Source organism: Artibeus jamaicensis, unplaced genomic scaffold (assembly GCF_021234435.1).
Source record: "Artibeus jamaicensis isolate MK-2021 breed Jamaican fruit bat unplaced genomic scaffold, CSHL_Jam_final contig_464, whole genome shotgun sequence".
In the NCBI taxonomy this organism is placed as follows: Eukaryota; Metazoa; Chordata; class Mammalia; order Chiroptera; family Phyllostomidae; genus Artibeus; species Artibeus jamaicensis.
Window position 1 is genome coordinate 13,692,781 of NW_026521842.1, and position 1,125,597 is coordinate 14,818,377.

Consider the following 1,125,597-nt stretch of genomic DNA (forward strand, 5'->3'; position numbering starts at 1 on the left):
GTTAAAATGGCATGTAATGTACTTAATCTGGTATGTTAGTAGTTAGAAGATACATGTGATTTTAGCGTCCTTCAAAATAATTACCAGGGAAGGGCTCTCCTGATATTCCTGAAATGTCACTGTTCAAAATGTCTTTGGGACTCCTCTTTTGGAGGTGGCCATGGAGACTGTGGGAGGGATATTTCTGTGCACTCTCTCACCTGTGACAAATGTTGGCCAGTAGTGAAACTGGAAATTGTAGATTTAGAATACAAGATGAAATTGTTACAGACATCTTAACCCACCCATGGATTCCCAGGTGCAGTTCCTCAAAAAATAGTTGGATCAACAGAGTAACAACTCCAGTGAGCCAATGTGTGGGTGGTAGCTCAGTGTCGTAGACGACTGGCTGCTTCTCACCCCATAGGTGTGGCCAAGAACGCAGGCACTCCTGTTCCCACACAGACACTGGCTCCCAGGTACATCAGGAATAAGAACTAGGTTCTTGATATGAAGTCAGCTGTAAGACAGGATGTCAAATTCAGTGACGGTGACTTCAGGAGGAGACATGGAGGCACTCTCACCAGCCAGGCCACCAGTGACTGCACGGAGGGCAGTGTGATGCCCTGTCTGCTTTGCCTCAGTTTCCACATTCTGCTTACTTGGTAACACAGCAATCAACAGCTTTATGTGCAGTGTTTATCTTTTGCCATGGCAAACATAGACTTTCACAGACAAGGTAAGAGTATTTAAAATGTCTTTATTCATTTACAAACCTAGTAACACAAAAAGAAAATCTGAACTGAAATCTGCCCTGACAGAAATACAGCCCACAACGTTAATGCCATGTTCATGGAGGGCAGACGTGCTCGGTCACCCCGTGTGCCTAACGTCAGTCACCAGGGCTCTTGAGGAAAGGTCCCAGTTACCTAAGTGCCTCAGATGTCTTCAGGACCACCAGCTAACGCTGCACAGGGACAGAAAGGGCTGAACACAAGTGCACATTAACACATGCAAAGAATGCATCACAGCACTTTACAGTAACTACAGTGGCGCTTTGATACATCCCAAGAGTTGACCAGAGAGGAAAGTGTCAACTGTGCTGTTTAGAACACCCTGCACTGAGGCAGGCTTAGAACACCAGGGTGTTCAGGCAGCTTTTGTCCCCCCCACACACCTGTTCTGGGGAGGGAGGGGCTGAGCAAGGTGATGGGAACCCTCAGACTGAAACGGAGTTTCTTTTTTGGCCTTCCTCTCTCTGCCCACCATGTGACATTCTCACGTGTAAGGCACGAGAACCTGGCGTGGAGAAAAGATGTGCCCCAAGCCCCAGTTCTTGGTGTGCAATGGAATTCCTGGCTTAGCTCTTTTGAAACAGATGCTAAAAATATCCTTTCCACCTCTTGTAATTATTGTCCTTGAGAGAAAGAAAAACAAGAAGGTGGAGTGTTTGCAAAAGATAAAAGTAACTGCATCTAACTATGAGAATAATAGCCATGAGAAATGTGTAGTTTTCCAAGGAATACAGACATTCTGCTCAAAGAAGTCAATCATATTATACAAGGAACAACAGTATTTAATGGACAAAGAAGGCAAACATACAAAAATACTTAGTCCTCTGGAAAAATAGTGCATTTGTTAGTGATGGGGGACTGCAAATGGGAGCCCCACACTGAAAATGAAGGAGGCTTACAACTCAGCACCTGGAAGTGGAGGCTGTGGGGAGGTGCTGAGCGGTGGTCGCACAGCTGCTCAGTTACTGCTGGGCGTCGTCATTATGCCTAAACATCTCACTGCTTCACCTACCGTTGCTCAGCTCAACTGTGCTTCTGAATTCATGTGCCTAGAAATGCTGTTTGAGACAAAAATCCTCCCCTCACAAGAAACTTCCCGTGTCATGTTGGTATGTCTCTTAGGTCAAAGTTGGTGAGGGATTGGAAGGACGGGGGTTATTCTTCAGTATTAACCACTGCAACCGAACCCCTGCTGTAGATACTAATGAGGACCCTTGGGATCGCTGTTACCCAAGAAAAAACAAAGAGGAAAATGAACCCTGTAGGTACCCCCTGAAAACCAGCCAGTGCAACTACCAGGCCCAGCCTTCTAGCTCAGAACCGAGACCACAGGTCACAGAAGACGTCCTTTTATCAGGTCAGGTTCTAAAGGGTGGTGAAGGCTCAGGCAGACACCAGTGAGGGTCAGACGCCAGAGCCAGAAGTCCAGGCGGGGAGGCATCCCTTAGTGACGGTGCTCTACTGCCGGAATGGGGTAATCACTGAGCTAAATGGTCTTTGGGTCCCTAGTCTGAATGGCACTGCTCACATTTGGGGGTGCAGGGCCCCCCACCAGAAAAGCACTAGCACTACAGCGTGAGTTGCCCCCTGGTCTCCCCTGGAGTGTGCCGTGCCTCTGCAGCACATGTACCTGACTCTGCATGAGTTAAAGGACGCCAGACGGGCCACCCAAGCAAGTAGTTTGTCCCTTTTTGCTCAGAGGTTTTCTGACTTCAGTGACATCACAGGTGGGAAATCTTCCTGATGCTTCAATTTGTCAGATGACAGTGGCAGTGCCAAGAAACAGGATGTACGTGTGGCAGCCATGAGGAGGGGCTTAGAAGCTATGTCAAGGGAGGAAACGGCACAGGAGACTGGAAACCGTGGGGCTTCATCGGTTTGTGGCTAACACACTTTGCATCTCTAGGTTCAAAAATGTTCAGTTGAACATTCGGACAAGCTAGCTAGAAGAAGTGTGCAGAGCCCTCCCCAAGAGAGCACAAGAGGTGATGATCACTTCTGAGAAAAGCCCCTCGGAAGAATCCAGAACCACTTGCATCCCTAGAGAGAGGTGAGTTGTCACACAAGACAAACACAGGTGGCACCACTGCCCCAGAGATGGCAATGACACACAAATTAGATGTCTTGATTGTCAATTATGCTAGAGGTGGGAAAGTTGTCACTTCAGATTTAGAGAGAACTACCCGATTCACATTGCCAATGTTTAAACAAACAAAAAGACTTCAAGGAGGAATTTTAAAGTGCCAAACAATAATGTGCGCTTCGGGACACTTAGTACACAAGTGATGCCCTAGAAGAGCAGCAGCATCTTGCCAGTCTGTGACAAGATGAAGTTCGTGCATAACTCCAGAAAAGATTACTTTGGAATGGTGTGGAGCATGTGATATCTTTAGCTCTGTATCACCTATTTCGTCTTGGGCCAGTCACTGCCTGCTGGTCACATCTGCACTGGCCCAGCTCCTGGTCACTGCTCCCAAGCTGGGCAACGTCTTTCCTCTTCTTTGCATAGGAGCAGCATCTCTCAGCTAGTTACATACACATTTGCATCAAAATAGCACGGCCGTCCAAGCAATTCTATCACATGCTCCCTTAATAAATCATCTGAGACCTCCTAAAAAGCTGGACACTAATCAAGTAGATGTTGTCTGGCTGGGAAAATGGCAAGAAATGTCTGGACAAAGGCAGCCTGACCAGATGGGTAAAAGAAAACTCAGAGCTGGCCAGCACCTGAAAGCTGCTTCTCTACTAAACTTGGAGACCCATCAGAGCTAATGCTTCTCAGATGCCAAGAAAACAAAGGCTACAGTTTAATTAGTTACACCTCTAACAGTTTATACTAAAAGAAAATCAGATTATGGCAGCTTAGGAGCAAGGGAAAATTAAGTGCTGGGAGGGATAATACAGTCTGATGTCACTCACGTCCCACCCTTAGAAAAAGACACACTTAACTGTGCATGGCCCTCTTGGGGGCGCTCCAGGTCATTTTCTATTTGGAGGGGACAGAGAAATGGCTGGACAGGGAAAGAAAAGACGGAAAGCATTCTGCTAGGCTCACATGGCATGTACCCTGTACACTCTGAGCCCACATGGGTCATCTGTGGATCTGTCTCTTCTGTGCTGGAGGAAGCAGAAGAGCCAGCAAGGTTTAATTACCTACCGTGTTTTTTGGACTATAAGATGCACTTCCTCTTTCTCCACCCCCCCACCCAAATTTGGGAGGAATAATGGTGGTTAATGCTGCTGTTGTGTTTATATTTACCATGGTAAACATTGTTATTTATGTTATTAAATATTTTACCATTTTGCTTCAAAAATTTTTTTAAATTTTCCTATAAAAGCTAGGTGCATCTTGTCCAAAAATACGGTACACAACCAGGATGACAGGGCTTACTGTGCCCTCCCTTTAGGGGAGAGAAACAGTTGCTGAGCTAGTGGGCCCACTGCAGAAGGGACAGGGAAGGAAACCTATGAGGACAGTCAAGGTGGGGTGCCTGAACTTGGAATAGCTGAGAGAGCAAAAGCGCAGTTTTAGCAGCAGGAAACTCAGCATGGTTTGGTGTTGATGCTTTCTGAGGTTAAGACTTTCACCTGGAAATATCAAAGCACAAGGCAACATCGCTTTTCCCTTTCAGATACTGCGTCTTACTTGCTTACTCAGGTAAACAAACAGAGCCCCTAGTGATAGACATGATGAGAATTACAGGCAGGTGGCCCTGACCTTACAGTCTGGTAGGAGGCTGGGGACAGTGCCAGGCTATCTCTGCTGCAGCCCAGAAACAACCACACGACACCTCTTGTGAGGTAGATGGTCATCTTGCTAGAGGTGTCAGGGTGCCGACCCACAGCACAGAGGATCTGGGCTGTCACAAACACAGCAACCCCCCCCTCCGCTAACAGGCTACTTACTCCCTCGACACTTGGCCCCACAGCATTGGGTTCTTGCTCCAAGGCCAGCACACAGCAGCTTCCCAGCACAGCATTAGAAATCTGTCACCGTAACTCCCTCCCACAGATGGGGTCTGCTCCTGTCCTTCCTGTCACCATGGAAATCTGAGGGGGTGGGGGGACGGTCAAACAGCCCAGAGTGAGTGTTAGGAGATGGGGAACTGCACCTGGGAGGAGGAGAGGAAAGGTCAAGAGAGGGTTCAAAACAAAATATTTAAAATTGTATCAAGGAGATAGGAGGCAAAGGTTAAATCAAGAAGAGGATCAGAACGGGTTCCTACGAGAAGATGGGGAGGTGGTAGGACTGCCTGACATTATTACTTGCCCTGCAAGTCACTTAGCTCCACGTCATCTTTGCGGCGCTTATGTGTAAAGAGGGAGGCAACTGGGTAGAGCTTGGCCTTGGCCTGGAACCGGTGTCCCGCGATGTCAATCTCGTACTCGCCCCGGTTGATGAAATCTGCTGTCACCACCTGCTCCTCCCCAGTGTCCTCCGAGAAGTTGTGCACGAAGCCCAGGCAGACGTGGCGCTCCAGGGTGTAGCTGTAGGCACTGCTGGTGGTCTTGCCAACGTATTGCCCATTTCGGTAAATGGGCTCCCCCCACCAGGGCCAGAGGTCCAGGTCTGTGTCGTGGTCATCCAGGATGAACATAGTGAGGCGTTTATACACCCCATTCTGCCTCTGCTGCAGCAGGGCATCTCGACCAATGAAATCCATCCCCTAGGAAAGAAAGGCGACCCTGAGTTGTCATCTACACTCTGTCCCTTGGCCCGTGAGCAGCACAAGGGGAGCCAGTTGCTGTGGTGGGGTGCGATGCTTTTCCCCCACCCCTGGGTGGGCTTTGGGGAAATGTGTGTGCATTTCCCACCAGATGAAAAATTGCGTTCACAAACTGCCTTCATTTGCTAGAATTTTTAGAAAAACAGCATTTCTATATAATCTCAAGAAAGTTCCATGGGTATGTTGATATATGCATATGTACAAAAAGAAGAGCAAAACTGAGATAAAATAAACTCAATAGTGATTCTCACTCAGTAGATAAAATATGAGTGATACTAATTTTATATTTTCCAAAAAGAGTACCGACAGGGAATGCAGTGCTAAAACACAGCAACGGTGTAGGACCCATGTAGGTTGCGGGGAGCGGAAACTGCGCTGCTGTGTTGGCCCCACCGCTGCTTCTGGGAAAGGGAGCAGTAAGATGGTGGGGTTCAGGGGTGGGAAAGAGACTCACTGAACATCCTCTTGAATTATGATTTTTTAAAAAATTACTCCTATATTACTCTGAAAAAAAAGGCAGTTGAATGGAAGGTGACTAACTTATACAAGTTATCATGGCATGTGACTGTGTCACCATAACCCACTCAGAAAAACTTCCCCAGAAGGCAGGCAGTCTAAAAGAGCAAAGTCCTGAAACAAGTGCTGTCGGTTCAGCCCACAGATACATTTTTCATTCTAAGGACACCCTAATCGTCACCTGACGCTGTCACCGAGGTTTCAGCTTCGACACGTTCCTTCCACATCAGCTCCTCCACGTGCTCTAATTAATGCAGGTGTCCTGCACGAGGAGGTGAGTGACAGTGCAGTGTGCAGACACCATACCTTGTCTAATTTCACCCGGGACTCTCGTCCACATTCCAGGGGGGTGGTGAGTGTATTCAAATCCTGACCCCAGAAGGCAAAAAACTTTTCGATTCGGAGACTGCGGAGAGCATAATATCCAGCATTCCGGATTCCATATTTCTGTCCAACACTCATCACTTCATTGTAGACATGCAGGGCATACTACAGGGAGAGAAGAATACTTAGCAGCAGACCTTCAGATTTCAATAAGGCCTGTGAGCCTGGTGAGCCTGGTGGCCGTCGCTATTAACCTGAATGAGGGGGCGGGTTTGTAAAATTCCCACCATGTCTCATCCACAAACCAAAGTGCTATGACCCAGGAGTAATGAGCCAGGGTCACCCTTACCCTGGACTTAAGCTCCATGAAAACAGCCACCATGTCTCTTCACGTCTAGGGGAGTAACTCAGCAATTATTAAATAACTCAGACACATTCTCCCCACCCAGCAAATGACTAGTCTCAGAACTGCTTCACGGATAGCCCACTCACTCTTCACCGGCTTTTTGTTGCCCCAGTTCCCCTTTGCACTGGTCATGCTATGAAACGTGTTACATGTCAACTCCGGATGTGTGCACCTGACATTGGGTTTTTCATGCAGATTACGGCGGCTCGTAGACACCCCAGATGAGACACCGGGGAAGGAGCCAGGAGAGCCAAGCTCTCCCACCCGCACCCCACAACACCCTGCCTGTCACATTGCTCTTTTCTTGGTTCCAGAAACATGTTAAGTATCATAACTTAAATGAACGTAAGTTTTCCAAATTGAAAGTAAAATTTTCAATCCCTATCTACATATATTCTGTTAAGTCTAAAGCCCAATAACAGACTACACTGTTTACTTTAAAAACTAAAATAGAAGACAAAACAAGACACAATTAAGTCAGAGAAAGACAAACACTGTATGATCTCACTTATGTGTGGAATAAAAAACAAACTCAGAAGCAGCAATCAGACTAGTGATTACCAGTGGTGGGGAGTCAAGGGAGGGGGAATTGGAAGAAAGTGGTCAAAAGATACAAGCTTAGACTTCCGCCAAGGTGGAGGCATAGGTGGAGGCGCCGTGCCTTCTCACACAACCAAGTTTAGAGACAAATAAATATTAGCAACAGAAAACACAGCCAGAACACAGAAAATTGAACTTTTTGGAAGTCTGTTAACAAATTCTTCAGCCTGACTGGTAAGGGGCGAAACCAGCACCTGGCGGAGTGGGGTTGTACAGGAAAACTCAGTCAGACGGACTCGGGCGTGCGGAATCCAGGTGCAGGGTTGGACCTGGTGGGCAACTCAGCAAGCAATCGCGGGGAAACAGCGAGGGAGCAGGGCTGCGGGTTGACTGTGGTCCCGCATTTGTGCGCGGATAGACAAGCGAGGGAGTGGGCGATTGGACCAGGACCCAGACCCAGCGGGTCCCCACGCAGGGCAGCAGAGGGCGCCGCCATTTCCCTGCTCTGACCCCACCTCCACATACAGCGTCATAACCCAGCGACTCTGACTAGCCCGGCCCTGGTGAACCACCTACGGCTCTGCTCCTCACCCAGCGGCATGAAACAGCAGAGGGGGCCACCATTTTCTCACTCTGACCACGCCCCCACATACAGCGTCACAACCCAGCGACCTGGGAATCCAAGGTGCCGCTTCTCACACTTAAAGGGCCAGAACAGACCAAGAATGGCGCAGGAGGATCTCAGAGCCCCAGAGCCAATAGATCTAAGCGATGAAGAAATAGCAAAACTCACAGACACACAGTTTAAAACACTGGTGATCAGGATCCTCACAGAACTGGTTGATTATACCGACAAATTAGACAAACATATGAAGGCGAAACTAATTGAAATGAATGGAATTGCACAGGAAACCAATAGCAATGAAAAGGAAACTGGGACTCAAATCAATGGAGTGGACCAGAAGAAAGCAAATAATGGCCAAACAGAAAAGAGTCAAGGAGCAAGAACTCAAAGAAATGAGGAGAGTCTTAGGAACCTCCAGGACATCTTTAAACACTCCAACATCCGAATTATAGGGGTACCAGAAGGGGGAAAGGCACAGCCACCAGTTGAAAACTTATTTGAACAAATAATAAAGGAGAATTTCCCCAATCTGGCAAAGGAAATAGACTTCCAGGAAATCCAGGAAGCTCAGAGAGTCCCAAAGAAGTTGGACCCAAGAAGGAACACACCAAGGCACATCATCATTACATTAGCCAAGATTAAAATGAAGGAGAGAATCCTAGAAGCAGCAAGAGCTAAGGGGACAGTCACCTACAAAGGAGTCCCCATCAGACTGTCAGAGGATTTCTCAAAAGAGACCTTACAGGCAAGAAGGGGCTAGAAAGAGGTATTCCAAGTCATGAAATCTAAAGACCTACAACCAAGATTGCTCTATCCAGCAAAGCTTTCATTTAGAATGGAAGGACAGATAAAGTGCTTCTCAGATAAGATCAAATTCAAGGAGTTCATCATCACCAAGCCCTTATTATATGAAATGTTAAAGGGACTTATCTAAGAAAAAGAAGTTAAAGAAACATGAACAGTGAAAGGACAACAAACTCACAGTTATTAACAACCACACCTAAAACAAAAAGCAAACTAAAAGGACAGCTAGATCAGGAGTGGAAACATAGAAATGAAGATCTCAAGGAGGGTTAGCAACAGGGGGAGTGGGAGGAGGAGAAGGGGGGAGAAGGTACAGAAAATAAGTAGCATAGACAGTAGATAGAAAATAGATGGGGGGGGCAAGAATAGCATGGGAAATATAGAATCTAAAGGACTTGAGACACATGGTCATAAACTAAAGGGGGGGTAATGGTGGGGATGAGGGGTAGGGTGGAGGGGAATAAAGGGGGAATAGAACAACTGTAACAGCATAATCAATAAAAAAATAAAAATAAATTTAAAAAAAACACTGGTGATCGGGATACTCACAGAAATGGTTGAATATGAATACAAAATAGAGGAAGAAGTAAAGGCTATGAAAAGTGAAATAAAGGAAAATGTACAGGGAACATTTCCTTCCCAACAGTAATGGGAAGGAAACCGGGACTCAAATCAATAGTTTAGAACAGAAGGAAGAAGTAAACATTCAACCAGAACAGAATGAAGAAACAAGAATTCAAAAAAATGAGGAGAGGCTTAGGAACCTCCAGGACAACTTTAAATGTTTCATCATCCAAATCATAGGGGTGCCAGAAGCAGAAGAGGAGCAAGAAATGGAAAACTTATTTGAAAACATAATGAAGGAGAACTTCCCCAATCTGGCAAAGGAAACAGACTTCTAGGAAGTCCAGGAAGCTCACAGAGTCCAAAGAAGTTGGACCTAAGGAAGCACACACCAAGGCACATTGTAATTACATCACCCAACGTTAAAGATAAGGAGAGAATCCTAAAAGCAGCCAGAGAAAGAGTTACCGTAAGACTATCAGCTGGCTTCTCAAAAGAAAACTTACAGGCAAGAAGGGGCCAGAAAGAAGTAACTAAAGTCATGAAAGGCAAGGCCCTACATCCAAGGTGACTCTATCCAGCAAAGCTATCATTTAGAATGGAAGAGCAGATAAAGTGCTTCCCAGATAAAGGCAAGTTAAAGGAGTTCACCATCACCAAGCCCTTATTATATGAAATGTTATAGGGACTGACTTATCTAAAGAAAAGATGATAAAAAATACAAACAATAAAATAACAAACTCACAACTACCAACAATTGAACCTAACAAAAACAAGCTAAGCAAACAACTAAACAGGAACAGAATCACAGAAATGGAGATCACATGGAGGGTTACCAGTGGGGAGAGGGGGAGGAGTGGGGGAAAGGTACAGGGAATAAGTATAAATGGTAGGTACAAAACAGGGAGGTCAAGAGTAGTATGGGAAACAGAGAAGCTGAAGAACTGTGTACGACCCACAGACATGAACTAAGGTAGGGGAGTGCTGGTGACAGAGGGGTGCAGGGCAGAGGGGAATAAAGGGGAGAAAAGAAATGAGACAACTGTAATAGCATAACCAATAAAACATTTTTAAAAATGTACAACTCAATGGCAAGGACTGAGAGAATGCCTGAAAACTCATAAAAAGATCGGTAATTCTATACAGAAACACAGAATGGATAGGGCCAGAACATTCATTCGTACAACATGTGTTAAGCACTTCTCTATGCCAAGTACTTGTCTAATGTCCTGGGGATATAAAAGTTAAAACAGATAAATATCTCTGCCTTCAGGGAACTAACATTTAAATGTGTAACCCGAAGAACAAAATAAATCTTATTAGACAATGGTAAGCACAGTGGAGAAAAATAAAACACAGAATGTGAATAGGGAAAACTGGGTGTCAGGTTGCAAGTTTAAATAGTGTCATCAAGAAGGTGACATGAATACCACCTGAAGCAGGTCCGACTGTGAGGTTGGGAGTATGGGTCTGGAGGGAGAAAAGGATGTGCCAGGGGAAGGGGAACAGCACGTGGAGAGGGAGGCAGTCTAGCATGCTCAAAGACTAGCAGGAAGTGGGGGGCAGACAAGACAGGTCACGCAAGATCAGAAGAGAACAAGTGGAGGGTGGGCGGACAGAACTTCGGAGGCTCAGTAGATGGTGCCAGCCTACAAACCAAAGGGCCGTGGGTTTGATTCCCAGTCAGGGCACATGCCTGGGTTTGGGCCGGATCCTCAAGTGGGGGCACGTGAGAGACAACTGCACACTGACGTTCTTTCCCTCTCTCTCCCTCCTTTCCGCTCTCTCTATACCAATAAATAAATAAAATCTTAAAAACAAAAACCTCCACTGATACCCTGGCTGGTGTGGCTCAGTGGCTTGAGACCCGGCCTGTGGACCAAAAGTTTGCTGGTTTTATTCCCAGTCAGGGCATGTACCTGGGTTGCAAGCCAGGTCCCCATGTGGAGATGTGAGAGGCAACCAACTGATGGATCTCTCACACATCAATGTTTCTCTCTCCCTCTCTAAAAATAAAAACTTTTAAAAAACTGCACTGATGAACTATTTTGTACCTATCAGCCTAAAGTGTGGCATCTCCACATGTTGGTACATGCAATGAGGAAAAAGACATTTTTTTCCCCTCCCAGAGGACACACTTGATTTTAGAGAGAAGGGAAGGGAGGGGGGAGAGAGGGGAAGAAGCATTGACGTGAGAGAGAAACATCAGTTGGTTGCCTCTCATACCCACCCCAACCTCAGGGGCTAAAACCATATCCTAGGCATATGCCCTCACTGGGAATCAAACCTGTGACCCTTTGGTTCATGGGACAACACTCCAACCAAGTGAGCCACACTGGCCAGGGCAAAAAGACATTTGTACAGTGAACAATTTTTTAAAATAGCAAAGGACGAGAAACATCATAAATGTCTATTAGTACCAGACTGATGAAATAAATTGATTCAATTATGTGACAGAATACTATGTCACTTTTAAAAAGTACAGGAAAGAAAAAGGAGGAAGCTCTTTTTAGGTAGTCCTAGGGAAAGATCTCTAAGATAAATGGTTAAAGAAATAACAGTATGTTTCTGTTTCTGATTCTAAAAACAGGGTTAAAATATGTCTTGAACTTCCTTCGATATGCTCAAAAATCTCTGACATGACATAAAATCTAGATCACTGGTGGCAACTGGTGGGAACTGGTCAAGTAGAACGGAATATTTTGGATTTTTATTTTTAAACTATGTGAACGTATTATCTATTCAGAAAAAGTAACTTAGCCCTGGTTGTTGTGTATCAATGGATTGAGTGCAGGCCTGCAAACCAAAGGGTTGCCAGTTCAACTCCCAGTCAGGACACATGCCTGGGTTACAGGCCAGGTCCCCAGTAGGGGTGCACAAGAGGCAGCCACACATTGGTGTTTCTCTCCCTCTCTTTTCCTGTCTGAAAATATGTATTTTTTTAAAGTAAACAACTTTACAATGTTAAAATCTCTTTAGCGCAGCCCGTTCAATTACCAACGTGCAATCAGACACGGCTCTGCAGCCTGGCCAGTGCTCAGCAGGCTGTGGGCCGGCCGGCGCACCTTCCTTCTGTGCCGCTCACCTCTATGGGAATGTAAAGCATGAAGCCCGGCTCTCCCGTGTGGGTCATGCTCATCACCCGGATCCCATTGGCATAGCCCACGCTCATCTCCTGTGGAAACAAAGGGAGAGCCAGTGTCAAAACTGATGGAAGGGGGATGGATGCCTGAGGTAAACCCTTCTCTCAGCTCTGCACCCTTTGACCCTAAAGGAGAGACAGGTGAGTGAAAGAATTTCATCCTCAAGAGCGGTCTGTTTCCAGGGGGCCAGGTCTTTAGGGCTGGAGCACGGCCTCTACAAGATCTCTTCTACCCTCAATTTCAGGAGTGCTCGCCAAGCTGCTGGTAGGCAGCGGAGGCAAAGTCTTCGACAAGCATGAAATAGTACTTTTGCAAAGTCCTATTCAAGATTTTAGTCAGGTGTGTCAGGGGGCAAATGTCCCCTTGGCAGGTCTCAGCAAACAGTCCTGGGCACCTGCCCACAAAAGGTGACGCCTGATATGCACAGAACGCGGTTTGCCTACTGCTCTGGGGTCCGAGGCCAGGCTTCTGATGTTCATAACACGTTTACAGCAGCTCGGTTATCTCTGTCTCAGTTACTGTTCCCACAAAGGAACGAGCTAAGTCCCAGATGGCACGAAAGCAAACTGTTGCCACGGGACGCCCAACGTCACAGGGCCCTCTGCAGAACACACATGCAGATCGCTCCCCACAGAATCCACACGTGTGACATGAAGGAGTCACTAGTGGGTACCGGTGAGTTTCCTGTTGCTTTCGCTCTGCCATGGAGAAAAAGGAAAACTAAAATCCATTAGTAAGTGGATCCCAACTTTGGTCTGAATTGCAAAGAGCCTCTCTCAGTAACTGTGCCAAGCTGCTTGTGACAGATTGACAAAAACATCTGTCTGTTAGGACTTCAAATCAGCCACTGCCTAGAGAATATTCAGTTATTTCTCTCATTCGGTTACTATTTGTTCACTCAGCTACAGTTGCTGAGGGTAAGAAAGAAAATCAGGCGGGTTGTCTAGGGATCCACCTACACCATTAGTACCTGAGGACGCCACAAACATGGAAGCTCCTCCACCTGCAGGTGGGAGAAAGAGGAAGCCCTGCCCGGAGAGGAAGGAGGACCTGACCCGCACATCTTCAGTGTAACCCTGCAATTTCGAATTTTAATCTACTGCTATAGGAAGTAATAGACATATAGAACTGGTATTCGCAGAAGTTAAATCCACTTCAAATACATCCTAATGCTTACTAATAAGGAGACATGGAGGGGTAAAAAATAAAGGAATTTATTCTGTCATTTTATTTATTTAATAAAAGGCAACACACTTTGGGGGTGTTAACAACACAGTAAGAACGTGTGATTGCCATCTGTAAAAGACACCCATGACCCACTTAGAAACCAGAACTTCACTAGCACCTACCTTGCAAAAGAGACTCGGGAAGTGGTCTGGAGTCATAGGCGCATAGGACAGCTCGGAAAGCACATCCACGGCTCGAGGACCGATCAGATTGAGGGCTAAACAGAAAAGGGTTAGGGATGTCTGGCTGCTCCAGGTGAACAGCCAAGCTAATGAGAAAGGTCTGTTGTACACTTGCTCGCCTACGACCAGGCCTGGGTGGCAAGACCCCGAACACGTCCCACTGCTTAGGCAAGTCAAGGGGTACCTGATTCTGGCAGATACACCTCTCTCGACAGGCCTGCTTAAATGCTGACTGTGGGCATGAGAGGGTCTGCCCGACTAGAGTTTCCTCTTCCTGGGGACACAGGAAGGCCACATTCATTCCATAGCTTCCTTTGCAGTCAGATGGGATCATGAGACCAAGCCCTGGCCACTGGGACAGTAGCCCACTTACAGGGCCAGCATAACCGCCCTGCACAATTCCCATTCCCCGCACCTTCCCAGCGTGGCTACATGATGGACTAAGCCCAATCCCAAATCAGGACTGGGAGGAAAGCCCTGAGAGGAGCTGCCCAGTCTCTCTGGACCCTGTCACATTTGTGACAGCAGCTTGTGCTAACTGCACATCAGCTATCCTCCTACGGGCCTGAACACAGACAGCCTTAGCTCAAGAAGATTCTGTGGTTTGCCAATCTGGTAGCCAAGAGTTTATCATATTTGCTGATATGATGGGTTGAGAATGAGGGCCTGGTGGGGTGAGCGGCAAGAATAGATTAAGGACAGCAGATGAAGGGGGCCAGACATGGAATGGGGTGGGATTAGAGGAGGGCTGCTCCCCTAACAGAACAAATGAGATAGCAAATTTAAGTCATCCTTAAAAATTATTCACTAGAAAGCCCTGACTGGTGTGGCTCAGTGGATTGAGCGCCAGCCCATGAACCAAAGAGTCACCGGATCAATTCCTGGTCAGGGAACATGCCTGGCTTGCAGGCCAGATCAGACCCCTGGTAAGGGCGTGCACTGGAGGCAACCACACACTGATGTTTCTCTCCCTCTCTTTCTCCCTTCCCCTCTAAAATAAATAAATAAGATCTTAGAGGGGGGAAAAAAAAAGCAAAGCTGCCTTGGCTGGTGTGGCCCAGTTGGTTGGTACACTGTCCTGTAAACCGAAAGGTCACAGGTGTGACTCCCAGTCAGGGTACATGCTTAGGTTATGGATTTGGTCCCTGGTCAATGTTTCTCTCTCACATCAATGGTTTTTCTCCCTCCCTCTCTCAAGTCAATAAGCATGTCCTTGGGGGAGAATTAAAAAAAAAAAGCTAAGGGGAGATTTTGAAAAATATAATAGATTATATAAAAATGCTTTAAACTCTAAAAAACAAAACAATGAAGTAAAAAAGAAAAAGTAAAAATTATTTACACACCCATTCAATCAATATTTGCATTCCTACATGCTGTCTGTAGGGAACACAGTGGTAAACAAAACACTAATTAACGAACTCATCCCATGCTTCACTGGAAAGAGAAGGGGGAGTATTAGAGATCAACTTTCTGTGACCACAGAGCCTCCTCCCTGCTTCTAATTCTGACACAGCTGGATCACCTGGCCTGTCCTCACACAGCTGATCCTGGAGGGCCCCCAGAGGGAAATACCAGTATATTTCCAGGTAACGTCCTCCAGAAGCAGATTGCTGTCCTGTGGCATGTGCTTCTTAAGCCAGGCCCAACAGTGGACCTGCTGGTCAGTTGGAGAAATCATGAAGAAGCTGAAAGCAGACCCACAAGTAATCAAAACTAGGCAGCAGAAAAAGAGATCAGGAAGCAATTAAGTTCTCAGCTAGTTTCAAATCAGTAAGCAGAACACTGGCAAATGAGCTCTTCGCTTTCAGAGTGAGCCAGTAGCACAGAATCCTAGGATACCCACCACATAAGCAAAAACGGGAGACTGGCTTCTGTTACTATATAGCCCTACTAGTATAAGACAAGACATCTCCCAGTAGCGCAACTAATTTTTTGCTTTGAGTTTTACATAATCTGTTGAGGTTTTTTTTTCCCTAGTGATTTCTTTTTCTATTGGGCTGCTAATGAACTGGTCATGAGATAATAAAATATTTTTGTCTTTGGTTTACTTCTGGTTTCCTGGAAGAGTGAGCTGGGCGCTTGGCTCTGCCACGGCACCCTCAGGGAGCCAGTGCTGGAGGGCGCTGGCAGCAGCAGCTGACCTCACCTGCGCTTGTTCAGGCGTGCTATGCTGCAGTCGTTCTCATAGCCTCCACCCTCGTTGAGCATGCCAGTGTGCACGATGTGGCCCACGGGCACATCAAGGTCATTGGAGAAGAGGTACTGTAGAATTTCCAATGCCTGATCTCCGGTGGACTGTAAGGTGAAGAAACAAAGCAGAAAGAGTACAAGATCATTTAGCTGGTAACCTAGTCTGATGGGCAATGTGACTTACTAAGAAAATTCAATCAGCCCTGGCTGGTGTGCCTCAGTGAATTGCATGCCAGCCTGCAAATGGTCGCCAGTTCAATTCCCAGTCAGGGCACATGCCTGGGTTGCAGGCACACGAGAGGCAATCACACTGATGCTTCTCTACCTTGCTCTTCTTTCCCCTCTCTCTAAAAATAAATAAAATCTTTAAAAAAAAAAAAGACATTAAAATATATCGGAGTTCTTAAAGAACCAGTTTTGAGGAGACAGATGAAAAAAGAAGGCATTCAATAAATATGCACCGTTTCCTAGTCTGTTATATGGGTTCCCAAATACGTACTGTTATTTCAAACTTTGTGAAAGAGGACATGTCAATGACACACACGGCTTCCTTACAGCACTTGACTTCAGACTCCACAATGTCAAACCAGTCTGGCTTATAGAAAGTCTTGCTCTGCTCCAATGCCAGGAGGTCTACAGAACAGAAGAACAAAAGGGAGAGAGAAAAGGAGAGGACTTATACTGGTGGTGAGGGAGAGCTCCCTGTCTAGCTTAACAGGTTTTTATTATTTTTTCTTCCAGGAACACATTCTAGCTATATATATTTAAAAATAAGTTTTATTAATTCTCAGGGCAAAAAAAAAAGTAAGCAAAAATAAACATGTGCCTGGCTGGTATAGCTCAGTGGATTGAGAGCAGGCCTGCGAACCAAACAGTTGCAATTCAATTCCCAGTCAGGGCACATGCCTGGGTTGCAGGCCAGTTCCCAGCAGGGGACGCACGAGAGGCAACCATACATTGATATTGCTCTCCCTCTCTCCTTCCCTTCCCCTCTAAAGATAAATGAGTAAAATAAATAATTAAATAAAAACAAAAACGTGCTGTTTACCCTTGTCTGGTGGCACAAAGTACTTTGGCCTCTCAAATCCATGTTTTTCCATCCATCTGGCTCCTTGTGCGTCCAGTCGGTCATAGAGAGGAGATGTGCGTAACTGCCTCCCCGTCTGGAAGTCCCAACGGGGAACCTTCAAATCATACAGCAGAGCTAGAACAGATCGGAACAGTCTGTGAAAGCCCAACCACAGAGCTGAGCGCCCACTACCCACTAGTCTCGGGAGCTGGTCCTTTTCAACAGAGCATCTTTCCAGGCTAATGCAGCAAGATTTGCCAAACAGGACCCAGCCCCACCGGCATGCTCCAGAAGAAAAGAACGATACTGCAAGAGTCAGGGTCACCCTCTGCAGTTATACAGCTATGAGTCACACGACGACTCTCCATCTCTGTCCACAATTATGGTTCCAAATTAGTAGGGAGAAACAAGGGGAGAAAAGTCCTAGTTTTAAACTTTGCTAAGCTCCATAGGAGATGAAGGTGATACTGCGGGGGTCACAGATGTTTACAAGTGTAAAAAAATGGCACTTCCTTCTTTACAATGCTTATGTTGTCGGGATCTAAGACCCATACAGACATTTCCTCTCTAATGTTTAACCCATTTCTGAAGTGAAAGGGCACATAGCATACCTTGAATTGGTGGCTCTGAAATCTGACAGGTTGCATAGTATTGTCCCAGTGACATTATTCACATAACAAAGCTAGAGTCAGAATTCATTTCTCCTAATGTCCAATCTGTAACAGCAATGAGTAAAAACAGCCAGAAAGAGTATGATATCTAGTCCCTTCCAAAGAGAAGACCTGACCTCACCCATTCCACACAGGAGGTGCATCGGGGTCATGGGGGAGGCTGGGAGATTAAAAAACAGGACACCACACAGGTTTTCTGACGTTGTGGCAATTTGTCAATCTCTGGTATTTTTAGGTTCTGCTTTCCCCCTCCCCACTTTCTGTCGTGCCTGCAATTTCTATTTTATGAGAATCAGAGAATGCCACTACACATGTCATTATCAAGGAGAAACTCGAGCTCAGTTACAATTTGCACAGGTTCTACAGTAACTATGGATGGGGACATCTAGACTTACAACAGTTCAACATTTTAACTGTAGCATTTGCCAATAACTAAAGAAGCTCAGCAGTCACACACGCTGCTGCCAAGGCCTCTACCCCCACAGCAGGCGTTGCGACGTGGGCCACGCAGATGTTAAAGGTCAGCCGAGTGTCCGCCATGAAGGGAACCTCCAGCTACTAAACCAGCAGTTCATTCTTAATAAAGAACAGTGGTCACAGCCAATACAGAGACTTAGTCCTCAGCATAAATATGCATAAAATATTTAGACATTTTTTGGCAAAGTCTGAAAATAGTTCCTTAGTATAAGAAAAATGAAATGACGATCTGATTTGGCTCAATTCCTGATACAAAAGCTAGAAAGTAAATGAGAAACAAGGCAGAATAGCCAGTTAAAATGAAGAGACCGATCCTTCCAAGACAGAGGGAAGTAAGAAAAAGGAGAAAGACAGCAGGAATGTATGTTTTCTACATACATGAGAAGTGGTTTCCTATCTTACCAGCATATTATGGATTCATGACAAAAATCACTCAGAGAAGTTTGAAGCTTTGAGAATACTTTGGCAAGTTCTCTGCCTTGGAGAGCAAACCATGGTCCCAAAGACCCCGCGGGGACCGCAGGCACTCATGGTGGCAAAGGGAGTCCTCCCAGGCACAGTGGGAAGCAGGCAAGGCTGGGAACATGAAAGAAGCTGCTGCCGGAACCTGACGGGAATTCCCACCTGTAAGTCCCATTCTAGCTCCCTGCCCCCGGAAGTGCACAGCTGCCACACCCACAAGAGAAAATGGTCTGTGACTATCAGATGGAGCACAACGTGAAGCAATTATTAAGAACTGAGGCAAAACCTGTCCCTTTGAATGAGAACAGAACCAAGAACTGCACCTGCAGGCAGGTGTGACTGGGATAAAGCTTCACTTACGCATGACTTCCATGACGCGGTGGCGCAGAAAGGTGCGGCTGCTCTGCAGGGCTCCGAAACGCTTCAGGTCCAATTCCCAGACGCTTTCTGAGGGATAGCCGTGCACCATCCATTCGGCGAGGTACCTGTTTGGGGGGGCGGGGAATGACAGTTGTTGGGCCTCAAGTGTGATACTTTCAGCATTGAACCAGGAATCAAGAACCAACAAGGATCAAATGTCCTATCTTGTCAGGAGCTGATTCAGCGATTCTGGGTAACTTGCCCACCTGCTCTGGGAGAGACCAACCTGGACCCTTCTACCACCGCTCTCACAAGACCACTAGGAGGGTTTCAACCCTAATAATAAGGTTCCCTAGAAAATGTTTAAGACACAGGCACATCTAGGAAAACAGAAGACTAAAATACATACAAATGCATTCTTTTTCATAAGCCCAATGTGTTTTTTTCTGTGAAACAGTCTGCTCAGAAAGGCACACAGCTATCTGACTACACCTCCTCTGCACCACAGGTTTTCACAACTCCACTTTCGTAACTGTTTTCAGAGCCATTCTACAATTCGCTCCAAAAAAAAGGTCACATTAGTTTAAAAAACAAACTTTTAATTGTGGAAATATAAGAACATAAATTGACTGACTACCTTAACTACTTTCAGGTATAAAGTTCAATGGCATTAAGTACATTCACATTATTGTGCAACCCTCACCACTGCCCATCTCCAGGTTTCTTTTCATCTTCCCAGAATGAGCCTCTTCACCCATTAACCAATCACTGCCCAGTCCCTCCCTGCCCAGCTCCCGGCATCCGCCTTTCTACTGTCGGTCTCTGTGTGTTAGACTAGTGTAAGTCTCCCATACAAGTGAATCACACAGTATTTGTCTCTTCACGAGCCACTTAATTTTTATTAGTACCTGCTTTTTAAATTAAAACTTGTAATACTCAGCATGATCATCTATCTCACCTCACGTGGATATTTCTAAATTCAAATACACACTCAAAGGACCTGCATTTGTCACAGGTGAGAGAGTGCACAGAAATATCCCTCTCACAGTCTCCATGGCCACCTCCAAAAGAGGAGTCCCAAAGACATTTTGAACAGTGACATTTCAGGAATATCAGGAGAGCCCTTCCCTGGTAATTATTTTGAAGGACGCTAAAATCACATGTATCTTCTTACCACTAACATACCAGATTAAATATATTACATGCCATTTTAACAAGTGATTCCAGAAAGGGAGAAGCCCACTGGGCTCAGCGTGAGTGAGAAAGACTTACTTGCCAGCTCCCCCGCCAAATGAAAGGCCAGCGGAGTTCATTCCTGCCAGGACAAAGTAGCCCTGCACCAAAGGAGACTCGCCCATGATGCACCTCATGTCCGGTGTGAAGGTCTCGGGGCAGTTCACCAACTTCATGATCTCCAGGGTCTCCAACTCTGGCATCCTACGCAGGAGAGAACTCAGCAGGGGCTCTGAGCAATAAAAACAAAGCCAAACGAGTCCTCAGCTTCAGGGAATTCCAAAGTTCCAGCCCCCTCTCCTGCCACAGAATCTCTTGAAAGAGGTCTTCTGGAAGAGCCAGCTGGGCCATTGACCAGAAAGCAGAAACCTCGATGGGATTACGGAACACACCTACGAAGTGCTCGGCTTGGAGACTGAGAAGGGAGATACTCTCTGGAAAGGCAAGGTGCTGTGGCAGAGATGACGCACGTGGGCACAGATAAGGACCTCGAGGGGCTCGGTGCTGAGGCCCCCACGTGGCATCGAGAGAGATGCCATGAAGGGGCAGGGTCCCAAAGCGGGAACGTCTGAGACAGATGCTCAGCCCGTCCGCACTCCGTCACCTGGGAGCAGTCTGGTGGGGCAGTGACACAGGTGACACCAGACCAAAGCTGGCTGGTGGGGGGGGGTTCCTCACGCTGTGCTCTCCACTTGCAAAAGTTGGAAGTTTCCCACAGTAAAAAGATTATCTTGAAAAAAATCTATTAAGAGTGGGAAGGAAACTCTTCAGTATAGACCCTTTAATATCTTTTAAATCTGGAATCATGTGACTATATTAACTATTCAGTACATAAAATTAAAATTATAAAATTAAGTAAATATATTAATTTTTCTAAAAATATCTTTAATTTTATCAGAAACCCTATGAAAATGTTTCTTCCTAGCCTAAAATTTCAGCAGTTATTTTAGTTGAGTAAGTAATAAGCCAAAAAGCCCACTAACCAAGACTTAGTCTTCTGACTCTGCTACCCAGTGACTGTCCTGAGCCCCGGCAAACTCTGTGGCCTGCCCCCCGTAACCTCCACAGTGGGCTGTTATAAGGATCGAAGAGCGTGCTATTCTTGAAAACGCTTTGAAACATGTATCATCTTAGACGAGCACAGGGCATTACTAATGCTTATCTAGTTGACACACCAAAGTGATCCCAGTCCTCCTGCAGATTCTGAATCTCCAGCTGGTTCTTGCCCTCAGTGAAAATTGGTTTTGGGGTTTTCTCAAAGCCTCCAGACAAGATGCCACCCTGCCAGTTCCGAATATAAATTCTGCCATCAGCATCCATGATAGCTAAGAGAAATGACAAGGGAGTGGGAAGAAGAGAAAAACCGGGGTTAGAGGTAAGCCATCTTGCTAAATGGACAGAAAACAGTGAAGCTGAAACCCCCGCTATTGGCTTTACTAACCAAGCAGCACCCCGTGAGCACAGTGGACACTGCAGCTCTAAAACATCCTTCCAGGTCATCCAGGAGATTCTCCCTCTCAGACTGACAGTGTAAACCGTCTGACTACCCCTCACAGGTCAGGGGCTTAGAAGCTTTGCCTAGTCCTCACCACCAGACGACTAACGGCCCCTGCGCCACATAAAGCCTGAGACAGGGACTGCCAAGCTCATTCCAGGGACTCAGACCTCTGAAAGGAATCAAACCCTCTCCTCCACATGCAGGGTCACCAAATACCCTGAGTTTAGAGCTCACCCATGACATTCCTACAATGTCCAGCATTCAAGTCTAAAACTCTAGGTTAATTCCAAATATTAATCAATTTAGACTTCTGTCTGGGACTACAATTAAATTGCAGGGGAAAAAATTGCTTAAGTGGAATGCCCCTTTTGGCCATCCTTTCATAAAGAGTTCTTAAAGAAAAGTCAGAACTGGGCCACCTCCCCATGACAGGCTCCAGAAAAGACAAGACTCTTTCGGGCACGTTCCATCCTCAGCAGAAAGTCTTCCTTTTCCGAGGACAGAACAGGGGCGAGGAAAGGAGACTGAAAACAAAGCGCAGGTCCTCACTTGGCATGCTGCTGTGCAGAGGGGTCTCCCAGGGGCGAGTCAGGAGGTAGAAGTGTTCGCAGGCATGTAACGGGATACTAATCGGCTCCTCGTTGGCCAGACCCAGCTCGTATGCCCACTACAAATGGACAGATTGATTGTGGGTGGAAGAGGAACAATAAGACAAATGAGCAAGTTCAGCCGCTTGAAAAGAGTTTAATTTCAAGTGGCTCGTGTGTGCTCTTGCTACAATGTCAGGTGTGAGAAACAAGGAGTCAGCCTTTGGTAGTTTACTTATTTGGATGGGGAGCAATAGTAGACTTTTTAAACCATAAAACTTACTTTTAGCTCAAAGACAGACAGACTTACCAGCAAGTAACAGGAGCTCGTGGAGAACAAATGAGGCCTTTTAACAAAATGCCTGGCCTCAACTACAACCCCTAAGTACCAATCAGGAGGAACTTCCCAAGGCAGGAAGTATTCCTAGATCACTTTGAACTGAGTGAATGGAAAGGACCAATGTGTCTTAAAAGCAGAAGCAGCTTAGTGTTCTGGAAACTGAACCCATGCTCCTGACACAATAAAACAGCCTAACACTTTATTTGCTATGTTAAAGAATGAAATAAAACACCATGGAAAAACCCAACGCCAAAAATTTATGTCAACACCCAAGTGCTTCCCGGCCCTGCTGGCAGGAGAGCACCGCGCCCCCAGGGAGGAGGCAGAAGGTCGCACGCTCTGCTGCAGGGATGGTTCGGGTTTCTGATGGGGAGGATGGGGACCCCGAGGGTTCCAGCCCACGCTAGAAATGGTGTGGGCCCGACATCTGTTCAGTTTGTCACCAGAGAATCTTAAGTCTCTACGCCAAAAAAGTCCCGGAGATAAAAGGTAAGAAAACCAGAGACCCCCTCTCATTGCTAACCCACCTGACCAGCACAGTTGACAAAGTACTGGCATTCGATCTGCCCTTTATCTGTCTCCACGCCAGTAACTTCACCTTTTTTGACCATCACGTGAAGAACACTCGTCCGGTCGTAGATCTGAACCCCTGTTCGAAGGTAAAGAAAGAGTGGGGGCATCAAACTCGAACCTCTGATGTTCCAGAATCAAGGCATCCGCAGCCGATTCCCAACTCTCAGGAAACACTGAAAAGGCTGGGTCGATGCTTTAATTTCAGAAAACCAAGAACTCCCAGGAACCACATCCCGAGACTGTAAATGAGACTTTCCCAAGGTTAAAAACAGCAGGCAAGCTTAGTAACGACTTCAGTGCACAGTTACATTCCAGGAATGGTAAGAGGGGAGAAGTTGTTCAAATAGAGCCCCTTAAACCCCAATCTGCCCCATCATGAATCAATTCATTCAAAGTGCACACCACCACGGACACTGGTGTGTCTTCCCCTCATTCACTCCAAACCTGGATACAGTCTAAGCTGTGGGTTAAATCCCCAAGGTGTGTTCTAACCTTGGAGCTTCTCAAGTTCAGTGGCTGAAAAGAGTTCCCTAAGTCTGAAGTGCACTATATCAGTAGTAAGAGCCATTCCTTAGAACTTTAATAAGGAAAATGTGGCTCGAGGAAAAATATTAACAGATGGTATATTAAAACAAAAAAGCCAGCGTACAAAATGGTAGCTGAGTGGGCGTCGCTGCCTACTGTGAGTCACGCCCTTGCACAACCTCTGCCTCCTAATCCCAAACCTGCTTACCATTCTGGGAGGCAGCGCTCGCCAGGGCAAGAGCCACATCGGCAGAGGACACCACTGCATCCTCGGGGACGTGCATGGCCCCCACCAGGTCGTGCACATTGAGGAGAGGGTGGAGTTCAGCCACTTTCTTGAGGGAGATGATCTCGGAAGGGATGCCTATGACGCTGTCACAGAACACAAGGGGACAATGACATTCACTGGCCCTCTGGCAGAGGTCAGTGTGACAGTAAAGCCAGGACTGGCTTCTAGCCTCATACGTACTTCAGCCTTGAGTTGATACGCTTCAGGGAGATCAGGCGGTCCTGAGTCTGGGCCAGGAAGATGGAGCCGGTCCTTACGTAGCCTGCAGGAAAATCAGCCCAGACTCAGACAGACCAGGCAAAGGCAGGGTGAGGGAGAAGGCCTGTGATGGGTCCTGGGAGGCCACCCTCTAGACAGTCTCAGCTCAGAGTTGTGTGAGGATCAAACGAGACTTTAATGCAAATAAAATCATTCTTAAAAATAAATAAATAAAAGATGCCATTGCTCAAAAACTCTTGGGGAGGAAGGGAACCCAGGTTCCATTATATTCTTCACTCTTTTTAGATTTTCTCCCCCTAGTTTTGGTGGGCATGTAGCCCTTGGTGAAGACAGCTCATGACATCAGCCCCCAGGGTGTTGGAACCCTACCTCCTTCCCCAGGAGAGCCAGAAGGTATGTGACCGAAGCTCAGCCCATCAGATCCCTGGGATACTCAGCCTTGGGCAAGCAGGTAAATGGCTGGCGGTCACCTGAAATTTCAAGTGCAGACCACCCAGGCCAGAAGGCTCTGTTCCACTGAAGTGCCGCCTGCGGGGCCCTGGCCTCTACACTGCCTCCCGCTGGTTTGTGATCAACATACCTGACACAACTGTTATTGTACATGGGTCAATGACAATCCTCCTAAAATGCAATGACTCACTTCTTATGAAGAAAAAGTTGAATCAATCAGTTTCTTTTCAAAGGAAGTACAGTGAGAACAGCTTATTTTCTTAATTTCTATTGAAATCATCAGGTAAATATACCCTTCACTGACATGACAAGAATGTCTCAGTTTAGAAGACTAGAATTCCAGAGACCGGTGTTTAAAAACAGTCAATTTACCAGACTACCCTGATGATTTGTGGGCTACTCACACTCCGGATTTCACATTGAGAGAAAGGGTTCAGAGTTATTTTACACTCACTACTATAGACTAGATACAGGAAACTACCACTGTATATGTTCCTTTCAACCCACTAATTAATTTTTTAAAAACTGCATTATCACTGAGTTAAAAAATTGGCTCAATCTCCCTAAATCTAGGTTTCTTCAGCTGCAAAAGAATGACCCTCATTATAAGATGCAGCAATACATGAAATACTCCCAAAGATTATAAACTTTCAGACGGCTGCACTCACACCACAGCCCTGCAGACACCAACCTTCGTGGTCGGGATGAGGCCTCGGAGTCGCACTACGATCTGACGGGCAACTAACGTGCACCTCAAGCGAGTGGACCATCAGGGCCATCTAAGCAAGTGGCGCACGTGTCACCTCATCTGCATCAATGGCTCAATGGCTGCCTACTGAAGGAAGCGACCACAGCAGGGCACACCTGCACAAATGCCAGATGGGAGGCCTCTCCATGGAGGCCCCTGGCCACCTGTCGCTGTGCCACAGGTGAACGGCTAGGGGGCGAGAGCCAGAGGGCGATCCCCTACTCTGGCTCACTGGACTTCCTCACTGCCCCACAGGCATCAAGGAGCAGCCGGGGCAAATGAGGGCTCCAGATGGTGATCTAGAAAAAACACTAAGCTAACTTACCTTACAGAAAAGAAGCCTATGACCCTCATCCCTCCGGAAGCCAACCAGCTGAGTGATGCAAGGCTCAGCAACACACCAGTACCTGACCCAGTGAAGCGGGATTCAGCTGCCCCATCTCTGGGCCCATTACGTGGACCCTCTTCTGACTAAACCTTGGGTAATACCTGATTCAAGTACCTTGTTGCCATCATTAAATCCAACAAAAGGGACTGTTTCCTGCCTGTCCTGCCCATAGCAGGCATCTTCCCTAATAAAACGCCAGAGACAGCGAGGCAGCAGGAACTACTTTCACTGTGTTCACTTGCGAGCCCTGCCTTTCCGCAGGAGGCCTGGTCCGGTCCAATGACACCACGAGGTGCCAAGGCGCCCAGGTCACACCAGGTAAGGAGGCACTGGATCTCAGCGACATGCCGTGCAGGGTCACCCTCGGGTGCATGCTCTCCTCACCCCAGTCCCAGCCCTGTGACGTGCATAAGAATATACCACCTCTTCCTTCCAGGCCTCCTGTTCCTCTCCTGGCATCTCTTCTCTCCAACTTCATGGCTAGGAAACCCTAGTTACTAGGCAGATGGGCTTGCTCTAGTTTACAAATAAGGGTACACTTCATGAAAGTATGAACTGTATCAGTGGAAATGTTATAAACCCAAAACTTCAAAAAATTCAGACCTCTCTTCCCCTAATGAAAACACTGTCACACGTCATATAATTTCTAAATGGACCTCGAGGCACACCACACACTGAGCTCACACTCTGATCACACGGCAGAACCACTTCAGTTGGCAAAAAAAAAAAAGAAAGAAAGAAAGAAAGAAAAAAAGCAAAGCTATGATCCTTTGTTGGGATTAGTCTTGAATTACCCATGGTACGTGAATTACGCAAGGTCCTCAGAAGGTGAACCCTGACATACACGAGTGTCTGGAACCTCATTCACTGGATGTGGCTACCCACTGGGGACGAACAATGTGCTCCCCACATGGCTTAATTGGCTGTGGGAGCAAGCTCAGCTCCGGGCCTCCGGCTGATCCGTCCGTCACCACACAACAAACTGACCGCCTTCGATCAGTCTCCGGCCACCTTCCCCCTTTGACGGTATGGGGCCACAGCACGGGTCAGTCGTCCTCTTCTTAGGACAGCTCCTGCTCATTCCAGTGCTGGTTAGCTTACCACCCCCTGGCCCATCCACCCCTATCCCACAGGGAAGGGGAAATTTGGGAATGCTCTCAGTCAGGAACATTCTCACTAGCAGTTTTCTGAAGTTCAATAGGTTGAACCGTGACCATCAGCACCCCAACTTACGTTCCTCCGCCTCCTGCTGTCAGAGCCAGTGCTGCCACTTACCACACTTCAGTGAGTGAAATACACTGGAAATGGCTCAGAAATGGCTTTCGTATCATAATAAGAATTACATCGCCTGACAGGGATCTGGAATAATGACTGAATGCCCTCATTTTAAAAACAGAACGGAAGACAGCACAAAAGTGAAGAGACTTGCCTGGGCTAATGAACACTCTACCCAGTGGCAGCGCAGGGGCTGGAAGTCAGGTCTGAGTCACCAATCCCCAGGCCAGTTCACTGGGGACCAGACAGAGCACCAAGTGAGAGTCCAGGGCACAGAGGCCAGTAAAGGGCTGACTCCCTGCTCACCTGTTTGGATCCCTGTTTCTTGCTCTAACTGATGGTACAGTTTGTTTGAATAGTCTGCCATCTTCTGCTCGATGCTCAAGTGCCTGGCGGTGCTCACGATGCCAGCACAGAACCTCGTGGAGCCGGCAGCCAGCCTGCAGCATGGATCCAAAAAGCTGTTAGTTGGACTCATGTGTCTGTGAACGCAGCAAATTCAACTTCCACACTGCAGCACTGTTTTATCCTATCGAAGGATGGAAACAACCTACATGTCCGTCAACACGACACTGATTTCAAAATTAGAATTCACCCACACAATGGGATACTATACAGCCATAAAGAAGGAGTGAAAAAGCCTGTATGCAACAATGTGGAACAATCCTATTGAGAAAAGTAAAGTGAGGAACAGTGTTTAGGAAATGCTACCACTTGTATAAAACAGGGAAAAATAAATGAACGCCCATATACACCAATACACACTGATGAACATACATGTGCTCATGAATGGAGGGCATTGGCACTGATACAGCAGGAACCTGCCTGGCCTACAGCAAGGAGAACTTGAGGCCAGAGGTCAGGGGCAAGAGAGAGACTTTCCCTACACACTCTTCAACAACTTTCTATGCTGGCTCATGTGAATGTATTGCCTTTTAAGAAATAAATTTTAAATTTAAAAAAAATGTCCAGTTTGTATAGGCAACAGAACACAAAAGTCTTAAATAAAGAACATTAGGGAAAAATGAAAATATGCAAATAAACGATGAATCGTAGTTAATAATAATGTGACAGTGTTGTTAGTGAGACAGTAATGCTGATACAAGATATTAATAACAGCGTTGGCTGGTGCAGCTCAGTGGATTGAGCACAGACCTGCAAAGCAAAGGGTCACAGGTTTGATTCCCAGTCAGGGCACATGCTTAGGTTTGCAGGCCAGGTCCCTAGTGGGGGCCAGATGAGAGGCAACTGCACACTGATGCTTTTCTCCCTCCAAAAATAAATAAATAAAATATTTTTTTAAAAAGGCGTTCAGCCCTGGCTAGCAGAGCTCAGTGGATTGAGCTCAGGCCTGTGAACCAAAGGATTGCAGTTCCATACCCAGTCAGGGCACACACCTGGGTTGCAGGCCAGTTCCCAGCAGGGGACGCACGAGAGGCAACCATACACTGATGTTTCTCTCCCTCTCTCCTTCCCTTCCCCTCTAAAGATAAATAAATTTTAAAATATTAAAAAAAAAAAGGTGTTCATAACAAGTGAAACTGGGGGGTGAGTCTTATGGGAACTCCCTTCTACCTTCTCAATTATTCTGTAAATCTCAAACTGTTTCAAAATAAATTACTGAACTGAAAACAGAAATCGATCAGAGTGCAGGCAATCCAACCCCCAGAGGAGGCCTTGGCCCGCAGGGTTTACGCTGCTGCCTGACCACAGGAAGGGGAACAGAGCATCTTGCGAACCTGAAATAAATGCATGTTTCAGAGACTTGTTTTGTCATATTCTGCCTGCTCTCTGAAACAAGAAAACACGGCTTTCAGACATCGCCAAAATAAAAGAGTATAGTGTTCCCCCTGTGATTTTTCTCACGCTACTTAGCAACAGTGATTAGCTTCTGGTGGGGCAATGTCATGAAAAGGGGAGGGAAGGGGGGAACCCACATCTGGCTGAATCCTTACCTGCCCTGCTCCAAAAGGACAATGTCCTTCCATCCCATCTTGGACAGGTGATAGGCCACGGACGTGCCCATGATTCCCCCACCACAGATGACCACCTGCGCCTGAGCAGGCAGAGCGACAGAATGTGCCATGGACGCCGATGCACTGCTTCTGGCTGAGGACCAGTTCCGCCATCCTCGGCTGGCTCTGTGTCTTCGGACCACTGAGAGCCACCGGTAAAACATCACGTCAGTCGGCACCCAGAGACGTGCCCTCGCTCAGTTCAGGAGAGTCCAAGCATTCAAACTAGACAGAAAAAAACAAATGTATTTCATTCCACTGCACTGAGTGCACAGGATTCATGAGAAAAAGTTGCAACAAAAACAATCATCATTCATTCAGCTAACACATGAGGATTAACCGAGTCTCAGACCCTGTGCTAGGTTCGCTACACCAGCAGGCAATGATGAAGGGGCCCCTGCTTTTAGTAGCTTTGAGAGAAAGGAGAGCTGTGTGTGGGGGCGGAGGGGTTAGCAATACACATAAATGAGTCACAAGGAGTAACTAGGGACATGATTAATACCCCGGTCAGAAAACATGACATTTGATGGAGGAAATGGAACCAGCTGAATGCTCCCAACAGAGGTATGAGCATATCAAAGGCCCTGCAGTGAGACAGACCTTGGTGGACTCAAGCACAAAAATGAGGCCAGAGTGTCCTCAGCATGAGGAGTAAGGGAGAAACGATCTAAGATAAAGCTGGAGGCACAGGCAGAAAGCTTTTACACACTGTCCTTGAAAGTGGGGACTTTGTGTTCTAAGTGCCAAGGAAAATACTGAGGAGGAATGATACAATCTGATCTATTTTCCAAGAGCAGTCTGCTCCGTGGTGCAGACCGGGTTGTGGAATGAGAGGGGAGGCAGCGCTGGGTTAGGAAGCCACAGCAGCAGTCAGCGGGGACATCAGGGTAGCTTACACGAGGATGGTGGCAGTGCAGAGGCATGACTGGATAGTCTTAGAAGCAGAAGGCAGAAATAAGGATGATGGTTGTGTTTCTGGCTTAAGCAACTGGGGCCACTCACTGTAGCGTGAAGGAGAAGGAAAGAATAGGGAATGAGGCTGGAAGGCTGAAAGGCAGTGTGCGTGAGTGTGTGTGTATGCACTTGAATGTTCAACTTTTTTAAATTATGTTTTATTGATCATGCTATTACAGTTGTCCTGATTTTTCCCCCTTTGCCCCCTCTACCAGCACTCCCCACTCCCCTCAGGCAATTCCCCCATCATTGTTTATGTCCATGGGTCATGCTGTAAGTTCTCTGAATGTCCAACTTTTAGATGTTAAGTACAATACACCCATTCAGCATCCACGTGGAAAAACTATGCAGCAGCTGGATATGCACGCCTGCTATTGGGAAGGAGCTGTGGGTGTCATCGGCACACACCCAATATTTAAAGCCCTGATATTCTGAGGAACAAGAACTTTGAGGCTCTCCCAGCATTACAGATTGGGAGGGGAAAGAAAAAACTGGAGTCAGGACTGAATGCTGCAGCCAAAGCAGAGTGTACAGATAAAGACAAGTGGCTGAAGAGAAGGAGGAGGAGCAGATGGTATGTCAGTCAGAAAACCAGGCAGGGGTATCACAGAAGCCAAGAAGAAAGGATTCCAAGAGGTGGCTAAACTGCAGAGGGGCTGAGAGGCTGAGGGGCGGAGCTGGGCACTGCCTCCCTAATGCCCCCCCCCCCCGCCCCGTGTCCACCAGGATTTGATAGCACAGAGGTCCTGGTGTCCTCAAGAACAGATTCAAGGGAGAGGGAGGGATGAAATACAGGTGAGAGCAAACTGAAGATAAGTGAGACAAAGGGGTGCAGACAGCTCCATCACAGTCTGCTCTGATGGGGAGCAGAGAAGTGGGACGGAAGCAAGGGAAGAGTGCGGGGCAGAGCAAAGTTAGCTGGTTGTATTTAAAGGCGGAAGCCGATCAGAATATTTCACTACTGTTGCCCTGGCTGGTGTAGCTCAGTGGAATGAGCCCGGGCCTGGGAAGCAAAGGGTGGCTGGTTCGATTCCCGTCAGGGCACATGCCTGGGTTGCAGGCCAGGGACCCAGTAGGGGACACAGGAGAAGCAACCACATGTTAAGTTTCTCTCCCTCTCTTTCTCCTTTCCATCCCCTCTAAAAATAAATTTAAAAATAAATAAAAAAAAAGAGTATTTCACTGCCATGGGATCACCCAGTAAAGGGAAAGAGATGGGCGAGCAAGGAGAGGCGATTAACAAAGACGGGGGTCCCAGGGAAGGACAGAGACACAGGGTTACAGGCCTAAGTGAAGGATGGCCTCATGCGTCCAGAGGTCATGTGGGAGAGACGGAGGACACAAGGCGTTTCTTCTAGAAGAGCAGAGGAAGCTCTGGCTGATCACCTGCACACACGAGTCACAGGGTGTAACCAAGCACACATTTCTACAGAGTAATATGAGGTAGAGAAGGAAGAGCAAGGCCATGGGCATCGGGAGGTATCCCATAAGAAACAAACAAACAAAAAAGAAACAGGACTTACACTGAGCCTTGAAGAAGTAAAACTGGACAAAGAGAGATGGGAAACACACACACGGTAAAGTTACAGGCAAGTCCGACCACGCGTGTCTGTGGATGACAGTGAGGGGCTGCACTGGGAGGCCTCAGTGTCTCAGTGCCGGCCGCGGGAACTGCAGGAATGTGGAGCCAGACCACGGAGGGCTGTAAAGACTTGATCTGACTTGGGCCACTGTGCCGTAATGAATTACGACAGGCTGAGTGGGACAAGGGCAGGGTTTAAGCAAAACTAATCTAATAGTAAAACAGGACTGAAGTAAGAGCTGCTGGTGAACTACGCAGTCACTGCAGAGTAACATGAGAACATAAGACAACAGTGGGGGCAGACAAGTGGACAGCAGGGCAGCACATGGCTATAAGTCACCACTGCCATCTTCCATACCAGCCTCAGCACCCCCTCCCCCACTGGCTCCACAACAGCCTGAACTGTCGGAGGCCAAGGTGCCGACACCAGTCCATCTGAGATGACTCTCGGAACTGAGACCAATGCAGACACAGACAGTGTCCCAAGAGAAACCTCATCCAACTGGGGACTGATTATTTTGGCCAACTTGTGAGTGCCACCACAGCTCCCGTCCTTGGTGTCTATGGAACAGTCCCAGGATAGAAGCTTCCCCACAGAGCCAATCCCCCTGTCACCTGTAATCCGGGACGACCTCAAACATGCCAACCTTCACATCATGGGAGTACTGGAAGGAGGGGAGAGAGCAAGGAACCGAAAGCCTGTTTGAAAAATGATGAGAGAAAATGTTCCTTAACTTAGTGAAGGAAAAAGACATACAAGTCCAGGAAGTGCAAAGAGTTCCAAAAAAGATGAACCCAAAGAGGCCCACACTGAGACACATCATAATTAAAATGTCAAAGGCCTAAGACAAAAAAAAAAAATCTTAGAAAAGCAAGATTTGTACATATGCTGCCTAGAAGAGACCCACTTCAGACTGAAACACACAGACTGAAAGGGAAGGAAAAAGATATTTCATGAGAATAGAAAATGGGAAAAAAAGCTGAGTTAGCAATACTTATTTTGGACAACACAGACTTTCAAGCAAGGGATGTAACAACAGACAAAGGGCACTTCATAATGGTAAAGGGATCACTCCAATAAGAGGTTTCAACTCATAAACATCTACACACTCAATGTAAGAGCACTAAAATATATAAAGCAAATACTGACAGACATAAACAGAAAGAGCAACGATAATATAGTTATAACTGGGGATTTCAACACCCCATTGACATTAATGGATACATCACCCAGGCAGAAAATTAACAGGAAAACAATGGCCTTAAATGATATTTTAGACCAGATGGATATAATTGATATTTTTAGGGCATTTCACCCAAAAGCAACAGAATCAACATTCTTTTCAATGGAAACATTTTCCAGGCACACGTCAGCCCACAAAACCACATGTTAGCCCACAAAACAAGTCTCGCTAAATTTAAGATGACTGAAATCATGTCAAGCACCTTCTCCCACCACCATGGTGTGACCCTAGAAACCAACAACAAGAAGAAAACTGAAAAACACACAAACGCATGGAGGCTGACATGCTACCAGACAGTGAATGGGTCAGCAACAAGCTCAAAGAAGAAATCAAAAGCTACCTTCAGACAAATTTCCTCAACAAAATATCAGCAAACTGAATTCAGCAATACATTACAAAGATCATCCACCAAGATCGAGTGGGATTTATTCCCAGAGTACAAGGCAGGTTCGATATCTGCAAATCATTAACGTGACACACCACATAAAATGAGGGATAAAAATTATGATCACATCAATAGATGCAGAAAAAGCATCTGACACAATCCAACACCTATTTATGATTTTTTAAAAACCCTCTTGGAATAGAGGGAACATACTTCAACATAATAAAGGCCAAATATGACAAACCAACATGATGTTCAAGGGTGAAAAGCTGAAAGCTTTTTCTTTAAGATCAGGAATAAAACAAAGTTGTCCACTTTGACCATTTTTTTAAAAGATTTGATTTATTTATTTAGTTTTAGAAAGAAGGTAAGGCAGGGAGAGAAACATCAATGTGGGAGAGAAACATCAATCCGTTGCCTTTTGTACACACCCTGACTGGGGAATGGCCCAGAACCCAGGCATGTGCCCCGACCAGGAATTGAACTGGTGACCTTTCACTGTGCAGAACAATACCCAACCAAGCCACACCAGTCAGGGCCACTTTTCCACATGGTATTGGGAATTCTAGCCACAGCAATCAGACAAGAAAAAGAAACAGAAGGCATATGAATTGGAAAGAAGTGAAACTGTCATTATTTGCAGATAACATGATGTTATATAAACATAAGGAATCCACCAAAAAACTACTAGAATAAATTCAGTAAAGCAGCAAGATACAAAATTAATATTCAGAAACCATTTGCATTTTTATATACCAGTAATGAACTAAAGAAAAAGACATTAAGAAAACAATCCTATTTTACAATTGCATCAAGAAGACTAAAATACCTAGAAATATTTTAACCAAGGAGGTAAAAGACTTGTACTCAGAAAACTATAAAACAATGAAGAAAGAAGCTGAAGAAAATACAAATAAGTAGAAGGACACACCATGCTTGTGGATAGGAAGAGTTAACACTGTTAAAATGTCCACACTACCCAAAGCAATCGACAGATTCAATGCAGGTCCTATCCAAATGACAATAGCATTCTGCAGAGAACTACAAAATCCTAAAATTTACATGGAACTACAAAAGACAGTGAATAGCCAAAGCAATCTTGCAAAAGAAGAACAAAGTTGGAGGTATCACGCTACCTGATATCAAACTATACTATAAGGCTATAGCCATAAAATAGCCTAGTAATAGCATAAAACAGGCATACATATAGATCGATGGAACAGAATAGAGAACCCAGAAATAAACCCACACCTACATGGTCAATTGACCTATGACAAAGGGGTCAGAAATACACAGTGGAATAAACAGTCCCTTCAATAAATCATGTTAAAAAAACTGGACAGATTCATGAAAAAGAATGAAACTGGATCACCTTCTTATGGCATCTGTAAAAATCAACTCAAAACAAATTAAACACTTCAATGTAAGGCCCCAAATCATAAAACTCCAAGAAGAAACACAGGACATAAACTAATGGGACTACTTAAAACTGAAATGTTTTTGCACAGTGAAGGAAACCATCAGCAAAACGAAAAGACACTCTACTGACTGGGAAAAGATACCCACCAATGATGTCTCCAGTAAGGGGTTAATATCCAAAATATTTAAGGAACTTAAACAACTTAACACCAAAAAGGAAAAACAATCTGATTAAAAAATGGGCAGCGAACTTCAATAGACATTTCTCCAAAGAAGACATACGGATGGCCAATAAACATATAAAAAGATGCTCCATATCACTAATCATCAGCAAAATGCAAATTAAAGCCACAATGAGATATCACTTCCCACCTGTCAGAATGGCCATCATCAATAAATGAATAAACAACAAGTGTTGGCAAAGATGTGGAGAAAATGGAACCCTTGTGCACCATTGGTGGGATTGTAAACCGGTGCAGCCACTGTGGAAAACAGTACAGCGGTTCCTCAGAAAATTAAAAATGGATCTCTCGTACTGGCCCAGGAGTTGCACTTCAGGGTATTTATACACAGAAATCCAAAACACTAATTTGAAAAGATAACGAGTCCCTATGTTCACCGCAGCATTACTGAAAGAAGCCACGCAGGTACCCACTGACAGATGAGCGATAAAACACTGCAGTACACACATACACACACATACACACACACACACACACACACACACACAGGAATGTGACTCAGCCACAAAAAAAGAATGATACCTGGCCATTTGTGACAACATGGATGGACCTAGAGGGCATTATGCTGTGAAGTCAGTCAGTCTGTGAAGACAGACAAATACCAGTGATTTCACTTATATGTGGAATCTAAGAAACAAAATAAACAAACTAATAGAAACAAGTTCGTATATACAGAAAACAAATTGATGGCTGTCAGTGAGAGGGGCGTTTGGGGGATGGGTAACAAGAGGAAGGAATTAGGAAGTGCAAATTTCCAGTTATAAGACAGTCATGGGACTTCCGCCAAGATGGAGGCATAGGTGGATGTGCCGTGCCTTCTCACACAACCAAGTTTAGAGACAACTAAATATTAGCAACAGAAAACACAGCCAGAACACGGAAAATTGAACTTTTCGGAAGTCCGTTAACAACAAATTCTTCAGCCTGACCGGTAAGGGGCGACACCAGCGGCTGGTGAAGCGGGATTGCACAGGAGGTCTCGGTCAGCCGGACTCAGGCTCGGAATCCAGACGCGCAGAATCCAGGCGCAGGGTTGGACCTAGTGAGCGACTGAGCGAGCCCCCAGGCGAGCAACTGCGGGGGAGACAGCGGGGGAGCGGTGCTGCTGTTGACTGTGGTCGCGCATTTGTGCGCGGGCGCGGGCGGACAGGCGAGGGAGTGGGCGGTTGGACCGGAGCCTGGCGGGTCCCCGCGGCAAGTGGCAGTGGAGGGCGCGGCCATTTCCCCGCTCTGACCCCACCTCCACATACAGCGTCATAACCCAGCGACTCTGAGTGGCCCAGCCCAGGTGAACCACCTAAGACGCTAATCCTCACCCAGCTGTGAGAAACAGCAGAGGGGGCGCCATTTCCCCCGCTCTGACCACACCCCCACATATAGTGTCACAACCCAGCGACCTGGGAGTCCAAGGCACCGCTTCTCACACTTAAAGGGCCAGAACAGACCAAAAATGTCGCAAGATCTCAAAGCCCCAGAGCCCATAGATCTCTAAGCGATGAAGAAACAGCAAAACTCTCAGACGCACAGTTTAAAACACTGGTCATCAGGATCCTTACAGAACTGGTTGATTATACCAACAAATTAGACAAATATATGAAGGCGAAACTAATTGAAATGAATGGAATTGCACAGGACACCAATAGCAATGAAAAGGAAACTGGGACTCAAATCAATGGAGTGGACCAGAAGAAAGCAAATAATGGCCAAACAGAAAAGAGTCAAGAAGCAAGAATTCAAAAAAATGAGGAGAGGCTTAGGAACCTCCAGGACAGCTTTAAACGCTCCAACATCCGAATTATAGGGGTACCAGAAGGGGGAAAGGCACAGCCACCAGTGGAAAACTTATTTGAACAAATAATAAAGGAGAATTTCCCCAATCTGGCAAAGGAAATAGACTTCCAGGAAATACAGGAAGCTCAGAGAGTCCCAAAGAAGTTGGACCCAAGAAGGAACACACCAAGGCACATCATCATTACATTAGCCAAGATTAAAATGAAGGAGAGAATCCTAGAAGCAGCAAGAGCTAAGGGGACAGTCACCTACAAAGGAGTCCCCATCAGACTGTCAGTGGATTTCTCAAAAGAGACCTTACAGGCAAGAAGGGGCTGGAAAGAGGTATTCCAAGTCATGAAATCCAAAGACCTACAACCAAGATTGCTCTATCCAGCAAAACTTTCATTTAGAATGGAAGGACAGATAAAGTGCTTCTCAGATAAGATCAAATTCAAGGAGTTCATCATCACCAAGCCCTTATTATATGAAATGTTAAAGGGACTTATCTAAGAAAAAGAAGTTAAAGAAACATGAACAGTGAAAGGACAACAAACTCACAGTTATTAACAACCACACCTAAAACAAAAGCAAACTAAAAGGACAGCTAGATCAGGAGTGGAAACATAGAAATGAAGATCTCAAGGAGGGTTAGCAACAGGGGAGTGGGAGGAGGAGAAGGGGGGAGAAGGTACAGAAAATAAGTAGCACAGACAGTAGATAGAAAATAGATGGGGGGGCAAGAATAGCATGGGAAATATAGAATCTAAAGGACTTGAGACACATGGTCATAAACTAAATGGGGGGTAATGGGGGGTAGGGTGGAGGGGAATGAAGGGGGGGAATAGAACAACTGTAACAGCATAATCAATAAAAAAATTAAAAAAAAGACAGTCATGGGTATGTAAAATACCAAATAAGGAATACAATCAATAATATTGTAATAACTATGGTGACACATGAGTACTAGACTTACGAGGTGATCACTCCATAAGTTATATAAATGACTAATCACTATGTTGTACACCTTAAACTAATATTGTACGTCAACTGTAATTAAAAAATTATTTAATTTTAAAAAGGAATAAAATAAAACCAGATGAGTAAAGAAAGGGTTGCCAGAGGACAGAACCACAAGGTACATGCCCTAGCAGAGAAAAGAGAATTGCAAATGTGGCAGAAGAGACATAATAACAGATAAGTTTCAAGATGAAATAAACAATGCTAAATGATCAAGGTGTTAAAAACCAATAAAAGGCTTTGTGACTTGTGTTCATCATGACCTTCAACAGTCAGTGAAGTGTGAAGGGAGGGAGGGGAAGGGAGGAGCTAGACAGGATGGGGGAGGGAGGGGAAGAGGGGCAGAGAAAGAGAAACAATGTGATTGATTCAAACAACAGGCAAAATATGAAGGAAAGGAAGAAACCAGTCTATTCTAAGAGCCTTGGAATTGGGTTAGCCAAAAAAATCCATGATTTTTTCAGTAAAATAAGACATATTATCATTTTCACCAATAACTTGATTTATCTGGATATTTTGAGTATGTCAGCTATCTCCTGCTACTGGCTTCTAATGGGTAAAGTCCAGGGGTGCTGCTAAACATCTTCCAATGCATAAGACAGCCTCACAGAAAAGAATTATTTGGCCAAAATGTCAATAGTACCAAGAAACTTCACAAACCACTTTTGACACATTAGACCAGCCACAGCACCTTCTCCACACTGCATAAATTTATTCATTCATTTATTTACTTTTGCATTTTTACCTTTTTTTAAATAATAAAACATTGTCTTGGCTGGTGTGGATCAATGGATTGAGCACCAGCCTGCAAACCAAAGGTCCATTGGTTCCACTCCCAGTCAGGGCACATGCCTGGGTTGTAGGCCAGGTTCCCAGTAGGGGGCATGCAAGAGGCAACCACACATTGATGTTCCTCTCCCTCTCTCCTTCCTTTCCCCTCTCTAAAAATAAAATCTTTTTTTTAAAAAGTAATAAAGAATATGCCAAAAATGTTGCATATTTTCTTTCATCTTCAATATTGAAATGGCTGCACAAAAATCCTCCAACTGAGAAAAGTTTTTTTAATGCACACTGGTATGACAGTTGTCACAATACAATCTAACAAAATTGTTGCTAATGAAGTTGAAAACAACTTAGCACTACTTGACCCATTGTAGGGAAAAAACACTAAACAAACTTTTTGGCCAACCCAATAGCAAAAGCAAAGCAGTTTTGATAGCAAAGGTGGTGAAGCCAGTGGAGAAGACACTGAAGATGTCAAAGAAAGAAAACACATAACCTGGTTCAAAATAAATTGTATTCTTAATGAATAAAACGGCTGTGTAATATTCTCTGCCAAGAAGAATTTCTGCTAAAGAACCTCAATATTGCGGCTGGCAGTGCTCGGATCGGCTCACACCTACAAGAGCAAGAGGACAGCTCTAACCCCCTCTGAGCTGTTCCTCTAACTACACAGCGCTGTGTGCGCCTGCGCTGCCGACCCCAGGGAAGACTGGGCGACTACGGACAGATTAAGAGACCATTTCCCACACCTGCCTCAGCATAAGAACCACCTGGGACGCTTCTTAACAAACAAACAAAAGAAACAAAAAAACACTCCCAGGCTCCCTTCTCTGTAGATTCTGATCCTGCTGGTCCATGGCGCTTATTTTTCAACAAGTGGACCTGATGACCAGGCAAGTTTAAGAGATTATTATTATAAATCCCTAGCACCGAAAAACTGTGCCCTTGGGGGCCCGGCGTGTCCCCTCCACCGACCTCTGCCACCACCACCACCACGCTCGTCCTCCGCGGCCCCACCCGCATCACTGTGGTCAATAAATCCCTAGCACCGGAAAAGTGTGCCTCTGGACCCGCCTCACCCCGCCTCCCAGCCCCATCTCGCGTCCTCCTCCCGTGTCCAGCTTACACGCTTAGGCAAAATGCACTTCGAGATTCCTGAATCAAATCTGTTATTCGCATCGGATCCGAGGGGACAAACACTAAGACACCGCCCTAGCCTAGGTTTTTCCAGACAATTCACCGCCGGACTCTGCATCAGCCCCACTAGTTAGTAAAGCACAGGTGCAGCGCACGTTTCAACGCGGGAAACCGATCCCACCTGCAGAGGAGAAAAACAGGGCTAGACAAGCCTCATCGCGCTGCGGAGGTGAGCAAGCCCCAGGCGGGGAGCCAGAAGCCAGGTCACCCCGAACGCCTGAAGAGCCGCTGCGCGGCGGCCGGGCACCGGTCCCCACGGGTCCCGGAGTTCGGGACAACCCCCGCCCGGCGGGGCACGGCCGCGAGAGACCGAGGGAGGTCAGGCGGACCCACTCTCGGCCGGGCCGGCGGAGTCCGGAGGCCAGGACGCGCCTTCTCGGGACAACCAGGCAGAACCCACGGGAAACGAGGGCCGGTCGGAACCACCCATGAGCCTGACCCAAGCGGAAAGACGAGACACTGGGGGTCGCGGGGCACTACGGCCCGCGCGGACGGGGGCGTCAGAGCGACCCCGCAGCGGTCTCCTTACCTCATGGGCGCCCACGGGCTCCGCGCTCCTCCCCGGCCGGAGAAAGACCCGCAGCAGCAACTACAGTCACCAGGGTTTCGGGGTCGGGGTCCGGGGTCCGGAAAGGGGGTGGGGCAGGGACGAGGAAGGGACGAGTTGGAGGGAATAAAGAGTTCCGGGGAAGCGGGGACCGCGACCTTCCGCGCTTTACGATCCCCGGGAGCAAGGGTACGTCGGCGCGTGATCTCACTCGCGCAGGCGCGCTGCGGCGTCAGCGCTGCAGCCCCGCCCCTGCACGTGGGGCTTGTTGGGGTCTCGTTAGGTCTGTCTTTTGTCTCTGCCAAGGTGGAAGTCGTTTGGAGGGATTACCCCCCAAGGCCTCTTTAGAACTTCAGGCTCATAACCTGTTAATTTCTGCAAAGACAACGAGCCCATCCTGGCCGAGGTGGGCAGCAGCCCCGCTGGATTTGTGGCTTGTGTGGGGTTTCTCTTTACTGTGAAGGCGCTTTTCCCGGCCTGGCCCCACGAGGGCTCTCAGCCCCAAAGCCACCCTAGTCCGGGGCGTTAAAAGGCTGTTTGGACCGACAGTTGTTTGTTTCTTGAAGTAGTTCAAATCTTCCCGGGCGAGACTCTAGCAGAGCAGATTGGAAATCCAATTTGTAACCCTGCTGCACCTTGGAGGCAGGATCTTACTCTGCGCCTTTCTAACTAGGGAAAGACGAATTCCCTTCAGGCCATCACTTTTAGAAGTTCCCCCCTTCCACCCATCCCTTATTATCACGCGGACCTGTTTTCTTTCCTTTAAAAGACTCATCACTATGTAAAATACATGTTTGTTGACTGATTTTCCAACTAGTTATAAGCCCTGCCCTCTCACGACAGAACTTTGATCTACTGCATGGCTGTATTCGCAGCACTTAGAACAGTTTGGCACGTTGTCCAGTAAAACTTATTTTGAATGACAGCAATCTAATGGTATAGCCACCCCTGAGTTTTGGGCCGCACTCCTGTTCGTTCCCATTCTTCGGATTCAACCACATCTCACCACACAAACCAATCTTGTTTTATCCACAGCCTCTTGTGGCCAGGCACTCTGTTGGGCGATGAGCTTCAGCAGTGCACAAGAAACTTCTGCCTTTATGGAGTGTCACTAAAGTTCCAGGGACCCTGTGTCACCATGCCAGCCCATAATGTACATACACCACACACTAGCCAATGGACTCACACAAGGCAGCCCCCATGAGGTCTGGCTTCCTGAGAGAAGAAACTGCCTCTTGGTAACTGCTTCATGAAAAGTTCAAGGCATTCTGGGCTTCTCTCCTAGATAAATACTTCAGTATTTTAGCTAAATGCTTAAAGCTTGAGGTCACCTATGTGTCCCCTAAAAGAAGGGATAAACTAATGAACCTGGGGTATATATTCTTGAGGAAGCCTTCCCTGGTACCCAATCTGACTCTTTGTGGAGAAAAACTTCACAAGTTTTTTTGGTGAGTCAAATAGTTGGCCCATGCCATTTCAGTGCATAGGAATTTGGGAGAAACCTAGTTGTCTGTAGGAAATGGTGGATGGAATGAAGTGACATTTAATGTATTGATTTCATTCTGTTTACATGCAATAAGTTTTTTAAAAATTATTTTTAAACAGCAATGTGTGGTTGCTTCTCACATGCCCCCCACTCAGGACGTGGTCCACAACCCAGACATGTGCCCTCACAGGGAATGGAACCAGTGACCCTCTGGTTTACAGGGGGTACTCAATCCATTGAGCTACGCCTGCCAGATTGCATGCAGTAAGTTTTGAATGAGCTGTATAGATTTCCATATGTTACTCACCTGTCATCATTTTGGCCTCCACTTTATTTTATTTATTTATCTTAGAGGGGAAAGGAGAGAGGGAGAGAAACATCAATGTATGGTTGCCTCTCATTGTGTCCCTGGCTGGGAACTGGCCTGCAGGGAACTGGCTTGCAACCCAGGCATGTGCCCTGACTGGGAATTGAACCACAATCCTCTGGTTCGAAGGCCTGTGCTCAATCCGCTGAGCTACACCAGCCAGGGCTTTGGCCTCCACTTTAAAATGCTAAGTCCTAAAACTTATTTCATTGTCAATGTTAACTTATACTTCGTAGGCTCTCATAAGCACCAGTGCACTATTTTAAGAGCATGGAGTGTGTTACGTTTTTGGCTGTTCTTTTCCATAAAATGTCAGAGTTATTCCTTGTGAGATTCCAGACTTCTCAGAGCAAAGCATCCCTTGAAGAGTTATACATTTCTATGGGCCATTTTGTCATGCTATCTAGATGTGGCTATTTTTATCTCTTGTAAAACTTCTGCCTTCTCCTTTTTCTGTCCTTAAGGACAGTAAATACAAGAGGTGGGAAGGATATTTTTAGCATCTGTTTCAAAAGAGCTAAGCCAGGAATTCCTTTGCACACCAAGAACTGGGGCTTGGAGCACATCTTTTCTCCACACCAGGTTCTCGTGCCTTACACGTGAGAATGTCACATGGTGGGCAGAGAGAGGAAGGCCAAAAAAGAAACTCCGTTTCAGTCTGAGGGTTCCTATCACCTCACTCAGCCCCTCCCTCCCCAGAACAGGTGGGTGTGGGGGGACGAAAGCTGCCTGAACACCCCGGTGTTCTAAGCCTGTCTCAGTGAAGGGTGTTCTAAGCAGCACAGTTGACACTTTCCTCTCTGGTCAACTCTTGGGATGTATCAAAGCGCCACTGTAGTTACTGTAAAGTGCTGTGATGCATTCTTTGCATGTGTAAATGTGCACTTGTGTTCAGCCCTTTCTGTCCCTGTGCAGCGTTAGCTGGTGGTCCTGAAGACATCTGAGGCACTTAGGTAACTGGGACCTTTCCTCAAGAGCCCTGGTGACTGACGTTAGGCACACGGGGTGACCGAGCACGTCTGCCCTCCATGAACATGGCATTAACGTTGTGGGCTGTATTTCTGTCAGGGCAGATTTCAGTTCAGATTTTCTTTTTGTGTTACTAGGTTTGTGAATGAATAAACAGACACTTTAATTACTCTTGCCATGCCTGCCTGTGAAATATTCTTCATCTTCAGTAACTCAGTTTAGTACATGTCAACACAAAAGGAAAGCCTCATAAATAAAACTGTTGATTCCTGTGTTACCAAGTTTAAAACCGAGTTAAAGTAGACACTGGCATCACATTACTCTCCATGCAGTGATGGCCTGGCTAGAGAGAGCCTGCCTTCCTCCTTCCGAAGTTATTATCTGTCACTGCGTTCAACATCCTGCTTCACAGCAGACTTCCTGCTGAAAACCTGACAGTCACGTACCTGTGAGTCCAGGTTAATGTGGGAAACAGGATATATGTGCATACTTGGCCATACCCGTGGGAAGATTTCAAAACATTATCCATGAGAAGCAGCCCGTGCTCCTGCGACAGTCACCCTCATCCACAAATCATAGTGTGTGTATGTGGTAAGACACCTGCTGGGGGCTCAATACCAGGCTGGGTGCTGTAGAACTATTTCACACAGACCGGGTAAGACAGAGTAACACTGCAACAGCTACTGTGCCAGGCGTGTGCCGAATGCCCTGGCTGTACTACCTCACCGAAATGTCACGAAAATGGTGTAACAGATATGAGAATATCCCTGATTCACCGGTGAGGAAAATGAGGCTTAGAGAAATGCATTCTCAGGTTGCAAGTAATAAAAACCAGGACTCACATCTAAGTCTATAACACATGAAATAGTGAACTATTTGTGTTAGTGCTAAGTAGTGTGGTAGAGACTCTAATGCAATAGAATCACCTGGGAGATTGAAAAGAAGGCCCTCGGAATGGAGGGAAATCAACAAGGCTGAAGGACAGAGCAGTACTTCTGAGGACTTTCCAGGAACTTGTATCTCGAGACCACTGGATAACTGTTAAGAGTCTGAAGGAGAAATGAGAGTCATTTAAAGCTTTCCGGATGAGGGGCGACTTCAGCTGGTTCTCAAAGAGCGTGCTTTAGGCAGGACACGGGTTTCCCTCATACGGTGTCCCATCCCATCTTTACGACAGTCGTACCAGGTGAGGTTTTGGTAGATGATGCACACTCAGATGGAACATGACTTTCCCAAGATCACACAGCTCGTGGGAAGGTCTGGAAACGAAGCCAGGATGATATATCTGAATCCAACGCTCTTTTTGGTTTACCAGAGAACAGGTGGCCAGGAGGGCCTCTGAGGCTGAGCTGACCCAGTGACCGGAAACAGAGAGACAGAGAAGGACAGACAGTGGAAGGAGCTCGAACTAGCTGTGGTAGATTGATGTTGTTTTCAATTGCTCATTGCATCCGCTGTGTGACCTCACAGCAGTGCGTGGAAGGGCTGGAGTGTATTTTTGTCCTACTAAAATCAGTTGGCTTCAGCCATCTGTATGGCAATTTGTTTAATAACAATTTATTTATTTATTTTTAGAGAGAGGGGAAGGAAGGGAGAAAAAGAAGCCAAGAAACATCGACCAGATGCCTCTCAGACACGCCCTGACCGAGAACCAAATCCATAACCCAGGCAGGTGCCCTGACCTGGAATCAAACTGGCAACCTTTAACTTTGTGTCATGAAACCCCCACCAACTAAGCTACTATGACTTTTTTTTCTCCCAAATTTTATTTCTTTTCTTAGAGAGTGGGGAAGTAGGGAGAAAGAGAGGGAGAGAAACACCAGTCTCCTCTGATCCACCCCCAACCAGGGCCCCGGCCTGAATCCCAGGCATGTGCCCTGACTGGGAATCAAACTGGTAACCTTTTGGTTCAAAGGCTGGCACTCAACATACTGAACCACACCAGCCAAGACCGCTATGACTTTTTTCAAAGGTGGGCAAATGTGGAGCAAGGCCTTAAGAGGCATTGTGCATTTTCATTAGCCCTGTGGACTCTTGCCATCCGCCATGAGAAGATCAGGGCATCGTACTCAGAGCACTGTATCATGGAGGATGAGAGATGCATGAAACAGACCTGAAAATCTGCCTGCAGCTAAGCCCCGACCCACACCCTGAAAGAGAGCTGCCCAGCCAAACCACAGTCACCGGCCGGCGCGTGAGCATGAGACCAAATGGCTGTTGTAAGGCACTGTTTGGGCTGGTTTGTCATGCAGCCTTTGTGCACCTCACATACAGGGTCTTTCAATATGTCGTTATACAGGAATTATGAAACCAAGGCCTACATGTCCTTAAGGAATTCTTTCACCTACTGCAAACCTTGAAGTCAATGATCTTTATTCTGCTTGTCTACTAATATTTGAGCAGCTACCTGTGGGAGCCCCACAGGCTAACATGTCAAGAACGGCCTCGTCTTCCAAATCTACTCCTTTACTATTTCCAGTTGATGAAGAGCCCAGAATCCTGAGAGTCATCAGATCACCTCCGATGGCTTCTCCCTGCGCCTCCAGTTCCCCTGGCCTCCTCCACTTCCCTCCTCTCTCGGGACCTCTCTGCCCCCACGCCGCCCGGCACCTGGAGTTCAGAGTTAGCATCCCTTGCTGTGATGATCATCTCTTAAATGGTTTTCCCGGTGCTCACTCAGGTCACCCCATCCTCACTCTGCGGGCGTTTTCTAAAACAAGTCAGGTAATATACTGGCTCAGCGCCCTCACGGGACCCCTGGTGAGGAAGGCAGTGCTCAGAATCTTAATCAGGGCAGACACAGTGCGCTGCGCGGAGCTGGCGCCTGACGCGGGGGTCATCCTCTGCCCCCGGGGCAGCTAGACCCGCCTGTGCTCACCAGGATGCCCTGCTGGGTGCCTGTTGTGCTGCGCTGGTGGGATCATTCAGAGGCCCGCAGTCAATGACCCCACTCAACCCCTCCCGTCGGCCTGGCGGACGCCTCCAGAATTTTGAAGCCTCGGCCCAAGGCCACTACCTCCTCGTCAGTGAGGCTTTTCCTCCCAGAATACTGCTGGCCTCCTTTCCGTGTCCCCAGTGCACCATTTCCACGTCGTTTTTCTCCCCTACTGGTTTTGTAAATCCTTCTGATGAGGACTTGGCTTCTTTAAAACCCCAGCACCTAGCAAAATGCCTGGCATTTAATAGATGATGAAGCAAATTGGGAAAAGTGAAGAGCCAAAGCTCTGTTTGCCTGTCTGTGAAATGGGGCTAAGGCTCTAGTGGCCTCAAGGGATCAGGTTCATCTACGGCCTTTGGCCTTGTTAATTGACCTGTAGGTGGCGCTGTGTCATATGAATTGAGGTTTCCTGGGTTAGGGGGCCCCTCCTACGCAGTAGTGCACTATGCAGGATTAGTGAGAAACCTCCGTCTGACTTAATAAAATCCTCTCCCCTGAGAGGTGATGCTCAGTGTGGCCCCTGTGACAATGGAAGGACTGAAGGCAGCTCCTTTGGTGCAGCCTTGTAAAGAGGGATGTGACCTTTCCCTCCTACTGCCCTTCCCATGAGAGGCTCTGGAGCTAGGGACCCTCAGACACTTGGATGTGGGGCATCATTGGACGCAAACCCCTCAGAGTCCAAGACGAAGGGGATTGTTGCGGCGGCTCGAGAGCGTGACTTCGCAGCCGGTCCGGTCTGATTGGAATGCATTCAAGTGCTCAGATATTCTGTACTGAAGTGGAAGATGATTTCGCTCTCACACTACACACTCCCTCATTCCCCTCACTTGCCACCTATTTTTTAACTTTGTTTTTTCTTTTTGGATTACATCCTTATGGTTTACATTGTTTGACTTTATAAAAGTTACTCTCAACTGAACCATGCCATGCATTAGAATTACATTGTCTTTCTCCCATTTCATTTTTAATGATTTCAAATATACTGCAAAGTTGAAAGAATTTGATTCTACCATTTTACTAAACATCCTTTATCACAAATTTTTATTCATCTATTCATCCCCATGTCCATCTTTTAATCTCTCTTGGTTTGGGTTCATTTCAAAGTACATAGTAGACATCAATATACTTAATCCTATATATTTCTTATAATATTTTTGGTTTTCGTGTGAGTGCATTACTGGACTCATGAAATGAGTTGGCTAGTGTTTCCTACATTTGTTTGTATTGTAAACAGCTGCATTGGGATATATTTTACACGCCATGAAATTCACCCGTAGTCTATGTGCAGTTAAGTAATTGTTAATCAATTTACACCGTCGTGTGACCATCACCACAATTCAGGTTCAGAACATTTTTATCACTGCGAAAAGCTCTCTCATGCATTTTTATAGTCGGTCCCTACTCCCAGCCCCAGCCAAACACTGATCTGCTTTCTGCTCTAGAGGTGTGCCTTTCTAGAAATTTCCCATAAATGGGATGATACAGTGTGTCACCTTTTGTGTCTGACTTCATGCTCTTAGGCAAAGGCATTTGCAGTTCATTCACGATGCAGCACGGACGGAGTTTGTTCCTTTTCCTGCCAGCTGTATCTCAGTCAAGCTGGGGGAAGTTTTGTCCCTTTCCATTGCCGAATGATATTCCACGACATGGATCTACCACCATCTATCAGTTCCGGTGGACGGTGGGGATGTTTCCAGCCTTGGGCTGCTATGCAGGGTGCTGCCGTGGTCATATGTGCACGTCTGTGTGAACATGTGTGTCTACTTCTCCTGGGCAGGTAACTAAAAGTGGAGTTTCTGGGTTTTAGGGTAAGTATACATTTAACTTTTTAAAAAACTGCCAAGTTGTTTTCCAAAGTAGCTGTACAATTCCACATTGTCACCAGCAATATATGCAGGTTCCAACTGTACCACCTCTCACTAAAGCTTGGTGATGTCAGACTTGTGGACCACAGTCATTTCACGGGGCATATAATGGCGCCTCATTGTGGTTTCAATTTCCATTTCCTTAATGACTAATGACATATAGCACCTTTTCTTTTTTAATATATCTTATTAGTTATGCCATTATAGTTGTCCCATTTCCCCCCTCTTTCATTCCCCTCCACCCTGCACAACGCCTCCCCCCACACTCCCCCCTTTAGTTCATGCCCATGTGTCATAAGTTCTTTAGCTTCTACATTTCCCACACTACTCTTCTCCCCCCATCTATTTTCTCCCCACCATCTATGCTACTTATTTTCTGTACCTTCTCCCCCCTTCTCCTTCTCCCACTCCCCTGTTGCTAACCCTCCACGTGATCTTCATTTCTATGGTTCTGCTCCTGATCTAGCTGTCCTCTTAGTTTGCTTTTGTTTTAGGTGTGGTTGTTAGTAACTGTGAGTTTGCTGTTCTTTCGCTGTTCATATTTTTTATCTTCTTTTTCTTAGATAAGTTTCTTTAACATTCCATATAATAAGGGCTTGGTGATGGTGAACTCCTTGAATTTGATCTTATCTGAGAAGCACATTATCTGCCCTTCCATTCTAAATAAAAGCTTTGCTGGATAGAGCAATCTTGGATGTAGGTCCTTGCCTTTCATGACTTGGAATACTTCCTTCCATCCCCTTCTTGCCTGTAAGGTCTCTTTTGAGAAATCAGCTGACAGTCTGATAGGAACTCCTTTGTAGGTGACTGTCCCTTTATCTCTTGCTACTTCTAGAATTCTCTCCTTCATTTTAATCTTGGCTAATGTAATTATGATGTGCCTTGGTGTGTTCTTCCTTGGCTCCAACTTCTTTGGGACTCTCTGAGCTTCCTGGATTTCCTGGAAGTCTATTTCCTTTGCCAGATTGGGGAAGTTCTACCTTTTCACGCGCTTACATCTTTTTTTGTGAAATGTCTACTAAAATCTTTCACCTGTTTTTAACTGGTTGTTTGTCTTCTCATTATTTAGTTGAAAGAGTTCTGTGTGGTGTATGTAAATCCTTTTTCAGATATATGATCTGTAAATATTTTCTCTTAACGTGTGACTTACCTTTTCATTTTCATAGTGGTGTCTTTTTTTTAAAGATTTTATTTATTTATTTATCTTTAGAGGGGAAGGAGAAAGAGAGAGAGAAACATCAATGTATGGTTGCCTTTCATGCATCCCCTGCTGGGAACTGGCCTTCAGGGAACCAGCCTGCAACCCAAGCATGTGCCCTGACTGGGAATTGAACCGCGTTCCTCTGATTCGCAGGCCCGTGCTCAATCCACTGAGCTACACCAGCCAGGGATATAGTGGTGTCTTTTAACAGCCAAAAGTTTTTAATTTTTATGAAATCTATTTTATCAATTTTTTGTTTTGTGAATTGTGCTTTTGATGTCAGATCCAAAAAAAATCTTTGCCTAACCCAAGTTCACAAAGATTTTCTCCTATTATTTTCCCTGGATCTTTTATAGTTCTAGTTCTTATATGCATATCTGTGACCCACTTGAAATATGTTTTGTGGGTGGTATGAAGTAATATATCATCCGTAATATATAGCAATATATCACTGTGTAAATTCACGCTTTTTCATGTGGACATCCAATTGTCCCAGAGCTGTTTGTTGAAAAGATTATCCTTTCTCCATTGAGTTGTCTTGGAACCTTTGTCAAAAGTCAATTGATCATAAATTTAACCATTTATTTCTAGATGTCTATTCTGTTCCCTTAATCTATACATTTATCCTTTCTCCATACCATATGGTTGTGATTATTATATTTTCATGCAACCTTTGAAATCGGGTAGTATAAGTTTTCCAATTTTTTTTTCGAAATTGTTTTGGTTATTCTAATTCCTTTGCCTTTCTACAAACATTTTAGGATCCACTTCTTTTTTTTTTTTTTTAAGGCTGTGGGATTTTGATAGGAATTGCACTGAATTGGTAGATGAATCTGGGAATAATCGCCATCTTTACAATATTGAGTCTTCCAATCAGGAGTGTGGAATGTCTCTCCATTTATTTTGATCTTCTTTAATTTCTCTCAGTAATGTTTTATAGTCTTATGTGTTCATGTCTTATTTGTTTAATGTCATTTTGAATGAAATTGTTTTCTCAGTTTCATTTTTAGTTTGCTCATTACTAGTTTATAGAAAAACAATTTATTTTTGTACATATATTTTGTATCCTGAGTCCTTTGTTCTAGTAGGTTTTGAAAAAAAATTCCTTAGGATTTTCTGTATACAGGGCCATTTCATACTCAAATAAAGACAGTTCTACTTTTTCATTTCTAATCTGGGTGCCTTTAATTTTTCTTCGCTTGTTGCACTAATCGCACATTCTACGGTACAGTGTTGCGTGGAAGTGGGGAGAGTAGACACCCTCGCCCTGTTCCTAATCTTCATCTTTCACCATCAGGTGCGAGGTTAGCTGCAGAGTTTTAACAGGGGCTACGTTAGTTTTCTAGGGCCCCCGTAACAAGGCTACCACAGACGGGGTGGCTTCAACAACAGAATTCTATTTACTCACGGTTCTGGGGGCTGGATAGCCAAGATCGAGGTGTCAACAGGGTGGGTTTCTCCTGAGGGTCTTTATCTGAGGCTTATAGACGGCCACCCTCTCCCTGTGCCCCCACACGGACTTCTCTCTGCGTGTCTGTGTCCTAGCTCTTCTTCTTTCTTAGAAGGGCACCAGTCATGCTGGGTTAGAGCCCAACCCAATGGCTTTCTTTAACCTTGTTTACTTCTCTTTTTTAAATGAATTTACTTTATTTTTTAGAGAGAGGAGGAGGGAGGGAGAAAGGGAGGGAGAGAAACACCAATGTGCATGAAAAACATGGATCAGTTGCCTCTCACATGCCCCTGCCAGGGACCTGGCCAGCAATACAGGCGTGTGCCCTGACCAAAAATCAAACTGGTGACATTTTAGTTCACAGGCCAGCGCTCAATCCACTGAGCCACACAAGCCCGGGCCTTAGTTACCTCTTTAAAGACTCTATCTCCAAATGTAGTCACATTCTGAGACACTGGGACCAGTGCTTCAACCAAGAAACTGGGCAGGCGAGGCAACCGCAGTTCCGCCCATCACAGGGGCCCTCTATCAGGGTGAGGGTTTTCTTTTCTATTGCTAGTGTGTTGAGAATGTTCATAAGGAAAAGGTTCGCGATTTTATCAAATGCTTCTTTTGTGTCTTTGAGAAGATCACTTGTCCTTTGTTTTATGAATATAATACATTACATTCATTGATTTTTAAATGTTAAAACCAACCTTGCATTCCTGGGATAAATCCTACCTGGTCATGGTGTTTACTCCTCATTATATGTTGCCAGATTAGGTTTTATAGCATCACATTGAAGGTTTTCGTGTCTATATTCATGAGGGATGTTGATCTACAGATTTCTTTTCTTGTGATATCTTTGTCCAGTTTGGGGTCAGGACAATGCTGACCTTGTAGAACAGGTTGGTCAATACTCCTCCTCCTCTTCTGCTTTCCAAAAAGTTTATGTATGATTGGCATTATTCCTTCCTTAAATATTTGATAGAATTCACCAGGAAAGCCATTCACGCCTCAGTTTTTCTTTGTGGAAAAAATTTTAATCACTCATTTAATTTATTTTATCATGATATGTCTACTCGAATTTCCTATTTCTTCCTGAGTCAATTTTGGTCATTTATGTTTCTAGAAATTTGGCCATTGTGCTTATGTTGTTTGTTTTCTTGATATAAAGTTGTTCTTAATATTTCCTTACAACATTTTTGATGTCTGTATTATCAGTTGTGATGATGTCCCTCCTTTCTTCCTGATTTTGGGTAATTTTGTCTTTTCTTTTTTTTTAGGTGTTGATTAAAAAAATTTTTTTTAATTTTACAATCATAGTTATAGCAACTTTATTGATAATAAAAGCTTAAAGCCTGATGGGTGTGGCTCAATGGATTGAGTGCCAGCCTGTGAACTGAAAAGTTGCCAGTTCAATTCCCAGTCAGTATACCTGCCTGGGTTGGGGCCAGCTCCCCGGTTGGGGGCACATGAGAGTTCACATGTTTATCAATAGGAGAATGAAAATATGAAATACTACCAGCAATGGATGACAAACAAACAAAAAAAACAAAAACGGCCTGCTGATACAGGCAACAACATGCGTGAATCTCACCGACATCATGTGGAGCAAAGGCATCCAGGCCTGAAAGCATGTGGGTCTGTTTGTATGAAGTTCAGAACAAATAAAGCAAATCTGTGCTGACAAAAATAAGAAGAGAGGTTGCTTATCAGGGAAGTCTGCCTTGCAAGAAAGGGGACAACCACTCTCAAAACCCACCCCAACCACACTGCAGGCTCCTGTGAAAAGTCTGGGCCCGTGAGGAAACAGCATGAAAACTGGATGCAACATCCCAGGTGCCTGGTTAGGGAGCCCAGCAGGGGCTGTCACCCCTGCTACACCACTGGACACTGAGGCCCAGGGTGGGACACTTTCAGTGTCATGCAGATCCTGGGTCAGAACCTAGGCCCTCAGGTGTCTGGCCTGGTGTTTTATCCACTCAGCTGCTCCCCACGCTGAGCTCACCCTGACCCTCCTGCAGTGTGAGCCAGGGCCCCTCAAAAGTCGCTCCACTCCAGGTCCCAAAATACGTTTTCCTACTGCCTGTCTCAAGTGTCTGCATCGTGCTACGGAAGAACTAGCCACATTCACCACCAAAGCCCAGAGGCAGGGACTGGGTCTTTTGTTACCATGGAGCAGGGCTGTGGAAATGGGACTCAGGGGCCAAGACACGCAGTGCAGCGGTCAGCACCAGTGTCGGGGAGCATGGGGTCAGGGCCCTGTACCAGCTGGCACGCGCCATGTGCTTGTTGGATGGCCCTAGGCAGGTGCCTTAGACACACTGAGCTTTCTCATCTATAAAACAGGCACTACAACTGCACAGGCTTGTCATGGCAACTAACACGAACTCACACACCTAAACATGATGTGTAAGCTCCATAGAAAAAGGTGGCTATCATTAAGCAGTGCTGGGATCCAGATGGGATAAGTTAGAGGTTGTCTGTTAGAGGCTGCACACATTTGAGGGACTAGAAGCCCCTGAGGCCTGAGGTGGGGGGCTGGCAACCCAGGCTGGCTCAGGGGTCCTTGTGCCTGGCTCTGCTCCACTCCCCAGTACCCACAGTGACCTCTGTGTTCCATCAATGTTTTTTTCAAAAAGACAAGCAAGCCCATTTGCATCTCAGCAGAGCTTCCAGGAAGTTGACACTCAGCTCCAAGAGGGTGCCAGCCTAGGGGTCAGGGGACATACAAACCCCAAGGAAAAGCAGCCAGCTTGCCCAGCTGTCTTTTGACACAGCCAAGCAGTCTCTGATCTGCCCTGTGGGGAAGGTGGATGTTCACCTGTGGCCTGCAAGACAGCCTTGCATTCTCTAAGAAATATGAGCACAGATCTGCTTCAGCAGACTCTGGTGGGATTGCATAGGCCATGGCCAGGCCCAGAGCACCATGGCAATTCGAGGCCCCCAACTACGCCGCCTGTTTGTCTGGAGGCCGACCTGTTCCCAGCAGGACTGGAGTCAGTCAAGGGTGTCACATGCTCTCCTCCCGCTGGCCTAGCCCTCTCCTGGCCTGCAGTCTGGTGGGAGGGGGTGGGGGAGAACCAGTGGGGGGGCCCAGCCACCCACACGCCCGCCAGACTGTCCTACACCCTTTTCCTCCCACAGGTGCAGCCCCTGCCCACTTCCCTACAGCCTCGGCCCCTGTGCCCCCACCTACCGGTGGCACCTGTCTGGTGTGCAGTTACCTCCTGCCCATGTTTAATTCATGGCTGGGGGTTGGGTCCAGCTTCCCAAGAAAGGGAAGTGTTCCCCTGGGGTATTGCCCAGTTCCTGCCCGCCCACAGGGCACACGGCTGTGGCCCCCGCCTCCTGCCTGGGTTTGGGGCTGAGAGTCAAAGCCACTGACGGACCTGAAGGACACTGTCCCAGCCAGGGCATGGCCACCATTTGTTAATCCCCAGCCCTGGAATGTTTGTGGGCCAATCAGCAAGGTCTCCAAGGGCTCCCCGAGGGCTCTAATAATCCTGCAATGATTAGCAGGGGCCACGGGGTCAGTGCACACCACTTGGTTTGTAGGGCGGCTGTGGGGCGGGGCAGCCTGGATTGCAGCTATCGGTCTTTTTTCATGCCAGCCTGGATGGGAGGCTGTTTTGGACGCACTGCTTACTCACCAGCCTCCTCCTTTTGTCTGCCAGCCCAGCCTGACTCCTTGAGATTGTGAATAGCTCCCATCTAGCCTGTGAAGCTAGCTGGACGCTGGACGGCTGAGCCAGGCTGCTCCTGGATCATCCTACAGGCCCCATGCTACGGCTGGAGCCCTCCCCTGGGCTGGGGGGCCGCTGGCCTGGCCTCCTGCCTGTGCTCCTGGCTCTCCTTGGCGTGGCCTGGGCAGAGGTGCAGCCACCCCAGCTGTGGGAGGAGCAGGCCCCAATATCTGGAGGTAAGGGGTCCCGGGTCAGAAGAGGTGGAGGAGCTATGACCTCTGCAGAGGGGAGCAAGGGGGCTTCTGGAAGCTAGCTCTAGGCCTGAGCCCTGAACATGCTGGTGTGCTTTAAAGAGCGACCCTCGGACAGTCTCGGGGCTCAGACCCACTGGGGAGGCTGGGCTGGAAGGGGAGTGGGCCCAGGCTGGGAGGTCAAGAAGGAATACAGCCTGGAGTTTGCAGCTGGGGCCCCAGGAGGGACAAACTGGACGAGAGGAGCCCCTGGACTTCTGCAAGCCCAGGGCTGGCCCCCTCCTCACAGCCAACCCCCAGCCCCTATTCCCGGCTCTCTCTCGCCCACCCCAGCTCTCGCCCAAGCTCCTTTACACCTGTCCCTCTCCCAGCACGACTGACTTCTCCACCTCTTGGTCTCCCCCATCCCTCTGCTCCAGACCCTCCTGCACATGCACACCATCCTCCTGTCCCGCCTCAGATCTTGTTTCCTAAGGGCAGAATTGAATTCTCATCTTGACGTGGTGACCCCCGCTTCACCACCCAGGAGACGGGCCCAAGTCCCACTGCTCAGGCGGGCCTGACCTTGTCTCCCACCCCAGCCCTGAGCAGGAAGGAGAGTTTCCTGCTCCTCTCGCTGCACAACCGCCTGCGCAGCCGGGTGCACCCCCCTGCGGCCAACATGCGGAGAATGGTGAGTGCCCCAGCCAGGGTTCCAGAGGGGGCAGCTGGAGGGGCAGCCCTGAAGTGGACTCAGGAGGCTACATGGGCACCAGGTCACCTAGCCCACAGAGGGGACCCAGTCTGGTGGCTGGGGGGCTCCACAGTCTCCTGCTTCCCAGAAGGCAGTCCTTTGGCCTTTCCTCACATCCCATCCCCGTTGTCCTGGAGACCAGAGGCACAGAAGGAGCTTCACAAAGGATTCCCAGCAGGACAGAGGGGCTGGGACCAGGAGGGGCCTGTGTGGGACCAGGACCCGGTGTTTCTCCATGGGTTTGTGTGGGCGACTGGGAGGGGCTCCTCCAAATTCCCTGCTCATACGCTGGGGCCAGAGCAGGTGGGTTTCCCATCACCCCTGATTGAGGCTTTGCAACTGGAGGTCCCAGCATGGGGCCCAGAAACCCTGCCCCCATAGTATGGGACCCCAGCAGCCCCAAGCCATGTGAACAGCCCGGGAAAAAGGGAGGGACAGGCTGGGGCAGCAGGGTTCCCCATGGCTGCCTCCCACAAACTCCTCTGAGGCTGGCTGAGCGCTGACGACCTTGGGAGCTTCCAGGGCAGTTTCCCACGAGTGGGGGCAGGACAGGCTGACAGGAGGGGTCACTTCTCCCCCTCTTCCTGCTCTGCAGCAGCCCTGCCCCTCCTTCAGGCCCAGGTCCTGGCTCCCACTCTCCCTCCCCACATTCCCAGGCCCAGCCTCTGGTGCAGAGGAGCTCCCAATCAGCTGGTCAGCAAAAACCTTAGAAAACGGCATTCTATAAAAGGTGCAAATTAAGTCCCCGAAAATGAAGTCCCTGCTTGCCTCCCTCATGCCTGTGACTTTGGCCCTGGGCACCCCTGGAGGCTCCTTGGGCTTTTGTCCAGTGGGGCTGAAGCCCTGGGGTGGTTCAGGCTGCCAAGGGGCCCCAGCTCCAGGTTTCATCAGCGGTGAAGTCACTGTGGCCCCTGCCCAGGGCCTGACCCCAGGCACAGCACTTGCCTCCCTGTATCTGGTTTTTTTTTTTTTTTTTTTAATTTTAAGATTTTTTATTTATTTATCTTTAGAGGGGAAGGGAAGGAGAGAGGGAGAGAAACATCAATGTATGGTTGCCTTTCGTGCATCGCCTGCTGGGAAGTGGCCTGCAGGGAACCGGCCTGCAACCCCAGCATGTGCCCTGACTGGGAATCGAACTGCGATTGTCTGGTTGGCAGGCCCGTGCTCAATCCACTGAGCTACACCAGCCAGGGTCCCTGTATCTGTTGAAATCTCACGGCAATCTTAGCTTATTAGTACCTCGGTGTCCCCATTTTACAGATGAGGCCGTGCAGTCTCATGGATATTAGGGGACTGCTGGAGGTCACACAGCGTAATGAGGTGGCCAGGCTGGCCCAGGGCATGGAGGTGGGGCAATGCATGTTATCCTGACTACAGAGGGCTTTGTTTCCGAAGTGGGTGCTGCTGGGTGGGGCCAGGGGGAAGCCAGCTCATGCCTGGGAAGCGAGAGCAGATTAGACCTGCCCCCGGGGAACTCTGCTGTCCAGCACCAGGACACTGGAGCCCAGGACTTCTACCACCCTCGCCAGTCCTCCTTTCCTGTTGGCACCCTAATACCCCACGGCCGGGGTGGGGGGATGGGATACAGAAGCAGGGCTGCTGCAGCTTTTGGTATCAAAGGGAAGCGGAGGGGGAGCCGCTGGGCCTTTCTGACAATAGCCAGGACCAGGTGTAGTGGACAGCACACACAGAGCCCGTGTGGGAGGCTTGGGCACTGCCCAGGGCTCACACTACCAGGTGGGAAAATTACTGCAGAAACTCATCCCAATGCTGGGACTGGCACTGCACCCCCCAGAGCCCCTGTCCTGCTCAGGGGGGTGGTGCCACGGTCAGGGCCACAGGGTGCCCCCACAGGAGCCAGAAGGATGGAAGCTCGAAGCCAGGGTGGAGCAAGCCCTAGGCTGGGGGTCTAGACAGCACCCAGGGGTTTCCCAGTGCGCCTTGGAGAGCTTCATGCAGGTCCTGTCTGGCCTCCCCTGGCCCTGGCAAAGTGGGTAAACCCCCGCCCAGAGCAGCCAAGCAGGACACCTGGCCCAGGGCTCTCTTTGCAGAACTAGCCGTCCTGGGAACATGCGGGAGATGGCAGGAGAGGGCCCCGCTGATGCCTCTGTTTATATCTCCCCCAGGACTGGAGTGAGAACCTGGCCCAACAGGCTCAGGCCAGGGCTGCCCTCTGTGGCCGCCCAGCCCCAAACCTGGGGCCCACCCACCGAGCCAGTGCACACATGGGCTGGAATGTGCAGCTGCTGCCTGTGGGCTCCGCATCCTTTGTCCAGGTGGTGGGCCTGTGGTTTGAAGAGGGCCAGTGGTACAGCCATGCAGCAGCCGAGTGTGCCCACAATGCCACCTGTACCCACTACACCCAGGTGAGGCCGGGGTACCAGCTCTGAGGCTCCAGAGCTGTGGGGGTCAGCTCAGAGTGACTAGAGTTTGTCTTAAAATTAGCTGCTGTTTTTTCTTCGATTTGCATGGTTTTACTCTTTTCAGCTTTAAATATGACATATTTCAAACACAAATCAGGTAACAGCGCCCCTGATGGGCTGTTTCCAAGCACGCTTCTTTCGTTTTTCTTCCTCTATCTCTGGCATTGTTTAGGCGCTAAGAAAAACGATGAAAAACAGGCAAAACCCCCGGCGTGTTTTCATACCTTTACTGCATGTGACGGTGTTTTTCTACCCTTTCTACTTGTGCAGGCGGGTCGTTCATTACTAACTCTCACGTAGTGCTCTGTCTCCTCTTACATTTATGATTATCACTCCGGACCAGCTTATAGGACTGACTTACATGATCTAGATACCAAATGGGTGATGCACTACGAATACACTGAAATGTACAGGCATTTAGGTTATTTTTACTTGTTCACTATTACAAGTCTCGCAGAAATGCACATAATCTGGGTTCTGATCCCCTTGTGCACATGCGCCCCGCATCTCGCTCAGACACCAGTGGAAGGGGAGGGGCTGGGTCGTACAGATCCAGCGCCTGCAAGCCTCCTTGGCTCTGCCGGAGCGATTGCCCACCTGCACTCCCACTGCAAACCAGGGCCCCTCCCATATTGTTTTTAAACTAAGTTCATACACCATACAATTTTTTAAAAGATTTTTAAAATTCATTTTTAGAGGGGAAGGGAGAGAGACAGAGAGGGAGAGAAACATCAAGGCGTGGCTGCCTCTCACACTCCCACGCCGGGGACCTGGACCGCAATTCAGGCACGTGCCCTGACTGGGAGGGAACCTTGGGCTCGCAGGCCAGCACTCAATCCACTGAGCCACACCAGCCAGGGCAGTTTTATCTATAAATAAGTATACATATCTAAAAATGACTCTTTGCCGGGATGGGGTAGCTCAGTTGGTTAGAGCATCGTTCTGATACACCAAGGTTGCAGGTCCATTCCTGATCGGGGGCACACAAGACCAACCAATGAAGGCATAACTAAGTGAAACAAGTCCATGTTTCTCTCTCTCTTCCTCCCTTCCTCTCTGCTCCAGCCCAGCATCTGTTTTGATCACCTACTGTTTGTTAAATGCTTGGAGTATCTGCCCACTTTGCACATCATTTGATGTGGAATAATGTGATCGGTGTGTGTGCTGTTTTGGTTGTGTTCATTGCTGGATTTGGTTTGCTAAATATTACTTGATAATGAAATTGTCTTCTGATTTTCTTTTCCTATACTGCCCTTACCTGGGTGATGGCAGTGTGATCCTGACCTCATAAAATGGGTTGGAGCTTTGCCTCATTCTCTGTCGCTATCACTCTCCTTTAGAACTATTGTGTCTTCTTCTATTTTTTTGTTTGTTTTGTGTATGTATATGTAGGCATGGATTTTAATTACAGACCTAGCTTTTAGAAATGGTCATAGATCATTTCAGATCTTCTCTTTTCTTCCAGAGAGAGTTTTGCCAAATTCTATTTCCTAGGAAATTGTCCATTTTATGTTTTCCAATTTATTGGTTATAACTGTTCATTTTTTAAATTTTTGTTGCAAATTTTATTTTATGAGCTAGTTATAAACAGTAGTCATTTCTTATCTTGATGTTTAGAACTCTTAGTATTTCAGATTCTAAAAAAATGAATTGGTAATGGAAAAAATGAGTTGGTAGCTAGCTTTTCACTAACATTCATGTTTTTACTATTTTCTTTCTTTGATTTTATTCAATTTACTCTTATTCTCTTTTCTATTCTTCATTTGGGTTCTTAGCTCATCGGTTTTGTCTTTTTCATTTCTGCTTTATGCATTTAAAGCTGTAGATTTCTCCCTAAACTTTGCTACCTGCATCCCAAGAGCTTTGACACTTAGTGTTTCCATCATCATTCAGGATCCCAGTGTGTTCTGTTTTTCATCAGGATGTTTTCTTTGATTCTGAAATGTGTATTTAAACTTCCAAACTATGCTTTCTTCTTTACTCCCAAATTGCTTACTGTAGATTGTATTGCACAGAATTGGAACATGGCCTGCAGGACATTGGTTCTTTGGTACTGGATGAATCTTGCTCTGTGGTTTAGTGAGGGGTGAAGGTTTGCAAGGATGCCATGAATTCCTGCAAAGAATGTATATTCTTTAATTGCTGGGCACATATATATGACCACACGTTCACTTCTCCCTGCCTCATACTTACCATTTTTAGTGGCTACCGGAGTGTGCCGAGCTCTGCCTGTGTTTTGACCATTCATTCTCATTTCCAAGTTGTCACTGATTATAAGATTTTAGATCTAAGTTTTGAAAACTATTAAAGACCTGTATCCATTAGCTTTTGTTGCACAACACACACTACCCCCAAATTTAGCATCTCACCATTCTGTAGGGGCAGTTTGGGTTGGGAGCAGCTGGGAAGTTCTTCTGGTCTGGGCCGGGCCCAGTCACGCAGCCCCAGTCAGCTGCCGGGTTGGCCAGATGCTGGGCTGTCTAGCGTGGACCCAACGGGCTTGTCTCTGCCCTAGGAGGGCTCTCACCCACCAGGAGCCTTGCTCATGTGGTGGCTTGAGGGGTTTTATGAGGGTACAAATTGCAGGGTCTCCTGAAGCCTAGGTTCCAAACTAGCCCAATACACCTCTGCTGCAAGCCACAGGGCCAGCCAGACTCAGGGGTGAGGAAAGAGAGTCCTTCTGTTGATGCAAAGGACTGCATCTGTTGATGCAGTCCTTTTAAGGGGGGGGGGGGCTGAAGTGAAAAGTGTGGCTGAAGCGAGAAACGTGGCTGAAGCAAGGCATGGCTGTTTTTGCAATCTGTCACAAGGCCTCTCGTATTCGAGTCCTTCTTTTGCGACTCTCCTCCACCCACCCACAATTTCCCCTCCCTTCAGGTATCTGCACCCCGCTGCTCCTCACCTCACCCAGAAAGCCTTTCTAGACTATTTCCAACCATCCTGTAGCCCTGCCCATCACAGTGGCTACTCCTGAGGCCCCAAGGGAGGGGAGGGAGCTGTCTGCCCACCAGGTTTGGGGCCAAAACTATATCCTCCCTCCTCAGGTGACCATCACCTGTGCTGCTGGCCCAAGACTGGCAGTGGGAGTGGCCTGATAGGATCTCTGAGCCCCTATGTCTCCTGCAGCTTGTGTGGGCCACCTCCAGCCAGCTGGGCTGCGGGCGACACCCCTGCTCTGGGCACCAGGCTGAGATGGAAGCCTTTGTCTGCGCCTACTCCCCCGGGTAAGCCCCACCACACTGCCCTGTTGGGGCTGAGGTGGGCAGGGCACTTTCACCCTAGGGGAGATGCCCACACACTCACTCAGAAGGCCTTGACCTCTTGGTTCACACCCTGTGAGAGAGGGCAGAAGGGGGTCAGGAGTCAGGTGCAGAGGTGGCAGAATGTGGTCTCCTCAGATGCCTCTTTCTGGAAGCACTACCAGCTTCAGGGATTGACCCAGTCTTAGTTTGGAGGTCCTCTTTTCTTTCCTAGGAAACCCCCAGTCTCACCCAGCTCCCTGGCTCCCTGGCAGGGCCAGAAGGAGCTGCGGGGACAACTGGGGCAGGCAGCAAGGCCCACCCCTGCCTGGCCCAAGGCCAGGCCCTTCCAGCCCTCTGGTGCTTGTTCTCACAGAGGCAACTGGGAGGTCGACGGGAAGACGATTGTCCCCTATAAGAAGGGCGCCTGGTGTTCGCTCTGCACGGCCAGCGTCTCAGGTTGCTTCAAAGCCTGGGACCATGCAGGGGGGCTCTGTGGTAAGTGCCCACCTTGCCTGCCTCCTTCTGGGCAGTGGGTGTATGAGAACTTGATCTGGTGATGAGAGGAGGGTGGCCGCCTCCTGAGGGGCAGTCCCAGGAGCCCTGGGCCTCCGCACCCAGGAAGGGCCTGCCCGGAGGCCTCCTTCCAGAGTTCCCTCCTTATCTGGCCAGAGGTCCCCAGGAACCCCTGCCGCATGAGCTGCCGGAACCACGGGCATCTCAACATCAGCACCTGCCACTGCCACTGCCCTGCTGGCTACACGGGCAGGTACTGCCAAGGTGAGGCACACCTGGGGTTCCAGATCACAACAGCATGAGGGACCCAGTGAGGGGAGTCCAGGCCCCCACACATGCAGGCAGCCCCCCGGGGGTGCAGAGGGCCTGAGTGCAATGGGCACACTCCTGTGCACACACACACACACTTCTGTGGTGTGTCCAGGGGCTACACCGCACTCACTGAGTGAGTTTCCAGGGAGCATGGAGTGTGTGAGGGGCTCTGACCACGAACATGCCGGTCGGCACAGTGCATGTGGTTATGCGGCACGTGTGCACTGAGTGCTGCCGGGCAGCCGGACCCTGAGCTGTGCAGGGGACACAGAACGGAACCCCACCGGCCCCACAGGCTCTGGGCAGTGGGAGGAAGCCAGAATTAGGACTCAGAGGTGGATGCTTCTCCCACGGTCTCCCCTCCCCAGCTGTGACCACGGGCAGGTCACCTCCCAAACCCCAATTTGCTTCTCTCTACAACGAGGTCAAACGGAAGATGCCACGTGTGGTGGCGTCCCGCCCCTCAGAGGGGTGGTCTCTCTGTGGCCAGCCAGTCCCTGCACGTCCTCGGCCTGGGAGGGGCAGCATGGGGCCCAGGGGCTGTGCCGAGTGCGGTCTCTTCCTGGCCCTCCTGGCAGTGCGGTGCAGCGTGCAGTGCGTGCACGGCCGGTTCCGGGAAGAGGAGTGCTCCTGCGTCTGCGACGTGGGCTACGGGGGAGCCCAATGCGCCAGTGAGTCGTGACCTGAGAGCCCCAAAAGTCCGGCCCCTCCCGGGACCCCTCACTGGTGCGCCGGATCCGGCTCAGACCTGCTCATGGTTGCCTGTCCTGCACATCTCTTCCCAAGTCCATGTTCAATGACATTAGTAGCTTGAAATGAACCGTGGTGTGGGCATTTACACCACAGAAATTGGCAAGTGCTATAAATCAGAAATTTCACTCGAGGCAGAGAGCTGGTTGCTACACACTTACCAGCAGCACAACACTGCTCCGTGCCTGGCGCCTCGAGCTCCGCTCCCTGGCAGGGTGGGCGGGTTCACCTCGCTGACATGAGACCCCCCACACACACACACACTCAGGCTGCCCCCTCCCCAGCCAGGGTACACTTCCCCTTCCACTCCTGTGACTTGAGGATCGATGGGAACTGCTTCATGGTGTCTTCAGAGGCAGACACCTATTACGGAGCCAAGATGAAATGCCAGGTAACAGCTGACCCCTGCCTTCCCAGGGGTCCCCCTGGGGTCTCAAGCAAGAGTCTTAATGGAGGGATGCTGGACTATGAGATGGTTCCTTCGACATCTTCTGACCCGATTCTCATCATTAGCATAAAGCAGGGTCCATTCAGAGGCCCATAGAAACCACGAGGTCACTTAATGCACTGAGGGACCAGGGATGAGGCCCACCAACCTCCATCTAAAGAACTGTCCCGACTCAGCGCCACCTGCTGGTGGTGAGCAGGTTCGGGGAGGCCAGAACTTGAGCGTGTTTTAGGAAAACCAGAAATTCAGATTTTCATAGGCATCTCTAGACTTATGAATGCTGGCAGCCAAATCAAACATATTTAAGGCACTGCGCAGGTAAAACAAACCCTTCCAATGGCAGGGCGCTGTCAGTCTGGACCCCTGGGGTGGGGAGGGGGGCCCACTCTAAGAGGCAGGAGGCTGTGGTGGGGCAATGAGGACCCAGCACCCCCACCTGTTGTCTGTGGCCACCGTGGGGTGGCAGGAGGGCTGGCCTGAGACCTGGGACCCGGCCGGCATGACCCAGAGCGGGTGTTGCAGGCAAAGGGCGGGGTCCTCGCCCAGATTGAGAGCCAGAAAGTACAAGACATCCTCGCCTTCTACCTGGGCCGCTTGGAGACAACCAACGAGGTAACCGACAGCGACTTTGAGACCAGGAACTTCTGGATCGGTGAGTGTGGGGCTGGGATGCCCGTGGTGCTCCAGGAATCTGGGCCAGGGAAACCAGAGCCCCCCCAGCTGACAGTGAGGGTGTGGCAAGGGCTGGGAGTCAGGGCTGCAATCCCCTCCCTGGGGAGAGAGCCCAAGCAAGAGAAAACCACAAGGGGGGCCAGAAGAGCAGGGAAGGGGGTTTGGGGGCTGGGACCAGACAGGCCTTAGGCCGCGGGCTCAGGGCTCGGGTCCTCCTTTCCTGGGTTGTGGGGCCAACCTTGGCTGCCCTGGCCCAGGGCTCACCTACAAGGCCTCTAAGGACTCCTTCCGCTGGTCCACCGGGGAGCACCAGTCCTTCACCAGTTTTGCCTTTGGGCAGCCTGACAACCAGGGGTGAGTCTGGGGTGCCCCCCTCCCCTGGGCCCACCTTCTCCCCTGAGTCTGCTCGCTAAGCTTCTAGTCACCACCGAAGAACCTCCACCCGGCCTGCTGCCTGGCTGAGCCCTCCAGGGCCTGAGCCTCACCAGATAGCCAGGTGCCCAGGAAGTCAGGGCCCAGCTGGGTGCTGAGGTGGGGCCCATCCTGGGCCTCCAGGTGTTCACATAAAAAAGGAACCCAAGAAGGGAACCCACGGCCCCTCCATCTATTACCCATGCCCCCCGCACCCTTGGGTTTGTATCAGTGCACCGACTCCTGAGTTCTGGAGCTGTCCCCCTGCTCCCATTCACACAACATCCACCCACCCACCAGCCTGTGCTGAGGGCCTTCTGGTTACACGGCCCTGCCCTGGTCTTCAAAGTCACAGGAATGCCTAGGGCAGGGGTGATAGGGGTGGAGGTGGTCAGGCTGTGTGGCCACCAAGGACTCCAAATATCTCACCCAACCCTCCCTCGACCTCCTTGGCGGCAGCGAGACCTGTGCCCCTGGCCCACTTCCTCCAGGCAGTGAGACTGGTCTGGCGCTCAGGCACACCTCTCCCTGCTGGGTGGGAGGACCTGGGCATGTCTGTTCTGGGCTCTCCCCTCATTGGCTGGTGTGGCTGAGCACTGGCAGTGGGTGGGTGGAGTTGCAGCCCCAGGTAGGGTGTGTGCCAAGATCTCTGGGCTCCCCTGGGGAGAGCTGCAGTGGTCTGGGGAGCAGTGGAGGGAGCTTGGGTTGGGTCTGGCTCCCAGAAACCCCATACACAGGACAGAGGCACTGAGGCCTCTTAGACGAAGGGGCCTACTGCAATGGAGGAGTTAAGCCTCTCCCGCACTCCTGACATCTTGGCCCAGCAGGTTTGGCAACTGTGTGGAGCTGCAGGCCTCAGCCGCCTTCAACTGGAACGACCAGCGCTGTAAAACCCGAAACCGCTACATCTGCCAGTTTGGTGAGGGCCCTCCCACGGCCCTGTGGCCTTGTCCCCTGGGGTGGCTGCCAGCCCCATGCAGTCTGCCAGGACATCCGGACCGCAGGCCTGGAGAGTGCCCGGGCACACAGGGTCACTGAGAACGCCCTGCTCCAGGCGGGCACCTCAGAGGCCTGGAGAGAGGAGGCGAGCCCAGCCTCACCAAGTGTGGCCTTCACACAGTGGCCGGACTAAACGCACGGCCTGACCAGGCTTTCTCCAAGGGCCCTTCCTCCTGTCACTGCAATTGCTTCCTGGGAGGCCTGTTGGGCTCCTCAATGTCACCCGACTCTCTAGAGCCCAGTGAACTCTGGTGGGAGGCAGAGGGGAAGCCCAGCCCAGAGCTGGCTCCCAGTAGCACCCGCTGGGAGGGTCTGGAGCTACACGGGACCATAGCCAAAGGTGCTTCTGGACAAAGTGCAGCAGGGTCCCCACTGAGCCTCGCTCTGTTCTGCTTCCTTCCCAGCTCAGGAGCACATTTCTCGCTGGGGCCCAGGGCCCTGAAACTCTGCCACGCCTCTCCCTTGCCTCTCCCTGGGTGCACCAGCCCTGCTTGCCGATTTGCCCATGTCTCTGGAACAAGGGCCAGGCCAGGACCTCAAGCCCAACATCTGAAGAGGTCCCAGACCTTGCAGGAAGTGGGGAGGGGCCAGTAGGGAGGCTAGCAGAGGGGAAGGGGAGCCTGGGGCCCCTCAGCCTGCTTCTGATCAGGGAGATGGGCCTCAATTAGGTGGTGAAACAAGAGCCAAGGCCAGGGGCAGACTAGACCGAGACCGCTCTCCTCCATCTGGGCTGGACCCTCTGGGGCAGATGGAGGTTGCTCGCAGCTCAGGATGCAGCCCACAAAAGATTAAACTAAGTTATGGAACAAACTTGTGGATGCTCATTTCGAAGGGGAATTCAGATGAGCCAGGATGACCCTGGAGGACCAGAGAGAGCCTGAAGCTCAGTGCCTCCTGCCCACCAAGCCCCCTGCTCACCCACGGGAGACCCAGGCCGCCCTCTGGATGCTTCCTTGTGCCCTTCCTTCCTGAATAATGCATAGATACAGAAGCCTCATTTGCATCCCTGATGTCTTGCTCCAGCTCCTCTCATCACTGCCTCTGTGGGCTTGTGTTTCTGTTCGCACCCTCTCCCTTTGAGCTTTATGCCTGCTCCACGTGCTTCTTCTTTCTTTGTGATGATCTACACCAGGGTGTGTGCTGGCCCCGTCTCCCTCCGCTTCCTGCAGTGGTGAGAGGGTCCAGGCAGGCACTGTCACTACCATCCATAACGTGCCACAGCCCACTTACATGCTGCTGTGTACGCACCCTGAGTTGCTTTGCTGGTTGGAGGTAGAAGTGTGGCCTGGGGCCATGGTGGGGTGGGGTGGGGGGAAGAGTGCCAGTCACAGGTCTTAGCTGCAACTGATAAAAACAGCTCTGGCTAATCATGGCAGAAAAGTAACTGATCCTAAGGACGATGATTTTAAAATGGGCAAAAGCCCAGCTGGTGTGGTTCAGTTGACTGAGCATGGGCCTTTGAACCGAAGGGTCACCAGTCGGATTCCCGGTCAGGGCCTGTGCCTGGGTTGCAGGCCAGGTCCCCTGCGGTGGGTGTGTGAGAGGCAACCACACATTGATGTTTCTCTCCCTCCCTTCCCCTCTCTCTAGAAATAAATAAACATAACCTTAAAAAAACTCATCAAATTTTACAGTTGAAATAAATGCATCTTATTGTATGTAAACTATAAGAAAATAAATAAATAAAATAAAATGGGCAAAGGACTTCAATAGATATTCTCTAAAATGACATGCAAGTGGCCAACAAGCGCATGAAAAGTGATCGACATCACCAGTCACGAGGAAATCCGAACCAAACCACATGGGACACCACAGCCATCAGGACAGCAGTTTCGGAAGGAACAGACGGTAATTCTTAGGGAGGATGGGGACCGACCAGAGCCCCTGGGCACTGTTGGTGGGGGTGTACCATGGTGCCACCACTGCTAAAAACTGTTTGGCAATTCCACAAAAAGTTAAAAGCAACTACTGTGTGACCCAGTAATTCCGTTCACAGGCAGGCGCCCAAGAGAACTGAAAACAAGAACGCACACCAATTCCTATAGACAAAGTTCACAGCAGCAGCATCTACAACAGCCAAAGGTAGACACAAGCCAAATGTCGATGAATACGCAGGAAAGTCGTGGTCTGTACATGTAACATCACCCAGCCATGAAAAAGAATGAAGTGCTGACACACGCCCCAAGGTGGGCGAACCTTGAAAACGATATTTTAAGTGAAAAAAGCTGGTCACAAGAGGTCACATATTGTATGATTCCATTTATATGAAACATTCAGAACAGGAAAACTTGCTGAAATAAAACAGACTGGTGTTGGCAGGGGCAGCAGGAGAGGGTACAGGCTTTATCCTAGAATGATGGACATGTTGTAGAACTTAGACAAGTGTGGGACTTAGAGAAGTTGCAGCTGTGGATGGACTAAGTGCACCACACTGACTGATTCCATGTTATGAAAATTTCACCTCGGTTTAAAAACTGAAAAAGGGCAATGGTTGGTCACAAGATCCTGGGGAGACTCCGAGAGCCAGGCTGGGCACCTGTGTGGCCAGAAACGCCGGCCCGAATCCCACTGTGGAGCCAGTCTGGGCGGACCCCCGTACCCTGCCGCAGGCATGGGAACTGCGGCGTGCGCTCCAGCAGCCACCACACGGGAGCCACCCCTGTGACAGTGCCCCTCCACCAGACCGCCAGCGCTGGTAGCCAGGGCCCTTTGGAGCCTCTGGCGTCCCAGGCACTGGATCCGCCTTCGGCTGCAGCATCCCTGTCACCATTCCTGCCACTCCTGTTTGTCCCTCACCATGTATTTCTGGACACCGTGGCAAAGGGCACGCCTTTGGAGGCTCCTCGGGCTCGTGGGTGGAGTTGGCAGTGAGTGGGTCCTACCTGAACAGTCCACAGCAACCTCATCTGGAGTTAGCACAGTGCTGTGGTTCTCCTCGGACCGGTAGCATTGGCTTCACCTGGGAACATGTTAGAGAAGCAAATTCTCAGGGCCCCCAAGTTGGTTTTGTCCTGGGGAAACTCTGAAGGCGAGGTGGGTTATCTGGGCTTTAACAAGGCCTCCGGCTATTTGCAGGCTCTGGTTCTAGAACCGCAGGCAGAGAGAGGCAAAGAGCTTGGGTCTAAAGCCAGACCACATGACTTTGGGCAAGTTATTTAACACAGAGGGGGACCAGCTGTCCCAGTTTGCCTAGAACTGTCCCAGTTTCAGCCAAATCCCACGTGCTGGTGTTACAGGAGAAACTCGGTTGTTCTTGCTGTCCCAGTAAAGGATTACAGATCAGCAAGTCTGTTGGTGTGCAAGCAGGGTTTATCAGTGACAGCCTCTCCTGGAAGAGAACGGGCCTTGCCGAGGTGGGGGGAGAAAGGCATAGGTTCAGGGCAGGGCAAGGTAAGGGCAGCAGGACTTACATAATTGGCCAGATGGGGGTGAAGAAGTCACATATTGATCGACAGATAAAGGTGCTGCCAGCTTTCCTGGGGGGATGTGACGACCCAGACTTAGGTATGAGTGGGGGTCTGTTAGCCCGAAGCCTTATCTTGCTCCAGACCCCATTTGTTCATCTTGTAAAACACTTAAGTGACAGAAGGCAGTTAATTCAAGTTACCCAAAGTTATTTAAGGGCTCTTTCTGGAAGCATTAGGGACTCCCTCGCAAAACAGATAGTGACCAGAGGTAGGCAATTAACCAAAGTTGTTTTCTGGGCTTCTTCTTCGGGCATCGGGGACCCCTTCCACTTCCCCTTCTAAACCTTGGGGTGAACACACAGTTTCAAGGCTTTCTTTCCCAGACAGTAGAAGCTATGCGTAGACTTTCAGGGGCCCCTCCTCCCGTGCTAACATGGAGTTTCTCGTGGTGTTGGAACACCTGGCAGTGTCATCGGACCGGGCTCTGGATGCTGAGCTAGTGGGTGAGACACGTCTCCCTCCTCCTCCCTGCCTTGGTTTACTATCTGTCCTACCTAACACTGAGGAACCCCTCTGTCCCCAGCAAACCAGGACAACTGGTCACACTAAAACAGCGGCCCCCAACCTTTTTGGCTCCCAGGACCCAGTTTCCTAGAAGACGATTTTTCCATGGACCAGGGTGGTGGGAGATGGTTTCAGGACGGTTCAAGTGCATCACACTCAAGCTCACCTCCTGCTGTGCAGCCCGGGCCCCTCACACGTCTCTCTGCCTCATTTTCTTCTGTAAAATGAGGACAGTAAAACAAGTTAGGACATTAAAGTGTTTGGGACAGTGCCTCCGGAGACTGGTGAACACTGATGACTGTTAGCTCAGCTAACCTTTTTATTCCTTCACCAACATTATACCATCTGAGCCACATTTGTTAACTAAATAAAGTTTAAATAAGTACAATGCTTAAAACTGTGCCTGACAGACAGCAAATGCTCAGTAAGTCTTAGCTATTCTCATTCTTCTTATTATTAGCTCTTAGCTAATGTTTTTTGGCCACGATTGAGTCTGAGTTTTAAGTAACCATTAGAGCAAACAATTAGAACCATCCCAGCTACTCAGATAAGCCCCATAGAAGCCTAAATACCAAAATATTCAATCCCATGGACATTATTTTCTTCCTCCCCCACCCCCAGTCTCCACCTCAGAATCCACTCCTGGATCACTGTGCTAGGTCTTTGCCAACATAAATTAGCAAAATCTCTCTGTTCTTTTGGTGATTCAGTCCGCATCCCAGACTTGAAGTCATTGGCCCTCTGGGGCCTGCAGGGGTCTGCCTTGTCATTTCAGTCCGGAGAAAATAAAGGGAGGTGGGGAAGGGCACACACGGGGACTCCAAGGTCATTACGAGATCCTTACTTCAGGAAATGCTTGCTGCTGGCCAAGGCTGTACAGGTGCCCTGCGGGCACGGGGGAGCCAGGCTGAGGGAAGCCCTGCCAGCTGAGCGCCTGGCTTCCCAGCTCACCCAGGGCACTGGCCTGCAGGTGGCTCTCTCCGGGAGAGAGTGGACGCACACTGGGAGGCTACATGAGCCCGGGAGAGGTGCATACTCTGCCCACCCACAGCCACTGGCCACCCCTCGGCCACGCGGGGCACTGACTACCGTGGAGGTTGGGAAGCTCCAGCGGGATGTGTGCCCAGGAGGAGAGGGGTGTGGGTTTGACACAGAGCTCGTGAGTCTCTGCCACCACAACCTTCAGCATGACCCAGGGAGGCTCAGTGGGGGTAGACTGAGTCCTCCCCATCTTCCTACAGAGACCTGGCGAGGGTGTGAAGCCATCCGATGGTGTCTCTCTGATCTAACCACTGATCAAGCTTGACGTTTGGTCCGCTCTCTCAGCCTTGCAGTTGCTAGTCACGAAAATCCCCTGGCTTTCGAACCATGCCTTAAGCTGACCTTGAGCTGATTATTTGGACTTGGGCTTCAAGCTTGTCTTTTTTCCCTTGAACTGTGTGGTGCCACCAGCGCAGTGCCCTGCCCAGCAGCCCTTGACTCCAGGGTTCTCTTTATACTGATCTGTGGCAGGAGCCCTCAGGCCCCCAAAGCCTTGCCTCCGATGGGCACTTTGCTCTGGGTGACCGCAGCATTAACTGAGTCACCACTGCACACCCTGGGCCGCTGGCGTCCTCTCCCTTTTAATACTCGCAGGATTTTCACTCTCCTCTGACCTCCTGCCAGCCTAACACCACCCTGTTCCCCTCAGGGTCTCCTGCTGCATCCCCTCCCCACTCCTAGTTCTTTATTTTTTTAATCCTCACCCCAGGACATGCTTATTGATTTTAGAGAGAGGGGAAAGGAAGGAGAGAAAGAGGGAAAGAAACATTATGTGGGACTTCCGCCAAGATGGAGGCATAGGTGGAGACGCCGAGCTTCCTCACACAACCAAGTTTAGAGACAACTAAATAATAGCAACAGAAAACACAGCCAGAACACAGAAAATTGAACTTTTCAGAAGTCTGATAACAACAAATTCTTCAGCCCGACCGGTAAGAGGGGTGAAACCAGCAGCTGGCAGAGCGGGGTAGCATAGGAAAACTCGGTCAGACGGACTCAGGCGCGCAGAATCCAGGCGCAGGGTTGGACCTGGTGGGCAACTCAGCAAGCAATCTCGGGGAAACAGCGAGGGAGCAGGGCTGCGGGTTGACTGTGGTCACGCATTCGTGCGCGGATAGACAAGCGAGGGAGTGGGCGATTGGACGAGAGCCAGCAGCCCCAGCGGCAAACGGCGATGGAGGGTGCCACCAAGTCCCTGCTCTAACCCCACCTCCACATACAGCGTCATAATCCAGCGACTCTGACTGGCCCGGCCCCGGTGAACAACCTAAGGCTCTGCTCTTCACCCAGCCGCCCGAAACAGCAGAGGGGGCCACCATTTCCCTGCTCTGACCACGCCCCCACATACAGAGTCACAACCCAGCGACCTGGGAGTCCAAGACTCCGCTCCTCATACTTAAAGGGCGCAAACAGACCAAAAATGGCACAAGAAGATCTCAAAGCCCCAGAGCCTATAAATCTAAGCGATGAAGAAATAGCAAAACTCTCAGACACACAATTTAAAACACTGGTGATCAGGATCCTCACAGAACTGGTTAATTATAGCCACAAATTAGACGAACATATGAGGGCGAAACTAATTGAAATGAATGGAATTGCACAGGAAACCAATAGCAATGAAAAGGAAACTGGGACTCAAATCAATGGAGTGGACCAGAAGAAAGCAAATAATGGCCAAACAGAAAAGAGTCAAGAAGCAAGAATTCAAAGAAATGAGGAGAGTCTTAGGAACCTCCAGGACATCTTTAAACGCTCCAACATCCAAATTATAGAGGTACCAGAAGGGGAAAAGGAACAGCCACCAGTGGAAAACTTATTTGAACAAATAATAAAGGAGAATTTCCCCAATCTGGCAAAGGAAATAGTCTTCCAGGAAATCCAGGAAGCTCAGAGAGTCCCAAAGAAGTTGGACCCAAGAAGAAACACACCAAGGCACATCATAATTACATTAGCCAAGATTAAAATGAAGGAGAGAATCCTAGAAGCAGCAAGAGCTAAGGGAACAGTCACCTACAAAGGAGTCCCCATCAGACTGTCAGAGGATTTCTCAAAAGAGACCTTACAGGCAAGAAGGGGCTGGAAAGAGGTATTCCAAGTCATGAAATCCAAAGACCTACAACCAAGATTGTTCTATCCAGCAAAACTTTCATTTAGAATGGAAGGACAGATAAAGTGCTTCTCAGATAAGATCAAATTCAAGGAGTTCATCATCACCAAACCCTTATTATATGAAATGCTAAAGGGACTTATCTAAGAAAAAGAAGTTAAAGAAACATGAACAGTGAAAGGACAGCAAACTCACAGTTATTAACAACCACACCTAAAACGAAAGCAAACTAAAAGGACAGCTAGATCAGGAGTGGAAACATAGAATGAAGATCTCAAGGAGGGTTAGCAACAGGGGAGTGGGAGGAGGAGAAGGGGGGAGAAGGTACAGAAAATAAGTAGCATAGACAGTAGATAGAAAATAGATGGGGGGGCAAGAATAGCATGGGAAATATAGAACCTAAAGGACTTGAGACACATGGACATAAACTAAAGGGGGGTAATGGTGGAGATGGGGGGGTAGGGTGGAGGGGAATGAAGGGGGGAATAGAACAACTGTAACAGCATAATCAATAAAAAAAAAAAAAAGAAACATTATGTGGGAGGGAAACATCGATCAGTCGCCTCTCACACAGACCCTGACCAACCAGGAACCGAATCCACAACCTAGGCATGTGCCCTGACCAGGGATCAAACCTGGGACCTCTCCATTCACAGGATGATATTCCAGTCAGCTGAGCCACATTGGCTCCTAGTTCTATTTTTATATCAATCAAGGTTCTTAGTTCTAAGCAGTAGACGTTGATTCTGGTGACTCCAAGCAGAAAAGGAAAGTGTTGAAGAAACTGGTTATTCCCGAGAGATCCAGGACGTTGAAGGGTCAGATCTGAGAGAGACCTGCCGCCTCTGCTGGGCGTGGGCGCCACAGTCAGCACCCCCGATGTGGGGTGGATGTCCCATCACCTTTGAAAGCTGCATGTGGCAGCTGCCACCGTCACCATCGATTCCTGAGATGTGCTCCTTCCCATCAGCAGCTTTAATTTAAAGTTGGGCGTGTGACGCACTGGCTGGTGTAGCTCAGTGGATTGAGCTTGGGCCTACGAACCAGAAGGTTGAGGTTCGATTCCCAGTCAGGGCACGTGCCTGGGTTGCAGGCCAATTCCCAGCATGGGACACATGAGAGGCAACCACACATTGATATTTCTCTCCCTCTCTCCTTCCTTTCCCCTCTAAAGATAAATAAATAAAATGTTTTAAAAATAAATAAAGTTGGGCATGTGGGTCTGACTTGAGGAATCAAATAATGTACTCAGACCTTAGCTGCAAGGGAGGCTGGGAAAGGGACATTTTTAGCTTCTTTCATGGGAGGCAGTTTCTGTCCCAAAGCTGGGGATACCTCAGTTGTGGAGTGGCCAGAAGGATGACTCACATCTACTGCCAGACGCCACCTGGGGCACCCAGACTCCAGCCTACCGTGCTGGCCTCGTCAGCCCCATGCTCTACCCAGGGGTCTCACCAGCCACTGGGTTCTCTGCGGGGCAGAGCAGGTGATGGAGCAGCCCCACGCAATGGCAGCATGGCCCGGAGGCACAGGCAGAACCAGGCTCCGATGGAGCTAAGTATCCTTGAGTAAGTCCTCTAACTTCTGGGAACACTGTAGTGGTTGTGAGGCAGGGGATGGAGATGTCACTGTCCTCCCAATTTGCTGTTCGCGTGGCCTTTCTCTAGGATGGGGGCACTATAACATCTACTCTGGGAGGCTGTCCTGAGGATTAGATGAGATGACGGTAAAGCCTGTCACACAAGGCCTGGCAAATAGTCCCAGTTCAGGAACCGAGAGCTGCTGGTTGCAAACTCTAGTGCTGGGACTGAAAGGTCCCTTTCCTTTGTCCCTTGAAACTCTATGAAAAAAGTAAACTGCTCTGCGTCCGTCTGATGAATCCAGGGTGGGCATGTCTGGGAGTCAGCTCCAGGACTCTGGGGACCCATCACTCACTGTGTCCACCCACTTCTGCTTCTCTCCTGTTCTTTTTCTTTTTTAAAGATTGTATTTATTTATAGAGAGAGGGGAAGGAGGGAAGTAAGGGAAAGAAATATCAGTTGGTTGCCTCTTGCATGCCCCAACAGCACGCCCCCAACCGGGGAGCTGGCCCACAACCCAGGCGTGTGCCTCGACCGGGATCAGACTATGATGCAAATGTCGGGAGGCTAAAAGTTGTCCCAGAGGGCTCCTTCCACTGGGTTCCTTTTCCGGGGTTTGTTTGTTTGTTTTTGGATTCTTTTTTCTTCTTGTTGTTCTGATTGGTTTTCTGTTCCCATGCTTTCCATGTCATTGCTTTGATTCTCAGCTTCATCCACTCTACTACCGACTCCCTGTGAACTGGTCTTTATTTTCACTAGTACCTTCTCCACTATCTGCCTGGGCCCTTTTTACACTGTGGTGACACTCAGTTCCTCGAGCATCCTTATGACCAGTGCTTTGAATTGTGCCTCTGGTACATTGCTCATCTCCAGTCTGTTTAGTTTTCTTTCTGGAGTTTTGATCTGTTCCCTCATTTGGGCCATGTTTCTTTGTCTCCTCAGTTTGGCAGCCCCCATGTTGGTTTCTGTGTATTGGGTACAGCTGCTGTGACCCCTGTCTTGGTGGTGTGGCTGGTGTAGTGGGTGTCCGGCAGGGTCCAGTGGCACCGCCTTGCAAGAGCCAGAAGTGTGCAGATCCGTGTGCTTTCCCCCAGGGCCCCTTTGGGGTTTTTCTGAACGCGTCCCCAGAGGAGCAGTGCTGTGGCCCCTCTGAGTCCCAGTACAGTTTTGACAGCCAAGTGGGCCATGGATGTCGACCACAGATTCAGGAGGAAGAAAGGGGGGGACCCAGGAGGAACTTCAGAGTCACAGGTGAAACTCTGGGGTCTGATCCGAACCCACAAACAGAAACCAGAATTGATTTAATGGAGCTCCATTCACATATTCAGCAGGCGGAACCGAACACCCACCCATGGTGGCCCCGAGCCGGCTGCGGGGGTGTGGCAGCCTGTTCTCCACTCCATCTCTAGAGTGGAGAACACCGAAAAAACGCAGAAGTGAGACAGTCTGCCCATGGCTGGTGCACAGATGGCCACGGCCCTTGCCTTCTCAGCCCTCTCCTGGGTGGGTTCGGCTGACTTCGACTTCCCCACCGAGAGAGGGCAGTGGGGGTCAGCTCCCTGGCCCGGACTGGCTGCTCGCTTGGTTTCTCACGCTGGCCACTTCAGATGCAGCCAGCGCAAGGGCTTAGCCCAGAGGCAGCTGTGGGGTGTGGACCAGGCAGCAGGGCCAGCAAGGGGTGGGCAGACAGGCAGCTGGAGAACACTCAGGAGTTAGCCGGACAGGACTGCGTGTCTCCTCAGAGGACGCGAGAATCACAGACATCCCCACTCCTGCATTTTGACGGTGCCACTCCCGATTCCAGGGCCTGGGAGACGGGGTGATACCCATGGTGTGGGGTCTCTTCTGTAATTATTTGTATAATGGGAAGTAGGTGGTTCTCTCCCATGGCTGTCTCAAAGTGGCAGGGCGGGGTTCATTTCCTCTGACCATGAAGATGGCCCCTCTGGAGCTTGAGTCCAACCTGGGTGAGTGGATTCGGGGTCCACAGGAGGCCAGGTTGGGCTGCCAATTACTGCCTTTTGGAGTGCACTGCCCGCCTCAAGAGCTGAAGAGCAGGGAAGGACGGCCCAGGAAGCGAGCAGGGGCCCACGTGCACTTGGCCCTTCCTCCTGCACCTCCCCTCCCCCCTCCCTGCCCTCCTCTGTCCTCTCACGCTCTGCCCACTCTCTTGCGCTCTCTTCAGATTTAGACATGGCTCGAGAGCCCAGCCCCGGCCCTGTCCGGCCAGGCCAGAAGAGGCAGTGGGACACAGTCACCTCCTGGTGAGTCTGCCTGCTGAGGAGGGAGGCTTGTTTGGGGCTCTGGGTTCTCCTGGGTTGGGACAAGGACCCCAACGTAGGCTGCCTATCCCAGTAACTGGTGCCTGAGGTCCTTTCTTCCCGGACCTTGGGTTTTGTCTGTAAGACCCCATCTCGCTGATGTCACCCAGCCCCCTCCTGCAGGAGGCTGGGTGACCCTCCTCCCACCCGAAGCCTCACCCAGGGGGGTACTTGGGGGGCATTTTCCAGGTATAGGTGTTTGGGAAGTGACAAATGAGAAAATTTCTGGATGAAATCTTAACAGTAACTTGGGAAGCTTAAAAAATATCTTTAAGAAACCTTTAAGCATTTTCAGAAAGGAGGCGACCAACCTCTGCCAGCCAATGTGCCACTTTCACAGGCACCAGGCAGGTGTGCGAACACGGCGGGCCCCGGGCCCCTTGGTGGGCACATGTGACGGTCGGGCTGAGTGCCAGGCCCTCCGATGGGCACCCGGGGGTTCCTGTCTGGCCAGTGGGGGAGGCGGAAGGCGGTGAGCAGGTGGTCACTCAGGAACGACATGTGTGCAAACGCCCTAGTGCCAAAGGTGCCGGCTCTTTCGCGCTTTGCTCGGCTGTGTGTCCGGAAGTGGGACGCCAGGGCCGGGCGGGGGCCGCTCTGACAAGTCTCTGCACCTGCAGGCTGACCCGGAGAGAGGTCAGGCCCACCCTCTCCCTGCGGGCACAGCCTGAGGGTCCGTGGCACCCACTGAATGCCAGTGTGGGCGACTTTTCCCCGGCATTTGTTTCGAGCTATGAATAGATGTGCACTTGTGAGTAACCCAGTGCTTTCAACTTGCGTTTCTGCCATGATGCAGAACTGCACCTCCGGTGTGTTGGTCAGCTGTCTCCCGTGGTGAGAGACGCCTATCTAGGGAAGTCTGTCCATCTGGTTTTGTGAGTATCTGCCTGCTGGGAGGTGAGGGGCTCTGCCCCAAGTCCTCCCACATGTTTAAACCCAAACCCACTGGAGGCTGAGCAAACCCCTTAGTCAGTTCTTTAGCCCCAAGTACCACCTTCAGAATTCGTGCTCCTCCAGCACCGTGCCCTGGCCCAATGAGCTCGGAGCCAGCCCCGCTGGCCCTCTGAGAGGTGCGAGTCAGCAATGGGAGCAGCGGGGAGTGATGACAGTTGTCCCGCGGGGGCTCGGGCTTGACTCCACAGTCAAAGCCCGGCAGTGGTGACCTCCTTAAGAGCCGTGTGTCACCAGGGGACTCCAGTGGGCAGAATGAACACTTCCCTGGGGCTTGGGGGAGCAGTGGGTGGGCAGCTACAGCTCTGACCCCCTGGGATATTGCCCAGAGGAGGGGCAGATTCAGGGTGTGGTTTGGCGGCCACTGAGTGGCCAGATGAGGCCAGGAGTCCAGGGCACAGGCCTCAGCCCTGGCTGATGGCTGAGAGAAGGTGGGGGCAGGCAGAGCAGGGAGACCCCCGGCCAGAGAGAGACACCCCCCGTGTGTAGCAAGTGCTGCTGTGACAGTTCATGCGGCTGAGCCCCCAGCCCCCCAACCCCCCAACCCGCTCTGTCTGTTTCTGTTCGGGAGCACAGCTCCCAAGTCTGTGCTCAGTGGTCAGCGAAATACTATTTCTTTACCATCCAATTAGAATGTCACTTCAGAAAAAATGTAATAAAGGGGGGGGGAAGAATTCCTCTTTGCATTGGCCAGGAATTAGATCCAGGACTCCTGGGTGGCAGGCGAGCACTCTGTTACTGGGCCACCACCGATGCTACAGTGAGGAAAACTTCGCTGAGGCAGTTCAGGTGGTCCGCTCAGTCCGGGCGAGAGCGCTCCAACCAGCCCGAGGGGGCTCGGACAAGCGAGTGTTTTCTCGGAGAGACGGTGCTCTGCTGAAACTTGTCTCCTCCAGCCCGGTCCCAGCTGGCCGTTTCTAGCCACCACCTGGGACCCAGACCTGACCCTGCAGCCCTCCCCAGACTCCGCTGGCTCACTCTCCCTTCTCCAAGGACAGGCCTCCCACCCCCGGAATCAGCATCCCTGAGGTTTTCAGGCCGCCCGCCCAGCCTGCCTGATGCCAGAAATGGGGGGAGTGGTGTGGAGGGCAGGGTGGCCAGAAATCTCACTTGCAGGCCTGGAAACCCTGTGGGATAAAGGGGAAGGCACCCCCAGTGTCCTCCATTCTGCCTCAGTGGCCCCAATAGGCTTCGCCCCTCGTGGGCTGGGCCTGAGCTGGGTCATGGGCACTTAATACCATAAGTTGTTTCAGAAGCTGCTGCCCCCAGTTCCTCACATTTCCCCCTCAATTCAGCGCCTGAAGCTCCAGTAGCTGCGTCCCCACAGGGACCTTTTGCCCAGGCCAGGACCCAGCTGTCTCTCTGCATAGGTCTCCCCATCCCCCTGGGTACCAGGAGGTGGTGGTACATTGAGAAAAGTGGGTGAGGCCAGCAGTGAGAACCTGGGGCCTTCCAGGCTGGTCCTTTCTCCCAGGGCCTGGAGCAAAGGGCAAGCCGGCCTGGCCACACCCCCAGCCTGCCTGGATTGCTGGTGTGCTGGGCCCGGCATCCTGGTGATTTTTACCCAAGGATTAAAGGCTCTCACACTCCCACCATGGCTTTGGGCCCTGACTTAACTTTCTCCTTTCATCCCTTGCCAGAGTGAGATCCAGAATGTCAGCAGTGCCTGGGGCAGGCCGAGGAGCTTTGGGAGGGCCTGGCTCTGGCTGGCCAGAAGCCCGAGAGCGATTTCCCCTTCCTGCCGCCTGGAAGGTCCCCCTTATGAGGCCAGCCATGGGGAAGGTGATTTGCTATGGTCTCCCAAAGTGACCTTGGTCAAGTCCCTAGGGGCTCTTCCAGTGGAGAATCCTGGGATTCTAAGGAAAAGCTTCATACCTGTTTTCCCAAGTTAAGCTGTGGCTGGACATGGACTCTGGCCCAGGACAGTGATCCTCCCCCATTTGTCTCTGCTGCAGCAGCAGTAACTGTGACCTGGACTACAAGCTGTACCAGGAAGATGTTCCCCACAGGTGAGTGGGTCCTGCCTCCTTGGTCCTCTGGGTGAACAGGAGGGGTGGGTTGGCCTGACTCCCTGTCCTGTCCCATAGGGTGTATGAATACCAGTGGGTCCCTCCACTCATCAACCACGTGCCTGTCAAGATCGGGAGGACCCACAAAGGAATGGGGGTCAAGAGAAGCTTCAGTTCCCACAAGGCCCCCAGGAAGAGCCACGTGCCCCAAGGACACAAAAGCAGCGAGCGAAGGGGTGCAGCCCTCATCCGCATGGCTAGGGAGGGGCTGGGCCTCAAGGGCCTGGTGGAAAGCCCAGCTCCAGGCCCCCTAGCGGCAGGCCAGCCAGAGGCATTGCACTCTATTAGGGGGGAGCTGAGCCGGATCAAAGCCCAGGTGGACCGCCTGCTGGAGCGCCTGGAGCACATGGACCAGCTGCCAGGTCAGGCCCCCCACACCCTTAGTGGTGTCCAGCTCTGCCTACTCCTGAAGGAGCGAGGGGTACCTGCCCTCCCTATTGGCAGGGCCCCCCCAACTCTCCCCACCACCCATTCCTTCTGGCTGTTACTGTGGCTTGAGGATCCTTGTGGCTTCCTGGTGGTCCTATGACCCCCACCAACTCTGGAGACATCTGGAGCCAGAGGAGCATCCCAGCCCAAACCCATCTTGTCCCCTCAAGCCCTGGACACTCTCCATTAGTGCTGGGCAGCCAGTGGCCTCTCTGGGACCAGCTGGGGCCACCGAACCCAGCCATTAGCTGGTGACTCTCCCTGCACAGGAACAGAGGATGGTGAAGACAACAGGGGCCCTGGGGTTAAGGGTTCCTCGCACAGCACCACTGAACCCCAGCAAGAGCCCAGGGGCTGCAGAGCCCATCAAGAGGCAGGCAGCCCCCAGGACAGCAGGGACCCGGAGGAAGTAAGTGGCCTCGCACCTCCCACAACCTCACCCTCCTGTATTTGAGTCCTGAGGCCTCTCTGTGAGCAAGGGAGGGACCAGGCTTTGTGTGGGAGCCCAGAGAGGTGGATGGGGCATCACCCCCAACCAGCAATGCCCAGAATAGAGCCTGTGCCCTGCTTATCCCCTCGACTCAGGCTTGGCTGGTCAGCTGGGCCACTTGTGGGCTGAAATCCCATCTCCTCCTAGAAGAGGGGCACAGGCTTTGAGTATTGTAGAGGAAGTGTTGCAGGTATGCCTCACAGACCTGTCCTCTTGCCTTAGAACCACCTGGTAAGCTTGTTAAAACCCCAGCATCTGCCCTTTTCCTGCGCCTGTCCCCCACTTGCTGCTCCATCTAGGCTGTCTAGCATGCTCGCCAGGAAAGCTGTGGAAAAATACCTTCCTGGACGGAGAGTATCCCAACCTGATCTGGTAACAGCTCTCAGTGCAGCATTCAAGAGCCCAAATGTACCCTGCCCTATCGTGTCCTCCTCCGCACTGGTGGTCCCATGTGGGGAGCTGGGCCTACCCCCACTGCCACTTGGGCCACCTCAGTGAGCCTGGGCCCCGGGGGAGCTGGCAGTGCAGAGCTTCCCCGCTTCTCTGCCTCCACCTGCTGACTTGACCCCTGGCCTGCTGGGCTCCTGAGGGCCCCTTCCCCCTGCCCAGGCCTGAGGCACATCTGGGAAGGCTGGACTAGATGGAGAGAATGCTTTTTCTCTGGTGATTCTGGGACCCCAAGTCTCAGGAAGAACCTGGAGTAGCACTGAGCTGCCACAGCTGCCCAGAGTGGCAGGGGTGGGGAAGCCTGGGCTCTGCCAGCAGAGGGCACTCCCACCCTGCCTCTGCTTCTGTTTGTCCTACAGGTGAAGAATCGTGCCTGGGACCAGGAGAGCAGCCAGTAGGTTATCCCCCCGCTCCAAGCTCATCTGCTCCAGGCACCGAGGCAGCAACCTTCCTTGCTCTCTGTGGGTTTTTAAGGCCTCCCAGTGGCACCCGTGTGACTGGAGGTAGCTATTCTGAAGTGAGGACCGTGACGTGGAGGCACGGCTCAGCCAGACCAGCTGGGAAGCCTCCCCATAATGGTGGCTGTGGAGGTCAGATCCAGACAACAGTCCGGGAGCTAGCAGGCGCAATGCAGAGCAGCTGCCCAGGGCCCCTGGGAGCACCGTCAGCCCCCTCCGACTGCAGGTACTGCTCAGATGCGCCCCCCTCGAGGCCCCACCAATCCTCTCAGGGTTGGGGCCTTCAGGGCAGTGGGCGCAGACAGCTTTCTCCAGCCTCAGTGGTGTACAGGGAAAACCTGCCCGTGCTCCTTCCTCTGAAACCGAGCTTTAAGGTCCTCAGCCCGTGCCCCACATAACACCTTCTGGTTCCAAATACCCCATCTACCCTACAAATCCATCCTTCAGAATAATGGTATCATTTTTATGTCCTGTTTCTATCTTGTCTCTTGCTGGTGTGATATTTTATATTTCAGTCTGCTCTGGAAATATGCATGTCAGAAGGGGAAAATAAAATTCATGTTTCTTCTCCCCGGTGAGGAATTCTTAGTGTGGTCTCTGAGCCTTATTCTGACGCTTGGGCTGCTCCAGGCCAGCCCTTCCTAGAGAAGCTGAGCAGGCCCAATGCCCAAGTTCAGAAGCTCATACCAAACCAGGGCACAGAGGGGAACAGGCTGCCCTGCCCTTCTCCAGTCCAGACCTGAGCACAAACCTGTGGGGCTCAGGACCACCCAGGAAGGTCCAACCCCTCTGGTCAGTCAGCCAGGGGGCTCTGCCCCACGGAATGGCAGCACCAGCTCTCACTCCTGACAGTTTATCAGCCCCCTCCCAGGAGCCGAGACTGGATAAGAGACACCACATGGTGAAGCCCGTCAAGACTCCCACCTCCTACAGCAGTGGAGGAGGCCTCTGCTGTGCTGCTCTGCACAAGGTCAAGGAAGCAGGGGACCTGGCTTCCACGGAGACCCAAACCCTTTCCAGCTACCCAACCCTGAGCTGTGGTCTTTCCCAGCACCAAACCAGGAGCTGAGGGTGCAGCCAGAATGTACCTGGGGCCACAAACCCCTCCCCACTCTGTCACCCCTCAGCATTAGCCCTGACTCTGGGACTTGAGCAGCTTTTCTCACAAAGCACATTTCCCTGTATCAGCCCCTGTGGCTTTTGTCTCAGCCTGTCCCTTCCTATGTTACACTAAGGGACAGCAGGACAACAAGAACACACTGCCCAACTCAGCAGAGTTGCTCTTTTAAATTCTGTACCAAGAAGAACCACAATAGAAGGCTTTTTCAGGTACAAAAGGGTTTGTGTTTTGTTTTAACTCAGATGTAAGTGAGAGGCACAGCCCCCTTGTCCGTTCTCTCAAAAGCAGCCCAGTTACATAGAAGGAAGTTATGACCAGCCTGCATAAGGTTCATCCCTCACAAAACAGCAGTACCTTCAGGTCCCGTTTTCCAGGTAGGCCCAGCTGAAGTCCTTTTCAACTTGGGAGTCGGACTGCATTCGTAGGTTTCTTAATTAGCTGGGGGCCAGCTCAAGCAGAAAAGCATCTTTAAGAGAACAGTTTCCAAAAAATCGTTCCAACGCAGCGGCCCAGATCATCAGTTCTGTGCCCGCGTCCCCAAATCCTCCCTCTTGCTCTGAGTTCTCAAGGCAGTGCAGTCTGGAAGGCGACTGTGCAGGTCCTTTGGGGGAGGAGAAGCATCTGTCACTCCTTTGGCTTCTTGTTCAGGACGGGGCAGCGGCGCCCCTCCGGCGGGCAGCCCGCACCAGGCACTGCTGCAGTACAGGATAGAGGCGCTGGCAGCCCTCGAGACCCAGGCGCACGGCCTCTACCCAGCTCTCAGTCGGGCCCCCCTCCCCACTGCCCAGCAGCCCGGCCACCTGGTTGAGCACCGGCATGAGCGCCACAGTGAGGCCAGCAGCGGCGCGCTCCTCCTCGAGCCGCGTGGGATCTAGCAGCCAGGTGGGCGCGGGCCCCGGCGCGCGGCTCAGGCCGCAGCCCACTACCAGGTCATACATCTCAATGCCTGCATCAGCCAGGGCGAGCGCGGAGGCCGTGAGCGCGGCTGCCAGAGCCGAGCCACCGTCTTCCAGCAGCAGAGCTGACACCTCGAGCTGCGCACGTGGGTAGCGGCACAGGCGTACGGCCGGCTCCAGAGCCTCCTGCAGGGCCAACGCCAGCTCGCGTTCCTCGCCACCGCCTTGGGGAGGGCGGCGCCGGCGGCCCGCAAAGGGTGCGCGGCGGAAGTCGCAGATCAGGCGTCCCCTCAGTGCGGCTGGGGCCTCGCCTCCTGCCCCGGCCGGGCCACCGCCGCGCTCGCCTCCCTCGACTTGGCGCGGGCCGGACACGGCACACAGCACCTTAGTGCCTCCCGCCTCCAGGTAGGCCGAGCCCTTGGCCTGGCTCAGCAGCCCAGAGCGCGCGTACACGGGCCGCAGCCGAGTTGGGTCACGGGCGTCGGGCTCCTCGTCCTCATCCGCCGCGTACAGCTGCGGCGGTTGCGACTCTTCGGGCCCGCGGATGCGGCGGTGGTCCCCGGGCATGGCTGCGCTGGGCTAGCTAGCCGCTTCCGCCGAGCGCCCTCGCGAGGGCTGTCGGGATAGCGACAAACGGCGCCGCAGCGCCGCCTATCATCACGGAGGGAGAACGGCGGGCGCTGCACAGCTCCGGTGCTGCTGCAAAGGACGCCTGCGGCTCCGCGGATGGATTCACCTGGGCAGGTCTGCGTTAAGTAGGACCGGAGCTTGCCTGGAGACTTCTAGCTTCCCGGACCCGGGCCGACCTAGGGCGTACGTCTTTTTCCTTTCACTTGTGAAGACTGTAATTATTTTTATTTTAAAATTATTCGTGTGACTGTTTTATATTCCCCACTGCTTTGCCCAAGAGGGCAATGACGTTTTTGTCTTGGACACTCCTGTTTTCTCAGTACCCTCCCTGGCTGGCATAAACCCTCGTTGAATGATTAGAATGACGTCTCCCAGCCTGGAGTGCACGCTCTTGGTCCCCCGGCACTCCTCATTTGTCATGTGCTGGAATCCAGGGCTTCGGCCCCCTTCCTCTGCCTGTGACAGCTGGCCTCTGCTGCTTCTCTCAGCAGACCTGCTTTTCCCCGCGCGCCCTCCACGCCAGCTTGCCTGCTGTACCCAGGGGTCATATCAGCTGAAGCCAGCAGAGGTGCGCAGCACCTTTAGCCTCCCAGCACACTAATCTCCAAACCCAGGGGTCTTCACCAGGCTTGGGTGAACTGGTCCGGGGCCAGGTAGGGTCCCCATGCTCACTGTCCATCTTTGGGTCAAGAGCCATAGTATTTATTCTTCACCCAGGGACTCACCTGGGCTGTCACAAAGGGGGCACTGGGGGTGGGGGTAGGTAGGGTAGGAACAGAAATCACATAGCATCAAGCATTATTGCACATGGTCCTTTTATTTTCTGCAGCAAAAATGGTTCCTTCCTGCAGACCCAGAGCCTCGGGCTGGCAGAGGACTATTTACAGACATGAGCATGACGGTGATAGTGATCCTGGAACAGTGGTTCTACATTGATGGGGCAGAGGTGAAGGCTCCAGGCAAAAATGTAACGTGGGCATTGAGTCACAGGCTGGCACCCAACAGAGTTCCAGTTACTGCTGTGTTAGACAGACAGATGGGGCTATTTAAAGGTCCCAAGATTCAAATGTTCCTGTGGCAGATGGAGAGCTCCTGGCTGGACACATACATCCAGGTTTGGGGGAGACACTTCCCAGTGGAAGCCGCCTCTCCCCTTAATTCTTCACATCTCCTAGACGGAGCTGGGCAAAGGAAGTGGCCAGCTTCAGCGCCTCCTGCAGGCAGCCCACGTTCTTGCCTGTGGCCTGAGCAGACACATCTTTGCCACCACCTTTGCCATCCATCAGGCCTGACACCTGCTGCACCCACTCACTGGCTTTCAAGCCCCGGTTGGCTGCATTCTGGAAGACACGAAGGTGATGTGGGCATCAGGACAGAGGACGGGACTGAGGAAGGTATGGAGAGGGGAGGGAAAGAAAAAGGATGGAAGAACCACAGGCACCCACTCCTGCCCTGGGTGATGCTGCTGGAGGCTGAGACAGACCCTAAAGGGGTACCATGGTTAAGACAAGGCATCCTGAGTGACAAACCCAGGTATCAACCAGCATAGTTACACACCCACCAAGGAGAAGGCCTAAGGGGTGCTAGAGGTCACCAACAGGTGGGCAGGAGAAGGGCCATTTCTAACTGGGGTTGCGCAAACAACCCTAAGAGCCGAGCTCCCTCATTAAAGCTGCGGACACCACTTCCCCCTGGCATGGAGCTGCAGGGCCCGAGACATGGCGGCAGCCTGTTCTGACCTGAGGGACTTGGCACAAGCACGTGATCTTGCCAGCCTCATTATCCACTGTGAAGAGCATGGCAGCCGTCTGTGGAGAATGCATCTTAAAGAGCTTCAAGGCTTCATTCAGAGCCTGTGGGAGAACCTGGAATCAGACCATGGCCCTAGGGAAGGGGGCCACTCTCACCATAAGTGCAGCGAGTCTGCAGAGCTCAGGTCTCAGAGCACTTCCTGAACCCCACCCCTGGCCCCCTTCCTAGAGTAGGTGCTGGTCCTAGGAGCCTGCACGGAGAGGGACCCAAGCACAGGGCCTGGCCCACACTGACTCTCTAAGGTTTGCCTTCCATCCCAGGAGCCACTGCTCTCCAGCCACCATGGCTCAGCCTCACCCCACCCCCAGAGTGTGGGCCCTCAGGTGACCACTCCACTCAGAGCCACTAAGCTCAGACTTCAGCCACCAGAGGGCTAGTGAGAGGAGGAGACAAGCAGCAGAAGGGCACAGAGTAGTGCCTAGAGCCCCAGCCCCTGGGTTGCCTTGGCTGACGCGCCGCTCTCCATCTCCAGGATGACGAGGGGCTGGTTGGGGTTGCTGTCAATGAGCTGCTTTGTCTTCTCCAACACCTGTGAGGAAGGAAGTCCAGAAGAGAGGAGGTCTCAGGACCACAGCCCAGACTGCGACCCAGACAGCAGTCTGCACAGACTTTGCTGGTAAAGCCCCTGGGGTCCCTGCCGGCCACCAGCACTGCCAGGACTCACTCGCTTCTGGACATCAGCTTTGCTAGCCCGGTCCAGGTCATCCATGATCTTCTTCAGGGATTTAAGACTCTCCCGGAGTTCATCCTTCTGCCACTGGGGGATGACTGCGGTGGCCAGGGCCTGGAACCAGAACCAGAGGGCCACTCGGATAGAACCACAGGACCAGGACGTGAGGCTCCAGCCCAGTCCGGCCCACTCTTCGAGCTTTGAACACCAAAGTCCTCCCAATTAGTATCCAGAAGGAGAAAACAAAAAAAAAAGGTATCCTGGCACTGAGACCAGTCACTCTGCGAGTAATTACAGCAGTTTTAATGAACAGGGCTGGAGAGGAAGAGGCAGAATAAAGAGCTGGGAGCCCTGTAAGTCCTGGTCCTTTACCAGGCAGTGAACACAGCCCGTGAAGGGCTTACTGGAAATCCCAGAATATTAAGAAACACCAGAAGGCCTGGAATCTGGACGTCCACGGCACCTGCCCAACTTCCCCAACACCAGGGCCCACTCATGCTTGGGATGGGCTCCCCTCCTACTGGCAATGGGGGCAGCAGGCAGGTTCCAGGAGTCTGCAGGCCTGGATCCATGGACTCCCTATTGCAAGGCTGCAGGACAGCAGAAGTCCTACAGGACCAGTGCACCGAGCACCAAGACTTGGTTCTTTCAGAACAGGGTGCGTCCGATTCACCAGGCCCAGGACCCAGCACTGAGCAGGCCCTAAGGAAAGAGGGAAGCCACCGTACCTCACCGAGGTCCGCAACCTCCCTCTGCACGTCCTTGTTTGGCGCAGTCTGGGCCTTCACTTTGGCCTCCATGACACAGAGGGATTTCTTCAAACTCTCTGCTTTCCTGAGGGCCTGAGAGGGGGACAGTCAGGGTGAAAACTCCCGGTAACTTTCAGCTTCACTATTCTGTCTGTAGACAACTGTGGCCAACACTGATGAGAGGCTATGGAATAACACATCCCTAAGACACCAGAAGTTTCTCTTCCTTCAGGAAGCCGCTGTCCCAAGAAAGGAGCCCCTTCCTGCCATGCTGGCCAGCAGAAAGGCTACACTAACTCAGCTTCAGGGGGAAACTGAGAACTCATAAGTCAGGCGCCTTTCTCACCCCACCGGGCTGCAGCACACTTCAGGCACAAGCTACAGTCCCCGCCCCAAGCAGCTGTCCCCATCTGGAACTAGACGCACACGCTCGGGGAGCTGTGGCTGAGTGCTGGGGGCAGTAGAAGCCAAGACAAAACTACCACGTACCCTCCCAGGCACAATATGTTACTGGGTGGAAGGCAGGATTCATACATGCTTTGAAGATTAAACCCAAAATAGCTATAAAGTCTTCTGCACTGGTGGCTCTCTCCTGCCAGGTAGGGGTAACTGGAGGACATTTTGGGGGTAGCCCTATACTTCTGCTGCAGCAGCCACGTGACCATCTGCACTACACATCTGCAGATTAAGCTCCTCTTGTTCAAATTAAGCCGGGAACCAGCCTGATCTGCTCACCTTCTGGGCTTCAGCACCCGTGACCGCCACAATCCTCCGGATGCCCTTGGCAATAGCTTCTTCGCTCACAATCACAAAAGCTCCCGCATGACTTGAATTCTGCAGGTGCCTGATGGCGGAACACAAAGTCTGTGGTCACGAGGAAGTGTAGTTGCCGTGCTCCCCACTGCACCCCCCGGCTCTATGGCCCTGGGCCTCCCTCCCAGGTAGCTGCTTCCAGCAAAGCTCCCACGGGGGGCAGTGGGAAAAGGCCCTTCGTGTCTGAGGGAATTTCTACATCCAGCTCTGGCCCTGAAGGGGACGAGAAGGCCTGGGGTGACAGCGGTGACGCTGAGCAAGACACCACCTTTCTGAGCCTCCGCTTTCTCACATATGAATGGGTGTTATGCTCCCTCACCCACTTGATCTGTGGGATGTTGCAAAAATGAAATGAAATGAAACGAACGTGCATGCAGTCCCTAACACCCAACACATCACCACCACTGGTGGGCTCTACATTCATTCACGTTTTTGGCACTCTCTGGCAGAACATAAGTATATTCTTCTATCCCAGCTCACTAGCTGAGAATACTGGAGAGAACCCTTAAAATCTTACCACAACCCCTTGAACAAACAGGCTTTGTCCCCCAGTTGCTCTGAGAATCTCAAATGTTCGCCGCCTCCCAGCTGCTCGGTGAGGGTGGCACAGGGCCATCGGAGGCTGTGCTCCGGGCTCTGAAGAGTGTGTGCGTGGTGTGGAGGCAGCAGCGGGCCTGGAACTTGGCCCCCAGGTCCCCACCCCGCCCTCCACACGCCCTCCTGTTCCCTGCCTTCCCGAGACCTGCAGGAGGCCCTGGATGGGCTTGCCATGGCCCTAAGGTTTTTACCAGGCTTCTTTTGGAAGCAGGAATTTTCCAGGCCACCAGACTGTCCCAGAAGACTCCATGGAGGTTCCGAGTGCCATGGAGGAATTCAGGTTGGCAGAAATCAGTGGCTGTCCCAAGCCAAACTAAGCTGGGCCTACCATGGGGCCTGACCCAGGCTCTGGGACCAGGGCTCATCACTCAGATACTGTTCAACCTGGCAAAGTGAGTCAAGTGGGGCCCCGAGAAGGGAAAGGCACCAGGACCGGATCCAGAGTTTGACGAGCACTCTGTGGCCTTGCTGAATCCTGAATTCGCAGGCCAAGGATCCCAACGCTCGCTGGGACAAGCTCAGACACTTGTGTGGCGAGTGCTTCCTTCTCCCAGGAAGGTCGTCACAAGCCCAGGGCACGTTAATGTCAGACACGAGCACTAGGACGTGAGGGTTCCTCGGAATGCTGTTTGCCAACTGCATCTCTGAAGACTTCATTTCAACGTCAAGCCAAACAAGAGCTGGTCTAGGACCCACACGCCCCAGCGGTAATGCCAGTAACCCCTCTGCTGCACCCGAGGCACTCACGTTCCCCCGCAGAACTCGACAGAAGTGAGTGAGCCAGCAGGACCAGAGGGGTCGTCCAGCAGCTCCGACACCGGGACCCCGATGGAGACGACCCGCACGGGGTCCGGATAGGTTTCGTCGAACACGGCCCGCAGGCCCTGGATGGCCTTCGCTGCTGCCAGGGGACAGTCCTGGGCATAGACAGGCTGCAGGGAAAGGAGACGGAAACAAAAGTGGAACCATCTTCTCTGGAGGTGTGGCCGGAAGCACTAGGGAGAGTGTGGTCTTGCAGGCAGGCCTCTGGGCTGCTAAACCCCAGCGCTGCCGTCGGTGCCTGGGGCCCCCCAAAAGGCGGCTCCACGTGTAGTCGAGGGGGTCAAAATAGGATTTTCCACAAACGCTTTGTTAAACTGTGAACCAAGCCTCGTGTGGCTGTGCTGCACGTAAAACAGAGCTCACTGGAAGAGCACTGGTTGCCTGAGCAGGATGTAGAGCAAAGACGTTTCTCTGCCTGCTGCCCTGGGGCCCTAAGGCCCCTCCATGGGGCATCGCCACCGCCCCCGATGCAGTGTGGTTTGAGAACCACTGCTTCAGCAAACCTGTGTGCCAGACAGAGCTCGGTAGACGACGGAGTGAGAGCACGTGGCTGCTGAAGCTCCATGGGCAGAAAGTGAAGGTGCGGGAAGGAGTGAGGTTCAGGACCCCGGAGCTCACACATAATCCTACCTACCTTGGCTGCCTCGATCATCTCGTTAGCAATCTGCTCGGCCTTCTTGATCTGTTGCGTGGACATGGCTCCTTTGGCAGTGAAGTCAAATCGAAGGCGGTCAGGAGCAACCAGGGAGCCTCTCTGGTCAGCTTCCCCAAGCACAGAGCGCAGGGCGAAGTTCAGAATGTGCGTTGCTGTGTGGTTGCTCATGACTGGTCTCCGCCGGGGCTGCAAAGAGCAGAGCCGGCTGCTGGAGGGTCTGCCACAGACTGCTCGTTGTCCCCTGGTACTGGCTCTCCCCTTCTTCCCAAGGGCTGGCAGTGTTAGGTGGACACGCTGCTGCCCAGAATGAAGACCACGTTGCCTCGCTTCCTTGGCAGCTGAGTGTGACTCAGGCCTATTCAGTGTGCTGTAAGCACACCCTCAAAGGGAAGAGGTGTGCTTTCCCCTTCCTCCTCCTCTGCCTAGCACAGCAGCTGGCAAACTGTGGCCTATCAGCCAAATCTGGCCTGTCATCCGTTTTGGTGACTAGGTCACGTAGAACACGGCCATATGCACGTGTGTACACACTGTCTATGGTGCTCCTGGGCCACAACAGCAGAGCTGAGTGGTAGGGACAGAGACCACATGTTCCAAAATGCCCAAAATATTTACAATCTGACCCTTTCTGAAACAGTGCCAATCCCTGACCTAGCAAACAAATCTGGGAGTTACCTTCCTGGACCATGAAATCAAGGGCAGTACCCCAGGGACGATGGCAGAGCAATGAGCAGGGACGAGCTGGGCCTGACCACTCTGCCAGGCACAGCCTCCGTGTCAGCTTGGGCTTTCGGGGGAGAAGCACATGCCTAACTTGTTTCAAGCTACTGTTACTTTGGAGTCCTGTTAGACACAGTAGAAGCACTTTCTTAATTAATATAGGATCCGTGGCCCCTGAAGAAGTATTTGAGGTTAACCTGGAGAAAGGCAATCCACAGAAACCAGCCTGCAGGATCTCAGCTGAAATCACGGTGGACTGACACAAGAACAGAGAGCTCTGACTCTCAGATACATCCCTCACAAAACCGACTTGTAATAATCTACGTATAAATTTTACTTTGAGTGATAACAACCATGGACCCATTTCAAGCCAAGGAGGGGAATTCTCTTCATGACAAACAGTGAGTCCATCACACCACCAGGATGCACAGTCGCACGCCACATGGCGGCGTTCCCGTCGCAGACAGGCCGCGCAGGCAGCCCCACCGCCCGGGCTCTGTAAGCGGCTCTACGGCGTGTGCGCGACGGCGGACTCACCTAACGCCGCCCTTCCCAGAGTGCACCCCCCTCCGTTAGACGACGTGAGACTGCACTTTACATGCCACAGAAGTTTATGACGACTGTACCTCAATAAAGCTGAAATTAAAAAAAGAGAACGGGGTGCTTACTGCCGGACCCCAGGCCGACCGGCGTACTCCGACTCACCTCGTCGATGAACAGCCGGACCTGGTCCCCCACTCGCAGGCGGCCATACACGGTCCCTACGTGCAGCACGTACCCTCCTCGCACCTGCGTGTTCTTCACCGTGAATTCAGTTTTCTACAAGGAGTCCAGGAGACGGCCAATACATAAACCACGAAACACACGTGTAATAAATTCTCTTTACATATTCCAATTATACACACGCACACACCATTAACACCCTTGTGTGCATCATTCGTGCACGTGCACCACAATGTGCGCATTTACCATTACATACAGGCGCCACTTCAGACACGCTCACACACATTTGACTCGGCCGCTCATCCAGAGTCTCAGTGGTGGCAGAGCCGGAGGCTGAGACTCCGACAGGGACGTCCGCCCCTCCTTACCGCTGAGGACAGCGCGGAGGGACTGAGGGTCAACCTACACAGCCTGGCTGCGTGCAGGGCACCTAACGGCCGCGAAAGCAACGCGGCGCCACAAGCAGCTCCCGCAGCTTCAGAAATACGGCCCATGGAACACAACCCAGAGGTCAGGTGTGTCTGCTCCCCAAGGCCGAGAGTGCTGAGAAGCGAGCAAAGCCACCCTGGACCGGCCTGGCCCTTGGTCAGACCCCCTCCCTGGCTCACAATGAAGAATGCAGGCTCACGTCTTCGATGCTGTCGTCAACCTTCACCAGGTAGCCTTCGTCGAAGATCTGCCCTCCCTGCTCAGCGTAGAAGCAGGTCTTGTCCAGCACCACCCCACACTCCTGGCCCGTGGACACTTCTTCCACGAACCTCTTCTCCCTGCGCAGAGCCATCACTGTGGCCACTGTGCTCTCGAACGCTGCACGGGGGACACCCGGTCAGTGACTGCACACGCACTCTTCCTTCCCTGGCGTTTGCTGCATTCTGTTACTCAAACTCTCTTTAGGGCCTAATTTCGTTCCAGAAAGGACACACTAGAGTCCAGAAAAACGCTTAACATGCTGGCTTTCCACCAGAGAACGCAACACTCAACAGGGCATCCAAACTGCCCTGGTTCCCTCGGACCTGAGGGCTTCCTGGGATGCGAGACTCTCAGTGTCAAGACTGGGACAGATCTGGGAAAATGGGAGGGTCGGCCACCCTGACTCTGAGCTACCGAACAGAAACTGGTGAATCTGATCAGTAGTTCAAGAGTAGTAATAAAATCCCTACTTCAAGGTCAATTCACAAAGAAATATACTCTTGTGAGCTTGCTTGGATAGATGGAGGTATTTCTGCTGGAGCAAAAGAGCAAAAACATGTAGTGCCTGTTTCTTTCTTTTGATTCGTCATAACCTTAGAATGTTACCAACCCCAGTGCAAAATTCAACAGCCACTGTGACTCATATAAGGTCCGTTTCCTATAAGATGTTACAATAAGGGGCAACTGGGTGACAACTACAAGGAATCTCCCTGTAAACTTCAAACCAAACCTAAAAAACCCCTCCCTCTGAATTTATAATTATTTCAAAATAAAGAGTTAAGGACAATCAACCGCCAAGAGTTTCCATGAGTGGAAAACCTCACAGCGGGGCTGTGCAGCGCTACAGGAGAGGTCCCACCGGGGCCCGGGTGACGTACTGTAGCTCCCACCGGCGTCCGAAAGGTAGCTGTACTTCGGAGAGTCATCTGTGGCCTCCAGGCTCTTTTCCCGGAGCTCTTCGATAGCATAAATGTCCAGCATGATGTGGTCCTCACCGCCGGCTCCCTTGCCCTGTGATTTCAGCTGCCAGGAAGAGATCAAGCACAGTTACTCTAATGTAGAAGACAGAGAACCCTGAAGTGCCCAGAGCTGCTAAACTGTGCCCATTGTAAAGCTCAGCACTACGGATGTGTAGGGCCAGGTAATTCTTTGTTGTGGCGGCTGCCCTGTGCACTGCAGGGTGTGGAGCAGCATCCCTGGTCTCTGCCCACTAGATGTCAGTAGCATCGTGCTCCCAGACGTTGACAACCAAAAATATCTCCAGACATTATTGCCAAATGTCCCAAGGTGCCAAAATGCCCCTGTTGAGACCCACTGTCTAGGGAAAACCTAGACAGAATTTCAGACTTTAATGAAAGGAAACTCTTGCTTGCACTGCAGTCAAGTCCTGCCTTGGTAGGTGCTGTCTCCTGCTCACTCCCCGAATTCTTTACCTGGGCCAGTTTCCTCTCCTCTTCAAAGCCATCCATATCCACCACCAGGCCCTTCTCTTCAGCTATCAGCCCAGTGAGATCCACTGGAAAGCCATAGGTGTCATAGAGGAGCCAAGCAGTGTCCCCTACAGAGCACAAAGAAACTCTGTCAAGTAACATGGACAGCTCCCTTCTTTTTCACCCCAAGTCCTCCACAGGAGGACAGTGACAGTGATGGAAGGGATTAAAGACAAAAGGTCAGTGTTGGTTCTGTGCACTTGTCAAAAAATCCATCAAGCTCTGGCTATGAGCACCCTAGGTCCCTGCCCCTGGGAGGCAGAGCTGGGCAGTAAGGACTAAACCTCTAGCTCTCTAGACTCCCCTCTGCCTTGCTTGCCCTGCACCACCAATTCATTTATCCCACTCTCTGCTTCCTTTAAAAGTCCCCAGAGAGCCCTGGCTGGTGTGGCTCAGTGGACTGAGTGCCAGCCTGCAAGCCAAAATTCGCAGGTTCAATTCCCAGTCAGGGCACATGCCAGGGTTGTGAGCCGGGGCCCCGGGGGGGGTGGGGGGTGGGCACAAGAGGCAACTGATTGTACACTGATGTTTCTCTCCCTCTCTTTCTCCCTCCCTTCCCCCCTCTCTGAAATAAATAAATATTCTTTTAAAAAATCCACCAAATCTTAGGTAGAAAATAGATAGGGGGAGGGCAAGAATAATAGAGGAGACACAGAATCTAAATAACTTGAGACACATGGTCATAACCTAAAGGGGGGGAACGGTGGGGGAGGGGTGTGCAGGGTGGAGGGGAATGAATGGGGGGAATAGAACAACTGTAATGGCATAATCAATAAAATATATTTTTAAAAAATCCACCAAATCTTTTGGAAATCACTTGGAGGAGGCACGAGAGCTCCTAGTAAAGCTGTTTCTTAATTTAAACAAATGTGTTCAATTTGTGAAAATTTATCAGGTATTCCACTTGTACACTCTATTTCAGTAACAAAAAAACACATTCAGAAAACACAAAAATAAAAAGTAAAAAAAGGGAGCCCTGGCTGGTGTGGCCAGTGGATTGAGCACCAGCCTGCAAACCAAAGGGTCGCTGGTTTGATTCCCAGTCAGGGCGCATTCCTGGGTTACAGGCCAGGTCCCTAGTAGGGAGTGTGCGAGAGGCAACCACACATTGATCCTTCTCTCCCTCTCTTTCTACCTCCCTTCCCCTCTATCTAAAAATAAATAAGTAAAATCTTTTTAAAAAGAGGGGGATAAAAAAAATACTTTTAGAATTAATGTATCCAGTCTGGTAAAAATTAAAGCAAGTTTCAAAAACCAGTATATACTAGTAGCCCTGGCTGGTATAGCTCAGTGGATTGAGCACGGGCCTGCGAACCAAAAGATCGCGGTTCGATTCCCTGTCAGGGCACATGCCTGGGTTGTAGGCCAGTTCCCAGCAGGGGCCAGTTTCCAGCAGGGGATGCACCAGAACCAACCATTAATTGATATTTCTCTCCTTCTCTCCTTCCCTTCCCTTCTAAAAGATAAATAAATAAAATTTAAAAAAAAACAGTATATACTATATGTTCCCATTTTTGCTTGAACACACGCACACACGCACAAATTTGTGAACAAATAGAGAAAAGTCCTGAATACATCAAGCTCTTAAGAGCTGTTACCTCAACTGTAATGGCATAATCAATAAAATATAAATTTTTAAAAGCTGTTACCTCTGAGAAATCTACTTGGAAAAGAGGATTTTCCCTTTTACTTCTATGTTGTTGGAATACTTTCCCATAATAATGTATTTTGTAATTTTAATATAAACCCCATTTTACACGACAAGCAGTCTTACTAGCTATGCTCGGCCTCTGCAGATGCCAGAGTCCACTGTCAGTGTGGGGAAGGGGGTTTCCTCCTCCAGGAAGATGAAACAGCCTAGTAGAGAAAGGAAGCAACTGGTCCCTACCAGGAATGGTCTTGCTGTCTCCCAGGCTCTGAATTTTCCTGTCCAGGATGCGACGCCCTCTGCTGAGAGTCTTCAGAAATTGCACTTCTTCTTCATTAATGATGTCCTTCACCATATCTGGGTCCTTCTTTAGCTCAGGAAATGCATCTCCCTGGCAAAGGGGAAACAGATGTGGGCCCAGTGAAGCCAGGGACTACTCCAGGACCCCTTTAAAAATTCTCATTAACATCATGCTACCTCCTACCCTAGCCCTCTTAAGGTATATGCTTTAGTACAGAGGCAGCAAGCAAAGAAGAAGAAACCTACCAGGGACTGGACAACAACATCTACTAACGTAGCAAAGAAACCCTTGCTGGCACTGAGTTTTTCATGGGAGTATCGCACGGCCCGGCGGAGAATCCGTCTCAACACATACCTACAGGAGGCAGAACCCGGTGCCCAGTTAGCCATGTTTCCAGCCGAACGTTTTGTAGTTCTTTGGGACTGCACTCTCTTGCAAAGACTTTCTTTTATCCTATGATTGCTTCTTTTTGAGTTCCCCAAGGGCAATTACATGAATTCCAGCACAAAACTCACTAACATACCAAATACGCATCAAGGAAGACCTGGGGTAAGCCTGGTTTGTTTTCTTAACCCGACATGGAGGTAAGACATACAGACCAAATGGTGGACTCGATGTCCACGATCCCAGGCCCTGCCTGTCAGTAATGAAGTTTCCTGGAGCTGGTCAAGACCAGGCCCCACCCCTACCCCTGCTGCTGCCAATACTCTATCAATCCTCCCCACCTGTACTTGGCAGCACAGATGTAGGGACAACTTTTTAGTGTGGGCTGAAACTCCCTAAAGTAATAAAGCTCCCCTCCAACTAGCTAGAAGACAGAGAAACAATAGGGAAGTATCGCTGAAGTTCCACAGAGCCCCAACACTGCCCCGTGAGTAACATACTCACCCCCGCCCCGTGTTGTCAGGACGGCCGCCGTCGGCCAGGGCCACAGTGATGGTCCGAGCATGGTCAGCCAGCACCCGGTAGGCCATGTCGATCCCATCGGCATCGTCAGCACCAACCTTCCCAGTGTACGGCCGGGCACCTGTGCCCTACAGACAACACACAGGAGGCGGCGTATGAGGAAACAGCCTTTCTGGCCATTCCTTGTCCAAAAAGGTTCCAAGAGAACTGAGAGGCATTTGGAGAAAGAACGATCCTCCTGCCAGATCTCACGACCCCAGGAAAGGTGGGAGCAGTGGGAGAGCCTCCAGCCAGCCCCGCGCCCTCCACAAACTACGGTGCCTTGTGCCTAGAGCCTCGTGTTGGTTTAACAGTAAAGGTGGCAGAGAGTCACAGCTGCCCTCAGCTGGCAAAGCACCTGGTTCTACACCTGACAGGACTGCAATGAGTCCGACTTCCAAAGAAGCTGGCACTGTTTGCAAAGGGACTCGTACCTTCTGAATGGCTTCAAAGTAAGGCACAAAAAGGTCAGTGTCATAGTTGGACATCTTATTCTGCAGCACAGACACCAGTCGCTCCAGGCCCATCCCTGTGTCAATACTTTTCTTAGGAAGAGGTTTCAGAACTCCATCCACTTCCCTGCGTGACCCGGGGAGAAAGGAAGCTGAAATGGGGACTCAGGCTGCTGCCCCACCCTGCTGGTTAAAATGCATTTACACAGCAGTGTGTGGACTGGCTCCTTGCCATCTGTCCCTGCCTAGTTCGGTGGAAGGAGGGGCATAAAGGGAGGAAGGTAATGAGAAGTCCTCTAGGGTTTTTTTTTTTTAGGAGGGGGGCAAAGCTTCAGGGAAATAAACTTTAGCCCTGGCTGGTGTGGCTCAGTGGATTCAGCACTGGCCTGAGAACCACCAAAAGGTCTCTGGCTGAGTCCCTGTCAGGGCACATGCCTAGGTTGTGGGCCAGGTCCTCGGGCTGGGGCATGTGAAAGGCAAGTGATTGATGTCTCTCTCACACATCGATGTTTCTCTCCCTCTCTTTCTCCCTTCCTTCCCCTCTCTCTAAAGATAAATAAAATCTAAAAAAAAAAAGAAAAGGAAATAAACTTTAAAATAGTCCAAATCACAGCAAAAAATGACATTACAGAAATAACTCTTAAGCAGGTATCAAGGGGAATAAAACCAATTTGTAAAAGGATAAGCCCAGTCCTGACTGGTGTGACTCGGCTGGCTGGGGGTCATCCCACAAACAGAAGGGTTGCTGGTTTGATTCCTGGTCAAGGCATATGCCAGGGTTACGCGCCTGGGTTGCAGGTTCAGTCCATTGTTGGGGCATGTACAAGAGGCGAGTGGTCAATGTTTTTCCCTCTCTTTCTCCCTCCCTCCAAAAATAAATAAATGTGCCCTGGCCTGTGTGGCTCCTTTAGTTGGAGAGTCATCCCACAACTGAAAGGTTCAATTCCTGGTCAGGGCACATGCCTAGGTTGTGTGTTTGGTCTCCAGTCCAGGATCCCTGGTCCAGGCATGTACGCAGAGGCAACAATTCGATGCTCCTCTAGCACTGATGTTTCTCTGTCTCCCTTCCCCTCTCTCTCTAAATGTCCCCGAATGAGGAGAAATAAATAAATAATGTCTTTTAAAAAAAGGCCTAGCCCTGACCCAGAGACCAGAGGAAAACTTGAAAAACAAAATTTAAAGACTATGACATAAGATCCCATAATGCCTTCAGTGCCTGCTTCAGTACTGCTTCACTGTGGCCAAAGCCCAGGATGAGAAGACAGCTATGTGCTCTGAATTCCTCCTTCTCAATGTAGCTCAGGAACAGGCGCTGCTCTTAGCAGGAGTGGTTCAGGACCCCAAGGCCACCTGTTATACTGGATGAACACAAGGTTCCAGATCTCCAGCACGTTGGGGTCGTCCTGGTTGACAAGATGTGCAGCATCCCGGCCACCGATCCGGTCATAGTGGATCTCACTGCAGGGCCCACATGGGCCTGTGTCACCCATTTCCCAGAAGTTGTCCTTCATGCTGCCGGGGAGGATTCTGGAGTCATCCAGCCTGCGCACAGAGGGGACGATGAGCCCAGCTATAGCCACTGGCAGGAATTTAACACAGTCGTGCATCCACCACAAAAAGAGATCCTTATAAATTTCTACAAAGATGGACACTCTTTGGCCACTACTAATGCTAAGACTGCTTACAGATTCTGTTAAGGAGGCAGAACTAGATTCTTTGAGACTGATCGCAATAGAATTTCAAAATATCTATGTGCTCCAATCATAACTAAAAAAAGTATGCAAAGACATGGATAAAGCCTAGAAAAGAACACATAAAAATGAAATGTTTATGCTGAATAGAACCAGAATTAAAGCAAATTTTCTTGACAAATGGTCCTTCATTTTTAAAAAATGACTGTATAGTATGACAGTGTATGTGTTAAAAAACTGCTGATTCAAGTCACCCCCCAATACCCCAATTTAGTCATCTGTCCTTTAAGATGATACCAGAAAGAATTTAATAAGATTAAAACATATCAAAATAGTTGACTGCTAAAAGTTGCTAGATAATAAAGCACTCAAAAAACAAACAAACAAAAAAAACCCCTGTGCTTACATAATAAACAAAGCACAGATACAGATGAAGCCAAAAAAACAGGATTCAGAAAGTCGAGATTAGCCTTAGACCAGCCTGGCTCAGGGGGCTGGGCATTGTCCTACAAAGCAAAAGATCGCCACTTCGATTACCTGTCAGGGCACATGCCTGGGTTTCGGGCCAGGTCCCCAGTAGGGGGTGCATGAGAGGCAATTGATCAATGTTTTTCTCCCTCTCTAAAATAAATAAAAATACCCTTTAAAAAAGTCAAGATTAGTATTTAAGTTTCACACGTTACTGCACAATATGTCCAAGCACATTCAGGCTACAGAGTCTAACCAAGTAGGAGTTTCAGGCCAAGTACAAGGGGAAGCTGGGTTAGAATAATATACCTGAAGTAAAAGTGAAGAAAAAAAAGGCGGCACTGCTTACCTGGACTGAAAAGCTACGCACTAAAGGACTGAATGGAGTTCGGTGAAAGGAGCAGGAAAATGAGGCGCGGACATCATGGGCACATCGGCTGCCCACGGGGTACCTCACCCCACAGCCAGGGTCCCCCTGATGCAGCACTTCACAACCTCTCTTCAGTCCAAAGCACGGAACACATACAGCTCATCTAACATGTTACCTCTTATGCTACATGCATGATCCTGCTGTAGAATTATACTACATTTGGGAAAAAAAAAAACCCAAGTGGCTTTATATTATCCTCTCTCTCCTCCTCTGCCAGCTCATCCCCCAGGTAAAAAAAAAAAAAAAGACAAACACCCAAACTTCCTCTGTCCCCGACCTGTTTGAGGCCACTACATTTCCATTAGAGATGAGCTCTTTCATAGGAAGAATACCACTCTGTTTACAAAGATACACAGGGGGCTACAGAAATACAAAAAAGGCCTGTACGAGTACACAGAAGGTATCAAACTATTAACAATGATGAATCTTAGAGATCTTCAACTTCCTAGTTTTACATTTCTATGTAGTTTGAATTTTTACTGTATGCATCATATGCACAATTGCTAAAAATCTACAAAAATAAAAAAATACGACAGAGACTCATGTTGGCTTTCCACAACAGACACACCAATTAAACCTACTAAGAAACAATGTGTGTACCAAAGAACAGTTACTCCCAGTTACCCGCCTCCACTGCAGAACGGAAACGGCAATGTGCTCGGAGCCGTAAGAGCCCACTCTGGCACTAAGTTTAAACATCATTTACTCCTCCGTGCTCCCCAAATGGGAGTTGCATTCTTACCCCAAGTTTTGCCAGATCTGTTTGCACTCCAAGTCTGCTTCTAAGCCAGCTGCTTCATCCCCGCCAAAGTAAGTAACATAAAGTCTTTCAACCGGAATGCCAAACTCTCGGGTGAGGAGTTCCAGAGCCATCTTACAAGCCAATTCCTACAAAAAGGAATAAAAAGAAAGATCCGGAACATGGCTAAACCAGTGTTTGGTTTATTCTACTATTTAGCGTGAGGACAAAAAGTCCAGATCCTGGGAACAGGGATATAAAACTACAATCTCGGGAGGTGGGAAGCACGGGGTGGGGGTGGGGGGTGGGGCTGGGATGGGAGAACTAGAAAAAAACCTGTACTTGAAAAATAACTAAATAAAAAAAATAAATAAAGTGCAAAAAATAATAATTTTAAAAAATCAATCTAAAAAAAAGATAATAATAAAATAAAATAAACTACAATCTCTTCTAAACCCAGCAGAATTCAGGAGGGATTAGTAATTTATGCATGAAATCCACATGTGAACTGAAATCATCAAATTATAGGTACTGCTTCCAGGAAGTCTTAAAATACCATCATTTAGGAGATTCACTCCTATGGGATATTTCATACTTTAGAATTAGAACCTGCTTCCCTCAGTGGTAATGGCTGTTTCGCTCAAAACCCCATCAGCTTTCCTGCTTCGAGCTCACCTTGAAGTAATCCCCAAAAGACCAGGAGCCCAGCATCTCGAAGAAGGTGTGGTGATAGACGTCCTTGCCCACGTCGTCCAGGTCGTTGTGCTTCCCCCCAGCCCGGATGCACTTCTGGGTATTGGCAGCTCTCCTCAGCTTTGCCATCGGGTGAGATGGGTCAATGGTGTTCAGGAAGATGGGTTTGAACTGAAAAAGGAAGGGCACATTTCAACTTTTAAAGAGCTGCACATGTGTCAGTGGTCACACACTGTCAGGAAGAGACCACAAACTACTCGGTTTGTAATTTAATTAGCACGGCACACAGAGACTTCTCAAAGGCAGGTGGCCCCACAGGGCTGCAGCAGAGGCGACCTGTCTTGGAGCAGCTTCTCCCTGGTCCTAGTTCTCCAACAGGCCCCGCTGATGACACCACCTGCGCGGGGGCAGGGCCTGCCAGACCTAAGACAACAGCCAAAGGTGGATGTACTGAAAGATGTCCTTCCTCACAAATCTGACGGTCGGGGCTAATACCATCTTTCTGGGAGAACTGAATCTAATACTGATGTGCTGGCTTTGGTCAGAAAGATGAAAAGAAGGTAAAAATCTGAGACCTACGTTAACGGAGTAAAATCAGCATGACCGCACGTGTCAGGAAACTGTACTGCCTCGCTCTGATGCACCACTCCACAGGTGTAACTCTGCCTTACTTTTCCCACTAGACCCGTCCTGTTTGATAACCATGGGCCACTTATAAACATGAAAAATTAAATTAATTAAAATGTAATACTCAGTAATTATTCATAATTTTTTAAATAAAAAACTCTGTTCCTCAGTCAGTTCCCTAGTTGCACGTGGCTGGTGGCTGGCATACTGGGCAGCATGGATACAGAACATTTCCATCACCGCAGAAAGTTCTGTCACACAATCCCATGCTAGATCAAGAATTCCTTAAAAGCGCCCTGGCTGGCGTAGCTCAGTGGATTGAGCGCGGGCCTGTGAACCAGAGTATCGCGGTTCGATTCCCAGTCAGGGCACATGCCTGGGTTGCAGGCCAGTTCCCAGCGGGGGACGCATGAGAGGCAACCACACATTGATGTTTCTCTCCCACTCTTTCTCCTTTCCTTCCCCTCGCTCAAAAAATAAAGAAAGAAAATATTAAAAAAAAAAAAAAAAAGAATTCCTTAAAAGCAAAAGCTATCTTAAGTATCTCTGTATATCCAACACCTAGCATAGTATTAAAAAAAAGCTGATGCCTAATAAATACACTTTTTTAAAAAAGCAAACAAAACAAGTCAAAATATTTCTGATTAAGAGACAATACAGCAAAAAAGTTAAGCAAATGATGGCCTGGGTTCTAATCCACACTCTAGCATTTACCAGCTATGTGAGCTTGGGTAATGTACATGAGCTCTCAGTGTCTCAGCGGAAGTTACCGAGGGAGGATTAAATGACTTTACTGTATGTAAAAGACAGAGCAGTGCCTGGAACATAGCAAGTGCATGTTGAGTGATGGCTATCATTCGGAGAGTGTTTATAAACACCGGACTCCCATGGTTCTTCTACCAAGTATAGTCAGCACATACACCTAGGTACACCTAGGTACACCTATATGGAATACAACACTTCCAGTATTCAAAAAAACCTATCACCTCGAATGGGTCCACCTAAAATTAGCACCCCTCAATTCCGGCTGTACGCACAGGACTCACAAACCTAACAGAAAACATTTTCATTCTTTTTTTTTTTTTAACATTTTTTTATTGATTATGCCATTACATTTGTTCTATTCCCCCCTCCATTCCCCTCCACCCTGCACACCCCTCCCCCATCACTCCCCCCCTTTAGTTCATGAACATGTGTCTCAAGTTCTTTAGATTCTGTATTTCCCCTACTATTCTTGCCCCTCCCCCTATCTATTTTCTATCTACTGTCTATGCTACTTATTTTCCGTAACTTCTCCCCCCTTCTCCTTCTCCCACTCCCCTGTTGCTAATCCTCAACGTGATCTTCATTTCTATGGTTCACTCCTGATCTAGCTGTCCTCTTAATTTGCTTTTGTTTTAGGTGTGGTTGTTGATAACTGTGAGTTTGCTGTCCTTTCACTGTTCATCTTTTTTATCTTCTTTTTCTTAGGTAAGTCCCTTTAACATTTCATATAATAAGGGCTTGGTGATGATGAACTCCTTGAACTTGACCTTATCTGAGAAGCACTTTATCTGCCCTTCCATTCTAAATGAAAGCTTTGCTGGATACAGCAATCTTGGTTGTAGGTCTTTGGTTTTCATGACTTGGACATTTTCATTCTTATAATTTCACCTGCAAAATGGGAAACGTCCCCCTGCCTCTCATTTTCCATACCAGAAGAGAGACCTGAGGGAAAAAACAGCATCCACTTATCCCAGAGTAGGGTGCCCCCTGCAGGCTGCTGGGGCTGCTGGGCTTAAGCAGGGGTCCAAGATAACAAGCACAGCAAAGCCCTGAGGGCAGCCGCAAACCTGAATCCACTCCCAGTTGGGTACCAGTCTGGTAAATAGTTTTCACCGTCTCAGGCACAGCAAAAACTCTCATTATTCCAAGAAAAAACTGTTTTCTCTAACAATAAGACTTTCAAATATCTTTTATAGTTCAACCGCCCCAAACACAGATCCTACTTTTAATAAAGTTTCTTTAGCAGTGAATCCATGACCACACAGCATTGGCGGCAACAGCTTCAAGAAAGAAGCTGAAAAAAACACCCAAAACCCCATAGAACTACATGTCCTAGAATGAGAAAGAAAGCAAAGCTTTCAAAGAATCCTGAAGAACTGACTTGTTTTATAAAGAAAAAACAAAGATAGTGAAGATATGAAGGAGAATTGCAATAACTAAGTTAACAAATCTCTTCAGGACTCAGCAAGAGTCTAACAAAACACAGCTTTTTCCATGGGGAAAAAAATCTTTACTGACTAGACACAGGTTGTGTTTTTCTTGAGAGGCATACAGGTTTTGTCTGTGGATATCAAGGTCTCTCATTACAACCGAAAATAGCAATAGCTAATGTCTGAGGACCTACTCTGGTACTGTGTTAAACATCAATGCATTAACTTTATTTACTCCTCACTACAACCTAAAGCAAGCACTGTTATTATTCCTCAATTCACAGACAATGAAACAGAGGTTCAATGACATGAAGTGAGTTCCACACGACCACACAGTCAGGGACAGACCCAGGACTCTGACGCTGGGAGCTTTGCTCTTGTCACTGCTCTGCTGCCTCCTATGCGGACAAAGAGCCAACAGGAAGGGAGAAAGCCTTACCTGGTTCATGCCCGCGTTGGCAAAGAGCAAAGTGGGGTCATCCAATGGGATGGTAGCAGAGGAGTGAACATAGGTGTGCTCATTTTTCTTGAAGAAATCTATAAACCGCCGCCGGATTTCACTTGCTGTGAGGGTTGAGTCCATCTTGATAGTAACTCTACAGGACTAACTAAAGGGAAAAAATGAAGTAAAATTAGGGGAATTGAAACTAAGAGATAAGTAGACATTGTGCAATATTCTTGGCTTTTCAGGCCAAGTCAGAGCAGGACGTGGGTAAGCAGTTCGATCCAAAAACCTCTATGTTGTAATGCCCAAAGCGAAAATAACCATCAAAGCAAAACTTGCGGCACAAGCCCTGGCTGGAGTGGCTCAGTTGGTTGGGCATCATCCTGCAAACCAAAAGGTGACCGCTTCGATTCCCAGTCAGGGCACATATCCGGGTTGCGGGGTGGGTCCCCACTTGGGGCACTTGTAAAACCTGCTGTGCCAGCAGACAGCAGACCCATTGGTTCTTCCTTCCTATGCCAAGTTCACTAGAGTCAATACACCATCACACCAAGTAGAGCAGGAGGTGGTTTTTCTGCATGTATCCATTCATTCCAAAATATGTAAGGAGTATCCATTCTGTGCCAGGCCCTAGGCCAGGAATTAATGGGAAAAACACAATTTACAGTCCAGCAGAGATGCCCATTCCAGGGATGTGGGGAGGGGCGAGTTCGGGATACCTAGATCCAAGTCCTTGAGTTACTTCACTTCACCAACAAAGGAGGGGTCCATACTAGAATCACTTAGTCTAAGGACCTTTCCAGCTCTATGTTACTCTACGCGCTAATTCACATTCTGCGAAAAGTTCCATTACGTCCAAAGCCAACATCTCAGGGAGTCCTGACATCTTTGGGAGGCTGCTGTTAGTAGCAGTGGACCTGGGGAAGGGTTTATCAGGCATGAGCCGACCTCCACCCAACCTGAGCACCCCCAGAATCACAACTGGTAAACTGCTGTTTGTCCAGCTATCAGATTGCTAGGGAGTGAGGATGTTGCAGCCACACGAAGGGGGGAGAGCCCAGAGTCAGTGGAAGAGAAGGAATCAGAAGAGATGGAAATTAGGAAGTAAAACAACTTTACAATTTCAAAGCCCCTTCATACATATTACGATTTCTCTGGGGCAGGCTGGGGAGAAGTGACGGGCTTTGCTGGAGGATGCGGACCACCAGCACGGGGCTGCGGCACCACGCAGCACTGGGTGTCTCCACAAATGAGAACCATCTCATTCACAACATATTTAAAAGTCTCTAGAATTTCTGACCCAACTCTAAACCTTAAATAAGTCACTTTGTTCTTTGTTTCCTTTGTTATAGAAAAATAACATCTACTCTGCCCACTGCACCTGGATGGGGTATGAAGCTCAAAAGCCATCCTGTATTAGGACACAATTTGTAAACTGGAAAGCCCTAAAGAAACTGAATGGGTGTTAGTAAGTCACTTAGCTCCAAGTTTTCTTCCTTCTGAAGAGTGAAAAGAAAAAAAAGAAGTCTGAGTTGTTCTAACTCCAATCTATAGGAACTGCCCATGTTCCTGTGTGTATATTGGACCTTGGAATTAACTTCCAGGGGTGATTTCCGTGATTATCTAAGAGAATAGCCAGTTGCCATTGAAACTCCAGCAGTCTTTGCTTCTTGTTTACAAATGAACTCTCCGGACTGCTGTCTACCACCCATCCAAAGGAGTAAACACTTCCTTTCAGACTCTGCCCCTGTCCTAGAACTAGCCCTGCTTCCCCTTCTCCCACCCCCTCCACCTAGAACCAATGTAAACTCTTCCATAACAACTCACATCCTTCTCCCTCCACCTTTCCTCCCTCCCCAACTCCAGGACTGTAACATGTTGCTTTTTCCACCTGGTACAGCTACTGGCAGTTTAGACTTCATGTTTCAGGACCTGGTCTTCTTTTCTTGCTAGCAATGGCCCAACAAAACCTTCTTTTACAGACCTTCAGCCATGGATGTTAATTTTGTTGTTTAACATGAGGAAGATAAAAAAAGATGTACAATAAGTAGCATAGACAGTAGGTAGAAAATAGATAGGGGGAGGGCAAGAATAGTAGGGGAAATATAGAATCTAAAGAACTTGAGACACATGGTCATAAACTAAAGGGGGGATGGTGGGGGAGGGGTGTGCAGGGTGGAGGGGAATGGAGGGGAGAAATAGAACAACTGTAATGGCATAATCAGTAAGATATATTTTTTTAAAAAGATGTACACAGTGAACATGAAACTCTGACTCTCAGGTTTTTAAAAAATCCTCACTTAAGGATATGTTTATTGATTTGGGAGAGAGAGAGACCGATGTGAGAGAGAACTATCTCTGCCCCGCCTCTTGTATGCATCCAATCAGGGATGGAACACACAACCTAGATATGTGCCCTGATCAGGAATCAAACCCGCAACATTTTAATGTACAGGACAAAGCTCCAAGCAATTGAGCCACCTGGCCAGGTCTCAGATTTTGTTTCAACCAAAATTTCAATTGATTTACTCACAACTCAATCAACTTTTATTCAAACAAAAGCCTTTGGGCAAAAAGATGGTGAAACACTGGCTTATGGAGCCAGCTAGCTGACTGAAATTCCCACAGATGAGGACTTTGCGCCCGTGCTAAGGAGGCAAGAGTAGAGTTTTTAGAAACTCTGTCACACCACATTCTTCCTGACTCCTTCTCATCATGGCCCTCAATCTCAATGATGGTGACAAGAATGAATTTACAGTAGCAATTCTGAGCAGCACGATTTTAGCTGTTTTACAATGTTCACTGCTCCACCTCTACATGGACCACCTGAGGCAAACAAGCAGTTAAATTTGGAGACAACATGTACTTTCCATTGTTGCTTATTCATTCAACTTCCTGAATGCATACTATGGTACTAGGAACTAAGGTGAGAGAGTCGTTTACAGAAGTAACTGCAGTTATATCTTTTAAATCTTTTATATCATGTAAAAGCATCCAATATATTGACAATAATAAGCCAAATAAAGGCTGGGACTATTAAAAACTGTCACCACCACCACTGATTCACCTATTCCATACATGTGTAAATAAGCTGCAGGCTCTACAGGATTCAGAGGTAGCACAGAGGGCCTTCAGCAGAAGCTGTAAAAGTCTTGAGTACCTTTTGATTTAAGGACCATTCAACAAGCTCTTCATTGGCCAGGTAAGCTGTCTACCCTACTGCCACTCTTTCCCTTTTCCTAGTTAATTTCTCATTCCTGATACCTCAATTTCAGAGAATTATTAAAGGAAGCCTTCTCCTTCTTGATCAGGTTTTCCCTATTTTATTCTCCAAACCCCAGGTGTCTTCCCTCTTTGAAGGCTTGTTTAATGTCCATCTCTCCATCAGGCTGTAAGTTCCATAATAGTGGAACTTATGGCTGTTTTTTGCTCACCAGTACAGGTATGTTCTCAGCATCTAGTACACTGGTTGCTAACAAAGTATTTCTTCAGTAGGTATTAATATATTTTTAAGGGCAAACTCTGAATGAACTTAAAGCACAACAGGGAAACGCAAACTATTTGAGAAAGTAATAGTTGAACACAATGGGGCCTGGATCAGTTATGTAGCTAATTTTAAGAATTTAGAGAATGACTCACAGAGATTCCACCTTTGACCACCTCCGCCACGTTCCTCCCACCCCCAGGAGATCAAAACCCGGAGAAATAACACCTCAGTTTTCCGTGGGTAGCCAATGGCAACCGCGGTCCTCCCAAGATCGTAGTCCTCTGCAAGGCCACCCGAGGCCGTCCTACTCCCAGCGCTCCTCGGCTTCCCGGGAGCTGCCCTAGCCCCGGCTCCAGCCCAGAGACCGCTTCCAAAGGTATCGCGAGGCCTCGGCCAAGAACCCGCTGTGGCCGCTGCGCTTTCAACCCCCGGCCCAGCCACACTCGCCCTTTTCCGAGACCCGCCTACTTTTCCCCAAGGTCGCCTTCCCGCATTCCCAGGTCAGACCCCACAGCCAGAAGTCTGCGATTACCTGTTCCCGCAGACGCGCAGAGGTACCGGTTCCCAGCCACCACCGCCGCAACACACACCACCCAGTCCAACCAAAGAGCGCTCGGCGAAAGTGCCCCAAGGAGCCCTACCTCTACGTCTTTATTGGTCAATAAACATGCCAATCAATCCGAGCTTCTTAGTCGGGTTCTGGGTAGGCCGCTCTAAATTGGCTGATGCAATGGCGAAGTAAGAAGGGGGTACGTCACATGATAGGGTAGGATGCGGACTCCTGGAGGCTGACATTTTGGTTTCTATATGATAAGAACAAGCGGTGACATGTGTTGCTAGAAGTCACAGCTCTTGGTGTACAGTTCTGTTTATTTTAATTACAGGATGATATGCAGACCTGAAATATTCTGATATAATGAGCCCATGGATACACTTGTCCTTGTCAGACCTTATTGGATTTAGTGTAGAAGTAATTCAATTGCTGAAGGACAATTAATTTGGCATCTGGCCATCTATTTGCCTTTGAGAAACAATAGCTAATGTTTATATGCGAGGTATATTGAAAATTTCACAGAGATTATTTGATTTTTAAACTGTACGAGGCTGGTCAACTGGCATGCCCTTTTTTATCCATGAGGTTACTACCTTGTACAAGTTCACATTGAAGAGTAAGGTGCAGAGCCAGGATCCAAACCCACATCTAACTCCAAAACCCATACTCTAAAAGCTACATCATCTGATACATCGAAATACCTGGGTATGAAATGGTGCTACTGTTCATAACAGGGTTAAAGATATTAAGAATTTTTTTTACTTTTTTATGTAAAGTAGCATCCTATACAAATAGCTAAAGCTCAAAAGGAAGTAAAAATAAACCACCTTAACTTCCCAGTTCATAGCAACTCAATAATAATCATCACATCTAACATATGTTGAGTAATAGTATGCAGCATGCACTGATCTAATGAGTTACTATTAGTATCTGCTTTTAACAGTTGATACTAACAGGAAACTGAGGCACTATGAGCATAAGGCAGCAAAGCGCAAAACCAAGAGAAACAAGTGTTTGTCCTGAGCCAAATGGCCCAAAAAGATCAAGCATATTTAACCTAAATGATCTAGGTCAGAATTCCATGCCACCACAATTAATATGAAAACCAAAACTATACAAATTGCACTTTCGAAATAAGGTAATATAGGCTGTTGCCTCCATAACTTTGTTATGTTGCCAGAGTAGTTATTGTTAAGGTAGCACCTTCACTGATGAAAAAATTAGAGACAGGTTTTTAAAAAAATGTTCTTATTCATCTAATATAGGAGAGGGGCATGAGAACTATGTAAATTAATTAAAGTCAAACAAAGTTAAGACGGGCCTGCTACGGGCTGCCCGACATGGAACGTGGCTGACCCGCAAGGCGAGCAGATCACAAGGAGCCCCCATAACAAAGAAGATTCCTGCAAAGATTGATTAATAGCTACTCACCCATAACATAAAAGGAAAACGCAAGGATAAAAAAATATACCTTATAAAGGTTAAAGTTAATCCCAACTTTTTTCCCCACTCTGTTTCCCCATACCAGCAATTTTCCATAGAAACTACAAACCAATATAAGCTCAACCTCTAGAGACAGCTGGGGTCTCCCTTCTCTTGTGAGAAGCATCCACTACTCTTTCCCAGTGGCTTTCCTTGCTTATCTTCTCTGCGCAATGAACTTGCTTCTGCTCTAACCTCTTGTCTGGCTGCTTCTTGAATTCTCTCCTGCTCAAAGCAAAGAAACCTCCTGGCCAAGAATCTGACTCTCCCTTAGGGACCTGCTCCACACATCACATCCAGTGGCAACAAGGAGGAATTGCAACTGAGGCCCAAAAGTCACATTCTTCTAGACATGAATTTGTACATGAATTATTCAGATAATTACCCAGCTCTCTATGATACTTTTTTCTCTTGTAGATGGCAACTACCTAATAGAAGGAAAGCTACCTCAATACGATGTGTGTGTTTTAGGAAACTTCTTATTCTGGGCTGAGCAAATAGGCCTACTGGTGAGAGTGAGAGCTGTCTCTACTTGTGGCTCACTCTGCAGCAGAACATTGGTGGACCCTCGTCTTGGCGCATGAGGAAGACAGGGGCTTGAGACAGTTCGAGTAAAATACTTGGTTTTGTAAAGACTAGTCCTGGATTCTGACTCTCCCATGGCATCTAAGTTACGATTAGCATCTATAAAGTAGACTTAGAATGTCCATTTATTTGCTATCAGATCAAATGGGAGTGACTGAATAGTTGTTTTCAGGCCATAAGATGCTATAGGCATCAGCTGGAATCTTAAAATGTAGATCCTGATTTAGTAGGTCTGAAGTGGGCCTGAGATTCTATATTTCTAATAGGCTCCCAGGGGATACCTATGCTTCTGGGGTGGGGGTGGGGGGTCACACTTGGAATAGCGAGGGCCTAAACTCCAGAATGAAATTTTTCACCTTTTTGTTCAGAGACAAAGACGAAAAAGTTTGATCTACCCAGGGGGTGGGTGTTCCTAATCTATTTGTCAAAAGAGTTTCTATCATGTGTTAGTACCTAAAGATCAACATTAAGGAAAGCAGATACTGCCCTGCCCTCAGGGAGTGCCCAGTCTAGCCGGACAGCGATTTATCAAGCAGAAAGTGACACAACGGTGCCCCTGCTGGAGCCTGTTCGCTTTGCCCCACGGTACCTGGGTGCGCTGATTGGCTCCCACGCCTCAGCCAATGAGGGTCCGGAGGCCGTTGATGGAGGTAACCGCCATGCTGCCTGGTAATGGCTGGGGCTGCTGGCAGCGGAGGCCAAAGTCGTGTCCTGGGGTGCTTTCGGCTTCCCTGCCCGTGGGCGCCGTGAGTATCTCCGAGGGTAGAAACGCGAATTTTTTTCCCCACCTTTGGGTGTCTTTCTGGCATCACCACTATAATAATTGCTAATATTTATCGAGCCTTCGCCAGGCACTGGACGGATGGCCACAACCTTGTGATCTCGTTGAATCCGCGGACTGTGAGATGGGTACTTCCTATGATTTCTGAGGCGAAGAAACTGCCTAAAGTCATGTGGGATTATCTGAGGGAGGCTGAATTCAAATCTGATGCTCTTTATTCCCGAGTCCTGCCTCCATACTACAGCTTGGGGACCAGATTTCCCTTTAGTGGGAGTCTATACACTGTGCAGGTATAATGGATGGAAGTAGCAAAGTCTAGAATCCTGATGCTTATTTTTAAGGTTTTTTTTTAAAAAATTATTTATTTTTGGAGATGGGGGAAGGAATGGAGAAAGAGAGTGAGAGAAATACCGATTGGTTGCCTCTCATGTGCCTCCAACCAGAGACCTGTCCCTCAACCCAGCCATGTACCCTGACCGGGAATCAAACCGGCTACCAATTGGTTCACAGGCCAGTGGTCAGTCCACTGAGGTACACCAGCCAGGGCTAAGTTTTCTTTTTAAATAGAATAAGCAACATATGCTAAAATATTTATGGGAAGGATGAGCACCCAGTTCAGGAGAGCTGCGGTCTCTTGGGATGGCTATACACAGGGGACTTCAATCGAGTCTTGTTTTATTTTGTAAGCCTTGAAGTGGGAACCTGGATGTTTGTTATATTATTCCCTTTCTTGTCTGTCTGAAATACTCACAATTTTAAAAGGAAACCATGCACATGGAAAATAAATTTCAGAAGCTCAAGTGTAACATAAGGAAAAGGAAATCTCTCCCACCCCAGGTTTCTAGAGTCCCTACTAGAAGCAGCCACTCCTAATAGTTTTGTATCTTAAATATTTTGTATACTAGGTATTAGCAAATATGCAAGTTTGTTTTGTTTTGGGTTTTTTGCAGAAGTGTATCCTATTACAGTCAGCACCTTAGATGACTTAATTTTTAACCTCATTAAATTCTTTAAAGGTTTTTATTTATTTTTAGAGAGGAGTTAGGGAGGGAGAAAGAGGGAGGGAGACATCAATGTGAGAAAGATACATCAACAGGTTGTCTTTTGCAGGCCCCTAACTGGGGGCCCAGCCAGCAACCCAGGCATGTGCCCTGACTGGGAATTGAACCCGTGACCCATTGGTTCGTAGGCTGGCACTCAATCCACTGAGCCACATCAACCAGGGCATTAAACTTTAAAAAAAAAATTCCTTAGACTCCGTTAACCCTGTGATCAATATTCCTCTGAAAAATATTCCCAGGGTTGCTTCTGACATGATGAGATGTAGGCCATGGCTTCCCAGGCTGTGTGTCTGCCTTTTTTCTTTCTGTACATCCTCATCTGTAGAACCCCCAATTTCCCCCCCAATTAACCCTCTAAAGGGTGCAGGAGGAAAAGAATCGTGACAAGTAAAGGATTGCTGAAAACTGCTTTATCATTTCCCAAACATTTTAACTCATATTCTCCAGGTAAAATTCCCCACAGAGACCACTATTGCTTGAAATTAATTTATTGTAGTGGAATATTGGCAAAGTGGGAGAAGTGGGGATTCATTTTCTCAGGTTGCAGGAAAATGCCCAGCTTCTTTCTGTGAAGTAAAGAGAAGTTTTTATGACTCTAGTAAGCAGAAAGCATCTGTCACACTTAAACATTATTTTTCTAAAAGCACAAAGTATTTTTGCCTTTTAAAAAATTCTCCCAGTCAAAATCCTTACGTGGGAAAGCTGGGACTCTAACCTAGGCACAGTTAACTTCAAGTCATGCCAGATGGGAGAGGTTCTCAGGAGTGAAAACTCTTCTGCACCTTTCATCCACGTCTTACCAACCTCTTCTTCCCTGGCTCTCATCCATCCCCACAGAAGGTCTGTGTATGTTCAGCTCCACAAACACCCTTGCTCTTTCCTGTCTCCGATCCTCTATCTGGAACCCATTTCCCTAGCACTTCCCTTGAGTATTTTTCAAGGTGAAACTCCTCTAAGTGGTGTTGCCACGTAGTCTGTAGGACAAATTTTCAACCAAACGGAGTTTAAGAGGGCTGATTCCCAACACCCTGGCCTATACCTGGGCATGTGAAATTACCAACCTGAAGAGTGAGAAAAAAGATCTGCTTGTTTCAATATGCATTTTGATGACTATCTGTAATGGTTTTGTGTTTCATTATCTTCAATCTGTATGAACTGCTTCTGGCCCACTGTCTTGGGCGGGTTTACGGTTTTGCTCTGCGGTTGGAGAGCCAGTTGACAAAACTTAGACACTTTGAGATAACTACCTCAGTCTGCGGTTCTGGAAGTTACAAGAGAAAGAGTGAATTAAGCAGGGGTGAAGGGATTTGAAGGCGACAGAAGGCTCAGCCCCATGGTGTCCAGGACGACGCGGGGGGGGGGGGGGGGGGCTACGTCACTGCCGTGCGCCGTTTCCGGTCCCCCGGTGCCGGAGCGAATGACTTACCCCTCCGTGGGGCCGGACCGGGGCTCACGACGATCCCCGGGAGCCCACAATCGCGCGGCGTCAGCCAGCGAGCACACCAGCACCAGCACCCCACCCGCCCCCGGGACCATGGCCACTGACTCGTGGGCCCTGGCGGTGGATGAGCAGGAAGCGGCGGCCGAGTCGGTGAGTTGGTTTCAGCCTTAAAAGGCTCAGAGGGTCAGTTTTGGCCCTGAATCAGATCCCTGGGAATGAACACTCCCTGCATTGGTCCGGACGGTTGAGATGCGGGCGGGGATGGAGCCTGGACCCTGAGCTGGCTTTGTTTACTCACCCACCTCCCGTGTTACGTAAGCACAGGTGAGGGTTCCCATCTATGAAGAGCCCGGCCACCTGCCTGTGTTCCCGGAATCCGGTTTGATCGTAGATTGCACTCATGTACCCTGGAGTGGATCAGTTTTGTAGGTGACATTTTTCCACTCTCCGATTTTGAGCTTCTTGGGCTTAAGGACCATGGGTTACTCATATCTGTATGCTTCCTCAGCTTCCTTACATGATGATGAATGAGCCACCCAATAGGCCTGGCAGTCAAGTCAGTAAATCCTCTCCGGACCTGTTTTAACTTCGGTCTGGGCCTGACACCCAGTAAGCAAGATACGTGTTAAACATTATTATGCATAGAATTAATTCCTCTCACCTAAACACTCTTAAGTTCTGATACCGCTTTGAACCTGCTTCTTTCTGTCAGTACTTATTTCTGTGAATTCGAGAACAGGGGCTTTGTCTTATTTTTTATAACTAAGTAATAACACAAATAATTCAAAGAGTCAATTTTTAACTCTGGTTCCTACCACAACCATTTTTTTCCTCCCCAGAGATTCTTTCTCTTGAAACTGATTTAGTCCTGGCTGGTGTGGCTCACTGGACTGAATGCTGGCGTGAGAACCAAAGGTCAGGGCACATGCCTGGGTGTGGGCCAGGTCCCCGGCTGGGGGTGTGCAGGAAGCAACCTGCGGATGTATATTAATGTTTCTTTCCCTCTCTTTCTCCCTCACTCCCCTCTCTCTAAAAGACAAATAAATAAAAAATTAAAAAATAAATAAGACCTTGGCTGCTGTGGCTCAGTGAATTGAGTGCTGGCCTGCTAACCAAAGGGTCCCGGGTTGGTTTCCTAGTCCCGACACATTTCTTGGGCTCCGGACCAGGTCCCCAGTAGGGGTGCACAAGAGGCAACCACACATTGATGTTTCCCTCTGTTCCTCCCTCCCTCCCCCTCTCTCTAAAAACAAATAAAATCTTTTTTAAAAAAACTTGATTTAGCCCTGGCTGGCAAAGCTCAGTGGATTGAGCGCGGGCCTGCGAACCAGAGTATCGAGGTTCAATTCCCAGTCAGGGCACATGCCTGGGTCGCAGGCCAGTTCCCAGCAGGGGATGCATGAGAGGCAACCATACATTGGTGTTTCTCTCCCACTCTTTCTCCTTCCCTTCCCCTCTCTCGAAAAATAAATAAATAAAATATTTAAAAAAAAACCAAAACTTGATTTACCATATTGACTTCCTTATTCCCTAAATAACATGCTTGCTTTGCTACTTCTTGAATTTGCAGTTTTTAAGTATTTATTGATTTTGACTCTTTCCTCCATCTTCCCCTCTCCTTACCACATGTACACCTTGTCATTCCCTACCTTTTCATTATTACATTGTGATTTTCAGTTAGTTAGTTCATCAGTACTTCAAGTTTATATTAGTAACATGAACAGTTTTACTTAACTATAACAGTTTTTATTTTTCCTTGGCATTTATAATTGCTTTGTGTTTTTGCTTTATATTCTTTGTACTTCAGTTCAACCCTGAGTTCTTTGCTAGTTGTCTAAATTTATCTCAGGATGTGCAGACACATCAAGTAATTTATGAATTCCATTTTTCCCAGGTCTTTCGCCTGCTTCATACTAGACTCGTTCCCCTGTGTTCAGAGCACTACTGGGAATCCTGTCCTTTCTGTATCTCCACTCCATCTTTCTTGATTTAGTGGAGCTATCCATCAGCTTTCTGGAAGTATATGGGAAGTACATTTTTAAAACTGCATTAAAAATATATTATTTTGCCCTATCATTTGATTGACACTATGGCTAGATGTAGAATTGGGGTTGGAAATTATTTTCCTGCCCAATTTTAAAGGCATTTTTTCCTCTTGCCTTTTAGATTTCTGTATTTGTTGTTGAGATGTGGCAAACAGCTGACTATGATTCCTGATGTGACCTGTTTTTCCCTTTCTGAGCTCAAAGAGTCTTGTTTATCTCCAGTATTAGAAAATTCATTATAATATGCGTTGGTATGGCTCTATTTTCATCCATTTTACTGGGTACTGGGTGGGTCCCTTTCAATTTGGCAAATTCTTGTCCTTCAGTTATGGGAAATATTCTTGAAAACTTTCATTGTTGATTTCTCCCCTTTGTTTTTTCTTTATTCCCTTTAAGAATTCTTTTTAGTTGAATGGTGGATCTCTTGGACTGGCCCTCTGATTTTTTTTAAGTTAAGTTTATTGAGGTATACTCTATATATGATAAAACTTACCCTTATTCTGCGAATTTTGACAAAGGCATCCAGTTGTATAATCACCACCAGAGTCAAAATATGTAACATTTCCATCACCCCCAAAAAGTTCCCTCAGACTTTTTACATTTAGTCCCTCCTCCCTATCCTCCTCTGGTAACTACTCATTCGTTTTCTGTCATGATAGTTTTACCTTTTCCAAACATCATATAAATGGAATCATACAATATGTGACCTTTTGGAAAATCTGGTTTCTTTCACTTAGCAAATGCATTTTGGACTCAACCATGTTGTTTCATGTATCAGTATTTTGCTCCTTTTTATTGCTGAGTAATATTCCATTGTATGAATGCACAACAGTTTACTTAGTCTTCTATAAATGGATATTTGGGTGTTTTCCGGGTTTTGGCGATTCTGAATAAAGCTACTGTCTACATTAGGATACAGATAATTGTATGGACTTATGCTTACATGTCTCGTGGATAAATACCTAATAATGGGATTTGTTGGGTTATATGTTAAAAGTATTATTGACTTTGTAAATTAGTACATGCCAAACTGTTTTCCAAAGTGGCTGTACCATTTTGCATTCTCATCAGTGATGAATTGGAACTGTGGTTACTCCACACCCTCACCAGCACAGCATAACCAGTTTTTTCTCTGTTCTAATAGGTGTACTATGGTATCTCACTATGATTTTAATTTAAGTTTTCCCTAATGACTAATAATGTTTGGAATATTGTCATGTGCTTATTTGCCATCCATATTAATTTCTTTGAAGTGACTTTTCAAATCTTTTGTCCATTTAAAAAATCAGATTGTTTTCTTATTATTGAGTTGGGAGAGTTTGCCTTTAATAGACTTGTACTTTGCATATACAGTAGCTCCCCCTTATCCGAGGGGACCACTTACTAAGACCCCAGTGTCTTCGCCTGAAACCACAGACAGTACCAAACCTGGTGCACTGTTTTTTCCAATACATACGTACCTATGATGAAGTTTAATTTATGTGAGGCACAGTAAGAGATTAGCAACAATAACTAATAATAAAGTAGAACAATTATAACACTAATTGTAAGAAAAGGTATGTGAACCTCTTTCTCAAAATATCTTATTGTGCTGTGTATACACACTGGACAGAGGGATGTTTCTAGGGACAGAGCAGGGTGTTACAAGATTTCATCGTGCTACTCAGAATGGCACAGTTCAAAACTTACAATGTGTTTATTTCGGTAACTTTCCATTTAATATGTTCAGAGCACAGTTGACTATGGGTAACTGAATCCATGGAAAGCAAAACTGTGGATAAGGAGGGCTACCGTATATTCTTCCAGACTGCAACTTGCCCTTTTGTTTTCTTAACAGTACTTTTCAAAGAGTGGACATTTTCAATTTTGATTCATTCTAACTAGTCAATTTTTTAATGATTAGTACTTTTTGTGTTCTAAGAAATATACCTTGCCCAAGGCCACAAGCTTTTGACCTGTTTTTTTCTTAATAAAGATTCAGAGATTTAAAATTTACATTTATGCCTATGATCCATTTGAATTAATTTTTTATGTAGTAGGAAGTATGGATCAAGGTTCATTTTTTTCGCATATGTGTTCCAGTGTCATTTGTTGAAGAGAGTTCTTTATCTTTTTTCTTCTATTTTCCATCTTTGTCTTTTTTGTCATATTTCCTGGGAGATTTTTCTGAACTGCTTTCTGACCTATTTTGTGTTTCATTTCTACTGTCACATTTTTAATTACAAAAGCTAACTTTTCCCTCCTTACTCTTCCCTTTTTTTAAAAAAAATCCTTACCCAAGAATATGCTTATCAGTTTTAGAGAGAGGGGAAGAGAGGGAGAAAGATAGAGAAACATCAGTGGGACCGAACCCACAATGTAGGCATGTGTTGACCAGAATTGAACCTGGGACCTTTTGGTTTATGGGATGATGTGCTCCTACCAACTGAGCCACAACAGTCAGGGCAGTGTTCCTTTTCATAAACAGTATCTTGTGCTGCTTTCATGGCCATAATATCCTCTCATATTTTTGAGGATATTAATATTAGTTTTCCTTTGGTGCTTTTATCTGTTTGTTTCACTATTTTTTTCCATGACAGAGACTTTTCAGATGTCTGTAATTCTTATCTACTCATATTTAAGAGTGGGTGTCTAAAAAAAGAAGTGAAAACTCTAAATACGTGACTGGGCCTTACCGATTCTGACCTCTATCTCTGTAGTGTTTTCAGAACACTAAAGTGGGCTGGCAGAGAGCGGTCCTCACATTCCCTGCTGGAAGGGCAGGGGTCTGAGTCAGTGTCGGTGTCAGGGACAGGAGTGGGGGGCGGTCTCAGGACTCCGTGTACCTGGTTTCACTCAGTGCTCCCATTTGCATCCAGGCACCCACGTCCTCCGCTGTGGCCCTTAGCTCACTCATCGCAGTGTTTCTCGTGCAGAGCCTAGTGGGCACTGTCGAGTGACTGAGCTGTCTGGTCTGTTTTCCCGTTACCTGGCAGTGTCAGAAACTTTTGGGCGTGTGTTCTGAATATGTACATCTCTATTTAGAAACCGCATAGTATACTATTTTGCTAAATACATTATATACATTACAAAACACACAAAAGTAATAAAAGCTGAGATAAAGATAAAATAAACAATGTTTTAAAATGTTTTCCTGTGCTTCCTTTTGCTGGCTTTATACTTTAATATCTCAAGGTACAATATACACTTAGAAAAAACCTTAATAGTCACTGTAAATATGAATATATATTTCAAATAGTTTTGATGATTTTTTTTTTCACTAACTTCGTTAGGTCAGATTTGATTGTCATTCTCTTAACTCATTAATATGCCTAGAAGAGTTCATTAGGAGTTGGTAGCTTTGTCATTTTCTTATTTGCTTTTGCATTGTTAGAATTATATTTAAGATAGAATGGAAACTCATAATTCACCCTGAGATGATGAACATTCAGACGTAATACGATTAGCTCCTGTCATTTCTGGCAGATCTGTGCTAGCCATTTTATCTACCTTACAACAACAAAACCCCGAATTTTACAAAGCTGAATCTTGGCACCCTATTTTTAGAATATCATGGTGGGATTTTACCCTGTTATCTTTTTTTAATTAAAAGCTTTATTGAGGTATTTACATATCATATATTTTATCCATTTAAACACATAGTTCTCTGGTTTTTATTATATCCACAGACTTGTGCAGCCATTACCACAACTGTAGACCTTTTTGTCACCCCAGAAGGAGACTCTGTATGCCTTAGCGATCACTCCCTATCTCCCTCAACCTCTCAGCCCTATACAACCAGTAATCTACTTTCTGTCTGTTTAGGTTTGCCTATTCTGGACATGTCATATAAATGGAACCATACGTTTGTGGTCTTTCGTGTCTAGCTTCTTTCACTTAGTATAATGTTGTCGAGGTTCATTCATGTTGCAGTGGGTACTCAGTATGCATTCCTTTTTATTGTCATAATATTCCTGGGTATAGATATACCGATTTGTTTTTCCACTCATCATACCTACTGACGGTCATTTGGATTCTTTCTGCCTTTTGGCTATTATGAATAATGTTGCTATGATCATTTCATGTGCAAGTTTTTGTGTGACCATAACAGTATTTTCAATTCTCTTGGGTATATATATCTAGATGTGGCATTGCTGGGTTATATAGTAACTGTGTGTTTAATTTTTAAGGAACTGCCAGGCTGTTTTCCAAAGCAGCTACACCACTGTATCACTCTCACATTATTATTATTTTTTTCATATTATTATTTTCTTTGAGGTTACTACTGTCTGTGAGGTGCACTTTTGTGCAGAGATTAAGACCTCAGATTTTGTATCTAAACAGACCTGGATGGGTATTCTGGGTCCCTCACTTACTAGCTGTATGTCCTTGAGCAAACTGCTTAACTTTTCTGTGCCTCAGTTTCCACATTTGTAAATGGGGATAATCATAGTACCTACATCATTCAGTTATAGACACAACTGATAAAGGGCTATATAAGTGATAGCTATTATTATTGTTATTAACTGTAATTCACAGTTTCTTTGTAGGAATCTTAAATGACTTGTCTGTACTTTATGGATTAGTTGACAATAAGATTTATGAATCTGCTAACCATTCACAGGTAAATTACAACATCACAATATTCTAAAACTGAACAAGTGAGTAAAAACACCCCTGCCAGCCTCTGCCTTTATGGAACTCTCTCTGAGGACCCCCACAGGCACTGCATGACGTAGGGGACTCGCACATACACAGTGCTGGGTTACTGTATTTTAAATATCCATTAAGTTTCATTTCTTTGATGAGTAAGACTCCCACTTCACCATTCTGCCTATGGCCCTAATCACTATAGTTCACTTACCATGAAATCTTCCTTTTTATTAAGAATCTCAGGTAGCTTTTGAATATAATACAGTGTGTAACTATAGTTTTCAATTATCTTAATGTATCTTTAAAACTAAACTATTAAAGGCATTGAAAAATGTGGATATTAAAGGGTGGGTGTTTTTGCTGTTTTTCATTTTTGGTCCAAATAAATAGAGCAGAGTGAGGTGTCCGAACTAACTGCTTTCAACGTAAGTTTCAGTGTTTGGTCCACTCACACTGTGCAGTGGATAATACAAACTTTACTTCCATGTTGCTTTTGCCTTACAGGAGATCTTACAGCCAAATGAAGGCTGAGTTTGTTTTATAGATTCTGCTAGAACCTCTCAGAATTCTGATACACTGTATTAAAACAACATCTATTTGTTTCATTTACATTGTTGCTACCAACTTTTCCTACACATTGTGTTTTAGTTATGTAACTATTTACTCTTAACTTCAATTTGAACAATATCAACAAAAGAATGGTTTGTCTTCTTGCCATTGAATATTAAAATACTTTATGCCCTGGCTGGTGTAGCTCAGTGGATTGAGTGTGGGCCTGTGAACCAGACAATCGCGGTTTGTTTCCCAGTCTGGGCACACGCCTGGGTTGCAGGACAGTTCCCAGCAGGGGACTCACGAGAGGCAACCATACATTGATATTTCTCTCCTTCTCTCCTTCCTCTCTAAAAGATAAATAAATAAAATCTAAAATTTTTTTTTAAATTAAAAAGAAATAAAATACTTTACAGTAATGGATATTTCTAAGTGTTCTATACATCAACTTATTTAGACCTCAGCCCTAATAATTTATTTTAAGCAGCATTTATCACCCTAGGAGTGAGTGCTATTAACCTTACTCTTGTAAATATTGCCAATAAATCAGTCAGTCTGTCTCTTTTGTAACAGCCCTGACTACTACTGGCAGGATGTGGAGGAGGGATGCTTTAGTGAAGATTAAACGATACTGAACACCTAACGTACTTACACACCATGCACTGTGCTGTTTGCTTCATATTCATTATCTGTTAGGGTGCTATCTACTCTTCAGAATTAATGAAGATTTTTACTGCTTTCTGATGGGTTTTTTTTTTGCCATTTTCCTTTTTTGCCAGTCTTTCCGGTGTGTCCTCCCCTTCCCCCAAACACCAAAGCAAAGACACCAGAAACACCCTTTTCAGTTTCTGTAAGTAGAAGTTCCTCCATTCTAATTAACCAACCATTCAAACAAACGTTTGCCCTGACTAGTGTAACTCAACTGGTTGGGCATCATCCCGCAAAGTGGAAGGTCGTGGGTTTGATTCCTGGTCAGGGCATATGCCTGGATTGCAGGCTCAGTCCCTGGTTGAGGCATATATCGATAGGCAACCAATTGATATTTCTTTCCTACTCTTTCTCCCTCCCTCCCTAGAAATAAATAAATAAATAATTTTAAAAACCAGACAACTTTTCAATTTCTCCTTCGTCTTTCCCCATTCTTGAACTTAGACAAAAGACAGAAATGAACCTCAAGCTATAAAGAACCTGTGTGAGTGGGTGTTGTAAGAAATACACCCCCCCCCTTTTTTTCCCCTGGTTAGTGTGACTCAGTGGATTGAGCGCGGGCCTGTGAACCAAAGGGTTGCCAGTTCAATCCCCAGTCAGGGCACATGCCTGGGTTGTGGGCCAGATCCCCCCACAACTGGTAGGGGGTGCATGAGAGGCAACCACACACTGATGTTTCTCTCCCTCTCTTTCGCCTTCCTTTCCCCTCTCTAAAAATAAATAAATAAATAAAATATTAAAAAAAAAAAACCCGTTGTGACTTTTACCCTGCACTGAATTGTCACTGGCATCACTTATTACGTTAAAGATTATAGCACCTGCTTTATGCTACATCCAAAGATCAACTAAAAATAAAAATATCTCCTGTCTTTAAAATATTTTCTTTTTTGTGTCAGCTTAATGAGGTATGATTGAGAACTAAAAGAGTATTTTCATTCTACTAGGGGAGATAAGTCCTGGCAGGATATCTTTTTATTTTTTTAAAGATTTTTATTTATTTATCTTTAGAGGGAAAGGGAAGGAGGGAGAGATATCAATGTGTGGTTGCCTCTCGTGCATCCCTTGCTGGGAACTGGCCTGCAACCCAGGCATGTGCCCTGACTGGGAATTGAACCACAATCCTCTGGCTCACAAGCCCACACTCAATCCACTAAGCTACACCAGCCAGGGCAGGATATCTTTAATTTACAGTGTTTGATCCAAATCTTTGACAATTCTTTTTTGGAAATGTCTCTTCACTCTGTCCCTTCCTACTTATTCCCACTCAGCCTGCTGGGTATTTTGATTGCACATTGTGCCACGACCCTGCAAGCTGCTCCTCGTTTAAAATACCAGATCTCCAGCACAAGGTGGCCTCAGTGTGAGTGAGGCTGCACGTCTGTGGTCCTGTGGCTCCAACGTATGCTGCAACATCCCACTCACAGACACATTTTCCGTGATCTCTTTAAACTTCCTCTTGTTTGGAATATGAGAGCATGGCAACTCAAATGATATTCTATTGAGAGGTCCTGGTGTCAGAGAATTAGACAAACTCATAAATTATAATTCTCTCTAGGGGTTGTAATTAGGGATTACAAAAAGAGCCCTGCAGAACAATCTAATGAATAGGTCTTGAGCGGCTCATGTCTCCCCAGCATCACTGGGGAAGCTCTGTTGATTCAAAATCTTTTAAGTTATTTTTCTGACACTCTCCCCCGCCCCATATTCTCTATTTAGTTGAGCAACTTGCATCTTAAGGAAGAGAAAATCAAACCAGATGCCAATGGTGAGTAACCAAAAACTAATTTAAAAACAAATGTGATTTACTTCAGTATCTCTTCTGACATAACTGTCTGGAAAAATATTATATATGGAACCAGACAGGGGCTGGCAAATGTTAGCAGTTATTTGACTTGGAGATCACTAAACTGGGCTGTTTTGTTTTAATTGTGAGTAATATAAGCATGAGGTTGGCTACCTGACTTATATATTATTAAATGTATTACTAACCATGAAACTATAATGCCAAAGATTATTTCTTGTTTTTACAAATATTCCTGAATTTGAGATGAACTAGACAAAGTATGAGTAACCTGAGAGTTAACCTATTGTAATTATTCTGAAATCATTTACCAGAAATCTAAGATGTCTCTTGAATTTTTGTTTATAATATAGGAGGGAAATTGTAACATTTACCTCACTGAATTCACTTACAATTTGTGTTTTGTATATTTTTACATAACTACAACATTGTTTGAATATACATTTCTATTAATTATATACATAGACTCTTAATGACAGAGTTGTATTCATATATTGATGAAGTTTAATTTGCACAGGTATTCCTCTGTTGAGCATTAAGGTGATTTCTGATCATTGATTTCTGTAATCATCTTTATATAACATTTCATAAATATTAATGCTATGAGGGAAGTTAACATTTTGAAGTATGCAAAGAGGACTCAGAATAGGGAAGTATTAAAATATAAGCTATATTGTATCATTCCTTTATTTAGGAACAATAATATGTTTTTATATATGGCGTGGCTTCCTCATTGTTTGTTTGTTTGTTTTTTGCTTCTCAGGCTTACATTTCTAGTGTTGTAGAATTTGCATTGTCTCAGCTGTTGGGTATGGGATTTGATTTTGAATGACAGCCACTTTGTGTCTGATAAAGGTGCTGTTGTCAAGACCAATACTAATGCAGAGAAGACAGATGAAGAAGAGAAAGGTAACACAGCCTGACAGCTAGCAATACTACCAAGGTTCTACAGTCTAAGAGACTGGATTTTTAAAAAAGATTTCATTTATTTATTTTCAGAGGGGGGTGGAGAGAAAGGGAGTGATACGTCAATTCAGGAAAGAAACATCAACACACAAGAGAAAAATCAGTTGGTTGCCTCTCACATGCCCCCAACCAGGGACCTGGCCTACAACCCAGGCATGTGCCCCAACTGGGGATTGAACCAACGACCCTTCAGTCTAAAGGATGGCGCTCAATTCACTGAGCCACACCAGCCAGGGCTGAGAATGAATTTTTAAGAGGCTTCATTTTTACACCTAACTTGGCTTGACTTTAATGGGGATCACAGCGCTAATAAAAGTTCAACATGATCATTGGTGAAAGAATTCTAATTGTTTACATTTTAAAGAAATTTTACTTTGAACAACTGATAAACTTCAGCAGCAGCAGGAAATATTCCCTGAATGATTATTTTTTATAGGGCATTATAAAAGAAATTGTAAGTTGCATCCCCATTGTCTAGTAAATTAAACTTAATGATATTTCGTTACATTTAACATGGGTAACAAGATGCAAACAGCTTATATGATGCAAGACAGACTTGATTTCTGTGTTTTTTCATTGTTATGATATTTTTGTTAGGTTAACCATTTTAAGTTTATATTAAGTCCAAATTGGTGAGCAAATATTTGGGTCTAGAGGAACAGATAATTTCAGGAAAGGACTAGAGTTCTATTCCTAATTAGGAACAGAGTTCTAAGAAGAATATGAGACACAAATGGATGACATGAGTATCATAACCTTTCTCTTTTTAAAAAATATTTTATTTAATTATTTTTATAGAGGGGAGGAGAGAGAGAAAGGGAGGTGGACAGAAACATCAATGTGTGTGAGAGATACCTCTGTCGGTTGTCTCTCACATGCCCCCTACTGGAGACCTGGCCTGCAACCCAGGCACGTACCCTGACTGGGAATAAAACCAGCAACCTTTTGGTTTGCAGGCCGGCACTCAGTCCACTGAGCCACAGCAACTAGGGCCATAACCTTTCTCTTTAATAAGCAAATTAATTACATTTATAAATCAGTACTATGATACACCTTGAATTAGAAGTCCTAGTACAAATATTACTGCTTAAAGTACCAATGACAATTAAATTTAGACGAGCGTATGGTGGATTTCATAGATTTTTTAAATTCTTTGCTTTCTTTCTTCCTGACAGAGGACAGAGCTGCCCAGTCCTTACTCAACAAGCTGATCAGAAACAACCTGGTCGACAACAGAAACCAAGTGGAAGTCCTGCAGCGGGACCCAAACTCCCCGCTCTACTCGGTGAAGTCCTTTGAGGAGCTTCGGCTGTGAGTATTTGTTTGCTTTCTTACTCTCCCCTTTGTGTTTAGATAGAAATCCTAGGACTTCCGCCAAGATGGAAGCATAGGTGGAGACGCCGTGCCTTCTCACACAACCAAGTTCAGAGACAACTAAATATTAGCAACAGAAAACACAGCCAGAATACAGAAAATTGAACTTTTCGGAAGTCTGTTAACAACAAATTCTTCAGCCTGACCGGTAAGGGGCGAAACCAGCACCTGGCGGAGTGGGGTTGTACAGGAAAACTCGGTCAGACGGACTCGGGCGTGCGGAATCCAGGCGCAGGGTTGGACCTGGTGGGCAACTCAGCAAGCAATCGCGGGGAAACAGCGAGGGAGCAGGGCTGCGGGTTGACTGTGGTCGCGCATTTGTGCGCGGATAGACAAGCGAGGGAGTGGGCGATTGGACGGGGACCCAGACCCAGCGGGTCCCCACAGCAAGAGGCAGCAGAGGGCGCCGCCATTTCCCTGCTCTGACCCCACCTCCACATACAGCGTCATAACCCAGCGACTCTGACTGGCCCGGCCCTGGTGAACCACCTGAGGCTCTGCTCCTACCCAGCGGTGCAAAACAGCAGAGGGGGCCGCCATTTCCCCGCTCTGACCACGCCCCCACATAGAGTCACAACCCAGCGACCTGGGAGTCCAAGGCTTCACTCCTCACACTTAAAGGGCCCGAACAGACCAAAAATGGCTCAAGAAGATCTCAAAGCCCCAGAGCCTATAAATCTAAGTGATGAAGAAATAGCAAAACTCTCAGACGCACAGTTTAAAACACTGGTGATCAGGATCCTCACAGAACTGGTTGATTATAGCCACGAATTAGACAAACATATGAAGGTGAAACTAATTGAAATGAATGGAATTGCACAGGAAACCAATAGTGATGGAAAGGAAACTGGGACTCAAATCAATGGAGTGGACCAGAAGAAAGCAAATAATGGCCAAACAGAAAAGAGTCAAGAAGCAAGAATTCAAAGAAATGAGGAGAGTCTTAGGAACCTCCAGGACATCTTTAAACGCTCCAACATCCAAATTCTAGGGGTACCAGAAGGGGGAAAGGAACAGCCACCAGTGGAAAACTTATTTGAACAAATAATAAAGAATTTCCCCAATCTGGCAAAGGAAATAGACTTCCAGGAAATTCAGGAAGCTCAGAGAGTCCCAAAGAAGTTGGACCCAAGAAGAAACACACCAAGGCACATCATCATTACATTAGCCAAGATTAAAATGAAGGAGAGAATCCTAGAAGCAGCAAGAGCTAAGGGGACAGTCACCTACAAAGGAGTTCCCATCAGACTGTCAGCTGATTTCTCAAAAGAGACCTTACAGGCAAGAAGGGGCTGGAAGAGGTATTCCAAGTCATGAAATCCAAAGACCTACAACCAAGATTGCTCTATCCAGCAAAACTTTCATTTAGAATGGAAGGACAGATAAAGTGCTTCTCAGATAAGATCAAATTCAAGGAGTTCATCATCACCAAGCCCTTACTATATGAAATGGTAAAGGGACTTACCTAAGAAAAAGAAGATAAAAAAGATGAACAGTGAAAGGACAGCAAACTCACAGTTATTAACAAGCACACCTAAAACAAAAGCAAACTAAGGACAGCTAGATCAGGAGTGGAAACATAGAAATGAAGATCTCAAGGAGGGTTAGCAACAGGGGAGTGGGAGAAGGAGAAGGGGGGAGAAGGTACAGAAAATAAGTAGCATAGATGGTAGATAGAAAATAGATGGGGGGGGCAAGAATAGTATGGGAAATATAGAATCTAAAGAACTTGAAAAAAAAAAGAAAAAGAAATCCTAGGCCTGTTATATATATTTTTTCATCACAATAGAATATTTTTAGCTAACACAAGTTCAATCTTTTCAAAAATTTAGCTGCTTTGAGCAATTAAGTAAATTTTCAAGGTAATCAATAAAAATTTTATCTGCACTTAACCACTGGGCTCAGTTCAGCATAGTTTGAGTATTGTTAGTTATAAGTTGTGGGTAATGGCAGTTCAAAAGAGGAAATAATCCCCCACATACTTGGTTTCTTTCCTCAACCAAAGAGATTGACTTGCATCATTAACTGCGTTCCTAGGAAACCACAGCTGCTTCAGGGAGTCTATGCCATGGGCTTCAACCGTCCATCCAAGATACAAGAGAACGCACTGCCTTTGATGCTTGCTGAGCCGTATGTATCCTGACATACCCTATCTCATTTATAATTTTCTACTTTTGAAAACTTATTATTAGTAGTAATACATGTTCATTTTAGAAAAACATGTTATAAAATGAAAAATAAGAAAAAAATAATTTGTAATTTCCCTCCACCACATACTATTAATACTTAGAATAGAGCCTTCTAGACTCTTTTCTATATAGACTTACATATGTGTGTATATATAAAATACGTATTTTTATCTTAATTTTTTTTCATTTATTTAGTTTTAGAGGAGAAGGGAGGGAGAAAGAGAGGGAAACTCAGTATGTGGTTGCCTCTTGTGCACCTGCTACTGAGGTCTTGGCCCACAACCCAGGCATGTGCTCTGACTGGGAATTGAACCAGCGACCCTTTGGTTTGTAGGTCAGCACTCAAGCCACTGAGCCACACCACCCAGGGCTATAATATATTTTTTTGAATGGATATAAAAATTTTATATGCTTTTGAAAATTTTATAAGATCATCTTTCCATGTTGGTAAGTATACATTTATATAATTCATATACACCATAATTTTATTATATGGAAAGTAAATTTAGTGTGTTAGGCCTAGCTAGTGTGGCTGAGTTGGTTGGAGCATTGTCCTGTAAACCGAGAAGTCTTGGGTTCAATCCCTGGTTGAGGAACGTGCAGAAGAGGCAAGGCATCTGATCAATGTCTCTCTCTCTCACTTCCTCTCTCTCTAAAAATCAGTAAGCATATCCTTGAGTGAGGATTTAATAAAAAATTTAAAAAATTTTATTGTGTCAAATATACTAGGTAAAAGCAAACAGTGTTCTAGGAGACCAGATAGTACAATTACTAAGGTTGTTTTCTTTCTATACAAAGGTATAGTGCTTCTCACACTTTTCATAGCATATGATTCTCCTAGGAATTTATTAAAATGCAAAATTTCTCATTTCAGTAGACTTGAGGTGGGGATGGAGGTTCACCATTACTAATAAGCTTCCAGGTGTTGTTTTTAGAGAGAGAGAGAGATTGATTTGTTCTTCATCTTATTTCTGTATTCATTGGTTGCTTCTTATATGTGTCCTGACTGGGGATCAAACCCACAATCTTGGTGTATCGGGGACAACACTCTAACCAACTGAGCTACCTGGCCAGGAACACTGATAGCAGTTTTATTATGAAAATTTTCTACCATACAACAAAGTTGAAAACTTTTATAGTGAACACCCACATACCCATCACCTAGAATCTACCAATAACATTTTACTGCTATAATTCATAACATACCTTTCTACCAATATATCTTGTTTGTTAAGGTACGTTAAAGTAGGTTGCAGTTTTAAATCAGTGCATAGGGTAGGATCTCATCGAGTAGGCAATGCAAAGACTTGAGGAGAGGAAAGAGTTGACATGTTGTTGTCTAAAGACTATTGTCACAGCAGAGTATAGCTGATGCAGAAGCCCTAAGACAGGAGCATGGCTGGCTTGTTCTCAGAGCAGCACTGGGGCCACTGTGGCGGGGTGGAGCATGGGAAAGGGTAGTAGGAGGTAAGAGCAGAGAGGTAATGGGGAGCCAGGGCAGGACCTTGTAGGGTGAGAGGGACCAAAGTTTTGCCAGCTCAAAATATACCCTTTAGAGTATTAATTTTAAGCTGGTCATTAAGAAACAAAAGACTCAGAGCCCTGCCTGGTGTGGCTCAGAGGACTGGGTGCCAGCCTATGAAGTGAAAGGTCATCAGTTCGATTCCCAGTCAGGGCACATGCCTGGGTTGTAGGCCAGGTCCCTACTCAGGGAGCATGTGAGATGCGGCTGATTGATGTGTCTCTTGCACATCCAGGTTTCTCTCTCTCTTTGCCCTCTCTTCCCCTCTCTCTAAAGAAAGGAATAAAATCTTTTTTAAAAGATAAAAGAAATAAAAGACTCAGAAAGAACCTTTGACTCTCCCCACTTACTTGCCTGATGGATTTGAAATAGAACAACCTGCTTAGAGGAAGGACACACCACAGCTTCGGAATATAAACTAGGTGTGGCAGATGGGGAGGAACTTTAGCAAAGCCTGTTTGTTGAACCTCCTTCTGTGTCCCATTGTTTCTGGGTCGGGCAGCCAGAACGTTTACCATGTCTGCTGTTTCTCATCTTTCTATAGATTCCCAACTTTTTCTTTGAAATCCCAGACCCTTCCCCCACTTCCTTTGTTCAAAATGGCATGTAAACCTAAACTGCCCGGTGCATCTTCAGGTCCCATATTCTTATGACACCCCCAAATATACATCCATAAATGCATTTGGACATTCTCTCCTGTTAACCATAATCTTGCCTCGTATTAACTTGATTATCAGCCCAGCTAGCAGAACTTAGAAGGTGGAAGGCAAATTATTTTCTTTGCCCCCACAAGGGTATTATGATGATTTCAACTTTACTGAATGAAATCGGGACTGATTGGAAGGTTTACAAGGAGAGAACTGATGTGAGCCGACTCACATTTTAAAAGACTCTCTGGCTGCTGTCTCAAGGCTAGATAAAAGATAACACTTTACCCCTGGCTGGTGTAGCTCAGTGGATTGAGTGCTGGCCTGAGAACCAAAGGGTCACGAGTTTGATTCCCAGTCAGGGCACATGCCTGGGTTGCGGGCCAGGTCCCCAGTGGGGGCCACGTGAGAGGCAACCACACATTGATGTTTATCTCTTTCTCCCTCCCTTCCCCTCTCTCTGAAAATAGATAAATAAAATCTTTAACAGGCAAGAAGGGGCTGGAAAGAGTATTCCAAGTCATGAAAACCAAAGACCTACAACCAAGATTGCTCTATCCAGCAAAGTTTTCATTTAGAATGGAAGGACAGATAAAGTGCTTCTCAGATAAGACCAAATTCAAGGAGTTCATCATCACCAAGCCCTTATTATATGAAATGTTAAAGGGACTTACCTAAGAAAAAGAAGATAAAAAATATGAACAGTGAAAGGACAGCAAACTCACAGTTATTAGCAACCACACCTAAAACAAAAGCATACTAAGAGGACAGCTAGATCAGGAGTGGAACCATAGAAATGAAGATCTCAAGAAGGGTTAGTAACAGGGGAGTGGGAGGAGGAGAAGGGGGGAGAAGGTACAGAAAATAAGTAGCACAGACAGTAGATAGAAAATAGACGGGGGGAGGGCAAGAATAGTAGGGGAAATACAGAATCTAAAGAATTTGAGACACATGTTCATGAACTAAAGGGGGAAATGGTGGGGGAGGGGTATGCAGGGTGGAGGGGAATGGAGGGGGGAATAGAACAAATGTAATGGCATAATCAATAAAAAAAGTTTAAAAAAATCTTTAAAAAATAAAAAAGATATTTGTAAAAGTATTCCACCATAAAATCTTTTCTCTATAGTGCTCTGTATTTTTGAAGCTAGCACATATAACTGCTACAGAATCCAATTAATTTTGATTACTCAGTTTTTTTTCCTCTTTCTTTAAGGATTTTATGTACTTAATTTTAGAGAGAAGGGAAGGGAGGAAGAAAGTGACAGAAACATCAATGTGTGAGACCAGTTGCTTCTCGCATGGGGACCTTTTGGTTTGTAGGCTGGCACTCAGTACACTAGGCCACATCAGCCGGGGTTGATTATTCATTCTTTAATAAAGCTTTATTCTTTAAAAAAATCTTTATTATATTCTTCCATTACCATATAGTCCCCTTATACCTCTCTCCTGCCTATATTCTTCATTTTCTAAAAAAAAAAAAATTTTTGTTTTTTTTTAAAGATTTATTTAATTTATTTTTAGAGTGAGGGGAAGGAGAAAGAGAGTAAGAGAAACATCAGTGTGTGGTTGTCTCTTGCATGCCCCCAACTAGGGACCTGGCCTGCAACCCAGGCATGTGCCTTGACTGGGAATTGAACCAGCCACCCTTTGGTACGCAAGCCAGCACTCAATCCACTGAGCTATACCAGCTATTCTCAGTATTCTTCATTTTTATTAACTGAAAGGATAGTTGAGATTTGAGCCCCTAAACAGTTTGTTTTCTCGTGCAGCCCACAGAACTTAATTGCCCAGTCTCAATCTGGTACTGGTAAAACAGCTGCCTTTGTGTTGGCCATGCTCAGCCATGTAGAAGCTGCAAACAGATACCCACAGGTAAGGGTGTGGTGAATTTGGTTTTTCTGCTAACACACATCTAGAAGTAAAAGGCCATTTGATGGATTAAAAGCCATGTCTTGTATTACTTTTTACATAAACTAGGGCCCCTTAAGTTGGGCACAAACAACATAGTTGATTTAGTAACAAAAAAATCCTGTTACCTTCTGTGGTTTGCCAGTTCCAGGATACTGCTGGTATGCTTGGCTCCTTTACTTACAGGAAAAACCTCTTTCAACTACAACTATTCATTCATTAGAAAGTTGAGAACTTTATGAGAAAGTGAAAAGGAAGCTAGTCTCCAATTTGAGTATCAGATTCTTACTCACTTGTAGGTTTTGGAACTGCACTGGCCAGTAACTGTTTTCCAGTGTTTTTATCCAGCTGGAGTTCTACCCTCAGAGAATTCTAAAGTATGGTTTTACAGTTTAAAGAATCAAATAGTGTACGCTTTATATATATTTTTTCCTTTAGCCTTAGCTGGAAGACTAAACTCAATCCCCACTGCAAAAGAGCTACTGTCTTGCATTCTCACTCTGCCCTCTTCCTACCAGTGTCTGTGCCTCTCCCCGACGTATGAGCTTGCCCTCCAAACGGGAAAAGTAATTGAGCAGATGGGCAAATTTTACCCTGAACTGAAGCTAGCTTATGCTGTTCGAGGCAATAAATGTGAGTATGAATAGGTGATCCTAATTTATTTAAGCTAATAACTTCTATTTATTTTGAAAAATGTTATGCAGTGTTGAAATAGTACAACGAACACATGAGCTCTCCACCTAGATTTGAAAACTTAACATTTTGCCATATTCCTTTTTGTATACAGATAGATATGGATATAGATATTTCTGATGAGCCATTTGAAAGTAAATCCAGACATTGTGACTTTTTATTCCTAATACTTTAGTGTGCGATTCATTATGAGGACATTCTTCAGCATACCCACAATACTCTTACCACAACCAAGAAAACTAACAGATTCTCAAATAACAAACACTAGTCATTTTCATTTTTCCCCAATTATACACAAAGTGTTTCTTTATGGTTTTTTTTTGAACCATGATTGAGTCAATGTAGCACTGCATTTATTTGGTTATTCTATCTCCTTAATTTCTTTCAATCTAGGCTAGTCCCCTCACAGTCCCCCTACATTTGACTTTTTGAATACAACTTTTTGCTCATAAAATGTTCCAAATTCTGGATTTATCTAATTGCCTAATTTCTTTTTAATGTCATTAGAAGAACAAAAATGTTCTAGAATGTTCATGGCAATTAACTGAGAGCTTTTTTTTTTTTTAATGTATTGACTTCAGAGAGAGAGAGACAGGGGAAGGGATGAGAGAAAGAGAAATATCAGTTTGTTGTTCCACTTGTTTATGCATTCATTGGTTGCTTCTTGTATGTGCCCTGACTGAAGATTGAACCTATAACCTTGACGTATTTTATTCTTTTTTCTTTATCCATATTTTCTACTTTTGTTTTACAACTGATAATATTTAAGTAATTAAAATTTTATGTCCTGGCTGGTGTGGCTCAGTGTGTGTCGACTGCGAACCAATGGGTCGCCAGTTCGATTCCTAGTCAGGGCGCTTGCCTGGGTTGCAGGCCAGGTTCCCAGTAGGGGGTGTGTGAGAGGCAACCACACATTGATGTTTCTCTGCCTCTCTTTCTCTCTCCCTTCCCTCTGTATAAAAATAAATAAATAAAATATCTAAAACAACATTTTCTTTAAGGTTTAGTTGAGTCCTATGGATCTTTCACAGTAAACTGTGACTTTATGACTTGCAGAAATCTACTCTGCATACAATGTCCTACCATGAAAGTCAGTTCTGAGGAGAAACGTAAGATAAGACTTAGTGAAAAATTATCATAAGATCTTTAAAATACTGTACTTTGGATGAGTTCAAATGACAGAAAAATCGGAATACTATTTTATGGCGGGGGCAGCAACTTTTTTTTTCAATTTTATTTATTTATTATTTTTAGAGAGGTAAACAGGGAGAGAAACATCAATGTGTGGTTGCCTCTTGCACACCCACTACTAGGGGCCTGGCCTGTAACCCAGGCATGTGCCCTGACTGGGAATTGAACTAGGGACCCTTTGGTTGGCAGGCCAGTGCTCAATCCAGTGAGCCACACCAGCCAGGGCTGTTTGTTAACTGAAATAAGAAGAAAGCATTTGTTAGCTTTGAATTGACTCAGCATTCACATTTGTGTAAAATTTTGGCTGTGACTAGAGGAAACTTGTATATGTCTGGTCAAGAGTACAAATGAAATATTAAACTTTGAATCAATAAGTACAATCTAATTGAAAATGAAGAACCAAATTCTCGATTCCAGACTGTGCAGGACCAAGATCTGCCGTGGTCTGCCAGGCCTACTCTGTGAAGCACTTTAAGAGAGACAGATTGTGTTTGAAAAAACAAAGCCTTTTCTAAAGAACCCTATTTACTGACCCTGGCATGGGGTATGTAAAGGTGCCTGACTTATTTGGTACAGATACTGGGAGAGCTGAGGGGCAAAGTGCACTAGAGTGAGAAGAACTTTGAAAAAGTCTACTTGTGAGGAAATGCAATCATGGTGTAGGAATAACAATGTTCACAGAAAAAAAGTAAAGATAACAGAACTTAGAAAGAGAAGATAGAATGAAAAAGAACACCACTGAAGTTTTTTAATCTTCTCATTGTTTACATTCTTACTGTATCTTTCAAGCATTATGGTCTTTTTTAGTGTGTGTCCATAAAAATACTCTAATGATATGCTAACCTCTCCTTAAAATACTCATGCAAATGTCAAAACAGTTACATTAAAATATGTATATCATAGACCCTGCTTTGTGTGGCTCAGCGGGTTGGGAATCATCCCACAAACTGAAAGGTGACTGATTCAATTCGTGGTGAGAGCCATGCTTGGGTTGTGGGCCAGGTCCCTGACTACGGACATGCAAGAGGCAGTCATCAATGTTTCTCTCTCATATCATTTTTCTCTCCCTTTCTTTCTCCCTCCCTTCCCCTCTCTCTAAAAATCAATAAATAAAATATTTTAAAAAATACATCATAGCTTTAGAATTTCTCAGAGAGGAGAGCTAGGTTTGCCATGGACATACCCATGAAAAATACCTTATCTCTACAGTGGAAAGAGGTCAGAAGATCAGTGAGCAGATTGTCATTGGCACCCCTGGAACTGTTCTGGACTGGTGCGCCAAGCTCAAGTTCATTGACCCCAAGAAGATCAAGGTGTTTGTTCTGGATGAGGCCGATGTGATGATAGCTACTCAGGGCCATCAAGATCAGAGCATCCGCATCCAAAGGTAGGATTCTGGATCTGGGAGGAACTTCTCGGCCTCCTGATCCACGAGTAAAAATCTTCCTCTTTGTGTCTCGTCCTGTGATACCAGCCCCTCTTCAGTCTTCTGCTGGGTTCTTTGCTTCAGAAGCTTCAGAAGCACGTGCCTGATGGGCCCTGTCAGCACCGACCATTCTCCCAGCCTGGGCTGAGGGAAGGAAGGGACTTAGGGAATCTGACACCACTTTGTCCCTGCCCCACATCTGCTCCCGCCTCTGCCCCACAGTGCTTCTCCACCTCTACCATCTTCCTGGGGACGCAGACCACCCAAGCCTGGGGAGGCCGTGCTTGTGTGGGTTCCAGTGATAAACTCAGGGTCATGCCAAATACCTGGGCCTTGCCTTGCAGGATGCTGCCCAGGAACTGCCAGATGCTGCTTTTCTCTGCCACCTTCGAAGACTCTGTGTGGAACTTTGCCCAGAAAGTGGTCCCAGACCCCAACATTATCAAACTGAAGCGTGAGGAGGAGACACTGGACACCATCAAGCAGTACTACGTCCTGTGCAATAACAGAGATGAGAAGTTCCAGGCCTTGTGTAACCTCTACGGGGCCATCACCATTGCTCAAGCCATGATCTTCTGCCATGTGAGTAGCAGCAGAGGAGGAGCAGCGGGGGCTGGCCTGCCTGGGGAGGGGCTCCCTGGGGAGGTGTTGCCCAGGCCCTGTCTCTCGGCCAGCTCCACCTGAGTGTGGTGGGGGACCAGACTCCCTCTCTGGGACTACAAATGAAGTGAATCATTTCCTCATGCCCCAGGGCATATTATCCTCATCCTATGAGGAGTTAATTACAAGGGAAGACTAAAAATCTGAAGCTTCTTTGATCCTACTTCTTAGAGATAACTTGGAAAAGAAATTCCAAATAAAATCCAGTGCAATAGCCCTAGATGGTATGTCTCAGTGGTATGAGCTTGGCCAAAAGGTCAGTGTTTCAATTCTCTATCAAGGCTCATGCTTGGGTTGCAGGCCAGGTCCCCAGTTGGGTGCATGTGAGAGGCAACTGATTGTTTCTCTCCCTTTCATTTTTTCTCCTTCCCTTCCCCTCTTTCTAAAAATAAATAAGTAAACTCTTTTAAAAATTTGTTCTCTGCCCTGGCTGGTATGGCTCAGTGCATTGAGCACTGACCTGCAAACCAAAGGGTCGACAGTTTCGATTCTCAGTCAGAGCACATGCCTGGATTGCAGGCCAGGTCCCCAGTAGGGGGCGTGCAAGAGGCAACCACACACTGCTTCTTCTATCCCTCTCTCCCTCCCTTCCCCTTTCTAAAAATAAGTAAAATCTTTTTAAAAAATGATACTCTTATAGTCAGCATATATATAGTTGGACCTTACTTTTAAAATCTAGTGAAATCGTGTTAAAACAAAGAATATAGACATTTTAGGTGTGAAAACTTTTGGTTGAAACCACATTTTCCCTAGATGAACACTAAGATCATTTAAGTAATTCATCCAAAAACAATCATGTGGCTAAAGTTCTATTTGAAAAATTTAAGCCTAACGTGCTGGTGGAATGTAGAAGGGCCTTCATCTATATGAATGGGAAAAAGCCACTTTTCTGCAGGTTCTTTCATTTTTTTTTAAAGGTATCTCCATTTAAAACAATTCTTTTTACTCCAGACCCGCAAAACAGCCAGTTGGCTGGCAGCAGAGCTCTCAAAAGAAGGCCACCAGGTGGCTCTGCTGAGCGGTGAAATGATGGTGGAGCAGAGGGCTGCCGTGATCGAGCGCTTCCGAGAGGGCAAAGAGAAGGTGCTGGTGACCACCAACGTGTGTGCCCGCGGTGAGCAGAGACCTTGTCCTGTCCTGGTCTGCCACACTCGGGGCAGCGAGGGAAGTCCTCATAAGTGAAAATCTCAGATGGTTTGGAAAAGATCGGGTGGGTTGGTGGTGACTCTTTTTTCTGGGAGAGACTGGACTCCCTCAGCAGAAGAGAACTTGCACAGAAGCCCGGAGTCCTGGCCTGGTGGAAGGAAAGTGCAGGCATCTGACTGGTTTAGCACAACACCTGCTCCTGTTGGGGCAGCCACTGAGGTTTTAGCTGCATCTCTAGACACTTGCGTCCAGCAGAGACTCTCCCAGTGACTTCGTAATCTTGTCAGCCCCTGCCAGAGCCCTGTGGTTTCCTCTGGGTTCTGCTGCGAGCCCTTGTCCCCCGGATCCCAGAGCCGGCCCACCCAGACTCCTTCCACCCAACCTTGGTGTATGTGGCCCAACTGTGGGCAAATGACAGGGGCTTGTCCTCTCCCACCCTTAACAGTTCCCCACCTCTCCTTCGTGCAGGCATCGACGTTGAGCAGGTGTCTGTTGTCATCAACTTCGACCTTCCAGTGGACAAGGATGGGAACCCGGACAACGAGACCTACCTGCACCGCATCGGGCGCACTGGCCGCTTTGGCAAGAGGGGCCTGGCTGTGAACATGGTGGACAGCAAGCACAGCATGAACATCCTCAACAGAATCCAGGAGCATTTCAGTGAGTCCCTGGGAGTGTCCTCTGCCAGGGTCCTCTCCTTATAGGGGCACATGCGAGGGTGCGGGTCGGGTAGGTTTTCCTGTGACCCCCCAAAGAGGCTTTGCCCCCGTCCACATTCCCTTCCTTCCCTAGAATATGGATGTTCTCAGGGAGCACACCTGGGGAGTTCAGCATCAGGGACTAGAACGACAGTCCCCCCCCCCGTCCAGGCTGAGGGGCCTTGGGCTCTGACTGTTGCTGTCAGTACCTGTTCCTCAGGTACCAGAAGCCTTTTGGGTCAAAGGAAGGATGGTTGTGGCCAGAGGCAGGGCTGGCTCCTGGCCAGGGTGGAGACCTGTGTTTCTCTCCCTGCTGGCTCCCTCCCCTAGGTGTGTGTCTCCACAGTAACCCCTTATTGATTTCTCTTGGAATCTTTTTCCTCAGATAAGAAAATAGAAAAGTTGGACACAGACGATTTGGACGAGATTGAGAAAATAGCCAACTGAGAAGCTCCACCGGTCCCCGGTGCCCATCCTTGGCGCTCCCCCACATGGCAGACCAGTGCTTTCACATAGAGGCCTCAACCGTCACCGTGAAGACGAAGGCACATGTAGAGAGAAACTACCTACCTCATTTTAAATTACGTTTGGACTCAACAGAAATTGTGCAAATGATGGGGGAAGGTAGAAACAATTGTTGACGCAACTTTTGAAGATTAGGCGTGAATACACAGAAATTTACCTTTTGGAAATTGTCTTTTTTTTTTTGGCCAGTGTTTTCCCCACTGTTACACTAATCTAGATCCTGTGGCTAATCACTTGCTCAGGAGCTATCTGGCTGCCCCTGCCTGTCCTTGGGCCCTAGTGGAAGTGACAGAATAGAGGTGAAGAGGGAACACAGGCCCAACTAGGATAGGTGTGTAAGCCACCCACCGTGTTTGGAGTAAGGTGTGAGGCGGCAGAGACCTATGAGCTGCTGCCTTGGATTCTGAGTGGTGTTAGCGCACTCTGTCCTGATGCCCACAGCAGAAAGGGATCTGCTAAGCATGGACCAAATGCCAACCGGGGATCTTTAGCACACACAGGTTTGTGTCACAGGACCGTACCCCGTATAAGCAACCTGTGTGCAGTGCACATCTGATTACTGGTGGTTCCCTTGCTTGTGGGTGACAGAGTCCTATGAAGAAGTCATTGTGGAGAATTAGTGCTGGCTCTAGCTTGCCATAAAACCTGGTCTTGCAGGCACCTGCTCATCTTTTTTACATCCCTACCATCACCTTAACCTCTTTGTAGCCCCAACCAAATAAAAGGTGATCTGAGGTTTGGATCATCGTGAAAACTAGTTTCAAGTCACAAAGGGCCAGCTTCAAGGCAGCCTTGGAAGTAATCTGCAGTAGTCACAAGTGCTTGCTTTGTTTTCAGATCCCAGAAGGCAAGTTTTGTAAGAGCTGGGGAATGAGTTCCAATATTTGGCATCTTGACTGTAAAGGGATACTGACCATTTGTGGTTAGTGCTTGGAATACAAACAAGTGCAAGTGAGGGACTAGGTGGACTACCGCCACTCATCTGTGCAAGGCAGGAGTAACTGCCAAGACCTTTACTCCATCCTTCCTTACTCGGCATCTTTGTGCAGAGCAGTTAGAGCAAATAATAGCAATGGACATTCCTTCATACCTGGACAAGACTATTGGTATCCATGAGGTGACAGTGCAAAGATGAGACTGAGGTGCAAAAACAATATGCAACCCCAGCCAAAAGGAGTCCTGTTCTTAGACTTTGATACAGAATGGCCACTTCCCCTAGGACCAGGCTTGGAAGAGGGGTTTTCTGTGATGAGAACTACTACAGTCCCAGACCTTCCTTGTGTTTCTGTGTTTTAGGGTTAGATCTCTCCTAGGAAAGGAAGGGGCCACTACCAGCTTCCGGGCAGTTACCTTAATCTAACATTACAGATACCACAGAGACTGACCATCCGCCGGTCCTCCACTGGGCACTAGTCTCTATGCTTTTGGCCAACTCTGACCAACTTTGGGAATCTTAGAAGAAATTTAACTGCCCCACTCTCAAAGTCCTATGGACCTACCCTGAAATAAAGAGAAACGAAGGCAATAATTAAAGGACTATAAACTCCTCACAAGGCTGCAGGCCAAGCATACCCACACCTCACAACACATAAAACCCATCTACTGAGTAGCCCTAAAGCTGGGCAGGAAAATGGGAAGGCAGTGCCCCAGTCTTCTCAATAGTAGGAGGAAATGGGCATCTGGCAGAAATCTAGATCACCAGTTCTTAATCTGGGGGATTGGACCCCACAGAATTCACTGGGTGGGTTTTGTGGAGTCTGAAGCATAAGCAGTACTTTGAGTTTAAATGCATCTTCCTGGGGAGAAACTCCCAAAGGAGTGTGTGTGCTTTAGAAAGGTAAGACTCACTGTTATGCATGGCTCTGGAATGTGTCCGCAGTGTCGCTGCAGTCCATGTTCTTTGCCTCCAGTGCTGGCCCCTAGGGCTCAATGGACCTCAACGGCCTCTGACATGTCTAGTTCTGAGACGTCGGTGATGTAAAACGTATTGAGCGCTCGGTGAACTTCAGGCCCCAGAGTTTCTTCTGCTGTTTTTAGTAAGTTCCTATATATGCAATGAGAAACTGTGCCCTCGAACACAGAATTCACTTGGGAAAAGGAGATTTCAGTCCAAAGAAAGATTCTGGATATGTTTATTATCCATATACATAAACAATGGATTTTATTGGGTTTTTGAGTGTTCATTGGCTGTATGCATAATAACTAATCAACTGTTGATGTATTCTTTACTAACACTAACAATAGTGACCTATTCATGTTACTAAGATATTATTGACTATAAGAAGGAAACAGCATGTTTTGGTTGCTGATATTAGTAACCATATTACCAATATGATTATTACATAATATGAAGACTCACATATTATTCCATAAGCTACTCATCACCTTATATTACTGTTCCATGTCAAAGTTGACACTCCGACATGAATAGCTGGGATGGATGCATACGCCAAGGGCCCTAGTCAGTTGCCAGAGGGGTGTTCATATTTCCTTTTTCCTGCTGGTAAACCAGAGGATGCTGGCTAACTACCCTATTTTCCCATGTATAATGTGTACTTTTTGCCCAAATTTTTGAGGGAAAAATGATGTACGTTTTCCATGGGTAGAAGAACTATATAAATGTTTTAATCTATAAAAATAGATATCTATATAAATGGTTTTAATTATTTTGTTTATGCTTAAGCATTAAAAGTAACTCTAGAAGCAGTAATGATATCTGTATGTTCAAAAATAAATGATAAAATGTCTTTATAATACAACAAATATCTAAATATAAATAAATAAATAATCAAAAATTTAAACTGAAAAATTTTTTTTCTTGAAAGTTTGGGCCAAAAACATGGGTGTACATTATACATGGCAAAATATGGTAATGTGAGTCCTTACATTCTACTTTTCTAGTCCTCCTAGGAATAAAAATAGGACTCAGAAAGGTATTCTCCCTCTGTTGTCCACAGCTCTTGTTTATTATGTAACTTGAAGGCCATTTCATTCAAAGTGCCATTGATATTTAGAAGGTAAAGATGTTTGAGGTTAAAGAAGATTCATAAAGGAGTGGAGTTTGCTTATCAGAGAAAAGTGGGATTTCAAGTGACAAGACGAGTACTTTAGGCAGACTGACCCTACCAAGGCTTCCCCAGGATAAACACAGTATACAGGAAGGGCAATAAGGTGAGCAGTCTAGCCGTGTGGACAGAGAAAAGACTTGTTAGGTAGAAAATGGAGATATGATTGAACGGGACTTGGATTTATCAGTAAATTATCATAGATTCTTAAAAGACAGGACGTGATTACAGCGTTTTTTAGGGTGTGGGGGTAGGAAAATTGGTCTAGCAGAGGTCTACAGGATATACTGGAGCTGGAAAAGGCTGGTGTTTGAGAAACCAGTGAGAAGATGATTCCATCAGCCCCACCACACAGCAAGTGCCAGAATGTCACTGGTTGTATTCAGAATGCAGAAGAAATGGACTAGAAGGATATTATAGGGGAAGAATGGCAGGCTTTTCAGAAAATCTATTTATTATAATTCCAAAGAGAATCTGTCACTCAATAGTTACATGTACTATACAAAATAATTCTGAGGAGAAACCCAAAGGGAAAGTTTGGAAAGAACAGGTGACGTCATGACTGAGCTTCCTACACAGCCTGTATGATGTGTAAGAGACTCACTCATTCAGCAGGAAGGGACTGGCTCTGCTCCTTCATCACCCACCCAAGTTGTAGATTTCAGGGACCCTCTTCAGTTTCTCCTGGTCCCAGATACAGATATCAGGTTCTTAGGAACCCCTGCAGTTTTACCTGACTTTGCTTTTCTGATTGAGAATAAATGTTCCCTATTCTGTTGATGGACTCAGACTGCAGCATTCCAAAAAACGATATAATGAAGGATAAGGAACCCGAGGGGCTAATGCTGGAAGGCTCCAGTACCCTAACTCTGAACCTGGGACAGGGCTTCCCTGGATTAGCTTCAAACACCTAGTAGGAGCCCTGGCTGGCTAGCTCAGTTAGAACATTGTTCCAAAGTTGTGGGTTTGATCCCTGGTCAGGGCACATAACAAGAAACAACCAGCCCTGGCTGGTGTGGCTTAGTAAATTGAGCACTGACCCACGAACCAAAGGGTCCCTGGTTCAATTCCCAGTCAAAGCACAGGCCTGGTTTCAGGCCAGGTCCCCAGTAGGGGGTGTGTGAGAGGCAACCACACATTGATGTTTCCTTATTTCCCCTCTCTCTAAAAATAAATAAATAAAATCTTAAAAAATTTTTAAAATAGAAACTACCAATGAATACATAAGGGAACAACAAAGCAATGTTTCTCAAATCAATTTTTTTTAAATTATTATTTTAAAAACCCATCTAGTGGGAAGTGAGCGGTGGTGGGGGTCTGCTTGGAGGCTGTTTGTCACCTGCCTACCTTACGCCCTCTCTCTCCAGCTCCTGCTGTTGGATACTTCTGCCCTGCCTTAGAAACTGTTCTGATATTAGCACTCAGCACAGCAAGAAGATTCTCCATAGTAGTTCTAATCACACAGTAATTCTAAAAGTAAAATGGGGTACAGGAGTAGGTGAAGGAAGGAATATTAAACAAAGCCTGACAGTGGTGGCTGATGGCATGTCAGCTGCCCCGCTGAGATACTTCAGCCCCTGCTTTATCAATATCTAACGGGCAGATGTGGTTGGACGGCAGACCTTTAGCCTTACTGCCCAGCACTACAGCCATTTCTTTTTCCCAGAGGAAATGGGTGGGTGGGTGTGGGGGTGGGGTGTTTAGATGGAACTCTCCTGAAAGCACTAGCACACATTTTGCGAGTGTTTACAACTGTTCTGTTGTATCCTCATCCATATGCTTCCAGTCCTTGGAATTCTCCAGTTGAAGAAGAGCCAAGCAGTCTTAGGTTCTATCCCTGAAAGCAAATGACTCCAAATTTAGACCTGAAAGGACATGAGTTAGTCCCTGGTCAGGTTGTGTGGCTGTGCGCTAGGTGTATTGTTATCTGGCCTGTGTTCCTCTCGGATGCCGACACCTAACTGCACAGAAGTCGTCCTAATGAACCAATGCCATTTGAGCCCAGCTTAAGCAACAACACAGCTTTCAGTATTTCAGGACCACTTTGTTATTTCTGGAGCAAGCAGGGCTGTGCGAGAGGGACAAGTTAAATACCATTCTATTTATCTGATTTCATAGCTAGCATCAATGAAGGGGACAACTTCAGAAAAAGCTGCAGTCATGAATCATGGCTCCTTTCTGGTTAACTCCCCCACTCTGTCCAGGGACCATTTCAAGTCTTGCCTCCAACTTCCAGCCCTGTTATCTCCCTCAATTTTAAGCAAGGAATTTCCCAAATCCAAGTACAATCAACACAAGGCAACAGCCTCAACCTTCCACCACCAGACCTACCTCCAAGCACAGCTCTCCCCTCTCCGTGTGTTACAAATGGGAGAAGTATCCCTACCGTCTACATTTCTCTACGTGCACCAAATCTCCTCTCCTGTGGCTTTTGAGGATTTGCTCCATCGACTCTCCCTCTCCTGTTTCCAACCTTTACCACCCCATTAGCTGATCCTCCCAGCCCCCAATTTTTCCAGTTTTTTTTTTATCGTGGTATATATAAAATTTACCATCTTAACCATTTTTAAGCATAAAGTTCTATGGTATTAAATACATTCAGAACATAGTACAACCATCACTACCATCCATCACCATAATTCTTCATCTTGTAAAAGGGAAACCGCACCCAAGAACAACTCTGTGACCTCCCCAGCCCCACATCAACAACCATCATTTTACTTTCTGTCTCTATTCCTAAGTACTTCCTATAAGTACTTGTGTGTGTGTGACTGTTTTATTTCACTTAACTGCAATTTCTTCAAGGTTCACCCATTAATTTTCTTAGTGTATTTTAACGTAGCTCCTACTTAAAATCCAAACCTCCCTCCCTCTCCAGCCTTACATTTCTCATCAATGTGGACTCCCAGTCAACATGGAGGCAGAGGTAGATACGTATTGCCTCCTCACACGACCAAAAGAACAACAAATATAAAAGATAAATAAATAAGCAGAACTGCCAGAAAACCAAACTGTGTGGAAATCCAACGACCAAGGAGTTAAAGCAGAAACATTCATTCAGACTGGTAGGAGGGGCACAGATGGGCAGCCGGAGAGGACGCAGGCAAGGTAGGGGCTGGCAGACTGGGCAGTCCCACCTTTGGGTGTGGATAAACTGGGAGAAACAAGTAGGGAGACCAACCAACCACACAACCCAGGGTTCCAGTACAAAAAATAAAGCCTCAAAACCTCTGGCTGTAAAAACCTGTGGGAATTGCAGCAGCAAGAGAAATTCCCAGCTTCACAGGAGAGTTTGTTGGAGAGACCCACAGGGTCCTAGAACGTACACAAACCTACCCACCTGGGAATCAGCACCGGAAGGGCCCAATTTGCTTGTGGGCAGCAGGAGAAGTGACAGAAGGCTGGCCTAGAGCCAAGCAAGTGGCATTGTTCCCTCTTTGTTCCCTCCTCCACATATAGCACCACAACACAGCAATGTGGGTTGCCTTGCCCTGGCGGATACCTAAGGGTCCCCCCCTTACAACGTAACAGGTGCACCAAGACAAAGAAATATGGCCCAAATGAAAGAACAGATCAAAACTTCAAAAATAGGGACTTCCGCCAAGATGGAGGTTTAGCTGGATGTGCCTGCCTCCTCTCACAACCAAGTTTAGGGACAACTAAATATTAGCATCACAAAACACAACCAGAACACGGAAAACTGAACTTTTTGGAAGTCCGCTAACAACAAATTCTTCAGCCTGACCGGTAAGGGGCGAAACCGGCGTCGGGTGAGGACTTACAAAGGAGGGCTCGGTCGGACTGGGCGCGCGAATCCAGTCGCACGGGTCCCAAACCCAGGATTGGACCTGGTGAGCCGCCGAGCAGCCCACGGGGGAGCGACACAGTGGGGAGGCGGTGGCAACGAGTTGACTGTGGTTGCCTGGTTAAGCGCGAGTGAGGGAGTGAGCGGTTGGACCGGCCCGGCGGTTGGACCGGCCGGGCGGCGGAAGCGGCACCGGCAGCGCGCCATTTCCCGCTCTGACCACGCCCCCACATACAGCGTCACAACCCAGCGACCTGGGACTCCAAGGCGCCGCTTGTCCCACTTAAAGGGCCAGAACAGACCAAAAATGTCGCAGGCAGAACTCAAAGCCCCAGAGATAAATCTAAATGACGAAGAAATAGCAAAACTCTCAGACGCACAGTTTAAAACACTGGTCATCACCTTCCTCACAGATTTGGTGGATTACAGCCACAAATTAGAGAAACATATGGAGGCTAAATTAAGGGAAATGAATGGAATTCCACACGAATCCCATAGAGATGAAAAGGAAACTGGGACTCAAATCAATGCAGTGGACCAGAAGAAAGCAAATAATGGACAAACAGAAAAGAGTCAAGGAGCAAGAATTCAAAGAAATGAGGAGAGTCTTAGGAACCTCCAGGACATCTTTAAACGCTCCAATATCCGAATTATAGGGGTACCAGAAGGGGGAAAGACACAACCACCAGTGGAAAAACTATTTGAACAAATAATAAAAGAAAATTTCCCCAATCTGGCAAAGGAAATAGACTTCCAAGAAATCCAAGAAGCCCAGAGAGTACCAAAAAAGTTGGACTCAAGAAGAAACACACCAAGGCATATTATAATTACATTAGCCAAAATTAAAATGAAGGAAAGAATCCTGGAAGCAGCAAGAGCTAAGGGGACAATCACCTACAAAGGAGTCCCCATCAGGCTGTCAGCAGATTTCTCAAAAGAGACCTTACAGGCAAGAAGGGGCTGGAAAGAAATATTCCAAGTCATGAAATCTAAAGACCTACAACCAAGACTGCTCTACCCAGCAAAACTCTCATTTAGAACGGAAGGACAGATAAGGTGCTTCTCAGATAAGACCAAATTCAAGGAGTTCATCATCACCAAGCCCTTATTATATGAAATGTTAAAGGGACTTATCTAAGAAAAAGAAGATAAAGAAACATGAACAGTGAAAGGACAACAAACTCACAGTTATTAACAACCACACCTAAAACGAAAGCAAACTAAAAAGGACAGCTAGAGCAGGAGTGGAAACATAGAAATGAAGATCTCAAGGAGGGTTAGCAACAGGGGAATGGGAGGAGGAGATGGGGGGAGAAGGTACAGAAAACAGGTAGCATAGACAGTAGATAGAAAATAGATGGGGGGGGCGAGAATAGTTTGGGAAATATAGAACCTAAAGGACTTGAGACACATGGACATAAACTAAAGGGGGGGAATGGTGGGGTTGGGGGGCAGGGTGGAGGGGAATGGAGGGGGAATAGAACAACTGTAACAGCATAATCAATTCAAAAAAATAAATAAATTTAAATTAAAAAAAAAAAAAACTTCAAAAATAGAACTAAGCGGTGAAGAGAAATAGCCAACCTATCAGATGCAGAGTTCAAAACACTGGTAATCAGGATACTCACAAAATAGAGGAAAGAGTGAAGACTATACAAAGTGAAATAAAGAAAAATATACAGGGAACCAACAGTGAAAGAGAGGAAACCAGGACTCAAATCAAAGGTTTGGACCAGAAGGAAGAAATAAACATTCAACCAAAACAGAATGAAGAAACAAGAATTCAAAAAAATAAGGAAAGCCCTGGCTGGTGTAGCTCAATGGATTGAGCACGGGCCTGTGAAACAGGGGGTAACTGATTCAATTCCCAATCGGGGCAGGTGCCTGGGTTGCAGGCCGGGTCCCAGTAGGGGATGCATGAGGGGACGCGTGAGGGGCAGCCACACATTGATGTTTCTCTCCCACTCTTTCTTCTTCCCTTCCCCTCTCTCTAAAAATAAATAAAATATTAAAAATGAAATAAATAAAAATAAGGAGAGGCTTAGGAACCTCCAGGACTTTGAATGTTCCACCATCCAAATCATAGGGGTGCCAGGAGAACAGGAAGAGCAAGAAATGAAAAACTTATTTGAAAAAATAATGAAGGAGAACTTCCCCAATCTGTCAAAGGAAATAGACTTCCAGGAAATCCAGGAAGCTCAGAGAGTCCCAAAGAAGTTGGACCCAAGGAAGCACACACCAAGGCACATCATTATTAAGTTACCCAAGATTAAAGATAAGGAGAGAATCTTCAAAGCAGCAAGAGAAAAGAAGACAGCTATCTACAAAGGAGTTTCCATAAGACTATTAGCTGACATCTCAAAAGAAACCTTGCAGGCAAGAAGAGGCTGGAAAGAAGTATTCAAAATCAGGAAAAGCAAGGACCTACAACCAAGACGATCCAGCAAGGCTATCATTTAGAATGGAAGGGCAGATAAAGTGCTTTCCAGATAAGGTCAAGTTAAAGGAGTTCACCATTACCAAGCCTTTATTATAGGAAATGTAAGAGGGGCTTATCTAAGAAAAAGAAGACCAAAAATATGAACAGTAAAATGACAACAAACTCACAACTATTAACAACTGAACCTAAAAAAACCCACAAAAACAAAAACAAAGCAAACAACTAGAACCGAAACAGAGTCACAGAAATAGAGGTCACATGCAGGGTGTGGGAAGTGGGTAGGGAGGGGAAAAATGGGGAAAAAGGTACAGTGAATAAGAAACTTAAATGGTAGGTACAAAATAGACAGGGGGAGGTTAAGAATAGCATAGGAAATGGAGAAGCCAAAAAACTTGTATGTACAAACCATGAACATTAACTAAGGGGGAGGAATGTTGGTTGGAATGGGGGTGCTAGGTAAAGGGGAATAAAGGGAGAAAAAAATGGGACAACTGTAATAGCTTAATCAATAAAATACACTTAAAAAAAACACATTTCTCCTCAATGATAAAAAACCTTGTAAAATTGCTTCTATGCACTGAGTCCCACTCCCCATCCCTCTGCAGTCTGACTTCTCCCCACTGCTCCTCAGAAACAGCTTTCATCAAGGACACCAACAACCGGTATGTTACTAATAAAAGAAAAAAAAAACACTTTATCATATTCGACTCCTTGGCAGCATTTAGTGTTATAGATATGCCCACCTCTACCCCCTTTTCTAGTGACTAGAATGACACACTACATCTACTGGTCTTCCTTCTCTCTGGCCACTTCTCAGTCTCCTGGGCAGGCTCCTCTATTCACTTCTTAAATGTGACTGTTCCTTACAGCTGTTTTGGGCCATTTCTTCCTCTTCCTCTCCTGTGGACAAGCTTGTTCATTCTTGCTGGCAACTCCTGACTCTATGCCAAGACCCAATTCTTGAGCTGCAGGGTTACAGAAACACTGCCCACGTGACACTTGCACTTAGGATGACTTTCAGGAATTCTGCACTGGACATATGTAAAACTGAACTCATCATCTGTTACCACCACCACAAACCACCAATCTAAAAACTCCATGCCCTGTTCTTGGCTCCTCCCCTAACTTTAGTTCACAAAATGGCGTTTCAACTGCCTATTGCTCGTCCCAGAAACCTGGATTCATCATGAGTCTTACTTACTGGCCCCCCCAACCAATAATCACCAACTCCTTTTGTATCTCCTATCTATTGCAGTATAACAAATCACCCCAAAACAGTGACTTAACATGACTTTTTCACAATTCTGAGGGTTGTCTGGGTGGCTCTGGTGGTCTCTCACAGCCTCACTCACACATCTAACCCCCCCCAGCTGACGTCTGGCCTTAGCCAAGAACATAACAGGATCCCTCCTCATGGTTGTTCATCTTTACAGCACGGTAGACAGTCTCCAGCTTCTGAGAGAGAGTGGAAGGTGCAAGTTCTCATGAAGCTTTGACTCACAACTTCCCAAATATACTTTTGTTACATTATTTTGGTCATAACAAAGCATAAGAGCAGCCCAGATATCCTGGATGGGGAAATAAACTTCATCTCCTGATGGGAGGAGCTATGAAGTATCTGGTCATTTTTTAAAACTTATTTTCGAGAGAGTGAGGGAGAAGTGGTGTGAGTTCCTTGCACTCGTTCACATAGAATGAATGATGCTGTGACAGAATCCACTTGATGGTTAGTGATCTGCTGACTGCTAACTCATTTACTGATTTGTACTCCCTAATTCAACAGCTGTTTATTGCATCCTTTCTATGGAGGAGGTGTTGGAAAGCCAACAGTGAGCAAGATAGGTAAGGTCTCTGCCCACGGAACTCATAGTTGAATGAAGATGAAATCACTGTGTGATTAGGCAGTAAGATGCAGTTCGAGCTGCTCAGCTTCTCAGCAAGATTTCAGGCCCCAACGGCCAGTCAGAAAGTACCCTGCAAAGGCTAATGCCTCCAATTATTGGCTGGCTTGCTGGCCTCAGCCAGTTGGGTGCCAGCTAGGCTCCTGACCCAGGGTCCTGGGTCTCAAAAAAGCCAGTCTCTTATTCTGCCCTCAGTTTTTGGTTTTGTTGCTCACTGCTTTCTCGAATTGGGTTACCCTGAATTCAAATACCATATTTGCCACTTACTAGGCCATATCATCTTGGAACTCAACTTCTCTGAACCTCAATTTCCCTACTTGTAAAATGGAGATTAACAGGAAAGCTGTGAGAATTAAATGGGGTAATTCAAGTAAACTGAAAATGCATTTAAAAATATTAACTCATGAGTTCCATGAGTTTTGACAACTATAACTGCCCAGTCTAACCCAATCCAACTCACCGGAGGAGGCCGCCTAGGAAAACACACCCTTCCCATGAGTGGGATTCTCACTGGCTTCAGGCTCGATGCCCCCCACCCCCACTGCTTTTTTCTGGAATATAAATGCTAGCTGAGGGGAAGAAGTGATATCCCTGGCAGAGCTACTCCAAACAGGCTGGGTGGTTTCACTGTCCCAGTTGGAGCCTCAGATGTACTAAACAAAGGCCAGTCAGTCTCCTTATGGGTAAAGGAAGTGAAATAATAAAAATAAATGTCAGTAAACAAATCCAGTGCAATCAAAAATCCCACCCTCAGTCCTGGCTGGTGGGGCTCATTGGATTGAGCGCCAGCCTGTGAACTGAAAGGGTCACTGGTTCGATTTCCAGTCAGCATACATGACTGGGTTGCAGGCCGGGTCCCCAGTTGGGGGCGTGCAAGAGACAATTGATCGACGTATCTCACGCACATTGATGTTTCTCTCCCTCTCTTTCCCTCATTCTAAAAATAAATACAATTTTAAAAATCCTACCATCAATTGTGATGAATTAGCTCTAGGAATCGGGTTTCAGTGGAAACAATGTAGGAATCACTGTCAAAGTGCCAGAGTAGCTGCACTTTGTAATGAAATGTCAATGGAGAGAGGCCAGTGGCCACCCAGACTTCAATTTCTGCTCTATAGCCCTCTGCCACAAAGAATTTACAATTGAGTCTTTTAGTGTTGCTGAAAGCTTTGCTGTGTAGACATCTGAGACAAACAGTAAGAGGTAAAGGCACCTCAAAACCTAGTTTTTTGTCTTTTTATTTTTTATTTTATTTTTAGAGAGAGGGGAAAGGAGAGGAGAGAGGGAAGGAAACATCGATGTGTGAGAGATCCTCTCGCCCACCTAAACTGGCGACCCGGCCCATCAGTCAGACATGGGCTTTGACTGGGAATTGAACTGGCAACCTTTCAGTCCACAGGCTGGTGCTCAGTCCACTAAGCCACACCAGCCAGGGCTAGTTTTGTCTTTTTCTAAAAAGGAATCACTTCAATAACAGGACAGAAGGAGCATTATTCCTCAGAAAGCCAATTAGCAGTCTCCCCCAGGGTTGCTGCCCAACATGGACTGAGACTACAGTGCTGTCTCCTAGCAGTAGCTCACTGTTGGTGAAGGTGCTAAGAATCAGACTAGTCCTTTGGGAAGGTAACATGGTACATGGCATTCTCATTACTGTAGCACAGTGTGTGCATGCTCTGTGTTTTAATGAGTGGTTAAGAGCTAAGAAAACATTCTTAGCCCACACTACCTTTTCTACAGTACAAATACATTAAATTTATTACTACCAGTGTTTTTTAAATTTTGACCTTTCATTATAATGTTTTGTTTCATTTTTACTTGACATATACATACAACGTAATGGTAGATATTAGGTGGGAAGTTCTATGAGTTTTGACAATTGTACACACATGTAACCACCACTCCAATTAAGATACAGAACATTTCATCACCTCTGAAAGTCCCCTCACGGGCGTCCAATTAGTCACACTCACTGCAGCCATCCCGAAGCAAACACTGTTCTGGTTTCTATCACTATAGTTTAGATATGCCTGTTTTGAATTTATATCAGTGAAATAATGTACCATGTACTCTTTTTGAGTCTGCATTCTTTCACTCAACATAATGTATGACATAGCAAATCACTCACTTGTGTTGTTGCATGTATCAATAGTTCATTCCCACTTCCGGCTAAGATGGAGGCATAGGTGGAAACACTATGCCTCCTCGCACAACCAAATTTAAGGACAACAAAGATTTAGAAACAAAAACACAACCGGGACAGAAAATTGAACTGTATGGAAGTCCAACAATGAACCATTCAGCCAGACGGTAAGAGGGGTGGAAATAGGGGCGGAGTCGGCGGAGGGCTGAGACAGGTCCTGGCAGGAAGAGGTGGTGGTTGGCAGACCCGGACACAGGGAGGAAACGAGCAAACCCGGTGAGGAGTGCAAGGTGGCTGGCTGACTGTGGACTCACATTCACTGGCTGATAAACCAGGCAAAAAATGGGCAGTGAGACAGACTGTGCCACCCAGGACCCCAGCACTGGGAAATAAAGCCTAAAAGCACCAACTGAAAACACTTGTGGGGATCGAGGTGCTGGGAGAGGCCCCCAGCCTCACAGGAGAGTTCACTGGAGAGACCCACAAAGTCCTAGAATGTACACAAGCCCACCCATCAAGGAACCAGCACCAGAAAGGCCCAATTTGCTTGTGGGAAGCAGCAGAGGGGACCAAAATCCGAGAGAGTGGGGAATAAGTGCCATTGCTTCCTCCCTGACCCCGCCCCCACATACAGCATCACAACCCAGCGAACTGGGTGGCCCCACACTGGTGAACACCTAAGGCTCCGCCCCTCAATGTAACAGGTGCAACCAGACCGAAAAATTATGGCTCAAACAGAAGAATAAATCAAAGCCCCAGAGCCAATACTTTTAAGCAACCAAGAGATAGCCAACCTATCAGATGCACAGTTCAAAACACTGGTGATCAGGATGCTCACAGAACTGGTTGATTTTGGCCACAAATTAGATGAAAAAATGAAGGCTACACTAAGTGAAATGAAGCAAAATGCAGAGGGAACCGATAGAAAGGAACCGATGGAAAGGAAACTGGGACTCAAACCCATGGAGTGGACCAGAAGGAAGAAAGAAACAACCAAACAGAAAAGAATGAAGAAACAAGAATTCAAAAAAATGAGGAGAGGCTTAGGAAGCTTCAGGACATCTTTAAACGTTCCAACATCCAAATTATAGGGCTACCAGAAGGGGAAGAGGAAGAGCAACAAGTGGAAAACTTATTTGAACAAATAATAAAGGAGAACTTCCCCAACCTGGCAAAGGAAATAGACTTCCAAGAAGTCCAAGAAGCTCAGAGTCCCAAAGAAGGTGGACCCAAGGAGGAACACACCAAAGCACATCATAATTATATTAGCCATAAAAATGAGAGAATTCTAGAAGCAGCAAGCGATAAGGGGACAGTCACCTACAAAGGAGTTCCCATCAGACTGTCAGCTGATTTCTCAAAAGAGACCTTACAGGCAAGAAGGGGCTGGAAGGAAGTATTCCAAGTCATGAAAGACAAGGACCTACATCCAAGATTGCTCTATCCAGCAAAGCTTTCATTTAGAATGGAAGGGCAAATAAAGTGCATCTCAGATAAGGCCAAGCTCAAGGAGTTCATCATCACCAAGCCCTTATTATATAAATGTTAAAGGGATTATCTAAGAAAAAGAAGATAAAAAATATGAACAGTGAAAGGACAGCAAACTCACAGTTATTGAGTGAGTACCAACCACACCTAAAACAAAAGCAAACTAAGTGACAGCTAGATCAGGATCGAAGCCACAGAATTGGAGATCACATGCAGGGTTAGCAACAGGGGAGTGGGAGGAGGAGAAGGGGGGAGAAGGTACAGAGAATAAGTAGCATAGATGGTAGGTGGAAAATAGACAGGGGGAGGGCAAGAGTAGTGTGGGAAATGTAGAAGCTAAAGGACTTATGACACATGGACATGAACTAAAGGAGGGGAATGTGGGGGAGAGGGGGTGTGCAGGATAGAGGGGAATGAAGGGGGGAAATGTGGCAACTGTAACAGCATAACCAATAAAATATATTTAAAAAATAGTTCATTCCTTTTCTTTTGCTCTGTAACTCAATGTTATTGAAAGGTATAGTTTACATATAATAAAATGACATTTTACATACAGGCATACCTCAAAGATATTGTGCGTTTGGCTCCAGACCTCCATAGTAAAGCGGTTATGGCAATAAAGTGAGTTGTAATCTTTCTGCTGGTGGAGGGTCATGCCTTCAATTTGTAAAAACCCAACATCTGTGAAGGACAGTAAAGTGAAGTGCAATAAAATGAGGTATACAGTTCTAGGAGTTTTAACAAATTCATACATCTAATCCAAATTTGAGACCTAGATCCTGACCAGTGTTGTTCAATTGTTTTGGGTGTTGTCCAGCGAGGCAAAAGGCTGCCCGTTCAATTCCCAGTTGGGGTGCATGCCTGGGTTGCAGTTTGAGTCCCTGGTCAGTGTGCGTGCTAGAGGCAACTGATCTGTGTTTCTCTTCCTTTCTTTCTCCCTCCCTTCTCCTCTCTCTGAAACTAAATGAGATCTTTTGAAAAAATAAAGTCATTGGTTATTAAAAATTAAAGAGTTCATATTCTAGGCCCTGGTTGGTGTGGCTCAGTGGATTGAGTGCTAACTGGCGAACCAAAGCATCAGTCACCTGCTGGATTCCCAGTCAGAGCACATGCCTAGGCTGCGGGCCAGGTCCCCAGTAGGATGTGCTCCCTTCCCCTCTCTCTAAAAATAAATACATAAAATCTTTTTTCTCAAAAGTTCATATTCTAGTGGGGAGAGACAAAAAGTAAATTGGCAACAAGTAAGATGATTTTTGACGGTGTGGAAATGCTCACTTAAGTATTATCAATTAATGCTAACATCAGAAAGGAGTTAAGACAATTTATGTGACAGCAACTTGGACTATTATGCCATTACATTGATTTTAAAATGACATTTACAAATAGCCGTTTAATAAAAAGGTCCAACTTTAAATCATATGTACATGTTGTTTAGGACTATGTAAAATACCTGTGCTATGATGGGTATGACTAAAAACTGGAATGACCCAGAAGAAAAAGACACCACGGTTGTATTTTATGGAGTGGGGGGATTATGAGGCGGGGGCGGAGAGGGAGATTTATGGGCTTTTCTGTTTCGTCGTTTTTTGTCTTACCCGTTAACGCGTTCTTAACAGTAGAAACTGCCTTCCTCTAGTATTCTCACAGCACTTTCCCTATGTACGCCTTTAGAGTTCAGAGATTCATAAACTTAGTGAGACGAGGCAAGTCTGAAAACGAAACCTCAACTATCTCACTGTGAAGCAGAGCACGGAGAGAACACACCAGAGGAAACTACCCACCTGCTTGCGCGTGACGAGAAGAGTCGCGGCCCGAGGCCGGCCCGGCGCGGAGTGATGACGCCTCGCGCCGTACGGAAACTGACGTCACTTCTCAGCACCGCCGCTTCCGGTCCGCGTTAGTGTGGTTCTCGCGCCTGCTGCGGGTTAAGGAGTGGTGTTGGCGCGTAGTGCGGTAATTTTCTACGCGGGCCCGCCTCCCTCCTTCTGGACCATGGCTACCGACTCCTGGGCCCTGGCAGTGGACGAGCAGGAAGCGGCTGTCAAGTCGGTTAGTGGCTTCAGCTCCTGGGGAGAAGGAAGTAGGAGGGCCCAAGCGGACCCTGTTTCGAATACAGGGAGTCCCACGCGTGGGGCAGACCGGGGCCCACCGGGGAATCAGTACTGATTTGCGCCTGGAGAGATCAATATCGAGATTTTTCTGTTCATCTGCGCCATTAGAGACTTTTATCCTGTGTCAGATCTGCCCTCTCTACGTATGTTGTCTTTCGTCGATTGCATTGCAGTGGGGTTATTAAGGAAAGGGAAATTTAAATGCCTATTCTCTTTCTCACCAAGAGTAGAAAGAGTCTGCTACTCTTATTTTAACATAATGTTTTTTTAATTTATTTTTAGAGAAGGGAAGGGAGAAAGGGAGACAAACATCAATGTGCGGTTGCCTCTCACGGGCCCCCCAGTGGGGACCCCGCCTGCAACCTAGGCATGTGCCCTGATTGGGAATAGAACCAGTGAGGTTGTGGTTTGGGCGCTCAGTGCACTAAGCCACACCAGCCAAGGCTTAACATCTTTTTAGATCCATGTTTAAATTAACAAGGTTGGCAGTTTGTAGCTCAGCAGAATAACAGATGCAGGTTTTATGTGTTTCAGTCTACTGCAGATGTTGGTGGGAAGCACTGCAAATTGTTTCATTGATGTTTAAAGTGACATTTAGTTTCATATACTGGTTCTTCTTTGATTAATGAATATCCAGTCAACTGGAAGGTAATCATAGTGTAAACTGTGATTTTCTGTTATATCTAAATGTAGGTTTGTTTAGTGAGAGTGACGATTTTAGGAATATAGTTAAACTTTTTGGTTTTGGGAGGCAGCGGATGTTTTGTTTTTGCAGTGTGAAATGTTATAACTTTTTAATGCCTAAACTACATTTTTCTTCTCCAGTAACCCTTTAATTACTTGGGGAGTGTTGTCAGTTTATCAGCACATATTTGAAATGGGCCAAACTCAGTGGAGAATAGGAAGAAGCTTCAGAGCCTAGTTAGGAAGGCTGGAAGGTGGGAAGTGCTGTGAAAATGGTAAGAATAATGTGCTGGCTGAACTCTGAGTAGGAGGAGGACATTTATGAGTAAGGAAATCAGGGACGTTACTTCTCAAATCACTTACATTTGAGCAGGATATTAGAGATTGAGTCATTTTAAGAGAGATGGAGGTGACAAGCATTTTAGGAAAGTAGAATGTACATTTCCCTGGAGAGCAGGAATCAGAACTCATTTTTTTGCTGCAGCTTGAGGTTATTGAGTTGTAGTAGGAGCAATATAGAAAATATTGTAGGGAGTGTACTCTGGACCTTAACTAAGAACTTACAAAACTTGCTTTATTTGTTTAGTGTGGGGATGTTTAAGGATACCAACCACGTTAAATTGGGAGCTGGCGAGATTTATTGGACTGCAGAGAACAAAATCTATTAGAAAGAGTGATGTTTAAAGGAGAGGAGATTAGTTGGAAGTTACTCTAATAGCTCAGAGATGGAAGGTGTATGTTGGGGGTGAAAATGAAGATGAGGGAATAGATTCTAGAGGTAACTGTGGAGGTATAACTGGAGGATTTAGAGAAAAGGAGAAAATGGAGATAAAGGCAAAGATTACTGTTGGCAACCTAGACCCCACAGGTGGTATTAATGAAGTGCTAGTAATAGGACTAGAGAGTGGGAAGAAGGGCAGATTTGGTGTGGAGGGTGGCGAGTTCACTTCTGACTGCTCTGAATTTGAAGTAAGGAGGACATCTTGGTAAATACCTGTGTTGGGAGTTGGCAAGAGTTTTCCCAAGTTTGATGATTTCTTAGTAGGATTCACAGGATCCAGCCTATAATTCTACTCAGCAATGGGTTGTTACAATGAAAAGATACAAAGCAAAATTAGCAAAAAGCAAAGGTATATGGGGCCAAAGTCCAGGGAAGACCAAGCACAAACTTCTTTAAAAAATTTTTTAACTTTACTTATTTATTTTTAGAGAGTGGAAGGGAGGGAGAAAGAGAGGGAGAGAAACATTGGTGTGAGAGCAACATTGATCAGTTGCCTCTCACATGTTCCCTAACCTGGGACCGAATCCTCAATCCAGGCATGTGCCCTAATCGGTAATTGAACTGTTAACCATTAGGATGACATCCACCCCAGTGAGCCACACTAGTTAGGGCCAAGCACAAACTTCTAAGAATCCTCTCTAGTGGAGTCACACCAGGGGTGTCAAACTCATTTTCACCAGGAGCTACATCAGCCTCGCAGTTGCCTTCAAAGGGTCAAGTGTAACTTTAGGACTCTATAAATGTAACTACTCCATAACAGTTAAGGGAGAGCTTGGCGCTTCTGCCCAGTAGAAACAAAGTACCGGGCTGGATAAAACAAGGTGGAGAGCCAGCTTCAGCCTGAGGGCCTTGTGTTTGCCTCCTGTGAGTCACACGCTCCACATTTGTGCTTAATTACTTCTGTAATGGATTATAACAACACAGGTGAAGTGTTGTCAGGGAAACTCATTAGAGACATTGCTTAGAGTTTTTATTGGGCTGGGCTTGGGGGAGGGAGGCTGTCACCTAGTCATCCTCTGCCTAGCGTGTACCCATATTCCAGACTCCCAAAGGAAAGCAGGTGTTAGCATAAAGCACATGTTTTTACAAACATAGTCAGGGAAACCCTCAGCAGTTCTGGAAATGGTGGGAACCCTCCCAAAATCCATGTTTCCAGATGCCAGTGGCCAGCCTTGCTAGCTGGCTTTCCTAAGGATAGCAGTCATGCTTTTTAATGTTAGTGTTTTTATGTACAATGCCCATCAGGCATTTGGAAATGTGGCGCTAGAGTTCAGGAGAACAATCAGATTAGAGGTAAAACTAGCAGTTAGTTATCCAGGAAGAAATCAAAAAGTATGATATAGTATATGGTTCTGGTGCTCTCAATTTTACGATCTAGTGTTTCACATCAGATCTTCCCTAGAAGACAGAATTGGTTTCAAGTCTTTTTAAACCTAGAACCCTACTCTAGCTGTGATACTATGAATATCACATAGGCCTAAACATACTTGGTATCTGATTTCAACCAATGTGCTTATCAGGAGGCTGATGTAATTCAGTGTTTTAAAGCCTTGCTTCCTAATAGTTGGTAAAAACCCTCCCCTCTTTTTTATCTTACCACGTAGACTTGTGTACTTAGCTTAGTAAATAATTCTTGGTATTAGGCTATTCTGTGGCTCTGCTCTCAAGTGTTTTCTTTTACTTCCATTCAGATCAGTAATTTGCAGATCAAGGAAGAGAAAGTCAAACCAGATGCCAATGGTGAGTCACTGGTAACTAACTGTAAGCTGGATACAAGCTACAAATTTGCATCTGCTTTGTACTCATAGCTATATAACATGAAAAGAAGGGAGCTTTCATTTAGCATGTTGGGCAAATGTCAGCACTGGATTTGACAGCCAGTAAAATCACTTTCACACTGAAGGGGATACATTGTTCTTCCAGATTTGATTTCACCTCTGATGCCTTAAAATCAAGAATCACTATTGGATTGTACTGTCACTGTTAATAATATTTCTTTAAAGTTTTTTATTTCATTTTTTTAAAGGTTAGTCTCAGTTCAAAACTCAAAGTATAAACAGGTAAAAGGCCTTCTCACCCTGGCCCATCCACTATTTACCCAGTTCTAACTCTCCACCTATATTGGTTTGCTGGGGCTGCCACAACAAAGTATCACAAACTGAGTGGTTTAGACAACAGAAATGTATTGTCTCATAGTCCTGGAGGCCAAAGGTCCAAGGTCAAGGTGTTGGCAGGATTGCTTCTTTTTAAGAGCTTTGAGGAGGGATCTGTCAGTCTTTGGTGTTCTTTGGCTTGTGGAAGCATCCCCCTGCTCTGTCATTTATCTTTACATGGTGTTTTCCATGTGCACATATGTGTTCACATTTCCCTTCTTTATAAGGATATCAGTCATATTGGATTGGGGGCCACCCTGATGATCTCATCTTAACTAATTACATCTGCAGTGACCCTATCTCAAAATAATGTCATTTTCTGAGCTGCATTCTTAGGACTTAAACATGAATATGGGGGAGAGCAGGCCCTAACCCATAATACTACCCTATTCTATTATTTACCACTCTTGGATTATTAATATTCTTCCAAAGTTTCTTTAGGCAAAGCAACTACAAACACAATTTATTCAATCAATTCTCCCTTTCTCTCTCTCCTTTCTCTTTTCTCTTTCTCCCTTCCTCTCTCTTACTGACTCACCAAAAGATGGCATAGTATACACAGTATGTTTTTTTGCACATGTGTTCACAGGTATATACATTTATGCTTCCTGGTGAATGAACCCTTTTGTATCCCCCTTTATCTCTGGTGATGCATTTTTGTCTTGAAGTCTGGATTATGGGAGCCACTTCATCCTTTTGTACTTACTACCATATTTTGCTGTGTATAAGGCATACTCAAGTTTTTGGCTCAAACTTTCAGGGGAAAAGTCTTTCATTTTAATTTTTAAATTCATTCATTTGTTTATTACTATTTAGATACTTGTTTTTGTATTATAAAGGAATTTTAGCATTTATTTTGATCATAATATGGGACAATAAGTTTTATGTAACTAATAATTACAAAACACCAGGACAGTTACAAGGTATTTCAGGTACTACCTGTGTATAATGTGCATCATTATTTTTCCATTAAAAATTTGGGCAAAAAAGTGCATTACACATGGCAAAATGTGAGTAGTTGCATGAAATGTCTCTTTGCTTCCCCTGGTTCTCCACTTCTCTGTGTCTTTGTATTTAAAGTGTGCCTCTTGTAGACAGCTGGCAGTTGGGTCTTGCTTTTTTATCCATAATCTCTGTCTTTTAATTAGTAGTTTATCTATTTACATTTAGTGTAATTATGTATGTCACGGGTTTAGTTTAACAAATTTATTACTTGTTTTCTATTTGTCCCTTTTATTTATGGGCTTTTCAGCTGTACTTCTTTGCATTATTTTATGAGTGTTTTTAAGCTTTCTTCATCTGAGTCTTGCATATTTTTTATTTCTAGGTGCAGTACTTTATCTTTTTAGTTGCTATTATAAATAGGGTTTTTTGAATTATATTTCTATTTCTATTTATGTAAGTTACCAATTTCTGTTTATTAAGTTGCTGGATACTTAGTCCTGCAAGTTTACAGTTATATATTCTATAAAAAGTGACCACTTTACTTCTTTCTTTTAATTTTTAACACCTGCATTTTCTTTCTCATATTTAATTATGTTTGCTAATATAAAGCTATATTTTATATTAGGAAAAGTAAGTCAGGTGATATTCTGATCACTTTAAGTCTGCTGAAATCTCTGGGAATTTGACATTTTCTTACACACTTACAAACTTCCTAAGAATAAAATTATTAAACACAAAGAAATGCCAACTATTTACCTTTTGATCATTTAAAGAAGTTTTAGTATTTACATTGTCCCACCTTCTGAGTGGGTTTGACATTTGCCTTTCTGATTACAACTGTTTTCTTGCATAGGTGTGATAAAAACCAATGTCACTGCAGAAAAAGCAGATGAGGAAGACAAAGGTAACTACTCTTTGAAACCCTGTAGCAAGACATAAAGTGTGACCCAGGACTTGCCATTCTGGAGCCAGAGGCACTTGGATCGTAAGATGAAGAAGAGGAGGAGTCCACAAAGGAGGCTGACAAGACACAGTCAGTGAGATAGAAAGACCAAAGACAGTGGTGTCCCAGAAATCAGAAGAAAGTGTTTCCAAAGGAGGGAGTTAAATATAGGTAACAAGTTGATTAAGAGACATTGATTAAACATTGTCTATTGGATTGATTTGGCAGTGTAGATATCGTTGGCAGGCTGAAGTGAGGTGAAGAGGTTCAATAAAAAATTATGCAGTGTACATTCAACAGAAGGGGAGGAGAAGAAATGGAGATGAGTAAAGATTACCATTTTAGGGACTGTTCCATAAAGGGGAAGGGGGCGTGTCACAAGGGCGGGGTTTGTCAGGTGAGTATGAAGAAAATCTGTTGGTTTCTTCCTGACAGAGGACAGAGCTGCCCAGTCCTTACTCAACAAGCTGATCAGAAACAACCTGGTCGACAACAGAAACCAAGTGGAAGTCCTGCAGCGGGACCCAAAGTCCCCCCTCTACTCGGTGAAGTCCTTTGAGGAGCTTCGGCTGTGAGTATTTGTTCCTCTGAACTGCGTCTCACCTGTCCCTCTTTTATGAAACTTAGCCTCTCAGAGATTCTTCTGGGAATTTTACTTTTGACTCTTTAAAAAGATCCTAATGTATTTATTTCTTTGACTAGTTCATTCTTCACATGATTCAAAAGTCAAAAAGTATGAAAAAGGTTACAGTGATGGTCTCCCTTGCACCCTTGGCTGCCCATTTCTCCTCCTCCCGACAAGGATTTTTATATGCCACAGATTTATTCGTCATAGCTGAAAGTCTCTTTTCTTTTATGCTCTTAGAACTTTCAATAAAATATTGGCTGACAGGGGATTTCTGGATGTCAGGAACATTTCTTATTAGGTAAGCCCTTTTGTTAGACTACAGGGTTTATGTTCTTAAGAACAGTTTTTCTGCTTTTATAAAATCTGTAAAAAGAGCCTGCACAGGATTCCCAGGACCTACAGTGGGAAGCAGCCATCAACATTCTGGAATTTTTAAAAATCCAGAACCTAGAATTACGTCTTAGGGGAGCACATGTACGGCATTGCGCTAAGAATGACTTCTAAATGTGTCATTATTTTAAAGAGGTAAATATGGAAAGTCATACGACGTTTTTTGTTTCTTCAGTAAGTTAGTAAAGAGGTGTTTATGGATTGTTTTATGTACATGCCACTGTGCTGGGTGTTACGAGTGGCATGAGACATGACTGCCACTCTTGTTGCCTGCCAGGGCCCAAATCACAGACGGAAAATAGCTGGTGAATAAGAAAGTGGTGGAATAAATGGATTCTTGGCCTGTATTCAGCAAAACCTGTTGCATGTCCACTGTGAGCAAATAGGGGCCACATTTCTGCCAACTATTACCGCTGCTTTAGAGTAAGAGACACTTAAAACACTAGAGTCAACTAGAAACAAATCAAGTAATGAAGTTAATTGAGTAATAGCTAATGAAGTTAATGAAGTTATAGCTAATAACAGGGTTTGTTTTTTTTTAATGATTTTAGGAAATTATACTTCTCTGCGTTATTTCCTCTCAGGGGCTAAGTATCAGTGGTTTTCTTTTTCTTTCTTTCTTTTTTTTTTTTTTTTAAGTTCTTTTCATTTAAAAGATTGGAGCCCTTAGTTCAACCATTGGCAACCTGTCCTCTCTGAAATGGCGCATCCTCTCTGCCTCAGCCTTCGGCAGCCAAAGGAAACAAAGAATGAAACCCAGGTCACCTAACACACTTGGTCTGTTTTGTACTTGAAAGATTTGAGTTAATCTACAAAATAAAAGGAAAAATTTAGCCACTGGAAGCTCTTGGGTCACTTGAAAATCCTCATTGGTTAGTGACTTTGTTGCCTTGACAACCACATCAGAATCCGCCGGCATTAAAGCCTTTTCTTCCAAGTAGCAGCCATCAAAGGTTGTGTTTTCCAAGTTCTTCCTGTCTGACACCAGCGCAGGCCAGAGGGAGGCTTAGAGAACAGAAGTCCTGGCTCCGTGGGACTTTTCTTTGGAGATAATCTAGTATGATTTTTGTTAAACACCCTGTCAATTTAGAGGTAGCAGAAAGATTATTGTTAAGTGCAACATCGTAGCAACTTTCATTGGTATTTGTGGCGTAGCTGCTGACATAAGAGGTTGGTGCTTTTCTATTCTTGATTTTGACTAGATGTTGCCTCCTGATTTTTCCAAGCTGGTTTTGGGAGGACTGTTGAATACAAAATGACTGGCTCGATTTAATATCTGCACTGCGAAATTAAAACTGAAATCCCATTCTCCAGAGGGACTTCTGTGTCTTAGCAGCATAGTAAGCAGTGTTACATTTAAATAAGTCTTATTTGATTTATTCTATATCGAGAATTGATAAATGCCACTCTTGCAGTGCCCAGAGAACACTTGTCCTCCAAGGCCAGGCATACTCGTGGGTCTGCTGAGAGCGTGGATTTCTCCGAGAAAGGGAACTCGTCTGTATTTTGTGATTTGTATAATAGTTAGAGATTAAAATTCAGTAGGAAAAAGATGGTTTCACTTTATTTTAAACTGATAAGAGCAGATACTACACTTGATCTTAGCTGAAAGGCCGAGAAGCAATATTATTTTAGTATTTGTTTTTTGGTTGTTTTTTTTTTTTTAGATTTTATTTATTTATTTATTGGGGGGGGGGGAGGGAGGGAGCGAAACATCAATGTGCAGTTGCCTCTCACATGCCTCTCACTGGGGACCTGGCCTGCAACCCAGGCATGTGCCCTGACTGGGAATCGAACTGGTGACCCTTTAGTTTCACAGGCTGGCATTCAATCCACTGAGCCACACCAGCCAAGGCTATTTTAGCTAGTGTTTTTTTAAGGCATAGAAAAATATCCGACAAAGATAGGATGTATCATTCTTTGCCAAATATAAGGAAGGATAAAATTCTAGGCCTTTAAAACCATCTCAACAACTAGGAATCCATCTTTTGTCTCCCTGGCCTCCCAGGAAACCGCAGCTGCTTCAGGGAGTCTACGCCATGGGCTTCAACCGACCCTCTAAAATACAAGAGAATGCACTGCCTTTGATGCTTGCTGAGCCGTGAGTGCGCACTTCTTCCAAATTTGTTTGTTTTTTTAAATTTAATCTTTATCGTATTTTTTTCCATTACCCTTTAGTCCCCTTCCACCCCCTTCCACCAGCAGTCACCACACTGTCGTCCACGAGCCCTTTTTCCTTTTAGCTCAGTCCCTCTACCCCCTCCCCTCCCCCACATCTCTCATGGGGTTTGGTTGGTTTACTGTCACCTACCAGCAGCTGTTTCTGTCCTGAGACCGTGATGGGACATTTGAGGCAACATGTTTCATTAGGGGAGCACCTTGGGCAAGTGCAGAGAGAGAGTGAGATGGAGTTCAGTATAATTTCTGCCTTTCCTGCTGAGCAAGGAAGACTGACCAACAAAGTAGCACTGTTATTCTGTGCAATTTTTAAAAATTAGGTTTTTGAAAATTATTTGGAATTTTCAAGACCTGAGAAAAGGTATTAAGAGCAATACCAAGAATACCTGTAACTCTGTTCTGCCAAGAAATAACCCACCATTAACTAGCGACAGCTGAAGCCCCCGAATTTCTTTCTGTTTATGCCATCTCCCACCAGAGTGCGCGTAAGCCCGAGTAGGCCGTCGTTCTCCCACACTTCTTTGTACCTTTACTATGTACCTATGTGTCCCTGAGAACATAAGAGCAGTTTACATGTTTTTAAACCTTAGTAGATAAATGATATACTTTATGTAGCAACTTTTTTGTTCAACTCTATTATTATAATATTTTTATTTTTATTTTTAAAAAGGTTGTGTTTATTTTCAGAGAGAAGGGAAGGGAGGAAGAAAGGGGGAGAGAAACATCAACGTGCAGGAGACACATCGATTGGTTCCCTCTTGCAATGCTCCCAACCGGGGGCCTGCCCACAGCCCAGGCATGTGCTCTGACTGGGAATCAAACCGGCTGCCTTTCAGTTTGCAGACCAGCAACCCACTGAGCCACACCGGGCAGGACAATTATATTTTCTTTTTTAATGACCCAAATGCCACCTATTTCCATGATAGTAAGTTACATGAAGTGAAATGTGAAGGCTCCCCCTGAAGCATCTGACTGGCTATCTTACAGTTTCCATAAAGGTGGAAAAGGGAGCCCACGAGGGGGCCAGTCCTGGAGACACATTGTGCTCAGTGGGAAGCGTCCTCAGGGATCATCTCGGCACAGATCTTACCCTGCAGTGTTCATGTCCACGGGGCCCACAGAGCACAAAACTAGGGCACTAACTGTGCTAGAGTCTAGAGTGAGGCTCTCTCCGTGTGGACCCATCTAAAATTCATTTCCCATAATTTTAAAGCAGTTTTTAAACAATATATAAAATATTTACCATTGTGTTCAATGCAGAAAACCTGGACCAAAGAAAGGGAATCCATATTCTTAACACCCAGAAAGAACATTTTGACACCTTTTTTGGTGTTTAACCAGTATTTCCTCTCTCTTCTTCTCTGACCCAGCCCGCAGAACCTGATTGCCCAGTCTCAGTCTGGTACTGGTAAAACGGCCGCCTTTGTCCTGGCCATGCTCAGCCGAGTGGACCCAGCAGAGAGATACCCCCAGGTGAGGTGGGGAAGCCTGGGGTGCTGACTTTCCTGCCCTGGGAAGGGCAGCGCCATCTTGTGGGGGACTGATGAGGAAGCCCCTGGATGGTTCTGAACATTTCCTATGCCTCAAACTGTGGCTCCAGCAGAGCAGGTCCTGGGTGGAATTCATTTGGAAGCAGCTTTAAACAATAGATTTCGAAGGCATCCACCCAGCCAAGCTGGAAGGTTGGCCTGGTCGAGGAGGATGCCGTTCTCTGCACTGTTCTAGTGGTAATAACATCAGCACACTTGTTGCTTTAGAGCCTGTTGTCTGTTACTAAAAGGGTCTCCTAAACTCCTCCTTTATGATCTCCCTGTCAGTGCCTGTGCCTCTCCCCGACATACGAGTTGGCGCTTCAAACAGGAAAAGTGATTGAGCAGATGGGCAAATTTCACCCGGAACTAAAGCTCGCTTATGCTGTTCGAGGCAATAAGTGTGAGTATGAAGGGGTGAGACCTAAGCAGAGAGTATAGCAGGGTAGTTGGGTGTTTGAATGTTGAGGAGGCGAAGATGATTATCCAGCTCTCTGGTTCAGTCTGACCTTAGAGCCCAAATTAATGCTTTTAGCTAATGTATTTAAAAATAAGATTTTTGTATTGTTAGAAAATCTCTGGGCCCTGGAGTTCTTTGCTAAGAAAACAGGGTTTTGAATTCAGCATCCAGAGTCCTGGAAGCTGCTTACTAGAGGGATGGCAGCACTCGGGGTGCGAGGTAGAGGCCGGACACCTTTCTTAGGAGCGAGCACAGCTTTAGCAAGAGTGAACCAAGAGCATGTACCGCTGACTTGGTCCTACAAACTCAGAAATCTTCCAGCAGTTTGTTCTTCACGTGCTCAGCAGAGTGTAATGTGGAGAATATGGGTTAAAATGGGGCGTGGGCAGTTAGAGAGTGGGTCATCAGAAAGTTATTGGAATGTAAAAAGAACTACAAATCATTAAGAGAAAAGGAAGCAGTCTAATAAAAGATTAGGCAAAAGAGACCTAGTTGTAGACACTTCACGAAAGAAGGAATTCAGATGGCCAGTAAACATGAAGAGATGAGGTTCACTAGTCAGAACAATGTGAATTAAAACCAGTACACACCTTTCAGAGGGGCAAAAATGAAGAAATCAACAGTTACCAGCGTTGGTGAGGACGCGGAACAGGAAAGCGCGTGCTCCCGATGGGGAGTGCGCGCTGGTACCGCACTCAAGGACAGAGTTTGGCGTGGCCTGGGAAAGTGGAACAGAGACGTCCCTCTGACCCAGCAGTTCATAAGTGCCTAGAGCAGCGGTTCTCAAATTTTTTGGTCTCATATTAAAAAATTATTGAGGACCCCAAAGCATTTTTATTTACACAGGTTATATCTATTGATATTTGCTATATTAAAAGTTAAAATTGAGAGGTTTTTCAAGTACTTTTGAAGACTATATGAGGGAAATCTGGCCTTTCATATAATTTTAGATTTTTTTTTTTGATGTCCCTCCAAAATTTAACAACTGGTAGTTACTTGAAAGTTAGTTGAGTTCTGACCAGTGTGGCTCAGTTGGTTGGGCGTCGTTCCACAAAGCCAGAGGTGGCTGGTTTGATTCCTGGTCACAGCACATGCTTGGGTTGCGGGTTCAGTCCCCAGTTGGGGTACGTGCGAGGGGCAGCTGATCAGTATTTCTGTCTCACGTTGATGTTTCTCTTCCTCTTTCCCCTTCCCTTCCCTTCTCTTAAAAAAAAGTTGCAGTGTGATATTGGAATACATTAATGAACTTTTCACACTGTTACATTAAAATTCCTTGGTTTCTCTTACACTTCCAGTGCATCCTTAGCCCAGTCTTAACGAGTTATGCTGATCTTCCAAACGTTGACACACTTTATTACACAAAAATATTTTATTTCATGCATTAATGTCACCACCCATCAGAGGGTTTATGCACATTGAGAAACAAACTTACACTGGCACGTACAAGTTTTCCTAAATTCTAATTCTGATTTTCTTTTCAAAGCTTAAATATTATAACGGCAGTTAATACATTAGATTGTATTCATTGAAGAGACAGGCATTCTTTTCTTATTTTACTTATTTATTTTTAAAGATTTTATTTATTCCAAGAGAAAGGGGAAGGGAGGGAGGAAGAGGGAGAAACACAGTGCATGGTTGCCTCTCACGCGTCCCCATCCAGGGACCTGGCCTGCAACCCAGGTACGTGCCCCGACTGGGAATCACCTGGTGACCCTTTGGTTCGCAGGCTGGCATTCAATCTATTGAGCCACGCCAGCCAGGGCCTTTTCTTTCTTATTTTAAAGATTTTATTTATTTATTTATTTTAGAGAGGAAGGAGGGAGAAAAGGTGAGAAAAACATTAGTGTACAAGAGCAGCATTGACTGGTGGCCTTTTGCATGCCGCAAACTGGGGACCTGGCCCTCTGTCTAGGTATGTGTCCTGACCAGAAATCGAACCAGTGACCTTTTGGTTTTCAGGCCGATGCTCAATCCACTGAGTCACACCAGCCAAGGCCTTTTTTCATTTTCGAGAAAGTATATATCAGATTCCCAACTTGAATTCCTATATTTCGTCAGTCAGCACACAAAAATGGCTCGTTCAGCTTACCACACCACCACAGAGCAGCCTTTCCCGGAGAGGACCGTCCCGCTTTGGCGCGCAGTGGAAGCACCTTGTCCAGACCAGAGACGCCTGGCTTGGGCAGTTTGCGCAGGTTCATTTGATAGCTCCAGCTGATGCGTGCCCCTGAGTGGCAACATTGGTCTTCTCCACATTGTTTTGTAGTAACATGGGACTTCACTGAATGTGAAGGATTAAAACATTAACTGTGTTCTGTGTATCATTTTTTAAAGTTTCATTTTTGACTAATAGACAATGGATGCTGAGAACCACGATGTGTTTAAGAGTTCATTTAAATTTATTCTGATGGATAGTTGATGAATTTCTAGTGAAAGGCCTTTTCTCCTCAAATTTTCAAACTTTATTTTTTTTAAATGGTTAAGACATTCACACATTTCAAATTGAAAAGGAAATGTGATAGAAACTCTTCTTCATCCCGGCCACCTACTCCTTCCGAAAGGCACCCGGTGCTAGGCAGTTTCTCATGTGTCCTGCCAGGGATACTCTGCAGCTGCAGTTAAGTAGTAGTGTGTGTATATATTGTGTGTATGAGTGTGTAACTGTGTAATGTGTGTGTACTCACATGCATGCACATAAATTACATGTATTCTTTTTGCCTCTTTTGGTATACAAACTAAAGGGGTTTTTTTTGTACATTTAATAATGTATTTTTGAGATTGCTCTGTATCAGTTCTTAAATGACTTTATACTCCTATTGATGTTATCCATTGGGTGTATCGTAGTTTACTTAATTAGTAAACTTCCAGTATGTGCATATCCTTGTGTGGATGTAATTTCACACATATTAATACAAACCCAGGACGAATTCCTAATAATGGAAGCATTGGTCAAAGGCTGCATGCATTAATAATTTTGATAGGTGGTTATATCAGCTTCAGCTCCCATTGGCTACAGTTTGAGAGTGATGTGTTTTTTCAGTCAAGGAGATTTGTACTTAGGGAAATTGTTTACACAATTAGAGTACTTAACAAAGCAAAAAAATCACCGAGCCAGAATCCTGGGACTAACAATGACAAATTTTGGAATCAGTCAGTGAACTGTGAGTGAAGGAGTGCTATGAAAAGAATAAGAGTGATGCTGAAGAGGAAGAGTTGGGTGATGTCGAATGATAGGAGAAGGTAGGAACGGGGAACTGCCACTGAGGGTGCACTGTGTAAGATTCAGTTCTAACCACAAGAAGTAAAGTAGGTATGTGTATTTTAAAATCTGGAATTAACTTAGTCTACTAGCTCTAGATGGTGGCCAAGTCTTGATTTTCAAGGCTGATTTTGTCCTAGAAGTACCCACAGAGCACATCTTGTCCCCACAGTGGAAAGAGGTCAGAAGATCAGTGAGCACATTGTCATTGGCACCCCTGGAACTGTTCTGGACTGGTGCGCCAAGCTCAAGTTCATTGACCCCAAGAAGATCAAGGTGTTTGTTCTGGATGAGGCTGATGTGATGATAGCTACTCAGGGCCATCAAGATCAGAGCATCCGCATCCAAAGGTAGGATTCTGGATCTGGGAGGAACTTCTCGCCTCCTGATCCACGAGTAAAAATCTTCCTCTTTGTGTCTCGTCCTGTGATACCAGCCCCTCTTCAGTCTCCTGCTGGGTTCTTTGCTTCAGAAGCTTCAGAAGCACATGCCTGATGGGCCCTGTCAGCACCGACCATTCTCCCAGCCTGGGCTGAGGGAAGGGCGGGACTTAGGGAATCTGACACCACTTTGTCCCTGCCCCACATCTGCTCCCGCCTCTGCCCCACAGTGCTTCTCCACCTCTACCATCTTCCTGGGGACGCAGACCACCCAAGCCTGGGGAGGCCGTGCTTGTGTGGGTTCCAGTGATAAACTCAGGGTCATGCCAAATACCTGGGCCTTGCCTTGCAGGATGCTGCCCAGGAACTGCCAGATGCTGCTTTTCTCTGCCACCTTCGAAGACTCTGTGTGGAACTTTGCCCAGAAAGTGGTCCCAGACCCCAACATTATCAAACTGAAGCGTGAGGAGGAGACACTGGACACCATCAAGCAGTACTACGTCCTGTGCAATAACAGAGATGAGAAGTTCCAGGCCTTGTGTAACCTCTACGGGGCCATCACCATTGCTCAAGCCATGATCTTCTGCCATGTGAGTAGCAGCAGAGGAGGAGCAGCGGGGGCTGGCCTGCCTGGGGAGGGGCTCCCTGGGGAGGTGTTGCCCAGGCCCTGTCTCTCGGCCAGCTCCACCTGAGTGTGGTGGGGGACCAGGCTCCCTCTGTGGCCAGGAAGGAAACGGTTTGTGAAGACATAAGAGGCGATTTATTCTTCATGTCCTGAGGTATACGCGGCCTAAGCACAGAGCACCTCGAACTTTTTAGTACTTGTATAAGCTGTATTATTAGAAAACACGAGAGAGGCAGCTGGTATTTATAAGAAAAATAAGAAACTAAACAAAACAGTTGGTCCAACACTAATATAAAATAACTAGTTTTCTAGTCGTAAATGAGAATACGTAGAAAGTGGAAGGAGAGATCCCATTTATAATAGCAAAAAAATTTTTTCCAGAAGTCAGTATTTAAGATTTCTGAAGAAAACTTCAGAATAGTATTTAAAGTACGTAATGAGACAAATCTTACTCTGTTGTTGGAAGACAGCAGAGTGGGGTCCCTCTCCCAACTTCAGATGGAACTTGCCGACCTATAGAAACCAACACGTACGCCCTTCCCCTGTTGTCAGCATTAAGTGACATTTGCTTTATCCATATCCACGTGTGTGACATCTGTACCTTTTCTTTTTTGCTGAGTTATTTTAAACATAGTTGTAGACATGGCCATTCACAACCGAATACTTCCTAAATGACTGTAATATTACCACACTTTAACAATGATCCTGTGACAGCGATACTGTCCCCTGAACAGTTTATCCATAATCCGTTTCACCACTTGTCACCAGCAGGTTCGGGGTTCATCAGCAGCTTTTAGTTGCTGCTGTGAATGAAGCCTAAGAGCCATTCAAAGACTGTTGCTTTAGTTGTCCTGTCTCTTGAGAGTCCCTTAATCTAGGACAGTTTCTCCCCCTTTCCTGGCACGGATGTCTTGAAAGATTGCAGGCTAGTAAGTAGAATTACTGATTTTTTCCCCTTCTGATTATTGTCAGGTGAAATATTTTTGTAAGATTACTACCCAAGTCACATTGTTACTTTCTGCTACACCATCACGTTAACAGTTTTAGGAAATTTAACCCTTAGCTGCCAAGTTTCAGGTAGAGTTTTCTAGATCAAAAACACTTTCTTTAGGAAGCTTCGCTTCTCAAATGTTTTCTTCCTTCAGACCCGCAAAACAGCCAGTTGGCTGGCAGCAGAGCTCTCAAAAGAAGGCCACCAGGTGGCTCTGCTGAGCGGTGAAATGATGGTGGAGCAGAGGGCTGCCGTGATCGAGCGCTTCCGAGAGGGCAAAGAGAAGGTGCTGGTGACCACCAACGTGTGTGCCCGCGGTGAGCAGAGACCTTGTCCTGTCCTGGTCTGCCACACTCGGGGCAGCGAGGGAAGTCCTCATAAGTGAAAATCTCAGATGGTTTGGAAAAGATCGGGTGGGTTGGTGGTGACTCTTTTTTCTGGGAGAGACTGGACTCCCTCAGCAGAGGAGAACTTGCACAGAAGCCCGGAGTCCTGGCCTGGTGGAAGGAAAGTGCAGGCACCTGACTGGTTTAGCACAGCACCTGCTCCTCTTGGGGCAGCCACTGAGGTTTTAGCTGCATCTCTAGACACTTGCGTCCAGCAGAGACTCTCCCAGTGACTTCGTAATCTTGTCAGCCCCTGCCAGAGCCCTGTGGTTTCCTCTGGGTTCTGCTGCGAGCCCTTGTCCCCGGATCCCAGAGCCGGCCCACCCAGACTCCTTCCACCCAACCTTGGTGTATGTGGCCCAACTGTGGGCAAATGACAGGGGCTTGTCCTCTCCCACCCTTAACAGTTCCCCACCTCTCCTTCGTGCAGGCATCGACGTTGAGCAGGTGTCTGTTGTCATCAACTTCGACCTTCCAGTGGACAAGGATGGGAACCCGGACAACGAGACCTACCTGCACCGCATCGGGCGCACTGGCCGCTTTGGCAAGAGGGGCCTGGCTGTGAACATGGTGGACAGCAAGCACAGCATGAACATCCTCAACAGAATCCAGGAGCATTTCAGTGAGTCCCTGGGAGTGTCCTCTGCCAGGGTCCTCTCCTTATAGGGGCACATGCGAGGGTGCGGGTCGGGTAGGTTTTCCTGTGACCCCCAAAGAGGCTTTGCCCCCGTCCACATTCCCTTCCTTCCCTAGAATATGGATGTTCTCAGGGAGCACACCTGGGGAGTTCAGCATCAGGGACTAGAACGACAGTCCCCCACTGGCCAGCCTGAGGGGCCTTGGGCTCTGACTGTTGCTGTCAGTACCTGTTCCTCAGGGACCAGAAGCCTTTTGGGTCAAAGGAAGGATGGTTGTGGCCAGAGGCAGGGCTGGCTCCTGGCCAGGGTGGAGACCTGTGTTTCTGTCCCTGCTGGCTCCCTCCCCTAGGTGTGTGTCTCCACAGTAACCCCTTATTGATTTCTCTTGGAATCTTTTTCCTCAGATAAGAAAATAGAAAGGTTGGACACGGACGATTTGGACGAGATTGAGAAAATAGCCAACTGAGAAGCTCCACCGGTCCCTGCACAGGAAACTAGTTCTTTCACCGCACAGGCCTGGGCAGTCAGCGAAAGATAAAGGCATGCGCAGAAAGAAACTACCTACCTCACTTTAAATTACGTTTGGACTAGACAAAAATTATGCAAATGATTGGGGAAGGTAGAAGGAAAATTTTGCATTTTGGAATATTTAGTCCTATTTCCCCCATTTTTTAAAGCCATGGTTTCCGTGATCTTTATATCTGGTTGCTATTGGTAATCCCTGGTCCCAGATCCCCTTCCTTTTTTCGGGATAGGGGTGTTAGGACCGGCCTCCAGCCCCTGAAGAAAGTATCGAGTGTGGGAAAGGCCCAGTGCAGGGATGGAGCATGGATGGGACATGAGGGGGCGGCAGCAGAGAGGCCAGGGAGCTGCTCCTCTCCTGTGTCCCTGACTGAGATCAGTCACAAGTGTCTCCTGCCCTTGGGGCCACTTCCTTTTCCTAAAAATCCAGAGATGTTCCAGTCAACCCTCTTAATCTCTGTTCTCTGTGCCAGAGGACATCCCTGTTTCTCCCTGGGTGAGCATCATGGCTACTTTTGTAAACCTCAGATTGGGTGGAAACTTGGAAATCAGCAGATCCTCCAAAGGATTCGTCTGGCAAGGGCAGGTGACATCTTCAAGGATCTAGGCCTGACTTGGCCTCTTGCAGTTGTGCCTGGTCGTCAGTCGTGGGAGCCCGGAGACCCTGGGCAGTGTGTTCCGACCAGTGCCTGGCCAAGTGAGTTGGTTCTCACCTGTGGGTGTCACACTGCCTGCAGGTGAGCAGCGCAGCTTGGAAATGGAGTTGTGACCAAGTGAGAACTGGATTATGCTGTTCATCCCTGAGAGTGGATCTGTTGGTTACTTTAATTCATACGTGGTATGAATATGGACAAATAAATTAGAGCTATGCCCATCATTCATTATGTTAAAATTTTTAAAATAATTATGGAACATTTTACTAATCTTGATTTGTCTTTATTTGTATTTTTCTGGTTATTAGACTAATATATGATCATAAAAGATATACTTGGGTGTGTACTTACATAAATACAGTGCAAGTGCTCTCTATCCCCACCTCCCTGGGCTCACCATTGCTAGCAGCTTGGTGAACATTCAGTATATTTATTGCCTTCTGTTTGCATATACCAACCTGCTGTGCTTGTTAAAAATGTAAGCATTCTTGTGCAATCTGCCGTTTCAGTTACCAGCACACTTCGGCATCATTCCAGCATGTGGCTGCCCGGCATTTATCTCACGGCTTCTGCCGTGACGGGCACACCAGGGTTTCACTGTCGAGCCACGCAGCGCCCCACGGGGCCGCGCTCACCCTGTGCCCTGCGGAGACTCGCTCCGGGACGAGTTCCTCGAGTAGAGCTGTCAAGTCAGAGTGGGGGCATTCAAACTTTTAATGCGTTGCTAACTTGGTTTGCCAAAGATTTTTATCAGCTCATGTTACTGCAGTTATACAAAAATGCCGCCTATTTTCTTAACTGCTTGCGAACCCTGTACATTACTAATTTTTAAAACTTCGCCAAGCTGAACAGCAAAAATTGATCATATCATTGCTTTTTTGTTTTGTATTTAGTGAGGTTTGGCAAATTTTCCGTTTATTAGATACTTGTATTTTCTCGGGCTGCTGCCCCTTCTTGTCTCACCATTTTACTATTGGATTGTCAATCTTGAATAATTTTTAGCCACCTTTTCTATTTTAGGGAAATTAAACTTTGTCTTGAGTGGTACATGTTTCCTAGTCTGTCTTTACAAACTCATTTTTTCTTACTGCTACACAAAAGTCTGATTTTAATGTCAGTCACATTTCGTTGATACTTTAAGAAATCTGGATGTTATGTCACGGCTGGAAATGTTTTCCCTCTCCGTGTTGTAGCGTATTTGCCCCGTTTCCTGTAGTGGCGGTTCTTGGGCAGTAACTTGTCTCAATTCTTGTAGGTCCTAGAATGTTTGGCCCTGCCTATTGGCTGTGCATGGTCATGGGTACATTAGAATGGTGACAGGGCTGTGGTGTGTGGGCTAGAGCTGTGGGGACTGGGTGAATGGGGGGACACAGAGGGTCCAGGTGGGAGCGGACGTGAGGGCCAGTGCAGGTGTATGTATGAGAGGTAGGTGCAAGGCACAGCTGGAGATGGGGGAAGGGTTCTGAGAAGAAAGGTTGTGGTTGAAAAGGGAGCAAACTCCAGGAAGGCAGGGGACCAGGGGAGGGGGCGGGGTGCTCCCCAAGGACACAGGCAGGGCATGGGAAGGAGGCAGTGGGGGGAGGTGGAGTGCCATGGTTCTGGTTAAGTGATGCCCGTTCTGTCCCCCAAACAACAGTGGTACAGAAAAGCAGAAAACAGAAAAGACCGCCTGAGCCAAAAGCAAGATGAATATTTCTGTGGACCAGCAATGGGGCAGCACCGTGGTGAGCACGGCTGAGGCCAGAGGCTTTTTGGGCACTAGTCCAGAAATGGAGTGGCTACAGGCCTTTAGGTGCTGTGGAGTAGAGACTTGGAAGCTCTGTACACAAGGCCAGACCAAGGCCAGGCTCGCTGCAGGGAGGGAGCTGGACTGAACCTGGCCTGCGCCCTGGCCAGACATGAGAGTTACGTTAAAACTGCAGCCCGGAAAGGCAGCGGAAGGACTTGGATCTCCCACTCCCTTGCCACCAGTCACTGGCACACAGTTCTGTTAACTGACTGACTAGTCTGTGACAGCTCCAGGTCACTGACTGTCAACGGGCCTGATTCTAGAATAAGGGCCAAAGGAGTGGGGAGCTGGATGTAGTCAACTTGCTAAACCCATTTGTGGATGGTGGAGAGAAGAAATTCAATGCTAAGAAAGACTGCGAACAACATCAAAATAAACTCATCCCAGATAAATTAATTTCACGGAATGGCCTGAGAGTTTACATGTTTGGGTGCTCAAAGAGAAAGAGAAAATACATTTACTGACAAAGAGCAAGGAATTTTTATTTTTTAAAGATTTTACTTATTTTTAAAGAGAGGGGAACAGAGGGAGAAACAGAGAAACACGGATCTGTGTCTCTAGTGCACGCCCACCAGGGATGCAACCTGCAAGCCAAGCAGGTGCCCTGACCAGGAATCAAAGCGGCCACCTTTTGCTTTGCAGGTGATGCTTCACCAGCTGAGCCATACTGGGCAGGGCAAGGGCAAGAGCGAGAAATTTTTAGACAAAAGCAGCAGTGTGCTCAGGCCCACAAGTGCTAACTGTAAAATCACCGGTAGCTTAAAACTTACCATGCTGGGAATATTTACACACCACAGAAACCAGCAGGTGCTACTGATCAAGAGTCTAGGTTTTTGATAGGGCAGTTGACTAGCATACCCTTGGGCAGAAATAAAACAAGATTAGAAATTTTAGAAGTGACAAAGGTGCACCCTGACTAAGTGGCTTGGGTGGAGCGTCATCCCACACACCGAAAGGCTGCAGGCTCCATTCCTGGTCGGGGCACATAGGGAAGGCAACCAATCGATGGTTCTCATCGATGCTTATCGCTTCCTCTCTCTGAAATCAATGAATGTATCCTATTTTTTTTTAAAAAGAAATGACAAGGGTAGTCACTGAAATAAACTAAGTGAGAATCATAGATTCCAATCATAGTTATACCCTTGATTTAAGGACAAGAATGCAAACAACCTAAATTTCAGTAGATTCACACAATAAAACTAGTTCTTGCTCCCATAAAGTCTAAAGTGGATATTTGTTTCATTCGCTCTGCTGGACACTTCTCTCCCCAGCTCCTTCCGTTAGAAAAATGTTGTTTTAGACTTTATTTTTTAGGAAAGTCAAATTTACATTAAAAATTGAGATGATCGTACGGAGGGCTCCTGTATGTCCCCCGGCCCCGCACCCAGTCTCTCGTGGTGTTGATGTTTTAGTGCGATATGTTTATTATAATTAATGAGCTGGCGTTGATCCTCAGATTTCCCGTTTTCCCCTGGAGTCTTTTCTGTGTCAGGTTCTCATTCAGGACAAAATGGTACATTTAGTTGTCACGTAGGGACCTCCTCAGGTTCCTCTTAGTGGTGACAGTTTCTTGTGCTTTCCTGGTTATTGATGACCTTGACATTTTTGAAGAGCATGTGCCAGGTATTTCGAAGGATATTCCTCTCTTGGGATTTCTCTGTTGTTCTTCTCATGATTAGACTGGGGTTATAGGTTCTGGGGAGAAAGTCCATAGAAGTCAAGTTTTATTTTCACCACATCACATCAAAGGCACATACTCTCAGCATAACGTCAGTGTCATCAAGGTCAACATAACGAAGTTTCATCATGGTCATGGATGTTGACCTTGACGACCTGGTTGAGGTAGTGTTTGTCAGGTTTCTCTCTTATCCCCTCTCGTACTTGACTCTTCGGAGGGAAGTCACTGTGCACAGTGCACATCTAAGCCACGCGGCGCTGTTCCTCGTCCTTGAGGGTGGAGTAGCTGCAGAAGGCATTGGGAATTCTGCATGGAAAACTGGTCTCATAAGTATGGACTGGTGATGTTAACCTTAATCATTTGGTTAAGGTGACTGGTATTTTAAGTATGGCCAACTTTAAAAATTTAGTTATTTCATTTATAGCAAAGAAAGGAGATTCCAGACCATTCCCTTAAGTGGCCTTTAGCGTGGTGTTTCACGGAGACGGGTTTCACGGGAAGAGCTGTGGAGACACAGCCTGGGAGACGGGAGCATCGGTTCATGGGGAGCTGGCTTCTTTTGCCTTCTGTGGGGCCCCTTTGCCAATTTTATGACAAATTATAGTTAAAAAAAGAATTATTGCAGAAAGGCCTTCCATAACTTTACATTATAATGAATTCTTTGAATTATTTTTGTAATATATATATATTTTTAAGATTTTTAAAAATTATCTTTAGAGGGGAAGGGAAGGAGAGAGGGAGAGAAATATCAATGTATGGTTGCCTCTCGTGCATCCCCTAACGGGAACTGGCCTGCAACCCAGGCATGTGCCCTGACTGGGAATTGAACTGCGATCTTTTGGTTCACAGGCCCACGCTTAATCCACTGAGCTACACCAGCCAGGGGGTATATTCTTTTTAATTAAAAAAAAAGAAAGGCAAAGTTACGACATAGGGAGGACTGAACTCAGATCCACCTGAGTGCAGGCGGACACCATACGTTCTTCCTCCTTCACCAAGCCTCCCTGGAGAGAAGCAACCATGCCGCCAGAAAGAGTCTGTGTTACTCTCAAGAGCAGAGAGCATTGTCAGATGAAAACTGTGAGTTCTATGCTCTCAGAGGACCAAGCTGGTCCTAATACCCACGGTTCAGCACGCACTGGGGGAGGCAGCATTTTCTTGCATTTATGGGGGTTAGTCGTCACCTACACAAGACTTGCTGCAGAAGCTGTGATTTTTCTGGAAAGGGTAGTAGGAAAGAACATTGATTCCTAACTCACTCAGAAGGCAGTAATTTGATTCTTAAAAACATAGTAGCTTTAGGATTCTACCCTTCCCCTCACCTAGCAATGAATGATGTGTTTTTACCTTGCCAAACATGTCACAGGAAGCCTGCAGCTGTTCTGTGATGGGTGAAATACTCACCTCCTTCCCCTTCCCCTGGCCTCCAGCCAGCGTGCCCACCCGGTGTGCCTTCTCCCACGCCTGCCAAGGAGCCCTCTGTTGCAGACTGTATTACTGTAGACTGTGTCACCCACTACGGGGCCAGCCTGAGGCCTGGCCATGGGACTTCTTTGGCATCGAGAAATGTTCACTTCTTGACAGAAGCTTAATGGGCCAGCCTGTGGTTCACCAGATTCTCCTTCCCTGCTCCCAAGACCACAGATCCCCCAGAGATGGTGCCTCTGTCCACCTGGGTCCCTGAGTGACCACGATGAGCACAGCGCCTTGACGAAAACACGGCATGAGTGAAAAAATAAACTTTGTTGTTTTATGCCCCCGGCAGCTTGAGGGGCATTTATTACTGCAATATAACCTAGCTTATCGTTACCCTACCCCACCACACAGGCCATGGAGTGGCTGGTTTCCTGCCCAGCAACCCGAATGCCAGCCCAGATGGTAGGTAAGCCATGTTCCATACACGAACACACGATTTCCAAGCAGCTTCCCTATTCACTGTTTCAGAAAAGAGAACAGTCTTCAACTCTCAGAGATTTAAAAAGCTTCCTCATGACAGTGGTATGAAGTAAGCCACCACAGCCATTTTGTGTCTCCACAAAACTCCATGATGTGTGAAGAGAAACAGGAAATAAAACCAAAGCAGAAAAATTCTGTTCACCAGATGGTTTAACGTCACGCTTAACTTTCCTTCTCATGACCTCACTAAAGTTATAGGGAAGGAACAAAAAAGGTACAAACTCACCTGACACATAAAATGGGAACAGTTACATTAGAAGGGGAAATTTACTAAACTTTTTGAAACAAAAAAGGATGAAAAGGCTCCCATTTTTAGCAATATGGAGAACTATAGAGCATGAAAAAATGCAAACCCAAAAACCAACTACAAAGCTGACATGAGTATATATTTGATCTGTTAGAATGTGTCAAAGATCTACCATTTTTAGGATTTTCTTTCTTTCATTTAGTTTTTAGCGAACGGTTTAAGGTAGGCATCTGCCTTTTTCCAAATGGTTATCTGCTTATTTCAATAAAATTTATTTAAAACTCTGTCTTCTCTAAAGTGATGCAAGAGGCCATCTTTATTATATACCAAATTTCCATTAGGACTTGGGTCTAGGCAATCGGACTAATGAAACATGATGGAGTATCCAGAAATAGACTCAGGTGAATATGGAATGTGAGGGTAGTGGTTGCGTCCGGGGGGAGGAAGGGGTGGTGCCTGGCAAGGAAGATGCGGTGGGGAGGCCTCTGGGCTGCTCATACAACCTGAGTGTTGGTACAAGAGTGTTCGTACTAAAATAATTCACTAAGGAATCTTCATACTGTTTCCACAGGGCTGTACCAATTTGCTTTCCCCCTAATAATGCACAAGGGCTCCCCTTTCTCCACATTCTTGCCAGCACTTATCTTTTTCACCTTTTTATTTAAACTTAGAGGGGAAGGGAAGGAGAGAGAAGAAATTCAACTGTTCCCTTTTTCCCTCCATTAAGCACTTTTTTCACCTTTTTGATGATAGCCATCATAACAGGCATGAGGTGATACCTTACTGTGTTTTTGATTTGCATTTCCCTGATGATTAGTGATGCTGAACACATACTTGCTGGCCGTCTGAATATCTTCTCTGGAGAAATCAGATCCTCTGCCATTTTAAAGTAGTTTTTTTTTTTTGTTTTTTTTTGCTATTGAGTTGTAGGAGTTCCTTCTCACATAGTTTAGATATTAACCCTTTATCAGATGTGATTTGCAAATATTTCCTCTCATTCCATATGTTGCCTTTTCATTTTGTTGATTGTTTTGCTGTGCTTTTTAGTTTGATAGTCCCACTTGTTTATTTTTGCTTGTGCTTTACATGTCCCATCCATAAAGTCATTGCAGATCAATGCCAAGGGGCTTTTTCCCTGTGTTTTCTTCTAGGAGTTTTGTGGTTTCAAGTCTTACATTTACATCTTTAATCCATTTGCAGTTAATTTTTGTGAGTGATGTAAGGCAGCGGTCCAGCTTCATTCTTTTGCATGTTAATTTAGAATCACCATGTGATCCGACAGTTTCACTCGTGGTACATGTCCGAAAGAAATGAAATCACTGTCTGAAAGAGGTATTTGCACACCCGTGTCCATTACAGCATCATAACAAATAGATAAGACATGGAAACAACCTAAGTGTCCACCAAGGAATGAAGCAAGAAAATGTGGTGATACACACACACACACACACACACACACACACACAACGTGTATATATATTTCAACAAAAAAGAAGGAAATCCTGTCATTTGGATTGACCTTAAGGGCATTATGCTAAGCGAAGTAAATCACACAGAGAAAGACAAATACTGTGTGATCTCACTTACATGTGGAATCTAAAAAAACAAACCAACTCATAGAAACAGCTGACTGGGCTTGCCAGAGGCCGACACATTGCAGGGGGTGTGGGGAGGGAGTGAAGATGATCAAAAGGTACAAACTTCCAATGATAAGATAAATGACTACAGTTAACAGTGTCGTATCCTATATTTGAAAGTTACTCAGAGACATTTTATTTTTTATTGTTTATTCTATTGCAATTGTCCCTAATTGTTTCCCTTTTGCCCCCCTTCACTCACCCACCCCTCTCCCCCACAGGCAGTCCCCTCTTGATTATCCACATCCGTGAATCATTCCTACATGTTATTTTCTTTTAAAGATTTTATTTATTTATTTTTAGATAGAGGGGAAGGGAAGGAGAGAAACATCAGTGTATGGTTGACTCTTGAGTGCCTTCTACTGGGGAACCTAGTCCACAAGCCAGGCATGTGCCCTGACCAGAAATCAAACTGGTGACTCTTGGTTCACAGACTGGCATTCGATTCACAGAGCCACACCAACCCGGGCCATTCATACATGTTCTTTGACTAATCCCTTCCCCTTCCTTCCTCCATTCTCTGATCTACTCCTTCCCTTCTGTGGCTATCAGTCTGTTCCATGTTTCCATGTCTTTAGTTCTATTTTTCTTGTTGGTTTATTTTGTTCATTAGATTCCAGTTATAAGTCAGATCATGTGATATTTGTCTTTCGACAACTACCTTATTTCACTTAGCATAATAGTCTCCAGTTCCATCCATGATGTAACAAAAGGTAGGAATTTCTTCTTTGTTTCTGCTGCATAGTATTCCATTGTGTAAATGTACCAGTTTTTTAATCCACTCATCTACTGATGGGCACTCGGGCTGTTTTCAACGCTTGGCTATTGTAAATAGCACTGCTATGAACATAGTGGTGCATAAGTTCATTTGAATTGGTTTTTCAGGATTCTTAGGGTAAATTCCCAGAAGTGGGATTGCTGGGTCATAAGGCAGTTCCATTTTTAGTTTTTTGAGGAAACTCCATACTGTTTTCCACAGTGGCTGCACCCATCTGCATTCCCACCAACACTGCACTAGGGTTCCCTTTTCTCCACAACCGCACCAGCACTTGTTAATTGTTGATTTATTGATGATGGCCATTTTGGCAGGTGTAAGTTGATAGCTCATAGCAGTTTTAATTTGCATTTCTCTGATGGCTAGTGATGTGGAGCATCTTTTCATATGTCCATGAGCCATCAGTGTGCCCTCTTTGAAGAAGTGTCTGTTTAGGTCCTTTGTCCATTTTTTAATTGGTTGTTTGAGAGTAGATTTTAAAAGTCCTCACTACATGCAAAAATTTAACTATATGAGGTGATGGGAGTGTTAACTAACATTATAGTAACTATTCTGTAGTATATACACATATAAGATCACTACGTAGTATACTTTACACACTTACACAATGTTACATGTCAATTATATTTCAACAAAGATGAAAAAATAAATAAAATTCCAGGTTTTCTAATTCTCCCATATAACATGTGCAACCACCTCTTTTTTCATTTTCTTCAGTCCATTTTGGTGTCCAAATGGCAGTGGAAATTGTTTAGTTTTCCTTTACCACAGAAATTATATATATATATTCCCATCTATATCAATTATGTACATTATTCTATCTTTGCTGAATAAATTTCTAAAAAATAATAACTCATTAAGCTATATGCTTTTACTTATCCTCACCCAAGGACATTTTTAAAATTATTATTAGAGAGAAAGGGAGAGAGGGAGAGAAACATTGATGTGAGAGGGAAGCATCGATCGGTTACCTCTCATTTGCACCTGGATCAGGGATCAAACCTGCAACGTAGGCATGTGCCCTGACTGAGCGTCCAACCCACAATCTTTTGGTTTTGGGTGACACTCCAACCAAGCCGTATGGGGCAGGGCTAAGCTATATGTTATTGTATTTTGTATCTTAAAATTTCATTTTAATAATGCACTCATGACCAGGGCACCAATATTGTCGAACACCTCGGTAGTGCCTGTCATCTCTAAGTCAGGGGATAATGGGATCCCAGCAAAACAAAGGCCAGAGAGACATGCCTAAGTGCCTGAGATAGGCAGGCACATTTACTGCAACCACAGGATGGTGATTAGAGTTCTGACTTATGTGGACTTGGGACAGTACTTAATTGACCATGAGAGTCCTTAGAAATGAAATACTGAATAATGCTGGGCAGCCTACTAAGGTACCTAATGTATGTAGGAGGGACAATTTTAGTCGTGCTAAGCAACCTGAGTTGCAATAATGGGAATTCACAGCTTCTTACCCAGTTCCAGACCTAAATCAGGTCACATATCTGAAGACTGTTTTTCAAGGGAATTCCAAGGTCCTTAAGGAATGACCCTCTGACATAGCTCAGAGGTGCATCTTCTTCCCCTAAGCCTTTCCAGAAGGACCTATTTCCCAAAGTGACAGAGCACTGGAGAAAAGGGAAATACCAAGACTTTAAGGAGTTATCAGATAGTGGCTCTCAGACCCAAATGTCAGTGTGGCCCCCCAGTTGGAGTCAGAGCTCATTACGACAAGTGACAGCTGGAGCTCCGGTCTAAGTTCAACTAGTGGCAGGTCTGATGAGCCCACAGACCTATTCGAAGGTAATTTCCTCAGTTCCTAAAAAGGAAGAGAGGTATTTACTACCTGGAAAAATCCCCATACTGGCATCCTGACCCATGGAGTGAGGGCAGTGGTGACTGGATGGGCCAGAGGAGTCGCTGAAACCATCTCCAAGACAGTAAGTCTGAAGCCAACGCCACATCTCGCAGGGTCTGCAGAGACCAGTGCTGCTATCAAACCTGAATTATGCAGGGATGGGTGTTCTCTTCCTAGCCCCATCTACTCACCATCTAAGTCACGGAGAATGATGGTAGTCTACTGCAAATGTGATCAAGCTGGTAATGCCAACCTGTGGTCCCAGATGTGATATCTTTGCTGGATCAAGGCAACACAGTCCTTGGCCAACATAAAGGAGAAAAACAAAAGACATGATTTGGTGGAACTCTTGATTCCAGAGGCAACAGATACATTAGGGAGTGCTGCTGCAGCCAATTATATTCACAAGGCGGCCAACTTTGAGTAGGGGGGCCGGACAAGAAAAGGTTCTCAGTGGTCCAGGCTGCGCCCACCCCGTCCTGCCACCAGGCCTTATGACTCAGCCGACCAAATGTTACTGGAGTGTCTCTGACAACTCCAAACTGAATTACAGCTCAGAGTACTAGGGTTTTAAAGACCAGTGCCCTCCTCCAACAAAAAAGTCATCTTTTGAAAAGCAACTCCTTGGGCATTGGCAGAAACTGAACTGTGGGACACCAAGTGACTATAGATCCTAAGTGGTCCATCGCAAGACCCATGTTATCTGACCTGCCAAACTATAAAATCAGCTCAGTGGCATTCCAAAGCATGAGGGAAGTAGGCTCAAGTGGGGCCAGGTGGCCCAAGAAAATGGCATGGACAGGTGCCTCAGAAGCCTGCAGCTCCTGCTCCTACCACGTTGCTGACTTCCGGCCAACCCACACCTATAGCCTCATGGGGAGTTCCACAGACCCTGGAAACAGAAAGGAAACATCCCCATCCCGGTGCCTGCTGGATCTGCATGTTGTGTTGACCCCTGGCAATGGAGAGTCTCCTCCCTGCTGGTTCACTTGGGCACCCTGACGGGTGGTGGTGAAGGACCACCCTCCCACAGGGCGTACCTTGTGGCCTGGGGTTGGGGTGCCTCATGTATAAGGAGAGGGTGTTGAAGAGTCAATCCCTCCCCCCTTCGGACATTATCCCCCCAACACTCTTAGCCATTACTTGGTTACAGCTCCCCACTGACACATTTCAAAACAAATGACTATATAGTGTTTTTGTGTGTTTTTTTTTTAATTCAGAAAGAAAGGAAATTTTTAAAAACCAAACATTTGTTTAAATAACTATTGCAGAAAAGGAGACCTGGGCTGGATGCTGGGACCTATCTCTTCCAGAATGGGGATTTATTAATGTTTTACACAAAACAAAAAGGAACAGAAAAAGAAATAAATTATTCTGCTCAATACTGTTTGGCATAATTCCATTGTTTTTTCATCTTCTAAACACTCACAACAGCCTCTTCGGGGAGCACTGGAATGAGACAGGCAAGAATGGCTGGTGCCTGGCTGTCTAGAATGGTGAGCGGTGGCCCTGAGCAGCATTCTGCCCAAGGCCACCCCCCAAACCCACCCCCGTTCTTTATTCTACTTACTTTTGGAATTAGGAAGGTACAGATTCAAACTCAATTCTGATTATATTAACTTTTGGGGGTGCCCACTGCTCCTCCCAAACCCTCATTACTGTTCCCCCAGCCTGCTTGCTGCAGGAACTACTCCAACGGCCAAGAGGGCTGCTCGGTGGCACCAACTCACTAAGAAAGAGGGTTGTATCTGGGTTGTCACTGGTGGGAAAGGGGGTCCTTTTAGTGGTTTGGAAGCTTCACAGAAGCTTTTTCCCCCTCCTACACTTCACTAATCTTGAAGGTTGAGAATACCATCAGCAGCTTCCTCTAGGGACTTAAACTGGGTTCAGTCATGCAAGTAACTTCCAGTTGTAATCCCTGGTTGTTAGCTTCCCAGCCCATTCCAGAGCTGGAAACGGAGTGAGTTAGAGCAAAAAGGCAGGAGGTGAGCATGAGGAGGAGACCTAGGGGCCGGGGAGGAGGCATGCAGAGGGGCAAGTCTACTCCTCCCCAGCTAGGCTCCCGGCTATTTCCACGGCCAGCTTAGAATTTTGAAAGAATCTTTGTTGATCAGCCATATCTGGTAATCTCAGATTAACTAAATTATGAGCCCAAAGCAAATTCCACCCCCAAGCAAGAGGCTTCCTATTCCTCTTTGGGGTGGTGGGGGAAGAAGGTGCATGCACCAGGCAGCTAAGAGGCTCCTCATCTCCAGCCTTCTTTCCCACACGTATGCTCCCTCTTTTGAGCCAGACATGTGTGTTTGTGCGTGCGTGTGCGTGTGAGAGAGAGAGAAGGCGAGGGTGGGAGTGGGGAGAGGGTTGAATGAGAAAAGCAGCAGTGCCTCAATCAATCCCAGGGCAAGTTTTTTTTTTTTCCCCCCCCCAGAGCAAGTAGGCTAGTGAGGAGCCCCAGAGCCTAAGGAGAGACACTAATGGTTGTAGCCAAGGATATACGTGAGAGTGAGAAGCACCTTACATTTGACGTGAGGGGGCTTCCTTGTCCCCTGCCCAATTCCTTACACCTATGCTCCGGAGTTAGGCCCTAGGCGAATTCCGTCCCCAAGCAAGGGGTGGACACAATTTGTTTTCCAGTGGGACACTAAATGCCCTGGTCAGAAAGGCCATTCCATAGGGTGGCCAAAGGCGAGGAGGGGGAGAAGGGAGGCTGAGGGTACCCACGCGCCCTCTGGATTCTCACTGCATTTCTTTGGTGGGTTGACACTCATCCATCTTGGCCTAACCGATAAAAGAAATTAAGGGTCTAAAATTCTCCCGGAGGCCTGGAAAATGGGAGGGCTCTGGCTTTTTTTCTTGGGTTAAAGAGCGCTTTCTGGAAACCACCTGGACCGCTCCTCGACCACCCCAAGGCCACCAGGGACCCCCAGGGAGGGGGAAGCTGAGCCGCCGCAGCCCTCCCCTCCGTTTCCTTCTCGGTGTCCTTGGCGGGTATCAAGCCCGCAAGAGACTCAACAGCTCTTACCGACCCTGAAGAAAGTACTTCGTCTAAATCCGAAGCCACCTCTACTCCGTAAAATGCGTGAAACAAAATAGTACCCAAAAGCATAAGTGAGTGGGGATTGAGGCCACCGGTTCGCTTCCAAAGGCCATTGATTGGGGATGGGTCCCGGCGCCGGAAATTGACTCGAGTTGAGTCACATGATTGGTTGAGATAAACATAGGCTCCGCCTGACTGCAGCGTTGATTGGTACTAGGCCCCCAAAGTCTTGTGATTGACAGGGAACAGCGGGCGCTCGCCGTTTGGTCCAGACCGCGCCCGGCTTCGCTCCGGATTGCTTGGAGCTGCCCCACGCCCGGTACCTCGCCAGGCCCAGGCTGCCGCCCACGGGCTAGCCTCTAGTCCCGATCCGGAGTATGCACGGGCACCTGGCAGCGGAGCCGACGAGACGCGGCCAGGCCTTTCTCAGTTGCCTCGATAGACCTCGATCTTGCTGGCCTTGGCCAGCATATCGATGATGTGGGCCTCGAAGTCAGCGTCGTGCACACCGGTCTTCCGGAACTCGCCCGCATACCGGTTATTCTCCCAGTAGTGGTGCCAGTTGCCCCGGCTGTCGGCCCCGAATCCGTACACGTTCACCTGTAGGGGAGGTTGGTGCAAGTCATCCCACGTTGGGCACCGTGTTGGACCGGACACGGGAGAGGCTCGGTTGGTAATGGAGGAGAAAGAAGCCGCAGCCACCCGACAAGTGGGAGGCAGCGGGCAGCTAATCCATTCCCAGAGTGTGGGAAGCACAGGAAGAGAGGACAGCCCGGTCTGGGCTAAGGACACTGGAAGAGAGACTGCTGGTCCCTCTCAGCTCTCTCCCACCCATTCAATTGCTTCAAAAACATCTCAGCTTAGAACTAGTTCAGCCCTAACTTCTTATTCTTATTTTTCTAATGTTGTACTTTTATTTGAAAGTTGGTCAAGTACCCAATACTATACACTGGAGAATTTACTGGCAAAAAAAGTGGGTGGGCTGGGCGTGAGCACTGAAGTGCATAGCACAGTAGTAGCCCTGCCCACGTGCGAGATGCGGCTCCTCGAAGGGCTCCTTGAACGACTAACCTCCGTGTTTAACACACAAGATGGTAGGCTTGGGCCCTACCGCTATGGGAGACAATCACACTATCTCCATGTTTTTAGTTACTTTATGGCGAGTAATATCAACTATGGTAGTATTTTGTTTCCTTTGTAAATAAGTTTAACTTTTAAATGAAGTGATTTCAGATTTGGTAAAATCATTAAAGTAGTAAGTCTGGGAAGTGCAGATCTATACTGCCTAAAAATGGGGGGAATCAAAGCCACTTGGGTTCTGCCCACAAAAGCACATTCCTCCTGAGCCACTGCTGAGCTCTGAGAAGGGCTGCCTTCCTCCTGTGCCGTGGGTCCCACTGTTTTATCCCCAGACTGGGCTACCCACCTCATCGCACACATGCAGGGCAAAGAAGAGCACCAGCATCCCTGTAGAAGGGTACCGCCCGTGATGCTCTGTCCACCTGTCGTGGATGTATTTGAAGAAGGCTGGGTTGTAGATCTGGACCTGGATGGCAACAATATGACAGGCATATGAGGCGTTTTGGGGGTCCAAAGACTCCAGCTGGGCTCCGAGCAGCCTCTGCCAGTTCCTCCACGCCTGCCCGGGGAGCTGTTCATCTGTGTGTTCCCTGGTTCCTTGCATCCACTGTGGAGGTCAGGCTTACCAACAGATGGGGTCACTGCAGGTTCTGGAAGGGTGCTAGGAGATGCCTGAGCCACAGGACCAGGCACACCAGGAGTCAAGCCTGCACTGTTTCCATTGAGGTGGGAATAAAGAAGGGGGCAGAGGAGGGAGCTCACCTTTTCTTTGTCTACTCGAAGGAAGGACTTCACCGGGGCATAGGTGCTGTAAGCAAGCAAATAAAAAAAAAAGTTAGATGGTCCTGTGGGGCCCAGGGATGCCTTTCCTCCCACCTGGCCCAAGTGATGACACCCTCACAACAGGCCCCCTGCTTCCAGACTGCTCTCCCACACACCACTGCAGCACCTCACTTGGAAACCCTGCCCTTCTGGGTAAAATAAGGATGTTTTAGACTTGCATTGGGGCCTTCCATAATCCAGCCCCCACCCTTCTTACCGTAACTCTGTTGTCAACTCTCCGATTGAATTAGACGATCACCTCAAACCCACTATGTGTGTGCTCTTACCTGGGCCCCACACTGACCCTCTTCCTCCTCCCTATTAGCCAGCCTTGGCACTCATAACCTACACTCCCTTTTCTAAGAATATGTGGGACTTAAACTTGACAGCATTTATTCCAGCTTTTATGTCTCCTAAATATAAAGTCAGGACACTGGAACTCATACTTCTGTGTTTAAAAATACATGATGACCACAGGCAAAAGGTGGAAGCCCTATTGTCCATCATCAGATGAGGGGATTAACAAAATATGGCATACCCATTCAAGGGAATACTATTCAGCCTTTAGAATGAATGAAATCCCAATACATGCTACAATGTGGATGAAACAAAAAACATTATGCTAAGTGAAATGTCAAATATAAAAGGACAAAACTGTATAATTCCACTTACATGAAGTACCTAGAATAGTCAAATTATAGAGAGAAAGAATAGTGGTTATTCGGGGCTGCGGGGAAGAAGGTATGTAAAGTTATTACTAATGGCTACAGAGCTTCCATTTGAGATGATGGAAAAGTTCTGAAGATGGGGAGGGGTGATGTTTGCATAACAATGGAAATATGCTTAATGCTACTGAACTGTATGGTTAAAATGATAAACTTTTAAGTTACAAATATTTTGCTGCATACACATAACATCCCGGTGAGAGAGGGCTGATGAGTGGCCGCCTTGGGGGCGGTGTGGGAAGTGGGGGTGATGACTATGGTGTACAGGGGTATCTTTAGGTCTTTAGATTTTTAGATTAAAGGTTTTCATCTTTAGAATACGAAAGTGTTCTAAAATTAATTGTGGTGATAGTTATACAACTCTAAATAGACTAAAAGCCATCAAATTGTACACTTTTAATATGTCAATTGTATGGTATGTGGGTTATCTCTCAATGAAGCTATTTAAAAAAATACCTGGTTTGGTTGAATTTTCTGAGATTCTTGACTGTGACTGGGCAACAGGCCCAGAAGAAAGTTCTCGGAAGGCAGAGCTCCCACAGTCAGGAGCCACCCCTGGGAAGGAGACTAAAACTAGATTGTTTTTTCCTCCCCTTTCCACCACCAATATGCCGGCTGTCACCATGCAGCAACTGACACAGAACACGCTCGGGCCTCCGCTGATGCCCCACCCGGGGCCCTCCCTACCTAACTGCCTCCCTCCTCACCAGACCGCCTTGGCCAAAATATTCTGTTACAGGGACTCTAAGACCCAGTCCCCAGGAAGACCCCTCCCACGGTGGCCCTGTCACCCGTACTGCACTTCCAGGCAGCGGGCTGGCTCACAATCGGATCTGCCCCGTGGACAGGGCACTGGCGATCCACAGCAGGTCCAGGGCCTTGAAGGGCACCAACACAAAGCTGACGTTGGTGGGCAGGTTCTTGGCACTCTCAGGGTACATGAAGTGGTGGGTGGTGCGGCTGCCAACGTCCTGCTCAAAGCCCACGGTTGGCGCCTGATTCATTCTGCAGGAACGAGAGGGTGACATGAGAAGAAACTGCCATAGAAACAGCACAAGATTTTTAGAGGACAGCTTGGTGATCGTCCTCAAAAACACAAATGGGTGTACACTTTGATCCAGCAATTCCATTTCCAGAAATCCAACCTATAAAAATGGGTGTGTAGGTGTGCAAAGACAGGTGTACAAGGATAGTCACTGGAACATCACTTCCAAATAGTGAAAAGTAGAATCAAGCAAACAATAAAGAATCAGTTAATACATTTTGGCCATTCAAATACTGGAATATGGCCATCAGAATGAATGAAGTAGATGTACTGGTAAGAAATAAGTCCAAGAGTTAATCAATGAAAAAACCATGTAGTGTGAGGTAACCCACTTCTTTTATTTTTTATATATATATCTTGAATATCTACCGTGTGCAACAAGAGGGAATTGCAACCCAGAAAAGGGAAATTTAAAACTAAATAGTATACCATTTTTCATTAAAGAAAAATACTTTTGAATATGAGTTGAAACATCTAGAATGGTATTATAATTGTTAACAATTCTTACTCTTGGGAAATGGGGCTGGGGAAGAGATAATTCTTTTTTTATTGTGTACATCTATTGTTTTTTTCCAGTGATGTCTCACTTCTGTAAGGAACAGAGCAGGGTGGAGAAGAAGGCTTAAAAGGGATGGTTTCTCAGCTGCTGGGATACAGGAGAGGGTAGCAGGCAGTGGAAGTCTTGGTGACCCTTACGTTGGCTGGGCCCTGGGCTCATCAGGAGCTGGGGTCAAGTCTGCATCTTCTGAGGACTCAAGAAACAAATCTCATGTCACCAGAAATGAAGAGACTAAGCTGACCCTGCACATCAAAGGGCCACAGATGCCCCTGCCCCCGGTTGGCTTTGGAAGACAATCCCCTACTGCCTTTTCCACTCAACTGGCAGCCAGAGCTTTCACCAAGTCCCTTCACAGCCTGCCAGCACCACTGTGCCTCCCACCCCTCGGTGGGCCCTGCTGCAGAGCCTCCACCTCCCTCAGGTGCCTCCCACTTGCTGAGCAAGCACCAACTTTCAGAAGTTTGGGAATGAACTAAGTAAGAAGTCCAAAAGCTATTCTACAGTCTCCAAGACAGGGGGACATGGTGTGCATTTGGAGACAAATTTTGCTTTGAGGCTCTGCTTCATTCTGGAGAAGCCAAGCCCTGGAAAGGGGCCAGAGCAGGACAAAGAGAATGAGCTGTATCCTTGGATCTTGAGGGCAAAGCATTCTAGAACTCTATCTGCCCCTGGCTGCCTTCGGCTGCTGAAAAAGCACATAGGGGCAGGGCCCGGGTAGACAGGCGTTCGTGCTTAAGGTTTGACCTCTGGCTGCCTAGTCCCTTCCATGCATTCATGTATTTCTGGCAAGGCTACGATATGCCAGGCACTGCTCTAGTTGTGGACCTGTCTGCTGCACAGCTAGGGCAGGACAACCTCAACTCCATCTGGAGATGTCAGCAGGGCTCAGAAGACATTTTGGAGAAGGAGGCCGCTGGGGGTGGGGGCAGTTGAGCTATCATATCACCATAATTCAGCTTGACCCTCCCAGTGGGGTCTTACATTTGCTCCTGCTTGCAAGAAGGGATGCCTCCCCACCAGTTCCAAACCAAGATATGCCTATAAGCAAAGAGTCACTTCCACTGCTAACTGGCCCCTTATAAGTCAGCAGACAGCCAATTACCATCTGGTTCACCTCTCCCACAAATTGATTCTGGGACCCACTGCAACATACCACATCTAGCCTGGTCCCTGTGAGGGAACACCTGTGAATTCCTCTCTGCAACCTGGCCTGACCAGGTACCACCAAGGTGTCATAGCAACCAAGCCTTTTTTGCTTGTCTGTTGTGCTTCTACTCTGGAGCTTCCCAACCATCACTGAGGTGCAGATGGCAAGGCAAGGGAGGCGGGACTTTGGGTAGTGCAGAGCATGTTCCTGGGCTTCTCAAATGTTCCAGAGCTGCACTGGAGTGACTCCCCTACCTTAGCAACTGTCTCCGAGTAAAGAGAGGCCCCGCTTCAGCTCCCAGCTTGCCTCCCTTGCACTCTGGGTGCCCCCAATTGGATGATGAGAATCTCAGGTGGCTCTGAATTCCTGAAGGGGGCCTAGCATCCCCCACCCTCTCCCATACTCCACCACTCTCAACATAAGAAAAGTTTTACAAGGAATGTTAAAAACCTCAGAGACATTGCTGCCTTGGTGTTGCTATGGAGATAGCAACAGTCTCTAAGACGAAGCCCTTCCTTCCTCCTCCTGGGAAACTTGGTCTTTCTGCGATGCTCATCCTAAGAGATGCTTTGTGAAAACCGGGCATTTTCAGTATCTGATTCTTCAGGCTCTTCCTCCAAGGAGTGGGCATTTCCTGTCCCCAATTCTAGTGAAGTCAGAACACAGGTTCAGAGCAGAAGCAGCAGCCAATGCTCAGCTCACAAGTGCAGTCTTAGTCCCTGTCCGCCCCTAGACTTCTTGCCCTGTGTCTGTCCTCAAGGGGATACACCGATACCTTACTGAATGAGACTCCACACAACCTACACCTTGACACATAAGGAACAGAAACTCAGGGCAAGGACCAGATAGCTTCTTCTTCTGCCCAGGACATAGTCTTCGGTGAGTCTTCCAGGAGGAATCGCCTGTGACTATTAAGCAAGACGCTGGTTTGATGTGGGGGCCTCACCCCTGGCACAGCTACTGAGGGGGGACCAGGCAGTTAGAAGGGCCAAGAGTTGTCACCAGCGGTCAGCCAAGAGTCTAGTGTCAGCTCTTTTCAGAGTACTTCAGAGTTGGAAACTGAGTGCGGCTGTAAAGCAAAGTCTAGAATGGGAATTCTGCCTCCCCCTTTACCTCAATAAAGTTGAGAACCTTTCACAGGTGGTTCTGGGTGTTAGGGACCTACAGCAACCCCAGCAGCTCCTCTCCTGCCCGGCAAGGCCGAGGAGTCCAGTCTCCCCTCCAGAAGGCCTGTCCTGGGCCTACCCTCCGGCTCCCCATGGCTCACCTCATGATGAAGTTGTGCCCATCCACATCTGGCCCGTAGCCAGAGCCCCGCAAGTTGCCTGAGTTCCCCACCACCGCACAGCGCCGGCACTGCTGGGGGTCCCGGAAACGGTAGGGGTTCTCGCCTGGTACTATCTGGAACAGCTTCTCCAGCACCTCGTTGGTGTTGTGTGACTTGAACTGGGGCTGCAACATCTGCAGAGAGGAGGGGAAGGGAGAAGGTGTGTGCAGGCAAGGACTCCTGCCTGCCTCCCCTCCCCTGTCCTCCTCCTCCAGGGTCTTGGCCACACAGAACTCCTAACCAGGCTGTCAGCGAGCAGGAATTTTCTGAGCAGTGAGGACCCTCCCCTCAACAGTGAAGTCTCCCTTGAGCTGGTCTGAGGCATTGGAGGGGGTTCAACAGTCAAGGCACATTCTCCAGGGACCTGCAGGCATGTGCCAGGGGCAGAAAACCTTCTTGGGTGGGCTCCCCGTGCACAAAAAGCCCCGGCCTCTGTCTCCTCAGGACAGTTCTGGGTCACACAAAGAGGTCATCTCCAGGTGCAAGTTATGAGGAAAGTCCAGCCGAGCTGCAGGGGCTCAATCCCAATCAATCTATAGGGGGTGACCCAGGAACTGAGTCTGCAGGCTGGGGGTGACAGAAGCCGTGTGGGGCAAAGTTCACGGAACGTGTGAAGCTGCTCCCTGAACCCTCCGGGGGAGGCAGAGGTACGGAAATTCGTTCAATGCCACGACAGCTGGTATTGCAACCGCATGTCCCCTGCATGTCACCCCACCAGTCACCATGCCTGCAGGGCCAGGCAGGTGACAATACACAGGAATGAAGTGACAGGTGGGACCTATGGCAAACAGGAGGAGGACCCACTGGTCAGTAAGGGTAAGTTCAGTCAGTTGTTGCCGTGTGGGACTGTGAGCCCAGAAGGATCAAAAGTTCTAATTCTTCAAGAGAAGCTGAAAATGTGGACTTCATGTGAAACATCCTGATTTGCAAATGCTGATAACTAATGCAAGTATTTTAAAAACACTGAGTGGGCTGGGCTTGGCCTGCAGGCCACCACTGGTGAGGTCAAAACTAGGGCCTACAAGTTCCCCGTGGTCTGAGCCATAATCCCTCAGGTTTGCGGTGCAGCAGGTACTCAGGGGCCAGAATACACGGAGGGGTGAGGTGGGCCTGCTTCTCTGCCTCCTCTGAGCACAGGACAGACCCCTGAGAACAAGGACGTGAACCTAGTGTAGAGAGGGAGTTTGGCTCTGAGATGAGAACGCCCAAGTTCATGATGGTTAAAGGGGGTGACTGTGCGGGGCAGGGGAGAAGCAGCTTCTGATGCACCTCAGCTGAAGAACATGCTGCCTGGTACTTAAAAAGCCCATCCTTGCAGGCCAGAGGCCTGGCCGGCCCACAGGGCTACCCGTCCAGAGTCCTGCTCTGCCCCTAAGGCGGCTACCACTGGGACCTGGGCCTTGGACCAGCCCTGTGCTCTCTCTGAACTTTGGCTTTGCCCATAAAAGGAAGGCTGTGACCATGAGCAGCAGGAGGATCCTTCAAGGGCTCCAGGCTGTCACAGGAAAGGCCTGTGGAGCTCCTGGTGACCCCTCTGCTGTAGACCCCTGCCCGTCCTTAAGATCTGACAGTCTGGGCCAGGAAGCAGGATCTCTAAGTTGTTCTGATAAACCTGCTCACTTGGGCTCATCCTTACAGCTTCCCTGAATGTGAGGGGGGTGGGGGGAAGCTGGACTGCCAGGCTTTCTCAAGGGTCAGAGGATTCGGCAGTGAGGAGTCGCATCCCTGCACTGTAACAATTCCCGACGCTGAGAGCGGCTGCCTCCTTGTAAACAGCAGGCCTCCCTGTTGTCGTGGTCCTCACTCCTCACCCTGTTCTCACTTGGACCCCTTCTCTCATCTATGGCACCTGGTCTAGTAGGCATTTCTGGTCTAAGGTCGGCCCCTATAGGCCCTAGGGAAGGTTAGTTCTCTCTCCTTCCAGGCTAAAGCTCACCCTGCCCTTCAGAATCTGTGGTCCCAGGAGATGGCTCTGGTTAAATGGGCCTCCTGCTTTGTCAAGGCTCTGGGGGCCAGAAGACGAATAGCCCAAATCCAAGAGGGGGCTCTAAGAGTGACTCCCAAATGGGGTGGGGGGCAGATGCCTGGAGAGGAGCAGTAAAGGTAGGCAGGAGAGACCACGGCTCTCTCACCATCCACCACCTCTGGACATCAGGGGGCAGATCCATGTTTTCTCGGGTCCAGACGGGTGAAATGTTGCCGTCGAAGTGGCTGTCGAACCAGTCGGAGGCACCGGCATCGCCCATGCAGCGGCGGCAGGCACAGCTCTTGCCAGTGAGCCCCTCCTTGCTGAGGCGCTGTAGACCAGCATAGCTGGGCACCAGCTTCACCCGGTGGGTGCCACCCAGGGTCCCCGAGTCCAGGTAGGGCAGGGCGGCCATGCTGTGGTGGGAGTAGGTGAAAAGCAGGGACATGATGAACACCAGCAGGAAGGCCACGGAAAGGAACCACACCCGCAGGGAGCACTTCATGGTGCGAGGCCCCTGGGGGCTGGACCACCAGCCCGGCCGGCAGCCGGGTGTCACTGGGGCCCCTCCTTTCCCAGCCCACTGGCAAGCCAGCCACAGCCGTAGCCTGCCTGTTCTAGGGCATAAGGACGTGCGCTGCAGAGGGAACAGCAGCAGGAGTCCCAAGCCACTCCCTCCCTCAAGGAAAGGAGAAAGCAGATGGGCAGGAGTGGCTCCCCTGTCCCTGAGCCACTTGGGCCCCCGATTATGGCTTCATTGGGTCTCTCCGTCACTAGCTAGGCCACAGATGCTCTGCCTCTCCTGCTGCCCTGGCAAGGGGGAGGTCAGTCCATTGCAGCCTTCTAGTCCATTGGGATTGCTGGCTGCCAGCTCTGGGGGCCCCCCTCTTTGGCGGCTTGAAACAGTCCAGTCTGGAGTAGTCGGGGCCCTTGTGGTTCATGAGCAGACGCCGAGGCAGCCCCTCGTCCCCTGCAGCAGGGAAGCCTTTGAACGCCAATCACAACAGCGAACATGTGGGCTTCAAGCAGTCTTGATTCCATGCATGAGGCATCCACCCCTCAGGTGGTCCTCCCGGCCCAACCCCTCTGCCAGGGGACGGGAACCAGGCCCCACCCTGAGAGAAGAAACCAGGATGTTCTGTGGGTGTTACAAAACTGCTGTAGAGACCAAGATCCTCCTTGCGTTACGTTCTGCTCTTCTGCTTCCCATCCGGATACAGGTCCCTTCTCCTGACGGGCACACCCCCAGCTGCAGTTTCCTAAGGGTTGGTAAAGCTTCTGCTGCAATGGAGTCCTCTGGGGCCTGGGCACAGCTGCTGCTGCTCAGCACGGGGCTGCTTTGAACGCAGTCTGGGTCAGCAGAGCATGTGCCAAGCTCACAGCCGGGGCCCAGGCCTCCTTCCTGGTGCTGCTGGCCTGGACTCAGAGGCCGCTCTGCCCATCCCTGCTCCCCAGGGGCCAGCCGTCTTGCCGTCTTGCTGTTAGCTCCTGTTAGCAGCAATCCTCTGGCAGGTTCCCCTCACTTGTCAGGCTCCAGGTTGCCTCAGCATGACCCTGAAATTGCAGAGAGGAAAAAATAATATGCAGATAAAATTGCACATAGGCACACACGTTCTCCTCTAAGTGTGCCCCCAAGTCCCAGAGGGGACAGAGCCGACAGTAGAGGCAACGCCCATATAACCACACGGCGGACAAGAGGAAAGGGCTCTCACCTCTCTCCACAGACAGCATTGTTCTAACATGGGGCCTCAGAGGATGAGATCAGCCCACCATCCTCACTTGTTAGCCAGAAGGTAAGAACAGAAAGTGATTTCTCTAGAATCTTAATAAATAAGAACAGGCCCTGGCTGGTGTGGCTCAGCAGACTGAGTGCTGGCCTGCGACCCAAAAGGTTCCCAGTTCAATTCCCAGTCAGAGCACATGCCTGGGTTGCAGGCCAGGTCCCCAGTGGAGGGCACAGGAGAGGCAACCACACACTTATGTTTCTCTCCTTCTCTTTCTCCATCCCTTCCCCTCTAAAAATAAATAAATTAAAATGGAAAAAAATAAAAAGAACAGAAGGTGATTTCTTTCAAGTCACTTAGCAAATCACTACAAGAACCAGGTTCAGCAAGTTCCTATCCCAGTTTCCCTCACAGGCCCCAGGAGTGCGCCCGCCGGGCACTGCACTCGGCTGGGCCTCCTCAGCTCCCTGTCTGTCTGCTGTAAGGAAACGGTCCTTTTATTTCCTTGTGGCTTGTGGAACAAATTTATAATAAGCTCTTAATAGAATGCTTTTTTTTTTAAGATTTTATTCATTTATCTTTAGAGGGGAAGGGAAGGAGAGAGGGAGAGAAACATCAATGTATGGTTGCCTCTCGTGCGTCCCCTGCTGGGAATTGGCCTGCAGGGAACCTGCCTGCAACCCCGGTATGTGCCCTAACTGGGAATCGAACCGCGATTGTCTGGTTCGCAGGCCCGCGCTCAATCCACCGAGCTACAACAGCCAGGGCAATAGAATGCTTTTTAAAAAACAAAAAGGAAAGTTCAGGTGTGGGAGGTACTTTCGGGTGAAACTTAATTGAAAACTATCCCGGAGAAGATCTCGGAGAACTGAGGCCGTGGCTCCCATCCTGCTGCTCTGGTAGCCCCGACGCCCGGGAGAAGGCCCTTTCAGTGAAACTGGGGGCTGGCCCTGGCCCTGAGGTCCGCCCTCTTCCCTCTCAAGAGCAGATCGCAGACGAGGCATTCCTGGGTTGGCTTGGTGAACTGTTAACAATCCTTCCAGCTGTGGTGTCAGGGAGAGAACTTGACTGTCTGCACCCAGGGGTGCCAGAGCCAACCCCACCCAGCCCGCCCTCGGGGCTTTGTCTCCATCTCTATGTCCAAGATTAAATGAATGCCAGGGTCCCTGGCCCTGTGCTGCCCCGACTGATGAGAGCAGGCAGAAAAAGCCACTTGCCAGCGGTCTGGGGCTCAGTGGTGAGGAAAGGAGCCAGGGCCAAGGACGACACTGAGAGGGGAGCCTTGGGGCACTGGCCCCAACACCACAGGGTTACTTATTCCTGGCTGCCTGCCTCTCCCCACCAACTCCTGTCCTAGCCCAGGGCCTCATGCCCCTCACTAAAGGCTCCAGCCAGCCCTTCCAGGGTCTTCTGCTGCCTGCAGCTCCAGAGAAGGCCTCTCCAACTCTTCTGTTCAAGAACCTCAGCTGCCCCTTCACGGCAGTTCACATTTCTGGGGTCGAGCCAAACCACAAAGCCATCAGGGAATGGAACCAGCGAGTTCCAATAAGGATGTCATCATTTGGGGGGAGGGGGAAGACTATGCTGACGGAAGTGATGGCCATGATATCAAGAATGGAGGCAGGATTTGAGTCCAGATCTATCTGGTTCGAAGCCTGTGACTGGCCAGGGCACAGAAAGAGGCCTGAGAGTCTCTCTGAACTACCCAGAAGCTCAGGGGTAAGAGACAAGGAGACACAGAAGCTGGCTTCCCAGGGTCAAGGGTGAAGCTTCATGCACACGCCTCGCCCAGGGCCCCTGGCTGCGGTGTGCTCCTTCCAACTCTACACTGCCATTTGGCAGGCCAGACTCTAGGCAGGACGTCTGACTGAATGGTCTGTAGACAGGAAGCCAGGTCATTGCCTCTTCCAGTGCCCCTCTGCCTACTCCCATGCCCAGCATCTAAGGAAGAGCACTTGGTCCTGCAGGGCCCTGCTCCCAGCATCCCATGGCCTGAGGAGGGCCAGCTGTGAGACAATGTCCCTAAGGGGCAGTGGCATTCCAGGCTAAACAAAGAATGGGAGCGAGGGGCCTCACTGGGGTGACCTGGTTTCTGGTAGGCAGCCCACAGCGGCCACAGCAGGCAGGAGCTGGCCCAGGAGGCTCCAAGGTAAATGTCCCTCATCAGGGATGTCTCAAGTGGCACCTGAGGTGACCGACTGCCTTGTTGGGGACAGGAAAAGCCCTACTTTCAACAATGTGTTTGGAAAGAGCACGGAAGCAGAGTAGCCAAAGCCCTGGCTGTGGGAACCCCACGGCCAGGCTCTTGCTGGGAACTTGAGCTGCTGGGCTTGCATCGAGTGCAGCTGGAGGCTCAGGGCTGTTGCTAACTGGGACTAGAAAAGATCAAAGGTCCCCAGACACGCACAAAAAACAGCAGAGGTTGTCCACTGCTGGCCCTTACTCAGTGTTTTCACAGGTCTTCTTTCCTCCGGAGAAAGCCCCATCCCTCCAGGTGCCCACGGCCTACTTCTGGTTTCTCCCCTTCACAGCCGCTCTGGCCATTCATGTTAAGTGCATGCATAAACCACTATATAAAAGAGTCAGGATGGGGGAGGGCACATTTCGGCATCAGTCCCCACCTCTGCTGCCCGAAAAGGAAAGCAGGCCAGCCTCCGGAGGCCACCTGGGGCCGCCTGGCTGGTAAGGCTCCTTCATGCGTTCAATAAGCACTTAAGGAGCCCGCAGGATGGTGGGGAATAGGACGCACCCGTTCTCCCCACGTGGTAGGTACTTCTAGCCTTTTCTTTTGTTTTTCATTGTTTATTATTTTTATCAACAAAGTTTACAGGAAGGAATTAAATATTTAAAGCCAAAAGCCCATTTTTAGGTCTCATTAAGTTTGCTCCGCCCATTCGGATCCAGTGTGCCTCTTCCTGATGTCTTAACCACTTTAGCAAGAAACAAGTCAAAACTGAAAATACGTGTTCACAGTCAACATGTTTTTACATATTTCTCTTCTGTAATGCAAAGACATTTTTGTTTGAAACACTCGATTGGTTTATCTAAGGTGATTACAGAAGTGCCAGGGCAGGGACGCTGCAGGGAGCCCTGAGTGAGTGTAAGCACTGAGTGCAAAGGAGGTCGGGAGGGACAAGCCTGACCTGCTGAGAAGAGCGAGCAGGGTGGGGGCCGAGGGGCCGAGAGGAAGCGGCCGGGCCACGGAGGGCTTGCGAGGGTTGGGATGCGTGATGAACCTGACGGGAGGGTTTTCAGAGGAGAGGGGTGTCGTAGCCGGATGCGTATTTTAAAATGCGCCCTCGGAACAAATGTTTTCAAATCAGCAGTACCAAGAGTTTGGAAAGGATGTGTAGTATTAAGAACACTCATATACTTACCAGCGGTGGGGAAACAAATGAACACAATGCTTTGGGAGATAATTTGGCATTACTTAATGAAGATGGACATGAGTATACCCCAATAGTGTTTTTTAAGAGGAATTAAAAATCATCTTTCTCACAGAAAATGTAGCGACATTTTGTGTGGTGACTGGAAAGTTCTCTGCATCGCCCTAGGCTAATTTATTTTAAGACTTCCCATGTGTATAAACTTCCTCACACTGTTGTTCTCTGAAGGTCTGGGTGGGAACGAATGGTTTCTCACCCAAAGGCTGAACAGTCAGAATTGCTGAGTTATGATTCCACGACAGCCTGTGAGTTCAGCCTGCCTGTCATACTAAGCAGACTTAAAGCTCAAGTTGAACCCTGACAACAGGTTTAACACAGTTTCATTCCCCCCCCAAATTTTACCCCCCACGCGGGACAATATTTCCCAATAACGTTTAATTAGTATATTTTTCCAATATTGTTATTTTCCAAAAACACTACTTTTCCAGTAATGGTTAATTAGATAGAAGAAGATGCAGAAACCTCTCCGTGTGAAGCCTGATGAATTTTCACCTCTGTGCACATCTGTGTAACACGCAGAGCACTTTCATCACCCCAGAAAGCTCGCCGTGCTCCTCTCTGGTCAACGCCCATGCTCCGCCACCTTTCTGAGCACTGTCCCCATAGACTAAACTCACTTGCTCTTGACCCTCACATACACACACACTGTGTGTCTCATGTCTGGCCTCTTCTGCCCAACTCAGTGCTTTAGAGATTCATCCACTAGTGTGTGTGTCCGAGTCTGTCTTCCTCCATGTCTGGACACGTCACTGTTTCCAGTTTGTGGTTGTGAGAAATAGAACTGCCATGAGCTTCCTGTACGAGTCCATTCATGGATGCTCCCTCTCATGGCTCATGAGTAAATATCTGGGAGTGGAGATCACAGGGTATACGTATGTTTTAACTTTACTAGAAATTACTATTTAGTTTCTAAGGTGGTTGTAGCATTTTACATTTGCATTGGTATTGACAAGAGTTCCACTTGTTCCATGCCTCGGTATTTTCTCTTTTTAATCTTAGGCATCCTGGTGGGTATATGGTAACCCCGGGTATTTCTACCATCGGTACATACCAACGCGTGCACTGAGATGCAAAAGAATGCTCACAGCAGTACTGGGCAATACCTGAAACCACAAACAAGCAAAATGTCCTCCAGGATGGAATGGATAAATTGTAGTGTGTTCCTGTCACACAGTAAAAGTGAACGAGTCCAGTTTCAGACATCAACAGGGATAAATATGACCAAAAACTACCACATTGAGCAAAAAGAATAACTCATGGATAAATGCCTAAAATACGAGTTCATGAAAAGTTCAAAAGTACCCAAAGGCAAGTAAGAAACTGTTTAGACTTCTGTATGTAGATGCTAAAACAACAGATAAAATCAAGGAAATCAAGCCAATTTCAAGAAATTCCTCTGAAGGGGAAGGAAGGTAGATAAAATCAAGGAGGGGCCCATCGAGGCTTAGAAAATATTGGGTAAGGTATTACTCTTAATCTGCATGGTGGGTACAGAGTAATTTTTATTCTTTAAAGAGTATATACCCCTGACCAGGTAGCTCAGTTGGTTAGAGCCTCATCCCTATACTCCAAGGTTGCTGGTTCCATCCCTGGTCAGGGCACATATGAGAATCAACCAGTGAGTGTAGAAATAAGTGGAACAACAAAACGATCTCTCCCTCTCTCTAAACAGTCAGTCAACCCAAAAAAGAGCATCTGGACCGCGGCATGTAACATGTTGAATGTGTATTTCATAATAAAATCTAATTTTTAATATTAAAACATTTTTTACTAAAAGATCAACTGCGGCTGCTGTGGCAGCCTAGCAGAGACCAGAGAGGAGCGTGTAATACCCCGGGCAGTGCAGGTGGTAAGAGGTGGCTAATGTCTTCGGAAAGACTTAACTGACGGGCTGGAACGGGTTGGAGGTGGGACAGGAAGACCCAAACCAGGGTGATACGGAGGCTTGCGACCTGAGCAACCTGGTCGTAAGGGTGGCATCCGCTGATACAGAAAAGACAGGAAAGGAGTAAGTTTGAATGAGAATAAGCAAGAGTTCTGTTTGTGGCTTATTACATTTGCAATGCTATTTAGAAAGAGGAAGGCAAGAGGAAGTTGAACACACATATCTGAAGCTCATGATGAGGCCGGAGCTGGAGGGATGCATCTGAGGGTCATGAGAGTTTATTTTTAAAACCACAGGACCAGGAGGAATTATCTAGGGAGGGTCTGACACAGACAAGAGCAGGTGGCCCAGGAGAGCCCTGGGGCACTCCAAGGTCTAGAAGAGGCCATGGAGAGTCAGGAAAGAAATGGCCAGGGAAGCAGAGTGAAACTGGCCCTGTATCTAGGAAGCCAAGAGAAGAGAGCATTTCAAGAACGAAGGAGAATTCATTGTGTCAAATTTTTTTGAAAAAGTGAGTACAACATGACTGAGAACTAACCATTCTGTGGTCAGACAGAGGTCAGCAGTAACCTTCACAATGGCTGACCCAGAGTATGGTAGAGGTGAAAACCTGGCTGGCTGTGAAACGGCCAAAAGCAGATGAAAAGAGATGCAACATCATTAGCTATCAGGGAAATGCAAATTAAGACCACAACCAGATATCACCTCCCAGCCACTAGGATGACTGTAACAAAAATGGATATTAACAAATGTTAGTGAGGAGCGCTCAGACAATGCTGGTGGGATTATAAAACGGTGCAGCCACTTTGGCAAACAGTCTGGCAGTTCCTCAAAAGGTTAAACATAGCCCTGGCTGGTGTAGCTCATTGGAGTGAGCACAGGCCTGAGAACCAAAGTCTCCTGGTTCGATTCCCAGTCGGGGCCCATGCCTGGGTTGTGGGGCCAGGTCCCCAGCAGCGGGTGTGTGAGAGGCAAAAAAGTCTTTTAAAAAAAGGTTAAACACAGAGTAATTACCATATAACTCAGCAATTCTGCTCCTAGGTATATACCCAAGAAAAATGAAAACACATGTCCATGAAAAACTTATACACAATGGTTATAAACATTTTATTAGCTCCAATGTGGAAACAACCTGAAGTTCCATCGCCTGATAAACTAACAAAGTGTGCTCTACCCACACGACGGAACCTTACTCAGCCAAAACGAGGAAGGACACACACGATGACAGGGATGAACCTTGAAAACACTGTGCTAAGTAAAAGAAGATAATCATAAAAGAATACTTGCTATGGTTCCATTTGTAGGAAATGTTCAGAAGAGACAAATCTCTAAAGAAGATTACTGGTTGCTTAGCACTGGAGGGTTGAGGGAAGTGGAGGGTGTTTGCAAATAGGCAGGGAGTTTCCTTCTGGGGTGATGCAATGTTTTAAAATTGTTTGCGGTGAAGGCTGCATAAGCATGCGAATGGCCTAAAAACCACTACACCGTACACTTAACATGGGTGAACTGCATGATATGTGAATTCTACTTCGATCAAGATGTTCCCGAAGGACAGGGAGCGGGATAAAGTGGAACGGAGGTCAAGCCGGGAGACACTGCAGAATGCTGGGAGAGAGGAAGGCGAACGCTGCAGAAGGAAAGAACAGTTGAGAAGCAAAGGCCTTGAGTAGCAAAGGGGCAGGAGCCAGTGCCTACAGGGACAGGGCCCACCTGTGAGACAGGAAACACAGCAGAGCACAGGGCACCGGCAGGGGGCGGGGCGGCGCGCGGGGTGACGCATTTGGTGGCAGAAAAACGAGAAGGGTCTTTTTATTGTTGAGGCTGCAGATTTACAGAGATCCGCTGTGAAACAGTTCTCTCAGACAGAAGGGTAACAAGGAAAATGTAGTGGGTGGCAAGGCAATGCTTTGGTCTTTGTAGGTTTGTGGTCACAGGTTAAGCAAATCTGGTGAGGCCATTTTAACCATAAATGTCCCTTGAATGGCTGGACAAGCTTGAAATACTGAGACAGAAGAAAGGAGTCGACAAACAGAATCCAGAAGGTCAGGGGCAGCGAAGGATCCGAAGAATGGATAATTTCCCTCCTCCTAGGGCCTCCTGCCAATCAGGGGTGCATGCCTGAGCAGACACAGGAACCAATGGAAGCTAAGAGTCCTAGCCAGGTCACAGATAAAGGAGAGGAGATGCAGGCCTATGGGACTGAGCGGCAAAGGCCGCCCCCAAAAAGAAGAGGCTAGGGCGGTCTTAGAGCCATTCTCCGGTCAGTCCCCAGGTAGACAAGCCATCAAATTAACCTAATGGAGCACAGGATGATAGCACAGCCTCAGACCAGTGCAGCTGAAACAATCTTCTTGGCAGGCAGAGAAAAGAAATGTCAAAATAAGGTGTAGAGGATGGGGGGAAGGAGGCTGCTTAAATCTGAAAGGGATGGGGAGAAGAAAAAGGAAACCAGCTAAGATACTGATGAAGGCCACCCTCTTTACTCCCACTGACAGTGGAGCCTGAGGCCATGTCCCAGAGCCACAACATAAAGCCATCAAACCATAGGTTACTGCTCCCATTGCATGATTTGGTATTCATGAAAGTCCCAAGACAAGCTAAACGAGGTCGACTGAACAAGGTCAAGCTGAACAATGTCAGCCAGGCAGGAAGTAACATAGCTTTCACGCCACTCCAGGTCTGACGGTTCCAAGGCCTGTGCTCCTTCCATAAGTGTCTATTGCCTTCCAGAAGGGTTTCCTGTGCCCCAGATCCCTACGGGCCTAGCAACTGCCAGCCTCCTGGGTAAGCCAAAAGCAGAGGTCAGAAGGTGCCCTGGGGAAAGGGGCAGTGTCGACCATTATCTTGAGGGAAAAAGCTGACAGCCCTTCCCTCACACATCTCAAACCCAGTGAGGCATGTCCTTCAAGTGGCTGAGAACCGGCTGCACCCCCTTCATGCGCTTAGCTAACTGACGTCATGGCTCAGCAACGTCCTGGCAGCGGCCTCCAGTACAGACCCTCATAGTTATCCCAGTGACCAGGCCTCCCTGTCCCCCAGTTAAACCCCCTCCAGCAGCCTCTGCCGCTTGAGCCCCTGCCTTTCTGCAGGAGACCTCGCCTTGACCTGCCATCCAGTTTGACATCTCAGCTCTCGAACTTCTGATGCTGCCCATTCACCAGCCAGGAAACCAGAAAGCAAAAGCTAACAAAGTTTTTCAAATCTATGATGGTCACGCTGGCTGTCAATGAAGTCCTAGAGAAAAAAAGGATTTATTGCCAGAAAATCAGTGATGCACCCTAAGAAACAGGCTGTAAGGGGAGGAATGCTGGGCTCTGAGGCATCAGTGGGGGTGGGTCCAAGGGAAGAACTAAGACGTGGGGTGGCCACCCTTCCACAGTGGCTCCCTCAAGGAGTCCCGGTGTGGTTGGTTTGTGTCCAGGCACGTGTTAGGCAGACAAGACCAGGCAAAAACAGTTGGGGAAGACAGGAAAAAATTGGCAAAGAATAGAAAATCAGTTACAGAACAGCACCACCTCTGATGAAGGCCAGGGGTTCTTGTTGAGTCTCTGTGTCCTGCTGACTGGGTCTGTCTCAGCGACAGACAATTTCTTACTTGCTTTTTACCCAATCTGATAGTTTTTCTAAAATGTGCATGTGAGCCATTACACGTATTATGTATTTGGACTTCTGTTACTATCTTACTTTATGTTTTCTCTTCATTCATTTTTCTTTTGGATTTTTTCCCCCTGGGCAATCCAATACTCTCCCCCTCCTACCACTTTTCCCCCTTCCTGTCTTGGAAATGATATTCCTCTTCTTTTAGTGGTTATCTTCAATTGTTAGTATACATGTACGTATATATTTTTAATGAAGACTAGTTTTCAGCAGTGCTATTGTCTTGACCAGGCAGGAACTTGGTGTGACTTAATAATGAAATTTTCTACTTTATTCTACCTTACTCTTCCTTGACAATGTGGTCAACAATTTGAGTTTTTCTTTACAAATTAAAAACCAAATTAGACACTGCATTTTTGTGTGTTTTGCCATCTGTGGCAGATGCTGTTGGTTGCCTACCAGCAGCCACTCCCCCTTCTTGCCTGCCTACAGAATCCTGATTTTGTTCAGACAGCAAAGAACTCAGTCCCAGGAGATGGGGCAAGCTTGCTCAAAGCTAACCACAGTAAGCCTGTTCCCTTTTATCAGGAATTGATGTAAGGGTGGACCAGCTCAGGCCAATGAGACATAAAGAGATGTCTGCTATGGCATTCTTAGATTCTCCTGGGAAAAGAGGCACCTTAGACAGCTTTCTTTCTTCTAGCATCTCCCTGCTTGGGGCGCTATGAGGTGAGGATAGGATGCCTAGAGCAGCAGCAGCCATTTCACCACGAGGAGGCAGATCTCACACCCCGAGGACGGCAGAGCAGAATGGTAGAATGATTTGGAGTCCTTCATGCTAATACTAAACCACTGCCCCAGCCCTGGAACTTCTCATTATAACTCTAAATATCTTTATTAAATATCTCTAAATATCTCATTATTAAACTCTAAATAGCTTTTAGAGTTTAAGTCACTGTGGGTTATTCTACTACTTGTAGCAGAAAGCATTCTGACATACTATCTATACTTAATTAAATGTGCCAGTTTCTGTGCCCAATATCAGTGCTAGGAACCTGTTCCTTCTCCGTGATTTGTTCTTCTTCCTATTGAAGTATACCGTTAGTAGTTCTTTTGGCAAGAGTCTGTGGGTGATAAAGCTGTCTTAGTATGTCCAGAAACATCTTTCTTTCACCTCATTCTTGAATGACAGCTGGATAGAAAGTTCCAGCTTCCCTGATCCTGCTCTATCATCTCTGGGCGCCCCGTCAGCCTAATTGTCAGCTGGTTGAATTCTTTTTCTTCTCCAGCAGTTTTTAGTATTTTCTCTTTAGTTTCATCTGCAGTTTCACTATTTTATGTCTAGGCATCTATTCTGTTTGGCACTCACGCTGTCTCTTCAGGTCTGGGACTCCGACTGGGCACGGGCCGAGGCCCGTCAGTCTGTGTTCCACGTCTGCGCTGCATTCTAGACGAATCCCTCGCCATCAGCTCCCAACCCACGGCTTCTCCGTGTCCAGGCTGGAGTCCCAGCTGTTCTTCCAAATTCAAATGACACTCTGCTTCACTGCTAGAATTTTTTATTTAAAAGTTTTATATTCGCATAGTGTTTTTTTCCTTTCATAATTTCTCTTTCTTCAATGAACTGCATGTTTCCTTATCTTTCTGAGGACCCTAAACCTAATTTATATGAAAGACTTTTCCGAATGCCATTTTCATTTCTTCTGAGGGACATTTTTTATTTTGTTCTGTTTTTTTCCGCATTAGTGTTTCTGAATTTCAGCAGGCGAGCTCATCTGTTCTCTAACACTTTACTGTCCTCTCCCCATTGAAGGGCTCTCACGGTGCTTCCCCAGGGCCTTCGGGTCTCCCAGTCCAGAATGAAATCTTACAGGACCAACTCGGCTTGCATCCAGGCTGTGAGGACCCCGGGAAAGGGCTGAAAGCAACTTTTTCCAGCCTATTTTCCCAGCCCCGGGTCCAGCAGTGAACTAGCTCTAATTCCATGCTTCGTGTGCAGCACTTTACGGCTCTGTTACCCCAGATTTCCAGCTACTTCTGCCTGCTCGCAGACTCAGACCAGTGGGCCTGCAGCTTCAGCCCTGCCCTTTTCTTTGTGTTCCTGTCCCATTTTTCATCAAAGAGACGTTTATCATGTTGTGTGGGGGGGAGGGGGGTGCACAACTATGTGTCTAGAATTTCATTTCTTTACGTATGGCTGCTATGTATTTAGAGTATAAATTTACAGTGCCATCTTGACAGCATGAGTCGGATCAAACCATTCCTACTGGGGAACGAGGGATCCCTGCCAGTACCGTCTCCAGGGAAGGCACATCTCTCCAGTGAGATTCACAGGACTCCAGCCAGCACACTGAAGGAAGCGGACTGCGATAGCCTGGGGTAAGCTGATCAAGAGCCCCAATTAAAATGGCTCTCCCACCCCCACCCTTCTCTTCATCTCAGTCCACAGTGGGGTGAGGGCAGGGGTGGGCAGAGGTGGTCTGAGCGGCCTTCAGCCCCTCTTCCACGCCACTTTACTACTTCACGGGGAGAAAGGCGTCTGGGCCACGTGGACGCCCTGATGGAAGGCCCAGCTGACTCTCTTCTGGTCCCCAACCTGCCTGCAGCAGGCCCAGCCTTTAGTTCTTCCCTCACGTCAGAAGAGGAACGGGATCAGGGGCCAAATTCTAGTCCAGGCTGCCACGGGGCGACAAGCCGTTTTTCCTCCTAGGCCAGGATTCTTGAACTATTAGGAAACCTTCGCCCTCTTCCTCCATGATCATCTCCCACCTGCTCCTGCTGACCAGCACTCCGACTTCCAAGTCTCTGCCGTCTACCTTCTGGACTCAGACCTTCCTCACTGGAGCTGCGAAGGCGCCCCAAAGGTTCTGCCCTCAGCTCCCTTTTCCTCTTTGCTTCTCTGCTACGCACCATCCCCTTTCAGATCTAACAGCCTGCCCTTCTACCCTGGGTTCTAGACCCACATTCTCAACTGCCTCTTCAGCACATCCATACAGCACTTCAGAAATGTACTCGCCACCTTCCTGCACTCCAAAGCAATACCAGATGGGAGGGGTACCCTTCCTCACGGGGCCAAGGTCAGGCTCCTTAACACTTGCATCCAGAGATCCCCAAATCAGGCGATCCCCAAATCAAGCCTCATCTCTCACGATACCTTGCCCTCTAAGGGTTACAAACTAGTTTGGACCATGGGCTAAATCTGACCCATTTATACAGGGTCCGGCAGAAGTAACGCCCACGTGAGTGTGGTTGGTAGGGTAATAATATGGGTGTAATACTATAGCTTTGATTTGAATATTCCACCTAAAATGTCATATGCTGTGCTTGAGTGTGATATTGTTATTTTACAGAATTACATGCTTGTGATTTTTTACTAAAAACTGGGGGCGTTATTTGTGGCAGAACCTGTATTATGGCCCTACTAGGAACCTAAAAAGATGTGTCTATCTCCTTCCCTTAAGATACAAACTAAGCACAGAGACCATGTTGTTTGTAATTAATTCATCACTTCTCATCACCACAGGAACTAGCACTGGCCTACACACAGGGAGCACCAACACGGATCTGTCCCTCTCCGGTCTCTCTCTGTAACCCCAGGGTTACAAGAACAAAAATAATGGCAATGAAAAAATGCTTTGAAGCCATTTTTACAAATCATTATGTAAGTGTGCAGATGAAAGTGATCATTACATTTTGCCCCCAGTCTTCCAGCTCTGACGTTCTGTAAGTGAAAGCTTTTTCTAACTTCTCGTGGACCGCCAAGAAACACGAGGCCCTGGGTATGAACCCGCTTTAGCCAACTGGAGGCAGTGGGAAAGGTGTGTGTGTAAAAGCAATGGGAGTTCTCCGGGCCGTGGGAACGGACGGACTGCCCCGCTCTTACTACTCTGTCAGCAGGGCCTCCCGGGGCTGCTTACGTGGAACTCCCTCTGGACGGTCCCCCGGGCACTGCAGGCTGCTGGCTGCAAGTCCTCCCTGGTCAGGACTTGTCAGATCGCACCCCCGTTCACCCAGCTCATAGCCCCCTTCCAGGCAAGCCTCCCCAAAGAAGAAAGCACCCAGAAAAACTTGAATTCACATAATGGCACTGCCACTTGCTGGCTGTTAACATTTAACCTCTCTGATCTGTGTCCCTGTCTGTGAAATGGGAATGTCACCCATCTCGGAGGATTTCTGCAAGGACGAGAAGCATAAAGCTCCTAGCTCAGTGCCTACGCTCCAGGTTTTCCCATGTTGACAACTACGCTTTTGCCCTGGCTGGTGCAGCTCCGTGGATTGAGTGCTGGCCTGCAAACCGAAGGGTCACTGGTTCAATTCCCAGTTGGGGCACATGCCCGGGTTGTGGGCCAGGTCCCCAATAGGGGTACATGAAAGGCAACTGCACATTAATGTTTCTCTCCCTCTCCTTCTCCCTCCCTTTCCCTCTAAAAATAAATAAATACTTTTTAAAAAAACAACCACAGGTTTGTTAGCCCCAGCTCCATCTTGGGCGACTCTTGTGGGCTGGGATCCCATGACCTTGAATAGGCATCACGGGTTTCTGGGCACCCGTAGCCCCACCCCAGGCTCCCCCGGGACAGCGCCGCCAGGGTCTTGCTGCAGAGCCCCCTTCCCGGCTAACCACAGGCAGAGCCTCTCCCTTCCCCGCAGCGGCAGGCAGCAGTGTGCAGGGCGGTGTGGCGGACAGCACAGACTGAGGTTCAGCATCAGCTCTGCCCCCGTGACCCTCACCCCGAGGCCGCACAGAAAGCAGTGCCATGTCCATCCTGTGGCAGGGCCTGTGGGTCACAGAGCCTGTCACCTCATCAGACCACATAGAGTTTGTGTGCCAGTTTGGCAGCAAGAGTCTAGAAAACACAGTTAATAAGGGGTTTCTGCACAGGGTTGAAAGCCTCAGACATTAAGAGAAGCAGGAGACAGGTGGAAGACCCTGAAGGTAGGAGACTGGGAAACAAGTCTAAATTTCTTTGGAGACATTTTAAATTTTTTAATTAATTTATTTCCAGAGAGAGGGGAAAGGAGGGATAAACAGACGGAAAGAAACACCTCCTGCGCGCCCCCAACTGGGGTCCTGGCCCACAACCCAGGCTTGTGCCCTGACTGGGAATCAAACCGGTGACCCTCTGGTTCACAGGGCAGCACCCAATCCACTGCGTCACACCAGCCAGGGCTCTCTGGGGACTTTTAAAGAAAGCAGGGAGTGGGATAAGTGAGTGGTGGCCCAGGGCAAGCGAGGCAGAGGGAAGTCTGGAGAGCTAGGGGTTTAGACCTTACTACCCGGCTCTGCCTCCCAGGCTCAGGGGCCTAGGGCGCTCAGTCTGTTCTAATTCCCTTGAAAGACAAAGTTAGAGCACCAGGTAGCTCAGCTATTCATCACCTTTATGATTTAGATCGCACTCTTACTGCAGGCAGAGATGCCCAGCCCTCCTTTTCCTCTGCTCTTATCTAGATGTCTGGGCTACAATCTGAATCTCAGGAGAAGAATGAGAAGGCCTTCATTCGGCAACTATTTATGCAACTACTTATCACTGCCCAGGAGTGGCAGACAGCACGGGGAGAGCCCCAGCCCTCTCCCTCCTTGTATGTAGCTGCAGCAGTGCCCTAGAGCAGAGCCCTTCTTTCCAGGGCTCCGAAGCTCCTGCTCTGTTCTGGGACTCTCCCCAGCCCCTCCAGGCTTCCCGCCACCCAGGGGTCCCCTAGGAAGGCTGCCCTTCCAAGGGTATCGGGGGGCCGCTACCCTCAGAGATGGGCATCCCAGGTCCCATTTGTGGGCCTGGCCTTCTAAAGAGATGGGAGCTGGTGACGGGATTCCATGGCCTATCCCAGAGGCCTGCAGACGGGCACAGCTGGCTGGAGCAGTAGTGAAGGGCAAAGTTGAGGGCTTCAAGAAGAGGGGAGTCAATCCCCGACTTACAGCCCCCCTTGGGAAAAAGGATCATGGTCCCCATCAAACTCACTCTTACCAAAGGGAACTCTCCTTTGTAACTCTTCTCAGAGCAGAGTTAATCCGTGGGTTAATCCAAACCTCCCCGACGCTGCCCCCCCAAACACACACACACACACACACCCTCCCCTGGGGTGGGAGGACCAGGGTGGGTCTAAGAGAATGTCCAGAAGACAGTGTCACTGCACTCCGTCACCCTGGTTGGAAGGGGGATAGAGAAGTAAATGGTTTCTCCAGGGAACCTTCAGCCCTCTCACCCCCAACACATGCACCCACGTGGCAGGGACTCAGCCCGTGAAAACACAGCCCAGCACACCCAGACAGCTCCCTGGAACATGCAGGGCAAGGAACGCAGACTGAGGAGGAAGCACCAGGGGCAGGAGGCAAAGGGCGAATACTCTCCTTAGGAAGCGGTGACTCATACGAGACAGCAGAGAGGGGCAGGGCTTCCCCCTCCCCCCAACTCCCAACAGCCCTCTTTCTCCCAGCCCTTGGAGAGCAACACCAGAATTCCCAAATCGGATCACTCCTGCCCTCACCTTGGGGAAAGGAACCGGTGTTTCTGCTTTCTGCCAACTGCTCTCTCTTACCCCTTCCAAGCCCGGACCATAACAAGGGGCTCTGTTCTGGACTCCCCTCCCTCTACCTGTCAGGAGGCTAAAGCCTGCTAGGTCCCAGCAGGGGCTGACGGAGAAGGGCTGAGCTAGGGCGCATGCAAGTCCTGCCAACGCACACCTAGGGAAGGGAGAAGCTATGCTTCTAGATTACAGACCACAGTCTCTGTGACTCAAAACCCTAGTCAGGCCTTAGCCCAGGCCCAGCGTAGAAGGACTCAATCTAAAACTCTAGCATCTATCCTCCGTGGGAAGGGAGGGGGGAGGGAATGTCGGGGGAGAGGTCATAACCCAACCCCCAGAACTGTGACATGCAAGAAAGAGGCCCTGGAAGGAAGGTGACTGATGGCCTCACTGGCAGGGAGGCCACAGGGCTGGGATCTGTGCAGTCTTCGCACATGGCCCAACAGGAGTCCTGGCGGCAGGCCCCTGGCTGAGAGTCAGGAGCAGCACAGTGCCCTCAGCGAGGGCCAGTGTTCACCTGCAGGGGCAGGTGAGAACAAGCCTGTCTGTCGTCAGCCCCGGTAATGCCCCACTGGGCTGGTAAGACCCCTGCCTTACCTTTTCAGTCCTCGTGGCCAAGCCACTCAAGTGGAATGCCTGCCAAAGCCTCTGGCACCACGCAATGCTGTGAAAGGGACAACCAGGGCTGTGGGCAGTGGCCTGCTTTGCACAGGGCAAATTTCCCAGCTGGGTTTCAGCTGCAGCAGCATAGGGACAGTGGCCTGTGACTGACAACAACCTCCCATCTTCTATCCCCCACAACCCCCTGCGAGGTGGTGGTTCTTCTGTTTTTTTTGGTGACTGAACATTTGGTATGAAATGGGAGCGTTGTGTGTGCTGGAGGGCAGCGATCTGGAGTGTGGAGACCTGGCTCCTGAGCACCGCTCACACGCCACACGGGACGCACAGGCGGGCGGGAGGCTGGAAACTCAGTTCTGTGGTGAGGCTCTTATCTACTTCCTTCATCGAGACTCGGTGACTTCAAAGTGCTCTTCTCGTTTTTTAAAGAAACAAAACAATCTTTCCCCCAACTCATCCCCAAACTCCCATCAACCAGGCCAGCTTATTAGTTTCTATTCTCGTGGCCAGGGGGAGGGAGGGACCAGGTGGGGAGACTTGTACAGTTCCTGCCAAAATCAAATGTTGGAGAACCACAAGTCCTTTTATGGCATCTTGCGGGCTAAGCTGGGGCCCAAGCACTGTGTCAAGAGATGGGTCCCAGAACAAGGATCACTAAGAATAAATGGCACTCCTACAAGGCACAGTCATGTAGGTACCAATCCCTTACGTGGCCTAAGGAAGGAGCCACACTGCCCCCTCCAACCAATGAGCCCTGGGCAGAGAGGAGGGTGGGAAAGGCTGTCTGGAGAGGATTCATGGTGCGATGTGTCCCGGGGGTGCCTTAGACAGGGAGACAGGTCAGTGCTGGGAGGCCAGAGACTCTAGGTGCAGAGGTGTGCTGGCCCCAAAGGCAGGCGTCTCTAGTGGGGTAGGGTATTTTGGAGACAAACCGGTCACCTGTATATTGTGAGCCAGACTGTTTTTATTCTGCGTATACTCTATCTTTAGCTTTCTTTTGTTCCTCTTTTATCTTTAGTCATGTCTTTTGAAAAGGTCAGCCTGTGGCAGCGATGCTAATGGAAACCCAAAGGTGTCTGCATCCACACTTGGACCAGGAAATTAAAAGGAAGCAATGTCCCCTCTCTCCCCCTGGGAGCTGAGGTAGAGAGAAGTGAAGTACAGGGAGGGAGGAGCTCAGGGTCAGCCCTCTGCTCAACTGCTGCATCCTCTGGCCTTCAGTTTTCCAACAGAGACCTTGGAAGTTCTAGTTAGAGGCCCTGCCCCTGACCAGTCTGGTGCTGGGTAACTTCCAGCTCCAGCTCCTGCCCTGTGCCCCACTCTCCCTTCTGTCACTAATGTTCATCTCCAGGATGCAGAAAACAGGTAGCTGCTGAATTGAAGAACACAGCTGCAGGCTGGGTCACGGCCAACACACACCTGCTTTCTTTTTTCCCTTGCTCTGGCTGAGCAACCTTCCTCTTCGTGGAGGAGCTGATCATATGCCAGCACTGTCTCTGGCAGGGCCCCTGGGAGGAACAACCATCCCCAGGTTGCTAGGTAATCCGCTTCGCCACCTCTGGAAAGCGGCAGTATCAGCTGCTATGAGTAGGCACAAAGGCAGCCTTTCCCTTACACTGCCTCTGACCCACTCCCCCAGGGGGAAGGGAGAGAGAAAGAGTAGGGGGCACGTGTGAGCGAGAGGAACCCTTCCCAGTCCCCTCAGCCATTCCTCCTCCCGGAGCTGGTCCAAGTTGTATTTGCTCCCTGCAAAGATGATCTGATGTGATGTGCCTTATTGTCAACTCTGGGGAAACGGAGGGGAAAAATACAGAGACCAGGGTCCATTGTGATGGTCCCCAGGGCGTGGTCTCTGTTGTCTGGCTAATGTACCTTCAGTTACATGGGGATGGCCCACATGATGATGCCTGTTTGGGACACAGGCTGAACAGGGGCGACCTATGGCTGTGAAGGAGTGGGGCCAGGGCCTGCTTTCATGCCCTTGGACTTCCTTGGTGAGACTGGGGTACCCCCAACCTAATATATGCCTATGAGTTAACATTTTACCGCATACTCTGGACTGAACGCAGAGGACCTCAATTGCAGGACTTGCTCTGCTATTCGACAGTTGTATCTTTGGGTAAGCATACCTCCTTGGGCCTCAGGCCCTCCATCTGTAAAATGAGCATAATGCCTGCCCTATTTATCCCGCAGTCCCTGCCAAGATGAAATAAGCAATGACTGTAAGCTGCAAAACACTATGTACCCGAGGTCCTACCGAGCTGCAGCCCCACGGAGAGGAAGGAGGCAGGGACAAGAGCAGACAATGTGGCTAAGCCCAAGGGAACAGGGAGGTCTGGCCCAGGCTCAGAACACAGCCCCAGATGGAAAGAGGCAGAGCAGAGGACCTCTGGGAGCTGAGCAAGAAAGGCAGACAGAGTACGCTGGTCAGTCTGGACGGGCAGACGGTTCCGGAGAGAACTGGCTGTCAGCACATATCTGAAGGGCGGGAAGAAACGTGCCTGAGGAGATAAATGGCTGCAGTGAAAGAGGACTTCAGCCCCAAACTCAGAAGAGCCCACCTCACTCCCCGGGCACCTAGGAGCTGGTGAGAACTGCTTGCCAGCTTCCAGAACCTCCAGCATTTTGTTTATATGTAACTCAGATCCTCAGTAGCCCGAAGACCCTCACAGGGACAGCGTTCGTTTGCCAGCCTGCAGGCCCAGGGGAGTGACCCACCCATGCATGGCAAGAAGCACGTGTCAGATTGAACGTGAGGTCTCCTCTGGCTAAACTGCAGGCTCAACGGTCTTTCTACAACACCCCGTTCCTGGCTCTGCCAAGCTGGCTCAAATATCTGGACCCTCACAGATTGGGGGTGATGGGAACTGAGGCCAAAATCACGCTCTGTCTGTACCCAAAACTAGCACCACTGTGCTGGGCATTCTCTTCCAAGGGAGAAGACAGGGCAGCACACCTCTGCCCCACAGGAAACACTCCAACAATCCAGAAAGCACAGCAGCCCTGAGCCACATCCTCGCCCAGGCGCCCACAGGAAACAACACAGAGCAGTAAGCATTCAAGAAGCCAAGATGACCGGAGAGACTGAGAGGGCACGGAGGCTGCATGAGGCAGGAACCAGCCCGAACAGGGCCAGTGCCTCTTCTCTGTACTGGGACAGGTTAAGCTACGGTGAGCATCTCCCCCATTTCAGACAGACCCCTGCCTAACACCAACCCCCATGCAAATGGCCCGGGGCCACCATGAAGAAGTGACACTTGCAATAGCCTGCCTATGTCAGCTCTCTGTCCTGAAGAGCAGGGGACGAATGACTTCTTGTGGGTGGCAGCCCGGGGACCTAAGGGGCTCCTCCCTCCCTACAAGATGCCACACATCGTTCTGGAGAGAGCCCTCGGCCTGCAAGTCAGATGACCTGGCTTCTGTTCTCAGGATAAAAGGCAAACTTCGCCGCCACTTCCTGATCTGTAAATGGAATGACTCAGTGATTCTAAGTTCCACTCTACAGTCTAGCATTTAGTTTTTAACAAGGTAAATTAATAAATGGCAATAAATCCTCATTAGTGTGTCTACAGTGTGTTTCTGACGTGTCAGGCTGGGAGTCACCGAAAAGCCTCCAAGGGCCCACATGCACACCCTGCACTGCCTGCTGCCCCAGTACGTGGCGTCTTTAGACTGGATGATTCCCCGTTTTCCTTTCGGGAACCATGTCTGTGCCATGAAACACAGGCCTGACAACCAGAGCACTAAACACACCCCACCACCGTGCTTGGTTCAAAGTTAGGCATGGGGCCCAATTCCCAGTGATCCCACGACTCCTGCGGGAATCCTGGTGCGGGATGCTGAGGGGATGGGGCTGGCGCGGGTGGCAGGCACCTTCTACCACAGGGAATGGCATCGCCATGGAGAAGGGCAGGGTGAAGGGGTGTTGCTTGAGCCCCTCATCATCCCTGTATACAGCCAGCAATTCTCTCAGGCACAAGTCAACAGGTTCCCTTTTATCAAAGGGCACTCTAGATTTTTGGCCTTTGTAACTGAAGAAGTCCAACTGATACAATCTTGTACACATATATAACCATTTTCCATTTCATTTAGAAGAATTTTTAAAAGCCACTTAAACAGTATCGCTTGCTATCTGACGCAGAAGGGCTGCCCTGAACTTGTCCCTAAAAACCCCATCCCCGACAGGTCGGCCCAGCTGAGAGGCCCGCGAGCCCACAGGAACCGAAAGGGCGCTGGGATTCCCAGCAGCGGCTGACATCTGGCCAGGACCCAAATCCCTCTTCAGCCAGGGACACTACCCAGGTGTGCAGATTGGTGGGGGCGAGGGGGGCTCCAACACGCTCAGCTCTGCCTTCCTGGGAGGCCTGGGGTCAGCCGTGCCCACCACTAGAGTGCCTCAGCCACAGGGAAGACTGCACAGGGCAGGGTCTTTCTCTGCCTGGCCAGGTCCTGAGCCAGCTGAAGTGGTCAGGGAAGAGGAGATGACCCTGGACAAGGAAATCAATGGAAAGTCAGGACCCCAGGTCACATTCCGTCTGGCAATGAACTTTGGGAGGAACCCTTTCCAAACCTGTCTCTCATCCCTTTAAGAGTGGTACCTAGCTTTTCCAAAAATGCCTGACACACCCCTGCCCTCCAGACCCATCTATCCCACTCATTTCTGGATGCTGCCCCCAGGTGACATACCTTAGAGGTACCCCAAAATACCTCAAACTCAACCTGCCCCAAGACAAACTCGTCCGTCCAAATCTGAAACGTGAGAGTCATGTTTGGCTCCTCCTCCCTTCAGCCTTCCCCTCAGGCAACCTCTTACGAAGTCCACCTGACTTCTACCACCTAAACTGCTCATCTTTCTACTTCTCCCCACATCGACCACATTATCCAAGGAACTGTCATCCTTCAGTACAGTAGCCCCAGATCTACTACAGAGACCCCTCCAATTCATTCTACTCAGGGAAGCCAAAGTGACCCGCACAAACTCCATCAGATCCCCAACCCCACTCCTAGCAAAACAGCTGGAGCTCCCAACGCTCTGTGGCAAAGGTGAAACTCCCCAAAAGCCTCGTGGCCCCAGGTCTGGCTGGCTGAGCAGCAGGGTGACCCTGAGACCAAAATGGACCGACCAGGTCTGGGAGTCACTACTCTGCCCAGAGCCCTGGCCCCACCCTAGATGGCTCCCCACCTCGAGGTCAGGCGCAGAATTGGCTCAACTTACCAGGACTGACCCTCCCCCAGTGCAGACCTCCTCTGACCACAGATGGGAAGGGAGCTGGCGGGCAAGCAGGGGAAACCCAGCTGGGCTGAAGCCAGGGCCTGTGCATTTCAGGGAGGAGAGGAGATGGAGCAAGAGCGGCACAATAGACTGTCAGTGCCTGTGCGGCCGGCAGAGAGAAGGCAGCTGTCAGGAGGATAAAACTCGAGGAGTCTATCTCTTCCCTCTTATCAGACTGACCCTTGGCAGCCTGCAGCCTGCAGCCTGCGGAGGACAGTCATTAACAACCCTTCCCACACTTCTTGTGAGCACAATCCTGTGTGACCAGTCCAGCCAGGGCAGAAATCCTGTGCCTCCCTCCCCGCCAGGGTGAGTCTCAAGGCCCGTCTCTAGGTCAGGCTACCCCATCTTGCCCTTTCTTCTTTGGCAACGATCCAAGAAACCTTACGCTCTGCCCAAACTAGTCTCCTCAAGGTCCCCAGCCATCCCCTGCCCTTTCGGTTCAGACTTCTGCATCCCCTTCCAACTCTGTTTTCAACTCTTAGCCGACCTGCCACATGCCTGTGCTAATGACCTGGGCCCTCCCTCCTGAGATCGGCCTTGGCTTTGAGGGGAAAAAACCTGGCTAGAGCAGAGCCCAGGGCACAGGGGGTGGGGTGGGGAGACTGGGAGTGTAAAAACGAACGGGAACCCTGTAAACAGTCACCACAGGGCCTAACTGGTGGTGTGTGGGAAGGGAGGAATGTAATGAGAGACCAGATGGGCTTTTCTGCCTGAACCCAGCGCACAGCCAGAGCAAGGGCTGAGGGCATGAAGACAATGGGAGGCGAGGGGACAGCTCTGTTGGCGGCGGGGAGCCCAAGTTCTCCAGAGAGATAGCAGAGCAGAATGGCTGCTGATCAGCGCTTCCAAGCAGGTTAGGAGACCGGTCAGAGTGACTCCCATGGATGTCTGGACCACACTGTGGAATCCTGTGGCCCCAGCAGTACCTCCCCTCTCAGATTACGGTGTTCCTCTGCCGGCTCTGTCACGGTTTGAGAACAAATCCCTGAGCAGGTCTTCAAATTCTGTATCCACAGATGAAGACTCTGAGGCGCAGAGAGGGGCAGCAACTTGCCCTGGGTCACACAGCACCAGCCCCGCTGTGGGTAGCTAGGGCAGTAAGAACTCTGCATGCATCCAAGCAGACTGGGCCCTGGACTATGAAAACCATTGAAGGGACACCTCATCAAACAAGCTGCTTCCCCTTCGGAAGAGCCAAACAGCCCCGCCCGGAGTTTCTTGGGTCCTCTGCCAACCCAGGCCTCACCTTGGCCTCACTCACTGCCAGCAGAGGACCTGCTGGCTTCTCTCCTTTTTCAACAGCACGAATGGCAGGGCACGCCCACAGATCTGGTCCAGGACAGGCAGGAATCGCTAGGATGAGCAGCCTGAGTCAAAGAAGACACCCTCTAAAATACATCACCCAGTCTGAAGGGAGGTGAGGTATCTTCCATGATAAGTACCAGAAATGCTACTTGAGAGACCAGAACTCACATTCGTCCTAGAAGTTTGCTTTAGGGTCAAGCTGTGAATTGCTTTTCAGGACTGAGGAATTCCTTCACCAAACAGTTGCGGCTTTGTCCTGTGGCTAAACAGGCTTCAAATAAAACCGTTCACCCTACTCCCCATCTCACAGCACTTTCCTACCCAAGGAAGTGCCAGTGTTGGCTCCCCAGCCCTGCAAGAGCCTGAACAGGTCCTCATTCTTCTCCTCACCCCCTCCAGGCTTTCCTGCCCCCGCTACCTGTGGTAACGGGGGTCTCCTACTGAGCTATGCTGGAAGTCCCCGGAAGCAGTGCGACCCTTGACAGGCGCAGGTCCAGGGAAACACCGAACCCTCCGGGACAGGGTGGGACAGAGAGAAGGCCGACCCCTGGAAACTCCCTTGTAGCCCAGCACCCCCAGGCTCACATGCCTCCCCCAGAGAACCCAAGGGAGACAGGAGCAAGGAGGCACTCAGAGGCTCTCTCCCCACTCTTGCCTTGTCCACACAGCCTCACTGCCTGTGGCTGCTGTCTCTCCCACCTGCACGGCCGAAGCACTCGCAGCCCTCGGCACAGGCCTGCAGAGACTTTCACTTCCTCCTGACTCTGGTTGCAGTTTGCCACAGTATCAAATGACTGGAATCTTGTCTGTAACTAAACTTGAGTGGTGACGAGGAGTTGTGGGGAGTTCCACTTACATACAGAGAGGAGAGATTCCAGTTTCTACCAATGTCCCTTTGAAACCCAAAGGGACCCTGCAAAGGAAGGAGGGAGTGGGACTGGAGGAGGAGAGGAAAGTGGCGGGGGGGGGGACGGAGGGGGGGGGGGGGACACGCCCACTCCAGCCCCCAGTTCCCTCACCTGTGCCTCTTCCGGTAATCACCTCTCAGCTTCCCCTCTTCGCTACCCCTCCAAATTCCCTGTGGCCACACAAATGAATAACTTGTTGATTTTTCCTCACCAAAGCAGTTCCCTGTAGACCTATTAGCTATTTACATGTGTTGCTGATTTTCTTCCTCAGAGGCTGGGGCCTTGCTCCAGACTGCGGGGCTCGGACTTTCCAGCCGAGGGGCTCCGCGGAGAAAGGCTGGAGCAGGGGGAGGACGGCTCTCTGGGGTCCCTGGGTCAGGCCCTGACACCACAGGGCCCCCTGCTTTCCCTGGAGCCCTGCAACTTGGCCCTTTTGAGAGCAGGAGGGCCCTCGTGCCCTAACCACGCAGAGGCGGGTCTGATTTCTGTGTCCCTCTGGCATGTTTGCTGCCCTAATCCTAGAGAGGAGGAAAAGGGAAAAGGAAACTAACGAACAAAGATCATAATCCAAGAAGAGAAGAGAAACAGGACTACAGGACAGAGAATAATGCGGCTCCAGGCAGGAGACCCCCCTCCCCCGTGCAGTGGGTTCCCCTCCCACCTCAGCAGCCGGCGACCTCGGCTACCCTTTCTGGGATCCCTCATTTGCAGGGCCCCATCCCCCTGGTGGAAGCAGCTGGGTTGAGGATGTTTATCTACATCCCATCCCAGAACGGATACTTAATCAGCTGGGCTTTGGCATTTCTTTTGTTTTAATGTTACTGTTATACAAATACCAATTTAGCATTGATACAACAATAAAAAAACTGCATTTTTCTCCAGACTTCCCTCATTGCCAGTTCACCTTATTGCACATGGTAGTAGGCTCTGCATTCATACCTGGAAAACATCACGCATATTTGGATGCCAAGCGCTAGAAATGAAGGGAACAGTCCTCCTCACCCCAGGAAGATGACCTTCCCTCTGAGAATCCCTGGGGATAAATATCCCTTCAGCATAGCTCCCTCTTCTCCTACCCAGAGAGGACGTTGTCCCTTCCTTCCAATTCCTGTCGGAAGAAGAAACTTCCCCGGTTCTCAGCTAGAAAGTTGGGGTGGCTCGAAGGCCAGCCTATGCCCTGGAGCTTTAGGATAGATCTGCGATGACAACACGAAAGCTCAACAGACAATATGTTGTAATTACAATAATGAGTTATAAATAAATATCACGTATTCTAGAGTGGCTGGTTAGGGATGCACAAACACCCCTGATGTTCGTGGCATGACTGGAAGTAAAGCCTGTTTTCCCCACACAGCAAGCAGAGTTCAGGCCGTCTCTTTGGGAAATGTCACTTGGAGATGTTTGCCCTGATGGTAGGTAAGGACTTACTGTCAACAAGCATTCTGAGCAGAGAGAGAGGAAAGCCTGAAAACTAAGGTCCCCGCTGAGCTGGGCCAGGCCCTTTAGTTGGCAAGGGCTTGGGTTTGCAGAACTTGGGGTGGGAGAAGTTGGGACATCCGAACTGAGCAGGGAAGGTGAAGCCCACCCCAGGCTGAAAGTGTGATAAGATATTCAGATGTGCTGAGCCTCCTCACAAAGCCCCAGCTGCTTTCTGGAAGTACAGGGCCCCCGGGCTTTGAGTGCCACCTCTTCAGGGCTGAGGGCTCCACATCAGGCAGCCTGGGGTGAGAAGGAAGGAGCTCAGCAGGGTTCCGGGTATGCTGTCGGCACCCTGCACCCGGCTCCTGGGCTCCTCAGAAGCGCAGACACCTCGTCTTCTCCTGCAGACTCTCCCCTGACCGCCCCTTTTCAGCTAAGTGAGCCAACCTCCCCACTCAGACACTGAAATGTCAAACCCCAGCCAATTACACACGTATCTGTTCCAGAAGATGATACCTACTTTCGCAATCTCTCTAGAATCAGTTCCTTCTTTTCCATTTCTACTGCCAAGTTCCAGCTTTCATTAGGTCTCACCTGGACGCTATGTATAGTTTTCCGATGCCTCCCTCCCTTCTTTTTTGGTCATCCCCTCCTGACCCGGCCTCCCCCTGCTGCCGGTCTGCCCTCTGCCTGCCCAGAAACTTGCCAGACCTAAGCACGCCCTTTCCCACTGGTTCCGCCCTTACACCAGTTCAAGTCGTCATGGAGCACATTTCCGGACTGATCTTTTTTTTTTTTTTAAATTTATTTTTAGAGAGAGGGGAAGGGAAAGAGAAAGAGTGGGAGAGAAACATCAATGTGTGGTTGCCTCTCATGTGTCCCCTCTCCTGGGGACCTGGCCTGCCACCCAGGCATGTGCCCTGACTGGGAATCAAACCGGTGACCCTCTGCTTCACAGGCTCGCGCTCAATCCACTGAGCTGCACCAGCCAGGGCCCGGACTGATCTTGTGCAGTGTCCATTTTCTCTCCTGCAAACTTTAGTTTTCGGATACAGCCTGGGGGGCACTCCTACTGTGCCACCAGCCCCTCCCTGACCACGACAGGGAGCATGCCCAGGCCGGGCCAACTGGGCATTTCCTCCCTTGAAGGTGAATCCCAAGTGGTGGTGACAAAATTACCGAGCACAGATGGAGCATATTTATGCTGGTGACAGTGGTGTCATGAAGAGGCTGGACTTTGGTTCCTATGTACCCAACTTAAGACCCTGAAGGGGACCTGGGTCCTAAGTCATCTCACTGATTCTCGGCCTTCCCACAGCCTTCCAAGGAAGTCCTCTCCTGCCAAAGTGGCCAAGTTGTTGCTTGTAACCAACCAAGGAGCCATTGTTTTTTGAAATACATCTCCTATGCTCCAACCAAAAGGGAAGACTCCCTAGAAGTGCCGCGATGGCCTCTCTCTGTACCTGTTGGCCTGCACACCCCTCCAGCCCACCGGCACTACCAAATTCCACCTGCCCCTCGAGGGCCCAACCTAGAGGCCTCTTCTGAACCCTCTGTGGAGATGACGTCCACCTCCTTCAAACCTATAAGCCACTGGCCACCACTTCTGCCTTCCCCTATAGCCACTTGTCTCAGCTCCCTCCCAGAAAGCAGTGACTTGGTCATTGTCTCTTCCACACCACCCAGTACAGATCCAAGCTCAGTAAGTTCTCTAGGCTCTGGGGGTAGACAACCCAAAAGACAATGGCAGGTTTGCTGGGTAAGGCACACCACGAATGACCAAGAGCACGGGGTGTGCCATCGGAAGGACCTGAGTTTGATTTCCAGATCCTCCACTTACTAACTGTCTGAGTTCGGGCAAGTTTCCAAAGTTCTCTAAGTGTCAGCTCTTTGTCTACAAAATAGGGACAATAATGCCAGCATGACAATGTTTCTGCTATGAGGATCCGATGAACTAGCATGGAGAGCATCCAGCACGGTGCCTGGCCAGTAGTAAGTTCTCAGTGAACCAACTGAGTGTTCACTGAGTAATAGCTTAGTGAACAGCAGCCATTATTCCAGCTACTCTAGCTACTGGTTTAGCAGATGCTCCATCAAAAGGTTCGAATCAGGAGTCCTGGGGCCGCTGTGTGACCCAGAGTACATCTCTTTGCTCCTCAGTAACCCACCTGAGTCTATATCTACCTGTCTTATAAGCCCCCCAAAAAATTACAGGTAGGAAATGCTCTGCAAATTAAAAGCACAATGTAAGAAATTTCGTCCACTTTTCTAAATTTCAGAGATTCTTAGGCCTCCTGTCAGTGTGCAGCCACGGCAGGACTTGGCCTTGCGGGAACCCCAAACTGCTTGGTCTGAGAGACAAGGACAGGACAGATGAGGGCCTGGTTCAGTGTCTGCTTCCCCATGCCCACGCCCCTTTTCCAAAGCCCCAAATCTTAAGTGTCCTGCTTTTGTGGGGCCTTCCTTCAAATAACCATGGGGCAGTGTCTGCTGGGTGGTTACAGTGGGACTCGGAGCTCAGGTACCACAAGTCACCCCTACCATTCACCTAGCCAACACTGGGCAGCATGAGAGTAAGAGGAAAAAAGTCAATCCAGTACAGCTGCAAGAATAAGACCGGGTGGGGACACAAGCTGGAAGGTAGTAACGTCCCTCTTAAGACTTCACATCTGCCTGGATTAATCCCGAGCAACTACTAATGGCCCCAAACTAGGGATTCTCAAAGCGTCCTCTCCAAGGAGCTGAGCTGAAGTGCAAATTCTAGGCCCCACCCAGAATGACTGAATCGGAAAACCATTGGAGTGGGGCCCAGAAATCTGTGCCTTAAATAGCGCTCTAGGGGATTCTGACACTTGGTTGACCACAAGGAACCCTGACCTAAACTTTTAATCAGAAGGCCCTCAAACATTTCCTGAACACTTAAGGACCAAGCCAGGTTGTGTTAGTTCCTAAATAAGGACACATTTGAAGAACCTCCACAGTCTAATAGAGGCCAAAATCAAGTACACAATACACAAGGCAGGATTGGGGATAGAACAAGGCAAAGGGATCAGTTTCCCACCAGTCTCCCTACACCCCTGCCCGCCAGATCTTCTCTTGCCATGGCTGGGGAAAAGGGAACAGCCCCAATGCTGTGCTCTTGGACCCCTCAACCACAGGTAGATAGATTTCTCAAGAGTGGTCCTTGCCCTGAGGTGCATCTCCGGTCTAAAGGCTTGGCATGTGGGAAAATGCTCGCATGTGGCCACACCCCATGATCCTAGGGGCTTGGAAATTGGCCCTATTTGGGGTTTGGGCTCAGAAAGTTCATAGAGGGCTGTGAGCATGCCACAGCACATCACAGCAATACAATCCCAGACGCAGTCACTCCCACGGGCCCCTGGCAAGCTTGCACACGAGTGTGTAGATGCAGACATAAACATACACAGAGACAATCAGCCCCCTGGCCTCCCTTCCTCCATTCTCAAGTTACAGGGTTAAAGGCATCCTATTCTCGGCCAAGAGGGAGGGATGAGCGAGGGGATGCTGGAGCAAGGAACCATCTGGTTCAGATCAAGACTGCCCGTTCAGGACCCCAACACACTCCCAGAGCCTCCTGATGGCTCAGAGATTCCCCTTTCTCCCTCCACTTCCCACTGGGAAACTGAGCACTGGGCCAGAAAGGGATAACCCAAAGGCAAATCTGCTGAAGGAAGATGAGAAAACAAAAAAACTGAACTGTACAGACAAGTCTGTGCCACCCCTCTGAGCCCTGGTTCCCCCTGTTCCTCAAATCCTAAACACAACTAAATCTGAAATCACCGCCTATGCCTACAGACCCTGGGTCTTGGTCCACAAAGAGTTCAAGGCACCTGGCAGTCATCCTTCCCTGAACCAACAGCCCCTCTAAAGTTAGCAGCTGAAGCGAGATGAGGCCTAAGGGTGTGGTCTTCCAGACTCCTCTTATGCCACCATCGCCACCAATGCCATCTCCAACGTAGGTGGTTCCCTCCATCTCAGAAAGACTTTACAGCCCACCAGGCATAATCAGAGGAAGGGACAGGGACCACCAACCAGATTCTACACAAGTGCTTCAAAGACAGGAAGGAAGTGTGAATTACTGGTTAGGAAGGACTGTTTCCCTGAACCCCTCTCAGCAGCTCTGGCCGAAAGGACCTGCCAATTCCTTTCTACCACCAGCACTTCTCTCCCCTTTCCCCCAACACCACCTTAGACTGTTCTACAGTGTCTTACGAAGCTCTAAAGCAAGAGGCAAAATGAGAAATGGCAAGACAGTTGGCAAGATAGAAATGGAAAGGCTAACTTGAGCAAACAAACAATGGGTGGGTGACTGCAGGCAGAGAGGGCCAGGAGTGGGAGGGCCAGAGGGCCAGGAGGATGGGGAGCAGGAAAAGGGGAGGCTAAAGTGAGATCAGCCCAGAGCTGCAGCATGGGGCCGGGAAGTTTGATCCAGTCACAGAGGAATGACTGGAAGGAAGAAATACTCTTCCATTCTGAGGGATGGGTCCGGGCCAGCCTCCACAGGAATGAGGCATGGCCTTGGCCAAGTTCCCGGCTTGTGCTGTACCTCAATTTCTCCAAAGCAGGAAGGCAGTCAAGCTCCTTAGGTCTCATCAGAGAGAACTGGGCTTTTGGGGGCGGCCAGGGGGTATTGCCAGGAAGGGGAAAGAGGAGAGAGGGGTGCTGATGGTGCAAAGACAGCCTCTCGCCAGGAAAAGCGGGACAGGAGTCTCCAGATAGGGCAGAAGCCAGGAATGACGGAGTTGGGGGTAGAACTAGGTAGTCGATTGGAAATCGGGACTGGGGCAGAGAGTGCCTCTCAGGTCTGGGGCTGGGGCTGGAGCTGGGAGCGGCCACCTAGGAGTGGAACAGTTGCGCCTGGAGGGCTGGGAGCGGCTTGATGTGCACAAGCAGAAGGCTGGGATGGGGATTGAGGCCAATGCACGCGGACCCGCGCCCGCATGGGGGAGCCCAGCGCCCCAACCCCGGGGAAGTTGCCGGGGTGAACCGGGCCGGTCTGGGCCCCTGGGCCGAGCCAGCTGCCCGCGCAGAGAGGTTCGGAGCAGCTAGGGGCCCCAGGCATCCCACATCCACATCACGCCCGCCCTCATCCCGCCCGCGCACCTCAGTCGGCGCGGGGCGCCGCGCGGGCCATGCTCGCTGCTCCTGCCGCCGCCTCCGCCCAGGCAGTAAGCCACCGCTGCCGCCACAGCCACCACAGACGTCCGGACCCGTTAGCTCCGCTGCTCCTCCGTTCGCCCGCAGCGGGCCAGTCCCGCCCTTGCCCGCCCAGCCCTACAGAAGCGAGCAGCTGCCGCCGCCTCAGCCCGGCCCCTCCCCCCACCCCAGCCCGGCTAGAATGGAAGGGTGGGGGAAAGGGGGGCGACTCCCCTCCCCTTTCACATCCTCTGGTCTCTCCCCTCCCTCCTCCTCCCGCGCGCGCATGGGCATGCTGGGATGTGGAGTCCAGCTGCCGCTGTGTCACTAGGGGTGCCCCGCATCCAGAACTACTACTCCCAAAAGACAATGCACCTGCGCCCCAGGGATTATGGGCTTTGTAGTTCGGCTCGGGTTCTGGGGGGGTCTACTGCTCATTAGGGGATATTAGGGGATGGGGGATAGGGGATAGGGGGATGGGAGCATGGGAAATCATCGGCTCCCAGAAGGCCGGGCTACCAGCACAGGAAGTGGGATGTTTGGGACCCCGGGCCGGGTTGAATATCTAGATTCCCAGGAGGTGTGAACTAGCCCAGGATGACTCTCAGACGCGGCCGTGGCCAGCTGCGGCCGAGCCGGCTGGACGAGAAGCCTCCGCCCCGCGAACCGCACTCCGAGCACCGTTTCCACTCGCGCTCGCGAAGAGGCTAATGTGGCTTCATCCCTGGGCTCCGCCAGCCAGAACTGCGGTTGGGCTGCTACGTCTAGGCCCGAGGAGAGAGCGCTTCAGGGGGCTCCGTGGGCGTGGGTTTTACCCAACTGGGAACGGGGTCCTGAGTGTCTGTGGGTTTGCTGGAGCGCTCACCCTCTGGGGCACTTTCTTATTCTAGTCTCATCTCTTTTTCTGTTAGATGCCATCAGTTCCCTACTGTTTAGGGTAAAGTGCACACATTTTCAATATTTTTCTATATTTTCTCCTTTCCCCACTTTCAATTCTAGTTCAAATCCTTTATGAAATTCCAGGCCAACCTCAGTTTTAACCTCCACCGTTTCATCCATTCCAGCAGAGGGAAGGCCTGTAAGTCAGTGGTTCTCAAACTTTGGCGTGTGTCGGATTTTCCTGGAGATCTCGTTCAAACACAGGTTGCCGGGCAGTCTCCCCCATTCCAGCCCCAACTTCTGTTCCATCAACTCTAGAATGGGCCTGAGAAGTTGCATTTATAGCAAGTTCCCAGGTGCTGCTGACACTGCTGGGCCGAGGAACCGCTTTGACAACTGTTCCTGTTGGCGTTGGTTCCGTAGGGTTCTGACAGTCAGCTCAGCGGGATCTGCTACTTCTGGGTGAGTTCTGACCAAAAACGGGGGTAGGGCGTTGAGAGTAAGAGGGAAGGAGGTGGATTCCTGATTTGTCAAGTATCAGAGTGACTCTCACACCTAGCGGAGTAGACCTTCCTTACCATATCCTGTGCTGATGTTCTGGGAGCTACGGACCTCTGAAGGGGAAGCTTGGCGGCCATCACCCTCAGCCACAATCCCAGCCGCTTCATCTGTAAGGTGAGAAAAATTCTCTGCTTGACCAAAATTTAGCCAGGCTCCTCTGAGACAGACATCTTTCATACGCCTCAAAATTATACCCTCAATGCAAATTATTTCATCCACCCTCCTCCCCCTACATTAAAAGACTTAAAATAACAGCTCAAGACCACATCCCTGGGATGACCCTAGTCCCCTTTAAAGCCCCTGCCTGATAAAGCTCAAGGCTGCCAAAAGAATTTACCATTTGTTCTAGCCAATGCTGGATGATAGGCTCCTGACCACCTCCTTCTTTCTTAGAGCATTTACTAAAAAGGGTTTATAGTCGTGACTCCTTCCTTTGTCCCTTTGGGATATATATGTACCTCCTACAATCCAGGAGTGTCTCTCCCAAGGACCTGAAAGCCATTCCCTTGAAATGTAATCTCAGAAAGCATAGGGCCTCTGTCTCACGTCTCTGTGGGAGGTTAGAATCCTAACCTCAATAATTTCCAGCAAGCAAACACGATTATTAGACTAATCCGCATTTACAATGACCAACCCTTCATAATTTTTCACTTCCCTGACCTTATGAGCCCCTGCTCACCTCCTTTTACTCCCTCATTCTTCTTTCAAAATGCTCCTTCACCTCTGGGCAAGTCCAAGTTGGTTCAGTTCGGGGTGGACTGTCTTCCTTATTGCAATAGTTATTACTGGTTAAAATCAGTCCTTACCACTTTCACTAGTGTTTGCTTCATCTTTGACAAAGGGATATCTGCTCTGGGTCTTGGGAACCCAGGCTCTAACCTTCTGCCTATCCACCAAGTGCCAAAAGGATGGGTGAGTTATCATCCCTACATCCCTGGGCAAGAAGCCACATGGCCACCAGAGGCACTGCACCTTGACTAAAGTTGACTCTGGAATGCTTTTCTGTTTCTTTTGATTTGTGTTCCCATCACAGGCTGTGGGGAGGCTAATGATCCACATGTAACCCCACTCTGTGCCCACAAAACCAACTGCCTGGCCCCTTCCTACAAGGGCTTTGCTTCTGAACCTGAGTCCCCTGCAATGGCAACATTCTTTCACAGGTAGAAAGTAAATGAGCTTTTGTGAGTTTACATCCATTTCCTAAATCTCTGTTAGGCAGATTATTCAAGGAGAATTAAAATGCCCTTACATGGGCGGAACAGAGAGACCCTCTGTATCCCTCAGCTCCAAGAGGAACCACCATCATCACCCCAACTGCCCCCCAATTAGATGTCAAATTGGTTCACCCATTCTCCTTGCTGGTTGTGCTTTCTCATCCTCTCCACCCATCCAAATTCTGCCCGACTGTCCAAAGTCTACCTTGAGTTTTCCTGCCTCCAGAAGGCTCTTCCCAGTTGTCTCAGCTCCACATGTAGCACTGGAATTCGTATCATTCATTTAAAAGCCTAGGTTTGCTGGTGAGCTGTCCAGTGCAAGAGAGACAGTGGAACAGGCAGTGGGACGTGGTGGATGACATCACAGGGCTTTGAAGGCTGACAGTTACTAAGTAGCAAGATGCAAAGAGGAGCTGGCTGTCTCCATCCTTGAGTTTCTTTCTGCGGACAGAAAGTTAGACAAATCTGGCAGCTCCCACACCTAATGGTATGTGTGACCCAGAGCAGGTAACAATTCTTTCATCTGTAAGATGGGAATAATGATAATAATAATACATCCGCCTGGCTGGTGTGGCTCAGTGGATTGAGTGCCAGCCTGTGAAGCAGGGGGCTGCTGGTTCGGTTCCTGGTCAGGGCACATGCCTGGGTTGCAGACCAGGTCTCTGGTGGGGGGTGTGCGAGAGGTGACCACACGTTGGTGTTTCTCTCCTTCTCTCCCACCCTTCCCTCGGTCTAAAAATAAATAAATAAATAAATAAATGTCTTTTTTAAAAGTTTATTTGGAAAAATAACAAGCAAGACTAGTCAGGAAATTTTTGAAAAGCAAACAGTAGTGAAGAGTGTGAGCCTTCCCAGGCACTGAACATGTTACCAAGGACCAGGTGAAGCAGCGATAGGTCCTTGGGTATGTCACAGACACCTGCAGGTCCGGCAGTAAATGCTCATGCAAATTTGGCATGTGTGGTAAAGGTGAATTTCAAATAAGTGGGGGGAAAGCTGAATTATTCTACAAATAGTAAAGGGACAATCGGGAAATCATTTGCTAAAAAAAATAGTTGAACTCTGAATAAATTTATAGATCTAGGCAAAAGTCACCAATGGCCACTAATTTCATGACAAATGATGACAACTGGACTCATCCGAAGACAGACAACTCGTCCTGATGGCAGCACGATACTCTGAAAGTAGCGTCAGAAGAGAAGCCACCCCAAGTCTGACAACACCAGTGTGCAGGGTACGCAGGCGTCAGAGGAAGGCGCCACCCGAAACCATGGAGGCGCAGTCAGCAAAATCAGGGAGAACGTGTACAGGACGAATGGCCCGGTTTCTTCAATAAATACAATGCAATTCTTAAAAAGATTTTATTTATTCATTTTTAGAGAGAGGGGAAGAGAAGGAGGGAAATACCAATGTGCGGTTGCCTCAGCTGCCTCTCCCAGGCCCCATACTGGGGACCTGGTCTGCAACCCAGGCATGTGCCCCCACTGGGAATTGAACCGTCAACCCCCTGGTTCGAAGCCCACGCTCAGTCCACTGAGCTCTATACCAGTCAGAGCACAATGCAATTAAAAAAAAAGACTTTGTTTATTCATTTTTAGAGAGGGGGGAAGAGAAGGAGAGAGAGAGGGAGAGAAACATCAGTGTGTGGTTGCCTCTCATGCACTTGGTACCAAGGACCTGGCCTGCAGCCCAGGCATGTGCCCTGACTGGGTATTGAACTGGCAACCCCTTGGTTCGCAGCCCACACTCAATCCACTGAGCTACACCAGCCAGGATGATACAATGCAATTTTTTTTTTAAAGATGAGATTCTGTCAATTTTTAAAAGCCACATCAAATAATTGCAATATGTGAACTTTATCTGACTCCTAGTTCAAACAAACTGAAAAAAAAAGTATCAGAATAGGAGAAATTTGAACACTAACCATTGGATACTAGGAATTAAATATTTTTTTCATTTATTATTACTGAGGAAGAAAAACTGCCCCCACAGGCTGGAATTATTCATTTTAAGTGTACTAATGGTGTTGTGGTTAGTTTTTTGTTGTTGTTTTTTAAATTTTAAAAAACTTTTTAAAATATTTCATTTATTTATTTTTAGAGAGAGGGGAATGGAGGGAGAAAGGGAGGAAGAGAAACATCACTGTGTGGTTGCCTGTCGCACACTTCCTACTGGGGACCTGGCCCACAACCCAGGCATGTGCCCTGACTGGGAATCAAACTAGTGACCCTTGGGTTCACAGGCCAGCACTCAATCCACTGAGCCACAACAGCCAGGGCATGTGTCTTGTTTTGTTTTGTTTTTGAAGAGAACTTACTTAGTGATATATACTGACATCATATTTATAGAATGATAAAGTATTGGAGTTTGCTTCAAAATACTCCAGGGATGGGTCCTGGTCGATGTGGCTCAGTTTGTAGGAGCGTAATCCCATAAAGCTCCCCATAAAATGAAAGGTCGTGGGTTTGATCACTGTGCAGGGCAAATACCTAGGTTGCAGTTAAATCACCCATTGGGCCTGGCTGGTGTAGCTCAGTGGATTGAGCGTGGGCCTGCGAACCAGACAATCGCGGTTCGAATCCCAGTCAGGGCACATGCCTGGGTTGCAGACCAGTTCCCAGCATGGGACCCATGAGAGGCAACCATATATTGATATTTCTCTCCCTCTCTCCTTCCCTTCCCCTCTAAAGATAAATAAATAAAATATTTAAAAAATAATAAAAGTTAAAAATAAAATATGTTCAAAATATCTAAATATAAGATATGAGTTCTATTAAAGTATGCAATATAATCTTTAAAAAATAAATTAATTAAATCACCTGTTGGGGTGTGTACTGAAGGCAACCCATCGATGTTTCTCTCTCTCTCTCTCTCCCTCTTCTCTTTCTTTAAAAATGACAAAAAAAAATGTCCTTGGGTGAAGATTAAAAAAATAACAATAATCCAGGGTTGGGGTGAAGGTATAGATAAAAGGTTGGCTAAACTGATAATTAGTGAATCTGGGAGATGATTGCTTGGAGTTCATTATAACATTTTTTTCTGATTTTGCATATATTGAAGTCTTCTATAGTAAAATGGTTTTAAATTTTTTTTCAGTCAGAGTGTGACAGGATAGTTAAGAAACTAGGAAAATTCCTGGGTACCTGGAATAGAGAAACCAAGATAAGAAAATTAAACAAGGCCAAATGGTTTGAACAATTTACCAGGCAGCTGGTAAATCGCAACACCTTATCTCCCTAACCTATGACACTTGAGAACAAATGGTTTATACCTCCCCTCCCTAATCAGAGAATAAACAGCTTAAATCACCCTGGGGGTGTGTGTGTGTGTGTGTGTGTGTGTGTGTGTGTGTGTGTGTGTGTAGGAGGGTAGGGGGACGGAATAGAGAACAGAGACCCAGTTAATGCCATTTGTGCCAGCTAAACCCAAGGACAGATGAAGTCAGGGGAACAAATAACAAAAACCCTATTAGAGCCAGACAGACACAAGATAAAAGTAAAACAGTAAAGCAGACCAAAAAAAAATCCCAACACCCGCTCGCCCCACCCCCACCGCCGCTACTCTCATTTTGATGCACCAGAATATTACAAATGCACCTGGAAAGGCTGATGAACATCCTGCTGAAACCCTCCCCTAAGATTCTTACCTGCAGAAGAGAGATAAAAACCCTCAGGACAAAGACTAGGGGTGGTCTCTGCCCTTTCCCCAGCACCAACTCTTTACTTCCTTCTAGACTCTAAGGGTCCCCGGGACAATGCAGATGAGGGAGCAGCGGGCAGCAGCAGCTGGCCCCAGGCTTATCCTGCTCACTCCCATCCCGTCTCCAAGGCCCCCTTTTCTCTGACTTCCCAGTGAGCTAAAAACAGCCCCACTCTGGCTCGCTTTGGTCACTATGACCTTCACTTCCCAGCCAGCTAACAGCAGCCCCCCCCCCCCTCGGCTCACTCCTTTCCTGTGATGTTTCTAGGGAGCTGCAGCAGAGCTCCTGTTACTTCTGTCAGAAGCACTGCCTGGTTTCCCTGTCCCAGCTTTTTAATAAAAGTCCTCTCAAAATCACCTGTAGCCGTGTTGTGAAATCTTTCCTATACGAAGTCGGATCCGCACACTACAGGCTGGCCTGAGCCACGGTAACAAGAGCTCTGCCTCAAACCTAACTAAAAACCAAAACCAACAACAGCCAACAAAAACTAAGTCAGTAGGAAAATGGCAGACATTTATGCAGTTTATGTCAGAGGTAAAAGGCTAACACAAAGTGCTTTTGCAAATCAGTAAGATGACCAACAAACCAAAGGAGATTGAAAAGGATAGAACAGGCAGTTCACAGAAAAGGAAACACAATGGTTCTTACGTGAGAAGATGCAGAGCTTCATTTTTTAAAAAACCGTAAAATACATATAAGATTTACCATCTTAACCAATTTTGAGCATATGGTTTAGTGGCATTAAGTACGTTCACATTGTTGTGTTACCATCAGCATGATCTAGCCACAGAACGCTTTTCATCTTCCAAACTGAAATTCTGAACCCATTAAACAGTAACTCCTCACATTCTTTCCCCTCTCTGTGCCTGACAACCACCATTCTACTTTCTGTTTCTGTTTGACTATGATATCATACAAGTATGAATACAGTATTTGTCCTTTTGTGTCTGGCTTATTTCACTTATTATAATGTCCTCAATGTTCATCCATGCTGTGGCATGTGTCCGGATTTCCTTCCTTTTTGAGGCTGAATAATATTCCATTGTTTGTGTGTGCCACATTTTACCCATTCATTCGTTGATGAACACTTAGGTTGCTTCATCTTTTGGCTCTTGTGAACACAATAGCCAAATCCTGCTATGAACACAGACACACAACTATCTGTTCAACTCGCTTTCAGTTCTTTTAGTTATATACCCAGAAGTAAAATTGCCAGATTGTATGATAATTCTGCTTTTAATATATTGAGGAACCACCATAATGTTTTCCATCGTGGCTGTACCATTTTACTTTCCCAACAACTGTGCACAAATGTTCCAATTTCTCCACATCCCCTCCAACACCTGTTTTCTCAGAGCTTCACTCTTGATAAAAGAAATGTAAATTAAAACCACACCAAGATATCATTTTTCACCTATCAGATTGGCAGAAATCAAAAAGCTTGATAACTATCTTGGCAAGAGCGTGGGGAACAAGGATTCTTGTACACTGCCAGTGTGACTGAAATTGCACAGCCTCTGTGAAGAACAACTTGCTAATATCTTCAAATTACACATGTACATGCCACTTGATATAACAGTTTATAAGAAAGTATCCTTTTTGTACATGTTCTTAGTTGCATACAGACATACATAGTGTAACACCATTACAAGAAGAAAAATAAAAATGATTTAAATATTGGCCCTAGCTGGTCTGGCTCAGTTGGTTGGGCATCGTCCCACAAAGTTAAAGGTTGCAGGTTCAATTCCTGGTCAGCACACATGCCTGGGTTCTGGCCCAGTCCCCAGTTGGGGTGTGTACAAGAGGCAACCGACTGATGTTTCTCTCTCACACCGATGATTTTCTCTTTCTCCCCTCCTTCCCCTCTCTCTAAAAATAAATACATAAAATCTTTTTAAAATTATCTGAACATTGATGATCCCAATTAAAGATTAAATGAATGGAACTGGGGAAGCTTCAATTAATGGTGCCTCTTTCAATTATTTCATTGGATAGTAAACTATTGGAAAGTGGGGGACTGGCTTTTGTAGGTCCAAAGAGACCTTTAAGAATATAGTGATTAGCCCTGGCTGGTGGAGCTCAGTGGGTTGAGCTTGGGCCTGTCAATCAAACAACTGCAGCCCTGACTCCCTGTCAGGGCACATGCCTGGGTTGAAGGCCAGCTCCCTGGCTGGGATTGTGAGAGAGAAAACCGGTCAGTGTTTCTCTCCCTCTCTTTCTCCATCCCTTCTCCTCTCTCTAATATATATGTAAGTATATATGTTAATATATTGTGTTAAATAATATTTAAACACATTTCTATATCAAGTATATATTATATATAAATGAAAAGTTGAATATATAAATATATAAATACACATTTAAATATATATTTATATGTCAATATTTAAATATAATTATCAAATATATATTACATATTTTATATATATAAATGAAAAGTCACTTGGCCTCTGGTAGGAGCTCCCACTGAATGGAGAATTGTCAGGCAGCTCAGAAATTTTAAGTGGCTTGTCCAAGGTCATTTGTATAATATGTACTACCTCATAGTAGGCACCATGAAATATACAGAAATCAAAGAATTGGACCCTACTTTATGAGAGCTTGAGATCTAGCAAAACATTAAAAATACCTGACGGAAGCCCTGGCTGGTGTAGTTCAGTGGATTGAGCACGGGCCTGTGAACCAAAAGATCGCGGTTCGATTCCCTGTCAGGGCACATGCCTGGGTTGCAGGCCAGTCCCCAGCAGGGGCCAGTTCTTAGCAGGGGATGCACGAGAAGCAACCATACATTGATATTTCTCTCCCTCTCTCCTCCCTTCCCTTCTAAAGATAAATTTTAAAAAATTAAAAAAAAACCTGATGGAGACCCTCGTTCTGGTGGATAAATTCATACATGGATCAGAGAAGCAGTTTCTCAAAGGACACACAAGATGACAGAAGACAGGTGCTAAGTGAAGCAGAAGTCATCCTTCCATTTGTGCCCCATCCTTAGTGCCCGGGAGACTCATCTCAGAGGTCCCAGTTCCCGCCTATGTCCCATACTCTGCATCAGCCTTCTCAGAGTCATACTACGTTACAGATCCTGAGAGATGCTCTTCTGCAGAAGGACTCCCTAACCTGGCCTGCTTGCCGAATGCTTCCTGTGTTAGCCTACAGTTCTCCAGGCATATAGGTATTTTTCCCTTGGCTTTGTCCACGGGGAAGGCCTGAGAGCAGTGATACCCCATTAGCAACAAGCACATTGAGCTTTTATTAGAAAAATGAGGTGGTATTCATATAACATAAAAATCAACATTTTAAAGCACACAATTCAGTATATTTTGTACATTCACAATATTTTGTGACCAATATCTCTAGTTCTAAAACATTTTTGCCAGCCCTGGCTGGTGTGTCTCAGTGGATTGAGCGCCGGCCTGCGAACCAAAGGAATGTGGTTCAATTCCCAGTTGGGGCACATGCCTGGGTTGCAGGCCATTTCCCAGCAGGGAACACACGAGAGGCAACCATACATTGATGATTCTTTCCTTCTCTCCTTCCCTTCTCCTCTAAAGATAAATAATAAAATATTTAAAAAAACATTTTTACCAGAAGAAAAGTCTGTATCCGTTAAGCAGTCACACCCCATATCCCCACCCCACCCCCGACAACCACGTACATGTTTTCTGCCCCTGGGGATTTATCCATTCCAGATATTTTATATAAATGGAGTCATACAATCTATGGTCATTTGTGTCTGACTTCTTTCACTTAACATAATGTTCATTTGTGTGGTAGCATGTATTTGTATTTCATTCTTAAATTTTTTAAAAAATTTGTTGTCTATTTTATTTTATTTTAAAATTTTTTTAAAATTATTTTTCAACTACAGTATTCTTTCTTTTACTCCCATCCCAGCCCACCCGCCCCGTGCCCCCCACCTCCCTTCCCTTTCCACCCCCCTTAGTTGTTGTCCATGTGTCCTTTATGCTAGTTCCTGTACATCCTTCCCCTTGTTGTTTATTTTAGAGAGAGAGAAGAAAGGAGAGAGAAAAACACATCAGTTTGTTGTTCCACTTATTCGTGCATTAATTGGTTGTTTCTCATATGTGCCCCGGCTAAAGGCCGAACTCACTATCGCGGCGTTTTGGGACAATGCTCTAACCAACTGAGTTACCGAGCCAGGGCTATTTCATTCTTTTTATGGCTGAACAACATTCCACTGTATGGATATACTACATTTTGTTTATCGATTACATTGATTTTTAAAAGTTGTAAGAAGGAAAAAAAAACTGTCTATCTTTGTTTAGTGATTCTGCACTCTCCCTGCAGCAACGCTTGCTAACATCTTACAGAAGAACGAACTCTCTGGGAAATACTGCGGGAACTGTCTCACAGTCACCAGGGTCAGGCTTAAGGGAAGAGGGGCCACGTAATGGTAAGTACATGCAATAGCTCTCCACAGGGGGCACACTGTTTGCTTATTCTTTCAAGTCTGTGCTTTAATTTTGTTTTTAAGATTTTATTTATTTTTAGACAGAGGGAAAGGGAGGGAGAAAGAGAGGGAAACATCAATGTGTGGTTGCCTCTCATGCGCTCCCTACTGGGGACCTGGCTGGAAACCCAAGTGGGGAATCGGAACTATGACCCTTTGGTTCGCAGGCGGGCGCTCAATCCACTGAGCCACGCCAGTCAGGGCTGTGCTTTAATTTTTAAAAACCATACCAGCTGTTCCATTTTCTCCTTGGAAGACCCAACAGGAGAGTTTAATACCCCCTTCCCATTTTCTTTACCCAGTTTCTATGTCTTTGCCAGTCCTCCCATGCATGGTAAATGCTGTTGGTGACCTCCCTTTACAGGGTTGGCACCCCGTTTTCCTTATGTTGGCTGCTAATGGCTCACAGCTTCACCCTTCTCCAGAGAATGGTCTTCAGTCCACATAGTTCCTGTTTCACTCAGAAATGCCTAGCAAATTATGAAGTTGCTCTGTTTCCCACCTCCCAGTGGCCTACAGCCCATACATCTCCCTTGCTTTTGAGGGGGATAAACCTTATGGTGCATTATATATGTTCCAGAGCTCACTGTAGGATCAGACTGAGGCAACGCTTAGAACAGGGGTGTCAAACTCATTTTCACCAGGGGCCACATCCGCCTTGCGGTTGCCTTCAGAGGGCCAAATGTAGTTTCAGGACTGTTTAAATGTAACTGCTCTTTAACAGTTAAGCAAGAGCTTGGCACTGCCACCGGGTAGAAACTAGGTGCCAGGATGGATAAAACAAGGTGGTGAACCAGATTCAGCCCATAGGCCTTGTGTTTGCCACCTGTGACTTAGATGAAGCCACATCTTTGCTTGGCTTCTTCCTCTGCTCTATCCTGCTTTCCTCTGCTCTAAATCATTTGCATTGGAATCCCTGTCTCAGGCTTTGTATCTAGGGAACCCAATCTAAGATATCCCTGCGGGCAGTAGTCCTGGCTCCCAAGGGGATTTCCTGCTACCAGCAGCAGCTGCACATCTCATCCAGGGCCCTGCAGATTGGACCTTCTCCAGGAAGCCTTCCTGGGCCCTCACTCACTGGCAGCATGTTTGTTTAACAATAAGGAAGTTGGATGCTTACTCTGGCCAGGCACTGTGCTAACCCCTTTATATGCATTAGCTTACTGAATCCTTCCAACAACCCAACTAGGTAAATACTATTCTTTTTTTTTTTTTTTAAGATTTTATTTATTTATCTTTAGAGGGGAAAGGAAGGAGAGAGGGAGAGAAACATCAATGTATGGTTGCCTTTCTTGCATCCCCTGCTGGGTACTGGCCTGCAACCCAGGCATGTGCCCTGACTGGGAATCAAACCGCGATTGTCTGGTTCACAGGCCTGCGCTCAATCCACTGAGCTACACCAGCCAGGGCCCCTATTCTATTCCTTTTTAAAAACATATATATATATTGTTTACTTATTTATTTTTAGAGAGAGGGTAAGGGAAGGAGAAAGAGAGGGAGAGAAACATCAGTGTGTGGTTGCCTCTCATGTGTCCTCTACTGGGGACCTGACCTGCAACCCAGGCATATGCCCTGATTGGGAATCAAACTGGCGACCCTTTGCTTCACAGGCCCGTGCTCAATCCACTGAGCTGCACCAGCCAGGGCCTATTTTATTCTTATAGATGGAGAAACTGAGGCTCAAAGAGGTACAGTGGCTTGCTCACACAGTAAGAAAGTAATGGGAACTGATTTCAAACCCTTATATTTAACCACTAGAATCTACCCTATATCACAGACGACTTTAGAACATTTTTTATGGCTCTGTCTACCCTGGCTCTGTCTACCCAAACAGTAGGACTAAACACAGAGCCAAAATCTTGGTGTTTTTTGTGTCTGCTGCTGACAGATTGCACTGAGCCCTTCTTCTTATCAAAAACCCTCAGGTATCTTTGTCTCTCAGTCTGAGAAGTCCAGGTGGCCTTGGAACCACCCCTTACCCCTCTAGCATGTCTTCCCTAGGAGGTGGGGTGAAGCCCTTTACCTCTGAGCTCCTTAGGGCATGTTATTTTCCTTGAGCCCCCACCAAAGCTGTGGCTGCCGGCCTTTCAGCTTCCCACTCCACTGCAGAGAGGTGATCTGCATTGATGAGAGCAGCAGCAGTGGGAGGCAGCTAGCTCATCACTTCCCTGGAGGCCTCCTGGGCTCACGGAGCCCAGAAGAAAGCACAGGCACTGAAGTGTGGGAAGGAGGATGAGACCTGAGCCAGATGAAGAAGGGGAATGAGTCCAGTGGGAGAAGACTGGGGGAAGGAGAGAAATTTGAGGGAGGTAGTGAGGTAGTAGAAGCAGAGCAGGGGACTGCTCATTCATTCATTCATTTAACGAACTGTTTCAACCACCTATGATGTCCTAGGCACTGTTCTAGTAGACAGAACAAAGACCCTGCTTTAACACGGCAGCATGGGAATATCGGCAATAAACAGAATCATAATATGTTGAACAAAAAACCTTTGTGGCCAGAAGCTTTCCTAAAAGAAAGGGTTTATTGAGCCACACGCTAGCCATAAAAAGGACTACATCCTGGAACATCCACAGTCTAAACCATCTGTAGCAGGGCTAGACAGAGAAGAACGTGCCCTCGGTTCTTCTGGAGCTGGGGGTGGAAGATCCTTTTTATACAACGGGTTTGGGGAAGAAAGATATAAGTTGTTCTGAAAGAACTTACACTGCCTATATTTAAAGAGGGGTTCTGGTCCTGGCTGGCGTAGCTCAGTGGATAGAGCACGGGCTGCGAACCAAAGGGTCGCAGGTTCGGTTCCCTGTCAGGGCACATTCCTGGGTTGCAGGCCAGTGCCCCAGTGGGGGCCACATGAGAGGCAACCATACATTGGTGTTTCTCTCCCTCTCTTTCTCCCTCCCTTCCCCCCTCTAAAAATAAATAAATAAAAATCTTTAAAAAATAAAATAAAGAGGGATTCTGGGTTGGTTTGAGGCAACAAGCCAAAGAGCTCACGTGTAAACTGGATGTGGTGGCGGCCTGTGGTTCACTATTCTTTTTGATAGCCCCTGAAGTTCACTGCAAGTTGTAACATACGTTCAGGAATGTGCACATTCCTTAGTTTTGGCCTGTGGCTCTGTTAACTGACTAACCTCTTACCTCTCTCCTCCAACCCTCTAGCCTGCTGTAAATTAATTCAGGATAACTCAGCATTTTTCTCTTGTCAAATGGTTAATATGTTCAGCATTACTATGGTGTCAAGCATATATTTTACCCTCACGACAATCTCAGCATTTGATATTATTAACCCATTTTTACAGATGGTGACGAGGAGACTCAGAGTAACCAAGTGACTGGCCAAGGTTACACAGGATTAGAATAGGGTCCCCAGTCTCCTTTGAGACCGAAGGCAGGACCTCTCAGGCTACTCTGTTAATGACAGACTTGGAAAGTTTGTTCTTGTAAGAAAAATTCAAACATACAGATAACGCTTAGGTTCTCCGTGCCTCTCCCCATTCCTAGCAGTCTCTGCCTCAGGGTGTGTTCCCTGTTCCTACTACATACTGTGTATCCGTGTACATTATTTTTGACATGAGTGGCTTCCCGTACATAGGGTTCTATAGCGTGCATCTTCTCCCTTAATAACATGTCCTGAACACCGTTTCCTGTTGTACATAAAGTTCTACCTGGTTCTAAATGCTGCACACTATTCCATGAGGCGGATGTGCCTAGTTTATTTCTCCCGTGCCCTAAAGAGAGAGTGTTTCCAATTTCCCGCTTTTACAAACAGTGCTGCCATTCAAAACTCATCAAAAAGCTCCATAAACCCTCTTTCCACTGCAGAGTCAGAAAGTTTCTTCCGGAAGGATCCCTGTGCTGAAAACCCCGAAAACACCACCAACTGCTAATCCAACGGTAGCCGCTTACTTTCGGGCAACATCTAGGATTCTCCTTTCCGCCACCTCCCTCCCAGGATTTTTTTCCCGCCGGATTAAAGCAAGTGCTTCAGGTCCTGGCAGCGGGGGTTAAACTAACCCAAAACCTGCAACTTGGAGTCCCAGAAAACAAGCCGGTGTCTTTAAGACGCATTCGTTCCTCTGGGAGTTGTAGTTTTGCTGGCCAACGGAGTTGCCTTCTCCCTTCACCTTCTTTCGGGAACTGAAGACTGATAGCTCTTTCAGAAAGCGCTGTCCTGACTATGTCCGTCTGCCCAAGCTATAGCTGGCAGCTGTTTGTTTTTTTCCGGAGAGGACAAGCTAGGGCAGGCGGAGGGGGTGAAACTACATTTCCCAGGGTGCACCGCAACGGGCCGCGCGGCCGCGCTGCCCGGCAGTGAACGGCTCCCGCAAAGCCCAGTGCTGGGCGGAGGCAGGTACGTACGTCCCCGCGAGTCCTCACTTCCCTCACCTCAGTACCCGGTGGGCGATTGCTGGCCTATCCTTTCCCAGGGGCAGGACCGAGGCAGAGAGTTTCCGAGAACTCGGTTGGAGCTCTTGGGCGCCCATTGGCTGTAGGACGAAGGAGGAGTCTCCAGTTCTGCTACCCTCTTGCCTGGGTCTTTCAGTGGGAGTTCGGAACCTAGGAGCGCTGGGGACAGGCAGGGAATACGGGCCCCAGGGTCTCCTCACCCCAGATGCAGGTGGGGTGCTGAATACCAGCGCTGAGGATTTTGCTTTGAGGCCGGTTTTTCTGCCCCAGTGTGCCTATGGGGGTCTTGTCGCTGTGCACAAATCACAGTCGCCTCACCTTTATCCGCGATTTGCCTTTCCACGTTTTTAATTACTTGAGGTCTTCCGTCTGAAATATTAAATGGAAATTTCAGAAGTAAACAGTGCGTGTTTTAAAATAGTTCGAAGTTCTGAGTAGCCTGATGAAATCTCCCCGGACCTGCTCCCTCCTGCCTGGGGCGGAAATCATCCATTTGTCCCACGTATCCAGGCTGTATATGCTGCCAGTTGATTTGTCACTTAGTGACAAAGATCCACTTTGTCACTAAGATCCACTGTCAGGCATCTCAGTTCAAGTAGCCCTTATTTTACTTGATAGTGGCCCCAAAACGCAAATGCGGTGGTGCTCCGGGATTCAGATATGGCAAAGAGTAGCCAGCTGTCAAGTGCGTCCTTTAAGTGAGAAGATGAAAGCTCTGGATTTAATAAGAGAAAAAAAAATCATATGCTGAGGCTGCTAATGTCTGTGGTAAGAACAAATCTATCAGTGAAGTTGTGAGAAAGGAAAAAAAATCGTGCTAGTTTTGCTGTTGCACTTTGAACTGCAGAAGTCTCCGCCACAGTGCATGAGGAGTGATAAGGGCTTGGTTAAGATGGAAAATGCATTAAATGTGGGTAGAAGACACGAACAGAAAATTCGTTCTGATTGATGGCCACGTGTTGAGCCAGGAAGCATTGAGCCTATATGAAGACTTCAGCAAGGGGTCCCCTGAAAACAGTGACACCAGGCTACTTACTGTAAGTAAGTTGGCAGAGTTGACCAGTTGATTAAGGAGGAAGGATACCACCCAAAACAAATTTTCATAGGTAGATGTGGTTGTTATTATTAATGTCATCCCACTTCATTGCCACCTGTGTGGAGCCTTTTACATATATTTACTCCTTGCGTTCTTTTTTTTTTCAGCCCTACACAGTAGGTTCAGAGTAGTGGTTAAAAAAGGTTGGACTCGGGAACAGAAGAGTCTGGGTTTACATTTGGCTCTGCCACTTGATAGCTGTGTGACCTTGGACATGTGACTTAATCTCTCTGTGCCTAAGTTTCATTTTTTAAAAACCTAAAAAAAATTCTCACCCAAGGATATATTTTAGACAGAGAACAATGGGGGAAGGAGGATGGTAGGGAGGGAGAAAGGGAAAGAGAAGGAGAGAAAGAAACACTGATGAGAGAAGAAACATTGATTGGTTGCCTCCCATTTGCACCCCAACTGGGGATCAAACCCACAACTTAGGGATGTGCCCTGACAGGGAATCTAACCTGCAAACTTTTGGTGTATGGGTTGTGGTTCCAACCAACTGAGCCACCTGGCCAGGGCTGTGCCTCAGTTTCTTCATCACGTATTCTTTAAGATAAAGATAATACTTCTCACATAGTAACTTAGAAGTTCATATGGTGATTTTTCTTTTGAAGATGCCAAAGGGGGATAATATACTCTCTGTGTTGGTTCAGGTTCTTGGAGAAGCTGAGACCAAGATAGGATTAGATTTACTGGGGGAGGGAAAAAGAGGAGGGAGCTGGAGGAAACAGGGAAAGCTGTCAGTCTGCTCCCCGTGAAGGAACACCAGGAGGGAGGGAGGGGCGGGCAGGGAGAGTCTCAGACTGCAGTGAGGTTGTGAGACAGTTTCTGCAGGGTGCGTGGGGAGTCCTGGAGCCAAGACTGCCTGGCAGAGGATCCCCAAATTGCTGGAATGGCTCTGTCTTCGTGTCCCTGCTGTGCTGAGTCATTGGTTGAGGGCAGTTGGTGGGAAGCATGGCCTCCCCGTGAACAAGCTGGGAGCATTGGTCAATTATATTTCCTGGCTCAGGAGGCCCGAGAGGGTTAGGGGTGCCAAAGGTCCCACAGTAAGGTGGTGGCCAGGCTGGACTCCCTCGAGGCTTCTTTACTGGGAAGGCCCTCGGGGTATCCTGGGGAATGCCTTTGTCCTCAGATGTCTAGCCAAGATCTCAAGCTCAGATTTCCCCTCTGGATTTCCCACCTGGGCTGAGCAGGGAACAGAGCAGTTTCTGTTACTGGTGGAGGCTTTCCTTGAAAGCTCCTGGCAGTGTAGGTGTTGCCTGTCAACCTGAACCCCAGGACTGGTGGCAGAGGCATCTGGCCCAAGGTTTCCTGATGACTTTGGCTGGGGCTTGGGCAGGACATGTGTTCTGGGCACCTGTAGGAAGGCAGGCAGCCAGCCAGCTCCACAGTCTCTCTGACACTGAGCTTTGGGGGCTGGAGGGAAGAGGTGGGCTGGGCCACTTTGTAGGACAGCAGCTGGGACTTTGCCAGAGGTAGAAGTCAGGGCACTCCTGGGGACTTGTCTGTGGAGGTGTTGGGCGGGAATGCCCTGGAGTCAGATTGGTTTTCCATCTGGCAGGAGAGAAGTGTTGGGGAGGGTAGCTTTGGCCTCCTCTTCCCCTCGCTTGCTCAGGGTGCCCTGGAGGAAGGTGGATGGCAGGTGGGGCTGCAGCCTCTTTTAGGCTTGGAGCCTCAATGAGGGGAGATCCCCTCTGAGGTCCTTAGAGTGGGTGCTGTTGGCACCCTGGCTGGATCCCTTGAACAGGCTGGTATACCCCTCCCACAACTGCCCCCTTCTCCAGGGAACTCCCTTCCTCCTCAGGAGCCTGGGAGGTTACACCTTCCCTCCTCCCAGGTCACAGCCAATGAACTGAGTGATGAGGGGCTGGTGGTACGGAAAGGGCAGTCCCTGCTTTAAGGTGGGACCCACTGACTACCCCACCCTGCTCCTTTTACTTTCTTTCCTGAGGAAATCACACGCACCCAGATGAGAAAGTCAAAGATATGTTCATCATGTGACATAGCAATCCCACAGCGAGGTACCCACCAGGGGAGATTAAGTCTTCTGTTCACCCTGCATTTGCCCATGAATGTTACAGCAGCTCTATTCTTGGCTGTCAAAGCCCGGAAACAGCTGAGTGTCCGTCAGTGCATGGTTGGAGAAACAGACTTTGGAAGGTCCATGCAATGGAATACTGCTGGCCCCCCCAAAAAAAGAAAAAAGAAAAAGAAAAGAAAGAACTACTGATATGCACAGCCACCTTGGATGAATCTTAGGGGCATTATGTTGAGTGAAAGAAGCCAGTCTCAGAAGATTATGGCCCTACTTGAGCTGTGAAGAGCTGATCGGTGGTTGTCGGGGGTGAGGGATGCGGAAGGCGTGACTGTAGGTGTGACTGTAAAGGGGTAGCATACGGGAATTTTTTTGGGTGCAGATGGTGGTGACCATGGGAATCTATGCATGTATTAAATTTCATAAAACCGTATGCCAAAAAATCAATTTTAGGGTATGATAATTCATGTACACCCCTGTCTCTGCCTCAGGAAGCCTTTCAATTTTGTCCAGAATGGAGCAGCCCAAAGGGGTTGATTGGACGGTTATCATCCTTACATGCCAGTACAAGGACAGCGTTGAGGTCTTCCAGAGAGGTAGGGGGTCCTCCCTCCCCACTCGGCCCAAACTCCTACCACACCCCTATGGCTGCACGAGTCAGGCAGTCCTGGGTTCAAATGCAGGGGATGCTTCTTCCTAGCCGTGTGACCCTTAGTATATAGACACATCATGTCACTTCATTGAGACTTAGTTTTCTCATCTGTAAAATGGAAATAATTGTGTTTACCTCACAGAGTTGGGTAAAGCTCTAATGAACTACTACATGAAAAGCTACTGAGATAAAATAATAATGATCAGTAGGTTGGCTTTAGGTGCTTGGGACCAGGGCTGGGAGGCTGGGGGCAGGTCCCAGCCATGTTCTGACCACAGAGCTGGAAGTGCGCCAGAAACGAGAGCAGATCCCTGCAGGGACATTGGTGCTGGCTGTGGAGGACCCCGAGACTCGTGTGGGCAGTGGAGGAGCCACCCTCAATGCCCTGCTGGTGGCTGCTGAGCACCTGAGTGCCCGGGCAGGCTTCACTGTGAGTGCTTCTATTGTTTCTTTGGCACCTGAGTGGATCTGTGTTGGGGTCTCTCCCCAGGCAAGGGGGTGCCATCCTTGGGTGCCTTCTGCCCAGGCCTCTGTCAACAGGGCTTTTTCACTCTTGACAGGTGGTCACATCTGATGTCCTACACTCAGCCTGGATCCTCATCCTGCACACAGTGAGTAAAACTGGGCAAGGTGCCGTGCAGAAGGCCGGCACCATTGATCCTCGGGGCTGGACAGCACTTACAGGGGCTGTTTGCAAGGTGTTCATTGTGCAAATCCAGAAGAATCGGAATCAGAATTGATCCAGCTGTCCAAAAATAGGGAACTGGCTAAATATAAACAGCATATTCTCCTGGCAGAATATTAGAGAGTGATTAATAGGCCCATCTAATTCTGTGGGTTGCCTGGAAAGAGACTCAGCAGCTCTGTGATGGGCAAGTCGCCTGACCCTTCCCGGGCCTCAGTTTCCGCATTTGTAAAGTGAGGATGATGACAACACACAGCACCTACTTCTGGTGGATATGCTGAGATGCTCCATTAAATGCCTAAGACGGGCCTGGCTTTATGTAGTTCCCAGTTTTACCTGCATGTGTGTTAACTTCCCTTGTATCTACCTTTTCAGAATCTCATTTTTAAGAAACATGTTATTTATTAATTTTTAGAAAGAGATGAGGGAGGGAGAAAGAGAAGGAGAGAAACACCAATGTGTGGTTGCCACTTGAGTGCCCCCTACTGGGGACCTGGCCTGCAACCCAGGCATGTGCAACCCAACTGGGGAGTGAACCAGAGGCCCTTTGGTTCACAGGCTGGCACTCAATCCACTGAACCACACCAGCCAGGGCAGAATCTCATTTTTATTTATTTATTTATTTCATTTTTAAAAAATGAAAAAAAAAATTAAAGAATCTCTGAATACATCTGAAAGGATACACCTCAAAATGAGGGGAATGGTTATTATTCCTGAGGGGTGGTTGTTCTTTTTGCCTATCTGCATTTTCTAACTACTGTAATCATGTAATTGAAAAAACTTACACAAGAAAACACTTTTTAAAAGTCCTCTAGCTTGATGACTTCCACCTTGCACAGCCCAGGGGTGTCCCCAGGTCCTCTGTCCCAAGGGCTCTTTCACCTGTCCCTGCTTCCCCCCAAGGGCCGAGACTTCCCCTTCGATGACTGCGGCCAGGCCTTCATCTGCCTCCCTGTGGAGAACCCGCAGGCCCCCGTGGAGGCTGTGGTCTGCAACCTGGACCGCTTGCTGGACATCATGAGCTACCAGGTGAGGCCAGCGTGCCTTGGGGCCTTGTCCCTCTCTTACCTCACCGCCAGCTGTAGTCTGTCCTGAGTCAGATGGGATGCCAGGAAGAACAGCTTTGGGGTGTGCCTAGAGTTAGAGCTTCAGGAAATTAGTGTTGGCAGAACTGGGGGAGGTGTGGCCCCAGGAGGTGGGCAGGAGGGTCTGGGGAGACCCCTGTTACTTCAGCAGCCAGAGTCTCCCTAGAGCATGGGGACAGGCTCTTGAGGCTGTGGCTGCAGAGGAAGGGCTGGGCCAGGCCACCAGCTGCACTCTTTCTCCCACAGCTGGGCCCAGGCTCCCCGCCAGGTGTGTGGGTCTGCAGCACGGACATGCTGCTGTCTGTTCCTCTCAACCCAGGTGAGCCTGAGGAGGCTTGGGACCAGCTCCATGGCCACAGCTGGAGGTGGTCTATGCTTTTCCTGGCTCACCATTTCTGGGCCCCGCCCACTGCTAAGTTCAGAAGGGAAGCTGTAGGGTGTGGAGGGTGAAGTACAGACCTGGAGGCAGGGCTTCCCTTGCTGGGTCTCAGTCTCCCAGACTGAGAATGGAGACACCACTCCTGCCCCTTTTGCTCCCAAAGGGCTGGGGCAGAACTTTGGGAGGGGAGGCATTGTCATTCTCCCAGAGGAACGTCCATGTGGCTTGGAAACCATATTTTCCTTTTAGAGGTGCCCAGATGCCCCTCCCATGAGCTCTTGTTTTTATCTGGCTGGGCACTCCCTGCCTTGGGGTTGGGTTCCAGGGAGCCTTTCCTCTGTCCCACCCACAGGGATCAGCTGGGATGGCTTCCGGGGAGCCAGAGTGATCGCCTTTCCAGGGAGCGTGGCCTATGCCCGGAACCACGGTGTCTACCTCACTGATCCCCAGGTAGTGCCCCTGGGGCAGGGGAGCAGGCAGCTGAGCGGGCCTTCAGTGGCCTCTAGGTCATGTGCTTTGGGCAGCCTCTTGCCCTGGACTTTCTGGTACAGTCTGGATTTGGAGGACTTTCCTCCGTGGCAACAATGCTTGTGCTTACTTAGTCTTGTGCCAAACTTGAATTACACATGGCCCCGTGCCCGGCTCTGAACTTGGGCTGGGGCTGTGAAGACACACAGAGCCTTCTGTTGTCAGGGTGGGACAGTGCGCGGGCACCTGCCAGACACGCATCCTAGGCTTCATTTGGAGAACACCCTTGCCGTGTCTCTGTTCCTGATCGTCCCCTGCTCCCTTCCCTAACTGTTTTCTCCCGACACAGGGCTTCGTGTTAGACATTTACTATCGGGGCACTGAGGCGGAGGTACAACGGTGCGCCAGGCCTGATGGGCGGGTGCCGCTGGTATGGCTCTGGGGACCCTGGGGAAAGGGAGGGTTTTGCCTTCACTCTTGGGGCAGAGCCCCGTTCCTTCTAGAAGATTTCAGGGCAGGATGGAACCAGAATCTGTGGTGGAGGACCAGGTGGAGCCAGAATCTGAGGAAAGGGGCTTGTCCTGAACTGGAAGGGCTAGAACCAGAATGTGAGCCAGTTCAGGAATGCAGTTGGAAGGCAGTATGGAGCCCGACTCGGGGATTGTTCTAGAATGAAGGACAAGGATAAGAGTGGTAGTTAAGGGTCTGGGACCAGCCCACAGGGGTAATGGAGAACTAGGTTTTGGAGGAGGCCTTAAGATTGGAGGGGGTTCCAGAAGGTGCCTTTTCGGGGGACTCACTCCTGGTAGACCTGGAATCCGGAGACTGGAGTGGCCCAGAAGATGAAGGACCTTGCCCGGTATGGCGACCAGCCCGGCCTGGCCCATCTTCATGTGTCTTTCCCAACTCTGGCCCAAGCCTGGCCCCAGCGTCCCCCGGCCTGATCCTCATGGGGGCTCCTCCAGGTCTCCGGGGTTGCCTTTTTCTCTGTGGAGACTGCTGAGCACCTCCTTGCCACCCACGTGAGCTCGCCCCTGGACGCCTGCACCTACATGGGTTTGGACTCTGGAGCCCGGCCTGTCCAGGTGACTGGGGGTGGGGGCTGCAGGCCCTGGTCTGGGGGAGAGGCCCCGATACTGGCAACCTGGCTGTGTGACCTCAGGCTAGCCCCTTCCCCTCTCAGGGTTCACGTCTCCAGGGATGGGGCTGCCATAGTTCACCCAGGAGCCCCCTAATAGCTGTGCTTCCTACCCTTGCCCCAGCTATCTCTGTTTTTCGACATTCTGCTGTGCATGGCCCGGAATGTGAACAGAGAAGACTTCCTGGTGGGACGGCCCCCAGAGATGGGGCAAGGCGACGCGGACGTCGCAGGCTATCTTCATGGTGCCCGGGCTGAGCTGTGGAGGCAACTTCGTGGTCAGCCCCTCACGATGGGTGGGTACTGCCCCTCAGATCTCTGGGGTGGGGAGACCGCAGGAGTGAGGACCTGCAGAATGAGGCTGCCTCCTGCCTGGTCCCTGGGCTCCTGGACCAGGCAGGCCCAGGCAGTTCCCCTCTCCCAACCCAGAGCCTTGACACTGCCTGCTCCCCAAAGACAACTCTCCTCCTTTTGTCTCATTCCTGGGCTCCAGTCCCAGTCTTTCCATTTTCTAGCTGTGTGACTTTAGGAAGGTTGCTGAACTCTCTGGATTTTAGCTTTCCCATTGGGCACTATGGGTTCATTGCTGTGCCTGTCCTCCCAGGACTGATGAAGGCCTGGCGTCAGAGCAGCTGCAGGCATAGGGTTGGGGTCAGTGCTTGTATCTTTACAGCATATATCCCTGACGGCAGCTACAGCTACATGACGAACTCGGCCAGCGAGTTCCTGCGTAGCCTCACATTCCCTGGAGCTCCGAGGGCCCAGGTTGCCCACTCTCAAGTAGAGGTAAGACGTGCCTGGAGGTTAGACCAGCTAGGACGGGTGGGACAGGTGCTCCTAGGACGGAAAGGACTAGACCATGCTTGGAACAGACTACCTATGAATGTAGGTATTATTAACCCCATCTGAAAGGAGGTAGTGGCAGCTCAGATAAGTAACTTGCCTGAGGCCACAGAGCCAGTAAGTGGTCAAGTCAGGATTCTACATCCAAGGCTCTTCCCTGCCTCTGAGAAGCTAGAGAAGACCCTACACCCTTCCCTTGGGGTCTGCTTGGGGAAGCACACATTTGAGGTGATGGGCCTGGGTCAGTGCCATGGTGCTGAGGAAGGGGGCAGATAGAGTTCAGAGGTGGCCCTCTGAGTGGTGGGGGTCCCTGGACTGGGGGCAGAGGTTTCCTGGGGGAACTGTCATCTGGTGGGACGACCTCCATTACTGAGTTCAGATTTGCTCTAGAGATTTGCTCACAGCCAAATAATTTTAGGACTGTATAAATGTAACTACTCCTTAACTGTTAAGGAGTTGAAATTACATTTGGACCTTTGAAGGCAACCTCGAAGCTGATGTGGCCCCTGGTGGAAATGAGTTTGACACCCCTGCTCTAGAGGGTTGCAGGGAGAGCAGAGAGTGGGCCTGTGGGGGAACAGGGTGAACAGGGCAAGACGGGAGCCGGCCCGAGGCTGGGGCCGGGGCATGTGTAGAAAGGGGTCTGGCTCCTGATGGGTGTGGGCTGGGACCTTGGCTGTGGGGGAGAGTTGGGGTAGCCCCTGGCCCTGGGCCCTCACGAGCTTCTCCCTGGCTTCACAGGATCCAAAGCTCCTGGAGGCTGGGAGCTCCGTGATCAGCTGTCTGCTGGAGGGCCCTGTCCAGCTGGGCCCTGGAAGTGTTCTGCAGCACTGCCATCTCCGGGTAAGGCCTAGGAGCAGGGACAGAGGGAGGGCAAGGCTGTGGGGGGTCAGGTCCTGTGTATGTTGGGGGTTGCCTGGAGCTGTACCGCCCACTCAGGATGCCTGCCCTCTCTCCTGCCAGGGCCCTATTCACATCGGCACCGGTTGCTTCCTGAGTGGCCTAGACACAACTCAGTCTGAGGCACTACATGGCGTGGAGCTGCATGACCTTGTCCTGCAGGGGCATCACTTGCGGCTGCACGGCACCCCTGTCCGTGCCTTCACCCTTGTTGGCCGTCTGGACAGCTGGGAAGTAGGTGCCAACCCCTGTGTTCCCTCACCCCAACTTCAGGCTTTGGGGAGCCCCGGGATCCCAGCTCAGCTCCCACTCCACAGCAGGGCTCGCTGAGCACTGGCCCGAGGAATAGGCTGTATCCAGTCGAGTGTCACCGAGTCTTTATCTGCCCCCTCGTCTGCTCTGGCAGGTAGTCTGACCAGGAATTTTTAATTCTCCCACCTTACAGGCCAGAGACTGAGGTTCAGAGAGGGAGGTGAGCAGCCTTGGCAGCAGAGCCAGATATAGTGGGTTGGGCCTAGACCTGGGATTCTGCGCCAGGTTCCAGGCACCTAGCCTGGAGTGCTGAGGCTCCGGGGCTTGCCACAGTGTTTCAGAACTTGCTCTCATATGTGCAAGTCTCTCCTCCTGTCCCTTCTTGAGCGGCTCCCAGCCCTCTGGCCTTAGTGTCCCTAACCTCTTCCCATGGCCTCTGAAGCCCTGACTGCTTCCTCTTCTTTCCCCAGAGGCAGGGGACAGGGAGGTATCTCAACATGTCCTGGAGTGAATTCTTCCAGAAGACAGGCATTCGGTGAGATGGATGGCCTCCATGGGCTCCGTGGGCCTTGGCAGCCAGTGCGGCTGCTTCTTTGAGGCTTCTTCCTGCCTCCACCCCAGAGCAGCATCTACCCTCCCAGCAGCCCAGGAAACTGGGGTAGTTTTGGGCAGCCTGATCCTCCCCAGCACCTTCCCCTTGGACAACTCCTAATCCCTGGCTGTGCTCAGGTTTTGTGATTTTGTTCAGAGGCCTGGGAAAGGAGGCAGGGTGGTTTGCCTCCCTCCCTAAACTGCCTGCTTGTACCCCCTGGAAGAATTTGTCCTGCCCTTGGTGAATTAGCCAGCCCCCAGTTGACAGGCGGTTAGGGCCTGGTGAGGAAGCAGGAGTTCTGCTTCCATCCTGCTAACGTGCCTTCTCCCCATGCCAGAAACTGGGACCTGTGGGACCCAGACACACCCCCCACAGAGCGTTGCCTTCCCAGTGCCCGCCTCTTTCCTGTGCTCCACCTATCAAGGGCTCTGGGGCCCCGGGACATGCTGTGGATGTTAGACCCCCAGGAGGATGGGGGTGAGGCCCTGTGGGCCTGGAGGACCTCCTGGCGCCTGTCCTGGGAGCAGCTGCAGCCGTGTCTGGACCGGGCTGCCACACTGGCCTCCCGCCGGGACCTGTTCTTCCACCAGGCCCTGCATAAGGCGCGCAATGTGCTAGAGGCCCAGCAGGACCTCAGCCTGCGCCCGCTGATCTGGGCCGCTGTCCATGAGGGCTGTCCTGCGCCCTTGCTGGCCACGCTGGACCAGGGTGAGTATTCTGGATCTCTGTGCTGAGAAGTCAGACCCAGCACCACCTGCCCTCTGGATTGATGACCTGAGGGTCGTAGGGAGCCATGAGACTTCAAAGCATGGAAGAGACACAGTGGAGCTTGCTTTTAGGTTTCTGGGAAGCTTCATTCTTATTAGTGGGGAGTTTTTGGCGAAAGGCTGAGGCCTGGTCCTAAGCCTCTGAGTCCTGTGAGCACCAGCAGTATTGGGTGCCGAGATGTAGGTGTCAGAGCCCCAGGGGGATGTGGCCGGCTCTACCTGAGGGCTCAGGCAGCACCTCATTAATGGTCCCAGTTACTGGGAAATCATCCCTATTGAAGTTGTTCTCCTATAGCCATGCAGCTAGCTGGGGGTGGGGCTCAGCTTGACGCCTGACTTTGACCCCCGAGTCTGAGATCTTAACCACTCTGGGCGTCTTGGGTGGTGGTAAAGAGGCACAGCTGAGCTGGGCTGGGGCTAGCAGGGTGAGCAGAGAAGTGGGGCGTGCATTTGCAGGTAAGGATACATCTTGGGCAAAAGTGAAGATATGTGAGGATCTGCAGTGTCTGGGGACTGCTGCATAGTCTCTCGGGAACAGGGCATTGGGGGCAAGTCCCATCCCCAACCACCCCTGGCTTCTGGTCCCTCAGTTGCAGCTGGCGCAGGAGACCCAGGCGTGGTAGCCCGAGCACTGGCCTGTGTGGCAGATGTACTGGGCTGCATGGCAGAAGGCCAAGGTGGCTTACGGAGTGGGCCCGCTGCCAATCCCGAGTGGATTCGGCCCCTCTCGTACCTGGAGTGTGGAGACCTGGCTGAGGGTGTGAAGGCACTTGCCCAGGAGCGTGAAAAGTGGCTGAGCAGGTGGGTGCTAATGATGTCAGAGCTCCTGGAGAAGCCCATGGTAATTCTTGCAGGTGGAAACCCAGAGAGAGGTGGGGTGGGGTGACCTTAGATCACCCAAGGCAGGCAGGTCCCCAAACCCAGGCGGTCTGTCTCCAGCCCGGGGCTCCCTGCCGATACCTCTTCCTTCCCTCTCGGCAGACCAGCCTTGCTAGTGCGAGCTGCTCGCCACTACGAGGGGGCCCAGCAGATCCTGATCCGCCAGGCTGTGATGTCAGCCCAGCACTTTGTCTCCACACAACCGGTGGAGCTGCCGGCACCTGGGCAGTGGGTGGTGGCTGAGTGCCCAGCTCGAGTGGATTTCTCTGGTGAGCCCCTTGGAGCGGGGTGAGGGTAGCCAGCCCTGGAGCTGGGCTCTTAGCCCCATGACCAGCTTGGTCTCGTCAACTGCTGCAGGAGGATGGAGCGACACGCCACCCCTCGCCTATGAGCTTGGTGGGGCAGTGCTGGGCCTGGCTGTGCGAGTGGACGGCCGCCGGCCCATTGGCGCCAGGGCTCGCCGCATCTCAGAGCCTGAGCTGTGGCTGGCAGCAGGGTCTCGGCAGGATGGGATGACTGTGAAGGTTGTGTGCCGGAGCCTGGAGGACCTGCAGGACTACTGCCAGCCCCAGGCTGCAGGTCAGGGTACCAGGACATCTGCCAGTAGGGATGGCACACACAGCTAGCTGGGGGGTGGGGGAAGAGCCCTGGAGATCCTGCTGGCCATGGGGTCCTGGCCTGAGGGTTAGAGTCAGTCTGGTTGAGGAGCCCTAAGGTCACCTTGCCCAGGTGCACGCAGGTGCAGGAGGTAGAACTGGCACATTTGCCCATGTTGGGGAACCCAGGGGTCTTTTTGTGGCTTGGGGGTGGGGCCTGCACTGCTGCTGGGCTTTTGTTCCCCCAGATGAACCCCATGCTGGGCTGCGAAATAGTGGAAGTGAGGCGGTATGTCTCCTTCTATCTTCGGAGACCAAATTCCTTGCTGGGTGCTGATCTTTCTGCAGGGGCCCTGCTGAAGGCAGCCTGTATCTGTGCGGGGATCGTGTATGTCCACTCCAAGCTCTCGCTGAGTGAGCAGTTACTGTGCACTTTTGGGGGTGGCTTCGAGCTGCACACCTGGTCTGAGCTGCCCCATGGCTCTGGCCTTGGTGAGTGGGCCCCGTGCCCGTTGCCTACCACTCCATGCCTACCCTCTAGCCTCACCTTGCATCCTCCTCACTGCCTCTGCCACGTGTGGGGCAGGGCTGTTTCATACCTGACCCTCTCCTCCCTGCGGTGCAGGCACCAGCAGTATCTTGGCGGGCACCGCCCTGGCCGCCTTGCAGCGGGCGGCAGGCCGAATGGTGAGCACGGAGGCCCTGATCCACGCGGTGCTGCACCTGGAGCAGATGCTCACCACAGGTACGGGACTGTCCCTGGCCGGACGGCAGTCACTGGCACACTCCCAAGAGCTTCCAGGAGCTCCTTGGGCTTGCAGACAGCCACATAACTGTGCTGTTCCTTCAGGTGGTCAGAGCCTCCTTATTACCTTTTCTGGTGGTTTTCAGTTTGAAATGTTTCTACCGCAAAGAAACGGACATTTTAGCAGCAGCTACTAAGTGTCAGATTGTGTGCTGTACTTTTCATGTGTGTTAGGTATTTGTGTTTACATGTTTACTCCTCATGACTTTGTTGCCATCCAGGACTGTCTCTCAGGGCGGAGCTGGGGAGAACTAGGGTCTGGAGTAGGGGACAGGACCTTCAGTCGACCTTTCCAGCCAAGTTGCCCCTTCATCTGTGCCCACCTCCCCTTCCCACCTGCTATATGCGGGGGCACTATGGGCCCCGAACATGGCTGTGCTCACAGCGGGGGTGTTACTGGCACCAGGCTTTACCCCCCTCTCCCCACCATGGCCCCTTGGACTCCATGCACAATGGGGAGCAGCCAGTTTTGTCTGATCTTAGGATGCTGTGGCCACCCAGGATGCCAGGCTTCATCTGCACTGGGATTCTGGGCAGGAAACTGTCACAAAGACATACAGGTGCAGATTATGCTCTTTTCTGGTCACTTTACAGCCCACCCTCCTCCCCCTTTTATTGTAATGACTCACACCCCTTAATAGGTAGTTATTAGCAAGAGGGGCGGATAGGGAGGCCTTTCCAGTTTTCTTCTGAGATGTATGTACCGTTCAAATTCTTCATTCGGTCAACTGACAGCTATTGAGTATCCACTCAGCATTGGGTGCTGGGGATAAAATGAGCAAAAACAGGGCCCTTGCTCTCAAAAGTAATATGGTCCATTGGGGACAGACATTAGTCAATAACTACTCGAATGCAGAATTACAAGCTGTGCTTGGTGCTTTGAAGGAGAGGGGTGCGATCAGGGAGCTGACATTTGGGGCCATTAAACACCATGTTTTGGCTATAAAGTTCCAGATGCCTCCTGCCATTTGCACTCGATATTGCATTTTATATATACTTTAAACCACAGGTGGCAAACACAAGGCCCGTGGGCCGAATCCGGCCCTCCACTTTGTTTTATCCAGCCTTGTGCCGTGTTTCTACCCGGCGGCAGCGCTGAGCTCCTTGCCCCTAGTTAAGGAGTAGTTAACATTTATACAGTTCTAAAAATCACATTTGGCCCTTTGAAGGCAACCGCAAGGCTGATGTGGCCCCTGGTGAAAATGCGTTTGATACCCCTGCTTTAAACTCTTGTAGGCCCTTCCCCAGATATTAAGGGTCTGTCTCAAAATGATCTCAAGTTTTATTTTTTACAGAGCTGTAAGAGAAAAAGAGGCCCATACCTTTCATTCCTAAAGCAAGATATGAACAAACTCTTTCATTTGAAAAGCTGGACTGAAAGCTTACTTCCAGAAATGATAGGGTACAGGGTCAATTAGGCTGCAGGAAAAGTCCTCTATCACCTCTCCCTGGAAGAGAGGTGAGGGCAAGGTCTTACCCTTCGATGGGGTTTACCTCAGCTCCAACTACGCACGAGGTCTGCAGTAAAACTTGGCCTTGTGCAACCCAAGATTGGTTCTGGAATGAAATCCCTTCTCTTGTCGCGCTCATCCTGCTCACTTGGCCCAGCTCGAGTTGGGGGAAGTTGTCTTTCCACACTGGTCCCTGCCGGGGAGGCAGGGGGCCAGGAGCCCGGGCTGGGAGAAGGAGGTTGGGTCAGACAGGCTCCAAGAGTGATGGACCCTGGGCTCACAGGAGGTGGCTGGCAGGACCAAGTGGGTGGCCTAATGCCTGGCATCAAGGTGGGGCGTTCCCGGGCTCAGCTACCATTGAAGGTTGAGGTGGAAGAGATCACTGTGCCTGAGGGCTTTGTCCAGACACTCAATGACCACTTGCTCCTGGTGTACACTGGCAAGACCCGCCTGGCTCGCAACCTGCTGCAGGTGAGCCCCAGCCCCAGGAGGAGGAAGGGAGGCAGAAGGCTCAGCACAGCCCAGATCCTCATTGCACCCCTACTGCCCCATCTGCAGGATGTGCTGAGGAGCTGGTATGCCCGGCTACCTGCCGTTGTGCAGAACGCTCACAGCCTAGTGCGGCACACGGAGGAGTGCGTGGAAGCCTTCCACCAAGGTGAGATGCTTCTTCCACCACAGTGAGGGGCTCCTTTCCCGAGGGCAGGGCACCAGGAGTGAGTGCCTTGTCACTCATGGGTCTGAGACCAGGGGGCTTTGCAGGCTTGGCCCAGGCCCTAGGTGTTAGGCCCCTGGGGACAGGAGCCTACCATCTGTCTTCCCTAGGGTCTCACTTAGGTGGGAGCCCTATCTCAGGACAATACTTGCATCATGGGGGAGGCCTCTTGATAGCTCTACCTATCAAGAAGCAGGAAGAGGTCTGGCCCCATAACCAAGTGCCAGTCGGAGCTAAGCAGGGTTCCAAGAGAGTGGCTGCAGTTTACTGAACACTGCTGAGCACCACGTCAGCTGCTCTGTGCACATTAGCCCTTGGACAGCCCTGTGAGGTGGTCTTCATTACTCCTGTTTCCAGCCCCTGGTTAAGCAGTACCTCTTGGCACTTTGTCATCAACAAACGGGCACTGACAGAATATTCTGGCTTGGGCCTGCCGCTCCCCTCTCTGCCCCCACCCCAGGAAGCCTGCCTCTGCTGGGCCAGTGCCTGACCTTGTATTGGGAGCAAAAGAAGCTCATGGCTCCAGGCTGTGAGCCCCTGGTCGTGCGAAGAATGATGGATGTCCTGGCCCCCTACGTGCATGGCCAGAGCCTGGCAGGGGCAGGTGGTGGGGGCTTTCTCTACCTGTTGACCAAGGAGCCAAGGCAAAAGGAGGCTCTGGAGGCTGTTCTGGCCAAGACTGAGGTACCTGATGGTGTTGGGTATGGGAGCTGGTGAGGGGTGGGAGCCTTCACTGTGACCAGAGATTTGCCCAGGTCCTCTAAACACCTCTTGTCCTTTGTTCCCAGGGCCTCGGGAACTACAGCATCCACTTGGTAGAAGTAGACATGCAGGGCTTGAGCCTGCAGCTGTTGGGGAGTGAGGCCTCAACCTGATACCCCTTCCCATGAGGCCTGTCCCTCTGCAAGAGAAAACGTGGAGCTACAGCAATGCCCTTGCACCCCACTTCAGAGCACTCAGCCTCCTACTCCCCATCTCGTTATGAATCTGCTCCCACAGGAAGCTGACTTGAGTTTGGGCCCAGTCCCTCCTGAAGACTGGTGAAACAGAGACTGTGCTTGGGAACAGGGCTGTGACCTCCTGGTTGACAGTGGCCTAGGCCTGACCTCTGCTTCTGACCTCTGGACAGAAGGTCCTAAGCTCAGTGTCCCTTGTGGCCTTTACAAATGCCATGGCCCAGCTGGAGCCTTGACCGTTTCCCTCTCCACAAGGGCTCTGGAAGAAGGGGATGACAACCTGCCAACCCAGAGCTTACCCAGTAACGTGGACTGTCCCTGGTGACCCAGAGCCTGCAGGCAATAGGTTTTCAGGACCATGATCTTGAATAAAGTCAATCTGCCCTTCAAGGTTGTCCTCATAAAGCTGTTCTATTTCTGCCAGGAGGAATTCTCACCTCCCCTGGCACTGTGGGACACTGCCCTGGGGATGACGCAGATTCTGGTGCTGAGGACCCCAGAGCGGGGGTAGGCTCCGGCATCAGATGAGTCACAATCTATCATGTGGGTCCTGGCAGTAGCTGTGTGCTGCTCTGGGTGTGGCAGGAGGCTGAGGCTTTAGGTGTTAGCTTTCACGTTTCAGTGCAACCGGTAGACCTGCCTTCCCCGTAGTACCCAGCCCTCCCTGAAAACAGCACACTGGCATCTCTCCAAGGAGTCTCCTTTAATCAGAGTGGTCATAAATATCACATCCTCCTCTTGGAGTAAACCTAATTCCCTAGGTTCCCAGATACACCCAAATCCTTTAGGGCCTGCAGGGAGGCAGTCTGTTGGCTGCAGTGTCCAGGGATGAGAGCATGACCACCACGGATAAGGATGGCCTGAGTTGACTTTCCCACCTCATTAGGAGTCCGGGGGACCCACCTCTTGGTGGGGCTGAGTGCTCCCAGAGCACCACTCAGCTAGGTCTGAGTCAAGAGAGTGGAGTTAGTCAATGCCTTATTTCCGTTGCCGGTGGTAGAACGGTCTGGGCTGTTATACCTCTCCTGGTGCCAGAGGGCCTTGCTCATTCCTTGGCTGTGGCCACTTAGGGAATGGGCTCTGAAGTGTAATGGGCCGGGAGAGCTCACCCTGGCAGCTATAGGCGCAGCCTCTTGATATCCTCGCAGCGGAAGTCTATGCGCAGAGCCAGCACCTGGCGTACTTCAGCAGGGGTGAGGCGCCATGTCAGTGGGCCAGAGTTGGCACCCCAGTAATCTAGAATCTCAGTCACCTGTAGGAAGAACAGAGGCAGTCAGCAAGGAGGAGACTATCCTGAAATTCAGAGCTGTGGTGCCCAGGAAGAAGGTTCCAGCAGAGTTGGGCTGCTGGCATTTTGAGGGAGTGATCTGGATCCAAATTTGGTTTATGCCCCTTGCCTCTCTGCCCAGACACCTTTCCCTGGCTAGGCAACGGGGGCCCTGCATACCCGCTCCAGATTGAGGATTGTAGCCATCTGGGAGAGCCGGGCAAACTTGTCTCGGATGGTCCACGTGGTCACCGTGGTAAGGTAGGCAATGAGTGACCTCAGCTCCTTGTCAAACTGCAGACCGCCCAGCTGCAGGGAAACACAAGCCTCATCACTGTTCAAGGCTGGCCCTCTGGCCCAGTAGAACTGGCCCCCAATTTCCGTTAGTGCTGGGCTGCAAGGTCATCAGAGCTTTAGGTGGTTGCAATCAGCTCTAATGCCTCAGAAGCCATGGAAGAACTGGGTCTAGATACGCAGGGCCTGGGAGTAGCAAATAGGGCATGCAAGTGTCAGGACTCAACTTCCACAGAGCAGAAATGACACAGCTAGGGACCGGTGCTCCTTTGACCTTACCCGGTTGAAGGTGGACTTCAGCACCACTCTCTCCAGTTCCGCGGCCACAAAGCTGGTCATGAGGCTGGTCAGATTGTCATAGATGACTGGAGACAGGCTGGCCTACACACAGAGGCTAGACATCAGTGGGATTCTACCCATGCCCCTGCCTACACAGTGGAGTCTTCGGGGGGATAGAGATGGTCACATGAAGCCCCTGGGGAGTGTTTCTACAGACTGGGACTTAGAAGGGCTCTCAGGGTTCCCAGCAGGAGCGTGATGAGGAGCTGTAGGCTGCTGGTTTTGGCAGAAGTGGGTAATTCCATAAGCTGGTCCCCAAAGCCCCTGCTTACCTTGAACTCCACCATTTGCTGTTCCAGGTTAAGGATGAACTGTTGCACCCACGGGTCATTGGCCTCATAGTCGTTGAATTCTTCCTGTTGTTAGGAAGCAAGATGGGTCACAGGGCTTTTCCAAGAACCATTCATCCTCACTCCACTTCCATCCCTCTAACAGAAGAGGTTCTTCCTCCCCTGTAGCTTCTCACTCATCCACCTTAAAATAAGCTTGGACATCTCAGCTGGCAGTGACTGCTGCTGCTTCTGCAGTGCACTTCCCACTGGCAAACAGCCCTGGGCTGTGGCCATGGCCCACACAATATGGGAAAGATTCTGGTCTTTACTTACGCTAGCATCTCATGTTCTGTAAGAATAAAATCCTTAGGTTAAAAAAAAAAAAAGAGCCTCAATAAGCGGACGTATCAGTTCAAGGCAAACTCCCTTTAAATATTTTTCTGGCCCTTCTGACTGTCAGAACAACCTATTTCCTGGGAGGACCCTAGGCTACAAGGGTCTGAGGAAAATGGGCCTGCAAAGCCCTTAAGGACAAGTCTACTTTTTTCATCACCTGTCACCCTTAAACTAATTACTAAAATTCTACAGCACATCAAAAAATTTATTTTTTGCTGATCTGAAAAAATTAGGTAAAATCTTAATTCACTTATACTAGCCACCAATTGCTATGTTAGCTGTTGTCATTTTTTTATTTGATAGTCTAAGGGGAAAGAGGTCAGTGCCCCTGACTAAATAGTCAGATATTGTATGTTTCAAAAATTCTTGCGGCACGCTGGCTGAAAATCACTGGTTTAGACAGTTCCACTGCCCTCCAGCTGGGGGCTCGGGGAACACGGGGGTAATCCTGTGCTTGACGGCTGCTGGTCAGGCTGACCTCCTCAATGTTGTGGGAAACAGAGAGAAAGGTGTTGATCCAAGGCTGCACCTGCGGCTTGACTGCTGTGTTGTTTAGCTCCGTCAGCCCTTCCTGCAAAGGACAAGGTGGAGACGCATCAGACCCACAAAGCACAGCTCTCCATCCCTTTTCTCTCCTACCCCACTCCCCGACTGCCAGGGCATTCTTCCAGATCTGAGACTATCTGCAGGCTGTCTGAAGTGGAACAGAAAATGCTGATAAGAGGCCAAGAACAACCAGTCCTTTCCAGATCTATGCCAATTGAGGTCCAGGTCAGAGATAAGGCCTAGCGGTTGGTGTGTACACTCTCAAAAAAGGAGGCTTCTGAGTGCCCATAGGGGCAGCACCTGTGCCTAAGGCCACGCAGCAGGTCTGTGACACCACATGGTTCCATTCCCTCAGAGCACCTTTCTGAGGGCTCTTGACACAGTGGGGCCACGTAGAGATTCTAAAAACTAGAATGCTGGCCTGTCAATGTGATAACTGCACTGCTGAAAAACCAATGGGGCCTTTAGTCTCAAGGGACTTGCACAATTTCAGTGGCTTGCATGCTACCCCCTCAACCCTCCTGTTTCCTTATATACATAGCCCACAGTAAGCAGTAACACTCTTCTCAGAGCAACACACTGGCACAGGATGCAGCCAGTTGTTCAATCGGGCTTACCTGCAAGAGGTCTCGAAATTTGTTGGACACGGCAGCCAAGTCAGAAAGGCAGCTGTCAAACTTGGCCTGGGCCTGCTCCCCTCCAATGCCCTGGCTGAACAGCTTGGTACAGTCGCTCTAGGGGAGGACACCAGTTTTCAGGCTTCTGTGCATGGGCCACAGGGCAGTAGGGAGGGCAGCAACATGCACCCAGTCATTTCTCCTACTCTGGCCTTCTCTGGTCACAGCTAAGGCGGATCCTAGGCCAGAGCCCTGGGTGACTTTCAGAAACCTGGATTCTGTCCTGGTGGCGAACTACCTGGCTCCCACTTCCCTCTTTGTAATCTGGAGGGACCAATTTAAATTCAAAGGTTTGAATGTAATTGCAAGTCCTTAACAGTTAAGAAGTAGTTACATTTATAGTCCTAAGATTATTTTGGCCCTTTGAAGGCAACCAAGAGGTTGATGTGGCCCCTAGTAAAAATGAGTTTGAAGCCCCTGCTTTGGAACCACTCCTAGATTAAATCCTGGCTCAGCCACCGATTAGCTGAGTGACCTGGTCAAGTGATTTCAAGTTTCTGAAATTCAATTTCGCTGTCTACAAACTCCTGATTCCGTGGTGGTTGGATGAAATGATGCACAAAGTGCTTACTTATATTAGCCCATTGCCTGGCACATAGTAGGAACTAAGGACATGCTAGCTGTTGTTGTAACTTCTTGTTTTAAATACTGTCACCTGGCAGCCCAAGGGAGAGAGAGCATCATGATCACAGGTAAAATTTAACTGCTTACATGTGCCAGACCCTGTTCTAAGCATTTTCTTTCTCTCTTTTTTTTTACAAAGACTTTATTTACTTATTTTTAGAGACAGGGAAGGGGAGTGAGAGGAAGAGAAACATCAGTGTGTGGTTGCTACTTGCGCACCCCCTACTGGGGGCCTGCAACCCAGGCATGTGCCCTGACTGGGAATGAACTGGTTATCCTTTGGTTCACAGGCTGGCACTCAATCTACTGAGCCATATTGGCCAGGGCTAAGCATTTTATTTTCATTAACTAAAGTACCTATCTTATGAAGTGGGTACTATAATTATCCCTCTTCTACAGATGAGGAAACTGGACACAGAGAAGTTAATACCCTAAAGCCACAGAGCAGGAAGTTGTAGAACTGGGATTCAAGGTGGTAATTCCGGCTCCAGAGAGCCTGTTCCTACAGTACACTCTACACTACACTACAACCCAGCTGTCCAGAACTCTGCAGGGGGACTGCATGAAGCCTACCATGTTTGGGCTGCTAGCTGCCCACACTTCTTGTTTCCTCCTTAGAAAGTTTGTGCTTTTGGCTACAGCAGGAGTAGCATTGTGGGAGAGGTGCAAAGGGGCTGCTCTAGCAGGCAGAGGGCCTCCAGTCCTACAGCTGCTCCAGTCTTTATTATCTCTAGCTGTTCAACCCCATCTGTAAAATGGCCATCATGCCAGCTGACCTCATGGGTTGCTGATGGATTAAGAACACATGTGAGAGGCAAATCTAAATGGGGTAGGCATGACCTGAAATAAACTCTACCTGGTAGGATGTATGGGAACTGTTTTTAGCTCTTTGCTATCCCTTTTTCTTTCACTTGGCTAATTCTACCAGCTCAGTTCTGAATTCCTGATATTTCCTAAAATTTTACTTCAAAATCCAACAGACTAAGATGAAGTCAGGAGTATAATCTAAGATGCCATGACTTAAAAACAGTGACAGTCACCCTGTTGAGTACATACAATATGACAGACACCATGCTATTGGTACCCTGTATCACTCTCATGTCATTGCATTCTAAGGCCCCTTTGGGGTGAATCCCTAATCTAGCCAGTTCACAGTACTACTGTCACGTCCCACCTGACTGTTCTCTCCGAGCCCCCCAAACCTGGTCAGCTCTGGGGCCCTCTTCCCTGTGTGCTGGCCCCCAGCCTCCACAGCCCTAAAGCCGACACTCACCACCAGTCTGCACATCTAGCCCTGTGCTTCTGCAGCAAAGCAGACTCCTCAGTACAAGTGTCACAAGGGAGGTAGGACCCTGGCCTCCCTCCTCTCCCAGAGGCAGAGTTAAGTGATTGCTCCATGATGTTATTTGTAACTATTAATACAATTTACTACCACTGCATCCTGTTCATGTACCAGGTGCTTTATATTATCTTGTTCAAGTCTCACAATTGCCCTGTGGGGTAGAGATCATCCTTCCTGTTTTACAAATGAGAAAACTGAAGCTCAGGGATGTTACAGAAGTTGCCTCAGGCTATACAACTGGTCCCGGCCAAGTGGAGATTTGAACTCAGGGTTATCTGAGTTCCAAGTGCAAACAATTTTCCCTATACTAGGCGGCCTTGCTGTAAAAACTAGTACCAGCGACCAGCTTTGTACAATGTTTGGTGATCCTATCTCATCTTAATCTCTTACGACTATACAGGGCTTTATAATTTTTATAGAAAAAATTTTTTATAGAAAAAATTATAAAGCTGTTTCTTTGTTATGCTACCCAGCAAACCCAAATATCTCTAGGGTAGAGATATGTACCTCATTTAACAGATGTAAGAACTAAAGCTTTGAGAGTTAAAGGACTTGCCCAAGGTCACGTGCTAAATGCGCTGGAAGATCTAATCTGAACTCTGATCTTTCAAATCTTGGGCAGGAGCTCTTCATACTGGTCGAGATGCCTTGTTACCCCGAGTCATTAGTCAATACTGTGAAGCCCCCCAAGTGCTCTGAAGCAGAGCTGGCTCAATGCCACGGCACACACAGTTCCCGCCAGGATGAGTGCACAGGCTCCCTCTCAAAGTGAGGCCAGGGAAGGTGGCAGTGGCTAAAAGCTGACGGGCAATTTCCTCTGTACCTCCAGGGTCTTCTTGAGAGTAGAGATATTTTCACTGCAGATTTCCACGTTGTTCAGAGTCACCTGGGAGATGAGGACAAAAGAATGTGATTTCTTGCTCATCAGTGTTTGTGCCCAGGCCAGTGCCAGAGTGGCTGGCAGCAGCTCTCCCGAGGCTCAGAGGAGGGCTGAGGACAGCCCACAGCGCTGTCATCAGGCCTTGGGGTGGGCAGAACAGTGAACCGGGCTCACTAGTTCACCCTTTCTCCTCTGCCTGACACCACGGCAGCAAAGCCAGCCTGACCTCCAAAGCAACGACCCAAGGTTTCAGGTCTTTTTCCTCCCTGTTTTGGCACACGGGTCTGGAAGAAACCCTGAGGTCCCAAACCTCCGCGTCCAGGCCAGTGATGCGAAGGCTGACGCACGTTACAGAAACCCTTCCTGAGAGCCTGGCACCCAGGAAGCATTTTTCTCGTCCAAATACTCTCTGCAAAACAAGTAATATCAAGCCAGCTCACAGATAGGTACAAAACTTCTCAGAAGGTGGAATGATTCACCAAGGTCAGTCAAGAATTCATTCAGCAAGTATTTACCTAGCACCTGTTACCTGCCAGGCACTGTTCTAGGCACCAGGGAGAAAGCAGTTAACAAAACAGACAAAATTCACCCCCTCACAGACTTTACCTTCCAGAAGGGAAGTCTGATAAATAAATACATGTATTTTATAATGCCAGCCAGTGATAAACATCGTGAAGAAAAATAAAGTATGGTAACAAGATAGCAACTCAGACAGCGACAGGCCACAGAGCTAGAGCCAGGTTTAGAATTCAGGTCTTCTCACTCCAGGCCAAGGGCTCCTTCTCTCACGATTCAGTGGTAAACTTTTAAGCTAGGTGCAGAAATACCAATCACAAAAAGCAGTATGCAATAAAGTGATAATTAAGGCACAAATCGCTATGGACATTTTGAGAAAAGAAACACCATTTGGTATGAGGCATTTGAGGAAAGCTCCATGGCAGAGTTGCTAACTGAGTTGAATTTGAAAGGCTGGAACAGCCCTGATTTGGTAGCCCAGTTGGTTAGAGCATTGTCCCGATATGCCAAGGTTGTGGGTTCAATCCCTGGTCAGGGCAATCAAACAAAATGCATAAATAAGTGGAACAACAAACTGATGTTTCTTTCTCTCTCAAATCAACTAAAAAATTAAGAGGCCGAAACATAGATGATAGTGAGTACCTTTCTCTACCCCCACCAACCTCTTTTGGGCCCACTGTTCAGTTCAATATTTTCCTAATGATACTCAGGATGATCTGATATTGTTTGTTTCTTGCCCGCCTTTCTCACTAGATTGACAGTCCCTGAAGGCAGGGATCTAGTCTGTCTTCTTTATTCCTGTGTCTCCAGTACAGCATCGTCCAACAGAACTTTCTTCATGATGAAAATATTCTAAATCTTAACTATCCAGCATGGTAGTCTCTAGCCATGTCTGGCTACTGAGCCCAGAAATGTGGCTAGTGGAATACAGAAACAGATTTTAAAGTTTAAACTTAGCCACTTGTGGCTAGTAGCTATCATACTGAACAGCGCAGCTCTAGAACCAAAAGCAGTGCCTGAAGTTTCCCGATAAATATTTGTCAGATGAATGAATGAGTGAATGAATGTGTTATGGAAAATAAAGAACATAACCAAACGCGGAATGGCAGAAAATTGCAGGTTTCAGGGATCAACAGAGGCAGTGCACAGACAAGTATCGGAAAACGGTAAGAGGTACAGATGCAGAGGTGGGTGAGATCAGAATGGAACTTGGGTGCCATGCTGGCCTGTGGACAGTGAGGTGACACTGAGGATTATATGAAGCAGGTGACTGTCCCATGAGCACAGCTGTGGGTTGGGAGTACTAACCTAGAGGCTGCGTGGGGAAGGAATTGAAGTTTGAGAGGATCACCCCGCCTCTGAACTGGTAGGCTGGTGGCATGACCAGGGAGGCAGAGGTGATGTAGGGAGGAGCCAATTTTCAAGGGATGAGTTAGGAGTTTCGGGATTTCAGGGTAAGAGAAGAATCCCAGAACCCTGGCGGCAGGGGTGGGGTGTGGGGTGTGGGGGTGAGGTTAGGACATCCCTCTTGTCTCCCGAAAATGCTTTCCTTATCAGTGTCCTGCAGCCAATACTGAAAGGTCACGCTGCTGACCCCACTAAGGCTGTGCTGTTGAGAATGGGTAAGGTTCAAGGCCTTTCGTTAGCCTTTCCTACCTCAATGCCAGGCTGCGAACAGCTGCTCTCGGGAATTAACTGTACTGTCATGACAACTCAAGGATGAAGACGACAATATAAATGTTTCTAAGGCACTGAAGGGCACCAAGAATAATGTCGTGAGAGGAAAATGGATTTGGGTTCAAATGGCATTGATTTCAAAACTTCCTTGTACCGTCAGCCCTCGTTAGCAAGGACTCAGTGGGCTTATCCCAGCTCACAGTGAACGATATGTCAGCGCCGGTAGGGAGTTCATCTTGACAACCAATGAATCAGGGTGACGTGAGAAATGGGCCCTGTGGTGGGAGTGATGACATTTTAAGTACTTGGCGTCAGAAAAACTAGAAACCTGTCATTAAGCACTCAGCATCACCCTTCTTTCTTTTCTTTCTTTTTTCACCCTCAGCCAAGAACATTTTTTCATTGCTTTTAGAAAGATAGGAAGGGAGAGAGGGAGAAAGACCTATGTGAGAGAGAGATGTCAACTGGTTGCCTTCCTGTACATGCCCCAATTCGAACCCGCAACCTGAGAATGTGCCCTGACAGGGAATCAAACCGGTGACCCTTGGGTGTAATGATGACGCTCCCACAAACTGAGCCACAATGGCCAGGGCAGCATCACCTCTCATCTGCCTTATCTTCTGGGCCCTCAAACAGTGAAACTGTCTGAATGGGAACAGCCAATGCATGAACGCACAGGCATTAGCCTAATGGGGAATTGTGGGGCCAAGTGGTGGAAAAGAGGACCAGTGGAGGATGGATCAGGGGCCTCGAACAAACCACCAGGCAAGGACACCTAGCTTTGTTGTGGGAGGTCGCAAGAAGCCATTTCTGAGCAGAGAAATGAAAGAATGAAACAAGTTCTTTAAGTGGAATGGGATGTAAACAAAATGAAAAATGTAAGTCAATCCATGATCACATGAAGCTGGCTGCCAGACATTTTGGCAAAGTTCTCCCAAAGTGCCACACTCAGGAGCAACAGTTTCTTGGAGCTGATACTTTTTTTGGCAACAACCGTGACATTCCAGATCGACAGAACCCCTGCCCAGGGAAAATATTCTCAATGATGAGAAGAGAGGGCGCTGCCTAAAGAGCCTGATCCTGGCTCTGGCTGAGGACCAGTTACTGTGGGTTTCCTTGTAGAGACAGGGTAGATGGTAGCATGTTCAAGTTCCTGTCCGAGGAAGTAACTGCTCTGAACTCTTTTGGGAGTTAAGAAAGTTTAAACACTAAGGACCCTGCTTCCAGAAAAACAAAACAAAACAAAACAAAACAAAACAAAACAAAACATGTATACGCTACTTTTGTATCCAACCCCAGGGCATTCAGAGACCACATCTGTGTACTGACTGAGAGCTCTGTAATTTTGTCTCCTCCTGTCTCTGACCCTCAGGAGCCAAGAAGACCAGGGTCTGGCCAACATAAACTTGAAGCAGAACAAGCTCTGGCAGTGCTGTTCCCATTTGTGCCAAGACAGCAAGTGCCAGGGAGGCCCGAATGTGAGCTCAGGACTCCTGTGTTCTTTTTAGCTCATCACAAACTAGCTGTTACCTTTCGTAAATCCTCTCACCCTTCCATGCTTCTCCCGTGCCAGCTATCACACAACTGGGAAGACTCACAGCTTCACCCCATCTATCATTCTGGGTAGTTAAGGGCTTTAAAAAACTCACCGTTCCGACAAAGCTGAAAGCCTAAGAAGTGTGCTAGAGAAGCAGTCCTGGGAGGCTTAAAGGAGTGGTGCCCAACCCTCACTGGGGGACTGTCCTCGGAGGAGCGTTCTGGAGGCTTGGCACAGACATTCCAGCTGGTTCTGTGGCACTTGCAAACCAAGTCTGACACTGGGTAGAGCCCCTGAATGGCTGGGTAGTGCTGTAAGGAATGAGCACTCCAGAAACTGAAACACCCAGATTTCCAGGCAAAGAACAGTGTCTGTCCTGGCTCAGGCTCCTCAGAAATACGTCCCTGGATAAAAAATGGTTTCAGAACCTTCTAGAAGGAGCTTTCCTTAAAGGAGTTTTCCTTCTACACAGACACTAGAAGAAAAGGTTCCAGTCGAAGGCTATATTGTAGCTTACAGATCATAGCTTAACCTCTTGAAATTAACCCACCCAGCTCCCGGCCAGTGGGGCTACCTACCAGGAAGGACAGCTTGGCCTCGTCAGTACTCTCAATGCCTTTTGTGTCAAATTTGCCCTGCTGGAGACTGCTGTGCATGATGTTCACGGCGCTTGTCACCCCACGCTGGATGTCCTGGAAGGTGGTGGCTGGGAAGCCCATCCGCAGCTTGTTACACAGAACGTCCCTAGGGGGCAGAACGGCATGTGGGGATTGATGGGGACTGACACCGCTCCATGTGGCTCCGGGACAGAGGACCAGAGGGCCCCTACCCTGATCCAGCAGCACAAGCTGCTTTTTGCGGCGCATAGCCAATCCGTGAGACAACTGTAGAAGACCCTGAGAAGGCAGGGGACGGGAGAGACCAGCACCCTCGAGGGCACTGATGACGAGCAGAGAAGACGAGCTAATTCTTGTCTTCCTGCGAGGTTTTCAGTTATTACCACTGAACTCCAACAGCGTCAGTGGTCCAGCGTAACGAAAGGGACAGCTGAGGAAGAGCTGGAGTATGGGTTTTGAGACATCAGTTCTGGACTCTAGTCCATATCTCACCAAGTGTAAGACGTGGTATCTTTGACATGGGTTAGAATCTCCTTAAGCCCCAAGTCTCCTCATCTATAAAATGGAGCTAATAGTTCCTACCTCGCAGGGTTGTTCTTAAGACTGAATAAGAGCAGGCAATCAGCGTAGTGCCTAGCCTGGGGCAACAGTAACTATGATTGTCAGTATTATAACTGTTGCCTTCTTCCTCTGAGCTGCCTATTCCTCTGTAGGTCCCAGGGCCAATGACCCCTCCAATCCAGTCCAGGGAATGGAACAGTGACTTGGCCCATGAGCTATGTGGCTGCTGAGCAGCTGCCTAGAGCCGAGGATATTGTGCTATGGATAAAAAGTTATATCCTGTATACAACTGAACTATTATCAAAAGGAAAAAAAAGGAAGAAACAAATGTGCTCAGGAAGCAATCACAATTAGGACCCTTGTGCCTCTTGGAAATGAGATAGAGTGGCAAGCACACCTGAAGTCAGACTCCAGTTCTGTGGTGGCGAGGTTGATCATGGCACAGAGACAGTCGATGCTGGAGCTGGACAGAGCCCGCCCGATGCACTTCTTAACAATGTAGAAGACGTCGTCCACCATGCTGGATGTCAGCTGGCCCTTCTCATAGGTGTCCAGGGCCACAGCCTACCCAAAAGGCAGAGCACCCGGTAAGGGCCCCGGTTCTGCACATCGCTGTTCAAGCTGGTTCTGGAACAGGCTGTGCTTTCTTTTTTATACCTTGTCCATGGTTTTCCCCACATGGTTTACTCTGCTCACAGCTGGGGGTGGATCCTCCTTATTAAAATACCTCACTTTCCTATTGATCACTATGTTAAGAAATTAAGCATTCAGGACCTCTGCCTTGAGGACAACTGTTTTCCTGGAATGTAAGGCCTCAGAGAGGACCCTCTTCCCCAAGGCTCCTCACCCACATACCTCTAGGGAGGCAGGAACAAGGAGACTCCCTGCGGAGCTGAGGTGTTCTAACCATACAAAGTGATGCCACTCAGTCTGCGTGCGTGGGTATTCTCAAAGCAGGACCAAGAAGTATGACATGCCTGGCCATTTCCTTCAGCCTGGCTTCTTGGACAGAAAGGCCCCATTTCCAAGGGACGTGTCCTCTGTCCTACCTTATTCACAGTCTCCCTCATGAAGTACTCCTCCATGGTAATATAATAACCAATCAGCTCCTGCATGGTGCAGCTCAACAGGCAATTATTGAGGAGTTTGTCCAGACACTTCTGGTGCTCTAGGGGACGACCAGAAAAGAAGAGTCACTTCTGTTCCTCAAGGGAAACAGATCAACCTTCTTCAGTTTTTCACGCTCCTTTCTAACCTTTATTTCAAATTTGTACATAATTTACATGGTTATAGTCACAGTATAGGTATAATTTTGTAGTGTATTTTAAAATTATATTGTAAATATTTTCAGTGTTTATACATAGCCTTTTACTTCTTTTAGCTTATTTATTTTTAATTACTATGGTATTTTATCAGGTAGAGTCTATATTTTTAAAAACCGTCTTCATATATTAAGACACCTGGTTATTTTCAAATATTTTGCCATTATTAGAGATAATTGGAAATCAGAGTAATTAGAAATTATAGTGAACTTAAAAATTTTTATAAATTGTTGTTCAAGTACCGTTTTCTGTTTTTACTCCCATCCCAGCCCCCCCCCCCCCCCAGTGCTCCCCACCTCCCTCCCATTTCCACCTCCCTTAGTTGTTGTCCATGTGTCCTTTATACTTGTTCCTGTAAACCCTTCTTCCCCTTTTCCCCTGAAATTCCCTCCCCTCTTCCCCCTGGTCACTGTCAGCCTGTTCTCAGTTTCAGTGTATTTGGTTATATTTTGCTTGCTTGTTTCTTTTGTTGTTTAGGTTCCTGTTAAAGGTGAGATCATCTGGTATTTGTCTTTCACTGCCTAGCTCATTTCACTCAGCATAATGCTTTCCAGTTTAGTGAACTTTTTTAAAATAAAGATTTTATTCCTTTACTTTTAGAAAGAAGAGAAGAGAGGGAGAAAGAGAGGAAGATAAACAATCCATATGTGGTTGCCTCTCGAGTGCCCCGTACTGGGGACCTGGCCTGCAACCCAGGCATGTGTCCTCACTAGGAATTGAACTGGTGACGTTTTGGTTCACAGACCAGCTCTCAATCCACTGAGCCACACCAGCCAGGGCATATAGTGAACATTTTCTTACAAAGAACTTTTAACTTCCTTTTCATTATTTCCTTAGAATTAATTAGTAAGACTACAAAGATGTAAGTTCTAGGCAAAGAATAAAACATATTTGGTATAATACATTTCATTCTCTAAATCAGTAAATTTCCTGTGATGATGGAAATGTTCTGTATCTGTGTTATCTAATATAGTAACTACTATTAAACAACTGAAATGTGGCTAATGTGACTGAGGATCTGAAGTTAATTAATTTATTTTTAGACAGAGGGAAAGGGAAGGAGAGTGGGAGAGAAACATCAGTGTGTGGTTGCCTCTCAAGTGGCCCCTACTGGGGACCTGGCTCGCAACCCAGGCATGTGCCATCTGGAAATCGAACCGGCAACCCTTTGGTTCACTGGCCTGTGCCCTATCCACTGAATTTTTAAAAAATATATTTTATTCATTTATTTTCAGAGGGATGGGAAAGGGAGGGAGGAAGAGAGGGAGTGAAACATCACTGTGTGGTTGCCTCTAGCACAGGCCATACTGGGGATATGGCCTGCAACCCAGGCATGTGCCCTGACTGGGGATCAAACTGGCAATGCTTTGGTTCACAGGCCTGCACTCCATCCACTGAGCTACATCAGCCAGGGCCTATCCACTGAATTTTTAGTGTTATTTCATTTTAATTACATTTAAGTTGTTAACATGTGGCTTTGAGTACTATATTGGACAACACAGCTCTGAGTAGTGAGTTATAGTTGGTCTCAAGTCTCCAATTTGGAAAATTTTATAACAGTTGACCAGCAGGAATTAAATATTCTTAAAAACCTAGAGAGTAAATTTATAAATAAAGTAGAACTGTGTATGGCCCTGGTTGGTGTAGCTCAGTGGACTGAGCACAGGCCTGTGAACAAAGTGTCGCTGGTTCGATTCCCAGTCAGGGCACATGCCTGGGTTTTGGGCCAGGTCCCTAGTACAAGGCATGTGAAAGGCAACCAGACATTAATGTTTCTGTCCCTCTCTTTCTCCTTCTCTTCCCCCTCTCTAAAAATAAACAGATGGTCTTAAATTTTTTTTTACCCTCTTTTTAAATGTATTTCTCTCTTTAAAAATTGTGACTGAGAGCATGAGAGACTGAGGGAGAGGATGAAAGCCTTTTTACACTATATACTCTTTTTGTGTGCCTTTCTTTACACTATACATTCTTTTCTCAATATGACCGATACTACATTGAGGTATAACTTATGTACCATAAAATTAACGCATTGTATGTATTCAATTCAATGATTTTTTTTAGAAACTATACAGAGTTTTGCAACAATTACTATAATCCAGTTTGGAATATTCCTCACTCCTGAAAGTTCCCTCATGAAGTTATACATTTCTTTCCTCCCTCCCTCCCTTCTTTTCTGCCCCCTCCCTCCCCCACCCCTCACCAGTCCCACATTATCACACACTTAAATACCAGTCCCTAAAACAAAACTGATAAGGATAAGAGCAGAGGAAAGTAATCTGATCGTTCTGGGCATTAGCCTTCCTCCTCCGTAAAGTGATTAGATGGTTTCAAAGGCCCAGGCCAATCCCCAAACTCGGTTAAATATAGATTTTCTACTGGGAGTCCACTTTCCCATAGGTTCCCCCACCCCCAGATGCGGACAAGCCCCGGTCATTTCCTTATTAAGAGATCTGTGGCTTAACTACGAAACAACAGCAGCCCACCACACCCCAGCCCTCCCAGGGGATACGGGAAATGCTTTTTACCTTGCTTTACTTCTTCTGAGGCCATGGAGTCTCCCACCTCAAAATCAGAGCTGATCCTCTTCCTGAGGAAGCTTAAGTACAACTCACTGCGGGCATTCATCAGAGTGACCTCAGTCAAGATGGGGTCCAGTTCCCTGAGACACATGGGGCAGAATAAACAGGAGGACACTGGATTCCCTCAGATAAAAGCAAAGTCCCAAACACCCCCCGCCCCACTGGGACCAGACTCTGCCAGATGGTCATCCTGGCTCTGCTGACCCATTATACTCAGAGGCAGCTCTCAACCACATGTTCCACTTACATGTTCCACCCAAATCACTCACCTCTACAATTCTGCTGGGGTTAAATAAGAGATTGGGAGGTGTGTTTCTGTTAGCAGTTTGAGAAAAAATGATCTATGCCTCATGAGAAAGAAAACACCCCCCCCCCAACTTTTTACTTAGCTGTGATGAGATTTTGGGGACATATCATTAAACTGCCCCACACCCATTCATAGCCAAAACAATCTAAAAACACAACACAAAAACAACAGTAAACAAACTAAGATGGAGGACTCACACTTCCCAATTTCAAAACTTCCTACAGCAATCGGGACAGTGTGGCACTGACAGGAAGACAGATCTACAGGCCGACTGAGTCCAGAAACCTGCACATTTACGGTCAACTGATCTATCTCCAGGGGGAGTGTTAAGACAATTCAGTTAGAAAAGAAGAGCACTTTCAACAACTTGTGCTAGGTTAACTGGTATGTACATTTAAAACTAAAGAGGTTGAATGTTTATTTCAGTTCATATACACAAATTGACTCATTTTCCACACTTATGTCCAAAAGACCTTTTCAAAATATAAATCTGGTCATATCATAATCAAGAGTTCCATAGCTCTTAAAAAACCAGACCTGGAATGGCCCAACTCTAAAACTGTCTTCAGATTCATCTCGTACCAGGTTCTCTCCAACTCTCTGCACTTCAACAACACTGGCCTTCTTTCATTTTTTTCAAAAACGAGGCCTTTTGCACACACTTTCCCTGCTCTACCTGGAACATTGTTTACCTCCTATTCCTACTTACCACTCTTAAGTTCTCAGATCTAAGGTCATTTCCTCAGGAATTTTTCCTTGAACTTCATCAGCTCAGATTATATCCCTTCATTAACACCTTCTCCTGCACCCTACCTTAGTATGTCAGCGTGGTTAACAGCATGAACCCCCAAGTCAGACAGCCTGGATTCCTTTCTTGGCTCTGCCACTTTCTAGCTATAAGTCACCCAACCTCTCTAGGCTTTGGCTTCCTCATTAGTAAAAAAATGCTTATGGATTAAATCAGTAATCCTCAGCTGAGAGTGACTCTGTCCCTCAGGGAAAATCTGGCAGTGTCTGGAGATATTTTTGGTTGTCATGACTGGAGGGTGTTATCCACATCTAGTTAGAAAAGGTCAGGGATGCTAAGTATCCTACAAATCACAGCACAGAGGATTACTAGCCCAATGCCAACAGTGCAGAGGCTCAGAAAGCCTGGATTAAATGATTTAATATTTAAGTGCTTAGAACAATGTCTGGCATAAAGTAAATATCACAGACCAGAGATGCCACAAAGAAAGATTTAGGTTTGTTTTGCTCACTTTGTTTGCTGCCATATTCCCAGTGCACAGGGCCAATGCCTGCCATGTAATGTACGCTCAGTAAAAATTTGCTGATTGAATAAATACATTTTTATAATGTTTGGGTTTTCTTTTAACAAGCATGTATGATTTTTATTAGAAAACTTAAAAAAGTTTAAAATTTTAAGATAGTAGTCACCTCTGGGGGAAGGAGAGGAGAAGAGTAACTTGGAGGACTTCAAAAGTATTGGTAACCATCTATCATTCTTTACAGACCACATGCTATATACAAATGGTTTTGTTTGTATGGCATAATCCACTAAAGAAAACCAATAGCCATAGATAAAATATTTTTAAAACACAGATCACATTGTAACACTAGTTTCTGGATGATATATGATTGCTAACTCAAACACCTATGGGCCGAAGAGAAGAGGATTATTACCTTGGTTCTATTTTTTCTGTGGCAGAATTTCTCAAGTTGTTCTGGACGTGCCGAAACTGCAAAACACCAAAAATGAGAATGGTTTTCCTCACCCTCCTCTGCCTTTTGCTGTGACACAAGAATGTTTAGGTTTAGTCTGCTTAACAGGCAGACCTAAAGTAGGCTTTCAGGATGATGACCCAAAGGTTTACTTGATTTAGATGGTAATGCTCACCCCTATTATTGCATTTAAAGTGATGCAATTGGTGCCCCGGCTGGTGTGGCTCAGTGGATTGAGCACCACTAAAAGTCCCAAGTTTGTTTGTGACTGGGCACACGCCTGGGTAACAGGCCAGGTCCCTAGTTGGGGTTGTGCAAGAGGCAACTGATGGATGTCTTTCTGCATATTGATGGTTCTTTCCCTCTTTCTCCCTCCCTTCCCCTTATGTAAAACTAAATAAATAAAATCCATAAAGTTATGCTGATGGTGTTCCAATGGACTACTGTCTAGATTCTATGGGGCTACTATTTCTAAGTCCTGCTCTTTACTTTCTCTGCTCAAAGGAATGGAGAAATAAAATTCTGAAAAAGCAAATGCTACCTTTAGCACTTAAGGGAACTAAGGAGAAATGTGAGCTGTATTACTCGACACTTCAAAAGTCTTCACAAATAAAATTCTTATGATACCCCTGGAAAGCACAATTGCACATTCCGTGATAAAGAACGGGTTTACTGTTTCTGTGGTGCTCCTTTCAGGAGGCCCTTTCCAGTTCCTTCTCAACCTTGTACCGAGGCCATCACTGTCTTGAGAACACCTCAAGTCCTAACAGGCAAGATGCAGGCCGGTGTGCATTTGGCATTTGTTTTTCTTCTGTCTGCATCTTTTCTGCTTTTCCCTCCAGTTTGTTCCATTAGGTGTCCTGGTTAATGCTGCTTCTAAACCACCTGTAGCTTTCCATGCTCACCTGCTGGTGATAGTTCCTCTGCTTGATGAATTTCTCCACCACCTTCTCCACCTGTCTGTCACATTCCACTTGCAGATACTTTATCAGGGTATAAAGTCTCCCTGGCCCATAATACGTCTCCACTATTGGTTGGTGAGTTTCCACAATGCGGGCAATCCCTAGAAAGAAGAAAGTAAGAGGGTTGAATTCCAAATATTGTTCCCACAAAATACAATCCTTTCTTCCAGCCAAGGCTGATCCAGGGTCTAACTCAATCCCTTTTGGTTGTTTTACCTCCCAAAATGAGTACAAATGGTTCTTGTCAGTGCTGGAAGTCACTAAGCAAAACTGTCTATTAAATATGTTCTGTGCTTAGTATGCCAGAAAGCCTTTCCTAAGTTATATTGATAGTTTCTATCAGAACATTTTAAAAAACCAGCATCACTCTCTTCCCAGGAATGTATTTTAATGTTTAAATTTATTCTTAGAGTTTGGTCTTGAGGGCTAGGGAGGATCAGACTAATTTCTGCTAATCTGATATTGAACTGGGAAGTTAATTCTCCAATAAACCAGTACACAGCAGATTACAGGATTAAATTAAAGGCATCAGGCCAGTGGGGAGAGAAGAAATGCTAGGAAGCAGTTATTAGCTGGGATAACGTCTGCAGTGTCCCTGGAGTGGAGAAAGCAGCCTGCCTTCAAACAGGAGAGTGAGTGTGTCTGCAAAGATGATCGCAGCTCTTCGATCGCTCATATCCGTCCCTAGTACCAACAGCAGATTCTCCTCAGCTTTACTGGCCACCTGAAGAAAAAAGCAAACCACACATATTTCTCAGACCAAAGGCTAGCCTCAGTTTTCCAAAAAGATTTCCCATTGCCTTTCCGTTCCCACATTTCACTGATGCCCTGACGGCTTCAGCAGCACGGAGGAGCTTCCCTTGAAAGCTCCGGGTTATCTAAGACAAGAAAACTCGAACGCGGGCAAGACAAGAAACTCAAACACAGTGGTAGCAGCTCTTCTTCCACTCAGAGGCATAAATAATGTTTTTCTTCTCTTTGGAAGTATGTACTGCTACCAGCCAAGGGAGAGAGCCCCCATTTCAATAATCGTGTTAAGGTGTAATTCAGAGTTATCATTAATGGTGTTTTATTAGGTAGCACAAGGAATCTGGGCACTGCTGATGGGGCTTGTAAAGGATTAAAAGTAGAAGCCATTTCAAGGTCCCAGATGGCAAAGTAATGATTTAAAAAAGTTCCATAGAGCAGCTGTATTTTATGTTTAATTAATTATTTTTTTAGAATGGGTAAAACACAAAATACTTAAGTGTTCAAAAGGAACAAAGGAGTGTTTGGTGAGAAGTGGTTCTTCCTCTTACCTGTGTCTCTTGGTCTCCTAATTCCCATTTTTACAGATGATTACTGTTAACCCTTCCAAAAATACCCCATGCCTATACAAGCATACATCTTTATTGCCATGGCCCTCATTTTAAACAGAACGGTAGCATACTGTTGACTTAACAAACACATAGAGAGTGAAATCTGTCAGCACATATGGCACTGTCTTACTTTTCTTAATGGCAGATTAGTGTTCTATAAGAGAATTTCGAGGAAAAGGGCAGAATGCAACCCTAGATAGTTTTAAAAAACTATAATCTTCTGCTCATATGCCTGCCAGGATTTGCTTCTCTCCATCTAGGGTGGGGGAAAAGGGCTGAGACTTGAACTGGATCTTGCTTCTTTTTCAGAATTTAACCTCAAGTGATCTAACTTGCTTCATGTCACTGTGGCTTATTGAGACTCAATCCTGGTTATGAAGTCTTAAAACCACTAACCAATGACTCCGAATGCTTTTAAAAGAAGCCAGTTCCTGGCTAACACTTGAAAAGGTTAAGTCATCTTGTCAGAGAATTTGCATTTTAGTTTTCCTTTACGTTCACTTGATCTGTTGGAAATAAATGTGCACCAGCAAGTGTCTACGCCATGCCTGGTACACAGTAGACTGGAAACAGACAAATGCTGAATGAATGCATGCATCCAGTCCTGCCAAGCTACAGCCAAGAGCAGAAAAGGGGAGTCAAATCCAGAGGTGAGAATGTATCCAGACACTAGATCTACTCAGTGCTCCAATCTGTAGGCCGAGAACCATACCATGATCCTGCCAAGCAATCAGGGGCCATACCTGCTTGCAAAGGTATTCTGAGAACTTGCTTAATCCATCCTCATGCAAACCCAGTAGTGGAAAGATCTTGAAGAAGCGCTCCACTTGGGGCAGATCCCCTTCCTTAGTGGCAATAGCAAACTTCTCTGTTACAATGGCTTTGAGACGCTGTTCAGCTTCTTGCAGCAATTTCAGGTTGGCATCAATCATGCTTCCTGTGCAAAGGGGGGAAGTGAAAATTAATAATACTTTTCATTTAAAAAAATACGTGTTAAGCATTTACTGTGTGTAAGATACTAAACTAGCAATATGGATTAAAAGCTAAATCAGCAATAATCCTATCATCACAGAAGTTATAATTGAGCAAAAGAGATAAACTTTGTACACAAACAACTAAGGTAAAATTCAGTATACAATAGATATCATAATAAAGGTGCCTATAAGTCACATTTCTGGTTGAACTAATCTCAAAAGCCTTCTTAAAGAAGGTGACATCCCATTTTTCAAAGATGGGCAGGATTTTGGGTCCTGGCTAGTGTGGCTCAGTGGACTGAGCACTGGCCTGCAAACTAAAAGGTTTAATTCCCTGTCAGGGCACATGCCTGGGTTGCAGGCCAGGTTCCCAGTTGGGGGCATGTGAGAGGCAACTGATCAATGTTTCTCTTACACACTGATGTTTCCCTCCCTCTCTTTCTCCTTCCTTTCCCTTCTCTCTAAAAATAAATAGAACAATTTTTAAATTTTTATTTTAAAAATAAAAAATTTTTTTAATTAAAAAAAAATGATGGGCAGGATCTTGACACCTGAACAGGAAGAACATACATTTCAGGCAAAGGGGATGAAATAAGTAAAGCAATATAAAGAGAAAGCTAAAACAAGTATTTGCACAGTATTGTAAGTACCATAGCTACGTGAGGATTTTCAACTATGTGGGAGGTTGGTGCCCTTAACCTCCATATTGTTCGAGGGTTCTCTATATATGCCCTGGCATTTGGAGCTCAATAAATATTTACAAATGAATGGAAGAGCATGAAATGGATATATGAATGGATATATGAATGGATATATGAATGGAAGAGCATGAAATAAGGCTGAAAATAAACAAGGCTAGCAAGGGTGAGTTGAGATTATGGAAGGCCCAGATTAAAGGGTTAAGAAGTTAATTTTTTAAGTAGGCAATATGAGCAAGTGGAAAGAACCTACTGGCCAGAGAACAGTATTTCTGGAATCAGTTTCCTTTTCCATAAAATAGGAATAAGAACACTGCCCCAGAATGGTGTAGGCCTCCTGGAGGGTCTAATGCTAGATAAGGACATTTCCTGCCAACAAACGCCCTTCTCGCCGTGACTGGTGTGCCTCAGTTGGTTGGGCATTGTCCAGCAAAGTGAAAGGTTGCCAGTTCGATTCCCAGTCAGGACACATGTCTGGGTTATGGCTTTGGTCCTTAGTCAGGGTACACACGAGAAGAAGCAGACTGATAGTTCTCTTCCTCTCTTTCTCCCTTCCTTCCCCTCTCTCTAAAAATAAATAAATTAAAATTTTTATTAAGAAACAAAACCCTCCCCACAAATGCCCTTCTCCTGGTTGAGTGTGTCTACTTCAGATTACAGATGCTTGTGACTTGACTAGAAATCAGCAGTTTGGGATGCTGACCTTCTTTGCCCTGTCGGCTGAGCTCGATGACTGACTTGTCCAGGCACAAGTAGCGATGGATGTGGGCTGCAGCCTGCTCATAGTCTTCATTCCTCAGAGCAGTCTGAACACCATCCATGCAGAACTTCAGGTCCAGGATATCATCAGCTCTCTGAATAGCTTGATAGAGGCGGTTCTGCAAAAAGACTTGGTGCTCAGAAACAATGTTCTATTCTTTAAAAAACATCTCTTCAGAAGGCAGGGAGATTAAGGTTAACCATGTCCTTTGCAGCCCTCACTGGCCAAACTAAAAAACACCACCACTCACAAAACTGGTGTTAATGACCAGGACCCCTGACAAGTATCATGCAACTGAATTTATGTGACCAGATCATTCAACTAATGGAAAAACAGGGAGTATCTATATTTATATTGGGCTTACAATGTTAAATTCATAACAGAATCAGAACGTATTTAACATTTTATTTATAAACATTTTTTTTTGAGTTCTGGTTCAGAAAGAATTCAGAGCTCAAAGACTCAAACTGTAACAAAAGTTTATTTAGCTCTGGCTGGTGTAGCTCAGTGGATTGAGCGTGGGCCTGCGAACCAAAGGATCGCGTTTCGACTCCCAGTCAGGGCACATGCCTGGGCTGCAGGCCAGTTCCTGGCAGGGGATGCACCAGAAGCAACCATACATTGATGTTTCTCTCCCTCTCTCCTTCCCTTCCCCTCTAAAGATAAATAAATATAAATAAAATCTTTTTTAAAAAGTGTATTGAGATATCACAGAGGTAGAAGAAATGGGCTTAGAAAACAACTTAGAGGCAAAAGAAGCTTAGTAGAGAGAAGGGTAAAGGTACCGCACCTGGGGCAGGAAAGCGGGATGGAAGAGGCGTGGGCACGCTCCCTCGAGGGAGAGCTCCTGTACTGGACATTTTGGGAATGTGACATTGTAAACCAAGTTGAGAGACAAATGAAATGACTGGAAAGTACTTTTCTAACGAGCAAGAATGTTTAAAAGAAACCTTTAATGTGTGAGTTTGTGGTTGTGTTGCTTAGTTTTGTGGTTATTTTTGTAGAATCTGAACAAACAGATCAGGAAAAGTTATGCTATTTCACAGGGCAAACGAAAGCAGGGCCTGACTTCTTTGAGTCCAGACTTTGTGCTATTCTGTTTGGCATGGTAGCCACTAACCACATGTGGCTACTGAAAACTTGAAATGTGGCTAGCCTAAATTAAGGTGTGTATTCATAAAATGCACATGGGATTTCAAAGATTTAGTGCAAAAATGAAGATAAAATATCTCAATAACATCATTTTGTAGTAACTACAAATTTAAATGACCTTGTAGACAATGAGTTAAATAAAGCATATTTAAAAATTATTTTCATGTATTTAACTTTGAAAAAAATGCCTACTAGAAAATTTAAAAGTACATTTGTTGTTGGTATTAAATATCTTCCAATCTGAATGATTTTTATTTCATTTTCTTGCCTCATAGACCTGGCTAGAACCTCCAGTAAGATGATGAAGAGAAGCAGCAAGAACTGACATCCTTCTTTTGTTCCTAATCTCAGTGGGAAACCAACCAGTATTTTAGGAGTAAATATGATGCTTTCTGTGGGTTTTTCATAGATGCCCCTTATCAGGTTGAGGAAGTTCCTTTCTATTTCACATTTTTTAAGTGTTTTTGTAAAGGGCATTAAATTTTGTAAATTACTTTTTTGAGTCTGAGATGATCATATGGTTTTTCTGCTTTATTCTACTGACATGGTACCTTAATTTTCATATGTGAAACCAACTCTGCATTCCTAGGATAAATCCCACTTGCTCATAGTATAGTCTTTTTGTGCTGCTGGATTTGGTTTGTTAGTGTTGAAAATTTCTATGTCTATATTCATAACAGCAGTTGGTTTAGAGTTTTCTTATGATACCTTTGTCTGATTTTGGTATCTTGTGTTAGATTTCTATTGGATGTTGCTGCTCTATTTTCTAATGTGGTGGCTTTTCTACTGCCCTTTTAACCCAAACATCAACACCATAACGGGATTACCTTGGCCAGGTCAAGCTGACGAACTTTGCTGGACACATTCTCAGCTAGGCTGCAGGTAAAGGTGATCATTCCAGCTAGCTGCTTTGCATCACCTTCAATCAACTGCAGGTTGGGACTAGAGATACACATTGTCAGCACACAAAGGTCCATAGCAGCAGAGGGTAGGACTAAGAGATGAAAGTGTTTTTGCAGATGGAGACTATGTCTTCTACTTCTTTTGTACCTCCCCAAATTCTTAGCTTAAATCACTCTATTAACAGCTTTTCTTCCCTAAGAGTGTTTTACTGTAAACTCAGGCCTAATGCTTAATAAGAAATTAATTTCTATAAGTTCTAATGACACTGCTAAATAGGTACTGCCAAAGAATTAGAGAACAGACTCTCCAAATTGTTTCCCTCCCAAATGTTAAGTGAGCAAAAGATGCACTAACCAACAATCTGAGAGGATGATGAGAACATAGAGCAATTTTTATGACTGGCAAATATACAAAATTTGTAAAAACAGTGGTTCTCAAACTTGAGCCATGCACCAGAACCTCTTGGTATGCTTGTTAAAATACAGATTCCTGAGAACCATCCCCAGAGTTTCTGCTTTGGTAGGTTTGGGCGTGGCCCTAGAATTTGCATTTTAACAAGTTTCCAGGTAGTGTGAGTAATGCTGATACTGCTAGTCAAGGTCACTTAGAAAACTACTAAACTGTTCCCTTAGGTGTCCACTTTGCCTTGAGGTAATGCTCCCTTATGTTTCACACTCAACTGGCATTTTGTAACAGAAGGTAAGGGAAAATAACTTATCCAGTGGACAGTGTTGCAATTTCTAATAGCTCTTGCTGAGATGAATGGACTCACCCCATTCGATGCAGAGTGACCATTTTACTTTCAACAGTGTTTTGCTGTTCCAAAAGTGCATCCAACTCTCTCTCCACCACTTTCTGAAACACAAAGAAACATCCCATCATCAGAATGCTCAGAGGAACTTTTTCTGCACTTATCACACTATATAATCACTATATGTATCTTATTTCATCTAGCAGAACACCACAAAGAATACAAACCTTTATTCAATACCATAAGCACAGTGCCTAACACAGGAATGCCTTTATAATATAAAGACTAAACAAAGGAAACTTCCAAAGTGGCAGTTACACAAAGTTTCTCCATAGTATATAATTCTCTCTGAGCCAGGCCACTTACTGCCTGACCTCAGTTAATGTAACCTTCTAATGCTTGTGTTTTTTCACCTGTAGAGTAGGGATAGTAACAGATACTAGGACTGTTGTGTGAGCCAAACAAGATAAAAAAGTGCTTAATATAGTATGACTTATGGTTCAATAACAGCCACTAATATCAGCTATACATTTTTATTAAAATAGTCCAGTAGGGTCCAGATGGAAACTTCACTTGACAGTTTTCAAATACAAATACAGAACTAATATTGCTCTGTCTGTAAGACTCACTTAATTTCCCCCCAAAGTATCGACAGACCCAATGAATGCAAGCTTAGGAATGTTCAGTCAAGAGTATTGAATTTTATAAAGCACATCTTGCTGACAAACATTATCAAGTTATGATATGATGAAGTTAATACTTGAAAATATTCAAAGATGTCAATGATCCCCTCTTCCCCAGGCTGAAACTGCCTTTTGTGCTTTACCTTATTTAAATGTTTGGTTCTAGGAAACAGATACTAAATTTCTAGATCAGGGATTAGCTCTCTTTCTTTTGACTGGCAGGGAAGCCAGCTGACATTAAAAAAATGTATCGACACAATCGGGTTGCCACGGAAAAGTGAAGGAGGCAAAAAGGAGATAAAACGTTAGATGCTGAAAGGAATCCTGGCGAGAACAAAGTCCACGCCCCTCATCTGACACAATGGCAGGGGTACAAGAGATGAAGTGATTTGTCCAAGATTAGGCAGTTGTGCCTGCGTCTTAAAACCTCAAGCTTCTACAAAACTCTACAAAACTTCTACCAAAAAACCCTCAAGCTTTTACAAAACTCTACAAAACTTCTATCTATAAAGGTGAAACGCTAAAATTATACCCCCAAATCATTCCCTACAAGAGGAAGTTTTAAGCCGCTTCACCTTTATTTGCAATGACTAGTGGTTAAATGAGATAACTGAAAGCATTCCAGTTTTTAAACTGCTAAGCCAATGCAAGAGAGCCTTTATTCTTAATTTAAGAACCAGAAGAATTGCTTTATACTCTCAATTTACCTTTACTCCCCCTGAGAATTGGAGACACCAAATAAATCGTTAAGAGCAAGAGAAATTAACGGGGTCGGGGGGCGCATCAACCACACAACAGGGAAAACAAGCTTGGAAGCATCATATAGGGTAAAGAGGGTTGGCAGGTCCCCAAAACCACACTCAACTACACTCCTGCTTCTCAAGTAGGTGCTTTTTATTTCCCTCGGCTGGGAGAGAGCTTCCCACAGCGCGGATTTCCGTGCTGGCGGCTCCTACGCCCACTGCCTCTGGATGCTTCTGCAAAAAAAAAAAAAGAAAAAAAGCTCAGCCCTCCCACCTCCTCGCCGCAGAGCCGTTCGTACACAGCCTCCAGCTCCTGCAGCTCCGTCAGGGAGCGAATGAGCTCGGTGGAGATTTCGGAGCAGCGGCCTCCACCTGTCCCCTCCGGCGGCGGAGGCATCCCTAACTGCTTTTGAGGGGAATTGAGATCCGCCATGTCGGTTCCCACTCTGTGTTTCCGGCCCCGCGAGGCCCCCTCCCCGGTGGCGTGCGGGCCGGTGGGGCTGCCCACGAAAGTGCCAGATGAACTCAATTTTTAAATATGTACTTTAAAAAGTCTACTCATTTTCTGTTCTTGTAGAAAAAGCGACGGTCATTAGGTATGTTTAAATAATTTCCAATGCGAGGTGATCGTAAGACCGACACATTAAAAAATTGTATATACATTCTTTGGGCGCCGGTTGGGGCCTTTTCCGCCGCGCGCCAACCAGAAAGTCCCCAGCTTGAGGTCTGATGGCTTATGCCGGCAGGTTGGTGTTGGCGGTGGTTTAGACCTTGGGTGATCTCTGCATCCGTTGGATATCTACACCATCCTCCTGGCTGCAGGGTAAACAAGCGGACCTTCCGATTTCCCCCGGCCCGTAGTGGCGTAGAACTACCATATAGGACTGTGCACGGGATCGTTACTGGCGGGGTCTCTGAAGCAACCTAGGCCCGAGAGGTCTGGTTAAGAAACGAAGGGGTCGAGGAGAACGTTTGGGGCATGAAAACGGGTACCAGGAATTATTCCCTGTTTTCTGCCTACAAGGTGGCTTAAAATAAGCTTTCAGAGATTGCTTAGTGTTTAGGCCCTGGCGCCTCTACGGACCTGCGGAAGGTCCCTTGGAGATAGTGAACAACACACGGACGCCAAGGTGGAAAAAACAAAAAACGCGGCGTGTTAAAAGCGTAAATAGCTAAGACCCTGTTTTGAGTTTGCGTTTTGGTAGTTTTTCTTCTCTTATCCTCAGTTTTATCATTTGCAAAATGGGCAATACTGCCTTGAAGACTTCGCAGAGTTTAAATGAGATAATCTTCATTTGGCACAGGAGAAGGAATGGCAGGCGTGAACAATCCCAGGCTTTTTCTTACAGTCGAGAAGTGGGGGAAGTGGCAAAATTTACTAGGTTTTGGCAGTTGATGGTTCCCGGTGCATAGTTTTTAGTCTTAGGCTGATCCGAAATGTATCTTACTCCATTCCCCTAGATAAAAGAATACCTGGAGAATTTGGATCCAGCGAGGTTTGGGAAAAATTAATTCCAAGGATGGGAATGGATGCTGTCAGTTAGTAAAAGAACTTAAAAGTAGGCTGAGTTCTTAAGCCAGAAAGAATGATAGTCTGGAGAGAGCTTTTCTGGCGTTCACAAATAGCCAGTGGTTTCCTCTGCCTTTATAAAGCAAACAATCCTCCACATTTTTTTTTGCCTTTAATATATTAGGTTGCCCAAAAAGTCCAATAATGTTTTTTTTCTGCAAGATGGCTCTAGTAGTGCTTACTTGTCTTTAACCTCACTCGAAACAATTTTGTTAGATTGTCCTATTAGTATGCATTAAAAGAACAAAACTAGTGAATATTTGTGCAGGCATTTTAATATTGAAGATATACAGGCATTTTTGGTGTGTTATGCTTTATTATGTCAAAGGTAGAAACTGAACTGAAATGCAAGAAGAGATTTATACGGTGTGTGGAGAAGGTGCTGTGACTGATCAAATGTGTCAAAAGTGGTTTGCAAGTTTCTTGTACTATTGATATTTTGGCCAAATAATGCTTTGCTTTGGGGCTGTCTAATGTACTGGAAGATGTTTAGCAGCACCCCTGGCCTCCACCACTAGAAGCCAAAAGCAGGAGATAGCCAACACTACTTCAGACATCCTCATCCATAAAGTTATTGGTGAAAATGAAAAATGTGTCTTTTATGGGAAAAGAACTGTATGGACTCTTGCCAGCCCAATAGTTAATTTTACAATGTGGGTCAAGTTAACAACAGTATAGGGGTTTCATTATAAATTGTGTTGTTAATACCTGCAACTTTGAAATCATGTTTGAAAATTTAAACCAGAGCAAAATGCCAGGGTACGGATGTTTTAGTGTGTTTAAGAATTATGTTTGCTGCTTTTCAGTTGAGAGCAGTTACAACACACTCTCTGTGTTGGCCCCTCCTGACTTGAAGTTGAGCACAGCTTTCCTTGGACCTTTCCTGGTGTCTAAACCCTCTCTATGTGTGTTTTCTCTTTCTCGTAGGTCATTTCCCTCTCTTCCTTGTTTAACCTCAGACCTCCTCTTTCCCTGTCATCCAAGAAGAACATTAAACATGTTCCTCAGTTTCAAGTAGGAAGGTTCATATCCATTTCCAACCTGGAGGATTGGTCTTTTTCTCTGTCGTCCTGCCCAGAAATGATTATTATGTATAGAATATTTACTTTTCTTGACTTAAAATAAATTTATATGTTAATCATACAGTGATTGCTTGGATTTTTCAGGTTCCCTTGCTTCATCTCTAAATAATTGAGGTAAAATAACTCAGTTTATTTCCCAGCTATATATAGGTGTAGTTTGGGGTAATTCTTTTATGATAGAGGAAAGTTTGTGGTCTTAAGTCCTTATGATGAAAAGAAATGTTTTCTGTGACTACTCCTTTGGGCGGGGGGCTTCTGAAGTGGCAGGAATTCAGTTTTGTTTTCGTTTTTAATGATGAGTAGGTATAAATTTTTAATTATAATCAGATACAGAGCTACAGAAGAGATGCAGATGATCACTTCTCAGCTTTTTGGCTAAGATCAAGTGTAGAAGAGATGCAAATGAGAACTACGCCAAGTTACCAGTTTTTATCTGTTTGATGAGCAGAGATCTGGTTGTGGTGAAATAGGGACTCTTACATTGTTGGGGGTGTAGGTTGTTGAGTTTCTTTGAAAGGTAAGTTGGCACTACTTATCAGAATTTCAGTTGTGTGAATCCCTTAATCCATAATTACACTTTTATGAATTATGGAGCTGTAGTCATGCACGTACGCATGACCTATATATGAGTGATTTTCTTTGCAGCAGGGTTCATAATAACAAGATTGGGAACAACCCAAATGTTCATCAGTAGAGTGTTGGCAAAATGAATTCTGATATATTCATTCAGTGGAATACTCTGTGGGTATAAATTAAAAATGAGAAAGCCCTCCATTGCTGTCTCCAAGCTGGATAAAATAAAAAATAAGTTGCAGTATAATGTGAGTGTACAATACATAAGATTCAACCTTTACTTTTAAAAAAGGAGATAAAATACAGTATTGTACATTTTTGTTTATCCATACAGAAAATATCTGGAAGGACCGGATAGATGGAGTTTTTGGCTGAGCTTTTGAATTCTGAACCTTGGGAACACATAGCCTATGCAAATACAAGTACAAATAGACCTACTTAGCTTACATGACAAAGCAAATAGTGTTGCATTAATGGTCCAGATCCTAGCTCCCAGCATTTTTACCACCTGCTACTGTGACCTCAGACACGTGTTTTAATTTCTTAGCCTTAATTTCTTCATTTATAAAATGAATTTTAGTATTAACTATAGGTTTCTTGTGAGAATAGAGCCAAAATGTATGTAGTGCCTGGCATGTAGAAGTCACTCTAAACATGTTGTACCTCAAAGGCCTTACTCTGTCTGCTGCCTTGAGCTAGAAATTCCTATACAGAAATGTCTATTGAAACAACAGTTTTCCAGCTGATATTTTTCTGCTTTTATGTGTTTGTTCTTAGCTTGCTTTGACTCGGTATAATCAGTGCTTGGATTGTGCAGTGGTAGGTGGCTTACTGTTGCCACAATGTTCCTATACAACTTGACCTTGCAGCGAGCCACAGGTATCAGCTTTGCCATTCATGGCAACTTCTCTGGTAAGTTGTCCAGTTACCATCTTTTCTAAATATAACTTAAAAAAAGATTTTATTTACTTTTAGAGAGGGGGGCAGGGAGGAAAAAAGGGAGAGAAAAATCAACGAGAGAAACATCTGTTGGTTGCTCCTTGTATGCACCCTGACCAGGGACTGGACTGGCAGCCTAGGCATGTGCCCTGACTGGGAATTGAACCAGCGACCCTTCACTTTGCATGACGTTGCCCAGCCAACAGAACTACATGGGTCAGGGCTGAATATAACATGAATATAACATTTTGAATATTACTAGTTTTATGCTTTATATTTTTTCAAAATAAAAAATTTGAAACTTACAGGAAGAATTCTAATCATTAGAGAACACTAATTTCTATAATGCTTTGTAAAGTTTCCAAAGCATTTTGGAGCAGTTGGTTTTATCTAATACCCAAATGACCTTTGAAAAGTAAGGTGGCCTGGTAAATGGTGGCATTGAGCAAATGAGCCTGGGTTGGGATGAGTGAGAGTGGAATATAAGGTAGGGTAGGAAACCATTAAGACAGTGAAGACCGGACAGTCAGGGTAGAACAGAGTGAAGGGTATGAGTTTCCAACCTAGGAGGCAGGGGAAATGACAGTAATATTGATGGCAGGCTTGTTGAGATCGGAGTGGGATTTGGGGCAAGGAGGAACTTAGTAGTTTTAAACATTTGTTTTAAAGTTGATGACAACTTATCCAGGTAGAATTACGTAGATGGGGACAAGCTGATTATTATGCATTTGGAGGTATCAATTGCAGTTGAACTTTTGAAAGCAAGTGAATTTTTTTAGGTCTCAGTTTAGAGATAAACAGTGTATTTCAGATAGCTTTAAAAGTTCTTTTGAGACACTACATCAAACTGCACAAAATGTTAATATGATTTCTTAACCACAATAGCCTTAAAAGTGGATTAGAAAGAACCCTTGGGGATTTTTTATCTTATGACACTAAGCATGCATTAATACTATTTATGGACAGTGCTCAATTATATAGACTGATGGCAAATGTTGACAGAATAAAAAGTTTCTAAGAAAGTAACTTGTATAATTTGTATAAGTAATTAATGTGTGGTCACCTCTCTCAGTCCCCAGCCGGGAACAGGTTCCTTCAATCCAGACATGTGCCCTGACTCGGAATCAAACTTGTGACCCCCTGGTTCACAGGCTGGCACTTAGTCCACTGAGCCACACCAGCCAGGGTGTATAACCAATTTTTTAAAAACTTATTTGATACCACTTTTGTTAGATCATTTTAGTTCAGTGCCTTTTCAAATAGAATAAATTAACTTAAAATATGGAGCCCCCAACCCATTTAATTACCTCTGTCTTTTAGTGGAATGACTTATCCAGGTTACTTTTTAGATTAGTTCTGATTTCTCATAATCTTTGTTTTTTGGTAATCTAGGAACCAAACAACAGGAAATTGTTGTTTCTCGTGGGAAGATCTTGGAGCTCCTTCGCCCGGATCCCAATACTGGCAAAGTACACACTCTGCTAACTGTGGAAGTATTTGGTGTTATTCGGTCTCTCATGGCCTTTAGGCTGACAGGTGGCACCAAAGACTACATTGTGGTTGGCAGTGATTCAGGTCGAATTGTTATCCTGGAATACCAGCCATCTAAGAATATGTTTGAGAAAATACACCAAGAAACCTTTGGCAAGAGTGGATGCCGCCGTATTGTTCCTGGCCAGTTCCTAGCTGTGGACCCCAAAGGACGAGCAGTTATGATTAGTGAGTGCTTCTCTGATTGTTGTAGATGCTCAGTGTAGGATAATAATGCTATGATCTGGGAAGTGTGCTAACAAATCATGACTGGGTAGAGCTTGGAACGTACATGGATTATTAAAGTTGTTTTTCCTTTTAAAACAATGGAAAGTCTTAACATACCTTATCTACTTCTTGTCTACTTGGAAGTAGATTTTTTTTTGTTTCTTTATCTTTAAGCAAAAAGACTGCAATGGGATGATTTTATCTTATTAGACAATGAATATGGTTGCTTTCATCAGCCTGAAGTGATGATTCACATTCATGTCTCTTCTCTGACAAAGCTCTTGAAGAAAATTTTGTGTATCTGATCGGGCCTCTAGAGGGCAGCCCTCTTTGACCAGTCACAAAATCACTAGATCTAATTGAAAAAGAAAGCTGGCAATTTTATGAATTATTGTTTAGTTTCCCGGTATCATTAAATCTAGGGCACACTAAGAAATTTTGAAGTTATTAGGATAGTATGATCTTTCCTGGAAAGAAAGTGGGTAAAATGATGCTGTTGTCTATTTTAATGATAGAAAGCAAATCTAAATATACTCGTAGAGTTCGGGCTGGTTCTTAAGGGTTTTCAAAAATAATTGTGATGAGAATCTAGCTGCTCTTTAAGCTCCTCAATTCATTGTCTGGAAATCTTGTGTGTTTTGTCTCCTTCAACTCAGGTGCCATTGAGAAGCAGAAATTGGTGTATATCTTGAACAGAGATGCTGCCGCCCGGCTTACCATCTCATCTCCCCTGGAGGCCCACAAAGCAAACACTTTAGTATACCATGTGGTTGGTGTAGACGTGGGATTTGAAAATCCAATGTTTGCTTGTCTAGAAATGGATTACGAGGTAATGGGGAGTGTGGGTGAGGGGATCTGTTTCTTTCTCGCCTTTTTATTTTTCTAGTCCACCTCAGAGCTTTCCTAGGGTTATTTTCTTCATTGTTTGAATCTCACATATGTGCTAACAAGTCTTTTCCACATTCCAAGTGCCTTACTAAAATTTGGAATGTTTCAGAGCTTACCTGACTATATAATAGCACTTTTATCTAATTTGAACAATCTCCCTGTGGAAACAGGGTATTTATTGAGAAAAGCTGCCTGAGGTAAAGGAGGTAAAACCGTATTTAGGATATTTTTTTTCATAGGGAGATAATAAAAGGTGGAGCATACCATTCTTTTCCTTGAGTGGAAGGAAAAGATGAGAGAACCTTGATTCCAGAATAGGGAGACCTGGGTTCTCATTCTAGCTTTAACACCACCTAGTAGTGGGAACTTTGGCAAGCCATGTGGCATCTGTGGACCTCTGCTGCTTCATTTGTAAAGTGGATGAATCCTGATGTCCTTTCCAGCTCTAAAAGTTTGATTTTATGCTACTGATTACTCTTTGTACCATTGTACTTCTCTGTAGGAAGCAGACAATGACCCAACAGGGGAAGCAGCAGCTAATACCCAGCAGACGCTTACTTTCTATGAATTAGACCTTGGTTTAAATCATGTGGTGCGAAAATACAGTGAACCTTTGGAGGAACATGGCAATTTCCTTATTACAGGTACTTTTCTCTTAGACTTGCTCTGTACCATTTTGCCTGGTCCATTTTATGCCCGAACTTGGGAGGGTTTACTTAATAGGGCCTGGAAGCTAATTTATTTATAGTAAACCTGAGTGCCTTTTCTGTATTTTGTCGAGGTTAGAAGTTTATGTGATGGTTAATTTACCCTCTAATGGGGGCAGAGAAGAAAGAATGAGAGTATTTGGCTAGGATTGTTTTTTAAGATTTTATTTATTTCTTTTTAGAGGAGAGAGAAAGAGGAAGAGAAACATAAATGTGCATGAGATACATTGATTGGTTGACTCTTGCACGCTCCCAATTGGGAACCTGGCCCACAACATAGGCATGTGCTCTGACTGGGAATCAAACCAGTGAACTTTCATTTTACTGGCTGGCACTCAGTCCACTGAGCCACACCAGCCAGGGCTCAATGTGGAATATTGATTGCTCTTGGTCACTGATATTTTGACTGTAGTTAATCTTTAACTCTCATTGAGAAAATAAAAACCTAGGTTTTTGAAAAGACAAACCCAGCAAGATAAACTAAATTTAAAAACTTAGATGAATTGGAAATGCTTTTGAAAACTTACTTGATCCAAGAAGAAATTAAGAGCCTATATAGACCTAAGAAATTGGAATAATAGTCAAAAATCTTTCCTCCAAAAGACTTATGGTCCCAGCATTTTCAGGGACCTTAAATTTCTCCAGAGACTAGAAAAAGAATTAAAACTAATGTACCACTTTATGAACTTATTGTAACTTCAGTGTCAAAACTGGGTAAGGAATGTAGTAAAAGTTTACCTGATTACAAAAGTATACGTGTGATTATAGATACAAAAATCCGTAAGTTTAGCAAATCAAATTGAACGGTTTATTTATTTTTTTAAAAGAATATTTTTAGAGAGAGGAGCAGGGAGGGAGAAAGAGAAGGAGAGAAACATGGATGTGAAAGGAAATATCGGTCGGTTGCTGCTTGTATACACACCTACTGGGGACTGAACCTGCAACCCAGGCATGTGCCCTGGCTGGGGATTGAACCAGTGACCTTTTGCTTTGCAGGATGATGCTCAACCAACTGAGCCACACCAGTCAGGGCAGAACAGCATTTTAAATGCATCATAGCTAAGTAAGATTTTTGTGGAAGCTCAGAAATGTTTACCATTAGAAACTCAGCATCAGTTTAATTCATTAAATTAAAACACTAAATGAGGACAGCTGTATTTGTGGTCATCTAAATTTTGGCAGACTTGGGGAAGACAGTAATCAGTCCTTTCTGTTCTGAGCCATTTGTACTTGGATTGATGTCTAACATGAAATATGTCTGTTGATAGAGGATTTTGGAGAATAATACAACAGCATTTTTCTTAGAGCATTAAATCTTAGGAAGATACTATATTATGTAGAAGAACCTTGGACATACTATCATACCTTTCATTTATGAGGAAGGTTTTATTCTTTCAACAAATGTTTCTTGAGTCCCTACCATCAGTATGTGCAGTGTCAGTCTACTGAATCCTGGGACTACAGTTGTGAAAAATTAGATGCCATGTCTCCCTTTATGCAAGATTGAAGTTAGTGGTGAATATATATAAATAACAAAAAAAATTGTCATTTGCCAAGTGCTGTGACAGTGCAGAGAAGGGGTCTCTTACCCATGGAAAAGAAAGGAATTTGTTGAATGGAAACATATACCTTGTTCATGGATTGGAAGAATTAACATCATCAAAACGTCCATACTACCCAAAGCAATACACAGATTCAATGCAATACCTATTAAAGTACCAGTGGCATATTTCACAGGCATAGAAAAAAACACTTCAAAAATTTATATGGAACCATAAACGACCCAGAATAGCAGCTGCACTTTTGATAAAGAAGAACAAAGTAGGAGGGATCACAATACCTGATATCAAACTGTATTACAAGGCCACTGTAATCAAAACAGCTTGGTACTGGCATAAAAACAGGCACATAGACCAATGGAACAGAACAGAGAGCCCAGAAATCAACCCAACTCTCTACAGTCAATTAATATTCGACAAAGGGGGCAGTAACATAAAATGGAGTAAAGCGACCTCTTCAACAAATGGTGTTGGGAGAACTGGACAGCTGTGTGCAAAAAAATGAAACTTGAGCACAAACTTACACCGTACACCAAAATAAATTCAAGGTGGATAAAAGACTTAAATATAAGCCGTGATGCCACTAAAATCCTAGAGGAGAACATCGGCAAGAGAATCTCAGATATTTCACACAGAAACATTTTTACCGATATGTCCCCTAGAGCAAGGAATATAAAGGAAAGAATAAACAAATGGGATCTCATCAAAATAAAAAGCTTCTGCATGGCTAAAGGAAACAGTATTAAATTAAAAAGGCAACCAACTGTATGGGAAAACATATTTGCCAATGATACCTCACAAAGGTTTAATCTCCAAAATATACAAAGAACTTACACAACTCCACTCTAAGAAGACATCTAACCAAATTAAAAAATGGGAAAAGGACTTGAACAGACACTTCTCCAGGGAGGACATACAGAACATCCAGAGACACGTGAAGAGATGCTCAATATCTTTAGCTATCAGAGAGATGCAAATTAAAACCACAGTGAGATACCACTTTACACTGGTCAGGATGGCCATCATAAACAAAGCAACAAACAACAAATGTTGGAGATGTTGTGGGGAAAAGGGGACCTTAGTTCACTGTTGGTGGGATTGCAGACTGGTACAACCATTATGGAAAACAGTGTGGAATTTTCTCAGAAAACTAAAAATGGACCTGTCTTTTGATCCAGCAATTCCACTGCTAGGATTATATCCCAAGAATCCTAAAACATCAATTTCAAAGAACCTATGCACCACAATGTTCATAGCAGCACAATTTACAATACCCAAGAGTTGGAAGCAACCTAGGTGCCCATCAGTAAATGAATGGATCAAAAAATTGTACATATACAAAATGGAATTCTATGCAGCAGAGAGAAAGAAGGAGCTACTACCCTTTGCAACAACATGGATGGAACTGGAAAGCATTATGCTGAGTGAAATAGGTCAGGTGTTGAAAGACAAATACCATATGATCTCACCTTTAACAGGAAGCTAACCAACAAAACAAACAAGCAAACAGAATAAAAACAAAGACACTGAAGTAGAGAACAAGGGGACAGTGACCAGAGGGGAGAGGGAAGGGAATTTAAGGGGAGGGATTTGGAGGAACAAATATGAAGGACACAGGGACAATAGCTAAGGGGGGTGGAAATGGGAGGGAGGTGGGGAGCATGGGGTGGGGTGGGCTGGGATGGGAAAAATAGACCAAAAAAAAACCTGTACTTGAAAAATAACTAAATAAAATTTTAAAAAATTGTACCTCTTTATACTATAATATCATAAGCAATAAAATATTTAAATTTAAAATTAAAAGAAAGGAATTTGTTGGAGAAACTTTGGAGAAGTGTTCTGTAAGCTGAGATCTGAGGACTAGTTAGTAATTAGTGAGGTGTTGTGGGGATGAAGGAGGATTTTCTGTTATGGACAAAGGAAATAGCATAGGAAAGGTCCGAACGAAATAACAGAATTCATTCAAAGAACTGAAAGCTCATTGTGATTGGATCATTATGCTGAAGTCGGGTAGAGGTAGTGGTGGAGTGGTAGCTACTGAAGGATCTTAAGCAGGGGAATAATAACCTGAAGATTATAGGCATACCTCTGAGATAGTCCAGGGTCAGGCCCAGACCACCCCAGTAAAGCAGATATACAGTAAAGTGAGTCATATAAATGTATTTTTTCAGGGCATACAAAAGTCTTGTTTATACTATGTTTAGTTTACTGAATGCCATGGCATGTCTAAGCAGTGTACGTAACTTAATTAAAAAATACTTTATTGCTCAAAAAAACTTTATCGTTACAAAATGACCATTATCCGAGCCTTCTGACAAGTTGTAATCTCTTTGCAGTGGAGGGTCTTGCTTTATGTTGATGAAAGCACGGTATCTGCAAAGTGCAATAAAATGAAGCATGCCTGTACTTGCTTAAATTTTAGCTAGTGGAATGAGGGATATGAAGACTGGTCAGGAAGGCTGTTTCTCTAAATCCAGAGATTGATAGCATGCATGCTGCTAAGGAGGTAGAATAAATAGGGCTTTGTGAGGGGAGAGTGGGCTTGGTCTTTTTTATTGGTGGTATTGTCCAAGATACGGAATCCAGGAGGTAGATAGGTTTGGGAAGGAACTTGAGGTTGTGAACACATTGCATTTTGAAGGTGCTATAATCCAATCACATGGTGGAATATCCATGTGATTGGATTTTGGGTATGAAGCTGAGAACTGAGTTCTAGACTTGGAGCTAAAAATTTAGATTTATTATCAGATACCTGGACAGGCTGAATGACCCGGACTGGCACCCTTTTGTTGTCTAGCATAACTTTCAGGGAAAAGCAGCACTTGGATTGTTTCTTAGCTTTAGGCATACTGTATCTTCATCAGGTTGTGCTAAGGAAAGAAAGACTTGAAAGCTAAATTGTAATTCATGGTTATGTCAAATCGTTGCTAAGTTTTATTTTCATTGACAGTTCCGGGTGGGTCAGATGGTCCAAGTGGAGTGCTGATCTGCTCTGAAAACTATATCACCTACAAGAACTTTGGTGACCAACCGGATATCCGCTGTCCGATTCCCAGGAGACGAGTAAGGTCTTTCTTTGCTATAAGAGATATTTGTGTTTGTGAAATGAACTTAGTTTTTGTAATCACAGTGTGCGTAGTCTCTTTACTTGTTACCAAGTTTAGTTTCTTTGTAAATGTTATCTTTAATAAAGCTGGTACAATGTTAGTAAAAACAAAATAAATATCCGGGGAAAGGGAATTTAAAACTAGCACAATTTCCATTTCAGAGGAACCTGTGGACACAATCAGTTTGAAATTCCTGGAAGTTTCTAGTTTGAAGAAGCCAGGCATATTTGTTGGGGATAAATTATCTTTCAATCAGGGGTGTTCAACATTTTGGCGTCTCTGGGCTACATGTTATATATTGTAACTTAAAATCACAAAAGAACTCATAATATTTTAAGTAAATTTACGATTTTGTATTGAGTGCCATTCATCACTGTCCTGGGCCTCCTGCAGCCCTTGGGCGGTGTGTTGGACACACCTGTTCCATTCTGTTTCTTTTTCCCCCATTCCAACATACAGGAAATTTTGAAACACTAGGACAGTGGATTTCAGTGTGTCTTTCACTTCAATTTACCAATTATTAATATTTTACTGCATTTCCCCTTTTCTTACAGTGTGTGTGCGCGTAAATGTGCGTATAAACGTTTTGAGGCCAGACCATTTGACAATAAGTTGTAGGCGTTGTGACACTTTGAGAATCTAAGATCTTGGCTCCTAAGAATGAGGACACTTTTGTATGTAATCCAACTACCAATATCATGCCCATAAAACTTACCTGTTTGGGTAATACAATTATTTATATTTTAGTTTCTCACTGTTCCCAAAAATTTCTTTATAATCTACTTTTAGTCTCCTTTAGTTGGGAATATTTTCTTCTCATTTTTGTTTGTTTTGGTTTTATGTTAGCTGACATTTTTTAAAAGGCTGGGCTAGTTTTCTTATACTCTGTCCCATATTCTTCCTCGTGACAATATCCAGGTTAATAGTTTTGATAGAACTGTTATGGAGGTAGTGATATATATTTCCTACTAGATCATGACAGGGGTATATGATGTTGGTTTGTCTCATTTATTGGTGATGCTAAATCAATCTTTTTGTTACATTGGGGTGTCTCTTTTCTTCATTGTGAGAATCTGGTGGTGAACTTTGAAACTGCATAAATGACCTTTTCCTCAACATCTTTTCATCCAGTGGTTTCCCCCTTAATTAGCTACTATTTGGATGGTTGGAAATGGTGTTTTATTGCTTTTAATTTTAACAGTTTATGATTAAGCATACACAAAAGTGAAATATAATTAGCTTCTCTGTGCCCAGCTTCAGTAGTTACCAACACATAGCTGATCTTGTTCCGTTTGGCTTCCTGCATCTCTCCTCTCAGCCTCAGATTAGGTCCCTTAATATTGATTTATAGATCCTGGAATTAAAATTTTTAGGAGTTACTTTCTGTAGTACATGGTGTCTATGATTCCATCAGTGTTAGAAAACCTGAGGAGAAATTTAGCAAATTAAATTCTTGGTAACAGGTAGAAAGTAATTTGGTTGATCAGACATTTATTGAACATTTAACTGCCAGGCATCATACTTGGCTTTGGGGCTACAAAGAAATATAAAACATGTTTTGCCCTTGAAGAGCTTATTCAAAGAGAGAAATACAAAATGTTGAAAACAAAAAAATCCAAAAATCATAGCCAAGGAAATGCCTGTTAGGAATCAAGGAAGTTGATGCAGCACAGGGCTGATGATGGGTGGTTTAGGAGGTAGTGTTGGGGCTGTGGATGAGTTTTATCCACAGCCCGAAATGATTAGGTTTTAAAGTTTGTGTCCCCTTTTTGACATTTTTTTCTGGAGATAGTTTTTGCCTTACCTGATTAGGCTGTAGAGTAGAATTATAGTAGTGTTTTCTGGAACCCAGGCTTTGGTATATTCATAGCAGACAAGAATTCTTAGGTTTTTATTTCCATGGCTAGCTGGCTGCTCTAGATCAAAGCTTGTACAGAGGGGCTCCAGGTGCTGGAGGCCGGGGTAGCTTGTGTAGCCCTTGTTGGACAGGCTCTAAATTCCAGTGTAAGTGCTCCTTTCTAAGATGTGCTTGTATATTCTATTTTTCCAGAATGACCTGGATGACCCTGAAAGAGGAATGATTTTTGTTTGCTCTGCCACCCATAAGACAAAATCGATGTTCTTCTTTTTGGCCCAAACTGAGCAGGGTGATATCTTTAAGATCACTTTGGAGACAGATGAAGATATGGTAAGCAGACCATATTCAGAGGCGGGTAAAGACCAAGTGCAATATTTTATTTGCTAACAAGTGCAGTATTTCATTTGTTACTCTGCTTAATACGTCCATGGCCTAGCTTTGCTTCATGCCTACACACTAGAATTTCTTTTTCTTTTCATTCCAGGTTACTGAGATTCGGCTCAAGTATTTTGATACTGTGCCCGTTGCTGCTGCAATGTGTGTACTTAAAACAGGCTTCCTTTTTGTAGCGTCAGAATTTGGAAACCAGTAAGTAATCCTTTTATTACCTTAGTTTACCCTGGTTAAGGTAACAGTTGCAAGAGGGAGAGTGACTGCAAGGCCAGGGAACTTTTTAAAGAATGTTTTAGCTCTGGCTGGTTGGTTCAGTTGGTTGGAGTGTTGTCCCATACATACACCAAAGAGGTTACGGGTTTGAATCCTGGTCAGGGCAAACACCTAGGTTTTGAGTTTGTTCAACTCCTGGAGTTGGCGTTGATACAGGAGGTAGCTGATGGATATTTCTCACATTGATGTTTCCGTGCCCCCCTCTTCTCTCTCTCTCTCAAGTCAATAAACATATCTTTGGGTAAGGATTTTTACAGATGTTTTAGTTTCTCTGAAACAAAAGTTTTGCCTTTCCCTTTTACATTTTTTCTCTTGATTATTTTCTTCTACTTCAGGGACTTTGATCTATACCTATGGGTGGCTGCACAGCTTTAGAAGTCATCTTCTGAGCTTTGTGCTGGATATTTTATTGAATAAATATTGAACTACTTAGTATTAAACAGATGTTCCACAAAGCACGTTGCTGGTACAAATCTGAAGAGAAGAAAAAAGAAAGCCAGTACGAGGATGGGTTACTGAGGTTCCTGCCGTGGGCCGTGGGGACTCACTTCCAGGAGGACCTGTTGAGCATGAAGCAGAGTGCTTCTCAGATTGCCTATCTGAAGGTTAACATCACCAGCTCCTCTCTCTTGGGGTCAAGGCTCCCCTGGGGCTGTGAGCTCTGACAGGCAACCTCCCACAGGGTGGAAGTTCTTAGGACAGAGTAGAAAGACAGACTACTGCGTACAGATGGGATCCTGATGAGTGAGACGGGTCTGATTTTGTGAGAAGTTACTCATTGTGCTGCAGCCGAAATTTCGAAGATTTACCATTTGCTAAATTCCAAGCACTGTTTTAAGCACTTGACAAATATAAATACATAGCATTCCCAATTATACAGTACCATTATACATATATCCCATTTACAGTTTAGAGAACTGGGTTACAGAGAAATTAAGAAACTTGATCACACAACTAAATCTGATTCAAACCCAGACAACCTGGTTCCAAAGTCTCTGCTCTTAAGCACAACACTCTAGTCTCAGAAATTGTTTACAGTAAGATTCGGCCAAAGCAGCCTTTCCTGTGATCTTGATGATGGCTCATAGTCTTCATTTATTAGCCACTGAAAGTACCTTTGATAGGTGGTATCTACCATCTGCACATAGGCATCTTGCCTGAGTAAGGAGTTCATATTAATTTTTTGTGTATGTTGTCTTCTCAGTGCTTTTTGTAAATTGTTCTAGGATAATAACCCTATTTGCTTTTTCATATTTTAGTATAGACTGTGATATGTTTATCAAAAGTGTTAAATGCTGAGGTTTATTAAGTGTCATACATTTAGTCACTTTGCTTCTAAGAAGCTGTATTGGATATTGTTCAAAGTGCTCTGTTCCTAAGGGCCAGCATATTACTTAAAGAATAAATATGATCAGTAGTTTGGTGTTCTATATATATTTTTTTAAAATATTTTTTAAATTTATTTTTCAAGAGAGGGGAAGGGAAGGGGAAAGAGTGGGAGAGAAACAGCAATGTATGGTTGCCTCTCATGTGTCCCCTGGTGGGAACTGGCCTGCAACCCAGGCATGTGCCCTGACTGGGAATCAAACCGCGATACTATGGTTCGCAGGCCCGCACTCAATCCACTGAGCTAAGCCAGCCAGGGCTATATTTTCTTTTATAAAGCTTTTTTACTTTAAGATTTTATTTATTTATCTTTAGAGGGGAAGGGAAGGAGAGAGGGAGAGAAATACTGATGTATGGTTGCCTCTCGTGCATCCCCTGCTGGGAACTGGCCTGCAACCCAGACATGTGCCCTAACTGGGAATCGAACCGCACTCCTTTGGTTCGCAGGCCCACGCTCAATCCACTGAGCTACACCAGCCAGGGTGTGACTGGGTTTTTTATGCTATTGAGGTCCTCACTAAGTTCCTTGAGCATCTTTAAAACAAGTGTTTTGAACTCTGCATCTGACAGATGGCTTATCTCCATTTGTTTAGGTCTTTTTTTGGAGTTTTGATCTGGTCTTTCATTTGGGCCATATTCTTTGTCTCCTCATTTTGGCAGCCTCCCTGTGTTTGTTTGTGTGTATTAGGCAGAACTGCTGACTCTGTGTCTTGGTAGTGTGGCTCAATGTAGTAAGTGTCCTCCTATAGGACCTGGTGGCACAGCCTCCCCTTTCACCCAAGCTGGGTAGTCAAGGTGCACCCTTTGTGTGAGTTGAGTACACCCTCCACTTCCAGTTGAGAGCCTTGGTTGCTGTTCGCAGATCAATGAGTGGGATTTACTCAGGCCAGTCAGCTTCAAGTATTGGCTGTGACCACTTACCACCAGCCTATGCCCTCTGTGGATCAGCTGTGCAGGGCCAGAGTGGTCTAGCGGAAGCCCAGTGTTTATAACCACTGTGATGCTGAGGTTTTTTCATTGTACCAGTTGGAATACAGTAGTCTTATTTTTTTTCATCCCTTTTCTATTTAAGACAGAGAGAAAACTCATGTAAGTAGAGATTTCAAACTACTGATGCTGACTCAGAAATGCATGTTGTAATTTGGATTAGATATTAATAAAGTACTTTCATGAGCATTAATATTGATGTCAAACAGTATATTCAGACAGAAAATACTTTTAACCAAAGTCTTGTTTGCTTCTCTCCAGTTACTTATATCAAATTGCACATCTTGGAGATGATGATGAAGAACCTGAGTTTTCATCTGCCATGCCTCTGGAAGAAGGAGACACGTTCTTCTTTCAGCCAAGACCGCTCAAAAACCTCGTGCTTGTTGATGAGTTGGACAGCCTCTCTCCCATTTTGTTTTGCCAGGTGAGCCTTTCCAGTCACCTCCACAGTGAGCAGTGCCAGCCAATTGTTTTTGAATCTGAATGAATTTAAAATTTCAATTCCAGTTCAATTAAGGTCCATGTACCAGGTTTGTCAGCATGTCTTTGGAATCACCAGAGTTGTAAAGATGAAGCAGCTTAAGGTAGAAGGACTAAAAACCATTATGTAAATTCTTGAGTTTGTTTATTTAATTATAAAAACTGGTGTGTAGTATAAAAATTCAAGCCATATAATAGGTTAAAAGTAAGTCTAATCCCCAGTCTTTTCAACCCCCACTCCACTGAGGTTGCTGCTGTTGACAACTCGTGATTGTCTCCAGGCATTGTCTCTGCATCTGTAAGCACACACACACAACAAACATGTTTTTCGTGGGGTTTTGGGGGTTTTTGTGTGTGTGTTGTGTGTGTAAATAGGCTCAGGTACTTCAAAGAATTCTGAAATTGACCTTTTTAGTGTACTGTACGAAGACCTATATTTATCTCATTTTTAACGCTCATTTCCTCCTTAAAATTCTCCAGAGGTACCTGGGATCAGGTAACAGGCACTTTTTAATGACATCCTCCAGGAGGAACCTGAGGTGACTCTGGATGGGGATTGCGTCCCCTACTACTGACACTGAGCTGAGCAGGGATTTTCCTCTGTGTCCTGAATTCCCGGGGGTTGAGTGGCCATTAGGGGTCTCCTACCCTGTCTAGTTGGTCACACTTCTAGTGGGAGGGCGGTTTGCTTGTTGGGTGCTGGGGAAACAAGTCAGCATTCAAGCACTCTTCCTGGTAAAATTGATCATTATGAAATTAACTCCTTTTGTTGTTTATTTCTGAGAAAGGATCAGTCCTCAGGGCAGTAGAAAATAAGTATTAAGAGATCTGTGTGTAGGCTGTGTTCAACTGACAGACTCATCCATGTTAAAGTAGAGTGCAGTGCTTCATAGACCGTTGAGGGTTCTCGTTTAACTGTCCAGTTTGAGAACACTACAGATTAAATGACTGACATCTCTTTTCACATGTTGACCAACAAATAATTGATAAATACAAATTTAAAGTGGTAATTAGGGAAATAATTGAAAATATTTATAAACTTTGATGTTACATAAGTAAGATTTTGCTGGTGAGAAAATCACAGAGACTAAGAAGATTATAGGTTGTATTTTACTTGGGAGGAAATGCTAAATTTCAGTTGGAGACTATCAAATGCTTCTATTACTATAAAAAAAAAATTCTTGCCCTAGCTGGTGTGGCTCAGTGGTTTGAGTGCATGCCTGCGAACCAGAGGATTGCGGTTCGATTCCCAGTCAGGGCACATGCCTGGGTTGCAGGCCAGTTCCCAGTGGGGGACACACGAGAGGCAACCATACATTGATATTTCTCTCCCTCTCTCCTTCCCCTCTAAAGATAAATAAATAAAAAGTTTTATATAAAAAAATTTCTTTGCTAACTTGTAAAGCTTTTTGTTGATAAAAACCCATCTTCCAACTGGTTTGCTTTGGGGAACATTCAGGCTTTTTCCTTCATACCCTCAAGGTCAGTAGCCAGTATGTAATAAGTTTTATAAACTAAAACATGGTTTGCTCCCTGACAATAATCAGGGATCAGTGTGGAAACTTAGCACAAGTAGACTTACCTTTTTTCCTGCAGATAGCTGATCTCGCAAATGAAGACACTCCACAGCTGTATGTGGCCTGTGGCAGGGGACCCCGATCATCTCTGAGGGTGTTAAGGCACGGGCTTGAGGTAAGATTGGAGTTTCTAGATCATCTGCAGAGTTTGGAGGGAAGCATTGATAAAACAGCCTGTGGCTTTACTCTGATGAGATCTAAGATAGATTTAATGTTTCTATGAAAGAGAAATGTTTTCTTTTTCCCCTATTTCCATGAAGTTTTAAGTTTAAATGTCCTATTCCTTAACATGTTAGCACAAGCATATTTTTAAAAAACTGGCACATGGGGCCCTGGCTGGTGTGGTTCATTGAAAAGTCACCAGTTGGATTCCTGGTCTGGGCACACACCTGGATTGTGGGCCAGTCCCCCAGTTGGGGGCGTGTGAGAGGCAACTGATCTATGTTTCTCTTGCACATATTTCTCCCTTTCTTCCTCCTTTCTCCCTCTCTTTAAAAAAATTAAAATCTTTACAAAAAAACCAAAACTGGCAAATGGAGATAAAAGGCAAAAACCATCTCTATTAGTTCCAGGCTCACTAGCCTTAACATTGAAATGAAGTTTTTGTATTCTTCATATTTTTGATTACTATATATTCTGTGTATGTATTTTCATATCTTGTGGGGTCAACTTTTCTCGCAAGATCCCCAGTACGCCACGAATGAAAGTAAACAAGACTGAGACATGATCTACTTGGGGAAGAGAGGTGGCCGATCCCTCAAGAGGAGGGAAGGGCTGTGAGCAGTGGCCAGTTTCTCAGGGGAAAAAGGTCTCAAGCCCCTTCCTCTAGGGGCTTTTATTGGGTTGTAATACACAGGAATACAGGGCAGCAAGGACCAGATAGTAGATAACATTTCAAAGAAATCTGAGGGCTTAGTCTGAGTCAGAGTCTGTCAGGAAGAGAGTTTTGCAGAAACTTTAGGGTGTAGAGTCTGTCAGGAAGAGAGTTTTGCAGAAATTTTAGGGTTTCCTGTTTGAACCCTTAACATATGAATGAAAGCACTCTTAGGAGAGCAGATTTCACAGGTTTATCAGGAATTTTTTGTGATGCCAGATTTTCTCTGGCAAGGCCAGGTGCACCCCTCCCCATCAGGTATTCAGGCTTAAGGGGATTAGAGCCAGGAAGCACTTCTCCCAGAGAATTTGGGGACTTGGGCTATGTTGCATAGCTGAGTGCAGGGGTCTATTGCTCGCTCTTTGTTGCAGCCCTCCCGCCTCCCACCCACCCCCCACCCCCCAGTCCTTCCATGATGGCCTCCCAAGTCGTTGAGTGTGGCTTAGGTTGCCCCCTGCTGTGAGGAGACTTACTCTTCATTGACTTCCAACCAAGCTTTAGGGACAGGGAGGAAACTGAGGCAACATTTGCTACCAGAGACAAGCTTTGTCTCCTGTGGCTCACATTCCAGAGGTCACTCGCTCATCCCTAGCCACAGGGGGTAGAGTAACAATTCCTGAAACCAGGCAAAGCAGTCCACTACAATATCTTATAAATTTACTCCTCATTATGATGTGCTCTTTTTATATATTTTATTGATTATGCTATTACAGTTGTCCAATTTCCCTCCCTTCATTCCCTCCACCCTGCATACCCTCTTCCACCCACATTCCCCTTTTAGTTCATGTCCCCTATTGCCATGAAGTTTTAAGTTTAAATGTCCTATTCTTTAGTGTTTACATTTCCCATGCTATTCTTGCCCCCCCCCCCCCCCGTCTATTTTCTACCTACCATCTATGCTATTTATTCTCTGTACCTTTCCCCCCTCTCTCCTCTTCCCACTCCCCTGTTGCTAACCCTCCATGTGATCTCCATTTTTGTGGTTCTGCTCCTCTTCCAGTTGTTTGCTTAGTTTGTTTTCCTTTTAGGTGTGGTGGTTAATAATTGTGAGTTTGCTGTCCTTTCACTGATCATCTATTTTATCTTCTTTTTCTTAGATAAGTCCCTTTAACATTTCATATAATAAGGGCTTGGTGATGATGAACTCCTTGAATTTGATCCTATCTGAGAAGCACTTTATCTGCCCTTCCATTCTAAATGAAAGCTTTGCTGGATAGAGCAATCTTTGTTGTAGGTCTTTGGATTTCATGACTTGGAATACTTCTTTACAGCCCCTTCTTGCCTGTAAGGTCTCTTTTGAGAAATCAGCTGACAGTCTGATGGGAACTCCTTTGTAGGTGACTGTCCCTTTATTTCTTGCTGCTTCTAGGATTCTCTCCTTCATTTTTATCTTGGGTAAAGTAATTATGATGTGCCTTGGTGTGTTCCTCTTTGGGTTCACCTTCTTTAGGACTCTCTGAGCTTCCTGGATTTCTTGGAAGTCTATTTCCTTTGCCAGATTGGGGAAGTTTTCCTTTATTATTTGTTCACATATCTTTTCCACTTACTGCTCTTCCTCTTCCCATTCTGGTTCCCCTATAATTCAGATGTTGGAACATTTAAAGATGTCCTGGAGGTTCCTAATTTTTTTTGAATTTTCGTTTCTTCATTCTTTTCTAATTAGATGTTTCTTTCTTTCTTCTGGTCCACTCCATTGATTTGAATCCCAGTATCCTTCCCGTCACTATTGTTTCCTTTATTTCCCTGTACATTTTCCTTTATTTCACTTAGTGTAGCCTTCATTTTTTCATCTAATTTGTGACCAAATTCAACCAATTCTGTGAGCATCCTGATCACCTGTGCTTTGAACTGTGTATCTGATAGGTTGGCTATCTCTTGGTCGCTTAGTTGTATTAGTTCTGGAGCTTTGATCTGTTCTTTTGTTTTGCCCTTTTTTTTTTTTTTGGTCTTGTCGCGGCTGTTACATATGAGGGATAGAGCCTTAGTTGTTTACCAGGGCAGGGCAACCCAATGGCTGGGTCTTGATGCTGTACATGGGGGCACAGTCTGAGAGGGAACAATGGTGCTTGTTCCGCTTTCTGTTGGACTTCAGTTTCTTCTGCCTCTTCCCCCCCAAGCAAACTGGGCCGTTCTGGTGCTGGTTCCTGGGTGGGTGGGTTTGTTCACGTTCTAGGACCCTGTAGGTTTCTCCAGCGAACTTTCCTGTGAGGCTGGGAGTCTCTCCCTGCGTGTCAACCCCCACAGGTGTTTTCAGTCGGTGTTTTGAGGCTTTATTTCCCTGTGTTGGGACCCTGGGTTGTGCAGTCTGTCTCGCTGTCCAGTTATATGCATGCAAATGTAGGACTGCTGCCTGGTCAGACAGTTGCCTTGTGCACAGTGCCTTACTGGGTCTGCCCATTGCCACCCCAGGCCTGGGGTCTTCCGACCACTGCCTGGGGGCCCAGGGTCTGCCCGCTGCTGTCATGAGTGCCCGTGTCACTGATTCTTGTGCCAGGACCCCTCTCTGCTCAGCTGCCCAACTCCGCCCTGCCTACCTGTCTGGATGAATATGTCTATTTCAGCTCCTTGACTGTCAGACTTCCATATAGTTCAATGTTCTGTCAGTTCTGGTTGTTATTTTGTTTCTAAATTTTTGTTGTCCTTATTTTGGTTGTGCAAGGAGGCACAGTGTGTCAACCTGTGTCTCCATCTTGGCCGGACGATGTGCTCTTAAGTCACATCATCCTTAATTTTTTTTCCCTCTTCCACTAAAGTGGATGGATCAGAATTTATTTAATGAACACTTTATGCTGGACATTAAAAAATTATCTTTTCAAATCACACCTTATCCTCTTGATGCTAGTGTTAACCTTTTAGCAAATGCTTAATTTTTTTAAGATTTATTTCTTCTTTCAAAATTTAAACATTGGAAGCCACAGAGCAAAGCATGTATGTATATATGTATGTATGTGTGTACACACACACACACACACACACACACACGTGCAGGTCTGTCTTTTAAAAAATGTTGCATGTGCCCTGGCTGGTGTAGTTCAGTGGATTGAGCGAGCACGGGCCTGCGAACCAAAAGATCGAGGTTCGATTCCCCGTCAGGACACATGCCTGGGTTGCAGGCCAGTTCCCAGCAGGGGATGCACCAGAAGCAACCATACATTGATATTTCTCTTTTTCTCTACTTCCCTTCACTTCTAAAGATAAATAAATAAAAATTTAAAAAAAAAAATAAAAATTAAAAATGTTGCATGTTTCATAAGTTTAAAATTTCAGATATTGAAAGAGCAGCATTAGGAACATTCATTGCAAGGTTATGGCATAGTAGAGAAAAGGTTTTTAGAATATGCTCCACTTGAAGGGGTCTGGAGAAAGCCGTGTCCACAAGCCACATAAAGGGAACACTTAATGTCACCACCTAGGGAAAAGAGAGTCATGCACTGCAGGACTCTTGTCTCAGGAGAGTCGGGCTCCACCCAGGAAATCCTTCTGTGCTAGCTGTGCAGGGTGTCCCCTGTGGGCATTTTCATGAACTGCTGCAGGATAAAGCAATGAACATTTTTCTGTGCATTTTGCTTTCAGAGCTTGGGGCTTGCAAACTGTTGTTTTCATTGCCTGTTTTTGTAGATTTTTATTGGAACACAGCCAAGATGACATTGGTTTTGAATTCTGGCTCTACCAGTTAATAGCTAAACCTTTTTACATAATAGCTTAACTTAAACTTATGTTTCCTCTTCTGTACAAATGGGCTTAATGGCACCTGCCTTAAATAACTGAAGTGTGAATTACCTAAGATAATGCATATAAAGCACTTAGCTCAAGGTCTGGCATATAATTGTTCAGTAAATGTTTGCTATTAATATTGCTGTTCAGGGAGTTTGACATTTCTTTTTGCATGTGTCAATAAATTTTTGACTGTCAAAACTCATTAATTCATCCTGGCTGGTGTGGCTCAGTGGATTGGTGTCAGCCTGGGAACCAAAGGGTCCCTGATTTGACTCCCAGTCAGGGAAGGCCAGTCTGGGGTGCAGCTCAGGTCCCCAGTAGGGGGTGCATGAAAGGCAACCACACATTGATGTTTCCCTCTCTTTCTCTTCTCTAAAAATAAGTAAATCTTTAAAAAATTAAAAATAAAAACATTAATCCACCAAATTCTTAATGATCCAAACCCAGTTTGGACCAGTAATTCTTGATGAGTTATTATTCATTGGATGGTTTCTATTGAGCTTCTGATGAAAGCTAGCATTCCTCCAAAAATGCATATATACACTTACAGAAAATTTTGTGTACAGTATAAAAAATAAAAGACCCAATTAAGAATTATTTTTACCCTTTTGAAAAGCACTTGTTGGGCCTTTCGCTAATGACCCACGGAGCTGTCTGGAAAGGGTGAAGTGAAAACCCTGCTTCTGGGTGAAGCAGCAGGACATTGTGCTGTTTCGCCTCAGTCGGTGGTGCGACGAGGGGGAAGGAAAAACAATTATCTTTAGTCCCCTGCTCCTACCACTTTTTCCAAATCTACAAAGAATTTTTTTCTTACGCTGTACACCTTAAACTAATACAATTAATATTGACTGTAAACTATAATTGAAAAATAAAATTAGAAAAATTCTTGTTATATTGTTGAACATTCCTTTGTTTCTTATGTGTATTTGAACCTTGTCTGGCTAGAGTATGGTCTCAGTTAAATAGGGTCAGTATCAGATACTACATTTGATACAGGATGGAGCATATCTGATATGTACATTTTGTTGATGATGAAACCCTTCAGGGCTCTCCTGTACCATGGTCGGGTATTCCTGCTGTTACTGAGCTAGCGAACTAAGAGAAGGGTAGTGTCTTTCATGAATATACTTGAGTTCTTTCTATAAAATGTAGTTATGAAGTACAAATGTATTAAGCAGTCTAATTTATTGTTTCTAGGTCATTTAAAAATATTAAATTTTTTATTTTAGAACAGTTTTGGATTTACAGAAAAATTGCAAGGATAGTATGTATAGAGCAGGGGTATCAAACTCATTTTCACCAGAGGTCACTCAGCCTCATGGTTGTCTTCAAAGGTCCAAAATAATTTCAGGATTGTATAAATGTGACTACTTCTTAACTGTTAACGAGCTGAAATTACATTTGCCCAGGAGGCTAGGAAAGATTTTCTTCCCTAAAGGATGTGGTATTTGAAATGGTCCGTAAAGAGAGATGAGACTTGGCTTTTGGGAGCTAAGGAAAGAATGGAATGCTAACTCAGAGGGTCTCACTCACTTCCACATGCTCTCTCTGAGGGGATGCGAGCATGCCATGCCCAGAGGAAGCATACAGTTTTGGCTGCAATAACTACCCTCCCGGGTGTTTCATCATTTTTTTTTCTAAAGTAGATTTTCTTTTTAAGATTTTATATTTATTTATCTTTAGAGAAGAAGGGAAGGAGAGAGGGAGAAAAATATCAATGTATAGTTGCCTCTCATGTGTCCCCTGCTGGGAACTGGCCTGCAACTCAGGCAAGTGCCCTGACTGGGAATTAAACCGTGGTTGTTTGGTTCGCAGGCCTGTGCTCAATCTACTGAGCTACACCAGCCAGGGGCTGTTTTGTCATTTCTTGCTAAAGTCTGTCATGGGTATTGCCAATGCTCCCAGCCTTTTTGGTTCTTGTGTTCTTTTTTGACTAGATGGTTACATTCTTCTAATCCAGCATATAGTGTGAGTACTGCCTTTGGTATCCTATTGTCAGAGAGCTAAGTTCCATGCTCACTGGATCTGTGGTTTATCTCCTCTTCTGTCAGGTGTCGGAAATGGCTGTCTCCGAACTTCCCGGTAACCCCAATGCTGTCTGGACAGTGCGCCGGCACATTGAAGGTAAGGAACCCTTTCCCAACAGTCAAAAGGAGGGTCTGGGTGCCATTAATAATTGAAGGCTTAAGAGGCCACATTCATAATATTACTATATCATTTCATCTAGCTCCGTATACTAGAAACTTTCTGGCTAGATATGATGTTTTGAGAGGTGCACCCAATCTGGATGCCTTCACCCACTACTTTTTGTACAAATGGGTAATATTTAGTACATACACACTTTGGTATCATTGAGCTTTCATGTGTAATGTTCGTTGACTATTCACCTGTAAGACACTGGTTCCATCTGTGTAAGAGGTATGGTGTGAGGGAAAGTTTTGCTTCATTTTTCTTCAACCATTCTCTTCTACTGTGCTGAAACCACAGTGAAATTGATGGTTATTCTATGTGTGTAGGAGATTTGCTAAAACTCGTTAATTAGTCCTACTTGATGGGTGTAGTTGTGCTTAAGGAAAGTGGAGATGGAACGGAATCAGAATTTTAGAGTGAATGGGAAAGGGGTGGAGGGAAGAGGGGGAGTTGGAGCTCCTGCATGGAAATGGTCACCTCATCCTACGATTATGAAAGCTGTGTGAAAATGCATAGTAGTGTAACAGCAGGAAAGTCTGGTGACAACTGAATTTCAGTCCCTTCGAAACAAAGCTCAGTTCCCATTTTTCCTTTGATTTACTTTGGGCCATAGGTCATTTCTATTCCAAGACCTTATTTTCCTCTTCTTCCCTTAGAAATTTAGGACTGATGAGTAAGATCACCCTGGCCAGCATACAGAGCTTTTCCAAGAAAACAGCTGGACTTATTCCTGATATTTAGATGTTGTCGTGTGGAACAAATTTAAGGGAGCTGGGAAATGTGTAGGAGGGAGACCTCTTTCTAAATACATTTTGGTGTATTTTTGTTTTCAAGTAGGCACAGGAATCAAGTCTGAGTTAAGAAAAAAATACATGAGTTAAGAAAAAAAGAAATGATGAATAGAAAATTATATTAATTTTAGCCGAGAGGATAATTAAATAATTGATTTTGAAAGATTTCCCCACTTCATGTAGTATCATAAAGAAACTGGTGATTGTTGATGTTCACCTTTAGCTTGGTGGCTCTTTGACTTAATGGCTCTTGAAAACATTGCCTAGGCTGTTTGAATTAAAGAGATCCTTTGAGATAAAAACCACTGTGCCTCCCCCCCCTTATTTGTTTGTTTTACTTAAATTGTTTTAAAATAGATTTAGATTTGCAGGAAATCACTGCCATTTTTATTAAGGCAGTAAATCATAGGTCAGCTGTATCATGATAGTTCACCACAGTTATAGAAATTGAAAGCTCTGAATTCCAACCCAGCGCTCACTTGACAGCCTGCAGTGGGAGTCTGTGGTTCTTGCTGGTTTGTTAGGATGAGTTCTGGACTCTCATCTGCAGTCTTCTGAGTGCCCACTGTGTGCACAGAGTAATTAAGAAAGGTCCCTACTTTCAGAGCACTTGCTCTCTAAAGTATACCAGACTGTTGCATGTTTTGATGTGATGAAAGGCACAAGCGTGTTGCCAAGGAGGGAGGGAATGGGCATGTGTTTGAGACGCAGGGAAGGCTTTTTGGACAATGTTTGATAAGTTAGTGATAAGCAGTATGGTGCATGGTGGAACTTACAGCTGAAAAATTTTCTCCTCTAAACACCAAAGACTAGGCAAAGTCTACATACTGATAAATTTTACTTTCTAGAAACCGTAATTTGGGCTATTATCCACAAAAACAGATCAGGTTCTGTCTGTTCATTCTCTTTCCTGATACCCCAAGTTACTCTTGAGTGAACAACCCACATGCTACAGTCTTCCAGGCAATTACTAACCTTGGCTGGTACTTGGTGATGCACACTACCAATACCAAGCCTTTTTTTCTCTTCCACAGGTGGCTGGTGAAGGTGCTGATCACCACAGGTGTGTACTTACTGTTAGGGTCTACCATGGGGTCTTAGAGTTTACCCAGGGAGAGGGATCCACACAAAATTTTGAGGCTTCCCTGATGGCATTTTTCAGAGGGCAACTTTGCAGTTGGATGTCTTTGTGCATTATAATAATGCACATCCATCTGCCTGTATATTAAATGGTCTGAGGCAGGAATCAACTTGTCTTATTTTCCCTTACAGAATATGGAAAATATGACTGATTTGTCTTTAAGATGAAAGAGCCTGTAGCTAGAAACCTTAGCTTCATATTCTCCCTTGAAGGGTTTTTTTTTTTTCTTTTTAAGATTTTATTCTTTTTTAAAAAGAGGGAAAGGGAGAGACATCAATGTGTGGTTGCCTCTCAAGTGTCCCTGCTGGGGACCTGGCCCACAACCCAGGCATGTGTCCTGACTGGCAATCAAATTGGTGACCCTTTGGTTCACCTGCTGGTGCTGAATCCACTAAGCCACACCAGCTAGGTCCCTCTACCTTGGAGTTTTGTGCGTTCCAGGTATACTAACTTAAAGATCGGACCCTAGAGAAAACCCGCACCCCTTTTTTGAGTATAATATGAGGCAAGACAAGCACTGGGTAGTTTGGGTATAAAATGAGAATGATGGCTTAAATCATGTGGATGGTCACTGATTTTGGCATTTTGAGTGGGCTGCTTATTGAGCCTTAGACGCTAAAGATGGGGGAAGAAGAAGAAGGTATCCTTTGTGTTGGGGTGCATCAGCAGTGCTCAGACAGGTAGAAGTCCTATTTAACTGAGCAAAAATGCATTTTCATACCCTAACAAAGTCTTCACTGAGGTATGAACTGATATTTCATATGAATCTCTTGGCCCCCAGGATAAAGGCAATCAGGATATTTATAGTTTGTAGTCATTTGCTTGACTGGAGCTTGATCTTGTTCTGAGCTCCAACTTTTAACCTTTAACCTCCTTAAGACATTAGAGCTACTAATCTGCTGCAGGTCCTCCTTGCCATAAAATAGAAAAGGTATAGGTTATAGTGTGCTTAGTATTCACAGGGTAATGGATATTTTGAGAAAATCTGTGATGTCATGCAGCTTTCAGGTATTAGTCTTTGCTCTACCACTTGTTGAATTGCCCGATTGAAATCCACTGAACAGCTATTTTGTATCTGAGCAGTTGGGTCAAAGGGAAGATAAAGTACCCAGGTAGTCCTCCCTTCCCCCACTCCATTCTCTTGTGTGTAAGTTAAAAGTTGTCTGTCTCTTCTCTGGAAGCCCCCTTTTCCTCATGACCAAAGGAAGAGACCAGGAAATCTTGGCTAGGTAGAACGCTTCTTGGTTGGGGTTTAATTTGCTCTGGCAGAACTTTTAAGGCGTTGGGTTTTAGTAATGAGAACATGGGGAAAGGTATACAATATTCATATAACGTTAAAATTAAGCAATTCCTATACTTACCTGGCAGGGGAGATACCATAATCACGAAGGTGGTTTTCCCAGGAGGAGGCTTATCCATTGCACTCCAGATGTGCTGACCCCTGTGATTTCCCCAAATGTGGGAAACGCAACTGCATAATTTGTGGTAGTGGGGGGGGGGGGGGAAAATTAAGCAATTCCTATTATTTTTACACAGCAGAAGTATCCAGTTCAAAATTGAGAGCTGGCATAAAGCTTCCAAGTCTGGTGTCCTGTGGAGAAGGGCCGTGGTTTTGTTGTGCAGTCTACAGACAGCTGTTCAGGACAGCTGAGTTATGCTTAGACTGAGTGTGAACAGTGCTGTCTTACAGCCCATTTTGTAAGGTGTCCCCACAGCATTTGATACAGGTTTATAACAGTAATCTAAAGTGAGATATTTGCTTGTCCACTGTTAACTCCTTGTGATTTGGAAATTGAATTATTACTCTGGCGTCATTGTATGGCTGTTAGATTACACCCATTGGGAGAGATCTTTGAGCCTTAACCTTTCAGCCACCTCATCAGTACACACATGTATTACTAACAAACCAAACAGTACTTATCTGTGTGTGAAGCAGTCTCATAAATCACATTTGTTTCTATATATCTCTGTTTAAAAGTGCTGATTGCAACCCACCAAATTGATTTTATGTCCTGCTAATGGGTCAGGACACAACTACTATAGGCTACAGCAGTAATACATCTTCTCTGGGTCCTGTCTTTTTAAATAAAGAACACTGATTCTGCTGAACTAATCCAATAATTTTTTAAAAGATTTCATTTATTTTTAGATAGAGAAACATCACTGTGTAGTTATCTACCCAGGTACACCCAGGCATGTGCACTGACTGGGTATCAGACTGGTGACCCTTTGTTTCACAGTCCGGTGCTCTGTCCATTGAGCCAGACCACCCGGGGCTAATCCAGTAACCTTCATTCAGCTGAACCACTTGGAGATTGTTCACAACCCAAACTGTCCTTGATTGTGGGTGGGGTGGATCAGCCTTCAGTCCTGTGGCTCCCACAGAGGCTGGGCTCAGGTAGACAGCTGCTTCTGTTAAGGGTAAGGCAGCCACTCCCTATTTAGTACCTTGTGTACGAGTCATTCTGTCCCTTGTTTACCTTGTGTCTGTAGGGATAGAAGGGGGAATTCGATATAGAAAATTCATGTGTAAAGTAATGTTCCTTTATTTAGTATTTACCAAACTGTATGCCAAACATTGTGTCAGATGTGGAAGACACACAAAAGCTGTTGTTTTATGTTTTAGGATGGCATGTATGGGAAATGGATGGCCTTTAACTGTGGGATCTACAGGAGAAACTTTTGAGTTTGCCTGTATACCTCGGGTCCTCTGACTTCCTTGAGAAACTCATTAGTGTTTGTTTATCCAGTTACATTTAATTAAATAAAAAGCAAATTCTAATATGATTGCTTATGGCTACTGAATAGTTGTATTTTAAATAGTGAAAAACTGCAGAGGTCAAGGACTGACAATATAAACAATATCCCCTCCCTACTTCCTGGTTATCTTGTGTTCTAGAGAGGTCAAGGACTGACAATATAAACAGTTTCCCCTCCCTACTTCCTGGTTTTCTAGTGTACTTATGTCATTTCTATTGGGACATCCGAGGACTCTCAGTTTCCAACCCTAGAATGACTTAGTCTTATGGAGGCTTCAGTAATCTGTTTTGTTTATTACATCTTGTGTTCCCATATAAGCTTCATTTGGAAGAAGCTTGTGATTGGCATCTGGACAAATAAGTTTAGTTTCAATGTATATTAATATTGTACTATTCAAGTTTTCTTCATGACTCTGATTCCCTTGCTTTGTTCTCTTGCATTTTTCCAGCTAATAACTCAAGAAAATACTAGTTTCCAGAGGCATTTGATGTGGGCATATCTACTCAATGTATTTAGGCATTTAAAGAAACAAAGTATATTTGTAGGCGCCTGTGACCCTTATTTACCTTTTGGACCATCCCCTGCTGCTTGTCACATGACTGTGATGACCACACATAGAAGTGCTTTGGAAGGTTTCTGAAGAGAAAACTTAGTGTGTCTCATTTGGCTTTGTAACTAGTGACTTACTAGCTAACCAACTCCTTTCTTTTTACTTTTTCAGATGAGTTTGATGCCTACATCATTGTGTCTTTCGTGAACGCCACACTGGTGCTGTCTATCGGAGAGACTGTGGAGGAAGTGACTGACTCCGGGTTCCTGGGCACCACTCCAACCTTGTCCTGCTCCTTGTTAGGAGATGATGCCTTGGTGCAGGTGAGGATTCTCAGAGCTGCTTACCTACTCAACTTAGTTCTTTCTTTGCCCTCATTTTGTAGGCTTCTGTGTTCACTTTAATGAGCTTTGAACTTCTTTAACGATGACTTTTCCTGGGGCCTGGCAACTCTTTTGTCATTGACCCAACTAGTGCCTCAAATGCAGTGGCTCCAGATCTGACAGTGACTGACAGATCTGATAAGTGTGAGGATCAGTGCAATGTGTCAGATTGCTAAAGGCAGGTTTCCTTGTGTTACTGTAGGTGTATCCTGATGGCATTCGGCACATACGAGCAGACAAGAGAGTCAATGAATGGAAGACCCCTGGAAAGAAAACAATTGTGAAATGTGCAGTGAACCAGCGACAAGTAGTGATTGCCCTGACAGGAGGAGAGCTGGTCTATTTTGAGATGGACCCTGTATGTTATTCTGTCATTTACTATGGGACTTGTGTCGGGTCCAGAGGTCAAGAGGGAAGCTACAGTCCAGCTATCTAGATTGTATTCACAAGAAAGGGAGTTGAGGAGGGAAAGTGTCCGCAAGCCAGTTTGAAACTTGATTGGGGGGAGTAGGAGGTAGGTTAGTTAATGTCTTCATTCTAATCGGAGTTATGAAATCCCATTTTATCAATGAAATGAAACACTTGCATCTCCTGCCCTTCGCACTCTACTTTCCCACCAAATATTTGCCATAGGATTAATTTCTGAAATCTGAATTCATTTTATAAATTTTCTAACGCTTTTTTACATGGAAGATGTTGGAAGATGCTCTCGGGAGGTTTGAGGGTACAGCTGGTTTAGAGTCTGACTGTACCTGTGATTGAGATTTCTTTGTTTTTAACTTCTGTATTTGAATTCTCTCTCACCCAAAGTATTCCCGTGAACAGGTAAAGTTTTATATATTTTCATTTCCTGAGAGCTAATTTGGCTTAGAAATTTTGTGGCACATTGTACTCATCAGAGTTCTCTTGTGATCAATAATTTTGCTTCCCATTAGCCTGTAGAGAATCTCAAGTAGAGAAATTCTTGGCCATTGATTATAGTAAGAGGAGTGAGAGGAAGCAAAAAGGAACTTAAAAGTCCTCCTTTTCCTGGGCCCATGGTTTGGATGTGAGTTAGAGTGGTTTGTGACCTCTCTCATCTTTGCTCCCGTAGTCAGGACAGCTGAACGAGTACACAGAGCGGAAGGAGATGTCAGCAGATGTGGTGTGCATGAGTCTGGCCAATGTGCCTCCTGGAGAGCAGCGGTCTCGCTTCCTGGCTGTGGGACTGGTAGACAACACTGTCAGAATCATCTCCCTGGACCCCTCAGTGAGTGTCGCCCTCCACTTCAAAGATCTTCCTGTTAGAACTTGAGTACTTGGCCCACTTCTGATGTCTGTCTCAGAGATCAGCTGGGCTGGGCCCTGAAATCTACACCTGTTGCTTCTGGATATTGTAGCAGCACATTTCAGGAGTCTTTGCAGTGCTTTAGAGATGCTGGTCTGAGACTTCCAAACACTTCATTGGCTTAAGCCTTGATTCTCTCTGATAGTTTTTTTAAAAAAATCCCAAGGCTGTCTTTGTAGGAAAGGACGTGGACTGGCTCCAGGGCCTTAGATGACTTTTAGGGAGGAAGTACCCTTCGCTTATATGCTTTATCCCATTATCCACTTTGACAAAAAAAAAAGAAAGAAAGAAAGAAATCATGATCCTCTGCAGAGCTTATTTTTAGATTCAGTTTAGCTAGTAATCCACTACTCATTTAGAATTTACTTCTCAGGTTTTCTCTGTGCACAAGAAAGTTGTTCTTTACTCCTAGAATTAGATTTCTCTGGGTAGGTTTTCTCCCCAAATTAGGCATTTCTTACCTTTTATTCTTTTCTTTTTTCTCCCTTAGGACTGTTTGCAGCCTCTGAGTATGCAGGCTCTTCCAGCCCAGCCTGAGTCCTTGTGTATTGTGGAAATGGGTGGGACCGAGAAGCAGGATGAGCTGGGTGAGAGGGGCTCTATTGGCTTCCTGTACCTGAATATTGGGCTGCAGGTAAGAAATCCACATAGGCACATTATTGGTGTCAGGTCTTTAGGTAAGAGTCTTTGATAAAGATGGACTGCTTTCACAACTCTGGGTTAGGACTAGGTGAAGTCCTCAACAGTTACCTTAGTTCCTACAATATACAGCTTTGGAAACTAATAACTAATAACCTCGCAGTGCCTAACGGGCTCCATTAACAATCAAGGACCCCTCGTGTCCTCTGTCATCTGAGCAGCTGGGCTCTTTGTGGCAGGAAAAGTAGGAACTTAAGGATCAGGTAGTATCAGGGTTTTTGACTATATACATTTTATTTTCTTTAATGATTATCTACTCAAAACACATAATCTAGCCCAGGTAATTTTTGCTTTTTAACTTTACTTTCTGATTTAGAAATTGTCAGTAATTGCCCTGGCTAGCATAGCTCAGTGGATGGAGCGCGGGCCTGCAAACCAAAGGATTGCAGTTTGATACCCAGTCAGGGCACATGCCTGGGTTGCAGGCCAGTTCCCAGTAGGGGATGCACGAGAGGCAACCATACATTGATATTTCTCTCCCTCTCTCCTTTCCTTCCCCTCTAAAGATAAATAAATAAATAAAATCTTTTTAAAAAATTGTCAAAATGGCATAAAGTTAGAAAAACCAATGTAATTAGTCTCTAATACTCATCACCAGTTTTAGCAGTTACCAACTTTAGCTCTTGTTTTATCTATCCCCCCTCTTTCTCCTGAAGTATTGAAAGCAAATCCAACAATAATTTTTTAATGTCATCTGTTGCGTTGTCCTTATTCCAATTTTTTTGACCCCCAAAATGTCTTTATATTTGATTCTGCTTAGGATCTACTAAAGATGTGTAACGTTTGCATCCGCTGATGTATATTTTTGTTTCCTTTAATAACTGCCCCATTCTCATTTTTGTTTTATTTTAAATATTTTATTTATTTTTAGAGAAAGGGGAAGGGAAGAAGAAAGAGAGGGAGAGAAACATCAGTGTGTGGTTGCCTCTCCTGCACCCCCATCTGGGGACCCAGCCTGAAATCCAGGCATGTGCCCCGACTGGGAATTGAACTGGTGACCTTTTGGTTCTCAGGCCAGCACTCAATTCACTGAGCCCCACCAGCCAGGTTTAGAGACCACTTTTAACCATGCATGTGTTTTATTTTTTAAATTTTGTTTATTTATAAAAGAGTTTAAATTTTTTTTTAGAGGGGGGAAGTTAGGAAGAAAGAGAGGGAGAGAAACATTGATTAATTGCCTCCTGTAAGTGCCCTGAACAGGGACCAAACCCACAACCCAGGCATGTGCCTTAACCAGGAATTGAACTGGTGACATTTCACTTTGTGGGACAATGCTCCAAGCAACTGAGCCATACCCATTAGGGCAGAATTTAACATACATGGTAAAAAGAGGGAAAAAAATTAAAGATATACAATGAAAAATATGTATGCTTTTTCACTTAGTGTATACTCAGTAACAGAGTGAGTGATTTAGTGAGAGAAGGAATGCATGACTGGCTGATTATTAGGATATTCTTTAAACCAAGTCATTTTCCTCTATCTGTACTTTGTATTTAAAGTGGCCAAGAGAACTTGCACCATGGGTAGATTTAACCCATGCCTCTTCTTCTTTAGAATGGTGTACTGCTGAGAACTGTCCTGGACCCTGTCACTGGGGACCTGTCTGACACTCGCACTAGGTACCTGGGGTCCCGTCCTGTGAAACTCTTTCGTGTTCGGATGCAAGGCCAGGAGGCAGTAAGTAATGAAAAGGGGCAGGCAGCATGTTTGGTTGTTAGTGATAGCAGATAAGGTGAATCCTCTTGGTGTAAGCTTTATTTTTATTTCACTAGTACGTAGTTAGTTCGACATTAGCTCTGCCTTGGTTGTTTTATTTCATTCAGTGTTAGAAGTTTTGCGTCCCTTAATATCCAGAGTTTCTTAACTGGGGTTCCATAGCACTCTTACGATTTGGTTATAGGTAAGTTGGGGTATTGATTCCTTCAGTCCTCAGGCTGGATAAATGGAGCAGCCTGAGAGTGGCTAGTTGAATACCTCCCATCCAGGGCAGTCTTGTATCAATGTCATTGTTTTAATATGTAATAAGGAAAGGATCTTTATGACTAAGAATGTTAGTGTTTCTGGGTACTCTGCTAGTTCTTTACTTGTTCCTGCATTTAGTCCTTGCAACACTCTAGCCTTGTGATAGTATTCCCTTTTTTTTACCTTTTTTTTAAATTTATTTTTTAAATTGATTATGCTGTTATAGTTGTTCTATTCCCCCCTTCATTCCCCTCCACCCTGCCCCCCCATCCCCACCATTACCCCCCTTTAGTTTATGTCCATGTGTCTCAAGTCCTTTAGGTTCTATATTTCCCATGCTATTCTTGCCCCCCCCATCTATTTTCTATCTACTGTCTATGCTACTTATTTTCTGTACCTTCTCTCCCCATCTCCTCCTCCCACTCCCCTGTTGCTAACCCTCCTTGAGATCTTCATTTCTATATTTCCACTCCTGATCTAGCTGTTCTTTTAGTTTGCTTTCGTTTTAGGTGTGGATGTTAATAACTGTGAGCTTGTTGTTCTTTCACTGTTCATGTTTCTTTAACTTCTTTTTCTTCGATAAGTCCCTTTAACATTTCATATAATAAGGGCTTGGTGATGATGAACTCCTTGAATTTGATCTTATCTGAGAAGCACCTTATCTGTCCTTCCATTCTAAATGAAAGTTTTGCTGGATAGAGCAATCTTGGTTGTAGGTCTTTAGATTTCATGACTTGGAATATTTCTTTCCAGCCCCTTCTTGCCTGTAAGGTCTCTTTTGAGAAATCTGCTGACAGTCTGATGGGGACTCCTTTGTAGGTGATTGTCCCCTTAGCTCTTGCTGCTTCTAGGATTCTCTCCTTCATTTTAATCTTGGCTAATGTAATTATGATGTGCCTTGGTGTGTTTCTTCTTGAGTCCAACTTTTTTGGTACTCTCTGGGCTTCTTGGATTTCTTGGAAGTCTATTTCCTTTGCCAGATTGGGGAAATTTTCTTTTATTATTTGTTCAAATAATTTTTCCACTGGTGGTTGTGTCTTTCCCCCTTCTGGTACCCCTATAATTCGGATATTGGAGCGTTTAAAGATGTCCTGGAGGTTCCTAAGACTCTCCTCATTTCTTTGAATTCTTGCTCCTTGACTCTTTTCTGTTTGGCCATTATTTGCTTTCTTCTGGTCCACTTCATTGATTTGAGTCCCAGTTTCCTTTTCATCTCTATGGGTTTCCTGTGGAATTCCATTCATTTCCCTTAATTTAGCCTTCATATGTTTCTCTAATTTGTGGCTATAATCAACCAGATCCGTGAGGAACCTGATGACCAGTGTTTTAAACTGTGCGTCTGAGAGTTTTGCTATTTCTTCGTTGCTTAGATTTATCTCTGGGGCTTTGAGGTCTTCCTGCGACATTTTTGGTCTGTTCTGGCCCTTTAAATGTGAGAAGCGGCGCCTTGGACTCCCAGGTCGCTGGGTTGTGACGCTGTATGTGGGGGCGTGGTCAGAGCGGGGAAATGGCGGCGCCCTCTACTGCCACTTGCCACAGGGACCGCCGGCCCCGGTCCAACCACCCACTCCCTCGCCTGTCCGCTCGCCCGCAGGTAGGCAACCGCAGTCAACACGCAGCACCGCCTCCCCACTGTCTCCTCAGCAGTCACTCACCCAGTGGGTTGCTCGGTCGCTCACTAGGTCCAATCCTGGGTTTGGAACCCATGCGTCTGGATTCGCGCGTCTGGATTCCGTGCCTGGGTCTGTCCAACCGGAGTCCTCCTGTGCAACCCCTCACGAAATGCCGGTTTCACCCCTTACCGGTCGGGCTGAAGAATTTGTTGTTAACGGACTTCTGAAAAGTTCAATTTTCCGTGTTCTGGTTGTGTTTTCTGATGCTAATATTTAGTTGTCCCTAAACTTGGTTGTGTGAGAAGGCACGGCACATCCACCTATACCTCCATCTTGGCGGAAGTCCATCAGTATTCCCATTTTGCACACCTGGAAATAGGCTCAGAGAGATTGAGTGCTTACACACTTCGAGCAAATAGCAAGCCATACTGCCTCTTCTGTAGGCTTTTTGTTCTGTAGGTAACCTTTTAGGTTTCTAGAATTTATTGGGATATTCTGCAGTCTGAAATTTGGGGGTAGGGTGTTTACTTAGCATACTATAGTTGCGTTTTTCCCAAGCTTATTGGATGTGTTTTTTTCTTTCCTTAGGTGTTGGCCATGTCAAGCCGCTCATGGTTGAGTTATTCTTACCAATCTCGTTTCCATCTCACCCCCCTGTCTTATGAGACCCTGGAATTTGCATCTGGCTTTGCCTCCGAACAGTGTCCTGAGGGCATTGTGGCCATCTCCACCAACACTCTGAGGTGAGAGAGTCCCACAGTTGAAGCCCAGTAGGAAGCCTTCTGCCAAGGCTTGGACTTTGCCGGAGTGTTGGAAGAAGTTATAAAGATATGGCAAAGAGCCGGCTAATGTGTTGCAATTGAAACCTTTATTTTGGCTCAGGGTTTAAGTACCTGGTAGCCAAGTTTCGATGTTTGGTGTTTTAGCTTCTGATTAGATTTTTAGGGCCAAGTTTTAAAAGTTAACAGTACAGTTAAGTATTCTTGAGATTTAAGAGGGGTTTTTGGTGTTCTTTTTAAGATTTTATTTATTTACTTTTAAGAGGGAGGGGCAGGGAGAAAGAGAGGGAAACATCAGTGTTCAAGAAATACATCAATCAGTTGCCTCTCTCATGCCCCCAACTGGGGACCTGGCCCACAACCCAGGTTTGTGCCCTGACTGGGGAATCAGACTGGCGACCTTTTGGTTTGCTGAGCCACACCAGCCAAGGTGTGATTTAAGGTTCTTGTTTTCTAGTGCAATGCCACTGGATTAGCTCTGGAGCATGATCACTTAACCTTTTCTCACTCTGTCTTGTCATTTGCAGTGTTACATCTTATATTTCAACTCAATATAAATGGCTGAGGCCTTTTTTTGCAAATTGACAGACTACAATTTATACCAGTGATGTTGAAGTGAGCACTGTTTATATTGCAAGCTGGAAAATAACCTGTTTAGTTTGGCTTTCTCAAGTTTTGGGTGGGGGGGTTGTTTTGTTTATTTGAACTTTTAATGCCCCACCCATATTGTTGATGTCCTGGTTATAACTATTGGCTGTTCACCATGGATTCATGGATTTAATAAAGCTTAGGTGATGTTTGTTCAGGAAGTCATTTACTTTACTTTATGAAAACCATCAGCACAAATACCACATATCTTCAGGTAATTGCAGTGCTTCACAATAATGTTGAAATTGATGCTCTTTATTTTAGGGTTTAGTAGTCATAAAGAAGAAATTTTTTAAGTTGTCTCTCTCACATTATCACTGGAGTGAAAAAATTTTTCCTTTGAGGATTCTGATGTGGGTTTCACTTGAAAACTGGGATTGTCATGAAACATAGTGGTGGGCTACTGCCAAAGTGGAGAGCCCTTCCCTGTCTTTGTCTCCTGTGCAGAATCTTACAGATTAAGTCTGTTGTTTCATGTTACCTAATGCCAACATTAGCGTTTTAGGGATTGAAATGTTTGCTGTTACCATTCATGGACCACTTGAACACCAGATTCCAGGTTCTGAGTGAGTGACCTATTAACTCCCTTTCTTTTTGACATAGGATTTTGGCGTTGGAGAAGCTAGGTGCTGTCTTTAATCAAGTAGCCTTCCCACTGCAGTACACACCCAGGAAATTTGTCATTCACCCCGAGAGTAACAACCTTATCATCATTGAGACCGACCACAATGCCTACACTGAGGCCACAAAAGCTCAGAGGAAGCAGCAGATGGCAGAGGTAATGAGACTGACCTTCGGGGTTTGATAAAAAGGTGTCAGTGTGAAATTGTGTTGAAAGTTTAAACACTTGTAATTACTGTTATGCATTAATGTAAAGATCCAGGCTTTTGGGGGTCCTTCTGACAGAGCCATTTACCAAAGTCCTTGGTTTTAGAGGTTTTCTCATGACTTGGGACTAATACACTGACTGACATGGGTTATTCATTATTTGGCCCCCTCTCTGGCACAGAGTTCTTCAGTCCTTGAGCTACCAAAAGAGTCTGTGATGTGTGTCCAGGATTGCATCTGGGCCCAAAGGAGATAGCTTTCATATTCCCCACCACACTGGCTTCTTCCAGAGTCATTTCCAAGCAAAGGACAGGAATCCCCAACCATGTCAGACTGTCTGGTCTGGAAGAGAGGAGGCAGGTAGACTTAGCAAGATGGGTTAGATAGAAAAATGGCGTTTTCATTTTTATGTTTCTCAGAGCACTGTTCAGCTGTCCCCCACAGCTGATATCAGGTGGGGTTTTGTTGTTGTTTTGATTTAGGAAATGGTGGAAGCAGCCGGGGAGGATGAGCGGGAGCTAGCTGCAGAGATGGCAGCAGCTTTTCTCAACGAAAACCTTCCTGAGTCCATTTTTGGAGCTCCCAAGGCTGGCAATGGGCAGTGGGCCTCTGTGATCCGAGTGATGAATCCTATTCAGGGTAACACATTGGACCTTGTCCAGCTGGAACAGAATGAGGCTGCTTTTAGGTAAGCAGTCCAGAACATCCGGGGTCTGCGAGGCTGGAACAGGAATTCTCAGGGCTGTGACTAATGTCTAACTACTTTTTCTTTATGCAGTGTGGCCGTGTGCAGGTTCTCCAACACTGGTGATGATTGGTATGTGCTGGTGGGCGTGGCCAAAGACCTGATCCTGAACCCTCGATCTGTAGCAGGGGGCTTTGTTTATACCTATAAGCTTGTGAACAATGGGGAAAAACTGGAGTTTTTGCACAAGGTACGAATCAGCCAGTGGTTCTACTGAATCTTAGATCCTATTAGACTCTTTCATTTTTGCTTAAGTTGTGGGTCAGGTCTTTTGTCGACTATTTTGGGAGCCAAGTCACTGATTGTGATCCATCTCTTGGTAGCACATGGAAAATGCTGCCCTGGCTCTCACTGTCCAGTGAGGCTTGGCTGCCTGTGACTCAGTCCCACAGTGAGCCTGTGTTCTAACCACCCACAATGGGGAAGTAGGTGCTCACTGAATTGGCTACTTGTTTACTAGTCTTACTAAGCAGGCAGCTATTTGTGGTCAAAATTCAGCAGTTTAGAGTTACTGTTCTCTGGAGAGTTACTGTTTAACGGTTACAGAGTTTCCCTTCGGAAAGGGAAAAATGTTCCGGAGTTGGATGGTGGTGATGGTTGCATTGTGAATGTACTTAATGTCACTGCATTGCATACTTCAGAATGGTTAAAATGGTAAATTTTATGTTACATACATTTTACCACAATTTTAAAACTCAAGAAAAAGAATTCCTGTTATTTCTACAGTGACAGTACATGAATGTGGCTCCTCTTCTAATCCTCCCACAAGGAGAACGCTATCTATCTATTTATAAAGGCTTTATTTATTTTTAGAGTGAGGGGAAGGGAGGGAAGAAGAGAGGGTGAGGAACATTGATGTGCTAGAGAAACATCAGTTGGCCACCTCTTGCATGCCCCCAGCCAGGGACCTGCCTCTAATGTGTGTGCCCTGAACGGAGTCAACCAGCAACCTTTTGTTTGTGGGACAATGCCCAGCCCACTGAGCCACACCAGTCAGGGCGGGAGAATGTGTTTTAGGAAATAAGATGTCACTAGCTCTCCTTTCCTGTTCCTCACAATCTGCAGTTACTTCTCATACTGAGGCTTCACTATTAGTTAATGGTGCCTGTTGAATTAGCACAGGCTCTGAGTCAGAGTTCATGGAGCACCACAAGTTAAAAGAAAACTTGTGGTGTTGATCCACTGGGCTGGGTGAAATGTGGCACATGGGATCTGTTTACCCAGACATCCTGTTTCATAGAAAGTGTTGTATGTGCAGTTTATTTCCCTGATGAGCAAAAGGTGATCTGTCTGTCTTCCTGACAGATGCCTGTGGAAGGCATTTTGGGTGGAGGAGGTGGGGCTAACAGGTTGTAATTGCTGCATTACCTGCTTTTCCTCTCACAGACTCCGGTGGAAGAGGTCCCTGCTGCGATTGCCCCATTCCAGGGTAGGGTGTTGATCGGTGTGGGGAAGCTTCTTCGGGTCTATGACCTGGGAAAGAAGAAGTTACTCCGAAAATGTGAGAACAAGGTAAATATAGTAGAGAGCCCCAGATATAGTGGCTCTCTACCTAGTGAGGAAGGGGGAGGCAATGGCAAGGTTGCAGGCTGTTACTGTTAAAATCAGGTCTTCATTAGGACCTTGACGTAATCATCCAATTCCACTTCAGAGTTAGGCCCTTGAGACTTGAATGAATAGATGGGTTTCTTGACTTCTTCAGACTAAGACCAGATTTATGTCCTGCTTGCTTCTATAAGGAATTTGTGAGACTTAGGCATGTACTTCCTGTATAGGCATACCTTGTTTTATGGCTTTTTGCATGTATTGCATGTTTTACAAATTGAAGGTTTGTAGTAACCCTGTGTTGAGCAAGTTTGTCCATGCCATTTGTCCAAGAGCATGTACTTACTTTGTGTCTCTGTCACATTTTGGTGATTCTTGCGATACTTCCGACTTTTTCATTATTGTTCTATTACCTCTGATAATCTGTGGTAAGTGAGCTCTGATGTTACTACTGTAATTGTTCAAGGGTCCCGTGAACCACGTCCATAGAAGACAGCCAACTTAATTGACACATTTGTGTTCTGACCACGCCCCTCACTGGCCATTCCCCTGTATGTCTCCTTTTCATTGGGCTTCCCTATTACCTGAGACAAAAAATATTGAAATTAGGCCAGTTCATAAACCTACAATAGCCACTTAAAATGTTCAGGTGAAAGTAAGGGTCACACGTCTCAATTTAAATAAAAAGGTAGCAATGATTAAGCTTAGTAAGGAAGGCATGTTGAAAACCAAGATGGATTAAAAGCTAGGCCCCTTGTGCCAGACATTTACATTGTAAATACAAAGGAAGAGTTCTTCAAGGAAATTCACATTGCTGCTCCAGTGAACAAATGATAAGAAAGCAAAGCAGCCTTATTGCTGATAAGGAGAAAGTTTTAGTGATCTGGGTAGAAGGTCAAACCAGCCGTAATCTTCCCATAAGCCAAAGCCTAATCTAGAGCAAGGCCCTAGCTCTTCAGTTATGTGAAGGATGAGAGGGGTAAGGAAGCTGCAGAAGAAAAAACTGAGGCTGGCACAGGTTGGTTCATGAAGTTTAAGGGAAGAAGTCATCTCTATAACAAAAACTGATGGAGAAACTAGAGCAAGTTATCAAGAAGATCTAGCTAAGATGATTATTGACGGTGGCTACACAACAGATTTTCAGTGTAGGTGAAACAGCCTTATCCTGGAAGAAGATGCCAGCTAAGACTCTCAGAGCTAGATAGAAGTCAGTGCCTGCGGCAGGCCAGGCGGGGGGTTGGTTGGAGGATAAGCCGCTGGCCCGGGCCAAGAATTATTTGAAATTGCTCTGCCTCTTTGTAAATGGGACCAAAAAAGCCTGGACGGCAACACATCCGTTTATAATATGGTTTACTAAACATTTTAAGCCTACCTTGAGACCTACTCCTCAGAAAAGAACATTTCTTTCAAAATATTAACCCTTCATTGACCCAAGAGCCCTGATGGAAGATGAGATTAATGTTTTCGTGCTCGCTAATACAGCGTCCACTCTGCAGCCCTTGGTTCAAGGAGTAGTTTCAGCTTTCACATCTTAAAAATTTTTTTTTAAATTTCAAGTGGTATTATTTAAGAGATAGATTTTGTAAGGCTATTATTGCCATAGGAAGTGATTTCTCTGGTAATCTGGGCAAAGTCAATTAAAAACCTCTTGAAAGGATTCACCATTATAGAAACTAGAGCAAGTTATCAAGATGCCAGTATAGATGCCAGTAAGAACATTTGTTACTCATGGGAAGAGGTCAGAATAGCAACGTTAACGGGATTTTAAGAGAAATGGATTTCAGCTCTTACGGATGACTTTCAGGTGGTTACGATTTCAGTGGAGGAAGTAACTACAGATGTAGACGTAACAAAAGGGTTAGAAATGGAGCCTGAAGACGGGAATGAATTGCTGGAATCTCACAGTAAAACTTTAACAGATGAGGAGTCACTTCTTTATGAATAAGCAAAGAAGGTGGTTTTTTCCTATGGACTCTAGTCTTGGTGAAGATGCTGTGAAATAAGGGACTGATAATATTGCATGGACTTAGTTGTTAAAACAATGTCAGGGTTTGAGAAGATCGACGCCAATTTCTGAAGAAGTTCTTTGGGCAAAATGCTGTCTAACAGTATCTCGTGCTACAGAGAAATGGTTCGTGAAAAGAGTTGATCAGTGTGGCAGACTTCTTTGTCTTAGTTTAAGACCCGCCACGGCCACCCCAGCCCTCAGCAGACACCACCCTGGTCAGTCAGCAGCCATCCACGCACAGCGAGGCCAGGCCCTCCACCAACAAAAAGATTATTGCCGGCTAAAGGCTCAGGTGGTTAGCAGATTTTTGTAATAAATATGTTTAAATCAAGGTATATACATTGCTTTTTAGACATAGTGCTGTTGCGCACTTAATAGACTATAGCATGTAGTGTAAATAACTTTTACTGGTAGAAATTGTTGTCACTCTGTGATACTGTATTAAAACCATTTAGCTCTTCCCCATTTTTTTAGGAATTTGTTGATGACTACTGTTCTTTGCTCTGTGCTGTCTTACAGACTATTTATGTTGCACTCAGGGAAAGCTGGAGTTTCTCTGGGTTCTGAACCTCAAGGTCACATCCATGTTGTCCTTGTTTTTCCAGCATATAGCCAATTACATCTCTGGGATCCAGACTATCGGGCACAGGGTAATAGTGTCTGACGTCCAGGAAAGTTTCATCTGGGTTCGCTACAAGCGTAATGAGAACCAACTCATCATCTTTGCCGATGACACCTACCCCCGGTGGGTCACCACAGCTAGCCTTCTTGATTATGACACTGTGGCTGGGGCAGACAAGTTTGGCAACATTTGTGTGGTGAGTTGATATTTACTTGCATTGTAGTTAAGTGTATGAAAGCTGCCTCAGTTTGTGGTAAACTGAGGTAAAGCCAAGGACCCAGGACTCTGATTTCTAATATGGAAAGTAAAAATGGGTATAGCATTCAGTCCTACTAAGGCTCGCTCTAAAAAGAAAACTTTGTGTTCTCTAAGATTTATCGGGTTTTTAGATTTTTCTCCCTTTTTTTTTTTACCTCCCTCCTCCCCATGGGACATAATTTAATAATAGGCTTGGCTTGAGCTAATGTCTAATATTTGTTTTCACATTAGGATCCGTATGACTTCTCTTGTTTGTATTCTGTGGTCTTTGTTTTTGCTCTTGCTATGTTAGACCCTTGGTCTTGGGTTGATTGTCTTGAGTTCCTCACTCCTCAGACACCAGAACAGGTATAGGGACTTGGGCTCAGGCCTCTGCCAAAGGTGATGCCCCTAGGCTTATTTGCAAGGACCTGGGGCAGACATGTTGCTTGGTGTTTCAGGTGAGTGGGCGCAGGACCTCGCCCAGTGATTGGTCACTTTCTTGTAGGTGAGGCTCCCCCCTAACACCAATGATGAAGTGGATGAGGATCCCACGGGAAACAAAGCTCTGTGGGACCGGGGCTTGCTCAATGGGGCTTCTCAGAAGGTAAGATTCAGAAGGGGGAAACCTGTTTTAATGAATTATCCACATTGCATGTGACTATGCTGTGCTCTTGTGCATACCCATTATCTCATTTTTGTGACTCTGTAGGATAGAAATTTTTACTGAGACATTTTCACAGCATAAAATCTCCTTGGAGAATAGTGAGTTCCTTGACAAAAGATGGTTGCACGGGTTGATTCTCGATATTAACCAGTTCTTTGAGGTGCCCTGGGCCTTGCTCTTTTTCTTTGGGAGTGTACTTCTATTGTAGAGCGTCTCTGGACTTCCAAGGAGATTCCTTTTAGAGAGCAAGCCCAGTGTTTGGTGTTTTGTTTTGTTTTGTTTTGTTTTGTTTTTAATCCATTTCTGTGATTGCTTTTTTAAAAAAAAATTGCAAACTTGATTATTTAACGAAACTTTCCATTTTAGTTGTTTATCAGAAATGACCTAATACAGCATGTTTGTGAGGGCATTAAGTTCTAAATGTGTAGAACATCTTAAAATAAATTTTAGTGATCACTGGGTTTAGAAAGGTGGTGAAAGCTGCCCTTTGGAGGCACTACTTGCTCTTGGGAACGTAAAACAGGCTTCTGAGAGCCCATAACAGTTACTGGTCTGTTTTTGACTTGCAGGCAGAGGTGATCATGAACTATCACGTGGGGGAGACAGTGCTGTCTTTGCAGAAGACCACACTGATCCCTGGAGGCTCTGAATCGCTTGTCTACACTACCTTGTCAGGAGGAATTGGCATCCTTGTTCCCTTCACATCTCATGAGGTGAACTCTCCCACGCTGCTCAGGCTTTTGCCTTCCTGGGGTGGTTTCTTTGGGCTAAGTCTGCCTAAGAGGGCAAATCCATTTGTCCCCACCTGCAACTAGGAGTTTTCCGGAAATTTTATAATGTGACGAAAGTGCCTAGGGAGATAGGAACCCTGATTTCTCTCTCTTCTAGCCATTTGTTTATGTGGCTGATATGGGGATAGGGGTGATCACAAGCCAAAGCCCCAGAACCAAACCCCATAGACTACAAATGCTGGGGTGATAAGGACTGGGTCACTTACTGTCTCCTAGAATCAACTCTGGGACTAGCTAAGTTTAGTTTATGTCATTCCAGCCAAGGAAGCTGGGATCAAGAACTTGATCTTACAAACCACTCTTTACTTACAGTGTTCTCTCCTGTGTTCTGCAAATACAGGGAGGTTTTCTTTCAGGTTTTTGGTGTTTTGTCATAGCAGGAAAACCTGTGGTCGTCAGAGGAGTGATTTAGATATTAAACATCTGTTTACATGGTAGAAATCAATGGCTTCTCTGTTCATTGTGCTTCTGGAGACCATAGACTAGTAGTTGGAATCACTTTTTTCTTTTAGTGACATATCCTTTGTTTTTTCCACCAGGACCATGACTTCTTCCAGCATGTGGAAATGCACCTACGGTCTGAGCATCCCCCTCTTTGTGGAAGAGACCACCTCAGCTTTCGTTCTTATTATTTCCCTGTTAAGGTAGGTCTTCATTGGAAATTAGGGTTGAAGAGGGGAATAGTCAGCCCATTTAACAAAGTCTTTTCTTTGGTTGCTTTACCCCCTCCCTTAAAAAATCAGAATAGTCCCCTTCTCATCTTCATGGTACCCACTAGCCTGTAGGCTCCACCCCTCAGCCAGGTCCCGGGAGGTCATGGATTGTTGGTGGTGTTCTGGGAGCCGGGGTAGAGTAAAACCCGGATAGTTGTGGAGGGATGGAGCTGGCGTTTTGATCAGTTGGTGGTTTCAGAGCAAAAGATGACTAAGCTTTGGGTTCTGGATGAGTTTCTCATGAAACATTGGTCAGAATTAGGCTTTTAAAAGGATGGTTCAATGGCTATTTGGAATGAAGAATAATTATAGTAGGTTAGGAACTTCTCCCTTAAAATTGCTACAATGATATTGCATAGTGATAGAGATTTGCCAAAACTGGAAAAATTAGCCAAAGCAATCTCGAGAAAAAAACAAAGCTGGAGGAATCACACTTCCTCACTTCATGTTCTACTACAAAGTGACAGTAATCTGAACAGCATGGTATTGACAAAAAAACAGAAAGTAGACATACAGCCAATGGAACAGAATTGAAAGCCCACAAATAAACCCACATGTATATGGGCAAATAATTTTTGACAAAGGAGTCAAAATCATACAGTGGAAAAAAGAAAGCTGCTGCAGTTTTTTACTTTTTCAAGCATTGCTTTTTAGTTATGCATAAATTTTGTTCTAATATGCTTTTGTACTGGGTTATTTAAGAATAAAAGTCACATGTCTAGTACAAAAAAACCATAGAACAGTCCTGGGTGAAGAAGCATCCAGGGAGTAGACTGATGGAGACAGTAATGGGAAAGAAGGTCCTTCCCAGGCAAATGACGGCCAGAGAAAGGCTCCCTCTCTTTCGTTAGTCTGAGCTCTGGCTCCAGAGGGTCTGCTCACAGTACTGTTCCTGGCTCTGCACATGGGTCAAGGTCCTTGTCGGAGAATAAAAAGCTTTCCGTGCGGCTGCTGCTTTCGTGTGTGTGCGTGCGTGCGTGTGTGTGTGTGTGTGTGTGTGTGTGTGATTTTCTTTGGGCATCTGACCTTTTTCTTTTGCTCTCATTTTCCCATGCCCTAGAATGTGATTGATGGAGACCTCTGTGAGCAGTTCAACTCCATGGAGCCTAACAAACAAAAGAATGTCTCTGAAGAACTGGACCGAACCCCACCTGAGGTATCCAAGAAGCTTGAGGACATCCGGACTCGCTACGCCTTCTGAGCTCATCTTTTTAATGTGGGACTTGTTAAAGACTCTGTGTTGTTTTTCCCACTACCTGGCTTTGAACCTGTGTGGCAGAAGAAGGGTGGCTGGATAATTAAGACTTCCCCTATAGTGACTGATTTCCCCTAAAATTGGCATTGAGAACCACTGTGCTTCTTCCTGCCTGGTACATAATACATTGCTGCAGGCCCGGTGTGGAATACAATGCCCCCAGATCCCCAAACTTTCCCTGTGTTGATATTTCTGGCTCTTGTGTCTACTTTTGTACACACCTTTAATTTTTAACTGGTTTTCCTGTAAATAAAGTTTTGTACAATGTTATCTTTGTGGGAGGGAGGGAGGGAAGCAAGCCGAGTTGGGGACCAGGTCAGATATAGTAGAATCTTGATTTGTGCCACTCCGGAACCTAACGAGAAATACAAACCTAGTTTTTAAGGCAGCTGGTGTCGGTGCGTCTTTTCTAGGGATGAGACTTCAGGTGGGAGAATTGAGCCTGACTTGGATCAAGAAGAACTGAGTATCCTCCTTCTGGCTTCCTAAAGGGATTTCTGACACTCCTTGGTCCCCCACTTCCAGCATTATGGTTTTTGGCTTTCTTTAGTCCTTTTTGTTATGCAGATGAACTTGGGCTCAATAATAACTCTGGTCATCCACACCTCTTCCCAGTAGATATTTAAAGGAGGGTGGCTGAGGTTTTTTTTAAGATTTTAATTTATTTTTATAAAGGGGGGAAAGGAAGGAGCAAGGAAAGAAGAGAACCATGATATATGAGAGAAATAGCCACAGGTTGCCTCCCGCATACCCCCCCACTAGGGACCTGGCCTACAACTCAAGCCTGTGCCCTGACTGGGAATTGGACCAGCAACCTTTATATTTGCAGGCTAGCATTCAATCCACTGAGCCACCCAGCCAGGGCAACTTTGAAATCTTAAGAGCGAAGGACTTGGGGCATGAATTCTAGCTGGATAGTCTCTTAACAGATGCTTCCTTCTGTAGCTCCTGCAATGATTTTTTTTTTTTTTTGCCATATGACCACTAGGAAGGATCAGTAAGTACCGAAGTAACCCAGAATACTAAGCCCTTGGGGACAAAGTAGCTAAAGGCACATGGATAACTAGGGGCACCTGTCTGCTGCAGACATCTTAGGCAATCTCTGGGGGGCCTTTGGGGTGTGAGGAAGGAGCGTTGGTATCCTGTCACTTAGAAGTGACCCAGTCTCAGATGTTTCTAGCCCACACCTGAGAATTCAACCTTCCTCCTTCCTGGCTGTGTGGGAACCCTTAATCTTCCAGGCAGTCCACCCAGTTTCATGGAACCTGGAAAGATCGGAACTCACTGCTGTTCTTAATACTTCACAGAGTAGATATGTTTTCATGCACAGCCTCTTTGGTTGAGTAGATTGTCTGTGGCTTAGTGTTGGGTTAGAATCAGGGATGGAGGTGATTAGACAAAAGTCTTAGACTCCAAACAGCCCGCAGTCTAGTGCAGAGGGTTCCTCATGCTACCCCTGTGCCCTATGTATCTCTAATCATGACTTTACTTTAGACCAGTTGATAGAGACTCAGATTTTGTTAGGAATTGAATTCCTAAATAACACTTTTTCTCAGCTCACGGATTTGCATAGTACACAGTACTATTAAATGACACGCACGGCCTAAATGTGAGGGTCCAGTTTTCCTATGGCCCCCACCAAAACCCGTGTAATTTAGTCTGTCAGATTGTATGATATTGACATGCAGTAGTGCAAGAAACTGCAAAGATGTTTGAGCAGTAGATCCTTGCTATTACCCTCTTTCCTGAAATACCTTCTACAGCAGTGGGGATTCTGTAAAGGAAAACTTGATTATAGAATCGGGAGATATTGCTGTTTTGTTTTTTTCTTAGAATGATTATCAGGCTCAGGAGGAGGACACTGCATGCCCATGGCAGGTAGCCTTCAGGAACCAGTAAAAATTTAAGAGCTGTGAGAGGAAGGCTTAGTGGCATCAAGAGGATGGGTGCCCCTGCTTCCTATAGGAGGTTGTGATGAGCTTGTTTAAATCCACGGACTGATAGGGAACTGAGGCAGGAACTATGCCTGATTCTTTGATAAGGAAAGTTGTTTAGGGAGCCATATCCACCTGAGCAGAGTGGGGAGGGGAATTTGTGTTCAGGTCCTTTGAAGCCCTTCTGATTTTATGGCTTATAGTACAGATCGTTTTTAATCCTCATCTGAGGATACGTTTATTGAATAAATAAATATATATCTATAAGTATATATGTTTACTTTTTTTTGTGAGGGAGAGAGAAACATTGATCATTTGCTTCCCAAAAATGCCCTGACCAGGGATTGAACCCACAATCTATTTTTTTTTATTTTATTTATTTTTTAAATTGATTATGCTGTTACAGTTGTTCTATTCCCCCCCTTCATTCCCCTCCCCCCTGCCCCCCCATCCCCACCATTACCCTCCTTTAGTTTATGTCCATGTGTCTCAAGTCCTTTAGGTTCTATATTTCCCATGCTATTCTTGCCCCCCCCATCTATTTTCTATCTACTGTCTATGCTACTTATTTTCTGTACCTTCTCCCCCCATCTCCTCCTCCCATTCCCCTGTTGCTAACCCTCCTTGAGATCTTCATTTCTATGTTTCCACTCCTGATCTAGCTGTCCTTGTAGTTTGCTTTTGTTTTAGGTGTGGTTCTTAATAACTGTGAGTTTGTTGTCCTTTCACTGTTCATGTTTTTTTAACTTCTTTTTCTTAGATAAGTCCCTTTAACATTTCATATAATAAGGGCTTGGTGATGATGAACTCCTTGAATTTGATCTTATCTGAGAAGCACCTTATCTGTCCTTCCATTCTAAATGAAAGTTTTGCTGGATAGAGCAATATGGTTGTAGGTCTTTAGATTTCATGACTTGGAATATTTCTTTCCAGCCCCTTCTTGCCTGTAAGGTCTCTTGAGAAATCTGCTGACCGTCTGATGGGGACTCCTTTGTAGGTGATTGTCCCCTTAGCTCTTGCTGCTTCTAGGATTCTCTCCTTCATTTTAATCTTGGCTAATGTAATTATGATGTGCCTTGGTGTGTTTCTTCTTGAGTCCAACTTTTTTGGTACTCTCTGAGCTTCTTGGATTTCTTGGAAGTCTATTTCCTTTGCCAGATTGGGGAAATTTTCTTTTACTATTTGTTCAAATAAGTTTTCCACTGGTGGCTGTGCCTTTCCCCCTTCTGGTACCCCTATAATTCGGATATTGGAGCATTTAAAGATGTCCTGGAGGTTCCTAAGACTCTCCTCATTTCTTTGAATTCTTGCTTCTTGACTCTTTTCTGTTTGGCCATTATTTGCTTTCTTCTGGTCCACTCCATTGATTTGAGTCCCAGTTTCCTTTTCATCGCTATTGGTTTTCTGTGGAATTCCATTCATTTCCCTTAGTTTAGCCTTCATATGTTTCTCTAATTTGTGGCTATAATCAACCAGATCTGTGAGGATCCTGATGACCAGTGTTTTAAACTGTGCGTCTGAGAGTTTTGCTATTTCTTCGTCGCTTAGATTTATCTCTGGGGCTTTGAGGTCTTCTTGCGACATTTTTGGTCTGTTCTGGCCCTTTAAGTGAGAGAAGCGGCGCCTTGGACTCCCAGGTCGCTGGGTGTGGAGGCGTGGTCAGAGCAGGGAAATGGCGGCGCCCACTACCGCCGCGGCCGGTCCAACCGCCCACTCCCTCGCCTGTCCGCTCTCGCGCAAATAGGCGCCCGCAGTCAACACGCAGCACCGCCTCCCCACTGTCTCCTCTGCAGTCACTCACCTGGTGGGTTGCTCGGTCGCTCACTAGGTCCAATCCTGCGTTTGGAACCCGTGCGTCTGGATTTCGCGCCTGGGTCTGTCCGACCGAGTCCTCCTGTGCAACCCCTCACCAGACGCTGGTTTCGCCCCTTACAGGTCAGGCTGAAGAATTTGTTGTTAACGGACTTCCGAAAAGTTCAATTTTCCGTGTTCTGGTTGTGTTTTCTGATGCTAATATTTAGTTGTCCCTAAACTTGGTTGTGTGAGAAGGCACGGCACATCCACCTATACCTCCATCTTGGCGGAAGTCCCCCACAATCTATTTTTTAATATATATATTTTATTGATTATGCCATTACAGTTGTTTTATTTCCCCCTTCATTCCCCTCCACCCTGCACACCTCCTCCCCCACCATTCCTCTCCTTTAGTTTATGACCACATGTCTCAAGTTCTTTAGATTATTTCCCATACTAATCTTGCCCTCCCCCCTATCTATTTTCTACCTGCCATCTATGCTACTTATTCTCTGCACCTTCTCCCCCCTTCTCCTTCTCCTACTCCCCTGTTGCTAACCCTCCATGTGATCTTCATTTCTATGGTTCTGCTCCTGATCTAGCTGTCCTCTTAGTTTGCTTTTGTTTTAGGTGTGGTTCTTAGTAACTGTGAGTTTGCTGTCCTTTCACTGTTTATATTTTTTGTCTTCTTTTTCTTAGGTAAGTCCCTTTAACATTTCATATAATAAGGGCTTGGTGATGATGAACTCCTTGAATTTGATCTTATCTGAGAAGCACTTTATCTGTCCTTCCATTCTAAATGAAGGCTTTGCTGGATAGATCAATCTTGGATGTAGGTCTTTGGATCTCATGATTTGGAATACTTCTTTCCAGCCCCTTCTTGCCTATAAGGTCTCTTTTGAGAAATTTGCTGACAGTCTGATGGGAACTCCTTTGTAGGTGACTGTCCCTTTATCACTTGCTTCTTCTAGAATTCTCTCCTTCATTTTAATCTTGGCTAATGTAATTATGATGTGCCTTGGTGTGTTCCTTCTTGGGTCCAACTTCTTTGGGACTCTCTGAGCTTCCTGGATTTCCTGGAAGTCTATTTTCTTTGCCAGATTCGGGAAGTTGTCCTTTATTATTTGTTCAAATAAGTTTTGCACTCGTGGCTGTTCCTCTTCCCCTTCTGGTACCTCTATAATTTTGACATTGGAGCGTTTAAAGATGTCCTGAAGGTTCCTAAGCCTCTCCTCATTTTTTTAAATTCTTGTTTCGTCATTCTTTTCTGTTTGGTCATTTTTTTCCTCTTTCTGGTCCACTCCTTTCATTTGAATCCCAGTTTCCTTTCCATTATTATTGGTTTCCTGTGCATTTCCATTTATTTCAATTAGTTTAGCCTTCATATGTTCCTCTAATTTGTGACTAAAATCAGCCAGTTTTGTGAGCATCCTGATCACCAGTGTTTTGAACTGTGCATCTGAAAGTTTGGCTATTTCTTCATCGGTTAGATTTATCGGCTCTGGGGCTCTGAGTTGTTCTTGAGCCATGTTTTGATCTGTTCCTGCGTGTTTCATATGAGGAGCAGAGCCTTAGGTGTTCATCAGGGCGGGGTCACCCAGGTTGCTGGTTTGTGACGCTGTATGTGGGGGTGGGATCAGAGAGGGACAATGGCAGTTCCCTCTGCTGCTTTCCACCACTGGGACCTGCACAGTCTGTCTCACTGCTAGCTCCTTCACAGGTTTATCTGCGCGCGAATGTGTGACCATGATCAGCCCTCAGTCCACCGCCTTGCACCCTCGGTGGGTCCTCCCGCTGCTACTCCACACCTGGGATCTGCCTACTCCACACCTGGGATCTGTGCGCCTGGGTCTTGCGCCTCTGGTTGATCCAGTGGATCTTTCCTGCCCGACCCCGCTCTGCTGCTGGCTCCGCCCCTCTTACCGGTTTGGCTGAAAGGTTCGTTGTTGTCAGACTTTCGTATAGTTCAATTTTCTGTGGTTTGGCTGCATTTTTGTTGCTAAAATTTTGTTGTTTTTAAACTTGGTTGTGTGAGGAGGCACAGTGCTTCCACCTACACCTCCATCTTGGCGGAAGTCCCACAATCTTTTGATTTACTGGATGGTTCTCCAACCAATTAAGCTACCTAGCCAGGACATAATATTGAATCTTAATTTTAGATCTTATACCACAACTGGGGATGTGTGGTCATCTGACTACTGTCCTACTGGAGAGCTATAGATAGGCCAGGCAAGGGTGAATTTATGTTGGATGGTCTTCTTGTGCTTCCAAATGTATTACCAGATTCTTTTCTTTTTCGTTCCTCGATAGTCCAAAACCCAGCTAAAATAGGTTGCCCAACCTTACTTTGAACAGCATCTTTGTTCCTAAGAATCCCAATGTTAATAAAAAAAGTCCTGCCATTTAAAATAAATATCATTAAGTTTAAAAAAAAAAAAGTCCAAGTGACCCTGTGTTTTAGGATTATGAATTTTGTATGTTTGCTTTTTTTTTCCCCCCTCAAATTTTTCCTAATTAAGGAAATCATCCTTTAGGACAGTGATTTTTCAACCTGTGTGCCACAAGAATTTTTAAAACATACAATACCTATTTAGTCAGGGGCACTGACCACTTTTCCCTTGGATTGTCAAATTAAAAAATGATAAAAGACAACAATAGCCATTCCATGTGAATGAATTAAAATTATACTATTTTGTGGTCAGATTGGCAAAAACATATTTTTTGGTATGCTGCAGAATTGTAGTAATTAGTTTAAGTGTGCCATGGGATGAGAAAGATTGAAAATCGCTGCTTTCAGCCACCCAGTAAAAATACAGGTTCTTAGGCGCCTCTCCCTGAAGACACTGAAAGAATAAGTCTGGAATGGGGACTTGTAAATAAGTCGAGACAAAACTAACAGGGCCTGAGCTCAGCCAAGTGTGGGCCTCTGACTACATGCATGACATTGGTCAGGCCAGTTGGCTTCTCATCCATCATGTGGACATAAACAGGGCCGATGTGAGAATGAAATGAGAGCATGTACCTGAAGTACCTGGCACTCAGCCCAGCACGTTGCGGGTGCTTGTTGAGCCAACCTGAGCTCTTAATATTTGGGGCTTAGGTCAGCAGAATGAAGTCTTCCATTTTCCTTTAGGAGTCACCGAATAACCATGGATCCAAGTCTCCTTCCCTCCCCACCCCGCACCTACCCTGTGATGTTCTCTTTTCCCTCTTACACTTCGCTTTTCAAGTGTCTGCTGACTCTCACATTCTGTTGATGTAACTACAGGGGCGCTGGGTAAAAGAATGTTTTGAGGGATGTATGGATAGCATTTTAGCTCCATAACTGAGGGGCCTTCTCCAGACTTGCCTCTACTAGAATTCTTATAGCTGGAAAGGTTTCTTTTTTCTTTTTACCCCTGTTTTATTGAGATATAACTGACATGTCACACAAACAAGAACGGTTTGCGTGACATAGAACCTGGCAGCCAAGGAGAGTGGACTGGAATGTGCTTGCGTGAACAATGACATCTTCACTGTACTAGTCAGTGGGGGCAGTAGATGCCATTGAGTGAGCATGTGTACTGTGTGGCTGTCGCATTAAAAATGACTGAGTGAGCCCTGGCTGCTGTAGCTCGGTGGATTGAGCACTGGACTGTGAAGTAAGGGGTCACCAGTTTGATTCCCAGTCGGGGCACATGCCTGGGCTGCAGGCCAGGTCCCCAGTGTGGGGCACTCGAGAGGCAACCACGTTGATATTTCTCTCTCTTCCTCCCTCCCCCTCTCTCTAAAAATCAATAAATAAAATCGTTCTAAAAAATGACCAAGTAAAGTGATGAATCTGCATGAAATTTTGCGTTAAGCTTGGACATCCCCGCACAGAAGCTGTTCGGATGATTCAGAAGACTTTCAGGGATGATGCAATGAGTGCAGCACAAACAACAGTGTGACACAGACGCTTCAAAGATGGTGAATGTGTTCAAAGTGATCCCCATTCTGGACGGCCTGCGATGAGCGGGACACCTGAGAATGCTGAACGTGTACGGGCTGCAATCAGCAAAGATCGACAACCGACAGTGCGAGAACGAGAAGCTGATCTGGGGATTCCAAAAACTGTCTGAGATTCTGACGCAGGACCTTGGCATGAAATGTGTTGTGGTGAAATTTGTGCCGTGGCTTCTGCTAGCAGAGCAGAAGGAACATCGTGCTGCAGTTGCTAATGACTTGATTCAAACCTCTACCAGTGAACCAGATTTCCTTAAGAAGGTCATAACTTTGAAGGGGACTGAGGCGGCATTGTCCTATGTGCATTGTTTCTTGCATCTTGTATCTTCTTCAATAAACATCTCTATTTTTCATAGCACGCGGCTGGATAATTCCTGGACAGACCTAGTATTGTGAAATGATTAGATCCAGCTGTGGCTGGTGTGGCTCAATGGACCAAGTGCCAGCCTGCAAACTGAAAGCTTGTCCATTCAATTCCCGGTCAGGGCACATGTCTGAGAATAACTTTATTTTTTTTTAAAGACTTTATTTATAACTTTCATACGTGTTATACAGCAGTGTTAACTATAGTGATGTTGTACATTACATCCTTAGTACTTATTTATCTTATAAATGAAAGTTTGTACCTTATGGCCACCTTGCTGCACCCCACCCCACCCCAGCCTCTGATAACTACAACTCCGATCTCTGTTTCTATGAATTTGGATTTTTCTCTTTTTTTGGGGGGGGGATTGTTTTGTTTAGATTCCACATTCCAATGAAATCATACAATATTTGACTTCTGACTTATTTCACTTAGCGCATGCCCTCAAGGTCCATTCATGTTGTCGCAAACGGCAGGATTTCCTTTGTTTTTTTCCCAAATGGCTGAATACTCCATTGCATGTATGTATCATGGCTTCATCTGTTCGTGTGTCAGTGGACACTTCAGTCATCTCCATGTCTTGGCGATCGTAAATAAGGCTGCTCTGAACATGTGGGTACAGATGTCTCTTTCAAGTCAGTGTTTTTGTTTCTGTTGGGTCTATTCCCAAAAGTGGAAATGCTGAATTACATGGCAGTTCTTTTTTTACTATTTTAAGTATTCTCCGTACGGTTTTTCCATAGTGACTGTATCGGTTTACAGTCCCAACAAGAGTGCACCAAGCTTCTCCTTTTTCCACATCCTCACCAGCATTTATCTCATCTTTTTGGAGATGGCTGTTCTCACAGACATGAGGTGATAATTCGCTGTGGTTTGAATTTCTATTTTCCTAATGACTAATGAGGCGGGGCATGTTTTCATGTGCTTGTTGACTATTTGTATATCTTCTTTGGAAAAATACCTGTTGGAGTCCTTCACTCATTTTTAACTGGATTTTTAAAATTTAACAGAATTTAATTATTTTGCTATTGGGTTCGACGGATGCGTTATGTATTTTGGACTTGAACCAGTTTTATGTGGCTTGCAAGTAATTTTTCCTATTCCATAGGCTGACTTTTCATTTTCACCTTGTTGATTGCTTCTTCTGCTGTGCAGAAGGAAGCTTTTTAGTCTGATGTTGTCCCACTTGCTTATTGTTTTATTTTGTTGCACATGCTTCAGATGTCATACCTAGGCCTTGTCGCCATCAAGCTTCCTCTGCAGGCCCATCCTTGAACCTGCTAGTTCTCTGCAGGAGGAAGGGCCCTGGCAAGTGGCATTTCTACACCACAGGGACCAGGAAGTAGGCATGAATAGGCTGAGAACAGGAGTTTTATCTAGTTCATAGCCGTTGTCCCAGGACCTACAAAAGGTGCATTATAAATATTTACTGATTGGATGAGGCTAGATTACAAATCCTCTCTGTGTAGGTTTTAAGGGGAACTAATCCATTCCTTTGGTTTAGTTGAGCAACCAGGTCACGGGGAACTGTCCTGCCTTGGAGAACACATCAGAAGCTGCCATGGAACTCAGAAGGGGCGACATCAAGGCACGGAGGCACTTGTGCTGGCTTCTTATTCAGACTGCTCCCATCCAGCTGCTCTGTTGAGTGCCTTCAACTCGGGTCTCATGAAGGAATGAGAATGTTGCAGCTGCCCCAGCTTCCCCTGACCTCGTGGATGCGGGTTCCACAGATGTTGTTTCCTTTGGAGGATCTCTTGCCAAGAACAGCATTCCTTCGGGGGATAGGGGTTCAAGTGGGACTGTGGATGGAATGTTGCTTTTTCATTTTTTTTTAATGTATTTCCACCAAGTCAGCTGCTAGGGCTCGACAGGCTCCCAGGGGTTCACTTGTCTCACTGGGAAAGTGCTGGTCTCCAGAATGCGTGGCGCATCCATCCCTGTGGCCGCTCTCAAGCTTCTCATTCAGCGGGAAGCCAGAAATGTGGGGACCATTCTATAGTTGAGATCGGCCTGGATCTCAATTATTATTATTTTTTAGATTTTATTTATTTATTTTTAGAGAGAGGGGAAGGAAGGAAGAGAGGGAAGCATCAATGTGTGGTTGCCTCTCATGAGCCCCCTATTGGGGACCTGGCCTGCAACCCAACCTGGTGCCCCGACTGGGAATCGAACTGGCGACTCTTTGGTTTGCAGGCCGGTGCTCAATTCACTGAGCCCCACTAGCCAGAGCTCAATTAGTTTTTTTAATTTCTGAATTCTGTTTCTTTTCAAAATAGAAATAGCGTGTGTTTGCATGAATCATCCACTTGCTCATTTACATATGGGATATTGTATGTGAATATTTTAAGTTTATTGTACCCTTCAAATGTATTCAAGGACTATATCCAGACCTCAGAAGAACCATCTCTGCTGCAGGAATCAATGTAAGGGGACAGAGGCTTACTCTGGGCTACACGGAAGGGACTCAGTGCACCCGTCCATGTTGATGGCTGATTTATTCACATTTGGGGATCTGATAGCCCCACGTGTGGGGTTGGTGTTGGAGTGAAACCGAAATGAAATAAACATATGACACAGCAGTCAGAGGATCTCCTTCACCCGTCTGGACCAGCACAACCAAACGTTTCCACAGAAGCTCTGAAAGCCAACATCGGGACACCTTCACTTACTCCATCAGTGTTTCCGGAGCACCTGCTATGCACCACCTCCTCACAAGTCTGCCCTGCACCCAGAAGTGGGAGGGGGGTTCTTATAACCTAGCAGTTTCTGCTCCTCTGAGGACGATGATGAGGTGATTCTGATGGAGACGCTGGCATCATGGTCAGAAGTGCCTAAGGCCCATGGCCCTGGTTTCTGCAGATAAAACAGGCACAGCCTTGGGACCTCCAGGGAGAGTCAGAAGGTCCCAAATCAAAAATAAGGCGGAGGGTGAGCAGCCAAAGGTTTTCGGGCAGAAAAATCTCAGGAAACCTGTTTAGTGGGTTTTTTTTTAACCCCAGCTAGACATTAGGATCATCTGAGTTTGTCAGATTCCTGGGTTCTGCCCCAGCGTCCTCTTAACAATTTGCCGGTCATGAGTGTATTTTTCAGTCTGTATTATTTCACAATCTGTTGGTAATAATAAGACCTGGAAACAATTAAGTATCGTAGGGAATGAGGGAATATTGCTTCTTATTCAAACTGTGGGCCCCCAAAAATCCAGTTTGAGAAAATTCTGGTTTGGGGACAAAAGGCTGGGAGACTCACCTGGAAATAGCTAACAGCTCCCACCCTGCTGGCCCCTGTCAAGTTCAGCAGCTGTCAGGAGCCGGTCAGCGTTGTTTGTAATCCAAGGGGCAAACCCTCTCAGTTCCCCACCACTAGCTCTGCCTTCTAGAACCTGGCCATCAATTGTTTTCATTTTATTTTATTTTGAGAGTACATTGATTAAAGCTGGGAGCATGAAGCAAAAGAAGGGCTTAGGGTAGGAGCAGCACCAGAGAGAGCCTCAGCGGTGCTGGGCTCTGGCTCTCTGGGAACATTACAGAACAGAAGTGAGCCCAGGCCAGGCTGCTCTCGGCTCACTGAACCTGGTCATCAAATTTTCAGTGCACAGCCCTGGCTGGTGTGGCTCAGTGGATTGAGCACGGGCCTGCGAACCAAAGAGTCGCCAGTTCGATTCCCAGTCAGGGCACAAGCCTGGGTTGCAGGCCGGTTCCCAGCAGGGGATGCATGGGAGGCAACCATACATTGATGTTTCTCTCCCTCTCTCCTTCCCTTCCCCTCTGAAGATAAATAAATAAAATCTTTAAAAAAATATGCTACATCTTAAATTTTTATTTTCAATGCACAAGCCCACCCAGCAGAACAGTCTCCTTTCCCTGATTGCAGACAAAATCTCGGGGAATGAGAGCTGCCTTTGAGTAGGCCATTTGGGAAGAGGCCCCAAGTTAATTTGATCCATGACTAAATGTGGTGTATAAGCTGGTGACATGTAATAATCATGAAACGTAGTATGGTTTACTGTGCGTTCTTAGGGCCTCATGCTGCTACCAGGCAAGCTGAGGAATCTCTTGCCTTTAAGAAGCTGATGCTGCAACTGGAGAAAGGCCAATCAGAAACAAGATCCCATCTGCCAAGTGCCAGGTAGGAGGGAAGGCCACAGAAAGAGCACTGGATAGAGTCAGGTGACCTGGGTTCACCAATCTCTAAGTAAGGTCTTCATTTCCTGTCTGTAAAATGGGAAGAATAAGACCAGCATCCAGGGTCAGGGTAACAGAAGGTGTGGCCACTGAACTTGGGTGCAGAAGCCCGGGGAGACCTGGGGCCACTTCCATCCTCCACTGCAGTCCTATATGCAATGCTTTGAACGAAAGGGACATCATTCCAAGCCAGAGGTCCCAGAGAAGGCACAGAGTTTCTTCAGGCTTCTGTGAGGTCCCAGTGAGGTCCTATGGCTGTTCCCCCATCACCTCTACCCCTTCTTGCCCCCCCACTGGTTGCCTGACTGGTATGAATCAACTTGACAGAGCTCTTCGGCGGCCTTGCAGAGGGTGTTGCCAGTATAGCCACTGTCTCGGGGCCAGGGGTGGGGAATTAGCCAAGTGCATTCCATTGTGGGCATTATTGTCCTGCTGGAAGTTCAGGGCCAAATGAGGAATCCAGTCAATCCAATTGAGAAACCTTTCTTGATCAACCACTTGTGCCAGGCATTGATATTCAGAGTAGAATATGCCGACATCTAGTTCAGCATTTCCCCAACTAGGTGCCATCAGATTCGAGATGTTAATAAGGGGCCCCTTAATAAAGGGTTCTTTCTGCTCATACTCAGGGAAACACTGTACCCTATCTTGCTGGATAGTTTGATGCTTTAAGAAAAATATTTTATTTATTTATTTTTAGAGAGAAGGAAGGAAGAGAGGGAGAGAAACATCAATGGGTGGTTGCCTCCTACATGCCTCCCACTGGGGACCTGGCCCACAGCCCAGGCATGTGCCCTAGACCAGGAACTGAACTGGGACCCTTTGGTTCACGGGCTGGCGCTCAATCCACTGAGCCACACCAGCCAGGGTGCACAGTTTGATGCTTTGAACACAGCCCTTCCCCTGCCCCTAACTCGTAATGTCCACTAGTGGGAGACCTAAAGGATCCCTTGGGGGGTTTGCCTTCCCTGAACCCCAAATCCAGTCTTGAGGAGGTTGGAGAGCTTGCCATAAAAACCAGATGGAAATGGAGCACTTGCTCCGGCCAATGCAAAGTGAGAGCTCACTCGTTCTTGGAGATCGGGGGCTGAGCAAAGGGCCTGTCTTCAGCGTCCTCTGGAACTCCCACCAGTGCTGTGTGTCAGACCGCGTGTTACACCAGGGACGGTCTGGAGCCGTGCGGGGGAGCCTGGCTGTGTGATGTAGGGGTGCATACTTAAGCTCTCTGGGCTCATGTCTCAGACTGGGTAATTGGTCCTTAATGCTGACATTTATCAAAGGCCTTTACTCTCTCCAGTGTTTGTTCCCTACATGCACTGTGGTCACTACCACATCACCCAATTTGATTAAGTTTTGTAAGATTTTGTTGTCATTGTTGTTGTTAAAGTAATCATGTTCTGGAGAGGAGCTGGGGTGGCCCCTTAAAATGGCCCAACTGGGGACTCCCACAATTATCTTAACAAGGGCCTTTGGTCAGAATAGTTTGCAGCTGATCCTGTGGGTGTGTGGCCCCCTCCTACTCCACACTCCAAAGCAGGCTGGGGACACGTGGCCCTGCCCCGCCCTTGCTGGCTCCAGTTTCTGAATCTTGTTGCCTCAGCCTGTTTTCCCCGCCCTCTCATCAGCCGGGAAGCCTGGATTGTGGGGCTGGGGGAAGCTGCAGCCTCTCCCACCTGGCACCTACTGCCCCAGCCCCTAGGCACTTGCTCTGGGCCCTGGAGCCCCTTAAAAGCACCAGCAAAGCTCTAGAAGATTGCATCCTGGTACGTGAACAGGTAAGAAGGCAGTCGATTTTCTGTCATGGTTTTCTTTGCTTGATTCCTCCACCTGATTTAGCTGCTTCCTTCCTAGATCACAGCAAGAGGGATCTGAGCTAGACTCGAAAGACGGTCCCAGCCAAGAAGCTCTGAGCTATGTCTTAGAGAAATGGTGTGAACTTTCTGTCCTGGGTTTCTTCATTTTTTGAACCTTTGCTTTCATTAGCCTTGCAGGGAAAAAATATAAATAACAGGTCCAAATAACCATAAAGCAAGTTACTTCTCTCCGTGTTCCTTGCTGCAGTTTCCAAATTGACAAACCCACATTCTTAAATGGTTGTCATAGGTTACTGGATGCTGCTCCTTCATATATTGCTTTAGATTTCTAGACGTTTATGTCCTGTGTGCCTGAATTACCATGTGCATGAATTACCTCATCGAAGTTCATCGGTTTAAAATTCTTTTAAAAAAAAGAAAAAAATAAAACGACATAGGAGAGCCTTTCTCATGTAGATGGCATTCTGAAATCAAATTAAAATGTTCTGCCTTTACACTTTGCACTTATTTTAAAGGAACATAATTATTCAATTAACTGTTGTTTTTAAGGTCCCAGTGGTATCCACCCCATTAACAAACCCACCCCAGGATGCGTGACCTTTTGATTGTAAAGTTGAATTGCTTTCAGGTGTTTTGTCATTAATAATTTTGCTTTTATGGGCAACTCTGAGAAAATAACATTCTTTTTTAGTCTTTTAGACTTTCCCCCCTTTCCTTGGGTTTTACTTCCCATCCAGAATGAATGCTTGGGGCAAAGGGCAAGAACATTTTGGTAACTCGGCTCATATTGCCCATGGGGTCGGCTCACTCCTAGGAATTATGAGACGAATTCCTAATTTCTAAGACTATGATGGTGTGTGTGGGGGTGAGGAACTTCTTTCCTTTGGGGACTTTTTAGGAAAGGGGATGAAGGCCATCTAACAGTGGTTAAGGCTTGACCTTTGAGGGCAGCTGCCTGACCTTGACTTCTCACCTAATAACTTCATTTAGTTCACATGTAGAATACAGAGTAGAAAGCTTCTTTGGGTACAGGAAAGGCAGAGGGAGTATAAAGCACTTACTTAGCAGCCCTGGAAGGCTTTTTCAAGCCCCGGGCTTTCTCTGGGTCTTTGTATAAACTGGGCAGAATCACGAAAGTCGTCTGGACTACCTCCGACCCCTCCCATCCAGCCACCTGTTGAAGATTTTTTTTTGTCTCTCTGGGCTAGGTTGTCCCCCTACTGCCATCAGAACTGGATGTCATTCTTCCCCCACCTTTCAACCATCTTCTGCAAAGCACAGGTTTAAGGGATCCCTGGACAGAATAGAGAATTCCCCAGAAGCCCGCAGGCACACCCTTTGTTCCGGATCCATAGACTCCTGGGAGGCCACGGTAGAATGAGCTCGGGCTGGTCGGGCCGGGTTCCAGTCCTGGTGGCACCAATTTCCCGAAGTGGGCAGTCATTACACTTCTCATCAGTTCCTTTATCTGAAATGGAAATGTCACTGCCAGTGCCATCGAATCACGTAAGATAACTTAGGTAAAGCTGCTGGCACTTAGGGACCCATTGTGGAAGGTCAAGGCCATGTTCCAGAGCCTTTGGGAAGGAACCAGAATTAGCCACAAAAGACGGGCAGAAAACTCACGTGTTCATTTTCTTGATCCACATTTATCAGTCTGGCTGGCCATGCCCTGGTGCTGGAAACTGGGGGGACACCTGTAAGAAAGGCTCCCTGCTCTTGATACAGAGATACAGCCCATCTCATGGGAGCAGAGTAGGCTATGATCAAGCCACCTGGTCACTTTGGGACAGTTCCCTACTTAAGGAGGAAAAACAGTCTATCAGGCAGAGAGAAGGAAGCAGGAATAGCAAGTGCAAAAGCTGAGCAGAGTTTGGGGAAGGGGGTTTGTGAGGTCCGGGAGGTCCGGGAGGTCTGGGAGGGCTGCAGGGCTGGCTGAAGGGAATGGGAGAGTGAGAGATGAAAAGAGAGGACCCAGTGGGGACCAAGTTTTAAAGAACCTTGAGGGTCCAATAAGAATTTGGACTTCCTCTCAAGGATGTGGGCATTTAGGCAAGTTTGGAGATGCATGTTCTGGCAGATTCAGGGGGTGGGGGATGGTGTTGGAGGCCTGGAGTACTCCCAGCCTTCCACCCCAACCCAGGGGCTTTGATGGTACCCAAAATAAATGCAGGAAGTAGGATTCTCAGGACAGGCTTGGTGTGAAGGGGCCAGGCCTGGGAGTTGGGGCTTGGGGTTCTGGTCCCAGTTCTTCCACCACCAGTGTGGGTGGGCCTCTTCCCTCAGGTGAGGGTTCAGGGCAGGTAGGCTTCTTTCAACTATCTCCTGGGAGTCCAAAAAATTCTGGAGGCTGCAACACCCCACCATTCCCCGCCCCTCCACCCCGCCCAGGCAATTCCTGTCTGGTGGCCATCCGTGACCCAGCCTTGGAAGGAAGAGTCATCTCTAAAATGGACAGCCTGGCCCTTTGACCCCAAGAGACTCCATGGAGTTCTGAGAACCATGGCCTGCAGGCCTGTGGCAATCCCTGGGGCTTTCTGGGCTCCAGCTCTCCTACACACTTGAGCATGAGGGCCACGTCCACAGTTGGGGCACTGATGTCCCCTAGGATCAGGACTGCCATCAGCCTGGGAACTACCTCCTGAGCTTCTCAGGGCTGCTGGAAGAGTTCTGTCTGTGCATCCCAGGCAGGCCTTCCCCGCTGGGGTCCTCTCAGGTGATGGGGAGGTGGATGAGTGGGGATGTGTCTGCAGTTAGCAAGGGCAAAGTCAAGGTAATGAGTTTGAAAGGCCAAAGAGATGTGGACTAGCTTGGTAGCTATTCGGAAAGGTCAGTCCCTGCTCTGAAGGGTTCTGGGCGCCTGTCGCTTGTCCTGGCAGGAGAACATTTATGTTTGGGCCCAGAACCCTCCCACCACGTCCGGCCCCCACTTCCGCTTTCCCACCTACCTGTCTCCCCCACATTCCCTTCCTGCAGCCGCACCTCCCCCTCCCTCTTTCCTGAGAGCCAGCACTTGTCTTTCTACTTTCTCATATCATTGAAATCTCTAAAAAACTACCTTAATCATTGGTATTACGTACATTTATATTGTTATGAAACAGAACTTTTTCATCTCATAAAACTGAAACTCCATCCCCATCGAGTGGTGACCCTCCTGCTACCTCCCCCAATGCCCAGGTCCTGGCGACCACCATTCCACTAAACATATCTGTGAATGTAACTGCTCAGGCACCTCATACAAATGGGGTCCTGTTTGTCTTTCTGTGTGTGGCTTATTTTGTTTAGCATAATGTCCTCAAAATGTATCCATGCTGGAAATCCGAAGACCTACAACCAAGATTGCTCTATCCAGCAAAACTTTCATTTAGAATGGAAGGACAGATAAAGTGCTTCTCAGATAAGATCAAATCCAAGGAGTTCATCATCACCAAGCCCTTATTATATGAAATGTTAAAGGGACTTATCTAAGAAAAAGAAGTTAAAGAAACACAAACAGTGAAAGGACAGCAAACTCACAGTTATTAACAACCACACCTAAAACAAAAGCAAACTAAGAGGATAGCTAGATCAGGAGCAGAACCATAGAAATGGAGATCACATGGAGGGTTAGCAACAGGGGAGTGGGAGGAGGAGAAGGGGGGAGAAGGTACAGAGAATAAGTAGCATAGACGGTAGGTAGAAAATAGATAGGGGAGGGCAAGAATAGCATGGGAAATATAGAATCTAAAGAACTTGAGACACATGGACATAAACTAAAGGGGGGGTAATGGTGGGGACGGGGGGGGTAGGGTGGAGGGGAATGAAGGGGGGAATAGAACAACTATAATGGCATAATCAATTAAAAAAATAAAATTTAATAAAAAGAAATGTATCCATGCTGTAGCATGCAACAGAATATTCCTCCTTTTTAAGGCTGAATGATACAGGGGTGGGCAAAAGTAAGTTTATAATTATGAGCACACAAAATACAGCGAATTCTTGTATTATCTATCGTCCCATAGAAACAACTGTATTTCACTGTCTATGCACCACATTTTCTTAATCTACCCACCCGGTGATGAGCGCCTGGGTTGTTTCCACCTTTTAGCTATCGTGAATAGTGTTGCTATGAACACAGGTTCACAAATATCTCTTCAAGGCCATACTTCTAATTTTTAAGGGTCTCTACGCAGACGTGGAATTGCTGGGTCATGTGGGAACGGTGTTTTCAATTTTCTGAGGCGCCTCCACACTGGTTTTCATAGCGGTGGCAGCACTTCACAGTCCTGTCAACGGTTCACAAGGGTCCGCCTTCTCCACGTCTTTGCCAGCACTTGTGATTTTCTGGTTTTGGTAGTAGCCGTCTTAATGGATGGGAGGTGATATTTCATTGCAGTGCTGGTTTGCATTTCTCTGATGATTAGGGATGTTGTGCATCTTTTCAAATGTCTGTTGGTCATTTGTTTACCGACACTGGAGAAATGTCTATTCAAGTCCTTTGCCCATTTTTTAGTCAGGTTATTTGATTTTTCTGTTGTTGAGTTGTAGGTCTTTTTATATATATATAAATTTATATATATATATAAATTAATTAATTCCAGGCCTCTAGAACTAACCCTGCTTATTGTATTTTCAAATACTTTCTTCTCTTCTATAGGTTGCCTTTTCAGTTGGCTCATGTGTCCTTTGATGCACAAAATTTTTCATTTTTTTAAAGAGGTAAACACATTTTTTAAAAAGATTTTATTTACTTATCTTTAGAGGGGAAGGGAAGGAGGGGGGGAGAGAAATATCAATGTATGGTTGCTTCTCATGCATCCCCTGCTGGGAGCTGGCCTGCAACCCAGGCCTGTGCCCTGACTGGGAATTGAACCGTGATCCTCTGGTTCACAGGCCCATGCTCAATTCACTGAGCTACACCAGCCAGGGCAAGTTTTCAATTTTTTAAAAAATATCTTATGATACCCTGGCTGGTGTAGCTCAGTGGATTGAGCACAGGCCTGCGAACCAGAGTATTGCAGTTCGATTCCCAGTCAGGGCACATGCCTGGGTTGCAGGCCAGTTCCCAGCAGGGGACGCACGACAGGCAACCATACATTGATACTTCTCTCCCTCTCTCCTTCCCTTCCCCTCTGAAGATAAATAAATAAAATCTTTAAAAAAGAAAAAAAATCTTACGTATTTATTTATTTGGAGAGAGGGGAAGGGAGAAAGAGAGAGAGAGAGAAACATTAATGTGTGGTTGCCTCTTGTGTGCCCCCAACTGGGGACCTGGCCCGCAACCTAGGCATGTGCCTCGACTGGGAATCAAACCTGGAACACCCTTTGGTTCTTAGGCCGACACTCAATCCACTGAGCCACACCAGCCAGGGCGAAATTTTTCAGTTTTGATGTAGTTCCATTTGTCTATTTTTGCTTTCGTTGCCTGAGCTTTCAGTGTCTAAGAAATCATTGCCGAGTCCAATGTGACAAAGCTTTTCACCTATGTTTTCTTTTAGGAAGTTGATAGTTTTTGATCTTACATCTTCGCAAAGATTTTAATAGCTTTTTTTGTTTTTATAACCTGTGCTTATAAAAATATACCAACAGTTCTGAAAAGCATGATAAGAAAAGCAAGCCCCAACCTGCCGACACAGCCGTGCTCGCACCTCCCAAACTGTGACCTGCACAGGGGTTGCCTGGGAGTCCTGTTAAAGGTTTGGTGACAGCTGCTGCCGACCAGGAAACCATACTTGGAGCGATACGTGGCTTTCTTATGCCCTGTTTTTTTACCCCCACTCAAATCTATGCGGTGAAAATGCCAATAAACGTAGACCTCTGTCCTGCACAGTGGCCGCCGACCATCCCACTGTGCAGTCATTCAGGCCATCCCTGCAAATGGAATTCAGGGTGATTCCTGATCATTGCAATGCAGTGGCAAGCAGCTCTGTGACCTGAAGGAGTGATTGTTACTGTGTTATTTGTTTTTCTGAGAAGTAAACCAGAACTAATACATTCAAATATTACTCCCTAGAGTCACCTGGGAGGCCGGACCCTTATTCTCAAGGCTCTCCTGGCTCTGCGGTGGGGAGGGCAGAACAGTGTGGGATAAACGGGGCAGGTTGGGGTCAGGTGAGGATATGTGTGGGGGGGAGGAGGCAGGGTGCCTCGCACAGTCGGCGGCCACCCATCAGCCTGGCACTGTGTGTCTGGTGCTCATTTAAGGCCCACAGCTCCCTGCAAAGTTTAACTTAGTCTCCCCCATTTCACAGATGAAGAAACTGAGGCTCTGGGAAGACTCAGCTTGCCCAGGGTCAGGCAGGAGGGATGCAGCAGTGCAGGAGCAGGTTGGGGGTGGGGAATGCCCCAGCTCTGCATCCCCAGCTCCTTGATGGGGTCACTTCGTGTACTGTGCCTGGCCTTTCTCCGTGGTCCAACCCTGTGCTCCCGGCACCCGCCAGGCCCCACCAGATTCCAGAGTCCTCGCACCATCCCGCCATCCCTGGCCCGCTCCCCACTACAGCCCGTGCTACCCCTGCTCTCATGCAAGAGAATGCAAGGTGCCACCAGCTCATCTGGTGGCTGTGGAGGGAGCCCTGTGTCCCACTCCCGTCCCCTACCCCACTCCTTGCTGCAGTCCTGCTGCCCCAGAGGGAGGCCCTGCCCCAAGAAGCTTCCAGGCCAACAGCTCTGCTGGACACGCAGGGAAAGGCCTTTGCTGACACCTTAGTAGCAGGGTCGCCTGGGTAGCAGAGATCCAGGGGACTGGGGTTCTTCATGCTCTCCGGGCAGGGGAGGGGTCTCCTTCCTTCGCGGTCACAGCCTGCGTCCTGACGGAGCTCAGAGGACGCTGGAGGCACCAGGTTGGGCACTGACCAGTTGGACAGCAGGGCTTTGCCAGCCAGGATGGGGGCTGTTGAGAACACCAGACAGTGGCAGCCAGCCCCGAGCTAGACTGAATCCAGCTCCGCCACGTGCTGCCCGGGGGACCTTGGGCACGTCACCAGCCTCTGCAGCCCCCCTTCCCTCAGCGATGAAGTGGAGATTAAAACAGGAGCTCTCCATATTGTGTCTCGCTCGTTAAGATGACTACTATAAGAAAACAAAAGCAAAACAGAAAATGAGTGTTGGCAGGGACGAGGAGAAGTCGGGACCCTCGGCCATGGTCAGTGGGGTTGTAAAGTGACATGGGCGCCGTGGGAAAGTCTGGCAGTCCCTCAAAAGATTAAAAACACAACTACCACACGGTCTAGCAATGTCCCTTCTGAGTATAGACCCAAAAAGAACCGAAGGTGGGATCTTGAGGTCTTCGCACACTCACGCTCACGGCATCACTGGCAGGAGCCGAAGGGTAGCAGGCGCTCAGGTGCCCCTGGACAGACGAGTGGACGGCACAGGGTGGCACACGCACCAGAGCATCACTCGGCCTTTCAGAGGACATGCACTCCCCACGCGGATGAGCCCTGAGGGCCGTGTGCTAAGTGGAATAACCCAGACACAGAAAGGCAGATGCTGTGGGGTTCTATTTATATGAGGTACCTGGAGCCATTAAATGTATAGAAACAGAAAGCAGAATGGCGGTCACGGCCAGGACCTGGAAGGAGGGAGGAATGGAGGGATGATTGTTTCGTGGGGGTAGAGTTTCAGTGTTGGAAGACGTAAAGGGCTCTGGAGGCGGATGTGAGCGGCGTTGAGCAACAGTGAGAACATGCTTCATACGATTTAAAACACTGGGTGAAGAAACGGCACACGCCTCACAGGGGTTCTGGGCGGTCGAGTGGCACAGTGTATGTGAACCATGATTAGTGCAAGGCCTGGGGGCCATCTGAGACTTTCTGCCCCGTGGACCCAGGAGCCGGAGGGGATGTGTGTGTCCCTGGGGGGACAGTGTGCCGTTCTGCATGAGATGCACGGGGTGGGGTTCTGGGGAGCCTTCCTGAAGGAGTAGCTGGAGCCCTGTTCAAGGGATTCCTGCCGCTGGTGGGGTGGGCGGATTCCAGACGTCGGAAAGTCCCTGGCAGAGAAATCGCTTTCTCTAAGGGGCAGTGTGCAGGGAGGAGGTCTTGGCCCTGCCTGGAGAACTTGTGATGAGAGCTGTCTGAACGGGGAGCGGGCTGCTCATGGAGGTGAAGAGCTCCCTGTTGGCGGAAGCATGTAAGGAGAGGCTGGGCAAGCTGCAGAGGAGACTCCTGCATGGGCGTGTGGAGCCAGAGTCTCCTGTGCCTCTCCGATGTGATCCACTCCAGGCAAAGTTACGTGTAACAGGCCTTGTAGAGCTGAGACCCAAGTCAGAGGGAGGCAGCAGGCTGGTGGGAAGGCTTGCTGCCAGCCCCACCCTGAGTAACAATAATAAGAGTGGCTGCCTTTTCCTCTAGGCAAGCACTGTGTTAAGTGCAGCACAAGCTTGATCTCAAATCCTCAACAGGACCCTGTGTGGTGGTTGCTACTATCATCCCCATTTAACAGCTGGGAACCCAACCCAGGGGTTAAATCGTCTGCACAAGCCTCGCCAGTAGGTGGTGGAGCTGGCATTTGAACCCAGACAGTGTGGCTCCAGCCCTCTATGTGGGGTGTAAATCTCCAGAATCCACCTCCCCCAAGCTGGCCACTCCCTGCCACCCTGCCCCTGGCCAACTCCTGACACTCTCACGACTACCCACTTAGCTGTGGCCTGAGCCCCTGCTGGTGAATCAGCATTGCCCGCCTTGCTCTGGGCTGGCTTCTCTGTGCTGTGTCTCTAGGGTTCAAGGATAACATTGTGCGGAAAACACTTGCTATGATTGGGAGCCAGGCTCCCTGCCACTCAACACCTCCCACATCCTTTCATTAAATGGGACCCTGGGACTCTCTTTAACAACTCCCTTCCTTGCCTCAGAGTCTTTCCCAAAGCTGTTGAATTCATTTTACTTTTTTACAACTGTGTTTTTTTCCAACCCTGTTCTCTGGGTAACAGGACCTTGCCCACAGGGTTCCACTTGTCCAAGTCCCCAGTCAAGTGCCCGCAAGGCAATCAACACCATCCTCACTGGTAGCAATCCGGTGGCCTCCTCTCTGCTCAGATCTGAGCAGGGTTACAGTGGAAACCCTGGCAGGGACGGTGATTTGTCTACTATGGCAGAGTTAGCTGGGGTGGCATTCACATCTTAGAAGGCACACCTCTGTGCCCGGCAGGGTGCTCAGTTCTGGGCAGGTGCTATTTTACCGAGTTCAGACAGAGCCCAGGAGGTGAAGGACTGTTATTCCCATATTACAGATGAGGAGACTGAGGCTTGGGGTGGTTAATGATGTGTTCGGAAGCCTGGACTTTTCCCTTTCTCTGCTGCTGTCCTCAGGCTCTGTGTTGCTGGTCTGACAGCAGTAACATTGGTGCCTGCTGGAATGACGTGCATTGCATCTTTCTCTCCCACTGATGGCCACCCTGGAAGTGGGCCTTGGTGGTGCTATTTTTCTGGATGAAGAAGGTGATTAGGGCTCCTTGGGGCCCCACAGTGGAGGGCCACACCAGGGCAGGGTGGTGGCCCCCCTTGCTTGCAAGGCCCTTCCCACCTTCACTGCACCGGGTCACAGGCTATGTAGCCCTTCTGCTTGCCTCCTTGGAGGGACTGTCCAGGTCCCAGTGAAGCTGCAATGCACAGAGGCTGGCAGATGAGCCGGCCCTGCAGAGGCTGGGCTGGGGCCAGGTGCTTTCCAGTGTCTTCCTGCAGCTGGGAAACCTTTGGGTGTCATCTCTGCAGAAGCCGCCTTCTCGTTCTGCCTGCCTGGGTTCCCCTCCTGGCCAGAAAAAGAAAGCCACTCCTCTCCTTGCCTATGGAAGTCATGTAGGCCACATAATTTTTGACCGTCATGCTGCAGTGACGGAGTTCTGGAACCTTTAACCCAAGCCTGTAAGGTGTGACTGTTAACCCACAGGAGGAAGCTGAGGCTGGTTCAGGATTTGGGACTTTAACCCTGGGCTGTCTGTCTTCAAAGCCCTTGACATTGGCTGAGTAATTTTCATTTTATACTTTGTAAGCTTTCTTTTAAAAAATAATTAATTGGCTTTTTTCTTTTAAAGGACAGTTTAGATTTACAGCATTGAGCAGAAAGTACAGAGAGTTTCATGTAGACATCTGGATTACACAGTAACCCTTGTTATTAATATGCATTATTAGTGTGTTACAATGATCACAATTGATGAATTGATATTGATGCCTTATTATTATTATTAACTAAAATTCATAGTTTACATGAGGGTTCACTCTTGTTTTTTTTGGATCAAAAAATTATCTCAAAATATAGTAACTCAAATACAACGGACCATGCCAGTGGCTGCCCCAGCTTTCCCAGTCCGCAGAACGCGGGCTTCTGGGAGTACACAGGGAACTGCAACCCTCCCCCGCTGGCCTCCTGGCTGCGCCCCTGCAGCAGGAAGTGGCTGATGCAGAGCCTCCAGCCTCGCACAGCTCACCCGACCTCAGGTTGTCCGACACCCTTGGGAAAATCACACCCAGGTCTTCAAAGGGTTTACTCTTGACGTGCATTCTGTGGGTTTGGACAAATACATAATGACATTGTGACAACTGTGATTTCCCCAGTTACAGTTGTACACAAGAGTTTCGCTGTCCCACAGCTCGTCTGTGGTCCACTCACTCCCCTCTCCCTTCCCGCAACCCCGGCAACCACTGATCTTTATACCGTCTGTGTGGTTTCGCCTTTCCTAAAATGCTGCATCGTTGGAGTCGTACCGTGTATAGCCTTTCCAGATTGGTGTCTTTCACTTAGAAATATACATTTACAGTTCCTTCTCGTCTTTTTGTGGCTTGATAGTTTGTTTTCTTGTCCTAGGCCCTCTTGCTAGTCTCTTTCCATGCTGATAGCTTATTTCTTTTCATGCTGAATCATGTCTCCCTGTATGGATATACTATAGATTTTTAAAAAGATTTTATTTATTTATCTTTAGAGGGGAAGGGAAGGAGAGAGGGAGAGAAATATCAATGTATGGTTACCTCTCCTGCATCCCCTGCTGGGAACTGGCCTGCAACCCAGGCATGTGCCTCAACTGAGAATTGAACCAGCGGCGCTTTGGTTTGCAGCCCATGCTCAGTCCACTGAGCTACACCAGCCAGAGCTGTAGATTTTTTTATATGTTCACTTATTGAAGGACATCTTGGTTGCTTCTGGTTTTTGGTGATTATGAATGAAGCTGCTATGAACGTGTGTGTGCATGTTTATATTTACTGAATGGGATAAATACTAAAAAGCATGATTGCAGGATTGTATGGCAATGGAATGTAAGAAGCTGCCAAAATAGCTTCCCAAGTGACTGTACTGTTTCCCATTCCCACCAGCACTCAGTGAGATTCTGTGTTCTTGTTAGCATTTAGTGTTGTCAGTTCTTTTGGATTTTAGCCAAAAAGTAATAGGTGTTAAGTGCTCATTGTTGTTTTAATGTGCAATTCCCTGATGACAGAAAATGTTGAGCACATTTTCATGGGTATATTTGTCACTCACTCATCTTTTTGGCAAGATGTCCTTTCAGATATCTAGTCCATTTTTATTAGTTTTTTTTCTTTTGATGTGTTTGAAGAATTTTCTTTTTTTAAATCCAAGCTTTTTAAGATCTATCTTCTGTAAATATTTTCTCTTCATTTTCTTAGCTGTGTCTTTTGCAGAGCAGAAGTTTTGAAGTTTAATAAGGTCTAACAGCATTTACCTGCATGGATTATGCTTTTATTGTTTCTACAAACTCATTACCTAGCCCAAGGCCACCTATTATTTTCTCTTGTGTTATATTCTAGATGTTTTATTATTTGCATTTGACATTTAAGTGTAAGATCTATTTTGATTTAATTTTTATAAAAGGTATAACGTCTAGGTCGAGATTCCTTTTTTTTTTTTTTGCATGTGAACATCCACTTGATTCTGTCGCCATTTGTTGAAAAGGCTACACTTTTCTATTGAATTGTCTTTGCTCCTTTGTCAAAGATCGGTTGCCTGTATATATGTGGGTCTTTTTCTGGGCCCTCTATTCTGTTCCTTTGATCTATTTGTCTGTTTTTTTTTGCCAGTACCATACTGTCTTGATTACTGTATATTTATACCAAGTCTTGAAGCCAGACAGTGTTAGTTCTTCAGTATCACATTGGCTATTCTAGGTCTTTGGCCTGTCCATATAAACTTTAAAATCAGTTTGTAGACATTTACAAAATAACTTCCTGGGATTTGGATTGAGATGGCATTGAATGTGTAGCTCAAGTTGGGGAGAGCAAACATCTGAACAGTATTGAGTCTTCCTGTCCATGAACATGGAATGTCTCTCCCTTTATTTAGGTCTTCCTGTTAGTGGCAGAAAAATGGGACCAGGTATTAGACTGGCGGAGTCAGACTGGACCTCAGTTCAGAAACTTCGGTACTTGAGTTCTGGCTAAGAAAGAATTCAGAGTCAAGACTCAAAGCGTAAGAGAAAGTTTATTTAGAAAGACACAGAGGTAGGAGAAGTGAGCTGTGGAAGAAATGGGCCCAGGAAACAAGTCACAGAGGCAAAAGAAGAACCAATGGAGAGAAAGAGTCCAGGAAAATGCACCTGAGGAAGCAGGTGTCGCCTCAGGGTCATGGTCTCCCCTGATGAGTCAGTGCCGGGGGAGGGAGTCATTAGGCAGGGAGCTGGTCCTGGTGTCCACCATGGCACCCCTTTGCCCGGTTTTGCTGGGCTGGAGCTGAGACACAGCTGAGACCTAGTTGTCATGTCCGGGTCTTAATGCTTAAGGGAGTGGTCCTGCGAGGGCTTGTAGCCTTGCCTGTTGCTAGGGACCTGGCCCGAACTTCCTGCTTGGCTCATGCCTCTGTTTAACTGTTTACTGCATTCCTTGACTCCTTTGATCAGTTTTATAGTTTTCTTCATAGAGCTCTTCTACATATTTCATTAGATGTATACCAAAGTATTTCATTTTTTGATACTCATGTAAATGATGTTGTGTTTTTAATTTCAAATAGTTAATACATATGCACAGTAAAAAAAATTCAAAAGATACAGATTGGTTTGCAGTGAAAAGGAGCTGCCTCTCCATATTTCATTCCTGAGGCTTCTATTTTCATCTATCCAAAGACAATCACTGATACTAGGTTCTTCATATTTATTATGCATTCAACAAACATCACGAGCATTTGCTATGGGCCAGGCACAGAAGGTGGGGCAGAAAACAAAAGGAAGTCTTGCTCTCAGAGAGCTCCCATTCATTGCAGTTGGCCTCACTGGCTGGATCTTCGGTCCTCTCAAGAACTCTGCCCCTATAGGAGAGCCGAGGGCCAAAGGAGGACTCTCTGGAGCCAACTGAATTTTCTAGGAGCTCAAGCAGAGGTGCTGGTGCTGGTCAAGGCTAGAGGAAGCAGGTTCTGGAAGGAAGACTTCTTGCCAAGCAGATGGGTGGAGACGAGGAACAGGTGAGGAGGCAGCCAACCCTGTGTAGTGCCAGATTCTTATCAGAATTTATGAGTTGGAAGTCCTCTTGTTTGCAGGTAGCTGTATTTTAATTCCTTGGTTTTGTTTCCTGTCTGGTTCCTTAGACACATTCTTCTGGGAACAAACCTAGCCTTATCTGTCTGACCTCAGGAGGAAAGGGATTTATCCACACTGAGAGCAGCGCCACCAGGGGAGTGGCCAGGGTGTCCCCAGAGGCACAGAGGGGACCATGGTCATGACAGGCTGTGGGGAACACCCAGGGAAAGGCAGCGAGCTGCCGGGAACTAGTCGTCTGAGCAGCCGGTCTGTGCCAAGTTGGCTTCTCCTCCTGGGTCACCCGCCCAGGCTGGAGGTGGCTCTCCCAGTTGTGGCACTGGGCCCGCCTCTGCCTCAGACACTGGGGCCAGTGGACGCCCTGCAGCCACATGTGCGCTGCCCTCCCCCCATCCCCAGCCATGCTGAAAGGGTCCGTGTCCAGTTCCGATGAGGGTGACGCCTTTATTGTCTGCGTGTATCATACAAGTGGTATGATACTCCTGGCCAGGCCTAGGGCCAGCAACTGCGGATTTCATTCCTATTTTATAGATGAGAACACTAGGGCTCTGAAGCCAAACCTGCGCTGGTGCCCATGATACTTTGTTGCCTCCAGAGGGTCCCAGCACCCAGGAAGAGGCAGGTGCAGTAGGGTCCTTCCCCTTAGCTCCACAAGCCTCACTCGGATGGGTACCCGATGCCGACCCTCCTGGCTGAGCTGAGCACTGCCTCTCTTGTCAGCTCTTGGGTAGTTCTCGGGCTCCTGCCTTCCCAAGTGGCACTGCCTTGGGCCATTTCTGACTTGATTATTTTCTAGGGGCCCACCTCTTACAGTGGAGTTACCCCCTCATGGGGCTCATCCAGTTTTACGGTTCTTGTTAAGGCTGCCTGGTGGGACTGATCCAGGAAGCTTATCCATGGGCATCTGACGTCTGAGTCTCCTACCAAACACATAAAGGCAGAAAAGATCTACTTACGTCATGGTTTACATTCTGTACAGATGTAAGCGATGTGGTCTGCGGCCCCTGAATCTATTAAGTGGTGGCAATTTTATTTGGTAGAAGGTCGTTCTTTTTACAGCTGTAACTCCCCGGAATAGACCATGCAAATGCCTGGGTAGCCCAGGACCTGAAGGGACAGTTCTTTCAAAGGCCTGGGATTCTTTTTCCTTTAGCCATGGCCCATACTGCCTGGGGACAATGCCCCCCAGCCCCCTTCTGGCACATGAACCTCCACTAGACAGCCCTTGGAGGTCACCTTCCTTCATCACAGGGCTTGGAGGAATGGTTGGTGTCCTGGCCTCTAGCTTCTGCCTCCAGCCCATCTATACATCAGTGTTCCCTAAGTGCATATGGTCATCACATCACTCCCTTGCTCAAGAACCTGCACTGGCTCCCTGCTGCCTGTCACATCAGGCACTGCTTGGCTTTTAAGGCCCTCTGTAGTCTGGCCTTGTCCTTCCTGTCCAGTCGATTTCCAAGACACCCCAAACACAACTTCTCTTCTCAAGACAAATGACTTTCTGAGCCCCGACGGTGGGGCGGAGTATGGGGGGGGAGTACGGGGGAGACCAAAGGTCGAAGGACACAGACTTTGTACCCTCTTAGGAAACGCAGAAGGCACGGCTTCCTACAGTGAGGAGAAACGGCTTCTCTCCAGGCCCAGCAGCCCCGAGCTGTGGCCGGAGTGGCCTGCCCCGACCTGCTCAGGTCTGAGCGTGCAGTCCCTGGGCTCTGACTCTGAATTTGCAGGGTGCTCAGGTCACCCCGCAGCTCCAGGTTCTTGCGGGCTCCACCCCCCAGGCCAGGCCTCCCTGGCCTCACAGGCTCTGCTTGCTACACACAGCTGCTGGGTGGGCAACGTGGTCTTTTCCTTTCACCTTCAGGCCGCCCCCTAACGTAGAGTTATCGGCAAGGGCTTTGGGATCAGTCGTGCTTAGATTTAACACTCCCACTTGCCAGCTGTGTGACCTCGGGCAAATTGCTGAACTTTCTGAGTTTTGGTTTCCTCATCTTTAAAAGAGGGGTAAGAATTTTTGACTGTTGTTGGTGTTTGTGTGTGGGGTGCAGGGATTAAATGACATGAAGTGACTAGCATTGGCTATTGTTATTGCTGTCCTCCTCATTGTCCCTCGGTCCTTGCATCCCCCTGGGGTAGTTCCAGCTCCGTCTTGTGGTCCACTGCCAGTGTTATCAACCTAAGTGTTTCTGGAGGTCCTGCAACAAGCCTCCTGCAGGACATTGAGCTGTTTTCCTCATTTGTTAGGAGGGCGGTGCAGGCCTCCCCCATCTCCCTCAGCCACTCCGGGCAGGGCTCCCAGCTTTTCATCTTTGTGTGCGAGGCTGTGGTCACAGATGCATGTAGAACAGAGTTTAACTCTGATGTGGAGACTTTGTGACCTTTTTAAGAAGTGTCATGTTCTTACACAGGTGGCATGGGTTGTGCCAGGCCTGGGTCAGACTGGGAGTGTGTGAATGGGGGGGGGCGGCCTGGAGAGGAGGCCAGAGGCTTCCCATCGGGCAGACCTTCGCTTTCCCAGTGGCTCAGGGACAGGGGCTATGCCTCATTCCCTCTGAGCTGCGACGCCAATGGTGGTTAGCAGAAAATTCACCCCAGCCCTCCACCATGGCCTCCCTGCATTCATTAGTGAACACAATATTTGCATACATTTGCATTCTCCTCAGAATAGGCACTGAACTAGGAATTCAGTGGGGCTTGTGGTCCAGCAGAGAGGAATGATTGTTTAATTACAGCAGTGAAGCACAGACGGAAGCTGGTGGTGAGCCAGAACCCACAGCCCCTGCGCCAGGGCCTGAGTCCCCACCAGCACGCTTGGAAGAGCAGGGCTTGAACCCAAATTCAACAGAGTGAGGCCAGACCTTTGCAGGAAAATAGGCCTTGTGTGGTCAACATGCTCCCCACAGTAGGACCTCTGCAAACACCCATTTCCCCTCCAGCCCTTTACCTCTCCGCACCCAGCTTGAGGAAGAGTCTCTTAAGCTCCATTTTTCAGATGCGTGAAGTGAGGCCTGGAGAAAGGAACGAGTTTGCTCTCTAGGTCCCCAGTCAGTAAGGAGAAGCCAAAGGCAGGTTTCCCAGCACCCCGCGTGGGCCTGCCCATGCCCCCACAGTCCACCCTCTGTGAGCCAAAGCACTAGACACAAAGCTTGCTCTGTTCACCGAGAATTCCATTTTCCCCATTGTTCTCCACCAGGGACATTCCTGAATTGGTAAAAAAGGGACTGCTTCAGCCTCAGGCCTGGCAGCGGGTCAGCTGGGAAAGTCAGGAGACAGAGGGACTAGGAGACAGACAATAGCGACCCAGGAACTGTGGTCAGGTCAAAGGAAGAGGGGCACCAGGGACCTAGATGGTCCAGAGGGACAGCCTCCTTGGAGAGGGCACAGCTGGAGCAAACAGGAGGCTGGCAGCCTTCTGTGGGCCCAGAGCATCTTGTGAGAGAGTCTGGGGGGTGTGGAGTAGGGGAGCTGGGGAAGGGGAGGTAGGGAGAGGGAGACTTAGGTGGGTAAGTAAAGGGGGAAGGGCGCTCCACTCAGAAAATGGTTTGAAGGGATTGAGACTAGTCAGCCATGGTGGCAGCATGGGCGGGTGGTGCTGCTGGGGTGGCCCTGACCCCCGGGGGATCCTGGGTCCTGGGAGCAGAGGATCTGGCCTTGTCCGGTGAGAGGATGGCTCGTTCTAACCTCTTCCAGGACCCACATCCCTTAGGAGGCTCAGAAAAGCAGAAAACCTTTCCCCTTAAATGCAAATGTCCACTTATATGCAACGTTTTTGAGTTAGTTTTACTTTTTCACTGTGCTAAAGTGCACACAGCACAAAAAGGACCATGTTTAGCCAGTTGAAGTACGCAGCCCTGGGACATTAAGCACATTCTGGGTGCTCTGTGACTGTGGCCCCGGCTGGTTTTCCAGAGCTTTTTCTTTCTCTCCAACAGAAACTCTGTGCCCCTGGAGCAGCTCCCCTTCCTTCCCCTCCCCAGCTCCCCCCTCTATTCCACTTCTGGTGTCTGGAATTTGCCTGTTCTAGGTACTTTTATACATTTACAATTTTTAGAGAACAGCTTCTTGGGGTGAAATGGACGTGCAGCAAACTGCCCAAAAGGGCACCACGTGCTGAGTTTTGAATGCACACACCATGACTCAGGTCATGACCGTATTCAGCACCACCCAAAGTGCCCTGGTGCCTTTGGAATTCCTCCCCACCCCCCACCTCGTACAGATCAGTTTGGGTTTTCTGGAGTTTCGTGTAAATGGAATCACCCAGCGTGTACTCTTTCTCATGAGAGGCCTGGTTCTTCTTGCTCTGCACACTTATTTGGAGCTTTGTGCGTGCCGTGGCGTCTACCAGTTGTGCATTCTTTCCATCACAGAGTGCTCTGCTGCCTGGCTCCACCATCCTTGTAAACCCACTGCCTGCTTGATGGACATTTTTGTGGTTTCCAGCTTTTGGTGCTAGTAAGTAGGAATACAGTGGATTTTTGTAGAGCAAGCTTGCATCCTGCAACCTTGCTGCTCTTGTTTATTAGCACATCTTGTTCCCAATTTTAGTTGGGGGCAGGGGGAGCATTCTGTTGTTCACCGTTTAGCTCTAAGTTTCTCCTAGATGCCTGTTTCCAGGTTGAGGAAATTCCCTTCTTTTTTTAAAATTAAAAAAAAATATCTTATTTAGTTTTAGAGAAAGGGAGGGATAGAAACATTGATGTGCAGTTGTCTCTCATGCACCCCCCAACTGGGGACCCTGCCCTCCATCCAGGCACGTGCCCTGACTGGGAATTGAACCAGTGACCCTTTGGTTTGCAGGCCAGTGCTCAATCGGCTGAGCTACACCAGCCAGGGCGAAATTTCCTTCTATTCCTAATTTGCTGGGGGTTTCTATCAGGGGTGGATGTTAACTTTTATCAGAGACAAAATCCGCATCTATTCAGGCAATCATAGGTTTTTCTTTTTTGGTGTGCTAACATGGGGAATTTACGACGATTTATTTTCAAATAAAGTCAACCCTTCTTTCCTGGTCCTGCATGGGATCGGATTAGAATGTGGGATTCAGTTTCCTCCGGAGTATACTGGCTCTTGTTCCCGACCAGATCCGGCTTGGGGCCCTGTCTTCCGGGTGGAGGGAGGGAGGGAGGGAGGGGCAAAGGGTAAAGGTAAGAAGGAGGGGCAAAGGGTAAAGGTAAGAAGGAGAGCGCAGCCGCAGCCCGGATCCGCCCCGGGGCAGCCCCGGTGAACCTCCCCACGGTGAGGAGTGCGGGTGCGGGTGCGGCGTCCTCTAGCCGGGAGACGCAGGCTTCGCCGTGCGTGTGCCCTTGTACCTCCTGGGGCCTTAGTCTCCGCTTCAGCTCAATGGGGCTGGTGGGGCCTGGGCCGGGCTGCGGCCAGTCTGCGTGCCCCACGAGGGCCTCCCTCTGAGAAATGAAGGTAATGAACCTTCCTCCCAGGACCGCTGTATTTGACAAGTCGCTTAAAGAGATGAGATGAAAGAGTCCAACCCCTGAGCACCGACCCCACCCCCCACCCCACTCCCATCCTACACAAGCCTTTTGACCTTCTGCCATTGGTTCAATCTCTCAGCCTTGTCTTCTTTCTTGTAAAGCAGAGATAATGAGACCACAGATGAGGAGATGGATTAAGTTGTTATCACTGCACAGGGGAGCGAGCAAGTGAGCGGCACATGTGAAATGCTGGGTAAAGTGCAGGCAGGCACCACACCGGTGCCCAGAGCCAGTGTGGCTGTGGTGGAAACCGCCCTGGAGCTGGAGGAGCTGCACAGGTGGCCAGGGGCAGAAATGCAGCAGCAGGGCCTGGAATCTGCCCTGCCCTGGGTGAAGTTGGTGGGCGTGTGAGGGGTGCTGCCTCCCAGGCGGGCACCACCACTGTGCTGCCCTCAGGTACCAGCCAGTGGGGAAGGGGGGCTCAGAGCTAGAGCCAGAATTGGAGCCCAGCTGACCCTGGTCATTGGGAGCCGTTTGCACCTTTCCAAAATGTACTGGTCTCTGCAGGACTGATGCTAACTCTGGCTGCACACTGTGTAGGAGCTTGGAAAGGGAGTTGAGAGAGGAGGGAAGAATCGGGAAGCTAGGGAAAGTCTCGGTGGGCTTGCTCCTTCCCCTTCCTGGCCTTGTGAGCGGTTTTCCTCCAGCTTCGCCAGCTGGGGAGCGTTTCGCTGACCTATTTCTCCTGCTCTGTTGGCACTGGTGCATCTGGCCCAAAGGTCCAACCCCTTCACTTGGATATTGCTCCCCAGATGTTATAGTTTCCTGTGTGCCAAGCCAGCCTGTGGCTTGGAGACAGTGATGAGGCCCTGCAAGGCTCTGTCCCCTGGAGGTTGTTCTTGTGGTGGTGGGGGGACAGCACACAGGTGAACACAATGAGGTTAATGTCCGAGCGGCCAGTGCCGGGCAGAAAGGCCACGGGGAGCGGCCAGGACTGACCTGGGGAGTCAGGAGGAGCAGTTGGGATTTATTCCAAGTGCGGATTCCAAGAGTTTCTGGAAATGAAGAATGGAATGTGATCTTACTTCACCGTCCGTTTTCGTGATTTTGGGAGCCTGTTGTTTAGAAGCACATTTGAGGGGTTCTCAGAACCGGAGGAAGGGCCAGTGTCCGCCAGGTCCCTCCTACCCCCTCGTACTGGTTTCCCAGCTGCCGTGCAGTCGCTGGCACTGCCACAAACAGCGAACCCCGGGTCCTTCTCCAGGGCACCTCGCCAGAGACACTGGAGAGGTTAACGCCACTCCACCCTCCCCCCCACCCAGGGGGCTGTTGACTGAGTCAGGGAGCTGAAAGTCCAGCCTCCTGGCCTCGGGTGAGAAGACTCTGTGGTGTGATTTTAAAATGCCTCCGACTGGCCCTTCCCTGTCCCCCCTCGCTTCACTCCCTCACGGCTTTCTCCTGACACCGAACGCCTGTCCCAGGCTCTGATTCTGGGGAAGCCATTTCCAGACAGAAACGTGCATTCTGTGGTTTAGAAGTTGAGGTTCTGGGATGAGAGAATTGTTCCTTCCAGCTCTGAATTCCCTAAAACTGTGTGATTTACTGGACCACACAGCAAATTAGTGGTGGAGCCAGGCCCACAAGGCAGTCGCAGCCTGAAGACACCAGGGTCGCTGTGGTTTACCAGCCGCTGGGCTCCCACATCAGCTTCTCAGGTAAGAACCCCCCCCCCCCCCCCCCCCCCGGGCTGTAGTCATTGCAGAGACCAGTGTCCGGGACTCTGCTCCCTCCCCTCTGTACTGGCGTAGTGCACACTGAAGTGTGGAGAGTGGCAGCTCAGAGACTTTTCAGTGCATCTTGAAAAGAAGTTCCTGCAAGTACATTTTCTAATTCAACGGACCTTTTGTCAGGATGATAAAGTGAGTTGAAATGCACACAGTGCAGCCCTGTTTTTGAGGTCATGAAGGAGCCATCAGCAGACTCCCCAGCTTTCCCGAGGAACAACGTCCCCACCCCCGGTTCTGCGTCCCCTCCCCCTCCTCTGCCCACAGTCAGACCACAGGTGTTGAGAAACGCACAGGTGTCTTCCTGAGGTTCCCACAGCAGGGCCTGTCAGAGGTGTGAGTCACTGGAGGGGAAGCTGACTCATCTAAAAAATAATAATCTTGCCAGAAGTGCATTGTTTTAAAAGAACAAACGGATGGTTTGAGCTAAGCTACCTAATGGCTTATTTGGTAGCTTAGAATAATGGCCATTCTGAGAAATGGCTTATTTCTCAGAAGAGCGAAGAACTATGTTTGATTTAATAAATCTTCCCACTATTTCCAAAGGGTCAGCATCACTCACTGGCTCAGGAAGGTTTGTGGTGTTCATCTGGGGCAGTGGGGAGGTGTTCCTGGGGAGTGGTGGCCACCCTCAGGTGGCTTCACCCCACCTGTAACCTCGCTGTCGAGTGGCCCTGGGCAGGTTATTTACTTTGTCTCAGGCACAGTTTCCTCCTCTGTAAAATGAATGGGATTGGATACTCCAGAAGCTTGTGGTCTACAGATCAGTAGCATCTGCAACATGGGGGGGTGGCGGGGGGTGGGGGGGAGCTTGTCGGAAATGCACACTCCCAGGCCTCACACGGGACTTCCTGAGTCAGAACCTGTTTTAACAAGATCCCCTGGCCCTCCGTGTGCTCATCACAGTGCCAGGAACGCCGCTGTGGACTAGACTACTCAAATGTGGTCCTTAAACCGGTATGTCAGCATCACCTGGGAGAAGAAGCTCAAGCTCGATAGAAATTCATGTTAATGGACCCCCCTCCCCCCACCCCCACTGAATCCTGTGGCTAAGGGAGGGGCCTGGGAGCTTGGGCTTTAACCGCCTCGCCAGGTGGTTGCTAAGCAACACTGACCTGTGAGAAGCACCAAACACGGTTCTGTCTGGGGCTTGGCTGTGGGCAGTTGTTGCAGGAAGAGTTTGTTCTGTGCTGCATTGTGACTTTCTGAAACGCTCACAGGCCAGCAGTTTATAGCAATTCTGTGCTGTCGTTTTGGCCTTATCTTTGCTCTGCCATAGATAAAGCTGGTGTTTAAGGGAGCTTGAGTGAGTTGCCCAGAGTCTTACTGTCTGTCTCACAACGTTTGCGTTGCTATATTAGCGTGAGATGTTTTTGGCCAAGTCAGTGGCTGTTACAGGGCAATAAAACTTCTTGTAAATGTTTCACATTACCTGTTTATAAATGACAGGCTCTTGGAGCGAGAGCTGGGGTAGATCTGGTGGGTCTAGGCTTAATCAGCTCTTCCTGTTCACTGTTTACTGTTTAGATTAGATAATACAATCATCTGGTTTAAACATCCTGTAAAAAGTAAAAAGGGACCTAGTTTATACCCGCCCACTACCGTCCTGCCGCAGGCAAATGTTTTTAGTTTGCTGGGTCTAACCCAATCAGTGCTGGTCCCTGGGAAAGCTGCAGGTCTCCTGATGTGCGGCTGCCCTCTGGACTCGAAGTTACATGCATTCTTCCAGTTCTCTTTGTTACCCTGACATAAAGTCCATCACGTTACAGGTTTATTTAGGTTAACAAGCATCCTTTTTTTTTAAGGATGCACCATCTCTGAGAGGTTCTCAACTGCCAAACTTTCACACTTTAGTGTGCTTTATTCCAACACAGGGGTTTTTTTTTATGCATATACAAGCAAATACAATTATATATATACATTGTACAAATATATATATATTTACCACCTCTGCTGAACTCATTTTACAAAATCGAGTACAGGACCCTGTTCTGCGTTTGTTTCACTGAATGCATCATGCTGGGTTACTGTGCTGCAAACGCTCGGGTTGGTTCCAGTTTGCTGACACAGACACTGTTAGTACCTGTGGCAGTTTGCACGTTGCTGCGTATCTGCAAGTGTAATTTTGAGAGAGATTGCCAATTTGCCCCTCCTAAGGTTAGTGCCAATTTACACCTCTGCCAGTTTTGAATGAGAAACTAAGATGTTTCCCACATCTTAGCCAATGCATTAAAATTGTCACATTACTGGATTTTTACCAATCTGATAGGTGAAAAACAGCGACTCGATTGACTCTTAATTTAAATTTGTTATGAAAAGTTTTAAACGTATAATATGTTTAAAAGGACCATTTCTCTCTCTCTCTTTCTCTTACTGTCTCACTCATGTTCTTTGCTTATTTTGAAAATTGGCTTGTTACCTTTTTATTTCTGGGAGCTGTTTATTGATCGGGGAGATGAGCTTTTTGCCTCTGATGTAAGTTGCCTCCAGCTTGGAGTCTCTGTTTAACTTTGAGGACAGCCTGTTTGCTCCATGTGCCCAAGTTCTTATTTTTTCGCAGTCAGATTGGTCAGTCACTGCTTGTGTGGCTTCTGAATGTTGAATCATAGGTACAGAGTTCATCCCCACTTCAAGGTAGTAGGACATAACCTTTTTTTCCTTCTATTATTTTACATTAAAATTTTGATCCATTTGGAATTCATTCCAATGCTGTGGAATAGAGATCCTCCCTGCACCTCCCCCCACCCCCTGCCTCCCAAGCTGGTGATCTTTGCCCTGCTGAAGCTACTGTATCATTAGCTGGTTATCACAGGCTCTTTTCTCATGTGTATGTAGGTCTGTTTCAGAATTTGCTCCTCTTTTCCATTGGTTCCTCTGTCGGTTCACGTTTCTTCACATTCCCACTGTTTTGCTTACTAAGCTTTACAATATTTAAAAATGATTTTTAGTGTACGAAAATGCTGCTTTCTTATTTTTAGATCTTTCCCAGGCTATGCTTTTTTGTTTGTTCTTCTATTTGAACTTTAAAATTGAATGTCTAATTACACCCAGGTTGGTGTTTTATTGAAATTGCTTTAATAAAAACTGAAGGATAACACAGTTACAGAAAAGTGAATAAATTGTATGCGCACAACTTGGCAAGTTATCACAATGTGAACACAGAGGAAAATGCATTGTTACCTAGACCGGGAACTAGAACACTGCCAGAGCACAGAAGTACACCCCCCAGCCAAGACCCCCGTTGCTCCCCCAGCCTCTTGCAAAAGGTAATCGTTATCTTTGTCTCTTATGTCCTGGATTAGTTTTGCTGTTTTTGTTTATGTCTTTTACTTTACATACTCATACATGGATGCTTTTACATCTGGCTACTTTAGTTAAAAATTAAATATGTTTTTAAAATTATTTAGTTTTTAACTACAGCTGGCATACAATATTATATTAGTTTCAGGTGTACAACCTAGTGACTAACATTTAGGTAACTTACGAAGGGATCACCCCCATAAATCCAGCACCCATCTGCCACCCTACAGAGTTTTTACAGTATAACCGACTGTATTCCCTGTGCTGCACTCTACATCCCTGGCACTGTTCTGTAACAAGCCTTTTGTACTTCCGAATCCCTCCACCTTTTTCACCCAGCCCCCAGTCTGGCAACCGTTGACATGTTCTCTGTGCCTGAGTCTCTTTCTGCTCTGCTTCTTGGTTTGCTGTTTGGATTCCACATGTAAGTGAAATCGTCTGGCATTTGTCTTCCTCTGTCTGACCTACTTCACTCAGCACAGTACCCTCTAGGTCCATCCATTTGCAGATGGCAAGATTTCAGTCTTTTTTTTTTCTTTTCTGGCTGAGTCATGTTTCATTGTTTCTATGTCACCAGTTCTTTGGCTCAACATTATATTTATGAGGTTTATTTAGCTATTCTCTTGTTGATGTACATTTAAGCTGTACTGGTTTTGGCTGTCACATGTGTCTCTTGATGCCCATACGTACGCATTCCTGTTGGATATTTACTTGCGAGAGGAATTTCTGGTCCATGGGGTGTGCATGTGTTTGACTTTGGAAAAATACTGCCAAACTGTTTCCTGTAGGGGTGTTTAACATTTACCCTCCTTCCAGGAATGTCTGAGAACTTCCGTTATTCCCTCTTCTTGCAATGCTTGGTTGTGTTGGCTTTTTTTAAAAAAATAATTTATTTATTTTTAAAGAGAGGGGAAGGGAAGTAGAAAGAGAGGAAGAGAAACATCAGTGTGTGGCTGCCTCTCGTGTGTCCCCCAATGGGGGACATGGCCTGCAACCCAGGCATGTGCCCTGACTGGGAATTGAACTGGCAACCCTTTGGTTCGCATCCTGCACTCAATCCACTGAGCTACACCAGCCAGGATGTTTTGTTGGCTTTTAACATTTTTATTTTTCACTTCTCTAGTGACTAGTGAGGTTTAGTGCTTTGCAAAATATATATGTATTGGCTATTTAAATATCCTCTTTTGCGAAATGTGTTGGGATTGCTTTAAATTTACACATTAGCTTCAGAACATGGACATACTTATAATGTCAAATCTTCTTATCCAGGAACATGGTATGTCTTTCCCTTCGTTTAAATCTATTTTGTTTTTTTAGTATTGCTTGTAGTTTCTTATAATATAGCTTGCATATTTTTTGATAAGCTTATTCATAGATGTTTGATCTTTTTTTCTAACTGGCTATTGTTTGTAGTTATTTCATAGTTGATTCTCTTAGATGTGCAAGTCTTGTAATTGTATCAAGTATAAATGGAAATAACTTACCTCCTTCCATCCAGTTCTTTATTTTTATTGAGATATAATTGACATATGACATTATATTGGTTTTAGGTATACAACATAATGATTTCATATATGTACTGTGAAATGATCACTATGATAAGTTTAGTTAATATCCATCAGCACCCAGTTACAATTTTTTTTATGATGAGAACTTTTAAGACTTCTAGCAGCTTTCAAATACACAACACCATATGGTTAGCTGTAGTTGGTATGTTGTACATTATATTCCGCCCTCCAATTCTTACACCTTTAATTTCTTTAGTGTGTCTAATTGCATTGGGCAGTACCTCCTGTACAGTGATCGCGTGCATGTGCACATGGTTCCTGACTTTAGTGGGAGTCTTTCTGAGGTTTTGCACTTAAGCTAAGTGCTGGCTTTTACCTGAGACTTATATGTTTTATCATGTTTAGGAATTATCCATTGATTCCTTCTTTATTGAAGTTTTTTTCCCAAGTAAAAGTGTTGACTCTTGTCAAATGCTTATCCAACATTTACGGATCTCCTAGGATCTACTATTATGTTATGTTACATGAAGAAGTGTCCTAATATTGAGCCATCCTTGCACTCCTGGAATGCATTCCCTTTGGTTTTAATGTACTGTGTGGCCACACTGGAGAAGCTTCTTTGACTGAGCCAACAGCTACTGTGACCCCTCGGGAGAAGGTCTGGGCCTGTACAGAGTCTGTATACGTGGGCTGAAGCTTTCCTTCCTGAAGTAAGGAACCTTGGGTTTGATTTTTTTTTTGGTAGGAAACCCACTTCCAAACTCTTTCCTTGTGTTTGGACAATAGAAACTGGGAGTTTTTGCTGAGTTAGACAAAAAACCAGCATGATTCTGATCTCAACCTTTTCCAGTTTAGCTCTTCTGTTGTTTTGATTAACTTTCATTTCAAAACAAAACATACCAAAACCTCAAAGACAAGCTAAACAGCCTTTATCCTGTTACACTCAGTTCTGATTAAATAGTACACTGAAGGATGCCCCAGGAGGCTGTTGGAGTCTCTGGGCTATTATAAAACTGAAGTTGGGACTCAAGGTGGGAAAAAGGAGGTAGAGTGTGGGTTTGTCACAGAGAAAAACCCCTGGGACTCAGGCATGGGTGGGGGTGGGGGATGCAGTGCCCAGCCCACCATCCACTTGGCAGGGCGGCCCAGTGGTTAAGACAGTAGCTTCCAGGCTGGTTTGTCTGGGCCGAAATCCTTGTACTGTGGTTTACTACTGGTATGACCTCAGACAAATTCCTTCACCACTCTGGACTTCAGTTTCCTCATCAGACAGTGAATATAATAATAGCTCCCACCTCTGGCCTTGCTGGGAGGACTCAGTGAGTTAATGCATGGCCAGTTCCTTGACATGTGGTAAGCACCCCATAAATGGGGGGGGACCTTGGGTGAGGATTAGAATACCCAGTAGGGCTTGGGCCAGGTGGTCTCTGCACTCGGTGACCTTCCTGACCCTCACTGACCTTAAACCTTACACAGAGAGCTGCAGGGTCAGACAAGTGGCTGGCAAGTTCTCAAGATGAAACAAAATAGTGGAATAAAAAATCTTTTGTCAGTTTCTGGGCTCTGGAAAGCAAAGGCATAGAGCCAAAGGTTCCTTAGGGTTGACATTTCAGATAACGAATGTGCAAATGAAAGAAGAGCTGGGCCAGGGCTCTCGGCCCCTGACCAGGCTTTTCTGTGGCCCTCAACTCTGAGGCTGGTTGGTCCTTCAGAAGTACGCTGGCTTGCTTCTGAAGGGGCAGCTGCCAGGCGGCTCTCTGGGCAGTTCTGCCCTCAGTCAGTCCGTTGTATGTGTGTTTGAGAGGGTGTGGGGGGCGTGTATGCAGAGGAAACAGCTGTGCGTGGTGGCTGAGCGCGAAGGGAGAGCCGCTGGGTGGGGTCCCACTGGACTGTGCCGGCTTCCCCCCAAGTGTCAATTCTGAGCAGCAGCATCGGGCGGCTCTCCTTCAGCTGTTCCCTCCGGGGCAGCAGGGGTCAGGGTGGAGCCTTCGTAGCCAGCTTGCTGTTTCCAGTGTTTAAAAATCAGAGTGTTATTTAGTTAAAGTAAAATGAGACCTGAAACGTTCTGTTTGATGGCCTATTAGTTTCCTAGGGCTGCTGTAACAAAGTACTATCACCTCGGTTGGCTTAAAAGAACAGAATTTAGTGCTGGCCTGTGTGTGTGGCTTAGTTGGTTGGGTGTCATCCCACAAACCAAAAGGTCGCCGGTTCAATTCCCATTCAGGGCACATAGCTGCATTGCAGGGTCATTCCCCTGGCAGGTGTTCAGAAGGCAACCCGACCGACGTGTCTCTCTCACATCAGTGTTTTTCACCCTCTTTCTCCCTCCCTTCCCCTTGCTTTAAAATAGGGGTGTCCAACCTTTAGGCATCTCTGGGCCACACTGGAAGAAGAAGAGCTGTCTTGGGCCACACATCAAATACGCAAACACTAATGAAAACTAATGAGCAAAAAAAAGGTCCGTGCATAATTTTTGTGATACCGGTGACCACAGATAAGCAACAAAGTTCTCACATAATAACCCTAATTATGCAGTAGCCCTTTCGATAATCTTTTATTTTTTATTTTATTTTTTAAATCAATATTTTATTTATTTTTAGAGAGAGGGGAAGGGAAGGAGAAAGAGTGGGAGGGAAACATCAATGTGTGGTTGCCTCTCATGTGTCCCCTACTGGGGACCTGGCCTCACCTCTGTAACAAAACTCACTGCTAGAAAATGTACATATGTAAGTAATGAAACTCAGTATAAAAGTGAATAATAAACTAAGTAATGTTTTCAGTAAATGTATGATTTTGGGTTGAGCTGCATTCATAGCCGTCCTGGGCCATGACGGGCAGCCCCTGCGCTGCAGGTTGGACACCCCTGCTCCACAAAATCAAAAGAACAGAATTTATCCTCTCAAGGTCTGGAGGCCAGCAGTTAAAAATAAAGCTGTTGTCAGCAGGGCCGTGATCCCTTGGGAGGCTCCAAGGGAGCGTCCTTAATTGCCTCTTCCTGTCTTTTGCTGCTTGCGTGCAATTCCTGGCATTCCGTGCTCGGAGACGTATCATGTACTGTCTCGGTGGTCACATGGCATTTCTCCCCGGGTCTCTCTATTTTATCTTCTTGTAAGGACATCAGTCATTGGATTAGAGCCTACCCTAATCTGGTCTGACCTCACTTTAACTAATTACATCTGCAAAAGAGCCTACTTCCAAATAAAGTTGCCTTCTGAGATTCCGGATGGATGTGAATTGGGGGAAGGGCACTGTTCCCTCCAGCACAGATGGCTTTTGATAATTGTGTTTACCCAGGTGAACCCCACCCCAGCAAAGAGCTGGCGCATTCCCGCCCCCCTAGAAAGTTCCCGCGTGGCCCTTTCCAGGTCCTTCCCACCACCTTGGACAACCACGGTTCCGGTTTTTATCACCGCAGATTAGCTTTTTCCCTGTTCTCGCACTCAGATATGTGGAAGTACATACCATGTGCTCTTTGTGTCTGGCTTCTTGCCCAGGATGTTTCTGAGATTCATCCATGTTGCATGGATCCGTAGTTTGTTCCTTTTCTTTGCTGACTGGTGTTCTGTGGTGTGATTATACCACAGTCTGTATCTCCATTCTTCGACTGGTGAACATTTGGATTGCTTTCAGTTTTTGGAAGTACTTATTATTTTTAATGTGAATATAGCAGCAATACACAGTCTTGTTCATTCTTTTTGTGGATGTAATATGCATTTAAGTTATCTTTATTGAGGTATAATTGGCATATGGCATCATGTTAGTTTCCTGTGGACGGTGTAATGATACTTGTATACATTGCAAAGTGATCACCACAAGAAGTCCAGTTAACACCCATCACCACACATAGTCACCACCTTTCTTTTTCTTGTGATGAAGACTTAAGGTTTCTGTTAACAACTTCCAGATATGCAATACGGTGTTATTAACAACAGTCACCATGCTGTGCCTGAATCTCAGTGCTTATTTTCTACCCGGAGTTTCTACTTTTTGGCCCCCTTCATCTATATGTGGACACATATTTTGACTTTTCTAGCTTAAATTCTGGGAGTGGAATTGCTATGCCACAGGGCAGGTATGTGCTTAATTTTATTAGAATTGCCAAACAGTCTTCATAAATTATTGCACAGATTTTTTTAAAAAGTTATTTTATTGTTGTTCAGGTTGGTTGCACAGATTTACACTCCCAAGGATGATGTGTGAGACTTTCAATTGCTCCACATCCGTATGACCTTGGTCATTTTCTTGGCGACAGTTATTTTCTTTGATGCACTGAGAAGATAGCACTCTGCATAGGCTTCTGCCCGCGGAGTTGTGGAGCTGAGGGCCCTCCAGCTACTTACTGACTTGCACCTCACTCCTTTTTGTTGTGTTTTGTTTTCTTTTTTACCCTGTCATGCCAAGGGAGGTGTCAGGAGCAAAGAAAGGTGTGCTGGAGTCCCTTTGTCCGTTACTCCTTTTTTCCGAGAATGGCACTAGGATCGCACACTCTGTTCTTTCACTTTTTTTTTTAAGATTTTATTTATTTATTTTCAGAGAGAGGAGAAGGGAGGGAGAAAGGGAGAGAAGCATCAACATGCAAGAGACACACCAGTCAGTTGCCTAGTGTACCCCCAACTGGGGACCCGACCTACAATCTGGCATGGGCCTTGACTGGGAATCATAATGGCAACCCCTTGATTTACAGTTCGTGCTCAATCCACTGAGCCACACCAACCAGGGCTGTTCTTCCACTTTTTTTTTTTTTAATTTTTTATTATTTATTTATCTTTAGAGGGGAAGGGGGGAAGGAGAGTGGTAGAGAAACATCAATGTATGGTTGCCTTTTGTGCCTCCCCTGCTGGGAACTGGCCTGCAGGGAACCGGCCTGCAACCCCAGGCATGTACCCTGACTGGGAATCGAACCGCGATCATGTGGTTCGCAGGCCCGTGCTCAATCCACTGAGCTACACCAGCCAGGGCCTGTTCTTCCACTTTTGAGTCTCCTTGCTTGTCAAAGGTTGGAGGTCAGAGGTCAGATCCTTCGGAAGGACACCAGCTGCCTTGAAGCAGCAGTTGTTTAGAGCATTCAAGAGTCCCATGTGACCAGTCGCACATTGGGTTTCTTTCTTTCTTTCATAATCAAGTACTTTCCTCACAAATCTCTATTGATAGTGCAAAAGCAGCAGCAATAAAGGAAATCATTCAAAATTAAAAGTGAGTGTGGGTGTGCGTGTGAGTGTGCCCCTCCTGCCCAGGGTGGATTCCCGCCTTGACCCTGAGCTGCCCTGAGAGGCCCTGGCCACCCGGGACCCTGAACGGGAATGAGCAGGCTGGAAAATAATTATCCTACTTATTTTTATTAATCGCCCTTAAACGTATGTATAGCTCATACTTATTTCAGTGTTTAATATTAGAAGTGCTTTGGGTCTTTATTTAGAAGTTTAGTGATTTTCTGTGGCCAGAAATATGCAGTAGGAACTTTAACTCTCGTTTTATCAATTAGCTTGTGGTAACATTGGTTTCGCTACATGTTGATTCGCTCAAAGTCGTGTTTTCCAAAAGCCTGCTGTTGATGTTAAATGAGAACTTACTGTGTGGAGCTACTGCGCATGGTCTAAGCTTCGTATGTATGGGACCTCGGTGAGCCGTGACATAACCCTTTCCGGTCGGAATTTCACGCAAAGTCCGGGGCCAGGTAGGGCTGGAATTTGAACCCACCTCTCCACCTTTGGCGTCTGTATCCTACCTGCATGTTTGTCCCGAAGGGTCATTCACATTTTCGAAACCTAACCATATTTATTCTAAAAGGGAACCTTACCTTGCTGCCATAAGTAGGATACTCGCATCACTTGTAGCAGGTAGATAGCAACCATGGAAAGAAACGCTCTGATAACAGTGTGGTGCTCCTCTGACTTGCTCCTGTTGCTACTACCCAACCTCCTCTTTTGAAATGATTTGTGCTTTCAGTGTCATGTTTAAGAACATTATTCCCAACTGAAAGCCACAGACATTTTCTCTGAGGTTTTCTAGAATTTTTATAGTTTTTGGTTTTACAGTGATGATCCATTCAAATTACTTTTATGTATGGTGTGAGGTAAGATTTACGCTTACATTTTTCTTCTTCTTTTTTTTTTTTTGTATAAGGATATTTAATAGTTTCCATAGCATTGGTTGAAAAGACTCCTTTCTCCCGTCTTCTCTGAGTTTAGCTTTTCTCAGAGAACGGGAGGGTTGGTTCTCACAGTTGCTACAAGGGGAAAGAGTATAACCATTCTGCTACACTGTAAACTCATGTGGTCAGCACTAGAGAAACAGCAACTAGTTCTTCGATTATGTTGATTATGTTAACCGTTTTCCTGTGATTTGGTCTTTACGTTGTTTCCAGGTTTCTTTCCTCAGGTATAAACAGCAATAGCAATGACTATTTCATGGGTATGGCTTTTCTTTTTTACAAATTATTTTAGGCCCTGGCAGTTGTGGCTCACTTAGTTGGGCATTGTTCTGCAAAGCAACAGGATAGAGGTTCGATTCCCAGTTAGGGCACATGCTTGGGTTGGGGGCCTGGTCTCTGGTTGGGGCATGTGAGAGGCAACCAGCCGATTGCTGTTTCTCTCCCTCTTTCTTCCTACCTTCCCCTCTCTCTAAATAAATAAGTAAAACCTTAAATAAAAAATTATTGTAGGGTATATTTATGAATTTTATCCATACTACAAATCAGTGTTAGGAGAGTTTAGAATCATGCATCATGCATCGATTTTGAATTAGCTCTGCTTCCAACCAGTGAGAGCTCTTTGGGAGGGTTAAGAACCTGAATCATTGCCTTTTTTGGAGACCTTTTCTGCCCTCTGACCCCCAACTCACCCCGCCTGCCCCCCAGTCCCCTGCTCAGTGACTTCTCGTCTTCTGTTAGCTGCACCCATGTTCTCGTGATACTGTTCTGCACTAAGTTACTTACTCCCTCGCCTCCCCCACTGGCCCATGTGCCTCTCACTCTTTTCCAGCACAGGGGCTGCACATAGTAGGTGCTTAATACCTGTTCACTGTAAGAATGGCATCCAGTGCAGCATTTCTAGAACTGCCACCAGGTCTGTGGACTTCTCTGAGATCGGCCTGTTGATAACGACGCTCTTTTAGCGCCCTTGGCTGGTTGCCCTTGCTTTCGTGACATCTCGTTACAGTTTTCTCTAAGTGTGGGTCACGTTGGATGCTGTTACACAGAGCCTGGATCCTGCATCAAATAACGTTGAGTCCCAGAGTGAGGAAGTTATTTTTCGGTTCTTTTTCAGCCCTTCTCAATTCTCTGAATCATAGTTCCTCAGCCTCAGCACTGTTGACGTTAGGGGTCAGGATATTCGCTGCTGTCAGGGGCTGCCCTGTGCACTGCAGCATCTGCAGCACCCCTGATCTCGCCCCGCTCAACGCCAAGAGCGCCTTGATCCCCAGTGGTGACAGACAGAAATATGTCTAGGTGTTGCTGATGTCACCCGGAGACAACATGTGCTTCCTGGTTGAGGAGTGCTTTGGGGCAAGGGTGGTCTGGTGCTAGTGCACTTTTGGACACCCCTCTAGTCCTTGCTCACCCCCCTTTTCCAGCGAGAGAGCAAATCCCGAGCTCAGAGCCTTCAGCAGGCAGAGCATTCTCAGTAGAATTTCTCCCAATCATCATCATCATCACTATTATTATTATTATTTTAGAGAGAAGGGAAGAGAGGGAGGGAGACATCAATCAGTGGCCTCCTGTACACACCCCGACCGGGGGTCCTGACCCACCAGGAACCCAGCTGGCAACCTTCTGTTTTGTGGGAGGAAGCCCAGCCACCTGGCCAGGGCTCTCACTAGAATGTGGTTACACGATGCAGCTTTCCTCCATGTTGATTTCTCATTTTGGTAAGTGAGAATTGTGTTTCTCTCTCTCTCTCTCTCTCTCTCTCTCCTGAAAGTCAGCATATCCTCAAGATCCTGCTGTCACACACTGAAACAAAATATGAGTCTTAGAACTGGGTCTTTTGGCCCTTCTTGTCTCCTCCCGGTTCAAAATGCCTGCTCCTCTCAAGCCAGCCTTCTCTTAGATCTGAAGTTAGGCCCAACATTCAAGCCTCTGCACAAGCTTTTCTTGTTGTTTAAGCCTTTTTGTGGAAAATTGGCTTAGTCTGCGCACCGTAGCCACTCTTCCTGTCACAAAGCCTCCGCCCCTGCGCACACAGGGGACCCTGGCCCTAGCACTGCGGCGCTTTGTGGAGTTGGTGCCTGCCGCGCTTCCTCCAGAAAGTCTGGCGGGTTTTAGGGTGTTCACCACAGTTGTGAGAGCGCTGTTGGCAAGGGCAGAGCTGTTTTTCTCTTGATGAAAGTGCTGTAAAGTTTTTTTTACAAACCAATTTAAATAAGATGAGCAACCCTGGCTGGTGTAGCTCAGTGGATTGAGCGAGGGCCTATGACCTAAAGGGTCACAGGTTCGATTCCCAGTCAGGGCACATGCCTGGGTTGCCAGCCAGGTCCCCAGTTGGGGGCGCACCAGAGGCAACCACACATTGATGTTTTTCTTCCTCCCTATATCTCTCCCTCCCTCTCTCTCTAGAAATAAATGAATAAAATCTTTTTTAAAAATAAGTAAACAAGATGAGCAAGTAGAGAGAACTATATCTCAAGATATGTAGATACGGCCCGAAGAGTGTTGTGCCAGACACCTGGCTGTAGGTCCGGAAATGCAGACTGAGGCATCCTCCTGATTTATGCTTCTGTCACCTGCGGCGCAGGGCAGGTTTTCATGTGTTGTTTTATTTAAGACAGTACTCCAGCCTGGGGGCAGCCTCCCAGACCTGGTGACGCTGATCGCATACACTAGGCCCCTGCCAGAAGTGTCCTGCCTGCTGCGTCGGCCTGTGGACCCAGGCAAGAGTGGGTCACACTCGATGAGATGGCTCGGGTGGCTTTGAGTCTAACTTGTCTCCGAGAATGGAAGGGTTACTTCTCACAGTTGCCACAAGGAGGGAAAGGCACAAGGCAGCACATGTCTGGAGCCCAGCCAGGCCTTTCTGAGAAGCAGGCATTTGAAAACAAATCACAGGGGCCTGGAGCCTTCGTCATTCCGTAGAGATGTGGGAGGGAAGCACAATATTTCACTCATATCAGACATCTTGGCAGTGCTGCTGGCCTGCTACTGCCTCCGCTTGCCTCACGGCAAAAACTTGATCAGAAAGTGAGGTGAGTGGGACGATCACACCTGGGGACCCTTGAAGAATGAATGGGTCTGGGCCTCAGCATCTGCCCACATCAGCAGAGTGACAACCAGATAGTACTGTTTCCTGTGGAAAGATCCTCGCACCACCCCTGGGAGAAAGGGTTGGAACTTGAGTCTGACCCAACTGCCCGTGTGGAAACAGGGAAGACGGAGGAGCGTGTCGAACCGCACCGTGCAGGTGCGGTCAGCGAAGCCCGGACTGGGGAGGCTCTCAGGGCCAGCATCCTGGGTTCCTCAACAGACGGGGGACAGGGGAAAACCCCCCAGATTAAGAAGGACTTAAAAGATAAATGAAATTTTGAAAATGGGGAAAGCTAGAAACGAAACTGTAGTGTGTAGAGATGTATACCTAGTTGGTAAAACCAGAAAGAAACTCAGCAAGGTGGTTGCTGTAATAGTCCCAGTGGGCGTGCTTTGGGGGAGCTGTGACTGGGGAGGGGCTCATGGAAGGCCTTTTGGGGTGGCGGGTAGTTATAAGGTGTGATGTTCTTATAATAACGTATTAAGCCATACATTTCTTTTGTTATATATCCATGGTCTGTTATTTTTTTAATTAAAAAAAAGTGCAAAGGAATATGTATAATATACTGCATTTTATAGGCAAATAGAGAGGAAATACAAAAATTTATGTTTGTATTTTAAAATATAAACAATGGTCCTGGCTGGTGTAGCTCAGTGGATTGAGCGTGGGCTGCAAACCAAAGAGTCACCAGTTTGATTCCCAGTCAGGGCACATGCCTGGGTTGTGGGCCAGGTGCCCCAGTGGGGACCCTGTGAGAGGCAACCACACATTCATGTTTCTCTCCCTCTCTTTCTACTTCCCTTCCCCTCTCTCTAAAAATAAATGTAATACAATAAAATATTTTTTTAAAAATAAAATGTAAACAGTGCAAGAGTAAACCAAGAGCTAATAAAAATGTTTATTTATCAGGGAGGGGGAGCAATGGGAGGAAGTGGGAAGGTAGACCTTTCTGAGCATAGCTGTTACGGTTTTTACTTTGGAACGACATAAATGTTTTTTATAATTAAAATATACAACAAATTAAAAACCCCTAAAAATAAGAAACAAATAGAAATACAAGATCTTTTGACTATACGTTCCCAGTGAGACTATAACCTGAGATAGAAAGAACCACAAATACTAAACTGGACATACAGACTTGTCTTATTGTCAAGTTACAATATCACTGTTACTATTTTCAAACTACTGCATATAGAAAAGGATAAGGAAAATAGTTATCTTAAGTGTCATTAGGGAACAAGATTTTCAACACAAGACAAAAGAAATGTAAGTAACAGGCCCTGGCTGGTGTGGCTCAGTGGATTGAACGTAGGCAGCGAACCAAAGGGTCGCTGGTTCTATTCCCAGTCAGGGCACATGCCTGGGTTGCGGGCCAGGTCCCCAGTGGGGGCCACGTGAGAGGCAACCACACATTGATATTTCTTTCCCTTTCTTTTTCCCTCCCTTCTTCTCTCTCGAAAATAAAAATGAAAAAAAGATGTAAATAACAATCTAAAGAAGTTAAACACCTTATAATTCTAATGACTTATCTACAAACTAATTTATTTTTCTATTTCAAAAAAATATAAATTCTCTAGATCTGTCCACCTGAAAAGGCCTAGAGCCGCTGACAGCCGGAGAGCACTGAGCACCGTCAGTGTTCAGACTGTGGTTTCTAAGTGCCAGTTCACACTGAAAGGGCTTCTTGCAAAGTGGCTGGTTTCAAGTCTGAGGCAGAGAATGTACGAGATGAGCCTGGATCCTCCAGTCACTCCGGAAAGCTAGGACACTATTGGAGACGACCAGAGTCGTGTCAATGGGACAGCGACTTACTGGCAGGCGCTCCCACTAGCCAAATGATGGAATAACTTGAATATCCCAAAGAATAACAACCACCCACTTTGGAAAACAGCTTGGCAACTTCTTGTTATTATATCTCCACTTATCATATGACCCAGGGACTTACTCCCAGGTATTTACCCAGGAGAAATAAAAACATGTGACCTCAGAAAGCCTGCAAATGTAGGTGGCAGCTCTATTCATACTTGAGAAAACCTGGTACGATGGAATACTATTCAGCGATAAAAGGAGCAGACTACTGATACATTCAGCAACATGGATGGACTCCTAACGCATTTGCTTAGTGAAAGAAGACAGGACAGAAACGATAACATGCTATACGATTCTGTTTATATAATGTTCTGGAAGAAATAAAACTCCAGGACAAGACATTAGATACGTGGCTGCCAGAGGAGTGGAGTGGGGAGGGGCTGACGCACAGGGGCGTAGGGTACTTTCTGGGGTGAAGGAAGTGTTCTGCACCTTGAATAAGGTGTTGGAGTTTGTATTTATTGAAACTCATCAAACTGTATAATGAAAGAGGGTAAACTTTAATGTACATCGATTGTACCTTAATAAACCTGACTTAAAAGTAATGTCAATGGGATGAAATATAAAAATGAAAAAGCTAATTCAAAATGGTACTGACAGGAATCAGCAATTAGCTTTAGAGAATGGTGGGAAATGACTCATTTGAAAGCTGGTGAGCGAAGGGAAAGACTCAAACTTTTATCCTGCTTTTTGTGCATGGACCAGACTTTAAGATGAGGAAATGGACAAGGAAGGGCAGCTCTGTGCCATAGAAGCATCACAGTAGCCAACGTAAAGGGGAAGAGAGAGTTAGAAAGTCCCCAGTAATGAAATGCTGGGCCAAGGCTGCAATCGTTGTGCCTGATGAAAGGCGAAGGCTGATGGAGAACTCTGTGGTGGATGGGTCAGCAAGAAGTGCCATGACGTTATCTCGCTAAAGTGGGACAAGCAGATGTGCGGCACCTCCTGATGTAATGCCCTACCTCCTAGGGAAATTACACCTGAGCCTAATGAAGCTTCTCAGCCTGAGTATTAGATACATTGAGATGAATATGTTAGATGACATTCCAGTGATGTAATCTGCCAAATCCGGAACACGGGGAGTCTGTGAGCAAGTGACCCAGTTTCTGCAGCAACAACAGAAAGGAAAAGTTAATTATTATATATTAAAAAGTCTTAAGAATTCAAAACACTGCAAAGCTACAGAAATCAAGACAGTGTGATATTGGCATAAGGTAGACATAAAGATCAATGGAATAGAATTGAGAGTCCAGAGAGAAATCCGTATGTTTATGCCTTTGGGGTCAACTGGTTTTTGGAGCAGGGGAAGCAGTCTTTTCAGAAGGTAGTGGCGGAGCCTGGCCTGTGTGGCTCCGTTGGTTGGGCATCGTCCGTCCTGCACAGGAGAAGGTCGCTGGTTTGACTCCCAGTCCAGGCACATGCCTGGGCTGCAGGCTTGGTCCCCGGTTGGACCATGTATGGGTGGCAACCAATCGATGTTTCTCTCTCACATTGCTATTTCACTCCCTCTCTTTCTCCCTCCCTTCTCCTCTGTCTAAACAATAAAAAAATTTGAAGAGTCTGAAGAAGCAGGGGGGAACTATGAAAAAATGTATCAGATGGAGTGAACACAAACACAAGAACTAAAAAACTGCACAGCTGGAACTGAAGGCGGGTAAGAGGAGAGATGACTACAAGACCGTGGGGGTGGGCATTGAAGCCTCGGGGATGAGACCAAGAAACCTGATCAGAAACGGACTTTGATGCACCATCTGGATGGGCACCCAGTGGGTGCGAAGCTCAGGAGGAGGAGGAGTGATTACCATCCTCTCTGATCCCAAGAAAAAGACTCGAGTGACAGTGGACAGGACCTGGAGGGGGAGGCACGAATCCGGGCGATTTCAGTGCGACCGTCTTCCAGGCATTCTTTGGTGGTCCTGGGGGTCTCAGCTTTGAAGAACCTGGCCCAGGAAATGTCTTTGTTTAATTTGGCCAATGAAAGGAAATGGTCCAGAGGCCAGAAAATGCAGACTTGCTCGTTTTAACCTTGAGTGTGGACACAGTTCTCCTCCTCCCACCGTCCAGTCTCCATGCTCTTCAAGCGGTTTTGTTTTCTCAGTCGGGTACCCTGTGTGTGCAGAGCCAGATGCAGGAAAGAGAGCCAGCCCTGAAGGCCACCAGCAGGGGAGGGGGCTGGTGGATGAACAGGGAGGCGGCCTGTGAATTTTTGTTTTAGCATTTAACTCTATTAAAAAAGAAAAAAAATTAAGAGAACAAAAAAGTTTTGACCCCTAAAATAAAAAGGACTGAAGTACTGATGGATGCTATGTCTTAATCAGCTAGGGCTGCCATAATAAAATGCCAAAGACTGGGTGGCTTAAATAATAGATGTTTATTTTTTTTCAGTTCTGGGGGTAGGAAGTTGAAGATGAGGGTGCCAGCATGGTCAGTTTCTAGTGTGGTGTCTCCCCTTGGGTTGCGATGGCCGCCTTCTTTCTGTGTGCTTTCTCACGTGACCTCTTTGTGGGTGTAGGGGGAGAGAGCAGGCTCTCTGGTGTCTCCTCTTATGAGGCACTAATCCTCCCAGGCCGGTGTGGCTCAGTGGATTGAGTGCCAGCCCGTGAACCAAAGGGTTGGGGCACATGCTTGCGTTTCAGGCCTGGGTCCCTAGTGGGGGGCACTTTGAGAGGCAAGCACACATTGATGTTTCTCTCCCTCTCTTCCTCCCTTCCCCTCTGTCGAAAAATAAAGACAAACATTTTTTTTTTAAAGGCACTAACCTCGTCACAAGGGGCCCACCCTCATGACCTCATCTGACACTAATTACCTCCCAATGGTCCCTTTGCCAAACGCCATCACACTGGGACTTAGGGGTTTTAGCATGTGAATTTGAGTGTGAGACACAGGCATTCAGGGGATAATGTGCCATAAGATGTCATAAAGCTTCACAAATCCTATGACTTCATTTATGTGTCATGTTCAGAATAGGCAAATCCATAGAGATGGAAAGCAGATTAGTGGTTTCCAGGGGCTGGGGAAGAGGAACTAAATAGTGACTGCTAATGAATACAGAGTTTATTTTGGGGGTGATGAGACTGTTCCGGAATTAGATTGTGGTGACGGTTGCATAACTCTGTGAATGTACTGAAAACAGCCCCACTAAGTTGCATACTTTGAAATGGTAAAGTTTATGGCATTGAATTAGATCTTAATTTGTTTTCAAGGCAAAAAGATGTAAAAGACATCAATCAAGGGTACTAGGTGGGCCGCCTTGTGTGGTTCTTGATTCTGTTATTGTAAGAAATGTCCAAACCTGTAGAGAATTTCCTATGAGTTTATTTGAGCCAAATTGCTGGGAAGCAAAATCTCAACTCTGGAGAGAAGCCGATCTGCAGCTTATTTTATGCATTAGAACCGAAGGAGGAGCCATTCGGGGCGGGTGGGGGGTGGGTTACATGAAACCCATTGGTGGTAGATGGAGGGGGCTGGAGGAAGCAAAGGCGGGAAACCTCTGGGGCTGGATACAAAGGCAAAATAAAGAAGCACATAGTTCGTTTGCGCCGTTTGCTGGCCTCAGTTAACCACCAACACAGCCCATACAGATGGCATGTGAGGAGCCAGACAACGCTGAGGGGCTCTGTGGCCTCTGCTTTGGTGGGAGGTGTGACCTGGGGGGTCCAGAAAAAGGGCGCTGCTTTGGCATTTCACAGGTGTGACATCCTAGATGTGAGAAGACAATAGACAGGCTCGCTTAAGATGAGGATTGACTTTTGTCAAGGAAGCCACAGGCCTAGGACACTCGAGTGACCTGCGGTGAGTTAGGAGTTTTTATGTTCAGACCACCCTGTGGGGTCACTTTCAGTCTCTGAGTTTGTAAGGCTGCCGTCCAGGCCTCCCCTGAGCTTGTCAGGTTTAGTACGTGGCCCCACTTTTGTCCACAGTTCACACAAAGCAACTTAAAAAAAGGACATTTAAAAAACAACCAGGGAAAATGGAGCATGGAATTTGTATTAAATAATACAAGGAATTATTTGAGAATGTGTAATAAAGCAGTGTAATTATATTAAAAAAATTCTTACATACTGGTAAAGTGGCATGTCTGAAATTTGCATTAAAATACTCAAGGTAGCCCTGACTGGTGTGGCTCCATTGGTTGGGCATATTCCTGCAAACCAAAAGGCCACCGGTTCAATTCCCGGTCAGGGCACATACCTGGGTTGAGAGTTTGTACCCTGAGAGGCATGTATGAGAGGCAACTGATTGATGTTTCTCTTTCAAATCAATGTTTCTGTCCCTCTCTTTCTCCCTCCCTTCCCCTCTCTCTAAAAATAAATAAATAAAAATCTTGAAAAAAATACTCTGGGGAGAAAACTGGGGTGAAAAGGGAATGACAGAGTACTGATAATTTTCAAAACTGAGTAATGGCCGCATGAGGCCCATTATACTAGTCTATCTTGTTTGGGTTTAAGGTTTTCTATAGTAAAATTTTTTAACAAAGAAATTAAGTGCGGCAGAGGAAAGAAGTCTTGATGAGCACTGAATTCCAGAAAACTCCTCTTCCAACAGCCAGGGCCCAGGGCGGTGATGGCACCTCCTGCCCTGGAACTGAGCTTCGTTCTGAGGAGACGGGTCCCGAACCACCCCCAGCAGAGGCCTGGGGTTGGAATCGAGCTGGCTCTTCACAGCAGAGGTGAGGCATTCCCGTGCTGTGCCATTTAGCTTTTTCCGGGTGACAAACTCCCCGTCCCAGACTCAGTGGTTTAAAGCGCACGCTGACTGTCTCTCATGACTCCGTGCAGTGCCTGGGCTTCTGGGCTGACTTGCCTGGGGCCAGAACCTAGGAAGGCCTCACTCGAGTGTTTGTATCCTTAGCAGCACCTCAGAGGCCAGCCAGGAATTGTTTTCAAGATGGGAAGAGAAGACGGTCTCCAAGGCACATCCATAGGTTAGGGCAAGTCACGTGGCCAAGCCCAGATTCAGAGGATGGAGAAAAGAGACTCCCGTGCAGACTGGACTTGGACTGAACGCAGGTCGAGGGCGCCAGCCCTCCTGACCCAGCCCACCTCTCTGAGTGAGGCTTATTTCACAGAGGCAGCCAAGTGTGGGTGCTGTGTTATTCGTGTTTCTCAGCTCTAGAATCTTCTTTCCACTCATAGAACAGAGGCAGTAGGTTAAAGGTTACCCAGAAATGTAGATCCTGGGCTGATGGAATTAACTAGAATACTTCATTCCACTTTCTGCTTCTGTTTGTCTCCCTTTTTCCATGGCCTTAACTCAGTTCTGCTTTTCCTCCACCTCCCCTTGCATAGAACATCTGTGACTCACTCTCGGTGGCAGCTCATTATCCATCCCCACATTCTCAGAGGACAGAGTGGCTTGACTCACAGGAGGAGGATGAAGTTGGGTGTGTGGCCTGGGGCCAGCTCCCTCCCCTGCGAGCCCCTGTTTTCTCATCTCCAACGCTGTGTCCCCTGGGCCCCAGGTCAGGCCTGGCCACTTGGGGAGAAGAATGTTCTGTGTGGGTGTAATAGACTGGTTGCAAAAGTGGCCTCAATTCTTCACATGCACACCCGCATCCATGCCTTTTGCAATGATATTTTGCAGTTATTTTCATCAAGAATTGGAGTCTACCCCCTGGTCGTCCCCCACCAATCTGCTTTGGCCAACGGAATGTAGTAGAAGTGAAGGTGTGATTGTCCTGTGCCTCAGCCTTAATGAGCTTAATGAGCCACTGACTCATTTGCTCTCTTTCTTAGAATCCTGCCTCTATCACAAGAGCAAACCTAGGCTTCCCTGCTGGAGGTGAGCCATGCCAGCGGGGGCGCCCTAGACCAGCCAGCACTCTGCCAACCCATCCGTGTGAGTGAGCCCAGGCTAGATCAGCCCAGCCCAGCCGGACCAGGCCAGCTGAGTCCCAGCCAAACTATAGATTCCTGAGAAATAAGAAATGGTGGTTGTTTTCAGCCACTGTAGGTTGGGGTGGTCTGTTCCACAGCTTATAGAGTGGGCACTTAGGCTGTGTGTGTCTTGAATGGAAACCTGCATTTCTTCTTTGGTCTGGGCTGCCTTTGGAATTTAACTGGTGGGCTCCATTTCAGTTCCTGGCTCCCTCCCTGTGGAGGTGGAGCCATTGTGGGTTTCAGGCAGGTGCATTTGCCATGGAGGGAGCAGCGAAGGTCCTAGGGGGAGCAGACCCCCGCTGCCCGACCTGGATGAACGTGGCAATGCACTTTCAGCAAGAAATGCATTTTTAAAAGTTTAGTTTTATTTTTTAAAATCAAAGTTATACCTGTACCTGAATTAAAGAATCAAATTGGCCCTGCCTGGTGTAGCTCAATGGATTGAGCACTGGCCTGTGAACTAGAGGGTCACAAGTTCAATTCCCAGTCAGGGCACATGCCTGGGTTGCAGGCCAGGTCCCCAGTAGGGGGCGTGTAAGAGGCAACCACATCTGATGTTTCTCTCCCTCCCTCCCTTCCCCTATGTCTAAAAATAAAATCTTTAAAAATAAAAGAATCAAATTGTTCAATAAGAGGCTGCTATGAACAATAGCAGCTTTTTCTGTCTGCTTTGCTCCATCCTCTTTTTCTGTTCCCCAGACACAGGACTTCCCATTTTTAAAAAAGTTTTATATATATGTACATATGTATTTACAAATATATAATACAAATATATATATATTTACTCTACTAAACACCATGCTCATATTGCTACTCCCTCATTTGAGGTGTTGTCTGTCAGCTGCCCACCAGGAAGATTTGACTCCTTGTCACCTGCTTCCTTCCTCACACACCTGCTCCCTCCCCAACTGCTTGACCTCCCAGCATCCTAATGATGAGATTCTGTTAATGTTCACTTTTTACTTGTGACTGTGACTTTGAAAGTGCTATTCAAGGATGACCTATGATGAATAATATTCCAGCTTTTACTTTCTTGCACAACTTTTCCCTGCGTGGGCTTCCTAATGATCTCTCTAAGCACCAGCGGAGGAGTGGGGGCGGGAGGAACATCTCAGATTCTTCCCTTTCTCTGATGTGGGGAGAGGCAGGCACACCCTGGGCCCTGCCTGTACTTGGAGAGGCCACTCTTTCAGGCAGATCACTCTCAGGCCTGGAGGGGGTCTCTGCTTCAGGGCCCCTGTGAGTAGCCCAGTTTCCTTTGTGCTCTTTCCCCCTGGGCTCTGGCCCCTATGTCATTAGGTCACTTCCTCTTTGTGTCCTCCTTAACGTCCACACTCTCCTCCCCCTGCCCCGCCCCACCCCAACCCTGTTTTGGTGGGTCTCAAAGAGTGGGTGTGACCACTGCTGGAGCCCAGGTTCTGGACTATGTGGTGTGGCATGAAGTCTTGACCATGACCCCATTTCTCTGTCTCTCAACTTCTCCAGCAGGGTCTCGTGGTCCAGGATTTGTGGTCAGGGTGGGGTTCAGCACAGGGGCCTTTCTGGACGATTTCTGTTTGAGGAGGCTGCTAAGAGTTTTGTGGGGTCTGGATGGGGCACAGAGCCCGATGTGTGCATGTGGTTGGTGAGGTCTGGGCTGAGGGATGCGGCCTGTGGGAGTAGAGGAGGACAGGACAGGAGGCCCAGGCCTGGACCCCATGGTCAGCACGCAGAGCTCAGATGCTCTGAAGGGCAGTGGAGCACCATTCAAGTTACAGACTGGCCGAGAGAAGTGGAAACTTCCACCCCCATCAAAACCTGTATGCAGAGGATTAAAGGGTTTCATTCATAATTATCAAAAACTGGAAACAACTCAGATGCTCTTCAACTGGGGGATAGACAAACAAACAGTGATTCGGCTGTACAATGGAATACTTCTCAGACAGGAAAGAGAACAAAACCACGGAGACACGCAGCATGCCGGGGGAGAGGAGCCGGACCCGAAAGGCTGCCCGCTGTGAGCGCGGTTCCCCGCAGCCTGGAAGAGGCGGAGCTGCTGGACAGCAGCTGGCTGGGTGCAGTTTTCTGGGTGGATGGAAATGGTTTATGTCTTGATGATTGTGGTGGTTATACACCTCTGTGAATTTGTCGAAACTCATAGAATTGTACACTAAAACAGGTAAAGTTTTCTGTCTGTAAATTATACTTCAATGAACTAAAAATATTCAACTAATGACAACCAGAGGTTTCAGTAGGTTAGTGTCCATGGTGATACTGTGATAGCTGGGACTCAGAAGACGAATTGAGACCCAGAGGTGACTTCACACAAAGGGTGATGGGCACCCTTGTGTTCTTCGTGTGAGTCCCTGCCTGCCTGCTGGGAAGCTGAGGGCAAGGACCAGCACCCCTGGCACACTCCGTAGGGATGACTGCCACAGAGGAGAAGACCCCCGTCAGCCTGTGGCCATTTCCCCAACCGGAGGGGAAACCGAGAGAGAGGACAAGGGCCTGGAACAGAGCTGCGTCAGAGACTGAATTTCAGACCTGGCTCTGTTGCTGGCCAGCTCAGCCTCTCAGAGTCTCAGTTTCCTCATCTGCAAAATGGGGACAATGGCCAGTACCTCACAAAGTCCCCAGAGAGAGACTGAGGACCATCTGAGAGTGCCATCAGGGCTGAGATGAGAGAGAGAGATGAGGTGAGCGTATGAGAGCACCAAGCTCAGTGCCCACCTGGGAAGGGCTTCCTAATGCATGTGGGCGTCGCCTTGTAGGAGTGGCCACCAGCTGGCCTGGTTGGAATTCTTTCTGCACTTCTTTGAAGTTGTGTGACCTTAGACAAGTGTTTTAACTTTTCTGGGCCCTGACTTCATCGATAAAATGAGATTTTTTGTTTGTTTGTTTTTTGGCCTCATAAGATTGTTGTGAGGGTAATCCTAGACCTAGTATGTACTGAGCACTCAGAAAGAGCTATCTCATTATTATCATAGAGTTGCTAAATTTAGCAAATAAAAATACAGGACTCCCAATTTAGTTTGGAATTGCTGATAAACAGTTTTTTTAGTATAAGCATGTCCCATGTAGGATTTGGGACATTCTTACACTGAAAAGTATTCACAATGAACTGCCATTCAAGATGGTGGCAGGCATCTTGAATTCATCTTGAATTCACATTCTGTTCAAGATGGTAGGTAAACATGGCTCACACAGCCACGTCAAAATTACAACCAAACTACAGAACAAACATTATTCAGACCTGCCAGAAATCGAGCTGATGGAAGTCCTACAACTATGGAATTAAAGAATAAACCACATGGAGATTGGCAGGAGGGGCAGAGATGCGGAATGGGCTGGGTCACTCCCACATGTGGCAGATAAAAATCGGGAGGGATATCTTGGGAGCAAGGAGTCCCAGCCCTGCTCCAGAACCCCAGCCTTGGATTCCAGTGCCAGGAAGATAAGTCCCCATAACTTTTGGCTATAAAAACCAATGGGGATTAAGGCCGTGGAAGACAGAAACTTCTGGAATCCCAGGCAGTTCTTCTTAAAGGGCCTGCACATGGACTTACCTGGACTCACCTCCTCTGAACAGTGCTGGGTCAGTAGTTTGAAAGGTAGCAGAGACATGCAGGGAGGAACTGAAGTGTCTGGCATCAGAGTGAGAGCTGGGGACTGCTTTCTCACAGAGAGAAGCCCTGACAGAGGCCACTGTTCCTTTTCTGAGCCCTCCCCCCACAGAGTGGACAGGCATGCGCCATATCTGAGACTCCATCAACCAGGCTCACACTGTTTGCCCCGCCCTGGTGATCCCCTGAGGCTCCACCCCATCAAATTTTTGGGCCCATCCAAGCTGTTTCCCATGGCTTTTCCACATCAATGACTTGTCTTGGCTCATGCTTTAGATTTTCCTAAATTTTCTCAAACAAGCAGCATCTGGTCTCATTAAGTGGCCCCAGGCCTGGCACTAGCGGCAGCTTGGCCTTGCTTGGGCACCTCCAAGCCCAGAACAAGTAGCAGCCAAGTTCAGATCTCTTTCTAGCTTATGCCAGGTGGCCCCACACAGAACACAGGTGGTAGCTTACCTTGGCCTGCACCTCACAGGAGGTCCCAGAACCTGTGCACCCTGTGGACAGCTACAGACCAGGTCAGAAAACTACCACCCAACCACCTTCACAAGCAACACACTCAAGAGGTGGACTCAGTGGGCACCAGACGCCTGCTGAAGTGAGTCCTGCTCTGTGAAGTGGGCCCCTTCATAACTGATCCTTCATGGTGGTCAAAGGTTGGTGGTCAGTGGTCACAGCCAGTCCTTGAATCTGATCACCCTGGGTAAATCCCTTCCATTGACCTGCCAACAGCAACCAAGTCTCGACTACAAGAGGAGGGTGTACTCAGCCCACATGGTGGGTGCACCTCGAGTACCCAGCTTGGGTGATAGGGGAAGTGGTACCACTGGACCCTACAGGACACCTACTACATTAGGCCACACTACCAAGACAGGGAATCATAGCAGTTCTACCTAATACATAGAAACAAACACAGGGAGGCTGCCAAAATGAGGAGGCAAAGAACATGGCCCAAATGAAAGAACAGATAAAAGCTCCAGAAAAAGAACTAAACAAAATGGAGACAAAAAATCTACTAGATGAGGAGTTCAAAACTGGTTATTACCTCAAACAAGGGTTTAATCTCCAAAATATATCAAGAACTTATACAACTCCACTCTAAGAAGACAAGCAACCCAATTAAAAAATGGGCAAAGGACTTGAATAGACACTTCTCCAAGGAGGACATACAGAGGACCCAGAGACATATGAAAGGATGCTCAGAACACAAGCCATCAGAGAGATGCAAACTAAAACCACAGTGAGATACCACTTCACACCAGTCAGAATGGCCAGCATAAACAGAGCAACAAACAAGTGTTGGAGAGGTTGTGGGGAAAAGGGAACCCTAGTGCACTGTTGGTGGGACTGCAGACTGGTACAACCACTATGGAAAACAATATGGAATTTTCTAAGAAGACTAAAAATGGATCTGCCTTTCGACCCAGCAATTCTACTGCTAGGATTATATCCTAGGAACCTGAAACAAAAGAACCTATGCACTCCAATGTTTATAGCAGCACAGTTTACAATAGCCAAGTGTTAGAAGCAACCTAGGTGCCCATGTGTAAATGAACAGATCCCAAAACTGTGGTACATTTACACAATGAAATTCTATGCAGTAGAAAGAAAGAAGGAGCTCCTTCCCTTTGTGACAGCATGGATGGAACTGGAAAGCATTATGCTAAGCAAAATAAGCCAGGCGGTGAAAGACAAATACCATATGATCTCACCTTTAACAGGAACCTAAATAACAAATCAAACAAACAAATCAAACAAACAAACAAACAAAATGTAACTAAAGACACTGAAATAGAGAACAGGCTGACAGGGACCAGAGGGGAGAGGGGAGGGAATTTCAGGGGAAAAGGGGAAGGGTTTACAGGAACAAGTATAAAGGACACATGGACAAAAACTAGGAGTGGGGTGGAAATGGGAAAGAGGAGGGGAGGGCTGGGGGCAATGGGCTGGGATGGGAGTAAAAGACAAAACTGTACATGAACAACAATTAAAATAAGATTAAAAAAATTGGTTATAAGGATGTTCAAAGAATTTAGGAGGAGAACAGATTAACTCAGAACTTCAACAGCACTAAAAAGAACATAAAAAAGAACTAGTCAGAAATGAAGGACATACTTCCCAAAATGAAGAACGATTTGCAGGCAGGGATGTCCAGCCTTTTGGAGTCTCTGGGCCACAATGAACGAAGAGGAGTTGTCTTGGTCCACAAATTAAATACATTGCAATGTTTAATCACAAAAAAATCTTGTAATGTTTTAAGTAAATTTATGATTTTGTGTTGGGCCACATTTATAGCCATCCCAGGCTGCATGCAGTCTGCGGGCTCTGGGTTGGACATACCTGCTACAGGAATTGACAGTAGAGTGGATAAAGCCAAAAATCTAATCAGTGATTTAGAATATAAAGAAGCAAACAATAACAACAACAACAACAATAATAATAACAAAACCCAATCCAACAAGAAGAAGAAAAAAAATCCAAAAGAGTGAGGATAGTGTAAGAAGTCTCAGGGACAACTTCAAGCATACCAGCCTTTACATCCTGGGGGTTCCAGAAGGAGGGAGAGAAAGCAAGAAATCAGAAACCTATTTATAGAAATAATGACAAAAACTTCCCCAACTTGGCGAAGGAACTAGACATAAAAGTCCAGAAAATGCAGAGAGTCCCAAACAAGATAAACCCAAAGAGGCCCACACCAAGACACATCATAATTAAGATGCCAAATGTTAAAGACAAAGATGGAATCTTAAAAACAGCAAAAGAAAAGCAGTTAGTTACCTACAGGGGAGTTCTCATAAGACTGTCAGCTGATTTATCAAAAGAAACTGCAGGGTAGAAGAAATTGGCAAGGAATATTCAAAGTGATGAAAAGCAGGGACCTACAACCAAGATTACTGTACCCAGCAAAGCTGTCATTTAGAATGCAAGGGCAGATAAAGAGCTTCCCAAACAAGAAAAAGCTAAAGCTAAGTTCATCACCACCAAACTGGTATGATATGAAATGTTAAAGGATCTTCTTTAAGAGGAAGATAAAAAACATGAACAATAAAGTGGCAATAAATACATATCTATCAGTATTTGAATCTAAAAACTAAATGAACAAGCAGAACAACAATGGAATCGTAGATACAGAGAACCCTTTGATGGTTGCCAGATAGGAGGGGACCAGGGGAGTGGGTAAAAAAGTAAAGGGATTAAGAAGTATAAACAGATAGTTACAGAATAGACATGGGGTTGTAAAGTACAGCAAGGGAATGTAGTAGCCAAAGAATATACACGCATATGACTCATGGGCATGGACAACGGTGTGGGCATAGCCTGGGAGAGTGGGGGGTCTGGGTGGAGGTGGGCAAAGGGGGAAAATGGGGACAACTATAATAGCATAAAAATAAAATATAATTTATATTTTAAAAGTATTCATGACATAATTATACTAAAAATGTGTTGTTTATCTGAAATTAAAATTTAACTGGTCACCCTCTTAAGAAGGGACGCAAATTCAGGGTAGTAGGAGGATGGGACTGAGCCTGAAGGTGAGTGGGGGGTGCATCATTTGCATTTCTGACCTCCCTGCAGCCTGAGTTGTTCAGATTCTTGACCTTCTGTCTCACCTTCAGGAAGCTCCCTTGCTCTAACCCACGTGGCCCATTCATTCCGTGGTCCTGCTTTTGTTCAGGCTGCCACCCAGTGTCCTCATAACTCACTCCCGGGCCGGTGCTGCCCTTTGGGTATGCGGAAGCTGTTTCTTGTGTGCAAGCTTGGGTCCCCGAGTGGGCAGCCGCCAGGGCAGGGCCGGGCCGGGCGCCTAGGCCTTCCCCAGGCCGGCCAGGCGGAGGGTGCAGCGTGCACAGGCCCGCAGCTGATGGCTGAGTGGCAGCACTGCTCTTACATAATTGGTTTCTCTCCTCCTTTCTCTTTCCAGAGCCAGATTTCACACTGAGCAGCTGCAGACCGGGAAATCACAGAAAGCACAATCCAGCCTCAGATTCCGAGGGGCCTGCCGGGGACTCTCTCCTCCTGCTCGGGAGGGAAGACCCTGAGGCCGCTGTCCCAGACCAGGTCTCAGCTGCCATGGAGCTCTCAGCTGTCTCCCGTCGGCTGCCCTCCGCACTGCCGGGCAGATAAGGGTGGTGCTGCCCCAGGAGCACCTGCGTCCCCCTGCCAGGCCATCCTCCGTGGCCAGCCCTTCTACTTTAGGCCACCTGTGCTGACCCGGGGCCATGTAGGCTGCACTTGTGCCTCTGTGGATAGACACACCGCTGGGGACACTGCCTCTGCTCTCTGGGGGACCCTGAGCACCACCATGCCCCAGGGATTCGCCTGGCTCCACTGTGAGTACTGGGGGGGTCCGTGGGGACCGCCCTGGGGAGGCCTCGGCCCACAGCCGAGCTCTGCCGTAACCATGGCAACTGGGCCATTCTTGCCGTGAGAAGTTGAGATGCTTCCCAGCTCAGGGCAGGGTCCCTCGGGGACTCCCACGCCTGCCCTCCGCCCTGTCTCCTGCTGACCCAGGTCAGGCAGGTGTGGGGGGTGAGAGTCGTAGGCTAGGTGGGTGCAGTCAGTGGGTGGTCCTGGGGACGGGGCAGGCACTGGGGGTTGGCGGCAGCTCTGCCCTCCCAGACTCACGGGTGCTCTGGAGTGTGGTGAGGCAGGGGGGACAGAGAGAGGGTTTCTGCCTCCCTGGGTGTGGCCGGCAGGCGGTGGGGGCTGTGGAAGTGTCTGGGCCCCCGGAATGCAGGAGACGTGCAGCCAGGTGCACGGGGAAGGCAGCCTGTTTCCTCTGCCCTGTCTTCCGTAAAGAATAAAACCCAAAGGCAGTGAGAGAACAGTTTCCTGGGGAAAAGAAAAATAAGTTGAAATGAGGTCAGAAAAAGAAGGGACCTAGAAGCCTCTCAAGCCTGCTGGTGGGAGGCCAGACCGAGATCCCTTCGAGTCCGAGACCCAGATCCATTGAATCAAATCCAGCACCTGTTCCTGGTGCCTCCCTTGCACCCACTGGGCAGTGACCACCCTGGCGCAAGGGCCTGGATGCCTCGGCCTCATGTTCTAGAGCCTGGCCCAGAGCCAGGCCCCGGGAACTCCGGGATGAATGGGCGAGGTCAGGACTGGGTCCTTGGAGGAATTTGCAGAGGAGTTGGTCCCACCTGGGCTTTGTGGAAGGATCTTGCAAAGGGTCAGAACATTTAGAACAGTGGAAGGACAGAGACCCAGTGTTCTGGAAGTTTCCAGGTCATGAGGAGCAGCATGGGTGAGATGCCACTTGAAGTGGTCTCGAAGGTGGGCAGTGTTCACTCAGGTAGAGAGGTCCTGAGGTGAGGACGGTGTTCCAGGTAGAGGGACCAGCAAGAGGCCAAGCCGGAGAGCTGGTTCCTGTGATAACAGGGGCATCTGGATGTTTCCTGATCTGGTCTGGGGGAGGGGCTGTGACTGAGACAGATTCTGCTTTCAGAAGGTCAGTCCTGTGGTGCGTGCAGGAGAGGTGGTTGCAACCTTCTGGACAGGAGGTAATGAGGGTGAGAGGGCGTGGTGAGGGGGCCGAAGCTCGTGGAGGCGGGCTGCAGGAAGGACGTGGCCAGGATTGCCTGTGGAGTGAGAGACAGCGTGGGCTGCAGACCAGGGGCCTGCGGAGAGGCTGGGGTGCTAGGGAAGGGCTGGCTGCCATAGCAACCTGCCACAAACTTGCAGGCTTCAGACAGCATAAATTCAATCTGTCCCAGCACCGGAGGCCAGGAGTTGAAGCCCAGGTGCTGGTGGGGCCATGGTCCCTCTGAAGGCTCTGGGGGTGGGGGGCTTCCTGCCTCTTTCCACCTCTGGTGGCTCCAGCGATTCTGTGGCTTGTGGCAGCATCACTCCAACCTCTGCCCACGTCCTCAGTGTCTTCATGTGGTCTTCCCCTCCGTTTGTCTCACGTCCTCTCTGATGGGGGTGCCAGTTGTTGGATTTTGCATGGGCCTTCGTTATATCTGCAAAGTTTGTTTTCAAATAAGGCCACATCTGAGGTTCTGGGCAAACAAGAATGTTTTTGAGGGGTGCTATTTACACCCCACACGTGGGGGTGGACAGGCCCCTCTATCCCTACACAAAGAGTGGCCTCTGGGACAGGTGCGGCCCCCCACAGCGAGGAGCCATGGGGGGCTCCTCCCACGTGTCGCCCTTCCTTCAGCCTCCTCCTCGGACTTTCAGGTCTCCTGTCTCAGGAGGGTCAGGGCCGCCCCGGCTGTGGGCTCCAGTGCCGTGGAGTGGTCGTGTGGCTTCAGTGGTGGTGTCCCTGCCTGGCCACCTGCGTGCTGGCCTGTTTCTCAGGGCGGAGGCAATGGAAAAGCAGCTTAAAATTGGAAATAGACAGCAGACTTGGGGGAAGTCTGTCGGAGGAAGGCAGGTCGTCTGTGAACAGGGTACCGGGTACAGCCCACGGATGCCAGGCTTGGTCCCGGCTGTGAGCCCATGCCGGCCCCGAGGGCTCCGGACCAGGACACAGATGCTGGACAGGACTTGGTGGTGGAGGGGGCAGCCCATGGGGACTGCACGTGAGAAAGAGGACCAAGTGTGGATGGAGGCTAATTTTTAACGAAAGATGGCAATTCAGGTTTTTATGTGAAGTCTCTGTGAACCTGACGTGGCCTTTGGGACACAGTTTGCAACTGCTGCTCTAGCTCAGAGGTCCTCAGAGTGTGAGTGGCAGCAGCACCTGGGCCTTCGTTAGAAATGCGTGTTCTCTGGCCCCACCCCTGACCTAAGGGTGCCTTGGAGCGGGGTGCTGCCTGCTCTCCAGGAGATTCAGAGGCTGCTGCTGGAGGTGCAGCCCCGGAAGTGCTCAGTACACGAGCCCCAGGGGTTGGTCACCACATCGTGTGTTCACACACTCGGGGCTGGCGACGATGAGTGAATTGGACAGATGGCGTTAGAGACAGGGCTTGGCAGGGGCTGGCGTCGGCAGGGCAGACCCCTGGGAGGGCAGAGTCTCGGTGGGTGAGACCTCGGAAGAGGCCTGCAGTGTGAGTGGGTGCCCAGGGCAGGGCCAAGTGTGAGCAGAGACTCTCAGGCACAAATGCTCTTGACCTGCAGGGGTGCCAAGCTGAGAGGGTTAATGACTTAAGAGACGAGACAGAAAGCAAGTTGGTTTGGTTGGTGTTTATCTGTTCCTTTGTCCAAATACTGGCATGAGCACTTGGGAAGAGAGTGGGGCAGGGTAGGGATGGGGGGAGTGTAAGATGGGTTGCAAACCTGCAACCTTGCAAAACATGTGGTTGTGAGTTCTGGGAGAGGAAGGTCTGGGGGTCTGCAGCCCTTCTGGGGCACAGGGTTTGAGTAGACCTGAGGGTGCTCCTGGCAGGGGCCCAGGCCTGGCTGAGGGACTGAGAAGGACCCGAGGAAGTGATGGGGAGCAGGCCCAGGTTGCGAGGGTTTCAGAACCAAAGCCTCCTGTGGGCCAGGGAGCGAGTGGGGAAAGTCCGTAATTTCTACCCATACCCGGGGCTGGGTCCAGGAGACAACTCAACCTACCTGGCTGACTTGGGAAAAAGGAAAGAACCCCCAAAATTGCCTTTGATTCTAATAATATTAGATATTGATGGGAGAACAGAAAATATATCCTACAAAATATAAAAACATGAAGATGTCCTGCAGAGATTTGGTAGGGTTCTTCTACCACACTTTTTATGCACACACACACACACACGCACACACACACACACACGGAACGGAATTCTAGTCACACTGGAATCGTACACCCAGATATGCAGTGTTGAGCCAGGCATTTTAAATGAGTTTCCCTAAGTGTATCCTCAGTATTTCCCTTATCACGTAAACATGTCATCAAGTGTTCTTCTTGGGCAGCGTGACTTCCCACTGGCTGCATTCACTGTTACCGACCAGTCAGGCCATTCACAGGTTTTCAGTGTTGGGAAATGGCCTTGTCCATAAATCTTTTGGTCATGTCTCTCTTTTTTGTTTTCCCTCGGGTTTCCCTTTCCTAGAAATGAATTTAATGGGTCAAAGGGTGTGGACATTATTCCACCAATTAAAACAAAAGTTGCCAACTTGCTTTTCAGGAGGAGAGCATCTGCCTCACTACTTTTGCCAGCATAGAATGCAACTAAAATTAAATAAAATTAAGCAAACAAACAAGACCACTTTCCATTTTGATAGATGAAATATGGCACCTGATTGTTATAATGTGAATTGTTTGATCTTTTTTAGTGAGGTTGATTTTGAGGGAGTCGTCTCTTGTCCATTTACAGTTTGTTCTTTCTGCTCTGGTTGACATAACCCTTGTTCATATTTTTTCAAATTCTCTTAGTTTTTTGTCTGTTCAGTTACGGGGAAACCACACAGACTATTTTTGAGATCACAGCGACCTCCAGTGGTAAAGGCTGGTAACGTTCAGAGGGCTACAGCTCTTCCGCTGGCAGGGAGCGGAGTGAGAAACTGCCTGAGCAAAATTTGCTAAGCATCCTAGAACGAACAAACCAGAAAGACTACTACACACTCACTGTTGCGTTAAGTAAAACAGATGCCAAAGTCAGAGAAGGGAAGAAAACTACTCCAGTCACCCAAAAGCCATTTCTAGAGTTGGAACTAGAATCCACAACTTTTGAATCCTGAGATGGAAAATGAAAGCAGCAGGCTTTGAGAACATGTCAACCCTGCAGGAGGGGCTGCGGTGGCCTCAAGGGAGGCAGTGCCTGCCTCCTGCGGTGCAAGTGGGAAGGAGGTGAGATTAACCCTGGGCGGTGGCTGCTGGCGGGGAGTGGACAGGCTGGATGGCTTTGCAGTCCTGGAGCCCAGACCGGAGGAAGCAGCCCCCTGGTGGAAGGCCCCTGGGGGGCTCTAGGCCCTGGCCCCTCCCATCTCTCTCCTGGGGACTGGGGTGGGGACTGGGAACCGTGCAGGTTGCTCAGGTGTTCCTTTTGGGCACGGTCCACAGATCTTGGGATCCTCCTTGGCGTGGCCTTGGGGAACCAGAGTCTGGAGGTGTGGCCGGAGACCCAGAGCAAGGAGTGTGCCTTCACCGGCTTCCTGCGGGAAAAGCTGCAGTACAAGAACCGCCTGCAGTATATGGTAACCACCCTGCACTCTCCGCACCCCCACCCCAGTCCCCTGGGACCTGTGCTTGTTCGGAGGCTCCGTGGCCTCTGGGTCTCCCTTTCTCTGCCAAGCACCCCCTGCGGTCCTGGTCACCGGTCTGCACGCACTGCCCCTTCTCCATTCCGCCAGCTGCCCCTGGGGCCTCCATCCCTCCTCCTAGGGCTGGCCTTCGGTCCCACCTCCTTGTGGCACTCACCCTGTGTTTCAGGAATGGACTCCAGGACAGCTTGGGCGAACTCCAGACACTTACTATTATTAGTGGGGACATAAGGACCTGGAATTGGAACGCAGGTTCTTTTTGTAGGGTGGATGAACCTAGGTGGCGTGGCTGTGTATGTCTTTTCTGAAAACGGCTTTATTGAGATACTCACACACCACACGATTGGCTCATGTAGAGGGGCACGCAGTGGTTTCCAGTGCACTTGCAGAGTCGTGCAGCCGGCACCATTACACGTTTTAGAGGGCTGCTTCCGTCCCCCCCCCCCCCCCCCCCCCCCGCCATGCCCACAGAGCCCATTTCTCCTGGGGTAGTAAGTCCCTCGTACTGTTTCCTGGCTGAAACTTCGGCCTGAACAGCAACGAGGTGTTTTGTTTCATCCTTGCCTGTGCCCTGGAGGAAAGACAATTTTCCTCTCTCTGAAGGGCCACCTCTGCCAGAACAGGGGCTGCCCAGGGCCCCTCCTACAGCAAATCATCTGCGTGCGGGGGTGGGGGCGGGGGCTGGGAGGCCTGCTGGAGTCCTTTCTGACCCTGATCTCATGGTTTGTTCTTCACTGCCCAGAAACACTTCTTCCCCGTCAACTACCAGGTCAGCGTGCCTTACCAGGGGGTGCTCAGAGTGGCCAACGTCACCAGGCTGGTGAGAATCCCCTCCTGGGCTGGGACATCCCCTGTCCCCCAGGACATCTCCGGACCTCTCCCGAGACCCAAGTTGGCTCAGTGGGTCCTGTTGTCAGTGGCTTTTCCGGGCCCCTCAAGTGGGTTCACCCTTGGCCCCAGCCTGAGGCTGTCCTCGGTGCCCGGTGGACACCTGTGGTTGGCTCCCTGTGCAGGGGCCAGTTGGGTGGGCATTAGAGCAGTGTGTGTGTGTGGGGGGAAGGCCAGAGGCCCACATCTAGGGGTTCCACTGTTTCTTCTGTCCCTACAGCAGCGGGCCCAGGTGAGCCAGCAGGAGCTGCGCTACCTGTGGGTCTGGGTGAGTCTCAGTGCCACTGAGGCTGTGCAGAAGGTGCTGCTCGAACACCACCCGTCCTGGAAGTACCTGCAGGATGTACACACACTGCTGGTGAATGTCCAGCAAGGCCTCAGGGTGAGCTGGGCAGAGGTGTGGGCGGGCGGTGTGTGCATGTGCATGGGTGAGCGTGTGGCTGGGGGGTGCCGGCCAAGGGCTGGCACACCTCCAAAGGTCGGGCGTGTCCTGAAGGGTATGGGAGAAATGGGAGAGAGGAGGAGACAGTCAGTGACGACCAGTGGTGGTGGGGGGGGTGTGGCAGGAGATGTGCCTGAGGCCCCGGTCCAGGCTCTGTCTCAGGCGAGTCCATGGTGCCTGTGACTTTGTTTCTGCACCTAAGAAATGAGATTCCTTCAGGGAGGAGGGATGGGAAGGTGGAAGCAGGGAGTGTTCAGAGCGATAAAATGCTTCTGCCTGTGTGTAAAGGTGGCTGCGTGACATCATGCATTTGCCAAAGCCCACAGAACCGTACAACAGAGTAAAACTTAGTGTAAACTATGGACTCAAGTATCACTAGCAATAATAAGCATAATAAAGAGGTTCCTGCTCAGCAGGGCTGGGCTGAGGCCTCTGGGCATGTCCCCCCAAAGCCCGGAGAGTAAGGTGACTGGGTGAGTGTGTGCCGCGCAGGCGATGTGGGGCCGCTCCATGCACCTCCACGCTGCCTTGCTCCCCCCACTACCCCGGCCCTCCTCGGGAATGTGGTGCCCACCCGCTCCCCAGCCACAGCGCCCAGCAGCCAGTGGGAGCTTCTCGTGAGCCCTGGCTTAGGGGCCAGCAACCGCTGCAGCTGCCTGGAGCTCTGTAGGGGCTCTCAAAATTCTGGCAGGAGCTGGCGTCCCAGTGATTTCTTTTTTTCATAACTTCTTAAAAATTTTTTTAAAGATTTTATTTATTTTTAGAGAGAAGGGAAGGGAGAGAGAGAGGGAAAGGAACATCAATGTGTGGTTGCCTCTGGTGTGCCCCCTACTGGGAATCTGGCCCACAACCCAGGCATGTGCCCTGACTGGGCATCGAACCCACGACCCTTTGGGTCTGCAGGCCCGTGCTTAGTCCACTGAGCCACACCAGCCAGGGCCCCACCAGTTTCTTTAGTGGCTCTTTGCCCCTGGGCCGGGGAGTCATTTTTCCAGTGATGAGAAAAGGGAAGATTATGTCTGTATTGTGCTTGTATGAGAGACATTAAGGGGTACCCTCCCCTCACCCCCAGGAAACTTGGCACCTGGAGGAAGAAGGAGAGAAACTGCTCCCGGGCCTCCTGGTCCCAGGAAGTCTTGTCTTCTCTCTGTGGTTTGCACGGCGTCAGGGGCGACAGCCCCCCAGATGCCCTGGCACGCGGCCCTGGCTCCTCACCGGCCTGTGGCCCTCTCGCTTTCCTCCCTTCCAGGACGTGGAGGTCAGCCCCAGGGTGGAAGCCGTGCTGTCCCTCCTGAGCGCCCCGGGGCTGAGCCAGAAGCTGGTGCGGCCCAAAGCCCTGCTGGACAACTGCTTCCGCGTGCTGGACCTGCTGTACTGCTCTTGCTGTGAGGAGCCGGGGCGGGGCCAGGCGGGCCGGGCCGGGGCGGGGCCAGGGCCGGGCGGGGCCGCCGCCCCTGCAGCGGCCGAGCGGGCATCCTGCTGGGCGGCCGTCCGCTCCCTCCCAGGAGCTGAGACGCGCCATGGGCACTGGGACGCGGCGGGTGCCGACTGCTCCTGCGGTTTTCCTTTTCCTTCCCCGCAGGTAAACACAGCTCTGTCCTGAACTGGCGGGACTGCGAGGTGCCGAGCGCGCAGCGCCGCGGCCCAGAGCCCTTGTCGCCGTGTGTGGCCACCTAGCCAGCCCTCCTCCCGCGGCAGCGCCTGCCTCGCTGCCTCACTCCCCGAATCCCCGGCTGGCACAGCCGGCTCACCGAAACTGCCGAGGGCACGGAGACCTCCCGCCCCCAGGCCTGTACGGGCGGTGACTTGGGTGGGGCGCGCCGAGGAGCTCCCAGTTCCACTGGGCCGCGATGTCGCTGGGTGGGGGTGGGGGTGGGGAACCCCCCTTGGGGGAGGAACCCCAGGACAGGTGTCTTTCCTCTGGGGGGAATCTGCTCTCCACCTTCCATACCTCACATGCTCTCACCTGGAGTGGTGAGGGCTTGGGGACACCTGGAGGTGGACAAGACAGAGGCCACGGCCCCTCCGGGCACCGGCCGGGCTGCCTCCCCGACCTGAAGTCCGGTTGGCCGCGGAGGTGAGAGCCTGCCAGGCGGGCAGGTGGGTGTGGAGGGCAGGCGCAGTCGGGCCGGGGAGAAGGCAGAGACAAGCGCCGTATCTTGCCACAGTGGCGTGGGTGCTCTTCCAGTTTATTTTTTCTATTAAACACCCGCTTTATTTCGTTTTGGATTGTTTTGCTTTTCATCGGCAAGTGTGAACCTGGAGGGGCTGGGAGCCCCTCGCCCCCTCTCCGTCCTGCTCCAGCCCACCAGGTGCCACCCGTGGGACAAGGGATGGGCGGGCCGGACCTGGGGCTGAGGGTTCTGACGTGGGATGGACAGAGCCTGGCCAGGGGGCCGGAGTGGTGGGCATTTGAGAGACAGAATTCCTCTATCCCTGCCCTGGCTCGTGAGGTCCCAGGAACAGGGGTGTGGGGATACCCCCCACCCCGACTGCAGTGCCTCCTGGTCTCCCTCCCTCCCTCCCTCTATCCAACTGGCTGCTCCAAGACGGCCGCCAGCGGGGAAGGACCCAAAGCCTTACAGGTGTAGGTCCTGGCACAAGACGCAGCCACTCTCGCCGCCCCTGCTACACGGGGCCCAGGGCCCCAAGGAGCCCCACCCCCAGGCTGGGCTCCAGTGAGAGGGGCCAAGTGCAGGGGGTACTGGGGGGGGCAGCTCAAGTAGCAGAGGGCAGGAAGGCAGGCGGAGGCAAGGGTGTTAATTACAGTACAACTTTATTAATACTGGGGTCTTCACAGTGCATTTGTTACTTGTAGCAGTGACTATTTAAATCAAGGGCAGGGTGGGCTGGAGGGGAAGGAGCGGAGGATAATTTATCCAAAAACCGACAGAGAGAAAAGAAACAAAATGGTTCCATCAGGTGGGGGGATGCGGAGTGGGTGACTGGAGGAGAGGGTGAGCGGGGACGACGAGGGGGGAGGCCTGGGGTGGGGAAATAAATTAACAGAAGGAACAAGTTAACAACAGCACCAGAAAAGTTACTTTAGTCAAAAGACTTTGAAAAGAATATGTCTCTGTACAAAATGAAAAATAAAACAAATGTAAAGAAGTCCCCCAAACCAAAGTCTGTGATGCGGGATGGTTGGCTCGGATCCCGGGGGCCAGGTGCTACGAGGTGGTCACTAAGTGGATGAGAGATGGGCAGGGGATGGAGGGTTATGTACAGCCCTGGGGTGGTTCACAGCGGAAGGGGGTGAGCGAGGAGGGGGTACAACCTCCCTGCACCTGCGAAGCCACCCCTGTGCCCGGGAAGCAAACTCTTCTCTGGGACGCAGGGACCAAGCCGCAACTCCACCCCACTGCGCATGCCCTGCTCACATCACACATCCTGCATCCTACTCCATCGGCCCACCTGGGCAACGCCTGGCGCGGCCCCAAGGGAGGGGCAGTGTAAGCCCCGCCCCGGGACAGCCCACACTGGCCACCTGCTCTATGGCTCCTTCAGGCCCTCCTTTGCCCGGGCCCCTCCAGGTGCCCCATCCTGGGCTCTGGGGCTGACCGGAGCACTCAGCAAGGTTGTCCTCAGACCTAACGACTTACAGGTACCGTTCTCCACCGCCCTGGGGGAGCCCGGGGCTCCGCCCACCCAGGGGCACCCTGGGTTCCCCAGCCCCATCCAGGTCCCAGCTCCCGCACAACAACTGCCAAGACTCGCTGCAGGGAGACTCAGACTAACTGCGCTGCATCCTGACCAGGAAAAGCCTGTTCTCCTGACTCCAGGGGCCCCTGCCCCCCTTTGAGCCCAGCTCTCTGCTGGCCTGTAGTGCCTCAGGAAGCTCTGCTCCGCGGAGGTGAGCCTGCTTTGACCTGCTTGGAGTTGGCACAACTTGGAGCTCAGGGGGGGGGGGGGGGACCTGCAGCCGGCCCTGCCCTGCCCTCACTGTCCTCAGGGGCTAGCGCTGCGGGCGAGAGGCGTCCTGGGATGGCATCTCCTCTGGCAACAGAGAGTCAAAGCCAATCTTCCCGGACTTGCCCTCAGCCTGACCTGGCCAGAAGGCCCCCCACCCCCAACACCCAGATGGGCCGAAAGCCCTTGATTTGGCTTTGCTCCAGAGGCTGGAGAACGGCCGTTCCTCGGCTTTTGGGGAGCCCATTGGTCCTTCTCCCCCTGCCATAAGCCCACAGACCACTATGGGTCCCCCCTTGCGCCGGCTCCTTCAGGCACTCTTGGACACACCCTGTATTGTCCACCCTGTCCCCACGCACAGCCCTGGTCCAGTCAGCTCCATTTTATTATGCTCATACAATAACCCCCACACCCCCTGTGGCTCCAGCCCCCACACCCAAATGTGGCCGAAACTGAGAGCAAAGTGACACCAGAATCAGCCTTGTACCCAAACGAGGACCAGACATCTGAAAGCAGCTCCTGGGGGTCTGGGCCCATGACCCCGGGGCCTCTGGACGCCATCCCTGCTGTCCCACCCTGACCTCCGCCCCAGGCGCACTTCACAGGGCAGGAGAAGCTGCCTTGGAGTCTCCAGCCTCCTCCAGGCAGGCTCCCTGTACTGGGGCCCTAGGCCGCGGGGGTCCCCCCTCCCACCTTCACCTGCCCCCACAACCACCAGTCACTCTGCACACATTGTCAAAATCTGCTACCTTTGCCGACGGGGCACCTGGCCCCTGCCCTCCCTCCTCCCAGCCACCCTGCCTCCCAGATGGAGAGGAGCATGGGTGACGCAGAGACGGGGGTGTGGGGGGGGAGGGACAAAAGGCTCAGTCCCGAAAGGCCCAAGACGCCGCGCCAGCCCCTGGTCACAGCCCGCCGAGTGGGCGGAGCTGCGGGCCCATGCCGGGGGGCGGGGCAGAGAGCCGGTCCCGCCCCTCCGCAGTGGGTGGGGGAGCGGCTAGGGGGCTCACTGAGATGGGGGAAGGCAAGGCCTGCAGGGAGGAAGAGGAGGGACAGAGTATAGGCTAGGAGAGTATAAAAGAGGCTCCAAATCCAGGTCAAGGCCTGCAGGCTCCATTATGGCGAGGTTTGTTAAAGAAGTCACTTCCTGTTTAAATGCTGAAGTCCAAGCTGCGTGTTTCTTTCCATAAAGTGGCTTTGCCTCGTGCGACTTAAAAAAAAAAAAAAAAAAAAAAAAAAAAGCTTGCTTGGCTCTGCCCTCTCCTGGCTGTGCCTTCACTCTGAGTGGCCACTGCTCACCAGCCAGGCTAGCCAGGCTACTTGCCTGGCACTTGGCCAGAAGGTGGGAGGGTGGCGCCATCACAAGATGCGAGGTGCCGACCTGTCGTTGGTGACGGTCCTGCGGAGCCGCACCCCACGCCTGATGGCCACCAGCATGTCTTCAGTTGGGGGGTCGCTGGTGGCTGCTGGGGGTGGGGCGGGCGTCTCCTCGGCAGGAGTGGCCGACAGGGTGGTGGGGAACGGGAACTGGCCTTCGCCCAGGGCGTGAGCTCCTGCCACCAGCTCCCCGAGCTTCTCCACCAGGCTGTGCCGGTTGGCTGCCAGCTGCTGCTGCTCCTCGTCCTCGGCGCCCGGCCCAGGGTAGCCTGCAGGCTCGGGGGCTGGGCTGGCCCAGGCCGTGTTGGGCAGGCTCAGCCTCTTCGGTGAGGCCTTCACCAGGTCCGGCGCCAGGGGCGAGGCAGCCTCGTCGCTGTAGAAGACGCACTCCTCGCTGCCTGCCCGAGTGGGCCCCATGTAGCCGGGAGAGTCTGGCACTGTGGGTGTCTTCACAGGGACGATGGGTGGCCGGATGGGGATGGGGCCAGCGCTGGAGAGGGCGCGGCGCACGGTGGGCTTGGTGGATGGTGTTCGGCGGATGGTGGCCACGCCAGGGGGTGCGCCCGAGGCGGTGGGCAGCCCGGCGGTGGGCAGCCCCGCGGTGGAGGCTGGGCGCTTGGTCTGGATCAGGCGGCGGTAGTTCTGAGCGATGTTGCTATTGCGGGGGATGGTGGATGACTTGTCGAACTCAGGGGGGCCCTCGCCATCCGCGTCCCCGTTCACCGAGTAGCAGTCGTAGTCGGAGCCTGGGGGCATGGGATGCAGTGGGCCGGGGCCTCGGGGCTGCAGGCCCGGGCACCCGCCCCAGCCCCGGGGCCTACCTTGGGAGGGTATCGTGTCCTCGGAGCAGGAGGGCGTGGTGGTCTGCGTGCTGTAGCCGCTGGAGAACTGCAGTGAGTCCCGGCTGCTCTTCTGGTGCTCAAGGCTCAGGCCGCGTGTCAGCACCATGGCCAGGTCGCTGGCTGCGGGCGACACCTCCTCACCGTGCTAGGATGGCGAGACTGCGGGCTGAAGCCTTGCTCCCCAGGGCCAGCCCCCCTCCACCTCCCCGCCCTCGGACTCCAGGGAGCTCCCACCAGGGGCAGAGCTAGACCTGAGGACAAGCGCCTGGCCTCCCGGCACTGACCTGGGAGTGAAGGTGGTGCCCTGGCTGTGCTGCCGCCTACCTTGGCTGCGATCGTGGCCGGGGACATGCGGGGTCGTGCAGTTTCCTCTCCGCTGGGGCCCGGGGTGCCCCCGCTGGCCAGGCCCGGCTCCGTGTCCCGGAGGAGCTCCACACGGTCCTTCCTCCGCTGCAGGGTGGAGGGCTGCTCGTGGGAGCCGGTCTTGGCCCAGTCCTGCAGGGTGGGGCGGGCGGGTCAGGGGCACCCTTGGCCCTGCTGCCCAGACCAAGGGGCCCCTCACTGTGGTCGAGGGTCAGGGGTTCCAGTCCATGTGGGCCCTCAGGCTCACAGTCTTGGCCAAGGACAAAGTGTGGCGGGTGCTGCCAGGCGCAGGCCGACAGGTCCCAGGAGGGAGAGACGTGAGAGTGAGGGGAGTGGCTACAGTAGTGGCCAGGGGACGTTTCCTGCAGGGAGCAGGCTGTGCGCCCCAGCCCTGGTGGGGCCTGGGCCCTCCCTGTGCCCGCAGCAGGTGGGGGGCACTGACCGAGGTGGGAGAGCTGCACTCGCTAACCGACTGGCAGGTTTCCGAGGCCTCGGAGGAGGCAGAGCTGGAGGACTTCTGCGACGCAGAGGTGGGCGGGCAGGCAGGCGGACGGGGCAGGGGGCCGGGAGAGGAGAGAACAGAGCTGGTCACTGGGCCGCATGCGCGGATGGTCCCAGAACAGTGCAGGCCCCGTGCCCCCCACCCCCACCCCAGGGTACGGCCAAGAGCGTCTGCAGCGGAATATAGCTCCGAGTGCGCACTGCCAGCTCCGATGTGCCCTGCGGCTCGGCCCAAGAACCCCACGTTCTGAGAACCAGCGACAGGATTCTGCAGGTGTCCTGGGGGTGGGGAGCTAGAAAAAGTGGCACACGAAGTACAGCAGGGGTGTCCAGCCTGAGCCGGGAGGTTGATGCTGTTGCTGTTTTCTGAGAGGGGCGGGCCTCGGGAAGAGTTCGCTCCTGCACCTGTGAGGCTGCAGCCCATTAGGGGTCTGCACGTGGGTGTTTGTACTAGGCCAGGGTTCGGGGAGGGGGCAGGGCTGGAGCCACAGATCTGGCGGTCACGGGCAGAAATGAAGCCCCCTTCAGGGAGGGCGGTCGGAGAAAAGGTTCGCTGCCCTCAGGGGCATCAATTCAGTGGCTGGGAAGATGAGGAAGGTCCAGCAAAAGGGTGACAAGGCACAGCTGGCAAAGGGGAGGAAACCACGGGCTGGGGAAAGCAGATTCAGTGCAAGCACCTGGCGCCGTGGGGTCAGCCCTGCGGGCGGCCCGGGGAGCTCGGGTGAGGGCGGGGCGGCCCGGGGAGCTCGGGTGAGGGCGGGGCGGCGCTCGAAGCTCAAGAGCTGCTTCAGGAGGACGCAGGGAGCAGAAGTCCGTTTGGGAGGCCCCCCAACTCACAACAGCAGAAAAGGATGAAGAGAAAAAAGCAAGGGCAGAGACAGAACCGGGCCCCCCCAGGACAGATGCCGGCTTCACCCCAGTGGCTGGGAGCTCTGCAGGGACCCCATCAGGCTAGGGAGCCCCAGCCCAGGTCGCCTCAAATTCTCTAAATCAGGGGTGTCACGCTCATCTTCACCGGGGGCCACATCAGCCTCAAGGTTGCCTTCAAGGGGCCCGGTGTAATTTTAGGACTGTATCAGTGTAACTACTCCTCAGCTAGGGGCAAGGAGCTCGGCACTGCTGCCGGGCAGAAACAAGGTGGAGGCCGGATTCGGGCCTCGGGCCTCCTGTTTGTCTCCCGTGGTCTACATCATCGGTAAGTCAAACACCTGAATTTCTTTACAGTTTATGATGAAAAAGTATGTGGAAAACTCAATGGAAAAATTCAACACTTAGAGTCATGGAAAAAACAACCACTTAAATTAGGAATAGAAAGTACCTCTTTAATCTGATAATGAATATTTGTAAAAAATATATTGCTCCTTTTCCAGGTTGAGAGCAAGGGGGAACGGTGGGGGGGGGAGCGGCCCTGCAGACAACTCTTTTGTGAGGTTTTGCTGGGAAGGAGACTCGCTGGCTGGAGGGGAATGTGGGGGAGGGGAGGGCCTTTAAGACGGACACCAGAGGCTGGTAGCAGCTCCCAGCCATGAGCGGCACAGGGAGAGACTGGGTGCGGGGGCACGGCCCTGGGCAGGACAGCAGGCCGTGAACGCTGAGCCCTGACAGGCTGTGACAGGGAGGGCCGAGCACGGGCTCAAACGCAGGTGGGGGTCACTCCTGTCACCTTCAGACGCCTCTGAGCATGTGGCCTGGCCTCCCTTTGTGTTCTGCTGTGGTCCCTGTTTGTCCATCTCCCGGAGGGCCCGCACCAGAGGAGAGTCTGGGCCAGTCTCCGGGTTTAGACTGAGCTGGCCCGCTGCCCACTCTCCACTCCCACGGCCGCTGAAAGAAGGCAGTAGGCAAGGAATAGAGACTTGGGGGGAAGTGAGGCCGCCAAGGCTCCTGCTGACACTGCCACAGCAGTGCGGCCACTCCAGGGCCTCCCCTACCTTTCCTTAGCCTTCAAGCAGTAAACTCAGCTTAGTCCCCAGTGTGGTGGCCCTGGCTACCTCCAGGCCAGTGCCAACAGCTGCAGGTGGCCCCACACAAGAACAGCCTGAGGCGGGCAGGAGGCCACTGCGCCCCGTCCTGGTGGCCCTGCAGTCCCCTCACCTGGCTGGTGATGTCTGCAGGCATGGGCGAGGGAGGCTTGGAGTAGGTGGCGTCCTGAGAGATGAAGCCAGAGTCGTGGGAGGAGATGCTGGAGAGGCGGGCGGTGGCGGAAGCTGGCTGTGCCAGGCTGCGGTGGCGACAGGTGGAACTGGGTGAGTATGTTTGGGCGCCCCCAGGCCACGGGGCTCCGCCACCCTTGGCACTGCCACTGCTGCTGGGGGCGCTGGGGGAATGGACAGGGGGACACGGCAGCCAGACAGAGAGACACAGGGGAGTGTGCGGAAGGGGAGGTGACAGATGAGGGTGGGGAGACAGGTGGGGGGCAAAGGAAGGAAAAGAGAAGGTCAGATGGCAAGGTCTGGAGACTCAAGGCCCCGGTGCCACAGAGGAGCTGGGTTCTGGGGCTGTGGGGCAGAGTGGGGTCCGGGCAGGGGATGGCACCAGAGAGCTGTCCCTGCAGCGAGCCAGCGCCCCAGAGGGTGCACCCAGGAGGGTGGCTCGGCCTCTGCCTCCTGCTCTGCATCAGAACAGCAGACAGCAGGTTGGCAACCGCGACCTGAGTGCCCAGGGGCCAGTTTCCGGGCTGCTTGCAGCCAGACGCAAGTCTGATTATCTAGAGTTTGCATCCCGAAGGTCGGGTACCTGCCACCAAACCCTAACTAGGTGTCTAGCGTGTGGTGACAGCCTCATCCCCTCACCCCCAAGGTGTCCTGCCTGTGTAGCTCACAGCTCATAGGCGATGAAGGTCCCTTCTTCCTGAGTGTGACTCTGAAGCCCCCAGCCCCAGCTCCCGCTCACAGGTGTGCCTGCGATTAACCCTCCCTCTCGTAATGCCACCGCCGGGGGTCCCGTAGGTCTGAGTGCTCCTCTCCCTGCGGCAGTTGCTGTGCCCAGTTTACCTCCTGTGCCCCGGGCACCCAGCCAAGGTCTGGGGAAAGCGGTGCAGGCACAGAGGGGGGCTCCCAGCCTCCCCACCCAAGGAGCCTTGGATCTGTAACATCTTCAAACCCTGCCCTAGCACCAGCTCAGGAAGCACCCTGCCCCTGCCCTGTGATTAAGCCAGGCCCAGGGGGGCAGTCTGGGCTGGGGGCTCGGGCCTGTGGCAGTTGCCCAGGCACCAGCTCTCAGGGACCCGCCAGCTGGGGTGTCTATGAACTGGTAGCCTCAGCACACGTTTTGGAAGCTTCCCCACCTCTCCCAGGTCTTAGATTTGTTCTGTTCCCCAGACCATGCTGGGCTTGGAGGAGCCCAATGGTTACATGCTGGGACTCTGCACCTTAGGTCTGTTTCCCTGTCTATGAAATGACACAACGCCAGACCCAGTACAGTGGTTAGGACGCAGAGAAGAAAACGAATGAAGCGCTGACGACACGGTCAGCGCTCCCTGAAGCGAAGCCGCCCCCGCACAGCCCTGCCCCCAGCAGTCTGGTGCCAAGGCTGGCAGACCCCTGGACAATGTGGGGACCGGGTGGAGCATGGGGCCTAAAGCAGGTCGCCCTGTAGTTTCGTGGGAGCTGCCCCATCCCCTCTCAGTGCATCGCCCCCCCACACCTCCTCAGGCCCCCACTGACCTGCACATGCTGGACTTCCGGGAGCTGGAGCTGCTGGGTGACGAGGGTGGGGTCTGGTAGGACCAGCTGTAGTCCGAGCCCTTCAGGTCCTTGATCACCTGGGCAGGGATGCGCATGGAGGTCACCGGAGGCCGCCAGAGGTGGCCTGGACCCCCAGAGTCTCCTCACTGCCTGGGGCCCCAACTCTTTCCCCAGCTGAGAACCAGGCCCCAGCAGGAGACCTCTGAGTTCAAAGCCCTGCCCGGCTTCATCCTGATGCTGGCTCCTTCCTTGGGGGCAGGAGGCAGGAGGCAGGGCTGCCAGAGCGCTGGGGAGGTGCCTCCAGCCCTGGTTCTCAGGGACGCTGCCACCTGGGCCGGGCGCTCTCAGTTCTCACTCGTGGAGCTGGTTCTGGGATTGGCCTAGGACAGGCTGGGGACACGGGGGAAACTGGCCCACCTGGGGACTCGCTGTTGCTGCAGGGAGCCTGGTGACGGTGGCCGTGAAGGACACCATCAGGCTCAAACCCCGGCTCTGCTGTGCCCCTTGGGCAAGTTCTAGGCCTTTCTGAGCCTCAGTTTTTCCAGTGACGCGGAGCCAATCACCGCTGTCACAGAGGGCCACTGGGGTGATGCAAAGAGACCGTCTGTAGAGAGCGCTCAGCAGTGTGCCGGCCACACGGGCTGTCCTGGGGGCCTGGCCCTGGCGCAGGGGGAGCAAGGCACGGGGAGCAAGGCAGCGGGCACAGGTGGGCAGGCTCAAGGCCAAGCCCCACAAACCCAGAACTTCTGTCCATCTGCCCTCAGTTCGAGGCCCTTACTGGGTCCTGGGGCACATCACCCTCTATCACCTGGGCAGGTGCTCCTGGGTGCCCCTCATTGGGTGTCAGGACACACCTGGTCCTTTATCCCCAGCTGCCTGGCTCCCCCAAATGCTGTCCCCCTTTCTCCTCTACTGTCCCCAACCAAGGGCAGGCCATCCCTGCTTGTCTGTGCCCAGGGCTGGCCGTACCTGCTCGCTGGCGGGGGGCAGCTTGTGGGGCTCTGCGGTCAGCACCACCAGGTCGTCGATGATGCCCTGCAGGTGGGTGATCTCTCCCAGCATGGTCAGCTCGCCGTTCTGAGGGAGCAGTGAGTCAGAGCCATGGGCCTGGCCCACCTGCCCACCCTGCCTGCGCTGCTAGGGCTCAGGGAGGCCGGGTGTGACCGCCCGTCCTGGAGACGAGCTGCGAGGCAGGCCTTTGGGTGGGGCCCTCAGCACAGAACGCACCCAGCCTGCTGGGACCAAGTCACCAAAAGGAACTCAGGCCCGGCAGTTGCCAAATTCCGATTCTTGCTATGTGGCGATAGCCCAAGGGCGGGGCCCTGTGAATGCCACTCTGTCCCCGAGGGACCCACCACCACAGGCTGCAGGAAGGTGATGAAGGTGCAGAAGCGGCCGCGCTCCTCGATCAGGGCCCGGCGCACCGCCTGCTTCTCGGTCTCCTCCAGCAGCAGGTACATGTCGTTGACGTCCTGGAGGGCGCTGTCCAGCTGGGGCTGCAGGTCTCCTTTCCCTGCAGGGGTTGGGAGGAGAGGCTGTGCTGGGGACCCCGGCCTGGCTCGCCGCACCCATGGCTCGGGCCCCGTGGTGGTGTCCCTGGTGGTGGGGCTGGGCTCTGCCATGGGCGCTAGGGGACCCAGGAGGGCAGGCAGGACTCCGGGGCTCATGGAAGGGCTGGTCCCCAGAGCAAGCAAAGAGGACAGACAGACACGCACACAGGAAAGACACCAAAGCTGCAAAGCCACCTAGGACCTGGGGTGGGCAGAGCCCTGGGCAGCCCCTGGGCCACCTTTAGAGCAGCTGTGCTCAGGGGGGACCATGGAGACCCCCATCCCCCACCCTTGCTTCCCACAGGAGGCACCCCTGCGCCTCCCAGCACACAGCAGGGTGGGGTACAAACAGGACGGAGTGGAGTGTGGGGCTCAGCTGTCCTCCAGACCTCGGTCAGGAGAGCTGGGGCAGGGTGCTGGACGGGGGTGTCCCGGCGTGGCCCCCACTCAGCTCGGGGAGCAATGCACAGGACAGCAGCAGCGACACCAAGAAGCAGTGAGAGAGAGAGAGGCGAGAGGATGGTGTAGAGGAGCGGTGGGACAGGAAGCGAGCAGGTGACAGGTAAAGACTCTGGGTGGTGGGACGGGGGGCAGGGCAGCCAAGGCCTGCGCCCCCCACCCAGCCTGGTTCAACCCCTCTCGGCCTGGCAGACTGACCCGGCAGTGGCCCCCAGGCCCGAGAGGGACTGTGCCCCAGGCCCCTCCCTTGCTGGACCTTCCTCGCTCCTCCATCGCTTGGAGCGGCTCCTTCCAATGCCCCTGAGGTGGGGGAGACAGACAGATGCAACACGGACGGGAGGAGCAGGTGGAGAGACGGACATGTGACTTACCAAGTAGCTCTACAGGAAGGATGTGGAGGAGGGAGGAGGGGAGACAGAAAGAAAGAGTGTGTGAAAGACAGCCGTGTGGACAGGGCTGCTCCTGGGGAGGGGGCCGGGCCTGTGGGGCCTCCTGCCGCTCCTGGGGAGGGGGCGCTGGGCCAGGTCTGGGGTGCAGGGAGGATCCCTCTGCCCCCCCAGCAGGTTGGAGGGTCCTGTGCCCGAGACAGGGCTCCTCTGCCCAGGACGACGCCCCGGGGTGTCCCAGAGGGAGGTGGGGTAGAGGGGGCGGGGCCCCGTGGGGCTGTGCCTCGGCGGGCACCTCTGGGTGCTACCTTTGCGCGCTTTCTTCTGCAGCTTCAGTGTGTCTGAAGACTTCTTTTTGATCTCATGCCGGGCGCGTTTGTACTCTGTGCAGGGGGCGAGACAGGAGCGCTCTGTTGGTGGGGGGGCGTCTGCTGTGTGGGGGTGGAAACCCAAGCTGAAGCCCCAGCCTCACCCTTCGCGTGGTCCTTGTCCAGCTGGTTGACTGACTTCTTCCAGTCCTCGATGCGCTCCTGCAGTGGGTTGATGAGGCTCTCCAGCAGGGCACTGTGGACATGAGTGTGCAGGTCAGGGCCGGCGGAAGGATATCCCTGTGACAACCCGGCCCGCCCGTGGTGCCCACTCACTTGGTGAACTGCCGCAGCTTGGTCTCGATGCTGCGATGGCGCATGCACATACGCGTGAGTGCGGAGCCGATGTCCCGTGTGGCCCCTGGTGAGGCAAGCACATGGCATGGGAAGGGGTCTGCAGGGGCCTCTGCAGTTCCGGCTTCGACCACGAGAGGGCGCGCTGGCCTGAGAAGACCAGGCCGCAGCCTGTGCCCTGTCCCCTGCATCTCGCAATCCTGCCAGACCCTGCGGGGGATTTGATCATTCCGTCATAGTTCCCGAGCCCCTCCCTCGTGCAGGACCAAGGCCCTGCCCATGCCAGACATGCCAGCCTCCTGTAGCTGCGAGTGCTCTGGTGGTCAGGTCAGGGGCCCTTCACTCAGCTGGGAGAGGCCAGAACCAAAGATCGGCTTAAAGAGCCAGCCCAAACACCCTGCAGCCCTGTGGGGAGCGCCCTCCAGGTGTTCCTAGATGCAGGCCCGAGAGTACCAGCATGCGCCCAGCGCCTTGGTTCTCAACACCTGAAGGAACAGGAGCCCCAGGTCCCTGCTACTCAGACCAGAAAGCAAGGGAGATACCAGGGCCAGTGGGAAAGGCTCACCTGCCCCAGTGTGCTCTCAGAAGGGCAGATGGGGTGGGTGAGAAGCCATAATCAGACTCACTGTACAGAGGTGAAAACTGTGACTGAGGGGTCAAACGAGCACCCCATAGCAAGAATGAAAGCCCCTGTACATCCCTGTCACCTTTCACCCACTCCTGCTTGCATGCCTCTAGTGACAAGAGGCTCACTATCTATACAACCAGCCCCTTTCATTAGGGAGCAGAACTCAAGATCCCGACTCTGGGCCTGGTGTCCTTTCCTGGCTCATACCCCACTCAGCCTTTCCACCTTCCAAGCCTAACCTGGGGCCTCCCCAGCCTCCAGCCGCGCCCCCTCCCCACCTCGGGTGTTGGTAGCCATGTCAGCCACTTTCTGGAAGGCGTCCAAGAAGGCCACAGCAGCCAGCACAGTGGTCCTGGGAGGACAGACAGTGAGATGGTCTCTGGTGAGGTATCCTCACCGCCCTGCCCCTATCTGCTCCCCACTTGGGGGCGCCCTCAGCAGCCTCACCTCAGCTGGGAATGCAGCTTCGTGGCCTTGGAGTTGAAGTCTTCCCAGATGGGGTAGGAGCTCTGCCAAGGACATGGGAGAAGCAGTGAAAGTCCACGGGGCTGAGGGCTCTGCGGGGCTGGCTCCGAACAGGCCTCTGTCCAACTCCAGGCCGCTTCTGAGAGCAGCCCCGCCCCATGGAGAAGGAGGCTCCGGGGACTTCTGAGTAGGGAGAGGGCCCCGGCCAGAGCCACAGGGCATGAGGAAATCCTGGCTGTTGGGAACAGACGCCCGCGCTCATCCCTCTTCCCGACAGGAAGTTGGGCCTCCTGTCTTCAGTCAAATCCTCCCTCAAGGGAGATGGGAACAGTGAAAATGGCAGGTCCTGTGTCCTCAGGGCTCCCCAGGGGCCTGGCAGGGGATTTGGGCTGAGCTGCGAGAGGGGCACCATGTTCCCCCCGGAAATGGCCCAGGCCACTTCCCACTTGGCCCAGGGGCAGAGGCACCGAGCACAGCGACAGGGCTCAAGGCACTAGCGGCCCCCTCTCTGCCCTGGAAGCTGCTGCCAGCCCAGCCAGCCAGCCAGCCGTGCCCGGCCAGCAGCAGTGGCTCCCAGGCCCAGGGAGGGTGTGACTGCCGCAGGGCCGGGCCAGCCTGCTGGGGACAGCCAGGCCCTGGGCTGAATGGGGCCTTGTACAGCCAACAGAGCCACCTTTCTCCACCCCAGCTCCCTTCCTCTCCTGGGGACACAGTGTGGCCTTTATCCCAGCCTGGCCCAAAGCTCTGAGATGGGAGGGGGTTTCCCAGCAGGGAGGCCGGGCTCCTGGCCACCGAGTTGTCCAGTCTAACCAAGCGGCTTTTCTGGCTAACGTGCCTTCCCGTGGCTGCTGGGTCCTGGAGGAACCTCAGCCCTGGCCCCAGGGCTTGTGGAGGCCTCAGCCCTCAAAGAGCGCCCCGGGCCAGCAAAGCCCCAGTCCCAAGGGGCTAATCCCAAGGAAAACGGGAAGAAGGAGATGCCTGCCCCCCAGGTGTCAGAGGGAGGCTCTGCAGCCCAGAACCCCTGGGCAGGTTTCAATGGCCTCTTCAGCCAAGGAGAGCCTACAGGGGTGGAAAGGAGACAGAGCAGCTTCTGGGAGCCGCCGAAACTCCCTCCCCTCCCAGCCCAGCCCAACCAATGCCCAGGGAAAGCAAATATTTGAGAAGTTCACACAGGCTGGAGCAGGAGGGGTTGCTGTGGGTGGGCTGTCTCCATGTGGGCACAGCTCACACAGCAGAAGGGCCTGGGAGCCACCCCCAGCAGGCCTGGGGAGTGGACCCCACCTGGGCGTCCCCCGGGGTCTTCTGAAAGGTGGCGCCCCCCCCACCTCGACCCCTCCAACCCCAAATGAAGCTCTGCTGAGACCTCAAGAGAGGAGAGATGATGTTGGGGGTTCAGGGGTCCAGTGGTGCCATCCTGGCTCCCAGGAAGTCTCCCCTGGCCCTGCAGCGGCCTCTGTACGGTCCGAGGGAACAAGGGACTAGGTGACACTGGGCAGAGAACAGTCCCTGCTCATCCCGCCAGCTGTGACATCCCCAGGCTCACTCCATCTAGGACCTTCATAGCCTTGCTGTCTCATGGGGGGGGGACAAGATGGGGCATGGGAAGGCCAGGCCAGTTCGTCTTCAGCAGGTGGACTGAGACCTTTGGTGTCTAAGGACCGGGGACTCCATCCCACTGGCAATTCATAAAGGACCCCGGAGATGGGAGTTTGAGGGGCTGGAGCAGTCTCCGCCCCAGAGAGTATCCTCAGTCTCCCCCCAGGCCCGTGACTGGCTGCCAGGCTCCAAGACCTTGGGTGGTTCTCAGCAGGGACGGTGATGGCTGCTGGCGACCTCGGGCTTGCAGTGGGCCTGGCGCTGTGCTGAGCCCTGGCCCTGTGTGATCGCATTGAAACCTCCCAACAGCTCTGTGCGATGAAGACTTATCACCCCTTCTACTGACGGGGAGGCTCAGGGAGTAGGGTCAGACTTGCCCAAGGCCGCCGGGCGGCAGAGTCAGGCCAGATCCCCGTCTGACTGGCCACTGCAGCCAGGGCAGAGGCTGTGGGGAGGTGAGGACCCGGCATCAAGGAGCGGGGGTGGCGGGGACTGCAGGCAGAGGAGGGACAGCAGCTCTGCGCCCAGCGCAGTGGTCGCAGGCCACTCTTGAAGGGGAGGTGATATGCTTGTCACTGGAGGTGTCCAAGTAGTTGGGATGAGACCAATGAGGAGGCCGCTGGGGCCCCTGGCCCTCGGGGACTCTATCTGGGTGGTGCCCCGGCCCTAATGTTGGCTGTGTGGGTGAGTGAGCCAGGCCCAGTCCCGGGACCCCTCGCTGGGCCTCAGGCTCCTCCCCTGAAAGATCAGGATGGGAACCGTACCTCCTGCAGAGGTCAGTTCAGAGACTCAAGCAGGCATTGCCTGGAAAGCACTTAGCACTGTGCCAGTAGCTAGTAGGTGCTCAGTGAACGCGGGCTAGTGGAAGACATGGGATCCCTGCCTCCCCGCCAGGGACTCTGTGTCTGGGTGACACCCTCACTCTTGAGAGAGTAGGCAAAATTTCTGACCCGACTTTCTGAACAGAACAGCGCTGGGTAGAGGCCCCATGCACTCTGCTGGAGGTGCTGCCTGGCAGCTGGGGCCACCGCAGGGCCCGGTGCTGTCACCTCGGGCAGGGCCTGTCCCTCTCTGGGCCTCATCGGGGAGCCTGGCACCTAGTAAATGCCTAAGCTGAGTTCAGTAAGGCACAGAAGGCAGGGAAAGCTCCTGAGAGCCCTCTCCCCACCCCTGAGTGGGTGCCCTCCTCCAGGACGTAGGTACAGCTTGGAGATCCCTCCCTGCTGCCCCCAAGCCAGGGTCTGCGCCTTGAGAAGGGCCAGGCTGGGCCGTTGTGGGGCCTCGGACATGATTTGGAGAGGCCTCACGGGGCAGGCTCATTCTCTTGATTGGCCAGCTCTGTGGGAGAGAGCCAGATGCTGCCCCTAAAGCCAGGTGATGGGCCTCCAGGTGGCCCAGTCTTCTGCTCTGTCCCTGGCTGGAACCCATGCATGTGTCATAGGTAGGGGAATATCTGTCCTTGGCATCACCCCAGGTGAAATCGCTCCCATTTTGCCTCCACAAGTCAGAAAATCCTGCCCAAATCTCTTGCTACAATCTGATCTGGGCCCGCTTCCTTCTGTCTCATCCTGAAGTTCCTTGCAATGTGTTGGAGAGGGAGGAAGGCAGTCCTATCCCTCTTCTCTGAGCAAACTGGTGCTCTCCGCAGTGTTTGAGGAGAGGCTGCCAGCAGGAGGAGGGTGCCGGCCCTGGGGCTGGGTGGCTGAGGGAGGGTGGTTTGCGCTGCCTCATCCCAGGAGGGTATCCTGGGGCCAGGGATGTGATGTCCACAGGGCCGGCGGGGCTGCTGAGGGCCGAGAGGCCAGCACTTCTTCGGGTTAGCAGAAGGGCCCAGAGGGGGACTTGAAAGGGATGAAGGTCTTAGGGGAAGCACCCCCTATGGAGATGGGGGGCACCTGTACGATGCTTACCCATAGTCCCAGGCCAGGGGGGCTTCAGGCCTCTTCTAGGGAACAGGTATCTGGCAGCTGACCCTGGGGCTGTTCCCTGGCAGAACTGGGAGCCCCCGGTGTGCTTGCAGCCACCCACCCCGTGGAGGAAGGGCCTGCCTGGGCTCTGTGGGGCAGGGTGCACCTCGGGGAGCAGTGTCTCCTCCCAGCCTGCAATGTCCCAGCGGGATTGTGTGCTGTGCACTGGGACGTGTGTGACAGGCTGGGAGGGTGGTGGCTCTCAGGAGTTCCCATGGGGCACCTAAATCTCTTGCTTGCTCTTCCTCTACTCCAAAAGAGAAGGGTAGGAACGCAGGTTCCTGACCCCCCTTCTGTCACTGAAGCTGGACGTCCTTTCTGCCTTGCCAGCTGGAGCCAGCCCTGCCAAGCCCTGGCTTCTCTGAGGGGAGGATGCCCCTGGCCTGCTAGATCAACCATGGGGGTGAGGTGAGGGACAGCTTCCAACAGTCTCCTAAGTGACCTTGAGCCATTCCCAGGCCTCAGTTTCCCCACCTGGTGAGCCAGTTTTGGGCCAGGAATGGGTGGTCTGCTCCAGCCTGACCTCGGGCAACCATGGGGAGGGGCTGGAGATGGGGCCCGGGGTGGAAGTAGGCTAGGGAAGGCCCTCCCTTTGGGGTTGCTCTACCAATCCCAACCTTCTCCGCTCCTCCTCCCAAGGTAAGGACAGCGGCCTTGGGACGCAGGGACACTCAGCCTGGAGACCTCGGAGTTCTGGGGCTTCCTGGGGCTTGTGGTGTGTGTGACAGCGGGGGAGGGTCGGGGGCGGCAGTTGCAGGGTCCGGCGCAGTGGCCGGGTCCCGCGCAATGGCCAAGGCTGGTGGGGAAGGAGTTAATGGTTCTCCGCTTTATTATTTTTCTCCACTTTGGTGATGACAGCATTGTCTGGGCACCAAGGCCAGCCTTGGGGTGTGGGGGAAGCCATGGTGGTGGTAGGGGGCGGAGGCCAGAGAGACCCCTGACCTGTTAAAGGTCCACAGAGTCACCCCAGGAGCCAGACCCCATTCATGGTGTGAGGGTCGCGGGCACTGGGAAGCCCAGGGGTGCGCAGGCTCCGCTCGCGAACCCACGGGGGCGCTGCGATCTGGGCGACCCCGGGGACCGCGTGGACACCCTGACAAACGAGCACCCACACTCCCACATAGGCGCCCGGAGACCCCGGCGCACAGCAGACGCAGGTCCATCACGCTCAGACAAGGACACACAGACCCCGCGGTGCACAGACACAGCGGGCACCGCTGCCCGCCGCCACGCGCCCCCAAGGGGATCCGCAATCGCGCTCCCGCACCCTGTTACCTTCATATCGTTGACGATGGCTTGGAAGAGCCCGCCCAGGGCGCCGCACTCCTTCTCCGCCGTCTCCATGCTCTGGGCGGGCGGCGGCAGGGTGCAGGCGGGGCGCAGGGAGCCGGCCCGGGGAGCCGGGCCGCGGCGGGTGCTGGCTCCGGGGCCCGGCGGGGCCTGCCGCCTCGGGGCCGCTCTCAGCGGCCGGCTGCGCCGCGCTCCGGGGTCTCGGGCCGCCGCGGGGCGGCGCAGGCCATGTCGCGGCGGGGCTGGCGGCGGCGCGGGGGGCGCGGCGCGGGCAGCTGGCGGCGCAGCCTCGGCGCGGGGACTGAGGCGGCGGTAACCGGAGCCGCCGAGGCGCGGGCGTCACGTGGGCGCGGCGAGGGGGACCGCGGGGGGAGGGGGTTGAGGCGGGAGGGGCTGTGGGAACCGCCGGGCGGGCGCAGGCCCATTCGCCGCCAGGCTCCAGAGCTTTGAAATCCGAACCCAGCGCGGCCAGACTGGTCCGGCGAGCGGGGCCGGCGGCGCGGGCGCCACTGCGGGTCGGGGCGGCGCTGGGGCGGGGCCGGACGGCTACCCCGCGGGGCTGAGACCCGCCCCCAAGTAGGGGCTCACCACTGCCTTTCAGCCTGTGGTCTCTGGCCCGGGCTTCGCGCGCTTTCTGCAGCCCCGCGAGGACTGGGGGGGTGGCTGGCAACATCCCGTGGGATGCCCGCACCACACCTAGCAGGGCACAAGGTGTCCTGAGGGCGGCCCGCCGTGGGGCCTTTCAGCCAGGCACAGAAGAGTGCAGATCTTCCTCCAGAAGTTCTTTGGCTCCTTTTCCAAGGGGTGCCTGAGGCCAGGCTTTTGGGGGTAGTAGTTTCCCACCCCTCTGGCAAACTCCTTTCTTGCGGTGGGGACCGTTTGAGATCTGCAGGGTGAGAGTGGGCCATGTCCCACTATGTGTGTGGGGATGAACATGCATGCACATGGGCCAGAGCTGGTACAGTGGCTCCAGGAGACTCTGGCAGTGAAACCCACCCTCCCGGAGACGATGGGACTGAGGAAAAGCTCCTTCTCTCCGGCTTCAGGGACCCTGACAGCCATTTGGGAACTGTTAGACCAATCTGCGGCTCCCCAAAGTTGGGGGTGGGGGGAACCCAGGCCTACAGGGGCAGTGAGGTGAGGCTCATTTAGCCAAATCAAGAGGTGGGCGGGCACCTGGGAAGCCCCCCCCCTCCTTGCACTGGTCTGGGCCTTGCTTGGATCCCCAGTGTCTGTAGAGCTCAGTGGGGAGCAAGGCCCTCTCACTCAGAAACTTCTGAGGTGAGCTCAGTTCATCTGTCCTGTGGGGACATGTCTCGTCGTCTCTGGGGGAATCAGGCTGGAAAAGTCAGCTTAGGTGCCTGGGAGGGCTTCAGGGTTCCGGGGAGGCCAGTGCCTAGTACTCTCAAGGAAGAAGGGGCAGGTCCCAGGGGTGAGAGCTGGGTCCCCCAGAGCCCCAGGTTTCCAGGATAGGTGGTAAGGTCCTCGGGACACTGTGGCACCAGGCAGGGGCAGATGCCAGTGGGAAGGAGCAGGCAGGTGCAGGTCGAGGGTTTTCCATCATTTATTGGGGCAGGGGGTGCATCATTCCCATGGACCTCTGCACCGGCCCCCGCGTGTGGACAAGTCTGTATAGACATCGCAGGAGGCCAGAGCTCTGGTGGGCTGGGGAGGTCACACTCTTTCACAAAAGGGTATTTGAAAGCATCCTATTCCGGAGGAGAGGTGGCATCTGAGGCTGTGGCCCCACCCTGGGGCCAGCTTTATCAGAATGCTGGATGGCTCTGGGGCCCAGGGCGCTGGGCTGTGAGGAGTTTGGGTGGACAGAACAGCCTCCACTGCCCCCCCCAGCCCCAGGCTGGTGGCAGGGCCAGCCGCGCCTGAGGCAGGTCCTTGGGCTCTGTGGGGAGGGGGCCTGGAGATCCCGTGTGCTCCATGGGACCGACCGCTCCTTGGGCCCTTCTCCACACCAGGCCTGTCAGAGGACAGCTCTCCGGTCCAGGTGGTCCCCACGCCCACTTCGCTGGTGCCTCACTTCCAGGTGCTTCTTCTGGACCTTCTCAAAGTGCTGCAGCAGCTCGGCATAGTCAATGCTGGGGGAGTCCGCTGCCTGTGACTTGGGGGCTGCCTTCAGACTGTCTCTGGGAAAGGGCGCAGAAAAGCTCAGCGTCAACATCTCCACACACACGGGGGCTGGTGGGGTGTAACCTTGGGGAGTCTGTCTGCCTCAGGCCTAGCACCCCCTCAGTGCTGAGAAGCCCCATGAGCACCCCCTCCCCTGCAGCTGGGGAGACCTGTCAGTACTGCTGCTTGGATATGGCCTTCAGCCTGCGGGCTGGCAGCAGCGCCCAGGGCAGGCATCGCATCGGGAAGCATTTCCTGTTTACGAGTGGCTCCCTTTGGGGTGAAAGCCAGGGCTAACAGCCAGCCAGGAAGCCAGCTGGGGCCTGGAACAGGGTCCGGGGATGGGGGAAGGGGGCAGCCTGGTCCTTTCTCTGAGGCAGGGCGAGGGACAACAGGGAAGGCTGAAGAATCTCTACTGGGCTCTTGGCAGGACATCTGTTTTTGAGGGTGGGGGCCCAGAAGCCTGCAGGCACTCCCTGTGCCGGGGAAGGGAAGCTGGTCTCAGCCACCGCGGGGCACGCCGATGGCTCCCACAACGGCGCCTGCCGCTGCCCCTCCCCCAGTGCTCTGTACGGCAGCCCAGGTTGTGCGCTGCAGTGATCGTGCGCCTGCTGCAAACCCAGGGTTTCACTTGCCCTTGGGGACCAGGTCCCCTCGGGCTCCTGTCCCCATTCCTAACCGTACCTCCAGCAGGGAGTCTCGGGACAGACTGTGCTCCCCCAGCACGTTAACTTTGGGGGAAATGTGAAGGTACTTCACCCAAGTGGAACCCTTGCCAGTGAGCCTGGCCCTCAGTAAGGTACAGGCGACCGATGGGCTGAGCCTGACAGGCATCGCTGACCATCACCGGGCTACTGGGGTAGGACGGGGCAGCTCCCCTTCCCATGGCGGGATGACATCTGGAGCCCAGCTGGAGGTGGCCCCTTGCATCCCCTCCTCAGCCTGTTCCCTTCCTGCCTGTTGAAGACGCTTTGCCTGCAATACCTTGGTGGCTGTGGCTGCTGCTTTCCTGAGCCTTAAGCCCAGTCTCCCTCGCTCAGGCAATATTAGTTCAACAAAGACCAAGAGCCCTGGCTGGTGTAGCTCAGTGGATTGAGCGAGGGCTCGAGAACCACATGATCGTGGTTCGAGTCCCAGTCAGGGCACATGCCTGGGTCGCAGGCCAGTTCCCAGCAGGGGACTCATGAGAGGCAACCATACATTGATATTTCTCTCCCTCTCTCCTTCCCTTCCCCTCTAAAGATAAAGAAATAAAATCTAAAACACACACAAACAAAAAACAAAGACCAAAAAGAAGGGCCCGCTCTACGAGCGCCAGGTTTCAGGCAGCACTCTGGAAAGCGGCTGCTTTCAACTCCCCTGGGTGGGAGCAGGCTGGGGGGTAACCTGCAGTTGGGACCGCTGTGTGACGTCGCTGCACACTGCCCCAACCCAGGCCTGAAATGTGAGGCCACAGAGATGACACTGAGGTATGTCGTTCGAGGCTGGGTGTCCACGGGTCTGCATGCTGCCCCCTCAACACCCCTGGCAAGCCAGGGCACTAGGTCCTGAGGAGGCATGAATGGTGACATGCAAGGACGTGCCAGGGTAGGGGGGAAGGTCCTCGTGCTGAATTAGTCTTGTCCCTCATGACTTAGCCTCCCTGTGGGCAGACCCTGCCTGGCCCGAGGTCTTGGGAGCAGGGAGGGGTGTGGCCCATGGGGTCGGGGGCTGGTTTCTGCAGAGCATGGAGCCCAGGGATCCTCTCCCTGCCGGCCACTGAGGGCACAGCCCGCCCTGTTCTGTTCCAGTCCCAACCCTCAGGCAGTGAGGGGCTGCAGGACACTCAGGGGCGGTGCCTGGAGCTGGGACTCCAGAACTGGAGCCGGTCCTCTCTCCTGCCATCCCACCCACGCACCTGTCACCAGGCTACTGCTGCTGAGCATCATCAGCTTTTCCTTCAGAGCGTCTCTCTGGCCTCATTGAGAAGATGGTCCTTGGGGAGCAGCCCAGGGTCCCCTGGCCCTGCTGGTGCCTTGAGCACACAGCATGAGGCGGGGTGAGGACCGCAGAGGTTCCCTCAGCTGTCCTTGCCTGCAGGCCTGTCATGCAACCTGACGCTGGCTTCCAGCTGCCTGTCCCTCCCAGGGCTGAGATTGTCCTCAGCCCTCTCTAGGGTGTGAGCTGTCCCTCTGTGCCCAGCCCCCAAACCTGACCCCTCCTCCACCTGTTCCGGAGGCCCTTCCTCACCCACCATTCCGCCTGCATCTCTGGCAGCCCCCTAGGTCCTTGCTAAGAATGGCTGGGAGCCCAGAGCCCTGAAGACTGGGCAGAACCTCGTGCAACCCTTTAGTCCAGATGCTCATTCACCAATGAAGCACCCAGCGGAAGTGTAGGAGCTGGCCTGAGGTCCCAGGGCCTAGGCCAGACCCTAACCCAGGCCTGTGGACTGTCCCCTGACCTGCAGGCTCCTCCATGCAGAGGCCTCAGCCCCCTGTCCAGAGACTTCCAGAGACTTCGGGGCCATGGAGCTCCTGCAGGAATGGTCATCTCCCCAGCCTCCCTCTGCAAACTCGCTCTGCCCTGGCTTGGGGTATGCAGTAGGTTCTGACTACTCTGAGATATGAGGGGATATAGTGGGCAGAGCTGGGGGAAAGGACTTGCCCTTAGCAGCAGGGGGTCCATGGCCTGGCCCAGAGGTCTCCCCGAGGAAGGCAGGCTGGTTCCTGAAATGGGGGACACCAGCGTTTCCAGGGAAGTAGCCCTTCCTATCTCCTCCTCCCCTCCCACCACACCTTCCTTCCTGAGTGCCCGCCTCAGCAGCCTGAACACCTGTCAGGGACTGGAAAGGCCCGTGCAGAGGTGAGACCAGCGAAGCCCAGTGCGGCTTCAGGGCCTCTCTCCCCAAACACAAACCCACCTCCATGCTGTGCCCTGATCCCCTGGGATTTATCTGGTGGCACCGTGAGCATCTGGGACAGTGCTCAGCATTGCCACCCTGAAGAAAGGGGAAAGGGTCAGGGTGGGCAGGACCTGGGCCTTTGCCACGGGACCACTCTAGTTGAAGCCCAAGCCCCTCTGGCTGGCCGGGGGCAGACCACCAGTCAGGTGCCCACACCCAGCCCGTGGAGAGGCCAGGTGGGTGGGGGGGACCTGAGCCGGACGGCGTGGCGGGCACAGGGGCCAGGTGCCAGGCAGGCCCATGTTAAGGTGACCTGCATCCACCCTAGCGGCAAAGGCCCAAGGCCCTTCACAGAGCGAGGCACCAGCCCACCGAGTGGCTTGAACAGCCCAGGAGGGAATTCTAGACACAGGGCATCTGATGCAAGCTGGGTGCACTCCATTCAGCGTAAATCTTCTCAGTGGCTCTGCTTGTTTCCATGGCAACCCGACAAGTGAAATTTTCCATCTCGGATGCCAAATGCCTGTGGATGAGGCAAAGCCTCCAAGGGTTACCAAATATAGACACGGCCCAACAGGCTCTGGGGGCCAGGCCAGCAGTGGGTTCGGGTGGGAGTCTGGGCCTCCCAGGGGCTGCAGCCCTCCTGCCAGGGCGGGCTGTGCTGGGCCTCTCGGCAGAGGTGCGTCCAGGGCCTGTTCTTCCCATGGGCAGGGCCCGAGCAGTACAGCCACCAGTGTGCCCTGCCTCCCACCCACCCAGGAGGCACTGAAAAGGTCCCAGCAGGGCTGGGGTCTTCAGCAGCCCAGGCTTAAGCCCCTGCCATAGAAGAAGTGGAGGACTGCCTGAGGCCCGGGGCTAGGCCCTGTCTAGCTGTCCGGTCAATCTGCCACCTAGGACACTGTCCCCAAGCTGGGTCGGCAACTCCTCCTCCTCCTGGAGTTTCTCTCCAGGGACCTTGGTCTGGGTGAGCCCTCTGACATTTTCGATGAACTCAACCCTGGTTCTTAGAGAAGGTGTCACTACTACCTACCACCTACTCCCAGAATCCCCCAGCCTAGTGTGCTGATATGGAAATGAGAGGCCCACGGGCGAGGGGCTGTAGGGTGGACAAGGGTCAGTCTGAGGTGGGGTGACAGAGGGGTCTGATACCCAGGCAAGGGGGACCCTCAGCAGCTCCCTGCAGCACTGCTTTCTCTCCAGGCTCCTCTGGCTCTGACCGTGCTTGGCAACAGTGCCTCTGCCCCCAGCCCGGCACTCACTCGGTCTGCAGCAGCTCGGGGTTGGGCACACACTGGAGCCGGTGGGAAAGCAGCTGGAAGGCGCTGCTCTGGGGCAGCAGCATGAGCAGGCCGTAGAGGGCCTTGATCAGGTACGGGTTGTTCTTCACGTCCAGCAGCTGCAGGCGCAGATCTGCAAGAGGGCAGAGGGCAGGGGTCAGGGCCTAACACAGTCTTATACCACACCTTATCCTGGGCAGGAAAGGGCCAGCCAGGCGGCTACGGCGTAGAACAAGAGTGGAGCTCCTCAACAGCCAGGCCATCCAGTAGCGCTTAGCTGTCCTCACGATCTCATCCTTCTTTCTTCCTACCTACCTACCCGCCCGCCTGTCTGTCTGCTCAGCCTGGCAACAACCACCCTGCTCCTGGGCCTGGTCCCCTGCCCCCAGGCTCCCTGCCTCCCTAGTAACGAGGTGGGGGGGGGGGCTCAAGCTGTACTGTGGCAGCTCTCCTGTCTACTCTGCACGTGCCAGCACGAGAGCTATAAATAGGGTGAGCCGGAGGGAGATGGATTAGGACGGCTTTAAGGGAGGGCAGGACGGAAAGCACTTCTGTCTGTGGCTTAAACACACACCAAGTGCAGGAGTGTCTGGTGGGGGCTTCAGACCCACCTCAGATGCCAGCCTTGCCACCAGCCCAGCAGATAGAAGACACGCCCCTGGCCCTGCCCAGCGCCTGTCCCAACCACACAGGCCCAGCCTCCGGCCCTCTGAGCCCCTCTAGGAGAGCCAGTGGCTTCTACCTTCTTGTGTCTCTTGGCGCAGTCTGGGGACCTTCTGTGGAGGTGAGGCTCACTCCCAGAGAGGCCATGCCGCTCGGCGGCTGTGCAGGGACTGGGCTGGCACTGGGAGAGGGAGCAGCCAGGCCCAGGGGCCTGGACAAGGCAGGAACCGGGGGCCTCCCGCAGCCCCTCCCCTTGCCCTGGGGGATGTGGCAGGAGCCACCAGAGGAGACCTGAGCAGTGGCTCCGAGCCTTGTGACAACAGCAGAAACCTGGGCCTAAGGCCAAAAGCCCACTGCCAGCCCTGGGGGAAGCTGGGCCTTTGGGGCCAAGCGGCTGCCAGTGGGGTCTAGGCCACCCAGGGTTGGATGGGTGCTCAGCAGGACCAGGGTGCGGCTGCTGCGGTCGCCCCAGCTAAACCCTGGGCCTGGAGAGAAGGTGCTCGTGGCTTTTCTAGGGTAAGGTGGACCCGACTCCAGGGGAGCACAGGCCTGGCTGTGCTGGGAGGCCTGTGGGGAAGCGAGATGTCAGGTCAGGGGACCACTTGGAAGAGGCTTAGGGGTGCTCTACTGGGAGCAAGATCTTCCTCCACTCTCGTGTCAGCATGGTGCCGGGCTGTCTGGGGAAGCTGCCTTCTCTTCGGGTGGGCTGGGGCTGACCCTAACCACCCCCTGCCCGTGTGTCTGCCACTGGGCTCTAGGGTGAAGGCCGATGAGCATGGCCCAGGCAGGTCAGAAGCACCACCAGGGAGCAGGGGGCCTGGGTGGCCAGCTTGGCAGGAGAGCAGCCACCAGCAGGACCGCCTCCCAGCTTCCCCACTGCACCGAAAGCACAGGCGTTTCATTCAGTCCCTGTGTTCGAGGCGCCAAGAGCTATGCTTGTCCCACCAGCTGCCACTTCTGCACATTTAGCCTGGGTGTTACAATCAGACAGCTCCCACCCAACGGCTCCCAGCAAGTGCCAACCCTGCTCTGTAGGAGACGCGTGTGTGGCTCCCAGGCACGCGGGAGCACCTGCAGGTGGGCCAGGGCCCCCCAGTTTCCAGCAGCCAGGGCAGAGCCTGGAGGAAGGGGCTGGGACCGCTCTGGACAGCCCCCTCCTGCCCCCGGACAGCCCTGCTCCAGTTCTCCCGGCAGGGAGGACTTGGCCTTCAGGTGGGTTCTGCTGTCCACGCGAGTGTGTAAGACCCACCCCGAGGCCCACGGGCAGGCCCCACATTCTGGTGCCACATGTCCCCGCCTGCGCCATCTGGTGTCCTCAGCACGTGCTTGCAGCCCCACATTCCTGACGTTCCCGAGTGTCCCTGGGGTGGCTGCCCTCTCCTGCCCTGCCTCCTCCCTTGGAATGTGGCTTCACCCTGCTGCACCCCAGGCCGGCTGGGGGCAGCGCCCTTACATGTGAAGATGGGGCACTCGATCAGCTGCACCAGCTTGTCCACCTCTGTGAGGAAGTCCACAGTGACCTCCAGGTCCCCGCTGGGTGGGCAGTCAAGGAAAGCCTGCCCGCGGGGTCAGTACAGCCCACCTCTGTGAGGGGTCTCGGCTGGGGGTATGGGCAACTGGGGATCTGGGTGGGACTGGGGGGTCGACCCAGCAGCTCAGAGCTGCCCTCCTCCCTTGGGATCCGGTATCTGAGGCGCAGAGCCAGCTTCTGCCTTGGTTGATTCCGCAGACAAAGGGTATTCGTCTATTCTCCCCTGTGCTTTTGTGTCCCTCTCAATGAAAAGTGGCCCGGCCATCCCCCCTGCCCAGGCCCTCAGGTTCTGCTCTGGCAACGCTCTCCCCTGTGATCCTGAGCTCGGAAAAAGGCTCTTATCTCGGCCCTGCAGCCTGTGGGGGAGGGCTGGGCAGCAGAGGCCCCTGCTCCTGTCCGGGCGGGAGCCCGTCAGCTGGGCCAAGGTCAGAGCTGCGGCACACCTGCGACCTGTGGTCCCTGGGCCACACCAACGACGGAGGGCAGGCGCCCTGAGGAGCCAGGCTAGGCCAGGCTGACTCTCGAAGGAAACACCTCAGGACCCTTTCCTATTCCCCTCAACTCCGGGCCCATCAGGGAAAGAGACCAGTGTTACACCCTAAATCGCTCTCCAACCTGGGGTCCCACACCCGGCATTCACGGAGGCAGCTGGTTTGCTTTAGAGTGTTTTAAATAAAATCTGACCATGGATGCCCTCGCTGAGGCAGGCCCTGAGCTGTGCCGGGCTCGTCCCTCTTCCTGAAGCCTCCTGTCCAGCCCACTTCTCCCCACAGTGTCATCTGGCTCTACTGTCCCTGAAGGTCCCCGAGCTCCTCACCAGCAATGCCACCACTGACAATCCACTCAAGCCCACGGGCCCCCACTCCCGGCCCAGGGCCCAGCCGGACGTGCGGGGAGCAGAGTGCATTCTGCCTGTGCCCTGGGCTCCGGCACCAAGATGGAAGCCACAAGGTTTCCCCAGGGCCAGCCCCCCTCCACGAGGCCCTGGGTGGCCCTGCTTGCTGCCCGCAGCAGACACCCTCCGAGGCCCCCAAGGGGCCAGATGACACAGGCCTGGGCCAGGTGCAGGCACAGCCAAACTGCTCCCCTTGGGGGAGGGAGCTCCTGGCCCCCACCTGTCCGTCAGCGGCTGCACCTGGACTGTGAAAGCGAAGGATACAACTTCTGGATGAGGTCGTAGGCGTGCCGATAGTTCTGGGTGAGGAAGCAGAGGGACACCGTGGTGACCGGGTTGTGGCACCAAGAGCGGTACAGGCAGCAGAACAGATTCTGGCTCTCCTGGGGAAGGAGGTGTGAGCAGTTAACGGAGCCCCTGGTCCCCACCTGCTCCTTCCCCCGGGGTCCCCGGGGGTCCCCTGAGAGGGGTGGGCCCTTCTGGAGAGCCAGGAGCCAGCTCAGCACCTCCAGCCATCTGGCAGCCCGGCTGGGAACATGCTGTCACAAAGGAAATGCTGACAGTTCCTCCTCAGACCCTGTCATTACTCCCGGTCCCACAGGCCACGTGGTGGCGGTGACGCCCGGAGGGGAGTGAGCCTGTCCTTGGTGCTGGCATTTCTGCTCTCGGCAAAAACAGTTAATTGTTGTCCCAGGACCCTGCGTCCTGGAGCCTGGGGGCTGGGAGGGGGTGTGAGGGGAGGACACAGGGTGCGGGTGGGGTGGATGTTCCGCTCGCCCTGTCCTCAAAGCCGGCTCTCCTCCCGCCTCTGCGGCCTGCCCCGAACTCAGGAACCAGCCCAGGAGTTGAGCCCACATTCGGGGCAGCCCCTGCCCTGAGGAAAATCGCTAAGGCCTCTGTGAATGTCTGAGAGGAACCGCAGGGAGGAGGCAGGGGTGTGGCCTGGATCACTTGGAGCCGGGTGGCCCCAGATGCCCTCAGACCAGGCCTGATGTCCCTGGGAACAGGCAGATGCAGGGTCTGAGCTGAGCGAGGGGGTATGGGGGTGGTGGCCACAGCCCAGATGGAGGATGAAACCCCTGGAGCCACCGGCCGCCCCTGAAGACCCTCTGCCGCTCAGCCTGTCCCCAGGCTGAGCGCAACTTTGACTGTGGCACCCAGGGCAGGATGGTGGGACGGTGAGTGCCTCCCTGCTCTCTGCTCCGCCCAGGGGTCCTCAGCCAAAGCCTGACACAGGCAGTGCCTGGCTTCCGACAGGGTGCCTTTCGAGACAGCTGTGTCTGTGGGAGAGCAGAGCCAGAGCAGGGCCAGGGAGGGTGGAGAGGGCAGTAACCCCGGTCTCTGGCAGGTGACAGCCCACAGGCCTGACCCTGACAGGGCTGTAGCACCCAGAGAGCCTCACCCTGTTGGGTCCTGCCACGCAGAACCGACCCCACTGTGTGTGCCAGGGAGGGCACGTGGGCCCAGGAGCAGAGTGCAGGGCCGTCTGTGGGCGGAGACCTCCGCAGCGCTGCTCTGAGGGGCCTGGTGGAGACTCACTCCCATGGCCGTGCTGACACGGGGCAGACCCCAGGGGCACCGTACTGCACACCGCACCAGGGACATCTCCAATTTCACCCGCCTCCTCCCAAGAACGTCCTGGGGCGGCCAGGGGCTGGCACGGTGGAACGCCTGTGTGCACGCAGGACCACACCCGAGGCCAGGGCCCGTGAACACCAGTACCAGGGTCTTCAGGTCCTTGAGCTGGTTTCGCAGCTGGAACAGCTCTGTGGAGGTGAGCAGGATGGTGTTGAGGGTGTGGACCATGGTGGAGGCGAACTTGAGGTCTTCTTCTCGGAGCAGGATGTCTGCCATCGAGTGGAAGATGTTCTCCGCGTTCAGCAGGAGGCAGAGCTGTCTGGAGAGCAGGCAGAGCAAGTTACAGACACCGCTGGGCCCCCACTTCGGACCCTCGCCCTGCCCTGTCCGCACCCTGAGGAGACGTGCTTCGCCCCAGGGCCGAGTGGGCCCGTGGCGGGACGGCGGGCACCGCTCGCTGCGGGCCTGGCTCCACGTCTTCCGAACCGCTCACCATGGCCTAGCAACTCCAGAGCCCACGGGCTGCATGACCCCCCAGCTCTATCCCAGGCCGAGAACTGCGGTTCTCAGACAACCGCAGGGCCTCTGGCTGCCCGTGTGGCCCCACACTACTTTCCTGGTCTCCCCTCACATGGGACTCGGCCCCTTCCCAGCGTCACTCTCCTGGCCAGACCTTCTCTCCGTCTGACAGACTGCACACGCTGCCAGGGTCACCTGTGTGCTGTCCCTGCGCCCTTCCCCACGGGCTCCCAGGATCAGAAGCTTGTGTGTGTTCACACCATCACGCCTGCCTGCAGACCGGGCTGCAGCGAGCCAGGCTCGGGGCACGTGTGGGGGAGGGAGCCCTACGACAGCCCGAGTGTCCGCTCTGCTGTTCAGAGGACGAGGCTCTGGGCACAGGGAGGCGAAGCCACTCGACCAAGGTCATGAGACTAGTTGGCGCCACTTTTCCTCTCTACTGCCTCTTCTCTAGTGAGTCTTGGGGGGATGAGGCTTGGGTTTGCTGGAGAGGAGTCCCTATTTTATAAAAAGGAAAACAGAGAACCCAGAGAATAAAGAACAGTTTTCCCAGGGTCCCCGGGCCAAAGTGATGTCAATTAATAGTAACACCCGGGTCTCAAGGACAGGCTCAGAGGAAGCCTGTTGACCTCCCAAGTTGGCCCCTGTGCCGGGTGAGTGGGCGAGTGGCTGGTGAGGAGGGTGGGGCGGCCCCTCCCTGTCTCCCATCTCCCTGCCTGACTTACCTGGTGTGGGTGTAGGGGTTGGGCAGAGGTCCCGGAGCTTGGTGCTCCAGAACAGCTGTGCGACCCAACGCCCATGCATAATGTCTTTGCTTCACAACTGGGGGCGATGCCTGTCTGCACAATGGGGGCTACTCAGAGGACAGCTGCCAAGACTAGTGACAATGGGCGTGGGGTACACAGTGTATGGTGAATGGGACCTCTGGCTGGATAACCCATTGGTACCACGGGTGAGGGTGACAGCCAGCTCATGGGAGAAAGCCTGGCCCTCTGGCAGAGCAGAGAGAGTACCTCCTGTCCCCTCCTGCCCCCTCCCAGCCCTGGATGAGCCCTGTCTCCAGGGCCATGGGATAGAATGTCCCAGGAGGGCAGGCCGGGGAGGAAGGGAAGCGTTCTGACAAATGGTCACAAATGCCCGTCGCCTGCAGCTGCCGCCGTCTCCATGACAGAGGCCAACAGCTGAGCCTGCTGCCAGGCAGCACTCTCCAGGGACCACAGGCCAGTGGGGACGGCAGGGGAGGCCCTGGAGGGACAGGCAAAGGGGATGGCAGTGAGGAGGAGAGGGCACCAAGCGCTCCTGGTTCCCTGCTGCCTCTTCTCCTGGTGCCGTGGCAGCTCTGCTCTCTGCAGTCTGTCTCTTGGTGGTCACGTCTGGTCCGTGATTGCTTTCAAAGCTGCCTCTAGGTCAGTGGCTCCCACGTGCACCTCTGGAACCCCTCTGAGCGCTGGAGGAGAATCACTTGCCTGGTGGGCGGCCCTGCATGGCTGCCCAACGGGCGTTTCAAACTTGGCAGGGCCAGAACATAACTCTGGGCCCCCAGCTGTCCCCATGTCTGGGCGTCACTGCCCACCCAGCTGCTCCAGCCCCAAACGGGAAGTCACGCTGGCCCCCTGGGCCTCTGAGTCCACTGCTTGCTGGGCCGGGGCTCTGCCTTCAGGGCACATCCTGTCTCCTCTTGGCCCTGTCAGCAGCCCTGCCCTAGGGCAGGGCTCAGCCATCTCTTGCCTGGTCAACTCCAACGCTGGCCCCTAATCAGCCTCCTGGCCTCTTCACTCCCCTCCAGAGTTCACCCTCCATGCACCAACTGGGGTGCTCCTTAAAGTGTTCCCAGAGCACAGGACTCCCAGGGGCTCCCACCTGGACCTCAATGAAACCCAGCTCCTCACCATGGCCCCAGGACCTGCCGCTTGCCGGTCAGTTCCTCTCCGGTCTTACGATTCCTCCTTCACTCCCGCCACACTGGCCTCTTGTTCTGGTCTTCTGTTCCTGACCTCCGGCCCAGCCCGGAGAGCTGCTCGGGGACTAGCGCCTTCCCCACTGAGGTCTGGGCTCTGACCCGAGTCCCGCGTGAGTCCCTGTCCAACACACGCCCTCCTCCACCGGCCCTTTAAGGAAAGCCCTGTTTCTTTCCAAACGAATCAATTGCCGGGTCGATGGACTTGTTTACTGAGTCCTGGCTGTCTCTCCCACCAGAACCTGTCTGTGACCTTCTCGTCCCTCACACGGACAGGAAGGCCTGGCACTCAGCAATCACCATTGGGCTTTGCCCAACGGTGTGTGCGGAGGTCAGCTGTGCTCGTGCCGATCACAGGTGTCACAGACCGGCCTGCGGAGACACCTGCTCAGCGCCAGCAGCCCCTGTGCACATCCTGGGCAGGTCCCCGCGTGCCGGGTGCACCCTGGTCCGCAGAGAGCAGCTGCCCTGAGGCTGCGTCTTCACCCTAATCACCCACGGCCACGTCCTGGCTGCCCTGCTGAGGAAGAGCCGGGACACTCCCCATACAACCCTGGGCACGTAACTCCCAAGCAGAGGACCAGCTGCCCATCACACCGTTGACCAGCGGAGCAGGAAGAGAGGATCCAGGCCCAGAAGAGTCGAGATCCAGAACCTGAGCCCCTCCTCGCTGCTCTGCCTCCTCGGGGCCCATTAGGAGCGGGGGCCGGGGGCCATGCCCACCGGGTGGGGCTGGTGGACGGCCGCCGCCCAGGGCTGCTGCACCGTCGCTTCTCTGCTGAGCCCCAGCCTGGCCCGAGCTGCCTGCCTGCCTCTCGAGCATAGCACCCATAATGGAACACAGCTTGTCGGCATTAACCATTTGCCCATATTTTCAATACCCACATTGAAGTGCTATTCACCACAAGACAATGGCTGAGAAAACGCCTGGGGAAAAGGCAGAGGGTGGGCTGCGCAGGGCCGGTCCTGGCACACCCACTGGGGCTGGTGTTGGGCAGGGGCCCACGTGTGTGCGCCCGACCCCTGACCCTCACACCGGAGTCCCATTCGCCAAGCGTCCTGCTACTGCTCTGACCGCTGCCCCCTCCTTCTGGGCCTGGGTTCACGCCGGGAAGGAGCCGTCCTCTTTCATGCCCCTGTCACACACCAGGGGCTCTCGGGGGAGTGGCCTGTCTTCAGACTGCCTGAGGCCCCTGGGACCCAAGAGAGCGACCACCCACTTTCCCTAATGGCTTGAAATTTTGCTGCTTTCTTCAGGGCAGCCTCAAAGGGTAAGGCCTATGCTGGGCCTGGGGACAGTGACCACCTGGAGGTGGCCACACTGCACTTGCCAGGATGATGTGAGCTCACGTCACTGCTCCTTCGAACACTAACACTGGCCAAGCGTCCACTGTGCCGCTGACTACGGCCCTGGTGGCCACCAGCCTCAGTGCTGGCCCCTGGGGACAGGTGCTCCCCCGAGCTCCTACCAGGCCCCCACCCACAGCCTCTGCTTTAGGTGACATGTGGCCCAGAGTGCGGGGGAGGACAACCGATTCCAGACTGGCCAGTCATGCCCCAAGGCGTGTGGCCTAGACTGGGCAGCCTAGACCAGGTTGCAGGGAGCCTGGTGCTCTCCTCCACCCTGTCCTGGGGGTGGGGAAGGAGCCACACAATGCTTCTCCAGGGACCCAGGCAGGCCACCCCCTCGGGCGAGGTCAAACCTCGGGTTGGAGGACAGGCTCTGCCCAGAGGCTCTGAGCCCCGCAGCCAGGCTGAGTGTGGACAGGAGCCGGGGCTGGACGCTGCTGTCCAAGGGCACAAGGTGGGTGGGTGGGGGGCTGCTTCTGCCGCCAGCTGCCTGTCCCCACCTGGCCAGCCCCGCCGTCACAGGTTCATCCTGTGGGCCCAGGCAGGGCAGGAGGGAACAGTTCAGCACGGTGGGGGGCGAGAGGGGCGTGTGAGCAGTCCCTTTCGGGACAGACACAACTTGGGTGCCTTCGGAAAGGCACGGAGGCGGGGGAGAAGGGCTGGGGCAGCAGGGGCCCCCAGCATGGTACCCCCTCGGGGAGGAAGCGTTCTGTGCCCCTGCCGTGTGGGCTCTGGGGAGTCTGGACTCTGTCACGTGGTTTCAGGGAAGATGCAAGACTTCCTTCCGTGACCCCACTTCCCTGCATCCTCTGAAAACAGGACCAGTGAGGTTACTGTGGCCAGAAACAGCCTTCCGCACCCTCACCGTCAGCAGACCCTCCGCAGGTCCCTGGGCCATTTTTGAGATGCCAGCGCTGGCCTTCTGGACTCTTCTCTGGCTCCACCACCAGGTAAGGGCATGTGGACACCCCGCCTCTTCTGACACTGAGCCCCGAGCCGAGGCCGGCTGGGGGATCAGGCTGCTGCCCTCCGCTTCCCCGCTCCCCTCCTCCTCGGGCTGGCCTTCCAGGCAGACAAGGGCGGAGGAAGACGGTACTGACCCACAGCAGAGATGCCTGGGGTGAGCGCTCGGTGCGGAGGGCCCAGGGGTGCCCCCACCCCAGTGGCCCTCAGAGCCCCACAGCGAGTTGGCCCAAGGCCACTGGACAGGGGTGTGGGAAGGGCAGCACTGACTCTGGAGAAGTGGAGATGGAGGCTGGAACAGTCGTTTCCTCCCAGGCCTCTCCCCTCTCAACAGTGCCAAGCAATAATCTGACCACATCAGTGGGGGGCCCCCGGCACAGGGCACAGAAGGGCTGACCTGGTGGGGAGAGACGCTGGACTCCAGCCCATCTGAGAGGAAAGAGATGCCAATGTTGAGATGGGTGTGAAGGCTGGGGTGCCCCCTCCCACCCCGACCTTTCCCAGTTGCTATTCGTGCAGTCCAGTCCCGCTTCAACCCTTGCCTTCCTCTTGGCAATAACTGCTCATGACAAACAGAGAATTGAGAATTAGCCTCAGATGCCAAGTCCTGGGGTGGGCGGGGGTGCCCCAGCTCTCTAATGCCCCCATCTCCCATGGGGTCAAGGGGACACATCCTTCCCGGGCCCATCCGGGCCCCCAGGAACCGTGCTGGGCTGGTGCCACTGAGAGGCAGGCGCGTGGGTGACTTCGCGTGGTGCCTGACGAACGGCCTCCCCAGACACAGAAAGGCGTGCCATCTCCCTGAACTGCCCCAGACCTCTGCAGAAGCCCCTTGCCCTCTTGTTGTCCCCACCCAGTACTTCCTATCTCTCCTTCATCGGGACCCCCTGCCCCACCATCCCCCACCCAGGCAGGCCCAGCTCTCCCGCCTGGCTGGGCCCGGAGCTCCGCTCTGTGGTGGGGGCAGGGACTGGGGGACCGGGCGGGCAGCCGGTTCACGTTGCTTCTCAGGGGCTGCACTGGACGCTACCTCTGAGGGGAGCTCCTCCAGGTGGGGTGGACTGACGGCCCCACACAAGCTGGCATCAGGAGCGCGCCAACCAGCTGGCGAGAGTGGTGGGTGGTGGCAACAGGCTTTAGCCCCTCTTGTCCACACACCCTTGAGGGCAGATCCAAATCATTTCCGTCACCCATCCCGCGTGTTCCTGTTCAAGGTCCTCCCCTCCCTCTAGCCTGGCCTCCTTCCTTCACTCATCTCCGGCGCCTGCTGCTCACGCCCTCACTTCCTATCTCCACTGGCCACTACACTAGCTGGTGGCCATGTCCCCTCAGTGGTCAGAGGCCCATGGGACACAGGCTTTCCGGGGAGATGCCTGGAGTCTCACGGCTATAACTCTGAAGTGCGGCCGAGTGTCAAATATAGAAAACGCAGGGGCCCAGAGCCATGCCCGTGGGAAAAGGACCTTCCCGGATTGCCTGGTCTGACAGCTGGGATGCTTCAGGAACTGGAAGAGCAAGCAGCTTTCAGGGGCCAGTGTAACACTGGGATGTGGGAGGAAGGAGTGGTCTCCCCTCTGGAGTTCAGGACACTCCAGAGTTTCACTGCAAATCCCCCGCCCATCCAGCTCTCTGCTTCCCAAGTAGGAAAATTGTAAATCTGTTTTATTTATTTCAATCAATCCTTGGCAGTGTGCCCCTCAGGGCAGAGGCAGCCATGGTAACCCTGCCAACTCATGCCTTAAAAATCCATTGCGTTTAATGCACTTGGTGTGTCTGATGCACTTACAAGTTTTGGGAGGCAGAGTGGTGGGCGTGGGAGGAGGAGGCAGGAGGACTTGTTTTTCTGGGTCTTGCTGGGGGAAAGGCAACAAACGGCGGACACAGCCTGATGGGGGTAAGGCCGAGGGAGAGGAACAAAGGGGTCTCTGGCCACGTGGCTCTCAGTCCCTCTGTTCAAGAGCAGCACGGCCAGACTCTGGGCCACCAGCAACCTGGGCCAGGCTCGTCCAGAGACCTTCCCAGTAGGTCTCACTCGGGCAGGAGTGGCCAAGAAAACCAGAGGGCTGCACGGAGGCAGCCAGGGCCCAGGGCCCAGGCCCCGCGGTGAGAGTGGGGCAGAGCCAGGAGAGGCGGCCACTCTGCCACCACCCAGGGTGGTCACGTGAGGGGCTCTGCCTGCTCTCAGGACAGAAGCTATCTTCTGTGCTCGGACCAGCTGACCTACTCAGCCTCTCTGTCCGTTCCCAGGCATCCCTCCAGCCCTTTCCCCAAGCTGTCCTCATCCCGACTCCTGGTGGGGCTTTCACGGCTGCTGCTGGTTCCCCACCATCTTTGTCCCTAAGCTCTGTGTGGCCCGCCACCCTCCAGAGCTCCAACTCCTAACACTTTAGAGTGTGTCTCCTTTCTTGCCCTAGGCTCCCCAAGGCAGGAGGTGTCAGAAACCCCATCGGGCCGGCCCAGGGCCCTATTGGGCAACAGGGAGATAGATGTTTCTGGGACAGAAACTTGATCTCTGGGAGAGGCAAAGTGGCCTGGATCGTGTCAGTTGTGGGATTCAGTCTGCACGGGGAACCGCAGGCTCAGGGGCCTGGGAGCCAGGTGGCGTCGGAACCATGCAGCAGGGCTTCCATCCAGTGTCTGGTTCTAGCCTAGGCACCTGCAGAATTTGCAAGGAGGGGCCTCTGAGGGGACTCAGCAGGCATCTGGCTTACAGGTGAGGTCCGGGTGTACGCCCCACAAGAGGCTGCCCCTTCTAGTCCACACAGAGACCTCCCAGAGAATGGCTGGAGGAAGGTCACATGGCAAGAGGCTGTGGGGACCTTAGGAGACAAGCAAAGAAGCCCCTGGGGACTTGGCTGAGGTGTACTGGGCCCTGGAAGAAAGGGCAGGATGGGGAGGAGCAGGCGGGGGTGAGAAGACAGCAGGGCAGGCGGTGGGAGTGGGGCCCCGAACCCTTGGTGGAAAAGCCCACGGCTGCCGAGTGTCATCTTCTGAATACTCAGAGCAAACGAAGACAAAAGACAAGGAAACTCTATTGTCTTCACGACAATCAACTCAAAGAGAGGCCAACGCATGCCAAGCCCTTGCCGAGTGGCTGGGCTCCTGTCCTCTGTCACAAGAACTTCCTTCAAGCTGAAGCCCCATTTCCTCCTCAGTGACGGCCACAGGCAACAGACATCTACGAGATGTAAGCAAACAACGAAGCAAACAAGAACCCTGCCAAGGTCCCCTGTCTGCTTGGCCGACCTGGTGCCCAAGCTGAGGGGCTGCCTCACTCTACACGGGGGCCAAAGGCTCTAGATACCACCAGGTCTTCTGGTGGACTGGAACCCACTGGGGTTCCTCCAGACCCTTCTTGTGGATTTGAGGCAGCTTATTTGCAGAGCAGCTCCTTCTATCTCACCCTCTGCCTGGGGTGACGTCTGTGCATAGCAGGAGCTGACCACACCTGGCTGGAACAGAGCTGCCCGGGGCCCACACTTGCCCTGCTGGGGTAGTAGTTTTTTTGCCAAGGGGTCGGGCGGGAGGCACAATCTGGGAACTTCGCCCACAGCTCTGCAGCTGGGACCCAAACTCAGACAGAGGGAAATCTGTGGGAGTGGCTCCATTAGCAGGGTGCCAGGAATCTCTGCCAGGAGCCACAGCTCCTGAGTTTGGGTCCTGGGGCAAAGGTGGGGGCCTGATTTCAATTTTGCTGCTGGAGCTCTGAACTCAGGCCAGCACTGCCAGGGACATGGCATCTCGGAGCCCCGTGCCTGGGGGTGCCCTGGGTGGACCGTTAGAGACAGAACCACCCGTGGAACCTTTCTTTCCTTTGAACCCCTCTGTGCTCCCACATTCCAAGCGGGATTTCCTCTTAAGATGTGCTGAGTCTCCCCACTGTGGTGGCCCTGCCTGGAAGAGGCCGCAAGACGCTCTATTGCCAACACACAGCGGTGCAGTTTCCCGGCCCCGCCGACTTCCAGTCAGGCTCACGCAGGCCCTCAGAGATCATATGGTCATGGGACCGAAGTCAGGGACTGGTCTAAGGCCACACACGGGGTCTTGGTGGAGCCGAGGCCTTGACTTGCTCTGTCCAACTGGAGGAAAAAAGAGATCGACTCTCAGGCCAGACCCGTGCCTGCCCAGGACTGCTTATCCCCACCCGCACCTCATCGCCACCGGGACTGCAGGGCAGTGTGCCTGGGCTGGTCTCCCAGCTTCCACACCCCGGTGGGAGGAAGCCCAGCTTTCGGGCACTATCTTTGGCTTGTGCTGCTGATGCTGTTCAGGCTACGTGTTTGGCTTCCACAGTAGAGAACTGTCTCTGATTAGGGAGCGAGAACGATCCATGCTGTTTGGGCCTTCACATCGTTAGTCTGGGGGTTTCATAAAATCTTGTGAACTGAGATTATTTTCTGTAGCTCTCTACAAGTGCCCACTTAAAAAGACAGGCATGAGAACACAGAACGGGAAGTGAAACACTAAAACCCACTGCTGGGAAGCAGGAGTGAACGTGAGAGCCGCCTCACTGCTGAGCGTCCTGGAAAGCGGTAGAAAGATCAGACTGAGAGGGGCCACAGCAAAGTGATGGGGTACGGAGGAGACGCCTTCCGTCTCCCGGGCCAAATGGAGAGGGGTTTCTTATTCATATCCTCCTCTGCCCCCTGGGCAGGGCTCGAAACTTCCTCCTGTGATCAGTCATCTTCAGGGAATTTGAAGGTGCACACGACAGGCCTTTCATCCGACAGTTCCAGCCAGGAACTCTTCACCAGACTAAATGCACGAGGAGAGAGGTGTCTGTGCAAGTCCCTCTGCGGAAAGTGTCCTGCAAGTGTCCAAGCGCCTGAGCCCCTGCCCCCCAGCAGAAGGGCCTGAGGGGAGCAGCCATCCTGCCTGCCCACCAGTGTCATGTGGCCACGGCCCACTAGGCAGAGACCAGGGCGCCACACAGAGAAATGGGCGACGGATGCAGTGGCCTTGATGAGGGAGAGTGGCCCTGAGCCGCTCTGCTCTGGCCTGGGGACCCCGCGGCGTCCAAACTGTGCAAACATGTTTGGGATGACGAGGGAGGTGCCCTCTGTCCAATGGCGTGTGAGGGAGTGAAACGAGGCCAGTGCCATGCTGAGTCCCAGAACCCTCCGCTGGAAAAGCCACAACCACAGCCAAAGCCAAATGGAGCTGACACTTACTGAAGCAAAGACAAAGTCTTGGAAGGAAAGACTGGAAACTGAACACAGAGGTTACTTTTGAGGCACGAAGTGGTGGTTCAGGGTCTTTTACATTTTACGCTGTATTCGTCTGCATCATTTCAGTTTTTATCTCATATGGTTTAAGTTTTGGCGAAACAGTAAGTTGTTTTTTTTAAATTTAGAATCCCTATGTCTTGGGATGATCTTGGACCCCCACACAGAGATCAAAGAGGCGGAGCAGGGCTCAGGGCTGGGAGGGTGGCACCTCCCGAGGACGGCGGAGCTTCCCTCTCTGGGCCGCTGCAGATTTAACAATGAAAACTTGTATTTTGCAAATGAGAGGATCAACAGCCTGGGAAATGGTATTTTTAGCTACTGTGGCTCTTTGCTTTAAAGGCGTAGGTTTCATATAAAACCAGGCAAACCTCCTACAAAGTCTGCTTGTTAGCAAGAAGCGATTAGCATAATACAAGCTGGAGGAGAGGCCTGGCTCCGCTCAGAGGCAGGAGTGCCTACTCTAGGGGAGGCCTTCTCCAGAAACAACTGAGGAGAACAGGAAAAGCCTCATGAATGGAGATGAGCCCCGTCTTCAGTCAGAGCCCAGAAGCTGCCTCGCGCCAAGGCCCGGCCGGAGCCTGCACACCCCCGCAGCAACACACGGCCGGCCACCTCTGAGCTGCTGTTCACTTAAACCACTTTGCCTCCTGCAACCACCTCCTTCCAAAATTAACTACAGAGGGTCTTGGGGCTGCCTCTCCAGATGTCCTTCTGAGGGGAAGGGCAGAGCCAAGTCAGGCAGAAGGAGAGGGGTGAACTGGGAGACAGCAGGAGGGGACGATCAGCAGAAGGACCCAGGTGATGAAAGCTCCGGGAGGCGTGCTCTTCCGCGGCCAGAGGCCCAGTCTGAGGCGGGCCCTGCCAGGCAGCACAGCTGCGGGGGAGAGGATGCTGCGGCTCGTGCCCTCCCTCCCCAGGCCCCTCGGGCGCTCACGCCCGTCGGTGTCTATCCATCCTGCCTTCCCTTCCGGACTCTCTTCTTAGGGCCCAGCTCCCCAACCCGCTCCCCTGCCACTGTGCTTGGCCTGTGGACATATCTCTGAGGGCTGTCTTCTCTCTCCTAGAAACCCCTTAGTTGGCTTGGGAAGACTGAACATGTGAGGAGAGGCTTGAACTTTTCTCCCAACGCCACAAAAATGAAATGAGAACTGCAGCCTTCCAAGAGCTATAATTACAGATACTCATCTCGGGAGCTGAGCTGGAGACAGATCGCAGTGGGCAGCGGCTCTATCGCACCGGCCCTGAGCCCCGACCAGGGGGAGGGTGACCTTGGGCTGTGGGGGTGGGGCTGGGAGAGAAAGTGGTGGTGTGGTTGCTATTTCAGGCTTCACCGAGGGGCAGGAGCACAAACAGGGGTGGAGGGGGTGGGGGAATGAAGCGAAGCCTCTTCTCCACGGCCCCCTCCCCTCGGGGTCCCTAAGGAAGTAAGATCACAAGTCTTCCTGTGGCGGGTCAGGGGACCGGCAAATCCTCACAGATGGGGTGCAGGGCTGAAGATCTGAGGAACCAATTACCACGCTACCGGGGGCGGGGGCTGGGGGGAGGGGCCGGGCCGGGAGAAGCCAAAAGAGTTGGACTGGGGCAGCCCCTCAGGCTTCAAGCGCAGGAAGGAAGTGAGGTAACTCCAGGAACTGCCAACTCTTAGGGCCAGAGGCTAATGACAGGTGGGTGGGTGGGGGCGGATCTCTCTCAGGAAAGGGGCTTACAGCTGTCAGGAGGGAGGGGCCCAGGCTTTGGAAGGAAGGAAAATGCTGACTTCACAGTAGAAATGAAGGCAAGTCATTGCCTTCACAGGCTGATAAGGCAAGTCAGCGGAATTCGCAGGCACCTGGAATGAAGTGGCTGAAAGCAACATCCCCTAAAAAACCAAACAGGTCAGGACAAGGATGTCTGGGTATTGAGGAGGTTTTAAACTTAGTCCAGGTTATCTGCTCAAACTGATGGTCCCAGCAGCACTGAAACTTCCAGAATGATGTAGCAGCCAAGACCCTGGTCTAGCAAGCTTCTTAAGCCACTCAGTGTCTAGCTTTTAGTGTCTTATGAGGCCAGTACCAGTGGAGGGAGCAGAAGGCCACAGCAAATAAATGAGAACCCCACACCCCCACCCTGTGAGCCTTGGGTCCTACTTTCCTTCCGTCCACTGGAAATTCTGGGAGGAAGCAGGGCACTGAACTCGGGGGTCCACCACCTCAGACGAGGCCCCCTGCAGACTCCCTCCCGACTGGGGTGCTGGGGCTTAGTGCCATTCTGAAAGTGCCAAGGTGGCCACACGTGAGCAGTTTCTCCTCCCAGGGGCTCATGCAGGCCCACAGCAGGTGGAGTTTCCGCACCTGTTTGGGCCCTGCAGTGGTTCACTGGGTCCCCTGGGGCTGCCCGTGGGGCACCAGGGACCTGGTCCTAGTGCCCTGGGCTGCTGGGCCGTCCCTGGCCTGCGGGCTCCTGAGCAGACTGCTCACCAGTCAGAAACACCTGGTCTTCCACCGCCCCCCCCCCTCACTAGTTCCTACTTATCTTTCATGGCTCAGCTTAAACAGCTTCTCTTTCCAGAAGCTCCCCCGGACCCCTCTGTTGGGGCTGGGCCTCCCCCACCCCATCTGCTCCCTAGAGCATCGCCATGCTGCGACCTCGCTGCCTGTGGACTCCGGGGAGGGCAGGCTGCCAGTGGGCACGGGGGCAGGTCTGCCCAACGACAAATGGTGTTTCCTGGCCCTCCCTGGGCCAGCACGGCAGCAGCCCCTCCTAGAGGGGCTGGGGGACACTCTTAGCTGTCCTCGCAGGGGAGGGGCTGAGCCCTTGCTGCGGGCAGTTCCATTCTGAGCGACCACTGACTCGTGCCTGGACTGACAGCTGTGGCCTAATTTCCAGGGCTGTACCCAGGCTCCTTGTTGTTACCCACTGGTGTTTCTCGTTGCTGCTGTGGGGGGTGGGGTGGTGTGGACCAGGGGAAGAGGTGGGCACCCTGGAGCCGGAGGAGGCCGGCTGCCCGGAGGGGAATGTGCAGAGAGGGAAAGGATGGGGAGGAGGAGGGCCAAATGGATTTGTAAAAAATAATTTAAAAAGGAAAAAACCCCAAATCCCATCCCCTGGATGTTCTCAGTAAGCATTTTCAACAAGGTCACAAATGCACTGGCTCCATGGATTTTTTTGGCTCCGAACCCCATCTCAGGCAGCCTTTCAAAGCCAGTTCTTGGCGGGGCTTCAGCGGAGCCTGAGGAGAGGGAAACTGGGGCGCGTCTGTGCCGAGACACTGGGGCCCAGAGCACCGCCCTCCCACGGCCGGACCTGGGCTCCCCACCCCCACTTCCTCCAGAGCATGGATCACAACACTGGGGCGCACATTTCTTAGTCACCTGTCACCTGTCTGCCTGTGTCACTAGACTGCCACCTTGGTGAAGGCAGGGACTGGCTTTCAGCCCCGTGTGTGCCCAGGGCTGGCAAGGGGCCTGCTTGCTGCCGGTGCACCAGGAGAGTCACGCACGGACCCTGTGGGGACTGAGTCTTTCCTCCATGATGCTCCTGTCCCTCCCAGGGGCTGTTTGTGGACTGTGGCAATGGGGCCTGGGCCTGCCTAGCCCAGCTCCCTGCACAAAGGCAGCACGTGGTAAATATTTACTGGAAAAATCAGAGCCTCCGTTTCCACCTTGTAAGAGACTCTCCTGGTCCCCCTTCAATCACAGCCCAGGGCTCTGAGCGGTGCTGCGTCTAACCTCCAACTCCATACCCAACGACACAGCAGACAGCTCCGAGTCTCTGGCAAGGTGCGGGGTTGCAAACGGAAGGAAGCCACAGGGAAGGGACCAGGTGGAGGCCTAACTCCTCGGATGACGCCCCACGCCCCACCTGTCTCCCTGCTGGTCTCTGGGAAGGTCTGGGGTCACTCTCCCAGCTCCACGCCTCCCCTGCCCTCCTTGGTGGGAGGATGGAGGATCTGACTGCTGGGAGAGGGGAGCGGCTGGTGCGCCCTCAGTGGGGCCTGCCTCACACCGCCTTCAGTCAACATCTGAACAGAGACCATGAAGAAGACACCGGCTGGTCTTCCTCCCAGAACCTTGGTTTCCCATCAAGTACCCCTCAGCCTACGTCTGTGGGTGAATGCACGGCCCTGTCCTGGACGATCGGGGCATGGTGGTCTCTGGCCAGAGTGACGGTCCACTGAGCCTCCAGCCCAGCACGGTTACCAGGTGCCAGACTCTTCCCAGCACATTTTTGTTATATCATTTAATCCTCCTGAGGACGAGCAGGCACTCGTGATGATCACTGTCTCTTCATTTCTCACGTAAGGAAACTGCTTGGGCCAGCAGCCACGTGGCGGCCCCGTGGCCACTGCTCAGCTCCGCCTTCCCTTTATCCCCGGACAACACCCTTTTGCTCTGGAGAGATGTTGCTCCCCACCCCACATGGGCTTCACCTGGGGCTGCTGGGACCCTGCGTGAGCCAATCGGAGCTTCCCCAGCACACAACCTGCAGGGACGTGATGGCCACATGACGCGGTGGCCATGTCTCTGCCACTGGAAGAAACCAAAACAACAAGGCTGACCTCAAACAAGGGTCAAGAAGAGAGACGGCGCCACAGAGAAACACTGAGTTCCGGGATCTTGTTGCCCTTGGCCTTGGTTTGGTTACACAGGCCAGGCCTTGACTTGCTCATTTTGGTGCCTCTGACCTGGGTCCCTGCCACTTGCCACCCAAAGCATGCTGACCAATGCCATTAGATTACCGGTTCCCAGCTCCGGGTTACACACCACTGCTGGCCTGGCTGTGCCCATGCCCTTGGGATTCAGTTAAGGGGGGGAGGGTAGCTGGGAATCTTTGTGTCTACAAAGCATTAGCAGCCTGAACTAGCTGACCTCGGAGATGCTGCCCAGAGCTGAGAAATAATGATACCAGGACTTCCGCCAAGATGGAGGCATAGGTGGATAAGCCATGCCTTCTCACACAACCAAGTTTTTAGACAACTAAATATTAGCAACAGAAAACACAGCCAGAACACAGAAAATTGAACTTTTTGGAAGTCTGTTAACAACAAATTCTTTAGCCTGACCGGTAAGGGGCGAAACCAGCAGCTGGTGAAGCGGGGTTGCACAGGAAAACTCGGTCAGACGGACTCAGGTGCGCGGAATCCAGGTGCAGGGCTGGACCTGGTGGGCAACTCAGCAAGCAACCACGGAGAAACAGCGAGGGAGCAGGGCTGCGGGTTGACTGTGGTCGCGCATTGGCGCGCGGATAGACAAGCGAGGGAGTGGGCGATTGGACCGGGACCCAGCTGGTCCCCGCCGCAGCAAGTGGCAGGGAGGGCGCCGCCATTTCCCTGCTCTGACCCCACCTCCACATACAGCGTCATAACCCAGCGACTCTGAGTGGCCCGGCCCAGGTGAACCACCTAAGGCACTGCTCCTCCGCACCCAGCTGTGAGAAGCGGCAGAGGGGGCCGCCATTTCCCCGCTCTGGCCACGCCCCCACATACAGCGTCACAACCCAGCGACCTGGGAATCCAAGGCGCCGCTTCTCACACTTAAAGGGCCCGAACAGACCAAGAATGGCGCAGGAGGATCTCAGAGCCCCAGAGCCAATAAATCTAAGCAATGAAGAAATAGCAAAACTCACAGACGCACAGTTTAAAACACTGGTGATCAGGATCCTCACAGAACTGGTTGATTATACCGACAAATTAGACAAATATATGAAGGCGAAACTAATTGAAATGAATGGAATTGCACAGGAAACCAATAGTAATGAAAAGGAAACTGGGACTCAAATCAATGGAGTGGACCAGAAGAAAGCAAATAATGGCCAAACAAAAAAGAGTGAAGAAGCAAGAATTCAAAGAAATGAGGAGAGTCTTAGGAACCTCCAGGACATCTTTAAATGCTCCAACATCCGAATTATAGGGGTACCAGAAGGGGGAAAGGCACAGCCACCAGTGGAAAACTTATTTGAACAAATAATAAAAGAGAGCTTCCTCGTTCTGGCAAAGGAAATAGACTTCCAGGAAATCCAGGAAGCTCAGAGAGTCCCAAAGAAGTTGGACCCAAGAAGAAACACACCAAGGCACATCATCATTACATTAGCCAAGATTCAAATGAAGGAGAGAATCCTAGAAGCAGCAAGAGCTAAGGGGACAGTCACCTACAAAGGAGTCCCCATCAGACTGTCAGCAGATTTCTCAAAAGAGACCTTACAGGCAAGAAGGGGCTGGAAAGAGGTATTCCAAGTCATGAAATCCAAAGACCTACAACCAAGATTGCTCTATCCAGCAAAACTTTCATTTAGAATGGAAGGACAGATAAGGTGCTTCTCAGATAAGATCAAATTCAAGGAGTTCATCATCCTGAAACCCTTATTATATGAAATGTTAAAGGGACTTATCTAAGAAAAAGAAGTTAAAGAAACATGAACAGTGAAAGGACAACAAACTCACAGTTAGTAACAACCACACCTAAAACAAAAGCAAACTAAGGACAGCTAGATCAGGAGTGGAAACATAGAAATGAAGATCTCAAGGAGGGTTAGCAACAGGAGAGTGGGAGGAGGAGAAGGGAGGAGAAGGTACAGAAAATAAGTAGCATAGACAGTAGATAGAAAATAGATGGGGGGGCAAGAATAGTATGAGAAATATAGAATCTAAAGAACTTGAGACACGTGTTCCTGAACTAAAGGGGAGGAATGGTGGGGGAGGGGTGTGCAGGGTGGAGGAGAATGAAGGGGGGGAATAGAACAAATGTAATGGCATAATCAATAAAAAAATTTAAAAAAAAAAGAAATAATGACACCAGGTTTTAGGTGGGTTACACTCTGTGTCCAGCTCACTGGAAATGCTTATCAAATACCAGCGAGAATCGGGCAGTTTTAAGGTTAGTTCTCATGAGCTCCTAACCCCCTCAAAAAGCACCATTAGACATAAAAAATGCTAATGGTACAGAAAAACCGATCACCTGGGCTACGTTAAAAACAAAAAAAACTTCTCGTCATCAGAAGATACCATTAAGGGAGCAATCGAGACGAAGATAATTATAGTATATACATCTGAGAAAGACTGGAGTCCAGAATACATGAAGAACTCCCACAAATAAATGAGAAAAACATTGAAAACCCAATGGGAAATGACTTGAACAGGTTCACCTCCAAGGAGGATATCCAAAAGGCCAATCAGCAGTGAGAAGTTCTTCATGTCATTAGTCTTCACAGAAATGCAAACTGAAGCCACGGGGTGAAACTGGCACACACCTACCAAAAGGGCTAAAATCAGAGTCTGGTGATGTCGTGGGCGGGTGAGGACATGAGCAGCTGGGCTCAGACACCCTGATGGGGGCAGAAACTGGCACGGCCCCTTCGGACGGTGTCTACTAAAGCTAAACCAACGCCTGGTCTCAGGTCCAGTGATTCTTAGGTCTACAGCTAAGAGAAATACATGTTCACCAAAGGACGCGTGAAAGGACGTTCACGGCAGCATCATTCACAGTAGTGCCAAACTGAAAACAACCCCAATGCCCGTTAGCAGCAGAACGGGCGAATGAGTCGTGGTGTCTTCAGACAGTGGAATCCTCTGCAGAGAAGTGAACTACTGCTACATCTGGCACAAAAGAATCTCACAAACATGAGGCGGGTCGGAAGAAACCAGACTCTGTAAAAGAGCACTAACCGTATGAGTCCATTTATGTAAAGTTCAAAACCTGGTAAAATGAACCTAGAAGTCGGGACAGTGGCTACTTTGGGGAGGAGACGTGAAAGTGGCCTCCGAGAGCTCGTTATGCGGGTGTGCAGACCTTCAGTGGTTACTGAGCTGCAGTACACCTATGGTTTGTATACTTTCAGATAGTACGCTCTTCAGTAAAAATTTCATTAAAAAAGGCCTGACAGGCACTGAGGCGGGTGGGCAGCAAGGCCACTGCCGCCACCTTGCCCTGATCGGGAAGAGGAAAGGGGACTGCTCTGGGCCACGGAAGCAGTGTCACGTGGTTAGCAAAGGGGGGGGGGGTGCTTTACTGAAGAGATGCCAAATCGGCAGAAAACAAGTCCGAACTTCTGAGGACCCAGCAGAGATGCTGAGACGTGTTCTTCTCTGAAGAAACACGAAGCACTGGGGGTCCTAGGTCTGCGAGACGGTTCCTCCTCCAGCCAGGGAAGGACTGGCTACACAGACGGTGGGACTGGGGCAGAGCGCAGGGCCCACCCGGGGCCACGAGTCCACTGGCGACAAGGCTGAGGGTGAAGGGGAGCTGTGAGCGCCACTGTGGGGCTAAAGAGGACACTCCCTGGGCGGGCAAAGAGGAGGCGCGGATGGCCCCAAGTGCTGGAAACTGGTCAAATGTGACAGCTGGGGCGGGGCATGTGACTGCAGCACCTGCGGGGGCTGAGGCACGCAGTGCCCTTTCTGAAGAAATGAAGAAAGAGGTGGAAAACCCAGTGCTCAGGAAAGCAGCTTCTGAGGGGGGAGGCTCAGAACAGCCCGGAGACTCGAGGGGGGACTAGGGGGAAACTCGAGATGACCCTGGAGCGCACCCGAAACCCACCTCCGCTCAGCTTCAGACAGAGGCCAATGTGCACTGACAGGAGTGACCCATAAACCAGAAGGAAAAGCAAAGGATCTGGGAGGAGGGAGGGGGTGAGACACATCCTCTTGAACACGAGACAAAATGGAGATTTAGACCAAGAAAGGCATTCACCATCCAAGTGCCAGGCAGTTCCAACAAGATTATGTCATCTAAATAGAGAGCGGAAGTAGGCCAGGGTAATGAACAGGCAGGAGCCCAGAGGGCCGGGGCCTCGGAGAACAGGGAAGGACACTTGGGTTTACTCAGCATGTCGCCTCTGCCTGAGAGGTGGCTGCCGGCAGGCAGGAGGAGAGTTGGGAGAGGAGGAGGAGGGAGCTGTCATGTCGGGGCAGGTCCCGTGGAAACTTTCTGAGATGGGCAACCCTGGGTGAAAGGGAGATGGCACGAGAGATGCACAGCTTCTCTCCAATGAGGGCTGAGGAAAAGCAAGCAAAGTGCAGTCTGCAGACAGGGCCGTTTTCCTGAGTGGTCTCCATCACCAGCCTGGAAGACAACCACGGTCCTCCGCTCTGGGTCTCCGGATGGCAGGCAACACAGCTCCCCCTGGAGCCGCATGTCCCAGCCCTGGGGTCACATGCAGCCACGACCTGGAGGGGGGGGCAGATGCTCTGCTGCTTAAAGGGGCATTAGAACATACGATGACAACAGCAATAGACCCAAAGCTCTCCTGGGAGCTGAAGCTGCAAACTTAAAGTCCCATCATCCGCTTCGGATCTCGAGGGACTTTGGCTGGTGCCAGGGCTGTCCCAGGCTGGGTCCTCCACAGCGCAACCCCGTCTGCGCTCAGAGATGGGAACTGTCCTGTGTGGAGGGGGCAGCTGGGCTGGACAGCCTTTCACACACTGCATGCGTGAGAGAAACCCTCTGTGTATTTTTCTGAAGGCAGAGAGAGAGAGAGAGAGAGAGAGAGAGAGAGAGAGAGAGAGAGAGAGAGAGAGAGAGAGAGAGAGATCTTTGCGGCTACCTGCTAAAAGAAAGGACTTGTGCAGAGAACACGGGGGCCCCGAAGGGGTGCCTGAGGACACCTAGGTGGAAGTGACACTGGATGGAAGCGCTTCCCGAGGAACACATCCTACCAGGGATGAACAGGACACACTGTCATTGCCGCTCTGGAAGGAGTGTAAGAGCACTTTTTAAACTAAGGACACCTCTTTGTCCTGGCTCAGATGCAGCCCTATCCCAAGGACCCAGGAGGAAGGAAATGACTTCTGGGAGCCAATTCCAAACCTGCCGCTGTCTGGTTAACATTCGACAGACAATTCGGTTCCCATTAGCTGTTTGCTAATCAACTGAGCTGTCTAACTTACTGAGGTCCAAACTGTCAGCTTCCTGGCCTCCTCAGGTAAAGTATAAAGGGGTCCAGGGGACTGCAGGTTCCATCTAGAAACAACCCCTCAAACTTCAGAAAGAAATTCATTATCAAGTTCTCAGCCCCTGGCAACGGCTCCTGACAATGCCTGCCCACCCCCCGCCCCCAACACCCCCCCAAGCCTTGATGCTGCCTGAATCACCAGCTGGGGAGCTGATGCTTCTCAGATGGGGAGACGACACATTTTAATCAGAGGCTGGCACGGCCCAGCAGGTACCAGCCCCTGTAATGAGGAATCCAAAAGGCAAGCCTGTGCAGCGAGCGGCACGGCACGGTTCCCAGGTCCTCGCCCCCGCCAGGAGGGCTCCAGGTCCCTGGGGCCAAGAGCTGGCTCTGTGGGAGGAGGGCTGCTTGGGTCACATGCCCCCCAACCCCAAGCTCACCTCTGACCTCTAGCCTTCCACAAGCCTGCTCAGAGTGAGTAGACCCTTGAAACGGGGGGGCACTTCCCTCTAAAGCTCCCCAGAATTCCAGAGCTCACTGTGCAGGGTTCCCTCTGACTAGCACTTCCTCCCCCATCCCCCGCCCTTTAAACCTAATTAATCCCAGCCCAGCCTACCAAGGCTCAACACATGTTTCCATTTTCCAGAAGAAAACACATCACTTCTCCAGGGAAGGCCTGTGTGTATGACATGGGCTCTACAGGGACAGTGTGGGGACTGCTTAGAGGAGGCGGGGCAAAGCCACTGGCTTGTCCCCCCTTCCCTGTCACCCTGGGGTCGCAGATGGTTCTGTGAGGTGCTAGGATTAGGAGACGACGGAAACAGAGAGGGCTGGGCTCTCAGCACTTTGCCCTTCACAAGGACATTGTCTGAGGGCAGGGCTCTTCTCCAGCGTGTCAGACCCTGCCTGCCGGTCACATTTCCTCACCACTGTCCCCAGTGACCAGATCGGAGGCAAGAGCTGGGTGCACAAAGTAGCTTCTGCCGCACCCCCTTTCCGGCCCTGCGCCTCAACAAAAGCACCCAGCCCTGGCCCAGGGAGGCGGCTGAGAATGGCTGTGGAGAGCTCCAGGAGAGTGACCCAGGGAGCTGGGCAGACGAACTTAAAGACGGCAAGAAGAGAAGCGTCTCCTGAGAGGGACCCCCCAGCTCTGTTCCACGTCCTGTCTGCCTCTCAGCGGGGGAAGAGCAAATGACTCAACTAGTAACGGGTCAAAACCTGCCTGCATTCTGGGTGGGTGGATCACAGGCTCTCCCAGCAGAGAGACCGAGGTCGGTGCGTGTTTGTCACAGTAATTTATTTTTATTCTGAGCGAATGAGTGCAATCCATTAAAGGGGCAAGAGGAAGAGACCCGAGTGGGACCTCTGAAGCCCTCTGCCGCAAGCCTGGGGCAAAGCATGCTTTTCTCAAATGCTACTGAGCCAGAGATCTGGGTCTTGCCACTTTACTCTGATTCATCTTCTATTAGCTTCGGCAGGATGGGCTTTTGGGGGCCTGGCCAATGCCCCTGGGGCTGGTACGGGCACTTCCAAAGTCAGACAGGGGAAAGGAATGTACACAAGATCAATGAGCCTAGAGGGCCAAGCGGCTGCGGAGAGCGAGGAGTCAGGCCGATCCGCTGGTGGGGGCTGCCCCAGCCACAGGGCCATTTAGCCCCAGCCGAGGGCTGGGCTTCCAGGCCAGCGGGCAAGGATAGCAAAGCGGGATTTCCCAATCTCAGCATGAAAGAGAGCTTCTTCTCTTGAGGCCCTCCCCCAGCCCCCGCAATTAAAAACAAGTCCAGTTTCCAGTGGCTTCCTCGGCCTTGGCTCCCCTGCCCCACCACCCACCTCAGCGGCCAATCAATTCCCTACTCCGCCCGCCCCAACACAGGGCTCTCATGCAAACCCTGGGGAGGGGAGTGGCGTGGGGAGGCCAGGGTCTCGGGGAAGTGGCCTCACAACTGCCCCCCCATCTCTCACTGGGGCCCCAGCCTCTTCTTAGGGGAGGGTGTCTGGGACCTAGTCCACCATCAGCTGGTCTGGTTGGAGCCTCAGTCGCTTGTTAAAAAGAAAGCATTCTCTGGCCAGCCCTTTTTGCAAGGCGGCAGAGAGGAAGAGGAGGGGGAAAAGCTCAGCTGATTAAGGCAAAGGATGGCTGGCCCGAGGGCTGTCTTGGCCGGCAGCATGGGGCGCCCTCAGGCCCGCTCCCCTCCCAGCACAGAAGCAGGCCTTGTAAAGATCCCAGCTGTTGGGTTACACTGGAGTTCATATCACAGTTTATCAAAGAGGCTGCATTTTCTCTCTCCTCGCCTTTTCTACCGAGTATCAGTGGACCAGTTCATGGGAAGACAAGGCCCGCACTTGTCCTGCCTGCATTGGCGCGGAGGGTGGGAAGAAGCTGGAAGAGGGAGACCAGTGCACACGAACACCCGCCCTGGGCAGAGCTGTGGTAGTGGGCCCCAGCCGGGTGCTGCTGGGTGCCCCGGGTGCTGGGGCAGCCGGCCTGGCACACCAGAGCCAGCTGTCGGCACAGAAGGTCAGTTGTTTCACTCTCTCGAGTCCGGTTTCCCATCCGCACAGCCCGCTGCGAGAGGCCGAGGCCACATCACGAGACGGAACCGCAGCTCCCCTTTGCTAAGCTGTGCCGAAAGCTGTGACATGAAGTTGTGTGTAACCCTCTCTGCGAACGGCAGGCAGCACGATCGTCTTTGTCTTACAGGCAAAGCAGAACAGGCTTGGAAACAGGTCACACGGTTAACAACGGGAAGACCCGGGATTCGAACCCCGGCCTGCGCCCCTTGAGAAGCTCCCCTCTGAATCCTGCCCCGAGGGCCTTGGGAGGCCCGTCTGCCATTCGCCCGTGGAGTTCTGCGGAGGGGGCACGGGTGTGGGCAGGTCTGGGGGCGCCTGGCACCGGCCCCTCCTCAGCCGCCCCTAACCCTGCTGTCTTCCCTCTAGGTGTGGGCCTGCGAGCAGGTCCCGGCAAGTCCGGCTGAGATGGCGTTTTGAGTCCTCGAACTCAACACGCGTCTGCGCTGCTACGCCCACCAGATAACAAGGCGTGGGGGTCCACAGAGGACTGCCCAACCCAGCCAGGGGCCTGGCTGGAGTTCGGGGCCCACGCCCACTCCCACCCCCTACGGACGCGCAGCCTGGGAAAGCTGTGGGGGAGAGGAAACGCTCCGGGTCCTGAGGGAAGTCAGGCAGCCTCCTCTGTGCCAAGACCCCCCCAGATGTCTGTCTTCAAGGACTCCAGATGCCTTTGTCCTAGAGACGGCGGCCGAGCTAAACACACTACACTGCAGACACTGTTTGCCAGAAGAGTTCCTTTCCTTTTTTCCTCAATGGTCAGTCCTGAGGGTTGAGAGGAGCAGCTTACAGTTTGCAGAACACCTGGAGGGCTAAATCATTTACTGTGATTCCTACCGAGCCTGTGGCTGCATCTCAGCTGTCCCACTCGCTGTTACTGTGCCCCTCCCTAGAGCCCTCAGCAGAAGCAAGGAAATGAAATGAGAAGCAGGCAGGCCTGCCGACACTCCTGGGGGCTCATCCCCAGCCAGCTCCGCTGAAGAGCCCCTGAGCATGAAAAGGAGGAGGAAAGCACATTTTCAAGGCCACCCCCACATCTGACACTGCACTTGGAGCACCGTGATGGCCCGGACCGTGACCCGGGCTGGCCAGCCATGGCTGGGCACGCTGAATTTATAGGCAGTTGGTCCACAGAACTGGTGTGGCCCACAGGATGCAGGGCCAGGTGGCTGTCGGCTTTAACACGTACTGACAGGTGCTGGTGCTGCTCAGAGTGATGACAGGCTGGACAAATGAAGCAAAGGACTAAGGGGGACAACATGTGCGAGGGCCCGGCCACAGCTTCCTTGTCCCGGCCCTGGCTCCCTGTGTGAGTGCCAGGGCTGGGAGACTCCGGAGCTGTGTGGGGCGGGAGTGAGGCTGGGTGAGAGGCCGTGAGGTCCTAGTGTGGCCCACGAGGGATGTGAGCCCCGGAACAGCGAGCTCTCGCCATGCTGGACGTGCTGAGCCCCCAGTGGACCAGGAGGGAGGAGCTCCTGAGAAGTGGGGCCCCACGTGGTCTTGGTTCTCAGCTGTACAACACCTCTCAAGGCACCTGACCCGGCACGGAAGGGATCAGGGGGTAGCTATGGAATCAGCAGAGTGCGGGGCTCTGCAGCCCAGCTCCAACCAGCACGGGCGGGTCCATGGCTTCCTCTCGTCTCCCTTCTGTAAAAGGAGGGTTCTCATTACCCTGAAAGCCTGGGAGATGCTGCGAAGCACGCGAAGCGGCAGTGCCCTGCAGCCTGGCAACGGGGATGCTGGGGCGGCAGGGCCCGCGCTGCCGCACTGCTGCCTGGAGCCGTCTGGGGGTGCTCAGTCCCCTGTGCGCCCTCTCCCTGCACTCTGACAGGGCACGTGAGGCTGGGAGACGGTGGTGGAAGAACCACGACAGCCCAGTTCTCCAGGGAGGAAATGGGCTACGACGGCCTCTTTCAAAGGCCTCTCTCCCCTCTGGTGCCTGAAAGTCTTCGAGGGCTGACACCTCTGCAATGTGGAAAACCACATCCAGTTAACTGTCACTCATGTGGGACAGCCTGTCATTCTCCTGGTGGGGGATCTCTGTACCACATCTAACCCTAACTCCGATCCCCAACTGTCCAACTTGATGCAATGAAAACTGCAAGTCTTCCTTCTGGCCAAGGAGGATAAGAAGCCACTTTGTCCCTCTTAACTTTGGTTCTCAGTCAGGGCGATTTTGCTCCAAAGGGACACTTAGAAATGTTCGAAGCCACTTTTGAGTGTCCCAACTGGATGGGTGGGGTACTCCTGGCACCGAGTGGGCAGGGGTCAGGGAAGCTGCTCAACACCCCACCCTGCACAGGACCCCCCGCCGCAGAGAACGACCCGATCCCCAACGCCAAAGTGTGGTGACACCCTGCCACCTCCACAGGACACTCTGGGTAGTCCAGACCGTCACAAGCCCCTTCCTCCTGGCGGGCAGAAACTTTGGGTCCTGCTATTTGTCCTTTTGGTGAGGCAAGCCTGTTTCCTCCTTTGACTCAATCCTTTTGCCCGGTCTCCATGTCCCTCAACTCCCAGCTCGGCCCTAGAGCCGGGGCCCAGTGGCTCCCTCCCTTGTGCCCCCAAGAAGCCCTGTTGGGGACCCGTCTCCCTTCACTGCCTCTTGCCACGCTTCTCCTTCCTCTGCTTCTTCTCATTGCCTCCTGGGCCCTTTTTCTCAGCCTCCTCTCCCGGCTCCTCCCTCTTTCCCCAACCGCTGTTATACACTGGAGCTCCTAAGGGCTCGGCTGACGCTCTTTCCCTTCCCTTCCTCTCTGCCCACTTACTACTGACTGTTCTTACTCCCTAAGAATAAAAATTCCACAAGTGCACCATCCATAATAGTACCTTGCAGAGAATCAGTATTCAGCCAATGTCTGTTGAATAAATGAATGAGTGAATGAATGACTACGGCATCAATTTCCAGATTTGTATCTCAGGCCTAGGTCCCTCTTTTGAGAGACAGGTATAATAAACTGCTTCTTCAACATCAGTCTTTCGATGTCCCCAAAGCAATTTAAACTCAAATATGGGCCCTCTTCCCTCCCTGCTCCTCCTCCAGGGCTCCCATTCCAGGGATGGCCACCCCCGCCCACCCCACTGTCACCCCAGAGTCCTGCGTGTCACTCCCAACTCTCCCTCCCCTCATTCCCTCAGGCAATCAATCACCAATCGATTATACTTCCTATGAATTCTTGGATCCCGCTGTTTCTTTCCACCCCAGCGGCTGCACCCCCGGCAGCTGTCTCTCACTTTGGACAACGGCCCCCCAGACGTCCATCTGCCCCTCTACCTGTTCCCTCCAAGCAGCACGATGCTCTTTAAAGAGAGAAGTCTGGTCACACCATTTTCCTGCTCAAGCCCTTTCAGGGGCTCCCCGTGACCTCTTAGGTCAGGTCCCCTATCCTCAGTGTGGCCCACAGGCTGAGCTGAGCCCCCCTGCCTCATGCCTTCTGGTTCTCAGTAAAGTGGACTCTCCGTGCTTCTCCTGCCTGGGAACCTCATAAAGGCTGGACGCACTGCTGGGAACCCTCCTCCAACTCCCTGACCCCGCCACGAGCCTCAGAGGCCTCCGTGACTCCGGGGACCACACCAGTCTGGCCTGCTCCCCAGGTACTTGGACGGCTGTAAGAGCCCTTGTCACCCAGAGGTTCTGATCTCACCGACTGGGGGAGGGCCAGCCGTCAATTCTTTTTTAAGCCTTCCTGGGGCCCTGACACACAGCCAGAGCTGTGAACCACCGCCACTCGGCCTTTTCTGGAGGAGTCTTCCACCTGGCTTTGTTGAGGAGCCTGGAAAAATCTGTGTCCCATCTAGATTTTATTGGTCCAAAGGTCACTCTTTCCATAACCCTGGCCATGACACTGGTGATGACAGTTTCAGAGGCGCCAAGCAACAGGGGCTGGGGCCCAGGCACCACCTAGGACTAGGCTCCCAGGACTCCAGCATCTGTTCCGCCAAAGCCGCTGCTGCCAGCCACCCGGCCGAACCCTGTGCTGGCAGTGGGTGCCGAGTGCAGCATCGGTCCACCTGCCAACTGGCTTATCTACTGCCCCTGCCCCACCAAGTCTCCGACAAGGGCATTCAATGAGACGATAGCTGACCTCAAGGAAAACTTTGTCTCACAAGCAAAAAACGAATTCTTTTGTTTGAAAATGGTGACCTTGACTTGCCTCATGTCAATAGCACCAGCAACCCAGCGTGAAGGGGAGAACCCCCTTCGTAAACACAAATGTCAAGAAAAGAAGACTAGTGACATGCAGGGAAAAGCAGCTGACCGGACACCCCTCACGGCGGCTGTGGCAGGGGGAGGAAGCACGCTGACACTAACCTGATGATGAAGGCGCCTCTGACCTCCAGGAGCTTCCGTTCACTGCTGAACCTCTTGAGAAGGTTGATCATGAACTTGTAAAAGTAGGAGTTCATGGTAGGAGTGGAAGGAGAACACTCCAAGCCTTTGGTACCTGTAGAGAAAGGGACAGAGCTGGGATTTATTCTGACTGTATGTCCACAGGGTGATGAGATCCCTCCCCCCCTCGGATGTAAACAATTGCAAAGGTCAAAAAGGCAGCGTGTGTGTGGGGGTCTATGTGTAACAGTGAGGGAAAATCTTCAATCGGGGTCACAGCTGACAGCAAAAAAGCAAGGACTACACAAGTATGTACAAGCAAACGCAACTCTGCTCACTGCAATACACACACTTGCCTGCCCATCCCCCCAGCCAACCCCTGACCACTTAGGGAACTGGCCTACATGTAAGATCCTCTGCTAGGTGCTATGTAGTTTTTATTTCATTTATTAATCTATTTTTACCAAACTTATTGGGATAACACTGGTTAATGAGACTGTTTCGAGTGTACGTTTCTATGGTACATGATCTGTATGATTATATCGTTACCTCAATAAATATGCGTGGCCTTTGTTTGGCCAGTAGACAAATGACAAGTCAAACAGAAAAAATGGAGAAAGACAGGCCCGCAATCTCGAAGGTCAACAAAAGCCACTGTCCTTTCCCACTGCCACTTAAGAAAAAGTAAATTATGTCTACACCCACTGCATTAAAGACAGCACACGCTGGCAAACGGGTACCAGTGTTTCAATCTGCACCCCATGTTTTGAAATCATTCTTCCTCATCTTCAGGCCAGGATGCTCTTTTAGAGTTGTGTTCTGAAGACTTTCAAAGCCCAGCGTTGGCTTTAGAACCAACCAGAAGCACACCGGAGGTCTCCCTCTGATGAGTTCCGGATGAAGACACATGGAGGGCCAGATGCAGCACCCCCCCCCCCCCCCCCCGGCCATGGGCCCCTCTGCGAGGCATGCAGCACAGAGGCCGGGGCAGCGGCAGGGCTGAAGGAATGCGTGGGTAGTCCTGGTGTGCATCCGCACACCTTCTTTCCCTTCTAACACAGGCTGACCTCAACGGCATCAACAGTACTGCTGGAAAGAGGTGCTGTCAGTGGAGGTAGGAATCCTCACTCCACCTGCCCGAGACATTAACAGCATTAAAAAGAAAACAGCCTAATTGCGATATAATTGACATACCACAAAGTTCTAAGGTGTACGATTCCGTGGTTTTCAGTATAGTCATAGTTGTGCATCTGTCACCACTAATTCCAGAACACTGTCATCACCCCCTAAAAGAAACCCACACCCAATAGCCACACTGTCTGTTACCCCTGCACCAGCCCCTGGCCACCGTTCGTCCACCGTTCGTCCACTGTTCCCGTGGGCGTGCCTGTTCTGGGCATCTCACATAAACGGGACCCTTCAATTTGCAGCTCCTTGGCATATTTTCAAAGTTCATCCATGCTGTAGTTATCAGTCTGTATTTGCTTTTATGGTTGAATAGTATTCCACTATATGGACGTACCATGGTTATCTATTCATCATTTGGTGGTTTCTATTTTTGGGTTATTAAGACTAATGCTGCTACAAATATTCATACATAAGGTTTTATGTGAACATGTTTTTATCTCTTTTGATTATACAGCCAGGAGAGGAATTTCTGGGTCATACAGTCACCCTCTAAACTTCCAAGGAGCGGCTAGCCGGTCTTCCACAGTGGCAGCACTGTTTTATCTTCCCACCAGCCCCGTACAGGAGTTCCAACTTCTTCATACCCTTGTCAGCATTTGTTATTATCTCTCCTTGACTGTAGCCCTCCAAGTGGACAGGAAGCGGCATCTCATAGTGGGTTCAATTTGCATTTCCCCAATGATTAGTGATGTGCTTACTGGCCATGTATGTCTTCTCTGCAGAAATCTCTGTTCGAATCCACTATTTTTAAGCTGGGTTATCTTTCCCTGTTGATTTGTAAGAGTTCTTTATATATCAGATACAGGTCTCTTACCAATTTGCAAGATACATAATTTGTAAGTACTGTCTCCAATTCTGTGGGTTGTCTTTTCACATTCTTGAGGTGTCCTTTGAAGCACAAATTCTTAAATTTTGATCAACTCCAATTTATCTATTTCTTCCTTTGGTTGCTTGTGCTTTTGGTGTCATATCTAAGAAACTGTTACCTAATCCAAGGTCAGAAAGATTTATGATATGGTTTCTTATAAGAATTTGTCATTTTTTTAAAGCTCTTATGTTTATATCTCTGGTCCATTCAAAATTTTGGTATATGGTGTGAAGGATTCCAAATTAATGTTTTTGCATGTGAATGGAGATACAGTTGTCCTATTATTTTTAGAAATGTTTGTAGCCAATTTTTTACATTTTCAGCTTTACTGAAATGTAACTGACATATAATACTGTGTAAGTTTACTGTGAACCTGTTGATTTGATACATTATATATCACAAAATGCTTAAACCACAGCATTAGCTAATACCTCCATCACCTCACATAATTACCGTTCTTTTTTGTGGTGAGAACATTTATGATCTACTCCCAGTGACTTTCAAGTACATAATAGAGTATTATTAACTCTAACCACCATGTTGTAGGTGGATGCCCAGAAGTTCTTCCACTTCTTACTAGAAGTCTGGACCTCAGGGAGGACATGGGAGGAAGCAGAGTGGCGGACAGGAGCATCTGGGACCACCACGTTCCAGGCTGGTCCCCTCTCTGGCTCAGTCGAGACTTCCTCCTCAGACCAGGGAGGGGATGGGCACACATGGGCATGAACAGGCGCGATGTGGGGAGTCTCTGGGAACCTAGCTTGGCTGTGCAAGGTGCCATAGCTCCCAGAAGCATCAGCCCGAACCACAAAACAAGAACCATTCAAGTACTAGAAGCAAGTCTATAGAAGAGCTCCTATGGGCTGACTTCATCAGATGCCAGTGGCCAGGCAGCTCCCAGTAGCTGTCTTTCTGCTGAACTCAGGCTTCCCTTATACCCTCTCACTGTCTGCGGAAGTAGGTGGGAAGTGGCAAAGGGGGCTGTGAATTACTGGGCAAGGATTCCTTATTAGAAGCCACGCCTTCAAAGTACTGCCTTCCTGAGAACCTCCCAGACAGCTCCCATGCCCCATGCAGGGGCGAAATCTCAACTGAGAAGCCCAGGGTGGGCCTCGCTCAACCTGTCTGCAGTGTGTCTTTCTGGGGTCCTGCCCAGGACAGCCCGGCCTGGGAGATCCCGAGTGACTCTGGAATGGCAAACAGTCTCTGCTCCCTGGCCCAGCAGGGCTGTTTGCAGAATCAAGTTTGCAGAATCAAGTGTCACATTCTTACAGATTGTGTTACCCTAGGCCCAGCTGGAGTTGATCTCCGAAGAGGTGGCTGCAGATACATCTGGTGAGGCAGCCCGCTCCACCCCCTTCATTGTCCCCTTCCTGATTGGGCTGCCCCACGCACACCCGCACACCCACTGGAGGTAAATGTGGACTGGAGCCCGGTTGCCTGTGTCCCTGCCCCCCTCTGGCTTCTGCATGTGCACATCATCCTACCCTGTTTCGAGCCCTAGTGCCATTTAGGCTCCGAAGTATTTCAAAGGACAAAGGGACCAACATGCACGATGACCATAAAGAAATCCTCCTTAACTGGGGCCACAGTCTCCATTCCCCAGGGGCCTGGGTGTCTTGGGTAGGCAATTGGGAGGTGCTGGCGTGTTCTGGCCTCCAAGGCACAGTGGGAAGTGCTGAGCAAGGTGTTTTAAGAGCCCAGTTTGGGAGTCCATCAGACCTGTGTTCTTCATGCCACCATTATGCAACCATGGCCAAGGCTAAGTCTCAGTTTCCTCATCTGTAGAGTGGGGGCAATAAGAACCCCTATTAAACGAGATAAAACATGTTGCCGGGGCCTGCCATAGTCCATGCTCAGTAAGTGGGGGCTGCTATGAGCAAACATGCCACAACCTGACCCACTGAAAACCTCCCATTCTGAGTCTCAGAATGAATGAGTGACGATTAGAGGATAGTTTGGAATGTCTGAGTGGGCAGACTTCAGATCTGGGAGGTAGGGAGGCTGCAAGGAGGAGAGCAGGTGACCTGAAACCCTATCAACCCCATATTCAGGGAGACAGACCTGCTACCTTGCAGTAGGCAGTCTGGCCAAAGATGGCAGAAGAGAAGGCAGGGGCTGCTCTGGACGCATTCCCAGTTTGCTGAACCACAGCTCCCCTCTGGGCCACACAAGCAACTCTCCAAGTCCAGGCCTACATGCTGGCCCCCAGAGCTGAGGCCCTTGGTGGGAGGTGGGAGGAGGGCTGAGTCATATCTGCAAGAAGGCACAGCAAGTGACTCGCCTTCTCCAGACTGTGGTTGCTGGGAAGCCCCTGCAGCTCAGCCCTCCCACCACTGAGACTACAAAGAGCAGCAGGCCGGCACCTTCTCTGAGACTTGGCTGGCGGGACGCCAGAGTGTGGTGGGAGCTCTGGGGGAGCTGTCTGGGCCTGGCTATTGGGGTGGGGCTTTTTGCCCTCTAGGCTCCCACATGCGAAAGGGACTCTGGTCAGGGCCACTGCCCTGGAGGGCAGAAGCCTCTGAAGGAGAGAGCCAGGAGCCCTGTAAAGCTCAGTGAGATCCCATCCCACTGTAGAGAGGAAACATGCCTGGGCAGGGCAGCGTCTCCCCGAGGCGGTGGGAGGGGAGCGCTTTCTGGGTGGGCTGGTCAAGGCTGAGGCCTGTCTCCTGGGTGGGGGCCCTCTCAATCTGCCCTAGCCTCAGCCTCCCACTGGCCTGCCAGCCACTTTTCTGATCTTACTAGCCCTTGGGCTCAGTTGGCTCGAGATGGAAATGAGAGATGTTCTCAGGCAGGGCTGTAGGTACAGGAGAAGACGGAGTAGAAGAAAACGAACCCACTCCAGGAGTTACTACAGGGAATGACAGGCCTCTCTCCACTGAACTGATGTCTGCTCAATGGCAGCCTCCCTGGTGGGAGCTCACAGCACCTCCTTCCATGGGCTACTTCGCCCACTTCCAGCTCCTGCTGGTCTGCACATTTGACAAGCATGGCGGCGAACGGGCCTCCTTTCTCAGCAGCTCTGATAGAAGGCAGCTCTGCTGAGCTCTCCCGCCAGCCGCTGGGGCCGAGGGCTGAGTGCTGCTGGTCTATCAGGATGGGGTGGCGTGTCCAGATTCACACTGCACTGAGGGGCTGCTGAGGACGAAGGCTTTTACTCGGGCGACACAGACAGCAGAGTCTTCCAGGCCCAGACACGGTGGGCGAGCTGGCTGGCTGGGGACCAGGAAGTGCGGAGGAGAGAGAACCGCCTGGCCTCGGGTCTCAGGAGCGAGGTGCCCTTTGGGGGGCTGAGAAGAGCAGCAGTTTCAGTCCCCGATCCTGCTGAGGACCAGTCCGGCAGCCGAATGTTGCTTGCCTCGCATTTCTGGTTTGGAGAAGCGGCTCTGGCAGGAAGTGCACGTGACCGCCGCTGGCCCAGGGCAGACAGATGCTGTCGGGAGCACTCGGCACATAAAACCAGGCCGGTGGGGTGGGCAGCCGGGGAGCCAGCCCGCAGATGTTGCTAAGTGAAACCTGATGTGGCAACATGAGAATCTGCAGAACGTCTCACAAACAACCTTCCCTGGGATGTTTTGGATTGAGTTTTGTGGCTATGACGTGAAGGAGCCTCACATGTCAGGATAAAAATAGCTCTGGCCTTAATACACAACGCGAGTTACAGTTCAACAAAACCAGATGGGAAAACATTAGCCGCCCGGCCCAGGCCCAGTGGGGTCCCTGCTTACCCCCACCCTCCGTCTACCCCCCTGCCGGCCCCTCCAGTGGGCATCTTTCTGGATCCACTGCCCTGAGAGTGCGGGGCAGGGCCGGAGGACCCAGGTGAGACCCAGGTCCTGTCGCTAACTGGCAGGGCAGTCTTGAGGAAGTGACACCTCCTCCAGGGTAGCACTGTTCCAGTCTGTGAGACTCACAGTGATAAGGAGCTTAGCGAGTTCCTGGCACAGGACGTGCTCAGAGGGGGGCTGAGTGAGTGGGGGGCTGGTTTGGAATCAAAGGGGACAGGTGGGGAGGGGCTCACCCTGGGAGAGAGCAGTCTGGCTCTTGTGAAAGGGTGTCTGGGGGGTGGCAGGGGCAGAGTCTGGGGAATCAGAGAGCCCAAGCCCCACAGCTCTGAGGACAAAAGGGTAGTTAAGATGTTGTAGCAACAGTATCCAAAGGTGAGACTGATGCAAAAGTGGTCACTTTCTTTTCTACGGGTCAGCCCAGCTGAGGTCAGGAGCATCTGCCCTGGGGAAGCCACCGGATCCAGGAGGTTCCCAGCTGTCTGGGTCAGAGCTCACCGGCCCCTGTCGGGCCCCAGAGGAACTTGGTGCTGACATGGCAGTGGAGAGGGGTGGCACCAGGAGACAGCTCTGGCGGCTGTCGGAGCAAGCAGCCTGGGGCCATGGGCAGCTCTGGAGAGAGGGAAAGGAGGAGGGACTCTCAGGCTGATCAACAGCCATGGGCCTGGGTTGGAGGCGGCCGCAGGCTCTCCTCCGTCTGGTGACCAGCTAAGGCCTGGGTGGTGGTGGTAGGCGAGCCTCCGACCCGGCACTGGGGATGGGGTGGCCGGCTTGGCGCCCCCTCTTCCTGTCAGCACCGTGAGGCCCCTGTAGTCTGAGCTGGCGCCTCTCAAACCGTGAGGGGCACACAAGTCACCTGGGGATCTTGACAAGGAGATTCTGTGTCTGGGGTGGGGCCAAGTGTCCCCATTTCTGACGACATTCCAGGTGACGCTGAGGCTGCACAACCTGCACTTTGAGAAGCAGGGTCTGAAAGGTCAGGGCCAGGAGGGAGACACTCGGGAACCCCAGCACCTGTGCGCATCGCGACGGGTGGGAGGGACAGAGGTGGGAGAGGAATCTGGCCCAGGGGGTGGGGTTCAGAAGCCAGCACCCAGAGGAGACCACAGGCCTGGCTACCACTGTTCTGCACCTCCCCTCGGGCGGTGGGAGCGTCTAAAGCTGGGTAAGGCTGGGGCTCCCCTGTGCTCCTGAGTGTGGGGGTGGAGAGAGCAGGCTCTCAGACCAGGCTCCTGGGTCAGCACCCCCGCCGGTCGCAGTCCCCGCACCAGGTGGGAACGACAGTGGCGCTCTCCTCTCAGAGATGCCCCGAGCTAATCCACGGCTCTGGGAGCTGACACGTGGCGAGTGCTCAGAACAGACCCTGGCCCTAACAGAGCCCCACACGCTGCAGCCGCAGTTAGCACTGCGGAAAATGCCCAGGGGTCGCTTTCTAGAACCTCGTTTTGCTTTGGCCACGCCAGCCTGGGCTATAAGGAACAAAACAGAATCAGACAGTTCACTTTTGTCTGTTTTTAGAGCTGGGGTCGCATTCCCCCTTGGACCTGAGAGGGGGATGTAAGCAGTTTAATCCCACCAAGATGGGCCCGGAGCCAGAAGAACAGAAAGATGGGGTTTTAGGGGCAAACATCAGATCTGGCGTGACCTTTGGCCCCAGAGTGCCACACTACTGCTGTGCTTGGCCAAGGCTGCTCCCACTCTGCAGCTGGGATGTCCAAGCCCCACGCGGGCCAGGCATGTGTCTACCAGGGGAATGGTCCCAGAGGCCTCCCTCCTGTGCCCGCTGAGCCTTCTTCACAGGCTCAGGGTCAGGCCCTTCAGATCCGCATGACAGGGGCTCATTGTCTCCTCTCCCCGGAGCCTGGCAGAGACTCAGCCGACATCCCCCCAAGTAGGGATGGGCAGAGAAGGCCAAAGTGCCATTACACCCCACACTTTCCTCACCCTATCTCAATCAAAATGGCCCTGACAAAGGGAACAACCTCCCCTCGTGGGCCCTGGGGACCACTGCTGTCATGCATTTAGGCCAACACAGCAACTGCCTTGGCGTATAATGGGCCTTGCTTCCCTACCACTGATTCAATCTGTACCATTTGAGTTTCCAGACCCAACACGCAGACAGTGCCATTTGATTCCCTATGAACACCACTGGTTTCGTCTTTGCTACGTTCCTTGCCTCCTTGGCTTTCCAGGAAGTTCCTGCACAGGGTGGGGAGACCTACCCTGAAGGGACGCAGCACTGTGCCCTGCGAGTTCTCGGAGCAGTGCCAGGGAGAGCCAAAGGAGAGGAGAATCCAAACAGGAAGGGGGTCTGGCCTTGCAGCCACTGCCCACGTGCACGGCCAGAGAAAAGCAGACACAACGACCCCCTTGCCTGTATGTACAAGCAACGAGACACCGAGTAGCCTGCAGAGGAACGAGTGTGCACTTCTTGTGTCCTTTCCGTCCTCAGAGCCGCCCTCAACAGCCTTGGTGACTGGTACATGCCCTCCCTAGGGCAGCCGGGGCCCAGGTCTGGCTTCACATGCTCTTCTGTGGTACGAACTTGATCTTGACCTTTTAAAATCAGGGACTCATTTGAGAACTGTGGTACCAGCTGTAGATGCACACGCACATGTGCACGAGTCTTCAGCGAAGAGCATGTAGCCCTTGGCACCGGGAGTCCTTGAAGCGAGAAACATGACTGGCTGCAGGCACTTTCTTGGTGTTCTTTCTAGGATGAAATGTCTTCCCATCCGGCTCAGCTGGTTGTTGTTCTATGAATTCAGGGTGAGCCCGGGCTGGGCTGAGCCAGTCTGACAGCCTTGGAGAGCTGGGGCAAGTCTTGATGGACTCAGCCTTGTTGGTGGCCCGTCACCGTGGTGGATCCAGGAGCGGGGGTTCAGTGTTTGCCCTCCCAGCACCCTCAGCCCCTATTCCTGACCTGAGCGGCTGAAAGGGCTTGCTGTCACTAGGACTCCTTGGGTCGGGCCCTCTGGCCCTGGGTGCACCCCACCCTCTCCAGAAGACCTGGGCTACCCACAGCCATTTCTGTGGCCCATCCTCAAGCAAGTAAGCATTTCAGTCACAATGAGCCCCCCTCGGCAGGCCCTGGGGTGCAGTTAGGCATGCAGGGCTCCAGTGGCACTTCTCTGTGCCCCCAAGGAAGAGAAAAGCCACCTTCTAGGTGGAGCACAGAGTTCCGGGAGGCCGAGGTGTCCCCTCTGCCTGGAGCTGTGCCACCGCAGCTTTTTGCTTCTCCCGCTGAGGGCAGAGGATGCTCTGACAAGGGGACCTGAAGGCTGGCCTGAGCCTTGCAGGTACTATCTCTTGGCCACTGCCCCCTCTTCTAGGGCCACCCTGTCCCTGCCCTCCAGGCCCTCCCTCTCCTACAAAGAGCCTTCTGCCTCACCCTGTCATGAAGGGCCCTCCCCCCACACGCAACCTGTGGCATTCCTGCCATCCATCCTGGGACTTCAGGTTGACCCTTAGGTGCTGACTTGGGGACCCAGGATGAAGAATGGAGTCCTGGGCTGCAGGACGGAGGGTGGGAACCTCAGCGTGGGCCCCAGGTCAGGACACGAGAGCCTCCCTAACTATGGCCTCTGACTGCTGGAGGAAACCACTGCCTCCTGGGAAACACGAGCAGGGAGCTGAGTGGCCATGGCAGCCCCGTAGCCCCTTACTTACTTTAGTCAGAAACAGTGGGAAACTGGGGACTGGCTGCAAGAGAGCACGGGCAGCCTGGGCGCCTAGTGGTACCCGCTGCAAGGGCAAGAGTGGGGCTGGACTTCGGATGTCACCGGGAGACATCTCCAGTGCATGGCCTTCCGTGCCAGCCTCGAAGCCCTGGGCTCGGTCAGGCCTGCGGGGCCTCTGTGGCTCCACCGAGCAGAGTGCCAGGCGTTCTCTGGGGCCAGCCTGGGTGCTGCAGGAGGCAAGCTGCTGCTGAAGGGCCCAAGTTTATTTGACACTTGGCTTCTGCATCAGAGCAGGGGCTGTTCAGGACCTTGTGCCTGGATGTCAAGAGCAGTTCAGGGGACAAAGACACATTCCACGCAAACACCGAAGATTCGCTGGTACTTTCCTGCTGACTTGCATCCCTGGGCATTTCCCAGATGACATCACGGGGGGAACTGGTGTCTGCCTGGGAGGGAGGTGCTGGGAGTCGCACTGGTCTGGGAGAAGGGCCACCCGATGTCTAGAAGGAGCTCAAAGGTGAGCCCCAGAAACAGCACAGCCACCTTCATGGCCAAGGACTGCCTGGAAACACGTCTGAATTATGCTGTCTCTTGCCTGGGCTGCCTGCCACGTTCAGAGCTATTTTTAGCCTCTCAGTGAGGAAGGAAATGGCTGCCTAGTCTTCCACCTGTGAGCCCCGACTCCCAGGCCCCCGGATCCCTGACTGGGTAGACGCAGCCCCAGGGAAAGAGACGATAGCTGACTCAGATGGTTTTACATCAAGCCAATGTTCAAGATGATAAAAGGTGCAGGAAGACGAGGAAAGAGGGATGTGAGCGTCTCTTACGGGGGTGAGGGGGCCGCTGGGGTGTGAGCCAGGAGGCAAGGTCCGCCTGCCTCTTGGAGAGTGGCCATCACTGACCCCCCACATCCTGGCAGAACTCCAAGGCTTGAGAGTGACAGCCCTGAGGACGGTCCCATCCAGGACGAGACGGAGCACTAGTGTTCCCAGGTCCCCAAGGCTGGAAGCAGCAGGGGAATACTTACTGGGAGCGGTCAGCAGGCCAGCTCTGCCAGGCGCGGGCACCTGGAGCTCTGAGTGGCTGACCCGGAGGTCAGGGCCATCGAGGGGGCCTGGGTCCTCTGTCTGGCCTGCAGGGGAGGAAGCAATTTCTGCCAGCACTTCTAGGTCCTTCAGGATAACCTGGGGGAGAAAGGCAGAGGATGAGGGACGAGGACCCCCATGGCCGCTACGGCTGGAGACAGAGAGCCTCCTCCAGGAGGTGGGGCGGCGTCTGCAGAGGGCCACAGCTGGTGAGAGACTGAGGCCAGAGCAGTGCTCCGAAAGCTCCACAAAGGACTGAACTGAAGGGGACAGACAGGCAGTGGACAGGAGCAGCTAGAGGAAGAAAGCCGAACCTGAGGCCTGGAAGTCAGCTTTGCCACGACACTCCCCTCTGGCCCCTGGAGTGGGGATGCGAGGGTACCCCAGGATGTGTGGGGCCCAGGCACCAGAGCACAGTCTGCGCAGCATACATCTCCCGGCCCCGCCCCAACGCTGACCCAGCAGTGCTCTCTAGGCCACGCTTCTGGGTGTGGCAGCGGTGGCCCAGCTCCCCACCGGGTCAGGGTCAGATCCTTCTGTAGAAGTGACACCAGGCCATAGCATGTCTCAAAGGACCCTCCACACCTAGGGTGTGACTCTGGGCTCCGGGACAGAAGACTTCCTAACTTCCAGACGTGCGTACACAGAAGCGAGTGGAGTGAGGCCCCTGAACCTGACCCCTGCCCGCCAAGCTTTCCCAAGGAGGACGCAGAGTTGAGCATGGAGAATGGTCCAAAGTGTAGGCTCAGGTCAGCGTTGTGTTGCAAGGTGACCCAGGGCTGCCCCTGCAACCTGGGAAGCCCTGGACCAGTGGGAGTGACACAAAGCTCCAGGTGGCCAGAGCACCACAGCCAGCCAGCGCAATGTGCTGACTACGGTCAAGGTTAAGCAGCTCCAGTGTGCTCTGTGGGACTCGGAAAGCGTCCTGGAGTTAGAAGAGTGGTGATGGGTATACAACCTTGTCAATGTACTAACAATCTCTGCATTGTATAGTTTTAAAGGGAGAATTTTATCTCAAAAGAAATGAAAGCCACTAACCTCTCCTCAAAGCTTGAGAGCAGTTCCTGTCCCTAGGCAACTAACGTGCCAGCACCCCATCCTACCTGCCCCAGCTGTCCCTCCCCTCCCGGGGTCCCCTCTGCGGCCTGGCACACGCAGCCGAGCTCCTTGCCTGCTGGCCCATTCTGGCCCCACGGTCTTCTCCCAGCAGCCTGGTGTGTTTGGCCCAGCTTCCCAAGAGATAGTCACTTCACTCCTTGCCTAGCCGCACCCAGGTTGGACGTGGCATTCACATACGGATGCCACCTCCTGGCTGTCTAGCAGAGTTCTTCCCTTGTCTCTCTCCTGTGTGCTTTGCCAGGTGCCATGCTGGGGGGCTGGGGCTGCAGCTGAATCAGACTCTCTCTAGCCCATGGCCTGGGCTAGACCTACACGCCCCTGCCCTTCAGCGCACCTGGGACAGTCTGACTGTTGGGCCTGTAGGGAAGGCATCCATGCTGGCTGCAGAGCCTGGCTGCTGAGCAGTCCAGGCGGATGGCAGGAGCAAGGGCTGCCTGGTCCCGGTGGAGAGCTGGAGGCCTGCGCAGGACTAGGTCCAGAAGCAGGAAGGCCCAGGCCTCGGCTGCCACTGAAGGAGGCCCCCAGAAGGCTTTCGCCTCCACAATGGCAGAAAGGATGTAGAGGGTGGGGTGAGGGACAGACCGCAGAGCAGTGACCGTACTGGGCTTGCCACGCGAGGGAGCAGCCTGAGCCCTGGCTCCCAGGATGCACGCTCCACATTCTTGATCTTCCATGCAAGTCACTGTCTAAAGGTCGGGGAGGCAAAGGGGACCAGGGAGTCCAGGTGGAGGAGTGACTTTTCCAAAGTAAACAGCGAGGCAAGACGCCAGCCAACTGTGCCTCAAGAAGTTAAACACGGGGCCACCGCTGCAAACAGGTCCACACACAAACTTCCGCAGGAACGTGCACGGCAGCTTCGGGCGTCAGAGCCAGAAAGCAGAAACGACCCAAACGCCCGCCAGCTGCTAAAGAGCTGACAGAATGCAGCAGAGCCACGCCCGGGAACGCCAGCCGGCGACACTAAGGAGCAAAGCTCTGATGTTCGCCACAACACGGTGGACCTCGAAAACTGCTGAGAAGCCAGACGCACGAGCCACACAGGGCCCGACAATTCCACTTCCGTGAAATGTCCAGAACAGGCGGGTCCACAGACACGGGAAGTAGATGAACGGCTACCAGAGGCTGGAGGAGCAGACACAGGGAGCGACTGCTAACGGGTGCAGGGTTTCTCCCGGGGGCTACGAACATCTTCTGAACTTAGTGGTGACGGCTGCATAACCTCGTCTGCAGAGTATACTTTAAAAGGGTGAACTTCGTGGTATGTGGATTCTACCTCAAAAAGCACCCCAACAAGTCAAAACCCCAACTGACACCCTAGTTCCCGACCCAATGGTACTTGCTGAGCAATCTGCTCTTGCTCTGCCCACGGCCCCAGGCAGGGGACCCTCGCTGACCCTCCGACGATCTCATGCCTGGTTCAGACTCACAGGAGAGCGGAGGGGATCAAGGAGGCAACCTGTGTGTCTCTCAGCTCTCGGCGCCCGCCAGCCCCTCCGCCCAGGCCTGGCTGTGTGGTGCACAGAGGCACGCCTCCTCCAGGCAGCCGGCCCTGGCAGTCAAATGCAGCAAGTGAGAACAGCACGAGGCAGCTGGGGCCCGGCTGGCACGAAGGCGAGATCCCGGCCCCAGGAGGGCCACGCTGACGCACACCACGCTAACGGCACAGGCCGATTTCCCTGTCAGGAAAGATGTTTGGCAGTAGCCCCTGAGAGGCCTCGCTCCTCCTGTGAGGTGTCTCCACATTCTGGCCCCACAGCCGGACTGTAAGAGAAGGGGGAGAGGTGGAGGAGGAGGGGGAAGGGGGAAGGGGGAGAGGCTGTCTTTGCTCTCAGCCAGCCAGCGTTCACGCCTCGCTGTCCTCGGTCTCACCTTACATGGGGTCACGTGCTCAAGGCGACAGGGAGTCCACTTCACACTCAGCTCTGGTCCCCAAACTGGAGCACCAGTCAGCTTCACTCCCACAGCCCCCCTGCCCAGCATCTACTGAGTGCCAGCTGCGGTCAGGGCCTGTGCTGGCTGGAGAAGCAAGGCCGACAGGACAGGTACTGGGGGGAAAGGGGCGGGAAACACGGACAGTGCAGCGCACGTGCTCCAGGAGACAGCAACTTGGCCCGAGGGGCGCTGCTGTTTGCTCAGTATGCGAGGCTGTCATGACGGTTAGAGGTGGTCCTCGTGCACCACTTCTGTTACAGGACTGTTGGTGCCACAGCCAGGCAGGGCTGGTGGTCCAGCCTTAGGGACTGGGCTGGGACAGCAGCACACACGCGGAGGGCTTCAGATTTTACTTCCCCACAAGAGAACTGCACCGTGCCTCTCTGTGCACCTCCTCTGTCCCACTGGACAGTGCAGCCAGCAAAGCTCTGTATTTTACATTTTGAATTCTCTTATTTTAGGAAGTTTAATACCAAATGGCAAATGAATGCGAATTACACTTCAGTTGCACAACTAAAGCCGACAGGTCCCAGGCAATCCCAGCCACTCCCCTTGTGCTTGCATATCAAAAGGTGTTTCTCTGGTCCCCAAGGGCTGGCAAAAAGGCCACAGAGAGTCCTGCCAGGGGTGATGCCACTTGTACACGGTGTGTGCACACGTGTGTACATGCTCACTTGCACACACACTGACCTTCTAGTCCCTTAAAGTGAACACCAGAGACCAGCATCACCATGTCCTTCAGCCTCTTACTGGCCAGAAGGGAAGGGGCTGTCACAGTGGAGGGCAAGGGGCACCTTGAAGAGGGGAGCGGGGAGTCTGTGGAGTGCCACTCTGGGGCTTTGAGATGGTGGACATCCAGGCTCATGGTCCTTCCCCCAGGTGACCAGCAGACCCCACTCAGCCCAGGAGTTGAAGGTGACGCTTTAGATCAACACTCCTGATGCAGGCCTAGGCCAGGACTCTGCCTCAGGAGCCAGAAGAGGCCCCCGTGGGAGAAAGGCCCTGGGAGGCAATGTCAACAGGGGGCCCGGGAAACAGAGGGATGCGGCACTGAGTGTCTGTGTGGAGCCAGGGTTTTGCTACTCCAGCCCCTGGAGACCCCACAGCCCTTGGTCTGCGGAAAGGAAGCTCCAGGACAAGGACAAGGTGACCTCAGCAGCCTTGCTTACGAGACACCTGGTTAGGGCCTGGAAGAAAGGCCCTGAGCTAGAGACACGCCACTTGGCCTCTGGAAACGGAACCGGCCTCCGTTCCAATGAGCAGCCGGCTGGGCCCGCGCCTGTGCCGGCCTGGAATCCTGCCTCCCAGAACGGGAAAGGCGCAAAGCAGGAGGAAGCCACACCAATTAGTATGCACTACACAGCATTTTGCAAAATGAATATAAAACACTTGTGCTTTCTTTTTGTGTGAGAAAAAGGAGGAGGAGAGGGAGGGAGGGAGGGAGGGAGGAAGGTTACAAGAAAGCAATATTCTGCAGGAACAGGAGGGCATGCCGTTACCATGGCAACGGATGGGGTGGGGGGGTGGGGAAGCCACATCAGCTGGCCCCTCATCCTGCAGTAGAGCTGGACACCCCAGAATGAAAGGGTCAGTGGCGACTGGGTGTGGAAAACATGTGACAAAGCAACTCTGAGGGAAGGCCGCAGGGGTGGTGGTGGGGGCTTCACCCCCTTTATGTCTTGGGGAGCAAAACCAAGGAAGCCCTCTCTTGTAGGAGGTGCCCTGACACCAGTGAAGAGGACTTTCTGTGAGAGAGGGGAGTCGTCTGGACGGGGCCACTGCAGGCTGTCACCACACTGCCTTCCAGCAAGTCAGGGACAGTCTCTCTGGGCGGTGGCTGTTCCCCTTCCTTCTCTTAGTGGTCCACACACAGGGACTCCTTGTCCCAAACCTCGCCCACAGGCCAGCCCTGGAAAACCCCTCGTGGTGGAGGTTCTTCTCGGGTCCCCTCGGTGCTCCTGGCTGCTCTTCACTACCTGGGAGCAGCTGGAGACCCAGAGTGTGCACGGCCGAGTCCCTTGGCTGGGAGACCCCTCCTCGCCTCGCACCAGGACCTCTGACCGTGAAGTCCCAGGGCGAGGCGTGGGCAGATGTTGGATGAATACTTGCTGACCTGTGGTGCCGGGCAGGAAATGGAAGATGGATGGTTCCGAATAGCTTCTGCCAAGAGGATGGATGCAGCCGCCGCCCACTCCTCTCTCCTTATTTATCTCTAAAAACTTTTGTCAAAAGTTTGGGCAGGCCACTGGTCAGCTGATTATGCCCCAGATGTCCTCTGACTCAGCCTTGCAGCCCTGTGAGGAGTGAAGGAAACCCCTAAGTGGGGCCCTCTCCAGGCCTGGCCAAGAGGAAGCTGCAGGAGTGCTTCCAAGGGACACACCGGGTGCTGGCAGGGGGTGGATCCAGGCGAAGGGCCCTGGAGGCCGAGGTGCAGCCGTGCAGCCACTGCCTACCAGAGCGGTGGGGCGGCAGTACCTGAGATCTGGGTCAGGTCAGGTGCTCTTGACCCTTGGACCTGGAGCTGAGAGGAAGGGCAGAGGCACGGAAGGGCAGGGCCCTCGGCTTCCTTCACAAGGAGCCTCCTGAGTCCACAGCCTCATACAGAACGGCTCCCATGACTGGTGGAATTGGCAAAGGACAGACTCTCGGAAGCCAGGCTGCTGTCCCAGGAGGGGTCACCCGTGGAGCACTGGAAGCAGGCACCAGGGCTGGAGGCCCTGGGCTGGGAATGGGTGGCACTCTGAGACCAACTTTTGGCGACAACAGGGTGGAGCAGGCCATGCCCAGCATCTCCCGGGTATGGGGGGAGGGGCCCCAGCCCTGTGTCCTGCCGACAGCAAGGAAAGCGCTGCCAAAACATGCATGTCCAGGGTGGGACAGGGGGGCTGAGGTGTGGACTTACTCCACTTCCCACTGAAAAAACACCCTGACTCAAAACCTTTGTTTTAGTAAAGCAAAAACAAATTGGAAAACAAAAAGAAAAAAGAATTGTACCTGGGTTTGGGCCGCCCGACTCAAGGCGCGTATCTTCAGGGATCAGGACTGCTTTCTCTCTTTCCTTTCCCTCCCTGCCTCCCTGCTTTTAAAATTTTTAATACAATTTGAAATCCTTCCCTGAGTACCTAGTTCTGTGCCATATATGCAAAAACCATGCAAAAGGCCTGCACTTAATGCTTACTCTTAAGTTCCACTAAGGTGATAACAGCTTGGGTTCTGGCAGCTTAAAACATTCCAGCGGCCATCCCTCGGAGGCCAGTCTGGGGCAAGACGACTTGGTTTCCTGACCGCCCCGCCCCCCCATCCTCTCCCCTTCCCTCCCACCCCACAGAGTCTCCTTCCTGCCAACGCCAGCCATCGCTCATTTGCATCATACCATGAGGGTGCACTCTTGGTTACCAATGCTCGCTCTCTACGGGGAAGGGCAGGTGCTGGGGCAGCGCCATAGCAGAGCGGCACACACACCGTCACAGCTCGGTTACTAGGTGATGAGCTGAGGGGCCAGCTGTCTCCAGGGCACCCGTCCCTGGCAACCAGGAGAACAGCACAGGCTCCCTGGTCTCCTGCCGGCCTCCAGGTCCCCACTTACTCCCAGGGCATTTGCAAGCTACACGGAGCCCTGGCTGAGAAGGCAGGCTCTCCTCCAGGCCAGGCTTCTTGTCTGTACTGCAGGGCCACGCCCAGCAGGAGAGGACCCAGGAGCATGGGGCACGCCCAGTGGGATCAGCTCTCCATCCTCCCTGCCAATTTGTTCACTTTCTCCTAAAACGTTTCTGAGTGCCACTATGTGCTGGACAAAGCCTCCAATCCCACAGAACGTGACAAGGGCTATGAGAGGGCACAGGGACTGCTGACATGGGTGGGGACCAGCTGGCCTCGATGTGCAGAAACGTGGGGGGTGTGATAATGTTTCATGGAGCATCGCAGTTGGGCTCTTGACCAAGCTGACTTCACCTCTCTGAGTCTCGGCTTCCTCCTGGGGCAGTGGGGGACACAGGAGAACTGCCCTGGAAGGCCGTGTGCAGATGAACCGAGACCCTGCACGTTCCATGATGCGGGATCCGGTGGGGAGGAAGCAGCGCTGGGTGGTAGGTATTCCTGTCCACAGTGGGGATGACCCAACCTCAGCATCTCTGGGCTCACTGAACCTGCCTCCACCATGGCCTTAAGGGCCGTCAACAGGACGTCGTCTGGGGAATTCAGTTCATTCAGCTGTGGCATTGCCAGAGGAGTAAAATCGACATCTTGGGAAAAATGTATGGGAGAAATTTTAGTTTCTGATGATGCCATAAACACTGAGTAGGGTGAGGGGTGAGAACAGGGGTTCTGGTCAGGCCACCACCCTGAGGCCTCTGGAGGGAGGACAGCAGGGTTGAGCGCTTGGGCGGGGCCCTAGAATTCCAGCAGGATATTAACACTGGTCCCTACCTGTGGTTCTCAACTAGAGATGGGCAAGAAAATCACCTGGGAGCTTGTAGAAAGCACCAGTGCCCAGGCAACAAGGCCCTGCCTAAGGGAACAGCCCAGGGGGGCGGCGCTGAAGCCCACACGGCTGCATTTTCAGACGCTCCAGAGGATTCTGACAGCAGCCCTGCTTGGGGCAGCCCTGTTGCAGGGCTCTGACCAGCTGCCCTGCATGAAATCGCTCTTGTGCCAACGGGTCCAATTTGGGAAGCAAACCTCCCTTTGCCCACCCTGCTCAGTCCCACCTCTGCCTTCATCAGGAGCCCGGGTGGGCCAGGCAGCAGGCGCCCCCAACCCCCAGCTCAATCCACTGATGCCAGTTACTGAGCTGGCTCTGGGTCCTTATTTGCTCATCACTGGAAGGAGTCCAGATAGCGATAAATACCAGAAACACACCCGGCACACAAACCTGCCTTTCCCAGAGCGGAATGCCACCGGGCCAACTGCGGTTACTGTGGGCCCTCCCTTCACTCAAGGGTGGCTGAGGAGGAAAAAGAGTGTGGACCCACAGAAGAAGGACAAGAGCAGAGGCCCTCTCACCAGGTGTGACTCTGGGACTGAGCCCCTGCTGCTCTCCTCTCCTCCCCACTGGGGCTCTTTTCAGACCAAAGTCCTCTCAGGACCCCTAGCGGTGACAGCCAGCGTCTGTGCTGGGCTGTGGGTGCCCGGGGGTCTCTGGGGACTGTGACTGGGGTCCCGCCTCTCTCTCTTGCTGCAGGTCAGCCACAGGGAGAGCTGTGTGGACAAGGGTTCCGTGTTCTTGGCAGGACCCCCAGAGGGTAGCAGCAGGGAAAAGGTCCATGCCTGTCTTTTCTGGGCCGTTTCTGCCTGGGCCCAGCTCGTCTCCCCACCTGGGGCAGGCTGCTGGCAAGGGGGACCAGTGTTGGGCCCTGACATCCACCCCTCAGCTCTCTAGGGTGGCAGCTGGCCCTGATGGCAAAGCAGTCTTCGGAATTGAGGGGTTGTTTCGGTTTGTCTTGGAGAGTAGATGGAATGAAAATTGGAATGAAATAAAAACCGAGGCAAGGCTACGGGAAGGAGAAACAAGCCCCATTCTTACGGGAATGCACTTCCCACCCACTTCTGAGCAGGCTGCATCGGTATTCTGGGGCAGCAGCGAGCACCACGCAAAGCTGGGGCTGGATGGGGCCGACGCAGTCCAGTCCAGCGAATTTTAGGGAAGAAGACTGAGGTGGGGAGATGCCGTGGACTTGCTGGCCTCACAGAGCTGGGCGTGTGGACCGGAGGCCCGTCCTCCTGGAGGGGCCGGATGGGAGCCGGGGCCCAGGTCAGTGTGCCGCCCAGGGCAACCTCCGGGGCAGGTGGGCCAACTGCTCAGAGAGAAGGTGCATCGAGCCAAGGACAAAACGCCACCACCACTGTGGGGGGGGCTGGCCTGAATAACGCAGTGCCCCAACCTACTGGGCCCCCCACTCTGCAGTGAGGTCAGACCCCGTGTGGGGCTTTAGCTGTCCTGGAATCAGACAGACATGAAGCTCAGTTCTGGCTTCTGCTGGTGTGACCTTGGGCAAGTTCTCCTCTTGCCTAAACCTCCTTTTATGTCAAACTGGGGAAAATTAAAATCACTGCAGGAGTGCTGGCAGACTCGTTAAGACAATAGATGCAAAGCACTCAGAACAGCGCAGCCGCCTTGTTTGCCCTCTCCTCCCATGGACCCGTGGGGTCGGACACAGCGCCCTCCGCGGTTTCCGAATGAAGCCAGCGGTGGGGGTGGTGGGTGGGCTGTCGGACGGCCCGGCATCGGGTCCCACAGCTGCCCTCAAACAAAGGGACCAATAATGAAGCCGGCGCCCTCATTTCTGGGGCAGACGTGGCAGGGTGGCCGACTCCCAGCAGCACGCCCTCCCTCCCAGGAGCCCCTTCACCTTGGACTGTGTGCATCAGAAGACGAACCTGTGGGGACTCAGAGCCTCCCCACGATTCCTCACAGCACAGCTCTCAGGTGTGGGGCCTCCCCCAGGTGGGGGCCATGCTGAAGGCCCTGTCGTCACCACTGAAATCCCCTAAAAGCAGGGAGATGAGTCTTTGTGCCCAGGTGACCCACCCGCCAGACCAAAGTGACAAGTGTCCCTGGAGAAAAGGTCGGGGGACATGATGGGACAACAGGGCTCTGCTCCCTGAGACAGGAAGCCAAAGGCAGCTCACCCCAGTCTGCTCCGGGGGCCAGGCTCAGGCGGCCGGTCAGGAGCGGACGACCCCAGAGCCGTCCTGTTGGTCTCTCACACGAGTCTCAACCTGCCTCTCTTTGGGGCAATCAGCTCAGACAAACCCCTCTCCTTCCACAGGTTTGAAAGCCTCTTCAGCTCCGGGCCACTTCTCCTAGGACCTGGGCCAGGGAAACCACTGAGGTCCTAGCCCTTCCCCCAAAGCCAACCATCCCTCAAATACAGCCACTGGAGAGCCCCCTGCTGGGCAGGGGTGGGTGGAGTTGAGTGCCCTCGGACAGAGTGGGTTCATGGGCAGAGTTTTACACCCAAGAGAAGAAAGAGCTCACGGCCCCTCCTCCCTCAGGACTCAGCACAGGCTGGAGCAGCCCCCGGCTCCTGCCCGACAGGTCGGGCCGTTCTCAGACGCACCGCGGGCCTGAGGACGGGGTGTGCCACTCCCACTGTGGTGTACTTTCAGGACCTTGGTGGGTGCCTCCAAATCACTGCTCAGACCCACCCCATGGCCCGGCCTCCTGAGCCGCAGACGCAGGCACTGCCGTGAACAACGCCCTCACGTCCTACCCTCCCAGCTTTTCTAGAAAGGTGGTTCTCATTCCCTTTCTCCGGCTTCTGCCCCAGTCACATTAGCTACACATTCCCATCGACAATTTCTCTTTGTGGTTACTCTGAAACTAGGAGAGAGAAAGGGGGGCTTCTTCTAGGTGGGGAACATCTGCTCTAAGTGTTAAGGACACCCCACGTCTGAGATGTTGAGCAAAATCTGGGGAGGCTGCTCCTGGAGCTCTTCTGGGTCTTGATGGAAGCTGAAGGTTCTGCTCCTGAGCACGAGTCTGTGGCAGCGAGAGGCCCTGATGCAGGTCCTCCGCCACAGATGCCACTTCCCTCCTTCCCCTGGCCCCCGGGCGGCCAGCTGAGAGCCTTTCTACCTGCCATGCGACAAACACCACCTGCTGACAACAGGTCACTCTGCATGGGCAGCTCCACCTCAGGGGTGCTGGGGGCCAGGGGCACAGGCTGCAAAGGGGAGGAAGTACAGAGAAGGGCGAGGTCCTGCTGCCCGCTGTCATCACCTTTGTCTTTTCTAAGGTTTGAAGGTGGGTGATGAGCCCCCAAACACCCTGCCCATCTGCACGGGGCCTGTGTGGTCCTGAAGGCAGGCAGGGACACAGGACAGAGACTAGCTTCTGCTCTGGCTTTTGCTGCTAAAGCTGAGGCAGGAGAGCTCTGGGGCACCACGAGGCCCATGTTCTGACTTCAGTGCGTCTCTGCTGCCCGGTGCTCTCACAGAAAGACGGCCAGCCTCAGAGGGGCCGTGCTCACTGCCTGTTTGCAGGTGCTGGGCCCTGTGCGCAGCATGGACTCCCACGGTCTCCTTTGATCCTCATGACAAATCTGGGAGGGCGGTTCCACCATTACTTCTGGTTTTCGAATAAGGGAGCTAGGCTCGGAGAGGCTAGGCCACTTGTTCAAGGCCAACCAACTAATTAGTGACAGAGCTAGGGACTGGACTCTGGGACTTCCTGACCCCAAAGCCCCTGTTCTGCACCACCGGGCGGCATGGCCACTGGAGAGGAAACGTCACCAGAATGGAACACCACTCCAAACCACAACCGAAACGCAAAACACCAAAAATAACGTTCACAGTGAATACGACCTACAAAAGTACCCTAAGACGCTACCACCATTTCTCAAACCGGGGAGGCGGGGCTCCCTGCCCACGGTCCCTGGGGCAAAGCGGTGGCTTCAGGCTCAGGGAGGGGGGCCAACCATCTGATGCTACGTTCAGTCAGGGTGGGACCAGGTTCCTTCCAGGTCCCTTCTAAGACTGAGTTCTTTTTTTTCAGTTCTACGTTTTTGTTTGTTTGTTTTAAACAGGCTTAATTTCTGAGAGCAGCTTTAGGTGCAAGGCCACAGTGAACGGGCCGCGCAGAGTTCCCATGTGTCCCTGCACAGCCTCTACCAGCGTCTGCGTCCCCGCCACGACGGTGACAATCTATGAACCTACAGTGACGCCGTCACCATTCACCTTCGGAGTCACTCCTGGTGTGCATTCCATGTGTTTCAGCAGGTATATAATGATTTGTACCCATCACTACACCCTGCGGAGTTTAAATGCGGGATGGGAGGAAGTTGTGCTTGGGAGTGGGGGAGGGGTGAGGACTGACCTGAGGCCCCTGGGGCAGTCCCAACACCCCCCCCCCCGGGTCCAACAGGAATGTGCACTGCGTTCCACACTGTTGAATCAGGGAGCATTGTCACTTAAAAACAAGTAATTGGATCTTGAGCTAATGGAAGGATTTCTACTCTGGAGCCAAGAATATCAATTTGACACCTGCAAATTCTTTCTGACGAAAGGGATTTTCAGATAGTCTGCAAGGAGCGGGCGGGACCAAGCAAACTGCCACTTATCCTGAACAATGGAAAAGCAGAGACAACCGAGGATGCCAGAAGGGTGTCGACTACCAAGCTATCAAGGGGACAGAACTGAGGAACAATGACAGACAAGACATCCCCACGAGGCCATGGTCACGTGACCTGCCCCATCCCTGAAGCCCTGCCCTTCCCTCCCTGCAACCTAGCTCTTGCATCATTAACGCCTGCATACACTCTGTCTGTCCCCTGAGGCCGGTGGCTCTCACCAAGGCTGAGAAACGTGGGTTTATCACAATCATACTGGGAGAGAAGAACATTTGCAACAAGGTGATGACTCTAATGTCCCCAATATAAAGAGTTTCTAGAAATCAACGAGAAAAGTGAACGAAAGGTCTGGAGGCTGAAGGGAGAGCTTTTTCAGAATACATGCCCCTCTCCACACCAAGCAGAACCCTTCTCAAGGGCTTGTGGAACAAGAGAAGGTGGCCAGAAACAGGCACGATGACTCAGTTAGACAGGCGCTCCCCGGCTCCCCAGCTGGTCCCGACAGGGGTGCGGGTAACCTGTTATGAAGAATCATCCAAGACATGGGGTAGGCAGGGCCTCGAGGGCCCCAGGCTGGAAGAAAGGACCTTCCAGGGGCTGTTATATCCATTAGACTCTGTGAAGCCTTTAGTAGGAAGGGGCCTCCCTCCACACCCTCCTGCACCGTTTGGCTGTGGTCTGATTTGACTGAATGGCCTTCAGGGTTTTGCACCCCAGGGAGCTCTGATTTTATATCAGGGCTGTGCTTGGAAATAATGGGAAAACTCAGCAGAGAGCTTTTTCTAGATATGCTAGAAAGGAAGTTGCAAGAGAAGACGGACTTTTTCTTGTGTGTGGCTGTCTGTCCATTGCCAAGTACACAGTAAGCCCTCCAAGTCGCCAAAGAGATTGGGCAGGGGACACTTAGGAATGTGATTCTGGTGAAGCAGTGGGATATGGCAGAAGCAGGACTCCCCACTGATTATCGAGGTCCCCAAACCCTTCCCCCGGAGATGGGAAAGCAGGGATTTTACCTCCATTACAGCAGCACTCCCCCACCCCTGCGACTGTCCCCAGGAGCAGCTGCGATCCTATCTGCACCGGAGACCCACAAGATGTGCCCCAAAGCCCAGACGGCATTTGGAGCTCCAGCAAATGGAGTGTGCACAGCCTCGACCTGAACAGAGCTGTTTAATGGACTGCATCTCCTCCCTTTAAATGCACACACACACAAAGCCAATCGCGAGCAAAGAGAGTTGGATGGGATTAAACAAGTCAATTTAAAGAATTGAAAACTCAGCTGCTTCCAGTGAAGTCCTAGGGAAGGAACCAATCAGCAAAGTTCTCTTCCTTTTTGTACTGAAATGGGGGCTGTGACTGTGCAGTGGGCCACTCTCAGCTCGGGCAAAACTGGGCCGAGTCCACCCGGGGCCTCTTGCTGCAGTTAGGGGGCGGGGGGGGAGGGAGAGAGGCGTGTGTGCACGTGTGCATGTGTGCTTGCATATATGTGTACGTGGTGGGCAGGCAGGAGGAGCCGAGGACAGATTCACAGACCATCTGTTTTGGATTTTTCTGGAAACATCAAGTACCTTAGAGGACCCAGAGGCAGACATCCGCCTGTCTGCATCTCTTTTCAGCGAGGGTTTAGGCTGCAGGACAGCTTCCCCGGGCCCCACACAAGCCTGGTCCAACCCCAGGGAGGACCGTGGTGCCTCACTCTATAGGAAGTTGTGAGCTACGCCCCTCTCCTTTCCCCAGCCTCCAGGCCTTGTCCACCCCCATGTTCCCACTGCCCATGGAGGACTAGAGCTTTGCCTGGAGCCCATGGCCGCCCGGAACCTGGAAGAGGGGAGGAGAGGAGGCCAGACGTAGCAGCAGCACCTGATGTGTGGCCGGAGCTGGCATGGGTAGACAGACGGGATGCCACCTTAGCAAATGGCAATGCCCAGCTGCAAACTCTGCCCCTGAAAAAGAACTCGCCTACTCCAACTCCATGGAATGGGGTGCTGCATGGAATGGTGTGGGGAAAGGTAGTGTGTGGCTGGAGGAGCCCCCAGATGATAGAAGGACTCAGGCCAGCTCTCCCCAACTCTCCTGGCCGGCTTCTCACTCAGGGTTTACTCTGCTGCTGGGATCTGGGCCAGCTTCTCCCCTTTGCACCAGCAGCTCTTGGTGATCCCAACAAAGCAAAGCTGAGGGATCCAATGTCAAACTCGAGGTCAAATGGCATCCAGCTGAAATGAACAACCAGCACTCACAGAGTGCTCAGTGTGCGCCCAGCATGGCACCTAAGCATCTTGCGTAGAGCACTTCATTCTCACAACCCATGTGCTGTTACCGTGCCACTCAACATGGAAGAAAGGAGGTGAAGTGACTTGCTCAAGTTCAGGCAGTGAAGCAGGGCCAGACCTTGCGGGCACACTTGAGCCACACTGGTGCTCCCCACTGTCACTCTCCACTGCCTTCCAGGGACCAGGTTGCCTGGGCAGACTGGTTGCCTGGCGGATGCCCTGCTCCAGTGTCTCCTGAGAAGGGCCAACAGAGATGGCGTCCTCGTTCCTAAAGCCAAGAGCAGCAAGCATAGCTTTTCCTCTAAAGCAGTGGTCCCCCACCTTTTTGGAACTAGGGACTGGTTTCATGGAAGACAGTTTTTCTATGGACTGGGTCGGGTAGGAGGGATGCATCAGGACGATTCAAGTGCATTACATTCAAGCTCACCCCCTGCTGTGCAACCTGGTTCCTAACAGCCCTGAACGGTACTAGGCCGCAGCCTGGAGGCCGGGACCCCTGCTCTAAAGGGTGCACTTTACCAGGTATAAGCAACAAGACAATTTTTGGGTGCTGATTTAAGAGAACGGCAAACAAGCACCTTTCCGTTACGAGATCCCATGAGCCATTCAGAAAGGGAGGCCAAAAAGCCACTGTCACAGGAAGCGGTGTAGTGGACCTACCTCGTCGGACTCGTCCGATAGCGTCTGCAGGAGGATGGGGAAGAGGCTGTCCGTGTGCCGGAACATCTGCGGAGTGGAGAGGAGGGCGCCGGTGAGTGCTCCCTCACTCCAGGCCTGTGCTCAGCTCGGACAGGGCCCCCTGCATGGACCACCTTCCCCTGCTCCCCCAGACACCAGGGCTCCTCAAGCACCTGTCACCCCTCTGCACATCATGGTTCTCCCAGAACTTCAATGATCCAAACCCCACCAAGCACGGCAGGCCCTTGAAATGCAAGGTGGGAATGGAAAAGGCCCCTGGCTCGGAGGGACCTACTGGGCCCATGGACCTGGGGGCTCACCTTCCGAGGGGTCTTGATGTAGAGGTGGTAAAGCCACTTCAGCACGGCGATCCTGGTCATCATCCCGATGGCCATATCACTGAGGTGGCAGTTCAGGACCTGCACAATCCCATCAAGGTGGAGGGCGACCGGGGCCCTTTCTGTGCTGTGGGCAAGACCAGGAGTTGAAGCCACTGGAGCCTTCTCCACCACACCCAGCACCACCCTGGCCCTGTACCAGAACCTCCCAGAGGGCTTGCTTCTCTCCCCTCTGCAATATCGTGGTGGGGTGAGGGCCGGGCTGCTGGGCGCCCACCCACTTCCCTTTTCTGTACCGGCACTACCTAGCTTTGACAGCAGAAAACCTCTCCAGTGTCACTGAGCTGGGCCCCAGCAGACCTCAGGGATGCAAGGCCATTCAGTCCAGCCCCTTTGTGATAAAGCGAAACCACCATGTCCAGAAAGTCCAGGGGAAAGCGCTGCCATCCACAGGGCCTTCCCAAGGCCCCCATCGAACATTTCTCAAGCAAGGACCGGGATAATGGCTTTTTCTCTGCCATACTCCAGGGCACTCAGCCCAGTGTTCAGCCTGGCTGAGGAGCCTTGGGAGCTGCCTCGGAAGCTCTGAAGTTCTTGTTAGTTGGGGAAGTTGGCCTCTGCCTCTGAGAAGTGTAGCTGTTCAGAATGGGCTTTGCTCCTGGGGGGCCACAGGCTCCCGGCTTTACTGACCAAAGCCTTGCTGGTCTCCAGGCAGAGTCTCCTGCTGGGCAGCCCCGGGAGGGCAGGGTGCTGCTGGGACACTGACCCCCACCCTCTGCCCAAAGCACGAGGCCCAGGCAGAGACTGGAGTTTCGGAGATGGGGATGGGACGGGCAGAAGACCTGAGGGTGCACTGCCCTCCTGGTAGTGCATCGCATGGCATCTGTGCAAAGGGGCCACGACTGGTGCAGACAGGGCTGCAATTCTTTGAGGACTGGGCCAGGCGCTTTAGTTGCTGCCAGTACAAAATGGTCTTTCGTGGTATTTTCAGGCTGCTCAATTATTCATTTACATCAGGAACTCCATGCCTGTGTTTTCCTAATTTGCCTGCAGCCTCTTTGAGGCTCATTTGATGTGAATTCCTAAAGGGCATAATTCTGAGCTCTGTAAGTGCTAAACGGAACTGCTACTTAATATGGTCTGATGATTCCCCACGGTGCTCGTTTCGGGGGCTACAGTGGGTACTTCTATCCTCTGGTGGCAGAAAGGGCTGAGCCTTTCTGGCCAGGGCCGCCACTGAGATTTCCATGGAGCCTCATGGCTGGAAGTTCCTGGGGTCAGCTGAGGACATCCACCATCTCGGCCCTTCAGAGCCTCAGACAGACGGGGAAGTGCTGCGCGGACAGATGAGTCAGGCAGTGCGCGCGCGCGCGCGCACACACACACACACACACACACACACACACACACACACGGGCTGCCACCACCGTCCCACTCGGCCTCTCTCATGTTCACTGTCCAAGGAAAATACAACATGGGCCACATGTGAAATTTTACGTGTTCTGGTTTTATATTAAAAAGTAAAAAGGAACAGTGGAAATTATTTTTAATGGCACATTTTAATTAACCTGACATACTCCGAATATGGTCGTTTCAACATGTAAGTGGTATAAAACTAATCTGAAGATCACTAATGAGACAGGACTTCCCCCTGGTGCCCCAGTCGTTGAAACCCAGCCCACACTCCAGGCCGACAGTGTGGCTCCCTGCAGACCCGCCATGCGGCCCGAGCGGGGAGCCCGCGGGCGCTCTGACAACTTCCTAGTCGTTCCCTCCCCGCCAGGATCTACTTACTGTCTTACCTCCAGTCCCACTTCCCCCATCCTGTCGGCTTCTCCCTGGGCCAGAGGGACCCTGGGGCTGAAGGAGCTCGAGGAGCCCCCCACGGCTGAGGCCTGACCACAGCCAGAGCTCGGGGGCGCTGGGGAGCGAACAGAAACCCACCGACGCCTGTTCGTTCCCAGCTCCCTGAGCCTGAGGTCGGGCCTCAGCGAGTCCCTTTCCCCAGCAGGAGCGACAGGGCACCCAGCCGTGAAGGAGCACCCTGTGCCAGCAGTCGCTGCCACATTCTTGGTTAAACAACCCCCCGGAGGGGCCACTGCCACATTCCTAGTTAAAATGACCCTCCTGGGAGGAAGGCCTTTTTACTTTCCCGGGACTCAGGGCCGCGCTGACCGAGCAGCACGGCCGGTCCTGAGCTGCTGATGTGGAGGAAGGCAGGGCCAAGCCCAGCTGCCCTCTCTCCACTCCCCCCACCAGGCCCAGTGGAGTGTCTGACCTGGGGCTGGGGAGCAAGGGGCGGGGAGCTGCGGGGTTCTGAAAACAACGATGATGATGGAGGTGTGGGAAGTGAGCGCTCCTGTTTCTCGGGTACATAACCTGTGTTGGGCGCCGCTCTGAGCCCCGTGCCCACAGAGCCTCACTGACTTTCCTCAGAGGCCAGTGACAGTGTCATTCCCATTCTGGGGATGAGGAAATTGAAGCGCACGGATGTTGTTAAGTAACTGGCCCAGGGTTACCTAGCCAGGAGATGGTGGGGCTGGCAACTTGAATTGGAGCAGTCTGTCTGAGTCCAGACTGGCCTCACTGACCTCATGGCCCTGCCTCCTGAAGGGCCAGGCTCAGAAAGGGTCCATGGTGGCATCACTTCCAACTGTCCCCTGGAGGTTGGGGCAGCAGAATGGCAGCCCCTCATGGTACATTTTCTTGTCAGGAGGGTAGACAAAGCCTCCGTTAGGGAGAGAGGACACTGGGGAGCCTAGTGCTGGCCTCTGCTATGTGTGTGTGTGTGTGTGTGTGTGTGTGTATGTGTGTGTGCCCAAACCTAGTGGCCCAAAGATGCCAGGCCAGATGGGCCTTGGCCAGCTGGGATCCTTAATTCACCGTGGTCCTGAGGTGCTTCTGGCCGGCTCAGTGTCTCTGAGGGCAGAAAGCAAGGGCCAGCCCATTGGGCACCTCCCTCAGGTGGCACTGTGTCAGGGCCAAATAACGAGGAAGGATGTCAAGGATTTCAGTGTGTGAACTGGCAGTGTTTTGTGGACGAAGAATCTCTGATTTACCCGTGGCAAATGCCAGCAGCAGCACACTTCCCAGACATGGGCACCTTCGGACTGCTGGTGGGGTCAGTGTCCACCACAAATATTAACTGAAAGGACCTCGTGGCTCATTGTAACCTGACCCTTCGACGCACAGGTGAGGACACTGAGGTTGAGAGACAGTATAAACCATCCCAGGCTGTGAGGTCATGCACCAAGGACTCGTCGCTCAGCTGGAGACACTCTCCCTGGGTCTTGCTTCCCTCGACTGGCTGGAGGTGAAGGTCAAGGAAAGCAGGCACACACCAGGGAGGTTGATCTCAGCTCCCAGGAAAGGGCAGACTGATGAGCCCACCTGACTCCGAGGAAGCAGCTCTGGGCTGCTCCACCAGGCCAGGCAGGCTGCTGTGTGCTGGGCTCTGAGCATGCCCGGGGGGGCCCAGACCCTGGAAGCCTGGGCCATGCTGACAGAATGGGTGCTGCATGGCCACCCAGCTCCTGAGCTGCTGGTCTGGGGCCTGAGACGGCGCACCCTCTGCCCTGGTTCACCTCACTTGAAGAGAACAGAAGGGAGCTCGTTCACAATTTAAAATACATTTCTGCTTGGGTTCCAAAAAGTCTAGACTAGTCACTCTTGGGGCTTTTGAGTTATTTCAAGGTGTCTGCAAAACTCCAACTCCAGTGAGCATTTTTTCATAAAGCATCTCATAACAAACGTCTTACTCGAACATGTATTGCAATTTCCAAATGCAAGGTGCTACTGCGGCTATTAAAATACCTATGTACTGAATAATGCTTCTGATACTGCCGATAAATAATGATCACTCCCAGTGGTTCCCGCCCTCAGGGAGGCAGCCCCTTACTTCTGTGACGTCTGACTCTTCATGGTGCTCACGTGTTCCAGCTCTCATCAAAGTGAAAGCAAGACAAGTTAAAAACAAGTTGTTTCTGACTTCGCACTTTTCTTCTTCTAAAAGACCATTATAACTTTTTCAGTTGGTAGATGCAGAAAGTCAGGAAGCACTGACCTCTGCATCTATCTGCCTGCCTCCGGTGCTGGGCCCTGGCTTCACCAGGAGACCCACACTGAGTGTCAGGGTGACCCCGCGGCCTGAGGAGGCAGAGGGAGGCCCGTGCGCACTGCCACGCCTGTCTGGGGCTCTCATGTCAGGCGGGTTAGAGAGGCTGGTCGCAAAGCTCTGAGACTCTCCAGCTATGAGTAATAAGGTTAAATGCATGGGCTCTCAAGTCAGACAGACCGAGCCTGAAGTCCAACTTGGCCACTAATTAGCTGAATGAATTTGGCCAAGAAGTTTACCTCTCTGGGCCTGTTTTCTCATTTGTAAAATGGGGATAATAATGAGGTTCTTGTAATCACAACTGTAGCTAGAATGTGGGAAGTGCCTTCTGTGTGCCAGGGCCCACGCTATGCTCTTTTCCTAGTTCAGGTCATTAAGCTCCAGACCTCTATGAAGTCGGTACCATCCTCACGCCCAGTTTACAGAGGAGTAAGCTGAGGCAGGGAGAGGTTAAGCTGCTTGCCCAGGGCTGCCCAGCCTGGCATGGAGGAGGCAGGATGTGCGCCCTGAAAGTGGGACTCCACCATTCAGAGGGTTCATGAGAGCTAGGCCCCTGCCTGGTGCATATAAGACAGAGAGAGCGGCTGTCCCCTGTGGAGCAGGACACTCGCTGGGGCCCAGGTCACAGTGGCAAGTCTGCAACGGCCTTCCCGTGGTCAGGTTTGTCCCTTTCCCTCCTCCGCCCTCGAGGGGCTGCCAGAGGGCCTTCTCAGTCACAGGCGTGCTCCCTCACCCCCGCCTGCACCTCGGGCCCCCACGGCTCTCAGAACAGGAGCACGTCCCCTCCGCGGGACGTGCCAGTCTCCCTGCATCCCCACGCGGACCTCTCCTCCGAGTTCCAGAACCCACCACCCAAACCTGCGCACAGGGTTGCTCAGAGCCACCCTGGACGGAGCTCCTGACTCGCCCACTCACACACCTGTCCCTCCTTGCAGCGTGGGACAGCACACCAGGATACCCTGATTTGGCTCACGCCCAAAACTCAGAAGTTATTCTTTCTCTCATTTTTCTCCTTTCACTCCCTCCCATTAGCCAATTCTGTCAGTTTTACCTTCAAAACAGATCTCGGATCCGTACAACTTCCTCCTTATTTTGCCAACTCTTCGGTCGGAGCCGCTACCCCCGCAACCAGGCTGCACCCGCCCGAGTCCTTCCCACTGTGTTCTCTGTGGACGCTCCCGACCCCTGGTCCCTCCTCAGCCCTACAACGGAGACGCTACTGCTGACTTTCGGGATCTCAGCATCAGCAAAATCCAATCACACAACGCGAAGTAGCGAAGTACCTGGCACGGCAAGGGCCTGGCAGCACTGACCCCCGAGCCTCGCTGCTGTGGCCACTGCTCCGGCCTCGGCTCCAGCCCCCAGCGCCCCCTGAGCCCCCCACCACGGCAAAACTGAAAACAAACGAATGCGGAGCGCTGACTGGCTTGCTCCCATTGTCAGCAAGGGCCCGCAGAGGAGTCTGTGTTTGTAATGAGTGCTGCCTCCTTTGACGACATGCACAGAGCCCTTAGGTCAGAATAAGTTTAAACTGATACAAAAGGAGGAGAGATACTGGAGGTCTGGGGAGAACAGAGCCTCCCGCCCATTTTCCCTTTCGTGAGCGGTGCTGCCCAGGGCTGAGTTCCAAGGGAAGAAACCCGCTGCGGGAGAACCGCCACCCATTCCAGCCCCGCCAGCGCCAATTCTACCCAGAGAAAAATCGAGACGGGCCAGGAGACTCAGACAAGGAGACAGCACGAGAGGATTCCTTCCCCAGGGGAAGGCCATCACCCTGCGGGGCGTGCAGGGGGGTGGCAAGGAAGGGAATTATCTCCACGCCTGGCCTGCACTGCCCCCACGTGGAAGGCTGCGCTATTACCGCTGGCCCAGGAGCCTAGGAGAGCACAGATCCTGACGCCCGCTCAGTCCACGCACTCCTTAGAGTCCATCAATCGGGGCCTGTAACCCAGAAGGTCCTGTCACAGCCTTCCCCTCGTCAGTCTTGTCTGTCCCACGTTATCCTGGATGTGCAAACGTGTCTGTGTCTCACTGTAGTCGCCATGTATTTATTGTGTGTTATACTTTTATACTTGTACTTACAGAGACCTCCAGCAGCCTGTAATCCCTGCCCCCCAGGCTATCTGCCCATCAGAAGTGGGGGTGGGCTGGGCTTGCTCAGGGTCCCTCACATTCCCTCCTCAGGCACCTCCTGTGCCCCATAAGCAGTGGCCCCAAGCAGAGCTCGCTCGGGTCTTCACTGCAGTCCCCGCGCCCAGGAGAGAGCCGGGCTGCTCGCACCCCTCGACCACCGCTGGCTGGAACAAACCACTTACCTGGCTGAAGAGATGCCGCTGCTGAAGCTGGAGTCACGAGAACCATCGGGGCCTCCTGGGGAGTATAAGAGGAATAATGGACCACGATAAAGGCCGTGGGAGTCTTTTAAATGAACAAGATCCCTGTATAAAAACACACAGACTCTCCGGTCCCCCACACCTCGCTTCTGGCCATTGAAGAGGAGACGGCCCGCAGTCCAGGCCCCGCAGTCCGAGGACCCAAGCTTACTCACTCCCCGGAGCTTTTGGGGTGGAGCCCGTGCCTGCACGACGTCGGCACAGTGATCTCACAAGAAGAGGGACGCAAACGCTGAACGCATCTGGGAAAACCTCAGAAGGGTGTGACGGTCTGGGGGGCAGTGGACGTGAAAAAGGATGTCTGGATACTCATCATTAGCATCAGGCAAATGCAAATCAAAACTGCAGCGAGATGCCATTCCACACCCACTAGGAGGCCTAAAATAAAAAGGAGAGCTGACGACCACAGTGGTGGCGAGGGTGCGGAGAGACCGGAAGCCTCAGACACTACCGGTGGGAGCGGGACGCGGCGCAGCCACTTTGGGAAATGGCCGGCAGTTCCTGAAAAGTCGAAACCCGTTACCAGCAATTCTACTGAGGTGTTTTCCCAAGAGAAAGGAAAGCTACATCCACACCAGAACTTGTACAGCAGGTTCCCAGTGGCATTATTTAAAATAGCCCCAAACTGCACACAATCCAAATCCTATCAACTGATGTACAGAGGAACAAAGTGAGTTAGAGCCGCCCAGTGGACGACCATGTGATCACAGAAGGAATGAAGCACCGACACAGGCTTCAACATGGGTGGACCCTGAAGGAGAGAAACCTGTCACAGAGGACCCCACGCTGTGTGACTCCATTCACGTGAAACGTCCACTGCAGGCAGCTCTGCAGACAGAGCAGATCAGAGGCTGCCCAAGGCTAGAGGGGATGGGAGGACGGTGTTGGCTATTTCTTAAATTAAAAAACCAAACAACTTGTTATTTTGAAATAATTTTAGATTTATAGAAAAGTTGCAAAAGCAACACATAATACACCCTTCACCCAGCTGCCAGCTGCCCTAGTGGTAACATTACACACACCACTGTTTCGTTATCGAACCAGGAAAGTAGCACTGACACAACGCTCTTAACTAGACTAGACTAATTTGATCTTGACCGGTTTGTCTACTTGTGTCCTCCGTTCCAGGATGGAACCAGAGACCCCGCACTGCACGCAGTTGTCCTGTCTCCTTAGTCCCCTCCAATCTGTGACAGTTCCTCATCTTTCTGTATCTTTCCTGAACGTGATGCTTCTGAAGCCCTGGTCAGCCACTTTGTGTCAGCAGAACGTCTTGTGATCTGGGGCTGTTCTGTCATGCTGTCCCGCGGCTGGGTCGGGTCAAGTGACACGCCCTGTCAGTGCACCGTCTCGGGGAAGCAGCGTCCATTTGTCTCATTACCAGTGAGGTTAGCCTTTTCACCTGCTTACGGTAGTGTCTTCTGGGTTTCTGCCCTGTAAAGTTAGCATTTTCCTTTTTGTAATTAGTAATTATCTTGGGGAAGATAGTTGAGATTAGACAAATAATTGGTTTTTTCCTCAAACAGTATCCCACTGATTTGTAACATCCATTAGTGGATCTTGCCTACAACAACTACTACTGTGGCATCTGCCTGATAATAATATTGTTTTCCTCTTTCCTTCTACATTTATTAACTGGAACCCTTCTACAAGGCAGAGCGGTCCCTTCTCCACCATTTATTCATCCATCCATCCACCCATTCATATCATCATGGATCCCTAGATATTTATTTTACTCTGTGGGTTACGAATGAAAACTATTTTTATTTATTGTTAAATTTGTTGCACCATTTGTTGCTAAAATGGTGCCAGCCTTGGCCTCTTAAAAGTTTTAAATTATACAAGTAAAATACCTTCTCATTCTAAAAATATCAAAAGCAAAGCAAAGCCACTTTCCCTCCCTAACCTTTGACCTCAGTCTCCATGCAGGTAACTACCAATTAGGCGAGCACCCTTTCATTTTTTGCTAATCCTACTTTTTATTTTGTGAACATACACAGAAGCAGGGAATGTCTTTCGTAACCTGCCCTTTTCACTTCGTACTACCTCGGAGCAGGGCCACGGTGTGGACGTGAAGCTACCTCCGAGCCCCCTATTAAGGGACCTTTATTTCCGCGTTAAACAGAAAACCTCTGAGCGGCTCCTTGTCCCAACCCCAGAGAACCTTAGGGGGACATGGCACGACTTGGTGGGGGCAGGAAGGGCTGTGTGCAGGAGCGGGGCCTGCTCATCGGCCCCAGGGAAAGGGGGGAGGGCACGTGGGGAACATGGGCAGGCCGGCCTGCACCAGCAGCCTGGCAAGGCAGCCGGGCCCCTGGCGGCTCCCCTGTTCTCGTCTCCCGGAAACACACATACTTGCAGATGAAATGACGTGTTGTTGGAAACTGGCTCCAAATTAATTTCAATTGTTCCCTAATTTCATTTACGGCTCTCCTGTGCTTCCTCATGCACGAGTGGAAGCACTTCTCCAGCATCCACGTCCACGGGGGCTGCTGAGGGGTCAGGCCCCTGACACTTCAACAGACACTGCCAAGTGGCCCTTTTGGGAGGTTCTACCAATATATGGTAGGCAAGAACGGAGTCCTCATTCCCACAAAGGGGTATTACCCACCCACGCAGGGGTATTAGCAATCTTTTCAATGTTTGCCAGGCTGAATAAAAATCATACATTGTTTTCCTTTGCAATCCTTGGATTCCCAGCCAGGCCGAGCATCTTTGGTGGCCCTTTTGTATGAATTCCTCTTCAGGAAACCGCAGGGTAGACATCACTATAGGCAGAGACTCAGGGTGTGCACCCTGACTCCCCTACTTACTGGCTGTGTGACCCTGGGGCAGGTTCCTAGACTTCACCTCTACTTTCTTACCTGTGTAACGGGGTAATGACAGTGCTGACACCACAGGCTTGCTATGAAGATAAACAAGCTAGTGTTTGTTTGGTGTTTAAAAGCTTTTGATACATGCTGCTAAGTGTATTTACCAGATAATCATATTTCACTTGTATACCTTTTGCCTCCCCCCAGTAGCAATGTCTGTTTTTCCCCTAAATATCTACAGGAGACATGTATTTCCTTTATAAGTGGAGCGAAAAACGGTGGTGAGGCTGGGGGAGAGTGGACGCTAAAGAGAAGATCCAGTCGAAATAACCTCCATGTGGCCTGGCCAGGTGGCCCCAGTCCCCTGTGACCACGGACAGAGTCACACGATTACTCATCTGCAGATCTGACCCTGAGCTCCTGGCAGGCGGGTCCTAGGTCTGACTCACCTGCATCTGCAGTGCCCACAGAGGGTGCTGATACGCCCAGTCCCATCCACACTTTGGAGTGGAATGTTGCCCCTCAGAAGTCACCAGCCCGCCACTGGGAACTCTATTTACAGCTCTGCTCCTCAGCGGCCACATGAACTTCAATCCCTGACCCTCTCTGATCCCTCGAGTAGGGACCCCCAGGGGCCCCTTACCACTTGGGCAGTGCTGGTGACGAAAGATAAGGGAGAACAGCCCTACCCCTGAGAACCTTGCTAAGCAGGTGGATCTGTTATAAAGATGCACTCGGACACCTAGACACTGAAGCACTGTAATTGGGAGTGTGGGGCCTGGGCTGTGTGCTAGGAGCTTTACACACAAAAATCTGGTCTGAAACTCACCATCACACTACGGACTAGGTGTTATTATCATTGCCCTATTTAACAAACAAGGAATCTGAGACCATGCGACTTGCCCTGGGACCATGAACTTGACAGAGCCAGGACACAAGGAAGGCAGTTCTGGCCCCAGCATCCAGGCAAATGAGACAAGTAGGGAACGTCACGGAGGGGAACAGAGGACATAATAAGTGCTGCAGAAACTCAGAGTCAGAGAAGAACACTGCACTGTGGGCCCCCGTAAGCAGTAGGGCTGAGGGGAGCAGAGCACGTGAAAAGGGCTGCGAGCAGCAGGGCACAAACGTGCACCCGCCCTCACCAGAGTGCGTAGGGAGAGGCGAGGGCGGGGCACTGTGTGTGTGGGCACCTGCTCCTGCACAGAGGGCCAGGCCGTGGGTCCGGTCTAGGGGCGCACGGTGGAGAGCGCGGGGTGACGTGGGATGCGGGGATGCGGTGACGCGGGCTGGCTGGGCGAGGAGGGCCAGGCAGGAGGCTCCTGCCTGCTCCCGGAGGACCCGGGTCGGAGAGCGGAACAGAGTAATAAGAGGCCGTGGGAGAGGCTGGAATGGACCTGGCGAGGTTAATCACCACTTTCTGGCTCGCCGGCACCTTCTCCCGGCTCCTGGGGAAAGCGCTGCTTCCTCACAAGCCGAGCAGGTCTGGAGGGGATGTGGAGCCTCAGAGTGGCTGCTGCCGCCTCCGGGAACTGCTGTGAAGTGAGCTCTGCATCTGCTGAAATGCTTTTTATGGGGCAGTAAAACCTGAAGCCAAGCTGCCTGCATGCATCTTGGTTTAGGCTAAGCTTCTCCTGAGCAGGGAGCTATTTAAAAAAGCTAAGGAAAACTGTCTACAAAATTAAATAAATAAGCTGCCCTGGCCAGGAACGGAACCCGGGCCTTCTGTGTGTCAGGCAAGAGCCCTCCCACGGAGCCACCACTGCTCCAGCTGGCTCCTTGGCAGCGGCCACGAGTGGCAGGACGCAGTGGTTCCTGTCCAGAGGGCTCGACTTGGTGCCACAGGAGCAGAAAGAGTGGGGCACAAGCTGCTGGCTTCCACTTTGGGGGAAGAGGTGCTAACTTTTTAAAAAAAACGAATGAGATACAATTCATATATCCTAAAATTTCTTGACAAAGGCTTATCATATTAAGGTGGACAACTGGGTAATTTTTCCCTACATGCACAAAGCCGTGCAAACATCACCACTATCTAATCCCAGAACGGCTCCATCACCCCCAAAGGAAACCAGGCGTCTGTCAGCATTCGGTCCCGACTCCCCCTTCCCTCCGGGCTCAGCAGCCATTGCTCTATTTTCTAACTCTATGGATTAAAGGGTACAAACTTTAAAAATCAGTATAAAGTAGCCCAAACTTCTGCATGTTGTGACTTGTCAAGCGAAAAACAAAACAAAGCAAACAGCCCCACACCCGAACCTACCACCCAAACCAAAAAAGCAGGATGTGGAATCACACAGGGTGGGGCACAGGCAGGCTGACAGTTGTGAGCACACGAAAGAGTTTATTCTTCTATTATTAATTATTGCATTATTTTCCACACCAACAGCTGTAAACCTACTTTTGCCCCATCCTGTGTAAGTTCTATGATCTCGAATATATACAATGGGAAAAAAAAGCCAAAATTTTAATACTGATTGCCTCTTAGTGAGAACAGTCCTGCTTCTTTATATTTTCTACTTTCAAATTTTTCTAAAATGAGAATCAAAGAACAGAAAGATAAAAAAACTCATACATCAGTGAAAGCTCACAAAATATATCTACGCCCGAGATTCTTCTCCATCCCTCAGTGGGAAAGCCCCTGCCTTCGGAGGCCCACAGTAACTTAACTCCCCAAGCTTTGTGTCTCAAGGAGCTGCCAAAAAGTCTCCAGCTGCTGCATTGGCCGGGAATCGAACCCGGGCCTCCCGCGTGGCAGGCGAGAATTCTACCACTGAACCACCAATGCTCCAGCTGGGTGCTGCTCTGCCTCCAGCTGTTTTGCTACTGTGGCTCCCAGTGGCCAAGTCACAGCTGTAACCTGACACCTGAGACAACCCAGCCCGCCAAACCCGTGGGAGGAGACCCGTGGGAGGAGACCCGTGAGGCAGGCGTGCCTGAAATTCTCAGATACCTACACAGAGGCCTGAGAGCCGCAATGGAGAAGGGCTTGAGCAATTCTTTCTGCTCCGGGGGAAAGTTCCAGACTTCAGTATGTTAGCCTTAAAGATTCAAGTGACCCTGCAACCTGTACTCCTGCCACGAGCCAAACCTTCTCATACTGAAAAGACTATTTCTGTAGCTGAGCCCAGAAAAAGACTGAGAGGAGTAATGGTTTTCGAAGAAGTAGGGTTAAGAGTGTGGGTTCTGTAGACAGACAGCCGGGGTTCAAATCCCAACTCTGCTACTTAGAAGTTGCCCGGTTCTGGTCTCGTTATCTATCTTCCCTGTGTCCATCTGTAGAATGGGAATCAGGCAGTAGCAGTCCCTACCTGATCAGGTTGTCGTGAGTTAACGTACGGAAAGTAGTTTAGTGAGGCCCCAACTCGGTCAACTACGACCTCCGGCTCCGTGGTGCCCCCCCGGGAGGCGAGGGACAGGAGGCAGAGCCTACTCACCACTGCCTGTCCCCTCCTGCTTGGCCGCAGAGTCGTCAGGGTTGGCGTCCGCCTGCCGCTGCACCACTGGCTTTGGCTCGTCGGGCTCGTCGTCCTCGGGGGTGACCAGCTTCATCAGGCTCTGGTTGCACACGCTGGCCGCCTCCTTGATGCCTGAGCGCGCTGATGTAAGGAGCAGCCCGGCCGGGGTCCTCCATGAACCCAGGTCCCTGGCGCCGATCGGGGCCCGCGGTGCTCCTCGGAGGTGTGCCAGTGGGCAGGCAGGCGGTCTGAACAGAGTCACGCCCTCCTGCCACACTGGTGTCCCCTCAGGATGCTCCCGTGTCTTCTGGTAGGGCTCCTTCTTAGTGGGCCTCCCACCGACAGGCTTCCCCCACCCAGGGCTGGGCAGTGTGAGCTCGGGGGGTGGAACTGTGCGGCCCGGGAGAGCTACTCCAGATCCGTAAGGAACCGGGTGCACTTTGGGGACAGCGGCATTTGCTCCGTGGCCCTGGCACTGTTGTGGCTCTCCCAGTTCGTGTTCCGCAACGCCTCTTGTTCCCTTGATCTCAGGGACTACGTGGAGATACTCCGTCCTAAGGGAGCCAACCCCCACTCCAGAGTCCCGTAACTTCACAGGCCCCTTTGGGGCTACTCTTGTGTCCTTTCTCTAGAGCAAAGGATACTTTTCTTGCGGTCATCATAGGCCAGGCAGGGCAAGACGGCGGTCAGGATCCCAGAGGAGTAGGGCAGCATCACGCGGCCGGCCAGCTGGATGAACTCCCTCATCCAGCACATGGCTGTCAGCTGGATCAGGTCATCTGCAGGGGGAGGGGCGGGTTCTAGGAGGATCGGCCTGAGCAGCTGGAATGCTCCCTCCCACTGACCACGCCCACAGGACGCCACAGGGGCTCCTGAGGGCTTGCACTGCTTCGGGCCTCACCAACACTTCCTCAACCTTGCTTCTTGCCTCCCAAGGGTACATGCAGTGTCAGGATGGAACAATAGCCTGTGGCAGACTGCCAGAGTAGCCACGATTCTCTAGCTGCCTCTGTGTCCGTGCCCCCCACGATGGGGCTCCGCAGCTTCCCTCCTCAAGTGGGAGCCCACTTCCTGACTCCCTAACCCCAGGCTGGCTGTGCCACTTTGGCCAGCAAGAAGGTGGTGGAAGCAATGGTGTGCCTGGTCCGAGCCCTAGAGGCCTTGCTCACTTCTACCACCTCTCTGGGATCTCGCTGATGCCATGTGAGTGCACTGGGGCTGGCCTGCAGGATGACGACCCATGGACCGACTGTCCCTGTTGCCCTAGGTGACAGCCAGCCAACTGCCAGACATGAGTGAGGCCGTCCTAGCCCACCCAGCCCCAGCTGCCCCCCAGCAACTGTGGGTGCACGACCACGGCCAGCCACACCTCCCCCAGGTGAGCGGAGCCGCCCAGGACTCGCGGACTCACGACCACTGTGTGGAGCGATTACATACTGTGGTGGTTTGATGCTCAGCAGAAGCTAATGGAAACACCACCCCAACCTCCAAGTAATTCCATTCACGATGCTAAGGCTGAGCTTGCCACCAAGAGGTTCCCAGGGTCGGACCAAGCGAAAGGGCCTCCACGTCACAGGGAACCTGAAACTCTCCCTCCCAAGGACCCACCGCTCCAGCGCTACGGGATCCAGGGCCGTACCGGCTCACACCCCTACCAGGACTCTTTCCAAGACGGCGAGAGAGAAAGGTGCTTCTGAGGAGGCAGCGGTGGCCATGGGCCCTCACACACTCACCCGTGGTCTGGCAGTGGATCACCAGGATGTTGGCCATCTCCGCAAACTTAACGCTGGAGGGGTTCTTCTTAATTTCTTTCAAGAATTCTCCAAGGACCACTTCGCACCTGTCAATGAGAGGAGGAGAAGGGACATAGCATATGCCAGCCAGGGCTGAAGGAGCCTCCACCCAGAGGGGACTACGCGTTGAACTTGTCCGATGGATGTTTTTCAGGGGCTGGAGGCCGAGGAGCTCTTAGCTCTTCGTGGTGGAAAACACACAAGCCGGGAAGAAGACAGGGACCTTCCTGCTCTGCGGCTGCCGCCCGTCTGCCGGTGTGGGCGGCCACCTGCCCCTCCCGCCACTCACATTTTCCGAATCTCTTTGCCGTTGTCGCCCAGAATCTGAAAGAGTCCATCCAGGATCTCTGGCAAATAATCCAGCAGGTTGATGTCTGGCACGGACTCCAGAACCAGGATCTGGCCCAGGGGAAGACACCAGGAGGGACAGTCACATCGGCCAGCCCGAGAACCTTCGCCTCCCCCTCCCCAGTATGCTGGGCCTGGGCAGTGAGGGCCCCCCCCCCCAGGCAGCATCTCACGGCACCGCAGGTGTCCCCTGGCGGGGAGGGGTGCTGGCAGCTCTGGTTAGAGGGGCAGGGGCACGGCAATGTAACTGCGAGGAAATTCAGACGCCAGGGGCAGGAGGGAGTCCGTGGGAAAGGACAGACAGGGCGAGAAGAGGTGCGACTGTACAAGCAGCGCTCCTGGCTTCAAAGGGAAGTCAGGGTTTGCCGGATAAAAGGACGAACTGCATCGGGGGCAACCAGGACGGGATTTGGGGGAAGAGCTGAACAAACGTGCTTTCAGATCACCTGGTGTTACTGACTATGGCCAGGATAATGTGCAGGCGTCTCTGCAGCCACAGGGCTGCCCAGGGCGTGCCAGAGACAGATGTGACTAACCAGAGGCTCGTCATGGCCCGAGGAAGTGTCGCAGGGCTGCCCTCACCCAGGAGATGATGAACTGCCGGGCGTACTGGTTGTTGGAGTAAATCCGCTCCCGCAGCAAGGGGATGAAGCCCACCAGGTCGAACTTGTTGCTCTCGGTCACGATGTCCTGTGGGTCAAAGGCACGAGAGCTGCTGAGTGACAGCCAGAGTCAGGGGCTGCCTGACCTGGCTGAGCTACTGGCCCAGGGCTGGCTGCAGGGGCCAGGCGGCCACCAGGGGAAACAGGGATAGAACAGCTCCACGTCCTGACTGCACCGGTGACGCAAGTCTACACACTTAGCATCGAACTGTACGTCAGGGTCAATTTTACTGTGTGTAAGTGAAAAAATTTAAGTAAATTAGGAAGAGTGTTCCCAGTAATATAATTTATAAGCTATACAGACAGATTCAAGGAACAGATTCTGAACAGCGCAGTGGATGCCAAGTCCAAATACCTTTAACAGGCGGTCCAGGAGCTCAGATCCACTTTTCACATTGGGGTCTGGGTCAGCAGCCAACTACAAGACACAGGAGAGCGACGGCGAAGGTCAAGATCTACTGGAAACCACGACCAAGGCCCTGGCGCAGCTCGGGTGCAACAATGAAGGGGCATCTGTTTCGGTGAGTAAGGCAGAGGAAGGCAGGCGGGGAAGTGGGAATGGGTGAAATGGAGGTGAGATGCGGTGGGCATCCCCATCCTGTGCAGGGTCTCTGGGGCCTGCTGGGGGCTGCGGGACCTGCCGCCTCTGGGCCGGGTGGCTGCTTTCTGTCAGCCTTCCTCAGAGTCTCGGATCTTAACTTGCTGGGTCCTCTCTCCACTCTTGGAGGGGACCAAGGCAGCTGTGGGGCCGATCTACGGAGACGACTGTGCAGTCGGCAGGGCAGCAGGGCTTCATGACGCGTGGTGCTGGGTCGGGGTGCCCCGTGAAGCCGAGAGAGGAGCTGAGGAGGCGTGAGGGGCTCCAGGGCCTTTCTAAGTGGAGCTGTTTCTAGTGCTTTGGGCTAGCGCTCTCCTCACAGGGGAAGTGGGGTCTGTACACAGGTGCACCATATTCACCTTCGATAAGGGAGCTTAGTGCTCTTCAGACTCTCAGGTTTTTCCCTTCCAGTTTGTGGTGAACTCATATTTCATTAAATTCAGTAAGGATAAGCTAATAGTGAAATGGAAAAAAATGTAACTGCAAGCCCACTTAAGAAAAAATGATGAGACTGAACCAACACGTGTCCCTGGTGGCCATGTGGTTATCTGCTCTGCCCACATCTGGGAAAAGGGACCCGAGCGTTCAAGACCCCAGAGGGTCAAGCGAGGCGGGTGGCGTGAGCTCAGCCAGCCAGAGGGAGGGGGAGGAGCGTCACCTTACTCAGCCCGTCAAAGAGCACGTTGAAGTGGGGCAGCACGGCGCCCCGGGCCACCTTGACGATGTTGTAGAGCGCCTCGCAGGCGTAGTAGCGCAGCCTGCTGTCTGCGTCATTGAAGCAGGTCAGCACCGGCTCGATCAACTCCTTCAGGTAGAGCCCCGAGTCCTGAGGTGGGGAGAAGGAGAAACAGCTCACAAGGGGCCAGCCCCCACCCCCCAGTCCCCAGCTGACATCCCAGCTCCCCTGGAGATGCTCAGGCCTTTGTGTGCGGCTGTGCTTAAACACCCTTTGTAGGGTGGCCTCCCAGGACAGGGGTGGTGCCAGGAAATAAGGCTGCAAGACTGTGGCAATAAGACACAGGTCTGCAAAGCCCTGTTGGGCCTGGGATCGGAGTCAAGGCCATGCCTGGTGTGTCTGTCCCTCCAGGAGAAAGGCCCACCTTGCCCAGTGCGATAGAGCAGGCAGCCAGGCCGATGAGACCCCCTTTCCGACTGTGGGGGTGCTGAGACAGGGCAAACTCCTGAGACAGGGTCTGGATCACATGCTTGATTTGCACGGTGTTGTTCTGGGCCACGAACTCCCGGACCAGCCTGGAGAGAGAGGGGAGAGGGGCTGCAGGTCGAGTGGATCAGGCCTCCCCTGCTGCTGGCTTCAGGGCCTGGGGCTGGGAGGAGGAAGAGGGGTGACCTGTTTAGCAGAGGAGTTGGGATCAGACATCTCAGGGCAGGCCTTTCCCCGTTCTGCTGCTGACTGGGTCATGATCACTTCCCTGTGCTGGGTCTCAGTTTCCCTTCGTGTACGACAGAATGAGGAGCTGTGGAGCTACCTCACTTCTGGAATCTCACAGAATGCAAGTGAACGTCTTGTTGGAGAACCCAAACTGCAAATAGTATCAGCTGATCAACCATCTTTATTCAACACTTGCTCAGCCCTCCCTTCAGGCTCCCACAGAGGTTCTCTGGGTCCGCGTCATTTCCGGGGATGGCGCAGAATCAGGTCCCAGTCCAATGCGCGAGACCCGCACACAGATAAGAACGCAGCTGCAGCAGTGCGGCAAAAGCGACACCACAGAAGCAAGAAAAATGCCACGGGCTAACTTTCCTGGGCTCCCTGGGAGGTGCCATTTGTGCCAGACCTTAGGAAGATCAACGGGCATCTTCCAGGCACAGAGAAAGGGGAGGCAGGCAGGGCACCTCCGGCCCAGGAAGAGCCTGGCCAAAGGCAAGGAGTTCTGAAAAGACAGGCATATCTAGGGAGGGACGAGGAGTCTGGCATGTGGAAGGAGCTGCCAGAGACGACAAGGCAGTGAATTTTCCGGCAATGGGGTGACGTGCTCAAATCCGTGTTTTAATTAGGTACTTCTGGGGCAGCCTAGAAAGAGACTGAAAAATGCCCCCAGGAGAACACCACAGCTATCAGGGGCAGGAAGTGGAGGCTGTGGGAAAGCACAGGGAGGGAGGGAGGGATGCTACAAACTGAACAGAAAGCATTAGAAGCCCATATAGTATGGGAGAGGAAGGGAGGTGCAGATATGGCTTTGAGGCGTCTGTCTGCCTGGGCAGTGATGCTAACGGGGAGAAGGGTGGCTTGAGGGGGGGCGCCTGTGGTCCCCCAGGAGATGCTCCCATGATAGACCCCACCCAGAGTGGAAAAGAGCAGAGGGAGGCCCCGGCCACCAGGGACCAGTCTCTGTTTTCAGAGCCCGGTGGCCACAAAGGCCGAGACACTGCGCCCTTCAGAAAGAGTGCCGTAAGAAGCCCAGAGATGGATGGGGAGGCAGACAGCCCAGTGTGAAGGTATGAAGGTATGATGAGAGCGGACTAGAGATTACGGACTTTTCAAAGCAGCTGCCTAGACTCACTGTCACTTTGGTCCATCATGGCAGGTATACTGCTTGCCTGTGGCATAAAGCTGGGGCAGGGGTGTGTGTGTCTCATGTTTGCTCAAAGAATTTAAAGACAGTCAAGTCCAAAAGGTATCAGTTAGTCTATGTGGTTCTAGCTCAGGGTCAGGAACCTGCTAGTAATTCGAGCTGTTCAAAGGTAAATGTACTATTTTATGAGACAGTGACCACTCCTGCAAAGATGTTGTTCATTGAGGGGTTGGGTAGGGTCTGATAAAGCCTTAATACAGCAAGCTATGTGGGGCGCCTACTCTGTGCCAGGCACGCTGCAAAAAGGTGAAGAAAACTGGCCTGGCTCCTGGGCTGGTGGACGTGAGAGCGGAGCCCAGTACGTGAGGAAGGGGCTCCACGAACGGCCTCTTCCTCTTACCTTTACAGGACGAGATCCCACCAAGCCCACCCCAGGGGCTGAGGGTTACAGATAAACCAAGGGCCTCCTTCTGGAAGTTCAATGTCAGTTTCACAGGCCCCCCACTCCCAAAGCAGTTCAGTAAAGCCCAGCAAGTTCAGCAAGGATGGTTCCTTATAAACCGGTTTGGTTTTCCAAACTGGACAAACCAGCCAAGTGAGGCCATCATCTGCCAGAACTCCTCTGAGCCAGTCTCAACCACGCCAGGCCTGCAGCAGCCCCTTGAGAAAAACCCCAATGATGTATGAGTAAACAGCTGGAGCATTGGTGGTTCAGTGGTAGAATTCTCGCCTGCCACGCGGGAGGCCCGGGTTCGATTCCCGGCCAATGCAATGCTGTTTTTCTTTTTCCTTTTTTTTGCCCCTTCCTGGCAGGTTTCCTTCTCACACAGACATCCAGCTGCAGGAGCCAGTCTCCTCAACCACGCCAGGCCTGCAGCAGCCAAAGGCGCTGTGAAACTTTAACCACACTTCCCTGCTCAGAGAGCGTGTGGACAGCAGACTGGTTCTCTCGGGGGCACTACTCGCTGTGCTGCCAAGGCCTTCCTGCCCTTCACCGGCGAGGGCACTCCCGCCGCACTCCCGCCACACCCCTCGGCCTTGGCCAGTCTCCAGCGGAAGCGGGGATGAAACCCGAGAACTGTCAAACAGCTCAACACACATGTGGACACAGAATGGGAGGGCCCGCACAGCGGAGACATCACAGGGGGTAAAGGCGCCCAAAGTCCTCGCTGTGCTTTTGCTACTGAGAATGGAGAGCTTGAGCACGAGGTTCTGCCCCGAGGTCTAAAGGCACATCACTCACACACTCACTCACACACACACTCCCTCCCTCCCTCTCTCTCTCACATTCGGCCTCCTGCCTTCACAGAAGCTTTCTGTTCTTGCAGCTGTGCTGATGTGGCAGCATTAGAACCTGGCCTTATATTTTGAATCAGTATATATACAAGGAGATTCAGGACTGGAATTAAAAGGAGGTGCTCACACAGCTGTTGGCATCTGGAGCATTGGTGGTTCAGTGGTAGAATTCTCGCCTGCCACGCGGGAGGCCCGGGTTCGATTCCCGGCCAATGCAGCAGCAAGCTCTTTTGAATCCTGAAACTGGATTTGAGATTTTACACCACCTAGAGTTTGTGAACAGTCAGAACTGAGAATGACTTGTGTTGCACAAAGGTCTCTAGACCCGGGTCTGCTTATTTTTGAGGAGTCCTGGATGGGGGAATCACCAAGGCCGCTGGAAGCAGCTGTGCCTCCCACTGCCGACCTGACGGCCAGCACGCTGGCCGCCAACAGCTCTCCGAGGAGGCCAGGCCACGTTCCTGCTCCACACGGGTTAGAGCAGCGCCCGGGTGAGGGGGCAGGCGGGGGGTGAGGATGTCCACCGGGCTTCAGCACGGGATCCGAAGCAGAGCCAACCCCGCCAGCAGCGCACGAGCCATCCTGGAGAGTTACGTCACCTTGTTTCAGATCATAAACGAGCAACTGGCAAGGGCGCTCTTCCCTGATGTAGAGCCAACCTGTGGGATGCATTCCCTGCCCTAGAGGGGCTCTCTGCTGGGGTGGGGTGAGGGGAGAAGAAGCGGAGTCCAAGAGAACTTTTGTGCAAAGCATAACCCCACCCCCCCGCCCAGACTCTGGCGTGAAGAGTGTAAGGTGAAGTGGGAGCAGGCAGGAGCCGGAATGACTAGCATCTCTGGAGTGGCAGGAATTGGGTGTGGCTTCATGAGGGTCGGCATTTGGGAGGGGTCCCGAGGGACGGGTAGGTGTTCGTTCTGGGGCTGCTCAGGGTGAAGCAGTCCAGAGAGGGGAACAGCACGCACAAAGGCTCAGAGCACAGCGGAGGCCTGCAGTGTGGCAGAGTAGAGGACGCGGGTGGAGGAGAAGCGGGGACAGGCCTGGAGAAGCTGCCCCCGGCCACGAGCCAGACAGAGGAACTGGCACTGCATTCTGGCGGCAGGATGGGGCCACGGAAGGTCGGAGTGATCTGCGGGGCGGGCGGTGCGGATCTGAATGGCGTTTGGGGCCTGGGAGGACCACAAAGTCTTACAGAGACTGAACGGTGAATGAGCATGAGGAACGGGGCTCCAATGCCGGGTGACAGCTTGTCGGGGTAACAGGGTCTCTGGAAGGGAGGACATGGGAAAGGGGGATCTTTGTGCTCAACTCCCCCTGACTGTGCAGCCCAGCGGCAGCTTTCTCATTGGCTCCCCACCAGCTGGAAGGCCTCCCCAACCCCAAATCCTACCAGGGCTTACTCAGGACACCCCAGGCTACTACAAAATGACGGCTGCTCAATTCCTGAGGTCCCAGAACCCCAAGTCTCTCTCTCTGCACCCTTGTACTCAGGGGCAGAATAGTCTTCAGGTCCAGGACGACAAGGCAAACAAAGAAACGATGGACCCCCTGGAGGGGGAACCACGAGAACTTGTTCTCACCAATACCACCAGCTTGAAGAGCACTGGGCCTGGTGCTTTGGGCCAACGCCTGGGCCACGACAGGAAGACTGCACCATGAATCGGGCCCACGCTCCTTACCTGGCACTCGAGGCGACTTAAACGGGGCCAGGCTGACCTCTCTAGTCTTGCCGCCCAGCTGCCCGGCATAACTTTCCACTCCGGCCAGACCCGCCCTCTCACTGGGCCCAGCTCATTCTAGTCCTTACACACTTCCCACCTCCCCGCGTCCTATTCAGCCTTCAAAGTCCAGCTCAAGTCCCACCCCCTGCTTTTCCTGACCACCCCAGGAAGCGATCACTCCTCTGAACACTGAAGGACTCGGTGACCCCTCCCTCTGCACCCAGCAAGGCACTGGTGAGGCCACCAATCCCTCCTCTCGCGCACATTTCCCTCTCCGCAGCTCCTTGGAAAAGTCCCTGAGGACAGACCGGAGCCATGATTCCTTGCGTCTCCAGCGTTAGCCCCGCTCGCCGAGTCTAGTGCTCTGCACACAGTCAGTGAGAAATCCCAACTGTCCACCTGGGGACGGATCTGGGAAGGCCAGCAGGCTGACAGACAGCACAAGCTGCAGGGCAAACACAGGCAAAGCCCCTGCTGCCTTATCGGTGACACAGGGTGGGGAGGAGGGAGGGTGTGCTAAGCTAAACCTAACCTGTTGGTTAACAAATATCATTTTAGGTGACCCTAAACTTTTAGTGTTATAGTTCAAGTTACTTTTACTGGGATCCCAACTACACATTGAGAACGGCTCAGTCACCGGAGCAGAGGGGCGTCTGCCACCGGGCGACCGCATGCTCCGACCCCTCTCCACACGCTGCAAGGCAGCACCAGTCAGCAAGGCTTGGGGACGTGCAGAAGGAAAAGCACCACTACAAAGCGTGGCAGGAGAAGTCACGTCTGAAATCCAGCGCCCAGTGCCAGGCCTCGTCTCCCTTCTAAAGGCTACACTGTCTCCTCTTTCATCTGCAGGCTGCGAGCCACAGGTGGGGGTCTGAAGCAGAACTAGTTTTGAAGTTAATATTTGGCTCAGAAGCTCTCCTGCTCACAAATCCCTGGGGCCTTCTTTGACATAAGGGTCACTGACACCACGGTTTTATGTGTCAGAGGAGAGAATACGCTTTTTGCATGGCTTCCTCTCAAGTCTGAAAACCCTGGCTGACAAAGTGCCCTCTGTCCCGCGGCCAGCGGGCTGCATGCAGTCCAACACAAAATCATAAATCCACTCCAAACCTTCTTTTTTGCTCATCAGTTTTCGTTAGTGTTTGTGTATTTTACGTTCGGCCCAAGACAACTCTTCTTCCAGTGTGGCCCAGAGACACCAAAAGGTCGGATACACCTGCTCTGTGGGTCAGGAGCCTCCATCCTCAGCTGGCTGGAGGTGCTGCAGGACGGCAGAACCACCCTCCCCAGAAGGCACAACCCCGATGCGGGCCAACTTCAAGCCTGTGACACTGCGCCAACACCACGCTGAAAAGGGCCACACCAACCACCCCTCCCCGACAGAACAAGGAGCCACAGACAGCGTGAGACAGCCTTAGAATTGCCACCAGCCAAAGGACAGCATGGGGTCACAGTCTCAGCAACACAGCCATGGTCCCTCCCTGGTCCCCCCACCCCCGGCCTCGGTGACACGGCGCAGGGACAATCACACAGGTCACACAAGGGCTGGTGAACTGACCCACCTGCTAACACACACTGCGCTACGTATTTCAGTTATTCCTCGGGGCAACCTCCTTCTATAGTTACCGTTATGCCATCTTCCAGATTTAAAGCACAGCCTCAGGAGCTGAGTCCCTTTCCTAAGGTCACAGAGGGTCTGAAGCCTCTGTGTTCCTACAAAGCCCTTTCAGCCGTTGGCCAGTTCGTCTCTCCCATCTCCTTAAACTACGCCAACTGCACAGTGAGTGCGCCCAATTACAGAGGAGACCTCCCTCGGGTAGAGCTGAGGCCCCGAGCGAGGCGCAGCTTTCCCCACACACTTCCCCACACTGTTCAGGGAGTACAGAGGCAGCACTGACCTGAACTGTTTTGACATGAAGCCCTAGAGCTGGGCTTCTACTGTGAAGGCAGGAAATAGGTTACCCTTTGCTGAGCACTTACTCTATGCCAGGTAATGTGCTAGATGCATTACATTACATGTATCGCCTAATTTAAACTTTTAACCACCCAATGCATCAGTACCATGGCATGCATTTTACAGTTGGGGAAACTAGGGCTCAGAGACATTCAGAAACACTTGGAGTCACACAACCTACTGATGGCCGGTGCGGCAATCAAACCTAGGTTTTTCTGACTCCAAGGTCTAAAATCTTATCCGCTAGGTGACACTGTCCCCCTCGTCAAATATCAGAGCTACCATCTGCTGACGCCTCCTGGGTGCCAGGCACTTTCATGTTTATTAGTTCATTTAACCCCAACTCCGCTTCATTTGCTGATGTCCAAAACACTACAGAAATTCTTATTTTTTTAAAATGAGGTATAATGGACACACCTGAAATCCACTTTTACTGTGTGGACATTTGGTGATGTCCAAATGTCCCAGCCTCTAGGTGGCAGAGATTTTAGCCACTGCACTCATTTCCTATGTCTTCAGAGGGAACATCCTTGGCCATATAAGGCAGGCCTAGTAAATTCAATGGCCTTTCCTGTTTTGAGAGAATTAAATGAGATAATGCATGTAATAGGCTCTACATTGCGCATGCTCATACGTCAGTATTAGTGCAAAGTCAGACTCAAGAGAGATAAGCTGTGATCGTACACACTGCACAAGATCAGGTTCAGGCACTGAATGTGGACTGAGAGCCCGCTATGCTCCCGGCTCCAGAAAGGACAGAAAAAAGTAAATCCAGGGCTGTGTTGTTAAAACTGACAGCATGGATTTGGGGCCGCTTTTTCCTTCCCTGGCAAGTCCCATTATCCACCCCATTTCTCTACGTAATAGGCCGCACTCACAGGGCAAGTCCGGGCAGCGTTTCCCAGAGGGGAATCAGGCAAACATCTCCTCCATCTGTTGAGAAGTCAAGTAATCTGGTTTCCATTTGTTCACTAGTCTCCAATAATCGACCTGAGCAGAACACCCACCTCCGAGGGAAGGCCTAAGACAAAGTATACTGAGCATCCACCGGGGAGAAGCAGTGGACGAACTGTGAAGCAGAACCAAGTCAGAGGAAGCAGGAGCCCCGTGTGAATTTCAGCTCGTGATAACTGGGACCACTTACAGAGGGCTGCCCTAACGCTTCAGCAAAACACTACAGAAATTCTTATTTTTTAAAAATGAGGTATAACGGACACACCTTAAATCCACTTTTACTGTGTACATTTCAGTGGTTTTTAGTCTGTTCACAACAAAGTCGGGCAACCACTACCCCGCCCAATTTTAGAACAATTTTTATCACCCTATAAAGAAACCCTGTACCCATTACGAGTCATTCCTCATTTCCCCCAACCTCCTCCCTAAGCCCTAGGCAACCACTAATCTACTCTGTCTATGGGTTTGCCTATCCTAGATGTTTCAGATGAATGAAACCATACAACACATGGCCTTTTGTGACTGGCTTCTTTCACTTAGCATAATGTTTTCAAGCTGCATGTTTTCAACAGCAGGAAACTGAGGACCAGGAGGTTAAAACAGAGGTCACAAACCCAAACGGTGGCAGGGGCCAGGCAGGGGATACAAGTGAGAAGGCCAAGGGGCCCAAGACAGGCTGCGGTAAACTTGACCACATCGGAAGCAAACTGGAGAGCCCATGTCTGGCTGGAAAGGGTCCTGGATCTGCTGTGTGGGAACATGGGTCCCACAGAGCCATGATGGAGAAACCTGTCAATTTAAAATACCCTGTGATCCAGGCCAAATCAAACAGGTCTGCTGGCAGGACACAGCCCTTGGCTGCCAGTCTGTGACCCCGAGTTAACCAATTTGCTGAGAGTTCCACTGCTAATAAAGAGCTGAGCTGGACAGAATTCTGACCCATGCTCCTGAAACTGCCCTAAGCCAGTTAGTAATAAATGTCTCCCAGCAGAGGTGGAGCGTTCCAAAGAGCCAGTCAAACCCAACAGTTCAACCTTTATCTGAGCTCAGAGTGCTAGGGATCGCTGCCCACCCCACCCCAGCCCCTTCCCAGCAGGCAAGAACCCACACACTGACTCTTGGGCTTCAGGGTTCTCGAAGGGAATGGGCTGGACACGGCCTGGGCACCTACATTTGCTGGCTTTTGGAACTCGAAGTTCAGGAACACCACAGGCTCGGCTCTAAGCCCGTTCCTGGTTACCTGAAGAGCATCATCTCTCCCAGTTTGCAGTAGGGGCCCTGCCACCACCGTGTGGGACATGGTACCCCCAAAGCTGAGCAAGAGGCACCCCCACCACAGTGTGCACCGCCTGCCCCATTGATCAGAGTGCCCGCAGCATTCGCCCCACACTAGACTCTCCTGGAGAACACAGCCTGGGGTTTCGCCAACCTTTTCGTCAGGCCCCATCAGACTGTGTTCCCGGACACTGAGAGCCCACGAAACCTGAAAGAGCCATTCTAAAACCTCGGCTGAAGCGCCTATCCTCTAGAAAAGTGTGTGGAGCAAGTTAGCACGAGCCTGTGGGGGTGAAAGCTCTCCAGGACCACCCACGACAGGCTCACACACTTCGCCGCCTGATCCTGGTCACATAACACAGCCTCATCTTGAGATTCAGAGTCCAGGGCTCCTTCAGCTGAGCCGAGCACCCATCACTCTGCATTTTTAGTGTCTGAGAGGTCTGCCATCAAGATAAAATGCCCTCTCTTATTAGGAATTTTAATCCCTTACTGGAACACCAAATGCATCATTGTCTCCATCACCTGGGTAGATGGAATTTGGAAAACTAAAAGTGGCATTTAAAACAACCATGGAGATGTTCAAGTGTGAAATTTAAAAAAGTAAATCTATGTCCCCTTTCTGATCAATACCATCAGGCCCATTCTGTGATAAATACAGATTAGTGAACTAAGTAATAGCTGAAATAATCAGAAGTACAATTTCTGATCTGCCATATAAATCAATGGACAAAAAATCTCTTTTGGTTTATACAGGAAAGAATCCAAAGTAGTCGTCCTCCGCAACGTCACGGCCCTGCCCGTGGCCTGGCGCATCACCAGCCTGGAGCACCTGGGCGAGGACTTCTCTGTGTCCATGATGCAGGGCACCATCCCCGCCAAGGCCGAGTACAGCCTGCAACTGCACTTCCAGCCCTCCAAACCCATCATCGTCAAGAAGGCGATTCGGTTGGAGGTGAGGCTTCTCCCACCTTTAGACTTGGTCGTCAGTATGTGTACACATTGGGTTCCCTCACACACATACACATGGGCTACCAATGCATACACTATACACACTACACACACCACACTACCAACACACACACACACTACCAACACACACACTACCAACATATACATACCACACACACATTGCCAATGCACACACACTACCAAGACACACTACACATACCATACACATGCATACTACCAACACACAAGCCCCTCCAGGCATATACTATACATACTACTACACACACATGCATACTACCAACACATCCACTATACATACTACACACAAGCATACTGCCAACACACACACACACACACACACACACACACAACACACAGCCAGGTCTTCCTGTTACACGCTCCCATCCAGTCCCCATCTTACAACCCCTGACCCACAATACATTGCTCTGCACACACTGTAAGCTCCCTAAAGGCAGTCTCGTTTATAGCTGGTTCCCTAGTGCTAAGAACAGAGAACTCAGTCGATGCAGAGTGAATGAGAAAGTGAGTGAGTGAATGAATGAATGAATGAATGAATGAATGAAGTTACTATCCCAGGTGAGCATCAGGTTCCTGATTTCACTCCCCAAACTCAGTCACTCCTCAGATTCCTATCTCAGGAAATGTCACCCTCCACCCAGCTACTCCGCAGATACCTAAGAATCACCCTCGATTCCCCCTTTTCCTGACGGCCTCCCCTCTGCCCTAGTCCTCCAACACGTCTTGTCAACTCCGTCTCCCAGCGCGTCTCTGCCCCTGCACTTCTCTGTCTACACTGCCCCCCCACCCTCGCCCAGGCCACCTGCCTGTCTCTCACCTGGACTCTGCAGAGGCTCCCTAACTGGTTTCCCTCTTCACATTCCCCCCAAGTGTCCAGAGAGATCGTGAAAACGTTAGCCATTCTCCATCCTAACACACTCTGCTGGCTTCCAGCTGCCGTGAGAATAAAGCCCAGGGTCCTCACCTGCTTCGGAAGCCCTGCCTGCCTCTGTGTCTGCACCTCACTCCACCCTGGCTCTCACCCACTGGCTCCCGTCACATGGTTGTCCTTAGGCTCTGCAGGGAGTTGGCTCCCCTTTGTGGTAGAGAAAACTACTCACTGTTGGGGGGGGAAGCCTTCTGAGACAGGTGAACCTGGGTTTTTTTATGTAGGGTCTAGCTGTGAAACTTCAAGAAGCCACTGTTTCCAAACCTGTGAAATAGGGTAGTGCTACCCAGCTCAGAGGGCAGTCATGCAAACTAAACGAGATGAGGGGTGTACAATGACCAAATAAAAAGAAGCTTCTCTCTCCCCTCCTCCCCACAAATCAGGCAAAGAGCACTTTACACGTGATCACTTTTTAAAAAAATCACTGTTAGGGACTGAATTATTTCCCCCCAAATTTGCACTTTGAAGTCCTAAATCCCACAACCGTGAAGTGATCCCGTATCCATGGTTTCGCATCCCGCAGTCTCAGGTACCTGTGATGAACTGGGCCCTGAAAACATCACTGTGTTTTGCCATGGATAATGTGCACTGACACGTGGGTGCGCATTATACATGAAATTATGCCCATTATTATACCCAAGTTATGTAATCATTATACCCATGTATAAAGGGCACTCACTTTTCCCTCAAAAACTTGGGCAAAAGAGTGCACATTATACATGCAAAATACAGTAAATGGAAAATCCCAGAAATAAGCAATTCATAAGTTTTATATTGCGTGCTGTTCCAAGTAGCGTGATGAGAATTCTGTGCTGTCCAGCTGGGGACATGGATCATCCCTCTGTCCAGGGAGTACAAGCTGTACGTGCAGTACAGAAGGTATCCTGAGAGAGACCACATTCACATAACTTTATACAGTACATTACTATAACGGGTCTATTTCATTGTTAGTTATTGTTAGTTTCTTACTGTGCCTAATTGATAAATCAAACGTCATCACAGGTGTGCGCAGGAAAAAACTGAGTATACACGGGGTTCGGTGCTATCTGCAGTTCCAGGCGGCCACAGAGATCTTGGAGTGCACCCCCTGTGGATACAGGAGGGCTACCACACTCTAAGGACTTATCAAACAGGACACCCCTCACCCAAAATATGGCTGAAGGCGGCTAGAAACTGACTGTAGGGTCATCTGGGGCAGTGCTTCTCCAACTTTAAGCACACAAATCATCCAGGGATCTTGTGAAAATGCACATTCTGATTCACAGGTTTGGGGTGAGGCTGGAGAATCTCTTTCTAACAAGCTCCCAGGTGAGCCTAATATGCTCCCAGGTGAGCCTAATATGCTCCCAGGTGAGCCTAATATTGCTGGTCTGTGGGCTATGCTTTTTTCTTTTTAAAGATTTTATTTTTTATTTTTAGAGAGAGGGGAAGGAAGAGAGGGAAACATCAATGTGGTTGACTCTTCCACGCCCCCCTACTGGGGACCTGGCCTGCAACCCAGGCATGTATCCTCACTGGGACTCCAACCAGCAACCTTCTGGTTCACAGGCCAGCACTCAATCCACTGAGCCCCACCAGCCAGGACTGTGGGCTACGCTTCTGAGCAGCAAAGCCCTTAGACTGCAATGTTATTCCCCCACGGAAAACGTATGGTCATCCATTCACTTAGATACCAACTGTTGGAGGCCACCAGGCACTGTGTTAAGTGCTGAGGATTAAATATAATAGGATCTTTACCCTTAAGGAGTTCCTAGCCCAGTTAAGGTCTTAGAGGCTTTCTCTGAATTTTACAAAACAAGGGCCAAATCAAATACAAATTGAACCCAACTGAAGACAAAGACCTTACAGGACAGCTTGCAGAGTGAAAGCACTTATACGGATTATGCTGGAGAAAACAACAATGCTGAGATAAATACCTCTATTCAAGGGCTCAACAGATGATTCAAGCTATGGTAAAAACCTGACAATCCTGAGAAGCAGAGTGAGTGACGGGCACCACTGGGTGTCAATGTATCTTCAAAACCAATAAAACCCATGGACATGCAGACATGTCTATACATCACCTCCGCTCTCTTCCTCAGCATGGCAACACCCATCACAGAGACTTGCTAGCCTTAGCGAGAGCCAGGGTATAAACAAGAAGCAGTATGAAAAGAGGGTCAAGAAAGTAATCCTGACGAGAGAAGGAGTTAGGTGGTTTTGGACATTCTCATGTTAGAGCAGAATAGGAGGGTCCTCTTAGCAAACTCTTTAGTTGATGAGGGAACTAAAACCCAAAGCAGCTGATGTAGTAGCTCTCAACCTGGGCAATTTCGCAGCCCTAGGGGACATTTGGCAATGTCTGGAGACACCTGTGGTTGTTAGAAGTGACGGAGTGCTCCCGCTGTCTAGCTGGTGGAGGCCAGGATGCTGCTGAAATTCCTACCATACACAGGACAACCCACCACTGCCAAGAATGATCTGACCTGAAATGTCAGTCCTGCTGAAGTTAAGAAACAGTGAGTTAAGGAATTTGCCCAAGGTCAAAGAATGAGCATCACAGGATGGACTAGATTAGAGCTGTCCAACAGCATTCTACAGAGAGGGAAATGTTTTAAAGTCTGCAGCATCCATTAGAGTAGCCAACAGCCGCATGTGGCTAGTGAGTATTTGAAATATGGGTAGCATGACTGAGGAACTGGATTACATTTTTAAAATTTTATCTTTAATTACTTAAATGTGAATGGCCACACGTGGCTAGTATCTACCCTATTGAACAGAGCAGAAACACATTCCATATTTCCTAAGTTCCAGACTGGTGTTTTCTCAGTTGTACTCTTCTGAAATCACCTACCCACCTGACTGTATCACAAAGATCTGGAAAAAACCCACAAATGTAAAACAGTAGAAGAAAAATCTTAATGAAACATTCCCAGTTAAACGCGTTTCTGTACATTGAGAAATAAAGCATACTGTCACATTGGTGACATGTACGCCTACATGTAATGACTGCAGAAGCAAGAAAGGACAAAATATTCCTACTTCCCCTTGCCAGGGTTATATGACAGAGATAAAACAACCAGCCCTCTGAACCTTGAGATCTTGAGATTTTGAATCTGATTTCTCCCCTTGGTCACCTAACAGTCCCTTTCACTTCTCAGAAACTAAGTAAGAAATGAGGCAGACCAACTCATTAGCAAATGTCATGCTTCCCACCTCCCTCCCATCACAGAGGCCACTCTCTAATGGGCTGGTTTTGATGGAGACCCTCGGAATACGCACGCACCGTGCGCTAGGCACTGTGCTAAGCGCTAAGCAAACATCATGTAGCTTCCTTGTCACTGCACCCTAAGGACTGCACATACATTGTCACTTCATTTCCAAGGCAGCCTTTTGGGCAACAGGGAGGTTAAATAACTCGACCCAAGTCACACAGCCAGTCAGAAGCAAAGCTGGGATCCCCAAACTCCTGCTTTCAAACACCGCGCTAAAGGCTAATCCTGGGGCAACAACACTAGCTGGAAAGGCGTGAGTTGTTCCCCCAGGGAGCGGGACGCCAGCAAAGATAGCCAGGGCGGGGTTCCGCCTCCGCTCCCCACGCCCAGCCCTGGACGCCCGCAGCTCTTACTTCTCGATCTCCAGCGCTGCTACCTTCCGCTTTTCGTAGAGCTTGTCATTGAGGGCGCGCACGATGTTGGGTGTGAGCGGCGCGAAGTCCTTCTCGGGGTTCATGGTGACAACTCAGAATGTCCCCCGGAGCCCCGCGACTCCTCAGCCCGAGAGTGCCCCGGCCGCGCCGGGGTCTAGGGGAGTCTGCGGCTCGGCGCTGCCTCTGGCGCCCGCTCATGGACTACGCCAGCCCCGGCCCACCTGTCTCGTTCCGCCGCCGCGTGCCGCCTCAGAACCCGGGCCTGGGCCCCGCCCCCGCACGCTAGTGCCTAAAGATTCTCGCGACTAGCTCCAGCCCTGCATCAGCCCCGCTCACCAGGCAACGGCCATGTTACGCGATCACGTGATACCGCAGCACCTTCCTTCTTCCGCCTCGAGGACCCGCCCCCCATCAGCCACACCCCCGCACAAAGGCCGACTGTGGGTTGGCCACGCCCACTAAGCTCCACCTCCTCGTCTCACACTCAGGTGCCCCACTGCCTGAGTCCTCCTGTTTGAGATAAGCTCGGTGGGCTGGGTATCCGTACCGCTCAACTGCACTCACTAGGTAGGCGTGGGCATAGTGGGCTTCTGCAGACGTTCTTGAGACGGAAGGGGCTCTTGGAGCATGACTTAAGAGTAATTTATTCAATACGTAATGAATCCACCAGTTCGTTCACTACTTAGTCACCAATTTCGCATATGCCAACGTTTCCTAAATTATAGTGACACCATTTTGATTTTTGCCATATCCTAGTAACTTCTACTATTATTTAAAAAAATATTTTCTCAAACCAACTCACTTAAAATCTTCAATTCCTACTTTATCCTTGTTTATTCCCTAAAACCATGAGTTTGAATAGTTGTGTATTTTTTTAAACATTAAAATAAATTCTCGATTAAAAACAGTACTGCCTGTCCACCACCTAAAGTCTCTGGTGCCAACGGTGGCTGTTACCCCACCATTTGGGACCTGGGGTGTGTTTGCAATGATCTGATACCCGGAAGGACTAGGTTATAGACAGCAGAAGCGGCCCCCCCTCCCTGTCTGTTGGGGGAAGGTCCCCAGATGGAGCCACCATAAAGCAGCCTCTCCAAAGTACTGTGAGTGTCATGCTGAATGGTGGAACAGAAATTGAAGCTATGTGGAAAAATTTTAAAAGCACTTTATGGACTCAGTGTGGCTAAAGATGCAAGGAACAGGGAGAGACATCAGAGTTCTTCATAACCTACAGTGAACAGGGACTTAGGACACGGGCTAGACCACAGGAGAGTCCAGTGAGTATACAATGTGAACGTAACACGTGGTGGTACCTTTCTCTGAGTGAAAGGTACACCTGTAAAGCTTGTACCCACCTTGAAAATGGAATATTTTCCTCAATTCATAGATTAGAATCTATGGGACGCAAGTGAGGGGCCATCGTAGGCAGAATCCTAAGATGGCGTCCAAGACTCCCACTACTTTGCATACATGCCCTGTGTAATCTCTTCCCCTTGGGTGTGGCCAAGATTTGTAAATATAATGGGCTGTTACACTAACAATGATTATATTATATTATGTAGCATAAGGTATTTTGCAGATGTAATTAAGGTCCCTACTCAGTTGACTTTGAGTTGATTAAAAGGATTATCCTGGGTGGGTCTGACCTAATCAGGTGAGGCCTTAAAAGAAGTTAGAAGAGATTTAAAGTGAGAGAGATATTCTCCTTGTGGCCTTGAAGGGTAAACAGTAATGACAGTGAACTTCCTGTGATGGGCCATGTGGTGAGGACCTTAGGGTGGTCTGTAGTTGCTAAAACTAGTCCCCTGTTGTTAGTTGCCAAGAAAATAGGGACTTCAGTTATATGGCTGCAAAGAAATGAGTTTTGTCAACATACTGAGGGAGCTAGGAAGTGAGTCTTTCTAGTTGAACCTCTAGATGAGGGTGCAGCTGGCTGGCATCTTGCTTTCTGCCTCAGCAACCCTAAGCCAGGAGCCAGTTCAGTCCATCCCTGACCTATGGAGACTGAGATAAGAAATTGTGTTGCTTTAAGATGCTTGGTTTGTGGCAATCTGTTATGTGGACGTAGAAAACAAACATAGGAGCTAAGCCAAGCTCAGTAAGTCATGGAGGAATGGTGTCTAGAAAAACCTGTGAAATGTCCTTGTCTTTACTAGTCAGTTTTCACATCTTTTAAAACCTTTGCCAACAAAATCCAATGAATGAAGATTCATCTGGAGAGAAAATGTATCACTTAATGGTTTCCACCTCTTACCTTGATATCAAGTAGCAATAATGAGGACACTTCCAAATATTTTGTAAGGCTTATGTCTTTAAGATTTTGATGGCTGATACAAAACAATGAAAAAAATAAAATTGGTGGGAATAGTTTGGATCTATTTCTCCAGTGTGTATTCATTTCCACTGGACCCACATCTAATATAATATCTCATCTCTTTTGCTGCTTCGACTTTTCTTAAAGGTGAACCAAATTCCCCCAGGGTCATAATGTGATACAGTTTTTAATAATTGAAACAGTAAGGAAAAAATTTTTTTTAACTGAAAGGAACTCTTTTCTCCTGAGATCACATGGTGGACTTGGTTGCTAAGAAACGTTTCTTACTCAGGATCCAAAAAATGCTTTGTACTACCTTTAGTTCAGAAGTTCCTGGAAAGAAGTGGTTTCTTTTCTTTATTTTAGAAAATGCCAACGAAATGAGGTTATTTATGCATAATTGCCCTGGCAGGGGTTCTAAGAATAAAGCCCAGCATCCACCATTGCCTTCTCTGTGTGCTCACTTCTCTCCTGACACTGGGGCCAGCCCTGCCCAGGCCTGCCACCCTCAGACGCTTGTAGACTAGTGGATAATTGATGCTCCTGGTTGCACACGGGCCACCGTCCTACAGATGTAACTCATTTGCATCTGTGTGATGCCTGGTTGTTGTTATACCACTTACGGATATTGTAGCAAGAGGGTAGTGGTGACACTGTAAGAAACTGTACCCAAATCTTGAACTGTGCAAAGCAGTTTCTCCAACAGCAACATAGTTTTGCTGGAGTTTCAGGGCAAACATGAGAGTATAAGAGGTTTGGGAAGTCCCGGGCTTGGGATTTCTTGAGATCTGGGAGGTCCTCATGATGTCATCATGTCATCACCTATGACCTCAGGCATGTCTCCCCCAAAGAAGTGGTTACACTTCAGATGTCACTGTCACCAGGGCCTCTGTTTTCATCATATTCTGTGCACAATGCTCCGTGGCGTTGTGGCGCCTGGTGGCCCCGATGTTTTCTCCACCCCACCCCCCACCCAATGAGGTGTCTCCTGGTCTGCTTTGCTGAGTATGTATTCTCTCGACTACCTTCTGTCAGAATGCTAGTTTTCACCAAGCCTCTCCCCCAGTCCCCGTTGAGGTACTTTGCCATCCCAAACTTGCCAGTATGAAACGATTTTGTTACTGTCTTTTTGAGACCAAGCGAGCATGAGAACAAGCCCAAGGGAAGAGATGTATGTACCCATCTCAAACCATCTGGCAGAGCCTGTGTTGGGCTCTTGGTCCCTGAAAGGCTTTGAGCTCTAGACTCAATGGCTTGGGGAGAGCTGGGGCAGAGTGAGGTAGGGGAGTCACCCCTGGCCACCTGAAGGCACCATTTTGCCTGCGTGACACTAGCAAGTGGCCAGTTTCTGTAGCAGCGGGTATCTGGGATTGTGGGAGGTGGGGAGGAGGTGGAAGCAGAGCCCTCAGGTCTGGGAGTGTGCACGTGTGTTGAAGCAAATCCACTCTGGGGCCACTCTTTTTCTTTTCAGTTTTACAGGCATTTAAGAGTTTATCAACTGGTCCAAAAAGAAAAGCCAGTTGTTTATCATCTTTATTTCAACACTGCAGGCCCGAGGGGAAGAGGCAGAAGGCCCCACTCCTCCTTGGAGGTAGAGCTTCTGTAGGGCTTTCCCTGGGAAGAGAGGCACTTAGAAGACACCCTTTGGCCCTGACTGGTGCAGCTCAGTGGATTGAGCGCGGGCCTGCGAACCAGACAACCGTGGTTCGATTCCCAGTCAGGGTACATGCCTGGGTTGCAGGCTGGTTCCTTGCAGGCTGGTTCCCTGCAGGCCAGTTCCCAGCAGGGGACGCACGAAGGGCAACCATACACTGATGTTTCTCTCCCTCTCCCTCTCTCCTTCCCTTCCCCTCTAAAGATAAATAAATAAAATCTTAAAAAAAAAAAAAGAAGACACCCTTTGAAGACACCCTTTGTGTGCTTACGAAGGGCTGCAGCTTAAACATATCGAGATGGGGGTCCTTCCCTGGAAGTAGACAGACGCCTGACTCAGTTGCAGACTAACAGCCAGGTGGGTGTTTTGATCCATAGCACTGGTTCTCAACTCTGCTGTACAGGCTGAAAACACGAAACAAAGCAGAAGCCCCATACCCCTCAACCCCCGACAATTAGAGCAGATTGGGTGGGGGTGGGGGGGTCTGGACCAGAGTCAGGTGATTCTGATATGCTGATGGGTCGAGAATCACCATCTTCAGGACCACTGCTGTGCACAGGACTGGGGGTGGGGGGCTGGGGTCTCAATTAGCGTTTTCCCAGGGCCCATTCCTCAGCCAGAGCCTGCTGTGGGGAGCAGGTGTGGGATTCAGAGGTGGAGGGAGCACCCTGGCCGCTGGCCCTGCAGTGAGTGCTGGTATCTGTTAGTTGCTTTGAGAATAGTGACTTCTTCAGCTTGCATGTGAAAGCAGAATATAATACCCCCATCAAACAGAGTCACATCTAGGGGCTCTTTAAGCCGTCATGGGTTTTTAAAGAGAAACCGCGTCGTGTGTTGTACACTGCCAGGTTCTGTTCCATCGCAGGTCGTGAGTGCGATACCTGAGTCGTTGTACTAAAAATGGGGGTTATTTACACAGTGCTTGGGCTTTGGGGGCGTGTTAAGAAACCAAATTCAGAGACTTGCCCTTGCAAAGTAAAATAGAGCTTTGTTTTGCACAGTTACTACATTTAATATGGAATATGTCTATCGTGCATATATTGGCATACATTTGATATGGAGATAAGTGCCCCGACAATGGAATGAAGAGGGAAAACAGTACCTTTAGAGTTCTGTTTTCTCTATTCACCAGGCCAGCACAATACACAGCTATTAAGACTGAGGAGAGGGTTACCACTAAGGGGTGATCCCCTTCAGATAATAAACCCATTTAATGCTTGTTTCTCTGCCTTCCCCAGGAGGACACACCACAATCAGCTTGCTGGTGATGGGTGCTTTGCTGCCCGATGGGTTTCCGTCGAAGTAGACTGTGATGTTGTTGATCTTCTTGGGCCGCACGGTGTCTGTGGCCCGGATGGAGAAGGCTGGGTTCTCCACGATGAAGGAGAAGGTGACCGTTTGGTAGAACACATTCTTGAAGGGGATGACTATGTTGTATCCGGCTCGGATCAGGAAGGGACCTTGCGGCTTGGGGGGCAGAGCCATTCCGAAGAGGGGGATGCTATACTCCCCGCCTGTCAGTGAGGACAGGCTCAGGATGCCCTTGGTCTCACCCAGGTGGCTGGGCTCAAAATAGACTTCCACACTGACTTCCGTGCCTCCCTGAGCCCCCGGGGCTGCGCTAACAACCTTTTCCGTGTGGAAGTCTAGGCAGTCGGTCTGCAAAGGGAATACACACATTTGGCTGAAAGTTATACCAGAAGCTCAGGTGCATCCCCCACCCCTCCCCTCAGCCGGGCAGGTTAGAAAAAAGCTGTGTCCTTATAACTCTCCTGAAGATAGGTACTACTGATTGTTATCCCCATTTTACTACAGAGAAACTGAGGCCAAGACAATTGGATGCTGTGCCCAGAGACAGACTGGACGGTGTGGCAGGGCAGTCACTGGTGCCACCCCACATCTGGCTCACCTTTCCTCCACACACATAAAAGACCGAACATTCCAGATCCTCATGGATGGGTGTGGCTACTTCTGGACCATTAATTGTGAGAAGTGATAGGTGTCACTTCCACACCAGAGCATCCGGTGGCCAGCACGAGTCCCTGCGGGGTCTTTCTACCCTTCTCGTACTCTGACTGGGAACAGGTGAGATGGTGGTTGCCCCTCAGCCTGGATCCCTGGGTGGCTGTGATGGGCAGAGTCCCCTGCTGACCCTCACTGGATAGACAGCGCAAACAAGACACAAGCCTTTGTGCTTTTAAGCCACTGAGGTATCAAGGCTCTTTGTTACTGCAGTATAACCTCACCTCCTGACTGACAGGCCTGATCAGGAGCCCGTGCCTCTGACTTGGCCCTGATGTTAACTGGGCACGTGGCCACGCAGCACGGGGGCCGCACTTCCTAGTTCCCCTTATTGCCAGGCGTGGTCCTCTGCAGTTTTGGTCAGGGGAGCATGAGAGGACAATGCATCTGCAGCCAGCCTTCCCCCTGGTAGCTGGCTGGCATGGGGGTGTCGGGGCAAGCGGTCTTGGTCCACGTGAGCCAAAGTGACTCCCTCCAGCAGGAAGAGTGTCAGGACAGGCGTCTGCGGGCTGGATGTCATGGGGCTACCATTCCAGCCCAGACTGCTTAGGCCCACACTTGAGAAAGGAATAAACTTCTGTTTTGTTGTCATTTGGGGTTTTTGTTTCAGTAGTTAAACCCATATTCCAACTTATATAATAGGTAACATAAATGGGATATTTACTATGCATTAGGCTCTATGAAAATGGCTTTATATACATATTTGAAAATCCTCATGGCAATCCTGTGAGGTCAGGGTATTGTCACCCTTTTAGATAAGCTTAGAGAACTTCAGTAAATTAGTCACACGAAGAGTACATGATGGAGGCAGGGTTCAAATCCAGGTCTGCTGGTTCCGCAGCCTATATGCATGACCATGAAGCTCTACGGTCTCCCTTTACTGATTACTGAACACGCGGTGGGAAGCAAAACCCCACCCCACACGCAGCTTGTTAAAATAGAAAGTCTTTAGGGAAGAACCCAGGCCTGGTGCTACGTGCTGCTCCCTGGGAGTTTCCGGGGTAGATAAAGCCCCCAACGGTCCTGAGTTTCGCACTTCTGCACCCCCTATGTCCTCCGCCCATTATTTTTGAGGTCAGACTTCTGGGAAGGGAAGGGCACTCGCGTGGGGCGGGGCCGCTCACCCTGCAGTAGTATTCTGTCTTCTGCCGGGTGTAATTGATGATCTTGGCAAAGGTGCTCTGGCCGCTGCCAAGAACAGCCTGGAAGTGGATGGGCTTTTCAGGCAGTGCTGGCGTGGCCTTCAAGTTGAGCTCATACTGGTAGTAACCCAAATCACTGTTGTGCAGAACGAGTCTCCCGAAGGTTTCTCCAGCTCGCAGGGGCTGGAATTCAAAGGAGAATGTGCCCTGCAAGGGGAGACAGAGGCCCCATGTGATGCTGAAGGTCCCACTTACCCCCTGCCACCCAGTGACCTCAGAGCGATTGGACACAGAAGTGCCGCTTCAGCAGCAAATGCTCCCACTGATCCAGAGCCCAGGGAACCTCTGTCCAAACCGGCCCACGTTCCCTCCCCTGTACCCTTTCTAACGTTCACTGCTCCAGGTGTTTCTACATCTGGAATTTCCGAATCTAAAAGTAAGTACTGGGTCCTCTGTGGAAGCACATCACAGAGCACTGCTGGGGCCGCCCGGCCTCAGGAATGCGCACCGCGGCTCCCAAGCCCCAAGGGCAGAGCCTCCATCACGGCTACCAGGGCCCCTGGCAGCCGTCCTACCTCAGAGTTAGCTGGCACCACAAACTGGGAGGGCAGGTTGATGTCCGGCACCCTGCATTCCACGGCGAAGGTCACCAAGTAGGGCAGGGGGTTCTCCACCTTGATGGAGGACGAGGTGCTCTGCCGCACGGGGCTCACCATCTCGATGGTTCTGATGATGCCTGAGGGGATGACCCTGAAGCTCACCATGTAGTGTAAGAACTCGCTGGTCACCTCGTTTCGGAAGATCACCTGAGTTCACAGGAGGCGGGAGGAAGCAGGACAGAGAAGAAGGGTTAGCCGGGTCCTTCTCTCTGCGAGCCACGCCTGGCACCCGAAGCAGGGGCCCAGGCTGGCACTCTGCGTCCCTGCCAGCGCCTTTCTCCTTAGATAGTCATGCTGGCTCTTCCCAGCTGAGAGTATGTTACATACATAGCCTGGGTTTGCTCTGGAAGAGGGCAGAACAGCCCTGTCTAGTGCTGCAGGTGCAGGTCACCCCCTGGGGAGCCAACTGACCTGGAGAACAAGCCAGACCTGGAGAGGTTGACGTTGCAGTGGGTTTCACTCCCATTCCTGTTGTTGCTGGAACCGTTTGATGCCGATGATGGCAATGACGATAGCATCTAACACTGCATGATGACTGGTGCCAGGCACCAGAAGTACTTCATTGTTATATTCACACAATTTGTAAGCGACGTTATTGTTCCCTCACTGTTTTTTTTTTTTAAGGATGAGGAAACTGAGGCTTAGCAATATTAAGGGATGCCCTAATGTTGAGATGCGTCAGAACCAGGATGGGAGCCCAGGTTGGACGGATTCCAGTGCTCACACTTGTGACTGCAGTGTATTGTCCCTTTACCCCTGCAACTGACTTGTTACTGGCAAAGTGCTCACCTTCTTAAGTTCTTTTCCCGGATGACTGATGATGTCGAGCATTTCCTCAGGTGCTAATTAGTCATTCACATGTCTACTTCGTGAAACAGAGTCAGTTCAAGTGTTTTGCCCTTTTTAATACTTTTGGTTGTTTATCTTACTATTAGGTGGTAACAGTTCCTAACATACCTGGGTTTTTGCTTTCAGCCTCTTTTTGTCTTCAGATTTAGAGTGCTTCCTCCTTTGTCTTTTCATTGGGGTGTTTAGTCTTTTACATTTAAAATAATTATTTGCATGTTTGGGGTGAAGTCTGACCTTGCGCTGTTTTTTTTTTTTACGTCAGTCTCATTTTGTCATTTGTTGCTACTTTCCTGCATTCTGTTGGATCAATGTGTAATCTTTTGGAATGTATTTCCTTTAATGGCTTCTTAGCTATATAACAGATTTTTAGTGGTTATGGTAGAGCTGATAACATGAAGTTTTAACTTGTCCAAATTTAGAGTATTTTATTACTTCCCACTTTACAACTGACCCTTCATGCTTCCTACCTCACACTTCCCAGCTCACAGATGTGATAACTTTACTCAGGTATAATTGCACCCACCCATCCATCCATCTTTTGTGCTTTTGTCTTTGTATCTTTTATGTCTATGGATATAAAAGCTTCCACTTTACAATGCTGTGTTTTCAATAAACAGTCAGTTGTCCTTTAAACAAAATTATGAGAAGGGAAGCATTTTAATATTTATCTACTTATTTACCATTTTTAGTGCTTTTCTTTCCTTCCAGCAGACCCAAGTCTCCATCTGGTATCATTTCCCTTCAGACTGAACAACACCTATTTGCATCCTAATGATGCTGGTGTGTTCGGTGCTGCCAGGCTGCTGGCAGTGAATTCTCCTGTGTTCTTTTATCTGAAAATGTTTGCGTCCCCCTCGGTTTTAAAGGATATTGTCAGTGAATAGAGAATTTTAAATTAATATTTTGTTGCTCTCAGTACTTTGCAGATGGATTCCATTATTTTTGAAGAGAAGGCAGTGGTTATTTTTATTTTTGTCCCCTGTATGTCATAGATCCTTTAGATCCTTGTTTGAAGCTTTTCTTTTGATCTATGGTTTTCAACAGTTTTACTACGATATACACAAGGTATCATTTTCTTTGTCTTTTTCCTCCTCGAGGTTTGCCAAGTTTCTTGGATCTGTAAGTCATTAAAAAAAAATCAAATTGAGGAAATTTCAGCCATTACTTTTTCAGATAATTTTCCATCCCATCCTCACTTTCTTCTCTGCTGGCTTGTATTACTGGTGTATTAGACCATTTGATATTTTCTCACAGGTTCCAGGGGCTCCGGTCATTTTTCCTCAATCTTCTCTCTGTCCTTCCGACTGGAAACTTTCTATTGATTTGTGTCAAGTTCAGTGAATCTTCTGTGGTCTCTAATCAGCTGTTAAGCACATCCAATGAATTTTTCATTTCAGTTTGCTGTACTTTTCAGTTCTAAAATATCCACTTGGTTCTTTTTATAGTTTATATTTCTCTGATGAGATTACTTATCTGTCCACTCATCAAGACCATATTTTACTTAATTATTTACAATATTTTCTTTTAGTTCTTGAACATGTTTATGATAGTTTCTTCAAAGCCTTTGCCTGCTAAATCCAATGTCTGGCCCATCTTTGAGCCAGTTTCCCTTGACTGCTTTCTCCCAGGCTTGGGTCACATTTTCCGGCTTCTCCACAAGTGTAGTAATTTTTGTCTGTGTGCTGGACACTGCTGATGATCATTATTTAAGGATTATAGGGATAATATCCCCTTTAAGAATCATATTATAGGGATTCTGGATTCTGTTATCTTCCTTATAAGAGTGTTGATTTTATTCCAGGAGAAAGTTTAATCACTAACACCTTAAACTTGTGTAGATTTGGTTTTATACTTTGTTAGAGCAGATACATGGAAAGCCTAAGGTGTTCCTAAAAACCTTCCAACTTGGTGGGATTCAATCTCCAAATTTTGTCTTCCTTGTTGATCTTGTGTAGGGGCCTAGTTTTAGGCTTTCTCAGGCTGGTCCGCAGAAGGTCTTATACTAAAGGCATGGTCCTTCTTGTGGCCTTTCTATTGTTTTAGCTGGGTTTCCAGGGTTATTGAGGGGGGTGTTCATACAGCCTCTCCACCAGGCCAGACCTCCAGTGTTCCCCAGCACCCGTCCGTGTCGTGTGCCTTTATTCCTTCGTTCCCTTGTAGCAGCTGCTCTCTGGTAAACGTCATGTAGTCTCTTCCTCTGCATGTGCAGTCCAACTTCAGCCACGGGCGTTGACAAGACATCCCATGCAGACTTTCGTCCTCCCACTCGCTCCATGTCCTGCTGCGTCCTCTCTGGCACCTTACATGTAGAGACCAGCTATGTCAGCTGCACCCACTCTGATTTCTGCTCCCTCAGTTCACTGGGGCTGCTGTACTTCGCTGAGACTCTAGTGCACTGCACTGAGGTCAGGAGATTGTCTCTGGGCAGAGAGCCAGGACAGTCACGGGGACTCATCTCATACATCTCCTTCTCTCTGATGAATTGCAGTATTGTTCTGCCTGTCTTCCAGTGACTCAGAAGACTTGCCTCTGACATTTTGTCCGGTCTTATGGTTTTTTCATAGTGTGAGGGCTAATTACTCCATCAAAAAGTACTTTTGCTTTTAAAAAACTTTTTTTGTTACTGTTAATTTTAATCTGTATTATTGTAAAGAGAGTTTGTGATCTGGGTTCATTGTCATTTTTATGCAAATGTCTTTATGCTTCCATTTAAAAACATATACAGGGTCCGGCAGAAATAATGCCATGAGTGTGGTTGGTAGGGTGTGTGAATATCTTGCACAAGATGGGCAGCAGTTGGAACATTTCACCTAAATTGTCATATGGTGTGCTTGAGTGTGATATTGTTATGTTACAGAATTACATGCTTATGATTTTGCAATAAAAGATTTGGTGTAGATTAGCAGCTCATAAAAAGGGGTATTATTTGTGCTGGACCCTGTATTTATATCTTCCTGTTCACATCTACAGTTTGTGAGTATCTCCATTTTCTCCCCTACCCGTCTCTATAAACACGAAAATATCTCTTAGTTTCCCATTTGCTTCCAACAGAATGAGAACATATTTTTCATTGCTTTATTTTATCCTACCCTTGCTATTTCCTACCCTGAGGTCATAAGAAGTATTTCAGATTGCTTCTCAACAATTATTTGAAATTATCTATCAATTTAGTTTAGATTCTTTGTTCAATGTATTCTTGTACTTTCCTTTATGATTCATTTACTTATTTTTAAATTTTTGTTAACTCAAGGTTTTAATTTTATAGAGATTGTGAGCATGGGTGGATTACTTTGAGTCCCTGCATGTTTAAAGATGTCTTTGTTTTGCCCTCATAATAGTTTTGAGCTCTAGATTAAAAATTATTCTAAGTAGTTTGAATAGCTTCCTCCATGGCTTTTCATATTCAGTGTTGCCTTGAGAAATCCGACATTACTGTGATTACTATTTCCTTTTCATTTTTCTAGAATAGGTTAGGACTTTCTCTTTTATCTAAGTCCTCTGAAATTTTGTTCTCATGTATTTAGATGTGAGTCTCTCTTTCATTTACCCTGTTTGGCGACTTGGTGGGTCTTTTCGAGGAGAAAGCTCTTTCTCCAATAGCCTTGGAAATCTTTATCCAATTATTTTGTGGGGTATTGTCTTCCTTCTATTATCTTGTTTTTCTGTTTCAAGAGCTCCTCTTAGGTGGATATTAGAACTTCTGGACATATATTATGTCTCATATTTCCTATCATTTAAAAAAAGAGACTTTATTGAAATATAATTAACATCCCATACAATTCACCCATTTAAATGGTCCAATTTAGTAACTTGTAGTATATTCACAAAGCACTTATCTCATTTGTAATTACGCAGTCCTAGTCTGATGATTTGATTCAGAGCATTTTCATTTCCCTAGAAAGAAGCCCTGCATCCATTAACAGCCATCCCTCATTTCCTCCTCACCCATCCCCCCGTGCCTGGGCCTGCCACTAATCGACTTTCTGTTCCTATAGATGTGTCTATTCTGGACTCTTCATATAAATGAAATCATATGGTGCATGGTCATTTGTGAGTGGCTTTGTTCACTTAGCATGCTTGTTTTTGAGGTTCACCCATGTGTTCCATGAATCAGTATTTCACCTCCACTTTTTTATTGCCAGATAATCTCCCACTGCGTTCATCCATTCATCAGATGATGGACATTTTGGCTGTTTCCATTTTTGGCTCTTATGCCTAATGCTGCTATGAACATTTAGGTACAGGTTTTTGTGTGGACATATGTTTTCATTTATCTTGTGTATGTACCTAGGAATGAAATGGCTGAATCGTATGATAAGTCTATGTTTAGGCATTTAAAGAACTACCAGACTGTGTTCCAAAGTGGCTGCAGTATTATCCTCTCACGTTGACGGATCCGATTGCTCCACACCCTCACCAACATTTGCTTTTATTTCCTTGCTTCTTGCCAGTTCTTTGTGCTCATGTGCTGAAGTCTGGTGGCATTCATTACTCAGCTCTTCTGAGCAGTAACCTCTTCCTAGGGTCCATTATCCTGTTCTGCTGTCCTCTATGGTTTTCTATTCCAAATATCCTGTTTTTCATGTCCAAGGTCTCTAGTGTAGTTCTCTTCCACAACAGCTTGTTCTTATTTCATGGGTATGATTATCTCCCTTTATTCCCTTGAGTATATTTATAATATTTACTAAAAGTCTTGTTTGATTTAATAACTCTTATCTCAGGAGTTCTTATTTGTTGAGCTGGTATTTCTATTGCGTGGCGGCTTTCCCCCTTCGGGTGCTTTCTGATTCCTCCGTGTCAGCCCGTTCGCGGCTGTGGGCTGAGGGGAGCAGCCTCCTCAGTGATGGCAGGAGGGGGAGACGCGCTGCTGGGTGGGCTTTGCCGACGTCTCTTCTTGAGGGGGAGATGCGTTCCTGGATTCTATTTTTTCATTTTAAAATCTTTCCCTAGGTACTTCCATTCTCCACACAGCTGCAAACACCACTGACAAAAGGGTAATTCCCACCCATCATCCTGAGCCGTTGCGCTGCTGTTCTTCAAGCGCTTACCCTGTTCCATAACAATGCAGTCCTCGTGCAGCCGTCCGGTTCCCGTCCATGCCCTTCACCGGACCGTGTGCTCCATGAGAACAGGGACTGCGCCTCATTTTGGTGACTGCTGTGTTACCAGCACTAGTGTGTGACATATATACTCAATGGGTATTAACTGAACTAATGAATGGATCAGGAAAACCAGCTCGTAGGTCTTGGAGCAGGTGGCTCTGTGTTGAACCCTGGCTCTGACATCACTCACTCTGTGTGTTGAGTGCTCAGCACGAGGCTGGACACTCCATGAGCACTCAGAAAACGGACGGTTATTATTGTTGGTCTGGTAGTTGCCGGTTTGGTGTTACCTACTGCATAAAGGTTTCCATGATTCTCCTGCCTTGAGAACTCGGCATGGGCCTACTCAGAAAGGCTGGCCGGCCGTGCAGTCTGGTGTCATCTTCAAGAGGCTAGGAATCCTGAGTGCCTTTGCCAGGTCACTCTAAACAGCCCAACAGGATAAGGACAGGCTGGCTATGGAGGACACCTTCACTCCCTAACACCAGGACTGTCAGCCTGAGGGTCAGACCTCCCGGGTTTCAGGGCAGCGCCTTTGACACGTGGGTACCTTTGCACTGTAGAGCCCCTCCTTGTGCGAAAAGAAGTTCAGCTTGTAGTCTTTCTTGGATCCAGACAGCACATCGATGTAGTCGAGGCCCTTCAGGGTGACACTCAGGTCTAGCCTCTCTGGTTTCAGGATTTCCACAATGACCCGGAATCTGGGGGAGCAGGGCAGTATGAGAAGAGAGAGTAGAGAAAACGCAAACTTTACTGGAAGAAAAAAGAGGCAAGGTACTCTGAATGTCTGTAAAACGCAAGGGCCCAGCGTTTTAGTCTTCACTCTATCACTAGCAGTGACAGTAACTTCCATTTACTGACCACCTATTATATGCCAGCTACTGAGTCGGTGCTCTGCATGTGTTACAGGCATCTCGTCCCTGTGATGTCTGTAGGAGGCACATATCATTACCATCTGCATTTCACTAGTGAGGATATGAGGTCAAAAGAAGGAAGATAACATGCTCAGGTAAGACGACTGGGTATTGGCAGAACTGGGATTCCGACTTTGGGCCTTTACCCACAACGCTAAGCAGATGGACTCTTCTCCCAACCCTTGGTTCCTTCACTACAAAGGGAGGGACTAGGCTGGCTGACCCTGAACTCCTCTAGTCCTTGTGTCCTACTCTACTCCTACTGCACGTACAAGATCCAGGGGATGTCCTTCTCTGGCCAGTGGCTTAGGTATTGAGACTGAGGACTCTATAATAACAATCATGGTCATTGTTATGATAATAGCAGTAACAGCACTAACAGGAATAAACATCTACTGAGCACTTATTTTGTGCCAGGCACTGCTGCAGGGGATGTATGAGTAATCAGCTATTCACAGACAGCACTGAACAGAAGAATCTCTTTGGAGGCGTAGAGTTCTGGCAATGGCTGGCCATATCAGGGGGCTTTTCCTCTGACCCTTTTAGCCAGTGTCCTCTAGAGACCCTGACCAAGGGAAGACGGGGGAAATCCTCTCTGTCTCCTCCCCCCAAGCCCTTGCCCCACCCCCTCACCTCTGGGGCTTGTTCAGCCAGTTGGTGATTGGCAGGAGCTCGGTGTAGGGCGTCTTACATGGTACTTCACGGTAGATACTGGCCACGGGTTTGGGGAGCTCAGTAGTGCCATGCAGTGCATACAGCCAGCCAGTCCCATCTGGCAGGGGGAAGAAGAGGGTGCCCTAAGGAGAGGAAGAAATGTGGTCAGAATTATACAGAGGGGGCTTTATTAGGTACCCCTCAGGCATGGCAGTCACAGGATTAAGGGAGGCTTTGCAAATGAGCCTAACACTTTGGGAAAGCAGCCTGTTTCACGAGTCGTGAAGACATTCACACATTTGAACCAGGAATCACAGACAAGGGAACTTACTGAAGAAAAATCCCTCCAGCAGAAAAAGTTACATACATATATACATGCATATGTATTAGAACCTTTTATAATACAAAAATCTGGAGATAACTTAAACACTCAACAACTGGGGAATGTTCAATAGATTATGGAAGCATCATTCCATGAAATATTAGGCAATCATTAAAAATGATTATCACAAAGACTACCTAATTAAATAGAAAAATTCTCATGATATGATGTAATGTAAAAATAAATAGAATGAAAAATTGGGTCTGTTATAATGGCAACCAAGGCTGTATCTCAATAGGGTCGGGAGTGAGGATTCTAGAAGATGGGGTTGACTTTTGTTCTAACATTCTCTGAACTTCCAAACTCTGTCCCTTAACCTCTCTCACACTCCTCCTCCTCCAGTTGTGGCAGGAAACTGATGGGGTGCCCATCCTACCTGATGCTTGCGGTTCTCCAGGTTCATGGTGCGTGGCCTGTAGGTAATCTCATAGGGCTTGTTTTGCTGATGGGGCTCCAGGGTGATGAACTCAGACCCCTCCCAGTGCTCACCCTCAAAGATGGGGTGCAGATTCCAGGTCTGGTTGGTGCGATTTGAAAGCAGGATGGTCTGTGTGTGCTTGGAGCGCACCTGGCAGGTAAAATTTACCACCTGGAAGAAAAGAGGCCCCTTGTACAGGCAGTGGAATTTACAAATCTGGAGTTCAAAGCAAGGTTTAGGCTGAAGATACATATTTGGGAGTAGTCAGTTTAGCAATGGTTTTTTAAGGCTAAGAAACTGGATGAGATTATCAGGAAGTAAGTGTATTTAGAAAAAAAAAGAAGCAATTTAAGGACTAATTCCTGACCGACACACTCCAATGTTAAGAAGACTCGGGAGAGAAGATGAGAAGGAACAGCTAATCAGAGAGGAGAGCCATGAGGGGGTGGTCTCCTGGAAGCCCTGTGAAGGAGCTGTTTGAAGGAGGAGGTGCTTGTTCAAGGTGCCAAATGCCACTGGCAGGTCAAGTAAGATGAGGGGTGAGAACTGGCTATTGAACGTAGCAGCATGGGCCAAGGTGGGACTGGTATAAAGAGGGCCAAATAGATAGACGGGCAAGAACGAGGTTCAGCAATAGGCGCGCACATACAGGATCGATTAACTTGTCATCAAAGTGCAAAGGCATTTCTGTGGGGAAAGGGTAATCTTTTAAACAAATGGTGCTGGAATCACCAGCTATCCACACACACACAAGAATTTTGACCCACATCTTGCACTGCACACAAAAATGAACTTTAAACAGATCGAACATCTAAGTGTAAACCCTGTGTCCTGAATATACAGAGCCCTGAAAACTCAATAATAAGAAAATTAAAAACCCAATTAAAAATAGAAGATTTAAATAGATATTTTACCCAAGGATATAGATGGATGGCAAATAAGTCTCTCAAAAGGTGCTCAACATCAGTTGGTAGGGAAATGTAAATTAAAAACCACAGTGAAATACCACTACATACCTATTAGAATGGCTAACGTTAAAAGGAACAAAAAGACCCTATCAAGGGTTGGTAAGGATGTGACGCAAAGAAAAATGATGGACGTTACTAGTGGAAATGCAAAATGGCACAACCCCTTTGTAAAAACAGTTTGCTAGGTTCTTAAGAAGGTAAATGTATACCTACCCTATGACCCAGACAATCCACTACTAAATATTTCCCTGAGAAAATAAGAGCATAAGCTCTTGCCAAGACTTGTACACACGTGTTTATAGCATGCTGTGTGATTCTATTTCCATACCATTCTTGAATTAACACGAGTATAGAGAGGAGGGTCAGGTGTCATTTTACCATAAGCCGTGTTGCCAGGAACATGGCGGGCGTGCACGGTTAGGTTTCTAGCAGCAGAGCTAGCACAGGATTAACCCAAGACTATTGTTTTTTAAAACCATAGTAGAGGTGTTTACCCTTTACTCACAACTTATAACAGAATTTGATCTAGCCAGAGATGCCAGTGCAAGCCGCCTGGAGAATGTGATGCTGGAGTTGAGAGCTGAAGAATGAATAGGAATTAAATGAGGAGTGGAAAATGAACATTCCAGTGGTGGGAATAGCATGTGCAAAGGCCCTGTGGGGAGGGGGAGCAGGTCGGACTCTGCTGTGGGCAGTGAGGACTGTTTGAACAGAGCCGTCTATTTCTGGAAGGCTCGGCTGAGTTCACTTGCATGGCTTGCTCGGCTCACCCTGGCCATTGGCCCATCCGTGGGCAGCACGAACTGACCTCTTTTACTGCAGGCGGTCCTATGCAGACTCCAGACAGGGTTAGGCTCAGAGGACTGCCTCCCTGGATGAAGCAGAGCAAATTTTTGTAGAAACTCTCCTTGCCCACCTCGGTGGGATGGTAGGTGACTTCGAAAGAAACCTCCATGCCTGTAGTGATATAGCCTTCTTCCGGTTTGATGGAGAAATGAGGCTCGAATTTTCTGGCATCCCATTTAAACCTTTTCCAAGACAAAAGGAGACAGGGAAGGTGGTTTACTAGTGTCTGGGGTTGTCCTCAATGCTGCTGAGAACGAGGCACTAGAGGTTCATCCCCTCATGGACTCCATGGGACTTGGGAGGAGAGACTGCTTGGTGAGGTTGAGGCAGGTGGGGACAGAGGCCACAGCCACTCTTGTGTACACTGACTTGGTTCTCTCCCAGAGCTGAGCAGGTGGGAAGGGGCTGCATCTTATCTTACTGACCACAGTGACACATCAGGGCACATACACATGAACATGCTTACACATGTGTGCTCAAGGTTGTATTGGAAATAGCTGAGCTAGGACTGAAGCCCTCTCCAGACTATGGCCTTAACCACTCCCTTCAGTGCCTCTTAGGTCAAATCTAGGAGGGTGGAGACGATGTCTTCATGTGAGAGTTGCATCTGCTCTTGGTGGCATTGGGATCCAATGGCCCTGTGTGGTCATCCCTCTGTGGTTAGGCATTTGGTCCAGGCAGGAGACAGAGGGTGGACGGTGCAGACCAATGTATGTCCAATGCCAGGCCTGCCACACTGAAGCCTAAGGTGCTTCACACTGAGTCTGTGTGACGGGCGCCCCTGCAGGTGTGTGGTGCACAGCCGGTGCAGCTTCGGTGGCATGACCAGGGTGGGTACCTGCTGGCAAGAGGGAAGGGCCTGGAAAGGCGAGTGGCCATGGGTACACCTGGGTTCCAATCCCATCGTTCTCACTTCCTGGCTGTGTAACCCCAGGCAAGCAGCCTGACCTCTTTGGGCCTCAAATTCATCTGTGAAAAGGGGACAATATAGTGACTATCTTCGAGGGTTCTGGGGTAATCGAATGGGATCATCTATGTAGTAATGCTCAGCTTTGCACCTGTGCCTGGTTAAGTTCTTACTAAATGCAGGGTTTTGGGAAAGTTACTTGGTCTCTTTGTACCTCAATTATCTCATGCGTGAAATGGATCAGTCATAGCATTGGTCTCATGGAATTGTTGAGGTTGGAGGAGAGGAGCCATGTAAAGGGCATATAACAGGCACCAAGCAAAATTCTCTATCATATTAGTTTTGGTAATCGCGGGAGCAGGGTCACCCTGGAGAGGCCACCGCTGCCCCATTTTGAGGGAAGGAAGGAGATGTGAGAGGGAGGGGGAAGAGACCCAAAGTGGTCACACTTGTAAAACAGGTGTCTAATCTGGTCCTGCACTCTGCCCCCACTCCCTGCTCCAGCTCCTACCTTGCACCCATGTCGCCTGTGTTCAACATGAGGATGCGACGCGTGGCTTTTGTCTGAAACACGACTGGTCCAAAGGGAATGTGCTGCTGGTCCAGGGAGATCTCCAGAGCCTGGCAGCAGCCGCTGAGGAGAAAGAGGGGGCGCAGGAGCCCCATGCTTTCCATGAACACTTCCTCGGAGAAGGGAGGGACACGCTTCTTTGGGGCAAAGATGACTTCCAGCTTACAGACTTCTTTGGGCTTCAGAGTGATGTTGTGGAACGGAATCAAGGTGATGACCTGGGCAAGATGACAGCGAGACTCAGCAGCTGAGGACAGGGGTTTCTGAGCTCCCCATTCCTGGAGGTCTTGCTGCTGGGGCTGCAGCAGCCCAGGGGGCAGATCTCACGCCTGCTGCCTCTTACCAGCTGGATCATCTTTGACAAGTTACTGAACTCACTCAGATCATCAGTATAAAATGTGTGGCATAGAGTAGGCATTCAGTACACATTCATTCTTTTCCCAACCTCTTGCCAATAACCCCTACTCTCTGCTGGAGGAAATTGCAAGAGGAAATAAAAACCCTCAGTGCTTGGGGGTTTTTTGAGGAGCACTCCCCAGGGTCCCCATGTTGCACTCCTGGGTCCCACCCCAGGTGGACCGGATCAGTGTCCTTGGAGGAACTTGGAGCCTGTGTTTTCAAAGTGCTCTGGGAAAACTCTCGCAGCCGATATTTCTGTTTGCTGCCTTTCCAGATGGTCCAGTGCTCCTGTCACAATGAATCACATATGGCTTTCCAAAAGCACGGACTCTTTCCAGGCTGTATACCTGTGCCTGTCAGAAACAGCGCCCCCAGACTGTGTGCCTGGGGGCACTTCCTCACCTGTGACACTCAGTGCAGACCTCTCTCCACTTTGAAGCCTTCCGTGGCCCCCGACCCTCCTTTGAGCAGCTCCCTCCTGATCCTACAGGACATAATTAGGCTCCGATGAGGTCACAAGAGGCAGACCCTCGTGATGGGAGTGGAGACACCAGACAGCTCAGTCTTGCTTGCTCTCTGCTGTGTGCACACCCAGCAAGAAGGTGGCCATCTCCAAGGCAGGAGGAGCCCCCTTGCCAGAAACAGACCAGGCTGGCACTCTGATCGCAGACTGCCAGCTTCCAGAGCTGTGAGAAAACAAATGTCTGCTGTTGAAGCCACCCAGGCTGTGGCATTTTGTTAGGGCAGCCCAAGCTGACTGAGACCCATCTTTACATTTTTAGCACCCAGCACCCATTTACTGAGTGAGTAGAAGAATGATTGACAAGTTCACTCTTGGAATGAAGCACACTTGGCCCGTTTACAGGGGCCGCCCGGACGCTGCTGCCTGTGAGACGGGGAGCAGGCGGCTGGGCCTGGTGACTTCTCAGTCACTTGCTCAGGGAGCCAGCGTGTGTCTTTGACACGGCTGACAGGGGTGTAGAGGGGGGAGATTGGTGATGTGCACTGAAACAGACTCTTTTTCCTGATCCAGCGAGCCCTCTTCTAGGAACCTGTCTTAACAGAGCCGAGGTTGCACACAAAGCTTCGGCCACATCGCTTTACATGGTTGTTCATGACATAGAACATTAGAGCCACGGGAAATGAGCAGAAACAGACAGGTGGCCCACCTACGCAGTGGGGGTGGGAACGCACACAGGGCCCTGAAGGACACGGAAAATGTTCATCTATTGCTCGATGATTTCAAAACAGTATGAACACTGTCATTTTGTTTTGTGAAAAAAAAATGTGTAGGGAAAAAACTGGAAACATGGGCACCAAAATGTTAAGTGATTATTTCTGGGCATGAGAGTCTGGCCAAAATGGTTTTCTTTTATGATTTTCCATAGTTTTCAGCTGTTCTACATTAAGGATCTGTGTATGTTCACTAGCAGCCACTGACTCCCATTGTCAAGTCCAGCTCTCTGTTTCGTGCTGTTGCTTCTTCAGAGGAATGTGGCCTCCCTGAGCCTTGGTTTCCTTATCTGTAAAATGAGAGTAATAAAAGCACAAACCCTGGGCTGTTTCTCTGGAGACGAACACAGGTGGTGCATGGAAAGCTGTTCAAGCGTGTTGATACAATGCAGGTGCAGGAGACCTGTGAGCTGTCAGTGCTGTTAGCAAGGTCATTTATGTCACCAGGAAGCACGAGGCCCCTGGGAGCCCCGAGCACCAACCTTAGGTTCATGGAGTTCTGGAATCGAGAACAGGACTGACTGGCTAAATGTGAGCTGGGCTTGGCTGTTGTTCATCACAGAGACTGTTTTTTTCACAACCTGCCCGGGCAGGACAGCTCCTAACTTCACAATCCTATTGGCTGGATCTAGGACTAAAATCTGTGAGATAAGAAAGACAGCAGGGAGGGAGGGTTTGTCAGTTAATGGGAAAAATAAACATCACACGCCAGCCCTGGTGAGCCTCGGGAGGTCCCTCCCCTTCGGTGCCCCACACTCTTCACACAAGATGTGCATTCACTCACTCACTCAACATGTTTGTGCATAAAATGCCCACTAAACAATAATTACGTAATTATAGCCAGGTAAGAGACGTGAAGGAAAAGCTCCAGTACCTGAGAGCACATTGGAGGGGGCTGAGATAGACTGGGGTTCTGGGGGCCACCCCCAAGGCCCCAAGGCATGTTCACACTGAGAGTTAAAGGAAGGGCAGGGTTGCGAGTCAGGGTGGGTGTGCGGTTGGAGAGCATCTCCAGGGAGGAGCAGGGCTCTGAGCCGCAGGGAGTGGCTTGCTCCAAGCCCGCAGCTGGGAGCCCAGGGAGACTTGAGAAGATTGAGTGTCGGGGGTGGTCGGGTTGTGGTCTGGGGACGGTGAAGCACAGAGTGACCCAGTGGAGTGTGTGTTCTGTGAGGGAGCTCGGTTTGGTCCTCTGTGCAGTTGGGTTGGAAGAGGGAGTGAGAGGAAGCCTTGCGGTGTGAGAGAGGATGGTGACTTGAACTAGAATGGTGGCGGCAGAGGTGGAAAGGTGAATAAATACATTTCAAAGTCCTCATCTACAGCACTGGACACAATGTCTGTCTGGATCAGATGAACGTCAGGCTGGGCCTTGCCCTCCAGGAAGGCACTGACCCACAATGAGCAATACCCACTGGTCACTGTCATTTAATTAGTTGGTAAACTGTACTCTCTCCCTCCAACTATCTTTATATCCATTCCACATGTTTCCATTTTGTCTAAAAGGTGAGTCTTCAGTACCAGCCTGTGAGCTCTTAGAAGTCAGAGAACATATTTAAGTCACCTCTGGACAGCAGGGTGACTTCATTCCCAAAGTACCTAATATGTAATGGGTGTTGAATGAGTGAAAGAAAGAATGAACAAATGAATGAATCAATGACATCATAAGGGACCCTGTCACTGGCTTGAGCACAGACACAGCAGGTGGCATGGTCCTGTTGCTCCTTTGCTTGGTGGGAAGGCAGCCAGGAGTACACCCCTCCCATTTTCTCTAGGTTGCTGAAGTGTCCCATGCATTCCTGAGAAACTTGGAAGACCTTTAGTCTTCCAAAACACCCATTGAATGAAAATGCTCCCACCAGACAGACACTTGAATGTTTACCAGACCCTGGGAAGACGGATCAGCAGGAGGACCGCACCCTTCCCTTTTTGTTAGGAGCACCTGGTAAGAAGGAGCGCCCTCGGTGAAAGCTAATCCTGGGACCCATGGCTGGAGAATGTTAATCACTGTGGTGTTAAGGAAAGATGTTCCATGACTGAGATGTATCTGCATACATTGCTTAAAACAAATCTTGTCTGTTAGACCCGAGAATAAAACATGCCCTTGTATGGGAGAAAAAGGACATGCTTGGGATCCTGCATCTGGGAGCCTCAAACTTCCCAAGAAAAAGAATGTTTTTCACTGCCTGTGCTCACTGCCCACCTCCTTTGCTATAGTCAAGTTGGGTGCTGAGTGAGAACTATGCTTCACTTGAGTGAATTCACTCAAGTGATCTATGATTCACTTGAGTCTGATCTGACAGTTCACCCCTCAGTTGGGACTGCTGACCTCTGGTAGAGTGGCTAAGGGGCAGGGGCTGTGGAGAGGGGGGGCAGGGTGTGGGCTCAGCTGGGCCAGCGTGGCTGGGAAGGGCAAGGAGCAGGGTGCCAGTGCGAAGACCTCCCAAACTCCGCTTACCTTCATTTCGGTGCCTTTCCCTTTGATCTCAACTACTTGTTGCGAGAGCCCGTTGATTTCAAAGGGGATGAGTTCTCGATAACTGATACTTTCTCGAGGATAAAAGATAATTGGAATCTCCATTGTCTTTCCCGGCTTTATCACATCAACTCGGAAGTTCACCTCAAGGTAGGTGGTGTTGGTGTACAAACAGTCTATGCTGGGAAAATCGGGGGAAGGGTGTGTGAGCCCCGAGGAGGCTGACCCCAAGGCACTGACCCCCCTATCACTCAGAGCTTGGTTCTGGTGGATTTCCTGCCCTGCAGTTCCTACAAGCATAGAATTTAAGGGCTGAGAGCGACCCCAGCAACAATCCAGCCCACATTCTCTGGCGCAAAGTCAAGTGACTTACCTCAAATCCCACCCTGAGATCCTGGCAGAACCAGGTCTCAAGCTCAAAGCCCCATGGCCCTTTGCCCAGTGCTCTTCTCACTCTATTCATCCTGTTTCTTGATGATGCAGTTCAGGTTTTGTACCTTTCCTAAGAAGGAGGTGCTTCCTGAAGTAATTGGGTGGCAGAGACAGTGGGGAGGAGTAGCCGTCTGCGGTCAGACGGACAGGGTTTGGGTCCAGGCTCTATCACTAACTAGCCATGTGACCTCAGAGAAGCTACTTAGCCCATTTGGGCCTCAGTTTCCATATCTGTAAAATGGGGTAGTTGTGAGGATACATGGGATAAAGCGACTAAAGCAGTCAGTACACAGTACACAGAAGAAACACACCATAACAGTAAGCTGCTATTATTCTGACTGATTGCTCAACTGCACGCCATCTTCAAAGATCCTGCCCAATGTCTCCTTGTCTGCCTTACAGTGCTTAGAGAAGTATAGCTGGGCCAGTAAATAGAGCTTAATGTGGTGAACAAAGTAAGGCTCATCAAATTAAATCATGCAAGAAAGAGTGCAAGTAAAAATGACATTTAATTAGTGACACTTTCATAACTTAATATTCAGGATAACCACCACCACCACCACAACAGCATATAATAATCGAGCGTTTCTTGTGTTCCAGGCACTGTTCTATGTACTATCTCCAGATGGGCTAATTTAATCCTCCTAATAGCCCTACAGGGGAAGTACTATTTATTATTATCTCCTATTTGAGGAAATGAGACAGAGGCACAAAGAGTTTAAAAAATTGGCCCAAGGTCACATAGCTGGGGAAGAGCTCAGATTTGAACCTAGACCTGTGCTCCTCAATGTGGCTGTTTACTTTTGTTTTTATTTTTAAAATATTTTATTTATTTATTTTTAGAGAGAGGGAGAGGGAGGGAGAAAGCGAGGAAGAGAAACATCAGTGTGTGTTTGTGTCTTGTGGGTCCCCTTACTGGGGACCTGGCCCACAACCCAGGCACGTTCCCTGACTGGGAATCAAACCAGTGACCCTTTGCTTCATGCTCTGGTGCTCAGCCCACTGAGCTACACCAGCCAAGGCTGTGGCTGTTTAAATTAAAATTAATTAAAATAAATATTCAGTTCCTCAGTTTCAAGTGCTCCGTAGCCACATGTAGCTTAGGCTGCCACATTGGACAGGGCAGATCCATAACGTTTTTGTCATCAAAGAAAGCTCCGTGGCATAGAACTCAGTGAGAGAGCTTTGGGTAAACACAGGTCCCTTGGCCAGTTTCTGGGGATTCTGTTTTGTTTGGTCTATAACCGGGCCCAGAAACTGGACTGGAACATTGTACGCAGGATGGTGCAGAGTGGATCTGAGTCAGAAGACTTAGGCTCAGTAGAGATTTACTATTGTCTATGAGACCACCGACCTGAGAAATTCACTTTTTAACTCCCTTAGCCTCGGTTTCCACATCTGGTGCATGGGGAAAATAAATGGAAGCCTGTCATCAGGTCATTTGGCATTGCCTTCCTCACTCCAGGAAGAGGCTTTTCAGCAGGGAAACTCATGGCTATCCAAGTATCAGTATTAGTGGTGGGGAAAGGAGGCTGGATTCACAGCCACCTGTGTCTGACTCGCTCCCACAATCCTTTTCTGGTCATGGCTGGACCTCATGGGGTGGAAGCTGTAGGTTCCAGAAAGAGCAGCAGGACCATCCTCTGGAGGCTCTGGGAAGTCTGCTCACCTCATAGCTGTTTCCTCCTTGTTGGTGATGACCAGAGTTTGTTTGTATGGGGGCATCCCGGCTTGGTAGATGAAGCAGGTCCCAAAGTTGTGGCTGGTGAAGGAGAAATGGACAGCAGGGCTCACGGCAGAGCCCGAGATGCTGCACGTAAATGTTGGGCCATGGCTTATCTGCGGGGAGGAAAAGGCAGGTGGAGCGAGATTAGGAAAAGTGGGAGGAAAGGGCCCTTCAGTCCTCAGGTGAAGGCGGGAGGCAGTCTGGTGTTTTACAAAAATACATGTCCCGGGGTTGCATCTGCAGAGATTCTGACTCTTTGGTTAGAAGTTTGTTTATTTAAGAAAAGCAAGGTGGGCCACTCTGTAGTCAGACCCTGCACTGGCCCTTGCTTTGCTCCTGAAGCGATGATTTATCTTGAAGGCAGAGGGGTGTGACAGACTTAGTTACTGCCCAACATTTAACTCCCAAGGCTTCCTCCTCATTTGTAGGACACGGATTGGTTGGCAATGTGCCCAGGTGAAAATATTCGATTTCCCATTTTCAAAACACGTTAAAAATTAAATAAATTGAGGTAACATTACATAACAGCATTCTATAAACTTCAGGTGCACAACTTTATACTATGACATCTGTGTATTCTGTTGTGCATTTTCCACCTCAAGTGTAGTCTCCTTCCACCACCTTGTAGTTGACCCCCTTCACCCTCTTTGTTCTCTTCCCACCCCCTTCGCTTCTGGTAACTGCCATTCTGTTGTCTGTGTCTATATGCCTATTTTTGTTTGTTCATTTGTTGCTTTTTGTTTTGGATCCCACATATGAGTGAAATCGTACAGTACCTGTGTTCTTCAGTGGGTGACTGGACAGAGAAGATGTAGTACACAGACACAATGGAATACTACTCAGCCATAAATAGACAAAATACTGCCATTTGCAACAACATAGATGGATCTGGAGTGTGTTATGCTAAGGGGAGTGAGTCAGGTGGAAAAGGCCAAGAACTACATGATTTCCCCTTCTTTTTGCAGCTAATGGTGGCCATCACAGTTCTGGTCATCAGGATGTGAACAAAAGGCGTCCTATTTTTTAAAGTTTATTTTAATTGTTGTTCAAGTACAGTACAGTTTTCTGTCTTTTACTCCCATCCCAGCCCCCCCCCCCCCCAGTGCTCTCCACCTACCTCCCATTTCCACCCCCCTTAGTTTTTGTCCATGTGTCCTTTATACTTGTTCCTGTATAAAAGGCATCCTATTTGGAATAAGAGTCAAAGTCTTGCTGGGAAAGTATTTTGCCTTCAGGTTCTTCCCCCTATTCCCTCCCACTCAGGAAGGCAGACACAGATGGGGCTGCTGGAGGTACTGTCATCTTGTGACCAGGAGGTCAAAGGCCAATCTGCCAAGGGTGAAAGGGTTAATTCCAGGAGTTCTGAAAAAGTTGACTTTGATAGTTTGTGCCAGTGCTCTCACTGCTGTAGAAGAGCAGCTTTTCAGAGGTCCTTCTCTGCCACCCCTGCTGACATCAATTCCTTGGTTTTTCACTTGATAACTTATCTTGGAAAATGTACATATTCTTTCTCTCTCTTGCTCTCCACCTCCCGTCTATCTCCCTTAATTTAACGGCTACATGATATACCAGTGCATGGATGCTTGAATGCTGTTCAATTCACACTTACTCACCACGCACCTCAGTTGTTACCATTCATAGAGACTATGGGACTACCTCCAACACATCCACACTCCGGGGAGGAGAAGACCAGAAACGCTCAGAAGTAATCTTCCAAGGCAGGGCGCTGTGAGTGCTCTCAGTGTCAGGCAATGTTTGATGGTCTCACCTTGATTCTGAGTTCCGGGCCCTTCAGGACACATTTCTTAAATGGCTGGAAAGACAGCAAGGCAGGGGCACTCTGCCCCACGTCCACCCTGCCATCAGTGGGTGAAAATTCCAAGTACTGCAGCAGGGCTTTGGGGCCAGATAGCTCTGCCTGGAAGTTGAAGTTGAACTTCCCAGTGTTGATGAAGGTGAATTCACACTGGACACATTCATTCAACTCCACCTGAGAGAGAACAGAGCGGTGTGTTGAGTGAATGCAAACCATGGCTCACTCCTCTGGGGTAAGGGTATGTTACACTTTGGGGGGAAATATCTTTTGAGAGATAGGAATGGAAGATGATGTGAGTTGAGAACAATTAAATTGTGGCCAGATAGTTCAGCAAGACCTACCAAGTGTTGGGGCCCCCTCAAATCGGAAGAGTAAGATGGCAATTTAATTCTTAGACCTCCCTTGGTAGCCAGGCACCCTTCCTGTATGTTTAATACAAGCATTCTTCCCCTTCCCTACCACCTCTCCACCCCCTGGAAAGTAAAATAAGAAAAGCATTCATCAAAACCATACACAGTCTGGGGAAGGAGCTGCTTCTGGCAACCAAAAATATATTTCTGTTCTCCTGATGTCCCTGGCATTTCAAACAGAGATTCTGCTACTATTCACTGGTACTACCTGCCTTTCCCAGCCAGTGTCAAAACCAGGAGAAAGCAAGGCCCTCTTGTGCCTTTACCTCATAGAAGTTGACAACTGCAGTCTGATTGGGAGGCAAGAGAGTGACTGAACCAGTCCTGTCTTTGCACTTGACATTTGCATTCATAGTGTAGCCCTCAGCCTTGACATTTAACGTCAAAGGGTGCGCTTTATTTTTTACATTGCAGATCAAATTAAAGTTCACATCTCCTTCCTGCTTTGGTGTGAAGAAAATATCAATTGGTAACCTGGTTGGGGAAGAAGACAACAGATTAGCTGACTAGGCTACCTGTTAAGATCTGCTAAAGGATATGAGCCCAGTGAGTTACCTGGTACACTAGGAGTAAAAGGCATTATAACTCAGAATTATGATGAATTTGGGAAGCTTTCCAGGCAAGGCAGGACATTGCTTTATGGATTCACAGATAGAGTAGATGGTGAGGAAAAGAACATGTATAAGGAAAATATCGAAAACAAGGGCTTAAAATTCTCACTGCTCCACAGTTCAGCAGGGAAATGAACAGCAGGGACTAAGCAGGACAGAGTGGAACTGCTACCATCTAAATTTCAGAGCTGGAAGACTGTACTGCAGCTGGGGCCGTCTAAGGGAAATCGATTCCTTCTCTCAGCGCCCGGCCTGGGACTCCTGCGGCGTTGGGAGGGTGAAGCCCGGGGGCCTTCCTAGTTCCTTGTTCCTTACCTGGACAGCGGTGAGAGCCAGCCTTCCATGGGAGAGACGACCAGGCTGTCGCTGAACCCTTCCGAATATCGGGAGTCATCCAGGAAGGCAAAACTGAACCCCTGCTCCTCCCTGTTGATGATGTGCACAGTCTCCCTGGCTTCTCGGCCTGAGGAGGGAACATGAGCCCTCAGGCGAGGCCTCAGGCCTGCTCCAGAAGTATCTCAGCAGAGACCCCTCTGCTTCTTTTCTTCCCTCTTCCCAGCTCCTCAGCCTTGTCCCTGCTCTCTTCCTCTAGTTCTACGGGTGACCCTCCTCCCTGGAGGGGTTCCAGTTCTCACTCTAGAACTTGACTCCACCCTGTGCCTGCTCCTGCTAGGTGGCTCCTCTGCCTCAGTTACAGCTCTCCTGGGATCCAGGTGACACTGGTTTTTTTCCATCCTTGTTTCTTCAGACCCAATGCCTTCCTTCTTATGTTAATGGTGGCTTTACCTTCCCTGGCTGGTGCCTTGGCTCTGCCCCTATCTTTGTAAAGCACCACTTAGTGGAGCTCTTTAAATTAGACCTTGGGTGGGTCCTAAGAGTTCTGACAGTGCTGGTTAACCCATGTTGCTATAGCATTAATGTGCTTTTTCTTACTCTTCTGGACTATCTTAGAGCATTTATTTTTCCACATGAACTTTTGAACCATTGTATTCAGTTCTCTCTCCACCTGTGCAAGCCTTTGGGATAAGGTTATCAGATTAAGCAAATAATGTTTTAGTATAAGTATGTCCCAAATCTAGTATGGGGCATACTTATGCTGACATACTAAAATTTATTCACTGTTATCTGAAATTTAAATTTAAGTATGTGTCTGTATTATGCCTGGCTGCTCTAGCTGCAATTCTAATGGAAACTTGATTAAATTTGCATTTACTTTTGGCAGAATTGACAAATATTCAGATTTTGTTTGGGGACATTTTAACGATGGTTTGGTTTTCTCCATATGGCTCCCGTGCTTTCCTTGTTATGTTGACCCTTAAACATTGTATAGGTGTTATCAATACTAAAGAGCTTTTTTTCTGTTTCTAGGAGCTTACTGCTGAAAGAAAGAGAAACTATGGATTTTTACATACTTGTCTTGTATCCAGCTGCTTACTAAATTATCTCGTTGATTTAGTATTTGTTTTGGTTTTTTTCTAGAGCCTCCTGAAGTTCTCTCTGTCTGAAGTAATCAGCCACAGCAAAACAGGATAGGTTTTGTCTCTTTTTTCCTCAATGTTTATGACAATTATTTTCCTTGTTTTATTGTATTTGCCAAAGTCACTGAGAAAGTGTTCAGTAGTAATGGTGGTAATGAGCAGCCTTGCCTAATTCCTGATTTAAACTGATGTGGTTCACTATGAGATAGCATTTGTCTCTTGGTTTTGGCTGACCTTCTTTACTCAACTGTTTTCCTCTTAAGAGTTTTTGTTCAGAATGTCTGCTGAATTTTAGTGATGACTTTCAGCTTGTATTAATATGATCATGTGGTCGTTCTTCTTTAAACTGTTAATGTAATGACTCTATCAAAATGCATGACCCTTGCCTTCCAAGATTAAATTCTGTCTTGCTGTTATTATTCTTATGATATATTACTCACTTATTTTTAAAAACCTTACTAAATACCATGATTTCCTCCTGCTTATTTATACGTGTCAGTATAAGAAGAGCATGGAGATATCACACATCAAACTGCTAACACTGGCTTTCTCTGATGGAAAGGGAAGGATGAGATATGAGGGGTGGGGAGAGGTTATGAAATTTTTCTTTATACAATACTACATTGATTGGCTTATTACTTCTATAAATAAAAAATTGAATTACTAAAAACCCCTCTGGCTTTAGTTATATTTTACACACACACAAACACACATACACTTAACATACCCATGGGATAGATTCCTAGGGTTATAAGAGACCTGGCAATCACTTCTATTATTTCTTTCTGGTCTCTGCTCAGATGTCATCTTTTCACTGCCGATTGGCATTCTCTCTAACCTACTTTATTCTTCTCTAGAACCCTTATCAACATCTGACATGGTATCTATGAGGTCTGTCTGGAAAGAGTTCAGCCACTGTTACTATAATTGAGAATAGCTTCCATGACATTGGAGTAACCTGGCAGCCAAGGAGAGTGGACTGGAATGCACATGCATGAACAATAATGACTTCACTGTATTAGTCAGTAGATGTGGTAGATGCTGTTGAGTGAGCATGTATGCTGTGTGGCCAACACATTAAAAATGACTGAGCAAATGAGGAGAGCATCAATGTGCATCAGATTTTGCATTAACCTTGAACATTCTTCCATGGAAACTATTGGGATGATTCAGAAGGCTGCAGCAATGAGCAACTAGCGATTGGCAGCTTCATCATGACAACATGCCTACTCATGCGTCATATCTCATGCAGAGTTTTTTGACAAAATATCAAATCACCCAGGTGAATCAGGCCCCCTACAGCCCAGACTTGGCACCCTGAGACTTCTGGCTTTTCCCCAAACTAAAATCACCTTTGAAAGGAAAGAGGTTTCAGACTGTTGATGAGATTCAGGAAAATACAATGAGGCAAGCTGATGGCAATTGGGAGAACTGTGTGAGGTCCCAAAGTGCCTACTTTGAAGGGGACTGAGGTGTCATTGTCCTATGTACAATGTTTCTTGTATCTTCTTCAATAAATGTCTCCATTTTTCACATTACATAGCTGGATACCTTCTGGACAGACCTCATATTTTGCTTTTTTATTTGTTGGTAGTCTGCTTCCTATTCCTAGCATATAACCATCATGAGGGTAGGAACTTTGGTTTTATCCACTGTATCCCCAGCTTACAGAAGAGTGCCTAGGTCCTATAAGGCTCAATAATATTTTTTGAACCATATAAATGCATGAAATGATGGCAGAGAGATCCTGCATACACACTAAGAAGCAAACAAGTACAGCCCATAACCTGGGGCACACACAAGGAGGATGGGCTGGCATGAGGTACTACAAATGAAGATAGTCCAGGCCCTGAAGGAATCTTTCGAGTAGTTTCTGTAACAAGGCTTCTAAATTTCCTTTGGTTATTAGTGTATGGGTTTAGGAGATACTTTATGGAAATCAGATTGAGTGGTAAATATTTTGTGGCTTTGTGAACAATCAGAAAGTCCCTCAGACATGCTCCTGGAAGGTACCAGGAAAAGTCCCCACCCAAGTCTGCTCCTGGAGCTCATTGCTGGGTTGGTCCCACTTCCCTCTTCTAAGGTTCATGCAACTCCAAATGTAAACCAAGAGGCAGCCTTACCAATGAGGAGACAACTGAAGTTGAGGTGGGACTTATCCAGATTGATGAGAGGGTCAGAGGCTTTGCCTACCAGCAGGAAGGGGACTGTGATGTTGTGTTCGGGGATTGAGAAAGTCCAGAATGCTTCTGTGATGTTCAGATGGAAAGGCGTGTACTGGAAGACAATCTATGAAGAGAGTTTGGAACAGAGGGGTAAGAGGCACTTCGGTTTATTTACTCCATGGGCCCTGGTAGGCTTGTAAGCACTGGGGTTATTATGGCTGACGTTACCAGATCACCACTTGTTTCTGCCCTCTCTGAAGGGCATGTGCATCTGGTTATACCAGCCACATCAATGTCTGTTTGCCCACAGGTCTAAGGGGGTCTTCATTATCATAGCCTCCACTGGCTAGGCTGCCATATTTTACACCAGGTCTTTGGATGGCATATACAAATGGAGAGATTCAGAGATAAATTTGGAATTTTGACTTTTTCCAAAAAGTTTGGGAGACTTGGAAACCCTGGGCCCACTTGTCTGTGTGGTGGTCATCTCTGGAGAAGCACTGTGGCCAGCCAGCGCTAGTGCCCAGCATTCCCTATTATGGTCCCCTTGGCCTGCTTCATTCATTTCTATGACCTTCCTGAAGACATCTGAATTTGTAAGTTCTGTTTCATAGATTTATTTCTGCTTCCAGGATTCTCTGCAGGACTTACAAGGCATGGAGCCCATAGACTTATTTTGGCCAGTGAGTTCATGTTGCTTTAAGCTGGACCCCCTAACCTAGATGACTGTGGAAACATCAGGATTAAGATGTGGGACATGGCTCCAATTTTCTGTTTTGCCCTTTGACCTGACCAGGTGAAAACATATCTGTGTCCTTTTACTGCTGCCAGTCTCTTGGACAAAAACAACAACAAAAAAACCACTGTCCTACAGTGTCCAGGCACCGTTGGGTATACAGCTCCCCTTTCCATCTTTAATAATCTCATTTTTTTTAAACTCCAAATACTAGAGATCTGCTTCTCTGTGGCCAAAACCAGTAGAGCTTAGGCCTGTCTTATTGATGAGGACTGCGTAAAGTATATATATAGTTGCCATTCAAGAAATACGCATTGATGAGTGCACCCTTAGGCTCTTCTCCCTAACTCTATCTCTATGGCACACCTGCAGTGCAGAGAGGGATGGAGTGATTAAAGCCCCAGTCGAGGGGCCCTCATCTGTACACACACTCACCTCAGCTTTCTTTTCAGGGTGGATGAGGCCCTTCTCTGTAAGGCACGTGAAGGCTGGAGGGTTCTGGAGACTTTCAGTTTCTTCAGAGATCCAACAGAAGGAGTAGGTGCTAGTGGTTGGGTTGAGGATTGTAAAAGTCCTGGCCGAGGGGGAAGGATTGATAGCAGAGAGTGAGGGAGGGGGTTAAGGATTAAGAGAAACTTTCTTAGCACCTGCCCAACCACAGTCCCCCTGCGTGGGAATCAGAACTGTTCCAGATACCTTGTCACTGCAGAAATGAAAACTATATCTCACTTGGGGGCCCAACGTAGAACTGGAGCTCTGGACTTTGGAGTAATAATGATGCCAAGGGCCCTTCTGTCCCCCTCATCCTCTGTGGTCAAGGTGGTGGTTAGGGATTGTATTACCATGCCTTCTAAATTTACCACAGTGTCAAAGCTAAGGAGGCAGAATCCACTTTCTTACTGTAGCAGCTCTCTCAAGTTCAACCCCAGGATATCAAGCCAACTTCTAGGAACCCATCTAGCTTGATTCTGAATTCTTCTCAGTTCTTTAGAAGGACTGACTGATATGAACTCAACTGGTGCAAACTTAAGCAACTCACCGGAGAGTCTTCCCTCCTATGCCCACACTGGTGAACTCGATCACCCGGGTGTTTGGATCCAGCACCCCACCACCAGGACCCCGGAGATCTGGGTTTCGCCGGTGACCGCTGATGTAATCTGAGTCTTTCAGGTCAAAATGACAGACCGGCAAGAGGCTCCGCCCTTTTGCTGACACAACTGGGCCTTGTTCTCCAGGTGGCAGGTTGGGAATCCTGAGAGGATAAGGTTGTATGTATGTATTCATTTAAGTTTGAATCAGTTGTTGCTGACTTAGTTGGTCGTAAATGAATATTACATGTATTAAAATGTGAGCTCCATGGGAACAGAGGCTGGGTCCATCTTTGTCAACAATATAACCTCAGCGCCTTGAACAGTACATGACACATAGTAGGTGTTCATTAATTAATGGTTGAGTGGATGAATGCATGAGGAGCCTGAATTCTGATCCTTCCTGCGTATCCTCATGTTACTTCCTCCATCAGCCGAGAGAAACTCTCCCTGCTGTAAAATGGATGTAGAGGCTTACCTTTTGGGCTCTCTTAAAAGCAGCTAGTGGGATATGAAAGTGATGGAGAAATGCCAAAAAGTATCCTAAGCTCGTAGGAGAAAGTGAACTGGATGTGAGCAGACTTCCTGCTCTAGGTTCAAATTTAGGTGGCCCAGGTGCAGGAGGGTCCCTGCAGTGATGGTGGTGTTTCTAGGAAGCTTCTATGGCTCACAGAGGTCTCTGCCACACTCAGCCATGGTTCATGGAATTCCTCTGCAAGGTGGGTGTTCTCTGTGGAGCTTTCCTGGGAGGGGAGTGCATGCCACATCAGGGACTTTCCTGGCCAGGGGTTACTGGGTTGGCTTTTGTCTAAATGGGTCTGGCCCCTGTCTCTTCCTTGCTTACTATGCACTAGCTCTACCATCTCCACCATTACCGCCACCTAGTGTTCGTTGTGCTTAATGTGTGCCAGGCACTGTTCTAAGCTTCACTAAAGTACCTCATCTGGTTGTTACGACAAATCTGCAAGGTGTGTATTATTACTTGCATTTTACAGTTAATGAAACCTAGTATCGGTAAAGGTACAAGAGGACTTCTGCCAAGATGGAGGCGTAGGTGAAAGCACTGTGCCTTCTCGCACAACCAAGTTTAAAAACAACAAAGTTTTAGCAACAAAAACACAGCCAAACCACAGAAAATTGAACTATATGGAAGTTTGACAACAACGAAACCTTCAGCCAAACCAGTAAGAGGGGCAGAGCCAGCAGCAGAGCAGGGTCGGGCAGGAAAGATCCACCAGACTCACACTGGCAGCCATGGGTGGATCCCAGGTGTGGAGTAGCGGGTGGACCCACTGAGGGCTGACCACAGTCACACATTCGTGCGCAGATAACTGGTGAAGGATCGAGCAGTGAGGCAGACTGTGCAGGCCCCAGTGACGGGAAGCAGCAGAGGGGACCGCCATTGTCCCTCTCTGACCCGCCCCCATATACAGCGTCACAAACCAGCGACCTGGGTGGCCCTGCCCTGGTGAACATACTAAGGCTCTGCTCCTCATATGTAACAAGCATGAACAGATCAAAGCATGGCTCAAGAACAACTCAGAGCCCCAGAGCCGATAAATCTAACCGATGAAGAAATAGCCAAACTTTCAGATGCACAGTTCAAAACACTGGTGATCAAGATGCTCACAGAACTGGTTGATTTTAGTCACAAATTAGAGGAACATATGAAGGCTAAACTACTTGAAATGAATGGAAATGCACAGGAAACCAATAGTAATGGAAAGGAAACTAGGACTCAAATCAAGGGAGTAGACCAGAAGGAAGGAAAAAATGACCAAACAGAAAAGGACGATGAAACAAGAATTCAAAAAATGAGGAGAGGCTTAGGAACCTCCAGGACATCTTTAAACGCTCCAGCATCCGAATTATAGGGGTACCAGAAGGGGAAGAGGAACAGCCACGAGTGGAAAACTTATTTAAACAAATAATAAAGGAGAATTTCCCCAATCTGGCAAAGGAAATAGACTTCCAGGAAATCCAGGAAGCTCAGGGAGTCCCAAAGAAGTTGGACCCAAGAAGGAACACACCAAGGCACATCATCATTATATTAGCCAAGATTAAAATGAAGGAGAGAATCCTACAAGCAGCAAGAGATAAGGGGACAGTCACCTACAAAGGAGTTCCCATCAGACTGTCAGCGGATTTCTCCAAAGAGACCTTACAGGCAAGAAGGGGCTGGAAAGAAGTATTCCAAGTCATGAAATCCAAAGACCTACATCAAAGATTGCTCTATCCAGCAAAGCTTTCATTTAGAATGGAAGGGCAGATAAAGTGCTTCTCAGATAAGATCAAATTCAAAGAGTTCATCATCCCGAAACCCTTATTATATGAAATGTTAAAGGGACTTATCTAAGAAAAAGAAGATAAACAATATGAACAGTGAAAGGACAGCAAACTCACAGTTATTAACAACCACACCTAAAACAAAAGCAAACTAAGAGGACAGCTAGATCAGGAGCAGAACCATAGAAATGAAGATCACATGGAGGGTTAGCAACAGGGGAGTGGGAGGAGAAGGGAAGAGAAGGTACAGAAAATAAGTAGCATAGATGGTAGGTAGAAAATAGATAGGAGGGAGGGCAAGAATAGTATGGGAAATATAGAATCTAAAGAACTTGAGACACGTGGTCATAAACTAAAGGGTGGGGAATAGTGGGGAGGGGGTGTGCAGGGTGGAGGGGAATGAAGGGGAGAAATAGAACTGTAATGGCATAATCAATAAAATATATTTTAAAAAACGGTACAAGAAAGCTTTCTCAAGTTCATGCTTGCCCCAGGACTGGAACCCACCTGGCTAACAACTATTTTGTTGCCCAGTGGACGTCTGAATGTGGCCAGGAAGGGAGAGGTGGGTCAGAGGGAGAGTCTAGAGAGGTTTGATGAGCAACACAAAAGACTAAAAGCCTTGTTGTTCTCTGAAGGCTAACTCCTTTGAATCTTTCCAAAGTGAAATGTGGCAATTTGGGGCCATGGCAGGGTCTTGGGTTGGAAAGAGCGTGGTAGTGGTGGGAGAGAAGAGGGAGGGGAGCTGCAGAGCTTGTTCTGAGGAGGTCTCCTTACTGGCAGAAAAGCGTGCTCTCGAAGTCGCCAACCTCCAGTGGGGAGAATTTCACGTTGATCTTTTCAGTCTTTCCCACGGGCACAATGCCTGAGGTGGGCACCACAGAGAAGGACAGTGGGGAAGCTCCGTTCCCGTGGTCCATGGCACTGTCCACAGTGCTGCCAGTGAACAGTGTCACCTGGCTCAGCTGGTCTTTCTGAGAGTAACCTGGGGGCAGACGGAGAATCAGTGATATTCTGCATTTGCAGTGGGAGGACAAGGTGAAGGCAACCCACTCACAGGTCCTTAGGGACCCTCTGTGGGGTCTGTGAGTTCGCCTCTTCCAGCAGATTCACTTAACTTTGGTCACTAGGGGTAAGGAATTGACTCAGAGTTCTCACAGGTGATCCGTGAAAAAGACTGCCACTAATTCCATCAAGTTTTCAAATTTGTTTTCTTTTGGCTCAAGGGAGTGGGTCAGGTAGATGTCTGTGGGTCTTTTGCCTCAAAAACATTGGGCTGTGAACATCGTTTTTGGAGAATCACTGTTTCAAAGCAGGAGTTCACAATCTGGGGCCCACTTGCAAGGTCTGGGAATCTGCAAAACTGCAGCAATAGTAATGGATACTTGCCTACTGATTGCTGGGCCCCTTTGTCAAGTGCTCCCCGTGAATCAGCTGCAAATTGGGCATGGTATGTAATTTCCTGGGGAACAGCTCATAGTTTTCATAATTTTCTCCAAGGGTCTGTAAAGTCCTAGAAGATTAAGATCTAAAAGAAAAGATTCCTAGGGATCTGAGAGGGGATGCTGGCCCCAGGAGGGCAGAGGTGAGCTGTTGTTTCTTGGACTCATTTTGGCTCTGCAGACGTCAGGAGGCCTCTGCTTTTGCTTCTCCATAGCTGCTTGGGGGGCTGTGGGAGCAGAGCTCACTTCTCCACGAATGAGGCTCTTACACTAATTGGGGACTCAGTCCAAACCCTGGGTTTTTACCTGTCATTGCACTTACCTTGGTTATCTGGCATTGCAAAGCTGACAGACTTGGCTGTCTCTTCAGAGGTCCAGCTGAATTCCAGCTGCACACTCCCTGTATTAGTCAGTTCCAACCTGCGCACAGACCAGGGAGCGGATTTGAGGAACGTGCTGCAAGCGGTTTTTGCTCTGTCTGCACACCCGTCACCTACACTGTCGCTTTTGTCTTTCAGTCAACTCACTTTGTTTTTAAAATATTTCTTCAAAAGGCAAGTTTAAGCAATTTATCTGAAATCGGGCATTTGATGTACCAATTATATTTCCTTGCAAACCACAAAATATATACATAAGTCTTAAAAGCAAAAATATCCAAATGTTTAGCATTGAAATTCTCCCGGCATACCACTGGCACATATGCAGTGAACTGTCAGCATGCATCAGAGTGGTCCTGAAAAATTCCCATGAGAGAGGAAACAAAAACCTATCTCACATGACAGTACCTTCCTGGGGTGCAAATTTCATAGCCCCTTCCCTTCCTGAATCACTTCCCAACATCAGAAACAACATCCCTGTCCTCAGAGACCACCTGACCTCTTCCTGAGATGCTTTTACTGGCTGAGACACAGACTTGTCTCGAATTCGGAATTGGTGGGGACTTTTCTTGCTTCAGGGTTCCCTGCTCTATGACAAGAACTGGCAGATAGAAGCTTTTTCTGGAATCACTGTTAAACTTGATCATAGACAGTGACAGCAGGAGAGCGAGGCCTTGATACAAGGAAATTATTGTGTAAGGGAAAGAAACACACACGCTCCCCTGGTGTTAGGGGAGCAGGGGAAGGCGGGAGTTTGCAGGGAGCACGTCTGGGGTGGGTGCAGAAGTCACATCTCCGTTACCCCACCGGGCGGATCATGCAGACAGGCCCAAAGCCAAGTGCTTTGACTTCAGGGGCTTATATTTATTGTGTGAATTTATGAGTAGTGGTCCTCATCCTAAAGGAAACTTATAAAAAGTGGAGAAATCTTAGCAGCATAGAAGAGTCTTCAGAAAAAGAAGCCTTGGTTTAGGTAAAGGGCCAGACAGTAAGATTTTCTGGGTTTGTGTGTGGTCCGTCGCTGCAGCGACTACTCACTCTGTTGTTGTGGTACAAACACAGCCCCTGACAACACAGAAACAAAATGGGTGTCGCTGTCACCAACAAGCCTGTTCACCGAAATAGGTGGCTGGCTGGGTTTGGTCCCAGAGCCGTAGTTTGCTGATCCCTGTTTCGGTGTTACGGGCATCAGCAGATCCCACTTCTTTCCTTATGCCCTTTGGTTCTCTAATAACTTAATAATTACACTTTGAGTGCAACAAATGCAAAATGAGTTGAATAAGTTGATTACTACCTTTTACAAAGTAGAAATGTCAGTGGTTTACATTTTTGTTTTTGAAATTCTCAAAGATTAGTCACAGTCCTTCTCTCTTTGTATACGTTACTCTTTCTGCCTAGAAGGCCCCCTTTTTCTCACTTCTTTTCTCACCTTTTCTCACTTTTCTCACTGGGCTACCTCCTATTCCTCTCTAAAATTCAGCTGGGGCACCGCTTTGTCTGGGCAGCCTCCCCGACACTCCGTCTTGCCCACATCTCGGTCTGCTTCAGGTTCTCGCCCTCCCGCCACAGGGCATCGTGCTGCGCCATCGATTCACCTGTTTGCATCTATTCCGCTACCCCCAACTCAAGACCATAAACTCTTGGAGAGCAGGGCCCACAGCATCCTTGTATCCCTGCATCTGGGTGTGGGTGGGGGGTTAAAATAACCCTTTCTCCTTCTAAGGACAATTATGACTTTGAATTAACTTTCTAGCTCAGTTTCCCTAGAAAATAGAGGAGGAATGTCAGCTGTGTCATAGGCAACATTGTTTACAGTAAAAATGAGCCCTGTTTGGAAGGTTGCATCCAGTGTGGGATTGTGATTATCTGGAGAGAAGCTATAGTGTTGGGGTTCTCTTAGTGACTCTCATAACAGGGCACATCCCGTGCAGAGACCCCGGGAACTACACCTATGGAGTGGTCATGAGAAACGTCGGTTTCTGTTGGTCACGGGGATTCCTGACCAGGCTGGACCCTATGCCTGCTGGTGTGGATATTCTTACCTGGTTGGCCAACACGGAGAGTTCCCGGGTGCTGGTGTGGATTGCTGCAGGGGCTATTCCCACTGAAGCTGATCACCCCATGCCAGTTTCCTGGCCTATATCTTGATTTCAAGGATAAACTTCAATTGCCTTGTGAGTCTGAATGTTTCACTGGACCCACACAGACACTGTGGTGCATGCTATAGATGCCACTTGGTATGTGCTGCCATACCCACTGCATAAATGTTGGGTGAATGAGTGAGTGAATGATGGAATGAAAGAACTTTGGTGAGTGTTGGGACGCTTTTGATGACTCACTCAAACACTCGGGTCTGGTAAACTAGTGTCTCCTTAAAGTGCACATCACCCGTTTGGCACTTGTATGATGCAAAATTCACATTGGCGCTGATCTGAAGCTGCAGTTCTCGGTAGTTTTCCTCCAGTACTGAGTGTGCAGGCTCGGGGTCCGTCTCCACCACCTGTAACAAAGGCAGCACGTCCTCAGTGACGCAGAGCCAGCTGTCACACAGGGACTTGGCGGGGGCATCTCAGTACACTATTCTACTGATACAAATTAGCACCAACTCACAAACTCAACTTCCGGAACAAAGGAGTAAGGTAAACCTAAAATGTCTCATAAATGGGAAAAAAACAAAAAATTACTGAGGGCATTACGACTGCACAAACATGAGTTTGGGGTCAGATGAACCCCAAACAAGGTAGGAGAAAGAAAGTTATAAAGACAGGCACAGATATTAATAAAACAGAAAATAAATCTAAAACAGAAAGGACCAACAAAGCCAAAAGTTATTTGAAAAGATTTAAAAAGCCTTTGTTGAGATTGATCAAGGAAATAAAAACAAATTAGCAATACCAGAAATATGGGGGACATTATTATTGATCCTACAGATTTACACATATAGTAAGAAAATATCATGAATAATTTTATGAAAATAGATATGAAAACAGTTGAAAAAAATTCCTAGAAAAATGGTTTAATAAAATTGACTCAAGAAGAAAAGCAAAAAACCCCGAAGAGCCCTAACACTATTAAAGAAAGCAAATGATAGTAAAAATAATCTTCAAGTCTTAAAGACCTAAATAAATAGAGCAATATACCTTATTAATGGAAAAGGACAGATTAGTAGTACAAAACTGTCAGTTCTTCCTGAACTGACTTATAGATGCAACCCTACTCCAATCAGTTTTCCATCAGGGTTTTCCCAGTGCAGCTGGCCCGTGAACAACATGGGGGTGAGGGGTACCAAGCCCCGTGCATTCAAAACTCCCCGTGTAACTTTGACTCCCCCCAAATTTAACATTTACTAGGCTACTGCTGACCGGAGGCCTTACTGATAATATTAACAGTCAATTAACACATATTTTGTATGTTATATATATATATTATATACTGGATTCTTACTATATAAAGTAAGCCAGAAAAAAGAAAACCCATTAACATACTGTATTATAAATACTTTATTAAAAAAAAATCCTCCATGAATGGGCTCACATAGTTCAAACCCATATTGTCCAAGGGTCAACTGTAGTTGATAAATGGATTCCAAAATTATACAGAAAAATAAAGGGCCAAGAATAACTAAAGCACTTTGGAACAAAACAGTACCGGGGAGGGACTTCCCTTCCAGATATCAAGGCCGATTATGAAGCTACAGAAATTAAAGCAGCACAAAACCAGCAGAGGGAGCGGAGAATGGGCAGTAAAGTAGACTAAAGAGACAAGAAATACCCTAGGCACATATAAAATTTAGACGGCAAGGGAGTGATGGCGGGTCACAACAGAAGGGCCCAACAAAAAAGGCATTTGGCAAGATTGGTTATCTAGAAGGAAAAATATCAAATTGGATTCTTGCCTCACACCATAAAATCTGTGTGGGCCATGGGTGTAAGGTAAATATCAAAAGCAAACCCCTTAAATATAAAAAAAATCAGTGAATCTTTTTCTTCCCTGTTAGGGAAGGGTTTTAAAAACAAGACACACACACAAATAATTATAGAAGGAGAGATCAATGTCTTTGTTCATGAAAAGCTACATTAATGAAAGTGGAAAGATAAGCTAAAATTTGGTGAAGACATTTGCAGACAAATAATAGGAACTGAAGAGCTTATAAAAAAACTCATACAAAGGACAGGCACCATAATTTAAAAAATGGGCAAAAGGCATTTATGTAATATTCAACTTTATTTAGTGATCAGGGAAATGCAAAGGAGGCCCCAAAATGAAACTATTTTCTATTCATTTCAATGATAAAAATCACAAAGTCTGACAACACTGAATGTTGGAGAGAATGTAGGTCAATAAGATCTCTTTGCTAGTTGGAGCATAAACTGGCAAAGTACTTGGAAAACATTTGGGAGTTATCCTTGGAAGCTGAACATTCACATATCCTGTGATTCAGCAATTCCTCTTCTGCAAAGAAACACCCTCACCAATGAGTACGTGTGACCTGAACAATAATGCTCACGGGAACACTTTCCAAAGTAGTAAACCCCAAATAACTTTCAAAAGAAGACTGAGGGTAATGAAGGCATTAAGGAGTACAGATTGGTTGTCAGAGAACTGTCATGGGGATGTAACGCACAGCGCAGGGAATGTCGTCATGGTATTGAATAGTTGTCAATACTATTCTAATAACAATGTAAGGTGTCAGATGGGTGTGAGATTTATCGGGATGACCACTTAGGAAGTTCTATAATGTCTAATCACTGGGGTGTATACCTGAAACTAATATAATAATGTATGTCAACTATAATTGGAAAAAAAGAAAAAATATACTTTCTTGCTAATACTAAGTATTCGGTAAATGTTGTTAGTTGCTAAAACAAAATGGAATTTTATAGAGCAGGGAAATGGGTGTACTAGAGCCAATGCAACATTGTGGGTAAGCACATGCAACAACCTTTAAAAAATAAAGTTAAAGCTACGACGACATGTTCTACCTTTTAGAATGCATGTATTAAATGAGACAAAAGACAAAAATCCAGGGAATGAGCAGACAAGATTGAGGATAGTGGTTTCCTCTAGGAGGGAGGCAGGGCGAGGGAGCGGCTGAGAACCACACAGCAAATCCATGTTCTACCTTCTGTGCTGCGTGTGGGTTCACCTTTGTTCATATTATCATGAGGAAACCAATGAAGCAATAAAAGAGGGGTGTGTATGAACCAAAGATGAGATCTGTCTGTAACTAACCTGTAATAACTCTGGACACCTGAGGGAAAGAGGAAACAACTAAAAGACCACCAATGGCATTTTTGAAGAAGAAAAAGGTGAAAAAGGTGAGAGGACTCGCTCAACGAGACAAGACGATCTAAAACTCTGCCCGTGAAGACGTGTGGTTCACGTGGTGCGTGGAGCGTGCATGGCAGGCAGCATGCCTGAAAGTTTACTTTGTTACTTTAAAAATCTGAGTCAAGTGCAATGGGAAGTTTTCCACGAAAGAATCTGAGACGTCACATGTGAGAGCACTAGGCATCCAGGCCCGGCCGGCCTAGCTAGATCTGTGATTGAAGTCCCTACTCACTTTTCGTTTTGTGGTGAAAGTCCCGGGTGTGCTTCTGGGCATGTCCACCCACTTGACTGTGCGCATGCGGTCATCCCAGTCGGGAACCTGGTCTGCAGGTAGCTGAAACATGATCTTGGACAGCTTGCACTTGATCTCCATCTTCTTCAGGTTGATGGGCACATCTGACTTCATGGTTACCACTATGTCCTTGGCACACCCAGGGTGGAGGTGGCCCATCTGGGGAAGAGCCTGGTGTTAGTATATTTAGGAACTAAAAAATACTCACCTAATTGTGCCATCTTAGAGGAGAGGTAGATTTTGGCAAAAACAAAAACAAAAAAATGCATCATTTAAGCCTAATATATGGATTGTCTTAAAAATGTACAAAAGCCTCCGTGACTGGTGTGGCTCAGTGGGTTGAGTGCTGGCCTGTGAAACAAAGGGTCAGTTCCCAGTCAGGGCACACGCCTGGGTTGAGGGCCTAGTCTGTGGTTAGGGGTGGCCAAATGTAACCACATATTGATGTTTCTCTCCCTCTCTTTTTCCCTCCCTTCCCCTCTCTATAAAAATAAATAAATAAGTAAATAGATAAATAAAATCTTAAAAAATGTATAACAGCTTATATAGAAATATAATCATAAAGACAAGGGCAGCTAATATCTATCACACTGTCACTTCGGGCACTATTTAATCCGGTATTTAAACCAGCACCCAATTCTATCAGTTCCCAAACCACCCTGTAAGATGCATAGCTGTCAGTCACCCCTGCCGTACAGACAAGGAAACTGTAACTTGCTCAAGGTCATACCATTAACAGTGGAAGAGCTGGATTCAGACCCATGCCCAGACACCACACTCTTTGCCGCCTGGGCTTCTCAATAAATGCGGCCTATACAAATCATGGACTGACATACACAGCACACGGGCAGTTCTTGGAGTGTGGTCTGGTGACCCCTGGGGTCCCTAAGGCCTTTTTAGGAGTCTGCGAGGCCAAAACCATTTTCATCCTACTGCATATTAAGATGCTGACCTTTTCATTCTTACTTCCTCCTGACTATACAATGAGTGACAGATGATGCAGCATTATACTGAATGCAGAAGCAAATATGAGAATCAGCTCTTTTCTATCAGGTTAAATATTAAAAAGATTTATAAAAATGTAAGATGATGCCACTATTCTCACACAATTTTTAATTTTTGAAGATATAGCCATTTTCATAAAACTATTATTTTTATATTGACACGTAATGGGTTTGTTATTATATTTTTAAATGAATGAGTACATGTTTTTAGACATTCTCAGTTTTAATTTCTAAGATGGTAAATACGGATAGATCTAACCCTCATAAACAAAAGCTCTTTGCAGGCTCCTCAATAGTGGTTAAGAGCATAAAGGAGTGTGGAGATCAGAAAGGCTGAGATCTGCTGAAGCATACCAGATACATGGGATATTCAATTTGGGCTGTAGAATAAAACCATGTATGATTTTGCCTATCTAAACACACACATGAGAAACCCACAGGTACACCATGTACATATGATATATATCGCAGTCCTTTCGTGTTTCTGAAACTCTGCTTCCTCTGGAAAGTGAAGGGAGAAGAACGCTTGGTGCTTCCCAAGGCCACAGATGTGTGTGTGTGTGTAGGGGGGCACATGTGACTGTAGGTAAATGGCCTACAAGAAGCTTCTCTGCCTCCTTTGACTAACGGTTCACATCCCTCTGGGAAGCAAAACCTCCTCTGGATAGCGCTCAGAGGTTTAAAGGCAGGGTCCCCAACCCTCCCTGCTCTATTCCCTGGAGTTCTGTGTTTGCCGAGGTGGTGGCTGAAACACAGCAGGAGGCAGTGGATGTATCTGTGTGCATCCAGGGTCCTGGGAACTCAGGAATCAACTATCTGTGGAAAGCGACTGCTGGCCAGAGGCTAGAACCTGCTTCCACGCTGTCTGGGCCTTGGTCGGCAATTCATAAAGTGTGTGCTGTGAGCTGCTAAAAGAAGGCATTAGCAAATCCCAGTAAAGCACAATGAACTAGGTTTTATTATAGTCTGATGAAAGGCACCGGGGACATTTAAGAGAAAGATGTAACTTGAAACATTTTCTAAACCTCAGTTGTCCACAGAAACCATCACCCCATTTGATATCTTAGTGGACTGCTTTTGCAGGACCAAAGCTTATAGAACACACACTGGGGGGACACGTGTCTACATTCTGGGCTAGGAAGACTGGGACCTGTTCCACCCACACAGGCTCCCAAGGAATTCCTCAATCAACATCCGTCTTGGCAAACCTCATTCTCTGCTCTTAGATTGCAGGGATGGGGCACATGAACAGTGTCCTCCAATTGTAGGTCCGAGTGAGGTCCATCCCATCTTTTGTGTCCATGGAAATGCACTGACAATCAAATTGGGTTTGGGCCTGAGGGAGCCCAGAAAACAGCAAATGGCTTTCACTTACCTGTGGGGAAAAGGAAACTGTAGCCAAAGCGGGCCATTCGAACCGTATTACATTCACTTGGCTGTGGTTAGTGACTGTGAAGCTCACGTTATAGCTGTTCCCAATGTGGCAGTCCCCAAACTGAATGTGGTCCACCAGGGCAGCTAAGGAATACAAGCAGAGGGCCGGTGAGTCCTGCCTGGCCTCCTCCTACAGGGGGCTCCTGCCCAGAGAAGGCAGCCCCTGAAAGACACTTCACCTCACCCTCATGCAACTCCTCCCTCCTTGGACGTTTCTATGGAAAAAACCCGGAGTCCTGAGCAGTAAGTTTCCTTCTTTGGGGAATCTACTCATGCATGCATGCATGCATGCATCCATTTGTTCATCTGTCTGTCCATCTGTCCACCTTGGCCTCCTAAGTGTTAAGGTTGCTAGATAAAATATAGGAGTCCCTGTTCAATTTGAATTACATAAACTATGAGTAATTTTTAGTATATATATGTCCCATGCAATATTTTGGGACACACTTAAACTAAAAAAATGATTCATCACATATCTGAAATTCATATTTAATGGGGACTCCTATATTCTGATTTTCTAAATCTTGCAAGCCTATTAGAAGTATGAAATTTGATTTCTGAACTAGGGGTTCACTACTGGCTCCTGTCTGACTTCTGATAAGAGAGACACCACCCTGTAGCTACGAACAGGGGTGAGGCATGTTGATTTTTATTCATGTTATACAGACTGTGTAATGCTACCTTCTGGAACAATTAAGGTCCTAGAATACCTGTGAGACTGTATTTATACCTCACTTCATAGCAATTAGGCACACAATTAGGGTGCTTAGCAAATGCTTTTTGAGAATAATGATGAAGAACTATAAATTTTCTCTTGCCCCAGAGTGTACAGTCAACTCAATGGAGCTGGAGAACTTGATAGATTGAGGTGCAGGGTGGCTTACACTTTACTATGCACACAAATCACCTAAAGATCTTGTTAAAAGGCAGGTTCTGATTCAGCATGTCTGAGGTACTGGGCTAGGGTCTGAAATTCCCATTTGTAAGAAGCTCCCAGCTGATGCTGATGCTGCTGGTTCTCAGTGCACTGAGTAGACAGACTGTGGAGAATGATGCTCTAGAGAAGGCACAAGCTCACACCCCATCTAATTAAACAAGCCCAGAAACTCTCTTGGAATGTGTAGGATGTATGGCTCAGATGAAGCAGACAATGTTGATGTAAGCCAGCTAATAGAAACAGGGAAAACTACAGAGAGATGTGTGTTTACTTCCTGGCTAATCTAGAGTTTGAATTTTGAATTTTGCTTATTGACTAGATTTGAATTTGGGCTCAAACTACCATCCCCCTAAGGGCAGGGGCTCCTTTTACTCTGGACTCTGGGACTTGGTGCAGTGCCTGGCAAGAGCACAGTGATGCTCCATAAATGTTCCTGAGGGGACACATGAATGAATGCAGTGCCGGAGCCAGCCATGAAAGAGCATACAATGATGGAGAGGAGATTCAGCCCCAAATTCCCAGGAAGCTAGTTGATCTGTTATTTAAATTTCACTGTTGATCCAAGAACCAACAGCTGTCAACACCTCATGGCTTTGTCTCCCACCTTCCACCAAGTCTTCCGTGGTTGTTTCCACGGTGACCTCAGAGAGATCTGAGGCCTCCTGGACGGCGGAAGCCACCAGCCCGTGGATGTTGTCCAAGGTGATGTCGTCCTCGTAGCCTTCTCCCACCATGTGGATGATCGTGTCCTCATACTGATTGTTGACCACTGACAAGTGGATGCTGCCCGTCATCCTCCCAACCTTTTGGGAGCGGAAAACAACATCGAATTCAGCTGTGTCTCCAGGAGAAACGATCAGGGAGGCTGTGTGAGCCTTCTTTGCTGCAGAGAGAAGAGAGAGTGACTTAGAATCAGTTTAAAGGAAGATGCGTCCATAAAGACCTCGACTCAAGGGAAAGCAGCTCTAGTGTGGGAATGAGCATTGCTGGGAGTGGCCATGGGTGACAAGACTGGGCATGCTACTCTGTCTGTGGCCCGGTTAGTTCCCTAACAAAACAGTTAACTGGGTCCCGTTGTCCTCTGGAAGCTCCTCTTCCTCAACTTACCTTTTGCCTGGGGTGTGTTTTCCTCTATGATGTAGATATAGGAGGTGGTGGGCCTCCCTTTCAGGGAGAAGACTTCTAGCTGGTCCTGCAGGTCAATGTGCAGCTGGCAGAAGGAAAGCAGGACTGCGTGTTACACCTGCAGGCTCTCATGGGTTTTGAGTCTATGGTGAGATACTGTGCAATGTGTGACGTCACCCCCCAAGCCATCGGACCTAGTGCCCAATGCTTTGTTTCTTATTAAGAGGGACATAGAATAAATATTACATCTAGGGAGGAAAAAAGGAAATTTAGTTCAGCTCTTGTTAGCCAAGTGAGAAACTGGGGCCCAGGGAGTACAGGTGACTTTCCAGATCACTCAGCTAAGCAGTGTCAAAGCGGGGTTGCCAAGGCTACTGTTATTGACAGAGGTATCTGAAAAACATACTCTAGGCTAATCAAATGGAAATGAATACTTGTGATTCTGTGAGGAACTGAATGAAAATGAGTCTCGATAAAACAGTATCCCCTAGGTGCTAGAGCCTTAGCTGCCATGTTGAGGGTCCCACCAAGTTAAGAGAAGAAGCAAGGTGGGCATCTGTCCTACTTGGAGGAAAAGGATGTTTTCGGCCCACTGGGAGCCATGTATATATGACTTAAAAACTAACATCATGTAGCTGATATTAGGTGTGAGATATCAGCAAACATTGCGAACACCAAGAACAAGATAAAATAATATTAAAGATGAGGCACAAAGGAGGAAGGAACAGTGACATCGTAGAGGAATGTTCTGCGATAAAAGATTACTTTATTCAGAAATAACTTTAATAAGAAATTATATGCAGGAACTATATGAAAAAAATATTGACATGAAAGAGCTAAATAAAAGGGTGGGAATCCAAAATGTTATTCCTATGGAGAGCCTAAATACTCTAAAAGTAGAAATTCTTCCCAAATAATTGATAGGATTCTCAATGAAATTTTTGTGGAACATTGTAAAATGATGTGTGAAGTTAATCTGAGAGACTCAATATGCAAAAATTATTAAGAAAAGTTAGAAAAATGGGGAGTGGGTGGGCAGGAATTCACTGAACCACATAACAGAACATTTACAATAATAATTGAAAGAACACAGGGAAATGGTATACTTGGACTTAAGAGCCCAACAAGAAATGCAGAATACCAAAGGAACACCACAATTTTAAAAGCATCACAGAGCTAAGATAATGAAGAGTAACCAGACCCAGATCTGGGAGAATGTGGAAATCCATGGACAGCAGCCTAACATTCTGGATTGTTTCTGACCCGGGCCATTTGCCAATCCATAGGGGGTAGGCGGGAGGGTGAACCGTGTTCTCGATGGTCTCTTGGTGCTAAGAGGGCAAATGTCCTGTGAGGGACAAGAGCACTTCATGTGCTCTAGACCGGCACCCAAGGGTCTGCACAATAAGGCAAAAGGTAGGCTGGGCACATACCAGCCCTCTTACGGAGAGCGATCCCACTCTGAGTCACCTCTGTGATCCAGAACATCTCGAGCCCCGAAACCAGTGTAAGGTGGTCCTGAGCTTCTAATGCCAGGTAGAAGTGAAAGCAAATTGTCTCTAGAGAAAAATAACATCATCCTTCATCCAATTATTTTAAAATAACTTTTCAAATAAAATACCCAACACATGATCAAAGATAGCCTGGCACAAGAGGAGCTGTAATGACAGGAGGAAAAATAAGCAGAAAGAGCAGAAACAAACCCACGGAGACTTCAGGTTTCAGGGTTATCTGGCATCGACTGCAAAATTCAGGAAATCAAAACTAAGTCTGACAATTTAGCACGAAACTGGAAATTGTAAAAACTGGTTATGCGGATTTGAAAAACAATCTTACAGAAATTCTGGAACTGAGAATGGAACAACTCAAGAACTTAATGGAAGGTTCAATAGTAAATTACATACAGTAAAGGGAAAGCTAATAAACTGAAGACAAGTCCAAAGAAATGATGCACAAAGAAACCCAGGGGAAATGAATGGAAAACACAGTGAGGTTGTGAGGCAGGATATGATGAGATGGTCTTGCACATGTTTATAAATTGGCTTCCCAGAAGGAGAGATGTGACAAAGTGGAACAAAAGCAGTATTTGAAGATAGGCCTAGGAATTTCCAAAAACTGATTTAAGACATCAACTGCTGAATCAAGAAGCTCAGTGAATTTCAAGAAGGATAAATTACAAGAAATCCCTACCTAGACACATAATACTGAAACAACTGAAAACAAATACAGAGTAAAACGGTTAAACACAGTGAGAGGGAAAAGACTACATTCTTTTTTTAAAAAAGATTTTATTTATTTATTTTTAGAGAGGGGGTGGGAGGGAGAAAGTGGAAGAGAAACATCAATGTATAGTTGCCTCTCTCACACCCCCAACTGGGGACCTGGCCTGCAACCCAGGCATGTGCCCCAACTGGGAATTGAACCTGCAATTCTCTGGTTCACAGGCCAGTGCTCAGTCCACTGAGCCATACCAGCCAGGGTGGAACATATCATCCTAAAAGAACATTTTAGATTTGAAGCTGACATCTCAGTAACAATGAAAACCAGAACACACTGGAGTAATAGCTCCCATTTGCTGAAAGAAAACAACTGTTAACCCAGACTTCAATAGCCAGTAAAATTACATTAAAAATGAAGGAAAAATGAAGATTTTCAAATAAAAATAGAGAATTCACCACCAGCAGACAGGCATTAAGGAAATACTAAAGAGTGTTCTTCAATAGGCAGGAAAAGGATTTCAGTGGAAAGCTGGAGGTGCAGGAATGAAAAGCAGTAAAAATGATAACCATGTGGGTAGAACTAAATGCATCTTAACTGTATAAACAACAACAATAATAGTAATAACATATTGCATGATTTAAGAAAATATAGAGAATCCAAAGCCCTCCACAAGTTGCTCCTTTACCCTTCATTTTTACCTCCCTCTGCTCTTCTACCTGTACACTATGCTCTCGTGAAGTTGGTGCTTCCTAGATCCTGTTTGCATCTTACAATTTTTTGCTTCTGAGCATTTGCCTTTGCAGTTTTCTTTCTCTACCAGGAAAGCATTCACTGCCATGCCCACCAACTAAAACCCAGCTGTTTTCAATGACACTCAAATGTCATTTTAGAGTGAAATCTCCTTGAAATCCTAGATGGGGATCAAGGTCATTTTCAAAAGTCCTACAGCCCTTTGCATAACCCTTACTAAATTTTGCACTTTTTGTAAAATAAAAACATAATTTAATTGCTGAATCAGAAGTCTCTACAGATATTACATCTCTCACCCCTATTGAGGTTTCTTTTGTTTTTCCTTAATAAAAACACGGTGTTCATTACAGAAAAAATAAAGAAGACACTAAGAACACCCATAATCGACTTCCAACCAAGATGGAGGTGTAGGTAGACACGCTGTGCCTCCTTGCACAATCAAAATTAAGGACAACAAAAATTTAGAAACAAAAAAACAAACAGAACTGACAGAAAATTGAACTATACGTAAGTCTGATAACCATTCATCCAGACTGGTAAGAGGGGCGGAGTCTGCAGCCAGCAGAGAGGGGTTGTGGCACAAAAGAGTGGTGGCTGGTGGACCCAGGCATGCAGGCAGAGGCTGACAAACCCTGGGTGCAAGGTGGCTGGCTGACCGGGTAGTCACACATTTGCAGCAGATAAACCAGGCAAAAAATGGGCAGTGAGACAAACTGTGCAACCCAGGGCCCCAGTGCCAGCAAATAAAGCCTAAAAGCACCAATTGCAAACACATGTGGGGGTCAAGGTGCCGGGAGAGACTCCCAGCCTCACAGGAGAGTTTGTTGGAGAGACCCACAGGGTCCTAGAATGTACACAAGCCCACCCACCCAGGAACCAGCACCAGAAGGGCCCAGTTTGCTTGTGGGAAGCGGCAGAGGAGACTGAAATACAAGAGAGTGGAGCAAGCACCATTGTTCCCCCTCCGAACCCGCTCCCACATATAGTGTTACAACCCAGCAACTGGGTCGCCCCACCTTGGTGAACACCTAAGGCTCAACCCCTGACCAAAACAGGCACGACCTGCCCCCCCCACCAAATAATAATAAAAAGGCTCAAATGGAAGAACAGATCAAAGCCCCAGAGCCAATACATCTAAGCGACCAAGAGATGGCCAACTTATCAGATGCACAGTTCAAAGCACTGATGATCAGGATGCTCACAGAACTGGTTGACTTTGGTTGCAAATTAGATGAAAAAATGAAGGCTACAGTAAGTCAAATGAAGAAAAATGTTCCATCAGGGAACCAATAGTGATGGGAAGGAAACTGGGACTCAAATCAAGGGAGTAGACCAGAAGGAAGAAAGAAACAACCAAATAGAAAAGAATGAACAAACAAGAATTCAAAAAAATGAGGAGAGGCTTAGGAACCTCCAGGACATCTTTAAACGTTCCAACATTCAAATTATAGGGGTACCAGAAAGGGAAGAGGAACAGCAACAAGGGGGAAACTTATTTGAACAAATAATAAAGGAGAATATCCCCAATCTGGCAAAGAAAATAGACTTCCAGGAAGTCCAGGAAGCTCAGAGAATCCCAAAGAAGTTGGACCCAAAGAGGAACACACCAAGGCACATCATAATTACATTAGCCAAGATTAAAATGAAGGAGAGAATCCTAGAAGCAGCAAGAGATAAAGGGATAATCACCTACAAAGGAGTTCCCATCAGACTGCCTGCTGATTTCTCCAAAGAGACCTTGCAGGCAATAAGGGGCTGGAAAGAAGTATTCCAAGTCATGAAAGGCAAGGACCTACATCCAAGATTGCTCTATCCAGCAAAGCTTTTATTTAGAATGGAAGGGCAGATAAATCACTTCTCAGATAAGGTCAAGTTCAAAGAGTTCATCATCACCAAGCCCTTATTATATGAAATTTTAAAGGGACTTATCTAAGAAAAAGAAGATAAAAAATATAAACAGTAAAAAGACAGCAAACTCACAGTTATAACAACTATACCTAAAACAAAGAGCAAACTAAGTAAACAACAAGAACAGGACCATAACCACAGAAATGGAGATCACATGGAGGGTTAGCAACAGGGGAGTGAGAGGAGGAGAGGGGGAGAAAAGGTACAGAGAATAAGTAGCATGGATGGTAGGTAGAAAATAGACAGGGGGAGGGTAAGAGTAGTGTGGGAAATGTAGAAGCTAAAGAACCTATGACACATGGACATGAACTAAAGTGGGGTGATGTGAGTGGGAGGGGGTCTGCAGGGTAGAGGGGAATGAATGGGGGAATGGGACAACTGTAATGGCATAATCAATAAAATATATTTAAAAAAAGAACACCCACAATCCCACCCACTGAACTTGGTGTGTATCATTGTACATTGCTTCACACAATAATTATCAGTGCACTATGTCATCTGCTTACAGGCATACCTTGAGGGTAGAGACCAGTCCTGATTTCCCCCTGCATGTCCCATGTCTTACCAAGGCTAATGTATGAGGAACATCAAAGAAGTCCTCATAAATCAGGATGGCAGAGACCCTGATGTCAGAAGTCTTACTTCTAAATGATTCTCCTTTTCCACCCCATGCTTCACCCTCCAGAGTACCTTGGCAGGGATAGTGCCATTGTTCTTGAGGATGAGAGGTAGTTTCTCTGAATGACCAAGAAGAAGCCTCTTAAAGAGGAGCAAGGGGTTTCCATGTTGGTTATGGAGAATTGGCCGCACCACGGTCATTTGAGGGAGGTTCCCCTCGCCCACAATATCAAACACGAGGTTTCGGTTCTTGGTCAGGTTGCTGCAGGGAATAGGGAGATGGAGGCCTGTCAGCCTGGCAAGGCAAAAATGACATTCCATGGAGTGTGGCCTGCAGCCCTACTGCAGGAGGGGTTGCTGGGGAGCTGGTACCTGGGCAAGCCATCCAAGGTGGCCTCGAAGATACACTGGTAGGTCTGCATGGTCTGGGGGGTGAAGGACACTGTGGCAAAGGCATGTGAGCGACTGGCAATACACATCTTGTTGGGTTCCACTTCAAAGATGTCGACGATGCGGGCAGTGATCTGGTGGGGGGCGGCAGGGGGGGCATGTGTGTTAGCCACTGTGCATTAACACGGGGCATGCTGCTCATCTCTATGTCCCTCCAGGGAAATCTCCCTCCTCTAAGCTCTGTAGTAAACCTGTTCCGTTGCCTGCACAATCATGCCCCAGGAGCAGTCTAGAGACTCTGGGACCCATCTGTCAGCCATAGCTGGCTGGACTCAGCTAGACCTGTGATCTCTGACTCAAACAGAACTAATCCAGATATTAGTCTGACATCAATCTCTGCCTCTCAGTTTCTCTGAACTGAATTAAGATGCCCAGAGACCTTTGGGGGCTGCTGATGTGGAGCCAAAAGGGAAGCCAGACTAGAGAATGGAACAACAGAGACGACATGAGTGAACAACCCCTGGCCCTTGAAGGATGGACAGAGCCTCTACTGGCCTGAAAGGGGGATTTCAGGCAACGGCCCCAGTCCCACCGAGCTCTGGCTGCACGGCGTGTCCTGCCCTTGTCTGAGGTCTCTGACTCCCTGGAGCAAACCTCTGTTTGGGCTGTCCTGAGCAGGCTCCTGCTCCTTGGAACTCCAAGAGTTTTACCCAGAACAACCTTCCACAGCACTTGCTCTGTCCCCATCTTGTGGCAGTGTTTTGGGAAGACTGTAGGCACCCCTGGCATGGCCACAAAAGGATTTTTTGTTCTCATGGGGGGCAGGTGGGATTCAAGACTGACTCTTTCCTCTTGTTCTTAACCTGAGGGCACTGAGTTTTCTTTGTTCTTTCCAATGGATAGTCTACAATTTAGGGTGGGGGAGAACATATAGTGTCTGCAAACCCTGTTAGAAATCTTTGTTTAGAAATCAGGCTTCCTTACTTTTTTATGTTTTTAGTACAAAATAGGAAGAAAGTTTTTCTTTCCTCTTTGTCCCAAATAAGGCCAGAGAGTAATGACGGGTGTTACCAGGGCCTGAGGGAAGTCATAGAAGAAATTAGAGAGTCTCTCAACACCTGCCTCTCTGCGTGGGTGGCAGTCCCCTGGGAATGCAAACTCTGTTCTTGGCTCTAGGCTAGGCCACCGCTCTGGGTGATCTCCCCACCACCAGCAGACCTCTGAGCAATGACAGCTCTGGGGCACAAGGACCACCTGGGCCAATATTCCACTTTTGGCAGAGAGCTGTGCCACTGAGATAAGACTGGGCAGCATTGGTAGCACATCTGATTGGAAATGAGGGTGAATGACACCAACTACTCAGCCCTCTCTTAGCTTTCTGAATTTTCGATTCCACTGTGATGAAATAGGATCTCCAGTTGGTCCACCCAGAGGGGAATGCAATTTCAAGTTCAGCAGACCCGGAGATGGGCCCTTATTATTTACCTTGTATGCAAATGAAGCTTGGCTTTAAACCAAGCCCTATATCCCTAGACTCTGTGACCTAGGAAAGGATTTAGCTTTTCTGAGCCTCAGTTTCTCTAACTATAAAATGGGGATAATAATACAAAATCATGATACAAATTTGTGAGGATAAAATGAGGCCAACAGATGTAGATGATTTAACACAGTGCCTAGCATACAGCAGGGGCTCAATAAATGCTCATCATTTCACATCATCCTTAAAATCTGATACCCCCCAGATGTCCTTCACTGGGTGAGGATGTGATCTGAGGCAGCCTGTCTGAGCCGACCCTTGTCTTGGCTGTCCTATAATACAGTGCCTACCGTAGGCACAGTGTTTCGTGGTTGATTGAGTGTCTCACTTCTGTGTGTCACAGAAGGACCCACAGGAGACACCCACTGGGTCAAATGCATGGCTCTTGGCCTAGGGGAGACTGCCTAGTTCCCTCCTGTAACTTCCAGCAGGGCCTGAGTTCCAGATAATCCCCACTCAGGTACAGAGGCTCCAGAGCAGGGGTTTTGAAGAGTCCTCTCCCTGGCTTTCTGCCAACCATGGAGGGCAGGCTCCTGGTGGGGCTACTTACCTTGTTGGAGACAGGCTTAACTACAATGTTCACATCACAGGCGATCTTTCCCACATTGCTGATCTTGAACCGAGCCTTGGCCTGGTGGCCTACCAGGACATTGCTGAAGATGAACTTGTTTTCATCCTCCACAAACAGCCCCCTGGTCTCTGTGGTCTGCAGCATGCTGTGCAGGTTGGCACTGCTGCAGATCTGGTGCTCCTCAAATATCAAGGCATTGTTGTCAGTCACGAAGGCTGGGGAGCGGAGGGAAGACTGTGAGATGAAACGTGACAGCCTGATTCCTACTGATCTAATTCCTCATTTGGAGGTGTGGATTCCAACAGAGGATGGTCACAGAGGAGAGCTAGGGTGTATGTGATAGGGCATGTTCTATTCTCTCTTCTTTTGTACTGCTCTTGGGGGTCGTCAGGCCCCAACCCCCTTTCCTCCCAATAGTAAGGAGGGTAAGCTTAGGGTCTGTGGTTGGCTTAAGGAAGGAGGCATTGGGCTCACTTTGGTGCAAGGCTACAGGGTGCCTATTGTCAATGCAAAAGTTCTCTGTGTTTCATCTGAGATCTTGCTGGGTTAAAATGATCGCATGTTCTACCACTGATCATTGCTCTCTGTGCACATGTTGCCCATGGGGCGGGACCTGGCCTTGAGCCAGGCCTTGATTCCGTGTTTCTGGGTCTTGTGCTATACCCTGCCACACCATGATTCCCAGAGAACACCAGTCACCTGGGAATCCTAAAGCAAACTCAGGAACACTAGGAGTTTAGAGCAGTATACCCTTCTCTAGGCGTACATGCCTTATAAATCTTTAAGGAAAAATATTGCTGAAAATATTAGAAGTTCTCAGGTCCGAAAGATAGCAGCCCAGCCATGTTTGCTAGACATGTGCCTGGGCAGAGGTGTTACAGAGGAAAGTCTTTTAGGGGGTGCTGTCCCATCTGAGTGCTCAGTACCTGGGATACACGCTTCCACCAACAGGCTGTAAGGAATGCCAGCAGGATGGTCTCTTGGGTCTCGGTCAGAGATATCAATAGCTATAAACTCCTCACACTTGCCCACAGGGTCAGCCACGCAGTCAACACTGATGGTCTGTATTCCTCCGGGAGGGATGGTGCCAAACCCAGGGTACACGGTGAACATGCCGTGGGTGAAGCGAGCCTGCAGGAGACAGAGGGATCGTGGGAGGACTGGAGGCAGAGTGGGTGACAGAATCTGAGCCCTTCTACCAGAGTGGTGAGATGGTGCAAAGAGGGACTGGTGGGGGCTCCCCCACAGGCTTTCCCTGGGCCCCAGCTCTTTCCTCCTAGAGGAAGGGAGGGCCTCAGGGACGGGCTCTCTCGGTGCTTCCTTCCCAGCAAGGTCTCAGATGAAGCCCAGAGAGAACCCTTTGCTTTGACCAGTCATGACTGAGAGTTTCAGGGGACAGACATGTTCCATGTGACATGACGCCTATCCAGGTGGGACTCGCCCCTCCACTCTGTTGTTAATTTTAAATTTTGGTTATTTTCTTCATTTCACAATTTCCAGTTGGTTCTTCTTTACAGCCCCTCTTTCTCTGCTGAGATTGTGTTTTCATTTGTTCCATGTGTATTTGTAATTGCTCTGTGAAGCACTTTCATGTTGGCTGCCCCGCCATCCCTGTCACATGGCCCCGTCATCCCTGTCAGACAGCCCTACCATCACTGTCACACAGCATTTCCATCCCTGTCACATAGCCCTGCCATCCCTGTCATCTCAGTGCTGGTGTCTGTTGATTGTCTCTTTGCATTCAGTTTGAGATCTTCCTGGTTCTTGGTGTGACAAGCGATTGTCAGTTGAAACCTGGACATTTTGAGTGCTATATTATGAGACCCTGGATCTTGTTTAAACCTTCTCGTCGACCTGGCTTTCTCTGACACCACTCTGTCAGGCTGAGGGGGGTAGGACACTGTCTCATGCCTTCCAGGTAGGGGTGGTAGTCCAGATTCCCCACCCTGACTTCTCATTACTGCCAGATCAGTGTGGAAGAGCCGGCTCCCCACTCGTCCTCAACTGATACCTCTCTAGCAAGGAGGGGAGGCGAGCTTCCTTACTGTCCTGTTGATGCCATGGGGTGGGGAGGTCCACTGGTATGGTGGGGGGTGGTGGAGGACCATCTTATTACCGCTGGGTTGGGGGAAACTCAAGGCTCCCATGTGGCGTCTGCACTAATCATGGTGGAGGCGGTGGGAGCTAATATACTCCTGGCTACCTACTGGGAGTTCTCGGGACCCCACTCTGACAAGGGAATGGAGTATCTCAGAAGAGCCTGGACGGGGCGAAAGTCTTCCCGCTGTCCTTTGCTAGCACTGGCGGGGTAGGATCAGAGATTTTCGGTCATGTTCCACTGTAACAGAACAGTTTTTTCTGAAATTGTCTGTCTTGCTAGGCTGCCCTATTCCTGGTCCTTAGCTAGAGGGAGCAGGTTTCCATTGGGACGTCTTTTGGGTCTGTACCTGGTGATGTTTCTGGGTTGCTGGCTCCTCTGTGCCCAGATGAGACAGATGAGGCAAAAAGAAAACTCAGGGAACTCACCACCATGCTGTTCATTGGGCCCCAAGGACCCTACTTGGTCTGACTGTTTTTCTCTCCATCTGTTTTATTCATAATGTTTACAGTTTTTAGTTGTATTTGGTTGGAAAGAATAGGAAAAAAATGTATCTACTCCATCTTACCAGAAGTAGAAGTCTCCACATCTCCTTTTACTTAAGCCAGTCTAAATGGCCTTCTGTTTCTTATAAACAGAACGTTGTTAATTAGAATATATAAAGAGTTTAAATGTAATTTTAAGGCAGTGAGGAGCCAATGAAAGTTTTAAAGCAGAATAGGATAACCAAAGTCTTAAAAGTGATATTTCAATACACTACTTAATATTCCCACCATAGTAGATTCAGTGAAGGTAATGCTGCAAGAACTAGTTGGAAGGTGGCCTTACAGGGTTGCTGCGAACAAGGGAAAGAGCACTTACCTGGCTAGTGATGTTTATTTCTTTCTGAACAGACTCAGAGAACTTGGTTGTTTTGGAAGAGCTAACCTTGTAGAAGTTCTCACTTTCCCGGGATCTTGCACGTCTAATATGGCTGGTTCTGGTAAAAGAAGCAAGGGTAAGTACACCCTTACATTGGGGTGGTGATATTAGACACCACCTGTCGGTCTGCTTGCAAGGTACCTTCTCTTAGGAATGGGGCATGACCCTTCTTTGCCCCAGAGGACCTCAGGGTAGCACAGTCAGCATTCATCATTAGCCAAGCTCATTCAATGATTGTGAGAAAATGATGCAGTAATTGAATGGATTGAGTGGTTCAGAAAGACACTTAACATTACTGCAAGAGAAGAATAATTTTTAAATGTTTACTTGAGTTCATTGGAAAGCAGTGTGTAGAAATTATTTGTAGACATAGAATCTTTTAAAATGAAATGAAATCTTTAAAATGAAATCTTTTAAAATCTCACTTAAAAAATGAAATGGCAAATGGATTAAATTCTGCCCTTTTCTTAACATTTGTAGTCATGGCGTTTCTGAGACTTGGTTTAAGCAATAGCACAAACACAGGTTTTGGGTAACTGTCCACTTCACTTGAAGCTAGTTTACCCAATAATTAGTTTGCCTACAGGTTAGTTCCCCTAAAATATTCAAATGTATTTGAGGTGCAATCTTAAACTTTTGAGAGATTTATATATTTGAGCATTTACTTGCTTAATGACCAGAACAACTTAAGTTCTATACTTTTTGAGTGTTTTGCATGAATTTGTGTATACTAAAATGAAAAATAAATTTAAAACAACTTAAAGACACAAATATATTACCTATAAATAAACATTATTAAATTACTATAAAATAAATAAAAATTATATTGAAATTAAATTTGGAAACAAGAGACTTTAGACAGTTTAACCAAAAATCTCTTAATACATTGAAACTTTGCAAAAATGAAAGAGGATATCCATAAAAATATAAAATAATTATAAACAATGTAAAGTTGTTTTATCTGATTTAAAACAATTTATTAGAAAGTCCATTTTAAATTAATTAATAAAACAAATTTAATTAATTAAAAGTCCATTAATTAGACAGTATGTGAAATCTGGAGTCAGAGATGTGGGTCCAGAACTGAGATCTACTGGTGATTTCTTACATAATCTTGGATGAGTCGTTTCTTCATGACCTCATCCACGACACAACAGAAAATTTGGTGAATTTAGATAAAACGTATGGAAGCTCTTCGTACAATATAAAGCACTAGTTAGCCAGGGAACAGAGTGAGTTAAACAAATACTTGTCTTACACTTTCTTTTGATGAATGGAGCTCACCCCCGTCGTCCTATAAAGGCCAAACCTAAAGTCAAGAACACCTTGATTTTCTATGGTGAAGGTGGTGCTCTTACGAGTGCCGCAGATCAGGGCCCCCAAGTTGATGACGGAGGAGGGGGTGATGCTGTACTTAGAGAACACTGCATTCACAGAAAACTTAATTGGGATGCTGGCGATGATCTCACCTCCGTCTGCAATATTGGGCTCAATGATCTAGAAAGGCAAGAAGGATTGGGAAGACATCAGCACCGGCATAGCTCCAGAATTCTGATGGCTGTCTAATTCATCCCCTGTTTTCATCAATGACATAAAGCCAAGTTCATTTCATTCTCTTTACATTATCACATCAACAATATTGGCGAATACTAACATACAATGTACTGTGTACTACTCATGGACCAACACAGACCAGCAAATTTTTGACCTTTTTCATCTCATGGCACACATAAACTAATTACTAAAATTCTGCGGTACACCAAAAATATCTTTTGCTGATTTCTCAAAAAATAAGCATAATTTTGATTCATCCATACCAAATGGCTATTGTGCTGGCTGTTGTCATTTTTTTTCATTTTTAAATTTGATAATCTAAGGGAAAAGAGGTCAGTTTCTCTGAGTAAATAGTCAGTTGCTGCACATTCTAAAAAGTCTTATGGCACACCAGCATGCCGTGGCACACCAACTGAAAGTCACTGACAGGCATAGATCAACTTTGCCTTCTGTTTTCACTGCTGCACTCTTCCTTTGCACTTGATGACTGAATTCAGCTTCCTTGTCTCAGGTGCTCACCAAAGACCAGGGTCCACATTTCCCTTCTGGCACTCTCAGTTTCTGGTGACTCTGTATACCTCCCACCTGACCTTCCTGCGTCTGCTGTCTGGAGACCAAACCTTGGTACATCCTCTCTGGTTGCCACCTAGGCCAACCTCTCCTTCCCCCATTGGAGTGGGAGTTTGACCATGGACTCTTGTTCTTCTTCAATTTATTTTATTTTATTTTTTTAAAGATTTTATTTATCTTTAGAGGGGAAGGGAAGGAGAGAGGGAGAGAAATATCAATGTATGGTTGCCTCTTGTGTGTCCCCTGCTGGGAACTGGCCTGCAACCCGGGCATGTGCCCTGACTGGGAATCAAACTGCGATCCCTTAGTTCACAGGCCTGCGTTCAATCCACTGAGCTATACCAGCCAGCGTTCTTCAATTTATTGTTTCTTCAATTTATTGATTTGGGGTGGTGGGAGAGAGAGAAAGAGTGAGGGAGAGAGAGAGAATTTGCTATTTCATTTATTTATGCATTCACTGATTGGTGCTTACGTGTGCCCTGATTGGGGATTGAACCCACAATTTTGGTGTGTCAGGACGACTCTCTAGCCAACTGAGCTACCTGGCTAAGGCCCATGAACTCTTCTTTTCAATGAGTCCTACAATCCTGCCACTGAATCCTCCCTTTGAGCTCTCTTACCTGACAGCGCAGGATTGGCTGGTGCTCTATCTTCACTTCCTTTTTTGAATGAAAGAACACCTGGACATTTGTGGGCTTTTCTGTTGGGGTCAGTGAGCCCTTCTTGGGTTGGAATAAAATCATAGAATTTATATTGGTCACAGGAATCCCTATGGAGTCCACAGAGAAGCTGGAAGACAAGAATAAATGTCAGTATAAATTATTATCCAGGGAACCCAAGATACCAGAGAGGAGACTCTAGACTGTTAAGTGCCATGTCTCTGGCCCTGTTTACTCTGCCTAGCAGTGTTCACTGAGCATCATACTGTGTGACCGCTCCTTCTTAGACAGGATTGACTGGGCCAGGGACCGACTGGTCTTGAGGCAAAGATAGCCATCTCTAGCCCATGGTCAGGTGGTGCCCTTGCAGGAGATCTCTGTCCAACAGGAACACTTGATGCTGGATAAGAATCGACAACATTAATTCACCTTCTTTCTTCTTTCCCTCCCCCCTCTCTCTGAGACTAAATGCAGCACACACAGAACAACAGTGATGCAGAGACGGGGATCTAAGGAAGAAGAGAAAGCAGGGACAGAGGCCATGCAACAGAGGCACTTGGAAAGGGTGGTCATGGCCCAGCAGGGGTGAGGTGAGATACCACAGGGATAAGCGGACTCATGAGAATGGCAGGGGCACTGGAGAAGGAGCAAGGAACTGAAGCTGAGGTGGGACACCTGGGGTTGCTGTGGGGACCCAAGTGTCATCCCCAAGCCCCAGGAGACCTGGTCACTCTATGGCTGCATGCAAAAGTGCCTACACTTTCTTACCTCCCTGCAAAAACCCTTCATCACTTGCTCCAACCTGAGGGTGACTCTGTTCCCTGAAACCTAAAGGAGCAGAGCTAACACCCTGCCATAATATGAAACAACCCTCACCAACGGGTGCAATTACATTCGGTGTTTATTCCTAAGTGCCAGTGGCTTTCCTCTAGGTTTGTTAAGCTTTTATCTGTATTTATTTCACTACACCATTCTAACTAATGGTATTATGGAGGTGGGAGCTCTGTAATTTTAGCATTCTCTGAGCTGAAAGAACACTATCGTGAATATACTAAATTTCTTCCAAGTCTGCGAGGGGATGTCCCTTGATCAACTGTGAATTCTTCTGGGGGAAGTTATGATCTTTCATAGAGACAGACTGGCCACGGGTGCTAGCATTGCCACTGAAGGTTGTGACCCCACCTGAGTGACCTCCTTCCTCTCTCCACCCAGCACCACCCGAAACTCCCTTATTTAGTGTTTCACTTTTAATCACAAGAGATGAGCACAAGCCGGACCTCTGAGCCACCAGGCTGCCATTTAGAATGTATAACGCAGTGGTCCTTAACGTTAAAGAAGAAAACTGGAACATCTCTTCTTCACATGAAATCTTACGTAGAATGCCAAGCTATGAAACAGAGAAGCTGAACGGAGGGCAGGGCCGCTTGAGGCCAGGTCCCCCACATCGTCTCTCCCTCCGCCCCAGGACCTCCCCTCACCCCGTAGCTCCTCCTCACAACCTCTCCATCTCGGGCTCTTCCCCCACCCCAGACCCCCGTGGCTCCAGGTGCAGGCAGAGGGCCCGAAAAGGTCTCTACAAAGTCACAGAGTTGAGAACAGTGTGAGAATCTTCACTCTCTAAGCACCTGGAATTCCGTTCATTGAAACCAGGAGAAGCTAAAAACAGAGATGGTTCTTAGGATTTCCTCAATGTGTTTTTTTTTTTTTTTTGAAATCTCCCAGACACATTCTTCTCCCCATGAGTGGACACGAACAAACACATGCCCAATGGTGTCCAGGTTACCTGAACATGATTTCATATTTCCCACGGTTCTTCAGTTGCAGGGGCTGCTTCACCTCCTCCAAGACCCTCACAATCCCAAAATCGAGTCCTCCTTCAGCTCCTGCAGAGGCCAGGGGCCAGGGGTGGGGAGGGGCGAGTGGGCACAGGAGTGAGAAGCAAGGGAATTTCCTATTGAAGTTCACACAGAAAATCCATGATTACAACCTCAGAGAATTTGTTTTCTGAAAACACTGTGGCTAGAAAAACCTGTTGTTATTCTGTCTTCGCAAACAGCAGACACTGCTCTGGCGCCCAGTTCAATGGCGCACTGGCTTCCACCCCAGGACCTAAAATTTTCAGTATTTAAAAAAAAATTTTGGACCAAGTGTATACTATTCAGAGTTGGGATATTACATATCAATTTTTATTGCTTCACTTAGGGTTATCTCATAAGCATGTCCACACATAATTAAGAACTCATCAATGTGATCTCGACGGCTGCAGAATAGATCATGATGTGGCTGTCCCACGGTTCATAATGTTGTTTCTACAATAATAATATTCCATTATCAATAGACATTTAGGTAATTTCGCATCTTCCACTGCTATAAATAATGCTGTAATGAACATCTCAGCACATGACACTGATGATGTCTAGGGGAACATTAGCTCTGACGGCCTGAGAGTCTTATTGAGAAGGATCTCTCTCAGAGAAAGGAGGGATGATGGGAATGGTCATGTTCAAGGGAGGGATCTAACCTGGGTGACGGGGCAGGGCGGTGCGGTGGGCAGAATACCACCACCCTCCCCAAAGTCAGGCGCATGCCAATTCCTGGAACCTGTGATTATTGCTAGTTTGCTTGGCAGTGGGGGATTAAGGTTGTTCATCATCTGACTTTAACATAAGGAGATTATCCTGGGTTCTCTGAATTGAGAGATATAATCTTAAGGATCCTTAAAAATAAAAGAGGGAGACAAAACTGGGAGAAGCAGAGACGGGCTTGACCCAACATTCCCGGTCTTGAAGGTGGAGGAAGGGGACGTGGCGCAAGGAATGTGGGTCGCTTCTAGAAGCTGGAAAAGGCAAGTTAACGGATTCTAGCCCAGAGTTTCCAGGAAGGAATACAGCCCAGCCAACACCTTGATTTTAGTCCAGTCACATCCATTTTGTATTTCTGATCTACAGAACTGTGAGATAGTAAATTTTTATTGTTTTTAAACCACAAAGTTTGCGGTGACTTGTTATAGCCGTTTTAGGAAACAAATACAGGCAGGAAGACAGGTGCTCGCTCTCAGACGACTGCTCAGAAAAAAGTGCTGCAAATTTTACATTTATCACCCCTCCCCTACTGTCGTTTCCTGTTGGAGAAATTGAGATCCGTAGTAATGCTGTTAACACCACTCTGGGGCGTGCGTTATTATTTACTGAAATTCTACCCTTCCCTCCAAAATCCCTCCTTGGATGTCCAACCTTTTGGTGTCTCTGGGCCACACTGGACGAAGAAGAGGTATCTGGGCCACACATTAAATATACAAACACTAAAGAAAACCAGTGAGCAAAAAAAAAAGGTTTTAAGCACATTTACAATTTTGTGTTGGGCCGAGGGTTGGTCACCCCTGCAACTTCCCCTTCACGAGAGCTCCACTGCGCTAAAAGCTGTGACTTCTAAACACCCTCTCCACGAAGGGGCCCACAGACCTTTGGGGAAGGTGATGTCCAAGGCGATGTCATAGGATTCTGCAAGGACCAGGATGTTTTCAATCTGGACAATGCCCACGAGGTTGTCTGTGTCCAGCACCTGTTGGGGGGAGAGTCTTCAGTAGAAGCAGGGACTGCCAGGTGTGCAGAGCCTGAACTACACAACACATATGTTTCCATGCGCGTGAGAGGAGTATTTTCCAAATGTATTTAACTTTTGTCTTCACTAAGCATTTGGCAGGGTTAGTGTTCTTCGTAACACCCTTTGGGGGATGCTGGAGTAGACTCAATATAAGAATGGGGAAAAGAGACTGCATTTTCTGTCTTGTCCAGTTACTGGGTTTCAATTATTTGCATGGTTGTTGTGACACTGCTGAAATTTGGGCTGCAAGTATACATTACAAAAAAGTGTTCTTTAGAACTTTTAAATAAAATAAACTTGAAAAGTATTCTTCTGAAAGCAGAAATAGAAAACCTGTATATTTTAAATCATCCTTGTTCTACTAATTTTTAAAACTCTTATTTATTGATTTAATTTTTAGAGAGAGGGGAAGGGAGGGAGAAAGAGAGAGAGAGAGAGAAACACTGATGTGAAAGAGAAACATCAATTGGTTGCCTCTTGTACTCGCCCTGACCTGGGACTGAACTGGCAACCCAGGCATGTACCCTGACCGGAAATTGAACCAGTGACCTTTTGCTTTGTGCGATGATGCTCCAACCAACTGAGCCACACCAGCCAGGGATCTACTAATTTATAAATCTGAATTGTTCTGTACTTTTGTGGGGAAAGGACTAGATTTTTTCATGTAAAATAAATGTTTGACGTTTTTCTTTTGGAAATTTCAAATGCTTTATTTACATATGAACATTACTACTATTAAAGTTGGAAGTGTAAAAAGAAAAAAAAAAGCAAGAACCACGCCGAGCCTCTACTTGCTCACTGTCCCCCTCTGTTGTCATCCCCGGGGGTAATTCTTCCCTTACTGTCCTGAGAAACTGGTATCGGCTGTCAGCTGGACCACATCGCTGATTCCTGAGACTAATGGGGAAAGGGGGGACAATAAAGGGTCCATCTGTCAAGGCGAAGGGCCACTGGGCAGTGGGTACGGTTCTCCTGTGTCTGTCTAGGGACCACCTACCTCTCTCCTGAAGCCTCAAGTTGAATAGTTGAATAGTCACCATTTCCCATTATTTGTGCTCTGGTTGCCAAGAGGGAAATTTGTAAATGTCACCAAACTCAAGTTTTAACTAGAGGTTCTCTTTTCTTTCACCAAGCATTTCACCACTGCCTCATGGAAAGAACTGAATCCACTTCAGTTTTACCGTGTTTCTTTTGCTGCCCACCTTCTGCCGGAGATGACAAGAAGGGCCAAGAGCAGGAGGGGAAAACAGAAGAACTTGAATTATGAGCTCCAGAATTTAAACACTACTTTTCTACTAACAGATGCCAAATGCCCAGAGTGTTCTATTTCCTTTGCTTCCCCACTAGTGGTGGTTGTGGTGGTGGTGGTGGAGATACATTTTGTAAGTGAGGAAAACAGGGAGATACACAGATTTTAAAAAGTGAGTTCACCAAACAAGGCATTTATTTCCTCATGTAGATGGTGAAGGAATACAGTCTAGGGGAGAGAAGCCTTAGATCTCTGGGGAGCCTAAGGGGAGACCCACTGTGTCTGCTTTGACTGGGACACACAGGGATGCCATGTTAAAATACAGAAATGTTTCCATGCCAGTTAGGAAACAGCTGTCACGGTGACCCCTCAGAGTATTCCAGTGCTTCCTCTGTCCCCTTGCCCCCACCTTGGGAATCCCAGATTTTCCACGATCAAGCAGCTGGAGGATGAGGCCTCCACCAGCCTCGTGGCCTGGTCCACCGTGCAGGGACCTGTGGCTGTGGGGAGACGGGCATTAGAAATGCTGACAATCAACTCTGGGATCATACACATTTGTGGACTGATAAATCTATCAATACATGTTCTCAGCGATTTGAGGGACTGTCATGGGTGGATAAGAGAAATTAGATCCATTGACTGTCTCCAGAACGTAGAACAGGATTAATTTGTACAAATTACAGGACAGAATTTGAACTCAGCCGAAGGAGGAATGAACAGTCAGGTCTGTTCGAAGGAAGATCAGGCTCCTGGAAGTGTTGGTAAGGCTTTCATCCCTGGAGGTATTCCAAGGGAAGTTGCACGAACTTGACTGTTGCAGAAGTGACTCAAGCATTGCCACCCCATGACATCTGTTCATTCCTTCATCCGACAGACAGATTTACTAAGTGCCTTGTACACTCAGGCCCGTGCTACACACTGGGGATAGGTTGGGGCAGTGGGCTGAATGGGGCCTAAAAAGGTATGTTCACGCCTGAATCCTTGACATCTGTAAATGTGACTTTACTTGAAAAAAGAGTCTTTGCAGATGTAATTAACTTGAAGATCTCAAGATGAGATCATCTTGGATTATGTGGGTGGGCCCTAAATCCAATGACAAGTGTCCTTAATAAGAGACAGAAAAGGAGAGGACTCGCAGAGGAGAGGCTGTGGGAACCTGGAGGCAGAGATTGGAGTGACGCAGCCACCGGTCCCAGGAACAGCTGGAGCTCCCCGAATGTGGAAGAGCCCAGGAAGGGTTTTTGCGTAGGGCCTTCAGATGGAGCATAGCTCTGCAGACCACACTATTTCAGACTTCTGGCCTCCAGAACTGTAAGAGAGTAACTTTCCGTTGTTTTTAAGCCACTCAGTTTGCCCTAGGAAACCAATACAGATTAATAGACAAGTCAGGAGAGATCTTGCCCTAACAGAGTTCACATAAGAAAGTAAAGAAAGAGATTGGGGAGCCCTGGCTGGTATGACTTAGTGGACCGAATGCCAGCCTATGAATCAAAAGGTTGCTGGTTTGATTTCCGGTCAGGGTACATGCCTGGCCTGTGGGCCAGGTCTGCAGTTGAGGGCATGCGAGAGGCAACTAATCGATGTATCTCTCACACATTGATGCTTTTCTACCTCTCTTTTTCCCTCTCTTGAAAAATAAATAAATAAAATCTTAAAAAAAAGGAAAGAAATGGGGTAACATCAGGAAAGAGTAGGTCTTTGAAGGACAGAAGACAGGGCGAATCATTGCACAAACAGGAAATTCCCTTGGTGGGATGACCGAAGGAACTCTGTTGAAGCAGGGCTGTTTAGTGGACCCTAGAGCAGGAGCCAACTCCCCCCAGAGTGTATGGGAAACGCTGAGAGACCGTATGACAGACCATACGGTCAGTGGGTGACCGTATGACAGTGGGTGAGAGCCAGGGTGGAGTGAGATGCAGACACAGAGGCAGGCAGGGCTTCCGAAGCACGTGAGGACCCTGGGCTTTATTCTCACGGCAGCTGGAAGCCAGCAGAGTGTGTTAGGATGGAGAATGGCTAACATTTTCACGATCTCTCTGGACACTTGGGGGGAATGTGAAGAGGGAAACCAGTTAGGAAGCCTCTGCAGAGTCCAGGTGAGAGACAGGCAGGTGGCCTGGGCGAGGGTGGGGGGGCAGTGTAGACAGAGAAGTGCAGGGGCAGAGACACGCTGGGAGACGGAGTTGACAAGACGTGTTGGAGGACTAGGGCGGAGGGGAGGCCGTCAGGAAAAGGGGGAATTGAGGGTGATTCTTAGGTATTTGCGGAGTAGCTGGGTGGAGGGTGACATTTCCTGAGACAGGAATCTGAGGAGTGACTGAGTTTGGGGAGTGAAATCAGGAACCTGATGCTCACCTGGGATAGTAACTTCATTCATTCATTCATTCATTCATTCACTCACTTTCTCATTCACTCTGCATCGACTGAGTTCTCTGTTCTTAGCACTAGGGAACCAGCTATAAACAAGACTGCCTTTAGGGAGCTTACAGTGTGTGCAGAGCAATGTATTGTGGGTCAGGGGTTGTCAGATGGGGACTGGATGGGAGCGTGTAACAGGAAGACCTGGCTTTGTGTGTGTTGGTAGTATGCATGTGTATGGTGTGTATAGTGTATGTCTTGGTAGCATGTGTTGGTAATGTGTGTGGTATGTATAGTGTATATGTTGGTAGTATGTGTGTTGGTAGTATGTGTGTGTGTGGTGTGTATAGTGTATGTGTGTGAGGGAACCCAGTGTGTACACATACTGACGACCAAGTCTAAAGGTGGGAGAAGCCTCACCTCCAACCGAATCGCCTTCTTGACGATGATGGGTTTGGAGGGCTGGAAGTGCAGTTGCAGGCTGTACTCGGCCTTGGCGGGGATGGTGCCCTGCATCATGGACACAGAGAAGTCCTCGCCCAGGTGCTCCAGGCTGGTGATGCGCCAGGCCACGGGCAGGGCCGTGACGTTGCGGAGGACGACTACTTTGGATTCTTTCCTGTATAAACCAAAAGAGATTTTTGTCCATTGATTTATATGGCAGATCAGAAATTGTACTTCTGATTATTTCAGCTATTACTTAGTTCACTAATCTGTATTTATCACAGAATGGGCCTGATGGTATTGATAAAAGAATGCAGGATCCATATTATAACAATATTCTGTCCTGGCATCACCAGAAATAAAAGTTCTTTATTCAGAATCATAGATTCCAGTGAATAAATATCACCATATTTTTGCCATGTGCTCCTGTGTACAGTGCGCAACCACGTTTTTGGTCCAAACTTTCAGGAAAAAAAATCTCTTTTTTAAATTCAATTTTTAATTTATTTACACTTAGATAATTGGTCTTTGTATTATAAAGGAATTTGAACATTTATTTTTGAACATATAGTACAAGATATTTCATGTAACAAATAATTACAAAACACAAGAACAGATACAAGGTATTTCAGGCACTATCCGTATATAATGCACATCCTTTTTTCCTCCTCAAATACTGGGGCAAAAAAGTGCATATTATAAATGGCAAAATATGGTAAGTTCTGGTTTTGGTCTAGCGTTTTCTGTTTGTACTTTAATTTCTAGGCTAAAGATTCTTAACCCTTTAGGGTAGTGGACTGCTCTAAGAATCTGGGAAAAGCTAGTCCTTCTGAGAGAAAAGCAAATATGCACCCACTTTGGCAGCTGACCGTGGGCTGAGGGCCTTGACCCTGCTGGAGTCCAGCCAAGTGAACCCAAGTGCACTCAGCAGGGCTACTACCCACCCCGATTCGCACATGGACAGAAATTTCTCATAACACAGGACTTAGTAAAGCCCTGAGGAAGTCAGGATGAGTTGCTCAGCCTAGAACTAAACATTCTTTAACGTCCATTCCAGTCCTGGTGTCACCGAGAACCTGACCTGTGCAGCAGAAGCCGATCAAAATGCAGTTGCCTGGGCTCCACTTCCAGTTCTGGGCGGACTCCCTGGCAGCTTAATTTGAAGATGGCTGGCTCTGGGTTGTCCTTGATGCAGCAGACAATGCTGTCTTCAAAGACACCAACTGCAGTAGGGTAGGCCCATACAGTCAGCTCCTAGTGGAAGAGGCAAAACGAAGTGCATTTACGCTGAGGATGCCAAGGCCTCAAATTTCCCAAGAAAGCCTTGCCATGGTGGACTGGTTCCCACGAGGCTGTACCTGCTTTTCACTGGGCTTTAGAACCATGTTCACGGGTTCCAGAAAGTAGGTGTTTGCTTTGATATCGTGCTGGAAACAGAAGAACAGCTCCGCGACCATTGGGGAATTGTTCATGATTGTCAGTGTCACCATGTTGCCTGGGAACGTGGAGGACTTGTACCTGGAAATGAACAAAAACTAGGCATAAATTATGGGTGTGCATGTGAGGACTGACTAAGAGCTCAGGTGGAAAAGGAAACTGTGAGGTTCAAGGCAATTCCAAAGGACAGTGCGGTCACACTGCGGCAGTGGCACGGTAGCTGACAGCACAAGCTTTGAAGTTGCAAAGGCTTGCCATGCTGCCCTGCCCCAAACCTTGGCCTCCCCATCTTTAAAATGGGATCATGAATCTCTTAGGATTTCTGTGAACATTAAATGAAACAGTGCATCCAGTGTTCTTAAGACAGCTGCAGGTATTAAATGCCCAACAATGGTAGTGATTATTGCAAAGAATCCTGAGAATTACCAGCTCTACCATTCCCAATGCTTATATTCTCAGAAGAGATGATCATCTGAGCAATTTACTTCATATCTGTCTTAGAGATGACCTCATTCACTGCCTTCTACACCTGCATGGGAAGTTACTGTTCCTCCCTGGATTCGTTTGGCATAGTTCGCTGTCACAAGGCTGTTTCCTGGTACCTTAGGGAGAGAGCCACAGAGTCAAGCATCCTGGGTGCTAAAAGCTGCTCAGTTAATGGTACCAAATAAGAAAGGAACCATGGAAAGCACAAAAAAATGCTGGTAAAGATGCACATCTTCAGATCATAGCATCGGTCAGGAAAGTAAGGTGCCGTAGTACCCACTGGTGCCCAGAAACAGTCTGAAGAGTTTTTTGGAGGCTATGATGGGGGAAGGGAGGGGAGTGCACGGCAGAGACTAAATCAGAGTCAGACAGACAGAGCGCTCTGTGTGACTGACTGCCAAAGGGGTGGTGGCTTTGGTGCCTACACCCTGGCACTGTGCTGAAAGTTTCCTGTGCGCTACCCAGTGCACTTCTCACAAATCTGTGGGGTGGGGGCTACTATTTTCCCACTTTGCAAATTAGCACGCTATGGCTCAGCAAGCTTTAAAAAAATAAATGCCTTACACCTGGTTGCACTGGTCCTTGTTTCTGGGCCGCTGTAACTGTCCTCCTCTTGGACCAGTGCTGTTCGGCCCCAGATGCTGGGTCATTCCAGTGCTGTCTTGAACACAGGCCCCTCTGAATGACCATCTTTCACTCGACTCCCACCCTCAGGCTTCTCTGCACCTCATATCCATCAACCTGACCCACATCTTCACCTTCACTTTCTAGTCAGCAGCACAGAAAACAGAAAGGAGGTATTAAGGAAGAGGAGAAAAAAAGATGGCTCATTAGTTCTGCCAAGTAAGCAGAGAAAAACACCCTCTGTACTTGTCACAGTACATGTGAGACTGAGTGCTGACATGTTGAGTCCTGGGTTCTAGTTTGTGTCTTACCTCCCTGCCTATATAAGAAATCTGTATGTAATGGAAGAGACTAGGATCACTGAAAATGTGTAACCATCAGCCTCATCTGAGCCTTTAATTTTGCCTGGTAACCTTGACCTATTTCTCTAATATTGTCCCTCTCCCACATTCCATAAAAAGGGTTTCACACCTTCTCCATTTCTTACTGTGTTTAATCCCCTCCACTTCCCTCACTGTTGGGGATTTCCTTGCATCATTCACCGTGGAGAAAACAGACAGTTGCATGGGAACCTTCTCACGGTTCCAACCAAACCTGTAAACGTACCAGCACCTAAAGCTATCTCACCTTTGTCCCTCCTCGTATGAGATGATGGTCCCTCTTCCTGGCAAAGGCCAACATCTACACATTCGGTTGTGTTGTCTCAGGGAACTGATGAGCCATACTTTCCCCTTAAACTCGTCTCTCCCTCCCTACTTCCCCTTGGCCTCCAAACATTGTAAGAACAACACTGCATGAACAGCCTTCCCTGGACTCCAAGTCTCCCTCCCATTCTCAACTCTCTCTAACTCCCTTCACAGCCAAGGTTTTCCAGTGAGCTATCTTCACACCCAGCCTTCGTTTTCTCACCTCCTACTGATTTCTCAAGTCTGTTCACCTAGGCTACATTCTCAGAATTTCCCCTGAAAGGGCTCTTGCTAAGGCCCCTAGTGATCTCCATGGTGTTGGACCCTGTGGACACTGAGGTCCTCATCATCTCTACAGCATTCCACTGTGGTCAGTAGCTGATGACACCCTCTTCTTGTGGCTCCACAAAAACACCTTTTTCTGGTTTCCACCAATAGCTCTGGCCCTGTCAATCATCTCCTCTGCCGGCTTTAATTCTTTTTTTTTGGGGGGGGGGACCTGGCCTGCAACCCAGGCATGTGTCCTGACTACAAATCAAACCTTTGATTTGCAGGCCAGCACTTAATCCACTGAGCCACACCAGCGGGGACCTGGCTTCAACTCTTATAAGTAGTCAAATTCTTCAGGGCTCCATTTGTGGTCCTTCTCTCCTTACTATAACGTCTCTTCTTAGGCAATCTCATCCATGCCCATAGCTTTTGTTGTCTTGAAGACAGGCTCCTCTCCTCTGAGAACCAAAACTTTGTAGCCTATTCCCTGCTTTATGTGGCTACTAGGTGTATCTTTCAAGCCTCTCAAACTTAACATATTCCAAAGTGAACTCTTGGTCCTATCCTTCTGCAGCAAAACCTAACCCTCTTCCAGACTTTCCCATCTGGGAAAGTGGCACCCCCACTCATCTGGGTGCTTAGCAGAAACCTGGGGTACAGGAATCCAGTTCTCGCCTCAGCTGGTGTGGCTCAGGGAGTTGGAGTGTCGTCCTGTGGACCAATGGGTCACTGGTTTGAATCTGGGCACATGTCTGGGTTGTGGGTTTGGTGCCAGTCAGGGCGTGTGCAGGAGGCAACCAATAGATATTTCTTCCTTGTGTCAATGTTTCTCTCCTTTTTTCTTGCCCTCCCTTCTTCTCTCTCTAAAATCAATAAGCATGTCCCTGGATGAGGATTAAAAAAGAAAAAGAATCCAGTTCTCCTAATTTGTGGTTTGGGGATTGAGGCAACAGTAATAAAAGCTATGTCCACATAGAAACTCTGCTGGTTCATGAGCCCAACGAAGGGGTCTGAAATCTGCTTTGAGATACCAGAACACTTACTTATCTCTTGATTTTCCACACAGCAGTGGCCCGAAGTAAAACCTCTCCATGCTCATAACATACTTCTTAAAGATGATCTCATCTGCTTTCATGTCTGTCTTCCGGTGAGGGAATACCACTCTGAATACCGGGGAGAAAAAGAAGAGGAGAGGCTGCCTGAAAGGAAGTTCAGTGCCAATGCTTGAGGTTTACACAAACCCAACACTCTATGTTCAGCAAAGTGTCCAGGTGCCTGGAGACGGAATGACTCTTAATTTGAAGACCTTTGTTGAGGCTTCATTCCTGCTCCTTCCCTCCCCCTGGCCCTGACTGAAAATAGTACAGTTTGAACTTGAGAAAAAGATGCCACTCTTGTCTTTAACAATAAAGGGCTGATGATAGAGCTGGATTGAACTTCCTGTTCTTGTGTGCCCAGCAAGAAAAATTCCTAAGAATCCCGATGGAAACCTAGTTTTGGTAGATATTAACTAGTTTCTGAGTTCCTTATCCAATGTGGCTCCTTAGAATTGCAAAAGAGCTCTTCCTGGTGGAAGAGCTGTAAAAAGTCCCTTCCCTGGGGGTGGGGAAGGGGCTTGCCCACTAGATTGCTTTGCCAGGTGCCTTTATGTGGTGTCCAGAGGGCCCAGTGGTGCTGGTAGCTCAGAAAAGAGCTCACCTGTGGAGATTCACATATATAGTCATAATGCAGCCCAAAGAGTCCTACAGTAAATATAAAATCTGTTTAAGTTTGCTTAATAGTTGAGTAAACAAACTAACTTGCCAAATGTGAGCTTTATCTCGGTCTCAGGGTGTCACGTCATTCCTGTGACTCGGCCAGTGTCTGAGACACTGGAGCCCCACACAGGGGGACCAGGGAGGTCACCCCAGTTCCACGTCAGCATTACGGACCACCTTGCTCGAAACAGCGTGGCACGGGGAGCTAACGTGCGTTTGTCAACCTTTACTTTCGAAATGGAAAACACTTACTTTGGGTCTTGGCAGATATAAGGGAAAGTGCAGATGCCACGGCAATACAGCTGGTACTGGCGGCACGTCCCAAGGATCTCGAAGTTAAAGGTCTGGTCGAAATTCCCGAGATCGCTGGCGGAGAACTGCACTCTCAGTGCCACCTCGCCGTTGGGGGGCACAATCCACCGGAAATAATTCAGCCTGCAAATGACCACATGGGCTTCTCAAGCGAGAATGCTTCCTTTGGGCCAAGAGAAGACAGGCTTGCTGCCTGTGTGGGCGCCCCACCCTGCTGGGGTCAGGCATGGAGGTCCATAGGGTCCCCCAGGCAGAAGAGCCCTGTTCCCATCTGCTGCCGTGACAGCTGCACCCTCAAAGCGGTGCCTCAGCCTCTCTCTCCCTGGGCTGCCCGGAGGCCCACCTGATGAATTTCTCCTGGGAGAGCTGCTCAGACAGGTTGTCGGGGTCTAGTTCTGACGGCGAGGCAATGGCTCCCGAAGTTCCTGTAGAAATGCTCTTCCTGTTGCCGGCCACGTGGCGTTTGTCCTTTGGAGTCTCACGAACCTGTTCTAGTTTTTCTTTCAGTTTCTGTTTGCTCCCCTTAGATAAAAGGGTCAGGTCCTCCTGGGTTGCAATGAAAGAGGGGCACAAGGTCTGAAATACTCATCTTACATACATATGAACAGAAGACATGGATGCCTACAACACACCTGCGGTCTGGGGTGACCGTGCGCAGGTTCAGGGTGTTGGTGGCTGCCTAGAGCAGAGTAGGGCCCGGATGCCTACACTAGAGTAGAAGGGAAGCGAGTAGAAGTCTAGAGCTTTCCTTGGTACCCCATTCCCTGAGAAGGAGGCTTAGACCTTAAAGAGAGCTTGATGCTGGCAGGGACTGTGTTCCTGTCTCGCATTTTGTTGTTGTGTTTCTTCGGTATCTGGTAAAGCAGACACAAGGCCCCGGGCTGGATCTGGCCTTCTACCTTGTTTCCACCGGTGGCAGCGACAGCTGTATTTACACAGTCCTAAAATGACACTCGGCCCTCTGAAGGCAACCTCGAGGCTGATGTGGCCCCCGGTGAAAATGAGTTTGACACCCCTGATGTAGGGCCCATACCCCCTCCCAATCACACTTTTTAGAGAGACCAGTTCTGTTTTCTTACAGAATATTCCATATTCTTACAGAATATTCCATAGTCTAAAATTTTCTAACTGTTCTCAGAGTGACACCTAAGTTACTCTTCTAATTCCCTGTATTTCCCATAAACTGAAAATTAGGCTTGAAAGCTTGGTTAGACTTATAGAGGATGCTGTGTATAACACGCCCCACTACAATGGGGGATAAAGAGTGTTGGGCTGGCCCATGACTGCAGACACAAAGTGTGCTCGTGTGACTGAAGTGGTGCCTGCAGGGCGTGGCCATGCTGAAGCAGCTCCTCCCCTCTCAGCCAGCTGGCCACCTGCGGATGACGCTCCAGCTCGAGTTAGTGTCTTGTTCCCCAACAAACCGCTGCTTTTTCCATCCATTGGCGCTCCTTATTACTTGCGACCCACAAGGGATAAGAGAATAATATTTTTCTAATTCTACCATTCTTTCTATAATTTCAGCTGTCATTCTTCTCAGACTAAGAGCTTTCCTTCATCAATTGGGATAAACTAGAATTGCTCCTAAAATGGTTCGAGAAAAAAAAAGAATGCTTATCTCTTTCCTGGTAATGGTCAATTTTCAGAAAAGAGTAACAGTCACCTCTGACGTTGGAATTTTTTCCTTTTTTATCTTTTTCATTTGGGCTCTGCTCTAGTAAGGTGTGCCCACAAAGGCAGCTCACTGAGACACTGGTTTCCTGCTTGCTCATACACTGAAGGCTGGGCCATTCTTTGTCACCTAATTGAGCTGCAGGCAGCATCTGTAGGTGATTTTATTTGCTACTGATTTTATTTATTCTTTGCTGATGTGCATGATTTGTAGGTGGCCGTGTGGAGAGATTCAAATTTTGGGCCACCATATTCTTCTGGGAATAAAAAGCCCCTCTATAATTTTTAATCTACTTTTCTTTTGTAATTTATTCTAGTAATTGTCTGTATGTTTTCTTCTACTTTTACATCATTTCATTTTAATTGCTTACATTTTTAATGCAGCTGGAATTGATTTTACTGCATTGGGTCAAGGGAAGAGACACAAAGGGACTACCTAAGTACCCAATGTTCCCGTCATAATTTCTTCCACAGTCTGGCCTTCCTCTCGAGGTGTGTGTTCCCTCAATCTGTGTCTGCTGACTCTTGTGTGTTCTCATGCACTGTGTACATTACTCAACTTCACACATACATTGTACTAGCTTTTCAGAAGAGCTAGTTTTGCTTATTTTTTTCTTGCAGATGAGCTTCACAGTAATTTGACAAGTTCTCTAGACCTTTCCCATGGGGACTGGTAAAGGTGGGAGATGAGAAGCGGTCACTTCCGGTTTCCTCTTGGGAAGTAGGAAAAGTCGGAGCTGGGGAAGGTGCTGCCTGGGGAGGCTGGCGCAGGCAGGACCCCCAGCGCGGGGAGGGGAAGCACCTGAGCGAGCATGACACGCAGCACCACACTCAATTTTCAGCCACGTGGAGGGAGACGCTCTCCCCCACCTATCTGACGTCCCACTAAAGCCAGGACAAGCTGCGCACTCTTTACCTTCAGAGAGCTCACAGTGGTGGTGTTCGAAAGATCTTCTTCTGACTCGTCTCTTCTGTCCTCCAGCAGGGAGACCTCTTCGGATGGTGGGGTCACAAACACAAAATGCTCCAGGGTTTCCGTTAAGGCCAAGGGCAGCCGCTTCACAGGGTAGGAGATGACTGAGAATAAGACAGGAGGCGGGATGGGCAGTCCAGAGGAACCCAGGCCCAAGGCGTCTAGGATCTAAAGGAGAAAGGCCACTGTCAGTTTCCTTCGACCTCCTCCCAGCAAGCACAGGGTGGCGCAGACCTCCCGCCTTTCCCTCCGAGTTCTCAGCAGATGCCACTGCAGTGGGCAAGTGTCAGGGGAGGGTGTGAAGGGCCTCTGACGCAGCTCCACGCCCCCATACTGGGCATTTGTCACTCTGTTGTTGACTATTTGATTAACGCTGCAAATGGACTGCACACTGCATTAGGACAGGAACCAGATCAACAAAGCCCATAGCCTAGCACACAGTAGGCACTCGATAGATTTCTGTTTAAAGAGAGCAGCTGTTAAGATTCTGATATCTATAGTTATTCTATTTTCAGATTCCAAGTTAATTTTTCTTTTATCTTTAAATGTGCTTTCCTTCAAAGGTAAAAGAAATTTAGGATTGCAGCAAGTTAAACACAGCAAAGGAAAAAAAGCAAAGGTTTTGGGAACAGCTTAAGGGATGGGAATGAAGAGAGAAGTCAAAAAGAAACTTGAGAGAATTTATTCCTACTTTATTCTCCCATTCTGATCTGACATAGAATGAACGAGTGTGCTCCAGAGCAGAGGGCTTGAAAACTTGGTAGCAACTTCCTTCTCAGCCCATAGAACCCTCAGAACAGGATGCTAAGTGTTGTTATGGCAACAGTACAGTACATGTCCTAGCCCACCCGAGTGTCCATTCTGTGGATCGAATGGGCTATTAGGCCTCGCAGGTAACTCCCTTCCTGTAACCCCACATTTCTAAGCCAGTAGGCCAGGCAGGGAAAGAGATGCCCTGACTAATGTGTAACTGCAGCCAGCTCCCGGGATTCAGAAAGTCTGGGAGGAAAGGGATGAATAAGTTCATCGAGCCAGGGGTTCTTTAAGTGACAGTCTAACCTGCCTATGGCTCGGAAGGTGGAGAGTATGAAACAAGACAAAAAGATACAAACCAAGATGAGATGTCCTTTAAAATAAAAACTTTCCGGAAAAAAAAAAACCCCAAAACAAAACAGGACAATTCCTTACCTCAGGCTGCCCTGAGGCACAAACGTAAAAGGGCAGAGTTGGTGTCATGTGTCCTGGGGGGGGGGTGGTCTTCGGCCCCTGCAGCCCACCTGCACCACAGGGGAAGGCTCCGCATGGCCAGGCCACATCGGGCCGCTCTCCTGCATCACCCTGATCCTCTCAGCTAACCCTCCCTGCTCGGTATCCCTCATAGGCTCTTTCTCTGCTTCTTAAGGTTGAATCTAGTTTTTGATAAACTAAACCAGAGATCAGCAAACTGCCCCTTGGTCAAATCTGGCCTGCTGTTTTTGGAAAGAAAACATAGCCATGACCATTCTTTTGCATATTGTTGGCAGTTGCCACAGAGAATGTATAATCTGCAGCCTAAAACGTTTGCTTTCTGGTGTTTTATGGAAAAAGCTTGTCCTTGGACGAAAAGCTATCATAACCACCCCCTGCAAACCACCGCCAAAGGTGGCTTTAGGCTATGCAAAACCTTTTGTCTTTAGGGACATGAGAGTGAACCAATGGCATAGTTTATTACCGAGGGGGCCTGTGGGAAAATGTTTTAGCGTGGCTGAGCCTCTTGCTTTACCCTGAAGTATACCGGCCTTGCCAGCGGGCAGCACCGTACCGTCAATATTGAAAACCAGCCCTCCAAGTGGCTTTTTATGAGGTTAGATGCAATAATTTGGGTCTGTGGAACTGTCTATGGATTTTCACCAAGCACAAAAAGGCTCTTTTAGCCATTCATGTCTTGTCCAAGGGCACCCCAGAGGTTAATGGAGTTAAGGGGATGCAGATTTTAGGCAGAAGGAAACCCCTCCATGACCACGAGCACAATTCCTGCTCACTGGTTCCTTACACCCCTGCCCCGCAGAAGGGTACGCACCTGATCCACTTTGGGAAGCCTGTCATTCTCCAGGGCCTGCTTCCAGCTGGAGCCTTCCAAGTCGGGCGTGTGGATATTTATGAACGGCACCCCCAGATCCCTCTTTCCTTCGTGGTCCTCCTCCCTGTCCCCCTCTCCTCCAGGGCTCTGTTCCTCCAGTGCCCGGAGCTTCTCCAGGCGCTCCCTCTCGGCCTTCTCCCGCTCCAGGCGCTCCCTCTCGGCTCGCTCCTTCTCTGCACGCTCCCTCTCCCGGTCCTTGCGGCCTCTGCGCCCTGTGGATGGAGCCTGGCGCTGGTCGTTGGGCTCGTGGGCCAGGTCGTCAGCTCCAGTGTGATGCACTTGAACTCCTTGCTTCCGGTCCCAGTAAGTGAGGATATTCTGGATATCCTTCAAAGTCAACTCGTAGATCTTAAACTTTTGGGCCAAAGGTTTGTCAGCATCCTTCAGGAGGTCCACTTCACTGTCCTCTTGCTCCTGGACAAGAGGGAGCCCCAGGACATTATCTGTGAATTGGTTCTTTCTCTTCTTGGTTAGTTCTTCCTTCTCAGACATTACTGGCTCTTTCTCAGATACTTTTCTTTCTACTGAGTCGATCTTGACATCAAGTTTGGAAAAAGCAAGAGCCTAGAAGGCAAAACAAATAAAATATGCTTAAAACAGTTCTTTAAGGGAGAGTAAATTACATAAAAAAGAGCAAGAGGACATTTTGTTTTGTACAAAGCCCTCACAGGACTCCAGGACTCATGTCTAGGGTGGTGCCTGCAGATCACTGGGGGGACCTTTATCAAAATGCCCATCCTGTGGCCCTTCCTCGTTATAGGTCTGGATGGGGCCAGATCTGTAAATACTGAAAAAGGTACACAGCGACTTTGCTGTGAGCTCCTGTTTGAGAGCTGCATTCTGCAGGATCCACAGGGAAAGATCACTGAACATGGTCCCTCTACACCTGTTTTCAGGGGCTTGGGAGAGGACAGAGGGCATTGTGGTCGCTGTGTCTTGCTCCCCTACCAGGACCAGACTGCACCTTGTCTGGCAGTCTGGCTTTAGCTTCATTCTCAGAACTCACAGTGTGGAAAAGGCCACCGTGTACACCAGACAGCTGCACCCCTTCAGCTATGACAGCCCCCCCCCCCCCCCCCCCCCGGGTGCTGCTCTGGCTGTTCTGCCCCTTCTCCATCTCTGTGGACAGGGATGTTATCCCTAAACTTGGCAGGTCGATACACTGGTTGGTACCTGTCTGCAAGGACAAGCTAATGCTGAGAGTCTTCCCTGACTGCTGTCAAGGATAAGCTGCTGGTTGAACACGGGGGCTTCATTAACTTTGTAGCTTACTGGAGGCAAATCTACCACCAGCCTATTTGGCACCATCTGGGGGACTGCAGAGGGCAGTGGAAAGAGCAAGGGCTGTGGTCAGACATAACTAGGTGAAATCCTGGAACTGCGACTTCATCTCTCTAAGCCTCGGACAAGGTTCCTGTCTTTGTCTAACAGGGTCGATGGGATGCCAAAAATGACGGGATTACACAAAGCACAGGCCCAATAGTTAGCACACAATTGGTGTCCACCAGATGTCAGTCCCTGTCCTCCTACTTTCTGCTCCATCATAAAATCTGACTAGTACTATTAGGTCAATTGTCTGGAGGGGAAGGTGCTAGACTGAAGGCGTGGTTACAACGGCTGAGCCCTCTGCTTTTGCCTCTTGGTAAAAAGCAAGTGAAGGTTGCTACCTGCCGGCTTGATGTCTGGGATTTCTTCAGAGGCGGGTCCTCCTTTGCTGCTCCTTGCTTTGGTTTTCTAAACTTCTTTTTTTGTTCATCTTCTTCTTTTTGCCGCTCAAGCTCCTGTTGTAGCTTCTTTTCTTGCATCTCCCTTGCCAATCTCTCCAACTCCCTTTATTAAACCAGGCAGAAAAAGTGAGTTGAGAGGCCTGCTGCCCGAGCCCCTCCCTGCCTGGTTGGGAGACACAGAGCAGAGCTTTGGGCACAAAAAGGAACAAAAGAAAGCTGGGTACCTGGGAAGGAAGGAAGGAAGGAAGGAGGGAAGGAAGGAAGGAAGGAAGGAAGGAAGGGGAAGGTGGCTCACATCTATCTTTGAATGGTCTTTCAGTAAAACTGATGAACTGAAGCTCAACTAAGAGTTCTCAATTAATCTGTATTTCTACTCCAAACGGGTTTCCAAGGAGAGCAAGTCCAAAGCTGAAAATAAGCTTGATGCTGGCACACTTTAAAAACAGCTTTCAAAGACCGTTCCGATATCAGTACGGAGGAGGCCCAGCTTCCTACACTGGTGTTTGATGGTCAGACAACAAGACATGATGTTTTTAACAGCAGTCCCTCCCATGGCTAGCTTGGAACCATGGTGCTGGATCTGAGAGCCACAGTCCTCTCCTCCTCTCTCTTTCCTTCCCTTCCTGCTATGGATTCAGCTGGGCCTGCCCTGCTGCTAATGGCGGCCAGGGCACCAAGGCTGGGCATCTCTGAAGACACAAAACCCATCTATTTTCCTCTCCAGGAATCCCCAGCTGTCCCCTGTTGCTGCGACACTCCGCCCACTGAAGCTGACTCATCATCACTTCACTGCTCCGAGTGCGAGTGCGAGTGCGAGTGCGTGTTGGGGGAGCCCACACAAGCCACTGCGGGGCTTTGAAGATCAGATTTGCATTTTCTAAGTCCACCATGAGACGCATGCCTGGGAGCCTCGACCTGGATGAGAACAAAGAGATTCCTTTGAAATCCTAAAGCCAGGCTTTTCATACCTCTGGAGGACTGGGCACTTTGCAATGGGCCAAGCAGGAGAAGAACTGAGGGTATACTGCAGGGGCGGAGAGGTCATAAAAGCTCTTTGGGATCAGTGGGAGGGAGTCTAGAGATACAAGAAGGAAGAAGGAGGCTAAACTGTAGGCAGGTATCTTGGCTCTGCCCTGCCCAATGTTGGAATCCTACAGAGGAGTAGGAAATAGAACCCCTCCTCCCCCATCGCATTTGAAAGCAACAAGGACGTAAGTCCCACTGCCACTGTATCTGAGAGCCTGAGATAGCAGCCCTGGGAACTCCTGGGCCCTGGGTGGTGTGGAGGGGATATCCAGTCATTCCTGTTTGGTCCCAGTGATGGGCCTAGAAGGTAGCCAACAGCGTTGGCTTGGGAGCTGGCTCAAGGGCTCTGGTGAACTGCTGAGGCCGAGAATCAAGTCGGAGAAGCAGCCAGACCTCAGGGGATGGACAGCACCACCCAAGGCCGAGGTGGTGGCCAGGGAAGGAGGAAAAATGGCTGAGTTCTGGGGAACAACCACCATACCCTTGTGAAGAGTGTGGCCCCTGGGTGGACACTTGAACACAGAGGTAGAAGAGCCACACCTAGGGGACAGATGTCAGGGGGAGCCGGTGGAAGCTCCAGGATAGCACTGGGGCCCAAAGTCCCTCTTCCATTATATTGCATAGTCCTTCCCCTCGTCCCAAACGGCCTTCAGAGAGAAGGAAGGAGAGGAGAACTGGGGAAACCCTGAGAGGCTGCAGCAACCAGCGCCCTGGATGGACAAGATGTTTTCCTGCTCTCAGCTGGCCATCCCGGGTCTCCCGTGGCCATGGCTGCCACCCTGGAGGGGGACCCTGATCTCCAGGATGGGCTGTGTGCCCAGCGGAAGTTGCTCCTGAGAAAACTGCTTCTGCTTGTTCGTATCTGTTACTTTCTGTATCTGGAGCTAGCCCCCGATTCCAACCTTTTCTTCCTCTCCCAGAGGGCCTGCTGAATCTCCCGATTGAACGTGAGTTTCTCCTCCTCTGTCAAGGCATCATATTCTTCCTCGTCCATGTTTTGGAGACGCTGCTTCTCTTTCTCAAGCGCTTCCCTGTGTTTTTGCTCTATGGGGGAACAGAGACAGGAAGGTGAGGGGGGCCACTCACTAGGTCTGGCTGGGGGCCTCTGTGGCTTGGCTCTGCTCTGAACAGCCTGCCTGCACCGGGTCTGCGCCGGGGAGGGGTGGCTGGTGTGGCAGCAGCACCCCCATCTGCGGTGGGACGTCTTTCATCCACACAGGTCCACCACTAGCCTCCATCTGTGGCAGGCTGAATCGTGGCCCCAGTATGCCCATGTCCGAATCCCAGTGCTTGTGAATATGTTACCATATGTGGCAGAAAGGATTTTGCAGATGTGATGAAGTTAAGGACCTTGAGTTGGAGAGATTTTCTTGGATTATCTGAGTGGCCCCAATATAACCTCCAAGAGTCAGAGGTGGTGACATGTGATGGAGCAGAGGAAGGGAAGATGGGAGAACAGCAGCCAACGCCAGAGGGAGGGAGGGTGGGGGCCACCAGCCGAGGAGGCAGGAGGCCCCCAGAAAGTGGAAAAGGGAAGGGCAGGGGTTTGCCACGAGAGCCTCCACAGGAATGCGGCCCTGCCGATGCCTCGATTTTAGGACTTCGGACCTCTGGAACCGGAAGACACTACGTCTGCATTGTTTCAAGTCACCACGTCTGTGGTGCTGTGTCACAGTGGCGACAGGAAACATTCCACTGCGGACTTGACCTGCTGTGAGTGTCTGCCACCAGAGAGCTCAGGGTGACAGAACTCAGGGGTCGTCTTGCACATGCCGCAGATTCCAGGCCCCGAAGTGCGGTTCACACTCAGCACAAAGGCACTCGCTTCCCCTTCACACCTCACCCACACACAGCATTCTCACCTCACGTTCTCGTCTTAGCTTTGGGCTCAGAGACCTGCACCGAGTCCTCTCCCCAACATTCATGGAGGGAAAGTAACAGATACGAACGAGAATCCTCCTTCCTGGGGCTGCTGTGGGATCGAAGGAATAAGCAATCGTGGGAAGCCCAGTGCCTGGCACATCCACAAATGATCAATAAAAATCAGATTTTAATGCAGTAATATTGTTACTGCACACTCTCTCCAGGCTTTTTCAAAATGCAGATGATTCAGGGGAGATGAGCCCATCTGCAACTGTGAAAAACTTCAATCCACAGATAATTGAGAAAAATGAAAAGAGATGCTTTCTTTCAAGTTGATCATTCTGGCGAATGGAGCTTATTGGAAAATCAGGAACCTGGAGGCTGAACTACTGCTGGAAACACTGCTGGGACATTCTTCCTGGTGACTTTTGTCTGGGCGAGGATATAAGGAAACAGCCTTTGAGTTCTGTTTAAGAACTAAGAGAGCTCCGTGTTTGTAAGTATCCCCTTTGCTGGAAAAGCATTACGATTTGGGTAGCTTGCTCTAGAAGAGAGGGGTGAGGCCAAGTGAGGAGGGGTAGCGATGTGGACGGGGGTCAGAATGAGGCTGTGCCACCGGGGGACAGTGCCACCTTCTCTCTTGGGGGCCAAAATTTGCTAGGTCTACTTCTGACTAAACTGGGAATTTATTATTTAATAATACTCTATGTGCATCTATGTTTCAAATCAGTGAAAAAATTTTCCAGGCCACTGGTGTAATGACAGGGGGGTGGGAGGGGGAGCAAAGGCCTTAGAATTACACCGACTTTACAGAGTTACAGAGAATAAGTAGCATAGATGGTAGGTGGAAAATAGGAGGGAGGGTAAGAACCGTATAGGAAATGCAGAAGCCAGAGAACTTATGACCCATGCACATGAACTAAAGGCAGGGAATGCAGGTGGGAGGGGGTGTGCAGGCTGGAGGGGAGTGACAGGGGGAAAATGGGACAACTGTAATAGCATAATCAATAAAATATATTTAAAAAAATAAACTGCATAGAAGGTCTGCCACAGTATACAGAGGGTTAAAACGCAGAAGTTGTTTTTGAAAAGTTTAGCAACATCTCTAGTTTTACAGGGAATTACCAGTTGGCTTGAACAAAACCAACAAGCCCATCTGCCACCTGGCTCAAGCTGGGAGTGGTGATGTGTGCCCCTCGGGTCAGCTATAATTCCAGAGGTGACTGTGAACCTGAGATACTGGGGGAAAGAGAAATGTGTCTGCTGCCAAGAAGAGGTAGGCTCACCCTTCGTTCTGCGATCTCTCAGCAGGACCCTCCTGTCTCAGTTCCCTCACATGCAAAGCAGAAGAAAATGTGAACTCTTAGCTACTGCCCAGGACAGAGGTGGGGCACTGAGGAGACGGTAGAGGTAACAGTGTCACTGAAGGTAATGGTTGGCTTCGCTGCCAACGGGTTACCATGGCAGTGAAGCATTATTAAAGGGTAAAAGCCACGTTGAAAGGAAAGACCTGGTAGGGCCTGTGCAGGACAGTCCAGGAGGGTATGGGACCTTGCCTTCTTGCTCCTTTTTGGCTTTCTCCTGGGCCTTCATGGCTGCGTACTCCTGGGCAATGTTGAGAACGTAGATGTGGTCCCGGCTGCCAATGGCCTTCAGGAGGCAGAGGAGGGCAGCAGCCCCGTTCCGAGCAAAGAGTGTCTCGAGGCCATCAAACACCACCCCTTGGTAGCAGTCACTCAGCTGAAACCAGAGAGAGCAAAGACAGTCACCATGGCCACGGGACCATCTGTTCGCTCTACAGCGCCTTGCTCTATTGTTGGTGCTCTTCCCGGAGCTGCAACTGGTTCCACAGACCTACTGAGCCCCCATGAAAATACCATTAAACTGCCTGCTCAATTCAAGGTGTTGTTATAAAGGAGAAAAATCAAAATATTTGGTCGGTCATGGAAGATTTACTTTCCCTTTATAGAAATAATGAAAACGAACTAAATGTTAAGAGTGAGGGTTTGGGAAGATGCAGGAGATACAGGGCAGAAAGAGGCAAAGGACAGATGCCCTCATGTTCAGGGTGATAGGCGGCAAGGACGAAGTACCAGAGGGGACATTTCTGTCTTTCTTAGTGGCATCCCTGCCTCGAAGTACAATGATTCTGAAACACCAGCCACTGAAGAACAGACTCTGTTGCGTTGCGCTGTCCCTTGGAGTGTGGTACAGACTGGCCACCACGGGCGGCTGGCCAGTGCAATGTTATTTTCATCCGGGTTCCCGAAATACCTGTGCACTGACTGGGCCACCTTGCTCAGATCAGTGGCGAATGGTGGTGCCTTTAAGGCAGTAGCAGTCCAAACTTTATATAAGTCATTTCCGGTGATGACATTCCTCCTCCCTGGGAACCTCAAGTCCAATCTTATTATATTAAATATGCAATTAATATTGTGTCCCAGTTCGCAAAAGCCAAAACAAACACAGCTGTGGGACCTGCTGGGCAGTTCAGCTCCCTGTAAACCACGGGCAGCCAACAGGCTTAGCTGGTGCCCTCCCAGACCCTGCTGGTCTTTTCCGTGACTGTGTAACCCACACAGATTCTAAAAAATGGAAGCAGTTACTGAGTTTCTGACTTTAAAAGCAATATGTCATCGTAAAATAATTCAGGAACGAAGACTAAAAACCTGTAATTATCTAAAGACAACTAGAGTTTACATGTGTTTTGAGTTTGTATTATGGGTATGATATGCATTTATAAACTTTTTATAGAAGTGTAATTGTGCTTTATGCACTATTTCATAATCTGCTTTTCTTGTTTAGTGTTTCAGTTACAGTGGACATGCAATATTATTTTTATTCATTTCAGGTGTGCGGCACAGTGGTTAGACATTTATATACTTTACGAAGGGCTCTCCCTGTAATTGCCGTGCCCACCTGGCACCGTGCCTGGCCGTTCCAACATTACGGACTGTATTTCCCGTGCTGTGCTTCTCATCCCCGTGACTGTTTTGTAACTGCCAGTCTGTGCTTCTTAATTCCTTCCCCTCTCTCCCCCAGCCCACAACTGCCCTCCCCCAGGCAACCATCAGTTTGCTTTCTATTTCTGTGAGTCTGTTTTGTTTGGTTTGTGTATTTAGTTCTTTAGACCCACATATAAGTGAAATCATATGGCACATAATCTTTTCTCACTTAATGACATATTAAAACATTTTTTTACTGCAATTAAGATGTCTTCAAACTCTAACTCGTAATGGCTCCACCTTATAGTTTTAAAAACACCCCCGTAGTCTGTGCCGTGACTCTGTTTTTGTTTTTTTGTTTTGAATGCCTGACCTCTGCTTGCTGGCCCTTTAAGGTGAGTAGCTTCCGGCAGCAGACTGAGCCAGGGTGCGGGGAGGGGACGGACACAGGCTGTCACAAGGAGGACCAAATGACTGCTGAGGGTGAGGAAACCCGTCTTTCCTCCCCAAGGCCCCTGGGTTCCTGGCCACTGTGGGTGGGGAACGGCTCAGAGCCCCAGCACAGTGGGGGAAGGCGTGTGAGCCCTACAACTCATGGGGATGGTGTGGACGCACCTGTATACGTTCGGACAGGATCTGGGTGAGTAGGTCCTCAGGCAGCACACAGCTCAGGAGCCCTGTGTCCCCTCCGACACTGAGGCTGACACTGAGCCTGTGCGGCGCTGGCCCCAAGAGGAGGGGACTGGAGGAGACCTTAGTGGGAGAAGGACCAGGAGTTAGAATCCGGCTTGGTTCCCCAACAGCTCCTACACATACAAGCCATGTGACCTCAGGAAAACCATACACTCTGGGCCCCATTTCCCCATCTGTAAAATGGGGGCTGCAGTATAAAATGGAATAGTTCTGTCTTTCTTAAAGAATTGCTATAAGCTTCAAGAGGGGACACTGTGCAAGGTGCTTTGGGTATATACTGAACAATACCCGTTTGCTCATTCATTCAACAAGTATTCATTGAGCACCTACTATGCACCAGGGTCCCCTCTAGTGCTGGGGACACAACAACACACAAGTTTCGCAATGTTGCTGCCAGTGTGGTCCTTACATTCAAGGGGGGAGACAGAAGAGGGACAGACGAATATGCAAACCAATAATACAATCTCAGACAGTAATGAGTGTCAGGGAGAACATGTCCAGGGGAGGGCACAAAGAGCAAAGACAGAGCTGGACAATGGCTATTTAAAAAGGGTTGTCGCAAAAATAAAAAGAAAGGGTTGTCACATTACCTTCCTAAGGGGAAAGAATGAGGCAGAGTCCTGACAGAAGAGTCTTTCTGAGGGGCGAGAGCAAGCTCCCACAACACACGTGGACTTGTGGGTATTTGGGGAGCACGTGGGAGCCCAGTGTGATGGGAACTGAGTGAGCATCGGGAAGGCCGGTCGGGCTTTAAGTCAAAGACCCGGTCAGGCCAGAATATGTGGGCTTGTCAGCCACAGTGAGGAATCTAGGTTTTACTCCAAGTGTTACAGGCAGTTGTTGGCATGTTTTAGGCAGTCCAAGGATGGGACTCTGGTTTTTTTGAGAGAGCATTCTACCTGCAGCACGAGGTAGCAAGAGTGGAAGCAGGAAGACTAGCGAGTAGGCGTCTCAGTGGTCGAGGCAGGAAATGATGGCAGCAGGGTCTGGGTGGGCGTGAGGGTGGTGAGGTGTAGCTGGTAAGGGATGGATTTAGGAAGCACAGCCAATAGGATTTGAGGGGGGAGGTGAAAGGAGAGGCATGGGGAACGACTCCTTAAGTTTTGAACTGAGCAAACCGAGAAAGGGTGAAGTTATTTAAGAAAGGAAAGATGGAGGAAAGAACAACATTTTGTATGGTTTTGTTTTTGTGGGGCGGGAGCAAAACCACTTTTTGGACATCTAAATTTTGAAATGTCTCTAAGCCATTTGATAGAGATATTGAATGTCATTTGGGTAAATGAACCTAAGCTTGGGGAGAAACTAGGGCTGGAGATACAAATTTGAGGGTTATAAGCATAATGAGGTATTTTAACATTTTACTTGAATATTTAAGAAAACATGGAAGTATATGAAGAAAATATTTAAATATTTAATGAACTGGATTAGATCACCTATAAAGAAAAGGTCAATACCAAAAAGGAGAGCAGCTGACTCAGTCCTAGCCTACTCTGAAAAACCTGTTTGTGAAGGCGGAGGCCATGGAGGGGCGTGGGAGTCATCGGGCAGAGGGAGAGTGGAGAAGCAGGGTGTTCTGAAAACAAAGTGAGGAAAGCCTTTCCAGAAGGAGGGGTTAACAGCTGCCAAGAGCTCATGGAAGATGAGGACAAAAAAACTGGCCAATGGATGTAGCAAGATGAATACCCATGACCTTGAGGAGAGTAGCCAGTGGCGTGGGGAGGACGGAGGCCTTGTGGGCACAGGTGAAGGGAGAACAGTGATGAGGACCAGGAGGCAACCGTGCAGCAATTCTCTGGAGGAAAGTTGAGGGACGAGGTAATAGCTGGAGGGGAATCTGGGGTCATGGGAACCTATTTTTTAAAGATGGGGGGTAATAAATCATGCCTAGAGGCTGATGGGAAGAATCCAACAGATAATGGGGGGAAAAACAAATGTAGAGAGAGAAAACAATTGCAGGAATCTAGTCTTGAGTGAAAGAGAAGGGACGGGGCCCAGCTGCAGAAGCAGCTACTCCGCTGCAGGGAAGGCAGGGCGCTGGGCTAGCAGGAGGGCTGTCCAGTAGGTTTGATGGTTGGAGGGGAAGGCCACCCGCCCGCTGTCTTTGGCTTCGGCACCTGCATTCTGCCAAGATTGTTCTCAGCGTCTCTGGGCACGTGGCTTACACCCTCTGACCTTCTCTATGGCTTTTTAAAAATGACTTATGGTTTAACCTGATTCTTTTTACATACCTATTTGTCACCAATCTCATTTTATCGCAAATGTTTTAAGGTGCGGTTATGTCCTTCACTGGACTCCCTGTGCAGCTCTCGTGCAGAATGTGATTTACTGATCTCCACGTTGCCAGTGCCCAACCCAGTGCCCCAGTGCCTGTACCGTGACAGTCACTTGCTGAACACCAGCCGGAAGACCCTCCCTTTGGGGGGAGTGGTGCAGGGACAGTGCTCAGACCTGCCCGGGGAGGGCACCCATAGGAATGAAGCTGTGCTGACCCGGCTGCAGGATGCTGAGGAAGACGGGGAGGAGGAAGGACCCCAGACCTCCTTCTGCGGGGCCCTGATTTGTACCTGTGGTGTTTCGGGCGGGTGCTGATGCTGCTGCTTCTGAGACCCAGAGGCGTGGCTCTCTGCCTTGCTTTTGCCCAGCAGCACGCTCCCACGCACAGGCTTTGCACCTTTTGTTTCTGGGGTTACCAGAGTGGATTCGGAGCCTAACTTGCCCAGGGTCTCGGTGCTCAGTTGTATGGGTCCAATGGCAATTTGGGTCGAAGCAGTCTCCTGGGCTACACAGAGAGAGTGGGTTTATATTAAAGGTCACCATAGGACAATAAGGAAATAACAGTGGGGGTGGCTGAGCAGAGCTGAGAGAAGAGGCTTTGTCCGCTGAGGACCGGAGGATGACGGCTCCGTGGAGAGCCTGGCCTGAGTCCAGGCCTCTTCACGCTCAGATCCCACATTAATCTGCCTCGCTTTCTCTTCCAGTCCAGAGGGCAACCATTTCTGAAACTGCTGGTACACTACAGCCTGCCCTGGGAATCTAACCCCTGACCTTTAGTGGTTCTAGGCTGCAGGGCTGCCAGTGGGTAGCTTGGGTAGGGCATTCATTCTTGCTTCCACAGCAGAGCTGCCCAAATGAATACACAGGCTAATTAATAACAGTGCCTGTCGGCAAACCTGGCTTTAACATTAATTTCTCCGTTACACCTTTGGCCTTCCTTCCAATCAGATTGCCACTCCTAAGGACCCTCGCCCACTGAGAAGTTCCCTTTCAGAATCAGTGGCTGATGTAACTATTCACAAGTTTCTATGACAGCTGTTCAGAAAAGCTCCTGTTAGAGTGCCTTGGGCCTTGAGGACAGACTCCTGCCTCTCCCAGCCTCCCACCCACAATGGCAAGGCCGGTCTCACGGTGCCCTCTGGGCCCCGACTCTACAAGGATGGACTGCCTGCACCTGGAGGAGTGTGGGCGTCCAGCAGACGCTGGTGGGCCCTGAGATGCAGTGATGGGGCCATATGCTTGGCTGCTTCCGTGTTTCTCTAGCTCTTGGGTAGACTTGTTACTCAGGTTATTGCTCCTTGTTGACCCCCAAACCCGGAGTTTATTTATAAAAAATTGTGTATTTATTCTTGTATGTGTAAACTTCAGTCACCTTCAAAGTACTCCCCATTTGATGCAGTACACCTATCGAGATTTTTCCACTGGTCAAAACAGCTTTTGAACTTGTTGATTTTGATGCCTTTTAGCTTCTGCTGGTTTTTGTTTCACCTCTTCCACATCGGAAAAACGTTTCCCTTTGAGGACTTTTTTCATTTGGAGAAACACAAAAATGCTGCTCAGGGTGCGATCAGGTGAATAGGGAAGGTGGGGCATGGGGGTCATGCTGATTTTGGTCAAAAAGTGCTGAACACTCAGAGCAGTGTGGGCAGGTGCCCTTGTAAATCACCCATCGTGAAATGGGCAAACATGTTGGAACAGTCTCCGAAAAAAATTCGCTGAAGCTGAATGCAGCCTCTCACAACAATGCCAGCTGGTTCACTGACACAGATGGGTTCCTAGAACACTCATCTTTTGGGGAAAGCCTGTATTATAAGGGGCACACCCTCCAGAAGAGAACTGTTTTTTTTGGGAGTTTTTCCCCTCATAAGCCTTTGAGAACTTTCCCTTGTGAGCTCTCACTATGCTTTGCTTTATCTTTTCAAGTGGCTCCCTCCTCCCCCTCTTGGCACCTGATTATAGGTACAAGGACTTCACACAGCATCTGGGAAGATTGGGGGTAGGGTGGGCAAAGTGTCCGATGACATCAGGGGAGTGGCTGTGCCCAAGTTCTGCTCCACTTATAGACCCACATGGTCCTATGTTTGTCCAGGCCCCATCGCCCCTGTCCCTCCAGGCTCTGCTTGGATAATGGCGCCCCAGCCTCCTGCCACCCCACTTCCTGTCTGGCACAGCCTGCTGACTCCACAGCAAACTGCAGATGTGTGTTTGGGCTTAACCCTCTCTTGAAAGGGTTTTCTTCAAAGTCACCAGTGACCTCTGAACTGTGAATTACAGTAGCACTCTTCTCGGGGTTCATTCTATTTGAATTTCCAGCAATCTCCAATTGTGTTCTTTTAGTGATTCAATACATTTTTTAAAATAAACCTTTACTCTGCATCTACTATGTGCCAGGGACCATTCTGGGTGCTGGGTATACATTAGTGCAAAAAACTAACACAAATTTCTGCCCTCAGAAGCTTACATTCTAGTGAGGGGAGAGAGATGATAAAATAAGTACACGAAACAGCATGCTCACTAGTGATGAGGGCTACCAGGAAAACAAAGCTGAGACGGTGCCTGGACTCTGCAGGGCTCTGGAGAGACCTGGGAGCCCTTCTCACCGCTCTCCCTGGGCTGCCCTGCTACCTGTGCTCCTGCTCGCCCACGCCTCTGGCCTCTGCTCTGCCTCTCAGCCTCCCCACTGGCTTCTCCACAACCTCCTGCCACAGTGGAAGTGTCCCCAAGGTCCCATCCTGCTCTATCCATCCCACCCCTCTTTTTCCGGAACCTTCTGGGCTGACTTCCTCTACTCCGAGGGCTGCACCTGTCACTTTGTGGAGGAAGACCCCCCGCTCCCTGTTCTGCCTGCAGATTGCCATTACGCTCTCAGGGAGCTCAAACTCACGATTCGTCACAGGATTCCAGCGCATCTCCAAAGACCTCAGTGACGTGCAGTTTGACCAAAAAGGAAACCAAAGTCGGCCTGCCCAGGCCTGTCCACTGCTGCCCTCCTCAACCAGACACACGAGAACTACTTTCTGACCATTTTCCCCACAGATGGAAACCATGCAACACCTTTCCTTCAAAACAAAATCAAATTCCTAATTTGGGCATCAACGTCAATCACAATTGGCCTCAAGCTGCCTCCCCACCTCCAATTTACTGTCAGCTCCCCCACTTTCTCTGTTGGGAATGTCTTTGGTTTCATCTTTACTTATCAATACTGTTGGGCCCCCTCAAAGGCCACCTCCACGAAAATGTCCCCAAATCACACCTGCGGGCACCCAGGCACCCCACGTTCACTCCTCCACAGAGCCGGCACTTCTGTGGCATTATTTTCCTCTGCTCCGAATGCGCACACGCCGGCTCCTTTCTAGGTGGCACGACCCCAAAGGTACGGGCCACGCGCTACCCACGGTCCCGTGCCCTGAAGTGCCACTCTCGTGGTGAGTGCCAGCACTGGGCAGCCAGGACAGCCACAGATGCCAGGCGAAGGGAATTTTCCTCCGGATTCTAAGCTGGAGGCATGTTATCAATCAGCCTTCAACTGAGCTCCGGGAGAAAAGCTCAGTGGGGGAAAGAGAGAAGGATGGGTGTTAGCAGTGGCGTGCGGGCCACTTGACCACAAAACGTCAGGGGAAACGGCTCTTACCAGACTCCTCGCCTTCCCGCATGGACTGCTCTATGGCGGCCCGGATGCAGAGCTCTCGGGCCCGGAGCCCCGGCATGCTGCCTTCGGAGATGGCTTCCACCACGACGGAGTCGATGCTCAGGCAGGCTGCGTTGTAGTACTTGGCAACACTGGCTGCCGTGGTGGACTTTCCTGTAAAGGAAGGGGGGCTGAATTTCAGGGCTTTCATTTGCTCAGTGTTCTAGCCAGAACCTTCTACAGCACAGGCCCCCGTACAGTGATCTTTCCCAGGGCCCTGCCTCCAGGTCTCTCATGTGGTCGGAGGCTGCAGCAGAAAAGAGAAGGGAGGCCTGCGGTGTGAGTCAGGACCGTGGGTGCTGCTCCAATTCTACCACCGACGGGCTGTGTGCCACGTACGGCAACACACACCCTCTCTGGGTTTCTCCTCGGCTTAAGAGTGATTCTGTCAGTTGATCTTCAAAAGTCTTGGAGTTCTTATGGTTTCTGATTCTAACAGAGAGACATTTTTGGCTTAAAGAATAACTCATGTTGATTTTTTTTCTCATTTCAAAATACCTGCTCATTAAAAATAAAGCAGAAAATTCCAAAATAGTGGACAGAACAAAAATCCATAATTAGCTGATCCAGAGAAAATTTTGCATATGGCTGTTAAGTATGTATATGTATTATTTTATTTATATTTCTCATAAAAAAAGAAACTGGTTATATGGCAGCCTGAATAACGAGCCCTTACTGATGTTTGCATCCTAATCCCTGGAACCAGTGACCATGCTGCCTTACACAGTGAGTGGACTCTGCAGGTGTGATGACGTTATGCATCTTGCTACAGGGAGATTCTCCTGGATTGTCTGGGGGGGCCCAGTTTAATCATAAGGGTCCTTACAAGAGAGAAGCAGGAGGGCCAGAGGCAGAGCAGGTGATGTGACCATGAAAGCAAGGAGAGAGAGGCTGGAAGATGCCAGCTACCACAGCTTTGAAGACGGAGCAAGAGGCCGTGAGCCAAGGACTGAAGGGAACAATCCTAGAAGCTGGGGGAGGTGAAGGAAATGGATTCTCCACTACAGACTCCAAAAGGAATGTGGCCCAGTTTTTTTTGTAGACCGCTCTGCCTGGTTCTAGGAATTGTATCTGGACCCCTTGTGGCTAAGGGCGAGGGACGACCTTTGGAATGCGAGCTGCAGGAGACAAAGCTTGTCTCTGGTAGCAAACGCTGCCTCAGTTTCTTCTCCTTGCCCCCAAAACTTGGTTGGAAGTCAATGACAGGTAAGACCCCTCACAGCAGGGGGCAACCAAGCCAGATTTGATCACCTGGGAGGCCTTTACGGAAGGACTGGGGGGGTGCTGCAACAAAGAGCAATGGACTCTCGCTCCTGGCTTTGACAAAGCCTGAGTCCCCAAGTTCTCTGGGAGAAGTGCTTCCTGGCTCTAATCCCCTTAAGCCTGAATACTTGATGGGGAGAGGTGCAGCTCCTTGTCTTGCTAGAGCGTGTCCTAGGAAAAAAATTGGCAGCACAAAGATTTCCTGATAAACCTGTGAAATCTGCTCTGCTAAGAGTGCTTTCATTCACATGTTAAGGGTTCGAGCAGGAAACCCTAAAACTCTGTTCCTGACAGACTGACTAACACTAAGCCCTCAGATTTCTTTAAAATGTTATCTACTGTTTGATCCTTGTTGCCCTGTATTCCTGTGTATCACAACCCAATAAAAGGCCCTGGAGGAGGGGGCTCGAGGCCTTTTTCTCCTTGGAGAAACTGGCCACCATCCCACGGCCTTTTTCCTCTGGGAAAATGACCACTTGTCCTCCCTAAGCAGATCACATCATGTCTCAGTCATCTTCACTCTCATCCGTGGCACACAGGGGGACTTGCGAGGAAAGTCGCCCCCACACAGTTTGACCCATTTTAGACCTCGGACCTCCAGAGCTGTGAGAGAGCGAACGGGCACTGTTTTATAGCACTGAGTTTGTGGTTGTTACAGTAGTAACAGGAAACTAGCACAGATTCCAGATAGTAAGTATGACATTTTTTCTCACTTAAAACAATGTATCATGAACATCTTTCTATTCATTCAGTATACTTCTATGGCACTATTTAAAAAAAAAAACTGTGGTGATATACATATAAAATTTACCATTTTAATTTATTTATTTATTTATTTATTTTTAGAGAGGGGAAGGGAGGGAGAAAGAGACAGAGAGAAACATCAACGTGTGGTTGTCGCTCATGTGCCCCCTACTGGAACCTGGCTTGCAACCTAGTCATGCTCGCTGACTGGGAATCAAATTGGTGACCCTTTTGTTCACAGGCCAGTGCTCAACCCACTGAGCCACACTAGCCAGAGCCCCAGTTTAACCATTTTTGAATTTACGGTTTGGTTGTGTAAGTGTACTCACACTGTTGTGTAACCGGCACCAGCACTTTTTCTCCTTCCCAAATGGAAACTCTGTGTCTGCTAGAGAACAGTCCCCCATTCCTCAGTCCCTCTGCCCCTGAGAAATGCCACCGCACTCTCTGTTCCTCTGACTCTGACTGCTCCAGGTACCTTGTGTGACTGGAATGATATAGTCACGGTCCTTCTGTGGATGGCTTGTTCCACTCAGCACAAGGTTCACTCATGTTGTAGTATATATCAGAATTTTCTTCTTTCTTAAGGATGAATACTACTCCACTGTACCACATTTTGTTTATCTAGTCATCTGTCACTGGACATTTGGGCTGTTTCTCCCTTTTGTCTATTGTTAATAACGCTGCTATGAACCTGGGTGTACAAGATGCTATTCCTAATGGTGATGGCAATTCACTGTCTGAATGTGCTATGGCTTAACTGGCCGGTCTCCCATAATGACTGCTTCCACTGCTCCTGACTTTTTATCATGGTAAATCATGTTGCAGTGAACATTCATGTTGTTAATCTTTGTCCACATCATTAATTAATTTTCTAAGATAAAATTTCAGAAGCAATATTGCTGGGTCAAAGGGTTTGTACTTATTTCCCCCCTTTATTTTTAAATAATATAATAGAAAGAATACAAACTCAAATAATTCACAGATGTATTAATTAAAAATGAGGTATCCATGCTCTTTCTCTAGTACCATATCTCTGAGGTTGGCAATTTAACAGTTTGGGGATAATCCTTTCATACATAAATTTCGAACAAATAAGTCTCATGGCCTGAAAGTCACACGTGTGAATTTGGACATAAACACAGAAGGGCAACCCCTCGGGGCTGCAGCGTACCTGACAAGGGCGTCCCGTGGACGATGATGGCGATGCCTTTCTGGTTGTTGGCCACGTTACCTTCTGCAGAGACATCAATGCCCAGGTAGCGAGAGATGACCTTGCTCACTGGGTTGTTCTCTATTTCTCCAACTTCCTCTGAGGAGTGGCTGTCAGTGCTCTGTACCTTGTCGGCTGCAAATTAAAAATACGTGTGTGTACACATGCGCATCTGTGGACACACGGGGTTCACGGGGGTTCTGATGGAAATGGGAAGGGCTTTTTGTTTAAGTGTTGACAGACAATGACACACACAATCTGCTGCACCCGCACCCCCCTTGCATTGTCTAGGTGCCCTGTTTGGCTAATATTTGCCCAAAGCTATTAGGATTGAAAATATACTCTTTGACTCTTAATTCCACTCGGGGGGGATCTTCTGAAAAATAATGTGGGAAGCCAGCAGAGTTGGTCAGAATGAACACACAGTTGTGCTGGAAGGTTTGGAAGATGCAGTTCATGGAGCAAAGTGGAAAGGCACTGAACACTCTCCCCACTTGGGCTTAGAGAAAACTGGCAGCAGAAGGTCAAAATGCTCGGTTACTTTGAAACACGATTTTTTCCAGGCTGTCGTCATCGTCCTCTTCATACAGGTTGTTCTTGAACTCATTCTGGTCTCCCAGGTCCGATGTGACAGAGATCCCGTGGTTAAGTGAGGGCCTCTTCATGCTGGTGGTGGCTCCAGGATCCAAGGGGGATATTTCTTCGTCTTCTGCCAGAGAGTGAGGAGAAACACACAGACAGGAGTTGGGGGTGGGGCGGGGGGGGGGAGGACAGGAAAGAGAAACAAAGAGGACAGTCGCCGAGCTGGTTACCATCACTCTGGACTATCCAGCTCAAACAAGAACCACAGCGAATTTCTCTGCTCAGAGTGTTTCTACATTTCAACATAAAAAAATCCAAAATTAGTGTTCCAGAAAATTTGGAATATTTAGGAGAGCTATAAATTATAAACTTCAGCTGCCAAAGGAGACATAGATAGACAAAGAAATGAAGACAGAGGAACTGCAACTTAATTTTATGATCCCAGTACAGGAGAGGTAGCAACCTCTCATATTATCAATTGTTAATTTTTCAAAACCAAACTTGTACGTACCAGTTAGTGGCCCGCTTTTCCTTCCAGTTTATCAGGAACACTTCTGCACGTTATCGTGAAGCACACCTACTCTTTCCCCGCCCGGCACCCTCCTCACTGCCCCTATCCTGCAGAGCTCAGCTGGTGCGTAGAAGGGCTATGATTGTAGACACTGACCCCCCTCTACCCCAGGGACAAGACATCCTCTTTGATGAGGATTTGGATTTGAGCTGGAGAGGTTGCAGCTGTCTTGTGAAGGTGGTCATGTGACTTGGGACTGTGGCCTTCTGGGCGTGGCGTGGGAAGAGGAGAGGGACGGTGGGCAGCAGGAGAGGGCAGGGTGAGCAGATGCCTGGGGACGCGACTGTCCGCCTTCCTGGGCTCCCCTGGGAACCCCTGGGTCTTGGCTTTGGTGGGGTGTCCAACCCGCAGCCTGTGGGCTGCATGTGGCCCAGGACGGCTATGAATGCAGCCCAACACAAAATTGTAAATTTACTTAAAACACTGAGATTTTTTTGTGATCATGTGCTGCTATGTATTTAATGTGCGGCCCAAGACAACTCTTCTTCCAGTGTGGCCCAGAGACACCTAAAGGTTGGACACCCTGCCCTCTTTCAATTGGTCAAGTGGCAAAAGGAACCCACAGCTGCAGTGTGTCATGGGGACGAGAGTGACAGGGCCCTTCCCCGACTTCAGGATGTCCTTTGTACACCGAAGCCACACCCCTCTCTACCTCAGCCAGCGGGCCATTCTGAGTTGAAACGGTTTTCCCGCCACCCCTTCCTGACTGTGATCTCTCGAAGGTAGGGGCTTGTTTCGCTGATCTTCCCCCCACCCACCCCATCATTCCAGCTCAGTGTTTGGAACATAATGGGTGCTTGTTATGGACTTAACTGGTTTCCCTAAAATTCATGGGTTGAAGTCCTAACTCCTCAGTACCTCAGAGTGTGACTGTAGTTGAAGACAGGGCCTTTAAAAAGGTAATTAAGTTAAAATGAGGCCCTGTGGGTATCCTAACCCATGCATAATCCAATATGACTGGTGTTCAAATAAGAAGAGATTAGGACACAGACACTCAGAGAGGGGAGACCATGTGAACAGAGGGCGAAGATAGCCATCTGCAAGCCGAAGAGGGAGGTACGGAAGAATACGACCCTGCTGACATCTTGATCTTGGACTTCTAATCTCCACAATGGTGAGAAAGTAAATTCCTGTTGGTTAAGCGACCCAGCGTGTTACCAGTTCTAGCAAACTAACAGTGCTCAGTGAATATGACCTGGAGTTTGAGGTGGAGGAGGCAGCCTTCATCTCTCATCTTCTCCTCTTAGTGCAAACTAGAATTCTCTGACTAGCTTCCTGAAGAGACAAGACGGGCCCAAGGGCAGAAGAAATGGACTCCATTCAACTCATTCGTTCAAACTTATTGGGCACTAGGACCTATCAGGTGTGTCTCCAGGCAGTGGGCTGATAAGCGGGAAATACGTGACCACTGCCATTATGGAGGCTTCTTGTCTGGGGGTGGAGACAGGTATGAAGAAAATAATTATATACACATGATGACTTTTACACAGAAGAGAGCGAGGAAGAGCAGGGAGGCACGTGTCCGGGAAGAAGTGCCTCATGACAAGGCACAGGATCCTCCAGGTCTCCAGGATGCTGAGGCTCCAGAACACACATGGGAGCCCCCGGGTGAGGATGGGATCACTTGGCTGGGCCAGAAAGGGCCAGATTAGGAGTGTGCAGTCCAGCTTTGAGACTGGGGTTTGGCTTGAGGACCATGGAGGGCTGACCTCTCCCTCATGTGAACTCCCACCTCTCTGAGGGCACTGATTTTTACTGTACGTGATGTGTTCCCTTGCACTACCTAGATGAAAACATGGAAGCCGTGGAGCTGAGCAGTTACTGCTGTGGACTCTGGAGTCAGTGAGACCTGGGCTTGAGTCCTGATTCTGCCACCTTAACCGTGGACCTTGTCTGCCGGTGCTTAAGTTTCTCACTGTACATGTGAAACCCTCGGCACAGGGCTTAGTATCTGGCAAGTGTTCTAGATCTGTATTAGCAGTGTCTTAACTCCCCACCAGATTCCAGTGAGAGCAGAATGTGTCCCTCTCTGTGCATCCATGCAATGGGGATAACAGGAGCATTTTGTAAGGGTTAGAAATGAAATGCATGAGGCACCTCGCACCTGCCTGGCACCAGGGATAGGTCAAAGCAGCCAGTGCATGGCAGGAGCCGGAGCCCTAAGATGAGTCCTCACCGTTATCCTGCACCAGAGACTCCAGGTATTTCACCTTCAGCTGCTCCTCTTTTGACTGCTTCATCTCGTTGAAGTACTCATACATTTCTGTGGGCAGCTTCTCCCCAGGGATGCGGGGTGGCAGCAGCAGGGTGTTGTAGGAATCATAGCCCTTCAGTGTCCGCAAGATCTGCTTGAGGAGAACAGAAACTGCTGTTGGCCTCGCTGGAAGCTTCTGCTCCTCCCCACAGCCCTCAGTGGGTCTGCTCGTCTCCCGTGTAAAGCCCCTGCCTCTGTCTGAGGCTGGGTGTGTGCAAAGGGCAGGGGCCATTGGAAGGGTCTAAAGAGAAGGCTGAGCCCTGAACCTGGGGTGATGGGATCTTTATTTTGCTCCATTTGAGCCTGGGCATTGAACATGTGGAAGAGAAATTTCTTCTTGTTTTAAAAATAACATACAGTGATTTTTTGGTTTGTTTTCTACTGACAAAAATACAGAACTCCATTACCTACTCTGAGTGACACATTCTTATAAAATATGGTGGTTAGTAAAATGGTATTAAGTATGTGTGCATGTGTATGAAAGAGAGAGAAAGAGAGGAGAGGTAGACTAACATGTGCATTAGGGTTATCAGATGAAATAGGAGATGCCCAGTTAAATCTGTGTTTCAGATAAGCAATGAATAATTTTTAGTATAAATATGTCCAATGTTGCTTATCTGAAATTCAAATTTAACTAGGCTAACTGTTTTTCTTTCTACTAAATGTAGCAACCCTAGTGTGTACGTGTATTTATAAAACACAGCAAAAAAAGTCTGATACGACCCTGTTGATTGCAGCTGGCTGCTGCCGGTAGGGACACGGGGCTCCACTGATATGAAAAATCTGTTTCGTTAGACAACCCTTCTCTAGGATCACCATTTTCAGTTGTTTGAAAACCACTCTTAATACGGTCATTCTAAAATATATATGGAAAAACAACGGGATAAGAATAGTTAAAACACTAAAAAGGAAGAATAAAGGCAGAGGACTGCCCCATCAGATACCAGGGCTGGTGAAGCAGGAATGATAAAGAGGGTGGTACTGATGTCGGGACAGGCAAACTGAGCAATGAGACAGAAGAGAGCTTAGGACGGGCCCATTTATATGTGAAGACTGGATACAGAACACAGGTCTGTGTGGAAAGGAAGGACATTTCAAAGGCTGGTTGATGGAGAGACATGAAGCCTTGGCCCAATGGCTTCAACTGAACTCTAAAGAGCCAGCCCAGCTCCCAAGCTTCCAGTGGCGTCAGCTGAAGTGTCTGCTGCAATCTCATCACAGTTCATCTTTTTCTCCTCCAATTCCGCTTTCTTCTTTTCAGGTATTTTTCCTGAGAGCGCTCCCTAATAAGACTTTTCTACAAGCAAATCTCAGCATCTTAAGTTCTGCTTTCCATGGAACTTGACCCACAACAGAGGATGCTGTGTCAACATAAGCCATTGAGAATTTCATAAATACCTAATTGGAAAGATTCCCTTCCAGAGGGACCAATTCCATTTGAAGAAGTTTCTGTAGGCAGGATTTAAATTGGGCAGACCATAAACACTGGATGTAAAGAAAATAGAAGATTCAAAGACATAGTTGGGGGAGGGCCCCGAGTAAGCAGAGCTACCCCAGCTAAGCCATCCCACATTCCTAACCCAAAGAAAACATGAGATAACAGCATTTAAGTTGCTAAGCTTGGTGGTACTTTGTTTTGCAGCAATAGATAATTAATAAACAACAGCTAATCATCAGACTTCATGAACAGCAAAACTTCATTAAAATGAAAAACTTCTGCTCTGCAAAAGACGTCATTAAGAGAATGAGAAGATAAACCACAGACTGGGAGAAAATATTTGCAAAAGACACATCTGACAAAGGACTATTATTCAAAATAGGTAAAACCCCCCCACAAGAACTCTTAAAATTCAACAATAAGAAAACAAGCAACCTGATTTAAAAAGTAGGCCAAAAACATTAATAGACATCTCACCAAAAAATATACAGATGGCAAATAAGCATATGAAAAGATGCTTCCCATAAAATGTATCAGTGAAATGCACATTAAAATGATGAGATATTACTACATATCTATTAGAATGGCTAATACCCAAAACACTGACAACATCAAGTGTTGGTAGGGACGAGGAGCAACAGGAACTCTCAATTACTACTGATTGGAATGCAAATGGTATGACCACTTTAGAAGGCAGGCTGGTGGCTTCTTACAAAACTAAACATACTCTTACCATACAATCCAGCAATCAAGCCCCTTGGTGTTTACCAAAGAAGTCAAAAACTTATGTCTACACAAACCCCTGTGCATGGGTGTTTATAGCAGCTTTACTCATAATTTGCCAAAACTTGGAAGTAAGCAAGATGTCCTTCAGTAGGGGAATGGATAAATAAATTGTGGTACCGCCAGACAATGGGATATTATTCAGTGCTCAAAAGAAATTAGCTACCAAGTCACAAACTGACATGAAAGAAATGTAAATGCCAATTAGTAAGTGAAAAAAGCCAAGCTGAAAAGGCTACATATTATATGCTTATGATTATATGACATCTTGGAAAAGATCCAGTTATACAGATAGCAAAAAGATCAGTGGTTACTAGGCGTTGAAAGGAGGAGGGGATTAATAGGCTGAGTCCAGAGGATTTTTAGGGCAGTGAAATTACCCTGCATGGTACTATAGTGAGGGACACATGTCATACATCTGTCCAAATCCATGGAACATATAACATCAACAGTGAACTCTGTCATGTGTCAGTGTAGGTTCATCGGTTGTAGCGAATGGACCATTCTAGAAAGGGACACTGCTGATGAGGGAGGCCCTGACGTATGGGAGCAAGGTGTGTACCCCAATCTCAGTACCACCCACTCAAGTGTGCTGTGAGCCTAAAACTGCTCTAAAGTATAGAGTCAAAAAAATAAACATGAAGGAGCAACTGGAAAATACATAGCCCAGAACAAATAGAAAAAAAAGAAAGGCAGATTTAAGCCCTAATATAATTGCATTAAATGTAAATGGTCTAAATACACCAATGAAAGACAGAGATTGCCAGAGTGTATTTTGAAAAAGACCCAGTTAGCCCTGACTGGTGTAGCTCAGTGGGGTGGGCTCTGTCCCACAAAGTGAAAGGTCGCTGGTTCAATCGCCAGTCAGGGCACACGTCTGGGTTGCAGGTTTGGTCCCTGGATGGGGACATGTGAGAGGCAACCAACTGATATTTCTCTCGCACATCAATGTTTCTCTCCCTTTATCCCTCCCTTCCTCTAAATATAAATTAATTAAATATAAACACTTGAGCATATAATTGTGCTCAAGTCTTTTTTAAAAGACTCAATTATATGCTGTCTACAAGAAACTGCCTTCAAATGTAATGACTGCTGTGTACATTCCTCATTGTTAAATTTTAATCATTAGCACGTATTAATTTTTCAATCGGTTGGTTGAAATATATAATGAGATCACAAAAGAGGCAATGAATTCTGCTCAGGGCAAGGGAAGTAGGTTAGAAGAGGCTAGAAAGTGATCTCTAAATTGACAAGGCAGGGTTCAAAGGGAAGGAGGTGCAGGGGTCAGGAGGCAGCTGGCCTGGCGGAGGAGAGCATGAGTGCACGCCACGTGGCGTTTCGCTGTGGCCCCTGCTCACCTTCTCTTCTATGAGATACTGCTGGTCAAACTCTAAGGAGTAAAACTCAATGGGAAAGTCACAGGGGTTCTTCACCACCACCTCAGCCTCGTCTCCGGGTGCGTACGGCAGCAGCGGCCCCAGCTCCAGAACAGTAGGGCTAAATTCCAAGCGTGGCTCCAAACCCTGCCCCTGTGTCAGCAGCGTAAGCTTCTGAGTACCACGCGCTATCTGGAACGTCTGGGTTTGGCTGTAGAATCTCTGGAAAACATAAAACAAAACACGCATCTGAATATTTTCCTATTACAGACCAGGTAAAAGCAAAAGCCGCTGCCAGGGTGGAATGATTGATCCTACTTAGGATAAGAGAGGAAACTTTTCTTATAAAATTGCATGAGAGCAATTTCTATTACAGCATCAATACTACTCATCTATTAGAGCATGTTGGGCACCGTGTGGATGCTTTATCACGGCCCTTCAAGAGCCTTGCTCGTATCCCTCAGACTGCCAGTGCACGGGAATGTCCCACCGCCACTATCCGTACCTCTGGGTCTGTACCCGGGGCTCTCATTTAATGGGCCCTGCTACCCATGGGCAGGGCAGAGCAGGGCAGGGCAGAGTGCCCGAGAAGAAACACCTGCTGGTAGTGGCCCTCAGTCAATGACTCTGAGTAGTTACTGTATAAAGACCTCAGCTCCCTCCCTCCTGGGGAGGGATAATCCTGAAGTGTGTATTTTGTGTGTTTTCTAAGTTTCCAGTGGGATTAAGCTCCAGTCTCCAAGGTAGCTGGCTCACTCATACACCCTATCAGCTTCCTTCTTTTCCCTTATCATCTTCTTCCTATGTTTCTATCAGTATTCCATACATTTCTCCAACAATCTGTTTGCATTAAAAAATTTCCCCAGGTTTGTTTCTTGGAGAATCTGAATGAATATATTTCAATTTTTTAAAAAGACACAGTTAAGTCTCATATAATCCATTCCAGTATTTACTTCAAATGATACAGTTATGATCCAAGTCTGGTAGCTGGTGATGGCAATTATTCTACTCTGGTTTCACTGGGGAACCTATTTAAAGAGGCAGGTTCACAGGTGCCATCCCTAGAGATCCTGACTTGATAGGGGCAGGGTAAGGCTGGGGCTCTTCATTTTTAACCAGATTGCTCGGCTGTTCTGATACAGTTGGGTTCCGGGCTTGGGTTGGGAGACCATGATTGGCTGCATGATTTGAGGAGCTCCTAACTCTCTTAGCTCAAGGGGGGAAATCAGACAGATGCACACATACATAAAAATACCTACTGTTGGAAGCAGTACCTTATGATCCAAACTTCTATATTTTAATTGCTTTTTATGGAAATCTTGCTAGAAGATTTCATCCATTTCCTTGCTTTATAACACGGAGTATTCAAACAAACGTTGTAATGTCTAGGAGCTGCGTGTGTGAATATTGGTGGTTTCTCTGCTGCTGACGGGGGAGAAACGGGTGTGGACTGTATGGGCTGTAGGGCTAACCAGTTCCTTGTGTAGAGCCAACAAACTCCTCTCCAAGTAGGTGGAAGCTTTTTTTAAACTTTGACCAATTCCAACTCAACCTTTATGAAACTGCCTGAACAGATTTTTAAAAAACTATATTTACTGATATGTCCCTCGTTCAGTAAAACACCCAAAGTCATGATGAAACCCCTTGACAGTCTTAAGATTCTCTGAAAATGAAAAACATAGTAACATAGTAATTCTATTTTCTTTTAAATGGAAGACTATACTTTCAGGGATCATTTTTATAGTTTGTTACCAAAAGGGTTGGGGATGTTTTTATGATAATAGAACCAGAGAGTTTATTTTATTTATTTATCTTTAGAGGGGAAGGGAAGGAGAGAGGGAGAGAAACATCAATGTAGGTTGACTCCTGTGTGTCCCTTGCTGGGAACTGGCCTGCAGGGAACCGGCCTGCAACCCAGGTATGTGCCCTGGCTGGGAATCGAACTGCGATTGTCTGGTTCGCAGGCCCGCGCTCAATCCACTGAGCTACACCAGCCAGGGCATATTTTATTTATTCACTTTTAGACAGAGGGGAAGAGAAGGACAAAGAGAGGGAGAGAAATATCAGTGTGCGGTTGTCTCTTGAGCACCCTGTACTGGGGACCTGGCTGGCAACTCAGGCATTTGCCCTGACTGGGAATTGAACTGGCAACCCTTTGGTTCTCAGCCTGTGCTCAATCCACTGAGCTATACAAATCAGGGTCAGAAAGTTTATTTTAGAACCAATATGAAATCATTCACTTTTCTTCCTGCTCACTGTAGATTCTTGAGCATTTCCTCAAAGCTATTACCAGCAAAATCATAAGTGATCTAAAAACTTGCATCTTTTTTCTTTTAAAAAGATTAAAGAAAAAAGTCTCCTAAATGCCTTGAGCGTTGAGCAAAAGTCTTTTTAAGTGTAATCTTCTGAGATCTTCTCTGGTTCTAAGTTTTTATTATTTCTATTATGTTCTTTGTCAGAAGTAGCGTTGTGCTGGTGTATTCACAAAAGAAATGTTTGTGAGTCCCAGGGAGTGTGTCTTCCAGGAAGTAATTGTCATTACCAAAACTGCTAATGATAACAGCTAATAATTATTGAGACACTTACTATATATAGAGCAGTATGCTGTGCATTTTATCACATTAATTCAGTTAATCTTCAACATGACCCTGGAGGTAGCTGTTGCAGTTGATAACGTCTGACCTGAAACTCTGGAGCCCAGATGTTTTCAAGCTCAGATTTTTAAACAGATAAACAGAGCACAAATGCCCTACGCTACCTAACAGCCTCAGCAGGGTCTGGGGCAGGCCCCCTGGAATCACATACATAACAGTTCCTCCAGATGCACTGTCTGACTCTGCAAGCTAAGGGGGGTAACTAAAGGTTTAATGATCTCTTTTTGGTTCAGATGCAGTTTCTCTGCCAAATGAGTTTGGGTCTGAAACTTACGAAATTTGTTTGCAGATTTTGGAGCTTACTGGACTTCAGAATTGCAATAAGGAATTTTTTGACATGTAATATTATTATTTTGCATTTTATCTACGAACAAACTGAAGTTGAGCAGGGTTAAGTCATTTGCTCAAAGCCACGCAACCTCTATGCAGGTGGGCTGATTCCAGAGCAGGTGCCTTTCACCACCGGGCCACACAGCTCTGATGAGAACCAGGAGCTACCTGAGGTGTCGTGCTCAGAATACAGAGGAGTGGGCCACTCCAAGCTTCCCCGGAGACCCAATGGAGCATGGGCTTTGTAAAGCTCAGAAAGGTTCAGAGAGTCTGAATGGAATCACACTTCTTTTCAGCTTACCTCTTCCTTAGGCATGAATTTCACTTGCACGTTGAATCTCTCACCAGGATCCAAGACCCCAGAAGTAGGCTGGACCTCAAAGATCCGTGTCTTTGGCTTTAATTCAGCATATAGTTTCCGTCTCAAGTATTTTGGCATGTGTTTCTCCAGCTGGTTCATAAATATGAGACAATCAGATCATTATCTATGGAAAGTGGGCTTATTCCATCCTTTACTCATTCAACCTACACTTACTGAGTACCTCCCAGGTGTCAGGGAATGTGTAGATACCAGGGGAACAAAGATGAATAAGACGTTCACCAGACAGCATGGCCTGATAGGTCCTCAAATGCTGGGCTAAGGGACTACATTTTATTCAGGTGGCAATGGTTGTCAATGAAAGTCTGAGCAGGAGAGGAAAATGATGAGAGTAGATGCCTAGGATTACAAACATGGCTGAAATGGAGATGGAAAACAGGGGACCCCTGGGCCACACTCACTTACCTTGTTAAATAGCTTATGGCTGTGGACAAACCATTCACAAGGAACTTGAAGGTGATTGGAAAGCTGAACAGTTTCCACAAGGCACTGTCCACACTGAATTGTGGCAAACTCCACTTTCTCACAAGACAGAGTCATAGTGGGAATGGTCACCTTGGCTTGCAGACAGATGTGAATTGTTGGACCCCCAACCACCTAGAGTGGGCATAAAATTGCTGTTATCAGGTGGCATAGGGCTGGGGGGAAAAGCGTGGCTCTGAAATAGTAACTGGATCATGGCGGGATGATTGACCAGCAGAGCCAGATGCCGGGGAGGGCCAGCAGGGCACAGCAGCCCATCTTACCTTGACGGGCAGAACGACCTCTTTGTTGCCAACAGAAAGATTGGTCCCGTGTGGGTCAAATCTCACTTCAAATGTTTCTGTTTCACAGTAAGGCAGATTCTTTACACGATCTAAGTCAGTACTAAAGCCTGGACCAAGACAAACAAAATTTCTTTGTGGGAAAGAGAAATAGCAAATAAGAGCTGCTTTAGATGGAGCCCCTCTTGGGCAGGATAACCCTTTAAAGAATCAATGAGCGGCCGAACAATTCTTTCAGCTGATCCCAGAAGAAACACACACTTGACTCCAGAAAGATGGCACAGCTGGCTTTGTTAGAAATGACCAGGTGCAGTGGGAAAGGGTCTCTCAAGCCTGGTTACCTGTGTCGTGAAGGACGCGCTTTTCTGCGTGGAAGGACACTGGGATGTGACTGGTGTTGGTGACCTTGATGATGTGTGTTCGGACGTCACCGAGGATGATGTGGCCAAAGTCCAGGATATACTCTGGCAGCTGGATTCTGGAATGGTTAACAAGCGCTCCTTACTGGTCACTTTTCCAGATTTGAGAGAGTGTGAACCTCTCTTCTATTTCCTGTGCACAGTGCTATTCCCTGAAGCTGAGAACAAGTAACGGACCCCGGAACAGAGACTAGAAACAAGATACTTCTTCCTCTAGAAGCCCACACTGCTGTTCCAGCCATTCTCTCAGAACACCTTCAGCATGGGCTTCTGTGAAGCTGAAACTGGGCCAAAGCCAGAGGTTTCTGATATCAACAGGCCTGGTGAGCGGGATGCCAAAGGTCAGCGGATCCACGAAGCACATGGACTGCTTTCCTAGTAATCAACCATCCTTTCAGGGAGCACTCTGGGGGGCCCAACGCTTGCTCCGCTACACTTTGAAACAAGCACAACATGGAAGGAAGGGCACTCACTTGGCCATTCTGAGGCGACTCCAGTGGCTGACATCATCTGAGGGACCGGGGACGACTGTTTTCTGATGCTCTATGGCGTAGGTTTGGACCAGAAGTCGTTCTACTTCCACCTGGAGCTGCGCATTTATCTGGAGCAAGAGAGAAGAGCAAGTAAGCAAAATCTTCTAGAACATGTACTCTCAACGTGGGCAGTATCACCCCTAGGGGGGAGAAAATTGGTTCTGGGAGGGGGCAAAAAATCTTAGCTATCACAGTAGTTTGTGACCCTCCAAAGAGGCAGGGTACAGTGTATTTGCGATGCTGATATTTTCATGGGGCTGGGGGTGGAAAGCAAACTGGTACATCTGTACATGAGTAGTCTCACGAATAAAAAGGAAAGAACTATTGATACTGACAGCTCTCGAGGGCATCATGCAAGAGAAAAGAGCCAATCTCAAACATACTGTATGATTCCATTTATGTAACATTCTTGAAATGACAAAAAAATGTAGAGATAGTGAACAGATTAGTGGTTGCTGGGGGCAAGGGATGGGGAGATTGGGGGTGGGGGTGGCTATGAAGGAGTAGCCTGTCAGGGCAAATACAAATTAAAATTAAGAGATTTAATTGTCCCCGTTGAAAATAAGGAAAGAGACTTCTCCTCACTCCCTTTTCTTAGAGCATTTGCTTTAGAAAACTTGTAGGTAAATTCTCTCTCTCTGAAATGTATGTAAATCCTTTTAAAGGCTACATAAGCCTCTTGTCAGCTATACAACTCCAGTGTCCCTCTCAAGACCCTGGGGATGGGCCCTTGAGGCCGTCACCAGGGACGTGGTGCCCACGTCTGTGGGAGGGCGGGAGCCTACCTTCGAAGGGCCCATCATAAAAACAGGACACGTTTGGTTCCCCTTGGATACAGCCAATTAGCTAACCCAGATGGTCACCCCAGTTACCGTGTGAGTTTAGGATGAGCTACGTGTGACAAACGGCACTGCCAAGTCCTCTGATTTGAGGACTAGTTATGGTTCTTCAAGGCTAGTTACTGTTTAATTTGACAACACGTATGTAACGGGCTGCCATTTCTCTCCGTCTCGGCAATCTCTTTGCGGACTGTCTGTGACATAGCTGTCGCTCTGGTTTAATATTTAATAATAACATTTTTTTCTTTCTTGTCTACCTTGGTGGAGAGATTTTTCTGGGTTGGAAGGGAATTTTGTTTTAATTCTACTTTTCCAACAAGCACAGCATCTGTGTGGTGTTGGAACAGTTCTGTGCCCTAATTGTGGTGGTCACACAGACCCGCGCAGGAATTGCCCCCACGCACACCCACACACCGGTGCACATGAAGCTGACGAAATCTGAGCTCCGCAGCTCGTGCTGCTGGCAGTGTCCCGACTCTGACAGAGTACTCTAGTCGTGTAAGATGGTACCATCGAGAAAACCATTTTTCACAACTTTCTCTGAATGACAATTATTTCAAAATATAAATTAAAAAATTGATATCAAACTATTCAAAAAGATTACATTTTACACACATGAAATATATTTGATGGGGTATTAGATGAAAGATGTCTTGGGGGGCCTGAGAGTGAAACAAGGCTGGGAGATGCTGCCCTAGAAGGTCCCAACCTGACGCTCATGGCCGAGCAGGAAAGGTTAATGTGTGGAGTGGTCTGCAATGAGACAATAGGAGAGGTGGGAACTGTGACAAGGTGGGACAGGCACCTGCCTCATCCACAGGCAGCCCCAGTCATCTTGAACAGCAAAGCCAACCCTCTTCTTGGCTCCTGAGTCACTCAGTGGTCAGTTGGCCGCTGGCTTGTGCAGGAGGACTAGCTCACTCTGCTCCTGCCATTACATTCTCCTGCTGTTACCCCAGGTCTGCAGGGACTGCCAGACACAGCGGTGCTGAGGGTCTGAGGAGGAGCCACCTGGGTAGGCAGTTAGCAGGTGGGGATGCACTGCTGCCCCTCATGGAAGGGTGGGGTTGGCTGGAGAGGGCAGAGGCTGAGAACATGGCGTTAGGAGATAGATGGGCCTGGATTCAAATTCTAGCTCCGCTGCTTACCGTGGGAAAAGTACTTCACTTCCACGAGTGCTGCAAAACTACAAAGTTAAGATAATAATGGCACCTTACTCCCCCTCCCCACTGTGGGAGGATTTAATGAAGAAACAATGCAGTTCAGTAGCATGGCACGGGCCTATTTTAAGAGTTCAATAAATGGTAGCTATTGTTATTAATTATGATTATCTTGGAGCTAAGGTTCACTTTCAGTATCTGGACTGTAAGTAATCACTGCTGGCCTATGGGGTTCCCCGTCTTCCCAGTGCCACCGCTATTCCCGATTTTAGCACCCCTCGTACCCAATCGGACAGCTCCCTTAGCTGTCTGTGTAATTCTTCCTTAGGACAGTATTGTCATGTGCATTTGCATTTTAAAAGGAAAGCACAGGGAGACAGCAGCCTTCGTGGTCAGGAATAGACTGTTAAGAGGGAAGCTTCAGGGAAGTTTTTGCCTTCCTCTAGCACCACAGGGGCAACCTTCGCTTACAAGCTGTGCAAGGCAGCACAAACTCCTGATCGTTCCAGAACCCTCTGCTGTCCCTCTCTCCCGCTTGGTTGCTGGGTGCCTGAGGTCTCTAGTCTGAATTTAGCCTATTCCCTGATCACTCAGAACACTTCCCTGGGAAGTTCGCCAAGCCCTGTGATGACAAAGACCATATGATGACTCGAATCACTTTCTCCACCTCACCCTCTCCCCAGGTCCACAGCGGTGGTTCAGTGCCCTATCAGATGCTTCTCCTTGGATGATGCACAGAAATCTCAGGTGCAACAGTGGACCATCTGGACTCACTTCCCTTCCACCTCTTTCACCTGAAACTTCCTTCTGGTCTTGAGTTTCTCACCAGAGTGCTCCCTTCTTACTTTGTCATGCACTTGGACGCCACTTCCTCCTCATCTCACATCCAAGCAAACCCTGACCAATCCACCGCCAAAATATTTCTTGAATTCGCCCAGCTCTCCCTACTTTCTCAGTTATCACCTTCGCTTACACTACTACTGTCTCTCATCTAGAATTACTCCATCAGCTTTTAAAATAAAAGACACAAAATAAGGTTGAAACATTTAGTGACTTCTTGTTGCCCTCAGGCTAAAGTTCAAAACCCTGAATGAGTTCACTAGGGCTGCTTACCTCTTAAGGCTCATCTTGGTTCCCTTATTCCCCCTGCTGCCCCACTTCTTTGCTTTAGCTGTACCTTTTTCTCCTTTCCATTTCTCAGAGATACCATGTGCCCACCCCAGGGCCTTTGCACATACCATCCTTCTACCAGCTACATTCTGGGCAAAGTGAGGCCAGTGTTACCTCAGAAGATTCATCCTCAGGTATTTGCTCCGTTGTCTCTAAGTGATTAAATGTTTCATATTTGTGGACCTCTTTTTCTAGTTTTTTTCTGGCCTGATTCAAGAAGCTTTCATACTTTTCATTTCCTGTGGGGGTTGGAATAAAATCAGGATCATTAGGAATATATGAATTATGCCCCAAACACAGACTCTTAACTCAGGTTAAATAAAGTGAGAAGGGAAAGGAACTTTTTGGAACCTCCCTTTGCCATGTTTTCTCTGCTTTAGACGAGGAAGTAATTTGTGAGTGGGATGAATCTGTATCAGAGACCTCACTGAGTTTGATGAGATTATGCTTTAGCAAGTTACCGGCCCGTTCTAAGGAAGTCGATGGCAGTAACATCCTAAGTCACTCGTGGGGTGACTCAACTAGATCCCAGATTACTTGGTACTTTCCAAGTTCTGGCACTAACATACCCAGATGGCTGGTCACCCTTTCAATTAGTCTTTATGTGTATTAACTCTCCATGAGCAAAAAAATATATATTTGGGTCAAGTTGCTTTAATGACAACTAAATAAGCTACAATCCCCTGAATCAGGGAGGGTAGGCAATCGGTAGAGAGATTTCAGACACCAAAGTCCACCAAAACGGTGCAAATTCAAATGCTCGAGGGGCAAGGCAGGCACAGTGCAATGATCGCAGTGCCTTTAGGGGACAACAGGAAGCCCTGGACTGCAGGGAACGGAACACAGAAGGCCCCACTAACGGTATTCAGACTTCGGTTATGTTACAGCTCTGCACGGACCAGACCACGTCCCCTGGAGAGCCAGCTAGTTTTCCACCGTGTGCAAAGGCTGTCCTTCCTGACCATTATCTGTGGAGGAGGACTGACTTGTGCCCGCTGAGAAGCTAAGGTGTGACGGGTCTTAGGATGTATCAATGTCTGTGTTCATTTTTTCAGGGAGCCAACAATTAGGATTTAATAGATGGTTATCAACCAATGAGATAGTGATTTTGGGGAGGGGGGCAGGAGGAAAGGCTGAGGTATGACGGCTTAGTGGGAAGCTGTTTAGGGAGTGTAGATTTCAAGGAGCTTGAAGAGTGATTTACAAAGAGTGAGAAGTTTCTCTGACCTTTGATCCAGCATGAAAGAACCACAGAGAGTGTGTGGCTCAAAGCACCACTCAGCTGAGCTTTGGGCTCTGCCAAGACAGAAATATTCTGCACAGAGGAATAGCTCTGGAGGCCTGATGCTACTGGGAAAGCCTTGGCTGGCTGTGTGGGCAGACAACGACAGTGTGAATTAGCCTCCAAACTCTGTAAGATCAATACGGGGTTAGAACCTTGTTGCCTTTTAGCACAGTTTATATTCTGAGAACAGTACTGTCTGCAGTAGAGTCAGCCCTCACGTTCTCCATGCACATCTGTGAGTGTACCTCTGGGAAGGACGACTCGGAGGGAGATGACAGCCGGAAGGGACGTGTGCTGGCAGGAAAGGTCGTTGGAAGTGCAATTTCCTGACGCCTCTTGTGAGTAAGTCAGTGATTTTGCCATCGACCTCAGTGATGGCAAAATTGGTTGGGGGCTTAATTCGAGACTGCCATGGCCAGGTCCTGTCTCACAGAACTCAGCTCACCAGTCAGTTTCAACTCTCGACTTTTTTGTGACTGAGGGATAATGCCGAAGGGAACTAGTAAGGGCTGACAAGCAGACGATGTGAGGAGCTGTCAACCCTCGAACGAGCAAAGCTAAGATGCTTATTTGTCCCCCGGGGGGAAATATGACGGTGGGTAGCATTACCTTTGAGGTTTCTGGGGAGGTCAAGGCAGATTCGAGGAAAGATTCCCTCTCCACGCAATGTGATATTTTCTGGGTCCAGGTGGGCGATCTGTATCTGGAAACTTCTTTGAAAGACTTCGGGTACTCCAGGTAAGTAGTAAACCTTCAACACCTGCTCTTGAAGTGACTTGATAAAACCCTGTGCAGCAGAAAGACCAGAGAGAACTTTAAAACTGACAATGCACTCCTGCGCTGGCACTTTGGTGGACCAGACAATCCCAAGGGCCTGCTGTGCTGGGTAGTCCTACTCACATCCCTCCTTCCAGACTTATGTTTGTGATGAAAAAATTATTTTCATAATGAGAAAAATTCAGCAAAGGTTGCTTAAAACTGAGAGATTAACACACCATGTACAAGAAACTACTTCGTCTATTTGCTTTTAAAACCAGTTGGCTCACTGCCGTGTACTGGCGTTTTCACACCTGCTAATGGAAAATTGCTCTTGTTTGCTGTGGTCAGTGGATGGGGGCTCTCAGCTTCAAGGGGTCACGAAGGAAGTGTGAGGACAGAGGTGGAAATAAACTGTCTTCTAACCACGGAGGAAATCCATGCTGTGGCATTGCCTTTTCCACTAGGGGACCCCTGGTGCTCAGACAGTGCCTGGCAAATGTGGGACACAGTAAATATTTGTTTAATAAATGAGTGAAGTGCTTGGATTTATTTATTTTTCTTGCTGCTGAGAGCTCTTTAGTTTGAATTTTAAAGCTATCACAACCCACCCCCCAAGTCACGCCTGTAATCCTGGCAGAGGACTGTGTACTGTCACAGGTCTGTGGGCTGTGGCTTGTAGGCGTGACTCTGGGCTCCTTGCCCCTCAGGGAGAGGAGGCTACTTACTGAGGGAGGCAGGGTCAGTGGCACGCCGGGTATAAGGTTGTCTGGTGAAGACTGGTGGTCGATCAGCACCTTGAACTGAAAGCCGACTTTCCCCGTGTTCTTCAGTGTGATTTGACTCTCTGTGACGTGGTCGAACAGCTGGAGGAGAAGGAGGAAACCAGTGGTTCCTCGTCACCACCCTTGGGGATGTTGCCATCATCCCATCAAGAGCAGCTAGAGAAACATGCCTCCCAGAGAGGGCTGTAGTTTTCAGGATGTAGATGCTATCTATTCTCATTTCAGTGCACAAAAAGGTGCCGGCTGGGGCCGGAGGAGCAACAGACCCCAGACACCTGGCTCGGTGTTAGTTCTTCTAACCTGTCATGTGCTCAGGGTGGCTGTGCAGGGAGCATCCACCTCCCGGACTTCAGTTTCTTCACCACAAAGAACTCATATCAGAGGATTACTTACTTTTTCTACACTAGGAAGATTTGCTTTTTTAAAATAAAAAAAAAAAACAGACTTGAGTTCAGAATTTTCTAGAATGAATTTTTCTATTTACATGGCAAAGACATGGAAATAATAGGCCAGACATGCCTTTTTATGCAATTTTGCTCATGCAATTCAGTAACTAACCAGCAGGTGCTATAACCACGAACTAAGGCCACATTAGAGGTTTTAAGACAAACTAGGGCAAGGACCAGCTGCTTTAAAAAATACACTCTGAGCTGATCCAGAACCAACTGTCCAGAGGACCTGGAAATAATGAATGAAAGAGAATTCTGTTTGGTCAGGGCATTAAAAAAGGTCTCAATGGATGTTGGGTGAATTTGATTTTAGCCACTATCTCTAACCTATAAGATACACACACGCACACACACAATTCCATAATTATAGCTGCAGTAGCCATATTATGAGGATCTAACTCTCATTATAATTTGATAGGAAATATGGTCTCTGAGTACATAACACAAAATCTAATTGGGAAGAAAAGGTGTAAAGACATAGAATTAACTAGCAATTATTCCAAAGCAAAAATTAGAAGATACATTATATTATGGCAAAGACTATATTTAAGTGCCAGGCAAACATAAAGTAGGAGAAAGACAAGTGAGGGATGGAGCTGAGCTGGGTCTTACAATTGTGTAGGTTTGGGTTGGGAGGACAAGGGGAATAATTTCCTGCAGGAAGGGCTGGGGTACACTAGGGCCAAGGGGTAAAACAGCTTGGCCACAAATGAATGAATGAGCTATAATGGGGAATGATGAAAAACAAAGTTGAATGTAAGGAGCATCAGTTAATAGAGGGGCTTAGGATACCCTTACTGAGGTGGAGGTACCCGGCTGTGATCCGATGGAAGACAGAGAAAGGGACTCAGGACTGAAGGCCTTCTCTGTCCCAGGCACAGTGCTGACCAGTCCCTTAAGTCACCACAACCACCCAGTGAGACAGGCACTGCTACTCCATTCCCATTCTACGGATGATGGATACTGAGGCTTGGAGAAGTCAAGTGATGCGCCCAAGGTGGCACAGTCAGTAGGACGTAACACCAGGATAGCATCCTAGTTCTTCTGCTACAAAACCATATTCTTTTCTCAGTACTGTTCGACATGTGGCCTTCCCAAATGCTACTGGGTTAACTGTTCAGTGACTACTGGGACAAAAATGCAAGTTGGGAAAAATGCGTCTGGCGGTGATGTGTAGATGGGTTAGCAGTAGGAGCTAAGAATGCATCGTGACCCCTTGCTTCCACGGGGTCTGTGGACTAGCAGCATAGGCATCACTTAGGAGTTCGTTAGAAATGCAGATTCTCAGGCTCCACCCTGGATGCACAGGGTTAGAAACTGAACGTGAACAAGATTCCCAGGTAATTCATATGCACATCACAGTTTGAGAAAAATGGCTGTAATAATTTAGGCATGATTTGGTGAGACCCTGCAGTGTGATAACCACAGTGGCGATGGGAAGGGAAAACCGACTCAGAGGGGTGCTGCTGGATGAATCAGCAAACCGTGGAGGCTGGAAGAATATGGGGAGGTGAAGGAGAGAGTGGAAGGGAAATGCCGTGGAGATGCATTTCCATGGGACTAAAGGGACTGAGAAGGTGCTAGTGTTATTGAGAGAAACAGAAAGGTGGGAATGGGCTTCCGGACTGAGAGGGAAAGAGGCAAATTTGATCATCTAACATGCTGCATTTCAGGAGGCAGTGAGAAAAGCAAGTGAGGACACTGGGCAAACAGTTGGCAGTGGGAGGATGATCAGGATCAGAGGCAGAGGAGGGGTCGAGGACAGGGGCGATGCTGAGACTACAGTGACCGGGGAGGGACTCCAGGAGAGGTCAGAACACAGACAATGGCCGATGTTCAAGGCGAAGGCAGAGAAGCTCCCGATGGGTGGTGTACCTGCAATCCATAGTCAATGTCCTTGGTGTCAAAGGAATAGTTGACCACGGATGCCTCTCCCTTTAGTATGATCTCATAGGTGGGCCCTCCTTCCACTTCACACAGAGCTTTAGCCTGTGCGATGATGTCGCAGTGTCCATAGAAGGTGAAAGCCACCCGGTGGCTACTGTGTGGCCGCAGCTCTCCATAGAGGGGTAAAATATCAAATACCTGCAGAGAAAGTCATTCTGTATGAGAGCATCGGTGGGAACGAAGGGCCTGGAAAAGGAAGTTCAAGTTTAGTCGATTTCCAGATAAATTCCTGGCTTTAACTTGTTGGATTCCATGCGCGGGGACTAGCCCTGAAAGTATGTGATGGCCACGGCAGTCACAGTGCTCTGGCAAGATTTAAATTTCTAACTGGGGCCAGGCGCTCAGTAAGAAGAGTTAGGGTCAGATGACTTTAGGGCCCCGGAGCTGTTGTTTCTTCTATGCCAGGGGCAGCATTTCATCCCGTCCAGAGATCCACAGGGATTCCAGAAACTCCACTGGGCTCTGGTTTGGGTCTGTTCTTTCTGTTCAGCAGAGTTCCCTTTAAATCCATCGAAATCAGAGGTGTGAGGAAAAGCTAGCAAGCATTTACAATGGGGTCATCAATGTGCTCCTCCCCACCCCTGAAGCAAACATGAACTATGTTGTATGTATTTTAAAAATACAGGCATACCTTGTTTATTGTGCTTTACTTTATTGTCTTTTGCAGATATTGCTTGCTTCTTGTATTTTTTTTCCCAAAGGGAAGGTAAGACCCTCTACCAGCAAAAAGTTATGATTCTCTAAAGGCTCAGAGATGTTAACATTTTTTTAGCAATTAAGTTTTTTTAAATTAAGGCATGTACATTGTTGTTAAGACATATGCGATTGCACACTGACTAGACTACAGGATAGTGGAAACACAACTCTTCTACACACTGGGAAGCCAAAAAACTCAGGTGACCTGCTTCATGGCAGTACTTACTTTATTGCGGTCGTCTGCAAATAAACTAGGGTGTGTCTGCAGTACATTTTTTCCTGTGGAGATAGTTGGACGGTTGGCCAATATGCATGTACAAGGATGTTTACTGCAGTGTTATTTATAAGAGCAAAATTTTGGAAGCCACCTAAATGCCTCTCAGGGATTATTTAAACGAGGTGTTTGTGGCGCTCTACCCATGGAGGATGTGCGCATGTACAAATTAATTTAGAGTGGGTTTTTTTTAAGAAGATTTCAGCATTATTTTTCTATAAATGATAGGATTTGAGGATTTTTGCTTTCACGTTTCTATATTCTTGAGTTTTCTATGACATTTTTGAAAATAAAAAAAGAAAAAATTAACATTTCAAAGACAAGTGTTTTATATACACGCACGTACTCTAAAAAATCTAGAAAGCACAGAAAGATTCAAATAGTTAAAACAAATCAATGATGAGATTATACTGTGGCTACATGGATATATGTGTACATATGTGTATATGTATTTGTATTCTGACTTTCCAGTTGACATTATAACATGAGTGCTTTTTTCCCTTGTGACTAAATATTCTTCACAAGCATCATTTAAAATCCTTAAAATGGAACACATAGTATTTTTTACTTAATGTATCAGACAGTGCTCCAAGTCAGCATGTAAAGAACTTTCTCATTTTCTGCAAAAGAAGTGCACAGTGTAGTTCTTGTGCAGATGTAATTTAGTTAATTCAACTGGTGTCCTATTGGTGGAGTTGTTTCCAATTTTTCTTGCTTTTACCAACAAAACTGCAGTGTGCAAGCAGAGTTACATGTCTTGATGTAAATGTAAATGTACACCTGCAGAATAATGTCCTGGCAGAGGAAGCGTGCATTTTAAGTTCTGAAACAGCTGCCAAATCGTACATCACAGAGGCTGTGCCAGCTCATACTCTGGTCTATGAGGGTGGACAATGCTTGCTTACCCAGCTGTGCTACTGCAGATAGTCTAGCCTCATGGACACACAATAATTTATTTTTCCAATTTTTTTTTGCTATTTCTAAGTGTTCTAACAAACATCTTTGTACCTAAATCATGCATCTCCAATGATTTGCTTATGCCATCATTCCAGGAGAATTTAAGGGTATGCATTTGTACACTCTTGATTTCATCTTTGTTTTTACTGTGAAATCGTTGAGGAAAATATTTCTCCTTTTGTAACCGCTCTCTAGGGGCTGGGGAGAGCACGAGATCTCTAAGGTTTAGAGGTAACTAGTTTTTCCACTAAAGAGAAAATCTATTGGCTGAGGTGTCTGGGCCCTCCTGCAGTGTTGGCTCAGTGGGTGTTTGGTTGCTACGTGACCTGGATGAAGTTTCACAGCCTCACCACAGCCAAGCCCCACTGTTGCCCTTGCTACTCTGCTCCCGAGTCTGCCTCTGCCTCTGTTTTATGGAAAGGACCCTCATCTTGCCAACCTGCCCCAGGCAAGCAAGCACACACACACACACACACACACACACACACACGTACATCTGAGATGCGCAGGTTGGGCTCTTCTGTTTTTCTGTGTTGTCCTTGCTCTTTAGACCCAAAATCTTCATCCTCAGAGACAGTCCTGGGGAGTGCAAAGAAGTACAGGGAGTCACTCATTGGTCAGCTGTCATGGCACAGCCTCTAGCCCCACAACCCTGTCTTCTTCCTTCCACTGCTGTGCCCCACAGAACAAGTGGGGCTCTCGCTCACTGGATGCCTTCTCAAGAGGTCAGCTGGTCAGTGCTCTTACTTCCTGTCCCCCAAACAAGTGGTCCAGGGCATCGAACCAGGCAATTCTCTACAGGCCCAACCCTTCTCTGCTGGCCTATCAAACCCATGCCCAACTTATAAAAGTTCTGGGAAGCTCCGGCAATTCTTCAGACAATTTGGACATGTCTCCAATGCTCAGTGTTAAGTTTCATCACTTACTGGAGCATTTTATTGTGCAAATATAATGTCTGACCAATTGTCATATCCTTTCCTGCTGGTTATCCTTGACCTGACCCTGGCTTTAGACTTTGGGAAGGTGGAGAGGGCAACATGGTAAGAAAGGCTCATTCCCTGATGACTTTCAACTCCGTATTCCAGATGCTTAATCCAGGGCCTAATACACAGAAGGATCTCATTAAATTGTTGACTGGTGAGTGGTTGGATGAATAAATTAGAGATGAGTTTGAGAATGTAAGTCAGTGTACAGAGAAGAATGGCATTTAAGAGAGAAATCCATTAGGGCTTTGCACTTAATTAAAAAATCACTTAGAGCAATCTCAGGGGACTGTATTGCTGAGACTGTGAGCTGGCGGAGGCTGAGGTCCCAAGATGGACTCCAGCTGGGACAGGAGGGCACTGTCAGGCTTCCTCAGCCACATTACAAATCTGCAGACGCATGGGGAAGACACAGCTGCTGCAAGGTGGGCTCCTGTGCCTAAGGCCATGTGCCAAATCCTAAGGCCAGACAGGTCTAGAAGGGACTGCTCTACACCCTCCCACGTTCAAATCTTAGCTGAGCTTGTACTCTCTCCTAAAAGTTTGCTAACCATGCCCTCGCAGTCTGGATCCAGTGTCTCTTCCCTGAGTACCCACAGCCCCCAGGGTTCCCCTCTCACACTCATATCTCCTGTCCCTGCTAGACTGTGAGCTTGCTGGAGACACTGTATCTACTCTGTCACAACACAGTGCCTGAACAAAGTGGGCACTCGGGCATGGCTATGAATGAATGTACACTGAGATCCTGCTCCCAGAGAGCCAGAAAGCAGGGCTAGGACTAGGGTGAGGAATGTGAGGCACTCGCTTTCTGGTCCTGCAGGTGCAGCTCAGCCTGTGCATGACCCACCTCCTGCACGTTTGCTCTGGGGCCTCTACTGCTCCACCCTGGTCCTGGCCCTGCCAGTTTGCTCTGCTGCCACTCCGGTTCTCTGGGGCACAAGAAAAGATGGCACCGGCTGCTACTGAAGCCCTTATGTCCAGGTCTCACAAACTGGAAAGGTCTTTGGATGTCATAAGGGCCAGAGTGGTGGGGTCACCCCACTCTGCCTGCTCCCCTCAGGATGCATGTGGCTTTTTAGGGACTCTTTCCCTCTCACATCTCAGGCCTTTGATACTAATTTCAATCCACTGTCACTTATATATTTATTCTGGCCCCATATACACTTTACTTTTTGTCAGAAGCTCAGCAGAAATGTCACTCATCAGATGGAGCACCAACACTGTCCCATCTTGCCATTGGAAGGAATTTTTCCTCCCTCTTAAGTTTCAGAGCATTTCACCTGCACTCCTTTTGGGGCACTGATCACTCTCTAGCCCGTACCTGAGGGCCATGTCCTAAACTTCAGGCATTCCTCTACCAACTTCATGATTTCTGCCTTAGTGAATATCATTTAATAAATCAATTTCCATTGAGGTATAACTTACATATGCAATGTGCTCATTTTAAGCATATAGTTTGATGAGTTTTTACAAATATATATACCGGTGAAATCACTATCATATTAATAAACGGGACATTTCTATCAGCCTCAAAAATCCCTTTGTGCCCCTACCCATTCTCTCTGGCTCCAGACCCCTCAGCTCCACATCAGTACAGAGCAGACATGCTGACAGCCCCATGTAAATAGAATCCTTAATGTGTACTCCTTTGGACTTGACTTCTTTTGCCCAATAGAATGTTTTCAGATTCACACATGATTTTGCCAGGTGCAATAGTCTGTTCTTTTAATCATTCAGCAGTATAGACAACCCTGTGTTTATCTATCTTCCTGTTGATGGACACCATGGCTGTTTGCAGCTTTTAATACTGTGAATAAAGTTGCCATAAGTCTTTGTGTGAAAATATGTTTTTATTCCTCTTGGGTAAATTTCTAGGAAGGGAACTGTTGTTGGCTTGTACGGTATATGTATGTTTAACATTATGGGAAACTGCCGAACAGTGTTCCAAAGTGGTTTTGCACCATTTTATACTACCACCCACAGTGCACTAGGGCTCCAGTCAGTCCATATCCTCACCCACACTTGGTATTCGGTCCTTTTCATTTAATCATTCAAAGGAGTGAGTAGTGACAGCACACTGTAGTGTTCACGAATAGGCTTATTTCACAGGAAAAATGTATATAATTACTATAAATTAAGAACCAGCTCTATCTACTATATTAAAAAATATATAATGGAAAAAATGTTCTTATTTTCTAGCCTGATGAAGGCTCTGAGCAGAGCCCTGCTAGTCCTTTTTAAGAAGAAAGATCAGTTTGGCTTCCCTTTGGGAAAACCCTCAGTGAGCAGGAGAACTGTGAGCTCTTGGAGGGCAGGACCCAAGTGCTTCCCTCTTTAAAGCCCCTGGAGCCCAGGGTCTTATACCTTCCACATGAGCTCAATCTGTGTCTGACTGGACAGATGGAGAGGTGGACAGATGGACAGGTGCATGACTGGTTGAATGAGAACAGGTAAGTTGCATGGTGCGGGATAGTTTGGCTATTCTGCATGTCCACTTTCAACCTGTCGCCCCACCCCTACCACATGGTCTTGGAGAAGAGTGGAAAAACTCTTTTCATCTTCTCCTGTGACCTTCCACTTGGCTTACTCCAGGCCAGACGTCCCTACTTGACATTACCTTAGGTGGAAACCACACCATTCTGGGCAGAGGATCCATGTTGGGCTGGGTGCTGGGAAGTTCATTAAAATATTCCTGAACCTCATCCTTAGGTGCATTCTGATTCGGCAGATCTCAGGTGGGCCCCGGGAGTTACATTTTTAACAGTCTCTCTGGGTCATTCTAATGTGCAGTCAGATTTAGAGCCTACCATGGGTAGAAATGGCAACACGACGGCCAAGGACCAGAGCTGATGGCTAACACGGGGCTGTCGCTGAGCCCTGCCAGCTGGGGACAGTGAGATCAGCACGGGGTGATTTGGAGCACTTATCAAACCGCCCAGGCCAGCGGGGATGCCTGGGGCGACTCTGCCAGGTCACTGCCCCACACAACAGCACTCTCCCATCCACCATTTGCACCTCCCGGGGTGCTGTGCTGAGTAGCAAAAAAATCACATGGGAATGTCTGTAAAGGAAAAATACAAAGCTGCAGAGTATCCACAGACCTCAGGGAAAAAAACAACACCTCAGCTGACAATGATGCCTGGACAACTGGGAAGTGAGAGGTCTCTTTGGAAACACACAGAGCAGTCCAGTCAGGCAGCCCTGCTGCTAACAGACAGAGCCACAAGAGACGGCAAAACCTTTGTCTTAATGAAGGCTTCCACTTATCATTAAAGTCGAAAACCTGCTCCCAAACACTAAAATAGAATGTTGGTGGAGTTTTTTTGGATTGGATTTCATTTTACCCTCAGGAACAGATGATTACTTTCCTGTTATGCTGACCCAAACAGGATTAGATTCAGTTATTTTTAAAAGAGTGCACAGCAAACAAGCAAAAAAAAAAAAAAAAAAAAAAAACAAAAAACCCCAAAGCCCAAAATCAATATTGCTCCAATTCCAGAGCTACCCATATCAGACTCGCTGGAGCGCCCAGGAAAGAAACCCTCCCTTTAGATGTGACAGAACCGCGCAAATGTCAGACACACCGTCAGTCAGTCGGCCACACTGGTTTGGACTCAGCAGTTTCCCTCTTCAGAGGTTACTTGCAATTTTTGGTAACTTGGGATCAATACAAACTTTTGTGCTGCAAATTAAAAAATGTCCACCACCCTTAGTTCCTGTTCTCCCTTTACTGGAAGCAGCGGTCCGTCAAAATAAAGCCCCCCAAAACGAGTCTGTGTTTCAGGTGATGTTTTGTGCTGCACCTCAGACAATACTTGGGGATGGAACGGTGTTCAGTAGACGTTCGCTGAAGTTTGGGCTGCACAGATGAGGTCTCAAACGCTGGGTGGGGATAGTCTTGCAGTAGACACCATGACTTCTAATTCTCTGACTCACTGGACCTGCATTCTAGGCATGACCACTACAGAGGGTGAAGGCAGCCACGGGCTGGAGAAAAAGGTCCTGCAGGCATGTTTTGTTTGGCTGATATACTATTTGATATTTTTTTGCAGTTATGACTGTAGCAGATGCCATTGGCACAGTGTCTATACCCCCTTTAGTAGAATGGTGCACCCATCCCCAGGTTGCTGCGTGTGTTGGCTGCACCTTTCTCTGGGCATTGCCCTGGCCTGGCGGAGCTGCCTGGGAGGGTATGTCCTCCCACCCATTAGGGTGTGAGCAGTAGGCAAGGACTGTTTGATGAGGGAGAGGACTATAAGAGTGCGGCCTCGTTGTCTCCGAGTGGGACAAATTCGGATGCAATTCACACTGCAGGGCTCCCACGGGGTCAGGCAGAGGCAAGACTTCTGAAGTCACACCTTCCCCTAGTGTTCCCCTCCAGCTTATAGTGTTTGTTTTTTTTTTTTTACTCTTCTATAATTTCTACCAAGAGCTCTCCCTCAATAGATCACCCACCTAAAAATCACCATTTCAGGCTGTGCTTCTAGGGAGCTAGCATAGCACTGCATGATTCCAAACATGAGGAAGCCAGTTCTTGCTTCAGGGGACTTAGAGGCCAGGGAGTCAGAGACTTAGGGATGGCTACAAGGGGTCCAACAGCAAAATGCGCAGAGTGAAGACTGTGGGGTCAGCGGGCTCTAGTTTGAATTCCGGCTTCCCGATTTATGTACCATGTGCTGGGTGCCGTGTTAGTGATGGAACCCTCCTCCTTGTTTGTGGTGAGGTAACAAACTCAGCAGGGTGCCTGGGTCATGGTGAGTGTCCAACACGCATGAGCTGCTCTTGTTCTGGAGTGGCGGGGGTTGCCATCATTTTTGAAGTTTAGATGACAGAAGAGTCTGTCGGAGTCCAGATGAGGGGGAGAGACCGGCTTTCCCAGGATGTAGGGGCAAGTCTTCAAGAACAAGGAGCTAGTCTAACTGCATCTGGAAGAGTGGTCCTTCCTAGGCAAAGAGTGGAAAGGATGTGCTGTCTGCGGGAAAGCCATCTGTGAAGGAAAAGGGACTGAGAGCCCCCGGGTCCTCCAGGGACAAGTCAGAAGTTTGTTGCAGATAGAGGATGCATGTAGATCCCAAATGGAAGCTGATGATGACAGTGATGATGATGAAGACTAGCAAGAAGTGAGAGTCAGTGATGGCCAGCAGTGGAGGCAGCCATGATGGGAGGGGGGATGGCAGCCGTGGGGACAGGAGTGGTCCTCCCCCTGCCACTTTATTTTCCCTGTTCTCATACACTTCTTCCTCTGGGCACCGGGCAGAAGAGGTTGTGAAGCACAAACAGCAAATGTAGGGGGAACCCAGGTGGCCAACGGTTCTGCTGTGGTGGCACCCACTGCCCCCTCCACTACTCTCTTCCTTCTGTCCCTTCTGTCCAGCCGGCCACTCGGCCTTGCTCACGGACAGCCGGTGGGGAGGCAGTTGTGGGAAGCTTGTCTTGGGCTGTGTCTATCAGGATGGGATCCTGAGCCCAAGGCCTTGGTCCAAATGAACTTTCTGATCATTTCAAGTCCCCATTTTAAAACCTTCTGGAAGACTCTCCATTTTCCTGAGGACAAAGCAGACTCCTTAGTGAGGCTTAGAAGGCCCTCCATGGTCAAGACCTCCTACCCCTAATTTTGATACCAAAAGGAGCAAATGACCCATGGCAGCCAACTCCTGGCATGGTTCAGAGGTCCAGTGCATTTTCAACAATCCAAGAGAATGGGTGCTATTCAGCGTAACTGATTTCACTGTTGAGGTACTTTCTCCTACAGGTATATATCATATTTCCATGCTTTTAACTTATAATTTATGGGTTATGTTAAGCAAACCCCTCATCTTTACATGTTAGATCTTATCAGGTGCTTTTTAATATTCCCCTTCTTTCTCAGCTATCTAACTTCTGCTTCTCTCATTTTCTTAAGGCCCTCCCTCTCTCCCTCTTCCCCCCCTCCCTCCCTTCCTCTGACCACACGTCACAAACCTGCTCCGGACTGGGTAGGCACCTGATTCATGCTTATAAAGGGAGCAGATTATAATCTGCTTCACATCATATTGAAAGTGGGCAAATTCCTAAGCCCCTCTGGGCATACACATGAAGACCCAACCACATTTCCATATCTACTGCCTGGCTTTGTGGTCTTACACTTGCTGCACCTCCCACAATGGGGAGCGGACGACAGATGGAAACAGATGGGGCTGGCTCAGCACCTTCCCCACCAGCTCGGTCTGGCTCTGCCACGTGAGAAGGGGAAATGAACTGAAGATGTACAGCCATTGTGGAAAGGGGCCTGCTGGAGCTTCTGACTTTATCATGTCCCAGAATGCTTCCACTGGACACTTGTGCTAAGGTGGACATTAGTGGGTCATCACTAAGTTGCTGAAGCTCAGTTATTCGGGCCTTAGGGAGTGAAAATTGTATTTTTCAAGTTTCTCTAAAGGAGTTCCTTTTCACTGCAGCTGTCCACTGGAATCACCCATGGAACTTTAAGAACAATGGAAGGGTGCCTGACCCCCAACTGAAGAGTTACGATTTATTTGGAGTGAGAATATTGAAAAGTTCCGGGATGATTCTAATGTGCACTCAAGGCTGAGTGTCACTGACCTGTGTGATGGAGGCAAGCGGGGCAGAGAATGGTGATAAAATGAGAGCCCTACTGTGGTCTGACCACTTGTGCCCTCCAGATTTCATATGTTGAGATCCCAACCTGAAGGGGACAGTATTTGGAGGTGGGGTCTTGGGAGGTAATCGGGTCAGAATGGCCGAGCCCTCTGGCCTGGGATGAGTGCCCTTACAAAGAAGACCACAGAAAGCCGGCCTGTCCTTTTTGCCGTGTAATCCACAGGAAAAAGACTCCATCTGTGAACCAGGAAGTGTGGGCCCTCTGCAGACACCGACTCTGTCAGAGCCACGACCGCAGACTTCCCAGCCTTCAGAATTGTAAGAAAAGGCTGCTTGTTGTTTGTAAGCTGCCCAGTGGCTGGCACTCAGTTACAGCAGCCCGAATGGACTGAGACACGCCCTAATTAAGTAACCGCGTCTACCAGTCACTCGTCACTTACTCTCTACCAGGTATTACCTTAAGCACTTAATAAGGACTGCCTAATTAAATGTTCACAACAGCTCGATGAGGTGGGGACTGGCATGGTCCTCAGCCTTCAGAGGACAAACCTGAGGCTCACAGAGCAGGTGGCTGAGCGAAGGCAGCCTGGCTCCAAAGCTCACTCTCTTAACGATTTTGCTGGGCAGGTGAGGACTCCTCCTTCGCGCCCATGGCAGTGATTCACTATGAAGTCGTCTTTTCCATTTTAAAGGTAATAGAAATCCACCACATAGAGAAGAGACAGTGTATTTTCTAAAATTTGGTTTTTGTTTTTTTTTTTTTTAAATAAGAGGGCCCCATCCTGATGGTATCTAGATAAGGAAAAGCAAGAGACAGTCGATCCTGCTCTTGAAGGCCTTCCCACAGGGAGTTCTGCTGTGAGGCGAGTATTGGAGAAATGTGCCAGGATCGGCTGTGAGGCTCTCCGGAGGATTTCCGTGAGCAGCGGCCATTGCTCCAAAAGCTCCAGAAGGTGTCCCCACTGCTACATGCTCTTAGAAAGGCAGCGGAACACGCAGGCTGTAAAATCTCCCTTATTATCAGCTTCAAAGCTCTTCAGAAATATTTTCAAAACAGGAAGTTTTTTTAAAGTCAATTCCTTTTAATGCCTGGTCTTTGGTAGATGTGGCTAGCTTTGGGGGATTTTAATGAATATGAACACACAGATAAATCAACTGCACTCTTTTTAAGAATCAGGTCACTAGCCGAGCCCAGCGGATGTGACTTTAACTCAGGTCCAGGTATACCCTGACACTTCCCATGCTTGTCTCGAGAAGCCAGTTTAGCTCGCACTGAGTATCTAGCAGGCTGATGCCCGCTGCCAACATTGGAGACATTGGGAAGGTGCCTTAAAAAGAATGAATCTATAGCAAGGTAACTAAAGTTCTTCTATAAAAACAATAAAAGCTGTACACAAAGTTTTGTAACACTCGAAACTGACACAGAGAAAAGCCCAACTCATTTCTCTATGTGGTAACAGATATGGAACATTAGGAGATTGGGCTAACCTGACCTGCTAATGGAAGCAGAGTATCTGATCTCTAATACAGAGATCACTTTTAGGTTAAACATGAGGAGAGTGAAAGGTCACTTGCAGGCTAACTACAAAGGCAGGAGCTTGTGTCTGGAAACTCAGACTTGAGAGAAGGCTTACAGTCCTCCTGTTGGTCCCAGAGGCTAATGGGATCCCGGGCCAGTAAATGAGCTGGCTCATCCCAGCAGGGGTGGGGTTCTAGCGGGACATTACAGGGCCTCAGCACGGGGTACAAGCAGGCCTGCAGGAGGTTGACCTCATAGTTCTCTTTCACAAGGGGCTTCACATTTACTACTAATGTCATATTTAAAATGAGGGTAACAGCACAGAGGTTCATTTTTTTATTATCTTAAACTATGTATGTATGTTATATACACTTTTGCACGTATGATGCAATTTCACAATAGAGAGCGGATGTCTAGGAGTATGTGGCGTGATCAGGTCGTTTCTGATCTTCCAGTGAGGCAGCTGCAGTTAAGTGAGGGGCCAAACGCCAGCTTAAACAGGGCTGGGGGTGAATGAGGGAGACGAGTGTATCATTTTCTTACATTGCCTTGTGCAGGGTTGGTGCTTAATGCAACAAGAGGATTTAGGGAAGGGCTAGGATGTGGATGGAGTGCTTGCTTGGACGGCAAAGCCACAGCGAACCTGAGACAGAGAGGTGATTACTAATGGAGAGGAACACTGGCAGAAAGTTTGAGCTTGCAAAGCAAGAGACGTCGGAAGGAAGGAAGGAAGGAAGGAGATGATGAAAGAGAGTGTAGCCTGAAGAAAAGTAATGGGTGGTGTGGGCCAGGGCAAACCAAGAGGACGCAGCCATGCGGTAGAGTGAGGTAGGAATGGGGGTGGGGGAAGGATGCGGGGGTAAAGGGACAGCCAGGAGAGCTGCAAGGAAGGCTGGGCCCAGGAGACATTCCTGAGGAAAAACTGGGGGAATGTGCTCACCACCTGGGTACTGAGGAGGGACGGTGAACGGAGCACAGACAGAGAGGCGACAGGTTAGAGGGTGGGCGGAGCCTTGGGAATGTTCACGATTGGCTTTACCAGCGAATGACAAATGGCTTTCTAAAGTGACTGCGTCAACTGACACCTCATTGGCAATTTCTGAGCTTCTGTTCCTCCATATCCTCAACCAGCTACTTTGTATGCTCATATTCAATTTTATGCAAGTTTATGGGTATGCAATGCTGTTTCAATTGCCACTTTCAAAATTACTAATGAGGTGGAATATCTTTCTATATCAGCCATTCACATTTCCTCCCATGAAATAACTGTCCATTATCTCCCAGTTTTAAATTGAATTACATGTTTTTTCTTCAAAGGCTTACTTTATATATTATGTACAGTTATAATTTGAAGATAATAAGTGTGCCAGAGCCATCTTTCCATTTGTAATTTCTCTTTTAATTATTTTTATAGTGTACTTTGATGACTAAAAGTTCTCAAATTTAATGTAGAAATTAAGAAAAGGTTTTGTGCTTTTTGTATCTTGTTTAAGAAATTCTTCTTTGCCCTGGCTGGTGTGGCTCAGTGGGTTGAGTGCCGGCCTGTGAACCAAAGGGTTGCCGGTTCAATTCCCAGTCAGGGCATATGCCTGGGTTGCAGGCCAGGCCCCCAGTGGTGGGTGCATGAGAGGCAGCCAGACATTGATGTTTCTCTCCATTTCTCCTTCCCTTCCTTTTTCTCTAAAAAGAAATAAATTAAATTAAAAAGAAATTCTTCCTTGCTCAGATAGCATCAAGGCATTGTCCTATATTTTTTCAAATCTAAAAAGTTGACTTTCAAATTTATTTCTATCCATCATCCTCACTAAATTCTTTTGTTAGTTCTAATAATTTGCCTGTAGATTATTTTGAGTTTATATGTAGATAATTGCAAGTTTATATCTTTCTTTCCAAATGTAGTCCCTTTTATTTATTTTCATATCTCCCTGAAATGATTTTAACATTTTATTGTTTTCTCAAATTATCCTTGATCAGGTTAAGGATTTTTTCCCATGAATAATTGTGTGGTTTTATTGGATGTTTTTTCCTTAATCTGTTCAGATGACCATATGGTTTTTCTTCTTCACTATGGTAATGTGATGAATTAAATCATTAATTTTTCTAATGTGGAACTAACTTTGCATTCCTGGAATAAACCTAATTTGGTCGTGATGGCTCATCCTTTTATCCTTTGCTAGATTAAGTTTGCTAATATTCTGATGAATATTTTGCAGTTATATTTTGAATTAATGAGTGAGAATGACCTGAAATATTTATGTCTCTGACCTGGCCTAATGGGTTTCGGTATGAAGAATAAATTGGCCTCACAAAATGAGCTGGGTAATATTTTCTTTTATTATTTTCCTCTGAAAAGAGCTTGTGTAAGTTTGAAATTACTTGTTCCTTGAATGCTTGGATGAACTTGCCTGTAACTATCAGGACTTAGTGTTTTATTATAGAAAGTTCTGAAATTATTTATTCAATTTCTTCAATGGGTATAAGCTGTTCCTGATTTACAGGCTTCTGTTACCAGGGCCTTTTACCCCTCTAATGTGTCCTCATGTATTTACTGGTTTGATTTTTTAAATAAATACTGAAATGGGCCATATTGGTCTTCTATCTATCTATCTATCTATCTATCTATCTATCTATCTACACACACACACACACACACACACACACACACATATGTTGAAGCCCTAAACCCTAGTACTACAGAAAATTACCATGTTTGAGATTGGTTCTTCAGAAGTAATTAAGTTAAAGTGAGGTCATCAGGGTGGGCCCTAAGCCAACATGACTGGTGTCATAAGAAGAGGCAGTTTGGTCACAGACATGGATAGAAGGACGACACAGGGAGAAGAGGGTCATCTGAAGGCCAGGGAAGAAGCTCAGCAGAAACCAGCCCTGCGCACATCTTGGTCTCTGGTTTCTAGCTTCCAGACTGTGAGAGAATAAGCCTCCCAGTCTGGGACATTTGCTACGAAGCCCTAACAAATAATACAAACACGCATGCCCATTGGAACCTCTTCTGCTCCCTCATCAGAGCTACTCTCCGTCTAGCCCCAGGGCTCCACGACTGCTTTTGTCTTTGATTCAAACTTTTCTGGGAGGTGGGAAAGAAAGAAGTGCAGAAGCTTAAAGAGTTCTGGAAGGTGCAGGCCTATAGTGAAGAGAGAAGAATATTTATGACTAGGACCAAAGCTTAGGCCAGCGAGAGGCACCTGCAGCCCTCAGACCCTGTGAGGCCTCCCTGTGTCCTGAACTGGCTTCAGACTGATCTCAGGAGAAAGAGCCTGGACGCCGCCTCTGGGATGCTGCTTCTCAAACACGGCCTGGGATTAACTCCACACAGGTGCCAATCCACTCAATTTCCTCGATAAAGGGGTGGCTGTAACAACTGGCATCTACTGAGCAAGGATGGTGTGACAAGGCCCACTCCAGAGGCTCTGCAGGTAGGAGGTGATTCAATCCTTACCACTTCTGTTCGTGGGAGGCACCCTCATCACCCCCTCACTTCAGATGAGAGAGCCAAAGTGAAGGTCACGTGGGGCAGGTAGCTGAGCACAATCCTGCCCTGGACAGGCTCTTAACCTGCACGCTGAGCAGCCCTGGACAGCTGGGTGCAAGGAGGCCCAGGGCCTGCCCTGTGGTATGCAATAAAGCTATTTTTGTTTTGAAAGAAAAATAAAGAAGCATGTGTTCCCTAAATATTTACTTAAAAAAATTGGACCCTTGGGCAAGGCAAGGGCCTTCCCTGATCACAGGTCTGGGCTTCGCTGTCTGCGGGGAGGAGCAGTGGGGCAGAGAGGGAGGCGCTCTGGGCCTGGCCCTCTGGAGCCACACGTGGGCTGTTGCCTGCTAAGGCCTGGCTTCAGCCTTGATGAATACAGCCTGGCACAGGAAATGGATTTTGTACCCTTGACCAGAAAGAAAGGGGGTCTGGGTCCACCATCTAGGTGTCTAAGGACCCTAGAGCTGTAACACTCTGGGATCTTGGGAAGTGCTTCACTTAGCGGCACTTGGTGTGAAGGAGAGGAAGGCACCCTCAGGGAACGAACTCCAGATTTTCTATCTCGGAGACATGTGCGCTTCACAGACATCTCTCATTTAATCTTCATGACCACTCTTTTAGGTCTCCATCTGATCTCCATCTCAGTTGAGTAAACTCAGGCACCAGAGGACAGAGCCTGGATTTCAACCAGCCACTTCCACCCACAGCCCGGGACCTCAGCTACCATGAATGCATTATGTCTTAGAAAGGTCTCTCTCAAGAAATTGAGGGATGATGGGGAGACAGATAGAAGCTTCCAGAAAACGAGGCTTCCTCCACCCCCCTTCCAGCCCTTCCCTCCTCCTCTTCCAATCACAATATCGGACAACTTATGCTCATCACAGAGAAATCAATGTGAGAACAACACGTGTTCTTTTGCTCCAGGGCTGAGCTCCCTCAGGCCCTCATATTAGATTTATTTATGATCTGATTTGGAAATAAAAAGGCAAAGCTGTCCTTGGAGACTACTTGGCTCATGCACTCTATGTTCTAGCATTGCCTTGGCTTTGCAGCCCTGGGCTTGAGCAGAGACGCCAGCCAAGCCAGCCAGTGTTTGCCTGACTCTCTCTGGCCTCTTAGAAGCAAAGGCTGGTTCGAGAGTGGGCTTCCTTGTGCTCTTCTTTCATACAGAGGCCACAAAGCATCGTGGTCTCATGCAGCTGACCAGACAGGCTGTGGAGACAGCCGATAAGGAGCACATTGCCATGTGCTGGCTCTGCCGGGGTGGACACGCAGCCCTCATGTTTCATCTCAGCTTCCTCGTTACCTGTGTACATGTGAGTGGCACAGGCTGTCATGCACCGAAGTCCATCTAGAACTCTCTCACACACATGGACTCACATGAGTGAGCATGTTTCTAAGCCAGTAACTGGCCCTCCCTCTTACAGAATGCTCAGTTAGCCTACTCGTCCATTTTACTTTTGTTTCTGTTCTTGTATGTGATGTGAGGGCCGGCTTAGGGAAAAAATACTCAAACAAGAGAGATTCTTTAAATGCATGAGTCAGAACTGCCTACGAAATCACACACATACACACGCACTCACTCCCACACGCACACGTGGGCTCCCACACACATGCGTGCGCACATGCACACAGCAGATGCATGGAGTGTGACAAGAAGGGATGTCGAGTGTCTAGGCATTCTCACGTCCTGCCTAGTAAAAGAAAAAGAAAAGCTTCTTTTATCCTTTTGTTTCTTTTACTGTGAGGCTTGGAAGAATTCTAATGGGAAAAAGGTTAGTGTTGGTACATCTGATAAAAGTGACCTTTAGCCAATGAGTGCTTCATGTTTTTCTGACGGCCTGTGCAGAGAGAGCCTATCTAGAGGGTAAGTGGCATTTTTTTTTTTTTTTGCTATTCAAGGTGTCATTACACCTTGAACCTTTCCATTTGGCAGGTGCCAGCAAGCTGACAGAAAAGAATCTTGCACCAGTTATGAAATGATTCTCCTCTCAGTACAAACAGTGATGGGAGCAGGAGAGCAGTTGATTAAAAAAACACCCTTTGAGGAATGACTCTGTGCTAACGACCATGCTGGGCTCCAGGGCCCATAGACAAAAGGACAGACATGCTCTCTGGCCTCATGGATATGAGGAACCAGTTGGGAGGTTGATAGTGAGCCATTATTAAAAATGTGCAAGTTTCCAAGACCACCAATGGGCTACCACAGGTAGAGATGGGCCCCCTGTGTCTGTGACAGAAGCCGTCATCTAGGAGAGGGTCTCCAGGAAGGCTTCCCTGGAGAAGGACGTTTAAGAGAGACATGCTGGGGGAAGCAGGGCTAGCTAGGTAAAGAGGGGGAAGGGTTTCTAGCAGAGAGAGAGCAGTTAGCCAGGGACAGAACTTCACAGGAAAGAGCCCGGAGTGGGAGGTCAACATGGAGAGGGCAGAGTCAGGTGGGAAGAATCCAGAAGGAAAGGCTGGGCTGGCGCTGGCCGAGTCCCGAGGAGTACATAAGTATTGGGTGCATTACCCTAAGGAGCCTGAGTGTCACTGAAGACTGCAAGCCCAGGCAGGACTATGCTTGTCACTTGGCTACAGTGTGAATGATGGACTATGGTGCGTGAATGGACGCAGAGAGCCCGGTGAGGGGCTGTCACCAATGGTCCAGGCAAGAGACAATGGTGACATGAACTACAGCAACATTGTGGAAGTGGGAATAAGAGGTTTTTAGAAGATGGGATAGGTAGAATTTGGTGATGGATGTGATGAGGTGGGTGGGAGTATGGAGAGGAGGGAAGCTGGATGGCTCTCAGGACAGCGATGTCATTACTGAGACGGGGGCCCTAGAAGAGAGGCAGGGAGGAGACGAGGGGAGAGCCTGAGTTTAGTGCAGGGCACTCTGGATGTGAGGCACCTGGGAGACATCCAGGAGGAGAGGTCAAGAAGGTGACACAATGGGAACTCAGCAGAGGGGTGTGGGTGGAGAGAGACATGTGAGCCTGCGCAGCAGGGACTAAACGAAGCTGTGGGGAGACTGCCACTGCCAGGAGGAGCACAGGGCCAGGAGGGAGCCCTGAACCCTAGCCCAGTGGAGTTGGTGCTGGCCGAGAGCTGGAAGGTGAGGGAGAAACAGGAGAGCAGGGTGCTATTCAAACCAAGAAAAGAACACATCTTAGGAAGGAGGGATGGAGCAACTGTGATGAATGCTGCCAAGGGTTATCTTTCTGAAAAACAGACTCTTGTCACTCTCTTGATTGTAACTGTCACCACTGTCTCCAAGAAAGCGTCTAAACTCCTTGTTGTGGAATACCAGGCCTCTCACACACCACCGCCACTCTGCCTCCCAGGCTCGTCTCCCTGACGTCTTCTCTGCCACTAAGTCTGCGCTGTAGCCTTGCTGACGTGGGCCCGTCCACGCTGGTAGGTGGCGTCATTTGCCTCTCTGGGAATCATTTTCTCAAACGTCAGTTTTTGTTGGGGGGTCTGCCCCACTCCCATGCCCTTCAGTCCATGGGGTCCTAGAGTCACCACTGCAGCCCTTGGTGTAGGGCTTGTGGCCAGGACAATGCTGACAAGTACTTTGATCTCCCCTAACAGTGACTGACTGGTTGAGGGAGGGGGCAGATAACGTGATTAAGTTGGTGTGATCAGAGTAAATCCCATGGAGGTTCTCAGACGAAGGCTCACTTTCCTTTCCGGTGGGGATCAGAATCCGCAAGGCCATGGCCCAGGAGTTAAGGCAGCCATCTGGGGGCCACGGGAGTAGAGCTGATCTGAGAGTGTGGCTGACACATGGAAGAGAGCAGAGACCCCGGCTTTGGTGACACTGTTTTGAGTCCTCGTGTTAAGCCAGACCAGAAGCCAGAATGAATCTGGACTTTCAAGTCATGGGAACCAATGACTGTCCTTCCCTTTTTGTTTTTGCTTAGGGTCAGGTTTCCTGCCACTTGCCTAGAATTGTATCCATGCATCCTAACTAACATAAACATACTATTCTTGTTACTGAGATGCATCCCTGCTTATCCATCTGGAACACATAACTGTGCTTCTATGTGCAGCCTTCTGAGGCTCCTCTGAGCGGCGACCCCCTCCGTCGTCCCCCAGAGCCGGGCATGACGACGTGGCCACTGTGGTCACAAAGGGCTCCCCAACAGCCTCCAGCCAGAGGTCATCGTGCCGTACTCACTCGGTACCCCTGATGTCTCACACATTATCTGGTGCATAAGAATCACTTATCAAATGTTTTCTCGGTGACTCTCCTAATGAAGGAATGAATGATGAAAAATGAATCATAAGCAGAGGCTCAATATCAAAATATAAGCAGATGCTGAAGCAAGTAAAAGAAGGGTTAAATGAATGCTTAAACCAATAAAAAAATTGAGTTATCATCTCCAGTATTGGCCAAGTACATTTGCAAAATGTCATTATTTTAATTATGGAAATGGCCTCTCAACAATAAAATAAATAAATAAAGTGTATCCCTTGCTCCCAGATGGAATGAACTCATTTAGTTATGTCACATCAGAATAACTTCACAGAATCTGGTATTCATTAGGTCAGGCTGGCTGGTTTTTCCATAATTAATTTAAATGTTCATCCTCTACAGAATTTCATGCCAAACCTGAACAGCCCTTGACATCTAAAGACCAGGTTCCGCTGCTCAGGCCCAGGCCTGGCTTTAGTGTGATGTTCAGTCATGCTTAGTTGTCTGAAGACAACATCCAGAGCAGCCACCATTACCATGGTAACAAGTGCTGAAAGGAAAGGGTGGCTGTCACGTACAAGATGAGGGCTGCGTACAGAAAGCAGCGACAAGCCAAGGAAACATGAGGCTTCCTCAGTTAAGCATGGCCACTCGACATTCAGTGCTGGACACTGAGTGGCCAAAACACCCAATAAAGAAGCAGCAGAAGCCCACTGGTCCTGGGGGCCAGGAGGCTTGGCCCAGACGAACATGTTCCTGAGGCCTGACTAGAACAGTCTCCTTATATGGATTTAGCTTCTAACTGCACTTAAGTTTCATCGAACAGGAGAGACGCCTCTAAACACAAACACCGTGAAAGTCACTTTCCCTCTCGGCACTCATTACCTCCCACTGTTTTGAACATGGGTACGCGTGTGTGAGCCACAACGAAACCCACTGAGACAGGAGGCACCCGGAGCTCCGTGCAGCACATCTTCAACGTATGGTGCTAGGCAGCTCATTCTTCGGGTGCGGAATGGTTATTAAGAAAACTGTACGAAGGCCTTATTTTTTAGTGACAAGGTACAGTGATCTAACCACTAAATTCAAAATTAAAGCAGACTCATGGGTATCGCTTTGTTAATTTAGAGGCAACTGCAGCTTTCAAAGATGTTTTATCTGCTTTTCTTGCTGTGCAATCAAGGAGGGACCATGAGTACAGGCTCTTTGTTATTTTTGTCGATGATCAGTTGTCAGAACCACAAGTGTGCGTGAAAGACCAGCGCACAGACTCTAGGAACCCAGTGCAAAGCCTGAAAGGAGAAAACAAAGGAACAGCAGAGGAGAGCTCTGCTGGATGGCTGTGCGGGTGGTACCTTATTTGATTTTCCTCATCGTTCTCCTGGAAGAACCAGCGGAACTTCACAACCAGGGGGCTGCAGTTGGAGACCATCATGTGGTGGATCGCCTCGGTGTCATTCAGAATGCAGCCGAAGTCCACTTCCATGGTCTCGAAGCTGAGGTTGGGGAAGTGCACTTCCCCGCGCAGCTTCAGGCTGTCTACTTGAGGGTGCTCCAGGTACTTGATTGCTAGAGTTTCTTCTGCCACCCAGTTGTTCAAATCGTGTCTGTAGGAAGGGTCAAATTTGATCAGCAGGTGTTTTTCTTCACCAATCTCCAGTTTAATGGGCTGAAAACAAGATGAAGGGAAATTACTGACTTTTGTACTGTGGGTTTCCAACCTGACACATGAAGCAGGACAGTCAAACTATTTCAATATACTTATGTACACACACAGATGCATACGTACACACATAGTACTAGGAAATACATATATACCATGCTTTATCCAGAATTTGGTAGCCACATGTACACATAATAGCTGGTGTATCTATAGCTACCCATATTTATTGATATTACAGATATTTATATATTTGCACACATACATTTTATTAGTTGAAAATGAAAGTAAAAATATTCTGGAGAGGAATTATTTGGAGGAAGGGATTTTAAGAGCTGTGAGATGATAAAGATCGAGGATTTGTACAAAGGAAAGTCTACAACGAATAGCTACTATAAAAATATTCTTAACTGAAAATAAATTAGACTGTAAAATGCTCTTCCGAGACAAGTGGGAAAAGGTCTTTAAGAAATTTCAAAAAGGCTTTCTAAAGCCTGGGGGAAGGGGGTCTCTGTGGAGGACGACCCAGAAAGAGATGGCTCAGGTGATTTAATTTCTTTTCTAACACTGGCATCCTAATTCTTTAGCACAGCTTATCTCCTTCCCGTTGTTTCCTATTCAACTTAAAATGACACTCCCGAGCTGCACTCAGTTTGTTGGGTAGATTTTGTTTGTTCTTTTTCTCTTTGATCCAAATCCCCATGTGTTCCTCAATGCCAAGGCCACAGTAACATCTTCCTATAGAAAGCCTGGTTATAAGGTTTTGTTTTTTTTTTAAGTATTTGCTCAATTCCCACATTTAGCTGGCATAAAAGCCACCTCCTGGTTCTGTAGAAGGTGCCCGGAGGCAGCCGGGAGGAATGCACACAGTGAGAGTCTGTTTACAGAGCACTCCCCTGTCCGCTGAGTTTGAAGGTTCAGATACTGAACTAAGCGCGTGAGTGCTGTATATTAGATGGTTTCAGTGGACGGAGCCGATCACCTGATTTGAGAGTTTGAGAGGGCGATGACTCTTCAGTTGGCTAACCCCACCTGAAAGCCTGGCTGGCCACTTGGCACTGCTGTCCAGGCAGGACTGGGAGCCCACTCTTGTAGACCATGGCATCTGCAGTACTTGGGACCACGGTGCTGGGTGTTCAGAGTCTGAAGATTGACTTAAACACTTTTTCTCCAGAGAAGGAATTTTTTGTTTTGTGAAAGAAACACATACCCACAAAATTTTACATTATCTATAACAGTACAAAGAAAAAATTAGAAACTTATCCAAAATGTCACTATATATTATTTCTCAGAGTTCACTTTTGATACACTTTAGTCCAGACATGATGGATGGCTAAATAAAATTTTACAAAAATAGAGTTAGACTATTTATTTTAAAATATCATGTCTGATATTTTTCTTGGAAAAAAACTCTTCTTGTACAAGAGATATGAACCTAAAATCATGGATTCTGGAGCTGGACTGCAGGTTAGTAGCTCTGTGAATCTGGGCCGAGTTAGTTGTGTTTCCTGGCCCTCAGGTTTCTTCCTCTTCTTTGTTTTAGTTTAATCTTTATTGTATTTTTTCCATCACTATTTAGTCCCCTTACAGCACCCTGCCCCCAGCAATCACCACACTGTTGTCCATGTCCAGGAGTCCTTTGCCTAGCCCTCAGTTTCTCCATCTGTAAAATAGGGCCAATAACAGGGCCTATTTTTTAAGAGGGTGAAATGAGTCAATATACATCTGATGTCTTCAGAGTAGTGCTTATGGTATAAAGATATCGATTATTACTATCATCCCCTTCTGATCAAGAAAAAAGATGGTTAAACGGGGCGCAGCATCATCTTTAGCCAGCATCTTATTGACACGTAGGTGTGAAGGGGATGAAGTCAGCATGCTTACGCTTACCCCATCTCCCAGTTGTTACTGGTTGTAGCATTAATTTCTAAAAGCAAAAGCAAACAATGCTCTGTTCTGAAATCATAATCGCCAAAGTTGCTGAGTCTCAGTTGTTGAGGCACTCAGTCCTCCTGCCAGTCCCTTTCTCAGTTTTTTTTTCTGAGTATCTTACTTGGTTCTTCTGAACGACTGTACTTCATCGGCCCACCAGTTTTTCAAGGGTGTGTTAGCGCTGAATTCATTGAGTCCTCGTGTTCTGAGAGTGTCTGCATGTTACCTTTGTACCCAAAGGACAATTTGACTGGTTATAAAATTCTTGGGTCACGCTCTCTTTCTCTCGAAACTCTGCAGCATTGCCCCACTGCCATCCATCGCTGAGTGTTATTGGGGGGAAGTCCAAGGTTAATCTAAAATCTTCCCGTGGGGTGGGGGTCTCTTCTTTCCTGCTCTGATGCCATGGGATTCTCTGGTTATCAGTAAGACCAGTCAGTTAACTACGATATGTCTCACTGTTGAATTTTCTAGGTCATTTTGTCCCAGGACAAGGTATGGCCTTATTTTTTAGATCTTTAAAAAATATTTCACTTGTATTTTCAAATAGAACAATGAAAAGCAAGTAACTCTGTGCCTATCTCCCTCTCCCCCAAGCTATTCCCCTCCCCTGAAGTAACCACGGTGTGTTTCCTCTGTCCTTGTGGAGTTACCGTATGTGTATACAATCTCATTAGTATCTGTGTGCGTTTCTGGAAGGGGGACCACTCATCGGTGCATATGGAGCTGCCTCATTCTTTTTAACAGCTGCATTTTATTCTGTCATGTAATTCTGCCATTATTTATTAACTGATCTCCTTTTGAGGGATGTTGGCTCCCAGTCTTCTACTCTAGTGATCAGGGCCCCAGTCAATACCCTTGTGTGTATGTCATCGTGACTGTGTCTGTAGGCTCACTCCTCAGAGTGGAATAGCTGAGTCCATGGTATGGGCATTTAAAGTTTCGATCGCTGCGGCCATATGTCTTCCGGTGTACACCTCACCAACACCGGGGGCGGAGGGGGGAATCCATGTGTCCGTGTGCCCTCCCTGATTCAAAGCACTGTCCCAGTTTTGCACTGTGCCGACCCGATAGGGAAAATTTTGTAGAAATTTCGATTCACATTTCTTCTAATATAATTAAAATTGAGCATATTTTCATACACTTAAGAGCCATTTTATTTTTCTTTTTGTGAATGCTATTCATTTCCTTTGCCTATTTTTCCATTGGGTTATGGTATTTTTCTCGTTGATTTATAGAAGCTCTTAATTTTTAAAATTATATGTGTATTTTTATTATGGTTATACATGCAAATGATATAAAAGGTCAAAGTGCTCTACAAGAGTCACTGTAAGAAACAGTAGTCTCTGACGCCCCTGGCATGCCAACAACCTGAGGGCACCATTTCTCAATTCTTGCAGCAGGACTGGGCTCCGCCCCGGCTTGGGACAGAGAGGGAACAGTCAGGTGGTGGACACTCCCCAGGTTGGATTACTCTGGGATGTGGACACTGACACTAGAAACATCAACTTTCCCCAAACAGTCTGATCTATTTCTCTGGCGAAGAGCATGTACTTTATTTTATGTCTTGGCATAAAAGCCAGCTGCCCATGTCTCTCTTGGGTGCGGTCGGGTGGGACAGCTGTCTGGTGCACACAGAATCCCTCTGTTTCTAACACTCTGCTCACACTTGTTGCCTCGGAGCCCAGGCTCCTTGTGCTGACTGACTCCCACGTCTGCAGCCTCGCTGGAGAATTTTCTGGGCTGTAGGTTTTGTGCCTTTTTGTCAACCCATTCCAATCTCCTTCTAGAGTTGAGAACTGTTTAAATCTCTCAATATTTGGTTACATCATCCTCTTCCCCCTTTATTTTATTGCCCTGGGCTACTTTCCCTTTGAACATTTCTACTTTTACCTTATTAAGATTTCAGGAGGACGAGAGTGTGTCTAATCTACCACCCAGACGGAGAAAGCGGCTTATGTCTGAATTTTCATTTTCTTATCCATTGATTTTCCTCGGCTCCATGAGTTTGCTCTTCATGTCTCTTTGAACACTTCATCTCTCATCCTGGATCTCTTTTTAAACACAGATCATATCATCTGGAATTTCTTTGAGACTGTGGAGAGCACCTGTTTATATTTTCGGTCTTCTTCCTTAGCTTGGTCTCCTTACAGTAGATTTTCATCCACCTCTTGCTTATGATCATTTCCTCCTTTTATTTCTCTGTTTCAAGAGCTTAGCTGGTTTATTTCCAGCTCACGCTTGCATGAGACCCACTAAAGAACTGTGAGGAGGGGGGGAGGGCAGCAGTGCAGTTTACAGCCACAAGTCGGGTTCTCTCTGCACCACCCTCTCACCAAGCAGCTCCAATCCCTCCTCTCTTCCCCAAAAAGCCACCTCCCTGAGAGCGGCTCACAGCAAATCTTAAGTTACAGGCACCCTCTTCTGAGATCCTGCCTTCCTCCTTTGCAGCACTTCTCTGTTGGCTGATGATATGTGGCTCGACTTTCTTCTCAGTCCTCCTTTCCTCAGCTCTCCTGTGACACTTGGCCCACAGACCAGCTACTCTGGTGTCCTCATGCCCAGAGAAGGAGCACAGGGATGATCTTACAGGGATGTGTAGAGAGCACTGCCTCTTGCCCCAGACTGGAGGCCAGAGGGCTCCTGCCTCCTCCCTCCGCCTGCTGGGATTTCTCAGCATCTGGAGATCGGCTGGCTGTTTGAGAGACTGGGTTTTGGCTGTTGTCTCATGTTCTTGAGTATGGAGTTTTGATTGGACTTGAAGGAGGGGAATTAAAAGATCTTTACTATTATTAGTGAAGTCACTGTGTTCTAAAGATTAGCTTTATTATAATGAAACTCATCATAATGAGCCAGGAGTTCTTACATCATCAATAATATTTTTTCTACTGATTGACACTGAAATTTATTTAGGACTCATTTAAAATTTTCTGCATTCTTTTTTCACTATAGTTTTCTGGACTGAAGTTAGGTAGGGGACTCATATTATTCCCTTCCTTTCTCACATACACAAACAACCCCCCCTCCCCCAACAAGGAGCATGTTAGGACAGGCCTCTGCCCAGTCACCTCAGGAGTCAAGGGCAGCAGAGATTTATCAGTCTCGCAGACAAAGAAGGGCGTGCTCGTTGAAAGCAACACGTTCACGGGCAGGGTGGAAATGTTCTTCATGACCAAGGGCTGATAATCAGGCTTCAAGACAGCGTTTGGTTTCTGCAAAAAAAAAAAAAACCAAGTTATGATATACATAGTTTTAGGGTTAGAAGTCACACACACACACACACACACACACACACACACACACACACTGTATGTATAAGCATACATATACACACATGCCTTTTTTTCTCTTGTAGAGATTTAGATAAGTAATTTGGAATGTATGATGGACTATTGAGAGGTGAAACTACCTAAGTGAGAAAAAAGATTAGATTTCTTACTCTGCTGTTGACTGGTTAAAACCAAAAACCAAAACAAAATAAAAACCCACAAACGACCTAGACAAACCATGGCCCTGGACAGAACTATTACTACAGAAGTTTCCATAATGTTGTAGAACAAACTCTAATAAATTAGTGGTATCTGTGGAAGAACCCCTGTATCAATATAATGAATAAAACATTTTTTCCTTTTATAGTATTTTTTCCATGCTCAAAATACTCAATTTGCCAGTATACTTTTCTTGTTAAATTGACAAATGCTCATAACTATTTCCTCTAGATTTTTCCTGATTAACACTGGGATAGAGTATTTAGAAGCATTTTTTTTTTTACTCTGTTGAACATCAAACTTAATTTTTCAACTGGAGAAGGAGAAGGCATTGGAAACGGACCCCGAGCCACACGTTTCTGGTTGGACCGGATTTTCCTCATTCCGTGTTGGGGTCTGCATTGGTTCCCGCATGCCCGGGGTCCTGTAGTGTTGGCAGGAGTCCACGTGAAGCCTCAGTCCATGGCCTCCACAGAGAACCTCCTTCCCATCATTCCCTGGTTCCTCCAACAACTCTAGACTGTTTTTCTCAGGCTCTTTGTTTTGGTTTGTTTAAATTTCTCCTTGTTCAGGTTTCAGTTAAGTCCCCGATTCCACATTTTCATCTGACTCTGTCTCTGCTTTTTTAATCTAGCATGGTCCTCTTTCCACTGCAATTCTTGGACGCCCTGGCTCCGGGTGAGCTCGTGGGACCAGCGTCCTCTGTGCCTTGTTTGGGCTGCTATGGGAACGATATAGACTGATGGTGCACACAAAGACTGGGCAGTCCCAGGTCAAGGCGCCGGCAGGCCTGCTTCCTGGCCTGTAGATGGCTGTCTTCTCGATGTGTCCTCACATGACTAGAGAGACGTCTCTTTTGTCTCCTCTTATCCCATGTGCACGAAAGCCCCACCTTCATGACCTCATCACCTCCCACAGGCCCTCCCCCCAACATCACCACATTGGGGATTAGAGCTTCAGTACTTGAATTTGGGGAGACACACAGCCATTCAGTCAGACGGTTGGCTTCAATCTCCTGCCCCGGTTGTGTTCCACCAGCCCCTGTGCAAGGGGTTTGGTCCGACCTTTACCAGGAGGTGCCAGCCATTGTTTCCCTCCCTCCAACACGGTGACACGGGGACTGGACTGAGCTTGCATTTGCAGACTATATCCTACAGTTTGGGGGAGGGGGAGGCAGCACTGTAGGACTATCAAAGGCCATATGGAGCACTGTCCACCCAGTGACCTTCCCCGAGGCTGCTGTGTCACTGCAGGTAGTTTTGAAGCGAAGAAGCCACATTTGGCTGGTTTGGCAAGAGGCCACTTAGAGGTCAGTGATGAGAAGGAGTCGATGCACAGAGAATCTGTTCTATTTTAAAATGACCCCTTTCCTTCTGGGTTGTTTGTCTCCCCAAATATCAGGAGATAGGATTTGCTCCTGGACTTCATGAAGCAAACTGGCTGCTGGTTTCAACTGACCTTTTCAAGTCCACAAAGATGTGGTTTCATCTCTGTGGCTTATGAATGGTACAATAGTTATAAAGTAGATCAAATCTGAGGAAATGGCCACAGAAAAATTCTTCCCACAGGCAGTGTTGGTGTCATTATAGTCTAGTGCACTAAATCAGATACACTGCCTTCAGCTGAAATAAAGGAGACAGAATAGATAATTGGGAGTTACATAAGTAAATATGAATACCAAGACCTACCAGGTCTCTTGCACATACTGGGTAATGAAGTTGCAATTCTTCACTGTCCCTGCCATGGATTAAATGTGAGCAGGAAATGAACAATGAAAAATACCAGTAGCTGGACAGGTTTCAGACTCATGATATTTAGGGAGCAGAGAAGGATAAAATCATACAGTGAGCTGTGACTCAATTCATTTTTTAATTCAATAAGTCACTGCTATATTAAAATATTTGCTATTTCATTCTAGTGATAAAGTAAAAAATAACTTAAACAAGAATATGCTTTAAAAAAAACACAACCCACAAATTTTTATGAATGCTTACAGGCTTAGAAAAAAATCTAGTAAGAAACAAAGTTACATATTTAACATATACTGTAATTTCTTACATTGAATAATTATTCTGTAAGTATTCTCTGATTTTTCTCTGTGTAGCTACATTTAGGGAAAATATGATGCCACCAAATTCGGTGCAGCTGCCACCAGTACATGTCTTTCCTGATCACTTGGAAAGAATTTAACACAGAGCAGTGAAAGCTCAGTAACTGTTGTAAGAACTCTTGTAGTGTTTTCTTTTTATATGTCTCATGGAGCCTGTCACGGTTAGTTCATCGTCCTGTAATGGAAACCCTCATTCTGCTTCTTCATTGTCTACTTGCCCCAGGAGTCTGTTAAGCTTGGGATTTTGCTGTGCCTTTGCTGCCTCATACCCTGTGAGTGCTCAAAAGTTACCTGTTGATTGGAACTTGTACATCTCCCCTCCTCTCCTCGGCTATATGCCCCCTTAGTCAGCTCCTAGCAAGCACCATACCCATGGTGGGTGCTCAGTAGATACTTATTTAACACACACAAAATATGATGGAACCCACTACCAGAATAAATTCTCCTGTGAGCCTCCAGGTAATGAGAGGAACCCTGGCTGATTCCCACCCTGACTGATGGATGAGGCACTGCCACACCCGATCCTTTTACATGACAGCAGAGATCACACTGAGGGACAATGACTTCCTTAATGCTCAGTCTTCCAGTCAGCGGCAGGCTCCTTGGGGAGGGACTACTCTCACAGTCGTACTGCTAGCACCGGACTCAGTGCTTGGCACGTGGTTGGCCTTAATGAATGTTCCACCCGGCAGCCAGAGCGACTGTTTCAGTGAATAAATCTGACCATGTCACTCCCCTCCCTGAAGCCCACCAGTGGCCACCCAGACACACCTCCCAGCAGGCCACACTCGCTGGCCCCTGTCCACTCTTCTGGATGGACCTTGTGCCACTGCCGAAGTGCTGTCCGCCTAAGGAGGCTTCCCAGGTCTTGCCTGGCCCAGCCCCTTCGTGTGTGCTGTTCCTTCTGCCGACACCAGACTACTTCACTTTTTCTTCAAGTCTCACCCTGAGGCACTTGCTCCCAGAAGCCGTCTGTCACCACAGGTACAAATAAAGCCACTCTCCTGATATGCGCTCTCATAGTACCTTACACCTCTTCTTCATAGCACTGTTTAGAATTGTAACTTAAACAACTAAACTTTAATAGTTTACAGCTGTGATCTCAAGCAATCTCTTGGCTTTAAGTACCTCACTGGTTCACCAGATTGTCAGCACCAACACACTCCCGGCCCAGGGGAGGATTGCACACGTGTCTGTTTTGCATGTTAGATGGAAGTCTGCTGAGGAGCAGGTCAAGTTCTACTGTGATAGCTCCTATCCCGAGCCCCTGCCCTGGCAGCAGTCATTCCCATCTCTCCGCTGTCCCCTGACGCCCCGCTTATTGCTTGCCCTTAATGGCCATATAAAGTCATGGACATGTGTAGCTGTATAGTTTAAGAATGTGAATCAAATAGTTTGGTTATTCTCAGTGTTGGGGATCTACATAATAGTTTCACTCGTGAGGATGATGACGGAGCCTGCAGCAGAGATCACGGTGAGGGGCAACTGGACAAGTGCGTGTAATGGGTGTGGCTCAGTGCCCAGCACAAACCAATCAACACGTCGTAGCAATGCTTCCTGATTATTACGATGATCAATAATCGTCCAACCCTTTCCATAACCGTGATGTTTGCTTTATCTAGTTAGAGTAAAACGATCAACTACAGTACATGTTCAGTGCACTAACATCAGGAATGATGGATGTAGAGTTTCTGTAACAGTTTATATTTCAAATAAATGTAGGTTTAGAATCAGAAATTTTAGTTGAAAGTGCACAGGCCTCTGAAGCTTAAAAAAGCATAGGCCAGGTGTGGGTACATCAGGCTTCCCATTAATTTAGCTTCTCAAATGAAGCTGTGGCCACACTGACCCCAGACGGAGCAGCCAGCCCTCCCCGGCACGCCCGCTGACCTTCTCCAGCCGGTATAAGAGCTGCTTGGTGGAGAGCTGGGTGAGTGGCTCTATAAACTCGCAGGTGATGTTCACGGTTACCACCATGCTCTCCCTCTTCTGTCTCCCAATCACGGCGTGGCATACAAGCTTTTCTTTGACTATCTGCAGATGAGATACACCAGCATTCTGAGAATATTCACAGCTCAGAACACTTAATTCTCCACCATTGGCAAACTGATTCTCAACTACCTGCCTGAGAAAACTGGGGAAGGGCACATTTTTCTGAACAGTGCATTTTAGGTATCACTCTCTGTCATACAATTAGTTATCTCACTAAATTATGTCCTGCATGGAACCTGCATCCATTTCTGACTGCCTTTGAGGACACAACCAACTGACATTCAGTTCGTCAAATACATATATAGAAGGTGTATTAGGACCACAGGTGTAGCAGTTGTCAGGACTATTAGACCAGTGATGGACGAGGCAGATGAAACCCTGTGGGCTTATCGTTCAATGGCAGTGCTATTCATCAAGCGAGTCAAAAACTGTCTGGGACAAAACATTTTGTCTTTCATATTTGAATATTTAACAAATGTGCTATAGAAACTGAGTATTTCTTTGCCTCCCTTTCCCCACCCCCACCCTGAGCTCCTGATTTATATACAGAAGAGAGGACTCAAAGTGAATTTATATTACAACTAGCTGGTATTGAAGAGTGCTCCGGGATCAGATGTTAATGAATTCAAGTCTCTTTCTAATTATGTAGCATAATTTGGAGGAACATTCAGGGAAGCCTTTAGTAGAGCTGAAACTGAATTTAGAACCCTAGCACTCAGATACCACGCCTTTAAAAACACGACCGGCTCCCGGTCGCGCCACTGTACGATGCTCCTGCAGCAGGCCGCCCGCATCTGGAAACAAGGGCTGCCCGTGGCTCTGCATCCTCAGTGCCTCGCCTACTGTTTATCATATGGTACATACTCCGGAGAAGCTGGCTCAACTCCCAAGTAACAGAGAGAAAAACCACCTAGTATGCTCACTCCACAGTGAAGCAATGAACTAGCTTTGCTATCTTGTCTGCTGGAAGATAAATTTCTTATTGTTTCCTGTTTCCCAAGGAGAAAATTCAGCAGCACCTCCTAACTCGGCGACACCAGGAGGAGCAGAAGTGAGCACCAGTTCTCACTCACAGTCTGTACTTGTGGGGTAGAGGAGGCTCAACAAGGGATCGCAAACGTTGCTTTTAGGTTTCTGATGGTCTCCAGTCCCCACGAGGGAACAGGAATGAACAGGCATGTTTTGGATCTGTATATATGTTTAAGCAGAATGGTAATGATGTAAATAAGAGCAGATCATCATAGCTGCTGAAGATAAATGCAACTCTTTTATTAATACAGAAAAAGGTGATGGTTGTAAATGTGATGCTGTTAATGTCACACTGAGAGGAAAGGAGCTAGGGATGTCCCAATACCTGGACCGAAAAGCCCAGAGTGTCTATAAAAATGCCATTTTGGAATAAGTATGAATACCGCTAAGCGTTCACTGGGGGGCTTAGCTTCAGCTGAAGGCTGGATATTGGCTGGTCACTGCTGCCTCTGGGAATGAGAACCTGCTTTAATTAGCATTTCAAGGTTGGGTTCATGGTAGCTGTAGAAACAAACATAAAACTGAGCAGAGCTGAACTGTAAAAGCAATGAGTGCTGCCATGGTAACTCGGGGCTACACGCAGGCCTTCAGAAACCACATCGTTTCTTCAGATAAATGTCAAGGAACTCGCCTGAGAAATACAGCAAAGATTTATTCGGGAGGAAAGCAGGTTCTAAGCATGCTGTCCTCTTACCCTGGGAGTAGCAGAATAGCCTTCAAGTACCACATCGATCGTCTGCTCTGGATACAACTCCATCCTGACGGGATGGAGCTGAAACACAGGGCTCTGGGGGTCCCTGGGTGCCTGGGAGCCATGGCGTGGCGGGTGGCTGTTAGCAAGTCCTTTCTTGCTCAGCTTGTTCTGGGGACAGAGATTTTCGTTCATCCAGTACAACTGTTGGATGCGACGTCCCTTGTTGGTCAACTTGAAGTTGTAGTAACACATGTTCAGGCTGGAAAAGAGGAGGCAAATATTGAGAGAACTCAACTTTGGGATGTTCTGTTCAGCTCTACACCCTTGGGATTTACCCCCTGAGAAGTAATTTAAAAGTGAACAGGGAAATAGATAATTTTTAATGTAGGAAGGCTCCACCATAGTGCTAGTAGGAGCTACCAAAGCAACGGGACAAAGTAGCATCGAATCATGGGGTCCATGAACTAAAGTCAGACACTGGGGTTTGGCTCCTGAGTTGTCATCACCAGGGAAGGGACCAGGGGAAAGACTGATCCCACAGAAAGGCTGTGGCTCAGTCTTTCCCAGCAGGTCAAGCAAGCCACAGAACGGACAGCCACAGGTCATGTGAAAGCTACTCTAATTCATGAAAAACGGCTAGGAGAACAGAAAAGCGAAATACCTACTGGAGGAGAAGCTTATCTTAAATTGGGTCGAGCAGATTTCTACTGACTGAGTGAAATGTCTTGTGATGGGCTCAATTTGAAGGGAACTTCAGAGAGAAATAGCACATATCCTCTAAGCCTTACCGAAGCTCAAGGGAAGTGTAACAGACCAGAATACCTGCTGGAATGGTCGTTTTTCTCAGACTAGGTTGCTTTAAAGATGCTGCTGTTTCACTTCCTCATTCATCTGTTCCCCAAGTAGTTATTAAGGACTGCGTGATTGTTTAGCTCTCTGTTAAACACCGGGATTTCTGAGACCTTGGAGGTGGTTCAGATGTATTTCTGTATGGAATTTTCTTTTACCAATTTATGAACTTTCAAAAAATATATTTTTTTCAGGGAGAAAACTCAGCTCGTGATTTAATTAAATTAAAAAGTTTTTATTAGGCTTTGAAAGTTTATACCATCTGTTCCTCCCTAGGAAATGATATCATGTCTAATGAGTAATTTGCAGCATCAGATAAATGAGTATTTGCCAGTTGTCAGGTGTAATAATTTCATCCTAGATATGTGTCCACAGGGCATGCTCAGTGGAGTCTTCAGTCGGTAGTTTGTCTTCATGGCTAAGAGTAGGCTTTGGGGAAAACAACATGTAACACACACTGTTTATGAAGTAAGCAGGGTCTCTGCAACTTATTTACAGTGTATCTTTCAGACATCGCAGCAACCCAGTGATAATAAGCATACTTCCTCATATTTTATAGATGAAGAAACAGAAGTTCTGAAAATTTAAGGGAGTTGTCCAAAAACATGCAATCAAAAGAGGTGGCAAATGGGTATTTTTGTAGACCTGCATGTCTCCCAGTGGGCTAACTTTTCTGTAAAGGGCTGAATAACTATTTTGGACTTTTTGGGCGACACGGTCACTGTCACAACTACTCAACTGCCCACTCTAGTGTGAAAACAGCCATAGAAAAATACATGTATACAAATAGGCATGGCTGTATTTCAATAAAACTTCATTCACAGAAACAGTGGGCTGTAGTTAGCCCACCTCTACTTTTGAGGATTCTTTTGGAGATTGCTGGCATCATGATTTTATGTCAAATAGAATGATGAGGTTTAGGCAGAGGGGAAATTGCAGCTAAAAATTCACAATTTGCTTCCATATTCATAGAAAATTATAGGCTAAACCTCCCAATTCCAGGCAAGTGACAGAATATCATTTGGGGCTATTTGACACTATTTGTCGATTACAGAGAACGTGTAATGAAGTCTGGTTCACAGTACATTGTTTCTGTAATTATGTTTGAGTATACTCAAAGAAGCTTGGAAATAGAAGCATGGAATGCATTGACAAAGTGCTCCAGCTTATGGCTGAAAGGCAGGCAAGGAGGAGCATTTTCTATCTGGTTGACACAGAAACTGTAACGGAGGCTTCTGTGAAAACAGAATTCATGCTGATTTGTGGTATCTGCAATCCAGTGTCATGGGCTGTGGATGGAACAGAGGAAAGAAGGAGTGGATGGGTTTGTGGGGAGGGCTGCTGACTGGTTTTGGTTCAGAGCATCTTCTCTAAGCACAGTGTGTCCATCTTGGTTTCAGAGCCTGCTAGGCCAGAAGGCAGAAGCAGCCCTTTGAGATCTGGTCACTGTACTGCGACGCACAGGTGTATGTTCAGCTGGCCCCCACAGCTGCAAACCCCTCTGGGGAACCATGAATAAATCCCCACACACATCCTCACCTGTTAGCATTCAGGCCTTGTACATTTTTAAAGCCACATTTAGATCATTCTGCCCTAGAGGTGTCTATACTCTGCCAGCTTTTATTTAAGTATTTAGATGCTGTGTTTTTTTCTGAGTGATCAAGCAGAGCCAATTGCAGGCACCTCAGTGCTATAGTCAGGAGGCAAGCAGACAACATAATACCAAAAAAGTTACTGGCTTTGTGGCTCCTGATAAGAAACATTTGCAATAAATGTTTATCTTCCTAGTTATACTCAGGTTACCCCTAACATGCATCTGTATTTTCTACATACATGGAAAGGTATTAACAGTGTATTGGAATCAAAGAGGAGAATCATGGTTGAGATTCTAAGTTAGTCACCAGAAAGGCACTGTAAGTTTGAGAGAAAATGTACTTCCTATGGACCATCTCTTCTCTAGCACAGAGGGACACAGCTTGGAGAATGTAGCCAAGCTGTGACTGGGATGTGCCTTCTTATGGCTGATGCATCCATCTGGAGGGGGAAATGGAGAGAGGACAGGGAAAGGATGAAGCAGTTTAGTGCTATTTACTTAAAAGTAATTTTCTGAAGTAGAGGTGATGCTCAGCTTATATAACATACATATCTATGAAAATTCACCCACAATATTTCCCTACCTAAAATATGCTCCCAAATTGATTTCCGGAGCAAAGGGCTTATCTGAAACAATGGTGGAACCAATTCCTGAAGCCTGGACTGGAATCCGATAGGTGTTGCTATTTTTAATTTCCAAAATGACTATGTCTTTGAATGTCACTATGTCATTGATGTTGGCGGTCAGTGTCAGCTGAACCTCATTTTCCGGGGGAACAACGCCTTCGTTGGGTTCAACTGTCCAAAGGGAATTTTTGTGTGCCTGTAACACAAGACGAGAAGTTAGTAGTGAAGATGTTCTTGGCTTTTTCTTCTGCACATGTTGAAGCCCTTTATACTTCAAACGGCTGGCACTGCAGAGCTCAGTATCAGAGACGAACATTATTTTTTTCAAACCAAAGCGGTGGGGTGTTTGTTGGCTTCCTTTTTTCAAAAAGCAATCTGATTCTGGAGAGTACAATTCTACTTTTGAATGCTCTGTGAAGATTCTTTACATCTCTTTCTCTAGATGACAGTCCAGTTCTCTAACAAGCTGCTACTAATTAACTTTTAATCACCAAATTCTGAGATACCAGCAGAAGGTATAACATCCTTTCTGAAATTCAGAATTTTCAAAAGACAGGTTTTTCAAGTGCAAAGTTTCCATATTGTTATTTGTGAATATAAACAACTTTTGCTAAACATAATATGTTATTGTGTTTATTCTATTATTCCATAATAGTAGAGAGAATTTCATTTGCTAAAATTCCAAACTTATTCTGAAATATATGAAAGTGAAATCAACTCCCATGAATCCATTCCCTTTAACTGATTAGATCCTCACAGCTCACTCTCTTTCCTCCTTAAGAAATTTGGCCAAACAATAACTCTCAGGGAAGCCTGCTGTGATTGTTACCTTTTAAACCGAAAACCTTCCCCCTGGACTCCTGATCCCCTTTCCCCAGTTCTATTTCCCTGCAGCACTTACCATCTTCTAACACATGCGCAACTGACTTGCTGAGCATGTTTGTCTGTGCCCTTGCACTGGAGTATAAACTCTCCATAAAAGGGGTTTTTGCCATTTTTGTTCTTGCTAGTGGTGTTGACTGACACAGCCCCAGCACCTATGCCTGGCACCCGGTAGGTGCTTAATAAACATTTGGCACATGAAAGAATGTATCTGCTTTTTGATCAAACCCTTTGGTGTTAGAGAACTCATTTCTCATGTAAGGTAACATACCAGGCAACTCAAACTTTTGATAGCTCTCCTTAAATTAAGTAGAGATATGCTGAGTTTTTGTTTTTGTTCTTTGTTGGGGTTTTTTATGACCTTCCATATGCTGGCATTTGGTACACTCCCTTGGAGCTAAAAAGAATAAATTGAATCTCTCCCTCTTTTGATTAATAGTCCTTCAAATCCTGTATCCCAGCTTTAGAAGAAAACTCATATGGCACAATCAAGCTCCTAAGTAAATTGAAAATTTGGTTGAGGTGTTCAATCACAAACAATGACTCAGGCTATAAAAGAATGACTCATGCTATAAGCATCTCATTTAATCTAAAAATAGAGATTCTGCTCCTTTGTTGGTGATCTATTTTTCTCAGGTTGCTTTTATGATTTTCTCCTTATCTTTGATTATAGTGCAGGTTCACTATAATATGCCTAGTTGCAGGTTTATTTGCACATTCTGCTTGGAATTTGCTACCCTTCTAGAATCCGTGGTTTGATATCTTTTATTTCTGGAAAATTCTCAGCCATTATAAACACTGTTTCTGTCTCCTTCTCCTTTCCTTGTATAACTCTAATTATATATGTGTATGACTTTCCTAATGTACCTTCTCTGTCTTAGCCTCCTGTGTGCATTTTCCAATCCTTTGCTCTCTGTACTTCCCTTTGGATGACCTCTTCTCAGTTATCTTCCAGTTTACTAATTCTTTCTTCAGCTGGGTGTAATTCACTGTTAAATACACCTATCAAGTTCCTAATTTTGTTTTTTGTATTTATTTTTGAAAGCAGGTCTTATTATTTATCTTTCTTTTTATATATTTCTCGGGCTATTCAGATCTTTTAAAACTCTGATGATATTTGATTTATTAGCTATTCCTAGTCGTGTGAAAATTTGATAAGCAAATTGTTTTTGAAGCTTTTCAGCTAACTATAACAAATACATATTCAATGGCCCAATGTTGTGGGAGACACGAAAGTGCCCAAAGACTATTCCTGGCCTCTGAGGAGGTGGTGGTAATGACATCCAGGCCTCCAACAGGTAAAAAACAAAAACGCAAGGCAGAAATGCAAGGCAGGGGGGAAAGTGCTTCAGGGAAATCTAAAAAGCAGGATGCTTTTCCAGAACAGACAATGTTGAAACCCTTTATTACATGACAAATGTACCAGGCACAGTTTATTTTCCCTCCAGTTGTGAAACTGGGCTTAATTATCAGGTAGGATGATTCTTAATTGTATCATGCTATTGATTTTAAAACACTCAAATTTACTCTATTCTAATTTCATATATAAGCAATGATCTCAAAATTAACAAAAAGTACATCCTTATTTTGATTACTATATCATCTCAATCAATTTTGATCGTGTTGTTTTGTTTGGGGGAAGAAATTACTCAGAATTACATATATGAATTAATATTTATAGAAAATATTTAGTGACTGCCAACAATGCATTGGGAAAAGGCCAAAAAAAAAAAAAAAAGGAAGAGAGATGTGTGATAATTTAGAAACTTCCAGGATAATAACTGAGAGGCAAAGCTAAACTCTCCAACTCATTGGGGCAGAGTGTGATTATCCCCTCATGAGTCTTCCTTGGTTTCTCATACTCATTCTGAGTGTGGTAGTTCAGAGGAAAAGAAAGAAAAAGCACACAGAGGAAAACAATGCATTTAAAAACAAATGTAAAATATACTTTGTGTGATGGATTTGAGAGGACATAGCAGTCTAAAACTTTCCTTCCTTCCTTTAATTTCTATGGTGTGCTTCCCCTAGCAAAAGGAAAAAGAAAGAAATGTAAAATACATATAGCTCTATGGGTGCATAGGTACAAGGTAAGGCTACGAGTCAAAAACTTCTTGACAAGTGGAGGGTGGGTTTGGAATAGCACTGCATTGATGATCACTGTAAGTAAGAAGAATATACCCTGTAATTTTTAGGCAAGAGTTAGAAATTTTAGCCAGGCAGAATCTTCTAGGCTAGCCGTGCCTTGGAATGCCACCAAAGTCCAGGTCTGGCCCCATTCCAGAGTCAAAACCCGGATCTGCTTCTGATTGGTCCCTCTTTCAGGAACGTGCTCACGGCTATTTAATAGAGAATCTAAAATTTAAAACCAAATGCCAATTTCCCAACTAACAGTTGAAGACAGACCAGAATGCTAATTACGTTTCATCCTGGTGTGAAAGTCTATATGGAAATCAATAAATTGCATTTTAAAATTTGAATAAGTTAAATAAAGCAAAGGAGAACAGTTCTCAAGATGATAAACTGTTTATAATAAGGATGTAGACAAAAATTTATTTTAATTTTGGCACTAACAAAAATGATAGATTTAATTCTATGTCAAAAGTCCTATCATTACTCCTAATCTCTTAATACGGCACATCTTTAGAGATATAGATATAAAACAAACATTAGTTACTATACTAGATAAGCTAGGGCTGAGATGGAATACTCATATGATAATTATCTCCATTTCAAAAATATTTGTGGAAAATATGTTGATTTTTGCACAACTCAAACTATTTTTCTAAAATTTTCTCTCCAACCTTCTACTCATAGTTAATTAGCCCTAGTAAAGTACTAAAATATTAAGAGAACAGTAAGCAAAGTCTGTCTTTCCAGAATGTTATCCTGCATTTTAATTTTATCTTTAAATATTCTTAACAAAAAAGATAATAATCCTCATAAATTTCATTTTCAGGATTACAGACTGAGTGTTGGCAGGAGAAACTACAAGGACTGAATGTCACTATATTCTGCTCGTATTTAAGTTCAAGACATAATCTCTAACGTGCATTCTTAATTCACATTCAGGAGACATTCATCACCTGATGTATTCATCCTCACCCAGGTTTTTTGAACAATCTGTCTTCGTCCATTCACAGCAGTGTGGGCCTTTCCTACCACGCACTTCACAACCCCCACAGCTTCTACCCGGGACCGAGTCCAAAGCTGCTTCTACAGTTTTAGATGTTTGTTACAGCAGCACCCCACTCTTAGCACCAATCTCTGTACTGGTCTGGGCTGTGAAAACAAAGTGCCATGGACTGGATGGCTTATAAACAACAGAAATTCATTTCCTGTTCCTGAGGCTGGCAGCCTAAGATCAGGGGGCCAGCACCACCAAGTCCTGGTGAGGGCCCTCGTCTGGGTGGAGGACTGCCAACTTCCACGTAGCCTTACTTGGGGAAGGACAGAGCAGAGGAGGAAAGCTCTCTTAGAAAGTCTCTCAAAATCGCATTCACGAGGGCTCCCCGCTCATGACCTCATCTAACCCTAATTACCTCCTTAGGGCCTCACCACCTAATACCTACCCTTGTGGGGTAGGGTTTTAACATATGAATTTGGGGGAACACAATAATTTCATCTATAACATTCACATTGAGCCCCCTAAATTCATGTTCTTCTCACATGCAAAATACAATCTTCAATTCAGAAGAGGAATATAACCAGCATCCAACCAGGCGGGGACCTTGACCTCAACTTCCAGCCTCGGGAACTGTGAGAAATAACTTTCTGTTGTTTGTGAGCCACCCATTCTGTGGTGCTTTGTTAGAGCTGCCTGCACTAAGGCACGATCCCAAAGTGAGATCCTTAAAATTCTCTGACATATTCATTATAGAAAACCACACAAAAATGAGCCCTGAAATAGCTATAAATGTGAATTACATTTCCTGCAGATATTTTAAAATGAATCAATGTAACTTTATTTCATCAGCATTTTTGTTCGATAGGAGTTTTTGACTTACATTATTTTCAGTCCAACCTACACAATTAGAGCAGTGCATAGAAATAAATTTCTCACGCTTAAGTAACCTGCCTACCTCCTTACTTAGAACTACTTGTCTTTCTTACTTTCAGTTTTAGAATCTAGGCTACTATTTTAGATAAAGTAATACTAGCTGCTGTAACAACAAAAAGAATAACAAAAACCTGATACTCATGGCTTAATACAACAAAAACTTATTTCTGGTTCACATGAATTTCAAGTGCTGACAGGCATGAGAATGGGTTTTGGTTCCATTCATTCAAGGACCCTGACTAAACAGATCCTCACATGTTCCACTCGTGGTTTCTAAGCCACTCTAGACATTGACATTCAGTTGACCATCAAGAAAAGGAAGAGAATGGGGGATCGCATGCTAAGATTTTGTGCACCAAGCCTAGAAGTGGTATGCAACACTTCTTCCCACTACCACTGTCCAGAGTTCAGCATGCAGATGCACCTAACTGCAAAGGAATCTGGGAACTGTCTTGCTCTGGGTCCAAGAGTAAAGGGACAAGGACATGGTGAACTGCTAGCTGCTCTGCAAAGCCGCCTTGCTGGTTCCGTCTACTGCCATATCCTTAGGTCCACTCCTAACACCCCTGGGTCTCAGATTTCAAAAGGTGAAGGGTTCACTCCAACAGAACATAAAAGTGGAAGCATAACTTGGTATTTCAACTCCTGTGGGAACTTTAGGGCTGAAGTTCATATGCATCATATGCTGTTAGGACAAATAAAGGGGCAGCTAGAAGAGAAAATAAGAATGTTTTAGGCAAGATAATCTCACACTGTTGGCCCTTTTCCGAGATTTGTGGCCTCAGAGCACTCTATGTAGTTTTTCTCCTTATTAGACTCTGCTTACAGTTAAAACATAAATCAATGCCATTTTTGTCTTTTTATCAAAAAGTAAATGCCTTTCAGAAGAGGGTACTGTCAATGTCATCTTTCCCATTCTAACTATTTATTTTCTTCCTCCAGACAGGGGCACAGGTCAGTCCTCTGGTACGAGGAGAGGGTGTCACCTGCGTAAGCTATTTCAAGCCAAGGGGCACTCGTTTCCGAAAGATGCATATGCCATTTCTGTTCTGATTCCTGCTGACGCAGACTGGCTGCTCCCAAAACAAGACCTGAAGTTGGTCTCTGGGGCTGGATTGGTGAGTCTTCTCTTTGATGAAGTTTATTAATCACTGTTTGGCATAAAACCAGGCGGCAAAGTGCATCACAGAATCCAAGAACAAGGCACATTAAAACGCCAGCTGCTAACATCCTGGATTATCCTTACTGAAAGTCAGACTCTGAATCTCCCTGACATCCTGTGTTGCTTTGGTATTTGACTTTCAGGGATGTCCTTTGTTTTTCGGCAGGATTTGGTCTATGTGACATTTTCTGTTATCAGATGGCACATTTGACTAAAGAAGGAATGGGTGAATGATAATCATCATCGCTGTGGATGACATTCAGTAGCCTTTTCAAAACCATGATACCTCGAAACCACAGCGGTGGGAAACAGCTGGGAAGGAGGGCTCTGAAGGAAAAGAGGTGTGGGTTGAGCCCCAGATCTGCCACTTTCTAGCTACTGAACATGGGGCATGTCACTCGGCCATGCCCAGCCTCAGTTTCCTCCTCTACAGCTCTGGACACTGACTGTACCTTCTGCATAGAGTTGCGGTGATGGTTGAATGAGGCAATGCGTGTAAAATTTGCAATAATGCCTGGCACGCAGTTAAGTCCTCATAAAAATGACCCCTGTTGTCATCACTTTCCCCAAAGCTGAAACACCTCATGTGACATGTGATTATGGACTCAGTAGTGTTTACTAAAAAAATAGATTACAAAATGGAGAAAACCAAGATGGATGCTAAGGAAGCATTTAACACATAATACTCTTGCCATAAGAGAAGCACCTGACACGGTTTATGGTAGGTAGAATTGTAAGATGACCCACAAGATCTCCATCTCCTGGGGTACAATTATCTTCTCCTAGTTATTTAGTCAAACGCTAGTCTCGATGTGGCTGAAAAGAGATTTCTATTTTTCTTTTTTAGGTGCACAGCATAGCAGTTAGACATTTATATAATTCACACAGTGGTCCCCTGGCAAGTCTAGTACCCACCCGACACCAGACAGAGATATTACAACATCATTGACTATATTTCTTATGCTGCTGTATTTTGCATCCTTGTTGCTATTTTATAACTACCAATTTGTACTTCCTAATCCCTTTACTTTTTTCATCTAGCCCCCAACTCCCCTCCCATCTGACGACCATCAGTTTGCTTTTTTTGCAGATATAGTTAAAGTCCTAAATCAGCCTACTTTAAGGTGAGGAGAGCATCCGTAGTGAGCGTGACTTATTGAGGCAAGCCCTTAGGAGAGTTCGGGCTCTTCCTTGTGAAGAGGTTCCAAGGCTGAGAGGGCTTGTATGGAAGAGGCTGAATGGCAGGGACTGTGGGTGGCTCTACAGCAGTGGGAAGCAGTCCCCAGATGACAGCTAGCAGGGGAATGGGGTTCTCAGTCAGTCAGCTGCAGGAAAACAAACTCCGCCAACACCTTGAGGGGGTTTAAAAGAGGACCTTTCTCTGGTCAAGCCTCCTCTAAGGAATGCAGCTCAGCCAGCACCTTGATTTCAGCCCTCTGAGACCCTGAGGAGAGGACCCAGCCACGTCATGCCTGGGCTTCTGAGCCATGAAAACAGATGACTTTGGGTTGTTTCCAGCCATGGAGTTTGTGGTAATTTGTTACTCAGCGATAGAAAACTGACGCAGATGGAAAAGGTGAAGAGATTGAGAAGTACAGACAGGGGGTGCAATAGCCACAGTCAATACTGCAGTAACTGCATAAGGTGCTGGTTGGGTATTGGAAATACCAGGGGGACAACTCTGTGAAGTATATGATTGTCCAACCACTATGCTACGCACCTGAAACTAATATAAAGTAATACTGAATATAAACTGTAATTGAAAAGAATATTTTAAAGAAAATAGAGGGTTTCATATATCTGTCCCAAAGATGCTAAAAATGAGTTTTCCTAAGTTTTCCACCAAAACTCCAGTAATGGCTGCCCTGTGTGTGTGTGTGTGTGTGTGTGTGTGTGTGTGAGAGAGAGAGAGAGAGAGACAGAGAGAGAGAAATGGGGTGAGAAAGCCAGAGTCATTAGAGCAGCCCGTGAACAGCACGAACAGGTTGGTATGTGCATGTGTGAAAGCAGGAAAAATTGTGATCTTCCACAATCCAGAATTTCATGCCTGCTGGTGACGTGCTTTAAGCCCTCTCCCCAATGTTTCACATATCTAGAGGTAACATTTGCTTTTTACTTGATGATAGGGCATCAGTGCACTTCGTAGGCAGCGCCCAGCTCCCAAGGCAGAATAGTCAGAGCTTTTATAAGCTCCCTTAGCAGTATTTAATATTTGCCATGAAAGACAGAAGCGAAGGCTATTGTTTGCACATGTCGTTTCTGCAATAAATGAGAGTGGATGCAGGCAGGCAGACCTCCTGTTCTGTGGTGTTAATGACTATGAAGCTTGAAGGAAAGAGCAATCTGCACTTTTCTTCAAAATGACTTGTTTACCAGTTGAAATCTGTAAGAATTTCCTTCCATGGAATGAGAGCACACAGTCACAACAGGAACCAATGTGCAGAGTGAGGGATTTCTTTAGGATTGTACCATTATCTCAGCAGATAATCCATTCTTTGTGGCACACGGACAATAAACAGTCACTGAGACCTTTCCTTTTTGTCTCCTAAATGGCACCTCTACTCATGGTTTCTGCCGTGAAGTGAGTCACTTTGCTGCTTAAAATAATTAACTGAGAATTAGGAGATGAAATGCAAAAGAATGGTGCTAGAGCTTTGCAAGCCACACGGGAGGGGGTCATAATGAAAAAGTGGGCTTTACAGTCGGTCACGTGACTGGCAGTCAACTGTGGGCTCTGCCATTGATAGGCAACCTTAGACAAATTTTAAAATTTAGATTTCAGTTTCCTCATCTGTCAAATGTGCTACTTGAAGATGAAATAGAACAGGTGCCAAGCATCTAGCACTGTTTCTCCCACAGAGCAAATACTCAGTAAGTGGTGACTGTCATCTTTCAAATCTTCACATCCTGGTCTCCTTCCTGCTTGCGCTCTTCCCAATCTACCCTGTTGGCAGGATTCTCTTTCGGAGACCTGGTCCTGCTCCTGTCCTGCTGAAGACACCGGAAGGATGTCCAGTGTCTGAACCTGTGGTGCTGAATCTTCCATCCCCTCTGGGAAAGCTATGGAACCCCTCCCTCCCTAGAAAATGAACACGTACAACCCTCCCCAAACATGTACTCCAAACTTCACATACAATTCCCAGGGTTGATGGACCCCAAATGTGGCAGATATTTGTCTGTTTGAAACATTACAGCCTGCAAAACAAGACTGGTAGGTATGCCAGACCGCCTCTGGTCTGGAGGATCTACCCCAATTCTTCCTAAGTGGGCCCCGGTGCTCTTTTCCAAGCTCACTTGTCAGTTTCCAACATGCACCCTTGGCGCCAGCGGCACCAGGTCATTCGTTCTTCCCCTGTGCTGTACATCGGCACTGCATTTAGCTCTGCTGCTCCCTGGAAATGTACATCCCATTTCCCCATCCTCTTCCTCTTTGTCCTTTAAGTCTCTACTGAAATGTTCCTACCCATGAACACTTCAAATTTCATAAAAGAATCATGAATCACACCACCCTCTATGCTTACATATAATAATACCACACTATAATATTGTATTGTTCTTATATTTGTTCCTTTTTTGAGACTGTAAACTCTTTGAAGAAAGAGACTGTCTTATTTATTTTTATGCCTTTCATTCCAGTTAGTAAGTACAGTTAGCACTGTTAGTACTAGGCAGGGGGAAGATGCTCAAAAAATACTTATTTTTTGGTCAATAAATATACAAAAAAATGTTCAGCATCACCAGCAAGCCAAAGAAACACAAACTTAACCAACAATACAACATTTTTTCATCTGACGAATTTGGCAAAAATAGAATGTTGGCAAGGGTTTGGGAGAGGGTGACATCTTTCAACTCTGCTAGGGGCAGGATGTAAAGTGTTACAAAAGTTTTGGGTGATTATTTCATAAGATGTAACAAGACTTTTAGTTATGTTCATGCCACTTGATGCAGCGAATGATTTTTAAAAATCCAGTCCAAGGAGACAGGGATGTGAGCTGCGATGTGGACAGGAGCACTGTTTACGGCAGAGAAACCGGACACACTCCGAGAATAGGGAATGTGTTAAATCGACTGTGCGGGAGCCACGAGCTGCGATCAAGTCAGTCACTGAACGTGATCTGTACAGAAATATCCCTTAATAATTCATGTCAGGGTGATGACACGATATTGGTGAGTAAAAATAGCTGTTAATAAAATAGTATCATCCAGTGGAAGAGTACACAGATAAACGCGAACACACGGGACAGTTTTGAAAGGCATGCACAGAAAATTCAGTAGTGGTTATCTGCAGAGTGGTGCCGGGAGTGACTCTTCCCTTAACTTCCTCTCCTTTTATAAAGACAGTGTTATTTGTGTAACAAGAAGACACACTATATTGAATAAATAACTCATTCTAAAAGGATATGATCACTCTTTCTCTTTAGGGTCTGTTTAAGTTTAACTCTATCTTCTCTCTTGGTTAAGCGTAATTCCCAGTTTGTTTCTTAGAAGCTTTTCCTTTAAAAATAAATAACACATATACAGTGTAAAACCCAAATAACTTTTTTAAGTATTTTTTAAAAATTTTATTTCTTTATCTTTAGAAGGAAGGGAAGGAGAGAGGGATAGAAACATCAATGTGTGGTTGCCTCTTGTGTGTCTCCTGCTGGGAACTGGCCTGCAACCCAGGCATGTATCCTGAATGGGAATCGAACCATGGTTGCTTGGTTTTCAGGCCCGTGCTCAGTCCACTGAGCTACACCAGCCAGGACCCAAATGGTTTTAAGGGCAGAGTCTTTCTTTCTCTCACGCCTGCTCAAGGCCACTAGCTACCAACCCCAGAAGCCACCGTTAGCAGTTTTCTGCATATCTTTCCAGAGACACTTTATGACTTAAAAAAAAGCATATTTGCATATATACTTGTTCTTACAAAAACGGGAGCATATTTATATATACTGTTCTGCAGCATGATTTAAATACTATTATGAAGTGTACACATACACACAATTTACAGGGTCGGATGGTTCTAGAAAAAGCATGTTGCAAAAAACTCTCCTGCCCTCCCCCATTATTCCTACCCTTTGCCCATTAACAGAGGCGACCACTGTCAATTCCTTTAGTGTTTTCTCCTGGTGTTCACCTCTGTATTCCTGGTAAAACACTGTCACTTCCTAAATTTTCGGTTTGAGCTCTATCTATGTGCCTCTATGGAAGACGGCGGTAGCTTCTTTCTCTCCCTCTCTCCATACTTCTTTCTCTCTTTAACTTTCTCCTCCTCCTCCTCCCAATACAGTTAAATTTTATTTTCTGATGGGATAAACATTTGCATGTACACCATTATGAACATGCAAATAACCATTCATGGAGGAACTCTCCATTTCCTTTCTTGTATAACTTCCATTTTCCTCAAAATTACTGTCTTTTTTTTTTTCATTTTTAATGCATCCATCATGGATTCAATCTCAAACCCTCAAAGAGGTAAATCTCCTCTCAGTACTTTCCACAACACGAGAGCCTCTAGCAGTTGATTCCATCTTCTCGGAAACAACGTTCTCCTGGAGCCATTTACTCTGTACCTCCTGTCTGGACGGGCTACTCTCTGGGCCTGGGATTTGGCCAGCATCCTAGGAATGCAGCACTGATGCTACTTAATGCATCTCCTCCTGTCTCTGTTCATTATAGAAAAGTGTTGTATCTCATCTCGTACTAGCTTATTAATAAACATGACTGACGGTCTACCGTCAGCGCACAAATAGGCAGAATAGACTCTTTAGCGGATGATGACAATGACAGCCATCCCTTACATGTGACATGAGATGATAACTTAGTCAATGTGGGCTGCTCTCACGCAACACCTTTCTATTTCTTAAACAACCCTCAGGTAAATTTCTCTCTTTCTCCTTTCCTTCCCCTCTCTCTGAAAATAAATAAATAAAATATTAAAAAAAAAAATTTATTTCTCACAATTCTGGGGGGTGGAAGTCTGGGATCAGGGTCAGCACACCAGGTTCTGGTGAGAGCTCTGCTTGCAGGCAGCTCGGTCTCCCACTGCGGCTTCACAGGGCAGGGGAGCCCTCCGGGGCCTCTTCTGTGAGGACACTCATCCCACTCATGAGGACTCCACCCTCCTGACCCAATTACCTCCCAAAGGCCTCACTTCCTTCTACTGTCACACTGGGCATTAGGGTTTCATTATATGAATTTGGGGGGGGGCAGACGGGACACAAATATTTAGTCCGTAACAGTTGGGTTGATGATGATGCTAGGAATGGAGAAGTTACACATTTTTATGGCAAAGGGAAGAAGGGATTTAAAAAAGAACACAGTTGATCCATATAAAAGAGTTTTACCTTAATCTCACTCTATGGTGACAAGTATTAACTGTATGCCTGAATAATAATTAATTAGGAAAAAAACAATTTGCTAAAGCTAATTAAAAGCTAGAACAAGCAGAATAAAGATGAAAAGGCCTGCAAAGCATGCAGGAAGCCAATACATTTTTCTTTTATTTTCTGGGCAGCTCATTAGTGACAAGGTACCAAACCTCCGCCTTGCATTTTGGCTTTAGCTTATACTCAGACTAATCACATTCAATCAGCAGAGCTGTCACTCTAAGTTCGGGGCAGGTGTTGACCAATCACATTATCTAATATTCAATCACCTGCTTTCCTTCTGTCAGTGTAGTTTATAATCGATACGACCTGCTGAAATCTGTCTTCTGGGTTTCACATTTAGCTTTGTCCAAGTACAAGGGTCTCAAACCCTTGGGTAGAGGTGGAAGGCTCACAGCTTGTTGTCAGGCACCAACCTTGGCTGCTGGAAGTTTCTTGATTTTACTGCCACTGGTGCCCTCTTGTTACTGAATGAGTCACTTGATATGAGTCAGGAAAAACAGAATTCATTTTGGAGTAGCTATGACTTTTATGTGGTAAAAGAAGAGATGCCAACCATGATAGACTATGATGTTCTCTTTTTAATTCCTTATTCCTCTGAGTTTATGTTATAGATCTTACAATTAAGGTGAAGATATAAGAACTCTGCTCTTATGCCCACTGAAGACACATTTTGTCATTCTTTAGTAAGTGTTCACTGGTAACATACAGAGTGGGGGAAAATAGTTATGTTTATGGAAAATAACAATAATTAATAAATCATAATACAAGAAAAAACTCTGTTTTGGGTACTCAACTATAAACCTATTTTTGCCCCACCCTGTATAAAGGACTATAAAAAACAGTTGAGAGGACTGACTATAATATAATGAGTTTAAGCTGTAAAGTATGCCTTCTACTCTTTTTCTTTTTATCACCACTGGTCATTTAATTAACATCATACCTCATGATAATAACCTTCCATCTTTACCAGATTACTTGTTTTTTTCTTAGACACACAACACTACATAGGCATTAAAATGTGTACATGCACTGATTGAGTTGTGAAGCTTAAAAACCATTCTCTTTTCTTGCTTGTTATCTTCTGATTTTTCTTATGTGTTTTCTCCTTATTTATATTTTTAATGCCTTCTTTAATTTTGTTTTTCTGTGCTTTAGAAATAATCAGCAGCTTGTCATCTTTTATGCTCAGTCTATAAGACCAAACACTTCATAATTATTTTGATTAGTTATGTCAGGCTGAATAGTCCTTGGGCATCACATCTGTTAGGTACAGCACGTGGTTAAGGACTTTATTCAGCATACAGCAGAATCAATATGGCATTGATATAAATTTCTTTATTGTAGCAGTATGCCTTCCACTCTTAAGACACAGAAAAAAAAGATAAATTTTTGACAAAAATTAAAAACCTGGCATAGTTGTATTTAAAATAAGATAAACACTGTATGGACCAGAAAGTGGAACTGAAACAAAAAGCCATAGACTTCCTGGGCTCTAGGTCCTAAAACCAGAACAGGAAGCTCAAGGGAGAAAAATGGAAACCAGAACGATCCTGCAGGAAACAATGGATAAGGACCAAGGTTCCCAGCCAAGAGTGCTGCCCTGCATTCAGAGGAGGCTGAACAAAGCTGTGACATCCGTTAGGCTGTATCTCACACACAGACTTGTGCCAGGGGGGTGGATGCGATGGTGGTGAGCAGAGACTGCCATGCAAACAGACCCTGGGCCAACCCACTGTGCAGTAAAATGACCAACTCTGTGATTTCTCTAATATCCCCATGGGAAAAGGCTCAATACTTGATTCTGAACTAGTGGTATTTGTCCAGGGTGAAGACAAATATAAAAAAAAGGCTAGACAGGGAAAAAATACTGAGAACAAGAAAAAAGCATATTCCTCACTGGTTTAATTTATCATTTAAACTTCCAAATGTTGATAAGGAGAACTGCAAACATCAGCTAATGGATTCATTCTTTTGTTTTGATTGTTGACACTATTATAGATGTCCCCCATTCCCTTTTGATTCTTGCACAATCAATAGAGCTGGCTAAAATTGATTTAAAAATTTGCCTGAGAACTTAAAAGAAATAGTGTATATATATATATATAAAACAAAGATTATGAAACAAAAACATGGAGACATAAATCAAGAATTGTGGCTATGAATAGCCAATTATATATGTTGGAATTGAAAAATAGTCACTGAAATGAAACTTACAAAGTAAATAGATATGTATAGTGCCCTGTAAGTACAAAATTTATCAAGGGGATCATTTCATGAATTATATAAATGTCTAACCTCTATTCTATATACCTGAAACTAATACAAAATAACACTGAATGTCAACTGTAAATGAAAAATAAAAATGAAAACGTATAGCGATAATATAAACTCTAGACTTGCCAGAATCAAAGACAGAATTTATAAATTGGAGCATATCACTAAGGAGGCAACACAGAGGGATGAAGATGTGAGAGATATAAACGAGAAATAAACAGCAGAGATTTGGAAGCAGCCCAAGTGCCCATCAGTAGATGAGTGGATAGAAAAGCTGTGGGACATTCACTCGATGGAATACTGCTCAGCCATAAAAAGAAAGCAAATTTTAACTTCTGTGACAGCAAGGATGGACCCAGAGACATAAGTGAAATAAGACAGTCACTGAAAGACATATATTATATGATTTCACTTATATGTGAAATCTAATGAGCAAAACAAACAAACAAAATAGAAACAGACTCACAGATACAGAAAAGAGACTGACAGCTGTCAGAGGGGAAGGGGTTGAGAGGCTGGGTAAAAAAGGTGAAGGGATTAAGTAAAAAACCCTCATAGACATGAACAGTATGGTGATTATAAGAGGGATGGGGGTGGGGGAGGCAAAAACGGGTAAAACAGGGGTAAATGATGATGGAAGGAGACTTGACTTTGGATGGTGAATATACAATATAATATACAGATGATGTATTATAGAATTGTATACTTGAAATCTACATTTTAGTAATCAATGTCATCCCAATAAAGTCAATAAAAATAAATAAGAATGAGAAATAAAAAGACACGTAGAGTTGCATAGAAATGTGTGTATAATATGTATACATACATATACATATATATACACATATGGATGTGTGTTTCTCAAAGTAGAAAATAGAAGTAATGGCAAAGAAAAAACATTTGAAGAGATAACTCCAAAAACTCTCTAGTATTTTAGGGTCAAATCCTCTGATATATTAAAGGGATATTAAGAAAGTTAAGAATAAAAAATACAGTCTTAATAGAAACTAGTGAGAAATAAAAATTACTTAATAAAGGCATAATAATCAGAATAACAGTATAATTTTATCAGCAACAACTAATGCCAGAGATCAACTTCAAAGAAAAAAACAAAACTGTCAAACAGAAATGTTATACTCAACTAAACTATCATGCAAGACTGAAGGAGAAATCGAGATATAGTTTAATATACATAAATCATGAGGCCTCTAGCCTGGAACTTAGGATATAATTTAGCAGAAAGAAATACAAATCAAGAAGGAAGCAGGGAGATAAACAAAATAAGAAAAGAATGAAGAAAACTCAGCAAAGTATTTTGGCAACTAGTGAGTAGCTTATTACTGACTGACAGAAATCAACAACTTTGTGGTAAAGAAGAGGTCAAAAATTCTACACAATAATAAAAAATGATCAAAATAGGAAAAAGTTAAGGGATAGTAATTGTGTGATAATATCCTTGTCTTATATTTCAGGAGAACCAAATACTCAATTCTTTCATTTTTGTTAGAAAAAGATATAAATTTTTTAAACAATGTAAGTCGAGCTACTTAAATTAAAGAAATAAAATATATAGCTTTCAAACAGGAAGTTTTATGTGAGGTAATAGTGTTTGGACAAGGGCTTAGAGAAATCTATTCAATACAAGGCAGAAAGGGAGAAAAATAAAGATGGAAGAAAACAGCATCATATATAGAAAACGACATGGTAGAAGTTAGTCCATACATATCCATGATCACAATAAACTTTAAAAGGATTTGTCTTGGTAAATAGGTTGAATAACAACTTTCCAAGATGTCTGTGTTCTAATCCCTGATATCTGCAGATATATTACCTTACTTGTAAAAGACAATAAAATGAGATTAAGAATCTTCAGATGAAGAAATTATCCTGGATTATTGGTCTGGGCCCAGTGTAATCCAAAGGTCCTTATTAGACGGTGGCAAGAGGGTCAGAGTTAGAGAAGATGTAGGGATTAAAACAGAGGTCAGCAAGCAGAGAAGATGCTATGCTGCTGGCTTTAAAGACGGAGAAAGGGGCCATGAGCCAAGGAATGCAGGTGGACTCCAGAGGCTGGAAAAGGCAAGGAAATCCATTCTACTCCAGAGTCTTAAAAAGGTACACAGCCTCATAGGCATGTCTTGGACTAGTGACCTTCAAAACCATAAGATAATAGATTTGTTACAGCAGCAATAGAAAACTAATACACTTAATTAAAAGACAGAGTCTATCACCAGATTTTGAAAAATCCAGTCACATACTATTTAAAAGATGTAAGCTCTTAAATCAACATACACACAAATCTGAGATCAGAGAAATGAAAGGATATACCAGGCAAACACAAATGAAAAGAAAGTTGACGTCGTGATATTATAATCAGGCAAAATAAGATTTAAGGTCAGAAAGCATAAATAGGCTAAAACAGACAATATATTACATAAAAAGAAATAATATACCAGGGAGAAATAAAAGTCATGAAATATATAAGGCAAAAATTGGCATAATTACAAGGAGAATTGGAAAAGTGAAAATTTGATAAAATTCTATCAGAAACTATTATACAAATAACCAGTAAGGCTGTAAAAGATTTGAACAATACAATCAATAAGCTTGATCTAATATGAACCTACAGACAGATAGATGGTTAGTCTGTTATACTCAATAACTAGAGAATATACATTCTTTTTTAAGGTCATATAAAATGTTTATAAAAACCAGTGATAACATTATCCCCCAAAACACAAATTTGAAGGCCAAAGGTCATATAAACCATGTGTTCTAACTTCATTATAGTTAAACTAAAAGTTACTTATTAAAATTCTATAAAAGGGGAAATGTTAATTATTAAAAATATGTACCCATCTATATAACTCACATATTAAAGAGAAAATCACAGTAGATAGCATAAAATATTTATAGCAACTTCCGGCCCAGATGGAGGTGTAGGTAGACACACTGTGCCTCCTCGCACAACCAAAATAAGGATGACAACAATTTAGAAACAAAATAACAACCAGAACTGACAGAAAATTGAACTGTATGCAAGTCGAACAACCCAGAAGATAAAATAGACACATTCATCCAGACTGATGGGCTAGGCAAGACTGAGGAGCAGGACAGACCTCACAGCCCAGGGTCCCAGAGCTGGGAAGTAAAGCCTCTAACCACTGATTGAAAATATCTGTGAGGGTTAAGGTGCCAGGAGAGACTCGCAGCCTCACAGAAGAGTTTGTTGGAGAGACCCACAGGGTCCTAGAATGTATACAAGCCCACCCACATGGAAATCAGTACCAGAAAGGCCCAATTTGCTTGGGGGAAGCAGCAGAAGGGACTGAAATCTGACAGAAAGTGGAGTGAGTACCATTGTTCCCTCTCAGACCCCCACCCCTACATACAGCGTCACAACCCAGCCACGTGTGTTGCCCAGCCCTGGTGAACACCTAAGGCTCTGCCCCTCATATGTAACAGGTATGACAAGATAAAAAAAAAAAAAGGCCCAAACAGAAGAACAGATCAAAGCTCCACAGCAAATACAACTAAGCAACCAAGAGATAGCCAACCTATCAGATGCACAGTTCAAAGCACTGGTGATCAGGATACTCACAGAATTGGTCAATTTGGTCGCAAATCAGATGAAAAAATGAAGGCTATGCTAAGCGAAATGAAGAAAAACGCACAGGGAACCAATAATGATGGGAAGGAAACTGGGACTCAAATCAAGGGAGTGGACCAGAAGGAAGAAAGGAACAACCAAACAGAAAAGAATGAAGAAACAAGAATTCAAAAAAATGAAGAGAGGCTTAGGAACCTCCAGGACATCTTTAAATGTTCCAGCATCCGACTTATAGGGGTACCAGAAGGGGAAGAGGAAAAGAAACAAGTGGAAAACTTATTTGAACAAATAATAAAGGAGAACGTCCCCAATCTGGCAAAGGAAATAGACTTCTAGAAAATCCAGGAAGCTCAGAGAGTCCCAAAGAAGTTGCACTCAAGGAGGAACACACCAAGGTACATCATAATTATATTAGCCAAGATTAAAATGAAGGAGAGAATCCTAGAAGCAGCAAGAGATAAAGAGACAGTACTCTACAAAGGAGTTCCCATCAGACTGTCTGCTGATTTCTCAAAAGACACCTTACAGGCAAGAAGGGGCTGGAAAGAAGCATTCCAAGTCATGAAATCCAAAGACCTGCATCCAAGATTGCTCTATCCAGCAAAGCTTTCATTTAGAATGGAAGGGCAGATAAAGTGCTTCTCAGATAAGGTCAAGTTCAAGGAGTTCATCATCACCAAGCCCTTATCATATGAAATGCTAAAGGGAACTACCTAAGAAAAGAAGGTAAAAAACATGTATAGTAAAATGACAGCAAACTCACAATTATTAACAACCACACCTAAAACAAAAACAAACTAAGCAAACAACTAGAATAGGACCAGAACCACAGAAATGGAGATCACATGGAGGGTTAGCAACAGGGGAATGAGAGGAGGAGAAAGGGGGAAAAGGTACAGAGAATAAGTACCATACACAGTAGGTAGAAAATAGACAGGGGGAGGGCAAGAATAGTATGGGAAATGTAGAAGCTAAAGAACTTATGACACATGGACGTGAACTAAAGGAGGGGAATGTGGGTGGGACGGGGTGTGCAGGGTGGAGGGGAATGAAGGGGGGAAATGGGACAACTGTAATGGCATAATCAATAAAATATATTAAAAATAAAATAAAATATTCATAGCAATAGAAAGAATTACAAACAAAAATGTGTGCTTTGCAGCTAAAGTGTTGCATAAAGAGAATATTTATAAACTTTAAATGTACTCTTAAACTCAGATTTAAAATATAAAAGCTAAACATTCAAATTAAGGTGCTTAAAAGAGAACAAAGTAATTGTACAGAAAGTCAACAGGAAAAATGGTAAAACTGAGCAGAAATTAAACATATTAAATCATAAAACAATATTTGGAATAATTTAATGCAAATACATTTGTAACCTTAGATAAAATAAAATTTTTCTAGAAAGATTTAAATGTAAATAATCATTATAGAAAAAAAATCATTAGATAAAACTTCCTTACCACTCCTGCACACTTCCCACCCTCAATAAGCAGACCAAGATCCTGTGACTAAATGGATTTATCATCAAGGAGTTGATCCTATTCTGTATAGGTTATATAAAGATCTTTTCAAAAACTGAAAAAGAGATAGAGGTAACTCATAAAAATGCAATTTCTTGATATCCAAACCAGAAAAGTGCAATGTAAAAAAAATGTAAACAAATGAGTGGGAGAATCTAAATAATATGATAGAAATGACATCAGCAGTGTACTCAAATATTAGCATACACCCCAATATGTAAAGGTAATGCACAACCAGAAAATCTATTCATTTAATTCACCATATTAACAGAAGAAAAGTTGTATCATCTGACTAGTTATGGAGAATCCATTAAATGTATGTTAGAGCAGAAAAAATCATATCATCTGGCTAGATATAAAGAATACATTAAATTTCAGCACATGTTCATGATAACAAAGTAGGAACAGATGAGAATTCCTTAATGTGAGGTAGGTATTTACCAACAATCTGCAGGAGATACTAAAGTAAAACATTTGAAGCTCATTCATTAAGGTCAGGAATAAGACAGAGATGCCCATTCTAACTTACTCTGCTATTCCATATTACATTGAAGATTCTATCCAATGCAAAGAGGCTAGAATAAGAAGTATAAAGACGGAGAAGGATGCCTGCAGATGAGAGTTTACCAACAATTAGAACAAATTAAGAGATGTGTGACAAGACTGAAGGCTGATAAGAGATAGATGGATTATATAAAAATCAATAGTGTTCCTGTATATGATTAATATATAACTAGAAAATGCAATGGAAATAAAGTAGCATTTATTAGAAGCAACTCTGAAGAGATGACCAGGGATGTGTAAGACTTCATTAAAGGGCATAAAAAATCCTAGGAGATATTCAGACTACTTACAGCAGTACTACTGTTTGTTCTCTAGGTGTGTGACTTTGGACTACTTATTCACCATCCTGTGAGTCATTTTCCTCATCAGTAAAATACAGATAATAATAAAACTCACCCAATCAAGTTGTTGAGGATTACATCAAATAATACACAAAAAAGACTCAGAATAAAAGTTGATACATACTAGGTGTTTAGCTATTACTATTATTACCATTAAATTGTACCATTGAAGACAGTGAGGGTAATAACACTGGGGTAGATAAGTGGAATACTATGGAAAGCTTAGAAACACACCCAGGTGCAAATCAGATTTGGTGTACAATAGAGAAGGCATTATAAATCCATGGAAAGAGAAAGGGCTGTTAAGTGTCGTAACTGGTGAGAGGACAACTGGCTTTCTTTATGGAAAAAAAAAAAAAGACTTCACTCACATTCCATATAAAAATAAACTTAACTGGACTAAAGACCTGAAAGAGTCTAAAATGATCTAAACAGAAGAGCAGAAATACATTTCTTAAACCACAAATAAAAAACAGACGCAAGAAAGTAAAAGATTCATAAAGTTGACACCAAAATTTAAAGTAGCTTAAAAAATCCAAAACTCCATTATAAGCAAAAGGTTAATATCCACAACATACAAAGAACATCCACAAACAGATCATTGGTAATAGGTAATAGACAGACAAGGATACCCAGATGAAAACATTTTCAACCTCAACAGTAACAAAGGAAGTATAACTTCCTTAAATTGTATTTCACTTTCAGAGCAGCAAAAACTAAGTCTGACCATACCAAGTTTCAGCCCACCAGGGACAGAGATACCTCAAACACTCCTGGAAGGACACATCGACATAATCACTCTGCGGAGTAACTTGGCAATATCTAAGGAGGTTGAAAATAGACCCATCTTAAGATCCAACAATTCCACTGCTAGAAATATACCTTATATAGGTATATACACTCAAAAGTATATGGTATGTTGCATATGTCCACAAAGAGACATATATTTTATTACAGCATTGTGATAATAACCCAACTGTCAGCCAATGGGCAAAGAAAGAAACATACCACTAGTAAGTGGAGTATACACAACAGCTAAAACGAATTAAGTAGATTTATATGTATTAACATAGATAAGTGTTGGAAACATAAATGTGAGTGTAAAAAACAATCTGCACAATGTTACATGCAGCGATAAAACTTACATACATTTTAAAGCAACAAAAGGCCACTACCTAGTATTTATAATACAGATATATCTGTAATGAGATACAAAAAAATGGCCTGGATATACATCAAATCTATGTTACGGTGGCTTCTGGGGAAAGAGGAAAATGGGACTGGTAAGGAGCACACATAAAACTCCAACTTTAATATTTTACTTTTTCCAAATGAAGGATCTAAGGTAAATGTGAGAAAGATTAACGTGAATTAAATTTGAGTGTCAAGTGTATCTCTTGATTTTTCCTATACTAAAATATGGTAAATACACACTGACCTCTGGAGTCAGATATTTCTGCAGTGAAAGGAGAGGACTGACTGCATTTCGGAGAATGTGGGTTACCACAGAAGGGCTGACAGCTGTCCCCTATCACCAGGGGCAGCTCTCTCAGCCATCAGAGCCTTGATGGTCTCATCTGTGCAGAGGCGCCTGAGCCTGGGGTGGGAGAGGGTCTGGGTGGAGTGGGGCAACGGTAATAGCATAAACAATAAAACATATTTTCCAAAATATATTTCATTCAGGCCCATTTCTTTCATTTTCACTAACATCTTTTTTTTTCTTACCTGTTTTTTTCCATTGAGGTAACGGTTCATTCCAAGGACAGAGCTAATCTACCCACTGAAGGTTGAGAAACAGCTCACTCTACCCCCTCTTGACACACATTATGGGGTGTAATATCTTAATAAGAGCATCTATCAAAAAGCCTTGGAGAATTATTTCTTGTCCATTAAAGATTTCCCTAGCACTAATAGCTCAACAGAGTAATGGAAGAACTAAGTCACAGATCTCTTGTGTGAGCTTCAAAGGTACTTAGGGATAGTGTAGTGTATGCAGCTGCAGACTTCAACAAACCAGCTGCCACACAACAAACACACACACCTCTCTCCACCATCTCTTACAATGGACGGAGTCCGGCACCAAAAGCACCAAAAATCTCACTGCATGTAAAATGCTTGCCGATCTGCTTTTGGGTTAGTCTATTAATTTTGTTACACTAGGTCATAGCTTTTTGTATTTAACCTCTTCTAAGAGCTATAGTAGTGAAGAATTTTTACACACACATATGGGAACTGAATGTTCTGTCACACTGTCACAAAGGATCAAAAAAGGCAGGACAGTAAACTGTATCATTATTTCAGATATATACTTGGAGGAATTATGGTTGATTGAAAATAACATCATCGAGATTATTTGCATATGTACATTTTAACACATCTCTGAATAAAATGAAGAATATCTGTTCCTTTTGTCCATTTCGAAAATGCTCCTTAATTTCTTGCTTTCAGCAAAACCTGCTCCTGTAGATGTCTATCTTTAAGGGCCTTCTGTGAACAGAAACCCAAAATCCACTCACCATGTCCAAGTGCATTTTGATAACCAGTGAGTAGGCAAAGTGGGGCAGCACAGCACCATGGATGAAAGCGCGTGGGTCTGAAATCGGACCGCCAGGAGTCGGAACCGGGCTCTGCCACTTGGTAGTTACGGCAACTTACCTCACCCGTCTGCACCTCTGTTTCTACCTCATTAAGGGGGGCGTCATATTAGTGTTTCTCCCAGAGTCCTAGCAAATGAAATACTGCACACAAGTGGCAAACAGAACTAAATAAACATGGGTCAAAATTAATGTCATCCGTTGCACTGTCATCGTCAACCCTGCTGCTAGGTGTCGGGAATTCAAAGCGGAGGCCCTTGTCCTTTGAAGGAGTCAGGCATATAAACAGGTAAACGTAGAAAGGGGACCCCCATTTAAATGAAAAAATAGCCCAGGAGCTTAGGGTCTGAAGGAAAAGCCCAATGATTCCCTTGATGCCATGCCACTGTGCATGGCTTTGGCAAGAGACCGAGAAAATAAAAGTTTAAAAGGAACGACACTTGAAGGAGGCATCGGAATTCCTGTTTCCTGGATCCGGAAACCTCTAAAGATCTAACTACAATGGCCTCTCCCGTAGATCACAGAGGCAGATGGCCGCTGTGTCGATGTTTCAGTGCCAGCTGAATCCCAAGGTGTCACTGACATTTGTATACACGTTCTCAAATTAACAGTGCCCGAGGCTGAATTACAGTCAAAGGAAAAGGAGAAGGATTCCAGATGCTTCCAACCAAGTGCTGAGCAAATGCACTTGCTCTTCCTAGCAAGGGGCACCCATGCAAACAAGGCAGCTGTCTTCCAGCCGGGAGCGCAGGTCCCAGCACTGGGGGGAAACTACCGTATTCCCACCCTCATTTCTGCTGTCACCAGAAAGAGGACATCTGCCTTCCTGAAGGATCACAGTGGGTACAAGCAGAGCCCACAGTCTTGCCAAAAGGGCCTTTTGTGCTCTGTTCTCACATCCTGATATTTTTTACCCTTCCAAACTAGAGGTGATTCGCTCTATTGTTCTGAGTCCTTCAGCTTAATCCAAGTAAGTCTGCAATTGGAAACCTTCAGGGAGGTTGGTATTTCAGGCATTCCAACGCAAAGACCTTACTGCTGCAGGTCATGCAACTTCTTTTACTAATCAGTTTTTTTTTACTCTCAGAATCAGTTAAGCTTTAAAGGAACAGAAAAAAACATGATCTTCACTGCTTCTTCACACATATTATACTAGGAGGTTTCACTTTTTTAAAAAAGTCATTTTTTATATAGCATTAATCTCTCAGAAATTTAAAATTGCTCTTAGCGTCATTTATCTTCCCAGCATCACAGTGAAGGTGGGCTTCCAGCTCCCCTTCTCCGAGACCCTCCAGCCAATAACAAACAGAGGTTTCTCGCTAAGGCAGAAGCTAGTCACAGTTTGCCGGGACGTGGATGCAGTGCATAGGGCTGAGCAGGACAGACAGCAGACAGATGGCTGACAGACGGCTGACAGTGGGCGTGGCATCTGGGGAGGGAGGGCTGACATTCGATGGCAGCCAGAACGACCCCTGGCTGAGAGAATGACCCCTCCCGTCAGGTCGTCAGCAGGAATTCCAAACCGGACTTCACAGTCATAGCGGAAGAAATGAACAACGTGCCCCTGACCCTACTTATTCCTCAGTGAGCTAGAAATTAAGTGCAATAAATATTTGACCACCATTTTATCTCGGTTCTGAGCTGTTGGCTTAGGGAGCAAACAACTATTAATGAAAACTATTTCCTAATGCTTAGTAAATTCTGTAAAAATGAACTGGCAGTTTTAGTACTGTATATTAAGTTGAAATTTAATGAAATGTTTTTCTATTTCTTCCCACTGTAGTTAATTTCTGAGTTAGTATAATCCAATTTCTATAACAGTAACACATATAGTATTCACTAAGAAATCCATCGAAAACTCCAGTTGAAATGACTTTGATGCCAACGGGCAATCGACTCGATAAGCACCAGCTTTCTGAGAAGAGGACAGAGGGAAAACACAGCCCACAGCAGATCACCCGTAGCACACATTCGGCTCCTGGGAACTGGGGCTGGCCGATTTAGGATGATATTAAAGAATCAAAAGATGGAATCATGGAACCTTTGTGGGAAAGAAAAGTCCCATTTTAACAACTAGTTGCATCATTCAATATGTATACTATATCAGCAAAAACAAACACCCGATAGATCTTTGATGTGCTTTTTGCTCTTGAAATGGACCTAAAATTGCCATAAACAGTGAAATCTGGAGATATCTGAGAATGTAAGGGGAGATGGTGAGAAAGGGAATAGTTACCTTTCTACTTGTTCCTAAGCACTCTTTGGTCTCTGCCCCCTTCTCCAGTGCCCACCTCTCGTTGCCCTAAACTAGTCGGCTGACTCTTTCGCTCCCCCCCACTGCAAACTCTGCACGTACAAAACCGGACTGGAAGCAACACATCCTGAGCAATGCACCGAACCCATCACCTCCCACCAAACACATCGATTGATTGGATAAAGACTAGCAAAGGCGTCTTTTCCATAGAATTTCTTGTTAAATGTTATTCTTTACACAATATCCAAGACTCGTGTTAAAAAGAGCAGTGACTATATAGGAAAAGACTGCCTTTACAAGGAATAAAGACAAATGATGATAAAAATGAATAATGATCATTGTAAATGGCTGCTAATTGGGACCAATGACTCTGAGGAGCTGTCGTTGAAGTCAGCAGAAAACTATAATTCTATTCATTCTGATAGTGGCTTTTATAAAATTAATAATTTTGATTTTTCAGAAATAACTGACAAACAATAAAACCAAATGTTAGTATTCATTCAAATGTCAATAATTCGTGGATAGACGGGCCACACTATTTTAAATTTTATATTTAAATTTAGAAAATGTTCTCCAAAATCAGTACTCAATTACTGCATTAGAGATTCCTAAATTCTGCAAAAAAGAATGTTATCTCTGTTCAAAAGGCATCGAAAAGGTGTTTCCTTGAGATGCGGGGCTGGGCTTGGGCACAGCTCAGTGGGAAACCTTCGAAGCCTCTTCCTGAACTGAGATCACAGTAAATACATTTGCTTGTTTACCAAACTACATGCATGTTGTGTTCCTTAGTCAACAAAACAATTATAATAAGGAGGAACTGAGGATGAGAATGACACAGTTTAATGCAGTTAAACTGTGTAAATCTCTGTTCCTGGTGATTATTTTCAAAGGCGCGCTGCAAAGGTAGGGCTACCGCCTGTAAGACTTGGGCAAAACTGTACTTGATTCACGCGACGGTCCACAGTTTACTCACCATGCGTGCCTTAAACAATCCAGGGATGAAGGACTGGTTAGAGAGGTTGAGAGTCCTGGAGGACTCCTTTAAGACGTAGATTTTGCCAAAATCAACTTGAACGGGATGTATGTGGATAACTGGGCCTTCGCCGATGCTCCGTATGTGACACACCTGTGTTCCCAGCGAGAGCAAGAACATGCAAATAGCTGAGAATGGCTGGTCTTTACAATCAATTGAAACAGAAGCTTCTAGCCACCTCTCTAATAAACAGAAGTGGTATAAAACAATGCTTGATAGAACTGACATCCTTCCTGCTTGGTACTCCATGGTCAGAGAAACAAAGGGACCGCCATGCTGCTCAGGACTCTGAATCCCGTATGAAGCAGGGTGGGAAACCCTGAAGCAGGGTGATTCTCACCAGGGTGATCGGCTTCCCTGGGTCAGCCCAGAACTGTGCACAGAGGGGAAACCACAACCATGGTCCTCTCTACACCACCCAGGAGCCTGCCTCAAGAACATTTTGCATGGGCCTAGGAACTGGCAGTTAAGAATCAGAAGGGGCTGGACTGAGGGGCAGGAATGCAACCCACTTTATTCTGCTCCCCTCGCCCTGTGCCCTCAGCGAGGAAGAGGGCCTTTTTCTTTCACAAAGTGCTGCTGGCTCAGCAAATGACCCTCTTATGAGCTGCATCAGGGTACAGTGGGCCCAGTGCAGGCAGGCAGGGCAAGGGGAGCAGCGGCACCTCGTGATGCTGCGGTGTAAGTCCGGTGGCTTATCTATGGCATCTTACACAGAAGAGACAGAAGCAAAATCCTAGTTAATCCTACTAGCTAAGCAATCAGAACCTCTTCGAACAAATGTATGCTGGTGTCACCCAGCACTCAAGTAAACCAAGGGTGTGGGGATTCACAGCCTGCTGGGCAACTTCCTTTCAGATTCAAGATTCGTCCTTTGATTCACTTCAAGCCTCGGAGAGCTTTCCGGGTCTCCCTCTTCCCACAGCTGGAGAGAGGCTACTTGTCTTAACAGGGAAGGCAGGTGGCTTTGGGCAAGGGGTCCAGTCGGCACACAGGAAGAGGCCTGGTGAGCCACAGTGAAACTGATCTCAGAGCCCGCCAAGCCTCGCACAGGGGCAGCTGAGGAGGGTGTTAAACACACACGCATGCTCTCCCCTCTGAGAGTTGGGCTTAATAGGTCTGGAGAGGGCCAGGCATGTCTCGGCATGTGAAAAACTCCTGAAAGGAGTTCAAGAACAAGCGCTACAAAACACCACTACTTTTGGAGTTATCTGCAAACAGATTCCTGAAGTAATGTATTGCTAGTTTTTTACCATTAAGGAGTGAAAATACAGACTCTCAAACTACAAACCACTGGAGAATATGCAAATATGACATGTGCCTTAAAAGCAGAGGCTTGGAAGTTTGGTAAAAAGCACAGCAATTTTAACCGCAATTCTAAAAACTGGCTCTCACCACAGGGGGGTCCTGGCTCCCGAAGATTGAGATGTAAAGTGGGGATGTATGTTTCCCAGGGACCTGGGTCTCCAAGGTCAGGGGTATGTGAACAGTGCTCTGGGGAGAGATGATTCCACGGGGGCTGGAACAAGAGAACAAGACAGCAGGCGAGTCCTCACGCACCTGGTGGAAGACACAAGCGAGAGGGATAAGCATGCCTCTGGCAGGGTATAAAATCAGTAGCATATTAAGAAATAAATGCTGCCCTGTATCCACAGAGGTTCTTTAGAAATGTCCCATCATTCAAGCAAGTATGCAGGGACGAGCACCCCAATCCTGACAAAAGGAAGTCTGGTTAAGTGGGATGTGCATTAGGCCCCAAATCTAAAGTGTACAACCCAGCAAGATGCAGAAATCATCCACAATGTGAATTAGTTCAAGACAACAGCTGCCCATGGCCACCTTCCTTAATCTGGCCCTCAGTGCCTCCATGTTTTGCTCCCCACCACTTGGTCCCTTTGTGCTCCATCCACAGAGGCCACTGGTGTTTCCTAAACACATGAGGCTGCTACCGACCTCCAACTCTGCACGCGTGTCCTCTCCCTGGAATGCCCGCCCCCTGCCTGCATACGCATCCTGGATATCCCCGGGTATCCCCAGTGCTCTGGAGTCCGCGCTTTTCTCCCTCCCCAGGGAGCGCCTTGTAGTCCTTTCCCGCAGCGTGCACTATCTATGCATCTGTGGTCGCCATGGGCTGGAAACTTATTAGAGGCCCACGGCCTGGGCCTCTTCTCGATACATGCACACCTTCTGGCCCCAAACAGATGCTCGTTACTTGTTTTATAGATGCAGAAACAGGTAGGCTAACGAATAAATGAATGCCGCCCAGTGTCTACCAGTGGACATTGCACAGAACCTGTTTTGCAGCCCATCACCAGCTTTCATGCAATGACAACTACAAATAAAACTTTAAAAGCCCATGGCCAGCCCTGGCTGGTGTAGCTCAGTGGATTGAGTGCGGGCCTGCGAACCAAAGGATCACAGTTCAATTCCCAGTCAGGGCACATGCTTGGGTTGCAGGCCAGTTCCCGGCAGGGGACGCGCGAGAGGCAACCATACAATGATATTTCTCTCCCTCTCTCCTTCCCTTCCCCTCTAACGATAAATAAATAAAAAATATAAATAAATAAAATAAAAAGTCCCATGGCCATGGCCAAATAAGTTTAGGTAATTCTGGGAAACACTCTTCGGAATTTCAGCTCCTCAAGAGAAGGACAGAGCGTGCAGTCTTCCCCCACCTGGAGCACCCCCTGGTCTTTCCATGACTGGTCGGGTCCCACTGTCCTGCCTTAGTGGAGACTGAGGCAAAAGGAAAGTCAGTAAAACTGATTCTGTCTTTAGATAAAGTTTTGATATTTTGTTTACCATTGATTTTGATTTCTTAAAGTGTAGCATGAAAATGTTACTTATCTTGAACACTGAGTTTTTTTGGCTCTCCCTTCAATTTCGTGCTTGAGGCTAGTGCCTCACCCTTCTCCCAGCCCAGCTGGGCGGAAATAGCTTCCCCACCACTCCAGGTGCAGGCTCTGCTCTGAGTTCTCGAGATGAGTGCGTGCAATGTGCAGGGATCCCCTGCTGTGCTGCTAAGTGTCTGAAAGTCAGAGAAATTGTCTCCTGTCACCCCTCACCCTTGGCTTCTGGTTCTGTCTCTGAGAAGTCCACAGAATAACTGTAATTCCCTCTTTTACATAACAGCCCTTCGACTAATTGAAGGATAGCTATTTGGCCTGGTTAAGTCTTATCTGTTCCAGATTAAATACTACTTTTGCTCCTCATATGACTTGGATTTTCAGATGACATAGTCTGCCATTCTGGTTACTCTGAATATGATTCATTCTTTTTCCAAGTTTCTATTACAAAAATGCAATGTCAAGATCTGAAGACAAAATTCTGACACTGTGCTGATCGGTAGCCACCTCCTTTCTCTGGCTGAACACTAGGTTGCTCTGACATGGCCTAACCCTGCATTGGTTCTGTGGTCCCCATATTGGCCTTTGAACTCATTTTGAACTTGCAGCCATATAAACCCCCATCTGGTTTTGTTTGCATGAATCTTTATCAGAGGACTGTACCTACAGAACTGAGTGTAAACCCACATGCATTCTTGGTAAACTGCATCTCCTTAGGGACCTTCCACTACTCCAGGCTGTACAGATCTTTCCAATTCTTTAGTCCTAACATGTTGACTGCTTATTTTCCCACCTACCTGGGTGTAGTGGCATGTGGACAGAGCTATTTCATAAAACATTAAGAAGAAATTTGTCAGGATGGGGGCAGGGAAAAACAGAAGCAATTGCACCTTTTCCATTCTTGTATTATCTCTAGCCTTCTAGTCCAACAAATCCACTTCTAAATATTGCATTACTATGTGTTAGTGAAGCCGTTCAAGTCACAGCCATGGACACAGATGAAAACTCCCAGCTCTCCCTCACTTCCATGCATGGTTAATTCAAAGGCAATTATTTGCAGGTGCAACTTCTGTGTGTTGGCTTAATTGACCCTTTCTTTCTTTATCAAAGGTAATTTTCCAGGGCAATTAGCAACCATTTATACCTGCAGCTGCTCACTCATGCAGGTGGCAATCCAGCTGTGGCTTTATAACCCAACCCCTAGATTATCCCAGGGTTAAAAATCAGAACTGCAGAAGGTCATGTGTTCAGGAATATAGCTCTTAAGAAGGATTTCTCTTTCCTATTGAGGGAATCCAACTGAAGAAAAGTCTACACTAAAACAAGGATAAAGTAACTCACCTGAGGCAAGACCTCATAGCATCCTGGGAGGTCGTCGTGATTGACGAGCTGGATGGTTTTCGCGTACGGGTACTTCAGGAAGCAGCGCCCGAAGTCCACCTCTGCGCTGAGCAGGCGGAGGGAAGGCACGATACACCTGCTCGAAGGAAGGAGCCCATTACAGAATTTAATGGGTAGAAAGCTCGTTTACATATGGAAGTGCAGAGTCCCGAGTTAAACGCATTTGTTACTGTCATATAGTATTTTTCTTTAATAACGATATTAATCATTTTCAAATCTTCTCTCCTGCCATTTTTCTCTCCCTCAGCCCCCAGCCACCATTTTTTAATCAAAAAAAGGGCTAGAAGCAGGACTCAAACAGCTGTCTCCCGTGGGTAATGACTAACATTTCCACTGTTTTTCATATTTGGCCTTTCTTTGGCAAGGGGCCCCCTCAGTACGAGTTACTTAAGGTAGTGGGTCTGTTTCCATGACAAACAGGCAAGGCCACCAGCATGGGGTCCTATCTAGCTGTGACACTTAGGACCAGAGTTCCCTGAGGACTAGTAACACCATTTAAATAATGGTAATAATTCTAATTCCTATGCAGAACAGCTGTCTTGCTTGGATCAGTGGGCTCAGGCAGCTGCTGGACCCAGAACTGGCACTGTGACAATGGGAAGTGGCGGGGGAGGGGGAAGGAGAGTTGTGTCCTGCAAAGGGAAGAACGGAAGCCCTGCATGTGCGTTGGGTCTGTCATCGGGTGACCTGGGTTTTAGTTTTCACCTGTGAATCTCAGCGTCTGCCCTGCCCTGCTGCATCATCACAGCACAATGCAATGGTGAGGAGCACCAGCATTTGAATCATCCTGAGCCAGGTTCAATAGAGACCTTACCAAATACAACCTTGAACGTGTTCTTTTCCCTCCTAGAGGCCCAATTTAATTACAGGTAAAATGAAGGTAGTTCTAGGGGCTGGCATTTGCATCATTAACTCTTCCAGGGCATTGCGGGAAACACAGGAGGTAATGCACAGGAAGGGCATAGCACGGTGCCACGGAAGGGCTCAGTAAGGGATGCTGACTGCGCAGAGGGGGCACGTGAGCCCTTTCTGCTGCCTCTCTAGGAAAACCACCTCAGGGAGCAGAGATTCTTCCATTGAGAGTCTCTGAGCAGCTCCTACGGATTACACTAAAGTAATGACATGAAACAAAGTCTTGTTAATCCCAGAGCTTGGGATTTTGCATGAACAGGTGTTCATTTTCAGCTAAAATGGAAGTTGTCACTTGACCCAATGATTTTTCTAAAGTTAACCCTTTACTACCTGAAACACTGTGGCTGAGAGGGTTCATAGTACTTGACTTGGGACACAGAGTATATGTGGTCAGAAACTCATAGCCAGAACAAAGTAAAGAAGGACTTCCGCCAAGATGGAGGCATAGGTGGATGAGCCGTGCCTTCTCACACAACCAAGATTAGAGAAAACTAAATATTAGCAACAGAAAACACAGCCAGAACACGGAAAATTGAACTTTTCGGAAGTCCATTAACAACAAATTCTTCAGCCTGACCGGTAAGGGGCGAAACCAGCGGCTGGCGGAGCAGGGTTGCACAGGAGGACTCGGCCAGACACACTCAGGCCGGCGGAATCCAGGCGCAGGGCAGACACGACCCAGCGAGCGACCAGGCGAGCGACCGCGGGGGGAGACAGCCAGGCCCGGGGCTGCGTGTTGACTGAGGTCGCGCATTTGTGCGAGGGTGGACAGGCGAGGGAGTGGGCGGTTGGACCGGGCCGGCAGGTCCCCACGGCAAGCGGCAGTGGAGGGCGCCGCCATTTCCCTGCTCTGACCCCACCTCCACATACAGCGTCATAACCCAGCGACTCTGAGTGGCCCGGCCCAGGTGAACCACCTAAGACACTGCTCCTCCGCACCCAGCTGTGAGAAGCGGCAGAGGGGGTCGCCATTTCCCCCGCTCTGGCCACGCCCCCACATACAGCCTCACAACCCAGCGACCTGGGAATCCAAGGCGCCGCCTCTCACACTTAAAGGGCCCGAACAGACCAAGAATGGCGCAGGAGGATCTCAGAGCCCCAGAGCCAATAAATCTAAGCGATGAAGAAATAGCAAAACTCACAGACGCACAGTTTAAAACATTGGTGATCAGGATCCTCACAGAACTGGTTGATTATAGCCACAAATTAGACAAATATATGAAGGCGAAACTAATTGAAATGAATGGAATTGCACAGGACACCAATAGCAATGAAAAGGAAACTGGGACTCAAATCAATGGAGTGGACCAGAAGAAAGCAAATAATGGCCAAACAGAAAAGAGTCAAGAAGCAAGAATTCAAAGAAATGAGGAGAATCTTAGGAACCTCCAGGACATCTTTAAACGCTCCAACATCCGAATTATAGGGGTACCAGAAGGGGGAAAGGAACAGCCACCAGTGGAAAACTTATTTGAACAAATAATAAAGGAGAATTTCCCCAATCTGGCAAAGGAAATAGACTTCCAGGAAATCCAGGAAGCTCAGAGAGTACCAAAGAAGTTGGACCCAAGAAGGAACACACCAAGGCACATCGTAATTACATTAGCCAAGATTAAAATGAAGGAGAGAATCCTACAAGCAGCAAGAGCTAAGGGGACAGTCACCTACAAAGGAGTCCCCATAAGACTGTCAGCGGATTTCTCAAAAGAGACCTTATAGGCAAGAAGGGGCTGGAAAGAGGTATTCCAAGTCATGAAATCCAAAGAACTACAACCAAGATTACTCTATCCAGCAAAACTTTCATTTAAAATGGAAAGACAGATAAGGTGCTTCTCAGATAAGATCAAATTCAAGGAGTTCATCATCCTGAAACCCTTATTATATGAAATGTTAAAGGGACTTATCTAAGAAAAAGAAGTTAAAGAAACATGAACAGTGAAAGGACAACAAACTCACAGTTATTAACAACCACACCTAAAACGAAAGCAAACTAAAAGGACAGCTAGATCAGGAGTGGAAACATAGAAATGAAGATCTCAAGGAGGGTTAGCAACAGGGGAGTGGGAGGAGGAGAAGGGGGGAGAAGGTACAGAAAATAAGTAGCATAGACAGTAGATAGAAAATAGATGGGGGGGGCAAGAATAGCATGGGAAATATAGAATCTAAAGGACTTGAGACACATGGTCATAAACTAAAGGGGGGGTGATGGTGGGGATGGGGGGGTAGGGTGGAGGGGAATAAAGGGGGAATAGAACAACTGTAACAGCAAAATCAATAAAAAAAAATTTAAAAAAAAAAGAAACTCATAGCCTCTTGGACCTTAAAAAAAAAAATCAAGATAGCTGCAGGAAAAAGAGCCTGGGAAGTATTAGAATAAACCCATGTAGGAAAATGCAAGACTAGGCAAAAAGGTAAACTTGGGTATAGAGAGGACCAGATGAAAGACTGTATTTTTTTAAACGAACAAAAAAAATGAGTCAGGTCTTTGGAAGGAATACTAAGCAAGTAGATCATAACAAAGCCTTGACCTTCAAGTTCTTTGAGGGCTGCTCTCTGACTTCATTCAAGCCCAAGGCACATGCAGTGGTGCCTGTTATAATGGCCCCACCAAGTAGCACGTCTGCGCCTTCTTTAAGGTTCACTACAGACCTAAGTTCTAGGAATTGATATATTATCAGAAATGTTCTCTATTTCCTTTAGATGGCATATATACACTCTAAAGTCCTAGACCTGGAGACTTGTTTGCTTTGACAAGTGCGTGGCCCATGATTACAATCACTGTCATCATCACGGGGTGACATAACAGCCTTGGAAAGACTGTAACTTGGTCAAGGAGACACAGTCAACCAGAAAAGCCAGGATCTTAACCTCCTCCCAGAGCCCACTGCTGTCTCTTAAAAAAAAAAAAAAAAGAGAAGTTGGTGCTGGTTCTGAGGAGTTTATATTGTTAAAGATGGCTTCGCTGAAGGCCCACTTGCAGCCTAGAACAGGACTGTCTTGCTAAGTGGATCTTACACTGCAGAACTGTGAGCACCACTCTTTCTGCTGCATAACTTTGGAGTACTGTATTTAAAGATAAAAATAAAAACCAGCAACTGTTCACATCTTTCTGCTAAACCCTTTTTAGCTCTATACCTTCAAAGTCAGAAAGTCAAAAATAGAGAGCACTGTTATTCTTCATACTGCAAAACACACACATCCCTTCTCTTATCTAGCTCCACCAAAGATGCGTTTGCTGTTTTAAAGCTTTGTTATTTGAATCAGATTCAGTCTCCCTTCCCAGGAAAGCAGGATGAGAGGCAGCCCACACTGGCGGCTCAGGGGAGACTGGGACGAGGGGAGCAGGTGAGCGTGATACCTCGCTGTAATGAGGAGCGCCAGCACTTCTTCCCCAATGCCCTCCACGTCCACCACCAGGGCCAGCTCATATTTCTGCGCAGTGTTGGAGCATAAGGTCACCTGCAAAGAAAAAGGTGAAACGCTGCCCTTCTGAAAGTCCAGCTCTCCCTCTGCAGAGAGGAGAAAGAGCCAGGGGACAACCACACTGATGAGTGAGGCTTCTGAGTACTTTATGATGAGATATGGCGTTTTACATTTTCAGTTGAACAAGTTACATATCAGGGTCAGGGCATGCTGAGTTTTTTCAAAGGCCAGGTGAGAAGCCCAATGGCTTTAGTACAATAGGTCTGCTCCTTTCTGAGGATGTTGTTACCAAAGAAGCAGTATCTCCATAAGGAGGAAAAGGGCCCTGAAGGAGGAGCAGCACCAAACAAACCTTAATTATTGTAATTTAAATCATTCCCTACACCTCTGGGCTATATAAATTATGAAATTCAATACACCAATAAAGTACTACAGCTAAATTCCTCTTACAGCAAAATAAATAGCATAACCATGTCTATTGCAGAGGATGCCATAAAAAATCAACTAGTCTTTTTTTTTTTTTTTTTTTTTAGCAAAATCTTGTCCCCTGCCCCTATATTCGGTATTAGAGCAGAAAATAGGAAGCTCCAAAGAAAGGTCTCCTCCAGGACAATATCTGCCCAGTAAATTTCACCCTGAGTTGTATTTACTGTTGTGAAACATTACATTTAGGCTTTTGAAGCCTTGTTACAATTTTTAATTGCTTTACAATGACTTGTATTGGAAGAGATACTTGAAAGTCTAGAAAACAGCTTCTGGCACAGGCTAAGGCTTTTCTAGCTATAAATTATGTATCAGGTACTAATTAAATGTTTTGGGTACAAAGGGAATTTCTGGATGGAAAATTGGGTTCACACAGACGTGGTTGGAGTACAGATCATAAAAAACAACAACAACAAACTGAAGCGTGGAGAAAGCTCGCCCAAACACAAAGGGAAAATAAAGCGAAGATGGGCCCTCTGATTTGGGAAGAAAACACATCAGATTTGGAGAGAAGCAGCTGCCCCGGTGTGTAGATTCCTAGAGTGACTCTAACCCCTGTTTATGCCTCTGAGCTGTGGTTTGAAGGCAGAAGACTGCTAGACAGAGCTACGTCTTCTCCAATCTTTCCACCCTATATGGGAGAAGTATGGGAGAAGTATGGGAGGAGAGAGAGAGAGAGGTAGTAGCTAACATGTAGGCTGAGTGTTTAATAAATAAAAACAGTAAACAAACTCAATGCAGCAGCACCTCTCCTTGGGAAATTCACAGTTAGCAACTGCTGTGACTTTTTAATGGTTGTGTCCCCCCACAAATTCCTCAGTTGAATCCTAGCCTCAGCATGATGGTATTAGGAGGTGGGGCCATCGGGAGGTGCTGCCTCATGAGGGTGCTGCCCCCGGGAACAGTATCAGTGCCCTTATGTAACGGGGCCCACAGAACCCCCTAGCCCCTTCCACTGTGTGAGAATGTAAGGAGTTGGCAGTCTGCAAACTGGAAGAATGCTTCACCAGAACCCAACGATGCTGGCCCCCTGATCTCAACTTCTTGCCTCCAGGTTGTAAGAAATAAATTTCTGTTGTTTATAAGCCACCCAGTTTCTAGAATTTTATAAGAGCAGCCAAAACGGACTGAGACAGCAACCCTGAGAAGTGATAATGATATATGATATCGAACCTCATTGGACACGTGGAGAAGCCCTTGAAGAGCTAAGAACTTCCAGAAAAAAATTAAGGATAAGTGGATAATATGGAAGATACCATGAAGCATTTAAAATAATTTTGAGGGATGAAACCATAGCCGAATTAAATATTCACAGACAATGACTACAGAGAAAATGAACCACCTTAGTTATTAAGTCTTATCGTTGTTTCTTTCCCAGAAAAGATTAAATCATTTCACTTTAGCAGCCTTCAGTGTTGCTGGATCGAACTGGAGAAGAAAATGTGAGTGAGGGAAGACAGTGAAGCCTCTCTCAGTCAGCCAGGAAGTAATTCTGCTGGTGGCACCGCAAAGCCATGACCGAAGCATCACGCCTGTGGGCCCAGATGTGAGGTGCTGTTGGGAATGTCACGTCCACATCCACCACAAAGCCCCGATTCAGATTAAACATCTGAATAAACAGGAGGTCACCTGGGGCATACCCATGAACATTTATTGGTATAAACAATCTGAGTCTAAATTAGGAAAGGAGGACCTAATTATCAGTGAGTCCTTAAATTGGTTTATATCTGTACTGATGGGTGTACTATCCATATGGAGCAGTGGCTTTGCTAGAAATCACTACAACCCACTGCTCTGGGGGAAGGCAACACATCAGGATCGATGGAAATCCACTGGAGTGGTATCTGCTCTTTTGCCCAGTATATTTATACCTGGCTCCTTTTGCCACAGTGGTTTATTTCCTCATGGCCCCACTTTCCCGTGTGAATGGAAGGCTCTGCACCCCACTGACCCTGGCAGTACTGAGCACGGCCTAGACGCGGTCCCCGCAGCTAGCTATCTGGGAGTTCAGCTGCCTGGCCTTGTGTGCTGGGAGGCTGTCACTTTACCCTGATAGCAGCAAATCCCTGGGAGCGAATGGTGCCACAGCTGGGGGTGATGGTGAATTCTTTTGGTTTCGTTATGGGTATTTCGTCCTTGTTCCAAGAGGGTCCTTGGTTGTCTGAATAATCCCGACAACTGGAAACGCCATCCCCAGGGATACGCAGTTTGAAGGTCATCGGGACCAAGGAGGTGTTATTGAGGGAACATATCAAGGTATGAGGAAACCCTGGAAAATGAAGCATGAGGTGAGAAATAAAACCCCTGCAATAGCCTCCCTTTAACTTCAACCTCCCCCAGCACTGCTAAGCCTCTTAAATGAATCGTCTGTGCAACTCAGCATTACTTGCTTAATTCTAACTCTTTCTGATGTTATTTTCAATTGTAAATCAATAAATACATTTTATGCCTTTATTCACCATCCATTCATTCAGTGAATATTTATTATGCATTTACTATGTAGCATCAATAGATAAAAAAATCATCATCCAAATCCTTCCCAAGAGGCAGCCACTATTACCAATTTGCTGAGTAATATTCTAGAAGTATATCTTGCATTTAATTTTTGCATAGAAAGACAAAATTTTCCCCCAAGTAGAATAATGTTTGCTCTTTTTATCTGCCTGTGTGTGAAGGGAGGAGCCTGTGCGGTTTTGCCCGCTGTGTGACCCAGAGCCGGCCCAGACATTAGATAACTCATTCTGGACCTGTCTGAGGCTCATGCCCTCAGGGTCGAGGACATAAAACCGAGTAACAGCCTCTGCCGAGAGAGGCTTTGCGATCTCTCTGAGCCAGCCAGAGACTGGCTTTTCCCTCCCTTAGATAAAGCTGCTCTTTCATGTGGTATCTAGCAGTTCATTGAGATTCTCCAGTTCAGTGAGATTCACGTTTCCCAAGAGATGTGGGTCCTCCTTGCCTGGTAAGCAATAAACTGAGCTCTGGTTTTCGATTCCTTAGGTGGCCATTGTATCTGCTACCACTTTCAGAACAAGAATTATCTATAACCATAAGAGAACCGATATGCATATTTTACTGGATGCAAACATCACTCTTTCTATTTTGAACCCTATTGCAATATTAAACGACTGGTGTTGGAGTAATTACCCACAGAGGGTATTTTGAACTGATCTGCTTCTCTCCCCAAGTCAGAGCCTTTGTCTATACAGTAGGACTATAGAGGAAACTCATTCTTGTCCCTTCTGCGATATCACACCTGCCAGTCTACTTGGAAGAAAGCTTTAATGGAAAAAGAATGATGCGATTTTAAAGGATTGTTCTTGGAAATTGCAGAACTGCTGGGAAGTCAGTTCCACAGTCATGTAGTTGCTGCATTTGACTTTGCTGAACTTTCCCAACATTGACTCTTGAAACCATAGGTTCCTCACCCTGATCTTACCTGACCCTTTATGGGCTAAGCACTCTTCTAATGGAGGGTGTACGTATTATGGAGTGGGATCCTATAGAGACTCAGATGGGTTCTTCCAAACCATTGCTCAGACTACTTCCCTGACGCTACTAGTTTTTCTGAGAAGAAAGCCAGTTGTAACCTCCTAGCTGGAACAACTCCTGTGCAGTATCTGTAATACTGCTTGTCGAGAAGCCCAAAGGAAAGGGATACTGCCGAAGACGAAAGGCTCATTAATATGAATGTTATTCCCAGGTGTCTGGTAGCAGCAAATCCTAATACTGTTCTACCTGTAGTTTCATCGGAATGTAAGTGCTTTACAAGGCAGACCTCTGTTTTCCCTTTCTCAGCATCTATGAGGTGAGAAATAAAAGTATATAAAAAGTAGTATAAAAAACTCAACTTTTCTCAGCATAATTAACAACATGCTAGGCCCGAATGCCTTGAAGATTCACAGAGGCACCTTCATTCCTCTCCCAGTACTTAAATTTGATTTATAAAACAATATTCTCAAGAGATTTGATTCACACTTAATATGCATATCTTCACTTGACCTAGAAAGCCTCTAAGAAGATTTAAAGAAACTAGGAGCAAAAGATCATAAGGCTACAAAGGAAAAGTTCTGATTCTGACAAAAGATGGTACATTATTTAGAACATGACCATTCTATTGGAGAACAGAACTAAGCTCAGGAGAGTGTTAAATTGTTTCAGCAATACCCAGGACCAAAACTTAAATTACAGTTCATAGATTTGGGGGGACACATGGGATATTTTAGACAATGGATCCCTAATTTTTCTAGTAAAATAAAAATCTCCACAAAGCAAAGGGAAATGTATTGGCAGATCATTATGCAAAATGGGTGGTACTTTTGTATTTATCTATAGAAATACATTGGAAAATGGGAGATCAATAAACACATCTGCACAAGCCAGTTTGGACATAAAAAACCTCAGTCTCAGACTTAGAAAAACAATCATTTTCTAAAATCAGGATCCTCTGTCCACTTCAGTGCTCTTCGGCACACCAACTGTGATGTGCCCCAAAGTCTGAGCCGGCCTCTGACAAAAGTCATAGGTCCCATCAAACAAGAGATAAGATCATCTCCGAGCAAGAGGTGATGGAAAAATTTCTCCTCTGCAGCTGGGTATCATATTCCAGAAAAACTGGGCAATGTAAATCATACTGCGAAAACCTTTGAAATAAAAATGGGCCATGCCCAATTGATATGTTTAAGAATACATCCTTGGAATTGTCTGCAAACTCTTTAGCTGGATTCGAGCCTCTCTATACAGAAAGGCTGCTCCCATAAATGTGACTGAAAAGTTGTACACTATAACTTTCCTTCCTGGGGAATAGGAGTCTTACACAGGAGAATTACTGAGAAGCTTACAGTATTAACCATTTGATCAACAATTTCATAATCCACAATCCCTGGGAAATGTAGAACATAAAAAAGTGTTACCAGTCTGAAATTGTCCAAGCTCTCTGAGGCTCTTGGAGTTCTTTGATGAATTGTTTTGCCTTTAGTTCTAATGTCCATCAGCCCCAGTTAACCTCCCCTGGAACTCACAGACTATTCACCTTAGAAAAGAAAAACTAGAAAATCCATGTAACTACGTCTTTCATCAGCCTGAATCAAGCTTGCTTCATGCAGACATAACTACATATTGTCAAGAACCAACTCATCCATCAGTTCTAGAAGCCTTCCCTAAAAACTCACCCTCGGGAGTTCTCCCTTCTTGCAACCTCAACAACGAACACTCTGAAAAAAATACACCAACAGTCTTCAATCTTTGGAGCCTTCACTGACCCTGTGGTTAACTATAAGGTGGATCTTTGGTAAAAAGATGCCCAAAGAAACTGAGTTACTGTTGACTGAAGACCTGCAGCAAACACTCTTACTGGAGAACTTCAGTGGAAGTCTGCCAGTCACCCTTCGGGCAATGGACAACCCGCGGGAACAGACTGCTGTTCCCAGCTCCTCAGAACAAGTGATCATTCCGTGAAGGTTTTTCCCAAGACTTGTGGAACGAGATTTTGCTAGATGTCTGACATTACTGATTCTCACACTTTCCTTCTGTATCAACTGGCCATTTTAGTCTCTATTTACTATCTTTAATTATATAATTATGATATCCTTTGTTATGTCTCTCTTATTATTAATGATAAGTTGCTTGGGTCTGGGCTTTGCTCATGCCTGCTATGATCTCTTCTACCAACCTTTCTAAGATCTTTTTATGATCATTACAGTTAAGCTTTGCCCTTGACTCTCTATTTTACACTCCCCTAAAGTCGACTGAAATAATTAGGTAAAATAGTGACAGTTCATACCTGGGCCATGGAAGAGGCAATTATCATGCATTTTCATTAATGCTTATATGTACCCCAATAACTCTGCCCTTGTACCCTAATTTCTAAGTCTAAATCATCCAACTGTCAACGACACCGAGTGCCTGCAGGCTTCTAGACTCCTTATTCTCAATCCAACACATTCTTGTGCCTCCTGAAAAAACAGTGACTTCACAGATACTTCCCCACCTTTTGGTCTACCACCTGGCATACCAGCTGTAACATTGTCCGTTTTGTTCTTTCCCCAATCCAGGGATTTATCAAAGCCTCAATGTTCCTTCAGGGACAACCGCCACCCAAAGTCTACAATCTGACTCTCTCATGCTATTGCAGCTTCCATCAGCCTAATTAACTATTAGATATGTCATCCAACTTCTAACCCTATCATCCAAATCTTTATAGCCATACAGCAAGCATTTTCAATACCAATCAACTTCATGGTGTTTATAACATCCTCACCACTCAACCCCAACAGGCCCTGATGCCACATCTAGACCTTCATCTCCAACACTGACCTGTAACAGACACCTCTTCAGGAAGGGGCATCAGTATCCATACAGGGACAATATTACCAACTTTAGTTTGTTTCATGTACTCCCCAGCTCAAAAGCAAACCTTGTTTAACTCCACATAATATACTTGCCATCCTGAAATAACTAAAAAAAATTCCTCCGACTCCTGGCTTACTCTTGTAACAGTTCATTTCTCTTTTGCATCTGGAACTATATGCATCCTATTGGTCTTTCACTCTCGAGCCAGTGACATGCTTACTTTTTTATCTGCTATATCAACACCCTACTTGCACATACAGGGTAATAATGAAAAGTTTCCAATAAATAACTGTCCAATGGACCGTGTTTCTTTGTGATGGGAGGTCAAACAACCTGGAAAAGTAATGATTTTGTGTTGAAGTCATGAGGACTCTAGTGCCCACTTTGGGGTTTAAATTTATAATAAAATAATTGTGAGAGGATATCAAAGGTTATTTCTAATTTTAGCTGTTACGGTACAAAATGTAGAAACATATAGCAAAGTAGCTTGAATTAATTGACCCAAGTAGTTTTGAAAACCAAATAACCTTTGATCGATCTCCTGTTGGCAAACAGAAAAGGTATGTTTTTGTTAACATTTCTTGCTCCATTAGCAAAAACAAAAGAATTTATATGCAAAATAATAAAAAATGCAATTTGGGTTTTGAAGGTGGGCTTAGAAGGGATAAGTTTTCAGGTCTCAGACTTGGGGAATCTTGGGTCATGGCTCTGTAGTATGCTCCAGCCTCTTGTCTAGCTGCTGTATCATCTGATGGCTCAATAAGACATCATACAAGAAAACAAAAATAAGCTGCTTCTGATTTTCACCTGAGCTAGTTTCCAAAACTTCTTGCTGGACCAAGTACGACGAACAGCTATTGGCTTATTATCAGTACAGCATGCATTTACATTAGCATCACAGAGATGAGTGATAGAGCAGATTCTGGATAATGAATCAGGGTGAAATTTCTTGAAGTAATTGGTTTGCGGTGCTTACTTGCACTTTGTTTTTTCCCTCCAGAGTGATGTGACATAGGGCATATCTTCCAGATGTCCTTGTGCTGGACTGGGTACCTAAATGCCTATGGAAGGACCTGCTGTTGTCATGCATCGGTCACCAGACCTCACTGTGGACTCAGTTGGGACTGTCTGCAGGGTGAGTGCATGGGTCAGGGTTCACTAATTCACTTCTCATCATGCATCTGTCACAGTCACCCTATGAGTACGCCTTTCTTCATTGGCCACCAGATGATTTCCTAGTTGAAGGTCACTTCTACTTTCCTTCAAAAGAGTCTATCACTCAAACATGCCTCCAGCCATTTTCATATTCTATAGTAACAAACAGATAGTCAACTTCATTTATATAGATTTTCCTATAGTATGTACCTTTTCCATAAATGTAGATGGGGACACTATATAAATAAATATGTCCTGAATAAATAAAACCATCATAACCCCCCCATCTTAAAGCAACTGATAAAGGCAATACTAGTCAGCTTTTTCTAAAGAACTATTTGCCCCAAGTAGAAGCAAAAGAACTGAGTCAAAATGGGAGGCAATAGAGCAAAATGGAAAGGACTGTGGAGTATGGATTTAGACTAGGGGTTCTGAACTTTTTAAAATGACCACCTCTAAAAAGAACCACTGTGATAAGTTAATTTTAAATCAAATCAAATAAATTTTACTTAATATGATTTAAATTCTATTTAATATCCAGTTAAATACTGGACCAAATACTGGGCCAAGAACCAATTTTTCGCCTCTTTGGGACACTATCACTTGTTCTGATAATAGTGATTTAAATACACGTCAATTGAAACATGCCAATCTGGCCACTACTGTGTGACTGTAGGGAGTTATTTAACTGTTTGGTGCTCAGGTCTTCCATCTCTAAAATGGGGATTTTAAATAGGACTTCCCCATGGGATTGCTAAAAGGTTTAAATGTAGTACTGTATGTAATCCACTGAGCAGTGGAGTAGACAGAAGAACCAATAAATGGGAACTTTTGCTGCTATTATTGTTACAATTTTTACTTTTGGGAAAGCTTAGATGGAAGTTAATAACTCAGAGAAGTAACTGAATGGGAAGATAACACAAAAATACAGAAAAGTCTTCAATTTGGAGTGACAAGACACCTGAATCAAACCACCACCGAGTTCACTTCAAACTTGGGAGCATCTCTGTGAAAAGGCTGCTGTAGCCAGGCTGGACAACCAGAATCTTCCTGTAAATGGAATGTTCCTCATGTTTCGATGGTGGAATGAAGTACACGGCTTCCTGTTGTTCCATGGCTGGAAGAGGGGAGCAGACACGCCCTGATAGCGGTCAGTGCCCAGCACACAGTCACAGCTCAAACATGGAACACTGGGAGGTGACAGCAGAGTGCCACTGCCGCAGAGAAAGCACTACTGTAGGTCCTTTTAGCTACTGCCCATAAAAAAAAAGGTAAGAAAGATTCTTTGTAAACCTTCCTCCTCTCACGTAGAGGAAAGTCATTCTTCCCTGTTTCTAATTTAAAGCAGAAGAATACTCACCAAAGGAAACGTCACCGAAGTGCAGAGCGGGAACATTGAAGTGGAAGGTGGGTCCGATGACACAGCCTCTGGAAACAAGAGCACAAAGCAGGGAGGGGGGACAGGGTCAAAAGGATTCAGGGCAACAGTCAGCAACTGGTCAGTACTGACAACCGTCGTTTGTCATTACATCAGTTACAGAATCTAGGACTTAACAACAACAACAACAAAAGAGATTTTGGTCTATCACAGTTCCTGCCACCAACTAACTGTGATCTTGGCCAGTCACTTTACCTCTACGGGCTTTAGTTCCTGTTTCTTAGGTATAAAAGACAGGACTAAAATAGGTGACTCCAAATGTGGGTCTACTTCTCTCTCAATGCAAGGCCTCGTGATGTTGGAGTGATACTCTAGTTTAAAATAAATACAGGCTGACCTCAGGGATATTGTGGGTTCAGTTCCAGACCATCATAATAAAGCAAGTATCACAATAAAGCGAGCTGTAATCTTTTTACTGGTGGAGGGTCTTGTTTTCAACTTGTAAAGAAACAAACGAACAAAAAATGCAACGTCTTAAAGTGCAATAAAGCCAAGAGCAATAAAATGAGGTACGCCTGTAGCAGATCCTGTAGCTTCTAGATAACCAGCAAACACTCTAAGCATAAATATGAGTATCCTTACTCACCCAGCTCCAGATATCGGTGATGTAGGTGTGACACACACGCTGGATGCATTGGTGCCCTAGTGATATTTCTGGCTGCTACAGATCTGACTATAATGTGGTGAGCGGCTGCCGTGAGTATAGGAAGAGCCATGACAGCTAAGACTCAGTGCTGCCAGCTTCAATTCTGAAAGCCTTTCTCAGGACCATCTATTATATTTCATGCTAATGATCCCAGGAGGTTTCAAAAGAGAGGCTGCTACTCAGCAAGGAGTCAGCATCCTACTGAGAATGAAGTCAAACCAGCCTATGGGTTAGACATTGACTTGTAAAAGAAGTTTTTTTGCAGGGTGAGGGGATGCAAAATAACAGATCAAAAGTGTCTGAAAGGCACAAAAGGCTAAAGAAAGAAAGAAAGAAGCCCACAAATTTGCACAAAGCAGCCATTTAATCAATGAAGTAGAAAGAATCAGAGTTAAATCACATTTGTGCAAAGGCACAAATAACCGAGGGTTCCAATTGTGGCTGAATCCCACATAGATTTAGAGATGGTCACATTCTTTACAACGGGTTCTGGGTTTAGGACAGTCTCTGCCAAGACTGGGTGCTCTGTCAACACAGTGGTCTGTTACATTATGAAGACTACGAGTTAGAATGACTGAATTATTATGACATGGTAAGTGAAATGTTTTGAAGACAAAATATCTGTGCTATGGTTAAACGTTATAAAATCATAGATGTAGAAGATTGAGGGAAAAACCTGCACATGGGTAATTTTTTAATCACCATTTATTAAACCAATTTTACAGTGGTTATCCAACCACTTAAAATACTCTGTCATGTAGTTGAAGGGTAAAAAGAAACAGCAAAAGCATAATTGTTCTGATCTTTCAAGGCCTACCAGCCAAAATTATGTAATGTTGATGACAAGGGATACCTGGTGATAAAAGAATAGAAAACAAAACCCAGAATTCGCAACATTAATTTTACAGAGATTTCTTGGGCCGTAAGGTACAGTGGTATTGCTGGTGAAGTCAGTATTAACGTGCAGAGCTGGAGAAGTACAATGATTTATACATGTATTTCCCTCTTCGTCATTGGACACTTCTTCGTGACACCGACAGTTGCTCAGTTTTCAGAATTACTGTTCCGGTTTGAGATAGAACTTTTGGACACATGCAATTTAGATGAGACCATTTCTCTGAGCAGTTTGTGACTATTTTTAGGATGAACATAAACATGCTTTCCGGAGTCAGGTTTTCCTTCCCTTTGAAGGAAAGAAAACAAGAATAAACATCTAAAATAAGTGGCAGAGAAATTTGGGCAAATGGTAATAATGCCCAGGTGATGAAGTGAGAGACTCAAGCTCTACAGAGCACCTGGCGTATTAACTAGTCATAGTTTCCTTGTGAGATTCTTAAACCCTGTTATTCACAATGGAAAACGTTACGGTTTTAGTATGATTTGAAGAATGTTCACACCTCTTCTCTTTCAGGAGAGATAATATTTTGTAAAGAATTGATATTAATTCTTCATTAAACATTCAGTAGAATTCTCCAGGGAAGCCACCTGTTCCTGGGTTGTGTTGTGTGTGTGTGGGGGGTGGTTAGGGGGTGGGTGGTAGTGGTGGTGGTTCTATTTCAATCTCCCTAAGCTATTATGGGTTTATTCACATTTTTTATTTCATTTGAGTTAGTTTTGATAACTTGTGTCTTTCTAGGAACATGTCCATTTCACCCAGACAATCTAATTTGTTGGCATCCAGTTGTTCATAAATTCCCTAATAATCCTTTTTATTTCTATAAGGTTGATATTAATGCCCATCTTTAAATCCTGATTTTAGTAATTTGAGGCTTTTCTCCATTTTTTTCTTGGTCAGTTTCACTGAACTTTGTCAATTTGTTGATCTTTTCAAAGAACAAACTTTCGGTTCAATTAATTATCTCTATTGTTTTGCTTTTTATTTTATTCATTTCAGTCTAACCTTTATTATTTCCTTTTTTGAGCTTACTCTAGATTTATTTGGCTCCTTCAAGTTTTTGAGGTGGAAATTCAGATTATTAATTATTTGAGATCTTTCTTCATTCTAAAAATAAGCACTTACGGCTATCAATTTCTTATAAACACTATTTTTATTACACTTCAAAAGTTTAACATCCTCTGTTTTGTTTTTATTTATTTCAAAGTATTTTAAAATTTCTGTTGTGATTTCTACTTTGACCCACTGGTAATTTAGGAGTGTGTTTAGTTTTCACATATTTGTGAATTCCCTAAATTTCTTCTTTTTGATTTTTAATTTCATTTTTTTGTGGTTGAAGAGCACGTTCTGTATGATTCAAATCACTTCCAGTTTATTGAGAGTTATTTGATGACTTAACACACCGTCCTGGAAGAGGCTCCAGGGCACTGGTTGGGTGGAGTGTCCCATAGGTGTCCGTCGGGTCGGGCTGGTGTGCAGTGCTGTTCAACTCTCGTCTTTCCTTCATTATCTTCTGCCCGGTTGTTCTACCAATTGTTGAAAGTGGGGTATTGACATCTCCAATTATTGTCAAGTTACCTGTTCTCCCTTTAGTTCTGTCAGCTTAGGCTTCAGGTATTTTAGAGCTTTGCTGGTAGGTGCACATATGTTTATAATTGTTGTAGCTTCTTGATGAGTTGACTTTTATAACTGTAAAACGTCCATGTCTTTGGTGACAATTTCTATTTTAAAGTCTATTTCTTCTGATAATAGTACACCTACTCCAGGTTTCTTTGGTTACTGTTCTCATGGTCTGTCTTCTTCCACCTTTTTAAGTTATAATCGACTCATACTTTCAGATCTAAAGTACATCTCTTGTAGACAGCATATAGTTGGACCACGTTTTGTGGGGATTTTTAAAAATCCATTCTGCTAATCTCTACCTTTTAAATTGAAGTGTTTAATATATTTGCCCTTATGTAATTACTGATAGGATTCGTGTCTTTCATTTTACTATTTGTTTTTTATAAGCTGGAATGCATTCTTTGTTTCTCTATCCCTCCATCATCACCCTCCTTTGTGTTAAATGGGTCTAGTGTAGCCTTTTAATTTGCTTATTTTTATTTTACTAATTATTTTAGTTAATTTAGAAAATAGTTTAGGGAATGGGCAATCACAACCTGAATTTAGATAAACAACTTAAACACTGGCTGCTGTGGCTCAGTGGATAGAATGCTGGCTTATAAACCAAAGGGTCACCAGTTCGATCCCCAGGCAGGGCACATGCCTGGGTTGCAGGCCAGGTCCTCTGTAGTGGATATGCAAGAGGCAACTATGCATTGACGTTTCTCTCCCTCTCTTTCTCCTTCCCTTCCCCTCTCTCTAAAAATAAATAAAGAAAATCTTAAAAAAACAGTTTATGACTGTAGTGCGCTGTCTACACTATGGCACAGAACCCCTGAGGCATATGCCCATTCATTCTCCTTACTTTTTAGGTTTGTACTGTTTTGCTAGGACAGCCGTAACAAAATATCACAGATTAGGTAGCTTACACCACAGAAATCGATTTCCTCACAGTGCTGTAGGCTGGAAGTCCAAGATCAATGTGTTGGCAGGACTGGCTTCTTCTGAGAGACTCCTTCGCTGGCGTGTAGATGGCTACCCTCCCTGTGTCCTCACATGGTCTTTTCCTATTTGTGTATTTGTCCCAATGTCCTCTTCTTATAAAGACACCAGTCAGATTGGACTGGGGCCAACCCAAATGACCTCACTTTACCTTAACTCCTTTTTAAAAGTTCTATCTCCGAGTGCAGTCACATTTGGAGGTACTGAGTGGTAGGGCTCCAACATACGAATTTTGGGAGGATGTGGTTCACCCCACCACAGGGATACTCAGGTGGAAGAATGACCAGAGAAAAAATGCTAATAACTTTTGAACTAATCTTGGGATTTTGAATTTCCAGTGGACGTCTTCAGATCAGTGAGTTTTCCTAGGATCCTTAAGGCCGTTTGTGTCTGTCTCTTCTCTCTGTCACCTTCAGACCCGGAGGAGACCCTCCGCCACAGGCGGAGGGAGGAGGCCCTAAGAGCAGGAACAGCGATGGGAGGGACCCCCGTGGGAATCAGCAACTGCTGCCTTGGGAATCCAGACAGAACCTGCAGTATGTTCTGAAAATGTTATCCTTCTAAGCCCTGGGAACCAAAGTCATAGGTCTTCACAAGGGGCTGGTCATAGAGAACTTTCTAAAACCGGAGGACAAACTCTGCTATTAATGACTTTCAATTATCACAAGCAGCTGGAGAAGCCATCAAAAGAATTCTAGCACAAAAGCTGCAAGTGTCTAGCCTTGGCTGACTGACACTGTTAGTAGACTCTTTTATAATACCTGTAGGCATTATACATAAGAGCATTTAAAGAATTTTATTTAAAAAAACAAAAGGTGAAGGTTTGGTGAAACTGTGATAATCAAAAGATTTTATCCAGGTGTTAATAACTTATTTTTCCCAAACATCCTAAAACAGAGAAAGTCACTAGAAACTAATTTAAGGATTAAGCCCTTGTGTTATAAGGTTATAGCTTACGGAAAAAAACTAGATACCAAAATAGCATCTGTATCCATGTTACAATGATAAGTTACACATTTAGTACGGAAACACTGGTGGAAATTTAAAACACCGAATTAAGTTGATGTGTTCACATCGACAAAGATGGTTGTGGATATTTAAGACATGATCTAGTTCTGAAGTTTAAGAAAACAGTAGGCAAAAAGTTCAGCTAGTTGCCATATTAGTTATAGATGTATCTTACCTAATAGTCAGTTTCACAGGCTCGGGTGACCCATTGACACTGACCAGGAACTCTTCTTCGAAGTGGCCCAGGATGGCAGAACTGAAGGTAATCTGGATAGCCTGGACTCCGGCTGGTTCGATGATGCCTTCCTTGGGACTGAAAACAAAGCAGGCCCCCAAGGCCGAAGTGGCAGGGACCACGTTGAAGAGTGCGTCGATGCTGCCTTTGTTGGACAGGGTTGCCTGTGTCAATAAAAAGGCGAGGATGAAAGTGCAGACAATGGGCCTCTGACTTATTTTCATGTAAGCATGTGGCTGTATTACTGAATACCAACAGAGACAGTGGCAGGAATTAGAGCCAAAGGAAATCTCAAGGGGAGAAACAGTCTTCTCTCTCAACTGTTTAAAGATGTGAGCTCCAAGCCAAGTAATTTCGTGTTTTTGTCTCATCTTTAAAATGAAGTTAGTCATATGTATTATAGTCATGCTATAAGGACTGGTTATAATCACATCTACTGAAGAAGAGCCTTAAAATACTGTTTTTTTAATACTCTGTATAAAGTAACAAAGGGAAGGTAAGAATATCTCTCACATGCACTAGGAGGCTGAGATTAAGTGGCCGACTGAAAAATAAAAAGCAAGTCAGAACAGAGGATCAAGAGATACTTAAGCCTGTGTTTATAATGCAGTTTGATGAGTATAAATATGACATCATTGTGGATTCCAGATTGCAAGAACTGTCTTTGTTGCAATATTAGATTTCATTCTATTGGGATATTTTCATCTCAGAGTTTATTGGGTATGCGTATGCAAGCAATCATTTTACTACAGAAACGTTTTACTTCTATACACTAGTATTCTGGAACCATGTCGTTGCTGGTATTTGATAGCACACTAGGTATGTGTAAAAAACTCACACTTGGCAATCAGAATCTTCCACAGCTGGCTGAATCCACTGCTCCCACTCCCACTCCCCACTATGCCTGTCCCCAAACCTGCACGATAGCTCCACGGTTCTATTCCTGAGCTTCCAAAAGACAGCCTCCTTCTTGCCAATGCTTATACCTAAACCTATGAACGACACGTTCTATTTATCTAGGAGCAGCCCCCAACCTACACTGATAGCCCTAGAGAAAAGAAGGCCAGGAGATTGTGAAGAAACGTTGAGAAAGGTAAGTGGAAAAATACATGGAACCTATGTTCCATGTCAGGAACTTAGAAGCCAAGGGAGGAGAACTTCCAGAAAGGGTCAAAATGTGGACAGAGGTTAAAAAGAGTAAGCTCTGAGGGAATCTTACAGATTTTTTTAAAATATTTTTTTATTTTATTGATTATGCCATTACATTTGTTCTATTCCCGCCCTTCGTTCCCCTCCACCCTGCACATCCCTCTCCCACCATTCCCCCCTTTAGTTCATGAACACGTGTCTCAAGTTCTTTAGATTCTATATTTCCCCTACTATTCTTACCCTCCCCCTGTCTATTTTCTACCTACTGTCTATGCTACTTATTTTCTGTACCTTCTCCCCCCTTCTCCTCCTCCCACTCCCCTGTTGCTAACCCTCCATGTGATCTTCATTTCTATGGTTCTGCTCCTGATCTAGCTGTCCTCTTAGATTGCTTTTGTTTTAGGTGTGGTCGTTAATAACTGTGAGTTTGTTGTCCTTTCACTGTTCATCTTTTTTATCTTCTTTTTCTTAGGTAAGTCCCTTTAACATTTCATATAATAAGGGCTTGGTGATGATGAACTTCTTCAATTTGATCTTATCTGAGAAGCACTTTATCTGTTCTTCCATTCTAAATGAAAGCTTTGCTGGATAGATCCTATCCTATCTTGGATGTAGGTCTTTGGATTTCATGACTTGGAACACTTCTTTCCAGCCCCTTCTAGCCTGTAAGGTCTCTTTTGAGAAATCCACTGACAGTCTGATGGGAACTCCTTTGTAGGTGACTGTCCCCTTATCTCTTGCTGCTTCTAGGATTCTCTCCTTCATTTTAATCTAGGGTAATTTAATGATGATGTGCCTTGGTGTGTTCCTTTTTGGGTCCTACTTTTTGGGACTCTCTGAGCTTCCTGGATTTCCTGGGAGTCTATTTCCTTTGCCAGAACGGGGAAGATCTCTTTTATTATTTGTTCAAAAAAGGTTTCCACTCGTGACTGTTCCTCTTCCCCTTCTGGTACTCCTGTAATTCGGATGTTGGAGCGTTTAAAGATGTCCTGGAGGTTCCTAAGCCTCTCCTCATTTTTTTGAATTCCTGTTTCTTCATATTTTTCTGTTTGGTCATTTTTTCCTTCCTTCTGGTCTGCTCCCTTGATTTGAGTCCCAGTTTCCTTTCCATTACTATTGGTTTCCTGTGCATTTCCCTTCATTTCAATTAGTTTAGCCTTCATATGTTCCTCTAATCTGTGACTAAAATCAATCAGTTCTGTGAGCATCCTTATCACCAATGTTTTGAACTGTGCATCTGAAAGTTTGGCTATTTCTTCATCGGTTAGATTTATCGGCTCTGGGGCTCTGAGTTGTTCTTGAGCCATGTTTTGATCTGTTTGTGCCTGTTAAGTATGAGGAGCGGAGCCTTAGATGTTCACCAGGGCGGAGCCACCCAGGTCACTGGTTTGTGACGCTGTATGTGGGGGTGGGGTCAGAGAGGGAGAAATGGCGGTCCTCTCTGCTCACCTGGTCCGCCTCACTGCTGGCCCCTACCTGTTTATCTGAGCGCAAATGGTCGAGCCCGCCGCCCTGCACTGGGGCCTGCACAGTCTGCCTCAATGCATGTCTCTTCACTGGTTTATCTGCGCACAAATGCGCAACCACAGACAGCCAGCCGTGCCTCTTCCCTGGGTCCACCCGTAGCTACCCCACACCTGGGATCCGTGCCCTCTGCTGCCTGTGCACCACCCTGGTCAGGGGATCTTTTTTGCCTGACCTACTCCACTGCTGGCTTTACCCCTCTTACCGGTTTAGCTGAGCAGTTTATTGTTTTTGAACTCTGTATTGTTTGATTTTCTGTGGTTTGGTCGCATTTATTGTTGTTTAAACTTAGTTGTTTTTAGATTTGGTTGTGCAAGGAAGCAAAGTGTTTCCACCTACGCCTCCATCTTGGCGGAAGTCCCGGAATCTTACAGATTCTTAATTTTTTTTACTTTAAAAAAAATTTTACCTTCACCAGAGGACATTTTATTCATTGCTTTTAGACAGAGGGGACGGGGGAGAGAAAAACATTGATGCAAGAGAAAAGCTTGACTGGTTGCCTCCCATATGCCTGGACCTGGGATCGTAGGCAAACTGGTGGTCGCACAGGTGTGCCCAGACCAGGGATTGAACCCGCAACCTACGTGTGTGCCTGACTGGGAATTGAACCCACAACCCTGCGGTTATGGGATGATGCTCCAATCAACTGAGCCACACTAGTCAGGGCCCAGATTTAAAATTTTTAATTAGAGGTCGTCCCTGTCCTTGAAGAAGGGAGAATTCCAATAGAATGTGATTGTAGAATCCAGAGTACGGATGTTTGCAGAGCGAGTGGGTGCAGAGGAAAGGGCGGTTCACTGTTCTAGATGATGAGACTAGTGGTGAAAAGGGAGACTAGGGGTGGCCAAGCTGTGGGAGGGTGGAGGGAACCGTGTGTGTGCCTGTGTGTGTAGCGATTAGTGTACAGGAGTCAGCTCTGCCCCTGACTCACTAGCTGCGTGACCTCGGAACCTGCCTTGCTTCTCTGTGCACATTTCCCAGTCTATAAAATGTAAACACTACTAACTTCTTTGCTTGTTGTGATGACAAAATTTATTAATTTATGTAACTTTTAAAATAGTGCCTGGCAAAGAACGCTTAAAAGACAGGGACTGCTATTTATAGCCCCAGTGCTAAGCAGAATGGGTTTAAAATTTACTTGTGCTGAAGAAGAAATTTACATGCCCTAGTGGTAACTCAAAGGCAACTCAAAAGCGTTATGGTAACTCAGAGAACCCTTGTTCTTCTCTCTGAGAAGATGCACAGTGCCTTTTTATTTTTTTTCTGATTAACAGCCATGCTTCCCCCAGATTTTCTATAAGGTGCCAGCTCCTTCATTTTCAAAACTATGCATGTCATTCTTCTCCCCCCGACAAAGGAGCACCTACTTATGCGTACAGAATCTGCCAAATTGTTTGGGTCACAGTTCTGAGACCATCTGATTACCAGTAATACCCTTGCCATTCTGTCCAACTCCTTGGAGAGGAGCAAATTTGTAAGAGAACTTCCCCTCTCATTTGTTCTCCTTCTAATTACACTGGGGAAGAGTGTATACCCGTGGGTTTCCAGTTTATTCTTTATGGATCTGCTAAGCTCAGCAATGGCTGAGGGCAATAGGTAGTTATTCAAATTTGTCTCGAGAAGGTAACGTAATAAATTGAAAGAGAGATGCAATGAGGCATCAGCAATAAATATGCAGAGAGTGCAAAATATTCCCATAAGAAGCACCTTACCATGCCCTTCTCTGTCAGTGCTCGGCTCTCATAACTGTCCAATCTGATGCTGCCCCTCATTTAATACTTATTTAGCTGGCTGAGGTTTGCTTTACTGTTCAGATCTGGGAGGGTGAGAAGTGGTGGCCTAAAGGACATTTGTGTTAAATCTGCAAGAAAGTATTATTACATTCAGGGAAACCCTATCCGTTTCGTATCAGAACTAAGGGTTCTTTTCTGACGCAGCATCCGTGAGACACGGTCTCTAAGATGTAAGGGAAGTTCACACTGGATAAATTACAGACAGAATATCAATCCAGTAACAACTACTGCGCCTTTTTATTTCCATCCCTAAGTGACTTTTGTTTTTCAACACAGCACAATGCAACATAGTAGCTGTGCCTCTTTTCATTTTATGACAGTCACATGACTGATTTCTTTAAATTGTTCTCTCATGTATATTCCATCTCATTATGACATTAACATCTTGGTTTACCTTTCACATCATCCCATTTAGGACACTATTCGTCTAGGGAATGTGGGGACAAGTCACACTGTAGAAAACTGTCACATTTACCTCCCTATGAGGTCAGGCTGAGCTGAGAGCTAAGTTGGCCGTAGACGGGATTTGCATATGGTGAGAGTCTGGGGGTGAAAGGCCAGCAGTCCTGCCCAGAGGACAGAGGGCCCCGAACCCACTGCTCACTAACATTTACAAGCTGCGTGACCTTGCCAGTGACTTAACAAATGTGAGAGAGTCAAGTTCACTGCTCATGAAACCCCTATCCTCTTCTTCCTTTGCTTATAGCTTGACTACATTTCCCAGCCACCCTTGCAGTTACGGACAGCTAATGAGATGTGAACAATGTGACATGTGCCACTTCCAGTACCACCTCCGGTACACGTCTCTCCTGGGCAACCCTCGGCGCTCTTTCTCCTGCCAGTGAGGCACATATGAGGCCACAGCGCCGTGAGATGTAGGGAGCCTGGGATCCTCATTCCCTGCTGGAGGAGAGCCGCCTGCTGATTAGCAGCCTTCTCTGGGACTTGATATAAGCAACAGAATAGACTTTTGCCTATGTTCAGAGAATATATTTTTGGATTTGTTTGTTATGGTATTTAACATTAATTACCTTAACTAGGACAGCTTCTCAGAGCCCCCGTCTCCTCATTTATAAAGTGGGTATAGTCACGGTAGTTACTCCACAGGGGTTGTGTGAGGGCTACATGACCGAACAATGCTGTGTGCTCGACACGCACGCAGGGTGACGTTTAGATAGAAATAACCACTATCTGCCTATTTCTTCTTTGTTACGTAGGTACAGTAAAACCTACCTTTCACGGTTTTGTAAGCATTGGGAACTACACGCTTATAAAGCGGCACACACACATAATAAAGCACAGACCTGACACACTGATTAAACCTCAAGCGCTCACAAATTAATAACTTTTATTACTTCTATAGCAATATAAACACTTATAATTTTAAATCCTTCTAAAATAAAATTCCAATGGTTATAGTTTGGTACTGTAAAAAAGTGTCCTAGACACAAATTTATGATGAGGTGGCACTGAGGTAACTTTGATCCTTATAAGCCCATTAGAACATACTTTTAAAAGTATCATTTTCTATTTAATTGGACAGAAACCACAAGGATTGGTTTTTAAATCATGGATTGGAGAGACCAGTGCGCTTAGAGAAAATTCTGAGGTGTGAAAACAGCTCTCCTCTTTAGGACATTCTGGAAAATGTAGGTTCTCTATCCTCTGATCTGCGGGATTTATGTTGTCAGAGAACAAGCATTAAACAGATGGGAAGATGTATTTATGGAGTTCCTCTCTATAATCTACACAGTGATGAGGATAAAACCAATGAAGCTATGGCTTTGCTGTTTTCAGTGAAGTTACAGGGGCTGAAGAGCAGGGAAGGGGTTGCTCCCCTCAGCAAGGCTGCGAAGGGGCAGCGAGGGTCGGGCCACGCTGGGGTCTGAACACAGTATGGATGACGGCAAATGGATGTGATTGCACAAGCTTTCTGTCAATAAAAACACACACAAAATAAAGCAAGCTACGTACTGTTTGACCCTCCGTGAACAATTCTAGTGTTTACCTCATAACAATGTACAGATCCAACAAAAACTTTTCCAATGTCCAGCAATTCAAAGTTGAAGTGAATCTTCGGTCCCATTCCTTCCCCTTTGATTCGAAGGGGCAGACGGATCTCTCGGCCTGTAAACACAATTGAATCTCTGTTAGCCAAATGATTCTTTATCACCCCCAATAATCTACAACTTGTTGCCAATGCAGCAATCTAGGTAATTGTACCTGGTCCCTGCACTGAACTGGAAGAACTGCAGTGCAACCAAGGCTAAGGATTTAATTTAGTTTTAAGAAATAGGAATACTGTTAGTTTTCTACCTTTAGGGGACAGCTAACATTGTGATTGAGGCGGACATTTTAGAAGAAACAATTAAAAAACTTGAAGCCAATCTTAACAGTATCCTTCAGTTTTTCATAAGGGAATTTCTCTAAATCAGAGAACAGTGATCACTGATTGATACTGCCCAAAAAAGGAGTCACCACGCAGCTCCCAGGGACGCTGCTCACAGATTTAGGAACAGCCAAGGTATTACAGAAACTGAGTCTGGGAGGCTTTTCTTACTTTGCAGGTCCTTTCATGCAGACGTGGTGGAACCCACTGAGCAGTACCCTGGCCACACACCCACAGTGGACCCAGGGTCCATACAGAGCACAAGCCTCGAAGGGGCGTCCAACCTGCAGCCGTGGGCTGCATACAGCTCAGGATGGCTGCGAACGTGGTCCGACACAAAATCCTAAATTTACTTAAAATATTATGGGATATTTTTGTGTTTACGTGTCACAATGTATTTAATGTGTGGCCCAAGACAATTCTTTCCTTCAGTGTGGTCCAGAGATGCCAGAAGGTTGGACACCCCTTCTTTAAAGTGCTGACTGGTTGGGGTTTTTTTTTAAACTTTTTTTTTAATACAAAGTATGAACTGGTTTTGCTTTCTTTAAAAAAAAATTGGAAAATCTCCACCTGATAGTACACAATCATTATAAAAATATTATAGAGAAAGTAGAAATTCTCTCATAATTCCACCTCCCAAATATACTATTGTTAGCATTTTGGAGCTGATCCTTCCATACTTTATCACCTTTAAATACTGTTAATATAAATGAGAGCATATGCTATATATTATTTTATGACCTGCCTTTTTCACTTACAATAAATCTGGAACATTTTAACACATCATACTTAACAGAGAGGTGAATCTCTGTAGCCAGTTTCTTTCATGGCTTCCAACTTTCCACTGTAACAAGTTATAATTTAATCGATATCCTCAAACATATGTATGGCCAATTTTCCTACGATCTCTTTAAACACTCTGATTATATCATTCTGTTGTGTCTTGTCTTCCACAATTTCTGCTGAAAACTCAGCTTATCATCTTACTACTCATTTGAGTTAATGTGTCTTTTCTTCCTACTGCTTTAAGATTTCCTTTTTGTCTTTGGTTTTCAGCAACCTTACTACTATGTAATATTCCCAGGTATAGTTTGTATTTATCCTTCTCGGAATTTGTGACACTTCTGGAATCTGTGGATGAATGCCTTTCATCAGCGTTTGGAAATTTTTTAGTCATTATCTCTTCAAATATTGCTTATGCTCCATTTTCTCATTTATTGTATGTATATAAAACCAATATTTATATATTTATAATAGAGTATATAATGGAAATATACATGACCTTTCTGCCACATTCCACTTGCCTCGTGGGTTCTTTTCTATATTTTGTCTCTACATATTTTAGTGTGAATATTTTCTTTTAATTTATTTAATTTCTAGTTTATAAAATCTATCTCTGGCTGCACCATTTAGGTTATTAAATCCTTCTACTGAGTTCTTAATTTGCCATTATAACTTTTCAGTTCTAGACTTTTCTTTAGATTTTCTATAGTTTCCAGGTTTCTGCTCATCTTGTCTTTACTAAGACTATTTTTAAAATCTGTATTTGAAAATTCTGGCATCTGGCTCCCTATAGGTTTGTTTCTATTGTTTATCTAATGTTCTACCCAATTACTACCTCCTCACGTGCATGGTTATTTTGACTGAGTCTGATCAATGTATATAAAAAACAGAAGCAATAATTAAGCCCGAAGATGATATCTTTCTCCAGCTTCTGGCCAGTGACTAGGGAGCATCAGCAATCCCAGATGACCTAATCTAATCATTTGTAGTTTAGTCTGTGAGAGAAGTAAGTCCTGCAGCAAACCATCTGAGTGGCTATTTTCTCTATTCTCCCAAGAAGGGAGTGTAGCTAGTACTATCTTAGATATAAGAGAAGTCAATTCCTCATGCACAATAGATGCCTTATGACATTAGGGATTAATTACTTCTTGGAACCCCAGTGCAAAACTGTCTTAATCAAGATGACACCTAAAAACCAATGCAAAACTGAGCCATTGTGAGGACTGTTCCTTTTCTAGGCGCTGCTTCACTGGGTCCCATCCTCCAGCCTGGGGGACAACTAGGGCCCATTCTCCTTAGGCATTCTATTAACGCCTATGTTTTCTCCCCTAATGCAACTTAACTTTTCAGCCTCCCTGCAGTATCGGCCAAAAAGTCAGTATAGCTAAGAATAAAGAGTCCCTCCCCACGAAGTTTAATTATCTTGGTTCTTTCTTCCCCTGAGTGTTGGACCCATAATTATTCACTGTTCTAGTAGCTCTATCTTCTAAACAGGTTTTAAAAAATACTTCCCCTTGCTCTTCTAGCAGTTCTGAGAGAGAGAGAGTTGATACAAATGACCAAACCCACTATTACTGGAAATAGAACTGCCAGGACGAAGAGATGCACATTTGACATTCTGACAGCTATGGGCATACTGCCCTCCAGAACGATCGCACCAATTTACACACAAACAACAGTGGTGTTTTACAGCTCCTGTCTCTCCACGTCCTCCTTGGCAGTAGCTATATCACCACTTTTAAAAACCTTTGATAGTTTGACAGGTTTTCCTTAAATTTGCATCACCTGAATTTCAGTTATTGAAGGAAAAAAACTACGTATTTGCTTTGTGTGTGATATTCTGAATCTTCAAAATACTTTTGATGCTCTTTTAGATGTATCTTTCAGTGTTACAGCAAATACACTTTGAACAACCAAATGATACTTCTAATTTATTATCATTACTGTAATACCTTGTGACATTTTATGTTCTACCGCCTTCCGGTGCTATTTAGCTTCTGTTTCTTAACTGTCTTTTCTCCATGGCTGTCCTTTTAAAGAGAGGACTACCTATTCTGTGCCCCTCTAGTTTATGGAAACACAGGGATCATCAGGCAAGTATCACTTCGATTCTAAGAAACAAAAGCAATCCCAGCAACGTTTAGAATGGCTGATTTCTTCAAAGGACTCCCCCAGTCCATCTGAATCCTGGAAAAGAGGTTTCTCTAAAGATAAGGTATTAGTGTTTGCAACACTCTAGGACATAAGTAAAATTTTCAGAGAGCCCAAACCTTGCCACCCTACTCCATTATTTTAGTGTTTAAATCTAATGGTAATGATTTGTTCTCCTTGGTCAAGAGCAAACTATTTTGACAGAGATCCAGCTTTTGGAATGTCAAAGAAAGGGAACTGCAAATATATTGTGGAACAAACTGCAAGACTATTTATAACTGTCAGGCTTAAAGCTTTCCCCATCTGTTACCTTGACTGCCTTCCTAAATAAATAAATTTTTAAAAAGGAGATGTGTTGTAATAAAGCAGTGAGCCAATGTTTCTCTGGGAGTTATTAATTACTTCAAAGGAATCTGTCTTACTTGTAGCTAGCCCCTTCCTCCACCCAGGATGAAATGAGAGTACAAGAAATACCCAACCTTGCATTTACAAGAGTTTGCCTCAATTTTAGGAATAAATCTGAAGGGACTAGTAAGCTAAAAGGACAGATTCCTTATTAGAACAGCAAAATATTTAAATGTTTTTTTAAATACGGCAGTCTCTCACCTATGATTACATTAACATCTTGTTTTCACACAGAAGTAGAAAAATTTTAACAGTCCTGAAATCCCTGAATACAGTAGATTGCACTGTATTAAATACCAGAAAATGTAACCATGAGCTTTCAAACACTTGCCATCTAAAATATCTTAGATGTCCAATCTTAGATGCACTTGAGTTCTATTCCTGTGCAATAAGGCAAGAAAAGAAAGGAGGGTGATAAATGGGAAGTACAAACTGCCATTATTGGCATATTTTAGGACTGTCTGCTTGGAATATCCTAAAGAATCTAGAAATAATCTTTTAAAATAAATAAGGTGGAGTATAAATGGATGGTTATCAAGTCAATATATAAAAGTCAGCTACATTTTTATACCCAGCAACAATCAGAAAAATTAATTCTCAAGATGTCATCTGTAACAGCAACAAAAATAAAGTACCTAGAAATAAATCTAATAAAATATACTTAAGAACTTCAATAAAAAAAATGTAGAACTTTATTGAACAATACAAACAAAGACCTTGGTAAGTGGAGAACTAAGCTGTGTCCTTGATAAGAAAGACTCAACATCATAAACTTGTCAATTTTCCTCCAATTGATCTATCATTTTAATGCTTTAATAGACTAAATACTAGCAGGTAAAATTTGGTGAAATTTGATGGTTGATCATAAAATTTAGGTGTAAAACAAAGGGCCAATAACAATCGAGAGATTCTTAAAGAAGAATAAACTGAGGGGTTTGGCCTTTCATATATTAAAATCTATTATAAAGCTACTATAATTAAGATAATTTGGTATTGGGGAGAGTACAAAGATGACTAAGGAAAAAGAATATAGAACTCAGAATAAATGCATACATATCTGTAAATGTGATTTATGACAGAGCAGGCATTGGGTATCATTAAGGAAAAATGGACTATGCACTTTAAATAGCTAAAACAACTGGGCATCCACATGGGACCAGTGGTTAGATGAATAACAGCCCCCAAATTACCCACAGCCTAATTCCTGGAATGTATAAATATTACCTGATATGGCAAAAGGGAAAATATTATATGGCAACAGATGTGACTAAGTTAAGAATTTTGAGATGGAGAGATTATCCTGGATTATTCTGATAACTGTAAATGTCTTGAAATCAGGTAGTAGTAGTCTTCTAATTTTATTCCTCTTTTTCCAAAATTGTTTTGGCTATTCTGGGTTCTTTGCATTTCCATATATGAATTTTAGAGTCAGCTTGTCAATTTCTACAAAAAAAGCAGCTGGGAGTTCAATTTGGATTGTACTCAATCTAGAGATGAATATGAGGGATAAATAACAGCCCTCAAATTATATTATATTAATTATATTGAATTTACCTACCTATTAGGGTATAGGATAGGGTTTAGGTCTTTAATTTCTCTCAACAATGTTTTGTAGTTCAGTGTACAGGTCTTACACATCTTTTGTCAAATTTATCTCTAAGTATTTTCTATTTCTTAGTGCTATTGTAAATGAAACTGCTTTAATAAATTTCCATTTTCTACTGCTCATTGTACAGTAATAAAACCGATTTCTCTCCACATAGATTTTGTATCATGCAACCTTACTACGCACTTTTCGGTCCTCATTTAAAATATTCTCTAGCCACCTCCACATGTTTTGATTCAGTAAAGTACACATGAAACCCCCAAATCTAGAATTTTAATAAGTGGATTGTCCAAGGACATCACCTCAAGAAACACACAAACAGTGTTACCTGTGTTAACTTACGACAACAGGGCAGAGTTAGCTGTCTGTGCCCATGCTTCAATTTTAAATACAAAACTCCAGTGCACAGTTGGTGGGAAGGCAGACTGATGCAGGAACTATGAAAAACAGTACGAGGTTTCCTCAAGAAACTAAAGATGGAACTGCCATTCGAATTAGTGATCCCACTGCTGGGACTATACCCTAAGACTCCTGAATTATCAATTCAAAAGAACCTCTGCACCCCAATGTTCATAGCAGCACAATTTACAATAGCCAAGTGCTGGAAACAGCCTAAGTGCCCATCAGTAAATGAGTGGATCAAGAAACTGTGGTACATTTACATGATGGAATACCACGCAGCAGGAAGAAAGAAGGAACTCCAACCCTTTGCAACAGCATGGATGGAACTGGAGAGCATTATGCTAAGTGAAATAAGCCAGGCGGTGAAAGACAAATACTATATGATCTCATTTATACGTGGAACTTAACAAAACAAACAAATGAGCAAAGTAGAACTAGAGACATTGAGATAAAGAAAAATCTGACAGTAACCACAGGAGGTGGAGATGGGGGGGAGGGATAATGGGGGAAAGAGGAAGAAAGGGCAAGCAAAGTTAACATAAATAGAAGATTCATGGGCATGGACAATGGGGGGACTGACTGTGGATGGGTGGATGGAGCAGGGGAGAGCAATGGGGAAAAAGGAGGGACGACTGTAACTGAACGACAATAAAATACATATTTAAAGGTAAGTAAATATAAATATAAAGTTTATTAAAAGTAGGAAATTATACATTTTAATACTTATCCAAGCTCAAAAGAAAGAAAAAAGGGAAAATACCGGGTGCTAGAAAAGGAAATTCAGATGTTTATAAAGTACATATAGGCCTTGTGGCTTCCATCTTAACTGAACACGCACAGAAACAGGACATAAGGTTTCCTTCCTATCTGGGGTGAGGTTTGAACTTAGATCCTCACACAAATCCAGGACTTTCAAAAGGATGCCGCTTTCCAAAAAGGAAACTAGGAAAACTCCACATATTGGTCTAGGGAAGCAGTGATGAAGCGTGTCCTCTGCCTGTCACTCTGAGAGTGGGAAAAGGCTCCTATGAGAAATCAAAGTTCTATGCACAGGTAGGGGATCCAAATTTACACTATACGTGTTATAGGTGAAAGAATCAGAAGCTGAGGAAGTAGGTTACAGGGTCCTTGTCAAAAGAAACAAAAAACTGCTCTGAAGGAATACTTCCGAGATCCAGTCCTCATGCTGTCTTAGTCTGTTTGGTTGGGCTGCAGTAACAATACCATATACTGGATGACTTAAATAGCAAAAGTTTATTTCCCATAATTCTGGATGCTGAGACTGAGGCACTGGGATATTCAGTGTCTGGTGAGAGCTCGCTCCTTGGCTCATGGATGCTGTCTTCCCACTGTGTCCACACTTGTAGAAAAGGGTGAGGTCCCTTCTGTAAGGACACAATCCCATTCATGAGGGCTCCACCCACATGACCTCATCATGTACAAATACCATCACACTGACGATTAGGTCGTCAACGTATGAATTTGGAGGGGGACATGGACATTCAGCCCATAGCACGTAATAAAAATGGCCCCACAGTATAAACTTTTCAAACCATCTGAAGAAACAAGCCAGTGAGGAAAGTCGGAGGTTACCACAAACATGCAAATTAGTACTCCAGGAGTTTGAGATAACAGAAAACTCTTAAATAAAATCTAACATAGCATTCTTAAAATCTTTAAAGAGATAAAGAAATAAAAACCATAATAAAGGTGAAAAATACAAATGCTAAAACTATAAAGAATTTCTAAAACTAAAAAAATTAAGTTGATAAAATAAAAACTGAACTCATGAATACACCAAGAGGTAGACATAGCTACAGCAATAATAGTCAACTGGAAGAAACATCTTGGAATAATAACCAGAATGTATCATAGAAAGACAAGGAAATCAGAAATATAAAGAAGTTAAAAGATATAGCAATTCCATGGGGAAAACATATATCTAGGATTTTCAGATGAAGAAAATTGAGATAGTGAAATGGAAACATTAAAAACATAATTGCTGAGACTATTCCAGAATCAACAAAAGGTTCTTAGATTGAATAAGCGTAGGGTAAAGGCGAATCATCACAGTGAAACTATAGAACACCAAACATAAAATAATTCTTAATATCAATTTGACAGAAAAGGTAGGTAACCTAAGAAATGACAATTAGACTCCAAGAGATTTCCCCTACCAACAATTTGGTGCGCTGTCCACGCCATGAAGGAGCAACTGGGCACAAGGGGAGGCCATGGGTAGGGATTCCAGCAAACAGAACCTAGCGAGGTTCCTGCCAACAGCCAGGGATCTACTGCCAGACACAGGGACGGATGAGCCATAAAACGGTATCAAGCCTCCTCTACCTTCAAGCTTTTCTAGTTGTCTCCACATAGATCAAAGAGGAGCTATCATTCATGAATCCTGACCAGATTTCAGATCTGTGAACAAAATAAATGACTGCTAGTTGTTTAAAACCACTACATGTAGGGTAGTTTGTTATACAGCAAAAGATAAATGAAACAAAGTGGCTTAAACAAATAAGGACTTTTATTTTGTTCACATGACGAGCATATGGGGAAGTGTGGATTTGGGGGAGGGGAGGGTTTAGGGGATGAGGAGGGCATGTTGGTTGTTGCTGCTGGTGAGGATGGAAAGAATGAATGTTGATAGGGTAGCTACTTTCCTTCATGTTCCAGAACCATGCAATTATATTTGTTAGAACTGCATGTTTATTTCTTTCTTTTGCTCTTTTCTTTCTTTTTTTCCTCTCTCCTTCCTTCTTTCCTTCTTTCTTCCTTTCTTTTCATCTTTTTTTCTATTGATATTGCTTTTAAAATAACTTTTAACACGTGGGGGGGCTAGTCCTCCTACATTATTCTTATTTTACTGAATTTTCTAGGCAACCCTAGTTTATTTATTTCCTTTATAAACACTTTGAAATTGACTTTTTTAAAAAACCTTACTGATATTATCACTGGAATCACATTATATTTATAGGGAGAATTGACCTAGCTATGATGTCAATCTTCCTGACCAAAAACATGGGTATACATTTCCATTTATTCAAGTGTTCTTGTACTCTCCATACAAATTATCTACATACATACATATTTTATATTATTCCCTGTATTTTTATTTGTGTTTGAAATACCTGGTCATTGAAAATATAATTTAAAAAGTAGTTAATCAAGAAAATAATTTCCTATTCATAGGACTAAGAAAACTTATATTATGCAGTTGCAGTTGGATGAGTTTTGAGAAAGAAAAGCTATATACACGAACCATATCACTCACTTACTACTGAAAACCCAAAAGTGTTTTTAACGATTGGGGTGATTTAGCTTTCTGTTTACTAAATCTAATTAAATCTCTATTCTTTAGTTTAATTAGTATAAAAATCAAAAGCCTTAAACTGTGCTAAAAACTTAGATGTTTCTCTCCCATGGTATGTACAATAAAAACGGACAACGAGGCTTCATTTTAATTGGCTGTTTAAGGGAAGCAGGTATATTTGGAATCATTTCCACCGTGCTGATGTTCTGCATTTGACTCTGAAGCACCCATTAACGATGCTATCTAGCAATACATTTCACAATTTAAATGAGAAAGTGTTGCTTCCTTTGAAGTTCCCATACGGTGATCCAAACCAAATATATGCTGTTTCCCTTTGAAATTTTTTAAAAGGTAATCTTCATGATTAAATTCAGAATTTCAACATCCCATTGCAAAGTCAGGATAGATGAAAGATCAGTTTCAAGACCTTAGATCAAACCATCAGCAAGTCTTTATAAATACCTAATATGCAGGTCTAACTAATTCGGAGAAAACCTGAAATCTTTCAATGAAGAAATTTTCAATCTTAGATTACCTGAAAAGATTGCAATGATGTTATATTTGCCATCATCAGATCTTGCTTGGCAGGTCACTCCCTTGCTTCACTGCCTCTCAGCAACTCCCCACTGCCCACAGGATGAAGTGGATGAAGTCCAAGGTTCTAAGTCTGGCATTCAAGGGCAGCCTTCCATGAACTAGACCCTACCCGCTACTCCAGCCCCCAGCTTCAATTCCTCCCCTCACTGATCCTCTCCCAAGTGTCTCTCTTTCTCTCTGGCAGCCACACTCTAAGAATGTGTGATTGTTTGCCACTTCATGCTCTTGTTACGTGTTTTCAAAGTATATCTCTGCCCGACGTGCCCAGCCACAACCCCTCCATTTTTTTTTACTCAACTAACAAATACTTCAAGGGTCACTTTCTCCGAGGAGCCTTCCTTGAAAACCCTAAGACTGAGCTGTGTGTTCTATACTCTCTTCCATTACCTATTCACTCACTGCAGAGCATCGCAATGTAACTGTTGGTCTGTGTGTCTGTTACCCCTGCTCATTTCTGCATTATCTAAGGGTACAAACTATGCCTCGGTATAAAGCTTTTGAGAGAAAGAAGGTTGCAGTTGGGGATTATGGATTAAATTTCGTGCATCCTGAGAGGCCTCCCTCAAGACCAGTGGTACTGGCCTTCCCTGCAGCCTCCTGTCTCTGACATGCATTCACACAATGGCACACAACACAATAGTGAAAGGGAAACACAATTAGAGCTACGAGCAACACCATGGATGAGACATGCAGATTGATTCCAATGATGTACACTCCCCAAACAGGCAGTACTAAGTTGTATTGTGTAGGGATACACACAGAGGGGCAAAAACTATAAAAGAAAGCAAAGAAAGTACGATCATCAAAGGCAGAATGGTGACTATCTCGAGGGGCGGTTGGGGTGAGTGGAGTGGGAGTGGGAAGGAACACACCAGGGGGCTTCCTGAGGCTGAAAATATTTTATTTTTGATCTTGATGGCAATTACATGTTTGCTGTACCATTGTTACAGTTTATATATGTGTGTATTAATTCCCTTTTGCTCTACAACAAATTACCACAAGTTTTATAGTTTAATGTATAAACTTCTCTTAAAAGTTCTGGAGGTCCTGTCTAATCACTGTGTTGTACACCTGAAGCTAATTTAATATTGTACGTCAACTGTAATTAAAGTTTTTTTAAAGTTCTGGAGGTCAAAAGTCAAAGCTGGGGCTCGTGGGGCTAAAATCACAGTGTTGACAGGGCTGCTTTCTTGGGCTCTAGAGAAAAGCAGTTTCTTGCCTTTCCCAGGTTCTTACACGGGCTGCCTGAATTCCTGCCTCTTTCCATCTCCAAAGCCAGAAATGGCGGTAGAATCTTTCTCATGTCACGTCACTCTGACACTGAGACTGGTAACTTCTACTTCCCTCTTTGACACTCAAGGGCCCTCATGGTTATATTGAGCCACTCACATAATCCAGTATAATCTCTCTAGTTTAAGGTCAGCTCAGTAGGAACCTAAACTCCATTTTCTGCCCTAATTCTCCTTTGCCATATTAGGTAACATATCCACAGTGATGTGTTCTCAGGTGCTGGGAACCTGGACATACTGGGAGGCCATTACTCTGCTCACCACAGCATGTATTATATAGATTTCTGAATCTATGTTCTATTCCTCTGTGACAAAAGATTAAAAGTTAAATAGTGGTAAGTAAATAAAAAGTATTTGTATGTAACCATGAAAAAAATGACACTTTTTAATTTAATGTTATGGAATCTCTGGGACATATTTAAAAACCAACGTCAGAACGTTGGTTTTTACCAACGTTACATAAATTATGCTATCATTTAAGGAAAAAGGTGTGAGGGGGAAGCATATCTATATGTATTCGCTTCTATCTCTCAAAGCATATAGGAAAATGAAAGCAAAATAAAATAAAGCAAGGGTGGGAGCTCTTCAATCTGCCTAAGAAGTATTTCTTAGAGACCTAAAACCAAAAGATTTTACCAGGCCTTTGAAGATAATAATAAGGAACCATTGACAGCCCTTGAAAAGACACACAGAATTGCATGGAATTTACAGGGAAGATAATATGGAATTACTATGTAAACAAAACCCTTCCCTTGAGACTCTGTCTTTTAAAATACCAGTAACAGAATAAAGAAGAGTGTCATGCAGGTGGAAAATTATACTATTCAGTTTACCCAGGATGTGACTCCTGTGGGAGAATTCAGAATTGCAAATGGAACAACAGATCGATACAACTAGTTATGTGATGTTTGGGAACCTCCTGGAGAGCAGCCAACCCCCTTGGAATCTGGCCAAGCACGAGGTCCCAGGGGAGCCGCAGAGAGGAGGGAGACCCCACCACCTGTGGCATGGGGGCCGCTGGAGCATGTCCAGCCTTGTCTGAATACCGATGTACCAACATCTCCTTCAGACCCAAGAAGTCTGGGAGAGATGACGCTGGTCTGAAGTGCAGAAGCAAACTTCTGTCAGCATGGAAGCTCCCAGCGCATTTTGCGCTTATCCTGAGTCCATGCTGAGAATCCCACAGCCCTGGGAAGGAAAGGCTAGATCACACTTAGCTTCATTCACTCATTCCTTCTTTTATTTTCTTTCATTTATTTGCTCAATATTTACTGAGTGGCTTTTAGCTTCCTGGTGCTAAGAGCATAAGACATGGAATATGATTTCAATATATAAATATTTAAAGTAGGCAAACACTATTTTGCTTAGGGATGAATTCATAGGTGATATATGTTAAAATAATAAAATGACTATCACAAAAGTCAAGGTGATAGTTACATCAGTGGAAGGTGAGATAAACATCATCAGGAACGGACACCTCCCTGGGGGAGGTGGAGGGTAGCCCACCCTTCTGCCCTATTCTTAGTCTGCCTGACCCCTTCATGCACAGAGAAAAGTGACTGTGTAGATAGCAACTGAAAACGTTCTGGGTACAGCAGAACAGCAGAATTTTTGCACTTGAAAATACTAAGGATAGTGTACTGTTACCAACCCCTCCGAAGTCTAAAATAGTCACCACAGCCATAATCATTGGAAACTTACACATAAAACAGCAAAGGCCAGTAGTACTAGCTCCCCTGAAAATTAAAGCCATTTTCTCATCCTTAGACACAGACAGACAACCACGGACCCAGGGGCACAGGAAGGGACCCTGTGAATGCACAGCATGATGCCCACACCACTCTGGACTTTTCTAACTAATGAATATCAGTATTGCTCTGGGCTTCCTTATTTAATAGCTTTGGGTGGTATTTAATGTCATTTATTACTCACATTTGATGATTAAAATCTTGTTCTTTAACAACAAACAATCAACCCTGTAGGTCTAACATTGGACTATTAAGATTTCCAAAAGAATAAAATAAAAAATGGAGGGAAGTATGTAAAAATAAAAAAAATTTCCCAGAGCTGAAGGGATGTATGAGTGATCAAACTCAAACGGCCCTAGAAAGCTCAGGAGGATCAATCAGGAAAACCCATTTTTGGACAAAGCTTCACAGAGGGAGATATAATAGGCCACCTATAAAGAAGTGGTAATTAGGTGGTCTTCAGATTTCTGAATTTTTATAACAAAGTTTATGTGATGTCATCAAAGTTCTGAGGAGAAATTAGTTTAAACCTAGAATTATCTAAACTATTAAGTGAATTTGGAGGCATAAGGAGATATTTTCAGATATGCAAGGATCAAAGTTTCTGTTTCACGCCTTTTAGGGAGGCTACTTGGGCAAAGTGAAATGAGAGAAGATGCAGAGGAACACGTATCGGAAATTATTTTTTTTAACTTTACAGTCGACACTATTACAGATGTCCCCCACTCTTTGCTCACCTCCGCCCAGTCCCTGCGTCCCCCTTCCCTTGGGCCACCACTACACTGCCGTCTGTGTCTCTGTGTCAAGCACACATGTCCTTTGGCTGATCCCTTCACCTTCTTTCACCCGGGCTCCCCTGCTGCCCTCCCCTCTGACAGCTGTCAGTCTGTCCCATGCGTCCACGCCTCTGCTTCCGCTTTGTTCATCAGTTTATTTTGTTCATTAGATTCCACCCAGAAATATTAAAGAATCCTGGACAACAACTGTGTAGGAGGTGACGCATCTGAATTAGAATAAGAAGCTGGTGGTCTCTGAGAAAAATGCCTCCAAGAAGAGAATGAGTTCTAAAATTAGACAGCAGGGAAGAAATGGGGAACTGGAAACGATAGGCGGAAAACTCACAAACTGTTCGGAAGCGCCCGAAAGCGCCCCGAAAGCGCCCCGCTGATTATGAAGTACGCTGAAACGAGGCATGACTGAGAGAGACTGAGGGACGGTAAAGACAGAGAATGCACTTGACACAGATTTAGGACCAGCCTCTGAGTGGTTAAAAGTTAGAACAGCTGACCTGCAGAAGATAAGATGCAGTCTCTGAATACGATTTGTCCCTTCAGTGTATAAAATTCAGGTAGACAAAACAGAAGACTCAAACACAGTTATCGATCACGATACTATAAAAGTACGAGCCCCAGAAGGTGAGAGGGAGAAACAGAGCGGAATGGTGTTGGGTGGTTTGGGGTCTTAATATCCTTACCAGTCAAGAGATATAGGGTTGATAAAACACAAAATACAGTTTTAAGTATATTAATTAAGGTTGTCAATAAAATTCACAAAACGAAGTACATATATTGAAGTAACTGGGCTGCCAGGAACTGAGATGGGGGATGGGACTACCTGCAAACGGGCAGGAGGGAACTTTACAGCTGTTGTTGTAGGACTGTTATGGTTTGTGCAAGTTCACAGAACTGTGCCCCCCCGCAGGGTGACTTCACTGCATGTAAATTATAACTCAATGAGACCAGGAAGAGGTAGAGGAGATATAAGAACTAAATCCTCATCTATCACACTGGGGACTCAAAAGTAATGTGTGAGGTTGATAAATTAACAAATAACATAAGAATAGAATTAGCAAGAAAAATTACAACATAAGAAATGGCTAAACATGGACGGCTATTTAGCTTTATAATCTTACAATCTGTATGTTTTACTTATTCACTGGTGTCAGAAATTGTTTAGAATGCTGAAATATTTGTAAAATACAGAAAAGGACCCAGAGTAGTCCTTTGCAAGGATGCAAAGAACCTCTATCATCCTTGGCCCAAAAATCTTTATGGCAAAAGACCCAATCCAGGCTCCCATGTTGCCCTACATATCATATTGCTCTGGCCCTCTTCCATCTGAAATAGTTTTTTAGCCTTTTCTTGACTTTCACGACCTTGATATCTTTGAAGATTATAGTTTGGTGATTCTGTTTTAAACTTCAGTTTGGATTAGTCTGATGTTTCCTCATAATTAGACCCAAGTTAAAGATTGGGTTTTAATAACATTGAAGAGGTGCAGCCCTGGCTGGTATAGCTCAGTGGATTGAGCACTGGCCTGTGAACCAAAGGGTTGCTGGTTCGATTCCCAGCCAGGGTACATGCCTGGATTGGGGCCAGGTCCCCAGTAGGGGGCACTTGAGAAGCAACCACACATGGATGTTTATCTCCCTCTCTTTCTCCTTCCCTTCCCCTCTAAATATAAATAAATAAAATCTTTTAAAAAGAGAGAGAGAGATGCTGTTTTCTCATTGCATTCTAGCAGGTGGTCTAAGAAGGCCTCCTCTATTACTACAGGTATTAAATAAACTCACATCTACCAGCTTTCTTCAGTGTAAAGTTAATTCTCTCCTCTTCATAAATGATAAGTATTTTGAAAGAGAATATTTTGAGACTATGAAAATCCTGTTCCACATCCCACTTTCAGCCATTAGTTTTAAGATCCATTGATGCTTTTTATCTGAATTGGTGATTACTATGGTTGCCAGATGATAAGATTTACTGAGTCAATTCTCAGAGTTCTGTTTATTTAATGGATTATAATCTATTTGGGTCATTATTTACTTTAGTTGTCAACTTGTTCCAGATTTGGTCAGTGGGAGTTCCTTTGCTGGTTTCTGCATCATTCTGACATTTCTCTGTCATTCTTTGAGGTCCCCTTACTTTCCAGCACAAGAGGATGTTCCAGGTTCTCCTCGTTCTCTGACTGCTTCAGTCCTAGAATCAGTTAACTCTCTAAGGTTCCTTTTAGTGGAGGGGGATTTAGAAATTGAGCTTTGGGTTCTAGGTATGCTCATTGCTATTGGGGTCTCAGAGCTTCCAGGACCTCTCAATGGACATGGCTAGGAAACATGCATGTGTATGTACATATACCCATTCGCATACACATATATTTATTTCCATAAGTCTGCACGTTAACAACTGTCATTCACAATGGTAACTCCAATTCCATTCCAAGACCAAAGGGCTCATCTTAGTCCTTCTCCTTTCCATATTTTTAGTTCCCTCTTCCAAGAATTAAAAAATGTTGGCTCTTGGCATCCTCAATATATTTACTTTTTTGCTTAGTTCCTCTCTGTATGTACAATTCCTGAAGCCATCTGGTTGCCACCCTACTTGTACACTCTCCTTGTGGCTCTGGCCACTGCCAGACTACCCTCCGATCCCACCTGGTATACATTATTTTATAAAAACTTAGAAAGAAAAAATAAATAGCCAAATACTATAAAAATAACAAAAATATAAATTGTGAGACTGTTCAAGGAATGTTCTCACTGCTCTAAAAATTGACAAGAAACCCAGACGCATGGTTTCCCACCCCTGTCCTTCCGCACTACAACTGCAGTAAACTGCAAAGTCTGCTCTATTTTAGAAAGAAGTGAATATGTGCATAGCTCACGTCTATTATTCCTCTGCTGATATCGTGCACTGCCCATAGCCAACACTCACTCACACACACTCAGGCACCCCACTTTCTGCTCTGGGCACTTCGTAACTGCCTTCACCGCCGAGGAAGTCTTTACCTGAAATGTCACAGTAAACAGTCATTTGGTAGAGCTTGGCTTCCAGAGGGTTAAAGTACACAGTGATTTCCGCTGACGAGTTGGGCCAGACATCACCTTCCTGAACAACAAGAAAGAATTATTAAAAAAACAATACGATGAAGGGAAGGTGCTGTTTTAAATTAAGTGGTACTATTATTATGTTAGAACTCCAAGAAACTGGAAGGAGATATTTTCATAATAGATAAAAGAGAGCAAACTTTTACTCAACAGAGTTAACTTATGCTACTTGTTATGGGGTGGCACCAATTGGAAACAAGCCTCAAAAACAGTTTCAGTGAGTTCATGGACATATAATAAGCTTATATAACTAATAGTTATGTTACTTTATAATGAGGATATTTAAGGAATTTTAAAAACTTGTGTATTCAATGAATTCATCGTATGTGTGCCCGGCACTGGGCATCGGAGATGAAGAAGGATGCCGTTCAAGACTGTGTGGAGCTCACATGTCGGATGGATGATAAGTATGTACACAAACATTTTATAACACACATGTTAAGTGCTGTGCCTATATAAATAAGGCCCAGATGGGCCTCAGAGAAAGGAGTACCTAACTCCCCTGGTGGAGGGACCACATTCCTAACTTCTGAGGTGACAACACAAGGAAATGCTCTTATTCTATGAAAACATAGCAATGACCCAGGAAGAACAAGGGCCATATCTAACCGTGGTTCTGATCCAGTGTGATATTTCTCATTTTAATTCAAACCACTTGTAATGAGGAAACAAAGTTTTAAAAATTTCATAATGCACATGTAGTAGTATATCAGAACTCCCTTGAAAAATACTTTGTACTAAACATATAACCTGGGGCCTCTTCATTAACTTCCTGGGGTCGTAAAAGTGGATGTATTTATATGCCACTTGGGAAGACTAAGAGGAAAGTATTGGAAAAATTAGGGGAGAAAAGTATGCATTTTTTTCTACAGTTTTTGTAAACAGAGCCAAGTAGGGCATATGTGATAAACACATCCAAAAATCTACTTAGGTGGTGGAGCCTGAAAAGCAAAGGAAAATGAAGGAAAGGCAACATGATAAATAATCACGCTCCAGTTTCAGACAGTCCCCAGTGCATATTCCAGTTCCAGTCTGGCTACCCGTGAACATGGTGCTGGAATAAAGAATCAGAGAACAAAATGGTCTGAGGCGCAGGCATCCACCGGGGTGGGGGCAAGGGGAGAAACCTAGAGCTGGTGTAGGTTTATTTATGAAGGAAACAGTCTGCACATTGTGCTTCTCAGGCAGCATCCCTCAGACTCCAGAATTACGAACAGGCACAGAGCAGAATGAGGGGCTGTGAGTGCCACGAGGGTCCTGGCAGCTTTCTTCTCCTAGATCAGGTTGTGATTGGGTTGGCCAAAAAGTTCATATGTTTTTTTTTTCTATAAAATAAAATACACATTTTTCATTTTTACCAATAACTTTATTGATTTGGATATTCTGAGTAGGTCAGCTATCTCTACTTGGTATAATATTGGTTTTTCTCAATGAATATCTCAATGTGATCACTGTCAACTTCAACTGGTCCACCTGACCATGGAGCATCATCCAGTGAGAAATCTCCAGCACAAAAATTTACAAACCACTTTTGTCACGTTTGATCAGTCACAGCACCTTCTCTATACACTGTACAAATCCTTTTTTTTTTTTTGCATTTCAGTTGTGTCTTTATCTTTCTTGAAATAATAAAGCATAATAAAATGTTGCTTACTTTCTTCCACCTTCAGTATTAAAATGGCTATATAAAAGTTCACCAATTTTGATCATTTTTAAATGCATGCTGATATGACCAATTTTGATCATTTTTAAATGCATGCTGATATGACAGCTGTCACAATACAAACTAACAAAATTGTTTTGAATGAAGTTAAAGACAGCTAAGTGCTATTAGAGCCATATTACAGAAAAAAAACAAATGAACTTTTTGGCCAAACCAATAGAATGAAGGCTGCATGAGTGAAGGCTCTGTTCTATTCCCAACACCTAAATCAGAGGTGACTCCTATAAGTGCTCAATGTGCTTACTGAATCAACTATATCCACTCACTTGGTACACTGTGTAGTTATTAGCAGATGCCTATTTATCTTTGCAGCCTACTTCTGCCATTTTCTCTGCAACTGGAACCACAAAAACCTTACAATTTAGAGCTGGCAGGGACCCTTGAGATCGTGCAGGGAACAGGGAATCCTTCAGTACTTTCACTTATTTAGGCATTTCACTGTGGTGCTTTTCCAAACCTTGAAAAGCATCTGTCCCCTTCTGATAAATTGCAAACACCTGGCCCCTTCAATTATCGGGGGTCATAGTGACATGGAGTGCTAGGAACACTCCTGACCAGAATGGGCAGAGAGGCCAGGCAGGAGAGGCGGCTCATCCATTCACTGGTATATCAGTGGGCATTCCATCTCAGAACACTTGGAGACCTGGTTTTGCTCCCAACACATAAGATAAACTTATTGCCTGGTGGGTTTAGACTCTGCTCTGTTTGGGAATATAGACTGGATAGGAACTAACCTGTTCCTATCCAAGCTAACTAATCAAAGGGGCTACCTTGGACCCCTAAAAACTGCTACAAAAGTCTCACCAGAATGGTAGAAAATGCCCCCCAAAATGATACTGTTCGTTAGGTAAGCTTAGTATATGCAGGCAAATTCAAGTGCTTCTATGATTTTGGGTGGGCCAGATCACTTTCAAAAGCATTATCCCAACAAGAGAACCCAGGGTCCACGTGCAGACAAGAGGACAACACACATGTTCTCTCCCAGAAGCACTGTTGGACCCCCCCCATCACCAAAGAAATCTGATCAGCAGAACTGGTGGGCTGGAACAAGGCAGGATAAACACACTCTAGAGAGGCAATTGGAATCTCCCCAGAGAAGGAAGCCTTGACATCTGGATGTGACCCATAAGAGGATCGTCTGACATGGGGGCTCCCTGGAGGCTGGGAGGCCCCTCTGCTTGGTGAGGGACTCCAGTGCAAGAGAACCTGAGTCCACAGGGTTCAGCCTAAAGTCCCAGAGCAAATGGGACTTTAGGCTCAGTGTTTTCTTATCCTGGGTTGCAGCTGTTTTGTGCTTGTGACATTTGCTAGTAACTTTCGGTTTAACTCAGCCCAGGGACATAATTCAAGGACAATCTTATTCTAAAAGCCTCTCCTGGGCTCGCATCAGGTAATGCGCATTAAGAGGGCTGTGCGTGTCTGTAAAGACAGAAGTGTGGCCATTCAGTTTCCTCCTGCAGAGGGGTGCTTTCAATATTAGGTCATTTGAAGGATTTAGAAACATGTACAAAGACACTTATTTTTCAATTGGGATTAAAATAAATATTAAGTAATGTCTATTTCTTTATAACAAAACCTCAATATAGCATTTTCTAGCAAATCAGAGAGAGCAAACCCCAGACACAGGCCATTGGCCTAAAATGACCCTATTTTCATTTTTATAACTCTGAAAATTTTCATATTACTCCTCTAACACTTCTGAAATTAAGTTCCATGTCATTTTATGTCTCTGAAAAGAATTTTTCTCTCTTTATTGCCCAGTTCTAAAGTTTCTTTCTGAAAACCAAAACAGTCAGAATTTTCCATTCTGGCTCTGACATCGATACCCTTTCTTTCCAGTCTAGGAAACCAGCCTCATCCCACGGAACCCCCTGCTATTCTACTTTCCTTCCACACATGACTCCTCTCCACTGGTACATAATGCCACTGGTTCATGACTGGTGACAAGTACAATCATGAGAAGGGCGTCCTTTAAAAATGCTCTCCATAAAAAATTATATTGACAATGAATAAAGTGACTTTTAAAACAATTCCCCCTTGAAAATCCTTAAATAAAAAATAAAATATTTTTAGCTCAGTGGATTGAGCGTGGGCCTGCTAACCAAAGGATCATGGTTCGATTCCTAGTCAGGCACATGCCTGGGTTGCCGGCCAGTTCCTGGCAGGGGACACACAAGAGGCAACCATACATTGATATTTCTCTCCCTCTCTCCTTCCCTTCCCCTCTAAAGGTAAATAAATAAAAATCTTTTTAAAAAATCAGACATGAACAATTATTTGTGCCTGTAATTACATTAAAAAATATTTTAGAAATGACCTTCCTTCCCCTTTCTCTGTCACCCATTTCCTCCCTTCCTTCCTTCCTTCCTTCCTTCCTTCCTTCCTTCCTTCCCTCCCTCCCTCCCTCCCTCCCTCCCTCCAATGAAGGTTTATTTCTCCCAAATTTTATAAAATCAAAACCTGAACTGCAAGAACATAGAATGAAATATGTTTAAGTAATGGTTTAACCAAGTATGGTTTATCTGGAAAGCAGTTTACAATATGACTTGATACCTATATTTATCATATAAAATAGTTACTTTAATTTTAATTTCCAACTCAGAATTAGAATAGTGATCCAAATGTTTGCCTGCTCAAATGTTCTACTTTCCAATCATCTCTAACCTGGAAAGAGACTGAATCATACCTAAGTACAAATCATAATATTTGCAGCCATAAACTGAGAGCTCATGTTCCCAGCACTGTGTTATCTGGTTCTGCCTTTACAGCCTTGTGAGGTAGTAGTATCCCCTTTTTAAAGATAAGAAAACCAAGGCATGAAGAAGTTAAGTATCTCCCTGAAGACCACACCAATGGTAAGTGGCCGAGCTGGGTTTCTGTGCTTTTTTCTCTAACATCCTCAACCCCACTGCAATTATTACAAAAGGTCAGGCCTTACCTTTCTCCCATTATTAAAAAAAAAGTGCCACAAGGAATTTTAAACCACTGCAATTGATAATCAGAGGTAGATGAAGCCAGCACAACCCCACATTCCTGTTTGGCAAACACAAGAGGATACCCTGCCTGCTCATGTGTTCAGGTCCCCTGGAAGGTGATTCACAGGATGTCCTTTGGATGACACAATTAACATTATTATCTTGCAGCTCTGGAGTCATGTATTGATAGATCTGTACCAAACTCTTGTGGTTGGGCCAGGGTTCAGTCAGCTCATACAAGGTCAGTGAATAATGACTTCAAGAGCAGCTATAATGTGTAATGAATTCCATCATGTTACACGGAAATGAAAATATTCTTAACTACATAAAGAAACATTTTTAGCTAATCTTGTCATATATAAGAAAAAAATTTTAAATTTCTCTTGGGAAATAAAAACATCCTTTCAAAGTCAACTTTCTATCAACCAGGAAAAAAAAAACACTGATTAGAAACTATGTTTCACGAACCAGAGTTGCCCTTCTAGAACTTTCCAGAAAAATGAGAGAAATCATGGGTCACTTTATCATCAGGGCAAACAAAAGTTGTCTCAAAGAGAAATAGAAAAAAAAAAAGGGAAAGCAAAAAAAATAAAAGATGAACTATCCTAGTTATCATTGTGATAAAAGATCTGACTGGAACGTGATATACAAGATTTTTCTGCCGTATTTTATCCCCTCAAACAAGAAACCAAATTCAGTGAAGCTTTGATTCTCAAAATAATGACCAGAAAGGTTTCTAAGAGAGGAGTCTAAGATTTGGTCAGCTGTCAGAGGAAGGTTTACGAAAGGCATGTTTCTCTTGGGTGAAATAGTATAACCCGCACACTTTATGCCAGTGGGGTTTTGTAGAGCTGAAACAGTTATACGTGATGTTCATTCCTTTCTTTGGAGAAAACAGATCTGCATCTCTTCTAACAAGGATGGTGTCAACTTAATAAACCATGAGGAACCTAATACTTCCTTAGGTCTCTCCCTCCACCCACCCTGGTTCTCCAATACCATAGGGAATGTGCCAGCACAACAGGAAAAGGTTTGGCCAAGCACGAAGATCTGAGAAGCCAAACAATAATAGAGAGAGGCTGAAGAAGGGGAAAACCGTACTGATGGGGGAGCCGTGACTTGTCAAGGACAGTCTGCTCTCAGCAGATGCCTGTCCTCCTTTCTCCTTTTCGGTGTCCATTTCCAGGGAGTCAGCTCCCACATGTTTGCAATGTGACTTACAGCTAATGGAACAAGAAGTGGAAGGAGTGTGCAGTAAAAAGCAAGGTCTGCCCTCTTTGGTAGCCATCTGGGCTTCTACCCAACCTGGTTCTGCTGAGCTCACATGCTATGCTGGTTTGGGAAAAAAAAATAAAGTAAACTAAATTTGAGCTGTGCTTTTAGAGTCTGAATTGCTGAACCACATTTTCTGCAGGCTTGGGTAACAACAAAGCATGGTTTACTATTACTTACATAGTAATAAAGAAATGATCAAGTTCCCCCCAACCCACCCTTTTTAAGGTCCCCTTTGTAAGGCTTAGTTAAATTAAGCTGAAGCTTTCCTAGGGATACTGAATGACTTTTTCTCTGATGGCAAAGACACTTGCTAACAGCAGCAGAAATGTTTTCCCTGCTCATCAATGTCAGCCACTCAGCTAAGACCAGTTTGGGCAAATACCTTTAATTTCTCAGACCTTTCTTTATGAAAAAATATCAAGTGTTCAACATTCAGAAAATTGCTGCATCTTAAAAGTGTGACCTGAGCCAGCAGAACCAGAGTTCAAAAACAAGGCCAGCACATCTGTGTGGTGATTCCTCAGAGGGCCCCCGAATGCCAATGGAAATCAAAGGCTTAATTCTCTCTTTTGGCCCTGTGATGCTCTTCTGCCTCTCAATGATCAGAATTGTGGTTTTTGTATTTGAATCTCTCTCAGTCAGGTACCCATGAGACCTACACAGAGAACATAACAAAATGAGACTGTCAGAATTCTTTGCAGCCAGAGTCTATCTAGTAAAATAGAATATTGTATTTCTGAAAGTAGTCAATTCCACTTGCTTTTCTGGAAGGCACAAAACATGCATAATAGACTCAATTTTACACTTCTTTTCCAAAGGAGGGAAAATTATATAGAAACAGGTTGCTTGAGAAATGAACAGTATTCTACAGGACCCAGTGCCCTCCCTAGGTAAGGAATAAATAGAAAAATTTTCACTAATTATATTAATACTCCAAGACTTTATCAAAAGAATTGACTTGAGGAACTTGACATAAATAGTAATAATGTACCGCATGTTTTAATGACCAAAACAATTATGATTACTATTATAATATCAGTAAATTACCAAGTAAAGCTAAAACAAATTACCTCCAGACCTCTGTTCTGTATCTGCCCAGGACTGCCCTGTGGTCACTCTGGGTCCTTGCCTACTCCCTTTTCCACCAGTGACCATCTCTGGGGTCTCTCAGATACGAACTCCCACCTGTGCACTCTGCAACCACGTTGGTACCCAAGACACCCCAGCATAACTCCTCAAGATTCGAACAACAGACTCTATGGCAACATTATGTAATGAGAATGATGAGAAGAAAGTGAGCCAAGACAATGGGACTAACCAGGGGCTAAGTGGTGAACAGGTTACAGAACAGTATAAGAACTTTCAGTTCTGGAGTTTTGGTCAGTTATTCTTCCAGCACTGAGTCAATCTACTTCTCACATGATTTGATTAAATGCAAAACCATCACCAACTCTGAGCATTTTTGGGACAGTGATTGATATCTTGATCTTGAATACTTGCTTTAAATTGAAAGAACCTCTAAAATAGGAGCAATGTTCCCATAAACACACATGAAATGCAGAAAACACAGTAAGGGCTAAACTAGCCTTGGTTTTACCTGAGTTATTTGAAAAACTAAAATATAATGACATAAAAAATAAGTATAGAGTTAGGTGTAAAAAATAAGCATAAAATAAGCATATTGTTTCTTATTTCTTTTCAGACACTAAGGTAATGCCCCCCATACCTTTAAAGTTTATCTCATTTGAAGACAGTGTCCTTCTTTGGTGGGCACAGAGGCCAAAGAGGTCAACAGAAAGCAAGGTGGTCTCTAAACCACTACGTCAACCTTTTATTTTTATTTTTTGAACAGGATATCAATTAAAGATTGATTGTTAGATCAGTAGGTGACACTGTGATTTTAATCTCTGCTTCTGTGAACTCAACTCCTATCAAGAAACTATTTAAAAGAAATCACACTCTCATAGAAAAAAAACTAACTGCTGATACATGGCTCAACTGTCAGAAATTAAATAGTGGCTTTGGCATAATTGCTCTGATATGTGAGCAAAATTCCGAAGAGACCTTCAGTAGAAAACAGTGATGAACCAGCCCTAACAGGGCAGAAACACAAGTGAGACAGGCTGACGGGCTCTGAGCTGGCAGGTGCTCCGCTTAGCCTTCCTTCTCTGTGAATTCACAGCCTCTCCTTGCTTTGTACGGTCTCTAAAGTTCAGTGCACGAGGGCTCTCCTGGGGCCTCTGCAATTTTCCTTCTTTAATCTGCTCATAGAATTTCCATCCACTTTTCATGACTTCAGTGAATATCTGTATAAGATTCTCACATATCTTACCTCCACTCCTGATTGCTCTCCCACAAATTTAGTACTGCATTTCCAAAACTCTTTGACTACTTGTTGTCATCTCAAATTCAACGTGTTCAGCACCAAACTCATAATCATCTACTGTCCTCCCTCCCTCCCTCCCTCCTTCCCTTCTTTCCTTCCTCCTTTCATGGGCCCTGTAGAATGCCCGGGGGCACCAATGGGGATGAGGCAATCCCAACCTTAAGGAGCTTAGACTCTGTTTCCAAACTGAATCTCAGTAACCTACCCTTAACAAAACAAAAAACTTCTTTTGTGTACAAACAACTGAAGCCAAGAGAGATCGAATGGCTTGTTTAAGGTCACATTTGCTATTGGCAAAGCTGGGAGATAAATCCAGGACTCCTGACTTGATAACTTCCATCGAAGGCATCGTAATTCTCCCAGCTACTCTAGTTTAAATTCTGAGGAGACGTGTGATTCCTCACCATGTTGCACTTTAATGCCTTTTTTTCTTTCTTTTCTTTTTTACTGGTCAACTACAGTTAACATTCAATATTATTTTGTATTAGTTTCAGGTGTACAGCATAGCACTTAGACATTTATATAATTTGAAGTAATACCCCTGATAAGTCTAGTACCCACCCGGCACCACACACAGTTATTACAATATTATTGACTGTATGCCCTATGCTGTATTTTATATCCCCATGACTATTTTATAACTACCAATCTGTACTTCTTAATTTAAATGCCTTTCTTTTGAAAAACTCTCACATCTGCCATTTCCTCTATGTTCTGACCACCCTGGTCACCTTGAATTTGCCAGCAGTGATGCCCAGTCTCCCTGACCCCTCCAGCATTAGTGCATTTCTCCTACCTGATCTGCATCCATCCTCCCACTCTCTCTCCACCCTCCTTCAATTTGATCCACACGTGGCTACCAGGACAATATTTCTAAAACACCTGGAACCCATCACGCTCCTGCCCTAAGCCCTACAGTGAGTCTTGGACACCCTTGGCATCCTGCGTGGGAAAACGGGGCTCTGACCGTGGGGAAACTCTGCTCACACTCTACTGCTTGGAGAAAAATCTTCTTTTGAAGCAGCATGTCCCAAGTTTATTTGACCGCAAAGCTTCCTTTCCAAGGAACACACATCACCACCCTTTAGACCCAGTGTGCAGAAATGCACTGTGAGCTAGGGCACAGCAGGCTGCCCAGGCCGCCCAGATCCCCCTGCGCTCCTTCCTGATCTTATTCCTTACATTCTCCACGACCAGCTGCCCCAGAAAAACTGGTCATTTTATTGTTATATAATATGCCATGAAACTTATACAGTCCCTTTTCTTTGTTTTCATAATTTCTCCAACTAGAAACATTCTCCTTCTTCCTCTCCACTTAATTAAATCTTACCCTTCCTCTAATATATAGTTCATATCGCATCTTTTCTGTAAATCCTTTCCAAACTCTCTCATCCCAAATACTACAGCATTAATTTATCTGTATCAGAAAACCAAAATCCCAACAGTGGAAAATACCCATAGTTCATATTTGGGTCAAGAAGGTAATAATATGGTTGAACTTTCCCATCAAATACCTTCAAAAGTAATTTACGAGGTAAGATTATATTACACTCACAAGAAATGTATTTACAAGGTAAGATTATATTACACTCACAGGAACTGAATTTCTATAAAACTTGCAGGATCTTTAAGTAGGATAGGAAAAAGATTTAATATCAATAAATAATTCCCTGTAACTGACATTTAGCTCTGCTGTGTCGACCAGCATAACTTTATGGAGGCACCAGGAAAGTTTCACGCCTTCATTTCCATTTTGCAGAAAATTGCCAAGCACCACCTAATGAAGACTAGTATGAGAAGGAAACCTGAACAGCGGACAGAAAAGACAGAATCATTACAGTCCCATAAACACCATCATCCTTAGCTCCCCTTCCTGTTTCTAGTGATTTTTCCCCATACAATATAATCAAAATTAGTCTCATTTGAAAGGTACCATTTCTGTGTATCACTCTTTTAAAGAACGTTTTTCATCCTCCTGGTGAAATGATGCCTTGTGATAATTAGCCCAATTCAGTTCCTATCTAGAATTCAAAAGCAATCATAATTAAACGCCTTCTTTTGATACACACGTATCTCCATCAAGAAGCCCTGGGTTATGGAAGTGAGCTTGAGGAGAAGAAAATCTGAGGGAACTCTAGTCTTTCCACTTCTGCCCTGGAAATGTACGTGCGAGACCCACCCGCGGGCCTCCCACGTCCTCCTGACCACCCATGTTTGCTGCCCCTGAGCTGCCCACTCCCAGAAGGATCTGAGAAACAGGACAGTCCATCGGCTCAGACCTCTAGCACCAGCTGAAAAACTCCTGGACTGTCCCCACTCTGGACCTCCTGGCATGTCTAAGGTTGTCATGACTGTTTGCTCTATCCTGCTTGGTCATTTGCTTGCTTCTAGACATACAATGCCTTCCTAATCTCTTCAACATCTTTGGGCTTGACTTATTTTAACTGGTATCTGTCTTGTCCTTCCAAGACTGTATGTTCATCTTTATTTAACCTCTTGCTGGTTTAATCCATCACATCTGAAGATTCCTTTGCTCAGTTAAATAGCGGACAGTCTTCTGATATGAAAGAGGATTCAGCTTCAACCCCACTTTTCCAACCTTATTTTCCTATGTGAACCTTTTACTTCAAACAACCTGATCCATTCTTGGGCCCTTAAATGAGCCAGGCCATGCACATCCCCAATTTTGTTTTCCAAAAGTCCGGCCCTGTAAGATCCAGTTCAAAGCTGTGCTCTCAAGGAGCCTTCTCTAGCTTCTCACTCTGATCATCGCCTCGGCCTCTGAACTAGTGTGCTGACTGTCTTCATTAGTGAGTCCTGCAGCAGGTCTCACAAAACCATAGGGGTTTCCAAGGGGCAGGCTCCCTCTCGGAGATTACAATGCATATTATCATACTGTAGACTTTTAGACTTCTTCCAGTCAATGTCAAACAATACTGAACCCATTTTTTTCTGAAGCTTATTTAGCCTCGGCATCCCTTTTCCATGTTATATCCTTTAACAAAAACTTGGAAGTGCAGACATAAGGAAAACTGGTCTACACAAGTCAGTGGTATTTCCCACAAGTGACCTTGCATCCTAAGATGCCCTTGTGGCATATTTTCTCTCCAGCTGGTGTGAATGGCAATGACCCAGGAGCTCTAACCAGCTGTGGGCTTTCTCAGTTCCTATTGCCGTCACTATACTCAGATCACTCTTTGCTTGCTAAGTGCGAGTTAACGCAATGCCTAGCGCACAGTAAATACAGAAGACGTTAGCTACTTTCATTTTGAGACCACAGGGAAAAGTGGTCAAAAGCTTGCCCGTGGAATCAGACAAACCATGTTCTAACTCTGGTTCTGCTCTCACTAGATAGACAGGAGATCGAGGGTTATGTCTGTTCTGCTCATTAGTGTCTGGTATACACAGAGTACCTGGTGCAGAACATGCAGTCAATAAGTATTTCTTGAGTGAGTTAAGGACAAAGTTGTTTTCAATCAAGCAATTTTGCCTAGCAGGGGACATTTGGCAATATCTGGGGACAGTTTTGATTGTCACAACTTGCATCTGGTGGGTAAAGATCTGGGTTGCTATTAAATATCCTACAATCTACAGGACAAAGAATTATCCAGCCCCAAATGGCAATAATGCAGAAGTTGAGAAATCCTACTGTAGAGTCAGGCTAATCAGAGATAAATTTTTAACTAGTAACTGCTTGGTCTTGAGTAAGTTATCACATTTCTCTAAGTATCGATTTCTTCATCTGTAGAATGAGGGACTGACTGTAACTGATGTAACATATATGCAAATAAAATGAACCGAGTAATGCGTACAAGGTGTTTAACAGTGATTGGTGCATAGAAAGTGTGACTATAAACGCAACCTGTGAGCATTCGTACCATTAACCTTCGTTCACTGTCTCCTCACGATGATGAGGCTCTTCAGATGGAGTCTTCGGACGCTCTCAAAACCCACTCTATCAATCCCAGAGTGAGTACTCCTGTGAAAATGAGCCCTGCACTCCCACTTACGTTTACCGTATGGTCAGAGTGTATATATGTGCTCACCAGAGGCTCAGTAATGAAAACCTTGTTCAAGAAGAGCATGCTGTCTGCCTGAACCAGACTTCTCTGATTCTCAAAGGTGCGGGAGAGAATGGAAAGGCGTTCTCGGAGTGAAGGATCGATAATACACTCTTCGAGGAACTCATCGGTCTCATCCTTTTCTTCTTTGATCAGATCCTTACAGACCCTGAAGGAAAACAGAAAATGTGAGATTCGTTTTGGGATTCCCACGAAGACCATTGCGAAGGGCTGCCCTCCAGACCAGCATCCTGGGAATGACCTCATCCATCACCTGGGGTGGTCCCTCCTTGCCCTGAGTCTGGAACATGCTGAGTGACCTTATACTTTAACTTCTCAAACCTCAGATTGCTCTTTAGTCACTTCCTTCAAGAAGTCCTCCAGGGCTTCCCGTCCTCCACTCGCCTACTCCTGTGCCCCCATGAATATTTGGACAAATATTTTATTTTAGCTAATGGCATTTTCCAGGTTGATTTTTAAACACTTAACATCTACTCCACCTCTCACACTTCAAAGGCAATTTTGTTTCTTTTAAACTTGCTTAGCTTTAATTCTTTCTTAGCTGTTAAGTTACCTGGAGAACAGAATCAAGAACCTGTAAGGACTAGGTTTGGATATCGATTCAACTATTTACTAGCTCTGTGGCTTTTGGGAGTTACCAGATTCCTCTTTGCCTCAGTGCCTTTACCTATAAAATAGAAGCTCTCCATCATAAAGATGAGCTGAGCATTAAATGTGATCAAGGACCAAGTATACAGGGACAAAGCAGATACTCAATAAATGCCAGTTTTCTCTGTGCCCACCACAGGCAGCTACCAAGCTGTCAAGCTTATAAAATCCTCAAACTACATCTAAAATTACGTTTTCTCTCTTTCTAGCTCTTATATCCCTTGTAATAAATCAGAGAAGCAGCCTTCCCCAACCCTCACGCAGTGCCCTCACTACAGATATGTTCACATCACTCCTGGTATCAGTTACTTCACCTGAATTTTTAGAAACTGAATTTTATCCCCTCCCAGGGCATATGACCATTTTCTCAACATTCTGGTAGTATTGCCAATGATGAGAGACAAGTTATTTAGCTTTTTTATTGAGAGCCTAGGGTCACTGAATTCCTGTCTCAGCTTCAACTATTAATATTTTTCTAAATGACTTTATGTAGGCACGTGCTTAGTGATGCTGAAGAACTCTTATTCATAACTTTAGTGTTCAGGCTCTATCCTTTCTATGCCAAATGTAAACATGGGCGTATTCCCCCCAGCTGTGAAGACCACAGCTTTTAGTTTTTACTCTCCTTCACATCTGGTTACCATCTCTTGGGGATGGTGTAAAGGAGCAGCGTCTCTAGCACCTGAAGATGAGAAAGCATTACTGGTTCAATGCTACATAGCATTAAGGTGTCAAAGAAATGGGTTCGGTGTGCCTGGTTCCAAGGAAAAAAGCGTCTGTGCTTCCTTTTAATTGCTGTTTGGGAAGCGGTGTCCTGGGTAATAAGAGCAGCAGTCCCTCTATACTCCCAGGCAGAGCAGCGCAAAGTAAAGAGAGCTCAGTCCACAGAAAGAAAGGAAACCATTAATTCTTCTAAGTGAAAGTTATTACACCTATCCTTAGAAATAAATCCTAAAGAAACAATCACAGATATAAGTAAAAACGCAGCTACAGAGATGTTCATCAAAGTGCTAGCAATAATACAGAAAAAGTGGGTAAATTTTATGTAAGAGATTGAAGGATTGGTGAAGCACATAATAGGGGTCATAAACATTACATTTATTTAGAGGTTTAATGGGACTGGGGTGTGGGGATAAAAGGCCTCATATGGACCAAGGATGATAATGCTCCGTGAACTGAGGAGTACGATCAACTCAACTTCTGGGCCAGAAAACAGAGCAAAAATTCCCAAGTACTCCTCTTCTCCCATGCTGTTGGGACTCTTAAATTAATAACAGCTGTATTATGCAAAGAGGGGGGCTGGGGGTGGAGGCAGGTACCAGCTGTCTTCCTCTTTGCCCTCTGATGGAGAACTGCAGCCATGACTGAGAGACAAAGAAGGCAACATGCAACAACACCTTGAGCTGGGCTGACTCCAACAAGGGCTTCTATATACCCTCGTCTATTACTAGGCTGTTTTCCCCTGATGATATTCATGGTTTTCTGTCTCAGAGGTGGTTCTGTCCTACAGATGAATGACACCTCTCATCAGAGAGCTTAACAACACATCAGCCTTCTATCTCAGTGAAACCATGGATTTAACCTATTTTCCAAATGGTCTGGTGCCCACCAACACCCAACACCTCCAGGCATCAAGTATAGTCCAGCCTACAAACAAGAGTCAATAGCGAAGACTTGTGGCTCAGGTACGACAGCACTGAACCAGTAATGCTTTCTCATCTGCAGGTGCTAGAGACGCTGCTCCTTTACACCATCCCCAAGAGGTGGTAACCAGATGTGAAGGAGAGTAAAAACTAAAAGCTATGGTATTCACAGCTGGGGGGAATACGCCCATGTTTACATTTGGCATAGAAAGGATAGAGTCATCCACCCTCAAATGGACCATGGGACCCTGGTTACTGAGCAACTCTATGATGACTGTTATAAGCTGAGGACTAGAGGTCCTCTTCCTGTTTACCATATACCACTCAAGATTAAATTCATTACTACCTGGGTGGCAGGCCCTAAACCCAATGAATACTGATCTACCTAGAGAAAAATCTCTTCTTCTCTTCCTGAATGTGGTAGGATAAATCCACGCTGACTACTTTGTGGGAGCCCACTGAAGATACTAGTAGTTCCTACACAAAGCAAATCTAGAATTACAGCCAGATGCTACTGAGACAATGGTCATGACCTTCATGGAGAAATGGGGGACAGAAATCTTCAAAAGCTCACACTGAGTCTCTGAATATAATAAGCTATGATGAGGATGAGTATGAAAGAAAGTGAGTATGAGTATGGTGGGATGTTTTATAATCCCTCAGGACAAGTATGCACAAGACCATTTAAAACAGATCCTCTGTTCCAAGTTCAGGACCAAAGTCACACTTCCTCTCTACATTTTTAAATACAGTGGCTGCTGAAGGAAGAAAAGGGATGGGTTGCTCACCATCAGGAGCAGGAGAGTCAAACATAAGGAGGATTATTCCAGGGATGCCTGCACTGGCCTCATTGGGGAACTCAAGAGAAGACTTATACTACTAGTTAAAGATCTGATTGCTACTTCTCAGGAATGAGCAAGCCTCTGCCCACAAGCGAGATACCACAGAACATTATGCATTATCTGTCACTGACCTGTGACTTGAGATACAACTTAAGGATTTGTAACTTAGAGGAGAAGGGGCCCGTATCCCCAGCAAGAGCCCTGCCTCCTACAGAGAGGAACAGCTATCCAGAGACAGGACCTGAGTGTTCAGTACAGGACGAACCTCTCTGTGATTGCCTTGCCTTTTGAGAGGATGGGCATCTCGTGGCTGATTATGTCCAGGACAAGAATCCATGACGAATAGTATAAATTGTGACATGCTTGGGGATATATTAAGGAACAAGAGAGAAATGAGAGAGAAGAGACAACCTGGTCAAATAAAATATTAGGCATAAATGGCCTATTTTCCCTCTAAATCAATTTCCCTTCTGCCCCCAGGCATATGGCCCTAGGAGAGGGGGAGGGAGTAGGTAAGGGGCAATGCATTCAATAAACTCTTCATTTAATCAACCAACCCAGTCTGGAGAAACATTAGTTATGCTGCTATGTGTCACCCAAAGCGAAAACAAAGATATTCTTATTTAGCCACCTGAAGCCACTTTTCAAGTTTATTGTTTAAGGGAAGAGCATGATCCTAGATAATAAACTTAGGCTTCTAATCATGGTTATGAAAATGTTATCCCATATTATTCCCTTGCTCCCAAAAATTTTCTAGAAGAACTAACATAAAGAGTAAGAGAGATAGTGAAAGACAAACAATACAAGAGATAGGAATAAAACTCAAAGATAACATTAGAGATAAGGGTGTGAGTACTGGGGGAGGTTGGGTAGAGGGGAAAGAAGAAAAAAAATATGCATCCACATGTGGTTGAAATTACATACTCTATGCCTTAGTATCTCCGACAGCAATTGGTTTGAATTCTTCTTGAGTTTCACTGTTGAAATTAATGTCCTTAAGTATTTTTTGGACACAGGCAAGGCATCAATCACGTCCTTTACATCCAGTCAAAACCACAGACATAGTTGCATTTACAGTGGCCTTCCCCTTGGAGAGTGTACATTCATTATCCCCCAGGGATGATGCTGCAGGGCAAGCAGGGCATTCCAACGTCGTTTCCTGCTGTTCCTTTGTTTGTACCTGCACTCCCATTTCACCTTTAAACCTGCCTGGTACACATGTGGGCAGGGGAATGGGGACAAATGAAGCAGTGGATGAGCAGAGTCCTCTCGCCTTTTTCAACTACTGGCATTTCTATACCCGAGGCAAACTAAAGATTTTAGGCAGGAAAGGCTTTTCTTCGCTCACCTTTTAAAGATGGCACAGTGGCAATCCAGTGATTAAAGCTCACCGGCTGAATGACGAAGCTTCTGGCTCCATTGTGCCCTCTCATTGTCAAGGCTCCTTCCGATTCAAGTAGGAGCGGCTCAGTGGGGGATTGCTGCCTGGTTCCCATGGACCTAAGACTTTTTATTTTTATCACATGCTAACTTGGTTTTAAACAAAGCTTTGAAGCTTGCCAGGGCTCATCTTTAATGAAATTGGAGAGGCAAAGAAAAAAGGCTGAAATAAATTCCAGCGCAAGCAGCAGAAGTGCTAATGCAGGGAGGATGGAAGGAGCTGAAAAGAGGCAACAGTAGATTCAGTGAAAAAGAAATATTAAACATTTCACCATGAAGAGATTAGTTAAAATATTTAGGTTTTCCATTTTATTAACTTTCTCTACTGCCTGAAGTATCATTTTAAAAAGCATATTAAAGGTACCAACAAGAAATCATTATTAAATTATTTGGTTAGTAGGGATTCAGCAACTAAAACTGGGAGTATAAGAGCTATTATATCTAGGCCCTTCTTTTTCCTCATTTTATTTTCTAGAAATAACTTTTTACTGAAAAAAAAATTCCACACTGATCCAACCCAAAAGAGGTTATTTTTATAAATCCTATATGAATTCCGATCAATTTGTTTAGGGCTATGTAATGAAATACAGATGTGTAGATTAGTTTGGAGGAAATAGTGAAAAATGATACAGATGGTCTGTAAAATCTGGTAGTTTGGGTCTGATAAACTGTAACCTGGCTAAGATGAATTGAGAATGGACAACCCCACAAAGCTCAATTCAAGTTCTTTCAATGAAAAAGGAGCACTGGACACTGGAACCAATTTAAAAATCATGGACATTGTTGAGTGCCTTAAAAACTTACCATAAAAGTCATTGTTTTTAATAGTAACTGAGTACTGTGTTCCCTCCAAATTACAGCATCTAGGTGATTTTTCCTACAAACCTGTGCTTTTCTCTGTCTTCCTCTTCCTGAGTAGCAAATATCTTCCACTGGAAATGGGCAATGATGTTACTGCGGTTGTGAATAGTGACAGTTCGCTGATTGGCCAGAGATATGTAGGTTTTCTCAATGATCAGAGAATTCTTGTCCAGCCTTATATTCATGTCTATGGCAGCTCCATACAGGGATACAAACATTTTTTCACCTAGAAACGAACAAAGTAAACACGCTTTGAGATTTACTCTAGAATGATTCTACTAGGCTGTTTCTTTCCCCAAGGTGAAGTTAGGAATATTGCGCAAGCTTTTACACATTTCATTCTTTCTTCCCCATCAATCCAGAGGTCAGATATGATCAGAAACTTAAATAATGTCTAGTGCAATTATAGAGAATCAAACTATCTTGCTGGGTCACTGTAAAAAATATGTAAACTATGAGTTTTTGTGGTGGGTGCTACAAGATGTTTTCTTCTTTGCAATAGTTTCAAATCCTACAGGCCACCATGAGGGCACCTGAGTTCTAGAATTATAACCATATGTCTCATCCCTGTCTCAAGTGTGGGCTGGATTTCTGATTCTTAAAGTAACTGTACCAAATACATCTGGGGAGAGCTGCTGAACAGCAAGGATCTAAGTCCAATCATACGGGATCAGGAAGGAAGGGTCAGTCATTTCATTAATTGAAAACAGACTATTTAAAAAGAAGCCACATCCCTAAACAACAGCAATTAAAACAAAACAAAATAAAACACAATGGTATAAAAATAGAAAGACAAAAGCTATAATTATCATTTAAATGTTTTATTGCTCTTAGAAAGAGAAAGGAGGGGAAGAGAGAGAGAAATATCAGTTTGTTGTTCCGTTTATTTATGCATTTGCTGGTTGATTCTTGTATGTGCCCTGACTAGGGATCAAATCCACAGCCTTGGCATACACGGACCACACTCTAACCTAAATGAGCTACTCAGCCAGGGCCTAAATTTTTTTAATGTTAAGAACACCTTTATTCAACATAGTAATTTATTTCAGACTTCATTCAAGATGCGCTAATTGTCTTAATTCTAGGTGTGTAAATGAGGGCCCCACTCCTAAAAAGACAAACTATACTCTATCTGCCCTCTGCATGTCATGGGAAGTGATAGAAAAAGAAAATACTTAGATGCCAAGAATGTTCTGTTGATCTGTGCTGTGAAGGCTGCAGTCAGCGTCTAGAAAGCATAATCATGTGCACTTTCTTTTTGGGGAAACATTTTTGCTTCATTTACAACTGTATGAGCCAAGCAGCTAGTGAGTAAATTGACAATACACATTGTGAATGTTCTTCAGGCAAAAGATGTTAATTTGAACACAGCAAACTTTTCCCAAATTTTAAAGAAAAACTAAGCATCTAGGCATGTGGCTCTAAAATTTAAATTTTTAATTTAATAATGTACATGTTCAGTAAAATTTTCACGTAGTATAAAAGTATATATCATGAAAATAACAGGCTGACAGGGACCCGAGGGGAGAGGGGAGAGAATTTCAGGGGAAAAGGGGAAGGATTCACAGGAACAAGTATGAAGGACACATGGACAAAAACTAAGGGGGGTGGAAATGGGAGGGAGGTGGGGAGCACTGTGGGGGGGTGGACTGGGATGGGAGTAAAAGACAGAAAACTGTACTTGAACAATAATTTTTTAAAAAGTATATATTGTGAAAATAGAATGTCTTTCTCCCCTTCACTCAATCATAGGCCTACTTTTTAGAGGAAACAGCTGTTAATATTTTCATGTATTTCCTTCCCAAATAAAGGTATGCACTTCTGTCAACTTTTAAACTTTTTTTTTAGTTAAATTTAACTCATTGTTACTGTAATTTGCATATTCTTAATTATGTATGAAGTTGAAGATCTCTGCATGTATTAATTGGAGATATATATATGTATTATTTTTTCCTGCAAGATGCCTATTACAGCCTTGGCCATTTTCCCTTTGAGGAGTTCATCTTTTGCTTATTGATTTGTGGACCCTTTTTGATAAGAGAAAATTAGTGCTTTGTCAGATATGTTGCAATTTTTTTCTCTGTTAGACTTTTTAATTCCTTTATGGAAAATGTTCTTAGTCTTTATAAAATTTAATTGCAATTACTTTCTTTATGGATTTTGAAAATAAGTTTAGATTTTTTACATTTCATTTCAACTTCCACCTTCCCTTCAAAAGTGGTTCTTTTCTTAATGAAACTAAAGTGACCATAAATCAGTCTGGCTCAATACACTATTAAAATGAGACATGGGTGATTTTCTTTTTACAGCAATGGCAAGCTAGGTTAAATTAACTGACTTTCCTGATGAAATAACTTAAAAGTCTGGAAAAATATGAACAAACATCTTCTTAAAAGCACTTGAGAGGCATCGTGATGGTAAGAAACTACTAGGCCAAATTTAAAGGAAAAACAGGACCCAAAGAGACAAATGAGCACAGAAGACAGTTTTAACCTGAGGACATGCTACCCTTGGCAGTTTTGAGCCATTGTTTTTGTGAGGGCAGGAGAGAGAGAGAAGTCAAAGCCCTAAGCCTATAGAAGGGAGAACTTAAGGTGAACAAAACCTCCCCCCACAATAAGGTAGCTGATCCTCAATCCTCAAAGGACTATATACACTCAAAATGAGGGTGAACTAGAAGTAGACTGGCCCTAGTTCAGAGTTAAATATTACACTGGACTTGTCTGTTTTTTCAGAGAGCTTCAAGCCTTTAATTTGGTTGTTATGGACTGGCTTCAAGCTCAGAAACCAGGAAGACACAGCTCATTTCTTTTTGGAAAAAGAAAATTTTTCCAAAAAAAGTTGCACCCAAAGTTTCAAAATCTTCAACACACACACAAAAAAATAGACAAATATAATGAGGGATGGGACAGAAGAAAGAAAAGAAAGAAAAAAGAAAAGAAGAAAAGGAAGGAAGGAAGGAAGGAAGGAAAGAAGGAAGGAAGGAAGGAAGGAAGGAAGGAAGGAAGGAAGGAAGGAAGGAAGGAAAAAAGATAGGGAGGAATGAGGAAAAGAGGGAAGGAAGGAAGGGAGAGAAGGGAGAGAGAGAGAGGGAGGGAGGGAGGAAACCACAATAACAAACTTTGTAAGTTAGAACCTGAAAATACAAGAAAAACAGAAACAGATCCACAAAATATGATAGTAGAATCATCATGCATAGACTATAGTATGCTTAGTAATTTAAAGAAAGAAAGAGTTTAACTACGTAAGCAACAGGAAATTTAAAAATCTAGAGAATTTGAAAAAAAGACACACTCTTGGCTCTTATAGAAATAAAATAACCTAAAATTTAAAAACTCTAATAATATACTTAATAAGAGAATTTTATTAATTTTATGAAAATAATTAGAAATTTCTTTGAAATTTATTTCAATTTATTTTATGAAATAAAAGATGGTTCAGAAAATACAAAAGGCAATATAAAGAAACAAAAATATATGGAAAGTGCACAATGAATGGGTAAAAGCCTAGAGAGATGAAGTGAGATGGTGTAAAAGCGTTTAATTGGAAACTCAGGAGAGGAAAGAGATAATGAAGCAAAGACAGTATTTCAAGAAATATGGGTAAGAGTGTTCTAGGATTGATTAAGGGTATCAGTTTACAATGTAAAAAAATCAATGAATGACAAGTAGGATAAATTAAAAGAAATTCAAGGAACAATTATAAAGGACACATGGACAATAATGGGGGGAGGGGTGGAAGCAGGGGAGGGAGGTGGAGAGGGCTGGGGTGTTGGGCTTGGGGGGAAGGCAGAAAACTGTACTTAAACAATAATTTAAAAAATTAAAAAGAAATTCATACATAAATATATTGCAGTGAAACTTAAAAAAAAACAAAGGCAAAGAATAAATGCTAAAAGTAGGCAGAGGAGAAAAAGATATCTTCAAAGGATCTGTGGTTAGAATTACAGCTAACTTTTCAATTAGACAATGGAGACTAAAAAACAATGAAAGAACTTCTTCAATATAATATGAAGAAACAATGCCAACAAAGAATTCTATAATTTTCCAGCTTTTTTTTTCAAAAAACATTTTTAAAAAAATGTCTTTGCTTTGTTTTCACTCTTTAAGGATATTTTCAGTGGGTAAAAGATTCTAAATGAGTTTTATTTTTTTTAATTTCAGCTCTTGAATAATGCCATTTTATTGTCTTCTGGCCTCCATAATTTCAACCGATAAGTTTGTCATTAGTATTATTAGTGTGCCTTTTAGGCACTGTGTCTTTTTTCTGACTGGTTTTATAATATTCTCTTGGCTTTGGTTATCAGCAGTATTTGTACCACCAAGAATTTCTGAGATTTGTCAACCTTAGATTAATGTCAGAATCATTTTTAGAAAATTCACAGATACTATCTGTTAAAATATTTTTGTCCCATTCTGTCCTCTATTTCTAAGACTCCGACTACATGCATAGTGACATTTTGACTGTGTGTCACACCCACACGGCCTTCGCTTTCCATTTCTTCCCTCGTTCTTTTTTGCTTCTCTCTGTGATTCAGTCTGGGTGTTGTCTACTGACCTGTATTCAGGTTCACAAATCCTGTCTTCTGCTGTATCCATTCTATTGGTAAACTAACCCAATAAATTCTTAACTTCCAACATTATATTTTCAGAACATCATTGTTAGTATAACCTGACAAAGATAAAACAAGTATGCCAATATATACACTAATTACACTTATGAATATCAAGGTAAAATCTTAAACAAAAAATTAATCGTAATGCATCAGCACATTAAAAGAGCAATACTTTGCAACCAAGTGGAGTTTTTTTCAGGAATGCAAAGATGGCTCACTATTAAAATATCTGTTAATATGGAATAGATCCAAGGGGAAACTTATTTATTCTCCACTGATGCTGAAAATAAATCTAACAAAATTCAAAACACATTTGTTAATTAAAAAATTCATTAAAATAAGAACTGATACAATTAAAACATAGTATAAAGTCTCAGTAATTAAAAGAGCATAAAGAGACAGAACAAGGGGTGGAATGGAATAAAAAGTCAAAACAGACCCAAATACATATTGAAATGTATTATATTATCAAGACAGCAACTCAAACCACTGGTGTAATGATAACCTTTGTGAAAAAGGGCTATCGGGACAACTTAATAGCCAAGTGAAAAACAGTCTCAGAATAAAAGCCAAACAAATCAAATATTTAAATGCTCAATAGGAAGCTACAAAAGTAGAATAATATACATAAAAAATTTTTATAACTTTAGAGGGATATTCTTCTAATTTTGACTCTAAATCCAGATCCATCTAAAAAGATTAAAAGAGTGATTACATAAGAATTTAAAAAATTCTGCATGGCACAAATATTCATATGCAAGAACAAAAGAAAACCTGGGTAAATATTTGCAACTGTGTCTGATACAAAGGGATTAAATACCCAAATGTATGAATAGCTCTTAGAAAGCATTAAAACAATCCAATAGAATGGGACAGAATTATAATAAAGGGAATACAAAGGTCCCCTACATGTATTATCAGATGCTCAACTTCACTCATAATAAAATACAACTAAAGATATATTTATATATCATTTCCCTCATCAAATTGGCCAGACCAAACAAAAATCTGAGAACATAATATGTTGTCGAGACAAAGGGGAGAAGGAACTCTTGCACATTGCTATGAGACTACAAATGGTACCATTCTGCATGGAGTCAATTTGGTAACACAGATCAAAATATCTATTAAAACTATAAAACTACTAATCCTCTGCCCCACTTCTAGGAATTTATCCTATAAATGAATCAACAAGATCAAAGGTGTTCACTACAGCACTGTTCTTAATACAATAGAGTGGCAACAGCCCAAGTTCACCCATCAATAGAAGGGCAGTTAAATAATCTGCACTACACCTCAAAGTGGAACCCTGTGCAGCCATGGAATAGTATACTAGGACATGGACAGATCTCCAGGATATATTACTAAGTAGAAAAAACAAGGTTTAGAGCAATTTATAGAGCATGTTATTTTGTGTAAGTGGTGAATGTAAGCATACATTCATGTTTGCATCCATTTGCAAAAAACTAACACAGAAAAGTTATACAAGGAACCAATAAAATAAGAGCAAGTTGAGCTGAATAAGGTAGGGGGAAATAACACTCTTCAACATATACTTTTAAATATTGCTTTAATTTCTCAACATATGAATACATTGCTTATCCAATACTTCAATGTACAAAGGTATTATAGGGCCTCAGAAAAACTGTAGAGCTTCCAGATAGCATTAGTAATGAGAGTAAAATAAAAATACCATTTCATAACTACCAGATTAACAAAAATCAAACAGTTTGATAGTGCTGTTTTGGCGGTATATTGGCAAGGACGTGGGAAGACAAGAATTTTCATAGACAGCTGATAGAAATACACATTGGTATAATCACTTGATTAATCAATTTAGAATCCAGTAAAGCTCAAGATTAATTTGCTCTATAACTTACCAATTGTACTTCTAGACATTTATCTTTAGGATAATCTCACACGGCTACACAAGAAGACATACACAACTCACTGCAGCATTGTTTGTAATAGCAAAAAAAAAAACTAGAAACATCCTAATATTCAATAGGTAAATAAGTAAATTATAGTTCACATGCTGCACTATGTTGCACTAGTTAAAATGAATCAGAGCTATATGTATCTATATGTTCAAATCTTTAAAACAATGTTGAACAAAAAGTCAAATTAGAAAATAGTACGTAGAGTATACCATTTATGTGACATTTAAAGCAACTAACAGCATAAAAATGCACTCAATACAGCTCCTCTAATGATTAAGGCATGTGAAATGAGATTAGGAGAGAGTAACAAGATGACTTCAAATCTATAATCATTTCACTTATCTGTAAAACAAAACATCTGAAAGAAACGTGTACGGCAAAATGTTGAGACATGCTAAGTACCGCGGTTGTTAATTATATCAGTGTCTGTGCTTCTGTGGGTATTTGAAATATGGGGGTGGGCAAAATTAGGTTTACAGTAATTTGTATGGGAAAATATATAATACAACTATAAATAATAATACATACCTGTGTTTTGTGTACCCAACTATACAAGAATACAAAAATAAATAATAATTACCTATGTTTTACATACCCAACTATAAGCCTACTTTTGCCTACCTGTATTTCATTGTTTAAAAAACTAATCCAGGAAAAGACCCAAGGGTTTACTGAGTTCACATTAATCTGGGGTGTTAGAGAGACTAATGTCATCAATTTGAGCTGCTTGCTACAAAACTGTTCCTTCCCAGAAATACAGAAAGAGCCACTACATTTTTTTCAAGAACCACCTAATATTCATTTTTACCACTTTTTCCCAAAGTGATCAGATCCACAAAGGAAACAATAACTTCTGTCTTATCCATGCAGCTGTTGAAGTACTTGCTTTTTATACCCTCCTTCATGAAGACAACCTGAAAAAGGGTCCCCAGCCCCCAGCTGCTTAGAAGAGTGACAGGATGGAGGTGTTAGCCTACAGGAATGGATAAGGTTGCTGTGCCTCAGCATTTCTGTGTCCTTGGAGTGCCTGCTCCTGCAATGGTTTCTGGGGTGGAATGCTGCAACTGCTGTAGATGAGATTAGACACCGTCATGTATTATGTGCTAGTAAAGATGTATTTTGTGGAAGGTCTCATTACCCCTTGCCAGTTTTGCTACTATCAATCTAGCAAAAACAAATACGAATGAAACTAATTTTACCAAAAAATATGAAGGCAGCTATATCCGCAACACATTTCATGCTGTGGTTTCAGTCCTTTCAGACAGCAGAGGACAGTAAAAAAAAAAAAATATATATATATATATACACACACACACACACACACACACACACACACACACACACACACACACCAGTGCAGCTCTAGATTCTCTAGGGAACTAACAAGCTGATGGACAGAGTGTTTATCACCTCTTGGTCTCAGTACGGTCAGATTCACCAGTTAAGTGAATTGCTGAATCAAACTTCTTTGGAAGTGCTCTTTCTTTGAAGGGTTTAAGAAACAAATTGTGGGACTTGATTGAGCTCACCCAGCACGCCAGTGGCAACGCCATCATCAGTATGTCTGATCTGCATGGAAGGCAGCGTAGGACTACAGAAAAGGCGCCGGTCTCAGATGTTGCCAACGACCTGGGTTCAAGTTCCAGCTTTAATTAGACATAGTCATTCAATGCCTTTGGGCCTCAGTTTCTGATCTCGACAATAGAGAGTTAAAGAGATGTCTTCGAATGTCCCTTTAAATACTAACATCTAATGACGAGAGTACTTCCTGTGCAATTCATGGAACTCCCGCTCCACTTCCCTAAACAATCCCTAACCATCTGTATGTCCTAACTTCTGCTACTCCCCACCTTAAGCTATGGAATAAGAACCAAAGTGGGGTTGGGGGAGGAAACCAGATCAAGGAATATTCCCATTGCCTCTAAGCCATGTTGAAACATTTGCTTCTTTTACAGTAACTATGTTTTGTTAGAGTTTCTAACTATAACAGCACACATTTCTAATATAACAGTCACACAATTGAAACAAAGTTCACGCAGGTGAGTCCACGGAGGTGTATTCAGCCACGTACCAGCCAGCAGTTTCAACTGCAGGATATATCCCTCTCAGTTACTTACTACGTTATATTTTGGTATTCCTTTGTTAGCTTTTAGAAGGAAAAAAGAATTTATTTATGGTTCATTAGAGTAGAACATGTAAATGACCATAAAGTTTCCCTGTGAAGTACTAGTATTATTATTGCTTATATATTTAATAATAAAACATCATCATACCTTTGGGGGAAAAGCCTACTTGCCAACATCTGAACTGAAATATTTCCGCTTCAGTAAGAGACATAATACTTTCTAACATGCTGAATTAGCATTTAAATGAATTTAAAATGCATCAGCTCTATACCCTGATGACTGCCAGTGGTTAATGCCATCTCCAAGCTGACAGCAGCCTGACCAGGCACAGGCGGAAAACGCCTCCACACTCCTCCTTCCAGTGCTCATTCGAGCAGCCAAAGCTTCAGTAAGAATCTTTCTCTCTAAAGCCTGTTCAGAATACTAGTATCTCTTGGAACTCTTAGGTACACTGTTTCTCAGTACCCAGTAGAAAAAGTCAAAACTTAAGCAATTAACCATTTGTTTACCTCTTAAAAGTCAAATAATATTTTTACTTCTCAGTTTTATTGAAATGACAAAATCAGTTTATTCATTATCTGTTTTGTTTTGTTGTTACCAACGTAGCCTTGAGTAATTGTGTTAACCTTTTCGGGAGGATTTCTCTATCACAGGTATAAAGTCACTTCAGTTCTTTCTCAGTTTTGGAGAAAGAACTGAAAAGTAAGTAAAAAGGTAAGGTAAAGGTAAATAAAAAGGTAAATAAAGGTAAATAGAAAGGTAAGCCAGTCATCTCTAGGGTAAAATCAACTGTGTAAACAAACTTGACTCCACTGCTGAAGGGAGACACAACATGAAAGGAGAGTTCTAGCTCAGAAAGGCGTTCATACGGTATTAGACACTGGTGAAACTTATACCCAAACTCCTCTTCATTGCTGGCGCACTGGTCCCAACTCTGGCTGTTGAAGAAGCAAGCTGTCCTGGTTGCGTGTAATCAAGATGACACCCAGTGGAGGACGTGGCACGAGCACGGCTGCTCCAGAAACCTGACTGAGCGCCTCCCGCAGAGGACCAGCCAACGCCCCTCCCCGCAGACCACTGGCTGAGGAAGTGTGTGAAAAGCTCGCGGTGAACTGCCTTCTCAAACAGCTGCAGAAGGTTCAATCAGATGCTTATTTAGGGAGATGAGAAGCCGATGAGAAGCCACGTGATGGTGCTTAGGCAGTCATTATGTTTTTCTCTCATGAAGGGTTGGCTATGGGTTCTGGTCATTAATAACCCATAATAAAGGTGAATGCATATTCTTACCAGCAGTTTATTTTACATAAGGAAAACTGCTACATGATAGTTTACCTCTGTGTGCAATCTTTAAAAAACGATTTTATCCATGAACTAAACTTGACACCAGAACCTCAGGGTATAGAAATCAACTTCTCCATAGATGATTAACTTTTAATATACAAATGTTCATTTCTTTAGCACAGGAGTATAAATGTAAGTATGGTATCATTCCAAATACATAAAAATGCAGATCCAGGGTCACTGGGAGAATGCAGCTGCATTTCCCAGTCAGTGGATTAAGGGGGTGAAAATGCAAATGGAGTTACAAAGAGATTAGGGGGATGATCCCTGTGGTGGACAGAAGCAGGAGCTGAGTCTGGGTTCCAGATGTCCTTCTGACTAGTTACAGGACCTTGAGCAAGCCAAGTCACTTCTTAGGGCTCCCATTTTTTCATTTGTAAAATTGCAGGACTGGATTACGTTATTACTGAAATCGTGTCTCAAGTTTTAATTTTGTTGATCTGCGCATACTTTTAAGACCCATTGGTCTCAAAACTCAAAGTTTTTTGAAACTATACACCCAACCTATGTATACTTATTTCTCTATAAATTATATACATACACTAGAGTACTCATATGTCAAGTGTGTTAAAAATACAACCCAAAATATTAAAAAGGATAAGATAAAGATAAATAATATTTAAAGTTAATTTACCTAGTACATTTTTCAACAATTAATTACACTGATGAAAGCCAAAAGACTGACTGCGCTTCATTCTTTTTTGAATGCCTAGTTCAGAACCTTGTGAGATACAGTGATCCAAAGGCACTTCCAGGGCCACGTTTTTTTCATACTTAATTATAGGGCCTGACATAAACAAAACATAAGTAAACACAAAACCTATCAAAAACAAAATGGTACCTCACAAAGATATGAAGATCCAGATGGAAGAAGTGTAGGAAACTGAGTTTATTAACACTCATATTTTTTTCACTTTCATCTAATATCAACACTAATAACACAAAGGCTTTCGTTGAAATTCAGCTAATAATCTCCCCGTCATGGTAAGAATTACTTCACAGTCAAACAGAAGATTCCAGCCAAATCAGTAACTGCATTCAACATAAAAAGACTGAATCGTACGTACAATCGAAAGACTAGAATTCTCAGTCTAAATAAAAAACAATCACCCAGTGGAGCCTCCAAATGTTACACTTGAAATAAGAGGAGACAGAAAGTTGAAAAGAAAAAGCACAAACACAGTACACTGTCTACACACTGAGCAAAAGGAAGCTGCCATGTTATATAAATATCAGATCAAGTAAAGTTTAGTGTCAGAAACCTTCCTAACAATTAGAGACATTCTATAATGCTGACAGTTAACTCAACAGGAAGTTATAATAATTTTAAATGTGTACACACCAAGCATTGGAGCCTCAAAATACATAAAATGAAAATTGATAGCACCAAAAAAGAGAAATATCAAATCTACCATCATAGTTGTGGATTTTAATAACACTTTTCAATAACTAATAAAATAAGGAGAAAAAAATTAGTAGAGATAGAGATTGAACAACATGATTAACTTGATCTCCTATTCATGGAACCTGTATCCTTTTCAAGTGCACAGGCTCATTTACCAAAATGGAACGTATTCTGAACCATAACATAAGTCTCAACTAACGTCAAGAACAGAAGTCATATAGCATTTGTTTTCTATCACTAGTGGAAGTCAACTATAAATCTATTTTTTAAAAGAAAGCTAGAAACTTCCCAAATGTTTGAACACACTGCTAAATAGCCCAGTGGACCAAAGAAGAGGTAAAAATGGAAATTCCAAAATATTTTCATTTAAGTGTTAATGAAACACTTATTAAACTTGGGCTAGTGAGCACACACAAGACCATTCTGAACCAGGGTTTTACATTTTCAAAATGTTAGGTAAATGAAGCAATAAATCAAATGGAAAACACTTGGGGTATTAAGTTACCTTCCAGCCATTTACCTATAAATAACCTCAGTCTACTAATGTGACATCTGGGAATAGGTTCCTTCCTGAGCCCTGTATTTCTCAGGCTTTTAAAGTGTTAGAGAAACCAGTCAGGTGGTATTCATATCTGCCTCAACATTCTTTTGTTCTTTACCTTGTGGCTCTTAGCTTACTCTAAAGTAGCCAAAAGAACCATTTCCTACTCTGCTTCATCATGTTTTCCATCTGACTTTTAATAAAGAATAGTGCGTACCTGTGTCGTAATACACAATCAGCCTTTTGCTGTGATTGCCCACGGTCTGTGGCTTGAAATTCACTTCCAGCTGCATGGACTCCCCCACACTAAGAGTTCCAACAGATGGCTCTACGGAGAACGGCCTGCAATACGCATGAGACACACCATCAGGACACATTTCTGACCCGTGTGAGGGGAGGAGGAGCAGATACACAAGCGCTACATCTGGAGATGGCTCAGTCCTGACACCGTAGTTCAGCGTTTCCCGAGTACAGTAGGCTGTTCCCCCTAATGTGAAAGAACTTGAGTTTTAATATTAAAATAACAGTAATAAACTAGCAAGTTTAAAAGAAACTTAAATGATGCAATAATACTCTTGGTTGTGTCCTTGCCATTCAGCCATTTTAACATTCATCGAGGTTCACTGAGTGATTTCAGCAAGGCACCGATTTATAACCTCTATGCAGAAAATGTGATCAGACAGAGAACAATGCCGTCGAAGGAATAAAAATCAAGTTTTGGGAGGGTTCAGAGAAGAAAGGGCTTCATAATGGAAGAAATATATTAGAGTCCCAAAAGGAAACGATAACACAATCACATGAGGATAATTTGAGGGCAGTTTAACAAAGCATCTATTTAGAACTTCTGGCCAAGATGGAGGAGTAGATAGAAACACTGTGCCTCCTCCCACAACCAAATTTAAGGACAACAAAGATTTAGAAACAAAAACACAATCAGAACAGACAGAAAATTGAACTATACCAAAGTCCGACAACAACGAACCCTTCGTGCAGACAGGTAGGAGGGGGGTGGAGTCAGCGGCTGACAGAGAGGGGTCCAGGCAGGAAGAGGCAGTGGTTGGCTACCCAGCTCGGAGAGGAAACCAGCAAACCCAGTGAGGAGCGCAAGGTGGTTGGCTGACTGTGGACACACATTCGCGCACAGATAAACCAGGCAAAAAATGTGCAGTGAGACAAACTGCACAACCCAGGACCCCAGCGACGGGAAATAAAGCCTAAAAGCACCAACTGAAAAAACTTGCAGGGGTTGAGGTGCCAGGAGAGACTCCCAGCTTCACAGGAGAGATCACTGGAGAGACCCACAGGGTCCTAGAATGTACACAAGCCCACCCACCCGGAAACCAACACCAGAAGGGCCCACTTTGCTTGTGGGAAGTGGCAAAGGGACCAAAATCCTAGAGAGCATGGACCAAGTGCCATTTCTCCCTCCCTGACCCCGCCCCCACATACAGCGTCACAACCCAGCGACGTGGGTTGCCCCCACCCTGGTGAACACCTAAGCAAAAATGGACATCAAGACAGACCGAGCAACCCAGGGCCCCAGCAATGGGACATGAAGCCTCAAAGCATTGATTGAAAAGGTGCCGGCTTGTGGGAAGTGGCAGAGGGGACTGAAATCTGACTGAGTGCGGAACAAATACCATTGCCCCTCTCTGACCCTGCCCCCACATATACATCACAACCCAGCGATGTGGGTTGCCCATGCCGTGGTGAACACTTAAGGTCCTGCCCCTCATATGTAACAGGCGTGACCTCACCAAAAAATAATGGCTCAATCAGAAGAACAAATCAAAGCCCCAGAGCCAACACTTTTAAGTGACCAAGAGATAGCCAACCTATCAGATGCACAGTTTAAAACACTGGTGATCAGGATGCTCACAGAACTGGTTGGTTTTGGCACAAATTAGATGAAAAAATGAAGGCTACACTAAGTGAAATGAAGGAAAATGCACAGGGATCTAATAGTGATGGAAAGAAAACTGGGATTCAAATCAATGGAGTGGACCAGAAGGAAGAAAAAAAACAACCAGACAGAAAAGAATAAAGAAACAAGAATTCAAAAAAAATGAGGAGAGGCTTAGGAACCTCCAGGACATCTTTAAACGTTCCAACATCCGAATTATAGGGGTACCAGAAAGGGAAGAGGAACAGCAAAAAGTGGAAAACTTATTTGAACAAATAACAAAGGAGAATTTCCCCAATCTGGAAAAGGAAATAGACTTCCAGGAAATTCAGGAAGCTCAGAGAGTCCTAAAGAAGTTGGACCCAAGAAGAAACACACCAAGGCACACCAAGGCACTCTGCCAAGATTAAAATGAAGGAGAGAATTCTAGAAGCAGCAAGAGGTAAGGGGACAGTCACCTACAAGTAGGAGTTCCCATCAGACTGTCAGCTGATTTCTCAAGAGACCTTACAGGCAAGAAGGGGCTGGAAAGAAGTGTTCCAAGTCATGAAATCCTACAACCAAGATTGCTCTATTCAGCAAAGCTTTCATTTAGAATGGAAGGGCAGATCAAGTGCTTCTCAGATAAGATCAAATTCAAGGAGTTCATCATCACCAAGCCCTTATTATATGAAATGTTAAAGGAACTTATCTAAGAAAAAGAAGATAAAATACATGAACAGTGAAAGGACAGCAAACTCACAGCTATTAACAACCACACCTAAAACAAAAGCAAACTAAGCAGACACCTAAAACAGGAGCGAAGCCACAGAAATGGAGATCACATGGAAGGTTAGCAACAGGGAAGTGGGAGGAGGAAGGGGGGAGAAGGTACAGAGAATAAGTAGCATAGACGTGGAGGGCAAGAGTAGTGTGGGAAATGCAGAAGCTAAAGAACTTATGACACATGGACATGAACTAAACGGGGGGGAAGGTGAGTGGGAGGGGGTGTGCAGGGTGGAGGGGAATGAAGGGGGGGAAATGGGACAACAGTAATGGCATAATCAATAAAAGATATTTAAAAGAAAATGCATCTATTTAAAGGAGGGGAAGAGATACAGGGGAACTACAATTGATGACTCAATCACCCGTGGCTTTTAGCAGCAGGGCTGTTACCACCTCTAGGCCCAAAGTGCTAAGGAGAAAGAATGGTTTTAAAAGCCAGAAGAGTTAGTTCTAAGAGAATGCTACCTTATGAAGAGCAAGGAGCTTTAGTCAAGACAGACAGACAGCCCAGGTGGCTTCACAGGGAAGACACTAGGGGGAAATGCGTCCTGAACTCACTTCTTCCTGTCTGCCTGCCTGCCGGGACCCCACTGTCTGAACCCAACCAGAAGCCAAAGGACTGGAGCCCGTTGCCCTCTACCATATAGGTCAGCCTCCTAGGGAAGGGTGAGCTGGAGATGGGCAGAAAGCACTTGAAAAGGCAAATTCAGGACAAGTTCTGTGTTTTCAAAATGGAATTTAGGAATGTAGACACTACGGGAAGGCAGAGTGGATTTGGAAATAGCTTTGTTTAATTGCCCTGGAAGGGAGGAGGAAGAAGGTAGAACTGATCATGAAGTACCTTACATAATCTAGAGTTCTTCCTTCAAAATAGAAAACCCAGTCTGCTAAATTATTTTCATGCTCCATTTCACTTTTTAAAATTGTTAGTTTTTCAAAGTAATAATTATACAATGTGTCTGGCAAGCTAAGCTATTTCTGATTATTTACTTGTATCAGAAACATTCCTGCCCTGGCTGGTGTGACTCAGTGGACTGAGTGCCAGCCTGTGGACCAAAAAGCCACTGGTTTGATTCCCAGTTAGGGCACAGGCCTGGGTTGTGGGCCGGGTTCCCAGCTGGGGGTGTGTGAGAGGCAACTGGTCAATGTTTCTCTCCCTCTTTTTCTCTCTCCCTTCTTCTTTGTCTAAAAGTAAATAAATATTTACTTTTGTTTAAATAAAATGTTTTGTTTAAATAAAATGTTTATTTTATTTTAAATGAAAATGTTCCTTTTTTTTTAAAGGAACATTCCTTAACTCTTCCCTTAGACAAGGAACTTAACTTCGGAAAGCCTAAGCCGCCTTCTACGTGGGCGGCACTCCAGGCGGGGTCGGCACCTGGTAGAACCTGCGTTACTGCTGTGGGGCCTCTCGTGCTTCCTCCCACGGGCAGTTGTTGGTTTTCTCGGGCGTTCTCCATCCGAGTTGCCCTGTCCTTTCTGTATTTTTCCATTTCGATATTTGTCCTTTTCCCACACCTGCAGCACCAGACCCCCAGTGAACCCCAGACACTGCTGTAGAGGCACCACGGTGCAGTGGTTACAAGTCTGGAGTCAACGCAGTAAGTTCAAAGCCCAGTTCTGCCACGACCTTGTCCAAGTCATGGAAACTTCAGTTTCCCTACCTGTAAAATGAGGGTAACGACAGCACCTACTTCATAGAACCCCACAAAACAGTGAGAAGTTGATATGAGTAAAGTACTTGTAGTAATGCCTGGTGCATAGGAAGTGCTAAGCACGTGTTTATTACTATTGTTGTTGTTACTGGTAGTTTTATCTCTCTCACTGGCAGCCCCTACATGGACGATGAGCCTGGGGACAAACTTGGGTATTTAGAGGAGTTCAAATCTTTATAATTATCCTCTCAATCCTTTACACTGCTCTGGAGATTTTGTAAAAAAGTCTCACAGGCCATAACACATCCATCTCTTGTTCAAACACCTTCAGTGGTCCTCATAATCTATGCCCTAAAGTTCAAAGTCCTAGGCATTTGAAGTCCCACACACTCTGCTCCCAAGCAGTTCTGCATCCTCATTACACACATACACCTGTCCGAGCATCCTATACACCCATCACATCACAAGTTGGGCTGGGGTGGGATGGGATGGGAGGACTTGAGTCTGTTCACCCATAACCCCCCCTAGCACTGCCAGGCCTCTTCCTTCCAACCAGACTGTGCCCCGCCCACCGCAACACACAGACATTCCATACTCCTTCCACAGTCACCTCTCGCAGCCCAGACTCAAAATCACCTCTGAAATAGAATCTTCCCTAATTCTCCCTCTTGATGATAATGTCGCCTTCCTATCAGAGGCTATCACTGTATTTTCTTACTTCTTACTTCAGTTCACCTTGCATTATAGGTAGTTTTTATGCATCTCTCAATAGTTAGAGACTCTTGAGGTGAAAGGAAAGAGAAAGCAAACAAAATTTCTCGAGTGCATACTCTGTGCTGGACACCACACGGACACTTTACAAATGTCAACTCCTCTAATTCCCCCAGAAACCTTGAGAAAGTAGATACTGTTATTTGCATTATAGACATGAAAAAACAGATGCTCCAAAAGGGCAGGCAACTGTCCCAAAGCTACCCAACTAGGTCGTGGTGGAGGGTGGATGGAAGAAGGACTCCAAGTTCAAGTTCTTACTGTGGACCCCCTGAAGGTGGAAGCAACCTGGTTAGATTCATCTTTGTGTCTCTCTCAGTTCTTTACTCACAGAAGTCTCTCAGAAGAGGGTGTCAAATTGAATTACGATAACATTTTAGAGGGAAATAAAAATATCTGTAATAATAAATTAATGTTTATAACATCTTGGTGGAACAGAGGAGGAACAGACTTTCAGTATCTCAAGAATTTCTGCTTCATGTGGAATGAACTTGAGTCTCACAGTCTCAAAAAAGTTCCTTCCTTCCTTGTGGCCTCAGGAAGAATCTAAAATGTTGAGAACTTGACCTAGTTTCCTGGTTTGGGAACAACATAATCTACTGTAATATTTTCTTCTATCTTTGCCTCCCCAGTTCCTAATATTTTTTTCTTCCTATACTGAAATGAAATTGCTTTCATTTTCTTTTCAAATATGTCTTGGTAGCAAAAAAAAAAAAAGTTTTGAAATTATTTGGGCAGTACTACATTGCAGAACCTAAGCTAATTTTCTACGGGGCAAAAAAAAGGTGACCCTTCTTTAGGAAGTCCAGAAATGTGAATTCCATACAGAGGTGGCAGATGCTCTCCTGCTGTGCTAATGGCTGGCTTTATATTACACTAAATTTCTTCACTATGTAGAGAATCACCTGGGATAGCCATTGCTACTCAGAGGTGCCTAACCTCTCTCAATAAATCAGACGTTAATTGGGTAGAGTGTAAGTTCTGGTACTTAGACATTGTCTATAATTTAATTCTGTGCTCCATTTTACTAAAAGCGGACAGGCTGAACAGGCTAGAAAATACCAACTACCAGAAAATGCTCCTACAAAGAAGTAAAAATACTGTTTGTCAAGGGTATAAGGCTGGCTCTTTCCACCAAAGTATTTGGTTTTAATATCACATCCCCATTAATACCAAACACTTGATTAGGGAGAAAATTTGGGTTTGTGAAAAATCATGAGGCATAAGAAAAATTTTAAGGGGCTTTGAAAGATTTTTATTTAATCTACTACAAACTGCTCTAAAGAACTGAAACTGTTCCCTCCAAATGATTCAATATTTTAGCAGAAGACTAACTACTGACTCTATTAAATCAAATATTAAATATAATATTAATATTTTTCTTCAGATAGGCTTTTTATTAACTGGTTCCTAACCTGAGGTTTTAGATTTTTAAATTGCTTCTTAAATCTTTCTACTTTACCTTCTGAAATGAATTCTCCTTTAATAGTCAAAGTTATTCTGGCACCTACTAGGGTGTTAGGTCAAATCTGTAATAAAGTTGAAGAGTAATTGTTCATGTTCTCTATATATTTTATAGCACTTTGTGGCTACTTATATTAGTGTAAAAGACATTCTGCCTATTTTATAGTACTTGGAGCATGCTTTTTATTTTAAATTATTACAGAGGTTTATAGTTGTAGCTTTGCCTTTGTGATATATTGTTGGTTAGATATCCTATAAACATTTATTGAGCACGTACTTATTTTAGATACTTTGTTAGATGCTAGGGACATACAAATGAAGAGTTAGATACAACCCTTGCATTTGAGAAGTTCATATTCTAATGGCAGCAACAGACACATAAAGTTTTATCTCACAATTTATATGAACTTAACCATTTATAAACTTAAACATTAAACTATTATTTCAATGAAAAGAATAGGATTTGTTTCATCCTCACCTGAGGACATTTTTTCCCTTGCTTTTAGAGAGAGAGGAAGGAAGAGAAAGAAACATTGCAGTGAAGCGAGATGCTTCAATCGTATTTGTCCAGATTGAGGATCGAACCCACAACTTCAGCATGTGTCCTAACTGGGAATCAAACCTGCAACTTGCAGCTATGGAATGACTCTCCAACCAAGTGAGCCACACCAGCCAGGGCAAGAATATGATGTTTTTAAAACTACTTCCTATGAGATATTATTTCTAACTGAATATTCACTCAAAAAGTAGCAAGACCAAGAGTATATGCTGGGTTTTTGGCTGACTCCAAAGTCTCAAACTATATCCACTACCCTATCTTGTCTACTGACAATCATATTAACTGAAATAGTCGTCCCCAACCCCATCTGGGCGAGACAATCCTGTGTACGTTTTAGAATGGATACTTGTCAGGAGAGCTACCAGAGATTTAGATTCAGCACAATGTGACCACAAATACAGCTGCATCCTTTTTCACCACAGCTATCAGGTTCTCAGTTGTAAATAACAGCAACCAACTCTGGCTAACAAACAGAAAAGGGATTTATTAGAAGAATTTGAAGCAGCTCACTGAATAGACAGCATAGTTGGAAAACATGCATTTTTGTGGAAATAACATAAAATGACTATATCATGCAAAGTCTAAGCAGGAAAACAAAAATATTTCCAAGCAGGGGTTATAATTGAGAGACTTAGTGACACAGAAGAAGGGAATGATGAAAAGCCCAACTTAAGACAGTGACATGATAGCTCAGGGATTCATTAACAACAGTGAGCCATTTCCACCCCAGCGCTGGAGACATAAGATGAAGAGGAAGTGAGGACCTGGCAGAAGGTGGAATCATGGCTCGCTCGTCCAACAGGAGCTAGACCCACAAGAAAATGCATTTGCTTGCTGGGGACTCTGCTGAAGCCAGAGAGGGAAGAGAACTACCCTGACCTCTTCCTACCCTGTAACCTCCTTCTAGTACCCCCAACTGGTCCAACACAGCTGGTGTCCCGCTGACTCTGGAGGCTGGGGGAGCTAACACAGCCCATGGTGACATTGTAGGGAAAGGCGGGGGATGGGTCTGAGTGTGTGGAAGCCCAGAACTGGCCCATGTTTGCTTTAATCCAGGCTTCGCTATGAATTTACCGGAGGAACTTAGATAAGTCATTTCCCTTTTCAGACCTTATTTCCCTCACCCGTAAAATGAGAATGTTGGACTATAGTTTCTAATGTCTTTATAATTCCCGGCTAGTCCTTAATTTGGCTCACCAGTTAACCTCAGAAGTGTTTTTGTATCAGGAGAAGATGATTCACATTTATAGCTACGGACAGAAAAGTTTGAGATCTTTTCCTGCTGCTTCACACTATTAAATCTGTGGAGTGATTTTGTTTCACCTTATGGGAATGTAATATATGAAGAAGTATTGATGTGTAGTTTTGAAGACTCAGCCAAACAGCCCAGGAAGACATGTTGCCTGCACTTGTTTGCTCACCTTGGGTGGGTTCTCTTTTACATGGAAAAAAGACCCACGCGACGGGGAGTTTTTAATGCATATTATACATGCTGGTTGTGGGGGGCCTTCCTTTAAATAGAAAAAGACTGCTTCTTTCTGAGTCCTGGGGAGCCAGCTGGACAACCTGCTTCCTTCCTTCAAGCAGAATAAGTGCATCTCACCACAGGATGACAAAGGCCCTGTGAGCTGTGATGGGCAGTGTCAGGAGACACTGCTTTTCAAAAGAACATTTTTCCTTTGCTTTTGATGGCTGACTTCTCTAACATGATTCGGCACCCTGCTTCCCGGTGATTAAGGATGCAGAAAGCTACAAAGACTGTCTCTCCTCTCTAACAATGAAGCATCCTGCTTCCTGGTGATTAAGGATGCAGAAAGCTACAAACAGTGTCTCTCCTCCCTAACAATGAAAAAAAAAAACCAGATAAACAGAAAGATCACAAGTTTTCTTGAGCCCATCAGAAAGCTGAGGTTGCAGAGCACACAAGTGGCCTGAAATCTGAAAATGGACAATGCCCGTCCCCACAAGGGAGATGGGACACTTGCTGACTGTCCCACCGAAGATAAACAGAAGCTCCCTACAAGCAGAAGCAGTGAGTAGAAGCAATATTTGAAGAGATATGGCTGAAATTTTCCAAAAACAAAAAAAGATCCAGGAAGCTCAGAGAATTTCATTCAAGATTGAAACTGAAACTAAAAGCAAAATAAGTTTCTTAAATTAAAAAGAAAAAAAACAACCCACCCCTAGAAATGTCATATTCAAAGTGCTAAACAAAACAAATACGGGGTGGCAAAAGTAGGTTTACAGTTGTGAGTACACAACAGAGTTTATTCTTATATTATTATATGTGCACTACTGTATTATTTATTTGTATTACAACTGTCAACCTACTTTTGCCCACACTTATAAGGAAAAAAGCTTGAAAGCAGCCCAAGAAAAAGACATACAGAGGAATAAAGACAGGAGTTACAGCAGACTTTCCTGAGCAAAATGTAAGCCAAAAGACAATAAAATGACGTCATCAAAGCACTAAAAAAATGGGTTTCTATTACTGTCAACTCAGAATCCCATACTGTAGAGAAAATATTTTTCAAAAATGAAGGCAAAATACTTTTTATTAAGTAGACAAAAGCTGAGAGAATTTCAGTAGAACTATGCTACAAATAAATATTAAAAATCATTTTTCAGCCAGGAGAAATACAACACTAGATGGAATTCAGATCAGTGTGAAATGGTTCAGAGACAGTGATGCTCCTGGGACACCTGGAAGAATAAACACAAGTTCTCTGCCAAGGGATGTGCCTTTGACCTGCATTGTGGCGGCCCTGCAGCCTATAGTACTGCAGACTGGAAAACTTGAAAACTCTTCTACCAGAAATACCTAGAAAGACTGGATAAAATAAGTTACATCAAGGAGTGGCTGAACATGCAAGTGATTGAGGCAAATCCACAAGATTCAAAAATGAAGAAAAATCTAAGAACCAGAGCTGTAAGCCACTGAGCTTAATGGGTCTGCCCTAGGTTCCCAATAACCTTGATACCTGGGTTTTAACAGCCAACCCTGAGATGGTTAAGTTAGGAAATTTAGAACAAAATCCCCATATAAAACCTGGAAACTTGAAGGGCTGCCAAACCATTACCAGGACAAGTCCTGTCTTGGTTTTGAGAGAAAGAAACAGTCTCACCAAGGACTCCTGACTTCGGACGTGTGTCTTATGCAGGTATGGGGTTGGAATACACACTATCAGTCCACGAATCCCCAAGCCCCCAAAATTACCAGAAGAGTAGCCTCCATAGTTTAATCATTGTGAATCAGGCAGAATTCTGGAGAGATGGGTCCTTTACCAGCAAAGGATTCCACAGATAAAGAGCCCTGCTGAAAATGAGCTCACAGTCCAGATCAATATACACACTTTTGTTACGTGATGGAAAAGAACTTGACTCTCTGTTTGCTATCCTCCCAAGCTGGTCATTCTTAAGCAGCCCTGGTGATCAGACACTGTTTTCAAGTTCCGTAACAATTGTTCTTTCCCACCTTATAAGAGAGCTCCTTGAGGGCAAGGTTTGTCTCACTGGCCTTCACATTGTCCTATGGTGTCTATTACCTTATAGCTGCTTCTCAAATAATCAGATGAAAATCTAGCTCCTTCACGTATCCTACCTAAGTGGTCTTGAGCAAGTAATACAGCCTTGCTATTGCTCTGTTTTCTCATTTTAGAATCCTGTAAAAGCAGGTTGAGTTTTTCTCACATCTCATTACTCTGAACCCTTCTTCTGCCCACCTCTTCTATTTTAAAGACCCTTGTGATTACATTGGGCCCACCCAGGCAATCCAGGATGATTTTCCCACTTTAAGGTCAGCTGACTGTCAGCCTTGATCACATCTGCAAAGCCAATCCCCGGCTGTCATCTAACCTTACAGACTGACATGTCCTGAGGACTGGAATGTGGGCACATCCGAGGAGCCATCATTCTGCCCACCACACTGGGAGCGGCTCATTTGAAGAAACACTAAAAGAACACCCACTTACTATGTAGTACTTGCTATGTGCCTGCAATGTACACTTATTAATTCATTTATTTCTCACAACAACCCTATTAAGTGGCTATTGTGCTTTTCCCCATTTTTCAGATGAGAAAACTGAGCACCATGAGCCAAAAAACATGAGCGACCCCTAGAAACTGGAAAAAGCAAAGAAATGGATTCTCCCCCAAAGCCTTCACACAAGAACCCAGTGAGGCCTCTGATCTACTGAAATGTTAGATAATAAATGTGTGTTGTTTTAAGCCACTAAATGGGTGGTAATTTGTTATAATAGCAATAGAAAACCTGTACAGCCAGTTATAAAATTCTTAGTCAAAACAAATATGTTTACTAATAGATTCCCATGGGCCATTCTCTATGCTAAGTAGGAGTCTCATCCAGCATTTCAGAAGGCCTTCCATACCCGAAAAGATAACCTTGAAATTTGGTCTCCTCTTGAGAAGAAGAGGAAGTCTGCCCTACGTCAGTGAGACCTCCCAACCTTGCAACTAAAGACTGTAACAAGCAGTTCCAACTCCAACTACTATTCCAGCAAATTACTTGTGCTGACTTGATGCAGCTATAATCAATCAAAAACAAGAGCCAAAGGAACACGTACCTATAAGTTGTGATGTGAAACACAGCGTCTTTGTTCCCAATGTTTCGTACCAGCAGAATCTTCTGAGTGCTGTATTTGACAGGGCAAGTGGAAAAATTCAGCTTGTCAGGAAAATCTAGGATGGCCCGCGCACCTCTGGCTTTGATGGGTACAATAAACTTTTCTCTTTCAGTAACACAGGTCAACATATGGGTGTAATCCTACAGGAGAAGGTACAATAATTACTTGTGGAAACACCAACAAGATCAATGTAACTGGGTGAGAAATATGACCATATGTAGGCACTAGTAAAAAAAATTAATGTATTCTAGGAAAATTTCTCAAGACAATTATAGTTGTACTTTCAATGAAATACTCTTTTCTGACAGAGAGAGAACAGTTCAAGTGTTAAAACCTACAAGCTAACAGAAAGCTTATGTTTCGTGTGCTTCCCGGATACTAGGGAGGTCAGATGGGAGATGGTTGAGGCACATTTTTGCTTAGATCAGAGGAGGTTCACACCAGTTCCCTCACATCCTCCTTCTAACTGTGCCCATTTGTCCTTCAGGAACCTGGGTTAGATTGATGGCTCCTATTAATGGTCGCTCTATGCCCACATTCTTTACCATACAACTTTCACTCCTCCATCATGAGTGGAGTCTCCTTCCACACCCCTTGCTTTGACCAATGGAATGTGGCTGGTTCCAAGCTGAAGCCTCCAGAAGCTTTGGGCATTTCCAGTTTTGCTCTTGGAACACTGCCACTGCCACGTGCACAAGCTCTATCTAGTCTACTGCAAGGTGAGAGCCCAGCTATCCCAGCCATGGTCATGCAAGTCCTGCCTTCAGCCCGAATATGTGAGAGAGCCCAACCAAGAGTCACCTACCCAACCCTGAGTAGGCCTAGTCAAGACCAGCTGAACCACAGTCTTGCAAGCAATAATAAATGTTTATTATTTGAGCCATGAGTTTTGGAGTTGTACAATAGCTAATTGATACATAACCCAGTTTAAACTTCACCTCTTGTGCAAAACCACTACTGACGATTCCAAGTACAAATGCTGAGGCCCTGAGCATCTATCTTCCCCAGTCTTGTGTCGTCTAATTGCAACACAAATGCTGAATTAAGTCACCCTTATCCTCTCTTTAGATAGAAAAACAGAACTCTCATCCTCAGTGTAGGAAAAAAAAAAAGTTAAAAGTAAATCCTCACCAAAAGCAAAACTAAATTTAAAAGGAAAGTGTTAACAGTCCCCTTGAGAATAGGCCTACCGTTAAAGAAATTTGTTATCTAAACCAGGTTTATTTCTCTTCATTTTAGGCTTTCCCATCATTTTACTGTATGTTTTAGCTGCAAGGAATCTTCATACATGTAAAGTCCACTTTGAACTTGAGTTTCCTTTTGGTAATCACGTAATAAATGGTACTCAGTGCAGGTTTAAAAAAATAAAACTGAGCTTTGGCATATAGTAGGAATGACAAAGTCTAACACACAGATTGACGTATAGACCTGGCCATGCTTCAACTTCGTGAAACCCACAGGACACGTAAAAAGCAATGGTATCCCAATCAGTCCACTCATTCAGCCATGTTCGTTAAGTGTTCAGGCACTGAGCTAGGTCTAGAATACAACTGAGTAGGACACGGACACGGATTACCCTGAGCTTACGTAATAACGGAGGAGACAACAAGCAGGTAAATAAAGCCTATCTAATGTACAATGTAATACGTAACCAAATAAAGACAAAAGTCAAGTAGCCGGAAACACTCCCATGACAGAGCCCCTACACCTGCAGTCTCTCTGCCTCCCTAACTCCAAAGCCGTAGCCAGCTGTCTGTCCAGTCAGCATCTTGTTGGATGCAATCTTACCAAGTCCTGAAGCCAAGCCCCTGATCAACTCCACTGCCTGCAACTGCACATGACGATGCCCTTCCAAGGGGAAGGAATGGGGGCTGAAGTCCAGCCCATTCTGCTGGTCCCAAATGCACCGGCCCAGAGAGGGAGCCTTTTTCTCATGCCCACAAAGGCCCCACAGTGCCAGCTGGGGGCCTGCTCATTCACCTTCCCTCCCTGTAACCTGTTCCCTCTCTGTTCCCCATCTCAGCACAAGCATCTCCATCTTTCCAGTGGCCTGGATTTAAAACCCTGGAATGAGGCATCTTTGATTGCTCTGTTTCTCAGTCTCTTAGTAAATCTTGCAGGACCAACCTTCAACATATGCCCAGGCCACGGGACTTCTCATCACCTCCACACTGCTACCCTGGCCCTGGCGACTTCAATCTTTCCTGGCTAACTGGACTCTATTTCCACCCTTGTTCCTCTAAAGTCTGTTTTCCACACAAGGGTCAGGGGGGTCCAGGTCAAATGGAAGTCCATTCAGGTTGCCCCCCGTTCCAAGGCTCCCAAGCTGAGAGGGTTCAGGAGCACCAGAGCCTGGCCCCCGTCGTTTCTCCCACAGCTCCTCCTTTCCCGCTTGCTCGCTGCTCCAGCCGCAGGCTTCCTTGCTGCTCCCTGAGCATGCCAGAGATGCTCCTCCCTCAGAGCCTTCAAATATGATGCTCTTTCTAGAACACACTTCCCTGCAGCTATTCACACATGTGTGTAGTCATATATACATATATGTATGTCTGTGTACATACATATGTATAGTTTTCTTCCTCAGGACTTCGCACAATGGTCCACTCTCTCACCAAGGCCCCCACCCCCCACTGCCCCATTTTAAACCTGACTCTCCCTCTCCTGTCCCATCACTTCCTAGCCTTTTGTTCTGCTTTAGTTTTCCCAAAGCCATCTAACATATTTTACCTTTTTATTAAGTCTATCATATGTCTCCCTCCGATAGCTCCGTATCAACAGGGATTCTGCCCGTCACATTGACCTCACATCCCCAGTGCCTAGAACAGGGCCTAGTGCTCAATAAACATTCAACAAATATTTTCTGAAGGCAGGAAAACGAGTAATATAATGTTGAGTGAGGAAAAATAAAGCACGGTAAGGGGTAAGGGGGAAGAGACTGAGTAGAGTCCTCGTACATATAGGGTGGTCAGGAGAGATGTCTATGAGGAGGTGACATTTCAGCAGAGTCATAAGTGAAGTGGGAATGAAGCCATGTGGATGAATGGCGATCTGGGTGAAAAGTGATTCAGAGCCTGTGGACAAAGCAGAACAAGGTAAGGAGAGGTGAGAGATAACACAGGAAGGTTGTGGGGAGCCAGGTCAGGCAGGATCTTGGAAGCCACTGTTAGGACACGAGGATGGTCAAAAGCATTAATGATGCTGAATGCTGATCATTATGTACCTGATTTACATTTTAGAAGAACCACTAGCTTCTATGGAAAAAGAGAGGCCAGAAGCCATTGCAATAGTCCAGGCAAGAGATGGCATTGACCTGGCCTAGTGTTTGGCGAGTAGTAAGTATCTGATCAATGTTAGCTATCATTATTAAAATGTTGTGTTACATAAAATGATTTATGTAGGGCATACAGGAAAAATTCAAGTTGTGTTTACTCTGGTTAGAAAAATAATAATGGTAATCCTGATAATGACAATAATAATAAAACAAGATAAATTCAGAAAACCACAAGGGCTTTGGAGAACATAAAACATGGTAAAGTGATAAATGTGGTAAGGGTCTGCTTCAGGCCAAAACAACCACAGAAGCCTCCCTGAGGAGGTGACCTTTGCATAAAGACCTGAACAGCAAAAGGAGCCAGTCAGGCGAGATCTAGAAATGGACTGTTCCTGACAAGGGGAATTGCAAACATAAAGGCCCTGAGGTTGAAGCCATTAATAAAAATTAATGGCTAGTACTCATAAAATTTATTAAAATTGAGTTATTGGGATCTTAACTCTTCAACTGATTCTGGTTTTTAGAAGGTAATGCCAGGCTCAAAAATTACATATTCAGATACATGGAAGTGCAACTTATACTAACCATACCTGATCCTAGAAAACCCCACAGAATTCAACAATGAAATAGTATACTCTGATTACATCAGAATCCTAAAGAGAGAAGAGCTATTTTCATTTTTTCTTAGGAGACCAAACCTAGCAAGCAAGCGTTTTGTTGGGAATTAGAAACCAAAAGCTCCTGGCACATATGGAAACCATATCAACTGAGGCTCCGAGAGAAAGAACAAAAGATGCTGCTGAGTCCAGGATGAGAGGCGACCCCAAAGTAATCTGTCCTATTTTATTCCATATGTGCATATTCTCTGCCTTGTTCTGTAGAAAAACCGAACACGACTGGAAAGAGTTTAGGGAGCTAACTGACATGTTCGCTAAGATGTTTTCAAACCTTTTCAAATTGCCAAAGGAGGAAGATGTAGAGTTTGGTTGGAATTATACAGGGGTGGGCAAAGGCAGTCTTGAAGTCAAGGCAAAGGAAGTCAAGGACCTCAGGAGGCAGTGGGGCTAACCCAAGCAGGTCGCTGAGATTCAGGTTAGTTTACTGATTTTCAAAGACTACAAGAACGTGGAAATCATGAAGACCGGCTGTTTGAGCACTTACGAGGTTGTAAATAAGTGCACTGTGCCATTGTGACGTTCTTTTGAGCTAGTAAAGCCCATTTATGACATTCTTTTGCGTTACTAAAGCTATTGTGATCATAATAACCTGCATGTCTTTTTCCAACGAACAACTGTCCACCTACTTTTGCCCGCCTCTGGGTTTTTTTTTAATCAGTTCACACACTCATAAAAGATGATGAAGATATTCTTTAAACGATTCCTCAAAAATGTGTCCCAATCTCTGGAGCTCTATATTTAATATGACGACATTAGATTATGTGCAATCACATATTTGCTAGACTGGCCTAAAGTTAATTCAGACGCTACGGCTGGGGAGGCTCTGCCAGCCTGCAAACTCGGCAATGACGTCAGGTGACGAATCCCTTCCACTGCACTTGGATTCAGAGCCATCATGTCTCGATTCAGATCCAAAATATTTATTCTGAGTTCCGGATAATTACTTTCTATCCTAAAATGTTATCCTACGTAACAATGCTCTCCTGATGAAAATTCCCATCCACTTCTTGTCCGTTAGCCTTCCTTCCAACATGCCTTTCCTCCTGACTTTAAAAAAAACAGCAGTAGAATATGAAAATGGCAGATCTGGCTTTCTGAATGAAAAGAATGTGTCTTTATTTTACAGTAGCTCCAAGATATAAAGCAAACATGGTGATAATTCTGTCCTTTAAGTTTTCAGGCAAGGAAGACGACGTTTTCTGCAGCAAACTCCTCTCAAGGTGCCGGGACGGGGCACATGCCCAGTATATTTGGTCCTCACTATCCTTTCTGCCTTTTCTCCACTCCCAAATTTGATGGGGGAGTGGCTAACATAGTAAAGCCAGATCTGACTGGAATTTAGTGACTTTAAGACTCAGTGTACCTGGAAAATGTTATGAATTTCCCACCCAGTTCAAATTATTTATTACATATCTTCTCAGTCTGAAATTCACCCCTCGGAAGGCAAGAATCGGCTAAGTCTTAATCAGTTTAAAAATGGGACTCTCAGCCCTGGCTGGTGTAGCTCAGTGGATTGAGCGCGGGCCTGGGAACCAAGCAACCACGGTTCGATTCCCAGTCAGGGCACATGCCTGGGTTGCAGGCCAGTTCTCTCCCTCTCTCCTTTCTTTCCCCTCTAAAGATAAATAAATAAAAAAATAAAATCTTTAAAAAAAAATGGGACTCTCATGGGGATGCAATGTACGACATGGGAATTGAGTCAATAATATCATAATAACTACGTACAGTGACAGATAAATTGCTAGGTTTACTGTAGCCATCCCTTCATAAGGGATATGATTGTCAAATGACTATTTTGTACACCTGAAAGTAACATAACATTGTATGTCAGCTATAATTTAAAATAAACTATTTTAAACTGAGTCTGATCAGGTGTCGCGAGGCCCGTCCTCTACCACCCTGACTCTTCGTGTGATGTCGCTGGGGTCTCAGGTCCCTGGAAGCATCTGCGTTTCTCCACCTGTGACCTCTGGCTTGAGAAAAGACCTGAGACTTCCAGATTTACTTTTATCCTTAGTATATACACTGATGATGTGGGTACTTCATGATTCGTGTCTAAATCATCCACTCCAAATAGTTAAATTTCCTCTTTGGCATTTTTGCTTACTAAGTAACCCATAAACCCACCAATCTGCCTCTCTATCCCCATACACTCTCCCTTCACTCCTGTTCCCATCTGAGACCAGCCCCTCCCCTTGTGTACTAAAGCTCGATCCTTCTCGTCTGCCCCAGGATTTTCTGAAGCATCACTTTCCCTCCACTGACCATTCACGCATTAGCTTATGACCATGCTTGGACAGCCTTGCCTTAAATAACCTACCCTTGACCTCAACATCTAGCTCCAGCAACTGCTCATTTTTCCAGTTACCTGTTACAGCAAAACTCCTCAAAAGTGTTATTTATGCTCAGCATCACCCCCTCTGCACTTTCCATTCTCCCTCAAACCCACCTGTCAGGCTTTTATACCCAACATCCCACAGAAACTCTTCTTGCTGAGGTCACGAGGGACTGCCAAATCCAACAGCTAATTTCACATCTTTATTGCATTCTACTTGTCATAGCTTTAGACACAATTGACCTCTCCCTCCTCTTTAAATCTCCTGGTTTGCGTCCCACTCCATAACGACCCCTTCTCAGTGTCGTCCTCTGCTGGCACCTGTCCCTTTCCCCAACCTCTTCGTCACCTACACTCACTCCCAGCATCGTCTCCACCCTTTGGTGAAAAGTGCCATCTTTACACTTAAAAGGGGGATGTCCTAAGTGTCTCTAGCCCCAACGCCCCCCTTTTATCACAGATCTATCTATGTGTCCAACTGTTTCCTTGATATTTCCACTTGGATATACATACAAAAGTTCAAATTCAACATTTAAAAAAAACAGAGCTCTGAATTCCCTACCTTACCCCAAGCCAGCCTCACAAAACTGCTTTTCTCCCACGGTCCCCTACCTGAGTAGTAAATGGTGCCACCATTTGGTCAGTTGCCAACCAAAATACTGAATCAAACTAGACTCCTTTCCTTCTCACACCCTTTATCCAGTCCATCAGCCAATCATGGCTGCTCTACCATAAAAACATGTATCTTTAATCCACCCACTTTCCCTCATCTTCACCGTCACCTCCTTACTCCAAATCACCCCCATCTTTTGCCCAACTATTACAACAGCCTCTTGTCTCTGTTCGGTTCTGCTACATGTAACGGGGAGCAGAATAAGAGCAGAGATAGATTTTATTTATGTCCCACAAAGAAGTCCAGAGGTAGGCAGGCCATGTGGGTATGGGTCCACAGTGTCATCTGAGACGCAAATTCCCAAATTCCTGCTCCACCATTCTAGCACGCAGCGTCCAACTTCAATGTCACCGCACGGGGCAGAGTCGTTCCTGGGATGCCCACTGTCACAGCCCAGCTGCAGCCCCGGAGGAGGAGGCAGAAGGGCAGAAAGGAGCACCTTCTGCTGGGTCAGGTCTCATCAAGGACATGCCTGCAAGTCCCGCTCGCACCTCACTGGCCAACACTTAGACCCAGCTGCAGAGGAAGCTGAGGAAATGCAGTCTTTTACTTTAGGTGGCAATGAAGCCAATCAAAATTTGTGATTCTCTTACCAGTGAGGAAAGAGGAAATGGGTGTCAAGGGTAGGCAACTAGTCTATGCCTCACCCCCGCTTCAGTCTATTCTCTGTGCAGCAACCCAAAATGTAAGTCAGATATGTCACTCCTAATCAGAACCCACCGTGGCAAAGGAAAGGGATCAAGTATTTATCCCATCTTTGCCATATGAACTTGACCTCAGAATCCTCATTGGATCACTATAAAAATGAAACATAAGAGACATTTTGTTCTTCTTGATGTGATGCAATAGGAAGTTACCTAAGAATTATTGACTAAAAAAATATCAAATATGAACCTAATCAAATCTCTAGACTTAACTATCAGTTTATAGGGGACAGAGGACCACTCCACAGAACCTGATAGGGATGCAATTGGCACCTTGTTTGGATCCAGATTTAAGCAAACCAACTAAAAAATTATACTTATATACAATTTTTATACCTCAGTGGGGAGTTCTGAATGCTGACTGTATATTTGATAATATTAAGGAGCTGTTATTTTTAGGAGTAATAATAGTATTCTGGCTATGTTAAATTTTAAAGGTCCTAATCTTCTAGGAACAAAGAATGAAGCATTTATAGATGAAATAGGGTGATGTGTGGGACCTGCTTCAAAGCCCTCTGAGGTAGGGCACAGGACAGGTGAAGTAAGACTGGCCATGCACTGACCGCTGGAAATGCGGGTGACGGCAGCTCACCGTCCTGCCTGTTCCCGCTCCTTTACGTATGAGTGAAGGCTCCCATAACAGAAATATTCTCATATGCACTTTGAAAGGGCTTCCTGTCATACTTTGCATGACTTCTAAGACCCTTACTCTCTGCAACCTTGCCTCCAACCCTTTCCCAGCAGCTTCTCTAGCCCAGCCATGCTGGCCTTCTGCACCTCCCTGGGCCTGCTGCCAAGCACGTCCCAGTCCAGGGCCTTTGCACCTGCTGTTGCTCCCTCTCCCAGGCAAGAATGCCTTCCCTCGGAGAGTCGCACGACTTAATTTAGTTCTCTACTCAGATGTTACTGCATCACCGAAGTCATGCCTGGTCCTCCTGTTGGAAGGAAACAGAATCCTCTCATCCCCCTATTCTCTAGCAGGTCAATATCTGATATTAAATTACATATTTATTTCTTTATATATAGTGGAACATAAGCTCCAGGAAGGCCAAAACGTGTTCTGTTCTCCAAAGGATCCCAGCTCGTAAAACTGGGTCTGGCACAGAGTGAAAGAATATTATCCATTTTTAATACCTTTATTTGGGGAGTAAAGTATCAAGAGTTCTTTATAAAGAGACTTGCCAACATCATCATCACATTGGCCTTTTTATAAAATGATATTGATCAAGGCCAGAAAAGCTGAAAAGCAGTAACTCGATGATGATGTGAAACAAAATGGCAAACAACACTCCTCTCAGAGAAGACTCTCGAACACCTCTCTCCCATCTGAAATGCCAAGAACTTTGACGTCTACTACATCCTGCCACAAAACGACATTTGAGCCCTTTTTGTAACTTTTGCCTTTAATACTTGTAGGCCATTCTCAAGTTGAGAGAACTTTTTGTATTTTCCTGAGATTAACTTTGACTTACTTATCTCACTTGACAAATATCCCCTGTACACCTCCCGTGTGGCAGCCGGCACGATGCAAGGCCCCGGGGCTACGGCAGTGACCCAGACAGAACTAGAGAGAGCTAATCCCGGCAGAAGAAAACAAAATCCCCATCAATCTCTGTCAACAAAAATTGTCGATTGTGGCAAATTTTATGATATCTAAACTTTAATTCAAAATGCTGCCAATATAGTTCATTATTGTCATATACCCAGATAACATAAAATATGTCCACATTTTTCTACTATTCTTGGGCCATAATTTTTTAAATTTCACAGAAACAAATCAAGAAAACTACTTTGACACTTATATGTCTTCTTAAAACATAACTGAGCAATAAAATCGCATCGCTTCATCTTTTATTCATGGCAGCCATTTTCCTATGATAACACTGTAGGAAACAGATGCTGCCTTAAGCCCAAGGAAGTACCTGTTTTTGCTTTCTTACAAAAGCCTAACATTTTTCATTCTCCTTTTAATATTGATAGCAAATACACAAGTGTAACAGGTCAAGAAAAATGCCAGGCTCCAGAATTTTATATTGTCATGATAATATTGATTTATATTTCTACCATATATGACATGAACACTGGGATTACTAGATTGATATAATAACATAGCCAATCATTTTAAAAGTCTGTGTGAGAAGAGATAAGGGAAGCCAAAGTAAATTTGCTGCACCTGTTATCTGGGCATTTGGCATTCGTAACCAGTTAAATCCCCAGGAAGCCAGATTAATAGATGACAGGGGGAAAATGTGAACTGCATTATCATCTTCGACATGCTAATATACATGGGTGCTAAAAATCCAACTGAAAGGGGACTGGCTTATTAAACTGTGGCATGCTGCAATTTACATATCTCACCCTCCAGATGTGAGGAGGGTAAATGAGAAGAGTGTGCGCTCAGATCGGCGGGGGGTAACGAGGGAAAATGATATGTACGTTGGCTGTCAATTTTGCCAACTGAAGAAAAAGTGACACAATGAAAAGACTGACTTTTATTTTTCCTGAAATAAATCTGGCTGTGGTTAGTCCTCTGCTGCATTCTGGAGCAGCACCAACAACAGCACGACTCTCCCTCGCTGGTCATTCTGTGCACAGCCCTGCTGGCTTTCCAAGAGTAAGAGTGAATGTCGATGCCCAGACACTGAACAAACTGCTGGTAGTGGGGCCCTGCTGATGGTGCAAAAGCAACAGGACCTTTGCAGAAAAAAGGAAGCAAAACTAGCAGCAAGGGCTTCCCCAAACATGCTCCACCAGTCTTAGACAGTGAGCAAAAGGAGCAATCGCTATGTCTTCAGAAAAACAAATTCTGCCTGGCTGGTGTAGCTCAGTGGATCGAGCACAGGCCTGTGAAGCAAAGGGACACTGGTTTGATTCCCAGGTCAGGGCACATGCCTGGGTTGCAGGCCTGGTCCCCAGTAGGGAACACATGAGAGCCAACCACCCATTGATGTTTCTCTCCCACTCTTTCTCCTTCCCTTCCCCTCTAAATAAATAAATAAATAATATATTTTTTTAAAAAGAAAAACAAATTCTGTAAATTATGTTACATCCTAGAGCCAAAATGCAAAACAAAATCTTAATGTATCCACAGTTGGATAACTGAATTTCTCATAGGTAGCTACCCCTGTTCTCACTTTATGCCTCCGCATACATGCATGTAACCTCTGATAACTTTAAAATACTTAGAAGAAGAAACAGTAAAAGCACATTTAAATTTTAATTAGGCATTTCCCAACAGACATGCAATGTTGGTGAAATGAAATGGAAATGGAAATAAAAAGACTAGGAATAAAATAAGCAGCCAAAAAACATAGCCAAGTAGTAATCCCAATGGGAATCCTAGCATTTCATATTTATAGACCAAATACAAACATACTTAAAATATACTTATTTATTTGCTGTACAGATAAACAGTAATAAAACTCTCTTTTCTATAAGCTTTTGATTAGGGAAAAGTTAAAACATATACAAAGAACCCTGGCTAGTGTGGTTCAGTGGATGGAGCGCCAGGCTGGGAACCAGAAGGCCCCCCAGATGGGGGTGTAGGAGAGGCAACCAATTAATGTATTTCTTGCACATCAGTGTTTCTCTCCCCCTCTCCTTCCCTTCCAATCTCTCTAAAATAAGTAAATTAAATCTAAAATACACATGTATATATGTGTGTATATATATACACATATATGTGTAAAACAAAGAAAACAGAATAATATAACAAATGTCATATACCCATCACTCAGATTCAACAATTCTTAATATTCTGCAATTCTGGCTTTGTCTATACCTCAATCCATTCATTACATTTCTGTAGTTTTTAAGGTAAAATTTAGATATATTGGACAGCATAAATCTTAAATGTACAGCTTTGACAAGTGAATTCTCCCACAAAACCCTCACATCTATCATGATATAAAACATTCCACCTCCTCAGAAAGTTCCACGTACCCTTTTCTCTGCCAGACTACCTGTAGGGAGAACAATACTTTTCCAACAGAAGGCGCATTTTCTCCAGCACAGGAAAAAAAAATAAGGAAAGCCAACTCCTCAAATCCAGCAAGCTTTATATTTCAAGCTATATGTAGGCTTATAATCAGCTTCCTACGGAAATGTCAGTGTTAGAATTTGACACCCAAACCAAACCCAGGTGCTGTTCTCTTCTCAGTTAGTATTCAGGCATGGAGCCTCAAGAAAAATAAGGACCTCAATAATACAGAACAAAAAGCATTACTTCTGGAGCGATTTATTTTTTCATTTATTTCAACAGTACCCCAAACAAAATGATAGGTCTATGCACAACCCAAGAAATAAACAGTAATGTTACAAATTGGCAAAATAATAACCACAGTGTTGTTATTATTATAATGGAATTTCTAGCCACTCACTACAGTGATGCATACTTGGCAGATCACATTAAATTCTCTATCCCTGCTCTCCAGGAAAGTAGGAGGAATAGCAACAGTAGCAGGAATAGTGGTAACGACATTGACAGCAGCTAATAAGTATTAGTGATGGAGAAGCAGGGATTCAAAACTAGTTCTCTCTGCCCTCATTATGCTCTTTTGATTCCAACCATTATGGCACCGTAGAGGTCAGCACACACACACTATTAACATTATAGATAGCCTAACATATTGCTGTGTCTATTTAAGCCTTTGATCACGCAAGTAAAATCCCTTTCCTCCCCCTCACAAGTCCCCACTTTGACACAGGTGGGGAAACTCAAACCACAATTAGGTCTCTGCCCTCCCTGCCTGCTCTAGTTCCTCCACTCCCACCAGTGCTCGGGTGGAGTTATTATTGATTAGGTCAGCCCCTGGCCAAGGTCCAGTTATCTTCCAGTCACTGGAGAGCAGGAGGGGGTCCCTTCTTAGCCTCACATCCTGGCCACATTCCTTGCCAATACTTAATGAGACTGACACTGTGATTGATATTTGGATCTTGGATCTCTTTCCTGTACTAGTTAGAATCCTGAAAGGTGCAATGTAACTAACTAGGATCCAAAACTTCCAAGAAGCCACAGTCTCTATCTTTTGTCTTAGCTCATTGCACCTGGAGACACCTTTTCCTTTTTGACGTCCCTCTCCGGGTGTAGTCAAATATAAATATGCTGAGGTAGGAGCCGGGGAAAAGGGGAGGGAAGTCATTCAGAAAAATTAACCCTCTTTGCGTCCTCGCCACTTACAGCTCATATGAGGCCTCAGCACTCCCTGACCACTGTTTCCTCCTCCCCAGTGGTATTCCACCCCCCCCCCACCCAGCCTGATCACTTCTTTCACCACCACCACCACCAATACCAACAATACCATTATCACCACCACCACCACCAGCACCAAAGCCATCAACAACTACCACCACCAAACCAATACCACTTCCACCAACACAACTAATGCCACTACTGACGATACCACTGCCAACACCAGCAACGCCAAAACCAGCACCACCACCTCCATAAATGTTCAGAATTGCAAATTGCTAGTGAGACCGTTCCACCGGTGTCTGGCAGCACTGCTGTTACCTTGTTCTGCTCCGGAGTGAAGAGGACTCGGAACGTGAATGGCACTCCGGGAGCTACTTTGTGGCCGATATCTTTGGGGCTGATTACTTTAAAGTAAGGTGAACTTTCCTCAACGACCTTCACCATCCTGGGTACCTGCAAGAAGGACATACAGTGATGACACTGCGCATGTGAAAACACAGAAGAGAAAGCACAGGCTTCGTGGTGAAATACGCAGTCCCCACCTGCTACACACTAGCCATGCGACCGTGGTCAGGTCTGAACTGCACTCTCATCAACTGCACGAGGAGATGACAGCATCTGCCGTTACCCCAGTGTCTGATACAAAGTAAGCACTCAGTGCATTTTAGCTTTAATTTTTATTAACATTATTATCACTCACTGTATTGTTACTGCAAATCCTTCTTCATTTTATTATTTAATGTGAATTATCTTCAAAAATGAACGGCTAAGCCCCCGCTCACTCGGTGGGGTGAAGCTGGGTTTCCGGCATTTGACAGCTGGTCTGGGAGAGGAAGTCACACTCACTGCACTCCTGCTCCGGGCCATCAATGTAGTGACGTGCCACTTGTCCCTGACAATAAACTCTGAGCTGCATCGTGACTCCCATCCTACAGAGGACGAAACATGCACTTGCCCTAAGTGCTACGGCTTCACCGAGCAACGGGTTCCAGTCCCAGCCTGAGCCCACCTTCCCTCTCTGAGATTGGCCTAAGTAAGCCCCACGGTGAAGCAGGAACAAAGAGAGTAGTGCAATATCCCTAAACCCAGTCTCAGAACAGCTTCAAAAGTTCTATTCTTTCACAGTCTTATTCCTCCACCCTGCTGCTCTTGCCTAGAGCAGGGTCTCTATCTCAGCCCACGCAGTAAAGGAACTGCAAATGGGAAGAGGACAGGGATGGTCAGCGGTAGAGGCGCTAGGGGCACAGGCAAAAGGAGAAGATTATTTTTTAAAGACTAAAGGGGGCAGAAGAAAGTGAACTATAGTTAAGTATGATCCAGATGCCTCGGGTGAGAAATGAGGAATAAAGAACTCCCCAAACCTCTCAAAACCGTAACCAGATGGGGAAGGGGAGAAGAAATGCAGACAATTCAGACAGATAAGACTAGAGAGCAGGGAGGTAAGGAAGAGATGTGTGCAGATTCCACTGGAACAGACATAGCTTTGCTGGTAAGGGAATGTGCTGTGGTGTTTATGATGTGCTGAATGATACTGTGTAAGCTTGTTGGGAATACTTTTAATTAACAGCATAAAGAAAACAAAAGTAACACCAATATAATAATAACAGTGATAAATGATACTTACTATGTGACAGGCACTGAGCTGAATACATTACAATCACCTCATTTAATATGCCAAACAACCTATTGAAATGGGTGCTATTATTATCCCAAAGGCTTGGAGAAGGGAAGTGACTCGCCCAAAATCTGCAGCTGGCAGACAGCTGGAATCTGAACCCAGAACCCAGCTCAGCCAGAATCTGAATACAGATTAGTTTGCCTCGAGAGTCTGGGTGCTTATAACTGTATCCCAAGTAGAATCATGCTGTGTCTTGTAGAGCGTACATAGCTTATTTTCAACATGTGTGTTTGAGAGAGAGAAATTATGATTAAATAAGCTATGTCTTTTTGCACTGCATCCAGTAAGGAAGCCAATAAAAGGTGAATGGTACAGTGACCCAAATGTATCTCAGTGGTGCGTTAAGTGCCCATGTACCAGGGATGGAGAGAAACAGGCTTACCTCAGCCATTCAGTACAAGGGCCCTGGGAATAACTCACCCAGAAATAAGTCTGCCCATCCTAGAGGTCTGTCTGCTTGTTGCTAGCTGGACTCCCTTAGATGAGAAGGAGGCTTTCGTGAAGTCCAACACCCTAGCAGCATCTTAGCATCTTATCAAGAGGTGTTGGGTTATCCATGAGAACTGGGTGTCCTCTGGCAGATAAAACTTATAAATGCCCCTTATCCTTGACTTGCCATAAAAACCAACTGTAAATCCTTTCTTGTTTAGGGCTGAAGGGAAGTGGATCAAACTAACTATCCTTTGGACTAACTCCTCTCTGTCTTTCAAAGCCTAAGAAAACTCTAACAAAAGTTTAAAAAGTAATGTAAAAGGGGAAAGAGAGAACTGGAAGTGAGAAACTAAATTGGTTGGCAGCCCTCCATGAAAAGAGGGAATTTTAATGTCTATGTAACGTATCTCTTCTTGAGGTCTTGAAACAGAATCCTGAACACCTGGGGTTTTTCTTCTCTACCCCTACACCTTAGCTTCCATCCATGAACTTCTCTTGTTAACACTCCTGCAGCAAAAAAGTAAATATGCCATTTTCTCCAGGGTCCGATTTTGTTGTCACTAAATCACCCCATGGATCTCCGAAAGGCATCACTGATCAATTTAACAAGCTACTGTACTGAATACATCCGCAGGTCTTCCTATTTGCCTTGGACTCTTGCACAGTCTTCCCTGATTTCCCCTTTTGTCTCACAGTGAGAATTTGTCTCCACATCCTTAGATTCCGTAAGTATTCCTACTTGTCTTTACACCTGAATTTTAGCATCTCTCAGATGCCATCCTCCCTACCTGATTGCTTTTCACACTTAACTATGCTTTATGCTGACCTCCGGCTTTATTCTTTCTTTCATTATCATTAGATGCCAAGAAAATCTTTAGGCATTTAATACCTTTTCTTAAAATAAACTCTAATTTATCTCTGAAGAAAAAGGCATAGGATGGGGAAAAAATCCTCAGCTGCAACCACAAAAAGACAAGGTATAAATAGTGGAAGAAGTCATTCAAAACTATCTGTGGTCAAAATCTGAAGGCTTCTGAGGTAGAAATAAGGAGACAGAAAAGGGGGAAAGGGATGCCTATTTTTTTATTTAAAAAAATTCAATTTATAGAACACAAATGTATTGGCTGAACAGCTGCAATTCATGAGTAGAGTTTATGCCTTTAATTAGGGATCAGAGGCTCTAATACAAAGTATATAAGCATGAATAGTAGTCACCCTGTCTGTCTAAAATGAAAGCCTAGCCCACTAGCCACATGAGAACATCATGACATACATCTAGCTAATCCTGTATTCAACAAAATGTTAGTGCACACGTTGGGAATTTACTGTTGGTTGGGCACTGCCCTGGGATGGAACACAGAGCAACAAACCATCACAGTCTCATCTTCAGTAAGCTCACAGTCAAAGGGCCCGTTTCCACGTATTTTCCTAAGTCTACCAAATTAAAGAACTTAGCTAAGATCCTACAGGATCCCATTTTATTTAACTCCTTCTTACATGTCCATGGAAGGTCCAGCCATCGCAGCAAACATACTCACTTTGTCATTGTTCCTCAAAACCAGTGGAACTTCATAGACTTCACAGGGAGTGTAGTTCTGAAATATAATTTCTGATGGAAAGGGCTGGAATAATGCCTGATCCAGGTCAATTCCTGAAAACTTCAGTTGAAAAAGTAAATTAATCATATAGTCATAAATAGTGGCAGAAATGACTGGGGAAGATAAGAAAACACTATATAAAAGTATGAATATTAATACTAACAACATAGAGAATACTCAAAAGGGGTAATTACTATAAACAATAATTGTTTGAGTTGGTAAGATTATTGTCATCAACTTCTTTAATACAAAAAAACAGTGGAAGTCTTGGTCCTCAGTTAAAAAAAATAGAGGCTAGTTTTCGGCCTTCAGCTCGGAGGAGGCTTAGGTGCAACTTTCTTCGGTCATCCTGAAACCAGGTTCATCCCACGCCAGCCACCTCCACCATGCCATTGAAGTTCACCCCAAAGAGATCAGTCATATACCTGAGGTGCACCTGTGGAGAAGTCAGTACCACTTCTGCCCTGGCCCCCCAAATCAGCCACCTGAGCCTGTCTCCAAATAAGGCTGGTGATGACATCGCCAAAGCAATGGGTGACTGGAAGGGTCTGAGGCGCACAGACAAACGACCACTCAGAACAGACAGACCCAAACTGAGGTAGTGCCTTCTGCCCCTGCCCTGATCATCACAGCTCTCAAAGAACCACCCCAAGACAGAATGAAGCAAAAATACATTCAGCACAGTGGAAATATAACTTTTGAAGACATTGTCCACGTTGTTGGATAGATGAGCAGCAATCTTAGCTAGAGAAGTTCTGGGACCATCAAAGAGATCCAAAGAGATCTTGGGGATGGCCCAGGCTGTAGGCCGCTGTGGTGCCATGGCCCCACCCCATGGAGTTAGTTGTAGCAACAGTGGGGCAGTGGAGTGCCCAGCTAGGAAAGAACTACAGAGGGAAATATTCCAATTAAAGACAACCAACCAATAAACAGATAAATAAGGCTAATTAGAACATTAATCCAAAACTTCCATTTCTGGTAATGGTGAATGAGGTAATCTGACCAATTACCCTATGAGAATAACAAGAAAAGTTGTATCAACAAATAACTGCTTGGAGACACTAAAGAGCTAAAAAGACAGTATGATCTAATATTGAAACTATGAATTACCTCAAGATGATAGCTTGTATAATTTCCAACAAGTTTTAAGCATTGCCATATTTCCTTAAAAATTTAGAATGCCCCAAGATGCCCTGTAAGTTCAGGGCTGTACCCTGGAGCACCTCGGCACACAGTTTGGAAACTGAAGATATAAGCATCCACCTCACTAGTTTAGAAAAACAATAGCAAATATTTTTAGAAAAACAAATAAAAACCCAAATAAAAAAATGAAATTACAAAAGCAATACCAAACATTAATGAAATAGAAAGTACAACAAATACGATAGAAACAACAGAGCAAAAAGATGAGCCTAAAAAGACTAATGAAATTGATAAAATACCCAGTGACTCTAATCAAGAAAATAAGACAGAAGGTACAAAGATCCCATTAAATAATGAAAATAGGGACATTACCACAGAAACTTAACTAAGGAAAAAGAGAACAAAGGGATATTATATAAATAAATGTGAACAATTAGATAAGAAGTACAAAGTGTTAGAAACATACAATTTATCAAAACTAGCACAAAAAATAGAAAAATGGAATAGTGCTATAACTATGAGAAAAATTGAATTTGTAAGTAAAAACCTTTCACAGAAAAAATTCTGGTCCAAATAACTTCACAAGCAAAACCCAGGAAACATTTAAAGAAGGTACAACTGAAATATTATAGAAACTCTACCAAAAAGAAACAAAAATTAAATATCTCCCAAAGCAATTGATGATGTTAGCATAACTTTCATATACCTAAGAAAGACAGTAGGAAAAGGGGAAATTATCGGTCAACATTACTCATAAACCATACATTCAATAAAAGAAATAAAACATTAGCAAACGAAAATCCAAAATATCTAAAAAGGAAAACATCGAGACCAAGTTGCATTTATTTCAGAAATTTAACATTTCAAATGATCAAGAAGAAAAAAATTGTCATTTTCCCCAAAAGAAAAAAAATTGTTTGTTTAGAAAATTTGAAATAACCAGATACACTATTAGAATTAATAAGTGATTTATCAACGTCAACATCCAAAAAACAACTATATTTGTATGTACTAGCTATGAACATTTAAGAAGTAAAATTTATAAACAATACCATTTAAAATAGCATCCCAAAACATAAAATGCATAGGAATAAGTCTGATAAAAGATGTGCTAGACCTTTATCCCAAAAACACTATAAAAGATTACTAAGAGGAATTTGAAAAAGACCTATATAAAATACAGGAACAAAGCATGTTCGCAAATTGAAAGATTCAGTATTTTAATAATGTCAAATACTCTCTAGATTGATATAAAAAATCATGCAACCCAATAAAAATTATCCCAGCAAAATTTTCTTGGAAATTAAAAAGTTGATTATAAAATTTAAATGGAGCCCTGGCTGGTGTAACTCAGTGGATTGAGCACAAGCCTTGAAGCAAAGGGTAGCCGGTTGGTTTGATTCCCAGTCAGGGCACATGCCTGGGTTGCGGGCCATGTCCCCAGTAGGGGACACATGAGAGGCAACCACACATTCATGTTTCTCTCCCACTCTTTCTCCTTCCCATCCCCTCTCTCTAGAAATAAGTAAAAAAAATATTTTTAAAAATTTATATCGAAAAGCAGAGGACTAAGAATAGACCAGATCCATTTGAAGAACAAGAGAAAAGAACTTGCTCTATCAGACTGTAACACTTACTATAATATTATTACAATACATATCAAATACTGTTACTTACCTAGCAATTAAAATAGTGAGATATTAGCACAAGATTTATTGGAAATACAAATCTACCAAATTAGAAAGCCCAGAAAAAAATCCTTAAACATATGGACATTTGATTTATGATGAAGGTAACGCTAAAAAGCTCTGGAAAAGGGACATGTTTTCTTCAGCAAATGGTATTGGGCTAACCGGATAGTCCATACAAAAAGTATTAACCCCTATCACACTCCATTGCATGTGTATCAAAACTCTTGAAGCGAAAGGTAAAAAATAAAGTTTTCAGAAGAAAACTGAAAGGAATATCTTCATGATGTTAAAGAATGAAAAATTTTAATTGGACATAGAAAATACAAAACATAAATAAAAATATTAGTAAATTTGGTCACAATGACTTTTTAAAATATATATTCATCAAAAGATAAGCACTAGGGAATAAAAAAGAAAGTCAAAGAATGGGAGTAGTTACAATACATGTAACTGGTAAAGGACCAGTCTCTAGAATACTTGAAAAACCTTTATAAAATCAGTAAGCAATGGACAAAAACATTAACATGCAACTTATAAAAAATGGTATCCAAATGGCTAATAGAGTGTGGGAATGCGCTTTACCTCATTAGAAATCAAGAAACTGTACATCAAACCTCATTAGAAATCAAGAAACTGTACATCAAACCTCATTAGAAATCAAGAAACTGTACATCAGTGAAACTCTCAGCAGGGTGACAGCACCACACACCCAGTGAAACGGTGTTGAAGAGACTGACGATGTCACCTGCTGGCATGGATGCAGTAACTACAATCCCACACACAGCTAACAGCAGTGTAAACTGGTACAAACACCTTAGAAAAGGGGTCACTATATACCAAGGCAAAACATATGCCCAGCCTGCCACCTAAATATTCTAGTTTTACATATATGCCCAATAGAAATGTGCGCATAGTCACTAAAATATATGTAAAAGATTGTTTATGACAGCATCATTTATAATGGTAAAAATGTGGGAAAACACAAATGCTCATCAACAGTAAAATGGATTTAAAAAGGTAGTATAGTCATGCAATGGAATACCATACAGCAAAAGGAGCTGAACAAAATAAATAAATCTCAAAAAAAAAAAGACTATAATATTGAGTGAAGTTGGCCAGATATCAATTGGATATATGAGCTGAATGTATGATCCATAATTCAGGGGATAGGTCATAGCAAGAGGTGTAATTATGAAAGTAACAGTTTAAAGTAACATATCTACCTATGCTTCCATTTTGGCCAGAAGCTCTCAACAACCTCACAGCTCAGCTCCTTTGTAGTAAAGAAGGCTTAGTCTCATTTTCCTCCACTCATAGGAGTATATTTGAAAGATGTCTTTGATATAGCTCTTGAATTTAGGCAGAAGAATAGTGCTACTACTGGCAGCAATTTGGGGGCACTTACTTTATGCTGTACACCTTACATTTATTTTCTCAATGAGTGTTTAAAAGGGGGGATTTAAAGCCTTATTTGTAGAAGGGGTCACCTAAGGAGTGGGTTTAGAAGAGAAAGAAGAGGTTCAAGGACCAAGTGCTGAAGAGCTTCAACATTTAGTGATCAGGGATAGGAGAACAATCCAAAAAATAAAGTAAGAAAAAAGCCATCAGTGAAGTAGGAAAAAAACAAAGGAGTGTGATATGTGAGATACAAGTGAAAAAAAGGTACGAAAAGAGCCACTAACTGTGTCGAATGCTATGAGACAACCCAGGTGTACTTAACTGGTCAAGCTTCAGAATAAGTTTTAAGAGAAATACACACGCACAAAACTCAAAGAAAAGGACTCAGAAGATAGCCCGGGGTTTGTAATTACAATGAAATGAAAATGAACTCAAAGTTAAAAGTAGATTAAAGGCAACAGAGAAGATGCAGAAGGGCAGACAAAGAAGGTCCAACATGTTTGCAACTGATATTCTTTAAGAAAAGAATAAAAAATGGCATATAAGAAAACGGTCTAGAAATAAAATAAAGGTGCATCCTAATAAAATTACTGGACTTGAAATAAGAATAAACAATCTTTGGGCATACACGCTAGAAGATTAAAGTATCTATCTTTTATCTCGGGGAAAATCAAGTTGGCTTCATACTTGTACATACCATTATTTAAAGCCAGTTGGGAAAAATGTGCAGCCCAAGAATTTTACAGGTAACAAAACTGAAGTTCAGTATAAAGGCAATAAGTAAGTATTATCAGACATATAAAACCACAGAAATAGTTTCCATAAGCTCTTCTCAAGAAATGAGTAAAAAGGAAGAAAGAAGAAAGGAGGAGGAGGAGAAGTAAGAGAAGGAGAAGAAAGAAGGAAGAAGAAAAAGAAATTAGTAGAGTATGACTGTCACCCAACTGAGGGACAAATGAAACTCCTAAAAATAACCTACTGAGCGGAGAGATGAGCTGTAGTAACATATGCTTATTTCCTCATCCTTCACCGCAGGAGCCAAAATACATTAAAACACAGGCATTTTGCACAGAACAATACACATGGTCTGGTGTTAGTTATGCTATGGGAAAGGAGCAAACAGCGCTTAATTAGGATGAATTAGCTTTGGGAAAAGCCCTGTTCCCTGACCTCAAAGTCAGAGAATGTTTATGGAGAAGATAATAAATAATAATGAAATGATCAGGGCTCAGTGGCAGAGCAAATTTCTGCGCAGATCCTTGACAGGGGAGGCAATGACACGGCAGTAAGAGCAAAAGAGCCTCAGGGACTCACTCGCCTTGTGGGAAATCAGTGTGAGAAACTCTCAGGAGCAGCTGAGGAACCCTTCCTTTGAGAGGAGGCTGACTCTCCAGCACTCCAACTGATGGCGGTTCACACCATAATTTCTACATCAAAACTCAAGGAGTTAAAAAGTGGAAAATAAAGACTTCGCTTTATAATCATATTCTCCTAAAGCTTAGAACATACGGTTTACACTAAAATATAGAAACATGCTAAAATAACTATTTTTTAGAGACCAAAAGAAAACACTTGTTATTGGAAATGAGCCAGAATGTACAAGTGCCTACTTTAATATGTAATTCCACCTTTCTTTTTAGTGACGACAACTCAGGTAAGAAGGGATTTCTGGTGCTAAAATGATAACTTAATTAGGTGTGGCTAATGTAATTCTTGGAATTACCCCTAAATCTGTAAATAACGGTGTCTAGAGGTGGCTAAGAAAGAAATGTGAGAAGTCAAAAGTTATCTGTACTAATTAATTTTAATTCTCTCCATATCGAATCACAGATATCAAGGTCAACAGAGGGAAAAAAAGGATGAATTAAACAACCAAATAAAAGATTAATTAGCTCAGAAACAATAACTATTACTTAGTGGCTCGATTAAGAATGTTCACTTTACACCAGGGCCTACTTTACAGGCTATTATAACAGAAAGCATCTACCTTTTGATGTGTTGTTTCCCCCATATCCAAAAGCTCCACGATCTGTGGTCGGCACATCAAGCGTGTATTGGCCAGTCTCTGTTCTGTGGTCTGGGACATTTCCTTCAGGAACTCCGAGGGTGTGAGCTAGAATTTAAAACGGGGGCCACAGAGTCATAAACAGTTACACTGAAAGAGTATCTTCATAAGTTCCAGTAATGAATAATTTGTGTTTGCAGCTTTCAGGATAATTTTGGAATGCCACGAAGTTCCCTCATGAAATATTTAAAATAACTAAATAATACAAGAGAAGTACTCATGCACTTTTGAGCTCTCTGCACAGTAATCTGAAGTGACATGTGGTTGCTGTTTCCTTCCGATCTTGAAGGAATCACACGGAGGGACCTGGGGGGCGGGGGAGTCAGTCAAGTGCACAGGGACGTGTCTGAAGAGCTTACCGGTTGTGCTCAGAAGAGGCATCTGAGCATAAAATTCTAAGTTTCTAAAATCACTTTCTGGCTTAAGAGCTAAGGAGCCTGAAATACTTCTATTTCTCAACTGAAGTTTCAATATGAAAGCAATGCTTCCTATTGCTATCAGGGTGTTTAACTATCAGGTTCTACCAGGTTAGAGAGTAACCTCATAAACTGTGCGGGATCTGGGAAGTGCGATCACGCTGCTCGGGAATAAGTCTGAAGCTTTTAGAAACCACGAGAGTCCATTTAGACCTTGTTTTTAAAGAGATCTAAGACAATCATCATATCTGGCAGCTGGTCATATTCACATACCCAAATAAGAACTCGAAATGCGCTTAACACTTCATAAAGTTATGAGGGGAAAAAATGTAACCTATCATTTAACATTTAAATAACCAAACAAGGGCTTAGGTACCCAGGACCAATCACTATTATTTAGTTTGTTGTGCTGGAATGTTCACATTATTTCCAGGACCTTCTTTCTTTCTTTCTAGGAAAGGGTTTTTTTTCATTAAACTTGTAATTTTGAGATAATTATAAGATTTACATGCAGTTAGTTATTAAGAAATAATAAATAACAAGAGAATCTAGGAACCATTTGCCCAGTTTCCCCAAGAATAGTGTTGCAAAACTAGAGCCCAGTATCACAACCAGGCCATTGACAATGATACAGTCAAGATACAGAACATTTCCATCACCAAGGCCTATTTCAGATGCAAGGAAATCATGATCACTGGCAGCAACATAATGCTTCAGTATGTGCCAAGATGATGAAAAACAACCAGAGGAACATAATTTAGCTAATTTGTTTTGCCTTGAGTTAAAATCAATGCTTTTCAAATACCGTACAAAATTCTTTTCTATGATTGAATCCAATTAAATGAAGTCATGTTTCTAATATAGCTTCCAACTTGGTTTTTTAGGTTTTAAAAAATTGGAGTCCAGATTAGAATACTAAAATGTTAATGAGGTATCAGCTCTGTAGTGATTTAAATAAAAAATAACATCTTACAAATGGAATAGTCAGGCATTATCTTAAATATGAAACAATAACCACCACAAAAGAGAATAATAATAGATTTTATTTTTCTAATTGAAATGTAATTTGAGACTAGTTTTTAAAATGCAGTGAATACTATATTTAACACTGTAAATTGTTATTGATATTTTCTATAACAAGTGGTTTATAATTCAATTCTTACTAAATCATTATAATTCATTAAAAATTTCTTAATTGTATGTCAACTGTAATTTAAAAATTAAAAAATATAATCCTAGCTGGTACGGCTCAGTGGGTTGAGTTCTGGCCTGTGAAGCAGAGGGTGGCTGGTTCGGTTCCCAGTCAGGGCACATGCCTGGGTCAGGTCCCCAGTGGGGGCACTTGAGAGGCAGCCACGTATTAATGTTCCTCCCCCTCTCTTTCTCCCTCCCTTCCCCTCTCTCTAAAACTAAATAAGTAAAATCTTTTAATAAAAAATTAAACTATATTTTTATTTTAAAGAAAGAAAAAATATGTACTTTCTTACAATATAGTCATTATTTTAACATTCTCTGTTCCACAAATGTACAAACAAAAATAAGTCTTGCCAATCAATAGGTAATAGACTGTTTAGGTTAAGACCTACTTGATTGTTTTTGAACTACTCAAATGACAGTTTCTTAGGGTTCAACTAAGTGTTTAGAAAGCCTAATAATTTGCTCACGTAGTCCTACTTCAGCTCATTAACTGAAGCGATTCAAGCTACTGTCACAATACATGTGATTTCAAAACCTTCTGAGGCTCTAAAAGGTGCCTCTGCTCTGCAACGAGCCCCCATGTTACCTAACGTGTATCGTCAGCAGTAATTCTCTGATACGCAGTGAGTGCCAAGGAGCAGCTGTCACCCTTCTGAGGAGAGAGCAGGAAGCATGTCGCCCCGAAATTCTCTGATACGTTACCATTTGGTTCACTTCTTCTTCGGTGACCACCTTTGGGCTCAGGGGCGGCAGAACCTTGCTCTGGAACCCTTTAAGCATCCTGACCAACCCCATCTGAACGGCCCCCATGGACTCCTCAAGTCGTCTACTTGTCATGTTCAGCTATTGCCTTTGCTCACCTGAGGGAGGAAAAAAGTTTTAGAACAAATACAGTTAATTCCTGAATACGGGTCACAATTTTTGTATTTTTAAACTTTTCAAATACAGAAAGGTTTAAAAATACTGATCTTCAAAATGACATCAAATGCTTGGAACAAATGCCTTCACCAAAGGCACTGACCATGTAACTGGTCTCGATTTAGCCTCATCCCAACGTTTAGAATCCCTTTTAGGCAAACCAAGTGATTCTGGACAAGGCTCACAGAAGACATGGAAGTGTATGCAGTTCTGACATTTTGGCACTTTTACCTCCCCCAGATTAAGCAAACACTGCTCAATAAATATGCTTCATAATTTGCTATTTTATCTGCAATTATCCCTATTTGACAACTGTCTCTCATGACACCCTTCAAACAGAAGAAAACATAGGGCTTTAGGTCTTCACAGCTGGGCAGAGACTCAAAGGCGGCAACATGAGATAAGATGGGAAATAGGAAATTTCTGGAAAAGTTGTGGAGCTTAGTCATAAATAAGGCATTAAACAGCCACCCAATACCTCCAAATCAAAGAAATATGACACCTCCTTTGCACATCCTTCTTTATACTTCAAGCAGGACACAGGCAACTCTGGGGACTTATGACTAAGTAGGGATTTCAGTTTTCAGTAATAGCAGGCTAGGTTATTCAACCCTTCATCAAAACCAAAGCAAACAAACAAAACTGCTCAGATGTCTGTAATTAACCTGGATAATCTATTCACACACATGATCCAAGATTTATAAAGCTGCCATCTTGACATCTTGATTGTCGAGGTATACAGCTGAGATACAATTACGTACACAATTATGTATAATACTGTTAGGTATGATGGACACTGAGGGTTTTAGCACTGAGCAGCTACTTGAGGAAACTTCAGTGGTCAAAAACAATAATTTTAAATTTGTCTACAAAGCAATCAAGGGCATATTTTCCAGCCCCTTTCACTTGAAGAGCCCAAAAAAGCAATAAAGTTTTGAAAAGGTACATTAAAACTGAGACTCTCTAAGCTTTAGCTAAACCTTCTTTCAGAAGGAGTCCTGACCCACGTAGGAATACAAATTACGAGACTTACTATCTCGGACACCCTCAGATGTCCTGGAACACCTGTCTCTGGAACACCTGTCCTCTCCTTCCAAGTCCATTAACCCTACTAGCGTATTCTGTCAACCTTCTTTCTAGGTTCTCAGGCTGCCGTTTCCCCTGATCAAACTACAAGGTCATTTAGAGGTAAAAATCTCTGGAACCCTCTCCTTCCAGCCCACCCCATTTCCCAGGCTAACGCAGACTCACCTTACAGGTGTCAGCTGAAACATCACTGCCTCTAGTAAGGAAAGCCTTTCCTTACCTCCCTAAAGCCCCCTTGTTATATGTGTTCATAGCAACTGCACTTTTCACATATTGAGTAAATTTTGGGGGTGACTTAGATGTCTGCCTTGTTCACCAGAAAGCAAGTCCCATAAAATCAGAGCCCTTGGCCATTGTGCTCACTACCAATATGTGTGCCTACCATAGTGCCTGGCAAGGAGTCAAAGAACATTTGCTGAATGATTGGAGAGGCAGTTAGATTACTGAACTATTTACTGGGTTTTCCTTCTCAAAGATATCTTCATTTTTTAAAAGAAGAATCGCTTGTCAGATATTGTATTGGTTGGGTTTTTACCCTTCTCCTGGGACCACTATCAATTTTCCTTAGAAAAACGTCCCACTCCTGCCCTGGCTGGTGTGGCTCAGTTGGTTGGAGCATCGTCCCATAACCAAACAGTTGCAGGTTTGATTCCTGATCAGGGCACATACCTAGGTTGTGGGTTTGATCCCCAGTCTTGGCATGTGCAATCCCCAGTCTGAGCGTGTATAGGAGGCAACCAATTGAAGCTTCTCTATTGCATCCATGTTTCTCTCTCTCCCTTCCACTCTTGCAATGAGCAATGAAAAATGTCCTCAGGTAAGGATTAAAAAAAAGAAAGAAAAACCTCCCATTCCTTACTCCAATCCAGGAGTGGCTCACCCCAATATTACATCTCCCTGGCCATAGAGATTGGTTCAGGACAGTGCAAATGACCCAAGGCAAATGAGACTTAATTATGACTTTATTTGAACTGCTAAAAAAGGGATTTGCTTTCTCCCTATTGAGGTTGCTAAGAAATAAGATATGAGCTTGAAGCTCCTGGCAGCCTTCTTACCCCTGCGAGGGCAGAGGCTGTCTAAGAATGAAGACACATCAATGAAAAGCTGTGGCAAGAGACTGAGTTCCAATGACATCACCTGAATCCTTAAATCCAGCCAAGAACGTTTGAGCTATCTGAGCCAGTTAATGTTCCATGACACAAGTGCCATCTGAGCTGTATGCTGTGGCCAGTCTCTTGACAAAGTGAATCCCTCATAAATAATTGCAGTCCATCTATTATTTGTAAAGTATCACCATAGCACGAATAACTTGAGAGCCATTCAGACCGTTACTTGCAAAAGCAGTTTTTGATGGCCTTGTTCATTTTGTCAAATACGCTAATTTCAATGTGACAGACAAGCTATTTTAAATCCATGTTTGCCTTACTAAAACATAACAACTTCTCATTTATATGCCATTGACTTAGTCACCACCAGAGTCTAAAGACCAGCAGGCTTGCAGTAACACACAGCGAGAATGCCTTTGGCTTCTGCAGCTATTATACATGATAAATGTTTCTTTGGAGAACTTGCTTCAATTCATGCACACACACATCACTCAGAGTAACCTATTTTATGTTTCTTATAAATGTCGGGCAATTCGTATTATTTCACTGCAGCAAATTCATAAGTAAATGAATATTTATTTATGAATATGCTTCAATGAAAAAGAGACAGTAAAATTCCCATTCACTGATAACTAAAATTCCTCATTTTGGATCCAACCATCAAATCAATGAGGGTTTATTCATACTTTAATATCAACAACAGATGTAATGGCCCCCTCCTACAAAATTATTTTTTTTAATGTTTTAAGCTGCTATTTACCATTTCTTAGTGACTCCTTTGTGAACAAAATTTAGGCAAAGGAAAACTGGAGGCGTATTACTATCTTTTCCTAACACAACAATCTTTAATTCAATTGAACTTTCCTCCAGTATGCTGTGTCGATTCTTCTAATTTATGGAATTTTCTAATATGAGAAAATATCTCCTTACATGCCTATAATGGGTTTCATATTCTTAAATCTATTTATCTTACTTGAATCCAAGAATGCACCCTCAATTAGGAACACTCTTTTAACAGCTTTTAAACCTTTTTAAACAAGCCACTCTTGTAAAGGACTTGTTTTGGCGGTCCAGTAAAAGTTCCCCTTCCCATCTCCTACTGCCTGTGAGCACTGAGTAGCCAAATCTGGCCGATCGCAGTATCCTATTCTCCTATGCTCTGATTGGTCTTGGTGGGAGATTATGACCCTAATAATGCCAATCAGAATTTTTTCCTTGAATGATGGCAAGACTTTGGGAAAGAGAAATTTTGGGGGGGGACTTGATGGGCTGAAATGAATTTAAAGCTATTGGCAGCCATTTTCTTCATCATATGCAGAAGGCTTTCTGCAAAACAAAACTGAGGAGATAAAGGCAAAAATGTGAGCAGGGCCTTGTCTGGTGTGGCTCAGTGGATTGAGTGCCGGCCTGCAAACCAAAGGGTCAAAGATTCGATTCCCAGTCAGGGCACATGCCTGCGTTGCAGGCCAGGTCCCCAGTTGGGGGCGTGCGAGAAGCAACCATGCATTGATGTTTCTCTCCCTGTCTTTCTCCCCCACTTCCTGTCTCTCTAAAAAATGAATAAATAAAACCTTTTAAAAATTTTTTTAAGAATTAAATGTGGGCAGGGTGGATGGATGACAGGAGAGAAGAAAGATGAACATAAGTGAATCAGAGTGTACTGAAAGCAGCTCTAAACTCTGAGGCCTGGGACCCAAAGCTCCTCTTTGGGCCCCATGAGCCATCTAGTGTCTTAAGGAAATGAACTCTTAAGTTCCCTGTTTTGATTAAGCTGTGCTGAAATTTGAAGTAAATTTCAGCCAGTTGAAATCTAAAACTCTCTAATGATAATTGTTATTTTTTTAGAAATCACACATTTACCTAAAATTTACTCCTGGAATTTACTAGAAAGATCTGCAAGTAACTACTATGAAATGGTGTGAGCTGCTATTTCCAAAGCAAATTGAGAAAATGCATCATTTCTATTAGAAGAGAATAAGCTTATACATCCTATACATAATGTATAGACTAATTCATTTGTACCATCAAATGTAATATCAAGGATGACCAGAAATCTGGAAATCATTAAAACTTATTGGGTATTTGGACTAGGTTATTCAGGACAGGTAATTCTATATGCAAATTATTCTGCTCTTAGTAAGCCCACATTTGCATATAACTAGCATACAGCAAGATCTTAGCAGAAGTTCACATGGATCCAAAGGTTCTGGATCATCCAGAATGTGTGACTCCAGAAGAGATCACTGGAAATATTTGATTTTCAGATTTTGAAGATGAAAGTCTATAGAGGGTTACAGAGAAAATCCTTCACACAAAACCTGTCATTTAACTTGCATTTTCCAAGTATTAATAACTTAAGAGTTATCTGCAAACATTATTTAAAAGTGATCTGGTTTGCTGAGCAAATCCTTCTGACAAAAATAATGCCTGGAATCAGGTTTCCTTTCACAGAAAATGTTTGGAATTCCTTTAATAAAGCCATCAACACACACAAGAACAAACCTGGATTTACTCACTGACCCTTCCATGACTCCCACGAACATCTCTGAAGAAAGGGGCTGGTGCTTTCATCAGTCTCCACCAGCCATTAGGGATGTGGCAATTCCCAGAAGCAAGTGAAGAGCAAGCTAGACTGACCCTGCTCAACTGAGTGCTTTCAACACTGATCACAGTCTTACACATTCTCACTAACAGCTGTTAAATGCTGCATGTCTACCTTTTATTAAAATGTCAAATGTAATTCTTGTCATTCATATTGGGTAGCTGTCATAACAGAATTCAGTAATGAAAACCAATCACAGAGATGGGTTACATTCTATACTATTATGCTTGAGCTGTCTAGCATATAATAGGGCCATTCTTCTTCTCTCAGTTATCACACTGGTAAATACTGACCACAAAATTCTTAGTGCATTGCTTTCACGTGTTTGGCCAGATTGATTCCCAGTAAAAGTATGAAAAATACCTGTATCCACTCTATACCTCTAATAAGAACAATAAAAATTTCTTCTAAAATTAAAGAGGATTTCCATTTCCAGTAATTTCAAGTAACAGTTGAACCAGCCATTCATGTGAACACAACTAAAAGCTCTAGGTGAAAAATTTCTTCAACTAAAAAATTTTTAATCTCCTTAAGAGTATTAAAGAGCTGTCAAGATAATAAGCAATAACTAGTCCAAGATCTAAAGGAAATTAAACAGCAGAAAGTAAGCAAAACACAACAAATCCACAGCCACTTCTGCCCTTAAGGCATTTTGCTAATCCAAAAAATCTCTGGGCTTTGTTTTTGGTGGCCTTGCTGGACAATGAGATAGAAGTCAATGATTAGAGTCTGCTCAAAATAGAAAATACAGCCCTGTCTGGTGTGGCTTAGTGGATTGAGAGCTGGGCTGGGAAGTAAAGGGTTGAAAGTTCAATTCCCAGGCAGGGCACATACCTGGGTTGCAGGCGCAGTCCCCAGAAGGGGATGCATGAGAGGCAGCCACACATTGATGTTTCTCTCCTTCCCTTTCTCCCTCCCTTCCCCTCTTTCTATAAAATGTTTTTTTTTTAAAGTAGAAAATACAGTGAGAGATCTGCTTCACTGCAGGCTGGGACCCAAAATTAAAACTGGCCACTGCATCACTATCCCCAGAAAGACATAGTAAAACTTGTTACAGTGCTAAGCAGAGAAAGTGAATAAAAACAAAAAGAAGGGGGAATAGCCCTGGCTGGCATAGCTCAGTGGATTGAGCGCGGGCCTGTGAACCAGAGTATCGCGGTTCAATTCCCAGTCAGGGGACAAGCCTGGGTTGCAGGCCAGTTCCCAGCAGGAGAATCACCAGAGGCAACCATACATCGATATTTCTCTCCCACTCTTTCTCCTTCCCTTCCCCTCTCTCGAAAAATAAATAAAAAAAATATTTTTAAAAAGAAGGGGAAAATACCCCAAAGTCGGGGTCACTTCCAACTCGTACTTGCAGTCCAGGTTCATACCACTTAAATTGTCTAGGATACTTCAAACCATGAGCTAGGCTACTCCCAAAATAACAGATCCTGAGTGGCCTGGCAAAAACAAAAATAAATCTATAGAGGAAGGCAGAAAAATATCAGATACACAAGAAAGCAAGATACCATGAACAAAATTAGCAGAAACTAAAGATAGCAGAGAGACCATCAAAGACTTCATACAGGATTCATACAGGTGACTTATCAGATACAGACTATAAAGCAACTATGTTTACTATGTTTAAAGTACTAACAGACAAGAAGATGTGGCACATACATACAACAGAATACTACTTGGCCATATGAAAAGATGTAATACTGCCATTTGCAACAACATGAACAGACCTTGAGAATATCATGCTAAGTGAAATAAGTCAGACAGAAAAAGTCAAAAACCATATGATTTCACTCATATGTGGGACATAAAAGTGAAAGCAACAAATGAACAAATATGAAAAACAAATAAAAACTCACAACACAGACAACACTGTGGTGGTTACTGGAGGGAATTGCGGTAGGTGGGCAGTGGAGGGTCAAGGGTCAAGTATAAAGGGACAAAGGACCTGAGTTGGCTGGTGGGCACACAGTGCAATACACAGAGGATGTATCATGGAATTTATGCTTGAAACCAATGTCACCCCAATACATTCAATTTTTTAAAAAGGTACAGCACTTCTGTAAAACAACTGGACTCTTCAAAAACTTCAGTAAAATTTAAACTGTTAGGATGGTGATTTACAATTCACATAAAACTATAAAAAGCATATGTAATGTACTTTCTAATTCTAAAAATTTATATTTAGAAATTTCTACTTCCAGCATTCTACTTCTGAAAATTTATATTTAGAAATTAATCATAGAAACTCACAAAGAATTAGGAACAATGATGTTGATGTAACATTCTTCATAATGGTTCAATGAATTAAAAATCATATAATAGCATCTATTATTCATTAGTTGAATTCCCACTTAAATTCCCACTTTAATTTTTCCCAAAATTAAATTTATTTTGTGTCAAGTACTGTAAAAAAGCTTTAAATCACTATAAGAAACATTATTGAAAACTTGAGGAAATATGAATATAAAGTATATATTAAATCATACTGTAACAATTTAAAGTTTATAAACTATGCTAACAGTATTGTGGTTACGGAAAAATGTTCTTCTTCTTAGGACATACTGTATATAGAGAAATATCATTATAACTCCCTCTTTTAAGTGATAAGCTTACTTTCAAATGTTTCAAGAAAAAAAGGGAGGAAAACAAACAAAAATGTGGCAGAATGTTAACAACTGATGATTTTAAGTAAAGGGTATGCAGGTACTATTATTTCAAGTTTTCTTTACATTTGAAAACTTTTAAAAACAAAATACTGTAGGGAAAAGCTATATAGGAGACTTTTTAAAAGATCCAAACAGAAAATACAGATATGAAAGATACAGTAAGTAAATTTAGAAATTTCTTGGGTAAGTATAAAGCATATTTTATTTATTTATTTGTTTGTTAGATTCTATAATTTGTATTTCTTTAATTTTTAATATATTTTATTAATTATGCCATTACAGTTGTCCCATTTCCCCCCTTCATTCCCCTCCACCCTGCACACCCCTCCCCCACCATTCCCCCCTTTAGTTTATGACCACGTGTCTCAAGTTCTTTAGCTTCTACATTTCCCACACTACTCTTGCCCTAACCCTATTTTCTACCTACCATCTATGCTACTTATTCTCTATACCTTCTCCCCTCTTCTCCTTTCCCACTCCCCTGTTGCTAACCCTCCTTGAGATCTCCATTTCTATGGTTCTGCTCCTGATCTAGCTATCCTCTTAGTTTGCTTTTGTTTTAGGTGTGGTCGTTAATTACTGTGAGTTTGCTGTCCTTTCACTGTTCATATTTTTTATCTTCTTTATTTTTTGAGGTAAGTCCCTTTAACATTTCATATAATAAGGGCTTGGTGATGATGAACTCCTTGAATTTGATCTTATCTGAGAAGCACTTTATCTGCCCTTCCATTCTAAATGAAAGCTTTGCTGGATAGAGCAATCTTGGATGTAGGTCCTTGCCTTTCATGACTTGGAATACTTCTTTCCAGCCCCTTCTTGCCTGTAAGGTCTCTTGAGAAATCAGCTGACAGTCTGATGGGAACTCCTTTGTAGGTGACTGTCCCCTTATGTCTTGCTGCTTCTAGAATTCTCTCCTTCATTTTAATCTTGGCTAATGTAATTATGATGTGACTTGGTATGTTTCTCCTTGGGTCCAACTTCTTTGGGACTCTCTGAGCTTCCTGGATTTCCTGGAAGTCTATTTCCTTTGCCAGATTGGGGAAGTTCTCCTTTATTATTTGTTCAGATAAGTTTTCCACTTCTTGCTCTTCTTCTTCCCCTTCTGGTACCCCTATAATTTGGATGTTGGAACATTTAAAGATGTCTTGGAAGTTCCTAAGCCTCTCCTCATTTTTTTTGAATTCTTATTTCTTCATTCTTTTCTGGTTGGATGTTTCTTTCTTTCTTCTAGTCCATTCCATTGATTTGAGTCCCAGTTTTCTTTCCATTACTATTGGTTCCCTGTGCATTTTTGCTTCATTTCACTTAGTGTAGCCTTCATTTTTTCATCTAATTTGCTACTAAAACCAACCAGTTCTGTGAGCATCCTGATCATCAGTGTTTTGAACTGTGAATCTGATAGGTTGGCTATCTCTTGGTCACTTAAAAGTGTTGGCTCTGGGGCTTTTATTTGTTCTTCTGCTTGAGCCATAATGTTTTGGTCTGTTCACACCTGTTATGAATGAGGGGTGAAACCTTAGGGGTTCACCAGGGCACATCAACCCAGTTGCTGGGTTGTGACTGGGGGTGGAGTTAGAGAAGGAGAAATGGTGTTTGTTCCTCTCTCTCAGATTTCAGTCCCCCCTGCTGCTTCCCACAAGCAGATTGGGCCCTTCTGGTGCTGCTTCCTGGGCGGGTGGGCTTGTGTACATTCTAGGACCCTGTAGGTCTCTCCAACGAACTCTCCTGTGAGGCTGGAAGCCTCTCCTGGCACCTTAACCCCCGAAAGTTTTTCCAATCAGTGCTTTTAGGCTTTATTTCCCAGCACTGGGGCCCTGTGTTGTGCGGTCTGTCTCGCCGTCCATTTTTTCACCTGGTTTATCTGCATGTGAATGTGTTACCATGGTCAGCCAGCCACCTTGTGCCCTCACTGGGTCTGCCCGTTGCCACCTCACGCCTGGGATCTGCCAACTGCCGCCTGCGCACCTGGGTTGGTCCGGTAGCCACCACTTGTCTCTGCCAGGACCCCTCTCAGAAGGTGGCCGACTCTGCCCCTCTTACCAGTCTGGATGAATGGCTTGTTGTTGTAAGACATCTGTACAGTTCAATTTTCTGTCTGTTTTGGTTATATTTTTGTTTCTAAATCTTTGTTGTCCTTAAATTTGGTTGTGTGAGGAGGTACAGTATTTCCACCTGCGCCTCCATCTAGAAAGCATATTTTAAATAGCTGAAGAGACTATGACTAACACTATTGGGTTGGACAAAAAGTCCATATTTTTTTTTCTGTAAAATAAAAGACAAATTTTTCATTTTCACTAATGACTTTATTGATTTGAATATTTTAAGTATGACAGCTATCTGCATTTGGTATAACACTGACTATTCTCAAATGCTGTCTCAATTTGATCGCTGTCAACTTCAACTGGTCTACTGACCATGAAGCATGTCCAGCGAGAAATCTCCAGCATGGGAGGACTTCCGCCAAGATGGAGGCATAGGTGGAAGCACTTTGCCTTCTCACACAACCAAGTTTAAAAACAACAAAGTTTTAGCAACAAAAACGCAGCCAAACCACAGAAAATCGAACTACACGGAAGTCTGACAACAACGAAACCTTGAGCCAAACCGGTAAAAGGGGCAGAGCCAGCAGCAGAGCAGGGTCGGGCAAGAAAGATCCACCAGACTGACCCGGGTGCGCGACCCAGGTGTGCCATCAGCCATGGGCGGATCCCAGGTGTGGAGAAGCGGGTGGACCCACTGAGGTGCAAGGCGGCGGACCCACTGAGGGCAGACTGTGGTCACACATTCACGTGCAGATAAACTGGTGAAGGAGCTAGAGGTGGTGAGATGGACCACGCAGGCCCCAGCAGCAGAAAGCGGCAGAGAGAACTGCCATTGTCCCTCTCTGACCCCGCCCTCACATACAGCATCACAAACCAGCCACCTGGGTGGCCCTGCCCTGGCGAACACCCAAGGCTCTGCTCCTCATACATAGCAGGCACAAACAGATCAAAATATGGCTCAAGAACAACTCAGAGCCCCAGAGCTGATAAATGTAAGTGAGGAAAAAATAGCCAAACTTGCAGATGCACAGTTCAAAACACTGGTGATCAGGATGCTCACAGAACTGGTTAATTTTAGTCACAAATTAGAGGAACATATGGAAGCTAAACTAATTGAAATGAAGGGAAATACACAGGAAACCAATAGTAATGGAAAGGAAACTGGGACTCAAATCAAAGGAGTGGACCAGAAGGAGGAAAAAAATGGCCAAACAGAAAAGGATGAAGAAACAAGAATTCAAAAAAATGAGGAGAGGCTTAGGAACCTTCAGGACATCTTTAAATGTTCCAACATCTGAATTATAGGGGTACCAGATGGGGAAGAGGAACAGCCATGAGTGGAAAACTTATCTGTCAAACAATTAAGGACAACTTCCCCAATCTGGCAAAGGAAATAAACTTTCCAGGAAATCCAGGAAGCTCAGAGAGTCCCAAAGAAGTTGGACCCAAGAAGGAACACACCAAGGCATACCATCATTACATTAGCCAAGATTAAAATGAAGGAGAGAATCCTAGAAGCAGCAAAACATAAGGGGACAGTCACCTACAAAGGAGTTTCCATCAGACTGTCAGCTGATTTCTCAAAAGAGACCTTACAGGCAAGAAGGGGCTGGAAAGAAGTATTCCAAGTCATGAAATCCAAAGACCTACATCCAAGATTGCTCTATCCAGCAAAGCTTTCATTTAAAATAGAAGGGCAGATAAAGTACTTCTTAGATAAGATCAAATTCAAGGAGTTCATCATCACCAAGCCCTTATTATATGAAATGTTAAAGGGACTTACCTCAAAAAATAAAGAAGATAAAAAATATGAACAGTGAAAGGACAGCAAACTCACAGTTATTAACAACCACACCTAAAACAAAAGCAAACTAAGAGGACAGCTAGATCAGGAGCGGAACCATAGAAATGAAGATCACATGGAGGGTTAGCAACAGGGGAATGGGAAAAGGAGAAGGGGGGAGAAGGTACAGAAAATAAGTAGCATAGACAGGTAGGTAGAAAATAGATGGGGGGAGGGCAAGAACAGTAGGGGAAATATAGAATCTAAAGAACTTGAGACACGTGGTCATAAACTAAAGGGGGGAATGGTGGGGGAGGGGTGTGCAGGGAGGAGGGGAATGAAGGGGGGAAATGGGACAACTGTAATGGCATAATTAATAAAATATATTAAAAATAAAAAATAAATTCAAAAAAACAAAATTGTGACACAAAGGGGCCAGTCTAGCCTGGGAAAATCTAGGAAAACAATAATACATATAAAAAAAAATCCCCAGCATGAAACTTCACAAACCACTTTTGACACGTTCAATCGTCACAGCACCTTCTCCATAAACTGCATAAATCTTTTTTTTTTTTTGCATTTCAGTTGCATCTTTACCTTTCTTGAAATAATAAACCATGGCTCTAACTGGTCTGGCTCCATGTATTGAGCTACGGCTTGCAAACCAAAGGACCACCAGTTCAATTCCCAATCAGGGTACATGCCTGGGTTGCAGACCAGGTCCCCAGTAGCAGGTGCATGAAAGGCAAGCACACATTGAAGCTTTTCTCCCTCCCTTCTCTTCTGTCTAAAAATAAATAAATAAATAATCTTTTAAAAAAGGAAATAATAAAGTATAATATACCAGAAATGTGCATTTTCTTCCATTTTCAATATTAAAATGACTACACAAAAACTCACCAATTTTGATATTTGTTAGCGCACGCTGATATGACATCTGTCACAATATAATCTAATAAAATTGTTTCAAATGAAGCTAAAGACAACTAAGTGCTACAAGAGCCAACTTACAAAAATAAGATAACAAACCTTTTGGCCAACCCAATAGAAATTAAATCAGAAGAATTATGCAAGTCAGTACGTGGAGTGACAAAAAAAAACAGAAAACACACAAATGAAATTAAGTGACACCAGGGACAGAGATCTGATTTTGTTGGAACCTTAGGTGCAGGAACAGAGATGAGTCAGAGGCAATATCTAAAAAACAACAGCTGAGAGTTTTACTACAGTGTTGAAAAAGAACACATTGATTCAAGCCCAGCGAATCCTAAACTAGATAAGAAAAAAATCCACTCCTAGGTACATCCCAGAAAGGGTAAAGAAAATCAAAAATAAAGAGAAAAATCACTAAAAGAGCAAATAAATAAAGACAGATTGTCTTAAAAGGAGCCATGGTTAAATTAAGAGCTAATTTCTCAAAATAATGGAAGTCAGAATATGGTAGAATAAGATGCATTCAAATGTGCTGGAAAAAAAACCTGTCATCTTTTAATTCTATAACCAGCAAAAATATCTTTCAAGAGTAAGGGCAAATTAAAGACAATTATAGACAAATATGGGAAGATTCACCTAGCAGACCTTCACACATAGTTAACACTGACTATGAATTTAACCTACACTGAAGTTTTAAATTTAGCTCTCCAGTATTCTCCTATTCTCTCAAACAAGCCATCCAATAAGTCATAAGAATAACATAAAGCTACTGCTTAAGATGGTTTTGAAATGGATAATGCACAAATCTAACCATTTGAAGTCTCAGTGATGCTCCAAGTTGTTGTTCATACAAGTTCATGACTACACATACATCCATACTGATGTACCACTATTCCAAATTGAGGAACCCATATAATTTGAACTTGGCAGGGATCTCATTTGTCTTTGGCTCATAATAATATAAGTCTGCCCTATGGTTCTGTATTAATTAGTTTACAAATAGAAACACCATTAGCCATATATAATTTTCACTTCTGAACAAAACAAAATGAAAACCTGTAAGTAGTGACCTCAAACTGATTAAATTTCAGGACTCATTTGTAAAGGTCCATGTCCTTTGCTACAAATCCACTTCTTATGCAGATGAGAAGTTTAACCTGCCCTATGGCACTGGGCATAATTAGCCAGCTGCACCCTCATAATACGGTGCAGATGGTTAATTACACCAGCAAATAACTGCTTACTTGTGGGCACAAAGGCTTGTGCCTAAAAATCACAGAAAGTGTACTTGGGCCTATTTGTGCTCATACAAACAAAACACTTATTTCCCAGGCCTCATCTGTGAACGGACCACCACAGGCTCCAGCTCCACTACTCTGGGGGAGACCCATTAACACTGCCGGGGTCTGGCTCAAGGGAAGCACCACTGACCACAAAACCATGTATCAGCTGTTGAAACATTTCACGGGGTTCTGCATCCTTGTTGCAAAATCTCCTAAGCTTAATTTGTTGTAATAAGAATTGTAAATAAGGTGAGAATTTGGTTCCCTAGAGCCCAAAGTAAATCCTGTATTTTTTTAGATAACAAGCCTGAAATGAGAAAATGTGTTTTACGAGCAAACATGTCAACAATGGTAGTCATAAGAATAAAGAAAAAAGACTAATTTACCTGTGCCCTTGAGGAATTTCTTGGGCTAGCTGAGCTCCCAAATTTAAAAAGCCTTGTTAGATAAACACATCCAACCATCAGTTGTTAGAGACTGTTGTTAAGATCTTATGTTTAAAAAAGTATTCTACTCATCCCCCTATGGCAAGAGGAGGATTTGGGGAGAAAGCAAAGAAAGGCTAACTACTTCCTAAAACCCATGTTTGGAAGTCCCCTGCCAGCTGCCAAGAGCTCTGTTTGTAGGGGTCCAAATGACAGGGATGGGGAACAGAATACTAATCTACTTGAATCCGCACAGAATCTTTCCTCTGAAGAACCCACAGGGCCTGTGAGTCTATTCAGTTTAATTGTATGTTGGGGAAGAGGAAAAGCTGCTTGCCATGGTTTTAATTGCTAAGAACACACTATCTTTTTAGGCACCATCTGTTTAATTGTAATTACAAACATTGATGTAAAAACACAAGTGATTAACAAGTACAAAACTTGCCTACCACTAACAGTTTTAATATAAAGAGCCATCTTGTGAAAGAGTATGTTGTCTTTTCCCTCTCTGCAATATTTCATGATTTAGCAACTGACAGCCTACCATTTATTACAGAATCTCACTTTGGTAGAGCTAAAGTTATTAATTAGTATTTTTAGATTATATCCCTCTGTTATCCCTTTTTATTAAACTTTAATTCCCTCTGAGAGTGACAGGGATTATATCAGAAATGAAATACATAAGGCCCTTTCTTCCCTCCTGCTAAAAATCTTTGAGGTTTCTTATAATATACATCACCTGTAATTAATTACCAGGGACATTCCAAAGTATTGCAAGACTAACTTTTTGCCCCTGATAAACACAAATTTCTGCTTTCCTGGTTTTGAAATATGCTTACCAGACGGTTATTACTTTAAAAGCCACAAGTATTGGTAATTGTTGTCAGACATGAATAAAAATAGTTTAACCTTGAAATTTATTTTAATTAGGGATTTTTTCAAAGCCACTGCTGCAAGCTTGGGTGGATTGTTTATAATACCAACTAGCACCAACAATGGAATTACACAGAATATAGAATTAGGCAAAGTGATCACACTTGGGCTTATAATAGTAGTTTAAAGGAATAAAAACATACACATATGCAGTCAGATCGTAATGTTATTAGTGCAACTTTACATTCAGGACATTTTAGATAGTCTATTAAAGCATGGAGATTTAAAACTAAAATCCAAGAAATTTATGAACTGTCAGTGAAGTGACAAGAGATTTCTTGTCTGTGTGTGTGTGATATTTTTTTATTTAACTCATTTCGCACTAATCTTTCTTTAAAGTCAACTCCATTGACTTGACTTTTTTGGTATTTATTTCACGATGAAGAACACTACTTTAACAGTATCATATACTCTGACAAGCCCTTCAATCAAGCACAGGACTCTTTTTAAAAGCCCACTCTTCTTCCCGATCACCACAGGGATAAACATGACCCATAAAAAAAATCAGAGAACTAAAGCACTTTAAATCCTCAGGAAAAAACCAAGCACACTGACAGCAGTTTTTCAAGTTAAGTTGCAAGAGAAGCATTTTGTGATATGTCAATTCCTCACTCATTCTCTGCCCAACCTCAATCCTCCTGACCTTGACCTTACCACTGTTTTTGCCTCATTTCAGGCCCACATCCCCCTTGCCACACATTTTCTATGAAAAGCAGCCAAATGCTAAGTGCCTCTGCGGTGTTAACAAGGAAACAGATCTTGGAAGAAATCACTTGGGAGGAAGAGACTGCCCTCAGGAAACAGCTGCTGCCTCACTTCTAATGACCAAGCATATTATGGTCCCCAGCCTGCTGCAATGTGCTCATCCTAAACCAGTGATCATGAACCTTTGAGATCTAAGTCCTACCGGGAGTCAGATAAGAACTACGAACACTGACCCCCAAACGATGAACATAAACAAAATCTAAAGATCCACATACCTAGGATCAAGAATCTGTACGGTGCCCAGATCCCAAAGTGCACCAGTTAAAAGGCAGTTTCAATGGTCACAGGCTAGATGGTTTTCTTCCACACTTGATGAGTTTTCATGTTCTGAATGTTTTTGCTGCTAACAGGGAGAAACATTCTCAAAACTATTTTGAAGCTTGTGAAAGCTTCACAAGCATCACTAATCAGCATCACTAATCAGTGATGTATACCACTGATTAGTAACATAATAATTTCCCCTCTACTTTGTGACTACATGAATCATTCTCATATACAAGGCAGGGGTATTATTGTGCCTTCCCCCAAATAATTCTAAGTTTGATCACATGCAAAATGTGAAATGAAATGTAAAACCTAAATCTATAAAATTCGGAGAAAAAAATTGTGCTACATTGGACTAGGCAAAGACTTTCACAGAACACAGTCCATAAAATAGAAAAATTAATAAATTAAACCTCAAAATTTAAAAAGTTTTTTACTTTAAAAGGCAACTCAATAAGAATACAACTAAGTAAGACATTGGTAAAGATATGAACAGATACTTCACCAAAGGAGAGATATAGAATAACAAATAAACACATGTTGTTCGACATCATTAGTCATCAGAGAAATGCAAATTTAAAGCAGAATGAATACCACTACGCATCCACAAGAAGAACTAACATTAACAAAACTGTCGCCTGCTGGTGAGGCTGTGGAACAAGTGAAACTCTTGTTCGCTGGTGGAAACTCAAAATGGCACAATGACTTTTGAAAACTTAGGCAGTTTCCTATAAGATTAAAGAACACACTACAGAACTTAGCAATCCCATTCTCAAGTATTGGTAAAAACAAACAAACAAAAAGAACAAAAAGCTATGCTGTACAAAGACCTGTAAGTGAATGGTTACGGCAGATACTGGAAGCAGCCCATCCACTGGCGTGACATCCATTCCATTGAACAGTGCTCAGCAATACTAAGGAATGAAATACTGTTACGTGCAACGACATGGATAAATCTCAGAACCAATGTGTTAAATAGAATAAGACAGACAAAAAGTGCTACGTAGTTTATGATTCCATTGATGTGATCTTCTGGAAAAGACAGAAGGAGAAATCAGATTACTGGAGGTGGGGAAAGGAGATTGACTCCAACTGGTTCTAGGGAATTTCTGAGCCAATGCAATCATTCTGCACACTCCTGTGGTTACATGGCTACATTTTTCAAAACTCATGGAACAGCACACTTAAAATAGATGAACTTTGTAATATGTAAATTACATATCATAAACCTGACTTAAAAATAGCTAAAAACATACTGGGAGAAAATATTAATTTAAATTATATTTCAACACAGCATAAAACTATTAATATTCAGGGTATGTACAGTACTCCTATAAATCAATACAAAAAGAACAGTCAAATTTAAGTTGGGCAAAGATAAAGACAAATAGTCCACAGAAGATCAGTTATCAATAGTCAATAATCATAAACGCCTGGCTCTCACTGGTACCTGAAAAATGTAAATTATAACAAACTGATAACCATCATTTTCCCATCAGAAGCACAAAGTTTTAAAAGAACACCAAGTGTTGATGCCTGTGCAGGGCACATAGAATCTCTACAATAATACTCCAATAGAGTTACATCAGTTGTGAAGATGGAATTTCAACTACATCCTATATGTAGCTAACTACATGTATTCAACTATATGTAGCTAAATCAAAAGACCAAAAAACCCTTTAAAATAGTTGGGTGACTGTCTTTGTTGTCCCAATCAGTGGGCTGTAGACTGCAATGAGATGGTAGTCCTGAAAATTCTCTCGTCATTTCATCAGTGCTGGGACAGACAGTACAGCACAGACTGGAGAGACCACACAGGATTCTAAAGATTTACCAGCCCACCAAGCAAAGAGGTGTCCAAGTAGCCACTCAAATGGTGACAACCTCAACATTCTCAAAGAAGAAATGGAAGTATGAAATGGGGGCCATGACAAAATTTAGACAAAGACATAATGAAACTCATAGATTTACCCTTCTATTAATTTATGATGACAAACTGGAAAAGCCTACAAATCACAAATGTGTTTCAATATTCCCAGAATTAAAGTTTTTCACTGGTTCAATTTCTGAATTGGGTTGCTCCCAGGTGATTTAAAGAATTTCCCCATGATATTTTTGACTGCTCAGTTTTGACCTTAGCACTGATTTCTGAACCTCATACAATAAAACATGACTCTATTGTATAAGCTCATCAAGGTCACAGGTCCTGCCTTAACAATATTTTGTTCCTGCAAAACACCTAGGTCATACTAGTCATGATGTAGGACCTCATTTACTTTAAGGAGACAAGAAAGGGAAATAATTGCATGGTGAAATAAATATGGGTTGTGGTATTCTGAAATGAAAAGGACAAGATGCAACAGGCAGGAGCAAGGTGAGCACACCCAGAAACCAGGAAGGACATCATGGGTAGCCAGCACAGGTGGTGGTTAAGAATCATAGCAACAGCCACTCACTAGCCCCTGATCTGCGCCCAGGTTGCTCAACCATAAATCATTACTCACTTCATAGGGCCATTGTGGCTGTGAAATGAAACCGTATAGTGAAATATCTGAAGGTGTACTGGTCTTGCATTTGATTTTCACAGTCATTCTGAGAAGGAAGACGGGGAGAGATGTGCCCCCCCCCCCCATTTTCCTGGCTAGGAAATACAGAAAATGGTTTGTCCAAAGCCTCATAGATAGAAGTTAGAAGCAATGCTATCACCCTTGTCCTCTATCCTTCAGGCCAACGCCTGGCGCTACCTACATGTTTGGCTGGGGAATCCCCAAAACAGAAATCAAAGGTCCTGCTATTTTCATTGGGGTGAGAAGAAGGGACCAGGGAAGGCTGGGGAGGAGTAGAGTTTGGAAAACTTGGGGAACCCCTGGGACTAAGGGAACAACTCAAGGAGGAGATGCCCCGGCCAGTCCCCCTGCCCTTCAAACTGTGACCCCATTATCTCTCACTGCGAGGACCTCCGGCAGAACCACGTGCACCCCACCCCCTGTCAATTCCGTGCCCGTTCCCCTCTGAAATCCCCGGTCCAACTCACAGACACCCCAATCTAGTGGCTCCCCACCCGGCTCCAAGCCGCAGGCGAGCTCTCTTCCCTTGCGGTCTGGGTCCCAGAGCTGTTGCTGTCCGTTGCTACAGCAACCACGGAGTGCCACACAGCCCAGCAAGCCGCATGATGATTGGAGAAGGCAAGCGTCCATAGCAACGTCCAGGCAGAGAGACTGGGTGGGAAAGAATTTGGTTTTCAGGAATTCTTTGGACTACGTCTCTACCCAAAGGCTCCTGTCCTAGTTCTTTAAAGGTGCTTCATGCATAAACTCATTTAACACTTGTCTCCCTGTGTTGCTGTAAGGCTTCCAATTGCTATAGGAATTTTTGACTTGGCATCCTTTTACCTCTTCAGGAGGTCCATGAACCCCTTACGTTACATGCAAAAGTTCGTCCATTTCCCCAGTAGGATAATCCAAAACTGTAGATTCTCAGAGGAGCCAGAAACAAGATCCAGGTCGCTGGATGCCCAAGGAAGTCCCAGAGAATAACTTATATGCACTAACCCCATCTTCTTTCTCAGAGAAGAGATAAAATAGTGCGGTTCTTCCTAGACTTCCTTTAGACTGTGGCCTCATTCAAAGTCTGCCTTGAGACATCTCCCAAAGACTTTAACTAACTCTTTCATTAATTCATTAATTTATTCAGTAAGTATTTATTGATTTCTAATCATGGGCCATAATTTGTCATACAACCACTTTTCTAACCACTGGCACACAGCAATTGTAGAGACATCGTCCCTAATTTCTCAGAGTTTTCCCTGTGGTAGGGGAGACAACTGATGAATAAATAAGATCATTTCAGATTGATAATAAACAACATGCAGGGATACAGTGGGAAATGTGTACGGTGATGGGCCCTGTAGACAGGGTGGTCAGGGAAGTTCATCTAGAGGAGATGGCATTCGTGCTGAGGCATGAGAAGTCGCCAGCTATAGAAAGGGCAAAAAAGGCAGCAGCACAAGCAAGGAAATAGAAAGTTAAAAGAAATACACTTGGGTTGTCAGAGAAAATCAATGGCCAATGTGGGTGAAAAGGAGAGAGCTTGCAGGACTGGGGCGAGACAGAATCAGATTGCCCCTCCCCTAGCTCTTTGAAGGACTGGCTGCTTCTCTCTGCTCGATTGCCCCACCAGTCCTGGTCACACCCTACCCTGTCACCCCAGCTTTTTCCTTCATAGCCCTTATGTTTTATTGTCTCTGAACTCCACAGGACAGAGACTGTGTGTACAGTGTCCAACACGGTTCTCCAAGCACCTGAAATAATGGCCCCAGCATGGATACCAAATGTTTGTTGACTGCCTGAGTCTCCATGTCGCCACACTAGGAACTGTGGTAGATTACGGGGGGAAAAAGACAAAGCCACTCTCCCCACCATGGAGCTTAAACGCTTCTGGATTAAGTGAATTACAAGCTTTGTGGGCAAGCTAAATGTGTGTGGAATTGAGTAAATTAGAGTGTTGGTGCAGTGGGAAGCTGTCAAATAATTCCCTTGATAATTTCTTCATCTGTTATATTTCAGTTCAATTTCACAAACATCAAATACCTCCTATATTCCAAGCACTATGGTATATAGCAGTGACCAAGAATAACACCAATATTATTTATTAAAATGTAATTTTAAATCTATTGAATCTAATAATTTTTTTAAAAAGAACACCAATATTACCTGGAGAGCTACTGGTCTACTGCCATCCTGTCCTACAGGAGCCAATGGGCACTTGTGACCACAGAGGACTTGGTGTGAGGACAGTGTGAATTGGAATGGGGGGCAAGTGTACACTACAGATTTCAGAGACTTGGTGCAAAACGAGAATGTAAACTACCTCATTGATAGTTCTTAATATTGATTTCATATTGAAATAACATTTTGAATACAGTTTGGGTTAAATAAGCTCTAGTTTAAAATTAATTTCACTTGTTTTTTTTTCAATCTTCTGCTAGAAAATGTTATACATATGAAACTTGTATTATATTTCTACTGGGCAGAACTGGTCTAGTGGGAACTTAATCTTATGTGAATAAACCAGGGATGTCTCATTACAGAGGTCAAAATAGACGTTTCAGCTGAGGCAAAATAGGTAGCAAATTTCGAATAAAGTAGACCAAGAATTTACAGAGAAAACAGGTTAGACAACTCTTAAACCATTCGCACCCTGAGTGTATGAAAGGGCCAGGAGTAGATGATTAGGGAGGATTTCTTCAAAGAGCGCTGAGATTGAGCCCCATCTCCTAACTTCCAGTCAAAAGAAAGGGGCTTTGAGAGGACCACCTGTGAGAAGATGTTAATATATATGTATGGTTTCTGTCATTGTGGGGGCAGTGGGCTTGTATCTGAACCCAACGACAGGTCCTTGATGCAGACACCGGTCTGCAGTGCCCGTGGCATTATGGATGAGACATGAGACAAATTCACATGGACTACTGAGTCCTGTGGAGGAAAAGACCAACATGGCTACTTCCTCATGGAGGGAGTACCCCAACCCTTGCTTTGACCGGTTTTTATTGGGTTCAATTAGTACAGGAATAGAGGAAAAGTTCATTAATCATTGTCAGGCAGTAAGGATCAAACAATAGATAGTATACAAAGAACTATGAGGGCCTATTCTGAGCCAGGGTCTGTTATCTAAAGGGCTATAAAACTTGGGGAAACAAACTCATTTCCTGCTTGGATCCTGATCATTTAATTAAGAGCATTCTTAGCAAAGCAGGTGTCACAGGATTTTACGTATTCTTTCTTAGGCCTGATCACCTGGGGAGCCAGCCTTTTCCAGCCCGGGGCTGCACTGCCCACAGTTACTGTTTTTAGGCTTAAGTGGGGCAGAGGAGGTAGATAGCCAAGGAATTCTAGAAGACTTTTCACAGACAGAATGAGGACTCAGGCTATGTCAAAGCCAAGGGGTGAGGGTCCATGTCCCCCTTTCTCCACAGCCCCCCAAGTCCTTCCCTGGGGCCTCCATGTGATCATGCCTGTCTTAGGTCTTCCCCTCCTTGGGGAATCTTAACTGTCATTGGCTAACTGATCAAGCATTGGAGGCCAGTTATGGAAAAAGTAGCAGAAGCAGTGCTCTTACCAGGGAGATAAACTTTGTCTCCTTAGTGGCTTATGGTACAAAGGTCGCTCACTCAGCCATAGCCATGGGTCGGTTACACCTCCTGAAACCAGGCAGGGTGGTTCCCAACAAGTCCTAAAAGGCAAGAGATAGGCAAACTCATCAGCAGACAATAGAGCAAAGGAAAACTTACTTGGCTGGAAATAGCCTGTCCCTTTCCTCTAGGATTTATTGAGGTTAAAAAAATGTATAAGTGGCCCTGGCTGGTGTAGCTCAGTGGATTGAGCGTGGGCCTGCAAACGAGACAATTGCGGTTTGATTCCCAGTCAGGGCACATTCCTGGGTTGCAGGCCAGTTCCCAGCAGGGGACACACAAAGGCAACCATACATTTATGTTTCTCTCCCTCTCTCCTTCCCTTCCCCTCTAAAGATAAGTAAATAAAATCTTTTAAAAAATGTATAAGTGTTTTCTATGAAGATGTGAGCCACTCAACAGAAATGGATAGGGTCATTTTGGGTCCTTTCTAAGAGGGCAATCTGGTGGGACAAAGAGGCCTCAGCAAAGGGGAGCTGAGGATATTATTAGGTTACTAGGGTCCAAAGAAAAGCAAAGAACCAGACAGGAGAGAGATGCAGGGTAAAGATGCCTAGTGATGAAGTTAAGTTTTCTGAAGGACTCTTGAAATTGCCACACAATAAAAAGTTTGGCTTAATCACAGCAGTATCAGACAAGTAACAACTTTCTTACCATCTTTTCCTCTCTTTTCTTCTCATGTTCTAATCCCAGAGAAGCCAGAAAACACTTACCCATCTGGGAATGCAGGTAGAGAGGCTAGCAATGAACCCAAGAAGACAATAGGAAAGAAGGGAAAAGGTGACTGTGTTTTCATCCTCCAACTGCAAGTTTCCAGCTTGCAGCAGGCCTGAAAAAGGAGAGCCATAACTTTAACTCAGAAGTGTTGATTATTGCCTTAGACAGAACATCCTAACAACTATATTGAGCCTGTGCTTTGACCCCCAAGAGGGTCCACAAACGTCTCAGCACCCAAGTTCACCCAGCTTGCCCCACAGAGACATTCTAAGAGACACTAAAAGTCAAAAGTTAACTTGCTTTATGACTGCAGCCCACAAGTCATGCTTGTGTGATTCAAGGGTCACTTAAGAAAAAGGAGACAGGCTATAAATACAGGCAGAAACATGTGTTATTCTTAAAGTACACAGAACAGTAGAAGATGTATGAAGCTGAAGTCACAGAGCACCTCAACCTCAGACCTGAGACTAGCATTTACAACCCGATCCCCAGAGGCTTTGCTGGGGCTGCTGAGAACTACAGCCAGTGACCATGGCAGCTACTCCCTGAGGGCCCATCTGTACCTGCTGCATGACGGTGGAAGCCTGGTTTGCTCTCAGACAAACAGGCAGGCAGACTAACACAGGGGAAAACAAACACAAAAACAAAAGGGCTATGCATCTGAAAAAGGATATCCCACTGAAGGCTAATTACAGAACTAAAAATGAGATCAAATTTAGGAATCATTTTTGTTAGCTTGTATTTCTTTTTAAGCAAAATGGCTAATGGGAAGGATAAAGGCTTCTCCATTTTTTAAGCTGCTGACCCTTGAGAGTCAGGACAAGAGAGATGAGGCCACAGTCTTGTTCTTTCTAAGGCATGAACAGATTACTGGGTCAATGAACAGTGAAGACTATAAAGTCTGAGCCTTCTTCAGACTTCAGAGTGGTAAGTAGGCCACCCTGAGGGCATCCAGGCACCTTAGAAAACCCTGGTCCATGGGACCCATTGAAGGAGGGCCTTGGACAAGAACTTGGGAGGCAGATACCCAGACATCTCTCACCATTGCCAAGAGCTTTAGAAATCGCTGTGTATAAAACACTTAGAACAACCTGGCTGGTGTAGCTCAGTGGATTGAGCACAGGCCTACAAACCAGAGTATCACGGTTCGATTCCCAGTCAGGGCACATGGCTGGGTTGCAGGCCAGTTCCCAGCAGGGGACACCTGAGAGGCAACCATACATTGATATTTCTCTCCCTCTCTCCTTCCCTTCCCCTCTAAAAGTGAATAAATAAAATATAAAAAACAAACAAACAAACCTCTTAGAAGATCCCTGACCAGTTGGTTGGGCATCATCCTGGAAAGAAAAAAGTCACAGATTCATTCCTGGTCTGGACACACACCTAGTTTGGTCCCTGGGCAGGGCGCATGCGAGAAGCAACCGATTGATGTTCCTTTCTCTCTCCTTTCCCCTCTCTCTAAAAATAAATAAATAAAATCTTTTCTTTAAAAAAACTTTTAGAACATACTAGTTGGTCAGTACATGAGCAATGATTTTTCTTTCTGTTATGAGTTGACTCCAGTTCTGAATTTATTCCTTGTGTGGAGCTTGCTACTTAACCCCTCTGTGCTTCATGTAGTTCCTCTGTCTGTAAAATAAGGGCAACTACTAGATAGGGTTGCTGAAGATTAAGTCAGATGATAAAATAAATCAAGGGCTTAAGAATTAATGGCTATTAATATTAGCACCATCCTTCAGTTCAGTTGTCTGTCTCTTCAACAACACCCAGTACTAGAGACCAAATGATTGTGTCATTATTTAAACCTCACAATTCACTAAGCCCCAGTGTGACGGTATAGGAGGCGGGGTCTTTGGAAGGTGTTAGGTCATGAATGGAATGAGTGCCCTTACCAAAGGGGCCCTAAAAACTTCCCTCATCCCTTTCTCCATGTGAGGACACAGGGAGAAGACAGCATCTGTGAGCCAGGAGGTGAGCTCTCACCAGACCCTGAATCTGTCAGCACCTTGATCTCAGACTTTCCAGCCTCCAGAGTTGTGAGAAATAAATGTCTATTGTTTGGCCCATCCAGTCTATAGTGTTTTTGTGTTATCAGCCCAAGCTGACTAAGATACGCTGTCTCTCTTTAAACTCTTCATTCTTCCATTTATCGAGTTTTGCCTGAGCACCTTCAGCATTAAACCCTCTGTTTAGGTACTGAGTCTGCCCAAATGAACAAGATGCAGTCCCAGCCCTCACCAGGCTCACAGGATTTTTTTTTTAAGGATGCTTACTTCCCATGCCTTCTCAAATCTAAGATCAAGCATCATGCCACTCCATGTTTGAACATCTAAAACTTTTGAAACCTTCTTGAATTAACCCAGAATGTGACTCCTAATAACATGTCTAATTCCTCTTTTACATGACAGTCCTTCCAGTTCAGAAACAGTCCATCATGGACTTCCAAGTCCTCCATTTTCAAACTAAACTGCCCAAGTCTCTTAAACAGTTTCTCGAGCATCATGATTTCTGTGTGGCTTCTTTATATCCTAGTCATGCTGCACAGGACAAATGCCATTGGGCCAATGTCCTCCCTCACTGTTGCTCAAAATGGAACACAGTTCTCTCAAGTGGTCTGACTAGTGTGTAAAGTGAGATTATTATATGAAAGAAATTGAATTCCTCATAATCTGAGATAGTAAATAAATTCTAATCAGTCTCACTCAATGAGTAGCCACCATCAGAATTTCCTGTTGATGCTTGAGTGGCAAATATCAGTCTTGAGAACACTGAAGTTTTGACAAAATTTAGACTAATTTCCCCACCCTTTTGCTATTTTGCCTTAGTGAAGACTCTTGGTTGCAAATTAGAGAAACCCACTGACAGTAGCTTAAGCAAATGGGAGGATTTGTTGAGATATCAACTAAATTATAGAACCTGAAGGAAGCTGGGCTTCCTTGGGGACAGGAACCAAGAAGTGGAAAGTTGAATAGAACCAAAGCATTGCTGGTCCCTCTGCCTGCCTCTCTCTCTCTGGGCCTAAGTGTGTCTTAGTTTCTGCTTCTTTACATCTATGTCATGTTCCTCCTTCACCTTGTACTTGCATTTCTCCACCCAAATCTCACGATAATCACTTCAGTGCCCCACATGCCCATCCTCACAGTGCACGTCCATCTCTTAAGTCTCAAAGTATAGAGAGTTAAAGGGTGGCTCTGAAACAGAAATGTCTGCGTCCTAATACCTGGATTCTGCGAATGTTACCTTATTTGGAAAAAAGAGATCTCCATAATGTAGTTAGGTTAAAGACCCTGAGACGAGATTATCCTGAATTACCCAAGTGAACCTTAAGTCTACTGAGCTCATAAGAGACAGAATGGGAGAAAACATAGACACATAAAGAGAAGGTGGCAGGCAATGTGGCCACAGAGACAGAGGTGGGAGTGACATATGGGTAAGAAAGCCAAGCACCATCAAGCTCCACCAAAAACTGGAATAAGCAAGGAAGCATTCCCTCCAGAACCTCCAAAGTGATCGCAGCCCTATCTATGCTTTTATTTCAGACTTCTAGTCTCTAGAACTGAGAAAGAATGAATTTCTGTTGTTTGAAGCCACCCAGTGAGTGGTAATTTGTTTCAGCAACTGTACGAAACAAAGACACTAAGTCTTAATTCCAAATTCTTGGGAGAGAAAATCTGACTGGATTGGGCTGACTCAAATGCAACATATTCCCCATGTCCCGCCCCCTTCTGCCAGCTAGAGGAGTCACACAGAAGCAATGCAGCTGCCAGGGCCACCCCTGTGTGGAGGATGGTTTGTCATTCTCAAGAAAGTTAAGGCGGGCTGGCCAGGCATCCCGAAAGCCAGCCTCTACATGGGAGTTCTCCAGTCACCCAGGTCCCAAGCTTCATTTTCAAGCCTCTCTCCTCCATCTGCACATCCTGGTCATTCAACATATTCGGACCAGTTGTCCTGGCCTCCATTTTTCATTTCTACATATCTTCCAATTTTCCCACTTTTTCTCAACTCCCCTGCCACCACCCGCCCTCTAGCCAGCATCGTATTTTGGTCTACCGCCTTGGTCTGCTGCCGCAGTTCCTAAACTGTGCTGAAGTGCCTGTGAGTGCCACAGTGAACTCACAAGGGTGTTTCGGAACTTTCGGAACTTTCACGGGAATCACAGCAACATCTGTCAGAAACTGCTAGCTTGAGGTGTTCACAGTTTCAATACTATGTTGTACTGCTTCCTGTGACCCAATATTTTCAAAGCTGGATTTTTAGTAGATGCTGTGATGAAAGCAAGTACCACTTGAAAATAAATATGGAATAGGAAACGAGGGCGGTAGTGTCCAGCACAATGCCAAGGCTGGAGAAGGTAAGCTGTGGTCAACAGACACAAAATTGTTAGGACACAAAGACCTGTGAAACCATTTGGACCCAATTACTAAATAAATGGAATTGTCAGCTATTTCTTTTGGCCCAGAGTTGCTGTGAAACAATTACTAAGATACTAAAAACACTACTCACCTCTTCACTCTTATTGTATCAAGAGCAGGAGATGGAACTGACTGCCATTTCAAAGATGAGCCACGCATAACACATCATTAAGGCCCCTGGGGAAGAAGACTAGCCGGACTCTTCTGAATATAACAACTTTCTGAAATCATTTGTTGTGTCACTTAGAAGATACAAACTTGCTTTGCTCTTCTTGTGCAGATGTCCAATATATTCAAGTCAACACAAGAGCATATACTGAGTAGTTACTGACTGGCTTACAACAAAAAGCAGGAAACAGGTTGGAGACTCAGCTCTACCACCCATCACCGTTAAGTCCTGAGACTGCTCCTTCACCTCTCTGAACCTCTGTCTCTCCAGCTACATTCAGTCACTCATAAAATATTATTTATGAGTCTAATCTGTGTTCAGCACTGTTCTACACTAGAAAGCTGTGCTCTCAACATTTTTTTTGTATTGCTCCCCTAAGAAGCCTTTTTGGACATTATTATCCTAGCTATAACTAGGATAAAGTATATATGATATACTTTAATACCATGTACATATGTATATATGTACCCTATATAAATCTGTGATTTACACATAAAAAGAGTGGGGTTTTTTTGTCCCCTCTAGAACCAATTTTGCCCCTGGGGAACAGTATACTCCCTAAGGAAACAGAATATTTCTGCTCTCACAAAACCTGCATTTTAGTGTGAAAACTTAATTTTCTTTTTAAAATAAAATATCAGATGTAAAAAGTGCTATCTGTGGAAATAGTCAATTAGGATGCTATGATGGAGAATTACTGCGAGGATGGGCCAGAGGCCTCTCTGAAGAAGCGACCCCTATGGTGAGCTTGCAATGACAAGTAAGGACAACCGGGCACTGACGAGGGAGGAGCCACTAGTATGGTGGCCTTGCTGAGCACGAGCAAGAGGTGACAGAAAGGTGGAGCACATCGGACTCTGGTGACATCACCAAGGCAGGGTCATTTTGAAGACTGAGCAATGCCACATAGAAAACACTTTGCAAATAGCACATTGCTAAGTGAACGAGAGGGATCATCATGCACAGAATGCTGCTTTGAGGCTCTATGGGCAGAACATGAAAATGAGTAAGCTCTGGCGCTGTTATCAAAAAGAGTTATTTTTGCCCTGGCTGGTGTAGCTCAGTGGATTGAGCTTGGGCCTGCGAACCACACGATCTCGGTTTGATTTCCGGTCAGGGCGCATGCCTGGGTTGCAGGCCAGTTCCTGTCAGGGGACTCACAGGGGGCAACCATACACTGATATTTCTCTTCCTGTCTCTTTCCCTTCCCCTCTAAAGATTAAAAAAAAAAAAAAGAGTTATTTTTGAAAAACAGCTAAAGAAGCTAGAGTCTGGGAAAAGGTTTAAACCGTGAAAGATATCAGCTATCCAGGACTCTAGATAGACCTAGAAGAGAGAAATGTCAGAAGTAAAGAAACAGTAATGTTTCTGAAGTGCCTGCTATACAGCTCCGTGCAGAGCGCCTCACGCATGTGGACCCTCAAGACCCCGTGCGGTATGCTCTTCACTTCAGGATTGAGGGGCCGAGGCTCAGAGGGCATTAGAGGACTTGCCCAAAATCACACAGGCAGTAAGTGGCAGGCTGAAGTGTGTCTGACTTGAGTTTAAGGTCTTAATGAAAATGACGCAACCCCAGTGTCCCCATTGAGTCCCTTGCAGCACCCCAACTTCTAGTCCTGCCCTTCTGTTCTATCAGTGACCAATATTATTCAATTTGCAGAACTGCACTTCTACTAAGACATCAGACTCAGCCCAACAATTAAAAGACGAATTACAATGCTCTTATAAGACCTAGGAACCATGTTTAATTACCCACTGTCTTGCTTATAGGGGGGAAATATGTCTTACCTCATCCTGAGAATTAGTCAGCATGGACTGTGTCTGGGTTAGAAGAGAATTTGAAAGCAGATTTTATTCTGTCTTGAACTTCCTAAAGATGCAGATCCATGAACTGCCAAAAGAATTACACTGCCACTGATTAACTGCCAAAAGGAGACCCAGAGAGGAACATTTGCCAGGAGGAGACACCAGACACTGTCTGGTGGTACAAGACATCATTTAAAGAGTAGTAGAGGTGAACATCCAGCATCAGGCTCTGATTCATGATGTGAAAGGGTCATAAGACTTTGGAACCAAAAGCATCTGGTTGAGAAGACATGCGGTTTAAAAGGGGTGAAACCACAGCTAATCTGTGAAAAAATTTTCAATACCCAGTCAAAACCTAAATTGTCTCCTGGTAGGAAAATACTTGATAATGCGGTGCATACAATTATAGATATACTATACTTTTTTTACTTTTTGATGAAATGTCACAAAATATAACCCGTGTTTACAGGGCCCAAAGTGTAGCGGTACTACGGAGAATGAAAATGTGTGTGTGTGAGGTAGCACATGGGGTGTGTATGCCACTACACATAACAACAATGCCACTTCATGTCAACATGCTAAGAAAACACTGAACTGTCTATTCTCTGTAGAAACAGATATCACAAAATCATTGTTACATGAAGGGGCAGTCAGAGATTACACAGACAAAAATGTAGGAGAAAATGAATACAGAAATGTGGCAGGCAGCTAATGAATAAAAATGCTACTTTTAATTTTGTGATGTGTTTGGTATTCACAGCTTTTTAGAAGTTATAATTTGCTATAACTCACCCTAAAAAATTAATATTTGTATCTAATCTATATTTATGTAATTACAAATCCCAAAATGGTTTATGCCTCAAATTCCACAAAAATGAGCCCATGAATAGAGCATGCAGTCAGATGGAGGTAAGGCACACAGACATGCAACACATCACACAATCAATACCACTATGATCATCTGTAAAAACATTCAATAAACACAAGGTTGGTTAAGAAGGGAAATGCCATGACTGGCTGGAATTGTCAGGAAAGCCTGAAGCGGCCATTGATTTAAGATTTTAGAGAGAAGGGAAGGGAGGGAGAGAAACATCAATGTGTGGTTGCTTCTCCCACACCCCACACTGCGGACCTGGCCCTCAACCCGGGCATGTGCCCCAACTGGGAAGTGAACCAGTGACCCTTTGGTTTGCAGGCCAGTGCTCAATCCACTGAGCCACACCAGCCAGAGCCAGGACCAGTGAAATTTTGATTCACTTAATATGTCTGTCCTTTGATGGATTCATCAAATCCATCACTTTAGAGCAATCAGACCATGCAGTCACGGGGGGGACTGGGGGAGGTGGTCACTGAAAGCTCCAAGCCCCCTTCATTCATTTAACACATTCATTAGCTATGGATGAGTACTGAGTTTGTGCCAGGCACTGAGATGCCACTGTGAACAAGCTAGAGCCAGAGAGAGCAGAGGAAAAGGAGAGGGAAGACTTCCAGGTGAGGGGGCATCCCTGGAAACAGATCATCAGGGCTTACCCACGGGGGAGACGACATTTTCTGAGGTAAACCTGAACCTTAGGCATTGCGGATAAAAGACTGAAGAGTGATAGAGCCAGGAACCACATTAAGGAGAGAATGGACATGGGCTAGGACTTTGACTTTAGTGGGCGGGGCATGCAACAAATCTCAGATTCTCTTCTCTTTCCGGCAAAATGAGGAAGGATTTGTGAAATGCCCAGAAGAGAAGAAAGAAATATTTGATATGAGTCCACATAAAAAATTTTCTCTGATAATTATAACATCTTGTTACAGAAATGGAGCGGAATATACAAGAACTCAGCCATTCATTCACTTAAGCACACGCTTCTCAGACACTAGGTATTCAAGACTGCATGTACCAACTGTGTCAGATACTACGGACAGACAAGAGCTCTCAGTTGTTTCCTCCCAGTGAGATGAAACATAAAGAGGTATAACCTCTATAATAATGACATGTGAAGGGGGCCAGAAGGAGGCAGGCGCTGAGCTAGTGGTCTTTTATCAACTAAATATTAGAATGAAACAAGAAAATCGAATTTAAAAGCACCCCATTGCCCTCATCTGCCCATCAGACCAGCCCAGAGGCTTTGGAGAGTCCTCAGGTCCCTGGTCTCATTAGAAACGCAGATGGACACATCAGAGGGGTTAATAGCATCCGGGGACGACCCTGATATGGTTTGGTCCTGTACCAGGGTCAAACCATATGGTTTGCTGACCCTCTGGAGATGGTTATGACTTTGAAAACTGAGGGCAATGACTTTTGGTAGGGAATGAACCACAAGATAAAACCTAAAATTATGTTAAGATTTAAGAAAACTAATCCATCTACAGAAATGGGGAAAAAAGAAGAAATGAAAATTAAAACAGGGTAGTAACAACATTGCCAAATGTTTATTAAATCAATTATTGGCTACCTGGACTAATAAATGTAGTCAAGACATGGATAATATACCCAGAAAAAGTGTTTCAAAACAATCTTAGCTATTCCATTAATGAGAACAAAATTGGGAGTCTAGTGGAGAAACACAGCTGACACATACGTGGGTGGATATGTGTGTTGGTGTGCACAAGTGCACGCACACATTTCTTGAGAGCCAAGACGAAGATGAACACATGAAGTCTAATTCCACATGACCTACTGGAATTATACAATTTCTTCTATCCGTGTGTTCTCCCCATTTCTGACTGACTGCCATGGTCTGTCAGTGCCTACGCCGCACTCCCTAAATCTTTTTAATAAACTGTCTTTATTTCTGCTGCTAAGAACACAGAATTGTCAAGCGTCGTGTAAGGCTGAGGCTTTCTATACCAGGGATAAATGGGATTCCCTAAGAGCGGCAATCACCAGTGGTTACAGCTGCTGCTTTTGTCAGACAATCTGTGGATGTTTTCCATCCCAGAATAACAGCTTTTATTCCATTCTCAGAGAATAGTATTCTTATCTAGGAAATGAAAACAGTTTCTGCACAGTCTCTGTCTGCTAACAGTTAATATTCATAAGTATGCAAAGAGACCATTAATCTTCCACATTCACTAATCCAATGACTTATCCAAATTCCTGCCTGTGAGCACCCTCAAACCCATGGCTCCTGGCTCTCTCCACTCCTGTTTCCTACCTCTGTTAGCCCTTCTCCTGTCTGGTGTTGGGCATAGAAATAGTCCCTGGTCTAGACTACTGTAGCGCAGGAGCCCCAAATCGTGGTTTGTGATCTTCCAAAAACACCACCCAGAGGACTAGCAGATGTGGACATGGGGTTTATTACTCACATTACAGGGTGGTGGGTTGGTGCAAGAGACACCACACCCACTGAGTCTGAGACAAGTTTAACGGGGTCCCAAATGAAGGAGACGCATGTCCTACCTGCAACTCTAAACTACATTACCTCAGTGTAAAGAAAAGGTCAAGAAGCAGTCACAGGACTGGAAGCCATTCCCCAAAGGTGACGAGGAAGAAGTTACAATCCATTCCCAAACAATGCACATTTCTTCTGGCCAGCCCTCAGTCCTGGAAGGTGGAAGGGACATGTCCTGACCCCAAAACTACTTATGAATTCCTCAGCAGACAGCCTAAGAGACACAAATTCCTCGCGTACTTTTTAAAAAATATATTTTATTAATTATGCCATTACAGTTGTTCTATTTCCCCCCTTCCATTCCCTCTACCCTGCACACCCCTCCCCTACCACTCACTCCCCTTTAGTTTATGTCCATGTGTCTCAAGTTCTTTAGATTCTATATTTCCCCTACTATTCTTACCCTCTCCCTATCTATTTTCTACCTACCATCTATGCTACTTATTCTCTGTACCTTCTCCCCCCTTCCCCTCCTCCCACTCCCCTGTTGCTAACCCTCCATGTGATCTTCAATTCTATGGTTCTGCTCCTGATCTAGCTGTCCTCTTAGTTTGCTTTTGTTCTAGGTGTGGTTGTTAATAACTGTGAGTTTGCTGTCCTTTCACTGTTCATTTTTTATCTTCTTTTTCTTAAATAAGTCCCTTTAATATTTCATATAATAAGTCCTCGTGCACTTTTAAATTTTAATAATGAAGACTGTGGACTTCCATGAATAATTGGCAGATGAATTTGAAAGCCAATTTCTTCTGCTCATTAAAATGCAGGACAGCCATATTATTCGATCAAGCACAATGCATTCATTTCGCATCCTGTGACACAGACAACTCGCTATCCCATGCAAGCAGGAATGCAATTTACATTTAAATGCCATTCTTGAGTGACAAAAGCTCTCTCTGCACTACAGAGTTTAGCCAGCGAATTTTAGAAAGTGTTTGTGATTGAAGTGCAAAAATGAGTAGAGAGGCTAATACCTGGTTTGCAGTCTTGTGAGAAACCCTGAGCCAGAGGAGCCCGCTAGGCTGCGGCAGGATTCCTGCCCCACAGAAACCATGCGATAATGGACGCTGCTGTTTTAAACCACTGGAAAAAAAAATGAGTGAAGCTTTGGTTGTACACTCACACACACTTCTGGGCAAATGTATTATCTCCTTATCTTCTTTTTCCTTTTCATCTTTCTAACCTGATACAAACCACGCTGGGCTGGTCCTATTCATACCAGATGTTTAGCAGATGTTAACAGGTAGCACTTTCTCCCTGCTACAGCCATGACCTGGAGCAGTGCGCATTCCAATGAGGGTGTGCACATTTCTCCCTCCCTCCCTCCCTCCCTCTCTCACACACACACACACAGACACACACACTGTTTCATTTACTCTTCTGGGGGAGGGGAATTATTTTAGATAAATTCTCCAAAACACTAAATATAGAGGAAAGTAGCTCATATTTACTCTGGCCAATGAGGCCATTTAGAAAAAGCACCAGAAGAGTTTCTTAATTCCACGTCACGAAATTTAAGCATTATCCCATATTTGGTGGTGGCGAGCAGGGGGGCGGGGGAGCTGGGTGCCGTTTTCTGAGATTTGTGAAGATGGAGTGGATATCAATCCAATAGTTAACTATTAGGAAGAATTAAATGGAGAGGTAAGGAAGCAGAATCGGGAAGACCAGTTAGGGGACTATGGTAACAGTACATGGAAAAAATAATACGGACTTAACCAGAGACAGTGTGGATGAGAGAAGGGGAAAATACAAAAATACAAAGCCACTGAGGCAGCAGCATCTTCATAATTGATGGCTAGTTAGATAGAAGATGGAAAAGAAAAAGTAAATCCAATTTCTAGCCTTCATGACCATGTGTATGACAATGACATTAATTGAATTAGGAAATACAGACGGGAACAAAAATTTAAGGAGAGGGAAAGGTGACTATATGCTCACATTTCTTAAAAGTTTGTTTATACTCATGATATGACATGATGGATATGATACCTTACCTCTGTGATTGTTCTCCCCCAAATCCATAACCCCAGTCTAATCATGAGAAAAACACCAGACAAATTCTAATATTGGGACGTCTATAATATACATGACCTTCAATTCTCAAGAATGTCAAGGTCATCCAAAACAAGGAAAGTCCAAGAAACTGTCTCACCAGGCAAGAACCTAAGTAAACATGATGACTAAATGCAACATTCTATCCCACATGGGATTGTGAAACAGCAAAGAACATCAGATAAAAACTAAGGAAATCTGAGTAAATAATAAGCTTTAGTTAACTGTTCCAAAAGATAAAATCTGTTTTTTAAAAGTTTGCTTATTAAAGCTTTAGATATAAGCTAAACCATCATGGGAGCCAGGGGGCACAGAGAACAAACAGGTGCTTGTCCCCACCCTCACACACCCCTTACTGTATCACACCCCATCGCTGACAACTCGGTCACCTCCCCACCACCCACCAGCATGAGAATGCTGAGATGGAGGTAAGTAACTCACTGTCAGCCCTTAAAAGCTAGAGTTTTGAGTGCTAATGTTGAGATGGCAAGAAGAGGCACATGTGGGTAAGAGAGCGTTGTCACAACAGAGGGCAAAGCTGGCCCGAGAAGAGCTTTCTCTCAATGGCTGTGTTGGAATAATGGAATATGCCACAGCTCCTACCCCTAAGAAGTTCACAGTCTACTTTAGAGACAGGATGGGAAATTATTACAGTACACTGTTCGACCTGGAATGTTATGTGTTAAGAAGAAAAAAAATGTTCTGGGAGAGCTGAGGAAGGAACAATGAATTCTACCTAGGGATGTGGTCAAAGAGGGCAACGCCTGGGACAGAGCTCTGAACTGGTCTTTCAAAGACAAGAGGCTCCTGCCATACTGAGTGGGCAGACTCGGCATGTGCAAAGACCTGCTGACATCTGACAGCATGGTGTGCTGGGGGAAGCTGGCAGTGGGAGCTTTGGGGAGGAACTTCCTTCCTGCAGGCTGTGAGAAAGGTCAGTCCGGGAGCAGAAAGGCTGGAGTTAAGGTAAGTTGAAGTAAGAGGTGACTGTAATGATTCAGGCTGGAAATGATGAAACCCTATAATCAGAAGGAAATTTTTAAAAATGCCTTCAACTCTCCTACTTTCATTCCTTCAACACATGGAATCAAAAAAACCACGAGTCCCCAAAGTCTTCTGCTCTTGGCAATGCAAGATGGCCTAGCATCTGTTTCTCGAGCAGTCAGTGGCTGAGGTTGCCAGTGTCTAGACCTCCTCTCATTAGAGCACACTGGAGTTCAGGCCGTGCCCTTGTCAGCGCTCACTGGGGAATTCCATGTGCACCCCACCATCTGCTAAGTAACTCTCCCTTTCTCCCCAGTACAAGGCCGCTCAGCTCTGGCTGTTAGAGGGGGTAGTGCTCACAGCCTGCCTTGGGAGCACTTTGGCATAGCTTCAAAAACTGATGAAATTACTGGCTATCTTTTTTTGTTTCCAGGAAGACATGGTCATGGCCAGACTTCTTTCCTGGAAAGTAGATAAAGGAAACCTATGGCAGATATTTTGCTCAGAAGGCTTTTTGAAACTTCTGACAGTGGGGTTCATCTTCAAGGGATTTCATCTCAAATTATCACTGTTTTTGTCAATTGATATAGCTCAGGGAACTCAAGACCCATGACCACAAGCAGTGGTTCTAATTAGGACTTTGGCCCCACGGCCTCGCTGCCCTGTTTGGTGCTGAGGAGAGGCATGTGATGGAATGGTGAAGGACACAGACTCGAGCACAGATATGGCTTTGAATTCCAGCTCCATCACATACTAATGATATGACCTCAGCCAATTATTTTCTCTCTCCATATCTCCCCATTTTTAATAGTACCCACCACGAAGGGCTCTTAGGAGGATTAAACATTGTAGTCTAGGTGAAACACATGTGCACAGCTTGGCACATAGTAACCAAAGTTAGCTGGTAGGTGCCTTCTGCGGGAACAGCCCACACCAGCTGCACCCTGTGCCTCTGAGTATGTTAAACCAAAGTCAGAACATGGACTAAACACCTGCAGCTTGGACAGCTAGAGGTCAAGGGTAGTGAGTGGTACATACAGTGTTGAAGGGTTGGAATTCAACTGCCAGAGTTTGAATCTTAGCTGCTTCACATCCTAGTTTTACAGCCTTAGGCAATAACTTACCCTTTCTATGCCCAGTTTCCTCATCTGTAAAATGGGAATAATAATCAGAGCTACTTTATAGAGTTACTGTGAGGAGTAAATGAGATTCATCCACAGTGTTACATGAAGAAGAAGCTCACTATTCTCATTGCTGTATAATAGTCTATTTTGCCAATATTCTGTGCTTTCTTTATCTGTTCTACTCTTGATGGAGATTTAAGTTGTTTCCATTTTGGGGCTATTGCAAGTACTACTGCTACGAAATTTCTTGTACATACCTTTGGGTGAAAATATGTAAACAACTTCCAGGTCAAGTAGAATTTCTGGGTCACAGGGTATCAGGTTTAGCAGATAACTTCCAACCAGTGGAAAGCAGTCGTTTCCACGTAAATCCCTACTAGCAGCATGTAGATGTTCAGTTGCTCCTCATCATCACCAACTTGCTATTTCCTGACATTTTCATTTCAGCCATTTGAAGCACTATCACATTGTAGTTTCAACTTGCACTTCCCTGATAATTTAATAAAGTTTAACACCTTCATGTGTGCATGAAACACTGTGTCTGCCATCTAGTCAGCATGCAATAAATGTTAGCCATTATCACTATTATTCTTTGATCGCAAAAGCACAGCTTTTCAAGTGAGGACATGGACAAGACTTCTGGAAGCTTCTAAGCATTTTATACTTTCTTGGCCCACCTTCTATCTCCTATGAATTCCTTCCCCCATTGCTTCCCTCTTCTCCTGGCTAACTTCCCTATAAATAACACTTCTTGACTCTCCCAGAGTCTAGATATACTGATAGGGGAACTAAAAGCCAGCTGAGACTTCTGACCTCCACCCCAAATAGCTTTCCACCCTTGCTCAGATTTGTCAGTCCCAAGAGAAGCAGAAGGGATCCTTATTCACAGGCTCTGTCTGGATTGCCCAGTCTCCTCCACCTGACCTGACCTCCCTCTAGCTCTTTCCTGATAAATGGTTTTGACAACATTCTCATTATTATGGCCTCTGGTCCAAGTCAGACTTGAACATTTAATGCTCTCCCTTAGGAAAGGTACATCACTTGTTTTTATGATGCACACACAATTCCCCTTGTAAAGCCAGTATCCTGAGGGGTTTGTCAATGCATCAAGCCACATACCTCTGAGGAAAATTCCTTGACGTACCTAAAACAAGAAGACAGTTAAGCTCTACCCTCAGTTTAGCCCTCACTGATAAGCTCAAGGAAGAAAGAAAACACATGGCCTTGTGTAACTGGGGGTAGAGTTGCATCTTACAAGATCTTGGGAAAGAGAGAAAAGGAAGGCAGCTTAATAATTCCCAAACCAGGTCAAAACTTTTCATCTATGTTTGTACAAAATATTCTTCATGACATAATATAGTAGACACAGTGTTATCCTCTAAGTAGCAGAGTGAAGAACTCCTCTTAGTTGAGACCCACTTTTGTTGAGAAAATTTCCTGGAATATTTCCATGGAATAAAATGAGGAACCCCTTGCCAACAAGGACCTTGAGGGACAGAAATACTCTGGATAAGACAAGAGAACAAATTTGCTAACTGTAGCAAATATTGAAAGGAAGGAAAGTAGAAAGATGCTAAGAAGTCAAAGGGATGGTTAAAAGTTGTTAAATGGAATACGTGACCCTGTAAGTCTGCAGGAAAGCTGCTTATTTCATTAAACGCCTAGTACTGAGTGAGTCTTTTGTGGAAATTTGTGAGGGAACTGAGATGTGCATGCAGGTCAGCCCAGGACAGAATTAAGAAAGCCCGAATACAAAAGTCACAATAAGAGGGCAGAAAAAAATTAAGCAGTTTGGAATTTGTACAAATTGCATTAAGGGCTCTGGACTTGGCCAAGCTTAGAGTAACCACACAAAGTTGTCATGGTTTGTACAGAAATTTTTCAAATGACAGCGTTGGAAAGCTTGCATTCCAGGAACTCCCTCTGTCTGCTGAGAAAGGTGAAGGGACCAAGGGGGGGAAAAACACCTTCATGGATACAGACAACAGTACAGTGATTACCAGAGGGGAAAGGAGGTGGGCAAAGGTAAGAGAAGTTAAAGGGGGGATAAACTGTGATGGCAGGAGACTTGCCTTGGAGTGGTGAACACAATACAACATATAGATGATGTATTATAGAATTGTACACCTGAAAGCTACATAATTTTATTAATCAATCATCAAAAACATTCAATAAAAATACATTTTAAGACTTCGTATTTGGTACAACCCCTTGGAATAGCATTCTGGTTGCTGGATGGGACACTGCCTAACTTATGAATCACTTAAAGCCCATTCGATCTTCAAATTTATTTGGTTGAATTTTGTTTTTTAATACTTCCAAGTCCAGAAGCATGTCTCTGTTGGGTTCCTGGGTATATTTCAATCCGGCAAACCTCAGCTTTCCTTCCTACCAGTCCATGTGGTAACACAAGAAAAGCAATTCATTGAGAGAAAAAGATAGGCCCCAGAGCAGGGCCACTTTGGAAAGGAAAAAGGAAATGCAAATGTATTCTGAAACAGATGGCATCTGGAGAAGAAAGTGGTTTGGCAACAAGAAGGGAAAATCACAGGGGGAGAAGAGGAAAGCAGTAAAAGAGAAACAGCCAAGGGAGGTGATAAATTAACTGCAAAGCTGAAGACTTCCAAGGGATTTTTCAGCTTTGATAAGAGTCAGGCCTCTGGACAATTCTGCCGAAGTACGGAGACATCATTTTGTATTTCCTTTATTAAAAGTATTCCACTGGGGCAGCAGCTCCAAACCATGATATTTTGACACTAGTTTGTTATCCATATTCCAAGTATTGAAGTTTTCAAGTAATTTACCTTTCTTTATATTTAAGGAAGACCCAAGGTTAACCCCTTCACTCACTGGCACTCTGATATGCTTCCAGGGGCAGGAGACAAAGGTGACATCTCTGCCAGGGTTGAAGAAGTTGTGTACAACCTGAAGACTATTGGTGTCCCCACCTCCTAATACTGTGGCTCTTCTTTCTGGGCTCTAGAGCTCCCCGGAGTAACTAATTAGGTAGGCAGGATGATAATAAAGTCGAAAGTTTGCAAGACAATCAAGAGTCAGGCCACTTCCCACCTCATTTACAATATGAACCAAGGCACAGGTGCCTAAAATATCCAATAACAAAAAGATTAATTGATGGATTATTTTGCACTGAACTACTTCGTGTTGCAGCTGCTCAGGATGTCAAAGAGCATCCAGGAACTATGATAATTCCAACAGGGACCAGCTGTGGGAGCCAGAGGCCAGCTCCCCATCCAGTGAGGAAGGCAAGTCCTTATGTCTGTGTTGACATCTCCTGTCACACCAGCAATAGTTTGCAGACAAGATTATGAAGGACAGATTTTGCATTTGGTCCTAAATAGCATTTAATGTCACACAAGCTGAACCAAAGCTAAGAATATATCATGACATCTCCAATTATCAGTTCTATCTTTGGGATGAGATACATATCCCAAAGATACAGGCACCAAACTGGAGGTCAGGAGACAAGTCTCCTCCAGACATGGTCAAAATGTATCTGGGTCTTCAAGAATAACTGACAGCTGTCAAAGGGGAGGGAGGTTGTGGGGCTGGGTGAAAAAGGGGAAGGAATTAAGAAAAAAACTTCATAGATACAGCCAACAGTATGGTGACTACCAGAGGGAAAGGGGGGTAAGGGGAGGTAGAAGAGGTTAGAAGGGAGATAAGTGGTGATGGGAGGAGACTTGACTTGGGGTGGTAAACACACAATACATTATACAGATGATGTATTATAGAACTGTAAACCTGAAACCTATATAATTTTGCTAATCAATGTCACCCCCAAAATTCAATAAAAAATAAAAATAAAATGTGGGAAAAAAACCCTATCTGGGTCTTATAAAATGGGGTTAGTGATACAAGTTCATTTCAACAGGGAGCTTTTGGATTACTTGAGCTCTAGACATTGGGCATAGAAGGCTGAGATTCCAGCTACTTATATACCAAGCTCAAGTTTAATGTCAAATTATATATTTATATGTGTGTATCTGCATGTATGTATTAATATATACATATATAAGGAATAGTAAATTATTTAGATAGCCCTTTCTGCCTATATTTTCTCATTTAAACCCCTTGAAGGCAGAGTTCACTTATATCAGTTTCCTCTCTAGAAAAACCAAATTTTAAACATAATAAAAATGTCTTTATCACACATAACAAAATTTACAAGTCCTTGATATCATGTAATTCCAAGTCCCTATAAAATTTCCCCAATTGTCTCAAAATGTCATTTGAATCCAAATACAAAGCAAGGTCCATACGCTGCATTACACACACACACAGGTACTTTCCCTGGCTCTCTACCCACTGGGAGAATAAGGGGTCGGGAGCAGCGATACCCAACAGCAGTAACACCTGATCATGGTTTCTAAAAACTATTTTCCACTGAGAAGAAGCAGGAAAGTGGCTGGTCCGAGGGTGAGAGCAAGGAGAGTACAAGATGTGCTTGGGACATCTTGTGCCAGAAAGTAAGGAAGTCCTCAGTGAATGATGGGACACCCCAACAGACATAAAGACCACATTGATGGGGAACCTGCATTTCTAATCTGAGATATTTGAGCAGCAAAATAAATAATGATAGTAATAGATTATAACCCACTGAATAAAATGATAATCCATTAACTCATGGATTAAATAAATAAATGAATAAAATTAATGTTTGATAAACGAAAGTATATTTAACTATTTTCAAAGTACCTCCTCATAAAATACTTATTAATTACAAAGACAAACAGTAATTTCATAGTGAAGAAGGCTGATAGACCCCCAACCTAATCAAGTGACCAAAGTGAATATCCTTTGATAAAATCATGTATCACTTGACAAAAAGTTGCAAAAGGAAGACAGCTTCAATTCTGTCATATTCCTTCCAAAAAACGCATGACTTGAATGTAATCACAAAGAAACACCAAACAAAACCATTTGAAGGGCAGTCTACAAAATAATGAACCTGTGATCTCCAAAAATGTCAAAGTCATGAAAGCCGGATCTTGAGAGACTGCCCCAGAATGAAGGAGATTAAAGAAACATGATGATTAAAAGCCACATGTGACTCTGAACAGGACCCTGTTGCTATAAAGGATGTTATTAGAATGGCTAGATGTCAATGTTAATTTCTTAATTCTGATGACTACATTGTGGCTATCTAAGAGACTGTCCTCATTTATGAGAAACGCAAGGTATTCAGGGGTGGGAGGGCGTCAGGGTAGTAACTTTCAAATAGCCTGGGAAAATAAAGTCATTCATTGTAACACATTAGACATTTTTGTAAGTTTGAGATTGTCTCAAAATAAGAAAAAATTATACAACAAAGAATAACTTTCCTCATCAGCTATTTTTCCCTGAACATAGGTCACATATGCAAGATAGAATAACTGCTTGATTGATTCTGTATCTATATTAATTTCAGTAATAAGCTGATGCCACAGCAATTTCCAATGACAATTTTTAAGGTATCAGTTTGAAACAAGACACTTTTGTATTCCGTGTACTTCAACCAATTGCAGCGATTCTTTTTGATTCTCCAGTTTCCCTGAGACCTGCTGCTCCAACCGCAGAAGTCACTGCTGTTCATGCATTCTGTGTAAGAAGATGCACCAGGTTCAATGTTCACATTTCCTGCCCCAAACTTGGAATCAATTATTGGACCATGAAAAACTTAGAAGAGAAATTCTTCCCTCTTACTTAATTCTTTTTAAAAATGTGTGAAAATTTTCAGAACCCCTTGTTTTCCTAACCCCCTGCTGAAATCTGTCATTTCGTCATTTTTTCCCCTTCAAATATCTGACCAACTTTGAACTCCTTCTGAGAGGAAGAGCAAACCAACAAGAGGACACTTGGAGTCCAACTAACCAGGTATTACAAATACCTGCTTCTTAGATGGCATGGGGAGAAGGTGTTTGGGGGGTGGGTATTCTGGTCCTTTTATTAACTCGTTTACATCAGAAATTCTTCCTCAGCTTTGATAACTTGCTACAACACCTCACGGAATTTAGGGGAATACTGGATTATATGAACTGGCTTATTAGGACACACAGATGTACAGCCCGACAAAGAGGTACAGAAGGCAAAGTCTGAAAGGGTCCCAAGTGCAGGAACTTCTGCCCCCCTGGAGTTGGGGTGTGCCACCTTCTGGGTATGTGGCTGTGTTCACCAACCCAGAAGCTCTCTGAACCCCTTTGGTTGGGGTTTTTATAGAGGCTTCATTACCTGAGCAAGACTGATTAAATCTTAAGATGCTGGTGATTAAACTCAAACTCCAGTCCCTTTTTCCTCCAAGGAGGTGGGGGCTAGAAGTTCCAACCTTCCAATAATCATGCGGTTAGTTCCCAGGACAACCAGACTTCCACTTTCCAGAGTCACTTCATTAGCATAAACTCAAGTATGGCTGAATGGAGCTTGAATAATAAAAAGATGCTCCCTATCACTCAGGAAACTCCAAGGGTTTTAGGAACTCTGTGCCAGGAACCTGAGATGAAGATCAAATATACATTTCTAATTATGTCACAATATCACAATGACTAAGTTTATTACAACTTTTTTTTATCCCAGGCACTGACAGACAGATCTACAAGTCTACCTGTTTGTTTTATTTCTCTAACAAAAACATTTAAAAGTAGTAAGTAGCTCAATTTCCAGAAGTATCTTATCCTAAAGCTAGAGCTGGCCAATGTTGCAGTCTTCATTCTAGTCTCCCAACACTCAAGTTTAATCTTCTTTCTTCTAAGAAATGCTAACCCCAAAACCACTCACCGATGCCAAAGGAAATCCATGCATTCATTCGACAAACTGTACCTTCACTGTACAAACACTTTTATTGGTACTGGGGATACAACAGTGAACAAAAGAGAAATAAATTGCCTTGGTGGAGTTCACTTTTAAATGGAGGAAAAATAGACCATAAGATAAATAAGTAAATTATAAAGTACAAGAAAACAAAGCAGGAAATGGCAATGGAGAAGGAGATACAATCTTACTTTATTTTTTTATCCTCACCTGAGGACATGCTTTATTGGTTTTAGGGAGAGGGGAAGGAGAGAGGGAGGGAGGGAATCATCAATGTGAGAGAAAAATATTGATCTGTTGTCTCTTGCACATGCCCAGACCGAGAACTGAATCCACAATTAGGCATGTACACTGAGCAGGAATCAAACTGGTAACCTTTTAGTTTATGGGACTACATTCCAATCAACTAAGCCACACCAGCCAGGGCTAGAAAGATACAATTTTAAATAAAGGTTTTCAGTGTGGACCCCACTGGGAAGGTAACATCTGAGCAAACACTTGAAGTGAGAGAACGAGCCGTGTGGATTTCTGGGAGATGAGATTTCCTGGCAGAGAAAACAGCTTGTATGAAGATCCTAAGGTATAAACATGCTTTGAATATTTGTGAACATTAAGGAGGTTACCATGGCTGGAGTGGAATGACCAAGGTGAAGAAAGGAGAGGTTAAAGAAGTAATGTAAAGGTCGAAGGGGACAGAGCACCTGGGACCTTAATTAAGTGCTTGGGCTTTTACTGTAAATGATACGGTAAATCATCTGTGATTTTTGGAAAGAGGAATGACTTTACCCGTTTTATGTTTTACTAGGATCACTCTGGCTGTACAGAAGGGAGGGGAGCAAGGCTTAGCCACACAGAAACAAATCAGGAAGCACTTGTAATCCGGAGGGGAGGAAACAGTGGTGAAGACGGGGTGATAGCAGTGAAGGAGGTGAGAAGCAGTCACATTTTGGTATCTGTAAAAGTAGAGCCATTGGGAGTTGATGAAGGACTAGACATAGGTGCAAAGGAGAAGGAGTCACAGAAAATCCTTAGGGTTTGGGCCTGAGCAATAGGGTGGTTCCATCAACTGACACAATAAGAAAAGTTTTGGGAAAGTTGCACAGTTGAACAAATGTGGTTTGAGCTTGTATACATCCAAATAGAGATGTCAAATCGGTGGTTGAATATATAGGTCTGGAGTTTGGGAGAATGGTCTAGGCAGGAGACATATCTGGGCATTGTGGCAGACAGAACATTCCCCCCAAAGATGTCTGTGACCTAATCCTCAGAACCTGTGGATATTTTACCTGACATAGCAAAAAAAAAACCACTACAGATGTGATTAAAGTATGGCTTTTAACATGAGGAGATTATGCCAGATTATAGGAGTGAGCTCAATCTAATAAGGTTATTAAAAGCAGAGACCTTTCTTCAGCTGTAGTGAAAGACAGAGCTGAGGAAGGAAGGAAGGGAGGGAGGGAGGGAGGGAGGAAGGAGGGAGGGAGGGAGGGAAGGAAGGAAGGGGTTAGAGAGGAAGGAAGGAAGGAAGGAAGGAAGGAAGGAAGGAAGGAAGGAAGGAAGGAAGGAAGGAAGGAAGGAAGGAAGGAAGGAAAGTCGGTCTGAGAGGTAAGATGATGATGGCTTCAAAGACAGGGGAAGGGAACCACAAACTAAGAAATGCTGGAGGCCTCTAAAAGCTGAAAAGGGAAAAAGTAAAAGAAAGGAAAAAAAGGAGAAGTATATGTTCAAGTCCTTTGCCCATTTTTTAATTGGGTTTCTTGTCTTCTTAGAGTGGAGTCATGTGAGTTCTTTATATATTTTGGATATTAAACCCTTGTCTGAGGTATCATTGGCAAATATGTTTTCCCATACAGTTGGTTCTCTTTTTATTTTAGTACTATTTTCTTTAGCCATGCAGAAGCTTTTTGTTTTGATGAGATCCCATTTGTTCACTCTTTTCTTTATGTCCCTTGGGTGCCCATCAGTAAATGAATGGATAAAAAAAACATGGTACATTTACACTATGGAATCCTATGCAGCAGAAAGAAGGAGCTCCTACCCTTTGCAACAGCATGGATGGAACTGGAGAGCATTATGCTAAGTGAAATAAGCCAGTCAGTGAAAGACAAATACCACATGATCTCACCTTTAACAGGAACCTAAACAACGAAACAATCAAACAAGCAAAATATAACCAAAGACACACTGAAATAGAGAACAGGCTGACAGTGTCCAGAGGGGAGAGGGGAGGGAATTTCAGGGGAAAAGGGGAAGGGTTCACAGGAACATGTATAAAAGACACATGGACAAAAACTAGGGTGGGGTGGTAATGAGATGGGGGGGGCTTGTGGGGGGTGGGCTGGGAAGGGAGTAAAAGACAGAAAACTGTACTTGAACAACAACTAAAATAAAAAGAAAAAAACGTAAAAAGAAAAAAGGATCCTCCCCTACAGCCTCCAGAAAGGAATGCAGCCCTGCTGACAGGTTATTTTAGCCCCATGGGGCCCTGTCAAATTTCTAACCTAAAGAAGTGAAAGATAATTAGTGTTTTTTTAAAGCCACTAAGTTTATGTATTTGGTTACAGAGCAATGGAAAACTAATGCTAGCATCATCAAATATATAGGTAGTATTTAAATCCATAAGAATAGGATGATTAGAGACAGAAAACAGATGAGGTCTTGGAATTGACTTTGGCTAATTTGAATATATGTCAGAGAAATGAGGAAGACCCAACAGAGATGACTGAGAAGGAGTGGACATGAGCTAGCAAGAAGACAGAAAAAAGGGGTGCTCTAGAAGCCAAAGCAAGAGTCTGTGTCACATGCTGCTGAAGGGTCAGATAAGATGAGGGTACAATTAGGAAACAGAAAGAATAGGAGCATGAATGCTCAGGCCAGCAAAGACACAGAAGGCAAAGAGTGGACCCTGGTCCCCACTCTCAAGCCACGTAGACGGGAGGGGCACACGGATGATACCCACCCAGAGTGCTGGCTTCCTCCCACACAGGGACTCTGATCACTAACAAACCTGGCCCAGGTAGTTGTGGAATGTTTCCAAGCAGATAAGCACTGTTAACCATTGTGGGAGGGAAGGTGTGAACTTCTGTAGTCAGAGGAGGGGTGAGGAGCAGGAAGGCTTTCACCTTTCTCTTACAGAACTACATTATTTTTTCTTTCTACCATGTAATGCAGTCTTGGCCCTCCAAGGCCCTAATTTGTTACAGGCCATATATCCTCAGCCCAAGGGAATTAACATAATTAATTCAAGACCAGGAAATAGTTTTTTCTTAGAAAAAAACATGACTTCATCAAAATAAAAATACACAACTGTCCAGGACCTGACAGTTCATGTCACGTATAGTTTCAGACAACCTGTATGTTTTGCTTTCCTTCACCTCAAATCCAAGTGTGAGGTGATTATCTACAAAAGACTTAAGTTATGCATGAAGGATCCTTGTGGCCTGAGATAAGCACAGCTCTGCACACTGCTTCACAGACTTATAATTATTTACCTTTTTATCTTTTCCACTAGACTTAGAAGTCCTCAGAGGAGAGGCTGTGCCCTTTCACCACTGAATAGTAAAAACACTAATTCATGAAATTCCCATTCATTGAATTAATAATATATGTCAGACATGGTATTTATTATTTTCAGGCATTTAATCTTCACAGAAACCTATGAGATGGCTATTATTTACTCCATTTCCCAGATAAGAAGATTGAGATTAAGAAAGTTTAAGAAACTTACTTAATAATCATATTAAGTAGAGAGTGACAGAGCTGTCCAATGTCAAATTCTGTCCTATTTTAAATGATGGCCCCCTCAAAAATGTCCACTTCCTACTTGTGGGAACCTGTGTTACCTCATATGGAAAATAAGGCTTTACAGTTGTGATTAAATTAAAGGTTTTGAGGTGGGGAGGTTTTCCTGGATGATCCAGGTGGGCTCAGTGTAATCATAAGAATCCTCCTTGTAATCACAAGAGGGAGGTAAGAGATCATGTTGAGTAGTGGGAGAGGTGACAACAGAAGCAAGAGTCTGAAGTAATTTAAGGATGGGGCCATGAACCAAGGAATAAAGGTGGCCCCTAGAAGCTGGAAAAGGCAAGGAAACAGATTTCCCCTAGAGTCTCCAAAAGGAACATACACTGGCCAGTACCTTGACTTGAGACTTCTGACCTTCAGAACAGTAAGATAATAAATTTGTATTGTGTTTAAACCACTAAGTTTGTGGTAATTTCTTGCAGTGGCAACAGGAAACCAACAAAGTGCCCTTTGCACCCGTCCTTTATATGGACTTATCCCCGGGACCTACGGCGATGAATGTTTGCTAAGTAAATTACTGAAGGAGAAAGGTTTTTCCAAGGCTTCTCCACCTGGACCAACCTGAACTCCCGAACAAGAGAATCTAGCCTTTCTCAGAGAGAAGGAACCCAGGTATACCTGGAATGGTATGTGTTTTCTTAACTGCTGAGTTAATAGATGTGCTATTAATAGTCTGAAGCTCATTCTACACCAGTCAGTGTGCCCTTGGAAGACATGACAAAATGCAACTCTAATTTACAGCTGTGATTTAGAGCCCCAGGGCTAGAGGGAGGGAGAGGAGGGCGAGAATATGGCACCAACTTGGGCTGTTTTTTCCATTTCCTATAACAATGATTAAATATCACAAATGATATGTTGAAATTACAAGTTGCATTAGTAAAAATAAGCAGAAATCATATTTTATAATCTATTTCCTTTATAAAGATTATTTCATGACGAGCTGGAGCAATGAATGCTCATAGACATACTGCTAATGCACATAACTCTACTTCCTTCTTTCTCCAAGACTGCTATGGCCCATTCTTTAAACCAGGAATATGTTATTTAATATATTAGTATCAATAAGAGGATATTTTTCCAAATTAATAAATTCAATATACCCTATAGCTTAGCTGCTTCAGAAATGAAAACATGGAAATCTAGAAATTGTTCAGGATTCACAAACGGCTCATCATGCCACGAAGAGTTAGTTCCCCTTTCTGTATCCCAGTTTCTCTACCAGGTTAAAATCCTACACTTACTGGGCCTTTACCTGTGGGCCTCTCATAGTGTACCCACGTCAGAGTAAATTACAACCTTGAACCATTGCCCAGCCTCCTCATCTGTGGGCTGTGAGCAGTGAAGGGGGTTGTACAGTGTGAAAAGAAAAGAAAATCCTACACTTACAAAGTAAAAACTTCAAAACAGCTTTTGATATTTTAAGAAATACTACCTAAGCAGAAAGATGGTTACAATTCCAACTAAAAGCAATCATTTCAAAGTGAATTTCAAATTCACATATGTCTATATTCTATAATCTATTTGTAGTTGACATAAAAGGTTCAATAAGTTACTGTGGAGGTCTAAGGTAAAATCAGTTCCTGCCCTCAGTCTAGACTGTCTGATTAGATCGGCAATTCCCATGGCACTCCCAGCTTGCCTGGTTTTGCAGCCAAGGTTCCCAGGGGTCCTGAGTGGCTTTGGAATCTGAATAAATCACACACTCTAGGTGTCCAACAACTCAATTTATTTGTGACCTAAGACAGGATCTTATTGCTTCTCAGATTAACAGTTTGAAATGGTTTGCTTTTCTGCCTCAGGAGTATTAGTTTGATGTATGAGGCAGGGAGATTATTAAATCTTCAGTGCCATCCAAAGATGTAAATGAACCAACAGCACCTCCTTAGCCACCCTTCCTGTATGAGCTAGGTTTATTATTAACTTGTCACTCTTGCATGCTTATCAAAACAAGCAGCACTATGATTAATTGCGGCTGTTTATTTAAAGGTACCTGTCATTCCAACTTTTTGTGGACAGGATATTACAAAGTCTTCTGAATTCTTTGCAGAACTATAGCATGAGGACTTTCACAGGGGAGAAGAGAATGACTGTCCTTTTCTAATCATGTTCATGAACATATGTTAAGGAAAATGGCATTTATGTAACTGTATATTGGTCTTTTAATTTTAAATGAAGCTGCATTTCATTTTGGCTTCCTTTGCCTGTTCATAGATGTCTCCTTGTCTGATTCTGCTCAGCTGGACAGCTCTGGCGCTAAATGGACAAAAACTCTAAAATTCTCTTTTGAATTCTGTCACTCACAACTCAATTCAACAAATACAGTATTTATGAGGTTCCTTCTATGTGGCAAGCAGCAAATGTGAATTTATTCATTTCTTCATCCAATATTTATTTAATGTCTTTCATGTGCCAGTAATGGTACTAGGTGTACATTCACTGTTCAAAACAGTGAACAGTCCTTGCCCCCATGGAGTTAACAGCCTTGTTACTCCTCTTCCCAAGGCATTTTTCTCTCTAAATTATAAACAAAGGACAATGGAGAGACAATGAGAACCTGAATAAAAGGGAAGAAAAGGAGAGTGCATCCCCTCTAAGATAAGTTTTACAAAATAGACCTAAGTTAAGTCAGGAATAAAAGACATCTGCAAGGTTCATTCCCCCTTCCTGGACCAGAGTAGGGCTGCAGTGCTGAACTGCCCTGAAACTATGGCATTTCACCTGTTTTTTCTCCTTGTACCTATTATATCACAGATTATTGGGTTTGCTGAATCATCACTGAAGCACAGAACGTTTTCAAATAAACTTTGAGGCATGGCCTCTGATCTGCCACTAGAAAAAAAATCCTCTTTAACAGTTTAAATCGTAGGATAATTACCTTTTTAAAAAAAGAAAAAAGTTCCTGAATATATACTTTTCTACCTTAGTAAACAAGTTTTTACTAAGGAAACTGACAAAAGTACAATAAAGGTAAGAAAATAAAACAATAAACCTGCATTTAGCTATCACCTAGCTTCAGTAATTATCAACATTTTATTCTTCTTTTTATCTATCACATTTCTCTCTCCACATTTTTTGTATTTTTAAGTAAATTCCCATTGTCATGCCATTTTACATCCAAACAAGTATTTATCCAATAAATAAGATTTTTAAAAAACTTATAAAAATAACTATAATATCATTGCAATAGTGAACAAAATAACAATAATTCTTTAATATCTTCTAAAACCTAACCCATGTTCATATGTCTTTGATTGTCTAAAAAAAATCCTTTTGGATTAAAACATGATGGAAACAAAGCCTACGCGTTAGATTTAGTTGATGTGTCTTTCATTTACACATTTCCTCCCCATGTCCTTTGGAATATCACTAAAATAATCTTCAATATTTTTATCTAGAGTAAACAAATCCATCCAAACTTAACATATGCTCCTAATGATACTTAATTATGTAATATTTTCAAGGACAGGGTAATCATACAATTTATCATTTAAATAAAGAAACTCTTGAGTGTAAAGAGGATGCTATTAATAATTATACTGATCTAAATCAGAACAAATAGTCAACCTACCAGTACAGATATTAGAGGTTAAAAATGAGGACCAGGTTCCTGGTTTCTACTTGGGTACAGAGAGCTAGAAAAAAGCTAGAAAGAATGTGACTGCCACCCTTACAATGAAAAAAAAGTTGAACAATCTGCAAGTTAACAACTTTTCCTGGATCCATCAGAGAGTTGAAGTTGAGAAAGTGCCAACTGAACCAAAATCTGAGGAGAAACAATGCCGTCAGGGAGACAGAATACAAGAATTTGTTTACTTGGGGCAGTTGAACACCAGTAAGAAGCATTCACCTAGAATTGTTAACAAATTGGTAGGGGCTGAGTATTGGCTGGTAACAGCACAGGACCCTGAGGTTTCAGGTATAAGGAGAGTTCACAACATTCAGAGGCTTTGCGCCCTAGATTCCAATGAGTACTCACCAAAAACGATGGCAAAAGTCCTGAGAAAGCATCCTTAATGGTACAGGCTTAGGAGAGGGGAAGAACAGCTGCTGCAGGAAGGCCGTGGAGCGCTGCCAGATTCCTCTTCTCTATCTCCCCTATAAAAGAAAAAAATCACTGGGAATGTGGTGTGCAGGAAAAAAAAAAAAAAGGAAAACACTCCATAATGCCGAGACAAAATAATCAACAAATCAACAAAACCAGACTCATATACAACACAGATGTTAAGTTCCCTATCAAACAGGGAATTTAAAATAATTATTAAAATATGCCAAAGCCTTTAATAGAAATGGACATCACTCATTGTCAGATGAATAATTTCAGCAGAGAGATTGAAACTGTAAGAAAAAAATTAAATGAAGATGCTAGAAGTGAAAAGCAGTAATAGAGGTCAAGATAGTCATCAACAGCCTCATCAGCAACCTTAACAGAGCTAAGGAAAAAACCGGTTACATGAAAATATCCAAACTGAAGGACAAAGAGAGTAAAAAATAAAAACAGAACTGCAAGACAAAATCAAATGATCTAACAAATGTGCAATTAGAATTACAAAAGGGAAAGACAGAGAATGGGATAGAATAAATATCTGAAGGGATAATGACTAAAAATTTCCAGAATTAATAGCATGCATCAAACTACAGATCCAAACCACCAACAAAGATAAACACTCAATCCAGAGAGAGATACATTATACTCAATTTCTGAACACACAAATCAAAGAGAAAATCTTAAAATCAGCAAAGAGGGAAGAGGACTCATTCCTAGAGAAAAATTAATATAAGAATCATAACAGCCATCTTGTTGAAACACCATATAAGCTAGAAGACAAGAGAGTGAGATTGTTTAAATTATTCATATTTTTATTAAAAGTTAGCATACTAAAACATTATAGTTATCTAACAACAACAAAAAAACCCTGTGACAGACATAATACTTATAAAATATTTGATGCACTAAAGCCAGGCACAGCACAATACAATTTGTTGCTGTCATTATTCTAGAAAAGTTAGTGTAACAAGGCAAAAAAATTAAATAAAGAGACGAAATTTTTTATCGGATACCACATAACTATCAATATACAAAGTACAATAGTATAAACAGGTAAGCTTAGAAAAATAAGAAAGCTCAATCAATTTTCTAGATGTCAGGATAACATAAAATCAATAGTATTTTCATAATTCAGTAATAAGAAATTACATAAAACTTTACACAGCATGAAAAACTATAACGTCTCTAGGAGCAATTCTAACAAAAGTAGAAAAGACTTTTATGAAAAATATTTCAACATATGGCTAAAGACATTTTTAAAAGACCCAAATAAATGGAAAGGTATAATACCTTCCTATCACCCAGCAACTTCCAAGGGATTTAGAAGTTGTGTCAGGACCTGGAACCAAAGATGCTCCTAGTGTTCTTAGGATATTAGAATATTACAATAACAAAATAAAAGTTGTTCCTAGTGTTCTTGTCACTTGGGAAATTACAAGGGGTTTAGGAGCACTATGCCAGGAACCTGGGACAGAGACCAACATATATTTTTTCTATTATTTTACGACATCCTTCTATCAGAAATGGGAAGATCCAGAGGCAGAAAATCAGTAAAGACATAATTTAATTCAATAACACCATCAATCAAGTTGATATAATTAACACCTATAAATGATTTTATCCAAAAGCAAATTACACATTCTTCTCAAGCTCATGTGGAACATCCACTCAGATAGATCACATTGTGGGTCATAAAACAAATTTTAATAAATTTATAAGAAGAGACATACAATCTCTCCTCTGAGACCACATGGTATTAAACTATAAGTCAATAACAGAAAGATAGCTGGAACATCCCAAAATATATGGAGGTTAAACAATATACTTCTAAACAACAAGTGAGTCAAAAAAAACTCAAAAGAATTTTTAAAATTTTGAATTACATTAAAATAAAAATAAAACATGAAAACTCATGGAATGCAGCAAAAGTTGTGCTTTACAGGGAAATCTATAGCCATGAATGCATATTTTAGAAAAGAGAAAGAACTAAAATCAATAATCTAAGCTTCTACCTTAGAGAACTAGAAAAAGAAGAGCAAATAAAATCCAGAGTAAGAAAAAACTATCTAATAAGAATTAGTGTAGAAATCAATGTGACTGAAAAAGGAAATCAATAGAAAAAAATCAATAAAATCAAAACCTAGTTCTCTGAAAAAAATCAGTAAAATCAGTAAGCCTCTATCCAGGCTAAGAAAAAGAGAGAAGACTTAAATTACTAATACCAAAAATGAAAGAGGGTAAATTACTACAGATCCTACAGACATTAAAAGGATAATAAAGAAATATTATGAACTCCATGCCCACAAATTTAATAACCTAGATAAAATGAACCAATTCCTTGGAAGACACAATTTGCCAAATTTCACAAAAAGGAAATACATAGATAATTGGAATAGGCCTATATTTATTAAAGAAATTTGAGTCAATAATTAATAACCTTCTAAGTAGTAAAGCATTCAGCCCAAGTGGGTTCACTTGTGAATTCTATGAGGCCAGCATTATCCTATTTCCAAAACCAGACAATGCTTTTACAAGCAAAAGTACAGAACAATATTGCTCATGAACACAGATGCAAAAATCCTCAACAAAATATATCAAAATAAACTCATTAGCCCTGGCTGGTGTGGCTCAATGGATTGAGCACTGGACTGTGAAGCAGAGAGTCACTGGTTCGATTCCCAGTCAGGGCACATGCCTAGGTTGCAGGCCAGGTTCCCCAGTGTGAGGAGTGCAAGAAGCAATCACACACTGATGTTTCTCTCCCTCTCTTTCTCCCTCCCTTCCCCTCTGTCTAAAAATAAATAAATAAAATCTTTAAAAAAAATAAATAGCCCTGGCTGGTGTAGCTCAGTGGATTGAGCATGGGCCTGTGAACCAGAGGATCGCGGTTCAATTCCCAGTCAGGGCACATGCCTGGGTTGCTGTCAGGTTCCCTGCAGGCCAGTTCCCTGAAGGGGATGCAGTAGAGGCAACCATACATTGATGTTTCTCTCCCTCTCTCCTTCCCCTCTAAAGATAAATAAATAAAATTTAAAAATAAATAAATAAATAAATAAATAAATAAATAAACCTATTAATGCATAAAAATAATTATACACTACAATTAAATGGCATTTATCCCAGGTATGGGAAGCTGGTTGAACATTTGAAAATCTATTACTGTAATCCATAACATCAACAGGCTTAAGTAGAAAAATCACATGATTATATCAATAGATGTAGAAGAAGCATTTAACAAAACCCAATACCACTCATGATAAAAACTCAGCAAACAAAGAATAGATGGGAACCTCCTCAACTTGACAAAGAATATCTACAAAGAAAACTAAAGTTAGCATCATACTGAATGGTTAGAAACTCGAAGCTTTCCAGGTACTAAGACCAGGTACAAGGCAAGAATGTCCCTTCTTTTTTTTTTTTTTTAATTTTATTTAGTTATTTTTCAAGTACATTTTTTTGTGTATTTCTCCCATCCCAGCCCCCACCCCCGCCCAATGCTCCCCACCTCCCTCCCATTTCCTCCCCTCCTAGTCCTCATCCCTGTGTCTTTCATACTTGTTCCTCAAAATCCCTCTCCTTTTTCCCCCTTAAATTCCCTTCCCTCTCCCCTCTGGTCACTGCCCACTTGTTCTCAGGAATGTCCCTTCTCATCACTGCTTTTCAACATTATGCTGGAAATCCTAGGTAATCTAATAAGACAAGAAAAGGAGATAAAAGATATATATGTTGGGAAGGAAGAAATAAAGCTGTCTTTGTTTGCAGTTACCATGATGGTCTATGTAGAAAATGGAAAAAAAATTGACAAAACTCCTGTAACTAAGAAGTGATTATAACAAGGTTGCAGGATTACAGTGAAATTTTGTAAGGGCTGAACAAGAGTGATATCATCAAGAAGGCAAGAGACTCCAGCTTCGGTCTCACACAAAGAACAACAATTAGACACCTATCTGCAAATGAAAATAGCTTTGGGATTGCTCAGGAGTCCACTTAAGAAGCTTCAAACAACATAATGGAACCAAAACCCTGAGAATAACCACACAAAAAGTGTAGGAGAAAGTTTCATTTTGCCTGCATCATCCCATCCCCTAAAAGGGAACTCCCCAGCCCAGAAGAGTTCTCCGTAATAATAAAAGGACAGCAGGGTGAGCAATCCACTTCAGTTTTACCCCACCCAGAGACCAGCAAAGCTGAGATGTCTAGAGATGGCTAGGAACAAAGAAGGGCAGGAGCTACCAGTAACAGCCAGGCAACATGAGCAACAAGTAGATAGAACATCAACCTGCTACACCAAGTACACGGGTTCAATCCCCAGTCAAGCCACATACAAGAAGCAACCAATGAATGCATAAATAAGTGGAACAATAAATCTGTTTCTCTCTCTCCTTCTTCTCTCTCTAAAATCAATGAATAAAATTTTCAAAAAAAAAACTGTGACACAGAGCCAAGATCATACAATGAGGAAAGGACAGTCTCTTTAATAAATGGTGGTGGGAAAATTAGACAGCCATATGCAGAAGAATGAAACTGGCCAACTGTCTTACAGAACACATAAAAATCAACCCCAAATTGCCTTGGTTGGTGTGATTCGGTGGGTTGAGTGCTGGCCTGCAAACGAGAGGTTTGCACGTTCAGTTCCTGGTCAGGTCACAGGCCTGGGTTGCTGGCTACTTCACCAGTTGGGGGCATGCAAGAGACAACCAGTTGATGTTTCTCTCCCTCTTTCTCCTTCCTCTCCCCTTTCTCCAAGAATAAATAAAATCTTAATTAAAAAAACCAACCCAAAATGGATCAACAATTTTAACATAAGATCTGAAACCACAAAACTTCTAGAAGAAAACATAGACTAAAAGCTCCTTAACATCTGTCTTGGTGACGATTTTTTGGATTTGACACCAAAAGCAAAGAAAAGCAAAAATAAACAAATGGGACTACCTCAAACTAAAAAGCTTCTGTATAGCAAAGAAAACCATCAACAAAATGAAAAGACAACCTACTGAATAGGAGAAAGTATTTGCAAATCATACCTGATAAAGGGTTAATAACCAAAATATATAAAGAAGTTATACAACTCAATAACAAATATATGATTTAAAAATGAGTGTGTATGTATATATGTACACACACACACACACACACACACACACACACACACTTTTGATTTAAGAATGGGTAGAGAATCTAGACATTCTTCCCAAAAAGGCGTACAATGACCAACAAGTACATGAAAAGGTGTTCAACATCACTAAGCATCAGGCAAATGCAAATCAAAACTACAAGGAAATACCACCTCAGTCCTGTTAAAATGGCTCGTCAAAAACAAAAGTTAAGTATTGCTAAGGATGTGGAGAAAAGGGAACCCTCCTGCATTCTTAATGGGAATGTAAATTTGTGTGGCCACTATTTTACTCCACTAGAAGAGAATATAGATTCCTCAAAAAGTTAAAAATAAAACCACTATACGATCCAGAAATTTTTTTAAATTTTTTTTTAAGATTTTATTTATTTATCTTTAGAGGGGAAGGGGGGAAGGAGACAGGGAGAGAAACATCAATGTATAGTTGCCTTTCGCGCGTTCCCTGCTGGGAACAGGCCTGCAGAGAACTGGCCAGCAACCCCAGTATGTGCCCTGACTGGGAATCGAACCGCAATTGTCTGGTTCGCAGGCCCACGCTCAATCCACTGAGCTACACCAGCCAGGTGATCCAAAAATTTTTTGATGTTTATCTGAAGGAGGTGAAAACACTGTCTCACAAAGATACACACCCCCACATTCCTTGCAGCATTATTCACAATAGCCAAAATTTGGAAACAACCTACATATCTACTGATAGGTGAATGGATGAAAAAAATGTGATCTATACACAAGAGAATATCATTCAGCTATAAAAAAAGAAGAAAATCCTGCCATTTGTGTCAACATGAATAGACCTTGAAGGCATTATGCTAAGTAAAAAAAGTCAGACAAAGGCAAATACTAGATGATCTGACTTGTATGTACAATCTTTGAAACATTTTTATTTGAATAACTGAGCTCCCAGATGCAGAGAACAGACTAATGGCTGCCAGGAGCAGGGATATACATATATAAAGTACATAAAAATAAAATAATACTATATTGAATATATATTGTATAAATAGTGTATTGTATATTTGAAAGTTGCTACGAGAATAGATCTTAAAAGTTCTCATAAGAAGAACTTTGTAACTATGTAAAGTGATGAATGTTAATTAGATTTATCGTGGTGATCATTTTGCAATATAGGTACATATATCAAATCATGTTGTACATCTAGAACTAATACATTGTTATATGTCCATTATATTACAATTTGTAAAAAATAACAGAGAAATTGCTGAGTTAAAAAAAATATGTAAAACAAAAAAGCTGGTTCTTTGAAAATTAATCAGCCCTGGCTGGTGTGGCTCAGTAGATTGAGTGCTGGCCTGAGAACCAAAGGATCACTGGTTTGATTCCCAGTCAGGGCACATGCGTGGGCTGCAAGCCAGGTTCCCAGTTCAGGGCATGCAAGAGGCAGCCACACATTGATGTTTCCCTCCTTCTCTTTCTCCCTCCCTCCCCTTGTCTCTAAAAATAAATAAATATTTTTAAAGAAAATGAATCAACAAAATATAAATAGTTACCCTGATTTTTAGAGGATTGGGAGAAAGCACAAGTACACAAACAAAAGAAACAAGCTCAAACAGGAAATTTTTTTAAATCATGAGATGACTTTGTACAGTTCAAAGAGGAAATTTTATTTCAAAAAACCTAGATGAAATAAATAGCACTCTAGGTAAATATACCAAAACTGATACTAATAGAGATAAAAACTCTAAACAAATGAATTTTGTAAAATAAAATACATGAAGTCATAAGAGTTTCCCTGACAGAAAAACACCAGAGTCAGATGGTTTCACAAAGAAATCTATCAAATCTTTAACGACCAGATGATTCAAATGCTACTTCAACTATTTCAGAGGATAGAAAAAAAATTTAAATCATTTTTATAAAGCAAATTTAACATTGATTCTGAAACCAAATATTGCTTAATAAAACAAAATTATAAACTGATCTCACTTATAAATAATAATGCAAACAAATTTTAAATATTAGTAAACAGAATCCAATAATCTACCATAATCAAGCAGTGCTTATTCCAGAAATGTGAAAGGGATGCAATATTAGGAAATCCATTAATATAATTAATCATATTAATAAAACTAAAGGGAAACATATGCTCGTCTCCGCAGATTTAAAATATGGATAAACTAAACATGCATTTGTGGTTTTAAAAAGCCTTAAAAATAACTCTCCAGTTCTCTTTCCCATCAGATCTGAACACCAACCGGTCTTGGTGGTTGTAAAAGAAGGGAAAGTAACACTGAAGTTGGCCTCACAGTTCTGTACTGTGTGGGCTAGTTTCAAACAAGGTAAAAAAAAAAAGCCTTAAAAATAGTAATTAATGTCTCATTAATATAAATGAAAATAATACAAAAAAATTTAAAAATCAGTGGCTGACATAATGGGGAAACACTAGAGCAGCAGTTGTCAAATATGGTCTGTGGGCTCAAGCAACATTATTTATTTCCTCTTTTCACTACGTTAATAGTCACATTGGTGATACAAAAGCAGTAGGGGCAACATTTCTGGTGCCTGAACCCACTCAAGGTAGTGGCACCAAGCCAGCTGAGTACCCACTGTAGTCCTCATCACACATATTGACAATAGGGGGAAGTGTCATTTCTACTTAAGAATATCCTTGATGAAGTAGTAAAAATTATTTTATTAAATGTTGACATCTGGTACACGTCTTTGATATTCTAGGTGAAGAAATGGGAAGCACAGGAAATACACTTCTGCTGTGCACCAACACAGGATGGCTGTCTCCAGGAAAAGTATTTGTGCAACTGAGTTGCAAACAAGCTGTACATTTTTCATGGAATACCATTTTTACTTTAAAGAACAACTGGCAGCCAAATTCTAGTTATTCAGACATGAGTATCTGACAGCTATTTTCTCAAAAATTAATAAAGTCAGCTGTCACCACACAGAAAACAACCTTCAGTATTTGTTGAAGTACAAGCATTAAAGCAAAAAGTAGATTTTAGAAAATTTTGTTCGATACCCTAAGGTTGACAGCTTGTCAATACTTAAGATTTTTTCTGATGATATCAACAGTGATGTTTAAAAATGTGATTTCTTTTTGATACCATATAGTCAAATGTGTCAACATTTGCAAGATTTGTATAACTCAAAGAACTGGTATTTTCCAAATGACAAATTCATGTGTTGCAAAATTGTATGTCCATACATGGTCCAAAGTGCAAGAGAGATAATGGATTTAGTTTAACAGAGTACAAAAACTTCACTGATGTAGTTTCAGATTCTTCATTGCAACCAACTTTTAAGAAACTATCACCTGTCAAGTTTTGGAGTAGCATCAAAGAATACCCATAATTACTTGAAAAGGTTGTTAAAATGCCCATCCCTTGTCCAACTACATAACTATGTGAAGCCAGATTTTCTTAACTACTTCAACAAAAACTATGTATTGCAACAGATTAAATGTAAAAACAGATCTGAACATCTAGCAGTTTTTCTCTTATAAAGACAAGATTTATAAAAATGTAAACAATGTCATGCTTCTAACTACATTATGTTTTGAAGGTTATTTTTCATTTAAAAAATGTATTAACACATAATGGTTTTGTCATTGTTATTTTTAAATTAACTAACAATACATAATTTTTCTGTTTTAATTTCTGATACAGAAATTAAGCAGCTATAACTACCATAAACAAAAGCTCTTTGGATTCTTCAATAATTTTTCAGAGGGTAAAAGGGTCTTGAGACCAAAAATTTGGGGAACTGTACTACAAACAGACATTCTCATGCCAGGTCTGAGCAGAACATATACGAGATGATACCGGCATGTGTGGTATAGAAGGTATGGAAGCTCTCACAGACTATTCAAGTTCTGTAAAAAAAAAAAATGATATAGGTATCAACTAGATGGAGCCCCTCCCCATCTACCCAAGACAAACTTGGATAATTTGAGCATCAAGTGAGAACAATAGTTGTAACTGACTAACATACATCAAATACATAACCATCCATGAGTTCCTAAAGATAGTTAGTTAGAAACAATTACAACCCAAAAAGTCTCATTGGTCACCTTTGGAGGTTGCTGACACACCAACTTATTTTTGTGAACATATGATAAAGTGTTTTTAAAAATTAAGCATTTCTCCAGCTTTCCTTGAACAAACTTTCAGAAAATAATAGCTGAAAACCTCAAGTATTTATTATAAAGCCTAATTAAGACAGAAGAAATATGGTTAGAAAATCACTAATTTGAAACCCCTAAAAAAGCTAAGTATCAATATTCAATAGATATTAAAGCTATTAAGTGAAAGATGAAAAGAAAACTTATAGCTCTGGCTGGCATAGCTCAGTGGATTGAGTGCAGGCCTGTGAACCACACGATTGTGGTTCGATTCCCAGTCAGGGCACATGCCTGGGTTGCAGGCCAGTTCCTGGCAGGGGACTCATGAGAGGCAACCATACATTGATGTTTCTCTCCTTCTCTCCTTTCCTTCCTCTCTAAATATAAATAAATAAAATCTTAAAAAAAAAAAGAAAAGAAAACTTAGTATTATATAAATAAGGTTGACATCTGAACCTCCAATTAACCCTAATGTCACTGAGAGGGGACAACTAGGTATTTTGTGCTTTGTGATGTGACTAATAAAAAGGAAGTACCCACCACCACTCATGAAGTATTCTTGCCAAAAGGAATCAATCATCTAGATCTAACCATCACACTTTTATAGAAATACGTGGCATAACCAGGGTGAGAGCTGGGAGCAGCTTTCCCAGACAGAAAGGTGGGCAGAGGCCACTGTTCCTTTTCTGAGCCCTGCCCGCACAGAACCAGAGCCAGTAGGTGGGCACCGTATCTGAGGCTCAATCAAACTGGCCCCCGCTGTTTGCCCCACCCTAGTGATTCCCTGAGGCTCTGTCCCACCCAACTTGCTGGCCCACACAAGCTGTTTCCAGTGGCTTTTCCATATGAATGGCTTGTCTTGGCCCATGCTTCAGATTTTCTTAAATTCTCTTGAATAAGCAGCATCTGGCTTCAGCAAGCCCCTGTACCTTCCTACCTGTCACTAAGTTGCCCCAGGTCCAGCACTAGCAGCAGCCAGCTTTGGCCTTGGTTCACAGCTTGGCCTCTCCTGGACAGCTCCAAGCCCAATATATGTAGCAGCCATCTGCAGATCATTTTGTACCTTATGCTGTGTGACCTCAGACACATCACAGGCAGCAGCTGACCTTGAATGTGTCAACAGCAACTAAGGCTCCATTATAACAGGACAGCATACACAGCCCACACAGTGGACATACCTTAAGCACTCAGCTTGGGTAATAGGGGAGCTGTGCCACTGGACCCTACAGGACACCTACTACATTAGACCGCTCTACCAGGGCTCGGGGATGTACAACTCTACCTAATACAGAGAAACAAACACAGAGAGGCTGCCAAAACATGGAGTCAAAGAAAGATGACCCAAATGAAAGATAAAACTCCCCCAAAAAAGAAATAAATGGAGACAAGCTGCTAGATGCAGAGTTCAAAACACTGGTTATAAAGAGGCTCAGTGAACTTAGTGAGAACTTCAACAGCATAAAAAAAAGGGCATGGAATCTGTAAAAAAGAAGTCATCAGAAATGAAGGATACACTAACTAAACAAAGAACAGTTTACAGGGAATCAACAATAGAGTGGATGAAGCCAAAAATCAAACCAGCAATTTGGAATATAAGGAAGCCAAAACCACCCAAACTATAACAATAAGAAGAAAAAAACCCATAAAAAATTAGGACAATGTAAGGAGCCTCTAGGACAACTTTAAGCATACCAACATTTGCATTATGGGCATGCTGGAAGGAGAAGAGAGAGAAAGAAATTGGAAACCTATTTGAAAAAATAATGACAGAAAACTTCCCTAACTTGGTAAAGGAAAAAGGCATACAAGTCCAGGAAGCACATAATCTCAACCAAAATGGATGCAGAAGGCCCATTCCAAAACAAATCATAATTAAAATGCCAAAGTTTAAAGATAAAGAGAGAATCTTAAAAGCAGCAAGAGAAAAGCAGTTAGTTAGCTAAAGGGGAGTTCCCATAAGACTGTCAGCTAGCTGATTTCTCAAAAGAAACTTTGCAGGCTAGAAGAGTTTGCCAAACAAGTCAAAGAGATGAAAAGTAAGAACTTACAACCAATATTACTCTACCCAGCAAAGCTATCATTTAGAATAAAAAAAACAGATAAAGAGCTTCCAAGACAAGAAAAAGCTAAAGGAGTAAATCACCACCAAACCAGCATTATATAAAATGTTAAAGGTTCTTCTTTAAGAAAATCAAAAATATGAACAATAAAATGACAACAAATACATATCTATCAACAAATGAATCTTAAAAACAAAATAAACAAGCAGAACAGAAACAGAATCATAGATACAAAGAAAATTTTGATATTTTGATGGATGCCAAATAGGAGGGCTGGGAAGATGGGTGAAAAAGATGAAGGGATGAAGTACAAATTGGTAGTTACAGAACAGTCATGGGGATATAAAGTACAGCATAGGAAATGGAGTAGACAAAGAACTCACATGCATGACCCATGGATATGGACAATGGTGGGGGGTTTGCCTGATGGAGGGACTGAGTGGAGAAGCATAAAAGGGAAAACATTGGGACAACTGTAATAGCATAATTGATCAAATATAATTTTTTTAAAAGAGTGTATGTAGTACAGAGATATAAGTAAAAGGATAAAATAAGTTAAATGCAGAATGTGAACACAGCATGGAAAAGAGAATCTTGGGACTGGGGAGTGGAGAGAGGAGCTCTTTAAAAGATAGACCTCAGGGATATATTAAGTAAATGGAATGTGCGATTTGGATCCTTATTTGAATCAACTGTAATAAGGCACTTTTTAGACAAGCTGGAAATTTTAAACACAGACTAAATATTGGGTGATATTAATTTTGTTAGGTGTGATAAAGTCTTTGTTGTTAGAAATATTTCATGAATTTGAAATATTTCATGAATTTGTTTTAAAGTACTCTAAGAAAAAAAGTATAGGCAGATAAAGAAAGTTCAACAAAATGTTGACAGTTATGGAATCTGGGTGAGGATACATTTCAATTTTGTGTATATTTGAAAGTTTTCTATAATAAAAAACAAATTCAAAAAGTATTCTGTATACATCTATACTGAAAACATCAGATACAAATAATTATTATCTTACTCATAGTGCCTTGCTCTTGGGTTTGTAATCCTGGCAAGAAAATAAAAAAGTGGAGAAAAAAATGGCTTAATTTAAAATAATGCTCAATTAAATGATTCAAGCAGTAAGCACAATAGCTCCAGGAGGAAATTAATATTACTGGAATTATTAGATAGTTGCAGGAATGTTTACTGTAATTTAAAAAATTCACTAGGATGTGTTTGTGATTGTTTTGAATTTACTCAGCTAGTCTAATATGTAGACTAAATCATTCATCCTGGAATTCTCCAGAAACAGAACAGAAACTCTCAAAAGTCTAGACAGTAAAAGCACTTCTGTCTTGCCCAGTAAAACAATTTGGTGCTGAAGCATAATCTTAAATAGCAAAGAGATGCAGATATACCGGTAGCATAAGTAAAATAGGTTTATCCACAAATATCTGTAGAATCTTTTTAATACAATTATCTTTTCAGCATAATGTACAGCTTAGAGAAAAAGAAAAATGTCTACACCTTTTCCTTAATTACCATATTTTTTGGAATATAAGATACACTTCCCCCCCAAATTTGGGAGGAAAGGGGGGTGAGCCTTATAGTCTGAATGTAGCATACCTGGCTCACTTGTGGGGGTGGGCAGAGAGGGGCAATGGGTTAGTTATTATATGAAATGTTAAAGGGACTTATCTAAGAAAAAGAAGATAAAAAATATGAACAGTGGAAGGACAACAAACTCACAGTTATTAAGAACCACACCTAACACAAAAGCAAACCAAGAGGACAGCTAGATCAGGAGAAGAACCATAGAAATGAAGATCACATGGAGGGTTAGCAATAGGAGAGTGGGAGGAGGAGAAGGGGGGAGAAGGTACAGAGAATAAGTAGCATAGATGGTAGGTAGAAAATAGACAGGGGGGAGGGCAAGAATAGTAGGGGAAATATAGAATCTAAAGAACTTATGATACATGAACATAAACAAAGGGGGGGGGAATGGTGGGAGAGAGGTGTGCAGGGTGGAGGGGAATGAAGGGGGGAACTAGAACAATGTAATGGCATAATCAATAAAATATATTTTTAAAAATACATTATATATTAGCATTGCTCTTTTTAAAAATATCAAAGAAAAGTATTTAACCATGGAAAATAAGATTTTGGTTAGGTTTATAACCAACATTTTCATTTCTAAACTATGAAGGATTAGATGATTTCATACACCTACACCAGTGCACTGTAACTAATTTTAAAGTTAGTCCATTATGATCTCATCTGGAAATAAAGAGTGAGGTTTAAATATTTTTAAAGACCTAGTAGTCTTGTCAAAGATAAATGAAACAAAATACATCAAGGAACATGGCTTTTCAACTCAAATATTTTAATCTTGCTTCTTTTATTTCAAGAACTTTGAAGGAGAAAAAAATTAACACAAATCTTTTAAAACAAAGTAACTATTATAAAGATGGAGTAAAGTCCACACATTTGGACTTTAAATTTATTTCAGAAAAGATATTTTCAACATACTCATGTATTTATAACACTAGGATAATACATAAAATCCCAAACTGATATATAAAAGACTTTTTCCTGGAAGTGACAAAAATTAAAATTAAAGAAATGAAATTTATAAATTTTTTTCTCATTTAAGTATTTAAGAAACACATTTATAAAATTTAAATATTTGGAATGTTATAAATTCTTTTCAAAAAGCATCACAATTAAAAACCTCAAGATCTGTGAAAAAATTTTAAAGAGCAGTAACTACCTTGATAAACTATACAAACCATCTCATACTTGTCCTCCTCATTTTCATTTATTTTGGGAAAGCATTTTTTTCTCCCTTTTCTCAAAGAGAAATTTCTGTAAATCATTGGCATCTGTCATCTATATCCAGTTCAGTGTACATCTTCCTCAAGTCACTTCTCACCTTTAAAGCAAATTTGAATCTTATCAGATGAACAGCAACTGATTCCAAAAGCCAAGTTAAAAACCAAAAATTATAGTATACACCAATATATTATACATACCAATACAGGTTAGTGTTAAAAACCTAAGTATTAAATACTTGTTTAAGAGGCTCAAAAGGAAGCTTTAATATTGGAACCTGAACTTAGGCTTTCAACTTCATTCTAATGAGTGGTTAAAGTAAGAAAGAATGAATAGCATCATTATGTTGGACCAAATCAACCAAAGCATAATAAAGACTACCAAGTACAGAAGGGTTTTCTAAGAGTGGTTTTAATTCTTTCCAGGTAACTAGTTTTCTACCATTATACAACAGGAACTGCTTCCATAAAATCACCAGTAGGAAATCACATTTCTTTCAGAAATCTACCTCCAGGCATCCACACACTCCCTGACAAGAACTAAATCTACCCCCATCCTCTCCCTCCCTCAAGTATTCCATTTCTTTCCCAAAGTAGAGCTTCCATAAATAATACAATATTAAGGACTAAATTTTAATGAATACAAATCAGAGGAAATGAAAGAACATTAACTTTCATTCAAACCTTCCTTAAAAAAATCTGTTTCCAAGTTATATTTTTAACTTCCCCCATGATTCTCTTTAAAAAAGATGAACACAAAAATCTCTCTGCTAATGACTTTATTCATGAATCTATAATGGAACTCAAAATAGCAAAGAACATGAAAAAAATTTCAGATTAATATTTATCAACCAAATACATCAAAGAATACATCTATTTTTCATATAACTAACAAAAATGTCTAAAATGCACCTGTTAGAATATAAATATTCTCCATTTTGTGGAATTTCAAAGTAGAAAAGATCTGCTTACTAGTTTGCCAGAAAAGCTCAGTTACACTGAGCTTTTAATTCAAACATATAATTCAAAAGAAATCAAACAACATAAAATAACCATCCCATGGTTAAACTTCTGATAAAGTGCTACTTTCATACTGAAAAAGGAAAACTGTAATGACGACAAAAATGTTAAATGCTGAACCATCATTATAAAAGTGTTAAAATTTTTTTCAGTATTCACTACATTTATCACAATCATGTGTTCCCAATATAAGACCATAAACATTATTTTGAAATTTTAAAATATCTTTTAGTCCACAGATTATTTCCTGGAAGTTAAAAATTACTACATCATTGCTAAATCGGGCTTTTCATGATACAGAAATTTTAGACGGAATAACTTTGCATTGTTTTAAACATGATCTTTGGTTTGAAGCTGTCCTGATAACCCTTCTGGTTGATGGCTGTGGTTAGACTATTCATGAAACAGCACAGTAGCTTCATTTGAACCATAAAAGTAAACTGGGTTAATGGCAATGATATCACATAACAAGAAATCTGGTAAGATGTTTCCTAAATCCATAACTGACACGGTCAGTGTTAAAAGAAGTCAGTGTTGCTCAGGAGTGACTCACCTCCTTTCACCAGTTCATTAACAGCATTAGCCATTGAGAGGAAATTAGTTGGAGAAAAACTGAATAAAGGCACTCAGTAAAAACCTTAAGCAGATAAAGAAGACCAACTAAACTGCATATGCAAGCATGTTCACCCCAAGCACACACACACACATCTCATGTTTGAGGTTGAATATCAGTACTCATAGATTCTACCAGGAGGAAAACTCTATGCCTGTGTATGTATATATCCTAGAGATGAGAACTAGCTGATGGTTTTCCAGAAATAATGGTCCATTAAATGAAGCAGAAGTTGGCTTTTCCCTAAAATGAAAGGTTACAAATTAATAGCGAAGGGATGCAATAACAATGGAAACTATGAGAAGCCATAAAGTTAAATGTCAGAAAGACAAGTTCAATTTCACAACTAAAGGCTGTTGATGATTTCTTCTCTCTCTCCTTGAATAATCAAATGCAAATGCCTTTTAGCAATGGCAGCATTCAAGTCCCACAAAAAATCAAGTAGTGCCCCCTTAAGGAGCAGTCCCATTGGCACAAACTGTAACACTTGCTGGGGTGCATCAGAGTTAAGCAAAACACTCAACATTTCATTCACATTCTGCAGATACTGGAAAACTGCATTTGGAAGGTCCTTGAAACCGACACATATCAGGACTGCACAGGTCTTCAGGGGTGCAGATGATGTGGGACAAGAAAACGTGATGAATCTAAAACAGCTGTGGAGTACAAAGATCAAACCAGCCATAAACCTTGTAAAACAAGAAAGTACAGGCAAAATCATAACATCGCCTGTATTAAGTTGCTGTAATGAATGTAGAAGGCAGTCCAAAAATAACTGCTGGTAAGCTGGGTCTCCATCATGAAGCAATGAACAGGTAAAAGTCATGAGTTGGACTGATTCAAGGAGTTGAACTTCCAAAGGTATACTCATTTTCTTATCAGGAACAGCTGGAAAACCTACAAGCAGGCACTTTTTTCGGTTGCTGGGTTGTACAAACTGTTCATCTTGAAGGCACTTGGTAAGGCTAAACAACTCAGAAATTATCAGTTCTTCAGAAAAAACATGACAAGAACAATGCTGTTTTGGTCTAATCTTGGAATCCGAATCTAAGGCTCCTCCTAATGACTTTTCAATTGCTTCATTAAGAGCCTTTAAAATTTCACCATCACAAAAAGGAGAACACTTTACTTTGGGCAGTCTCTTTCCCTCTAAAATATGCCATAAATGACACTCAAGATTGGAGGCTGTCCCCTCTGTAAGAGAACTTTTCCCAGGACGATATGAAGCATGCTCCTCAGCCCAACTATTCAAGTATCCTTTGGCCACCTTATCCTTCCATGAAAGGGTTTCTAGCATTTTCCTTTCATTATAGGTTTTAAAATATCTGTTCCTCTGTCCAAACCATTTTGTATTTGTACTACAACCAATATTAGATTTTTTTACTAGCCAATTAATTCTGGAAAGAGGCTTCAATTGGTACTTTTGCATGAAATGTTGAACAGCACAGTCTCTTAATTTATTCAGCCTTGCTTGTTCCTCTTTTTCCATGCACTCAAACAAACGAATGTTCTCAGAAATAGTCTCTAGCTGGTATTTATGAAAGAACACACAACATTCTTCATGTCTTTTAAGAAAAGATTCAGGAATCACATGATGGGGAAAAAGAGCTTTCCTGGTCATTTCAGTCCCAAAATTCAGCACCATCTTAGATAACAAAGGATGGATTACCTCTTTCCCCTTATAGTGGAGACACACCACATAGACTTCTGAGTTTCCTGCCTTGCTTGTAGCAGGTTTAAAAACATGGACTTGGTCAAAGGAACAGTTTAGCAGGTACATCAGGTTAATGGAACAATGTTCAAATAAAGTAAACATCTTCAGAACAAAAGAGCCACCATTTCCAAGAGTCGTCAGAGCAGTGACTACTTCACAGTAGTGCAAAGAAGAGACTAAAGCTTCTTGTTCACCAGGATTTCCTTGGCAATCAAAACTCCCATCAGCAGTGATCAAGTGAACAGTGCCCATGTTGCTTACGAAATCCTGAAGTCCAGTCAGATATTTCAAGGTCATGATATCACCAGTGTTATCTGGGCCAAAGTACCAACAATGCAGGGTATTCGCAATAAGTCGGTCATCCATAATCATCATCAGATTGTCATTTGCTTCATGGTAGGGATTCAGAGTATTAGCCACCCAATTCCAATCACAAGGGAATCGATGGGATTTTAAGTAGTGATTGAGACTTGCTATAAAAGCTCCAGGAGCTTCACAAAGGTGTAGAGAATTCAGTTCTCCACTCTGAAAAGCTTCCTGTGGAATAATTGGAAAGCTGCACAAAATTTCATGAAACTTACACCATGCTTGAGTACAAAGTTCAGCATTTGCATATTTTCTCACATGAGAAATTATTTTTCCAGCTTTATTAGTGAAAGCAGTGTGCTCATGCCACTCATCCAGTTTCTTATCGCTCAGTTGGTTTTTTACTTCATTTAGGGAGTTCTTCAAATCAAGAAATGCATTAAATTCCAAGTGGTCACAGGTGAAAATCTCACTGGGATCTGGTAAGTACCACTCATTATTAAGTGGCTTACCATAAGAAAAGTTCTTGGCAAAGAGTTCAAAAATGGCAGCAACAATATCTGGGCTGAATGTCTCAGGACTTGAACCCAGTGGTGGCTTTCTGCACTTACTCATTTTCAAATTAAATTAAAATCTAGAAAAAGAAAACACATAATTAAATACATCAAATTTATTAGTGAGTGAAATCTCATCCACAGCAAATCAGATCACACTCATGACAAACCGCATAAAAAGGAGACCTGGGCTCAAATTTCGCTCTGCCACTTACAGCATAATAGTGGCCTTGGGCAAATAACTTTACATCTTTGAATCTCAGTTAGAGGAGGAAAAACATGATAGCATATACAAAAAAATACTACAGAATATTCCACAGAATGAATATACAGCACAGAAAATATCACAGAATGCACAGAATGAATGGTAGCTCTTATTACCATAGTAACCTCTTTAGTTTTCCTGCAGAGTCCTCCTCTACCCATGACTGAGATATTACCCACAGAGCTCCAAACTCACTTAGACTAAGATTCATCACCAAACATGATGACCTTTGATCATTTGATCAAGCTCCAACAAGTGACTTTTAGCTTCTTTTTTTTTTAAGCTCCCTCCAAATTTCACTTCCTTCCAAGAAAGGATCCTGTACCTGATTCCCATACTGGTCCTGCTACCAGGCCTCTCTGCCACAAACCACTTACTCATCAGCCAGAATGCCAAATATGTTCTCTGTCCAGATCTCACTCTTGTTAAGACATGCACTTTGGTTATACTAAATTATGTTTATAAGTCACCAACTAACCTTCATCCACATACTCTAAATATGATATACTTGACTAGTTAGCCTCCTTCTGCTCAGTGCTGAAACTGACCTATAGTTCACCCTTGCATGTTTCTAAACTATTACAAAGTCTTGCCTCAATCTGGTCAGACAGCTTCCACTATTTTATGCTCAAACTAAAAAATATTACTTATTCATGTCACTAAAACTGAACATACTTTGACAGCAGAATTTTAAAGTGAAGAATATCCTTATTGAATATACAAATTACACAGTCACCTTATATTTTGTGTTCCAACACTTCCTAAGAAACCAAAAGCATCTGTCCACTGGAAAGGGAAAGGGATATAAAAGAAAGGATAGTTTAATGCATAGTGTTGGAAAAGTTCTAAATTCCAGCAAATAGAGGAATAAGTATTACATATTACGGTTGACCCTTAAAAACTGGGTTGAAACTGCAGAGGTCCACTTACATGTGGATTTTTTGTTTCTATGAATACTCTAAATGTATTTTCTCTTCTTATGATTTTCTTAACATTTTCCTCTAGCTTATGTTATTGTAAAAATACAACATCTAATACAGAAAATAAGTGTTAACTGCTTATGTTATCAGTAGGGCTTCCAGTCAACAGTAACCCCTGTGTTGTTCAAGGGTCAACTGTACTCAGCACAATGTCAATCAACAGATTATTTAGTTCATGAGTGCTGCATTTATTTAGTATATCCAATGCATCCTACACAAGTTTTCAAAAAGAACCTAAATTTGTTAAACATGAAAAAACTGACAATCACCATCCCATAAAAACCCAATGTTTAATGATTAAAATGAGAAATAAAGGTGAGCTACTACAACAAATAATATCCAGAAGACTGCACTCTATTAGCATTTGCTTTTACTGTTCTTTAGCAGTATGTTTACTAATTTATCATCCCGAGGTTAGAACAGTGCATAGTGCACTGAAAGTACTCCATAAGTTATTTATCCAAAAAAAAAAAAAACCCAGAAATATAGCATTTAACACAAAAGGCACTCCTCTGAGTCATAACAATGAACTTCAACTTCAGTCCAGCGCTTCAATGCATGACAAAAAAAAAAAGGTTTAAAGAATATAAAGAAAGTTTCCAGTATGTGTTCCTATAGCCTTTCATTAGGCACTCATAGAACTTTGTGGCATCGTAATTCTCCTCGGAGGGAATTCTTATTTTGCAGACTTGAGTAGGAAGTCACGTACCCCCTGCCCGCAGTCAAGAAACGAATACCTGTGAACTTCATGTAAGACAAAACCCACATGACCGTTATTACCTTCCAATTAACACAAAGGAGTTTTAGAACTGCTTCCGCCAACCCCTCCTGTCAGCAACAATTAAAAGTAACAGCTAATGAGCATCCAGTGCTTCACTTTGGGCCAGGGGAACCCAAGATTTCTCAATTGGTGGAATTAAGTCCCAAACTCCATTTAAGAGGTTCGTTCTCTGGTCTGGAGAAACCTCCCTCAGTGGCAGCACCAGCCTCCCCCACTGAACTATCAAAGGATGACCCGCGCCCCGAATTACCTTTGCTCACGCCCACCTCGACCCCGGAGTCTAGAGAGGCGGCGCTTCACTCGCTCTCCTCACTCAAGGGAGCCATTCTCCACTTCTGCTCCTGAGGGTCTACAGCAACCCCTACCATGTAGGAGTGAGGTGAGTGCCAGGAGGCCCCGACTCGCCCTCCGGACTCCGGGAGCAGAAAACAAACTCCAGACCGGGCTGCCTCTGCGGCTGACAGCAAGCAGAGGCCCTGCCAAAACACACTGCGCACGCGCCTTGAGGCAGGAGGACGTCGCGCGTCAACGTTACGCACGCTGGCGATTCTCGAGGGGCACAGGACTCCGTTCACTACGTTTTGCTTCTTCTTGGGGTACTACGGCTGGGAGGCACCAGTCTTTGTACCTACAGCATTTATGGTAGCAAAAGCTGTGCGCGCGCAGACAGAGCTCCTTTCGTACCGCCCCCTCCCCGGAGGGGTGGGCTGGGGCGGGGCAAATCTGTCAGGGAAACTCTGGTTCCGCCCACTTGGCTGCTGGAACAGGGAGGCTTTCTAAAGCTGCTGGGCAGAATTTAGTTTAGTACAGATTAAATTAAAACTGGTGTGTTTTAGACAATGTGAAGTTAAAAGCCAAACTGAGGAAGCTGCGAGGTAACGCTCTATTATTCTATATGTTTACAAATTAGTAAGAAAAAGACAACCTCAGAGGGAAAATGGGCAAAGATTTTAACAGGCAGTCCAAAAAAAGTAAAATGGTCAATAAGAATAAATAAAGATTTATTAAAAAGATTTGGAAATGAAAGCAATAGGTATCTTTCACCCAATGTAGCAAAGATTTTAAATAATAGTAGCCACAGTTGGTGAGAATACAGAGAAACAAGTTTATAAACTGTGGGTGGGAATAAAAATTGACATAAACCTTACAGAAGGCAAATCCTAAAATGGCCTTATATCTTAGTCCAGAAATTCCCACTCCTAGCAATTTATCTTTAGTATACAACTGACACTCACTTTGCACAAAATGTTTATCTCATCACCTTAATACCAATAAAAATTGGTAATTAAATTCTTAATGGTACAGCCATATAATGAAATGTTATGCAGTCATTAATAGGCTATATGTGTAACGCTACTGCATGAAAATAGGAGACTATAGAACTGTATGTAGAGTTTGAACTATTTTATATAAATTTGAAATATGTAAAATATATTTCTTACAAGTCTTCCCTGGGGTGCATCAATGGAAGAAAAAAATGCCTTTTCAAAAAATGGTGCTAGGTCATTTGAAAATCATATGGAAAAAACATTATTTGGATTCTTCACATAAAAATACAGTTCACTTGGATTGCCAACCTATAGTTTAAAAGTCAAACAATAACTAAGCAGAAAATATAAGAGAACATCTTTGTGAATGGAAAGTAGGCATAAAGTTTGTAACAGGACAGAAAAGGCACTAATTATAAAGGAAAAATATATAAATTGAACTATATTAAAATTAAAAACAAAAGGTAACCTATACATTGGGAGAAGATATTTACAATCATGTACATGTGTCTGACAAAAGATTTGTATCCAGTTTTTTACTTATACAAGTAAAAAAACTCCTATGAGAAATATAAATTTTCCCAGTGGAAAAATGGGCAAAAACCTGGAACACTTCAAAAAGATGAGATCCACGAGGCTGATAAAATATGAAAAGATGTTCAACTTCATTAGTCTCTGGGGAAATGTAAACTAAACCATAACGAGATATAATTACACATTAGACTGGCTATAACGAAAAAGACTGAAGATATTAGCATTGGAGAGTATGTGGAGCAACCAATTGAAGGTGACTGGAAGAAAAAGATCATCCATGATCTTCCAAACTCATGGATTTGTTGCCTCCTTTTTTCCTTAGTTGTTTTGAGGTGTAATGTATATACAGTCAAATGTTCAGATTCTAAGTGTACTAATTCAACCACTTTTGCCAAACAACTATGAAATATTTTAGAAAGGCCACTTGAACCCCATCCCTATCGATCTCCCTCCCACGAGAAGCAAACACTGATCTGTTTTCTGCCACCAGAGTTTAGTTTTACCTCACAGAATTTCATATAAATTCAGTCATCACAGTTTAGTATTTTTTGTTTCCAGTTCCTTTCCATTCAGTGTAAATAATATATATTTATATGGTAGAGGAGGGATTTTTTTTCCTTCTACCCATCTGGGTTCTCAGCTAAGACTCTGAAACAAAAGATAGATTAACAATTGAAAAGCATATGAATTTACTAATATATTTTATGTAATGTGAGAGCCTTAACAATAAAATGAAGATCCAAAGCTGAGTGTTGTTATAGTAAGTTGGAGGAGTAGTGGGAAAATGTGACAGATGGCTGTGAGCTAAGAGGGGCAAACTGGGGAAACACCCAAGGCAGTTTCATTCAGATTCCTTTTAGAACACTTGCATCTTCAGAGAGAAGAACGTTCTTTACCTTTAGGTATAGGGAGAGCATATCTCATATGAGAGTCTTATGGCCTGCTTCAGGGCAAGGTCAGAGAGTCCAACAACTACCATTCCTCAAATTCCTTCAGCTTAAAATATCCAGTATAATGTTATAGGAAAATGAAGCAACCAGATACCGAGGGATTCTGGAGTACGAGGTTTATTAATGTGCACGGGCCCAGAGGGAGTCAATCTCCAAATTCTGAGCCCCGAACAAAGGATTCTTGGGGTTTATATAGCCTACGGGGTCTTCCTGTCTACGTAGCAAAGCAGGGTACAGAGGCGGAATGCGGTAATCAGTTCTATCTATGGGGCAGAAGTAGATAGAGTACAAAGGCTAAATGTGAAAATTAGTTCTGTCAGTGGGGGTGCTAGCCCACGGCCTTATCACTCTCCCAGGGCGCCTGGGGTTTTGGGTGAGCAAAGGTTTTTCAAAGCTTCCCACATCAGTATGCCAAGTCACCATAACTGGGGGTGGCATGTTCTGAGCCCTGTCGATTTTCCTCCACGTTGTGTATCCATCTGTAGCATGTTCCTTTTTATTACTCAGTGGTATGTCATTGTATGGCTAGACTACAATTTAATTATCTGTTCTCCGGTTAGTGGACATTTGAGTTCTATTTCCAGTTTGGGCTTATTATGAATAAACCTGATAGGAACATTCTAGTACAAGACACTTTTGTGAGCATATGTTTTGGGTTCTGTTTGTTGGTTTTTTACTCTTGGGTAAATACGTTGGAATGTCTGTGTCATGGAGTAGATCAGGGTTTCTCGCCCTCAGTCTTATTGTCTTTTGGAAGTCACTGAGGTAGATGTATGTGTAACTCTTTAAGAAACCTCCAAACAGTTTTCCAAGGTGCTTGAACCATTTTACATCCCTACCCACAACATGTAAGAATTCTGGTTGCTTCACATCCTCACCAACTTTTGGTGTTATGAACCTTTTTTATTTTAGCTATTGGTGACACTTGGGTGCTTTTACATGATTCTTAATAAAAAATAACTAAGAATGAAAATCTGTGGATATTGCTCTTTTGTGGGACTAAAGGCTAGGTGAAGGATATGTGATAACCCTGAACACAATCACTGTGTTCACTGGAGTTTGTAAACATCCCGAACAACAAAGCTTATAGTGAGCCAGTCTTCACTAAAATAATCACAACTCCATGAGGTAGATTCTTGTATTGTCCCCATTTTATAAACAGGGAAATCGGGGATCAAAGTGATTAACCAACTTGCTGAATGAAGGTCGTGTAGTCAGTAAGTAGCAGAGTAAAAGCTTGGGTCTACGTTAGCCTGATTCCACGGCCAATCTGTTCTGAAGAGAATTACTAGAAATTGCCTCCAGTCATTTAAAAACAACTTTATAACCCATATTCATGGCCAGAAATACTTACAGCAGGCCAGTAGTTTTTTTAAAAAGATATTTCATTCATATAGTCTTAAATGCAGAAGGATAGTTTGTTGCAAAATTTTTTAAAAAGATAAAATGTTATGAATGAATTAGTACCCAAAACTTTAAAAAGTTGAAAGAAAATAACCAAGCCCCATACTAATATATTTACAAATATGGATAAAAATGCACAGCTATGTGAATGCTCTTAGTATCAACTTTTACTTATATATTTTACAAGCATTTATAGCAACTGAGTGGAAGCGAGCTATAATCATTCTTTCCAACTCCTGAGTGTTCTTTACACTCTTCAGCATGACAATGAGAACATAAGTAGCATATTGAAATTAAAACAACCTACTCCTCAGCCTCTGCTCTGATTATATTTCTCTGTCAAAGTGAACAGAAACTAAACTGCTTCTCTGGTCATTTATCACCGATCAACCTGCTGAGTCTCTAATTACATTCTCAGAGAGATTCTGTGAAGTGACAACATACAAATTCTAGTTCCAAAAAACCAGAGGGAGTTTTCTTGGATGATGGGAATGTTAAATATTTTGACCAGGGATTTAGGATAGAGGTATATGTATATGTCAAAATTTATCAAATGATATAATTAATACTTGAGCATTTTATTAAATATTTTTACCTTAAAAAAACCCTAAACAAATATTGAAACCTATCTAACCATATGCATGCCATGTTTAGGAAAGAAGTATGTACACATTGTTGCATCCACCAACGCGAGAGACAAATTGTCAGAAACTTTCAGGATTCAGAAATGTTATTTTATTGGCCAAAGTTTTAACCTGCGCAGGGGCGGACCCTCAGAGTGTCCGGAGACATGGCGTTCATAAGAGCTGCAAACGAGAGCCGCCCTAAGCGCTTACAGCTAAGTCTTTTTATAGACGCAAGCAAGCAAGCATTGTATAGAAGCAAATGTGGCCGTTAGCTATTGGCTACTTGGGTGGAGCAAGCAAGCAAGCATGACCTAAGCTTTCTGGGTTTTGAGTAATGGGAAAATGTTAACCTAGACACTTGAACAGGTGGTCCTCTACTTGTTCAGCCCCACTGGTTTTGTAGTTCCGCCTTCTCCACTCCCTATGTTCTTTCTTAACTTCCTGTGGTTTCTGCTCTAAGTTCCTTGTTCCTCCAGGCCAAGTCTCTTTAAGGCAGTCCCTATTTTATTCGCTATTTTTCTGGTTTCAACACACATCTACACCTTACTTTGAAATGCATATTAGATAAAATGCACTGATGAATGGATAGAGGACTGAATCAATGATAACGTAAGTAATCGCAAAATGTTCACAATTGTAGAATCCGGGTGGTGAACGCATGGCTTTTTGCTATGTAATTCAGCTTTTCTCTGAAATTTTTACATAGTAAAATATTGAGGGAAAGAGATTCATATCATAAAAGGCAAGAATGGAATCTCTATTAAAAATTAAATACATACATACATACAATGTGTATCTAGTATTTCCCACTAACAAAGGAAACAGCACTTGACTTGCTGGAGAGAGACTAAGCGAAAGTTCTTATGGCTCACTTGATCCACTTATCTGATTTGGTGAGCTCCATCAGGCTTGATTTTCACCATGAGGAAATCTTCAGTTTTTCCTGTTCTTTGTCCCTTAGTGCTCCACTTCCTCTCTTCTTACCACCTGAACTGCGCCACTGTTTAAGAGCAGGAAACTAAGAAAACACTAAGTGCAGAAAACACTGATGTTAAAATTCCAGAAGTCAACGAAGGTTTATAAACCTGGTAATAATTCTTCCAGTTTCCCTCCTGATAATCTTCACTAGATCTTTAAATTGCATTCTGATTAAAAGTGTCTGCAGCACCTTAAGTTGTCAGAAAACAATGCTATCAAAAGAAAATACAGTAAAAATTATAACTACTTTGTCTATTCAGCAATTGGGTAGAGCATCTACATTGTGGTATTTGTAGGGCAGTGCTTGAAAACAGCAGCCTGAAACTTTTCCTACTGTTCAGAAACTGAGCAAAAATTATGAATGGAGGTCATTTAATTTCTAAGCATAAGTGCAAGAATTCAAAGCATCAAGTCATGAAAGCAGTTTTTGTCTATTGTTGGTCCTGTAACGCACAGTTCAACTTCATTCTGCATTTCATACACATTCAGGGTTAAAACAAAATACAAAATTTCTTTCTCAAAATTGATTTTTTAGCAATTCATATTTTTTCTTACCTAGTTAATCTTAATTAAACAGAGTGGGTCACTTGCTAAATGGGGAAACATTTCAAAATGTATTTTTATGTTACAAATATCATTAAAGATTATATTTAAAATAAACTTTAAAACAAGATTGATAATACAAGTATGAATGATATGCTGACCTAAAATGTTTTTACTTTAAATCACTTTTTATGTTCTCCCATGTAAAAATGACCAAATTTACTTTAAAAAAAATTAAAGGTTTAAGAGAGAATGAATGTTACTGTGACATGGGCTCAGGAATTAAAAAGAAAAAGGTTGAGAAACACTGACATGTGGACTAGAGTCCAAGACATGGCCCACCGTTGAAGCGTTAATCATTTCACTGCAGACACAAGATGTTTAAAAATAAATAAGATAAGACTAAATGTTATGTCCTGTGATACAAATTAAGTGTTGCAGGAATCTAAAGGAGGGGTAATTAGTAGGAAAAATGGGGGAAAGAGACTTTAATTTTTGTCTTAAAAGGTTGTTATTTGGGGAGAGGGAGTAGCAACCCAGCTCAGGAAAATAACATGGGTGAAAAAAAACAGATAAGAAGAAGGGTAATTGCAGAAAATGAACAAAAAATGTGATTAAAATGCTACACAGGTAGTGTTTTAGTTTAGGCTATTGTAACAAACTACCATGGACCAGTGACTTAAATAACAAAAAAGTTACTTCTTACCATTCTACAGCTGGAGGAGCCCACAGTCAAGGTGCTGGCAGATTTGTCTCCAGGTGGGGCACACCTCATGGCATGCAGCTGGCCACCTTCTCATTGTGTACTCACAAGGCAACCAGAGAAAGAAAGAAAGCTCTCGGTCTCTCATAAGGGCACTAATCCCTTCACAGGGAATCCATCCTTGTGACCTCGTATAAACCCAATTATCCCCCAAAGGCCCTTTTCTCCAAAATACCATCACATTTGGGGCTTCAACATAGGAATTTTATGAGGATGCAATTCAGTCCATGGCAGGAAGTGAAGAGCAGAGTACAGAGGATCGTGGAAGCCAGGCCAGGGTGCCAGAATCTGCTGTGATAAGAATCGGTCAAGAGGGAAGGAAATGATTAAGTTTGGCTTTTACAGAGTTAGGAATGATAGTGGAATTGTCAAGTGGAAATATCCAGGAGGGAGTTGGAAATCAATAAGTGGCTGAAGTTCAGGTGAAAAAACTAGTAACACTCAACCCTGTGAATTTTTAAGTAAGTACTTTATTGTTCTTGATTATTTACAGTCATTATGACACTTCATTTAGAAGTGAAATCAATACCAAAAGTTGTCGAAACACTAGCCCTGAGGATTCTTCCTGTTAATAGGTCACCTAACGCTGACCCTTCTTGATCAATATGGCTTCTCTTTCTGAATAACTGAAGTGCATCAGCTGTGGCATCTGAGTGCCTGGGTTAAAATCTCCACCTACTAGCTATGTGACCTTGGGCAAGGAAGACCTCCCAGGGTGGTATTGAGAATTCCAACTGTAAAGTGCTTAGCACAGGTTCTTGCATTTAGCCACTGTCTGATACTCCTGAAAAATGTCTTTTCCTTCTTGGAAGACAGGGTGCTAAATTCAGATCCTCTTTCTGAGATTTCCTTCTTGTACTGTTTATTTTTATATTTAAAAAAAATCCTTAATAGAGCAGGAGAGGAAAAGAGGGAGGGAGACTAAGGAGAAGAAAGGGAGAAAAGAGAAGACAACTGAGACCAAATTACTTTGTATCTGCCACTGAGAAGCTGTCAGATATATCTGCTTTCTGTCTTCAACAATTTGGGCAGGTTTCAAAGAGCAGAAAGAAGACCAGCTGCAAAATAAATGAACACATGGATCGATGTGGGTGCGTTTCAAAAGCATAATGTAGAATGATAAAGGCAAGTTGCAAAACAATTTTTACATTGCCTTACCATTTATGTAATGTTTAAAAACACACGAAACATTTCTGCTTAATGTTTATTGATACAAATGTGGTAAAAAAATAATATAAAAACCTGAATGAGGGAGATACATACTAACATCCAGAGTGGTAACCTCTGGGGAGGTTGAGGGGACAGGAAAGAACACAAGAGAGACAGCAACTGTATTTATAATGTCTTTATTCTTTTTATTAAGCTCTGAAGCAATGGCAAAATATGAGCACTTTTAAAATCTAGGTAGTGGATACATGGGGTTATCTTGTTCTCTTTTCTGAATGCTTGAAATTTTCCTTAAAATTTTAAACATAAAAAGGAGAACTGTCTACCTCACTCTGCAATCTGTTCAAATTCCTACATACTTTAGAAATGCACTTGTTTGGTCAAATCACATGTATGGTTTTCAGGAATCAATATCGTTCTCAGATTCAATTCTAAAAGAGTATAATGAAACCATTAAAACTAGGTTATGTGTTGAGTTATGTTTATAGATTTAAAATTCTGGTGTCTGGGTTGAATTACAGCTATCCTTTGACTAGGTTATTTATTTATTTTGTTAATAATTGGTAGTAATAGCACATTACATTTGGGGGTGCTTTGTAGTTAACGAATTGCTGTGTACCCCTTAAAACAGCCTGTATATGCATAAGATCACCAATAGGTTTTATCTCGGGGGCAAACTCCAACTGAGTGATGGTGACCAGCCAGAGGGCTCTACAGAAACAGGTGTAAACCACGTCCGTGCTCCACAGGGAGGGCAACGACCAGCTAGGGAGGCATTTCAAGGGCAGGGTGGTGAAACGGTGCCCTTCATGTCTCATTGGCATTCCTCCTTGATTCTCCTCTGCCTCTCTCACTGTTCCTTCCCCATCCCTCTTCGCCTAACCCTTCCATCTTGGCATTGCCAAGCATTCCTCCTCCCTAATTCCCCGTGATCTTTCCTCATGCCGCAACAACCCCTGACTGATTTCATTCTCCTCCACAGCAACCCTCCACGCTGACAAGTCCCTCCTGTTCAGTTTTTCTGTGAAGTCTTTCCTGCCCCATGTGGGCCAGGTGGGACACCCCCGCTTCTGCCCAGGGCGTGCACATGCAGCATTTATCTCAGCTATCTGTTTACCCATCTATCGCTGCTGCGGGCTTGAAAGGACAGGGCTGGCTCTTATTGATCTCTGCACTCCCAGCTTCTGGCACACAGTATGCAATCAATAAATGTTTGTTAAATGAAAGAATGATTTAATGAATGGTGTCCTCATTTTGCAGGAAAGGAAACAGACTCAGAAGTTGGGACTTTTCTCAAGGTCACTCTTCCTCTGAAACCTCGCTGTTTCTCCTCTACACCAGGACTGACAGACATTTTCTGCAAAAGGACCAGATAGTAAATATTTTCAGATTTCTGGGACATAAGGTCTCTGTCATGACCATTCAGTTCTGATGTTGTAGCTGGAAAATACCTATGGAGATGGCTATATTGCAATAAAACATATTACTAAAACCAGGCTGGATTTGGCTTGTGGGCCTGACTTGTGGACCTTGCTGTAGAAGACGGTAAACAGACACGCCTACATGTCTGCTTCCTCCATTGAACATCCTCTCTGCCTCAACCCAACCCCCAGGATCCTGATTTCGATGTTTCTACAGGCCCTGCTGGGGTTATACTGACAATCCTTCCAGAACTCTAAGCCAAGGAGTTGAGAGGCTCATGAGAGAACTGGCTTCAAAGCAGAGACCAGAAAGGATATGAAGAGTTTGTTGACATGGCTCTTAAGGGTCCTAGAGGAATGTAAGCCCAGCTTATCCACATCCTCTTTGATCATGCATTTTTGAATGCTCTTAACATTTTTAAAAGAAAAGAGGTCCAGCCCTGGCTGGGTAGCTCAGTTGCTCAGAGTATCATCCTGATACACCAAGGTTGCAGGTTCAGTCCCCAGTCAGGGCACGTACAAGAATCAATCAATGAATGTCTTGCTCTTCCTTCCTCACTCCTCTAAAATTAATAAACAAAAAAGTTTCAATTAAAAGAAAAGTGGTACATTTCTTAGGTGCAATGAACAAAATAAATGGAACAAATAATCACCTTTCATTCCCCCCTCCCTCTCTCTTTTCCAGAGACAATTTCAAGCTTCTTCCACTCTTCTCATATTTCCTACCCTACTGCCCTCTCAATCATTGTCAGGAAATGACCTCACCTCCTCCTTCATACAGGAAACAAAAGCCGTCAGAAGGGAACTTAGAATTCTGCCACTCATCACTAACTTATCTGCGTCTATACCCGCTCTCTTATCCTTCCTGCCATAATAATGGAATGAGCATCTAAGGCTCATCCCTCCTTCTGTTCTCTGTGTCCCAGGTCTTTCCACTTTCTCAGCAAACTGATTCCATAAATTGGGGAGAGATATAGATATATAGATAGATAGATAGATAGATAGATAGATAGATAGATACACACATACACACACACACATATATATGAACTTTATCCCAAAGGCACAGCAGAGCCTCTCCTCCCCTGGTAACTTTCCACTAACATTTAGATGTGCATGCTCTACCATCTTAAAAATAAGTCTCTCAAACCTGTGTCTTCCTCCAATCATTGCCCTGACCAGGGATCGAGCCTGCAACCTTGGCATATCAGGACGACGCTCTAACCAACTGCACTATCTCTGCCCCACCTCCTTCATGGCCAAAGTTCTTGGAAGAGTTGTGTTATTATGGCTTCTACTTCATCACCTCTCAGTAATCCTTCAAATCATTAAAAATTTGCTTCTCCGCCATTATATCCTCGAAACTCTTTCATTGGACACTCTCAAACAGCCTCCTTTGTTGTTACACTCAACCCAGAATTTTTTGCCCTGTTTTTACTGAATTCCCGGCACTATTCAACCCTGTGATCTTCCTTCTTGAAACATTCTCTCCCATTACTTTGGTGAGGACATGATCTCCCGTGGTTATTCTTTCCTTAAACTTCTTTGCAGGTGCCAACACCCTGCCTATTTGTTAACTCCTGGTGTCCTCAGGGTCCTCGACAACGCCCTGTCCTCTTCTCTGTCTGTGTGCTCCTCTACCTTATCCAACGATCTTAAATATGTCGAGAATTCCCGGCTTACCCAACCCAAAGCTCACTGCTCACGTACAGCTGGCTGGCCAACTGCCTCACAGAATGAGAAATTCCCTCTCTTCTCCTTTGCGCCCTGCACCCAGTCCCTTTTTTAGGAAATGTCATCTTGACCCCACAATCACCTGCCACCCCTTTGCTATGCCACTTGTGCAACTCTACCCAGTTCTTCCTTTTTAAAATTTTTTTCTGCTCTGATAGAAAGAAAACTGATTTTCATGGGCAACTTCCTAGCCTTATCCAAGACTTTATTTTCCCTCCAGTTGCATTTTGAGCCCTAGCAGCTGCATTACACCCACTTTCTTCTGGCCTGAGGGCAGGAACCTGAAAAGAGCTTGGCAAACTTCCTGCAGCCTTTGATGTAGGACTGGGCTGACTCTTTCTTCTAAGACTTTTTTAATGTCCGGGCTGGGATACCTCCTCCTCCAGCGGGGAGGGGTGGATACCCTCCCCTTCAATCAGTCCCCTGACTCGGCCTGGAATCCTGGCAGATGAGCACGGGTGGGGGAGGGGTGCTTTTCTGGCTCAGCCGTGATACTGAGATCATAGTGGGAACCTCCACTGTTCAAAGACATTTCCCTGACTTTTCTCTGAGCTCCCTACACCCAACTTTATTACCTTCTACCTAAACCACAGGCATGGGTGAGAATTCTCAAGGTTTTGCAACTCACTTCCTTCCCTTGTAATCACTTCTAGGGGAAAAGAATGGTGTAGGAGCGGCACTAATCCCTCCAAATCTTCTGTGTGCCTTTCCAGTGTACAGCATGAAAAGACCTCTTCCTTTGCTTGGTTGTTACTGGCAGTTGTTTTTAACTGTTTTGTTTCATTGAGTGATGGGCGAAGGTGCGTCTGGAAGCAGAAAGTGTTGTGTTTTCATCGTGAGGGAACTACCCCATCCCTAGGGACACGGTGGGGCGGGGGTGGCAGCGATAAGACTCGGTGACTCAGGCAGACCCAGCCTCGTGGCAGCAGCGGGCCTGCCTCAGGGAGCCTGGTCCTTCTTATGAGGGGTATCTGGCAACTGCGCTTCTCATTTCCTCCTTCTGATGCCCTTTGTTTTCTCAGCAAGGAGTAATATCACCCTTCACACAGAAAGGGCTTTTGTTGCACTTGACTTTAGGATAGCAAAACTAAAAGGAAGCTCAGAAAGCCGCTCCCCACTCAGCCACCAGGCTCAGGAAGGAAGCTGACCAGTGTGAATGGATACGAGGGCGGGCAGGCTCGCCACCCGCCCCCCCTGCCATAAGAAAGACCCAGCCTGGCAGAGGGAAACAGGTGGGAAAGGGAGTGGTCTTGGGATGGAGCACTGAAAAGGTGGAGGTGAGGTGGGTGGGAAATCTGTAAAACTGACACCTCCCACCACCACCTGAGGGCCACAGCTCCCACTGGGAGGAAGCAGCACCCCGAGGAGAGAGGAAAACAGGTAACTGAACGTTCAAGCTTGGAGTTAATGAGCAAGTTTCATCAAACCTTTGTCACTGCGGGCTCTGGCCTCAGAAGGCAGAGCCTTTTAAGTGCCACGATTGCCTCTGCACCCTCATCCACAGGCTGCGTCTGTGATGGATTGGCACCTGCATGGTGCCCTGGCATTTCCACGCACACAGTAATTGGCTGCCGAAGGTGGCTGGACACCTTTGTGTTAAAGGAACTGCAAAAACAAGTTCTTTTCTAGCAACTCAAATACTTTTTGATATTTTGAATCTAAGAGCACACATTCTGGTTTTGATTTCTCTATGATATAAAACTGTTCTTTATTATAAAACCAAAATGAATAAAATGAAAATAGTGCTCTACATTTAGTAGTTAAATAACCCATTTGCTTCAAAGAGATTTTGGGGTATTTTATGTTCATCTCTACATCATTCCTTTAAGGGCACAGAATTCTCCAAACTTCTTTGACAAAGAAACCAAGACACCAATAACCCACTGTACAGGGTTAGCAGAACTGTGAAAGCTCAATGACAGTAACTAAATGTTATTGATATCGCTAATATTAGTTAACTAATTAAAATTCATATAGCTAAACTAAGTGCTAGCACTGGATTATTCATTTAGACCTCACGACAGCCAGATTATCACTATCATCTCAATTTTACAGTAGAGAATGTACCTTGAAGAGGTTTAATACCTTGCACAAAACCACACAATCTGTCACCTGGTGAAGTTAGGACAAGGCAAGGTCATCTGACCCCAGAGCCTCTCCAAACACAAGGTGTCTATATTAGTTATCTATTTCTGCATAACGAACTACCCCCCAAATTTAGCAGTTCATGGCGGGACTTCTGGAATGGCAGCCCCGAATGCAGCAGTTGCAAACCCCGGCTGTTATCTTGTAGTCTGTGGGAGTCAGGAGTCTGAGCACAGGGGGGCCTCTGGCTCTGGTCCCTCACGAGGCTGCCATCCGGGTGCCAGCCAGGGCCATGGCCATCTCAAGCCTGACTGGGAAAGGACATGCTTCCAGACTCGCTCCCCTGGTTGCCGGCAGGGTTTGGGTGTCTGCTGGCACTTAGCCAGACACCACCCTCAGTTCCTAGACACTGGGACCTCTCCACAGGGTGTGACACCACAGCTTGCTTTATCAGAGCAAATAAACAAGAAGAATCAGAGAGAAAGTTTACACAAAATGGAAGTCCCAGTCTTTTGTGACCTAACTTTGACACATGCTATTCCTTAGGAGGAAGAGTCACTAGACCCCAAGGGTAGTCACTAGACCCCACACTCAAGGGGATTACACAGAGGTGGGGATACCAGGAAGTCGCCATCACCGGGGAGGGGCGAGGGGGCGGTCATCTCAGGAGCCGCCTAGCACAGTGCCCTGCTCAGGTAACTGCCCCGACTTACACCACTCAGAGGGGCAGGCTTACCGGCATAATGGATCATGTGACTGTGATCTCCTGGCCACATCTGACTGGAGATGGACACCTGGCCCAAACCTGGCCAGTTAGATTCTCCCCCCTGGGAATTCTGAATTGCAATCCAGAGACCCTTTTTGGTTTCTGTTAGAGGCTTGAAATGAAACGATACAATGAAATAATCAGGAATTAGCCATTTTCTGCTATGCTCAAAGAAAAGGCAGGTTATGAGTGGGGAGATAGAGGGAGAGACCAGGGGTGATAATTATAATATTCAACAACCAATAAGACCCAAACACCAGTCAATCAGGAGGGAATTCACCTTAAACATCTGGTGCAGCCCCACTGCTGGACACTGGGGGCCCACCAACTATTTGCCACCCAGAAGCACACTGCTCTCTCCCCCCGGACACACTGCTGCCCTCAGGGAGTTAGGCTGGGGGAAGGCCTGGCCAAAGAGCCTCAGGATCACTCAAATGGGTGTCACAGTGGGCAGCCTAGCACAGAATCCTCAGCATGATCACAGAGTCTCTCCACAGCCGACTGGGGAGTCAAGTATCTCTGCCGGACAAGTCACAGATGGGTTTCTGAGATAATGTCAAGTGCATTTGCTGGATCCCTGAGAGAACACACACAAGTGACCTATACAAGGATGAAAAGCCTCCATCTGATCTGTACAAGAAGGAGCCGGAAAGATCCGCCACTGGGTAATGGGATTTGGAGAACTAGCCACTTCCTCTAAAGCAGGACAACAAAACTCCCTGATGTTTCAGAGCCTGCAAACCCCTTCGCCCTATGTGCAGGGTGTCATGGCATTCACAGGTCTGCAGCTAACGTCAGGCACTCCAGTGATGTGACAGAGTGAACAAACAATAACGGCCAAGAGTCAGAATTTAGGGAAAGGGTCACTTTTTCATTTTTGTTTTTAAATTAAATCAACTGAGAGTCAGTAAAAATCAGCAAGTACTCACACAGCTTGATTCAGGAGCAGGAAATTGACGCAGCCTGTCTCTCTAGTCTGAGAAGAATTTCTATTCTGACTCCCCATCTCCCCACAAATTTCTTTCTTCATTAGAAAGAAATGTTGATGAGTGCCATCTGCAAGCCGGCGAGGAACTGATCATCGAAGGAAGTTTTGCCCTGAACATTAAACCTTTTGAGATCTTTCCAGTTAAACCCCGTAGGAGAGCTGTATATTCAGACGATTGTTTCCACCTTAGATGTCATGGGTAATAACTCTGCTTCCCTGCTCCATGAAATATGAGGTAAATTGTTACAACCTGCAACAAAGAGAGATTTATGCCCCTGTCTCACAATTGAACACAGTGTGCACATTTCCTCTCTAAGAAAATAAGGTTTACTTCCATGCACTGAAGCTGAGTTCAATATTCGTAATTATAAGTCATAACTCATGGTATAAATTTTCTCTGAATCAGGAATTTTGCCCTAGAAGAGATTTTGGATTAAGGTATATCGTATACGTTATTTTTGTGATTAAACAAAGGAGGAAAAATATATATGCAACAGTAATTCTTCTTTTTTCAAAGCTTTAGATGAATTCATTGCAAAACCCTGTCATGGGTTACCAGCTGGACCTGCAGGAACCACATGGCTGTATATAGAGATGTCCCTTGGAGATTAAATTGATCATTATCAGTAAGAATGCTTAACATTTATTGAGAACTCACTATGTGCCAAGCACCATATAAACACTCTGTACACATTATCCCATTTTATCCTCCCAGCAACTTATTATCCCAATTTTACAGACCAGGAAATTGAGTCATAGAGAGGTTCAGAAATGTGACCGAAGGTGCACATTTAGTAAGTGGCAGAGCAGAGATTTGGAACCAGGTCTGTTTTATTCCAGCATTTAACTACATGGCTATCCCTGAACTTGAGACTCTAAGACTTAATGCCTTATGCACTCAAAGGTATAGTTTGTATCCTTCTAAATAGTCTCACCCAGCATTACCCCCTCCTTCAGTTAATCTACATGTAACTTTAAGTAGTGCACCAAACAGCCATTTCTGCTTAGTAAACACTCCCCCAACTAAGCAACGTGAAACAATAAGCACTTGTTATTGCCCATGAGGCTACATGGGTCAGCTGAGCGGATCTTCTAGTCTCTGCAGGGGTTACCCATGTAGCTGAGGTCTGTGCGGCTCTCGTCCTCCAGCACGCCAGCCTGGCCTTCTTGCTGTGTAGTGGCAGGGTTTCAAAAGCAACCAAGAGACTGAAAAGAGTGCAAGGCCCCTGAAGACCCAGGCATGATGCCACATTCTATTGGCCAAAGCAAGACACAAAGGCCAGCCTGGGGTCAGAGAGGGCAGGGACTAGGACTTCTCATTGCCAAGGGTGCCATTGATGAAATCCATCTCCCACAGTGAGTAGCTATCAAAAGAGTAAATCTGTTTAACACCAGTAGCAGTACTGGTTGAATGCAGATTATGTGGGGACCCTGTCACAACTGCTCTGTGACAACCTCCCCTTATAGGAGCAGAAACTGAAGCTTAAAGAGAAGAAGAAACATGCTTACAGTGCAGTGCTTCTTCACAAAGAATGTAGACTTAGCTTTCAGTGGCTCAGTCCAACCAATGGAGCCCTGAGTCAGGGACTCTGGTGGCTTTTCTTAAAACGCACAAAGATCGATCTATACCCACCTGAACACCTGGTCTATACCCACCTGGTCACAAGTGTGTATTTCAAGGGGTTAGCCCTTTGGCTTTTCACCTTTTCAGAAGAAGGACTTGTGAAAAATTCACAGTGCCCCCAGAGTCCACGACTGTGAACAAGCACCTTCGCAGTTAATTGCTTTGGCAGCTTTTGCTCTGATTCCAAAGCCGCGTGTGGTGCTCTGGTGGCATAATAGCTTTCTGTAGAACGATCAGCAAGAAAAACCTCTGCTATTGGCTTTCATGTCCTGTAAGTATATCGGAGGAAGAACAATGGCAATGGATCAGACACCTCTCTAGGCCTCTGTTTCTTCATCCGCAAATGACTTATATTTAACCTGACTCTGTCTCCCTCATAGAATATTTTGGATGACTACAGGAATCAGTGAGTGTGAGCAAGCTTTACAAAGCAAAAGGTCAGGTCTGCGGGTATTCAGCAGAGCAGAGGATGAGAGGAAGCAGAACAGAACAGAAGAAGGGAGGAAAGAGGGAAGAACAGGATCCTAGAGAAGAGAAAAGGTGGAGCTCTCCACCCAGAACCTGCCTATGTAGGCGCTGTTTTAAGCTACATAAACTTTCCCAGACCCCTGTTTGAAAAGCAGGCAGCCCCTCACTCACAAGTAACACATTGGCTACACTGCCCCCTGCTGACCACAATGTAGAAGCATACAGATACTAAACAGCCTTCAAAAAACAATGAACTTGGGTTTCAGAGACCGCAAGACCACACAATGTATCAAGGAACCTATGAGGACTTCCTACCTACCCAGCCCCAAGGCGGCTTACTGGGCCTAATTCAAATCCCCTTCCCTGCCCTGTTTGCTTTTCCTTTTTCCCAGGGATTCAGAGAATCTGAGTCTGTTCCTTTCTCTCAGGCACTGGTACATCCACTCTCCTGGCTATGGCTATGACAAGGACCCTGTCTTCCCAGCTTTTCCATTTTTTTGCAAATACAAAACCCAAGGATTGTATTTTTCCAGAATTGTATTATTAGTCACCATGGGGAAGTGGTGGTGGGAGGAGAGAGAGAAGCAACACAGCAAAAATTTCAACCACATTGCAAAAACTGAAGTGACTTGCCCAAGGTCATGGAGTCGGTAAGCAAGAGGGCTGAGATCTGAACACGGGCTTTCTGGGTCCAACACCCACCTGCTCAACCATTAGGCACACTGGCCCTCACTGCAAACAGTGAGAGTGATCCTTGTGCCCTGTGGACTCGGGGAGTTAATTTGACTTTTAATACCCACCCTGCCTTTCTGTCTTTGTTATCTGTATGAAATTGGATACCCAAATTACTGAAGCTGTTTCCTCATCCGAAAAATAGGAAGAATAGATAATTATGACAACTTCTAAATAACGTGATGAATAGAAGCACATTGCACAGAGCCTGGCAACACTAAGCACTTAGTAAATTATAACAACTCCTTTATTTTTATATTTTTAACTTTACTGAATCCTATTTCTCAGCTAGAGAAGGCTTATTTATTTATTTATTTTGAAGATTTTAGTTGTTTATTTTTACAGAAAGGGGAAGGGAGAGAGACAGAGAGGGAGAGAAATATCAGTGTGTGAGAGATACATCGATCAGTTGCCTCTTGCACATTCCCAACTGGGAACCAGGCCCACAACCCAGGCATGTGCCTTGACTGGGAACTGAACTGGCAACCTTTCAGTTCATAGGCCAGCACTCAATCCACTGAGCCAAACCCGCCAGGGCAGTAGAGAAGCCCTTTAAAAATCTTATCAAATCACATTGCTTCCCTGCTTTAAGCTTCCCAATGATTTTCCATTGCACAGAGATAGAATCTAAAACACTTGCCATGAGTTGCAAAGCCATACGTGATATGACCACTGCCCATCTCTCCCGCCTCATGTCTCTCCTACCCCTTCCCTCACTGTGATCCAGTCACAGTGGCCTTATTTCTGCTCTTGAATAGAACAACTTATTCCCACCTTATGGTATTTGCCAGAGAAGCAGCAAGAAATCTCTTCACATTGAGCTTTAAAAGCTTTAAGCCTTCTTGTCATTCAGATCTCAATTTAAATGTTCGTCATAGAGGCATGTTTCCTCATTTCATGTCTGTCCACTCTCGGTCAGTCTCATCACCTTGTTTCACCTTCTTCCCAGTCTGCACCACCGTCTGAAACTATCCTGTTCATATATTCATTTGATTGGCTTTCTCCGTGTGTCAGTCCACCAAAATGTAAACTGCATAAGAGCAGAGAATGTAGTTAGGAGGACTTTTCTGTTTTGTTTACTGCTGTGGCCCTAGAGTAACATGAGCTCAGTGCCTGGTATCTAGTAGATCTTAAGACATAGAGACTGAATTAATGAATAAATGAAGGAACTCAATGAGCCCTTCTCCAGCTCTAAAATTCTAAGAATGTTGGAATATTTTGGGATAGTGAACCAGTGCAGACAAGAGAGAGAAGTCTATCTGGATTGTGGAATTCTAGAAGATGTTATTGATATTAAAGGTTTGCTCAGTTGTGAGAACAAGGCTTTAATCCTCTTCCACCTAACTCAGAAGACACATTATGCCCCAATAGCTCCCCACACTTCTCTCATTCCTGTAGTGGTCCACAGCCCTCTCTCAGGTTTAGACTTCTTATCCCATCAGTCCCCATAGTCACAGCCCAAAACAAGCAACAGGGCACTATCGGCAGTTGGCGGTTGACACTGGCTGATGTGACCATCACCTCTAACCCAGAGATGTTTGCTGACTCTCAGAGTTCCTCTCAATGCTATTCTACCTTATACTACCCATGAACAATAAAAATGCTTTCTTGATAGACTTGGGCTTTATTCAACGTCTCATTGATGAATCTAACAAACAAGTCAGTATTCAGCGCCCACATGTGGCGTCAAAGGGAGATCAAAAGAGATGTTAGTACCTACCCTTGGGGACTGTCAATCAAATGCCACACTTATGTAAGTGCTGCTTGTCGACTGTGATGAAGATGATGGCAGAAGAGTCTCAGGAATCCTGTTCCACAGGTAAGAGAGTGCAGACTGAGAGCAAATCAGTACTTACTGATGAAGAACAAAGGATAAGAAATATGAACCCACCACACAAGTAGAGTTCAGAATAGCTTTCCACGACCACTTCAAAGCCGCCCTCCCCCGAGCCTTAGACTGTTTGTGGCATTCTAATTAGCATGTTTGATTAGAACTTGAGAAACCACAGGGACCTGTGCCTGTCATTTTTCTGCACAAGGAAAACTGGCTTCCTTAAAATCCTGATGTCATCAGGTGCTGTTCTCCCACACACACTTAGTTTGTGCTCATCTCTGGGAAAAGTAGGGCCAGGTTTGCAAAAGCAGAAAAGAAGAACAGAAAGAGACAAGAGAGGCCTCAGGCAATGCACAAAAGCCCCGTCACAGGCAGTGGTGAAAAGGGGTGAGCGCATCAGCTCCGAAAGCAGATGAGCCTCGTGTTATTTTTCTTTGCTCATCTTACCAGGTACTTCATAAATGTCAGCCAGAGGAAGAGAAGTAAACACGTTATTATGAAAAAAGAAGGGAGCCATCTGGTTCATGTCAGATGTCTGGACTGTAAAATACTGCAATGCCCAGGTGACCTTGGGGAAGCTCGCACTGGTATAATATCAGCCATTTACATAGATATATTAAACTCTGCCGTTGGAGCGAGTGAATGTACTTATGTGGATTGCAAATAGAGGCGCTCTTTGCACATGCGTGCCCTCTTCCTGCTCTCGTGAGGTAGCTGTGTTCTCTTCAGCTAGGTTTGCTCTAAGCCAACATAGAGGCATGTGGAAGATACGTTTTGAGGCAGGAGGGCCTGCTGTGTTTAGAAATCCCTCAGAACACAAGGAAGCATTTCTCCAGATAGCAGAGTGCTTGGAGTTCAGAGAGGAATGTGTTCTAGGCCCTCAGCAAGGCCAGGTCACCGATGCGGGTCAGCCACCCACGCAGAGCCTCACGGGCCGTTGTATTCTGTGACGATCCACCAGAGGTCTGGGCCCCAGAGCTGCGAAAAGTAAATGCCATGCTGTGGAATTGGTCTAAATCATTCAGATCCCATACCTCGACATCTTAGGAAGAAATAAAAATTTCTCCTTAAGATCTGGATTTAAATCACAACTCTATCTGTATGTAACTGTGTGACTGTGAGCAAGTTGTAAAATCTCCTTGAGAATCCCCTTATTTATCTGAGAATGGAGATAAGAATGTTGCCTGCCTCTTGTGAACAGGGCTCTTACAAGGGTTGAGAGAGACCACATGTCAAAGGGCCCCAGACTGTGCCGGCTGCTGGCCAGGGCTGTCTCAGCTGCACACGACTACGCCTTGGAGCATGCACTCCTAAGAATGTATCTCAGGGTAGGAGAGTGTAGAAGTGAGCATGAAACTGGCTAACTCAAGAAGTTCTAGGATGCTTTTTCTTACCTACCAAGCCAGTTTAGTGGGTAGAAATCAGGACTGTGGACAGCGCAACCCATGGCAAATAGGGTAGAAGGTGCTGGCCTTAAACTTGAACTATCTAATTCAGTGTTTTTAAAATTGTGTGTCAATGCAAACTGAATAAATACTAGAGGATTGTGACCAGCATTTTCAAGAGAAAATAAAATAAAAATGGAATAAAAATGTATAGTCTTTTCTCGTAGTCAGAGTAAGTGTTGTTTCATGAACCACGTGTGTGTGTGCTGACTCGATAAATAGATCAATAGATAGATAGATATCAAAAGCTGGAAAACCACTGACCCTTTAAACCACTTGCTCTAGAAAAATCTTACACTATTTCTGGCTTGCTTGACTATTAATGTTTCCCTTTGATGGAAGTTATACATGCCATTTCTCCTGGTCTAACACAATGAATGAAGCATCCCCAGTGGTCTAGCAAGCTGCACTTCTGGGAAACTTAAACTAGCATTCCATATATTTAAAAAAAAATATCAAGTGAAAAATCCAGTCAGTCGCCCTGGCTGGTGTGGCTCAGTGGATTGAGGGCTGGCCTGCAAATCAAAGGGTTGCCGGTTCAATTCCCAGTCAGGGCACATGCCTGGGTTGTGGGCCATGTTCACAGTAGGGGGCACTCAAGAGGCAACTGCACATTGATGCTTTTCTCCCTCTCTTTCTCCCTCCCTTCCTCTCTCTCTAGAAAATAAATGAATGAAATCTTTTAAAAAATAATAAAAATTTTTCAGTCAGACATCTGGAGTTTGATGTGCTTGATACTAGATAATCAACTGAACTACTTTTCCCCAAGGCTGATAAACTGGGGGCTCCTGCCTAAAGGCTGGCTCATTTTTTAGACATCAGCAGGAGTGCTTATAAACTGGGGAAACCTCTCCTGACTTGTCTGCCTTAGAATACCAGCCTGGGTAACCGTCAACGCAGGAGAGATGTTGGGAAGTTTGTCTTGGTCTCCGGACCACAGAAAAGTTTCCTAAAGAAAGCATCTCACCAAAGATGTCTTCTTAAAAGCTGCCCAGAGCCCTGGCTGGTGTAGCTCAGTGGATTGAGTGTGGGCCTGTGAACCAAAGGGTCCCAGTTTGATTCCCAGTCAGGGCACATGCCTGGGTTGCAGGCCAGTTCCCAGTAAGGGGCATGTGAGAGGCAACCACACATTGATGTTTCTCTTCCTCTCTCCTTCCCTTCCCCTTTAAAGATAAATAAATAAAGTCTTTTTTAAAAAGTTACCCAGAAAAAGAGCTGGAACTCAAAGACAAACACCCTGTTCATTCAACCCCACAACTGTTGGGAGGGGCTGTTTGTTAAGCTCACACTTGAAAATAAGGGAAAAATGAGAACTTTTCACTCCAAGTACAATAATCTTCCTCATTAAGTATGAAAGTTCAATTAGTATGATCACATAATAAGGTTTTCACTGAGAGAGAAAAAGACATTTCTTTCTCATAAATGGCTAGAGGGCAGATATGGCCATTCTTTTCTAACTTTATTATTATGGCAAAACTCATCTTCCCATTTCACAGTATTCCACTAAATAGCAACAGACCCCGGATCTGAAAAGGTAGTAAGTTTGGATACGTGTTGCCTTTAACCACCCAGAATCCTCTTGCCTTTTCTAAAATCACCTCTATTTCCTCTTCTCTTCAATCCAGGCCTTGCCTTTTGCCACTCGAGCTATCTCAAGTTGACCGAAGCCCACTGCAGTTGGACACTCCCTCTTCACATTTCAGTCATGGCCAGAGAGACGGACCATTGTGGGGTCCATTCCCGACCAGCACCAGGCCCTGACCACGCGGGTGGTGCCTTCATCACTGCACTGCGGACTGGCGTGGTGCTGCCCAACCCCCTGCCTGGTTCTTTAGCCTCCCCAAATTCTGTGACATCTCAGTTCCTGCTGATACAGTCTCCTTGGCTTGAATTAATTTGAATCCATTTCTACTGCTTGCCACTAAGAGTGGTATTGAAAATACTTAACCGCCAGTCCCTCTAAGTCAGCTGCACTGAGCCATCGGGGTGGACGTCAGCGGTCAACAGCTGGTCTGACCGTTCAGGTGTGTCCCGCTGGCAGAGCGGCCCAGTGTGCAGCCAAAGAAGCACGACAGAAACACAGAGCAAACGTCTCACCTTCACGGCCCCCAGGAAGAATCTCACTTAAGAGGGATCACAGAGATGGGAACCTCTGCCTGGCCCAGGGCAGGCAGCTAACGAACGTCGAGTCAATGAATGAATGAATCAACTAACAGCTTCCCAGAAAAAGGTACAAGAGAATGATGAACCTGGCCTGTTGCCTGTGCATGATGCAGAGCTAGGCACATTCTTCTTTCCTCATGGAAGGATTCAGACATACTGCATTCCACCGATGGCATGCAAGGTAAGTGTATTTATCTATTTATCTATTTGTTCACTTATTCATTCATTCATTTAGAGAAAGGGGAAGAGAGAGGGGGAGCGAAACATCAATGTGCAACAGAAACATCGATCAGTTTCCTTCATATATGACCTAACCAGGGACTGAACATGTAATCTAGGCATGTGGCCTGACAGGGAATCGAACCAGCAACCTTTCCCTTTCTCTGACAGTGCTACAACCCACTGAGCCACACCAGTCAGGGCACAAGGTAAGTGTATTTAGTACACAGGTGAATATTAATAAAAGTATAATGATTATGTAACTTATCATGCCTTATTATTACCTTCTCTTTATGGCAAGTAATAATGGTTTTGGATTAGTGGAAGTAAAATAAATTTTCCTTATAAATTATTTATGCAAAATTAATGGATTACTTGTTTTAAATTATATAAATAAAAGCACAGGTGGTGCAAAGATGCAGTAAGAATCATCAGGGCAACATAAGAACACCTGATGCATAGAAAACACTGTATTATACACAGTATGCAAAGCATCTAAATTCAAGACCAAACTTAAATCTCGGCTTCCCCGTGACTTCCCTACACACAGCACCTCGTCATCCCTCCACCTCAGTCTGCACGCCCGCTGGACAGGGAATGGCAGTCCTGCCAGTATTCACATTTCTGTTTTGAAGGGTGACGCTTAAGCATGGCCACAAAGTGGTAGAGAAAACCCCCAAATGATAGCAAATGACATCCCCAGTCCCCCACACACGGTCTACCAACTAGCCACTGACACTCACGTGTTAGACAGTTTTGCCTCGGGCTGGCTTCAGTGCAGTGACCTAGACATGAGAGACTGTCTGCGTCCCAGTTCCACCTCTGAGTGGTGCTGTGCTGTCCCTCGGCCCCACCGTTCGTATCAAAGCGGGCTGCAAGAGACCAGAGTTGTCCTATTATCCATTTCTTCCTGACATTTTCTTAAACAAGGCACCTTCAAAAATGGGAACAATACCCACATAATCCAACATATGTTTATACCTGCGCATTCTAGGTACCCTTTCAGTAATCTTACTAGCCAGGAGGCATATTGCAAAGAATTTTTTTATCAAGGGTTGATAGTTGTAGGACTAAAGTCCCAATCTTGGATTCTTAAGTAGATCAAAGAGTAGCGAAAATAAAATAATATCTGTCAAATAGGGACTGACACTCTCATCCAATATACTGGGTTGCTACAAAGCAAAAATTGTAAACCAGCAGCCAATAGTTTGAAGCAGACCCCTAGATGGGAAGTAGGGAAGGTGGGGGAAGGCAGACAGGGGAGGACTGCCCGAATCTTAACCTTGGCAGATCTTGCATAAAAATGTTCACTTCCACCTTCTTTCAACAAGACACAAAGATGTGACCCTCCCGGGTGTCAGGAGCACGTCCAGCTGGACCTGAGGAGCAGCTGCCCCCCATAGGTGGGCCATGCACCTTCCCCTTAACCAGTGTCCACAGGTACCTCTATTATACTATACCCAACGCCTTTGCCTTTATATCTCCTGTCTGAGAACAGAGGACAGTGAAAGGTCACTGCCACTTTGCATCATCAACTGGCCTCTTTGTCCAAAGGTACTCGGGCAGGAGGCAGTAAGTGTGGTGAGGGCAGGCACTCATTTTCTTTTCTATTGTATCCCTAGCATCTAACATATATTGGGTGCTCCATGCATGTCTGGGATGGGTGGACAGATGGATGAAAAGATCGTGGGCCCCTCACTGGAGAAGAACACATGGAGCACCCCAAGTCATCCGAGACCATTGCCTTGTTAATGTGGCCGGGAGAACTATGGTGGATCCAGAGTCCAACCACAGAAAGAGCTATCAGCCTACACTCTTATCCATTGTTCTGAGGACTATTTCTCCTAAAGAGGAAAAAGCAAATAAAAGAAAAAGAAGAGAGAATTCCCCAAAGACTTTAGTGTCAGAAGAACCTGGATTTGAATCTGGGATCTGCCACTCACCAGCTGTTTGACCTTGGCTAAGTGCTTGACTCTCTAGCCACTCTGCACATGCAATGTCTCAGACAACTCTGTAAGTAGCCCAAGAGTTAGGGACAACTATTGCCCCATTCTCCTGATGAGGAAAGTGAATCACAAAAAGATGAAGTTACCTGAGGTTACCCAGATAACACGTAGCAGAGATTGGATTTGAACCCAGAACCATTGGACACCAAAGCTCATGGCCTCGACCACCACACCAGAGCCCCCAGAGCCCGGGAAGCTGCCTGTGATGACACAGGACTGGGCAGCAGACCAGCGCTCAGAGAGGCAAGTGCTGGGAACACCCACGAGCTATTTTCTTGAGCTTGCACTTGCCCCGACGCCTGTACAGCTAATGGTTAAATGTGAGTTCTCAGAGTTTCCTGCAGAACTTCCTGGCTTGGAAGTCATTGGTTACAGAGGCAATTTGTTCATACATTCATTTATTCATTCGGCATTTCTTCGTTGAGTGCCTAGGGTGTGCCAGGCATCGAGTTATTTACATCTAAAAAAGATTCCCCGTGGGTCTGGTTTGCCGTGGTTCGGCCCAGAGACCCAGGGGTGAACAAGCATTCCCTTCCAGCTTTGGGTCTGCAGATCCTGCGTGATCCTGAAACAGGCCAGGGAAAGCCTCCGAGTGATTGACAGGACAGATGACAAGCTCCACAGGGCTGCACTGCGGCCCAGCAGCCCTGGCACCCCAAGTGCCTGGTTGGCCACAGTGCCCACCGCCCTCGAATGAGCCCCATGCTGCTCCCTGTCAGGTCTCTGGGAAGATTTGCTAGGATCCAACTGGTATTTTCTATAAAGATCTCATAAATGTGGGCCTTCTTACAGCTGAGATTCTGGAGCAGCTGCCCTGCCAAACAGTGAGGAAGAGAAGTCACACTATGGGCTGGAACCAGCCAGACACTGCCTGTTCGGTGCTGGCAGAACAAAAACTCCATCTGCCACCTGCTTTTCCTCAGGGGCGCTGCAGGGCCCATGCAGGAGGGAGTTGCAGTGCCAGGGGACAGCAGCAAGTTCAAGAGCTACTGCACACGGGGCGTGGCAGGGAATGCTTCCATGGCCCTAACCAACTTACTCCTATTGGTTTTCAGATGAAAAAGGCTCAGCTCACAAACCTAAAGATACCTCTTGCCCCCTGCTGCTAAGTGTGCAGCCTCTCCCAGACACCTCAAATCCTCCTTTGGCCTTGATTAGCCTGGATGCCTCTCAATTGGAAGCCCTGTGGAGGGGAAGAGATCTGAGGGTAATCTGGGCCTCAACAGCTGGCTTGGCACAGGCGCTGCTTTGCAGCCCAGGGCACTAAAGCCATGTGGGTCACCGGCGAGAGTGCTGGGACCCTGGGGCCTGCTGTGGGCATCACCACCCACTTGGTGTGTGACGGCCCACGAGCCACTTGGACTCTCTTAGGGCTTCTTCCTCTCAGCTGTCCGATGGGAATAAGAGCCACTCTAGCCTTGGTTAGGGTGCTGCAGGGTCTTCAGAATCAGAACTGGATTCAAATCCCAGCTTTATCCTTGGTGACTTCAGGGAAGTCAGTTCACTTCTCTAAGCCTCCATTTCTTCACCAGAAAAATAAGCTCCCAGCAGTGCCAGCCTCTCAAGCCACGGTGAGGATGAAGGGAGAGAATGAGCATAAAAGTGCTCAGCACGTCCAGGGCCAAGGGTAACACCCATGAGCACCACCCGTTACTGCTTCCCGGGCTGTAGGAAGAACAGTCAGAACCATATGTGTAAGAGCACTTGGAAAAGTACAGAGGACTAAAACAAACAAACAAATGAAAAACAACCTCCAGAGCTTTCTGGAAATCTCTCTTCCACATTTTGGAGTTGAGGTTTGGGAGGATGTCCTTCAAAGAAGGGTCAAACATAGGACAGACCAGGTCAAGAAGACGGAAGCTGGAGGAAACCACTGCAGTGAAGGACAGGCGACTTTCCAGGACCCCAGGGCAATTTCTTTGTGATTGTGACACTGATGTTCCCCACCTCAGCACACTGTCACCCCCGGAAATGCCCATTCGTGTCACCTCCCCTTACAGGGGAGGACACGGCCTGCCAGCAGAGCCTCCCAGCTGAGGCCGGGGCTGCTTGGTGCTTACCCAGCAACCGGCCTCACGTTCCTCCTTTATAACAGGATGCCAACTGTATTTGGGTACCAATATGTCCCAGACCCCCTTGCATCTAGGTATGGGCAGGTGAGTGAGTTCTGGCTCACGAGATGTTAATGGAAGTGTTATATAAGACTTTTGGAAAGACTCTTCAAAAAGGAAGACATTCCCCACCCCACACCTCATTTCTGCCTCTTTTTTTCCCCCCTCTATGACTGGCCGTATGGCCTGGCCTGGCTAGCCAATGGCTGGTGCACTGGCAGCTATTTTAGACCATGAGATGGCTGACAGATGATTGTGCACTGTAGGCAGCAAAGTGGAGATCTACAAGTCGGCCTGACAGCTCTGTGGAGCCTCTATTACCAGGCCCCAACCACCCACCTCTGGATTTTCTCTACATGAGAAAAAGTCTCTTATATGCTTAAATCTGCAATTTTTTCAGCTTTTAGATGATGGGAAAGAGTCATATGAGTTTGAACTGTTTAAAATTCTGTTCCAGGGTCTACCTTCTGGGTAAATGGAATGATCAGAAATGACTTTTCTTTTTCTATGTTGTATTTTTTCCCTATTTCCTAAAGGCAAAGTCTATTGTTTTCTATTTATATTGTGAAATATAACACATTTAGAAAGACGTGTATGAGACACAAATTCGCAGCTTGGTAAATTACAGAATAAACACCTGTGTAACCACCACCCACACGGGGACCCCAAAAGCCCTACCTGTGTCCTTTCTGACCGTAGCCCCCTCCTCCCTCCTAGAGATAACCATTCCCTTCCCTGCCTCATTGTTCACATCCTCATTTTTCCTAAACCATCAGCTAATCATGTGTCTCTAAACAGCACAGTTAAACTCTGCTCTTTCTGAATTCTATGTAATCAAGCAGGACAGTCTGCAGGCTGTTACATCTGGCTCCTTCCGTGCAGCACTATGTCTTTTCATGATCTTATTTAGTGACATGTTAGTAAGATTGTTATGTCCAGAATCTGAAAAGAAAAAAAAAAAGCATTCATTGTATAAAATACTTTAAGTCTGCAATCGCACAAGCACTGCCAGAGCCTGGATCAGTTGATACCTCCCCAGTGATACCTTCTAAGTAGGGACTGAACCACCTTAAAAACTGGGATTCCTTCCCTTTGAAGACCATGGCCACAGAAAAGAGGGGTCGGGGCCCATAGCTGGTTCCATTCCCCGGCTCCGTCTGCGGTGCCATGCTCACGGCCGCCCTTCCACCAGCCCGGCTCAGCCAGCTGCCTCTAAGTGGATTTTCCAATTCACTGCCATGATTTCTGACTCACTGCCTAGGTCACCCACCATCATATGCTCCTCTGCCCCAGAGGCACAGGGACGTTTGGGGCAGTGGAAGTGACTGTGCTCCTTGGAGGTACCTGGACTTCTCTCTCTGAGGATAACCTAAGATCCCTTCAACCTGGAGACCTATGAAATGCACCTTCTTTCTCCTCCTCCTCCTCTTCTTTCCACTTCAAAAATCTTGATGGAAATTTTCAGACGTATTCAACAGTACGAAGAATATAGTACAGTGAAAGCCGCTGTCACCGGTGATTAATACACGTCCAATCTTTTCCATTTTCTACCCCCACCCATTTTTCCCTTCACTTTTACCAGGTTCTTTGGAAGTGACTCCAAGCGTTGCCAGCTCTGAGCACGTCAGCGCGCCTCTTTAAAAGATAAGGTCTCTTTAAAAACATAGCCAAACACACTGATCCCATTTCCTTAGTTTTGTCAAATAACAAATTAGTCTTCAGATTTTCCTGATCCTTCCACAAAGGTTTCTTTAAAGTTGTTCTCCTCGAGCCAGAATCTAAACGAGCCTCTCACACTGCATAGTGCCGAAATGGGCCCTTTTCGTGGGCGGTGGTTTGGGGGACTTGGAACCGGGTCCTGGCCTTCCCATTGCTGTGCGGTTGGTCACTGTTCTAGGCTTTGCAGGGACACATATAGCAAATACAAATTCTGTGTGTGTGTTAAAAGAGAAAACAGGTCATAAATTTAAACTATTTCTGACTCAAATTTTAAATTATGGAATTTTTACTTGAAGCCTTTAATTTTATATTTGTATCTCCTCTCTTATGCTGATAATCTTGGTGTCTAACAACATCATTATCTATTTCCTTTATTTTACTATATGGGCATGTGAAATTATCTGAAATCATAATACCAATATTATTTCTGGTACAATGACATTTTTAATGAAAAGAGTTTAAGGTTGTTTTTCAATGCTTTTGTCCTTCGGACATATTCCACTGGGTATGTAAAGTTACATTACTGTGTTTTAAAAGCCATTTGAAATCATTTCTCTTTGTGTGCCTCCAACTTGATACACCATTAGGTTCACGTCTCTCGTGTTTCCTTCAGTGGTGAGGGATTATTATTTGCATTTTTTTAGTTAATTTGGTTTTGTAATCATGTGAAACATTTACACTGTTCCAAAGTCAAATCTATGGAGAAGGCACATTCTAAAAAGTTCAGCTTTAGACCCTGTCCCCTCCATCAGGTCCCTCCTTTCACCTATAAGTAACTGATGTTACCATTCTTACCATCAGTATCATTTCATCTGTTAATATTTCTAAGTGGCAGAGACCCCCTTTTAAAACAATAATCACAGAATGCTTTTCCACAAAGAGCTATTTGTTTCAAGATCATTCCTCTGAGAAGTGGAGAGTCACTCACAAGAAGAAAAGAAACTGACCCATTTTTATGGGTAAAGAAGCAGGAAAAAGAGTAAGAAATATTCCCAAAAGCACAAGGCAAACTCAGCTAAGAAAGATTCTCATTGGCTACTTTTTAGGCACTAATCTCACCAATGGACACAGACCTGCCCCAGCAGAGGTAGTCTGGCTCTCCAAGTCTAAAAGCTCACGTGTGTTTGTCCAAGCTCCCGCGTGATTCTAAGTAGAGCCCTGGAGCATGACTGCTAGTATAAGCCAGTGACACCAAGGAGGCTGCTTTCAAGAATCTCTAAACAATATGTTGTTGCGAGAACAAATCTTGTGCACAAGACTCAGGACTGAATCAAGAAACATCACCCCATTTTTCCTTAATGCAACTTAATCTCTAACCTGAGCTCTCTCATCCTACTGGAGAACAGACAGTAAATCTTGGCCACATTGAGGAACCCCCAGCCCCACTTCCCCAAACACTCGCATTTAAGTTCCCAAGAGCAAAGAGGGGTGGAAGCGGAGGGAGAGTTGATTCTTGCTATCCCCATCTGCCCAGACCGACTCAGATTTAGCCATCATCACCCCGTCCACCCTCATCACTGGCCCTCATGAAGACTGCTCAGCCATGGCCCATCCTGTTTCACTCAGCAGCTCCCTGGCCAGCTCAGATGTTACATTCTCAGCACTGAAATCCTGCTGCTGCTTAACCTTGGAGCCCTGCGTGGAAATTTGCTGTGCAGCCCTTTCTTTCCTGGAGCTCCACCTGGGACATTGGGCACAAGTCTCTGAGACTCTTGGACTCTGCAAACTGACTACAGGTTTTTGGTATATCCCCTTACCCTAACTTGGACTTGGCCCAGGCAGCAAAGTACAGGGTCTTCTTCTCAGTGAGCCACTAACTTCTACGCATTCATCTCCTCTGGCAGCACAAGGAATCTTCCTTTATTTAAACTGGGCTTGAAGAATTTGTGTTCTTAACTATCCAGCATTCTCTCGTCCTTTTATCTATACTTCAAGTTCCTTTTGTTCTAAGGCCAAGAATTTGAATGCAAAGTCATGGAAGCAATTCCTTTCATCTCTGCTGTCACATCCTTTCCCAGGGCTATCGCGTTGCCCAATTCCAGGGAGCATCGTGCACATGACCGCCTGGGTGGACTCACACAGTGCAAGACCTAAAGAGCTGTAGGCACATGCACAGCTGCGCATGCGCAGATGGGTGGCCCGCGCAGAAGGGTGGACCACACAGCCATACAGTCTGAACAAGGAGGGGGAAAATGCCACAGGGAAATAACGTTAGTTAATGCTTTAGAAACATTGTCCTGCCACTAATAAAGCCGCAGGAGGAGCAAGGGCCCATGCATTTGGATGGTTACTTGAAAGTCTGACTGGGGCAGAATGTTAAAGGTGAGTGTGACCGTCCCTCCCCAGATTACCATGACTCCTCTGCTCCGGTCTCATCACCAAGGAAAATCTCAGCCTGCCTCATCTGAGCCCCAAACGACCTGGGATTCAGGAGGACAAACTGGGGACAACACAACTGTGATCAGTAAAAGGCCTTGAAGCTCCGGTCCCAAAGAGGGGGGAGCACTGAGTATGGTCATTGTGGGGCACTTGGGCAATGTCAGTCCTCCTTGTGGAGCTTCCAAACACCAGCACCGTTCAAAAAAGAGCCTCTTACAAGTGATCTGGTTCTGGCTGGTGTGGCTCAGTAGACTGAGCACCAGCCTGCGAACTGAAAGGTTGCCAGTTTGATTCCCAGTGAGGGCACATGCCTGGGTTGTGGGCCAGGTCCCCAGTTGGGGGCATGCGAGAGGCAACTGATCTCTTACACACGGATGTTTCTCTCTCTCCCTGTCTGTCTCCCTCCCTTCCCCTCTCACTAAAAATAATAATAATTAATAAAATAAAATCTTTTTTTAAAGAAAACATAGGAGAAAAAAATTTAAGTTATCTGATCTCTGCTCAGTTCCCAGTCCCCAAGTTCTTAGACTCAGCCCGTTACCATGGCAGCTGCTGCCCATTTAAAATGCTCACATTTATAGAAACTGGCTGAAGCATTTGAATCTGACTGGGCTGGAAGACCCACTAGAGAATGTCACTCCCCAGACACATAGGACACTTTACTCAGAAACTACACAAGTGTCTGGCCTGAGGGTCAGAACCGAGACTCCAGGCCCGGGTGCCCACTGACCACATGACCGTGAGCAGGCATCTCACCCAGAAGACATCCCCCCCTGACACCTTTGAGCCTATTTCATCATCATTAATTCATTTGCTCAGCCCTGCTGAGCACTTTCTCTGTTGACAGGCAAGGCACAGAGGATGGATGGTAAGCACCGCAGAGTCCCTGGGTCCACCTTGGCAGTTCAGGAGGGGAGGCCAATAAGAAAACAGAAAATTATAGCACTGTGGGAGAAAAACAATGGGAACAGAAGCGTGAGGGCTGCTGACGTACCAGTCGAGGGAGTGGAGATTATGGGTACTCCCCAGGTAAAACTTAAGCTGAGTCTTGAAGGATGAGCAAGAGTTAGCTGGGATGCAGACAGACGGGAGGAAAGGCACTCCAGACAAAGAGAGCCATGTGTGCAAAAAGCCCTGGGATGGGAGCGAGCATTCAGGATGCAGCAAGCACGTCGGTGTGCCCACAGCGTGGACAGCAAGCGTGGAAAGAGGAAGCATGCAGCTCAAGAAGAAAGTGAGGCCCTTGGTTTTCATGGGCTTCCAGCTGCCTACCTCAAAACCCAGCTGCCTTTAAAATCAAATAGCCCAGGAAGGAAATAGTTAAGAGGAGACACTGGGTTTGGGGAAGGAGGAAGTGTCCCCAAGGAGAAGGGAGCTAGAAGGGGACACCATGGCCACACCAATGTCCTCTCCAATGTCCATCAGCCCAGCCAGTGCCAATTCCTGTGCAACCAGGAGCTGTCTCCCTCCCCCTCCTGTCCCTTCAGGATGTCACTGCTGCTTGGCTTCTCAACCATCCCACTCGGCTCTTTGAGTAGGTGCAGTGTAACTTATGGTGCCCTGGCGCAGGTTTGGCACTGCGCTCAGTATGTCACAGACTAAGTTCATTCACTCCAAAAATTATGCTTGAGCACCTTCTATGCAGACAGGCAATATAATTCATGTCCTGGGAACATGGCCATGAAGAAAATAACAAACTCCTCGCCCTCAAAGAGCTTATACTCTCCAGGCTGGAGGGAGAGAGGAAAAAAATAAATAGGCATGTCACATGTCAGGAGGTCACAGCAGTCTGAGGAAAATAAAACCCAGAACAGGGACAGAGAATGGTGGAGGGGAAATGGTCAGGAAGAGGGGTCACCTGAGCCAAGACCTGAGGGAAGGGAGACAGTAAACTAGGTGGAAATCTGGAGGGAGAATATCATACTTAGGGGGCAGCAAGTGCAAAGTCCCTGGGGTGGACACGTCACTGACATGTTCCGTCAGTGGGGGTGGGGGAACAGGAGCAAAGACAAGGGCAGGAGGGGATCAGGCCAGATCCACGGCAGAGAGTCGGGTCATTGTCACAGTAACATGAAAAAGTTGGTACCAGTGTTGTGCCAGCATCACCGGTGGAGCAACTGACGTTCAGTAACATGCTCAGGGTCCCAAACCTTTCTCAGACAGAGCTGAGAATCAAATCCAGCTGCTCAATCTTTAGAACACGTGCCCTTCACTGCTCCCTGGGAACATCTTATGAAAAAGCTACAGACAACAGAACAGATCAATAAGATTCCGGCCTTCCCACCGGCTACCCCAAGCCCTAGCAATTCCACACCAAAAATGGAAAGGGAGCATCATGTGCTTGAACAAAGATTTTGCTACTTTGTTTATAACAGCAAAACAACCAGGAACGAAACCTTTTCCCTAATAACAGAAACAGTAAGTTGTGACACAGGCGTGCAAAGAGTGTAGCGTGCATAGGGATTTAAAACGACATTAGAGAAGGGTATGCAGTGACCTGAAATGAAGACATATGCACAGAAGGATCCCATTTTGTAATAAATAAATAATGTGTAAACGGATGCATAGGAAAAAACTAGAAGGAATTAAACCAAAATTTTAATAAATTGCTAGCCCAGGGGCTAGAATTGTGGGTAGTTCTTCCTTTTGTTGAATGGCATTTACTACAAATAAATAGAAATGATTTTTGCTAAGAAAAAGTTCACACACACACAAGGCTGGCCAGAAAGCTTCCTGGGTTGGCCAGCCACCGGGTGGCCAGCCACCGGGACAGACCAGGGCCCCTCTTACCCATACCCCAATGCCTAATGTGCGCAGAGAGAGGTCCTGCCCATCCCAGTGAGAACTGCATTCAGCTCCCTGGCCTGAGCTGGAAGATCCAGACATACTGGCAGCCTCACCTCACTTCTCCACAAAGACTTCACGATTCAGAGCTGGGGGAGGCTCCAGGCCTCTGCCCGGCACGTCTGCTGGGTGCCAGAGCATCGGGGTGATTAGCACTCGACTTGTCAAAGGACCCGGTGCTATTTTTAAAACCTTTCCAGCACATAGGTTTCACAAAGGATTCCAGGAGTCTTTCTCAGTCCATCCAGTGCTTTAGGAAAGCAAATGAACCAATTAATAATTTAATGGAAATCACCCAGAACTTTAGGGGAGATGCATCCCCCTACCCCATTTCCTACTGGTCCGTCTGGAAATGGAGGGGAGGTAAGCCAACCAGAACTTTTCCCCTGCACCCTCTCTCCCGTTCCCCCTGGACCACACCTGAAGCCACTCAATCACTAGACCCCTGCTGTAGGAGGCAGTTGGCCCAGAAGCTTCGGAGCCCGGCTGCTGGCCCTGCCACTCACCAGCATGTGACACTGGGCCGGTTACGTAACTTCTCTGCACCGCATCTAAAACACAAAACAGCGTGGGCAAGGTAGAGCACAGAGCTTCCCCCGGCCCAAGTCAGTAAACGTGGCCCCCCTACTGAATCCTACCTACCTCCTGCCCCTGTGAGTAAAGTTTTATTGGAACACAGCTGAGCGCTCTCACTGACCTGTCGCCTATGGCTGCTTCCCTGCTACAATGGCAGCTGCTAAGTAGTTACAATAAAGACTATGTGGGCTGCAAAATCCAAAATATTTATTGCGTATCTATTATCTGGCCCTTTGCAGGAAAAGTTGGTCAACCCTGTATTGGGACTCTCCCAGAAGCAAAACTTGAGACAAGCGTTTGGGGGCAAGTGATTTATTGAGGTAATGCTGCCCAGAGGTACCAGTAAGGGGCTGGAGGGAGCAGGACGAGGAGGGGAAGGAGGCCGAGCCAGGTGCAAGGTCAGATAAAGTCTCAGCCTCAGCCTCAGCCTGGGCCCCTCAGCAGCACTTCCAGTTCCCTTGCAGGGGAAGTGGCTCAGGTGGTCCCTGAAGAAGAACGTGGGCAGAAACAAAGGCCACAGGAGGTGTTTCATGCACAAGTCATTGTACCATGCACTTCAGCTGCGTTCCGATGCCTATTCCTTGCTGCGGCCTTGGGAGGAGGGAAGTGTATGGTGCCCACTTTATGGCTGAGAGTTGAGGGAGGTCCTACAGGTGAAGTGCTCAGCCCAGCACCGACCTCAGGGAAAGCACTACAAAGAGGAGCCACACCTGGGTCAGGTGCCTGGCCGTGTGCCGAGTTCTGGGGCCACAGAGATCAACGAAGCACAGTCCTTGTCCTCTAGGAGGGACTGCCCTGGTTGTTGAGGAGTGGATCCAGCATATAACTCCCACCAAAGCGCTGGCTGGTTTCCCTCTCAGGGAGTGGGGAGGAGGTGGCACTGGGAAGAAGACAACTTGAAGGAAGGATGGGAGTTGCCAGGTGGGGGAAAGAAGTTTCCGACACAGGACACAGCACATGCAAAGGCTTGGTGATGGGGAATGACAGTGTCACACTGACAGCTGCTGTGAGGTGGGTATGGGAAAATTCTGTGTCCAAAATTTTCCTTCTTATGAGGACCAGTCAGACAGGATTAGGGCCCACTTGGACAGTCTCATTTTGACTTAATTACCTCCCTCGAGGTCCTGTTCCAAAATACAGTCACAGTCTGAGGTACTAGGGGTCCGGACTTCAACATATGAACTTGGGGGAACACAGTTAAGCCCTTAAGAGCTGACGTTTCTGGAAGCTCACCCTGGCTCACCCTGGTAGGGAGGTCAACTTGGAAAACAGAAACAGAGGTGGCAGGCTGGGAGGAGCCCCACTGCCACTGTCCAGCGGTTAGAGCCCGAAGTCACAGTGGCGGAGGCCACGGTCTGGGGGTGTCCGAGCAGCAGCCCCAAGCTGAGTCGGCCCTGCCCTCCAGCTGTGACTGCCCTCCAGACCCAGCAGCAGAGAGAAGGGGAGGACAAAGGTGCACTGACACAGAACGGCACACGGCTGGTCCCCAGAGCATGAAGGCCCAAGGGCAAGCATCAGGGCCAACAGAGGCATAAAGCTGACTGTCACCTGTCCTCTGATCAACCCGTGAGGTCTGACCTCCTGGGCAGTACCCCAGCATTGAGGTGGCACCCCCATTGTCCTGACTTGTTCACACAGTCCATGTCCTCCCTGCGCCATCTGGCCACCAGATACAGGTTGAGACCCGCCTTGCACCATGCAGGTTTAGAGTTCACATCAGAAAAGGTGGCACCTTCCCTCCCCTGTCCTCAGAGGTTCCAGGAGCCACTAAAATGGGCTCCATTCTTCACTCCCAAAGGATCTATTTATTTCCTTCGGGCCAGGGCTCTGCATCTCCCATCCTTCGTAATGATAAATTCTTCTCTTTTTTTTCTCTCTCTCTCCCTCTCTCATACACACACACACACACACACACACACACACACACACCATCCACAGTTCCTAAAATTCTACCACTCAAAGGTTTATTCCTTCAGTCCAATCTCCTGGGAGAAGGAGGGTGCGATACATTAAGTCACCAACACCTTAGTGTGATTTTATTAATCAGATTATCCCCTCTACATGAGCCAAGTGTTAAGAAAGGATCGAACATAATTTTGAAGGAAAAGGTTACTGAAAAGAGATGGAGATGGAATAGCGGAGGGAAAAAATGAAGCAACTGTCCTTCCTGCGCCATCTCGGGCAGCCTGATGCTGTACGTCAGGATCGGCCGACCTTTTCTGGAAATGGCTTTGTGGGCCAGAGTCTCCTTTGAAGTCACTCAACTCTGCCTTTGCAGCATGAAAGCCACCACAGGCGATAAGTAAATGAATGGGTGTAGCTGTGTCCCAGTTTTCCCAACCATTTACAAACATCAAAACCATTCTCAGCTTTCCTGCGTGCTAACACGGAGGGTGGCCGGACATGCCTGAGAGTCGGAGCCTGCGGGCCCCGCTCCTCGGCAAAGACAGAATCTGCCCAAGAGTCTCCTCTGCAAGGACAAGCCCTTGGACACCTTCTGGCGATTCTCCATTCTTGCCTCCCCTCCTGTAGTCCGAGAGGAGAAACAGTGACTCCCTGTGCTGTGTGCCTTGTCCACAATCCCTGGGGGCCTGCTTTCCAGTGTGAAGGAGATGACAGGGTGACAAATGCGCGGCCACGCAGGCAGCTGGAGAACTGGGGCCTCGAGGTCCAAGCCAGATGACCGGGAAGCGAGCCTGGATGGGTTCCATCTGCCCACCCCTCCCCAGCCCCGATCTGAGGCACCAGGGCCCACGGGTTCCATCTGCCACACTTCTGGGGCGCCTCTCTCCAACTACCAAAGGTGTTTGCTATTATTATTACCATTGGATTTTAGACATATAATCTCCATTAATAAAAACAACACCCACTCGGTACTGAGTTTTAGATCTGTGCCCGGTGCCCCCAAACTGTCTGTGGGGGCTGTTCACTGAGTGGGCCGGGCTCCTGTGTTGAAGGAATTGCTTCACTGGCAGTTGGTGCTCCCAGGAATCCATGGCTTCGGCACTGTTATCACCAGAATCCGGTTGTACTGAGATCCCATTACATTATAAAGGGAACGAAAGTAGCCTGTGTCCATCTGCTCTGTGCCAGACACGTTGGTAAGTGATTTACATATGTCACTTAACCGAGTTGTTACAACAACCCTTGACATAGGTTCTATTAGTGTCCTTGTTTCATAGAAAAGGACACAGTCTCAGAGAGATGAGAGGGGGCCTAGCATTCAATCTACTAGATCAGAGGCCAGCAAACTATGTCCCACAGGCCAGCTCTGCCCCACTGCACGATTTTTGTAAATAAAGTTTTATTTGGATGAGAAAACAGACACTAAGGAAGTCAACCACACACCTAAGGTCACGCAGCTGGATGGTCTGACTCTAAAGCCAGGTTCTTGGTCCCTGCCTTCCTCACAGCCGCCTGTGAGATTGTGTGATCCCAATTCCTCAGAGACAGACAGAAACTCCAACAAGTGAAAGTCCTGGTCCAGGTTCATATGGCTGATAAACGGTGGTGCCAGAGTTCTTTGTGGGCACACCACTGACACGCAGAGATGCTGGAAGCTACCCTGCCCTCATGTGAACACACATTTGTGTCCAGACACCCCCAGAAACTGCAGAGTTAGGCTCCCCAGTGAGCAGTGTGAGAGAGACGTTTCAGTCCGAGAGCGTGTCTTGGGTCTGATCTAAAAGCCAAGCCCAAGACAGGGATTCTCCTAAAGGTGAATTATTGAGAGAAGGCGCTCAGGGAAAGAAGCCAAGCATCTTTGTGGGTTCAGCGGAAGTCTGGCCTCAGCCCGATCCCACGGGGAGCTCCAGGGTATGAAGGGTACCTCATAGTTCTGTCACCTTGCGGCAAGGGGCCAGGCCAGGACGCCCTGAATCTGTTGGCCACTGGCTGTGGGTGGTCCCACAGTGAGGGCAGGGGGCACACTGTCTCTGGGAAAGGGTGTCATTCTCCAGAGAGCGGTGCAGCTTTGAGCCCCCAATGGCAGTCAACACAGCAGCTGGGAGATGTTGTCCCATTTTTAGAGGGGACCTGGGTGGGTGCCCCGGCATCTACAACAGGCAGGTGACCGCATTAACTGGCTCTGTGACTCTCGGAAAACCGCATCCCCTTCCCTCTCTGACCCTTCTCCCTCCGCTCCCCTCTACCTGCCTGCCAGACCTCCTCCTTTGTCATCTTCCAGTGCAGGCCAGGCTGGGCCTGGCCCAGGCTCCTGGCTCCCATGTGGACCATCAGCAGTCACAGCTGGAGCTAAAGATTCCAGGAAGTGCCTGCACGGGGCCTCTTCCGGCCTAGGCCTACCCACACTGCCCCCCATCCTGGGCCCCCGCCTGTGAGGGGTTCCCTGATGATCAGGAAGACGGCAGCGAGCTAGGCCTGGAGATTAATGAATGAGAGGGGAGGACGCAGCCAGGCCACTCCTCCTCGGCAGCCGGTGCTGCACCCCCAGCCGGGTGAGCAGCTGCCCTCCTGCGGGCAGCCCACGTGGGCCTGCTGCCTGCACTTGATTGCCAGAGTTGAGCTGCCAGGTCAGTGCAGGGGATCATTTCTGGAGCTTCCAGAAGGTCCCGATTCTCTCAACAAAAACATCCTCCTCCCCTCTACTGTGTGTCCTCCTTCAATCGCTCCCTGAATGCACAGGGGCCCGTGCTGGAAGCTGGGAAACAGCGATGAACAAAGTGGACAGGGCTCCCACCTCCATTCTAGTGGGGGCAACAAAGAGGAAATGAGCGTTGCAAGGTCGTAACTCACTCAGCTGTGCAAGGAAAATACAGTTTCTTCGTTTCCCTTCATTGGTCTGATCTTCCTCAGGAGCCCCACCCCGCTGGGAGAGGGGCAGGGCTGGGGGAGCACAGTTCAGACTCACCAGTTTATGGTGCCGCCCTGCTGTTCCACCAGGAAGGGTGCTTCGCAGGCATTGGTTTCCTTCAGATAAGTGCTCAGGTTTTCCCGTCTTCCCCTCAGTCCATCTCCAGGACGGTGTCTGAGTGTGAGGAGGGGCAGTGATGACCAGATAACTAGCAGTGGTGGGTGGAGGTCATTTGGAAGAACACTGGGTTCTCCATACTGGCCACTGCTCCAGAGTAGCTGGTCTAGTCTCTCCCTGCCTGGACTCCTCAATGTACCTGGTCTTGTCTGCAGTGTCGCAGCTGCTACTGGGGCCTTGCTCCATCCCCTTGACAAGCCAGGGCTCCCACCCACCTCACAGCTGCTGCAGAGGTTGGCTGCTGACCTGTCACACCTGAGCCTTTCTCCAGAGTTTTGCCCCTGGTGGGAGGGAGATGCCCGCCTCCCCTGGAGATGAACTCTGGCCAATGTCTACTTCTCCAGGGTCACTCCCACTACACACCCCCTGCCACACAGTCCCACCCACCCTCCACTCCGGTCCCAAAGGCCTTCTAACATTGTCTCCACCCTGGGGCCTCCATGAACAGGGTTTAAATCCCAGGAGTGCTCCCTCCCTCCCTTCTTCCCATTAAGTGCTAGATATTTACAGGACTCCCATTATTCCCTCAGTGTGCACTTCTGTGTTCAATCACGTGGTTTGGTTGCTCTCTGTCTCCCAGCACTCAACTCCAAACTCTGCAGGGGAGGCATCTCAGGAGTTTATTCACCAGTTTTGCTAGCCATTGAATCCCTAGGGCCTAGTACAGCACCTGGCACAAAGCAAGTTAATACATATTTTTTGACATCGCAAATGAATTAAATTTTAAATGAATTCATGAACGAATGGAATGTGGTCCTTATCCTTTAGCTCCACAGTCCAACATCCCTACTTCCTCCTGGAGAAGACTGGAGATGGGACACTGCTCTCTAGGGACACTTTTCGTACCCTTGGTGAAAGCAGCCAAATTCCTGGCCACCAGGAAGTCCTGTTCTGGCAGGAAATGGAGGTCTGCCTGCAAATCAAGCCCAGGGCTCCCTGCCAGGTCCTTAAGCAGAGGCTAAGCCAACCTCACACCGAGGTCTTGCAGATTCATGCTCATTTTTAGCTCTACTTCTCTTTGCCCAGCTTGCCTGAGCCTTGTCTTTCTCTGCCCCCTCCATCCCCTTCCTTTACTGAACCCATCACACCTTCCAGAAGGAGGGATTACCAGCTCCTAGCTCAGGGAGGAGAAGGGACTCTCCTAGATTCATAAAACTGGCGATCTAGAATCCAGGTATTCTGAGATCCCACTGCACGATAAAGAGAATAAAACGGCCAACATCAGCCTACTCTGTGCCAGACACTCTGCTGAGCAATGTGCATACGTCACGTTACTGAGTCATCACAGTCCTTCGACGAGGGTTCTGTTAGTGTCCCTACTTCACAGAAGAGGAAACTGAAGCCTGGAGAGGCCTGAGGGGTCCTCGAGTCCATTCTACTAGATGAAAGATCAAAAAACTATGTCCCACAGGCTGAATCTGGCACACTGCATGCTTTTGACAATAAAGTTTTATTGAAACAGCTATGTTCATGTATTCATTATTGTCTGTGGCTGCTTATGCGTGGCAACTGCAAAGTCAGGTTGTTGGGACAGAAACCCCGTGGCCCACAAAGCAAAAAAAAAAAAAAAGTACTACGTGGCCCTTTACAAAAACTCACCAACCCATGTTACAAGTCACCGTACCCCTCGGCTCTCCCTTTACATTTGGACTCATTGATCAGGTTTTTCACCCAGGTTTACAGCAAGCAGGTCCCACTGCCCGTTTGAGTTTCCCACGCTGAGCAGCCAGTACTACAGGTGTCGATTGATGCCACTGCCCCTCTCTGCACTGCCCACCGCCCCCCTCACTCGCTGCCCCCAGCCACAGGTGTTCCACTCCTGTTGCCACCCCAGGGAGCCAAGTCCTTTGCACAGAGGGAGATATTTTGTCCACGGATCCTCAGGCTTCAGATCCAGTTTACTGAAAAGTCCTGCTCCCACCTCTGGGTTCCTCTGGACTCCATTCTCCCTCCACCTGATCTGTTTCCATGGAAACTGCTGGGCTCCTGCTTCCCTTTCATCCTCCTTTCTGGGAAGCAAGGCCTGCTCTCTGGCACCCCTGGTAGCCAGGCCTGGCCATTATAAAGACCAAAGAAACAGTATCTGGAAGAAATATTTCCAAGCGCAGGCAGGGACCAGGTTGGGCTTCTGATTTTTCCTTTGATGTTCTCTAAAATAACACCAGGTGCTCTAGGAAGCTCTGCCAATTACCTCGGCCCAGTGGAGACTGGCTGGAAGGGTGTTTGTCATCCGTGCAGCATCTCGCCGTCTCATGGTCAGCTAGGTCTCCCTCCCTTCTGGGAGAGCAATTCTGGGATCTGAGTGAGGCAGAGGGCAAGTTGGGCACGTCTTCTTGTTAATACTAGGTACTGGGTTCGAGCAGGGATTTTCCACTGGTGTGCCACAAGAATGTTTAAAACATGCAATACCTGACTGTTTAGTCAGAGGCACTGAGCTCTTTTCCCTTAGACTGTCAAATAGTAAAAAAAAAAAATGACAGCAGGCAACACAAAATAGCCGCCTGGTGGGAATAAATCATAATTATACCTATTTTTTGTCAGATAGGCAAACATTATATTTTTTGGTGGGCCACAAAATTTTAGTAATTAGTTTATGTGAGATGAAAAAGGTTGAAAATCGCTGGGTTACAGCATTCATGGTGCAGCTGGTGGGCTGGGGGAGCAAAGGGAAGATGGCAGCCAACCTGCCCCTCCTGGGGAGGGAGGGACCAGCCATCAGCCGAACTCACCGGCAGCCTGGAAACAGTGGGTGGGGCCCCACTGCTTGCCACTAGTAGGTACCCTGTGGCTCTGGTGGCCAGGATCTGGGAAGAAGTTTGTACGTATTGTCCAGGGGCTGGGCATCTGGTCCACAAGGCAAGTAGAAACTGGGGGAGCCAGAGTGTCCTCAACATTCCACTGCTGCCAGGTCTTGATCGGGTGCTAACCTCTAAGTGTCAGTTTCCTAATCTTTAAAATGGGCCCATTTCTTCACTGCACAACTGCCAGGCTAGGTGTGAGGACCAAACCAAACAGGACACACTAAAGCCTCTATGAAAGCAGCTAAATACAGACTCGGGGGCGTCATCATCATCGTCGTCATCTGAAATGTGAGAGGAGATCACAGAGGAGCTGCACGAAGCACCTCAGACAGCGGAAAAAGATACGAGATCCTCAATTCACTGAGCTACAGCATAAAAGAATTTCATTTTTATCATCTCTGCATTCAAATATGCTCACTGTATCTCTTCTCAATCCCTTGGCGATTTCTTGATTTGAGTTCATGATTTTCTTCTCCCATTCAGGTATTTAAATTTGATCCAGTCCAGCCCCGATTTGAAGCTCTCCTCTTCCCCCATTGCAAACTGTGGGAGGGTTAAGCTCAGAGGGGAGGGGTGGGCTAGTCCTGAGACATCTCCTCCCTGGGAGGGGTGAGGCAGGGCAAGAGAAGAGGGCAGAGGAGATCCTGTTAATTCCCAGGTCACTGTGGTTGTGTGCTGTTCTCCGTGGACTCAGAGGCTCCCTGCACCATGGAATGATTTTCTGGGAGCCGTTTTTAGCACCACTTTCCACGCCTGCACCGACCACCAGCAGCTGCGTGGGTTCTGTGCCTCCTTTAAACGCCATGTGCCCCTTTCCCAGGAGCCAGAGACCTCCAAGGGCTGCAGATAACCAGGACAGGGTGTGATCACTTCCGTCTACGCACAGGACAGGACAGCCTGGGCCTTCTCACAGCCCTAAATCAGACACAGCAGCGATCCGGGGGCCAGACTCCAGAATCCTTCCAGGTGGGCCTGCCAGTATCTCCTTACTGTGGGCTCCCCCATGACCTGGAGAGGTCTTCTGGAAGGCCCCACAACGAAGCATGGCTTCAGAGGAGACACAAATGCTGCAGCCCCGGAGGCTAAGGCCTCACTGTCTCCCCCACGCTGGTTCTCCTTTCATAGCCCACAGCCTTGGTGGGAAGTACAGGGCAGACTTAGTGAGTCCAGCAGACAAAAGGGGCCCAGCTTCTGGGGAGAAGCCTTACAAGCAAAGTGTTTAGCCCCTTTTATGCTACTCTTTCAGAACAACAAGAAAAATTCCTCCTAACGGTCTGTATTAATAATAATAACTACATTTTAATGTGGCACTTGCCACTGCCAGGACTCCTGCCAGCTAAGTCCTTGACTACACTGACTTGGAGTGGCCCAGGTCATGGTTACCTCCATTTTTACTAAGGTTCCAAAAGGTTAAATAGCTTCCTCAAGGCCTCACCACCTGGAAGCAGGTTTTGCAGCCTCATCTGTCTGACCCCAGAGCAGGGCTCGTGACTCCTAAACGTGACTGCTTTTGCAGGCTCAGTTTGGAGACAAGGGATGAAGGGGCTTGCTTGGGCTCTGCGGCCTTCCCTGGGCCTGTCTCTGGGAGAGTCAGGGGTGAGCCTCCCAGAAAGAGACTCCAACCACGCACCTAAACAAACAACACGGGGCTGTTCAATGAGGAGTCTGGAGGTCACTGTGGCCACCGGGTGGTCATCCTCGGGACCTTCCTCAGATGAGCCAACACCTTCCTCTGCCTCAGCGGCCCTGAACACCGGCGGCAGAACCTCCACTCTCTCTTCCTCACCAGGGAAACCAAAGCAGAAGGGGGGCCTCTGGCCCCAAAGACCTGGGCCACAGGAGGCAGGGGAGCCTGATGACAGTGTCAGAGCTGGAAGTGGCTGAGCTGGACCCCTGAGTGGCTGTGCAGCACAGGGATTAAGAGCTTGAGTTTAACCTTTCCTCTCGGCTGCACTCCACGATCAGCCCCCTCCAGAATTCACTCACTACCCCAGGAGAGAGATGCTGGCCACAGAATTTCCTGCCAAGCCAACCACCTCTGACTCCTGGCTCCATAAATGGCAGGGGGTACACGGACTCTTAATCCTCAGACGATTCTAAGAGGTAAATACACACATTCCCATTTTGCAGAAGAGAACAACTGAGGCACAGGCAGATAAGTGACGTAATTTGCCCAAGGTCATACAGTTTATTCTGGGATTCAAGACCAAGCAGCCCGATTCTTGCGTGTCTGCTCTTAACCCCGGTGCCATCCTGTCCCCTAGAGACAGGGCACAAGAGACCCAGTGGCTTCCGTGAATTCCTCAGCCCAGGCCTCTCCTCTGACAGCAATGGGGAGGAGGTAAATGCAGGTGTCACGAGCTGGCTTGTTATGACTCCTCTCCTCAAGTGTTCCTTTTAATTCTATACACACTTGCTCTCGGCAAAAAAACAAGTGGATCTGGAACCCTCACTGTTTAGCCCCTCCAGGCTCACTTTGGGCATGTCCCTCCTCCTAGGGACAACCTCTTCCCCAGCGACCTCCTTTCCATTCTCACCTCCTTCCCTTTCTCTCTCCTGAAGGCAGTTCAGCTAACACTCATTAGCACATGTTAATGAGCATCAATTCATGTCTCAGATATTCAGAGGGAAAGAAGAGGAAGAAAGGAGGAAGCTGCCACTCTGGGGGTAATGGGTGACCAAGCCAGGACAGCGCCCCCATCCCCTGTCCCCACAGGGCTTGGGTGACAAGGCCAGGCCAGGTTCCCCCCCTCCCCGACGCCCCCCACCCACAGCAAGGCTCAGGCTAGGAGAGAGAATGGGGAGGGAACCTACTTCCCAGGTTGGGGAGTCCTGTCTGCTGTCCCCAGGACCGTGCTGAGACCAGCTTGGAACATTCCTAGGTCAGTATTGGGCCTTTTCTGCCCGAGGGCCCAGGCAGTTTCCCAGATATCCCTAGGTGGGCATGCCTAGGACGCCAGAGCGGGGATCTAGTTCTGCTACTCCCTGGTCAAAAGTCTAAGAGACCCCAGATCCCGTCCAGGGTGAGGCAAGTACCAGGAGGTGGAGGGAGACACCCTGTTAAGGGCAGAAGCCAACAGCCAGGGGACAGTAGAAGCTCCTCCACTCCCATCTAGGTCCTCCCTGGCTGGCCCTGATTCTAGCCACCCCACAGAAGGGCCTTGAGAATGCTTGGCTGCTCCCCAAGACTGGCCCATTAATGGGCCATGAGAGTGCAAAAACAGAGTTGGGTTCAAATTCTAGCCTTGCCATTTATTTGCTGGGCAGGTCATTTAGTCATCTGAAGTCCTAAGTCCCCACATCAGAAAAGTGGTCCCTTTCTTCCTGTTGAAGAAGGGACAGACGAATGGAGGCATGAGAGAGACCTGGTGAACTCCAAAGTCCAGGTGCTAAATATGTCAAACGTGTTATTGCCATTATTGATGTTGCAGTTACTACTGTTGTCGTTATTGCCACTGCTAACTACAATACGCGGTGACTGCACTCGAGATGGTCAGCGAGAGGGCAAGGGAAGGCACGTGCAGCCTCACTCCGCTTTGCACGGAAGAGCCTCGGTTTCCCTGGCCCGGCTCTGAGCGGTCTCAGCGCAGACTTGCTCCCATCCTACCACGAACCCTGGCGGAGCCCCTGGACGGCCACCGCCCTTGAGCGACCCAGGCCGATTCTCTGAGCACGCTCGCCCCCTGCTGGCATGCCGGCGCCGGCGCAGCCTCCGCACTGTATATAAAGGCAGCGTGGCGCTCAGACCCAGCCGAGTGCGGAGTGCGCAGGGAGAGCGCGGTGCTGCCTGAGGTTTCCAAGCCGCTTGCCATGGCTGGCCCGCAGCAGCAGCCCCCTTACCTGCACCTGGCCGAGCTGACGGCGTCCCAGTTCCTGGAGATCTGGAAGCACTTTGACGCAGACGGTCAGTAAAGCTCCCAACTTCTGTGCCCATTCGACCCCAAGGGACCTGCGGTGGAGGGGATGGGGCATTGCTGATGTGGGCAGGTGTACCTTTGCCCCAGGGGGTTTTTTTGACTGCAGAGCCTGCTGATGTGGGGGGCCTGAGTTTGGGAGACATCCTGCCGCTCTGGTGACAACTGTCAGTAACTTTTCTTCCCTGACATAGATGACAGAGAGCCCACCAGCTTTTGCAGCTCATTCTGGGCAAGTTGGAGCTTTCCCAGAGGAGGCCTGGGCTGGCAAGGCTCCCACAAGTCCCCCCTGCCATTTATCTTCCCACCTTTCTTTTCAAGGTAACGTGGTGCCTTCGGCTGCTGCAGCCACAGGTCTCAGAAGCCCACTCGTTTCTTTCAAGTTCCCCTTTTGTTGAATACCAGGCTAGCCCCATCACCATCCTGGGGCAAGCTAGGGGATCCTGAAGAGAAACTCTTAGCCTCCCCAGCCCTGTTAGGGAGGACCAGGAACGGAGGATGGTGTTGGAGCCCCAAACACTCCTGGGCATCCCTGTCCCGTCCTCCATCCCTTGTCTCCATCCCACAGGCCTGAGGTCCAACACCCAGCAGCAGTGGGTGTGGTGGGGGCAGGGCTGGTGTGCCTGCTAGCCTGTTTCCTCACGGTGATAATCCTGGTGCTTTTGGTGATTCCATATCTGAGTGGGGGAGGAAGCCTCCATGGCCAGCCCTCTGTGGTGTGTGGTCTGGACACTGACTCACCCAAAAAGTGAGGCCTGGACTGAATGACCCTTGGGCCCCCAGCACTGAGATTCCAAGGCTCTATACTCAGGCATCAAGGGATGCCCCTCTTTAGAGTCTTCTGATCTGGCTGGAGACTTTCTACACCACTCCAAAAAAATTAAGTGACCTGATATTCCTCCTCTGAGGTCCTGGCTAGGGTGGGCAACCGCAATGTTCTGGCATCTCAGACCATCTGCAGGGTGGTGACTCAGGGTGTGTGCCTGGGATTGAGGTGGGGGTGTGGGAGGTCAAGTGGTGGCTCGCTCAGTTCTTCCCCCAATCCCTTCCTCACCTTGGTAGGGCAGGGGTGAGGGTGGCTAAACAGAGGTCCTCTGCCCAGAGTGCTCTGGAGAAGCAAGGGTTAATGTCTGGGGACTCTGATGAGTGAGTTTTGTTCCCCTGGAGCCAACTGAGGAGGCTGGGAGTGGGCAGAGGACTGGGCCTGTGATATGCAGGTCAGGACCGAGATCTGCTCATTAATTAGTGAAGGAGGTGGGTAGGTTGTCAAATCTGTAAAATGGGGCTAAGGAGGGGTTGCATTTCTAATCCCAAGCACATTCCCTAGGGAGGCTGCTGCCAGTTTATCTGCACCAGAGACTTGCATGATTCAAGGAAAGTTACCAAGTGGCCAAGGTTATACCACCGGCCTCCTGCCAGATGAGTCAGCTATAAACAGAGGACTCCACAGTTCCACTTTCCCCTATTCTCATGGGGACAACCCACAGCACTCTCGATAATCATGCAAATCCTTAATTTATCTGAGACTTTGTGCGTTTCAAAACACAAATGCACCCTTTTGTGTTCTGCACTATTGAGCCTGCTGGACAGATTGTGAGTCTCCTGGTGTAAAAGAGGAAACAGACACAGAAGTGACTTCTCCGAGGTCACGCAGCGAGGTGGAGGTGGGGCTGGTGACTGGCCAGCACCTCTTCCCCACTCAGGTCTTTGGCCATCTTTTCTCCCTCCCTCTTGCCCTCAGAAGTGTCTCTGACCCAGTCTTAGAAATGATGGGTAGTTTCTTTAATCCCAGAACAGGGTCCTTGGTGTGGCTGGAGCATAGCTAAACTACAATTAGACTCAAGAGTCTTTCAAGAGCCCCACCCCCGCTGCAAACCCATTGTACCTGTGGCTCCCTCCTGTTCCGATGTGAAAGGGGAGCTAAATGCTTGCTTCTAGTCCACCAGGTGTCCATTGCCCTCTGTGGTCACCACCTCAGGGCAATCCCAAGGAGGAACCGTGGACCTAACAGAGAAGGTAGGCAACAAGGATTAAAATGCCTGGGAACACGGAGGTGATTTAGGAAAATGAGGATACAGCCAAACTGAAATTCCACTACAGGACCCAGAATTAAGCTGTGGGCCACTTGCTTTACATATTCCCGACCTGTCCCTTCTTGAACACCAAAGCCTGGCGGAGAGCTCATCACCTCACCTAGAGGCATCGCTGCCCTGCCTGGGCTGGGCCTCCCTCTTACTAACTCTGGCTTCTGTTTTCATCTTGGGGCTTCTTCTCAACCCCGAGTCCCACAGCTGCTCACAAACTTAAAGAGCTTTGGGAGAACTGCAAAGAAGAGTCCCAGGAGTTAGTTCGCTGGAGCCCAATTAGTCACAGCCACCAGGGACAGGGTGCCTCGCCCCTCCCCCCCCCCGAATCCATAGTAAACAGAGACCATAAGACCAGGGGACACTGGATTCTGAGGACAGTGGTGCTGGAGCAGGGGCTCTGACCCTAACCCAGCCCATTCTTAACCAAGGGGAAGAACCAGCATCCTGGTGACTGCTCACAGATTATTTTCAAAGTCATCATCAGCCTTTTGGTGGAGAAAGGAAAAGGCAGGTGTTTGAAGAGGGAGAAATTGGGACTCAAAGAGGCAAAGTTCTTTCCCAAGATGACGCAGCAAAGTGGGGGATGATGCAGGAACCCCGTCTCCCAGTCCCCTGTCCCATGGTGTCCGCCAGGTCGTGCATCTGGTGGTTCTGACGTGGATTCTCAAAAACTGAGGTAGAGAAGAAGGTAGCCAAGCACTCCCTATGACTTGGGTGAGGCTGTGGCTTTCCCATGTCACCTCCCTGCTCTGAGTGACCCTCAGGTGGCCATAACGTGTCTGAGTCCAGTCTACTGTTGCTCCCTGGTCACATCTTTGTCAGGAGCTTTCTTACTCTACAAGATCTGGGCAGCTGCGGGGTGACTGGCTCAGAGCTCACACTGACCCCTCTGAGTGGTTCCGACCACAGGGCCACCAGGCTGCTATTCTGCTGACGACCAGAAGGAGGTCTCTGAGGGGTCAAGCTGTGGCCTTAGCCTTTGCCCTTGAGAAGCAACTGAAAGGGTAGGAATAAGATGGCTTCTCGCCCAGAGGCCCGCAGACACGCCCAGAACCGTGAAGAAATCCCCCTCACTCCAACAGTCTATCCTACGCCAAATACACTGGCTCATGTGCCGTGTTCCCTGGGCCAGGAGCTCCATTACTGAGGGCTTTGGAGCACCAAAAACTTGGGAAGCAACGTGCTTCACTAGGGAACAGAGATAAATCATGCTGTCTCTACAGGGGAATATTATGCAACCAATGAAATTCAAGTGGAGCTTTGGTATTGACATGAAAAAAATGCCCATTTCAGAATTGTAGCAGAATACTACTAGAGTGTGAACCCACTTTTATTATTAATGAAAAATGGACGCTGGGAAATACTTGGAAGAATGGAACATAATAGTGGTTCTCTGTACAGAGCAGATAAAGTAAAAGGCGTTTTCTTTTATTTCCTACGGTAATTTCTACAGTGTTTGAAATTCTCACAAGAACACGTGTTTCTTGTGTAACCAGCAAAACAAGGAAGATGTAAAAGAAAGTAATTTTATGGACACCTCCCCCTTCCCCCAAAAGATATACCTGTCCCCAGGTGTGGGAATCCGCCTGGACTCTCTGGGTGCTTGTCTGCATCCAGATGGCCCTGGTGACACAGGGGGCTTTCGAAGCCTCTCACAGGGACCAAGCCTTACTCCTTATCTGTGTGGGCTCCCAGGACTTTGAAAATAGTGACAGGAAGGACTAGAAGGGACGGAGGAGGGCCCTGCCCAGTCTCCTGTCTCATACACCCAGGGGCATCAACAGAACCATCCCCAAACCCACCCACCACCAAGGACACATCCAGACACAGTGCCCAGGCAGGCCCTCCCCAAGCTCCCGTCACTGCTAAGTTCCTGTTTTGTTTTGGGGGGGGAAAGGGGGACGCTAAACAACAGCGCCTCTCAGAGGTGGAGAGAGGCCTGGGCAGCTTGCGTTGGACTGGGAAATGAAGGTTCTTGGCACACTGAAAAGGAAGACGTGCCCAAACTGGGTTACACAATGTCTGGTATGTGTTAAGTATTCACACAAATACTACAGCGTTTACAATGCAGTATAACTGTGCTATTCATAAGATAATTATAGGGCTGATAGAAATGACTGCTTCTCCACACAAAGTCAGAGGGCTCTGGTCTGGGAGGTCAGAACTGCCTGAGAGGCGCTCTTCTAACCCGGTCAGGCCAACTCCGTGGGCCAGAGTCTCATCTCGGCATAGTGTCAGGATCGGAGGCTCTCTGGGAGCGATCTGCCCCACCTGGGGGAGACCCTAGGAATAAGCCCCCCCAGCCCCACTCCACCTTCACCCCCCAAGTACCGACTTGTTTTATGAACAGTGCTCTTTGACGTGGGGCATCCACGGCGTGCCAGCCCTGTGCTGGGTGCCCACACCCTGACACTCTGCGGAGGGTGATTGCGCCAGCCAGAGGGAGGCAGCTGTGTCTGAGAAGAGCTGGGGCCCCCGAGGGAGGCAGCCTCAGGGGCACATTTTCACAAACAAGGTGCTTCAGCCCGCCTCACCGGGGTAGCCACCAGCCCAGTGATCATCCCACCCCTGCCTGCTGGCCTTGGTTATTCCCCTCTGGACTCCAGTGGTTCACTAGCTGAGGCCCATGAGGGGAGGTTTCCAGGGCCAAGGAGACCCTGTGGGGAAACCTCTCCCAACTCCCCGGAGCCAGAATTAATAGAGCAGGCGGGAGGCTCTTCCAGAGCAGCGCCTCTCCGGCGCAGCCTGGCGGCCCTCCTGGCCCATTGCGTCATCGTGCCCTCCTTTGCCCAGCCGGTCCCATCTGGGGCCTCTGGCTTTGGCTCTCTCCCCTCCTCTCTGGCTCTCTGCTGTCTCCCCTCCTCTCTCGCCCAATCTGCCCCATCCTTCTGGCCTCGCCCACGCCTGGGAATCAGCCCAGCATTAGGCTGCCAGCTGTCCACAGGTTTAGGGGACCCAGCCCAGCTCCGTAGCCGAGACACCGTTCCAGAAGCGACTCGGCCCGGAAACACAGGTTAAAAGTCAAGTGTCTGAACATCCATCCATCCAGTAGCTATTTACAGTGGGACCCCTCCCCCACTAGAAGCGACTGGGAGAGAGTGTGTGTGTGTGTGTGTGTGTGTGTGTGTGTGTCTGGCAGAGAGATACGAAGGAGTGTACAGAATGGGACAGAGTTGTCCCTGAGATGAGCAGAAGTAAACAAGGTTGTTAGCTACGCCTGAAACTCTCTTTCCCTCCACTCCCCTCTAACATGGGGTCCATAACACCGCTGCTTACCTGGCAGAGTCCGGAGCACCGGGTAGGGTGGGAAGTGGAAAGCTCTTTGCAGGCGGTGTGCGTCGGAAGCAGTAATATTAATATTGGGGTAGAGCCTGAGGAAGCCGATTGGAAGTCCAATGTCCTGCCTGTTGGACTGTGTCAGAGGGAGCTCGGGCGGGAGGGTAGAGGGCTGTTTGCCTTTTTGTAATTCAGAACTCCCACAGCCAGCCAAGTGGCCCGGCGTCTTGTGCAGCTTAACAAGGAAGTCTCAAACTATCTCCCTCGACTTTCTCTTAACTATACATCAACAGAGGAAGACGGACAAGTGAGCATCTCATCAACCAACATCGAGGCTCTCAGGCTTGAGTCCATACAGGGCTTGTTACACCACAAATGTCTGAGCCTCAGTCCCCAAGCTTCTGATTCACCTTGAATGTAAAGCCAAAAGCATGGTCTTTCTAAGAAAACACAAACATTAGAAAGCAGTAGTTCTCTAACCTCTGAGTTCCTGTTGTTAGAAGGTAGATTCTGGTTCAGCAGGACGGGGTGTGGCCTGGGATTCCGAGTTGCCCACGACCTTCCAGGTGATTCCAATGCTGCTTTTCCACAGACCACACTCTGAAGCACAAGCCCTTATACAGCAGACCTACTAAATCAGAATCTTCATTTGAATAAGACCCCCAGCTAATCCTTACACACCTTAAAATTTGAAAGACACCACTCGAAAGGAGTTCTTACCCTGGCTACACATTAGAATCACCTAGAGAGCTTTGCCAGCACACCACGAGAAGTCCTCGGCCCATCAATTAAAGCAGAGGCTCTGGGGATGGGCCCAGGCAGTGGCGCTATTTTAGAAGCTTCGCAGGTGATTCTACTGCCCAGCCAGGGCTGGGACTAATACTCAGGACAGCAGTCACCTGGGGACTCTCAGGCCAAAGGGCTTACTGCCCTGAATCGACCAGAAGGCCTCAACAGCACAGATTATAAAAATGGTGCTTTACATTGAGTGAAATTTTATATTTTCCAGAATGCTTTGGCATCATTACTTTGTGTGGCTCTCACGATGGCCCTATAAATAAGAAGTACATAAATAGTTATGCCCATGTTAGCAAGAAGTTGAGGCTCAGAGAAACTGAGTTGCTCAATGTCACATGGACAGTTACAGATCTGATGGTAGAATTAATTATACCTCTTACTCTAGTTCCCCTTTCCTGTTCAAGTCTTAGAAAATCTGTGCGTGCACGTCTCAGCGAGAAACAAACAGGCATCTACCCACTGTGGTCAAAGCATCCTTCAGTCAAGGCTTCCCAAGTGTTTGTGGTCAGATTAATTGTAAACAAGTGTCATCTCGCTTTAAATTGGGGGAAACTGAGGCACAATGGTGGTGAAGAGTGGTAGCAAAAGTAGACTAAGGAAGAAGGATGCAAGGTCCCTGGCTTCCACCCAGGCCTCTCTCCCTAAGGGTCACAGAATAGGTTTGATATGGAGGTTAGGAGTGATGGTTGCCATGGTAACCACAGCTGCATGCTACCCATCCATGAGAGATTTGCTTAGTGGCCAGTCACCTCCCACCCCCCATACTCCCAAGAGGGTCGTGGTAAAAGCAAACCACTTGCCCAGTGCTGACGTCCTTCCTGGAAGGAGGTAGGCCAGCCATATGCCCGCAGCCCTCTACTCCAGCCTCGAATAGGCGCCATCTTTGTGGTGGTGGGCAATTGTCCTGAGTGGGGCCAAAGTAGCAAGTCCTTTCCCTCTAGTGGTGGAGGAGGCCTTGTGCTTCTGGGCCCTGCAGCTCCCGCCTGTCTGTCTAACCCTCGCTTCTCACCCTGAGCCTTCGGCTGGTCGATTCATGTCGTTCTTGTCGGGCTGCCTCACCCTAGTAGCCCACTAAATGCTCTTGGAAAATAGGCCCATATCTAGAATGTGGCTATCGCTCCCTCAGCTCCAGCCTCAACGGTAGACTGTTCAGTTCAAAACAATACAGGCTTGTTGAAGTGGACCACATCTCTGCCTCTTTGCTGGGGTACATAGAGGGAGGTGGTGGAAGAACTCCTAGGCTAGAGAGAAGGGCACTTCCAGCCTCTGGGAATCTCCTGCCCACCGGGCTGCTCAAGCTGGATTTGGGAGGGGGCTCTTTGTCCAGGCAGCACGATCCCTGCTCCTGGCTCCTCTTGCTGCCTGATTTTCCCCTCTCTCTGCCCAGTAGCTGGGGCTTCTCAGAGAGGCCTCCCCTGCCCATCCTGTCCAAGTAGCCCTGCAGTCATTTCAGCCACCTCCTGCCTAACAGACTCACGCTTGCTCTCTGTCGTGCCCACCCAGTCCTGGCTCCACGGCCTCCACTTCACGTATGCTCAGTCCAAGCTCCGAGCTGCCTCTACAACCCCTGCCTTGGGCTTGGAACTTGCACCTGGACCCAGAACTTACCTCAAGCTTTCTGCCTGAGAAATGGGAGAACGGACAGCTCACTGCAGGGTTTGACCAGGAAGAGAGAAAGTACTTGTTCCTCCAACTCGACAGTTACCATCAACTAACCAGAAGACTTCCTTGTTGTCTAGAAAGCCCCTCTTCTTCACCCCCCCCCCACTCCCTTGCTCCCCAGCTCTGCCTGGCTTCACAGGCTATTAGGCACACACTCGTGAAATTACAACTCTCTCAAGCTTTGCAGAACATCCTAGAAGAAATATGACCACTCTATCCTAACTGGTTTCCCCAACGACAATCAGCCCGCCTCCCCGCAGGCAAAAATACCACCTTTATCTCAAGTGATTCTTTCCATACAATATTTAATGGTCATCTTCTCCACTAGAGGGAGTCTCTAAGATTATTTATTCAGAATCTAAATTCTGGGGGGTGGAGGGCAGGGCTACCAGGAGAGTCTGGGAAGAACACTTACCCCGCCCCATACCACCCTTATCTCCCCCTCCATGCACCTCCCCGCAGAGCCCCAACCAAGCCGGGGCAAATACTCCTTTATTTTCTTTGTTTAGTTTGTAATTCACCTCTGAAGTAAGCTAGCTGCCATCCGCCGTTTCTGTTCAAGTTTAAGGTTCTCTATTCTACTTGAGAAACTTGTTCAACTGCTTTAGATCAGATTGGGAGCTTGACTTTAGGCCAGTGCTTTGCAGACCTTGCTGTACATGGACATCACCTGGGGAGCTTTAAAAAAAATCACAATGCTTAGTTCATACCCCCAAAACAACCAACCACATCAAAATGTCTGGGGGTGAGAGCCAGACGCACATTTTTTTAAAGATCCCAGGAGATTCCAAATCACAGCAAGCAGTCTGGGAGCAGTGCCTTAGGCCCGTCTGATTTCCCACCCACAAATGCCTCCTCCCCACCACGCACAGACCAGTGTGCTTTGTCTATGGATTCAGCTCACCCTGGTCTCTAGGTCATTTGTGTTCAAGACTTGAGAACCTAAAGGACTTCTCACTCCTTACATGATCTTGCAAGTAAGCCACTGACCCTCGGACCTAGTCCTGAACAGCACTTTTCATCCAGATTCATTCCCATTTTATATGCCGGGTGTGGTCATTGAACCCAGCCTTCATGGGGTACTCCTGTTGGGTTACGTGATGGGATTTACATCCAAAATCCCATTTAATTAAAATAACCCAGACAGGATGAATCACTTGCCCAAAGTCATACAGCTGGTAAGTGCAGCGGAACCAGGGTTTGAATCTGTGTCCACAGACCTCAGCACCCCTCTGTTCATCGCTCTGCCAGGGGTTGCCCCCCCTGTGCTCAATCCCTGTGACCCACCCTCTCAGGTGCCCCCATCCCACAGGGGAGATCCCAGCCTTTCCTTAGTTATACATTTCCTGGAGCTCCCAAAACAAAGTACCACAACCCAAATGGCTTAAAACAACAGACATTTATTCTCTGACAGTTCTGGAGGCTGGAAGTCTAAGATCAAGGTGTCAGCAGGATTGGTCCCAGACTCTGAGGGGCAGTCTATTCAGGGTCTTTCTCCTGCTCCTCGTGGTGGCCAGCAATCCATGGTGCTCCTTAGCTTGGTGATGCCTCACTCCAATCTCTACCTCTGTCCTCCTGTGGCCTTCTTCCCTGTGTGTTCTCACCTGGCCTTCTTATAAGAGCAACAGTCACAGGACTTAGGGCCCACCCTAATCTAGTATGGCCTCATTTTAACTAGTTGCACTGCAGCAAAAAGCCTATTTTCAAATAAGTTCGCGTTCTGAGGTTCCAGGTACACATGGATTTCAGGAATTCATTCAACTCAGTATAATGGAAACTCGGTTCTCGAACTTAGTTTCAGAAGGCTGTTTGAGAAGTGATTTGTGTGAAAACAAATCATATTCCTAGCCACGCATTCTCTCCTTTGTTGGCTGAGATACGCGTAGCTGATCAAAAGGGGATAGACATGAAAGGATTGTGGGGTTGAGAACTGATTTCATTTGACAATAGAGACACTTTTTCTGTGAACCAGTTGGTCGAGAACCCAGTTGTTCAAGATAAGAGATGTTTGAGAACTGAGGTCCGACTGTGCACCCACCAACCTCCAGACACCCACATTCTGCTTCTGACCTCACTCAGGTGACTACCTGCTGTCCCCTGTCACATCTCCAGCTTCTGTTGCTTGCCCAGCTCCCAGCTCCTGCTCAACCTCTGGTGCTGGCCCAGGTGCTGGTTCCTCCCAGTCTACTCTGACTACTGAATGTGTACCCCAAAGATGCACAGTTTATTAATCTTCGATCTCTACAGTTGCAAATGCCTGAGGGCAGGACTCGCATCCCTAACAGTCCAGGGCTGGCCAGACACCTGCTTGTCCTCTGCAAAGCCCCACTTCCCCAGCGCACCCATCCCTCATTGGTCTTAACTATTTAGCTCTGAGGTTAATTGCTTTTTTTTGCTTTGCTATCTTTGCAGGAAATGGCTATATTGAAGGTAAAGAACTAGAAAACTTTTTCCAAGAGCTGGAGAAGGCAAGAAAAGGCTCTGGCATGGTAAGCCCAGCCCCCTCTCCCATTGTTTGGGATTTTGTCATCCTGACCATGGCTTTGAGCATTGTCTGTCCCAAGTTATGCAGCCCATCAGCCCTTGACCCTGAGAGTTCTTCTTTTATTTGTAAGGATTTTTTAAAGTGGAACAGCCCCTAAAAAGAGTACCTTGTATCATTATCACTGGGTGTCTGGGATTGAGGGGTATGAATGGATGACAGGTTGATGAAGCCCTCAAAACTGCAAAGCTTTGTGTCTGTGTGTAGGTAAGTAAAAAGTATCTTTTTCCTAGTGAAGAGTCCACTGCCTGTCTAAGATGCTCAGAGGGGTCATGACTCAGGAGTGGCTGCTTGGGGGAGTTACAAGCGGTTTTGTTCTAGACCACAATTTCTCAACCCTGGCACTATTGACAAGTGGGCCAAATAATTCTTTGTCATGGTGCCTGTCCTGTGCTTTGGAAGATGATTAGCAGCATCCCTGGCCTCTACACACTAGATGCCAGTAGCTCCTTTACAAGTTGGGACAACAAAAAATGTCTCCACACATTGCCAAACATTCCCTGCGGGGGGTGCAGAATTGTCCCCACTAGAAAAACCATTGTCCTAGACCAACAAAGGTGGGCATCCTCAGCACCCAGGGGACAACTGAGGATTGCTCCAAACTGGCATCTGAACCAATGGCACTGGCTAGCCTCCTATGCGGAGGCGTCAGACCACCCTTCTTAGCCTGCCTGAAGCTTCTTAAAATCAAGTCCCAGCCCCTTAACGGCGGGGATGTTGATCCTCCACGCCAGCCTGGCACTGTGGGATTCACTAAAGCCTTTTGGAGGAGCATCTAACACACTGGAAGGAGAGGTGATTGGAACCATGCTCGGTGCTCCACTCTCTAGACTCAGACCCACTTCCTCCCCCACCTCCCGAGGGTCTTTGGGTGGTTTCTCTGTCCATCTCTGCTGCACATCTCTTGGTCAATCTGCTGCCTGTTAGCAAGTCCCTGTGCAGCAGTTCAGGTGACAAGTCACAGATCCACCACTGAGTTCCTGGTTCAAAGCTCAGCAGAGTGCTCCAGTACGGAGAAGGTCCAGGCAATGGGCATAAGTGATGGAGGTGACTCATGGGCTTATCGACAGCTCCCCCGTCACCCCTCATTGATAAGATAATGAAGCCTGGATCACAGAAAACACAGGCTTCTGAGTTTGTGGGGTAGGTGGAGAAGTATGTTTTTGTGAAGTGCCTCAGATCTGAAATCCTTCTTAGTGAAGCTTTGATGTCTCAGATGGCATCCTTGTTTATTGCCTATCTCAGATGGCATCGGGGTGACTTTCAAGTCTGTCAACTGCAATCTTAACTGATATCCTCTCAGCTGACATCATCCCAGACTGGTTTCAGTCCTCTCAAGTCCATAAGAACAGCTGTTACATGGTAGAAAGAAGACTCACCTGAGAAGCAGGAGCCATGAGTTCGCACCTGGTAGTGCTAACTGGGGACTTTGAGAGAAACCACCCGTCTTGGCCTCCATTTCTGTGTAGAGTGGACAGGCTACTCACCTCCCAGGGACTGTTGTAAAAATTAAATAGGATACGATATTTGTGATAAGGATGACAATGACCTCAGATCATTCCACGCATGGTTTGTAAATGTAAAGCAATAAATATTGATAAATCAATATTGGCAAATTGAGACCACTTCCAAAGGTGAAAAGCAATAGAAGGGATTCTGAAGAGACACTAAGAATTCACAGAATCCTCCCTGGCCCTTTCCTAGGGAAACCACAACCTTCCCCAAAGTCATCATATAAGTGAAGAAGCGGCATCAACGGCCCTGGTAGAGTCATCTTTGATTAGGGAAGAGGAAGAGCTCATTAATGCAAATGATGAATCAGCAGCACTCCAAAGCAAGAGAAGGTTTGAGACCTTCAAGAGAGCCTTACATTTAAAACAGGCAACCATGGACTAAAGGAACTTTTGAAGTTCTTGGCCTTTCTGGTAGTCACAGTAATCTAGTGGATGATTTAAATGACCCTTTAGCTACATGAAGATTTTCTCTTCACGTTCTTCCTGGCATAAAAATCACAGTGAGAAATATGGTGGGACTGCCATTTAATCTTTAAAGAAGAAAATGAGCAGCACATCTTGCTTTGGTAGACTGCTTAGCACCTATTGGCGGGGTGCGGAGGGTGGTGGGAGTGGGGAGACATTGCATTAAGTTGGGTTTTAGTAGAAGCTGCTGCAGTAGAATGTTGGGGCCCCAGCTCTCACATCTGAGTGACTGGAGCCTCGACCTTCTGATAAGGGTTATGGGTTAATCCCTATCAAAGGCAAGTGGGCATGTTTAATTGCATGGTACACCGCATGCCCACATGTGCTGTTCTTCCTTGAAAGTGGTGTGACTGAGCATCGAAGAAGAGACCACTAGATTTGGAGGGGTGCTGAAAAGGGAAAGGTGCCTCCCTTGGCCACTCAGGACATTGGCTCAACCTGGTCCCATGACTGCCTATCTAGGGTGCAAAATGACCCCCACCAGTGCTGCACTGAGACGAGAGACGTCCACAGTTCAAGTGGGACCCTGCGGCAAAATCAGCCCCCTTTCCTTTTCTACAGGTGTCAAAGAGTGACAACTTTGGGGAGAAGATGAAGGCCTTCATGCAAAAGTATGACAAGAACTCGGATGGGAAAATCGAGATGGCAGAGGTGAGTCCTACTGTCCTGGCTAAGAGCTACGTGGGAAGGGCCGTGCCACTTGTGCCTCCCCCCTGCACAGGCCTTTGTCTAGGATCTAAACGAGGTGGTGGTCTTAAAGCCCAACTCCAACCCTCACCACTTAGGCTCAGCAAACGGTGCTTCTCTGTGTCTCGCAGGAAGGAGCAAGAACGCTGGTCTAAGACAGAGATGAAGACCTAAATGCTCTCAGGGCCCCACAGGTGCTGTAAATGTGTGATGAGCCTGGCTTAAGACAGAGGGAGGGTGCAGACTGGGCACAGGAGAGTTCACACCCCACCTGAAGGCATCCAAAGGCAACATTTTTAGAAATGCAAAATTTTATAACATGCAGGTAAGCAAAAGTAGGTTAAATGACCAGCCATCATTACCTAAAAGATAAATCATAGGTAAGGATATGAAATACTACTACTAATAAGACATAATACAAATAACACAATAGTTAATAAATCATAATACAAGAATAAACTGTCTCACATATGACTGTAAACCTTTTGCCCATATATATATATATATATATAATACACATGAATAGCTTTGTACATATTGTTAAAAGATAGGTTGAGGCATATTAAACATTTAAGAGTTTTCTGAGCACAAATCTATTGGAATTGGGCACTGCCAAACTGGAAATGGTTAGGAACACTCCACCAATAAGAATTCAGGGAGAGAGACTTCCACCAAGATGGAGGCGTAGGTGGAAGCACTGTACCTCCTTGCACAACCAAGTTTAAAAACAACAAAGTTTTAGCAACAAAAACGCAGCCAAACCACAGAAAATTGAACTATACGGAAGTCTGACAACAAGGAACCCTTCAACCAAACCGGTAAGAGGGGCAGAGCCAGCAGCAGAGCGGGGTCGGGCAGGAAAGATCCACCAGACCGACCCAGGCACGAGATCCAGGCACACCAGCAGCCGTGGGCGGATCCCAGGTGTGGAGTAGTGGGTGGACCCACTGAGGCCACAAGGCAGTGGACCCACTGAGGGCTGACCACGGTCACACATTCGTACGCAGATAAACTGGTGAAGGAGTGAGCGGTGAGACAGACTGTGCAGGCCCCAGTGGTGGGAAGCAGCAGAGGGGACCGCCATTGTCCCTCTCTGACCCCGCCCCCACCTACAGCGTCACAAACCAGCGACCTGGGTGGCCCCGCCCTGGCGAACACCCAAGGCTCTGCTTCTCGTACGTAACAGGCACAAACAGATCAAAACATGGCTCAAGAACAACTCAGAGCCCCAGAGCCGATAAATGTAAGTGAGGAAAAAATAGCCAAACTTTCAGATGCACAGTTCAAAACACTGGTGATCAGGATGCTCAAAGAACTGGTTGATTATACCCACAAATTAGAGGAACATATGAAGGCTAAACTAATTGAAATGAATGGAAATGCACAGGAAACCAATAGTAATGGAAAGGAAACTGGGACTCAAATCAAAGGAGTGGACCAGAAAGAGGAAAAAAATGACCAAAGAGAAAAATATGAAGAAACAAGAATTCAAAAAAATGAGGAGAGGCTTAGGAACCTCTAGGGCATCTTTAAATGTTCCAACATCCGAATTACAGGAGTACCAGAATGGGAAGAGGAACAGCCACCAGTGGAAAACTTATTTGAACAAATAATAAAGGAGAATTTCCCCAATCTGGCAAAGGAAATAGACTTCCAGGAAATCCAGGAAGCTCAGAGAGTCCCAAAGAAGCTGGACCCAAGAAGGAATACACCAAGGCACATCATCATTACATTAGCCAAGATTAAAATGAAGGAGAGAATTCTAGAAGCAGCAAGAGATAAGGGGACAGTCACCAACAAAAGAGTTCCCATCAGACTGTCAGCGGATTTCTCAAAAGACACCTTACAGGCAAGAAAGTGCTGGAAAGAAGTATTCCAAGTCATGAAATCCAAAGACCTACATCCAAGATAGGATAGGATCTATCCAGCAAAACTTTCATTTAGAATGGAAGGGCAGATAAAGTGCTTCTCAGATAAGACCAAATTCAAGGAGTTCATCATCACCAAGCCCTTATTATATGAAATGTTAAAGGGACTTACCTACGAAAAGGAAGATAAAAAAGATGAACAGTGAAAGGACAGCAAACTCACAGTTATTAACAACCACACCTAAAACAAAAGCAAACTAAGAGGACAGCTAGATCAGGAGCAGAATTATAGAAATGAAGATCAAATGGAGGGTTAGCATCAGGGATGTGGGAGGAGGAGAAAGGGGGAGAAGGAAAGAAAATAAGTAGCCTAGATAGTAGGCAGAAAATAGATAGGGGGAGGGCAAGAATAGTATGGGAAATATAGAATCTAAAGAACTTGAGATACGTGGTCATAAACTAAAGGCAGGGAATGGTGGGGGAGGGGGAGTGCAGGGTGGAGGGGAATGAAGGGGGGAAATAGAACTGTAATGGCATAATCAATAAAATATATTTTAAAAAAAAGAATTCAGGGAGAGACGTCCAGAGAAGAGGCAAAAGCAAAGCAAGGGACTGATCTGATTGGCTATAACTTAAATGCTTGCATATACGAAAGCCTGGTTGGCTGTCTTGGCTGTTTGTTTAGTTTTTGGTTTGCTTTCATGGACTATTAAGGCACTGAGGCCACTTCAGTCTATCCTGGCTTATTTAAGAGTTTATATCCACATACATACACTCATATGTATGCATATTCACATGCATGTGTATATAGGTCTCACCAAACACCTCCAGCAGTCAATCTGTGACCTGTGGTCAAGGGGTCAACAAGGATGTCGGTGGCACAGGAATGAGGGCAGAGTTACCCCCAGGTGGACTGGGCAGGATGCTGCCTTAGTCGGCACCCTGGAAGCAGAGATTCCAGCGATGGCAGAGATCCAAGTGGATGGGATTTGTTGAGGAAGAACTCCCAAGAGAAATAAAGAGGGCAATAGGAAAGGCCTGAGGAAGGAGCCCGGTCTTGTCTGGGTCTCCCAGGGAGCTCTGCAGTATGGACTGAGCCACAGAGTTGGCCCTATCTTGAGGCCAGGGTTGGGGTGGTCCTTTGCACCCGTGTCAACCAGCTGTTAAACGTAGGCTTCCCCCCTCCCTAGGTGTGGGTCAGGTGGAAGGATGGCTGTGGTGGCCATTGTTTCGTGGAGGGCCGTTCTGCAGGGGAGCGGATACGAGTCATTAATGGTCATGCTTCCCAACCACTGGGGGATGGCCCACAGCCTAGCTAAAGGGGATTTGGAAGGGCACCAAGAGCATCCATTATAGATACCTAAGCTTTGAGTCTCAGAAAATCCTGACTCAGTTGGACTTAAACCAGGGGTCAGCAGGCTTTTTCTGTGAAGATTTTCTGCAGTCCAGATTTTGATAAATGTTTTGGATTTGTGAGCCATACAGTCTCTGCCACAACTCAACTCTGTCGTTGTGGCACAAAAGTGGCCACATACAGTATGTAAATGAATTTACATGGCCATGTTCCAGTGCAAGTTCATTTAGGGATTTGGGCCGCTGAACCATAGTTTACCTACTCCTGGATTAAACTGTGAGAGGCTCCTAATGAGAAAGGCCATGGGCAGGGCCGACTCCAGGTGAAGGAGGCCAGTGCCCAGCTCTGCTTCCCTGCAGTTCTCTTGCTTCTGTTATCTGCCCCTAAAACAGCCTCATCCTTAGGCTGAGAGCAAGCTGGCTGCAGCAGTTCCGGACATCACATCCACATCCAGATACAGAAAAGGCTCATCTCATTTGATCCCTCATAAGAGCAAGGAAACCTTTCCCAGTAGTACCCTCAGCAGACTTCCCCTCACATTTCACTGGCCAGGACAGGACTAGGTCACATGCCTACCACCCATAAACCAATCACTGGCAAGGGAAGTAAGGTTAGCACATTTAACTGAAACTAATCAGAATTTGCCTGTGACCAAGGATGCTGGAAGCAGGGGAAGGGGAAGACCGGATGGGTGAGCAGCCAACAGGTTTCGGTGCACAAGAGTACTTACATTGCTTTTTGCCAAAATAACTTGGTGCTGTTTCTTCTCTTAATTACGTGTGTTTCAAATATTAGAGTACTTGGATTTGTGAAAAGTCAGATTTGTTGAGGTATAATTTACATACAATAAACTGCAGTGATTGAATCAATTTAAAATGTAAAAATTCCATGATTTTACCCAGTTGTAGACAGCCATGTAATCTCCACCACATCGAGATTCAGCATTTCTTTTACCGTCCCCCACCACCCCGCACCCGACCTCCACAAAGTTTCCTTCACCTGGTGCAGACCACTCTGTGCCAGCAACCACCAATCATAGATTAGTTTGCATATTTCAGGAAATTGTTTATACAGAATAATCTATTAAGCATGCTTTTGAGTCTGGGTACTTGGCACCACTTTCTGTCCCTCTAGCTGAGTGTTCCCTGAGGCTTGGGATGACAGAGATGCTCTCAGGAAGGAAGCAGAATGCAAGTCCCACTCTGCCTTGCCACTGGCCATTCTCCACCCTTCCCACAGGGAAGGCTGCCCTGGCCCCTGGCAGGCTCTCTGTGACGCTACTGTTGCTCTCTGATCCCCACAGCTGGCGCAGATCCTGCCCACCGAGGAGAACTTCCTTCTGTGCTTCAGGCAGCATGTGGGCTCCAGCGCCGAGTTCATGGAGGTAAGGCTAAGGCGCTGCCCTTCCCCCGTGTTCAGAGCCAGGCCCACCTGAATGCCAGGTCCCTGGGAGACGCTAAACCCCTTAGAGCTCCTACTCAAGGTGTGGTCTGTGGACCAGCAGCATCAGGCTGACTGTCACCTGGGTGCTTGTTAGAAATCCAGAGCCCCCAACCCATTGAATCAGAATCTACAGTTTAACAAGACCCCACATGTGATGTGTGGGTACATTAAAGTGTGGGGAATAAGGTGAGAAGAAAGTCGAAGTCGATTTCATTTGGGAAATGCTATGTGAACACTACCTCTCCCCTTTGGAGATTTGTCACAGACATTTGCATAGTATGGGCTCCCAATCCTGTAGTAGAGAGACCTGTTTCACTTGGTTTGGCTCTATGATCCCCCATACTCTCTCCTCACTCAGGACCATAGGTATCCCTCAAGCACCCAGGGTTCCAAGGAGCAAGTTTGGGAAGGATGGATTTATGCAGCATCCTAAAACTGGAAAAGCCCAGTGAGAATCCATTTCTAGTATCTTCCAAGTTTTATCTTTGAATCTGGCCTGGGCTTGGTTTGTTCCGTCTCCCCTCCCCTTTAAATGGGCACTGCTGCCTTTGCAATGGAAATTCTCTAGCTCACGTGAAAGAGAGCATCCAAATTCAAATGTTTTTGGACTAATATTCAACTAATAGGTTGAACCATGTGCAATTACCATTTAACCATTTTTTACTTATGAAAATTGGAAATTCCATATGGTTCATCAAACCCCCAATCAATTATTTCATGCTCTTTTGGAGGGGCTCTGCACCCCAGCTATTCAGTGTGTGTGTCCCTCAGAGTGGCATTCAGCCCACACCCCACACACTGCCTGCTGTGATAAATGAGCAGGCCACTGCCTGCTGTGGCCTTCGGCTTCACTCGAGTTGCCATTCATCACATTAAATATGTTTCCAGCCACCAGTAACCCCCTCGCCATGAGCCACTGCCTAAAACCACTAGAGAGCCAAAACCCACACACATTGCCTTCTCCACATATGGATAGAAAGTCAGTGAGAAATAACCTACTCTCAGGGCTGAAGAGTCATTTTTTAAGTGGCAGCTTGCCTGAGCATCAGATAAGGATTTAATTTTATGGTGCTTTAAAGGATTCTCTCCAGTTTTTTCAAGATGGCAAAATTCCATAAACTGGCCATTGACATTCTTAGTCCTCCTCTTGCTTCTCTAGCTGGAAACTGTGCATATACTTTAAACTTGTCAGGGTGCTGCTTGTGTGGGAGCAATTTTTCTGTCTGTAGAAAAGGGAGCGTTCTGTCTGACCTCTCCTTTTCTGATGGGGATACAGCCAAAGGTGGCCTCAATTCCACCTCTGGTCTGGAAAAGGAGGGTGGTGATAGCTTACAGGGGTCAGAGATGCTTAAAGGGGAGGGAAAAAAACTCTAACTCTCAGAAGCAGGGGTTTCTGTGCAGTTTATTCCATATTCATGCTGCCTTAATCTTTTAAGTCCCGGCATAACTGCTGAGCCAGCAGCCACCCCCATCAAGTTTCCTGGGACCCCACAACCCTACACTGCCACCCCCTCTTGGGGTTGTCCGTTTGTTCCATTTTTATCAGCTGGAAACACAGGTCCCTTGGTGGCCCTGAAAGGCTGTGCTGTCAGATAGCGCCTGTCCACTGCTCAGCACATTTTAATTTCTAATTTTAGCGTGACCTAGGGATTTCTTTGAGATTTCACAAAGCCCAGGCCTCTTGAACTCTTCCTTGAATGGGAAGAGAATAATGACCCGCTGATGGATGAGCATAAAGTGCTGGAGGGGGAGAGAAGTGAAGGTGGGAACAGGAGGGTGGGGGTGGGGTAGACCCTGGGAGGGAGGAGGGAAGGGAAGGAGGGGGAAGGTTAGGTGAGACCTGCTGGGATGATCTCACACCCAAAAGCAGCCAGATGCTCCGCTCTGTGCCTCTGTGCTAAGACTGGGCTCCCTTCAGATTTTCCTCCTTTTAGGCAATTTAGGGGCTCTCTGCCTTTTTCCCAGTCAGAGAAAAAGACCTAGTCTTGGCAGTCACACAGTCCTATCTGTTATACTGGATTCATTAGAGCCAGTCAGTAAGTCCAGCCCACACTCAAGGAGGGCCCTCCGACTGCACATTTGGAAGGGAAGTGAAAGATGTGTGAATGTTTTAAAGCCACAACAACTAGTTTTCCTCGTTGCTCTTGTGTAACATCTGCTCCTGCTCAGACGGCCAGCAGGGAGAGGAAGGAGGTGGTCAGCCCATGTCACCTGCTGAAGTGCTACTCTTCTCTGTCCCCCAGATGCTGTGGTCAGCAGGCAGTGCCCTGGTTCCTTGCAGGGACCAAGCATGTGCACCCAATAACTGGGACTCAGATCAAAGCCCAGAACCAGTCTGGGATGGGATGGAGGGAGAAACCCATCATCCACAGCTAGGTCACATGCCTGTCTCTGAACACACAGTCACCCCCTCATGAACCATATGGATTGAGCATGGGAGAGGGGTGGTTTCCTGGAAGGAAGGGAGGGAGGGAGGGAGGGAGGGAGGGAGGGAGGGAGGGAGGGAAAAAGATAGGATACTTTTTATCAGAAAGGTGGGGGTGGCCTTGGGATAGTGTAACACACCGATGACACTGCCAACTCTCTTCTGCCACAGACACACGGCAGCCATGTGCATCGTGCTACAGGCATGGAGGAGGGAGCACAGTAAAGAGCAACCAAAGCCTGTTTCTGCCCCTTCCAGAGGGTTCTTACCCTTGCTCCCCACCCAGAAAATGAGAGGCTTCCAGAGCAGTAAAAGAACACCCCATACACTTAGCAAAAGGAGATCGGCCAGGTCCTTGGTAGAGCTGCTAACCTTAGAGACTGTAACCCTGGTTAGAGGATAATCCAAAAAGAGACCCAGACCTTTAGACAGTTAGAGTGGGGAGCACTTGTCCCCACAGTTTTCCTCCTTCTCTATGTGACCTTGGCCAAGACACCTGCCCTCATTTCATCACCAGCGACCTGGCAGGGAAAGGTCTAGACCACTCTGTGCCTTGCCCACCTCCTTGCTCCTGCACTGCAGCAGTCTTGAATATGAAGACTTGCCTGGGTCCATTAGAGGGGAATAGAGGGAGGCTCACAGAGGTCAGGGGGTCTTTGCAAACAGGGTGGCATTCCCATTGCAGGCTTGGCGGAAGTATGACACAGACAGAAGTGGCTACATTGAAGCCAACGAACTCAAGGTAGGATGGGCCTTGGGGAGGGTGTGGAGGGTGCGGAGAATGGGACTGGGGCCAGAGTGGTGGTGCTTTATGGAACCTGGGGAAGGAGGAGACACTGGGTGAGGAACGTGGGTTCTGGCTGATGCAGGAAGACTCAGGTCTGGCTCCAGGCAGCCGAGTGAAATCAGTAACATGGAGCTGCAGGGCCGCAGCGTTCAATAAACCCCACTCCTCTGCACACAGTACCCAGGACAGGCATCCTCCAGGCAATCCCAGCAGTCGGCCTTCTGGCTTGTGTATCTACCGCTGTGCTCCTCTGGGACCAGCGACCCCCAAGCACTGCTTAGCCCTGTGCCCTGGGCTCTCTGAGGAGCCAGAGCCAGAGCTATTGCCTTTCCTATGGGGTGAGGTCACATCCAGGAGCCACCTGCAGGCCTCTAAGGTCACTCCACAGGCGTAAAAGGGTTAAGGAATTATGAGGGATGTAAACCACATAAACGCACGAACAACTAAGTGAATGGGGGACTGATGGAGGCAGGAGTTCTGAAGAGGCCCTTTGTGTTCCAGGGGTTCCTGTCTGACCTGCTGAAGAAGGCCAACCGGCCATATGATGAACCCAAGCTCCAAGAGTACACCCAAACCATAGTGAGTGGGCAGTGTCCCTTCTCCCCAGGGGCACAGGACTTGGGGCCCCAAGCCAGTGGGATTCTGGTTTGCAGGGTCTTTTGTTGGCTGATTCCTCAGGCCCAGGTGAAATGACTACTAGAGGCAGCTGGCAAAAGAGACTAGCTCATGGCTCCCCGCAGCCTCTCTCTGAGGTACTTACTCACTGAGACCAGGTGCATCTGTTTCCATGACAACCTCCGCAGCACTGGAGAGGATAAACCTGGAGAGGGTGGGCCTCTGGGGCTGGTCTGCTGTCCTCTGCAGCCTTCTCCCTGAGGGGAGGAGAGAGGAACAGTGACTGAGTCCCTTCTGTCTCCTCAGAGACCGACTGGGACCAGGCTGGTCCCTGGTCTACAGGTGACCTCAGAGGAGACATAAGCATGCTCCAACCCCCTTCTCCCCTCTCCTGGAGAAGGGGATAGCAGAGTGAGGTCCCACAGGAGAGAAGGGCAAAGCAGATAACCCAAACACCTCTTTCTGTCCCTGATAGCTACGGATGTTTGACTTGAATGGCGATGGCAAACTGGGCCTCTCGGAGATGTCCCGGTACGTGCCTGCCCTCGCCCCCGGTGTCCTGTGCTACCGTCCCTAAGGTCCAGCAGTGGCAAAGGTCAGGTCTCCTGAAGCTCAACACAAAGCTGGGTAGAATCATGAAAGTCAACACCTCAGAGTGTCTATCTCCCTCTTTTTAGAATTTTCCACTAACTCCAGCTTCTTAAGTGCTCAGAGGCGGTTTCCATAACTCCAGGCTCTGCTTCTGCATCCCCCCAGGTGCAAGTCGTTCACCTCTGCTCTGCCTCCTAATCTCTGCTCTCACATTTTCTTCCAGACTCTTGCCTGTACAGGAAAACTTCTTACTTAAATTTCAGGTAAAAGAGCTACTTCGCCTTTCTTGGTTCCTCCCTTCCTCTCATCACTCTGAGCTTCACCTTCCACCCGCCTGCCCCCCGATACACACATACACACTCACGTGGGGCTTTTGCTTTTCTCTTTAATGCCTTGGGCTTTCCAGGGCATGAAGCTGACCTCAGAGGAGTTCAACGCCATCTTCACATTTTATGACAAGGTAAGAGGGAGGGTGGTGAGGGATGGAAGCGCAGGAGACCCCATCATCAGAGCAACCCTAGGCTGGAACGGCTCCACTCCTTCCTTAGGAATAGATGAGCCATTGGGGCAGCCTTGGCCATGTGGTTGCTTCCTGTCCCTTTTGATTCCTTGCAGCATCTTCTGCTGTGTGAGAAGTGTCATTGCAATCCATGGCCTGTGGGACCCAAGGTTTCGGTTCCTTAAAAGTACAGGAGAGAATAGTTCATGGCAAAAAGTTCTGTTTAGAGCTGGTGTGATTAGGTTGTTAGCAGGACCACGTGGAGGAGGTGCTCGGAACTACAATCTGGGTGTCAGGTCTCGATGCCAGCTGTTTCTCTTGGATGTTGGGAATGAGAGGGTACCACCCATCTCCCCTCCCCTAGCTGTCACCTGCCCATGTGACTCCAGTGCTCTTCCTTATAACTGGAAGGCTGGTGGTAAGCTTCAGACAGCCCCTGCGTTCATCTTGACATTTTAGTAAGGGATGGGACACTGAGCTAGCTAAATGCTTCCTGAACTGCACTTACATGTTTAATGCAAATGAGAACACCAGAATGAAAGGCTACTACAGACTGGCCCGAACTGTCTCATTCCTGCACTGACTGGTGAGGTCAGGAGGGACTTGTTATTTGGCATCTTCCCATCTGAACACCTCCTTCAGCCTAGAGTAAAGGGGAGGTTAGAATGAGTGCATGGGAAAGCAAGAGGCAAAGTCAGTGGTCGTGGGGCCCGAGTTCTAGCTCTGCGCTCACTGTCTGCACCCCGCCACCAGGACGGAAGTGGCTACATTGATGAGAATGAGCTGGATGCCCTCCTGAAGGACCTGTATGAGAAAAACAAGAAGGTGAGTGACTGGGCGCAGGGGCCTGGGGTGACAGGGCAGTAGGGGGGGCTTCTGAGGGGGGGTGGGAAGGAGTACCATGGGGTAGCCCTCACTCCCCTCTGATCAGCCACAACAAAGCACTGTTACAGTTGGTTGGCTAGTGTTTCTTTTTACATTTAATTGTGGTAAAATACACACAACCCAGTTCACTACCTGGACCCTATTTCAGTGTACAGTGCAGTGCTACCACATGCATTTATGATGTTGTGCGACCATCACCACTACCTGCCTTCAGAACTCTTTTTGTCTTGCAAAGCTGGAACTCTGTACTCATTAAACAACAACTCCCCAGTCCCTGGTAACCACCATTCTACCTCCTGTCTCTATAAATCTGACAACTCTAGGGACCTCATGTAGGTAGAATCATACAATATTTGTTTTCTTGTTTTTTGGTGGTTTTTTTGTGACTAGCTTATTTCACTTAGCATAACACCCTTGGGGGTCACTGGTGTAGAAGTGTCAGAATTCTCTTCCTTCTGAATGTGGGGTGATATTCCACTGTGTGTCAGTACCACATTTGGTTTGTCCACTCCTTAATGGGGGACACCCAGGTTGCTCTCACTCGTTGGCTGTTGTGAATGATGCTATGACCAGGCAAGGGCAGGTTGGAATGGCCTAGTTCATGGAAGTGTCAGCCACTTCCAACAGTAAAAATAAAAATACTTTTTTTTTTATAGAAGGAGAGATTTTAGAGAGCAGATCCCAGTGGGAGATGAGGGTATTTTAAATCAATTCGCTATAGAATCTGGAGTTGGGCTAACTCCAGGAGCTAACAGGAGTCACGGAAGCGTTTGCTCCCATCAAAGAGAAGGCAGAGACTGAACTCTTTTACTTTGCCTGGCATGTTGCCGAAGGGAAGGAGGCTCCATGAGCTCAGCTCTGCGCCCTGGGTGGGAGGGGTCAGGTGGGACAAGAACCAGAGGCCAGTCCTTGCAGCTGTCCTCCTTTACCTCCTAGAAAATGTCTTCCTGTGAGCAAAGCCTTTTCTGCTTTAATTAAGAAATGAACACTCTAATGTCTTACACTGTCTAACTGCCTTGAGCTAAATTTACTGCTCAGTTTCAGGGGGGAAAGATTCATTGCTGCCTGTGAGTCTGTCTCCCTTTCTGATTGCTTTCCGACCTGTTTGTCTTTATCCTGAATATCATCCTTCATTTCCTTCATCCTACATTTATTTTTTTCCTTGATGTTATCTACAACTGCTTTTTAAAAGAGGAAGAAAATATTTTTCCTAGGAAGAAGAAAGTACTCACCAAGTGACTGAACATGGCAAACTTTTTCCTGGCACCAAATTCTAGGAGAAAATAATTTATGAACTTTTATGTATCCAAGGACAGTTGGGACTCACAATGGAAAATATCTGTAACTGTAATTGTACTAGTGAGGCAAATTATTCTCCATATGGCCCTGCCTTACACCCATGGTTGATGGACCCTGAAGGCATGCATTAATTCTCTGGAGTGACCTGAATTTCCTGGTCATCCCTGACTAGGCTCCTTCTTGATTATCACCAAAGAAACTCATACGGCTACACAGGTTTGAGACGTGGAAACAAAGAATCCCATGTTGAAGGTTAGAAAACAAGGATATTCATAAAGTTGCTTACCTAGGAGCCTTCCACCTGTAGCCAGCTTCAGCTTTGGCATCTGGGGACCCAGAGACTGCATCTGTGGAGAGAGTGAGCTGAGTGACTGTAAATAACAGCACCTGAGTTGAGGAGGGAGCAGTTATTTCTGGGTAACCCACGAGGCAGATGCACACTACATTTTGACCGTGCATGAGCTGTAATCTATTTTCTGAGCAGAATAATGGTGGAGGCTCCTGAGGGATAGGCTGATGGGATCAAACTTCAATATTTCTTAGCATGCCTAAGGCAACTGCAACTCATGAAAGGCCTCCCCAGCTTCCAGCAAAGCTTTCAGGCATAGGAAGCAAGCAGCCTCTCCCTGGATGCTGCTCACTCTTGATGCCACACTAAACTGGGGAGGAGGGGTGTCTTCTCAAGCTGGGTGTTAATATTTGAGGTCCCTTCCTTGGTTCCTAATCAGGCACACCCCAGCATTATGAGTTAGGTGACATTTCCAGGGACTTCACAGCTTTAGGGAAGATGTTCCCCAAAGCTGGAGATGCTTGCAAAGTGCCTTTGGAACAAAGGTGGTGGCAGAAATCAGAAATCAGTGACACGAGGGGATATCCTGAAACAATTCCAAAAGAGACTTACCTCTGAGCACTGAAAAAGGGGTGACTGAGGGCAGGTGAGCCAGGTAAAGAGAGAGAATCCAGGGCTCGGATCTAAGGATATTTATGGCTGTGAGTTGGTCCAATCGTTTAGCACATGCCTTAGTCTTTATACCTCAGTTTTCTCATTAGCAGAATGGGGATGACCCATCAGCCTGGAAAGAGAATTACTTAAAAAAAAAAACTGTGGACATTTGCAATATAAGAGGAGGAGGAGGAAGAAGGAAAGGGGGGAGGGGAGAGGAAGGAAGGAAGATAGGGAGGAAAGAAAGAAGGAAAAAAGACAGTTTAAGTGATTTTTTCGATGTTGGTGATGACTCTGCTGTATTTCAGACCCATTGGTTATTTGTATACAAAGCAATTACTATAAAGCAAGTACTGGCATAGCTCTGAAATATTGCTGGTACAGTTCCAGACCACCACAAAAAAGCAGGTATCTCAATAAAGTAAGTCATAACATTTTTGCTGGTGGAGTCTTGCCTTCAATTTGTGTGTGTGTGTGTATATATATATATATATATATATATTTTTTTTTTTAAAAAGCACATTTGGAAACACAACAAGGCAAAGCACAATAAATCAAGGTGTGCCTGTACTCACTGTAAGACAGTGTTGATGTGCTGTTTAATGCTGGCCATTAACATGTAATGAATTAAATGCTCCATTTACTCTGAGGCTATGGGCATATGTTCATGGGCCACCCGGCCTCCGAAGGCCTCAAGAAGCCAGCGAACAGGAAATAGGCTGCTGAGCTTTCCTGCTGGAAAGACAGGAGTTACAATTCTTTGTTTAAATGGGTGAGGCTTAGGGAGGCATGGTCCAGGGGCCTGGAGACAAGACCAGGGAGCTTCCCTGGCATTCTCTGCCTCATCTGCAGACACACACTGAGTAAACAGAGGCCCCATGAGATGGAGGAATTTCTAGAAGTTTGCCTGGATAATGGCCGTCATCATAATAGCTACTGTTTTTCTGAAAGGCATGCTCTGCATTGGGTACCAAGTTAAGTGGCATTTCCATTCATTCCCTCATCTGACCATCATAAGCACTCAGTGAGGCAAGGATCATTAGTGTGCCCATTTCACAAATGAGGTGGTTGAGACTCAAGTTGAACACTTTCCCCAAAGCAATACAGCCAGTGAGTGAAAGAGGGTTTTAACTCTTACTGATTCCAAACCCCTTGCTTCGTATTCCTCTAAGCCACTTGCACCAAGATGGGGTAAGAGAAAGTTTCTATCAGGTGTGTTTGTGAAAGAATAGGTGGGCCATTTGTGTGGTGCCCCCACGGAGCCTGCTCTGATGCTCTCTCTCTGTCTCCTAGGAAATGAACATCCAAGAGCTCACCAACTACAAAAAGAGTGTCATGTCCTTGGCCGAGGCGGGGAAGCTCTACCGCAAGGACCTGGAGATTGTCCTCTGCAGTGAGCCCCCCATGTAAAGGGGGAACAGGGACTGCTTCTCCACCTCCCCCAAACCCTGCCCGTGCTGCCCTGATACTTCTATCTAGACCAGGAGATCATGAGCGCTCCTCCCCCACCCCCCACCCCTGCAACCTGCACACACCAGCTTGAGAAGCAAGAAGAGAGAGATAGAGGATGGGCTGCTGACGGGCCTCCTGGGGCCCCCCTCCAACCCAACCCTGACTTAACCAGCAAACCCCTCTGCCTGCAGTGGGGAACCAGCCAACAGCATGGAAGGTCGGCGGGGCATGGGTGGAAGTTCCTTGATTCTTTTTGCTGTGATGCATGAGCTCCTGCTGTATGATTTAGGCTTCTATGTCCAACAGAGTGGACCCTTCCCTCCTGCTCCTCTCTGCCCCTCCCCCATGCCAGCTCCCCCCAAACTTCCAAGTTCCATCCCTCACCTTGCTAATGGTATAGCTGTCTCCTCAGAGTTCCTGTCTGTGGAGGACACCAGCCCTTTCCTTGTCTTCTTGACTCAGCATGCTCCTTTTCTCTTTGGGTTTCTTGTCTTCTTGTTTACCAAAGAAGAGTTTACAGACAATAAAATGAAAATGTTCTGCTGTGGAAGCTCACCCTGTTCTGGTCACGTGGTCAACTTTTCTCTACAGCTAGCAGTTCTACTTGACCCATGTCCTCATGTGGGTGGGGAAGGGCATCAGAATCCCAACAGAGGCATAACCACTAGAGGTGGGGTGGGCGTAGGACCCCAGGACTCTGGGCTTTCACGCTGGAGTCACTTCTTTGCTCCATGTTTGTTTCTGCAACTCCAGTATTGTGCTAAACAGTTAACCTGAGGTGTTTCTCTTAATCCTGTAAGAGAAGTGCTGTGATTGTCTCTACTGCACAGACAAGGAAAATGAAGATTATTATCTTCATTTATAGAAGATAAATGAAGTCTCATGGCCAGCGGGGGCCAGAGCCAGGCTATGAATCCCGCAGAGCAGATCCACGGTCTTTACACTAGGGACACCAAAGGGCTGTGGCCACAGTGGGAGTAAGTGATCACCACCAGTTGGGGGAGGACCTCCAGCCAGGAGTTCTAGACCACCACAAACTTCACTTCTCCTCCTCAAAGTACACTTGACCCTGCAACAACTCATCACATGCCCCTGGGGCAGGGCCAGCTTAGCCCTCGGGGCTACCGAGCTGTTTGAGATACTAAAGTAGAGAGATCACTGATTTTGTTTTAATGCTATCATTTACTAACTGTCTACAAGATGCATTTTGGCATTTCCTCATTTAATCCCACACAATGTTTCCCAGAGGGTAAAAACATACAGGCAGTAGGGGGACTGACAAATCCCAAGGGACTTCCCATAAAACATACAATTTCTAAAATACATTAACATTTCATCCATGTAAGCTTAACCTCGGGAAGCCTAAGCATGTCTTCTTATCTGACAACTCTTCTCGTGCAAATCTTACAATAGAAACACATCAAACGAACCTAATCAACCCAAGCATCTCTCTTTTAATAAGGTGCAAAAACAAATCTCTGCGATTTTCCAAGACTCCCCAAGGACATCTCGAAGATCAATGTAGGTGTAAAAAATATCCTAAAAGTTCCCTTTCACTTTTTCTATATTTATTAAAATATTTAGGAAGGCAAAATCTAAAGAGTTATCAGAAGAGATTTAGAAACTTGATTAATGTATGATCATATGTGCCAGATAAACAAACCTTGGTTACCCATTTAATTAAACATTTAAAAGTAAACAGATCCAAGAGTATTAAAAACATATGTCCACATAAAAACTTACATACAAATGTTCATGCAGATTAATTCCTAACAGCCAAAAAATGGAAAGAACCCAACCACTCATCAACTGATGAATGGATAAACAAAATGTGGTCTATCCACATGTTGGGATATTATTCACTCGTAAAATGGAATGAAGCACTGATACATGCTACATACAACATGGATAAACCTCAAAAACATTATGCTAAACAAAAAAGGCCAACCACAAAAGACCATATATTGCATAATTCCCTTTACATGAAATATCCAGAATAGGCAAGCCCATTGATACTGAAAGTAGATTAGTCATTGCCAGGGGCTGCAGGTCGGGAGAGAGTAATGGGGAATGACTGCTAATGGGTACCGGGTTTCATTTAGAAAATGCTCTGGAATTAGGTGAAATTAGATGGTGGTGGTAGTTGCACAACCAATTAAAATACTAAAACCCACTGACCTATACTCTCTAAAACGGTAAATAATATCTTAATTAAAAAAAAAACTATGCAGGCTTGGATTGTGAAATAATTAAAATAAGCAGAGATACATAAACATAGTTTGTTCATAAGTGAGGAGTTTTTGTTCATTGTGTTTTAAAATAATCTATTCTAGGACATCACACATCCAACATAAAACACCAAGAAGTTTTCTGGTAAGACACAGAATCGCAGTCATCTGGAATAACCATCCAAATTACAGACAACAGTATTAGTAAACCTGGGAGGTGAGCCCCTAAAACCTGAACAACCTTTGCCAAAATATAATACATGTCATAGTTTCTTTCCAGGTGCAGGCATCATAAAATAATACAAATAAAAATCACTTTCTAAACTTTGTCCTTCACAGCACCTTTTCACATTGTGAAACAAATGCACACATATTACTGTAGGAAAGACAGTCTGTAGGGTCAAAACTATCTTCGTAATGATGCTAACATGCTATTTCTGTTCACAGGCAATGTGTTCATTGTTGCTGTTTTCAAATAAATCAATGAGTATTTTTTAACCATCTCCATTTCTATTTCTAATGCGGTAATATCAATAGTTTTAGCCCACATAAACACAAGCTCTTTGGGTAATCTCAGTAAGTTTTAAGCAGGGGAGAAGATCACATGTTAAAAACATGGGATAAAAAGGAACAGAATAAGAAACAGCACAATACCCCCTGCCCCCGCCCCCTTCATCACTGGAAGACCTGGTCCGTGTCTTCTGATGGAAGAAGAAAAGCAGCAGCACAAAACTAGTGAGATGGAAACAGCAGAAAACATAATGCTGCTGCTGCTGCTGACAGTGAGGCAACAAAGCGTGAACAAACTGGTCACTGGCCATTTCCTTATGGAGAAGGAATATCCAGGTAGTAGCAGTCATGGCTGGCAAGTGGAAGGAGTAAACACAAGTGAAAATGACAAACGGACAACAGAAGAACCTGCCGTTATGCCAGGAGGAGGCCAATTCACTAACTGGTGGTCTACTTCAAGTGAATGATAACAGCAGCTGAAGTGAAATGAAGCAAAGAAAACATCTCAGAAGAGAACAAGAGTCAGTTTGCTTATTCACAATGCAGGATGCAGTTCTTTCACATGCAAGATTACCAGAACCTGGGGAGTGTGCTTACATTCACCCTCTGCACCAGAGGGTCCCACACATCCCCCAAGAAAAATATTTATCAGCTCCCCAACCCAGCTGCAGCTGCCCCGGACGGACGGATGGAGCTGACACCATAAAGAGACCACCTCCCAGGCCCCCTGCATCAGGGTCTTCCTGGAGATGCTCTATCCTGGAGGATTTTCCCCAGCAAATCCATGTACGGTGAAGAGCATGGGGTTGCTGGCCTCAGGGGGAGCAGCTCCCAAAACAGGGAAGGCAGGAGGGGCTGGGTAGATACCACAGAGGTAATGCAAACGTACTGACTACACATACCACCTATCCTTGGACCAAGGGGGTTTGTTCAGTTGCAGGGATAAAGACAGGAGTACTGGCCAACTGGGAAGAGTCATACCTAAAGAAGAAGTTGGCAGAAAGCAGCAGAAGTGGTTGGTGGGACCAACCATGCTGTCTGTCATTCTCATAGGTGGACACTGTTAAGGTGCATGAGTGCCATGTACTTGTGCTTGGTACCTGTGGAGGTGAGGGGAGGAAGGAACTCAGCATAGACACAAAGAATCCAGACTGGAGGGCCAGAAGCCGAGAAAGTGAAGGTCTGCAAAAGGCACAGAGAGCAATCCACAGAGTCAGGACCATGGGCTCAAACTTCACAGAGAGGTACCAAAGGGCACGTGCTCCATCATGTTAAACCAGCAATAGCGGTGTCAGTGATCTGTACCACCATCAACAGGGCCCTGACCAGGAACTAGTGACTTGTCAAAGAAAACACATTCCACCATCACTCCGTTTGGTTATGAAGTTTGTCATCATTTGACAACTATTATTTGGAGCATGAACTCCAGGCTGTGAGTTACGTTACACTCACACTGGAGGTTCTGTAGTGAAGAACCAAAGCAGACTCACCCCACCCCTGCCCCCCGGGACTCCCAGTCCAACGAAGAAGCACAGCATTCCACGGGGCAAGATATTACGTGCACAGAAATCACCGCGCCTCGCTGAGCACCACACAAAATGCCTCACCTCTCATCCTATTCATTATGGTGATTTTAAGGTGGTCCCCTCCCCTTCCCCTCTGTACCCACCCTCCACTCTCTCTCTCCTGAACCCTGGCCTTTTTTCACAACTCTCTCTCTGGGGAGCCATTCCCTCTTCTCTCACTGCCCTCACTAATGTTCCGGGGATACACTCTGATCTGTAACCAGGTCCCCAAGAGGGGCCTCTTGAGGACTAACCAGGTCTGTAAGGCCCAGTGCTAAAAGAAAATGGGGGTATCCGTCCTCAAAAAGATCAAGAATTTCAAGGCACTAATCCCAGCGCAGGGTGCATGGCTGCACAGGTCACATACCCCCTGAGCCAGACCACCCTTCTGGACCATGGAGATATGTGCTTGTGACCCACCAGCCCAGGGCAGAAGAGAACCCACAAAGGTCTGCGCCACCCAGCCTGTGACCCCTCGGCTCGTCATGAGCAGGAGATGGGCAGTCATCCCTAACTGCTCCCAATAGGACCCAGAATCTCACCAATTACTCTTAAGAGAGATTGCAAAAATTTGTTAGAGCAGAAATTGCAACTGAAACTTAAAGGTTGAAGAAAAACAAGGTTTCTTAATATTCATTTTAAAAACCAAAGTAGCTTTAAAGAGTCCTTCCTCAACACAAAACTGCATGCTAAATCACAAAACTGGTAGGCCCCTGCTTCAGGGCAGTGTGGACAGGGCAGCGTGTGTCCCCAGGGGCCACTATCCACATCCAGAGTCTCAGTCTAGAGGAGAGGATCCTCATCTCCCCCTAAGGAGCCCTAAGTCCTAAGGAAGGGGGGCTGCTACTTGGGATTCCCTTTCCGATATCAATTTCCTTGGCCCCTGGTTTCCTGAAAATCACTGAAGTCAGGAGACACTCCTCAGAAGATAGACTATTTCATCATAGACTAAACAGCTGACACAGCTGGGTTAATTAGGAAGGAGCTGAACAGCCACAGTAAAAATATAAAGAGCAAAAGAAATGGTCCCCCAAAGGCACGGAGATCACAAGTTCTGGAGAAAATATGATAGAGCAGAAATGAACTAATACTGCAGAGCGTCCCTTAACTAAGGAGGCGAGTTGGTGGGTGAATCCCCAACTTCTTGGTGCCATGGATCACGGCTCACTCCACCTCATTTGCCAGCCAATAAGCGATGAGTCAAAAAGCAGTTGAACCCCAGGAAAAGAAAAGTACAAAATCTGACGAGTCAGGTCACGGTGAGCCCAGGACCACATATGGTCCACAATGGTGGCAGCCTCCTCCCCTTCTGCATGGAGAGTGGAGGTGTCACTGCAGCACTGCAAGGCCAGGGCAACAAGAAAGGCGGGCAACCTGTGCTCTACTGAAAAATCGGGAAGAACCTCACCCGAGCCTTCAGAAGGCCATCAGCAGCAAGTCATGGCTCTGCAAAATGGCGAAGTCAGAAAAAAAAAGAGTGGCTTGAAAAAGATGCAGCCTTCCGGGCCCAGATGAGATGATGTGTCTGTCCAGCCAGCAAGTGTTAGAAGGATAAGAGGAGCAAGGCGATGCAGAAGATAGCGCTGCCTGCATTCAGTCAGTCCTCATCTGGAAAACAAATGGCGAAACCACGAAGGCCATTGGCAACAAGCCATGTTGAAGCACAGAGAGACAGCAGCCCACCAGGAAGGAGAAAGAGCAGAAGCTGCTTGAGGAAGTGAAAACGAACATGTAGAAAATCTGAGACCTGAAGAAACAAATTAGGAAAATCAAGAAGCACCCTACGAAACATACTTTTGTGTTCTAAACAGGAAGACCATGAACTCTTGTCCACGGCACAGGATGTTAAAAGAGCTCTTGCCACGGAAAAGGTGGGAACTGCCAACTTGAGACACGTTTTAAGACAAACACACCAAGAGAGCCTCTATCAACAACTGTGTCCCTCAAAACAGCTCCAAGAAGTAGTCACAAGAGGCATCCTGGATGCTCTCAGCGAACAGAGATGCTCCCTGGCCTACCCACTAAAACAAGGTGGAATCTGGCCCCTAGCACCAGCAAGAAGCCAACCTGTGGGGTCGCCCTCGTCTTGCTGCAGGAGCCTGGCTGGGACAGGAAGCCCCAACACCAGTTCCTCGGGGCCATCTCAGGTTTCAAGTGCAGCGCCTGCCTCCTACTTGGCACAGCTGGGGTTCCCCCAGTAGATGCAAGAAACCCTCCCTTCTAAAGAACTGGACATCACAGGCCACCTGTCGTTCCCACGATTTCCATGTTCACACCAAGATGAAGGTGCCCGGCCTATGGGGAAGACCACTGCCCCGCCTGGGAGGGCCTCCTACAGTCCTCACCCTCTCCCTCCACCTAATGGTTCCCTGTAGTTCTACTAGGAAAATACAATCTGTGCTGCCCCCAAGAAAGAATTTCCCTTTTCCCAAGAGGGTATATGCTAACAACAGTCTGAGGCTCAGAGGCTTCAAAAAATGGTCAGACCACTGCAAAGACACTGCCAGCAGTGTTTCTTTCCACCACCAACAATGAGCCAACCTGTAAGGTCCTCCTCGGCCCTCAATGGAAGAGTTCCGTAGGCCTCAGAAGAAGGTCATAGACCGTGTCACCAGCTCTTCTGAGGCCTTTCCTGTGCTTTGCTGAAACCTTTCACTTCAGCAGGAAAATACAGAAGAGCCACTGTGTCAGTGTCAAGCAGGAGCCAATGGGGTTCCTACAAAGATGGCCAACCTAGGGCCAACCCTGTCTTCATCTTCCTCAGCAGCCCTCCCTGGCTCCTCCCACTGAGAATGACTAGGCTGGCCCCCCTGTGGAGAATGGCCAGCACTGGCTCCACTGTCCGTAGAGCACATGAATGGACTCCACAATGTTAGGAGAACTTGCACCACAATCCTTGGTGCCATCTGCCTGGCTTAAAGAAATGTATTCTTGGAGGTACTGTTTGCAAATACCTCCAAACCTGATATTGCAGCTCCAGGGCGCTATCATGCAGCCCTCGCCATCCTGGTGCCAGTTCCAACTCCCGTGATAATGGCCACATTAGCTCTGCAGAGAACTATCTCTGATGCTTTAAAATAACCAACAACACTGCCATGGCGCACATGCCCTACCTAATTCTAAATGTCACAGCACAATGGCGTCACGAGGTGCAGTCACCAAGCTCACTGGACCAGATGTGCATGTGGCACTACAGGTCCACAGGACTCCCAGGGGCACTCTGATGGCCACATGCCATACTACTGACATGCACCTCCCAGCACACCAGACTTCACAGTGACCCTTATCCCCAAGGACACTGACGAGATCCCCAAATGCCACAGAGCACAGGACCAACTCAAGGCAAAAACAGGAACAGGTTCCCTCAGTCTAAGGCAATCCCCACCCAGAGGCACTTCTTGTTGGACCCAGAGCATTTCCAAAGCTTGCTGCCTGCTTCTAGGCACCCCAGGCCCCACAGGGAGGGGTTATCGTGCTGCAAACCCATGACTGAAGGGCTACCCAGAAGCAAGCTCTGTGAGCATTCAGGAAAATGCTTCCAAAGTGTGGATGAATCTTCCTCACTCACGAGCAACGACACACCCTGGAGTCGTTCGGAATTCCTGGTGAGCTGTTAGAGGAGATATAGGAGTGAAGCAAGAGGAGAGCCAACCCTGAGCCTGATGCGTCTATGGAGGACAACTGATCATCCAAAAAACACTAGTCAAAAGCACTCATCATATCCAAGATACCCCAGCAAGAGGGCACCAAAAATAGAGTGCTTTCAGAGCATCTCCCAAATAGTGAGGACCTCCAGTGTTTCCAGTTCTTCTTTCACGTCAGTGTCCTGCTGGGCCTTTCCCCTGAGTGAAGAACTACTGATTCTGAGGTTTGCAGTTAAAAAAAAATATTTACACAAAAGAGGAAAACTTCAAGGCTGTGGCTCCCCACAGAATAAACTGTTACATTTTAATTATAGCTCAGGTTTTAGTTAATAGTAAAGGACTAAGTAATTAATATTGCATTTAATGCTTGAAAACCCTTTAAGTTTGAATAAAAAGAAACACAATGAAAACTGAGCTCCAGCCGGTCCAGCTGCCCAGCAGATGGCAGAACCAGTCATGTAAATGAAACAGGGCTGGGGTTTGGAGTCTGTGTCCATCAGCTTAGTGATTTCACTGGGCCCTCCAGACAGAGCACAGAGGTAGGCAGGGATCAGCAATGCTCATCTTGCTGAACTTCAGCAAACAACAGCTGCTTATTGAGGGCTCACTTCACAGGGGACATGGCAAAGCAGTGACTCTCAACCAGAGGCAATTCTGTCCCCTTCTCTGCTCCCCAAGGACATTTGGCAATGTCTGGAGACAGTTTTGATTGTCACAACTTGGACGGGATGCTCTGGCATCACATGGGGAGAGTCAGGGATGCTGCTAATCCACCTCCAATACACAGGTCCCTCAAGGCAAAGAATTATGTGTCCCCAAATGTCAATAGCGTTAAGGCTGAGAAAGTCCAGTCAAGAATAAAGCATTTGAATTAAGATTAAATTTTTAAAAAAGAATAAAGCTTCTGAATCCCCCTAGGCATCCATTTGAGCCATGACCCCTTCTGGTCATTTAAGTAGGTCTATAGACTCTTCTACTGAGGAAGAAGTATTTACACACAACTACTTCTGTACACAAGACCATCTGGGGCACCGGGATGAGTCAACAATTCCTGGTGCCCATTAGTGAGCCCCCTCCCCCAATACCAGGCACACAAGGATACTGAGATCAGGTACTCTTTAGAGAGTATCCCAATGTTTTTTATCCTTGTAAAGAAACCCTTCTCAAAAGAAGCTTTGGCACATTTTACCTCATTTAAACCTCACAGCCATCCAATCGAGTTGGGACTGTTAGGATCACCATGTAACAGAGAAGACTTGGGGTACAGATAACTTTTCCAAGGTAACACAGCCAGCAAGTGGCAGAGCTATAGGCATGGCCCAGAGCACTCCGATTCTGCAACAGCTTTCTGTCAAGGTCACATCTCCTTAGCCACCCTCTCCTCTCTGGGAGATGAAGTCAGCAGAGGCGCCTGGCCAGCCCTGTCACCCTCCCCAGTGGACATGGACATAGGCACCTGGCATGGAGCAGAGGCCACTCCCTTCACAGGCCCTAAGTTTTTGTGGAAGGGTCCCTGTCCTGACCCTCCCACTCTGGTGGGCTCCAGGCAGGAAGCCCACAGCCTCAGTCAGCTCCTTTTCACCTCTAAGCACACTCACCTGTGACCATGACCCGCCACACCAGTAGCTGATTCATGGAGTGAGCATGTCTGCTGCAAGGCCCATCATCTGTGCATCCAACCTGCTCACTCAGGCCCACCAGGCCCCTCTCTGTGTTCCTCTGGGGCCAGCAGCCAACCAATACCTGGAAATTAATGAGTAATGGCAAGTCCCTGAGGTTTCCTTATTTTTCCTGCATTAAAACTCTCCTTGGTTCTCTCAGTCTCTCCACTCTTGTTTCATTACATGAGGCCACTTGTGGGCTAGGCGAGGACTAAAGCCGGGGCTTGGACACCCATGGCCCCAGGCTCATCCTCTGTCCTCATTTCCTGGTGGTCACCCTTTACTCTGATCACAGGGTTCCTTCGCATCCCTGGAGGCCTATGACAATCAAGAAACGGTGTTCAAGCAAATTGTGTTCAGAGGCATATTTGCTTAGTTTGCTTATACACATATATAAATCTAAACGTTTTGTTTCAAAAAAACAACAGATTTAACAGATGTTACCCATTTCCATATGTGCACCAGACCAGTTTTTTCAAATGAGTAGACATTTTTTTAGAGCCAAGCTCCCCACTCCACCACCCTGCTGCTTCTGTCAGCTGACACTCTCTGGGACAAGCACTGAGTCAGCAGCACATCCACCCCGGATATTTCTTACTGAAATGGGACCTCGTGGAGCCAGAACCAACAGGTCATACTGTCTGCTATGTCTTGACAACTTACAGACAAAGCATCATGCTGCCCACTTCTGGACCCTCTTTGGGCTCATCGTTTAAAGGTCCCCAGCTCCTTTCCTTCACTGGATATTTCATCCCACCAGGAGTGTATGGGTGGCTTTCTGGGAAGAAGATGGAAAGTGCCCAGCTTGGGACCAGTCCCCACAGTGGGAGAAAGTTTATTTCTGTGACTCTGGTCCACTAAGGACAATGTGTGAAGTATAAAGCATGGACTGTCAGGGGGCAGCACCACGGCCCAGAGTGATTTGGGGCATGCTTTGTACTAGAACAGGCTGAAAGGGATGAACCTGCTATTTGGTAGAAGAGAAACAGGGAAGCAGGCCCAGAGAACGTAAGTGAATGTTTCAAGATCACAGTCAGTCAGTGGTGGGGCAGGGACTAGACCTGCACCCTTGGCCACAGTGCATTTGCAAGCTGGTGGCATCATCAGAACCTTTTTACTCCTCACCCCACAGAGAGCAGGCTGTGAAAAATGGTCTCCTTCACCCTCGACCTGGCCCAGAGAGGAACCAGCCAGCTGTGCTAGGGTGTGAGCTGCTGCATTTCCACTTGTGGGTATCCTGCCACTGGGGTCAGCATCTCTGGTGCAGACAGAAGATTAAGGCACCAGAGGTAGGAATCTAGGTGGGGCCAGAGCGCCCCCTGCAGTCCAATTGCTTAGCAGCTCAAACCTTAGGTCTGACTCAGACTTCCTGTGGACCATATCCAGGAGACCTAAGGGTTGAGTTCAGAGCATACCCCTCCTGGAGAGTTTCTCCCTTCGCTCTAGACCACCCCTGGGGGAACCCCCAGGGCCCCTATGGATGGTAGAACCATGCCCACCATGTACAAGACACTTTTTCTCTCTTGTTACATCCCTGAATGTGTCCACTCGGCATCATCTATTCATGGCTTCCTGTGGGCCAGCCACTGGGTCTGATACTTCAGGACTGGAAATGATAAGACACTGCTCTGGCCCCAAAGGAGCTTCTTGAGTGAGGCAACAACCAAAGAAGACTAGTGAAGCAAGGGTCTGACACAGGTGAATGCATCAGTCTGGGGAACCGAGTACCAAGGACATGGATCAGAGGGGCTCTAATAGCAGACATGGTGAGCTTCCTTTTCATAGCTACACAGATGTGAAAAGGAAAGGCATTTCTGGGGGGGGAGGGAAGAGACAAAGCCAACACCCCTTCTCACTTGTCCCTTGTCCCAGCAGCTTCCTCTTCTTCTCTCACTCCTTCCCTCCTAACACACCATGGATCACTATGGCTGTTTACCTGAGAATCCACTCACCTCTCCAGGCTGCAGCTCCCCTCTCTGGCCAGATCCGTGTCTGGTACAGTCCCTGTGACTGTCCCAGCCCTCATGCCTTGACCCTGGCAATGAACACTTGGCTTCCTAAATCCTCCACAAGCTTGTCCACAATCTGGGCACTTAAGAATTCCATATGCAGGGATATTTCTTATGCAGGGGATTCAGCAAAGTCCCAGGGATGTCCAGCCTTTTGGCATCTCTGGGCCACACTAGAAGAAGAAGAGTTGTCTTCGGCCACATATTAAATAAATTGTAACACATAATCATTTAAAAAATCCCATAATGTTGTAAGTAAATTTATGATTTTATGTTGGACCGCATACACAGCCATCCTGGGCTGCACGTGGCCCATGGGTCACAGGTTCGACACCCCTGGTATAAACGTCCCCTTGCTCCTAAGAAAAAGAAATCACCCCAAACAAGGAGAAAACAAGGTGCAGAGGAGTCATGCCGAGAGGTTCAGAGGAAGGAGTCAGTTTACTCAGGACTGTTAGAGCAAGAGGAAGTGGGGCGGAAGGGCTATGAACCCCATGGGCAATGGTGCCAGGATCTGCATGTGTGAGATGGAGAGGCGGAGTTAAGGGCAAAGAGGAGTCCACTCCTGGCAGAGTGGGTCCTGGGGGCGTTGGGAAGTCCCTTCGCCCTGAGCAGCAGCAGAATTTTATTTTTCTTCAGCTTGAGTTTGAATGTGCAGGAATAAGATGGCCACAAGGGAGCAGCAGAAGTCAAAAGCTTTCATTGAAAACGTAATTTGTCTAAATTCTCTGCCCACCAGGTAGAGCCTTGGCTGCACACTGGATTCTCCGGAGGAGCTTTAAATAACACTGATGCCAGGTTCCCAAGTCCATAAATTAATTAAATTGGTCTGGGGTACAACCGTAGCATCACACTGTTTCATGTCTCCAGGGGACTTTTAATTTTTAAGATGGGGAAAGAGGTAGAGGAGGAGGAGCAACCTCTTAGACCATTCGACTTTTCAGCAAGGGCAGACAACCACTGGGCTAGACCTCTGTAACTCAAAGCAGGGTTCACAAACCACCAGCACCTCCAGCACCTGGAGCTGATCAGAAATGCAAAATCTCAGGACCCATTCGTACCTGATTCAGAACCTGCACTTTTAACAAGCTCTCCTGGGAATTCACACAGATGTTTGAGGAATGCTGGTCCTAATAACCAGAAGGGCTTTTGAGAAGTTTCTAGTCCAATATCATATCTACAGTTTATAGCTGCAGAGACCGAAGCCCAGAGAGAATCCATATGCTCAATCTGTAATGCATGCCCATTAGCCATGCATTGGGTGGGGTGGCATGAACCTCAAGACCCTGCTCCTCCGGCCCAGAGCCACACCTGGCACCAGATGGCAATAAATGGTGGCAGAAGTTCAGTGGGTTTTGGAACTTCCCAATAGCACTCAGCATGTGGGCTGTGGGGATCCCATAAATGGCTAAGATACCATCCCTGGCTCAAGGTGCTTCCATCCTCATATATAACTCAGGACATACACATGACATGGGCCAAGTATAACCTCTCGCCTTGAGCCAGGCTGTGGGACAGTCTCTAAGACTAGAAAAACAGAATCGTAAGTCGTAGTCTTGTGACCTTGAGCTTGTTATATCATAGAGTGAGGATGACAACAGAAACTTCCTCATAAGGTTACAGTGAGAACTGTCGGTGATAACACACACTGCATACCTGACATCTAGCTGGTGCTCAATATCATGATGACTCCACCCTGCTTAAAATCAGCTCCTTCCAGGGCCTCAGCCATTTGCATGCTTCCGTATCCTCCGCAGCCCCTTGAGGCTCTCCAGCAATGTCTTCTTGCCCGTAATTAATGGTGACATTTGTTGAGTACATATTAAAGCACTTTATATGACCTCATTTGATCCTACAATAATCCTCGGAAATAGGTTTTATTCACAAGCCAACTTAAAGGTGAGGACACTCAAGGACAGACCTCCCACATGCACATTATAGGGGTTTAGATCAGGTTATTGGATAAGCACCCCTTTCCTAGCCATGCTTTCCAAGGGGAGACTGCCCAGGACCTCCTCTATGAACCCTCGAGCCACACTCTCCCTCATAACCCCTTCTCAGACCGTTGTGGGGACAATTTCTGTTCTTTGTTTTGAGCCTTCATCTTATCCTTTGATTGACAGATCCACATTTCCAAAGGCCAGCATCATGTATCTCCATGGACGTCTTTCCCTGAAACCCAGCTGGCCCCAAGTTCCTACCTGCATCCTCTAGCCCGAGCCTCAGGGAGCTCCTTGCTTCTATCTCCGTCATAGCACTAAGTTCATTCTACCCAGAAGTCTAGTCAGCATGGCCAAGTGGGCCTCGTGCCCGACTGTGGATTCTGGTGCGTAGGAATCTGTCCTCAGGGGGCTTCTCACAGACCCGAGCTCAGTGAATACAGGACTTACCTAGTTCTCAGTCCAGTGCCCCTGCACAGCAATGCTGTATGCCTCCCAGTACAACTGTTCATCTGATCCTCCAAGCTGACACTTACCCTCAACAGTCATTCCCCCAACAGTCCTCTCCACCCAGAACTGCCTCCCAACTGCCTCCTAAGATTTTTCGCATGCCTCACATTCCGACAGGCCAACTCCTCCTCAGCCCTTGATATTTTGGGAAAGTGCTATTTGGCCAGTAATTTTTTAGACCATCCCTCAATGTGGTTTTATCTACTATTTCCCCATAAATAAAAACAGATGATGCAATGGGGGCCAGAATAACATGGAAGTGATGTTCCGTCCTCAGTTCATCATATCGACATGTATCATCACTGCAGGTCTTAACTTTGTTGACTTGAAAAAGGTGGTATCTGGCAGGTTTGTCCTTGGAAGAATTACAATTTTTCCCCTTGGTGATTCTTAGCTGTCATCATTATTACTGTGCTGTTTGCCACATGGCAATTCCCCTGCCTCTCAATATATAGATTTGTGTAGATACACTATATACACAATACACATAAACATCTATACACACAGCCAATTATTCCTATCAGAATGGACCCATATTTTATTCTATGAGTTATAATCTATTACTCTGTATATGTACACACACACACTTTTTTTTTTTTTTTTTTTTTTGCCAATAGGACCCCAGAGTCCGACACTAGGAGCAACTTCAGGTTAGCTTTTGAGCGCTTCCAACTTCCTGGCACTGCAACAACTCACCCCGACCTTTGATTCCAACACAACACCAAGGGTTCGTTCTACCTCCCTCCTTCCCCACTGGCAACTCCTTCCTCCACGCTTGAGAAACCTGCCTCTTCCACAACGCACGTACTTACATACTTGGTCCTGCAATACAGTACATCAAAGACTTTCAGAAACCATTCCCCTGTGAAAAAGAAACTAACTAAAGCACATCTATGTGCAGATCTGTTTTTGGTCTCCAGCCTTACGTTACCTGGTAGAGGCACTGTATTCAGAAAGTGAGAGAACGATACACCGGCAAGTCCAAGGCAGTCATCTTACCCCTCGAGAAGGTTAGGGAAGTGGGTCGCGGTGACGACCATCCCTTCGGGGTAGCAGCAGCAGAAATCTATCTCCCCGAGGGAGCTACACGCTCTGCCCGTCCACCCTGCACCCTTCTTCCCTTCTGCCTTTGCTTACAACAATAAAATAGAAAGCCCTGCTCGAAGGGAACGGTGCTACTCTTCCGCCCTTGGAGAAGAGATGCTCCTCTACGTAGTGAAGAAGCAAAATTCTCTGACACAGAAGAGAAAAATAAAAAAACACAGGGTTTAATAAACAAAAAAATCGGACAAATCCAAGGCAGCTTCTTCCCGCCGTTTTTCCACTGACGTCACACTCACGAGGCTTCTGGAATTTTCTCTCCCTTCTCCTAAGTCGCCCCCGCCTGCAATCCAGCGCGGCGCCCGACGTTTTTCCCACCCCGAGCTCCCCTCGGGGGCGCCCTCTCCTCCTCAGCCCGCCCCGCGCAGGCCCGCGGGCTCCCCGGGCCCCACTCGGCGGGGCTCTGGGCGCCCCCCGCAGCGGCGTCGCCCCGCTCGGCCACCGTCCGCCCCGACACCCGCGGTCCCTCGGCGACGCGGGCGATCGTCTCCCGCCCGCTCCAGCGACCGTCGCTGTTCGCGCTCGCCCGAGTCGTCGCCCCCGGCCCCCGCGCCGAAGCCAGGCGGGTCCGAGTGGGCCGGGCCCCGGCCCTCGCCTGTCCGGCTGGCTCGGCGCTCCCTTCCAGCCGCGGAGCCCCGCGGCGCGCGACGGCCCAGGGCCGCGTCCGTCCGGGGGTGGTGGGCGGGGGGCACGTTCCCCCCGCGGAGACCCCTCCTCTCCCGGAAGGGCGACCCGCTTGCTTCCGCGCGTGCGCCCCAAATATCCCCAGGTGTGGGCGGGGTCGGCGGCCGAAGGGCCCGCGGGAGGCCGGGAACGCAGTGGGTTTCGCCCGGGAGAGACTGACACTCGGCCTTCTTGGCGCAGCGGGCAGCTCGTCAGTCTCATAATCTGAAGGTCCTGAGTTCGAGCCTCAGAGAGGGCAGGCCCTTGTTCCCCCCCACCCCCACCCCGCGGCGGGCCGGGCACCGCCGGAAAACTGAGCACGCTGGTGCTCGGGCGCTACCGCTGAACTAAAGAAGTGGAAGTTACCGCCGCCGGAGTGACGGTGGTTTCCTCTCCAAACGCGCTTGGCGCCACTGGGGAACAGATACACCGAGGCGGAGAGGTTCCATCCCTTTTGTGACAGCTGTGAAAATCGGTCTCCTAGGCCATTTCTGATCTTCTCCTCTGACTTTCTGGGGGCAAGACCGTGTCCCCAGGTTCTTTCCAGTTGCCTTCTGAGACTGTCCTCGCTGCATTCTGGACTCCCGAGAACGCGGGAGGCGGGAAGACTCCGGCGGTCGGTGTCCGCCCCCAGCGTGGTCCCGGGGAGCCGGGTGGGGGCGACGCGGCTGCCCCGGGATGACCACGCTGTGGGCGTAGCTTTGGCCGAATCCTTCCTTTTTAAAAACTTCGTTTTTGTGATAACATTTTATTTGAGCCAAACCGACGACATATGCCTGGAAGCAAGATCTCACATGTTCCATGAATCCTTCCATTTTTTATTATTAAGTTTACAATAGATCTCAAATACTTGAGATTTATTCTCTATTAGTTTTTCATTTCAAAAATAGGAACATTTCTAGTTTTAATTTTGTCTTAATTGCATTGTGGTCATAAAATGCATTCTGTAAATTCTCTGAAATTTACTACTCAGTACATGGTCAAGTTTTTAAATGTTTTGTGTATGTGGAAAAAATGTATTCTGTAGTGGTTGTATGAATTGTTCTAAGTTTATTAGTTATGTTGTTCAACTCGACTATGATTTTTTGTTTAAACTATTAACAGATTTGTCTATTTTTGTCAATTTTTCTTCATAAATTTTGAGACTACATTAATAAATGCAAAAAGCATAATAGAATTCTTGCATCTTCTTGGTAAATTGAACATTTATGAAGTGTTCACCTTTATCTCAGATATTGCTCTTTGTTTTAGAGCATGTGATCTAAAATTAATATATCAGCTCACTTTGATTTAGTGTGTGATGAAATATCTTATTCATACTTTCTACCCTTATATTTTAAACATGTACATTTGAGAATTTTTAAAATCCAATCATATAATATCAACAGATTAATAGGAATACTTACTCTATTTACATTCACTATAATTATTCATATATTTAAATTTAAATCTACCATTTTAATAGCTTTTCTTGTTTGTTCTGCATGTTTTTTGTTGCTTTCTTTTCTTCCTTTGGATTGCCTTGTCATTATTATATAATTTAATGCATATTAATAATAGATAATATAAAATTAAATGATGCAGTATTAATGTAATAAACTAATACATTCACACTAGTTATAAATGTGAAATAATTATTATATTCTATTATTCAATATTTTCCTTCTATTAGAAACTGTACCCTTATTTAATACTCATTTTGTAATTAACCTAGAAACTATAATGCTACTCCTTGACTTATCGAGATTACTATATAATTGGGCATTTTAGCTTTTCAGAAAACAATTTAGACATTTTTTACTTTATCACTCTCAATTATTACACTCTCAATCTATGTGTGTTTGTTTTCAATTCACTTTGACATATACCTAGGAGTGAAATGGCTGGATCATATGGTAACTTGGCTTTCAGCATTCTAAAAGAGCTACCAAACTTTTTCCAAGGGGCTGCACCATTTTACAATCCCACCAGTAATGTACGGAGGTTCCAATTTCTTTACATCCTCACCAATACTTGTTATTGTCTGTCTTTTTTATTCTAGCCATCCCAGTAAGTGTGAAGTAATATCTCACCATGTGTTTCATTTGCATTTCCCCAATATTGAGCATCCTTTCCTGTGCTTACTGGCCAATTGTATACCTCCTTTGAAGAAAGGTCTACTCACATCCTTTTCTCTTTAAAAACTGATTTGCTTATCTTTTGTTATTGAGTTGTAAGAATTCTTTATATATTTTGGATATAAGTCCTTTACCAAAAAAATATGATTTGCAGATATTTTCTCCCTTTCTGTGGGTTGTCTGTCTATTCACTTTCTTGATGCACTCATTTGAGCCACTCATTTTTAATTTGATGGATTTTGTTTTTGAAGAAATAAACACTGCAGATAGAGTTGAAGCTCCCTCTGTGTGTGTGTGTGAGTGTATGTGTGTGGGGTTTTTTTTAGATTTTACTTATTTGTTTTAGAGAGAGGAAGGGAGAGAGGGAAACATCAATGTGTGGGTGCGGGACACTGTAATCTGGTGGGCTGTGTCTGAGCAGACTACAGAGGGCAAGGAAAAGGGTGGGAGGGCTTTTAAGGGTGTGTAGCAGTCCCCTGGGGAAGGTTGGTCACCCTACTGATCTACCCCAGGTGTCCTGGGTATAGGTGTTTACAAGACAATGTCTTCTGATCAGGGATGGCTGATTTGGGAACAAAAGCCTGAGAGATTTTTGGGCCTTGTTTCAGGGAAAAGCTTTAGGGAAAGGGGAAAGGCAGTGAGGATTCAACCGGTTCCCATCAGGAGGCCGGCAGTTACGCCTCAGTTGTTTCTGATAACGGGGAGTCTCATGGTCAGGTATCAGCGCATGACGCATACCTTCTTTGTTCCAGCATAGGCGGTGGCTCAGGTCCCAGTACATTCCAACATAAAGCTAGATGGTCTAGCCAACTGCACACCTGGGCTACAGGGCATGGCCTATTGCTCTGAGGACGCAGGCCTGTATAGCATGATACTGTGCAGACAACACAAGATTAAGTTGAGAAGAAGAGGAAATGATGCAACCAAGAGATGAGGTGAACACGAGGTATATGAGGCTGCTACTGGAGTAATTCGGCACACCGTCTTACAGTAAACTTTCTTTTATAAGTAGAAAGAGTACGTTCTAAAATAATGATAAAAAGCATTGTATAGTAAATACATAAACCAGTAGCATTTATTGTTCAGGTGTTATATGCCGTACATAATTGTATGTGCTGTACTTTTATATGATGGCAGTGCATGTTTGCACCAGCACCACCACCAACACACGGGGCTTTGTGCTATGATGGCACGATGGCTACATCACTAGGCGAGAGGAAATTCTAACTCCACTATAATTTGTGGGACCACTGTTACACACCTTCCATCAGAACGAAAGTCATTACACGGCACATGCCTGCATATACATAAAACCACATTTTGTGTACCCACTCATCCATCGATGGATGTCACAAATTTTGGAGTCTATTTGTTTCTATAGCCCAGTAGATTGGTCTACTGTTAGCCTTTACTCTTTGTATCATATTTTTACATGGATGCTAATTACATTACTTAGAGGCACACTGGCTAGAGCAGGTTAGACAAACTACTGCCAGCAGATCAATCTGGCCGCTGACTGTTTTTATAAAGTTTTATTGGAATCCAGTCCCATACAGTCATGTACTGTAGCTTCCGTGCTACAGCAGTGAAGTGGAGTAATTGGTGCAAAGACCATATAGCAAAGCCTAAAATATGACCTGGCCCTTTAAGTTTGCCTGTTTTCAGGACTATAGTAACAAACACACTCCAAAATTTATAACAGCTCAAATATAAGTTTATTTCTTTTCCACATAATAGTCCAAAGTGGGCAACTTTTCCCTACACTGGATTTGTGGACACAGGATGCTTCCACCTCACTGTTCTGCAGTCCTCGAGGGCTTCCATATCATTTGCCCTGAGCTTGTAGAAAAAGGACAGGAACCTGGAGGGGACACTCCTAACTCCTTTAGCCTTGGCCCAGAAATGAGACACATTCTTCACTCATGATCTGTCAGTAAGAATTAGGTACCCAGCAACATCTCAATGCAAAGGATGGATGGCACACTTGGTCCCTGGCTTTGCAGCCTCCTCCAAGTGACACCTAGAAGGTACACATTTTAGTGGGCAGCCATCCATCTCAGTCATGCCAACACTAAGCAAAGAGGAAGTGGGACAGAGGAGAATTAGAAAAGCAGTTCTCTCCGGCTTGCTTTCGGGAGCTGGGGCATTTTCATCTTGGAGGCAGCCAGACAAAATATTACATCATCACACCCTGAAACATAAGGAAATTGCCCTGAAAGAGAAATGATAAGTAGCTTTTGACTGGCATCAAATGCCAGAATTAGGATCAGGACTTCCAAAGACTGAGATAAGGTGAGGCATCGTGAAGCAGGATGCTAAAAGGAAAGAGAGCCCTTCTTCAGGGTATAGTTCGACCTGCTCATGGAATCTTAATTGGGTCAAGAGTTGAGCATTGTTGGTCTAGCAACTCTGATACATTCTGAAAGTATGTACATGCACATACATTTCTTTTTGAGTCTTCTTAAATTCCAAGAATTCCCTGAAACTCCCCACCCCAAAATGTTACAAACAAAACTAAGTCTGGTCTAACATTCTTACCCTACCCTAGAATTTGCTGAATGGCGGCATAAGCAATCCACCAGAGTTGAGTTTGTTATTGTAAAGAACTTACCACATATCCAGACCATTCTGGTTTTTGCTTTCCTATTTTATTAATTATAAAAATGAGTTTCCTCACCAAAACCCAGCAATCAGTGGTGGAAAAATAAGAAAATGAAAAATCCTAAACTGTACAATAAAAAACTAGGAGGATGGCCTAGGGGCATGTTGGGGGCAGGCAGGGGACACAGATGAGCCACCATCAAGAACGAGGCAGAGGTGCAGGTGGCTTCGGAAGTTGCCCAGCACCCAAGGTCACCCTCACAGCAGGCTGGCCTTCTCTGGGCTTCATCAGCAGGACCATGGTACACAACCTTCAATACAAGAGCTGGTAAACCGAGGCACACTTCTTGGAGCCCGTGACTAGGTACTCGCTGTCGGAGGACACATCACAACACACAATATCTGTAGACTCCTGTGCCTAGAGGAAAAAGAGGCCAAAAAGGGGACTACATGCAGGAGCCAGGCTTGGGCAAGAGGGGCAGTCTTCATCTAGGGCTCTTTCAAGGCTCAGTATACACCTGAGACTCAGTTTGGGGACAAGGCCAGATATCAGGGCTCAAGGTGGAGCCCCCGAGTGTTTAGGACCTTAAGTCCTCTTTCCCCCAATCAACTAAACAGCCCGGGTGTCATCTCAGAGCTACTCCCCTGCACTGTCTCTGGGACCTGACCAACTGGGATCTGAGGCTATAGCTCCAAGTGCCTGGGTTTCACATCCCTCCTTCCAGTACCTTAAACAACCTCTGTAGAGAAGGTGCAGCTAGGCAGTGGATTGACTGGCCCATTGTGGTCACAAAATAGCTCCCTGTGAAGGAAAGACCGATTGATGGAGGGGCCAGACACTGCATTCCAGTCCTGACTCTGTTCCCAACTGGACTAGGGAAAAGGTTTTTCTGCCTTAGTTTCCCCAAACCTAAAAATCAGAGACAAACCCAAACCGTCCCCTCACCAGCCCCTCCACCCCAGCCACACGGGATCGTGGTGAGCATCACTGAACAAAAGGACACTCAGCCCGGGCTTCATGCCTCTTCTGTCTGTCTGCGTCTTCAGGCTGTCACTCTGTGGAGGAAGCTACCATTTCAGAGACAGTCAGGAAAGGAGAGGAGGTGAGTAGACAGAAAGCAAGAAAGCCAGCCAGGCCATCAGTGGGAAGGGGGTGTGACGCAGGGGTGAGAGCAGTGGGAAGGTGGACACCAGGATCTCTGCTTGGCTGGATCAGTGCTGGAGAGGGAGGAATTAGGAGTCTGAATTAAGGCTGGACCCAGGCTCTACATGTAAGTAGATACCCTGCAAAGTGACAGGTCACCCTCAGGTGTCACCTGGTTTCTCACTCACCAGAGGAGGCAAACTTCAGGCTGTGGTGGTGGACGAATCTATTGATGCAGGCCTTAAACTTCTCCTTCCGGTGTGAGTGCAGGATCATGATATCACTTGTTCTCAGGCCCACTAACACCCATTCCTCACTGGGGTCGTGAGTAATACTGAGGATCTGTTGGGGAGAAGATCCGGAGTCAGTGCTCAAGGCTGCCCAACCCCATCCTCAATGCCCGCCCCCACACTCAAGGCCTGCTCCTGCGGGAACCCACAGCTCCCAGTCTTGGGCAGCCACACTCAGCCCAGGGGCAGCTGGCCAGGCACCTCATGATGCAGACTGAGCTGCTGCAGCTTCTGGCAACTCCTCAGGTCCCAGGAATACAGTCTGGTGTCTTCACCTCCCGTCCAGAACTTATTGCCTGTGAGGTCCACGCATCGGGACCCATATTCGGGGATTTCTTGCTTCCTGGAGGAAAAGAACTCAGAGGTTTGTGTATTAGTTAGACGCCCCCCCCAGAAGTTTTGGGCCCACAAAGGCCTTAGAGGTACCCCAGGTGTATTCTCCACACTGACTCACCTAGTCCCACTCCACAGACGGGAAAGTGAGGTCCAGCAAGGATACATGGTTTCCCAAGCACCGTACCATCAGGCCCTCCCACAGGTCATACCTGATCAAGATTTGGTTCTGCAAATCCCAAATCTCAACGAATCCTTTGAAGCAAGCCAGGCAGATCTGGGCATTGGAGGAGAGGGCCAGCGAGTAGCATATGGGGCCGGTGGAGGCCAGCTGTGCCCTGATACGAGGTGTGGGTGCCAGATCCCAAAGAGTCAGGGTCCGGGACACCCCGCCGGTGATCAGGCTCTGCTCGTCGGGGAACAGCTTACAGGTGAGGACAGAGTTCTGACGGTCCTGTAGGAATGGTGTGCATTCTCATAACCCCTTCTCCAAGCACAGGCTCTGAGCCTCCTCACAGAACACTGTCTGGGTTGCCCCAAGCCCTCTAAACACCCTCACCTGAAAGTTCAGCTGAGCCTGAGGGGCCTTGTCCCAGGTGTGCAGAGCACTCTTATCCCACACCTTGATGTAGCCGTGACCACACGTGTACACGTGGTGAGTCGAGCTACTGATGGCAATGGCACAGACTCTCTTGCCGTGGCGGAGTCTGCCTACCTTCAAGAGTGCACGTGGGGTCCTCGGCCTGACAACCACTTCACCTGCAATGGGAGGCTGGGGAGGGGAGGAGGCAGGTGGCCATGAATGGGTCATAGCCCTGCGCCACCATCATCCATGGGGACTGCCTGTCCCTGTCCTCTGACTACACTCATCACCGTTTGTGACAGAGCTCCTTGCTCACCCCCAGGAGGAACCGTGTCCTCCTACGGGGACCCCAGACCAGCAACATCTTCTGCACTAGCCCAGGTTGCACCCAGGTTTCCTTCCTTCATAAATGGGGCCACGTTTTTGAGATTATTCTGAGCAGCAGTGAGTGCAGAGCGTGACTCAGAGACCCTTAGGACACAGCCCTCCAGGTGGTGAGTCTGTGGGTGAAAGGCCTTGTACACTGACAGTGGGAGAAGGGGGGCAGTCTCGTTCGAAAGCAGCAGGGAACCACAAGACACCCACCGCCTATGGGGCAGGATGAGTGTGGACACAGTGCACACCCTCGCCTTCTTCTTACTAGCTTCTTGTTTGGGGGGAGGGGGACAGAGATGGGGAAGATCCCAAGTTGGGTGTTTTTTTTTTGTTTTTTTTTTTAAATAAGACACTTACGACTGCTTTGAGGAATGACCGGACTTCGTCACTGGAAGGTGGCAAAGGACCAGGCTGGCCTGCAGGGAAACACCAATGCCCACCTGCTCACAGAGAGGGTGTCTGGCAGCCTGTTCTCCTGACACTGGGGCCTCACTTTTGGTCCCCATCTGAGGACTTTGAGCTACCACCCTCCCTGCCCACACTGTCCTGGTGAGACTTACCAACCCTGGATCCTGGTAGGTAGCTATGACAAATGGAGAGGAGAGAGAGCATGAAATGGAGAGCTCTGAGCCAGGATTCCCACCCTCCCCGCCCTGTCCGGCAGGTGAGTTCCCTCCCCCACCAGTCTGTGCAAGGGAGACCTACCTGGAGCCAAACTCTGCATCTTCTCTTGGCTCCCCTGCAGAGAACCAGCTGGCCTGGAGCTCAGATTTGTCTAGGGCCTGGGAGGCCCACTGCTGCAGGGTCAGAGAGCTCATCTCCTGATAAACTGGGCCTTCCTGTGCTGGGGAAGCTAGGGGCCACTGGGGTAAATCATCCACTCCATCCAGCTGGGACTGTGCTTCAAGCCCATGCTGGGCAGAAATGTCAGAGTCTTCTGACTTATACTTCCTCTCCTCTGGTTCATCATAAACTCTGAGGATAGTGAACGAGTTCCCTTCCTTCTCTCCACTCATGTTCTTAGATCGACAAAGCGCCTGAGCACCTGGTTGTAGGGTGTGAGGAATGGCTCCGTCAAACAGATGCTGGGTTCCCAGTTCCTCCTGATCCCCTGTAGCAAGATTGAAAACAGATGCGCTGTTTTGGCGCCTAGTTAGAATGGTCAGAGAACACGTCTCATGGTGAGAGGATTCAAAATATTGGCTGCTGACTAAATTTTTATACAAAAAGTTGGCAGCAATGGTGAAAAGTTTCACACAGACATTTTGAGATGCAACCTGGCATTATGTTTTTCCTATTAGACACACAGACTGCATTTCCAGTCCTATAAAATCAAAATCACCCTTAAATCTGATGGTCAGTTTGTCAAACAAAGGCTGAGTAAAATGGAAGGCCACAGGAAACTATGCTCACATCACAGGGCCTCTTGTCCCCTGCAGGGGACAGCATGGAAGAACCGTGAAGAAGTCACGCAAACAGGATGTTCCATTTGGATGGGGCAAGGCTACAGAGTGATGAGGAGGGTGGCTGCTGGTGATCATCTTTCCCACCCTATGGGAGAATTCTGAGAACTCAATGGAATCACGCATGGAGAATACTCAGAATTATGTAAGGTTAGTGACAATTAGTGGCAGAGATCGTTTATTTGCAGAACGCGCCAGGGATCAAAGCCTGGAGGATTTAAGGCAAACCAAGTGCCTTCATTCAGGCTAGCCCCAGAAGGCCCTTGGGGGGGGGGGTGCAGAATCCAGTGTCCCATGAACAGGGAATATTAGAAACCCCAGGGGCAAAGTGATGGTGGTACTGGGGAGGGCGTCTTCCAATTGGAACCAAGCCTTTGCTGACCAGCCTCGGTCACTGGCTCTCAGACACCACCTCTCCCCGAACGCTCCAGCACGTTCCCTGGAGGGCCCAGGCTGCCCGCCCCTAGGGAAAGGCAGGGCAGTTGTACTGCAGCCTCCATGACTCTTGACACCTTTGAGCTCTCGCTATGTGTTTGGTCACCAACCAATGCTTTTCACAGCTGAGCCCATTTTACTCTCACAATTGTGTGGGTCACATTTTACAAATGTTTGAAACTGAACACAGAGCAGGTGAGAAAATAGGTAGAAAGCACAGAGAAGAGGTTCAAACGCGGCCCTGTCTGGCTCTAAACAGTTTCCTTCCCTACCTCCCTGTCAGAGGAAGAAAGGCGACATACACCATAATTATAACTGCAGTTTCCCTGAGACCTAGTACTTCCACTTTGAAGGATTCATCCTAAAGGTGTACATGAATGTATGCAGGAAAATACATGTACAAGCTGAAGCATCGTGGCATTAGTTGTGATAGCAGATGATTGGACAAGTTCATGGCAGGGGACAGGTGAAATAAGTTATAGTATTTACACAATATGGAATACTACACAACTGTGAAAATAACAAGGTCACAATAATGCATGAATATGGAAAATTCCAAGGTGTGTTAAAGGAGGAAAGGGTGGATTCAGGAAATATGCAGCTTTTGTGTAAAAGAAGGATGAAAATGAGAACCTTTTCCTGCATATGTTTGTATGCACATATTAGGAAGAGTGTTGCCCTAGGGGATGGAAATTGGCAAACAGGAAAGATGAATGGGAAGGAGATTTGTTGCTGCAAAACTTGGGGTCGTTTTTTGCATATCTGTGGCTATCTGAATCTAAATTTAAAACTGTTGATACTTAAGTCTTTTTTTCAACCAAGTCCTTTTTTGGTCATGTTCCTCCCAATAATTTGGGGCCCTCATGAGTCCTATTACTTATTTAAATAATTTAACAAACCATCCTGACACACCTCAGGCCCCTTTAACTGGGATGCCAGGGCTGGGTAAGAGCACAGAGCACACGTGTTCCCAGCCCAGTGTGATAAGGAGGGGCCAGCTGTCCAGCCAGGCTCCCGCTTGGGGGTAAAGGTTAAAGGCAGTGAGGCCATTTCACCCCAAGAATAAGATAAGGCTTTCTAGAAAGAGCAGAAAGAAGAGTTGACAACCCAGACTCCCCCTCAGCTCTCTCCCTGGAGCTGGAAATACAGAGACCTCTCCCTTAGCAGGCAACTCTCTCCTTCCCAAGTTTCAACACAAAATGCTAGAGCTGGGAGTCAACCCTGCCCATGAGACAAGCACTCACCAATCCTCATGGAGTGAAACTCACCTCTGAAAGCAGAAGGTCAAATCCTAGAGCTGGGAAGTCAGTGGAGCTGAGATTTAGCTCCTGCTGACAACACTCGTCTCCTAGCTCTGGACCTTCCCCTGTACACCCAGGCACTGCCCCTGCCCCTACAGTGCAGCAGCTTTTAAACTTGACTCTAATTATAATCAAGCCCTAGGTCAGAACCTAGGTCAGGTATCTGGCCCATGAATGGCTTATCTACTGGGTGTGGCCACACCACAACCAACCACAGAGCCACAGCCGGGTGGCCATTTCCGATGAGTTCCTGTGTCCTTGGATGAGGGGCCAGATGGGGATCTGCCAGGTAAATTCATGGCCGCAGGGGAGACAGAATGAGAAATTTTTACGGGGACAAGTCTTTAGATTGTGTTTGGGCCACCCTACAAGAGCCAGTGTTTGTTCAAAGCTGGATGGTTGGGTTGGGTTATACAGAGGAGCCATTTCAAATTTTCATCTCTGGATGAATCCCTTTTGCTCAGGAAGGCTAACTTTGGGATGACACCAACAGGGGTGACTACGGGAGGAAGGAAGAGCCACTTTTCTTTTCCTTCCCCACCATCTGACTTAAGCAGGCCTGGCTCTGTGACCTTTCCATCTTTCACCAGTGTCTTTGAAAGTGAAGACCAGGGAAGCCTTTCTTTTCTGCGGCTGTCTCATCCAGTGGTTCTTAAATTTGAGCACTCATCAGAACTCCCTGGAGGGCTTGCTAACGCAGAGTGCCGGCCCGCCCCCAGAGTTTCTGATTCTCCAGGTCTGGGGTAGGGCCCAGGACTTTGTATTTCTAAGAAGTTCCCATGTGATGTCACCATGCTGTGCTACTGCTGGTCTGGGGGCCCCATCTGAGAAGCCCTGCCTATCCCTTCTGTCTGGTAGTCATTTCTGACAGGAGAGGAAGGGGCAGTGAAGCTGGATCCTCTCCCTCCAACTTACCTCCACCACTGGCCCTGCCTTCCCCCTGAACACATTCTTCTGTTCCATTTAGGGGCCTCAGGCAGTTTGGCTGGTGGCTTTCTTACCTTTGCTTCCCTAGGAGATGAGCCAGCAAGCTGCTGGAGCCCCTGCCCAGAGACTCAGGCCAGCTATAGTCAAATGTGGTGATGGTGAGAGTGGGAACCCCTGACAACTGGTGGGTGAACACTGAAGCTAAAGTTTGGTTCCTCAGAGGCGGAGCTGAAACTTCAGTCTCCAGATGTTTATTTGGAGGCTGGAGTGCCCTCAACAGGAGAGCAACCCAATTCTTACCACCTCCAAGACATTTGTGGTCATAGCCCGACGTGCTTGACGGTCGATGGTCGGTGGTGCTTAGGATACTGCTCCCCTACCCCTACCCCTACCCAAGGCAGCACTAGAGCCCCCTGGGAATTCACTTCTGTTGTTGATGAAAATGTATAAACTATATAAGCACAGGCATGAATCACTTCTCTTACTGATTCACTGACATCGCCCCCCACCTCCACCAGTGAGCTTGTTGTCCACAGGGAGAGACAATAAATTAGCAGCTCCAAGTAGAAAAGGGGAAGAGGAGTGGCACAGTAGGAGTTAATCACTCCTAGACAGAGGTGAGGGCAGAGAGCTGGGGGAGGAGGACGCAGAGCAGGCAATGCTGACCAAGGGGACAGGGAGGCCAGCAAGGGGGAGGTGGCGTTTGGCTCAGCTCACTGTGAAGAGAGAGGGGAAGCCCTCCCCTGCAGAAAGGGCACTGCATGGCATACCCAGGACCCTCCTCCCTGTTCACATGGTCCCTGTGCTTCCTCTCTCTTCTTCCCTCTTTGTCACGGTAGCCTCCCGCCACCACTCCTTATCATGTGCCCTTCCCAGGAGAGCATGGTGGGGGGTCCCATCACCGCCATCTTACAACCTCACACCTGCGGCCGTGCTGTGGACGGCTTGTACTCTGAATCCTGCCTGTCATCTCCTGTCCTGGACCCTAGACCCGGGACCCTTTACCTTTAAGCAAAGCCCACTGCCCTTCGCTCTCATGGCCCCGCTGGCAACTGGCCCCTCTTCACAGTCCTCCACAGTAGCCTTCCTTATGTGAGTTTACAGTATGGACCTCTGGGGTTGGGGAAGAGGGGTGGGGGGTCGTGCTTCTTTTTTAAAAAGTCTGCAATGCTCTGGCCTAACCATTCTGAGACTTCTTCCGACCCCGGAGGGCGCAGGCTCTCGCCCGCGCCTAGCTCTGTGCAGTCAGGCGCCGCCGCAGGCCTTCCGGGTTTCTCAGATCATGTCCACCCCTACCCTTAAGCCCAGCAGATGCGCCGGATTTTCCATCAAGAGTTCGGATCAGGCTACCCTTGTGGTTGTTTTCCCGCCCTCACACAGAGCGGGCTGTGGCAGCTCCTGCCCTGCAATGAGCGAACTGGCCACCAGGGGTAGCAGGAGGCCAAGCCCGGCGGCCCAGTGACTCCAAATGGCTTCTCCTTGTCCAACTGCAAGTCTCGGGCGCTAGAGGCGCAGGCCTGACATCCCTCTTCCCTCTCACACCGAGGCCAAAACAGTCCCGGGGCAAGAGGGCGCGCGCCCAAGGCTGCCTGGGGAGTGAAGGGCCGCTGGGGAAAGCCACCCCCCCATCTCCTGACCCCGCGCGCCCGCGGCCCAGGGCGGGTGGGATCCGGAGCTTCGCGTCCACACGCTGGGAGCACGTGGGTTCTGGGCTCTCAGGCCAAAGGTGGACGGCGGACACGCGCAACTACTCTTACCGTGGCGGGCTGAAGGAAACTAGCCAGGAGAGGTGGTGCCGCGCGACCGTGCAGCTGGGTAGGGCTTCCTGGAGGCTGGGCTTGGGCTGAGCGTGGGTGGGATTTCCGTGGCCGGGAGGGGATGGGGCCACACTTCAGGATCACCAGAGTTTCGGAGCCTCCGACCAGCCCGCGCGGGTACAGGGCGGGATGGGTGAGCAGTGGGAGAGGAAGTTGGAGCAGGAGGGAGGCTCGGGCGCCGGGCGGCGGAGGGCAGGCGGAGGGCAGGCGGAGGGCAGGCGCAGGGCAGGCGCAGGACAGGCGCGGGACCCAGAGCCCTGCCAAGGGCTGGAAGCTGTCGGATGCGCTGAGACCACGTGGTGTGTGGTGCCGGTGGCGCCTGGGAGATGGGGGCAGGGGCAGCGTGGAGCTCTCTGAGAAGGCCGAGGCTCGCTCACCTCAGGTTCCCCAGCACTCCGCGAGCCCCGGCCTGCCGAAGGGGCCTGCCTTCCACACACGTTCAACTGAATGGAGCCGTCTGTGTAAGGGGAAGGTGGCCTCAGGTCCTCGTCAGGATAGGGTAGCAGGGTGAGGTTGTGGTCTGGGGAGGATGGAGACCTCAGAGGCCGAGAGCCCGGAAGCCTCTCCTCAGGACCCTACCCCACCGCGTGGAGGGGAAGGCTGTACTGAGCTTCTTGCCCCCCCTCCCCCATGATGCTGAGCCCTGCCTGCACCAGCTCAAGGACCCACCTATCTCCGCCCTGCCTGGGCCCCTCTCGCCAGGCTCGCTGGGTGTGTGTGGCAGCCATGCCTTCCTCTGAACCTCAGTTTCCCTTCCTGACCTGGGCCCCGCATAACTGCATATTCTCTGAGAGCCCTTCCAGTGTGACAGACTGGGGTGGGAGGGTGCTCTCTGCTACAGGGACAGAACGTGCTGACCAAGACTGACGGAGAAAGACTAACCCTGGCTTCCAGGCCCATGGCTCCAAGTCAGAAAAGTGAGAGGATGGGGTCTCCAGTACTGTGGCTCCGTTTTGTCCTTATAAGGCCTCCACTGGACCCAAGGAGTTCTGGGCCATGGGGCCACAGGACTTCATGAATCCTTGCATCTACTTTCTCCTGGTGTCCTTGGGGTCTGAACAGAAGGACTTGCCCTGGACAAAACCAAACACAGAGAAGTAGGGAACGCTTAGTGACCAATCAGGTAGGAAGGGCCTGGAGGCCTAGGACCAGCCCCTAACCCCTAAGCTGACCAGGAGCCTGAGACCCAGAGAGGCCAAGGTGACACTGAACATTGGTGGCAGATCCTGGATACTGAGTTGTCGTCAGTGACTCTTGACCCTCCTCCAGTCCCTTCCTAGTTTCTGCCACAGCACAGACTGCCAGACCCTGCTGGGAACCAGGATTGTAGGACTTCCTGTGCCCACCTCCCGACTGGCACATCCTGAAGCCATCTACAGGCTGTGAACCAGGAAGGTCAGAGCGAGCTGTGGCCCTCTAACCTCCTTTGGCCTGGGTAAGTGACCATGTCAGCCAATGGTTTGCCGTGTGACTAGGGACAATGCCATCTATCTCTGGGCCTGTTTCCCTCTAAGTAAATGGACTTGGACCCCATGACTTGGGGTGGGGCATCTCCGGGTCTCAGTGGTCAGGAATTTCCCAGAGGAACAGGGCCAAAGGGTCAGGGGAAGGAGGGCCCTGCTCCAGGGTCTGCCTCCACACATGCTCAGGTCCTAGCTTGAAAGTGGGGGAGAGGGGGACCTCTACAATGGCATCTCTGGACACTGCTCAAGTCTTATACTGTCATTAGTTTTCTGACAGAAGTATTTCCTTTGAAGTACTCAAGACAGCACTCCTAGCCAACACTGCTCACCCAAGCTAGAGCACAGGAGCAGGGAGGTGGCCTATGCCTGTCTCTGTATGTCCATCTTTGATGCATGTGACTACAGGAGAGTCCATGGACTCCCATTAACACTGAAGGCTTTCCCACACACCTGACACTGATAGGGCTTCTCCCCACTGTGGACTGTTTGATGTGTGATGTAGTGGGAACTGTAACTGAAGCTTTTCCCACACTCCACACATTTGAACGGTTTCTCCCCACTATGAAGTCTTTGATACCAAATTAATTTTGCCTTAATGCTAAAGGCTTTGTTACACTCCTTACACTGGTAGGGCTTCTCTCCAGTGTAGCTATCTTGATGATGATTAAATTGAGAGTTATACTTAAAGTTTTCTACTAATCCTTCACAGTCAAAAGGTCTTTCTCTAGAATTACTTATTTCATGATAAGTAAGTTTTGTGTCAAAGTTCAAGGCTTTCTTCAGTCCCATACACTTAGGGGGTTCCTCTGTGGGAGGAAGGTCTGGGGGCTTCCTGTGTGTGGTTGTATGCACGTTCTAATTTTCACTTCTTAGAGTGCTATCGAGACTGAACATCTTAGTCATTTTTGTATTTTTTTAAAGCTGCCTGCTAGTGTCATTTGTGGAGTTTTATTAGATTACTTATCTTTCTCTTAATGGTAAGACCTCTTTCCATGTATTACTTTTCTACAACAAATTTTACAAAGTTATTTCTACATTTGTGCTTTATTGTTTAACCTTATTTTGGATTATTTAAAATGAAAACAAGTATTTAATTTTGAAGCCAATTTATTACTATTTTCCCTTTTATTTGGTTTCTAGATTTCATCTGATGCTTAGGAAGGTTTTCTCTATTCCATGAAAATAAAAAATTTACTCACATTCTTCTTTTAAGGAAATCTTTATTGTTTTTCCTCTTTACAAAAGTTATGCATGCTTGTCAAAAATGAAAAAGAAATAAATTAAGTAGAATGAATATCTTTTAAGTTTTTCTATCCAAGAACAAGGTTTCTCTCTCTCTCCCCCATTAAGTTTCCTTTTGTGGCCCTCGGTGGAGATCCATGTAGGTCCTCCATTACAATTAAGTTTATTCCTAGAAAAGTCTACTTTTCTTGATTGTGTTGGGAATGGGATATATTCTAATTGGTTTCTGGTATAAAAGAAAGCATTTGTTTTTTAATGTTGCTTTTTAACTGGTCATCATTCCTGATTTAAAATGGAATAAAATGAAAAAAGTCTGTTTCCATGTGAAGACTGTCATAATATTAATTTCTCTCTCTGGGTTTCCCACCAGGGTAAATCTGGCGACACCTGATTCGGTTCGGCATTAATCTTGAGAGTTTTCTACATCCTTCTCACTAGGATTTTTCTTCACTATGGACATTCTGATGCTGATTAAGTTGGAAGCTAAACCTGAAGGCTTTGCCACACACATTACACACAAAGGGCTTCTTCCAAGTGTGGACAGTCTGATGTATAATGCAGTCAGAACTATAGCTGAAGCCTTTGCCACACTCCACACACCTGAAGGGTTTCTCTCCAGTGTGACTTCTCTGATGCCGAATTAAATGGGCGTTAACATGGAAAGCTTTTCCACACTCCTTACACTGAAAGGGTTTCTCTCCAGTATGGATCCTCTGATGTACAATATAGTCAGAACTACAGCTAAATGCTTTCTCACATTCCATACATTTGAAAGGCTTCTCCCCAGTGTGTATTCTCTGATGCCTAGTTAGTTTGGCATTGATACTGAAGGCTTTCCCACATTCCTTACATTGATAAGGTTTTTCTCCAGTATGGATTCGGTGATGATCAAGTAGGTTTCTCTTAGATGTGAAACATTTCCCACACTCATTACATTCAAAGGGTTTCTCCCCAGTATGAATCCTCTGATGCTGCATTAGTTTAGCATTGACATTAAAGGCCTTTCCACACTCATTGCACTCATAGGGCTTCTCTCCAGTGTGGATTCGCAGATGCTGCCGAAGCTGGGAGTTACACCTGAAGGCTTTTCCACATTCATTGCACTTGTAGGGCTTCTCACCTGTGTGGATTCTCTGGTGCTGGATTAATTTCCCTTTGATACTAAAGGCTTTTCCACATTCAGTACACTTGTAGGGCTTCTCACCTGTGTGGGTTCTCTGATGCTGAATTAGTTTTGCATTATTACTGAAGGCTTTCCCACACTCTTTACACTGACAGGGCTTCTCTCCGGTATGGATGCTCTGATGCTGCCTAAGCTGGGAACTGCACCTGAAGCCTTTCCCACACTCATTACATTCATAAGGTTTCTCTCCAGTGTGGATTCTCTGGTGTTGAATTAATTTTGCATTAACATTGAAAGCTTTCCCACAATCATTACACTCATAAGGTTTCTCTCCAGTATGAATTCTCTGATGTGTGATATATGCAGAACTGCAGCTGAAGCCATTTCCACACTCCTTGCAGTGATAGGGTTTCTCTCCTGTATGGATTCTCTGATGCCTGCTTAGACTCCCATTAACACTGAAGGCTTTCCCACACACCTGACACTGATAGGGCTTCTCCCCACTGTGGACTGTCTGATGTGTGATGTAATGGGAACTGTAACTGAAGCTTTTCCCACACTCCACACATTTGAATGGTTTCTCCCCACTATGAAGTCTTTGATGCCAAATTAATTTTGCCTTAATGCTAAAGGCTTTGCTACACTCCTTACACTGGTAGGGCTTCTCTCCAGTGTAGCTATCTTGATGATGATTAAATTGAGAGTTATACTTAAAGTTTTCTACTAATCCTTCACAGTCAAAAGGTCTTTCCCTAGAATTACTTATTTCATGATAAGTAAGTTTTGTGTCAAAGTTCAAGGCTTTCTTCAGTCCCATACACTTAGGGGGTTCTTCTCCAGTGGAGATGATGGTATGACACTGGTTCAAGTTTGGACTCTGACTAAACAAACACTTCTCCATGGGGTCTGTGTTGTCTTTCACTGTTCCATCAGTAACACTGCTGTTTTCTTTCTTCATACTTCCTACTAGATGGACTTCCTGCTGTTGTTTTTCTACAATATAGGCTTCTGAGAAGTCTGTTTCCTGAGAAAAGTTCCCCTGGAGTACAAATGATGTATTATATTTTTCTTTGTACAGTTCCTTTGTTATATCATTGTCAGTCTGGATATCAGTATCTACTATAAAAGAAACAGAAAACATAAAATGTCATGTAAGAACCATGTTAGAAAAAAAGAACTGTGCTAGAAAGAATAAAGGATCACAATAATCAAGGGGGGTCTTTAAAATTTAGGGCAAAGAATCTAAGGTTCATCCATGAGGTAAAATAATACGTAGCTGGCAAGAAAATGAAATAAATCCATATATGCTGACAGGAAAAGATGCCCAGAGTATACAGTTAAATGGGAAAATAAGTTGAGAAATGGTATGTAGAGTAGATTCCATTTGTGTAAAAGAAAATTAAAAGGACTGACACAGGCATATATATTTGTATGTGCCTAGAAAACTTCTGGAAGAAGACACATGAAATTGAGCAAACTGACATTGAAAGCTTGGTAGGTCCCCCCACCCCCACCCCTACCCCCACCACACACGTTATATACTTTGTGCTATTTTGAGCATGTGCCAATATTATAAATGTGAAAATAATGATTTTTAAAGATTACCTGTCTCTAAAACAATGACCACCAACATGACAGTTGAAAGAGACAGCAGTGGAACAAAAGTCTAGGTCTTATCCAGCAAATGAGCATACTTTCCGTCACACCATACTTTACTACACTCTGCAGTTTCTCCTCAGGCCCCCCTATGTCATTGAGTCCTTTGTTAATAAAAATGGAAATAACTTAAGAAGGAAAAGGCACAGGATCCAACATGTGGCAATACTTGGGATGGCAAGTGTTGGCAATGCCAAGAAGCAAAAAGGAAAGAAGTTTAAGTTCTTTCCTTAGAACTTAAAACTCTAGGCTTCCCCAAATTCCTCCTCCAACTTCTTTTTTCTCTGCTTCAGAAAGGCTCTGTTTAGGTCCACTATTGATCCCTTTAATCCCATTCTTTCCCATCCCCTCCAGAATACTGCTGCATTCTCCTTGCCTTTCTTTTTACTTCTTTACTCAATCCCAAAATTGGTCATTGCATAAAATTCTTTCCATAAATTCTTTCATCTTCCTATAATCCCTATAGTCCCAACAGAGCTACATTTGATTTTGCATTTGTTCCCAAATTTCTCAAAAGTGGGCCCAAAATACTCTGTATTCTTTATCTCTCATCTCTCCTCAACCACATGTAATATGCCCCCTGCCTCAGTATGTTACTAAAATTGCCCTCAGTAAACCCAAATGACCTGAATCTCCCTAACAAATTTTTTCAAAATACTATTGATTTCTCCCCATTATAAAAGTAATATTCATCTGTAGCATCATAAACTTACCAAAAAAATTCAAATGACCTGAAATACAACCCTAACAATAACTACTGCTGATCTTCTGAGGTATCTCTTCCCCAATCATTTCCCTTCCAATCATTTTTCTCAATACATTTTTTCAAAAATGAAGTTTTTCTTCACATTAATAATGGTAACTTTCCAATGTCTTTAGATAGTCTGTAAAATATTTTTTAATTGCTAAATAGCACTCCCTCTTGCACAGGTACCTTATTTTTTCTCAGTTTCATTGAGAAATAATTGACATAATCACTGTATAAGTTTAAGGCACGCTGCATGGTGGTTTGATTTATATATATAGTGAAATGATTACCACAATGAGTTTAGCTAACCTCCATCTTCTCGTACAGATAAAATAAAACAATAAAGGAACCCTGGCTGGTGTGGCTCAATGGAATGAGTACAAGCTGAAGGGTCACCAGTTTGATTCCCTGGTCAGGGCGCATGCCTGGGTTGCTGCCCAGGTCCCCAGCTGGGTGCATTCAAGAGGCAACTGATCAATGTATCTCTTGTACATTCTGTTCCTCTCCCTCTCTTTCTCCCTCCCTTCCCCCCTCTCTAAAATTAAATAAAATCTTTTTTTAAAAAAAGGGAAAAAACATTTTCCTTGTGATGAGAACTACCATCACAAGGATTTACTTTCCCAGGATTTTCTCTCTTAACAACTTTATTATATATCATATAGCAATGGTAGGCAGTCATCATGTTGTACATTGCATCCCTAATACTTATAACTAGAAGTTTGTATCTTTTGAGAGGTACCCTAATTTAGCCATTCTCTCTATGTGAAAATTCAGGTTATTCCCATTACTTCATTACATAAAATTATAATGAAATTTCATGCACATGCATCTTTGTCTATATCTTGATTAGTTTATTAGGATATAGCCCTAAAAGGGACTATCCAGTTTATCAAGTACAAATGTTTAAGGGGCTCTTGGTATGTATTGCTAAAGTACTCTCTAAAAAAACTACCAACTCACATTCTCCTCCAGAAGTCTACTCCTGTTTTGCTGTACTCTCACCATCACTTACTATAATTTAGTTGTTTTCACTATAAAGATGAAACATCTCATTTTAATTTGTATTTCACTGATTTCTACTGAGGGTGAACATTTTTTACATTGATTAAAATATGTGCTTCTTATGTGGATGAACCACTTACATTCTCTGCCAATTTTCTACAACAGTGACCTATTCACCAAATCCTGTTGTGTGGCACGCGTTACTGATTACTGGTTGATCATATATCTGCTCTCCCTTTCTTCCTCGCTAGCACCTCTTCCATTTTTTAATGATGTAGCAATAAAAATTACAGCTAAAAACTGTATTTTCCACCCTCTTTTGCAGTGTAGATGGCCATTTCCTCATTCCAACAAATAAGATTTAAACAGAAATCACTAGATGGGGCTTCTGAAAAAGTGTTTGTTTTTTTTAAAGAAAGTCAACTCTGCTGACATGGGCCCTGCACCCCACACCTTCCCATTCTTCCTGCTCAAAACCCATTGAGTTGTCACCCCAATAAAGCTACACACACTAACTAGACCAATGTTTCTATCTTCAGCTAAGATCATGATGGGCTATTCAAAAACTTCAGGACTATCTGCTGCCTACAGAATGAAATCCAGACTCTTTTGATTAAGGATCTCCACAATATCATCTTTTTTTTTCCCTCTGTATGCCAACCATTTCAAATTCTCCATGTCCAAAACATGTCTTTGTTGGTCAGGGACCATCTAGCTGAATGACAGGAACAAAAATCCCTCAAACCATCTTTTTAATTTTTTTAATATTTATTTATTTTTAGAGAGGGAGAGAAACATCAGCGTGTGGTTCCTTCTCATGCACCCTGTTCTGGGGACCTGACCTGCAACCCAGGCATATGCCCTAACTGGGAATCAAACCTGCGATCCTCTGGTTCACAGGCTGGCACTCAGTCCACTGAGCCACACCAGCCAGGGATGAAACCATCTTTTAAAAGAGGAGGATTTGCTGAAGGGTGTAAGAGAATCTTATAAACCCCAAAAGCAGGAAGTAAAGGCCACGTGGGAAACAGGAAGTCATCTGGTAGCTACTCTGCTTGAGCCAACGAGAACCTCACTACGTCAAGTGTGGTGTGGGAACCGGAAGCATTAGCATCACCTGGAAACTTATCAGAAATGCAGACTCTTAGCCGTACACCAAATCACTGAATAACAATCTGCATATTTGTAAGACTCCCAGGTAATTCATTTGCACATGGTTTGAGAAGCACTGAATTGAGGGCACCCCCTCCCTTCTGCCTTATTCCCTACAGCTTACTATGGAAAGCTGTCTCCTCCAAAACACCAAAAATAATAAAAACTAATATATCATCAAGCACACACTATAAACCACGCACATGACACACATCTCATTTACCCTCAACCTGTTAAAGACTAGCACTAATAACCTAGTTTTATTATTATTCCACATTCACAGATGAGAACCCTGATTCTCAGACAACTAAGTACCTGACCTGCTCACAGTTAAAAAGTAGCACAGTTGGAAATGAACCTCAGAAAGTCTGCTCCAAAAACCGTACTTTTAACCAGCAGGTTATTATGCCATTTTGTGTAAAAAGACTGTTGATTCTGTATCCTCTGCATTAAACAGACAATGACTAGAGAAAATTAAGAATGCCCACCCAAATTATTTAATCCATTCATTTTTTTCTGAGCAAGGTAGAATTCCAAAATTAGGATTCCAAAGAGTCAGAATGAGGCATATGAAAAATTAGCTGTTTTTAGAATTAGAAAGAAAGAGCAAATTGTGAAAACAGTCAAGAAAGGTCTCAATTGAACCTATCTATAAATCATCAAGATTTATCTAAATTTTACTCTTTACAGCTGGCCAATAAATGTGGCACACTGATATGTTGCTAATATGTTAACTCATGCTTACATGCTAACTCTTTCTTCCTAAAGAGTTAAACTTTCCAGCATAATGGGCAACACGTGCCTCCCTTACCTGTCCAGAGGCCTGGAGGGTCTGAGCCTACTCCAGTGGCCAGCAGAGATGGGGTCCCCACCTCACCTCCTCCTTCTAGTTGTGAGATCACAGCAGGTTTGAGAAGTGGAAATCCTGTTTTGGGGGCAAGGAAATAGGAGGAAAGAAAGGTGAATTATCTCCCATGGATGAGCTCCTCGGCCTCTTCTCAGACTGTCTCTGCAATGGAGAGGGAAGGTAAGAGCCCCAGGGTGTTCATGCCTAAGGCCTGCTGGTGGTGGAAGGGAGGGGTTCTTATAAGGTGTACTGGGGGAGGAGGTGGTCTTGAGGAACGGCCCAGACTATGGGCCCAAGAGACTTCATGCAGAATAAATGGAGAATCTGTGCAAAGGAATGCCATTTTTTGAGCTTGGCCTGAGATAGTCAGAGTACACTGACATCCTTGGGAAGATCTAAGATGCAGGCAGGGTGAGGGGGAACCTAAACATAACACTGTGAAACAGGAAGTTACTTTTTCCACACTGAGTCCAACACATAAAAAAATGCATACTAGTCCCAGCAAAGTCCTACATTGACTGCAAAAAGGGCTTGGGGTTTGCTCTTCCCAGCAAACCCTGGGTCTAGGGGATTAGCAACTCAGGCTCTGGGGTTCCCACTCAGTAAAGGATTACTGGAAACCCAGTAATCCTTTCCCTATAACACGTAAGGGAAAAAGAAATCAGGAAACCCCAAGAGCCAGAATCTGGGTCCAGGGGAAGAAGCCTTACCCAGGGAGGCCACATTCCCATAGTTCTCCAGCATCACATCCCTGTACAGGGCCCTCTGTGCAGGGGACAGGCCATCCCACTCCGCTGGGGTGAAGTACACAGCCACATCCTCAAAGGTCACCAACTTCTGAAACAACAGGTTCCTGCTGCCCTAGGGCCAATTCCATGGCTCAGGCCCTAAGTGAGGGGCAGAGGGCAGTATAAGGGATTGGGGAGGGAGCTTGTGAAGAGCATGAAATTAATAACAAGGTGAAAAATTTGAGAAAAACACCGGAAAGTACACTAGGGAATATCTGACTTCTCTCACGGCAAAAAAACCTCATGTCATTTTTATACTTATAAAAAATACAGTAGCATAACCATTCCCTCACTGGTGAATACAGCTCAGGGCTGAACTGAGCATTCCTACTTCATCTGAGATCTTGGCTTTTTCATTCTAATGTCAGCCCTCACCCGCAAACCTGAGCCACCCCCAAGGAACAGCCATGGCTTCCAACTCATCCGGCCCCTTCTGCAGCCTGATTCCTGTCACCAACTTTCTCATCATCAGCCTCTGCTTCAGAACCTCCAGTGAAGGAAGCTCAGTGCTGCCTGGATCGGCTTGGAGACCAAGGGTCAAGGGGAGGAGGCAGCAGCCCATTCTGCTTCCAGACAGGTCTTGGTAAAGACCTAATATTTTCTGTTATCCTCTCCCATTCAAGCCCCATCCTTTCCAACTTCACCAAGAATTCCGTTTCTCCTCTGGCTGCTCTCTGCCCCACTCAGCCTTCTCTAACGACCTTGGGGACACACTGGCAGGGACTTGCCCTCAACTCCTCTCGGCCAGGATCTGTTTTGCTCAACTCTACCAATCTCTACCCAGCAACAAATCTAGTCCAACTTCTGGGTTTTCCTATAAGTCTTTCACTGTGTGACCAGGGACAGGTCAAACAACTTCTCTGAACAAAATCAGATGCCTTCGCTGTCCACTGCCACCACCCTCTACCCCAGTAAATGAATTCACAACGTACCTGGTGCCATCCATCACTATCTGCAGGAGTCCTCAGCTAGAACCCTGGGGAGTCATTCTGATCTCCTCCCTCTCCCCCACCCCTATCTCCTAACTCTGACTCCAGGTCCTAGAGACTTGTATCTGCAGGATTACTCAAATAACATACCCAGTCTTTAACAAGTGCTTCCCTTGAGGAAGCCCACATTGCCTGGAACAGTGGAATCCTTTCTGAAGTTATCACCCTGGGTTTGAATATCCCTGCAAGTCATTCCCTACACAGCTATCACATATCTGACAAAATTAACATCACTGGTTCCATATGTATCATAAGGCTGGGCCGTTAACAATCACACAGTGGGCCCTAGCTAGGTAGCACAGTTGGTTAGTGTGTCATCCAGATATGCCAAGGTTGTGGGTTCAATCCCTGGACAGGGCACCTAGAACACTCAACCAATGAATGCATAAAGAAGTGGAACAACAAATCGATGTTTCTCTCTCTCTCAAATCAAAAAAATTTAAGATTCACACAACTGCGGTGTGACCTTAGGCAAGTCACTCTATCTCCCTCTGCCTCTGTGTCTTTGTGGTGTAATGAGCCCGACGTAGCACCTATGTCAGAGGGCAGGAGTCAAGATTGAGTGATCCACGCAAAGCACTTAGTATGGAGCCTGCGGCATAGGAAGCCTCAGCTAATGTTACTGGAGTCACTGTGACTATGATTATGCCCAACCTGCCATCCATGGAGTTCCATGGATGAGCTTTAGGAAGTCCATAAAGTCCCTGAAATTGTATGAAAAATTTGGTTCACATGAATATTTTTCTGGGGTAGAGGGTCCAGAGCCCTTATCGAAGACCTAAAGTATGAGTCAGTGCACACCTAGCCCTCTCAGGACACAATGGGACCTCATGTGCCACTGGACTTCCAGTTTTTAGCTCACTTGACCCTAATCCCTTCATCTTCCCCTGAATTAGAAGCACAGCTATCCTTCACAGTGACCTGGCTCCTCTTCACCTACACCCCAGTCCCTGGGAATCCCAGTCCTCTGCTGTTTCCTCCATTCACAGCCATACATGGAGCATCCTACGTGGTCAGTATCTACATCTCCTATTCCCTAGAGCCCTCTGCTGGGGGAGCCCTTCTACCAGAGGAAAAGGAACCTCACTGCATCCAAGACTACACCCCTGCTTTTGTGCACACTCTCCTGCTCTTTCCATCCCTTCGATTGCCACTCCACAAGTTCCAGTCTGGCAGACATAAGCATGGAGGCCCTCTCCAGCTTCCCTTCTCAGTTTCTTCTATTTAAAACTGCCCAGAGGAAGACCTGAAGAACCCACAGCTCACCTGGGGCCAGGCTGTCAGGAGCACGGCTGCCATTGCTTGGTCTCCCTCTCAGAGAAGGGCTGGAGCTAAGAGAAACACAGAGAGAGGCAGGCCTGAGGCAAGCCACCCCAATCAGGAACGGAAGACCTAAGACGCAGGCAGCCTGTGTCCAGATAGGAGTGTGAACAGCAGGGGTCACAGGATGAAGAAGGTGATCTGTTCACTTGCTCAGTACCCAGGACTCTTCCCAGCCATGACCCTGATGCTCACTACCAGGAACCCTAAGATTTTACAGTTCTGACATGTATCATACACACAAAAGTATACCATAAAAATGTATGCAGACTCTGGCTGGTGTAGCTCAGTGGATTGAGCACGGGCCTGTGAACCGGAGGATCGCGGTTCAATTCCCAGTCAGGGCACATGCCTGGGTTGCAAGCCAGTTCCCTGCAGGCCAGTTCCAAGCAGGGGACGCACTAGAGGCAACCACACATTGAAGTTTCTCTCCCTCTCTCCTCCTCTTAAAAGATAAATAAATAAATAATTTTTTTAAAAAAATGTATGCAGAGCCCAAAGAATACTAAAACAAATACTCGTGTGTCAGTGATTCAAGAAACAGAACGTTACCAAGATCTTTATTTCTCTTTCTCTACACAACCATCATCCTCGATTACATGGCAAGAGAAGACAGGCTGGAGGGACTGCAGCCCCAGCAGAGGCCTCAGTCAGGTCCAGGGAGGCGGCATCTGCAAAGGAACAGCTGCTCCCCCACATCCTGCCTGTTTCCTTATACAGCGCAGTGTCCTCAAGAGTCCTAATGTCTCTGTGGAGGCCTTGCAAGGTCAGCCTTCCTCGTGGCCCAGACTTACCTTGAGGAAGCTGGGCCAGAAGTGAAGTGCCAGGCTGCATCTTCGTACTTTCCAGCCTTCTGAGAGTGAAGAAGCCAAGACCTCAGCTTCCTGAGAGAGAGGCTCACTATGGGATCTAGGCCCCATGACCCTGAGCCTCTTGTTCGTGATGTTCCTAACACATGGGCTAGTTAAGTTTCTGATTTTCAAGATTTTCATTGATTCTAAAATCAGTCTTGAAATTTATACTCTCCTAAAATCTCATCTATATCTTCCAGGATTTCAACTTGAGTGCAGTTGCAGAAAACACTGGTTTATGATTCTTTTTGTTTCCTTCATATTTAGAGCTACTTTGCTTTTCCCACTTCTTCTTTTGAATATATGTGCTTTCAGACGTTTTCCTTGGTCAGTGTTATGGATTGAATGTATGCCCCCTCCCCAAATTAATACGCTAAAACTCTAACCCCCACTGTGACTATATTTAGAGATAAGACTGTCAAGGAGGTAATAGGGTTAAATAAGGTCATAAGGGTAGGGCCCTAATCTGATAGGTCATTGCCACATGAGCACACAGTGAGAAGGCAGCCATCTGAAACCTAAGGAGAGCTGTCTCAGCCAGCACCTTCATCTGGGACTCCGCCCTCCGGAGCTATAAGGTGCGTTTCTGTTGTCAAAGCCGCATAGTCGATAGCAGTTTGTTGCGGCATCCCAGACAGACTAATAGAGTGAGGCTGAGCAGTGGTTTATCTATTTTAATGTCATTTCATCTTCAGTGAACCAGCTTTTTTATTTATTTAGAACGCTGCTCTTTTTTGTAGTTGTTTTTAATTCACTACGTTCTACTTTCTCAGTCTGTTTCTTTAGCTCTGTAAGAGATAGCTTATGCACCACTCCATTCCTTTCGTCTCACTTAGTCCAGTTCCAAAAGCTCAGATCAGCTTTGTGCAGGTGCAAGCTACCAATGCCTCTGTAAAAATCTACACCACAGATGCCTGACTCCTGCCCTGGGGCTTTTCTGGTGTCCTGTATAAAACACTGCAGAAACCTGTAGACACTTGCTGATACCTGAAGTTCAGGAGAGTTCATGTCTACGGAGCCACCCTCGAATAGGGGACAGTGACCAACGGATAAATGTTTTCCCCATTAGCCTCCCACATGAGATTCCAAATCTGCAAGACAAAGCACTAGTCAGATGCAGAAGGACCAAACTGACAAAGCGCCCCTGTACGGCTCTCCTTCCTTCTCTGTCACTCCCCTTGTCTTCCACTCTGCCCAGGACTACACTTCCAAATAAATTACCTGCACACAAATCTTTGTCGTGTTCTGCTTTTAGGGGAAACTAGACTACAAAAGCCTCTTTTCTAACTTCTTGAGGTTGCATGATTTATTCATTTATTCTCATACTTTTCTACTTGGCAGCTAAAACCATAAGGCCATATATTTTCCTCTAAATACACTAAAATTAGCCACATTCCAGAGGTTTTACGTCATGTTTTAATTACTATCTTATAGCTAGTTAGCAACTGTGTTTTTCTCTGACCAAAGAATTGTTTATGATAGTATGCTGTAAATTTCTTCTCTATTTGTAATTTCTGGCTTTACTGCATGCTGTTTAAATAGCCTAATATATTTACTCCTGCTTTAAAGATGTTTGAGGCTTTTTGTTTTTTTAATAGCTGAAGTGGCCACCTAAAAAGTCTATAGATGCTTAAAAAGAAAACTTATTCTATGTTGAAAGATCGTATAATTCTATATGAATTTAATGAACCAACTCTACAGATTTTATTACACAGATTTTTCTCTGTATCCTATGATTACTTTTACTTAAACTGAGATAGCCAGTAAAGAATGAACTTTTGCAAAACACTAAGCCCATATGTATCATGGGCAAATCTTTTCAAATCTTGAAAAAAATGAGTAATTCTAACACTATGTAAACTGTAGCAGAGAAGAGCCAAAAAAGTTTTCCAGTCTTTTGATCATGCCAATGTTACATAGGACAAGGGTATCAAAGGTCTGGGCAGTTCTTACTAAATGCTATTCTTGTTAAATGTTAAAATGCAGCACAGCATTTTGCAGATGCAGCTGTAGCCACTTGAGTTTGTCCACCCAGGATGCACTTGACCACCCAATCCAAGAGTTTAGTCAACTGTAGGAAGGGAGAAAGGAAGGGGGGGAGAGAGGGAGGAAGAAAGGAAGGAACAAATCAACATACAGTTAACAAAATCCGGACAAATTTCGCCAACTGCAAAAGAAGAAATCAACATGTAATTGACCAAATAGTGTACATAAGCAATGGCTAGGCCTCTCTTCCAGGGAAAGAGCACTGGATGTGAATCTACCTAAGTAGTTTAGTTAGATAAAACTACCTAACAACGACATCTTGTTCTTGAGTAGAACACCCTAACTGGCAAACCTCTTGAGTTTGGTAACACCAGCACAATACAGATATGAAACCACAGAGAAGTCTTATTTACGAGTACTAAGGCAAAAAATCCTAAATAGTAAGAAACAGACTCTTGTAGTCCATTAAAGTGATGAACCATGCATAAGAGGGATCATCTCATGGACACAAGCAACCTTTTGTGTAATGACAACAAAAAAGAAGTACAAGAAAATGTGCCTCTGGTCAATACTAGGATACAAATTAGTACACTTTCTCACATTAATAAATCAAAGCAAGATAAACATACTCTTCATCTAACAGATGCCAAAAGGCATTTGATAAAATTCAACATTCAACCCTGCCCAGTGTGGCTCAGTGGATTGAGTAAACCAAAGGGATGCTGGTTCAATTCCTAGTCAGGATACATGCCTGGGTTGTGGGCCAGGTCCCCAGTAGGGAGTGCACAAGAAGCGACCACACATTGATGTTTCTCTCCCTCTCTTTCTCCCTCCCTTCCCTTCTCTAAAAGTAAATCAATAAAATCTTTAAAAATTTTTCAACATTCATGCCTACATTTAAAAACTTATACCCTAGAGAAACTCTGTATGTACAAGATACATATAGAATTATTCATCATCAGCAGTATTTTAATCGCCAAAAACTGGAAGCAACTCACATACTCACATGTCCATTGAGAATACATAAATAAGTTGTCATATAGTTTTTAACAATGGAATATTATCAAGCAGCAAAAATGAATGACTCAGTGACACAGAACAACACGGATGACTTTAGGAACACAATATTGAGTTACATGAGTCCACATGACTACAGGTACTATGCCATTTTCATAAAGCTCAAAAGCAAACTAAACACATTATTTACATATACATGTATATGTGATGATTATCTTTAAAAACAGGTAAGGCTCTATTAGCACAAAATTCAAAACAGCTGTTACCCCTGGGAGTGGTAAGCTGGGAGCTGGGCTGGGGAGGAGCAGCAGTACTGGTCATGTTCTCCTTCTTAATGGGGTGGTATGTTCCCAGTGCTCATTCTACTATGTAGTCTTAGCTGACATACTACATGCAGTCTTGTGTATATGTGAGTGGCATTTAAAAAAAATACAGTCATCTCTATGATATAATTTCCAGAGTATATTGTTAAATTTAAAAAAAGTAAAGTGCAAAAGGTAGTGTGCTATCTTTTGTTGTGTAATGACAAGAAAAAAGAAGTATAAGAAAATGTGCTCTGGTCATTTATACAAAAAGAAATGCAAGGATAAACCAAAACCTAAGGAAAATGGTTGCACCAAGTGTGGGTGGGACGTGGGAGAAAGGAGCCCTGGAATGGGGACAGGATGGAAGGAAACTGGGTGGAAGAGAGGAAGAGGGGTGACACCTCTCTGAATGTGTCTGACTTTCATAACCATAGTAATGTTTCACATATCCAAACAAATACACACACACACACATATATACAATTAACCAACCAGGAATGAGATGGGGGTAACAACCCAAACAAGGAACCCAAACAAGGAACCAAACAGGAAGTGAGCCTAACTGCCCCAGGATTGAGTAACATAACCACACTGAAGTGGTTCCTTCACCACTTTCTTTAGGAAAGAAAAGAACTAAGTAACTTTGAAAAACAGTATTTTAACTAAATACTGTAAGGCTATAAAGACCTGTGCTCAAATGCTGCCCTCTAGTTAGTGATTGTGGGAAAAAAATGTAATAAACATTGCTAAGAGAGTCACTTAACATAGAGCCCAGAGGCCCTTACGGAAGTAGAGCCTATGCACATTTTGTCCTGTTTTCAGAGCCGCTCTTACTTGGCTAACCCAGTGGCTAAACCAAAAACCAAAACCAAGACCTATTGCTACACTCAGCTCAAGGCAGAGCCATAAACATGCTGGAATCATATACATCTTAGGACTGCTATGTGGACATATACGGACTTTCACTTCCTTCCTTAGTAGTTTTCACCTCCCTCACTTCCATACTGGAATTAACCAAACCCTGTTAACCTAGCCAGTAACCCTTCAATTGCATGAAAGAACTACATTTTGTGGTTTTCGTCTTTATAAACCCTGCCTTTCTTCGTTCTCTCCAGAACTTAGTTTGGGTTGTTACCTGAATCCGCATCTCCTGGATTCGAGTCCTTTAAGACCCCAAATAAACTTTTGTTTTATAGCCTCGGGTCTTTATTGGTCGACACTAGTAAATTTGCCAGACATGAGGATATGAATTAGCAATTCTGGGATGACTGTATGTGTATTCTAGGGCTGAGCAGTCAGTAATTACATGGTGCAAGCATTCCCAGGTCATTGTCATCCCACAGTTCGAGAGTAGGGCCCAGTTACCTTGTGGAACTGACACCACTCCAGAAGACAACAGCTTCCACAAGCCCGTATCTTCTGCTCTCGAGTGGACGGGAGATGCCCTGCCTTTTCAGCTCTTCCACTGGGCCTTGAGTCATGCCCTGTGTCGGGAACCAGAGGGCATACAATCCCAACCTGGTAAAAGCCCCTGCACGACCTCCACAGGTCAAAAGATTAGTGATTATCACCGCAGGCCACTTTCCTCCTACAAATATTCCACCCTCTGGCTGCTACGGCACATCTTCCCCAAAGCCACAGTATCTTTCCCGAGCTACGTATTCAGGGCTTCGCTACCCACGACACAGAACGTTTTCAGCCGCCGAGTTCAAGGCGGCAGTTCAGGAGGGGCCGCCGCCCTGCTCCCTCCTACAGGGGCGGGAGACGCAGTTCCAAACCTGGCGGAAGGGCATTGACTACCCAGAGCCTCCGGGGCGGATTACCGCCCCACTGCCCGACGCCGCACACTCACCACCCCCGCGAGCGGCTCCGCGGCGCAGCCGGAAGCGCTTCTCCGGCGGCGTCCGAGCCTGTCTAGGAGCAGCGTCGTGCCCTCTCGTTGGTGCTCCGGCCCCGCCCCCTGCGCGCAAACCGCTGTGCCCAGAATCCTTTGGTCTCTAGCTTCTTGTGGTGGATCTCGTTCAGATTGCCTTAGTTCTGGAGGGTGGGCTAGGGGAGGCAAGATTCAGAAACTAGAGCTGGATTCAACCCGCGCTGCATTCAACACGGGATGGTGCGGGGAATCTGTATCTTAGTAAAGCTGCGGGTGCAACCAGATTTGAGTCCAAGGACTGGATCAGTGGTTTACATGGTATCAAACCTAAAGCCACCCTTTTTGTAACATATTTCCTAGTGACCACTTTATTATCCTGTCTTGAGAATAATAAATAATACTTAGAATGCCTTAACTGTAATAAAAGAGACGGGAAATAATTTGTAATTTATAGCACATATGTCTGGTGTATCTCTCTGTACCATGCCCCTCCTTTCTTGGAAAATGGATAAAAGCTTTACTCTCTACCCTTTCTTCTCTTTGTGAATTCTTTTACAGCCCACTTCACTGACCACCCTAACATTTTGGTGGCCAGTAGGGGGACATTCTCTATTTCTTCCTCTCCTCTGCCCCGAGACTTGCAAATAGTGGAGCAGCGGGCAGCGGAAGCGGGAGCAGGTCTAACCCCCTAACCCTGTCTCCCTGAGGTTCTGAGAGAGGATTCTAAACCTCCTCTCCATTTCTCCAGACTCCGGGGACAGCCTCCTCACCCACATTCACCACCAGCAACAGGAGCTGGAGAAACAGTATAAAAACGCCAGCAATATCCCTGTTTTTCACTGTGGTGCTTGCATTCTAGTGAAGGAAGGTCAGGCTGGTGAAGAAGTTCAATGTGGGTGGAGATGATCTGTCACTGGAGATACAGAAATGTCACCCTTGTGAGATTGTAAGTTTTTTTTTAGGATGAATACAATGTCTCTTTTGGTCACACTGCATCCCCGGCACTCCAGCATGATAGGTCCTCAATAAAGCCTAGATTAATAAATGGGAAAAAAACCACATATTTCAATATGTAAATGTTTGGTCATGACTACTGCAGTAGGGGACAGAGGAAGTGGTCAGATATTTTCCTTTCCACTTGGAAGGTGCCTGAATGCCACAGCCGCAATGCTGTGTCTTATGTTGCTGTTTCAAAAATCACAAGGTGGGGTTCAAAATGGTAAACCCTTTTCGTTAAAGTTTAAATGAAACACAGTACAATCTTGTCTTGATCATATTCCTGGAGAATCAGCATGTTCTGCACACTGTGCAAAAGCACACTGTTTATCAGAAAAACAGGCTCCAGAGTCAGGGACTTTACGAGCAGTTTATACCCATGTGAATGTCCAAGAAGATGGGAATGTCTGTGGAAACTGTTCAATAGGAGGGAACATCCTGGACATCGCAGGATTGCTGGCACTCCCGGTTTCCATCCAATACCACCAAACACTGTAACAAAAAAATACTCCCACAAAATCCTAAAATGAGCCCTTGGGGATGTGAATGGCACTACAAGCCACTGGACTGGACCACCATTAGGGTCCTCCCCAACCCTGACAGCGCTGGCCTTTCATTCCAGCTCTGATCCCTCCCTGCACTGGAAGGTGGTTGGAGGGGCCCACAATCACCTCTCCAGCCTCTCAGCACTCCCATTCTCCCCCTCTCTCAACGCCACCCCTCTTGCTGAACAGGCCATTTTCTAAGCCTGCAATGCCCTTCCTTTCCATTCCCACCCTCTGTGTTGACTGTTATGTAGTCTCAGTTCAAATCCCATTTCCCTTGGAAAGCAAGCTTCCCTGACCCAGTTGAAGGGAGGTCTGCCAGTTACAAGGCATCACAGCACTCCATATGTCTCAAGTGCTTACACATTTGTGCTTATTTAATAGTGACAATTCATTTAACTCTGTCTTCTCTGGTCACTGCAGGGAGCAGGGACTATATCTATTGTATCTTGTTCAACTCCACTATCCTCAGCTAAAGCACAAGACCCGGCACAAAGAAGGTATGTAACAAATATTTGTTGTTGACATAATGCAAAGACTCCAGCTCCCACTCCAGGGTAGAACCCTTCCTTATTTCTGTGTCACTGGAGTTAGGGTATGTCTTCTGCCTGGGATCACTGGCCATTGCCAGGAGGTTTGCCCTGATCTTGATCATCCCTGTTTCCCAGAATGAGCAATTTGCGTGGCTTCTCTCATTCAGATAGGAAAGTGGTCCCACAACTGGGCAGAGTGACTGCTGGGGGCGACACTGCTCTTGGCAATAAGTGCTGTGTCCACTTCCTAGGCTCAGAAAGCAGAACTTTAGCTAGGAATAAACGATTGTCTAAGGAAGAAATTAGCACATCAGTGTCACAGAAATGCTGGCCCCAAATGTTAGATCACAAACCAGTCACCTAATTTTATAGCTAAGAAAATAAGGCCTCCTGTATAACCAGGAAGCTCCAACTCCTGAGACAGGCACAGGCTGGGGTACAGAGTTCTACAGAAGCAGAGACCACGCGTTGCCTGTCCACCTCTGCTCTTCCCTTCTTACATGGTAGCACAATCTCTAGCAAGACCATCTCTAGATGGTCCAGAAAAATAATATGCTTCCTGGCCCCCTTTAAATAAAAGTTATGCCATGCCTTTAAAGAGAAGGGACATACCCTCCCTGGACCAGTACCCCAACCCCATCAACTATGTGGAATGCCATCAAGGAGGTGAGCATCTTGGACCATGTGGATGAAGATGAGGCCCTTGGAGATGACACAGCAGCTAGGAGTGGTCATGGAGCTGCTGTCTCTGCCCTAGACGGCTTACCCTCAGATGATACACAAGTAAGAAATAAGCTTTCACTGTACCTAAACCACATTGATTTGGGCCCGCTGAATCAATAACCAAGACCACATCCTACTACCTATAAGACTGAGATGATGGAAAAGCACACAACACACTTCAAAACTTAGGCTGGTTCTCATACATCAGTGGTCTGGAAATTCACCTTTATACTGGGCCAGCAGCCACATTTCCTCCCACCACTGGGTAAGGCTTCTTCTGCACCCTCTGCCCCACCATTCCAGGGCCTCCCTGCCCACCAGGGAAAACGGACAAATCTCCTCACATTAAAAAGATTTTTTTTGGTGTTCCCAGTATTAAGATGACAGAGTAAAAATTGTTCTGCCTGCTTCTCCTCTTGAAAATTGTGGGAAAATAATAAAAGCCTGGCTAGGTTTCATTCCAGGAGTCTAAGGATGTTTCAATATTATAAAATATCCCTTTTTATTGATATTGTGAATTAAATAAACCAAGCACTCAACCTACTATGTGGAGAAATATACTAGGGCAGGGAGGGATCTTATTCACAAAAACAACAAAGCAACCAAAAATATTTAGGAATAAGCTTGATAATAAATGTTTAAGGCACAGATGAAGAAAAATTTAAATATTTAGGGGGTAAGCCAAGAAAAAACCCTTGTATAAATGGGAAGGCACAGGTAACTTTTTAATAGGAAGGGTATTCATCTTGATTAAACCTGCGAATCCAATTTCGAACCATTTTGAAAAAGAAATAAAGAAATTAAACATTGAGTCAATAAGTTGGAGACTATTCTGTTTCAACCTATGTTTCCTTCACTGTTGCCTATTCCCACCAGCATCCCTTTCTGTGAAGTCAGGCACTGCCTCCCCTTGACTTGACCCTGATACTCTCTTCTGCTCCAAAGGAGATAATCCATCTCCTCAAACAACCCCATTCTTCTGTTATTGAGACACAACTGTCTCAGGGACCTCCAATCTCTACAAGGCAATACTGGGATGGCCAGAACATGGTCCCTGAAGCCACAGAGCCTGTTGGAGTCCCTACTGTCCCACTTCCAGTGTCCTTGGATGACCTAATTAATCCATCCCCTCAGCTGTAACGATGAGCTCATTGCAACACCTAATTCGTAAAGTTGTATTAAGTTAGGAAAGTATCCGACATATAGCAAGTGCCAAAAAAACAGTACGACTGTGACAGCCATTCATTAAAGGACAGCTATAGCTGATGCAGTGACACGTGAAACCAAGCCCCTGACCCTGTTTACTCTAACCCATTGTCTTTTTCCTGAGTGACTTTTAAATTTCCTGGTCTCAAAATGATCGCCCTAGAAGTAACCCAAATGCCTACTGCCAGTAGGCAGTAAATTATGGTATATTCAGGCAATGGAACACCATGCAGCAATGCAAACTAACCTATACTTCTGACCCATTTATGTAAAAGTTCACGGTGGCAGAAGTCAGAATACAGGTCACCAGGACAAAGAAGTATCAACCAAAACAGGATACAGAGAAATGAACAGGGCGCTGGGAGGTTGTTTCCTGATCTTCGTGATTATAAGGCTTTTTTTTTAATTCAAGTCATACGACTGTGACTTGTGCATTTTTCTGTCTATTATACTTCATTTTAAAAAATACTTATTTAAAAAGTGGTCCCCCAGCCCATTTATTCATGGTCAGTCCAAGCACGTGATACAACGGCTCACCCAACTGCTGACTAGTAAGGAAGAGGTGGTGAAGCCACGCAGGCAGGTCTAGTGTAGAATTGGGTAGGGTGACTGCCATTGTGGTTGGCGGCACAAGGGCACGTGGGAGAAAAGAGGGTGCAGATTACATCCATCATCCAAAGGGAAGGGCCAGCTCTTTGTTTTCCTACTGCAGCACCTGGGCACTCTTAGGGACCAAGAGTATTTCCTTGGTCCACTAACCAGATGAAAGGGTAGGGCAGGCGTGCTATTCTAGACAAACTGGTAAACACCCAGATGGAAAAGCTACAACACCCTGGCATTTACCAGTTTAATGTCCAGGACAGTATCCATTCTTACAAAAACCTGAGTATACAAAGTGAAAGTTTTAGTGGTAGCTTTTGGTTATATAGTTCACTTCTCTTGAGAATGGATTGACCGACAGCTTTGTAGTTCGGCCCTAAAACCTCGGTCACAGAGCTTCAGCTGTTAAAACTTCTATCCGCTGGTGTTCCAACACGGCCCCGGCTGCTGTGTGTTCCAACGGGTTTCCCACTGTTACAATCGGGGTGGCTGCTGGGACTGTGCTGAAGACTTTCCCACACGTCACACCCACAAAACTTTTCTCCTCCATCAGGTTGGCTATCCCTGGAGATTATTAAATTAAAACAATTATTAAAAATAACTGTTATTCTGATAAGGCTCTCTGTTGCAGGAAAAGAAAACTTAATTCAAAAAACAAAACCAAATAAAGCAAAAACGAAAACAGAATTTACTGGTTACTGGGACTTAAAAACCCAGATGTATTTCTAGCTTCGGTTATGGCGCAATGCAATTGTTCCAACAGAGCTGTCAAGGGAGATTACTCTGCAACTCTGATTTCGTTCCTGCTGTGTCCACTCCATTCTCAGCTCCCACAGGAATCCAGGAATTCTTCTCAGCTTTAAGACCAAAGAGAAGAGCATTTCTTCCTGTTAACTCTGGCCACACACCCTGGAACTCTAATCGGACCGTCTTGGGTCACCTACTGACATCTGAACCGATGACCAGGGCTTGGAAGAAGCCGGGCCTGTGTCGCACACTCTGCTCCCGAGAAGATGAAATCCAAAGGGAAATTTAATATACTACTACCACGCAAAGGGGGTAAAAAACTCTGGGAGGCCAAAATGACAAATGTCCAGCTCCAGTTTCTGTCCAGGGTGGGCATGCTCATGATCGCCCAGCCAGGAAGAAGTCCGAAAGGGTTTTTCATACTTGACACGGTCATAGCGTTTCTCTGTGGTATGGACTCTTTGATGCTGCAGAAGATTTCTTTTGCTAGTCAAGACTTTTCCACACTTACCGCATACACAGGAAGACTCTTGAGTATGGACCCTTAGATCCCTTTTTAACTGGTCCTGAGCACTGAAGGCTTTCCCACAATCTGCACAGTCAAAGGGTTTCTTCTCACTGTGAACTCTCTGGTGCCGAGTTAGTTTTTCATGCAAATTAAAGGCTTTTCCACACATTTTACAAGAATGAGGCTTTTCCCCCATGTGAATAAGCTGATGTTTGCTAAGACAGGAAGTCCTTCCAAAGCTTTTGCCACACTCATTACATGCATAAGGTTTCTCCCCAATGTGGATTCTCTGGTGTCCAACAAACTCAGAACTACCGGTGACGACTTTTCCACACTCCTGGCAGTGACGGGGCCTGTCCCCACTGTGGATTCTCTGAAGGCTGATCAGACTGCCATAATCACTTAAGGCTCTCTTCCCCCATTCTTGCTCACACTCACAGGGTTCCTCTCCACTGTGGATCCTCCTCTGATGCTGACTTACCGTTGACTTAACAGCAAAAGCTTTCCCACATTCATCGCACTTGTAAGGTTTCTCCCCAGTGTGGATTCTCTGGTGTCGAACATCGTGAGAAGAACAGCTGAAACCCCCACACACACCTCACATCAGAAGGGTTTCCGATCACCATGGATTCTTGGAGCGTTTCTTGTAGTATTTTTCACTGTGGAAATTTCCCAATGCTTTTCCAGTTTATGTGTTTCTAGGAAGCTGGTTCTTGGAAGAGCATTCTTCTGCAGACCCCAAGATACCACAACGTCTCTGTTTTCAGAAATTCCCTGCATTGATGTGGACTCATTGTCGGCACTGATCTCAGTATCTGACGTGACAAACAGAAAACATAAGTGCCACCTGAGAATTACAGTAGAAACAAAAGAGCATCAAATATTGTAGGATTTTCACAGACTATTTTCTCAACCCCCACACAGGCCTGACAGCAAGAAAAGTGCCTAATGTCACACAGGCAGAGAATTGTTGAGGTGGGACAAGGTACCAGCGTGCACATGACACGTCAGATTGCTTCCTAAGCTCTTCCAGACTCTATATCTGAATGACTTCTCCATAGCATGTTTTCATATTTTCTGACCTTATGATACTCATAGGCCTACAAAATATCAAAGAAGGTACAGGCTCTAAGAGGAAGCAGTGACACTGAGGCAGGCAAAACAGAGTCAAAAAGTAAAACTGAAGAGTCACCAGAATGCAAAGGTAATAAATGAATTGTTTTTTAAAAAAGATTTTATTTATCTTTTGAGAGGAGAGGGGAAGTATAAAGAGAGGAAGAGAAACATCAGTGTGTGGTTGCCCCTCTTGCATCCCCCACCCGGGGGCCTGGCCCGAAACCCAGGCATGTGCCCTAGACTGGGGATTGAACTGGCGACCCCTCAGTTTGCAGGCTGGCGCTCAATCCACTGAGCCACATCAGCCAAGGCATATTATTGTTCTTTTAAAAAATTCATACCCTGCAGAAGTCCCCACAGACTGGAGACACTGAACATTAAGGGCACTAGGCTGTGGCAAGACAAAAAAAATCACAGAAGCCCTTAGGGGAGATCACCGCTGGTACTCCACAGATGACAAGTGAACACGCTCAAACTGCTGGCAACTGCTGTCTTGTTATGAGACTCTCAAAAACGTCTGAACCTCAAATATGCAGAAACTACAGTGCTAAGTAGACTGCCTATTTAAAATGGATAGAACACAGTTTGCTCAGATACACCATGACATAAAATGGCATTTGTGTTCCTGTATGTTGGATGACATGTTAAGTCAACTTATTTTGTATAAAACGCTTAACTAATTTTGTTTTAACGTTAATTTGAATTGTCTGCCGGTTCATCGGGTTCATCCTTTGAGGGTGCATTGAACGAGTGAGGCCTTCAGGAGGAGAGAGCTGAGACTACACAGGGAAATCAACAGTCTGGAAAGGGGCAGTTCGTTCTCACACGGTGCCTCTCTCCCTAGCTGGCTGCTCAATGTCACAAAATCGGGACTGAGCAATCTATGACAAAACACTGTTATTTTTCCTGCTGCCCTGTATACTCTACCAGTCGTCTTGATCAGAATCCCCACAGTTCTTCTAAGCAAGCCCCACCATCCCAGTTCTCCAGAGATTATCGCCCCCTTCCCGCTGAAGGAACAAAGCCACCTATTCGCAGTGTCCTCAGGTTCCTTCCCTTCCGTTACCATGTTACCACGTCCTCTCACCCCAAGTCACCCTCTCAAGCCTCATTCTTCCCAATGGTCCAGACGCCATGTCCTCCCTCCCCGATACACTGCTCTATCAGCGGTATCATCCCGTCTTCTCCTTCAACCCTTTTTGGATCTGCAAATCCACCTGGGCCCAACGAGCATCCCTTGACACCCAATTTTTTCTCATAGGAGTGTTTTTCAAATTTCCTACCATTAGTTGTAAAGTTGACACAGTGTGTAAGCACCAAACAATTTTAAAAATGAAATACACTGGCCCATATTAGAATAGCAGAGAACAGGATTCACACACATTGTAATGCCAAGGGCAAATTGTGACTCCTGACCCTCCAGTTTCCAAGAACATATGAGTGAGTATACAGGGTTCTGATGCAAAATGTAACAACCACTGAAGCTCATCAACAAAAAAGAGTTTGAAAAACATTTGCCACTATTCACTATACTTTCTTTCATTTCTAGACTAACAAAATAAGAGGCTAACGCATGCTGCCTCAATTTTGTCATCTCCCATTTGCCCCTCTCTGCAAACGGTCCCCCTAAGCTGCCACCCTTGGCTTCAGCTTCCCTGTGCCCTCCTGGGGATCCGCCTCTAGCCGTCTTTCTCTTCCCTCTCTCACCAAAATGAAATATTCCTTAATATTTAAGATTCCGCCCTCCTTTTTGCTCCCTCGGGTCATTTCAGCTGAAACTCTGTGGCCTACACTTGCATCTGTACTTGTAGATCTGACATTCCCCTCAGAATTTCTACACCTGCCTTCTCAATGGCCTGCTCCAGCCATCCAGTCTCACATTCCAAAGGAACCGCGGACTGTGTTCAGATCTGAACGCATAGGCACTTAGAAAGCTCCTCCTGTGTCACGACTTGCCAGTGTTATCTGATTCAACGACTCCCTTTCGTGGTGAGTTTTGATTAAGATCTGGTGGATTCTACCACCACACACTCCTTCCTCTTCCATTTTTGCATGACCACTATCCCCTACCCAATTCACTTACTCAAAAGTTAATGCCTCCTGCACTGGCTGGTGTGACTCAGTGGACTGAGTGCCGGACTGTGAACCAAAATGTCACTGGCTTGATTCCCAGTCAGGGCACATGCCCAGGCTGCAGGCCAGGTTCCTGGGTGAGGGTGTGCTAGAGACAAGGCAACTGAGTAATGTTTCTCTCCCTTTCTTTCCTCTCTCTCTAAAAATAAAAATGAAGTCTTCTTTAAAAAAGTTAATGCCTCCTATATAATAACAGTTTAACAAGATTTTATGTCTTCAGCTTCCTTTATGCCAATCAAATCACATACTATATTAATACTCCTAAAACACAGCACTTTTGGGCCTATGTCACCAGTGGCTAGGTGACTGTGGCCTGGGGCACTGCTCCTGCTCCACCTGGTTTTGCCTGCTCTCTCATTCCTGTTCCTGTGTGGTGAATTCTTCAGGACAGAGCCCTCAGGTCCACCACAAAATCTGCATTCTAGATATTCCACACAGTGCTGGGTGGGTGCTATATCACACCAACTACATTCACCTACACCAGCAGCTGTAAAGAGAGGTCAGCTGTAAAGACTCTGTGCCAGCCTTGGATTCTAGGAAATCTTGCTTAGGCTTTGAGTCCTGAGCCTCGTGCTTTTGCACTGCTTTCTAGAAAAGACAGCATACCTACAGACAGGCTCCAGAAAAAAAAATCCACTTTTAAATAGCAGCCCCCTCCCTGCCCCTGTGATTTTTCTGCACATTAGAAGAATTCTTCTGCGCTCTGCAAAGTTCTTCACAATGACTTATTGTGTCTTTTATTCCCTTCTTCAGGCCAGATAATCTACCTTCTTTTTCTCCACATGGTATCCCATGTAACCTGTAAATTTGGAACAAATGCCCCTGTCTCTGAAGAAACATGGCCTGAGCATCTAAGTGGGAATTCCTCCTGCCTCTCCCGCTATGCTCCCACAGCCCACTGCCTACGTACCAACAGAAGCATTCAAAACACATTTTTTAAAGCTTTTACATCTGTCTCCACAACTTGTGTCCTCCAGTGAGTCTTAAACAAAGCTTGGCACCCAGCAAATGCTGAAAAATGGCTCCTGAATAAATCCATCCTGTCCGAGGAAGGAGGGCTACTGGGGTGAGCAACGCTGGAACTCAGAAAGAAATGATGAAGCCAAGAATTGCATAGGAGATGCATGAAAGGGAAATAAGTTACCTTGGTAAGAGTTAAAATTGGTGGAAAAGGTTTCATGCTTTACCAATTAGGAAAGGTTCTTTACTTTATCTAAATCCTTACCAGCACAGTGCACTTTAAAATACACTGCTCTGTAAGCCTCGACAGTTGGCAGTTCTAGACCTACCTCACTTACCTCTACAGAAGTCTGTGGTCCTCTCTACAGTGGGTCGTACTGTGCCTCTAGTCCCCAAGCCAAATAAATTCCCTTCCTCCAGAAGTGGGATCAGGGCAGATCTGGGAACTGTGCAGCCTGAAAAGGGGGGAGAAAACGACACCTTTCAGCCCTGTGTCTGCTATGTCCAAAGAGGGAAAACCCCAAGAGCCTCCGGAAGAGGCTCAGGATTGGGGACAGCAAAGGAGATTTTGTTCAAGGAGAAACTGAACGTTTGATCAAAAAGAAACTGACCTCTTCCCATATAAGAGGAGGAAAGTTAGTGAGACCCTGCAAGACAGGTGCAAACAGAGGGAAGGGTTCACACCTTTCCCAAGACAGTGGGGGGATAGCAACGAACTGAGAGCTTGGCTCTGGCAACAGAAACCACCTATGGTGCAGAGCCCCTTAGAGGACGGGACTGCTCTTATGAGGGGACGACGATTCCTACATTGGAGCCAAACTGACCAAAGACCTTTCCCTACCACCCAGGAATCTCTGAAGTGGGTCATTTGGCCTCAGCCCCGGAGCTGAGCAGTGGGAGGTACCAGAGACGACCCCTCCGTCCCCACACCATGCCCCAGCCAGCAGGGAAAAAGAAGGAAGCAGGAAAGCATAGATCTGAGTCCCAGGAGGAAAGTGGCCTTACCCGGGGATGTCAAGTTCCCATAATTCTCCAGCATCACACTTCTGTACAGGGCCCCCTGTGTGGGGGAAAGGCCAGCCCATCCTGCCTGAGAAAAGTCCCCAGCCACATCCTGGAAGGTCACCACCTGCTGAAACAAGAGGTTCCTGCTGCCCACAACCCAATTCTCTGACTCAGGCCAGAGTGTGGGACACAGAGGACAGTATGAGGGAGGGGTCTTATTAGGGGAGGCTGATGAGAAAAGGCGAAAGAATTGAGTGTTGGACCCTTCAATGACTATTTCTACAACTAAAAATCTGGATTTCTCTATCAGAAGAGCTTCCATTAGGATATAAGGTTTACTGTTATTATAAAACATGATAAAAAATTTTTCAAAAACACTGGACAATCTCCCATTAATGAAACTTCCCAGAGCAAAATCTCTTTGATTTTGTTAATACTGTGTTTTACTGTCACACCTACAAGTTGGCAATTAGCTTCAATATGTCTACACACTTACTCACAGGTGGCATCTCACCACTGACCTGTTCCCATGTCATCACTAGCCCCAGTGCCCAGCCAATCCATCTGCCCCCCACATGTGCTCACTCTGCCCCAAACCTCAAGCCCACATAACAAGAACAAAGTCATGGTTTGTCACGATGAGCCCCTATCACCCAACTCCCCTCCGTTGCTTGAAGGGCCTGAGCTGCCTGTGTTTGAGAACGACCAGCAGAGGAAGCTCGGTGCCATCTGAGGGGGCAGCCTTGTGTTCTGCTTTCTGATGCCTTCTCTTGGGAGAATATGCTTCTGGAATCAAATTGCTGCTGGGTAGCTCCTTTGGCCACTTTTTATATCCCCAAAGCCATCTGTAACAGCTTCTGCCAACCGAGCCTCGAGTTTTTTCATAGCCATCCTTTCCCCTCCCTGAAGGCACCAAGTCTACCTTCCCAGAAAGCTCCAGCATCTGGTTTAGACCCTCTACTCACTCCTCCGACTTCAGTATCAAACGGTTACCTGAACATGCACTGAACATCCTCCACTGTCCATCGCCCCGGCACTGACTGCCTCAGACTCTGCTGACCCAACGTGTCTGACCCCCATCTAACACCAAACTCAGATGCCCTCATGAATGGGCTCCCTCTCTAATTTGTATAAACTAATAAACCCAGTGAGTGACAATTTTCTTTCCCTATCTCAGTTGATAGCACCTATTCCAGCCCCATCTCTTATATCAGAAACTTAAGATTCATCCTAGACTGACTCACCCCAGTCACTGCTCACTTCTAACTGTTGGTAATCAAATCCTGCCAATTTTATTACCAAAATATTTCTGGAATCTGACTCTTCATCGTCAAGGTACAATCAGTACCTTATTCAATAGATGGGAACACTTTAACAGCTGCCTGCACTGAATCCATCCACCCTCTGCCAGCACCTACAATGACCTGCTTTAAATGACAACCTGACCCACCCAACTGAATGACTTAATGAGTCACCACTAACCATAACAGTGGTTCTCAAAGTGTGGTCCCCAGAGTAACAGCATCTGACAACTTGTTGGAGATACAAACTGGTACCCATCACCAGCCCCTGAGAGCAATTTTTGCATCAAGAGCCCTCCAGGTGATTATGATGCACGCTCAAGTCTGAGAAAGCTAAGCTAGAAGAAAAAAGCCCAAGCTCAGGAAATTGAGCTGTATCAGGTGACCAGTAGATGGTGAGGAGGGAGGCGCAAGACTGACTGTAAACAGAGAAACTAGCTGGGAAGCTCTGCAAACAAAATCCCAGAGAAGAAACAAGTCCTGAATGAAGGCAATATAAATATGGGACAAGTGGAAGAGATAGCAGGCAGAAGCATCAGACGTGGCGATTCTCTGGAAGTGGTACCTGGGAAGAAGTCAACAAGTACTCAGCAATCTGGAAACTAAGTGGTGAGGACTTCGAGATGGTGATACCAGTGACTCGCCAGTACTTACAGAAGACCAGAAGAGGGCGGGAGCAACAAGGAACACAGTGTATCAGTGGAAGATTTCTGACATGCTGCCCAATGTCAGAAATCTGGGACAGGCACTTGCGATATGGTGCTTGGATGCTAAGTTACTGGATTAATAAGTCCCAGGAAGGAAATGAAGCGACACTCAGCAACTCATCAAACTCAAAACATGAAATACAACTCAAAAAATCAGTTTCCCCATCCAACTAATGTAAGGTACCTAATGTTCCCTTTACAAATGAAATCAGTTAAGATACAAAAAGGTTAAGTGACTGACTCAAGGTACAGAGTACAGATGTTTCTTATTGTAGCCCCTGCCTTGCCTTAGCCAGCAGCGCTGGCCTCGAGGAGGATATACTTTCCTTGATTCTGAAACCAAAACTTCTTCAGGAGGGTAAATGATATAAGCTCCTTCCTTCTCGTCTTCTTCCTGTCACTCTTCTGTCACCACTTCCCAGGACCCTTGCGACCAGATACTTATAGCACTAGCCTGACTCTCTCATTCTCACAGACCCCTCTAAACCTGGGGACCCTCCAGCTCAGCAGAAATCATCAGAGTATAAGAGGCTACAATTCCACTTCCCAGGACACTCTCTCCGGCGACTGCCTGGTGGGCTCTGGCTGTTCAACCCCTGACCATCCAGCATCCAGTCCTACTGCAGAGTAGCAACAAGGGTCTTCCTGCTGCTTTGGCTCTAAGACTTTTGCCAGAATCATCCCTCTCATTGCCCACTGCCTTCAAATCAGATCTCTCGAAGGGTGACCTGAAGGATTCTCATCTCACCTGGTGCCAGGCTTTCTAAGGCATGGCTGTCATCCCTGGGTTCCCTCTCGGTGAAGGGCAGGGACTGAGGGAAGAAGTAAAAAGAACCATGAGTGAGCCTGGCCCAGTCCAGGGGTCTCCTTTAAACCAACAAATTTGCCAATAACAGCAGCAATCATTTACTAAATGCCCACTGGGTAAGTGGTATATAAATATTTTCTTTTTTAAATTCCACACCATGGATCCAGACCATACCATGAAGTTGTCAACATAAGAAACATTCAAACCTGTAAAGAATTTTTATGAGTTTATTTGAGCCAAACTGAAAATTGCTATGAAGCAAAATCTCAAAAGATTGAGAAACGCTCCAGAGAATGGCAGTTTAGCACCTTATTTTATACATTTCAATCAAAAGAAGAGGTGAAGGAGGTTACAAGAAATCCACTGGTGATAGATTAGGGAGGTTGGAAAAAGCAAAGGGGAGAACCTGTGGCTTTGGATAAAAAGTAAAATGATGGACACTTATGCAGGTTTAAATTAGGAGGAAAGATTCCAAAAGGTGCCCTCAGGCACCAGAGCGTGTATTCCCCGACAGCGAACAATGCTGTCTGTGCCAACATGAGTACACACAGAGCAAAAGACACCGGAAAACTAGAAGCAAAACTCAACAAGAGGAAACCCAGACCTTCATTTTTAAAAAATATAATTTTACTGGGAAACTAAAAGACAAGAAAATAGAAACAAATACCAAATTTTTAAAAATTTTAAAAAGATTTTTATTCACTTTTAGAGAAAGGAGAAGAAAGGGAGAAAGAGGAGAGAAATATCGGTATGTGAGAGAAACATGAATTGTTTGCTTCTTGCACATCCCCAACTGGGGACCTAGCCTGCAACCCAGGCATGTTCTCTAACTGGGAATCAAACCAGCAACCTTTCAGTTTGCAGGCTGGCACTCAATCCACTGAGATACATCAGCCAGGGCAGCAAATGCCATATTTTTGGATGAAAAATACTCATCTTCTCACTCAGTAACTACAATAATCCTCTGAATCTTTTCTTTTTCACAAATGAGAAAACAAGGCTAACAGAATGACTTTCTCTACCAAGGTCAATGTTGGTGGTTGGATGAACTTGGATCCCAAGCCAGATCTGCCAGATTCCAAAGGCCATGCTTTTAATAACTACGTTAAGTTGCTTCCAATCTAATCCTAGCAGGATTTCTCTTGGAACCTGATAAAGTGATTCAAAAGTTAATATGGAAAAATAGATCAGTAGCCAAGAAAATTCAGAAGAATCTGAGGAAGTCTTCCTTTTCTTGGACCTTGGCCCAAGCATCTTTTTTGTACACCATCTCATTCTAGGACCCAGTGATAACTACAAAGGACCCTGAAAAGCCAACTCAACATGGCAGAATGTATGGCTTATTACTTTAATTATATGTCCTATGAACACTCTGTATTCTTGTTAAGCAGTCACATGCTACCAAAAAGCCAGCATCTCCCCTAAAGAAACTCATTGCAAGCTCTAGCTTCCTGATGGGCTCATCTGTGCCACCCTTCCCCCAGTTTAGCCACTCCAGCCTGCTTTCAGTTTTTTTACTCTGCTAAGTCAGGACCTTAGTACCTGCTCTGTGTGAATCACTCTTCTCCAGCCTTAGAACCTTTGTAACTGATCCTGTCCCCCTGCAGTGCTCTCCAGGGCATGAGCCCCTCTTCACCGAGGTAATGCCAGCTCATCCTTCCCATCAGCCCCTATAGATCAGGGCAGGTCCCCATATTACACACTCCACTAGTCCCGCATTCCCTTTCCTGTACATCACATCTCCTAGATTGAGATTACACATTGATCTGTGTTTTCTTCCTTCAACAAACACTTATTGCATACTTATTTCATTCCAGGCCAAGTGTGAGATACAATGGAGAAAGAAACAAAGGTGTGATCCCTTTCTTCACTAAGCTTGGTTTAGACTAAAGGAAACACACATATTACTCAAAGATTCTCGTAAATAACTTTAAGATCACAATGTGACTAGTGTCAGGGAGAATCTAGTCTGGGTAAGACTTAGTAGGAGTTAACTAGATTAAAAGGAAAAAGCTTTACAAAAGTAACAGCAAGTACAAAAGTATGCTCTAGAAGTGAAAGTCCAAGATGACACAAGGGGAGTGTGCTTCAACATGAGGGTGGAAAAGCTACAAGAGACCGAACCACGCAGGGCCTTGTGCAGCTACTTGTTTACGACCAGGTGGGGTGAAATGATCAGATTTGATTAATATGTAACTCTCCCATTAAACTCAAAGCTCCCTGAGGTCAGGCCCCACACCCCGTCTCATTCATAGCTGCATCCAGGGAACCTAGAACAGCGACTTGTCCTTAGTTGCTCAATAATTAGTTGTTAGCCCAATGAACGGAGCGACTTTGTGGCTGTGCCGGGGACCTCACACGTCTCCTTTCCATGCACAGCCTCCATTTCCCAAAGCCGGCTGCAGCGAGTGAAAGCATCCGAGGGAGGGTGGCACTGGCTCACAGCCTGTCTCCAAAAGCTTCCACTGCGGCAGCAGGGCCAAAGGCGACAGCCTTCCCTAAGAGCGCAGGGGACTTGCTGACGACACACCCAACATTCACCTGCCCAAAGCTGTGAAGCCCAGCGCAACAGGAAGCACACCACGCGTGGCTCGCCCAAGCCTCCCGCACTCCCTCTCTAGGACACAGGAGCTTGCAGCTCTGCGGCTCTCTGGACTCCTGGCGGGAGCTCTCAAATGAGGGATCCGCAGAGCCCGGGAGAGGAGAGAAAACTGATGATGCTCATTCTCGCTCATCTCTAACAGAAATTTATCATTTCCTTCAATCACGTGCTAGCAACAAACCACAGTAGTGCTGGCAGTACCTGTGATTTTGTCAGTAATAGAAAGCACACATATTTTCATGTCATGTTACAGTTGATGTAGATATCTCAAAATGCAGGCTATTCTCACCACTAATTTGTCAATGCAAGAAACTTCCAAATCTGAGTTTATGCGAGCCAAAGCGATGACAACTGCCAGGAAGCAAAACCTCAACGGATAGAGAAAATGCTCTTGAGAATGGCAGTTTTGCGCCTTATTTTATACCTTAGAATCAAAGGAACGGGCATAAGGGGGCTACAAGAAATCCATTGGTGGTAGACTAGGGAGGCAGGAGAAAGCAAAGCAGGGATATCTCTGAGATAAAAAGTAAAATGGGGAGACACATGCTTCTTTCACATTGGTGGATATGGGAGAGTTAACAGCATTTGCCGCACAGAGTCTTCAGGGATGAAGAGAACAATGGTGATTCTGTGGCCTCTGCTCAGGGACATTGTGCCCTGACGGGTCTGGAAGAGGGATTCCTGTGACTTTTCATAGGTATGTTGTCACAGATGCAAAAAGACCACAGACGGGCTCAGGGTAAAGACTGACCTTTGTCAAGGAAGATGCTGGCCTAGGACAGGACAATCTGACATGACTCACTTTTGGTTAGGAAGTTTTCATTTCAGACCATCCAATGTAGTTGGTTAACTTCAGGTCTCAGTCTGTGAGGCCACTATGAAGGCCTTCCTTGGCCTCTTTTTTTTGTCCAGAAATTCAAAATTATAATAGTTACTAGGCCTACATTTAGATATTGTCATTTACCATATTGATAAAGCTGCCCATTATTAATGTATCACAAATTTATTTTAGAAACTATTTAACTGTATTTTAATATAATTGATTTGGGGGGTGTCAGGTGTCCTAATACTGCAAAATAGGTCATTGAACAAGAAAAAAATAACTGTCTTCCATAGAGGCAAAGATTCGGTCACATTAAGAAACGATTTGGTCCCTTCTCAGTCCTAGGGAAAGGACTTTCACTTTTATTGTTCACTTTCAATAAAGTGAAAACAGTAGACATTTAAAAACACTGCCTAAGAGTTGTGAGAGGGTGCAATTTATGATAACTATAAAGATCGGATATCCTGATATATGAAGGTATTATTAATTGAGATGAGGAATTCAGAAAAGAGAAGCTGGGTCCAGTCAGGAAGATTACAGAATTCGGTTTTAGAAATACTGAGTACACACACACACACACACACACACACACACACACACACACACGTTTTATTAAAATATAATTCACATCTGATATAACTCATCCATTTAAAGGGAACAGTTTGGGCCCTCGCTGATGTAGCTCAGTGGATTGAGCGCGGGCCTCCGAACCAAAGAATTGAGGTTCAATTCCCAGTCAGGGCACATGCCTGGGCTGCAGGCCAGTTCCCAGCAGGGGACACGAGAGGCAACCATACATTGATATTTCTCTCCCTCTCTCCTTCCCTTCCCCTCTAAAGATAAATAAGTAAAAAATCTTTAAAATATTTAAAGGGAACTGTAACAGTTCGGTAGTTTGGGGTATAGTCACAAAACTATACAACCATCACCACAATCGACTTTAAAACACGTCTACCCCACACCGACCCTCTCTCCCCAGTCTTCCTGTGATAGGCAGAATAGCATTCCCCTCAAAGATGTCTACGTCTTAATCCGTGGAACCTGTATTTTAGGTTACATAACAAAGAGGAACTAAAGTTTCCAGTGGAATTAAGGTTGCTAATCAGCTGCTATTGAAATAGATTATTATTGTGGATTACTCAGGTGGGCTCGTTGTAATCACAAGGATCCTTTAAAGTGGGTGACCGAGACGGCAGCCTCAGAGAAACCTGTCCCAGCGCTGCTGGGTTTGAAGCTGGAAGAAGGAATGCACCAAGAAGTGGGTGGCCTCTAGAAGCTGGAAAAGGCAAGGAAACAGATTCTCTCCTTAGCCAGTACTTTGAATTTAGTCCAGTGAAACCCATTTTAGACTTAATGATCTCTAGAATTTTAAGATAATAAATCTGTGTTGTTTTAAGACACCGTTTGTGGTCATTTGTTACAGCAGTGACAAAAATGAACTCTTCTCCTCCACCTTCAGGCCTTCCTCCAATTCTAGACAATTACTAATCTAGGTTCTGACTCTATACACTTGCCTATTCTGGACATAAACATCATATAAATGTTCATCAAGTCTGGACATAAAACAACAAAAAAGGAGTTCCCACTGTTGGTAGTCTTCTTAGTCTTTAGAATGATGGGAACCTATCTGTTTCTTTAGAAGCAGGACTTGGACAGAGCTAGACTTTTTTTGCTGGGGGTGGGGAATGCTGTACTTTCAACCTGCAAAAACTCTCAACAAACGTCACATGTTACGCGGGTGAGGAGAATTTTTCGGTTATCCCTGGTGAGTGGTCACTCCAAGCTGAGCAGCAGTGCGATCTGAGTCATACGGCACTTACAGGTGCTTTGGACAAAGTACACACTGCACCGCCCTTTCAGGCCTGGCCATGGACAGCACTAGCAGATGCCCCCCAGCAGGACTGGAACTTACGTGCTCTGCTTCTCCATGTTTTATTGCTTTTTATGGGTCTTTTTTTCTTCAAATTATTTTAAAATTATTTCTAAATTATTGTAGTAGGTGACTAATGGGGAGAACTAGAAGTTAAACATCATTGTTTATTTCCAGCACAATCACATTTTTTAAAGAATCCGAGTGCATATTGCTCTGTTCACTTGATATTTAGAAGTAAATTCATACTAGGATTTTGTGATCTGGGTTTCCCTGACCAAGACTATAATCCAATGTCCTTAGGACATTTTGAATGGAAAAGCCTAGGCATCCTGGTACACAGGCCAGCGCTCAATCCACTGAGCCACACCAGCCATGGCAAGCCTAGGCATTCTGAAGTCCTCCTTTTGGTTGAATGAATGGTTAGTGAGTAATTTCCACTCTCACTTGCCTAGAAGTCTCCCTGTGAATCTTCAGGATTAATAAATAATAGCTAATTGGTGTTGATCTACTGTTCCTCTACAACTAAGGAAATGTATACTCATACCCATGTCTATGGCATCTCTACATCAAACATAATTATTTTAAAGCCTTGGCCACTCTTTAGAGTCCCCTGGGAGCCACCTTCTCTCCTTCTGTTTACCTCATGGCATGAATATCCAGCTCTCCTTCTAACTCCTACATTATCTGTCTTTAACTTAGATTATGAGTAATGTAAGATCAGATCCTCTTACCATATTTGCTGCTATTTCTAACTTAAAAATGGTGGGTGAAATATCATCTTCTCTCCCAGCTCTCTGATAAGCTTGGCCACAAATGGGATGGAGTTATAGTGGAACTTAACTTTCATGCACAAAGTAAATTTTGCCTTCGCTGCCAAAACAACATAAACTAAATGTTTTGTTGCAGTAGCTATACTGTCATGAGATTTGATGAAATTATCTCTTTGCACCTGAAAGCATAATAGTACCAGAACTCAACATCATACCAGGAGTCCAGCAAATGCAAGAAGGCCAGCAAAAGAAATAAAAGACATGCAGATTGGAAAGAAATAAATAAAGCTGCTACTATTTCTAAAGAACATGATTGTCTACACAGAACATCACAAAAAATCTACAAAATCTCCTAGGACTAATAAGTGACTTTAGCAAGATCACAGAATTAAAGTCAAGGTACAAAAAAATCAATTGTTAGAAAGTGAAATTTCCAGCAATAAAATTTCCTACAATACAATTTTAATAAATGTTTACATTTACAACAGCACAGGAAAAGAACCCATGAATTACTTAGGTCTAAACCTACCAAAATATGTCCAAGATATGCATACTGAAAGCTACAAAATGACAAAATAATTGAAAAAATACCTAATAAATGGAGATAGATACTATGCTCACTGACTGAAAAATTCAATATTGTTAAGATGTCAATTCTCCCCAAATTGACCTATATATCAGAGTAGTCTAATCAAAACCCTAGCATGAACTTTTGCAGAAACCAATCAAGCTGACTGTGGAAAACGGAGGGCAGTGCCGTGTGACGGCTGAAAATGTATTCGCCTCTGCGCAGTGCAATGTGGTGGGCACTAGGGATTGAAACGCTGAGTGGAAAAATTCTTGTTCTCCTGTAACTAAAAGAAGTGTGAGGTTACAACTGCATTAAGTGTTAGGAAAGAGATTATGGGGTGCTCTGAAAAACCCATGTGCCACAGAAACCAGGGACCACTGCCTTAGCGGAGGAAGCCTTAAGAAATGGAATTAATGAGGATAAAGGGGGGGAAGCTTTACCAAAGGAACCATGTTCTCAAAGTGCAAGGCCAAGGGGCCTGTAGCAGAGACAAGGGGATTGTGCTGCAAGACCTAGGGTGAGGAGGCTGCAAAATGCCAGGACACGAAAGTCCCTGAACATTCGGAATGACGGTCTACTGCCCCCAAACACTGGGGTTGCTATGAGCATGGGCAGAGGTAGGCTTAGACTTGATTAATACAGACTTTCCCATTAGGCGGAAAGTACCCGAGTCTGTTTTACTCACAGTTGCGTCCCTGGAACCTGGAACTACACAGCATTTAGCAGGTGCTCGTGGATAATGTACTGCACTATGGCCTGCCAGTTACCCTGGGCCACACATTCCACCGGCGGCCACACCCAGTCCCCATTTCCCACACGTGACAGCCAAGGCGGTGAGAAGGAAGGGGGGGCGGGGAGCAGGACTACCCTGTAGCCCACCTCGCTCTCCAGTGCTCCGCGCCGCCCACCTCCCTTCTGCATCCACTTTGCAGAGACCCTGGGAACCCAAGGCACCCCTGGCCCGGGACGCTGAAATCAACCTCTCCACCCGCACTCACCTGAGGCTGGGGACACGCGTCGTTCAGAAAGTGCGTCACCCCTCGCTTGGCTGGCGGGCCCTTGCTTCTGCTCTTCCAGGACGCTGGTGCTTGTCGGGCTTTCCCTTCCCTCCCAGCCGCCCCTCCGAGGAGGAGGCTGCAATCTATCCAAGGCGCCTACAGTGGCACCGCGTCTCAATCTTGGTCTCAATCTTCGCATGAGGTGGAGGAAGCCAGAGGCCAGCCTTGAAGAGCACTGGTATTTAGGGATTTCATCACGGCTGCACTTGGCCAGCTCTGCTCGCTGGACTGCGCCAACTGAAACACTACAAACCTACGAGTCCATTATTAAGACAATAACTAAGTCAGCTGAGGTATACCCCACACAATGATATACTCTCCTAAATATCACTGAAAATGAATCAACTCGACCTATGTGGTTAAATCTCACTTCCACAATGTCAAATTTTTAAAGTAAGATGCAGAAGGATAGATACCTCGAGTATTTCATTTATACAAATTCAAAACATGCAAAAATAATGTTTTGATGTTTATGGAAATAACCATATATCACAAGTTTTAAAGCATCTATGGGTATAATTAACACCACATTCAGGTGGTAAGTGCTTCTGGAGCCACAGGGAGAGAAACGTGATTCAGTACAAGGGACTTCAGTTCCATCTGTAATGTTTTAGTCCTGGAAAACATAAAACCACCATGGCAAAATGTTCGGATATGAAGCTGAAGGGAAGTACATAGGTGTTTATTATGCTCTATATTTTTCCACACCTGAAATATATCTTAAATTTTTTAAAAATTTCAACAGTACCACTAGTAAGTAAAAACAGAAGTATCTTCAAAAATAGCAAAGGATGGCCCTGGCTGGCGTAGCTTAATGGATTGAGTGGGGGCTGTGACCCAAGTTCGATTCCCAGTCAGGGCACATGCCTGGTTGCGGGCCAGGTCCCCAGTGCGGGCCACGTGAGAGACAACCACACATTGATGTTTCTCTCTCTCTTTCTCCCCCGCTTCCCCTCTCTAAAAATAAATAAAATCTTTTTAAAAAATAATAAAGGATGATAAAAGCAAAAGCAGAGTCTATATAGCAAAAGTAGGACACAAGTAATTGTTAAAAACCATTGAAGATGGGACATATCAGACTAAAATGTGTCACAATAAATGTAAATAGGTTAAAATATTCTCAAAAGCATCGGTGCAGAAAATGGATGAGACACACCCTGCCCAGGCGATTGGGTTATTTTCTGTAAGTCTAAGGGTAAATCAGCCTGTGAACAGGGCGACTGCCTTTACCTCGATGGCGCTCCCAACCGAGGGAGCTTCCGTTTCTAATACTTGGAGGGGGCTTGCTCTTTCACTGTGGACAAAAGCCTCATGTACCTGTGAACTACACTATCCTGAACAGAAATTCCTACATTACTAATGCAACAAATTAAATATGGGAGGTCTCTTCTCACCAATCCTCCTCTTATAGTTTGGATTCAATACGTGCTTCCCCCACAGTTTCTGGCCAATGTATAGGAATCATTAAAGACTTTGGGGACATGAACTGCTGTGTTATATAGGTGTTCGTGTACCAAACTGGTAGATTTGGACACTCCAAAACAACTGGACACTACAACAGCCTTGGCTAAAGCCCCAGCTTTCGGTGAAGGGACCCAGGAGGCTTCCCGCTCTAAAAGTGCAGACAGCTCCTTTGGAGGTGGGCATTGGCTGGACCCCTCGCCTCTCCTCCTCCCGTGCCTGGCAGCACCATCTACAGACACTTCCTTGGTGCTCCCCATCCCTGGGCTGCTCTCCTTCCAGCTCAGGTTTGCATAACAGAGCTTGCAGCCGTGAGGCCTCCAGGGAGAAGCAAGCACAGGGCCCAGGGAAAGACCTAGACAGAGAAACAACCGCACAGGAATGCTCTTCACCGGGGCACTGCGTCTAGTGCCCTCTTCTTCTAGCTTGGCCCCAAGCAGTTCTAGGCCCAAGGGATGTAGAATGAATCATAAACAAGAAAAAAATCAAGGTTCAGGGAGATTTAATGAGGCCACAGCAATCATACTCTTGCATGGAGTGATGAACCCTCGTCTTCAAACATTTAAACAGCCCGAACCTGTCTTGAATATGAAATAGCACTCCAGTGGGTCAGCTACTTTGCACAGCACAAGCCCGACATCTAGCGTTAGCAGGATAAATCTCAGGTGGCTCTGCAATTTACCTGAACTTGAGAGAAACCGCGTCTTGGTGTCTCCCTTCTCACGAGTCTCACCTCAGCTTCTGGAAGGCTAAAAAATATTTTGTTTTTTTTAATATGTAGTTTGTCTTTTAATCTTCTCAACAATTTGCTCTCTTATTTTTCACATTAATGAAATAAAATTGAGGCAAACTGAACACTTTTTATTAAAATATAATCGACATATAACACTAAATTTAAGACATACATGTTAATTTAATACATTTACATTTATATTTTGTAATATGATTGTCATTGTGACAGTAACTAGCACCTTTATCATGTTACATAATTATCATTTATTTTTAGTTTTGAAATAGTTAAGTTCTAGTCTCTTGGCAAGTTTGATGATTATAATATAATATTGTTGTCTACAGTCCCTATACTATGCATTAGATCTCTAGGTTTATTTACTATTGGTTGCAAGTTTGTACCTTTAAACAACATCTGTCCTATCCCCCCTTCACCTAAACTGGACATGTTTAGAGTGTAAAATTTGGTGAGTTATAACCAGCAGAGAACAAAATAAACAAAAATCTCTGTCCTCACAGAGCCTGCATTCCAGTGGACAAAATTACGTCACGTGGCTATTCCAATAGCAGAGGAACCTGGAAGGCAAGTATTTAGTTTTTGAGTTTCCACAGTAGAAAGAGGATGGAAAGGGTGTGGTGGGAGCCAAACTACAGTTCCTGCCGCAATGGGACTGGGGAACGTACTCAAAATGTATACATGCTTATGTAGACCAATTAGGTTCAAAACACGTTTCAGAAGTATGGACATGTCTATTCCTTAAACCAGACCTATTTATTATTATAACTATTACATTATTAACATGTTCTTAATCATTTAGATGCCTTCTTATTTAATGACATGTAAATAGATCCCGCAGCACAAGACCCTGGCCCACAAGTTACCTCCAGTCAACAGTAGACGTTATCCTGGCACCAATAAGGTACACCCTGTGGGTCACGGAGTATTGCTAGGCCTTTCTTTAGCTTGGGCCTTTCTTTACCTTTCACTACTTTCTGCAAGGCTTCTCTGTAAGTTACAGGCTCATTTGGCTTTACTAGCTTCTCAAAAGGTTCACATCCTCCTTGTTCTCCAAAGTCCCCTTCATAGAAAGAAATATTCTTACTAGATAGGATGAGTGGAACTGTTCATCTAGCTCAGAATAGGTCCATTCTTACTGAATCAACAGTCAACCACAGTTTACAAAACCCCGCACTAAAATTCCCGGGACTTTCCATCAGGATACACTTCCCGAAGGAAACTCCATCAGAGCGCTGATTCTCAAACTTGGCTGCACACTGGAATTACCTAGGAAGATTTCTAAAATATGATGCCTGGGTCCCAGCCCCTACAACAGTGATTCTCAATTGGGTGAATTGCTCCCCGTACCAGGAAACACTGGGCAATGTCTTTCGGTTATTACAGCTTGGAGAGGGTTGGACTGGCATCTAGTAGGTGGAGACAGGGATGGTGCTAAACAATGTGCATTGTACAGGAAAGTCCCCGCTCCCCATAGCAAAGAATTATCTAGTCCTAAAGGTCAGGAGGGCCATGGTTGAGAAATCCCGTTAAAAGTTTGTGTTGCTGCCCTTCAAGGCCAGGCAGGTTCACGGTATTCGTGCAGACAGAAAAACATTCACAGAGCTGTTGGGGTGTCTGGCATGCCTTTATTAATGGGTGGGTCAGCCATGCACGCTACAAGCTGCATGTCCGTCTGCATGTCTCATGTCATGGCCCCTGCTCCCCAGCATGGCACCCATCACGGTACCTGTCCCCTTGCGTGTCTCTCATCATCATTGCCCCCAGCAGGGAGTCCCTACCTGGTAAAGTACTACAGAGGAACAAAGCTGGAAAACTGCCAGAACATTATGTAACATAACATAATTCTGCGCATGCAAGCTCACTTCATGTTATGTAAACAGTTTATCTTATCAGGCCCCTCCAAGGTTATGGGAACACTGCTTCCCTTAGCTACCCAGATACCTGGGTGAGGAAGCCAGACTGCCTCCACTTACCCTACAAAGTCCAACTCTCTAGGTATAGGTTCAGCCTTGGCATGGGAGTTTTAAAACCTTGCCAGATGATTCTAATATGCAACAAAGTTTGAAGAGGGTATAAAAGCTAGAGACCTGTTGCTACAGAATACTTGAATATGTAAGTAAATTCCTTTCAACTCTGTACCATTGAGTTTGAACTGGAAAATTTCCATATCTTCTCATTTGATTGTGAATTGGCTTGGATGCAGAAGGTGGCTGAAAGGAGGAAGAGTTAGCTGCTTTTGTGGGGAACCCTAGGTTTTCTACAACATGCTGGAATGGACATCTCCACAAATATGTTTTGCTGCTTATTATTCATCCTAATCATGAATTGATCTCCCTGGTGTGGCTCAGGAGAATCATTAACTACAGTCAAATACTGTAATTACATTCCAGAGAACAGGCTGCCAGAAGTTTCAGGTGGGAGAAACAGCTCCTTTGCAAGAGGTACAGGGGCTGGGGCTCACTGAGGCTGGCTGTTGCTTGTTTGAGAGGATTTAGGAACCTGTGAAGCATGAGTCAAAACCAGCCATTCATACAGAAAAGTCACAGTTAACAGTTTGGGTGTACCTGTAAGTTGGGTGGGAAAGAGTCTCAGGGAATCTCCAGAGCAGGGCAAACAGTGTTAGGCAGATTGGTGGAGTCTCAGATATGGCGCTGGCCTGCAGGCTCTGTAGAGGGAGGGCTCAGAAAGGGACAATGAACTCTGCCTGTCTTTCTATCTGGGGGAAAACTGTCCTCCAGCTCCAACCTTGATGCCAAACACCTCAGTTCCTCCCTGTGTGCCACCTGTGCCTTTCAAGCTGCTACCCAGTGCTGGAGTGCAAAGGGAGTAAATCTGAGTAAGTCCATGTGTGGTTCTTTAAGTGGAACTGCTTGGGACTCTAGAAGTTTCTTATACTGACTCAATCCCTACTGGTTTTTGCAGCCAGAAGGTATGGGGACTTATCTTGCTGGCACTGGAACTCTGAGCTAGGGAGCCTGGTATGGGGCTGAGACTCCTCACTTCCAAGATAGCCCTCCTGAATTTTTACCCACCACACAAGGATGTGGAACCAGCCTGTTCCATGTTTCCACCCCTCTACCAGTCTGGATGGATGTGGTTTCTTTAATTCTGTAGTTGTCAGATTTCCATTCAACTTGATTTCTGATAGTTCTGAGTGATGGCTGTTCTACATTTTATTTGTCATTTGATGTGGCCGTGCAAGGAGAGCTGTGTTTACCATGCCGCCATCTTGACCAGAAGTCTGTGTCTACATATACAAATTTTTAGTGAAAACAGTATCATACAAACCAACTGCAACTTTCTTTTTTCATTTAACTTTCAATACTGACCACTTCACAGGTCTAGACATGTAGATATGTTAATCCATTAACAGATGCAGAGTATTATAGTGCATGAAACTGATGGGCTTAAAGAACAGCTGCTCATTAAGTGCAGGCGAATTGAACACAGGCATTTCTGGAACCCTGTAACATGACACTAGAAGTACAAAAAGGATGAAAGACTACAAGGATACGAGAATAAGGAAGATGAAAACATATGAGAGATGTCAACAGTTTGGGAAGACAGAAAGGAAGGGAGACGTGGTAACCAGGGGAAACTGGAAGCTTTGCATGGGCATGGAATGGAGAGGAGGGTGGTTAGGATACATGTATAATACCACGAAGTAAGCTGGCTCACTCAGTGGAAAGGCTCAGGAATATGTGTCAGATACAGTACTTTGCAAGGCAGAGACAGCCAAAGGGAAGAGGTAGAAGGAGCAATTGGACCTGCAGATGCCATTCCCATATGCATAGCCCAGAGATTTCTCCCAAGCCCCACACCACAGGAGGTTTATTTTCTGGGAAAAAATAGCAAAGGGCCAGATTAAAGCAGTGGATTTAAAACCAGGTGATGGATGAAAGTTTGCATACTGAAGAGAGAAGCAATACAATGCCTCACCACAGCCCCAGCCCTATTCTTTCACCTGGCTCTCAAACACTATCAACCAGGTTTTGTGCCCTCTGCGTGGAAGCCTGGAAGAACCTTCCTGAGAGGCAACAAATAACCACAGATAAACCTACAGACATCTGGGGTAGAGGCCTATCGACAAAAATTCGACAATCCTCTTTACTACAGAGGATTGGATATGAATCTTCTAAGGACCCATGCATGACCATTCCTATGGGTAGTTTGATTGTAATAGAAATAAAAAGAAGTAGAGGGAATACTCTAGAAATAACAATCAAGGATACAGGGGATATTTCATGTTAAAACTGGGAATCCTAGGAACACAGTGGTGGGGTAACAGCTGTTGAAGCATGTCAAACTGAGAGGTAGAGAAACGACTGAGAATTAGGCAAGCATAGCAACCAGGTATCTACCTCCCAATTCCCATGAATGACACAAGGAGACTCGACAGTCATCATGGGGCAGAATGTCACCAGTGCACATTCTACTTCAGCAATTACCCATGTGTACCTACTATGTGCCAGGTTCTGGGTAAGGGATAGAGGACTAAGGCACTGTTCTTGCCCTCAGTGAACTAGCAATCTACCCAGGGCAGAGTGATAATCGGAAAGCTCCCTGCTGTCCTAGGGCAGACAGACACACAGGTCCTGAGACTGTGTCTTTTCACTTCCCAGGTCCCTGACTAGCCCAGCTTCTTCACCTGCGCAGACCCCACCTCATTTTCTCACTTTCTTCCAGTGGGACACAGAACTGTCTTCCCCAGAGCACTCCCACTCAGTCTGGGAATCATGGCTCAGCACAGCTGAAGGCCCCTTCCGGCCGCCATGTCAAACCAACAAATAAGCCTGGAAAAAGCTCACTAAGTACAAGGGGCTGGCTAACTTTGACATTAAAATTTCATCATAGAAACTTGAAAGCTTAGCATTTACAATGTCTTCAAAAATAGGAGAGCTAATTTAGCAGGTAGCAGAGAAAGATTTTGTTGGATAAGTTGTAGTTTCAGTTTGCACAGACTCTCAAGCCACCCACTCAGAGGGGAGTTTTTTATAGTTTTGCACTTCCAGAAGGGAGATAAATTCTCCTGAAGAGATGCTGCTGGGGAACAGTGGGGCAGTTTGGATAACTTCAGAAACACAGTGGCTTAAATCTAGAGCCATGTACTACCTACACATTTTTGGTTGCACACCCACTAAAATAACTTTTTAAAAACTAGACAGTTGAGACCAACAAGCATATGCAAAGATGCTCAACATCGCTCATTATTATGGAAGTACAAATCAAAACTTCTAGGTTAGCTGCTATTTTTAAACAATGGAAAAAAACAGTAGTATCGAGGATGTATAGAAATTAAAACCCTTGCATTTTGCTCGTAGAGTAAAATGGTGCAGTGGCTGTGAAAAAGTTTGACAGTTCCTCAAAAAGTTAAGCAGAATTATCAGCAATTTTGGTCCTGGGTATTGACCTAAAAGAATTAAAAACAGGTATTCAGTCAAATACTTGTACATCCATGTTCATTCACAGTAGTGTTATTCTAACAGAACACAGAAGCAGCTCAAGTATCCATCAGCTGATGAATGAATAAACACATTGTGGTACAGTCACACACCACATAACAAAGTTCTGGTTAGTAATGGACCACACATATTTTATGGTCCCATAAAATTATAATAGAGCTGAATTTCCTGTAAGAAGCAGAAGGCTGTGTGGTTCAGGGGGGATTGGTTTTTCTCTGACAGGAGCATTCCCTGTCGGTCTTGACAGCAGATTCCCTCTCACTCACTCACTGCACCTCAGTTCTGAGTGCGCTGACCGCATCCCAACCTGTCAGCCTCCGCCCTGTCCCAGCACCACGGAGCCTGTCCCCCAGCGCTGCCTATTCACAGGGCAACACAGCCCTCCCAGGTCTAGCCTGACGGTTCTCAGAGTGCCTGGCTGCACAGGGTCTTGGGTCCTGTACATTCTTTGTTGAGGACCACAGGAGCTGCCTTAATGAATGTTAAGTGCCACTGCCACCCGAGGGAGAGCTTTCTGTGGTGGCATGGAGCCTGCCTGTCCCTGCACTCTGGAAATGTTTTCAGGTTGTAAGGGTATAAGCATAGCCAAGTTTTATTTCTTCCATCAGCTCAATGCCAGAGAGAGCTCTCTGTGCCAGACAGGGTCAATGGAACCCAAACAAATTTCCAACATCAGAATATTGAGTCCTCTGTTCTATGCACTCTCCTTGTTAGATGACCCTTTTTCTCAATGAATATCACCAAGTTCCTTAATCTGACCACTGTTCCTATACACAATAGCCAGCACCACATCGCCATGACAATCCCCATGGTCCTTTACTTTTCCATCTTGATTTCTCAGGCCACCTCCCCTCCCCCCCCCAGACTGTGTCATGGTGATCTACACTGGACCCAGCCAGCTTCGTCAGCCCAGCCCACGGCCCTGTTCGTGGGGCAGCACTGGCAGCTTCCATGTTCTGACTCGGTCCAGTGGAAGCAGGGGGAGGGCTTGTGGGACGGCGCCTGTAAAGTCTGCATGGTGTGCGGCAGTGTGCTCGGCCTTCACGTCCACTCACCCCTCCCTCGCTGACTCACCCAGAGCAACTTCCAGTCCTGCAAGTTCCATTTCTGTAAGTGCCCTACGCAGGGCGCTTTTATCTTTTATGCTGATTTTTATTGTACATTTTCTATGTTTACATATGTTTGGATGCACAAATACTTTATGTCACAATTGTGGTAGGCACATTATGTTTCAATTGCCTACAGTATTCAATACACTAACATTCTGTACTGGTTTGTAGCCCAGGAGCAATGGCTATACCATACAGCCTAGATGTGTAGTAGGCTACACCATCTAGATTTGTGCATATATCAATATCAAGTGTTTGGCTTTTGGAAATAATTAAATAGAGCCCTGGTCGGTGTAGCTCAGTGAGTTGAACACCAGCCTGTGAACTAAAAGGTTGCTGGTTCAGTTCCCGGTCAGAACACATGCCTGGCTTATGGGCCAGGTCTCCAGTTAGAGGATTGTAAGGCTGCCCCCAATGTTTCCCTCCCTTTCTTTCTCCCTCTCAAATATAATAAAGAAAATCTTTAAAAAATAAAGTAAAAAAGGAAAAACATTTTTTAAATAATTAAATAGAATGATGAATAAACATCAGAATTTACTAACTTTGCTTGGCATCATGACTGAATTCCTTTGAAAAAGGAAGGTACAAGGGGAGAGACCCACAAAAGCAAAATTTATTAAAAATTGTGTACTTATTCTTACATGTTTAAACTTCAGTCACCTTCAAAGTACTCTCCATTTGATGCAATACACCCATCGAGATGTTTTTTCCACTGCTCAAAACAGTTTTTGAACTTGTCAGTTTTGATGCCTTTGGGTGCTTCTGCCATTTTTTGTTTCACCTCTTCCACATTGGTAAAACATTGTGGAAGAGGTAAAACATTTCCCTTTGAGGACTTTTTTCACCAGGGAAACAAAAAAAAAGTGTCATGGGAAGAGATCAGGTGACTAGGGTGGATGGAACATGGGGGTCACTTTGGTCAAAAACTGCTGAACACTCAGTGCAGTGTGGGCAGATGTTCTTGTAAATCACCCACCATGAAATGGGCAAACAGGTTGAAAGAATCTTCAAAAAAAACTCACTGAAGCTGAACACAGCCTCTCACAACAATGCCAGCTGGCACACGGATACAGGTGGGTTCCTAGAACACTTATGTAGCGAGAGAGGCCTGTACTACATAAGGGGCCTGCCTTCTAGAAGATAATTCTGGTTTTTGGGGGGTCCCTCTCACATATACATATATTATACTAATTAGTCCAGCCCTTGCATCATTAAACATTTTGTAAGAGAAAATAATATGAAGATTTACTGCTATTAGAATATTTCATAATATATGTTTTGATAAAACTACCTTAATTAACTACCAGATTAATGCATAGAAAATCTGAAAGAAATCCCCTAAAACTTTTGTTGGCAAGTCTACTCAGTATATCTGAAGAATTTGTTAGTTCCAGAACACATACAAATTTCCTTGAAGACAATCGGCATTATTTATTAACTTGCACCCCTTTGGAAGTACTACTTTTCTTTCCACCAAAGACATGTCCTGTGATGAGTATTGATTGAATAGACTATTATGAATGGAATGGCTTACCTTTTTCTTTAAGATTTTATTTTATTTAACTTTTGAGACAGGGGAAGGGAGGGAGAAAGGGAGAGAAACATCATTGTGTGGTTGCCTCTTGAGCACCCACCACCAGGGACCCGGTCAGCAACCCAGGCTTGTACCCTAATTGGGAATCAAACCAGTGGCCCTTTGGCTCACAGGCCAGCACTCAGTCCACTAAGCCACACCAGCCAGGGCTGGTTTGCCTTAAATACAGAGGGAGAATGGCTTTAGGAGCAAAACTTTCTTCAACAATAAACTAAGAGGTGAAGACAGAAGAGGTGAAGTCATTTCTACCCCACTAACCCACACCACAGTATCTGAATTAGAATATCCCAGTGCAGACCAGTTCTCTCAAAGAACAAGAAATGGAAAACAAATGGCTTGCGAGTTAAGAGAGTGTTCTCCTTTTGCAGAGCCAGAGCAGGGCAGATTATGAGAGGGGCTTCAGGAAGGAGAGCCCGCATAAGAAAGCAGACCTGTTGTCAGACACCAAACACGAAGCCGAGAATCTGAAAATGGATTTCCTTGGGACGATCCGTGCCGCTGTTCCTCCTTGAACACCACGGACTGTTGACCTCTGGCTTCAAGCACATTTCCTTGGACTGGAAAAAGATATAGGAGCCTCGATCACTGACTTGTTTGGAATTTAGGGAACATTCTTCAGCCTTATTGTTCTAATCTGGAAAGTAGAATCTATCTAGTTTCCTATCCCCTTCCCATGGTATTTTTAGAATTAAACACAAGGAATAGTTAATAACACTATTTAGGTTTTAAATAGGACTTTTAACTTTTCTTTTTTAAAAATAAAATGTTTACAAGGATACAACAGTACACTAATAAATGAAGGCTTCCTCCCCTTTGAGTTGTATCTGATTTACTCATTTTATTTTATTACTTATTTATTTTTAAATTAAATTTATTGGGTGGCATTGTTTAATTAAATTATGGAGGTTTCAGGTGTACGATTCTACGACACATCATCTGTATATTGTATTGTGTTCACCACCTCAAGTTAGACTTTTAACTTAACAAAAGACTTTGTTATCTGGGTCCTGTGTTCCTCTCCTAACTATCCCACAAAAGCAAGGCTTACCTATCTTTTTTTTTAAATATTTTATTTGTTTATTTTTAGAGGGAGGGGAAGGGAAGGAAAAAGAGTGGGAGAGAAACATCAATGTGTGGTTGCCTCTCATTTGCCCCCTACTGGGGTCCTGGCCTGCAACCCAGGCATGTGCCCTGACTGGGAATCGAACCCGCGACCCTTTGCTTCACAGGCCCGTGCTCAATGCACTGAGCTACACCAACCAGGGCAGGCTTACCTTACTGTGACAGCTGTGGGTTGTGGAGACCAAGGGCGAGACTTGCGCAAGATCTCACAGCAAATAAGTGACCTGGCCGGGAATAGCACCTACACTGACCCCCTTTCTCCATATGTACCAGCGTGGGAAAATATCACAAAAACAATGAAAGTGAAGCACAGAGAAATCACCAATACAATACCAGCAAATAATCAGAAAGTATAAAGTTTATCTAGTATGTATAATATATACAGTATCTAGTATATCTACGTTCATAGTTTATCCAGGTTTATTTTAAAAATCATTTTCTTAAAATAAGAGAGGCCAATTAATATTCTTAGCCTATTCCACCAAACTATGACTCAGTTAACTGGAGGGGAAGAAATAAAAACCTGAAGTTCCCAAAGGCACTTTCATTTTAAAATACACGCTCATTTTTCACTGTCCTGTTACCCATGGCAGACTTCCTACTTTCTGTAACCAGCCGGCAAGGTGATCCCCTGAGACACAGTGCTGCCAGGCAGACAGGGGAGTTCTCAGAAATAATTACACCTCAGTAGACTTTTTTTTTTGCTTTATTTGAAACAAAGTTTTAGTTCATTTTTTGACTAGTAATACAAAAGGTATTACAAAAGAGTAAGTTTCCCTCCCAACCCTTTTCTCCTGCCACTCTGTTCCTTTCCCAAATGGACAATCAATGAGGAAGAATTTAAAATGGGAAATCTGTTGTAATCCTGTACATGTCGAAGACGACACAAAACAAACAACTTGGGGCTAATGTGTAGTATAGGAAGTGTTTGGGTATTCTCGCATAACCTTTGTTACAAAGACTGAGTACAGAAAGTGGGAAGCAGGATGTACTCGAGGTAAAAGTGGAAACGTCATGGAAGCATAAAAGAGGCTGAAGGACAAAGGGATGAAACAGGGAGTCTGGGAGCAGTGAACCAGGACTGGGAGTTCTGCTTGCACCCAAGACAGCACCGGGGGTTTCCCACAGTCCATGTGGAGCAGCTAGATCAGAGTAAATGCAGGTAACCAAGCCAGTCAAACAATGTAGAATGAAAAAGTTCTACACTGGAGTCAGGCCCAAGACCACCTCTTTTCTGAGCTGACCCCAGAGACTCATTATTTGGTGACCCAGATTATTTACAGACCCCAATTTTTTTATCTTGAATGCCTGCCCCTGACCTCCAAAAGTCACATATGACCTAAACTGTTTTATGAGCAGAGAACTCTTATACTGTAGAGCTGAAGAAGCTTAAATATTATCTAATACATCTATTTCCAAGCAATTTGGCTGCAGGGTCCTGTAATATTCTTAAAGAAATTAAGACACCCAAAAAATGTTTATGTGAGCTTTATCTATCGATATTTACCATGTTATAAATTAACAGGACTTCCGGCCAAGATGGAGGTGTAGGTGGAAACATAGTGCCTCCTCGCACAACCAAGTTTAAAGACAACAAAGTTTTAGTAACAAAAACGCAGCCAAGACTTCTGCCAAGATGGAGGCATAGGTGGAGACGCCTTGCTTTCTTACACAACCAAGTTTAGAGACAACAAAATATTAGCAACAGAAAACACAGCCAGAGCACAGAAAATTGAACTTTTCGGAAGTCTGTTAACAAATTCTTCAGCCTGACCGGTAAGAGGGGCGAAACCAGCAGCTGGCAGAGTGGGGTTGCACAGGAAAACTTGGTCAGACGGACTCAGGCACACGGAATCCAGGCGCAGGGTTGGACCTAGTGAGAGACCCAGTGAGCGACCTCGGGGAAACAGCGAGGGAGCAGGGCTGCAGGTTGACTGTGGTCGCGCATTCGTGTGCGGATAGACAAGCAAGGGAGTGGGCAATTGGTCAGGACCCAGCAGGTGCCCGGGGCGAGAGAGTGGCAGTGGAGGGGACAACCATTTCCTGCTCTGACCCCGCCTCCACATGCAGCGTCATAACCCAGCGACTCTAAGTGGCCCGGCCCTGGTGAACCACCTAAGCCTCTGCTCCTCACCCAGCTGTGAGAAACAGCAGAGGGTGCCGCCATTTCCCCGCTCTGACCACGCCCCCACATATAGTGTCACAACCCAGCAACCTGGGAGTCCAAGGCTCCCCTCCTCATACTTAACGAGCTCGAACAGACCAAAAATGGCTCAAGAAGATCTCAAAGCCCCAGAGCCCATAACTCTAAGTGATGAAAAAATAGCAAAACTTTCAGATGCACAGTTCAAAACACTGGTGATCAGAATCCTCACAGAACTGGTTGATTTTAGTCACAAATTAGACGAACATATGAAGGCTAAACTAATTGAAATAAATGGTAATTGCACAGGACACCAATAGCGATGAAAAGGAAACTGGGACTCAAATCAATGGAGTGGACCAGAAGAAAGCAAATAATGGCCAAACAGAAAAGAGTCAAGAAGCAAGAATTCAAAGAAATGAGGAGAGACTTAGGAACCTCCAGGACATCTTTAAACGCTCCAACATCCAAATTATAGGGGTATCAGAAGGGGGGAAAGGAACAGCCACCAGTGGAAAACTTATTTGAACAAATAATAAAGGAGAATTTCCCCAATCTGGCAAAGGAAATAGACTTCCAGGAAATCCAGGAAGCTCAGAGAGTCCCAAACAAGTTGGACCCAAGAAGGAACACACCAAGGCACATCATAACTATATTAGCCAAGATTAAAATGAAGGAGAGAATCCTAGAAGCAGCAAGAGATAAGGGGACAGTCACCTACAAAGGAGTCCCCATCAGACTGTCAGCAGATTTCTCAAAAGAGACCTTACAGGCAAGAAGGGGCTGGAAAGAAGTATTCCAAGTCATGAAATCCAAAGACCTACAACCAAGATTGCTCTATCCAGCAAAGCTTTCATTTAGAATGGAAGGGCAGATAAAGTGCTTCTCAGATAAGATCAAATTCAAAGAGTTCATCATCACCAAGCCCTTATTATATGAAATGTTAAAGGGACTTACCTAAGAAAAAGAAGTTAAAAAAAAACATGAACAGTGAAAGGACAGCAAACTCACAGTTATTAACAACCACACCTAAAACAAAAGCAAACTAAAAGGACAGCTAGATCAGGAGTGGAAACATAGAAATGAAGATCACATGGAGGGTTAGCAACAGGGGAGTGGGAGGAGGAGAAGGGGGGAGGAGGTACAGAAAATAAGTAGCATAGACAGTAGGTAGAAAATAAATATATGGCGGGGGCAAGAATAGTATGGGAAATATAGAATCTAAAGAACTTGAGACACATGGACATAAACTAAAGGGAGGGACGGTGGGGGAGGAGGTGTGCAGGGAAATGAAGGGGGGTAAACAGGACAACTGTAATGGCATAATCAATAAAATATATTTTTTAAAAAATTAATGATAATTTTTAAATAAATTAACTTATTTTTAAATAACAAAACAAAGACATTACATGTTAAAATGTTTTTATGAAAAATAACTGTTTTCCAAAACAGAAAAAAAATTGAGAGAGAAGACTGGCATTATTGTACATTTTTAAAAGTCTCTTTCATGCCTGGCTTAATAGGAAATAGCTGAATTCTCACCTCTGCCTCTGCATTCAGAGTGCCTGACATAGCATAGCAGGTAGCCTCAAGAAAACCACTGTGAATACACACACACACACACACACACACCAGTGGTTTTGAGTATAGAGAGCACCTGAAGGGTCTTGGGGACCCCAGTGGTTCCTGGGCCACAGTTTGAAAACTACCAATCTAATGCAATTTAGAGTTGCACTTTCCTGTAATGCCATTTCTTAGCAACGTGAACTTCAACAACTTATTTAACCTCTCTAGGCCTTGGCTTCCTTAGCTGTAAAGTGGAACTAATAATATAAGGTTCTTTTTATGACCAGGTGTATTCTCACAAATGCTGTGTCCTCCCATTTAAGTATATAGTGAGGTAATAGCTATAAACAGCTAATACAGTGTTTGGCTCCTAGTCATCACTCAAATGATGGCTCTTCCTATTGTTGTTAATATTTGTTGTTAACTACATACCCCAAGCATTGTGCCAGGCATAGCAAAGTGAATAAGATGGCCTGAGGGTCATATCAAAATGAGTAAGGCTCAGTTCCTTAAGAGTAGGGAAGACAAGATAAATTCATACCTAAGGAACAAAACAGAGTACAGCAAGGATGATATAAAAGAGGGAAAAGTCACATTGATTCATTTCACCCACAAATATTAGTCAACTTCTCCTGTGTCCCAGGAGCAATAGCCAGGAGGGGCCGATGTGGTGGAGCCAAGTGAATGAGGGGGCGAGTGGCAGGAGTGAGGGGGTACGAAGGGATCGGGTGGTCTGTGGACACGTTGTGTAGGCCTTTGCAGATCAATGAGATTGGGGTTATAAGGAAATGTTTTATGAGAAAGTGGCATTTGAGTTAGAACTTGAGAAGACGTAGGATTTGGGAACAGAGTTGATGTGCAAATTCTTTTATTCATTTGTTCAACAAACCTTTCATTTTTCTGCCAAGTCTGCTCCGTGTTGCAAGAACTAAGGACCCTCACTTTCAAAGAAGATATTTTTGCATTTAACTGTTTTTATTATATAAGAAATACATGCTCACTTAAAAAAAAAAAAAAAACTAGACCATGCAGGTGAGCAAAAATGAGAAATGAGAGCTACCCATAATGCCCCTGTCCAGAAAACACTTCAAGGCCAGGATTAGGTGACGTAAGGCCATTTTCCTCAGGTGTAAAATTTAAGGGGGGGGGGGAGATACCAAAAATTTTAGTAATCCAGATAAATAATATATCTTTTTCTATTTTTATTGATTTGAGAATGAGGGAGAGAGAGGAGAGAGAAATGGATTCATTGTTCCACTCACCTGTGCATTCATTGGTTGATTCCTGTATGTATATACCCCTAACTTATTAAACCCGCAACTGTGGTGTATTGGGATGATGGTCTAACAAACTGAGCTACCCAGTCAGGGCCAGATAAAGGATGTTTTAATGTAATTTTTTAAAAAATCAAAATTCTGCAAAAAATTCAGGATGACAAAATACCTAAATTTTAAAGAAAGGCAACTGCCCCACTTAGGCTTACTTACCTCACCCTAACCCTGGCTCTAACTAAGCTAGGTCATTCCCTGCATGTCCCCTCTTCCCATCTGATCACTCTTCTGCCATTCCCTGCCCTGTTCTGGTCCCTGGGAGACTGATCCCCAAGCACTGCACCAATGTGATTCTTTCTTTGCCTTCTGGTTTCCAGATGGGTTCAACCAGCAGGGGCCACCTATTAGAAACCAGAAAGTGGGAGAAGAGAGAGGCTGAGGTATTTCATTCCTCACTCCTTCCCTTCCCTTTTCATCACCTAAGTTCTGGCAGTGGTTGCTTCCTCCACAAATACAGCTCCTGTCTAGAGGCCTCTCTCCTACACATTTTGGCTTTTTCAGAGCTCCCCTTCCCCTTCAAGCCTAGTGGCACTATTGCCAGACCCATCGTACCTCATGTTCTCTTACTGATGCCCTTAATACTGCTCACATTTCTGTGAACTGTCCCTTTAAAAGGAATTCCCTTCAAAATCCCAATTTTAGGGAGCCTTCTGTTTCTTAAGAGAACCTTGATTGTTATAACCACTCTCGACATATTGGGTCTAGTTGTTTGCATTAAAAAAAAGTGGGTCAATTTTAAATCTCCATGAAGATGCTATTTTGTATGTTGTATGTGATTATATTATGTGTTTAGGAAAACACTCCCTATACTGGCTTAAAAGATCCTACTTGTGGAGATCTGCTAGAGAAAGAGATAAGGAAAAACCATTATTTTTATGCTTTTTTTCTCTGCTCCTTCTCTGCTCTGGGCAACTTGTTTCCCCAGGTTCACTCTCTTCTCCCAAGTGGAACTGTCTATTTCTACCAATTTCTAGGCTAGGGCCTAAGGCCTGGGGTGACTTGATCATCTGAGTTGTTTCCTCAATGAAATGCAGGGTGTGGGGTGAGAAGAAGCGAGGGTTAGCAGTGTGGGGAGCAAGACCAGCAATTTCCTGTCCTGCCTGGAAACATGTTTGGAAGGAGACCCTAGAGCTGGAGCAGTGGGCCACCTGTTACCTGCTTTGTTGCAAATCTCAAGAATTCAAGGAGGCAACAGCACACCTTTGCCTCTTGGTCTACCCTTGATCTCCCATGTCTGGCCTCCTACCAAGCCCCTTGAACCATGTCTGCTGCTTCCTTAGTTCTTTTGACAATCTGAGGATGGTTGGGTGTGAAGCTTCAGGAGTCAGTTTCTTCAAGACCCACCTGCTAGATTTAACCCTAAGCCAGTGGAACCAGTGATTTTTGTCCACAGGGAACTGGTAGAAGCTGGAAAAGCCAGTCTGCCAATGTCGACTTCCTCCTCTCCCCTAAATAAATTTTACTTGCCACCTGTTGATTTCACTTCAAGACTGTCTGATTACATGCTTACAAAGTTTGAGGGAACACTCGCTGTGTAAAAGAAAACACACTCAGGGGTCCAAAGGAAAGCCCCTTCCCACCTCCACTGCCCACTACTCTGCTGTCTGGGGTGGGGGTGGGGGAGGTGAGAAAACAAAATTCCTGGGTGGAGGAAATGTGAGAAAAAGAGAAAAAGAGAATGAAAGAGAATTTTGGATAAGATATTTATCCTCCCTGACTCTAAGTTCCAACTGAATAAAAACAAATAGTGACACCCACATAGCAAATAAAAGTAGTGGATTATGAAACATCTTCCAAGGCCAAAATGGCACCTTCACACCCACAAGGTAAATGCTACCGCAACTCAGAGGAGACGTGCTCTTGGAAAAGGCACTTAGAACAGTTTATCCCAATGTTGACTCTGTTTTTGGATACATAAAGTCTCATTCATTCTTACTTCTGACCTCTGCCCCCAGCTGTAATTATTTTTCCACAGAACTGGACGAGCAGGAGTGGGGGGAATAATTCATGGACTCCCAATGGACAGCAGGTTAAATGACTACCAGTAAGAGAATAGCAAACCTATGATGTCAAAATAATTCCTTGGTCATTTGCATCCAGCATAAAGCTAGACTTTAATGAGACATGTGATTTAAAAATAAATGGTGCCCTGGCTGGTGTAGCTCAGTGGATTGAGCAAGGGCTGCGAGTCAAAGGGTTGCTGGTTCGATTTCCAGTCCGGGCACATGCCTGGGTTGCAGACCAGGTCCCCAGTGGGGGCCACATAAGAGGCAACCACACATTAATGTTTCTCTCCCACTCTCTCCCTCCCTTCCCCTCTCTCTAAAAGTAAATAAATAAATAAAATTTTTAATGTTTTTAATTTAAAAAAAATAAAAATAAAAAACCCTAAAATAAATGGCAATATTATCGGCATAATAGTATTCTGGCATTAAATTACTTGATATGACTTAAGCATGTTTCTGCAAAAACCATCCCACACCATACCTACCGCTAGAATCTAGCAGCCAAGACGGACCCGACAGTTCATTATGCCATTCCCTTGCTCAACAGTGGTAACAAGCCCTGCTGAGGAAAAGATAACATTAAAATGCCCTTAACCTTATATTCAGATTTCCATAACTGGATTCCATAATGCCCTCCACACCCAGCCTTTATTTTTTAAATTTATATATAACTGGCTAGTCCCAGCTTTTTAAACTATTTCTCTGCAGAACCCTACTCTCCAGCAAAACTAGTTTGCTCAGTGTCCCTAAAACATGACATACCATGTGATCCTTGACCTTTTTTTAAAAATAATTTAATTATTGTTCAAGTACAGTCTTCTTTTACTCCCATCCCGACCTTTTATAAGGATGATATTCTCACCCTCCCACTCCCATACCTGGCTAGGCTACTAGATATATTTTCCTCTGAAGATCCCTAGTGACAATTCTTTTTCTTTTTTAATATAAATAATGCTTTAAAATTTTATTTTTATTGTATTTTTTCCATTACCATTTATCCTCCTTATACTCTCTCCCCCCAATCACATTGTTATCCATGTCCATGAGTCCTTTCTCCTTTTTGCTCAACTCCTCTACCCCCTAACCACTGTCCCCATAGCTGTTGGCCTGCTCTCCATGAGTCTGTCTCTATTTTGTCTGTTAGTTCAATTTGTTCATTACATTCCACATATGAGTGAAATCATATGCTATTTGTCTTTCTCTGAGTGGCTTATTTCACTTAGTAGTCTTCTCCAGGTCCATCCATACTATTGCAGAGGGTAAAAGTTTCTTTCCTTCTTTTTTTTTTTTTTTATAGCCAAGTAAAGGAATTTGACTGTATTGCGTAAATGTCCCATAGTTGTTTTATCCACTCATTTACTGATGGACACTTGCGCCACTTCCATATCTTGGTGATTATAAATAACGCTGCAATGAATATAAGAGTGCTTGTGTTCTTTTGAATTAGTGTTTGGGGTTTCTTCAAATATATTCCCAGAAGAGGGACAGCTGGGTCAAAAGGCAGATCCATTTAAAATTTTTAAGGTATCTCTATACTGCTTTCTACAGTGGTTGCACCAATTTACATTCCCACCAACAGTGCAAAAGAGTTCCCCTTTTCCACATCTTTTGCCACACCTGTTGTTTGAATAACACCATTCTTTAAAGCAATTAAAATTTCTTGACATTATTTAGTTAATGTCAGTAATAACAATTGTTTGGTATTGTGTACTGAAGATAACAGTAAGGATATCTAGACTGAATCATATCCACTTACTTGCATTCTACCCTTGAGTTCAAAGTGTACTTACGAGATTTAGATTATCTTTGAACTAATTTACATAATATAATAAAATAGAAAATCAGGTACCCAATGTTTAAGAAATGATAATTGTATCTGAGGAAGAAAAGCACTTTAATCTATGATGACAATTTTTTCTATTGTAGCCTCATTTTTAGTTATGAGGAATTTTGCGCCTGTTATGTGTGAAGCACTAAGTTCATTCTTAAAGGTGAACCACGGTTAATTAATTCATTCCTTTCACAAGCTTTCACTGAGTACCTTCTATGTGCCAGGCACTGTGCTAGGTGCTAAAAATGGCCCTGTCCTAAAGGGGTTCCCACTATTAGTTGGAGAGGCAGGGATAAGGTTTGTCACAGAGCTATGTCCAAGGGACTGTATTAATTATCTAAGGCCACAATAATGCTGAGTGACAACCAACCACGTAACTTCAGTGTCATACAGCAATAACTGTTCATTTCTCATGTGTCTGGGGAGGTTGTTTAGATAATCCTGTTGATTTTCATTGGGGGCCCTGAACTGTTTGGAGATTACCTGCTGTTGGCTGATCTAGGAGAGCCTCACCATGATGATTCAACTCTGCTGCATGTGTCTCTCAGCCTCATGGCAGTGGCTGAGACACAAGAGGAAGGGCATACCTAACTGCATGAGTAATTGTTATGCTTCTACCTAAAAGTGTCCCATTGGTCAAAGCAAGCTGCATGGCTGAGGTAAGAATCAGATTAATGGCACAGGACAGAGACAGAAGAACTGGTGTGGTCATTGTGACCTATGACGGGCTCTGAATAAGCAGACCTGAGGCACCTAACTCATGCTGATGTGAGCTGAACTTTGAAACAAAGAAAGGTAGTTAGCTAAATCATAAAGCAATGGAGGTACTTTTATAAGATCAGCCTGCATGCCCTAACAACTTAGAAGACTATAAGTACATCTGCATCTTTGCTTCATAGGATGTACATACCCTCCACTTAAAAACCTTTTCCCTATTTCTTGTTTGGAATTTAGATGTGAGTTCTAGATATGCAGCAGCCTTCAAATGACCATAAGTCAGTAGACTGAAGTTGTAAAGAAAGATGGCATCTAACAGCATCAAGTCACTGAAACAACTCCAACTGAGTACCTGTAGCCTTCTTATCACCTGGGTCAGCACCCAGAACCCCTGTGAAATCCCTGCAGAACCACCCTGCCCTTCAGTATTTCAGGCTCCATTATTACTTTTCTTCCTTTCTTCAATCGAAAATCCTGTTTCTTTAGTCAAGCTCCATATGCTTTCACATCTTTAGCAGAAGTGGTGATACTATTTCTCTCCAGGATGGTTTCTCAATTTCTAGAGTGTCAGGTGCTCTGAATAAGACAACAGCCCTCCCCTGACTTCCACATCATCACTGCTAAGAGTAAAGAGGGGGCACCTTGGACTCTCCTGGCAAATCCTTCACAACTCCTTTTCCTCCAGTATTCAGTTTAGCTCCCACTATCTGCTTTGAGACCAGCATTATCCATTATCATGATTCCCTTTATCCTGGCTTATGTGAGTCACACGAGCAGCCCAGGATCCTAGGTCAGTTCCTTATCTCTTGCATTTCAACCCAAATGGCCCTATACATCCATTTTCTGACCCCATTTCCCACCCTCCCCCATCTCTTGAAACCCTTAGGAATTCATTGTCAGTATTGGCAAAATTTTTCTTTTTTTCAAAGTCTGAATTTTTTTCTTCATCTTCCTGCTTAAAAAAAAAAACAAAAAACCAGGGACTCCTTTGAGGAAGAGCTTCCTCTGAAGCAATCTCAAGAAGTAGCTGTTTTCCTCCCACAACCCACAGTGGAATAAGTGTCCTCCTTGTTCCTCATTATTGTTTCCAGACCATTCTGCCTCCCTCCTTCCTAAAACTGTGCAGTTTTGATTCTGATGGTAACCAGACTATGCTACTGCCATCAAAGCCTTACATACTCTCCAACCCTGCTCCTACATGATCTCATTATTATTATTGACGGTCCCTCCAAAACGCTAATTTCTGAAATCTTGACCTCCTTTTCTTTAAGAAGCTTGTCTTCCTCCTTAGCTCAGTTATTCCCCTCATATCTCTGTTTCACCTCTTACCCAGCTTAGATTCCAGGGCCCATTATTACAGCCACTCTTTGAATATACCCTTGGTTCCCCTTCCCCCCTCTTACTTCAGTGTATTTCCCTGACAGAACACAAGCTTTGATTAAATCCAACTCCCCAACTATGCCAGTGCAAGTGAAGCCACTGGACATGGCTGCAGAACTCACATATCTATACTGACTGTCCTCACGTTCAGTTTATGGCCGCTCACTTTGAAAAGGCCATCAGTGTCACCATCGATCCTTCTTACGTTATCCTAGAACAGTTGCAGATGGCCATTCCGCATCTTCTCTGTCTTCAAACTTTCCATACACCCTTCCCCCTCCTCAGATTCAGATGACATTATCTCCTAGTTCACTGAGAAAACAAAACAATAGGACAATGTCCACAAAGTCACGGAATATCATTCCCCCACCTACCTGCATCTGTACTCAGATACTCTCTGCCTTCCCTATTAATAAGGATGAAAGTGCATGTGCTCCAATTTGGGGCCAACTCCTCCACCTGTGCACACCTGATCCCATCACTGCAACCATTTTCCTCTCTCTCCTGAATCATATCCACCAGCAAAGAAACAAGCTGTTTTTTCTCCCATCTAAAAAACTGTTTCTTGCTCTCACTTCCCCTCCCAACTACTGCCCCATTTCCCTTCCCCTTTAAACAGGGAGACCTGGCTATCTTCCCTCCCTACGATTTCTTTCCTCTCATCAGATTTTCATGCTTATGACTCCTCTTGTCAAGGTCATTAATGACATCTATTGGTCAATACACAGTCTTTATCCAATGGTCAATATACAGTCTTTATCCTTCTGAATCTTTCTGAGGCTTTCAACACAACTGGTTATTTATTTCTCATTGAAATATTTTCTTCTCTCGGCTTCCAGAGCACTACACTCACCTATTTTCCTCTTAACTTGATGCTGACTCCTAGGTCTCCTGTCTCCTTCCCTACTTTCTCACTCTTCTCGAGAAGAGAAGAGTGAGTTCTCATTAGCCTCATGGCTCTACTCACCACTCTGTGTCAATGACTCTTAAATATATATCCCCAGCCTAGACCTTTCCTCTAACTATAGATCTATGTATCCAACTGCCTATTCAACATTCCCAGCTGGATGTCCAATAGGCATTTTGGACTTAATACATCCAAAATTAAACTCCTGATTTCCAACCCAAAACCAAATACTTCCATTTTTTAAAATACTCACCTAAGGTATTTATATTGATGTGGGGGAAAGAGACAGAAAGACAGACATTAATGTGAGAGAAAACCACTGATCAGTTGCCCCCTGTCTGTTTTCCAATGAGGGATCAAACCCACAACCTAGGTATGTGCCCTGACCAGGAATCAAACCTGCAACCTTTTGGTGTAGGAGACAATGCTCCACCCAACTGAGCCACCTGCCCAGAGTCCAATATTCCTGTTTTTAAAATTGGCAACCATATCCTTGAATCAGTTTGACTCCTCCCTCACTCTCCTACCAATAGCTGATCCATTGGTGAATTACTGAACACAACTTTTTAAAAAGATGTATTAATAGCTATTTAAACAGAACTCACTAGCTCCACTTACACTATCTTGATCCAAGCCGCTGGTCTCTTGCCTCACCTCCTAGCTGATCTCTCGGCTTCTGCCCTGACCCTCTAATGATTTATTCTCCTCACTGTATCCCAAATGATTTTTTTAAAACACAAGTCTTCCTAAGCAAATACCCTCTCATAGCACCTCACTGCACCCTAAATAGGAGTCAAATTCCCACTAATTCCCACTAATCAGGATTACCACATTCCTACACAATTTGTCCCACTCTGCCCATTGTTGCCTTTCAACTTCCTCTTAAAAAAAAAAAAAAGATTTTATTTATTTATTTTTAGAAAGAAGGAAAGGGAGGGACGAGAGAAAGAAAACCACTGATGTGAGAAAAAAACATCAATTGGTTGCCTCCCTCGTGTGCCCTGAATGGGGACCAACCCCACACCCCAGGCATGTGCCCTGACTGGGAAGCAAACCTGCAACGTTTCACTTTGTGGGACACCACCCAACCAACTGAGCTGCACATGGTCAGGGCATCAACTTCCTCTTTTAATACTCTCCCCCACTCCCAATGATGACCAGTAACATGGTCTTCTGTGTGATTCCTGGCTTATCACCTCTGCCCGTTGTTCTCTTGCCCAGCATGTTTTTTTCCCTCAGGTATTTTCTTTCTTCTCACCTCCTTCAGGTCCTCCCCAAAATGTTACTTTCCCTAACCCTTCTATTTAAAATTGGGACAGCCCCCCTCCCCTGGTCCTGATTTCTATTTTTCTTCTTTTTCTCCACTGCACTTACTACAAGCTGGTATGTTACACATTTTATTGATTTGTTTGTCCCCATCCAAGAGAACACAAGCTCCACAAAGCCAGAGAATTTTGTCTGCTTTGTTCCCTGCTGTTTTGGGGACCTAAAAGTGTTGGGAACTACCCTGCCTGGTTTCAGAAGCTGTAACCCCCCACTATGGCTAAGGCTGAGTGAGCAACCTTTGGACCATAAGCCACTAAGAAAACAAAGCTTATCTCCCTGGCAAGAGTGCCACTTCTGCTCCTTCATCCATAACTGGCCCCCAATGCTTGACCGGTTAGCCAATGCTTGACCTTTCCCAAAGGGAGAGTGACCTAAGACAGGCATGATCATGGGGAGGCCCCAGGGAAGGACTTGGGGGGGCTACAGCAAAAGGGAGTGATGGACCCTCGCCCCTGGGCTTTGACAAAGTCTGAGTCCTCATTCTGTCTGCAAGAAGTCTCCTAATCTCTCAGCTGCCTTACTTCCCCTGCCTGACTTAAGCCTGAAACAATGACAGAAGGTGGTACAGCCCTGTGCTGGAAAAGATGGATTCCCCAGGTGATCATGCCTAAAAAAGAATATGTAAAATCCTGTGAAACCTGCTTTGTTAAGAATGCTCTCAATTAAATGATAAGGGTCAAAGCAGGAAATGAGCTTGTTTCCCAAAGTTTTGTAGCCCTTTAGCTAACAGACCCTGACTCAGAATAGGCCCTTGTAGTTCTTTGTATGCTATCTATTGTTTGATCCTTACTGCCTGACAATGATTAATGAATTTTACCTGTATTCCTGTGCTAATTGAACCCAATAAAAACCTGTCCACGCAAGGGTCAGCACACTCTACTCTTGAGAGAGTAGCCATGCCGTCCCTTTTCCTCCACAGGACTCGGTAGTCTGCATGAATTTGTCCCATATCTCATCCATAACACCATGGACACTGCTGGCCAGTGTCCGCATCACTAAAGCAGACCCTGGTATGTGATTAGTACCCAACAAATATTTTTGGAACCTACTGCATGAGGAAGATTATAAGAATAGAGAGACACCGGTTCTTAAAAGGTGTTTAGAATGAGCCCCATTGCAGTTTTCATCAGAGGAGTAATAAGAATCAGATCCACACAATGAAAGATCATTCTAACTACAGGTGGAGCAAAGACTGGAGGGGGCAGGACTGGAGCTAGAGAGAACAGTTGAGGAGTTGTTGCCAGAAATTGAAAGCAAGAAAAATTGAGAAACTGGGCAATGACTGGTATAGATGTGAAGAGAAGGGGAGCAAATGTGACATTTAGGGGTGGAACAGGCAGACCTTGGTGATCAGTGTCACACACAGAGTTACAGCCACTAGAAGACACCCTTTTATCCTCCCAGACTGCATCACAGATTGCCTCCAGTCTTTGGAGGTTTTTGAAAGCCTGGAGGTAGAATTCTCAGATCACATCCTGGCCCTGTCCCACGTAGGCATCAGCAAGTCCCTAAATCACCAAAGACATACAAGATTGGGCTTTATAAGGAACTCCTGGCTCTTTATTTCCTACTTTCCTCACCTCTCTGCCCAGTTAAGGAGCCTCAAGAAAAGAAGAACTGACAAGAAACTTAATACCATGTTTACCTTTTCCTTAATCCTGACCTACCCTAATTCAGTTTACTCTCCCACTGTTGAAATTAATACTATTGTCAGGGAATCTCTACCCAGGCATCCACCCCCTAGGCCCAACTCATAGAAGCAGGTTTTCCTGATGGCAAATGTCCACTTGATAATCTATTTACAGTAACTAAGATTCCCCTCCTGGAACACTCCTTCAGAAGGTACTGGCTCCCTAGAATGAAGAGGTCCAGCCTCTATAGCTTGCAGACACTGAGCCACAGCAGAAAGCTCCAGTCCTCCAGAATCCATACTCTACACCCAGCCACTTAGCCAGTACCCTAGTCAGGCCTGAAATCAGACTCTGGTAAGCAACACAGGGCTGATGACCAATGCAGGGAGTGTAGTATCACTCAAGCTTCAGGCCTTGACATCCACAACGCAGGCTGATGCTGAGTAAAGTGAGGAACGCTGGCATCCCCACATGAAAAGGAACTCAGGAGTCTGATTGTTCTTGTAGTGTCACAGTGGACAGGAAAGACATGTAGCCCAGGATAGCAATGAAAAAACTCTGATCCTAGTACACAAGGAGCTATGGTCTGGGTAAAGGTAGCTAAAGTGGGTAGTGTAACTGTTGCCACTGGAAACTGTGTTCTTCCATGGGATCAGGAGAAAAGCATTTCATGGACCTACGCATGGGAGATTGAGGCATGGCAAGGTTTATTTGAGTGGTGATCTGCCCCTGGGTTTCCAATGTCCCATCTCTGTCTGTCCCACCATGGGTCAAGCCCAACCTTGTCTTCAGTGAGGCCAAAACAAAGGCCAGTATCCAGAGTTTCTGCTTCACATTAAAGCTTAGTCCTTCAGAGCCTGTGCCATCTGCTGCGAGCCCACACAGCTGCTATGCCCACATGGTTGCGTGTGTTCCGGGGCAAGACAGAGAACACATGAACAAACAGGGTGAGTGCAAGTCACTGGGCAAAAGAGAGAGCTGCTTTGTATGCCTGGGGTTATAACCAGGAGCTTTTCCAAAATATCCAATCAACTGCCCAAGCTTTCACAGGTTCATGATGGGTTCACCCCCTAGTTAGACTGACAGACCTCTATGATCAAGCATCACCCTCTGTGCTCCCCAACTACCTGGTACCAGAGGGACTGGGTGGACAGTGCTTCTGGGAGATTTCCTATGCTCCTAGGATTGTCTCCTTGTAGGCAGAGTATGAACAAATGTATAAATGTTATAGATTATGGAATCTGTAATAGCTTCCTGGCTAAGCAGACAGGCTTATGCCCCCCTAGTTTATTAAGCTCAATGTCTAATTCCCTTTGTTTTCTTCCTTATTAATAATTAGCTAACTATCTACAGTAACACAACCAACAGAAAGATCCTTCTTGACCTCTAAGAACATCAGACTCTGACTCAGGGGCTGACCCAGGGTCTCTTCACCTAGACTGTACACATGGTAAAGATCCCAAGGACAAGGTGGGAGGCACAAAGCTACACTGAATAGTGGTTCCTGGGAGACAACTGTTGTTTTGAGAAGCACCTGTAGTACATGCAGCCTTTTGTAGGAATTCTTAACTTACAAGGACCCCTCGGAACTATGTATGATTTTGTGTTTGTATGATGAGCAAATATTCATTTTTTCTGGAGTGAAGGACTTTATCTTTCATCAGATTTTCTGAGATTGAAAAGGAAAGAGATTGGATCTGTAGAACCTTAACTACATTGTCCAACATGGTAACATCAGCCACCTTTCAAGTATTCAATGGCCACATGTGGCAGTGGCTGCTGAATTAGTGTAAAACATAACATTTCCTCATCAAAAAAAGTTCCACTGGACAGTGCTGCCTTAGCTAAATGGTGCTTTCTCTGTGAAACTTCCTTCAGAAGGCTTGGATATTAGACTTTGGCATTCAAATTTCTTCCCGGTGCTGTGGCATACTATAGACCTTTGGTAGTCCAGTATCTGAACCTGCTGACCACCACCTAGCAGTGACCAGATTGCTAGACGATGCTTTTCTTTGGCCTCTTGGCATTCTACCAGCATGAATCCCTATCAAAAAAAAAAGATGGTAGGTGATATGAATTATTTAGGGATTATGGTGTTTTTCAGTGACCTCATATTTGGGCAGTCTTCAAAAAACATGAAGAGAACATTATAAAGGGCTGGATTAAAACTATGAGTGTTTGCCCTGGCTGATGTGGCTCTGTGGGTTGGGTGTCAGAGTCTGAACTGAAAGGTTGCTAGTTCACTTCCCAGTTGGGGCACATGCCTGGGTTGCAGGCCAGACCAGAGCCCCAGTTGGGGGAGACAGGTGATTGATGTTTCTTTCACACTATTTCCCCCTCCCTTCCTCTGTCTCTGAAAAATAAACAACAACAACAACAACAAAACCCGTCAGTATTCACCAATGATTGACAAAGATGTTTTTCTCTATTTCTTCTCACATGAGGTTAGCAGATACCCCCGTATGTTCAGCAAGGACTGGGGATTACATGGTGGGACAGAGAATTTTGGCAGTTCTTTTCTGTTGATGAATGTGAAGTTTCTATTCTGATAAGTGTTGAAATAGTTCTGCCCTGCTTGTTGACAGTTCTCAGGAGTACAGCAAAAGGAAATAGACTCAATAATCCTGTTCCATGATAACATAGGGAAGTAGCATTGCCTGATAAGTAAGCCTCTGATCCCAAAGGTTTGGAGGCTTTGATCCCCAACCTGGGGTTGAGTCCAGGCTTTGCACTATAAGCCATATTGTATGATCTGGAAAATGTGGAATACACCCCATAAGGCCATGGCAAAGTCTGAATATGATATCCAACTAAGTGTGAGGTGCAGTACCTGGTTTGCAGCAAGCTCTGAACAAATAGTAGCTATGATTATCTTCTATCAGGTCTTCACTCTCCATAATTACTGGGGATGCCTCTGTTTTGGATACCCTGGATTTTTAATTACTGTGAATACTATTTCTTAATTAACGTCTGCTTCCAGCTTGGCCTTTCCAATAGTTCTTCCTGATTTATGAATCACAAAAAAGATGTTATGATATGTGGTGTTACATATAAAGAAAGTGATGGGGCATCTACTTGTACTGAGGCCTGTGCTCACTGATTTGTTAATTACTGAGATCACTATATTCACCACAGAGTTATATGTAACAGGGAAAACTGGAAATAGTCTGAATGTTTGACAATAGAGCACTGAAATATTGACACACGGCAAATCCTTTCAAAGTGATATCCTCCATAAATATTTGTTGACATAGGTAAATGTTTATAATACAATGTGAAGTGAATCAAGGCCAAACACCTGCTGCGTCTCAGAATGCCCTAGAGACATGTGCCGGGAGACATGTCTAGAATGTTTAGTTATGGCTCTGGACCATAGACAACTGAAATGTCCCTTAACATCATCATGGGAGAATTGTGGTATAGTCACACATGGAATAAATAGTACACAGAACTAAAAACAAAAACCCTATAACTATATTCAACATGAGGGATTTTGCAAGGATAATGTGAAGTTTAAAAAGCAAAGTACAAACGAATACATGTAGTATGATTCCATGTGTATAAACGTCAAGCTGAGGAAAACTTAATTGTATTGCTTAAGGTGATGAACTGCAAGGAAAAGTAAGGAACTACTTACAATTAAAGTGGGTGCCTCTGAGGAATGAGGGTGGGGGAAGGTCATGGGAGGGCAGAGATACCTAAGCAGCTTTGGCACTGTTCTGGGTCATTATTATTATTTTTTTTAAGTGGTAGTGCCTTTATAGTATTAGTTAAATTGTACCTTTATGCCCTAAATTTAATTCTATAATTTAAAATGTTTTAACATAAAATAAAGACCAAGGGAAAACAAGTACAATGCAAACCTACATTTTCCAGTACGATCTGAAGTTTACAAATTTTTGCATGTATGGGGTGCAGGGGTGGGGTGTGGAGGGGAGTGGGAGTGGATCAACAGTGGTTTTCTCTGAGCAGCAAAATGTAAAGGAATTCATATTGTCTTCCTTGAACATTTTGTATTTTCAGTGTTTTACAATTAACAAGAATTACTTAAATAATAAGAATAAACGCAGAACTACCAACTCTCTGGTTCCGGCTCTTCATTTTACATCTCTGCATGGAGTCACTTTGAGGAAGAGAAATTTCTCCGTGCTTGAGAGAAATAGGGAGGGAGGGATGGCCACACAAGTGAAATCAATACAAGGAATCACCACGCAGTTGGTCATTTGTGCCAGCAATAAGGCCTCAGGGGTCTCAGCTGATGGAAACCAGTAGATACTTCCCAGATCACCCAGAGCTCAGACACCTCTGCCTGCTCTCTCTCTCTTTCAAAGCCTGGAAAACGAGCCAGCAGCTAAGTAAGAAGTTATTGTGATTCAATAACAACGGTCACTTTTAAACTCATTTTTGTCATAACATCTCATTGGGGCATTACATGTATTAATCCAATCTTAACATTCACAAAAATTCTATCAAGTGGGTATATATGCATATTTTACACTGATGTTCCAGGGCTTAAAAAAGGTGGAATGACTTGCCCAGATGTCTGAATCCAAAGTCAGTGACTTTTATACTATCTTTATTCATGCACATGTTGTAAAAGTTTACTCGACTGTTTTTGTGGGGAAAAAAGGGGCCACATACTAGCCTGACAAGCTCAGGGGTGGCCTGCGTGGCAGCCTTACAAACTCAGGGACCTACAGTAACCACAAAGGATGGTCTGAAATTAAAACTTTCTAACTAAAAGCAGTTTATGGCGGGCAGTCATGTCCTAGGCTGGAATCTAACCTGACAGAAGTTAATCTTTACCTTAATTAATCCTATTGTTTTATTCATCTAGGGCAACATACTTTTGGAATATCAAAGTAATTTCCTTTTTCCAGACTCCTAAGCACAGGCACTGCACCAGAGGGAGACCATATATCCCCTTCTTGTTATTATTACCCTGTTAATTGTTGAATGTTAACTATCCTATACCCAACTACCTAAAAAAAGTGTCTATCCTTTTACTTTTTATACAATCCCCAAAATTCCCCCACACCCCATCTTTGCTTTCTCCCTCCTCCATAACCTTGCACCAATGGATTTCATGTAACCCACTTATGTCTTCTCTTTTGATTATAATGTATAAAGTAAGGTGCAAAAATGCCACTTTCCGGAGTATTTTTTCAATCTGTTAAGATTTTCCTTCCCAGCAATTGTCCTCAGTTTGGCTCTAACAAACACAATTCTCTACAGATCTGAATGTTTCTTACATTGACATTTTATACTCACAACAATCATATGAATTAGCTCAGAGTAGCTGTATGATTGGCCCAAGGAAACACGGCTAGTAAGAAGCTTTAATCTTTTATGTTAACTTGTTTCTTTTTTCTGTGTCTTCATATACATCTAGTCATTACAGTTAGGAGTGAACAGTCAGATGCAATCCAAAACTAGCTTTCTCATTCCAACCCCCTTCTTTTTTTATAAGAGGTAAGATTAAGATAGAAGAGTACAGTGTAAGATTCTGTGGGCATTTTGGTTGTAATTGGTGATTTGCCTATCAACCTCAGTTCCCAGTTTCCCAGGGTTCTCCTTTGTTTTTCTCTGTGCCCTAGGGGAGTTAACCTTCCAACTGCTTTAAAGGAGTGTACATTCCAAGATCATCTCCAAGTTGCCGGAGAGAACACTTCCAGCCTATCTCAAGCAGTCTCCCCACCCCCTTTCGGTGTTAGAGCTGCTAATATCAAAGCTCCCTGGGAGTGGATGCTTTCTCAACGCTATCTTGGAAGGTAGGCCATTTCTTTGGCAGAAGGGAGAGGGCAGTGGAATTTCCTCTGAGAAAGGACAGTTATGCAAAATACGAGGAGGAAGAGGAGAAGAAAACTGAGAAGGGAGTTGGTGAGTCAGAGAAAAGCTGCACGGCTGGGCTAGCGGTGAGCCTCTCTAAAGCCCCAGTATTAACAAGGTAAGAACGGGTTTTCTCTGTATACACCCCTAAAGCAGGGCTTTTACCCCTGGGCTAATGGAGCCCAGCATCAGGTAACCCTGGGTAGTCCCAGCTTAGCTGATTGGAGGTGTACTGATTCACAATAACCTGGAGAATCTTCCTGAGAAAGCATAAATTGCTACTGCTCCTCCATCCCCACATTGCTCCATCTCTAAAAAAGTTACAGGAGCCTAGAATGCCAGGGCTGTTCTTTTGTATATTTTGTAGCCAGTCCCCTACAGCATCTAACTTGTTCAGATCCTGGTTTCAGAGCTCAAGTCTCTACTTTGCTCAGCTTCTCTGTGCAAGTGCTTGGGCATGAAAGACCAGCGATGCAGAGAGCTGCAGGTTTTCTCTAACTTAGGTGAAGTGCAGTGTGATAACTGAACACTCTGGGACCTGAGACCCAGGAGACCTGGGTTCTGATTCTGACATGGCTATTTTTACCACTGAGTCAATTAATTAAAGTTCGGTGTACTTATTCTACAAAAATGGGGGTGTGGATCATCACTGACCTGTACAACTGAACCTTGGAGATACTGTAGGTTTGTTTCCAGATCACATCAATCAAGAGAGTGTCACAATAAAGCGAGTCCCAATCTTTTTACTGGCGGAGGTCTTGCCTCTAATTTGTAAAAAATGCAGTATCTGTGAAACACAATAAAGCGAAGTGCAATAAAATGGGGTATGCCTGCATATCTAACTGGATCGTTGTCCTAGATATCAGAGCTTTCAGAGTCGTGGAGCACCATTCGGATGAAAAGTAAGACTAAGTTATGAGGCCAGCACATCAAACAAAGTAGAAGAGACATCTACCTTATATAGGCAAGCCTGGAACTTCCAACTGCAATTGAAATATACTTTTATATGTGCAAAATAAAAATATCTGGCCTCTGCTTTCCTCACACAGGTCAGTGAGGACACTTTAAACAGTAAAAAAATGCTTTACAAATGTTTATTCATTCATTCATTCATTCAATATGTGTTTCTTGAGCACCTAATATGTGCCAGGCACTGTCAGTGGCATTAGAGACAAAGCAACAGTGAGGACACAGCTCCCATCCTCCTGGTGCTTTCAGTCTAGTTACAGTTTGTTACCATATGGACACCTGTTGCCTGGGTGAAGATAAGCACCAGGGTGTTGGTTTCCTTAACCCAGCTCTGCTCTATTTGTTCTCTCTATTCTCTATCTGAACATATCTTCTGCCACCTATAATTTCAGGTTGTAGAGGCATAATCTCAGCAGAGAATCTAAGTTAGCAATGTGTCGGTGGCCGAAATGCAGGGCTCTCAAATTGATGTCCATCTGTTTTTTCCTCAGTTTCTTCATTTTGTTTCTAAAAGGCTACAGTGTACCTTTTGGGGGGACATCTATAACTCAGCCCTCTGTAATCAGGCTGCTCAATGAGGTCAGCAAACTACGGCCCCTGTGCCACCCCAGTGTCAGTATCCTAAAGTTCTCATGACTCTTCAATGACAGGCCTGTCCTTTGTGCGCCAAGATGATACCACCTGCCCATCACTAGGGCAACATATCTTAAATTATTTTGGGGGTGGTCATGATGGGATGTGCTGAGGGTTTCTTTCCCTTCTTTTTTCCTTTTACTAACTGAGCTGGTTACAGCAAGGAAAGTAATCTGAGTCATGTGTTGCTCTGCAATCAGCCTTTTTTTTTTTAGATTTTATTTATTTTTGAGGGAGAGGAAGGGAGGAAGAAAGAGAGGGAGAGAAACATCTGGGGACCTGGCCTACAACCCAGGCATGTGCCCTGACTGGGAATCAAACCGGTGACCCTTTGGTTCACAGGCTGGCACTCAATCCCGGCCAGGGCTGCAATGGGGCTTTTATTTCTAACTGATGAATGTTTCTCAAAATAATGTTCATTTTTCCCCATTTTAATTACTACATGCTCAGTGTAGAAACTTTTTTCTTTTTGGAGTAAGGTTAGCTGTGCCGTACTGCATCAAAACTCTGACTTATTAATATCTTGTTCCATGCAAATGAGACATTATAGATTCTGTACTAAATAATCAACAGAGTCACCTAAATATTAGTAAATGATATTAAAAAATGATATTAAAGAGACATTCGTATGCATTCTAGAAAAGGACAAGTTTCAGTTTCTGATGCCACTCATTTAGTTATTTGCTTTCTAGCAGTCACTATGCCTCTTCCCACAGTCAACCATTCATTCATTCAACAAGTGTTTGATGAGCTCTAATCACGTGTAAGTTTTATGTACCTGTAAATAACGTGAGACACAGCATTTACTCCTAAATTATAACAGCCAGTGGGAGAGACATTCATCCACAGCTGTTTACTATGCAGTGAGAGATGGATACTAATGGCAAGTTTGGGCACACCTACGTCTCATGGGAAAGCAGTTAGCTCTCAGGGAGAAAGCTGAAATGTAGGCAGAATCTTGAGGGACTAGTGGTCTTGTGAATGTCTCAGGGCTTCTAAATAACTGGGCAAGTTGAGAAGCATGAGATGTAAAGTCTGGACCCTAAGCCACCAAAAAGGAGGGGGGTGACAGGAGATGAAAGATTAAATCAAGGACCCTGGGTACAAGACTTGGGGATTCAGAGTTAATACTGTATGTGTTGGAAAGTGTGGGGGAGGAAAAATAATTTTCCTTCTACCCTTTTAAGTTCTGGCTGAACTAATAATCAAATTAATATGAGGCCTTGGCTGGGTAGTTCAGTTGGTTAGAGTGTTGTCCCAATATGCCAAGGATGCGGGTTCTATCCCTGGTCAGGGCACATACAAGAATCAACCAATGAATGCATAAATAAGTGAAACAACAAATTGATCTCTCTCAAATGAGTCAATACAATTTTTTTTTAATTAACATGAGACATTAACAGAAGAAAATGACCAAATTTTCATATGGGGGGTCCAGAAGAGTATGAGACCGGAGGACTGATTGGGCAGTTAAGGCTTATACGCCATCTTGAGCTAAGGAGAAGGGAACAGTAGGGGGTTTAGGTTAGGACTTCAAAGGGGAGGAAGTAAATTCACATAAAGATAGAAAAGCTAACATTTTGTAAATAAATATTTGCTGGGTCATTTTTAACAATGGGACACAGAGAGGACTTTGATCATATTTAGTTTATATTAAACTATAGTTATCTATTAACAATAGGCTCCCTTCCTGGAAGCAGGTCTTCTATCTAAATTCTTTTATTTAGTTAAGGAAAAGGTTAATGATTCTGAGTCTTTTATTTCTTTAAAATAACCATCTTAAAATAATATTTTGGGGTGGCACACTCTGCTTCCCTCAAAAGTTATGCAAGGATTTTAAGGAAGGGAACAACAGACTTGTGCTTTTAACAGGTAGTTTTTTTGGCAACAACGAATGATGAGGAGAGCTGAGAGACAGAAGAGGCTGCTCACTGCCAGAGCCAGGATAGAGGTGAGCAGATTTAGGGTTCCTGCAACAGGGAGGGTGGCACTCAAGCATGCAATTGAACAGCCAGAAAAGAATGCTCAGGAAGGTGGACTAGAGATTCTGAGATGGAGTCAGGTCACAGACTTCCCCAAAATGCTTGTCAACTCCAAGGACTACAGAGGAGATAAGCACGGAACAATCAGGGAAAGGTGTTGGTTAGTTTAGAAGAGATTGTCATAAAAAGCCTCGGGTTTCCTTTTCTTTAGGGAGCCATGTCACCTCGCTTCTCCCAGGGTTTCCAGAAGGTTCATCTTTACCACTGATTACAGTATCTGCAGAAATGAGCTTTGCCCAAGACACACTTTAAAGTATCCCTAGCTGTTCTGGTCACGGGTTGCCTAGATCCAGCATGTGTCTAGATTCCAGTGACAAGAGATGGGACTCACTATACAAAAGCATTACTTTCTGCCCAGGGAAAGAAAAAGCAAAGAAGTCAGGGTTTCCATGGGAATTCCTGAGAATCATGGACAACTAAAGCCTGAGGCCAACTGGGGACAGAATTAGAAACTCAGCTCCAGCCCCGGGAGAAAGGGGGCAAGAGGCCAGGTGCTACTGGCCAGCAAGAAGGGCTCAAAGCCATGAGCCCACTCAGGGCACTAAGCTGGCTCAAAGCCAAGACAGGAGGAGGGAAGGAGTAACTTTGCAAAGTTTATGTTTCTAATCCTAAGGAAATGTTAGCTTTTTCCTGAGTTGATTTTAGACACTGCTTATAAAATTCTATCCCAGTTTCCTTACAATTGTGCACAGGTCAATTTCTTCTCTTCTTTATGTTTCCTCTCTCTTGCTTCACTGTTTCCCTCCGGTCTGTTCCAAACTGATCCTCACGCTCACACTGCCTTTGGAGAAGATCTCTTATTAAAGTCTTTGTGATGTGGGGTGGGGGACATAGGGGTAAAGGGGAAGAGGGTGGGCCATTATCAATAATGGCCTAGTTTCTGATCATTTCCTCTTGGGCTCAAGTTTAAACGAACTAGGCGCACACCTTAGCTATTCCCATACTAACCTAAAGGGCCAAGACAGGAATTACCACTCATTGACATTTTCCTCACATATAGCAAAGCACTTTCCGGACACCAAAGAGAGATGATCCTCACTGGATCCTTTTGGCACATGGGGAGGAAATGCATTGTTGTAATGAATGGAAGAGAAGGGTTTCTGTGCCACGGCCACACAGGGCTTGGCCTAGGTCATCACACCCTTCCTAGAAGGTTTAGGGGACTTCCATGGGAAGCCCATGAACTGGCAAAGAATGTTCTACTTCTTTAGGACGCAAGCAGTAAACTCCAAGCATCACATCTGTGGCTGCCCAATTCCTTCTCTAAACTCCACTCCCCAGAATTGCTGGAGACACAGAGAATGGTTTATGACCAGAGTGAAGGCTTTATGAGCAATAGATAACAAAAGTACATACCAAACCGTGAGTACATATATCTGTACTCAGAGTTTATGACCAGTATGAAAGTTATATGAGCAAAAGATAATAAAGGCACATGTGTCTATACTCTTTGACTTAGTGATTCTACTTCTGGGTAATAAACATAAGCATAAAAGTCATTAAAGTTTTTGAAATGGTAAAAGGCCAGAAATAACTCAAAAGCCCATCAATGAGGAAACTGGTTGAATAAATTATGGTATACCCACACAATAGAATTCTATGTAGTAGTAAAAAGGAACAAGGAAAGATTTTAGGTAATGCCACTGAAAGCTTTCCAAGACACATTGTTATGTTAAAAAAGCAAGGCATGGCACATGTGGATTGCCTTCTACTGTTTGCATTAAGAAGAGGGGAAAAATTTAGAACACATGTACATTTGAATTTTCTTGTTATGCAAAAAGCAACTGAAAGGACACACACAAAACAGCAAGTTGCTACCTTGGAGCAAGTTTAGAGATAGGCAGATAGAGGATGGGTGTTGGAAGTAGACTTCTCACTGACAGTGATGACAAAAAGACCGGCTAAGAAATAAATATTAGCTGTCAGTAAATAGAGAAGATGTTACTGATTCAGAAGGTGATAAAAATTGTAGGTGTTCTTTCCCTCAGAACGATGCTATGACCCGTCTAAAAAGGTATGTCATTACCCCTGTTTACAAATAGCTCTAGTTTTCTAATTTATGACTTTAGGCCTCTTCCACAGACACACTGCTTGTCATGGGATATCCCCTTACCTATCATGTGACATGTTAAAGACCTGGAGTGTGACAGGCGAGGCTGCGGGCTGATAGGTACTCCCCTTATTTATTTTCTGCATGTAGAATCTTAGGAAGCCTTCTTTTAAATTCTGAGTCTGTGCATTTAATGCCCATAATAATGATACTTTTTTTGTACATTGTTTTTGCTTATTTCATTGTTTTTTAATTTTCTAATTATAGTTAATATTCAATATTATTTTATTTTAGTTTCAGGTCTATAGCATAGTGCTTAGACATTTATATACTTTATAAAGTGGTCCTCCAATATTTAATACTTTTTAAAACAATCTGAACTAGTGACTATCACCTATTAAGAGCTTTTTAAAAAACTGATAAGACCTGTCACAAGAAAATAGCAAACTCTAAATCCAGCTCCAGTTACTATCTAGAAATATAGCTTCTCTTCTTTATTAAAGCTTGAAGGAAGAATTTCTGGGTTATATCTTGACATGCAAATTAGCACCTTGCTACTATTAATATTTTACCCTTTGTGAAAGAGCTATTTTATGTCTTAAGAGTTATTTATGTCAGGAAGTCATAAACAAAGATACAGAAGATACAGAATCATCTTAACCCCTTAAAGTGGGTTAAGATCCCCCTTGGAATAATATCCCAGAATAGCACTGAGAACCATGGTCTCTTCACAGAGAGTCAACCCTGAATGTGGCAGGAGTAAGTTCAGGACCACCACCAATCTGTATGAGCATTAGAGTGAACTACAAAGTGAAGTTCATTTCTCTACATATCTCACCACATCTAACAACTAGCAAATCAATCTAATATACTCATTCTGCTGAGTATATTAGGTACTTTAATGTCACCTACCAGAACATTTTTTCATAATAAACCTTAAACTCTAGATGAGATGGCATTCCCTGGCGTTGTACAGTACACACCTGCCCCACCACACACAGCCCTGAGCAGGTTGTGTCAGGGGTTAAGCACCGGCCCCAGCAGCAGCATGGTCGCTGACAGGCCAGGGTCACTACTGCAGCTCTCAGGTTGGATTGCCACACTTCATAGAGTTGGCTGTTAAGGAAACGATTCAACCTAAACAGTTTCAGGTAATTTATTACCTACACATGTGAGGTCAGCACTGGGTCAGCTCCTCATATCCCTAGTCCCAAGGAATGAGACCAAATCAGGGGGGAACCACATGATTTGTGGCAATAACTCCAAACTAAAGCCAAGCAGCTTTATAGCGTGCGGCCACAACATTAGGGGACTGGAAGTCCTGTGCTTAATTGAGATAAAGGAAGACAGTGTGGGGATCTCAAGGTAGGAGGGTGGGTGATGGCCTCATGGCAGTTCTTCCCAAGCCACCTCATCTTCCTTTGTTTCAGAAGGAATCGCAGGACTTTCAACCAAAACTTGGGCCAGAATGCAGTTAAGCTTTGCCTCGCGGTCTGTGTGAAGACGTCCCCAGGGTGCCAGGATGGGGCTGTTCCCCTACATTGATGAAATATGGCGGAGTTCAGACATTTTAGTAACTCAAAGGACAAGAGAGACCAGGAGGGACGAAGTAAAGAGCCTAAAACAAACAGAACTTATTGCCAAGGAACAGAAATTGATTCTCTGGAGGATTTGTGCAACTGTTTGCAAGAAGACTCCAGCTCTCTGCATTGCTCATTGGTGGGGGTCAGGGAGAAGGTGGCTTTAACTAGAAAGGGGATAGATGACAGACACCAAAAACGACAGCCTATCACAGCCCCTCTGCTTGTTCCTTAAAGGTCTCCCACTTCAGCAAGATGATACTGCCCAAAACAATGCCACTGCTGTTGTTCCTGGTCTCCCAGATAGCCATCTGCCTCATATTCACCCATTTTTACAGCAACAACTTCAACTCCCCATCTAGGAGGGAGGGGCTCAAGACCATGCACGTCCTGGTCCTGTCTTCCTGGCGCTCTGGCTCTTCTTTAGTGGGGCAGCTTTTTGGGCAGCACCCAGATGTCTTCTACCTTATGGAGCCTACCTGGCACATCTGGGGGACCTTCACACAAAGCACTCCATGGAGGCTGCATATGGCGATGCGGGATTTGATACGTGCCGTCTTTCTGTGTGACATGAGTGTCTTTGACGCCTACATGGAACCTGGTCCCCGAAAACAGTCCAGCATCTTCCAGTGGGAAACCAGCCGGGCCTTGTGTTCCCCACCGGCCTGCGACATCTTCCCTCGGGATATGATCATACCCCGTGCTCACTGCAAGCTCCTGTGCAGTAAGCAGCCCTTTGAGGTGGTAGAGAAGGCCTGTCGCACCTACAGCCACGTGGTGGTCAAGGAGGTGCGTTTCTTCAACCTGCAGGTACTCTACCCACTACTGAGGGACCCTTCCCTCAATCTGCACATTATACACCTGGTCCGGGACCCTCGAGCAATGTTTCGTTCCCGAGAACACACCAGGGAGGAACTCACGATTGACGACAAAATTGTGATGGGACAGGAGTGGCAGAAACTCAAGGAGGATGACCGCCCCTACTACGCGTTGCAGGTCATCTGCCAAAGCCAGCTAGAGATCTATAAGGCCGTGCAGACTTTGCCCAAAGCCCTCAAGCAGCGCTACCTGCTCATACGCTATGAGGACCTGGTCCGAGACCCCCTGGCCCAGACTGCTCGAATGTATGGACATGCAGGGTTGAAATTCTTGCCCCACCTCCAGACCTGGGTGCGTAACATCACTCGAGGCAAGGGCACAGGTAGTTATGCCTTCTCTACAGATTCCAGGGATGCCCTCAAAACCTCCCAGGCCTGGCGCTGGTCCTTGCCTTACAGCAAGGTTCCTCAGATTCAGAAAGTCTGCGGTGACACCATGAAGTTGTTCGGCTACCACCTCCTCAAATCAGAGCAAGAGCAGAGGAACCTGTCACTGGATCTTCTGTCTGCCTGGAACCCCGCTGGGCAATTCCATGAAGAGGATTAGGAGGCTCTGTCTCCACTCGGCACCAGCCTCAGCCACACTAACTGAAGGCTGCTTCTAACCCTTACTCATCCATATTTTGCCATGTATAATGAGCTCCCATGTATAATGCATACCCATGTTTTTGTGTGCATTACACACGGGATTATTAGACCCATTATTACACCCATGGTATGTAATCATTATACCCACCTCTCCTAACAAGAAGGGATGTTTCTCCCAGTCTTTGCAACATTCCCCAGATCTAGTTGTGTATTACCATCAGTTAAAATTTTATTTTGCCATGGCTTACCTTAGATTTGCTGGAGTAGGAATCTCCCAGGGTGAGGGATGGGAAATATACACAGCAAGTGATCCAAGTGACTCTTCCACAGCCAGCCTGGCAACAGTACAGGCTGCCCTGGCCAGCAGCACTGTCAGCCTTCTTGCTCTAAGACAGGTGACTTTCCATGACATGCCAAGTATCTATACCACTGACTCCTGACACTGGTGCTGTCCTGAGGCTAGAAGGAAATAGGAAGAAGGTCTGTATCTGTCTAGAATTCCATAGTCCTCTGAGTCCTAGCTTTTTTAATAATTCATTTTGCCCAAACCTGAGAGGTAATGTCACTTCATCTTTCCTTGTGTTCCCACTCCCACTCTGACATGGCCCTCAGATCATAAAGCTCCTTGAATGTCAGGTGGTGTCTCTCCCCCTCTCCTCTGCCAAGTAGCTGTTGGGCTTATCACCACCAAAGACACTTAAGAAGCTACCTTTGCCAGCTGGGTCTTTAAAGTTAATTTATATGGGGCTTTAAAGGAGTGAATTTATCCTAACATCTAATCCCAAGCCACTCTAGACACTCCTCAAGAGCCTAGGATCTCCCGAGCAAATGCTCTTGCCTCTACAAACATAAGACAGTCTAACAAAAGGTCACGCTCTATCACCTCTTTAAAAATCCAGTGTTGAGAGATACGTCGTAAGCAATGGAACAGTCTCCTGGCCATGCGTTCTGGTGGCTGACACTGGATTCAGTGATAAGAGTGGCAGTACACCCGCCATGGATATGGGGAGTCCGGGGAGCTGAGAACCTGTGAAGAGCATAGAAGATGGTGTTCTAGGAAACAGCCTTTCTAATTTGGAGACATCTGTTCCATCCCCAAATCCCAGCAACAGAGAAGGTATCCGCTTGTCTCCTCAGCCTAGTTAGCTACATGGGGCATGAGGATGTTCAAACATAGATGACGGATGAATCTGATCTGACCTTCTCAGGCTAGTATTCAGATTTGGGGAACAAGGTCTCTTCTGTCTACATCAAGCATAATGGCCTCAACTGCCTCATTTCAGGACAAAAATTCATGGCTTAAAAGAAAATCATACTGGGTAACTACCCTAAGCTCTCTCCACTTTGGGGAGAGAAAGGTGTCAAACGTTGTAAACAGTTTTTTTTGAAGGGTGAGAAAGATAGTTTTGAAACAAAGAGGCTTTGACTGTTTACTGTTACTATGTGGCTTCATTTTCTAGATGAGAGCAATTGCTAAGTTTTTTGTAAATGTTAATCAAAACTATTTTTTCAACTTATTAATAGTAGTAATGGAGAGACATGGGAAGGTTGAATCAACTTTTGTAACTTTTGTGCAAAAGTCTGCCATTATTTTGTCTATAACATGTATCTCAGAAAACGGTTTATAATTTACTATGTGATTTAAACCCAAGCTAAATTAAATTAACTTTACTGACTATGTACATTACCATGACTACTATTAAATTACTTTCACAGGCTAGCAAAGCAAAATTAAAAATGAATATATGTGAGTGACACAGGCCAATCAACAACAAATCTCTGAGAGTCATTTGCTGGGGATCCCCAACACCCTGGGATTTCTGCTGAAGGCTATATCCCTCTTCTGCATAAAATGTTCCTGGTCAAAAAAAAAGTTCCCGGTCATTCAGAGAAAGGTTATTTTTTAAATACAATATTGAGGAAAAATAATTATAAATATCCAGAGTAAAGAGATTTGAATACAGCATTTCAGTTAAAGGGATTCTTCATTCAGTTCATACATTTAATGGACATCTACTATGTGCCGAGGAATGGCTGAGGTGCTATGGATACAGCAGCAAACAATAGGCAAAGCCCCTCCTTTTATGCAGCTTATATTTCAGTCAGGCCATTTCTCCCACTTGGAATACCCTATTCTGTTCTGCCCCAATTTCTCTGGCTTGTTTTTGTGATCCCTCAGTTCTCAACTAAAGCACCTCCTCTGGCAGTTTTCCTGGTTTTATCCTTAAGCCTCTATTGAATGTCACGTAGACAGGCTTTCCACTATCGTAAAATTATCACACTATAATAAAACCCTCCAATTTCCATATTTTAGCTCTTTGAGGGCAGACACTATCTTACTCACTCTGGTATAACCAATGCCTAGCACAGCTCCTAGCACACTCAATAAATAACGATCTCATCCGCATTTTCATAAAGGGCTCATTCTGTATGTAATACTTAGATAAAAGGCCAATCACAGAAACTTCTATTCTGAGAAACACAGTGACATTTAAAGATTCAAATAAGAAAGAACTGACATTTAAGTTCTGTGTTTGAGAGAAAGGAGAGAAGCTGAATCTTAAAGCTGACAGCTTAGAAGTGCTGAGTCAAGTGGGGTGGCAGGTGGAAAGAGAGGAATGAAGATGAGATTGGAGAATTAGATTGACTAGTATTTCTTTTTTTTTATTTTATTGATTATGCCATTACAGTTGTTCTATTCCCCCCTTCATTCCCCTCCACCCTGCATCCCCCCGCCCCCACCATTCCCCTCTTTAGTTTATGACCACGTGTCTCAAGTTCTTTAGATTCTATATTTCCCCTACTATTCTTGCCCTCCCCCCTATTTATTTTCTACCTACTGTCTATGCTACTTATTCTCTGTACCTTCTCCCCCCTTCTCCTCCTCCCACTCCCCTGTTGCTAACCCTCCATGTGATCTTCATTTCTATGGTTCTGCTCCTGATCTAGCTGTCTGCTTAGTTTGCTTTTGTTTTAGATGTGGTTGTTAATAACTGTGAGTTTGCTGTCCTTTCACTGTTCATCTTTTTTATCTTCTTTTTCTTAGATAAGTCCCTTTAACATTTCATATGATAAGGGCTTGGTGATGATGAACTCCTTGAACTTGACCTTATCTGAGGAGCACTTTATCTGCCCTTCCATTCTAAATGAAAGCTTTGCTGGATAGAGCAATCTTGGTTGTAGGTCTTTGGATTTCATGACTTGGAATACTTCTTTCCAGCCCCTTCTTGCCTGTAAGGTCTCTTTTGAGAAATCTGCTGACAGTCTGATGGGAACTCCTTTGTAGGTGACTGTCCCCTTAGCTCTTGCTGCTTCTAGGATTCTCTCCTTCATCTTAATCTTGGCTAATATAATGATGATGTGCCTTGGTGTGTTCCTTCTTGGGTCCAACTTCTTTGAGACTCTCTGAGCTTCCTGGATTTCCTGGAAGTCTATTGCCTTTGCCAGATTGGGGAAATTCTCCTTTGTTATTTGTTCAAATAAGTTTTCCACTGGTGGCTGTTCCTTTCCCCCTTCTGATACCCCTATAATTCGGATGTTGGAGCGTTTAAAGATGTCCTGGAGGTTCCTAAGTCTCTCCTCATTTTTTTGAATTCTTGGTTCTTCATATTTTCCTGTTTGGTCATTTTTTCCTTCCTTCTGGCTCACTCCCTTGATTTGAGTCCCAGTTTCCTTTTCATCACTATTGGTTTCCTGTGCATTACCATTTATTTCAATTAGTTTAGCCTTCATATGTTCCTCTAATTTGAGACTAAAATCAACCAGTTCTGTGAGCATTCTGATCACCAGTGTTTTGAACTGTGCATCTGAAAGTTTTGCTATTTTTTCATCACTTAGAGTTATGGGCTCTGGGGCTTTGAGATCTTCTTGAGCCATTTTTGGTCTGTTTGCACCCGTTAAGTATGAGGAACGGAACCTTAGCCTGGTGTTTACCAGGGCGGGGCCACCCAGGTCGCTGAGTTGTGACGCTGTATGTGGGGGCAGGGTCAGAGCAGGGAAATGGCAGCCCCCTCTGCTGCCTCTCGCCACTGGGGCCTGCTCGGTCCCATCTCACCACCCACTCCCTCGCTGGTCTATCTGCACACGAATGCGCAGTCCACAGTCAACCTGCTGCCCTACGCCCTCGCTGGGTCCACCCGATGCAAACCCCACGCCTGGGATCCGCACGCCAAAGTCCATCTGACTAAGTTTTCCTGTGCAACCCCGATCCGCCAGCTGCTGGCTTCGCCCCTCTTATTGGTCAGGCTGAAGAATTTGTTGCTATCAGACTTCAGAAAAGTTCAATTTTCTGTGTTCTGGCTGTGTTTTCTGTTGCTAATATTTTGTTGTCTCTAAACTTGGTTGTGTGAGAAAGCATGGCGTCTCCACCTATGCCTCCATCTTGGCGGAGGTCCTCTGACTAGTATTTCTAATAGTGATATTACCATGGCAAGAGAAAATTGCGTTGGGTTTTCTGAGGAGCTGCATGTGTTCATAGGGAACAGCATGTGAACTCACCAAGTGCCATCTGGAAGCATTTGGCAAATAATTGCTTACTGATTGCCTTCCGATTGGTTTTTAGCCAAATCTCCAAGCAGAGAGTTTCTGGCTTGTTTTTTATTGCCTCTCCACCATCATATTGGCAAAGTATAGTTAAAGGAGTGGCCTAGGAGAATAGAGTCATCTTTGGTTCTTTCTTGTCTTTCACTGTCCACATCCTATTCATCAGCATGTCAACTTGACTTCCAAAATACACCCCGAATCAGACCACCTCTCCCCGTCTCCAGTGAATGTTACGGTGTGCATCCAAACCAACCTCAAATGTCACCTGAATTACTGACAGAGCCTCCTAGTGGCTTTCTTGTCTCTTTGTGCCCTTCAGAGTTCACCTTCCATTTACTAACCATAGTGACCTACCTAAAGGGTAAATTAGATGTCAATTCTTTGCCTACAGTCCTCTAGTAAACAGCCCAGGTGACTATAAATTGGAGAATGGACCCCAAAAATGGTAAATTCGTATCATGCAATAATATTCAGCAATAAAAAGAAATGAACTACTGATTCCTCCAACATGAATGCCTCTCAGAAGCATTAGGGTAAGTTTTACAGGAAACAGTTTATACTGTATGGCTTTTTTTTTATATACAGTTCCAAAACAGGAAAAACTAACATGGTAGGGAAAAAATCGTAACAGTAGTTACCTCTGGGGGACAGGAAGTGGTGGTGATTGACTGGGAAGAGACATGAGGGAACTTTGTTGGAGGAAGGGGGAATGCAAATGTTTTATATCCTGATAGGAGTGTGGGTTGCCTAGGTGCATGAATTTTTCAGAACTCAATGATAGTGCAACTTAAGAATTATATATTTCATTGTATATAAATTTTATCTCAAAAGTTAAAAAACTGCAAATGAATACTAAATTCTACTTTGTAACTTATATAAATATCTAACTACTGTCACTGTACACATATGTACACATCTATTGGCATGTGCCCCAACTGGAAATGGAACCGGCAACCTTTCAGTTTGCAGGCTGGCTCTCAATCCACTGAGTGCCACACCAGTTGGGGCCAATTTATACTTCTTAACCCCCGAACCTTTCCCCCCACTCTCTCCCTTCCCCATCCCAGCTGATAACCCTCCAAATGATTTCCATATCTGACTCTGTTCCTGTTCTGCTTGTTTGCTTAGTTTGTTTTTTAGATTCAGTTATTGACAGTTGTGAATTTGTTTCCATTTTAATGGTTATAGTTTTGATCTTTTTCTTAAATAAGTCCCTTTAACATTTCATATAATAATGGCTTGGTGATGATGAATTCCTTGAGCTTCACCTTGTCTGGGAAGCATTTTATCTGCCCTTGCATTCTAACTGATAGCTTTGCCAGATAGAGTAATCTAGGTTGTAGGTCCTTGCTTTTCATCACTTTGAATACTTCTTGACAGTCCCTTCTAGCCTGCAAATTTTCTCTTGAAAAATCACCTGACAGTCTCATGGGAACCCCTTTGTAGGGAATTAATGGCTTTTCTCTTACTGCATTTAAGAGTTTCTCTTTCTCTTTAACCTTTGGCATTTTAATTATGATGTGAGCTGGTATGGACCTCTTTGGGTCCAACTTGCTCAGGACTCTTTGTTCTTCCTGGACTTGTATGTCTATTTCCTTCACTAAATCAGAGAAGTTTTCTTTCATTATTTTTTTCAAATAAGTTTTCAATTTCTTGCTCTTCTTCTTCTGCTTCTGGTATCCCTATGATTTGGATGTTGGCACATTTGGAGATGTCCCAGAGGCCCCTTATACTATTCTCATTTTTTTAATTCTTTTTTCTTCTTTCTGTTCTGATTGAATGCTTATTTCTTCCTTATGTTCCAAATTGTTGATTTGAATCTTGGCTTCATCCCCTCCACTGTTGGTTCTTGTAGATTTTTCTTTATTTCTCTTAATACAATCTTCATTTCTTCCTGGTTTTTTTTTATGGTATTAAAATATCCAGTGATTTCTTTGAGCATCCTGATAACCAGTATTTTGAACTATGCCTCTGATATGTTGCTTATATCCATTTCACTTTGTTCTTTTCCTACAATTTTGTTCTATTCTTTCATTTGGGCCATATTTTTCTTTTTTGTCTCCTCAGTTTGGCAGCTTCCTTGTTATTGTTTCTGTGTATCTGGTAGAGCTGCTTTGACTCCCTGTCTTAGTATCATGGCCTACTGTAGAAAAGGCACCTGTAAATTGTGTAGGGCGGAGACTTAGGTAATCACTAGGGCAAGGCAACCTACTTCACCACTTTGTGGCTCTGTGTTGAGGGGTTGGAGAGAGGGCATGGAGAGGGGACAATACTGCTGCCTAGCTTCTGGAGGTTTCCCCAGCATTCACCCTGTTTCCAGTCAGTTTATTTTCTCCCCATGTGCAACTGGGGCCCTTCCAGCTGTTGCCCTGGTACTGAATACCAGAGGGGGTGGGTCTGAATAAGTTCTAAGTCCCTGTGGGCCCTTTAAGAGGCATCTACTAAAAATCTGGTAGTTTCTTCCATTGCCCCAATCCCCACTGGTTTTTACAGCCAGAAGTTATAGGGATTGATCTTCCTGGCACTGGAACCCTAGGCTGTGTGGTCTGGCCTGGGACTGGGATCCCTCACTCCTGAGGTATCCCTCCTGGCTTTTATCCACCACACATGAATGTGGGACCACCCGTTCTCCTGCCTCTCTGTGTCACACTGCATCTTTGTGCCTCTCTGCCTCTCTCCATGTCTCTACCCCTCCTACCCATCTGGATGAAATGTGGCTTCATTAAATGCTTGGTTGCTGGCCCTGGCTGGTGTGGCTCAGTGGATTGAGTGCCAGCTTGGGAACCAAAAGATCACTGGTTTGATTCCCAGTCAGGGCACATGTCTGGATTTCAGGCCAGGTCCCCAGTAGGGGGCATGTGAGAGGCAACCACACACTGATATTTCTCTCCCTCTCTTTCTCCCTCACTTCCCCTCTCTCTAAAGATAAATAAAATCTTTAAAATATATAAATAAATAAATCCTTGGTTGTTGGACGAAATTCCATACAGCTCAATTTTCTGACAGTTCTCAGTGATATTTGTTTTGAGGTCTAGTCGTAATTTTTTCTGTAGTTGTGGGAGGAAGAAGAACATGTTTACCTATGCCTCCATCTTAATCAGAGGTCTTCCTGTTTGAATTCTTTTACAATTCTTTATAATATCTTTCAGTGCCTGAAACCATCTTAGTTACTTGTTTGCATGTTTGTTTTCTGTCTCCCCTACTACTAGATGTTTCTGTCTTGTTTGTCCTCATAGAAAATGCTCAATGAATATGTGATGCAAATCCCACACCAACATGATAAATCCAAAATGAAAGCATGGGCAAACTGTTTGAAACCTTCCAACCACTCCTCCAATTTCTCATGACCACAAATAATATTTCCATCACCTAGTCTAGTCTTTCATCACCTGGGTGCTTATTAAAATTACAAACTTTTAGGCCACACCTCCACAGAGTCATCAGTCTCTGCTTTTACACTCCTGCCTGCCTTGAGAAACAAATATTTTTTTAAAAAGGGTAAGAACAAAGTCTGTGTGACAGTCTGAGTAGTGCTTCTGTGCATCAAACTAGACACTAGACACTAGGATTATTGACTATACAGGAGAAACTGGAATGAACCTACCATAACTTTTCATGGGGAAAGTTCAAGTTCTTAGTTGCATTTGCTCTTCTCCTTCCCAGGGGTAGGGTGGAGTCACTGGGCTTAATAACTGCTACATATTAGAATCAAAGGCTCAAATAATTTAAGTGCTAGAAGTGACTTCAGATTGTACTTGTTTCCCTCTTATAACTTATATCCAAAATATCAATATATCACCTTCCATGAACTCTTCACTATTCAAAGCATTTTCTGTAGACCAGCAACACCAGCCTTACCTCGAAGCTTGTTGGGAAATGCAAGATTTCAGACCCCATTCCAGAGCTATGGAATCAGAATTTGCAATTTCACATGACCCCCAGGTGATGTGTACAGTTTAAGAAACACCACAGCAATTTCTGGACATACTGAACCAGTGTCTACTATTGCCAAAAACATGTTATCTACCGTTAGCGCTTACCTGCCAAAATGGACCAAGAGAATGAGGAGAAATGATGAATGAACCGTTTTCCCAAATGGCCATTGTAGAATTCGTGGACCTGTGTGTTAGGGAAAAGAGGTTCAAAGGATGACACTTGAAAGTAGTTCCAAAGTTTTGAATATGGTTTGGTTTTTAGATAACATGAAGACATTTTAAATTTTGCTAGGTATTATGGTAGTGTTGTAGAAAAATGAAGGCAGGAAGGAAGGAAAGAACAGAGAGAGGAAGAAAGACAGAAAAGTTCCTATCTGTTAATGTTGTATCATATTAAAGTATTTATGGGTGAATTCATATGCTATATTGGATTTGCTTTAAAATGCACCAGAGAAAAAAGTGAGGGAATACAAGAAATTGGTGAAATGGTGATAATTTCTGGAAATGAGTGAATACACTGAGATTATTATATACTCTCCCTACTTTTGTATATATTTGAAAGTTTTATAATAAAAACAAAAAAATTTTTAAAGTAGTCTCAAGACTGATAGCTACCAGCCTTACCAAGAGGCACTTGTGGTGGGAAAATATAGTCAGAAATATTATTGTGTATCTGCCCCAAAGTGAAGGCTGAATGGAAACAGGCAAGAAATAAGGTTTATGGTCCAGACCCCTTCGGTACATTCCTTCACTCAATCCAGCACCTTAACTAAGTGACAGAATATAACATCATCAATTACGGGGTAAACTGGTATTGTATGTCCCCTGGTGGAGTGTATCAGGAAGAACACACATCGCTGCTGCTGAAAATGTTTAACTCAAACCTAATCATGAGTCAACGGCTGGGACATTCTATCAGACAATAGGCCTGAACTCTAAATTGTCACTATCATGAAAGGCAAAAAAAATTTTTTTTAAACAGGCATACTGCTTTAAATTAGAGATGACTTAAGAGATATGACATCTAAATGCAATGGATGGACTTTGATTGGAGCTAGATTCAAAAAAGAAAGGCTGGAAAAAAGCCATTAGAACAATTAGAAACTTTAAGAATGAACAGTGTGCTAGATATTTCTGAAAAAATATTAAATGTTTTGGGTGTAACTAAAAAAAGAGAACCAATCTTATGAGGTAAGTGGTAACCCCTTTTAGAGACTGGAAAACTGAGGTTCAGAGACAGGATGTCTTGCACAAGAGCCCATGGCAGTTAATGGCATTGCCAGATTGGGCCCATATCTCTCTGCCTCCAGAGCACGAGCTCTTGGCTGACGGATGCTTTTCCTCAGCAGCAGCCCCAGGAAGTAAGAGATAGGACTGTGGTCTACAGTGTGTCCCAGGGAATGGTAGTGGGTAAAGAGGCACCATTCACTGTTGTCACGGCACCAGCAGTCATTCAGTTATTTAAAATTAATTGTTGGGTGACAATGATAAGCAAAAGCAGGCATTCCCTGGACTCAGACTGCAGCCTAGTGAAGGAGACAGACATTACTCAAATGCTGGAACCATTGAAAGAAACGTATAGTAACAAAAAAAAAAATTAGAGCAATGATGGAAAGAAAGTTGACCAAAAGTGGAGGGTCAGAAGAAGACTTCCATGAGTTGTGCTCCGAAGAATGAATTGTTGTGGACTGCCTGCGTTTCAGGAATTGTAACTCTCTACCCCCTGTGGCTAAGGATGAGGGAGCGAACACCTCTGGAATGCAAGCCGCAGGAGACAAAGCTTGTCTCTGGTAGCAAATGCTGCCTCAGTTTCCTCCCTGCCCCCAAAGCATGGTTGGAAGTCCTTGACGGGTAAGACCTCTCAGAGAGGGGAAACCTAGGCCAGACTCGATCACTTGGGAGGCCTTCATGGAAGGACTGGGGGGCGGGTGCTGCAACAAAGAGCAATGGACTCTTGCTCTGAAGCTTTGAGATAGCCCAAGTCCCCATGTCCTCTGGGAAAAGCGCTTCCTGGCTCTAATCCCCTTAAGCCTGAATATCTGATGGAGAGGGGTGCAGCTCTTTGCCTTGCTAGAGCATGTCGCTGGGGGAACATCTGGCATCACAAAGAATTCCTGAAAAACCTGTGAAATCTGCTCTGCTAAGAGTGCTTTCATTCACATGTTAAGGGTCTGAGTAGGAAACCCTAAAACTCTGTTCCTGACAGACTCTGAGTCAGACTAAGCCCTCAGATTTCTTTCAAATGTTATCTACTGCTTGATCCTTGCCACCCTGTATTCCTGTGTATTACAACCTAATAAAAGTCCTTAGAGAAAGGGGCTCAAGGCCTTTGCCCCTGAGAAACTGGCCACTGCTCAAGGCCTTTTTCCTCTGGGAAACTGGCCACCTCTCCTCCCGAAGCAGATCAGATCATGTCTCAGTCATGTTTACTCTCATCCGTGGCACACGGGGTGACGTGCGAGGAAAGTCGCCCCCACAATGAATAGAAGTTAATGATATAGACAAAGGAAAGAGTAAGAGCAAGAAGCCTATGGCAAGAGGGGGAAGCCAGACCTTACAGCAGGAAAGGCCCAAGAGCTAGCAGGTATGTGGTAAGAAGTGAGACTGGAGGAAAGCAGGTAGCTCCAGACTATGGACCCTGAAGGCCATGCTGGAGAGTCTGTTCAATTCTTAAAGCAATGGAAAGTTATTAAGGGGGTTAAGCAAGTGACAAAATCAGACTTCATGTTAAAAAATAAAACAACACACCACCACTTTGGCTGCAACATTGAGAGGATGGCTAGACAGAATAGGTGTTGTTAGATCAGTTAAGAGACTGTGGCAGCCAGTGGTCACTTGAACTAGAGTGAGCAGTGGAGATGCAATGCCAGATCCAAGGTATATTTGGGAGGACTGGAAATGGGGAAATGCAGGAAAAGTAGAGGTTGAAGGTGATTCTTAGGTTTCTAGCTTATGCATGGATGGAGATGCCATTCCCTGAGAGAAGGGACACTGAAAGAAGGTCGGATTCAGGAAGATTTGAGCGAGCTTTTGGATATAAAGAATTGGTGGTACTTTTGAGATGTCCAGGTGAAGATGGGAGGAAGCAGTTGGAGATGCAAGTGTGAAGTTCAAGAGAGAAGTCTAGACTAGAGATGTACATGGGGAATCAACAACTTTTGATTACTGAGGTAGGAATAACATGGTTTCAGAAAGGGAGGATTTAGCCAATGGAAACCTCTGGGATTTGATGATTTATAAAGAGAAGGCAGGAGTTGATGCAGAAGTACTGGAAGGGAGAAGTGGAGGGGCTGAGTGAAGATCCTGAGGGACAAGTTGTGGGCTAGGGGAAAGCCTTCATGTCGCCCTCTGCCTCTAGATGCACCGCATTCCTGCCAGCAGTGGCATGGTCCTCACCAGTGCTGGAGGACAGCCCAGCTTCCTTCTCCACCTGGCAGGTTCTATCACTCACCCTCCAGGCAAGCCTCGGCCTGCGACCTGCACGTCTGCTGTCCCTGCTTCATGGGAAAGCACTCTAGTCCTGGGCTTCGCTCCTGGTGTTCCCCAAATTATACCATAATTAATTTATTAATTAACTTAGCTATTAAACAATCCCTTAGTGATGGGCAAAATTTATGGGCAAAAATTATGGTAACTATACCATGGAATACTATGTAGCAGGAGACAGACAGACAGAGAAATTTTTCTGTGTGCACATACGGAAAGCCCCCAAAAGCAAAGCACAGAACTGTGATTTCATGCTCTCTTTTGTACTGGGGGAAGAATTTAAACCTGGATTTTAATTTGTATATGCCTAGAGACACCATGGAATACATGAGACTAAACAGAGTAACCTCACAGGGGATAAGGCAGGTCAGATTGGGAAGATGAGGAACAAGGATGAAAGGAGAACTACTACTATATGACTTTACAAATTTATTTATTTATTTATTTATTTATTTTTAGAGAGAGGGGAAGAAAAAGGAGAAAGAGAGGGAGAGAAACATCAATGTGTGGTTGCCTCTCATGTGTCCTCTACTGGGGACCTGGCCTGCAACCCAGGCATGTGCCCTGACTGGGAATAGAACCAGTGACCCTTTGCTGCACAGGCCCGTGCTCAATCTACTGAGCTACACCAGCCAAGGCCTATATGACTTTTCATACTTAAAATTTTCTGATTTTTGTGAATGTATTACCTATTCAAAAAAACCAAATTTAAAAACTTGGAAAAATGATGTTTTCCAATGTAAATTTCATGAGTTACATATTTCATATTTTTAATGAAACTGATTTTACCTAGTTTACTATTTTTATCATTAATTTTAAGACAGTTATAGACTCACAAGAAGTTGTGAGAAATAATACACAGAGGTCCCAGTATGCCCTTTACCCAGCACCCCCCACCCCATAACTTTTTGCAAAGCTATAGTATGACATCACAACTAGAGCATTAACATTGGTACAGTCAAGATACAGACAACTTCTATCATAATTGTGCACTATTTTTTTAGTCCTGAGAATATGTGACCTAGTAAATGAAATAACACACTATACAAATCATTGCATCTAGTATAAATCCACCTTTTAAAAAAAATGTCCAAAAGAAAAATCCAGCACAGCCAAATGGGAATACTGGTTATCTCTGGGCATGAGGATTACTGGTGGTTTAACTTTTCCTTTTTCATTTTATAGTTGTTGTTGTTTTTTAGGTTAGAATCATGTATCATGCAATTAACCATTTAAAACTGTATGAATCAATGGCATTTAGTGCATTCACAATGTTGTACAACTACCTCTCTTTAGTTTCAAAACTTTTTCCTCACCCCATATCTATTAAAAAGCTTGATAACCTTAACTCCTCTCCCCCACCTCCCAACAACCTCTAAGCTACTTTCTGTCTCTATAAATTTACCTATTTTCTGGGTATTCTATACAGAAAGAATCATGCATTTCATTACAGAGCTCTGCCTTTTCAACTCAAGGCTTCTAAGGACACGCTGGTGCAGTATTTGTAAAAGGATTGTCAACACAGGGCTGAGGGCCCCGTGAGCCTGGAGACCATGCGCCAAGGATACAATTTACCTTATTTTTATTTTAAGTATAGAAATAGAGGAGGTTTGGGATTAGATTAATTTCCAGTACAGACTCTGCATGGTAGATGTTGTATAGAAAAATAAGGAAGCTAAGAAGCTGAAGTGGCTGCTAACAGTGTGAGTGAATACTGCACCATGGGTATATACTGGAAAGAAACAGTGCAAGGGAGTTAAAGAATTTAGTGGAAACATGTAGAGAGTTTAGAGGGCTCAATAAATATCAAGGGTCAAGGTGTAAATCTGTCTGAGTTGAAGGGTGAGCTTCAACTCAGAAGCTCATCCTTCAACTCAGGTGAGTAAGTGCAAGGTGTGGTGAGTAAATTAGTCACTAGGGTTTAAATTCCTAAAATAGTCGAATCTGAGATAATGATAAAGAACAAAGGTGTGGTTTGAGGAGTGGAAGACCAGATGGGGTAGGGTTTATATCTCCTTTGGGTTCGAGATTGGCAAGAGGCCTTGATTGATGTCAGTCAAAGGATGTTGATCAGGTCATCCACAGAAATACTAAAACTTCACACATGTCAAGGTCCTAAGTAAATAAAGAAGACTGCACTAAAAGAATGTGAAGTAATATATCCTACATTTTAAAGGGAGATAATTGGTGTATGACTAAGAGTAGATATTCTGATAGGACACCAAGGCAGAATCTAGACTATGCGAAAAAAAGCAAATTGAACCAGTTGTACTGCTGGCAGTATCTTCGGGGGAACAGCCAACTCACACTTAAGGCGACGAGGTGAAGGAACCATTCTAAAGAATTGGGGATGGCAGGGAATTGTCTCTGCCATGGAACACAGATTCCAGGAGGAAGTATGTAAGGAAAAAGCAATAGGTTGGAAGGAGCTATGCGAAGTATAGGGATTTTATAGCAATAGCACAAACTAGATAGCATGAACATGTTGGGCTTCAAAACAACTAGATATGCTGAACCACATCTAGCAAACAAATGGGCAGATTCAGAGATAAACTTGCAAGACAGTAAGGGAATCCCTCAAAGAGTACAAATAAAGAGGGGACTCAAAACCAGAACAATAAGAGTGTGCTTATGTTGCTGCTATCTCAGTAACCAAGGGATTCATCATGGGGTACAATGGGTGCAACAACCGGACCCACAGGGGGCATCCAGATTTGCAGATGCCATGCTACCCGATGAAACTTGTTTGAAAAGACACCCAAATTGTTTAAAATAAATAGGAGTCTGGATAAGATGTACTGGGAATTCAGTTATTTTCCCAGGGATTCGGTAATTCAAGCTTTAGAATACTTAAAGATATAGCCCCTCGTGGGTCGTAGTGTGCATGTGTGTGTGGAGCACAGCAGTGGATCCTGGCTGAGAAGGGTCCGAATACGCCAGGGACCATACTTTTGGAAGCTTACAACGGCTCCTGGGAAAGAATTTCTCCTTCCGTTTCACAAATCATCTAACTTGTTGGGCCTGGCCCAGAGCACCGAAAAAGGTTAACAATACCTTGGGATGATCTGTCGACTTCCGGGAAGTCTCCCGCTGTCTGTGGCCCAAGTAGGACACAAAAAGGGAAAGACTCACGCAACAGGGCGTGGGCCCAGATCACAGTCTGGAGAAGAAAATAAAACCCAAGCCCATTACTGAAAATAGTTGGCACCGGTTTAAACGAACTGACCACCACCTTGCTCTCAGGTTCACGCCTGCACCCAGAGTGGCGCCGAGTTGCTGCACGAGCACGCATGCGCCCCGAGCAGCATGGCGCCCGCACTCGCACCTGCGCCTGCGCAGCCGTGGGTTTTCTGCATCTCTCCGCAGGGCCGGGATGTTATTGCGCCCAACTGGGACTTTTGTAGCTGTTACCTAGTAGGCGGTGCTCCGCAAGGGAAGGGAAGGTGAGTTCATACCTGAGAGCCTTTATCCCCAACTGTTTTATACATTCTTTGTTTTATTCTAGGAACGTTCAGATGCTATCTCTCCTGCTATTTTAAAGTAGTCTCCCCAGGGAATTTTGATCTTGTTTGGAAGCAGCCCTTGCACAGGGATCCTTTTTCTTTTTTTAATCTAGAAACACCCAGGATGCGAAGGACGCCTCAGAAATGTCATTTCACCTTGGACCTCACTAGGGCACTGAATTCTAAAGTTGAATAATAGATACTTTGAAGAAAGGAAAGAAAAAAGGAAAACGACCCCCCACCCACCCACACACATTTACATACACATATAATCTCGAAGGATGAACCAGGAAATGCTAACTGTGATTACTTCACGGGAGAAGATACTGAGTGGCTGAGGATGGGCCTGAAGAGTGCATTGTTTGAAGTTTGACCAGTGCGAATGCAGTATTTTTAAATGTTTGAATGTTTGACTCTATCAAAATGTAGACATCAAGAAAATTCAGAAATTTAGCCCTGGCTGGTGTAGCTCAGTGGACTGAGCGGTGGCCTGCGAAGCAGACAATCACGGTTGGATTCCCAGTCAGGGCACATGCCAGGGTTGCAGGCAGGTTCCCTGCAGGCCAGTTCCCAGCAGGGGACGCACGAAAGGCAACCATACATTGATGTTTCTCTCCCTCTCTCCTTCCCTTCCCCTCTAAAGATAAATAAATAAAATCTTTAAAAAAAAAATTCAAATTTAAGAAGTCTGAGTAGGATGTAGTAATACGTGATAGCATATGGGCATTTGAAGGGAAAATGTCTTGTGTGAATACCACGTCTAACTGTTTATTTCTGGACAGAGATCTTTGGGGGTTGAGGAGGCAGTGGGGTACAGGAAAAGAGAAGCCAGGCATTTTCTGAAAATGATCAGCAGTGGCACCATACAGGAAATAAATCCCTATCATCTTGATCGTTGTATATTCCTTTTGGATTTGCTGAAGAAAATCGAAAGGTAAATTTTAGCATGAGCTCACTGAACAGGGACATTTGATGTTTATTTTTATAAAGGAAATTAAGTGGGTGTGACCGGCAGTCTTTAGACCTGAAGTTCCTCTTCCAGATAAGGAAAACTGCCCTTAGTGATGACTCTCCAGACTGACTACGGTGCATTTCTGCCCCAACCTGGCAAGATAACTTCAGATTTCCTCCTGTAAACTAAATGGTGAAGAAAAAAGTAGGCAACTGTGTCCAAGAGGAATTGCAGAAGAAAAGCTCACACTGAAGGAAGATCCTGGACACCTATGATTCCTTGGGTCAACTCAGCTGGTTCACCTTCATTCCCCAGTGGATCTAGACAAGTGTAGGAATTTGGGACCAGAGATTGGGGATCCAAAAAATTGAAAGTGTGAAATTTAAGGCCAGAAGTTAAGGGAAGCCAGAAGTTGAGCTCCCAAATAAAATATTGTAGGAATAGTGTCTCTTAAGTCACTCCAAATGTGACAGGATAGTAGAAAGCTAGGAAAATTCCTGGGCAAGTGGAATGGGGAAACCAAGACAAGAAAATTAAACAAGGCAAAATTGAGCAGTTTACAGCCATCTGGTGAATCATAACACCTTACCTCCCCTAACCAAGGACGTTTGAAAGCCAATGGTTCATACCTCTCCTCCCTAACCAGAGAATACATAGCTTAAATTTCTCTGGTCTGAGAAAATAGAGGACAGAGACCCAATTAATGTCATTTGTGCCAGCTAACCCAAGGACAAATGAAGTCAGGAGAACAAATAACAAAAACCCATTAAAAGACAGACCCAAGATAAAAGTTAAACAGCATAGCTGACCAAAGAATATTCCCAAACCCACCTATGTGCTCATTTTGAAATATCAGCATATTAATAATGCACTTGGAAAGTTGATGAATATTCTGCTGAAACCTTCCCCTAAGATTCTCACCCACAGAAAAAAGGTAAAAAACCCTCAGGACAAAGACTCTGGGCGGCCTGTTTCAGAGCATGCCCATGCCCCTTCCTGGGCACCAACTTTTTATTTCCTCCTAAACTCTAAGAGTCCCAAGGAGACTTGCAGCCAGGGGAGCAGTGGGCAGTGGTAGCTTAATCCTGGGCATACCCTCAATCCTGTCTCCAGAGGCTCCTTTTTCTCTCACTTCCCAGTGAGGTAAAAATAGCCCCACTTTGGCTCACTTTGTGTCTGTGACCTTCACTTCCCAGGGAGCTAACAGCAGTCCCACCTTGGCTCATTCCTTTCCTATGGCTCTTCTGGGGAGCCAAAGCAGAGCACCATCTAGGCTCCCTCCTGTTACTCCTTCCATCCTAAATCCTTCCTTTGTTTCCCTGTCCACAGCCTTAGTAAACATATTTTCAAAATCACCTGGGACTCTTGTGGTGAAATCTTTCCCACACGAACTCAAGAACTCACACACTACAAGCCAGCCTGAGGCAGACCAGCTCCAGGCCGGTTCCTGTCTGGTAACACAAATATCAGTACTTCTACAAAGAAATAAGGCATCAATCAGACTGAACAATCAGCAGCACCTGGGAATAGAAATTTCCCCACAGAAGAGAAAAAAACATCACAAGAGAGGAAAGCATACTTAGTAAACTTTATTTTTTAAAAAAATAAGAACAACAATAATTTATGCCTTTGGCAAAATAAAGGATCTTGTTAATATAAATGCTTCTTAGAAAACATATGAAAAGATAATATAATATATCAATATTAACATTACAGCCAAAATAATAATGATTCTATAATAATGACAAGTGAGGATATTTGTGCCCCTCACAGAGCAGTATTTCTGGAAGGTCCTTTTTTTTTTTTTTTAGTACAGATATGTCTTCATTTTAAGAAAGCCTGATACACACATATCTAAATTTAGAAAGCCAGTCAATCAAAGGATATTTACTTATATTACAAAATAATTCTTTATAAAAAGAAAACAACAGAAGTATTTCTATAAGGGATCCTTCAAATTAGCAAAGTTTCCTGATGTATTTAGAATATAATTAACCAAATACATGTGCCCCAACTTCTTTCATTACAACTATTGCATAAAGTGAGGTATACCTGAAGTTAGGCAGTAACAGAGTTGGGCTTCAGCTCTGACTAGAGAGAGTATGTTCTTATAGAATGAGGGGGAGAGGTTCTCTCATTTGTTTTTCTCATCCTGAGCTTTTAATTTTCTTGTTTCTGCTGCTTTCTGGTAAATACTGTTCACCTGATACTCTCATAAAAAAAAAAGGAGGAAGTCATCATAAAAGGAGGGCATATCAATCAATCAGTCACTCCAGTAGAGCAGAGAGTAAGACAAAAATCTGGGATTTAGAGTGTGTATACAGATATAGCTGGGGTAAAGCAGGGGCAATTTTGAGCCCTCAGTATGCTTTTGAGGCCCCTCTCCTAGTAGGGGCACCTGACTCGAGGAGCAGCAGGGCCCAGTCCAGTTCTACCTGCACGGGACACACTGAGGAGCATGGACTCAGGCCTATTTGTCGCACTCCTCCTGGCTCCCTTCCGCACAATGGTAGTGCTGCTCACAGAACTCCTGGATCCGGCTACAGGCTTCCAGCATCATCACTTCAGGTGCTGTAATTACCACTCGGAAGAAATTCGGGTACTCGAAGCACTGCAAAAATAAGAGCCTGTTATTCTCAGAGCAATTGAATCTAGTAATGAACCACGGCAAAAATGGTGAGGGCCCTCATCAGCAAGAAGCGGTGATGCCATTTACTCAGGGCTATCAATTCATTCAGTTTCCACCACTGGGATGCTAAGTCAGTAGCAGTTAATTCATCTTAAAAGGGACTTGTGGGACAAGGTTGATTTTCCCTCACCTAGAATGTTCCACCATATCTTTTCTTCCCGATATAGATGGGATAATGATGGAGAGAAGCAAATTTTAAGTAGAGGCTATGAGACACATCAGTTTGAATCTTATCAAATGGAGATACACTTCGTTGGGGGAGGAAAGGTCAGGCTAAAGATGAGCTCAGGGACAGCTCCTGAGGCTCTAGAAATTGTTGAGAAGGTCCTGAGAGAGATACAAGCACTCACCGTTGCTGGGAGGCAGTGGACAGACTGTTCAGCAACTAACCGCTCTGTGAATTCCACATCATTCTCAAATTCTGGGAAATGCTCCATTTCAATTTTAACCTATACCAATAACAGGGAGAGGCAAACTTATCAGGAAGAAGGAAAACAGGCCAACTCCTTAAGCTGTGAAATAAGGCAGGGACTGCTGTAAAAAATATCTTGGAACTCTACAACTGATAAGTAATTTGATAAGTAAGTTCTAGCACTTATGAGCTCATGGAATTTTCTACAATGAAGAGATAATATGTTTACATTGATATTTTCGTTTATTGAAGGGTTACTTCCTGTATGCTGATAAGTGAAAGCTGGAAATAGAACACCAGTGTTTCACCTAAAAGGTACTACTAGCCTCATGGCCAGGTAATTCTTGATTGTGTGGAACTATCCCACCCATTGCAAGATATTTAGCACGCCTGTCCCACACAATGCCAACAACATCCCCAGTCATCCTAAGTTCCTGTACATTCCCAAACACCCCTCGGGGACCAGTATCATTCCCAGTTGAGAACTACAGTGGTGTAGAGAGCCTCTTATTTATGTCCTATCTCTTCCCTGTGTGTACTTACAAAATAAGTATACCGAGGAATTAATTCATTTTAAGTAGTTTTTTGTTTGTTTGTTTGTTTGTTTGTTTTTTTAATTTAAACAGTGAGCATAGATTCTGTCAGTGGAACAATTCAGAATGAGGTAATTCCTGAAAGGACTGGCTCAGGAGCCTAGCTCTTTGTGAACCCTGAAGACTACTGGCTTTCCTTTGCCTAACCAGGAGTGGCTGCCACCACCACATTCTTACCATGAGGTACATGGCCCCCGAAGGGCGGACTGGCCGGAGTCCAGGAATGGCAGCCAAAGCCCCATAGCACAAGTCAGCATTGGACTATAAGAGGAGGAAGATTAAAAATTAGGTAAATGAAAAAACAAGTCATTAAAAGGTGAGCCCATATCAAAAGCAAGGAACCTAAGTTTGCCCTACTGGCATAAGGAGTCAACAAGAAAAAAACCTGCTACCTGAAGCTTTTGGCCAGGAGCAGAGTGACTTGCCAGAAGTTAGAAATGTATGGGTGGAGCCCTGGCTGGCATGGCTCAGTGGACTGAGCACTGGACTGTGAAGTAAAGGGTCGCTGGTTTGATTCCCACTCAGGGCACATGCCTGAGTTGTGGGCCAGTTTCCCAGTAAGGGGCATGCAAGAGGCAACCACACGTTGACGTTTCTCTCCCTCTCTTTCTCCCTCCCTTCCCCCTCTCTAAAAATAAATAAATAAAATCTTGAAGAAAAAAAAAGAAATGTATGTATGGGTGGATACCTGCACGGATGCCACCTTCTGAATTGGAAGCCCCATCGTGGAACACTGCTCCAGAAATGAGGACTATTATTCCGAATTCCATTGGTGGCGTTCACTGACCCCCAGAGTGAAAAGCCACAGGCTGCCCATACCTTGAGGAAGCTTAGAGTGTTGTGGTAGAACTCTTGAGGGGTGCGACGCAGGATGCTTTTCAAAGCTCCCTGGACAATGGTGCAGGGTCCCAGGATTCGCTGGCTCAGCTTTACCAGCCCATCTCGGATCTAAAAGGCCCCGAGTAAACACATTCTTTAGCCTTTCTTAAGCACGTTGGCTTTGTGATCATTCTTTCTATCAGTCTTTACATCTCTGTTCTGATTATTCTTTCTATCAGTTTTTATATTACTGGAGAAGTGATGGTGCCTACTGTCATTCTGAGATCAGACCACTTGCGTTAATAGCCTGTTATGCAGCTGCTGTGCGACCCTGGGAAAATATACAACTTCTCTGTGCCTCACTTTCCTCAACTGTAACATGGAGATAATACTATTACTGGCCTCAGAGGGTTGTTGGAAAATAAATTAAAATAATGTATATAAAGTATTAGCACACTGTACATCTGCAAACATTAGGTGTATTACTGCTTTTGTTTGCTTTTTAGTAGTCCAAAAATTGGAGGCAGATGGGACTTCTTGATAGAGCCAGGTACAGAAAAACTGAATTTGGAGAAGAAGTAGTACCATCTTTACCTAGTATCTTTCTAGGCACCCAAAATTACAGGGCTAGGAAGAAAGAGAAAAAAAAAGCCCTCCTCCCAACCACTGTGCACAAAAAGTAAATATATATCCCAAATGAGACATACCACATTGCTCTCACCTCATTGCCAAAAATGTCTCTTCGGTCATGAATGAGGATCCAGCCCAACCTCCAGCCAGGAACCAGCCAGCGCTTGGCCAACCCTCCACAGGACAGGATGGGGACATTGCTGCTGAGGTTGGCCAGAGGCTCAAATTTGGAGTCAGAAAACACCTGAGGAGGAGAAGAGCCTGTTGTAGTTGTCTTCTTGCTTCCTGTCCTCCAAATCTCATGCCTCCTACCCTTTTCCTTATATCACTAGGGCCAGGGCCTCGGGTTTGGGGGCTCATCCCTACACTGAAGCATGACTGGGATCCCGAGAGGCTTCAAAGGAAACTATCCAAAGACATTTAACCTGGTGTCTGGTCTGGATTAAGGGAAGCCTACAGTGAGGAAACTGACCCTAGCCCTGTAACATGGGCAACCCCTTGAAGCCAGTTCTAGAGAATGAATGACTGTTGGCGTTATAGATTTAAAAATATCCACATGAGTTCACAATTACCTGAAATTCAAGGGCCCAAATATGTTACAAAATTATTTGGATTTTAGAAAGGTTATATAGCACATATACCATATATTATAAGGTACCCCCAGAGGACTCTGGGATAGCACTCCTAATCAAGCATATTCATGATTCTACCCCTTCCCCTACACCTTTGTACAGGCCGTGAGAAAAATAGAAATCTACAAACATCTTTCTATCAGACAAGTCAGGTTTTGCCACCAAATGAGTTCCAAAAATCTTTGGATTTTCTTAACTTTCTGGATTTCAGATAACTGGCTAAGAAGTCATAAATCTATTCATTTGTGAAGAGGGCAGGTATATTGACTTGCTGTACTGAAATGATTAGGAGTCACTTCTAATCATTTAGAGGTGGCATGTTTTAGATGCCACCTCTAAAGTCCCCATGAAGTAATTTGGAGTTAAGATTATTGTAGTGAGAGGTCCTGTGCAAGACTCACCATGTCTCCATAGATCTCATCAGCTAAGATGGGGACACACTGCCTTGCAGCCACTGAAAATAAGAAAAACACGCAGAAATCATAATTAACGCGGATTGCCTTTGCACTTATTATTTACCTGGTCTTACTGTGTTTTGCATTTCATGTTTTTGTGTTTTGTTTTCCTGTTTAAGAACTGTAAGTTCTTATTATACTCTTCCAAGGTACAAGGTCTAAATTGGCTATTTAATGAAAGAGACATTTCAGATCCTCTCTTCCACAAGGTGGGGGTGGTGAAGCAGCAAGTCCGTGTCCTCTCTGTACCCCTCTTTCGGGCAAGTCCTACCGTTCCAATGGCACACTATTCACTAGAGACCCTCAAGGAGCTCCCCTACCTCCATCCTACACTTGGAACTTAGTGATAGACTCTTTCTTTTTCATTCCAAGAAATGGCTAATGGATTCCGTCCATCCCCACCTCCTCCCCTGTCAAGTGAAGTCTGCTGGACTCACCAGTCAGAATCTTCTGGAGATGACTTCTACTGAACACTGACCCACAGGGGTTCGATGGATTATTGACAATGAGACAGGCTGTCTTTTCATCAATCAGAGATTCCAATTGTTTCAGGTCAATTTCCCAAGACTTCTCTGGCTGGGGAGGAAGAAAGGGTGAGACTAAGATGATTCTGAAAAATTGGGGGAGAATACTCATTTAACTCAAAGGTGTAATGTAAATAATCAAATGTGTCTGTGGTCTCGACCACCCACATCCACATCTTTTTCTGCTAGGATAAGCTCATCTATTTTTAGGAAGTAGTAACTGAGCACTTGAGTCTAAAATTGAAAAGTCACTTACCAATAAATTGTAGAGTTTGACCTCGATCCCCATAGATTCAGCCAAAGTCCTATAGAGAGAGAAACCGGGTCTGGGAACCAGGATGTTCTGCCCTGGGCTGGCCAGCACTGCTAAACAAAGTTCAATGGCCTGACTGCAGCCACTTGTCAGAATGACATCCTGTGAAGAAAAGAAAACCGTTCATTTTGTTAATAGTTTCAACTGCAACAGCAGAAAGGAGATCATCAGTTGGGTGAGTGGGGAATAAAAATAGATTAGTTTTTTTAAAATTCTAAGTAAAATAGTAGGGACTGTACTAAGCCAAAAATGAAAGCTGGTAACATGCTTATCTATGTCCATTTCTAAAGGCTGTTGGCCACTTAAATAAACAAATCACCTCAAAAAGGATAGGTCAGCCGTGACTCAGTCAGCTTTCATTAGAGATCATCATGACTTTGGGGTTTTTTTGCCAGCTTATTGACTTTTGACCAGAGGTTTAAAGCCTGGCTCTTCTCTGAAACATGGATGAAGGGCACTTCTTATATTAAGGAATGTGGACCCCTCGCAGTAAATAATACAGGTGAGGATGGCATTGAAACTTGGCACTACCATCAGTTCAATATGTCACAATAGCTCAGTCTTCCTATTTGAGGGACCTTAAAATGAATGAGGAAAGCTACACATTTTTAAAAGATCCTTTTGGTAAAATATAAAATTTTAATTATTTGGTGTTTATGAATTATTGGTTTTCAATGATCTTTTGCAGAGAATCATAGTGACCTCTGAGTTCTTTGAGCCTCCTTGAGACAAACACCACATAAGTTGTATGCGACATCATTATCATACCATAATGACATTAATTATAATCACTGATTCATGTCCTCATTATATAAGAAGCCCTTGAATTGTTAGAAAGAAACTACCCTCAGCTCCTATTCCCCCTTGAAACCCTTATTCTTTGTGGAACAGAAACAACAAAAAGAATACAGTTTGCCCCATATTGCTTCAGAGCTGGTATCTTGTCTAAGGCTCACCTTAGCTTCCAGGGGTGCCTCGGGACAGTGGTAATAAGAAGCAATCTCCTCCCGACTAGACAGGTAACCTGGAAGAAAGGAGCAGAAGGAGGAAGCTGAAGTCTCCATCCCACAGCTGACGGCCATGCTACAAAGCCCCAGGGTGTCAGTTCCCTCTGCCTCTGCTCAGAGCACATTCTATTCAGTTTGGCTCCCAGCCACTGTAAAGACGGGAGATTCACTCCATATCTGAGAACTTTAAAATAAGCACAAATATATAAATAACAAGGAAGTGCTCCCCAAACTATAAAATACTCTTCGCTGTCTTGGTTACTCTAATTGTGTGTATGTTCTCCTTAAAAATACAAGATTTAGATTATTCCCAAATCCCTTCCAAAGACTGTATCTTTTTTGAAAACTTGTAATCATTGAGTGTGAGACATTGGGTCCATTTTCGGTTTTTCATATCATATCCCTATTAGTGTCTTGTATAATTTTTTCTTTTAAATCATGTTCTCATACATTATTTCCCAAATGTTGGTTTACAGGCTTGAAGTATAGACAGTTTCAGGCAAATGTTCATGTTTTTGCAAAACCGCCAAAAAGATTATACAAACCAGCACTTCTTTAATTACTAATAAGGAAGTGCATTTTCCAAGATATACTGTAGCTATTTGTGTTTTCTTTGGCACAAGTGTTCACATCCTTTGAATATTTAAGAGACTTGGTTTGGTTGTTCAGTTGAATCAATTCTCTAATGCTTTGGTTATAAAAGCCATTACAGATTTTTTTTAATTTTAATTAATTTTATTTAGTTATTTTTCAAGTACAGTTTTTTGTCTATTTCTCCCTCATTACAGATTTTTTATAACCTAATTTTCGGTCTTATTTCATTTCGATTTTGTTGTATGAAAGTTTCTAAAATGTAAATAATCAAACTAACACTCGTGTTCCTGAAATCTCTTGGAAGTGTTTGTAATTCTGTTTTAGCAAGAAGCTGAATTTTTGTTCTCTCTTAAGAATGTGTTTCCATGTGCACATGTACGCAGGAGAAAAACATGCAACACTGAAACAGAACCAAGGAATTAACTATTTTACCAAAATGTTTAGAGTAGAAACATTTCAGAGATGGACAGAGTTAAGCCTGAAAGGAGAATTTCTTTCTGGCAGAAACAACCTTCTATTCTTCAATAGGATAGTCCATTCTTTGTTGTTATTGTTGCTTACTCCTCTTTAATATGAAACTATTACAGTTTCACTGGGGGTGTGATCAGGGCCATAAGTAAAATAAGCATTGAATACACAGAGAAGGAGAAAGAAAGCCAAGCAGCTATTCGTACAGGGCAATAAGTAGATTTAGGACCCAGAGGGATCAGTAAACCAGCAGCAACGGCCAAATTCAAGGCCTTTGTTTGAGAATTAGCAGTGATAGGATAGGAGCATTATTTGAGAAACAAGTATGTGGCTGGGCCTGGAGGGGTGGTGCAGTATGTCAAAGAAAACCACAAACGAGTTGGACCTTGAAGCTTGTATTTAAGCATCCTGAGACCCCTTTCCTCAAATCCAAATGGCAATTTTATCTTAGCCTCTCTTTAGGAAAATCATCAGGAAAGTGAGGAGAATTGCTAGAAATTCATTCCTATTGGGAGAGCACTGAAGATTTGGAAGCCACCAGTTAGAGTCTTGGGGGAAGCTTACCGATGGAGGGGGCATAGCCGTTATACTTCCCCGAGTCCAGGGCATCTTTCATTGCTTGGGTAACTTCAGGGTCTGTAGGCAGGTTTCCAAACACTGTAGGGTCCCCTTTTCACAGGAGGAAAGAAATTGCCATCAAGAGGTTATTCTTTCACGCCCAGCACTCAGACTCACCCTCCGCTTCCATCTTCTCCCATCCATCATGGAGGGGTCTGAGGGGAACAGTGACCACCCCTCAATCGAGTGTCCCTAACTCACCAATTGACAGAGAAATCATGGTTTTGTCCGGGTTTGGCTTCACCTTCATGCTGTCCACAATGGCACGGATGGGATTGAAAGTGTTGTTGGCCATGGCCGAAGGTTTCACGGACCATCTGGCCTTCCTGCCCTTCCCTTTTCCTGGCAGAGAGTTCTTCCCACCGATGTTGACGTGCACGTTCAGGAGAGATGGCAGGCTGCCCTTCCTGTTCATCTGAATCACGTATGGGTCCATCACTAGCAAAGTCTGCAGGGGGGAAAGGAGGTCCCTGTGACACCAAGAACCTAGCACCATCCCGGGTGGCTATACTTGAACCTGAACATGGGTGATTTCACTGGCCATCTCCTGCTGAACATTTTTCTTTGTTTTGCCACTTTCTCATGAAAAGTAGCTTTGTTATGAATGAGTGGGGTTTTAAGACTTTTTTTCTGAGATAGAAAATAAAGGAAGAAGCCATTCTATAATGTTAGCACAGAGCATTCTGTTGAATACTAATTTATGGCAAGATTTGCTATGTGCAAACCCTAGTCCTGATAAAAGTTTAACCATGAAACTGAGGAAAAAGGACATGAAAACTATTAAACAATAAAAAAATGCATGTTTTCTCTTTCCCATGCAGTTCATGTCCAAAAAAAAGTCTCCCTAACCCTTCAACGGACTGTATTTTGCCTTCTGCAAACAGGACCAGGAAGAATCATTCCACATTGTCAGAAATTTAATGTTAATATTGTCATTAGTAAAAATAAAGCACTATCCTAAAAGCACCTTTCTTCCCTGTGGAAAAAAGAAATCGACACCACGAAGAAAAAAAACACACACCCCAATCACCACCACCAGATTAGCAGAGGCTCAATATTACCTTTCAAGTAAAGGAGAACCAAGCAGCCTCCAAGTAGCTGAAGCAGAAAGCTGTTTTAATTCTCTGACAAGTGATGATGAACTCGGATGCAATTCCTGACTTCTGAAATAGTTTCCCTAAATGGGCGTTAGGTCTGAAACGTTCGTGCTATTGGTTAGGCTGGGAACTGAACAGCCAACCCCCTTTTTTCCTCCCCTTTTCACTTTTTGTTACTTCTCGCCTCTAACCCTACTTCCACGCCCAAGAACCAAATCAGGAATTTGACCTCATCGAACATCTGGAATTCTCTGAGTTAACTCTTTCTGGGCACTTCGTGAGATGTTAGAAAAGACTGTCAAAGAGGCGTAGTTGTGATTACAAGTGATCATTTAAATTTTTTCTTACAAAATAACCTATTACAATGTTAACAATATAGACATGTGTGAAGTAAAAGTGAGGGTCCTTCCTTGCACTTAGCTATCTGTACTCTCCATTCTGACTCTAAGGGGTAAGCAGTGGCAATAACTGGGCCTTTTCTATCCATTCACCAAGATGGAGAGATGGTAGGTAAGTAGGTTGGTAGATGACAGATACACTGATATACAGGTTCACACAAATGTTCAAAACACAAATGGAATTATGCTCTGCAACTTGTTCCACAACATGTGTGTTTACTTCCTACCTCTCGGACTTCTTTCCCTGTCAGTCTATAAAGTTGTACTCCAGTCAGAACAAACTGTTCTGAAGTGAACTAAGGCCTGCTCAACAAATATCTTCAAAGTACAGGGTCCTCTAGGCAACCAAAACCTGTGCAACTTTATCCTTACACTGGAAATTTTCTTCCATTTACCTGCTTTGGGATTCTGGGAAGAATAATAAGGTGTCAGGTGAGAGATAAACAAAACAACATCGCAAAACAACATCGCTAAACAAGCACAGCAGAGATCTCAGCACTCCTGTGAGCCCATGAAAAATGCCACTCATTCAAAGGTTAAGAGAAACCTCAGTGACCCTGTCATTCAGATTCTATCTATTTATTTATTGGGAGATGAAGAGTCGTTACCTAAGCTCTTTCTTCTCCATCTACTTTTTGTTGATTTGGTGATTCGGTGATTCTCATGATTCGAGTCTCCTAAGGGGTGGAATAAATAACAGTTGGTTTTTCTGGACCTTCCATTCCTTAGTGCTTTGAAGATCTTATCTCATGCATTCTCTCCCCTACTCCAGTGAAGCAAGCCTTTACCTCCTTGTTTTACGGGTAGGGCAGCAGAAGCACCAGGCAAGGGCAGGAAGCAAGGCAAAGAGAATTCACGTTCTGAAGCTGGGGCCCTGATCCCCAAGCTAGACAACCAGGGTGGCTCTGTTTCAAAAGGTGAACATGTAACCCTGTCTCTACAACACCCAAAGATACAGAAAAGGAAAGTGTTGAGTCAACTCTGCTCTTGCCACCCTATGGCAAATGGCAAAGGGCTTGTGGTTTTGTTTTTGTAAATGCAGTTAAATACAGTATAGACAGAAGCTACTTCACAGGCTGGACAAGGCTGCCCTTGGTGTAGTAGCCAATGGAGTGCGAACATGGTGTTATTTCCAAAGCACAAAGACTTTGTCCACAGAGAAGACCACTCTTTTCCAAATGGTTTTGTTTCAATGCCCTCCATTAGAAATATAATACATATGCACTGGAGAGGTCAGAAAGAAAAAAAAAGCGTTTATAACCCCACCACAACTCTTAGCACGTAGTCTTATTTTTCCACCATAAAGTCGGGATCTTGTTCTATACACACGTTTTTCAAAGTGAGCTAAAATTCACACAAACATATATTCACCATTTTAGACATTCCAAAGTGGAAGACTCAGTGCTTTGTGATACACCCACGACGCTGTGCAGCCATCGCTGCCTCCTCGTTTTCAAACGTTTCCATCGCAAAGCCTCTCCCCACTTCCTCCTCCTGCCCCTGGCAACCACCGATCTACTCTCTGTCTCTATGGATTTGCCTGTTCCTGACATTTCGTATAAATGGACTCATACCATATGTGGTATTTTGTGTCTGACTTCTGTCACTAAGCAAATGCATTCAAGGTCCATCCACGCTGTGTTTGAATCAGCACCCCTTCCTTTTTATGGCTGATTAACACCCACTGCAGGGCTGTACCATGTTTGTTCATCCATTCACCAGCTGGTGGACACCAGCTTGTTTACACTTTTGGTACTATGAAGTATGCTACTATTAACATTTGTGTACAAGTTCTTCTGTGAACATATATCGATTTCATTTTGCTGGGATAGCTTTTGCTTTGTGAATTTTAAAATTGTAGCATGGATATTTTCCCATGTGATGAAAAACATTCCATCATAAAGTATTGAAATTCATTAAATAATTTTCCTATTGTTGGACATGATGTGGAGTCTAACTTCTTTAAAAACTGATTTTAGAACAGAGAAGGGAGGGAGAGGGGGAGAGACATGAATGTGAGAGACAACCTAGGCATGGGCCCGTGGGAATGGAACCCATGACCTTTTGGTGTCTGGGGCAATGTTCCAGCCAGTGGAGCACCCAGCGGGCCCGGGGCCCGGTTTTCATAATTGTGAGTAATGCTGCATCCGTGTCAGTTCATATATTTATTATTTCCTGAAGGTAAATTTTTCTATACCTTGATTTACTGCATTGAATAAACATTTTACTTTTAGTTTTTTAGTAATTAAAGTGTAATATATCCTCAGATAATAAATTCAAATATAGATGTTTATAAACTAAACCCTGACGCCTTCTTTCCCTACAACCCCACTCCAGAGATAGGCACACCAGCCATCTCTTGTATTATCTTTCCATGTGTCTATACAGTATATATAAAGCTGGTACATATATATATATATACATATATATTACATATAATACATTTGATCTATAGCTGCACTGTTCCCTATTACAGCCACTAGTCATAAGTGACTACTAAGGGCTTGTAATGTGGTTTTCCTGAACTGAGATGTATTGTTGGTATAAAACACACATCAGGTTTCAAAGACATAAAAATAATGTAAAATAATGTGAAATAAAGTACATTATTAAAGTTAATTTCACCTATTTCTTTTTATGTTTTAAAATATTTCTATCAGAATATTTGAAATTACTATATGTTTGCATTCTGTTTCTATCGGACAAAGCTGTTCTGCAGATCACTTTTTAAAACATCTTCATAATATGTCACGTGGATATTCTTTCTGTTTTCATGCATTGAGATCAACTTCACTCCTTTTAATGGGTACATAGTGTTTGTTTACCCAGTCCACCCCTTTGGACATGGGCAGTTCCAAACTTTTTTCTCTTATAAATAAAATGTACTGAATACAATTGCTATTTATGATTGGGAATTTTTATAAGTATCTTATAATTTGTGGGATAATTTCCTGGAAGTAGAATCACATTTCAAATACTGGTAGACCTGCCAAACTGGTCAACAGATAGGCCATTAGGAAGAAGAAACATACAAATATGTCTTATTTTGACCACCTCTTGGAGTTTAGACTACCTGCCAGGATATCATAACCAGTTTGAGAGGTCACAGAGGGAATCAATCAGCTGAGTGTTTTCTAAGGGGACAGAATCTCAGAGGTTAAGACCCTCCATGATATTGGCCTTAGCAAGAGTCAAGTCAAACAAAGGTAGGGTTTTCTTGAAGTTAGAAGCTATTGTGACTGATTTTTTCCACTCAAGGTTGGGACTTTCAAGGATCCCAGCTACACATGAGTTTCAGGTTCAACTCCTCCTGGCACATACCCACCCAGCCTGAAAGCTGGCGTCCTGTACCCACCTGGAAGTTAAGGCAGGAGCCTTAGATTGTTCAAATAATCCAGGGCAGCAGCAGTGTTGCCCCACCCCCACCCCCACTGGTTTTCAGTTCCTTATTGTTTGGCCCCTGGGGGCATTCCCTTTTTATCTTGGGAACTCAAGCATTTTGTTATATTTTATCTGACATTTCTAAATATCTTTACAGTTAAAGATTTTTTCCTGAGCTCAATATTGTTTAAAATGAAAGTCTCTGTTCTTGTTAATTTGAAATGTCACCTCTACCTTTCACTAAATTCCTGAATATTCCTGTGGCTTTTATGGAATATTCTCTCCTTAGAACAAACATTTTTCCAGTCTTGATACACATTGCCAACTTCCTCTCAGAAAGGCCAGTTACCTTCCTATCGGTAGTTGTTTGCAAACCCTGGGAAAGATTTTCTAAAAAGCATTAAATATTAAAGTGTTGCCATTATTTCTCTTCCTTCTATTTTAGTGAGGTTGGTCACTTTTCATGTGTTTATCAGCTCTTCGTGATTTGTGAAGTATCTGTTCACATTCCTCACCAGTCTTGCAAGGGGACTCATGTATTTCGTCAGTTAGACCTGGGTCTATGAAGCCACCAAAGGGCAACCAAACAGCTGCTCTGAGATCATCAGCCCAGACTCCTCTGTCTCAACCAGTCTGGCTCAGACTCAGGTTTACAGATCAAAGAACATTCAGCAGCACAGATCTGAGGAGAGTGGACTGCAAATAGAGCAGCTGACGTAAAAATCTGCGGGGCTCAGGGTAGGTGAAGGGGTCAGGGGCTGCTGTGTCCACCCTTCTTCAGTACCCGACAACTGAACCTAGGCTCAGAAGGAAAAGCAGACAAACCACACAGTTCCGGTAATACCCCTCTTCTATAGCCCATGTTTTCTCTCAGTACAAAGCAGGGGGAGTGGGGGACACAGGTGGAAGGACCCCGCTCTACTTAGGAAGCCTTACTGCTGCCACGTGAACTCCACTGGGCAGCCAGGGCCAATAAACTACAGAAATACTCACGAAAAGCTACACCAACCAGCTGTAGTTAAGACTTTCATTCAAAAATCAAAGAACACCTTCCACTGATTTTTTTCTTAAAATTATGTTTGCCGCAGAGAAGTATTCTTTTTTAATTGTGATGGGAAAAAAAAAAACAGGTAACATTAAATTTACCATCGTGATCATTTTTAAGTGTACAGTTCAGTATGTAGCATTAAGTATATGCAGGCATGTTGCTGTGAAACAGATCTCTTGAACTTTTTCATACTGCAAAACTGAAAGCCTGTAAAACCCTAATTCCCCTTCCATCCTCTTCTCAGCTCTTGGCGACCACCTTTCTGTGTTTTGATAGAAAACTATTTTTTAAATAGTGCCATGACCCACAGATAACCACTGCTAACCATTTTCCTAACAATTAACAGCTTGAAATCTTATTTTTTCTAGGTGTATATCCATAGGCTTTCTATATCAGAATTTTCTATTCGGTGAGTCTCATTTTACATGATATTACAAACGTTTTCCTACAACTATAAAATTTTTGTAAACTTATGTTTTAATGATTGCCTAAAGCCCTGGGCTCTTCATTTTTATAAAATGTTTTCACACCCTTCCTTTCTCTACCCATGCAAGTGGTATAACAGCTCACACTCAACTATCCCCTACCAAGCCCTGTTGGACTCACTCTACCCAAGTCAGCTCCTAATCCTCATATCCATCCTAGTGTAAGCCCTGGGTCATGCCCTGGGTCATGCTCTAGGTCATGCCCTTACACTGTATAGCTGAAAACAAGTCATGCAGGTAGTGAGTAGTGAGCTGGAGGTCCAGTTTCACCATCAGACCCCAGATCTCACGATACAAACCTGCCTCTCTTTAGATGACAAAGTGAGTTGAACAGTATAGTCCTTCCTTCAATAAATAGGAAAAAATAAATAAATAGAAAACATGAAGAGACAGCCAGCGGTGGAGAACTTTCAGGAAATAATGAATTAACTCTGTGGACCAAGCATGGACTATTCCCCTGCATTTTACTGCTCATTTCCTTGATAGTTACTTTGTATCATATCATCTTGAACCGTCATTATCAATGATTATTCATCAATTGGGTGCAGATGTTGTAATTCCCCTGGTAGACCCTAAATTCCCCGAGGAAATGCAAGGAGGGGAGCATCCCTTATCCTGTACTTCTTCACACCCTCCAGTTGGAGCTTTGTACGAACCATGCTCAACACTTGCCCACCAGTTGGCAATGGATAACACGTAAGCCAGAGGGAAAGAAATGGTAGGAGGAGCAGGCTCAGGAGCAGCAAAAAAAGCCTTTGTATAGTCAGAGAGGGTTGCATCGGGAATTTAGGAGGGATTAGGAGGCTAGGTTGGACTTGATCGCTTATAGTGACACCTTAATTCATAGAGCTTTGTAGTGTGTTCCTACATTCATTAGCTCATATAATTGTTACAAACACAAACAAACAAAAAACCTCACAAACCTGTGAGCTAGACAGAAGACTGTCAGAACAGAGAGGTGGATCTGGTTGTGCTTTTTAAGTTTTTAACTGAATTTTAAATTTTAGAATAGTTTAGATTTACAGAAAAGTTATAAAAATAGTAGAGTTCCCACATGGCTCCCATTCAGTTATTCCCTATTTTTCACATCTATGTCACCATGCTACATTTTTAGTCACAACTAAGAAATACACATTATTCCATTAATATTAACTAAATTCCACATTTTATTTAGATCTCACTAATTTTTCCACTATCCTTTTTTTCTGTTCCAGGATCCTATCCAGACACACATTACATTTAGTGGTCATGCCTCCTGAATCTCATCTGACTTTAGATCATTTCCACTGATCTATGACAGTTTCTCAGACTTTCCCTATTTTTCATGACCTTGGCAGTAATTTACATTCATCTGATGTTTATCTCATGCTTAGAAGGGAAGACCAACAGATGTCTCAGCCATTTGCTTCACACCAGAGCTCTAAAGGTTAAAAAGGAAATAAAACTTTCACATATTTGCTGATGGAAGTGATTTCTGGCCACTTCTCTCATGAAATCTGGCAAATAACACCATCGTGTTTGTTTTGTGCTTTGCATAATCACTGAAACCATGCCCATAACACAGTCACTTTTCTGCAGTCAGAAGTTGGTGTTCCTTCATTTGTGGGTGGCTAAAACCTCAATCCCCCAACTCCAATTCTGTATTCATCAGGAATGAGCATCCTTAGTGCATACCAAGGAAGCCACCAAACAAATGAGCCTAGATTCTTGGGAAATAATTCTGTGCCTGCCATTCTGATGTCCAGAGTAATCTAGAGTCTAAACCATGCTCCAATCCTTCAGCCTATTTGTAGATCAGAATGTCTCATTATTTGTGTAATGATAGATGTTGACCGTGTTTTTAAACATTGATATATAATTCACATAACATAAAGTTCATCTTTTCCAAGTGGGCCATTCACTGGCTTTTAGTATATTCACAAGGTTGTACAATCATCACTGCTCTCTAATTCCACAACAGTGTCTTCACTGAGAAAAGAATCCCTGTACCTGTTGGCAGTCACTTCCCACTCCCCACCACCACACCACCCCTGGGGACCACTAATCTACTATTTATCTCCATGGATTTGCCTAATCTGGACATTTCCTCTGAGTGAAAGAGTACAAGATGTAGTCTTTTGTGTCTGACTTCTTTCATTTAGCATAATGTCCTCAAGGTCCATCCATATTGTAGCATGTATCAGCACTTCATTCCTTGTATAGCTGAATAATACTCCATTGTATAAATACAGCACATTTTGTTCACTCATTCATCAGCTTATGGACATTGAGGCTGTTCCTTAGGTGACTGTGTTTTGATAGCTGCTTAACACTTGCTAACTAACTCAGCTCCTGGCATCAAACCTTGTCTTCCTAATTCATAATCCATGTCTCATCCATGTCTCATCTCCAACAAAAGATAGCCAAACAGTGGCTGCAGCTGCAAACACATAAAAAAAAAAAAAAAAAAAAAAAAAGCGAAAGACGACCTCTATGGAAATCATTGCTGATTTTTCTACCATATCCATTCACTAATGGATTCACATATAGTTACTGAGTGCCTACTACATGTTAAGCAATGTTTAAAGTTCCACAGCTGTAAGGTTTGAGAAGATACAGACTGGGAGAACTGGAGTCTAGTGACTGAGATGGGCATTAAACAAATCATTCCACCAATAGATATTTAAATTGCTATTAGGATAAGTGCCACAGAGGAGAAGTACAGGAAGAATAGCACAAGGTGAGGACAGATGTTGAAGGAGCCTTCCCTGAAAAAGTTGCATTTGAGTTGCAAAGATAAGGATTTGTCCAGAGGAAGTGAGTGAGAATGAGTCCAGCTGCAAAAATAACATTCTGAGAGCCTTGGTGGGCTTGGGAGCAAGTGGTGGGGCACTATGAGTAAGAAGGGAATAGTAGACAACGAGGCTGGAGAAAAGACAGTGGGTTCTGGCCAGATCATGTTTATGGATAAAGTGATCGGTAGCCGTAGCAGCATCCTCTTGCCCAAAGGTAGGCTTAAACTGTTTTCCAACACACCAGAGCATTTAGAAAGGCTTCAAGCTGCTCAAAATTAGGCAGTTTTCTTTCCAGTCCCATGCAGAGCAATTCTAGTCCTGAACCGTGTTCTTGCCCACAGGTAATGTATCTTACATATTTTCTTATTCACTGGTAACATCTTCCCTTTGCCTCTTCAGACCATTCTTTGCCCTTCCCAACTTTCTCTGTGCCCTAGGAGACTGACCTGAATGGACCCCTGTCAATGGGATCCCTTGGCCATTGTGGGTCACTGGCAGAAGATTTGAAGTTGGAGGAAGGGTATGTTGAATAATTATTCCTCTCTTTCCTTTCTGGTTGGATTGCATTTCTGAAGACCACCCCTACTCTCAGACAGCCATCTCCATGCAACTGTTCTCTCTAGGTTCTTGTCATTATTTCTCTGTCTTTCTCCTTCTTCAGGCGTTAGTGGGGACAGCTTCCCTATTGATTTCTCTAATCCCTGCTCCCACCTTCAGTCCCCCCAGATGGCTGCAACAGTACTCCCACTCCACATGATCTTCAACTGATGTGGACACCAGCCCGTAGTGTCCGAGTCATTATGGATGAAATGAGACATTCACATGAACTACCAAATCCTGTGGAGGAAAAGGGACAGCATGGCTTTTCTCTCAAGGGGAGCAAAAGCCGTAGCCCTTGCCGTGACCGGCCTTAATTGGGTTTCTTGGCACATTACATGATGGTCCTCATTTACTGTGCTAAGGTTACTTTAGGTGGTTACCTTTTACAGAAAACAAAGGAGCCAATGTCGCTAATCACATCACAAAAGAGGGATATTTGCAAATGAAAAGGGCAAAAGTGGTTGAACCGGTTACACTCATCCTTGGAAGGTTTAGCATGGATTTTAGGAAGTTACTTTGCAGTTAATGTTTGCTACTGGGGGGCTGCACCCACGCCACACAGAATGGTCTCCTACATTTAACAATGTGGCGCTGCCATTTCTCCATTGAGAGCTGGAGTCTTTCTACACCCTCTTAAATCTGGGCACACCCTGTGACTGCTTTGGCCAATGGAAGTTCGGGAAAACGCACCATGCCAATTCTGGATATAGTCCTTAACTGATCTACCAGCTTCTGCTTCCAGCTTTTGAGACCCTGGCCTTCATGTAAAAAATCCAGTTTCGTTTTCTGGGGAGAGAGGAATCTAAAGAGCACTGAGGTGCCAGGCAGCTAGGAGAGGAAGCCCTGTGGGACGTTTAGCCCATCTGAGCCTTCGGAACACACCGTGCCAAGACAGCTGTGATTGCACGAGAAATCACAAGCAAGGTCAACTAGTCCCCGTCAACCATCAGAACCACAAGAGATCCAGAACAAATTACTATGTGTCAGAACACCTATGTCTCCTTTGTTAAACTGTCTTCAAATTGCCTAGTTCGTGTGCAGCATTTGTTTCCTACTGGAACTCTGCAGACCACAACCCAAAGTGTCTGGCAATAAAAACCCTCCTCTGACTTCTGACCTGGACCCCAGAATCCCAAGCACAATGAGGGCTGGAATAATCCTGGAAAGCCATCGGTTTGAAGTCATCCTGTGTGCATGGGTCCCCTATCTGTCCTGTTTTAAACAGAGCCCTCAGGCACCTGCTTGAAAGCACTTTTCACAAGCTGCTTTCAAGAACAAATGTAGCTGGTTTTTGTTTGTTTGTTTCTTCTGAAACCACCATCTTCCAGCAATTCTCAAAAATGTCTAACTCAAGGCAAAAGGGGGGAGGCACCCATTATGTGTTCTGTACGCCTTTTATTTTTATATATTTATTTTTTCATCCCCACTCAAGGACATGCTTATTGATTTTAGAGAGTGGGGAAGGGAAGGAAAGAGAGGGTGAGAAACACTGATGTGAGAAAGAAACATCCATACATGCCCCGACAGGGGGCCAAACCTGCAACCTAGGTATGTTCCGTGACCAGAATCAAACCCATGACCTTTCAGTTTACGGGACGACACTCCAACCAACATAGCAACAGTGGCCAGGGCTTCTGTAGGCCTTTTAGAAAATATCGAGTTATTCCTTTGTTCGCTTACATGCAAATCCACAAGAAGGGTGATATTTGTAGACCTTAGGGAATGGGCAGTGTTCAAAAAATGCCCCTGAAATGTTCCCACAGCAAAACTGGAAGAGTCTACAATGTCATTCAGCACAGGGTGGGAATTGTTATAAATAAACAAGTTGAGAGCAAGGTCCTTGCCAAGAGAATTAATGTACATATTGAGCATATTAAGCACTACTAAGAGCCAAGACGGCTTCCTGAAACGTGTGAAGGAAAACGATCAGAAAAAGAAGGGAGCCGAAGAGAAACCACCTGGGTTCTACTGAAGTGCCAGCTTGCTCCGCGCAGAGACGCGCACTGTGAGAACCAGTGGGAAGGAGCCTGAGCCTCTGGGACCCACTCCCTGTGAATTCATGGCGTGTAAGTGTAAAATGAATAATTAAATACTTCTGTACTGATTTAAAAAAACAGATGTAGCAGAATAGGTTGATTTGCTGCACAGTGAATCATTCATACATTCAAGAAAGCATCCATTTTTTTATTTTCCAAGCCAAGCAAATTGGGTTTTTTTTGGAACTTCCTCAAAGGCCCTATAACTGGTCAAGTCTTACATTTAATTTCTTGTCCTTCTTGGAAAGATGTCCTGGATGCTGGTGCCTAAAACAGAGTTCTGAGTTTCTTGTAAATGTCTAACTAGTTCTATAAATAAGAGGATATACAGATATAGATATAATGTATACATAAAAAGAGAAAGAGGGAGAGATTCTCTTCCCATCAAGTCTGATCACCGAGCTAAAGGGATAATTTAATAATGACATGAATTACGTAACCTTTCTCTCTCTTCCTGACTTTCTAGGGACCCCTGAGCATAGGAGACCCAGCATTTAGCTTTTCACTCAGACCTACATTTTCCTCTGCAATGGAAAGACAGGGCTTTCCATTAACAGCATCTCCTGGTAGCACAGCACAAACGTAAGCATCCTCTGTCCTGTGCTTTAGTGGGTAATGCAGGGTCTTCCTTCCAGATGAGGTAGGAGCTGAGCCTGGCTTCTGTGCTGTAGAAAGTCCTGGGTAGATCTCCACGGATCTGCAGTTCTGAAGAACTCTGTCAGCCAAGAAGCATCAAAGGATCCGAAGGTTAAAGGGTTTGCTGCTGCCATCCACCACTAAGGATTCAAGGCCACCCCTTTAATATTCTGCCTGAAAACAAGTGCCAGAGGTAATGCAACTCTGTAAACCTTATCCAGACTCACTGCTGGGATCTATGGAAGGAAGAGACCCAGTGATGGAAACCAAAGTGAGCAACCTAAGTCTGGGAACATCACGTTTTCTCAAGACCCTTGTCAAAACAATGATGAAACCCAGTGGGGTCTCTGGTGTTTGAGAAGAGGGCCACAGGGCACATACCCCTCTCAACTGGGGACTGGCTGAGAAAGAACCAAAAAGAGTGAGACAAGCCCTGGCTGGTGTGGCTCAGTGGACTGAGTGCCAGCCTGTGAACCGAAAGGTCGCAGGTTCAATTCCCTGTCAGGGCACACGCCCAGGTAGCAGGCCAGGTCCCCAGTTGAGGGTGCGTGTGAGGCAACTGACTGATGTTTCTCTTGCACATTGACATTTCTCTCCCTCTCTTTCTCCCTCCCTTCTTCTCTCTCTGAAAACAAATAAACAAAAATGTTTTCTAAAAGAATGAGACAAGATAATAAAATTCAGGTTTGAACCAAGTCAAACCTAGAGAAGTGGGGCATTGTGCCTACTTATCGCATACAGCTCTTTCATTAATGAACTCATCAAGCCCCTCCCTCCCTGGAATTGACATTCCTATAGGGGTAGAAAAGCAATGAGCAAAGAAATATGTTAGGAAGCATCAATGTCAAAAGAAAAATAAAGCAGGGTGTGAGATTAGATGGGGTGGTACTTTGTGTACCGTCATTGGAATAGCCCCCAGAGAGTGACATGTAATGGGAGATAGGAATGAAGAGACAGAGTGAGCCCTGTGGATGGCTGGGGAACAAGAATTCCGGGTGGAGAGAACTGCAAGGTAAAAAGGCTTGAGGTAGGACTACACTTGGCACGTTCCGGGCATAGCCAGGCAAGTTCTAAACACTTGACAACACAAAGTAGGTTATAAGCCCTGTTTTACAAATGAGGAAACCCAGGCACAGAAAGGTTAAGGAACTTGCCCAAGATCACACAGCTACTAAATGGCAGAGTCAAAACTTAAACCGAAGAAGCGTGCTCTAGCATCTGCATTTGCCTCCACCAGGCTACACTACTTCATAGCCCCTAAACCATCCAATCCAAGGTTCATGATACTTAAGTGGTAGTAAATAAATCAATAAAAATCTTTAACTTCTGTGACCAAAGTGACTCTCTCTACCCCCTGGTTAATTAGGCCATTTCTTTTTTTTTCTTTTTTTTTTTTTGCATATATTATCAAGTAGCAGAAAGAGGGCAGAGCCAATCTGCTCTGGTTGGCTTTTGTTCTGTTGAAACTGACTGCGTGTCCTTGATATGCCAAACACTGTGGTAGAAGCCTGGAACAGACAGGTAAGAGACAGGCTAGTAAACCAATGTTTGCCACTCTGAAGATCTGTAGCAGGTGCAGGATAAGCTCAGAGGAAGAGAGGGAATTTTATCAACCCTGAACTTAAACTTGGAGGGAGTCAATTTGTAAAGAGAATGAGCAAGGGAAGGCTGGAGTTATCTGCCCTGCAAACCTACTGCCTTTCAGACCTGAAGATGAGTGGATTCATTGCCCTCTGTTGACAAAATGGTTTTCCGTCCCCTGGAACAAGAGATCAACACTAGTTCCATATCTCTGCTAGAACAAATATTGAGAAATTCAGGCGCAGTAACTTCAGTATTGCACCTTATTGCATATGCCACAGAATGGATCTATTTTTCAACCCCTGCCCCATAAAGTAAGACTCAGGGGACTAAAGCAGAGCTAAATCCAGGTAAATGAGCATGGAGACTAACCAAGGGCCACCCCGGGACACAGAGAGTAAAGGAAGAATCCAAAAAGAATGACTGGAGATTGATCTTGCCCAGTTTCCTATCAACAAGGGCACTAGGCACACGGAGGTGGTGACAGAATCTTGCCTTACGTCACACCAGTAATCAGTAACCAGAAGGCATTGAGTACCAGGTGTTCTGCGAACCCCTCTTTTCTTAAACAAAAAAAAAAGTTATAAATATACACATGGGTACTTGTATCAGTGTTTTCTTAACAGACTTCATATATATGACCAATTTATCAAAGTGAGCAATATATTTTTGCCTATAAACATTACTAATTTTTATGACTCTTCTGATTTTTCAACTACCACTAAGGTCCTACTGAAATGTCACTGAGCCCTAACATGAAAATTATTAACTGTAACGTTTTTGTGTCTTGTAAATATTTGATCGATATTTCCTGGTTTGTGTTTTGCCAAAGTGTGGACTCTAGAAAGTGTACGTACCTCTGTCTCTTTTCATATTTGTGCATTTCTGAGGGCAGGGGCCATGTTTGTTTAAGTGACGTTACACAGTGTTAGTTCCATGCACAAGGGCATACATATGTAAACAATCCAGTGTAATGCAGAGGTGGGTGTTTATTTCCAACAGGAGGTTAAAATGTGGGCACATTTACATATCTGTTTTTAAAAACTCATAAAATAAAGGTGGTTTACAAGTGCCAAATAAATCAGACCAAAAACACACCCTAACTAATCAAAATGATATACAGGGTCCAGCAGAAGCGATGCCTGCTTGAGTGTGGTTGGTAAGGTAATAATACGGGTGTCCTAATTTATAGTTTTAATGGGAACATTCCACCTAAAATGTCATATGGTGTGCTTGAGTGTGATATTGTTACATTACAGAATTACATGCTGATGATTTTATAATAAAACAGGGACGTTATTTGTGCCAGACCCTGCATTTTTTACTTTTTAGCAGTCAGTGAAAATTCTCAGTTGTGTCTGGTGTAGTGAGAGTTGGAAGAAAATCCCCGCACGGCAGTAGAGCTCCTCTTCCAGTTGCCCCTCTCCATGCATCTTCAAGTCATGTCTATCACGATTTTCTCCTCTCTTGAAACAAAAAGCTTTTTAATGCTTGTATTTTCCCTCTTATGCAAAATATGGTAGGATCCAAGTGTAAAGTAATGCAAGAGAAAATAAAAATAATAGCTAACACTTACATCGAACTCATGTGTCCTATTCTTTTTTTTTTCTTAGTGACACTGGCTAGAATTAGATTAGTTTGACATGTCTTTTCCAAGAACCAGCTTTGGGTTTTCTTGATACTTCCTACTGATTTCCTGTTTTAAATATCATTGATTTCTGCTCTACTTTTTGTCTTCCTTTTCTTCTACTTACTTGAGATTTAATTTGCTCTTCATTTTCTAGTTTCCTAAGGTAAAAGCTCCAGTAATTGATTTTTAGATCTTTCTCCTTTGCTAATATATACATTCACTGCTGTAAACTTCATCTACAAATTTTGATTAAGTTGTATCCTTACTTTAATTTAGTTCAAAATGTTGCTTAATTTCTCTTGAGATTTCTCCTCTAACTCATGTTATTTATGTTTTGTTTAATTTCCAAGTATTTTCTGATTTTTCAGCTGTCTTTCTGCTATTAATATCTAGTTCAATTCCATTGTCATCTGAGAGCAGATGTTGTGTGATTTTTATTCTTTGGATTTGTTAAGGTGTTTTTTTTTATGCAACCAAAATGTGGTCTATCTTGGTGAGTGTTCCATTTGAGTTTGAGTGGAGTATGTACTGTGTTCTTTATTGGATAGTTTATAGATGTTCATTATATTCCTAATCTTTTTCTTTGTGTGTAAGCATAAATACAACCTTTGTGTGCAATATAATTTGTGTAAGATCCCTTGAATATTCAGATCATTTGCACAGATATAATTTGATAATATTCTCTATTACCAAGTTTTTTATCAGATATTTTCATATTTCACCTTAACCTGCATATTCATGATGTTAATAATCGACAATGTTAACATATGCTTGGAAATGATGAAGGATGAAGCTAGAATGACCAGAGAAGCTCTAAACACCAAGGATATCATTAATTTTCCAAGATTCTATGACTTAGGGTCACACAAAGGGGAGTGTGCTAGGTTTCTAGGGCTATAGCTCAAAGTACTAAACAATGGGTGGCTTAAGCAATAGAAATTGATTATCTCACAGTTCTGGAAGCTAGAAATCTGAGATCAGGGTGTCTGTCCACAGGGTTGTTCTTTCTGGAGGCTGAGAGGGAGAATCTGTTCCATGTCACTCCCCTAGCTTCTAGTGGTTTGCTGGCAACCTTTGGTATTCCTCAGCTTGTAGATACGTCATATTGACCTCTGTCTTCATCTTTTTTTTTAATATATTTTAATGATTATGCCATTACAGTTGTCCCATTTCCTCCACTTCATTCCCCTCCACCCTGCACACCCCCTTCTATACACATTCCCCCCCTTTAGTTCATGTCCATGTGTCACAAGTTCTTTACCTTCTACATTTCCTACACTACTCTTGCCCTCCCCGTCTATTTTCTCCCCGCTCCCCAGTCTATGCTACTTATTCTCTGTACTTTCTCGCCTCTCTCCTCCTCCCACGCCCCTGTTGCTAACCCTCCATGTGATCTCCATTTCTGTGTCTCCGCTCCTGATCTAGCTGTCCACTTAGCTTGCTTTTGTTTTAGGTGCGGTTCTTAATAACTGTGAGTTTGCTGTCCTTTCACTGTTCATATTTTTTATCTTCTTTTTCTTAGGTAAGTCTCTTTAACATTTCATATAATAAGGGCTTGGTGATGATGAACTCCTTTAACTTGACCTTATCTGAGAAGCACTTTATCTGTCCTTCCATTCTAAATGAAAGCTTTGCTGGATAGAGCAATCTTGGATGTGTGTCCTTGCCTTTCATGACTTGGAATACTTCTTTCTAGCCCCTTCGTGCCTATAAAGTCTCTTTTGAGAAATCAGCTGACAGTCTGATGGGAAACCCTTTGTAAGTGACTGTCCCCTTATCTCTTGCTGCTTCTAGAATTCTCTCCTTCATTTTAATCTTGGATAATGTAATTATGATGTGCCTTGGTGTATTCCTCTTTGGGTACACCTTCATTGGAACTCTCTGAGCTTCCTGGACTTCCTGGAAGTCTATTGCCTTTGCCAGATAGGGGAAGTTCTTCTTTACTATTTGTTCAAATAAGTTTTCCACTTATTGCTCTTCCTCTTTCCCTTCTGGCACCCATATAATTTGGATGTTGGAACGTTTAAAGATGTCCTGAAAGTTCCTAAGCTTTTCCTCATTTTTTTGAATTCTTGTTTCTTCATTCTTTTTGTTTGATTGTTTCTTTCTTCCTTCTGGTCCACTCCCTTGATTTGAGTCCCAGTTTCCTTCCCATCACTATTGGATCCCTGTGCATTTTCCTCGATTTCACTTAGTGTAGCCTTCATTTTTTCATCTAATTTGCGACCAGTTCTGTGAGCATCCTGATCACCAGTGTTTTGAACTGTGCATCTGATAGGTTGGCTATCTCTTGGTTGCTTAAAAGTATTGGCTCTGGGGCTTTGATTTGTTCTTCTGTTTGAGCCATAATTTTTTGGTCTGTTCATGCCTGTTACATAGTGAGGGGAAGAGCCTTAGGTGTTCACCAGGGCGGGGTAACCCAGTTGCTGTGTTGTAACGCTATATGTGTGGGCAGGGTCAGAGAGGGAACAATGGCGTTTGCTCCGCTCTCTCTCGGATTTCAGTCCACTCTGCTGCTTCCCACAAGCAAACTGGCTCCCTCTGATGCTCGTTCCTGGGCAGGTGGGCTGGTGTACGTTCTAGGACTCTGTGGGACTCTCCAGTGAACTCTCCTGTGAGACTGGGAGTCTCTCTCAGCACCTTTTCAATCGGTGCTTTTAGGCTTTATTTCCTACCACTGGGGCCCTGGGTTGTGAGGTCTGTCTCATTGCCCATTTTCGCCTGGTTTATCTGTGTGTGAATGTGTGACCGCAGTCAGCCAAATGCCCTGTGCGCCTCACTGGGTTTGCTTGTTTCCTCCCCACACCTGCCAGCCACCACCTTTTCCTGCCAAGACCCCTCTCTGCTGGCCACCAACTCCACCCCTCTTACCAGTCTGTATGAAAGGTTGTGGGACTTCAGTACAGTTCAATTTTCTGTCTGTTCTGGTTGTGTTTTTGCTTCTAAATCTTTGCTGTCCTTAATTTTGGTTGTGCAAAGACCAAACCTATGCCTCCATCTTGGCTGGAAGTCTCTGCCTTCATCTTCACACATCACTCTCCCTGTGCACATGTCAGGGTCCAAATATTGCATTTTTAAAAAATATACTTACTCATTTTTAGAGAGGGAAAGGGAGGGAGGGAGAGAGGGAGAGAAACATCAATGTGTGGTTGCCTCTTACATGACCCCCACTGGGGACCTGGCCTGCAACCCAGGCATGTTCCCTGACTGGGAATCAAACCTGCAACCCTTTGGTTCCCAGGCCTGGGCTCAATCCACTGAGCTATACCAACCAGGCTAAATTTCACTTTCTAATGAGGACACAAGTCATACTGGATTAGAGACCCACTCTACCTCAGTGACTTAATACATTTTCAATGACTCTATTTCCAAATAAGTCACATTCTGTGATACTGGGAGGGTAGGACTTCCACACTTGAACTTTGATGAGACATAACTCAACCCTGTCCCTGCCCCTAACAAGGAGCAAAGAACAGTATTGGTATGACAAAATAAAAAGATATAATAGAATTTGGGTTTCGGAGTTAGTCTGTTGACCAGGAGCAAACTGGGCCTGTTTCCTCATTTGCAAAACAAAGAAGTTCCTACAGATATCAAAGCTTTTCTGCTATTCCTATTATTCTCAGAACTACACTGCTAGGAGAAGACTTAAAGCAAAGCCTTTAAGTTAGAGTTTGGGTTTTAAACAAGTCAGCTCACAAGACAGACCTTCTGAGAAAACTCTAGTGTGAAGAGGCCCCTCACCGAGGGTCCTTGAGGCTGGCTTGCTGGAAGGGCTGCCCTTACACATGCAAAGCACAGGCCCATCGCCTTTGGGGCAGCATCATTCCTAAGCTCTTTGGAATTGCAACACAACATGTTACGATTGTTTGCTTGATTTTCTGACACTGCCCATTGCCCTCCACCTCCCTGCAGCTTCCCTCTCCCTGACTCCAGCACAGAGCAACTGCCAAACATGAACTCACTTTCAAAAAATTAATTAGACCTTGCAAATTTCAACATACCCCCAAATAATCCCATCCCCTCAGTCCAGATTGTAAACAAAAGAAGATGGCCCCAGGGCACAGGGACGGCTAGAGGAGAGGACACCTGGGACCACCCAAAGAACCATGTTTAAGAGACTAAAAATCGTTATTTTTTAATACCACCTGATACCCCTTTAAAGCACTTTCACAATATCAAGTATATAGGATTGGATGTCAAAGTTACTAGAAAAAAATAAAACACTAACATTATTTGAAATAAAGGGTGGAAGATTTAGGAGTGATTTTAATGTCTTCTTTATAGTTTTCTCTATTTTCAAATAGTTCTACTAAAAGTAAGTACCATCAATAATTCAAAATAATAATTATAATAACTCTAAAAGATAAGGAAGTTTATTTCTTTATTCATCATATATTTATTGAGCACTTACTACATGGCAGGCACTGTCTTAATAGTAAAATAACAGATCCTGTGGAGCTTTCATTGTGGGAAAGGGTAGTGTTATTAGGCGCAGGTCATTTGTCCCTCTATGTAAAGGTTTACTTTAAGCAGGTCTGGGGGACAGGTGATATGCAGGGAGAGACTGTAGCCTGCTGGGGGTAACATGTGCCCCCCACAGGGAACCAGTGCTGAAGGGAGAGGTGAGCAGCGTGCTTCATCCATGTTTAGCTTGGTCCAAGGCCACCTCCTGTGCTCAGCCTCTCTCCCTGGGACATTGTGAAACCCAAGCTGGGAATCACCTGGTCAGCACGGGGCTGAGAACAGGGTGGAGCACACTGCTAATGTCAGTGTGAGGCAAGCCACCTGCGCACTGATGCAAGTGCCATTCTGAGGGGATCAGTGGGCTCTCTGAGTGACCTTTTAAAAAAAAAAAGATTTTATTTATTTACTTTTAGAGAGTGAGGAAAAGGGAGAAAGAGAGGGAGAGAGACATCAGTGTGTGGTTGCCTCTTGCTCACCCCACACTGGGGGCCTGGCCCGCAACCCAGGTATGTGCCCTGACTGGGAATTGAACCGGCTTGGTTCACAGGCCCACACTCAATCCACTGAGCTACACCAGCCAGGGCTGAGTCACCTTTTGAGGCAGTGTTCTAGATGTTTACTGAGAGGAGAAGGGTGGAAGAACCTGCTCTTATTATTGTACACGTGTCATCACTGACATCCTGAGGTTCAGAAAACCACTAGTGTTCACAAGCACCTCACTACTTCCTCGCTGAGCACTAGGAAATGCACGAAGCCCTGGAGAGGCCTGGAATAGAGACAAGCAATCACACGAAGGATATGACTTGCCACGGCTGTTTCAGACGTGGAGCACTTGCATGGCCCTTCAGGAAAATAACGCGGCAAGACACATTTAGACACAAGAAGTCCATATTCTTGGACCCCAGGAATTCCACTCCTGAGAATTTATCCTAAACAAGTAATTTATTTCTGGATTACCTATCATACTGAAGACTTGGAAACATTCTTAATTCCCATAATATTGATAAATTGTGATAATATCAATTCACAGATTAAGTACACATTATAGTACTTATTATAATTGGAAAGGTAGATATACCACCATAGGAGAGTGTATCAGTTTGCTAGGGCTGCTATAACAAAGCACCACCAATGGGGTGGCTTGAACAACAGGAATTTATTGCTTCACAATGAAAGTTCTGGAGGCTAGAAGTCCAAGATTAAGTTGTTGGCAAGCCCGTGAGTGAAGTGTCTAGACCTCTCTCCCTGGCCATCTTCTCTCTGGCTCCTCACATCGTCTTCCTCTGTATATGCTTATGTCTGTGTTTAAATTTCCCCTTTTTATAACGACACAGGTCATATCAGATTAGGGCCCATTCTAAGAACCTCATTTTAATCTCATTACTTCTATACAGACCCTAGCACCAATGAAAGTCACACTCAGAGGCACCAGGGATTAAGACTTCAATATTTTGTGTGTGTGTGTGTGTGAGAGGAAAACACAATCCAATCCAGTACAATGTTTTGGACACAATGACACAATGCTAAGGGAAATAATAATAACAGCAAACTCTCATTTGGCACTTTGTATGTATCAGGTAGCATTAAATATGTTAACTCCATCAATCCTCACAACACCCCTATGGGGTATCAGTATCCTCGTTTTGCAGATAAGGAAACTGAAGCATATCAAGGTTATATTATTGTCTTAAAGTCACATAGCTAATAAGTGGTAGAATCTGGCTTTGAACCCAAGAAAGCTGGCTCTAGTGACCATACGCCTCACAATATCATACTGCAAAACTTTACTTGTATGACATATAAAGTATTAAAATATATAGAAATAAAAATGATAAAAAAAGTACCTTTCAAGTAAAAAAATACTTTTCAGACAAAGCCTTAATAGAATATGCAAAAATAAAGTAGTCCACAGTCAGGAGAGGGGTTATTTTTTACATTACTTTTAATATATACATATGTACTTTTATAGACTTTTCCTAAAAACAGAGACTTCTGTGAAAATCTCCACAATCTAGAAAAATTCCTAAGGATACCATACAGCAAAAGGTGAGTGATAATAACCATTTGGGATAGCCAGTCTCCTGGATGCCCCAAAGATCCTTGCATCTGGTATTCAAGCCCCTGGGTAGTCCTCCCACTCAGTAAAGGCTGACTTGTACAACCAATAGAATACTACAGCGATACCATGTGACTTCCAAGTCAAAGGTCAAAAAAAAAAATGCATTGTAACGTCCACCTGGGCCTCTTGGATCTGCTGCTCTGAGAAGGCCAGCTGCCACACTGAGAGTCCACCCAAGCAGCCCTGTGGAGAGGAACTGGTCCTCCTGACAACAGCAGCACTGACTTGCCTGCCACATGTGTGAAGGACCTTTGGAGCAGAGAGACCCTCCAGCCTCATTAAAGCCTATAGCTGACTGCAGTCCCAGCCAGTCTCTTGGCCGTAACTACCCAGCCCTGTTACTCCTGAATTCTGACCCAGAGTGTGGTAAACAGAGTAATGGCCTTCCCCCCAAAAGATGTCCACATCCTACTCCCTGAAACCTGTGAATATGTCACCTTATATGGCAAAGGGTGGCTTTGCAGATGTAAGTAAGGATCTTAAGGAAATTATTCTGGATTATCTGGGTGGGCCCAGTCCCTTGGGCCCAAACTCTAACCTGCCTATGCTCTAAAGCTTTTGCATCCTTTGGAAATTGTACATAATATAGGGGAGAAAAATTTTTAAAAGATTTTATTTACTTACTTTTAGAAGGAGGAAAAGGGAGGGAGGAAGATAGAGAGCAAAACATCAACGTGAGAGAGAAACTTGATCAGCTGCCTTCCACAGGTGCCCCAACTGAGGACCAAACCTCCAACCCAGGCACACACCCTGACCGGGAATCGAACCCACGACCTTTCGGTTTACAGGATGATGCCTAACCAACTGAGGCACACTGGCCAGGGCTAGGAGTGATAACTGCTAACTATGGAAATGGACAGCTTACACTGGGAGGAGTCCCCCTGGCTCAGAGGACTGGGCCTTCCCTTGTCACCTTTTCTTTCCTCTAGTGAAATGGGTGCTGTGGATAAGGTATAGAAACTATCTGTTGTTGTTTTGTTTTGCTTTTGTGGAATGTAATGAGAAATGATTTGGCACTTGGAAGAAAGGCAAAAGGTAACTGCATGCCCTCAAGGTCATATGGAGCCCTGTATAACAGGCCTCCCCGCAGACATCATTGATTCCCCGGGACGGTGCGCGTTTGTTCCACTTACTACTTGCTCTTCATTGAGCTCAGGCTCTGTAAAGTTGGATGCTGTTTTAAATCGGTCAATCGCCACTTTTTTTCAAAGTAAAGATGAAAACGATTTCTTGTCTGGTAGATAGAGTAACTTCAGAGTTATAGTTTGCCTTGTATGTTTGGTGACCAAAACTGTTCTGTTTGTGAAGGACTGAGAGGTTACCTACGACACAGAACTTTTAGGGCTAAAACCAGGACCGTCTTGGGCCAACTGAAAGAATTAGCCAGTTTTGGAATTGACTTGGTCATCTTATTTCAACATTGTCTTTCACTGGCCAGGAATACTTTTGGTCTCCCTCATATGCCACTGAACCAGTTTTCTTCTTTTTTTCCCTTTCTTCCTTTCCTCCTACCTTCCCTCCTCCTCATCTTTCTCACCCTCCTCTTTCATCCTTCCCCCTCCCATCCCACTCCTCCTCTTCTTCTTTTTGATATAGAGTTTATCATTTATTTTTTAATTAAATATATTAGAGTGACATTGGTTTATAAAATTATATAGGTTTCAGGTGTACAATTCTATAATACGTCATCTGTATATTGTACTGTGTGCTCAGAATGGCCATCATCAATAAATCAACAAATAGCAAGCGCTGGCGAGGATGTGGGGAAGAGGGAACCCTTGTGCACTGTTGGTGGGAACGCAGACTGGTGCAACTGCTGTGGAAAGCAGTATGGAATTACCTCCAAAAAATAAAAAATAAAACTGCCTTATGACCCAGTGATTCCACTTCTAGAAATATATGCAAAGAAACCCAACACACTGATCAGAAAAAAATATATGCACGCTTACGTTCATTGCAGGGTTATTTACAATAGCCAAGCTGTGGAAGCCCGAGTGTCCATCAGTAGATGAGTGGATAAAACAACTATGGGACATTTACACTATGGACTATTACTCAACTGTAAAAAAAAGTCACCTTTTACAACAGCATGGATGGACCTGGAGAACATTATGCTAAGTGAAATAAGCCAGTCAGAGAAAGACAAGTACCATATGATTTCACTTGCATGATTTTCTTATACCATGATTCTACTATAATGAGCTACACACATCTTTGGCATTGATTCATTCTCTTTTTGTGTGAGCTGTGCTTTTTAACTGTTTTAAATGAGTGCTTTGACCAGAGAAGTGGTTTCTCCACTGACAAGGGTGGCAGGGAGATGCTTCTGGGAGAGAAAGTCCTGGGCATCCATACTGGAGAAGCTGTTTTTACTTTTCATCCCTTTATTGATCCCTTTTCTCTTGAGCCTATAGAAATGATTCAGTCTCCTTTTTCTAGAAAAAGTCTCCCTTCCTCCTAGCAATGGTTCCATCTCTTACTCTTCTCATCCAAGAATGAAATCTGATTTCTTCCTAGAGTCTTTCATAATGTAGTCAAGGTCATTAACATTATTCAAATACAACTGACACCCTCTTGAATTCACTTACTTAACTTTGTAATAAAGAAATGTTTATAGCCATAAAAACATGACCTTTCTTGAGTACCTGCCATTCTTTGAGTATTGGTCTTTCATCGCATATTTGATATTCAGTAATCATACTCTTGGCTGCTTGGCACTACTTACTGATCACTGGCTCCTTCCTGTTTATGGAACTATATTTCCTAATAGTTCCTTTTCCTCTCAAATCCTTTTCCTCTTCGTTCCCAATGCCAAAGCCTTGGCTTGGGCCAGGTCTCCTACCAAACATCCTGAAATGTTATTTCTATAATGAATTTGGCTGATTAAAAGTCTCTCTGGTGGCACTGAATGGCCTATAGTCATAAACCTACCACATACACCAATACACAAATACTTCCTTATAAATTGTATCTATGTACCCATTACCAGTAAATTTCTTCCATTATAAATCATATACAGAAGAAGAAATTCACAGAGATAACATTCACCAGTTTAATAGTTCTTCACTGTAGTGGAGGTTGTGTGCACTTACTTGGAGACCACAGACCTGCAGTAGTAAGTTCAAGTTTATATGGCTGACTTTCAAGGCTTCTTAGGATCTGGCCCCTGCCTACCTCTTCTGTCTCTTTTCCTTTTCCTTCCTCCCTTGCTCCTAATGCTCTGGAATGAATGGAGGGATTTGACTTTGAAGCTTCCAAACCTGTCTGCTTTCTATTTGCTGCCCTTTTTGTCTGGAGTGCTGCCCCCTCCAAACTTGGCTCCGAGTCCCTCTGTCTTGCACCCCTTCCTCTGGAAAGCTGTGTTTTGACTACTTCTACCTCTGTACTCCATCTATACTCCAATGCACATCATTTTCTTAGCAATAATTACCATCTACCTCTCTGCCTCTCTCAGTAGACGGTGAGCTCTCTAAGGGGGTGCCTTGTTCACTTAGGCATCCACGGTATCTAATAAACAATAACAATGACAATACCAGCCGATACTTTGATAATATGAATATATGCCCGCCACTGTTTCAAGTGTTTACACGTATTTTACTTTGTTTAATCCTATGGCATAGGTACAATTATCTGTATTTTGCATACGAGGGCCCTTGGGCACAAAGAGGTTGAATAACTTCCCAAGGTCATTTATGTAGTATGTGAAGTTCAGGAAATATTGAACTGAACTGTGTGCTTTACATCACACCTGTGATGAAGGAAGCATAGTCATTCCCAGGCTTCGTGGGCAAGGAAATGCTCAGGCTCCGGAAGAGGCTTTGAGTGGCCCCAGTCTGAGCCTACACTGCCCCCTACTGGCCAGCTCTGTCCATGCTGTGAGCTTAACTGGGTCAGAAGTCTGGCACCTGAGCTTGAGTCGGGTCTGACAACCAGCACAAGAGTCAGAAGATCCCACAGAGAATATATAGGGATTGCTCCTTGATCCACACACCTGAAGGACCATCTCCCTGCTAGGGGTGGCTCAGTGAAACTCCTCAGAGTTAGGGCCCCAAATGGCATAGAATGTACCCAAAGCAACAGAAATGTTTCCTTTTCCTTTTTATTTTATTTTAATTGTTGCTGGAGTACAGTTTTTGAAATGTTTTCTTTTTAAGAAAAAAAATTAGATAAGTATCTGGATTATTTTTGCATTAATATCTTCTTTAGGAGGGAAAAATGAATGATACCGATAGATGGTTCTCAAATGGGGTGCCTTGGGGGAACCCCTGAAACCCACAGATGCCCAGTCTCCATTCCCAGCCTGCTATATCAGAACTACAAGTGCATACTAGTTCTCCTCGGGGTTAGTCTCAGGCTAGATTTCCCCAAGCCCCAAGATCTCTAAGACCATTTACTGCCCCACTTGCCCAGGTTAAGCAAAGGCAATGTCTTTCCACATGTACTTTAGTAGAAAACTATGCTATTTTACAACTCTGTGAATTACAGGTAATTAAGAGCAATGCAACAAGATTCTTGTTTGTGGACATGAAGATTTGATCCTGTCTGGCAGAGGTTCAACCAACTTTGCTTTCCCTCTTTGGAAGAAATCAGTCTTGCCTCCTTTGTACATTCACCCCATTATTCCTGACGTATAATGAGCCTGCTCCTCAGATTCCCTCCTGAACCTACTGTAGCACCTGCCTGATTCGCTCAGGGTTTTTAAGTTTAAAAAGATCTCTAGCATGTGTTCATTTTACATGTGAATGAGAGTCGGCATTTTACCTTTTTCGGAAAATTATCTTGAGCATGCCATGGCAAGTATTTTCCTTTTCTCCATTCTTGGGTCATCTGCTGCTCGTGCCCTGCGCTTTGGCTGAACACTCAGGGGGTTTCCTCAGAAAAGGGTTCCTGCCCCATAACCTTCACCAGACACATAATGTCTGTCCAAGGGTCCCTGGAAGAACAATGGAATGACCAAAAAATGTTACATTTTTAACTCAGGCAAAAGAGAGGTCAGGGCATTGGTTCCTAACCTTCTCTTCCACAGAAACTAAAATAAAAGAACATAAACTAAACTAAAATTAAATAAACCCATCATATTTTCATCAGGGTCTAACTCACAACTGCTTTACTGATTTACTTATTCCTTCCTTACTCATTAGAGTGATTTATTAAAAATTACACTTATTAGGCCCTGGCCAGGTAGCTCACTTGGTTAGAGCACCATTCTGATATGCTGAGGTTATGGGTTAGATTCTCGGTCAGGGCACATGCAAGACCAATAAACGCATAGCTAAGTGGAACAACAAATCAATGTTTCTGTCTCTCTTTCCCTTCTTCTCTATTTAAAAATAAACAATTTTTAAAATTATACATATTAGGGTTGTTTTACTGCTAATGCACCTTATCCCATAGAAAATACAAAATCCTACCATCTTCCTGAGCTCACAGATTCATCTATGAGAACCAACATTATTTATCCAACAATCAGTTACTGAGCACCTACATGTGCCATGCACAATGACAAAGAGATCATCTGGGGAGCTGACAGACTAAAGAGAGACACAGACAATACAGGTGTATCATTTCAAATTTTGAGAACAACAGGTGAGATGCATGTTTTGAACTAGAATCGCAGTAATTCAAAAAAAAAGGAGAGGCCAATATAAGCTAAGTCACGGAAGGTTTTTCTGGTTATCTTTAACTGAGTAGCAAATCACCCCCAAGCTTACAGGCATAAGACAACTGTTTATGATGCTCATGGATCTGTGCATCAGGCATTTGGAGGCACCCAGTGGGAATGGCTTACCTTTCCTTTACAATGGTAGAAACTGAGCACCAAAACACCTACACACGGTTTTTTCATGTACCCTGGGATTACTTACATTACTGTGGCTGGGTTTTCTGCTAGAGCGTCCTTAGAGACAGCCAGGTAGAAGCTGTATTGCCTGTTATGACCAAGCCCCAGAAGTCAATCAGTGTCATTTCTGCCACATTCTATTCAGGCCCAGCTTTACAGGCATGTGAACTGCACAATTATGCAGGGTCTCATGCTTAGAACAGCTCCCTGCTTGGTTTAATGCACTCCTGCCACCATCTTGCAATTCTTCATAACATTTGAGAAAGAGGCCCCACATTTTTATTTTGAACGGGCCTTGTAAATGACATAGCCATTCCTAATTCTCTTTGTTCAGGCAATTACAAAGGCCTGCCCAAGAATATGTAAAAAGCTTTGTGGGCAGCACTGAGGGTTCCGCGAGGTTGGGGCCAGTCAATTGGTAGTAGCCCCTCTCTGCCAGGTTGTGTGTTTCCCCAGTTGTCCACTGCCCGGGCCTACAAGTTAGCAAGGTCGATTGATCCCGGGGTGGGATCTTTGCTGAGCAGCTGGGATGGAGGGAGAGGGCTAGAAAGTTATCAAAAGTGTTGATGAGAAGGCAGTTCAGATGGTTCACCAAGGAGTTCGGACCAAGGAGAAATATCTGGAAGACCAGTAAGTTCTGCTAGAAGGAGAAAAAACAAAAAACTTCAGGCCCACAGGGTCCTAGTGATGTCAAAGAACACGTGTAAGTGGAAGGAAGGCAGTAGTGGGGGTGTACAGGAGCCAGCTCACACCAGCTAACGAGAGCCAACTGTTAAACTTTCAGGAACCCTTGTGAGCTGATTGTTAGACCAGTGGTCACTTGCAGTGGGGCATGGGGAGAGTATGGACACCGTGGAAACAGGGGATATTGGGCTTGACACCTCAGAGATGGAAAGCTGTGTGGGATGTTAAGGCCATGGGATGGCTGAAGAGGAGAGGAGGTGAGTGCCTTGGAATTAAGTGAGGGTCCTGTGTTCATCTTGTAGCTTCAATGCTGACGACGGTGGGGCTTGTGATGGAATGAGGCACCCAAGTCTTCAGTGACATGAAGACGTGAAGAGTCCAGGGGGACACTTCATGACAGCATCAAAGCAGAGAAGAAACTGAATGAATAAGCCCTGTGACAAAGACTTCCCCCTAATCCTTAGCTGAGCACATGGCTTCACTTCCCCATTTCCTGTGCAAGTTACCTGTGGTCATGTGGCTATCTTCTGGCCACCATGGTGTGAGCAGAAGTGATGTTTGCAACTTGTGGGTCTCACTCTCAAAGGAATGAGAGCTGTTCCTGGGCCCCATTGTTTTCCTTCCTGTGGGCTGGAATGTAGACACAACGGTGAGGCACCTCAGACCTTGCTGAGGAGGGCAACACCTGACGGGCAGCAGAGCAACCTTGGAGGAGCCTGGGTTCCTGAGAAGGTCACGGACAGAGCCACCAGATCAGCCCCAACTTTTCCAAGAGACAAGTAAACTTACTAACATGTTTAAGTTACTGTTGTTATGTTGGGTCTCTGGCCTGTCCAGTCCATACTATAACCTAACTACGACAAACCTCCAAGCAACAGGAGGTGACTCTGAAGCTGGAAGTTATCGGACTGCCCCTGTGCAGGGCTCAGGAGCAAGCATTCTCCACTGCGGGTGAGCTTCACGGGAAGGGAGATCCTCAGGGAAGAAGCAGGTTAGGCTGGGAGGCGAAGTGGTTTGGGCACAAGCTGAAGCTACACAAATTGACCCGTACATGGGATAGCACACAGGAGGCAGCTTGAAGAGACCCTCGCTGGTCAAATCTGGGCAATTTTTAAGTATCAAAAAAATGAATGGACATGGCGTGTATTATTGATGATAATATTATATCGATGCAAAGTTTCTGGACTGTGATCCTTGTAGTGTGGTTATTTGGGAGAACTTTGTTCTCTGGAGACACATGTGGAAATATTTAAGGGGAAGAGTCATGTATCTGGAAACTAAAATCACACATTTCATCAAAAAAAGTTTATAACTGAGCGACCTAAGTGGCCCGGCCCAGGTGAACAACCTAAGGCTCTGCTCCTCACCCAGCTGCGAGAAACAGCAGAGGGGGCCGCCATTTCCCCACTCTGACCACGCCCCCACATACAGCGTCACAACCCAGCGACCTGGGAGTCCAAGGCTCCGCTCCTCAGACTTAACGGGCGCAAACAGACCAAAAATGGCTCAAGAAGATCTCAAAACCCCAGAGCCTATAAATCTAAGCGATGAAGAAATACCAAAACTCTCGGATGCACAGTTTAAAACACTGGTGATCAGGATCCTCACAGAACTGGTTGATTATACCGACAAATTAGACAAACATATGAAGGTGAAACTAATTGAAATGAATGGAATTGCACAGGACACCAATAGCGATGAAAAGGAAACTGGGACTCAAATCAATGGAGTGGACCAGAAGAAAGCAAATAATGGCCAAATAGAAAAGAGTGAAGAAGCAAGAATTCAAAAAAATGAGGAGAGTCTTAGGAACCTCCAGAACATCTTTAAACGCTCCAACATCCAAATTATAGGGGTACCAGAAGGGGGAGAGGAAGAACAACAAGTGGAAAACTTATTTGGACAAATAATAAAGGAGAATTTCCCCATTCTGGCAAAGGAAATAGACTTCCAGGAAATCCAGGAAGCTCAGAGAGTCCCAAAGAAGTTGGACCCCAGAAGGAACACACCAAGGCACATCATCATTACATTAGCCAAGATTAAAATGAAGGAGAGAATCCTAGAAGCAGCAAGAGATAAGGGGACAGTCACCTACAAAGGAGTTCCCATCAGACTGTCAGCGGATTTCTCAAAAGAGACCTTACAGGCAAGAAGTGGCTGGGAAGAGGTATTCCAAGTCATGAAATCCAAAGACCTATATCCAAAATTGCTCTATCCAGCAAAGCTTTAATTTAGAATGGAAGGGCAGATAAAGTGCTTCTCAGATAAGATCAAATTCAAGGAGTTCATCATCACCAAGCCCTTATTATATGAAATGTTAAAGGGACTTATCTAAGAAAAAGAAGTTAAAAAAACACGAACAGTGAAAGGATAACAAACTCACAGTTATTAACGACCACACCTAAAACAAAAGCAAACTAAGCAGACAGCTAGATCAGGAGCAGAACCATAGAAATGGAGATCACATGGAGGGTTAGCAACAGGGGAGTGGGAGGAGAAGGGGGGAGGAGGTACAGAAAATAAGTAGCATAGACAGTAGATAGAAAATAGATGGGGGGGGACAAGAATAGTATGGGAAATATAGAATCTAAAGAACTTGAGACACATGGTCATAAACTGAAGGGGGGTAATGGTGGGGATGGGGGTAGGATGGAGGGTAATGAAGGGGGGAATAGAACAACTGTAACAGCATAGTCAATAAAAAATAAATTAAAAAAAGTTTATAACTATAGATAGAACAAATGTGGCAAGGTGATAATAATTAGTGTATGAAGGTAAAGACACAAAAAACAAATGAAACAAAAAAAGGTGAGCTGGAATGGGGGGTTGTTTCTTTAAAAAGGGCGCTCCAGGGACTCAGAGGGATGATCTGAGAGAGGGAGGACTTTGCCACTTCCCAAATCACCCTGTGCCTGTTCACCAGGAGTCCAATAGCCATTGTTGTCCGAGGCTCAAAACGGGGCTTTGTTAAAAAAATATTTGTGGGAGGTCCTACGACGTGGCCCCATCCTCCCCACCTGGGAAGAAAGGCTGGGGGACCTCACAGCAGCACCTCTTGGGATGAGGGTTGAGGTCTTTCTGGGCAGAAAGGCCTGGTGATCCTACCCTCCTGGGTTTCCTCCTTCCTCACTCCTCACTCCTCTGGCATTTTAGCTCAAAAAGTTAGATTTCCCTGTGGCTCTGCCCAAGGCCTTCTTCTCCTGTCTTTCTCCCTCCCTCCTTAGGTGAAACGCTTCACTCTCAAGGAGTATCTCCAGCTACACACACACACACACACACACACAGACACATTCGTTTATTCAGTTGCAGCTGGACACTTACACTTGGTTGAATCACAGCCCCCTTCAATTTAACATGTCAAAAACGGAGCTCTCCAATTTTCCCCAACCTGGTTCTCTTCAGTATTCCCACCTCAGTAAACAGTACTGCTTCCTTCCCTATGTCCAATCCATCTTGGAAGTTCTTCCTTCAGATGATAACCTAGACCTGTGCACTCCTCCCCATCCACTGGGTCACCATCACCCCTCACCTGGATGGCTCCAGTAGCTTCCTAACTCATCTCTCACCTCTGCCCCTGGCTTCCTGAAGTCCATCCTCCTCCTAGAAGCCAGAGTAATCTTTTTAAGACATAAATCAGAGCGAGCCCTCTCCTGACTTGACATCCTTCTCCTGGGATAAAAATGCCATCTTCGACAGGGATACCCTGCACCAAGGGTGTCAAACTCATTTTCACCAGGGGCCCCATCAGCCTCCCCAGTGCCTTCAAAGGGCCCGCCCCCAAGAGCAGAAGCATCACAGAGGTAGAGTTTACACTGTGTTTCCAGGGTCTGCTAGGCTCAGTGGTCACAGATGTTTGTTGAAAGAATTAATTTACAGATGACAACTTTACGTGTTTTAAGTAACCTTACTTGGAACCCCCACTGGTATAACTCAGTGGAT

General features: G+C 46.3%; 21 protein-coding genes, 4 long non-coding RNA genes, 10 other non-coding genes and 1 pseudogene across 70 annotated transcripts; 20 read left to right on the top strand and 16 right to left on the bottom strand.

The window, feature by feature from the left end:
• Positions 1-719: 719 nt before the first annotated feature.
• On the bottom strand, positions 720-40,540 carry PDPR (pyruvate dehydrogenase phosphatase regulatory subunit). Of its 3 annotated transcripts, XM_053666601.1 has the most exons (18): positions 40,326-40,540; positions 29,141-29,425; positions 27,492-27,625; positions 24,286-24,367; positions 24,025-24,188; positions 23,246-23,367; positions 22,341-22,458; positions 21,469-21,618; positions 20,333-20,525; positions 19,061-19,185; positions 17,070-17,225; positions 16,521-16,654; positions 15,978-16,126; positions 15,404-15,516; positions 13,772-13,866; positions 12,365-12,454; positions 6,323-6,505; positions 720-5,440 (listed from the first exon to the last, which is right to left on the bottom strand). In XM_053666601.1, the coding sequence occupies exons 2-18, from the start codon at positions 29,362-29,364 to the stop codon at positions 5,036-5,038; spliced, it is 2,637 nt and encodes an 878-aa protein (XP_053522576.1). In that variant the 5' UTR covers positions 29,365-29,425; positions 40,326-40,540; the 3' UTR covers positions 720-5,035. The 3 variants fall into 3 exon arrangements, with proteins under 3 accessions (XP_053522576.1, XP_053522577.1, XP_037000668.1); XM_053666602.1 differs by lacking the exons at positions 24,025-24,188; positions 24,286-24,367; positions 27,492-27,625; positions 29,141-29,425; XM_037144773.2 differs by lacking the exons at positions 21,469-21,618; positions 22,341-22,458; positions 24,025-24,188; ... (2 more) ...; positions 29,141-29,425; positions 40,326-40,540 and having other exon boundaries at positions 23,246-23,360.
• Positions 2,733-7,717, top strand: LOC128627638 (uncharacterized). The gene is made up of 3 exons (XR_008391886.1): positions 2,733-2,823; positions 6,155-6,290; positions 6,942-7,717. It is a non-coding gene; the product is annotated as an uncharacterized LOC128627638 (long non-coding RNA).
• Positions 40,541-54,152: 13,612 nt separating the features above from the next.
• Positions 54,153-66,723, top strand: CLEC18C (C-type lectin domain family 18 member C). Of its 2 annotated transcripts, XM_037154185.2 has the most exons (12): positions 54,154-54,523; positions 55,120-55,211; positions 57,398-57,637; positions 60,821-60,918; positions 61,310-61,431; positions 61,606-61,713; positions 62,340-62,432; positions 62,796-62,902; positions 63,482-63,611; positions 63,889-63,985; positions 64,870-64,961; positions 65,446-66,722. In XM_037154185.2, the coding sequence occupies exons 1-12, from the start codon at positions 54,385-54,387 to the stop codon at positions 65,481-65,483; spliced, it is 1,356 nt and encodes a 451-aa protein (XP_037010080.2). In that variant the 5' UTR covers positions 54,154-54,384; the 3' UTR covers positions 65,484-66,722. The 2 variants fall into 2 exon arrangements, with proteins under 2 accessions (XP_037010079.2, XP_037010080.2); XM_037154184.2 differs by lacking the exon at positions 62,340-62,432 and having other exon boundaries at positions 54,153-54,523; positions 65,446-66,723.
• Positions 66,724-75,907: 9,184 nt separating this feature from the next.
• LOC119055867 (uncharacterized) lies at positions 75,908-81,446 on the top strand. Of its 4 annotated transcripts, none has more exons than XM_037154155.2 (5): positions 75,908-76,004; positions 78,968-79,021; positions 79,100-79,443; positions 79,780-79,919; positions 80,096-81,446. In XM_037154155.2, the coding sequence occupies exons 1-5, from the start codon at positions 75,934-75,936 to the stop codon at positions 80,165-80,167; spliced, it is 681 nt and encodes a 226-aa protein (XP_037010050.2). In that variant the 5' UTR covers positions 75,908-75,933; the 3' UTR covers positions 80,168-81,446. The 4 variants fall into 4 exon arrangements, with proteins under 4 accessions (XP_037010050.2, XP_053522650.1, XP_037010051.2 ...); XM_053666675.1 differs by having other exon boundaries at positions 80,807-81,446; XM_037154156.2 differs by having other exon boundaries at positions 78,971-79,021.
• A 789-nt stretch (positions 81,447-82,235) lies between these two features.
• EXOSC6 (exosome component 6) lies at positions 82,236-83,520 on the bottom strand. The gene has a single exon (XM_037154187.2). It carries the CDS (start codon positions 83,486-83,488, stop codon positions 82,670-82,672), a length of 819 nt encoding a protein of 272 aa, XP_037010082.2. The 5' UTR covers positions 83,489-83,520; the 3' UTR covers positions 82,236-82,669.
• An 829-nt stretch (positions 83,521-84,349) lies between these two features.
• Positions 84,350-154,681, bottom strand: AARS1 (alanyl-tRNA synthetase 1). 4 transcript variants are annotated; one of them, XM_053666671.1, is made up of 22 exons: positions 154,617-154,681; positions 153,398-153,516; positions 103,918-104,086; positions 100,639-100,827; positions 99,967-100,112; positions 97,986-98,177; positions 96,618-96,762; positions 96,127-96,272; positions 95,484-95,592; positions 95,178-95,328; positions 93,233-93,357; positions 92,678-92,822; positions 91,738-91,916; positions 91,092-91,205; positions 89,649-89,855; positions 88,940-89,124; positions 87,518-87,626; positions 86,762-86,875; positions 86,028-86,147; positions 85,806-85,892; positions 85,291-85,404; positions 84,350-84,891 (listed from the first exon to the last, which is right to left on the bottom strand). In XM_053666671.1, the coding sequence occupies exons 3-22, from the start codon at positions 104,059-104,061 to the stop codon at positions 84,706-84,708; spliced, it is 2,907 nt and encodes a 968-aa protein (XP_053522646.1). In that variant the 5' UTR covers positions 104,062-104,086; positions 153,398-153,516; positions 154,617-154,681; the 3' UTR covers positions 84,350-84,705. The 4 variants fall into 4 exon arrangements, with proteins under 4 accessions (XP_053522646.1, XP_053522647.1, XP_037010074.2 ...); XM_053666672.1 differs by lacking the exon at positions 154,617-154,681 and adding an exon at positions 154,431-154,557; XM_037154179.2 differs by lacking the exons at positions 153,398-153,516; positions 154,617-154,681 and adding an exon at positions 107,943-108,051.
• Positions 113,266-140,160, top strand: LOC119055873 (ATP-dependent RNA helicase DDX19B). Of its 4 annotated transcripts, none has more exons than XM_037154170.2 (12): positions 113,266-113,463; positions 122,967-123,015; positions 123,907-123,960; positions 125,193-125,328; positions 127,429-127,521; positions 131,519-131,621; positions 132,176-132,290; positions 134,751-134,928; positions 135,312-135,549; positions 136,579-136,741; positions 137,242-137,433; positions 137,857-140,160. In XM_037154170.2, the coding sequence occupies exons 1-12, from the start codon at positions 113,290-113,292 to the stop codon at positions 137,916-137,918; spliced, it is 1,557 nt and encodes a 518-aa protein (XP_037010065.2). In that variant the 5' UTR covers positions 113,266-113,289; the 3' UTR covers positions 137,919-140,160. The 4 variants fall into 4 exon arrangements, with proteins under 4 accessions (XP_037010065.2, XP_037010066.1, XP_037010068.1 ...); XM_037154173.2 differs by lacking the exon at positions 113,266-113,463 and adding an exon at positions 121,347-121,392; XM_037154171.2 differs by lacking the exons at positions 122,967-123,015; positions 123,907-123,960 and having other exon boundaries at positions 113,376-113,463.
• Positions 154,682-154,715: 34 nt separating the features above from the next.
• LOC119055878 (ATP-dependent RNA helicase DDX19A) lies at positions 154,716-174,138 on the top strand. 2 transcript variants are annotated; one of them, XM_037154178.2, is made up of 12 exons: positions 154,716-154,884; positions 158,103-158,151; positions 160,363-160,413; positions 160,888-161,023; positions 163,479-163,571; positions 165,019-165,121; positions 165,466-165,580; positions 169,069-169,246; positions 169,629-169,866; positions 171,047-171,209; positions 171,709-171,900; positions 172,321-174,138. In XM_037154178.2, exons 1-12 carry the CDS (start codon positions 154,828-154,830, stop codon positions 172,380-172,382), a joined length of 1,437 nt encoding a protein of 478 aa, XP_037010073.2. In that variant the 5' UTR covers positions 154,716-154,827; the 3' UTR covers positions 172,383-174,138. The 2 variants fall into 2 exon arrangements, with proteins under 2 accessions (XP_037010073.2, XP_053522648.1); XM_053666673.1 differs by lacking the exons at positions 154,716-154,884; positions 158,103-158,151; positions 160,363-160,413 and adding exons at positions 160,473-160,623; positions 161,318-161,378.
• LOC119055885 (uncharacterized) lies at positions 162,990-163,095 on the bottom strand (annotated as a pseudogene).
• A 10,081-nt stretch (positions 174,139-184,219) lies between the features above and the next one.
• Positions 184,220-226,774, bottom strand: ST3GAL2 (ST3 beta-galactoside alpha-2,3-sialyltransferase 2). Its single transcript, XM_037154177.2, has 7 exons — positions 226,563-226,774; positions 194,906-196,293; positions 192,714-192,907; positions 189,521-189,700; positions 187,911-187,956; positions 187,495-187,614; positions 184,220-186,668 (listed from the first exon to the last, which is right to left on the bottom strand). Exons 2-7 carry the CDS (start codon positions 195,242-195,244, stop codon positions 186,495-186,497), a joined length of 1,053 nt encoding a protein of 350 aa, XP_037010072.2. The 5' UTR covers positions 195,245-196,293; positions 226,563-226,774; the 3' UTR covers positions 184,220-186,494.
• Positions 226,775-241,704: 14,930 nt separating this feature from the next.
• FCSK (fucose kinase) lies at positions 241,705-258,508 on the top strand. Of its 5 annotated transcripts, XM_037154176.2 has the most exons (24): positions 241,705-241,771; positions 245,447-245,551; positions 245,886-246,037; positions 246,168-246,218; positions 247,196-247,321; positions 247,624-247,696; positions 248,109-248,206; positions 248,574-248,654; positions 249,190-249,309; positions 249,487-249,658; positions 250,036-250,148; positions 250,947-251,048; positions 251,169-251,339; positions 251,828-251,892; positions 252,287-252,657; positions 253,307-253,517; positions 253,698-253,864; positions 253,953-254,174; positions 254,540-254,683; positions 254,817-254,936; positions 256,731-256,918; positions 257,006-257,105; positions 257,623-257,846; positions 257,951-258,508. In XM_037154176.2, exons 2-24 carry the CDS (start codon positions 245,470-245,472, stop codon positions 258,035-258,037), a joined length of 3,240 nt encoding a protein of 1,079 aa, XP_037010071.2. In that variant the 5' UTR covers positions 241,705-241,771; positions 245,447-245,469; the 3' UTR covers positions 258,038-258,508. The 5 variants fall into 5 exon arrangements, with proteins under 5 accessions (XP_037010071.2, XP_053522614.1, XP_053522615.1 ...); XM_053666639.1 differs by having other exon boundaries at positions 256,731-257,105; XM_053666640.1 differs by lacking the exon at positions 253,953-254,174.
• A 296-nt stretch (positions 258,509-258,804) lies between these two features.
• Positions 258,805-285,020, bottom strand: COG4 (component of oligomeric golgi complex 4). The gene is made up of 19 exons (XM_037154174.2): positions 284,852-285,020; positions 283,173-283,255; positions 282,325-282,439; positions 280,289-280,463; positions 278,657-278,850; positions 277,174-277,279; positions 276,499-276,656; positions 275,555-275,610; positions 273,511-273,644; positions 270,713-270,831; positions 270,061-270,227; positions 269,064-269,229; positions 264,699-264,761; positions 261,850-261,966; positions 261,165-261,257; positions 260,291-260,374; positions 259,959-260,060; positions 259,566-259,694; positions 258,805-259,370 (listed from the first exon to the last, which is right to left on the bottom strand). Exons 1-19 carry the CDS (start codon positions 285,008-285,010, stop codon positions 259,236-259,238), a joined length of 2,355 nt encoding a protein of 784 aa, XP_037010069.2. The 5' UTR covers positions 285,011-285,020; the 3' UTR covers positions 258,805-259,235.
• A 249-nt stretch (positions 285,021-285,269) lies between these two features.
• SF3B3 (splicing factor 3b subunit 3) lies at positions 285,270-334,713 on the top strand. 3 transcript variants are annotated; one of them, XM_037154168.2, is made up of 27 exons: positions 285,281-285,400; positions 287,314-287,343; positions 288,580-288,714; positions 290,134-290,460; positions 291,156-291,328; positions 291,890-292,031; positions 296,604-296,716; positions 298,811-298,948; positions 299,103-299,206; positions 301,919-302,084; positions 303,737-303,832; positions 310,360-310,432; positions 315,912-316,063; positions 316,326-316,481; positions 317,217-317,372; positions 317,941-318,084; positions 319,704-319,826; positions 322,313-322,467; positions 323,755-323,929; positions 324,462-324,667; positions 324,758-324,914; positions 326,111-326,236; positions 328,883-329,095; positions 329,645-329,743; positions 330,373-330,516; positions 331,134-331,238; positions 332,368-334,713. In XM_037154168.2, the coding sequence occupies exons 3-27, from the start codon at positions 288,645-288,647 to the stop codon at positions 332,506-332,508; spliced, it is 3,654 nt and encodes a 1,217-aa protein (XP_037010063.2). In that variant the 5' UTR covers positions 285,281-285,400; positions 287,314-287,343; positions 288,580-288,644; the 3' UTR covers positions 332,509-334,713. The 3 variants fall into 3 exon arrangements, with proteins under 3 accessions (XP_037010064.2, XP_037010063.2, XP_037010061.2); XM_037154169.2 differs by lacking the exon at positions 287,314-287,343 and having other exon boundaries at positions 285,270-285,323; XM_037154166.2 differs by lacking the exon at positions 287,314-287,343.
• On the top strand, positions 290,733-290,812 carry LOC119055889 (small nucleolar RNA SNORD111). The gene has a single exon (XR_005083775.1). It is a non-coding gene; the product is annotated as a small nucleolar RNA SNORD111 (small nucleolar RNA).
• Positions 298,490-298,576, top strand: LOC119055884 (small nucleolar RNA SNORD111). The gene has a single exon (XR_005083772.1). It is a non-coding gene; the product is annotated as a small nucleolar RNA SNORD111 (small nucleolar RNA).
• Positions 308,912-309,047, top strand: LOC119055887 (small nucleolar RNA SNORA21). The gene has a single exon (XR_005083774.2). It is a non-coding gene; the product is annotated as a small nucleolar RNA SNORA21 (small nucleolar RNA).
• On the top strand, positions 313,784-313,953 carry LOC119055883 (U1 spliceosomal RNA). The gene has a single exon (XR_005083771.2). It is a non-coding gene; the product is annotated as a U1 spliceosomal RNA (small nuclear RNA).
• An 11,710-nt stretch (positions 334,714-346,423) lies between the features above and the next one.
• On the top strand, positions 346,424-405,376 carry IL34 (interleukin 34). Of its 6 annotated transcripts, none has more exons than XM_053666589.1 (7): positions 346,424-346,597; positions 396,619-397,027; positions 401,623-401,756; positions 402,565-402,642; positions 402,931-403,092; positions 404,402-404,537; positions 404,735-405,376. In XM_053666589.1, exons 2-7 carry the CDS (start codon positions 397,000-397,002, stop codon positions 404,827-404,829), a joined length of 633 nt encoding a protein of 210 aa, XP_053522564.1. In that variant the 5' UTR covers positions 346,424-346,597; positions 396,619-396,999; the 3' UTR covers positions 404,830-405,376. The 6 variants fall into 6 exon arrangements, with proteins under 6 accessions (XP_053522564.1, XP_037010056.2, XP_053522567.1 ...); XM_037154161.2 differs by having other exon boundaries at positions 402,934-403,092; XM_053666592.1 differs by having other exon boundaries at positions 346,424-346,585.
• A 533-nt stretch (positions 405,377-405,909) lies between these two features.
• Positions 405,910-423,158, bottom strand: MTSS2 (MTSS I-BAR domain containing 2). Of its 3 annotated transcripts, none has more exons than XM_037154158.2 (14): positions 422,816-423,157; positions 417,960-418,021; positions 417,791-417,864; positions 416,867-416,951; positions 416,695-416,786; positions 416,531-416,605; positions 415,183-415,340; positions 414,797-414,904; positions 413,807-413,904; positions 412,236-412,458; positions 410,086-410,160; positions 409,605-409,775; positions 409,260-409,425; positions 405,910-409,184 (listed from the first exon to the last, which is right to left on the bottom strand). In XM_037154158.2, exons 1-14 carry the CDS (start codon positions 422,882-422,884, stop codon positions 408,421-408,423), a joined length of 2,220 nt encoding a protein of 739 aa, XP_037010053.2. In that variant the 5' UTR covers positions 422,885-423,157; the 3' UTR covers positions 405,910-408,420. The 3 variants fall into 3 exon arrangements, with proteins under 3 accessions (XP_037010053.2, XP_037010055.2, XP_037010054.2); XM_037154160.2 differs by having other exon boundaries at positions 412,236-412,362; positions 422,816-423,155; XM_037154159.2 differs by lacking the exon at positions 410,086-410,160 and having other exon boundaries at positions 422,816-423,158.
• A 1,218-nt stretch (positions 423,159-424,376) lies between these two features.
• On the bottom strand, positions 424,377-518,381 carry VAC14 (VAC14 component of PIKFYVE complex). 3 transcript variants are annotated; one of them, XM_037154163.2, is made up of 19 exons: positions 518,005-518,381; positions 503,849-503,999; positions 503,407-503,574; positions 502,506-502,568; positions 502,071-502,178; positions 501,430-501,539; positions 501,081-501,187; positions 499,992-500,126; positions 499,327-499,479; positions 493,002-493,056; positions 486,555-486,699; positions 486,217-486,282; positions 471,110-471,266; positions 460,544-460,676; positions 433,924-434,098; positions 432,466-432,584; positions 431,229-431,308; positions 429,095-429,245; positions 424,377-424,971 (listed from the first exon to the last, which is right to left on the bottom strand). In XM_037154163.2, the coding sequence occupies exons 1-19, from the start codon at positions 518,106-518,108 to the stop codon at positions 424,809-424,811; spliced, it is 2,343 nt and encodes a 780-aa protein (XP_037010058.2). In that variant the 5' UTR covers positions 518,109-518,381; the 3' UTR covers positions 424,377-424,808. The 3 variants fall into 3 exon arrangements, with proteins under 3 accessions (XP_037010058.2, XP_037010059.2, XP_037010060.2); XM_037154164.2 differs by lacking the exon at positions 431,229-431,308 and having other exon boundaries at positions 424,817-424,971; positions 432,442-432,584; XM_037154165.2 differs by lacking the exons at positions 424,377-424,971; positions 431,229-431,308 and having other exon boundaries at positions 429,158-429,245; positions 432,422-432,584.
• Positions 498,607-498,677, bottom strand: TRNAG-GCC (transfer RNA glycine (anticodon GCC)). The gene has a single exon. It is a non-coding gene; the product is annotated as a tRNA-Gly (tRNA).
• Positions 505,983-506,053, top strand: TRNAG-GCC (transfer RNA glycine (anticodon GCC)). The gene has a single exon. It is a non-coding gene; the product is annotated as a tRNA-Gly (tRNA).
• TRNAG-GCC (transfer RNA glycine (anticodon GCC)) lies at positions 506,725-506,795 on the top strand. Its single transcript has one exon. It is a non-coding gene; the product is annotated as a tRNA-Gly (tRNA).
• A 4,617-nt stretch (positions 518,382-522,998) lies between the features above and the next one.
• On the bottom strand, positions 522,999-862,105 carry HYDIN (HYDIN axonemal central pair apparatus protein). The gene is made up of 87 exons (XM_037154186.2): positions 861,993-862,105; positions 834,775-834,812; positions 833,472-833,587; positions 832,686-832,799; positions 810,462-810,619; positions 808,069-808,194; positions 801,790-801,909; positions 798,460-798,594; positions 785,231-785,430; positions 773,748-773,872; positions 761,587-761,788; positions 756,093-756,276; positions 743,589-743,688; positions 727,130-727,248; positions 720,596-720,819; positions 715,190-715,257; positions 708,375-708,595; positions 705,779-705,879; positions 701,449-701,584; positions 698,657-698,821; positions 697,202-697,354; positions 670,554-670,792; positions 667,528-667,786; positions 665,703-665,846; positions 661,283-661,426; positions 655,978-656,291; positions 638,336-638,420; positions 635,843-636,052; positions 633,462-633,599; positions 632,587-632,764; positions 630,807-630,931; positions 627,464-627,591; positions 626,913-627,049; positions 626,554-626,681; positions 626,213-626,404; positions 625,730-625,879; positions 622,427-622,666; positions 618,770-618,938; positions 615,982-616,149; positions 615,402-615,575; positions 612,164-612,334; positions 608,823-609,037; positions 606,181-606,318; positions 604,177-604,360; positions 601,660-601,801; positions 599,672-599,834; positions 597,945-598,568; positions 595,829-596,053; positions 593,585-593,787; positions 593,182-593,364; positions 592,216-592,335; positions 589,028-589,187; positions 588,751-588,923; positions 587,646-587,844; positions 583,477-583,576; positions 581,799-581,898; positions 579,977-580,145; positions 578,491-578,729; positions 577,173-577,290; positions 575,140-575,344; positions 574,193-574,428; positions 572,088-572,239; positions 571,788-571,977; positions 566,202-566,304; positions 565,699-565,977; positions 564,099-564,241; positions 561,660-561,878; positions 558,436-558,596; positions 556,042-556,139; positions 555,055-555,262; positions 551,943-552,155; positions 551,339-551,477; positions 550,126-550,291; positions 546,840-546,987; positions 546,180-546,387; positions 545,456-545,677; positions 543,631-543,800; positions 541,512-541,710; positions 539,542-539,700; positions 537,368-537,645; positions 535,912-536,131; positions 534,094-534,306; positions 533,315-533,478; positions 532,318-532,468; positions 525,733-525,963; positions 525,140-525,364; positions 522,999-523,652 (listed from the first exon to the last, which is right to left on the bottom strand). Exons 5-87 carry the CDS (start codon positions 810,594-810,596, stop codon positions 523,170-523,172), a joined length of 15,045 nt encoding a protein of 5,014 aa, XP_037010081.2. The 5' UTR covers positions 810,597-810,619; positions 832,686-832,799; positions 833,472-833,587; positions 834,775-834,812; positions 861,993-862,105; the 3' UTR covers positions 522,999-523,169.
• LOC119055886 (small nucleolar RNA SNORA42/SNORA80 family) lies at positions 859,234-859,374 on the top strand. The gene has a single exon (XR_005083773.2). It is a non-coding gene; the product is annotated as a small nucleolar RNA SNORA42/SNORA80 family (small nucleolar RNA).
• Positions 862,106-869,369: 7,264 nt separating the features above from the next.
• Positions 869,370-869,493, top strand: LOC119050198 (small nucleolar RNA SNORA61). Its single transcript, XR_005082703.2, has one exon. It is a non-coding gene; the product is annotated as a small nucleolar RNA SNORA61 (small nucleolar RNA).
• Positions 869,494-875,957: 6,464 nt separating this feature from the next.
• CMTR2 (cap methyltransferase 2) lies at positions 875,958-883,036 on the bottom strand. Of its 2 annotated transcripts, none has more exons than XM_037146372.2 (2): positions 882,651-883,036; positions 875,958-880,454 (listed from the first exon to the last, which is right to left on the bottom strand). In XM_037146372.2, exon 2 carries the CDS (start codon positions 880,433-880,435, stop codon positions 878,147-878,149), a length of 2,289 nt encoding a protein of 762 aa, XP_037002267.2. In that variant the 5' UTR covers positions 880,436-880,454; positions 882,651-883,036; the 3' UTR covers positions 875,958-878,146. The 2 variants fall into 2 exon arrangements, with proteins under 2 accessions (XP_037002267.2, XP_053522735.1); XM_053666760.1 differs by lacking the exon at positions 882,651-883,036 and adding an exon at positions 881,376-881,488.
• Positions 883,037-929,304: 46,268 nt separating this feature from the next.
• Positions 929,305-957,156, top strand: CALB2 (calbindin 2). Its single transcript, XM_037163879.2, has 11 exons — positions 929,305-929,442; positions 939,688-939,764; positions 942,358-942,447; positions 947,009-947,089; positions 950,259-950,315; positions 950,862-950,939; positions 951,451-951,506; positions 951,790-951,829; positions 951,973-952,026; positions 952,819-952,890; positions 956,486-957,156. Exons 1-11 carry the CDS (start codon positions 929,349-929,351, stop codon positions 956,600-956,602), a joined length of 816 nt encoding a protein of 271 aa, XP_037019774.1. The 5' UTR covers positions 929,305-929,348; the 3' UTR covers positions 956,603-957,156.
• A 15,505-nt stretch (positions 957,157-972,661) lies between these two features.
• Positions 972,662-972,734, top strand: TRNAM-CAU (transfer RNA methionine (anticodon CAU)). The gene has a single exon. It is a non-coding gene; the product is annotated as a tRNA-Met (tRNA).
• Positions 972,735-977,506: 4,772 nt separating this feature from the next.
• Positions 977,507-980,934, bottom strand: TLE7 (TLE family member 7). The gene is made up of 9 exons (XM_037164359.2): positions 980,624-980,934; positions 980,479-980,501; positions 980,276-980,334; positions 979,520-979,732; positions 979,173-979,414; positions 978,829-978,970; positions 978,526-978,679; positions 977,922-977,995; positions 977,507-977,611 (listed from the first exon to the last, which is right to left on the bottom strand). The coding sequence occupies exons 1-9, from the start codon at positions 980,932-980,934 to the stop codon at positions 977,507-977,509; spliced, it is 1,323 nt and encodes a 440-aa protein (XP_037020254.2).
• A 7,623-nt stretch (positions 980,935-988,557) lies between these two features.
• Positions 988,558-1,004,245, bottom strand: ZNF23 (zinc finger protein 23). Of its 6 annotated transcripts, XM_037164296.2 has the most exons (6): positions 1,004,203-1,004,245; positions 1,003,716-1,003,834; positions 998,138-998,202; positions 995,805-995,931; positions 995,059-995,172; positions 988,558-990,808 (listed from the first exon to the last, which is right to left on the bottom strand). In XM_037164296.2, exons 3-6 carry the CDS (start codon positions 998,168-998,170, stop codon positions 989,001-989,003), a joined length of 2,082 nt encoding a protein of 693 aa, XP_037020191.2. In that variant the 5' UTR covers positions 998,171-998,202; positions 1,003,716-1,003,834; positions 1,004,203-1,004,245; the 3' UTR covers positions 988,558-989,000. The 6 variants fall into 6 exon arrangements, with proteins under 6 accessions (XP_037020191.2, XP_037020205.2, XP_037020213.2 ...); XM_037164310.2 differs by lacking the exon at positions 1,003,716-1,003,834 and having other exon boundaries at positions 1,004,203-1,004,219; XM_037164318.2 differs by lacking the exon at positions 1,004,203-1,004,245 and having other exon boundaries at positions 988,558-990,805; positions 1,003,716-1,004,195.
• Positions 1,004,246-1,009,561: 5,316 nt separating this feature from the next.
• Positions 1,009,562-1,015,404, bottom strand: LOC128627663 (uncharacterized). Its single transcript, XR_008391909.1, has 3 exons — positions 1,015,296-1,015,404; positions 1,014,629-1,014,745; positions 1,009,562-1,010,896 (listed from the first exon to the last, which is right to left on the bottom strand). It is a non-coding gene; the product is annotated as an uncharacterized LOC128627663 (long non-coding RNA).
• Positions 1,015,405-1,025,890: 10,486 nt separating this feature from the next.
• LOC128627656 (uncharacterized) lies at positions 1,025,891-1,082,443 on the bottom strand. The gene is made up of 7 exons (XR_008391904.1): positions 1,081,907-1,082,443; positions 1,075,294-1,075,372; positions 1,067,595-1,067,738; positions 1,066,960-1,067,170; positions 1,036,614-1,036,739; positions 1,027,952-1,028,018; positions 1,025,891-1,026,061 (listed from the first exon to the last, which is right to left on the bottom strand). It is a non-coding gene; the product is annotated as an uncharacterized LOC128627656 (long non-coding RNA).
• CHST4 (carbohydrate sulfotransferase 4) lies at positions 1,057,965-1,066,966 on the top strand. 2 transcript variants are annotated; one of them, XM_037164275.2, is made up of 2 exons: positions 1,057,965-1,058,089; positions 1,065,483-1,066,966. In XM_037164275.2, the coding sequence occupies exon 2, from the start codon at positions 1,065,501-1,065,503 to the stop codon at positions 1,066,668-1,066,670; it is 1,170 nt and encodes a 389-aa protein (XP_037020170.2). In that variant the 5' UTR covers positions 1,057,965-1,058,089; positions 1,065,483-1,065,500; the 3' UTR covers positions 1,066,671-1,066,966. The 2 variants fall into 2 exon arrangements, with proteins under 2 accessions (XP_037020170.2, XP_037020162.2); XM_037164267.2 differs by lacking the exon at positions 1,057,965-1,058,089 and adding an exon at positions 1,061,455-1,061,524.
• Positions 1,082,444-1,084,703: 2,260 nt separating the features above from the next.
• On the bottom strand, positions 1,084,704-1,094,054 carry TAT (tyrosine aminotransferase). Its single transcript, XM_037164254.2, has 12 exons — positions 1,093,945-1,094,054; positions 1,093,085-1,093,331; positions 1,092,830-1,092,934; positions 1,091,153-1,091,220; positions 1,090,140-1,090,298; positions 1,089,797-1,089,935; positions 1,089,306-1,089,358; positions 1,088,364-1,088,516; positions 1,087,643-1,087,771; positions 1,087,001-1,087,084; positions 1,086,169-1,086,267; positions 1,084,704-1,085,740 (listed from the first exon to the last, which is right to left on the bottom strand). Exons 2-12 carry the CDS (start codon positions 1,093,317-1,093,319, stop codon positions 1,085,600-1,085,602), a joined length of 1,365 nt encoding a protein of 454 aa, XP_037020149.2. The 5' UTR covers positions 1,093,320-1,093,331; positions 1,093,945-1,094,054; the 3' UTR covers positions 1,084,704-1,085,599.
• A 4,463-nt stretch (positions 1,094,055-1,098,517) lies between these two features.
• Positions 1,098,518-1,102,581, top strand: LOC128627652 (uncharacterized). Its single transcript, XR_008391901.1, has 3 exons — positions 1,098,518-1,098,596; positions 1,099,176-1,099,216; positions 1,102,504-1,102,581. It is a non-coding gene; the product is annotated as an uncharacterized LOC128627652 (long non-coding RNA).
• Positions 1,102,582-1,125,597: the final 23,016 nt, after the last annotated feature.

Bases quoted from the DNA above. Each gene is read 5' to 3' on its own strand.
- TLE7 (XM_037164359.2), bottom strand. From the start codon at position 980,934: ATGAGTGGAGAGAAGGAAGGGAACTCGTTCACTATCCTCAGAGTTTAT. The intron at 979,415-979,519 runs GTGAGGGTGTTT...CCATTCCTACAG, and splicing joins AGGCTCAGCTGAACTTTCAG to GACCGTCAGAACTCTGTCCT. The intron at 977,996-978,525 runs GTGAGTGAGAAA...TTTCCTTCACAG, and splicing joins CCTGAAGTTTGCCTCCTCTG to GGAGCTATTTTGTGACCACA.
- LOC119055878 (XM_037154178.2), top strand. From the start codon at position 154,828: ATGGCTACCGACTCCTGGGCCCTGGCAGTGGACGAGCAGGAAGCGGCT. The intron at 158,152-160,362 runs GTGAGTCACTGG...TTTCTTGCATAG, and splicing joins AGTCAAACCAGATGCCAATG to GTGTGATAAAAACCAATGTC. The intron at 161,024-163,478 runs GTGAGTATTTGT...CTGGCCTCCCAG, and splicing joins TCCTTTGAGGAGCTTCGGCT to GAAACCGCAGCTGCTTCAGG.
- IL34 (XM_053666589.1), top strand. From the start codon at position 397,000: ATGCCCCAGGGATTCGCCTGGCTCCACT. The intron at 401,757-402,564 runs GTAACCACCCTG...TTCACTGCCCAG, and splicing joins AGAACCGCCTGCAGTATATG to AAACACTTCTTCCCCGTCAA. The intron at 402,643-402,930 runs GTGAGAATCCCC...CTGTCCCTACAG, and splicing joins TGGCCAACGTCACCAGGCTG to CAGCGGGCCCAGGTGAGCCA.
- FCSK (XM_053666639.1), top strand. From the start codon at position 245,470: ATGGAGCAGCCCAAAGGGGTTGATTGGACGGTTATCATCCTTACATGC. The intron at 252,658-253,306 runs GTGAGTATTCTG...CTGGTCCCTCAG, and splicing joins GCTGGCCACGCTGGACCAGG to TTGCAGCTGGCGCAGGAGAC. The intron at 254,684-254,816 runs GTGAGTGGGCCC...CCTGCGGTGCAG, and splicing joins GCCCCATGGCTCTGGCCTTG to GCACCAGCAGTATCTTGGCG.
- TAT (XM_037164254.2), bottom strand. From the start codon at position 1,093,319: ATGGACCCATACGTGATTCAGATGAACAGGAAGGGCAGCCTGCCATCT. The intron at 1,090,299-1,091,152 runs GTGAGCCTTAGA...TTTTCTTCACAG, and splicing joins AGGCACCCCTGGAAGCTAAG to GATGTCATTCTGACAAGTGG. The intron at 1,087,772-1,088,363 runs GTGAGAGCAATG...GGGGCCTTTTAG, and splicing joins GAGACATTTTTGGCAATGAG to ATCCGAGATGGGCTGGTAAA.
- CHST4 (XM_037164267.2), top strand. From the start codon at position 1,061,468: ATGATGAGGAGAGCTGAGAGACAGAAGAGGCTGCTCACTGCCAGAGCC. The intron at 1,061,525-1,065,482 runs GTGAGCAGATTT...TGTTCCTTAAAG, and splicing joins CTGCCAGAGCCAGGATAGAG to GTCTCCCACTTCAGCAAGAT.
- CALB2 (XM_037163879.2), top strand. From the start codon at position 929,349: ATGGCTGGCCCGCAGCAGCAGCCCCCTTACCTGCACCTGGCCGAGCTG. The intron at 950,316-950,861 runs GTAGGATGGGCC...TTTGTGTTCCAG, and splicing joins TTGAAGCCAACGAACTCAAG to GGGTTCCTGTCTGACCTGCT. The intron at 952,891-956,485 runs GTGAGTGACTGG...TCTGTCTCCTAG, and splicing joins TGTATGAGAAAAACAAGAAG to GAAATGAACATCCAAGAGCT.
- VAC14 (XM_037154163.2), bottom strand. From the start codon at position 518,108: ATGAACCCCGAGAAGGACTTCGCGCCGCTCACACCCAACATCGTGCGC. The intron at 503,575-503,848 runs GTGGGCCTTTCT...TCCCCACCTCAG, and splicing joins GCTCTATCGCACTGGGCAAG to GACTCGGGGCTCTACCTGAA. The intron at 424,972-429,094 runs GTGAGTGCCGGG...GCCCTTTCCCAG, and splicing joins CCCGAGCTGCTGCAGACCGA to AGACAGTCTGAAGGCAGCCC.
- AARS1 (XM_053666671.1), bottom strand. From the start codon at position 104,061: ATGGACTCAACCCTCACAGCAAGTGAAATCCGGCGGCGGTTTATAGAT. The intron at 91,917-92,677 runs GTACGTCACCCG...TCCCCCGTGCAG, and splicing joins GGACGCCGGTGGGAGCTACA to CGTTCGAGAGCACAGTGGCC. The intron at 84,892-85,290 runs GTCAGAACAGGC...CGTGTCTTCCAG, and splicing joins GCTTGTGCCAAGTCCCTCAG to AATGCAGCCAACCGGGGCTT.
- PDPR (XM_053666601.1), bottom strand. From the start codon at position 29,364: ATGTTTTACCGGTGGCTCTCAGTGGTCCGAAGACACAGAGCCAGCCGA. The intron at 16,127-16,520 runs GTACGTATTTGG...TTCACCTTACAG, and splicing joins TCACAAAGTTTGAAATAACA to TCCACCGGAGATCAGGCATT. The intron at 15,517-15,977 runs GTGAGGTCAGCT...GTCTGCTTTCAG, and splicing joins GCACGCCTGAACAAGCGCAG to CTTCTTCATGATTTCTCCAA.
- CMTR2 (XM_037146372.2), bottom strand. From the start codon at position 880,435: ATGAGTAAGTGCAGAAAGCCACCACTGGGTTCAAGTCCTGAGACATTC.
- MTSS2 (XM_037154158.2), bottom strand. From the start codon at position 422,884: ATGGAGACGGCGGAGAAGGAGTGCGGCGCCCTGGGCGGGCTCTTCCAA. The intron at 416,952-417,790 runs GTGGGGAGGGGG...TTGCCTCACCAG, and splicing joins CATGGCTACCAACACCCGAG to GGGCCACACGGGACATCGGC. The intron at 412,459-413,806 runs GTCAGTGGGGGC...CCATTCCCCCAG, and splicing joins CGGAAGTCCAGCATGTGCAG to CGCCCCCAGCAGCAGTGGCA.
- COG4 (XM_037154174.2), bottom strand. From the start codon at position 285,010: ATGGCGGATCTCAATTCCCCTCAAAAGCAGTTAGGGATGCCTCCGCCG. The intron at 276,657-277,173 runs GCAGGCTGCTTT...TCTTCTTTCTAG, and splicing joins ACTCACTCTCCTGTTTGAAG to GGATTGCCCGCATTGTGGAA. The intron at 275,611-276,498 runs GTGAGCATGGAA...GGTGTTTTGCAG, and splicing joins AGAGGAACTATCACCAGCAG to TTTCGGCACGTCCAGAACAA.
- LOC119055873 (XM_037154170.2), top strand. From the start codon at position 113,290: ATGACTTACCCCTCCGTGGGGCCGGACCGGGGCTCACGACGATCCCCG. The intron at 125,329-127,428 runs GTGAGTATTTGT...CTGCGTTCCTAG, and splicing joins TCCTTTGAGGAGCTTCGGCT to GAAACCACAGCTGCTTCAGG. The intron at 135,550-136,578 runs GTGAGTAGCAGC...TTTTTACTCCAG, and splicing joins AAGCCATGATCTTCTGCCAT to ACCCGCAAAACAGCCAGTTG.
- SF3B3 (XM_037154169.2), top strand. From the start codon at position 288,645: ATGTTCCTATACAACTTGACCTTGCAGCGAGCCACAGGTATCAGCTTT. The intron at 303,833-310,359 runs GTAAGATTGGAG...CTCTTCTGTCAG, and splicing joins TGTTAAGGCACGGGCTTGAG to GTGTCGGAAATGGCTGTCTC. The intron at 322,468-323,754 runs GTGAGAGAGTCC...TTTTTGACATAG, and splicing joins ATCTCCACCAACACTCTGAG to GATTTTGGCGTTGGAGAAGC.
- LOC119055867 (XM_037154155.2), top strand. From the start codon at position 75,934: ATGGCTCGAGAGCCCAGCCCCGGCCCTGTCCGGCCAGGCCAGAAGAGG. The intron at 76,005-78,967 runs GTGAGTCTGCCT...TCTCTGCTGCAG, and splicing joins TGGGACACAGTCACCTCCTG to CAGCAGTAACTGTGACCTGG. The intron at 79,920-80,095 runs GTAAGTGGCCTC...CCCTCGACTCAG, and splicing joins ACAGCAGGGACCCGGAGGAA to GCTTGGCTGGTCAGCTGGGC.
- ST3GAL2 (XM_037154177.2), bottom strand. From the start codon at position 195,244: ATGAAGTGCTCCCTGCGGGTGTGGTTCCTTTCCGTGGCCTTCCTGCTG. The intron at 192,908-194,905 runs GTGAGAGAGCCG...TCCTCTCTGCAG, and splicing joins ATGTCCAGAGGTGGTGGATG to ATGTTGCAGCCCCAGTTCAA. The intron at 189,701-192,713 runs GTGAGCCATGGG...TCGTTCCTGCAG, and splicing joins GGGCACAACTTCATCATGAG to AATGAATCAGGCGCCAACCG.
- HYDIN (XM_037154186.2), bottom strand. From the start codon at position 810,596: ATGACAAGTAGACGACTTGAGGAGTCCATGGGGGCCGTTCAGATGGGG. The intron at 705,880-708,374 runs GTAAAGTGACAG...TTTTCTTTGCAG, and splicing joins AGGGATTTGCTGCTATCAGG to GTGACCTTATGCTCCAACAC. The intron at 616,150-618,769 runs GTGAGGACTCAT...ACTCTCTGGCAG, and splicing joins GTCTCTGGTGCAGGATAACG to AAGACGAAGAAATATCCCCC.
- EXOSC6 (XM_037154187.2), bottom strand. From the start codon at position 83,488: ATGCCCGGGGACCACCGCCGCATCCGCGGGCCCGAAGAGTCGCAACCG.
- CLEC18C (XM_037154185.2), top strand. From the start codon at position 54,385: ATGCTACGGCTGGAGCCCTCCCCTGGGCTGGGGGGCCGCTGGCCTGGC. The intron at 55,212-57,397 runs GTGAGTGCCCCA...TATCTCCCCCAG, and splicing joins CGGCCAACATGCGGAGAATG to GACTGGAGTGAGAACCTGGC. The intron at 61,714-62,339 runs GTGAGGCACACC...CCCTCCTGGCAG, and splicing joins CACGGGCAGGTACTGCCAAG to TGCGGTGCAGCGTGCAGTGC.
- ZNF23 (XM_037164296.2), bottom strand. From the start codon at position 998,170: ATGGCAGCCGTGCTCCTGACAGCCTGGCCCCAG. The intron at 995,932-998,137 runs GTGAGCTGTGGG...CTGTTGTTTCAG, and splicing joins TCCTGACAGCCTGGCCCCAG to AAGTTGGTGACCTTTGAGGA. The intron at 990,809-995,058 runs GTAAGGGAGGCA...TTTCTTTTATAG, and splicing joins CCCTCCAGGCCTCTGGACAG to TAGATACTGATATCCAGACT.